Source organism: Canis lupus, chromosome 19 (genome assembly GCF_048164855.1).
Source record: "Canis lupus baileyi chromosome 19, mCanLup2.hap1, whole genome shotgun sequence".
Taxonomy (NCBI): Eukaryota; Metazoa; Chordata; class Mammalia; order Carnivora; family Canidae; genus Canis; species Canis lupus.
Window position 1 is genome coordinate 11706302 of NC_132856.1, and position 1098635 is coordinate 12804936.

The window sequence follows — 1098635 nt, forward strand, 5'->3', positions numbered from 1 at the left end:
TTTAGTTGAATCCCACAACTTCTAGTTGGTTGTATATTTGTCATTCAATTCAAAATCTTGTCTACTGTACATTATGACTTCTCATGTAAGCCATGAACTTAGGAGTGATTAATTCCACAATTGGGGATAGTCTAGTTATCTTTTTATTATTGATTTCTATTCAGTCACATGATGGCTAAGAAACCTTTTGGTATCACTTAAATTTTTTAAAATGTGTTGTGATTTCCTTTTTGGCATAATATATGATTTTGGTAAATATTTCCTGTGTTCTTGAAACATATGATCTACGATTATTCAGTACAGCATTTTTATGTCAATTAGGTCAGTTTTATTAATTATTATTTTCAAATATATATCTTTACATTTTTTCTCTATATTCTATCAATTACTTGGAGAGGCATATTGAAACATTCTTCTCTGATTGCAGATTTGTCCCTTTCTCCTTTAGTTCTATCACTTTTTTTTTTTCATATTTTGAGGTGAGGTTGTCACTGCCAAAAAAATAAAAAGAATAGAGCAGGTGTTTAAGCTTCCTTGTGATTGAATCTGTTCTTATTACACACTATCCTCATTTGCTGTAGTAATTTTTTCTTTTCTTAAAGTTTAGCTGAGAGTAGTGTGAATTCATGAGCCTTCTTTTTGTTAGTAACTTCATCTGCATAACAAAATAACAACACACTTTTACTTGTTCATAGTTGTGAAAACTGGAAGTCCAGGGTGTCAGCAGGGCTGGTGTCAGGTGAGAGATCTCTCCTTTTATTGCAGTTAGCTGCCTTTTCTTTATGCCTTCACACAGCCCTTCCTGGATGCATGTATGCAGAGTGATCTCTCTCTTCCTCTTCTTATGAGGCTAACAGTACTGTCCAATTAGTACCTACTGTATGACTCATTTAACCTTAATTATCTTCTAAAAGCTCTATAGCTAAATATGTTCACATTATAGGTTGGACTTCAGTATTTGAATTTTGTAGGGACACGACTTAATCCATAACAGTTAATTTCATCTAATATATCATGTTCCTACTTCTATTCTCAAACTTTCTGCATCCCTGTGTTTATGTCTATTTAAAGAGCATAGAGTTGAGTTCAATTTTTTAAGTCAGTCATATTCAGTCTGGAAATATTTGTCTTTTTAAAAAAGATTTATTTATGTTGAGAGAGAGAAAGCATGAACAGAAGGGTTAGAGGAAGAGAGAATCTCAAGCAGACTCCGTACTTAGCATGTAGCCATTTGTGGGGCCTAATCTCATGACCATAAATCACAACCTGAGCTGAAACCAAGAGTTGGACAGTTTATTAACTTTGCTGCTCAGGCACCTCAATATTTGTCTTCTAACTAAATTATTTAATTGATTTACATTTAAAGTAAATACTTAGATATTCATGTAAACCTGAAATTTTACCATTTACTTTCATATTTGCCAGTTATTCTATATTTCTTTTTTCTCATTTTGTATTATTCAAATAGGTTTTTATCATTTTACCTATTGCTCTCACTAGTATATTATGTTATTTACTATGTTTTTAGTAGTAACTCTAGAGCATAGACTATATATACTTGTCTCTTTAAAGTGTGTAAATTGATATGTTTACCATTTCCTAGAAAATATAACAACCTTATAATATTTTAAAGTCATTTAACCCTCCTCACCTTTTGTGTCATTGTTAGTCATTTTAATTTTGTATGTGCCTTAAACTCCCCATGTTATAGTAGTTTTATGTGGTCAGTCTTTGTTTAGATTTGTCTATTTATTTTTATTTCTGCTTGCCTTCCCATTAAAACAACTTCCTGAAGTATTTTTTTGTGTGTGTGGGTTTGTCAGTGAGAAATTCCCTCTCTTTAATTGTTTGAAAATATTGTTATTTTTTCCATTTTTGATAGATATTTTTGTAGGGTATGAAATATTACTTTGGATTTTATTTTCTTTCACCATTTTGAATATATTCCATTCTCTTTTGACTTCTATTATTTCTGTTGACTATCAGCTCTTTTTCTTGTTGCTCCTTTAAAAATAATCAGGGTGTTCTTAGGATTAATCTCTTATTGTTTCTTTGCTTTTCAGCATTTTTACTATGAGGTCCTATGGAGTAGTTTTCAGTATCTTTGTTTAATTTAGTGATTGTACTGAAGCTTAAATTTGTGGCTTAATGACCTCCATTTTGGAAAATTCTTTGTCAATATCTCTTCATGTATCACTTCTGCAAAGTTCCCTCTCTTCACTCTTTCTGGGAATTCTAATAATATATATATTATACTTTTTCGCTGAATCTCAACATGGCTTTTACTCTTTTTTCATCTTTTAAAAATCTCCTTATGCTTTAGTCTTAGTGTTTCCTACTGACCAACCTCCCAATTTATAAATTCTCTCTTCAGGTTTATTAACTCTAACTTCAGTTCATCTATTTTTAAATTATATGATATCCATTTGATTCTCATTAAAGAGAATCTATTAAAAGATTCCAGTTGTCTCCTGAAATTAGTCATCGTATCTTCTAATGTTATGGATATTGAATTTTTTTTGTCTGAGAGCTCCAGTATCTGAGTCTTCTGAGCATTTTATTTTATTTTAAACCATTTATTTTTATTTTCTATTTTTTTTACATTTAGCCTTGATTACTGGTAAGTTGAATGATAATTCCTTTAAAAATTTTATTGAATGTCAAATATTGTGCGAGAAGAATTGCAGAGATGATTCGATGATCTGATGATGTTCTCTTCCTTGAGATAAGATCTAATTTTACTTCTAGCAGTCATTTGAGCTAGGGATATACCACTTTAATAGATTTGGGGGTTGAGTTGATTTCAACTTGATTTGGTCATTGTGAATGTTAGTCTGTTTCTACTTAGCCCTTACTTTGTTGGTGTACTCCTTCAGATATCTCACCTGAAATGTTCACTTGGGCCTCTTATTTTTGTTGTCCCCTAAACTCCAATATTTGTTCTCCAGCAAAGATTAGCTGGCATTCAATTCAGCCTCTCAGCTATTGCTTTATTCTCATTGTTGTTATCTTGTATCTTTATATTGGTACCTCCTGCTCCCATTTTTGACTTGTATGCTGCCAAGTTGAATCGGCAAATGCCTGAGGCAAAAGCTGTTTCCAGTGTCAGGTTCATCTCCATAATATCTTCTCTGCAGATCTTGACACCTGTATGTTCACTGCTTTCGTTGCTCTTTAATACCTTCAAGTATATTACTTAAAAAGTATTTTATCTAGAATCTTTATTTATTTTCAGTGGGATAATTGATCTATGCCGATCTAGTCTGCTAGAGATGAAAGATCTGTGTACCATATTCTTGTGGAGAACTTTAAGCCCATTAATTCACATCAGGTCATTAGATCATCATTTTCGAAAAGATTAGGCTGACTAAATTTGAGGCATAAGGAGACACCCAAGGTTAGGTAGAAACCTTCACAGAAAGTCACATTGCATTTAATTTCATCAGGAGTGGTTTTCATTAAAGCAAGTAATTAAAACGCTTTATGGAGTAAAATTTCCCTTTATAATTGAATAGCCTCTTATTTTTATAAATTTTGAGGATTCATATTTTTTTAAGTGAGGCACCACTGTTATTTTTCTGGTTATTCTTCTTAGTACCATTTGAGGTTTTAGAAATCTTTTTGAGTAAGCAGAGAGCCTGGTGTTTAAAAAAAAAAAAGAAAATCCACACAGGCCTGTGAAGATTTTGGAGAACCACATGACTTTCTTTTTTTAAACCAAGTGTTCCAGGAAATATCTATTTTTAAAAGATGATTTGCTGACACTTCGAATCTTGAACCCAAGTTGCTGATTCATGCAGTTTGAAGTTCAGAGAATTGCTTAAAGTTATAGCTTCCCAGGAAATAATCATGTTGATGTCAGAGGAAGTTTGTAGAGCTATGAAGAATTGTAATTACATAGTCTGCTGCTATATGCTGCAGTCTGATAGATAAGGGACAGATTCAACAATGGGGTTGACAGCTGAGCTGTTATCGATCTTTTGTTTTTAAAGCTAGCGATGATGTATCTCATGCTTTAACTTCAGCTCAAATCGACATAAATATGAAATTGCTGACTGAGGTGGGAGTAGGACACAGCACCAACAGGTTAGTAGAAAATGTGACTATCCGATTATGTAAAACTATAAAAAGTGCATCACTGAGAGAATGAATAAATTCTTGAAGGAATTTTGTCATGTTAGGTATTTATAATGAACTTTACAATACTCTGGTATGTAAAGAAAAACACCAGCCAATATATAAATGTAGCTATATTATTAAATCATATATTGCATCCATCAAAAATACAATCTTTTAAATAAATTATTCCTTACACCTAATATTTAATTTATTTATTAGAGAGAGAATGAGTAGGGGGCGGGGCAGAAGGAGAAGAAGAGTACCTGCTGTGCAAGGAGCATGAGGCAAGGCTTGAGTCAGAGCTTGATCCCAGGACCCAGAGATCATGATCTGAGTGGAAGGCAGACATTTAAATGACTGAGCCACTCAGGTACTCCTATAATTATTTATAAATAAATGGTGCTAAATAAATCCTGCCCATCGTAGAATAGTTTAAAAGAGTATGATGGAGGGACACCTGGGTGGCTCAGTTGGTTTAGTGTCTGCCTTTGGCTCAGGTCATGATTCCAGATTGAGCCCTTCATCGGGCTCCCTATTCAGTGGAGAGTCTGCTTCTCCTTTTCCCTCTGCTGCTCTCCCTGATTATTCTCTCTAATAAATAAATAAAATATTTTAAAAAGTAAAAGGGAAGGTTTTAACCCTTGTTTTTCCTCAATCACTTTAATTTTGTTCATGAAACAAACACCAGATTGATTATCTTGGTAGGATTTTGAGGTTCAAGAAATTTATATGTGTATGTATGTAATATACATGATGTACATTATTATATATATATAAATGTAAATAAAGGACATCTATCACCTACTCTATGCAAAATTCATTTTCTACTCCTTGTCCCTTTCTCCCTCCCTAGGTATAACTATTTAAGGTTAGTGATTATTAAACATCTATAATATGTATTTTTTTTCATTTTGTATATTACATAGAGAATGTTTTATATTTTCATGGCATGCAAATATCTGTACACAATAATATAGTATTATTTTGCACGATTTAAAAATTGTATGAATGTTGTGATGCTATATAAAACTTGTCAATTTGTTAATAATGTTAATATTGTATTTTTGAGATTAATTTGATTGTCTTATAAGATTAAATTTATGAATAATAGGAATAATATGTTCATTTTTTAATTTCCCACTATAGACAATTAGATTATTTCCAATTTTTTCACTGTTTCAAACATCATGTACTGAATATACTTACACAGGTCTCATTGTACACTTTTTTTTTTTTTAATTTTTATTTATTTATGATAGTCACACAGAGAGAGAGAGAGAGAGAGAGGCAGAGACACAGGCAGAGGGAGAAGCAGGCTCCATGCACCGGGAGCCCGACGTGGGATTCGATCCAGGGTCTCCCGGATCGCGCCCTGGGCCAAAGGCAGGCGCCAAACTGCTGCGCCACCCAGGGATCCCTCATTGTACACTTTTGTAAAAGTGTCTCTAAGCTGTTCATCTAGAAGTGGAATTCAATTAGAAATTGCCAACTTGCTCTCTGAAGTGGTTGTATAAATTTATACTTACACCACTCTGATTTCTCATTTCCCCACATACTCATTAACACATGGCATTACCTAAGGTTAAAAACAAAAACAACTTTCAAATCTCCTCTCATTATGACCATCAAGCAAAACATAAGGACTGGAAAACACAGTCACATACTTTAAATGTTAAGTATTAAGAAAATACGATTCCTTCTTCAAGCACATTGCCCTGGAATAGGGCAGCTTTCATTCTCCCTGAGGTTATGTTATTGTTCTATGTAGCCTTAATAAATATTTCACCTGGAAATTTATCTAGCCATTGCTTCCCCAAACTTGTAGTTCAGAATAATAATCAAAGAAATTTCCCTTGAAAAGCAAATTCCATCTGGGAAAAGATACAGGCTATTTCCTCCTGAAATTTAACAAAGCTTCTGATAAATTCCACAGTGAGAAAGCCTGTCTAATTTTATTTAACACAATTTTCCCCAATTTTTAAAAAATCTAGCCTCTATTACTAGGAAGACACTAGAGAATGCTAATCTAACCCTCTTCAAGCCAAGTATTAGCATAGAATTGCATATTAGATACCTGGGTTCAAATCCAGACTTTTATCATTTATTCTGTAATTGTAGGCAAGATATTGACTGTTCATGAACATCAACTTTCTCATCCATAAAAGGAATCAAAGTCTTCTTTACAGGGTATGAGAACTAATAAAGTAGTTTATACAAAGCACCTGCCACAGCCTGGCCATAATAGGCATTTGGTATATGCAGAATTATTCCTGTGTTTTCAACTTCTTGAGATAACTTCATACACTTTATTCTCCATAGTGCAAAGTGTTGCTTTATTCTCTAAAAGTACCCCTGTCATGCATATATGGGCCATCTGCTGTACATAGGTAAGAATTTAGAAAATCAGAATGATTCATGATTAAGTAAACCTCAATCATAAAAGCCTTAATCTTCTCAGCCTGTCCTAACAGGACAGGCTTCAAGCCTTCTTTTTTTTTTTTTTTTTCTTTAGATTCAATGAGCCAAATATAGTACATCATTAGTTTCAGATATAGTTTTCAATAATTTATCAGTTGCATATAGCAACCAATGCTCATCTCATCATGTGCCTTCCTTAATGCCCAGACTCCAAGCCTTCTTGATTTCAATTTAGGTTCTGAAGTTTTCCTTTTACTTCATTATAAGTTTCTTGGTCTACAGCAATGAGGAATGTATAAGATATTTCATAGTTAGCTATTCCATATTTTTTTTCAAAGCCTCACAGAACCATTTGGCTAAAAGATTCCTGCTCTGATCTTTTCCATTCTCATAATGTTAAAGAAGTTAAAATTCAAGAAAGTTAAGTGTGAACACTTATATAAGGAAAGGATAATGTGGCCTAACAGTGCCACCTGTCTTGTGGCTTACTGTATGGGCCTTTGACAGACATAGTGCTGTGTTCAGATATTTCCCCTTTACCTTAAACAGATTATAAAGTCTATTAGTCTCAATTTCTTTATCTGTAAAATTGCTAAAATGCTATCATCTACTTCCATTTGTGCTTAGAGGAATGGGTAAAGAAATGCAGCCCCAGGCATGTGAGTATTCTTAACAAATAACCATTCCTTCATGGAGATGCTTACCTTGGAATCACCTCCTCTGCTCCAGAGGTCTATTGAAATACTATTATTTTCAAATGTTTGTTGAGTCCAAGTTCAGTATCTACAATGCTAGTTGAAAGAACATTGTTGCATTTAAGTGAGAAATGTTTTATGGTAATTATCATAAAATGTATCCTCATCTCAATACTGCTTATTCTTAGACTGGCTGAAGTATGAACACATCTTTAGAGGATAAGATTGACCATCATAGTACTCATTTCTCTTGTAAAACAGTTAAAATTTATTGTGCAGCTGCTATGTCCCAGTCACTTGTGATAGAAACTTTGTTCAATTATAATTATCACTCCCAATGGTTTTGTAGAAATTGAAATAAGAAAGGAAAGATTTTATTATCATAAGGCATGGTGATAGTGTGAAGGAGTGCTTAGTAATTCCAGCAGCACCACATCCTAACATTTATTAACTGCTTTCTACATAACACATACTGTGATCAGTGCCTTATAAGCTTTATTATGTTTAGTGCATACTAAAACCTGGGTACTTACTATTATCCATATTTCACAAATGAGAAAACCAAGGGCTATCCAGTTTATACAGTTGTTCATGGTCCTGTTGTCAGTAAATATTGAAGCCAGGATTTGAATATCGATCCCTCTGACACCATTGTCCATTGTTAGTTAGCTGCCTCCTGAGTACCCTTGGAAGATGGCATCTGTAGCCTTGTTGTTTTTTTCCAGTCTTACATTGAGCACTCAATCTCATGAACTTGGAAACTAGTTTCATTTATTCCTGGAGGAACTCCATCTCTCAGGGTATAGCCTTAATTTAAAAAAGATCAAAGAATAATAGGTAAATTAACTTATAAGAAGATACCAGTTGTCTTTCCCTATAGATACACACCTGTGAGACCAAAGTATTTGGAAGGTTGCTTCACCTCTTTCCCAAAGTGAAGGTTGAGACTCAGTTGGGGGAGTGAGGTACATGATTTTAGAGGCTAGGAATTGAATGAAGGCAGTGTGATATATTCTCTGTTTAAATGAGGCAGACTGTTCTCAGGTGAGCAGTTTGGAGTCCTGTTCCCAGGACACAAAAGGCTCTGTGAACCATCTTTGCTCTCCATTCCAAAGCTGACCATCTTCTTTTCATGGACATTTCCTTTCATTAGTTACAACAGAACCACATCTTCAGCTGGGTTAGGTTCTTAAGTTTAAAAGGAAGTACTTTTGCCAAATAATATCAGATATACATTAAGTTGCATGTAAAATATAGTACGTACATTTATAAATGATATTAGAAGTTAATGTCTCTCTGTTAACCCAACAGCCTATTTTCCCAGAATTAGGACTGATTGTGTTTCTTCATACAAGTACCAGGTGTAGTTATTGGTTTACCTCTGGGGCCAGGTAATGTAAAAATGAGCAGGAACTGACACTAACTATAGGATTGGGCAATTTGGGGTCTATTATCTAGTTTTCACTCAATGGAATGTGTTCATTCAGTGAATTGACAGGTGGAGAATCACTGCATAATGACTATTGAAGTTACTCCTCTTCTCTTTTATTCCCTGGAAACTGAGAAATGAATTCTGATTAGCAAAGTATGCAAATAATCGACTTTCATCCATTTTGCATCCGTTTTCAGTTTATCACTTAAAATTACCACCTTTATTTCCAAATTTTTGAGGAGTGTTGAACACTGCCACCTAAGAGCTTCTAATGCTCATCTTTATTATCTCTATGTTCTAAAAAAGAAAAACTAAAACTGAGATAGTTGTATGACTTGTCCCCATCATTGGTAGGAAGTGATCATCCAAAGCCTATTCTCTTTCTGCTGTAATCACACTTTTTAAATTGGTTTTTATGAAATGCTAAAAATGTCATAGCTTTGTGCTTAAGATTCTCTCTCCCTCTCTCTCTGCCCCTCCACCCCCACCACCTGCTCACTCTCATTCTCTCTTTAAAAAAAAAATTAAAAATATGGCTTGGCTGACTTGTGCTTGAGGTCTAGAGGATATGTAGATAATATAGACAGATATAAATTTTAATTTCTGGGTTGTTATCATATTCTCTCTCTCTTTTTTTAAGTAAGTATATTTTTGCCTGAATGACCAGCTCCTATCTGAAAACTCCCATGTTATATCAGTCTGTGTTTGTGTTGTATTTGAATGGTATTAGTGTGAAGAAATGATAATTTAAATTTTCATGGTGATATTTAAAGAACAACACAGGTGGACTTCATCAAAAAACTGTCTTTTTTCCCAGTGAAAGGCAAATGAAATCACAGGAGTTTATGAAAATAGATTTCCTATGAATATTTGAATGAAAAAAGTGGTAGACAAATCAGAGCTCTTGGCAAGCCCTATTGTAAAGGATGTTATACTCTTTTAAGCCTATATCTCAGCACTAAGTACCACATTCACTGATTTCAAGTTGTTTTCAGGAAAACAACAGAATAATGTTTTTGTAGTAGTTTCATAGTTTTATTTCAATTTTTATTAATTTAATTTCAGAGTTGGGTAAGTTCTGTTCTATAAACATAAGAAGTTTACATAGCCTTCTCTTTATTCATATTTATGGCACTTTGTATAAAATAATTTTCCAACTCAGAGTTGGGGAATTCTATGATTTTTAAAAGCAAGGTATGAGCATTCATCAAATGTAGGAAATATTGCATATATTTGTTTCAGCAAACCTACATATATAAATGCATTTAAATAACACTTACCATGAATTTTGCCAGTATTAACTAAATCTCATCAATTCTAAGATGTTCTTTTTTTCCCTCCACATTTCTCCCCACATTTAATCTCTCCAAAATCAGTGTGTAATTCATTGCCATTTTTCTTCCTATTGATATATAAAATATCAGTGCCTCTGGTATATTACAGTCAAAGAAAGGTGGTAATTCATTTAATCCTCGTATTAGCCCTCAGAGAAGTATTATTGTCCCCACTTTTGAGGTTGAAACTCAGGCAGAGATGACAATGAACTTGTGCAAAGACAAATAGCTAATAAGTGGTAAGGTCAGTATTCCTGCTAAGATAGTTTAATTAGAGAATTCCTGCTCTAAACAGTATGACTGTTATGGCTACAACTAACATAGTGTTGATAATGTACAAATTAAAATTTGCCAATGGTTATTATCAAATTGCTACAGCTTAGAAAATTACATACTAAATTGGCTTGATTTCTGATTAATATCCCCTGCTCTTTTTACCAACTACTACCACTATGTCTTCTTAAGTCTGTGGAAGATTGACAAGTGCATAGCGTGCATTGAATTTCAGAAAATACACGTGGGAATTGAGTTCTTCTGAATCCATAATGTGATGGAAAATGTTCTATCTTCACCAATGATTAATTTATAATAACTAGGTCAATTGTCAGTCCATCACTTAGATTTTTTAGTCTGAGAAACCAATGGAGTGAATATTACATATAAAAGAAATTCAGAAAAGTCTTTGGAAGAGTTGGAACACATATCTTGAAGACTCACCAGAGAATTTCCAAGGGTGATAGATGTTAAAACTTAGCATCTGTTAATGAGAACAAAGGGAAAGTTTACAGTTTATTGTGGGATCTTTATTTCTTTTTGTTAGGACTTTTTAACTTTTTTTTTTAAGGTTTTATTTATTTATGAGAGATAGAAAGAGGCAGAGACAAAGGCAGGGGGAGAAGCAGGCTCCCTGTAGGGGGTACTCAATCCCTGGACCCTGAGATTATGACCTGAGTCAAAGGCAGGTGCTCAACCACTGAGCCACCCAGGTGCCCCATTGGCTTTAAACAATTGACCAAGACAGGATGGCAGAGTGAGAATATGGCAGGATTGAATGTTTTTGTGTCAATAAATATGATAGAAATGGCCACCCGTATGAAAGCTCTTGAATATAAGAGGGTACATTAACTGGTATGATTTGTTGAGATAATGCTTTAGTCTATGGCCATTTGTGTAGTCTCTAAGGAAAAGGAAATTCTCCTTTTTGGTCTATGTGGTCTGTGGTTTACATTTTCTTTGATAGTTGCAAACAAAGGTGAGAACACCAGTCCCTGTTATTCTTAAAAGAATGTTTGTGATGTTTATTTTTCAATTTCTGTGCTACTTTGTATTTTGTAAATTTATTCATACTGCATGTAGTTCTTTGAGGATGTTATATGTTAGCTGCAGACAAGGTATATCATTTAACTTTAACTGTGTAACAAACCACCCTAAAACTTAATAGCTTTAAAACAATACCTATTTATTTAGTTCATGGCTCTGCAGATTGGCAATTTGGTTTTCATTTAACTGGGTGGTTATTCTGGTTTCAGTTGGTCTCCTGTGATCATCTATTGGGTTGGCCTGGGGCTAGTTTATCGCAGATAGCCTCAACACTGCCAGCTCATCTCTTTTGTTCGTAGTCTTTTTTTATTCTAGAAGGTTGCTTGAAATTTTCACATGGCAGCTGGGCAGGTTTCTAAAAGACCTACTGAAAGCTCGCAAGTTTCTTTAGGCTTAGCCTTAGAACTTGCTAGTGTCATTTCTACCCCATTGTTTTGCCTAAGACCAATCACAAAACCAGCCCACAATCAAGGGAAAGGTAAATAGACTCCATCTTTTGATTGGAAGAACTGCAAATATATATTGGAAAATACAAAGATACAGGAATGGTTTGAGATGAATGGCCATTTTCACAGTATACCACATTTAGCCTTCCAGCTGTCTTGTAAGCTAATATTCTTTTTTTTCCTGTTCATTTTTAGTACCATCAACAGGTTTCTTCTATCACAGCATATACTATCAGATTTTGCTCTTTCTTTTCTTTTTTCAGGGTGGGGAGTGAGAGAGAGGTTGAAGAAAACAAAGACTGTCATTTACGAGATGAACAACCCTTTTTGTAATACCTTGTATACCCAATGGTGATCCTGCCATAATTTCAACCTTCTTCTAACCCTTCAGAGCAGTAGCAGATTATGTAAAAGCACTGACTCATATACAGAACTCTAAAGAAGATTATAGAAGATAATTTCTTGACATGGCAGAAGGATTAGGACCTATAAAGTATGAAGGGCAATGGAAAGAACCTAGTATCTGGTAGTTCAGGGAAGAGATGTCTCAGACAAAGCTCAGTTGCCCCCAGATATAAATCAGGTAAGGAGTAAATTGGTTTTATTTGGCCCCAAAATGCTGAGCTAGTACCAAGAGGTAGAAATTACAAGAGTCATATTATGAAAAAAAGTCATTTATATTGAAAAAAAATTCTTTTAGACTGTGAGGGCTTTCCAAAACTGAAAAGAGTGATTTTAGCTAGTAGCTAAAAGCCTGATAAATCTAGAGTCAGATTGCCTGGGCTCAATTCCTGTTTCTTATGCTTCCTATCTGTGATCTTGGACAAGTTAATTAACCTCCTTCATCTATGAAATGGGACTAATAAAACTTTGTTTTCTTTTTTTTTTAACTTTTTTTTTAATTTTTATTTATTTATGATAGTCACAGAGAGAGAGAGAGAGAGAGGGGCAGAGACACAGGCAGAGGGAGAAGCAGGCTCCATGCACCGGGAGCCTGATGTGGGATTCGATCCCGGGTCTCCAGGATCGCGCCCTGCGCCAAAGGCAGGCGCTAAACCGCTGTGCCACCCAGGGATCCCAAAACTTCGTTTTCATTTTTAAAATTTTCTACTTAATTTCTTAAAATTTTCTTTTAAATCCCACTATAGTTTACATATAGTGTTATATTAGTTTCAGACATGCAGTATAGTGACTCAACAAATCCATACATTACCAGGTGCTTGCTCATCACAAGTACACTCCTTAATCTCATCACCTGTTTAACCCATCCCTCACACACCTCCCCTCTGGTAGCCATCAGTTTGTTCTCTCTAATTAGGAGTCTATTTCTTGGTTTGTCTTTCTCTCTCTCCTTCTTTTTTCTCCCTCTTCATTTTTTTATTTGTTTCTTAAATCTAACATACAAGTGAGATCATATGGTATTTGTCTTTCTCTAACTGACTTTTTTTACTTAGCATTATATAGAGAGAGCTCCATCCATATCCTTGCAAATGGCAAGAATTCATTCTTTTTTATGGCTGAATAATATTCTACTGTGTGTATACCATATCTTCTTTATTTATCTATCATTAGACACTTGAGCTGCTTCCATAATTTGGCTACTGTAAATAATGCTGCAATAAATGGAGATGCATGTATTCCTTCTAATTAGTGTTTTTGGTTTGGGGGTAAATATCCAGTACTGCAATGTCTGGATCCACAGGGTAGTTCTATTTTTAACTTTTTGAGGAAACTCCATGCTATTATCCATAGTGACTGCATGACTTTGCATTCCCACTAAAGTACAGAAGAGTTCCTTTTTCTCCATATCCTCCAACACGTGTTTCTTGTGTTGTTGATTTTAGCCATTCTGACAGGTGTGAGGTGTTATCTCATTGTAGTTTAGATTTGCATTCCCCTGATGATGAGTAATGTTGAGCATATTTTCATGTGTCTCTTGGCCATCTGGATGTCTTCATTGAGGATATGTCTGTTCATAACTTCTGCCCATTTTTTGGAATATTTTTTAATTGGAGTTCGTTTTGCCAACATATAGCATAACACCCAGTGCTCATCCCATCAGGTGCTCCCCTCAGTGCCCACCTCCCTTTCCACTACCCCTTGTTCATTTCCCAGAGTTAGGAGTCTCTCATGTTCTGTCTCCCTCACTGATATTTCCCACTCATTTTCTCTCCTTTCTCCTATGATCCCTTTCACTACTTTTTATATTCCCCAAATGAATGAGACCATATAATGTTTGTCCTTCTCCGATTGACTTACTTCATTCAGCATAATACCCTCCAGTTCCATCCATGTCGAAGCAAATGTGGGTAGTCGTCGTTTCTAATGGCTGAGTAATATTCCAATGTATACATAGAACACAGCTTCTTTATCCATTCATCTTTTGATGGACACCGAGGTTCCTTCCACAGTTTGGCTACTGTGAACATTGCTGCTATAAACATCGGGGTGCAGGTGTCCTGCCATTTCACTGCATCTGCATTTTCGGGATAAATCCCCAGCAGTGCAATTGCTGGGTTGTAGGGCAGATCTATTTTTAACTCTTTGAGGAATCTCTACACAGTTTTCCAGAGTGGCTGCACCAGTTCACATTCCCACCAATAGTGCAAGAGGGTTCCCCTTTCTCCACAACCTCTCCAACATTTATTATTTCCTGTCTTGTTAATTTTCACCATTCTCACTGGTGTGAGATGGTATCTCATTGTGGTTTTGATTTGTATTTCCCTGATGGCAAGTGATGTGGGGCATTTTCTCATGTGCTTGTTGACCATGACCATGTCTTCTTTGGTGAAATTTCTGTTCATGTCTTTTGCCAATTTCATGATTGGATTGTTTGTTTCTTTGCTGTTGAGTTTAATAAGGTTTTTATAGATCTTGAATATTAGCCCTTTATCTGATATGTCATTTACAAGTATTTTCTCCCATTCTGTAGGTTGTCTTTTAGTTTCGTTGATTATTTCTTTTGCTGTGCAGAAGCTTTTTATCTTGATGAGGTCCCAATAGTTCATTTTGCTTTTGTTTCCCTTGCCTTCCTAGATGCATCTTGCAAGAAGTTGCTGTGGCCAAGTTCACAAAGGGTATTGCCTGTGTTCTCCTCTAGGATTTTGTTTTGTTTTGTTTTGTTTTTTTCCTCTAGTATTTTGATGGATTCTTGTCTCACATTTAGATCTTTCATCCATTTTGAGTTTATCTTTGTGTATGGTGTAAGAGAATGGTCTAGTTTCATTCTTCTGCATGTGGCTTTCCAATTTTCCCAGCACCATTTACTGAAGAGACTGTCCTTTTTTCAGTGGCTACTCTTTCCTGCTTTGTCGAATATTAGTTGGCCATAGAGTCGAGGGTCCATTTCTGGGTTCTCTGTTCTGTTCCATTGATCTATGTGTTTTTGTGCCAGTACCACGCTGTCTTGATGATCACAGCTTTGTAGTACAACCTGAAATCTGGCATTGTGATGCCCCCAGCTATGGTTTTATTTTTCAATATTCCCCTGGCTTTTGGGGTCTTTTCTGATTCCACACAAATCTTAAGATTATTTGTTCCAACTCTCTGAAGAAAGTCCATGGTATTTTGATAGGGATTGCATTAAATGTGTACATTGCCCTGGGTAGCATTGACATTTTCACAATATTAATTCTTCGAATACATGAGCATGGAATATTTTTCCATCTCTTTGTGTCTTCCTCCATTTCTTTCAGACATGTTCTATAGTTTTTAGGGTATAGAACCTTTACCTCTTTGGTTAGGTTTATTCCTAGATATCTTATGTTTTTGGGTGCAATTGTAAATGGGATTGACTCCTAGTTTCTCTTTCTTCAGTCTCATTGTTAGTGTATATAAATGCCACTGATTTCTGGGCATTGATTTCGTATCCTGCCACACTGCTGAATTGCTGTATGAGTTCTAGCAATTTTGAGGTGGAGGCTTTTGGGTTTTCTATGTACAGTATCATGTCATATGCAAAGAGGGAGAGTTTGACTTCTTCTTTGCCAATATGAATGCCTTTTATTTCTTTGTGTTGCCTGATTGCTGAGGCTAGGACTTCTAGTACTATATTGAATAGCAGTGGTGAGAGTGGACATCCCTGTCGTGTTCCTGATCTTAGGGGGAAGGCTCCCAGTGCTTCCCCATTGAGAATGATATTTGCTGTGGGCTTTTCGTAGATGGCTTTTAAGATGTCGAGGAAAGTTCCCTCTATCCCTACACTCTGAAGAGTTTTGATCAGGAACGGATGCTGTATTTTGTCAAATGCTTTCTCTGCATCTATTGAGAGGATCATATGGTTCTTGTTTTTTCTCTTGTTGATATGAGCTATCACATTCATTGCTTTACGGGTGTTGAACCAGCCTTGCAACTTGGGGATAAATCCCACTTGGTCATGGTGATAATCTTAATGTACTGTTGGATCCTATTGGCTAGTATCTTGTTGAGAATTTTTACATCTGTGTTCATCAGGGTTATTGGTCTATAATTCTCCTTTTTGGTGGGGTCTTTGTCTGGTTTTGGAATTAAGGTGATGCTGGCCTCATAAAACAAGTTTGGAAGTATTCTGTCCCTTTCTCTTTCAGAACAGTTTTAGTAGAATAGGTATTGTTTCTTCTTTAAATGTTTGATAGAATTCCCCTGGGAAGCCATCTGGCCCTGGACTTTTGTGTCTTGGGAGGGTTTTGATGACTGCTTCAATTTCCTCCCTGGTTATTGGCTTGTTTGGGTTTTCTATTTCTTCCTGTTCCAGTTTTGGTAGTTTGTGGTTTTCCAGAAATGCATCCATTTCTTTTAGATTGCCTAATTTATTGGTGTATAGCTGCTCATAATATGGTTTTAAAATAGTTTGTATTTCCTTGGTATTGGTGGTGATCTCTCCTTTTTCATTCGTGATTTTATTAATTTGAGTCTTTTCTCTTTTGTTTTTAATAAGGCTGGCTAATGGTTTATCTATCTTATTAATTCTTTCAAAGAACCAACTCCTGGTTTTGTTGATCTGTTCTACAGTTCTTCTGGTCTCTATTTCATTCAGTTCTGCTTGAATCTTTATTAACTTTTTTCTGCTTGGTGTAGGTTTTATCTGCTGTTCTTTCTCCAGTTCCTTTAGGTATGAGGTTAGCTTGTGCATTTGAGTTTTTTCCACTTTTTTGAGGGATGCTTGTATTGCAATGTATTTCCCTCTTAGGACTGCTTTTGCTGTATCCCAAAGATTTTTAATGGTTGTATCTTCATTCTCATTAGTTCCCATGAACCTTTTTAATTCTTCTCTAATTTCCTGGTTGACCCTTTTATCTTTTAGCAGGATGCTCTTTACCCTACACGTGTTTGAGTTTCTTCCAAATTTCTTCTTGTGATTGAGTTCAAGTTTCAAAGTATCATGGTCTGAAAATATTCAGGAGACAATCCTAATCTTTTGGTATTGGTTGAGACCTGATTTGTGACCCTGTATGTGATCTATTCTGGAGAAAGTTCCATGTACACTTGAGAAGAATGTGCATTCAGTTGTGTTTGGATGCAAAGTTCTGTCTATATCTGTGAAATCCATCTGGGGTCCAGTGTATAATTTACAGCTCTTGTTTCTTTGGGGATGTTATGCTTAGAAATCTGTCATTTGCAGAAAGTGCCATGTTGAAATCTCCTACTATTAGTGTATTATTATCTAAGTATGTCTTTACTTTGGTTATTAATGGATTGATATACTTGGCAGCTTCCACTTTAGGGGCATAAATATTCATGATTGTTAGGTCCTCTTGTTGGATAGACCCCCTAAGTATGATATAGTGTCTCTCCTCACTATATCACTTCACTTTAGTCTTTGGGATAAACTTCAATTTATCTGATATGAGGATTGCTAACCCAGCTTTCTTTTGAGGACCATTTGAATGGTAAATGGTTCTCCAACCTTTCATTTTCAGGCTGGAGGTGTTGTTAGGTCTAAAATGAGTCTCTTGTAAATAGCAAATAGATGGGTCTTGCTTTTTTTATCCAGTCTGATACCCTGCATCTTTTGATGGGATCATTAAGCCCATTCACATTCATAGTTACTATTGAAAGATATGAATTTAGTGTCATCATAATACCTATTCCATCCTATTTTTGTGGATTATTTCTTTGGGCTTCCTCTTTCATTACAGGGTCCCCCTTAATATTTCTTGCAGAGCTGGTTTGGTGGTCACATATTCTTTCAGTCTCTGCCTATCTTGGAAGCTCTTTATCTTTCCTTCTATTCTGAATGAGAGCCTTGTAGGATAAAGTATTCTTGGCTGCATGTTTTATATATATATATAATGTTTGTTTCATATATATATATAAATTCTCATTGTAGTGACTGACAAGATAAGTGTTCAAAATGGTTAATAATTAATAATAAAAATATCTATATGCTTGGAGCTGACTGAAGGCCTCAATGAACAACATGGTGAAATATCAGGCAGTAAAAAATACGAATACTCACATGCTTCCTGGGTAGATGACACCTGTCTGTGCTATTGGAGATTTTTCTCCCACCCTGTTAGAATTGCCCCTGGCAATTCAGTAAAAAAAAATCTGTTTTCCCTTCTGTCTATAAAAACACATTACAATTTTGCTCTGAGCCTAATTACAATGGGTGATAACCTAATTTTCTATTATGGAAATAATCGATAATTCTCGTGTACAGAGATACTACTTACAACTATGACTTTATCTGAAAAATCATTATTTTAATAATCATCACAGCTCATTTTCTTCCTTTTGCCAACATCATTCTTCACAAGACCATTGCTTTAGGTGACTTGGAAAAATCAATTCAAGGGAGAAAATGCAGTGTCCATTGGAGGCCAGACTAATGGTAGATGGTGCCCAAAGCAAAGACTTCTGATTATCAATCCACTGGAGTGGGTCTTGGGATTGAAAACAAATCATTCAGCCAATGGCTGTCTTATCAGTTTGTTTGTAAATTGTGTCTTTTTGAGTTACAGGGCATTTTGGAGTTTTAGCTGTGCTTCTAATGTGCTTAGGAGACTTGGATGAAAGATGCTGATAGCAGTTCTGGGAGACTAGGTCATTTGAGTGATCACCTGCTGACTTCTGTTAATGTAGGCTAGCAATCAGGAGAATTCAGTTGGAAGAAAAAAATCCATTTTCTGTGTCCAGCTACCCTGCTTAGCGGAAACACCTGTGCAAATTCCTACTTGGTACCAATAATAAACTACCATAACAATCCTTTGAATAACAAACTGGGTAGAGCTGCTCTCCAATACATTTGCACTGATTGTTGTGGTAGCCACTAGCCACAGATGGCTACTAAGCACTTAAAATGTGGCTATTTCAAATTGAGATGTACTATAAAGTCTCAAATGCAGACTGGATTTTGTAGACTTAGTATAAAGGAAGACTGAAAATACCTCAAAATATTTTTGTGTTGATTTTGAAATAATGTTTTGGATGTATTAGGTTAAATATTTATATTTCAAAAGATTTTTTTTTTTTACTTTTTAATGTGGCTTCCAGAAAATTTAAAATTACATATTTGGCTTGCATTTGTGACTCACATTTTCTTTCTTTCAGGTAGTGCTGGGCTAGAATTGCATCACTTAAAATGAGGTCTTCAGACCACTGACATCAGCATCCTCTGTGAACTTATTAGAAATGCAGAATCTCAGGCCTTGCCCCAGATCTCTTGAATCAGAATCTCCATTTGACAGGATTCTCAGTTAATTCATATCCACATTAAAGTTTGAGAATCATTGGGCTGTGTGCGGTGAAGGTAGAGTGAACTGATTAAGAGGAAAGTACCCTTGTCTTATCTGTAATGCCATTCTGATTTTGTTTCTTTGGTGTGTCCACATTATCATTGTCCACATAGACCTTCCAAGATACCCTGTTCATGATTTTATAATGGAGATTAAGGGGAAAAATGTACTCAAGTAGCAGAAAATTCACTTTATGGTCAACTTTTTAAGAGTAACTCTTTTGGAAAACAAAACTTTTCTGTAGCTGATGTTGACTTGCCTTGCTTCTGCATTTTCCTGCTTGATGATTATCAAAGAAGGGCAGGGATAGGTTTCCAGCCTCATCATTTTCCCCCTTTCATCTTTGAGTCTCAACTCTAACATGGGTTAGGCTTTCCCAGACCATACTCTCACTCTCTCCAGCCGGTCTCTCCCCATCACATTAACCTGAGATTTATGGCATGTCTCTCTTGCTGAAATCCTTATAGCTGCTTTATATGCTTGTTGTCTACCTTCTTTGTCCACTAGAATACAAATTCCAGGAGGACAAGGAGATTTCCTTGTTCACTTCTGCAATGATTCCTGACACCAACTACATTCAAGCTAGGCCACACTTCCCAAGATAAGAGTATAGTCCCACTCCCCTCAGATACAGCTACAAGTTTGAGGTCCTCAGGGCACTTCACTTCTTACCAGCTGGCTAAAAATTTGGGGGTTCCCAATACACTGTCAGGTTTGATAATTTTCTAAATGAGTCACAGAACTTGGGAAAGCACTATACTTACAGTTTTATTATAGTGAAATGTTGCAAATTGGAACCAGCTAAAAGAAGAGACACATAGGGTAAAGTCTGAGAGGGTCCCAAATGTGAAGCTTCCATGTCCTTAGGGACAAGTCACCCTCCTGGTACATCAATGTGTGAGATAATATTCAGAGTATAATGCCAACTAGGAAACCTTTCCTGAGCCTCAGGTTTGGAGTTTACACTGGGGTTTCATTATGCAGACAGGACAAACTCAATTGACCATGAGGTTAAACTCCTTACCTTCTCCCCAGAGGTTGGCTTATACCCCCATGGCTGAAAACCTCCATCCTCTAAGCATCCTTATCTTGAGTTTCTTTGTTAGCTTAAACTATGAGGCCCTCACCACAAGTCACTTTGTTAACAGAGCTGAGCGTGGTTTAAAGGGCCCACCATGATTAATAAAACATCCCTACCATTTGGGAAACTCCAAAGTTTTAGAAGCGCCCTCCCAGGAACTGAGGACAAAGGCCAGTGAAGTTCTTTATGGCACAGGAACCTCTGTAACCTTAATGCCTATGATGGTGCTTGGCAGATGGTGAGTACTCCTTCAGTATTTGGGTACATGAGCTCTCCATGTCTAACATGGAACCTGGAACTGAGGGCTAATAAAACTTTGTCACTAGAATAATTATGCTTTTAATTCATCGGTTAGATATATTGTCTCAGAGTTTGGCCAGAGATTCAACCTTCTTAGCAGGTAGTGCTCTAATGCCTCATGGAGGTGCAGCACCATGAAACAGATTTAATTATGATAATGGAGGTGAAGTATGTAAACCTTTTACTACTTTTAATGCCAGTGCCATGTTAATGGAGGGAAATGAGCTCCATAAAATGACTGCAAAATAGTATTTGAGCTTTTTTTCTTGTAATTAATTATTGACAGTTTAAGCTCATTACACATTTTGGGGGGAAAACACCAATTATTAATACTTCAAGAAAACCTTTATAGATTAACTTGTTCTTTTGATGATTCTTTTCATGTCCTCAAAAACAAAAGAAAACAGAACAAACAAAAAACATTGCTCTGTCAAGAAATGATTATTATTTACTTTTTTGATTCCCAAATTATTGGTTGGAATAGCTAAAATACTGCCTCTGTCGGAAGCAGTGAAGAGAGAGAGAGAGAGAAAGAGAGAAAAAAAGAAAACAGGAGTTTTCAGTTTAAATAAGATTAAACCAGGCATGAGATTGAATCGGTGGCCTAATGTAGGTTCAGAACCCTCAATGATTTCTGTGAAAATGAAGGAAGTTGGCAGAAAACGAGAGAGGATTTAGAATGGAGGATACGGTACACTGCGCAGGAAGACTTAGGCTTGTGGTGTGGGGACCAGCCTCCCACTGCCTGTGAGTCTAAGTCAAGCCTCTTATGAAGTTCAGGGGAAATAAATGAATTGTGCTTTCATGTTTATAACCTTGTTCTAGTGCCTGTTCGTTAAGTGATTTGAGGTAAACAACTGCACCTCCTGACACCCGTTTCTGTTAAATGGGAGAATGATTCCTATCTGGAAACAGAATCTTCCTGGCAGGATTGTTGTGATGGCTAAATAGGGCTGAGCATGGAACTCGGTTCTGCTAGGAGTTCTGCTAGAAGGCCCAGTGTTTTTCGGGTGGTCTTTACGTAAGTGAGACAACTCCCAGCAGCCCACTTAGCTAGCCTCTGTTGCTGGGGTGTTTCTCATACATGTTGTTTTCTCCGCATCAGTATTTGCATATGAGAGATCCTTCACTTTTCTTTGCACACCGGGCAGTGGTTCAGGGTGAGGTGGAAGCAGGCACAGGACCGATGGCTCCCGCAGACTGTCTGATGCGAAATGGCACGGCCTTTACCTGTCCTCTTCTTTTCAGAAATGACCTTCCTTCTTTCCTCTTCATTTTTGTACAGAACCAGCTACATACAAGGACTTTGGAGTCAGGCAGAGCTTGATTTTTCTTAACCCCTCTGTGTAGGAGTGTTCTTGTCCATGTGAGGATGATGTTCCTGCCTTCCCTTGGGTGGGAGTTGAAATGAGAACCCAAGGGAGTGTTGAACCCGGCCCTTAGTTGGCTCTGAGAAAACCTCTTTCTTCTCAGCTCTCTTATCAGAGGATCACAGGTTCTGGCCACCAGAGACTTTCCATATCTTGGCTCTTGACGTTCTCATCTAGACAGTCAGGTGGACTGATGGCAGAAGAAGCCACATATCCCATGATGCTTTGTACTGGGCCTGTGATTCCTTTTGAAATATTTCAGAGACATCCTGATATCCCCTGTGTGTAAGTTAGCATAAGTAACATATTAGGTATAGCTAGAATTTTGATTACAGGTTTTAAGATTTTATTTATTTATTTGAGAGAGAGCAAGAGCATGTGCATGTGAGTGGGCAGAGGGAGAGGGACAGCTGACTCCCTGCTGAGCAGGGAGCCCTAAGCAGGGCTTGATCCAGGACCCTGAACTCGTGACCTAAGCAGAAGTCAGATGCTTAACTGACTGAGCCACCCAGGCATCCTTTGATTAAAGATTTAGACTCTATGATGGTCAGCTAGTATCATTACTGGAAAAAGCTCTACTCTAAGGATGCCTACTACAAGGTCGTCAGCTACACTTAGCTCTGAGTAGCACATTTTTTTGCCAATTTGCCTAATAAATAAGTTTACTGGTGAAAGTAGTTGCTTGTTAATCAGCAAAATGTTGATAGAAAGGAGTTCTCCTCTATGAAATTAACAGAATTCAAATTGTGTGGCTTGGCTAAAATATCATATGTATGATATCTATTATCTATCTCATATTGTGATATTTCAGCCAAGGCACACTACATATATATGTTATGTGTGTGTGTGTGTGTGTGTGTGTGTGTGTGTGTGTTTGTCTATGTGTATACATACAGTCTTTCCTCTTGCAAAGCCAGAGCATAAGAATCTCAGTGAGGCTTGTGGTTTGTTTGGGTCCTCATTCAAAGACGTAAACTATAAAAATTTATCTTTAAGGCATTTGAGGTAATCTGAATATAAACTGGACATAGATGATAGTAAAATATTAATTGTTAGGAGCAACAATGGTATTGTGGTTAAATTTCCTTTAACCCCTTACCTAGTAGAGATACCCATGTAAGTGCTTACAGATCAAATGACATATCTTGAATCTGGGACTTGCATTTAAAAATTCCAGCCACATCTACCAAAGACAAAAAAAAAAAAAAAAAAAAAAAAAGAAAAAAGAAAAAAAGAAAAAGGCAAGACAAATCACCTAGGAGGATAGATGATACAAAATTGGTAAAATACCAATAGTTGTTGGCAATGGGCATATAGGGATTATTTTCCTGCATTTATATGTGTGTTAAAATCTGCATTAAAAATAGTCTAGTGGGGGAAAAATACTCTAGTGGGGTCTCCAATCTGAATCCTTAGGGAAGGTGTGAAGATGATCCTGGGTACAGACCCAGGACATTTCTGGTTGCTAATGCTGACTTGAGGCTCACTCATACATAATACCTCTGGGATATTGTCATATCTACTTTTAGTGAACCTTTTATGACAACCTAGTGGTTAGAACCTCTAAAAGAATAGGGAACTGGGGCTGTAGCAATGTACAGAACAGCTGTATGAACTAGTTTTTCCCATTTGCTAATAAATTTTTGTTTAAAAATGTGTGAATAAGGCAAAATTTGATCTGAGACTCGTTTTTGTTGGAAATTGATAATGAGGTTATAGGTAGGTAGCTGACAACCACCCTATATCTTCCAGTGGTAGTGCCAGCCACCAAAAAAAGACCTCAGAATTGTGTACAGATGGGCTTATGCCAATTCTCAACAGTGTTGCTGAGAATAGAAGGACTGACTAAGAGCTGACCCTGAAGAATTAGCCCCTGTGGCACAGGTAGATGGAGCTAAGGGAAAAGGAAGGGAGTGAGTGGCAGGGGTCCCACAGGGAATTCAAGAGAGAACACTACATCGTGAAAGACATGGATGGCAGGTACAACATGTGGCTGGCAAAGGGAAGTCTAGCATGTATGCAAAGTGGAGCTCCACAAAAAGGGAGTAAGTTTGAAACCACTGGACACCAGCGGTGGGTAGATAGCTCAGGTTCAGTGGGAGAAAAATAACAGGTAAGACTACAACAAGACCCAGAACTCCATTAGGAGAATGCAGTTCATTTGGGGAGGAATTCTAGCCAGAGGAAGATAAGCACCCCTCCACTCCTACTCAGTAATGACATTTAATCTTTGAAAGAATTTGTAGGGCATATGTGGGAAGCAAAGAGCTGGAACTCATTATTAAAGTTAAGGTTCCAGGTGAGATTTGTGTTTTTGAAAATAGCAGAAGCTCAGTTATCCTGTGCAGTCAGGTCAGAATGAATAAATTATCATGAACTATGAACTAGGTCTCCTAAATCTCTCTCTGGCCAACAGGAATTCAGGGGACCTAGGGGTAAAGCTATTAGGTGGATTCTAGTCAGAACTTGCTTCTAGTTGCTTCTCTTCTACAGACTTCTCAGCATGCTGAGATCATTTATCGGGGTATTACTTTGTGTTTTCTTTCTCTGCAGACCACACTCTTTGCAGACCTTTTGTTTAATTCTTTTTTGCTTGAAGAGAGGTTATGCTGGTGAACAATGGCATATGTTTACTTTCCTTTTCCCTTTTTCCTTTGGGCTTTTATTCCCCCTAAGGCCAAGTCATTATAAAGATGATGCATTAGCAAAGGGAGATGTTGCCAAGCTAAAAGGAGAGATGCCTCCAGAGAAAAGAGAGAGCAGGGGTCTTCAGAGCTTGTGAACAGTGGAAACTTATGACTTGCTTCCTGATGTTGCTCTTGGGGAGGTGAACAAGTCTCACCAGGAAAGGAAATTCGGAATAAGCAGAAAAGAATCCTAGATGACTACAATGGAAAACTATGCATATCACCTTACAGGTGAAAGTTTGCAACTCAATGAATTATAACTAACAGTACATTTGATCTTAGCCAAAAGGCCGAGAAGCGATTATAACAACAGTAATGCAAAATAATCCTTGTCTATATATGTGCAACGGATATGCACTTTTTGTACCAAGGATTTAAATCAGGGATCTGCAATTTTTTTTTATAAAGGCCAAAAGAGCAAGTATTATCAAGTTTGTGGCATCACCTTTTTGCTGCTTCACTCTACTATTATAGCATGAGAGCAGCTATGAATAATACATAAATGAATGATTATGTCTGTGTTCTAATAAAAATTTATTTTAAAAAAAAGACAAAATTCGGTTTTGGCCCGAAGGTAATAGTTTGCCAATTCCTGATTTAGAAATATCATTCTGGCAATAGTGTGTAGATGGATTGAAAAGATGGATGGGAGATTAGAGACAGGTAGCCCAGTAAGTGGAATACGTTTCAATGGAAGCTGATAAATGCTTAGACTATGGCAGAAGGTTGGGAATTCAAAAGCAGGAGCAGAAATGATAGGACTTGACGGGATAGATAAAATATGTAGAGCTGACATCAATATTGGATGGGTTTTGGGTCGTCAAGTAATAAAATAAAGCATGACTTTTCATGGACACATTTTGGGAGGATTAGTTTTTTAGTCTGTTTGGTTTTTTTTTTCTGGATATGACAGCTTTTGTTACTGATGTCCTTCAGGATTTATGAAAGCCCAGACAATGTTATGTTCCTATTAATGATGCAAAACTGGAAAAATTCTATATGAGAACCCAGACTTCAGGGGGAAAAAAAATCTCATTTCAATTAAGTGTTCTTTTTACTGATATATGAACAGATTTGTTTTCTGTATTGCAGTTTTTAGAGTTAAAAAATTGTATGCTGCTTACAAGTGAGTTTCTCTTCTGCTCAGGGGCCTCTGGTTGTGATAAGGTGTATTCAAGAACAATCAGTAAGTATTACATATCGATAGTAGGTATTTATGATTAAAAAGTGAGCTAAACAGGGGGCAGCGAGGTGGCTCAGTCAGTTAATCCTTGGTCTCAGCTCAGGTCTTGTTCTCAGGGTCCTGAGTTTGAGCCCAGCATGGAAACTACTTAAAAAAAAAAAAGAACTCAATGGACATATCTCAAACTTAAAAAATGGACTGTTTTTTGGAGGGAGTATAAAACAAATGCTCCTAAATTACATAATAGAAGAGTTAAATTATATCTCAAAGTAATGTTACAGCAATTGAGTTGTGTGAAATAGTTAGAAATTAGTCCTATGGTCAAAAATTCAGGAAACATTGGTTACCTTCTTTCAGTATTCAGAATAAGGACTTACTTATCCATGATCCAAAATGACTTATGAAACCTATAAGAGTGAAAAATCCCATCATAATACTTGATTTCTAATTTACCTTCAATATTCCCCAGTTGTCCATGTAACATTTTTTGCTGTTTGTTTTAAAATCAGAATCTGATCCAATTTCACACATTGTGTTTGATTGTTACCTCTTTCAGTCCAGTGTTCTCAAAATGTCATCCCTTGGACCTCCAGCACTCAGGTCATCTGGGAACTTGTTAGAAATGCCAGTTCTCCAAGCCTACCCTAGATCTACTAAATCCAAAATTCTGGAGATGAGATCAAGCATCTATGGTGGAGATCCTAAAGCACACTAAGGTTTGAAAACCACTGCTTTAGTGTACAGTCTTGACTCTCAGTCTTGGCTGTGTAATAGGATCACCTAGGAATCTTTGAAGAAGACGCAAAGTCATTTAGAACTTCTGGGTGTGAAACTCAGGCATCAGTATTTCTGAAGCTCCTCAGGTGTATCTGCGGTGCAGCCAAGACCTCTGCTTTAGTTTCTGTTCACTGTGAACTGTATTTTATTTAAGGGCATTGGGTTGTCTTGGTAGATTTTTTTTATTTATTTGAGAGAGTGATTGAGCATGACCAGAGGGAGAGTGGAGGGAGAAGCAGACTCCCAGCTGAGCAGGGAGCCCAATGTGGGGCTCCAACTGAAGACTAAGATCATGACCTGAGCGGAAGGTAGTGCTTAACCATCTGAGCCACCCAGGCACCCCTTGCTAGGTATTTTGTAGAAGGGCCTACAGTGTGTATTTGATTGGGTGCCCACTTTCTGCAGCTTTATTGGTATTCCCATTTCAAAGAAATGAAAGGGATAAATTATATGTCTTTTCTAAAGCCTTTTGAAAATAGCTTTGAGCTTGCATATTCCTTGCAAGTAAAATAGATAATATCACAACCATTTCTGTTTTATTTTTTTTAGACCAAGTACATCTCTCAGCCACCTATTTTTCCTGTCTTTCTCAGCTAGATTGTTACCACTCTAGTTTTCAGTGCTATTTTTCATTTCTAAGTTGATTTTTTTTTTTTTTCCTGTGGAACGTCTCTTCAGAATTTTGCCCTTCTCTTTCTGGGTTTATCAGCTATCTGCTGATAGCATGGATTCACCCATTTCTCTTACCTCATTCTTCTACTTCAAGCTGTGTTTTATTTATTTTTTATTTATTTATTTATTTATTTATTTATTTATTTATTTATTTTTCAAGCTGTGTTTTATTAGATGATTTCTTTTCAGTATCTCATCTGGCCATCTTGTGTATTGAGTGGCGGCTTTGTTATCTTAGATTTTTTTTTCTCCAGCAAGTCAGTACAGATTTGCTTAGATGCTAGCTCTGAAACCTGTTCCTGTATCATCTGCCCTGACATTTACACTGAGGGGTTTTTGTTGTTGTTGTTTAGATTTGTAGGACAAAATCTTTTGACAGTTAATATGTTTCTGCATTCTCATAGAAATCTCCACCTCAGGACACCTGAGTGGCTCAGCAGTTGAGTGTCTGCCTTCGGCTCAGGGCATGATCCCAGGGATGGGATAGAGTCCTGCGGGGGGGCTCCTTGCGGGGAGCCTGCTTCTCCCTCTGTCTGTGCCTCTGCCTCTCTCTTTGTGTCTCTCATGAATAAATGAATAAAATTTAAAAAAAATCTCCACCTCTTCGCAGACTAACCACATTTTTTTTTAACCCAGGATGCAGCAACTCTACGGTATTATACATGCATACTAACTGTATGTGAAAGTAAATCAAGGTATGCACTCTACCAGTTTCCATCCACTATTAAATATAATGCAAAGGGAAGTAAGTGTGTTTATGAAGCATTGATGACTCATGTGCATACATAATTAGTATGCCAAAATAGTTTTAAAGTCTTTCTTAGTAATAATAAATAATATTAAAGAATAATTTTCAAATACAAAAAAGTACACATGAGCACATTAGATTTTTCTTAGCCTATTAGTAGAGGATGAATCAGACATTTTTTATAACAGGTTCCCAGGAAAAGTCTACGAGGTACAAATTTATGTGAAGTAGGAAAAGATTGAAATGAGGGTGCAAATGGACACCATGGGAAAAGAGTGAAGTCAACTGGACCTCTACCAAACAATATATTTGCCCAGCCATAGGTCTCGTTTTGCAATGCTACAGGTTATATCTAACTTGCAGAGCTGTAGTGGAGTTCAAGGGCAATGAAAGGCTAAAAGCAGATAACTCAGAGGAGTATGCTCAAAACATTGCAGTGCTTTTTATTAGAAAGTCCAGTAATCTTTTTTTTTTTTAATTTTTATTTATTTATGATAGTCACAGAGAGAGAGAGGCAGAGACATAGGCAGAGGGAGAAGCAGGCTCCATGCACCGAGAGCCTGACGTGGGATTCGATCCCGGGTCTCCAGGATCGTGCCCTGGGCCAAAGGCAGGCGCCAAACCACTGTGCCACCCAGGGATCCCAAGTCCAGTAATCTTTTTGCTAATTCCAAATGTCCTTAGAGAAATAATATTTGTAAAAATCTTGATGGCTTACAAAATGCTTACAAATATCACCTCAAACTTGTCAGACAGATTAGTGATACCTTTTTATAGTTTACCTCAGGGAGATAAGCTGTGAAAGCACATTGTGTAGTATAGGTAGATGCTCACAAACCTATAACTGGTCTTAGAGAAGCAGTGTTGGTGGTGGTTGACTAAGACCAAGGACTCAGGTATCATGTGGATTGTGCCTCAATGTTCTCATCTACACAGTGAGGACAAATAATGCCAATCTCATGGAGGTGTTATGAGGAGTACAAGAGCTAATTTGTAGCAGGTGCTAAGAACAGGGACTGGCCCAGTAAATGCTGCCTTTGTTGTTACTATTGCTTGGCGTTCAGCTGTTGCATACAAGGTCCAAAAGTGGTGTCTAGATCCTTTGCCTCCAAACCCATGTGTATCCTTTGCCAAAGTTGATGCATTGTGAAGTGTGACATATATTTTCAAATTTTCAGATTTGACAGTTTGTTTGTTTGTTTTCCATTTTGGGGATCAAGCTGGTTTGCAGGGAGTAGGTATCCTGTTTTAATCTGGGAAAGTTGAGTGGTGCTTGAGTAGATATTCCCCTCTGACTCTCCTTTCATCTTGCATGTTGAATGAGTACTTGGTCTTCCATATTCAGCCAACTCTGAGCTATGCTAATGCCCAATCATTAGCACTTGATGTCTATTTAAATGGAATCTGAAAATAAATATTTCTGAGCTCTCAGGCTGAGGTTTCAGTGCCATTAGGAAGAGTGGCAAGAGCACAACAGAATGCCAGTGTCAGGTCTTGGTGTTGAGCAATACAGCAATTGCTTACAGCAATTCTATGAAGTGAGGGTCATGTCTAACTTTAGTGTATGACTCTCTAAGCTTTCCTGCTTTCTGCTCAGAGTAACACAGTAGATTCCATATAAATTATAAGTGTGGCTAATAAGGAAGAAAGAATAAGACAAAAATCCAGGAACCGACTCTACCTCAGGCTTAGCTTAGAGCTTTGGTGAAAGAGCAGGTTTGGGTGCTTATCCTTTTAAATGTTGAATTGGAGTTCCAGAAATCCTCCCAGCCCAGGAACTGCCAAGGGTTGGTGTGGCAGTAAAGCTGTGAGAGGAACTCACAGGGCTTCAGCAGAGTTGGTCAGAGGACTGGGAAGCATATAGAGCCACTTCCAGTTTACATAGATTGGAGTGGGGAGTTACCTGAGTCCCCATTTCACCCAGACCCAAGGATAGAGATCAACAGAGGTCACCCTGGTGGTAGAGGGAAAGCCCACTAGTATCTTGGCTTTTAGAGCTCTGTTGCTTGTTTCATGGGAGTTTTGGGACAGGGAAACAAATATAAGAATTTCTTTTTCTAAAAGTGTGTGTTAGTCTGTAAAGACATTAGCAGCAAACATCTTGCATTATCACAGCTGGGGTTCAAATCTGGTGTGTGTGATTCCAAGCCTGTGTGTATCTCCCTTCCACATTCTGTCCACTTGATCAGTTTCCTAGGGCTGCCATAGCAAAATACCACATGTAGGCTGGCTGAAAAACAAGCAAACAAACAAACAGAAAAATGTTCTTCCATTGGTGGAAGCTAGAAGCAGGACCATGCTCTCTCTGAGGGCTCTTGGGGAGAATCAGACTTCTGGTAACCCCATATGTTCCTTGGTTTGTGACAGCACACCTCAATCTCTGCCCCTTTCTTTATATTATTGTCTTTTTTCTGTCTGTGTCTTCACATGGCTTTCTTCCATGTGTACCTGTGTGTGTCTGAATCCAGATGTCCCTCTCCTTATAAGGACTATAATCATATCAGAGGACCCATTCTAATGACTTCATGTTAATCTGATCACATCAACAAAGACCTTATTGCCAAATAAGGTCACATTCACAGTTACCTGGGGTTAGAACTTCAACATACCATTTTGGGGAATAGAATTTAACCTGTAACAGCACCTATTCTTTTCTCTGGTTCTTTTTTATTGTCCAGGCCTCAGGTTTTCACATTTGGTAATTATTTGTTCTTTTCTCTATGTATTCATCCTTCTAAACAAACAAAGAAACGAAAAATTACTAGTGATGGCTTCCAGTGTGTAAAAGCACTGAGACTGTAACGGTGTATGTAGTAAGCACTGGTACATAAATCTGAAAGAGACACAAAAACAAACAGATGGATAAAAGAATCTCAAACCATGCTTAGTTTTAGGAAGGAGGGAGATAAAGGTTGAGGCAGGGCAGGAGGAGAAGAGGATGATTCTGCAGGCTAGTCCAGGATGGTTTCCTGGAGGGGGTTACAGCTGAAATGAGCCTGAAAGAACAGAAGTGATGTCCATGCAAAGTCGGACAACAGTGGTCCTGGCTAAAGGAAGAGCATGCACTAAGGGCCTGAGGTGGGGACCAGCTTGGCACATTTAAGGATCAGAGAGTGAGCAGTGTGGCCTGGGACTTGGGGATAAGGCAAAAGCCCGAGTTGGAGATTCAGGCGGAGGACAGATCTTGCCGAGCCATGGAGGGAAATTTGAATTTTAACTTACAATAACAGCTGACTGACATCATATCATAAGACCAACAATATGCCAATAATAATAATAATAATCAGAATTTCTTAGGTATTGGCTCTGTGCCAGGTGTGCGACTGGATATTTCTCATACATCATGTCATCCCACCCTCACCACAGACCTGCAAAGGAGATATTTTGAGAGGTCATAGAGTATTTGTCTGCTCTTTATGGAGCATGAAACCTATTTTAGTCAAAATCCTAGGACCTCCAGGGATGTGTTGATGATCCTTGCCCTCAAGTTACATAAAGTCTAGTGAAAGCATCTGTTAACAAATGACCATACTGGTTTCTTGGTGGCAGAACTGTAGCCTCCCAACCACTCTGGGCTTCAGTGTACTCCATGTGTCTAATGGGGAAGTCATCATTTCCTCCTTACAGGGTGATGGTAAGTGGCAGCTGCCCACAGTGTACACCAGGTGAAAGAGAGCAAGTCTCTCAGGAAAGAGGAGACGAAAAGTCTGTGAAAAGCAGAGTGAGCTCATCCTTGGAAGAAGAGTGGGCGTTCCTCAGGTAGACAAAGAAGAGAATGACCAAAATCCGATTTCTGTTAAGCCTAATATATTATAATCCTTATTATTAAAATTAAATATGAAGAACCAGTGTGTCTGTAGTGTTGACGGAAAGAGGTTATCTGCTGTAATTTGACAACTAAACTTTGTATAATGTTTGGTAAGAAGTGTGTTAGGACACCACTTGCTAGTCACAATTCTGCATATAATTTTAATAAAAATGAGATGGTTGTAGTAAATAGAGGCTGATTCAAGGCTTTCTGTTTCCAGTGTTGTTGTAGTGTTGTCTTTTTTCTTTCTTTCTTTCTTTCTTTCTTTCTTTCTTTCTTTCTTTCTTTCTTTCTTTTTTCTTTCTTTCTTTCTTTCTTTCTTCTTTCTTTCTTTATCTCTTTCTCTCTTTCTCTCTCTCTTTCTCTCTTTCTTTCTTTCTTTCTTTCTTTCTTTCTTTCTTTCTTTCTTTCTCTTTCTTTCTTTCCTTCCTTCCTTCCTTCCTTCCTTCCTTCCTTCCTTCCTTCCTTCCTTCCTTCCTTCCTTCCTTCTTTCTTTCTTCCTTTCTAAAGGTATATGTCAACTTGCCCTCTAGTGACAGTATTTTGTATTTCACTCAAATTCAGAAAACAAGCTACTGACTGGCTCCTACACAAAACAATTTGCTGTTTATAAGGCAAATTTTGTGTATAACTACTAAAGGCATAGGCAAAAATGACCTCTGTGAAGTGTCTTTATTGTGGGCTAGTGAGGTACCTTCCAGATGACAAGAGAGATCATCAAGAGCACAGGAATCTAGGCAAGTTGCTTACACTCAGGATATGGTATCCTCACCCCTGAAATGAGTTTACCAGGATGGTATGTATTTGCTTCTCTGTTACTCCTACCAGAATGTAAGCTCCATGAGGGTAGGAGTTTTGTTGGCTTCACTACCAATCCCCAGGGCACAGAGCAGTGCCGGGCGTGTAGGAGGCACTTTACTACACATGGTGGGAGAAGGGATGGACAGTAAAGTGTGCAGATTGAAATCCATCAGTTACAGAAATCGCTAGTTGTCTGGTCAGGCTTAACTACCTGATGGTGCCTCTCCTCCTTTGGCTTACTTACTTTTTGTTTTATCTTGATAGCTTTATTCCTCTGGGCTGTTTTCTTGTGATGCTTTCTTTGGCCATTCTGAGCCAAAATTTAGAAGAGGAGTAGAGGAGAGGCAAGGCATTCCTCCTTTCTGTTTGATGACATATATGTTTAACCCTTTTCTGTGGATCATTAATTTATTTGTTCACTCATTATCATGTGCTTTGGTGCTAAGCCATAGGAACATGGTACATGATGAATCCTAGAAATCTAACTGGATCTGTCTCCTAGCTTTTCACCATTCAGTGTAGTTTAATTCAGCAACATCCCAGGCTTTCAGAAAGGATGTTAACTGTTTTGTTTTTTTTTTTTCCAGTTATCGTATTCATGCTTGTTTTCTTCCTTTCAACAAGGGTTTACTGCTCACTTTTGCTTTGAAAGACAGGACCTAAGAGGCCACAGAGATGAAAGAAACGTGATCACACTTTTCCCTGCTGACAGCTGAACATGCTTGCTACTTACAGTTGAAAAAGCATCATCATCTTCAAGTGCCTTTTAGGAGCGTTCATGCTATGGAATAAAGGTGAGCCAGGAGAGGTAGGAGGCAATTCTTAATGTGCTTTTTAAAGTCTTAAGAGTTGAAATCCTTCTTTAAACAGTCACCCCCTTGGAGAGGAGATAACATGTCTTTAAAGTTCCTACCCAGCCTCTTAAACCTTTCAGAGTTCTATCAAGTCAGAGATGATAGTGAAAAGATACCCTTTGAGAGGTAGGGGTGAAGAATGGATATGGATTTATCCTTTTGCTCCATGACATTCTCCCACACAGAAACAAGTAATGCTTCCCAGTGGGTGGAGGATGTAGTCCAAACTTCTTAACCTTGTATTTAAAGGTTTCTGGAGCCCAGCACCAATTTGTCTTTTTGAGTCCATCTTCTAGTATCTTCTTTATGGTATTTCAATCCAAATGTCCTTCCTATTGACCCCCAGCTATGCTTTGTGCTTTCAAAATTTAATTACTTTTTTTTTTTTTTTTTTTTTTTAGTTAGGGAAAGTTAAAGTTTTGATTGATGGAGAAGAAATCTGAAAAGTACAAAACCAAAGATAGCATTCATAGTTCTCCTCTTTGTAATTAATCCTTCTTGGTAGCTGTCATATTGCTTCCAGTTACTAAAGATGTCTATGTATAATTACTGTTTTTATATATATTTTTTTAAATTACACAAGTAATTAATCAGTTAATCAATCCTGTTTCTCTCTCAACTTCTCCAGAAGTAACTTTTGGTTTCATTGCATAATGTTGATTTAATAATACATTGAATTTTTCTACATTTGTTTTAGTTACATAAATAGTATCATATGGTGTGTATTATTTCATAATTTTCTTTTCTCCCTTAGTCATAATTATTGGATATCTAGCTATGTTATTCCAAGTAGTTCAGATTCATTGCTATAATTTTCACATTTTTGCAAAGCTACAGAGAAAATGAATATAGTATTTCATGCACATGTGCAAGTATTTCTCTTGTGTGTCCAGAAGTGATATTGCAGGGTCATCATATCTACATGCTCTGAGTGTTCATGGAAGTTGCAACATCTCCCTATCCTTTTACTAGCTTACATGCCTCAATAGAGTGAGCAGAGAGACATTTCTCAGATGTTTTTTTCTCTTCTCCCTTACATTTTACAAATGTAGGATTTCCTTTATTCTTCTCCTCTCTTGTGGACTCTGTTTATCAAGATTCAATTGACATATACTGGATAGTCTTTTCATTTGATATTTACTCTAGATTTTAGCTATTTTTGCTTTATTCATTCATGTTTCTGCAAGAGTGCATAAATGAGCTTAGAGGGCCTGTAGCCTGCATACTTCTTTGATTCTGTAATATTAGTCTTTGGTCCACAGAGTGCCATGTAGAGCAAAGTCTAGTCTTGCTTGAATCTTAGGTACTAAAGTCAGTTGAAAGGTGAACATCCAGGATAGTCAAAATCACCCGTGATTTTTTTAAATTGCCCATAATTTGCTATCCAATGTAAGCTCACTCAGGCAATTTTTTTCCTGCCACATTATACCTAATCAATACTTCTTTGTTTGATTAACAGGTACAAGTGATGGACCCTTTGTACAATAAATATACACTGTAATTTATAAACATATTTTACCTAGCATGTGACATACACCTGTTTCTCTAGGGAGAGGCATACAGGAAATGTAACTGACAGTGTAGATATAGCAGATAACCTCTCATCTCATCCTCCTAGTGAGACATTTATTCTGTTGACCTGATCAGAAGGAATCACCTGTCTCCCTTCATCTTTCTTACACCCCAACACACACACTTGTACTTGGAATGCTTTGTCATATGATCTCATCAAATATGTTAAATAATGCTTGGATGGAGAAGGTATTCACACAGTGATGGAAGAAAATTAGCTCCTACCTCCTTAGTCTTGTGCCACAGAGAGAACAAGATGAGATCGAATCCAGCAAATAAGACAATAGGGTAGCTTTTCTGTAATCAGTCTCTTAACACTCATGGGATTTGACAGAAATAATTAGGTCCCAAATACTTTTCTAAAAGTCATTTATACTCTGCTGTTGTGGGAACCATTTTATTTCAAATTTCCCGGATACAACCATGGTGGAGAGTTAGTAATAGAGGAAAAATTGCCTTGAATATGTACAGGCATATTCCTCTGTGCCTCAGGCACACATAGACCTAATTTATTCTTGTGGTCTGTGAGATTGCTCATTGATTGTTTTAAAATACAGGTTTTGTGTTTATTTAGATATAGCAAAGTCCAAAGATCAGGAGATGACTCCTTTGAAGAGATAGTTTTTCAAAGATCTCAAGAGGAGGGAGCACACCATGCCCTGAGGGTCCATACAGGAAAGGACTGGGAGGGATAGATCAGGAAGCAGAGGGAGCAGGAGAAACTGTGTGTTAGAGCCTTTATTAGGGTTTTTGTGGGAAGGAAGAAATGAGGCACAATAAGCAAGATTTAAACTGGCTAGTTTGAGTCATTTCAGTGGGCTCTGGAGTGTAGAGCCTCTCCCTAGTTGTTCGACTCCTGCCCTGAGGTAATTATGGCAGGTGGCTAATGGCCTGGATCTGATAGCCTGATAAAGGAGGTGTGTAGGGTGGGTGCAGGCTCTGGATTGGTTGGTTTGCATATGAAAAACGAGCTTACCACTTTCTTTGCTTTCTTAGGAAATTGCTACCTTGAGAGGGTCAGCAAGGCCCCAGATATCAAAGCAGAATACAGAAAATAAAAGAACATGGTTAATACAATGATGTTCTTCATGGTGCTATTTCCCTAGGTATGACTTGGTCTCAGGTGAACAAAATGTGTTCATGACCTTTTATGAGGGATTTAATAAGCAGTCAACAATAGAGCAGAGCAAAATGCCACAAATGTGGATGCCAGGAATAGAAATGTGGGAAAAGCTACTGGGGATAGTCAAGCATCCTGATTCCTACGGATGTCCTTCAAGTTTACTCTCTTCCAAAATATCCTTTAGACTAAACTATTAAAATGTTATCATCACTTACTCCCCGTTAAAAAAAAAAAAAGTGGCAGAATCTGTAATTTTATGTTAAATTGTTACCTCTCTCTATTAAGATCTTGCAATTTGAAGGCAAAACCAACCGGTCTTTGCTCTCAAATTGGCTTTCTCTTTTGGGATCCAGAGATTGTCAAATGGCATTACCATCTGCCCAGAAAGCCAATGCTATAATTTGGGAAATACCATTGACTTTTCCTCTCTCTCCATTCTTCATGTGATTCCTCACAACTGCTGACTATTATTATCCCTAAGTCTTTCTCTTATCCCTATGCCTGTGTCTATTTCTTCTCCATTGGCTGACTTTAGGATCACTCCTTTTCTTTTTTTTTTTTTTTCCCCTTTTCTTATCTAGATCCCTTCTCTTCTTAGGAAAAAGAAAAGAAAGCCCAAATCACCAAAAAATAGGAATAAAATTAGGACATTACTTTCAATCCTACAGATATTAATAGAATGATGAGAAAAATCCTCTGAAAAATTGTGATAACAAATTAGGCAATTAAGACAAAATAGAGAATTTCCTAGAAAGACACAACTTACCAAAAATCTCTCAAGAAAAAATAGAAAATCTGAATTGACTCATCAAATAAAGACACTGAAGTCAGGGGTGGGGAATGGGGAGGATGGGAATCCTTTTCACAAAATAAGTCTTGGCCCAGATGGCTTTCCTGTTGAAATCTATCATTTTTTTTTTCCTTTCTTATGGAAGAATCCTAATCCTGCACAAACTTTTTCAGGAAAAAGAGGAGGGAGCACTTCTTAACTCACTGAGGAGGCAAAACTAAAGCATCATAAGAAAAGAGAACTACAGACCAATATTACTCATAAACATAGATGAAAATTCTTAACAAAATTAGCAAATCAAAGCCCATAATAGATAAAAAGGTTTACTATGGCTAAATGAGTTTACGTAAAGAATATGAAGTTGATTGAACACTTGAAAGTTAATGTATTGAAAGTGTACTGATGAAGAACAAAAACACATGATGATCTCAATACACAAAGAGAGAGCACTTGAAAAAAAATCCAAAACCTATTCATGGTGAGAGGGGAAAAAAAACTCAACAAACTTTTAAGCAAGTTCTTCAAAGTGATAAAGGATGTCTATGAAAAGACCCTAGCTAACACATTTTTTAATGATAAAAAATGAAATTCTTCCCCTTAAGTTCAGAAACAAATAAGGCTGTCCACCCTGACCTTTCTGCTAAACAGTGTACTGGAGGATCTAGTCCGTGCCAAAGGCAAGAAAAATTAATTAAAGCCATACAGTGTGGAAGAAACTTCCTAAGGAATCTACCAATGACTATAATAAGCAAGCCTAGTAAGATAACAGGATTCCAGATGTGTGCACAAAAGTACTGTATCTCCATATACCAGTAAAAAAATCCAATCTGAAAATGAAATCAATAATTCAATTCACTATTATATTAAAATGAACAAAATAAATAGGAATGAGATTAACTAAATATAAGATATGTAGACTAAAAACTTCAAAAAATTGCAGAAAGAAATTAAGGAAGATCTAAATAAAAAGAGACATACAGTGTTTATGGATTGAAATACTCAGTAGTGTTAACATGGCAATTCTCAAATTTATCTATGGATTCAATGCAGTCAATATCAAAATCCCATCAGACTATTTCTGATTAGGATATGTCTTAGAGTTGATTAGTATTGGTTAAATTTAACAGATACCCTGTTGGGGCCTTTGGATATGTAGATTAAAATCCTGTATTTCTGGGCAAATTTATTATATTATTGTTTTAAATATTCATTTTGTCCCATTGTTTGTATTTTTGTTCTTCTTCAGGATCAATTTCACTATTTAACTTTTCAGCTCATTCTATCTTTATATTTTTTTCAGCACAAACATCAGTCACACTTCTCCCTAAATATCTCTTCTAAATGGAGTTAGACTGAATATGGACCAAATTCTGATGTCTCTTTACTTTGTTTGCATGTTCTTTATCACTTGTAAATCATCATCCTAAGGAAGGGACCCAGGGCAACTAGGGATGATATTTAAACCTTTCTTGAATGTATTACTCTGCTAGGGGTGCCATGACAAAGTGCCATGGAATGGATGGCTTAAACCACAGAGACTTACTTTCTCACAGTTCTGGAGGCTGAAAGTCCAACATCAAAGTGTTGGTAGAGTTCGTGTCTCCTGAGGCTTCTATCCTTGGCTTGCAGATGCTGCCTTTTCATTGTGTTCTTATATAGCTTTCTTGCATCCCTGATCTTTCTTCTTCTTATAGGGATCCTAGTCTTCTTGAATCAGGATCCCTATTTTATGACCTCAGTCAGCCTTAAATACTCCCTAAAGGCCCTATTTCTAAATACAATCACATCAGGGATTAGGCTTCAATATATGAATTTGGGGGCATATGAACAATTCAGTCCATAGTACTGAAGATGCACCTTTTCTGGTAAAACCTCTATTCTGTTTGTCTCCCTTACTTCTGTGATCAAAAGAACCCTTGAGCGCTTCTCCTTGCCTTGTTATTCCTCAAAAGGGTTTATCAGCTTTACCTTATATAGTCAACAATCATCTTCTTCTTACTATGTTCCAGGTAATATTTTGAACATCATAAATTTCCAGTATATTAAATCATTTCTATTACTATGGTTCTGATTGCTAGCATTTCCTTTAGATTCTTTCAAAATGTTTTCATCTCTCTATTCTCATTCTCCATCTGTTCTCACATATTGTCTACTTTTTCTATTAGAGCCCTTGTCATACTCATCAATATTTAAAATTCTCTGATAATTCTAACATCTGTATTACATCTGAGACTGATCCTGATGTTTGTTTCATTTTTTCTTATCTGTTGGTATGCCTTATAATTTTTTGAAATCCAGACACATTTTATTGAGCACCAGAAATTGAAGGCAATAGATTTCTAATGTGATATGTTATGTTAATCTGACTAGTTGTAGGGCTGTGCTTCGTACTTCTTCATAGTTATTAGTGCTGGAGGATTGAAGTTCCCCTAGTGTCCATGTTTTGGTCTTGATCTTCCCTAAATCCAGCCACTTAGACTGTGCATCTTGCAGCTCTTTCATCCATAATACACTAATTTAAGTTAGAGCTCTATTGTCATAGTATTGAGGTGTGGGGAAGGGCAGCATTATTTAATCTTCCAATTAAGTCTAGTCTTTTAGTGAGCCCTGTCCCTGGGCTGTGACTTTCTCAAGTGTTCATTCAGTGGAATAGCTATTTTATCCCCACCCTACCCTTACTCCCTTCTCTGATAGAGTTCTACACCATTCCCTTCAATCTGTGATCCATATTTACTAAGTATATTTGCCCCTGTAGGTAAGCAGCATAGCTAGAGGGTACTTGAATGGGAGAAATGTCTTTTTCTAAGCTAAGTTCCCTAAAATCATTTCTCCTCAAGAGTAAGTCTTTTTTATGGACCTCACAATGATTATTCTTCCCCCGCTTTGTTGTAGAGCCAGGAAAGAAGCTTTCTTGGATCTTCAGTTGAGAAGCTATAGGTTCCAGGAAATAGAGCCCAGAAAGTGTGCCTTCCATAAGGAATTTGAAAAGTCACAAATAAATGTCTAGGCCCAGAGGGATTCACTGACAAATTCTATCACACATTTGAAAAAGGAATACTAGCAAGAAAATACAGAAACTCTTTTAAGGAAAAGAAAAAAAAAGAGCGAGAAGGAAGGAAACACTTCCCAACTGTTATTACGATGCCGGTATATTGTGAAAAGCTTGGCCTCCAGAAATTCCTCAACATTTCTACTTGGGTGGATAGTTCTTAACTGTGACCCTGGATATGCATCTGGTTCTCCAGATTTCAGGGTAGCAGTTTGCCCTGTAACCTCCATTCTCTGATGGGTCCAAAAAAAGCCATTTATAGTTAATGTACCTAGCTTTCTCTTATTGTAAGGCTGGGAGTGATGACTTACAAGCTCTAATCATGCCACAGCTAACACTTGGAAGCCCACATGTGTTAAATTAGATGAGTTAATCCTCCAGCCCAAAGAGTCAGTGATATTATTATCTCCATCTTACAACTGAGGAAACTAAAACCCTATGTAAATAGACTGTGTCTTTGCCCATGATAACACAGCTGGTCAGTGATAGAGCCAAGTTTTAAATTAATTCAACTTATTTTTTTTACTATGTAATCTTAATATATTCTCTTCTTTCTATACAAGTGATTCACTGTATAAATTTCTCCTTTGATTTTTGATGCCTATTCTGTGCTCACTATTTTCTAAATGAGCCTTAAATGGACTAATGTTTGTAAATCACTTAATACAGTGCCTAGCACACTTTAAATGCTTAATAAATAATGTAGTAATATATGTTGCTTTTACTATTTCATTTGTTCCTCATGATACTTTATGAGGTAGAGTTCTACACCTACCATTTGATACAGGAAGTATGTACCACCCCAGACATTCTAATATAATTGGGCTGGGCTGTAGCCTAGGATTTGCAGTTTTTAACAGCTTCCCAGGTTATTCAAATGTGAACCTGAGATGAAGAAGCATAGCTGGAGAGAAGGCATGCTGATCAGCTCTATCCCACTGAAACCATGGAGGAAGGACCCTGTGGCCAGATGTATTTCTTTTTTCTTTCTTAAAAAAAGGAAGTTGGAAGGTTGAGGTACACTGTGACATTTCCTAATTCAATGTTGTCTCAAACTTTTTTTGAAACAATACATAGATTCCTGGGAATTCATGTTAGATTGATACTTTGCAACCGGTGTGTTTGGAATCAAGTTAGAAATATTAGTGTTATCTGATTGGTTGCTGTTTAGATTAGATCTGTGGTTTTCAAAGTATGGTAGATGGGCCATCAGTGTCAATATTACCCATTAGAAATGCAATTTCTCACTCAGGCCCAGACTTACTAAATCAGACCCTCTGGGGATAGGTCCAGTATTTATGTTTCAACAGCCATCTAGGTGATGCCGATGCATGGTCAAGTTTGAGAACCCTTGGATTAGATGTCTTTGTCCTTTCCTTCTCCCATTCCATGGAGAGAGTCCATATTAGTAGAGAGAACCTATGGAATACAAATAGAACAAAACAGAAATCATAACATCAAGGTTCACCTCAGCTATCAGTCTATAGAAATACAGAGTTGCATGAGAGACAGACCCTTCTTTTAAACCTAGTTTTGAACCCGATTCAGGGAAAGTTGTGCTGATGTGGTAGCACTTTAATTTGTTTGGGTCTCACATCCACTATTTAAATCTTGACAGACCAGTTAAATCAGCCTATGCAGAATCTGTATGAAGACTCTTATCTTTTCTGCTATGTGCACTAAAGAAGGATGGGAGGAAGGAGTGTGACTCTGGTTAGAATAGGAAAGACTATTTATGCTGTAAAGGATGTGAGCCATGGAAAGGTGTTTTTACAAGATGAGTAATATTTTATTACTCACCTTGGAAAAGTGATATGGAACTGTCTACTCCATAGTCCTTAGTTTTAGTATATTCATTTCCCTGGTTAAGTGCACACACACATACTCATATACATATGGTGTGCATAAATGTGTGTATGTGGGAAAAGGCTGTGGAATATACCATAGGAATTATGGGCAGTTGATGTAAACTCCCCAAGCCGAAAAGTTTCAGGGTATGGAATGAAAAGTGCTAATGAAATCCATATAGCAAACTAAAATGTAAATGGGGGAAGACTTTGGGGAGATTGCCACTGGCTGTCCACAGCGTGGGAACTGTAGTGGATTACACATGCTTTAGATTCAGACAACCTGGGATCCCTGTGTGGCGCAGCGGTTTAGCGCCTGCCTTTGGCCCAGGGCGCGATCCTGGAGACCCAGGATCAAATCCCACGTCAGGCTCCCGGTGTATGGAGCCTGCTTCTCCCTCTGCCTGTGTCTCTGCCTCTCTCTCTCTCTCACTGTTTGCCTATCATAAATAAATAAAAAAAAAAAAATTAAAAAAAAAAAAAAAAAGATTCAGACAACCTGGGGTTGTCTTCTTCCCTAAAAAGTATTTGGGGCTGGTCAGCCTAAGTACTAGGGATCCTGCTTGAAAATCGCTTATTTAGGAAAAACAGAGGCTAGATAAAGAATTACAAGTGTACAAAGTGTTTTTTAAAAGTGAGGTTGCTATGAGATTGCATAGTGGGCAATCACTGGAAGTGATCTGAACCCGAGAAAATGAAATATTAGAGGATGGGTGAGAATTAGTTGGGTCAGTGGCTCTCCGTTATTGGAGAATATCAGACTCTCCTAGAGTAGTGGTAAGCAATACCAAAGTCTGATTCTCTCCTGTATCCCCACCCTCATTGCCTAACCTCTGGAAACCACTAATCTAAAGAACAACGGAATCATTGTGGTGTTACAACTGATCAGTATCTTAACTATGACGGTGGGTAAACAAACCTACAAAGGGATAAAATAGTATAGAATGGAATACACACATTCAAAGACCAGCAAAACTGGAGAAATCTAAATAAGGTGGCTGTTAGTATCCTGGGGAATGACATATTATATCAGTTATTACCATAGATTATACGTGTTTCCACTGGATGAAATTGGGCTAAGTATACAAAAGATTTCTGTATTATTTTTTATAATAGCCTATGAATTTACAATGATCTCAATTTAAAAATTCTCCCCAAAATGCACAGATCTTGGCTTTTCCTATTCTAGTGATGTTGGGTCTCTGTGTGCTTTGCTGGCTTTTCAGGGCCTTCTGCCTCTCAACAAAGTATGAGAGCCAAGGAGCTAGGTGGTTACTGACGAGTGTGGGGCAGACGAAAGCAACCCAGGCAGGAACAACAGAAAAATAATATCTGTGAGGGCTCAAGGACAAGAACTTGGAAGATTTAAGATACAGGAGAAGCCATTATTACTGGAGATTAGGTTGGAGGAATAGGTTGTAGTAAATTTAGGAGTCTGATAAACACTTAGGTGGCAATATCAGCCTTTAAAGGGCTTAAAAAAAAAAAAAAAACTCCCATAAACAGGTCCTCACCCTGGAGATTCTCAATCAGTTGGGTGGGGTGGAGCCAAAGCATCTTTTTTTTTTTTCTTTTTTTTTTTAAAGAACTGTATCTCTGAGCAGTTTTTGGTTTACAAAATCGAGAAGGAGGTCCTATGATTTCCCCTATATCCCTGTCCCCATACATGCATAGCCTTCCCCATTAACAACAGTCCCATTAATATCATAACCAGAAGAGCTGGTTGTTTTGTTTTGTTTTTTGTTTCTTTTCTTTTCTTTTCTCTCCAGAAATGAACCTACATTAACACATCATAATTATCCAAAGTCCATAGCTTAGTTTTTACTCTTAGTGTTATATATTCTATGGGTTTGGACAAATGCGTGACAAATTCATCATGATAATGTATGGGATATTTTCACTGCCCTAAAATCCTTTGTAGTCTACTTGTTCATCAATCCCTCACTCCCAGTCCTATAAATGACTGATATTTGTGCTTTCTCCATAGTTTTGCCTTTTCCAGAAGGTCATATAGTTGAAATTATGTAGTATGTAGTCTTTTCAGATTGGCTTATTTCTCCTAGTAATATGCATTTAAGATTCTTTCATGTCTTTTCATGGCTTGGTAGTGCATTCCTTTTTAGCCCTGAATAATATTCTATATACCACAGTTTATTTAACCATTCACGTAATGAAGAACACTTTAGATACTTCCAAGTTTAGCAATTATGAATGAAACCACTGTAAACATCCATGTACGGGTGTTTGTGTAGACAGAAAGTTTCAACTCCTTTAGATAAATATCAAGGAATGTGACTGATAGATTGTATAGTATAAGAATGTTTAGTGTTTTTTTTTTCTTAGATTTTATTGATTTATTCATGAGAGACACAGAGAGAAAGAGACAGAGGCAGAGACACAGGCAGAGGGAGAAGCAGCCTTCATGCAGGGAGCCTGATGTGGGACTTGATCCTGGGACTCCAGGATCACGCCCTGGGCTGAAGGCGGCGCTAAACCACTGAGCCAATGTACCAAACTATCTTCCAAAATTGCTGTAACTTTTGGCATCCCCACCAGCAGTGAATGGGAGTTCCCCTTCTTCCACATCTTTTCCATCATTTGGTGTCAGTGCTGTGGAGTTTGGTCATTACTAGGTGTGTAGTGCTGTTTCATTGTTTTAGTTTTCATTACCCTAATAAAATATGATGTGGGCATTTTTTCATATACTTGCTTACCATTTGTATATCTTCTTTCATGAGCTGTCTTTGGCCCATTTTTGAATCCAGCTGTTTGTTTTCTTATTGATGAATTTTAGGAGGTCTTTTTTGAGTATTTTGGATACTTCATCAAATGTTTATTTGACAAACTGTCCTTTATTAGATGTTTCTTTTCCAAATATTTTCTTCCAGTCTTTGGCTTATCTTCTAATTCTCTTGATAATGTCCTTTGCAGAGCAGAAGTTCTTAATTTTAGTGACGTCTATCTTACCAATTATTTCTTTCATGAATCTTGACTTAAATTTTGTATCTAAACAGGCATCTCCAAACCATAGGTCACTTAAATTTTCTCCTCGTATACCTTCTAGAAATGTTACAGATTTGCATTGTTACATTTAAATTTAAGTGTATGACCCACTTTGAGTTAATTTTTGTGAAGGGTGTAAGTTTGTTTAGATATTTTTGCATGTGGATGTCTAGTTGTTCCAACGCCATTTGTTAGACCATCTTTGCTCTACTGCATTGCTTTTTCTCATTTGTCAAAAAATTTTTCTCATTTGACTATATTAAAGGGCTCTCCATTCCTGTTGTATTAAGTTCCTTTTCTGTATTTTTAGCAATACCACACTTCCTTGATTACTGTAGATTAACAGGAAGTCTTAAAGTAGTCTCAGTTCTTCAGCTCTGTTCCTTATTATTATGTTAGCTATTCTGGGTATTTTGCCTCTTCATATAAGCTTTAGAATCACTTTGTTGATACCCATAAAATAACTTACTGGGATTTTTATTGGGATTGCATTGAATCTATAAATTAAGTTGGAAAGAAATGACATTTTGACAATTTTGAGTCTTCTATCCATGAACAACGAGGGTGGATTTATTTAGTTGTTCTTTGATTCCATTTATTTAGTCCTTCTTTGATTTCATTAATCAGATTTTTTAGCATTCTTTCTATAGATCTTGTACAAATTTTGTTAGATTTATACTTAAATATTAACTTGGGGGTACTAATGTAAATCATGTGTTATTTCAAATTCTACGTGTTTATTTTTAGTATACAGCAAAGCAATTTTGTATATTAACCTTATATCCTACAACCTTGCTATAATTGCTTATTAGTTCCAGGAGTTTTTTGTTAATTATCTTGGATTTTTTACCCAGATGATAATGTTACCTGCAGACAACTTTATGATTGATAGTTTTATGCCTTCCTTCCCAATGTGTATACATTTTGTTTCCTTAGTGAATTAACAAGGACTTGCAGTATGATGTTGCAAAGGAGTGGTGAGAGGGGATATCCTTACTTTGTACCTGATCTTAGTGGGAAAATTTTCAGTTTCTCACCATTAAGTAACTGTGGAGGGTTTTTTTGTTTTTTGTTTTTTGTTTTGTTTTGTTTTTGTAGATAGTATTTTTCCAGTTGAGAAAGTTCCTCTGTATTACTAGTTTACTGAGAGTTTTTATCATTAATCATGGGTTTTGTCAAATGCTCTTTCTACATCGATTGATATGATCACATAAATTTAGTCTGTTGAGGTCTGGATTAAATTGATTAATTTTTAAATGTTGGACTATTCTTGCATACCTGGAATAAATCCCACTTGGTTATTTTGTATATTTCCTTTTATCCAGTTTTGGATTCAATTTACTAGTACTGTGTTGAGAATATTTGCATCTATGTTTATGAGAGATACTATTTTGTAGTTTTCTTTTATGTCTTTTCTCGGTTTTGATACTCAGTGAGTACTACTAGAACTCATGGAATGTTAGGGAATATTCCCTCTGCTGCTGTTTTCTGAAAGTGATTGTAGAGAGTTTTTTTTTAATTTCTTCCTTGAAAGTTTGCAGAATTCTGAAGGGAATCCATTGTACCTGGTGCTTTCTCCTTTGAAGTTTATTAACTATTGACTCAATTTCTTCAAGAAATATAGGCCTGCTCAGATAATCTATTTCTATGTGTAAGTTTTGGTAGATTGTGTCTTTTAAGGAATTGGACCACTTCATCTAGGTGATCAAATTTATGGGTAGAATTGTTTATAATACTATTTTATTATCCTTTTAATTTTCAGATGTGTATTGACTCCCCCCGTTTCATTTCTGATGTTAGTAATTTGTCCTCTTTCTCTTTTTTTTTTTTCTTAGCCTGGCTTATCAATTTTATAGATCTTTAAAAAAAAACAGCTTTGGTTTTGCTGATTTTTCTTTATTGATATCCTGTTTTTAATTTCATTGATTTCTGCTCTTCTTTTTATTATTTCTATTATGCTTCCTTTGAACTTAATTTGCTCATCTTTTTCAATTTCCCAAGATAGAAACTTGGATTATTGATATTATTATTTTCTGATACATGCATTAAATGCTATAATTGTCCCTCTAAACACTGCTTTTTGCTGCATCCAACAAATTTTGATGATTATGTTTCATTTTCTTTTAGTTCAAAATATTTTAAATTTTTTTCTGAAATTTCTTTCTTCTTTGACCCACATAAATTAGAAATGTGTTGTTAAATCTCCAAATTTGGGGATTTTCCAGTTATCTTCTTGTTATTCATTTCTAATTTAATTGTGTTGTGTCCAGACAGTAGACATTGTATGATTTCTATTTTTTTTTCAACTCATTCAGATGGGCCTATAATGTGGTGTGTCTTGGTCAATGTTCCATGTGAACTTGAGGAAAATGTGTATTCTCCTGTTGTTGAGTGAAGTAGTCTATAGATATCAATCATACTCAGTTGATTAATGGTTGTTAAGTTCAACTATGTGCTCATTGATTTTTCTGCCTGGTGGATCTATCCATTTCTGAGAGAAGGTGTTGAAGTCTCTAACTAGGATAATGGATTTGACTATTTCTCCTTGTAGTTCTATCAGTTTTTGTCTCACATAGTCTAATCCCCTATTACTAGGTGCTTGTGAATTAACAATTATTATGGTTTTGTGGGGGAATTGACTGCTTTGTCATTATGTAATACCCTTCTTTGTACCTGATAACTGTCCTTACTTTTCTTACATTGAAGTCTGCTCTGTCTGTAATTAATATAACTAACTGCCTTCTTTGGTTGTTACCAAGGTTTTCTCCTATCATTTACTTTTAATTTATATATGTCTTTATCCTTAAGGTGGTTTCTTGTAGATAGCAAATTTGAGTTGTGTATTTTGACCTATTCGGACAGTCTCTCTTTTAATTGGTGCATTTAGACCATTGGCATTCAGTTTCTTGATACATTTAGAATAATATCTACCACTTCATTACTATTTTCTTTCCATGTGCTTTGTTGCTCTTTTTGTCTTTGACTATTTTTTTGCCTTTTGTGATTTTAATTGAGCATTTTATATAATTTCATTTTCTCTCCTTTCTTAGCATATCAGTTATTCTTCATTTTTAAACTTTTCTTTTAGTGGTTGCCCTAGAGTTTGCATTGTTCTTTTACAACTAATCCAAATCTGCTTTCAAATAACTCTGTACCGCTTCAAAAGTAATATACTTTCTAGTACCTAAAATAATACTAATTCCTCCTTCCTAGCCCTTGTTTCATTGCTGCAATTCATTTTATTTAGATATAAACATAAATAAGCATATGTATACACATACTTAAGACACAAACATACACTTATATAATTAAATACATTGTTGGTATTATTTTGAACAAATTTACCTATTAGCTTAATTAAGAATACAAAAAATAAAAAAAAATTTACTTTAACTTGTCTTTCTTACTCTTCCTTTTTTTCGTGTACATATGAATTTTTGACCTATATTATTTTTTTCTTGTTCAAAGAATTTTAATATTTCTTGCAAGACCATCTATGGGCAACAGATCCTCTCAGTTTTTGTCTGAGAAAGTCTTTATTAATTCTCCACTTTTGAAGGATAATTTCACAAGGTACACAATTCTAGATTAGGGTTTTGTTTTGTTTTGTTTTTGTTTTTGCTTGTAACACTTTAAATGTTTCACTCTACCCTTTTCTTGCCTGCATTGTTTCTGAAGACCAGGCAGATATAATTTGTCTTTGTTCTATAGGTAAGTCTTTTTTCCTCTCTGGCTCCTTTCAGAATTTTTTTCTTTATCTTTGATTTTCTGTAGTTTGAAGATAATATGACTAAATGTAGTTCCTATTTCTATTTTTGGTTGTCCATTTATTCTGTTGAATGTTCTCTGAGATTCTAGGATCTGTAGTTGGTGCCTGACATGATTTGGGGAAATTTTCAGTCATTATTTTTTCAAATATTTCCATTTCTCTCTTTCTTCTTGTGATCCCATGATGTGTATTTTACACATTTTACAATTATCCCATAGATTGTGGATATGCTATTCTGTATTTTTTTCAGGTTTTGTTCTCTTTGGTTATCAAGGATTTTATTGGTCTTCTAACTCAGGTTCTGTGCTCAGCTGTGTCCAGTCTATTAATAAGCCCATCAGAGACATAAAGGCATTTTTCATTTCTGTTACAGTATTTTGGGTTCTGTTTGTTTTCATTTTTTACCTCTAGTATTTTTTCTTGATTCTTTTTTAGGATTTCCATCTCTCTGCTTACATTGTCCATCTGTTCTTCCATGCTATTTTATCCTTTAGAACCCTTAACATACTCATCATAATTGTTTTAAATTCCTGGTCTGATAATTCCAACATTCCTGCTGTGTTTGTTTCTGATGCTTGCTCAGTCCCTTCAAATTGTGTTTTGCCTTCTGGTATGCCTTATAATATTTTCTTGGTAGCCAGACATGCTTTAGCAGGTAAAAGAAACTGCTGTAAATAGGCCTTAGCATTGTGATGGTGATGTGTGTGAGGAAAAGAAATGTTCTATATTATTTTTAAAAAATATTTTATTTATTTATTTTAGAAAGAGACAGGGAGGGAGCACGAGCAGGAGAGGGAGAGAGAGAATCCCAGACTACCTACTGAGTGTGGAGATGCAATGCAGGGCTTTATCTCACTACCCTAAGATCATGACCTGAGCTGAAATCAAGAGTCAGACACTCAACCAGTTGAGTCACTCAGGTGCCCCAGAAATAAGAAGACTTAGGTCTCAGACATTTTGTAAGCCTATGCCTCTGAACTGTGAGCTTGCAAGAATTTCTCAGTTTTTTCTGTCCTCTTAGGTGGAACAGGATGGCTAGAGTGGGTTGGATTTGGTTATTTCCCTTCTCCCAGGTAAATTATACTCTTATAATACCACAGCAAGTTCCTCGTAGGGCAAACCTTAAGAAAGCAGAGTGCCCTGGTGTGTTTTAAAATGGTTCCTTTTCTTCTCTTGCCTGAAGTCTGGGAAGGTTTTTTCTCTCCCATATTTACTGCAGGAACCTGATCAAGATCTCAAAAGTAAATTTTAAAATATTGTATGGGCTCAAATGACTGGGTCTCCCTGAGGTTATCAATGATCGAAATTATCTACACTGAGCATCCAGCAATCCATAAATTACAGTTCAGATTTTCTTACCCTGGCATCATATTTGTTTTAAAACCCCAGGTCATGCTATATTGATCCAGGGTTGAGAGCCAATGTAGAAAGGCAATGGAAAGTCACCGAAAGTTTTAACCAGGGATGTAACTTGATCAGATTTTTGTTTTAAAAATCCCTCTGGCTCTAGTGAGAAAATGAATGAAAATGGAGAACAAAGAAAGATATAGGAAGGTATTGGACTCATCCAGGAGAGTGGTTATAATGGTGTCTTTCAAAAGGGAGATGGGGGGATGAATATGTGAAGTTTTCAGTTATATAACTGGCACCACCTAATAAATGATAGGAATTAGAATGCAGGAGAGGAGTTTCTGAGTCCCCAGTACGAGAGATAGGAGGAGAAATGTGTGGTTAAAATGACTCTAAAGTTGATAGTGGAGCTTGATTCATCAATGAGAAAAATAGAAATATCTACCTGTGACCAGCCAGCTCCAGAATCAGAAGCTTCTGAACAGCCAGAAGCCAACACAAGTGTTTTAGGAGACTTGAACTGTGCCTAGGGATAATCCTGATCCTGTAACTTCCCCTAAAATCAAGAAGGGGGTGCAACATAGTGAAAGTGCCCAATTAGCCAAGCTTGTTAAGGATTAAGGTGCCCAATGGAATGGAGGGAGGATAATTAGGAAAGGGAAGAGAACTGTGGGGAGGCTGATTGCAATAGCAAAGGTATAGGGTAATTGCAAGCCAGATTTAGAGTGATAGCAGTGGGACTATAGGGAAGGGGAGCAGGGGACATCCCAAGTTAGGTTATGAGGGACAAATCAACAAGGCCAGATGGCTGATTGAAAGTAGAGTGCCATGGAGAATAAGGAGGCTAACAGAAAGAGGACATAGAATAAAGGTAGAAACAGGCTGAAAGCATGGTAGGATAGGGAGTAGGTTTGGGTAGAAAGATGCAGTTGGAATTGGGGCATGTTTAGATGGAGGTGGTGGTGGGTGAGATAGTGACAGGAGAGAGGAGGCACGGAGTGGTGGCCAAAAGATGTCCTCAGTGCAGCAGTCAAGGCAAGTGAGGATGTGCCTAGGTAAACTGCACATGTTGCTCTTCATCTTTAATGTTGGTCTAGGATACCAGATTTAAGTAGGAAAGACTCACCAAGATAAACAAAGATGAACCTTTATTATCAGGCTTCTGAACATTTCCAGGATGGCACATGTTCAAGTGAGTAAAAACAGAGGTTGTTATTTATAATGGAGGTCTTCAGTGAAGAAATGTTAAGGCAAATGCCAGAGAACTCTGGATGCTGATGAAAGGCAGGATTGCTGGTTTATGGCGCTGCTTCTCACCTGCTGTTAATCATTGTAGCAAAACACAAAGTTTGGTTCTCTTCTTCAGGAATTGACAAACTACAGCCAGTGGGCCAAATCCAATACACCCTCCATTTTGGTAAATTAAGTATCACTACAACACAGCTCCACATATTCGTTTTTATATTATTCTTTTGTGCTATAATAGCAAAGCTGATTAGATGCAATAGAGACCATATGGGCCACAAAATTTACAATATTTACCATCTGGCCCTTAGCAGAAAATATTTACTGACCCTTCCTCATTTCATCATTGTCTACACCAGTATGTGACTCAGAAATCTTCAACAGTCCTTCCAAACTACCACCAACACCCCAGTATCCATCTGTTCATTTTTCCTCAACACATTCTTTGTTATGAATGATCTTAGTGTGCCATGCAGGTTTAATCTTCCAACCTGTTTTTGAGGAGCAAGAAGCTGTTCCTCAGCTTTTTCCCATCCAATCCCTATTTGAATGAAATTGACCCCAGGCCTTTGCCACTTTTACTACTTTCAAAGCCATTAGAGTTCAGTGTTTGAGGAAGGTAGAGGAACTTAACTTTCTTCTCTTGCATATGAATGTGGACATGTTTAAACCAGGAGCTGTTGAGGGTATTATGCTGAGTGAAGTAAGTCAGTCGGAGAAGGACAAACATTATATGTTCTCATTCATTTGGGGAATATAAATAATAGTGAAAGGGAATATAAGGGAAGGGAGAAGAAATGTGTGGGAAATATCAGAAAGGGAGACAGAACGTAAAGACTGCTAACTCTGAGAAACGAACTAGGGGTGGTGGAAGGGGAGGAGGGCGGGGGGTGGGAGTGAATGGGTGACGGGCACTGGGGGTTATTCTGTATGTTAGTAAATTGAACACCAATAAAAAATAAATAAAAAAAAAAACTGAAAAATGAGGGAAACCTTGAAATAATTTTAGGGAATTGGAGCCAGATTCCTAACCCATCAAAATCCTAGGGTTGACTTGAATCCTGCCCACCCTCAGGGCTCTGTGGTTATATAAACAGATAACTTCCTTTGTCATTTTAAGTCACTTTGAACTAGGAACTAGGTTCAGGCAATATAATAGGTCTTCAGTGACTTGTCCTGACATAGTTACTTGTCAGTTTCCTTAAGTGAGGAGATTTTGGGGAATCATATCCCTCAGTCACCAATTAGCAAAGGAATTTATGGTAGCTTCTCCGCTTGCAGCCATCCTCATTGTGATTTTCCTAGGCTCAGCTCTCATACTGTCCACTTTAGCCTCCATCCCATTCTACTGCTGAGAGTTACTGCTGGCCTCCTTCCCCTATATCATGGATCCCAGGGTTCTGGTCTATGTTTGGATGTTTCCCTGTATATTGGTCTTGTTGAGCAGCTTATCAACAACCTTCATTGTTCAGGAACTTGGTCCTTTTGTGCAATTAAAATATCTGTATTAATTTATCCTATGGCTATAAAGAATAGCAATTAGGCCTGACATAGTTTGGAAAAAGGAATTTTTTATGAAAGGATACATAGTAGCTTATAAGATGAAGGGAAATGCTGAATTGTCAGAAATTGGAAAGGACAGGATCCTTGCAGCTCTTGGGCTAATAGGCAGGAATGAGTGGGTATGCTCTTGAGAGTCCAGCTATTGATGAGGCCACTCCAATCCTCTTGTGCCCTATACCTTCATCCAAAACTCATGTTCCCAAGAGAAGAAACTCTGGCCCAGTGTGGGTCACCTTTTGGCTGCAGGAGAACAGGGACTTTAATGGACAGACTCTTCAAGGCCATAGGCAATGGGGAATGAATAGCTATTTAAAGGAAAAGCATGGTATGACCCAAAGGAAGGAAGAGGATGACCCACTGTTGTAAAACTCTGAGTGGACTCATAGGGGCCATTTATAACTTAAATCAGTTTACAAACCTCAGCATATATCAGAGGCCTTATTACAACACAGATTGCCAGGCTCCTTATCTAGTTTCTGAATGCAGTAGCCCTGGGGTGAAGACCTGTGATTTGGCTTTTCTAGCAAATTCTTAAGGTGAATGTTAATGTCTGGGACTCAGAGTTTGAGACTCACTGTCCTATATAAATGGTGTTCTTTTTGTAGGTTGTAGTAAATTTTTTTCCCTAGTAATAATGCATCAATACTTTTCTGAAAAACTTGAAATTGTTACTTTTCTTGTTATAACTCAAGAGCTCTTAACGTTTTCTTTAACTTGTGAGTAATAGTGGCCATGACATTGGGCATCTTTTAAATTGTCTTTAAATATACCTTCTTGAGAGTACCTGTGTCTGAACCTAATTGTCATGTCTGTGTCGAAACCCACGATGAAAATCAAATCCAATGGTGTGTTTATAGTTCATCTATTTTGACAGCTTCAATCAAATTCTGAATAACAACAGGATTGAGAGGCAGGACTTCTTCTCTTTTCAGGAGAAAAGATATTCCTCCATCTCAGCTTTGACAAGTATGCCTTCTATCAACTAGATTCTTTGCTATTCCTCAGTGGAAGGCAGAACACAGGTAATGAAGTTGAAAGTGCTGCAGGTGTTAGTACATTTCTAATTGATTGATTTATAAAAGATATCTATAGCCAGGGAAGAAATGCTGGATGTATTCTGGTGATGGCATCTTTTGAAGGTAATGTTCCTAGGGGAGAAATAGCTTGACTAAAAATTATAGAAAGTTAGTGCCAAGACAGAACACGAGAGACTCTTAACTCCAGGAAACGAACAAGGGGTGGTAGAAAGGGAGGTGGGTGGGGGGTGGGGGTGACTGGGTGATGGGCACTGAGGGGGGCACTTGATGGGATGAGCACTGGGTGTTATTCTATATGTTGGAAAATTGAACACCAGTAAAAAATTTAAAAAAATATTGTAAATACATGACAAGATCAAAAAAAAAAAAAAAAAAAAAGAAAGTTAGTACCACAAGTAGAATAAGTTTCCATATCTCTTCATTCACTTCTGACAATGATGGTGGTAACAATACTAGCAATATTATCTTTATCACCATTGTCACCATCTTCATTAGCCACATTGCTGGTTACCAGTTATTGAGCTCATAGTTTGTCCACAATAGTGTTAAATGTTTAACTATATTTCTCTAACTCAAGGGTTGGCAAATGATGACCTGTGTCCCATGTTGGTAAACGAAGTTTCACTGGAACATTGGCATGCTCTTATGTTTCTTTGGCTGTTTGGAGATTACAACAGTAGAGCTCAATAGTTGTGATAGAAACTGACTTCCACAGCCTAGAATATTTACTATTGAGGCCTTTACAGAAGAAGTTTTCTGATTTCTTCTCTGGTTCCTGTTCTTCTGTTCCTGGCATCAGCCTGTAGAGTTAGCATTATGATGACATTTTATTGTTGAAGAAATAGGGGTTCAGAGAGAAGCATGCCCCCAAGTCATACAAACCATTGAGATGGAATCCAAATTAAGGTCTGTTAGCCTCCTAAATTTTTGTTATTCACACTTTGTATTATCTCTGATTAATTGAGCTAAGTCTATGGCTCATACCTAATTAATGTAGTGGACTTTAACATGGTGACATTTTTTTCCTCCCTTGAACAAAATAAAGTGACATTTTAAAGTGGAGAACTGGTCCCCTAAAGGATAATCACATCACAATGGCATATTTACTTTTAAAAGTAAATTATGTTTTATGGCAATTGCTAAGTTAATGAAATGATTATACTACCAGCTAAGTGGATTTTATTAGCTCATGCTTTTTGCAGGACACCTGAGACTTGACTGGTAGGCAGTGAGAGAATCGTCTGCCCAGTGGGAATCTGGGCATTGAGTTTGGACTCCCCTGAAGCATACCTGTATGTGTTTGTTTGCTTGAGGTGCTTGTTACCCCAAATATTTCACTCAAGTAGGTATTTTGAGTTGCCTTTAAAATTTCCAATTTGATCCATTAACTCAATGGATCTCAATCTTTACTGTATATTACAAACATATCGGAGGCCTGAAAAATGAAATATCTAAGTCCAGCACTACTCTTAATTAATAGCTCATTTAATTTTTTAAAAAAAATATTATTCTGGGGTGGAGGCAGCATTGATAGACTCTGTAAAGAATGCTTTGCCAGGGACTTGATGTTTGAAGGCATACACCCTTGAATTATGGTATTCTTGGAAGCAGGCAAAATTAAAAATTTTTCACTTGGATAAGCAACAAGTAAATTGCATATAATTTTGCATTTTCAATGCCCATGCTGTGTATCCATTTCTTTTTTTTTTTTTTTCCTTATCAGCTGGTCCACATTCCCTCTATTATCTTAAGGAGAAAGTTTCAGATAGTATAGGTTAAGGTGATATAAATTATACCCATTTAGGCATCAGTTATCTGGAGAGGGAGAAAAGTGTGGATAATCGAAAGCTTGAGAAAAATTAAATGTTGTTTCTTAATTTATTAGATACAAATCTGCTGCTTCAAATTTACTAGGCATCCTTGCTAAATTGCAGATTTCTGGGTCCTACCCCAGATCTACTGAGTCAGAACTTGTAGGGATAAGTCCCAGAGAATCTGTGAAGGTGGTTCTTATGCAACTTAATTTGTGAGAAAGGAATATATTGAGTCATATGTTTCTGTTGATGTGTGAATGTTCCTACGTTGAAAGACCGGAAGTAGGGGAAAAAGGTACACAGACATGTTCAGCTGACAGAATGTTCCACTGATGTTTATCATATGTACCTGCACATACATGTTCATTTACACATGCATGTACCTACAAGTATATTTCATGTGACCGAATACAAGTTCATGCATACATTTGTACTTGACATCCCTCTGCCTAGAATAAGCTCTTTGTATATTTGATTCTTCTTATCATTTAAGTGTCAGCTCAAAAGTTCCTCTTTCAGGAGGACTTATCTTGACTATCATGGTAGATTTATGACAAACATTTCCCTAGTCTTCACTCCTCTTTGTATCCATGTCTTTTGCACTATGATTTTGCAGCTTTTTTCATCAAGAAGTAGAGTCTACTTCCCCTCCATTTGAATCTGGGCTGACCATATAAGCATAATTTGACCAAGAGTATGCAACCAAAATTCCATTGTACTAGTTATGGGACTTAAGAGCCCTTGCATACTTTTCTTGTTCTTTTGACTCCTTCCCCCACCATATAAACAAGAGCAGTCCAGACTCCTAGTTGACCTGAGACATGTGGTCCAGTCATTTCATCATCCTAACTGACAGCTAATGTGTAGACTTAAGAGTTGAAGCCATTTGATAATAACCAGGCACAAGGTGATCTGTCACCTGACTGCAAATTCATAAGTGAACCCAACCTGGATTAGTCATACTGGGTTCAGCTCAGCAGAACTGCTTACCTTACCCCTCAATTTATGGGAAATAATATTTGCTATTTAAGCTACTATATTAAGAGAAATACTTGCTATTTTAAATTAGTGTATGTTGTGCTTTGTTACACAGCAATAGCTAACTGATAAAACTATTTTTTTTCAAAAGGCCTTGCCTCATTACCTCACCATTTTGTATATAGTCTTCTGTTTCCTTCTCATTATCTGAAATTAACTGGGTTTTGCTTAACTCTATAAGAATGTAAATACATTGAGATTAGAGTTTCCTTTTGTTTTGTCTGCTGATGAATCTCCAGTGTTTAGGGCAGTGCCTGGCTGATAGACACTCAACAAATATTTATTGAATCAACAAATACATTTCATCCCTTAGAGACGTAGTTTCCTAGTCCTATTTTCCTAAGACTTATTATTAGAGAATGGTAAAATTTGCTCTCAGGAAGTCTGTAATGGGAGCTAGTAGGATGTGGCTAGTGTTTATGATGAGTTGCTGGAAGATGCTGGCTTGGGAGATTAAATAAGCTGCCTTGGGTGCACAGAACCTGTCATGATAACTGCAGTGTACCCACATGCCTGATGTCCCACCTGGGTCATGTCACATTTTGTTTAAGTCTCAAGTTCTGTCCACTGCGTTGGCTGCTCTTTAATCTTGGGAAGTTGGGGAGATACTTTAAAGACATTAAGTATTTTAAACAGGGCTTCATATTTTCCAAAGAATTTATTGTCTGTGAAACTCTGTCCATAGGTAATGTTATTTGCGTTTTATGCATTGAGAAGGAAATCCCATAGTATGGTTTGTTCTAGGGAAGAACATTAAATGCTATGTTCTGGTTGTGTTCTTTTCTACCGGCTGAATGTTCCCAACAGTGTGTCTCTTCTTTGGGCTACCTGTTATATTTTCTTCTCAATCTTTCTTCTTCCAGAAGTGATATACTATAGTGGTTGAGCATCTTCACTTTGGAAGCTGATTTCCAGAGTTGGCATAGGAGTTCAATGCTAACCATCTGTGTGGCCTAAGGCAAATCACTTTGCATTTCTGTGCATCATTGAGGTAGAATAACTCCTGTCTTGCATGTTAGTCACATAATTTTGAGCAAAATAGAAAATCCATTTTAGAATCTAAGGTTGGTCATCAAATTCTTATAGTAGGGTCATTAATAATTATTAATTTTAGTAATAATAATACTTGGGCTTAATGACCACTTACCTTGTAGCAGACTAGGTGCTAAAACACTTTTTATTGCTAAACACTATTGCTTGTTACAACCCCGTGCAGTAGGTAGCTTATTATCCTTTTACGGGTGAGGACAATAAAGTATCAGAGAAGTTTAGAACCTTTCCCAAGTTTGCATAGACAGTAAGCCAGGATTCAAACCTATGCAGGCTGATCAATACAACACCCACTTCTAGCTCTGACTGACTATAAGAGATACAAAATGTAGTAAGTTAGAAGTTACTTAACATAAGAGATCACTTTTACTGATAATACCATTTCTGTAGAACACTGGAAACATACCTTTACATCGCACTCAGGAATTTGTGAACCATTTCCACATGAGCATTCTCATTCACTGCAGTCCTCACAATAATCTTGAGAGGTAAATCGCCTCCATTTTCCAATGTACTGGGAATCAGAGGTTGGAGAAATTCAGTCATTTATTTTAAATTCCAGAGCTAAGAAATGACAGCATTTTGACATAATCCAAAGGTCCAAGGCCAAGTTCCACACTCTGTTGACAATGCTATGCTGACATGATATCACTGACTTACTGATTTGTGTTTTTCTAACTTCAGTCTGTGAGGTTCTAGACATATGCTGGAATACAATATTATAATTTAGGATAAGAGGCATTCTTTAAATGCATATAAGCTTAAAAATCACTATAAATGGAAAGATTAAGTTACAAAGAAGGACAGAATATTTTTGGGCACTTTGGAGAAGTCATTGCCTCTATCCATCAAACATTTTATAGGAATCAGTTTGTTAAATCTATTAAGTCAACAAAATCTTTAGATTCTGAGTCTACTTCTTGGTCACAGTCTAATTTTCACATGGTATAGAGCTATGTTTTCTGAAAGATTACTTAAAATAAGTATGAGGTAGAAAATAATTATTAAACTTTTGTAAAATGTGGCATTAGAGTTTCTTTTTACTTAAAACTTTTTAGAGCCTTCCATATGTTAATATGTGCTATGAAGCTCTGAAGAGATAAAGCATACAGCCTTATAAAGTTTATTTGGCCATGGAGCTCCCTAGAATAGGGATTGGCACACGATAGTCCAGAAGCCAAAGCCAGTTGTGACTTGTTTTTGTTTACCCTGTAAGCTAAAAATGTTTCTTACATTTTTAATGAGTTTTAAAAAACAAAGAAAATGAATATGCCACAGACTGTATGGCTTACAAAGCCTAAAAAACAAAACAAAACAAAACAAAAAAACAGCAATGCCCCATCATTGCCACCATCATGGTCACTTATCTCCAAGATGGCCATCATCAGTTCCTTCCCCTCTTATACATGCAGGCAAATTACCCATCATATGTGGTGTCTGTTCTCCCACTCCTTGAATCTAGACTGGCCCGAGAGTCCTTTGATCAATAGAATATGACACCAGTGATATGATGGCAGTTTTAGACCTAACCATTAAGAAACTGCAGTTCCTTAGTCTCTTGTAATCCTGAGGCACCATGTAAAAAATTCAACTACCCTGCTAGAGAGATGACATTGATAGCTCATAAGACTCCTTGAAGAGAGAGAGAGTGAGTGGCTTTACTGAGGCCAGTCTTCCAGCCATCCCATCAAGGTAAAAGGTGTTAGTGAAACCAGCTTAACTCAACAGACAAGGTCAGAATTCAGTGGATTATCAACAAGTGACACTTGTTGATGCCCTGTGGAGCAGAATAATTGGCCAGTTGAGCACTGTCTGAATAGATCCATATGATCATGAGATAAGAAACATTTTTGATATTTTAAGATACTAAGTCTCTGGAGGTAATTTATTATATAGCAATAGATGTTTGGAATAATCTCATGCTCCTCTTCATCATTGCCAACATCATTTTGTAGACAGTCTCCAGGACTGACATCTCAAGATGCTCGCTTTGAGAAAATCTGACTTTGGGAATGTAATCACATTTTCACAATTTGGTATTTTTTATTAAATTACACACCATACTGCAAATGGTGTATTTTAGTAAGGTTTAACCTAGTGATACAATTATTTTTATCAAATATTATATGCAGAGGACTTTGTCAGATTTGATACACACCTGCTGAGACAAGATAGCAGCCCAAACCTCTAAGCAACTTAATCTCCTATCTCCAACTATATCTTACAGCCTCTACTACTGTCTAAGAGTGGAGATTTCAAACAACTAAACCTCTGCTATCTTAGTTGTAGCAAAATCTCTTTAGGGAGTTGTAAGATCACATCAAGAGGGGAAAAAAAAGAAAGTATCTTTACATATGCACCAGAGCCCAGGACATAACAGATGCTCAGTGATAGTATCTTGTGGATGTTCATTTCAAATTCAGGAGGGCATCATTCCTTCACTCCTGAATGGTTGACATTTTCTCCCTGTTGTTGACAATTCTGCTGCTCAAGTACTGTGTCAGCAGCCAGATACCCTGATGGCTTGCTTTAACTTTTCACACTCATTATTGCAAGTCTTTAATACACCCACTGTCTGCAGAACACCTCATTTCTTTAGCTGTGCCCATATGCCCTTCCACAATCTAGCCCTAGCTTATTTCCCCATCTGCTGCTTGAAATTTAATGTCACTGATTTTTTTTATTTTTTCCAGAACACATCATGTCTTCTTATATATTGTGACTTTGCACATGCTATTCCCTCTTCCTTGAATGCACATCCTTGCTTTTCCATATATCATATGTCTTCTCACCACACTATCTCCAACTCCTAATTGATATCCTTTGATATGTTTTTCAGATTCCCCAGAGGGATATTGTCCTGACATGTATACCTCTGTTAAAGTTCTTACCACATTGGTTACCGTTTATTTTCCAGAGATGAGCTTTGTTTTGCTAAGCCCCAGTTTTTTGTTTGTTTTCATCTATGAAATGGAAATACCCTGCCTCCCTACAGGCTTATTGTAAAGACAAAACAAGTTGGAGTATATGTAGGCATCTGGCATGTGCTAACAAAAAAAATCTCACTGTAAATCTTTGTCTTCACTCTCCTTGTATGGATGATTGTTTTCCCCTTCTCGAACTTCTCCAGCACACCTTGAGTGGTCTTATGTAGGCAGTGTGCCTCTGATACCATCCTATTCACAGTTCCTGGCAAAGACCAGGTGCTTGGTAGGTAAGTGTCATATGTGTAGTTCTTTCTAGTCTTCTCATTTACTTTGACTAGTTATAGTTTTTTGGTGAGGGCAACTAGTCACCTGTGAAAAAATACTTAAATGAAAAAAAAAAGCTGCAAAAGGCTTCCTTTAGTTTTGTGACATTATAATGTGCAGGAAACACCATGTCATTTGTCCATCTCCATTGGTGGTGACTATATATAAGTCCATTTATGCTCTAAGTTACTTTTTCTTGGTGGACAGCCAAGGACAAACTAGATCCAGTCCCAGTTTTTCCCCAAATTGTCTCAGTGTCTTTCTTATAACAAAGGGAACATAGAAGACTTCATATACTCACATTGCTTGCAGATGTCAAATTTAAGAATCTTCATTTTGATTTATTATTGCTTGATGTGTTTCTCCCACTTACTTGCTGTATATTAAACCAATAGATTGAGATATGGTTTCATTTAGAGGTTATTGTCTTCCCTGCTAATTAATTTTGAGACGCTAAGTCTTTTTTCAAATGTAGTTTACTGTGAACTCAGCTGAGATTTTATTTATAATATTTTGGTTTTCATTGTCATGTGATGACTTAGAGTGGACACCAGTGAAAATAGCTTTGTACAACCTGGTTTGGTGGGCAGAAGGCTAATAGTGTATATGTGGCTTCTGGTCCTTCCACATCCTTCAGAGAGGAGTGGTTGGGCTAGAGTGCATCTGGATGCAAAAGCAGAAGGATCCCATTCCTTGCGGCTCTTCCCTTTAATGGACTAAAAGTGATAGGATCAGAGACAACCAAATTGCTTGGACTTTAGGCAGCAGGGACTTACGCACCAGATATTTAAGCAAGTCCCATGGGATACCAGCTGCTCAGCCCCTGGAAACCTAGGCCAAAATATCCTACAGCAGGGAGGCCCATTAAAGTAATATGGCTGCTTGATGGTTCACAATACTGTGGAAAGTTGAGTTTTGCTATGGTCCCTCCAGGTAAGATGGGAGAGCAAATGACCCAGATAGCTTGTTACCAAGCAACCTAGAGAAGGAACCTGGAGATAGTTTATTGTATCCTGCTTGTCTCCACATATATTTTTGTTGTTTTGTATCTACAAATCCAAAGTAAGATGATCAGTGAAATATCTCTCATCCTCTTAACTTACCTTACAATAATCTGTCCAAATTATCCATATCCAGTTGAAAAAATAAGCAATTTAATATTTTATACCTAAAAGAGTACCATGAAAAGGTACCAGAAAAAGGATAGATTTAAAAGAATAATCTCAATAATAATAATAATAATAATAATAATAATAATAATATATATATTATATATTATAATATAACATATATTATAATATATTATAATAATTATATTATAATATATTAATATATGTTATATTATAATATATTATATATAATATTATATATATTATAATATAATAATATATATATAATAATAATCTCAATCTTTGAAGCTCTCTTTCCCATTTTCTATTTTTTATTTAACTGTCTATAACTGTTTTTTGCCTTCAGTTTCTATCATTGTTACACAATAATTTATCTATATGGATTGCTGAATGTTGGTATTATAAAGCAGGAACTTATTTCTAATAGTGGCAAAGCACATATTCACATCTGTAAATCAGCTAAGAAGATGCCAGAAAAAAAGTGCTAGCTCTAAACACAGCATCTATAGCAGAAGATATTGGTGCTCTGCCAAAATTCTCTGGGCCCTGCCATTGCAGCAACTCTGGCTGACTTTAGCCATCTGCATCTGTTTCTCTGTGTAAGGAGTTTTTTCTAGTGATAGAGTCCATTCTGTTTTTGTACGTGGCAGACAGAAGTACCAGAAAGGAAAGGCTTTACAAGATAAATCCCCACAAATGAGTAAGAGAGACACTGTTGCCTCTCTGCTGGGATAATTATGGGACTCAATTCTATATTGGTGTTAAGAGTTTCCTAGTGAAATAATGTTCTAATTACTTCCAGAGGTAACTTTCTTGATGACATGCCTCTGTTGTCCACCTGCTTTTCTATTTCTCTTTTCCATCCACTAGCGAATTTTCTCCCAAGTAAATAACTAGTCTTTTTATTATTTTCTCAGGATCTTCTGCTGAGGGAGACTAAACCAAGACATGCTCAGTGAAAAATTTCATCTAAAGATCCAGTGTCTTAGTAGAGATCCCAGAATCCAAAGAAATTAAATGGAGAGGTCCCATGAAAAGATGGCATGACTAGGATACCAACCTTTAGAGGAAATCCAAGAATTTGCACTGGTGGAACTAATATATCCCCCAATATAGCTAATTATGAAGCTAGAAACTTTGTGGAATCACCGCTTTGGAGTAGCTTTGCAGATAGTTTCCTTCTCAGGATCAGACTCTCCACCTCTATAATCTCTTGGATCTTTCTGGTACCCTGTAGTTGGCAAGTGGGATACTACCTTTCCAATACTAAGAAGGCTCAAACTTAGAGTTTGTACAGCATTTCCTTTCCCTCTTAATCTCTTTTGTTTGTAAGATACACATGGTGATAGGAGGAAGTACAACAAACATCTTTTAAAGAGACCACATGTGGGATCCCTGGGTGGCGCAGTGGTTTGGCGCCTGCCTTTGGCCCAAGGCGCGATCCTGGAGACCCGGGATTGAATCCTACGTCGGGCTTCCAGTGCATGGAGCCTGCTTTTCTCCCTCTGCCTGTGTGTCTGCCTCTCTCTCTCTGTGTGACTATCATAAAATAAATAAATAAATAAATAAATAAATAAATAAATAAATAAATAAATAAATAAATAAATAGACCACATGTCTACTATTGGACAAAATTAAAGAATTTTAACTTCCATTTTGGTATTTGAACCTAATAATAGGGATATGGAATTACAGAAACTCAGTTTCAGGAGGAACCTTGGGGATCTTCTAGCCCAAAGATCCATCTCATAGCTTCAACCATCTCTCAGATGTGCTCTTATATAATATGCAAAAAAGTAAATATTTTCTGAGTATCTATTTGAATTAATCAAGTGTCCTTCCAACAAACTTGAACATAACTAATAAATGAGCCATTGTTCCCTTCCAGGGCACTCTTCTCTCCATTTCCCTTTATCCCAGTCAGCAATCCTTCCTATGGTTTCCCATAGCTTCAGTTCATCCATCCTAATTCTACTACATTCTACAGGCCCCACAAAAAGAGACTCACACCAGACCCACCTTTCAGCCACATTTCCTTTAATCTTCTGCTTTTGAGAAAAGACATTAACTTTATTTTTCAGCTGTTTTTTCAGGTAATCTGCTTATGAATCCTGCCTGGTTATCTGCTTATGAGTCATTTTCATTGTATCTCTCTCTATAGACCCCTCTATATTTAATTTCCCTTAAAGTGAGACTCCATGTATTAAGTGGAATATACTAAACCAATACAGTGGTCTGTAAAATGATACTGAAGTGTGAAATTCTGCTGAAATCTGCATTGGACTGCACCTCTCTTGGTTGTTAGGGCACCAAGTATTCAACTATCTTTTCTAGCAAGCCTCTAATTAGATCTAGCCATTTGGAAATTATGAGTCTTATGGGGATGAATCAGTTATTAGAAATAATCAAATGATGTTTAGAGTTAAGACTAATTAGTAAGGTGGTTAGTAGGGATTTTTGTTATAAAGATGAGGCTTTATTTAAGTGATTGTTTTTATTTGGGGATTCTAAAAGGTGTCTTTATACAAAAGCACAGACCTTGTTCTAACATCTGCCTGGCCCCTCAGAGATGATTAGAAGCTAAAAATGGCAATTTTAGCACATGCCATAAAACTAAAAGTTTTATTACTTTTCATTAAAAGGATGTGTAGGGCATCTGGCTGGCTCAGTCCATAGATCACACAACTCTTGACCTCAGGGTTGTGAGTTTGAGCCCCATGTTGGGTGTAGAGATTACTTAAGATCTTTTTTTTTTAAAAAAAATTATGTGTGCATAAACAAAAGCAGAGTCACGATTCTTACTGAGATCCCCAAATATCCTGCCATTCCTGTAGAGTCTTCTGGGGTCAGGCATCTGAGTACACTCAAATAAGTAAACCTCAGGGTTAATGATTGAGGTGACAAATGTATTTTATGCCCACAGTCCTTCCCTCTGAATCCCCTAGTTTCTATGGGTCAGGCTTTCTATTATCTATACTACTGGAAGGCTATTAGCCAAAATGACTTGTGACTTCTCATTCATTCATCATCAACTGTCCTATGTGATGTTTGCTCTTCTTTTACTGGCATGCAAGGAAGGTTTATGGTTTGATCTTGGTGGGATTCCAGGCAGAAGAGAACATGTAGAAGTGGATCTGGGGAATGAGGAAGCAGAAGACCCCAAGAATAATGCTGGGGTTCTAGCTTGTGATTGATGGGATCATTCACAGGGAGAAAGAGCAATGAAAGACCAAATCAGACATGATATTGATGAGTTTGGTTTTGGACATTTTGCATTTGAGGTGTCTTTGAGAAATCCAAGAAGAAAAGTGACATGTGTATTTTAGATATGTTAGTTCTGAACTTTTGAGGAAAGATCTTGATTAGAGACAGAAATTTATAAATTATTTGCAAATAGGTGACAATGGATAATTTGGAGATTTAGTATATAAAAGTGAGGAGATCAAAGACCTTTAGGTCAGGTTTTGATGAAATCTCATATTTATTAGCTGGGTAGTGGAAAATGAATGTATAGGAAGAAATCAGAATGATCAACAAGAAGGGTAGGAAGAAATCCAAGAGGTTACTGTATTATAGAAACTAAGGGAAAAAGAGTACTTAGAAAATAAAGGACTGGTCAGTACTGATGATAGACAAACTGATGATAGTCAGAGCCCTTATATTTTTATGGAAGCCTTTGATAAACTGAATGAGATTATCCTGGGAGGTGAATGAAAAATCCCAAATTTTTATGTTTGTAAAACATATGAAAACTACTACAGTTCCAAAATCGGTTCTAAAGTCTCAAAGAGAAATTTCCTGGATATTCAGACCTTGGCAATCTCATTTAGATCAAAATGCAAACTATTGTGATAATTATTTTTGCAGTAAGAGGATTTTTGTTATTTGTAAATTCTGATGAATTTAGGAATTTATTAATTTTCGACCTACCCTTCTCAAATCACACTTGCCATTCCTCTGCCCAAAAGCTTCCTAAGACTCCCTTCTGCTTTCAGTATGGCTACCTTTTATTTTATTTTATTCTTTAAAGATTTTATTCGTTCATTAGAGATGCAGAGAAAGAGGCAGAGACACAGGCAGAGGCAGAAGCAGGCTCCATGTAGGGAGCCCGACATGGGACTTGATCCCGGGTCTCCAGGATCACGCCTTGGGCTGAAGGCAGCGCTAAATCTCTGGGCCACTCGGGCTGCCCTGGCTACCTTTTATAAAACTGTTACCAAGTTGTTGCTTATGTTCTTGCATTAATCCTAGTTGTTGTCCAAATACCCTTTGTGGGTGGAGTCATACTGTGCTCTCTCATGACCCCGTGCAGTTTATTCACCTAGGTCTTTTGCTAGGAATACATGTTAGTTTTGTATTGCTGCTATAACAAATTATCAGAAATTTGAGGACTTAAAACAACACAAATTTGTTGTTTCATGGTTCTGTAGGTCAGAAGCCTAGATACAACATGCCACATCTGGTCCTCTGCTTTGGATCTTATAGGCTGAAATCAAAGTTTTAGAAAGGATGTTTCCATTCTTCAAACTCTGAGAGTGAATCACTTCCAGGCTCATTCACATTGTTGGGGAAATTCATTTTTTTGCGGATGTAGGACCAAGATCTCCATTTTGATCAGTCTTTCCTCCTAGAGGCCCCCACATTTCTTCTCATGCTTCACTCTGGCTCCCTTCCAGCATTGGCAGCATTGAGTCTTATTAAAGCTTCACATCGGTTCAACTTCCTCTTATCTTTCCTCTTTTGGAGCTTAGCCAGAGAAAAATTCTCGGGTTTTAAGGGCTATTGTGGTTGGACTGAGCCCATCTAGGCAACACAAGGTAATCTCTTCATGTTTAAGGTTTGCAGCCTTAATTAAAAAGTCCTTTTTCCAAGTAAAGTAACACAATTGTAGTCTATGAGGATTAGGACATGCACATCTGGGGAGTAGGTGTTTTTCTGCCTAAACAATGTGCCCATCCTCCTCTTTCTCCTCTGGTGTGCTCTTGGTTAACCTTCAAACTCCAGCTAAATGTCACTTCCCTCTGCACATTGAACTGATGTTCCCATCTCCAGGAAGAATCAATTATACCCTTTCAGTCTTTCCTCAAGCCTTTGACCGTAACTTTTAGTTTTAACCTTGTATTACTGTCAGTGCATTTGCCTCTACCACAAGGCTAGAGAGGTTTTGAAGATAGAAATGATGACTTATTCAGCTATGTCCCCCCATTGATAAGTTTAAGCCTAGAATATGCAGTGAATGCTCAGTTCCTTTGACAGAGCATATAGGGTCCAACCATATTCTAGAATATCCCATTTCATTGTGCTCTCACCTTTTCATTTTCCCACCTTTCTCTGTCTTTTCCTTCTCCTTCCTTCCCACAACTGCAAATGACCTTGGAGTAAGAAAATGACTTTGTCCATGCTCAAAAAGAAATGAATCAGTGTTACATTTTCATCTCAGATTTTATTCAGTCCAATATTTAATACCATCCCACAGCCCCTATAATTCAAATGATAGAGAATCTAGATCTGCAAACATCTGTTGAGTAAGCTGTGCCTATCTTCTCATTTGAAATATTTGATTTTTCCAAAAACCTCATGTAATAGGTCCCTTTCTGAAGGGCCCTAAATGGAGAGAGAGACATTTTTAATTGAAGCCCTAGATTTCTAGGTCCAGGGCTCTTCTATCCGTGTTGCTTCAACTTGTATTATTTTCATCTTATTTTCTCTGCCTCCACAGAAACCCCACTGAAGTGCCTCCTGTCATCTTTGTCACTATGTCATGCAACTGTGAAGTTCAAAGATAGCTTCCTCTCTCTCTAACCCTGCTGTGCCTCCTGGATCCTGGATCCACTGACCCAGGGGCTGCCACCTCCATCCCAGCAGAGACTTTCAGATATGTCTGGTTCTTCATGGTCTCCACACCTCAATGTGTCAGATCATGTTCTGTGAGACATATGAGAATTCTTGGATGTTAGAGCAGACTTAGCCAGAAGTGAGAGGTGGGTATATAGTCTAGGCACGAGCCTCCTAGCTCTCCTTAGAGAAGCCCTGTATATGACATGAAGCATTGTGAATACAGAAAAGAAATGACCAGGAGAGAGGGGAATAAAGAAAAAGAACAAAAGTAGACTAGGGAGCAAATTTTGCCTTAAGATATCAGGCAGCAAGCTCCTCCTGTTTGAGTCTAGAGAGAGAACTTTGCCTTGGGTCTGTCATAAAAGATTTATTTGCATTTAAATTCTAAATCTCCTCTATAATAGGCAACTTTGAGAACATTTTTTTCTATTTTTTAAATATAAGAAGTCAGATTTTTAAAAGATGTTTTTCTTTTAGTTTATTTCAACTGTCCTTGAATTTACGTGCAAATTTAGTCATCATCTACACAGCTTGTTCTATTTTTCATGGCATAGTAGGATGTGCAGGGCACTCTGTGTACCCCGTTTGGAGATGGAGATGTGCCAATGCAGTGTTGCTTACTCAAAGCCTATTGGTATTTCCGTGTCAAAGAATATGCAAAGAATTTGCAGTATTTAAAATTTGCCTCAGAAATTTCATTAACTGGAATTTATGGCATAAAGGGAGAGATTAAATTGTTCTATTCTTTAAAAACCTATGGTTTTGCTTTGCAAGGAGTGCACCTAAAAGGATGCAATATTCATGAGAGTAAGACCTCCTCTTAGGTAAGCACAAGATCCCATTGACTAAACTGGAATTAAGGAGAGAACAAAGAGCAGAAGTCTATAAATTTTTTATGTTTACTGATGCAATTTCAAAATTGTTTTCTTTTTCACAGCATATGTTCATTTTTATGTGCCTTCTTCTGCTATGGAAGAATGGGCATATGCTGAAGGGACAGGCGGGAGACTGATTCTTACATGTGGTTTGTCATTAACTAGTTGTGCATGCTCTGGGCTCAGGCACACACAACTTAATAGTGACAGAGCCAGAACCAGATTCTGTCTCAGACTCATTTTTCTTACATAGAAAATTCTGTAATGTAGGCATTGAACTAGACAGGGGTTTTGATTTCTTAATGTAGCTTTTGTTTCTCTGTCTTTAATCTCTTCTTTTTTTTTTTTAACTCATCCTTACTTCATGAGAATCTGTGCAATAATAGTCATGAAATTCAGTCATCTATCTTTTTTTTTAATTTTATGTGTACCTGGCTAGCTCAGTTGGTAGAGCACATGACTCTTGATCTCACGATCGTGGGTTTGAGCCCCACATTGGGTGTAGAGATTACTTAAAAAAAAAAAAAAAAGATTTCTGGGCAGTCCAGGTGGCTCAATGGTTTAGTGCCGCCTTCAGCCCAGAGTGCGATCCTGGAGACCCAGGATCAAGTCCCACATCGGGCTCTCTGCATGGAGCCTGCTCTGCTGTGTCTGTCTCTCTCTCTCTCTCTCTCTCTCTCTCTGTCTCTCATGAATAAATTAATAGAATCTTAAAATAAATAAAGATTTCTTAGATCATATCTAGCATTGCTGTACTCTTGGCTTGGAGATAAAGACTGCTTTTGCAGGTAAAGCGGAAGTGGCCACATGTGGTTGGGTTTGCAGACTATTGTTGCCCTGAGAGCCTCCTTTTGTACTGCCTAGACAGGGACTGCATACACATGAATGAAAAGAAGCCAGCCCTCTGGTCTTCCCAAGTAACAGGGATAGTCTTGTGAATTTGGAAACCTCCAAGGAGCTAGGCTATGCTGAAAGGATGAAACATCATTTCATGTAAGAAATGGCAGTTTTAATATGAACTTGGGCAGTGAGGGACAGTGTAAGAGATAGTGCTGGCTGGAGCTGGGAGGATGTAGTAGTGATGTTCACATTCCTGATTTCCCCAACTACCTTCAAGAGATCCCCCCGCCCGCCACACCCCAGACATCACCCTGTGTGCTGTATTCTGTCTCTCCTCTTCCCTCATGTTCAAGGGCTTACTTCTCACTATCCAGCTCCTCAGCACACACCACAGACTCTTGAGCAAACATAATCTCTTTCCTAAGGGCTCTTTTGGAATCTAACATCCTCTTTGGAGGCAGGCAGACCTCATTTTGAACTGCAGCTCTGCCATTTGGCATATTTTTTAACCCATTTCTTGGTTTCTTCATTCACAAAGAGGAAGAAAGGCTGATTATTAGGATGATCCTAGCACAAAATGCTGTTTTTAAAATGCCTACCTAATGCAAGGATTTAGGGTAAGCAGAGCACAGAGGTAACCATTTAATTACTTAAATCTGTGTGGCAGTGGACAGCATTACCTGCATGTTACAGATGAGGAAATGTGAGGTGTACTAAACTTGAGACAATTTTTACAAAGTTATTCAAATGATGGAAAAGCTAAGATTGAAACCCAGCTCTGCTGGGTTTTACCACCTGACCTCTTATTGTTTTAATTTCTGATGGCTGCTATAGGAAAGAACCACACACTGGGTAGCTTAGAAAAAATTTATCCTCTCTCCCTTCTGAGGGCTAGACATCCAAAATCAAGATGTCAGCAGGGCCATGCTCCTCCTTAAACCTGTAGGGCTAATCCTGCCTTGCTTTTCCAGCCTCTGGTGTGTGCTGGCAATCCTTGGTGTTCCTTGCATTACAGATGTATTACTCCATATACGTGTCTTCTAATGTTGTTACAGTCTGTCTGCTGTTTCTGCATCTCTGTCCAAAGAGCCCTTCTATTATAAGGACACCAGGCCTATTGGATTAAGGGCCCATCCTACTCCTATACCCTGCTCTATGTGGGATCTCATCTTAATTAATTACATTTGCAATTACCCTATTTCCAAATAAGATCTCATTCTAAGGTACTGAAGGTTAGGACGTCAGCCTGTAATCATTACAGTGTTGAAATGAATGCTTGCAGGGTTGTCATGAGAAAGAAATGGAGTAATAAATATGCTACACCTGGCATATAGTAGACCCCAGGAATTTCTCATTTTCCCAATAAGATGATTTTAGGAGATAATTCATAAATCCAAAACATATATTCAAAATATATAAATTAGAAGCAAGGTGGCCTGCCATTGTGGAAACGGATTTTGGGCACAGAGCCTTTTGTGTCCCATTAAAATGTAAATTATACTAGGAAGGCCATTGCCTATTTGGTCTTCTCTTCAATTTAATTAATTTAAGGCACTGTATGTATTGGACTGCAAGCCCATTTCTCTTCTTTAGTAATTTTCTTGGCAAAATTAAAAAGATGAAAAGCAAAGTTGGGGATGAGTTTCTTTTACCACATTATGAAATGTTTACATGGGCATTCCGGAAGGGGGAGGTATGTACAATTAGGGACTCATGTGATATAGCTTAAGGGTACTACCATTGTCAAGGAAACAGTCCAATAATCAAAAAATGATGCCCAAATAGTTTAAACTTTTCACCTGAGTATTTTCTAAATTACCATGATGGAGGGAAATAGTCCATTGTATTAATTCTTAGAATTTTCTTTCATTTTCCATTCATTTCCTTCATGACCTAGCTCCCTGTTCCTTATCTTTCAAATTCCACAATTTCATTCTCTCCAGGAGTTTGCCTAATGCCTCCTGTCCTCTTCTCCCAGCCTTTCAGTTTGCTACTTGCTTTTGATTCTTCAGATTCTGCATATCAAACTCATAAAGGTTCATTCTGACAATGGCAGGAACATAAGTATCAGTTCTGCATTGCAAGAAACAAATTGGGCAAAATCCAAAAGCTTTTTGGGTTAGTAAAGGACATGTTGGGAATTGTTAGACTTATGTTGTCTCCTTACATATGATAGTGAATTATTTTGGGGTGGAGATAATATTAAGCTTGATTAATATATCAATCCTGCTAATTTTCCAGAGGCTGAAAATAGAGGCATGTATGGAGCATTAATCTGGTGGTTGTTTGAGCATTTTCTCCTTACAAGGCATGGTGCTAATCACTGGGGAAGCTCGGATACTTGATACACTGATGTAACAACTGTCAAGTCCAGGGATTGAATGCACAGTAGGTATTCCAGAACCTTCTGAGTGTCCCAGCGCTCAGAGCCAGCTCAGAGCAAAATGAGAATAGGAAGCAAATATTGAGGTCAGGTGCACTGTAGTGTGTAGCATTTACTTTTTAACCTGAAGGGACCTGCTTTAGGCTTGGGTCACAGGGTCTTGAGTAATATTATCGACTTCATGAATCATAAATTAATGAATGCCATCAATTTTGAAGGAAATACAAAAATATTAGATATTAGAATTAGGTTGTAAATAATTTCAGCTAGCTGGAATAATGGGCCTAATCTAGGAAGGTTAAATATAAAAGGATGAGTATAATTTCATGAGATAGACCCCCAAAATACTCTAAATACCAAACCCAGATAAGGATGAGGGCATCATTTAGAAGCAGCCCATTGGACAATGACAGGGGGTTCCAATTTGCTGTTGGTCTACCAATGTTGATTCATCAGTGTGATGGCAGCAGAAATGTAAATATTATCTGAGACATCCTTGGTGTTTCCAGAACTGATGAGTGGTTTCTAGAGTATTTTGTTCAGTTTTCTTTCTTATTCCTTATGAGAAACAATTGAAAAACTGGAGCATGTTTACTGGGGAACATGCTGAATGGCAGAGAAAAAATTGGTCTTCTGAGAAAGGGCAGCTTGGCTTGGAAACGAGAAGACTGTCTGATGAATGGCCATAGGTCAGAGAACACAGTTTGTTTTTGTATGGATCTGTACAGAAGAACTAGGATCCATAGCAGATAATGTAATAAGGCAGGTTTTAGTTTAGAAAACAGGATTTGTTTTTTTTTGTTGGTTATTTGTGTGTGTGTTTTTAGATTTTATTTATTTATTTGATATAGAGAGGAAGAGAGAGCACAAGCAGGGGCAATGGCAGAGGGAGAGGGATAAGCAGACTCCTCACTGAGCAGAGAGCCCAATGTGGGGCTCAATCATGACCTGAGCTGGAGGCAGATACTTAACTGAGTGAGTCACCCAGGTGCCCCATAGAATACACCATTTAAATGTGACCCATATATGAACTAAGATTTTCCTGCCAATTCAGGTTATTAGAAACTTGTTCCCCTGCCTGTCAAAACATAATGTTCTCCCCAAATTTGTGTGATCCCTTTTGGATGGTCCCAGACTGTATACTTACAAGGCTTTTATGTTCATAAAGACTTGACTAAAGGTTTAGAAAGATGAAAATATTTAAACCACAGCATTTAAAAAATTTTTAAAGTTCAGTGTTAGATATCCCTATTTTTAACCATTCCTAAGTCATTTCTACACACAGGATTCAGTTCTCCACCCGATTGCTTAATGTTCTTTTCTTCCCTATTCCCCTTTTCTCTTACCTCTCTCCCATGTAAAGCTATCTAGCTGTGTTTCTTCTTTTCCCTTTTTTTTTTTTTAAGTTTTTATTTATTTGACACAGAGAAAGAATACAAGCAGGGGGAGCAGCAGGCAGAGGGAGAGGGAAAAGCAGGCTCCCTGCTGAGCAGAGAGCCCAACATGGGGCTTGATCTAATGACCTCAGGATCATAACCTGAGCTGAAGGCAGACACTTAACTGACTGAGCCACCCAGGCACCCCTGAAATATGAATTTGTGATATGAATGACTCTTTTGGGGAATTCCACAGCCTCCAATAGCAGGAGCTAGTGGGAGCCAAGACAAGAAAAAACACAGCTAGGGGCACCCAAGAACCCAAAGATGAGCTGTCTGGATGGATTTTTTTTAAATGGTGGTCTTAGAATGTTTATTTATTTATTTATTTTTTTAAAGATTTTATTTATTCATGATAGTTACACAGAGAGAGACAGAGAGGCAGAGACACAGGCAGAGGGAGAAGCAGGCTCCATGCACCTGGAGCCCGACGTGGGATTCGATCCCAGGTCTCCAGGATCGTGCCCCGGGCCAAAGGCAGGCGCCAAACCGCTGCGCCACCCAGGGATCCCTTAGAATGTTTAAAATGGCAGTGTTCTTTGGTGGAAAGAGGCCGAGACCTGGGGAAGGGAAGAGGATTTTAAAGCTGTAGGTTTGGTATTGAAATCCCTGTGTTTTGGTAGAAAAAAAACTTACTCTGGGGGCACAAACTCATTGGCTGGGGTTGAAGTTATGGTTCTAGACTGTGCCCCAGGAATGGCTCCCTCACTGTGAGTTACTATAGGTATGGGACCCTTCACTTCCATGACCTAGGCTCTGGAAGGAGCTCCAGCAATTTTATATTGAAAATGTGTATTCTTTTTCTTAAAGGGCCCTTTTTATAATAAAAGTAGGCATCAGCCAAGCAAAGCACGGATTGGTCCCTGTCCCAGGACAATAAGGACCAGTAATCTTGCTCCTACCTATGGAGCCACTACTGGAGTTGGGAGCTTAAGATCTTTCTTCCACAGTCACAAAGATCACAAAGCAAGAATGAACTAGCCAGAATTGTGAAGTGGCCTCTACCATCGTGAAGAGTAGAGGCTCTTGGCACCCAGGAATAAGAACAGCCACTGAAAGGTCATTTATAGAAAACTTTGTGATTCTATAACCTTACTTTCCAGGAGAAAAGGCAAATAGAGCAGAAAGATAGCTTCATTTTCTTTTCATTTTGCCTCTATGAAATATTCCCCTTTATGGCAAGAAGCAGTACTCGTGGTATTAGTATAGGTACATCAGCTTTCTTTGTGTTAGTTTTATAAGGCGTATCATGTGTATTCATTTCCTAAGCAACTATAACAAGTCATCACAAATTGGATGGCTTGAACCAATAGAGTTCATTGGCTCACAGTTCTTGAGTCCAGCAATCTGAAATCACCAGGCTGAAATCAAGGTATCTATAGGGCTGCTCTCCTTTCAGAGACTCTTGGGGGAGAATCCTTTCTTTCCCTCTTCCAGCTCCTGATGGTCACCAGCATTCCTTGGCTCTTGGCTGCATCACCCCCATATCTCCTGGATCACATGGATTTCTCCTACTGTGTATCAAATGTCCCTTAGCATTCCTTTTGAGATTTTGTTTTTATTTTTATTATTTTTAAAAGATATTTATTTATCTATTTATTTATTTATTTACTTTATGGGAGACAAAGCACAAAAGAGAGGCAGAGACATAGACTGAGGGAGAAGTAGGCTCCCTGCAAGGAGTCTGGTGTGGGACTCGATCCCAGATCCTGGGATCACTCCCTGGGCCAAAGGCAGATGCTCAACTGCTGAGCCACCCAGGCATCCCTAAGGTTTTATTTATTTGAGATAGAGAGAGAGAGAGAGAAAATCTTAAGCAGACTCCATGCTGAGTGTAGAGCCCAATGCAGGGTTTGATCTCATGACCTTGAGATCATGATCTTAGCTGACATTAAGAGTCAGACACTTAACTGACTGAGCCACCCAACCCCCCCCCCCCCCCCGCCTTTCCATTAGCCTTCCTTTTATAAGGAGGCTTATAGTGGCACTTTCTGGCTACCCACTTATTCTTTATCTCAAAATCTTTAATTTACATTTGTAAAGACTCTTTTTTTTTTTTTTCCAAATAAGGTAACATTTATAGATTCCAGAGATCAGGACTTGTTCTCTTTGAGGCCACCATTCAGTCCACTACACTATTCTTTTACTTGTAATCTTTCTGTGTATTTAAGGTATGTCTCTTTTAAATAATTCAGTTTAAAATATCTGACACTCTCCATCTTTTAATTTGCATGCTTGTTTACATTTAACAAAAATGCTGATTTATTTAGGTTTCAAACAACCATCCTCCTAGTTGTCTTCTATTTGTCCTACTCTTTTTTTCCCTCTTCTTTCTTACCTTCTGGATGGACAAAATATTTCTTATTATCTGTTGGATTTCCTTGCTAATCTCATGCATGTGCTTTTAAATAGCACAAAAAAATTGCACCCAGAATTTTAGTTGCAAAGGCATTTGGGAAATGTATCTTTCAGCTCTTCCACTCTTCTGTTCAGAAGAAGCATGCAAGGTCTTTGAGAGAGAAAGGCCAGTGTCTAGCACACATAGTGAGTTAACACAGCTGTGATACTTTCCCCACTTTTCTTTATCTTCATTATACAGCATGAATCACTCTATGTGTTCATAGGCTTTCCAGAACAAACATGGAGCTTGGAGGGAATGGGTAGATGAATATAAACATGGCAACTGAATCTGGCCATAAACATAAACATCCTGATACCTTTATATTTTCATAACATTTTAGTAGTTTGCTGAGTGGGCTAAACTGAAGAAATGATTTCATGGCTTCTGTCTTGATTTTGAAGGGCTGTCATAAATCTAATAAGGTGATTAATAAATGGGAATAGAGAATGAGAATCAGTAAAAGAAATCTGAAAAAAAAATTCAATCAGTTGGTGCTATCGGCAAAGGCTGATGGAAGGTGTAGAGAAAATACTTTTTTTTTTATTGCGTCTCTGATTAGTTCTGCCTGCATTGTGGGGAGAAACATATCCCTGCAATTTGGAATTACACGTACTTTTAGTTTGGGTATAAAGCAAATGAGAATGTAATAAAGCAAGGAGGGGCAGAATTAGATACAGGTTTGGGTCTATTCCAAGTCAGTTTGGCACAGAAATTACAGCCTGAAATGGAATGTCTCATTATGATTCCTCATGTGCTAGCATACAGAGGCTGAATAGATAATTTGCCTTAAAATACAATCCAGAATGGGAGTGAAAGTGGGGACAGTTGCTGCTACCCAGAGAGCAAACAGGCTTCTGCAACAACCTAATGATCTATGTAAAATGGATTGAAGTGGCCCTTGCCAGCCTTGATGTTTGCTATGGTGAGTTTTAGTTAAGCAACCTTCATGATGGTGCACATTTACGTAGCCTTCCAGAGACAGTTGTTTGGAATAGTAAGCCAGGTGATTTCCCCCAGAATCAGGACACGGGTCTCTCTTTACCCTTACTTTGAACATTTGGGACAGATTTTCCAGAATTTAATGTTATTGGAAGGTCTCCTGGATTGGTCTTGTTGGTAGTAGTGATTTTATGTCCTCAACAGTTGTCACTATTTAGAAAGAAGGTGCTAGAAGTAGAAAGAGTTTATATGACATCTCCTGAAACACTAGTTTGAGAGATTCTGCTTTCTCAGCCAGGATACCTTCCCAGTATATTACTCCTATTCTCTACTCTCTGTTGAAGAGGCTACTTTTCAGAGGGGGCCAAATGACAAGCTTCTGGCCAAAAAACTCTAAGGATTCTTGGAGAAGGGTTTCTATTCCACAATAAAAAGACAAAGCTTCAGGAGAAGATCTGTAGCTTTTTTATTTTTACTGCTTAAAGTGTGGATGTAATGCCTGGAGATATGGCAGCCATTTTGTTAATGTGAGGATGAATATCATACATCAAGGTTGGGAGGCAATGTAGGAGAAGACAACTCAAGTTCTTCATATCATCCTTGATCAGCTACAATAGGCCACAACTGTCTGCCTACGGACTTTGTTTCTTAAGAAAAATAAATCCTGGGCAGCCCGGGTGGCTCAGCAGTTTAGCGCTGCCTTCAGCCCAGGGCCTGATCCTGGAAACCCAGGATCGAATCCCATGTCAGGCTCCCTGCATGGAGTCTGCTTCTCCCTCTGCTTGTGTCTCTGCCTCTCTCTCTCTCTCTCTCATGAATAAATTAATAATAAACAAAATCTTTAAAAATATTTTAAAAAATTTTTAAAAAAGAAAAATAAATCCCTAATGGTAGTTTTCTGTTTGTTGAATTTTTAATTCCCCCGCCCAGATTCTTCTTTTCTCATGTGGATACCCTTCAGTGACATAGCGCCTCATCCACTTCTCCCTAACACATCCTGCCTCCACTTGAACCCACTGATGAATACACTAATTAAAATTTTAATTTAATTTAATTTTAATTTGAAAATTTAAAAATTCAAAGCATTTTTGTGTGTCAGACCTATTTTATTTGTTATATGTAATCACTTAAAATACTGGGGGAAATTACAATGCATTTAAAATTAAGGAGTTTCCATGTGATCCCTAATATGACTGAAAAATTAGAAATTAGATTTTTAAAAATTTCAGTATATCATTTTCATGCATACACATGTGGAAGAATTATATAGTGAGCTCCTATACATTACATAAATTCAGCAGTTTTCATTTTGTTGTATTTACTTCATCACATAACTCTGTTTGTTAACCCTGGGATCTGAGATCATTTATTTGTGATTTCTAATAATTAGGTAAAATTCTGTGTTTATAACTATTAAGGAATCTTTGAGAAAGAATTGTGTGCAGCTCTGCCAATTTTCCTCCAGAGATACAGACTTGGAGATGTCTAGATGTGAGACTGCTAAGCTTAGGGAAGAACATTACTTCCCTATATTCTCAATTTACCTTTGGTTCAAGGGCCTTCTACACACAGGTTTTGTTTGTTTGTTTGTTTGTTTTGTTTTGTTTTGTTTTTGTTTTTGTTTTTGTTTTTTGCAGTTTTTGAAGTATAGCCTGTCCTGGGCAGGATCAGGAATAAGACATGGCTGGAAATACAGATTCTTTGGTTCTGTTTCAGTGCTTCCACCATCACATGGGAAAATTTTTAACCATAATATGGGTAAATGTGTACAATCTTACCAGGGCCAGTGGATCTGTTGTAGATCAAGTTTACCTCGACTGTCAGGTCTTTGTGGATATTGATTACCTTCATTAGTATAATTGATCTGATAAAATGTAAAGCAACAGATGAACAAATTAATATTTAAACTGCCTTCATTGTTGAAGAACTGAGGATAGATGTGACACTTCTCTCCTGTCATGACAATTGAGGGGAATTCTTGCTGACCTGTCTTTGTTTTTTACTTTCAAGTTTCTCCCCAAGAAGAATGAGGAAATGATCTGTGTGTAATTGTAGGATTCAATAATATTTATATTCCAATTCTTATAATGTCGGAAGCTTTAGTCTGGAATCTTTTGTTCAAAATAAGTGCACATATACCCCAGTGGGTCATACAAGTCATTCTTAATGTGGAATCAGAGTCTTCAGTTGGAAAATGGGAACATGGGAAGTATTAAGGAATCTTTGAGAAAGATTCATGCACAACTCTGCCAAGTTCCCTTTGGAGAGATAGATATGGATTCATCCAGATAGGAAATCCTTATACTTTGTTTTGACCTATTCTAAATTTCTTCCATTTAAGAGAGAATGAGCAGAAAGCCAATGATATCAGAATGAGATGATTCAGTAAGTCAGGTTAGTGGGACCAACAATTTCAATTTTCCTGAGATTGGAGGGTTTTCCAGGAAGCTGGATTTTATGTGCTAAAACCAGCAAAATCCCAGGAAAAACCAGAATGGCCAGTCACTGTCAAATGAGAAAACTGTATAAAAATGGGTGGTTTCTAAAATCTTCTCTATAATGGGTTCTTACTCTGAGCAAGAGGTTCCCAGAAGCCAAGATAGCTGACCTTAACTTTTTTTTTTTTTAAACAACATATGCAACTTTATTAGATTTTTCTATTTTACTGGCTGTTTGGACTCAACAAAGGCCTTAGGAAACCTGTAACTTTAACATCTTCAGGTGTCATAGTACAGAACACAAAATGTGATTAGATGGCACAAGAGCAGTCAGCCTGTGCAACTGTTAACATCACAGCTGTGGTCATTGCATGTTTTTATAATTCAATCATAAACATAAAAATATTCAGTATCATGTGCAGGTTCTCTGTTCCTGCTGTGCAAGACATCATCCAAAAACAAATCAGTTTATCAGATGAGGCCTATGAAAGGCCTAAGTCTATGAAAAACTGCTCTCTTTTGGGCCCCTATTTCTACACCTCCATACACATTCCCTCTTCAACGTGTCCCATTGTCCTTTCCTCTAGTGTCTGGATAGGACTTTGTGGCTACTTTCCAAGTGAGAGTGGTGTTTAGGGTTTTGCTGGGTTCAGGGGAAGAGGGTGGATGGATGGATGAATGGACAAACTGACAAAAAGAGGAGGGAAAGAAAACATTTCAAAACCTTCTTATTTAATAGAAAGCTCTCCATGATACCTCAGAATATAAACAGAGCTTGGTGTAAAGAATCTCACTGTGATGACTAAGGCTTCTATAAGGAGTTAGGCAGTATCTTGATCTATCCCTACCCCCTAACAGATTTTCCTAAAACACATGGGACAGAGAGGAAGTACATACATCCCTTTCCAAATGAGGGCAATGTTACTCTTCCCAAAAAATAATGTTACACCACTGGCTCCTGAAGGCAGCAGCTGCCTGCCAGCCACTTTGGAATGGGCAGTTACAGCTGTGCACTTTGGAACCTGTCGGGTCTTGAGTTTGATGTCTGAGGAGTTTCAGTCCACCTCCATCCCATGAGGGTCATTGGAGTTTGGTGGCTGCAGTCAGCATTCTATCCTTTGATCACAGCAATTGGTCTCAGTTATTGGCCCTCTTGCTGATTCCAGCATCATAGCAGGTGTTCACCACATCCGTCACATTCTTATAGGACTCAGGAGCCTCTTCCATAACCAGTTTGGGTGAGGCAACTTGGATTGTGATTTCCATATCTGCCAGTTTGTCCAAGATATCCTGGAAATCTAAATTACAATGAGATTTTGCTCAGGACAATACATGGCCTAATCCATGGCAAGTTGTCCCAAAGGTCTCTATCATGCCCTGCTCCGTGCCAGTAAGAATGCAACTGCAGGTGCCCATGGTGCCATCAATGAGTTGGTAATCCACAGCAATGAGGGGATGGTGAGGAGAGAAAGCTCAAGTGGATCCCTTCCTGTGTACCAACACTGTCCGTTCCTTTCCGTCCACAACATGCTGTTCTACTTTGGCAATATTGTGAGAAACGTTGTAGATCACACGTAGGTCCAAGTCATCAGGGGTTGTTTTGAAGACCTTGGCAAAGGCCTGATGGATTAGGAAGGTCATGGAAGAGTGGTTGACCCAGGCATAGTTCCCAGCAGCTGCCATCCCCTGCAGGTAGTCCTGACCCTCTGGGGAAGCAATCCAAGCACAAGCCAGTTAACTGATGGTTGTTGACTATAATCTTGTCTCTTTTCATGGCTTTTTCCATAGCTACCAGTGTGGCTACTTGGTGGCCCAAGCCTCTGCTTCCAATGTGGATCATCACATATACTTGTCCCTTATGGTCGATGCCCATTTTCTTAGCAGCATACTCATTGAAAATCTCATCCACAACTTGGATTTCTGCATAGTGGTTGCCTGCTCCCAGGGTCCCTAACTGAGGAAGGCCTCTTTTCTTAGCCTTCGCAGAGACCTTATTGGGGTTGGCCTGCAACATCCTGCCGTACTCCTCATAGTGCTCCTTGTTCTCAGCCCAGGCATAGCCTTCCCTCAGGGACCAACCCACACCCATCTCCAAGGCCTCATCCAAGTATTTGGCACTCATGGGGATGACACCTTTTGAACTCACTCCGACAGGAATATAGTCAAACATAGCTTGGGCAAGCTGCTCCTTCACAGGCTAGACATCGCTTTCATCCAAATAGGTTCTTAGCAAGCGGACACCACAGTTGATGTCAAATCTGACACCACCCGGGGATACCACTGCATCGGGGTCTTTCATATCAAAGGCTGCCATATTCCCAATAGCAAACCCATAATCTGAATGGACATCAGGAAGCCCAAAAGATCTATGAACAATCCCAGGCAGGGCTGCCACATTGCCAATTTGTTTCCTGGCTGGTAGGAAGCCACCGACACCACCACCTTGACAGGCATTTCTTAATTCCTCAAACATTAATTTTTCCAAAGCGTCATTCACATAGAAAATGCCTTCCACCTGCATGTTGGGTATGAAGCCCTTCTTGATTCTTCAGCAGTTTTTATTGATCTTTTCCAAGAACTGTAGTTCATCATTATACCTGTGACTCATGGCAGCGACAACAGTGATGAAAGCTCCCCTGACCTTAACTTTTTGTCATTACCAGATAGAAGCACAAGATTCATGTTTCTAAGTGGGGACTTAGCAGAACATTAGGCTAATGAAACCAAGTTCTGAATCTTAGGAAGGAGCAAAGTGGTATCTCTTCCATGAAGAAAAGCTGTAGCTTTGACTCTTCATGGATTCTTGATCCACGAGGATGGAAATAAGACTGGTGCAATTGACTTAATTAGCTCTATAACTCCTTAGTTTTGTCCTCCTGAAATGGGAATAGAGCCACCTAACAAAATTGCTGATCTGAGAAAATGATTATACAATGGAGTTTTGCTAACTCTGGTGTTATTAGAGGAGTGTGGCTCATCACATAGGCTAAGCAGCACACTAATCAGGTCATTTTTAGACATATAGTAGGAAGATTAGGATCTTAGTTGAGATTATAGTGTGCATATTTTGTATGTAGCCATAAAGGTACTTGTCATCCTTGATACATGAAGCACCATCATCATTCGTCCATGCACACCATTCTTTATGTTTAATAATATAATGAGCACTTGCTAACCTATATGTCACCTAAGAATTCACCATTACCAATAATTCACTTCTGTGGCCTTCTTCCTTATCTTGTTCCCCTGTTTTCCCCTAGAGGTAATCATGATCCTGAATTTTGTAAATTGTCTTCTAGAACTTAATTTTTTCACTCAATATTATGTTATTAATATCTATCAAAGTAATTTTGTGGATTTTATTGCTGCTTAATATTCCATTGTACAACTATGCTGTGGTTTGTTTGTCCTTTTTTCTGCCAGCGGACACTGCAGTATTTCCAGGTTTTTGTAACTGCAAACAGAACTCCTATAAACATCCTCTACATGTCTCCTGGGGCACCTGCAGAAAAATGCTTTTTGAGTCATTATGGGGTAGTAGAGCTTCCGGGTGATAAGGAACATAGATATTCAGCTTTATCAAATGGAAATTGTTTGTCCATGTGGTTGTACAATTAACATTCAAATCAGCATTATATGAGATCTCTTTTACTCTCACATTTTTTCTGGCATTGCTAGTTGAATAGTGTGGGGTATAAAATGCTCTCTCACTGTGAGCTCAATTTGCTTTTTTCTGATTATTAATGAAATTGAACATCTCTTTCTATGTTTATTAGTCATGTGATTTCCTCTCCTGTGCAATGTCTGTTCTTTCCAATAGTGAGTTGTTTTTCTTTATCTTACTTACAGGATATACGTGTCATTTTATTTATATTTATGTGTATTTCACATAATATGCATGTGTGTACATTTATTCCTATTTCTAACATGAATCCTTTGTTGGGGTATGCATTGTAAATATCTTCTTGCAGATTATAGTTTTACCTCCATTTTCTTTCAAGAATCTTTTGGTTAACAGTAGTCTTAATTTTAATATAATAAAAAAACATCAATTGTTTCTTTATGGTTAGGCCTCTGTTCTTTTTTTTCTTTTTTAAGATTTTATTTATTTATTCATGAGAGACAGAGAGAGAGGCAGAGACATAGGCAGAGGGAGAAGCAGGCTACTCTCCGGGAGCCTGATGTGGGACTCCATCCCAAGACCCCAGGATCATGACCTGAGACAAAGGCAGACACTCAACCACTGAGCTACCCAGGTGTCCTTAAGCCTCTGTTCTTAAGAAACTGTTCCTTACATTCAAGGTTAGAAAGATATTTCCCTATATTTTCACATAAAGTCCTTTTTTACTTCTGACATTTATATCCTTAATCCATCTGGAATTGATTATGTTGTGTATAATATGAACAAATGTTTCAGTTTTATTCCATAGACAATGCTTTTTTCATCTCTTTGGAAAAGACCCATGTCTTTCATTTCTAGGCTCTCATTCGGCACATTTGGAAGTATGGTCTCTCAGTTTGGTAGTGTGTGCTGGGGACAAGTGGGAGGCTGGTGCTGTGGTAGGTGGGATGGTTCATCATTCCTAATTCCTAGTATCCCTGCAAGTCCTAATCCCTGGCATCTGTGTTTCTGTCAAAACTATACTGTCAGGGAGAGACACCTGAGTGGCTCAGCAGTTGAGCATCTGCATTCCGCTCAGTGCGTGATCCCCGGTTCCGGGATCCAGTCTCGGATCGGGCTCTCTGCAAGTTGCCTGCTTCTCCCTCTGCCTATGTCTCTGACTCTCTCTGTGCTTCTCATGAATAAATAAATAAATAAATAAATAAATAAATAAATAAATAAATAAACTGAAAAAAATAAAAACTATACTGTGGAGGGAGGGAGTTAAAAATAAATCAGTATCAGGTACCTGGGTGGCTCAGTGGTTGAGCCACACAGACAGAGGCAGAAATATAGGCAGAGGGAGGAGCAGACTCCCCATGAGGATTCCAGGACCCTGGGATCACGACCTGAGCCAAAGGCAGACACTCAACCTCTGAACCATGCAGGTGCCCTTAAGAGTATTTTTCTACAACATTCTTCTGAATCACTTTTAAAACTGCTTAATAGTCTCTCTTATTGTAATTATTATCAATTGTTCATACATTTATCCCATAAAAATATTATTTCATTCTGGTTAGGGATTTATTTTGTTATGGTGATTATAATTGTTATGTTGGGGTGAAAAGAAAGCATACTTTAGGCATTGAAATTTAGTGTTTAATAGTACTGGTTCCAGAGTCAGTGAAACTTGGGTTCAAATCTCAGTTTTGTCATTTACCAATTGCATGATTTTAGGGAAATTATTCTACTACTCTCTCTTTCCTTTTACTACACATTAACATGAAGATATCAACCCCTCCCACATAGAGCTGTTTTTAAGATTAAATGAGGTGAATATGAATTGCTTAACATGGTGTGAGCCTAAGTGCTAGAACTTTGTGCTAGCTCTATGCAAACAATGTCTGAGTAGTAGCAAGGGCAGCCCTGCCACCTTGGCTCAAGAACCAGTGTGATTTGCCTGACCTAATCTCTCTGGTAGTAAATGGCGACTGGGAGGATGACAGTCACCAAGATAGTCTTTGTCATTGTCCAGCTCAATAACCAGGTGCAGAGCTGGCTGGAAAGCCATGTTCAAAGGAGAAGGTAAAAAAAAAAAAAAAAAAAAAATGCCAGTTACTCTAACAATTACTCTAACAATGGATGTTGCTACTAGATGGCTAGCTGACTCAAAGTTAGAATAATTTCTCCCTCGGATTTCCTTTTATTGTAGCAAATAGGTCCCTGCAGTTGTGAGGCAAAAACAATTTCTTAGCTATGGAACCAGGCGTGTACACAGCTGGGGATTTGCCTGCTTGGATGTCCATATCCTCTTGGAGCCCACAGGAACATAAAACATAAAGTAACGGCAAGCAAAATAAAGAGTCAGCATGTCCAAATTTTCTAAGTAGAAGAGGGGGGGCAGTGGAGGAAAAGAAATAATGCAGTGACAGTGAAAGAAGTGTAGATTCGGGTTGGAGTGTTCTACAGTATATCTGGTTGCACATCCTGAAGAGGTCATCTCTGGATAGAAGTGCAGCATCCGCAAAATGCTTGGCACCTTATCTAGAATGCAAACTTCTTGAGGACAGAAGATTTGGCTTCTTACACTATGTCCCTAGGAATTTAGAGCAGTGCCCAGTATATAACAGGTGCTCAAATTATTTTTTGATTAAATGTTCTAGCACTGCCTATTATAACTCACAAGAGACAATGAAGAGAAAAGAATTGCTTTTCTGAACCAAATTCAGATCAGCAAGGAAGGAAGGCCTGGTGAAGAGGACAGGGGAAAGTGTTAATATCATCTGAGTTCCTGAGCCAGGGGATGGTAGCCTGCCCATAGCCAAATGAGCAGATGAGTCTTGGGAGAAATAGATTTCAAAATGTCAGAATATGGTAATGAGCCCAAGATCAGAAATAGGATGGGCAGACCCAAGAGCAGGAGAAGACACTTAGAATTCTGAATCTCTGGTCATGATCTCAGGAAAGGAGAAAAAAATGATTTAAAGAGACAAATGTGGGTGTACAGAAAACTTTCCATTGAGTTGGTTTGCAACAAATTTATGCAAAAGGTGGAAGGTGAGCAAATGAGCAAATGCAAACTACCACAAAACAGTAACTTATAAGAGTAGTGTTTGAAGCCTAAAGTCCAGAATGAGTGGTGTGCAAAATTAATTAGAGCCAATAAAAGTATCTTTTGCTTTGTTTTAACCTTCTGTCTGTGCAAAACCAGAACATGGGAATAGTAGTATCATCACTTAGATTTGACCAGTGGTTCTCAAAGTATGTTCTTTGGACCACCAGCACCAGCATCACCTGGAAAAGTGTTGCAAATATAAATTACCAGCTCCCACCCTGGACTACAGAGTTAAAACTTGGGCAGGGGTGAGGGAATGGCTCAGCATTGTGTGTTTCAGTAAAGCCACCAGGGAATTCTGATGCTCACTAAATCTCAAGACACACTAGACTAGAACATTAATCCTCCACTCTACACATGGGAAGCTTGTGGAGAAAAAATAATGACCAAGCTTTACCCTAGACCAATTAAAATGGCCTCTCTGTGGTGGGCTCTGGCCATGGATATATTTTAAAGCCTCTTGGTGAAGTGAATGTACAATCAGAGTTGAGAACCAAACTCCAGTTCAGATACCAGATAACCATCATATCCCCAAGGAGTTTATTAGAAATGCAGAGCCCTAGGCCCTCCTGCTGAATGAGAATCTACAGTTTTAAAAAGATCCCCAGGTGGTTGATAGGCACATTAATGTTGGGGAAGCATTATATTAGACAAAGGAAAGAAATCAGAATTTGTATCTTGCCTCCACTTTATTGATTTACTAATTTCTTTTAAAGAGGTAAAAAAAAAAAAGACAAAAAAAAAAAGGATAAACACATTGACACATGAGACATGATGCTTAGTAAAGGTTTGGGGTCAGAGAAAGGCAGACGCCAGGAAGACCTTGTGAGAGAGAAACAGGTATTCTGTAAGCCTTGAGTGCTTGAATTGCCCATATACCACTTTCAACCATACTTGGGTGGGGACACCTGGGTGGCTCAGTGATTGAGCGTCTGCCTTTGGCTCAGGGCGTGGTCCAGGAGTTTTGAGATGGAGTCCCACATCAGGTTCCCTGCATGGAGCTTGCTTCTCCCTCTGCCTGTGTCTCTGCCTCTCTCTCTGTGTCTCTCATGAATAAAAAACAAACAAAAACAAAAAAAACAATACTTGGGTTATTCATTACCCAGCAAAATAGCCCAACAAAATAAATACATTAGGACAAAATCCGGTTGGCAACCACTGCGTAATCCCAGGGTGTGGTGATGAGTTTGGGAGTGTAAAGATATCAGAATTATTCCATAGGTTCCAAGGTGTGCCCTGTCCTCCCCTCTCACCTGGAGGACTTCTGCGGAATGGGAGTGTGCCCAGAGTCTGGAGATGGTGCAACATGGCCAGAACTTCAAATGAGGAAGACCTTAGGAATAAGTTAAGAACTTGATTTGATTCTGTGGTAGGATTGCAGGGAAGATGATCAAGCCAGTGTCTTATTTCTTAATACTGAGGAAAAAAGACAGCCTTAGAAGCCATTCATGGTTCATGAAGTAATAGGATTATTGGTCTGTCTTAGGTTTTGTGATAGTCAGAGAAACAGTGTGAACGTAGGTGTGTTGATGTGTTGATTTTCCTAAGACATGACAAATGTCCTTTGCTTTGGTTCATTTCTTATTATTTTTTATTAGGCACAAGAAAATAACACAGGGTGATTGTTCCTGCTGTTTTGGCGGCTTTCTCATTAGAGCAATAGCCATACCTATAGCTACCTAATGCTGATTAATGCACCAAAGTCAGCCTCGTCATGGGTCTCTGGTAGAAGCCTCCAAGGCCCTGCTCTAGGCTTTATCATTTTCCAGAATATTAGCACTACCTTCACTGAGAGTTAGTAAAGCAGATTTATCACTACCATGACAGTTGGAAGGATAGAGAACAGATACAAATATCAGCATCTAAACAGACATTCAATTGAGGGCATGATAAAGCAAATTTTACAAAAGGATAATTTATAGAAGAAAAATGTCAAATGGGAAATAATATAGCAGCAGCAACTAGAGGAGGAGGGATTGAGGGATTTTAGTCCATTGGAGCCTAATTGTTTTTATTTGTGTGAAGTGGTGGCCAAAAGTGCTGCTGGATACCTTAGGCATTAATCATTCTGACAGCAAAGAAGTGGTACTTCTTCCCTACTTGGACCCCAGCCACTCCACCCGGAGCAGTGTTGTAGGTTATTGTGTTTAGACTTGGTTAGCACATTTTGATCACAAAGTTAATATTTGGAGCAAGTTCATATAGAGTGGCCTGATGGATGAAAAGACCTGAATCCATGTCCTATTGATGTTGTAAGATGAAGACATGAAGGGTCCCAGGAGCATGGGGATAATACATATAAAGTATACAATATATATTAAATGTATATATGCATATATAGTCTATATATGTATATATAATCTACATAATGTATAGATAATATATGTAAATGGTTCCTTATATAGGGCTACAGAAGCTTTAATTTTTATCCTTGTCATTATCTTGATCACTGTTATCTCAATCCTACCCTGAGGATCCAGGAGCAGAGCAAAAGTCCTTGGCAGTATCTCTTTCCAATCCTAAATGAAATTGCTTTTGTTATTTCTCTTGCACTCTTGTTTGTACATTGGAATCATCGGGAAAGGCTCTTACATGATTTCTTTGTGAAACAAATTGTTTCTCCTACATGGCCGGAAGTCAGCCTGGCTTGTCCGTGTGCTATTTTACAGATTGTGTTTGCGTGTCCGGAATGAGAAAGCACTGTGCACTTCATTTTGTTTTTAAGACAAGATTAACATCCATGGTGGTGCTGATGGTAGCTGACACATGTGGCGAGTTAACCAAGTGCCAAGCAGTGTTCTGAGCCCCTTACGTGGATTTTTTTCTTCTAATCCTCCTAACTCTATGTGATATGTAGTAGTATTAGTTTGTTTTCCAGTGGAGGAAATGGAGTATTCAGAATGTTTCTGTAACTTCCCCCAGGATAGCTAGCAGGAGGGGAGCCAGGTCTCACATTCAGTTGTCTGGCTCTACCACTTGAAAATGTGAGAGCACTCACATGTGCTGTGATTAGCTCTTTATCTTATTGGTCTGTTGTTTGAAGGATGGTTAAGGGATAAGAAAGGTGGGAGATATTTTAATTTTCCTCAGTGTGATACTGAAAAGAGATTTCTAGTCTTTGTATACACATTTTCTGGGCAAGACGTTGGTGGATTCTAGAGATAGTAGAAAATTAGTCACAAGTAGATCTACAATGGGCCATTTAAATTCACTTAAATGGATTTTGGGGTCTTTCCCTGAGTGCTAAACACCAGTGTCACCCTCTGTAAACAGACATTCTTTTGTGTTCCTGACACCCAACTTAGTGTGAGTTTATCCATGAGGGTATTTCCTATATTTGAGTGTTTGGGGAATCCCAAGTCTTAATGTTGCTGTCAACATAGCCACCATATTTGTTTGAAAGTATAGATAAATGTGCTATTTTGGTAATCTTTACTTAGGTCCTTAGGTTAAGTTTCACAGAGACATTTGTCTTTGTACTCACTTGCGCCCAGATTGTTCACTGAAACTAGTATTTCTTTATTTTCTCTTCCCTCTAACACTTTGACTATTTTTGATGAGTAACTTACTGAGTCCATGTCTGAGGGTTGTCAGGCCTCTGATTTTAAGGAAACTAACTGCATGGATTTTGGGATACTCTTTTGTTTGTGAGAGCATTTAGTACCTCTGGGTTTATCATTTACATTTCAGATAGAGCTTTACTTGTGAGCTAAGACTTGTTTCTTTTAACAAGCTGAGTTGTTTTCATTGTTCCCTAACTTAAGATTTTATAAAATAAGCTGTAACTAAAAGGGGATAAACAACTAAAAATATTTATTTCAGGAAATAAAAAAGTTAACCAAAGTATTTTATTGGTACATTCTTGGACAATATCACAGAATTGAAAGAATGGAAAGGGGGAAATTTTCAGCAAGGGTGTTTTTCCACTAAATTGGCACATAAGCAGCAAGATTAACGAAAGTACTTATTACAAACAGTAAAAAACATACATGCTTTTTTTTTAAAGTCCTTATCACACTGGTCAGTCATAGGGGGGCATGAACAAAACCTCAAGACATGAAAAATCCATATTCTTTTCTTCAAATAGCTTAATCATTATTAAAATTATTGCAAAATATCCATATACCTTAATTAAAATAACAAAAGAGAACACAAATACAAATATTGAACATAAATTATTAACATGTACTGTAAAATACATTACTGGCATGCATTCCAAAGATCAAGACCTCTATTCAGTTCAGCCAATACTTTCCTTTCATGGGACCTATCCTTATACCAAAGATAGGCAGGGCATACTTTCTCAGCACAGTTTTTGGTCTTTAATTATCTTTTTTGTCTTAAAAAAAATAACATGATTTGCAGTGGTACAATAATCATAATTATACAGTCATTACATTTGTGGTTTTAATTTCCTTTTTTTTTTTTTTTTTTTTAGTCTGCCAAGATCTTTTTAACATTTGAACTGTTTCAAATTTTTTTCCACATATTCTGCTGTCTGAGAGAATAGGGCTCTATGGAAACAAGGCATTCGAAAACAAACAGTGAACCGAGGTACAACATCAGATGGCAAAGTGCAAAAGTCCTCACAAACTGTACAGAAAATTTCAAAACCTTGCAGTCTGGAAGTACATACGTAGAAAGACAAGTCAGCCCCAAAACGTTCACTGTGGCTCTCGATGGTTCATCCTAAAGAGCCTGGGTGGGACTTGAGTCTCAACACTCCCTGTGGTAGGGAAGGTCCGAAATTGCAGCCAAGTTGGCAGTGCTGATGCCAGTGACTTATTAAGCCAAGATAAAGTAAGAATATTTCATAAAGCAGCTGTGTAGGACACTTGGATCCTCTAACGTTGGTCTCCTGGCCGGGGATGCTCCTCCAGTGATGGGCAGCGGGCAGGACCAAAAGAGTCCTATGCCAGGTTGGGTGACAAAATAACTGAGGGTCTTCCTCCTCCTTGGTTCCATGGAATGAAACAGGTTAGATAACCAGGTTATTATAACTGACATACTTCTTTTTTGCAGCAGGGCCTGAAAAAAAAAGCAAAAGAGTCCATTGTAGCAGTGACCTTATTTGTAAAGGTAGAAACGGAATCAGATCTGGGATGATTTGGGGGCAAATCATGAAGTCAAGAGGGAACAGTGCACCACTGAGGAACACACAAATCACTTTGGATTCCTAGGATCCTTTCTAAGGTTTTGTCTACTAATATCTGCAGTGCCCAGCAATTCTCATACCATCTGTACTCTCTATTCTGAGATGTCTCCAACCTCCCTCTTTATGGTTTGCAATGGTTAGCAAATTAATTAGTGGATGCCATGCTTTTTAATTAGCCGACCCTAAGCTTAAAGGGCCTATCCATGCTGCAGTATATTTTGTTGTGTGATCTCTGAGACCTTCTCATAATAAATGGGCTGTTGCTTGGGACGGGTCTGTCCTGGTTCATTGTGATTAATTTCAGATTGACTACAGAGTAGGTCAACCAGAGCACCTTCTTCAGTTAGGATTCACACCATCAAATTACTAGTGATTGACTTGCACGGCATTGTGATCAGTAAGTTGTAAATGGTAATTTGTGGAACTATTTGCATCAAAGTTTGAGGCTCACTTAAATCTTACATACATACCCTGTATTTGTTTTCTTTAAAGATAGAGTAAATTACTTTTCTATTTGGTACAGTGATTCTAGAGCCCAGCTCTACTTATTCATTCATTCATTCATTCATTCATTCATTCATTTAGCAAATATGTGTCAGTTGCCTATCATATGCCACACATGGGGCTAGGCACTGATGAGCAGCCGATGAGCAGATCAGACCCTTTCTTGTCCTCATGATGGAAACAAAGACACCAAGATCCCAAAGTATGACTGATTTATATTATACTCTAGTTCTCAATACCAAGTAATACAATTGCTGTGATGTGACATGTTCTTTATTCATTAAACCTTAGTAGTTTTGCATCAGCTTCTGTTGGACACAAAGTAACTGTCACATAGCATTTACTGACGGCTTATTTTACTCACGTTTTTTTTATGCTAAGTAGTATTGTTCAATTAACATACACAAATAACAAGAATTCTTCCAGACTTCTTGAGTAGGGATTCATATGGGAATTTAGAGGAATGGAAAAGCTACAATAATACTGAGAGAGAGTTTGTATTTGAACTTTGAGTATGTAATGCAGCCAGTATATTACACACACACACACACACACACATTCATGTATAGTATATAAAAAAGCAGATTTCATTTTCTGGATTAAAAATTCAGACACTCCTTCTGGAAATTCTGATTTGAAGACTCAGACTCATTTCTTTATTAAATCACATTGCATTTATTAACTGAAATTAGAGGAGAAAATATAGTTATATGACATTAAGGGTCCTCTGGAAAATCTGGTCATGAGCTGGGTCATGCTGCATCCTCCTTGATAAATACATGGTGTCAATAATGCCCCAGACTTCTAAGAAGGTTCCCATTGTTAACATAGCCTCCACTGATATGTTTGGTTTGAGTATAAAGAGAAAAATATTCTAGGAATGTTTTCTTTACTCTGAAGCCTATTTATAGTGTCATAGCTAGAAAACTCCAGGAGATAGTTGCAAGAAATAATCATAGCCTGCCTTGTCAAATGCCAATGTATTAATTATTCTCAGGACAAAAAAGCGGGGCAGAATCAAAGAAACAACCCAGAGGTTTATAATGACAAAAATATCTGAGTTTACCTCTATTGTGTGATTATTATGTAACTGTTTTCCATATAAGCATAGCTGTCTAGTGGAAAATAAAAAGCAAAACATATTCGAAATTCCTCAAACAGGTTACTTGAAAACACCAATTTCTCTGGAAGAGCCTTCACCCAAAGAATAAGTAAGTTAGAAAATATTGTCCATATATCGTAAAGCTGAGTGTTGGTTTGTATTAAACAATCATTAACATGAGGTTATGTTGTAAAATATTCAAAATGATAATAGTAATAGAAATTAACTAATGGGGACGCCCTAGTGGTTCAGTGGTTGAGTGTCTGCCTTTGGCTCAGGGTGTGATCCTGGGGCCCCAGGATGGAGTCCCACTTCGGGCTCCCTGCATGGAGCTTACTTCTCTCTCTCTGCCTGTGTCTCTGCCTCTCTCTCTCTTTCTGTGTTTCTCATGAATAAATAAATAAAATATTTAAAAAAAAAGAAATTAACTAATGCTTGGCATGGATTATCTTCTTGTGTTTGTAAGCTTTGAGATGAATGCTGTTCATAACCTCCACCTTACATAGGAGGGGTCTGAGTATCAGAGGGACCAACATTCCAAAATGAGGCTAACATTTGAATCTACACAGTTCATTCTCCATACCACAGTAGGAAGACCATGCTGCTTTGGATTCACCTGACCCAGGCTCTGATCCAACTCGATCACTTACTTGAAGTGTGGCCTAGACCAGTCCAATGACATTGAACTTCTCTAAGCCTTTGTGAAATTGGTAGAATAATTGTCACTCTGTGGCCTGTTGATGGCATAAATGTATGAACTATTCCAGTTTTCTCATCTGATAACGTAATGCATAAAGGTATTTTTAAATTAAAAGTTCTATACAAATGATTAGCCTCAATCCATGCTTTCTTGACAGAATATCTGGGGAACATTGCAGCAAAATGGTAATGGAGTTATGCCGGTCCTAGAATGGTGATTTATATGCTTTTCAGAGCAATGCCCAATGTATTAAAATGTTTATTTTTAAAATATTCTAGCCTTATGAGTAAATAAGATAAGTACCAGTGGTGTCTGATAATTCCATTTATTTGAATAGCAATGTAGTTTATGGCCTAGAAAAGAAAATTGCTTAGCTCAAAATAGTTGTGCAGTGAAATACTTTTTAAGGAAATAAACTTATTGTATTTTAAAATAGAATTTTTTCTCTTTAAAGCTACAAGTTTTAAGTAACATTTGAGGTATATGCCATGGTCCCTATAGAATTTTTAAAAGTTACCTACCTACATCAGTAGTTTTCAAAGCAAAGTATCTTGCAGAGTTGATGTTTATAATGAGGCAGTATAATGGATCCTGGTTTTTGGAATGAATTACTTTGCTATTTAAAAATGTTAAGACATTCCATCTTACTCTTGGTGTTTTGTCAAAATCAAACTAGATTTGGCATTAACTTCAATGAACTACTTGTTTTTCTTTAATTTCTCATGAGCCTTTTTGTCTCATGAAAGTTTCATTTCTCAAGTGTGTTCCATGGAACACATATAACCTAGACTATAGAAGTGAAGAAAGAAAGAAAAAAATGATAAAGAAGAAAGAGTCTCATGGATAGTATAAGGAACACTGAATTATGGGAAACATAAATAAATATAAAATTTTGAATGAATAACATTAATAGGGCTCTTTTCTCTATTCCATATTTGTTTTTTAAATAGTAAGGAATCGTGTAGCTCATTGACAATATTCCATATATTTCTGTGAGCTCTTGTTTTTAATAAGAATGTGTATGTAGATATATATACATATCAGTGTATGTATGAAGTGATTCAGATATCCAGAGAAAGTATAGACAATATCTCAGCCTTGAAAATAGAGCATTAATATATTTACCTCTTTGCTTTAGGTGCCCCTCCATCCACTCATAAGAAATAAAACACGGTCAAAGCCTTCCCTACCTCCCCAACCCCACTGCCAGTGCTTTTCTTCTTCCCAACCAAAACTATTAGTCTGATGTGGGTGGAGATGCATTTTTCCCAAAGAGGTTCATGCTGCTACAGCATGTGTAGCTGCCCATAAATATAAAGAGTTTTGCTTTGTGTTTTTTAAATTGTACAAATATATCATTCTGTTTGTATCCATTTGCAACCTGTTTTTCATATAACATTGTGGTTTTAATATTTATGTCGATTTGGTAATCATAGTTACTATATAGTTTCCTGTATGGATATAGCAAGCATTTCTAATTCTTTTTAATTCATGGACTCTACTTACTTTATAATTATTACCAATAGCAAACAATGCTGGAATAAATAGGATCTGAAAAACAATACCATTTATAAAGTTAAATGAGAAAAAGTCTATAAACTAGGATAATTTATTTGCAGTGTATGTAACTGATAGATTGTTATACAAATTTTTTAACATATACAAATTAATAAATAAGATCTATTTTTTTAAATGAACTAAAGATATCAAAAAGTAATTTGTAGATAAAAAAGCACATGAAAACTGCTCAACCTTCTCACTTAGAAAAATACAAATTAAAATAATAATATGGCATTTCATGCCCAGTCATTACAAAAAGAGGTTATTTGCACTGATACCACAAACTAGTAAGGGTGTGAAGAAGTGAGGATTCTTAGACTAGTCTGGTAAGAATGGAAATTGGTGTAATTGCATGAGACAATCATCTGGAAGTACCTAGAAAAACAGAGGATATACACAGCATTAACTCAGGAATTTTATTTCTACATATATATCTGATTCATGTTTTCACATGTGCACCTGGATATGTGTGGGGCTTCTTAAAGCCATTAATATAATGTTGTGTTTTGTGATTCTTTAAGAGAGAATTCTCAAGGGCTTAGCATATAAAACAAATGAGAAAAGTGGGTCAAGTGTAAGATATTAAGGAACGATATGAACACTTGCTCCATGTGAGAGCATAATTATCCGTAGGGTGTTAGCTTAATTTAGTCATATATTTCATTTTTTATTTTATTTTATTTATTTATTTATTTATTTATTTATTTATTTATTTTTAAAGATTATTTATTTATTCATGATAGACATAGAGAGAGAGAGAGAGAGAGAGACAGAGAGACAGAGGCAGAGACACAGGAGGAGGGAGAAGCAGACTCCATGCCGGGAGCCCGGCGTGGGACTGGATCCCAGGTCCCAGGATCGCACCCTGGGCCAAAGGCAGGCGCCAAACTGCTGAGCCACCCAGGGATCCCCCATATATTTCATTTCTTAAAGAGGAGCTGTACTTCTGTGTTGTTAGGTAAAATTTCACTTTTTATTCATTTGAAATCTCTTTCAAAATTCATTTTTAATTTATTGAGCACATATTATGTCTTGGGCTCTATTCCAGGCATTATAAATGCCTGTTTTTTAGTACCAAGTTCAAAATCATATTAAAACCTTGAGGAAGTCAAAGGAAAGTAACTAGGGGATAGATTGAGTCTCTGGGCAGCCACTTTGTGACTCTGTGATGCTATCTATACTCTTTTCGAAATTTATTTGATTGCCTAGCCCTCTCCCCATACCTTTTAGTGGTTCTTTGCACTATACAAGAACATACTTTTGGAAATACTTTCGGTTATTTCTTAAATGTTGGTCCTGCCTATTACTTCTATCCCTTGTAAAGCTTACAAACTCTGGAATACTGGTTTATTGCCTGATGAACGTGGCACAAATTGACTTTTCTATGAACCTATTCTAAATGACATCTGTGCCTTCCCTGCCATTTGCTTCCCTGTCAACCACAATTCACAGTTATTTAGTTAAAAAATACTTTAAATGGGAGTGATTCTTCATATTATAGTTCACTGTTACTAAAAGAAAATACTTTTAGTAATTAGTTCTGTGGTCATCGGCCTGATTTCCTGCCTGTTGGTTTCATCAGTAAATGGCCTTAGCCCCATCACTTAATAGCAAATGAGTATATGTTACCTTCAATTGTTAATTTCCACTCAGAATTTCAAAGAAGCTAGCAAACTTACTATACTTTATTGAAAAATCATTTTCTAATGATTTTCCCTAAATCTTTTTTTTAATTGATTGTCATCTATAAGTAGCACATTACTCATCCAAAAAGATGGAAAACCTCAGAATGGAGAATATGATTGCCAAAAAAAGAAAAGAAAAATGAGGCATTGTCAGTTGTGCAAGTTGAACTCTGATCTAAGAAAATATGAGACTTTTATACATCTTTTCTGTCCCACCCCCAGTTCTGTTGCAACAATTTACCAGAAGTATGTTGAAGTATTTGTCTTTATGTTAGTTAGCAGGACTTCTTGACACAAAGGGCTTGGTGGGGGTCAAAGTACAATCAGCTAAATATGTCAGGGTTCCACATCACCAGTAATTCTAATCTAGTCACCAAAGATCCAAAAATATGAATTTCTGTCCATATAGCCAACCATCCATCTAACAAAATATTATTAGCACCTGTTAAATAACAGTCACTTTAATGTGTGGTAATCTTGCAAACAGGGCTTGGAAGTTTGCAAGATGTTTGTTCTCATTCATTGTAAATTTGGATTATTTGACAATTTGATTATTTAGAGAGGGCTTCCATGTGCCATCAGAAGGGCTAGGAATTTCCTTTTTTTTTTTTTTCCTATGTAACATGATTGGCATAAGGCAGGAGATCATAGGTCAGACTCACACTGGGAGGAATCCCCACAGCAAATTGGCACCTTCACCAATGTGAAGGAATGAGGGAAGCCTTTCAATGGATGATGGGGCATTGAAGCTGCTGGAACCAGTCTACCCTATTTACAGGCAATAGTACCCCAGTTCAAGAAAACAGAGAAGCAGCATCCTAGAAATCCTTAGAAAAAATGTGCAAAGTATTTGCCCCATTTTCATCAGGGACAAAGATGATTCAGGTATAGTCCCTTTTGTTAAGGAATTGTTTCATGGTTGGGGAAATGATTCCAGTGCCTGTGATAAGTGCTTGAAGGTATTTGACAAAAGCTAATTAGATGGGGGTGTTTTGCACTAAGCCCAAGAATGTTTCTTGGGCTTAGATGGGGGTGTTTTGCACTAAGCCCAAGAATGTTTAGATAGGGGTGTTTTGCACTAAGCCCAAGAATGTCTTAGATGGGGGTGTTTTGCACTAAGCCCAAGAATGTTTCTCAGTGAAATGGGCACTTCATCTGGATGATGAATGTGAGAATATAGGAAGGATGCAGGTAATCTAAAAGTGTACCATGTTCCTATTGAGATACATGGAGAGGGGAATCAGAAAGTTCTAGAACTGAAGGCTGACAGAGTAGAAGGGTCCAGATAATTAAATAAATATGCATGCTCCCATACTAAATTCAACATACTTGAAATAGTAATGAACAACACATAGTCCTTAGGGTTATTTAGCTTCCTAATGGAGTCTCTTGTCAAAGGCCTTGAATGCCAAGGTAAGGCAATGGTAGTTGAGAAGCCATGGAGAGGCCATCAGTGATTTTGAAGCAGAATATTCAACTTGTAGTTCCCACCCTACAATGTTAATTAGCTTTTTCCTAGACTTCTTACCTCCTACTCCTTGTTCTCTTTATAGTTTTCAAAGTCACTTGATTCAGGGAGCCTTTCCTGACCTCCTCCAGACTAGTTAGGTGTCCCTGCTCTATTCTCTTGTGGCTTCTCTACTTTTCCTTTGGCATACTTAGCACAGCCAGGGTGGATCACATATTGCTCATTGCTCCTGAGTGTTTCAGATATTAGGGGTGCAGGTGTAAGAATGGAAGAGACCCTTATTTTTCCTAGCGCTTAGTGTGTAATACAAAGTCAGTTCTCAATACTTACTGAATGAATCACAGTAGAGGGGCTTCTGCTCTCTGAAGTCATTGTCAGATCCTGGAGTGTTGTAGGAGAGGAGGAAAGCCCCCTCCCCACCCGGAATATAGGGGAACTTCATTGGCTTTGCCAACCTTTTTTTTCCCCCTCAGTGTCCACTTGGTACTATTGTACACAAAGCTAACAATTGCTGTAACTCTTTAGATTTCATTTGTAATTTTTAAATCACAACATTCTTTTTTCCCCTTTTAGCATCCACAGAGGCCCAAAACAGCCTGGCTAAAATTGAGAAATCAATTTTCAATTCTGCCATGAAAATAGTCAATGAACATTCTAGTATTTCTTTAAAAAAATCTAATTTGTTTTTAAGATGTAAAGCATCAAGCAGAGGTTTACATGGTTCTTAGAAGATATATTGGAAGCAAATAGACTAAGTCTCTGTGAGGAAACATCTTTAATCTTGGCCAACTTAAAATCTGGGTGCTTTGATTGAGGCTGTATATGTTTTGCCCTAGAAACAAAAAGGATGCACTAAATTACTGCATCAAAGATTTCTATGTTTTCTTGTTATGCACTTTGCCTGGTTATTGAAAAGCTTTTGTGTATTTTGCAATTTCATCCTATTACAGATGCGAGCATTCTGGAGCATATTATAGATGCAGTGCAATGGTGCATCCAAGAATGAAGCTGTGCATGAAAGCCTGTCTTAAGGATAATGTTACAAATAAGGCAGTAGTGACAAAATAGTAGCAGAGTAGTACTTAGTATTCCTGGATGAAGAGCTCTAGCTAAAATCTGGGCCTTGCTATTTTGAGGTAGGAAATTCACCGTCCATTCATTCATTTCTATTTTCTTTATTCCACTATCACTAAGAGCTTACAGTGTGCTAATAGTAGTTTAGTTAAAAATCAGTGGTACAGAGGTAGGGAAAAATAGTCTCTTTGAACAACTCCTGGCTTGGTGCAATTCAACACATATTTATTGACCACCTACTATGTGTCAATCACTGTTATAGGCAGGAAAATTTAGCCATATTACAGAGTATTATAGCCCCTGATTGTATGGTGCTTACATCCTGTTGGGGAGAAAGGTCACTTTTTTAAAAGGTAAAATCAGCCAATTCTCCTTATTCGTTGTTATATTCTATAGAGTTGCCATAAACACTGAGTTAGTAAATACTGAACCATTGTTCCTAGGGAGAATACAGGGTTAGGTTCCTAAAGACTCTGAGCACATTTTATCAACCAATCAAGGCATAACCTTGATTTATGTTTGTTTCTGTTTGAAGATGCCTTATTTAACATATATTGTTGATTGGTTATAATTGAACTCATGGCCAACAGATTATAACGCATGCCTGAACAAAGTTTAAAATACATGCATTCTGAACTCAAGAACACTAGGCATCACTTCAGCACTAAGTTTGGGGACTGTTTTAAAAAGCAAAATCACTGACAAAAACGCAAAAATGAAAAACTTAGATATTAAACAGATTGCAAATTCACCCTTCAAACTCAAACTCAAACAAGGCAGAGCATCACCTTGTTCAGCCTTAGCTGAGATTGTGTGTATCGAATGACTCAAATATTTCCCTATTCTGCATATATATCTATCTGCAAATGACTACAAAAGTACAAGTAACAGTTTTGGAGTTACACATCAATTTCAGCAAGTAAAGGAGTTTGTAAATAGGGAAACCATGAGTAATGAGATTCAACTCTAAGCTGATGTCGGACAATCCAAAACACTATGAAAAAAAGTTAACTAAGGGGCTAGACAGGGATTAGGCTGAGGTTGCTGTCCTAGGAAAGGTGACAGTTAAGGTTCAGAGAGGAGGCCATTTGAGCAGAGGTTTGTAGATGAGAGAAAAACTATGAAAATTCTTGGATCATAGAGTGAACAGCAGGTGTAAAGCCCTGAGGTTGGCATCTGAAAAGCCAGGATGGATGGAATAAAGAGAGTGAGCAGAAATTGTGGTATGCATGAATTCCAGAGTGGCTAAATGTGCCATAATAAACTCAGGGAAGGTTTCAAAGTGGAAGGAGTATGGAACTATATCTTGAGCAGTAATTGTGGACATTTCTTTGCCAGGGGACCCAGGAGTCAAGGGTACAGGTATTGAGGAAGATTCCACGTGAAGGACATGATATTGGCAAAGGCATATTTTGTGGAAAACCTGAGGGTTTGGACAAGAGAAGGGCAAAAAGTGGAGTGTTTAAGGAGGACAGGGTTCATGAAGAGAATTTCATCTTTGAGTAATCTCAGATTGGCAAGGACATTTTATGTTATGTATAGGGTTCTGGTTATGAAGAAGAACTGAAAAAATCATCAATATTTGAAAGGAGAGAATGTTCCAACAGCAACTTGAAAGATGAACTGGAAATGGAGGAGAGGTGGGTAGTAAGTGCAGGCAGAGAGATCAGCATGAAGTGATTAGGATTGTGACTGTGGTAACTGGAATTCCAAAACAGTACTGCAGTGGGGTTCTGGATGAGGAAGCATTTCATAGTACCAGCAATGCCCATGCTAACATTTTGTTCTCTTAGGCATGAGAGCATGGGAAAGAGCCTTTGGGGCCATTGTCATAGGGAAGTGTCTTGAAACCAGAGCTGTGTTGTTTGTTTGATTGACTGATTGATATTTAATTTGGGGGGGTTGGTGGTGTATGTGACATGGCAGTTAAGTGTTACTAAGTGCAGTTAGGTGCTTTTTAATGTAACTCTAGGTCTTAGAGAATCCAAGAGGCTCAAGGAGAGGAAACCAGAGAAGACTTTGCCAAGACAAAGAAAAGGGATGAAGGAAACCTTAGCTTTCCTTTCCTTCTTGGAATCCAACTCATCTTAACCTGGCAAGAAAAAGACAGAGCCTGAGAACTGAAGCTCTGTCCAGGAATAAAGATGCAGTTTCCCATAGGCTGTATATTTTGGGATACTGGCTTTGTAAGATGGAAGGATTGGAATCCACTACAGGTAACAGAAGTTAGCCCAAACTTCAGTTTGAAGCAAATGTGAAGCAGATGTCTGCCAAGTGTAAAACACTGGTTGCTGGGGACCTCAAAGAGGTCTCAGTCTAATAGAACCAGATTCCCTTGTGGCTAAATTGGGTATTGATTGTAAAGCTTGATTGAGTATATAATAGGTTTTATACATCAGCTTCCACTATGTATGATACTGACCAGCTCACACTCAGATCTGAACCTATTATGTCAGTTTCAACATCAGAACTTTGTGATGATGGAAAGTTCCTTTTTTATTATTATAAAGTTTGCATATTAATTTGCTCCTTTATTTAACAATAGTAACTTTTTTATGACCAAAGACACTAATAATAAACAATAGTGAATTTCAAGGTACTTTATCTTTCTTTTTTTGTTTTTGTTTTTAAATATTTTAAAATAGACAGAGACATAGGCAGAGGGAGAAGCAGGGACTTCTCCATGCAGGGAGCACAATGTGGGACTCGATCCCAGGACCCCGAGATCACAACCTGAGCCAAAGGCAGATGCTCAACCACTGAGCGACCCAGGTGTTCCTTTTTTTTTTTTTTTTTCAAGATAACAAACTTTTTAAAAAGTAAAATAGTAAATCCTATGAATTAGTATTAGGTAAATGATATGTATTCAGACAAAAAAATGTATTAATAATATTGAAAGAAAATAAAAAGGACCGAGTTATACGCATAAAGATGTTCATGAAGAGGTATAATATTATTTGAAGGTTTGAAGAATCTAAATCTCTAAAACTAGACAGAGGTTAAATCAATTCTAAAGCATTCTTTAATGCAGGACATTTAAATCTATCAAAGGTAATGGTTATTAAGATGATGGAGCAATTTGGGAAATGCTTATGCCATAGCATTAATAATCTTTAGTACAAAGAATAGGTTACAGAATTGTGAGTGCTCTATAATTAAAACTGTGTACTGGAAAGTTGGAAAGAAATGTATCAAATTATTAAAAGCTAAAAGAAGGCTGGTAAACTTTTCAAGTATGTCAATATTGTAATGGACAAAAATAAGGTGTAGGACTGTCAGATTAGAGGAGTCTAGAGAGACAAAAACACTAAATGCAATGCTCGATCCTTGACTGGACCGTGAATTAAAAACAAACAAAATCCAAAAATAGTAGCTGTATTGGGGAAAGTGGGAACATTTGAATTTTGCCTTTATAGTAAGTGGTAACATTGCATCAATATTAAAGTTATTGGACATGAAATGGTATTAAGATTATGTAGGACAGAGTCCTCACATTATTAGTTGAGGGAACAGACAAGAGAATTTGTATTCAGGTAAAAGATGCATGGAATAGACCCCTAATCACACCATGCATGAGTAGTGATAATGGCTTCTATTAGAGACACTGGAGAAGTACACTGGAAATTGGTTATGGCTTAGGACAAATATTAGCAAACTTGGCCTTAAAACTCTGGGCCTTATGGCCAAGCAACACAGCCTGTTCTCAACCACAGCAGGCGCCTCATAGTTCCATACTTTCCACATTCAGTGTTCTGTCTAGAAGTGTTTCTCTTCTCTTCTTTCGTCTCACACATCACCAATGTGTTACTTTGAATGGGTGGATTGATAATGGCCCTTCAGCGTATAGATTAGGCTCAAGGACTTTAAGATGGTTTAACAATCCTGAGAGATACCTACGTAATTCCTAATTTTAAATTGATGGTTTACAGTCTTCACTTAAACATATTTTCTTTGCCACACTAATGCCTAATGGACCTGTCCACACTACCTGTTCCTTTTTGTACTGAAGGTCAGACCACTTGTTATGTAACCTGAGGGGTTCAGACAGGAGACTGGAATTCCCATCCCTAGATTTCAGCAAGGTCTTGTGGAAATGAGTACTTAGCTGGATTCAAGGGATTGGGTTTGGAGAGACTGGATGGAGGAAGCAGAAGAATGCCTTCTATCCGGAAAGACTGAGAGACTCTGAAGATAGGAGACCAGAGACTGGGTGCCAAATGATATTAGAGAATTACTGTGACCTTGGTTAGATAGGATAATGATATGATGGTAAGGTTGGAGAATGTCTACATTTTATGATGAGCTAAAATATATCAGAGTATATAATCATGGTATCTATAGTTAACTTTAAAGTGGTTCAAGGCAAAAATACATAGGTACAGATGAAGCAAGTAGGGGAAAATATTAGTCGTTCAGCCTCAGCGGTGGATTATGCTACTCTTCCTTCTACTTTTCTGAATGTTTGAGAAGTTTATGATTAAAAAGCATGAGACTCATCATCTCCAAAACAAAATTTATGCTTCACAACTTTGCTGAGAGCGATTCCTGCCTTTGTATCATACCATTTGCCATCAGGAAGCAGCGCCCTCAAGACAGTTTTATATCTCAGAGAAGAGAAGAAAACAAATCGCAATTGTTTCTGTGGCCGGGTGTAGAACCCCAATGAACTCCTTCAAGAGTGATTATCAAAACAGTCACCAGAATAAAAAGTAGAGCAGTGGAGAGGATGGACTGGCAGACACAGAAGGATAGCCACCACTCAGTTGTATGACCGTGAGTGAGTTACTTTATCTTCTGTGCCTCTGTCTCCTACCTGAAAAATGGACATAACAGTAGTATGGTGTTATGGGGATTAAAGGTGTTAATACATGAAACACACTTAGAATGGGATTTGGTATGATTTTAATCCATGTATTTTAGCTATGATCAGGCTTTTAACTGGATATACTTGGAGAATGTCACACACACACACACACACACACACACACACACACCACTGACTCATTGTGTGTGTATTGCCTTTCCTGTGGAAGAAAGGGATCCTTCCACAGCAATCAGGCTGCCTGTAAAATAAAAACAAATTAGTTGTTTGGTTTTTGGATACTCTTAGGGTGCCAACAAATTTCCTTGAAGAGGCTTAAGGCGTTATCAGAGCACCTAGTGCATTTCATCCATTCATTGGAAAAGGAAATCTGTCAAGTTACTGTCAGCATGTTTCCACTTCCATCCAGCTATACTGCCATCATTAGCCACTGCTTCATCTCTGTAAAAGTGTAACACTGAACTCTTGTACTTTGAGAGATTGTGTTATCACTGGAGCCAAGGGGGGAGGCAGGAGTTTGGCAGGTTCTATTATGGCAAAAATGACAGTTTTCTTACTGTATGGACAGACTTGTACACATAATCAATAGCTGTTTCTACTCCTACATATAGTCCCTGTCATTTTTGTGCAATATAGAACTGCTACTCATCGATTCCAGGAATCTTTACTGTAGTACCATTATATTATTGGCAAAATCAACTAGTAGAGCCTGTAAATGTGCATTTACTTATGTAGTGCTTTTATCTATTTTGATTTAGTAATTGGATATCTACTGATGAGAGCCATATGAATGTCAGTTAGATGAGCTGATGAGTTATTCTCTATTTATTCACTCCTCAACTTTGCAGTCAAGAATCGAGCTTTGTCTACACTGATAAAGCAAATTGAAGACTGGGGCAACTGCCAAATCAATTCTATCCAAAAGACTGAGGCTGCATGTCTATGATACATGAATATATAGGCACACTGGGTCCATATGATCCAGGTGGGTTAGCAAATAGACTTAGCTGTGACCACTCAAAATTCTATGTTTCCCAGAGAGCATTCATGTACTCCATACTCAAAACCACCTGTTGCATCCCAAAGGGTAGTCATACAACTTGATCACAAACTGTGTAGGGTGAATCCTTAATCTCAGTTAACATTGCTGAGATGATGAAACACTAAATTTTTAAAAATTCTCGATAGTTCTTCTTTACCTGAAGTTAAGAAACATATGGATCCTGGATGAGGCATCAAAAAGTACAAACGCTTGTACTCTGACAGTAGTAGTATTTGTTGGACACTTAAAAGTGTTCTGGAACCCTGCTGAGCATTTGGTATTTACAAACCCTTTTAATACATCCAGCAAGCCCTGTGAGACTGATACCAGTATCATTCCTACTTTACCAAAGGACATTTGAGGATTAGATGGATTAACAAACACATCCAATGTCATATCAGATATCCCCACCTTTTCCTAACTATGGGTTTTGATAAAGCATGAAAGGAGTAAGAGAGGTGAGATTAATGTCAGAGGCCACAGATATTTCTTATTCAACAGACATTTTCCAAGTATCTACCATGTACCAGGCAGGGCTGGATAGCCAGCTTCAGTAAGTCCAGACATCTCTGTTGCTCACTCCATTTTATGTTTAGCATCTGTCCTGCCTTGGTTGCTTCCCCAGAATCCCATTCCCCAATCCTCATGAATGTCCAGCTTATTGTAGGAGGCATTGAATCCCATGAAGTGCTTAAAAGTCTGAGTGACTGAATTGGCACCATGGATGCTTAGGTTTCAGGAGACTGAGAAGCACTCTTATAGACAGTGATATGCCCTAACAGCAAAACTTGGCAGGCAATAAATATTCCTTTGTTCAGAATCACCTTCCTTCTTCCCAGGGAACCAGTGCAGAATAAATACTTTGAGAAAGAAATGCAGTGTTTGTAGTGACTTGAAGAGTAGATCCAAAATGGACAATGCGATCCCAGTCCATCTTAAATTCAGAGAAAAGGCTGCTGCTAGAAGGAAAAAAAAGTTGACAAATGTCCAGATTTTGCCTCCCCAAAAGAAGAGAAAGGTGGTATCATCTAAGTGAGTGATGTGGGGGACATGTGAATTTGTGGTTAAGGAGAGGTCTCTCATGTCATACTTGAGGGATTTAAATCTGAGGTTTGCTCTATAAACTAGGATATTGTGAGATACCTCTAAGCCTCAGCTTCCTTGCCTTTAAATTGTTGGTGAAATCAGGATGATAATAGGGATGTGGGGAGGATCCCACGTAATGATGTATGTGATGCACACCCAGTACAGGACACCTAGGAAGATACTGTTATCATCACCATCCCCCCTGACCCCCACCCTTCCCCCACCACAATCACCTCCATCTCTTTCACTGCCTGACCATCATAATTATCATCACTGAAAACTAGTCATCTATACAAGTCAGTGGAATTCAGAAGAACGGTCATATCTAAACCTAGCTGGTGACTCATTTCGCAGGATGAATATGTCTCATAGGATGTGATTTATTTATATTTTTATTTTTTTAAGATTTTAATTTTTTTATTCATGAGAGACACGCACAGAGAGGCAGAGGCACAGACAGAGGGAGAAGCAGGCTCCATGCAGGGAGCCTGACATGGGACTCGATCCTGGGTCTCCAGGATCATGCCCTGGGCTAAAGGTGGCACTAAACCACTGAGCCACCCGGGCTGCCCGGATGTGATTTAAACAAAAAGTGGACGTGAGACTTGAAACTACCAGTTTTACTATTATATACTGGAGAGTGTTCAACTCTCAATTCTTTCTTCAGTGCAATCTGTTAGGCCCTTGGTGAGGAGCTTTCCCAGTCTATGTATAGTGTGTAAGGAGATTATATTTTTTGCGAAGAAAACGTGGGTGCATAATTAAAAGGTAGATTTTTGTATCACTTCAGAAAATAAGAGTGGTCTCTAGATAATAGAGTTTGGCTAAAGAAATACTTTAATTTTAATTTAGCCAATAGAGTTTGGCTAAAGAAATAATTTTACTTAAAAAATATTTAAATATCTTAAATAAATTTAATTTAAGGAAATTCTTAATATCAGAGCTGTCTTGAAAATCTGGGTTATTGTGTTGCTATGGAGAATAGCACTCTTTGGTTCTGATGAATGTTTCCAAACAATTATTATTCTCTAAGGTAGTTACAGTCCCCAGGGATATGTTACCTCAGGCTGCCATAACGCTCACACCATTCCATCCATCACAACTACCTGTCTCATTGAGAGAGGATAGAACAGTCAGTAAATACTTACCAAGTCCCTAACATGAACCATCTTCCATTCCAGATTCTAGGGTTGTGATGGGCATACAAACATATAAGGTATCACCCTTAACCCTCAAAGAACTTCCGACTTGGCAGAAAACCTACATTACTCATACGCACACCAAGGTTGCCAACTTTAACAGAGCTGTCACCAAAGACTACTACTCTAAAGTCAGTCATTTCCCATCGGTCAGTTTTACATGACCTTGTCCCCAGGGAATTGTTTTCTGGAACAGATGTTCATGCCACTCTCCTAAGTAGGTAGTCTGGACTATTGACCAATGGCAGGTATCCTCCCTAGGTCTTCTGTGTGGGCAGATATCTGGCTTTTTTCATTTCCATTTCCAGTCATACTCTTGGTGTGCTATTGATGAACTGCTTCACTTTCCAACTGGTATCTAAGTTCATCATTTTCTGTGTTAGCTACCTTCCATTAACGCCATCTTCTCAGGTCTGAGTTCTTCTGGAGGTTAGGGATAATTGTTCTCTATTCTTTTTGGTGTCCCCTTGTTCTAAGGCCTTCTCTTTGGTTACCTTCCACCCTCTTATGATGTTCAATGGATCTTTTGTCTATTGTAAGAAAAAATGTACAGAGGAGAGAGGTAGAGGGTGAGCATGTCTCAAAAGCTGTTAGAAAATGCAAAGTAAGGGAATAATTTGAAATGCTGATTAAAGAGAAGAGGTTACACCTAACTCCCAAGACCATTGAGCTAAGAGAGCCAGGTCGCTTGATCTGGAAACCCATGTGTGACCCACTATGAACCTCTTCTTTAAATGGGAAACTTTGGGGATCCCTGGGTGGCACAGCGGTTTAGCGCCTGTCTTTGGCCCAGGGCGCGATCCTGGAGACCCGGGTTCGAATCCCACGTCGGGCTCCTGGTGCATGGAGCCTGCTTCTCCCTCTGCCTGTGTCTCTGCCTCTCTCTCTCTCTCTCTGTGTGTGACTATCATAAATAAATAAAAATTAAAAAAAAAAAGAAAAATAAATAAATGGAAAACTTTGCTCTTGCTCATCTACTTCATCTTAGAAAATGGAATTACTACAAATCAGGAGAGTGGAGAAAGTGAATGAGGAGGGTGTGACAACATGTAGGTCCATTCTGCCGGCATGCTCTAGCATACTCGGGGGCCATGCAGAAGACTAATAAAATGTAGTAGTGGATTGTGAAAAGCGAGAGCAGTTACACCCATAGTAAGCATCTTGGGTAGAATTTGCTGTCGTGAGTATTCTTCTCTTTCCTTCTTGTTTCTGAAAAAGCTCATACCTGGAAATAGAATCTCATTTCTGTCTAGCACTTAAGCCCTTCCCCTCCTGCTGCTGATGGGCCATTATACCTGATGAGCTGCAGATTGCTAACAGGCATCCAGAAACAAAGATGTATCCGTTTTTGATAGGACAGAAATGATTTATCTTGGGCTCTTGTGCTTGAATCTACATTTGCATTTAACTTGCTATCATTTCTTCCTTTGGACAATATATCCATTGATATATCCATTGCTCTTTAAAGACCAAAGCAGGTGATAGATTGAAACATACATTGTAAGAAAGTCCTATGGCTGAATGCCTAACTCTTCTTGGTCTCTGAGGGAGAAAAAAAAAAGCACCAGTAGTTTCCAGACCTTCTATAGCTACTTATATAATTTTCTAGTCAACATGTGTTCACCTTTTCAAGACTACAGTCATGCTAGTGGGCTATGCTTTGCCTCTGTCTACTGGCAAAGACATTAGTTTGATTTTGATATTTTTTAAGATCAAAGTTTTAGAGTATTTTCTATCCATTTTTTGATGATCTCAAAATAAACACTCAATTTGACCCATCTATAATTCATCCATTTTTATACGAGGGAGAAGAAATCAGGTCACCCATCACCATTTTGAAGAGTAATGGAAAAGAACAACCTGTATTTAGAAAAGTAAGACAATCCCAGGAAGATGTCCAGCATTCTAGACCTTCACATTTGCAAGTCTTTCTATAGTTAATGCCAACAATCAGAAATATGAACTCACGGCCATCTCAGAACTCCTACCTGAGAAAGAAAAGATGAAATAATCTCAACATACTTCACCAAATAAACAGTGGAGTGCTATATTTTGAAAATAAGAATTTCAACTGTAAAAAAAAAAAAAAAAAGAATTTCAACTGTAAGGATGAAACAAAGAGAGGTTATCAGGTAACCCCAAGTCAACCAGAAAATTCAATAAACCTCAAGCATCCTATTTCCCTTGCTCACTACCTAATCAGTGTTACTGGAATCTGTTTGAATGGACCCACTTACTTTTCAACTGGCTGTTTTGATATCCTGTAAATACAGCCCAAATATCAATTTCTGTAATAAAGCCAACCACAAAAATAAAATCAATCAGCAGCATCATTTAAGCCACAGGATTAGGATGTTCAAATGAACCGTATTATGTATTCAAGTTGGACTGGGGCCATTAATGTCATTCCATTTCTGTGTCTTCCATGGCACTCTGTGAGCAAACTCAGGCAATCACTGCTCTGTCCACACCATATATTTCCTTTTTCATAAAAGCCTACAGATGTTTTCCTCTTCTTAATATATGCCCTAGGCTTTGAGATGTTGACATGTAAAGTGGTAAACATTGGTATCATTTTTGCTGGAAATGGAATTGGATAATGGTCAATTTACAGACTCTAATCTGTATTCTGAAAACTATTATTTTCTCTGTAGGCAAAAGAAATGATCATGAGGGCAATAAATGCATCCCAGCCCTTGGGTAGTTACGCAATGAGCATGGGGGAATTGCTGGCCAAAGGAGTAGTCATTTCAGAATGTATCCCAAGAAGGAGGCAGCTTGTGTGCCAGGAGTGGGATGCAAATGTATATTTATCAGTCCATCTCATGTGTCTCTGAACTCTGAAAACACCCCTCACAGTGTATTGAAAAGCTCTATATTGGCCAAATCTCCAGACCTTTGAACTAGATAGACCTGGGTTTTCTCAGATGCTCCTGCTTCCAGGGCATGTTATGGGTCCCCTGGAAGGGGACTGCCTGGTGGTACCAGAGAGGATATTATCAGGGATCAGAGAAGAGAAAGGCTACTCTGGATGGGATCTAGGGAAGGGCTGCTGAGTTCACGTAATCTTTTTACAGGAGGAGGTGGAAACAAGCAAAGGAAGACAGGAGACACACTCACACACAATGTAGATGAAGAAGGAATAAGAGAGGAGATAAGGATAGGAATAAGGAATAAGGAAGGAGATGAAGAAGGAATGAGAGAGAAACAAATGTCTTTTAAAAATGAACAAGGCTGAATTTGTGACCTTTAAGTTCTCTTACTTCTCTGTGTATATGCAGAATATGGATGAGTAGAGTATGAGTGAGTCTCCGGAGCCAGACTGTGGGAATCTGAATCCCTGTTCTGACACTTACTGTGTGACCTTGGGCAGGCTGATGATACTCTCTGTACATCAATTTCCTTAACTCTTTATTAAGAATGATGATACAACCTACTCATTGTGTGGTTCCAAAGATTGTGTCAGTAAAGTACTTACTAAACATTGAATATGTACTTGCTATCATGTCCCCAGGTCTGCTGAGCATTTCTTGGTTCCCTCCTGTCTCTTCTATTGCTTTATCTTTGTCAGAGAAACAGTTGCAGACATGGTATAGAAATACACTATTTTAATTATAAGAGATTAGCCACCCATTTAATCGGAATTGTGTGATAAAATCCTCTATAAATTTCTTTTGGAGTCATAAGGGATTCCAGAATCCAGGTCTGCATATTAAGGGACTGGACCGTTTAGGTCTGGGATGTTGTTCTTGTATTCCTGACTTTGGCATGTGCGGTGTTTCATTTTGTAAATTATGCCACAATGTGGTATTGGCTTTTCTGCCTAGGCAGCTGAAGAGGGCCCCTTAAGCATCTTCCCTATAGAAGCAGGTGCTCTGCGGGCTGTGTGTTGCTAGAGCTACTCAGATTCAACAGGAAACATTTATTGAGCATCTAGCTTTTGGTTTTGATACTCTGTGAATATATCCTAAGGCTCCTCTCCACCCCATCTTAATGTCTGCCACCTCCCAATAAAGATTTGTATTATTTTTCTACATCCCCCGGAATCACAAACCCAAGAGGTGGAGCTTCCAGAGGTTGTCAGAAAGATCATCATGCTCTAGGAATGTGGCATTTCCTATTTTTCTCTTCCCAAGAGCCCATAGCCCTCTTCTTCTGCCTTTGGCTTTTCTTACTCTTCCTTCATGTCATCCAGAAAAGGTAGACCAAGAGCTGCTGCCCAGGAAGGACAAGAGAGCTAGTTCTATCTTAGGTCTAAGAAGAAATACCTCGTATCATTGTGTGTTCCTCACCTCTAGCTTTGACAAAAGAAACATCTCATGTGCTTTTACATCAGTCCTAACATATGGGTTGGTGATAAAGATCCAGCTAAGAGTAAATAATTCTGTTTTCCTGCTGTTTTGGTAATCTATACAAACACATTTCCCTTAGGGACCTTGCAGGGAGTCCAGATGATCATCATGATGCCTTCATCTCTCTCACTAGCCATTACCTCATTTTAATTCTCAGACAAAATATTCTCCTTGCTCTAAAAGATGTTATGGTCTGGCAGTGATCTTTCATCATTCTTATTTAATCACGGTCAACTAGGTAATTATTCCTATAGAGGAAATAGTATTTCCTTGTTACAGTCCCTAAAGTTGCATAGCACACAATACCATCTCTGAGTACAAGTAGAACTGACATTGAATAGGTGGTATATCAGGTTCTGAGACCCTTAAGATGCCTCCTTGGAAATGAATATTGATCATATTTAATGGGCTGTAATCACTCTGCAGATATAGCTGCTTACCTACTTTAGTAAATTATATAATGGCTCTCCTTGAGACTCTTACACCTAAGGAACTATTTACTGCCATACAGAGCAATTAGGTCACAAGTAACACTTACAGCTGAAGCACTTTATTTGTATCCAGAATTCCTTAGATACTCCCCCCCAAAATTCCTTAGATATTCCCCAAAAAGGATATGCAGCATTTTGCTAATCCCCTTACATGGAAATTTGTTGCAATGCACTGTTCCTTTTAGTTTGCAAGGGACTTTTTTTAAAGAAACAATCTTCTTATAAACACGTTTTGATTTGCTAATTGTTTTTTTTCCAAAAGATTGCATAGCTCAGGAAGAAAAATAGAAGATCACAACTGCAGGATGGACAACAAAATAAATGAATAAAAAGCACATCCAGTGCTTGAAGGCACAGTCAGTAATGCATGGATAGTATGAATTATGATCAAAGATAAATGCCTCAGCTAGATGTCAGGGTTTAAATACAGAACGTACATGTTCAACTGATACAGTCCTTAGGTAGTTCAAAATACTGCATTTGGGGAGGGGCAATATTTGACATCCATTTAGTTACCATAGATCATTTGTGATTAGAGCAAGACCTCCTCCCCTTCACCCCCTCCCCCACCAGTGGAATGGAGCAAAGGACCAGCATGTTGGAAATCAGACTGCCTTTCAGACTGCCTTTAATTCTTAGTTTATCTGTATTTGTAGACATGTTTATTTAAAGTTCTACAACATAGTGTCAACCTGTTCAATGGAAAAAGTGTCCAGTCTCAGTGGAGTGGATGGGAAGCACTTTGACCCTTGAGCAACCAGTTCAAACTTGACTTAGATATTGGCAGCTGAGGTTGCAAAATTCCCTGCTGGCCCTTCAGTGAGAATCCTTTTAAAACCCACAGAGGCAGAAGGTAAGAGAAATGGGCTATTTCTCTCTGAAATCGAAAGCCATATTCATTGTCCTCTGGAAGCCTTGAATGCCATGTTTTTGGCAGGGAGAAGCCTAGGTTCAGCTGCTGTTTGGCTGAGAAGAGAAGCCACCAGCTGGGTGGCTGTTGATTTGCCACTGGCCTGGGAACAAGACTGATTTAGCATTTTACACCTGCAAATCTTCATAGGTGGGAACAAAGCCATACTTCAGTTCAGATGCTCTTCAACATCACTGCCACCAATGAGTGAGGTTAGCTGTGGCTTGTGACGGTGTCTCTTTGGATTTAGGAATAGATGGACTTAGGTATAGTCTCTCAAGATCCAACCAGTTCTTTAGTAGAGGAGTTTCGCAGAGGGAAGTATGTGTTGGTGGTCCTTGGCTGGTACAACCAGGCTGCTGAGTAGATATGTGCACACGTGAATCAGCATGAGATAGACTAGGAGAGCAGATTGTTGCCAAAGAGCCGTTTTCAAACTATAATGTGCCTATGAATCACCTGGAGATCCTGTTATAATGTAGAGTCTGAGTCCGTTAATGTGCGATGGAGCCTAAATTGATGCATTTCTGATAAGCCCAAGGTGATGCTGCTGTTGCTGGCTCACACACCAAACACTGAGTTGAGCAAGGCATTGGGAGCAGTTCTAGAAATTTACATCCCTGTCATGTTCTGTTTATCACTCCTGGACTTCTTGGCACACACGGTTAAAAGGAATACTGGCACTTTCTACAAGACTATTCAAGTTATAAAAGTTGAGATAACCGAAATAGACCTGAGTTGGATTTGTTTTTCAGTTTGAGATACTGAAATGGTTGTCTCAGTTTTCTGTTCTATACTGCATATATTTAAAGATGGCCTATGCAAACATCTTCTCACCAAGTCTGGTTGTTTAATAAGGCATTCAAAATAATTCTAAGCTTTCTGGATGGTACAGATCAGTTGTGTGTTTTGTTTTGTATTCTGGCTTCATTCACTAAATAAGGTTGGCAACACATACTCATGGAAATGAGATTCAGAAACAAAGATCTGCATGCTTAGCTGAGATTGGTTTTCCTGACTTCAAATTCTTTTTTTTTTTTTTTTCTGACTTCAAATTCTATATCACAGTACTGACAACAGGGTCCCCCTCTGCTTAATTCCAGAAAAAAAAATAGAGACATTGGGAATGGTTTTTAGAAATGCCCTTCCATTTGTCCAGATAGGCTTCTTTACCAAGTTCTCAGCTTGCTTTGCAGAAATTAGGCATTGGGTCAGGCTGGTAGAAGGCTAACTCACATCACTGCCAGGGAAACAGCATCCATGGCTGGTGCTACCCCCACAGCCCAGGGACAAACTCCATGTTGACAGCTTTCTTTAACAGTTTTAATGATCAATATCCCTTAACATGCATTATTCTAAGAACTTTACTTGGTACTAATGCCTACACTATTCTCTGATCCAGGTATTATTTTCCTATTATACATATGAGAAAATAACAATGAAGATAATTTATTCAAAGTCACAGTAGTAATCAGAAGTAGAACTGGAACTCACACTTTTTAAAATTGTAATGTTATTATTATTACTATTGGTATTATTTAGAAATCACACTTTTAAATGCTCCAGAGCTTTTAACTCTTAATCTTGTAACCAGTTGGGGTTTCATAAGGGACATGTTATAGTTAAATTGTGTCCCTCACCAAAAGATATATTGAAGCCTTTAATCCCAGTACCTGTAAATGTGACCTTATGGAAATAGGGTCTTGGTGAGGGAGGAACAAAGAAATGATGAGGGAGAAAGGGGGAGAGGGAGACTGTGTTGTCCTAACAAAATAGACCTTCATGCAGAGTTCAGCCCAAGGGGTCACCTACTTGGGGCACCAGCATAATGTATCCAATAAATAAATAAATGGTGTCAAGTCTAAATACTGCATAAGTACTCTTTCAGATAATACACACACACATATATGTACACACACAGAGAATCTATAAGAAAAATAACTTCCATTGTTTTCATTTTATAAATGTAAAAGTTAAGGTCTAAGGAGATTAACTTACCAAAAGTCACCCTGGTCATAAAAGGTGGAGCCCAGAGTCCCATCTGTCTGGTCCCATCTCCTGTCTACAGCATGATGGTCAAGAAGGCCTGCACTATTTGGGGAGACTGAGGCTCTCCTGGAGAGCCCACAAGTTGGAGGCCGAGGAGCTATGGGTACAGTGCAGTCTCCTGGGGCTTGATCATATGTCAGCATACAGAAATGCTCATTTTAGGAAAGTGGCTGTCAAAGGCTTGCAATATTCTCATGCACCTGTTCAATGTTTAGTTATGTAACTTAAGTAGGTGCAGAAAGAGCAGGAAGTACATAGACAGTTTTTGTTCTCACTGTTTTAATAAAATATTTAAAAGTCTGAGAATGGCTTGTCAGTTTATGCTTTTCACAGTCATAGCTATTTAGATGGAGTTGATTTTTGGAAAGCAATGTGATTTCATAGTCACCTGTGAGGGTGATAATGGCCTCAGATATGTGACACACAGATGAGGTGTCAAGAGAATCCAGGAAGGGAAGTGTTGTCCCTTTAGCAAATGAGCAGAATGCTTCCTGAATGCCTTCTGTGTCTTTGAGGCATCTTCTTTTTGATAAATCTTATTCTGAATGCAGAGTCAGAGGTACTTCAGGTCATATCACATGGCTGATGATACCCTTAGAGACTGCCACATGCTCTGTTGCTACCTGCAACTCTGACTTTATTCCCTCCACTCTCCCGCTCAGTTATTACACTACCCTTCTTGCCATTCTGGTACCTGCCAAATCTGTACCTACCTCAGGGCCTTTACAGTTGCTATACTCGCTGTGCCATTTCTGACTTTCTGTCTTGAATACCTTCCCAGAGATCTTTGCATGGCCTATGACTTCTCATCATACATTCCTATCTCAGTATCACCTCTAGTAGGGATATTTTATCTAAAATAGCAATCCTCTATCTTATTAAAGTGCCATGATGATTTTCTTTAAACATAACCGTTTTGTTTTTGTTTTTGATTTTGCCTTTCTTTTCCACTGAAATGTAAACTCTGCATGGGTAAGGAATTATCATGGGTACCGTTGTGCTTGAAACTTAGGAATCATTCACCAGGATGGGTTTGTGAGTGAATGAAACTGGGCAACCACATAAAAGTGTGAGAGAGTCCAGTACAGGGCTATGGGGTACACAGGAGGGTCATTCCAGTCTTAGAGAAATTCTCAGGAAAGGTGAGGATCAGTAGAGTACTGGAGCCAAGATAAGGTTGATATAGAGATAAGGGAAGAGGGGGAAAAGTTTTTCGTAGAGAGCAGGGCATCTGAGGAACTAAATGTTGATCAGCATGAATGTGGGGTAGATTATGACACTGGGGTTTGGGAGAGATGAGACTAGGGCAAGATCTTTCAGGAGCTTTGTTTCCCCATGCTGATGAGTCTGGACAAACAGATCCTACACAGTGTGACAGAAGCCTGAAATATGTAAAGACAAGAGCTGAGGATCTCCTGTGTGTTGCTTATCTAGGCAGGACCAATGTCCCACCATTCCCCTACCTTGTCTTTACTTATGTAGATGCCTTCTGGCCTGGAAAATTCAGTTAAGCCTTGGGTTTATCTTGTGGGGCTACAGCCCTGGTTACCTTCCTAATTTACTCCTTGTGGCACCTTCTGGCAAGGTCCCAGGAATGTGAGTGACAAGGCAAAAAAAAAAGGCACCCTGAAATTACCTATAATGAAAATGACTGGTAATCTCCAGCGATTACTGTGTGTATGAGTGACAGGGTTGCACTTTCTGCAAAACCTTTTGCTGCAGGAAAAATGGGTCCTGTGGGGTTTTCAAGTCGGAGAGTTGCTTTTTTTTTTTTTTTTCCCAAAATGAAAATAGCTTCAGAACTTTAGCGTCACATTACCCAGATAATGAGGCTGATTATAGATATTTAATATACTATATGAGGAGATACACCAAACCTCTTTTATTTATTTTTTTTCCAAACCTCTTTTAAAAATGTAAATCCAATTTAGAATGAATGCAAAAGTATAAATCCTTATACTATGGTGGAATGGGTCAGAAATTAGATTCCAGAGATCCCATCCCAGGGCCTGTCTGAGTTCTTAGAACATCTATAGGTCACGGGGAAAAAGGGAGCTTAGGACAGGTGGATATGGAGAAACAGCCAATGTGCCTCCTAATGCTGGAATATGGGGAATGCGAGTAGGACCCAGGACAGTCCAATGGCCCATCTGCATCAACACATTTACTGCCCTTTGTGGATGCTGGCTCCCTGTTCTGGAGAAAAGGGGTTCCAGAAATCATGGGCAGACATCCTTAACTTAAGTTTTTCCAGATGCAGGGAATTGGAGAAACACTGAGCTGTTTGTTGAAACTAGTTTTTAAAACTTGTTTGGAACCCTAACTTAAATGAATTCTGCTTGGGAAGTCCAAGTAGATACCAGGTGATGGAGAGGTTGCTTTGCTTGGGTCCACACAGTCACTCCCACACCTTTAATCTCTGGGCCACCTCCTGGTGTCCCTGTGCCATTTTTAGAGCTTGGTTTGTAAACCGGATACACATACATACACATATGATTTCAAGTTAGATACAATTTTTATACATGTATAATACTTATATTTTACATTTATATATCAACTATATGTGTTTTTATGAGAAAATAAGTCCAACCTAACTCACACCTGACCCCAAACTAATTCACACCTGGCCTCAGGTAATTTTTTGGATCCATAACAGGTTGCTGAGTGAGATGGGAGATATATCTAACCACAGGCTGTCAGGCATCATACTATTGAAAATGAATGGTTTCTAGCCTCCATTACTGACATCATAACTTCCATCCCAATCGTCCTTCTTCCTGATAAATGCCTTTCTTCCTATGACTGAAAGTTTGGGCTAGGTCTCCATACTCTAAAAGTACCCGTTCCTATATCTATAAACAAAAATGTACTGTACTTAGCTCCTTCCTTCCATCTTATTCAATAGACTGAGCACTCGTGCACTCTACCCTGTTTATACCTCATCGGCCTTTGAGACTTGAATTGCTGTCACTTCCCCCAGGAAGCTTTCCCTGATTTCTCCAGGCACAATTAGATTTCTTCTCTCTGCTCCTATAGCACTCTGTATTTTCCACACAATCAGCCATTCTTCCACCTTTTTCATTTTTTGCCATATTTGCTTAGTAGCTGTGGTATTTGTTCATTGCTTTCTGTACATAAATATTATATCAATTCACTTAAAAAAAAACTAGGCCTCATTCTAGATAACAGTATACATGAAAACATTGAAAAGCAAAGAAACCAAAAATCACTGAAATAAAAACTAGATATATGTTTTTAGATATATGTGTTTAGAAGTAAACATAAAAGAAAGGGATTTGGTGAGGGAAATGACAGAAGAGACTTGTTAATGTCCTGTAAAATCCTCTAATTATGTGAAATTAGCCCAGACAAGTGCTCCATGAGATTCCCAATTTTATATATCCCCCAAACTTCCATTTCCTGAATTAGGAAGTCAATAACAAGCTTGCTTTACAGAGCATGGAAAATCAGGAAAATTAAAACTTTTATAGTGATGATGTTCTATTGCAGTGCTATAAAGACCAGATTCTGCCAAGAATAAAGTTAAATGGCAAGAGGGCCAAACCAGGAACAGACAGCACAGGAGCCTACTGTCAGAAGCCACTTAAAATGGCTCTATCTTGGAGAGAGAGCCCATGGGAATAGAAAAGATAAAGGGACTCAGAATTTCTGCAACAGAGATAGCAAATGTCAAATTAGTTCCTGGGAATGCTTTGGAGGCATCTGGCCTAAGTGATTTTAGAAATTTCTACTGACCATAATGGCTCTACCATCTGCTGATGTCTTGTAAGTAATATTTTCATCTTCCTTTAAAATAGATGGCTTCAGGGGCACCTGGGTGGCTCAGTTGGTTAAGCAGCTGCCTTCACCTCAGGTCATGGTCTCAGAGTCATAGGATTGAGCCTCACATCAGGTTGCTCAGTGGGCAGCCTGTTTCTCCTTCTCCCTCTGCCACTCCCTCTGCTTGTGCTCTCTTCCTCTCTCTCTCAAATAAATAAGATCTTTAAAAAATAAAAAAATAAAATAGATGTCTTCAATTAAATGGCAATTAATTATAATTATTATTAATTATATGGTATGTCAGCGATGATGCCAACTTGACGTAGAGCTAACTTAACATAGTGCTCTTGATAATCATACTCATATTTATACATTAGGTCAAGTATCACCTCCATGGAAACTGCTCAATTTTATTGAATGGCAAAGTATATACAGTATGCTGGACAGGAAACTGTCCTCCCTCTTCAATTTCTTGCGGATTTTCCTCAGGTATATGAGGCGAAGATCTTAGGATCTGGCCCATTAACTGACTCAGCCAGAAATGATTCAACCAAGAAACTCAGGACTTGGAGAAAGACTAAAATGTTGAAATGGGAACCAACTTCCTTTTTAGGCAATGTCAAAACATGCATTTTTCCCCCAGTAGACCATAGGGGAGTAGGATTGTGAGTGCAGTAAGGAGGAACAGATAGAGAAGTCCGTAAAATAAGCTTTCTAACTAACAAATATAAAACTAGTTTTGGGCAAGATAGAATCTACCCTTAGTTCATTTAATCTGCTGCTTCTGAGAAAAATTGCCTGTTTCTACAAGCCCATATTCTACTTCAACGCAATATTGACTTTAACTCCATTTCTACTGCTCGTGACATAAATTATCAATTTTAAAAAAATATTTGTTTGTTTGTTTGTTTATTTATTTATTTATTTATTTATTTATTTATTTATTTATGAGAGACAGAGAGGCGGAGACATAGGCAGAGGAAGAAGCAGGACCCCTTGGGGAGCCCTGGGCCAAAGGCAGGTGCTAAACCACTTAGCCACCCAGGTGTCCCAATCAACAATTTTTGATGTCATTGGCATATTATGCTGTAATAAGTTTAACCTTGTCCAAAAAGAAGTGTGACCTTTTGCTCTTGCCCCTGGGATGTAATATTTGTTTGTCTTGATGCTTCCAGCTAAAGTAACATAGTGATTTAGGGTGGGGGCTTTGGTATGTTTGGTTGACCTAGAGACTGAGTTCATTCACATGCACAGTCAATCACTCGATCTTGCGGATATAATGGAGCCCCAGTAAATCTCTGAACACTAAGGCTTGAGTGAGCTTCCTTAGTTGACTATACTCTGTGTGTATTCTCACATATCAGTGCCAGAAAAGTAATGCATCTTGGCTCCTTGGGGGAAAGGATAGTGAAATCTCCATGTCTGGGTCTTTCTCCTAGACTCTGTTTTATGCACCTCTTCTCTTGGCTTTTATTTGTACCCTTTCCCTTTGATAAACTGTACTTTCAGTATAAATGCTTTCAGTGAGTCTTTCTAGCAAATTGTTGAATCCAAGGGTAGTTTGGGGAACCTTTCTAAGCTTGTAGATGGTGTCAGAACTGGGACAATCTTGAGGACTGCTCCCTCTGAACTTTGTAGCTGACCTAAACTAAACACATATAAACTACTTTTGACTTCTGGCATAGAGTCATGAATATAATATATATGGACACAGAGATCTCTTCATAAAGATCTCAAAGTTAATTGGCTTTTTGCATTGGAGAAATTGCCCTTTACTTCACACTACAGATAAATGATCTGGAATAAAACAACAGAATTTAAATAAAACAGCTCTGTTAAGATGAACCAAACTACTTCGTATTGCCATGTCTGGGGACACAGAAGTCAGTGGGTACTTAGACAAGCACTGCAGTCCAAGTCACTAGAATTTTCTTCAGAGTGGAAAACCAACTCATCACCAGATCTTGTTGCTCTTACTTCTAACACAGTTTATTACTTCCACTTTTCTCTGCCTCTGCTACCCGCTATGTAGCCAAAGCCAATGTTATCACCTCAACTAATGAAATATCTCCAAAATGAATTCTAGATGTATAGAGGAGCCATTCCTCTATACAGTTAGTGATTTCTTTTAAAAACTGTAAATCAGATCGTTTTGCTCCTTATTTTTCACCTCCTTTGCTTAAAGCTCTTCAATGGCTTCCTGCTGCTTTTAGAACAAGGGCAAAATGTCTCATTTGTTCTACAAGTATCTGTGGGACTTGACACTGATTTATTTCCCAGGCTCTCTTGAACAGCACTTCCCCCTGATTCTCTTCCCTCTGGTCACTCTGGCCTTTGCTCAACCTTTCTTGTTTTCCATGCATATAACAGGGCCTTTGTACATGTCCTTGCCTAGGTGGTTTGCCTACCACTTTCTGTCTGTTAATGTCCACACACACAAGTAAATCTTTCTTAAGAAAGTAATTCTAGGTCTCCATAGATAAATTTCATGTTTCCTGTACTTCTTGTTCACAGAGTGTTTTTACAGTTGCAGTTTCATTTCTGTTAGCTATTATTTTATAATCTCTATCTCTAGTAGACTGAGTTCCTTGAATTTGGGGAGATCCATGGTATTGTACTTTTCCCAAGAGCCCCAGATCATTTTGGGGTAGGTGGGTTTCAGACTGAACTTTGCTCAGATAACAATTATCTGACAGGATGCTGGCAGTTGTCCTTTTGGGACTGAATGTTGGTTGGAATGAGTGACTGTAGAAAAAATATAGGCACTCAAGATCCTCATTTGCCTGTAGGAGGTGCTTGCAGATGTTTTTCCCTAGTGAATTTTTCCTCTCTTTTAAGAAAATGCCTTTGATGTCCAAATATGCATGGGTATGATAGTTGGCCAACTTGTTGCCATCTTGGTGTCCAGTAATGTAGAGTGTTATAAGATGCTGATCCCTTTAGACCTTGGGGCAGCTATTTAAAGCTTGGGACAACCATGTCCAGCCATCAGGAACACTGTTGGGGGGTTTAGGACTCCCTTGAAATCTTCTTAAACAGAGAAGAAACTGGTGACTTGTCTATTTCTGTAGGTGAAGGGCACAATGAATGAGATCCAGCTCTTGGCATTCTTCCGTGGTGAATTTGGAAGTCTGGATATAAGGTTCATTATAGTGTGTTCCACTGCCATGATGGACAAAGAGCCCCACGAGTTTTAAGCAGACTTCACTCATGTGCTTAGAAAACCAGGGAGTTGAGGATAGCAGGACAAGATGGCTGGGTAGGCCTCCTGGCAGGTCCACATCCAACTGGTGACTCCATTTATTTGCACTCACATAAAGTGGATACTTTTATCCATTAGTGATTGAGGTACCCTGTTGGTGGCAACCTGTCTATCTGCATGATAAATGCTCTAACAGCACATGTGCATCAGCAAATTAAAGCATTATCATTATGCAAACCCTTGAGAGAAAAAGCTTGCTTTGGATTCAAAATCCATTCACATTATCAGAAGACATTTTAATACTACTTTTTTCAATAAAGGAGAAGCTACTGGACTCTAAATATAAATTCAAATTCTACACAGTTTTGAATTATTGTAAAAAAGCTTTCAAACTTTTTATCACCTACTTATACAAAGTTTTTCACTTACGTTTTCTATCAAGAATTTGAAGAGATCATCATCAAATAGTCTTGACCAGGGATGTTTGTACTCATTTCATGCATATAAGTGAATATGAAATATCTGTTCATGGAATTAAGTCCAAATTATTATGAAAAAAAGGAAAATACTAGGTTTTGAAGTTAGATATTCAGTCTCTTCTCTGAAACTTTTAATTATTTGGTAATATCCTTATAAATAACATGCACATTTTTTTCCATCAAGTCTTACATAGATTTCCCCCCAAATCCTCTCCAGTTTATCGAGTATGACTTACCAACTTACCAGTATTATCATTTTTTACATTTGCCAAGACATGAAAAAACACTGTTCTAATGGATAGATGGAATGCATAAACAGTCTATTAATAGCCTTGCTATTTAGTGTGCTGATCAATAGGACCCAGCAGGGATGATGAAGGGGCTAGATATTGGCTGTGAAGAACAAGGAATATTTATTTTAGAGATAAGAGAATGTAAAGCAACAGTTCAGTTTTCTTAACAACAGATTATTGATTATCATTTCTGAAAATGAATTCTCTATAGGGCCTCAAGACAAAGAACTTGGCATAAATTTTATAAGAAACTGCGTGACCTTGGCCAACTGTGAAACTTCTATAAGCCTCAGTTTGTGCAGGGGTCAAATGCAGATTATAGCACCCATCCCACGGGTCACTGACACACATAAATAAATGAATGAATCATCTTTTAAAATACTTAGAATCTTTACCTAGTAAGCATCTGAAGATGGAAAGGATTGGGCCATGCTGTAGTGAATTCATATTACTAGAGGTATTAGAGCATATTATACACATTCTTTAAATGGCATAGTGACAATTAGATCTTTAATTAAATGACATCAAGTTTCCTTCCATTGCTGAGACTCACAGACTGGAAATACCAGAACCAACTCCAGAATTAACACTATAGCCCAGGTTGTAGGCTATCCAACAGAGAAGTCCCAAAGTGAGTTCTTGCAATGGTCCCTCATAAGGATCTCTTGAGTAAGAACATTGACAAGGAGCCTCATTCTTCTCAGGAAAGAACTTCCAGTAGCGTGCATGAGTCTACCTAGAGGGCTTGTTAAAACATATGGTGATAGACCCCTATCCAGAGTTTCTGATTCAACATGTCAGAGGACAGGGGTGAGGATCTGTATTTTTAATAAATTCTCATGTGATGCTATTCCTGCTGGTCCTGGGATCAGAGTTGAGAATCTCTGTAGTAGAGCAAGGGTTCTCAGCCCTGGCTGCCATTAGACTCACCTGGGGAGATATTTGGAGCACAGCTGCCTAGACCCAAGCCGATGTAATTTGATAGAGTGCTGGATGGTGGGGCCTAGGCACAGGCACTCCAGCTAACTCCAAAGGGCAGTCAGCACCAAGAAGCATAGAGTCAGACTGTATTTCAGTGGGTAATCACAAGGCCCCTTTCTCTAGACCTCCATGTTGGGTTAGTATTTGCACTGTTTTTGTTATTACTATCTTTCTCTTTTGAATTTTTTTTTGAAATGTCATAGTGACATTTGAAAAACAAATGTTTTGTACTCTGAGGCTGTTCTCAACCATAAGTCACACCCCTTCCTCCTAATTATTCAACAGCCAACTCAACTGTTAGCAATTAGATGAAAATCTACAGTCTGTAATTAAGATCAATATATATGACAGTGCAAACTGGATTTGAATATTTTACTATTTATCTTTTTATTACTTGAGGTGCTTTCAACCATTGTACTTGCAAGAATAACCTAAAATGACTCACAAGTGAGATGATAACTCACCATATTTTTATGTTTTCTGCTCAGAGAGATGGAAACACCTTCAAATAGCAATAGTCAGTTGAATCAGGTCAGGTTTTCACACTCACTGATGATTTAGTGACTGTGTGAGGTTAGCTTAAAATGTTTGCATCTAGTTGACTCACATATTTTACAGGAGTTAGGTTTTAAAGTCAGCATGCCAAGTAAAAGATTGGCTTAGCCAAAATTTTCCTGCCTAGTTCCTTGAATCCATGTTACCCAGAGTGTGGACCAACGTCTATCAGCATGGGTATCACCCAGGAGCTTGTTAGAAACACAGAGTCTAAGCAACCTTTAGAGTCCACACCAGCATTTTAACAAGATCCTTGGATGATCACATGAACATTAAAATTTGAGGAGCACTGCCTTAAATTATTCATTAATCACTAAGGCCTGGGACTGCAGAAGCTGAAAAGTCCAGAATTACTTATTTGGATTCTCTTTGCATTTTTGCTGAGGCTTCACTTTTCCCTGGGAGGAGCGCCTGCCTCTAGACTGCACAAGAAAAGCAAGGAGAGCAATTATTCTTTTCTTCTCCTCCTCCTCTCCTCCTACCCCCCTTTTTTTTTCTATAGAATCTATGCAATTGAATTAATGCTACTTGAAAATACATGTATTGCAACTTTCATTGTATTTTATACATTAAATCAAAAAGTGAAGTGCCCATTTAGCATGCACCAGGAACCATGCTAGCTACTGAAGCTACTATGGCAAGGAGGGAAGAATCAGCTCTCATCTTAACAGACCTTAGTGTCTGAAACTGTCCAGTTAGAGATACAATTAGCAGGTCTTATTACATGAATAATACATGACTGTGTTCTCTTCAATTCAGTGTTTGGTTTCCAAATAGTTTTAATGAAGACTCTCTCCTGTTAGGAGTCCCTGTTAACTGACCATCCACTCTTTAGGCTGAGAGGGCATTTTCTCAGTGAGGCACCTACCACCAGTTTAATTAGACTCCTTCTACAACTCATACAAAAGCCAGAAGGGATGGCTTGATGTAAAGGCAACTGCACATATGAGCTTCCAGACCCAGGCCTCTCGTGGTCAAGGAGAATCAATGGCATTGTGAAAAAAATCCTCTAAGAGAGGCTGGGCAGCACACTAGCAACGGTCCCATCTATCACTCTGTCAGTGCCTCTCATTATTGCAGTCCTGAAAATGTCTTGGGCTGCTGTCAGCACCCACTCTGCACCCTCTATCAGTGGTCCCCAAGCACTCTAAACCATTTCATGCTCCTGCTCTCTAGAGGAAAGAGGGGGAAATGCTTCATTTTCCCTGCTCTCTTGGGATTTTATCAATTGCACTTTCTGGCTGCTTGCCTTCTGTTGTTAACATCTTTCTTGGAGAAGAATGCTTTTTTGACTTCTGAAGGGAAGGAAGGAGTCACCTGTGAGATGAGGGCTGATCACCTAATCCTGTGATCTGAATTTCTTCCCATGATCTTAAAGCTACTTACATTCATGCCAGATGTTGGCCGTCCTTAAAATGCCACAAGGCATTGCTCAGTGTTCTATTTTCCCAACAATGGCTGGCAGATGTTTTGGATTTGATGTCTTTACATGCCTTTCATCAGTACAGAAACTGTACTTCTTGTTGGCTGTTCTTCCCACGTAAGGGCTGCTGTGTAATGATTTATCATGTTTAATGAGAATTTGTAACTTGCCTCCGAATAAAAGGAACAAAGCACATGTTACAGGATATTTATGTCTAACTTTATTTACTATTTATGAAGAATCTAAAAGCTTAGCAATCTCCTTCAAATACAAATGGTAAAGCTTGAAGAAACTACAGCTGCTTAAAATTTCAAATCATTAGTTGAATGCCTATCTAGACTTGAACATTCTATTTGAGTACCACTTTTAAAACAAAGCTGTTAAAGACAATACTATTACGTCTTTTCCCCACTATAATGCAAGCTGAGGGCCTGGTGTTATTCCCAAGGGAACTGCTGATACAGAGAGGCTGGGGTTCCAGTTTCCAGCCTCCTACCTCTCCCAGCTAGCATCAACACCACAGTGAGATGGGTTGTGGGGGCAGCTTCCTGCCTTGAGTTGAGGGAGATTCACAAAGTGGCTGGGATGTGCTCTTGCAGAAGCCAGGTCATTCCCCCATGCGAACAGAAGAATCTCCAGGAGGTTCCAAAGAGGGTCTGATCTTGCCAAAGTCCTAAATGATTGATTGCCTTAAATTCTGGATGCAGAGGAATATTAATTACTGAACCTCTGTCATAGATAGATCAAACCATAGCCTGGGACCTTAGCTTGTGTCATCTTACCCAACCTCAAAAGAGCCTCATTAATGATGGCACTCAAATCCTCCTATTGCCAGACACGACAGCTGGGGTGGGAAGATGCTTTTGTCAAAGTAACACTATGTCTAATTCCAAAGTCTTGACTCTGACCAGAAGGCTGGCTTTTTCTGTCATAGATGCATTGTTTGCTTCCTCTGGGATTGGATAACTTCTCACAGGCAATCAAGTTATTCTTCTTAAGAGAAATCCATCTTTGACACTATGAAGTTTGTTAGAAACTTGAAGTTGTACTAGATTCAAGATGGCCATGTTAGTCTTATAAAGAAAGCTCAGGAAATATTCCTTTCTAATCCTTCCCAGTGACATAATGCACTGAGAGTCAAAACAGGGAATAGAAAAGTAAGCTGATGTTTGAAGAATAGATGAAATTGTACAATTAGGCCAATGTTTATTCACTGCCTGAGGCACAATTCTGAATTTGATCATTTGAAAACCATCTTTTGTTTGATAATATGTTTATTGTAGATACTTAGAAAATGTGTAATCTTTCTTCCTGCTAATAAAAGAGCTGCTCTGAACACATAACCCGTTGGTTTGAAAATTTGTGCATATAGAGACTTGCAAGGAGAATACTTCCTTTTTTTTCCATTGTTGCCAAGTGTCCAGTAAATCTTGTTGTGGAAAAGGCCTCTCTGAAGTTGACATAACTATGTTCACACTTAACACAATGACATGGAATCTGACATTGGAGCTTCTTAAGAAAGCTGAATGGTCAGTTTTTTCCCCCAAATCCAGGAGTTTTCTTACCTAAAATAAAACTGAGTTTTGAGTTTTCAGATTAGGGATTGGCTGCATTCCATTTCACCAGGTCAAATGATTGCCTCAATTTTTGGATTGTTCTTATAGATTATCCTTTGGTATCTTTAACTTCAAGATTATTTAACATACAGATCATAAAATCAGAGACTACATTCTGTTCCTAAACTGAGAACTCAGTGTATATTGTAGCTCACAGAACCTACTGCTGTAATGCTTCTGCAAGTTATTTCTTCTGCTGCGCCTCAATTTATAAACCCCAAATGGCATCTTCCTTTCTAAAGGTACATTCCCACAGCCTTCAGAATAGAATTTGACAATATTCACAGTTCTAATATATTTTATTGCCTTTCTTCATTTTCACACATCATATGATTGTCCAGTGGTTTCCACCTGGGAAAATTGTGGCCTCAGAGAACACTTGGTAATGTCTAGAGATATTTCTGGTAGATGTGCTCAACTGTAGGATGGAGGTGCTACTGGGTAGAGGTCAGGGATGCTGCTAAACATTCTACAGTGCATAGGACAGTCCCCTGCAACAAAGATTTATTCACTAGTGCCATTGTTGAGAAACCTTGTGGTCTAGCTGTGCTGGAAAATGAATCTTCCTCAGTATACCTATCACTGAAAGGTATTACAGTGGTCAGAACAGGACGTCTGAGCCCAGATGACTGAGCATATATGCAAGTTCCTCTGGTTGTCAGCTGTGTGCTTTTGGGAAAGTTACTTAAAATCTCTGTGCCTCATTTTCCTCATCTGAAATATGGACATATTGTATAATATACATAAGATGATTATGCTTAAATAATAATTAAATATTAAGTACTTGGAATAGTGGCTTGTGCATGAGAGGTAATCAATACTGGCTACCCAGCACTGTCAATAATGTTGCCACCACTTCATGTACTTGAATTTTACTTAGGATGGTCCCTCTTCCATGTTGGTTCGTTGTTTAAGATACATTTAGAATGTCCCCTTGCCATCCATGAGAGCAAATGGCTACTTTCAGTCCTAATCTTATAATTCTAGTAATGCATCAATGAATCATGCCTGACAAAGAGTTGTTTTTCCTTCTTCTCTGAGTTGTGACCTCCTGGATGAGCTGTAGCTTGTTCTATCTCAGCGTTATATGTCCAGGCCCTAAAATAGTAAATACTATTTAGAAATACTCCATAAATCATGTTGGCTGGTTTGAGGTCAGGCTTTGTTGACAAGAAGACTAGTAGACAAAAGAAACAGTAAACTTATCTTTCTTTGCAGACTTGGTTTAACCTCTTTAGTAAGATTTGCAAGCTTTCAAATAAGTCTGGATTTAAATATGGCATATTCCTCTTTATAACCCACTTAATAGAAGCTAAATGAAATGTAACACAGAATCCTCTTCCCTCCCATCAGACACAACACACTCATCTCCAGCCATGCCAGCCTCCTGGCCTTGGGGAGATATGCAGCATAAGTCATTATCTGTTATTAATAATTCATTACTTCCACTGTAGCTGTCTATCTTTATTTCCCATTATGGCTTGAGCTGTTTACTTTTCCCTAAATAAGGTGACCAGTGGCTACTCATTGCTGATGATCATCTACAGGTAAAAGGGAAAAGAGGTTTTTGTTGTTGTTTGTCTTGTCCAGACCGTGCTGTAAATCTGAATCTTCCATAATGAGGGGTTTTTGCTCCTCCTTGACTCCCAGCTTAAAAATAAACTTGTTAAAGATATTTTCGCTCTTTAAAGAGACACACAGGTGTGTGTAAAATGGGGTCAGAGTGGCTTTTAAAGCTACCTTGCCACTAATAGCAAAGATGATGTTCTTAACGACCATGAGCTGTAGGTTGTACATCTATAGATGAAGATGATGCCACCTACCTCAGTGTGATGGCCTGAGTATGAAATGAGATGCTGTATATGCAAGCACCCGACAAAACAAAACTATAAAATATTATATAAGGGGTAGTTGATTGTGACAGTTAATTGATGATGATGCAGTTTTTAAAAAATTCTGTGGATTTTCTTTTTAACTTTTTCTGCACTTCTGGAACATTGACTCATTGATACTGTTCTGCAGCAAATATTTAGCAGTCAATATAATCAATTGTGATATTTTTCCATTAGACAATATATAGATTGTCTGGAAAATTCAAAAACAGAAAGAGGCAGTTTTTATTTTTCCTCTCCCTTATGCAGCCATTTGACATCGTGAGTTTTGGAATGAGCATCCTAGAAGCTAGGAGAAGTCTCTCTTCAGCTGTAGTATACATACTAAACCAGTTGGTAGAGCTGCTCTGGGATTTAGTGTATTACATGGGCTCTTGTTCTTAGATTTATATGCTAGTTTTGCAGTAAAAGTTCTGTAGAATATAAATTGATAGCAGACTCCCTTATATAATGCATCACATCCCTATTCCTCATTCATATAACATTTCTGCTTGTTGAAAATGATAGACATCTTTTGTTTTTTGCTTGTATTTTTTTTCCTTACTCTCAAACACTTAAAAAGCACCTGTCAGACACTGTTTCCAAGGACTACCCAATGCATAGGACAAATCAATTATCAGTGCATGGGACAAATCAATCGTAGGCCATATCAATTTGACTCTGTTGGGGAAGACCAATCATTTTTCAGCCAACACCAGAATTGCAAAGTTGAGTAATCACAAGTGTCTGGAAATGTGCTGTTTGGGATTGGGTGAAGGCTTGTGCTCACATCCTTGAATATTTAAGTAGGTTTTTCTGCTGTTGAGCAACACTGGTGTGGCAAATGAATATGTACGTTGCTTCCATTTGGGTGGTGATTAAGAAAATCATCCTCTCCACTAACGACAGGGTTCTACTGTAAGACATGTGATTACTACAGAGTTGCCACTTTGCTTGATTTTCAAGAATTATGTGTAACTAGAGAATCAATAAATATAGAACATTGTAAATAGTATAAGAAAAGAATGGGGAACTTTCCCAAATGAGAAAAAAAAACTTTTATGGAAATTTTGTTGTTGTTGTTATTCACAGTATTTATTGTATATTCCACAGTGTAAACCACTCTTTACTAGATGCTACAAAAGAAATGGATTCCAATGCTTTCAGAGAGTCTTTAGACTATTTTCACAGTCAATGGAGAGTACTAAGAACAAATGATATCACTTCTTCAAAGGATGTTCCAAACCTCCTTTTTACTTTCTCTGGGCTATGGCTCAGAGCACTATCCAGCAGAACTTTTAGTGATGATGGCAGTGTTTTGTATCTTTGCTGTCCAATATGGTATGCCCACTGAGCACTTGGAAAGTGGCTAGTACAACTGAAGAACAAAATAATATTATTTAATTCTAATTGGTGTAAATAGTTCTGTGTGGTTAGTGGTTACCATATGAACTGAGCAGCTACAGCTTAGTTGGTGATATTCATAAGAAGAATAACAAGTAATTATGGGGCATTATCTTATATACAAAGTATTGTGTTAAGCATATTATGTACATTAATCCTAATCACAACCTGATGAGGTAGTTACTAATATTATACCCTTTTTGTAGATGAGAAATCAATGCACAGAGAGTAAGCAAGTCACCCACATTGCAATCTAGTGCAGAGCAAAGCTGGATTTAGCATCCAGGAATAAGTGTTTGGGCACCCTCAGCCTTAACCTGTACACCAGGTTGCCTCACTCTAAGATCACATTGAATTCATTAACAGCAGTGGTAATTGAAACAATGGTTATCCTGACCTTTTTTGTTACCAGGTTGGGCAGAAGAAACATCAATGAAAATTTAAAAAAATATTTCATCTCTTTATAGACTTCTGGACTAATTAATTTTAGAGGTGACCTACTGAGTAGCTTAGAATCATTGCATAAAGATGTGTCAACTCACTGTGCCTACAGAAGGCCATGACCTGTGGCCCTGTGCAGGAACCAGAAACACTAACCCAGCTTCTTCTCTGGGGTTGTCATGGAGATTCAGCCTAAAACAAAGATGGCGCTATGTTTTCTGACTCCAGTAATAGAGCTCGGCAATTAGCTTCATCTTTATTTAGTTTGCAACACCAGTCTGGAAGACTCTCTTGAGAGGAGACCCTGAAATAGCTCTCACATTGCTAGCAGACAGCTAGAGATGAGTTCCTGGGGATATGGTCGATGCTATGTGTATGATAAACCTGAATATTTTTTTTAAATCAGTCATTTTAATATCCTGGAAAACATCCCGCTGTATAAATGATCACCATCACATCAAAATCATATTGTCTGTGTCGATTATCAGAAGGTTTTAAAGGGAAAAAATAAAAAGAAAGATCTTAAACCTGGATGTGTATCAGAACCCTGAGGAACTCCGTGATATTTTGATGAGCATCAGGGTAGAAAACAAAAGATGTAAATTAGACGAAGTATAAACTGAAATGCATTTCAAAAGATTTCTCCTTGGCAGATTTTCTGCCACAAATAGAATTTTAAAACTGATCTTGGTGTTTCCTTAAATATCTGAGTACAAACAGTAATATTTTAATGTAACATTGCCATAGTGGTGACCGTGTTGAATGTATTTATGGAAAGAAAATATGTGCTGTGTTATGAAATTAAATGGAAGCAAAGTGTGTTTAAATGTGGTTTCCCAGGTCTCTCTCTTGATAGTGCAGTGAACTTTTGGCTTTAAGACACCATTGCACCAGAAATGATCAATACTAAACAAGTGAAAGACAAGATGGGAGATGTATTGATATTTCAATCTGAAAATCCTTCAAGCCTTTCCAGACAAAAATCAGATACAGATGGATTACTTGACACTCAAACTTTATTATGTGTGGTACAGAAATAGAATGGGTACAAAAGATCACATGGAAAAGGATCAGATTGGAATCTCCAAATTCTTTCCTAGAGGAAACACAAATAGAAAAATTCAGTTAATATTAGGTGACCTAATAACAACACTGATGGCTAACATTTGAATAACTACTGTCCCAAACTCTTCTGTTTTTTTGGTTTGTTTGCTTGTTTTGTTTTGTTTTGTTTTTTAGTAGGGGCTTGAATTCACAACCCTGAGATGAAGAACTAAGCTGAGATCAAGAGTTGGACGCTTCACTGACTGAGGCACCTGGATGCCCCCAAACTCTTTTCTAAGTGCTTTACTTTTATGTAGTTTTCACAACTATGAAAACTATGAGGTTATATTTTATAAATGAAGAAACTGAGGCACAGAGAGATGACCTTTTCTAAAGTAAAGGGTCAGCATTTTGCCCACCTGGCACAAACAGCAGGATCTCACAGGCTGATCCTATTTTACTTTCTTTTACTTCGTAAAGGAGTCAAGTAGGAGTCCCCACCAACGCTACTATACCTCCCACTTTTCCTAGGATGGACTGAGAGCCCAATACTCATGGAGAGGCTGGCTTTGAAAGAGTCATATCAAAGTAGATCACAGTAGAGATCTCTTTCCCCATTTGCTAGTATCAATGTCTTTCCTAAATAAGACCCCCAGAAAAGGTTCTAATGGGCTAAAGTCTAAAGACTCTTTAGTGTAATTTTTCCTGATTTTGGAATATTAAGAGGACATTGCTGGTATGTGGAGGACCACCTAGGGCTAATCTTGTTCTAGAAATTGGACCGGGTCTCTTCATCACATTCCTTGGTGGGCTGGGTAGCAAAGCTTCCTTAGGATACTCAGAAGAATGCAAAATGATACTTGCCTTGGACAATTGCCTGACTGTATGCCAGTGCAGATGGCCAGTTGTGGTTGCACTTTTCACCTGAATAGAAACAACAGCTAAAGTCTCAGTCTGGACTTTGGCAAACCACCGCAAATTAAAATGCAAATGAAATTTGCAAACATGACCAAAATGAGGAAAAGGGAAATTAAGTTCCTAAAACAAAAATCTAGAATTTTTCATGCTAACCCTGAGAGGCCAGCTTAATCAAATTTTTAGCTAACACAGATGATAATGACTCTGGTGGCCAGTTTCTTTATAGAGCTTCACTCTGGCAAAAGCAGAGAGAGAAAGAAGGAAGAGGTGATGAAACTGGTAGGAATTAGCTTTCCACATTTTTGTTACAGGGAAGTGCCATTTTTTAAGGTGAGCAAATCCTTTTCTGAGCTTAATTTCATTTGCTGAGGTTCTCATGCCACCAAATATAGAGGCAGAGTCTGCTTGCAGCCATCGATATCTGATGACTTGGGATTTCAACTCTGAACAGGTTGCCCAGAGCTCAGGATGACCAGTAGGCCTTGAGTGTGCTATTCAGTGGATTTCAATGAGTTCTCAAGAGTTAAACATTTTCAACTCTGGAAGACCATGTTCAACTCTGGAAGAATTACATTCTTTAATTTTTCAGACCACCAAAAGAATCCAAAAATAGGTGAAAGAACACCAAATAGTCTTGTCATTTGCAGTACCATCCAGGAAGGAAAAAACCAAAGAGGGCCCATCTCATTTCAAAACGTCCCTGAACTCAGATTATGCTTTCTGCCTTGAAGCCTTTGAGGACCTCTACAATCAACCAATGGGAGCAATAAATGTGATGAAATAGATTATGTAGACTGAAATGTTGTGTCCCATCCTATTTAATTTCAGAAAAGTCGATTAAATAGGACTCTGGCCAGAAGCCTGTGTTCAGACATGCATTGTGCCACTGGGCAGTTCTGTGGGTCACTGGGAAGTTGCTGCACTGCTCTGAGCCTCAGTTTCTCCATATGATATGTGGGGACAGTGAGTCCTATCTCAATGGATGGTTGAGCACTTTGTAAGTCTTTAGCAATAGCGATAATATGGTCCAATTATTATCCTCATCATAAATATTATTATTATTATTAATTATATTGCTATAAAGCACCAAGTGAGGCCCTTTCAAGACTGAGATAAATGAGCTCAGCCCTTCAAGGAAGTTCTGTATTTGATATAAGCTTGATAAATACCAAACTTCAAAGCATCAACAAAGATCTCTGAGGGGTTTTGTTAATTGATTTTGTGGTCGTATCCTGGCCTTGAAAGGAAGCAAAATGTGTTTTCACAAGCAAAGATTAAGGGACTCTGTTCCACTCATTCATTATTCTGTCACTCAAGACATACTCTAGAACGATTATTTGTACTTAAAATGCTCTTCAGCTTGCCAGCCAGCGTGGAGCTACCTGTCGAAGTTAATCATATGGAGTGGTTCATGTATCAGGCAGTATGAGCCTATCTGTCCCACAGCATCCTTGCTGAGTGACTGATAGCCTTCTCTATCAATTTCACCAAGCTGAACGACTATTACTGACCATCAAAAGACCAAAGTGACCCATCTTGGAAACAGAGTTTGTTGTACCTAGAGAAAAGGTAGCCTGACTTCACTGGCAATCTAGATGTCATTCCTTCAAACTTTGATGGTTTATGGAAATAAAAAAATGTAACCATGAAAAGGAGGAGAAAGCAAAGCCAATTAAAATAAGACAGAAAGATGAGCAGGGGCTAACAATGCTACCTCATATATGCACAGCCTTTGCAAAGGAAGGCTTTTATTTACATGATTCCATACCATTTTTGTGGTATCCCATGGAGAAAAGCATGCTCCCCTCTATACAAGGGAGACTGAAGATCACATAGGATATGACTTATCCAGGCTCCTAGCGGTCTGTGAGGTGATAAAGTTTATGCTACCTCAAATATCAGAGCTAGCATTAGGACCTTAGAGCAGTTTTCCTTATTCTTGGCCAGAGAAAAGAAAGAGCACACACAAGGTCATTAACTAATACTTGGACCAACACTTACGGAAAGCGAGGCTGCTGATTCATATCGTGTTCTTCTAAGTGTTTGGGTCAGCTCAGCAAGAACAGGCTGTGGACACATTTCCTCAATCCTCTTAGTGCGAGCTCACGTCCTTGGAGGTTATTCTGAAAGAAGGCAGAGATATAAAGGGAATTCAAAACTAATCTTAAACTTGAAAAGAAAAAAAATAATGAGAATATTCATGTGGATCATAAAGAGAAATAATGATTACCTTTGATTCCTAGAGAAAGTTAATTTAAAATGCATCCAAGTTCCATTGTACAGCCAAAAAGGAAAAGAAAAAAAAAAACAAAAAACCGAAAAACTCTGCGAAGCTGAGACATGTCTTTAGGAGGCAGAAATAAGAGTCACCATCACTTGTGTCCTGAGAGGATGCTCATTCATAGTAATTGGGAAGAAGAAAGATTGTAGAGATTAACTGACTTTGGTTTAGGATACACACTGTTTTCCTTTTAAATGCAAATGATACATGGGGCCTAAAAGACAAAATCTGTTCTAAATATCAGTTTCTTAAAAAAAAAAAAAAAAAAAAAAGAGTACTTAACAATCAGTAAACTACCAAATAGATTATGTTTTTGTTTTTATCAAATTAGAAGCTCTAACCATTTAGATCAAGTGGATCCATTTCCAGTGGTAATTTTGAAGTTCACATGCCCTTTGAAAGAAAAATAGAGCAGATATCTAAGGGCCACAGAAGGGAAGAAATAGGCATAAAACTTTGTTGGTTTTTACACAGGGTAGCTCACCAAGAGAGACTTGGTTAATTGCCTATGTCCAGATGTAGCATTGACCATCAGTTTTAAGAGTCTTATGTAATAACCACAACATAGTTTGAAGCTTGTGATACCATGGTCAAAAAATTGCCTTTTCAAAGCTGTCTGTAGTTTTCAGAGGTTTTATCTGGAAGAATGCAACTCTACTTGCTCAGTCTGTAGATGCAGTATTTTGTTATTATTAATAAATACTTATTATTTAATGTGTACATAGTATGTTCTGTTCTAGGTTCTTGGGGGCTCTGGTACGTGAGGTATTATATATACTCCAATCATTCCATGCAGGTTTTCTGAGAACCTAGTATTTGCCACACCCTGTGCTAAAGGCACAAAAATAAAGGTGACTCAGTCCCTCTACACACAGGCTGCTTTCCTGCATGTCATCCTCTGCAACTATGCCTCAAAACACAATACTTCAGCCTCATAGAACTCCTTTCTAATCTCAGCATATCCCATATTCTTTTGTACTTCTGGTTCTTTGTGCATACTTGTTTTCTTCCTTGAGTGTCTTTCCTTTATGGTTGCCCGGAGTCCTTCATCTTTTAAGACCAGCCCAAACAAAAACTGCTGGGTGATGCTGTCCACCTGTAGCTTGCTAGCACTTGGTAAAGACCTCTCCTAAGACCTATTCCTGTCACCTTGAATTATAATGGCTTCCCTTTGAGTCTTCCATAGGGTTGGGGCTCTCTATGGGTATTGCTCACTTCTGTCCCCATTTCCTAGTCATTTCAGGGCTGGCCCAGAAGAGTGGTGCTTGACAAACATGTCTTTGATGGATACAATTTAAGAATACCCTTAGAGTTCATAAATCCTGGCCCGATGCAGTGGTGTCATGATAAAATGTAAAACTTGACATAATGATGATGGCTTTGGGGCATGATGTATATGTTTCTTTTATGCTAAAAAAGATTATAAATTCCAGACATGTGAACTTTCATCTCTTTCTGTAAGTGGAACTGAAGTTGTCGAACCGAGGTAGCAAATACTGTTTTCTGAAGATGCTGAGATATCAAACCCTGATGAGAGAAATAATGGTGTTTCACAGAGCTCTTAGGTGGAAAGAAATAGGCCAACAAGATTTACAGCTGCATTTATTTCTAAGGTGATTCTATGCCAAAGGTCACATAACATATATTCTGTGCTATGCTATACTTACAGAGTTTTTCAAGATGGATTTTAAATTGACAGAGTCTCCAGTTAGACATATCACATTGAATGTTAAAGAGGAGAGAGAGTCTCAACATGATACGAAAACTTGGCTTACACAGTTATGCAAAGCTTTAAAATATAAGATAACCCCATTATAGTAATTATAAAAGACAAGAGATTATTGATTTTTTTTACAATACCATTTAATAAATTAGTGAAATGTCAATAATAGTATAACCAATGTGCTTGTAAGAAGAACATACCTTGTAAAAACAAGACTCAGGACTATGACTTGCAAGGCTGAATTAAACTGTTCAAGTTTTAAAAAATGAGAACACCATCCTGTGGTGTGAAAATTTACCTCGTAACAAAACAGCCTATTTCCTGCCCAAGAATGATGGTAATGATGCCAGATTGATTGTGTTTTTGTTGCTTAATTGCATTTTAAAACAAATGTCATTAGATTGATAACCCTCTGCAGAGTTGTAAAATCTACAAACATTCAGACAAGAGATGGCAGGCAGTGCTGATTCAGCTCATGTCTGGCCTTTGGTGTCTGTCAGAGAATGCTGTTCAACAGAGGCAGGGGATGGAATGCATTTTTAAAGCAAGTTAGGTTCTGGTCTGTCTGAATTTGAATCTGCTTCCTTCAACCCCTTACAAGTGGGTACTTGATATCCTTTGTACATTCCACCTTTGTTGGGGTGTGGTGGATGAAACTGAAGTCGTACTAGCCCAGAAGCACAAAAGTTTAGTCAAATCTACAAATTTTCTGTTACTATTTTGTCTGCCTAAAAACAATATACAAAGGGATTTGAACACCCAACTTTACGTACCATCCTTCACTGTTCTACCAAGCTTTCTTGTCTTATTGTAACCTGAACAAGGTAAATCACTACCCTCTTAGAATAAATGTAACTTAGGTCAACTTCCCAATTATTTTTTAAGCAGCAGTTTAAGATCATTATAATTAATTTGTAAAGCCACCTTCACATTGGAAGAAAAGGAGAGCATGAAACAATCAAAATCTTTGAAACAAGAAAATCCTAGCCAAAAATTTATTTTGAAACAGCACATCCTGAAAGTATTTTTTAACTGAAAAATTGACTTAGAACATTTTCATCTTGCATTCTTTAACCCAAAAGGAATCAACTTAGAATGAAACTAAAGAGAATTTTTAATGCATTGAGATTAAATCTATCATCTTTACCCAGGGAAAATTCCTTCTCTTTTATTCTCAGAGAGTCTCATGTAAAAGGACGATTCAAGTGATGAGCTGCAGTGTTTTGACAAGGCCTTGGAGTATAAAAACTTAAAAAAATCTCACTGGAATACCATTATATATTCACTGGGAGAAAAGAATGCCCTATTTAAAAAACTAGGACAGATCATGTTGATACGGAAAAGGGAAATAAATGTGTGAACAATATATCCCAAATTAAAGACATTGTTGTAGGCCCATCTAAAATCAACAAAAAATATAATTACTCTGAAAGTACTCTTGTCCTGTCTTACAGTGCTAAGTGGATTAGGCACCTAGCAATGATCTGATACAAGTTCCACTTTAGCAACATAGAAAACAGGAAGACTAGCCCACACTACGAAGCAATATTTCTCCCTCCCATGACAGGACCTGTCTGCTCTCTCTTGGAATCTTTCTACAGATAGGCTTCTCTATTTTGAAAGAATAGTAGCAAGTTTAAGGGAAATCTAAAGGCAACCTTTTATTCACCGGCACCACATGATTTTTTTTTAAGATTTTATTTATTTATTCATGAGAGACACACACACACACACACAGAGAGAGAGGCAGAGGGAGAAGCAGGCTCCATGCAGGGAGCCGGACATGGGACTAGATCCTGGGTCTCCAGGATCATGCCCTGGGCTGAAGGCGGTGCTAAACTGTTGAGCCACCAGGGCTGCCCTCCACCACATGATTTTAATAACTCTACACCATGTTTCCCACTGTCTGTTTTCCCACAGTTGGGAATACTTTGACTTTCAGCTGGATAAGGATGCTTGTCGATAGAGGGGTTCTTTTCCACTACGTTATACTATTGTGTAGGCTAAAGGAGGGAGGTAGTGAAATAATAATGAATAACAATAATAATACATTCATACATAGCATATATCTTTTACTGAGAGCCCCAAATACTAAACATCAGTAAAGAATCAATCATTATTCTTATGTCTGCTCATTCCCATATCTAGTTCACATATCACATCATTCACCATTTCACCTAAGCTATTAGTTTGAATACCTTTGGTGTTTATTGGCAATTCCTGGGTTTGACTAATGTTAAACTCATTATAGATTCTTGAGGTCTTTTATTGATGCTTTCTTTGCTCAGTGACATGACTGAAGTTGGTTCGGTGTTTCTCTAAGGCAGAACTATGAGCCACAGATCATCTTCAGCACACTATCAAGCTCATCTAGCAAAGCCTTTTCTCTTCCTTTGCTGTAAAGAAGGAACCAAGACTATTTTGGGTTTGAGATGGTAAGGCCATTCATTGTTTTTTGAATGAATACATTTCTGGGAATGAATTTACTAAAAATAAACCAGAACAAACATTTTTGCTAGGCTTGTAAAATATCTCCCTTTCTTCCCTGTAAGTTTCCACATTACATTCTAAAACCAGAGCATGACAATACACATTTAAAAATAATCTCTCGCCATCGGTAATTTTAAAGTAGGCCATATACAGAGTGACCAGACCATTGTTGTTTACTTGCTTAGGAAAGGCACTGTACACACACCCACACACATGTTCTCCAGAACAAAGAGACCAAGCATATGACCCACAGCCGCTGTCTGCACTATGCTTAGCAAACAGATCATTTTGAAAACATGTTTCATCATATAAACAGATTTACAGGTAATCATGCACAGTTTTCATGGAAACACTTCTTTTCTCAGTAGAGACAAGAACATACAAACAAGTAAAAATTAGATTGTTTCTTACCTTTTAGAAAGCAGGCAAAAGCTATACTGTTGGTGGGATAGTGTACCAAGTAACAGACTTTTGTACACTCTTTCTTACTGGTGGTATACAGTCTACAGGAAAAGTAAATATATAGGTATGTATAAAATAAATGTGCACACAATATTCCTTTTATTCTTTTTTTTCCCTTTTGGAGAAGAGGCTGCGATAGAGACCATAGACATTATGCCCACTCTTTCAGTGGATTCAATAGCCTTTGGTAGACCAGTTCACAATTCAGGTACCTCTGAACATGGGAGTGCTGGTGCCTCTTGATTTAAGGCAGTCGGGTTTTAGTTGCTTGAGCTGTTGCAGTTGAGGGAACCAGCTCCCAGATAAGTTATCTATCTGGTCAGAGCTTTCTTTTCTTCCTTTTATCATCCCTTTTTTTTTCTCAGCCTAGTCCAGCCATGCTGACCAGCCTGTATGGTTAGTCCAGCAGGATGAAACAAATAACATAATGTTGAGAATGTTAGAGATCCAAACAAATGAAGAAGCAAAACAAAACAAAAACCATAACAAATTAACACAGCACAGGAGCATGTTCCAGAATTGTCTAGGTATCATTACTTAAGTAGGGTTTGGTGCCCACATCCATTTTCGAGCAGTTTTCTTTTCTTAATCAAACGCCTCATTATATTGACAGCTTATTTTATGTAATAATCACCTTCTTTGAGAACAGCACAAGATTTCAGGTATGTGTTTTCCTTATAGTAGGTGCGAAAATGGTAGTAAAAAATTAAAAAAAAAAAAACCCAGCATCAGAATACAAACTTATATTTAAAATATCTTATTTTAGATTTTCTATTTTAGGTACAAATTTTTATTTTTCTAAAATATGCTTCATCAGACAATGTACTCATTGGTCTAGTATATGTCTAGCCTCTATGGTAGTCAGTTAATCAGTCACACATTCCCACATCCAAGAAGGGGGAGTAGCTGTCCACCTGACTGATAACGTTTGCTACTGACCTTCTGGAATCTAAACTATCTTTAATCCATGCAGGTACTTTCCCTGCACTACCTGGGGACATTGGCTTAGAAAATGGATGGTAGTTTAGGACAAAGGTAGCGTAGGGCTGTTTATCACTGTGTACTGCAATCCTTTACAAAGAGAGCATCTGACCAGAAGATAATTTGCAGAGCATCTTCTGGTTCTAACCAGTCCAGGTAAGGAAGGCAGCAGTTCTTATTCACCCATCCTAATAAAGCCATGCTACCTCAGTTAATATTATTCATCCACTGGAAAAGAGTCCTAGCGGCCATCGATAAGCCATGTCCCAAGTACAACCAGGTCCTCTTGTTAATTTGGCATCTACACATTTGCCATGAACAAACATCTGCCAAGTCAGCTAAGTACAGGGAAACATGCTGAATTCAGACTGCAGATGTGAGAACCAGAGCTTGAGGTGCCCTTCTTCTCAGAAAGAAATGTTGAGAAGGCATCATCTTGGCTAGACCTAAAGCTATCCGAAGTATAGCTCTTCTGATCCTCTAGCAACAGAAATCTTGTTTGTATAAATAATAATTGAACAAGTAGCTGAGCTATATCCCCTCTACCCCCTACTGCTTTTCAATCCCATGCAGAAGCCAACTAGTGCTTGCCCAACTCTGAATATCTAATGCCGGTAGTGTATAGATACATTAAAATTTTAAGAAGATTTACTTTTTGTGCATTCCACACAGAAGTTCTTCTTTTAAACAAGAAAATTTTAACTGAAGGAGCAACCTAAGAGGAAAACTGAGCTTCTTGGGGAAAACTCAGGCAGTTCTGGGGCAGTTTTAATTTCTGCTTATAGTAAGCCAAGAAGCAAATTCATATTTATGTAGACATGTAGTTGCAGTGTGCAGTTGGATGAGTAGAAGCGTGCATGCACCAGATGGCAAGCTGCAATGATGGAGCAGAGCTGTTAAGAATGAAAACACTCAAGATTGAAATACATTGAGACTAAGTGTTTAGAGCAACAATGAATAAGGGGACATTTCTGTTTCATTATTTATTTTATAGCTCATACTATAAACCCGACTTCCTCTCTGATACCCTCCCTCTGAAAATAGTGTACAGAATTTCCCCTTTAGAAAGATGTGTTCCTTTTTCAAGTACATGGTCTGCACTTTTGTTTCTTTTTAACTAGACAGCTTAATTTCAACAAATAATTCCTTTGTCTCTGCTACCAAAGCTCAGAAATATGAGAATATTTGAGCTATGTTTGGTATTAAATAGAATATAGTAATATTCTCTCACATCACATAATCTTACTGTTTATTTTCATGAGTTAAATTTTTCATTACTGTTCTTTCCCTACAGACATACATTTTTGGATTGCTCAGGACTGGCTTTCTGAATATAATTACTAACTATGATACCACTATTTCCAGATTAATGGCTCCTTTTGGATCATTTAAAATAACTAATTGGTTGCATTTTTGTCTCATCTCAAATATTTCATCCCTTTAAGTTGACTTTATCCCAGGTAAACATCACTACTAAAACTTTGGGAGACATTTCCAATATGTGTCCTAGATAAAATCCTTGCCTATTAAGACATATCAATTTCTAGAGATGAGCTCTCTAGTATAGTAGCCACAAACACGGATATTTAAATATAAATTATTTAAAATAAAGAGCATTTTATCCCCAGTTAAGTAGCCATATTTCAAGTGCTGATTGGCTACATGTGACAAGAACATTTCTACCACTATAGAAGGTTCTATTGGACAGATTTTGCGTGGATAAAGTCTTTTGATTTTTTGGAGGGGACCTTTGGGAGCTGGATCATCAGAAACACCAATGTTTGGAGGTACATGAATCTCCTCCTATGGTTAGGCAAATATCTATTCAAATTACTTATGGTGTTTTAAGGAGTGTCTACACAAAATCAAAAGAACCAAAACAATTTTTAAATTATTTTGGACTGCTTATAAGATAGGGACTCTGTTTGATTTCATTTTTCCCCTGAAATGTTTATTTTTGCTCTGTGTAGACACCAAAACATCATTGACAAAAACCAACAAAATTTTTTCATGAAAGGCACCAAATGAATTCCAAATGGAGTAATTGTCATGATTCACACAGACAATAAGTTATTTAAATTTGGGAGTAAGTAAGATGAGGCCTCTACCTGGGCAGCCTTCTTTGAGCTCAAGTTTCTCCTATCTTATAGACAACACAGCAGCAATAATACATTTCCCAACACATTTAATTAAAGAGTCTACCACACATATCATTATATTCTTCATACGCAACCTGAATCAGCAGTGGAGGAAGCCAAAAGTGTAATTTCTGCTTTGGAATTATGACATGACACATTCTAAGAAACAGAGTAGCAAAGAGAAGCAGGTACGGATTTGGGAGTCAGACCTGGGTTTCATTCAGTCCAACCTTTGCTGCTAAGTAGATGTGTGACTTTGGTAATGACACTCAATCTCACTGAACCTGGGTTTCTATTCTCCTTCTACAGAGGTACCGTGAGTGGTAAGAGATCTTTCACACAAAGCATTTTGGATAATGCCTATTTCAGAGTAGCTTATGCAAGTATTATTAGTAGATTTGGTGTTACTATTAGTACTAGTGTCAGTATTAGCATTTTACAACCATTATTATATCCAAAACAGCCTCAACAAGGATAGGACCTAATCATTAAAAGCTAATAATAGTAGAAATGTTGTTTGAAAACTATTTTTAAGTAGCAAAGTATTGAATTTTCCAAATTCAAAACTTCTAATTTGGTCATTCTTTGCAATACATACTGACTTTTGACTGTATTTTCTGCTTATTGATTCTTGGGCATATCTAGCTAAACTGTGTGTGTGTGTGTGTGTGTGTGTGTGTGTTCAGATATAAATGTAAAACACTTAAAGGAATGTCTCTAGGATAAAGGTTCTATAAAATACAAGTCTGGTAAGGGGCCCTAGGATAAAACATTAGAGAAGTATAAATGTGCAGGTATATTTATCAACAAAAGTATGCATAAAAATAGATGCTTATGCATAAAATAATCATGGAAATATTTCTTTTTGGGCATCAGTTCCATCTACCTCCATACAGCTTCTAAATGTACCATCACATCTACATAATCAATCACCTTAAAATGTAATTTTCTACCTTTTAAAGAATAAAAGGGAAATAACAGTTGATGTATTATTTTCTAGATGCATAATGTTATGACACACTTATGACATAAATATTAGTATCTCTATTTTAAACATGAAGATGCTGAGCTTTAGGATAGCTCAATGATTCTCAAAGCCACACAGCTGGGAAGTGGAGTGGTTGGGATTTGAACCCAGGTCTGTCTTAACCCAAAGCCTCTTCTGACATCACATCAAATATCATGGGATTCACCATCCATTTTCCTTCCTCTCAATTGACCATTTTCTTTGAAAACACAGGAAGAGACCCTACACATTCATTCTTCTTCTCCTTTGTCTTGTATAGTCTTTGTCCTTCCTCTTGCCTTGTCCCAGAATTTCTTCTATTAAAAGTTCAAACTGAAGCCCACAATATTGTCAACTTTGTACCCCTGTCTACATATTCTCAAAGAGTTTCACAATAGTCACTCAGCCAACTGTTTAGAAATGGAGATGAGTCAAGATCATGGATCTTTGCACAGTGTTTGTTGGGAACAAACTCTGTTACCTCTTGCTCTTCAAAGATCTCTCTCTTACTTGCAGAGCATAAAAGATTACCTCAGAGTATTTAGAGTAGGGATTGCTTTCTGCTTGGCGAGAAGCTTTTGCTGTGACAAAATCAGTTCATAACAACTGAAAAATGTCTTACAGGATTTTTTTTTTTTTTTTCAGGATTTGATGGACAACCTGAATCCTCCTCTACTTTTTAAAACAGAAAGTATTATGAACACTTGAATCTGCCATTCTATTTGGAACTGGTCAACTTGTTCCTTGTTCCTTCTCTGTGTTTAACCTCTAGTTAAACTGTCTTGATTTCTTACAAAGTGATATCTGTATCTTTTTGGAGTCATTTTCAGGGGTGACTAGAGGCTACTCTGGGGTTGCAGATATGCAACATATTGTGATATAGCATATTATATGTAACATTTCACCCTTAATCCCCTCCCTAATATTTTGTCTTTCATGCGATGAAATTCTGCTGTAGAGGTTTTTCCCATGTGGGGATGTTACAATCTATATACTTGGGGTTTTTCTTGTTTCTAGAAAGCTTGCTTAGGATAGAATCATAATTTTTCTCCACATTCATGTTCCAGTAAAAAGAAGTTTTACTTTCTAAGTTATTAAATATTCTAGTTTTATTCCCACTGCTACAGTTCAATCAGATGTTAAAGTTTCCCTACTGGGAAGTTGTTCCCCTGACATGAAGAGAGCGAGAAAGGTTGTTCACAACCTGACAGGTATGTTTATGCCAAGTGGACAGTTTGGTACCAATGAACAAGAAGGAAGGGAAGAGGGAGATTTCATACTTTAGAAGCAGAGCCTCTGAAAGTTTTTTTTTTTTTTTTCCCTAAAAGGCAGCAAAAATGAAATGGGGGCAAGAATAAGACAAACTCTTAAGAGCAAAAGTTAGCATTCACCCAGGAACCCACTCCATAAAGACAAGAATGGACGCCATATTTCTTCAAAGAAAGGCAAGCTCATACCACAGTTCCTAGAGTTACCTGATGTAGGAGGGCAATTTGAAAGGAAAGGAAAGTTACTTACTGTTTGGGTCTACGTTTTCACAGAGTTCTGTCTTTGCCTCACCGTTGGGTCTGTCACTGGGTTTGTGTGACAGCCGCGATGACATGGTGGCTGCTGTGACTACCGCCTTGAAGCTTCGCTTCCGCTTCTGGACATTGAGTTCAGGGTGGAAAATGATGATGTACACTTTCGGCATGTATAGCATCCCCAGAGCCACTGATGCACTTAGGTTCATGGAGATTGTAAGTGTGGTAGTTTGTATGTAGAGCTAGGAGACACAACACACAAGACACTATTACAAATAAAATGACTGCAAAGGAAGTCTGAATACTTAACGTGACATCAAGAATGACTTTGGCTAGGAGAGAAATCATAGCCCTTTCTAGAGCCTTCTCATTAAAGGAAATCAGAATGACTGGGCAGATTTATCTGAGAGTGTTTACATGTATTAATTGATTGAATGCCTTTGGGTGAATCTGTGTGCATGCTTGCCCTGGGGAAGTCTCCTACATAGAAGTTCATAGTAGTAAGCAGACTTGAAGTATTTTCAATCAGAATGGCTGATGAATATAAAGACATGAAAATCACAGAAGTGTGTAATCTTAAGTAAGGCTGCTTATTTTTTATCCTCCATATATACATAAAAGAATTAGCTACCACGTGATTTCTTGCTACACACTCTGGGACCTTTGAAAATTATGTTAGTATATATCCCTTCTTGTATTTTTTTAACTGTTTACCTTCACCATACCTACAAAATAGTGAGTTAGGTTGCCCTGAAAAGTAAGCCCTTCTTGCTCAGTTCTGATTTACAAAACACTGATAGCAAGGGCCCAAGATCTGGTGATGCTGGCTTGTCCAGTCTCTTTAGGTTGACAAATTGCCAATAGGGTGGACAACTCTCCTGACACTGTGTTATTTGTGGTTTGGATGGTGTCTCCATAACTGTCCTTGTCTCTTTTTGCTCCCTTAAAAAATCAGTAAACAACAATTCACTTACTGTGCAGTGTGTTAAATCACTACCTTGGTTATAAACTTCAAAAGATGTTGGTTGAAGGGTATGAGGAGTTGTAAGATCAGTAAGGAGAAAGCTATAGACAACTTGCCTGGTCCAGTTGTGTTTATGAAGTGCCTTCTTTTGTGATCTGGAGCCCCACCTCTATATATTTAGGTAGGGCCTTTTACATGATTTCTAAAGGCTAGATTAAATGTGAGGTGATGGATGTGTTAATTAACTTGATGTGGTAGTCATTTCTCAACTATACAAACATTAAAACATCACATTGTATGCTTTAAAAAGGATCATGTTGTATGAACCTAAACATATATAGTTTTTGTTAATCGTACCCTAGTAATGCAATAAATAAATGGATACATTCATTCATTAATAGAACTTCTATTACATTAAAAAATGAATAGATACCATGGCCTTTTGTGTCAGTGGAAAGCTGATGATACATTTATTCAATCATGGTATTCCATAACTATGCCTTCTCACTGATCAGAGGATAAAATCCCCATCCTTGATGGAGTCTACAAGGCCCCATGTGGTCTGTCCCCTGGCAATTTGTTCAGACTAATTTGCCACCACTTTTCCCTCCTACTCTTCTCCCCAGGCCACCATCCATATGGGCACTCCTTTACGTCTTAAAGATGTATTCATTCAACCATAGACCCTTTCGTACATGTGATATTTCTTTATTCTTGTTTTCTTCTGTATGGAATGATTTTTCTCTGCTTCTTAGAACATCCATCCTAGGCTGCCCTCACCAATAGCCCCCAGTCTAGTCCAGCTTCTTTACTTATACACTCAAAGAACTGTTTTCTCTATATCATTGGTCTCCACTTGTAATTTTATATGCTTTGCCCTAACCATTTGACTACCCATCTCTCTCTGACCATGAAAGCAGGAATAAGTGTCTGTGGTGCATGGTTGTGCCTACAGTACTGACAAACAGTAGGACTTAAATAAACATGATAGATGAGCTCATTTGTTTGTATAATGGGTGCCTTTTTCCTACCTGTGACTCAGTGGTTATACAGTCTTTCTCTAAACATACGAGAATTTCTATCAGACCTCTTAGCTGCCTGGATATTTCTGTATTATTTTTCAAACTGAGGCTCTGGTAAAGAAATTAAAAAAGACTTTGCCATCTTGTGTGGAAGGAATACAGTTTTCCAACAAACATTAATTTGAATGTGCATGTCTTTGAATGGTTTTAAGGAGCTGCCAGCGGCTAACTGTATAATACATAATGAATGTAAAATAGAAAGACAAAACAATATTGAATTAATGATCCTTTCAGTTGTGAATCAGACCATATTTTAAAAGCTCATCTTTTCCTATTGGAATACTTTTAGACTTTGAGCTCCATTCCACTATGCTAACCTATGGTATTTAAGAAAGGCTTATCATGGTCACACGGCTTTATGGAGCTAGGCAATGTTCCTTCCTTCCTTCATGATCCCTGCTGTCATCCTACTAATGAGGACTTTGCAAACCATGGTTTAGCAGTCCAAAAAAGAAAATAATATAATTTGACTTATGTGACCTTCAGTTTTGTTTCTCTGCTCATGAGCAAATTTTACAGTTGAAGAAATCATCCATAGTTTGTTTATTATTTAAACATAACTGTAAATTATGTATGTACATATGCTTATGTATGTGTGTGTATACACTTTTTCTTAACAAGACTACTTAGCAACTTAAGACCTCAAAAGCTATGATGTTCATTTTATGGAGTGTTTGATTCCATTATTCTCAAACTAGAGCCCATAGAGACTTGATATTTTGTTTTGAAAGTTTTGCAGTCTCTAGTGACACTTCAGAAATATGTGAAAACCAACATGAATGCCACTGACCAAATTCCTACTCCCACATTTCCTCTTTATACTCCATAGTGTTTAAGAATGAGTGTTCTGAAGCTAGTCTGAGTTCAATTTCCATTTGCTAGTTCTGTGACCTAGGGCAAATAATCTGGGTATCTATGCCTCAGCTTTTGCATCTATAAATGGGAATGATAATAACAGTAGCTACTTATAATGTTGCTTTGACAATTGAATGAGTAAGGGTTGGTAAAGTACTTAGGATCAGACCCAGCAATACAATAAAAGTATTTTGGAATAAGTATATAGGTATGAAGATATGAAGGCTTTAGTCTATAGGGATCACACAGGTATTGGTCCACAAGGATTTGATGCCACCAAGCCCTAGGAGAGGATTTAAGTCACTGTCTCTCTGGCTTTTGGTGGGAGGCTCACCTTTTGACTGTGTTTATTCCACCATCAACTTATAGTACATTCTTTTAACAAATTATAATGTATTTATTTTAGTCTTAAAGCTGTTTCTGTTTTACCTGATGCTTATTGTAAAATACATTACCCTGTTTATTTAACCGTGGGTATTTGAAAATATTTTATCTTCTTTATAATTTCTTTAGCAATGTCAAAGCATTGGTTATCCTTGTTGGTCCCTTTCCATCAAGAGATAGAGGCCCTTGATACATAGTTTTACTGAGATCAAGCCTCTCCCAAGGGCTGGCATTCAACTAACCCTCATTCTATTCTGGCTCTCTGAGGACCATCCCTAGTGGAGTTAAGTCTCCCCACCTTGGCCAATCCTCAATGACTCAGGCCTGTGCGAAGGACGCAGATTACCTTGGAATTTCCATGTGTTTTGATAAATTAAGCCTTAACTTCATATCATCCTAAGTGAATTTCCAAAATCTAGTTTCTGTTCCTTGACTGAATGTGGCTTTTCTAACACCCATCATATACAATTCAGCTTATACAGCCAAAAAGCATTCAGGCAAGGAATTCACAGACAAGCCAACAAAGAGCTTTGCATATATTATAGAACAGTGGTTATTTTAAATTCTAATCCATAGAATTTAAGGCTATAGCTCTTTTCTCTGCCCCTCGGTTTCCTCACCTATAAAATGAAGACAATAATGATTCCTACCTCATATAGTTGTTTTTATGATCTAATATATGGAAAATGCTTAGCATAATGCCTAGGAAATATGTACCCATGAAATGTTAACTATTATTGTAACTATTTATACTCTGCTTAATATTTATTTAGATTAGGTTGTTGGGGGAGTACATCTCAAGATGAGACTTCCTCTGTAACCATTTTCATATATTTTAAACATTTTCATGTCTTATTGATTAATTATGTTGTAGTGTCTAAAACACCAGGCCTATTCACCTCTGGTCTGACTGAAATGTACCAGCAAGCAATTGTTGAGTATACAAGTATATGCTTAATTTAATGCCAGACAAAGCCTACCTGAATCTTCCTCATCTTGGTCTAAGTTTATTATCGGGTAAAATGCTAACCCTATTGTGAGATGCCATTATTGTTCTGTAAGATGGTGTAGCAACTACGATTACTTGAGCTCTCCTTGTCTAATTTTTTACTGCTAAGGTAGTTAGAAATTGGAAAAGTGGTTAGATAGTGCTCTTGAGAAACTTTGAAATTTGTCAACTCTTCTGCATAAATTTCAGAATCAGTGTAATTAAACACTATTTTGAAAGATTTCAAGGCAAGCTGTTAATAGTTGTAATAGTGACAGGCTTCAGGCTTTGAACATCATAGTATTTGAGATACTGTCCAAAGAATTATGAGAAAAAGAAGTAAAGAAAAAAAGTTATACGGCATAGAGGCAGATACAAAAATGGATCAAGAAAAGCTTAATTTCAGATTTTTGAGTTCATCAGAATACTCTCAACATCACCACTGATGTCTTTAGAAGTACACAAGTGACCTAATAATGTATTTATACTAATGAATTACCATCTTTATCTGTAAAAATACTGTATTAGAAGAGTCCTGGGGAGACACCTGGGTGGCTCAGTCAGTTAAGTGGCTGCCTTTGGTTTGGGTCATAATCCCGGGGTCGTGGGATAGAGCCATGCACAGGACTCCCTGTTCAGTGGGAACCTTCTTCTCCCTCTCCCTCTGCTTGCTGTTCCCTCTGCTCATTCATTCTTTCATAAATAAACAAACAAACAAACAAACAAACAAACAAAATCTAAAAAAAAAAAAAAAAAAGAAGAAGAAGAAGAAGAATCCTGGGACTATCTAATAGTGTCAGACCCACTCATGACCACATGCTGTGAATTCACTGTTGTATTTTCCAGATAGGCTATGTGAAAGACTTACTTTTCCACTGTTAGTGCATTCATCCACATATTGGTTCTCCATTTTTATGGAGATACTACCAAATGCCTGCATTGGCCCAAACACTAAGTACACCATTGTGAAGATGAGAGGCAGTTTCCCTCCCTCAGGGAGCCAGATTCTAGTGGCAATCAAGGACTAACTAATTCTTCATGCATCAACTGCTCACCATGTCCTTTTTCACACAATGTATATTGGCCCATGTTTTCCCCTCCTCTTGTCATTTCCTTTGCTGATCTGTTTTACCTCTGACACCTTGTTTATATTTGATGCTTAATCCAGAGATCCCTTCTACGTAAAGCATTCCCTATGTCCCCTGTCAGGGAAGTTTTCCTATTGGCCCTTCTCATAGGTACAGCTCCAAAGAGCATTTCACTTGGTCTGCTTGGAAGAGTACACCAGTTACTTGTGCTTTAATACTTGCTTTGAAAATGCAAATGCATCCCTAGCAGAATGATATGTTAGGGAACAATTTAAGTCCAACCCAAAGTTCATGTTTGCACATGTGTGATTTCTTCCCCAAGATGAGCACAGTAAACTACATCTGGCTGTTCCAAGCCATGTGGGAACACACAAAATGCATGCATCCCACCCCCAAACATCTGCCTTTGTTCTCCTTGTACAATTTCACAATAAATCACAAGGAGCAATACTTCTGGCACCTGTTTCCACAAGCAAACTTTACCTCCTTTTTCTTAAGGTAAAATGCCATATTTATTATAACATTTATGCACTGCTTAGCCATTTAACTTGTGGAAAACCATGCCACCATTTTTATTAGATTTTTAAAAAATATCACTGGTGATGTTTTTGAGTGTTGTGTCCATAACTCAATTTTTCCATAAGTTTTGTGTTTTTATTGCACAATTTTGTATAGCATGGTGATTTTTGAGAACACTTATGTCACATTATAGCAGAATCAACTGTATAATAAGCACAGTATCTGCTACAAATTGTACACTTACTAAATTCTGGTTGAATAAAAAGTTCTGCACTTTAAGCAAGTATTAGGTACCATAAATACCCTTGGAATTCAACATTATCTTAAGAAAAGCTATTATTTGTAGTCTGTATTATCACTATTATTTTTGTGATTATTTGTGTGCCCCTATTTCCTTATTTCTAGAGTAGAGATAATAATAGTACCTCTCTTAGCAGGTTTTTGGGACCAAATGGGTTGACCATTGTGAAAGACACAGAAGGGTGTATAGCACGTAGCAACTACTCGATCAAGTGTATTAGTACCACTGATTTATTAATTGGCTATAACATAAAATAATGTTCTATGCCATTTTCCTTCATATTATCATAGTACATTTCAACATGATGATCTTTCTTATGAAATCTGAATCATAGCCCTTTTGAAGAAGAGGCATTTCATTAAATTTGCTTCTCTTTTGTTTGAAAGGATTATAAAACTCCCATTTTATATGTCATTGACTCTTTTATGAGAAATAATAAATTTTGTGCATCCCCAAGTGACAGTTGAGAATTGGGACAAGAAGGCCTTTATGGAATCTTCAGGTGGGGAGGGAACGTTTCATAATCCTCATGACATCCCAAAGTCTGGGTAATAAAAATGAAAAGTATGTCTGATGAGTCCCAGAAAAGAGGAAGGGTACATTATTACCTGACAGATGCTTGCAACATTCATATGACTGAATTGAAATGAAAGTTCCTGGCAGGTAAGACCAATATTTTCTATCTTTACCACCTGTACCCCTTGCTTTCTAATTAGAGTAACCATGTTTTTGATGGAAAAAAATAATGGCATATATTTGGGAATGGGACAGAATGTTTGCAATTAGGACTTCCTCAGACATCTGGAGGGTTGAGACATTGAAGACTCTTGGCTTAGTTATCAAGTAATGCATGATGACAAAAGGATTCATTATAATTATGAGGGAAAAATTATTGTTTTTTGGGGTGGAGAGAGCTGAATCTTCTAGAAAAATGTTGTTTTAGAATTGATTTCAAATCTTGGTCTCTGATGGTTGGTTGGTGATGTTGGGCAAGCTACTTCACCTCTGGCAAGTGACAGATTCAAAATTCAGACCCTAGCAGTTTGTTACCAGAGTCTCTGATATATAAACCCACTTCACTCTACCACTACTATGGAGATCATCTCACCATTTGAAGTTTAAAGGGTATTGTGTGTGAAAAGTAGTCACAGTGCCTAGCATATGGTGGGTGCTCAGGAAATATAAGTGTATTTTTTAAAGTAGATGGCTCCCTCATCTGTAGATAATTTTCATGCTCTTCTATTTAGACCTCGTATCTGTAATTAGCTAATAGAGAGGGAGGGAGAGAGGGAAGGAAGGATAGAGGGAAGTAGGATATATATAAAGAGATATACACACCAAATACTATAGGCCACACTTTGTAGATAGATGTCTGGCATAGAATTATAAATAATGAAGGCAACCAGGTGATTATTAGACAAGACCTAGTTTTATTGTATTTTTTGTCATTTAGTATTTATAGGCAGACTTGGTATCATATCTATACACAATTACATTCTTTATTTGGATAGACATAAGACATGCACTTCAGGTGAATGTGAATCAGTTTCTAGAGTATAAGATAAGATATCATGCTTGAAATCACCTACATCTCAGTTCTTTGCTCTTTTGAGGAGAAGCCTGGTGCTGTGTCTATTCCAGTGAGATGCTGTTAACAAAACTGACCACATGCTTGGGAAGTTCATTGCTTTGCTCCCTATAAAATCCTCAAGAGGTCCAGGCCACCTCAATAGCCAGTTCTTCCAGGCAGTCACTTATGATTTTGCTGGGCATATGAATTTCTTTCCTCCACCGGCCATCTGACTCCTCAATTTTGATTTCAAGATATTTTCCCCCTATAACTACAAGGCAGAAGATTTGCTCTTTTATATAAAGCCAATACTAACGTTGTTCACCCTGTTGTGTTATCTAGAAGGATATTTACCATTCCTGCTGGGATGAGAGCCCTACAATTGTTAGGTCACTACCTTGCAGTGATTTAACATACAAAGGCAAAGTGTTTTCTCCACAGTCAGCCTGGAGAGACACACTTCTGCCAAATTCCATTGGCTCCCTTGAACCTTTGGCCACATTCATCAAGAGTAAACCTAACAGCCTTTTTGTAGGAGGCAACCTCAAATTCTTTCTTACAATGTGAACATGTTTGCACCTTGCTGGGGAATACATTAGGTAAAATATGATGATGTTCTATATTACTTTGCAAATAAACCAAGTAGACTTTTAAAAAGTTGTTTGTATTTAAACTATTCTGTTGCTTTATTTAAAAAAAAAGATTTATTCCATTTTGTGAGGGGATGAGGGGCAGAGGAAGACGGAGAGGAGAATCTAAAGTAGACTCCCTGCTGAGCACAAATCCAGATGAGGGACTTGATCTCATGACCCTGAGATTATGACTTAAGGTGAAATCAAGAGTTAGATGCTCAACTGACTGAGTCACCCAGGTGCCCCTAAAGTATTCTGTTTCTAATGTTGTCATTTGGAATACTCCCATTTCTGTGAGCGCATGGCTGTCTCATCTTGTCAACTTTCAAAGTCATCTTTATAGTTCTAATGAACATGAGATAGAAATCAAATGAAAAAAAATGATGTCAAATTAATAGCTAAAAGAAAGATATAATCTTTGCATTACTTTGGCATAGTCAATGTGTTTTAAGTTGGATTTGTGAAGTGTTTGTTGAAACTGGACCCAAGAATGTCATTGACAAGAAGACAAAGTCAGGCTCTTAACTAAAATAAAATGCATTCTTATCTCAGTTTTCAAAGCCATTGACAATGGCTTTCTGTTGAACTTTGACAAGTTTTGATTATCTTAATCATACAGCTTTCTCTTTTCTCTTTCTAGTGCTGGCTGTTATTTTTGTTGCTCTTCCTCTGTTCCTTTTGGACTGGGCTGTGGAACTTTTCTTTCTGCTTTTGAAACTCATTTCCCCTTCCATTCACTCATAGTTTAACATGTACCATCTTTAGCTCCCTGCTTTTGCACAGTACCAGTGTGGTGATGGGCATGTGGGTGAATGCAGGCCTCCAAACCAGTGCCATGTTGTGTAGCATGTTGTGGCACCCATTAGAGAATGTGCCAAGTGTTGCCCTTGGCTGATGGACAAAACACTTCAATAGCTGGAACCTAGGCCAGCTGAATGGCCCATCCAAGGGTATCTTATGCTCTGAATTCCTCATCAGGGCCCTTAGCTTTGTCATGGTTTATGCCCCAAAGGAGCCAAATAACTGCAATGAAACTTTACTCAAAATTGTCAACAAATATTTGCTCACCCTATGGCCCTAACTGGAACAGTGAAGGCTCAGAAATTGGGCAGGGAAATAATAACCATTCTGTCAAGAGAAATATAGTGAAAGGGAGTGAGCCTGGCTAAGGGGTATGAACTGGGTGGTTCATGATTTTAATCCTGACTTCACAAGACCCCTTTTGCTTTGCTTCTACTTGCAAAGTCTTGTGTCATAGATCTCAAAACTGCTATTTTCTACTCACTCTTAGAGCTTATAGTCTGGCCTCTATCATCACCTGCTCCAAGTTTGTCCTCTTAACCTTCCTAGGCTCCTTGTCAGACATGAGAGGTTTTTTTCCCAGGTGTCATTTCTTTTTACAGCTCAATGCTGAGGACAGTACTTTCAGTGGCTTCAGCTATCCTGCTACATTTGCTTAATTTCCCATCATACTTGGAATAAAGATAAAATCCTTAGCATGGTCTAAGGAAATCTGCAAGTACCCCTTCTGCCTTCTTTCATCTTCTCTACATCCTTCAAATGTGCAATGCTCTGTCCATCCTCAAAGCTTTTGAACATGCTATTCCATTTGCCTCAGATGCTATTCCCACTCATCTTTACCTGACTGCCTCCTACCTGCCTTTCAGGTCTCAGTCTTACTCCTCTGACTCTCAGATGTAAATGGTGACCTTCTTCTCTTGCTTGCTCATAGCACGTATCATGCCCCTTCATTACATTAATCACAATTTGTGATTATTCATTCAAGTATTTATTTCATAGGTATCCTTTCACTAGACTATCCTCCCTCCACCCACCCCAACCATCCCCCCTCCCCCCGCCAATGAAGGCATGAACCATACCCTTCAATAGGTCTATAGGTCCTGGAACATAGCAAGTGTCCAGTTCATAACAGCTGAACAAATGAATAAATACAGGGCAGGAGATAGATACTGTGCAGCCAAGAGCAGTAAAATGTGTGACTAGTGCACTGGAATTACAGTCAGGAATTCTGTCTGGATTTGGATGCAGGCTCTGCTGCTTACTAATACCAGGGAGATCTTGACCACCTCCCTTAGCCTTTCTAAGCTTAAATATTGCTATTTACAATATGAGGTGAGTAATGGCATCTACCCCAGCTATAACAAGGAAGAAATGACTTGTAAGTGGTCATACTTCTTCAACGCTAAAGCTCCAGTCGGAGTGTTGTGCTGGTAAAATTTATGTCTGTGTAGCACAGGATAATGTAACCATGTCCAGAGGCTCTTTGTCTCTGAACAATCATAATTGCTTTTCATTTTTTCAAATACTTTTTCCTCTAGCAATTTCAGTGGTTTCACTTCTTTCTCTGGCACTCCTCTGGCCTAGACATGGCATTTCAGAGCTAATAAATAGAGGAGGTAAAACATAGAGATAAATTGTCTCATATAATAGGGAGAGAACCAGAATATTTTGTGGAAATCAAGGAGGAAAAAGAATAGTCAGAAGTGAGCAAATCAAAGGCAGGAACCATGGTTCATTTATCTTTGCACCATCATGCCTGGCATAAGGAACAGGTTCAATATATGTTTGATGAATGAGATGGTCTTCATTCATTTGACAAACTGAAGCCAAATTCAAAGGAATTTATTCATCTTTATTTCACAGCTCATCATCTCTCTGCCTCCTAGCCGCTTTCATATTCCTAAGATGCCTGCTCTAGTCTGCCACAGGGCCTTTGCATATGCTTTCTCCTTTCCCTGGAATGTTTCCCCACCCCCACTTACCTAGTTTTATTTATTTTTTAAAGATTCATGCAAGTATCACTTCTTAAGCCAAGTTTTTTCTAATCAGAACTAGGTAATAGCATCATGTTATAAACTCTCAAAGCAACCATAAGATTCATATTTGTGTGTGTGTGTGTGTGTGTGTGTGTGTGATAAATATCTGTCTCCTCCACCAAGAAGCATGTCTGTTTATATTTTATCCTTGCCTGGCACTGTGGTGTGTGTGTGGGGGGGAATGGGTGGGCAATACAAATGACTTAATTGGTAATGATATTGTTAGGAAAGTATGTCTTAGTGATAAGGAAGTAAACATTGTATTTGCAGTCTTTGGCTCCATCTCTTGTCCTTCTTCCCTAGAGCAGAGAGTCAAGAGGGTACCTGGCAGGAAGGAGCAAATGTGACATTCTCATGAACTTACACTGTCTATAAAATGTACTTTCCAAATTGGCCCAAGGGAGGAAAGGACTATGTTGTCCTGGAGGTTGCCACCTACATTTCTTAAACCCTTTTTCATGTGTTCACCAATAAATAAGTGAGTAAGTAAAATAATTGCCAATAATGACTCCATTGGAGCCAGAAGTAGCAATGAAAATCAGCAACACCGTCCCTTTTGAAAGATTTTTTCTTTTAAAAAGCTTGCACTAACACCAGGTTATTTTTTTTTTAAAGATTTTGTTAATTTATTCATGAGAGACACAGAGAGAGAGGCAGAGACAGGCAGAGACAGGCAGAGGGAGAAGCAGGCTCCATGCTGGGAGCCTAACCTGGGACTCAATCCTGGGTCTCCAGGATCATGTGCTGGGCTAAAGGCAGCACTAAACCGCTGAGCCACAGGGGCTGCCCTAACACCAGGTTAACATCTAATTGTCTCTTTCTAATGAAAAAAGAAAAAAGAAATGGTTGCTATGACAACGCAGTGAAGCATGCATTTTGTTTTTGTTTTTATTTGGCAAAACCTGATGACTTTGACTTAACTCAGACCATATGTGCATTTTAGTTTTGCAATTTTGATCTTTCCTGGGATTTTTCAGAAGTATCACTAAAGATCACTTAATGAATCCACCTTCTTTAGAAAGTGTAATAGCAATGAACAGACAAAAAAAGGACAGTTGAGAGATAATATTAGTAAGGAGAAATGAAAGGACATGGGATGGGTTGGGTGGGAGGAAATAAGAGGAATGAGGAACCAAGGGATCATTTTTTACATTTTACCTCATTTTAAGAAAACCCCAGGAGAGTACCACTCTGAATAACATCAAAAATGCATAAATCCTAGAGTGAGTTTGAAGTCTCCTAAAAAAAAAAAAAAAAAAAAAAAAAAAAGGTAGACTGGCTAAAAAATTTTTCTAAGAGATTGAAGTGATATTAGCTTATTTAGATCCCAGAACCCCTTTGGGAGTGCTAGGACACAGGCATTTATTTTTACTAGCTTCATCATTCTCAATGCCAATGAGCTCTGATTTTAATCTAGCTGACCACACAAAAGCCAGTCCTTCACCCTCATTTATTTTTGTGGTTAAGATTTCCTCTCCAAGCCTCTAGCCTGCATTTATTCCTACTCGGAATTCCTAAATCACTCCTTAAAAATTTTTTTCTTCTTTAGAAACCACAAAAGAGTTCCATAAAACGGTTAAGCAACAAGCATCTGAGTGGATTCCTGTCTCTCCACACTCTCCAAAATATCTAGGTTCATGTATAATAATTTAAGAAAAAAATTCTTAAAGGTCTACTGTTTCATCTAAGTCTTGAAACTGTGTCACAGTTTGATTATAATTCTAAGAAAGATGGATGAATGAAATCTTAAAACATACTTTTAAAGGAAATTCTCTCTTCAGTCTTAGCTATGGAATCACCATATGCTATGGGAAGGAAGTAAGACATGAAAGGTCTCCTCCATAGCTTATTCATTGATATCTACAGAGATTTCAGGCCCACATGTCAGAGTACCCTGCAGCAGAGGGTTCTGAGAAGGTTATTCTCATTTATATGCCACTAGATGTTTATTATCTTTAATGTAGGGATCATCACCTTTGCCATCCTCATGGGGCTGCTGACACAATTAAACAGACATCTCATGTAACACTGAAAGCAGAGCTTTCTCTGCCAAACCTGTTTCTGCCCTAATTTTCCTCATCTCAGGAAGTGTTACTTCCATCTACCTGGTTGCATAAATTAGGTTATTCTCAAATACTTGCAGTTCCCTCACTTTGTACCCTTTATATTAAGGCCATTAGCTAGTTGGCTAATATTATCTATAAAATATTTCTAGAATCTTTTCCTTTCTCTTCCCCCTGCACTCCCTACCCCATCTTAAATGTTTAATCAATTAACACATCTAAGTACAGAGAACAGTGGTTGCCATTTGTAAGTTCTCAAATTTAGCAACGATGATGATGGTAATGAGGATATGATGATGCACTTTCACATTGTTCCTGGGGTGCTATAGTACCATCCCAACTGGTTTTACTACACTCATTTTTTGGCTCCCTTTGACCAAGTCTGTACAGAGTAACCAGAATGTCTTTATAAAGACTGAAAATCAGATCACACAGTCCCCAGTAAAACATCTTTCAAAGACTTTCCATTGCTTTTTGGTACCTGGCCTGGCTACATTTCCAACTTGTTAACTAGTCTCTCTTGAATATGATTAATCTACACTGGCATTCTTGAATGCTCTGAGCTCATTTCCAGCAAAGGGACTGAGCACACACCATTCTCCCTGCCCAGAATTTTTTTTTCCCTGAGTTCTTCACCCAGATAACTCTTAACTCATCTTTTAGGTTCAACTTCCATGCATTTATCTCTGACAGACTTTCTGTGATTACCTGCTGCTCTACGAACTTGAGTTTTCTCCTTCAATGATGTTCTCTCACTGCAGTCTATTCTTTTTATTCATTGTACATATTATAATCAGTAATGGTCAACATAATTATGGATTCATTTATCCCAACTCTTGATCTCCTACTAGAATTTAAGCTTTATAGTGGCAGGAATACACCTGTCACGAAAAAAGGACTTCACAAGTATATATATTTTTTAATTAGTGAAGAAGGATAGCAGTTAAAAAATGTAATTCTAAAGTAAGGTGCAAATATAAACATCCTAATGAGTAAAACCTAGTGGTGCTACAAATATATTTTGGGTAGATGTTTGTTCTTAGAGTGAATATAGTCAGAAGACATTAAGTCAAAATCCCAAGTTTCCAGAAAGGTCTTATATTTATGTTCAGGGTATCACAGTGATGAGGAGCAAAGCTAAGATGTAAATTGAGGTCTTTTGGCCTCACCAAAGTTCACTCTACTATATTCACATTCAACTAAAAAGCTTATTTAATAAAAGAATGAATCATAGAACTGTTTAGTTTTTTATTCCCCAAGGCTTTAATTGCCAATGCATAGAAAAACAAACAGCTCTAAGTATTTCTAAAGAAACTGACAAATTTCCCATTCTTTACCATAGATTCCATATTTGTATAAGTGTGTTTTATACTTAAGTCCATATTCCCTACTAACAATAATGTGTGAATATCATCTGCATGTGATTGAAACTATGTCCAATTTCCATGCCAAATCCGGCTTCTTGTCAAGAGGATGCAGCATTACTGTCTTCCCCTCAATTGTGCAGATGCTTACACTCAGGGAGATGGCCCAAATTATAAAAGGTGTGCTTGAGCAGGCAGGAAAAAAAGAAATGAAAAATAAGTAATATGCAAATGTCATGTAAATATTATCTGAAGCATGAACAGGTTGCAATGTCTAATGGTTCTGCTGACATGTGTTTATTATGTGATGACTGGCTGATTTGAGAAGGGCTAGAGTAGACCAAGGAAACTGCAGGGAGGAGAGGAAGGGAATTATCAGGAAGGTAAACTGGAATTCTTTTTCTTTTTCTTTTTTTTTAAGGTTTTATTTATTTATTTCAGACAGAGAGACAGCATGAATGGGGCCAGGGGGAAGGGGCAGAGGGAGAAGCAGACTCCCCTCTGAGCAGAGAGCCAGACATGGGGCTAAATCCCAGGACCCTGGGATCATAACCTGAGGGAAGGCAGATACTTATCTGACTGAGCCACCCAGGACCCCGTATTCTTTGATTTTCAAGCAATATCTTTGTTTTTTCCTTTAGTGATGGGACAGGACTCCTTCTCCCTCCCTTCACTTTCTAACTATTTCGCATATACATAAGATGGAATAAATAAAGGGCAGTTAGCAATTTCCCTCCAGGAAGAGATTCTGTGAATAAAAACACATAAAGAGCTAATGCTTAAAGGGCCCTGCAGTGGGATAGGTCTGATCCCTTTATGAACATATGGGATGGATCTGAAACATGGAGTACCCATACTAGAGGATAGGAACCAGGAAGCGGCACCTCGGTAAAAATGAGCCAAGGAATTAGGAAGGGCACTAAAGGGGATTTATTCCCCGATGACTACAAGAAAGAGGCAGTGTCGGGGGTGACCTCCAAAGGAAAGACCTCCCCATGTCAAGAAGCTGACTAGGAGAAAGGAGACTTTCCTTGGGCTGGGAAAGGAAATACGGCTGTAACCTTAAGGTATGGACTATATGTACATCTCTCTGGACTCTGGGATATTTGACTGGCTGAATATATGGTGTTTAAAAATGAACTATCCCACCTATTCCTTCTACTATGATGAAGCTGTAAGTGTGAGTCTTACATATGTTGGAGATGTTTTGGGATAAGCGTCTTGCCCTTGTGGTCAGAAAACTGTTACTCTTTGTGTTAAGACTTAGAGCAACTAGGTTATTAATGGTGTAGGGATGAAGTCATTGGACTTCAGGTGTCAGCAGACCTGGATTCTGCTCTGCCACCTAATAGTTACAGGATTTGGAAAAAGCCATTTGTAAATATATTTGTGACAGTGTATTGTCATCGTCACCTTTAGCCTCAGAAAAGTGTTCTCTTAAGCTAACTACATTTAAAACAAAACAATACGAAACCCATAGTCTCCATATCATGCCATGACTTGGGAAAGCTAAGCCATCCTTTGACTAAAATTAGAATTTTGAGATCATTTCTACACTCACAATTTATAAAAGTGATAAATGACAATATGCCAGTTACTTTAGAAGCATTATAAACAGTCATGCATGACTTGTACAGAAACTATGAAGAACTTTTCAAAGAACCACACAAAGCAGGGTATTGTGGATGCCATGTCACACCACCCAACAGAAGTCCCCTTCAGGAGTGAGGGACTTATTTCCCAAGATGCTGGGGGTGGAAGAGGCTCCTGTTGCCTAAGGTTCTGTCCTGCATCACTGGGAGATGCCGGGGTATAAAAGCTCATCCATCTTGGCCCAGGAAGGGACGGTTCTGAAGGGGCAGCTTCAGAGCTTCTCAAGACGCATCAGCTGAGACCTTGATTCTGCATCATGGCCCAAGTTTTCCCTTTATCCTAAACCCATTTCTCTTCCTTCTACCTATTGTTGTTGATACTAGGGGCACTCCAAAATAAGCCTGCACTTGGGCTCCCAAGGAAGCCAACCTGAGGACTGGCATATCAGTTGGAATTCTGGGCATCTCAGTTACAATCACAATTAAGAATTTCCTCAAAACAATTTATTCTACAGCCCGTTTTGCAGTGTTTACCTACAATATTTATAGCATGCACGAAGCAAAACCAGCAGATCTCAGACAAAATGTAGCTCCTCCCCAGAACTTGTTCCTCCACTTCTGTTGTGTATCTATGAATGGAAACGTTGCCCTCTCTTACTTTTCACATGCAGATACATGTAAGTACATAGACTACATATGTTCCCCCCCACCCAAATTTTATTTTAAAAACTTCGAAATTTTCAGAAACTTTGACAGAGGACAAAGGATATCTGTACAGTTCTCATTGAGGTCTACCACTTGTTAATACTCCACTGCATTGTTTTCTCTTTTCTGCCAGACACTTATTTCCATATGTATCACCTAAGGAAATGGGTTTTTGCTACATAACCACGATAGTGTTATCACATCTAATATATTTAGCAAATACACTGTATCATGTAATACATGATAACAAAGCCAGTTTCCCCCATTCTTCATGAAAAAGTCTCCTAAGATTTTTCCCTAGTCCAAAATTCAGTCAAGCTTCATGCACTGCTTTTGAGTATGTTTCTCTAGATTCTTATAAATTAGAGCAGCCTTTTTGTCTTTGTTTTTAAAATTGTTTTGTTGATATAAACAATAAACTGACATATTTAAAGAGTAAAATTTGATGTTTTGACACATGTACACCAGTGAAATCATTACTACAATCAAGGTAGTAAACATATGCATCAGCTCCAAAAGTGTCCTCCTCCCCCTAATCTTTCCCCTTCACGCCTCCATACGCCTCCATACCCACCCTTCCATCTCCAAGCAACCACTGATTTGCTTTTTGTCATTGTAAATTAATTTGCATTTTATAGTTTTATATAAATAGGATCATATAGTGTGTACTGTCTTCTGTCAGGCTTTTTAAATTCAGCATACTTATTGTGAAATTCAACCAAATTGTTGAATGTTTCAATAGTTCACTTGTTTATATTGCTAAGCAGTATTCCACTGTATGGTTGCATCACTTTTTTTTTTTTTTTTTTTACATCACTTTTATTTAATCATTCATCTGTGAATGGACAACTGGGTATTTCCAGTTTTGGCTATTATAATAAGGCTGTTAGGAACATCATACCAAAGATTTTGTGTGAATATATTTTTCCACTTTATTTGGGGTATACAACCAAGAGAGGAATGTCTGGACCATAGAGTAAGTATATGATTAACTTTTTTAAAAATTGCCAAACTACTTTCTGAAAAGATAGTACCATTTTATGTTCTTGCCAGCAGTGTATGAGAATTGCAGTTCCTCAAAATCCTCTCCAACACCTGGTATGGTCAGTCTTTTTTAATTATAGCCATTCTAATAGGGGTTTAGTAAAATCTCATTGTCAATTTAATTTGCAATTTCCTAGTAGCTAGTAATATTCAGCAGATTTCATAGGGTCATTTGCTTTTTGTGCGTCTCCTTTGGTGACATGCTTTGTTCAAATCTTTTGGCTATTTGTTTGTTATTGGGTTTTTTCCTACTGCTAAAATCTGAGAGTTTTGGATTCTAGATATAGGACCTTTACCAGATATGTGCTTTGCAAAGATTTTTCTCCTAGTCCATAGCTTGTCTTTTTCATTATCTTATACTATATTTTGAAAAGTAGAAGTTTTTATTTTGGGTAAAGTATAATTTTTTTATTTGTTCTTTTATAGATTGTGCTTTTGATGCGATATCTAAGAAATCTTAGCCTAATCCAAGGCCACAGAGACTCTCTCCTCTCTATTCTAGAAGTTTTAGAGTTTGGGGTTTTATATTTAGATCTATAATACACTTTGCATTAATTTTAAAATATGGTACTAGGTATAGATCTAAGTTCATTTTGGGGGGATATGAATATCCTTCTAGCACAATTTGTTTAAAAGGCTATCTTTCTCTACTGCATTACCCTTGTACCTGTGTCAACAATTAGTTGTCTATACATGTGTGTTTTCTTTTTAATGGACTCTATTCAGTATCATTGATCTATTTGCCTTTCTTTACACTAATATCATATTATAGCTTTATCATAACTCTTAATATCAGATGGTGCCACCCCTCCAATTTTGTTCTTTTTCAGAGTTATTTTAGCAGTTACAGGTTCTTTGTATTTCCATATGAATTTTAGAATCAATTTGTCAATTTCTATAAGAAGCTTTTTAGAATTTTGATTGACATTGGGTTGAATTTATAGAATAATTTGTGGAGAACTGACATCTTAACAATATTGAGTCTTCCATCACATCAACACTATATATCACTCCATGTTTTAGGTGTACTTTAATTTCTCTCAGCAATATTGTGTAGTTTTCAATAGACATGTCTGTCAAATTTTGTTATTTTTGAAGACATTGACTTTTTAGAAGATCCCAGGCCCACGCCAACATCTTATAAAATGCCCCACATTCTGATTTGTGTATTTTCTCATGATTCAATTGAAGTCATAATGTTAGGGTGTTCTACTACTGTGATGCTGTTTGATCATGTGGTTAAGGTAGCGACCACCAGATCTCACCATTATAAAGGTACAATTTACCTTTGTTTTTGGAAAATCATTTAGGAGAAGTACATGGGAATAAAATCATTTAAAAAAGTTAAAATATAAGTTTTATTTAATACTTCTACTCTGACTTGATAGTTTTGTTTTGTTTTTTAAAGATTTTATTTATTTATGTTTTTATGTGAGAGAAGGAGAAGGAGAAGCAGACTCCCCACTGAGCAGGGAAGTCTGACTCAGGATTTGATCCCAGTACCCTGAGATCATGACCTAAGCCAAAGGCAGACATTTAACCAACTGAGCCACCCGGTCACTCCTGACATGTGATAGTTTTTATCTAATATTCCTTTTCAGTGAGCCAAATTCCAATTTTCTCTCTAGGAAAGCTATTAGAAAGGAGATGCTAATACTTTTCTTATCCTCATTCTAAAATAATTTACTACTAAAAATAATGGGCTACTAGGAAAGGTTTGCCTAACCCCAATGACTGATGGGTGAGGTTAGTCTGTATGAAATCAGAGATGAGCCCTTAAGACAAGAGGATATGGCAAAAGAAAATCTTTCTCAAAGTGTTGACAATACAAGTTCAGGTCCTATCTCAGTGAGATCTTGTCACTATGGAAGCCAGCCGGGTTTTGATCAATTCTGTAGGTTCATAAGCTCTAAACCAATTATATAGACTCTCAATCAACATTAAACAAAAACAGGTGTCTTGCCATAATGGTGTGCATTACATGTAAACAGATGGGGATTCCAGTAGGCGATCGCTTTCTTTCAGGCAGGGTATATTTTATATTCTGTGAGGAGAATTCCTGTGTACTGATATTCTACTTTACATCAGGCTTGGTGCTATGGGACATTACATGTGTGATTGCTTTAAAATAGTCACAAGCGAACCATTATTGGAGTCACAGATAGGGATATTACCTTTAAATGGACATTGGACTCTGCTTAAATCCAATGCATCTCTCTTTCTTCCTCAAAAGACATCATTTCCCCTAGCTGGAAAATATATTTCTCTAAAATACACAGTATACTGTACTATGTGATGTTTCCTCATTCCTTTGCATCCATGAAAACCTGAGTAAACAGGTGTACTGAGATTTATGGGCAAGCAGCAATATTTATTTTTGCTCATGGGGAAAATTGCCAAGATTCAGCAAGTTACAGTTAATGTTCACCTCATTTGGCTTGGATCAGAGTAGGTCTTGAAGGGAGATGGCTAGACAGAAATATGAGCAACTCAGACAAAAGAGCATTCAGTTACTGGGCTGGAAAATAGTAATTACTTTTACTATTTTAAAATTTCTGCAAACCAGGGTTTTTATATCTATGCCTAAAATGCAAAGACACATCTGACATGGAATACCCCCAACATTGTATTTATTTAAAATATGAATGTTAGGTCTTTTAAAACCTTCATCCAGTATTATATTTTCATAAATTAAAAAAAAATGTAGCAAAAGGAAAAAAGCTGAAATGCCTATAAACAAGCAAACAACAACAACAACAACAAAACGGATGGGAGATTGTTAGAATTGAAAGACTCCTTTTAAATAACTTTGCTGATTTCATTTAGTTGGGATTTGCTATTCTGTGAACTATATTATAAACAATGATAGGGATAATTCTAAGACATGTCATTACTGTTAACAGGATACTCTCTCACCCCAAAAAATATTCTTTTTAAACTGTTTATACAGCATTTATCACAAAGGGCATCAGTAACTTGCTCTACACCAGGCAGCTCTCTAAAAATTGACGATGGGTCAGTTGCACTGGATTTCAGACATTTTTTTGCTGAGACCTCTTATTGTGGAGAGCTTTTATTGAATGTCATAGACTGAGAATGAGTTGGCATGACAAGCAACTTCTGTCTAGACAAAAGGCTACAAAATAATGACAATAGAACTAGTCTGCATTTCCCCAAACCAAACAGTTCAAGTTTCACGCAAATGGCTTTCCTCCGCTACTTTTTGGTATAGTCTCTATTGAAATGATACATAGAGAGTGTTTCTTGGGGGTTTTGCTACTGTGCTCTCTAAATTCATTAGAAATTTATTGAACTAGGTTTATAAAATTCACCATGACACCTGGCAAGATTTAACACCTCCAAGATCAGTTTATATCTTAGGGTGTGATTATATGGATAGGTACACACATATTCATTCTTCCTTCAGGCATTCATAAGGGATGCTTTTGGATGCACATGAACCTGGGTATTTTAGAGAAATGTAAATAATGTTTTTCATCCTTAACAACTCTGGCTCCATCATTATTTTTTGGTTAAAGTCCTCAATGACCTAGCAGAGATATGTACCTGGGAGCAAAATGTTTTCCCCAGGCCTCACTTAGTTGTTTAGTTGGAGAGCTCTCTGGATAAACATTCATTTATGTTTGCTGTAACTTCTAGCCTGCTCTGTATATTGTGACCAGTGCTCCTGCTCTCCCTGGGCAAGTGTGTCCCTCAAGATTTCCTAACTTTCCCTGGCAGAGTAAGGTGTTCCTTCTACTATAATTAGTATAATTAATAGCTTATGTATCTGTCTCCCCCATCCCAGACACTACCACACTGGACTTTGGAGTTTTCTGAAGTATATATCATTTACTCTGCTAGCCATTAATAAGAGGGAATGGATTTTCAAAGTGATGGACACTCACTAAATGTATAATTGGGGAAGGAGAGGGAATGAAATTCTTATGACCTCTTTCTTTGTCTTGATATTTCACAAACTCTGCCTTGATGGAAATGAACATCAAATGACACCTGTTCTCCTCTTCAGAGGCATGTTCTAGCTGCTTTAGTATTTTCTTATTCCATGGACTGGGTACACAACAACACAAGCCTATCACAAATAAGCCCTGCCTAGATGTTTATATCTGATAAAAGATTTATCATTTCTGTTAGTTTCTACCCCAAACGTTCTGACACCAAAAGGTATGGTTCAAGTAATTACTATCCTTTGAATAACCTATTTATCCCCTAATTCTTGTTATTTTTTTCCAACTTTAACATTTTTCTTATATGGGGGACTTCAGAATAGCACTGTTCCTACTAGGGAATTGTGAACTCTATAACCACATATTCAGGTCATTGTTTCTATTGACATATGCAGGAAGTGTAGAAAACAGGCTTTACTTTCCAGAGCACAAATGTGCCATTCCTTTGGCACTCATTACCTGGGTAGCTTCATTAGTTCTTATAAAAACACTGAAGATTTTCACCTGCTGATTTCAAAAGGTCTTAGTACTTCACCCAAAGTAAACACTTATTACGTGTTCAGTAGCCTAAATGTTCAAGTGGCATTAGGTAATGTGAATTCACTCACCAGCTCAATTGGTAGAGAATGCCCATTTTAGGTGACCTAATACTTCAGTTGATAGGGATGTCCTGATATTTTAAGGCAAAGTCTGAAAGCCCCAATTATTTCATTTGTTTTTCTAGGATCTCTTCTTGACCATTTGGGTTTTTCTTTCTTTTTTTTTTTTCTTTTTGGATGCTTTATTTTTCAAATGACATTTCTGAGGTAGGGTATAATTTACACTTTTAAGTGTAGGCATCAAAGAGCCTGACTCAAGTATGAATGATTACTGATGCTCAGAGAGATGGAGTTTAACCTGGCTGTCACAGGGTATCCTGCTGCTTCTCTATCGCCACACACTGTTTATATAATTTTTTATGTTCTAGGAAATGCACAATCAGGCATGCATTTTATTCTATCCAGAAAAGTAAAAACATGTACCCATCACTGGTGAACCACCAAATGATCTCTTTAAGTTGCTGTCATATGCCAAGCTAGGAGCATGGTGCTAGGAGCTTTTATGTTATTCCCATATTATAGACTACAAGCCAAGTACTTTATGTAACATAAATATGGTCACATAGCACGTAAGTGGTGGAACCCAGATCTGTCTTACATATGGTTCCTTTATAAAGAAACCCTGAAAACAGATGCATTTATTTTTGGATTTTTCCACATGTCCAAAATTTTTGAAGAGGGCAAGGATGAGCAGATTTCTATTCAGGGTGAGAAGTTGTTCCCACTCTTAGAATCCATATGCTGCAATGGGAAAGCAGAAGTTCATTCCTAGTCTCTTTCTTGTTCTGAAATCTCCAGTATCTAATAGCCATGAAAACTAGCAAACCTAAACTGAGGTGATAATAAGGGGGAAGTCTCATCCCTAAATCCTATTCAGTGGCTATTGCCCTTTTTCAATGAGACTCCAAGACACAAAGGTACATTTTAAAACCACCAAAAAGTCAAGAAGGAATTGTGAATTGAATATGTGTGTGTGTATATATATATACACACAAAACACACACATATACACACATACGCATACATATAATGTCTGTCTGGAGCTTGTGAAAGTGACCTTCTTTGGAATAAACATCTTTGCAGAGGTTAACATTAAGGAACTTGAGTTGAGAATACCTTGGATCAGGGTGCCTCACATCTAACGAGAAGCGAAGAGTAGAGAAGGTGCTGTGACCGAGATAGCCGAGAATGGAGTGATATGTTTACTAGCCACAGAAGCCAAGGATTGCTGGCAGCCAATAGAACTTTGGGGAGAGTCTTAAAATAGCCCTTCCCAGAGCCTCTACAAAAAGCCAACCCTGCCAATGCCTGCATTCAGAATTTATGGCTTCCAGAACCGTGAGAGAATACATTCCTGTTGTTTGAAGCCACCAAGTTTCTGATAATTTGGCAGCCCTTGGAAAGTAATACAGCCAGTCTGGGGGCTAGTGGAAACCAGTTTTATCTTCCTCCTTCTTATCCCTCTTCCCTTTTCCTTCTTTGTCAGGTATCATCACAAAATATCATAGCTTTAGTGGCTCAAACAACAGAAATTTCCTTTTCATAGTCTGGGAACTCTAAGATCAAGGTGGCATAGTGTGGCCTCCCTCTCACTGTGTATTTACATGAACTGTTCTTTGCATGCAGGGAGAAACAGCAAGCTCTCTGTGCATCTTCTTATAGGACACTAATCCCATCAGTATAGCCCTACCTTGGTAACCTCATTTAGCCCTTATCACCTCCCAAAGGCCCCGTCTTCAAATACCAGCACATTGAGGGTTACAGCTTCAACATGTGAATTTGGGAGGAGAGTCCAAACATTTAGTCCACAGCCCATCATTCTCTCTTCCTCTTCTAGGTCAGCCTTATTGAGGTAGAATGATAAACCATAGAAATCAGCGATTTTAAATGCTTGCAGTCCCGTAGTTGCCACTACAATCATAGTACAGAGTATTTCCATCATCCTACAAAGTTCCTCGATGCCCCTTTGCAGTCAAGCCTTTCTCCCTACATTGTGGCCAACACTGATTTGCTTATTTTAATCACTACAGTTTTGCCTTTTCTACAATAACATATAAATGGAATCATGCAGTATGTTTTTAGCGTCTTACTCCTTATTTAACATGATGCTTTTGAGATTCATCCATGTTCTTGTATGTAGTCAATAGTTTCTTCCTTCGATTGTAGATTAGCATTCCAATGTATGGATATACTACCATCTGTTTATCCATTGAACAGTTGGGTTGTTTACAGTTTGTGGTATTATACATAAAGCTGCTATGGATAACTATGTACAACTTTGTGAGGACATATGTTTTAATTTCTCATGAATAAATACCTAGGGGTGGAATAGCTGTCATGTAGTATTTAATTTTTATAAGAAACCACCAAACTCTTTAATTAAGTGCATACCCATTAGTAATGCATGAATGTATTAGTTGTTCCATGTTCCTGCCAACATTGGGATTATCATTGTTTTTAACTTTGGCCATTCTGGTGGGTGTGTAATAGTATCTCATTATGATCTTAATTTCCATTTCTGGGACTGATTTTATATTTCTAATCCTGCACAGCTTCTTCCTTCAGTTACCCCAAAGACCAGAGCTGCATGCTTAATTTCATTCTTGGATTAAGAGTTGATAACTTGGGACCTTTGGACCAACACAGCGTAAGAAAATGGACATACCAATCATCCATCCAAGGTCCTTGTGCTTATTAGTGCTTGTCCACATAGACATCTTGTGAGCAGTTTTTTTTTTTTCATATTTGTTCAAGTCAACCTTAATGTATGCTTTTGATTCTCATGAATAGGGGATACCAGGTAATATGCCTTAGTGTTCTTAGTGTCCTGAACATGAAAATTGTGGTTCACAATGGTGGTTCTTAAATCTGCATGCATACAAGTCACTAACTACAAGTTACAAGTCAACTAAACTAAAAAAGATCTACTCCTAGCCTCTCTTTAGTTTAGCAGGTCTGGAACAAGACTTGGAATTTTGTACTTTTAAATGTCTAATTTCTAGACTGGTAGATCTTTAACTGAATTTTGAAAGAAGCTTGCTTAGATGCTCCCAGGTTTCTTCTAACTTTGAAATCTTATGCAGAACAGGAGATAAATCTGATCTGTTACTCAGGCCTTTCCTTAAGGTTATGAAAAATACTTTGTAAACAGTAAGTGCTTGATAAATCAAGGCAGATAAAAATCAGTGATGGGAAATCAGTTTTAGTAATTAAATTATTGCTTCCCGTAGTTTGGAGCAGCCATTCCCAAGTGTCCAGAAAAGAAAGGTTATCATTTCTTTTCAGTGAGCTCTCTGATTTCCACCTGCTATCTTTAACCCTACTCTACCACTTTCTTTTTGTTGGGCTGTGGCCAAGTGCTTTATTTCTCTGAGTTTGTTTCCTCATTGTAAATGGCTGTGGGGAGAACCCTCAAGGATTGTTGGTTGTGAAATAATTTAAATAATACAGATGGAAGACTGAATATAGCATTTGGCATTTAGAAAATGGCCAATACATAATAGATATTGTTGTTTTGGTTACTATTATTCAGACAAAATGATGGTGTCTCTCTCTTCTGAGCTGTAAAAGCTGGCTTCTGCACTTCCCCTCATGCCCTCCTGCAAGGATTAGAAACAGACAAAAGAGATGACCCAATTTAGTCTGTTGAGGGCCAAGGCTTTGAGAATACAGAAGGGGAGGAAACTAACACAGCTAGGGTTGAACTGTGATGCCATAGACTTGGGGCTCTGAGACTTACTCCTTGGAGGCTTTGGAAACAAATTTTCAGCTAACATGAGGGTGATTTATTTGAGAAGCTGAAGGAATAGACCTGCTTTTCTCAGCTTTAGGGATTTTACATTAAACTTCCTGCTCCTCTGTGTCAAACTTAGGCAAAGCAAAGCTACTATATTTTTTGGGACAATAATCTAACATCAGTCTACCTGCTATTTTGTTTAAATGGGTCAATGCACAGATCTGGAACTCAGGACAATTGAGGCAGCTGGTAAGAGGTTCCCTATGCATGTTCATTGACATCCTACTACACTGTAAGAAGAGAGAGAGAGACAAAGGTGGGTAAATGAGGCAAATTTCTAGTCTTCTATACATAATAGCGATGACCATAAATAGAACGTATATGTGGGCAACCCTGTGGGATTGTTTTCTTTTTTTTTAAATTTTATTTATTTATTTTTTTTGGGGGGGGATTGTTTTCTGACACAGAGTTAGTAGTCAAGTAATTGACAGTTCTTCATAGGAACAACAAATAACTCATGGCTACCATGTTTGAGCATTTACTATAAGCCCAGCACTGTGCTCTGTGTAATGTGATTTATACATTAGCTCATTCACACTCATTTCAGGTAATCCCTATTTCCTCAGATGAGGCCCATAGAGGTGATCTCACACTGTTGTCTATGGAAGAGTGTGATTGAAACCGAGGTCTCCACCTCTTCACTGACCTGAGAGCAAGCCTAAGTAATAAAATGTGGGTATTCTTTATTAAACAGTGCCACTCCAGTAACTAATCCAGGAAAGGCAGCTTCTGGTTGTATTAAATACCATATTAAGAAGAAAAAAAAAAGTTTCTGGGGTCTTTGAGTCATAAGCGAAAGAGTAAAATAGAAATCTTGATTTGAGTTGGTGATGCTTTAATTGTAGTGATCACACAAAGGCTAAAGATGTCACCCAACACATGTGGGAGTGATAGATGAAGCTCATTCCACCTCCCTTTATTTTGTTAAGTGGGCAGATTCGTGTAAAGGACGTACTGAAGTGCAGGTTCTGGGGCATTCTCACAGTAGCAGTTACCTTGCAACTTATTTATGTGTCCCTTATACTTCCCCAAAGGCTTTTTTCACAGACATTTTTAAGGGACTTGCCATAAAACTAGGTGAGGTCAGAGAAAAAAATCAGAGAACAGCAAACTTAGAGGAAGGGAAGAGATGGTTTGAAGAGGGATCTAAGAGATAACAGCTCCTACTCATCAGCTTTCAGAGCATGATTCTGAGTTTCCTGGCAGGGAATGAAGGCAGACAGAAGCAATGTCACATCAGGATGATTTAAGGAAGGTGGTTGGGGAGCCCTCTCAGAGCTAAGAGTACCTGGAAGCCACACTTCTCTTATAGTCCTGACCCTATCTTTTAGATGCAGCTTTTGTCTACTGATATATATATTCAGAGTAAGTCAGCTCTCATGCACTGATTTGGTACTCTGACCTAGACCTCCACTGCCCCAGGTAAATGCGCTGCCCTCCATGATTTTGTATTCTTTTGCTCAAACGGTCAACATATCCTATTAAGATCTGATCCAGTTCCAAAGGGATGAGGCAGGAGGCAGATGCCATGCACAAACTATTTACCGTTGTAGGCAGGGGCCCATGGGTTGGACCGTATGCCATGTAGGTTTGCTTGGGCAAAGAAATGAAATTCCTCTCCCTACCTCTGCTCTTAGTTCTGCTGGCTGGAGCTTTGCTTCCGCCATGAACTTAACATAAGCTTCTTCCTATCTCTGAGTTGCTGCTGCTTCTGTAAAATAAAGAGTTGGACTCTGTTATCTCTAAACGCCACCGCCCAGCATATCTGTATTTGAAACCACACAGAATGAGCACATCTTTGGACCAAATGTCCTTGGTTGAAATTCCCTCCCCCTCCCCATGGAACCAAACACTGATTTTCTGCATGCACAGAGCTAGGACTGGGGATTCATTCCCCAGAAGGTCTAATGAGATGTATGTAAATAGCTCTCCCTGCCACCAGCCTCCTCAATTACAGAACCGGAGCTTTGCCAATTCACCCGACTTCTAGAAATTCACCTCTCCGGTCCAGCAAAACAGGCATTAAGAAGCCTATAAATAATCATCTTATTCCCACATCTCTGCAATAGCAGAGAGGCTGGTGCTGCAAACAAATAAATTGGCAGTTCATAGACAATGCAAATGAACATTTAGGGGGTTAAGGCTTGTGTGATGTATTTGGAAGCAAGCAGCAGTTTGGGTTGTTTTTGTTTTTGTTTTTGTTTTGAGGAACAAAAGGCAACCCCCTTCCCTCTGCCCATCCTGCTTCAGTGTGTGGCTTTAACTCCTTCCCCAGCATAAGGTCCATGGCTAGCATCTCCATTTCATATGCTGAAGCTAAATTTTAGGAAGAAGAAAGAAACCCTTTGGGTCCCTGAACTAGGGGACCCTGTCATTTATCAGGAGCAGACGTGAGCGCCCTGTGCTATGAAGTTGCATGTGTTGAATGATAAAGAAGGTGTTTTTGGTTCCCTTCAGTTTTCTTTCAAACACCAGGATCTAAAGCCAGATTTGGCGGCTGGGGTGTGATCAGGAGACTGTTTTCATGAATTTTCATTAGCACCCTTGCTATAATGTTTTAAGGACCCTCTGACTCTGTCTTTTTGATGAGGAGAAATTACTATGAACTTGGAGTTTTCTCATTCCCTTCTAAGAAAATGACCTCTGCTTCCTCCCAGTAAGACAGAAATGAATGCCATACTTCACACTCAGTGCTACAGTAATTAATAATTTTACACATCTGAAACCAAGTTAGGGCCAGAGCCTTCATAGGTGACAAGCAGGATGCCTTCTGCAAGGTGAAAGGGATACTTTCTTTACCAGCAGAAAGAATTATTCAGAAATTTCCATAGGGACCGATGTGAAGAACTGTCATCTTTTTCGTATAATAACTAATGGTAGGCTCTCTGCTCAGTGCTTTATATGCAATGTCTCACTTAGTCCCTGAACACCATAGGTGCTGGGCAGATGGGTACCATCAATACCACCAGATGTCCAGTAAGAAAGGAAGGCTCAGAGAACTCCTATCCTTATTCAAAGTCACATAGCCAGGGAATGGCAGAGCCAGAATCCATACCTGGGAGAGTCTTCACTCCATAGCTCATGTATTTATAGCACACAAGGCCTTGAGAAACACTAATGTTACTTAATGTCACAGACTTCAAAATATCATTAAATCATTTTTCAAATTGCCCTCTTTTTCTTATGTAGAATAAACGGTTCCTTCCCTTTACTGAATAAACTGGATTGGCAGACGTAAGCATTCAAATAAAAATAATGCAGGAAAGAACATAAAAACAAATAATTCACCCTCTAATTAAGTTCTCAAATTTTCCATTTGAAGCCTAGATAATGATGTGGTGTAATTATTATAAAAATAACAATCTATTATTACCGCTATGAAATTACCAATTATTACAGAATTCATATTGGCTTGGGAACATCTCTCCATGTTAAAGTAGTGCCCCCCATTCCCCACTTTTTTGACTGTAGTAGAAATAAATTTGTGCGGAAAATTATATAGGCCATATTATATAATGAGGAAGAGTTTTGGGAAGGAGGATGGTAAACAGTTGGATTCACTCAGCAATCATTTTTCACCTAAATGTCAACGCTGCTCATCTTCCCAAAAGAAAGGCACATATATCTGTTAAAAATGGGCTGGTGTAAAAATCGTCTCATGCAAGCAAGCAAGACAGGTGGGGGTTGAGGGTGCGAGGGGTGGTGATGATACTGCACTGCCCATTCACCCACTTTGTTCATGTATCTCTGCTACCTTGAACCACTTAGCAAAACAGAAGAAACACCTGCCTCTCAACCAGGAAGCAGGGAATTTGTCTTTTGTGAAAAACTGTATCTAAAAGATTGGTTTTACCCCCCTGGGCCAAATGAAACTTTCACCAGCAGTCCCTTTCCTTGCCAAGTGAGCTTGGCCTGATCAACTGAATACACAGTGCCCCATGGCTGGGCTGAGGAGAATAAGTGCCACTTCTGGTTTGTTCCATTAACCAAAGAGCAGGCCTCTCTGACTTTGAATTGTAGGGGACTCTGGCATGAGGCTAAGCAAAAACCCCATGAACACCACACTCTGATTCTCACCAACTCCCAGAAGACCTATTTTTTCTAATGTTGCTAAACTTGTCACCTTGCAGGAAAGCACACTTTTTATGAAGCTTAGTTTAACCAAATCTGAAGAACTTTTGTTACCTTTGCAGCATGAAACTTTTGTGCTTTGGCTGTTAAGGGAAATCAGCTTCTTCTTGATTCTCATTGTGTTCCAGATCTCTACATATTTATTTTCTCTATTAAGCATTTTCCCTCTTTTCTACCCCCTTCTCCACAAAACCCGCCAACTATTTTCCTATTACAAACATCAAAAATAAACTAGACACAGTTAATAATTTAAAATCATAGCCACATTTAAAAAGGAAGTTAAAGGATTCTCTCATTTCTTTCTTTCTTTCTCAAAACCTCCTTTGTGAGTCCAAAAACACACTCAAAGGATAGAGAAAGATGATTTATTGCTTTGGAGATCCTGCCATACAATTAAGCTTTGTCCCAGTTTATTTCTAGGTTGGTTAGTGAGCTACTGGGGCATCATTACGAAATGACAGTTATGCCTAGTGAGCTTCAGGAGCCAAATAACTCCCCTTGCGCTGAAATTCTCTTTTTGTAGAGCTAAATAAACAAAAAGCAACAAATATAATAATAATTTCAAGTAGACTTGAGTACTTTGAATTTGTCCTCTTTCCTGCTATCTCACAAATCCATTTCTTCCTTGATCTACCCCATTTCCTTCAATAGCAAGGTCATTTGCTTAAGCCAGTGATGGTCTTTCTACCCTCCCTTCCTCCCCTTCTCACCTTCAACCTGTAGCATGTCATGTCTGTTGATTCCAAACCTATGTCTGTCTATTAACTCTATCTTGATAGCCACCATCATTTCTCACCTAGAAGGTTCCTAAGTGGTCGTCATTTGCACTCTTGCTCCCACTATATAATGCAAAGAGGACATTTTTTTTTTACTTTAAATTAATTTATGTAACTCTCATGCTTAAAAACTTCAATTGGCTTTCTCTTATAACTGCAATAAATTCCAGACTCTGCAACATAGTCTACACTGCTTCTGCACAATCTGGCCCTAGCCTCCTTGCAGTTTCTCTAAAAATTCCATCTCTCCTCTGGTAGAATGAGTTGGTCAAGGAGGTTCAGATGGGTGTGTTATGAAAAAATTGTTTTCGAGACACGGGGAAGAGAAAGATAAGAGAAGATTATGCACTTGTTTTTCCTAAGAGCAAGAAAAGAGGTGGTTCAAAGGTGATCAAGTAGGAGGCTAGAGTCAGGCAGAGACATTCTGACTTGGAAGCAAGAGTGGGGGAATATAAAGAGGTTTTCTAGGCTGATTCTTAGAAGACAGGTGTCCATATCCACCTCATCATACCTACTTGGGGGTTTTCTTCTACTCCATTTATGTAATCACACCTCTCTCCATTTAGCAAACTTTTCATGGGGCACTAACTATGGTTAGACAGAAAGAGAAGCCAAGGAAACATTAGGACCAAAGAAGAATGCAAATGGACAGCACTCTGGCTGGACCTACCTTATCTTAAAGCATATGCTGGTGATGTGGCACCAAGACTTAGGCCCTTTCCCTGTCTCAGCCCTTGAAAATGAAATCAAAAATACAGACTTCCCATGACTCCCTGATTAAAGAGCTGTAGACTGAAACTTCTTTAGCCTAGGAAAGGGTCTTTTTTGACTACTAAAAAGGGGGGGGGTTCAATCTCAAACCATTTACTTTCATCAGAGATTCTAAGCCCACCCTCCCCCTTATATGGACACATAGAAACATATCCAACCCCCTCACACACACACACACACACACACACACACACACACACAATTATGAAGCAGAGAGAGATGTGCAGCTGGTTTTGTTGGGCATGTGGAACCAGGCAAAGGTTGTTCATGAAAACAAATTACAAGCATGTCTTTGGCCCGATGTATACTATGTGACACTAACAAGACCCTTCAAAAAGTTGAATATTGCATCTGACAGGACAAAGTGCCCTCTGATAGCTTAAAAAGAGACTGTGGCCCACCCAACCACATACATTGGAAGAAGGGAAAAAGCAACCACTGTGACAGCTCTGAAACATGGACCCTACATTGACACAACGATTTTTCTTTTTCATTAGATTGGGAACCTGCTCATTAGATTTAAGTTCAAAACCAAGAGAGAAAGAGAAAGAGATATAATGTTCTGATAGATTTTTAAATGTGTTTATGAGATCTTAGCCAAAAGACCTTCTGATTTAAATCAACCAACCAGATGCTCCCAAGATGATAATAAAATAAAGCAGCTTATTTATGCAGGGACTGGGTGTGATAAATTGTTTCAACGTACTCCTAAATAGCAGGAGGTTTTGGACACTGAAAGGAAAATTGGGGTCAGACTGGGGAAGATTACCACCTGCAGAGGCTAAATGCAAAGTCTGATAGCTCTGTCATAAATGGGGCCACAGGGCTCATTTTCAATTCTCCTTCCCAACAGCACCCAGAGCCATGGCTGCTTTTTCCAGCATTACACTTAATAGGAGCCAAGTTAAGATTGCATATTTTAAGACTTGAAGCCTTGTAGAGACTGGCTGGTCAGTTGGTTTTCATGGGTCTAGAAGAAAGAAAATGTAGACTTCCTAATTATTATTTTATAATTTTAGGGGTTGGAAGCAAGGAATTCACTTTCTGTAGACTTTTTTGATCCATCTATCTCAGTTCAGAAGTAGTCACTAGTTCTTGAGGCAAGATATGAGTTATTCTTCTCACCTAATGCTATTTACAGGACTCATTTGGGTGAAACTTGGCAGGGAGAGGCAGCCTTGGGGAGGATGCAACTTTAGGGACATGGAACCTTGCTCTTTTTCATCCTTCTCTTCCTGGCTGAATCTATAGTTGAACAGGGCTTCTGCAGAAAGGTACATCTGGTGCAAATGAGGCTGAAGATAGTACTAGAGGAATGGAAATCCAGGCAGGATGTGGATCAGTAAGAAAGTGAGCAAGGACCAAGAAGAGACTTCTACCCTCTAGACCTGACCCAGAAGGGAGAGTGAAGCCCATGTGAATTCCTCTGGGATAAAGAAATCATTGTCCTTGTAAACCAACAAAACTGTGTAGACTGCATATAGAATGGAGAACTGATGGGAGCAATTTTCCAGATCATATAGATCTAAAACTACTTGGAAAAATCCAGATAATTGAGACCAATTAAGTTTCTGTGGTAAATTATCAGGATAAAGGGTTCATGCTGTCATTTTCCCCAGCTGGCATTCCCAGGAATACTGTTTCAAAGACTCTTAAATGAGATACCATGTTGCAGTATTTAGCGTGGTGAGGAATAAAGGCTTAAGAATAAAGAACTGTTCCTCAGTTTCCATAACTTTTAATATTCTGGGAACTTGTATAGAAGGCAATTGAATTATTTAGGTAACTTGACAAAATGAACAAAAAAAACTCATGTTACTTTCTGATATAATGTATATCAAATGGTGGCCAGGAGATAACTGAGGGATTAGTTCTGTGCTATAAAAACTAACCATTTCTGCAAATTACATTATCGGAAGATCTGTAGTCACAGAAACATGTTCAAGTACATCTACAGTTTCATATGTCTTCTTTCTTGTGTTCTATTAGTATTTGAGCCCTCATAATAAAGGTCATAATTGGCATATTTAAAATCGGCCACATTTCTCTTCAAGGCCACAATATAGAAAGACCAGACCATACAGTGGCCCTGCCCCTTAGATGACCATCCAGTCACTTCTCATATAGGAAGGATGGATGTACTGCATCTGCTATCAATGGGTAAATGGACTTTAAAAAGAAATAGCCTACTGTCTCTCCTCATCGACATGAAAAACACTTAGGCACTGGGGTACAATGCTTATGATGATGATAATGATATTAATAACCTCTATTATGCTTTATGATTTATAAAGTGCTTTTTACTTATATTATCTCTGACCCCTGCCACACAATCCTGCATGGTGTTATTAGCTTCATTTGACAGTTTTGTTTTGTTTTTTTTTAAAAAGACAAAGCTTTAAGACAGAGTCCATAACCTGGCAGCCACTGGACAGCTCCTGACCTATGTGGCAGTATGCACAGCATGTTTAAAATTCATGAAAGAATCACATTTAAAAGTCACAGATTTTCATATAAAACACTAGATTTCCAATTTCTGTTTTAAAATCTCAAGATCTGGCCACTTTTTAAATAGAATTTGGTAGGGATGACCATCCTGTCCCCACAGTGCCCTGTCGCCTATGACTGCCTTGTTTTTTCAGTACGCTCCGTAGCCCGTCCCTGTAGATACTATAGTTGGCAACCAGTTCTCCAGAAGGCTAAGAAATGTGTTTAAGATCAAATGGTAGAAGTGAAAACTGAAATCAGAGTTCTCATACTAAGTCTATCTTGGCTTCCGTTTCTATGGAGTTCCTCTCAAACATAATGACCTGATTTAGATTTTGGAATCCCAGGTATGGGGCCCAAGAATCTGAATTTTGAATAAGCATCTGGGATGTGATGTGACTGAATGCAAGAAGCAACTTAGGAAGCAACTTCAGATTCCTTAGGAATCTGAAGACCTGGAGATCTCCTTGGTCCTCTGACTAATCTGCCTGTCATTGAATCATTAAATCTTTGGATACCCACAGAGCGCTGTGTTCTCTGGCTCTGGATGATGTCATTCTTTTAGGACCTTAGCTTCACTAATTACTTATAAAATGGGTTGATAATATTTGCCTTCTCTCTGCCATTTGGGTATTGATATTTTCCATACTTACCCATTCATCAACTATTTACTGAATGCCTTCCTTCTTATATGAACTGTGTTTGGTTGTGGGGATCCAACATCACAGTTTAGAAGTGGTTATTTAGTTGAGCTTTCTAATTGTTAAACCCAAGTGAGGCTGAGCTCTGTATGTGTATTATACAGAAGGTAATTCAGTATTTAACTCATGTTGGTAGGCATAATCTTTATCCAAGTCCACACTGAACTCACATGGTTAATACATTTCTATGACCCCAATCCTTTTGTAGTGGCCCTCAAATATTCAGATTCACTGAACTAAAAGTCTTCTTTTTCAAAAGCAACTCCAGGATTTCATTATCTAGACAATGCATTAAAAAAGGTAGGCAATTGCTCAAATGCCAAGTTTTAACTGTAAATATTTCACTTGTTTGCATGAGATTGAGAACAGCTGTAATATTTGCTCTTGTGTAGGAGAATATATAGATGTGTATACCTAAGTTATATTTTACACACCCTTGGCCATTTTTTTGAGATCGTTAGAGAAGCTAAAGATGAATATAAGCTCTAGCCCTCTCTAAAATTCTGAAAGTTGACTAAGTACTCGCTACTGAAAATGTGGTTCCAGAATCCACTGTATTAGTACCTACTGGGATTTTGCTCCAAATGCAATTTCTTAGGCCTAAATTTACATTTAATAAGATCCCTGGATTACTTCTATGTACATTAAAGTCTGGTAAGTGCTGAGTTAGATTCCTTGTTAGCTTTTCCAATTAACCTCATTGTGGTAATCATTTCATTTATACATATATCATCATATGCTTTATATATTATTTATGCATAACATATTTGATATATATATTAAAACATATACATATATCAAATCATCACATTATACACCTTAATATTACACAATGTTATAGGTCAGTTATATCTCAGAGTTATATCTTCCAAAGCTGGAAGAATGAAACAAAAACTACAGTTCTCAAGATGTAGATATTTTGGTATGTGCATTTATATAATGCCTTTTTAGATACAGAAAGCTAGGCAATAAGAAGTAGAAAGTCTTATGGGGTAACTACACACTGCCCTTTCTAGAAAATGTTCATGTTTTTAAGGACTTTTTTTTTTATCATTGTGATATCAAGTTAACATTTTTGAGAGAGTGTGGGCACAAGGAAAATTAAAGGACAATGCGGAAAAATACTTCCTTATAATTTTGTATTCCTTATGCATTGAGGACATTAATACTGTATGTTTTATACATGTTGCTGATATTTATAATGTTTATCAAACACTTTGTTTTATGTAGTCAAATAAGTGGACATTATTTCATTATTTATTATTATGTTGAGAAACATGGATTTCAACCATGGTTGCATAGTGGAATCACCTGGGAAGCTTTGAAAACTACTGTAATATGTATTCTCCCCTTTACCCCTGATGTCTCGATTTGATGGGCATCAAGATTTTCAAAAGCTCCCCTGGTGCTTCTATTGTGCAGTCAGGGTTGAGAACTATTGCCTACAAGTCCTTCCATATAGCAAGAATAGATAACATTCACCCGTGAGTACTTTTTATTCTTATTTCTCTCTTCAGATAGTTATATAGTATGATTTTGGGGCCAACCCAGGACATAGTCTCACTCTTTCAATACTCTCAGTTCTCTTTTCTGTATCTAATTCCTCTTAATTTTTTTTCCTTTCCATTCCAACATATAATTGGCCTCAAAGTCAAACTGGAGAGGACTTATTACTGCAGTAGTAAAGGGTGAGCAAGTAACATCAAAGAAATAATATGTCCAAGAAAGTTCTGGTCCCGAAGAGTTTTAGGAAGAAGCAGAAAGGAATTTGGTTTATTGCTTCATTTGTGAATAGTCACTAATGGAAACTTAGTTCTTCACTGACTAAACTGGTTAATGATTGAGAAAATCTCAAGCACAGTCTTGTCAATAATCACCAGAAAGGCCCAGCAGTGATTCCTTCTCTGTCATTCCAGAGGCTCTAAAATTATACTCTTGAACAGTTGATCTACAAATAGGATTCCTCTACTGAGTCTAAGGTGGTTTTTGAATGGACAAAGGCATTGCCTCTGTCAGAGGCAGACACATCTTATGATAGTCATTTTCATGGCTTAGCTGAAAAGTCAAAGGTCTTAACATTGCATTGGATAGTCCTCACTTCAGCTTGGAGACAAAATAATATGCCTTTTCTGCATAAAAGCCAGCTGACATCACTGCAGAAGGCTTTACAGCCTCCACATAATTTTCCCCTTGTTCCATATTTTTTTTTCTCTGCCCCATTAAATTGGCACTCAGTCCTAAGACTTTAGAAGCTTGGAGTACCAGGCTCTTGTCATTGCTATAAATAATATCTCTGTCTCTCTTTAGACTCACTTTGTACATAAATTAAAAGGGCAAACAGAATACATATTCCCTCAAAATACTTGCTTGACTGGCATTCGGACTTTGAATTCTTCAACTTCATCACATGTTATTATTTGAGAACAAGTGGAATTTTTGACATTTTCAACTTCATCACATTCCATTATTTGAGAACAAGCAAAATTTTTGACATTTTCATTTGAAATTTGTGGTCATAGAGTCCACAGAATCCAGGGCATGGTAACCTGTCCCAGGCATATGGTCATGTCAAAATGCAGAATTTTACTTCCCAAGACATTACATATTTGATCAGTTCTCACAAAATATAATAAGGCGCCATAAGTATTGCTCTACCTTCTGCTTTCCATCATGCCCAGTAAAACCATCACCTCTATAAAATACCTGTCCCGGTGGCCTATAGTTTCACACAGGACATGCTATCCTGCTTACATCTGACCTTTTTCACTGAAGTCATCTAATGACTCAAGGAAAGAATTGATCATTTGCTTCACTTAATTCAACAAATATGTATCCTGTATCAAATATACTTCAAACCTCTTGTAGAATATTGTGGGAGACAAGAGATAAATTGGTTGTGCTCTATGCCTATAAGAGATGACCTGTTAGGGGTGGGACAAAAAAAATTTGATAAAGGCAAGGATTTTTTATAAGATGTGGCAACAAAGTGCTCCAGGAGTTCAGAAGTGTATACAGACAAGACTGAGTCTTAAGGAAAGTTTTGAGTAAAACAATCTAGACACAAAAGAGTAGATATTATATAAATTCATCTATATGATGTTCAAGAACAGGCAGACATACTTTATGATAACTGAGTCAGAATCATGGTTCTTTAGAAATTGGTACTAACTGGAAAGAGATAGAGTACTTTCTGGGTAATGCAAATCTTTTTTTTTTTTTTAGATTATTTATTTATTCATGGAGACAGAGAGAGGTAGAGACATAGGCAGAGAGAGAAGCGGGCTCCCTGGACTCGATCCCAGGACCCCGGGATCATGCGCTGTGCCAAAGGCAAATGCTTGCCCACTGAGCCACCCAGGTGTTCCTAGAAATCTTTATCTTGATGTGAATGATGGTTATAAAAGGGTCCATATTTGTCAGAATTCATCCCAAATACACATAAGACCTGTGAATTTCACTTTGTTATTGAACAGTTATATGTGTGTGTATGTGTATAAAATTAAAAAATAGTGCTGTACCAGAATATCAGAAGAATAAGATATCCAAACACTGTATCCATTTTTTACTCAAAGAAAATGGGGTTATTTCTCTGGGAGGCCTCCCTGCATGGGTTGTGTGGGACATGGGTTGTGTGGGACAGTTTCCGAAGAACTGGTGGTCCTGAGGCAATCTTTTAATCTGAGCTTTAGCTTCTTCTTCTGAAAATGATAATGATGTCTGCCTTAGGGAGTTATTTTGAGTATCAACCCAATTAATTGGTGTCAAAATGCATTATAAACTGCAAATCATTGAAGAAAATTGAGTAGCCGTCATTCCATTTCATAATGGTGAAGTCCCTATATTTTGTGGAGCCTCTACTCTCTCCATCATTGTATGCATCCCTAGGATACTTTGAAGGCAGATTAGTCTTTGTAAAAATGAATTTGTGATTTTATAACTTGACCTTTTACCCTGCCAAAAGGGTATGGGTCTGTTAGAGTGAGGAAGTGTGGAACTCAAAACCAAATATACTTTCAGGGCAATTTTCTTTTTCTTGTTTTCTTATCCTGTGTCTCAATTCTCTCAGATATGCCAGAGAGAAGTTATCCAGTTTGCTCAAGGGGACATTCAGTCCCTGGACACTGCAGTGCCGATGGTGGGCAAACACAGATTTTGGAGTCTTCAGAGACCTATGTCAGAATTGTCAGAGCAGGTTCTGTGACAGTGGCTGGTGATAGAAGAGTGCTGCAAAGGCTCCCATGGGAGAGGATGCGCAGCACCACAGCCTGTCAGTATGTGCCTCTAAGTCTCACTGCTGACTTTGCATGAGCTGTTGCTGTCACTGTTGCATCAGGTTTACATGCTGTAGTGACAGAGCAACACCACTGTTTAGGTTGACCAACCCTGTCACCACAGAGAGTGGTCTGTTATGAGGGCTGCCTCAGTTAGGTGCCTTTGTGTCAAATGACTTCAAGCTCTATTTCAAATCCTAGTGTGCCCCCTTTGTACCCAATAGGTGGCATGCTTCTGCCTTAGTGCTAGCAGAGAGAATTTCTGCAAAGCGGCTTGTGTCTGGCTGATTCTTTAATTGGGGATGGCACCTGGAATGTCAGAATTGCCATTCTCAGGGACATGTACACAGTAACAGTAAAAGAAAACCATGTGGGTTTTTTTGCTTTGTTTGTTTGTTTGTTTTTTACTTAAATGGTTGGATGAATGTGATCGAGTCTTTTGCAAAGGAACATATCCTGATAAACAAACCTGATACATCTCTTCTAGAAGTTGAGATCCTCTTGTTTGGAGAGGGCATGCCTGCAACTATTCCTCTTTCTATGCTCTGCATCCTCCCTGGCTCCATACATGTATTTCTGCTAAAGATTCTTTTGAAGCCATTTGAAAACAAAACAAAACATGGACCTAAAGTCCTACACTTTGGGATATCTCAATCTGGAAAATGACAATTTCCAATCAAGGGAAAAAATCATTTTGGAGTATGGTCTTTGAGGAAATTATTATCTCTCTTTGAGAAACCATTCCATTTAGTAGATAGAATGCTTAATGTGTTCATGATTTGGCAGAAACTCTAACAGGCTTTGCAACTTGGGGTAGGGGTTTGGCACTTTGCCCTAGTACCATGGTGAGCCTCAGGCACTTGGATGTTTGTACACAATCCCATCAGTTTGTACATGAGTGAAGTGATTAACTGGCACTCATATCACCATGAATCTGGGCTTCTCTCTGCATCTACACAAACCTACTATGTGTGGAAATATTCTTTATGTACATGAGATCCCTGGCATTTAAGATACATAGGTCCAGATGCAATCACATATACCCTTTTAGCAATGAATTTTTATAAGAATCAGTATAGTCTATGTCTCCGGTTGCTGTCCTGATATAGATAAGCAGATCTCTGCTTATTAACTTCACTGAGACCTGACCCTTGGATGTCCTACCGTTACTTCATGGAAGTGTTCTCATAACTTTGATAATGAATATGCATTAACTTACGAAACATTTGCAATGTCTTTACTATGCCCAGGCCCCATCAGACATTCAGAAAAATAAAGATGACTAGAACTGAGTCTGTCTTCATTTGGTTGAAGTCCAGTGTTAGAGAAAGGCAAGAACACTCACTCCCACATCCTGTTAATATGATTGACACAAAGTGTAGGACCTGGGAAGTGGAAAAGAAAAAGACATTATAAAGGAAGTGAGGCTCAAGTTAAATCTTGAAGGATGAATAGGAGTTACCCAAGTAGACAAGATAAAAAAGGGTATTTCTGGCAACACAGGAGGATAAACCATGTATAATTAAAATTTGCCCTAAACAGATTTTGAAGAAATTCCCTTTCTAAAATTTGGGGGTTGTGATAACATAGCATATATTTAGAGTGATGAATAAGTCAGATGTACTTTTTGTGGCAGGGTAAATTAGCTTGTACAGGTTTGCAGCAAATTTGGCTTTGGACCATGATAGTGTTACACAGAGGACTCTGGTCCTTGGATCAGTTAACTCCCAACAAGGTTTGAAGTAATTATCTACTGAAGATGCTACATGCACACGCAGCAGGGCAGTCTATAGCTTTCAGTTGAAAAATAATGAATTTCATCTTAAACACTAGTGACGATATCATCTAGAAAAGTTAATTAAAGATGCCATTTCATTAAAGAATTAGGCTGGTGTGACAGCCCCATGCCTCAAAGTTCTTGATGAAACAGACATGGTGTTTAACATCCCTCAAGTTCTGCTTGACTTCAGCCAAAGTCTTCTTTTTCCTCTGGTCACTGGAGATTTAAGCCATGTACATCTGCTGTGTCCACTTTTCAGAATTTTTGAGTCCCATCTACTCACTGACAGTTGTTTTAGGAGTTACAAATTTCTGGCTTCTTCCTTTCACTTTTATTCCAGGAAACTATAGTTGTGCTATGCTACATAGTAGCTAGGAGTCAGATGTGCTACTTAAATTTAATTAAAAATAATTGAGTAATAAATGAAAAAATAAATAAAATTCATTAAATAATGAAATACTTTTCATTCCTCAGTTATACCAATCACATTTCAAGTATTTAATAGCCACCTGAGATTCTGACTATTATACTCAGCAATGCTCATATAGTACATTTCCATCATCACAGAAAATTCTATTGGGCAGTGTTGATCAATGAATACCCACGATTAATCCCACTTAGCCATATTGTAAGAGTATTCGGTAATACTCTTCAAGAAATCTTTTGTACTTCTTACAAACTATTATTTTTTGTGAATAGGATATCCAAAATCTGGATCATTTATTATTAACCTTGAAAGATCTACAATTGTTTTATATTTTTTAAGCACAAAATCCAAACCAACCATTCCCACCTTTAATCAAAATTTGACAATGTGTTTAATAGCATATTCTTTCAGTCTGCAATGGGAAAAAGATATGTAGATATTTTTGTTGCTGTTTGCTTAGGAAATAGTTTCCTAATTGACCCAGGATAGAGTAAGACAATATGTAACAAATTACTTGATTATAACCAGTTGGTAGTGGTGAACAGATCAGAAGTTTGGTAAACTGGTAATCTTAGTATAGAATAAAATTAGTTATACAGTTCTGAGCTGAAACCTATGCTTCTTTCAGATTACTATTAAGTTATCAGCCAAGTCATCTAAATGTCCCTCTATACATAGAAGGAAGGGAAACAGGAAGTGGCCATTTGGTATGATACCATGTGCTAAGCACAATGTTGGAGTTTCCACATATCCGTGGAATGAGATTTACCATGCTTTTTGAATACTAAATTAATAGCAGCAGCTTTGTGAACAAAAAGAAAGCATAATGCATAGGACAAATTGGGATATTTTCTCTTAGGCTGCTGGTAATGTCTATTGTCATACACACCTCCCAAGATCAAGGAGTAGGACATCGCTAATTAAGAAATTGCCCTATTTATTGGAATGTAATTAAGTTGATAAGAATGAACTATAAAAAAAGGCGCAAAAAAATAATTAAAAGGAAAAGGTCAGCTTGAAAGGGTCTTGTTGATAAATTGTAGGGTATATACAAAAAAATAAAATAATGGGTATGCCTTGCAGGGAAAGAACATCAATGACCATTTGGGAATTTTTGGTTGCACCATCTAGTAGGCTATTATGCATACCACAAAGAAATGAAACTAGCGTGGTTTGTAGAAGCTGCCAGGAATAGTGGAGAATCACAAAAGGCTTCAGTATTGAGGACTACAGTAATTCCTATTTTATTCCTCTTTCCTCCTAACCGCCTCATCCTTATTCATATGCACCCGGCTCTGCATGCCAGTTTTCCTAATTTATGGCAATATATTTTATTGATTAAGACATAGACTCTGGAATGAAGGTGGCTCCAACACTTGCTAGCCATGTATTTTTGGCTAAGTTACTAATCCTAAGTCCTCTGTTTCCTCGTCTACAAAATGAGGCTATTAATACCTACTATATCAAGTTGATAAAAGTAATAAATGAATATCAGAATAATCATGAATAGTTCCCACCACATAAGAAATGCATGTGTGCCATCATTAGCAAAATGTGCTGTCTTCAGGAAAGCTTGAGGGCTCTTATCCCCAAATCCACATTTTAGTCACATGATCATTATAAGAAGGCATGTGTCCTCTATTCTTGCATTGGCTGGGACTATTCTAGATTTTTGTATCCCAGCACCTAGTATGTTCCTTCTTCATAGTAGGTTCAATCCAGATTTATGGATGAATGATTGCTTGATTCCACCATCTCTGGGTGATAAATCAGAATTCGAGTATGCTTTTCTTCTCTCTCTCTCTCTTTTAAAGATATGTTTATTTATTTTAGAGAGAGAGAGAGCATGCAGGCAGGAGGGCAGAGGGAAAGGGAGAGAAAGTCTTAAGCAGACTCCACACTGAGCCTGAATCCCAACTCAGGGCTCAATTTTATGACCCTGAGCCCATGACCTGAGCTGAAACCAAGAGTCAGGCACTTTAATTGACTACACCACCCATGTGCCCCCACTTTGCTTCTCTTTCTATCAAAGCATAATCATCTTATTTTCTATTTATGGTTCTTAGGGTTATTCTGTAAAACTCAATTGGCTATTCAACACTATACATGACATTAAGGAATAAAATTGTTCCACTGCAGACTTTTCTTGCTCTATCATTATTTAAAAACAGATTCACTAAGATCTTTTTTAAAACATAAGTTTAACACAAGTTAAATGCAAACTTTTCTAACTAAGTTCAGGCTGGGCAATAGATTATAGACTGACAGTGGTCAGGAAGAGCAGATGAATTTGAGATACGCATAGTATATAAAACACAATATTTAACATGGAAGAAGTTGTTAAAAACAAGACAAACTCCAAAATGGAGTGACTTATGCTGATCTCCATGTCACCAAACTGAGATTCAGTTGCAGTTTCAGCTCTCCCAGTTAATCAGTATGATAGAACCCTGACATCCCCTAAAGGAAAGTGACTATACTATAACTAATCCACTTTTTGCTAGTATAACTTCTTTATCCCCACTCCCTTCTGCTTATGTACAGCTCCTTGGAGCACCTTTCCATCTGCAATATGGTATGCTTCTCAACCCATGAATCACTGAATAAAGCCAAAAAGACCTTTAAAATTTACTCAGTTGAATTTTATTTTTAATGAAGTAAATGTTATTGCTTTTGATAACAGTAATTAAAATAATTATGTTCATATAGAATAAGGTTTTAGTTAACTATCTAATCTTCATTAATAGGTATTTAATACATTCTATTTTGATCCCCATCTTACAGATTGGAAAATAGTCTTCAATACATTTCACACACATCTTATCACTTAGCCATTTTGATTTTATACCGTCATCATTTCTTTGTAAATAAAATAGAATCTAAGATCAGGTATGGCTGTAAATTAATTTTGCCATATTGATGAAGTTCTTGCCAGATCGTCCATAGGACTCTGTCCCTTAACTTTCTATCCCTTATAAGCACAAGTCGAACATTCAGAGGGCCTTCACACAATAGTATGATTAATAATGCTGACTTACCCTCTACTCTACTTTATCCCTACCAAATACATTTTCTATACCATAAGGGGAAATCTGTTTCTCCTAAAATGTAAGTCAAGTAATGTATCTTCCAGGCCTGAAATTCTCCAAAGTCTTTCCACCACACTTATAATAAAATCCATATTCCTCTCACAGCCCCCAAGGTCCTCTATGATGCGACTTTTGCCCTCTCTAGTCCCTCCACTGACACTGGCCTGCTTCAGTTCCATGAATAGATCAACATCCACTTCAAGCAGGGCCTAGGGATTGCTCTTTACTCTGTCTGGAAGACTCCTGAATTCACTATGATCTTTCTTTAGGTCTGATCTTAAATACCACCCCCTTAAAGATACTGTCTCTAACCCTTTAACCTAAATTAAATCCCATTCTATGAATTTCTCTTAACTAGTGCCATATTTGTCTCCTTTGTGATACTTATAACTTAAACATATATATTTTTTTATTTCTTAGTTTCCTTATATGTTAGCCTACATCAACCAAGGGCGATTTTGTCTCTCCTCTTATCCAGGAGATATTTGGCCAAGTCTGGAGACCAAGTATTGTTCCAATCAAGTAAGCAGGTTACTCCTGCCATCTAGGGTGTAGAGGCCAGGGATCTTGCTAAACATCCTATAATGTATATGATAGTTTTACTCTTCCCCACCTCCCAGAAGAACTATCCAGCATGAAATGTCAGTAATACTAAAGTTGAAAAACCCAGGTCTAGTTCCCCCATTATACTGAAATCTTCATGAAAGCTATCCCTACTCTGGCTTGTTCATCACTGTGGTCGCACAACCTAGCATATCATCCTACTTGATGGATTAGAAGGGAAGAAAAGTGAGTCAAATTCCTAATACCCAGAGGCTCTACAATGCAGAGATCTCAGATTCCACCAGGAATCCCATTCCATTGTGATGATTCCATTGAAATAAGTATCCTCAGCTGTATTCTTCAACACTCATCATTGCAGGTTACTTCTACCTGAGGCACAAGTATCCCTCTGTTGGAATCTTTGTCATGTATAAAGCCAGAGATTTGTAAAAGAGACAGACTTCCCCAAAGGGGATCACAGGGCACAAAGAGAAAGCACAATGGGTCCTAGCCAGCTGATTATCCACTGGTGGTCTGGTGCAGCAGAGCATCATCCACCTTCTACACTACATGGGTCATAGGAGGGGCCAATTGTATTCCTGTTGTCTGGTCCCCAGAGTTAAAAAAAATGGATGGCCTCTGACCCAGAGGTCTAACTGTACAGCAAGCAGTCGGCCATGAAACAGACTACAGATCCACAGGAGACTAAAATGAGAGCTTCACAGTAACTTCCCCTTTTATAGCATCTACGTGTTGCAGTGATGATCATATTTGGCATTTCTGGAAAAGTCACAAATAAGAATTCCTCCTTCACCTATTGGACTAGACACTTGGTGGTTCCATAGATAATAAGACAAAAATTTAAAAGCATATAACATACATCAAATGGCCCTGAACGCCAAATAATGTCAAATATGCAGCTCAGTCCCTGAGGGTCAAGAGTTTCATCCCAAATTCATATGTCTATGAAATTGAGAAATATGACATAAGCATAACTGTTCTTGGCAAAGTGTTATGGTTTTCTCCTATAAAGGAATTGTTTGACTTCACTGCTAATGTCAAATGTTGTCACTGGAAACAGAGGTCATCAGCTTAGCAGAGCACAGAGGTAGGGTGAGGATATGAATGAACTGTAAGGGACCAGCCAAACCTGGTCTTCTTAGTTCCAAGTTATTTCTAAAAGCGAGATTAAAAAAATAAAGTGATATAATACATTTTTGGATAGTAACCATCCATCCCTGTCCCCTCATTATCTTTCCTCCATCTGGTCAGGAGGAAGTACATCTGGCGATGCTGTCAGTGTGGCGAGTGAGCTCAATAGTGGTGCAGGTCACCAGTGAAATCTGATTTGGCAATCAACAGTCTTTTGTAAATTTGCACAACATTGGCCATGTGCTAAAAATGTTGAGGTAGCTCAGTGATTCTATTGTCATAGTTGTTTTTGTCTGATCAAACATCTCAGGGAAGATTATGTAGTCTGTTAGAGCAGGTGAAAATTCTTATCCCCCTACCCTGTAATCTGTGTTCCTAAGGGAACTTTCTTTCATGGATCTTCCCTTACCCTCAAATCATTTAATCTTTATATTGGAAATCATCCTTGTTATTAAAGATTTGAGGACAAAAAAGTACAAAGTATCAAGCATACATACAACTGATTGCACCTCAGGCTAAATTTTAGCTGTCAGATTGTACTAACAATGTAACTTACTTTAAATACCACCTCATTTCTAGCTCTGAAGAGAATCTAATGATTAATTCAAATTAAACTACTCCACAGCCAAAGTGGTATGTGTTATAAAACACGATGCAAACTGGCTGAAAATTTTTAATTTTCCCTACTTATTAGCTATCTGTTCTGGGAATAAATTGAAGGTGTTAATTTCCTGGGTTTCAAATCTATTTTAAAATGTGCTGGGCTGAGAGAAAAAAAAATGGAATGTAGAATAATCTTATCTTTGCGACAGAATTAAACTTGGTTATCTTTTCAGAATTGTGCTGGCTTTTGAGGTACTATTTTAGAGTTCAGATGACAAGCTCTGGTTGGTTGGTCCATATGATGCTTAGCAAAAGGAAGTACTTAAAGCTCTGTGGCAACTTATTAAAGATTGAATTCTGTACCCCCAAATTCACATGCTGCCGCCTTAACCCCCACTGTGATTGTATTTGCAAATAGGGCCTTCGAGGAGGTAATTAAGGCTAAGTGAAGTCATCCGGATGGGCTCTAATCAGATGGAAATGTTTGTTTAAAAAGAAGAGAGAGAGAGAGAGAGAGAGAGAGAGAGAGACTGAGCAATTCTTTCTTTCTATGCATATTCAGCCTTAAGACCACATGAGGACACCATGAGAGGGCATATGCAAACTAAGGAGAGAGAGAGACTACACCAAAATCCATCCTGCTAGCTTCTATACAATTCTACCTAATTCTCTGCTTTGGTCATCCAGTACTTTGTGTTACTGTAAAGTCTCACAAGGAGAGCCATTTCTTGTGTAATTACATCTAACTGGTGAACCCAGTATTTTTTTTTTTTTGAACCCAGTATTAAGTAATGAAAAGAGCTATCCCAGAGTCCATGTATTTTGAACTGTGATAGGTCACTTGCTTCCCTAACAGAGCCTTTACAAATAATATCCACTGGCCCACTAGGATCATCTTGCTTTTCCTAGATTATTGTAAGCTTTGGGAATATATATTGTGCACCTTCATCTATTATTGTAAGCTTACAATTTATTGTAATTTATAAATTACAATTTATTGCTTACAATTTTTTGCTTACAAATTACAATTTATTGTAAGCTTACAATAATAGATGAAGGTGCACAATATACATTCCTATGCCTGGCACACAGTAGGCCTTCAGGAGAAGGGTGGTGAGTGAATGAGCTGATATCTATAACATAACTGAAGTATACACCACCTATTGTAAGAGGAAGGAAATATGGCCCTAATATCTTATGATTTCTAGAAAAAAATTGCCACAATTTTAGTAAAAATCTTGGGAGCTATGCTTTGGAATTCTAAAGTAAAATGGTAGATATATTTTGCTTGTGAGGAAGGTGTGAATCTGGAGTGATCAATATGCAGAATGTTACGGGCTGAATGGTGTGCCCCAAAATTCATATATTCAAGTCTCAACCCTCACTGCCTTAGAATGTGTGACTGTATTTGGAGATAAGGTCTCTGAAGAGTTCATTAAGTTGAAATGAGGTCATTAGTGTGAGCCTTCATCCCGATGACTGGTATCTTTATAAGAGATGGAAATTTGGGCATGATATGTGTCTGCACAGAGGGAAGACCATGTAAAGACAAAAGGAGAAGACGACTGTCTGTAGGCCAAGGAGGGAGGCTGTCTGTAGGCCAAAGAGGGAAATCAAGTCAGCCCCTTGATACCTTAGTCTTGGACTTCTAGCCTCCATACTTGTGAAACAATAAATTTCTGTTGTTTAAACCCCCCAGTCTGTGGTATTGACTTTGTGGCAACTGAACAAAGTCCTAGAGTAGAAAATACATACCTTGAAATACAAGGATTTTCCAGCAAGTTACAGTGACAAGCTTTGAACTCTAACTAGTTGAGATTTTGTAGTTCTAATGCTATGCAAATACCTGTCATGCTGACCTTTCTACGTCTATAAAGGAAAATTTTTTATTGTCTTTATGAATATGAGATGCTACTCTTCCAATGGAGAATAATTATTTCTGAGATATTGAACCTTAATAAGCTAACAAGAACATCTGAAACAGGGACATGATCTCTGTTCTACATCCACAGAAAGCTGGAGTGCTAATTTGTACTCCAGGTACAGTTTTTGAGACTAATTTGCCACCTAAGGCCATGTGCTTGATTTCAACGATTTGTTGATCAATAAGAGGAAAAATAAAAATGACTAGGTTTCTTCTTGGTTTTGTATTTATAAACTTGGAATGATAAAAATAATGTTGAGTGTGCTTTACAGCTTCTCTAATCTCTTTTTGTATTTTATTTAATTTGAACTGCAGTATCCTGGCTTGGAAGGATGAATTTCTAATTTGTAGACAAGCAAGCCGAGGCTCACTGACTTACACCAAGCTGAACATAGCCTCATAACAGTTGAGGCAGGACTGCAGTCCAAGGATCCTGCCCCCCTACCCAGCTACTGACACTTTTGAGGCAGCCAAAGGGAACATAGTTGTTATTTCAGAATTTCTAAAAAGTAAAAATGAAAGGAGGTATTTGTGTAGGCTTCTAGACCTGAGCTGTTGTAACTAAGACCATGATAATGGCAGATTCTGACATGAGAAATACTTTGGTACTTCTGAATTGTGTCTCCCTCACCACAAATTCATATATTGACGTCCTAACCCCCACTACTTCAGAAAGTAATGTTATTTGTAAATAAAGTCATTGTAAATCTAATAATTAGCTAAAATGAAGTCTTAACTGGATGGAGCAGGGTGGGCCTCAATCCAATGTTACTAGTGTCCTTATAAGGAGGGGAAATTTGGATACAGAGGAAATGCCATGTGAAGAAGATGAAGGCAAAGGTTGGAATAATGGTACAAAAAGGAATGCCTAAGATTATCAGCAAACCACCAGAAGCTTTGGAAAGGTATGGAAAATACCTTTATTTCCTCACAGGCTTCAAAAGGAACCAACCCTGATGACACCTGGATTTCAGACTTCTAGCCTCTAGAAATGTGAGATGATAAATTTCTGTTGTTAAAAATTTTCTGTTCTTTGTTATAGCTGCCCCGGCAAACTAATACAGTTCTGTTACCAACACTTCTAATGTGATGTTTTTTGAGCCAGGAGAGGATCTGCCAGTGTCTGGCCCAGGAACTCCAGTGGCCTTCTGGACATATTATCCTTAAGGATCCAATTTATCCATTTATACCATAAAGCTGTTATTTCCTACCAAGTAGAATGGTTAGCTTCTACTAACCACCAATTTGTCAGCTATGCTGTCAAAGAAAGACCCTGGGAGGAATAGACCAGGGCTCAGACTAGAGGAGCCTTATTCTTTTTTTTTTTTTTTTTAAGATTTATTTATTTATTCATGAGAGACAGAGAGAGAGAGACACAGACACAGACACAGACACAGACAGAGGGAGAAGCAGGCTCCAGGCAGGGAGCCCGATGTGGGACTCGGTCCCAGGACTCCAAGATCACGCCATGGGCCAAAGGTAGGTGCTAAACCGCTGAGCCCAGGAATCCCCCATAGAGGAGCCTTATTCAAAGTTGGCTGCCTGGGACACCAGCTCTTGATATGGACCCCCTTTACCTCTTGTGCTCTAACCTCTGGACCTTCCATTGCCTTAAAACGCTCCTTTTCTCCTTTAAAAAATAGCTCCATGATGCTTAATAACATACTTTCCATGTTGTTGAAACCTGCATGTCTTCTCCCTTCTTAGGCCATTCCTTGCTCTCTTTTAACTCTGTGTCTTCGGTAATCTTTTTGTCTACTTTCTCCCTTTGTGAATATTGTCAATAAAATGCCTCTGTCCAGACCTGACCTCTCTTTGACAGTCCTAATATCTGAAATATCTATAGCACATTTCCATTTGGATGTCCAGTCATTATTTCAATCTGAACCTATAAAGGCAGCCTGTATACAACACGAGCAGATGGGGGGAGGGTATCTTCCTGTTCTTATTTTTTTACCACATGAGTTTTATAACACTTAACCATTTCCAAGCCTAAATTTTCCCATCCACAAAAGAAGCAAATGATGTATAAGTGCTTGTTTAGGTATAAAATTCAGAGATTTAAAAAAAAAAAAAATCTAGCTCCTGTACTACTTGCCATGCTTCTTGTTAGAGTTCCATTACATTTTCTTCTTCTCCAGACTATAGACTTTGGATTCTTTTCATTCCTGCTTTCTCCAACAAATCTTGTTTGTTTTTTCTTTGCTAGGTCTTTTGCAGGCATCTGATTCAACATTCTAAATGTACCATGTCAGAGCTGGTCCTTATCACAGTCTGACAGCTGCAAGAGGCCTCTAAAGAGTTTCTCTGTTCTGGAAACCTGTTCCCATTGCCCACTGTATTCAATGTTGTCTATAAACCAGCCTTCCTAAAGCTTTGCTTTCCTTTTCTGCTCAAATCCTCCCAAGGTGTAGTTCAAACTTAGGAAAGACAAAGTGGAGCCACCATGAGATTGTCACTAATCTCATCTATAGGGAAATTTCTAAGGCAAATTAATGTTTACTGAGGCTCTAAAACTCTTTAGAACCTGAGTTAGGTATTTTGTGTACATTTTCTCATTAAATTTTTATAAGGATTCAGAAACAATAGATTATATCACAGTTAGTAGAGATAATTGTTAATAGCTAAATTCATAGAACCCACTGTGAAAATTAGTCAAGGGAAACCTCACTAACACAGAGTTGGAATGCTTACCACCCAGTGTCAATTGTAGGAAGAACCATCAATTACAGACCCAACAGAACAAAAGAGGGAAAAATCATTACATAATTATAGGTCCCAGCAGGAAGAAGATGTACATTGCATCTCCTGCAAGAAATTGACTACCCCCACAACTCAGCCAGTGAGAAACCATCATCACCATGAACTCTTGTGTTCTCCAGTAGACTTTCATTCAAAACAACCTCTTCCAACTTGATCCTTCTCCATAAAATAATGTTCCTCTCCTTTGTTTGCTGGATTCATCAATGGTTTTGCCAGACCTTGCATATGGCTCAATTACAACTCTGTTATTTTTGAATGAACCCACTCTCACTGGTAAAATAATTGACAGTTTTAGTATCAACGTTCACAATCTGTTCTAGAACTTTCCATACATTAAGATTCTATAGTTTTGAGAAACATTATTGATGAACTCAGTGTAGAGGTTTCATTAAGAAGTGTCATTAGAGGGGCACTTGGGAACCTCAGTCAGGCATCTGACTTCAGCTTGGGTCATGAACTCAGGGTCCTGGGATAGAGCAAGCTCTGCATCAGGCTCCGTGCACAATGGAGAGTCTACTTCTTCCTCTGTCCCTCTCCCTGCCCATTCTCATTCTCTCTCTCTCTCTCAAATAAATAAAAATCTTTTTAAAAATGTCATTAGAAATGTGTGTGTTACCAGATGCTACAGTGCTAATATCCAAATGTAACTGTATAGTTATTACAAAGCCAAATGTAAGTAATCTGTAGTTTCGCAGTTCCTGAGTGTATTAAATTCGTACAATTATGATTTCCTATGTAGAGTCATAATCCTCAATTCCTTAAGCCCACATGGTATCTCTCCCACTAAGATAGCTTCTTCTGGGAGAGGTCTTCTTCATCCCATATATGAGACACCAATAACTTTACTCTGATCCCTCACTTTGCTTTATTTCTCTTCTTACCAATCATCAATAGTTTACTTTCTATATCTTAGTTTGGGTGTAACCTCTAAGACTAGTTACTTTGTTTAGATCATTATTATACCTGTCACCAAAACAACCTCGTCAAGTAGAGAGTAGTAGTGATAGAGCAGGTGGTTAGCTAGATATATGAGCTGGAGGCAAGGGTGGTAGCCAACAGTGGTTTTGTGGTTTTTCATCTCCTGGGGCTATCAGACCCAGAACAACAGGTGCCAAGCATACACTCTCCAGCCTGTGTCCTGCAATAACCTATAAGTTCATTATATCAGATTTACACTGTACTTTCAACCCCCAGTGCACACCCCCATGTGGGAAGATGGCCAAGACAGGTCTGAAAGAACCTCCTAAGTCCCAAAACTCGGCTTCCCAACTGTTGGGAGGAGTCCCTTCAATGACTGGAAACAACCTCCGTTCGAGTCGGCCCTAGCTATAACCCATAACCTATGCAAACATAAAAAGAAAAACACCCCTAACCCCAATGCAGTTGCCACCTCTGGGCCTGCCCACTCTCCTACCTTGAGAGTGTACCATTCTTGATGAAATGCTTTGTGTTTGAATACTCATGTAAATATGTGGGGAATCCAAGACAGGCCTCCCTTCAAACAACTCGGACTCTCCAGCTACTAACATCACCTCTATATTATAAAGGACTGAAGCCCAAAGGGTGGTAGTGACTTGTGCCAAGATTCTAACCGCAATCTGATAAACTGGGCCCATGGATGCTCCTTCCACTGTCCCCTAAGACAGTCTGACAAAGTCAAATTCTAGCCAAACCAGTCTTGATTGAAATTGATCAACTTTCTATGTGGGAGCCTGATTCACTTTTGTCTGCCAAACGCTGGCAGACAGAAGTGAAACGACACCATTCCTAACTGTCCAAAATTATCTTCTGAACCTACACCCACCCCACTTTTTCCTGGATCCTTCTTTAGCTTCTTTGACCCATGGGCAGGTGTGTTTGTATTTTTAGCTCGGATGATGCAGCATCAGGTCAGAGACAGCACACACTGACACAGGTTTCAGTTGGCCTTTAAAGGCTCTAGCTTGTCCTTGTTCTCTCCCATTTTACATCCTTCTTCCCTCTTCAAGTTCCTGCTTTGTGGGCTCCCAGTTCTAGCATCAAACACCAGGATGATAGTCTTATAGACTCTGTGCTGCAGGCTCCCATAATGCCTGTAGTAGTTGTAATACTGCCTGTCATACTGAACCCTGGCCAAGTCTTCTTCAGATATCAGCTCCATCCTTGCTTGAAACAGGAGCATTTTCACCCTAGTCTGTGCCCCATAGCACAATATCCTTTCCCAAAGCACTAATCATTGTTGCAATTTCCCACTTATTTGTGAGATTACTTAAATAATGGTTGCCTCCTGGTGCATCTGGGTAGCTCAGTCAAGTGTCCGACTCTTGATTTCAGCTCAGGTCTTGATCTCAGGGTACTGTGATCAAGCTCCCCATCAATCTCCATGCTCAGTGGGGGAGTCTGCTTGAGGATTCTCTCCCTCTGTTCTTCCCCCAGTCTCTATTTCTAAAATAAATAAATCTTAAAAAAAAAAAAGGAATGGCTGTCTCCCTCACCAGACCACAGTTTTAAAAACTATTTCATTCATTGGCATATCTTTTTCACTATGTATATCCATTCAACTGATATCTTTGCAATGTACAGGCAGTGAACACGTTTGTTTAAAGTCAAGGTGGTCTGATGCATTTTGAAAGAAAGGGCAACATGGCATAGGTAGGATGATATGGGAAGGGAAGTTTCATGGCAAGATTTTACTCACTTTTTTATCCCACATGCCTACCACAGAGTGGGTGCTTAATAATTATGTTTGCTGAATGACTTAACAAACTGACACACTAAAAATCCATCCCTGAGCTATTTATGAAGCTCTGTTCTACAGTCTTTAGGACAAGAATGGCCCTGGCTTAGTGATTTGGGGCAAATCATTTTACCTCTCCAAACTTTAATTCTAACTGAAAAATGGAGATCATATCACCTTCTTTCCAGGACAGAGAATAGTAAGAGCGATACAGACAAATATTTACGATGTCTGATGAGGAGAGAGCTGTTGTTCTAGCATTTCCCCAGATTCATAAGCAGAATTTAACAACCCCATCCTACTTTATCTCAGTCCAATCTATCATGTTCTTGCTTCTCTTTGCGAAGAGCCTGCCAGGCTTTCAGTGATATCAAAACATAGCCGGGATGCCACAGTTACTCTTATGTCAGCTTTTTCCATTACAGACTCTTATTTTCAGGAGCTCAGTGTGTTAGTGGAGACTCTGTGGTTTCATCATTTTCTGTAATTGCTGTGAGCTACTGCCTTCCTCCATGTGACATCTCACATATTTTCCTGATATGAACAGCAACAAAAAACACGTTTCATTGATCAATGCTGTTGTATTTCATTTGAGAACATATTTTAAAAATAAATTATGAGTCTTGTAATGGGATAAGGCTAAGAAAGACATATTTAAAATACACAAGCACTTCCGTTCCCTCTCACCCTAAGCTGATAAAACTCATGCAATACACATTTTACAGGTGCATTCCAGTGGATGCTAATTTCATCCATAATTCTTTTGGCAGAGTCCAAGTTTCTGTTTAATTAACTAAATGACTTGAACCATCCAATTCTTGTTGTTACTAATGTATCACAATTAGAACAAATAGTAGCCATGGAAACCAATGGCTTTGTCATAATTCCTAAAACAAGGATAGCTTTACTTTTGAGCCCATCAAATTCACAGCTCTCTGCAGTATACATTTGTGATTATTGCTAAATGGGGATGTGGTCACTCCAGAATGCAATGTGGAGCTCCTCGTTCCAAACTAATGTCATTATAAGAAGTCTGTCATTTCACTTAATGTTTGCCAAGTTCCAATCATTCCCAGATCCCTCATATTTATGTTCAATTAGGGAGTTATTGCAGTCCATAAAAATAGATATGAATTCACTGTGGGGGTGGGGAAACATGTCTCTTTTTCTACAATATAAGAAGGGGGAGATAAAAATTGTGTGTTGGGCTAAAACTGTGACAGTCTTGAAATTAATGTTCACCTCCTCTTTTAATATGGGCTTTCTCCCCACCCCCTTGTGTCAGAATATTACTTTCTGTAATTTTGCTACTAGGATCTGATCCGCTCCTGGGAAAAAAACAAAAGTACACCATTGAAATTCTGGACAAGGCTGCCAGAACCTAACAGGCAAGGACATGGACTCTGCTATTCCCGAATAGGAGTTGCTAAATGGTAAGTTGCAATTTGGGTCATTTTAAAGCAATTTCTGTACTCTGTAACTGGCTATAAAAATGAAGAGAAGGGTAACATGCTACATTCCTCCACCAGCATATCAAAGTCGTTTTTGAAATAAAACCACATATATATATATATTTATGTGTAGCATATATATGTAATATGAGCACTGGGCCTAAATGCCACTGTACTGCCTGGTATGCTGTAAATATAAACCAAGAGTATTTGCCATTCTATTCATTTCCTGCAGTTTTGTTTCTGAAAACAAACTGTAGTTTTAAGTCGTAATAGTTCATTGAGACAGTCACTTAATACCTCATGTGTCTGAAATCCTGAACATCACCTTCTTTCCCCCAAAGGTGTTGTATTTAGCTGGGCAAACAGAGTTGCCAGATGAAGAAACAGAAGCCATCTACTTAGATTTAAATTCCAGATAAACAACAGAGGCATTTTTAATATGAGTGTTCCCAAATAATACATATTTTATACCAAAAATGATTCAATTTAACTAATATTCATATTTAACTGGGTGTCATGTATTTTTATTTGCTAAACCTGGCAACTCTAGAAGCAACAGGCTTGTAATTTTTTTTTTTTTCAGTCCTAAACTCTCTTAATGATGTCAAAAGTCTCTCTCCTTTTGCATTTCTTCCTTCTAGTGATAAATACTCAGCTCCCTGCAGAGGCCAGGCAAGTAAGGGGAGTGGGGAATGAGATTAGAAGAAAGCCTCTACAGTAGGAGGTCTTTGTGGTTTATATTCAGTTGGCTGCCATTTCTAGAAGAGGGTAAAGGCAGAATTAAAAATAAATGGCATTGGATGGCTGAGACATTTTGCCAGTGGCTGTCTCACTCATCATGGACCACCAGAAGCCAGAAGTGATGAATGCTGAGCAAGGTGAACTTTTAGAACAGAAGACATAAAATGTCATGAGACTGTTTACAAAACACAGCATTAGCCTAGGACTCCAGGCCACCTGTTCTGAGGGAGAACTTTCTGATTAGAAGTTGTACTCTTTAAATCTAGCTTGAGTAATCCCTCCACATACCCAATCCTGCCATATGTAGACACATGTTCCATGGTTAGTTATGCTTCCTTAAAAAGAGCTTCCTGGATAATTTCCATGTTTTACTGTACTTCTCAGAGGACATATGGACAACACAGCAGATGACAATGATCCTTGAGGACCCTTTCTCAGCAACTTTTTTTTTAAAGATTTTATTTATTTATCCATGAAGGAGAGAGAGAGAGAGAGAGAGAGGGAGAGAGAGAGAGTAGGCTCCATGTACGGATCCCGACGTGGGATTCGATCCTGGGCCTCCAAGACCACACCATGGGCCGAAGGCAGATGCTAAACCGCTGAGCCACCCAGGGATCCCCCTCTCAGCAACTTTTGAAAGCATCTCTGAAACTTTTATTTGATTCCAAAACTGAACTAACTCAAGTCATACTGTTTAGTAAATAGATCCTTCATGTTTTGCTTTTGGGCTTCACTCAACCTACTGAGATGAGGCAGATCTTTCTATGCAAAGGCCAATATTTTCCTGAGATCCATGCATTTTTCTCACATAGGTGCCCACACAATGACTTAGAGCCATTATATTCTCCAGTGTAGACTTTTATTGACACCTGACATTTGAGTAATATCCCAATTCCTCAATTTCATCATTTAGGGCCAATTTAGTCTTCACATTACCTTGATAACCTAAATTATTAGCAGAAGCTGTGCCACCACTAGTGAGGAGAAACTTGTCTTCAAATTACATTTAATTATCTTCATTAAGGATGATAGCATTCAGTGACACATATTTGCAAAGTGGGCAGACTAAAATAAGCCTGGCGCATCTCATTTCCTGAACATCCCAGGGTTTTTTCCACCTCTCTCATCTGTGTCTAGTTATTGTCTTCTCTAGCATTATGGTCAAAGGCAAAATTGCCCACATACTCTCAAGACAAAGATATGGCTGTCTTCTAAAAATGATTCCTTTTTTTTTTGATCCCTGGACCTCAGCTGATAAAGACTTTGATAAAGCAATACTCACTACAGATTTGCATTTTCCTGAGGGAGTGGAAGTGGACAATTTCTGCTTGCAGATGGATACCTATGGCCAAGAGAACTGGATCTTCAAATGGCTTTTCTGCATTATTATTAGGAAGCCATTGCTGACATGTCCAGCCCACTGTAATTAGTACCCTTCAAGGTGTGTTTTCTTAAACGAGTAAGTGGGTTGATCAGTTGCCTGACAGCTTCTGTGAAAGAGATATGTCTTTGTGCTGGTTTGTCATGCAGGGGATTCTGATTTACATACAGTCAAAATAGGCTTTTTAAAGCCATGTTCATCCGAACACAATTCAATAGAGTCTGCTCTTACTCTATGTGTGATATTTAACTGGGTTCTTTAAAGTCATAGTTGGCGGGACACCTGGCTAGCTCAGCGGTTAAGCACCTGCCCCTGGTTAAGGTGTGATCCCGCGGTCTCAGGATCAAGTCCCACATCAGGCTCCCTGCCTGGAGCCTGCTTCTCCCTCTGCCTATATCTCTACCTTTATCTCTCTATGTCTTTCATGAATAAATAAATAAAATATTTAAAAAATAAAAGAAAATTAAGTCACAGTTGGCAAGAGAAAATTAACTATTTAGGCTTACATGAACTAAAGGAAGAGGAAACAAAAAACACCACATTATTTTCAGATCACTTTAAAAGTGGTCACATTTCCCAAATGTTCCTTCTGACATTTAAGAACAGTGTTGATTGCCAAAGGTGTTTTTGGTGAGGTAGACCCAGTAGTACCCTTTTAACAAACACTTAAATGGCACTTAATGTATACCACACAAGTTCCAAAGGCAAATGTGCATTCTACGTATTAATTCATTGAATAGCCATACCAACCCTACCATGTAAGCACTATTATTTCTCCAATTTACAAATGAGGAAACTGAGGCCAGAAAGGTTAGTGAATTACCCAAGATCACCTCCAGCTCCTTGATATGGGTTTTGATTCCTGACTCAAAATGAAGGAATGAAAGTAAAAACTGTATCAGGCAATAGTTATTATGCATTTGCTGTGTGCCTGCCACTGAGCTAGGCATTATCTATTCTTCTCTTTAACAATTCTGTGCTATAGGCATTCCTACCCTGCCACCCTCACTTCGCATGTAAGAATACTAAGGTACAAGATGGGTTAAATGATTTGCCCAGGAGTTATATCCAGGGACAACAACACAGGACAGGCATTTGGAACCCTCTCTCCCCCTGCATCCAACATGTTGTCCTAAGGTATTTATCACTGGATTGAAGTAGTTTGATTTACTGAAAAACAAATCCTTATTCTCTAATCAAGGGTGAACATCTGGAATTGCTTGCCATGGAGACTCCCCAAAATCTCTTCTAAACGTTTTCCTATCTCTGGTGATATAGTGTCTTGTTGTTTTTCCTCTGTCATTTCTTCACATGACTTTATCAGCCCTGTCTAAGTCATAGACATTGTTTTTCTGATTTACTTTTTTCTTTCTCCTTGACTTATTTTGTTTTCCTTACTTGCAGGAATCCTTTATATTTTCTTGTTCCTTTTGTTTGCTAATAAAGTTTTCATCCATTCTATCATTCTTTTGCTTTATTGTTTCTGGGTTACCAATCTTAGAAAGCTCTTCCAATTCTAATATTTTTTGAATTTATATTTATAGATGTTTTTCTTTTTAATTTTAGCTATTTTCTTTATCTACGGTTTCCTTTTTGTGCAAGATGTGAAATATAGGTTGAAATATTTTTTCCTTCCGTGAAGAATATCCAGCTCATTTCACATTATGCATTGAGCAGAACATCTTAAGTTCATGATTTGCAATGACACTTGTATTATAAAGCAAATTCCCATATACAGGAGTTTGTTTCTGTACTCTTTATTATGTTCTACTGAGTTATTTATCCACCCTTATAACAATACCACAATACTTTAATTATGTTAGCCTTGATAGATATCTTGCCATGTGATAGGGTAAGCCACCAATACTACTTTTCTAAACTTGTCTTTATTATTTATTTTTCTCCTGTATTACCTTTAGAATTGGTTTAAACAATCCTACCAGAATTACATACATTAATTTGGGACTGATAATCTTCTTCCTCTCCAAAGCCTATCTCTCGATTCATTAAGGCATCCTTTAAGTTTTTCTTTCTGAAGTCATTAATTACAGCAATTAAAACAGAAGTAAACCTATTGCCTATGGCAGGGCTTCTAAATTAATTGGTGCTTTTCTTCAGTAACTTCAGGGTTTTCCATTGTTAGAATCCACAGATTTTGGGTTCCTTGCTTAAGAAGCTTATTATAAATACATAGGAGAAACCAACTCTCCACATGTGGTAAGGAAAGCATGTCATACAGAAAATAAACACATAGCTTAGAAGATAATGAGCACTGGAGTATGATAGCAGGAAAACTCAGTATATATGGAGTCATGAAGGGTATCTACATAGAGGATGGGGACATTAGCTGGTTCCTGATACACCTATTGAAAGTTTTGCTGAGTAGCGATATTATCGTAGTGTGCTTAAATCAGATGCAACATACATTTTATTTTGGTGGTGAAGGGGTGCATCTAGCGTTGAAAGAGCCCAATGCTTCTCATTTTAGAAGCTTCAAATATTGTGCAAAATGTTGCCAAAGTCTGTTAGCATAAGACATTGCATTTTATCATAATAAATATTTTGTGTTTGACTTTTAAGTAAAGTAGTATCTGAATAAAATATCATTAAAAATTGGATTTCAAGACACTTCTGTTAATGGCATAGTAGGTATTTCAGATCAACTTCCCAATAAGAACACCTGGAAAAACTGAGGAAAATTGAAAATCTCTCTCTCTCTCTCTCTCTCTCTAATCTATTTCAAGGTCTTAAAAGAAGACCTTGAAGAATTGTAGGAAGAAGATCCTAAGAAAGAAGATAAAAAGTAATCCTTGTACTTTGTAAGGATTTTTTGTTTTGTTTTGTTTTGCCTTCTTTTTTATTTTGTATTTCTCCAAAGCCACCTGCTTATTCTAGAAAACTTCATATTCATCCAAGCTTTGGTTTGAGACCTCAAAGGGTCATAAGCTAGGAATAAGGACTATCTAGAAATATACCAGTCCTCACAGAGATTGGCTTAGACTCGCTTAGAAGCAAAAGTCAATCTTTTCTATTACATCAAATTATCTGTTCAGTTTCTCCTATATAATAGTCAGCAGGTATTCATTATTAGGTATTCAAGGTAACAAGATTGAAAATGATGGTTAAAAAAAAGTAATTCAGAATTTAATGCATAGATTTAATGGCAGATTAGGGCAGAGCTCAAAAGATTAGAAGATGTGTCAGAAGAAAATAACCAAAAAGAGAAAATTAAAAATAAAATAAGAGATTCACTGAGACATTTTAGTTATTTAAACTTGAGTCTCAGTATAAACTGAAAGTGAGAATGGGGAAAAATTCACTGAGATATCCTTGTATTATTCAGGTACTTTATTTAAATTAATTCATCAACTAGTTGATTTAATACATGTTTCCACAAGTTGAATAGCAGTATTACCAGAACTTCTAATATAATAATAAGTTTCCCCCAGCTTTCCCTCTTCCAGGACTTAATTATGCATACTAGGAATATCAGTAAAAATACCAAACATGAGGCCCTGATGTCAGAAGTTGAGACCTACTATCACTGTCTTTTGAATTAGCTTAGATCATGCTATTGCATGATAGCTCATTTAGAAGTGGTTATAGAAAGCAAACCAGGGCCCAGATCACCTTTTTCCCAAACACATGCCCTATGTGTTTGGGGGAATGCTGAAAGATGTTATCTCTTGTTAAATTGTAAATATTCTTCAACTTCCAGGGAAAAACAGCAACTCTGTTTGTACATTCAGAAGATGTGGACATTTCCTTCTCCACGTCTCTGCCCTGAGAGGTGGTTGCCTCATGTTTATATTCTGAGTGTCAGGGATGAATAATGCCACATATTTAGAGTTTTCCTCAAATGCCCATCACCATCTGGGCTGAAATTTAGCCGCTTTTACAAATGTTTTGTCAGCTATAATTGAATCTTGTTGAAATATGCTGGACATATGTATGTTATGGTTGGAATGCTGAATGCATAGACTGAGCCTTATCCAGCAGTTATAGGGCAACAGTGGAAACAAATCTTTTATTGGTCAACACAACACTTCACTATCTCTACCTTTACTATCTAAGCGAGATCTCATTAATCTGGTAGTTACAGATTCCAAATCCCCATTTGTTCAGATTAAGTGAAACCGGAAGAATTTAACTCAGCAGATGAAGAGTATTTCCCAGGCGAACTGAGAGGGTAAATACACTGGGAGATTGTTTTTAAGGTCTTTACATCACATAAATATGTTAAAGACTTAGAAACACTAATTATATATTCACGTTGCTGATAATTATATGTTCATATTATCTGTTCATTAAAGCAGCTCATTAATTTACTCTGAAAGAGTAATTGGTTCAAGTTACTGTGCATATTTGAAAGAAATGAAATCTGTCTCCTTAAAGATAAGCAATGGATCTTCTACTGCATCTAATTGGGCCTCTCCACAAACTAATTCAAATTCATGCAGTTTTACAGAAGTTGTCTTTAAGAATTCTTTCTTGCTACCCAATAAATTAATCTCTCCTCTAAACCCAAGCCTGTCCAGGTATCAGCAAATACGAATGGCTATTTCCCCAATCTTTAGTAGTCATCCATCCAAAATCTCTTCTATCTTCCCTCTTAATTTTGCCTTTTGATGCCACATGGAGACATCTGAGCCTTTACTCCAGGACAGCCCCACTGTATATTTTAAGATGGCTGTTATGTCCAATGTAGCTGTCTTATTTTCTCCAAGTTAAATATATCCCATTTCCTCCCTGAATTAGAGCTTAGTTTTTCTATGATCCTTTTGAACTTGGCCACTCACTTAAATCCAGACCCACCCTGATTCCAACAGTTGCCAGCAGTTTCAATCCACATTTCTCTTCTCAAAAGCAGGGATTCTTCTTTGCTGCATATCTTAGCCCAGGGCCTGACATATGAAATGCATATTGTTCAGTGGTTTTAAACACTTTACAAATATTATCTCAATTTAATTCTGAAAATAAACTCAAGAAAGTAGCTACTGTTGTTTTTATGCCTATTTTAGAGATGAAGAAACTGAGAAGAGGTTAAAGAAACCTAACTAAGGGTATATAACCCAAAGGTGTGGAGTTAGCAAGGGCCTGTGAATTCTGGCTCTGGAGTCCAGGCTCTGTAATGCTAGTCTTTAACCATTTTTACCATGCTGTATTATTAATGCCATCAATATAGAACTACAATTCAAGATTTTCAGAAGGATCTATGATGAGATCTAGAAAAGCCACACAGAAAAAGGAGTGCATCCAAAATAGGGCAAGGCACTTTAAGATGACAAAATTAGGACTAAAATTCCAGACTATTACTTTTCAGTCCAAAGTTCTTTCCACAATATTCCTCATGAGCACTGTGAATTTCTATTAAAAAATTGTCCATAGTGGGTTTTGTTGTTGTTGTTGTTGTTGTTTTTACTAATTTATGATATGCACCATCAAACTTTGAATTAACTTCAATGTTCCACATCTCCAGACTTCTCTTTGCAAGAGTAGCCTCACAGAGCGATAGTCTTCTACCTTTAATGAGTATATGCATATCCCCTGCGTATCTTGTTAGAATGCAGATTCTGATTCAGTAGGTCTGAGATTCTATATTTCTGCAGTGCTCCCACATGATGCCAGTGTTTTCAGTACATGGCTGTGAATTCACAAGCAAGAACGCAACTGTTCTAGTCCTTTGAGATTCGATTTCCATTTCCAGTCATTGGAAGGCTTGGCCTTGATAATCACAAAGACCCCTTCCAACTGCATTAAGTATATAGCAACTTTTATTTCTCTCTGGCCTCTTTCCTAATTTCTCTATCCTCTTGGCTGACTTGCCAGCTTATTAGCTGTGATTACAATATGTAGGTTAGGTTGAAAAACTGTTCTCAACAGACCTGTTTCTCCAAATCCTGGCTTTGGAACCTTGGAACACCTCCCTAAGGCTCAGTTTCCTCATCTGCAAAATGCCTACAACCCCTTTACCTACAGAGTGGTTACAAGGAGTGCTGGAGTGGGGGAAGAGGTTAGTTGTTGTTTACACTGCCCTGGTGTGGCAATCAACAGACCTTTCTTTCTATTCCTCTGCTTCACCACCACCACTCTCAAGTATGTTACACATTCAATCACATCACTTGCCTTCTCAAAAACCTCTTCTTATAGGTTATTAGCATTTTCCATTATCCAAACATTATCATTATCTGGGGGGATATAGAGCCCTCTCTCATTACTATACCTAAAAAAAAAGGTGCTTCTCTTTCATCTGTAAGTCAATAATAGGGGGTCAGAAGATGCAAAGGCACCTTTAAATAGAGTGCCCCTTTCCCAGAAAATTAAAGTTCAAGAAGTCTTACAAGACCAAAGTAAGAATGAGAAAGAGGTTTGGTCTGTCAGGCAAAGCACTTAGGCAAAGTACCTTCTAATTGCCCGATGCTGATATATCTGGTTCTTCTGGCAAGAGCATCCTGAGGAGAGAGTTACTAAATTAATTTGCCTAAAGCCCTTAACCACTTATCCATCTGACTCCCACCATTATTTAGCTAACCATAGGAGAGAGGGACATATCAGCTATGCTGAACTAGATATGCTGGCTCCAATGGCAGTTCTGTTTGACATTGCGAACTAATAGTCTGCTATTTCATTTGCTGTACATCAGTCTCCTGAGCTTGGGTGATTCAAGTGGACCTATTATATAGGTGGTAATTGAGTCCGATGGCCAGAGTCCACATAACCAAACACAATTTCATCCACTGATGAATCCTATGCAACTGACTAACCATAACAATGTATCTACAGGGACCTGGGAGGCAATGACCATGGAAGGAGAGCCATTCATGGAGGGCTTCTCTGAGGAGGTGGCTTTTGTGCTCAGGCCAGAGGTCTGAGAGGTGAAGAAAGAGGATTCTGTACTGTTCAGGAAGTCATACAGAAGTAAAGTACAATAGGGTTGAGCATCATGTGTTCTAAGAATAGGAAGAAGAAGCTTGGCAAGAAAGACAATACAATAGATGAGCTTGGTCAGAATAGAGGCAAGGACTATACCATGTGGTTCTTTTACATTTTAAGGTTCCTATACAGAGTAGTGGATGCAAACTGTTGAAAGTTTGAATTGGGTAAAAACATAATCCTTCACATTAAAAAAGAACAGAAGTTTAAAAAAAAAAAAAAAAAAACAATCCGGAGACAGTCATAATGGCAAGGAAGGATGGAGATGCTAGCAATGGAGACCAGAAGGAAAGAGGGATTACAAACATACTTTGGAGGAGGCCATTTCCTCTTCCTATTGGGATTTTTTTCATCCTCATGTTTCCTTCCTAAATTCCATGTTTCCTCCTCACCACCAGTAACTCATTCATCAATGTATCATAGCTCATTGTTCTCATTCCCACCATTCTCTATCAAATGTCAGGGATCCTGATATATACAATAAGGCAATAGTATTTTAATAATAATTACTGATCACTATTGGTCAAGTACTGTTCCCAGGACATGATGTGTTTCATTTAATCCTCAAAACGATCTAAGATAAGTAGTATTAGCATCTCTACTTCATAAATGAGAAATATGAGGCTCAGCAAACTTTAGTGTGTGCAAGGCTCGGTGTGTTCACATACATTTGTAGAATTAAATTGATTATGACTTATGAGGGAATGTATAAGTCAATTCTACATATTCTCTAAGACTGCTTTGTGTATAGATATTTGAGGCTTGATAATACACTCCATGGGCTCAACTGTATCTAGTGAACAAAAAACTACTACTATATATTAAATATCTTCTTATTGATGTTTGTTTCTTAGTGGACCAAAGATGATCCATGTAAAGTCTGAGCTAATCATATTCCTTTGCTTATAATCTTCCACTCCAATGCATAGTGTGATAACTACAGGGGAACCCAAAATACAAAAACAAAAATATCTTTAGCCTCTAAGGAAAATGTGGCCTTCGGGATTATCTGGAAGCTGTGAAAGATTACAATCTCAACTGCTATAGGGACCATAGAATAGGCCAGATGTAATGACCTGAGTCATGAAAATAAGAAACAAAATCCCAAGATGGTTCTTTTGGACATATCTTCTACCTAATTAATTTTGCCACCTTTGCAATAGCTGACTTGTATTTTTCTGGTGTACTTCTTTTTGTTAGGCCAATTACCCACTGAACTCTGAAAATTTCCCCCCAAATATATTGCAGGTCATTTAATCCTAAATAGTAGTTTCATGGCCATAGTCCAGTGTTTTAATAGAAATGAGAACATAAATGAAAATGTCTTATGACATTGCAGAAATTAAAAAAATCCTATCTGGTTGTTTCATCTGCAGGGTAATTGCTTCATTTGACTGGACTGAAACCACTGTCAGCAGGCTATTGGAAATTCTTGTAATGGACTGTCATGTCAATTGGTGTGTGTGTTGGAGGCGGGGGGTGGTGGTTCAAATTACTTTGAAAAGCATCTCTATTACGGCTAATTCTTTATTCAGTAGACAATTCATGAACGGCTTTACACATTTTTAAAGAAATGATCCCTGAAGATAACTACCACCACTAGGGACTAAAATCCTATAAGAATTGAGACTTAAAATCCAAGAAACTTTTAGCGTAACACAGTTAGCTAAGAAATCTTGCAAGTGCCTTATATTTGGCAAGGTAGATGTTTACTCATACCACCCCTCTTTCCAAAAAATTAAAACATAAACATCAAGCATAGGACAGCAATAGTTGAGTCTGTTTTAAGTAAAACCAAGTCAACTAAGAAAGAGTTAAAGGACTAGGAATCTATTTGACATGAATACCCAGGTATAAGTGGGACAGCTACATTTAGAACCAATTTCTTCCTGGTATCACTTGTTTTAGTTTTCTTGGTTAAGGTTCTTCAAGTGGGTTTTTCAGGTTGGCTGGTTTCACTTTAAATTCACTGCTTCTAGCTTCAAGTGGCTTTCTGATGTCACCTAAATATCAGATCGTATTGCTAGTCCTATCTATTCCAACTCTCTAGATGACTGTGTCATACACTGTCCCCTCTCCTTACATTCTCAAGATCTCTACTCCCAATACTCATTCAATGCCCTTGCTTTCTGTTTAATAGACAAGAAGCCAACAGAAAGAAGTTTCCACCAACTCCCAGGCCACATTCACCCACCTGCCCACATCTTTGTCATGCACTCTGCCTCCTCCTGGTGATACAGATGAAACATCAGTCCCCTTCAGTCCCCTTTTCCACTGGCTCTCTAGAGCTCATCTACTCTCCTCTACTCAAGCAAATGATTCCAGCAATCTCTAGCCCCCCACCACGCGTCATCAGTTTCTCCCTGTCTCCCTGTTTACTAGATCTTCATCTATATACATGTGTGGTATTGTTTCACCCAACATTCAATTTTGTTTACCGATCTAACTAAAACGTTGTTTCCTAGCCTCTCCATAGTTTCGGATATCTAGATCATTTCTAATTAAAACAGAATAGTGTACTTTTGACATATGCATTTGTTTCTTACTTAGAAGCTCTATCTTTGGACCATGTAAATATACGTATTCATTTTTGCCACTTTGAGAACTTGTATGAGGGGTGGATGGGGTGGTAGAGAATTAAGTTTGCTAATAATTTCTGTGAGCTTGTTGAAATGCTGGCAGTCCTCAATTACCTACACCCCAGTTTTCTCCATGAAATACTGGCTACTTATTTCCATTAAAAATTATAAGTGTTTGAGATTATACTCAGGACCAGTAGTTTCAGGGAAATAAAACCATGTGTATGCTTCTGTGTTTTTTCAAGGAAAAGAATATTTTATACCAAAGCAGTGGGCAATTAGGTTTCTTTTGTTCCTCTTGTATTTGCCTCCTTTCTGCTCTTTACACACCTTACATTCCTACATTCTTAGAACCTATTAAGGACTCCAAGGAGAGTTTATTTGTAAGTTGTAATGATCAGTATTTACCATAGTGGAAAGGTAAAGGGAACTAGTTTTACAATGCTTATGTAATGATTCATATGAAGATGACAAAAATGAACACATTGTACGTTAAAACATTTTAGTAAGAGTATAAAGTTAATTCTGACCTTGTAGACCCCTGAGATCTGTTCTAAAATAGTCAATTTGTTCCAGAACATCAAAGAGCATGACAGACACAACTCTGAGAATGAAATTTACTTGTCTTGGTTAGAATACCTGAATCTGAGAAACTGTAAAATGTGAGCAAGTATCAGCCAAGCTTCAATATTGATGGACTTATTATATTAATTTACTAATTAATTACCTCAGCTGCAATATGAAGAATTAAATTTTCCTGTGTAATCTGTTTAGGTAACAAAGGTATTGCTTTACCAGATAAACTTCGGTTTAATGTTATTATGCCCTTAAGAAGAATCACTTATTAAAAGGCCAAAGTTCTTTACAATTGTATTACTTCTTATGCTTATTCTTATGTCCTACTGTCACATCTTGAGTCTAAATCACCTTTGATTTTTTTTTTTTTTTGCCTTTCTCAACGGAAATTCTTAATTAAATTCTTAATTAATAAGAAATAATAAAACATTCAGGGGCAGCCTGGGTGGCACTGCCTTCAGCCCAGGGTGTGATCTTGGAGACCCCGGATCGAGTCCCACATTGGGCTCCCTGCATGGAGCCTGCTTCTCCCTCTGCCTGTGTCTCTGACTCTCTCTCTCTCCTCTCTGTGTCTATCATGAATAAATAAATAAAATCTTAAAAAAAAAAGAAAACATTCAGGATATCTTTTATCTCTAAAACTCTCATTAAGATTTCACAGAGAGGACCCCTGGAATCATAGATTTGTTCTTAGACCTTACAGAAAGAGAGAAACTAGAAGTGATTAATTTCATTTGCTATGTTTCTATTTATGGGGTTGCATGGGAAAAGTCAAAATAGAAGAGGTGCTGAGCCTTCTCTAGATTAAATTTTTATATGGTAGATGTTATAAATATTAAGAAATTATATGCTATATGGAAAATTCCTAGAAATTTGTCAGTGTCCTCACTGTGCATGGTGTGTTTCTGTTTCTCAGACTCCTGGTTATGCTTGCTCTGATGATAGCAGACAATAATAGTATAGTGCAGCCATATGGTGAGCACACCAGCCCAATATGGCCCACTACCTGTTTCTATAAATAAAGCTTTATTGGAACACAGACAAGCCCATTAGTTTATGTATTGTCTATGGTTGTTTTACACTGCAATAGCAGAGTTGAGTAGTTGTGGCAGAGACCTTACTTCCTATCAACCAAAAAGATGTACCAATTGGCCTTTTACAAAATAAGTTTGCTGAAGCCTGGTAGAGCATTAGCCATAATTTTAAATTATTAAAATGTAAAATGTACTTGGCCAAAACCACTCCTTTTACTTAAATCTACAATTTTCTAGGACAACGGATTTCAACTAGGGGTACACATCAGCCTTACCTATGCAGTTTTATAAAGATACAGATATCTAGAGCCTATACAATGACTTAAGACATTTTTGCCATATTCTTGGTATGCTATTGGTATACTATATATGCTATGCCTCTAGATTATTATATGTTATTCACTAAGATTTCACTTGTATGTAAAGCTGTTGGTCATGAAGTTCTATAAATTTTATATAACATCCCCTACCTTTGAAAGAAGTGTTAATCATTATTCTTAGAGACATTTTGTCTAAAACATTTTTTGGATTGTCTTTGTTATCTGGTTTTGCATGCCACAGAAACAACCAAATTTCCTTGTCATTGAATTATACTTGATGTGAACTCTCATCAGACATTTCACATTTGAAAATGGCCAGTAATAAATTAAACGCAGCCACCATAATTCTCTCTGTTTTACTCTGTCTCTTCCCTCAAGGCTTTGCAATCAGATACAGACCCTCTCAGAGCGCTAACATAAAGGATTGTAGCCAATTTAGATGGCATGGTTTGGACAACTTTTAGACCATACCAGGATTTCCCACACTCTTTTTAGTCAAAAAAAGACAGCTTCATGAAACTGCTCCCAAGAGTCCAAATGGAACAAGAATTAATTATGTAGGGCTCAATGAACTAATGAGGGAAATTTTATTTATTTGTTAGCAATACTGTTGATGTGGCTTAATATCCTAGTATGAATAGATAAGGAGACTCTTCTCCTTCTAACCTATCTGTAACTCATAACTATTTGGTAGGTTCTGCTTTTTAAAACTGAAATAAAATATTTACAAATGCTATCCTCTTCATTTTTTTACTGACTCTCCTGCCCCCCTTCACCCCCCCCACTCAGAAACTCTTTTGAATCTCCTTACTTAATATGGCTGTGTAGTTATTTGCATAGATTCAATAAGAGTCCATCCCCCCTCCCTTTTTTTTTAAACCAGAATAGGAAATATTGGTTATGTAACAGAAGACTTGCCTGGTGTATCATATTTGAGGATGATATTCATCTAATCAGGTATAGCAAACCACATTTGAGAATGACTTTTATAGAAAACTCTTCTGGCACCTGGATTTATGGGGTCTCAGGTAACAGGTGGTAAGGAATGCCATACCCTGGGAAGCCAAGAATATTGAAGTAATTTGAAAAATCTGAGAAGAGAAAAACTTAACCAAATATCTAGATACTGCAGGGGAAATCTGGAAGAGTTTCTTGGGCTTGACTTCCTAGCCTCTGAATGCCAAATGATAGCCTTCAAAAGTCTGATATGAGATTTCTTATGAAAATTTCCAGCAAAGCAAAGTTAGGCTGTCCTAGATAACAAATTAACACTTGCTGCACCTATATAAATAACTAGGCCAAGCCTCATGAGACCAGTCTTATTTTACAATCAAGAATGATCTTATTTTTGAGATTACTTATGGTCAGAAGGAGGTAGGATTATAAGAAAATTGGGAATAAGTGCATAATTAATAAGTGTCTCTATTGGAAAACTAGGCATTTTTTTTAGAGCAAGCCCTTCTAGAATATTTGATTTGAACTTTCATTGACTTTGAGCTCTTTTGTACTCTATAATTTGTAGTTAATTCATAGTAATGCTAAATAATTCTTGTCTATAGATATCAACTTTGTTCAGTATGTCTAGGAGTCAAACTAATTTCTCTGTCCCAACCTAGTAGCAAAAGCCAATTTTGTGTTTACTTAAACATTCATTTCAGCTTTTCTTTATTCCATATAAATTTGTCCTTGTTTAATTTCTCCTATGAATTAGCTGTAATATCTACTTGATGTCCTCATTAATAACTGCTATGAGTTATTCAAAAAATCTTAAACATGTATTTATTAACATTTTTTCAAAATTACTTGCAAAGCAGGATTTTTAAAAATAGTATCAAAATACCTTGCATCCCCCCTCCCCCCATAGCTGAAACCTATGATAAATATAATAATGAAGATAAAACAGACAAAAATCCTATCATCCTAGACCTGACACTCTGAAAGAATGGATACAAAATGAATACCAAAAGGGGATAGCAACAAATAAAATGAGTCCATAAATTAGTACATTTGAAAGTGACAGTGTTATGAAAAAAATACAAGACACCATTGGTATGAGCTGTTATTCTGGATATTTAACTCAGTGGTACAGTTTTTCTCCAGTAGTTAACAAAACCTAGAACGATAAATCTTGGGATTCTAGTGCAATTTTTGGCATATTGGGGTCTTGACTTTTGTGACATATACAATCAAAAAGCAGAAATTTTTGGGCTGGGGGCACTTAGAAAAAAAATAACAGCTTTGAATAAGTGACACGCTGTATTAACCAGTCACCACCTTCTTTCCCCTAGTTTACAAAAGGCAGCCTCAAGCATGTGAATTAGAGTGCTGATTTGACAGAGAGATTGATTTTTGTTTCCATTAAATAAGATTTGCACTTGACCATGTATGTCAGGTCTTTGGGAAAGAAATATAAGCTCTGTTGTACCAACTGAAAATAGACAAGTTTGACTGAAAGGCACGTAACTACGCATTAGTGCAATATTCAATAGCAGCTTGAACTAGACAGACTTTATGAGGTACAGTCTACACCACAGATTTGTAGGAAATCAGATGGTGACAATTTTATGTCTGATTCCCTAATACAATGAGTTATGAGATTGCCCCCATTTTTGACAGTAGATGCTTTGCTTACCAGTCATAACCAACAACACTGAAAAACTGAACTTACTAACTCATACTCAATATACCAGCCTCTGGAAATAGTACAAGTGTCTAGAATACTTACTCATAGGTGGTAGTGATTGTAGACTACCTCGATTTTCTACAAGAACATCAAAGACCAAACTTGCAAGTCTTCAAAGAATTCCACATTGACTACCAGCCTACCTTAGAGAATATAACTTATAAAAAAGTAATTTCTTCTGAAATAACTTTCTTTATTATGAAACAGTAGCAGGCAAATTAACCGCAATTGCATCTTCATAAAGATTTCCATTCCAAGAGCTAACATTTCAGGAAATCAATGGAGAGCTAATTATGCATGAGTAGTCCCTGATGCTGAAAGCGGAGACACAAGGGACAGTACTGGAGAGACATGAATTGTTACCTCTCTGAGATAGTATCTCTCCTTCTGGTGGTAGGCATATGAATCTGTACATAATTATAGGGAGAAGACGACTTTCCGTTCTTTCTTTTTTAATCTCTTCTGTAGATGGTAATCAGAGAGACGGATACTGAATGAATATGAGTATAAAATATGACAACAGAAAAGAACTGTGTTAAATTTTGATGTTCATTTTGTATCCTTTCTTTCACAGTGTGTAAAGCCTAATTCACAATATGCCACCTGATTTGTGGGGAAGGGGGTTTGATTATTAACAAGACTGAGATGCTTCTATATCTCCATATTCTTGTATGAAATTCTACTCTGAAGGCATCAGAAAAAAAGTGGGCTGCTTATAAACATCATGGCTTCATAGACTTGCTCTCATACCTTTTTTTACTGAGGATAAGTGTTTAACAAACATAGAATGAACATTTTTTCATGTGATGAGAGATGTGACCTTTGATGAGCCTCCCTGAAGAGAAGTGTGTCGTTGACTCTGCTGGTCCCACACCTTGCATTTCTTCCCTCTTATTTGTAGTGTGGCTTCTTGTTTGTTTATTTTTCAATCAGTCCCTTTCATCTGCTGACAAGGATGCTGGTCAGTCTTACCCCATCAATACATGATATTATGCTGGCATCTATTCTTGGTCTAGGGAATGGTATTCATTCTAATTTGGCCCACTGAAACTGAAGGGAAGAATACATCTCCAGTGGTTGAGGGTAAGGGTCTCTTCCTTTTTATTACACAGAGCCCCAGCATACGGCCCCAGTTGCTACTAGCAGCGTCCTGTAAGCTTCACTGCAGCCAGAAGAATAGAAGTGTAGAAAGAGCCTCGGTTTTCCAGGTTTCGGGGACACTGACCACATTGTACACTACAACTGACCACCTTCCAGGTTTCGGGGACACTGACCACATTGTACACTACAACTGACCACCTTTGGACTTCAAAAGCACACATCTCCTTGGTATTCAAACCGCCTTGAGTCAGGTTTGTGTTTTTTGCAGCCCAAATCATTTTTAAAAGATTGAACTTTTTATGCATCTTTTTCCTAAGAATTAAACTTGAGCAGTCTATATCAAGTAGCTAGATCCCTGAAGGGTTATCTTCTCCAGCCTTCTATTTTTTCACTTATTCACTCAGCATACATTTAACATCTGCAGTCTGCCAAAAACTTGAATATACCAATCCAGTGATAGCCCCTGCTCTTAATTTATCAACTAATGTAGATTATCTTAAGCTCTTAGAGGCCTAAGACCTCTTGATAGTCCAGTGAAACCTTGGACCCCTTCTCAGCATTTTGCCTTTAGGTGCACAGGACCAAAAAAAAAAAAAAATCACACTACAAAGGAAGCCACATATGTATACATACAGTTATCAAAATGCTTTTAAAAATTGTGACATACTCGCACACACATGCTTCTCTATTGATGCTTTAAATAACAAGGTCAAGGCAGCAGGGTTTAACAGTCAGCTTAATTTAAAAGTAATGATGAGCATAAAGGATATTTTAAGATAGATACAACTATAATGTTATTTGATTATGTGTGTGATTTTTAATGTGTGCAAAGACCCTCTGGCAGGACAAAGTATGCTAACTATGGGGGATTCAGGACAGTGTGACTGGGTCACATTGAGAGAGTTAGCAAAAAAATGATATAAATAAGGTTGCTTAGTTGAATATGGGTTGCTTTTCTGTCTCTCCTTTTCTCTCTCCTTTCCTGTCGCTTGTACACACACACGTGCGTGCACTCACATACCCAAGTATGGTAAGGAAATAGCACATGAATTGCCTGAAATAGCACACAAAATGGCAATGGAGTAACTATAGAAAGGACCTGCAGATGTAGCTTTTGAAATGAATGGGCCCATTCATCAATTCAGTGAAACGTGAATTTTCCCAGAGATACTATAATCTGTAGTCAATTATAATGAAAAGAACACCTTCATTGAGAGGATATGGGCAAATTATAAGACATTTCTACAGTTAAGAATCACAGACTTGAGGTGACTTTAAAATCCATTTTGTGGATAGGGAAATTGATGCCCAGAGTGGACAAAGTGACACACACTCGAGGTTACATGGGTGGACGGTGGCAGAGCTGGATGCAAGCTCTGGTCCTTTCACTCAAATTCATGTTACTCTGTTGCCTTGGAACACCCCAGTTCAACACAACAGGCATAACGAGGTCATTTGTGTTGCTTACCAAGAGCTTTTATTGACAACTAAGGCCTCTAAGGAGAAATTCAAACAGAATTATCAAAATCTAAACTTGTCCTCCTGCCAGCCCCATCTCCCCACCTCAACCCCTGGGATTGAGAATGAGAGTTTTATTTGATGTGTCTCTCATCTAGTCAACATTTCTCTGTGATAAAGAAAATCCATTTCCCATTAAATTAAAATTGCTTTTTCATCCTAACAAACACTATACCCCTGGTACACACCAGAATAAAAATAAATTGATTTTTAAGTATCCACTGGAAAAAAAAATAACAATAAGAAGCATAAAAACCATGGTGCCATTGTATGCCTTTTGAACAATTTAGCTATGAAAATGGATTCCTTTACTGGAGACAGCCATTCTATCTCTATGATGGCAACATTTCAGGGCAGTTCAGGAGATTTGGTAAAAACTTCAGTCTTTAAGATATATTTGCATGAATGATGCTAAATGACCTGTTGGCTTGACATGTTGCCAAGGTGATAAGACAGTTAATGGAATATAGCACTCTTATCACTCAGTAAAAGAGAATGACTTTAAAATGTGTCTCAACAACTTTTATGTCCTCACTAGAAACCCTCCAACCATGTATTTCAGGGCCTTAAAACCCAGAACCCATAGTGTGTTCCAGAAACAATAGCAGATACCTAGGGCTACGTGAGTTGAGGTTGTCACTAATCCCTTGAACATTGGGAGACCAAGATCATTTGTTGGTTATTCTCATCTCAACTTCTGACAACCCCTCCTCCATAAAGAACCTGTAAAATGCTTTCAGAGTTACACAAAGACTGCTTCTCAATGCAGTGCTTTGCTAGCCATTGAGGTTGTATTTCTTTTGATACTTAAGTAAGCATACATGTCTGTGTGTCCACCTCTGGATATAAGAGCACAGACTCCCTGTACTAAAGCTTGGCACACCAGATGTCAGTGCAAAAATTGAAGCTAATGTTTTGAGGACCAGGATGTCTCATCACTCAGAATACAGGAACTAAAGTTTCAAAAGATGTCCATAATATATCATTAAGTGATGCTCTGAACCTCTCTGGGTATGTACAATAACCAGTAGGAAGTAAATGTATTTTAGTTTCATGGTTTAAAAAAAAGAAGAAAGCACAAAAGAATAAAAATTCTCAGTGTTTAATTTTGTATGGCAAACATTAATTTTATAATAAAAACGTCAAGAAGGACATCTCAGAGTAAAGAAAAAGCCCATATGAAAAGATATTGTGGCATTGTAGCATATCTCAGTGCATTGTGAAAAACATAATTTGCATGTGTCCCATTAGATGAAATCAATGCTGCCACTGATGATGGGCACCTAGGCAGGCCCTTCAAATATGAACCTCTATTCTCAGATCTGTAGAATAAAAGAGCTGAATCAGATCTATCTACAGTTCCTCCAGGTCAAATATCTTGTGAGTGGGGTGGTCTCTTCTAAGAGGCTTATACATAAAATTTAAGGAAAAAAAATTAAGTCCCTGCCCCCTTGCCCTTTGCTCTGATTAACTCTAGATATCTTTATTATATCCAATCTTAGAATCCTTCTGAAAAGACAAATTCATGTTTCAAGTCGTCACTTCTCCATATTTAATCCACCAAAGTCAATTATTGATTATTTCACTACTGACGCAAATGATTATTTTTTCATCATGGAGAAACTCTTCTGCTCTGTCAAAAATTATCTGTGTCTAGCCCACTTTGAAGTGTGACTCATTAAATGCAGAATTGCCAATAGGATTTTCAGAAGCTTGAGTAAAGGTCACAACTTTTAAGATTAATTTTACAATTGTTTCAAGGATTAAAAAGCCCTATTTGATTTAATATCATATGAAGGACAACTTCAATACCCTTGTGATCAAAGCTCATGAACATGAGACCCCATACGTAACTGATAAGAATGATTTAAAGAAAGTTTATTTCCTCTACTGTAGGGGTTGGGAACATTGTGTCTTTGTAAGGGAGAATGCTAGATAAATGGGTGGAGCTTGTAAGTGGAGTGTGCCTGTGTTACCAAAGGACACATTATTGTGACATCACATCCCTCAGATATTCTCTCGCCCCTCTCATGCTATTGCAATCTCAGAAATTGTAGGTTACAGATAGCAGCCCTGGAAGATGGAGAAGGGCTGCCCAACCTTTCTTCACACCTTACCTCGTCAACAGCCACTAGAATATGGCGATTCATCATTTACTGCATCATATCCCAGCCTACACTAACTAATACAAGCCAACACTGACATTTAGCCAAGCGTTTTGTGGTCACTGATCCTCCCTCAATCCCCCAGCTTTGTGTTCTTTATCTGTGATACGTTAAATACCGAGAACTAAAGAACAGCCTTGTGAGATTCAGAGAAGGTTCCGATTTGCAGGCAAATTTCATGGCTGAACAAGGTTCAAACTTCAAACACATGCATCCCACAGTTAAGGGGAATTTGTCCTCTAGACTTGCTGAAAGTGAACTCCCCCTCACTCTGTCTGTTCAGGGGAGTAGGAAGTAGAAACAGAAGGGAGAGCCTTGCTGTCTCAGAGTGTTTTCTATCCCCAGACTGCCTCATTGTTCACCTGTGATGTGTCCTGATTGACTGGAGATTATGCTGCTTCCTGTGCTAGCTTTCCTCCTTTCCTAGTATCTGCAAGCACTATTGGATCTGTTCGATGACAGTTGCAGTTCTAACTTCTCACACTATCCGTGGCCCGAAGCAGATAACACATTTTTAAAATTCTCATCCTCCACCATGACACAAAGGGATCCTAGATCAGAAGCCCTACAAAATATCCCACCTAATGGTTGGAGGCATCCTACCTCCACATACACAACAGTCCCAGGAATTGATGTGCTAATAGCAACAGTATCCAATTCCAGTCAAGGAAGATAGCCTAGCAGTCAGCTGGATTGCAGGGCTCAGCAAACTATGGCCTGTGGGCCATATCTGCATATTTTTGTATTGCTCACAAGCTAAGAATGGTCTTTACGTTTTTGAAAGATTGTATAAAACAAGTAAGCAAATGAATACATTCCACTCTACTAAGGGTTTTTTTTTTTTTTCCACTCTACTAAGGGTTAAGTTTTCTCTCTGCAAGATCATTTGTCTTTACCATCCAAACATTTGAAAATACTGTCCCTTAAGCTTCTAACCACTACCTACCACTTGGGTCTTTGCAGCTACTTTTGGGTTGTTTATAGAACCATTATAGTCAACCCCTTGAAAGCCATTACTATACTCACTGACACAACTTTCTCCCCTCCCATCCTGTCTCACATCTACTCTAACCAAGCTTTCACATCTGCCACTCCAGCCAACCCTGCTCCAAGGCTTTCTGTGATGATCTCATTGCCCAAAGCCCATGTTCACCTCTCAGTGTGCATCTTTCTCAACTTTTCAGTAGCATTCAGTGATTCCCTCCTCCTCCCAACCCTTTCTTTTCTGGGTATCTGGGAAATGGTTCTCCTCCTCTCTACCTGCAGGTTCTCCTGCGGCTTTTTGCCACTTCTCCCTCCTTCCCTAGTTCTAAATATGGGATCATCCTCAGTATCATTCCTCTGCCTTCCCTGCCTACCATCATGCCTAAAGGACCTCACTGAGTCTTCAGGCTTAATGTATCATTTGTAACCTGCTAACTCCCAGCATCTCTCCTGAATTCCAGAATTGGAAATACAACTCCTAACTGACATATTCACCATCTTTCACAGCCATCTTAAAGTTAACATGTCCAAAATCAAACCATCCCTGCACCAAATCTGCCTCTTCCATAGTCTCTTCCTTTATAGGAAATGACATTGCCACCCACCTAGCTGTTCACAACACAACCATGGGACTCATTTGGATTTCTCTCTTGTTTATACCCCCTATAAAGGCAGTCAACAAATTCTGTCCAGGCCATCTTCTCGTCTTCAGTCAAGCCACATTCAACACCTCAACCTGTATTTGTCCAGCCCAGGAGATCATCAACTCATGTCTGGATTGCAGTCATTGTCGCTGACTCACCTCTCTGCTTCTACTTTTACACCTAGAGTCTGTTCTACTCGTAACAGGCAGGTAGTCTTTGTAAAGCATGGATCAGATCGTGTCATTCTCTTGCTCAAAACATTCCAATAACTCCCCATAAAATGTAGAGTAAAATTGGAATTCCTCACTATGGCCCATGGCTAAATTATCAGGTTCCTGCCCCTCTATGATCCCCTCCTACCTGCTGCACAGTAGACACATGAGCCTCCTGGCTCTTTCTCTTGCCAATCATTCCTCTGCCTCAGCGCCTGCCCTTGCATTTGGTTATCCCTTTGTCTGGAGCCCTCCTCCCCACTGTCCACCCCTACTCCCAAATGTATTCACAGTTTCTTGCTCTCTTCTTGTTCTCTGCACAAATGACACTGCCCACAGAAGCCTTCCCTGATCACCTGCTCTCTCTCCAACCCATCATGTTACAACATTTAAGCGATTGATACTACTTGTTCATTTGCTAGTGAAATATCGGCCTCTGCACCAGCATGAAAGTGCCATAAAAAGAGAAAATTTGACTCTTTAATTTTTTTATTTCCTAAAGTGGATGCTCAACAAGTATTTGACCAAAAAAAGGCAGAGGGGGAGGAATAGGAAGAAAGGAGAGGAAGTATCTGGGCACCTCAGTGTGAATGAGTTTAACAGATTATGTTTGCTATCTGGATTTTTCTCATCGCTAAGTCAGTGCAACTGTCACCTCCTTACTGAAGCCTTCTATGACTACCAACCTGAAGGAGAACTGCTTTCCCCAGCCACTCTTAATTCTCATTCGCCTGTTTTAGTTTCTTCAGAGCACATAGGACTATCTGAAATTATCTGTCAACTGTATTTTTCTCACTAAAATGAAAGCTCTAACCTTGTCAATTTTGTTCCCCCTTCAAGGCCTAGATAATGCCAGGCATAGTGTTGATAGTCCTAAATATATATTGAATGAATCAATCAATCAATAAGCCAAATGACTAAATAAATCATTCCTTTGCAGAAGACACCACAGAACATAAAATAAGAAAATGTGGACAGCAACAGAAACACAGAGAGAGAAAGATAAAGGGAGAGAAAGAAAGGTCAGGGTATAGAAAATGACTCTACCCTTCCTTCTACAATGATGTTGTGTTGACACTTTTAGCCCCGTGAGAGGTCAGGCAACTCACCATCTGCTGGTTTCTCCTAGATTGTGTATCTCATCTTGCTCATGGTGTGAGGGCCCTGAGCTTTGAGAAGAGCCTGCAGATGTTTCAGCAGAGGCCCAGATGGTGCTCAGGGATGTGTCTAGAATCTCAGATCAGCCCTGGCTGCAACTCAACTCTGTTACCTGCTTTGATCTGAAATGTTTCTGATGGGTTTTCAGAATGAATACTGCTGGAGGCCTGTCTAAGAGACAGGCTTAGAGGTTTTGCCTTTTGAAAATGCACCCTGCTGTCAGTATAGCCACTTTTGTCTTTACAGAAAAGGTGCTAATAAGCAAATGGACTCATTAGAAAGCCAAGACAAGGATAATCACTATAACATAGGCTCTCAGTAAACCGAAAATATTACCTCTTGGTCATTTTTATTTCCAATGGCTAGCACAGTGGCAAGCTACAAGGTACAGCTGTGCAGGCTACACACTGTACAACTGCATGGAGTGACATTTCCATCATAGTCTGTACAAATAGCAGAGCCCTGGCACTGTGCATGACCCAATATTGTGATCCTGATATGTGGCATGTGGAACATCAAGGTTCTCTGTAAAATATGAATGAATGGGGGAGGAGGACATACATGGGAGGCTCATTTGCTGTCAGAAACTATCTCAGATGGCCACTGGGCAGGTGTGTGGGGCCTAAAAACTCACCTCTTTTCAGAAGAAAAAGATTAGGAGTTAAGGTTCTTAATCCTGGGTCATTACCTATAGAATTTGCCTACTTCAGGGAAGTTACAGAACCTTGCCTACTGAACTGATCTGATAAAGCGGGTTCCCCAAAGGGAGGAAATGGAGACACTTATGCTATAAACCACTTTCATTTCAACTTTTTATTCCATGAATTATGTCAAGAACATAGTTGCAAAAGTTCTATCAAATGTACATGTGCTTCTCAAACTGCTATCTGCCTCTCTGACCCTGCTTCTATCCCTCTACAGTTTTTTTCATTACAAGCAGCCCAAGTGGTCTTTCTAAAACATCATTCAGACTCTCAAGTCTCCTGTTGTTTTCCATTTTGCTCTGAATGGATTCTACAGCCCTGCCTGAACATCCTCGTCTCCCTCCCTGACCCCACTTCCTACTTCCATTCTCTACACTCCAGCTTCTATTTCTCCAGCCATCATACTCTGAGCAACTTTGCCCATGCTGTTCCTTGGCAACTTGGCCTCTGCTAATCTCATTTCATGCAGATTTCTGCTTGAACAGTGCCTCTTCCAAGAAGTCCTCACTGACTATTCCTATCTTAAACAAGAGCCCCTGCAAGGTCTATTCTGGGCATGCTTTTATTTCCTCCATTTCTTCCTGTTGTTATGTATTTATCTGAATACTGTCTCACTTTTCCATCAGAGTAGAATTTCCCTGAGGTCACAGAATTGTCTTATTCTTACTGTTCCATCCCTGACATCTAGAAAAGTATCTGACATATGTTAGACATTCAATAAATATTTGTGGATGGATGAATGAACATCCAAACAATGAATGTTTGAAATTGGAAACTGTCAGAAACAGCAAACTGGACAAAGACAGAAAGTCAGGAGAAAAGAAGTCTATAAATATGGAACCATTCTTTCATGAGCTGCCACTTAAGTTGTACTTTATAAATTCCAAAGGAGGAATCTTGTGGGGCAGTTGCCATAAACGAGGATCTCATCAAAATTGTATTTTGAATGCAAAATTGTTGTTGTTGAATCAGATCTGGAAGATATACCCATTTTAAAAGTTCTTCTGTGGTCTTCCTAGATCCTATATTTGCATTGTTGCATAATTACATATGGCAACCCTAATGGCTGGTCCCAGGAATGAAGTTACTAGCCTGCTGAGGTCTATTCAAATTTACATGCTCCTAGGCACCAATCAGGACAGGGTTGGTACAAGACTTTGGTTTCCTTGTATTTTCTAGCACTAACTACCTTCTCTTGAGCAATGAGGAAATGGCATGTACACAGGTATATAAGGGGATATGTGAAGATGAAGTTTTTCTGATTCTTTTACAACATATAGTAGTCCTAAAGAAATTTTGGAAAACATATTGAAACTAGTAGATAGATGATAATGCTAATTACACAAATAAAAATGTATACTCTTTATTGAACATTTAACATGTACCAGGCACTGTTCTGAGTACTTTATATGAAATAAACGTGTGTTATGCTGAACCTTTCAAAACTGATGTCAGATCATTTTGCCTCCATACATAACTCTCTAGAGCCTTCCTACTTCATGCAATCTGATTCTACATGAACTGGTGACTTGTTTTCTATTCTTGTATCCCCATCAACTACTATGTCTCTCCTTATTTATATTGTCCTCCTTATTATTTCTCAGCTCTTCCTGAGATATTTCTGCCTTAGGATCTTTCACTTGCTGTTCCCTTTACTTAGAATGCTCTTCTAGAGCACCTCATGGTTTGCTTCTTTAAATTTCTGCCCAAAGGTTATCTTCTCATTGGAGACTTCTCTGAACACCAATTCAAAATTGCAAACACCATCTCCCCCATCCTGGCACTTCCATTTCCCTTTGCTTTCTTCATCTTATTTGCCATAGTCTAACATTCTTTTTCTTTTTCATCTATTTAAAGTCTTTCCTCCCTCCACTGCATTACTGGAGTATAGACTGGGAAATACATCTCCTTCATTTCCTGCTGCCTCCTCAGCATATACAATAGTGCCTGACACATGTGCACATATGTGATTATTTAACTCATTCAATCCTCATGGTAACCTTTTGAGATAAATATTAGTCATTCTCATTTTACAACAAAGGAAACTAGGAGCGAAAAGATCAAGTAATTTGTCCAGGGTATCAGAAATGACTATATCTGCTGTCAGTGTCCACACCCTGAATATGGTGGTTATGTGAGACAGGCCTTGATCAATAAATTTCTTTGTCCTTTCCCATCTCTGGGACCAGAGTCACTTACCCTCTATAAGCCTCTGTTTTCTCATTTGTAAATGGGTGGATGTTGACATCTATTTAGGGTTTGGTATAGAGTTTTAATGGGAAAATATATACAAAGTGTTCAGTCTAGATATTGATGCATAGAGAATGCTCAACCTTTGGTATTCCAGACTTAATAATTTGCATCATAATTTTTAACACTCCCCAGAAGTACATTGTATGGAAGATCTACAATGCATTTAACAACTTCCCGATAGCCAGACGTTTAGATTCTGATGAACATTCTGTTACCTCCATCTTTGAAAATGTTTCCAATTTCTTCCTTATCCTAAACTCCTTAGAAATGGAACTACTAGGTCAAAAGTCATTTATATTATAAAAGCTCTTGGTGCATAGCATTAAACAGGCCCTCCTTATGACTTGATCAGTTTAGTGATGTTATAGAGGTCTTAAATATTGCTAAAATTGCAATCATAACATATAGTATATCAAATTAACATGTGGTGTATCTTAACTGTACACAATGTTCCTTGTATGTTCAAGTTTATATGTAAAACATATATTATATTATATTATATTATATTATATTATATTATATTATAAACTTGTATATCATATTATAAACTTGTATGTTCAAGTTTATAATGAACATACATTATATGTTCATGTTTACATATTTCAATTAGAAAAAAGAAAAACAGATTTAATCATCCATTAATGATAGTTAATAATAATGTCCACTTTCCTTCACCACTATGTATATTATTGGATTTTTTTTCATCTCTAGTATCCTGAAGACTAAAAAAATGGTTTGAGGTTGGATATATTTATATATGAATTGGTAATTAATTTCCATAAATGGCTTCCACAATCAGTTCCTGCAGTTTAGAAAGCCTCTCTGAGAGTGCTTATCATCTCTGAAAATTTGCCTTGTCTGTGCAGTTTTCATGAACATACTGCTCTAGCAAGACCAATCTCCCTCATTTTTTGCAATAGAGCTACTTTCTGATGGTTTTTATTGAAGGCAGGGGTTGCATCTTACTCCAAAATAGATTAATTCATTTATCCCACACATTGAAATTTACTGGGTATTTACAAATGCCAGTCACTATTTGGGGCCTCAGGAATCCAGAGTAGAACGAGAAAAAACAAGTTCTTACACATAAGGTACTTATGTTTATGAAGAGATGCAGGCAAAAAGTATGTAAACAAAACAATTACTGACACTAGTTATTGATGGAAGGCAGGAAGAAATAGGATGTAACTGAGTTGGAAAGAACTTGAGCTCAGAGAGAAGCTGAAATGGAACCCCTCCAAGATAAGTCTAGAAGTTGAAATCTGAATGATGAGAAAGAAAAGTTTTCAGTGATAGCATCCTTGACACATGGCACATCCTGTATAAAGGTCCTGGGAAGAAAATGGTCACAGTATATTCAGGGGCAGGAGTTAATATCAGCAAGATGAAGAGAAATCAGCAAGCATGAGAAACATAGGAAATGAGTCAGAAAGATGAGAAGGCACCCCATCATCTAAGGCAGGAACAACACACTTTTTGGTAAAAGTCCCGACTGTAAGTATTTCCTGCCTTGTGGGCCATACAACCTCTGCCACAACTGCTCAGCTCTGTCCTTGTAGCATGAAAGCAGCCATTGGCAGCACGTAAATGAATGAACATGGCTATGTTCCAATAAAACTTTATTTATGAAAACAAGCAGCTGGTTGGATTTGGCCCACCAGCCGTAGTTTGTGACCCTTGTTCTAGATCTCATAGACTCTAAGGAAGAGTTTAAATGCTATAATTTAGATGGTGACAGAGAGGCAATACTAATATTCATACTAATACTACTACTACTGATGTCAATGGAAAGCCACCGGAGAATTCCTTTTAAAAAAAAAAAAGAGAGAGAGAGAGAGAGGGATATGATTCCCAGTTGTTGGGGTCTCAGGGCCTGACATATTACAGGCACTTAAAAATCAACTCCTAAGTAACAAGGGTCACTCTAAAAGATTAAGAAACTATATAAAAACGTTCTTTCTGAGAATATCTAGCTCAGGGGTAGTAGGCATTGCAAGAAAAAAGATAGTGTTGTTATGGGGGACAAAAATCTTTCACATTTGCTGTGTAGGTACATCTACTAACCTGGTATTTTTAGACCTGTGCAATGGGAAGCATTGGATCAAAAAATTGACAGTTGATTATAAGCCAAGCAATCAGTTGGAACATAAAGCTGAATGGGAGTACACAGACATGTTAGAGAGACAATTTTCAATTGTAGGCACCTGAGGACCCATTACAGAAACCAGTACTTTTGTATCAGGCCAACTGATTGCCAGCATCACTGTTAAAGAATCATTCCCTCACATTTTCCTTTCCTAACAGCTGTAGTGGGAAACTGGATTTCTATGACAAAATGAAACAATAGCCCCTTCCATTTCCCAAAGCTCTTTATTAGTATCTAAAATTTAACGAGCTCACTTACCAATCATCCACACAGCTCTAACCCTAGAATCAGATGGTGAGTTTCCTCTGCCATAAGCATTCCTACAGTATCGGGTTCATTTCCTGTCAGCTGTTTTCCTCTGCTTGTTGTTTGTTAGCTTTTGTGCCATATATTCAACAGTGGAAAATCTGAAGATTCTGAGCCTGTTCCCCACTACAATCTAACTGGGTAATGTCCCAATTTTGAAATTAACACACAAGTGCCAAATTCAGATAAAACACTTATTCCTACTCCTGTGTACCCAGCAAGGATTCTGGGAAAAAGAAATGAAGAATTAGATTGAATTTCACTATGCAAATTGGTATTATCTATGTGGTTCCTTGCCTCTTGATTAAATTTCTTTAAAAAAAAAATGCACAGGATACTTTTATAACTCAAGATCTGGAACATTAAACAAAGAGATAATTAATTATCTTAATTTCTGGGTTAAAACTAAGCACTAAGCACTCCATTCAGCTGGCATTTGGTCCAGCATCAGACAGTGGCCCTTGCTCAACAACAATGCAATTTGGCTGTGGTGGCCCAACCTAGTCACTTTGACAGGACACTGGGAAGGTTACCAGAGAAACACAATGGACTTGATCGAATTGGAAGATTTAGCCAGTTTAAATATCTAGTCTTTGATGTGAAGACTCAATCACTACAAGCTGATCTGGGGCTTTGGGGAGGTTGGCCAGAATATTCCAGGTGTGAACAACTGACTTATTATATATAAATCAAGCCTCATTGGAAACAAATTAGCTTCCTGAAAGTGATAAATCAGAAAAGTGTTATCACATTAAAATCTTTTTTTTTTATTCACGTTAAAATCTAATGTGAAGCTGGAGAGCCTGCAGTATAAGAAAGAAAATAGGACTTCCTGTTTCAGTTGGCCATCAACAGATTTTTATTGGTAACCCAATCAGCTGGAACTGTGCCTGATTGAGGTTCCTCCTTCAAGTGCATGGATATTTGAGAATCTCAAGGAATTGTTAATTTAGTGGTACTGACTTGTCCTTTACATTCCTTGCCGTGGTGTACTCTCAGTTTTGCCCTGTAATTTCTTTGTTGTCTGCTGTATATCCTTCTCTTCCTTACCATCCCATGTGCATGAATCACACAACAGTGTGACTTTTGTTCAATCAGAGTTGAGAAATTCCACATGATCCCTCTTTAAAGTCTGTAATTAGATCTTTTTCTTTTATTTTTTTTCGAGGTTGCTCACTTCTTTTTTTTTTCAATTTTATTTATTTATTCATGATAGATAGAGAGAGGCAGAAACATAAGGAGAGGGAGAAGCAGGCTCCCTTTGGGAAGCCTGATGCAGGACTGATCCCAGGACCCTGGGACCACCACCTGAGCCAAAGGCAGATGCTCATCCATTGAGCCAGGTACCCCAGGTTGCTCACTTCTTGATGCACTGACTTCCTAACAACTTTATGGTCAAACTCAGTCATACCTAGAGAGCTAAATGTGGTACTAAATTAGGGTAGAAAGCTACCAAAGGCACAGGTGAACAAACTTGGCTATCTGAGATTGCACAATTCCACAGCAGATGGCATACACCATGATTCTAAGATCCAAGAGCCAGTCAGCTGAGGACAGCTTTATTCAGTGGGAAATGCTTACAATTCAAAAGCCAGAAACCCATTATTATCCTTGGAAGAAACCGGAGGGGCAGCAACACACCAAGGATACACAAAACCAGGGAAATTGTGTACAGACAATATTTGTAGTATATACCCTTCAAAGCCATTCTTACCAATACCCATAATAAAAATCAACAGCTACTGTGTTGTAGTCTCTCCTGTAGGTTTCTCCCTACCCGGAGACAGAGGGTGTAGACTGGAGGCAGTGTTCCCAGGTCTCCTCCTCACCAACCATCCTATGGAACAGGGAAGGGAGCAGGATCCCAATTCTCAGATCCCAGCTAACACTTCCTGGTATGGGAGATTTGTTTGGCTCCTTTACTGAAAGGGAAGTAAAGGGGAGGGGGGACAGCTGGATACCAGGTCTGATTCAATGTTTTTCTCCAAGAGACTGGTCTCTGTCTTCTTCATCCTTTGGGTTATATAACATCATGGATCTAAAAGTCTAAATACAGGAAAATCCACTTAAATCATCACTGGTAACCACTGTCTGTCACTCCAGGATAAAATTTCACATATTAATTATAAAAGGTTCTGCACTCAATTCTGATATGTGGATTTCCACCCCCACACCCATTACCAAGCAAGGCTTTGAGACCTGCTGGGTATCCTACAATTCAACTCAATTCTGACATTTTCTACTTGGAGACTGCAACTGACTCCACAGGTTAAGGGCTCAGTCCCATAAGACTGCACCGTTCCACCCCTACTTTAGATGCTATCTCAAGCCCAGGTTGTCACCTGTGCTTCTGACCTATAGGCTATAGATTAGAGGTTCTAACAACATCTTCCTTAGGTTTGATTAATTTGCTAGAGTGTTAATAGAACTGAGAAACATTTTACTTACTACATTACTGAGTTTTTTGGTTTGTTTTCTTTCTGTTTTTTTTTTTTTTGTAAATTTTTATTTATTTATGATAGTCACACAGAGAGAGAGAGAGAGAGGCAGAGACACAGGCAGAGGGAGAAGCAGGCTCCATGCACCGGAAGCCCGATGTGGGATTCGATCCTGGGTCTCCAGGATCGCGCCCTGGCCAAGGCAGGCGCCAAACCACTATGCCACCCAGGTATCCCGTTTTTTTTTTTTTTTTAAGACTTATTTATCTATTTGAGAGGCAGAGCATGCACATGCTCACAAGTGTGGGGAGGGGGAGAGGTGAGAATCTTTAGGCTGACTCCTTGCTGAGTGGGGAGCCTGATTGACACAGGGCTCGATCCCATAACCCCTGAGATCTTGACTTGAGCTGAAACCACAAGTCAGATACTTAACCAACTGAGCCACCCATGGGATCCTTGTTTTTGTTTTGTTTTTAAGGATATAACTTAGAACAGCCTGATGGAAGAGATGCATAGTGCGTAGGTATGAGGAAAGGGCACAGAGATTCCCTCCCCTCAGATCATGCCATTCTCTCCAAATCTCAAAGTATTCATCAACCTAGAGGCTCTCCAAATCCTGTCCCCTTAAGTTTTTATGGAGGCTTCATTATAGGAATTATTTTTTTATTTTATTTAAATTCAATTAATTAACATATAATGTATTATTGGTTTCAGAGGTAGAGGTCAGTGATCCATCAGTCTTATATAATACCCAGTGCTCATTACATCACATGCCCTCCTAAATGCTTTTCATCCTGTCATCCCATCCCCCCACTCCCTTCCAGTGACCCTCAATTTGTTTCCTAAGATTCAGAGTCTCTTAGGGTTTGTCTCCCTCTCTGATTTCATTTTGTTTTATTTTTTAGGCATTATTGATTAAATTGCTGGTCAGTGACAATCCATTCAACCTCCAGCTCCTTCCCAGAGGTCAGGGAGTGAGATTGAAAGTTCCAACTCTCTAATTACACGGTTGGATCTCCTGGTGACCATGCCCCATCCTTCAGTAGGGTCCCAGAGTCACCTCATTAACATAACAAAAGATACCTTTCTGGCTTTCATCTCTTCAGAAATTTCAGGGGTTCTAGGAGCTCACTACCAGAAATGGGACAAAGCCCAAACATATCTTACTATAAATCACAATATCACAACTATCACGCAAACCATTACACATAAGCAAAGAGGAATCTTTTGAAAACATAAATCTAACAATGTCCCACACATCCCTGCCCTAAAATTCATTGCAGAACATTTCCCCCTGCTTGCCAAAAAATAAAATCAAGCATACAGGGTCCTCCAAGATTTCACCTCTACCTGCCTCTTCAGAGATAGTTTCTGTCATCCCCCTAATCTATACTAACTCTTCTGCTTTCAGTGTCCTCAGATATAGGACTATTTTACTTTCTGTAGACTCTGTTGCTTGACCTAGAAAGCAATTTTTGCTAAGGGGAACTGAGGGTGGAAGGATGCAGTTCACTTTACTGAGCATTTACCATGTGCTATAGAGTATTTGAAACCCTCTTATACTGTTAACTCATTTACGTAATTCTAGTTTCATTACTGATACAATTTATAGTTTCAGTACTGGGCACGTAGGCCTGCAGGTGTAAGAACACTTATGATTAAGTTTCAAGAAAATAGAAGAAGAGCAGAGAAGGAAGAGTTTCTGGCAGAGAGATTTTAATGGCTTTCTCAATATATAACTGACGTATGATAAACTGCACATATTTGAAGTATGAAATCTGATCAGCTCTGACATATGCATGCACCTGTGAAGCCACCACTACAATCAAGAGAGTGAACACATACATCACCCTCCAAATTTCCTTGTGCTTCTTTGTAATTCTTAGCCTCCCATCCATCTCCAGTGAACAAATGATTTGCTTTCTCTCCCTAGAGAGTAATTTCAATCTTAAAAATATTTTGGTCAAAGTGGAATTATACAGTACATACCCTGCCTGTATTCTTTCAGTGAGCCGTATCATCTGGGATTTAATCATGCCGTTGGATATATCAATAATCCAATGCTTTTTACTGCAGAGTAGTATTCCATTCTATGGCTACACTACACCTTGTTTATCTACTCAGCTATTGATGGGCATTTGGGTTGTTTTCAGTTTCGGACTATTAAAAATGAATCTACCAAAAAAATTATGTGCAGTTGTATGTGGACATATTCTTTCATTTTGTGTGGGTAAAGAGATAGGAGGAATGGCTAGAGCAGAACATAAGGTAGATGCTTAACATTTCAAGAACCTGCCAAACCATTTTTCCAAGTGGCTGATTAACTTTTACATTCCCACTAGCATTATGTGAGAGTTCCAGTTGTTCCACACCCTTACCAGCACCTGAAATCGTTTTATAAAAACTATACTAAGCAATTTATTTTTTATATTTACATTTTTTTTATTGGAGTTCGATTTGCCAACATATAGTAAAACACCCAGTGCTCATCCCATCAAGTGCCCCCGTCAGTGCCTGTCACCCAGTCACCCAACCCCCCGCACACCTCCCCTTCCACTACCCCTTGTTTGTTTCACAGAGTTAGGAGTCTCATGTTTTGTCACCCTCTCTGATTTTTCCCATTCATTTCCTCTCCTTTCCCCTATAATCCCTTTCACTGTTTTTTACATTCCTCGTATGAGTGAAACCATATAATGATTGTCCTTCTCTGATTGACTTACTTCACTCAGCATAATACCCTCCAGTTCCATCCACATCGAAGCAAATGGTAGGTATTCGTCTCTTCTGATGGCTGAGTAATATTCCATTGTATACATAGACCACAGCTTCTGGAGAGAATGTGGAGAAAGGGGAACTGTCTTGCACTATTGGTGGGACGGTGAACTGGTACAGCCCCTCTGCAAAACTGTGCGGAGGTTCCTCAAAGAGTTAAAAATAGAGCTACCCTATGACCCAGCAATTGCACTGCTGGGGATTTACCCCAAAGATACAGATGCAGTGAAACGCCGGGATACCTGCACCCCGATGTTTCTAGCAGCAATATCCACAATAGCCAAACTGTGGAAGGAGCCTTGGTGTCCATCGAAAGATGAATGGATAAAGAAGCTGTGTACTAAACAATGTAAAGATCTAATTTTCTCTTACGCAAACCCAGAAGTTGGAAAGATTATACCCATTGTGCAGATGGAAGAACGTAGGACCAAAAAGGTTAAATGACACATATCCATCATGCACACTGATGAGATTCAGAGCAGCACAGCACGATGGGGTATGGAGGAATGGTGTTCTAGGACCACAAGGCATCTGGCAAAATACTAAGTAGACCTGTTTTATGGTCTGTACTGTGGGTATCTCAGGACCCCAAACCTGGATTTGGCAGCCCTCTGGCTGCTTATTGGCCAACTGTATCCTGTTATAATTTCCTGTGCTTTGAGAAGAGTTGTTTCTGAAAATGATAAGTGGCCTGTGCTGCTCTCAGAAATGCCAAAGAACAGAGATTTGTCTGAATATCCTGGTACTAGTTATGAAGGTGAAGCCTGGGTCCTTGTGACTGTGTCCTTCAGAGGCTGAGATCTCAAAGTGAAAGGCACTTCATGGGAAAGGTGGGACTCTTGGGGATACCCCATGAGGGACTGATACAAGACTTGCTGAGTTTTTCCCTTTGGCAGCAATTTCTTTTTGTTGAAAAACCTCTCTGTTCAAATCTTTAATGGTGGGGACTCTTGTCTTAATATAGTAAGCTATTTCCTTATTAGTGCTCACTCAGTTCAGTTTTACACAGGCTCTTGGATTTTACCTGCTGAACTAGCTATTCTGGCCAAAGGAAGGGACTAAGATGGTGAAGACTCCAATTATTCTAGGTGACTGCACCTGAAATTAGCTGATACATCATGAGGGGAGTACAGGACCGGCACTATACCAAGCCACAGACTAACACCAGATGTGCAAACAGCTGGTTTCAGAGCGCTGTTTGGAGAGAAGCTCAGTTATCATCAAGGTCACAGCAGGAAGCAGAAAGGAGATGGTTTCATATGCTTCTGATATAAATTTGAACAGACAAAACTAAACAACAGAAGCAAGACCTCAAACACCAGTATGCTTGCCCGTCATAGCGTCGGGGCACAAATGGCCTCAGCCTAAGCTATGCCCTGGGACACTTCTCTCAATTGTGTTTAAAAGCAAGGTGGAGGTTCTACTAAGCATCCCAGCAAAGAAAGTAAGGATTTTTGTCTGAAAAGACATTTGCATTTGTGTATGAATATGTGTGTATTTATGTATCTAGAAACAGAGTCATCAGCCTATTGGCAATGACTATACAGTTATACAGAGGACGGGAGGGAGTCCTTCCTCTTGCCTCACTTAGTGGGCATGTTAAATAGTGGGCAATGCTACTTGCAAAATTCAAAAAAGAAAAAAGTATCTATAAGCATATCTCTATTTCAGTAACAAAGCAGCAGAACACAAAAGGGAAGATAAGGCATATTACATTCACATATTCTTTTAATGTTCAAAGCAGCTTTCAAACCTCCTTTATCTTTTCTGGTTCCTCAGGCCTTCTTTAAACCAGGGCTATCTTTTCTTCATCTATTACAAGAGCTACTTAATGAAGTTTTCTTAACTCTGGCTGCTTCACCTTTGCTTATCCTCAAGCACTGTTCCTGGAATTCACATTCCAAAATATCCTGTGTTGATATTCCTCCCACCTATATAAACTTTTGCTGGCTCTCTACAGCTTACAGGAATAAAGTCCAAACACAGTCCCCCATAATTTGGATTTGCTGCTCTTCACTACATTGTTATATCTGTCACAGGGCCCAGGCCCCCAAAATCAGACAGGGGGGATTGCATCAGAGGGAAGACCTTGCATAATTCAACATATGCCCAAGGGAGAATATCATCCCGGGAAAGGAAAACAGGTATTTCTGGCTTACAAGCTATCGTATTTAAAATTAATGTGGCTCATCACTTTGAAAAAATGGGATTCTTGCCAAAAGTTTAATTTGGGGATGACATGATGGGGCTCATGTTGTTTTAAAGTTTCCCCATAAAATGCAGTTTTATTACATTTTATTCTTACACCTCCATATTTGCAAGAGTCAAAGTCGCATTAATTGCAATCTGTCTCTTCACTCTCCATACCATGTGTTGAGAATGCCACCCTCTACTTTTGGGCATGGGGTGTAATTTCTCACTGGTTGTCATAGTGCTTCCTCTGCCTGGTAACTTCAGTCCGCTTATCACTTTTCCATGAAGTGGAAGTGGAGTTCCTGTCTCTGGGTGCCTGTCCTACTTTCCTTGTGTGACAACTTAACATGCCTCACACTATTCAAAGTTGGTTTGAAAGCCTGCACTGACCACTAGCTTATGAATTCCTGACGGACAAAAATGATGCCTTCTTCACCTCTCCTTCACCCCAGTCCTTCAGAGAATACTAGGGACATAATAGGTTTTCACAATTGTTAAAACGCTGAAAGACCATGAGAAAATGTTAATCAAATCAAGTAGTGCAGAGGCATAAACTAATATATTATTCCCAAAGAAAGCCAGGACTGCTCTTTTCTGTATGGCATTTGAAAATTTAAAAGAAGAGATGTGTAATCAGAAACAAAACACAGACTAATTCAAGCACACTCCCATTTCCATGACTATTCTTTATATTTAAGCAGATTAATTTCAGTGAAAGCCACCCAGTGGCTCTTGCACAAGGACAACAAATAGGGGAATGGGAAGAGAGATCAAAGGTCATCTGTCAGTGCCCAGAATTAATCAGAAAGGACATCCGTATTTCAAATTCCTTCCAGTTCTGACTCATTGGTAGTGGCTGCCTAAAGACTGTGTTGGTAAGGATTTTAAGACCACACCTGGGTTCAGGGGAAGCTCACTATAATTGATTACCAAGATCTGCCTAGGGCATGGATTAGGAAATGTTTACCCACCTGCCAAATATTTCTGATCCCTAATATCAGGCCTAGATTAGTTTGCTTTGTGTTCAGATATTGGAGAGCTATCTGCTACATGTGGAAGATCAAAATGTTGACTTATAGTCCAAACCCTTCTAGAAATACTCCCGGGAAACCTTCCTTTCTGTCTGTCCTCTTGTTACCTCTGGCTGCAGGGTCAATGCTTTGGTCCTGCCATGAGGTCTCTGTTCATAACTTTGGAGTTGAAACTTCATTCAGACCTTCTGAATCTAGACTTTGTCTTTGATTGTGAATAATGTGTTTCTGATTGCCTGGTTTCTCAATCTGTGGAACTCCTATTTGCTTGAGATGAGAATTATTTTACTCCTAAAGGCTCTAAAATTATAGATCAGGAAATATTTGTACAACATGTTCTGTGGATTAGGAAAAAAAATGCTCAGGTAGTTTTAAGAAGTATGCTTGGTTTGCACTGACATATTTCCAGCATGCTCATTACAATGTCTAAAGTTCTATGCCCATTCTAGTGTCCTATTGAACCAGCTGGGAGGGACAGATATGCAATATTTTAAAAAAGAAGTTCCAATTGGGATTATCATGTACATAATTTTGAGAAGAGTTAAGGACCATGGTTCAGAGATTGCTAGTAGTAGCTCTACTTCTGTCATATAGTGGAGTAATTCTTCAATGAAAACCAAATAATCCTATTATTTAAGTATTGTAATTCATGCTGTTCTCTTTGGATATGTGCAGAGGAATGGCCTATGGGTAGCATTATAGAAGACATATGCCTTTCTCTAAGCCACTACTCTTTTTCCAGCATTTTTTCCAAAGAAAATGCTTCAATTCTTTTCTTTCTCTTCTTGTCACCAACCTCCTACCAAAATACACACATATACACAGAGAGGAAGACCTATGAGACCCTCTGACCCTACTTTATATATCAAAGTCTACTTTGCCTTTGCAGAGAGCCAAGTGGTGTAAAGCTTGTCTCCTCATCAATGCATAAAAACAACAACAACAAAATTATATACTGGCTTACCTAGAAAGTTCTCCTGACAACAACTGGCTAAAAAGATCTGGATAAGCAAAGGATCTACAGTGTTTCTCAGATTTTGGCAGAGTAGATTATAACCTCCCTACCTGATGCATGCTCTTTTCCTGGTTGCATGCAAAAAAGATAGATAAGCCACAGGCCAAGCCTTTGTTTTTGTGGAAAACAATCTAGTCCTCTAATAGCTATTGCCAATATATAGCAATGAGACATTAACACACTTCACTAGACAAGCTAACTCCTACTGTGATACTACTCTACTATTTGCAGTGTTTCCTTGAATCATTTCAGCCATCTAAATAGAATTCCTAAAACCAGGGATTGTTCTCTTACAGCTCAAGTTTACTTCTTCCATCCTTGACCATGGTGCATGATTCTCATTCCAATAATCACAGGATTAGCAATGATAAAACAAGATAACCGTAATTTCCTGCATCTTTCTTCACAAAAGCAAAAATATATGAGGGCTGATGTTTCACAAGAAAATAAACATTTCTCACCCTTTATTCTGTGCTAACGAACTCAAGTGATAAGAAATTTCATGAAGATATCCCTAACATAATCAGAATGAATTCAATTTCCTAAGACAGTAAATAGTTATTACTGAACTCACTGCCAGATCTTTTTTTTTTTTTTTCCTGTTACAATGGAATTCTTCCACTTAAAATACTTAAATTGTTTGATCTAAACAAAAGTGGAAGGCTGTGATTCTGAATATTGCTAGCTTGGCAGTGATGCCTTTTTCTGTGATTTCTGTTGCATTTGGCAATCTGCCTCCTTCCACAATTTAAATTCCATGGCTTCATGTACAAAAGCTATTTTTAATTTATCACTCATGCTTCTCTAACCATATGCCTATCTTTAAGGTATGTGAATTTCCATATAAAATTCACTATTCCCGTTTGGCAATTTAGTACCTTTAATTGTGCCAATCAAGCATGTAAAACATCACAACTCATTGAGAGTATACAAAGAAAAAATACATGTCTTCTAAACTCTATGATACAAACCACACTGCTTGAAAACAGCTTAATTTTTCCTGTAGTTCAGTTCTATCAGCTCAAAGTCTTCTAGAACAACTGGAATCAGTGAATTCAATTCTTGAAACCCTGTACCATTTTCAGGGTTTTTTTTTTTAAGATTTTATTTATTTATTCATGATAGACATGCAGAGAGAGGCAGAGACATAGGCAGAGGGAGAAGCAGGCTCCCTGCAGTGAGCCCGATGCAGGACTCAATCCTGGGATCACAACCTGAATCAAAGGCAGGTGCTCAACCACTAAGCTATCCAGGTGCCCCTCATTTTCAGGTTTTTCAGTGAATCAATTATACTATTGACCTTACTGAAAAGATTCATAATCATGACTAGAAATGGCTGGAAATGACAAATGAAATGGAAGACACTTATATTATCAAACACCATTACAAGGCCCATCTATAAAACAATTGCAGGCTGTTCTATAAAACTACATTCCCCAAGAATAAATTTACAAGAAAAGGATTTAATGTTTTTAACCAGTTACAAGGGGAATTGTGTTTTAATAAAAAAATAATTATTATCTTCATAGGCTTTGATGATACACATCATTTCCCATAAAAAGTTCAATGGTTATCAACTTACCAGCATACATTTGGGAAATTCTTTTTCTTTTTCTCTCTATTGCATTTCACTACCCTAACTCATATTTTACTATTCCCCTGGCCCAGGGATAGATAGAAGCAATAAAATGCAATTCAAGTTGGTTTCACAGACAGTAAACATGCATTATGAATTTGAAACATACTGTTGGAAACATACTATGCTTGTTGAGCATGTATTTTAGAACTTCCTCTAAGACATTTTATTACTAAAACCATATCTGGAACCACTCACTGTCCTTGGTTTCAGAATTCTCCATGGTCTTATGAGATACTCATTTAAGAAAATAAAAAAGAAAGAAACAAAAAAACCCCCAAACCCACACAGTCTAAACTAATAGCTTCTGAATCAAACAATTTAGGTGAAAGGCATCTTCTCAAAACACCAGTCAAATGTCATTAATTATTTATATGATTATATGAGAATAAAAGTAACAATGAAAAATTCAGATTTGACTAATTCTTAGAGGCACAGACTTATGAATTTGTAGAGATTCCTACCTCAATCTTTGTTTTCCTCATTTACGGCACTAAGCCCTTGAATGTTTTAGAGACTTGTTCAAAGTAACATGGAATCAGGTTAGACTCCCTGTGTTCTAACTTCTAATCAAGCCATAACACCATTCTCTCCCATACAGCATGCCAGTTAGGGCTCTAGGTCTCAGTTCTGGCTTTAGCTGTACCACCCTGTCCAAGCTGACTTCACCGGATGAAGGACAACACAGCTTATTAAGATCAATATATTAGAACTGCCTAATTTGCATATACACAAACCATATCCAAGTGAATATAAAAGTCAGATGTATATAAATTTCATGTTTTATCAGTGTTTTAGTGTCACCTAAGTGGCACACAAAGCAACACATTAGGGCTGCCTAATTTACAGATTTGTAAAAATGCATAACTATGAGGGGAGCATCTATACTAACCATATCTAGGACAACATGTTAAGGCCCACTAATCTTGAATTTCCATAGCTTGATGACACTTGCTCTACTGCATACTGTCCCTCCCACTGCTAGAAAGTTGAATCTCTGGTATCACTCTGAATCACTTGATGTGATTAAGGTACATCTAGCTTTAGAAAGCCTAGGGTGGAATGATAACCAAAACCCTCCTATATTTATCCATTAAAAAAATAAATAAATAAATAAATAAATAAATAAATAAATAAATAAATAAAATATGCAAACGGGAAACTCTAATATGTTGTGTCACTCACATGTAGATCCAATCCATAGTGATAGCCAAGACTGTCACTAAGAAAGGTAAGAGACCATCCTCATCCTAATGAAGGACTATGGCCTTTTCTTCCTATCCCAAGGAAACATATGTGTAAGAAGGGAGGGTGGGTAATGAATGTACAGGAAAGTTTAATTTGGATAGACTACACAATTTTTTACTGGATAATATCTTTCTCTATATTTTTTAAAGATTTATTTATTTATTCATGAGAGAGAGATATATAGAGAGAGACAGAGACATAGGAAGAGGGAGAAGCAGGCTCCTCGCAGGAGCCTGATGCGAGACTCAATCCCAGAATCACGACCTGAGCTGAAGGCAGCCGCCTAACCGCTGGGCCACCCAGGCATCCCAATCTCTTGTTATATTGAATAATTCTATCATAAATTAACTTGAAAAAGCTGCCTCTGGTTGGTTTCCAGTGAAAGGAACATAGAACAGTTCCCTGCAGGTTTTAGATTTCTGTAGCATTGTTGTCTAATAATTCAGAAAATAAACCTTCTCTCTATATACAATCAATTTGGTTTCAGTATTTACAAAAACAAACATATTTTTGAAATGCATGTTGTGGTGTGCATTTTCACTTACCTTTTCCGCTGACTGAGCAGTGCCAAAAAAAATGGGAATGAAGGCAAGCCACACTATACATGTCGTGTACATAGTGAATCCAATGGGTTTGGCTTCGTTAAAATTTTCTGGGACACCCCGAGTCTTGATGGCATACACAGTACATGTGACCATGAGAAGAATGCTATATCCCAAGGAACAAATGATTTGGAGATCTGTAATGTCACATTTGAGAACTCCCCTGGCCTGCTCAGGGTTCATTGTCTTATGTTCATCATAGTCTATGATGATGTTGGGTGGATCAACACCAAACCAAATGAATACACCTAGAAGCTGAACTGATATCAAACTGGAAGTGATTGCCAGCTGTGACGTCGGGCTTATGAGTCTGGGAGCTGTCACTGATTTCTTGCCTTGCTCAAATATGCGATAAATCCGATTGGTTTTTGTCAAGAGGGCTGCATAACTGATGCACATACCCAAGCCCAAGAAAACTCTCCGGAAAGAACACACTGCCACATCTGGTTTGGCTATCATCAGGAAAGTGATAATGTAGCAAAGAAAGATGCCAGTCAACAGAACGTAGCTCAGTTCCCGCCCAGATGCCCGGACAATGGGCGTGTCATTGTAGCGGATGAAAGTGGCCATGACAAATATGGTGGCAATGATCCCCAACATTGCTAGGAAGACAGGGATGACGGCCCAGGGGGAATGCCACTCTAGTTTGATGATGGGGATATCCTGGCAGCCAGTTCGGTTTTCATTGGGCCTCTGGTCGTAGGGGCAATGTTGACATGTCATCTCATCAAACTGGTACTGGTAGCCGTCGCAAGGTTCACAGGTCCAGCAGCATGGAGTTCCCTTCTGTGTCTTCTTTCTTTGCCCGGGCTTACAAGGCAGCGTACACACTGAGGGGGGAATCTCCCGGACTCCTTTACCCCACTGCATGTCCTCTATCTGCAGCATGAGAAATGAGAAGGTATAACTGGCAGGTTAGTTCAGAGAAAAAGGAAAGAATAGAATAACAGTGATAGCGGCATTTAAGACTTGACAATTAAGGAACTATCCACCTCTTCCATCCCCCAGTCAGTATGAACTGTAACTAAGATTTGACCCCAACCATTCCATCCTAGCATCCTTACCTCTCACCACTATGGAATGTGCCAAACCTGCCTGGTTCTAAGGATTCCCGTGGCAACTATTAAAAATACAAATTCCCATTCCTACCTTAGACCTGCCAAATAAGAATATGACGAAAAATAAAAAGTAGGGGCAGCCCGGGTGGCTCAGTGGTTTAGTGCCGCCTTCAGCCCAGGGCATGATCCTGGAAACCTGGGATCAAGAGTCATGTCAGGCTCCCTGCATGGAGCCTGCTTCTCCCTCTGCCTGTGTCTCTACCTCTCTCTCTCTCTCTGTGTGTGTCTCTCATGAATAAATAAATAAATAAATAAATAAATAAATAAATAAATAATTTTTTAAATAACTTAAAAATTAATAATTAAAATAAAAATTAGTAAAAAGACCTTTGGATCTTTAACAAATGCCCAGAGGAGTCTTATGATTAGATAAATAGAAATAAAAATCTTAAGTAATGTGAAAAGTTTCATGCATCTCCCTTATTAGCTTCGAAAAAAATTGTTTTAAAATTATTGTGGATAATATTACAATGGTGACCATCTTCTCTAAAATTCTGTAGGCATCACTCCCATGGTCAAAGAGAATTTTTGAAGCAAATTCAGTCTATTATTTATCATTTAGAAATGACAAGGTTCATTATTGAAGGCTATAATGGTAGTCAACTCTAAGTGATTAGGAAGCATTTGATAAAAAAAGAAAATAATATGGCCTGGAACATTTCAATATTGGCCATGTACCTATTTGGAGATGAAATTTAAAAATAAAATACTATATCCTAGAGGAGGATGAATGTGGATTTGCTTAATGAAAATACTGGTTTGGCAATTCATAGTCAACCGTGTTCTGAGAAATAATATCACTAGAAACAAAGAAAAGGTACTATTGGGCTGAAATTGCACTGTAGCAGAGATCTCTCATTTGCCAGCACAGCATCTACTCTTCCTCCTTCCTGACATCAGCTCCTCAGATCTATTTCCTATGTGTTTGCTGTAAGATGAGAAAGTTCCTGGGGAGCGGTGGAGGAGAGGTTTGTTTACATGACCCAGTCACGGCCAATTATTGTGTATTGCACCATTACTCAAGCTTGAGCACTCATCAGGATCACTAGGAAGATTCCTTATCACCCCGTATGCTGGGCCTGACAGTAGGATCTCTTGATTGTTTGGGTTGGGACGGGATCTGAGAGTATGTAGTTCTAACAAAATTGTAGGTGATGTTGCTGGTGGTTCTCTAGGGACCATACTTTATCATAAACAGATACATTCCAAACTCCTAGGCACAAAATATAGGTCAGGGATGGAATAATTATGGAATGGAAAGAAATTTAAGTTTACTTTTACTAAGATTACATAAAATAAACATCTTTTTTTTTTTTTTTTTTTTGCCTGGCAGTTTGTAGGATGTAAGGATGTCAGTGCTCATGGCTATAAGAAGGAAGGGATTTGTAAGAGAGAGAAGTCAACACAGAGGAAAAGGTTACTGAAAAAGAGAAGGAGAAGAGAATGATTACTGAGGAAACTGCATGAGCTACTTGATACAGGCATGCCTGAAGCATGATTCCCTAGACCTCTCCCTTATGCAAGACAGGAAATTCTGCTATGCTGACACACTTTCAGTGGCATTTCTATTACTTGCAATCAACAGTCTTGAAAAACATATTTACTAAATAAATAATTGCAGTATCTACAAGTTGTAAAAGGTGTACTTAAGTCAGCAAATTAACTTACATAATAAATTCCAATGAACACATTTAAGTGACATTCCCAATACCTCTTTAATACAGTTGGACCAAAAACTGGTTAGAAAAATACTGGAAAATCTGAGGCTTTTAAAAACATGTATAATTTTAAGAGATAAAGGGAAAGGAAAATTAATTTATTGCTCTTGGAAGTTTAGCACTATATTAAAACGTGATGCAATGTGTAGCAGGGTGTGATACTTCCATCAAAACTTCAGTGAAAACTATATTCAAAACCTAAATCAAATGTAGGTAAAACTGTTGGGGGAAATGGCTCAGGGATTAAGCTTCATAAAATATAACCTTCTAATTGTTGAATTTAAACTCTAAGCAGAGACCCAAGAATCTTTAGATGACTCGTGTAAACTCATTTGCCTGAACACAAAGCCCAAGTCAGCACTAATAAATCTTACTAAATATAAAACACAATCATCTCTTTCTCAACATCATCATTTTTGAGGCAGTAAGTCACTGGCAGCCATCCCAAAGTCATAAAATTAAGGAAATAATTTGTAATAAGAGAGAAAAAGATATGCATTAGCTTTACAAATGTCAAATTGCAAGAAGTTGGAACCTAAAAAAATGCTATTATTAATACAAATGTTTCCAAATGTCAAATTAAAAGGTCCTACTCATGGTTAATAAGAAAGATTAACCAAAAAAAAAAAAAACCCTATAAATAAATTTCATTAGCTAAACTTGAAACTGCCTGATTCCAACACTAGTAGATAGTAATATACCATGTGATTAAACTTGATCTATGGGAATAGTTGTGGGCTCATACAAATATAAAAAGAAATTATCATTATCTAACATTTTATAGCCTATGTTAAGTGTTGTCAGCTCACTATTTTTCTATCCTAGGAATAAAATAAAATACCCAGCAATGCTGAATAGCTTTCCCCTCCCCTCCTTAACTTATCCAAATATATATAAGAGCTGTAACCACAAACATTACATTGACTGATTACTTAATTTGTTTTCAATTTTCATTTAAAGTACATCTCAACTCAGTTTAATTGTATATATTACAGCAACAAAGTTGCATCTTGCAACAAATGAACAAATGTCTAATTTACTTGTTTTTCAACAAAAATCATTATTGAAAATACACTGTTGAATAAAGATACCAACTAAACTTTAAAAGTTCTAAAAAAATAAATAAATAAACTTTAAAAGTTCTAGTGAGAATTTTTTTTAAATGATACATTTGATTTATCTTATACCCATCCACACAAACTCAGTGACTTGTTTCATAAGAAATAGTCAGCTACAAACACCCATGGGTACTTATTGAAGGGAGAATAATCATTTAGGGTTATGAAAACTCAAGTATAATGTCAATTTTCTTTGCTAGAGGCTAGTAGGAATGTAAATTTCAATTTTCTTTTGAATGCTGCAACAAAACCATGTTTCAGTTAGGTGGAAAGCCAAAGTTAAGATGCAGAAAGATTAGAAAAAAGGGCTAGGATGTTTACTATAATCTTCTTTAGAAGATACAGTTCTAAATTCTCTGATAAGGATGAATTTCCTACCCGGACACCAATGTTTATGGGTACTAGATACTGGATCTGCTCAGTAGCAGGCTCATGGGGAAGAGATGTTGAAATCCTAGCTGTTAGCAAGAGAACTGTATCGATGGTACTGCCAATTAACACCGTGTGTGGCACATAGATTATGTTGATAGGTAGATCAATGGTTTAGGAAAGAGATAATATATAGTTCTAGCCAATGAAAGCAAAGGTAAGTCTGATGTAGAGTACTAGCAAAATATTCTCCATTCTTAAAAGAGACACAAAAAAGAGATATACTATATTTAGCCTTTGAACTTTGATGTGTGCAAATGTAATATATGGAGCTGCAGCAGCCAATCTTTAACCATGAAGAGACAAGAAATTGGAAAAAGCCAATATACTGAGGATAGAAAAAAGATAAAAAAGAATTTGTGTCGTTGATGATGTTGAAATAACTTCTAGGCCCAAGATGGAGCCTTTCCTTCCCAAGGTGCCATGTAGCAAACCATACTTGGATAGGTGTCCCTGTAAACAGGCTCCACTTGGCCAGACACAGACTGTATTCAGTCAGCCAGTCCCCCAAATGCCAACTCAACTCTAAGCCTTCTCACCTCAAACAAGATTGATTATATGGCCCCTGCCAATCAGGTATTTTCTGTTTATCTTTTCCTTGTTGTTTAATTCTTCATCCTATAAAAAGCTCTCTGCCTTCCACCCCATTCTGTGGTTCTCTGAGAGAAGACTGTCTAGTTCATGAAGTGCTATAAGTCAGTTTGTAGCATCGAAATTGTCATCATTAACCATTCTTTAACCGTGGCATAATGATGTCAGCAAATTAACCATCACATGTACCACTGTATTCCTGAAATTCGAACATGAAATGATGAACTTTCCTTAGTGGGTGACCAATATTTCCTGGACGGTCTACTACTTGCAATGAAACATTCTAACAAATACACTTTTTCTTAATTCCGCATCTGGTATGTGAAGATCTTCTGAGACTATTAGACAATTAGCCAATAATTCAAATTCCAACAGGGAAAGTAGGTAGCTCCAGAAAGAAAAGGGACTTTTGAAACACGGGTGATCGGAAGCACTTATTTTGTCTCCTGGGAATGCTCCTAAAAGAGAGAAGTAAAGCCCTAGACTCCAAACATCAACTGTGACTCCGTTGCTTCTGGCTCAGAGAGAAACAATGGAAAAGCACCTGTCAGCTAAAGTTCTCTAGCACATGTGATTGGCAAAGAAAAATTGGGGTCTGGCTCTAGTAGAGAGTTAGCTACTCCACAGGGAATGTGCAGGCCTTATAATCACTGGAATTTTAAAATAAAACCAGACTAGTTGCTGTCTTACTGCCAAATGCAGAACTCAAACAGAGATAAATTTTTTATAAACATGGTTTGGTGCATCATTTTTATCTAGAAGAGATCTGTTCTTTTCCCCACACAGACATTTTCTATCTAAAAGAAAATTTTGTCACTCCAGGGATATTTTCTTTAGTGAAAATCCATTTGCATGCTTCCAAAGCTTACTCTGCAGATCAAGCTGGCTGGTGCTTTTGTTGCATAATTCTCTACAGTATTGTTATTATTTTTTAACTTATTAAAACCCTAATAGAATGAGCTAATTTTAAAAAGAGCTTTCTTATTAAAACACCATTTGTTCATTAAAATACATTTGTCTTAATTTATGGAAAAGGGGTTTTAGAAAAAATGCACAGAAATGTTGAGTTTTTGATACTACAGAAGAGCCAGGTTTCAGTTGTAGGAGGGAGGTGGAGTGGGCAAGGTGGAGGGGTTACCAAGAGCTTCACAAGGAATTCTGTAGCAGCACTCAGTGCTGCAAAAACACTTATTCAGGGGTGCCTGGATGACACAGTCAGTTAAGCGTCTGCCTTCAGCTCAGGTCGTGATCCCAGAGTCCTGAGATCCAGCTCTGGATCAGGCTCCCTGCTCAGCGGGAAGCCTGCTTTTCCCTCTCCTTCTCCCATTCTATGTACTTACGCTCTCTCTCTCTCTCTCTCTGTGTGTCATATAAATAAAATCTCTAAAAAAAATCCACTTACTAATTCAGATTCTATCTATTCAAACTTTGTAAGAATCACTTTTTAAATGTACCCTAGGAAGAAAGTGGCTCCCCAATATTGTTAGGAATGGCTTTTTTTACTATGGCCAACCCTGGGCATCCATGGAAGGACCCAGAGCTTCATCTCACCGTAAAGTCCAGGATGTAGATACATTTATGCTGTTTTTAGACTTTACTTTGACTTAGGCCAGTGGTTGCCAGACTTGCCTGTAGATATGAATCACTTGGGAATCCTCTAAATTTTTCAAATAGGCATCAGTGTGTTTTAGAGCTCCTCAGGTGAAATGTAGACAGATTGGGGGACTATTGAACTATACTTTCTGAAGGGCTGAGGTTTGGAAAAAAATCTTTGTGTTGTTCACAGAAGCTATTGACCACAGAGAATTGCTTACCTGGACTACTATTCTCAACCTGATGACGTAGTATCTCTGATGAGTCTGAATGAGTGACAGAAATGTTCAGTGATACTCTATTATGATTTCATGGGAAAGTATGAAGTTGTAGTGAAATTACATGTATTACATATTTGCACAGCCAGTAAAGTCTCTAGACTATGTCTTATAATGCTATTGCCCAAACAACTTAAAATACCTATGACAGCAGAACATATAAAGTAAACAAATGACGTGGGTGAGAGTAAGACATTTCTGCTCCCAAAACAACCAAGTTTAAAGGAACACGGTACAACTATGCATACTTATAAATATGTGTTAAATTATACATCAAGAACAGATTTCATAATAGTTCTGCCTAAATGATCTGCATTCACTGTTTCAATGCCTGCATTTCCCTCAAATACAAACAGTGGGGTGGGTGCTTGTTTTTAAATGTATATAATTAAAACCTCCAAGATTAACTGAACAGTTTGCTCCTAAGGTCAATCTAGGTTTCTTATTCTTTATGAAACTCTACTACAAGTAAGTACTCTTGAAACTCTACTCTAAGTAAAAGGGATGACTATACTTGGTCTCAGCACTTCCTTCCCCCACACCCCCCCCACCAGCCTTATGTGGAACCCTCTGATTTTTTTAAAGTTGACGCCTTTCAAAAGATATCCTGTGTTTTCTGAGGACCAAACAATGCACATCTGCTGACATTAGCTAGCTGTCACTTTCTGAAACAATATCATCACAAGAGGAGCCATCTCCTTAAAATGTATATGTTAACTACAAATGACCACTTATCTAATAGCCCTCTGGAACACAATTCACTAGAAGATGCTTACCAATCAAAGGTTATAAATTTCATCTTGTTCTAATTACTAAATGTATTTGTGGGTTTTTTTAAAAAGATTTTATTTATTTATTCATGAGAGACATGGAGAGAGAGAGAGAGAGAGGCAGAGACACAGGCAGAGGGAAAAGCAGGCTCCATGCTGGGAGCCTGATGTGGGACTCGATCCCGGGACTCCAAGATCACGCCCTGGGCCAAAGGCAGATGGTCAACTGCTGAGCCACCCAGGCATCCCTAATTACTAAATACATTTGGAATATTTTTTAACACCCATATTTAACAATAATTAATAATGTAAACATATTCATATGGATGTCTCAAAAAATACCACCAATTACACTTGTTTAAAACTGAAGTCATGATCTGCTCAGGGATTGACAAACTACTGCCCATGGGCTGAATCCTGCCCACTGACTGTTTTGCAAATAGAGGCTGGATCAGAACATCTTGGCACTTGTTCATTTACTTTTTGTCTATGGCCCATTTTATGTTTAAATGGCAAAAGTTGAGTAGCTGTGGATGCATGTACCACAAAGCCTAAACTATATACTATCTGGTCAAAGATAGAAAATATTGATTGACTCAGATCCAAAGAAAACAAAAGGACAAAGCCCTCCTGCATGGCAACCTTATCTGCCCATAAACCACAAGTTTTGTCATCTGCCACACCTTCTGTGTCCTTGGACTTTCCTTCCTTTGGCCCCTCTACCAACAACTCACGTAGGTTTTACCTCTTGAAATGAGGTTGAAATTAATTATTTCATATGGCAAACTACATATTAAATACAGGCATACCTTGATTTATTGTTCTTTATTTTATGACCCTTTGCAGGTATTGCATTTTTACAAATTGAAAGTCTGTGGCAACCATACACCGAGCAAGGCTGTGGGTACCATTTTCCCAAGAGCATTTTTCACTTCATGTCTCTCTATCATATTTTGGTAATTTTCACAATACTTTATATTTTTCCACATTATTTTATCTGTTATTATCTGTGATCCATGATCTTTGATCCTACTATTGTAATTGTTCGGGGAGTACCATCAACCAGTGCCATACAAAATGGCAAATGGCTTTATTTAATTGATAATTTACTTATAAATTATCATTGATAAATAAATCTTGTGTGTGTTCTGACTGCCACATCAGCCGTTTCCCCAAGTTTCTCCCTCTCCTCAGGCCTCCCTATTTCCTGAGATACAACAACACTGAAATTAGGTAATTACTCTATGATGGCCTCTAAGTGTTCGAGTGAAAGGAAGATCAATGTGGCAAACTTCATTGTAGTCTTATTTTAAGAAATTGCCAGCCACCCAGCCTTCAGCAACCACTACCCTGATGAGTCAGCAGCCACTGTAAGGCAAGACCCTCCCCATCAGCAGAAAAAAAAAAATACAACTCAATGAACATGTTAATATTTAACATTTTTTAAATTGTATTTAAATTCAATTTAGTGTTTATAATACACTATATAATACAACTGTTTTTTGTAAGTGCATATTATACACTGTATAGCACACTGTATAATACAACATAGTGTATTACTAGTTTCAGGGGTAGAATTCAGTGATTCAGCAATTATATATAACACCCAGTGCTCATTATATCAAGTGCCCTCCCTAATGCCCATGACCCAATTACCCCATCCCCCCACCCATCTCCCCTCCAGCAATTCTCCATTTGTTCCCTATAGTTAAGAGTCTCTTATGGCTTGTCTCCCTCTGTTTTTATCTTATTCTATTTTTTCCTTCCTTTTCCCTATGTTCATCTGTTTCTTAAATTCCACATATAAGTGAAATCATATGGTGTTTGTCTCTGTCTTATTCTGCTTATCATAATACCCTCTAGTTCCATCCATGTTGTTGCAAATGACAAGATTTCATTCTTTTAGATGGCTAAGTAATATTCCATTGTGTATATATACTGTCTTCTTTATCCATTCATCTGTAGATAGACATCTGAGCCCTTTCCATACTTTGGCTACTGTGGAAATTGCTGATGCTTAATACTTTCTAGCAATAAAGTACTTTTTAATTAAGGTATGTACCATTTTTAAAGACATAGTGCTATACTGCATGCTTAACAGACTATGGCACAGTGTAAACATAGCTTTTATATGCACTGGGAAACCAAAAAGTTCACCTGACAATCTTAATTGTGATATTTGATTTATTGTGGTGGTCTGGAACTGAACCTGCACTATCTCTGAGGTACACTTGCTAACTTATTGGGTGCTACACCCTGTTTTAGTTGTTGGGAACAAAACAGAAAAAAAAAAAGTGCCTCAGAAAAATGAATCCTCTTTTCTCATCTTTGGATCACAGCTCTTCTGTGAAATCTTCCTGTGGAATTTCCCCACCTCTCTTTCCTCCTGGCCACTTCCCAACCCCACTAGCTATACTAAAGCCAGAAGGATCCTTTAGCATGCAGACTTGATCATGGCACCTTTATGCTTAAGCACCTCAGTGTCAGTGACATCTTGCCACAAGACATCCTAGATGATCCTGCATAATCCAGCAGGGACACACATCAATTGGCTTTAGCTAGGTTCCTACTCACTATCCTCAGTGAGTATGGGGCTGCAATATGCTGCTCTATGATTCTTCAGTTCACTGAATTCTTGCTCAGGAGTTCCCTACCCAACCAGAATGGATCCTCCTTTAATAAACTCTAAAGATCTCCCTTTAAAGAACTTAACCCAATTTGTCATTATGCAAATACATTACTTCATTAAGGTCTCAATTTCCAGTTTCTATGTTAGCTCCTTGAGATCAGAGCTTCTGTCCACTTTATTCATTTGTTGGAAACTCAAACTCTGGGAGGAGGCTCCATAGCATTGTTAGATTGAATGGGTGAACGACAGTGTGAAGGACAGAAAAGATTGACCAATCCTCTAGAAGTGATTTTCCTTAGCCAAAATTTGAGTTTAATTGTAACTAGAAATGAGAGATCCCTAATTGGGGTGTGCCTGGGTGGCTTAGTCAATTAAGTGTCTGCCTTTTGCTCAGGTCATGATCTCAGGGTTCAGGATGGAGCCCTGAGTTAGGCTCCCTGCTCAGCAGGGAGTCTACTTCTCCCTTTCTCTCTGCCCCTCCCCTCCTCCACTTCCTACTTCCACTCTCTCTCTCTCTCAAATAAAGAAATAAAACTTTTAAAAAAAAAAAAAAAAAAAGAAAGGATCCCTAACTACTTATGAGTCTCATTTGTTTTCTGGTCATTTACTATATATCTATAGAGTGAAAATTTACAGTGGAAAAGTCCTTGGCATTTTCTTCAGGGAAGAAAGGGAGTTAAATATGCAGCACTGAACTCCTGGGTAGAGGGGAAATGAACACAACAAACACATCACAGAAAGGAAGAAAAATAAGTCATGTATGATCAGCAGCCAAGGACAGAACTTGAATTGAATAGATCCTGTATCACCAGTTAGACCCCAAGACATGGCCTTGACTGCATCTGTTTGTAATCACAAACCTTTATCTTAACATTTTCCCTAAGCTCTTCTTTTAGGCTTTCACTGTAACTCAGACCAGTGAAACTCAAAACCACCAGGTGATGGCAACTGCCCTGACGAGATCTACCTTGGATCCAGACCACCTAGACTTTCTGACCTAAACCTGACCCATGCCTGCACAGATGGACCACCTAGTGACCTCCTGAATGACCTATAATTCCCTTTACCTCATTATAATACTAAAATCTCTGCCCAGTGAAGAGCCTCAGCCTCAATCACATAACATACTGTATATGCATAGGCATGTTTCCTTGAGGCACCTGTGTGACCTTATGTCCACCTCTACATAGGATGACAGGGCTTCCTGATCTAAATATTCATCCTAACACTAAACAAAAGGAACTTATTCATTGTCTCTCAGGAAGCTATCACTTTGGAAGCTATTCCCTGTGACCTCCTTATTTGCTGCAAATGAAAGGTTTTTTTGTGGGACAACTTAACCTAGTGCAGTTTCTGACTCACCACCAAGGAGAAAACTCCTGTTTCATTTGCACTTGACTCTATAAACAGAAAGAGTTAGGGGTCCCTGGGAAAGTGAAGACAAGGCATAGGTTTCTTGACGTAAGAAAAGCCATTTTAGGGGTCGCCTGGGTGACTCAGTCAGTTAAGTATCCATCTCTTGATTTGGTCTCTTGAGCCAGCTCAAGATCATGAGATCGAGGCCCTCATCAGGCTCTGCACTGAGTGGGGAGCTGGCTTAAGATTCTCTTTCTCCCTCTGCTCCCATATATGCTCACTCTCTCCTTTTCAAAAAAAAAAAAAAAAAAATCATTTTAGACTCCCAGCCATCCTGTAATCTATCCCTGATCAGTACTATTTGCCCAAAGCACATTTCTTGCAGAACTTCCTGGGATACATTGAAATTGTGGAATGATAGAGCCCAGTAGATAATGATTTTAAGGGAACAACAGAATGTTAGAACAGCCACTATCAGGCTAGGAGATAACCTAATCATATCAGGGACAATAAATCAGTGGTAAAAGTCCCAGTTTGGTTCAAAAGTAAAGATTGACCTGATGTACATTCTTGAATTATCTTTGTAAGATTCATTTTTTTTTATCTTTGTAAGATTTAAACCCTTTTGAGCACTCAAATACCAAACCAACTAAAGCCAGAGAATTGATGATGTGACCTGGATCCTGTGACCTTGACTTGGACTTTGTCACCTTAAGATGACTTTTACCCCAATTCTATGCTGAACTGCCTATCGTGCAAGCACCCTTAGTTTAAAACCTCCCCAATTCTATTGTTCAGGAAGACACTACTTTGGGAAAGATCCCCAGTGTGCTCCTTTTTCTTGCAGGTAAAAACCCTACCTTTTCCTATTCTTTGCTTCGACATCTCCCAAGAGTCAAACCCAGTTTCAGGTAATAAATTTTCTCTGAATACCACTTTCTGCATTAGTAAGCTTACCTACAGCTCAAAATAGAAAGGGCATGATCTGGGAAGTCAGACTTTCCTGGGTTCAAAGACAGACCTCATCACCTCCAGACATTGTACCCAAAGGCAAAGGCAAATAGGCAATCCGAGCGTCTGCCAAGCTTATCTGTTCTGAAGACTAAATGAGATAACATGTCTAAGGAATTAGCATGGTGCCTGACACATCATAGCTGCCTGAATAATTGTCATTAGAATATTTTATGCCTTCAATGAGCCACTTAATCCACGTAAACAACCCGAGGATGGCCATTCCCAATTCTCCCTACACTCTTGAGCACTGATTCTTCCAATGGAGTATCACCAGTGATTAATGCCACTGGACCATTTCAGACTCAGCATCAAAACCTGAACACATCATTCTCCTTCCCTTTTTCGATGTCACCCACACCCTCTGGCTTGTCTTGGTATACCAGAGTAGTTAATGTGAGTGTTGGACTCAGAGGGACATGTGCTCAAATACTAAGAGGAATCTTGGCCAAGTCATTTATATTCTCCAAACTTTATTTTTCTTAATCTTTGAAATTTAGACAGTAAGAGTACCTCCTTGACTTACTGAGAAAATTAATACATGTGACACACATTGTTTTACACATGGTAAAACTAAATGAGTTATATCCATTCAAATCATTATGATTAACAATAGTCTTCATTTTTGATACCCCTCTCCACCTTGCATCCCTCAAAAAATAACAGTTGCAAAGCTTGTTTCAGTCTTCTGTGAACCCCTTTTTGTCTTTGTCCTCAATGACAAGGATCCACTAAAATTACCATTACTGTGTTCTCCTAACTGCTCTCTCTGATTTTAGGCCATCCCTTTCATTTCTTATTCTTTTACACTGGTATTTCTCTTTATAGCAGTTACAATCTGCAGTGAAACAACTAGGTATTTACTTCTCTGTCTCCTTCCGCTCAAAGAGAGTACATCTGAGTTGTTTCCTTATGCTTGCCTTGTACCTAGAAGGGTGGCCCAAAGAGACTATTTGTCATGTCAGGGCCAGAGTGCCTTCTTGGAAGGTGAGTGTGGGACTAGGCACAGTGGATCCAAATCCACTGCCCATTGAAGGCAGTGCAAACACCCCATTTTGGCCATCAAGTCCCTCCCAAGCAGACCCCTGACCTTACCCTCTCCAGCCTCATCAGCATTCACCACCCCAACATCCTAAATTCCTCTTCTTTTTTTTTAATTTTTTTTTCTTGCTTATGCTTCCCTTGAATACCCTCTGATTCCCTATTTGCATTATCCAGTTCACACCTGTCCTTTAGCTGTCATGCTTTCTCCTAATTCTTCAACAACTGGCTTAAATACCCCAAATATTCCCTGATGCCTCTGCGCTATAAATACCCTCTCCCTTTGTTGACATCTCATACCTTAGCATTTTGACCTGTACTGTTCTTCTACCTCTTACACTTTGAAAACCAGAGCCACCACATCTTTTTTTTAAACCCTCCAGAGCCCAAAGGGTGGATCAGAACCAGAGTAAATTCTGTCCCAAGAAAGAATTCCCAGGATTAGGATGTAAAGAGATGAGTCGTTGGGGGAAGGAAGGAAATGGCTTCTTGTTATGCCCTTGAACGCTCTGTGTTCTTCCTTTCTGTTTGAGCCTCCCAGCTCTGACTTGCTTAATATGACAAAGTATACAAGCAAGAACAATAGAAGTCCTCATATCACTGCTACTAAATCTTCTTTTCTAACCAGACAGCTTGCAAATTGCTTTTCACCCACTCACCTGGAGTGAGTCATGCTCTCTGCCAGGTAAGTGAGGAAGGATGCTGATCACTCAGTTTACCATCTGACACAAAAGGGGCTTTTGATTTTCCTTTTTTTTTTCTTTCCTTTTCTCTCCTTTCTATTTTTGTTAGCCTCTGAATCTCTTGCTTCCCTTTTCTAAAGGAGAGGAAAGAAACTTTTTATACAGATTTTTAAGGATAGTTATCCCACATTTCACTCTGATGAATACTAGCCTTGTAATATATTCTTTTGAACATAGGAACACCAGTCCCCCACCCCCACTGCCTCTCATTAAACACTGACATGTCAGGAGGAGTCATAGTACAGTTTATTAAGGACCCTGAGAAGTTTTGCTATTAAAGAGAGACTATGTTTTGATTTAAGCCAATGGCTTCTAATTCGTTTGAGTACAGAACAAACATTCTTTACTCCTCTGTAACACTGATTATCTCAACATCCTGCAGAATCTGTATCTGTCCAATAACACACAGTGTCCATAACACTATGGAAGACAGTGATACTGTTTTCCTGGCTAATACTTTGGGATTCTAGCATCACTTTTCACATCTTTTCCCCTTCTTGGTCATGGCAAGTCAGAGAACATGAACTGGATTATCAACTGTAAGGATGTTAGCTAGATCATCTTTGGCTTCTGTGAAGCTTCATTTCCTCACCAGTAAAATGGAGTTAGGTACTGGAGAATCAAGTAAGACTGTACACAGGAGAGTGTTTTAAAAGACTTAATATTGAATTAAGGTAAGTAATTTTATTTCTTCTAATTTTTTTTCATTAGAAAGAGAATAAGCTATTATTTCATGCAGTCTTTAGTTTTCTCTTTTTCAATGCCTTCACACCTTTGACCACATAGCCCTGCTAACTGGCATGTCCTCTTCCCTATGCAGCTTAGCAAGACTGAGACAAATACGAATTCCTGGCGAACACCAGGCAAGCCAAACTAAAAAGTTAGCCTCCCTATTACAAGGAAATGAGTTACAGCTCCCTACAAACTGAGCTTCAGTTAGTATTGCTTTTAAAGCATATACTTTCCAATGATAAATTGGAAATTTATCTCTTTAACAGACACCCCCACAATAATCCAAGGCAACAACTCAAATAATTGGAATTACAGGCCCAGTTGGTAGCTCAGAAGATATGGAAGTGACATAACTGGGTAAAAAAGCCTTTTGGTATCCTTTGTACTACATCTAAGTAAGTAGCCACCTATTGCTACTGAATTCTGTCCCATAAGGAGTTTTGCAGAAGGCTGTTGAGATGTTAGACTATTTGAGAAATGGAGTCTATGATGTCACAAAAGTCAAGTCCACAAAGCTGAGAGACAAGTGGCCTCTAAACCAAATAGGATATGTTGTTCTCTCCTAAATTCCTACGTTGAAGCCCAATCCTAATGGGATGATATTAGGAAGTGGGCTCTGGGAGGTAATTATGTCCTTAAGCTGAGCCATCATGGATGGGATTAGCATCCTTATAAAAGAGATCCCAGAGTGCTCTCTCATCCCTTCAGCCCTATGAGGACACAGTGAGAAGACAGAGATCCCTGAACCAGAAAGCAGGCTGTCACCAGGCACGAATCTGCTGATGCTTTGAGTTTGGACTTACCAGCCTCCAGAACTGTGAGAAATCAATTTCTGTTGTTTACAAGCTACCCAGTGAATGATATTTGGTTATAATAGCCTGCACAGACGAAGACAGCATATTTGTTTATTTTTACATTGAGAAGTTAGGTTATCTTCAGAAAGTGCAACAAATGAAGTGTTTATATGATTCAGCTTATCTTTCCAGGACTGCTAGACCACAAAATAAAGGGATATGAAAAGTACTTTTTCATCATGAGAAGCAAATACAAGACCAAAGAAACTATGATGTCTGGGAAGGATCTTTCATAGAAACATTTTGATGTAGACATGAGTGGTCTTTAAATCCTCTTCCAGACATCATCCCATATTCCTCCTGTCTCAGAACTCCAAGGCCATTCACTGAGATGTTCCTGTGCTCATGCACTGCATTAAGCAATGACTATACAGATATGAGAAACATCTATTTCCTTTTTCTCAGTTGGATTTTGGTGTCATGCTGGAAAATTGGACCTAAGTGTCACTAAAATCCAATGTAACTCAAGATACAACTGTAGCCCAAGTGGTTCTTTAGGTGCCTTTTCTAGAATATTGAAGCAGAGTCTTTGGATGAATATGTGCTCTTTAGTGGGACAAGATGGGGAGAAAGCATTCAGGAAGAGTAAACAGCTTGAGGAAATGCAAGAAAACATGAAAACATTTGATTGAGGGATGGGGATGAGGATGAAGGGCTATAAGTAGTTTAAGTTGAGCTGAAATCTAGAGTGCAAGGAAAGAAGAGAGAAGATAATGTTAGAGATAGACACAGGCAGGCATCAGATCATGGAAAATCAGTTTGCTCCTAAGTGATTCAACAACTATTTACTGGCTACCCAGTATGCACAGAGTGATGTTCGATAGGATATGGCTGATGATCAAGTCGGGTAAGATTCCTTACCTCAAGGAGCTTAAGTTAGGAAGACACACAAAGCAATAATACAACAATTAAAATATATACTATAAGTGTTAAGCAGGAAATAAATAATATGCCAATGCAAGAGTAACATGGGGGCAGCTCCTCTCAACAGACGAAACAGAAAAGGTGGATTTTTAAGCTATGACCTGAAAGGTGAGGACACAGCATGGGAAATAACAGGGCAACTGCAAAGATCCTGAGGCTGACAAGACTGGCATGTTACGGCGGTGGCCCTCAAACTTGAATGTGCCAACAAGTCCCCTGGGAATCTTATTACAAGGCAAATTTTGATTCAGTCTTCATGCAGTGGGCCTGAGATTTTGCATTTTTAACAACCACCTGGGTGACAGTGCTGGTCTGGGGAAACAAAATGTTAAGAAACTGAAGTCAAGACTGTGCCCAAAGCTTCGTGGTGAGATTAACACTGTCCATAACAGTGGAGAGGAAGAAAGAGGTCTGCTCAGGTCTATCACAGGTCCCATTGGGAAGGCTATGGTTACCAGCAGGACTACAATTTTTTCTCTCCTGTAAGAGAGTGGTGGGGGAGGGTGAATGTGAGGGCATCTTCCACGAAAAAAATAAAAAAGAAAAGAAAAATTACTGAGTCAAATTTCCTTTTTCTAACAACATAATCCCTTGCAAACAAACCAATGTAGTTTATCTATCTAGTTCCATTATCTATGGAATGTTTGTAGCAGGATGTACCTAACCTGTGTGACATTACTTATATTAAACAAACCTGCTGGCATCTATCAACTTATATGGTATGATTTCCTAGAAAACATCTTGTAAGCTCCATACCCATCTAGGTTCAAAATAATGATATCTCATGTCCAAAATGGCTTTCTCTATGTAGCCACATAAATTATTTACAGACTTAATTTATTGCCCTGAGTCAAAAGTATGACCTGAAGGTAAGAAAGGACCCAGGGAGTGGCATTGGGACTTCCAGATCTCTCCCTACTTTACCTGTGTCTCATAATTATTAGTGACTCTGGGATTCTGAGTAAAAAGCCTGTTAGTGGGTTTTACGGACTGAATAATGTTCTCCTTCAAGTTCATAAGTTAAAGCCCTAACCTCACTGTCAAATGACTCTTCTATTTTGAGATGGGCCCTAAAAGAGATTATTAAGATTGGATAAAGTCATAAATACAGGTTCCTAATCTGACGGTATCATTGGCCTTGTAAGAAGTGAAGAGTCACCAGGAGTGTATGCAGATACACAGAAAAGGCCATGTGAGGACACAGCAAGGAAGTGGGGTCTACAAGCCAGAAAGAGAGGACTCACCAGACACCAAGCCTGCTGGCACCTTAATCTTGGACTTTTAGCCTCCAGAACTGTGAGGTAAGACATTTCTGAGCTCAAAGCTACCCAGAGTGTGGTGTTTTCTTGCGGCAGCCTGAGCCTACTAATACAATGGGTAAAATCACTGATGTGTGCAAATCCAGTTTGACAATCTAATCCTTTCTGTTCACTCATCATTGTAGAAAAGTTGCAAAATAACCCTGTAGATAGAATGATGGCTCAAAGCAGTCATACTCTGCTCAGGATATGTTGGGAGCTTTTGAAACGTACCATGTCAAGGCCCTAGCCAGAAGGGTTCTGATTGAATTGTTCAGGGCCTATACATCAGTAGGTTTTAAAAGCTCCCCATATGATTCTTCTATGCAGCCAAAGGTTTGAAAGAGTGGCTTAAATTATATTTTTAAAGATGTTTCTGGAGATCCTGGACATAGGGATTGTATGTAAGATATCTATAAATAAATGTGGGTCACAAACCTTGGATTTTGTCCTCCTCAGACCTGATAGGTGAAAAAAAAAAAAATACAGCACAATTTCCCTTCCTTTCAAACCTCTAACTGCTCCCCTCTGTCAGAGCACCTGATTTTCTGTGGGATGAGAAGCCAAGCAGTTCTGTAAGGGCCACACATCCTATCAATGCCTGGAACATCAGGCCCCTCAGTAATTGCCCATTTTAATGAAAAAAGTAACTGTTAATATATATACATTATTGAAATGCACTCTCCAATCTTTCTTGCCAACCTGCACATTTCTATAATAAGCCATTTGTCCAGAGCTCAATTATTTTGTGATGTTTGATTAAACAAAATCAGTACCAAAATAATTCTATTAGGGTTAATTGACATCTTCTCCGAGGAAAATTAACTACTTTGTTGGTCATGCTTTTAACAACAAGCTTCCCAGATTTCAATGGCCATATCTGAACACAGTTCTTAAGGACTGCTCAGAAGATTGAAAAAACCTTACAGATTGCTTTTACAAAACAGTTACCATGTCGACAGATCAAACACTTATTCAGCCTTATAGATAGCACTGTAATATTCATAAAACTTGGCAGCTAGGATTTAACTATTAAAGCCTTGTAATTAGTTTCTTAATCCAGAACCTGAAAATGATAATAGTTTAGTGCCCAGACTAAGTCAGTAACATTTAGGCAATGTAATCCCCTGAAATAGATAAACTTTAAATTCTCTTAAGAAATATCCGAGATGAAGATGAAGTTAGCTTGGACCTGAGCATAATAATAATAAATTCATTGCTGCTGCTGTTGTTGTTGTTGATTACTATTCTCTTCCATCCCATTAGGAGTGGTGCTAGAATTGTGGAATTCTCCTATGTCCCAGGAGTACTCTATCAGTCCTGGAGGCCTTCACATCTTTTCTTTTGCTTTTTTAAATACCAGGTCAATATTTTTACTTACAAAACCTCCTCAGACCTAAAACTTAGCCAGAAAAAAAATTTATTTAGCTATGTATGACCTATCATAAAGGCTTTTCTACTCTTCAATAATATAATTATTGGTGTTGAACATCCACTGAATGCTAGGCATTAAGTATACACTGTCTCCAATCCTCATTATAAACCATTCAAGCTAAGAATTAGTGCCTAGACTTGGTGAATGAGGAACCTGGGGCTCAGGTGTTAAGGTTCCCAGTCTACAATGTTTCTATTTACACCCTGGTAGCTATCAGGACACAAAAATGTATTTAGTTACAAATCTTTTAAAAATTCAAGAGGTACAGAATCACATACAAATATTTATTTATTTATTTGTTTGTTTGTTTATTTATTTATTTATTTATTTGTGAGAGACACAGAGAGAGAGAGAGGCAGAGACACAGGCAGAGGGAGAAGCAGGCTCCATGCAGGGAGCCTGATGTGGGACTCAATCCTGGGTCTCCAGGATCAGGCCCTGGGCCGAAGGCAGATGCTCAACCACTGAGCCACCCGGGAATCCCCCATAATCACATTCTATTAAAGGATGGTTTCCTTTCTATTCTTGCAGCCAACTTCCCAGAGGCAATCACGCTTACCAGTTTCTTGCACATGTTTCAGGGAATCTGTAAAAATATCTTCACTAATTGCAGTGCCTATGTTAATTGTCATGTGTTTCCCACACTCCCTCAGGAGAAAAAAAAGAAAGAAAGAAAGAAAAGCTCCAAGGGGTTCAAAACACTAATCATTAATTATTGATCCTGCTTATTTCTAAGCATTGCTCCTTCCTCACTGGACTCTATGGCTGAGGTTATGCTCAGTTATAAAGACAGCTGCCTTATTTGTAAATGGATAGCTTAAGGGAACAGAAAGGAACTTTGTATATTCATGCCCCACTCAAAATTATTTTTAGTAATAGTAATAAATTATTTGAAGATGGTTAATGAGCTTAAGTCCTTTACTGTTATCAAGTGTTTAATGTGATCTTTGGTTACTGTTTTCATGAGCAAACTTGGGTCTATAAAGATGTCCAAGAGTTCTAATAGCTCTAACATGTCTTTCCACACCCTCTTTCTTCTTTCTCTCCATTTACGAATCTCTCCATTGTATAGAGGCCAGCCACATCTACCCTTCTGTGCATCCTTGACCCTGGCCGAAGTACATCTCTTTCTCTGACCCAGCTCAGGGCCTGTCTTTGCCAGAAGGCAGAGAAATCTCAGAACTTCTCCTCTATGGACACAGGATGTCTTGCTTAACCCTTCATTGTGGAATTACCATTATCTCTCTGAGATTTTCATTTATATCTTCCTATAAATTCTCCTAGGCCTGGAATCCAACATAAAGTAGGTACAGAGGAAATATTTTGTGGTGGAAAGCTTGCAGTATATTTTGGTATCATATAAATCTGAGACCCAACACATATTTTCCTTATCTTTAATTTTGTATTCTTAGGCAAGTCACCAGGTCTTTCAGAATCTTTATCTGATTCAATCAGTGAAGAAAGTGTCTCCCATAGAAATTTCTAGAAAGAGGAATGAAGATAAAGTTGCGAAAAATATAAAAGGTGATGAATACATGGTAATTTATATCCTTTTTTCCTCCTCCTCCAATACATGTTATTTTTCTTTTGAGTTGAAAAATATTGCCATTCTAATTTATATTATAAATTAATTATAGAATACATCCTCAACCTTCAAAACTAATTTAGGATCTGTCTGGATCCACCTGTGTCTCCCTGAATGGTTTGGCTATCCATGCAGTTGAGGAAACAAGAATCCTTGGGGAGCCACCCTCCGTATTATCCTTCCGTTATCTAATCTATCTCCAAATCCTGTTGATTTTAACTTCTAAATGCCCATTCTAGCCACTTACATTTCTCACTCTCCATCTTTATCCCTAGCGAGTAAGCTCTCTTCATTTCTCATGAAACCCTAGATTCTTAGAAGGAACCCTGTGTTGGTTGGTACACATATGCTCAACTCTACCCACCAGATACAGAGAGATGTTTCAAAAGGCAAGTCTAATATAGTCACAGCAATCCCACTCTTCTCTGCTTAAAACTCATAAAAGTGTGTGCTTTCAATGCTCTTAAGCAAAAGACCCTAATTCTAACTGTGGCCTTCAAGACATGCTTTGTTGGCCTCATCCCACATGATCCCCTTAGCTTTCTTCAAAGGCTTATGCATATCTGAGTTCTTCAAGCACATTTGGCTCCCTCTGATAGATTCCTCTCGCCTAGGCTAGCTTCTGCTCCACCCTCCAGCCCTTAGCTCCCAGATCACTTCTTCAAGGAACCCATTCTTCATCTTCCTTTTTGGGGAAATTTCCTTTTAATGGACTTAGAGCAATATGCATTGCCACAAATGTAGTTTAATATGGTATATGAGTGAGCATTTGATCATCATCTGTCCCCCCTACCAAGTAGCACATTCAGTGAGAGTAAGGGCAGTGTATTGGTTCACCACTGTGTCCTTATCAGTCAGCACAAGGCCTGGCATAACACAGACAAGCAATACATATCCATCAAATCAGTATATAAACTATCACTATATATAACCGCAGGTAGGAATAACTCAGTGCTTACTATGTGCCAGGCACTTTGACTGGATCATAATAGATTTTTATAAAAGTATTATACCTCTTGAACCCTACTTTAAAGAGGTGAAGATAACTCAAACATACAGCTTAATCTATGTTAATTATCTCAAATGTTGATTCCCCTTTAAACATTTCATACTGATAGAGTGAGGGGCTGTTAGTTCTTTCACTGTGTTGAGCAAGGATTCTGCTCCTTCACTACAGTTGTCTGCCTTGGACATGAGTACCAATAAGTGCAAATACTTGCCAATTCTAGATTCTTCCTGCCAAACAGAAGACCTGGGATTCAGGCAGTCATATTAATGTTTTATTTTTCCATTAAAACTATACAGATTGTCAGGACTAAGAGAAACCTTGGAGAAAAGCTAATTGTACCTATCATTTTATAAGAGAGAAAAGCCACAACAGCTATTTGCAAAATTTGAGTAAAAATGAAAACTATGCATCTCTCCTGTTAGACTTCTGGTTAGGAGGCAGGCACGAGGAACCTGATATAAAGGGATGGTAGGACATGAAGTGCTACTCCAGTGCTGATTAGCCAAGGACCAGGTGAAATTTCACACTGACATGGGAGTGGACATATGGCAACAAAGGTAGGGTAGTGTTTTCTGCCTCTCTGACTTAAAATTCTAGTTCCTTCAGGTCTTGTCTGTCTTGTCTTACCATCACTAATGACAATCCCAATAATTTCACTGTAATGATATGCCTGGAATAAACTAATCAGACCCTGTACTAAATGTTATTTATAGAGTACATCAGCTATTTCATTTCGCTGTTCACAAGACAGTGCTGTGTTATGTCATCCATGTTTTAGATTTGAGAAGAGTGAGGTGTGGAAAGCCTGGATCACTTGCCAAGCTGGCAAGTGGCAGAGGCAGGAGGAGACCTGGGCAGGCTGACTCCAGAGCCAGAGTTTCTAACCAAAGTCATTTATTGGGTGACACTGTACCTGACCACCCTGTTTCTCTACTTCTCCCTTGAGGCAGAAAACAATGGAAGATTCTTACAGATACCCAGCTACTCCATGCTTAGTCTACCTTGCATTTATGCTGTAAGCAGAGCAGTGTAAGAACTCCAAAACTGCCTGTGTGTTGTCTGCCTGAGGAATAAGGGAGAAGGTGCTAGAAATGGCCACAAAGATGAATGGACAGTCTGGGCACTTGAAAGACTGAATGGAGCCTAGGTCTTTCCATCACTGCACCAGCCCCAGTCCCCACTGTCCAGCCACACTGACCTGTGACTAAGAGAGGAAAGAAACTATTATTATGCTAAGCATTTGAAGTTTGGGAGTGGCTGACTTACCCTAACTAATTCAACAGTGTTGGTGTCCTCCACTGATCACAGTTACAATTTTATTTGTATGTTATTCATTTACTTCTGTCTTCTTTGCTGGATGGTAAACTCCCTGAGAGCAGCAACCAAGTCTGTTTCATTCACCAACATAGCTAGTAGCAAATGCCCAGCCTGCAGCCATCACATCAATATCACCATAACAAATATGGTAATATTTGTTAAAGGAGTCCTGGAAGGGTGGGGAGTGAAAGCAGCTAAGTGATCAGGGGCACATGGTCACAAACTGCTCCCACTGCCAGTGATATGGGAACTGTGCTAGTATCTTTAAGCATATTCTTAAATGAAAGCTTTAGATTCAAAGATTGTATATATTCTTCCCCAAGAGAGGTATTAGTATAAAATTAGAATGTAGCACCTAGAAACCTGCACTGAGGCATGAGCCCCTCCCCCCCTCCCTGCTTAGCTGACTTATAGATTGAGAGGGGAAAACAAAGAGGAGGGTCTGTGGTTCCTCCATGCTATCACAGCCTCCCCAGGATGATACACTAAATGAATGGAAAAAAAAATTGCATGAGAGCCCACCATGGACCAGGCACTAATATGATTTGCCTAATCCTACATCAATCCTCTAGAGCAAGTAATGAAATAAACTATAACCATAATAATAATAATTCTAGTTTCTACCACTTTCAAACTATCATGGACTAGGCATAGCAATGTCATATATGCCTTAGACTTAAGTACATTTCATTATTTTTATGTTTTTAAGATTTTATTTATTTATTTGTTTGTTTGTTTGTTTGTTTGTTTATTTATTTTGAGAGACCTAGAGAGAGAGAACTCTGCAAGCAGGCAGAGGAAGAGAAATTCAAGCAGACTCTCTGAGCCTGGAGCCTGACATGGGGCTCAATCTCATCACCCTGAGATCACTACCTGAGCCAAAACCAAGAGTTGGATGCTTAACCGACTGAGCCACCCAGGTGCCCCATTATTACATTTAATAATTGCTACAAATCTATGAAGTATATGGAAGTAATGTCAAAGTTCTGATATTTACCCTACTTTCGGACCAGCAAGTTAGCTTGTCATGGTCTCGTGGATGCTGGCCTGGGTCAGAGATATGTAAGTTCTGGGTCAGTGACAAAGGACCAATTACTGTTCACAGCAATACCTATACCCAGAGTCACATTCTTTGTACTAGTTTCTAGAGTCCCAATTTCCACAGAGTGATGTGAAAAGGGGCCAGATAGATTCCATAAACACTGTAATTTGCATTACAAGTGAAGGACCTTGAGTTTAAGAAATTCTAGCAACTCACAGGGCCTGCACATACATGTTCTAAGCTCTGACACAGACAGACATTATTTTTATTTTCCTGGATAGAAAACAAATCTGTCCTCTCCTCTATAAGGAGTAATTTATATCTTCCACAGTGTGCAGTATATAAATATCTTTGGAAAAAAAAAAACAGTATAGAAAAGCTGAATTCATTTGTTCACAAAACCTGCAGAAATGTGACAGATCCATGGAGATTTGCTTGCCATTTTACGAATAGAGTAACAGGTCTAGAGTCTTAGAGTAATTTCCTCAATTAACTAACATAACTGGGAAGAAGATACGCAAGGATTCCAACTCTCCTCTAACTCTAAAAGCCACATTCCTAGCTACTATGCAACATTACCACCAGATTTTCTTAAGCAGGAGACCAGGGTTTAGAGAATTAAGGATTAAATCCCTTAATGCTGAAGGAGGTGAGGAATCTGGGATTTGAGTGGACAATATCCAGTAGTCTTCCCACTACCCCATAGCTACTGACCAAACAGACACCAGCACACATGAGTTTGCTAGGGACTCAGGGCAATCCAGGCAAAACGAACAAAGCAAGGAAAGATGTGAAGAGAAAGGGAAGCACAGCTTACTCAGGTAGGTGGGGTGGCCTCATCATGGTTAAGGGAGAGAGAGAGAGAGAGAGGAGGTAGAGAGAGGGAGGGTAAAGGAGAGGGAGGAATAAAAAGAGAGAGGTGAGGAAGAGAGAAGAGAAAAAGAGACAGAGGAAGGGGGAGGGGGAGAGAAAGAAAAAGGAGTTAAGAAGGTATGATTGGACTTGAGTGTGAAGGTTGGCTTCTACTTTACAGTGTGTAGGTTCTGGGCAGCCATGTAATTCAAATGAAGGTTGTGGGTACTGTGTTTGATAGGCAGATATTTTGGGGACAGACCTACCTCTCCTTTTCAAATGAGCTCACCTGCTGCACCATATCACATTATGTTTGTCCCAGCTACCTGAAAGCTTAGTGTGACATGGCAACAACAAATACATCTCACCAGTCATGGGAGATGTATTCATCCTGGGAGTGTAGGTGAATAAATTAAACACAAATTAAAATCCCATGGAGACACCATTGCTCAGCTGTCAGTCTGGCAAAATCCAACACTCTGACCACTCCTTCAGTGTGCTAGGCTGCCAGGAAGCAGCCACTCCCTATGTTGCTCCTATTACAGAGTTACTCGTTATGGCATTATGTGATAGCAAAAAGAATTGGCTACAATCAAGGGGTCAAGGAAGTGACTGATTAAATAAATTAGAGTCCATTCATATAATGGAACACTCTTCATCTATTATCTAAAAAAAAAAAAAAAATGAAGGAGATCTTTATGCACTCATATGGGAAGATAACCGAAATCTATCATTAATGGTTTAAAAAAAAAAAAGAAAGAAAAAGCAAGTGAGTATATTATGTCACATTTTGTGCAATGAAGGGGAGAATGGTGGTAAAAAAATAAATAAAAATAATTTCTATTTACTGGGATGTGCACATAAGAAAGAAACAAAGGGAATGTATAAAAGAGCAGTAGGGGTACAGAAGGTGTGGGGTGTTAGAAAGATGGTGTTATGTTCACTTCATGAGTTTCTATACCTTCTGGTTGTTTGGACCACTTCACTATACTTTGAAAACTCAATTAAAATGCAAACACTACAAATTTATGATCAAGGATTAGCTCTTCTGCAAGATCAGGATTGGGAAAGTTGGTCTTCTTGGATTTCACCAGGCAGTTTCATAAGCTGTTGGCATCATTGTCACTTGTGAAAACAGGATTGATTTCACCATCAGAAAGCAGAGCATGGATTCTACTGCTAGCTCCTGGATGTCTTTTCTCAATATCTTGCCTGGTTTGTATAAAATACTGAAAGCTCTTTCTCCCCACCCAGTTTCCTAAGACCTTTTGGGAAAAAGTTCCAGATTCTACCCATTATTGTCCTTCATTATAATAATCGAGGTGCTTCAGCTGCACCCATTCCTTCTCCCCTAATACTCACCCTACCCCAGAAGTATGCAGGGAAAGGTTCACAATTAGGTAGATGAGGGGGGGAAAAGCCTTAATTTTTATCAGTTGATGATTTCCATGCTATGAATACTCACAGTGGCTGATAACAAGTCAGCAATATGATGTCATGGAGCAGCACCACACATAATTATAGAGCATTTCCACTACAGAGATTCAATAGATGTTACATGACCTCAAGCATGGGGATAACAGTAAAATGCAGTAAAATAATTAGGAAGTATAAGTTTCAAGTATTTATTACTTTTGTTTTCAGTTAATTGAGTTGTCAGTTTATGACACTTAATTTTAATGTTTGTTTAAAAACTACCTCACACATTTCTTAAAAATTTAAGTCAGCTCTTATGAGCCAACACAATGGTGAGAACCAGGTCTGGCATGCCACTGCCATACCCCAAAGCTCTCTTCAAGGATATGTACTCTTTCCACACTGTGCTTATGAAGCAAACTCTGGGGAAATTGAATAAGACAACCCATGCTGGTCGATGGGCTACTGACAATCACTGTAAAATATTGAGCCCTACAAAGTTCCAGATACTATGGGAAATGCTTTCAATCATGATTCTATTTCATCTTCACCTTAACTTTACAAAGTTTCAAATATCATTTCCCATTAAGAAATGGAGAAAGAGGATTTTAGAAAGGAGGCATGCCTAGCACTGCAACCAAGCCAGACCCATGCCTGTTCTTGAATACATACTCCACTCCTTGGAAACAGCCTCAAGAGAGGATTTAAACTGAGTTGGACAAATGAACCTAGTGGTCAAGGTTACGAGAACTGAATAGATATTTAGACTGAGTAATAAGTGGCTCTGCCTCCCACCCTCCAAGCAAACACATTGTTCCTATTTTTGAAGATTTTTTTTTCATTAGGTTTTCCATTTAAATGTAGTCTGGATTTCTCCCACAGTAGTTATTTTTCTCACCTCATGCTCTGGAAATTCTTTGAATCCAAACTTGATATACCTTTAATTCTGCTTTTCTTCCTTGTCCTTGCCACCCATCCCTTCATCTTTCTTCTATGCATCTCCAACACTCTGCCTTCCTTGGGCTTCCTTTTGGGATCTACAGTCTAATCATTCTCTTTTCCAACTAGCTCCTAAGGAAATGATGTTGTTAGCCAAATGACTCACCTGACTTCAAGTCAACTGTATCTTTTTTCTTTCTTTTTTAAAAGATTTTATTTATTTGAGGGAGACAGAAAGTTCAAGTAAGTGGAGAGGGGGAAGGGAGAGGGAGAAACAGACTCCCCACTAAGCAGGGAGCCCAACTAGGGACCAATCCCAGGACCGTGGGAACATGTCCTGAGCTGAAGGCAGACACTTAGCCAACTGAGTCACCCAGGCGCCCCTCAACTGCATTTTCAAAAGCCAAAGGAATGACACTTCTTATAGTATGTATGTGGCTAAGGAGCAGTTTAGATCCTATATTTGTTTATTTGTTTTTGTCTTCTTGTTCAGTCCCCCCCCACCCCCCTTTGGGTACTAGTAGCTGTGGATAGGGTAGGAGGATCTTTCTTAGGCTGGTGTTTACCAAACTTGCTACACATTGGAACCATCGGGAGATCTTAAAAAAAATACTGACATAAGTGTCCCATCTTGGAATGTCTTAACTGGTAAGGGGTGGGGCCTGGGCATTGGGATTTTTTGAAGTGGCTTTTTGATTCTTATGTGCAGCACAATTTGGCAAACACTAGCTATTCAAAATTCACCCTATGGGTGGCTGTGCTGAGAAAGGCCACTCTCCCAAAGGGCTTTCTCTTCAATCTGGTATAGGACAAGTCCATTAATTAACAATTCAATTAACTAAATTTTCAATGAGCCCTCTCTTTCTACCTTAGGCCTGGTGAATTCACGATATTTCAAATTCATGAGATGCAATCTGATTTCGTTTCCCAGCATCTCCTTGCTTTCAAACAAAATAAAACAAAACAACCTCTCCCCCAAAAGAGATGCTTACTAAACAGAGTGTAACTCAGCTGGCAGTAGAGAATGTTTTTCAATGGCTTATTAAGTTACTCTAACAGACGCATTTACATGCAAATAATTAATGGACAAATTATAAATTATTTGTTTTTGTTCATTAAAGCAGAATCATGATTTATTAAAGCAGGAACCAAAACAAATGCTCTTATTGTACAAATGATCCATAGTCATTATAGAAAATTTAGAATATAAAAACTCAGCATGTATGTAAGAGAAAAATATCTCTAGGCTTTTCAGTATCCATCCAGTGGAAAATATGACTAATTCAAGGTCAGTGTTAATTCATGAATTCACAAGCTCTTGGGAAGAATTTACATCTTCTGCTGCGTATGCCTTTGGCCAAGCCAAGGTCACCCAAAGGCTTTGTTTTTCATTTGCTTTTGCATAGGACACAGCAGCCTTGAAGCTATATTACCTCCATTTCCCACAGCAAGCTCTTTTGTTTATGGACTGCTGAGAGGTATAAATACAAAGACCTGAATTATTCAACATGAGACAGCAACATTCAGGTAAATTCACCTGAGATATCTTTCTGATACTGGTCTATTGCTTTCCTTACTAAGTTTCCCTAACCAGCTTCAACCCAGGGCCATTTTCAGGTCTCTTTTAACAAAAGATCTAACCAGGATCTGAGGAATGGATTCACTATACAGCAAATCTACCAAAATGTTGAGTGTAGAATGCAGGAGGTTAGGCCTAAAAGAATTCACTGTACAGTTCTTTCCATTTTTCTGTGTGTTTGAAAATTTTCATGATGAAATGTTAGGGTCAGGGGGAGTCTACATCTTACTTTCCTATACTTGGACCCCCATTGCTCATGAGTTGAAAGTGATGGACACTTCTAACTCTATCTCAGTAAATTTGAGCCAAGTAAATAATGTTAAACATTAAGAACTAATTCATAATTATTAATAATCAATGAACCAGACACTGTGCTAAGCCATTTGTATACTCTATTTCATTCAATCCTACTATCAAACCCTTGAGGTAGATGCTAGTATTATTTTGGTTTGCAAAAAAGGAACTCAAAGCTCAGGGAAGAAAAGTTACTTGCCTAAGCAAGTAACCTTTAGAAGGCTCAGACCTACCTCATTCTTTGGTTTTATTATTCTGTCTTTTGGTTGAATTATAATGCACATCCATAGAAATACACAAATCATAAGTGTCAAGCTGTGAATTATCACCACTTGAACATATCCATGTAATTAGCACCCAGATTAGGAAACAGAAGCTCCCAGAGCCCTCAAAACTCCCTCTTTCTCCCTCCCCATCAGTGCCCCTAGGCCTCAAATTACCCCCTCTCCTAACTTCTAATGCCCTAGATTCAATTTGCTTGTCCTTTTTCTTGGTGTGTCCAAATTCTCAGGGCAAAGTTCTCTTTTTGCAAGTTATAGCATTCTCATCCCAAAGATTTCTGGTTTAAAAGTGAGCTGAACATGCTCTAAAGTGCAAGGTTTTCTTTTTCCTCTGCCTCCAGAGGGTTTCCAGGTTGCAGAAACAAATCACTTCAGTGAGACAGAAATGGTGGTTATGAGCAAAGGTATCATGTTTCACTCCTTCACTAGTGGAGAGATCTCTACAGTCTTGGAATTATTTCAACCCAAGATGAGTTGAAAGCTATATTTTAATTCCTCTTTTCATATGTTTGTTCCTTAAAAAGTTAACACGTGGTTAGTGACACAGAGCAATAGTAAATTGACATGTGTCCTCAATGTGTCAACAATTAGGTTAGAGATGAAAACAAAGATCTGAAGTAATTTCATACAGTGCTGTTGGAAGGTTTGGACTGATTTTCATAAGTGGGAACAGATATGTTTCCTACTTGTTGTGTAGCAGGCATAAGACTAAGCAATTTCTTTACATTGTTCTCAGTTAATCCTCAACCATTCACCACCACCCCCATCCAATAAATATTGTGCATTTCTTATGTGCTATGTACTAAGGATACTGTTGTAAATAAGACACATACTTTTTGCTAGCCTATAACTTATTATAGTCTGGGGCACACATTCTCAACAGAGGGCCACAATGCCCCCAACAGGCCAAGAATTTCTTGTGGGACGGGGGCAAAAAATATTAAGTGTGACAACGTTTTATGGCCCTCTAAGGGATCACAGTACACTAACTGATAGAATATCTGTGATATTAAAATACAATGGGGAGAGGAGAGTACAATTAGAAGGGGAAAAAATGTCAAAAATAATCCTGAAGGGACAGTAAGGAAACACATATAAGATGTGCTTGTCTAGAGGGAAGAACTACAGCATAATAGATCATGAGTAGTAGAAGTATAGAAATACAGGGATCTTTGAGAACAGGTAGTTATGAGTTCTTGTAGGTGATGACTTGGAAGTAACCTCAGGGTACTACCTGAAGGGATTCTTAGAACAACTGCAATCTTGAATTTACAAATGAGATATGGGGTTTAGGTAGGTTGACAGCTATCTGAGATATCCCACCTTGTAACTGAGAGGCAGAGGTGATTTCAGATCCAGGGCCCTTTCCACCTGATTCCAAGCCAAGTACACATATGCTTTCTGGTCCTATAAATGACAGAACTGAGATTCTATATTAGGTCTGTCTATTCTGGACATCAAGCTGTGAACTTGCTGCCTTCTAACTAATCAACTAAGAGCTTCATGTCTAGATTTCTTCTTAATGCAACTGTGGAATCCATACAACTGGCTTTTAATAGTGAAAACCTCTGATTTAAAGAAAATGTAATGTCTTTGCCCAAAGAGCAGCAAGCTTCAGCTTTCACTGGGTCAGCATAAGCCCAGGGATGAATCTGTGCCTCTCATTTAAAGCTAACTCAAGTGCCATTCCCAGGTCTGTATTTTGTCTCCTGTCCCTTGCAGCAAGTGCTCACTGTGGCTGCAGAGTTGGTGTTGATTTATGGCTTCCTAAAAATATATTCATAGGATTTTCTTTTTCTATTTTATTCTAGCCAATTCTCTCTTCACAGTTTCTTACTATAATCTTCCTCCATAAAGTCACAAGTATGGAGATTCCAAATTTCCAAATTCCTGCACTGCCATCTTACTTCAAGGATTTGAACCATTAAGCGTAATGGGCAGTTTCCCAGGCCTGTAGCCTAGTGGCAAAATTGCTGCCAAATCAATTAGCTTAATGCAAAAAAAGCATACACAAAGTGGCCTCACGATAGTACTGTCCTCTGTGTTTTCTTGGAGCTGGCCCACTGGCTGAGTGAGACAAGATTGGTTCCTTGGGAACTTCCTGGCTGGTCCCAACTTATATCACTGCTTTTTGATAAACTCCCCAATTCTCCTTCCATTGTTGCCTTTACTAACACCTATGCCTGTGTATTTTGTCTCCTTCTCATTGATTGAGACAAGTGGGTAGAGTAGTCACCCCTGTTTTCCAGACTACATAACAGAGACTTAGAGACATCAAGTTCAAAGGTCATATGATAAGTGGTAAAACTGAAAGGTCTGTCTCCTATTAACCTCTCTGCTCTGAACCTTTTATGTAAGACTGACTTCTCGACAGAGATGTGTGTTTCCGTAATTGCTTCTGGTTTATTCATTCACTCATTTGTTCATTCAATTATTCATTTGAACAAAAACTTAGGATACTTTCTGTGTATCAAGCAGTGTGCCACAATTCAGAACCAGTCAAGACGCCTGCCCTCACAGAGTATTATTTAGGGAGAGTGGGACAAGGAGCAAAGACCAAGAAAGTCAGTAGTTACATATTTACAGATTGTTTTTATTTGTAACTTAATTATAACTATCTACAAATTGCTATGAAGGAAACTATCAAAGAAAAAAGAGAACAATAGAGAGATAAGGTCTTGTTTAAGAGAGGTTGGGAGAGGCAATACATCTTAGAGGAGCTATTATTTAAAACTAAGACCTAAAAACAGAGATGGAGAAAGCTGTAGAAAAATCAGGGGAGTAGATTCTAGGCAGAGCAATTTGTAAGAGTATATTCTAGGCAGAGAGCAGTATATGCAAAGAGTCTGTGGTAGAAACTAAGTAGGATGCATAGAAGCATAGTGGGAGACAGGCAATGGATAATAGACAGCTGGCAGGTCTTGAAAGACCTTTATTATGGGTTGAATTATATCACCCCTAAAGATATGTAGAAGTCCTAACCACCAGTATTTTCCAATGTGATCTTATTTAGAAATAAGGTTTTTGCAAATGCAATCAATTTAGAAGAAGGTCATACTCAATTAGGGTGAGTCCTGTTCCAATACAATCCTGTAAGAAAAAGAAAATAGAGGCACACATGGGAAGAATGCCAAGTGATGACAGAGGCAAGAGATTAGAATGATGCAGTTGTAAGGCAGGAAAAAAAAAAAAGGCACAGCGAAGGGTTTCCAGTTACCACTGGAAGCTAAAAAGAAGCAAAGAAAGATTCTACCCAGAGACTCAGAAGGAGCATGGCCTTGCTGATGGCTTGATTTAGGACTTCAAACCTCCAGAACTATTTTGTTCGAATTTCTGTTTTTGTTTCAAGCTCCCAGGTAGGTGATACTTTGTTACAGCAAGACTGGGGAACTAATACAACCTTGTAGATGCCAGTAAGGACTCCAGACTTCATTCCAAGTGACCAAAAGCAGGACAAACAGGCAGCTGGGTAACGCTGGAGACTTGCAGTAGCCAAGAGAAAAATTGGTGGCTGTGTGGGCTAAGATTGTCATGATGAAAATGAAGACGAAGGGCTAGCTATGTTTTGATATTGAAGCTAGTATTTTTATGCAGGACTGTAGAAAAGACACAGAAAGTGTCTTAAGTCACTCAGGGGTAAGTTCTTAAAACAAATGCATTATTTATTCTGTAAAGTATGAATCATTGACTTGCTGTGAAGATTTACACAGTGCCCAGCCCATAATAGACATCTAATCAGAGCTGGCCACTATTGCTACTGTTAATATTACTATATCAGAAACAAGGCTGGTACAAAACCTGGCCCCAAAAGTGTGTACCATATTAAATTTAGTGTCAGAAAATGTGTGTCCAAATTTCCATTCTTCTACTTACTTTAAAAAAAAAATATTTGAATAGGAAATGTCTGATATTTCACTGTTTTTGACTAAGAAAAATGTCAATTTCTGATGGTATACCCAAATATCATATTCATACACAAAAGAAGATTTACAATACATAATAATGTAATAAGTATTGACCTCTAGCATATTGTCATTCAAGAACCGGAATATTGATAGACTCTTGTCTTTCTCTGAACCCATATCACTATGATGACTATCATTTGGTTTAATTCTAAATATATTTTTTTCTCTTATAAATATATCAACCATTAAAATGAGAACCACAAGCTCAAAATGGAGGCATGTATGTGAAGGCCTTATGTTAGCAAACCAAGACTTAATACCTAACATAACTGAAGTCCCTACTTTCCCCTCCCACCAGGAACATTACCTTTAATCAAACAACATGGAATTTTCTGGGCAACAGTAGTGAATTTATTGATAGAGTCCCTCTGTTCCTGTAGAAGGGCCACCTTCCCTAAAAGATTACATAATTTGCTAATAATTTCCCTTTCCCATTCTTTCTTTGCCTCTAAAAACCTTTCCCAGATTGTAGCTCAGCAGAACTCCTTTCTATTTTCTAGATGGGATGCTGGCTGGCTGATTCATGAATCATTAAATAAAGCCAATTAGATCTTCAGATTTATTCAGTTGAAATTCTTATTTAACACAGTGAATGTATGTGTTTTTAAGTCTTATAAACATATTGAACAATCTGTATTTTTCCTCAACTTGCTTTTTCTTCCCACCTGCATATGTTCTTAAGATCTATCCATGTCCTCGCCTAGTTATAGTTGCTTCATTCAGTGCTGTGTAATATTCTAAGCTGAATATGCTGCAAATGTTTTAAATAATCCATTCTTCCACCAATGGGCATCACTTGCTGGATAAATTAAATCACTTTTCGGTAATCTTGCTTCCTAATTTTCTTTTCTCATACATTTTTTGTAATGGAGATATAATCTGCATGTCATAAAATCTGCCATTTTAAAGTTGAACATTCAGTGGCTTTAAATATATTTTAATGTATTAAATATATTCACCAACTTGTTCCACAGACTAGTTCTAGAAGATTTTCATCTTCCTAAAGCAAGCCTCATACCCATTAGCAGTCACTCCTCATGCAGCTTTTACTCCATTTCTGGTCATTACTCTTCTACTTTCTGTCTCTATGGATTTGCTATTTCTGGACATTTCACATGAATGGAATCATGCAGAGTGTGTGTGTGTATGTGTGTGTGTGTGTGTGTGTGTGTGCATGTAGCATCTTTCACTCAGCATAATGTTCTCAAGTTCCGTCACTATTGTAATATGAATCAGGATTTCATCTTTTTGTGAAATAATATCCTGCTGGGTGGATATACCACATTGTGTTTACTCACACATCAGCTGACAATTGGGTTGTGTCACTATTATGAACAATGCTACTATGAACAGTCACGTACAAGTTTCCGTGTGGCCATACATTTTTAATTCTCCTCAGCACACACATAGAAGCCAAGGTGCTAGGTCATCACATAACCCTATTTTTAACCTTTTGAGAAATGCTAAACTGTTTTCCACAGCAGCCACTCCAGTTCATATCCCCATGAGCAATGAAGAGGGTTCCATTTTTTCCATAGAGATGCTAATATCTATTATCATTTGCCTTTTGATTACAGATAATTACTCATTTTAAAAATAGGGATATAATACAAAAACCCATTTGCAAAGCTATTAAGAGAAACAAATATGATATTAGGTATGCGAATGCTATTTAAATTGCTAGGTGTCCCTATAACCTGATGGAATCAAGGAAAATAAAGAGCTACAGATAGTACTTCTTTAGTGTGCCACAGAGACACACAAGATATTTTATTTTAATGATTAAGTCAGACAAGCCATCTTTGAAATTCAACTCAGTGCCAATTCCATTTGCAATTCTAATGAACTCTTAAGCAGAAAAAAAACCCTAGAGTTGGAAACATTGAATGTCTCTTGCATTCCAGTGGTTTGCCTTGACCAGGCTGTCAGTGACAGATGAGAGACTGGCTTTAAAGAAAGCAAGAAAAACTTCATCAAGACATTTAGAAGAACTTCCTGATTTGAAGGCAAAAAGCAAATTTTCTTTTTTAGGGCGTGACACGTGCTGATTGTAGTAGGGACTTTTTTTGGTCACAACTTGCATAAAACTTTGCCAGAGACCAGAGAAATAAATGTTAGGGTAAAAGGCTTGGGGAAGAGTGGTGTGGTCTACCCAGCTACCGTGCACCCCCAGTTTCCTGTTGATCTGGACACAATAAATCACCTCAACAGACATGTTCTATGGCCTTTGAGTATTTAGAATCCCAGTTCTCATCTATAAGAATCAACCATCTGAAAGTTAATTTTAGAGGTCCATGAAGAGGAACCAGATTTTGCATCATTTGGCAAATGGACAGTTAGTTTGGGGGTGGAGGCTGCTGTGAGTTCCTCTCTGAAATACAAAGGCACAGTGGAGCAAAAATTCACTTTTTCTTTTATTAGCTGCAGTCAAGCCTAAAATCACATCCTATTTGCCAAGTCCCTCTTCTGATAACCTGCTTAGTAACCCAGGTTTACCTAGCATCTATTTACTTGATTTTGTTAGAAAAAGAACAAAAAAAAAAAAGAAGAAAAACAAGATCTATGATAAATAATGTTCCTAAGAACAGCTGATATTCCTTCTGAATCCTCAAAACACGATTAAGCTGTATTTAATCGTACATTCCTTTCATCACATTAAATTCTTTTTTTGGTTGCTTTGGAGCATTGCAATGCTTTATAAGCCCTGAATCTGACATCTAGCTGGTACTCAGTAATATTTACTGAATTGAATATAATTTTGCCAATACTACAAAAACTGCTAATATGCTTACACTTTCATCAACCAACAGAGCTTATTAAATTAAACCTTGGCATTTTTCAGCCTGTACATTTACTAATATACTTTCTCCAGCCAGGGAGGGGGCAGGGCGCTCTGGCTCAGGGGCAGTAACAGCCAAGGAGGGCCACGGAGAAGCCCAGGTATCAAAATGCATTAATGACATGGGCAGAAACTCCTGTTAAAGTCATGGAACCAGTAGGATCAAGAAGATAAGCTTAAATGCAGTTAAATTTTAGACACTGCCTCCAAGCATATTCCTTCCAAATACTATTTTCATCTTGCCAAGACTAGTTTTGGGGAAAAAAAAAACCCATTAGCTAAAGCTCTATTTTCTGCCCTGTTGATACAAATTGCATAGCATACCAGCCTTGATCAGTAGTTCTCACACTTGGGGGGCCTCTAAGAATCTGTCAAAAGCAACAGACTTTCTCCTCTAACAATGGACATCTGCACACTTGGTTGAAGCATTTACAGGAAAATGATCCCTCCCTGGGCCACTTTCCCCTCCTGCCTGAGTTCTAGAGGAAAGGAAGCTTAAGCATTCTTTGAGGAATAACCTTTTGAGGAATAAGCATTCTTTGAGGAATTCTTTGAGGAATAACCTCTGATAGCACAGGGCCTGCATGATCAGATCTCCAATGCATTTCCTGCAACTGACCTCAAGTCTGAAGCTATTGGGGGGGTGGGCTACTTGACATGAAAAGCAAGTGCCTGGGGCCTCTTGCATTGAGACTAGGGTTTAAACTGAACCAACCCATTTGCCTTTCCGTGTATTTATTTACTATTTTTTATTTTATTTTATTATTTTATTCATTTCATTTATTTCATTATTTTGAGTTACTCTCCCAAGTCTCATGAATCTACTGGAATTGACCCTGTTGTTCACCTCAAGCCAGAGACTCCAACACTCAATTCTGAAAACAGCTTCTTATAAAAATCAAAGATTCATCAGTCCTTCAGGGTTCACCTGGGCTGACTGTCAAGAACTCTGGTTTTATTATCCTTTTTAAAATTTTTCATTTTTTGTTGCTGCATGTTTTGGGTTCTTTATTTCATTTTTAGAGTAATTTGTCTATTTCCATTTTATAGAAATAACATTATGCAATAGATCAAAATATTAAAAAAAAAAAAAAAACCCTTGCCCTTCAACATAGGTAATCAGTTCATAAGACAGTTTAGGAGCAATCTTCCATACCATCTACCTCCAATTTCTCACCTCCTATTCTTTCTTAAACTCATTTGCAGTTTGCTTTTTACCTCCTCTATTAATCTCCAGGGCTGCAAAACACTGTCTCAAAACACAATGCAACCTAAAACAACAGAATGTTGTTCACTCACAGTTCTTGAGACCAAAAATGTAATATTAAGATATTGGTAGGGCCAGGCTCTCTCTGTAGGCTCTGGAGGAGAATCCTTCCTTGACTTCCTTGACAGCTTCTTGCCATCCCAGGCATTACTTGGCTTGGAGCAGCCTAACTCCCATCTCTGCCTTTGTCTTCACGTGATCATCTTCACATCAAGACATCTTTGTCTTCACATGAGTGCCTTTTTCTGCATCCTCTCATCTTGTTAGATTTAAGCTCCAGTCTGATTTCACCTCAATCCTTCACTTAATATATTTGCCAAGACTTTATTTCCAAATGAGGTTTCATTCTCATGTTCCAGCAGACATGAATTTGGGGGGACACTATCCAATTCACTCCACTCTCCCAACTCCCTACCCTGCGCTATCTGCATTTCCACACCAGCCTTCACATTGCTAAATCTGTCAATTCTCATTCCTCATCTTACTTAACTTATGACCACATGGCCATGGCTTCCCAACATAGTTCTATTTTAAAACTGCTTCCCAACCTGGGGCTTATGTTTATTTTTCCAAGTGTCTTAGTTTTGATAACAAATCATATATTCCCACTAACTTTAAGCAGGATCTTCCACAGCTTGTCACTCTCTTCTTCATGCATTTTAGTACACTGGTTTCCAGGTCAACATGAGAGTTTGGTTTTTCTCCTGCCCATTAGTTTTATTCTTCTCAGTTTCTTTGTTGACTTCTCTCTCTTCTTCTTAGCTTCTTGAAATTGGCTTACCTCAGTGTTCAGTTCTTGGTCTTCTTCTCTATATTTGTTCATCCCCCCAGTCCCCCACCCTTGTCCCTCAGTAACATCATGATCCCAATGATTCAAATATCCTTCAAACATACTACTCCAAAATGTGTATGTTCTGATTAACTTTTCCTGAACTTCAGATTTATAAATACAATTAAATATTCAATATCCCTTTGTGGTGACTAACAGGGAATTCAATTATGTTAAAAAAAAAACGAATATCTGGCTTTTCTAAAAATTCTACTGAACTTACGGTATCTTCCATTTCAGTAGCAAAGTGAAGCATAGATTCTCTGCAAAAAAAGGATGATCAGGATACACCTTACTGAGACTATATTTGAACAAAGACTTGAAGAATGTGAGGGAGTTACAGGTGGAAAGTGTTCCAAGCAAGACAACAATTAGTACTAAGAGCTGAGTGAAAAGCATATCTTGTGTGTGCTTGGAACAGCAGAGAGGTCAATATAACTGGAAATGAATGGACAAAAAGAAGAAAGTAACAAAGGTGGGACAGATTAGGTAAAAACCCTGGTTTTATTTATTTTTAAAGATTTTATTTATTTATTTGACAGAAAGAGACTACATGCATGCACATGAAGGAGCGGGGAGAGGGAGGAGCAGAAGGAGAGGGAGAAGCAAATGGCCCACTAAGCAAGAGCCTGACACTGGCTCCATCCCAAGACCCTGAGATCATGCCCAGAGCCAAAGTCAGATACTTACTCTACTGAGCCACCCAGGCGCCCCAGAACCCTGGTTTTAAACAAGAAGATAGATGTCTTCAAAGATCAGTCCATCAGGGAATAGGAAGAAAGGAGAAAAAATGGGAAAGTGGAGAAGAGAAGTGGGCAGAAAGAGGAGAGAAAACTGAAGCTCAGAGGCATGAATGATCCTGCTCATTTGCACAGCTGGCATGGCTGTGACCTGTCCTGACACATCCTCTATAGAGGTCACCTGCAGCTTCCATGGACAGTTGCAGTACATGCTATAAACTTCCTTCCTCAGTCACCTGTGCCCCTCTTCCTGATGACTTTTTCAGGCCACAGGAGCTTGCCTGGCCCACGCAAGAAACAGCTCAGAAGTGTTAGGTAGTTGATGCCACGTATGGGTTACTACTGTTACACAGCAAATTACCCTGAACTTAGGTACTCTATTATCTCACACAATTTCTGAGAGTCAGGAACCTGGGAAAAGCTTATTGATATGGTCTCAGATTCTTTCATGAGACTGCATCAAGGTGTTGGCCAGGGTTACAGTCATCTGGAGGTTTGACTTGGGCTGGAGGATCCACTTCCAAGATTACTGACTCACATGGCTCTGGGCAGGAAGCCAACAGGAACCACATGAGCCTCTGCACCTGGCTTCCTGAGTGACATCTGGCTTTCCCCAAGTGAGTGACGCAAGAGAGAAAACAAAGCAAAAGACATAATGTCTTTAATAATCTACCATCAGAATTAGCAAGCCATCATTCAGCCATATTCTACTGGTCACACAGACTGATCCTGACACACCATGAGAAGAGACCACACAAGGACACAAATGCTAGAATGCAGGGATAATAACTAGGAGGTTTTCTAGTTGACTACCACATTCCCCAGATCAACCATCATCTATGGGAAGTAGGAGTCATTAGATTAAATACCCAAGTTTTTGTTCCTTAGTGAGACAATTCTAAGTTGTTTCCTGTAAAGTCCTTCATATGATCCCTGGTAGAATGAAGGCCAAGTTGCCAACAGTGATAATCAGTATCAGCTTTCTTCTGTTCCCTATCACCTTACCATGCTTCCCAGGATCATCTACCAAAAAGCCACCTGCCCTCAAACCCTCAGCTCAGAAGCACAAACTAAAACAATAACAAAGAAGCCAACTTGGGGTGAAAGCCCCAACATTAAATTTCCCCAGTCCATGCTCATAGCTGTCATACCTTCTTGGTACTAGGTTCTGGGCTGCAAAGAAGGATTAAAACCATGTGCCTACCATTTCTGCACGTTGTCTCCCATGAAGGCCCAGCAGAGAAGCACCAGTTTCTCACTGTGAGCATCTTGATTTGCTGGGCTGCTGCTAAGCCACATAGCGCTTGGTGCCAATTTTTAAAAGATATTACTCTCCCTGTGCAGATGCTGACGCCTAGACTTTTCACATGGCAAGTGATGATATCCCTGTGGGATGATGCCTTTCTTGGGATGGTACAAGCATCTGCCAAGATGCACAGCTGGGTGAGTGAAACCTGACTGGATTTAAACTCCCTTTGACCCTCTGCAGTTTGGATAATCTTACACAATATCTTTATTGAGAAAAATTTCCGAATGGATGTCTTCTGTTCTATTTGATGCTTAGAGGGATATTTATTGTTGGGCTCCTTGGACATGGAGAGTAGAGAGTTCAAATCTTTAATGTGTGATAAAGAATCTTACTATGCAATCAAAGAAATAGAATGCATGGAGGTTAAGCAATTTTCCCAAGAGCACACAGGGAGAAATAGCAGAGGCGTCATTTGAACTGTTCTAGGTGAGTCCAGGTGAGTCCCAAAAGAGATAGTTATATAAGTGCTTTTTGTTCTCATGTTTCTGAGCTTCCTATGTGCTGCCTGTGGCTTCCAAGGCATTCCCACATCCAACAGTGGTCACATGAGCTGGCCCCTAGAACTACTTGGGTCTGATTCATTAGTAAAGCACTATATATATTTAATAATAGATTTAATAATAGATATCCATCCTCCTCGAGCTCCTGCATGCCTGTCCCAGGAATCCTCTAAATCAGTTATGTTTGCTCCATTTACTAGACATAAATAATCTGGGGGACGAATATTATGCAATTCTGGCCAAAGATGCTCAGGGATCTGTGGGGGAACATCTGGGAAATGTTTCTCACTCTTAGAAAGACAAAAGTGGAAGAGTGGAAACAGGGAAAGAATGATCTACATCTGCATCTTTATGCAGATGTTGAGATGCTGAATGAACCAGCCCCCAAACCACCCTGTCTGCAGTCTTCACAATATGTAAGGAAATACATTTCCTATGGTTTCTGTCAATCTGAATCTTGGATTTCTGTTCCTATTAGCCAAAGGTAGCTCAGGGGTTTCACCACATAAGCTATGTCTGGATTCCCACATGTTATGCTGTGTGTGCCCTTGTCATACTTCCATTAACTAGGTCATACATTCTGTAAGGATGAGGATTCTGTCTTGAAGTACAGATTCCCTAGAGACTGACTATGGTGTCTTATTCACTGTAGCTCCTTAATAAATAGGACAAATGAGACAGTTGAAATTCTACCTCATACATCAAAGGAACTTTTGAAGGTGAAAGAAAGTACAAGGGGCCATTGATTAGCTGTGTGTGGCCTGTCATGTTATTTCTGAGCCTCCATTTCCACATCTGTGAAATGGGAGATGATAATAAACAGTGGTAAAACACCTAAAATGTGGAATTAGCCAGATATGGGTTCAAATCCTACCTCTGTAATATTGGAACAGGGCAAGTTTCTTCATATCTGTGTGCTTTTGTTCCTTGATCTGTAGAATCAGTGACATATCTCAAAGTGTGGCAATAAGGCTTAAACAATATAGTATATTTAACGTATTTAGCACTCTATATGCCCCACATTTAACATTTAGTTAGCAAATCACTTGTTGGGATCATTGTGTGAATGTGATAAAATGTACTACTCACAGCACTTGATGCATAGTAGGAATGCAGGAAATCACTAGGGAAGAAATTATAGGTTTAAGTCTTCCTTGTGAGACTGAGATGGCCCAGCTCTTATTACCCTTTGGAATTGGGAGAAGTTGGCAGGTGACTTAGGCCATGGAAGTATCTCTTCCCTGGGGGAATTAAATATTGATTTCATTTTCACTTCATTAAGTCTCCTATTGATTCCAAACAGGCAGAGTAGAAGATGGCAGTCAATCACTAAACAGACACTCGATAAATATCAGGAAACTTTGTTCTCCCTTCAGGATTGGGACTCCCTCTAGATTTTGAGAGCTTTTGTGAGGCTGTATGGTTTACGTGGTAGAGGTAAATCAACCATTCTCATTGCTCTCAAGAACCTAATTCCTACTGATCCTAATTGTAAAACTCAGTCTATTTATTCCCTAGATTAAGGTTTTGAGAATGACCATAATTATTCTTGTCATGCCAGAATTTGACATCCTAAGGATAGCACTGAGCAGAAGTATCAGGATCCAGAGTCTGATTAGAAACATACAAAGGAGGGTGGGAGCACACATGAAGGCAGGAAGATCAATCCTGAGCATCAGGCAGAGGTGTTTGAAGTCCAGAGCATCACTCTGACAGTGGGCTAACCAAGGTATGAGAACTCGAGGAAAGTCTGCAGAAAGTCATGGAGCAAGAAAATTGGGCAATATGTATATACTGAGAGTCTCTATAATGTTAATGACCTTGACAGTGATTCTGCTCTAGAATGGAATCCACTCAGAGTAACTCTGCTCTGTCCTAAAGAAATAATCCCTAGATTTATTGGGTTGAGCTGTGGACATGTGACTCATACCAAGAGAGAGGTCATGCTCTAAACCTCTGCTATACTGTTTATCAAAACCATGCAGTAACAGATTACTGTGCAAAGTTAGATGAAACAAAATGGTGAAATGGGAAACCATGCATACACAATGGCAATAGCCATCTAGGATGTATACAGCAAGCAGACCAAAGAAAAAAATGCCAAAATGCACACTGAGGTAGAGTCAGGCATTATTTTAAAAGTTTCTTTTTGTTTACTTTTTTAAATTTCCCAGAATAAGCATGGATTACAATTAAAATGGCAAAAATGTGCTGAGAAAGCTTTTACTTGATTTTCAGCAATAAGATTCCAAGGTAAAGCCTCTTTATAAATTCCACTATTGGGATCAGAAGAGGTCTTGGAATTTTTTTTTTTTTTTAAGATTTTATCTATTTATTCATGAGAGACACAGAGAGAGAAAGACACATAGGTAGAGGGAGAAGCAGGCTCCCTGCAGGGAGCCTGATGTGAGACTCAATCCTGGGACCTGGGATCACGACCTGAGCCAAAGGCAGATGCTCAATTACTGAGCCACCCAGGCATCCCAAGGTCTTGGATCTTATTCTACCTCCAGATTGGCTCGAGAGCGTGAGGTAAAGAAGTACTCAACAACATTGCAGATTTTCTTTATCATCTTTGTTGTCATTGTCTTGCTTTCTCTCCTGTATCCCCTAAATTTCAAATAGTGCTGTAAGTACACTCCTAAAACTCTTGGAGATCTGGATGAGGGGGAATGGTCAGAAGCTTTGATAGAAGAGAGCAAGTCTTAATTATAGGACCTACTTCTACTGCTCATTCAGCCCCATCTACTACTATTCCTGCCATGAATACTCTGGATGACCATATCTGGCTCATGTTCACATTTGTACTTCAGTGTCACTCCAACTCAGCCCCAACAGCTCCAGCAATATCCTCTCTGCTATTGCTGATTAAGTGACTGCTCTGGCTATTCATGCAGGGCACATGGAGGGCCGTAAGGCAAGTCTAGTTTCTACCTCATTTCTCTGCTGCCACTTTTGTCCTGCATCCCTTTTCTTATAACTCAGGTCTTTGTCTTTCAGCTGTAATTCATATTACTGACTCTCCTTCCAGTGGTTTTTCTGCCTTACCAAATCCTAGAAGTTGAATGAATGTGTGTAGATAGACGGCTAGCTATTTGAGTGGATAGATAGATTCTTTCATTCAGAAGCTCTCTTAAACATTTACTTAACAAGATTAATTTAATACTATCCTGAGTAACAAACTATGCTACATAATCGGATGTGTTAATTCACTGCACTAGTTATTTTTGTGACTACTAAGAAATAGGCACTGTACTAGACATTGAAATGCCCAGGATTTTTTTTTCAATCTTAGTACATAGCAATTTTCCAACTCTCCCTAAAAATTCAGTTTCCCAAACTCCATTCCTAAAGATTCTGATTCAATCCACTTTGGCTGGGATTATGAAGCTGCATTTTGAATAACACCAAAAGACTTAATAACCCACAGCTCATGATTACTTCTGAGAAACAGTGAGCAGTGCTTCAAAGCATCGCCTGAATTCACTTAAGATCCAAACTAAACTCCATATAGCCTACTGGCATTTCATTGACCTCCATGAGAGCAGGATGGAAGAAGAGAGACACCTAGAGTTTACTGCCCTGGAAAAGCATTGGCAGTAGAACCCAGAACACTGTGCTAAGATAATCACCCCTAGCTATCCTTTATTGTTCTGAAAGCCAGAAAAATTCCTAGAAACCTCTGTCTCCCCATCGTTGCATTTCCATGACTAAGTCCTTTATTCCCCAGTATCTCCCCAATCCAATCACCTGCTAATGTGACAATGTGATTATGACAGCCAGAAAGGCCAGAATTACATAACATACCTTTCTAATCCTTGGGGGATCCTAAAAAAATTCCTCCCTTTCCCCCAATACTTTTTTCCAATGGTTCCTAAAAAAATTGGGGGATCCTAAAAAAATTCCTCCCTTTTCCCCAATACTTTTTTCCAATGGTTCCATGGTCAGGAAAGGAGTCCCCCTGCAGTTTTTCCAGATTTGCTTATTTCCCTCAAATTTCAATGACAAATGCTGTCAAATGGCACATTTATTATTTAAGTGCTATTAGCTTCTGGTTTTTCATGCACACAAGAGAATACAGCAGGAGTGCACCCTGCTATCAGCTCAAAAATGCTTTGCTCACCACATTGTTCTTATAAAGTCCAGTACAGCAGAATGGAGTACACAAGACCAGAATAACACTTCAGGTTCTCTTAGGCTCTACCTGTTACAGGTAACTAAGGAAATTGCTCAGGTGGTTTCAAGGTTTAATTAGGATATAGGGGAGGAGAGAGAATGGGACAATTTCATATTGGAAAAAAACACCTTCTATATGTCAACTATTCCTTTCCCTTCTCTGACCTACCTCTTTGTTTAAAGGCACTCCAGGAAATAATTGATGACAAATAGCTCTCTCATGAGAAAATATGGGAAGAAAATGTGATAAGCGGAAAAAAAAAAAAACAACATGTGAACATAGAAACATTTTTCCTATTTTAAAAAATATATTTTATTTGTAATAACTATCATTAATAACTCTATATGTAATCTTTACCTGGAGAATACACAAGTGTAGGCATTATGAGCTTTAACATTTACTAAAAGGTATACTCTATACTAATGCAAAAGGATGAGAGTCCCTTCCCACTCAGAATCTCTCCTTTAAAGCTATACAGGATTCTCACTGCATTTGAATTAAGATTCCAGAGCATTCAGCAGAGAAGAATTTGGGTATTAGTCAGCTCCATCTGCCATAACAAAGTGTCAATGACTGTGGTTTAAACAACAGAAATGTATTTTCTCACACTTAGGGAACCTGAGAAATCTAAGATCAAGGTTCTGGCCCATTGACTTCTGGTGAGAGTCTTTTTCCTGGCTTACAGACATCTGCCTTTGTGCTGTGTCCTCACATGGCAGGAAGAGAGGCCTGGTCTCTCTTTCTCTTCTTACAAGGGCACTAATCCCATCTTGAGAACCACAACTTCACGACCTCATCTAACCCTAATTACCACCCAAAGGCTCCATCTTCAAATACTCGGCATCTGGGACTTTGAGATATGAATTTTAGAGGGATACAGTTCAGTCTATAGCAATGAACTTCAGAGGCCATCCTCTCATTTATTGGCTTGTAAACTTGACACATTACAAGAACTCTCTGAGTCATTTTCTATAAATCCAAAGAATGGAAATTGAGAACTAAAAACATTTTACAAGTACTGAATGTGACCATAGCCCAGAAATGTTTGAAAAGGAAATTTCTGACTGCCAAGTACATGCATGTGTATATAGTTGTTGGTGGGGACTCAGTAAAATGATCCAAAGGAGATGGAGAGGAGGATAGGTTTTATAGCACTGAGGGCCAGCAGCTTTGGGTCTCCAGATAGAGACAGAGGAGCAGATAAGATGCTATACATGGGAATACAAGGCCAAGGACACTTCAGGATCCTGGGAGGATGGGTTAAGTGGGGAAAGTAGCACAAGAAATTGTAACTGCTGTTTTTTGGCCTGTTTCTGTTTCCAAACCTTAGATTTTTTTTTTTTTAAGTTGATTTTATTCGTACATAAGGAAGGAAGGGTACAACATTACAGGAGATTTAAATTTTCTGGGTTTCAAAAGCTAAGGACAAGTCATGTAAAAATGAATTTGATCAGAAAGAGCCAGTCTATCCCACCCTCTTCTATTTATCACTAGGCTCGATGAAGATTCCAGAAGCTTTGATTCCAAGTCAAACCTGAATAGGTTTATGGACCTCCAAGATGATCTAGAGGGGAAAGGCAGTAATAACCCCGTATAAACGGCTTCCCTGAATAAAGTCCAAGGGTGAGACAGTGGGTTCCACACTCCAGTGTGAAGAAGGAATCAGAGAACATAAATGTCCATGTCACCTATGGAAGCCGGTGGGATTCTGGAGGGTTTCATCCAGCTCCACTGATTCATTGAGAATTAGGGAGCCTTAAATTACTTTTATTCAGGAAAGTGATGAATAGCATTATCCCCATTGAGTTCCTAGGTATTTCAAATGGCTCGAGGGCAGCTCAGTGCTTCTTTTATCTCTAAGGGGAAATAGCAGTATCTTTTTTTTCAAAGATTTTATTTATTTATTCATGATAGACATAGAGAGATAGAGAGAGAGGCAGAGACACAGGCAGAGGGAGAAGCAGGCTCCATGCTGGGAGCCCGATGTGGGACTTGATCCTGGGTCTCCAGGATCACGCCTTGGGCTGAAGGCAGGCACTGAACCACTGAGCCACCCAGGGATCCCCCAAAATAGCAGTATCTAAAGGAGGGTAGGCCTAAGTATATCTCATGGTAAGGTTCCTCAGGCATGAACCCACAGATGGGAAGAGTATCCTCTGTACAGGGATGATGATCAAGGACTGAGGCCACACCCAACCACCACCACTGCTCTGAGGTCATTGTCCATATGTCACTGGAAATCTAGGAAAATATGGGAAGCAGAGAGACTTTTGCCTGCTTGACATCAGGTTCTAACACCCAGTGAAATGGGACCCAAACTAGGAGTATATAAGTTTATTAATTCAAAAATAATTTTTTGCACACCTGAATTTTTGGCCGGATACTTCCTTCCACCCACCACAGCTGGATAATCATCCTATTATCAATGTAACCCTCCCACCTCCTCCTGTCTTCTTCAGGAAAAATGAAACCAGGGTCAGAACCCACCTACTACTCAGAATGTGGAGGGGCACAGGGGTGAGAGAAAAATAGAATCTGGAATATGTTAGGAAGGGAAATCCCCAAGTTTTAAACATACTGGAGAGATGAGAAGCAAAGATGTGGAAACTCAAGTTGCCTTTACAATCAAGTGCAATATTATGTGCTGACAGGAACATTTCTGATGTCCCACTCTGGAAAGTAGGCCATTGGGATGATTTCCCCCAGGGAATGAAATCTATTTAAAATGGGAATCTGAACGCTACAATTATAGCTCAATTGTCTATGTAACAGCAAAAGCCTCAGACAAGGGCAAGCTATGAATTGGGCCTAGGAAACATGTTTTTCACACCCTCATCCACCCTGGGAAATAATCCATAGAACGTGAATTTGCATTGGGGTCAGTCTCAGTTGATTCTGGGCTTTAGATGCATTTTATCTGAATGGACAAATGTTAAGAGTCCCATGGTGGTGTTTTATTACATCCAGAGAGTCATTTGAATATGGGACATAAAGAAGACAGAATTTAGAACTAAGTGATGTGAGGAAGATCAGAAATTAAGTGGATTAATAAAGTAAAATGGGACTCTTCTGTGCCTAAACCAGACACATGCATGGCTAACCACAAAAGTGGCTCTTAAACCTATTAGTTCAACAGGTATTTGCCTGCCTCCTTCTTGTGTTCTTACCTTTTCTTCAGGGTTCTAGCAACCATGAATAATCAGATTACCAAGCTCTTATGGGAAGATGATATGTTCCAAAGATGATCCATGTCATGTACTCCTCTTATGAGACATAAGGCCTGTGTTTCCTCTTCTTGGATCTGGGTGGGGATTAGGATTGCGACAGCCAACAGAGTTTGGTGGAAATGATGCTATGCTTTTTCCTCAAGCTTAGCCTTAGGCCCAAAATAATTTCCACTTGTCTCTCAGTTTTACTCTTAGGATGCTTGCCCCTTAGCAGCCAGCAGCCATACTTTGAGGAAGCACAACCTAGCCCACAGGTAGGGATATAGATATGCTCACATGGAGTAGAACTTTGGTCTCTAGCCAGAAGACTACCAGCTAAGTCAATGAATGAGGCTTCAGATGATTCCAGGGTTCAGTCATTGAGCTGCTCCAGCTGATAACAAAAGTAAAGCAGAGTTGAGCTTTCTGCCCCTAACCTTGCCTAAGTTACAGATTCATGGGCATAATAAATGTAGCTTGTTTTGAGCCATTAAGTTGCAGAGTAGGTTGTATACTGCTTATAGGTAATTGTTACTGATGAATATGTCTCAAGTGCAACTATAGATTGGAATTTGCCCCCCCACACACACACCCCTACCAATTCATATGTTTAAGTCCTAATACTGAGTGTGAAAGCATTTAGAGGTGGGCCTTTTGTAGATAATTAGGACTAGAGGAGATTATGAGGGCAAAGCCTCATAATGGGATCAGTGTCCTTATAAGAAGAGGAAATGACACCAGCGTGCTCTCTCTCTGCCATGTGAGGATACTGCATGAAGGTAGCCATGTGCAAGCCAGGAAGAAGACTCTCACCAGGAGAAAGTGGGCCAGCACCTTTATCTTGTACTTCTCACTTTCCTAAACTATGAGAAATAAATTCCTGTTGTGTAAAGCATATGTTCTGTGAAATTTTGTTATGGCAGCACATGCCAACAAATACAAATGCCAATATTACTCAAGCACAAAATAATCGAATGATTCCTGGGCCATCAAGAAATGATCCTAATTTTGCTTCACTGGTAATTGGAGTTATCTATGGCCTCTCTGATCCCTATCCCAGGTAACCCAGAGTAAATGAATGCTGTTATTTGAGTTGGATATTAAAGTAATATTATACATTTTATGTAACAACAAAGGCTCTAGACTCAGCCCAGGTTACAAATAAGTATATCAATTTTCAAAAGGAAGGGAAATATAATGGCGAAATAACAGTTTCATTATTAAACACTTTTACACTCTGAGAAGTAGCTTGGTTTCATGAAGAGTAGCATATCTATAGCAAGAAAAAAACTGGGTTGAAGTATTCAGATTGTCACTTTTTAGCTGAGGGAGGCACTTAATTTCTCCAGACCTTAGTTTCCTTAAGTGAAAAACTGGGCTGAGAATAATGTCTCCTTAGCAAAGTTCTGCGAAGATTCAATTAAGTGGGTTAATAGAGGGAAAGTGCTCAAAATTATTACATGAATGAGAGTCATGAATGGCAGTTTTTTTAATGATTTTTTAAAAAAAGGACTAATGTTAAAAATAGTCATCTAAATCTTAACATTAATCAGAGGTCCATTTTTCACTAGGGAAAATTAAAAACTATTTCATTAACTTACATTCAGAGGTATTACATGAAACTTATTTTCCATATACTGAAAATCATCTTACTAATTTATACTTGGACAGCTATAATTTTGAATTCTCCTGGCTTCTCAGGGTTTTATTGGCTGATGTGGGTCTTTTAGCCAAAACATAAGCTATAGGAAACCAGAGCTGGCAGCTGCAATATTATAATTTTGACGTTTGAAAAGTCCAACTGGTTCTGAGGTTGGACTTTTCTGAGGTATTTTTCTTAGCATTTTAATGTCAATGAGTTAATGGCTTCATGACAGGAGCAAGGTAAAGTCAGGAAGAGGAATCTTAGATGTGCAGTCTTTTCCTAGGGAGACAGGAAAGAACACTGTGGCTGGCACCTTTATGTTCCTGCTTAAAGCCTACCATGCCTGAATTACATAAGGTTACAGGGAGCACCCCGGCCATTCCAGGAAGAATGAGAAAGCTTTTTCATGATGCTTTCTGATGCACTTTACACAGGTGCTATCAAATGGAACTATCCACTTATATATCATATTCATATAATATATGGATCCATATTAACTTAGAGTTATCTCCACCCAGGGTTTGATCTTGTATAACTTCCACTGGCATAGTAAGGATTCCCTCACTCCTTGGAAATGCTGCAAAGGCTCTCCCAGGGGAAGACTGTGAGACCTCTTTCTGAAGAAAGGACCACACCAAGCTGTTCTTTTCTTAGCTGCAAAGGTCCTGAATCATCTTAAATTTGCATTTGGGCACCTGTTCAGACCCCACCTCTGTCACATGTCAGCTAGGTAAGCTTGGGACAGCTACTTAACTTAAAATCTGAAGATAAAAGAAATTCTGAATTATTGAACCACTGTTAAGATGAATTAGGATAATTCATGCAAAATGCTAATCCTGACCCATAAAAGCCCTAAAAATAGGCAGCACTAGTATCAATAAATAACTACTGTTGTAACAAAACAAAGCATTAATTTATACAATTTGTTCTCCATTCTATATATGTTTATTAATGTTTACTAACTACATGTAAAGCAAGTGCAAAGCAACTTCTGTGAAATTAAAACAAACATAAAACGACAACGAAACTCTTGTAGGCTCTGCCTCAGTTTTACCAAAAGTAAAGGAAACAGGAGAGTTGGAGTCTCAGTGTGATTTATGCAGCCCTGACATGTCCACTGTCTCTTGTCTTATGCCTTGTGACCATGTTGCCAAGAGAATCACAGAGTGAGAAAGTTGCCATAGCTGTGCCTGGGAAAGAAATTTTGGGCAGAATCAGTATAATCCAGTGAGGCTGGTCACATAGAGGTGGTGGGTAGGGAATGGGGTCTGCAAAGAGGTGCCTTGCAGTAACCTAAAATTAAGGTCCTCTTATAAAACAGGAAATTCACTAAGGCATCTCAATGCAAATACCAAAGCTCTAAGTTAAATATGACCAGGTTAAATCTGAATGGAAAAATGTTAAAATGTCGTGTCACTACAAAGGAGGCTTAGTCATCAATAGAAACAAAGAAAAGAGATTGCTGAGACAAATGTTGGCAATACCCATCAAAGAACTCACAAGTGCCTCTCTAGTACACACCCCTCACATCCCTACTGTTGGGTTCATACATGGGGATCAGGTGGCTTGATGTCATCCAATGCTCCAGTTCTGCAGTGCATGCCTTTTGTTCTCATTGCATACTCACTAGATAACTTCAGAAATCTGGCGTCCCCTACTATTGTTTTAAGGATCAACTGTACTAGTCACACCAATTTGAATGAAGGTGGCATTGATGATTTTATTTCTCTCTACAAATGAATGAACTAACCATCTAATTTTTATATCTGTCTCATGAAAGAGTCACTGCCTCCCAGTTTATGCAACAGGGAACATCTGGCCCTAGTTCAGTAAGATCTAGAAGATAAGTAAGCCTGAGAGCATATGGTCTTTCAAGCCTGAGAATCTAATCCTTTCATGTAGCTAAATTATCCATTGCATGTGACTTCTTCAGGTGGTGTGCCAGCTTCCCTTGCTAGTGCCTAATAGCACTATGAGACTTCTTCATAATTCTGAGGAATTATCAAAACAGATAACCATTATGACTAGGTAATATTTTGTGTCCATTTTGATGCTAGTTTGATAAAGTATTAGCAAGTATTGATTTCTTAGTCTTATTTTATCCTTTAATGTCTTAAAATCACAGATAAAGAGCTAAGACAGAACTTCTTAGTGATTTCTGCCTCCCAGGAAACATCTGGAGGCATTTTTTTTTAATTTTTTTTAAATTTATTTATGATAGGCACGTACTGAGAGAGAGAGAGAGAGAGGCAGAGACACAGGCAGAGGGAGAGGCAGGCTCCATGCACCGGGAGCCCGACGTGGGATTCGATCCCGGGTCTCCAGGATCGCGCCCTGGGCCAAAGGCAGGCGCCAAACCGCTGTGCCACCCAGGGATCCCCTGGAGGCATTTTTATTGTTACAACCAGGGGAAAGGGCACTACTGGCATCTACTGGGTAGAGGTTAGGGATACTGCTAAACCTCCTACAATACAGAGAACAAATCTCGGTCTCCCCATCCCCACCCCCCCCCCAAGAATGAGCTGACTCAATAGTCCTTAAGTTGAGAAACCCTTAGTTAGGAGAAAATGTGTTTCCTTTTTTCTTCTCCATCTAATACTGCACTTGTGTTTCAAAGGAACAGGAACTAACATCTCTTGAATGTTTTGCTTTCACATCTACTCTTAATTTTCACAACACCCTTTGAACTATTGATCAGTATCCCTATTTTACACATATGGAGAATAAGGATCAGAAACGTTGAATAACTTCCCTAAGCTCCACAAAAACAGACCCAGGTCTGTCTGATACAGTAGATATCCTCAAACAAAGCAAAGTTTCACTGAAAAGGACTCTGGAGAATAATATTAAGTGCTTATGTCTTATGGTAAGTATTCCACTGAGTGAGTGGCACATTGGGCAAAAGGTCTCACTGGCTCCTTTAATCATGGTCTGTACTTACATCAAAGTCAGGCTCACTCTGGATTTAGGTTGTACCACACAGTGATTTATATTAATTAATAAATTCTGCAAATAAGACGGCCCTATAGGACTTTCAGGGGAGTCCTGAGAGCAGCATTCAAGAACTTCAGAACACACTCTGAAAAATCAATTATCCTTACTGTAATGTACAGAAATAGTAATGGGGCACTGACTGGCCATAGGCAAACCAACCAAGAAAACTCTGATGAGGAAAGAAGTGAAACATCACACATTGGCATATCAGAGACAATAGCTGGGCTTCACCACTTAGTAAATTCAGGACTGATCATTTTTCTTTGACCAAAATTCTCAAAATTTAGCTTTCACCAGAGTTACCTGCAAAGTTTATTAAAGAGGCAGATTCCAGAAAATACCATTCAGTAAGAATCTGCAATATATACAAGTTCTGATGCAAGAGATCCTTCTAATTACTGCTTTAAGCCAACCTATATTGAAAGTAATCTAGAGTGAGCCTCTATCTTCAACTCATTTTTGTCCCTCCCTAGGATTTTGCATTAGTATTATATATTTTTGTATGTGATATGCTAAAATTATTTCTTCATAGAAAAGAGACAAAAATATAATAAAAACAGTAGCAAACTAAATTCAACAATACATTAAAGTGAGATTCAACTCAAGAATGCAAGGATGCTTTAACATCCATAAACCAATCAACATGATATACCACTAATGAACCAAAGGATAGAAAATCATATAATCATCTACATGAATGCAACAGCCCCCCATCATTTGACAAAATTCAACATCCTTTAATGATAAAAAACTCTCAACAAAATGGATACAGAGGGATCATACCTCAACAAAATAAGGCTATATATGACAAACCCACACCTAACACCTTACTCAATGATGAAGAACTGAAAGATTTTCCTTTAAGATCAGAAATAATACAAAGATATTCACTCTAAACACTTCTATTTAACATAATATAGGAAGTCCTAGCCACAGCAATTAGATAAGAAAAAGAAATAAAAGGCATCCAAATTGAAAAGGAAGAAGTAAAACTGTCACTATTTGCAGATGACATCATAGTATACAGAAAACCCTGAAGACTCCTCAAAAAATGAAATAGAACTAATAAATACAGTAAATTTGCAGGATACAAATTAACATACAGAGGTCTGTTGCACTGCAGCTACACATTAATAGCAAACTATCAGAAAGAGAAATTAAGAAAACATTTCCACTTCCATTGTATTAAAAAGAATAAAATACCTATGAATAAATTTAACCAAAGAGGTGAAAGACCTGTACTCCAAAAGTTGTAAAACACTGATAAAAGAAATTGAAGATGACACAAGCAGATGAAAAGATATTTCATGCTCATAGGTTAGAAGAATTGATATTGTAAAATGTCCACACTACCCAAAGCAATCTATAGATTCAGTGCAATCCTAGCAAAAAAACAGTATCATTTTTCACAAAATGAGAACAAATAGTGCTAAAATTTTTGTGGAACCACAAAAGACCCCAAACAGCAAAACCAATCAAAACCAAACTTGAGAAAGAAGAACAAACCTGGAGGTATCACATTCCCAGATTTCAAGACATACTGCAAAGCTGTAATAATCAAAATCAAAAGAGTATGGTACTGGCACAAAGACAGACACAACAGAACAGAGTCCAGAAATAAATTCACACTTATATGGTCAATTAATCTACTACACAGGACTCAAGAACATAAAATGGAAACAGTCTATTCAATAAATGATAACTGGACAACTACATGCAACAGAATGAACTGGACACTTTCTTATACCTCATACAAAAATAAACTCAGGATTACAAACTTAAATGTAATACCTAAAATCATAAAATTCCTAGAAGAAAACATAGACAGTAAGTTCTGTGATGCCAATCTAAGCAACATTTTCTTTTCAATCTATCTCCTCAAGCAAGGGCAACAAAAGCAAAAGTCAACAGATGGAAGTACATCAAACTAAAAAACCTTATGCACAGCAAATGAAAGAAACCATCAACAAAATAAAGAGACACTGAATGGAAGAAGATGCTTGCAAATGATATATCCAATAAGGTGTTGATATCCAAAATATATAAAGAACTCACAAAATGCAAGGACAAAAAAACTGATTAAAAAATGGGCAGAGGATCTAAATAAACATTTTTTTCTTAAAGAATATATAAAGATGGCCAATAGACCCATGAAAAGATGCTCAATATCACTAATCATCAGGGAAATGCAAATCAAAATCACAATGAGATATTACCTCACACTTGTCAGAATGGCTAAAATAAATTAAAAAAAAATAAGAGGTGTTGGTGAGGATGTGAAAAAAAGGAACCTTCATAAACTGTTGGTGGGAATGTAAATTGATGCAACCACTGTGGAAAAACAATATGGAGATTCTTCAAAAAAAAAAAAACTACCATATGATCCTTTAATTCTAATATTGGGTATATACCCTAAGAAAATGGAAACACTAATTTGAAAAGATTTATGTACCACTATGTTCATTGCAGCATTATTCACAATAGCTAAGCTAAGATATGGAAGCAAGCTAAGGGCTTATCAATAGATGAGTCTAAAAATAAGATGTGGTATGTGTGTGTTTTGAGGAGGAAAAGCTAAGATAGACATTCTTGAAGAAGGTGGAAAAGAGGCAAGAAGGGGACACACACACACACACACACACACACGGGGGATATTCTATAGCAAGACAAAAAGAATGAAACGTTGCCATTTTTGGCAAATGGATATGCCTACAGGTTATTATGTTAAGTGAGATTAAGTCAGAGAAAGACAAATGCTGTATGGTTACACTTACAGGTGGAATCTTTAACACAAAACAAACAAATAGAACAAAAACCAGCTTCTAGATACAGAGAAGAAACTAGTGGTTGCCAGAAAGGAGGTAGGGGAAGGTGGCTGGGGGATAAGCAAAACAAGTGAAGGGGATTAAAAGGTACAAAGTTCCAGTTATAAAATAAACAACTCACTAGGATGTAATGTATAGTAGAGGGAATATAGTCAATGATAATGAAATAACTTTCAGTGGTGATACAGGTTAACTAGATATATTTTTACATTTCATAATATATAAATATAATGAATCACTCTCTTATATACCTGAAAGTAATTTATATGTCAATTATAATCCAATATAAAATAGTATTAGCAACTGCTTTGAGTTCAAAGTATACATGAAAGCTTTTGCTAGAAGCTTCATTTAGAATAACTTATTAATACTCACCCCAGACAGTCTCACTAACCCCATGCTATTGCTGAGGAAACTAAGTCAGTCACTCAAGGCACACAATAAGGAGTGAAGAGCTGGGCTTAGCTCATTACTAAAATGAAGTATTGTTTTTGAGAAATTTCTAGACTAGTTGAGAGATAAATATGCATACAACTATAGATAGGAAGGATGAAGACCTGAAGTAAAAGCTTTCTTTTACTATAGACCCGCTATGCTCTGGAAATTCAGAGAATCAAAAGAATATCCAGTAAAGGAAGGGATCAGGACAGAGGTACTCTTTGAGGTATGCCTTGAGGACTGAGTGTGGTCTTCACAGGCTCACTAAAAGAAGGCAATGTTAATTTGCAAAGGTAGGTGCAAGATAGCTGGGCATCCATTTCATTATTCTTTTTTTTTTAAGACTTTATTTTATTTGGCAGAGGTATATAAGAGAGTGATTCATTATATTTATATAATGGTTTTGCTTTTGATCCATGTGGTAACAACTCTTCTGAGTATGCACTCATCCTGGGGAAACACCAGGAGGGAGAAGAGAATGTGGAAACAGATGACGCCCCTGGCTTCATTGTCCTAATGAAAAACACCACTTTGCAGACTTTATAGGTAATCTGTTTTCTGTACAACAACCCTCAAGTTGAATTCTCTAACGCCTTCCCTGAAATGCTCCTAGGAATTAAAAGCAATTCCCTACTCCCTAGACTCATTTATTTTCTCCAGGTACTGCCTGGCAGCCATCTGTAACTGTAAACAATAGTTCCATTTGGGACAATTAAAATTGATTTTCTATTATGCTAAAAACACTTAATTAGTATTCCTGCCTTTGTCACATTGATGAGTTTTTTAAACACAGCGACTCCTTCTAGTGTCTGGGAGGGGAAGGACATCCTCTGAGTCCAGACTTAACAGTCACATGGCTCCCTTCTTGTCTCCCAACCTTTTCTGGAATGTCTAACTTAGCTTCTCTTCAGAGTAGTAGCTGCTGAAGCCTCTTCCAAGTGTGCTCTAAGCTGGGTAAAAATATTTCCCTCAGTCTCAATTGCTAGCTTTGAAAGAGCTTTATACTTCCTTTCATATCCTTGATTTGACGGAATGATACCTAAAAACACTCTTGCATCAATCCCTCGAATTTTCAAAAGATCCTCCTCTGTTCAAAAACATCCAAATGAAAACAACAACAAATAAATCAATAAACAAGAAAATCCAAGACAAAAAGATACCCCCTCATACAGATGTATATTCACTTCCTCCCATAAAAAGATACTGGAAGTGTTTCTCTTCTTCAGGAATTCAGAAACAAAGAAAACAAAGGATGAGTTATGGTACATTCACATCAAATGCCACATGTTTTACATCATTATGTACAAGACACACATGTGCTTGCTCACACATATACATGCAGACTCATTCTCTCCAACTATTGCATATGAGCTTTAGAGAAGTTGTATCTTTTTGGGAGGAATGGGGGGAGAAACTGACCCTCACACTGAAAGGTAATTTACCAACCTCTTAACTTTTTATTACACTTAACTTTTTTAGTAAAATTGAATTTCACATTTTTCAGGTTTGGGCACTGCCTACATCTTCTAACTTTGCTTAACATGAGCTTCTCACAAGAACAAGAGTAAAATGGTTTTTGTGCTGAAAACTGCTGTTCATAGGCCTTTCTGTGGTCACTGATTGGTGCTCTTAATTTCATGGCAATAACTCGTGAGGGTGGAAGCTGGACACACACTGAAGACATGATGCTGATAAGCCTCATTCTCCCCAGGGCCACCTTCTTTCACCTCTGCAGACAGGCACTGATTCCTTTGAAGCCTTATTTAGACATCTCCAGTTTAGCTTCATTAAAAGGTGATTTACAGCAGTTCTAAAACTTGATTGGAAAAATAAAAGTAATTTTTTTTTTAAGTACCCCTGCTTCCTTTGGTGCTCTGCTACTTTGGCATGAGATGGTGCATCAGTAGGTACGATCATCTTAGGCAAAATGCAGCTGAAGGGATGAAAGTTGACACTTATGATGAATGAGAACACACTAGGTAATGAGGAGGCCACTCAATCTTAATGACAAGAGGTCACAGTGTCATGTGTGTGCCTACCACTGCTCAGCAGCCTCTGAATGTGACCAGGTAGCAAACAGCTTGTTTATCTTTGGAAGGATATGGGAACAGGTTCAGCTATGATTTTATCTTGGCATCGCTTTCAAGTACTGTAGTGAACATCTGCTCTTTTTGCTAAGTTTCTATATGATGGAGACATTAATCAAGGTTTCCTCCATTCCCATCCCTACAGTCAACGAGTGGGCATGTAACCTAAGCAAGGCCCTTTAGGCTCACTTTTTCTAGAATTTGAAAATAGAGCTCAATGAAATCATGATGAGGGGGAACAGATTTAGTCTGATGGTGGCACCCTAAATGCCAGTCTCTTTCTTTCTGCTATCTGGATCCCCAATAGTTCCCTGGTTTCTGAATTTTCTAAGCTCTGGTTGCCCAGCTTGGATATCATGAGCTAAGTTAGGAACTGGCAAACTTTTTCCTGTAAAGGGCCAGGTAGTGAATTTTTTAAGCTTTGCTGGCTAATGTGTCAGTCACAAGTCCTCCATTGTGCTGTTGTGATGCAAATACAGCCATAGGAAATACATAAACAAATGGGCATGGCTGTGTTCAATAAAACTTTATTTAGGAACACTGAAACTTGAATTTCATAGTTTTCCCATGTCATGAAATACTATTCTTTTGATTTTTTCAACTATTTTTAAATGTAAAAATTCTTAGTGCATGAGCTGCACAAAAACATGTAGCAGAACCAAACTGACCTGTCCCCTAACTATCCCTGACAACCCATCTCCTCCCTATAACTTCCTTTATTTTACCTAATCTAACCTGAGTCTGTTTCTGTTGTCTGCAAGGGAAGAAGACTGACCACAATGGCACTGAATTCATTTGTATCCAAGAGACACTGGCTACAAGGTTCCCCAGCCAACACTATTCAGTTACTTATTTGCTCATTCACGAATTCAATCTGCGTTGAGCACCTTTTATGCTGCAGGGAATGTAACAGGCACTGAGAATACAGCTATAATTTAGGCCAACACCATTTTGCCTTCCTGAGGGAGCTTTCCTGTGTAAATGGTATGGACAACCCTGATGAGAAATAAAGGTGGGGATTTAAAAGAATCACATTGGCTGCACAGGATAGTCCCTGGCGAGCCTGGATGTTCAAAAGGCATATTCAGGGGATAGGAAGGTGGGGAGGGCTGCGGGGAGGAGGAATTACAAAATCCAAGATGGTAAGAGAGAGAGGGTCAGGATGACTGAACTCTGAAATGATTCTTGGAGGGGAAAACAAGTTAAGGTCATCAAAAGAATTTATAGCTCTCATTTAGAGAGACGGAAGAAGAATAAGCAATCAAAGAAAGTCTCAGAAAATCAATGTAAGCAAGATATATTTAACACATTTTTTTTTATTGTGGATTTATTGTGGCTAAAAAAGGAAACAATAAATAGTAGAGATGATACCGGCATTCTTTCATAATTTGTCCAGTATGGATGGAATCATACAAAAAAGTAATCTAGTCTAGCTCTCTTCTTCCAAAATGGTTTGTAATCCATGAGCCCAACTGGGGTTTTGGCTTTTCAAATCCTCCATGATTCCATACGCTTTCCTTTCACCTGATCTTGTTCTTATCCCCTGATAAGCAAGTTCAGGAGGTCTCTCTTAATATTAAGGAAAATCTCTGCAGTTGAACATGTATGCCTGGCCCTACTTGTCATATACTCAGAAGTGAACTGTGGTTGCCTTCTCAGTTAAGGTTTTCTGAAGTGCTACTAAGATTTTGTTAGGTTGGTCTTAAGACCATCATTTCCTGGGCTTAATTAATTTGGGTAAATATTCTTCCCTCCAAAGGGAGAAGAGATTATAGTCCAAGCCCATTATGAAATGGTTTATCAGAGCACAGGTTCAATCTGCCTAATATGGAAGAGAGAAGTCCAATGTAGTGCCTCTTTCAGACTTGGCATGCCAATGCAGATATACTGTCAAGTGGAGGTGGAACGGGGCATGTAGCAAGAGCTCAATAAATGCATTGCAAATTCACAGAAATATTCTGAGCTGACTTTAATATGACGTTACTGCTGCCTTCCCAAGATTTTGTAAATTCTGAATTTGTTTCATTTTCCTAATTCTCTCAAGGGAAATGCCACTTTTCCAAAAACAACTTTTCAATCCATGAAAATGAAAACTGGCCAAACATAGATGCCTAAGAATACCCTTAGAAATACATTCCAGCCTCACCATCATATTGCTCATTATCAAGAGTAAACAGCTGTAAGGAATTCATTTATAAGTATTTAGAGTAGTATATAACAAATTAACCCCTTTTTATAATTCTCTGTGTATGTGTAAATATATATATATATGCATGTAAAATTATATACTAATATTCTTTAGTGTAGAAATATTTGTTGAACATAAGTTCTTTGTGTTCACATTTAAAAATAAGGCATCACTTGAATATTTAAAGAAATATAACTTCATGGCACAGATCACTGCCTTCTCCCCAATATCTCAATTGTTATTGATTATTTCCAGGTTTAAGCCTCACTTTCTTTATATTTTTCCCACAGGGCTAATTGTAAATGTGATCTCCACTTCTAATGCTATTTTATCACTGAAAGGCTAGCCCACATATTCTGGTTTTGAAGGTCTCACTACAGCTAGAGGCCTCCCCACCTCTAACCACCAGATTGGCCAGGATTAATTGCTTAACAAGTATCTGAGAGGGAAAAAAAATGCAAGCCACAGCTTTCAGCCCCTAGTCTCTCAAAATAGTGCCTTAGTTTTGAATACTGTATGTAAGAAAATAATACATATGGTCTGTTTCTGTTCTCAGATACTAAAATCTATTCGTGGATGAGGATATGGGAAGAGGAGTGATTTTCCCAAAGGAAAAATCAAAGAGCTGTCACTAGAAGAATGGAAATAAGTATTGAGCAAGCAAATGTTAACCAGAAATTGTGTATCTTTCCTGACCAACTTGAGGCATAAGTATATTAGAAATTACTACCTTGTTTGAAAGAAAACTGAACCCTACCTTGTACACTATGAGTTCTTTAAGAAAACAAAATACACAGAAGACTGAAAATAAGTATTTTTAAAAAAAAAAAAAAAGAACCAAAACAACTGCAATAACATAGTGCTTTGTCAATCGTAATTAACTATATGGTAATAGTCAATGCAGGTTTGCTTCATCTGTCCCGAGTATCTAAAGTTAGTGGAACTACACCAGTTCTCCAATTGCATTATGCCTTATAAGGGAACTTGGCCTCAGCCTTTATCTGTTGATAGTTTCATTGGCTTCAATTAGTTTACACGCCTTATCAGAACCATGGCTGTCCTTCAGGTGACCAATCTTTGGAGAATGGTGCATGTTTTCCCAGAAGCTGCTTCCCCCATAATACAAACACATGGTATTGTATCTGCTTTCTCTGTCAGAATTTTGTTTGATTCGTATCTGCTCATATTTCTTTGTGGAAATAAAGGTCCCCTAAGTGTTCAAGGACCATATGCAGTTTGTGTTAACTGACCCCACAGCTGTGTCTTGACCAGATGCTCCCGTCATGAGCTCTCTGCTGCAGTTCTCATCTCCAAGGTCTCTAGACTAGACTGTTTCCTGCCTGTTCCCCAGCCTGGTTCTCCAACCTTACAAAAGAAAACTTCATGTAACTCCCCTTTGGTTAAATTAACCAGAGTCAATCCCTGCTGCTACCAGTAAAATATCCTTATCTGACAAATCATTTATTCAACTGATGTTTTTAAAATGCCCATGAACTGTCAGGCTCTTGTGCTTCAATGATGGGTAAAACAAGTCTCTGCTCATAGAAGCTCACACCATAGAAGGGGGTTTCGAAGAATAGCAATGAAAAACGTACAATGTATGAGAGGGATGGTGTGTCCCTTTAGATACGCTGATAGAGAGATGACTTTCTGAGCCTAATTTTAGAGCTCAGATCTAAAGTGGAGAGAAGAAGGCAGATGTTTGAAGATCTAGGGAAAGAACATTCCTCACATAGAGAAGGATAAGTACAATGATGGAGGAAAGAACTTGGCAGTTTTTGTTTTGTTTTGTTTTGTTTTGTTTTGTTTTGTTTTAAAGAAAGGCAGACTGCCGCATGCAGTGCCTCACTTGGATGTGTCTGGAGTCTTGGAAGCTTGACTACCTTGTGTTCTACAAATGGACCTTCCTTGAGAGCTTGTTTGGAGGTTCTAGCAGGAGAGCACAGCTACTCACATTCCCTTGACTGAAGAATAGTCCTCCTCTTTTGGTGATGGTTGTCCTCTTTGCCTGAGCCTGCAGCTTTGGGAGGGACACACTTAGAGCAGTGAGGGAGAAAGAGGACACCTGCCTAGCCAGTCAGATCACTCAAATCAACCTTGGCAATCAATGGGGTGACATGTCACTGCTGGGTCACCTTCATATACAAGAACTTGGCAGTTTTAAGCAGAGTGGCTGAACCTCTGTTGGGTATTTTCATCACAAGCATCTTTCCCATAGACATCTTTGCCGCAAGCATTTTCACCACAAATACTTTTGTTGCATGACTAACAGGCCGTATGGTAATTTTGCCATAAAAGAGAAAAAAAAAAATCACTGGTTGAGTTTGGTTTCATTTCTCCACTTTTTAATGTTATATTTATCCTAGCTCCCATAATGATCTTCACTGTGGTGCACAGGTTTGAACCCACATTTCCGATAGAATGTTGCAATGTCCATCAGTGGACATGTGACAGTATGCCAAGGAAAAAACCACAGTGAGTAAGGCTTTCATGATACAGTATAAAGCCCAGTGACAAGTACACATCAGTATCTGGACACTGGTAACTCTCTTAACAAAGGAAGACATTTTAGTGGAAAAACAAAAAGTACAATGCTGAATAAGGAGACAAATCAATTACCAAAAAAAAAAAAAAAAAAAAAAAGTATACTACTATGAACAAACAACTGTGAAGATGAGCACTTAGGTATAATCCATAAAATAAAATCAGTTATTTGTGCAGAAGTGCCATGAAACTATACTATACATTATAAATGTATTCAAGCATTTTGTATTTTGCCATAAACTATTCACCTTTTATGTTTCACTATGCCCTTTTTAATCAATGCTCTTTTTTTGTGTTATTTTATATTTTACAGCAAAATTGCCTTATAGCCGGTTAGTTATGAGGTAAAAATGTTTGTGGCAAAGGTGCTTACTTAAAACTACCAAGAACAGGGTGAACCATCTGATTCAGGTAAAAGGGCCCTGGTCTCTCCTTAAATGCCCTCCCAAGCCCCTGTGGCTATAAAATGCTTATGAAGCAACCCTACTCTGAAAATGATATCTCTTTTCACTAAAATTATTTTACCATAAAATTCTATTTATTCGCAACTTGTTTCATACATTTGAGGCTTGTTTCTCAATAAAATTATAAGCCCTTCCAGAATTGGGGACATGTCAGGCACTTTCTTTTTATCCCCATGCATTATGGAATGATAGGTATCCCATAAAAGTGCAGCAATTGACATTCCAAGTGCTCATCAAGAGCAGATTATTGTTAGTCTGTTACCATGTGTGGCAATCATGCTGTAAAGATCTTGCAGCATTCTCTCTATGGGCTGCCTTATTTCAGCATTCATTAATTAAAGCAATTAGGATGGAGATTCTTCATATATCCAGTCTAGCCTGAAAAAGCTGACAGTTCAATTGGATTCATCAGCTAAGTCCCTAAAGTTACAAGCTCTTATAATTAGCAATTGACTTAGAGGATTTAGCAAACAATGACAAACATGCGGACATTTCCAATCCCTGCTAACACACAAAAATAATCATCTTTAATACACTGTATTAACACCATATACAGAGAGTATATGCGGTATACTACCAAGTGGAGGATCCACTCTGTAGTGGATGATTAAAAGATGTTTCCAGCATAATTGGTTAAAAAAAAAAAAAAAAAGGAATAATTACCAGAGATGTGCCAAATGGTGAGTGATTTGTCTAGAATGTTTCTGGAAGTGGAAAGAACTGAAATGTATTACATTTGATGTTGATGTGCAGAGATGTTTCAGGAAAATTGGAGGAAATAATTATTTTTTTGTTCTTGGTGGGGAGGCCTTTGTCATCTAACAAGTTGCTGTACTTTCCATTTGTTCCCATGGCAATGAGAAGCTACATAGTGGGGAGATGATAGAGGCAAATAAGGAAGATGAACTTTATCTCATCTCTGTCTTTCAGTAGGAAGTCTTCATTTGCTAATGAATTTTAGAATTCTTAAGGCTGTTTGATTTTGTCCAAAATAATGATATGGGAGGGACGTCTGAGTGCCACAGTCAGTTAAGCATAGGACTCTTGATTTAGAGTCAAGTCACAATGTCAGGGTCATGAGACTGAGCCCCACCTAGGCTCCAGGCTCAGTGCGTAGTCTGCTTGAGATTCTCTCTCTCTCTCTCTCCTTCTATCCCTCTTCTCACCTTCCCCACTCTCTAAATAAATAAATAAAAATATTTAGAAAGAATAAAAAAAAAATAACGATATGGGAGATTTACTTGTCCCTAAAGAGCAACTGGTAGCCCTGAATGGTTTTATCCTGCCCTGCTTTCTTTTTTTTTTTTTTTTTTTTTATTGGTGTTCAATTTACTAACATACAGAATAACACCCAGTGCCCGTCACCCATTCACTCCCACCCCCCGCCCTCCTCCCCTTCTACCACCCCTAGTTCGTTTCCCAGAGTTAGCAGTCTTTACGTTCTGTCTCCCTTTCTGATATTTCCCACACATTTCTTCTCCCTTCCCTTGTTTTCCCTTTCACTATTATTTATATTCCCCAAATGAATGAGAACATATAATGTTTGTCCTTCTCCGACTGACTTACTTCACTCAGCATAATACCCTCCAGTTCCATCCACGTTGAAGCAAATGGTGGGTATTTGTCATTTCTAATAGCTGAGTAATATTCCATTGTATACATAAACCACATCTTCTTTATCCATTCATCTTTCGTTGGACACCGAGGCTCCTTCCACAGTTTGGCTATCGTGGCCATTGCTGCTAGAAACATCGGGGTGCAGGTGTCCCGGCGTTTCATTGCATTTGTATCTTTGGGGTAAATCCCCAACAGTGCAATTGCTGGGTCGTAGGGCAGGTCTATTTTTAACTGTTTGAGGAACCTCCACACAGTTTTCCAGAGTGGCTGCACCAGTTCACATTCCCACCAACAGTGTAGGAGGGTTCCCTTTTCTCCGCATCCTCTCCAACATTTGTTGTTTCCTGCCTTGTTAATTTTCCCCATTCTCACTGGTGTGAGGTGGTATCTCATTGTAGTTTTGATTTGTATTTCCCTGATCCTGCCCTGCTTTCTAGACACTCCCTCTGATGCTAATTAGATACAGCATTGTTTTAAGCATAGTAATATCCTCCATAGAACAAATTACATATATTAGTTATTACTTTTGTATGGGCACAGAAGTGGGGCAGAAATTTAAACTGAGTATCACAAATCATAATTTACTGTAACACTGAATGGACTGTATCTAGTTATGTGAACTCTCAGAGTTTCATCTGTAAAATGGGATTTATCACATATCAAGAACTGCATTGGAATCAAAATGAATATTGTTGAATATTCACTTACTACTACAGTAAATATAATGACCTTACATTCTGTCTGTGGTTTATTACAACCAATATCCTCACCTACTTGGATAGCAGTAACTATTTATTGACTAGAAGAGAATAATTTTTCTGGATAAATACCAGCATATCATACATTTTCTCGGAGCTTCTTAGGACATACAACATTCCATGGGACAGGTAACCATGAGCCTATTCAATATAGCCAATTGGGAGCATTCAGCCATATATATACATATACACAAAACTCATATTTACTAATATTTATTCAGATTATTTACTCTTGAATCATGCACTTCAGTTTACTAGTTGGTTTTGTTTTGTTTTATATCTGGAAGGAACAAAAATTGATCTAATCCAACTTATTTTAATATTAAGGAATTGAGGCCCAGGCAGAGGAAGAGACTTACTTAGTTTCTCATATCTACCCAATTAGTGTTGTAAGTCAACTAGAGGAAGGTGTTCAATTCTGTGATGTTTTAAAGAGTTAAGTTAATGTCTTCAAATGAGAATATATGCAAATTAGAATGATCCAGATGGTGAGTGAACAAGGCCAATTCCTTATAAGACAACAGTGACTGTTATTTTATGATTTATTAATTGTTTATTGGGGGTAGTCATTGAACTAAGGGCTTTAATACATGTTCATTCTTGACTCTATACAACAATGTAAGGCAAACTCTACACTTACAATTGTATAGATAAAGATAGTGAGGCTTAGTGAGGTGACTGACATAGCTTAGCCAAGCTCTTAGGTAGCAGGCAGCAGAGCCAGAATTTATGTCCAATTTTATTTGACTCCAAAACCAAGTGCTCTTTTTTTTTTTTAAAGATTTATTTATTTGAGAGATAACAAGCAGGGGAAGGAATACAGGGAAAGAAAGAGGGGGAGAAGCAGACTCCCCACTGAGCCCAGAGCCTGATGCAGGCTGCACCCCAGGATTCTGAGATCATGACCTGAGTGGAAATCAAAAGTTGGATGGATGTTCAAACCACTGAGTCACCCAAGAGCCCCCAAAACCAAGTGGTCTTTACCGCTATGCCATGCTTCATTGTCCATCAAATCAGACAACAAGTTCCAGAGGACAAAAGTCTCAAAGGAAGTTGCATGTGGATCCCAATCTACCCTTAGGTTCTATGATTATATGCAACAGAAACGATGTTTTCTGATACCCAGTCCCAAGCTCTTTCCTTTATTCACTTCCATTTCATTGCAGTGTTTGGCACATATAGTCTTAAGCAATACTAGTTAGAGGAACAATTGCAAAAAATGGTGAATCAATCAAATATCAAATATTTCTCTACAAAGAAAATGCTTGTGAACAAAGTAGTAAAATATGCAGCAAAGAAAGTCTGCATTCTGAATAGAAGGTGGCTTAGTGTAGTAGATTAGAAGTCAGGTGCTGCATCTGAATTCCAGTTTAGTCACCTACAAGCTGGGTGACTTTAAGTACTTTACCTAACCTCTCTCAACTTTAGTTGTTCATCTATAATACAGGAAGATAAAACAAACAGCAACCTCACATGGCTATTGCGCACTAAGTGATATGATCAAAGCATAGAGTCTGACACAGTAGTCAATTAATGACACCCTTGATCATTGCTGTTACCAACTATGCGTGTGACAGTGGTTTCCAGCATGATTTTGCCAAGACCTGTTCTTAAAAAGCAGAAGTTGTCAGTGTTCCCCGAGAATTTCAGAAGCATCTGCTTTTCTGATCTTAATAAGGATTTTCAAAATCCACTTTGGTGCCTTGTTCAAAGGGGTAAGTTTGATGAATTATTCTAATCATTTTCATCAAAGTTAAAAGCCTTTCTAAGACTCAAAAATAGAGATAATATTATATATTTCCTAGGCTTGTTTTAGAATGAAAAGTTAATGCATGAAATATGCTTAGACCATGCCTGATACCACAGATCAGATACTTAATAATTTTAAAACAATCAACACTATTACGATTCTGACATACCAATTCAAAGGTGTGGGTTTTTTCTTCCCCCAAACCACCGAGCAATTCTCCAACACCAGCCAGTGCCTACCGTTCAATTTGATTGTGACACTATCTAGTAGAAGATAGCATGGGATCAGCACAGATCAAGGACTTAGTTCTATAAAACTGCTCCCCTAACCTGAAGAGGCCAGGTCCAGGTAGCTCCCTGTGCTTCAGACCAAACTGCGATGGATCAGAGGTTCCCATGACCTTCTCCTTAGATTCAATTAATTTGTTAGTTTCACAGGACTCAGTGAGACATTTTGCTTACTATTTTACTTGTTCATTATAATGGATAGAACTCAAGAAATAGCCCAATGGAAGAGATACACAGTGCAAGGTTTGTGAATATGGGATAGAGCTGCCATGCTCTCTGAGTGGAACACTCTCTTAACACCTCCACATATGCACCAATCCAGAAGCTCTCCAAACCATGTCTTTTTGAGTTTTTATGGAGGCTTATTTACATAAACATGATTGATTAGTTCATTGGTCAAACTCAGTCTCTGCTTCTCTCCTCTCTCAGGAGGATGGAGGTCATACTAAAAATTCCAACCCTCTAATCTTAGGATTGGATTGGCTGCACTGGCAACCTCCCCCCCCATCCTAAAACCACCTCATTAATATACCAAGAGATACCTTTATGGCTCTAATCACTTAGGAAATTTCAAGGGTTTTAGAAGTTCTGTGTCAGAAGCAGGATAAAGACCAAATATAAATTTGTTATTATAAATCACAGGGATCCCTGGGTGGTGCAGCGGTTTAGCGCCTGCCTTTGGCCCAGGGCGTGATCCTGGAGACCCGGGATCAAATCCCACATCGGGCTCCCGGTGCATGGAGCCTGCTTCTCCCTCTGCCTATGTCTCTCTCTCTCTCTCTCTCTCTATCATAAATAAATAAAAATTAAAAAAAAATCACAATATCACAATTATGTAGTTAATAAATGTTAGTTGTTACCTTTGTTATGTTTTGTTTCATTAATGCTGTGAAACAAAAGCCTAAATTCAGTGGCTTGCAAGGCCAAGTATTTCTCATTCTCACAAATTTGCAGGTTGACTGATTTGGCTGAAGTAGGTTGGGCAGAGCTGGGCAACTCTGCTTCATCAAATGGGATAGCTGGATGTGGATGCAGGCTGAGGTTGAGTCTGAAACTGATCAATGTTTTTTCTCACCTCCTTGTAATAGTGGATCCCCAGGGCACGTTGTATTCATTTGAATGTCAGGGGTATAGGCATAAGCCAAATCATGCCTCTGCTGCAATCATGCTTGTTAATACCTCCCTGACCAAAGCAAGTCACATGACCTAGCCCAAGTTAGTGAGGAAGGGAAGTGTATCTGCCCCAAAAATTGAAGGACAGAAAAGAAAATTTGATAAATAATAATCAAATCCATCACAGTTAGATTCCAAATATTTATGAGTTAGACCAATTTAATCAGGATCATTGATTATCAAATAAACTTCCCTCCTGGCCTCTGACCTCTGGACACTCACACCTAAGGATGTAGGTGACTGGATAAGATCAGGTTAATTTTATCCCATGATCCTTTCCTGCAGACTCAGTTGAAGAAAACTGGCCCTCTGGCAGCAAGGCAGCATTTGGAATTCCAAATAAGAAAAGCTAGAGCTCAAGGCACTGCATAGTGAAGCATACACCAACTCTGAACTCTTATTACTATCAGAGGGGATGACACCTTCAATCTATCTCAAAAGAAAAATGATTTCCTTCCAAATCAGATGACAGCTGATATATGAATGCTATGCATTTGATGCAATAGACTACTTCGTATACAGTGGACCGAAAAGAGGCTTAAAACCAGAGACAAGAGCTCATATGAGCTTCATAGTGAATTTAAAGAGACACCTTACCCTAGTTTGTCAAAATAGGCTTGTAAAAATAGCTCATAAGGAATAATGTGGGAATTAGAATTGAAAGGTGTATGGTGTAGCGAAGTGAGAAAGCATGGTATCCAGACCCACCTCTACAATTCATCTGTGCTGTGATGGTTGAAACCAGGTTTTCTTAGCCTGAGCAGTTTTATCTCGAGAGTGGTCAAGAGCTGAACTTTAATTCCTAACCTTACTATCTGTGCAATCTTGGTCAGTCTGTCTCTAAAGTGGTTTCCTCATTTGGAAATAAGTTTCTACTTTTATGGGCATTTGTAAATGCTGGAGAGTAATCACTTACCCAATATTAGCTTTTACAGATATAAGTAGCATTTTCATCATTATATACATAATGAGAGTATATATGAATTTATTCTACCAAGGACCTTCAAAACAAGATCACTATGTTACAGAATGCTAGAGTTTCTAAGAGGAGTGCAAATTCATTGACTATCAAGATGCATTTTCTATGCCATCCCTCTTTGAAATTGAGCCTGTCTTTATGACTTGGAGAAACAACATTACAGAAACTCTAGGTGACCCCTGAGGCTAGGTGAGGACAAGGCCTGCTGCTTCTGCTCCGGGGACCTTCTATCTGGGAGCCTTGAGGTGCCATGTAACAAGTCCAGTCATCTTGAGGCTGCCATGTGGCAAGACCATACCCCAAGACCCCATGGAGAATGAGAAATGCCTGAGGTGCTTCAGCTTGTCCACCCAGACCCAGCCAGAGAAGCCTTCAAGATCTCCCAGCCCCAGCCACCACCAAGTAACTGCAATTGCATGGTGGAATCTGAGTGACAACTGCCTCACTGGGCCTTGTCAATCTCAGAGTCAGGGGCAAAATCATAGACTATTACTTTTTTCGGTCACTACTTTCCCACGAGTTTTCATGTGTCAGTAGATACCCAGATTATAGTAATCCTGCAGTGCCCCAGTGGAAGGAGAGAACCAATAATGTGAAGAGACTCAGGGAAGGGTGCGCCCAAAATGTGCCACTTTGGTATATTGGTTATTTTCAATAAAACATTCCTTAAGAGACAACCCGTGCAAGAAGGATTCTCAGAACTTCCTCCCTCCTCCCTGAAATCAGGAAATACATATCCAATGGGAAGGGTACCCTCCCTGTACGAGGAGGTAAAGAGACATCCTTATCACCAGAGATGGGACATTTAGAGCTGAAAACACCATATAAACAGCTCTTGTTACTTTTTATAATTTCTTGACCTAGCCCAAATTCTGTTTAGAATTCCTTACTAAATGAAGTTCCCAAAGTGAAGTTTGCTTTGTCCTCTTAGATTTACCGTGGCTTTGTCTAAGAAGTATAAAAAACTGCCTGCCATGGTCATTTCTTCAGGTATCAATTTCATTATTGGGCCTCCATGCACACATAATAAAACTGTCTTTTTTTTTCTATTCAGCTGTCTCATGTCAATTTAATTCTTAGTCTAGCTGAAAAAAACCTTGGGATGAGAAAAATTTCAGCCTCATCTCCATATGCCAGAGAAAGTGGGGCTCTGGCTCACCCTTTCTTTTCTTTCTTTTTTTTTTTTTTTTTTTTTTGAGTTTTCCATGGCTCACCCTTTCTATGTCAATCAGAATAACTCTCCTTCACATACTAGATATTTAAATATATGTTTTGTTTCTATTTTAATTTTAAAGGAAAAAGAGACTTTTACTGGTAAAAGAAAAGAGTTTGAAAACCATGGGACTAGTTACTATCTCAAATGTCTTCTAGATCCACAGTTTCAAATAAGTTCATATTAAATAATAACAATGTCTGCATATGTACTATTAGTGACATATACTGTGCAAGTGCTTTATATGCACTCAGTCATTAAATGCTCATCATGCTCACCGGCCCAAGGTCAAACAGCTGTGAAACAGCACAGGCAGAATGTGAACCCAGGCATTCTAATCTCAGGTCCTATACTTCTAATTAGATCACAAGTACTAAGTTGAGCTATATTGTTTAACAAGGAACAGTCCTCATGCTTCTTAAGGAAAGTTGTGAATGAGGGCCCCATCTACTTGTAAGTTGTGTGTCTGCTACATGGCACAATCAGCTTCTAAAATATTGCCAATCCAAATCATTGACCCCAACTACTCATTCTTTTGGGTAAAGGCTTTGCCACTTGGGAGAAATAATTAATTAAGTTATCTACATACATTAATTTCTCCAGTGGACAAGCAGTGATCTATGAGGACTCAGAAATAAGAGAAGAGAGGTGAAGTTTATTGGTGGAAATGCCATGAAAAATTTTTTTTTTTTCCAAGCAAGGTATAGAACCCAAAAGGGCTGTTTCATGTGTATGGGCAGAGACAATGAGTGGTAGAGGAATTCAGATGAAGAACAGCCTGAGGAAATCTGACATTAACAGAATTAGAAGAGGTCCTCAAATGAAGATCTATATTTCTTAATTGAATCTCTCCAAAGGATCATCCTTACCAGAAGAATAGTCATTAACAATATGATTTATAGTTAACACTATTTATTAAGTCCCCAACATATAATAACTTAAAAATATTATATGTAGTTATTACAATCATCTTATCATTAGTATTTGCATTGTGCTTATAAGGAAATGAAGATCAGATGGGTTTAACACTTGCCTGGGCCATAGAAATAACTAATAAATGGAAAAGACAGAATTTAAATCTGAGATTCAATGACTAACCTTGATCTATGCTATTTCCTTAGAGACATAAGCGGTATCGTGGGGGTGAAATTATCTCCCTTTAATTATACACAGAAGGCATATCTATATCTATATCTATATCTATGTATATATATAAGAGATTGAAAAGTCAGGTGTTTGATATAGCTATATCTCTACATATAGATATCACACACACAAAGACATGGACACACACACACCTGACTCATATATATATAATACATATACATATATGTATAAATATAGATATATCAAACACCTGACTTATATGTATCTATATATATGTGGATAAATAGCTATATCAAACACCTGACTCTCTATCTCTTCTTTAAAAGGATACAAGAAAAAAATTACATGAAATGGATTATGTGGACATGCTCTGTAAACTGGAAATCACTATCATGTAATCTTCAAGAAAACATGACTCTGAGACAAAAAAGATAAATCCAGACAAACACTGAAATCTATACGTTGTTTGAGCAGTGGCTATATGGAAAGAAATCTAGGATCAAAACCAATTGGTAAGAAAGAAGGATTCATGAGGCATAAACAGATCTCAACAGGTGGGATTATGCTTCATGAGAGACCTATATGTGGTTGGCAACACTCTGTGAGACACTCTGTCATATTTACCATTTATAGCTTCATGTCATGGTATGGCCATGATTTGCTGTGTCTTGGACACCTCTGAAGCACTGCAGGGTTTATCTATTGAGGTGACATACATTCCACACATGACTGAAATCAGCTCACACCACACTATCAAACTTACGGAAAAGTTCCAGGAACAGTACAGAAAACTTCATACATTCTCACAATTTTAACGTTTTGTTACATCTTTATCTCATCCTCTCTCTCCTTTATGTGTACACATGCATAGAGGTATGTTTGTGTATGTGAATCTCTTTATATGTCAGTGTCTATTTCCTAAGCATGAGGACATTATCCTACATAACTACAGGTAAGTTACCAAATCTGGAAATTCAACATCAATGTCTTTCATGTCTGTCATTTTTGAAGAATAAGGGCCAGTTTTTTTTTTTTTTTCTTTTTTAAATGAAAATGTCCCACATTTTCAGTGTTTCTGATGTGTCCTCATGATAAAACTCTGGCTAGGCATTTCTAACCAGAATACAGATAAATGATATATCTTTTCTCACTGTATTGTATCCAAAGAGTCATGGTGTCCATCTGCATTTATTAATGATATTAATGATCACTCAGTCAAGATACTGGGTTTCTCCTCTGGATAGATGTTGTTGTCTTTCTTGCCATGAATAAGTGATCTGTGGGGGAAACACTTTGGTAGTACTCCCTTTTGAGTCCATGATTAAGGGTCAGACCCCCAGCTGCCTATAAATTTCTGCCCCCAAATTTCCACATCCCTCTACTGATAAGAAGGGTGCAAATGATTGTCAGAACAAACATTTGGGCATTGCTTGATATAAGAAAGGGTAGCAATAAAAACATATTTTATACTTCCTCTCCAAATGAGCTGACATAGGCCCATTTTTCCTTGCTCTTTCAACTATCAACTCTGGAAGTAGCTTAAGTGATAATTAAGAGAGAGCTTTTAAAGTGTTCAGAAAAAGGTGATCTGCAATCCCCTGTGCAATTGAAGTCAATCCAGACCCATTGTTGCCCTATAATGATCTAGTAATAAATTTCCAAGTAGCTTTATTCCTCTCAAGAAAACAGGAGTGTCTCTGACATCACTGACAAGGGAGATCTATTAGGACTCCCATCAGAAACTAGCAATGAGGTGAAATCCTTTCTTTCCTTACTAAGCCTGAGATTCTCCTTTTGCTAGAGAGATATAGTTTGCACTCCACTAAGGTGGTCAGAACAGATCAAACCAACAAGGATTTGTAACCAGGAAGCAAGTTTGCCCTTATAGGCCTGAGACTATTTCCTCCCATCCAGACACACAGAACTGGGGAATGGAGGGACCCAGCTATACCAAGCATCCTGATCCAAGGAACCTCTTTGGTCCTGCAGACTCATTACTTTCCTCCTTCTTCCCCTACACAGAAAAATCAAGAGGAGTGGGGAGCAGTAGAAGGAGCTCACCATAGCTCTCTTCCACCAAGACACCCACAACCTGGCCTCTGGAAACCTGTTCTACTCATTCAGGAAGCACTATCAGGGAGCAATGGGAGTTGAAATAACACCTGATAAACCAAGCAGATCAAAAGAACACTTCAAAGACAACAAAAATTAAGCAATCATTGAAACCACAGTTCACAGAAGTAGGCCAAGACTCACTTGCTAAAGTTTAATACAATGACTTCCTGCCAAAATTAAAGATTCAAGTAGGTCCCATAGTCTACTAATACAATAAATAATATATGCAGGATAGAAGTCAAAATTACCCGTCATGCCAAGAAACAAGACAATCATAACCAAATGATGCTAACACTGAGTCAATCAGATGTTGGAATTATCTGACAAAGATTTTAAAGCTGTCATTATAAAAAATATTCAGTGATTACTAATAGATTCTCCTGAAACAAATGAAAAAAATTAAAGCTTCATCAAGGAAAATAATTAGCTATTAAAAAATAAAAAAGGAAATGATAGAACTTAAGTTTATAATAATAAAAAATACTCATTGGGTTAGCTCAGGAAAAGAATGGAGATGATAGAGAATACAATCAGTAACTTTGAGGATGTATTTCTACAGTTCACCCTATATGAACAAAAGACAATAGACTGGAAAACAATGAAGAGAGCCTCAGTCACCTGTAGGATAATAATAAAGGATACAATGTTTGTATTTCAGAGTCCCAGTGGAGGAGAGAAGGAGAATGAGATTAAAGAACATTAAAATAAATCATGGCTGAAAGCTTCCCAGTTTGGATGAAAGACACAAACCGGGCAGCCCCGGTGGTACAGCGGTTTAGCGCCGCCTGCAGCCCAGGGCGTGATCCTGGAGACCTAGGATCGAGTCCCACTTTGGGCTCCCTGCATGGAGCCTGCTTCTCCCTCTGCCTGTGTCTCTGCCTCTCTCTCTCTCTCTCTATGAATAAATAAATAAATAAATCTTAAAAAAAAAAAAAAGACACAAACCTACAGATCTAGAAAATGAACTGATCTCAAACAGGATAACCCAAGAGAAACACATGCCAAGACACACTGTAATTAAATTTCTGAAAACTAAAGATGAAGGAAAAAAAAATTCCTAAAAGGAGCATTATCTGTAGGAGAATATCAGTTTGAATGACAGGAACTTTCTTATGGAAATGATGAAGGCCAGAAGGACATACTTTACCAGTGTGAAAAGGAAAGAACTGTCAACTGTGAATTCTTTATCCAGTGAAATTATACTTATAAGGGCGAAATAGAAATTTCTAAGATGAAGAAAAAAAAAGGTTCTTTGCTAGAAGAGCTACCCTGAAAAGAAGTTCTTCATACAGAAATGATGGAAGAAGGAAACTTAGAACATCAGTAATTGATTAATAACAGATGGAGTAGGGCAGCCCAGGTGGCTCAGTGGTTTAGCACCACCTTCAGCCCAGGGTGTGATCCTGGAGACCTGGGATCGAGTCCCACGTCAGCTCCCTGCATGGATATTGCTTCTCCCTCTGCCTGTGTCTCTGCCTCTCTCTCTCTCTCTCTCTCTTTCTCTGTGTCTCTTATGAATAAATAAAATCTTTTTTTTAAAAAAGAAGAGATGGAGTAGAAATATTAGTATATGCAATAATTCATAAGCTTCATAAACATCATTGATGATTAAAACAAACAAAAATTTGAACACTGTCTGTTACCCAAGATAATGATTTTTAAAACTGGGGAAAGGTAAAGGGACCTAAATGAAAGTGAGGATTCAATAATTCACTCAAAGTGGTAAATTCTTGTTTCCAGTAAATTGTTACAAGTCATGTACATATATTTTAACCCCCTGAACAATGACTACGAAAAATATACAAAGAGATACACTCATGAATACTAACTAATTTGAGTTGGAATCATCAGAAATGTTTAAATAATCCAAAGAAAGACAAGAAAAGAAAAACAGAACTAGAGAAAACATTAATAAAATGTCAGATTGAAGAATTAAAATATCAGTAATTACCCTAAATGTAAGTGGTCTAAATGTGCTAATGAAAAGACAGGGACTGGGGGATGACTGGGTGGCTCAGTCAGTTAAGTGTCTGCCTTCAACTCAGGTCATGATCCCAGGGTCTTGGGATGGAGCCCTGCATCAGGCTCCCTGCTCAGCAGAGAGTCTATTTCTCCTTCTCCCTCTGACTATACCCCCCACTCATACTCACTCTCTCCTGCTCTTTAATTAATTAATTAATAAGAAAAGACAGAGATTCACAGAATAGATTTTAAAAATGACCAAAATATATGCTGCTTACAAGAAATTCATTTCAAATTTAGCTACATAGATAGGTTGAAATAAAAAAGATAGAAAAAGATGTACCATGCAAATATTAATTATTTTTAAAAAGCAGGAATGGCTATTTATTATCTCATAAAGTAGACTTCAGAGTAGAGACAATTACTAGAGATGAAGCAAAATGTTACAATAATGATAAAAGGATCAATTTACCAGGAAGATATAATGATCTGACATATATAATCACCAAAAAACAGATCCTCAAGATAAATGAAGCAAAACCTGATACAGTTGAAACCCATTGTGGACAGATCCACAGTTATAGCTGGGGGCTTCACCACTCCCTTCTCAGCAACTGGATAAACAACTAGACAGAAAATCAGCAAGGGTACTGAGATATGAACAATCAACCAGGATCTAATTGACATAAATAGAACACTCAAACCAACAAGAGAAAAACATACACTTTTTTTTTCAAGTGCACCCAAACATTTGCCAATTTAGATCATTTAGTGGGCTATATAAAGCAAACTGGAACAAATTTAAAAGAATTGAAATCACTCAAAGTGTTTTAGAATACCAAAGGAATCAACTTAGAAATCAGTAACAAAGAGACAACAGGAAAATCTCTACATATATAAAATTTAAACAATTCATTTCTAAATAATTCATGGGCTAATGAGGAAATCTCAAAAGAAATCATAGTTATAAAAGTGAATGGACATAAGAATTTCATATCAACACTTGTGGGACTCAGCTAAAACACTTTCAAGAGGGAAATTGCTTACTAAATGCTTACTTTAGGAATGAGGAAAGTTCTCAAATTGATAACTTAAATTTTTACCTCAAAAATTGGAAAAAGAACAAAATAAACCTAAAGCAAGTAGAACAAAGGAAATAATAAAAGGAGAAACCATTGAAATTGAAAACAGGGAGTGGATAGGAGGAAAAAAAAATCAATGCAAAAAAGAATCAATTAAAAAATCAATAAAATTTATAAACTTCTAGTAAGACTGATGAAAATTAAGAGAGAAGTCATAAGCCACCAACATGGAATAAAATAAGATTTATTACTAGGATTCCTGCCATCATTAAAATGGTGAGTATTTTATATTCCTAACAACTTTATATTCCTAGATTCAGGTATGTAAAAGAAATAAACCAATTCCCTGAAAACTAAAAACTTCCTAGCCTCAATTAAAGATGAAATAGACAGGTGCCTATCTCTCTATTTTTTTTTTTATGTTTTAAAAGTCTCATTAAAAATGTTTTTTAAAATGTTTTTAAAAATCTAGAGGTCCCTAGGTGGATCAATCAGTTAAGTGTTTGACCCTTGGTTTCAGCTCAGGTCATGATCTCATGGTAGTGAGAAAATACTGAGGGTCTGGTGACTCTCAGTTCAGCAAGAAATGTGCCTGAAGATTCTCTCACCCTACTCCTTTCCCCACCAGCACAGCATGTGCTCTCTTTCTAAAATAAATAAATCTTTAACAATAAAAAGATGAAATAGACCATATAAATAGTCCTATAATAATCAAGTAAATCAAATCTATAATTTAAAATCTCCTGAAAGGGGATCCCTGGGTGGCTCAGCAGTTTGGTGCCTGCCTTTGGCCCAGGGCACAATCCTGGAGTCCCGGGATCGAGTCCCACGTCAGGCTCCCGGCATGGAGCCTGCTTCTCCCTCCTCCCGTGTCTCTGCCTCTCTCTCTCTCTCTATCATAAATTAAAAAATAATAAAATTTTTTTTAAAAAAGTAAAATCTCTTGAAAAAGTAATCTCTAGGTCCAGAGGAATTTACTGAGCAATTCTATCAAACACATAAATGAGAACTAGCACCAATTTTATCCAATGTCTTCTAAAAAACAGAAGAGAAGGAAATACTTCTCAACTCATCTTATGAAGCCAATATTGCTATGATACCAAAACCTAGAAAAAACAGCACATAAAAAAAAAAAACCAAAATACAAAACAGACCAGTATCTTTCATTCACTCAAATGCAAGTCCTCAACAAATTATTAGAAATAAAATTTAACAATGTATAGAAAGAATTATACATCATAACTAAGCGGGATTTATTCTACGTATGTAAGGCTGGTCCAACATTAGAAAATAAATCAGAGTAATCCACCATATCAACAAGCTGAAGAATAAAGATGATATGATCTTATGTCTGTGTTCCCCACTGCCTTTGTCCTAGTGCCAGAGTCCTGGCCAGATTGACCAGGGCTACTCAAGAGGTTCTCTGGAAAAGGGGCATATCCTTTTAACACTAGAGTCTTTATGAAAGTTTCTTTGTAATTTAGGTGCTTATTGAACATCTACCAGGTATGAGCTTTTTATCTAGTGTTTCCATATTTTATATTGTTTAATCCTTATTGTCTTCACTTTTCAAATGAGAAAGCAGATTCAAAGAGATAAAAAAGATTTGCCTAGGGTCCTTCAGCTATTTTATAGAGGAACTTATGTCTAAATCCAACACTTATGTTCATTATACCTTCCACTGGTGACTAGAAGAAGGCTATCACAAAATCTGGTCATTTTAAAAATTGGAAGCAAAGTAGGTAGCGCCTAGAAACAGGTCCAACTTCCTCACCTTATCAATGAGAAGTGGAGGGATAGTCTCAGGGTTTCCTTCCTGGGATCCCAAGGCAACATCATATGCACACAGTAAACAAATATTTCATACAAATTACAAACTAGAGGAACTCTAACTTTTCTACAGACTGCACATACTATCTCAATAATTTTCTTTAATATTTTATTTCACACATAACTATAAAAACAAAAGAAGCCAAAATATGTAAAATAATTCACTTGGAGTACAACACACGAATCTCTAAAAACTGCCTTTTTAAAAAGTCATTTTTGCATATTTCTCTCCAGTCCCTGTTTATATGTCAATGTCATATTTATAAAATTTTTTCCCAGTCATTTCATACTTTTAATTAGGCACCTCATATCAGGTAAGAAATTTGCTGGACTTTGGGGATGTAATGAAAAGCAAGTCTTTCCATCCTCATGACGTTTAGTGATGAACCCATTTTTATTATTTTATCAAAGTGATGTTCTTACATGTCCATATAATTTTATTCTGAGCTATCAAAGCATATTCTATTTAGGTGAAATATAATTTGCTTATTTTAAATGTAGAATATTTTAACTGTTTCTCAATGTTTACTATTTTAGGTAATAATACAGTTTTTTGTTTGTTTTCCTTTTGCTTTACATTATTTCTTTTCCTTAGACTTCATAAAGTGGGACTGTAGGGCTACAAGAATATGCATATCTTTATGGTGTTCAAATGTATTTCCAAGTTTATTTCTAAAACAGCTGTCTATACTTTACTCAACTATCAGGAAGATACATTGAGTTTTATCATATAGGTAGCAAACTTAAGTATTGAGTTAAAAAAAAAGTTTATTTATTTGAGAGAAAGAACAAGTAAGCATGGTGGGGAGGGGCAGAGGGAGAGGGAGAGAAAGTGTTAAGCTCTGAGCATGGAGCCTGATATGGGGTTCGATCTCACAACGCTTGAGATCAGGACCTGAGCCAAAAACCAAGAGTTGGACACTTAACCAACTGAGCCACCCAGGTGCCCCTAGGTACTGAGATTCTTAAAAACATTTTTAATGAGACTTTTAAGATACTCATTTCAACAATTACATACCATTTTTTGAAGTATTTCTTTTATTGGAGTGGGGTTGGGAGAGAGTTATTTTTTTTCACCCAACATCCCCTACATAAATTGCTACAAGTGATATTTCAAGTTATAGTTTCAGGGTAAGATGAATCCAAACATTTCCTCAATAAGTCAGTTTCTAGTTAGAGAATATCACATAGAGAAAATTTGAATTGCATGCTACATCTGGGTGAACCCAAAATGTAGCTTTGCATATTTATGCCAAGGGGAAGGTTTAGAGACGGAAAATTTTTTTTTAGATTTATTTATTTATTTGAGTGAGAGAGTGAGAGAGAGAGAGAGAGAGAGAAAGAGAGAGAGAGACAAAGAGCTGGCAGGACTAGGGGAGGGGCAGAGGGAGATCACGACTCCCTGCTGAGCAGGGCACTTGAAGAAGCCCTGAGGCAGGATTTCCTGATCCTGAGCTCTTGACCTGAGCCAAAATCAAGAATGGGCCACTCAACCAAATGAGACACCCAGGTGCCCTGAGGAAAAGTCTTTTGAGTTGAGTTCATTCAGCACTTACTCTACTTCCATATGTTTCAAGTTTAAGTGTAAAGTAACTATGTGATTCCAAGATTAAAAAAAAATATTCGGAAAGAAAATGGTTCAGAAAAAGAGAAAAATAATGAATAGATTTTCATTGTATTTTATTTTTATATTGATTTTCAGATGGCTGTTTATACAAATTTGTTTTTATTGTTCATTTAGTATCTTTCTGTTATCATTTAAGAACCTGTGATTTGGATTGATTTCAGCATATTTTTCGTACTATAGGGAACATAGTATTATGTGTGCATTTATGTATATAATTTATATTATAGAGAATAATATGTGTTATACATTTTACTTCTAATGATAATTACATACATATATACATACACACAAACACACACACAATCGGAGGATTCTGGTGCTATAGTGCATTATACCTAAAGAAGCTGGCTAAATCACAGGAACAATGCATAGTAGTTATTGATGGGAGGTCACTAAAAGGACATTGCTGCAGGCTGCTCCCTGGGCTAGAACTCAACAATCAGAGGCTCTGCACCCCTCCCCTGTTTTTGGAATGTGCATTGTGCTTGCCTTCCTTGTTCCCAGAAACTGCTGCAAGGACAGCACCTTGAGACAGTGTTGTGATGTTGAGAACATCTGGACAGTATACATGATGGAACCCAGTGAAGGCTTCTATACAAGCTTTTAATATTTCGTGGGCAGGTGAAGAGATCAACTCTTCTTGTGGCTGCCTAAGACAGGGGTCATATGTCAGCTCTCTTCCTCACTAAACCTGCCACCTATGTATCTGGAATACCCTACCTCTTTCTTCAGTCTTTCCCTACAATCCATGTATGAAGGCCAATTTCAGATTATACCTGGGGAAGTTCTTGAGGGGGCTATGAACCAATAGCAGTCTACACCATCACCCAAAAAATCAACCTTGATAAATGGATATCATGTTTGCCATGGCTTTATAATATAGTATGGGGAGAGCTTGTGTTTTGAAAGCAACATATCTGGGTTCAAATCCTGACTCTGCTTTCTATTAGGTTGTAAGTATTAATTTAAGATTTAATTTTCTGAGCTACATTTGCAAAAGAAACAGCACATGCATTTAAAAATGGCTGTTGTGGTTACTAAATTATATTATGTAAAGTAAATTCCACTGTATAAAGATGTTCAACCGATGGTGGTCATGGTAAAGGAGGAAGAGAAGGAAGAGGAGGAAGGGCACAGCATTTATGAGTTTAAAACCAAAATCTTTCAAAAAAATAAAAAAAGGAAAAAGAATTCAAATATTTTTCTTTTGGTGTGTTTGTGTGTGTGTGTGTGTGTATGTGTTATCATATGAAATGTGTGTGTTGTTTTTTTTTTTAAGATTTTATTTATTCATGAGAGACACAGAGACAGAGAGAGGCAGACATAGGCACTGGGAGAAACAGGCTCCATGCAAGGAGCCCAATGTGGGACTCCAGGATCACACTCTGGGCCAAAGGTGGACACTCAACCCCTGAGCCACCCAGGGATCCCCTCATAGGGTTGTTATTTAATGAGTTTAAGCAGACAAAGTACTTGAAGCAACACTTACACAAAGTAAACAACTGGTAAGTGTTAGCAAATATAACTAGTTGCTATAGTTACAATTGGTATCAGTAATCTGGTCACTCTGTCCCCATCCATGTTAAGAGTGTAATTTGATATGTACTTTAACTTTTTGTCTACTATGCCATGCCTTCTGCTAGAAGAGCATAGGAAAACCATTCTGCATCACTAGTTTCTAGAACATGGAACAAAAGCAAACAGTGGAGAGAAGTTTAAAATAAGACAACTTCTAATTTTGTCAAGGACGTAAGAACAACAACAAAATCTTCCTACATTTTATCATTATTACCACCATCACCATCCCTTAAAACCACAAACATTTAAATACTTAACAAATAAAACAGAAAAAAAAAATCCCAGAAAAAAATTAATCACACAAATGTAAATTTATGGAAAATCTTAGGATATTTTACTTGTACCTCCTTAGAGCAAAGTGAAACATATTCCTAAATCAGAGTCAGTACAAGAGGCAGCATTTGAGGTCTGCATTTTTCCTAATCCCTGGACTCATACTTCAAAGCTATACCCTTAACTTCTGTGAGATTTGGTGCTTATTTCTGGAGGATATAATCACATATAACATATCTGTTTCTATAGGTATACACTTAACTTATGCATTCACTTAAGTCTTTACCTGTTAAAGGTGCCTGAAGTTACTGTTTCTACTATTATCTACTCATGGATTGCTGGAAAAAGACAAACACTTAAGTTCTTCCAGTTTTCACTTTCATTTGTACATGTGGGCACAGTTTGTAAACACAGATTAATAATCTGTACCCTTACCTTCCTATACAGTGGCACCAGCAATTTTCTTGGTGATGTGACAAGAGACAAAGTAGGAAATGACTACTTAAATAAATAATTTTTTGTAATCTTTGAAAAAGCAAAAATTAAGACAGCAAAGAGGCTTTCTGGGAAAATAAGAACTGTTGTCACACTTGTTAAAGAATCAGCAATTCCTAAACTTTCTTAATACTTTCTGATACTTTGGGAGGATTTAATGTTTATCCTACAGTTCAAATTTAAAATCTTTTGTGTTTACATGTCTTGAAAATTTTTTTTTCAACCATTCAAACAGGAAAAGTTAAGTACAAACTAAAGACATGTGGCACTATTATGAACAGATTTATATTCCAGAAACTTGAGAAATAATCATCTTAGAACTCAGGTGATATACTGAACACTTTCCTAACTAGGTGATTCTACGTGATGTGTCCGACCAGTCTCAGTAGGTGTGCTGAGAAGCTCATTAAGGAACATTTCACTGTGAGTTCTAATTCCCTGGAGAATGAACACATTTGGAAAAAAAAGAAGAGGAAGAGGAAGAGGAAGAAGAAGATTGTGAAGAAGAAGATTTCAAAAAATAAACATTTATTTTCTTGTTTATTCTGTGGATTAGAAATCTAGATACAACTTAATTGGTCCTGTTGCTCACAGTCTCTCATACTGCTATAACCAAGGTGCCAACTGGGACAGAGTCTAATTTCAAAGCTCAAAAGAGGGACTATCCCCTTCTAAGCTATTAACACCTCACCACCTTTGCTTATTTTATCTGTTACAGGTTGAATCTCTAGCTTTGGATGACACACGCACACAGAAGAAGGTCACAAGAGTATGAAAGCAAGAGCTGAGGAGCACTTGGGGCCATTTTAGAGATTGTATCACAAGAAATTAAAAGGTTCTATTTAATCATATATTTCCCAACATTAAAAATCAGAAAAGTGGGGGTGTTTGGGTGGCTCAGTCAGTTGCTTAGTCAGCTTCCGACTCTTGGTTTCAGCTCAGGTCCTGATTTCATGGGTCATGGGATCCAGCCTTGCGTTGGGCTCTGTGCTCAATAGGAAGTTGGCTTGAGATTCTCTTCATCTGCCCCTCCCCCACTCTCTCTCTCAAGGTAAATGAATAAATCTTTCAAAATAAGACAAATCAGAAAAGTAGAATTATAAGGGAATCATACAAACATACTAATACTAATAGTTTTTGTTTGTTTTGTTCCAATTGCATTCCAGTTCTGAGACCAGTACCTGGCACACAGCTGAATGAAGTCAGATGCAGAGGATGCACAAGTCATCCCCCCTGCCTGGGCCTCCATTTATACATCTTCACAATCAGAGGTTTGGAGTGTGTAATCTCCACTCTATGATCCTTCCAGCTCTGGACACTGAAGGAGACATTATTTTCACACATCACGGGGACTGCCACTTACAGTATATTGATATCATCCAGTGTAAAGCAATCCTCACAATATGGACAGACGGATTTAACGGAACCTTGAATTGATGAAAATAACAATGTTCACTGGTGCCAGTGAACATTAAGAAAATGGCAGAGCTCTCACTTCTCTTGTCCTACAGTGCAATTCAAGAATGTAAAATGTTCTGATCCAATTAGGTCTGACAAAGTCCACACATACAATGAACTACATCAGAAAGACAACTAGAAATAAAGATTGCTCCACTCTTGTTAAGAACATACCTTACCATGTCTTTATTTTATATTTACATTTTGTTCCCTTATGAGGTGCTTTCTCAGTTGTGACAACTATTTAAAACAATTCAGGAAATAAACTGATTTTAGAGCCAGATCTTTGAATCTTAGTGTCAGCATTTGCTAAACCACATTTAAAAAAATAATAAATTATACTTAATTATATTACTTTCACTAAAATATTAATTGTGTTTTTAATAATAACATTTAGTGAGAGCAATTTTTAACTTTTATTACTTTTAATACAATAAATTATTTTTAAAGTTTCTTTCCTCTGTAGCAGATTTTTTCTCTTTAGCAGATTTTAATGTCTCTTTTATGTTTTATAATACTCCTAAATAGTACAGTAGTCCATATTTGGTCCATCGTAATGCATATATTTTTATATATTTTTATATATCTATAACTATATGTACATATAGATATAAGCACATATTTGTATCTATTTATGTACAGAAAGAGAGATTGGGAATGCTGAAATTTATTTTTACTCTTTGGAATTTCCATTTGAAGGACTTTATAAATGGGACCGCTCAACTGGAATAGTAAAACCAATCAGCCTAATTAGCTTCCCACTGCTCCTGTCCCCTACAAATTTCAGTCCCCAAACTGCAGATATAACTCAGATCATATCATTTCCCTAAGTAAAATCCTCAAATGACTTCTAGTACTCTGAAGAAAACCCAAGCTCTTCTCAAGATCCAAGATCCACTGGCCCATGCCTACCACTGACCTCCGTCCCTGTCACCCTAACTCTTGTTTACCTTCTACAATCCCAATGACTTCTTAAGTTTCCAAGATACACTAGTGTCCTCTCTTCCTGAGGGATCTATTCCTTGGCTCCTCTCTGTTCTATCTATCAAATCCATTCTGTCTCCAGATTAGTATCCCTGGTTGCTTGTCAGTCCCATGTCAACTTGACTGCTACTTCCTCAAAGGGGCTTTGCCTTCCAGTTTAAAGTATCCCTGTGTGTCACATCACCTTATTTTATTCTTACATAGCACCTCTTGCTAGCTCTTTATTTACTAGTTTATTGCCATCTCCTGCACTTGCACATCATGCTCCGTATAAGCATAAACCTACTCCCTCTTGCCCAAGGCTGAATCCTCAGTATTTAGAAAAGCATTTGGTACACAATAGCCACTCATTGCCTATGTACTGGATGAATCAATGAATAAGCTAGGAAGACAGTTGTGTTACTCATGTTCTTGCTCATTTCCTTTTTGAAAAAGGGCAATTCAAGAATTACACACTTCTTAAGTTTGTTAGGAACATTATAGATGAAAAAAGTAAATTTTCAGTAGTAAGGATGACACAGGAGGCATAAAATAAATGTTTGTTCTTCTCCTTCTCTCTCTTCAAAACCATATAATTCTCTTAATGTCACTTATTTAAAAAAATCATCACATGACACAACAGAGCACATGAATCCTCAGAATCAGAGGAACCACATCTTCAACCTTTTCCTAGAATACTTCTGAAAGCTCTTTGCTTAACCTCTCATTAGTAAAGACTGCTCATTCTCCCACATTCTCTCCTTAAACTTCTACAAAAACCTGTATGATCTACTTTCTTCCAAAAAAGAATCCAGCTACCCTAACTTGGTAGGGAGAGTCTTTTACAACTGGACCTAAAAGTTGGCTTGTGTATGGCATCACCTTTGTATCATTCCAGCCTCTCATTTCATGACTGAAGGACACGTTCCATCCTAGCTACGTCTCCCTTCAGGACCTTATGGACTGACTTATCATTGACCTTCCCCAGTTCTCTCAGGCAGAGTCAAATTGCTGGCACATTAATAGAAACTAGGTACCTATATATCCATTTCTCTTCCTATCTGCAGTTAAATGAGGTGGCTACTTTTCTTCAGGACTTGTGAGTTTACTTGAAATCAATCAAGTGACAGATTTTTTTTGTCTAGAGCACTGTCTATGGGATTGAGACACGTTTAATCAAAATCATCGGGTTTATAGGACGCAACTTGCCTGCCACGGTGTGAGATACTAATTTCTAATTAGCAAAATGCTTTGACCTCTGAAGTGCATTCACACCTTCAATGCTTTCTGTAGCTCACGGCAGGGCTTCTGCATGGTTGCAGCCAGATGCTCAGATCAACAACATTGAGAATACTTCCTCCATATTCTCTAAGAACCTTGGGGAGGCATTGTGCAGATTCAATATCCACATGAATAAGTCCTTTTGCCTCCCTGAGACAAGTTCTTTCTACCAAGTCATTATAACATATATTGAGGGTATGCCACACATAGTGATAACAATTATCATTTTTCCTTGAAACAACTCAGCTAGCTGGCAATTATTATCCCCCCGTTCTCTACTGTGGAAATTGAAGCCATGTAAGTTGCTCAAAGCCTTATAGCCATTATTTCACATACCTGAGATTCAACTCCGTATTTTTCTTACTAGCTGCCTACATTTGCATTGAATTAAAGAATGAGTTTCAACTGGCCTTGAAAAATATGAAGACCAATGCATCCTGTAGTCTGACACCTTCACTCAGACCCACCCACTTACACACTTTTGCACTGCTACTATCTAAATAACCATTCTGGACTGTAACATAATCTCATCTTTTTTTTTTTTTAATATCTCCTTTTTGAAATGTACTTTGTAATTACATGGGTAAGCAATTAATTGATCATTTTATTAAATTTTATGCAGCTTAATCTTGGATCCCTCGTTAAATATGGCTAATGGGCCAGTCTTTCTGATATGTGTTCTATTCCCCAAGTATACCAGAATTACCTCTAACATTAAACAATGTTGTTTTAGTGGAATCAGAATTTCAGAGGTGGTGGCGGCCTATAGTAATCTCCATTTCAACATTCATGCCAGTAATGGGAATGTATGGCAAAGTTTGAAACTCACAGCTCTAAACTGTACATTTCACATTCCCTATTCCTTACTAGCTGTAAGCCTGCAATACTCACAATGAATTACTGTTCCCAAAGTGCAAGCAAAGAAAAAAAAAATAACACTTATGGAGCATCATTTTGCTAGTTTGCTTTCTAGTTAACCTTGCAACACACTGGTGAAGTGGATATTATGGGGCCTACTTCATACTTTGAAGTTCAATCTTAGAATGTGTAAGTCATTGTTAACACAGCTCCAAACCCAAAGCCCAGTTTGGTCTGAATTGCTTTGAGGTATGTTTATATATTACCCACTTTCCCTGCCATAAGTGAAGAGGTTGGTCCCTCCCCCTTGTGACTTTTTTCTTATTATGTTGCTCTAAATCTGCATTTTTACCAGCTGGTATCTGGAGAACATATTACAGAGGGGGAAGAAGAAGCTGTCTCTGCTAACTTAAGGGACCTGGCAGAGTTTTGCACGCTTAGTTTTCATTTCTGCCTCTTAGGCAGGGCATTCTGGGCATCTGTACTACCTGGCTAGATTCAGTGATGGATGAGACTGTCTCCCCTACTTCCTCTCCAACTCCCAACAGCTCTGAGAACAAAGCTCTGCACATGAGAAACCTTCTGTAAATGCTCTTGACTAATGATGGCATCTGTGTCTGACAAGCACAGCATCCATTGTGTGCAGCAAATGAATGGGCCTGGTCTAAATTAAGCAAAGTGTCAAGTCCTTTTATCCCAAAGGTCTGTTTCTGGGGTCATATAAATTGCCTGAGTGACAAAGTAAAGTAAGGGTTAGAATTAGTTAACATTTCTGTGACTCTAAAGATGTTTTCAGCTATTTTTTTGTTTCTTTTACTCAGAGAGAGGAGTAACACATAGTGGTTAGCAGTGGGAACCATGAAGCCAGATCGCCTGGGTTTGTTTATCACTACCACTTAGTACCTATGGAACCCTGACAAATGGTGGGAACCTTGGGTTTTCATCTGCAGAGTGGGAATGAAAATATCCTCATTAGTTAACTATGAGAGTTAAATGAGTTTGCATGTATATAGTGACTGGCATATAGTCACTATAGGTGATCAAAAATGTTACCTAATTATTATTATTAATGAAATCTTTATTGTGACAGCCCTGTGGGGTAGACAAGGAGCTAGTTCCTCTGTATACTTTATCACAAAAACTCTGTGAAGGAGGTATCTGTAGTAGGTGTTGTCTGTGCTCTACTCATACCAACTTGGCCCACTTCAGAGGCTCCCTTGTGGATTGTTTCAGTACATGCTGATTATTTCCCAACATGCTAACATAACATTCTTTGCTGCCCTGTCGGAGAGTGACTTCTGGTCATTTTTAGGTTGAAGCACTGGGGAGATAACGCCCAAGGGACAGCCCTCAACCTATGAGCCATGCAGTTGTAGATAAACCCCCCAGCTTCCTTGCCATGATTCTGAGGCTATTCTGGACACTCACTTGGAGTCTCTAGTGGGACTTAGCTCCAGATGCTCTCAGTGATAACCTGCCTGTCAACACACTCTGTACTGGCCCCTTCTTGCCTCATTCCCCTGCTCCCTTACATGTTTGCTGGGATCATCTCCCAAATGCCTGCATCCAAATCCTTGTGTCATAAGCTGCCTTTGGAGGAATGTAGTAGACTAGGACAATACAAATGTCCTCACTTTACACACGGATACATTGAAGCCAGAGAAGTTCATTGCACTCCAGAGACCATCCTCTTTTCTCTTCTATGATGTAATTGTCTTCCAGTCCTTAGCATAGGACTTCAAGTTGCCTAAAGTCATGGTTAACAGTGCTCTGGGGACACTGATTTGGAATCAGTTGGAAATTAGGGAAGGTTCTGCAGAGAAAGTGACATTTGAACTACCTACAAAGCTAAGTTGGCAATTGCATGCCTGGGGGAGGTGGTCAAAGATGTCTTAACAGGCAGTTAAGACAGTATTCCTACACAGGAATAATCTTGTCAGTTGTTAAAATACTAAAAGGCTTTCATACAGCTTGGTGAATAGGACTGTTCCCTCCCTCTGGTATTCTCTACATTCCCAGGCCTTTCCCTGAGAGACCCTGGGATGACTGCCCATGATCCAGAAACTTATGGAATAACACAGTAGGGGGTTTCCAGGACTCTAGTCTAGCAAGGGCTGGTGACTGTACTGACTAGTTGGTCTCAGATCTTATTGGTTATTAAATATTTGTAATAAACCCACTTGGCAGAAGGAAGAACACTAGCAAAGATATTTACTTTTCAAATCCAATGTTCCTTCTCCCCTCTTCCTTTCCAAGTGCCCCATTCATCTCACAGCTTAAAAATAAATGTCTACTTGATACGTTGGACAACATAAAATTTTAATGCCATGAGAAATTACCCAGTCAGTACCTTCCCCAAGCACATAAGCTGATGAAACAGAGCCCAGAGCTTAACTGTGAAGACTTCCACTTATGATGTCAGAAACATATGGTCTTTGAACAGGCCAGTAATTCCCCAGACTTCCCTCCAGTTGGCTTGGGAAGACTAAACTTGCATGTTAATGGTTACCAAAGAATGCTGTCAGTGTGAGGTTCGGTGAGCTGAGGAAAGGAAAATAACTACAAGAGAACAAGAACAACAGACAAAGGACTGCCAAGGCCATGTTTCAAGTTGGAAAGCTGACTTCTCATGAATGAAGTCATCTCTTCTGACACTCTGAACTCCATCTTCCAAGGGGAAGGAACAAGGGGTCATGATTAAAGACAAAGATTTTACAACTTAACAAATGGACATGAGATGCCCTTTTGTACCATGCTCTAGATTAGAAATTGATATGCACTAAGGTTCTGAATATATTTGTATGTAATTTTACTTTTTAATTGGAGGATACAGAGTTTGCAGGAGAGGGAGAAAATTAGCAATCCCATGAGAGATGGCTGGAAGAAGGGATTCAAAAACATTCAAATTAGATTTCAAAAGGCTTATTTTAAAAGGGAATATATGATGATTTTTCTTTGTCGTGATCACAGCAAAGAGGAAGAAAACAAAAGTAATAAAGATCCACATCTCAGAATGAAACAACCAAAATGAGGGGCAAGCTAATAATAGCCCCAATTCCATGTCCTTGAAGGGTTCTTTCTTAAAGGAGTTACCTAACACAGCTCAATCTGTTATCTCTGGCCACGTACCCATGGATGCCTTTTTGAAAATAACCATCTTGGACAGTAATTGGTCTCCATCTATTCATTCTGAAAGCCAGCTGGTATTTGGGAGTTAAAAAAGGTAAGATGTTTGAAGTATCCACCAGAGTTAGGAAGGGTGGTAGAGGAGTGGCTAATGCTTCCTTAGTCTCTGTCTACAGAAGACTTCTCTTGGGGTGAGGCTGAACTCCGAGGGTCTGGGTGATACACTGTGCTCGGCAGCTGGGCATCCTGCTCTGTTGAGTGCATTCTATGAACTCTGGCCAGAGGTGTTTTTGCCAGCTTCAATAATGACCCTTCCATCTATACCGCGACTGCAGAGCTCTCTGACAAAAAGGAAGTTGGTAGCAGAGAAGAGATTCGAATTTTCCATATTTTACTGCTAATAGTTTCATTCGTTTTTTTTTTTTAAATGATCAAACTCTTTTTTTAAGATTTTATTTATTTATTCATGAGAGACACAGAGAGAGAGTCAGAGACACAGGCAGAGGGAGAAGCAGGCTTCATGCAGGGAGCCCGATGCAGGACTCTATCTCAGGTCTCCAGGATCACACCCTGGGCTGAAGGCGGCGCTAAACCGCTGAGCCACTGGGTTGCTCAATAGTTTCATTCTTAAGTAGCAGTTTGGTTCCTAACACTGTGCAGGGCCCAGGAAGGTCCGGTGCCACTGAGGACTTCGTGGATTTGGTTAGAGAAAGGAAGCTGCCATGGGCAGAGGGATAGTCCCACCTGGGGGAAGTGGGGGGGAAGAAAGAGAAAATGCTTGATGCAGGGTCTTCCCAAAGAAGTTGGAATATGTTCAGGGGCCAGTGTTTCAGTTCCATGGTGGACTATGGCATTTCAAGTGACTTTGTAAGACACAGAAATGTCAGAGAGAATGTGGCAGATTCAGGACATGTCAGGGAAGTCTAGGTGACAGGAGGACAGGCCGGAGCTCGAACCCAGGTTACCAAGGAGAAGGTACAAGCTGAGAGGAGTGCCTAACCTAATTCCAGGTGAAGGAGAGGATAGGGTAAAGGTCTGGGACAGAGGAATGACAAGGTCAAATGGGGTTTTAAGAAAAGCTGCAGGGTCACCTGGGTGGCTCAGTGGTTGAGAGTCTGCCTTTGGCTCAGATTGTAATCCCAGGGCCCTGGGATCAAGTCCTGCATCAAGCTTTCCACAGGGAGCTTGCTTCTCCCTCTGCCTATGTCTCTGCCTCTCTCTCTGTGTCTCTCATCAATAAATAAATAAACAATCTTAAAAAGAAAAGAAAAGCTGCAATGACAACAGTAGTCCTAGCAAATATTGAACGTACCAGCAACCATCATAAGCACTTTTCATGTAGGCAATCCTCCCAACAATCCTCAGCAGTGGATCCCCCTTATCAGTCCCATCTTATAGATAGAGTGAGTAAGTCAAGTGAGATGATGCAAGTAGTGCTAGGAAGGGGGGAAGCTCAGGTTTAAACCTACAGTCCTCCATGGCCCATGCTTGCTAACACTATGCCATATTGCCTCTTCATAAATGATCCTTGCTAGCATTCCCATTCATGTTGGCCTACTTCTCTCCATTTTTCAGCAGCGAAAATTAAGGCAGGTAACACAAATCTGTTTCAGGAAAGGTCACCCAGAGGCATCAGTTATATATTCCATTTAAAAATAATCCTATCAGTCACTTTAGCTCCAGGTGTTTTTTTAAGAAAATTAAAGGTAGAGCAGAGACCAGTAAAAGTAGGCTGATTTCAGCAGGAGTCCCTAAATCTTGACTACTCCTTTATAAAAAACACTCACAATACTGGATATGCCTAATAAGATGCTTGACAGTGACATTTGCAAGGCATCCAGGAAATCTTCAACAGTTTTCCAGCAATGCTGCAAGTTAATGGGTATAAAGCAAATCAGTTAGTCTTCCTCTGGAGCTTCTTTTCATTATAGGCAGTCACCTCAAGTGGCGATGACACTCATTTGTGCAACAATAACAGTGATGAGAAAGAAGAGCTATTGGTTCCACCCCTTCTTGCCAGACTCCTGACAGTCTAATCTGCCACTCTTGATTGAATCCTGTAAACTGGCATTTATAGCCAAAGTGATCTATACCTTTAATGGCAAAAATTAACTATTGGGAAATACGCGCACAAATCATGTAACCGACTATTTACCAACTTCACTGCTAGCCTCTTATTGAAGCATAAATGATTTCAGGGCAATTTCAAAGAGCCACTTACCTTTCCAACGCATATCCATCAATGTGTTAAAGTCGGCTTTCAGAGCGTGATTTCAAATGGCAGGCATCATGTTCCCTGCTAAGATAAAGGCCCTCATGTCCTATTCAGTCATTGTGAAGGCTCTGTTACAGTATCACCACACAATAAATCAAGAATGCATTTGTTATTTATGAGAAGTTTAGAGTTCTTTGTATTTTCCTCCCGCATCTTTTCTGTCCTCCTTGTTCTGAGCTTGTTACTTCTTTCTCACTGTCATATTGGGGAGGATTATTAAGTAGGGCAATTGAAAACACCACCCACATCTGAATAGTTGAGTGTTTGTTGAAGAGGTTGGAAAGAATGAACACCTATTGGCTAGAGAACTGTGTCTGAGTGGCAGGCAAGATAACTTTGAAGAAAGAGGACAAAGGGTGCAGCTGGAAGACCACCACTTCCAGGCTTTCCACACCTCATTTTCCAAGAAAAACAGAGATTTCTCACGAGCTCCACAATGAATCGAACGAAAGAGGGTAAGCTCTGCGGTCAAAAACCCACCGAAGTCACTTTATTCTTAACAATGGGAAATAATCTGTGCAGCCATGGAAAGACTAACTAGAAGCTGTTCCCAGGCATGGGAAACACATTTGTAAACATGCACAAAATTACTGAGGGCTTGGGAGGGTCTTTGCTCATTCACATTTTGTGTGGGGAGGGTTTGTGACTCCCAACTGTAGAATTTTTGCAGAAGCTATTTGTAGACATGCTGCCACATAAAGTGCTAGAAAGAAATATGGCTTTAGCAACACATCCCTATGGATGGCAGTGCTTACCTGAGCACACTGGGGGTGGGGGCTTCCAGGGCAGTAACCAGGAAAGTGAACTCTTTCAGACTATAGCCCTTCTGTAGGACACAGACACTAATTTAAACAGAGGATGACTTTAATAGCATCAGTTATGGAGGTGGTTTCCTTAAGCAAGTGGAGTAGGTTGGGATGACATAGCTTAGTGTCTGTGCTATTCTGGTTCTGAAGACTGGGAGAGAATGGGAAAGGCAGACTTTCTAGCATGGCCTATGACATTTGAGCAAGAATTATCCCTACCTGTGGGCAGAAGTGATGCCATCAAACAGCCCCTTGCTAGGTGTCACCGAACTCCACTGAGGATAACTGCACACAGCTGGCTTATTGCAGATGAAAACATCTTAACTTAGTCCACCTCTTTAGAACATCTTGCATGCAAGGATCAAGGACACTCCAACTGTCTACACTAATAATGGTTCTGTAATTCCAAAAAATCTTGATCAGGAAGATAAAATTGCAGATATTTTTGTAGTCTATTTCAGGAACTTCCTAAAAATCCATCTATTTGAACATAAGATTGATCATCCTATTACCAGGAAAATAAATTGCCATAGGGAAAGTTGTCCTATTTGGGGATCACATATCACTCTATGGGCTCAAATCCTCCCTTTAAACGACTGTTTACTCAAAGAGACACACTCCTCAACCCTCCTCGCTGTGTCCACCAACACGAAGCTATAATATCACACACTTTGCTCAATTCTGAAAGAAGTACCTTGATTCAGACACCCAAATTATAGAAAGATCTGCCCTTGCCCTTTCTCTCTTGAGAGGCTACAAAGACTCTAGAAATGTGGTGGCCTCCTTATTGCAGTAAATGGTAAATGTGACCTTGTTGTATCAACAGGCTATGTTGGTAACTCTGTGAGGGAGTTGGCAATTAGTACCCCACATACCAGGCTACTACTGTATATCTACTGCCTCATGGTCTTTCATGGGCCAAAGAAAATCAGAGATATATACCTAGGAGTGGAATTGCTAGTTCATATGGCAACTTTACGTTTAGCATCATAAAGAACTGCCCATCTATTATTTCTCTGCATTTCTGCTCTACCACTTAAAGAGAACTAATGCGATCAAAACAAAATGCCCAGGAATTTAGGAGCTAAAATAAGAATAAAAGGTTAAAAGGATTAATCTTCTAGGTTAACACTGAGAATTAAAAGATGAATTAATTGGGGGTAGGATGGCCAGGAAACATCAGTATTGTCAAATTATTACCTCCCGACAAATGTAAAAAGAAAGTGGGTTGATGTAAGATGAAGCCTCCTCTCTCATTACCCTTTTGGGAGTTCCACTTAATTTCAGCAGGTTGGGCCATGTCATCTGCTTAAGAAAAAGTTAGAGGTCACAGAATTCCCTCTTGGAGCTGAGCTAAGTCTCTTGTTGTGCTGCCATTACTCACCCTTCCTGTTAATCTTTGATTTTGCCTCCTCACTTGAGGATGATTCGGTCTTCTACCCATTAATTCAGGGTTCTTAATTCAGGGTTCTTTCCCAGACTTTTCCAGAATTATGATGAGAAAAATTATCAATCAAACAGATAAGCTCAATTAGAAACCAAAGGTGCTGAAGTATACAGAACTGCATAAAACTCCTATCCATAAAACTCCTATACACAACTACATTAACTCCCTATTTATGAATAATGGGAATTTAATATGGATGTTATAGACTTCATAGAAAGAGTTATGCAGTTAAAGAACTGTGGTTAGGCAAATTATCTGCCCCATAACCCAAAGGTTTCTACAACCTAATTTCTTAAGCCTGTGAATATGTTACCTTACCTGACAAAAGGGGCTCTTATAGATGAAATAGGATTCCAGACCTTCAAAATAGATTATTCTGGATTATCTGGATGGGCCCCACATTGGCCCTTCAAAGTGGAAGAGGAAGGCACAAGGATCAGTGAGAGACATAGAACTCTGATAGAGAAGGCAGGAAAGACTGGAAGCTCCTGAGGGAGGGAGGCTCGAGCAGCCCTAGTGGGCTTTGAGGAAGGAGAGGGCCATACACCAATGCATCAAGACACCCTCTAGAAGGTGGGATCAACCCCCAGCTGCTGGTGAAGAAAGAGACCTCAGTCCCATAACACAAAGAACTGATTACTGCCAACAATATGAATGAGCAAGAAACATGTTATCACCTAGAGCTTCCAGAAGGAAACACAGCCCTGGTGACATGTTGATTTTAGCCCAGTGAGACCTGTGTTGACCTCTGACCTCTAAGAGGATTCTTTTGTGTTGTTTTCAGCCACTAAATTTCTGGTTATTATTAATGGCACTGATAAAAAAAAAAACTAATAAAAGAAGCACAACCACAAATGTCACAGGCTTTCTTATATCAGGGAAATTATTGCAATTTATTCTCAAAGTGTTCTTGTGAAGTAGCTGTTTTGCTTGACTTCACTTTATTTTAAATACATAAGGGAACTGAGATTCAGAGATGTTAAATGATTTGCTTAAGCAATAAGTGGCAAAGGCAGGACTCTAGCTCAGGCCCTCTGACACTGCCTCCCTTTATAAGACTATCTCCCATTTGTTGGAAAACATTTCAAATCTAATTCCTATATTTTAATTTTAACATAATCAGGTCATTCTAGAATTTTTGGCTTCATAGGGTAGAAAGCTGGGCAGACCATATATAAACTCAGCTCTTTCCTTTTTGTACTTTTGGATTGATAGCAATTTCTGAGAGCCCCCCACCCCGCACCCCACCCCCGTTATAACAGTTGAACCATCTCCACTTCTCCTGATTACTTCTTCTTGCCTATGTATGATGCCTGAGTTCAAAATGCACATACTAATGAAATTCCACAATTTCCCTATAGAACAGAGTTGTATATCCAGAAACATGAAGTCATTTGCATGAATGCCTACAATGCCAAATGAAAAAAAATAGGGGTTTAGAGTTCTCTATTTACATGTTTGTGGAGCCATATTGATATTTATAAATACTATTAATCTTCCAGACGTTCATAGACTGAACACAGTTATACACCATCGACTACTAGAAAAATGCTGACAAAACAACGATGATCTGTTTCTTTAATTTTCAATATGTTTCAGAATATATACAAATACACATTTCCAAACAGAAGCTCTGTCTTTCCTGAGGCACCTTCTCTTGAAAGCTGCATTTCCTAACCCTTTATATAAGGTGTTTTTACATACTTACAGGTGTTTTGGGTCATTGATACTATTGACATATCATTGTTGATTTTTAAACAAACCAATTTCCAGAGAAAAAAGGCAAGCATATGCTCAAACCCAATTAGTGGAAATAACTCAGAATCTACTCTAAATCTAGATTAGGTGAATGAAGCACAATGCCAATGGCAGTAAGGTAGTGGTGGGCTCTGTGGGAACCTAGGAGACTATATTCCTTGTCTGAAGTGGGCAGCTGCTGCTTTGGTCCAGACACCTGTTACAGCATGGGATAAGGGCATGTATTGCCAGACTTTCGGATTTTTAAAAGAACAGCCCCAAATATAGTTCTTATGACATTTCTTGATTTCTAAAATATTGCCAAGTGATAAATTTTTTAAACATATATGCTATCTGTACTCAGTTTGGGGTTTCTTGTCTTAAGCTAGCTGACAACTATAGTTTATTGTAAGATTCAGAGATGCTCACAAATGCAAAGAACCCTCATCACCCTGGTCTCAGGTTAAAGGTCACCTTTTCGGGGAAGCCTTCTGTGTCTTGGTCACAGATCTAGTAACTGCAAAGAGTATGATTATAAACTAGATCCTCTGATCCCAAATCCTTTGCTGTTATGACTCCTTCACTAAGGTAGCATTAAAGGGTAGAGAAGCAGGTGGCAGATGGGACCAGCATCAACGGCTTGATTTTTAAGTTACTTTCAGCAATACAAAAGTAGTTGGTGACTCTCTCACCTCATACCTCAGGATAGTAATGTCACCCCATGTTCTCAATAGCCACTGGTAGGTTTCAAAACTAAAGATCAACTGAAAGAAATCTAAAACCATCTTCTATCTCCCTTTCTCCAAAGAGAGGAAAATAGTCTATCTTCGCAATTTGAACAAGCCGACATACCACTTATAAAATGGAACCTGGAACCTGTCTGGTAAATCAAGTTCTTGGATGGATCCCTAAATCATATGGGATTGCTGACTAGGGTAGAACTTTGGATAAATCCTCTTACCCATTCATCCAACAGACACTGGAAATTCTACATTTAAATTGATAATCCTCATTCTTAGGTACTTTATAGTGTAATTCAATGGTCTGTTCATCTCCTCATCTAGTTAATATAGAACAAGCCATTTTTATATGTCAACCATTATGTTGGCTGCTGGGGTATAAAAAATAATGTAGCTATGCACTAGAAACTGACATTTTGAGCAGTTACAGATGATGTCATAAACTAAGGATATTAAATTATTGTTGCTGCTGTGGCTAACATTTGCTGAATATTTACTAAGTGCCAGGTACTGTTTTAAGTATGTTACATATATCACACATTTAATTCTTATGAAATTCATGCTACTATAACCCTGCTTTATAGCTAGTAAGTAGTGGAACAGACACTCAGATCCATTTAATCAGGTCTGCTTTGAAACCTATAGTCCTAACAGGAAAACTAAAAATTGTAAGATGAGTGCTATTAATTATGATGAGCAATAAGGTGATTCTATAAAAGAAGACTGTAAACTGAAGCTGAAGAAGTTCTAAGTTTTGACAACTTATATATATATTTTTTACCTTGTTAACATTGCTTTGATTATGGTTATCCATTACCTCACAGCTCATGCAATACTCTAAATTATCAGTGTGATTAGATTTTTAAAACATTTTTACTGTTGCAATTATGAAACAATAGTGTGATTAGTACTTTTATAGGCAGGTGTAAGTAAGTATTGATTGTAGCATATATAATTTGATTAAACAATAATTTCTGTAATCAACCGTACTTTTCATGTCTTCAGATGCCTCTGAGAGCCAAAATTCTAAGCGCTATGGAAGATTCAATATTTAACAAAAGCTCAACATTTAAAATTACATTTTGATCACCTCAATTTAATGAAATGTGAAAAAATTCTGCTTATTGAGGGTAGGCCCTTTTTCTTTTCTGATCTGGGCATATTTATAAAAAAAAGTATTAAAAAATTTTTTATGGCTACATTGAATGAGATTGGAAGTAAAAAGTATCATACTTAAATTCCCTTAATGTCTTGATAATGAAACAAGTCAGAGAACATTATAAATGATTTCCTAGGGCTCAAATGTTGTGAGCTAGACCTAGTTTTTCTGTCCAAGTTTTGACTCTTTCCCTAGAGCTCCTGCACTGTGGCCTCCAAATGGCTCCCTGTGGCTTTGGAGGGTCACACCCACATAGACAAGAGCTTCTTGGTATTCCAGATTAGTCAGCAGATGTCTAGTGGTTCATTCTATTGGACAGGCTTAGTTTGGCACCCGTCCCATTATGATGGCCCTGGCAATTGGCTTAAACAGAATCAGATCCCACCCCTGGTGTTGGGAACTCTCCAGGACAAACCACATGGCTAAAAGGAAACTTGGGTGCTCCTCCCATAAGGAGGAAGTTGCTGGTTGCTATACGTAATGTCCATCATTAAAAAGAGTCATACTCATTTGACATGGTTTTATTTGTCAACGAAGACCCCAAATGCCTACCATGTGGCAGGTACTTTGCTAGGAGATATGTAAAACAATGACTAAATTTTGGATTCTACCTTCCAGGAGCTTTTAGTCTCTAGGTGGAAAATAAGTTCAACAACGAACAAATCACTAAAAAAGCTCACAAGTCTCACATACCTCACAAGATCACCAAACTGGACTACTTTACAGAATGGCAGATGACTGTGGATCCAGAAAGGTTTAAGTATATCCATTCAGAGCCTTTTATGCAAAAGGAGTGCAATTGCCTGTAGGAAGATGCCTACTAAGAATGCTTGTTGTTTTTAGACTCTAACATTTTGGGATTTGAAATCATTTCAGTTACTTGAAAATTTAATATTTTGGGCACATGTAATTCCCTACTTATTGCAAATAAATGAAAAATGACAAAAGTTACCTTTATTTCTAATACACATAACAAATGTAGAGTTTACCTCATATCATATATTTAGAATTTGTAAAAGCACCTATTTTCATTTTTGCCTTGTTCCTGACATATTCCCCTATGCCAATTTTTTTTAAGGATTTTATTTATTTATTCATGGGAGACACAGTGAGAGAGAGGCAGAGACACAGGCAGAGGGAGAAGCAGGCTCCATGCAGGGAGCCTGATGCAGGACTCGATCCCAGGACCCTGGGATCGAGACCTGAGTGGAAGGCAGACACTCAACCACGGAGCCACCTAGGTGTCCCCCAAAATGCCAATTTTTAAATGGTGATGCATTATGCATTTTAAAGCATTTTGTTTTCTTCTTCATCCTGGGAACATGATTTATCTTTCAAAGTCCAATTCAAATATAAATCAAACGTAAATATAAAAATTAAATTATATAATATTTAAGCCCTTTAAATGCAATATATTCATTACGGACCCTTTATCCTACTCAGGGAACACCAGCTGCAGGGCCTGCCCCTCCTTTATCTTAGCATATCCATTAGCTCTCATCCTTTCTGACACACTGCAGATGTCTATTTGTTGCATTATCCCTTTTCCTGCTTTTCCACCGGGCATAATGTTTCACAGAATCTCTAGTGTGGTAGAGTACAAACCTGAGAAAATAAGTGGATTATTTCAGTGGAGGTCACATGGGGGGAGTAAATGGCTTTGCTCTTTATGAATTCCTTCCAATGAGTTCTTGTTCATGTAGAAATATCCTAATAGCAAACTGTGCCGTCATCTCTTAGCCCACAGAGGAGACAGACCCTGGGGCTACAGTCTGGCAGGCTGGAGGGTGCACGATGGCATTCTCTAACAGACGCACAGTCTTAGGCACCTGAACTCTGGAGGATTGGATACAGAACAGCAGAGCAGTCTGGTCGATAGGCTGGTTTCTTAAAACTCTGATTTCTTGGCTCAGAAATTCATTTGCAATTACTGACCACAGAGAAAGCGCTTGTGAAAATTTCATTTGCTAGAGATGATCTAACTGGGGATTGAAAGAGTACCCCTGAGTCTTTGTAAATGAGGAGAAGTACACTTGTCACTTGAAATGCTTTGTTTTGTTCTGTTGACTGGAAGAAAGCAAACCTACAAAACTATGTTTACCTGAATTACACTCTTAATAGAATTTTTAACTGAGTCAGAACGATTATAATGAAAGGAACTTTATGGACAGGGTGATGTTGGGTAAGACACCAAGCATTGCCTAGGCTGCCTGGGCCAAGGCTCCGGCTGTCCAGCTGTCCCGGATAGGGTGTAGGAGTGCCCTCTGGGTACTTATCTCCTCTTCTGTCTTTCCTTTGTGATGTAACTTCAACTTACTGATATCCTAAGGATCCTATAAAAGGCATCAAGAGGGTATTCAATTGCCTGTCAAGGCCAGTTATCTTAGCAGCCATCCTAAATTAAATTAACCCAGCCTCTCATTCTGAAAACCCCAGGTTCCTGGCTTAGTCATCTATACCTTCAAATGCATGTAGGATCAAGCATACACTACTGGATCCATGTGAGAATTCAGGTGTCTCGTCTGCTCTTCAGAACACAGCACTTTCTGCATGAAAAAGTAGAATAAAAAAACGTTCCCCCCTAATGCTATATCTAGCTTCCATGAACAAAAACAAAAGCCAAAGTGTATGTTTGCTCTAACTTTCCAGGCTAATGAAATAGTATTTTAAGTTGGGTAACATTTGAATGAGTAGTTGGAATGGAACTGTACCATTTCCTATGAGGCTTTCAAGACCTTAGGTTCTTGACTATTCTCTTTTCTCTTTCTTTAATGGATTTAAATGTTATTTATAGGTTAACAACTGGTTGGGTTTTTTTTTTTTTTTAATTAACTGTAAAGGAGAACTCTTTTCTGAGCTTCAGACTTATCCAGCTCATTTTAGCTCTCATACACTTAAGAACACTAATTTAGGCTTCTCAATTTTATCCCCTTCTCCCGCCCACTCTGGGCAGCCTTCCTAATCTTATGTGGCTACCATCTACACAGCCACTTCAGCTGTAAGCATGGGGTTCACTTTTGATTCTTATTTTTCCTTCAATCCCAACACCGAATGCATCACGACATTACATTCTTCTTCTTCTAAGATACGTATATATAAATATATACACACATACATTATATGTGCAACCCTCACATGTTTCTACTCATTTCATAGCACTGCCATTACCATACTCTAAGCCAGTGGATCCCAAAGTGCCATCAGCATCACACACGGACTCTTAGAAAAGCAAGTATGTGAGCCTCCTCCCACTCGGAGACCTTCTGAGTAGAGGATGCTTTTCAGAAGATCGAAACTCCATCAAGGCAAAAGGGCCCCCAACAAGTCCCTGGTGGAATAGAGACAGGCCTATCAGGGGACCCACCTCAAGATATCCATAGGCCCTACCTGATCAATGGGTTACTTAACAACCAGGCATGGTTCCATATGTCCCCATACCCCCTCACCTTTCCCCTTTAAAAACAACTCCCACCTACCCACTTTTTTTGCTGGTTGCAGACAGGCTCTCCTTTGCTGGCCTAACCACCACTCCCTTGTGGTGTATGCAATAAACTTCTATCTCCTTTGTTTTGCCTCTGGGGAATCCTTTCCCCCAGCAGGCAGCACCGGCTTCCCCTCCATCACTACCCCCATTCGATCAAGAAAGACATCACATGAACCAGAAATCCTGACTGTGGGGCCCAGAAATTGTGTATTCACAAAGGCTCCAGATGATCCTGCTATTTGCTGCAGTTTAAGAATGCCTTCACTAGTCCCCATATTTTACTGGCCAGCTGAAATCAATTCACACTTGATTTTCTTCTGCCAGTCTTGCCCCTCCCGATTCATCACCTTCCTAGCAGACAAAATAATTTTTTATTCCTAAATTTGATTGAGTCATTCCTTTGTTTAATACTTCTCAATGGCTTTTAAATGCACTCAGAATGAAATTGAAAAATGTTTGAGCATAGCCTGCAAGGGACTTCACACTCTGTGTCTTATCAATGACTGACCTCTCCTACCACACCTCCTCCTCTCCCTTAGTCATGCCTTTGCCATTGCAGCCTCCTGACCTGCTTGGTGGATCACTCCACAAGGCTGGCCTCTCATCCGGGAGGTTTCTCTCCAACCCCCATTATACTCCTTGCTCCATGCCTCTTCTCACACTTTCAAATTTCTGTATACACATCTGTTTACTTGTGTATTGTGCACTTCCAATCCTAGATCATCAATTTTTGAGAACAGGGACCCCATTTGTTTTCTTCCCCCCTCTGTGTACCCACTGCCACTTAAAATGCTTATCACATCAGAGATGCATTAAAAACAAAGAGATGAGGGATGCCTGGGTGTCTCAGAGGCTAAAGTTAAGCCTCTGCCTTCAGCTCAGGGTGTGATCCTGGGATCCTGGGACAAGTCCTGCATGGGGCTCTCTGCATGGAGCCTGCTTCTCCCTCTATGTCTCTGCCTCTCTCTGTGTGTCTCTAATGAATAAATAAAACCTTAAATACATACATACATACATACAAAGAGACAAAAACCTGCTAAATGACTAATCAAATGCAATTATTATGAAGGAAACAATGCAAACCAAGTAAAGAAAAATAAAATTGGTGTTGATGTTGGTTCTTAAAAACTGTGGGCTTAAGAATTCCCCAGGTAATATCTGAAGTTGGTGAAGCCTGGTTGGGATTCTTTTGCACGTGGACAAATCACACATGCCAGGATTTTAACACTGGTGCAGGGGGTTAGGCTAGCAAAGACTAGCACACCTATATAATCTTGTGTGTCTTACAATTAGCCTTGAGCAGTTCACATGTATACGACAGACCTTGATTCTCTTTAGTTCTGGTTGATCCATCTTTGTACCCCACAGGCAACACCCATTCAAAACATACTCTGTGTATGTAAGCTGGGCTCTGCTATTTTGATTCTGCTTTTGATTACTACCCCCTTGATTACTACCCCCTTGAGTTTACCTGTTGAATTTTGTTTGCTTGTTTTGCTTTCATTTCCTCTTTTTGCTCACAAGTTTGGTATGCTTTAAGCTCAGGATAATTTTAGCTTTTTCTTTGCCTCTAGTACTCAGCATTCATCCCAGCCATGGCTGGTACTTGCTGTCTGGCTCCATCCATTCTTGGATGCCAGATCACAATCATTTGGACCTAATCATTATGTGAGCTCACTTGGATGGGAGATCTCAGGAGAGGGAGAACTGGACAGGTATAAATGTTGCTAGGCCAGAGCAATGCGCAAATGAGGTAGCCGGCCTGCCGTGGCCTCAACAACCCTCTCTTCATCCCCCACTTATGAACAATGCTCTCTGAGAAACCATGGCCCAAACTCCCTACCACTATGACATTAATTCTGTATTACACTCTCAAGAAGCCCTGCTCTCAATAATTTCCAAAGTGCCTTCTCAAGATATACACTGATAAAAGCTAACAGCCTAATTCTCAGCTTTGTAAGAGGTATTAGAAGGAATTTCCTGGGATAGGGCCTGGGATGGTTCATTTTATGTGCATTGGGTGGGTACCCAACCATCTGGTTAAGCAGTATTCTAGGTGTGTCTGTGAGGGTGTTTCTGAATGAGATGAATATTTAAGCTGGTACAGTGAATAAAACAGATTGCCCTCCTCTGTGTAAGTAGGCAACAACCTCAACAACCATGAAAGCTGAAATACAACAAAAAGGCTGAGTCAGAAAGAATCTTCTCTGCCTATCTTCCCATTGGGACATCAGTCTTCCCAACTTCATACTCAGACTGGAACTTACACAACTGGCTCTCCTGGGTCTCTGGCTTGCCAATTATACATCTTGGGATTTCTCCTCCTTTGTAACTAAAGAAGCCATTTCCTTATAGTCTATCTATCTATCATCTATCCTATTGGTCCCATTTCTCTGAAGAACCCAGAGTAACTCAGGAACCTTCTGGACAAAAGAAAATCATGTGTCTGTATAGACTATAATATTTATGAAGCAGGGATGTTCTACTCATTTATAAGCCTTGCCCAGTATAATCAGCCATGATGCCGCTGCAGGAAGGGACTTGATGCAGAACCTCTGGAAGTGTAACCCTATCATGTACACCTCAGCACAGAGGTCCTGCAACACCCTTCCTTCTCTGACTTCTGCTGCACTAGGGTCCAGGACCCCAACCACCAGGCTGGGGAGGTGGTTGGGGTCCTGGATCCCTTCCAGGAGAGAAAAATCATGGGATGCATAGTGTGCTGAGCCCCAGCTATGTCTGGCTCAGCAAGAGTGGAGATGCCATAGCTCATGTTCTTTACTCTCTGTGAAGATTGATGTATTTATTTAAATTAATAATGATTTCAAGTAGGGCACAAATATTACGAGAAGCACACCGTTAAATGTTGAACCTGAAATATTAAGAAACTAAAACATTTTTTTAAATGGCCAGAAGGCTATTAGCTAACATGGAAGCAGACACATTCTAAACAGAACATAAACAACTTCAGCAGAATATAAATGATAATCAGACAAAGCCATTCAATGACTAAATATGGTGGAATGAGACAAAAGCAAGGTCAATCCACAACTGGGTCTGAAATTAGACAGAAACAAAGATACTCGGCAACCACAAAAATAGCATCTCCCTTCTTCAGTTCTCTAAAGTGTCCATTGTTTCTGTTTTAAGTGACTCATCCCCTATGCAAAAATCATCAAGACATACTACTATCAACTTGTGTCTATTTCCTAAGAGGACCCAAAACCAAAAGTAGCTCTCATTTCCCTAAACCTCCTTAAAATCACCCACCTCAGCCCCCAACATAAAATAAAGGACAACCTTTAAAATGAGGGTCTTAGATGAAACCCATTATTTTGGCAAAATTGGACACTTTTAAGTCAACTTAAAAGGACGAATACATTTATTGAGAGTGAGAGAGGGAGAGAGAGAAAGAGAGAGAGAGTGAGTGTAAAACTTGTGTCTGACTACAGAAGAGCTCCTGATGATCTCTGGCTGGTGCACTTTTATCTAACTTTGCACAAGGAAGTGGCTGCTTACTCAAGGTCACATTTGACAGGAAGAGGGGTTGGTTACAGACATTAAAGAGAAAGATATTTTAAAGTACTAGCAGGTAACTTGTTTATTACACAATTCAAGCCTCAGGTCAAATGAGACAATTCATCTAAATGCTGAGTATAATGCCCAGCACAAATTCAAAGTATGTTTTTATCATCACAATCATCATCACTATCATTCTTTTATTATTATGGATTATCAAGCCCTACACATGATTGTAACAGGATGAATATGCAATTGTATATCCACACAAACCTAAAAACAAGAACATTTGGCTAATTGAGCATATTAGAAGCCTGTTCACTCATCACGTCAGCAAAGGAAGAGGAACAAGTAATACTCACATTGAGCTGAAGTTCGTCTGTCCACTGTCCGATCAGACGGTAACCGGGATTGGTGGTGTTTGTGGTCTGGTACTGAAAGATGTCATAACGCCCAGGTGCATCCCCATTTTTGTTAAACATTACTGGGGTGCCTGCACTCCCTGAGGAAGACAAAAAAAAAATGCCAGCTTTTATAATAGAGATTCCTTCTACCTCTTATGCCGTGGGTGATGGTCTGGAGACCTGCTGATGAGCAAGGTACCTAGTAGATACCCCATTATTTAATAGGTTCCCCCTAAATGGGCAATGTGTAACTATGGCCAGTGGATGCTTCCTAGGGAAGGTTGAAAGGTGAGCTGCTCCCTGCTTTGAACAGTTCTATTTCTCAATATTTTGTAGTATTTCATGCTAATCTTTTCTCCTTGTGAAGAACATTAAATGTGTTAAATGAGGCCATCCTAAGTTGTGTTATTATTTTAGTTTCCACCTAATTATCAATTGTGGTTAGTAAAGAACCATTTCAAAGATAATACATTTTAAAAAGGAAATCTAAGAGAATTAAAAAACAACCAAAGGAAAAGGTTTACTTAAATATGTACTTGGCTACTGATTGCATTTAAACATATTTGTTGCTGATTATTTCTCATTTATATGTTAACTAGTCCAAAATGCATAGCAACATACCTGGAAAGGATTTAGTAGATGTTACTTTTTTTTCTTAATCTGCTATGTGGGTCTTCTTTAAAATGAGGGTCTTAGATGAAACCCATTATTTTGGCAGATTTGGACATTGAAGTCAACTTAAAGGACTAATACATTTATTGAGAGAGAGAGAGAGAGAGAGTGTATCCTTTGAAAGATGTGTGTGAGAAGCTCCTTACTATTAGCCAAATGGAAGAACGGACAGATCGTACACAGCGACTGAAAGATGTGGGTTTGGGTTACTTTCAGCAACAGTGACAAAGGATTCATCAAAAGTTGGCAAGCTGAGTGCTGTTTCTCTCCTGATCCCTTGGAAATAGGATAAATACCTGGCCTCAGGGTATGTGACTGGTATCTGCTCTCTAAGTTAATACTGGATTGATATTTTCCAGAGAAAACAATGATCTATTTCCCATCTTTCACAAGGAAGTTAAGGATCATTTATAAGCTGAAACAGAATCACTAAGAACAGAAGTTCATTTTGCTGTTTTTTGTTGGAGAGGGTAGGGTAAAGTCAGGTAATGAGCATGAAGCCCTGTTGAGAATCCTCATTATAAATTTAAGATCCTAATGATGGCAAAATTGTGCATTTGGTTAGCAAAGTCATTAGCTTCTGTAGAAGCTGGGCCAACATGCTATTTACATTAATAACATGGATAGAAAAAAAAAGGCATGTTAACTGAAAGAGAGAAAACATGCTAAAAACAGTATTTACAAAAAGGGCACCTATACTTAAGGAAGCAGGTGTGATGCTGAATGGCCACACACTCAACACAAGAACAAAGTTGGAAATGGGTCCCGACAGAGTGACAATATATTAGGTCATCCGAGACATACAAAATTACAAACTAGAGGTATAGTTACCTCTAGTGGAAAAGGGAGTCCAACATATAGGCAGGATACAGGAACAGCTAAAGAACTCCATACTATCCTACAATAATCGAGCACAAGATTTTATGACTCTTTGGTATTGAAAATGAAAAAAAAAAAATGGAGCTCATGGTAGGTTCAATAACAGCTCCCCAAATATTTCCATGTCCTAATCCTCAAAACCTGTGAATGTTACCTTACAGAATGAAAGATTTTTGTAGATGTGACTAGGGATCATGAGATGGGGGAAGAGTTATCTTGGGTTATCTGGGTGAGCCCAGTACAATCACAATGGTCCCTATAGGAAAGAGGGAACAGGAATCAAAGGATGAGACATTAGAGTGATGTGAGGAAGGGTTCATGACCCCAGGAGGACAAGTGACCCTCATGAGCTAGAAAGAACAAGGAAACAGATTCTTTCCCAGAACCTACAGAAGGAACTAGCCCTGTCTCCACCTTAATAAAGCCCAGTGAGACCTGTGGTTCTCAAACCAGAGAATTTTAAAATCATAAATTTATGTCGTTTAAACCACTAAATTTATGGCATTTTTAAAGGTAGCAATATGAATCTAATAAAGAGCTGGAGGACACAGAACATCAAACTTCCTAATTTTACAGGTGACAAAGTATACTGAGGTTCAAAAGGGGAAGTTCCTTGCCTGAGTGACTCAGCTAACTAGAGTAGTGCTTAGTAACTGGCTTTGGAATCCCCAAGAAGGGGTTTAAATTCCAGGAACTGCCTTTTATGTGTGACCTTTATCACATTATTCATTCTCCTTCAGCTTTTTTTTTTTTTTTAAGATTTTAATTATTTATTCATGAGACACACACACAGAGAGGCAGAGATATAGACAGAGGGAGAAACAGACCTTCTGTGGGGAGCCTGATGTAGGACTCAATCCCAGGACCCTGGGATCATGACCTGACCCAAAGGCAAATGCTCAACCACTGCGCCACCTAGGTGTCCCTCTCCTTCAGCTTCTGACTGTCCCTAAGGACACCTTTCTAATAAGGTTAGGGAGGATTAAATGTAATAGTAATACAGTATATAAACCGCAGAGTTCCATGGGTTTTATGTAACAAATGCTCAATAGATAGTAATGATTTTTTTTAATGTTTTTGTTTTTAAAACAAGCTCTGACCAGTTTTATTAAAGAGAAATTTTGTGTCATTTTCTTTTCACCAGTCTGTCCTGGCATGCTTCTAATGATACGAGAATCACCTGCATTAATGATAACCAGTGTGTATAGTCTGGAGTATTTCCCACATGCTGTGCCCATCTCAATGTTATTACTGCTGTAGTGATGATAGACACCAGTTTTGGCCAACAGGGCATAGTACTTCCTTTCAGATTTCCTCAGAGACTGGCAGTTGTTGGTGAGGATGGTTAGTTTTGTTTTGCCATTTCTGATCATTTTCAGAGTCTGCTTGTACTCCAGCATGCACTTTCCACTTTTCATAACAAATTGGAGCCTAGGTTGATCGACTCCAGTGATCTTTTCATCTTCTTCGTAGCCACCATCTTTCTGCCTTAGATTAGAGGCGGCCCCAACCAAGAGTAGATGCCAAGATGGCAGAGAGTGAGAAAGGAAAGACTTTCCTTTTTATCATTGTTTTATTTGCTGATATCTCAAGACCAGAACATCTGCCTTCAGATATTCAGACTGTCTTTTAATTCACCAAAGTTGTCTCTCCTAACTGGTATCTTGAATTTCTCCATCAGTGTAATTTTCTTTTTTTTTCATTTTCTAAAGAATAGCCTAGAGCCCATTCTGAGGATAAGCACTGATCAATGAAGAACATTGCTGTGGTCCCACTAATTCGAGTGAGTGGGTGCATCTTTGTGTGGCCAAGGGCACCATTTCAATTTGTTCCTCCTACGTCTTACCTGAACCCTATCCCCAGAGCCCAGAAAGGTACCCAATTTTATCACAACAGAAAGCTCTTAAGCCCTCTCTGTATGCTAATCAACACAAGCTTTTCCAGTATAGAGAGGGAGAAAGAAAAAAAAAGTCAACCACATACAACATCAATAACAAAAACAGCTTTTTAATACTGGCTTTCTGTTTTCAATGAGCCTTCTCTGTATAAGGAGAAGAAACGAAATCTGGATTCCACAGGTTATTAGCAAGAAAATGAGAATCCTATCATTTTGCAGGAAGATATTAACATTCATATGCTCACCTTTCTTTTCTTTCACATTGGATACTAGGATTCATGTTATGCTTTGCTGTAATTCTACAGCTTCTATTCATTAAATAACATGACTTAAGCTTTTCTTAGTCTTTGAGAGGAGAGAGCAAGAATATTGGAGGCCTGAGGCTCCAAAGGATCTCTAGCTTACCAGCTAAATATTCATCAAAATGGGACACACTGCCTAATCTTTCTCTCTTCTTACAATCTTTGTTAGGAGAAATGATTCTTGCCATGCCCTTTCCATTCTCATTAAAGTTCATGCTTAAAAAAAAAAATTAAGGCAGAAGAGCTGAATACTTTATCTAAGTGATGGCTTGTAATAGCATATTGTGTGGCTTTGACCTTTTTGATAAATTCTATAATGCAACTGGCTTATTATTTCCATGGTTTTTTGCATGTTTTTTTTTTTTTTTTTTTTTTTTTTTTTTTGCCATAGCTCCTATTTAACAGCATCCCTCAACTTCTTGAAAGAGAATAAAGGGGATTATGTTCAACAAAGACTTGAAGACTATATTTAAAAAAAAAAATCAAAGAAGTCCAGAGAAGAGAAAAAAAGTTATCAAAAGAGAAGTTAGTGCAGCAGGGGTGGCTCAGCAGTTTAGCGCTGCCTTCAGCCCAGGGCCTGATCCTAGAGACCTGAGATCGAGTTCCACATCGGGCTCCCTGCATGGAGCCAGTTTCTCCCTCTGCCTGTGTCTCTGCCTCTCTCTCTCTCTGTATCTCTCATAAATAAATAAATAAATAAATAAATAAATAAATAAATAAATAAATCTTTCTCCCTCTGCCTGTGTCTCTGCCTCTCTCTCTCTCTGTATCTCTCATAAATAAATAAATAAATAAATAAATAAATAAATAAATAAATAAATAAATCTTAAAAAAAAAAAAAGAGAGAGAGAGAGAAGTGATCCCCTGCAGAAATTTCCACAGGTCTCGGGGCCAGAACACTAGTGTATCATCGTGAAGGAAATAAAGCCACCTACCAAGCTGGGGTACTGAGAGGAAGCCAGATGCCAGAAGGCATTTGTCTTCAATATACTCTACTGAATTAGAGTATCTGAATGAAATTCCTTTTTTCCAGGGCAGAGAAGGATTTGGGATCTAGACTGCCCAGATGACAAAAGAGTCCTTTGCATCAAGGTATTTAGAAGTATTTTTCTCTCATTTTACCACTCCATAAACAGAGTCCAGAAACACAGCATTGATTTGTGTTTAATCATCTATTGCTGCTCAACAAACCACCCTCAAAATTAGTGCTCAAAATAATGACGACCTGTATTTTGAAATTTGAGCTGGGCTCGGCAGGGACATCACCTCTCTGGTCCATTCACGTCAGTGGGGGCAGCCTGAAGCTCACATGCCTGATAATTGATGCTGGCTGTCAGCTGGGATCTCAGCTGGGGCTATGGCTGGAATACCCTCACATGGCCTGTTTCAGTTCTTGGCTTCCTCCCAACATGGTAGCTGTTTCCATAATACTAATGTCCCCAGAGTACCAGGCAGAGGCCCTATTACTTTCATGCCTTATAAGTCACGTAATGTCACTTTGGCATTAATCACAGGCTTACATACAATTAAGGGGGAGGGAACCTAGATCTCACCTCTCAACACAGGAAAGCTAACTTCATTTTTCAAGAATAACACATGAGATGTGTCTTCCTTACAAAACATACCCCACTCCAATTTGTTCTCTGAAAACTAACCAATCTTGATACAGATACACTTAACTACTTCACTATGTAGCAATTCTCTAAGATTAGATATGTGAAATTACAAATTTGTTAAATATACATCAGCAAGTAGTGACATCTAGTTGGATGGGCCAACACAGAGATAACTAAACCAAATTTAGGCTCAGGTCATTGCACTCATTGGGATGTAGGAAAAAATGGCTGTAAGTGATGAAGACAAAATTAGCCACCTTTTCTCTTGGTGCATAAAAGGAGGTTAAGTACCTGATGAACCTATAACAATACTTTTAGGGCATTTTCTTATTTCCTAAATGATGCTTCGGTAAATGTGAATTTCAGAGTTATTAAATTGTACTCTACTGGTCTGGAACAAAACTCCCAGAGGTTCAAAAAACTTTGAACTAAAATAATATAAGAGGACAATTAAACTTATTGAGACAAAGAAAAATAAAAATCCTCCCTAAAACATGCAAAAAAAGTCTCCATTCTAAGATGTCAGCAGGAATGATGCACTAAACCCTTCTTCTCAGATACTTAAACAGTAGTCTAGGGAGCAAGTTATGGAGTTAGGTACCCCAGGTACCAAGTATGTAGCATCATCACTACCTATATGCCTTAAAACATCATGGTTCTTGATTTCCCTATGAATCACTTCCTTATCTATAAAAAAAAAATTAGGGCAGCCCCGGTGGCGCAGCGGTTTAGCGCCACCTGCAGCCCGGGGCATGATCCTGGAGACCCTGGATCGAGTCCCACGTCAAGCTCCCTGCATGGAGCCTGCTGCTCCCTCTGCCTGTGTCTCTGCCTCTCTCTCTCTCTGTCTCTATGAATAAATAAATAAAAATCTTTAAAAAAATTAGGGAAAATAAGAGAACCTAAACAATTTGGAGTTTTGAATATTAAGGAAGCCAACGCAAGTGAAATACTTAGCAGAGGTTCTGACACATAGTAATCATTTGATAAAAAAAAATCATTTGATAAAAATGAACCCTGCATCCAGTCATAAGCTCAGCAACTCTGGCTCATCAGTGGGAAAGATCATCTTGGCCAAATGAGTCCACAGACATTATCTGGAAGAAGAGTCAGGGCAAAGTCACCAAAGACATTTTCAAAATCATTTTTTTTTTTTGTTACTAGGGTAAGAATGGCTATGCATATCCACAGACCAGAATGCAAAGCCCAAACTGACCATAACACATATGATAAACAGTACTGCTTGATAAATCATAAAATTTATATGCATTTAGTTCTGGGGAATTTAATTATGGATTCTAGGAGATTCTGTAGAATCAGAAGAAAGTATTAAAAAAGATTATTTGTAGTTAAACTGTTTTTCTGGTTTTATATGTAGTCATTTTTGTCTCCATATTAACTAAGAAACTATTAGTTTCAAAATTGGCTATGATTTCCCCCCATCTAGCTATGAGGTAACTCCTAAATGACTGATGCAGTAATGTGGGTTTAAATGGATTATTATTTACAAGAAGAGAAGATGATTTTTCAAATCAAAATGTAATGATCTAATTCAGGAAATTAACATTGATTAAATACTATTTGAAATATATGCAATTTAAAAAATTCTCACAATCGACAAAACTGAAAGGTAACCTATGGAATGGGAGAAGATAGTTGCAAATATCACATTTGATAAAGGATTAGAACCCAAAATATATAAAGAACCACTAAAACTCAAGACCCCAAAAATATTCCAATTAAAAAATGAGCAGAAGACATGAACTCTAGACATTCCTCCAAATAAGACATACAGGTGACTAAAAGACACAGGAAAAGATGCTCAACATCACTCATCATCAGAGAAATGCAAATCAAAACTTCTCACACCCATCAGAATGGCCTTAAAAACAACAACAAAACAAAGCAAAAACCAAAAACCTCAAGAAATAACATGTATTGGTGAGGGTGTGGAAAAAAGGGAACACTCTTGCACTGTTGATAGGAATGCAAATTGGTGCAGGCACTGTGGAAAACACTATGAAGGTCCAGCAAAAAAAATTAAAAATAGAAATAGTCTATGATCCAGCAATATTGGGTATTTATTCCAAAATACAAAAATACTAATTTAAAGAGATAATGCACCCCGATGCTTATAGCAGCATTATTTACAATAGCCAAATTATGGAAACAGCCCAAGTGCTCATTGATAAATGAATGGTTAAAAAAGATGTGGTATGTATATACAATGGAATACTTTTCAGCCATAAAAAAGAATGAAATCTTGCTATTTTCAATTTTCTCTGACACGATTTCACTCATGTGGAATGTAAGAAACAAAATAAATGAGCAGAGGAAGAAAAAAGAGACACAAACCAAGTGATGGCTACCAGAAACAAGGGGACAAGGGGAATGGGTTAAATAAGTGATGGGAATTAAAAAGTATACCTATCATGATTAAAATAATAAAATAAAATGATATTAAAAATTCTTCATTGTCTCATTAGTGTCCTTTGGTATAGGATCTATCAGTGTTCCCACATTACATTAATAGTAATATTCCTTAATTTCCTCCAGTCTGGAATAATTCCTCCTTCTGACTTTGTCATGACTTGGACAGTTTTAAAGAGTACCAGCCATTTATTCTGGAAAACATCCTTCAATTTGGATTTGTCTGATGCTCCCTGGTGAATAGACTGAGGCTATGTATTTTTGGCAATAAGACCTTAGAAATGATGCTGTAACCTCCGTAGGGTATGAAAGGTAAGTGATGTCACTAAATTTCATTATTGGTGATATTAACTTTGTGGGATTTTTTTTTTTTTTTGTGATGTTAACTTTGATTACTTGGTTAAGGTGCTGTCTTCCAAGTTTCTCCACTTTTGAGTTATTCTTTTCCCCTTTGTAATTAATGTTTCTTGATGGAAGATACTTTGAGAGCATGCAGATATCTTGTTTCTTATCGTAATTTATCTTAATAATTTTAGTATCCATTGATGATTCCTGCTTGGAACAATTAATACGGAGGTCCATAATTTTTTTTTGGAGGTCCATATTAATGGTAACATTGTATCGCTGCCTGTCATGACATTATATTTCTTATTCTGCATTTATGTATTCAATTCAATCACTTATTTATATCAGTATAGACTCACTGATGTTTGCTTCATTCTGTAAGTTTAATCCATTATTGCCCTCAAATTGGCAAGTGTGGTCTCCCTCAAGTTGGTTCCAGTGCTCTTTCAACATGATCCCATCAGTTTTTGAGCACTTTCTTACTTTCTGGCACACCATGATGCTTCAAACTCATCTTGTACTTTTGCTGCCCTGGTCCTTAAATCAAGTTACTCTAAAGAGGTTTTTTTGTTTTTTTTTTTTACTGGAAAATGTATATATATAAATAAGATGTGGATACTAGGTGTCATCTTTTCTATCAGGGTGTCAATGCTCCTAGCCCTTTCAGCGGAGAGTACTAGGCAACATAGGTATGTACACATATATAACATACACATATCTATTCCTGTATCTACCTATCTGCATGCATATTAAAAGCTATGAGTTCTGATGCACCTGGGTGGCTCAGTCAGTTGAATATCCAACTTGATTTTAGTTCAGGTCATGATCTCAGGGTCCTGGGATAGAGCCCTGTATCAGGCTCTGAGCTCAGTGGAAAATCTGCTTGAGAATTCTCTCCCTCTGCCAGTCCCCCATTGCCCATTTCCCCTTATTCAAGCACTTTCTCTTTCTCTAAATAAATATATATTTTTAAAAAAGCAGCTATGAGTTCATGCAGGTACCTCCTACCCAAACATAACACAAGATTTCTTCTAGTTTTCTCTTATTCTTACCAGTAACTTCTTTCTCTGGCAGTAAAAACCTGGCTCTAATTATCCATAATATACTTCATTATTCTCTGAGTCCTCTCACATATATTAGTTTCCTAATTGTGAACCCACAAGTTTACTAGCTATTGTACAATAATTGCGTATAGTTATTTTTATCTTTAGTCTTATATGGCATTTAGTCAAAAACCATCTTTCAAACCTACCTGAGCTCATTTTTTGTTCCTCAAACCCCTCAGGGTGGTTACATTGCTTATTTGTAACACAGTGAAGTTTATTTATTACTGTCTATATTGAATTTTGTGTTATACCTATGTGATGGTGAATTTTCCGTGTTGTCTTGACTGGGGATGCCCAGATAGCCTGTAAAATACTACTTCTGGGTGTGTCTGTGAGGCTGTATCTGAAAAAGACTAGTATTCAAATTGGTAAACTGAATAAAGCAGGTGGCCCTCAAGGTGAGGGGGGCAATCATTCAGTCTCTTGAGGGCATGACTAGAGTGAAAATGCAGGGGAAGGGCCAATTCATTGTCTCTACTTGACAGAGGGGTGCCTTCTCTGGCCCTCAGATACTAGTGCTCTCAGTTGTCTGGCTTTTGGACTCAGATCAGGACTTGTAGCAGAAGCCTTCCAATTCTTAGGTCTTTACACTCAGACTGAGTTACAATACCAACTTCCCTAGTTCTCCAGGTTGTAGACTGAAGACAGAGGGACTTCTCTCTCTCCATAAAGGTGTGAGCCAATTCCTATAAATTAATATCTTCTGTATATCCATATATATCCGATTGGTTCTGTCTCTCTGGAAAACTGACTAATTCAACCCACATTCAAGTTTATTTTAAATATTTCTTTAGCTTTTGATACGTGAAATGTTCAAAAGTTTGTAAGAGTCAACACTGTATGAAAGGTATTATCAGAGAAGTAGTATTTCTCCTTCATGCCTTTTACTCTATTTGCCCATTTTCCCCACCCATCTTTAACTACATTTTTAGGTAAACAATTAATTTCTAATAGAAATTTGCATAATCTAGGATGTGGTTGTTGTAGCAACTTATATTCATTACTTCAATTGACTTAGACACCTGGAGAAACTGTCCCTTCTCTTTCCTCTTTCCCCTCTCACTCCTAATATATACTGAGGAAGAATCTGGCTTTCTGCAAGTATCTCTCTATTTTGGGAAAAGGAAGACAAACCATAACTTTCCAATATTCATTTACTCATTCATTCATTTACTCATCATTCATATGTTGATTCCACCATTTGAAATCATAAAAACGACCAGGTCTTTGCAATCAATAATTTAACTACTTAAGACACCCAGAATATCAACACTTAGAATTCGAAAAATCATGTATATTTGGATACTCACCATTGAAATTAACATTGCGGATATACTTCAACAACTTCTTGCCCCCAGCTTGTTCCATCTCTGGACAGACGCCTCGGTAGTCAGCACAAAGATCTTTGTTCATGTGATGGAGGGCATGAGCCATCGCATAGACTGCGTCAATCACAAACTGAACTTTACCTTCCTGTTCATAGTTGGAATCTTTTCCAATTCTCTCCTGTCCTGCACATTAAAACAAGAAACACACACACACAAAGACTGGTGTTGAGTAAACATCTAAATTTGCATTAACTTTCAACTATGCTTAAAGCAAACAATGTTCTGGGGGAATACAAGAGTGCAAACTACATATCTACATTTGGCTACCATATTAAGTTGTTTTAATAGTGTTTCGTGTTTGACTTGGTAGGACTAACCTGTCTCATGTATTAGACAAACTTCAGAATGACACTCCAAAAGATCACAATGATGGCTTGTGTAAAGCCAATAAACATACTGTTCAAATATAGTGGTTCCATGGAATAAAGGGGTTGCTGGGATTAGAGGCTGGACTGTAATATTCAAATTTTCAGAGCTTACTCACTCTAAAGAGGTGATAGACCAAAAGGAAAATGATAGAAAACAAACTGAATTCTACACCTGATTTCAATACACTTCTATATACCTACTCCATCTTTTGTCTGGCTCAATGGCTGGTATTATTGGCAACTTAGGTTTTCAGGCTAGAAATTTTGTCATCTTTTCCTTCCTTCCTTTCTTATTCTCCACCCTCACATTTATCTAATGAGGAGCCAAGTTCTATCAATTCTAGCTCTGTAAACACTGAACAGTTGCAGCCACACTATCAATGCCCCATTTATGCCCTTCTCATCTTCCATCGGGATGCGATGCTAGATGCCCCACTTCATCTATTCTTTCTTCCATATTCATATTTCCAAGTAACAGAGCTTATCACCTCACCCTCATGCTCAGAATTCTTCCATGGTTCTCCTTTGCCTATAAAATAAAAATCAAATTCTTTCCCTTGACAAATGAGAGTATGTATCACTTTGCCCACATCTGCCTAATAATAAAAACTGACATTAAGTGCCCTTCATTGTGTTAGAAACTTTGCATATATTATTTTTATTTCATTCTTACTTTGTGAGTTGAATATTATTTATCCTCACTATACACATAGGAAAGGTCAGCCTTAATAGAGATTAAATTACTTCCCAAGACCATTTACAAATAGACTGATGATGGTAGCTCAGGTTTGTCCAAGTCCAAAGCTCACATTCTTACTACATTGGCCCTACACAAAGCATTCCCTATATTTTGTTGTTGTTCCAGACAGATATGGTGTGTGTGTGTGTGTGTGTGTGTGTGTTTTCCTGAATACACCATTAACTCTAATGTTAAGTTATATTTACTCATGCTCTTGACTTTGCCAGAAACATCCTGCCTCCTTGCTGTCACTCATCACAAGCTCATTCTTTCTTCATGGTTAAAGCAATGGTTGCCTTCACTCCAGTCCCTCAGTCCCATTTAAGGATTTTCATGAAAAAATTCAAGTATTATAAAATAGTAGCACTATATTTTAATGCTCTACCAGTTTACCAGAATTTTTTCTTTTATTTCTTCCCCTTTATATCCCCAACAGCAAACACAGCATTTAGTATTTAGTAGATTCTAAACAATATTCGTATTAAGTTATGCATTCATTAAGTACATAACACCAAGAACTCTCTTTAGACCTCTTGATCCTTTAGGAGGAATAATTATCCACAAATTGCATTTCACTTTCATAGCTGTATTTCTCAAATTGTTTTCTATGGTACATTTCTACAGTGAAAAAAAAAAAAAAGAGGAATTATACAACCCCAAACCTTTCCCCTGCAAAATACAAGGTTCCTTATAGACACTGCTTAAATATTTTTAGATTTCTTTACTGAGAGACTTTTCCAAAGCATTTAATGTTATGAAAAAAAATTATAATCTATAAGAAAAAATTTCACAATTTTCCAAATTTGCTTCAATTTGTATTTTTCCTTTTCGGAGAACACATTAGTATCTCACAGGGTAGATACTTCTGTTTTATATACGCTTACTGTCTATTATTGGATCTAGGTCTTTTCAGTGTGTGTACAGGATTTCTCTTCTTTGAGTAAGACAAAATTCATTAAAAATTCATATTGCTACTTCCAATTGAAATTCAGGACTATAATTTTTTTATTAAAGTTGGCACACTTTCACTCCTATCTCCTTTCTTTTATGAGGAAATACCTGGTTCTTACTGATACTATTGTAATGATTCATTTGCCTTATGTTCCATAATACTGATAACATTCTTAGAATATCTTGCCTAACAGTCTAAGAAGTATATGAATAGACTTTTGAAAATTGTTTTTCAATTTTTTGCCTATTTTGGTGGTAGAATCAGAGAAGAGGGATTTTGTTAAATGATATATGTATTTTTTTCTAAATATTAACACATTCTCTGCTAGAGTGAGACTGCACTAATTTGCTCTCCTACCAACAAAGGGTAAGAGTGTTCATTCCCTAAGGACCTCAACCAAAGTGTATTATGAAAGTTGATTTTGTCAATCAGCTAGATATACGAGAAATACCTCTATAGTGTATTTTCATTTGCATTTTTCTTACTATAGGGGAGGTTGAATATCTGTGCATATGATTAAGAGCCATTGTATTTTTTTTTCCGTAAACTGTTTATTATCCAGCCAACTTTTATAATAAGTTGGTCATTTCCTTTTTTTTAAGATTATTTATTTATTTATTCATGAGAGACACAGAGAGAGAGAGAGAGAGGCAGAGGGAAAAGCAGGTGCCCTGCGGGGAGCCCAATGTGGGACCTGAGCCAAAGACAGACCCTCAACCATTGAGCCATCCAGGCATTCTTCTTGTCTATTTTTAAAAGTTTTTTATTAATTAGAGATTTGAACTCCTTGAGATTAAGTTTCAAATCTTATTCCCAGTTGGTCATTTTTCATTTACTTTCTTTACATACTTATTTTCCAAATGAAATTTTGTAGATGTAAATTTTTTTTCTAAACATATTATTGTATGCTTTTTTTAAACATTTAGATTATGAATTCCCGCTCTCAGAGTAAAGAAGATTCCACCCATGTCTTCTTCTAGTACTTATATAACTTTGCTCTTAAAAGTTAGATATTTGAGGGGTGCCTTGTTGGATCAATTGGTTAAGCATTTGACTCTTGATTTTGGCTCAAGCCATAATCTCAGGGTTGTGAAATTGAGCCCCATGTTGGGCTCTCTGCTGAGTGTGAAGCCTGCTTAAGATTTTCTCTCTCCCTTTGCCCTTTCTCCCCGACTTCTGCTTAAATGCATGCTCTTTCTCTCTCTCCCTTAAAAAAAAAAAGAGAGATTTGACCTATTTTGAATGTATTCTGGTGTATGGGGTGAGGAATAAGTCAAAATTTTATCTTTTTCAGTATAGCCATTCACTTGTTATATCATTCAACATACAACAGCTTATCTTCTGTCATAGATTTGAGATGGTGCCTTCATTCTACACTAAATTTCCATATGTAATTAGTTCTATCTCTAGATTTTAAAAATCTATTTCATTGCTTGGTTTGTTTATTCATGCACCAATTATAAAGGATAATATTTGAATAACTGGTAGAGTTAGATATTTCTACACATAATTACCCCAAATTTCCCAGTAGTTTTTATTTACTGAAATGAGCTTATTAATCACTTACATAACTTGAGAAAAAAAAACCTTTGATGGTATATGTATTGTGTTTATGCTGTATTTATAAATAAACTAGAACAGAAATCTTTTGAAGGTGAGTCTCTTTCTTTTTCCTCTTGGTCAAGTCTACTTTGCTTCCTTGAGTGTTTAACTATTTCTCAAAAGTTTTGAGTGTTTCTTGAAAAGTTAACCTAGATATTTCACTTATTTTTGCTATTCTAAATACAGTTTTCTGTGCTGTGTATTTCTCATTGGTTTTTGGTTGTATATGTAAAAGCTATTCTTTGATTTGTTGTGGTTTTATTACTTTTCAACTTTTTATCATGAAAAATTTTAAACATAGTGCAAAGTTGAAAGAACTTTACAGTGAACCCACCAACTAGGTTCTTACATTAATATTTTACAATACTTATTTTACAATGCAATTCATTTTCTCATATTAACTTTATAACCTGCTACTTCACAAATTTGTTATTTTTTATAGTACTTAAAAAAGGCAGTCATGAAAGCCTTATGACCACTATAAAATGTGTACTATGGAACTGTTTCAGACTAATAATTCAGGAGATCATTTCAATATTGCATTCATAGAGACATTTGTCCCAGAAAGAATATCTTGAAAAATAATAGCAGTATTTTAAATAATATTATTTGTGGAACACTGTAGGCTTTATGTCTTTCTTGGAGAGACACCAGGCGCATTAGCTTATTCAAGGCTCTAAGAAGATTTAAGAGATAAATTTTTCTTTCAGGCTACCAGGACTTGAAAAATATAACCATAAATCAAGAGTATCAGAAATGTAAAGTTCATTAAAAAATTTATTTTCTCTAATGTCACAGACACAAGTATTTGCCAACTATCTCCTCTCCTTCTTTAAGTGAAATCTGTTCTCTTCAGATATTGACACCAGTAACATGTGTGTGTGGGAGGAGGGGGAATGGAGGGAAGGAGAGAGACAGGGATAAAGAGAAGGAGAGGGAGAAAAAAAGGGAGAGAAAAAGAGAGCCATGTATTCTAGACATTCTCTGAGCCTTTTTGAATTGGTTCTGATTTACCTAAGCCAAGCAGAATTTCCTCTGCAAGGACTGATTTAGAACAGGCATGGTGCATAATTCTAGCCAGTGAGATATAAGAGGAATTTGATCGGGAAGTCTTGAGAAAGTTTATTTGCTCTTAGAAAGAGATGTACTCAATTTCATCAAAAGCAAGCCCGAATACATACCCTGTATTTACTCTGGTCATTTTGTGGTCCTAAGGAAATTACACAGCAAACAAATAACAGCATAAAAATGTGGTAGATATATGAAAATATAAATCAGTTTTGAGTTAGTCAAGCCTGAAGTCACCCTATGTTTTCTCCATGTGACATATTAAGTAGTTTGTCTACTTAACTGAAGCTTAATACTCAATATTTTTCATGTTCATATGAATGCTACATTTATTATTCATATAGCACTTTATAATATCCTAGCATTAATCATCCTCCCCCAAAACCACCATGAAATGCAGCTTTTTAAAGATTTATTTATTTTAGAGAGAGAGAAAGCAAGCTTGAGTGCACATTTTCCAGTGAGGAGGGTGGGGGAGATCTTTAAGCAGACTCCCTGCCAAACACAGAGCCCAACTTGAGTCTTGATCCCACAACCTATGAAATCAAGACCTGAGCCGAAACCAAGAGTCAAACATCAACTAAGCCACCTAGGTGTCCTGAAAATAAGAACATTTTCAGTTAATTGTTAGTTAACAGCTCATCCCTCTGATCTTTCTGATGAGCTGAGATGTTGTCATACTCTTTTCTCGGATGGAGTTTATCCTTCTCAACATGTTCCCAGAAAAGGGCCTCTGGTTTAGCTAAATGAGGAAAACTCTGAAGTACTATCTTTTATTTCTCCAGCATGCAAAGAAGCTTATCTTTTAAAGTCTTGTGATTTTTCTGGAAATGGACAATTTCCTAGCAGTGGAATCTTCCAAAATGGAATCAGAATGAAATAGAAAATCTGAGCAGATTAATTACCAGTAATGAAATTAAATTGCTAGTTTTAAAACTATCAAAAAATAAAGTCCAGTGAATTCTACCAAAGATTTAAAGAATAGTCAATATTAAAGTTAATTACTTTTCTCAAACTCTTCCAAAAAAACTGAAGAGGAAGAAAAGATTCCAAATACATCCCAGGAGGCCAGCATTATTCTGATAACAAAACAAGACAAGGAGACAACAGCAACAAAATAATAAATGAAACTAGGGCAGCCCAGGTGGCTCGGTGGTTTAGCCTCACCTTTGGCCCAGGGCCTGATCCTGGAGACCCAGAATCGAGTCTCACGTCGGGTTCCCTGCATGGAGCCTGCTTCTCCCTCTATCTGTGTCCCTGCCCCTCTCTCTCTCTGGGTCTCTCGTGAATAAATAAATAAAATATTTTTAAAAAATAAAATAAACTACAGGCCAATGTCTTTGATGAACATAGGTAAAAATATCCTTGACAAAATATTAGCAAACTATATTCAACAATATTAAAAGGATTTTTCACCATACTCAAGTAGTATTAATTTTGGAGATGTAAAAATGTTTTCAATATTCACAAACCAATCAATGTGACACACCTCACCAAAAAAATGAAGGATAAAAATCACATGATCATCTCATTATATACAGAAAAAGCATTTGACAAAATTCAATATCTGTTTATATTAAAAACTCTCCACAAAGTGGGCTTAGATGGAACATACCTCAGTGTAATAAAGGCCATATGTGAAAAACCCACCAAAAACAACAACAACAAAAAAAACACAGCTAAGATCATACTCAATGGTGAAAAACTGACAGATTTTCCTCTACTATCAGAAACAAAGCAAAGATATCACCTTTCATCATTTTATTCAATATGGTACTAGAAGTCCTAGCCATAGTAATTAGAGAAGAAAACGAAATAAAAAGTATACATATAGGTAAAGAGATGCTAACCTGTTGTTATTTGCAGATGACATGATATTCTATAGAGAAAATCCTAAAGACTCCATCCAAAAACTACTAGAGGTAACAAATGAATTAAGTAAAAGTGCAGGATACTGAATTAACACTGAGAAATTGGTAGCACTTCTATTCACTAATAATGAAGTAGCAAAAAGAGAGCTTGATAATGCCATTTACAATTGCACCAAAAAGAATGAAACACTTGGTAATAAACTTAGCCAAAAAGGTAAAAGACCTATACTCTGAAACCACTGATGAAAGAAATTCAAGATGACATAAACCATTGGAAAGATATTCCATGCTGATGAATTGGATGGATATTGTTACAATGCCCTTAGCAATCTACAGATTTAATGCAATCCCTATCAAAATACCAACAGAACTTTTCAAAAAACTAGAAGTAGTAATACTAAATTTGTATGCAACCCCAAAAGACCTCTAATAGCCAAAGCAATCTTGAGAAAGAACAACAAAGCTGGAGGTATCAAAATCCTAGATTTCAAGATATACTACAAAGCTGTATCAATCAGAACAGTATGGTACTAGCACAAAAAGAGGCACACAAGATCAATACAACACAACAGAAAGCCCAGAAATAAATGCTTGCTTATACAGTCAATAACCTGTGACAAGAGACAAGAATATACAATGAGGAAAAGACAATCTCTTCAATACACTGTGCTGGGAATGCCGGACAGCTACATGCAAAAGAATGAAATTGAAGCACTTTCTTACACCATATACAAAAGGAATTTGAAATGCATTAGACACCTAAATGTGAGACCTAAAATCATAAATATTCTAGAAGAAAACACAGGCAGTAATTTTTCTGACATCAGCCATAACAACATTTTCCTAGATAGGTCTCCTAAGGCAAGGGAAAGAAGAGCAAAAATAAACTACTGGGACTATATGAAAGTGACAAGCATTTGCAAAGCAAAGGAAATCATCAACAAAGAGATGCAACCTATTGAATGAGAGAAGATATTTGTAAGTGATATATGGGACTTATCAGTGATATATCCAAATATGTATATCAGGCTAATATGCAAAATATGTAAGGGATGTATACAACAACACCAACAAAACAATTTGATTTAAAAAATATGGGTAGAGAACCCGTATAGACATTTTTCTAAAAATGACTCACAGATGGCTGACACATGAAAAGATCTTTAACATCTCTAATTAGCAGGAAGTGCAAATCAAAACCACAATGAGATAGCAACTTACACCTGTCAGAATGGCTAAAATCAAAAAGACAAGAAATAAGTGTTGGTGAGGATGTGCACTATTGGTAGGAATGGTAACGGGTAGAGCCACTGTGAAAAACAGTATGGAAATTCCTCAAAAAATTAACAATAGAAATACCATATGATCCAATAATTCCACTACTGGGTATATACTGCTCCCCCAATACTGAAAACAGTAATTTGAAAAGATATATGCACCCCTATGTTTACTGTGGCATTATTTATAATAGCCAAATTATATAAGTAATTGAAGTCTCCTTCAACAGATAAATGGATAGGGATGCATAGTGTGTACATACACATACACATACACACACACACACACACAGAGGAATATTATAGAGCCATAGGATGAATGAGGAGACAAAAAAGGATGAGATTGTGCTGTTTGTGACAACATGGAAGAGCCTAGAGAACATTATGGCAAATGAAATAAATCAGACTGAGAAAAAATGGCATATGATTTCACTCATATGTACATTCTAAAATAAGAAATGAACAAAAAGCAGAATCAAACTTATAAACATAGAAAACAAACTAGTGGTTGCTAGAGAAGAGGTGAGGAGGGGGTTGGACAAAATGGGTGAAGGGGAGTGGGAGTTACAGGCTTCCAGTTATGGACTGAATCAGTCATGGGAATAAAAGATAGAACATAGGGGAATACAGTCAATGATATCCTAATAGTGATGTATAGTGACACAGTAGCTATGATGAACACACATAACATACAAACTTGTGGAATCACTATGTTGTGCAACTGAGACTAATGTAACATTGTGTGTCAACTATATTAAAAATGCTTAAATGAAAATAATAAAGTCTACTGATATTGGTATTTTCCCCTAAGAGTCCAGTATTTATCTTCAAAATGCACATCTTTTAACCTTCCATTGAATGAATCCTCAGCTGCTCTACACAAAAATAATCCATAAACTCTTCCACTATTAAAATTTCTAGTGCTCATTCTGCTGGTGAAGTCATTTCTTTGAAAGACCTGCTTAAATTACCCATTTAAGCATACTTCTCTCTCAGAATGTATGTCTTAGTTAATATGCATAAACAAATTAGGAGAAGGAAAAAGCAACTGAAAATGCAAGAAATTATATATTTGAAATTATGTAATATAAACAATCCAATTTCAATGGGGAAACCAAAAGAAATACACAAGATTGGGGGGGGGGTGGAGAGAAGATAGGATACAGAAAATGTTTATAAATGTAGTCTGAAAATTTACGAGAAAATTTCAGCAGCTTTGAACAACTGGTCTAATGTTTACCATATGTTTCTAAAAGAGCGAAAAATTGTCATCTTTATTTTGATTTCAAATATTGATTGAAGTTATTTGCTTTGAAAAGACCTCTCAAAGTAATACATGCTTGTGCTGACCATGCTTTTAAACCATGCATTACACAAATTTATTTTATTGAATACAGAGCCTCAAACTTAAGTATTTCTTGAGGCTGAAGTCCTGAGTAATATGCTACATAATTAACTATAATACTAATGCTTGGATTTATTACAAATGACAAATACCCTAATCAACAGGAAAAGAGCTTATCACAGGAACTCAAAATAGAGTCAGGGCAGATTTTGTTTATAACAAAGCTGCTGGATTCTGGGTAAAGAGGATGCAGAGGCACCAGGGTGGGTCTCCTGGAATGATAGAAAATGTTACAGCATTCTGAAAAATGCTACAGTCCCCAGCAAGCCTTATTAAAACAAGTCTGCCATCGCTTCCATAATTTAAAATTAAATAAAGAACTTGACTTACTGGATATTTTCCCCCTTATGGTTATACATTTCTCCTTATATGACGAATGCTAATGGCAAAATAAGATTCTGGTTTGAGATTTACTTTGTTGCCATCTTTTTGAGTGATCACGTTTACAGAAGCTCAGAAGTGAAAACCCGTAGCCTACAAGACAGATTAGTAGAAGGAAAGTCAGAAGGTTTAATTTGAATCAAAACGCCTTCATCGTGGTTCTGCTTCCATTTGTAGGTGAGGCTGAATGACAACAGAATGGGAGAAGCAACTCCTGATAGGAATGGGGGTTCATAGTCCTACAGGCATCACGTACACTTCCTATACATCGGGCTCTAGTCTGAGCATTTCCATTGTTTAGTTTTTAACTCCCACACACTTTCTGTGGTAGGTACTATTATCTTTCCCATTTACCATCCACTTCCTGCCCCTCTGTGACTTTACTAAATATTATGGATGATTAGTTACCTGGTTCCTTCCATACATGCACATGTCAAGTAAGGAATCAGAATTTTTCTTTATTTCTTTTCATTTTTAACTTTAGAATCACAAATAATCTCAAAGTTTCTGCTACCCGTGACTTTACATCCTCTTATTCCCACTGAATATTTCGCTATAGAAGTTTCCTGCAAGGAAGAAATGGCTGATTTTGACAACATCATCCTATCCTTCCCTGATACCTCCTTGAGTGGAAAAAGTTAGCATTCAGAGAAATGGCCAACATGCTGGCAAAGGAACAAAGAAAACGAAGAAGAAATGGCACACAACTTAGCAACTGATTCCTTAGATGACCAAAATTTGATTACAAATGAACCATTAACATCTTAATGTCCTGCAGTGGATACACACAGAGTACTTTCTTATAGATTCATAAAGAGCTCCAGCAAGGGAAATACACAATGTCTAGCCACAAATGCTCATTTCTAATCATTTTCCGAGTAGGATGCTTCCTGGAGGGCTATTTAATTGACAATTAAAACTGAGTTTTCTTCTGCAATTTCATTTCCAGTTTCCAGGTAAGTGCAAATAAGGATACATGCAGTGAATAAATGTGCGCAGGGGACAGGGCAGTGCCGGGTGGGGGAGAGTTTTCATATGATGCACTGGGGCACAGGATTAAAAGGGAGGGGTGTTTCAGTCCCTTCACCCAAATGTGTAAGTGGTGTTCCAAGAGATTCAATCAAGGACTTTCCTCACTGCCAAGAGCAGCCTGTTGTACATAATGTGAGCCTATTCAGCAAAGTTAAGAACACTGCTTCTGAAACTCACACTGGGCAACTTGCTATACCAAACAAGAATAAGATGTAGTTTCTTAAAGATGAGCATGGATCCAGTTTCAGTTCCTCACGCAGGTTTCCTCTCCTCTGATTTCTTAAGCTGAATTTCTGTTTATACACTTTTCACTGTTTCTTCATGCACACTGTAAAAACACTGGTGATGTTTCCTTTCCAGAATGGACTTAAAGATCAACAAAATATATGCTCCTATCTTCTTAACCCCTTCTTTAGGCAGGGCTGCTGCAGTAATGGGGTTCAGCCCCTCTGAAATTTTGTTTATGTCATTCCAAGAACTGTACTCTAGTTGAACCTTTAGAATATTAATTAACCGATTTATTAAAAATACATTTAGGTACCAGATGCAATCTGCAACAATCCTCGAAAGCTGCTGAAAAGATGAGTTGAAAGCCTGATGAGAATTTTATAATGAATAAATCTGGTGACAATGGTACACTGCTTAATCTTTTCCTTTCTTCTCCTTCCCAACCTTCCTCCTCCTTATTCTTTTTGGCTTTAGACATTCACAATCTATTGTTTTAATTTAGAAAATGGCATTGTATATGTATGTGTGAGAAGAGATCGAACATGTAAAACTAAAAACTTCACAAAAAACAAATTTTAGGGTAAAAAATGTCAACTTATCTCCTCTGTCCCCTTTCCAAAATTTCTATTTTTCCACTCTCACTTCTCATCTTAACATCATATACATTAATAATAATTAAAAAAACATATTACATGTCCTCTGAATGATGCAATAATAAATGTACTGCTTGGTAAACATTTAGTCAAATATATGAAAAGGCTTCTGCATAGAGAAAGAAAGAAAAAGAGTAAGAGGGAAAGAGAAGAGCAGAGAAGGACAGAGAGAAAGAGGGAAAGATCTTAATCTGATCTACTGACTAATTTAAGGAAAATACAGAAAATAGAGCAACAGGTGACATTGACATTGCAGAGTGGCAAAGATCAAGATCCAAATGTGAGAACTTTTACAGAAATAGTAATTAAGTAGTTTTATTCAACAAGTAAATGGCAAGAAGTAAAATAACGGAGAGGAACATTTTATTAAAAAAGATTTTATTTGTTTATTTTAGAGATAGAGAGAGTGCGAGTGGAGGTAGGAGAAGAGGGAGAGAGAGACAGAGAATCCCAAGCAGATTCCAACATTCAGCACAGAGCTCAATGAGGGGCTGCATCCCAGGACTCTGAAATCATGACCTGTGCTGAAATCAAGAGTTGGATGCTTAACTGACTGAGCTACCCAGGTGCCCATGGAGAGGAACATTTTTAGATTTAAGAAAAAAAGATACATTAAAGTGGAGTATATGGACTTTGTTTAGAGACCCAGGTGGCTGAATCAATAGCATAAAGACATTCATGAGAGAAGGAGGAGGCTATTTGATAAGGAACTAGTGTTTTTTTTACTTGTTGTGTACAAGCATTTATTACATATTTTTAAGACCTTTTTTTTTCAGAGATGTGCACTTGAGTATTTAAAATAAATTAAATGCCTGAGTTTACTTTAAATTGGCCAGTGAAAAGGCATGTGAGAGTATATGAAAATAAAATACACTGGTACACATGGACTACTATTGAGGTGCAGAGATGGATGCTACAGGGATTCATTATACTATTGTCTCTGCTTTTGCATTTGTCTGAATGATCACCTGCTAATGAAAATAAATATGAAAGGAGAAGAGAAAGAGTATGAAGGAAGAAGAAGAACAGCAGTGGTGGCAGGGGCAGGTGAGGGGGTGGAGGAGGGATAGGAAAAAGAGGAAAAAGAATGAAAAGAATATTGGGATGAAGAAAAATGGGGCTAGGCAGGAAAGCAGATTAGTTGCATTTAAGTGGCACCTACTGCATGCCACACAGCCTACCAGAGACAAGGGATATAGATATAAATACAGAAATAACCCTTTCCTGCTGGTACTTTTCACAGCCCCACTCAAATGCTCCTGCTGAAAGGCAGAGTCTCCATCTCTCATATCAGGTCTTTTTTTGTAAAGATTTTATTTATTTATTCATGAGGAGAGAGAGAGAGAGAGAGAGAGAGAGAGAGGCAGAGCAGAGGCAGAGGGAGAAGCAGGCTCCATGCAGGGAGCCTGATGTGGGACTTGATCCCAGAACTCCAGGATCATGCCCTGGGCTGAAGGCAGGCGCTTAGCTGCTTGACTCCATGCAGGAGTCCCTCTCATCTCAGGTCTTACAGAATGATTCTGCTTCCCAGGTGTTTGTTCAGGAGCACACCACAGATACTCAAGCATCTGAGCAAGGTTACCCGATTACCCCTGTCTAAAGTTTCTTCCTGGAAGAACAATGGCCATGTTCCGGGGATGAGATGGAGTGGTTCAACCTCAATGGCACCTTGACCCTCCACTTTGTGGACACAGAGATAAGTCCTAAGGGAATTCGTCCCACTGTAGGGTTTAAGAAAACTTCTCAAAGTCATCAGTCCAGTGAAAGCTTATATAAAAAGAAAAAGCTATTGTTTAACTAGATTTGTACTCCACATCCAGTATTAAGTGACTCTAAACAAAATGAACAAGTATACCTACATATAGTCTCAACTCCTCAGAAGCAAGGCTAGGGACCTAAACATTGCTATATGCCTAGAACCAAAACAGGGCCTGGATAGAATGGATAGCCACTACATGTGTGTTGAATAAAGGATGAAACAATGAATGAATATGTTGGAAATGGAAATAAAATAATGAGCAAGTACCTTCTGTAAAAGAGTAGAAAAGGAAGGTAATGATCCTTCACTCTGGGCAGCTGATGGTGGAGATGGAAAGTTTAATTTGTTGCAAGAGGATTAAAGATGAAAAGGGTAAGAAAGTAGCATTGCTAGTAGATCCCTGATATTTGGGATCTTTTCTAAAACTGGGTTTTTATGTGGTCAAAGATATTATTGCTTTCACTTATTGCTTTCACTGGTTTCAATTATTTAAGTAAAGTTAATTAAAAAAATACTGCTAGCTTTTTTTTCTTGAAGATTAATTTTACACTAAGCAAAAAATATATATGTTTACATATACTTCTTCACACAAACTTTTAACCTGTTAGCTATTATAAGTCATAAATAAGACCGGTTTCTTCATGCTGAGCCTTAACAATATTTCTAAGTGATGAGAAATAGTCATAGGATTCCGAACTTAGATGTTCTGAAGACACTGCACTGCTTAGCAATGCCACATTGCATCTGTGTTAAGAAAAATCAAACAACTAACCTGACAAAGAAAACATCTACTGCTAACCAGAAGGCTAGTACTGACAGTTTGCCAGTCCAGACACACTGGGTAATTTGCCTGAGGAGCAACTAGCCACATCCATTGCTACCTGTAGAAGGAAAGTCAGTCAGTGGTAATGGAGTGGACCTCTTCACAGAGTAGTACAACGAAGTTCTTGATGCAAAATATCCAAGTCCATACTTAGTTTGAAACACACATGTTGCCAGTTTAACTTACTTGCAGCAAAGACAAAACACTGACATTTTGAAACCAGTATGTGATGGCATTTCCATCTTTCCTCCAACCAGCCCAACAACTGCACAAGAGTTAGGTAGGCTGGCATCAGACAAACCTGGGTTGAAGTTCTTCCTCTCTATGTATTATAGTTGTGACTAAAGTGAAGTTATACAACCTCTTCAAGCTTGTTTCATAGTCTATAAAAAGGTAGTCATTATGAAAGAAAAACTGGTTACATTCTCCATGTGACTTGATAATGTGAGAAATCTTATATCATTTCCAAGACCTCCAAGCTTGCAGCCAGAAATAAGCTACCAAAATAGAGATCACGATTTACCTTAACCCTAATTGGGATTGATGGTTCCAAAGTTCACCTGAGTCTTCATAGGGTCAAATGATCCCCCTCCTCCAGAATATTTTCAGAATTAAATTTTTCATGTGTTCATCTAAGGTTTACTGGGCACTGCCCATGGGACAAGCCTCTCTGATGGCTTTACTTGCCCTTGATCCTTTATTCACCCTCATATGATGTTCTGTCCCTTCTTCAATGACCAGTTCCTTCCATCTTCACATCTTTGACTGTGCTCTCTGGATTTTTTAATCCATATTGATCACTCTTCTTTGTAATCTTATGCAAGTTTTCAAATACTTCCTTAACTAAAATCTGCCTGTTTCCTGAGAACACTGCTGCCCCTGTGGCTCTATTAAGTGGAGATCAGCTTTTTCCTCTTACATAACCCATGTATCCTGTTGTCTTTCTTGCTCCCCAATACCACTTGCATCCTCTAACATTTCTCCTTTTGTAAAAACAAACAAACAAATAACCTCCTGCTCCTTTGAGTTTTACCCCCTATATGTCTTGATTTATTTGTCAAGAACTGGGAAGGGTCTGAGATTTTACAATACCTGCAAGCCTACAAGTTACACAGATGTTGGCAGGACACTCGTGGGTCAGAGACAAAGGTCTTTATTATTCATTGCATGAGTAGTAATTGGAGCATCAGCATTTGCTGGCTCTGGTTCTCCAACCTCAGATTCACACACACAGGATGACAGAAAGAGAGCAAGTGACACAGTGGGCTGTGTTACAGGAAAGGAACCTGGTCTTTTATACCAGGCCATAAAACATGCCCAACTTTTGTCAGAATTGAGTTGCTACCTCCACCTTCCAAGATGGTTTGTTAAATAAACATCCTTTCAAAAAGTAGTCTGGAATAAAGGTACTTAGTATCTCTGCTTGTACAATGTGCAGAAACAGGAGAAACCCAGAGAGAATCTCTTCCTGACCATATTTGCTCTTCTCATCATACTATCAGTCTCTGGGTTTGAGACTCACATTTCCTTTCTCCTCACCCTCACTCTTTCCTGGGAAGTAATATTCATTCAAGTGACATTAATTATCATCTAGTGACAAATCCATGCTGTGTACCTCCAGCACAGACTTTTGAGCTCTACACATATGCACTGAATTGCCTTCCTAGCCTTTCCAGTTGGATGCCTTATTGCTGTACTGAACTCAACATGTTCAAAAATGAAATAAACTCTTGCCTTTCCCACCTTCCAGATGTTTCCCACCTAAATACATGAGAATTCCTACACTGGAATATATTGTTTTTCTCCCAAGATTCAATCAGCACCATTCTCTATACTCTGAAAAGCTCACTTTGACAGACAGAATCAAAGAGCTCTCTTGCCTCTTGAGATCCAGTTGATTTTGCAAATGGGGATCACAAGCAGGAGAATGGAGGACAGGAGGATGGTGTGGTCCTATAGAGAGTAGAACTGAATACATTTCCCAACTTATTTTGTAAGACCAACATTACTCTGGTACCTCTACCATAAAAAGACACTACAAGAGAAGCAAACTACAAACCAAAATCCATGATGACAAGAAATATAAAACTCTTCAACAAAATATCAGCAAATTTAGTGCATCAGTACATTAAAAAATACATCATGATTAAGCATGTTTATCCTAGGATTGCAAGCTTGATTTAATAATTTAAAAGTCAATATAGGGATCCCTGGGTGGTGCAGTGGTTTGGCGCCTGCCTTTGGCCCAGGGCACGATCCTGGAGACCCGGGATCGAATCCCACATCAGGCTCCCGGTGCATGGAGCCTGCTTCTCCCTCTGCCTGTGTCTCTGCCTCTATCTCTCTCTCTGTGACTATCATAAATAAATAAAATTAAAAAAAAATTAAAAAAAAAGTCAATATAATTCATGATAACTTTATAAAATAGCATTACATTGTCTCAATAGATGCAAAAATAGCATTTGAAGAATTTATTAGTGATAATGAATCTCAGAAAACTAGAATGAAGGGGACTTATTCAACCTTTTCAAGTAGGTCTACAAACTGGCAAAAAGCCCTAGAGCTATGATCATATTCACTCATGTAAGACTGCTTTACCATAAGACTGGGAACAAGGTAAGGTACTTTCATTATTACTTCTACTCAAAATTGTATTGGAAGTTCTAATCAGTGCACTACAATAAGACTAACAAAATTCCCTGAGATCAGAAAGTATCATGTTACAGATGACATAATCATCTACATAGGAAATCCTAAAAAAAATCTACAAGGGAGCCACTACACCTAGTAAGGAAGCAGCAAATTTGCAGTATTCAAGGTCTGTATACAGAAGTCAACTTTATTTCAGAATGGTAGCACTAAAAATTGGAAAAAAGTACAAAGTTATTATTTTTCAGTAGCATAAAAATATGAAGTCTCAAGGTTAAACAAACATATATACAAAATACAGAAAGAAAACAGTTAAATAGAGAAGCATAGGATGTTGGTGGATGAAAAGACTCAATATTATTAAAATGTCCAGTCAAATTGATGTACAGAATCAGTGTAATTGCAATGAATCTCTGTTGCTGGTCTCATTTGAAGGTATACCCAAAACAACAGATGTGACAGGATGAGAGCAGTTTCATCACGATATAACAAAATTCTATTTTTAATACTATTTGTTGGATGAGGGGCAAGATGGCAGAAGAGTAGAAGTCCTCAACTCATTTGGTCCCACCAACTTACCTAGATAACTTTCAAAAACATCCTGAACACCTATGAATTTGACCTGAGAATTAAAAAGAGAACAGCTGGAACACTACAGAGAGAAAGTTTTTACTTCTAACAAGGTAGGAAGGCAGAAAAAAAATAAGTAAATAAAAAAGAATAAAGTGCGGGAGGGGAACAGAGACTAGCAGAGCTAAAGAAGAGTGGCAAGAACCTCCAGTACAGGAAAGCCCAGCCCTGGAGAAGCAGGAAGTTTAAAAATCCATGCCGGATTTTTCCCAGATGGAAAAGTGCTTAGCAGGGAAATTGGGCAAAATCCCAGGAGGGACAGTGAAGACTCGAGATTCCCGGAGTCACTATTAGAGGAGGGGAGCCTGGGGGGAAAACTCACTACAAACCACAGGCTGATCTCAGTAAAGGGCTGGAGGGCCTCAGTACTCAGGGGCATTTGGGAGAAGCCAGTCAGTTAGGCGGGCCGGCTTTAGATGGAGGTGTCTATGCCCCTTTCCCTGAGGGAGAGCAGCACCCCCAGGAGTGCAGTTCCAGCAGCACAGGGCCCTGAATCCCAGGGAACTCAAGCAACAACAAAGCCCACAATCCTGCATTCCCCCTGGGACAGGTGGAACCTGGGAGGGCACAGGACAGTGAGTACTCTCCTACCGCTGGGCACCCCGCAAGCTGTGCAGATCAGCGCACCCACACCAGCCCCCAGGAGGCATCTAGGCCAGTGCAGACTGGGAGACTACATTAGTTACTCGTGGGGAGGTGACTGCAGAGCTGGAGATCTGGCCGCTGCATTGTTGTTTTTCCTCCCTGTTTCACCTTGTGCCTGGGAGAGGTGGGGCTGCCAGGGAACAGAGGCCTCACAGGATAAATAGTTCCCACTGAGCCCCGCACCAGGCAAGGGGTGGGACAATTCCACCCAGGCACAGATGCCTGAGAATCAGCACAGCAGACTCCTCCCCCAGAAGACCAGCTGGAAGAACAGGGGAAGAGCAAGTTCTTAACCAAGCAGCACTGCAAAGCTCCAGGACCAAGGGAAAATTGAGGGAATATAGTATATAGAAATATAGGCTCCCCCTGTTTAATTTTTTTCCTTTTTTTCCATTACCACTCTTTTTTATACCATACTAAAAATTTCCAATATTTTTTCTCTTTTCCCACTGTAACTACAATATTATATCAGCTCTTAATTTTTAAGATTTTTCCTTTTGACTTTCATATTTCTACAATTACATGTTTTAGATATATTTTTCACTTCTGGATTCCATTCAACATATTCAATTTAATTTGGAGAGATATATAAGATATGGGTTTTTATTTTGTGTTTTTTGTTTTCCCTGCCTCATTTTGTTCCATAGTAGTGGAAGCATACTTTCTAAAACCAGCATGCACCCAGAACCAAGTGGAATACCATGCTTGTTCATTCTGTGTGATTATATTCTTTCTTCATTTTCATTCTGCCCTCTTCTTTTATCTTGTATATGTTTTGGTGGTCAATATTGGGGCTTTCTATAAGCATTGCTGGTTTATATAAATTTGGGACTGAGCATCTTCTAACATACAGAACTTAATATACTTAGAACCAAGAGGATCACCCTCTAAAACCCCTCAGGGGGATCCCTGGGTGGCGCAGTGGTTTGGCGCCTGCCTTCGACCCAGGGCGCGATCCTGGAGACCCGGGATCGAATCCCACGTCGGGCTCCCGGTGCATGGAGCTTGCTTCTCCCTCTGCCTATGTCTCTGCCTCTCTCTCTCTCTCTCTCTCTCTCTGTGTGACTATCATAAATAAATAAAAATTAAAAAAAAAAGAAAATGATCTTTTAAAAATAAAAAATAAAAAAAGTAAAACCCCTCAGGTAGACTACATTCTTCCTCCACTACAACTTCATCACCACCATCACTCCCAGTCTCCCCTTTTTTCTTCTCCTTTTTTTTCTTTTTTCTTTCCCTTCTTCTTTGGGATTCTTGGTCTTTTATTTTTTACTACTTTATTTTAAAATTTGTTTTTCACTTTAGTGGTCCATTTGTTTTATTTTGTTCTGATCTTTGTTTTCAATTTCTGGTCTCTGACCTCATCAGAATTATCTAGGGTGAAATTTACTTAGGTTGTGGTTGATATTCTTGACTCAGCCCACTCATACAGCCACTCTGCACTGAGCAAAATGACTAGAAAAAAGAACTCACCACAAAAGAAAGAGTCAGAAAGAGTACTCTCTGCCACAGAGTTACAGATTTTGGATTACAATTCAATGTCAGAAGGCCGATTCAGAAGCACAATTATAAAGCTACTGGTGGTTCTGGAAAAAAGCACAAGGACACTAGGGACTTTGTTACTGCAGAATTTAGATCTAATCACGCCAAAATTAAAAATAAATTAAATGAGATGATGCAATCCAAACTGGATGTCCTAACTGCTAGGGTTAATGAGGTAGGAGAAAGAGTGATTGACATAGAAGACAAGTTGATGATAAGAAAGGAATCTGAGGAAAAAAGAGAAAAACAATTAAGAGACCCTGAGGAAAGGTTAAGGAGGATAAATGATAGCCTGAGAAGGAAAAATCTATGTATAATTGGTGTCCTAGAAGACGCCAAGAGGAAGAGAGGGCCACAAAGTATACTTGAACAAATCATGGCTGAGAACATCCCTAATTTGGGGAGGGAAACAGGCATTAAGATCCAGAAGATAGAGAGAACCCCCTCAAAAAATCAATAAAAACCATTCAACATCTCAACATTTAGTAGTGAAACTTGCAATTCCAAAGATAAAGAGAAAATCCTTAAAGCAGTGAGAGACAAGAGATTCTTAACTTATATAGGGAGAAATATCAGATTAACAGCAGACCTCTCCACAGAGCCTGGCAGGCCAGAAAGGGCTGGCAGGATATATTCAGTGTCCTGAACTTTCTTCAGAATAGACCACATACTGGGTCACAAATCAGGTCTCAACCAATACCCAAAGATTGGGATTGTCCCCTGCATATTTTCAGACCACAATGCTTTGAAACTAGAACTCAAGCACAAGAAGAAATTTGGAAGAAACTCAGTGTCCTAAATGAGAAGAACATGCAATCAAGAATACTATATCCAGCAAGGCTCTCATTCAGAATAGAAGGAGAGATAAAGAGCTTCCAGGATAGGCAGAAACTGAAAGAATATGTGAGCACCAAATTAGCTCTGCAAGAAATATTAAGGGGGACCCTGTAAATGAAAGAGGAAGCCCAAAGAAATAATCCACAAAAACAGGGACTGAATAGGTATTATGATGACACTAAATTCATATCTTTCAATAGTAACTCTGAATGTGAATGGGACAAATGATCCCATCAAAAGACACAGGGTATCATACTAGATAAAAAAGCAAGATCCATCTTGCTGTCTACAATATGCTGTCTACAAGAAGCACAGTTTATTTTTTTTATATTTTTTAAAGATTTTTATTTATTTATTAATGAGAGCCACAGAAAGAGAGAGGCAGAGGCACTGGCTAAGAGAGAAGCAGGTCCCTGCAAGGATCCTGATGTGGGACTCAGTCCTGGATCCCAGGATCATGTCCCGGGCCAAAGGCAGACACTCAACCACTGAGCCACCCAGGTGTCTCTACAAGAGAACTAATGACACTTCCAGCCTAAAAATGGAAGGGGAGAGAACCATTTATCATTCAAATGCTCCTCAAAAGAAAGCTGGGGTAGCAATCCTCATATCAGATAAATTAAAGTTTATACCAAGGACTGTAGTAAGAGACAAAGAGGGACACAAATATCATACTTAAAGGGTCTATCCCCAAGAAGACCTAACAATCATGAATATTTATGCCCCTAGTGTGGTATCTGCCAACTATATCAATCAATTAATAGTCAAAGTAAAGAGACACTTAGATAATAATACACTAAAAGTAGGAGATTTTAACATGGCACTTTTTGCAAATAACAGATCTTCTAAGCAGAACATCACCAAAGAAACAAGGGCCTTACATGAGACACTGGATCAGATGGATTTCATAGATATATGCAGAACTTTCCATCTGAACACACCTGAATACACATTCTTCTCAAGTGCACATGGAACTTTCTCCAGAATAGACCACATACCGGGTCACAAATCAGGTCTCAACCAATACCCAAAGATTGGGATTGTCCCCTGCATATTTTCAGACCACAATGTTTTGAAACTAGAACTCAATCACAAGAAGAGATTTGGAAGAAACTCAAACACATAGAGGTTAAACAGCATCCTACTAAAATGAATGGGTCAACCAGGAAATTAGAGAAGAATTAAAAAGATTCATGGAAACTAATGAAAATGAAGATAGAATCTTTCAAAATCTTTGGGATAAAGCAAAAGTGGTCCTAAGACAGAAATATATAGCAATACAAGCCTCCCTCAAAAAATTGAAAAAACTCAAATACGGAAGCTGACCTTGTAGCTAAAGGAATTGGAGACAGAACAGCAAGTAAAGCCTACACCAGGCAGAGGAAGGGAGATAATAAAGATTAGAACAGAACTCAATGAAATAGAGACCAGAAGAAACGTAGAACAGATGAACAAAACCAGGAGTTGGTTCTTTGAAAGAATTAATAAGACAGATAAACCACTAGCTAGCCTTATTAAAAAGAAAAAGACTCAAATTAATAAAATCAGAATGAAAGAGGAGAGATCACCACCAACACCAATGAAATACAAATGATCTTAAAAACATATTATGAGCAGCTATACGCCAACAAATTAGGCAATCTAGAAGAAATGGATGCATTTCTGGAAAACCACAAATTACCAAAACTGGAACAGGAAGAAATAGAAAACCTGAACAGGCCAACAACCAGGGAGGAAATTAAAGCGGTCATCAAAAATGTCCCAAGACACAAACGTCCAGGGCCAGATGGCTTCTCAGGGGAATTCTATCAAACGTTTAAAGAAGATATAATACCTGTTCTACTAAAGCTGTTCCACGGGATAAAAAGGGATGGAATACTTCCAAACTCGTTTTATGAGGCCACCTTGATTCCCAAACCAGACAAAGACCCCACCAAAAAGGAGAATTATAGACCAATATCCCTGATAAACTCAGATATAAAAATTCTAACAAGATACTAGCCAATAGGATCCAACAGTACACTAGGAAGATTATTCACCATGACCAAGTGGGATTTATCCCTGGGATGCAAAGTTGGTTCAACACTCATAAAATAATCAATGTAATAGATCATATCAACAAGAGAAAAAACAGGAACCATATGATTCTCTCAACAGATGCAGAGAAATTATTTGACAAAATACAGCATCCATTTCTGATCAAAACTCTTCAGAGTGTAGGGATAGAGGGAACATTCCTCAGCATCTTTAAAGCCATCTACGAAAAGCCCACAGCAAATATCATTCTCAATGGGGAAACACTGAGAGCCTTTCCCCTAAGATCAGGAACACGACAGGGATGCCTACTCTCACCACTGATATTCAATATAGTACTAGAAATCCTAGCCTCAGCAATCAGGCAACTAAAAGAAATAAAAGGCATTCAAATTGGCAAAGAAGAAGTCAAACTCCCCCTCTTTGCAGATGACATGATACTGTACATAGAAAACCCAAAAAACTCCACCACAAGATTGCTAGAACTCATACAGCAATGCAGCAGTGTGGCAGGATACAAAATCAATGCCCAGAAATCAGTGGCATTTCTATACACTAACAATGAGACTGAAGAAAGAAAAATTAAGGAGTCAATCCCATTTACAATTGCACCCTAAACCATAATGTACCTAGGAATAAACCTAACCAAAGAGGTAAAGGATCTATACCCTAAAAACTATAGAACATGTCTGAAAGAAATTGAGGAAGACACAAAGAGATGGAAAAATATTCCATGCTCATGGATTGGAAGAATTAATACTGTGAAAATGTCAATGCTGCTCAGGACAATGTACACGTTCAATGCAATCCCTATCAAAATACCATGGGCTTTCTTAAGAGAGTTGGAACAAATAATCTTAAGATTTGTGTGGAATCAGAAAAGACCCTGAATAGCCAGGGGAATATTGAAAAAGAAAACCAGAGCCGGGGGCATCACAATGCCAGATTTCAGGTCGTACTACAAAGCTGTGGTCATCAAGACAGTGTGGTACTGGCACAAAAACAGACACATAGATCAATGGAACAGAATAGAGAACCCAGAAATGGACCCTCAACTCTATGGCCAACTAATATTCAACAAAACAGGAAAGAATATCCACTGGCAAAAGGGCGGTCTCTTCAATAAATGCTGCTGGGAAAATTGGACAGCCACATGCAGAAGAAGGAAACTAGACCATTCTCTTACATCATAAACAAAGATAAACTCAAAATGGGTAAAAGATCTAAATGTGAGACAAGAATCCATCAAAATCCTAGAGGAGAACACAGGCAACACCCTTTTTGAACTTGGCCACAGCAAATTCTTGCAAGATACATCTATGAAGGCAAGGGAAACAAAACCAAAAATGAACTATTAGGATTTAATCAAGATAAAAAGCTTCTGCACAGCAAAAGAAACAGTCAACAAAACTAAAGGACAACCTACAGAATGGGAGAAGGTATTTGCAAATGACATATCAGATAAAAGGACTAGTATCCAAGATCTATAAAGAACTTAATTAGACTCAACACTCAAGAAACAATCCAATCAGGAAATGGGCAAAAGACATGAACAGAAATTTCGCCAAAGAAGACATAGACATGGCCAACAAGCACATGAGAAAGTGCTTTGCATCACTGGCCATCAGGGAAATACAAATCAAAATCACAATTATATACCACCTCATACCAGTGAGAATGGTGAAAACTAACAAGACAGGAAATAATAAATGTTGGAGAGGATGTGGAGAAAGGGGAACCCTCTTGCACTGTTGGTGGGAATATGAACTGGTACAGCCCCTCTGGAAAACTGTGTAGAGGTTCCTCAAAGAGTTAAAAATAGAGCTACGCTTTTACCCAGCAATTGCATTACTGGGGATTTAACCCAAAGATACAGATGCAGTGAAACGCCGGGACACCTGCACCCCGATGTTTATAGCAGCAATGTCCACAATAGCCAAACTGCGGAAGGAGCCATGATGTCCTTCAACAGATGAATGGATAAAGAAGCTGTGGTCTATATATACAATGGAATATTACTCAGCCATCAGAAGAGACAAATACCCACCATTTGCTTTGACGTGGATGGAAGTGGAGGGTATTATGCTGAGTGAGGTAAGTTAATTGGAGAAGGACAATCATCATATGGTTTCAGTCATAACGGGGAATATAAGAAATAGTGAAAGAGATTATAAGGGAAAGGAGGGGAACTGAGTGGGAAAAACCAGAGCGGGAGACAAACCATGAGAGACTCCTAACTCTGGGAAAGAAACAAAGGGTTGCAGAAGGGAAGGCAGGTGGGGGGATGGGGCAAATGGGTGATAGGCACTGAGGAGGGCACCTGATGGAATGAGCACTGGGTGTTCTACTATATGTTGGCAAATTGAACTTCAATTTAAAAAATTATAAAAAAATAATAATACTATCTGTTGTAAACCTTAGGAAGATACTTGAAAACACACTTGGATCATCCTTGGACTTAAATGTCATTCACTTTCATACTATCACTCACATTACTTTCGCTAAAAAACTCCTGACAGCAACATAATATGACAACAGGACGGGATTCACTTATCTTACCACATACCCTTACACTAGAAGTTGTGGTCTAATAAAGTGTCATACTACCTTATTAAAGATCCAGTTACCACACTAGCTGGTGGGCAACACATTGTTAGGTAGGGATGGTAACCCAGAAGAGGAGATAGGTTCTTGCAAAAAGTAGTCTATGTGTAGTGTTTCTCCATCACAGTGCTAATGATCTTGAAAAGATACCAGTGCTTCTGTTCTCAAGATAAACAGAAACATAACAGACCCACAGAGGACTGTCCCTCAATAGGGCAATCATGAATAAAGCTACTATGAGCATTTCTTCATAAATGTTTTGTGGATATGTGTTTTTCTTCCTCTTGGGTAAATAGTTCATAGGCTCATGAATGTTTAACTTTTAAAGAAGTTACCCGGCTCCAAAGCAGTTATACCATTTTACATCTCTTTTAAAGATTCATTTATTTATTTGAGAGGGAGGGGAGAAAGGGAAGGAAGGAGGGAGAGAGAAAAAAAGAGAGGGCAAGAGGGAGGGAGGGAGGGGGGGAGAAAAAATGAAAGAGAGAACACAAGAGAGTACACACAAGTGGGAGGGGCAGAGGGAAAGGGAAAGAAAATCTCAGGCAGACTCCACTGATGGCAGAGCCCAGTTTCAAAACCTTGAGATCAAACCTGAGCCAAAACCAAGAGTTGGAGGCTCAATTGACTGTGCCACCCAGGTAATCCTATATTTTTATATTCTAACAGCATGTATAAAGTGCAGGCTTCTCCCTATCTTCTTCAACACTTGATTTTATCTATCTCTTCATGTTATCCATGTGTACTCTCACTGTGGTTACCATTTGCATTTTATGGGTGAATTATGATTAGGGGCTTCTTTTTCACATGCCTAATGGCCATTTGTATCAGATCTCATAGCCTCTTTTGCCAAGCATCTTAGCAGCTCAGCATCCCACACTGTGCAAATTCTCTAATAGGCTAGTTCAACAGTCCAAGAGACCACAGGTTTAATATCTGGATTATGGTTGAATTATATTTATCTTAAAACTATCCTCTTGGCTGCAGTGACCAAATGATACTTCACAAGATAACTAACTCTGAGTTGTAATTTGTAGCTAATCCTTTGTCATTTAGTACATTTTTCAAGGTCAGAACATAAAGTCTCTTTACTGGCTTTCTAGTAAGCTACCGGTAGCAGCTATCAGATGTCTAAATCATATTCCCCTATAAGCTTAAATAAGCTTTTAATTAGGAAAAGTTAGGCATTGTTTATTGTTGCTGTTTTTTCTCAATGTGGCATTAACCCATTCATGCCAGGAGGTGCCATTTCCATGAGTCATTGTTTACTTGAGTAAAGCAAAATGCTTTGGTTCAAATCACAGCTTTGCCAGATGCTAGCCAAGTGACTGGACTAGCCTCTTAATAAATCTCTAGGAACTTAGCTTTTATCCTTCTCTTCTGTATACTGTAAATATATATCATCAGCTCTGCCAACTGTGCTGAGTTGCAGGGATTATCATATGACACAGGGGATATTAAAACAACTTAAAGACTCTAAAGTGCTCTCATATAAAAAGATAAATCAGGACCCAAACATATGGAAAAATATTCAATCTTGCAAGTTTTCCAAGAAGTACAAAAACAGAGGTAAGTAACTTTTTAGTAGTCATTCCAGTGGCTGAATAAGTTAGCATAAATCCTTTCAAAAAACACTTTGGCAGGATCCCTGGGTGGCGCAGCGGTTTGGGGCCTGCCTTTGGCCCAGGGCGCGATCCTGGAGACCCGGGATCGAATCCCACGTCGGGCTCCCGGTGCATGGAGCCTGCTTCTCCCTCTGCTTGTGTCTCTGCCTCTCTCTCTCTCTCTCTCTCTCTCTCTGTGACTATCATAAATAACTAAAAAAAAAAAGAAAGAAAGAAAGAAAGAAAGAAAGAAAGAAAGAAAGAAAGAAAGAAAGAAAAAGAAAACACTTTGGCAATATATTTCAAGTGTCCAAAAATATTTATACTTTGAGTCTGTTATGATAAAAAAGTAATGTGTATTTTACTATTTTACTGTTTACCAAATGCTTTCTATTTGTTGCCCACTGTACCAAGCACTTCACAACTTTATTCATGTTAACTTACTTAGTGCTTCTGCTTAAAACATAAAACAAAACCAAACTCTATCAGGTTTTATTATCATCTACATTCTGCAAAGTAGCAAATGGGCACAGAAATGCAACATCATTTAGGCTACGCTTCATGCAATTATGGAGCAGGGATGGAAAGTGATTTTAGGTGATTTGGCTTCAAAGTCCTTGTTCTTTACTATTCCATGAGACAACTTCTAGAAATTCATCTTTTTTTTTTTTTTTAATTTTATTTATTTATGGTAGTCACAGAGAGAGAGAGAGAGGCAGAGACACAGGCAGAGGGAGAAGCAGGCTCCATGCACCAGGAGCCCGACGTGGGATTCGATCCCGGGTCTCCAGGATCGCGCCCTGGGCCAAAGGCAGGCGCTAAACCGCTGCGCCACCCAGGGATCCCTAGAAATTCATCTTAAGAAAGTAGTCCAAAAGAAGGAAAAGCAAAGGTCTAAATATATTTTCTTTTTTGTTTTAATATATTTTCTAATGTATTTGTATATACCCGCAAATGTTGGGAGCAATGTACGTAAAGATTCAGCAAGTGATGGCATATCAAGTCATTTCATAGAACTATCACAGAACACTTAAAATAATCAAGAAAGCCATAAGTACAGTATTTATGATCTAGAAATTTTAAAAACAAGATGAATTTTAATCTTGATTTCTTGTCACCATATTAGGATTATTGGATTGCCAGAATTTTTGGCCTGCCCACGCTAGCATTGTAACTTTTCTCAAGAACTATAAAGTAGCACAAAATGGTCTCCTTTCTACGACAAGACCAGAGTCACAAATCCCAGTGACATCATTAGGAATTCTGTGTTTCCATGAGCTCTAGTCAACAGGAAAGAACCAATGAGATGTAATATACTATTTTAAGGAAAGAACACACATTCTGGTGTTAAAATCAGAAGAAAATTAGATACAAATGAACATTCCAAGAGGCTGTCCCAGGAGAAGGGAAATAGTCTTCATGGAACACTTGCCTGGAGTTTATTATGTTACAATCTTCTCCATTAGAGAAGCGAAACTCCTTTCAAGGACAATTGCTTTTCCTTTGTGCATGTCCTTTCTCTAGCCCTGGATAGAAAAGGAACTCCATTATTAGAAGATAGACACATACTCCTTTGGTGGGCCAACTCAATAGTAGACAAGCCCAAAGTACAGAGCTCCTGTTGGACACCCAAGTTTAAAGCACTTGTTCAAAAGACCCAGAAGCATGTGGTCACACACAGCACTCCATTTCTCTTTAGTCATAGTAGTGGCTACTGCTAGATCCTGAATGTCTTGGCATTATAGCATTTTTACTAGGAAGTGTCTCTATTCAGAAGGACAGCTTGGAACAGAATACAAAACAAAACAAAAACAAAAACAAATAGTGACATAAGCCTGTGGTGGTGGCCAGACCTGGCTTTGGATTCTGCCTCTGCCACCTTCGAACTGAATGACCGTGAGAACGTGGCATAATGAAGCTCTCTGAAGGCTTAGCTGCCATCCTGTGCCTTGTGAGCTTGGGCAAGTCACTGTGGCTTCTTGTGCTTCCATCCTTTCCTTCCCAAAACAGTGAAATAACTATCTCAGAGGGTTGTCCTGGGGATAAAAAGAGTTAATATTGGTTTCATTTGCCTCAACCAAAAACTGAGGACAAAAATACAATGCTCATTTTGAGGATTACCATTGTCTATGAAAAGTGCTTGAGCTACTAGCTCACATGTGGCATGTACACAATAAATAGTATTTCTGCTTATTATTTTTAAAAATATGCTCAAAATTAAGATCTTAAGTGTAAAACTTGCTAAAAGCTAAAGAGTTTGTACATTTTGCTATGTATTCACTGATGTGTTTGGCAGGATGAGAGATTCTCATATAAAGATCTAAGAAGAATTGTCTATTTTATTCTTTTTATTACTATGGTTTTAGAGTAGAATCTAATTTCTTCCTCCTAGCATATAAAAATGCAGCAATTCTTCAGTTATGAGAATAGCAATAATCAATAGATGGAAGGACATGATCAAAGCTGAGAGGCTGATGTGTTCCTATTTCTCTGCTCCTGCGATTCTTTTTTTTAAGGAAGTAATGGTTTATATATTACAGTCTATTGGATTTTGGAGTTTTCACATTTTTACTTAAAATGGAACACTTGTCAACTCAAATAAATGCAGATCTTGCTATTTCCTTTTTGTGTCTTGTAAAAAACAACATAATAGGTTTATAAAACATTTAAAACGTGCAGGCCAATAAATCCTACAAAGCCCTTGATTCAATCCATTTGCCCAAGCTGACTCCACAAATCAGAGATTGTGCTTCAGTTCTTTAAGTGCAAAAAGCTGGGCACTTTTAGGGCCACACAGGCACATGCCACCTGACCCTACCCCCTCCCTATTTGATCAACTGCATGGACATGTTTTATACAAAGCAGATTTTTGTTTTAAGGATGGGAAGCAAAGTTAATTCTTTGACAACTCCTACTCCATCCCTGGAACTAGAGCTGGCAGTGTAAAGGAAGTCATTACCCGAGAAGTGAGGGCCTGATTTCACTGAGCTTGCTGCTGAGTACAAGACAGAGACATTCACCACATACTCCACCTAAGGTGGACACCATCAAACGTATACAATACAGTTCAAACGAAAGAAATGGGGGAGAAGATGAAGAACCTGACAGGCATTGTGGTAGGAGAATCAGTGGAAGCTTCTCACAGAAGTGACACTCTGAGATATGAAGCATGAATGAGGGTTAACTAGTCAAACTAGTCCATTGTACAGAAGAAAGAGAATTCCAGGCAGATGCAACAGTACATACAAAGGCCCTGTGGTACAGAAAATCCAGGTGCCTTTACAGAACTATAAGAAGTTCGGAGCTGCAGAAATAGGAGATGGCACCCGGCTAGAGGGTGCCCTGAAGACCAGGCTTAGAGCTTTAGTCTTCTTTCAATGAAAAAATATGGACATTGAAATGTCATAGATATTGATGTAACATGATTACTACATGCTAAAAATAGCACCAATTTAGTTTGTGAGCACTTCTTAAAATTCAGTTAACACTTTCTCTGCAACCTCAAAACTTATCCAAGGAAAGAAAGAATCTCTTAAAATATAGTCTGTGGTGGAAGCATGATTTATGTAGTCATGTTAACAGCCAGGCTGTCAGACATTACAAGTCCAATAACTATGTGTCCTAATGATTTGTGTACACTTGTATCCCCAGGAGAACTGCTCCAGATTGGCTCTTGGCATATTTTTCTTTTTCTCTCTCTTTTTTTTTAAATTTGGTTCTAAAATGTAGCCATTTGTTACAAACTTGCCTGAAACTTGCTCATGACAGTTGCATTTTTCTCAAATGAAAAAGCAATATCATATTGTAATTCAACATTTTCCTTCCATAGCAAATTGCCTGCTTCTGTCAGAGTATGGGACAACTTTGGTAGTTCAATTTGTAACTGCTTCTCCAATCCTGGTACGCATCCTCTTCAAGATATTATTTTATACTTACTCCATTTCCCACCTTCAGTCTCTACCATCTGCTCTGATAAGGCTGCAGGTCCCTTTGTCCCACCCTAGAATGACAGGGAATCCCACAGGGGTGAGATATATTTAGAGAGAATTTTATGGTTGTGGCTGCAATTCCCTGTTGTATAATTATGGGACAAGAAGTTTGAATCCTGTGTCTTTTTTCCACTCCCTTATGTCTGTCTCCGCCTCCAACTCCCAGACCTGGAGCAGCAGCTCCCCAAACCCAGTTCTGGGACTGAAGGTCAACCCTTTCCCTGCTACCCCTTCCCGACCACCAAGCCCCTTGGCCAGCGTGGCTTGTCCATCCACTGGCCGCCTCTGGGCATTCATGAGTGTCGTATGAAGTACTGTGCCCCTTCCCTTCCTTGCACTGCCCACCCCCGAGCTTCCTGCAGGTCTTCACAGTTTGCATATCGCTCAGGCCACTTCCAAACTCAACCTAGGTTTTATAATGTATATTATATTTTTTTGTGTATTTTTTAAATCCAGCTGTGATGGGTTATATCGTAAATGTGGCGCAGGGCTGGGGTAGGGGCCCTCCAGGCCCGGCTCCTGCTCAAAAAAAAAAAAAAAAAAGAAAAAAATTAAAGTTATTTGTTTGTGGGTTAAAAAAAAAAAAAAAAAAAAAAATCTGCTATCACTCATCTACGACCGCAACGGCACTAACTCTAACTTATCTTCTGCTCTCAGGGAATATGCCCGTCGCGGCCCTAACGCAGTCAAGTAACTTGTAGCTGGACTTATTCATTATCATTTATCAACTCACGCATAAAATCAAGGTGCTATTCAGTCAATGGTTTCAGGACATATAGTTCTAGGACACACGTGTGTACACGTACGTACACGTGTGTACGCGCGCAAGACATTAAGTTAACTTATACAAACCCCCCTTACCCCCCATAAACTCATGTCATCTATTATACACTTATTTATGTCCCGCCAAACCCCAAAAACAGGACTAAGTGCATACAATACTCACAAGCTTTATTTAAATTGTACACAAATGTATTGCTACTCTAGTTAACTTAACACAACGGTCTTACACGCATTTAATCTCGTAGTCTATCTATAGATAGCATCCCCTTTTTTCCTCCTCTCATATTTACTATGTATTTTATTTATTACGCACACTACAATTTCAGTATAGGTTAATGTAGCTTAATTAATAAAGCAAGGCACTGAAAATGCCAAGATGAGTCGCACGACTCCATAAACACAAAGGTTTGGTCCTAGCCTTCCTATTAGTTTTTAGTAGACTTACACATGCAAGTCTCCACGCCCCAGTGAGAATGCCCTTAAAATCATCAGCGATCTAAAGGAGCAGGTATCAAGCACACTCTTAAGTAGCTCATAACACCTTGCTAAGCCACACCCCCACGGGATACAGCAGTGATAAAAATTAAGCCATAAACGAAAGTTTGACTAAGCCATACTAAAAAGGGTTGGTAAATTTCGTGCCAGCCACCGCGGTCATACGATTAACCCAAACTAATAGGCCTACGGCGTAAAGCGTGTTTAAGATACCTTTGCACTAAAGTTAAAACTTAACTAAGCCGTAAAAAGCTGCAGTTACCATAAAATAAACCACGAAAGTGACTTTATAATAATCTGACTACACGATAGCTAAGACCCAAACTGGGATTAGATACCCCACTATGCTTAGCCCTAAACATGGATAATTTTACAACAAAATAATTCGCCAGAGGACTACTAGCAATAGCTTAAAACTCAAAGGACTTGGCGGTGCTTTATATCCCTCTAGAGGAGCCTGTTCTATAATCGATAAACCCCGATAAACCTCACCACCCTTTGCTAATTCAGTCTATATACCGCCATCTTCAGCAAACCCTCAAAAGGTAGAACAGTAAGCACAATCATTTTACATAAAAAAGTTAGGTCAAGGTGTAACTTATGAGGTGGGAAGAAATGGGCTACATTTTCTATCCCAAGAACATTTCACGAATGTTTTTATGAAATTAAAAACTGAAGGAGGATTTAGTAGTAAATTAAGAATAGAGAGCTTAATTGAATAGGGCCATGAAGCACGCACACACCGCCCGTCACCCTCCTCAAGTAATAAAACACAACCACAACCATATTAACTTAACTAAAACACAAGAGGAGACAAGTCGTAACAAGGTAAGCATACCGGAAGGTGTGCTTGGATTAATCAAAGTGTAGCTTAACTAAAGCGTCTGGCCTACACCCAGAAGATTTCATTACTTATGACCACTTTGAACAAAAGCTAGCCCAACTAACCCCAAACTTAAGTATTATAGACATATAAAATAAAACATTTAGTTAAACAATAAGAGTATAGGAGATAGAAATTTTAATTGGAGCGATAGAGATAGTACCGTAAGGGAATGATGAAAGACATCTTAACAGTATTAAACAGCAAAGATTACCCCTTTTACCTTTTGCATAATGAACTAGCCAGAAACAACTTAACAAAGAGAACTTAAGCTAAGCTCCCCGAAACCAGACGAGCTACCCATAAACAATCTAAAAGGATCAACTCATCTATGTAGCAAAATAGTGAGAAGATTTGTGGGTAGAGGTGAAAAGCCTAACGAGCCTGGTGATAGCTGGTTACCCACAAACAGAATTTTAGTTCAACTTTAAATTTACCTAAAAAAAATAAAATTTTAATGTAAATTTAAAATATAGTCTAAGAAGGTACAGCTTCTTAGAATAAGGATACAACCTTTATTAGAGAGTATATACTAATACCACCATAGTTGGCTTAAAAGCAGCCACCAATTGAGAAAGCGTTCCAGCTCAACAAACAATACAACTTAATCCCAACCACATTACATCAACTCCTAATTATACCTCCTGGGTCATTCTATTTAAATATAGAAGCAACAATGCTAGTATGAGTAACAAGAACTATTTTCTCCCCGCATAAGCTTATATCAGGAACGGATAATCCACTGATAGTTAACAATCCGATAATATTAACCCAAAAATGAAATACTTATCTACCCCATTGTTAACCCAACACAGGTATGCATTTAAGGAAAGATTAAAAGGAGTAAAAGGAACTCGGCAAACACAAACCCCGCCTGTTTACCAAAAACATCACCTCCAGCATTTCTAGTATTGGAGGCACTGCCTGCCCGGTGACACTTGTTTAACGGCCGCGGTATCCTGACCGTGCAAAGGTAGCATAATCATTTGTTCTCTAAATAGGGACTTGTATGAATGGCCACACGAGGGTTTAACTGTCTCTTACTCCCAATCAGTGAAATTGACCTTCCCGTGAAGAGGCGGGAATACCACAATAAGACGAGAAGACCCTATGGAGCTTTAATTAACTAACCCAAACTTATGGATACTACATACCTATAAGGCATAACATAACACCATTATTGTGGGTTAGCAATTTAGGTTGGGGTGACCTCGGAATATAAAAAAACTCCCGAGTGATTAAAATTAGACCCACAAGTCAAAATACAACATCACTTATTGATCCAATAATTTTGATCAACGGAACAAGTTACCCTAGGGATAACAGCGCAATCCTATTCAAGAGTCCATATCGACAATAGGGTTTACGACCTCGATGTTGGATCAGGACATCCTAATGGTGCAGCAGCTATTAAGGGTTCGTTTGTTCAACGATTAAAGTCCTACGTGATCTGAGTTCAGACCGGAGTAATCCAGGTCGGTTTCTATCTATTATATAACTTCCCCCAGTACGAAAGGACAAGGGATGTAAGGCCTACCTCACAAAGGCGCCTCAAAACTAATAGATGAAGTCAACTCAATCTAACCAGTTTATCTCCCCATAAGCCCGAGAAAAAGGGCTTTGTTAGGGTGGCAGAGCCCGGTAACTGCGTAAAACTTAAACCTTTATTGTCAGAGGTTCAATTCCTCTCCCTAACAAAATGTTCTTTATCAACATTGTCTCTCTTATTATCCCAATCCTTCTTGCCGTAGCCTTCCTCACCCTCGTTGAACGAAAAGTCTTAGGCTACATGCAACTTCGAAAAGGGCCTAATATCGTAGGCCCCTACGGCCTCCTTCAACCAATCGCAGACGCAGTAAAACTCTTCACAAAAGAACCTCTACGACCACTTACATCCTCTATATCAATATTCATTCTAGCCCCCATTCTAGCTCTATCACTGGCCCTAACTATGTGAATTCCCCTCCCAATACCCTACCCACTCATTAATATAAACTTGGGAGTCCTATTCATACTAGCAATATCAAGCCTCGCCGTATACTCCATCCTCTGATCAGGATGAGCCTCAAACTCCAAATACGCCCTAATTGGAGCCCTTCGAGCAGTAGCTCAAACAATCTCATATGAAGTAACACTAGCAATTATTCTCCTATCAGTCCTTCTAATAAACGGGTCATTTACACTATCCACGCTAATTATTACCCAAGAACACATATGATTAATCTTTCCAGCCTGACCCCTAGCCATGATATGATTCATTTCCACTCTAGCAGAGACTAATCGAGCCCCCTTCGACCTAACTGAAGGAGAATCCGAACTAGTTTCTGGATTTAACGTAGAATATGCAGCAGGTCCTTTTGCCCTATTTTTTCTGGCAGAGTACGCAAATATTATTATAATAAACATCCTTACAACGATTCTATTCTTCGGCGCATTCCACAACCCATTCATACCAGAACTCTACTCCATCAACTTCACTATAAAAACCCTCTTATTAACTATCTGCTTCCTATGAATTCGAGCATCATACCCTCGATTCCGCTATGATCAATTAATACACTTATTATGAAAAAATTTTCTACCCCTAACTTTAGCCCTATGCATATGACATGTTGCCTTACCCATTATTACCGCAAGTATCCCACCCCAAACATAAGAAATATGTCTGACAAAAGAGTTACTTTGATAGAGTAAATAATAGAGGTTTAAATCCTCTTATTTCTAGAATAATAGGCTTCGAACCTAATCTTAAGAATTCAAAGTTCTTCGTGCTACCAAACTTACACTATATTCTACAGTAAGGTCAGCTAAATTAAGCTATCGGGCCCATACCCCGAAAATGTTGGTTTATACCCTTCCCGTACTAATAAAACCCCCTATTCTCATTATCATTATAGCAACTATCATGACAGGGACCATAATCGTCATACTAAGCTCGCACTGATTACTGATCTGAATTGGATTCGAAATAAACATGCTAGCCATCATCCCTATTCTCATAAAAAAGTATAACCCACGAGCCATAGAGGCCTCTACAAAATATTTTCTTACACAAGCTACTGCCTCAATATTACTAATAATAGGAGTCACTATCAACCTCCTTTACTCCGGCCAATGAGTAATCTCAAAAATCTCAAACCCCATTGCATCCACCATGGTAACTACTGCCCTAACAATAAAACTAGGCCTATCTCCATTCCATTTCTGAGTCCCCGAAGTAACACAAGGAATTACACTTATATCAGGAATAATCCTACTAACATGACAAAAAATCGCACCTATGTCCATCCTCTATCAAATCTCTCCATCAATTAACACCAACCTTCTTATACTAATAGCCCTTGCATCCGTTCTAGTAGGAGGCTGAGGCGGACTAAATCAAACTCAACTACGAAAAATCATAGCATACTCCTCCATTGCCCACATAGGCTGGATAGCCGCTATCATTACTTACAACCCTACAATAATAATTCTAAACTTAACTTTATATATTCTAATAACACTATCTACCTTCATACTATTTATATTAAACTCATCCACCACAACCTTATCTTTATCCCACATATGAAATAAATTTCCCCTAGTCACCTCCATAATCTTAATCTTAATACTATCCCTAGGAGGACTACCCCCACTATCTGGCTTCATCCCTAAATGAATAATTATTCAAGAATTAACAAAAAATAACATAATTATTATCCCAACACTAATGGCCATCACCGCTCTACTTAACCTATATTTCTACCTGCGACTCACATATAGCACCGCACTTACCATATTCCCATCCACAAATAACATAAAAATAAAATGACAATTCGAATACACAAAAAAGGCAACCTTACTACCCCCCTTAATTATTACCTCAACTATACTACTCCCACTAACACCTATATTATCAGTCTTGGACTAGGAGTTTAGGTTAGACCAGACCAAGAGCCTTCAAAGCTCTAAGCAAGTGCTATACACTTAACCCCTGACCAATTCACCTCTAAGGGCTGCAAGAATCTATCTTACATCAATTGAATGCAAATCAAACACTTTAATTAAGCTAAGCCCTCCCTAGATTGGTGAGCTTCTACCACTAGCTTGTTCATCAATATAACAAAGTTTGAACATAAACTGGAAAATATTGCCCTATTTTGAGTTCAAGAGAGGAGAAAAGAAATGAGGTCAACTTGCTTCTCCACTGCATTGTCCTGTTTATAAGGGAGGACAAACAGATCAATCCAGGATCGTTTTCAAATAAGTTTTACTAAGAGTCCTTATGTGGCTGGGTATCTCAATGCAAGGAAATTGCTCTATAAACAAAACCATGAAGTTACCCCAAATGAGCAAGTGCCCATTCACAATTATGTTTTCCAGGAGGCCTGGAAGGAAAGGTCTTAGGACAAAGGACAAAGGTCACTGGGAGAAATCAGCTGCCTCCATTGCTTAGTTGCTCCAAGTGAGACACAATGTCTTCACCTGTGAAATGGGCATAATAATCCTTCAAGGACAGCCAGTGCCGTTGCGGTGATCTTTGCCAACCCCACTTTCCTGCAATAACTCTTTACTGTGAGCTTCTGGTTTGGCTACCTATTTGTTTCTTTCACATATTAGTCACAATCTATAATCATTTTATTCATTTGCTTTTGGCTTTCTGTCTGCCTCCTGTACCAGAATAGATGCCCCTGAAAGCAAAGCCTGTGTCCTCACCTCCAGCAGAGGCCTGGCCCCATGCAGCTACTCCATACACGTTTGCTAAGTGAAGGAGTGATTGAATTCATGAGAAAATCAATGTATGCTGCTGGAATTATTAGATTTTTCTTACTAGCAATCATGCTCACTCGGACATCACAGGATTTCTCCAACCTTCAGTTTTGTTTTGTTTTACCATGTGTAAAAAGGGGATGATACATACATACATTGTCTATTTTACAAGATCAATACGGGGATCATATTGGATGATAAAAAGCACATAAAGGTGTTTTAATTTGTGTATAATGATATATAAGGCAAAGGACATGTAAAGGAAGAACAAAGTCTGGGCATAAAAATAAAGAAAGGACAGGCAGTTATAACTCATGGAGGATTTTCAATCTTTCTTTTTTTTTTTTTAGGCCAAAGATAGCGTCCGTCATCACCACCAACCAGCACAACAATGGCAGCTCAACCCACTGAGCATGCAAATTGAGATGGCACCATTCTGCTTAACCTTATACATCATCCTGTGTAGTAGGGACTATTTTTACCCTGATTTTACACGTGAGGAAAGGAGAGGCTCAGGATGTTTGAGTCACCAGCCCATGGTGACACAATGAGTCATCTTGTAGGACTTCAGCAGGCAGCCTGACTAGCATGTTTCTACCTAATAGTCATTATCCTTCCAGTTAGCATACAGCTACCTGTGCCCAGGAAGGGGAAAAATAAATACTATTTGAGGTTGAAGAAATGGGAAGCCTCCCCATGTGTTCATCCACATATCTGATCTACTGTTACTGGAAATAGTGAGACAAAGTTAGAAGTTGCTCTTCCAAGTTTTTATCTGGGTTTATATATATGGTAGGGATTTATCCGGGGAACACATTTTTATTCTTGAAAAAAAAGAATATGATGCTGCACATGCTATAAAAATGCTTTTAGTATCCATGTTTCTCTTTGGAAGAAGGAAAAGAGGAAAAAAAGAAAAAAGAAGAAAACCTGTATTATTAGAAACTCTTCCTAAAGATAGCTATATTCCATTCTAAGTTGCTTGATGATACTTGATAAGTCATTCAACAGCCCTTTCTCATATCTACTAAAATAACCCTAAGCATCCAATTTATAATACTTTTATTGCTCAGAAGAGGCACTTTGTTTACAAGGACTGATGCTGAGAAGACACGTACACATCAATTCCCCTAGTTCAGGAACTCCTTCTCATTAACGGCTTAGCCTGACAGACTTTCTGAATCTGGAAAGGCCATAACTACCATTTTTTAAAGCCATTGCCTATTAGAGCTAATGAGAAAGAAATGACACACAGCTCAAATAATTGTGGTTTCTAACATTTATGGGACCCATTTTTCCTGCATACCCCTGGGCTTTCAATTTGGTGTTCCACTGCCTGGCTTCATTCTGCACAGAACTAAGCACAATTCCCAGAGAGGCTTTGGTGTGCTGTCTGGCAAGAGGACTTTGAGGGAACATGGCTTGAAGCAAAATGGTATGTGGTAGAGCCCCTTTTGTATGCTTTGAAGGGCATGTGGCAAAAAAGAAGAATTCATTTACCACAGGGTCCTATAAACATCTACTTCAGAAGGCTGAGGATAGCCAGCCCCCACATCTTGCATGTCTGATAACGATTTAGGAAAATGAGCTTTAGGAGTTTAGTGCTACATTTACACTGTTTAGTGGAGACAAGGACATGGCCTGCCATCCATACCTCTTCTACTTGGGTTGTGCTAATCTACTGTTGTATGATAATATTCTTCTATGTTAATGCTATTTTTAATGTGCTTTTAATTTTTTCCTTTTTTCCTTCTTTCCTTCTTCCTTCTTTTTTTCCTTCCTGCTTTTCTTGTGACTATCTCTCAGCCGTGGAAGCGATAGCTCTTATTCACTATTTTTACTCACTTCATAATATAACACAGGAGAACAGGAAAAAAAAAAAAAAAGACTGACTTTTGGGTTTTAGAAGCCAATATCATGTGGTACTAGGCTCCGCTTTAAAAGTTGAAGTCCTGAAGGATTCAGTATATACAGTGTACACGATATACAAGAGGACTGGAGGGATTAGACTGGATCTAAGGTAGCCTCCTCCCTCAACCTCTAACAAAGACACTCAGAAATAGAAGAGGAGAAGGAAGAGACTAAAGGGAAGCACAGAGTTGAACGCTGGGCCGTGCACCTGGAAAGGGTCCCAAGCTTGTAATCTCTTCCATCCTGGTCACAGGAGGGTTACAGAAGTAACTAAAACCAGAACTGAACCTAGGGTGCTGAGGCCAGGATCAAGAATCAGCTGTAGTCAGCTGACATCTCCTCTATTATGGGCCAGCATGGGCAAGGTACATTCCTAGACGTGGGTTCACGCACAGTAAGAAGTCATGGAGAGATGCCAAAGGCACAGAGTAAAAGGACCTTGCAAGCAACTCCTATGTTTTGACTTTGAAAAGCCCTCTGTAACTAGGGTTTAACCTTAGTGATTGGGTGGAATGAGGGCCTCTAAAAATATGGATTAAATTTGATAAACCATTAGAATAGAGTCTTGAAAACTAAGTGAAACTATAGAAAACAATCAGAAGTTACAGTATTTCTACACTATCAGTTTTGTGGCCTGAGAGTTGTACCTACTTTAACAGAATAACCATAGGGGGCACCTGGGTGGCTCAGTCAGCTAAGCATCTACCTTCAGCTCAGGTCATGATCCTAGGGTCCTGGGATGGAGCCCCACTTCCTGCTAAGCAGAGAGCCTGCTTCTCCCTCTTCCTCTATTTGTTGTTCCCCCTGCTTTGTTCTCTCTCTCTCTCTCTCTCTCTCTCTCTTTCAAATAAATAAAACCTTAGGAAAAAAAAAGGTAACCATAGGAAAGGCTACACTAATCATTGCTCAGAATCAAGCACTGCCACCATCTTGCTCATCTTCTCTCAAATTTACCTGGTGAAATAATTGACATAGTTAGTGAGATACTGCTCATCAAAAAGAAATCACATTTTTGTTCTTAAATTCCTTTAAAAAGATAACTATTGATTTTAATATAAGAAAATAAAGTTTCACATCTAAGCACATTAAAGGCAAAGCCGTAGAACTAACATGGCATTTAGTGTTACACTAAAGCCTTCCCCTCCACCCACTACCCCCCACCTTTTTTTTACTATTACTTTATGGGAACCAAATGTCTAGAAATGTAATCATCTTTTACGGACACGTATTTTTATCCAATACTCCTGTTCCAGAAAGAATTAAAAGAAGTTTTCCAAGAATAGTGAGGACTTCAGATGTAACATGCAGATAATTCTAATTTGGGGAATTCTATATTAATTATTGTTTCAACTAGCTAAATTCTTTTAGTAAATTCACTCAAATAGATGCTATAAAATGCCATACAAAGTTATATACCTACAGTATAAGTCTTGACATTTTGGTTTTTTGTTTTGTAATTCAAAACAGAAGCTTCCTGATATAAGGTCTGCAGAGGCACCCACTTCGACAGCCACTATCTGCAATAAACACATTGCCAGCCACACAACTATATAAAGAGCCTGGCCACCTATACTGAGGCTCCTTTGTTTTAGAGATCTCGGTTGATTAGGGAAGGGACCATTTAGGCCACTTGTCTTTATTCATGCTTAAATGATCACTCTTATGTTTTAAACTCAACAATAAAGAGTGAACCTATAAAACCTTAGGCCCCCACCCTCAGCCTTAATAAAAGCAGAACTTTGGGCCCATGTATGCATGTTCTTTCTCTTGCTCTCTTCCTGAAACCTTGCTGTGTAGCTTCAGATATGTTGCATAATCTCCAGTCTTTTAAGTCATAAACACGTATCTATTCAAAGTTTCCTGATGGTTGTTGATGAAGGGTGTAATGAAATTATAGTAAGAACCCCAAAGTCCAGTCCAATCATAACATTGGTTATTGGCAGTCTGATAGCAGCACAAAAACAGTTGGTATAATTGGCAGGATTGCATGATTGCTCTTGTAGTTGATGGAGGGAAATGCCCTGTACCTGCAACTTGCTTACTAACCACCTAACTCAGGTGGTTACTGCCATCTGGGAAAGGAGCACCATTTGCTTGGGGTCTGTTTTGCTGCTGTGTGCTCTTGCATATTGCCTATGTCATGTGTTACCTGCAATATCCAACCCAAGAGGTTACAGCTGTCATAGAAATCCAATGATCTCCGCAGAGCACTGTGATCAAGGCCATATGGTCTAACGAGACTGTTATACTACTAATTAGAAGGACTTAATCAACTATTAATGTGTGTAGAGGTCATCGAAGTCTGAAGGCCAAGGAGAGCTAAGGAGGGTGGATTGGATTGCAAGGGTTTTGTCACCACCCAGAGAGAGGCGCTGGGCTAAAGGCATGAGGAAAAGATTCCCCTAGATGGAGGACAGGAGACCTCGACCTGCAACCACTGACTTTGTGGTTCATGCCCAAACTATGTATCCTAACCCAGAAGTGTGAAATGGCCATCCAGGATGCAATGGCACCACAGAAGGGAAAACCTAACAAAGGCCTCATGGTCTCTGTGTCACTGCTTTACTAACTACTATTTATTGCTCTTTGTCCTCTGACCAGATGACAGAGTCTAAATCCACCCAGGGCATGACAATCCAAAAAACCTAATAGTCAAATATAAACATCCTGAACATCTGGTGCCAGTGGCTTCTAAGAACCACCAGGAGATACACCAGTTCTTTGATAAATGCAAAACCCAAGGGACACTTCCTGGGTGTCACTCAATGCCATGCATACAAACATGCTGGGACCCTGGTTTATGCTCCAGAGGCCCTGGGGGCTTTTCCCAAAGACCCTGTGCATATTACAGTAGTGAAGAAAATCTCAGTCCCAGAGAAGTCTCTCAGGACACCCTGGGAAAGAAAGCAGTTACCTACAGAAAGCTCTCACATTGACATTATCTAAAATGATCCAGTAATAACATGTAAGATTAAGATAGGAGAAAAGTCAAGAAGTAGAGAATAAGAAATAAAAAAAACCCACATACACAAACTGTATCTGAAGCAAAATTCAAATTTCTCTTAAAGATTTGGCAACAAGAAGAGAGGGGAACTAATTTGGTGTTCAGTTTTTCTTATTTGTTTGGAATAGGCTCTGAATGGTATGGCTGCCAAAATGTATCAACTGACTAGTATCTCCTAAGACCCTAAAATCTGTAACTTTTTTTCTTTGTTTTTTAGAATAATCTTTTTTTCAGATTTTATTATTTATGTATTTATGTATGTATGTATGTATGTATTTATTTAGAGAGTGCATAAGTGAGGGAGGAGGAGAGAGAGAGAATCTCTTTTTTTTTAAGATTTTTTAATTTTACTTATTCATGAGAGAGAGAGAGAGAGGCAGAGACACAGGCAGAGGGAGAAGCAGGCTCCATGCAGGGAGCCTGATGTGGGACTCCATCCCAGGTCCCCAGGATCACACCCTGGGCTGAATTTGGCGCTAAACCGCTGAGACACCCGGGCTGCCTGAGAGAGAGAATCTCAAGCAGACTCCCTGCTTAGCATGGAGTTCCATGCAAGGCTTGACCTCACATCCCTGAGATCATGACCTGAGCCAAAATCAAATCAAATCCTTAACGAACTGAGCAACTCAGGCACCCCTGTAACTTTCTTAAAGATTCATCAGGACTAACTGCTCATTTCCACCAAGATACAGCACATTCTGAATCCCCTTGGCTTTCCCCTGATCAAGGCAGAACTAAGAAACACACCTCATGAATCATTCCTGCTACCAAAGGAAAATCTGAGCAGGTTAGGGACGCCTCTAGAGAGGAAGAAGGGAAATGGAACACAAAGGTGTCTGGGGCCACTGATAGTCATAGCAGGGCCCTCCCTCTCCTCACTGGGATATTTACTGTCTGGCCTCTTGTCAATCCTTCCAAAAGAGGGATCACTGGTATGACTTACAGTGAATGAAAAACATTAATAAAGTGGCTATGTCCTGCTGTGCAGAACTGTTGTGGTCCAAGAGATTTATCATTTTCATGACTAGAGTGATCCAAAAGAACCCCTTATTGTTTCCCACCCTGAAGAGGTCCCACCTGACCCTCAATCCAGAGAGTTACTCTCTATAGTGTACTCCTCCTAATTACAAGGCTACTACCTTTCTTACTTTTTTTAAAAAATATTTTTTATTTATTATTCATGATAGACAGAGAGAAAGAGAGCGAGACAGAGAGGCAGAGACACAGGAGGAGGGAGAAGCAGGCTCCATGCCGGGAGTCCGACACGGGACTCGATCCCGGGACTCCAGGATCGAGCCCTTGGCCAAAGGCAGGCGCCAAATGGCTGAGCCATCCGGGGATCACCCAGCTACTACCTTTCAATTGGGACTTCCAAAACTATTCAAAAGTCACTCAAACTCCTAGGAGAAAACTTACACTTCCTTTCTCTGGTTCTTGAAGATAAAAATCTTACCTTGTCTTTGGAATGTTAACACCCCAGGAGGGAACTAAAGCTTGTTGGGGTTTGAAAAAGAAACAGAAACAAAGAGGCCTTTTAAAAGTACAAACTGAGAACATAAAGACTCCTAACTCTGGGAAACGAACTAGGGGTGGTGGAAGGGGAGGGGGGGGTGAATGGGTGACAGGCACTGAGGGGGGCACTTGACCGGATGAGCACTGGGTGTTATTCTGTATGTTGGCAAATTGAACACCAATAAAAAATAAATTTATTATTAAAAAAATAAAAATACAAACTGATAATAAATCAGAGAAAGACAAATGCCATATGATTTCACTCCAATGTGGAATTTAAGAAACAAAACAGATGAACATATGAGAAGAAGGAAAGAAAAGAGAGAAGGAAACAGCCCTAAGAGACTCAGTCAGAGAGAACCAACTGAGGGTTGATGGAGGGATGTGGGTGGGCAATGGCCTAGAGGAGTTATGGTATTAAGGAGGGCACTTGCCCAGATGAGCACTGGGTGTTGAATGTAAGTGATGAATCACTGAATTTTCCTGAAACCAATATTGTACTCTCTCTGCTAAATAACTTGAATTTAAATAAAAGTTTTAAAAATGCAAATTGATAAAATGGCTCTTGATCACAGTTTCCTCAAGATTACTTGTCAAGGATAAATTAAAAACTTAAAAGTCTTCTCCACAAACATTAACAAAAGCTTTTAAGCAGATAACTTTAACTCCTTCAGTCTGCCAGAGACACAATTTCTTAGAAACTGGTGAGTTTTGGGTGATGCCTACTTCATGGCTACAATTTTGGAATGAAAGCAAGAGACCGGTGTCTGTCTGCTTCTATAGATCCATGTATGTATGTTACACATATGGTATTTTCCTACCTCTGGGAAGTATTTCCCAAATTTGTAAAAGAGCTCTATTTAATGGCTTAAAAATAAGTGCTTATGGATTAAATCTTTCTAAACCCCAGTTATGTAAGAGAAACTAACCCAAATGTTTTTCAAGTTCATGTTGTAAGTCTTTAGAACTTATGAGTGTACTCATATATTCGTCAATCCAGAGAATGTTGGTTTAATAGGCAGTTCTCAACACAATTAGTTTTCATTAGAAATAAAGGATTTTTGAGTGTTAAAAATTCCAATACATCATTAAAGCTACTGGAAATAAGGGATACTGTTGTACGCAAGGAAAGTAGGATATATTTTTGGCTGAGAACAGGTGTAGAAAAAAAAGGAAAAAAAGAAAAGATATGAAGGTACATTTTTGTTATGAAGAAAGAAAAGTAAATTTGTCCTAAAAGAAAACATTATTTTACAATGGGAAATAGGGAAACAAAGGACAAAATGGAATAGAAAGTTAGGAAGAAAAAAAATCACCTTGTGTGGTCAAATTGGCTAAAAACTATATTGTTATTATGAAGGTCTTTGGGACGCCTGGTTGGCTCAGCCCTTGAGCGTCTGCCTTTGGCTCAGGGCATGATCCCAGGATCCTGGGATCCAGTCCCACATCAGGCTCCCTGTAAGGAACCTGTTTCTCCCTCTGCCTATACCTCTGTCTCTCTTTCTCTGTATCTCTCATGAATAAATAAATAAAATCTTAAAAAAATAAAATTAAGCTTTAATACCAAATATATTCATGTAAAATTTTCTTCTGCTAAAAGGACAAGTTTTCTTAGACTACTGATCTGCTCTTGATAAGATATTGTGCGAGGAAGGTTTTTCTTTACCTTCAAAGTACCTGCCTGTAAAACAATATTTTTATCTTGTCAAAATACTTTGCTGTGTGTGTGTGTGTGTTTTTGGTTTTTTTTTTTTTTTTTTTTACTTTCCTGTGTTTCTTAACAGGTCTTTGATTATTTAAGAAGGCTGGCCCTTTTTATCAGAAGAACTATGTTGTTTTAAAACACACACACACACACACACACACACACACACACAACAATGTAACTTTCTGTATTTGCCTGCAAAGCCTTCTATTGTCACTTTGGTTAAATGGATAACTAAGTGTTGTCTCAGAGTGAGCTATGATCCTGTTTGACCAAGTGTCCAAACCTTTTGATGTTTTTGACAAACGTCACTCAAATCAAATTCTAACTTAAATCATTTTGACCTTCAACTGAATTTGGGGTTTTCCAGAGAATCCCTGGAATGTGTCACAATGTCTTCTCCTTATCAGAATTGAAAGAGAGAGAAAGACAGAGATGAATGTTACGCTAATTAGGCTTATTTGATATGTTAAATTATATGGGAAGTTGTCAAATAAGGGATGATAAACCTTAAGTTGTATTATATGAGCAAATGTTATTGATATTAATGTAAGTATCCCAGAAATCATACAAAATTCCTAAAAATCTGACATATCCTGGTATATTTTTATCACTTATAATTCTAGTTATCACCTTTAAATTTGTGTCCCAGAAATAGCCTTATTTCCTTGTTAATGAACTCTCCTCATTAACCATGGCCATTTTTAAGACTTCATCATTTACCATCATTGTTACAGTGTGATGCTTTGGCAAAAGCTTTCGTTTCCTCTTAAGAGAAGTTCATGGAAAGAATTCGACATGTACCCTAGAGTGTAAATTTCTTATTACTTGTGGACCATACCAGTAGAATTGGCGAAGAATTATACAAAATTCTAAGGAAACAACTACATTCATAACTGTTAACAAAAGAGCAACAAGAATTATATGGGACTGAATGAACTAAGGATGATTATAACTTTCATGAAAATATTTTTGTATGAAATATTGCTGGTTCTTTAATCTTTTGTTTTCCAGATATAAAAAGATAGCTCAACAATTAACCTTACTTAATTAGGAGGAAAGAGACCTTTCCTCCTAAGCTATTTATAACTTACAGTGATTTAGAACACATCTTTGTGAGTGAAGATGAAACACTGATGTCCTTCTCTCCCCTGATCCCTCCAGAATTTGGGAACTCTCAGTGAGTATTCTTATTTTCATGGTAATATAGTTATTTGCATTAGTTCAATAAGAATCTGCTCTCCTTGTAATAGGACACATTGGAAACACTGGTTGTATTACCAAGGCTTTGATCAGAAAATCTTATTTGAGAGAGACCTGCAGAGATTCAGGTATGACCAGATAGCTCTAAGGAACTAAAGTTGACATGAAGAAGCCAATAAGGCCCCTTGGAAAAATAGGCTGGTACCTTGCTTTCATTTCAGCCTTACCAGGTGAGAAAGGCAGGCCACTTCCTGACAGACCCAGGAACCTCAGGATATTTGGGGACCTCAAAAAGATAGTAATCCACTCACATCTATAGGTATTCTGTAAAGAGGCTGTTAAAAGTTCTGTCTGAAATTCACTATAATAGATTCCAATAAGGCTAGCTTTTAAAAGCCTTACATCGGGATCCCTGGGTGGCGCAGCGGTTTGGTGCCTGCCTTTGGCCCAGGGCGCGATCCTGGAGACCTGGGATCGAATCCCACATTGGGCTCCTGGGGCATGGAGCCTGCTTCTCTCTATGTCTCTGCCTCTCTCTCTCTGTGTGTGACTATCATAAATAAATAAAAATTAAAAAAAATAAAACTTAAAAAGAAATAAAAAAGTATCTTTATAAAAAAATAAAAAAAAATAAAAGCCTTACATGGTCAATCATTATTTTTACATGCACTTACATCATCAAGCCAAGTTTACTGAATGAAACTGGACTTAATTTGCAAACAAATTAGTCTTATTATGCTTATCTTTGATAGATACTGGGATAATTGTGGGTGGAAAGATAGGTCAGTAGGAACTATAATATACACCTGTGGATATTAGATTCTGGTTCTTTTAATTATCACTGAGGTTTTGCTTTTTACCTGTATACTGGACCATAATACCAAACTCTTGTCATTGTCTTGTCCAATATCTAATCACAATTTTTCAAACTAAGGTTTCCAATTTTTGCCGAACCTTCTGACTTGGAATCGTTGAGAACTAAAACTGAAGTGGAACAATCTGATAACCAACTTCAGAGCAATCACAATAGCTCATATATGAACAGTCTTCACACATGGTATCACATGAGCCACTTAGAAAAATCAGTGGAGACATACAAACCACAAATTGGCAAAATCTATCAGACTGCCACTGTGTGCCCTTACTCCATCTAAAGTTGCTTTGAGCCTGACATCTATGAAATTTTCTCAACTAAGTGCATTCAGAACTCAAAAACTAGAGTTCTGGTATACCCAATTCTTAACTGTCACTGTTTTCTTTTGTTTTCATAGAAATGCTGCTTATTAAATCATATATGCCTGATGTGGGTAACCCAACTGCATTGTTCCCTCCTTTAATTGAATTGACCTATTCTTAGGACTAAGAAACTCATGTGTTGATTTATAGAAACATCTACTAACTCAGGACAGATTCAAACCTACTTATACCAGGTGGCCCAAGGTGATAAAACATTTCCCAGTATTACTCAAATCCTTCAAATTACCAGGGTGAGCCCCTGAGATCATGGACCTATTTTCATGGCTGACCTTTCCTGTTTGAGGACAATGGTTACATATTGGATTTCAGACTCTTGCTCTGTAATTATTAAAGGCTTTGCTACAATAATCCTACTTGGGTGTGTACCCCTCTGGGTTACAATGTACTCTATCCCTGACTTTCAGCTTATCAGCTACTCAGGAAGTTAATTTCCTTTTCATTGACTTTGATCCCTTGGCATCATAGGGTAGATTGTAGTATAAGCCCTAATAGTTTTTTGTTTTTGTTTTTGTAATGCAAGTACCTACCTTAAGCTTTGATTGCAGAGGCATCCTTTATGGAGAGGGCTATCTTTTAACATATTGCCAGCCATAGGAACACATAAAGAGTTCTGCGGACCTTTCCCCAGTGAGAGCCTTTTATTTTAGATCTTGATAGATGTCAATAATGGACAATTTGGGCCGCTTCCCTTTTCTCTTTCTGCACTTTAAATTCCCACTACTGTGTTTTCAATCTCACCAAGAATAAGCAGGTGAAACCAGAGCCCCACCTTGGCTCTCAATTAAAATAGAACCACAAGGCCATGAGCATGTTCTCTTTTTTACCCACCACCCCGCTAGTTGGCCCCAGGTGTGTAATCTCAAGGTCTTGTAAGTAATAAACCTTTTTCAAGGTTTCCTGATGATTGTTGCAGAAGGTCTTCCAAAAAATAAAAAAACACAAGGACTTGTCCATTCATAACACTGGTTGAAACCAGGGCAAAAACAGTAATACCCTAGCCTTTCTGTCATGATTCTGAGACATTTAATACTTACTTACTATTATTTTTTAATGAATTAAAAAATATTGTTTTAATTGATATGGTTCCACTTCCCATATAGACAGAAACCAGCCATTTAGAAAGGAGGTAGGGGCAGACATAAGGGTGATGGTAGCAAGAGAAACAACAACCAATATCTTGATTTCCAGAGGTAAGTCAGAATAAAATTTTTAACAAAGAACATATTAACACAGAATTCCATAGTGGTTGCTACATGCAGACTAAATCACAATGAATCAGCCTTGAATTTGTATGTAAAAAAGCACAAAGGTATAAAAATGGTATTTTACATTGCTTCTCATCAAAAGGACTTCAAAAAGTCAGAGTACCAAAGGGTTAGACATTATCTGTAACATTTTGATGTGGATTCCTCAATTATGCTGAGTAAATTAGGTGCTGCAACAGAACATCTATATAACAATTAAATGTCAATTCAGAATAAAGTAAAATGGCAGGAAAAATTAATTAGTATAGTCATAAATGCTTTTTGCACATATATTCTCAAAGCACTTGACTTAAGTGTTCTTCCTTTGTTTTGATAGACTTGTTAAATTATATAGGCTCCAATGCACCTGGGCCTGGGTCCTATGTGAAATGGAAGAAAACTTGAGAAATACATGGTTTATTCATTTTTTTTAATTTTTTATTTGTAATTTTATTTTTATTTTATTTTTTTATTATTATTATTATTATTTGGTTTATTCATTAACAGCATTTCTTAAAAGACTTTTTCGGCTCCACCCTAAAGTGACCTTTACTTAAACTATTAGCTTTGAGAAGTGAGGTGAAAAGAAAAAGACAGTTTAAGGATTCCCCCAAAATGTGAACATTTACCAGAGTATGCTCTTAAGCCTCTGATTTCTTTCCACAGTACACACTGATTGATTAAGGCTCAAATAAAAATCAAATTTGCTTATTGTGTGACTTGCAAGCACTAGCAACAGAAAACAATGTTTTGTTTTGTTTTTATTTTTAAAAATGTCATCAATTTATTCATCCTCTGTCATCTCAAAAGGAAAACAAATCTTTGAAAGTCAAATTGTCCCTTCATGGGATGATAGATTTCTAAATACTGAGTTCCTTCTGTTCAGTGAAGAGGTAACTCTGATGAACCAGTATCCACAAAATGGCATTTGGCGGAAGAGTAATGTTAGTTAGACAAATGTTCTATGTAAGTCGTAAGATATGACAGAGTGGTAATTTTTATGAGCTGCAAGAGGCAAGCACATTCAGATTTTCAGAACATCCTTCGAAGTTTAAAAGATCGGTTTGAGAGCAAAGACCTTAGGGATGCTACCAACCACATAAAGATACAGCATGTCAGAGATAAATTGTACAAAAGTTGGCACATGAGGTGTCAGTCAAGTCCAAGGCTCATGGGTGCTTGGATACATACTCTACATCTTGGCACTGAAATTCTTTAAGCCTTGAGTTTCATATTCCATCATAGCATGAAGTTGCATGCTGTCTATAATTTTTGATGCCTCATTATCACTGTGCAATGTATACTCCAATGAAAAGCTCCTGTCTATACTTTATGCCTACTCAATTTCATAGCTTTATTTTTCCTGTTAGAATTTGATATATACCCTGATTTTCTAAGCACAAACATGTGACAATAGGATCTTCATGAAACCCTCACGGGCAACTGCATTCAGCTCCAAACAGCAGGTGATTGCTGCATTACTGAGTATTTATTATTTTAAAGATTTTATTTATTTGTTTGAGAGAGAGCACACCAAAGGGAGAAGGCAGGCACTTAACCAACCGAGCCACCCAGGCATCCCACCATTACTGAGCTTTAATACACCAGTGTCATTTTAGATCCTCTGTAAGTTATCTAATACAATCCCAACAAAAACTTAAAGTGGAAAGACTTATTACTCCCATTTCAAAGATGAGAAAAGGCTTTGAAATGTTAAATAAAGTCTGGTCTCTCACAGGAGCATTCAGGGATAGCTCTAAAACACAAACCCAGGCCTCTTTCATGCCAAAAACTGGTTTCTTAAACATTTTGGTAGAGTGATTTTCTGGACTCCAAGATGGCCTCAAATGCCTTTTTCAGGGATATCACCACCTGTGTACTTTTCCTTCTTTCCTTAACCTTGGTACTGCCCTAAAAATGTGTCATTCCCAAAAAGATCATATTTGCAACTGGTCCTTGTGTCAACAATATACTAGTAAACATTAGGAATAAACTAAACATATTTAGCCAGTGGGATGGGAGCAGGGAAGCACAAAAAAGAAAATCACTTCTGATCTTTCTGCCCCCAAACAACAAATAGTCTGAAAGTATATACTTTTAGAAGTATCAAGAGGGACTTACTTTATTTTGTAACGTATCTAGAATTTACTTTATTCCGGAAGTATCTAGAAGAACTTACTTTATTGTGTATGTAAGTACCACTATGTCCCTGACAAAATGTAGGTCTAATATGAAACAGTATAGTATCTGTCAGAGTTTGTGTTTTCTATGAAAACTTAAACAGGGGATCCCTGGGTGGCTCAGCAGTTTAGCACCACCTTCGGCCCAGGGCCTGATGCTGGAGTCCCAGGATCGAGTTCTACATCGGGCTCTCTGCATGGAGCCTGCTTCTCCCTCTTCCTGTGTCTCTGTCTCTCTCTCTGTGTCTCTCATGAATAAATAAATAAAATCTTAAAAAAAAAAAAAAGAAAAAACTTAAACCACCAAAGAACTTAACTACATGTCCTCTTGGGGGATGGCAGTCAAGATAACCCATGAACAGGATGAGTCAAAGGCAAGTCTTAGGCTGTATTAGTGAAAATTGGTGAAACACCAGGGAAGGTAGGATAAAGAATGACTAGCTCTAAAGGTTAAAAGAACTAGGAATTGGGTATCAAGCAAAGTTGGACGTTCTTAAAATGCTAAAGACTATGGCAGCTTTCCTTGTTTGAAGGAGATAAACACATGCGTTTAAATGTTATGGGTAATTTATATGAATAAGAATTGCCTGGTTGTTCAGGTAAGTTTCTATAAGAATTCAGGCAGATCAAGCTCCAAGCTAAATTATGAAGTATACATAGTTTAATAATATATCATGTTTTTCATCAGTTATTCTTCCTTCTATGACCTTTTACCACCTTAGCTTCTCAGAACTCACTGCTGTTCCCTAACTGCAGAAATTTGCTCTCTCTAAATAGTATGGAACCCACACCTCATCTTCAAAGCTTGTCTGGCCAGGTGATTGACTCATCAGCCGTCTACTTGGAGCTAATATATAATAAATACCTCATTATGGCTAAAAAGGTTATGTAAAAAAAATATGGAAAAACAAGTTGGCATTTTATTTTATGCCCAAATCCTAGGAGTTTTAAGACTTTTCTTATTTTTTAGCAAAGCCCAGTCAGAGAGAGATTTGTAAGGTGGGAGGCTCTCTGCAGTCTTCAGAATATCCACTATCTATGCTGTCTAGAGCCAGACTTGCTGTTTGTAATGCCAGACTTAGCCTGATTCCTCATCTGGAAATTTCTTTCCAATGTGACTGTTATTTTTATGTTTCAATACCTGGTTACTTGGGATGCCTGGTTGGCTCAGCGGTTAAGCTTCTGTCTTTGGCTCAGGGTGTGATCTCGCAGTCCCAGGATTGAGTCCCACATCAGGCTCCCTGCGTGGAGCCTGCTTCTCCCTCTGCCTATGTCTTTGCCTCTCTGTGTCTCATGAATAAATAAATAAAATCTTAAAAAAAAAAACCCGGTTACCAAAGCATCTTTCCTGTTTATCATCTATATCCTTAAGCCCATCAACACTTTCCTCTTCCCATCCATTCTTTTCCATTATTAAAACTTAATTTCTCACCATGGTTTCAAGAACTCTTATCAATACAATTCATTCTGTAACTTCTCTATCTCTTCCTTCACTCTAATCTAACAAATCTCAGCATGCTTTTTCTCTGATTATTCCACTTCCAAGTTGAAGCACATAGTTGACTCTTGAACAACGTGGTGGGGGAGGGGTCAGGGTTGTCAATCCCCTCATAGTCAAAAATTCACCTGTAACTTTTGACTCCCCATAATTTTACTGTCTACTGTTGAAAGGGGGTCTTACCAATAACACAGTCAATTAACATATTTTATATGTTATAGGTATTATTCACTGTATTCTAATAAAATAAGCTAAAGAAAAATCTTAAGAAAATCATGAGATAATACATTTATAGTGCTAAATTTATCAAAAACAATTGGTCTAAGTGGACCAACTCCAATCCATGTTGTTCAGTGGTCAACTGTTCTTAAGGGTCACAGTCTTTAAAATAGCATTTTGTGAATACTTCCACATCAGAATATACATTTAATTGGATTTGGGAAATGGCAATACAAGAAACAAATATATGACCATTCATGTACTCAAACCCAGTAACAGGAATAAGAGACACAATCATAGTAATATTATTTATCTCCACTCAGTATGGCACATCTTAACAACTGTGAAAGTGTTAAGGAAGGAAAGAGGGCAGAGGCAATGTTTAAATGATTTTGGGTCACAGATAATTTAGTAAATATGATTACAGATTTTTCACATGGAAGGAGTGGGATACGAAAAAAAAACTCTTTGTATATTTTTGAAAGATAATGATTTGGATAATGAACTTGAGTTTTTATGAACCCCAATTCATGATGATCAGCATGAAAATGCAAATACAGGTAAAACCATGGTGTTAAAACGTTAAAAGGGTGGGGCTTTGTCTTAGGACAATCCTAATGGCCACAAGACAACCCATTCCAGCTTCTAGACTCTACAAAACACAAAATGTCAGAAGGAACCAAAAAACTGTTGTCATCAATCATATAGATACTTCTAGTATACCTGATGTTCCTTGTCATATAGACAAATTATCCAGATGTCAAACTAATTTTTTTCAGTTTCCTCTTGAGAGCTTTGTTTCACCCAGGCCTAGTCAACATTGAAATAATTTTTTTTCATCCCTCCTTTCAATATTATAAACGTCACATCCTTGAAAACACTGCTGCTATATACCATGTCATAGAGAATAGAGTTCTTTGGTATTGTAATGTACTGAGTTATTAACCTAATCATGTAACATCGATTTTGTATCATTACTTTTAGTCATAGCTCTGTTCCTAGCTTATTTCTCATTCACAAAAACACCTTGAGAAAAAGCCTTAAACTTAAGCATCTTTATACCATTTGTGATGTTTTTAGGACCATGGTTTGCATGTATTCCTCAGTAATAAGTGTTTGTCGATTGGGTCAATCTAGTGTATCTGGATGACTAATATTTAAAGATCCACACTGCAAAGATAAACTATGTATCAGTATATTTGACATGAGTCCCTCTTCTGGATCATTCAGAATAATATTTTAGGGTTCTGTGGTATTTCAAGGTCATCACTACAAATGATAAAGACTACTGTAGTATGAAGTTGGGTACTGCTATATAATCTAGGGCTAGGTGATATGATAGTAGAACACATCACATGTTTCTAGAACTACCACCATCACCACCACCACCCCCAGCCCTGGTTCCAGTATGCTTAGGGTAAAGACCAAATTCCACATATGTACCCATACAGCTTATTCCCTGTCCACATCTCTGCACTAGTAGCCTCAGCTCACACATTCATCCTAGCCACTGTACTTCAGTCAGGTAGTTCTGTTTTTTATATCCTCAGAGGTACCATAATTGCTCCTGCTATAAGCCCTTTGCCATGTTATTCCTCCATGAGAAATTCTCCTGTCTGTCCTTCTCTCCCTTACAAACTAGCCAATGCCTACTTGCACCTCATGGAGGTCTTTTGAGATAGTTCTGCCTCCAATATAAGTGAAATTTCTTGGTTATATATGCATATATCCCTCAGGACACTTATAACAGTTTATAATTATGTATTCATCGAGAGATCACAAAAATAATGTCAGTTTTCCCCCACTGAGCAGCATGAAAGCTGGGTTTTGACCTGGCTTGCTTACCATCAGATCATGGACCTAGAATTGTTCTGAAAAGGAAGGAGTTGCTCAATAAATACTTGTAAATGCACCAGTGAATGTTTAATTTTGTCTTCTGACTACTTCATATATGCACATATATATGTATTGGCTTACACATGTCTTTTAATTTGTAATAATTATGCAAGTTTACCTATGTGGCTGCCTACATATTTTTTTTAAGTAAACTCTAACTCCACTCATGACCCTGATATCAAGAGTCACATGATCTAATGACTGAGCCAGCCAAGTGCCCCTTAAGTATTTTTAAGCATATTTTAAATAGCAGATGACTCATTAACTTGCATGTTATGGAAATCCACTGGAATTCTCATTACTCTAAACCCAAGTATTTTGTTTCTTTAATCAAATAGACGGTATGGTCCATGATAACAGTCAAATCTGGTGCTGATAGGGGATTTGCCAGATTTTTGTCTATGTGAAAATGAATTCATACTCGTAGCTAAAACATGAACTAATATTTATCACTGAGAGCATTCAAAGCAACATGACCCTTTTGAATTCCAAGAATCAATGAAAATGTCAATTACTGATATATGGACAGGCAGAAAAGAATACAATTTTGTCCGTTCCTCTCTTGTCCTATAAGACTTATGCTCCTGTTCCATTTTCTGAACAATCTAGTAAAATTCAATTTACTTTTTCAATTTGTCTCCAGCCAAGCTTCCTTCTGTCAGCTATGCAGACATTTCAATGCTGGCCACGTAGAGTAACAGGAGAAGGACAACTAGAACGAAATTACCTGTGCATTTGCGATCTGTGTCTTCCTTCTTTGACCCACTAATCGTCAACTTGCAGTTGAAGTTTTCCTCCCAGTATTCGGCAAACCATACATTTCTTCTGTTGTTTTCAAGTGTGCGGGATGTAAAATAGGCATCAAACCCTAAACAGAGTTAAATGAAAAGGTCATTGCTTGTGGGGCATTGCTGGAATGTTTAGAAATAAAAATACCAGTGACTGGGTTTTCTTTATTTTAGTAGACTAGATGCTCTTTTGTGGCATCAAAAAAAAAAAAAAAAAAAAAAAGAAAGAAAGAAGAAGAAAAAAATATTCTAGCACTATCCTATGGCTAAATCCCTATTTCAATAGGTCAGGCAAAGATGTGACCTACAAATGACATAGTCACAATGACCTTAGAGATGACATGATGATCACAACATGTCTTGCATCTCTAGTGATGCTAGACCAGGGACAAAGTGTCTTCCTCCTCCTCCTCAAGATAATAATTGATCATTTTGGTGCTTACTATGGATAAGATTCTGTGCTTCACACGGATTCTTTTATTCATCTCAACAACCTATACAGCAACCTCTATCATTCCTACTGTGCCATTGAGGAAATAGAGGCTCAATGAAATAGAAGCATGCTCAAAGTCAACCCTTAGGCCGATTCTGTATTTCTATGTGAGCTACTGACCTGTGAATATCATTTTAACACCTCCTTTTCATTTAGAACATCCTATTTTGTAATTGATATTCTAATCAAAATGGAAGTTTCTGAAACAGCCACAAGTAAATCAGAGTCTAACATAAAGCTCACTGCTGCTCACTGAGTGCATGGATGAGAAACTCAAGAGGCCAAGTCTCCAGGAAATTCCTTGCTATGTATTCAGGAGTGCAGCCTTCAAGGTTCCAATGGAGTCACAAGGTCTTAGGAGAATCAGACAGGAGTCGGTAACATGAGGCTGGGCCTGAGGCCTAGCTTCACTCATCTCCCTAAGTCAGGGGAACATGAGCAAGTGCACATTTCCCTCATCTTCCTTTCATCTTTCTGCAGAAATGAAGTCAGCGCTACCTCCTTCCCCTTCCCTCACAGCACCTTGAGGTTGTGAAAAGATGCTGGAAACTTACAGAGTTCAGGGTTAACCACAATAGGAGATGGACTTGGTTTCACATTATTTAAATTACCCAGTTTTCCCTTCATTTTAAGGCCATAAAAAATAGCTGCAGACTCTAAACTTCATGAGAAGGGCATATCAGGTTAGCTCTATTCATCACTAAGTGGCCAATACTAAATTCATGGCCCGACATATATTAAACCTACTATAAATGGAAAATATGAAATAAGTAAATGAGATAGAGTAAAAAGAAAAAGAAACATAAAGCACAAGGCATTACATAATGTTTTAGGGAAAATAGAAGTATTTGGCATCTTTTAGGTCATTTTCCAGGCTTTTGTCAGTACATGTGGGCCAATTGTCCTTGTATATGACTACCTTAATGGATTTGAAAGTAATCTGGCTCGAGTATGCATAACATAATATTCCTAAGCAAAGGAAACTTCTGGGGGGGGAAATATGGATGAGTCCCCCTGTTTCCATGAACACTAAATGCATGCATTCAGTCATGTACATACGTACACCCAAACATGGTGACTGGTGATGAGCTTTCTCTCTTCACCATTTTGCCTCATGTTCTCCCCTCCCATCTGGCCCCCCCAAAACACAAATTAATCAACAGTGGTAGATTGTGACAATGGTCCCTGATTAGACCATGCTTACAGGGCTTTATACCCAAATCCCGCTTTATGAACCGTGCCCTTCTCCATGGGGTATTGACAGCAGTGATACATGCAGAGGCTGAGAAGCGCTGGGCTCACTGTGGCTTGTTTTTGTGGAATTCTCTTTCTTGGAATCCAGCTGCCACACTCTAAGATGACTGACAGGAGGATGGCAGATCATGTGGAAAAAGCCCAGTCAGTTTCTGCAAAATTTCTTTGGACACTGCAGCCTTCCAGCAGACTGCAGGTGAACCACTTAGCTGAGACCAGCTTGAGTCACTCAGCGGTGGTTGTTTATGAAGCCAGTAACATTTGAGGTAATTTTTAAAGTGGCTAGACAACTGAAACACTCCTTTATCACAGCACCTTGAGCCTCTCTCTGCCCAACACCCCAAACAACATACCCTTCAGGAAGAAGTGCCCTCAACAGAACAGTCGAAGTTTCAGAAGTAAACTCTTCTGCCACATGCCACAGGTCTGAATTCCAAACCTCCTCAGAATAGGAACTACCAAAATGGATCAAATTGTAGCAAGGATATATACATGCCCCAGCTCAGAAGAAAATATCTTTAAAGAAAACCTCATTATTGAAAAATGTCTATCACTTCAAAACACCTCTCTCCATCCTGTGTCTGCTGGAAATGCAAAAGCCTGGTGAGGAAGTAAGGATTAGTTTGAGCTAACATGTAGGTAGGTGACCATGGAACATTTAAAAGAAAGGAAAGCAGCAGTCAGAATTTTCTTCCATTCTAAATGAGAACAAACAGATTTTGAGAAAGCAAGCAGGCACTGGGAAGGCTGTATGCACTACAGCAAAATGCAGAAAAGGAGCAGGATCTCTGAACCACCACCCCTGTCCTTTTCACTCATATATATAGCTGGTGCTTAGTGGCCTCCTCATCCTCCTCCCTGTGGGCCTGGTGGCTACCTTCATCTATAAGCCGGAATGGCTCTTGCTTCCCAAGTGCTTATATATATATATATATATATATATATATATATATATATATATAAATTTCCTGAGTATCTCCTAAGAGGCAGATTCTGAGGTCTGGGGTAGGGGCAAATATGCCACGTTTTTTAACAAACCCCAGGTGATGATCATGCTGCTTCTACTTTAAGAAGCAGGGCTCCAGGGTGAATCTTGCATTTTAACACATGATACTCTACTGTCCATACTTGAGAAGCAGGATTCTAGAACAAATTCTAAATTTCAGTAGGTGGGACTTGAGCAATTCCAGCCCGATTTGTAAGATCTCAGTATTATCACCCTCTCAGCCTCAAATTTATACCTTGGTTCAGACGAGAGGACCTTTGCTTTGCTTCTATAGTTGAGACATTTACTTGGCACCTGGCTCAGTATGGCAGGAGCTTTGCCTTCCCATCCTATTGCCTGTAGATGGCCCGGGAAGATAGAACATGCTGCAGAACTTGCCGGTGAATTTTCCTGATGTGCTTGCTTGTCTGTGTACTCCTAAGCATTGCTGCTCTGGGTCCCTTTGCAGCCTCCAAAGCTGTTTCTCATCTGTATGCCCTGTGATCATTCTGGGCTCTCCAGCCTGGTATTTTAATCTAGTTGCTGTGTTTTATTAATGTTGCTGAAAAGGTAACCTGAAATAGCCCTGTGTCTTCACTTCCTCCACTGAAGGTCCACGGACCCTGAGGGGAAAACTCAAAACTCTTAGTCAAGTAGTAATGCAGCATATATTTGCTTTTGAGTGGTTTCCTGGACACCTCAACAGTTTGTTGAGAGCTGTACTTCCTTCCTGTCAGTAAGGAAGCCACATAGTGTACTGGTGAACACAGACATCAGACACTGTCTGGGTCTGACTCCAACATTCGCATTTTCTACCTGTATAACTTTGAGCAGATTACTCAGCTATTTTGTGTCTCAGTTTCCTCATCTGTAAAAGAGGATTAATATTAATATCTACCTTAGTGTTGTTAGAAGGATTAAATGAGCCATTATTTGTAAAGTACTCAGCATTGTATCTGATGAAGTAAAATACTGTTAGTTGTAAAATAACCACATTCATCCATTAAATATTTCTTGAGCACTTACCCTGTGACAGGCACTATTCTCTATACTCACTAATCTTGGGTTAAAACAGATGGCCCCTCAGCAGATTGATAGGTACCCTGGTGAAGAAGATAGATTTTGGCAAGTATCATTTAAATAAATATAAATTTTTTTTTTAATTTTTATTTATTTATGATAGTCACAGAGAGAGAAAGAGAGAGAGGCAGAGACATAGGCAGAGGGAGAAGCAGGCTCCATGCACCGGGAGCCCAATGTGGGATTCGATCCCGGGTCTCCAGGATCGCGCCCTGGGCCAAAGGCAGGCGCCAAACCGCTGCGTCACCCAGGGATCCCTAAATAAATATAAAATTATACCTGTAATGGTTTCTATGGAGGAGGGATACCTAATGTTTAGGGAGCACACAAAGAGAAATAACTGTCTTAGAGTGCCAGAGAGGGCTTCCTGGAGGGAGTAAATACAGATGAGAAAAGGAAAAAACAGGTTTTAACTGGAAGTGGGGGAAGTAAAGACACCGGGCATTTATTCAGATGGAGTAGCATGTGCTTTGTCTTAAGAATATTGAAGTCAAAAAAAAAAAAAAAAAAAAAAGAATATTGAAGTCACTGAGCATCTCCTATGTATACATAATCTAGACTTTCTCCTAGAATTCTAATAAATCAATGGCATAAATGGTAATGTTAATGAATGAATAAATGTATAAATAAGATATTCTTGTGAGCAGATGTCAAAATCTTTGTCAGATTTCCATTTGGTCATACAAAAAAATTGCACTAATAGTTACAATTACAAAGATAACAGATCCATTTTCTCAATGAGTGTCACATAAATCCTAAGAAGTAGGTACTAATCATATCAACACTTTTGAGTTAAAAACTAAGGCTGAGAAAGAAATTTGGACCCAAATCAGCCTGCTTTGAGACCCTGGTTTTCAGGCCCATACATCGAGCAGTGATTCACACACTTTGGTGGGAATCACAGTCATTAGAGAGCTGATGAAGAAAACAGATCATGGAGGCAGATTAGCCCTATTGTTTTCCCCTTAAGTTTCCCAGGAGATTCTCATATTCCAAAGATCGAGAACCATGACTATAGTGCATTGCTGTGGTCCACTTATTACCCCACCTCTTCTCTGTAACAAATGTCCTATCACCAAACTACTACATCAAACATCAATTCCACTAGGCAACTGGACAGTTCAATAGGTGGAAGAGTAAAACAAATTTTTTTTAAAGATTCTATTTATTTATTCATGAGAGACACAGAGAGAGAGGCAGAGACATAAGCAGAGGGAGAAGCAGGTTCCCAGCAGGGAGCCTCATATGGGACTCAATCCCAGGATCCTGGGATCATGACCTGAGCCAAAGGCAGACGCTCAACCACTGAGCCACTCAGGTGCCCCATACCTCTGCTTTATTAATAGATAAGGAGTTTCTGCTATGGGGTGGTCCAAAGCTTTCCATCTAGCTGCAGGCACTAACCTGACACTCTTTATCTGTCATTAAAGTTGCTCTAGCCTAGTGATTTTACCTTTTTTTTTTTTTTTTTTTTTTTTAAGTAGGCTCCACACCCAGTGTGGATCCCAACATGGGGTCTGAACTCACAACCCTGAAATCAAGACCTGAGTCTAGATCAAGAGTTAGATGCACAATCGACTGAGCCACCCAGGAGCCCTAACTGGTTGTTGTTGTTGTTTTAAGGAATAAAGTATTTAATACAAGATGTGCAATTAATCACCAAGGTACAACAGGATCAAGGGTAGAAGCAGAATGTAGAATAATTCTCATCTAATAATATATGTATACAGGCTTGTATAGGTGTATTTCAGCGAATTGAGACTTTATTCCTATTCTTACAGGAGTTCAGAAAAAAAGTGATCTGGACACACATGCCTTTATATTGGTTAAATTATCAGAGTTTTAAAATTTAACCCAAAGGCACCAAGACCAAGGTTTCAGCTGACAGAAAACAGAATAAGAATTATGTTAAAAGAGAAAGGTCATTCTTGTATGTAGAGCTGATGAAATTCTTAGTATTAAATTATTCCTTTTGTTGAACAGATTATTTTAATTTCAGAAATTAATCTACAGGTGGTTCTATGGCAAATGTCTCACTGGGTACATGTTGAACAAAATTCACATAACCTTGGAAGTAAACTTAAAACAACATGGAAATAATAAGCAGGGTTTTAGCTGGCATTACAACCACATTTATATGGTTCTTCCTTCTTTAACTGGGGTGCTGCCCTCAAATGCCCCCTGAAGTATGTGGCGGAGACAAGAGTGTGCAAATCAATAGACACATAATTCTTCCAGGGCAGGATGTTTGGGAGGTGACCTTTCCAGCTGAGGAGGAAGAAGCTCTCACAAGTGTGTGGCATGAGAGGAAAGCTATCAGAGTGTCAAGAGGGGGTTAGAGGACACAGCTGCCTGTTCAGCCAGGGTGAAGGGATGCTGACAGATACTAATGTGGCTTCATGCAGCATAAGAGAGTGAGCAGTAAGTAGCCCTGATTGCTGCTTTAACCACACAAGTCATGCATTGCGGGTTAGAAGATCACTGTCAGCCTAAATGGCAGGGAGCACCAAAGGCCTCCTTCTACCAGCCCTAATGGAGAGGCTCTTAGCTCCTCCTGAGCCACCTACATTCTACATTCCACTAAGGAAGGATGGGTTAATAATTTAGAAGCACAGAGGCCCTGCCTGGCACATCATAGAGATGTGATGCTAACAGAATAAATATATGAATCAATGAATAAAAAGACAGATAATGAGAGAGAATGACAGTGAGAAGGAGAGGAGGGGGAGAGAAGAGAAGAGAAGAGGAGAGGAGAGGAGAGGAGAGGAGAGGAGAAGAGAAGAGAAGAGAAGAGAAGAGAAGAGAAGAGAAGAGAAGAGAAGAGAAGAGAAGAGAAGAGAAGAGAAGAGAAGAGAAGAGAAGAGAAGAGACGGGACTAGGTATAAGCAGAGGAGAGGCAAGAACAGAATAGAATAAGAACCAGGGGAACTCACATTGTCTGCTACCAAGAGGGTAAATCTGAAAAACAAATTTTGAGCACAAAATTTTATTTGCTTATTTGTTTTACCCACTTTTTCTATGTCTATGATGTAACTCACAGTGGGTTAAATTATGGTCCTCAAAAAGATATGTCCATATCCCAACCCCCTGAACTTGGCCTTATTTGAAAAATATTTTGATAATACATAACAAGAAATTATATAGCAAATGGAATTAAATTAAATTCTGAACGAGATCACCCTGTATTGTCTGTATGGGCCCTAAATCCAATGACAAGTATCCTTATAAGAGACAAAGGGAGCAGGAGCCGTGGGGGAGGTCATGAGTAGATGCAGGCACAGACTAGAGTAACAGAGCCACAAGCCAAGGAACACCTGGAACCACCTGAAGAAGGAAGAGGCAGGAAGCATCCTTCCCAAGAGCCTTCAGAAGCAGCTTCCTACTGACATCTTCACTTTAGACACCTGGACTCCAGAATTGTAAGATTATCAAGTTCTATTGTTTTTAAGCCACTAAATTTGTGGTCAGTTTTATGGAACCTTTGGTAAACTAACGCACTCATGATAAGTAAAAAGTATTATTGGTTGATACCTTTCTACGGCTTCTCTCTGACCTGAATGACAATATTTGGTTGTCAGATGTTGCAAACTCATGTCTTGTAGAACACATTTAACCTATGGACTTGTCCTTTCTATTTCTCCTAAGAGTATTTCATTTTATTTTTTTTCCCAAGAGTATTTTAAAACTAATTTAAAAATCAGAAGATTTCACTTGTAAGTTCAAATTTTTGGCTTCACTTGTAAAGTCAGAAGATCCTTTAACACAGATCCCATTCTCACATGACAGCAATAGGATACTGAAGAATGGCTATTCCCTTCAGGTAGCCTGCATTCTCCAGCTCAGTATTTCCCCACCACCTCTGATGGCTTCAACTGGGCCTCTTTTGCATTTGTAAGATGCATGTCATGGTTGACACTGAAGTTTCTACCCCCAGGAAATGCATTTCCCCTTACTTCAATACACCTTTGCTGCAACATGTATAATCTCTTGAGTATCTCAGGCCCTTAAGAATGTATACATGAAAAAGCTACTAAGAACAGAGGGAAGTTAGGAAAGAAGCAGGATTTAAAATTAACACAGAGTGTGCCTGAGTGGCTCAGTCAGTTAAGCATCCAACTCTTGATTTTGGCTCAGGTCATGTTCTCAGGACTGTGAATTGGAGCCCCACCTCAAGCTTTGTGTGGGGCATGGAGACTGCTTAAGATTCTCTCCCTCTCCCTCTGTCCCACACTCTATAAAAATATTAGCGCAGAGAAATATATCGTCATATACACAAACAATAATCACTTAAAAGATGTAGCAGAAGAGAAGACCAGAATTAAAAGAATAACAACAACAAAGACTACCTATTAAAGATCAGCTATACCCTTCTATGTAATCAAGCTGACTTTTGTCCTTCAGTTTTTTTTTAATTATTTTTTTAAAGTTCTCCTTATGTCAATTCTCTTGAAGCTAAGTTTTATATTCTACATTGTTTTTTTTTTTTTTTTTTTTTTTTTAAAGATTTTATTTATTTATTCATGATAGTCACACAGAGAGAGACAGAGAGGCAGAGACACAGGCAGAGGGAGAAGCAGGCTCCATGCACCGGGAGGCCGACGTGGGATTCGATCCTGGGTCTCCAGGATCGTGCCCCGGGCCAAAGGCAGGCGCCAAACCGCTGCGCCACCCAGGGATCCCTCTACATTGTTTTAATAAAAATGTTAACATCTTTCCACCCTAAAGCTAGACAAGTTACCTTCAAAGTTCATATGGAAAAAGTATCAGAATGCGGAAACTTCTGAAAAAGAAGAACAATGAAGCATGAGTGTTTGGTGGTGCTGAGGACTGAAGGTGAAGATGAGGAGGGCAAACTCTATCAGGTAAGATATTATAACAACAGATTATAAATTCTCTATGATTAATGCAAGAGTCCTGATACAAGAATAAAGTGATCAGTGGGCAGTTGGAATACAATAGCAAGTCCAGTAAGACTTAACTGCACGTGTAAATTTAACATAATAGAGAATAAAGATAGTGTTTCAAATCACTAGAGTCATGTTAACCTTTTAATAATCCTATTAATACACACCAACTCATCGGATAATTGGATGATGATCAAATTGCATCCCAATTCAGAAACTAACATTGCATTAACCCACAAAAAAATATGGGAAGCACTGCGTGGATTTAACAATAGTAAGTGAATTTGGGGTTTCCCATCTCTGTAAGAGAATGGATTTTATACAATTGCAGGAACTGGAGATTCTCCACCCTTGGTGTGATACCACCTGCTGAAGGACATCCATTGTAGGATCCAGGGCATGTGGCATACTCCCCATACCCTGAGCATGTGGCCCTGACTGCACTTGCCCAGTGCTGTCAGAGATCATGTCCTTGTCTGCCTCTCTCTCTCTGAAGACTCTGAGCTCCTAGTGGGCAAAGACTGCCCAAGTGCCTGTAAACATTTATTGAAGTAAATTGAAACTGGAGACATATAAATCAGTTTGGCAAGAAAATCATTACTGATACAGTGGGATAAGTTAGGCTCTTGGATGCACCCCCAAATTTGCTGGCTGTATCTATTGATGAGAGTGCTGGAAATCTGCCACTCTTTTTGAGAAAAAAATAAGAATTACTGCAATGGAAATTATCCCACAAAGAACAAAAATCCCATGGGAAGTGTTTATGGATGAGGTAGAAGGAATAATGTTTGCAATAGTATTCCACAAAATGCCTCCAAAGGGCTGTTGTATATTATATAATGCCAGAATGCCTGCCATTTTTCACTCTCTTAAACTGTCTGGGACGCAGAAGGGCATTTTATGTAATCTGGGTACACTTAACATAGGAAAAAATATGGGTATAAACAATACATATTAAATTGATAGTTTTAGCATTAGAATGGTTAAAAAGCAGACTCCTAAACTGGAATTCTAAGGTTCAATTCTAGTCACTTGCTAGCTAGATGACCTTGAACAAATGACCTAACCAGGCTAAATTTCTCAGTTTATAAAATGAGGATGATGATAATACCTACTCCATAAGATTGTTAAGAAGCTTCCATGTGAGAATATATGCAGTGTTGAGAATATGCATGGCACATAATAAGAGTATAGATGTTAACTGAATTAAAAGAAAGTGAACACAGACACACATGTAAAGTGAGAAAAAAAACAAGAAAGAGAATACAAGAAAAGGAAATTTGGAAAACTTTGAAATTGAACACCAGAAACTCTTGATAAAATAGTCATCTATGAAAAAAATAAAATAAAATAGTCATCTATGAAGGTCCTGGTGTTGGAGTCAGAGAGACATGAGTTTGAATCCTGACTTTGCCAACCACCACCTATTTTATTTAACTTCTCTTTTGCTAAGTGGATTACTTACTGTTTATGTTTTGTTGTTGAACTGGATATTCATTCATTTGCTTCTCTATTCATTCATTTGCTTCTCTATTCATTTATACACATGCATGCATTCATTTTCTCATTTATTCCAGAAGAAATTTAAAGATATGTCTATGTTTTATCTATTAAATGAGTGTTTGTGCCTACCTTAGAGATGGATGGAAAGATTTAAAATATGAAGGCTACCCCAGCTAATATCTTAAAGTTGCTCAATACCTGGAGGTTCCTTTCTCTCATTAATATAAGCAATTATAGTAGCAGCTCCAGACAGTATAAAATAATCAACTGCCTTCTCACTGAGAAAGCTCCTCCTTGATTTCTTATGCCATGTGCATTATCTGTGAACTTAACAGCTGGAATAGATGCTACTTTGTGGCAGCTCAGGATGCATAAGGTCAGTAGAGAAGAAAGATAGAAGGCCATCCCTCAAGTGAGGGTTTAGGAGGTGAGATTTAAAGCCAACTTCCTGGAGGCCACAAGGTGGGGTAGAAGGTTATTGCTCCTCTTTCTTCTACCCCACCTTCATAACGATGTTCAGCTTAAACCTTTGTGTTAGCTGGTTAAATGTTCTATACAGAGCATTGGTCAAGAGCCTGACTCACCAATCACTCAGGTAGGTTACAGCATTAACTTGGCCTTGGATTTTTATTTTCAGTCCTATCATTTCTTGCCTTCCTCCCCTCCTGCCTCTCTCATCTTTCCCTTCATCCTTCCATACTATGTTATTTTCAAGATATCTCTTATTTCCGTGTTTTTCTTTCCTCTCCGGTAACACTGAACCTAAGAATTGTGGTGGTAAATTTGTGCAATCTTGACTGCAACACATATCAGCACTTTGTGTCAAAAGTCATTTAAAAAGTACACATTCTTTGATGTAGTGATTTTACTTCATGATACCTACCTAATAAAATAAGTATATGTATTTTTTAGAAAAGATGAAGTACTAGATGGTATTAAGAAATCATTAATTTTATCAGATGTGATAATGGCATGATATGTAAATAGGTTTTTGCCAGTTAGAAATACATTCTGAAAAAGGTGAGAAATCCTTATGTCTGGGATTTCATCTGAAATGTCCATTCACCATAAAAGTTTAGAAGGAATAGTTAAAACATGGAAAAACATATGGTATTTTTGTTCACATTTTCATAAAAGGAAATATGGTATATGTTAGGGATTGTCTTTGTAGAAAACAAGAATAGTAGGGTGTGCTGCAAACATTGTTTATTGATTGGTCAGTGTCTGTGGCTTAATATTGGTGTTTGTATTACAAAGACTTTTTTTCTTTTTTTCTGTAAGACTCAAAAGAGTTTAGAATTCTCTATGACTTTATACTAGGCCACCAAGAGGCTTCCTCATGGGAGAGAAAAGCAAGGATGAAAGGGAGCATATCCTATATTCCATAGAACACACATCCTGGTACTACCTTTCTGCTGCCATCAGGGTTGAAAACCTACCTTATGATCAGTAGATTCCAGGGAAGTTCCTTTATTTTTAAAATAATCATGCCTTTGAGAATCCATCAGAGAAGAGGAACTCTTCTCTCCTGAACTCCAAGACCCATCTTAGCTTCTATTACTTTCTCAATATCCAGGAAGGAACATGATAGTAAGTTTCCAGACAGGCTGTTGGCCCAATTACCTTGCTGGAGAAGGTCATGTTAAATCCAAAACAATCACTGAGGATTTGCCAGGAAATTCCCCAGCTGAGATCTGCCTTTCATAAGAGACAACCTTTAGATAAGAAGAGGAACACTTGCCAAGACCTGATGCATCTCCCTAAGGACTATGCTCTAATGGCTCACAAATACTCATGTGTACAGTTCCTCTTTCCAGGAATCCCAGGCTCTATTCTACATGAGGTATTTGCAGAATATCTATCTCTGCAACAGTCGTTCATATCCCTGGCTATATACCAGAATCATGTATGAAACATTAATAAATACACACACACACACACACACAGATGCAGACACATACCCCTATGCCTGGACTCCAGGCCAGAATAGCTAAATCAGAGTTTCTGTTGGTGGGCCTAGGCATTAGCATTTTAACTTCTCAGGTTATATTCTGCTGTGTAGTCTAGAATATTGCTCTAGAATATTATGTGATTTTATCACTCACATGTACATTTTACACATCATCCTAGAAGAGTTGTCCAAGAACACCAGAAACACAGAAGACCAGGCCTCTTAACTTGAAGATATCTATTCTTGATATATATATCACGATTATTCTGATAATATCATTTGCTCAAATGTCTTTCGAAACATCAAATAAAGATTGAGTGTGTTGTCATAATTGATTGCATCTCAGTGCCATTCTTTTAAAATTGTTATATATTATACGAAAGCTTCTCAAAATTTTAATTAATAAACTCTGCCATATAGAGAGTGTACATATATTCATTCAAGCTTGATATCATCCTAATTAATGCAGGGTCAGATTTATGCTTCCATAGTAAATATTGTGAGCACTTGTAATATATGATTTTTATGTAGAAATGTTTAAGAATTTTTAAGATCATATTATGATTACATTCATGTGTGCCTATAATTTTCCAACCATAACATTACAAAGTAAAGAATTTAACTCATAATAGTAGGTATTGAACTTTACCTACTGGAACTTAACCGTGTTTCCAGCCACCAACAGAGTGAAAACCAGACAAGCTTGTCAGAGAATTATTCTGCATTGGGGAAACTTCATGTTTTATTTTTAATAACAGTACAAAACCACGTTGCCTGGTTACCATCTTCATTTTGTACCCTGATCTAAAAATGTCTCAGCAGCCAGAAGTTTTCAGTGAGCTCAATACCTAAACTTATATAATCAAACATCTATAACAACCCAGAAGGAATTTTACCAAAATGATATTTCATTTTCTTCCTAATCACAGATTCAGCGACTGCCTAAAGATTGGATAAAAAATAAAATAAAATAAAATTTTGAAGGAAGGACTTTTCTTATTCAGATCTGAGAGGAAGAAGAAAAGAAAAAGGGACAAACAAAAAAACCTTAAAAAATAATACCAGTATCCCAAATGTTTGGCCATGTACTATTTCAATTTCAAGGAAATATAAATCAAGAAAAAAAAATTTAGAGACTCTGAAAATCTTAAATAGACGTTTAAAATAGCACCTAACAATGGCATAACAAATATCTCTTCTTAGGGTATTTTTAGATTTGACTAGAACTAACAACCTGGATTTTTGATCCCTATTCCAGCAATTCCTAAAGCATGCTATTTTGATGTATATTATTTCTCTGTGTATTATTTGACATATTAATAAAGACATCATACATTTACATTTACATTTCAGAAATGTAAAACCAAACTGAAATAAATGCCCCCAATGTCTTCATACAAAGACCAAGTTCAAGAAGCAAATTCAGATTATTTAATTATTTTACCACCCACGTTACCAAGCTATTTTTGGAATTGAGAATATTGCATTAGGTGCTGTAATAGGAATGATAATTTGCTCTGAACTCTTCTATCTTTCACTTTGGGCAACTATATCCTATCCTCTAGGAATCCACTTACACATTTATATGGTTGTACCAAGTATGACTGATTAAGTTAGGGGTAAGCACCTAACTCCATCTGTGTCAACCAAATTCCTGTTCTTGGGAACCTGAAATTGGAACTAATGAAATTCCTGAATCAACTGAAACTGCTCACTTTAAGAGTAGAGACATGAACCTAGGAGTTGTTGGCTGCTGTCATGTAGACTGGGAGGTAGAAAAGGTCAGTTTGCATTGAGAGCAAAGAATGAGTTAATCAGGCCAAGAGAGAAGAGACATAGAGGGGGAAAAAAAAGAAATGTCTTGCATTTCCTACAGGAATCAAGTTCCAGTCTTTTTCTAAGATTTGGTTATATTCCTTGCCTTTGGACTTTATAAGACATTTCTTTAATTCTCTAATAAGTTATCCCCCTCCTTTGTGCCTAGGCAAATCCCAATGGGTGTCTGCTATTAATTGGTAACTATAAGGGTTGTAACTAATATTGATGTGGGGTCATGTCAGATATGGATCTTGTTCTCAAGGAAATTGCTCAAAAGTAGAATATACAAAGATATTTTTTAAAGGGGAGAGTTTTAGATGTTATAGAGATGACAAATAAATCTTTTCTAAAGAAGAAGCAAACTTTCTTGGCTCTGAAGGTGGATCAGACAAAAAAGTTTTTCAGAGCAATGATAATCAATGCATTTGAAAAGGTCTAGAATGATGACCAACAATATTTTTTGTAGGTAATTGATGTTACAGGAGTACACATTCAATTTTATTTCATTTGGTTCAGACACAGAAATCCTTTTTTTTCCCTGCCAATGTGGAATACCTCATAGGGGGACTTCATGCTCTGTGTATTTTACCATAAACATTGGGATGGACTTGCTATTCAAACCATATAGAAGCATAATAAATATGGTTTTGTCCTGGACGTGCTATTTCCAACAACAAAAGATAGTCAGCATTGTTTGTACCAGAGCCTTACTGATAACATTCTCTTTTACAGCAGGCAATACAGAGTACCAGAGGAGAATCTTGTGGTAGTAACTAGCAGAGCCTGTGCTTGCTACCTAGGTCACTGGATTATCCAAAGAAATAGAGTCCCATTTCATTCACCAGGGACTGCTTCTTTGTCACACAAATTTCAAGTGTCTTGGATGAAATTAAAAAAAAAAAAAAAAAAAAACAACAGAACAATTAATCACAGCAAAATTAATTAAAGTAACTAAAGCAAAAGGCCTCATGGTAGTGAGATTATGAAAACATAATACACAATCACTATCTCCAAAGCACTGTCAGTTTTTAAGGGTAGATGAGAAAATATAAATAACAACAGTAAAATTGACTAATGTTTATTGAAAAAATTTAAATTATTATACTGGGGTAAGGGTGTTAAATGTATTAATACAATTTTCACAAACATCCTGTGAGTTAGCCATCATTATTATTTCCATTCGGTGACTGAATGAACTGAAACTTAGCAGTATATATAACTTGCCCAAAGGCTCATTCCTAATTGGTGGAACCTGAACAAAGTTTGCCTGATTCCAAAGGGTAAGCTTTTAACCACAATGCGAAAAGAAATAAGAGAACAAAGCCATATAAAAATTTCAAAGGTACTCTAAATGTTACAGGAATTCAGGGGATGAAAGGAAATGGCAGTCTGTAGTTACATGCATTTATTCCATGGCAGAACTATGATCTGAATTTAGCCTTGAGAATGCAGAGTTCATACAGACAGGAAGAACTAAACAGAGTAGAAGATGATAGCAAGAATAAAGGAGTGACATGATCGTATCATGTGTTTCTGGGTGTTGACTAGATGGGATGCTTTATGCACAGAAGAATCTTATGGAAAGGTATGATGGAACTGCAGAATGTCTCAAGTATAAGAAGTTTCCATATTATTTCATGGGCATTGTGAAGTCTTTGAGAGTCGGTTAAGAATGCCTAGTAACAGAAGTACTTGAGTAAGAATACACTAGAAAGACTGGAAGGAAGGTTCACATTTGCTGACTGACATGGTGAGAGAAGCATTCATCTGTGTGGTCTAATGTGGTTCTTATAACATTCTGAAATATAGAAACTGCCATGTCCATGCTTGCTTGTCAGGGAAAATGCCCCTCTCAAGGTCACCAAGTGAAAAAATAGACATAGTATTTTAGTCTTGTCTGTTTAAATCCCATACTCTTAACAATTCAATATGAAAAACTCTAAGCAAAGAGACATTTCAAAGCTATAAGAGTAATAATAATTAACATTATTAAGCAATTACTATTTCTATTTGCTGATTTACAGCAAATAAGCAGTTTATACCTTCCAATACCCCTGAGATAGGTACTGTACTATTCCCATTTTTCAGATGAGAAAAGTAAAGCAGACATAGCATGGAACATTTGTCCATGGAGATGGAAAAGTCATTCTGTCATTCCTGAGGGAGATGAGATTGTATCCAGATTTTTCTGGCTCTGCAGCCTGTGTTCATGGTTCTTCCTAGAGCCTCTCAATTACAACAGTAGGTGACTAAGAAATAATATGCATGCTAACTAGAGTAGAAAGTTTTATAAGGACAGGTTGAAAACAAGGACCTTGATGGAGAAAAAAGGAGATTTGGTCATCTAGAGTTTGGGGGAAAAAATTGAAGGAATAATTTTGTGGTTTTGTTTGTTTTTCTTTTTAAATAGAAAGATGGTGTGATCTCCCAATCACTTAACTTTAGGTGATGGTTGAACCATGAAGGAGAATGCTCTCAAGTATAAAACTATATATTCAAAAGTCAAAGAAATGCATGTGATACTTGGAACTAAGAAAAAGGATAAATCAAAAGAAGGAGGAGAAAGAGGAGAAGCAGGAAGAGAAACAAAGAAAGCATATAAAGGAGAAAGGCATATAAAGAGACGAGTCATGAGAAATGCCCACATTTAAGGATATCAAAGAGAAACAAAGAAGCCATCAATGGAAATGGTAGGGGGATTGTCAGAGAAATAGAAAGAGGCCACAGGATATTTGTAAAATCCCATAGTTCTTTAAGTCCTAAATTTGGCTTTATTGGCATATGGTCTCAGAGCTCCTCATTTGAATGAATCTCATTTACACAGGACTTCAACTGTGGAAGGGCCTCATGCTTTGGTTTAAAGCTCTCATGTCACCATTCTGAAATTCTTAAGTTTTGAACAACGGCCTTCAAATTTTTATTTTGCACTGGGCCTCAAGAAAATATATAGCCAGTTCTAGGGAGATCTCAAGGGTCATCCTTTCAATTCTTCATTCAATGATAACATTTCCTTTCAAATTTTGGCAACCATATATCAAATTTCTCTATAAATTATCCAGTCACAAAGAACTCAGGGATAGCCTGTTGCCTTCTCAGATAAGAAGGAAACAAAGATTCAGTATAATTGTGCTGCCATTTTATATTTAACTTTCGTGATTTACTAGATTTCAAATGTTTCATCCCAAAAAGCCTACTGCCAATTGCCAAGAATGTGGTTAGCACATGGTAGGCACTCAGTAACTACTAATGAATTACAGTGGTTCGGAATCATATATCCCAGGTAGTAGTTCACTTTCAGAAAAGATATTAAAATGTACTTATGGGCCAAGCCACCCGATTTAAGATTTCTGAATATGTAATTTAAAATTTAAATTAATTCCCAGATGGTAATTTCAGAAAACTTTAGAAAGCAATGTTCATATTCACACAGAATCTTCTCTCTTTCAACCTTCCCAAAATTTAGACGAGTTTCTTCATCACTTGGGTCAACTGTAACTTGGAATATGTCCAATTTTGCAGATGTTGTAGGTCACTTTAAAGCAGGGTTTCTCAACATTGGCCCTATTAACACAATAAGCCAGGTAATTCTTTGTTGTGGGACTATCCTGTGCATTGTTGAATATTTAGCAGCATCTGATTTTTACCCACTTGCCACTATAATCGTCTCCACTCCATATTGTGACAAACCAATGTCTCTAGACATTGTTAAATGTTTACGGAGGGGGATAATCACACTCCTGTGAAAATCACTGACTTAAAGTATAGTAACTTTACATGACGGCTCTAACTGGGTGCATGTTATTTGTTCCAGCAAATTACAGGGTTTTCTTTTAATGACATTGAAAAATGAATGTAAAATTAGTGTGTAGTATATGGCACAGTTGTTTATTTATTTATTTATTTATTTATTTATTTATTTATTTATTTATTTATTGAGAGGGAGAGAGAGAGCACACATGTGCATAAGCAGGGGTAGGGTTGGGTGGGGTAGAGGGGTTGGAGGGGCACAGGAAAAGAGAGAAAGAATTTAAGCTGGCTTCATACTCAGCAGAGTCCATTGCAGGGCTCTGTTCCACAACTCTGAGATCATGACCAGAGCCAAAACCAAGAATTAGATGCTCAGCCAACTGAGCCACCCAGGTGCCCCTATTTATGTTGTTTATTAATATTATGATGCTTAAAAAGAGAGTAATGAAAATTTCATTATGGTAAACTTCCCTAGAGAATGGACCTTAGTTTCTTCTTTATATATATGTATTTTTTGTGGTTTAATTACCTCTTCACTTTGCACACTCTTTAAATTGCTAACAATTAGAATGAGTGCTTTTTTATAATCAGAGAAGAATAGTGTTTTCCTTTTGAAATCAAATAAGGAACATGTGGGTAGTAAGGAAATGGAGCCTGTAGGTATAGACACATATAAGGAAAATTCATAAGACAGACATTCCCTACTTTGTTTCCCAAGAACCCATATCCTAGAGTTTATAGGAAATGGGAATAATAATAATAGAGTCCATAAAGTTCTACTTTATTACTCAAAGCTATTTTATAAACACACAGGAAAAACAGGCTGATACAATAAGTCAGGGATAGTACTTTAGAATGAAGAATTAGCCACACCTAAACACAGTTGCTCCTAAGGAAAAGAAAAATGGTGCCATTGGCATCAGATGCCATGCACAAGGGGGGCTTGAGAATTTCTTGAGAAATAGGCCCCTGATTGAATTCCTTTTATACATTCACATACCCATGCATCTAAAATATATTTCTTTAATAACTCCTAACTTTTATCTTGATGATATAAATAGATATAGATATACATGTAGATAGATATACATGTAGATAGATAGAGCCTGAAACACTACTCTTGCATTTCCCAAAACATGACATAGGCATTCATACCAAAATAATAACAATTAATTTTAAAAAATACAGATAATCAGAAAATCTCCAATATGCTCATTCATAATGCAAAAGATGAGAATTAAAAAAATAATGTCAGGTTAAATGGTGAGGATTTAAATATATCTTTATATATATATCAAATGGAATATTATTCAGCCAGAAAAAGAATGAAATCTTGCCATTTGCAATGACATGGATGGAGCTAGAGGGTATAATGCTAAGTGAAGTAAGTTGGTCAGAGGAAGACAGTACCATACGATTTCATATGTGGAATTCAAGAAACACAGGTGTGCACATGTGTGCGTGTGAAAAATTTTCACTGAGAAAGGGAAACGAGAGAGAGAGAGAGAGAGAGAGAGAGAAAGCAAGAAACAGACTCTTAACTATAGAAAACAAACTGATGGTTACCAGAGTGGAGGGGCTAAGGGATGGATTAAATGGGTGACAGAGATTAAGGAGGGCACTTATCCTGATGAGCACCGGGTGTTGTATGAAAGTGTCGAATCACTATATTGTACATCTAAAGCTAATACAACACTGTATGTTATTAGAATTAAAATAAAAACTTACAAAGCCCCCCAAAAAGTGTTATTGGACCACAAATAAATGTATTAAATCCAATGTGTGGTTATAAGGATTTTATAAAAAGCTATTACTGGGAAATTTTTCATTTTATCCCCCAATTCCTCTAGAGCTTACTTGTGTCTCACTAATGACTTAAATAATTTTGGCCAAGATGGATCCAGAGATGAGAATCATAGATAAAAAGGAACTGTAATATTTGGAGTTTAATTTTTATTTTCATTGGGTGGAAAATGTAGAGAAGGGATGATATCTGAAATTAAAGTCTATACAAGACTGGAAAGAGAAGAAATGGTAAGCAAGAGAATTAATTTTAATTTATTATGAGAACTAATATGTACCCTATTTGGTGAATGTGATGTAACTCACATGGATGGCAGAAAAATAAATCAGGCTGTTTAAGATCTATTTTGACTATTTTTGTTCAAAGGAGAATATACATAAGGTGAAAGAAGAAGAAAAATCATAAAATGGGAACAAAAAATTCAACCAAATTAGGATAGATAGAGAAAGAGAGCATCTTGTCATTCTTAATGAGTTCAGTTCAGGTCCAACCAACTCTACTATGAAGATTCTTGCAAGACTAAAGGAAAACAGTCAGAAATTGATGAAAATTATAAAAATGAAAGTGTTATCAGGTCTCATGTTTTCCCCATCTTAAGAAGGGGAGGACAAAGGGAAATGATTTATGATAAACATTGAAGCCACTCTCTGGAAGATTTCCATGTACTTATATAACAAGAGTTAGCAAATACAAGAAATGAATTCAATGATCATTGAGAGATTGCTAATGTGTCTTGACAAAAACAAGGTGACATCAAGTCTCTCTTTCAGTGACCAGGCTACATGAACAGACAAAAAAAATCTAGAAAACTTTACATGTACTTATTGGGCAGGTTTATTTAATTATCATCTTTTACAAATCCTATGAACAAACAAAGAAAAAATGCTGTTTCATCATTTGGAGAAATGTGAGTCCAGTAGATTTATAGTTGACTGAAATAAGATTGTTGAACAATGACTTCAGACAGAAAGAAGGCGAGAAAGACAAAGAAGTACAGTTTTCGAATCAGATATATTGGGGTTCACATTTAGGTTCTATTTCCTTATAGCTGTACACCCTTGGACATGCTATTCAAATTTTCTAATCATGGTTCATTTAGCTCTAAGATGGGAGGATATCAATAATGACTTAGAAAGGATTTAAAATAATAATGCTGTGTAACATTATATAAAATGATATATGTAAAAGATATGCAGAGTGTCTAAGCTGAAAAAATGTTACTGTCTGATTATTGTTATAACCACCAATATTACTACCACCACCGCTATTACGATAATCTAATGGGAGGTATCTAAGTAGTGTGCTAACAGGGACTCTTCTTACTGCTGAACTTTTTATGGTTTTAATCAACACTTTGCTCAATGGAGACTTAGTCATTATAAATACCACATTCCTACTCAGCTTGAAATGTAGAAAAAAGTTAATAGTGTGACAGGAGACACACAATAGTCTGTAATAGATGAAATGGAATTTAGTGAAGCAAATGTGCATACATACAAAATCATTTTAATTGTGAGCTATAATTCACATAAATAAAATTACATGAAACTTAGTTGCATGGTAAAATGAATAGTTATTATAAATTTATTTTTTATTGGTGTTCAATTTGCCAACATATAGAATAACACCCAGTGCTCAGCCTGTCAAGTGCCCCCCTCAGTGCCCGGCACCCATTCACTCCCATCCCCCGCCCACCTCCCCTTCCACCACCCCTAATTCGTTTCCCAGAGTTAGGAGTCTTTCATGTTCTGTCTCCCTTTCTGATATTTCCCACTCATAAAATGAATAATTATAAGGCAAGTAACCATGCAACCAACAACCAAGTTAAGAAACAGAAAGCTGTTAGCACCCAGAAGCTCTCCCCTTTACTATCACATTCCCTGCCTCTCATGAGTTGATCATTATCTTGGTTTTTATTAGAATCAGTTCTATATTTTTTTCTTTTTAGTGTTAGCACATTATACACCCAACTAAAGAGTACAGAATACTATTTTGAACTTAACATAAATGAAATCATGTTGCATATGCTTTGTGCTTTACATCTTTTGTTCAACATTTTGGTTCAATATGAACAGTCATTCCTATTGATGCATTCATTTTCATTGTTGTATAGTTTCCAGGATATGAATACATCACAGTATCTTATCCTTTCTATCATTGATGGAGAATTAAGTTGCCTCCAATGTTTGGCTTTTGGCAAAAGCATGCTATGAATATTTTTGTTCATGTCTTGAGTACATTTGTGTGCACATAGAAAAGTATTCATGAAAATTATATTAAAGTTACTATTTATTTTTCTATTTTCCATTACTAAACATGTACAATTTAATTAATGTAAGTTAAGTCTCTTCTTTTGACACTTTTGCACATAAAAATATATGTAGAAACAACATTTGAGAAAAGTTATAATAATAGTTGAACATAGTTTCTATGAATTAAGGTTCAGAGATATATCTTGACCACAAAAAAGTGCTTTTTATATCAATATGTTTAACATATTCCTTTCAGAAAAACATAAACTTATTAAAATAAATAAAAGCCACATTCAATATGGTCAAATATAACTTGATTTGATTTCTTAGAAATACATTTTCCTTTATCTTGATGAGAAAGGATTTTTAAGATACCATATGCATTTTTTAAAGGGAGGTTTTAATTTCTTTCTTTATCCCTAAGGTGGTGAGCTCTGAATATTGTTTAGAAGTTTTACAGATGAAATATTCTCTATTTAAAGGCAGTTTACAAAGGAAGGAAATATATTATTATTTTTTAAATTATCAGTCACATATATTGTATATAATCTATTGGTAAGACATTTGATCTTCATGGTACATTCCTCAAGTTTCTGACACTTACTAGAGAAAACAGAGAAGGGAAGGAATGGACAATCAAAAATTTGAAACACGCAAAGATCATACCTTCCTAAATATCCCTGATACTCTACAGGGTGGTTAGAGTTTAGCTATTTTGTGATTATATACACTCATACTGTCCAGGTTGGCAGCCACCAGCCAGATGCAGCTATTGAGCAATTAAAATGTGGCTAGGGCAACTTAGATATTCTCTAAATTGAAAATACATCTAGGATTTTGAAGACTTGGTACAAAAAAATTATGTAAAAGGTTTCATTCATAATTTTTATATTCATTATATGTGGAGATGATACTATTTTGAATATATTGGGTTAAATAAAATATATTATATTAATTTCACCTATTTCTTTTTACTTTCCTTAATATTAGAAAATTTAAAATAAATATATGTTTGCATTATATATTTATTGGACAGCACTGGTATTGATCCTTAACAAAATAAAATATTCCAAAAGTTCATAGATTTGTTCAGATTCATGAATTTATTTCATGATACTCCTCAAACAGATATGCATGTAATTTTTTTTGGTCTATAATGTCATAAAAAGTTCACTTTTACATGTAGAGTAGCCACTAGGTGGCTAGTTTATTCCTAGTGAGAATTATTAATATAATTAGTTGTAAAAATTAAACGTCACGAGAGACACTAGGGAAATTATAGTTCTACTTAAAAAGGTAAACATTAATGCTAATTAAAATAAATCTTGAAGTAGACTTCCTCTATTCCCACTGTGCCAGGGGTACACTTATGTATATTTCATTGGGTTAATATTTGGATGACTTAAAAGCAGATGTGTTTCTGTTTGTGTATCTTTATCTTCCAATGTAGTAGACAAAGCCAAAAGATTAGTTTAAGAAGTCTTTGGGGGAGTCTATGATATTTCACAGTGACCTGTTTCTTGACAGTGGGTCTTAAAACTATCTACCAAAATCTGTTCATCTTCAGAGCATCTTATTTAACAGGTAAATACTACACTGTAATAATTCAATAGTTAAGTATGTATGCAAGCAGTGACTAAATGTGTATATCCTTTTTTGCATGGTTACATACATGAGAGTTATTTCCTAATACCATGAGAATGGTCTAAAAGTTCATTTTCCAGGATGCCTGGGTCACTCAGTCATTGAGTGTCTGACTTTGGCTCAGGACATCATCCTGGGGCCCCAGGATTGAATCCCACATTGGGCTTCCTGCATGGAGCCTGCTTCTTCCTCTGCCTGTGCCTCTGCTTCTCTTTCTCTGTGTCTCTCATGAATGAATAAATAAAAAAATCTTAAAAAATAAAATAAAAGTTCATTTTCCTCCTTATCGTTTTGGATCACAAAGTTTATAGTTTCCACTTCTCCATAAACCATTTTTACACCCATTTCTATTTGCACTATGTCCCTTGAACTACTGCAGTTCCACAAACCAAACAAGGATCCAGATGGATAAAACACACCCAGCAGTTTTTAATATATCTAAATGAAACACCTTAAACCATTTTCCATGGAAACCCATAGGGGAAAAAAAAAGAGGATATGATATCTCCTTGAGGATCAATGCTTTGGTAACCAATGGCTTCCATCTGAAATTTGGACAGGAAGTTCTTGACATTGAATCTGGTTTGTGCTGATATTGAAGACCACTCATGAATAGCATAAGATCAATGCAAACAGTATTGATTTGCCTTGATTAAAAACCAAAGGCAAATTCCTTTCTTTAAAGTCATAGTCTGTGAGTGGTAAAGACAGGGTATCTCTGTGTTATGATGGAATGAATATATGTGAAGTGAAGATTAAATGATCTGCTCCAAAGATGAGTGAATTGAAATGGTGCATTGTAGTATGGTTACTTGGACTTGTGAAATCCAGCCATCTTTAAGGTCTGCTTCCTTAATGTAACTGAGCAAGTGGTCTGTTAGTCTGCCAACATTCATCAAATGTCATTTTACTCACCTCTAAACTATAAACAAACATTCAGACTAACTTATTTTTAGATATCAATCTCTGCTCTTGCTTTTTGTTTTTCTTTTTATTCAACAAACTCGAGTGTCTTTTATAAGCTAATTATCGTTCAAAACTCAGACTTTAGTGAACAGAACAGGTGAAAATTTCTGCTCTGTAGAGCTCACATTCCTAAAGGATGCCAGTAGATTCTGTTGCTTGCGGTAGTAAAATTCTGATGGTTAAAGGAGGATTCCCAGTAAAGTTTTAGAATAAGGCAAAGATAAGTACCACCACTGCCCTCTCCTGTACTATAATGGGGAACTTCCCTAACATAACAAAAGAAGAAAAAGAAACAGACATATGGATTAGAAAGTAGGAGACAACATCCTCCTGCTTTACACCCATTTTGTTTCATCTGTCTGGTGAAGGGTTTGATGGTTAGTAATCTTAACTTATTTTGAGACACAGACTTAATTTTTTTTAATATAGCTTGTGGTTTATCATCCTGGAAATGAATGTACCAATGGAAAATGTGTTTGAGTGTTTGACCAGCCTCTGATGTGCACTTATTCTCAACTGTGTAATCTCAAATGCCCCACCAACTCTAAAATTATTGTTTATCTCATTATTATTGTTCTAAGACAATATTAAGAGAATACAACAAAAATCACAACAGCAATGAATATTTGAATTAATGAGATCCTACTCTTTCTAGGCAGTGTGCTAAGCACGTAATCTGCAATATAACATTTAATCCTTACAGTGTATCTGTGCTGTAGTCACTATTACTATTTCTATCTTATGGATGAAGAATAGCACACTTCAATGTGGTCAGGCTCTTCGGACATAGCTTCTCAAAAAACTAACTGATTTATCACTGGTTTTTCCTTTTTCTAGAGAACTTATCTCAATTTATATTTATATACCCCTCTGTATGATTATTTAATGCTTACTTCCCCCATGGGACCATAAACTCCAAGAATAGAAACCTTTATTAGTTTTGTTCACCACTGTAACATTATCTAGGACTTAGTTTTCACTCAACAAATATTGGCAGAATAAATTAATGAATAGGTCAAAAAATGAATGAATGAATGAAGAATGAACCTGTCCAAATTTGCATAGATTTTGAGTAGGAAAGCCTGAAGTCCTGTCCAGATCTGCACAACCCCAGAGTGCTATACGTTGTAAATGAAGTGTTAAAACATATTAAAAAAATGAAAAACATATTTTAAGAGTAATGAATTTGAGCATCAAAAAGAAATATACTAAATAATAGAATGAAGCAAGGAAAGTAGATACAGCTGGACCACAGATATGTATGTGGGGAAAGTAAAATTGGCTCTGAGCTTTCCTCTAGCCCAGAGCTAAGAAACAAAAAATGATGAATTACTTCTACTTCCAAATTTGAGTTTTTCCATCACCTTATACCTCCTGCATTATAATTTGCCATTTTTGTACACCTTGTCTTATGACCTCAAAACACACAGCCTTGCTTTCATATTCTTCACCTTAATACAAAATTTTCACAGAGCCCATGGATATTACAATGGAAAAACACCAGTTTCCCCAGGGTTGTATCCTGGAAAGAATAATGTAAACAGGGGGAACAGAAATGGATCTGGCTGAACAGGTCCAGTGGGCATGGTGAAATCCTGACTTCTGATGCTGAATCTTCCTAAGCTGGAACTGTGCAGAGATATGCTAAACTCTGCTACCTCCAGGTAAGTTAGTATGTTCAAAGTTGAGCAAGCTTTGAAAGATTGAATTTCACGACCACTCTAGGTTAGAAGGGGCCTAGGGTCCTCAACACCTCCTTCTAACTCTGATGCAACATCTTCAGAGCCAAATAGTTAATGATCCACTGATTTATAAAGCACATGTTTATACTGTCAACATGTGCTTACATCTCAAGACAGAAAAAAAGGAACAGAGAGGTTGAGAGAGAATGTATGTGTACAGAACCAATCTGATGATGCTCTAATTCATTCCCAATCAGGACTTTCATCCATCCAATATTTCAACTCTCGTGGACACAAAATATCTTCTGAACATGTGTTCTGAACAGAATATAATATGCAGGGTACAGATTCATTCTTTTCCTCTTGTTCTAAACTAAACTCCTAGCCTCGATAGCATAGATCTTCCACAGTGGAATATTAAAACTTCTTAAGGCTGTGTCCAAACTAGGTCATTCAGACCACTGACTGCATTCACATGGGACACATAAGACATCTCTGAGCAATTCTTTGTTTCTCTTGAAGTGTTACCAGCATTCATTTGTTATAAGTGAATATGGACTCCCACATCTCAAGTCACGCCAGCCTTCCCTGCTTGTCTCTCAAGTTGCTTTGATTAGTTTTGAAATACTATTTAGAGCTAAAGTAGACACAAGTTAGGTATAAGCTGCTGTTGTACAGGGTCATCTCTCAGTGAAAAAGAAAGCAGGGTGAGAAGAAGGTTGACAGAGTTGGAGACCTGGGGAGAGGACCAAAGAGAAGGCTACAGTGCTGGAGGTTGTACTTAGGAAACAGGTAACGGGGGAAAAATCAGCTTTAGTCTCTCTGGAAATTGTGCCCTCGGTGCAATAAAGATTCAGAGAGCAAGAAGGAGCCAGCTGGGAGATGCCGAACAAGAATGTAGGGCGACCTCATATTCCTAGGTACGGAAGGAACATATGTAAAATAGATTCCCAAAAAGGGTTTGCTTTAAATTTTAAATCTCCACCAAGGATACATTTCCTCCTGAAAATTAACATACTTGCATTTTTTTACAGATTTATAAAACATTTGGTCAATTTCACACCAAAAAGAGGAGTAAAAATATCTGAGAGAAACAGAATAACCCACTCTTTTGTAATTTTTAAGAAATTAAAAAAGAAAAAAAAGATGCTAATAAAAGTTTAGGAAAACAAAGGAGGTGGTGGTACTGTTAGCTGCACAGGGCTCAGGATATTGAGTTTGACAGTGTGAAGGCAAGTCATGGAACATCTCTAATCTGTAGAGGTTGCAATGACAATGCATATCAAATGCCCAGATGTCCGAGGCATAATATGTGTTTAATAAGTATAATTTATCCAAAAGCTGTGTTATAAAGATATCTTTTAGCCAATCAGGAAATTTGATATTTGATTTGATAATGGACTATATATTATTTCTGTTAGATGTGAGAATAGCATTGCATTTATGTAATAGAATATTCCTGATTTTTAGAGAAGCATATTGAAACAGTTAAGGGAGAAAATGTGTGATGGCTCAGATTTTCTTTGACATGCTTAAGTAAGGCATAAAAACACAGAGAGATGAATCATATATGGCAAAATCCTGTAATTGTTAAAAGTAGGTAATTTTTTTTTTACATTTATTTTTAAATTTATGATAGTCACACAAAGAGAGAGAGAGAGAGAGGCAGAGACACAGGCAGAGGGAGAAGCAGGCTCCATGCACAGGGAGCCCGACATGGGATTTGATCCCCGGTCTCCAGGATCCCGCCCTGGGCCAAAGGCAGGCGCCAAACTGCTACGCCACCCAGGGATCCCAAAAGTAGGTAATTTAAATGTGGGAATTCATTGCATTATTTTATCTACTTTGACTTGGTGTAACTTTTCATAGCAAAAATAAGTTTAATCATTATTAGTTAATATATTATATTGTGTTATATTGCGGTATTTTATTACATTAATATTTAGTTAATATTAGCTAATATGATATTATCAAATATATAACTAGCTTTTAAGTGCCTCTAAAATCTTAACTGTCCCTCTTGTCACAAATAGGATTCTAATGTAGCATGTATTCTAACATGACATTTTCTACAAAGAGAAGCACAGGGGATGAAAGATTCATCCTAGCAGTTGATCCATCTAAAGGGAGAAGACCCCTTATTCCAGTATCTGATATAAAACTCAAAACTTTTTTCTTTTGAGGGGTAGACAATCCAGCCTGGTCTGGCTTAAGCCCATAGAAAATTTTTACTTCATGTAAATTTACATGTCCACGTGTTCCAATTACCTTTTGGCTTGATGGAGTCAGGACACAAAATATCATACAGGATCAATTTCTCTCTATTTCTCCTCTCTGCCTTTTATTCTGGATTCTTGGATTCAGACATCTATGGTAGCAAGATGGTGGTAATGACTCCAACCTCCATAACTTCTCAAGTTTCAGGACAAGAAGATACTAGGGAGAGTCTCTTTATCTAGAAATTCATGAGTGTATTGGCTCTACCTAGGTTGTGCTGATATTCCATACCCAGGTACCAGGAGGCTGTGTAGAATGCTTAGGCTTGACATCAGGTGCTTTTTACCTAGAATTGAAATTAAAACAACATGGATTCGGATGGGATGGGAGGCTTCTAGAAGGAGATAAAAGTAGATGACTAGATTCTGAGAAATGAAAGCAACAATGATTCCATAAAACTGAGAACCACCATTTTGTTCTACACACACACACACACACACACACACACACACACACAGAGAGAAAACCAGAGATTTTTTTTTTTGCAAAGAAATTTTAGCACTAAGCAACAACTTCCGATGTCTTTGAGACTCTATATGCAAGATTTTCATGTTCTATTAACACAACTAGTATCCAGTATTTTTGTCTCTTCTTATATAATTTCTTGTTATGTAAGTATTTCTATTTGGTCTCATAGAGAAGCTGCTTGAAGAACTGCACTGTGTCTTTCATCAAAAGACCTAGTTCACATCTTTAGGGGATGCAAGCATTGTCTTCAAACACATAAGTATGGCAGCGATTTCTATGTCCCTTTAATGCTGCATCAACCTTGACATATTATGGTATTAATATTTCTTTTTATTACTTCAGGTAGTGCTTTGCACATATCAGTTTCTCCCTCCTTTCCCTCTCCCTTCCACTTCTCTCTCCTCCTTCCCTCCCATTTCTACCACCACCATTCCCATCACTGTCATCCCTGAGTGCTCACTAGGTGTCAGGCACTCTCTTAAATACTTTATAAAAACATGATTTCATATTAATCTTAACCACATTTTACAAATGAGGATATTCAGAATCAGAGAAAAAAAATGGTTGCCCAAATTTGTAGAGTTTGTATGTTGACAAGGCTCAGATTTAAACTCACTTCTCCCAGATGCCACAGGATGTGCTCAATACCCTATGGTCATACTGCCAATCCACACATACTAAGTGACTTGAACTTCTGGTGGAAAGATAATAGGAGTGTGGCTAGAAGAATCTTAATATTTTCCCCCTCCTAACCACACAGATAGAGCTGTATTGTTTTTAGGTCAGTGAAGCTTGTGTAACAAGTTTGCCAGAAGAAAGAAAGTAGGTGTTACATTGGACTTCTTTACATTTGTCATTATCTGATTTGCTCTTGCTTTCTTCTAAAATGTATTTGTGTCTACTGTGTGTAAAGAGTAGTTCTCAACTGTGAGTGATTTTGACCCATAGGGAACATTTGGCAATAGTTAGAGACATCTTTGCTTGTCACAAATGGGGAAGACATCACACTAGCATCTAGTGGGTAGAGGCCAAAGATGCTGTTAAATATCCCACATTGTACAGGACTTCCCTGCCCCCACATCACTTACCCTTCCTCAAATGCAATAATTCTGAGGTTAAGAAACTTTGCTTTAGAACAGAAGTTAGAAAAAAGTTTTTCCGTAAAGGGCAATATAGTAAATATTCTAGGCCTTGCAAGCCATATGGTCTCTGATGCAACTAGCAACTCTGCTGTTGTAGTGGAAAAGCAAACATAGAAAATCCTTAAGCAAATAGGCAAGGCTGTGTTCCAATAAAACTTTATTAACATATGCAGATATACAAGGCAGTGAGGTTTTTCCTGAGGGACATATATTTGCCAAACCTTGGACTGGAGTGTCCCTGGAACTGCCTACCTCAGCCCAAAGGTAGCTGAAGGCTCTATGATGATATTCTGAGGAAGACTCTATTTTAATGTAAGTAATCATCCTGTCTCAGGGTATCAAGGAATTCTAGCTTGTTTGAAATCCCCCATTATGTTCTCATTAAAGAACTTAAAGACATTTTGCAAAAGAAGGGGGAAAATATGCACATGGCATTTATTAGGAAAACTACCCGGTCTGAAGATTATAGCATTTAGAAGAGACCAACAGCAGAGTGCTGGTAGCAATGGGCCATGAACTAACAAGTGAGAATCAGAAGGGAGAGGAAGCATCCTATTTGAAATAGAGTTGTCTGGCTCACATGGTGAGAAACATCCAGACAGCTAGAACCATGGGGTGTGAGCAGTTCGCCTGTCATAAAGCTGGTCAGCATGATACAGACACCAAGTCAGCAGGAAAGTTTAATTAAAACAGTATCGCCTTATATCTTTGGAGTGCTTTGCCATTTTGAAAATGCTTTCACCTGCGTTAGTTCATGGGATCCCTGGGACAGTCTCATCTCCTTAGTAAGCCTTTCTGAAGTATAAATAACAGGTATTTGGGTTACAGAGGCAAGTGAGATTTGAGCTTTTTCTTTCAAGATCTTAGTGTAATAAAGGGAAACAAAGACAGGGGGAGACACAGAACACCATCATGTCTTTAAAGGAAAGAGATCTTCATCTGGAAGAGGATGGTGACCCAGCCTGGCTTTGAGGTAAAGCTAAGGGTAGATGTGGTCAGGGAGATTTTTTCAGGTTGTCTTGCTTGAATTGAGTGCTAAAATAAAGAGAAGTCAAGCTAGATATTGGGATGAGGAGGAAGGTAAAAAGGGAAGGAGTGTATGAAGAGTTAGTCAATCCAGGGATGGGCTGAAATGAGATGGAGGGGAAGAGGACACTGCAGGCACAGAAAGCAAAGCCACAGAGGTAAAAAACAGCAGGGCAGAGAGCATGTCACAGGGGCATGGGAGAGAGTTTGGGGGAAGTCAGAGGATTTCCCCTATGGGGAATTATATCTGGAATATAATATAATATAATATAATATAATATAATATAATATAATATATAATATAAATAAATCATATTTATTAATATATTGTATATTTATTATTAATAAATTGAAATTAATAATAATTTATTATTTGGATAAGAAAACAAGTAAAGAATAAATAGGTGAGAGCCGGTTCATGGTTTGTCTTTGGTTGTCAAGGAGGGGTATGGACTTGATCCTTTAGGTGATGGAGATTTTCAAAACTCAAGTCGTGATACAAAGTCCATATTTGAGGAGAGTGGAGGGAATGAGACACGGTAGGAGGCTGCTGTGTCATCCACACAAGAGATTAGGTTATGACTGAGTAAGGAGGAAAGGAAATGGACTCAAGAAACATGAGGGGGTAAGAGTTTCAGAACTTCAAAGTCTCCTCAAATAGGCAGAGCAAGAATTATTTCCTTTGACAAATCAGAAATCTTAAGTTATTGGTTCACTGTTTCAGATATGGATGATCAGGTTTCATCCAAGCCCTCTATATCACGCTCTCTGTCTTATAATTTTTAATTAATATTTAAAAAGTGACTACATGTGCTACACCTCAAGAAAGCCTGTTTCATGGGACTCCTGGGTGGCTCAGTGGATAAACGTCTACCTTCACCCTACCTTCAGCTCAGGGTGTGATCCCCAGGTCCCAGGATCAAGTCCTGCAACAGGCTTCTGGTGGGGACTCTGTCTATGTCTCTGCCTCTCTCTGTGTGTCTCTCAGAATAAATAAATAAAATCTTAAAAAAAAAGAACATCTGTTTCACTCATGCTATATCTTATTAATGCCTAATGCAAGAGAGAGTTTTTGCTTTGAATTTTTTCTAGTGGGGAAACTGAGGTTCAGGGACAGAAGTAACATTTCAGCATGCTTAAGGGCCCAGAGAGATTAACGAAAGAGGCTGGATTTCCACTACACTGTGTTATGTCTCCTAAAGAAGGTGGCACTGAGGTGACCAATCTTCAGAACTGTACTTCCTTGACATAGGTCACTAGTCACTTGGGGTATTTCAATTTAAATTACTTAATATAGGGCAGCCCCAGTGGCCCAGTGGTTTAGCGCTACCTTCAGCCCAGGGCGTGATCCTGGAGACCCAGGATGGAGTCCCACGTTGGGCTCCCTACATGGAGCCTGCTTCTCCCTCTGCCTGTGTCTCTGCCTCTCTCTCTCTCTGCCTCTCATGAATAAATAAAATCTTTAAAATAAATAAATAACTAAATTACTTAATATAAATAAAATTAAAAATGCAGTTCCTCAGTCACACAAATTTCAAGTGTTCTATAACCACACGTGACTAGTGGCTACCATATTACACAGCACAGGGAGTGCCTTTCATCATGGTGGGAAGCTCTATTAAATAGTGGGGCTACTTCAGAATACAAAATCCCAAAGGTGTACGCCACCTCTCAAAACTGTCCAAGTAGAAAACTCAGAGCAGGCATTTGATGTCACAATCCAGGGACAAGGGGAATGGCTTCCATTTTATTTATTTTCTCTTCATCCCTCAGTAGCAGAGACCCATTGTGGACACAAGAGTTCCACCATAAACAAGAAGAAAGCATGACGTGAGTAATAAAGAAGAGCTTTGGTTTTTGATGCTCTAAGTTTTTCTTGTAAAGGACTGGCTTCTTGCTGCTTTGTTTCTTAATTCAATTTAATGGAAACTCCAGATTAACTAAAGGAGGCTGATAAGTAAGGTCTACCTAATAGACTCGATATGGGGGATTAGAGCTCAGTTTAAGCAGCCTCATAATATGATTTATTTCTATTTCCATGTGTATAGAAAATAAAATAGGCCAAACTAGCATCATTTGGGATAATACCACAAATAAACTTGAGTTAACCAAACTGGGCAGCTCCGGAAAAAAATGGATGACCCAACTTCTTGGGTACCGAGTATAAAAGCAGTTTGTGGTTCTGAAAGACAGACTTGGCAAACAGGATTTAGAAAGCAGGATATCAGTGGTAACAAAGATAAGGTACCACAAATAATTAAGGTATTAAGCAGACAGTGGTAGCTTTCCTTGGAACTATGAGTCCTTATGTGAGTGTCCTTGAGAGAGAATAAAGCAGTTTGAGTGCCTTTAGATTTCTTAAATGGCTGGATCATAATTCCAAAATCCAGGAAGATTTCAAATATACTGCTCAAATTATGCTTTCCAAATGGCAATTTGAATTGTGTTGCCTTAGTGGTACATTATATAAGGCTTTTCTTTAAAAATAAATAAATAAAATAAAAAGAGAACATATCTCATACAAGTCCTTCATTGCCAAGGACACATTTTCTTGTAATTTTTTTAAAGCCTTTCTGCTGTTTTCTTTCTCCTCTATCCCCCGCCCTCCTTAACACACTCCTCTCATACACACAAAACATAAAATTTGACGCAGGCAAAAATTGCTGTGTAAGATATAATGTAGCTTAAAATAAATGATGGAATCTTCACTGTCCTTGATGAAGATTTTAAGTATTAGCAGTTACCTGTTTTGTACCAAAGTGCAGGATTCAAAAATACCTGCTACCTCTTGGGAGCTTTTATTCTGAGTCATCCTGCTACATGTGGGAAGGATGATTAGTCGCTGAAATATTAAAGAGTCTAAGCTGTGACCAAAGTGAATGGCATACAGTTAGGGGTTACGTGGTATTCTCTATGCTTATAGGCCCAGGGCTAACTGGGAGCAAATCCTATGCATGCAGAACGCCCTCTACAATTCTGATTCCTAAGGACCAGTTAGCCTTAAAGATAAGACTCACTTTAGACTCTTCCCCTGAATTTCTCAATGTTTGTTGAACATTATTAGGTTGTATGCAACCTGAGAACACAAGATGAATATTCTAGCATCCAAGAGTGTTTGATGCATATGAGGAGCTTGAGCAAACCCGTGTATATATCTCCATGTGATTGCCTTGCCAACACTTGAAACCCACCAATTCCTAACCTGTACACTATCTCCTGCCCCACTGCTCTTTACCTAGCCATCCCTTACTTCAGTTAGTGCCAGCAGCTTCCTAGCACAGTGCCCATGCTCCTGCCCACCTTTCCATCCTACTTCTATAGCTTCTGTAGTATTAGGTGAAGCCCTTACCTACAGCTACAGAATATCTGACTGGATATCTCTTCTTTCAGACTCTTACACCTCCCTATATCTGCCTTCCTAGGAGATTCCACTGCTTCTCATTCCTGAGCATCTTCTACTTCTTTAGAATTATCTCCAACTATATCTTCAGTGTCTTCTGTTCTAGAACTCCAGTCTACACTCACCAAGCTCACTAACTCCCTGATTCATACTTTTGCTCATTGTTTGCTATTCCTATAACCTAAACCTCTTCCCTTTTCAAAATTCAATTCTTCCTTCTAAGCATTATACCAAAGAGGTTGGGCCTGTGGGCTGTTTGCTTGAGTCAGACAAACTTGCCTGGGTACAAATCCTAGATCTACTTATTACTAGTGTATGTGTGTGTGTGTGTGGGGGGGTGGTGGTGGTGCAGAAGATACAAGAGGAGACAGAGACAGAAAGAGATAGGGACATAGAAAGACAGAGACATGTCTATCTCCCCTCTATAGTACTCATTTACCAATTCAATAATATCTACCTCCTTGTGCACAGTTAATAAATAAATAATCTGGTACATGTAGAAAGCATTTAGTATACCTCCTAATTCAGCAGGAGCAATGAAGAATTACTAACTACTGGTATTAAAAACATCTAGCTTAACCAAACTCCATTTTGGTGGCTTCTCTCATCTTCAGGTCAAGTGTTATAAAACATTTACTGCAATTATTACCTATTTTAGTTGTGAATTAATTATGCTTAAGTCTCCTAAGTTCTTAGCTACTTAAGAACATAAATACAATTTTTTTTTTTACATCTCCTAGATCAGTGCTTTCTAAGTGTGGTCTCTGCAAACTGCTTGCTACTGAGATTCACAGCAAAATGGCTCCAGAACTTGAGTCAGCTTCTAGGAATTTTTTTTTAGCAATATGCCACAGCAACAACATTTTAATTCTATTTTAAAGAAGTTTTGCTCTGTAATCTGTTAATTTTTTTTAATAAAAAGTTCTTTGCTAAAGATTTTGAGTTACACTGTCCTAGACTGTGTAGTTCATGAAATGACCTATACTAGATGCTCACTGGAGATTTAACATGCTCTGAATGAAGAAAAAAATATTCAAAATGATGTTTTACTTGGGACTTCTGCTCTTGTTCAAGTTAGCAGCATATATGGATCTCCCATGAATCAGGTTCTGAAATAAAATTCAATAGTTGAGATTTAAAATAGACTAACTTATTGAGGTCTGATTTCAAACTTAAAAAAATTAATTTTAAAACCTCTTCTACCATGGGTAAAGTACACTATTGCACCAATGCCTAAAGAATGGAAGGGGAGATGTGAGCTCTGATTCTAATTTTTCTAACACTAAACACATCAGCTGAAATGTCAACCGTAAGGCTGATGCTCATGATTTCTTCCACAAGGAAAGGTAGGTAGATAGGCACAGCATAAGGGGAGGTGGGGCATTTCTGGTCATATTTGCAGACATTCTACAATCTGCCTTTCAGTTTTTGGATCTTTCTGAAGACATTCTTAGCCCTTTCCCTTCCTCTAACCTGAATTCAGATCAACCAACCTTCAAGGTATGTGGACATAAGGAATGGATCTAGAGAGCTGTTATATCTACATTTGATACTGATAGACTATGGGAAACTTATTAAAGCACTTTTAATTGACTAATTTGAAGAAAAAACTCCTTCATTATGAACTACTAAGTCTTGGCTGCAGATACCAGGAAATCTTTTCATTCTTTTAGAGAGATAACTTGAAATTTTTATTTTTCACCCAGAAAAGTAGGAGCTCTTGACAGAAATCATTTCATTCATTATGCAGCAACCCCATAGCCTATGTCCAGCAGAGTGACTATGATCAAAGTTTGTCTTGCTGTTGTTTTTCTCAGAGAAATTTCCTGTACAGGATGCTCATATTTTTTCAGGTATTTCCTTTATCTTTAGGATCCTCAATTAGTTCAGAATAAAGATAAGGAAAATACAAGAAAAAATATTAAAATCAGAGCACAATGATGTTATTAAAACAAATAAATGAATAGAAAACCAAAAACTTTTACCATGTATTTCCAAGAATTTTGTCTTGATTTGGGGGTTGTTCACCTATTTAACAAATATTAACTGAGCATATATTATATCTCAGGGATTATGATCCGCATCAATGTCAAAATTGTGGATAAAATGCATTTCCTATCTTCAAGAGCTCTAGATAGCAGTGGGAAAAACAGAGCAAAATGAAATGACAATTACTATTCAGGGAAAATAGTAATGTAAGAGGGAATTATGAACATTCACATGGGAATGACTGGTAATCATATCCTGACATCTATCCCCCCACCTTTAGTAATAAAATAATCATATTTTAGCTATCAGTATGGGAACTCAGCTTCCCTGTAATTGGTTGTGGCCATGTTTCAAAATTCTGGCCAATAATATTTACTAAGAGAAGTAAAGACTGCCATTCTGGGAAGGAATCCATGTGTGTTCCCCTTTCCTGGACCTCTTTTAACTCCCTTCTCCTGACTCAACATAACCACTGTCCAGACATGGAAGATACATGTTGATGACATTGAGTCATCCCACCAGACCTGACCACTTACCTCCATTCAGCTCCATAACAGAAATGAATGCTTATACTGTTTAAGCTACTTCATTCTAGAGTCTCTTTGTTACAGCAGCTTACATATACCTTAACTAATACAGTTTAGCTTGGGCACCTGACTGGGTTCTGGGTACATTCAGTGTAAAAGATAACAGAGTATGCAGAAGCTTGTGGCTAAAGAGAAAATTGGAGTATAAATGTGCCATCTTGGGTTGGGAAGCTAAGCAAGAAATTTGAACTTTTTATTGAGATTAATGTATAATATGTTTAATACTGTTATTTAGAAAGATCCCTCTGGTTGTACTGTGCAATATGGAGAGGGAACACTAGGAAAGATAAGTCAAAATAAGTGAGAAGTAAACATGGCTGGAACTTAGTCAAAATTTTAAAAGCAATGGGAACACGTTGGTGGATTCAGAGTAAGCATGGAAAACACTGATTACTATTATTCATTTTCTTATTCAACACATTTTTTTTACCAGACTATTTTGTGCCAAGCACTATGTTTATGTAACAAATATAATGAAAATAAAGAAGAAACATAGTCTCTGACACCATAAAGCTATACCAAAAAGCAGTTCTGTCCTTTGTATTGTCCATATGATCCCCACTACAGGCAAACTGTGATGTTTATTATCATCATCATAATCATCATACACTTACTGATGGGAAAGAGGAAGCTCAGAGGATTTTTAGATAATGTGATCCAAATATAGCTTTTTTCTATTGCTACAGCCCATAGTTTCTCAACTAGATCATGCAACTCCCTGTGGAATACCAGAAAATAAAGTAGGAAATATATCCTTTCTATTTTCAAAGTAAATTCTGATGCAATCCAAAGGTCTGAGTTACATTTTGAATGGAAAAGTATGCAAAGTAAATTATCCATTACTACCAATAAAACCATTTGAGTCTCATTTTTACCTGTTGTTAATGCACAAATTCTAAGATGATGGTCTTGTATTTTATGTGCATCTCTTACATTTGTTTTATTTTTTCCAAATAGACATTATTTCTTGGATTCTCTTAAGCCCTGTTAGAATTCTTATTTTATTTATTGCTTATTTCTTTTTTTTAAGGATTTATGTTCCTTTTCCCTTAATGGTCAGGTTTGGGAAGTAATTACTGCAAAGGGAGCAATGTAGAATGTGAAGCTTTGGAGAAATGTTTGGATGAACTGTCTACAGGGCCTCATCTAGATGGATGACAGAAAGATCACAAGAAGATTTTATTACCTAGACTCTTTACAACTGTGAGTACTAATTTTTTTTCCCTTTTAGTCTCTGTGGTATTCCACACAATATTTTTAAGATACGCTTGGACTGCAGGGCTTTTGTTTTTTGCTTGTTTGTTTATTTGGTTGCTTTTTGTTCAGATGTGATTATTGTTCAGGGCCTTCTTCCTAAAGGGAGGAGGGAAAGATAGAGTAGGATAAATAATATTCATATTCTACTAAAATCCTAAAAGCACCCTTTCTAGTATATTGTCAGTAATCCCTAACATATTTTAACAATGGGATTTGTATATAAAGTCAATTGATCATTGTTGCATTTAGATTTTAGACCATTACGATGCTTACAAAGCAAAGCAAAACAAAACAAAACAACAGCAACAACAATAACAAAAAGCTCCAAAAAAAAATCGATTTTCAAGATGAACTATGGGCAATAAACATTAGATATATAGCAATGATGCTATATACATGCAGACAAAAGAGTTAAAAACAAAAATAGAGCAATAAAAAGGGGAAAAAGCAATATAATATATTTCTGATCCTTCTCCCACAAAATTTTAGAATTTTTATTGAAAAAGCATATAGAAAAAAAGTGTCAGCACTCGTGGAGTAAGGATAGAGCCATATGATATAAAAATAGATGGACCAACTCCAGGAATTGCAGAGATGACCTGGTTGCCACTTAGGATATAATTTGATTATGTTCCTATAAGTATCCTTAGGGAGATTCATGACAAAAGTAAGAAAATATACTTCCAACTTAATATTAACATTAATTAAAAAAAAACATTAATAAGTATGTCATAATCAACCAGTGTAACTCATCCAACCAATTCCTATTAAAATTTATTTTGGTTAATAGAAATCTCAATTGCCCATGGGTTTTGCTAACACATCTCTCTATTTTAGAAGACTCAAAAAATGATAAGAGTTGGGTGATGCTATGTATTATATAGAGAATTCTAGTTACTGTGATTCAGAATTCATGCAGCCATCTCTCAAATAGCTCACTCAGTCTTCTTTTTATACAGTGAGAGATGATGTTGTAAATGGCATCTTTGAGACACTGTAAGAATCTTTACACTAAAGAAAGATTAGGGTTATTAAGTGGTATGCACTTAGAGAAAAATATGGAGAGCAATTTTAGATAATTTCCGATCAGAGTTAACATAAAAAATGAGTAAGAAAGTATCATTTCCCAAATTCATCAATTAAACATTACTTAATTAAGCATGTTCTTTACTCAAAAAAAGTGTAAAAACATTGAAAAGAACTATATTTCTATTTCTAGCAACATGGTGGACTGAGAATATGCAAAATTTCTGATGGTTTATTTTTTTAAAAAAAGACACTTAGAAAATGTGGATGGCATAAAACTTAACATTTTTAGACATATAGATAATTTGAGAGTGTAAAGAGAGGGTCAAAATTACCAATGAAAATTAAAGAAAGACCTATAATGCCACAGAGGCCAGTAGGGAGAGTTAGAAAATGTACTATTATCCAGACATTGGCCAGAACTGTTGAAGTCCTTTTGGGAATGGAAGATACAACTTTAGGTCCATGGGAGTCAATGGGACCACTGTATAGACTAGAACTCAGGATAGACAGTTCCCTCTATTACAGTAACACAAAATGAAATGGCCCTTCCAGTCCAGAAAAGAAAAACATCTCCAGCTTGTAGCCCATACTGTTTTGTGGTCACAATTCACTCTACTAGTGTAGTGTAAGAGTCTTACACTGAAAACTTACTTAATTAAAAAAAAAAAATGGTCCTAGACTTCTGTAGTCACATTTCCACAAAGCAAGTCATCTCAACCCTATACACAAAGAGCAGTCCCTACAAAAGGGAAATTTGAAAACAAAAATTATCAACATCTAAGTGAGATTGAGAGATAATGGGGAGATCAAACAGAGAAAACTAACCTGCAGTGAATTGGGTAATAAATCCATGTAAAGGAGGGAGTAATATACTGGACCTAGATGATTAAGGAGATTAATTAAAGTATTGGTACAACAATAAAATCTGTGGGGATGAAGAAAGAGATATTAAGGGGAAAATAAGATAATCTGAAATGACAAATATAGAAAATCAAATATACTTAACAAAGCAGCTCATAACAAAGAGTTAAATATTAGATTAGATACAGAGATAATTTTTTATCAAAGACATAGAGACAAAGAGATAAAGAGAAAATTGAGAAAATTTCACAGACTTCAGCATAAAGAGATGAATAGAGGAGAAAAGGAAAATAGCATAGAGAGGAGAACTTTTGAAGGACTTCCAGAAGAAGAAATTAGAGAGAAGTCAACATTCAAAGAGAACATGGCTGGTATTTTTCTTGGATTTACCAATCACTTTCAGTTTAAAAAGCATACTAATTCATACATATAAATTACCTTGTTGTTTATCATGGAGAAATAACAGACCAGGAAAAAAAGGAGGGGGTGGGGAGTGCAGCTGCTTTAAAAATAAACAGAAAGAGGGGATCCCTGGGTGGTTCAGCAGTTTAGTGCCGCCTTTGGCCCGGGGTGTAATCCTAGAGACCTGGGATAGAGCCCCACTTTGGGCTCCCTGCATGGAGCCTGCTTCTCCCTCTGCCTGTGTCTCTGCCTCTCTCTTCTCTATGTCTATCATGAATAAATAAAATATTTTTAAAAAAATAATCAGAAAGAATAGTAAATCACATTAAAATATAAAGATACTAGCAATAGACGATCCAGAATTGTGAAATAGTATCTTCAAAGGTGCTGAGAGGCAAAAACTGTCAACTGTTAATTCATATTTCTATACCTAACTAAACTGTCCATCAAGAATATAGGCAAAGTAAGGGCAATTTTAGACAAAGATTACTACTCATGCATCTTTATCAAAATAAACACTAAAAGCTATTCTTCAGAGAAAAACAAGCAGGTAGGATGCAAAAAGAAATGATGAGTAAGGAAATATGTTATCATGTGAGTTAATCTAAATAAAATTTCAGCTATAAACAACATTAGCCATGGTAAGTCAAAGGATTAAGTAATCTATAAGCCCTGAAATTTAATAGAAGTGGATATACCCATGGAATATGGAACTAGATGAGCAGAATTAAGCTCTTCAAAAAAACCTAGTATTGATTGAGTGGAGAAAAGACACAGTTTTTTTTTTTTTGTCAAAGTGAATGCTATAATTTTAGAAAAATAAAATGCATAGTTTCCTAACATAAGGAAGAAAAGTGAATGAAAAAGTTAAATATACTAGGAGGAAAAAGGGATCAAATGGCAAATAAAGATTCTAGAATGTAGAAAACACAAAAGAAAGTAGAAATAAATCAAGTAATCATAATAAAGAGAACACAAGTAAAGTTACTACTATTCTCAAATGCATTGTTAGAAATCTAGATAGCTGCTGCATATAAGAAATTTATCTTAAACTTTTTTAAAAAGGATTTTTAAAATTTATTTGAGAGAGAGAGAGAGAAAGAGAGAGAGAGAACATGAGCAGGGGAGAGGGAGAATCAGGCTCCCTGCTCAGAAAGGGCTCAAGACCTGGACCCTGGGGTCATGACCTGAGCCAAATGCAGATGCTTAAATGACTGAGCCACCCAGGCAGCCCTATTTTAATAACTAAAAAAACCCTGAGAAATGTATCAACTAAAATTGAGAGACCCTCATATATGAAACAAAACAACATTTAAGACAAAATCCTTAACAATAGTAAAGAAGTTATTAAAGGAAAAGTTAACCAATAAGAATAAGGAAATCAGTATCAATTTCAAATGACCAAATAGTCTTGTCAATTGCAAAGAATAGGGATGAAATCATGCACAGGAAGCAGCCAAAGAATTGGGGTCAAGAGAAACTAGCCTGTAATCACATATGGTTAGTAAATAAAGCAAGGATGACCTTGAGTGACTTTGGATCTAGGCTTGGAGTTTTTAGCTGGTTGGTGTTCAGAATTCAGGATAACAAAAATGCATAGGGTAGAGGTGGCTTGATGAATTCTAAAAGTTATTTTCAAAAAATTTTTAATGGAAAAAGTATACACTTATTATTTATAAGTCTGAAGTGGCTATTTAGAATACCAAATTTCTGCTTGGGTCAGAGGATAGATAACAAATAAAACAAGTGGATAATAAAATACTTAAATAAATAGCCAGTAACACTAGTTATATCACGGTACTTGGGCATTCTAACTAATTACTGAAATCATCAAAGGAGATTTTTTTTAGAATAGAATTTTGGCATTAAAAGCCCTGACAAAGACCACATGTCAGACATAATCCAAGAACTCCTCAAAAAGCATGCTTAGGACAGAATTGTCTTTCTACATAACTGTAGAGAATGTCTGATGTTTCAAAATATAGGAACTTCTGAGAAATGAAAATTTAAAAAGAAAAGTAAAGAAAATCTTTGGAGACTAGTGATATTAGTTCAATCCAGCATGCTGTGCATGAATTCTATCTATTACATTTTGATGATTATTTACCCTTAATCAGCCTACATACTTCTAGCCGTGCTAATCATCATGACATCCACATGACATTTTGGCCCACCAGGAAACTTCACAGATTGGTAAAACAGCATGCACTCATTTATGCAGACAAATAGTTTAGCAAACCCTATTTGTTTGGCTACAATATTTGTCACAGATGGACTGGAATTCCTGTAGTTGAACTAAGCAAAGGAAGTGAATAATAGAGATGTGGTGATAAGTAATGTTAGGAAAATATTTAGTATATATGACCAAAAAATACAGCTCTGTAAAACTTTGGAAACATTTACATAACTAGAATTTTTATGGTAATCCCAAATGCTTCTTATCTGATGTATTAAAGTGTAATTTAAAAAGTTCATACTTTGTCATGTTTTATTTCCCCAAAGAGTGTACTTGCATATTTTTATAACTTTTAATTAATTTTAATTGCCTTTTGTTATGAATAATCTAAATGCATACAGATTTTTAAATGTAAACTCTAAGCTTTATTTTTTGAATATTGCTGATGTCACCTTCTTCTCAGATAAAAATGGCTTGTGAATAAACACATGCAAGCTGATCCAAAGATATATTCATTCATTCATTTATTCTCTTTTTACAAGTGAGCACGTGTGTGTGCACACACACACAAATATAAAGTCATCTTCATGCTTGCCAACATTACATAATTGAAATTTCAGGATAAAAACAAGTTTTCCCCAACATCAAAGAAGAATAACAATCATTGTGAAATAGTTCTCTATCAACAGCCAGATTTTTGCTGGCAATTTATGTCTGCTAAAAAAACTCAGTAACTGATAAAGACCTTACTTGTCTAGCTGACTAACTCACTTATCAGAGATTAGAAGAAACCTTGAGGAGAATCCCTGTTTGAGATTTAATTCTAAAAAAAAAGGAAAAATGATACATATTGGGTAAATAACAAGAATTACAGAGTAAGTGCCTCACTTAGCATGAAGTTTATATTCAGTTCAGTAGAATTCCACAAATATTTTCTTTACAGCTATCATATGCCACGTGCCAAGCTCATTTATAAAGATACAAGTCAACTAAAAGAAATTGGGTTACAAAAAGAAAGTCAGAGAATAGAAAATATAATTCTTAGATGGAGACATTCAAAAGGATATGCTTGTTATTTTTTAGTGTCTAATAAAAAGGAAACTTTGACTATAAAACTGCAACACACACACATCCTGTAAAATGATAAAGGCAAAGTCACTTTGAAATAAAATAGATCTAAAGAAATTCTCTAAGTTCAAGTTTATAAAGTACTTATACAGTAGAGTGAAGAACAGGCTCATAAATAAAAATAAATGATAGGGCAGCCCTGGTAGCTCAGTAGTTTAGCACCACCTTCAGCCCAGGATATGGTCCTGGATCCTGGGATCGAGTCCCATATCAGGCTCCCTGCATGGAATGGAGCCTGCTTCTCCCTCTGCCTATGTCTTTGCCTCTCTCTCTGTGTGTCTTTCATGAATAAATAAATAAAATCTTAAAAGAAAAAGAAATGATAAAAAAGGCAATCACCTATAAAAATAATCTGTATTCAATAAAGAAGCTTATCACAAAAGGCATTAGGTGGAACTTTAATTCCACAAGAAGTTAAAAATTATTATTTGCAAGAAGAGTGCAAATAATGGAGAAATAAATTTTGGAAGCACTAGGTTCAAGTTAAATTGTTTTCTCTTTATTGCAGAACTTATCAGAGCCTTTATAGTATTAAAATATACCTTTAATCTTCCAGAAAAAAAACAAAAATAAAATACATTTTCCAATATGTTTGTCCACAGGATCCTTTCAGTCCAGAGCTTTTCAAGAATAGTGTTCTATGAAAGATACTTCACAAATTCTGGTCCATACAATTATTGTATTCCTTCAACTTTTTTTTAAGACTTTATTTATTCATTCCAGGGGATGGAGGGAGCAAAGGAGCAGAGTGAGAGGGACAAGAGATTGTACTCTGAGCACAGAGCCCAGTGTGGCTCCACTTGGGGCTCTATCTCAGGACCCCAAGATCATGATCTAAGCTGAAACCAAGAGGTGGACACCTAATCAACTAAGCCACCCAGGTACCTCACATTCCTTTAACTTTTAAGAATGTTGTTAGTTGAAAGACTGGGAGGTGACCTCCTGGGACTTGATTAATGTATTCCTGTTTGTGGACTTAATTAACTAGATTTCTGATAATAAGCTGATGTCTGTCCTTTCTTGCCTGACCATCACTTGGACTCCAGAGTAATAATCCCCACATATGAAATATCTCTTCTTTTTACTCTTGATGTGTGTGTAGGGGGGATCTTTATAGATCTGTCTCCTTCCCCTAGGTCTCCAAATAGCATCCCTAAATTATGAATCTGATTTTCAACTTCCAAACCTCTCAAGAGAGTTGTTTGTAATGTGAAATCTCAGAAGAGGTTGGGGGAGGATTAGGGCAAAAGAGGAAAAGAAAGGGAGGGGGGAAGGATGTACCACAACATTACATAGATCTATATTGAGGTCATAAGTTCACGTGTCTACTGGGGCCATATAGGTAGCTGACATGAGTTAAGTAGTCTGAGTACTGGCTTATTGGGTTGAAAGCAGTATTTTTCATAGTCATGAATAACTAATTTTCTTATTGACTGCAATCCTCTTGGTTAGCCTTTTGATGTCCCCCCCTTTTTTTAAAAAAAGAGATGAGTACAAAGAAAGACTCCCTCATTATGGGTAGAACAAAGGTGTAAAAGCTAGGATATGTGTAACCAGTCGGGTTGAACATCAGAAAGACCACAAGGATAAGGACACTGATGCATGAGGTAGATGAGACGATGTATATCCTGACAAAAGATGGTATTCTCTGCTGCAGAAAGCTATTCAGCTGTGACTATCACCTGCTGAGAAAAGAGGCAGTGTAGCACAACATCCTGATTTTATTTTAAAAGATGCCAAATATAGAGATGTTATGGGAAATCTCTGGTTTTGAAATATTGTCTCAATCTTTGTATAGCACCCTGCGAAAGAAAACATGTCTGCAGGGACCGCAACCTGGAGAATTCAGGTGAAGAAGGTGAGAGGAGAAATGAAAATCTTATGGCAAGGCTGATCCTGATAAAGTTGTTGTAATTCAGTTCTGAAGAGCTTTTGGCAAAAGAAAAGTGGCAAAAATGGAGGGAGAGTAATGCCACAGGGCTTCATGAACTTAAGGGCACATGTACAAAAGTAAAATTCCTTGTTTATTTTTGCCTATTTGGACAGTTCAGCAGCACTGAACCACAGTATCACGTTGGTTGCAAGAATATAAAGGTCCTATTCTTTAAAAAAAAAAAAAAGATTTTATTTATTTATTCATGAGAGACACAGAAAGAGAGAGAGAGAGGCAGAGACACAGGCAGAGGGAGAAGCAGGCTCCATGCAGGGAGCCCGACATGGGACTCGATCCCAGGTCTCCAGGATCACATGCTGGGCTGAAGGCAGTGCTAACCCACTAAGCCACCTGGGCTGCCCTAAAGGTGCTATTCTTAGGAAGATGGAGAGGTGGCTGGTTTAGCTTATAAGGCAGCCAACGGGATGTTGGAGAAAAGGGACCTGAAGGTGGTGAGAGGATAGCATGAAATCCCGGTTATGTTTTTTAGTTTTCTGGGACACAAGGTGAATGTTTTCCATCTGATACCCAACGGCAATCAGAGAGAAATCACTTTCCTCCGATGGAAAGGAGACTCCTTGCATTAAGATCTCTTTCGTGAGAAGAAGGGATTAAGTATCATGGGCTGAAGAAGGGATTAAGTGTCATGGGCTATACAGCGAGATCAACCTGGATTTTAATCCTGGCTTCATCCTTTACTAACTGGGAACTCTGTGAAGATCACTTAAATCTCAAGAGTTTCTGCATCCTCATGACATACAGGCGCCAAACTGCCGAGCCACCCAGGGATCCCCCAAACTTTATCATTTGATCATCTATTGTCTTTTACTTCTATGTCTTATACCAAAGGGAATTTGCTTATAATTGAATTCACATAAAATCGTCCATGTAACTGAGCATGCTCTGGCTTACTGTCTTTGGAATGTCAGGACAGCATCAGAAAAGACTAACCTGTAACGATCTCAATCAATGCTAGTTTAGGGCATAACCAAGTTCCACTAAAAGAAAAAAAAGGCAAATAAATGTAGCACATAGCTATGAATTACCTTAGGTGGTATGAGCTAAATGGGATTAGCAACCCTACAAATAAGCTTTTCTAAGTCATTTTAGAAAGCAGTACAATACATGACTATATTGTAGAAGTACACCCCGAATGCTTAAAGAGTGAAGTAAACTTTAAATGATCCAAAACATTGTTCTTATGTTTTGTGATTAAACACTTACAAGACTAGAACCAACAACTTCCTCTATGGCTTCATGCCTACATGGAACAAGGACTGTATTTCCAAAAACGTAAGGGAGAGTCAAGATGATATGCTCTGAAAAACTATAAGATGACTCAAAAAGTAGCTCTAGAGATGATAAAGGAATTGGACTGAAACATGCTTATGAAACATTTGAGCATAATTATTTTGTGAAAAAAAAGAATAATTCTAAACTAATATGTCATTCTCATGTGAATTAAAAATGTGCATATAAAATTAGTAGACTAAGAGATATTTGATTATTTGAAGTGCATAAAGTATATGGATATTTGATTATTTATAAATAGTGCATAAATAGATACTTGATTATTTCATCTATGTCCTTAGCAGTTACACATACAATTGGTCAAAAATAAACTTTTTGAATCTTGTTATAAGGAAAATGGAAAGTTGCTTTAAATTAGGGAATAAATAATATATCTGGTTCCATATTGATTTGGTCGTTCCCTATTCTATTGAATGTTCCCAGGTACTGAGCCCAGTCATGGTAATGATCTTGGCTTCTTAAGTTGCACAGGGCTGAGGCAGACAGAGAAGTTTCAGTTCACCTACTTTGATTCCAAGAGTTTAAAACAAACAAACAAAAAAACACAACTCCAGTTCAGGGAAAACCTCAGGACTTGAGTGCCAATGAATATCAGTGCAGAATACATGTGGAGAAGACAAACTCAAAAGTAGAAATGCTCATACTGTGCTTGAAGAACAGCTAGGCATTACGTTCTAAGTTCTGCATGACAAGTCCGTCAGCTGGGCCACTCTATGCTAATAGGAAATAATCTGACATGTTATAGCAACCTGCAACTGCAAGTTTGCAATGGCCAGTCTCTTAATGAATAGAGAAAGAAACGTATGTCAGGCTGTAGCCAAGCAAAATGATGAAGAAAATCAAAGTACAATAAAGAGGGGAAAGGAATAAAAATGTTCATTGTGAGGAACTAAATTGACAGAGCCATTGAAACAGACTTTAAGAACCTGTCAGGCTACATTCTAAAGCATGCTATATGGAAACCAGGGACAGAAGATAATTTCTTAAAAGAACCATGCTCACATTTGTCTATGCAATACATTACTGAGAAGAGGGCTGAAGAGACCACAGGTCATAGCCGCCCCTGCAAGGAGGCATAGCTGCTTAATTAGCACTTACCAATAAGACATGGATGGCAGTGATGTGCACTCTTCTATGATACTGCTTTAAGGAGCAGGTTTATCTAGTCCACAGTCTCTGAATTTCCACAGAATGGATGCATATGACTGTGAGGCTGTGGAATAGTGATTCTCAGGCCTGGTGTGCATTGGAATCACCTGGTGGTCTTGTGTAACTATATTTCTCATCCCTTTCCCTTTGGTTGCTGATTTAGTGCCTCTGGGAATGGCGCTAGAGTGCCTTATAAATTGCATCTCCAATTAACTCTCAGGTGATGGTGATGTTCCTGGCAGGAGGACCAGTCTGTGAGGGAGGGAGGAGCCATGTGATGAGAGGTATCTGAGGCTTTGAATCGCTATGTGAACAAGAGCCACTTGCTGATCATCAATATATTATTCTATTATATTTGCAACTTTATATATTTGGCAGTCTATTTGCTTGGGAGTAAATGAATAAAGAATGTTATAGGAACTAGTATGGGGGGAATAGGAGTGAATTAAAGTTGAGTGTGGAGATCCTTGTGTGGTCAGGGCATATCAATAAGGAAAATGACTTAGTTGGAGTAAAGAATTTACATTAACAAAAAATGGGGATCTAACTCTCAAGATATAAAATAGAGTCCCTGGTAATATGTCCTAGAATACTAGACTGAGTAGAAAATTTAAGTAAAAAGGAGAGAACAAAAGGAAGTTCTTAAGCAAATAGATTAACCAGGCTGTCAACGTCACAGCTTACAAAAGAATGATTGCCTGAAGTTTAGATTAAAGGGCTGAGGATGTGGAGCTCAGGGAGCAATGTAGAAGCCTATTACCATCCCTCAAAATCATACAAATTTACTAGCAGGGTGACCTTATAATGACATCACTTGATCAATCAAAGCCTCTGTGAAACAGAATGATGGCATTCAGGGTTATTATAAGGAGTACATGCACGTGTGCGTGGAAAGTACAATGCTTTGCTGTAAACCCACAATAACTATGAACTATAAGGCCAGAATTAAGATGAAATAAATGAAAGGAAATAATAAACCCAAAGGACAATATCAAAGAAGCACTTTGAGGACTTTGTAACGAATTATCATGTGTTGAAGAAGGGATGGATAGGACTCAGATTATTATTTCCAACCTAGGACACCCTTAAAGAGTGGGATAAAGAAAAACACTGAAGAGAGGCAGATACAAGACAATGAAGTGTTGTATCTTTTTGTTTTAGATTTTACTCCTTTATATCTGATTCATGTTCGGTCAAAAGCAGATTTGTGGAAGCCCTTGAAAAAAATAGACTGTTGGGATGTTTGAATACTGCAGATATCCAAACAATTATATGGACAAAATATGGCATGGTTGGCCTACTTACTTGAAAGAGCTCATTGAATGACAGTCTGGATGGTTCTGTGATTGAAAGATTTACTTCAAATTGCATTTGCAGCACTGGAGAGAAGATTTTTCCAAGTTAAATGACTCATTTCCAAAAATATCTTGTTGGTATACCTGCAAATATTGCAGGTGACCCAAGAAGAGTTCAGAAGGGGGAAGTATCCACTTGGGGAGTCATCTATTGATGTCCAGTAAGCTTCAAATAATCCATTTACGCAAGGAAAGGGAAGGTGTGTCAAAGGTGTCGGCATGTTGTCTTAGACTCAAAGGCATTGTAAGGATCAGCCTTGAAATATTTTTAAGCATGTTGTGATAGCACTCCAGCAATAACACTACATTTAAATTTCAGAGCCATTCTTCTCTCTAAACATAGTTGAAGGCTTTTTTTGGAACTGCGATGACATTTTATCGATTTTGCTAAGTAACCTGGATTGATTGAAAACTTAGGGAAGCTTAAAATACTAAAAGTTCCTCAAGGGCGTTTTTCCCTGGTGGTTGTCCTGTTTATTTTCATTATAGTATTTTCCCTTCCTAACCCATCTGTCTGACCATTTTATGTGTCTGGTTTCTTTCAGAAAGTTTAGGCATAGCATGAGATCTCACTAGTTCTGACCTAAGTCAAAAATTCCAAAGCAGATGATAGGGGCTGTCATACAGGTTTAAGACTTCATGTTTTAGACCTATGGCCTTTCTTGGTGCCAGAGAGCTCACCTAGAATTCCTATATTACTAGAAAGTATCAGATTAGATATGATGGATATGACTTACATGATGAAATCACAAATAATTGGGAAAGATATTTTATAAAGAGTAATAATAGTATGTGCCCTTAGTTCACAGGGATGCATGTACCAGTGGGGGCTTTTAATATTCACTTGATAATAGAATGAGAGTAAGGAGAGTAAGGGAAATATGAATCTTATAATTACTCACTTCCAGAGGAAAAATAAATGAACAACATTTCTCTCTTTTTCTCCCACACTGTCACACTTGCATCTAGACATTCCTGGGAGTAACTGTTCTCTTAGCATCCCCCCCACAGAATATGGTTTTTCTCACAAGGAAATGATTCACTGGAGTAATCAAACAAGCAATCCCAATGAAATTCATGGAATTTTTATTAGTATTTCAATTGTTGCCTAGTTCTAAAGAAGTCGTGTCATCTCTTCTCCAGACTGAAAACATGGAGACCTTCAGCTGGCTCCTGAAATTCACCAAATGCAGCATTCAGAAAATTGAAGTGGGCTATTAGAATTGCTACAGTTAATTCTGGAAAATATCAGAGTTGATATGGTATGTACCATTTGCAGACAAATATGTTGTTAAAACCTGAAATCTGTGGTTTCACATTATTGAAATCACACAGGCACACAGAGCATAGATGATAAAAACCACATTATAAGCAGGTCCTCACCCACCTATGGTAACTGTCATCCAATTCAAATGAAACATGAGAGTCTTTGTCACATGTATGCTAGGTGCATAAATGGCAAGTTTGGTGGCTATTAATTTGTAGCTATCACAATGTGTGATCAATATATTTGAGGTAAAGGGGTATGGTTTGATTCATAGTGTATAATTATTTCTCTATAATGGTATTGCTGATCATAACATCTGTATACTCTGCTTAAAAGCTGCAACTGTACCTTGTGTTAATACATCAGCATTCTTAGGGTTGATAAACATCTTCTAAATTGAACTTGATTTAGTTTTTGCAACTCTCTGTGCATAAATACATCTTATTTCAGCCTCCTGCAAGTCTCAATTTCTCCCAATAGCTATAAAAATGAAAAATGGGAAGCATCTGAAATCCGGGTTGATCTTCACCCATTATAGTGACTAACCATATACTATAATAGTTGACATTTATTCAAGTGCTTATTATATTCTAGACGCTGCATCTAAAATAGGCTGCAAAAAGTCCTGCTGGTCATCAGAAAGAGCAATCATGAAGACCTGAACATAGTCACAAGTGCAAATCATTATTTGATAGGCAACCGCATGTGATATGAGTTCAGATCAAGTTCAGACTTGAATATTTATAATGGAAAATTCAAATGCCACTTCAATAGTAGATCAGTATATCTCTATAACAATCACATATTCTAGATTTTTCATCACTCCCCATTTTATGCATTTTATTTTCATTAAACACAATTTGATAAATATACAACTAAAGTTATATACGTATATATAACTTCATATAGATATATAGATAACCTGATAAGTCAGAGGACAGAAGGCTTTGCTAATATGAGTGTTCTGATTTTAGACCCAGACAGTCAACCCTTTAGCTGTAGCCTCCAGCTGCTGTATGTAGCTGAGAGGCTATGAAGGAATTTCATGGCAATGCATGGCTGTAGACGTATGAAGGACTGCTAAAAAAGAGCAATATCATTCAGATGACAGATTTCAATCATCATTATAGGAAATGACAGTCATAAAACCAGGCCATGGCCTGGTGACAACACAATAATTTCCGAGCTCTTGGAGTTTCAGGAAAGAGGTGTCCTGTTCTACCTTTACCAAGAGGCAGTACTTAGGACGTTTCAGTGATTTAGTCTTTCTTTTCTATAACAAGTGTTTGCTTTTGTTCTGAGGATCAATCTGTGCAAAAATCGGCCCGTTTGTTCATCAATTTGATAATCAAAAAACTCAATCCATGGGTGACATAGTCTATGAATAAGTATTCCAACTGAAAATGGCCTCCAAAAAGAGCTGTGAACTGCTCTAACCTCTTACATCTAGTGCCTCCTGATGCTTACAGCAATCCCATGTCAGATAGATCTGGATGTTGAATGCCAATAAACTGAGCATTTGAATACCTGAAATGTACAGAGCTCTAAACAAGTAAATACAATGAATAAATAATACTGGCTAACACATTTTGATGAACCCACTAAGTTCCAGTACCCTTTAAAGCACTTAACATGTTTAAACTCAATCTTTGCCAAAAACCCCATGGGGGTATTGCTATTACTACATTTTACATATGAGGGATTATAGGCACCTTGAACTTTAATAATCTGTCCAAAGCTACAGACCTTGTAAGTGGTAGGGCTGGCATTTAAGCCGGCAAACTGGCTCAAGAGCCCATGATCCCAATCATGGGATGCTACTAATTAAACAGCAGTGCTTCTTAAAGTGTAGCACTTGGCCCAGCAGCATCAGCATCACCTGATAACTTGTTAGAAACAGAAATTCTTTGGTCCCAGTGCAAACATAAGGAGTTGAGTGCTCTGGGGTTGAGTCCCAGAATCTGCTATAATAACATTCAGCAGGTAATTTGCAGTCAGGTGAAAGGTTGAAAATGACTAGTATAGAGGGTGATCAGACTTGAGCACAGCACATTATGCTCTCAATAAACCCTTGAGGTAGAAAATAAAATTACATTTCTTATGCCAATAACAAAAATGATGGTATCCTAGACTTGGACATGGGAGGATGGATGAGTAGTACGCAGACTGCATCCTTTCCACTCTGTAGCATCAGTAAGGAATGTGTAGACACTTTTGATATTTGTTGGCAACTTTAGAGGTCTGAACTGAGGGTCCATCTATGAAAAGCAACTGAAGGCAGAGTGAATAAACCTAGAGTTTGTCTTATAAATCACCATGCAAGGGAGTCAGGGAAAATACCATCTCTGGCTCCCCAAGTCATCACTATGTCACTTTTTTTTTTTCATCGCTATGTCACTTAAAGCAAACAATTGATTTCAGTGTTCCACAGGGAGGTAGGGCACAGATCCTGCCCTACTTTATTTAGAGGACTGTGAATTAAAGAGAAAAAGGGTACAATAAATAAAGGAACACTGTTTCTCTTATGTCTCATATTCTCACATATTTATTATTTAGGGAAGCTTGGTGCCTGGTATCATCTACCTCTCCTAAATGATCCTCATATCCACATGATTTTCACTCTCACCTTCATATTCGTGAGTATAGCCTTGTCTCCTCAAGGACAGAAGCAATAAATTAATAGTTCAGAGTACTGGCTCTGAATTCAGACAGCCTGAGTTTAAATCCTAGCTCTTCTTTTTAACTTGTTATAAAACTTGAACAAGGTTTTAAACTTCTAAGCTTTAGTTAGTTCTAAGTTTAATTAGTTCTTTTTTTATATGTATATTTTTATTGGAGTTCGATTTGCCAACATATAGTATAACACCCAGTGCCCATCCCATCAAGTACCCCCTCAGGGCCCGTCACCCAGTCACACCAACCCCCCGCCCACCTCCCCTTCCACTATCCCTTGTTCATTTCCCAGAGTTAGGAGTCTCTCATGGTTTGTCACCCTCTCTGATGTTTCCCACTCATTTTCTCTCCTTTCCCCTATAATCCCTTAAGTTATTTCTAATTTTAGTTAGTTCCAAGCTTCAGTTTGAGGAAATATGAAGTCCTATCCATAAGGTTTTATCCAAAGTTAAACACATGCAAAATACATAGTAAACACTCAATAAATATTAGCCCTCTAAAATTAGACAATGAGTTCATTGCTGGGACAATAAGTTCATTGCTGGGACAGACAAATCAAATATCCTGCCATGTGCTCTTAGAATGAAAAGACAAAATCTTCTGCCCAAGGTAGTTTTGCTAATCTAATCAATGTGCAGAGTCTATTATTTACTAAAGTTTATTTCTATCTGCTAGATTGTAAGCTCCTATAAAAGAGAGACAATATTTTTTTCAGTTTGTGCAATGGTCTAACTCATAGTAAATGCTGAATAAATGTTAACTAAACAAGGAAAACATGCTTTGAATTTTACCTTTATATGCAGTAATATCTCTATAGCCCCTGTACAAAACCACAAACTCCTTTAAATTATATTCTCCTATTGATGCATGAAGTTAAATCAATTGAATTTTTACCCTAACGTGATCTCTAGAAATGCTCTCAAATCTGAGGAAACGTTCTTTGCCTTTGGCTTTCACAGAGATATTGGATATCTTTTGGTAAGTGATTCTTCTCTAGCCGAAAGTTTTGCCAAAATTAACAATGCTGAAGAATAAAGAGAATCATCCATCAGTGTTGAGTTTATTTCTAGCATTTGGTTGTGTTTGATTATGTTTTGTTTTTTTGTTTTTTCTTGTTGCAGAAAGCTGTGGGAGCTTCAGACTGCCTTTGCTGATACAGTATTGGCCCTCGGCCCTGTGCGAAGCTTAATGCAACCACACAGCTCTCATCCTTGAGCTGTCTGAGTTCACTGTAAACACAACTGAGATTTATGAAAAAAATCTTTCATGAAAAACCTTTATTTCACTTAAGCCTCTTGGTCAGAAATTGGCAGTTACTAATTCTATTGCTCATTATGGATGTTTATTTTTTATTTTATTATTTTATTTTTTTACTTCTCCAGAATAAAATAGCATACATGATTGATCTAATACTGAGATAATACCATGGTTGAAGGCAAGAGCTCTCACTTCTGGGATGCCTTCCTTCTCACCAGGAAGAAATATGAGAATGAAATATGAGAAGTTGACAGAAAATGTTGTACTTTCATGGAAGTCTGACCCTGGACACTGTAAAGCATGCAAAAAAAAAAAAAAAAAAAAAGATGTGATACCATTCTTGCTCAGAAGAAGATTATTGTAGAGAAGGAAGATCAAAAACTATCCCAGCGACTGTAATGTGAGACCACTTATTCAACATATAATGTGTCTATTTTTTTAAGATTTTATTTATTTATTCATGAGAGACACAGAGAGAAGGCAGAGACATAAGCAAAGGGAGAAGCAGGCTCTATGCAGGGAGCCCGATGTGGGACTCAATCCCGGGACTGTGGAATCACTCCCTGAAGGCAGACACTCAACTGCTGAGCCACCCAGGCATCCCAACATGTTAAATGTTTGAGTGTTAGAAGACAAATATTACAAATTATCCCTAAATATTTAAAATTATTTTTAGGAAAGTTATTTCTCAGTTTCACAAAGATCTGGACTTCTAGATAATGATCTTTAGAGCCAAAACATTTATTGTTCCCTGGCTAATATTTTTCCTCTCCTGCTTTCCAAATGGGTATAGTCAGCAGACACTGAGTGTCCAGGTTAGGGTATAGCAGTCACTGACTATACCCATTTGGCCTTGGGACAGTCACTTCAGCATTTCATATTTGGTAGAAAGTGTTCTTTGACATAGTAGAATAAACTCAACTAGCCAGTTATTTAGGGAAAATAGTCCCATAGCTTGTCCTTCCAAACACCTAGGGAGTACTCGGCAAAGCTCTTTAATTCATTCCTCCCATCCTTAATGAGGTAAGACTCACTTTGCTTCTTGACACAAAGTAGCCTGTTTCTCCTTTAAGTCAATTCCCTTAAAACAAGAAAACTGCACAGCAAGCACACTCATCTTCTAGGTGCTGTCTGGATAACTATTGTTTCAGCTGACTCTAAAAGGCAAAGATGCTGGAGTTCAAAGGCTCTAGGAGGCCATTGTGAAATTCTGACAGTGACATAGGGAAACTAACAATCTCCTAACTCAACAGGGGGTGTTATAGATTCTATCAGAGACCAGCAAATCTAAAGTATTGTATTCACATAAAATGCCAGGTCAGCTAAAGGTTATACCTTGTGGCCAATTACTGTGATTACAGAAAAAACGTATTCCTCATATGAATTGAACCTACTTGATAAAAGGAAAAGTTAGGAAGCTAGAAATGGAGTGTAGGAGTTGGCACCCACTAACTGCTTTAATCTTTATTCTTTTGATTGCTGTCCAATCTGTTATAGTATATGCCAACCCAAGTGGCCTTGGAACAGTCACTTTGGCAGTTTACAAAAGATGAATGGATTTTTCCAGAGCTTTTCATCAGAGAGATTCCAAATATTTAACTGTATCCCTGCCTAGCACATCTTTGAGATATGACTCTTATAATCCAATTTATATTATCAAATTATTGCTAAATACAATTTTCTGTGGCTTGAAGATTTTTGATTTTTAACATATCATTTTGAGGGATGCCTGGGTGGCTCAGTGGATTAAGCATCCGACTCTTGGTTTCAGCTCAGGTCAAGGTCTCAGGGTCATGGGATTGAGCCCCACATCAGGCTCTGTGCTCAGCAAGGAGTTTGCTTCTCTCTTTTTCCCTCTGCCCCTCCTCTGCTCATGCTCTTGCACTCTCTCACAAAAATGAATAAATAAAATCTTAAAAAATAAATAATATGTTATTTTATAAATTCTGATGTTCTTCTGAACTAAGTAGATGTGAAAAGATAATATTATGGACATTTGATATCAGGAGATTTTCTGACCTAGACAGAAGTCTCTTTTTATGAAGTTATGACAGGTACAATAGAATGCCAAGCTACACTATAGGCCATAACTTATTTCTACAATTATAAAATCAAAGAGATAATTTGCTGGCTTCAATACTGAGCTTATTCAGGGACAATGATCAACTGTTATTTCTACAATCATGATATCAAATGAAGAGAGTTTACTAGTTTTAATGCCCATGGTCCAGTGATTTGAAGCAATATAGACATTTTCACACAGCATTCATGATACTGAAATTCAAAAGGCAAATATTCTCCATGTAATCATGAAATGCTATTCAGATTCCCTAAATACCAGCTATAGGTTCTTAATGCATTTAAAGATTCATGTGAGGGAAATGTGTGCTTAATTGAAGGAAGAGATCTTTGAAGACTTGGTTATTATTGATTGTGTTGTAGATTCATATATGATCCAGAGGGGAATTGGACAAAGACATAAATACCTGATTTTAAAGTTTACTTAAAAAGAAAGACTTAGAAAGACTATTTGATACAGTGAAGGTAGTTTATTGCCTGTCTCAATATGGATTTTCTTTGAGCATAGCTTACCTCCTTTGGTCCCAAGAGACTGTATGGAACAGGAGGCTTCAGTTCTAGTCTGACTCTATTTTTTAAAAAAAGATTTTATTTATTTATGTATTTATTTATTTATTTACTTACTTACTTACTTACTTACTTACTTACTTATATGGCTAGGAAGGGGGCAGGGGGAGACAAAGATAATCTCTTGCAAACTTTGTGCTGAGCACGGAGCCTGATATGGGGTTCGATCCCATGATCCCAAGATCATGACCTAAATTGAAATCAAGAGTTGGATGCTTTAACCAACTGAGCCATCCAGGTACCCCTTATTCTCACTATTGACTCTAAGTATACTTAGTTTTATTTATTTTCCTTTAAATTAGAGGAACTATATATACTCTCTCCATCTCCTCTCCCCACACAGAGTTGTTGGGCAGACCACATTTGATAACAAATAGGAAAGAGTTATGTAAGTTCCAAACATTATACAAACTCAGCACAGCAGTAATTAATGAAATGTTGGGTTGATTTTCACTTTTATCATGTAATGGTGTCATTGAATTTATGCTACCAGGATTTAGACAAAAGGGAAATTCCTGTTGGCTACACGTTCAAAATATAATCTGATGACTTTTCACCATTACCTCTGCTACCAACCTAGTCTGAGTCACCATCATCTCTTACCTCCTTTAAGTTTTAACATCCTTTTCCAGGCATACCCAATGGGATTGCTTTGGGTCAGTCCACTTGTCAGTGTGGTATTACATAGAAAGCTTCACAAAATATTCTTGAAATTTAATACCTTGATTCTTACCTAATTCTTTTTTAAAAAGATTTTTATTTATTCATTTGAGAGAGAGAGTGTGTGTGTATGTGTGTGCAAGCCCATGCCAAGGAAAAGAGGGAGAGGAAGAGGGAAAGAAAGAGGAAGAGAATCCAAAGCAGACTCTACACTGACTGGGGAGCCTGATACAGGGCTCAGTCCCATGACCCTGAGACAATGACCTGAGCTGAAATCAGGAGCTAGATGCTGAACCCAAAGAGTCACCCGAGTGCTCAAGATTCTTACCTAATTTTTGAATGGCAGAATTGGTGGAGACCTTAGAGAGCTACTTCTGACTTTTTTACATTTGGGGAAACTGAGGCTCATTAAGACAAGAGACTTCTTTTTATGTCATACAATAATTATGAGGCACAAGACAGGACCACAACAGGAGGACCTTATTCTATGCAGGGAAAAGCCCCTAGAAGACTGGGGAGTGATGAGGACCATACATCTATGACTCAAGCTGCAGGGCTTCTGGGACTTTCAGCTATAGAGTCCATGCCACAGTCTCACAGAGCCTGGTTAAGTATTTACAGGAAGAGAAATGTATGATACTTTGAGTGTGATGTTTTTCCTAACCCATTAGCTTAAGTAGACACACTCCCTGCTTCTGCTACATTTTCAGAATCTTCCCCAATTTGTCCTATTCCTTCTCCTAGTCTTTTGATACTATGATCCACCTCTTCAAGAAAATCCTCCATTTTTCCAACTCTGCCTGTCAAAATTCTGCCAAGTCCATCATTAAATTCTTGGTTGCCTCAACAGACGTGCTTACTCCACTATGTATTTTTGTAGTTGGGCCGTCATAACTGTTTTGTATGCATTTATTTTAAAATGTTTATTGAACACCTAATGTGTTTAGACCTAATTTTTCAAATTTCAGCTCAGAGGGAAGATAGTGCTAACTAAGAGAGACATAGTTCCTAATCTTGTGGAGTTTGTGTTCTACAAGGGGAGACAGGTAATAAGCAAGTGAATAGAGAGGTGATTTTCTGACAGTAGTAAGTGTTATACAGAAAGTAAGCAAGACAGAGAGTAAGTTTTTACAGGGGCTCAACAAAGAGAGACATCTCTGAAGAGGTGACAATTCAGGTCAGAGCTGAATGACTGGGAGAAATCAGACCTATAGAAATGGAAGAAACAAGATACCAAGTAGATGAACCACCCTGTCTCCAGGTCCTGAAGTGGGAACGAACATAGAGCACTGGAGGAAAGGAAGTGAAGCCAGCATGACAGGTACAAAGTGGCAGAGAGCAGAAGTCTAGAAAATGAGGATGGAGGTCAGCTTGTAATCCTCCTAAGCCAGCACAGAAAGTTGGGTTTTCCTTCAACTGGGACAGAAGTTGGTGGAGGGTTTCAAGTGAGGCTCCTCCATATATCAGTAGAGAATCACTGAAACCATCAAGCATTTCTTAGACATTTCTGTGCCTTTAGCAGGACTAAGACAATATCTTACAAATAGCAAGAATTCAGCATATATTTGACAGGCTATGAAGTGCAACTGAGATGTTTCGAGTTCATTTAGGGAGGATTCCATTTATCTGAAGTTGATACTCCATGTCACAGACTCTCAACTGACTAACATTAACATTATCCTCTGTGTTGCAAAATTACATCTTCTTTTTCCCGGTGGTATTCTTAGAGTTTAGTAATTAGTACTACCCAGTGTTTACAAAACACTAGTCATTCATGCACCTTCAGATTTTTTGCTAAATCCATGTACCATCTGTACCACTGAATAATTAATATATTTCTCTAAAACAAAATACTTTGAATAAATTAAATAAGCCTATTTTAAAGAGAAGTATACATCTATTTGTAGATACATACATGAATACACACAGATAAACATGTTAAAGAGAAAATAACACACACATATATGCACACATAACACTACTGAGTTTCCATGAAATCATGGATGTGATAGACTAAATATGATTTTAAATTACATTAAAATGCATGATTATTAAACAAAATTTAAATGTTCATTTATATATACCCCAAATCATTTCATTGATGGTGTACATATCATTTTTTTAGAAACTATAGTCTAATGAAGCCACTTGGCTTTATTCTGAATATCCTGAGTTTCAACTCCTCAAAATGGGGCAAGGAGAAGAGTAGCTAATTGGCAGTTGGCTACAAGTACCCAGTCAGAGGATAAATCAAGCTGCAACTTCCCAATTACTGGCAACACAGTCTAGTCCATCATGGGTCAAGTAGCTTCTCCAAGGTCCAATGTGAGTGAATGGCAAGGTAAAGTAACTTCTGGTGAAGCATGGTTGAAGGGACCTGCTTGCTGAATGATGGATAGAGCAGTTTTCAGTATAGCTGTCTCTCTTAGAATGGGCCTCTTGGGAACCTGTCTTTCTCCTCGTGGAAATCATAGCAAAGTAACAAAGTTTAGGAGAGAATTTGTCATCAGAATGTTCCTCTGGTGACTTGTGGCCCTGGTTTGAATACTTTGATGATGTCTTTTGCAGCAGAAGGCAAGTTATGATTAATACTAATGTCACAGAGCTAACGTTCTTTTTTTTTTAAGATTTTTTATTTATTTATCGAAGATACAGAGAGGCAGAAACATAGGCAGAGGGAGAAGCAGGCTCCGCACAGGGAGCCCGACGTGGGACTCCATCCCAAGACTCCAGGATCACGCCCTGGGCTGAAGGCGGCACTAAACCGCTGAACCACCGGGGCTGCCCCAGAGCTAACGTTCTTAATACAGGCCAGGTTATAAAAATCAGAGGGCCTGGGATCTGGTTTTATTTTAGGTTCTTTATCAAAGTTAACTCTTACAGAACTTTAATTTACGTTCAGAAGGAAGAACATCTGCAAAAAGACCAAGAGGGTCTGTACCACAGGAGGTAGATATCCTGAAACTTTAAAACAGACCTCACACATACCCATCCCCACATAAACTTCCCCATGTTTCTCCCATATGAAAAACTCAATTCTAGGCACCATAGGTTTATAAGTAATAAATCTAATCTGTGAGGAGTTTACCATGTAGTTTTCTGTATCTAGCACAATTCATGTCAAGAAAGGAATGCATTTAGCATAAAGTAATAGCATTAATGTCTTGAAGGACCATAAACAGGGTGCAATTTTGTTTCCTAACAAGTACTCTGAAAGCTGAAGTCTAGAGTCAGTGTCAAAGCTCAACAATGTCATCCAAGACCCAGGTCTATTTTAAATGACCACTGTGCTCTCTTTACGAAGCTGGCTTATTTGACTCAAAGATGAAAGATGGTGGCTCCAAGAACCACATCTGCATGTAGGGCACAGAGAGTGGTCAAGGTGCAAAGGGCTGTGCTCTTGCTTGTATTTTAAGGACCAAAACCCAGCTACCTGGCCACCCTTATACAGCAGAGAAGCTAAACTGTTAAGTAAAAGGTAGCCTACCAGTAAGGAATTAGAAATGATTCAGGGGCATACAAATCAAGTTTCTGTTACACCAAATCTTTCTTCAGAGAATTCTGAACTAGGCCATGTGATCAGGGTGTGCCCAGTATCAGTAATTTTTTTTTTTATTAAGTAGCACAGGATACAACAATTTTGACAGGGAGTTAGTAAATTTTTCCCAATCTGTCATCCTCAGTAAATCAACAATCTATAAGGCTATTCAGAAGCAAATCTTTGTGAACCGTAGAGTGTAGATGAGCCACAAAGACTGTGTCTTAGTAGATAGCTCGATGATGTGATAGCAAAGGAGGGTTTTCAGCACTGGAGAGCCCTGGGTTCTAATCCTGTCTTGGCATTTGTTAGCTAATAGCCCTGACCCTAATCACACCCTCTCAAAGCCTTGCTTTCCCCGTCTACAAAATATCACCTTTCCATAGGTTTCTTGTAGGAGTTATAATATTTTCGTATATTATTTGGAATAGTGTCTGGCTCCAAACAGATCAATAAATAGTTGCCTCTGGAATTCTGCTTTTAACATCAGGTTGAGTTACACATCAGGGTTACCTGAGAGATTTCTTTCTTTTTTTTTTTAAAAGATTTTATTTATTTATTCATGAAAGACATAGAGAGAGAGAGAGGCAGAAACACAGGCTGAGGGAGAAACAGGCTCCATGCAGGAAGCCTGATGTGAGACTCGATCCCGGGTCTCCAGGATCACACCCTGGGCCAAAGGCAGGCGCTAAACCACTGCACCACCCAGGGATCCCCGACCTGAGAGAGTTCTTAAAAAGTTATTATGATGACATTTTAGACTTGGTCAATCCAAATTTCAGGTGATAGCAATCAGGAATCTTTATTTTTTAATAGGCTTCATTGGAGGTTCAAGCACAAAGTTTGGTGTGAAAAATCAAAGAGGTCCAACTGCTTTTCTATTGTAAGAATGTTTTCTACAGGAGAATATCAAGATGACTTTTTGAGGCTAAATAGAAAAAAATACTTTTGCACTTAGATAATATTAAGGTCAAAAATTTAAATTTAAATATATAAGTAAATATAAAGATGTATATGTCATCTTGAGATTTATAATCATTTTTCCCTCGTATGCCCCAACTGAATTCTGTATTACTGAATGATATTCAATCTGAGGAAAAATAACCTAGAATACCACTTCCTTCCTTCCCTCCTTCCTTCTCTCCTTCCTTTCTTCCTTCCCCTCTCTCTCCCTCTCTCTCTCTCATTCTCTCTCCTTCTTGTAATAGGCAGAGGGGAGTTATCAGTATTTTTGAATGGTAAATAATAATGAGGAGAAGAATCCCTAAGAACTGGCACGGAAGGAATAAATTTATTTACTCCAAGCCCATTTTTAAAATACTCACAATAAGATAATTCCTCCCAATAAGTTTATCCTTATTAGATAAAAGGTAATTTGAACAATTAACAATGAGTTCACAAGTATTCTCAGGATTAGTTTTATATTCTGATATATTGGCTGGTATAGCAAAGTACTTTAATTAACTGATCAATTTTTCTGACAATTTCTTCAATACCTAATATATTCCTAGCACCATGTTAGGAATAAACTCGAGAGACACACTATGTGTTCTCAGGGAGCTTAAACTCTAGGGACACAGACAGACATTCTACAAATGTTTGTGCAAACAGATATTTAAATGTAATAATTGTATTGGGGAAAAAAACGTAAGTCCCTTTGATAAATCATAACAAGGAGGGATGGGCAAAAAATGGTAGGAGAAACCCCGAAGGCTACAGGAACAATATAGACCAATGCTAAAATGTAAATGAGTAAATATGAAGGTGTACCATCTTGGAACCAGAGAGACACTTACAAACTCCAGGGAAGGCCAATGTATCTGGAGCTCAATAACTAAAAGGGCCATATTTGGGGCAGAGGGGAGGCAGGTCAAACATTGTAAGGCTCCTTTGGCCTCAGGAGAGGAGTCAAATTCTGACAACTCTCTTCTCAGTTACTTTCATGTCCCAAATCAAATGTCATAAAAATTGTAGAAAGGAAGGAAAAAAAAATATGTCTCCTTTTCAGAAAGCAAAAGACTGGTAAAGATTTCACAACAGTAAATGTGTAAAGTTTATCTCAAATACTAATTGTTATGTATGCATAGAAGGATATGCGCTCAAACACCAGCGAGAGACAAAGAAGACAAAGACAAAAGAAGGATATTGAGAGTGCTGTGCAAACCTCCAGAGAGATGAAGAATGATGAAAAACTCGATGGATGCACAGGTGTGTGGGTGAGTAGCTGCAGAAATAAAATGATGCAGTTATAACAGTGATAACGGTGGTAGCTGCACCAATAAAAATAACATTCGAGTATTTACTATGTGCGAGGCACTTTTCCTGCACACTTTACATGTATAAGCTGGGTGCATATTAAGCTGATAAGCTACAACAAGCAGGTTACTACTACAGACAGGTAAAAAACAACAACAAACTACTAACCTATTACTTCCCAGGTCCCCTCTATCCCCCAAATAGAGCTGATCACAGTAATGTTTCTATAAAGCTGCCTAGAGGAAACCATTTCTCTGCGTAAATGAGGACTGGGCCCCTCTTGGCTGCACAATGACACTGCCATCTTTGGAGGCCACTGTGAAGCAGCAGGACCAAGCTGCATGATTGTCTTGTAAGGTAAGGCAACTACAAGAGAGGAGAGGTTCATAAGGTCTCAGCCTCCCAAGGGTAGTTTCATGCTAACCAGGAAAGACTGAGTCCAACATGTAAAGATAAAAATAAATGTTATTCTTTCTCCACAAGGGTGGTTTGCATGTGACGATTATGTTGCTCTGCAACTGGGTTCATAATGCATATTTCATCTAGAAAAGTTCCTCAATCTTTCAAAGCACATATACATACACAGATACACACACTTCTTCCTCTATCTCCACCCCACACTACCTTTTTCCATCTGTCTCTATGCCTCTTTCTTTTCTTTCTCTGTCTCTCTCTCTCTGTTTCTTACTCCATGCATCGCTCTCCTTCTTTCTTTTCTCATCCTCCTCTCCCCCTCTATCTCTCCATATTCCCTTTGGTAGCTGTCTCCACAGCCCCACACCTCCAGGTCCTCACCCTGCTCTCTCAACTCCCCAGTCATTCTGCCTCCCTGACATCAGTTCCAATCTCTCCCTCTAAATGTCCTCTACTTCTCCCCAGTGTGTCTTCCTTTCTCCTTGACACAGAGTGCTTAATTCAACTTCATTATCTAGTGGTATGACCACTAACTGACAAAAATATTGCCTGAAAATGCTCTTTAATGTTGAGCTCTCTACAGGAGAAATGCTAGAGTCACTAAGATGCATCGTCATCTACAGTTCTAAAGAAGATCATAGTAACTCACCTGCAGTTGCATCTAATGAGTTCTCAAGACCGAATTAGCTCAACAGTGACAGAAAGCAAACTGCTATCCAGTAATTATGTGAACTTTTAAGTAGGTCTTCTTGTATGAAACCAAATGATTAGGTTGTTGTTTTCCCCTCAAAAAAAAAAGTAATTTTTTTCCTACTCTTGTTCAACAGATGTTGGCACTCTTAATTACTATGGTTGTCACTTAAATCTAATTTCAAAGCTCTTTTCTCTTTGCTAAGAATGAGGTGGTACTCATGCTTTTGGGAGGATAGAAGGGCTCATTTACTTTCTTTAGAGAAGTTGGATTTCATTTTACTATGATGTTCCTTTAAGCAATGGCTCATTAGGATGAAACACATGCTGAAGCATGTTTTTTGTGCTGTTTCTTACCTAAAAATGGGTTTAGGAAAATACTCCTTCATTGCTGAGAGAGAGAGAGAGAGAGAGAGAGAGAGAGAAACATTATGAATTAATTAAGTGGGAAGAAAGCCCAGAATCCACCAAAGTTTTCACTGCTGCATCATTTAGAAGAATAAAAGTAAGTATATTATTTTTTAACACTACAAATATTTTAATGACTCGATATTTAGAGATTCTTATAGAAATTCTGTTCTGAAGTCACATCTGATTATAATGGTGGGTTCAACACTATTTAGATTCATGTAGCATCAGGTGTCCTGGATGATTTGGCACCCCCCAGTTTCCCTTTAGCAGGCTGGTGTATCTATCCATCAATTGGCTGATCATGGTTCAGAGCTGACTCTTTCCCCATAGCAGTGCTTCTCAAAATGTGACCCTGGACCAGGGTATCTGCATCACTTGGGAACTTGAATTGCAAAAACTTCAACACTACCTCAGACCTGCCTGGCAGATCAGAAACTCAGGTTGAGACCTAGACATCTGTATTTTAATAAGCCTTCCAGGTAATTCTGATAAACACTTGAAGTTTGAGAAACACTGCTCCAGAAAATTCCCTTTAGGTCAAAACAAGGCCTGGGCAGCCCGGTGGCTCAGCAGTTTAGCACTGCCTTCGGCCCAGGGCGTGATCCCGGGGTCCTAGGATGAAGTCCTATGTCAGGTTCTCTGCATGGAGCCTGCTTCTCCCTCTGCCTGTGTCTCTGCCTCTGTCTCTCTCTCTCTCTCTCTCTCATGAATAAATAAGTAAAATCTTAAAAAAAAAAAAAAAAAAAACAAGGCCTATCAAAAGAAGTAACCACCTCTTTCCTCCCATCAAGGAACCTGACATGATGGTATCTCGGTAGGTATATTTAAGCACCTTCAATACCAAGATTCCCCTGAATGCTCTGGCCCACTCCTTTTTAGAGGATAGTGCAGGATTCTTGTTTGAAGATTCTGAAAAAGCATAAACTGAGGCAGGTGGCTTATAAGACAATGCTTGGCCTCATGTTCTACCTCCCCTCCCTTCCTGTTCATTGAAAAAATAACCAGAAGCAACCTCAGCATAGCCTGGCCAGAGAAGTGCTGGCCTGCTAAGTGATGGGAGAAATTATATGTTGGAAAAGCTGCAGGACTGTTAGGAACTAGAAGAGTGTATTTGGAAATAGGACCTCAGGGTGTTAGGTCAAAGGAGAAGCGGCCAGAATATGAAGGTACATAAGAAGACTTATTTATAGAGGACACCTATTTGGCATCTTGACAAGGATCCTATGGGTTCCATCCTTACAGTATTGGAATGGCTCTTAGAAGTAGATATACCAAAGTGCCACAGCAAAAAGTGATATGTGGTCATGGCTATTGATCTAACAAAAGTTAGATACCCCAATCTTTCTAACAGAAGTTGCTACCAATACCTAAAAAGCAAGACGGTCAGAAGCAGTTTGCTTTTAAATGAGAGAAACAAATAGTATACATTAACACTGCCGCAGGATTAGAAGCTTCTTACCCTACCACAGTTTATTTCAATATTATAGACATTCTGTAGAAAATAAAATGTGCCCACAATACTAATATCATGTTCATCAGACATGTTGGGCAATAACTAGCAAGTTCTGCAGATGTCTTAGTAAGACAGATGTGCACCAGATGGTAGGGAATGCATATTATGAAGATTTAGGATTATGTTATGTCAGTAAAATTTTGGAGGGGCTTACTAGTTTGAGACATGTTGAGACTAACCCCTCAAAGTAAGAAAAAAGTCTGTGCCTTAATTCATCTTACTCCTAAAAATGATTCATGATATATGACTGAGTATTTGTGGCCTCCCCCTCCCAATTTCATATGTTAAATCCAAATGCCCATTGTGATTATATTTGGAGATGGGACTTTGGGATGTGATCAGGTCATGAGGGCAAAGCCCTTATGGATTGGATTAGTGTCTTTATGATAGAGACCCCAGGGAGCTTCTTCTTCCCTTCCTTCACACGAGAACACAGTAAAAAAACGGCTGACTATGAACCAGAAAGTAGGTTCTTGCCAGACACTGAATCCCTCCAATGCCTTGATCTCGGATTTCCCAGCATTTAGAGCTACAAAAAATAAATTTATGTCATTTATAATTCCTAATATAATGTATTTTGTTACAGCATCCCAGATGGACTAAGACACATGATAAGCTGGACAGCTTATTTCCTTCTTCTTTGGCTAACCAGGGACTGATTCTATGAAGTTATTTATATCCAATCCTAGGGGCAGCCTGCAGCTAATGAATAACTAACCTGGGAATACAAATGTCCCTTCCTCTTGCCTTATAGTGGGACTGATTCTCTGGATAAATTCATACTTTGGAGATCTCTTTGGAATCAGGCTGAAGCTATGCTCCAGTGGCTGTCATGTCCTTACTTAGTTTCTTCCTCCGCCCTGCCTTGCTTTCTTCATTCCCTTTCTCCCATGAGCATTCCCACAATAAAACATATGCATCAGGATCCCTGACTCAGACTCTGATTCTAAGGAACTTAACCTAAGACACTGATGCCATTAAAATGGGCACATTTTTTTTGGTGGGGGGGGGGCTTTAAAAAAATGGGCACATTTCTAACATCCAAAGGACACTTTCAATATTTTCCCAAGCTTCATTTGAAAATAATAATAAATTTTATACACCAACTGGTCAATCTATCCTTCAATAAATAGAATATAAAATAGTAGCTAAGAAAAAAGTGTTAGGAATTGAATAGCTGCTGTTGTAAAATCCCAGTTTCTGCAGATGTTATCTCGTGTAACTCTCAGCAAGTTATCTAATCCAAACATCCATTTCTTCATCTATAAGATGTGGATAAAAATAGTTCTTACTTTCAAGATTGTATTCATAATTCCTGCATATTATAAGTGTTTAACAGAAGTTCATTACTAATGTCATTCCTGTCAACACCAACACATCATGATCATTGTTATGGTAAATATCTCCATATAATTATATATATTCCCACTATCTATGGAGAAAAAGAAAACAAAACTTCCATGTGCCTCTTTTTTGTTTTCTAATTATATGGCTAATTTCAAGGAAATCCTGTTTTTATTTCACTCTTGATTATGCTTTTAATATTCTTGGGTTCTTTCATGGACTCAAATACTAATTTACTAGAGGCCACTCACACTGACATTGACATATGGAGGCCAGATATAATCTAAGCACAGCATAAGTCACTGACATCTGCATGAATGATGCTGAGAGTTGAAATAATCAATTCAAGGCAAGAACATTTTTTTGGAATCCCATGGTACCCAAAAGTATTGGGTATGTGCCAACATGCTGTGCTTCACTTGGCTTATGTATAAGAAATAAAACCTTTTTAAAAACATCAGACAGAAATTTTTAATGCTCAATTTATTCCTAAAAAGTAAATTCCCTGAGGTTAGAATAAATTAGTGTTCCAAATGTCAGTGTCAGAGTGATTGGCTTTTGGCAAACTGGTATTTGATTTAAAAAAAAAAACAAAACAAAAACAAAAACTGACACAAACCCAAGAGTGTTAAACTATGTAAAATGTGAATAAGAAAAAAAAAGAATTTTGCTCCACCATGAGTTGTTGTGTAAAAACAGATAATAAAATATAGCAGAGATATCATAAAAAGCTAACATAATATCTGTTTCCTAATAAACAAAATTATGTGATTAATCATTCTACTTTTTTAGGACTAGTCAGAGGTTGGTTTCTATATTCATCAAATTCACTGAAGAATTGAACTCTCTACCTACATATTGGTATGAATATACACAGGGCGTGAAGCACTTGAGTCTAAAAGTAGAACTGCAAATAGAAATCTCATTTAAATTTAAAACATGTTAGTATCAATATTAATTTCAGAACCTCATGAACTCTGTAATATTTGTATGACAACTGAGGCCTAGATCATAAATAACCCTAATACTTCCCACATTATAAGCCATATATTTCTGCATTCTCTGACTTTCCCTTCCATCAATATATATTGTTTTTCTTTGGGACTTTATGACTGCATCAAAAGCTCATCAAGGGGGTTCAATGACAGTGAAACAGATGATGGAAAAAAGCACTAAGATACTTTGTTAAAATGGGACATTAGCTAAAAAATGTGCAGGAATATGAATTTACCCAGAAAATTTTTCTTCAAAAAGTAATAAGAGATAACAGGGATATTTGTATTTCAATACAGTCTTTCAGCTAGAAATTGGAAGGATCAGAAATTACACTGGCAGAGCACCATAAGACAAATGTTTATGATGGATCAGTAGATAAATACATTGCAGTGTTTTATACAATAGAATATTACATAACAATAAAAATAACAATGTTATATGTAACAATAGGGTTCCATCCCTAAAACACTATATTGAATGAAGAAATCAGACACCCACAAACATACACACAGTATGATTCCATTCTTACATGTAAGATTCTATGAAATGCACAGAGGCAAAACTGATCTGTGAGATAAAAAAAAAATCTATTTATAGGAAGTGAAAGAGAAGACAACATTAATCCTTTTGAAGACGGGAGAATTAGTGACAGGAAATGGAACCAAGGGAATTCATCTGGGGTGATGAGAATATTCTATGCCTTGATTCACCTTGGTGTATACATGGGTAAAAAGTCACTGAATGGTACATTTAAGATTTACATATTCAAGCCAATGCAAACTATACTCCAATAAAAATATTTTGAAATAATTTTTTTAAAAGCAATAGAATACAAAAGTAAATCAGGTTTGGAACAGGAAATGCATCTAAAAGAATAGTGAGAAAACAAGAATGCTGTATTACAGGTTTTTTCATTAGTCATACTAAGTTAAACAAGCTTGTTGATTTTTGTGTAAAGTTCACTAGTAGTGGGGATCCTTGGATGGCTCAGTGATTTTGTGCCTGCCTTCAGCCCAGGGCATGGTCCTGGAGACCCGGATCAAGTCCCACATTGGGCTCCCTGCTTGGAGCCTGCTTCTCTTTCTGCCTATGTCTCTGCCTCTCTCTTTCTGTGTCTTTCATGAATAAATAAATAAAATCTTTAAAAAAAAAAAAAGTTCACTAGTAGCTTCAGGCAGGCTGAAACTAAATACCCAATAGCTAGTGAGATATGGACCAAAATTTGCTCCACCATGGGCATTCTGGTTCTTCAGGGATCAATTTTGGTGTCTGTAAGAAATTTAAGAAAGATCAGTCTGAGCTCTATGTTGACATCAGATTCTGGAACCAAAATCTCAAAGGTTCAGATTGGTCTATTTTGTTGCAGGTCTTCAAGAAAGCATGCCCAGGGTGCTGTTTATGATTTAGTCCCTGCCAGTCTCTTTACCATCAATCCAAACCCCTCATGGTCTTCAGTTTATTCAAACACATTGAAATACTATTTGCTACTTTTGGCTCCTTGTAAATTCTGTTGTCACTAAATGGAACCCCTGCACCCCTCATTTACTAGGTCAACTACTATTTGTTCTTTAATGATTGCCTTTTGACACCTACTTTTGTCAGCTTATGCCCACTACCAGGTGGTGTTCACACACACTCCAGGCTTATCTCACAATCACAATTCATCCTCTCCCATGATGATAGTCAGATATCTTTTGGCTGATTCCTCAAATACACTGAGTATATTCTAGGGACAGCATCCTAGCTCTTATCCCTGAAGCCTATCAGAATTTCTGGGCTGTTGAAGATAAGTTTAATGAGGGGACTTCAAAATACCTCACAGGGTGTCCCTACCCACCCATGTCTCTTGCTGAAACTTCCTAAAATTCAACAAGACAAAGTGGTATTTTTTCTGAGTTGTGAATTCTAAGAGAAAGTAGTCAGCAATTTTAGCAATATTAAAAAGGTTTAAGCATTAGAGGTTAGGGAGGTAATTTTCCAAGTCAAATTACAAATAGGACAGTAGACTCAGTGCTTAGGAAACTGCAAAGCATCCCCTTTAACACCTGACTGAGAAAAAAAAAAAGTTTCTATTTAAAGTTAGAAGAAGGTCATTTTAACTTGAAAATTCCAATTAACCTAATAGCACACACCTAATGTCATACATACTGAGCCTGAAAAAGCCCTTATCTGATTCTTCTCCAAATGAGGAGAGATTAACAAATATCTAATTCTTGTTAAGAACATTAAAGAAACCCCTTAAACTTCTCAATTTTTGTAAATGATTTTTCTTCCTGCCATCCATTTGGCTAACTTAATGACCCTTTAAATTCTTACTACTGCTTTGCTTTCATAGTCAGCTCTGAGTTTAATAGTTTCAAGTGTTTCCACTCACACGCAATCCAAATGCACGACACTTTTTAACTCCAGTCGGTGCAGCTCTTCAGAGCCGTTAGTGGAATCCTGTGATGACCCACTGCCAGAAAAGAAGGGAAGCCTTAGTCTCAGTCTTGATTTAACTGTCTTCTAGGCAGTGCACCAAGTCAATTCTCTCCTACATGGTGAAAACAGACAAACTGTTTCCCTTTCCTTCTGTTAAGGAACTAAATAGGTATTGTTCTGGAAGGAGAAGAAAAGTCAGTTTTGGACACCTCAATTTCGAAGAAAGGGATTTTCAAAGAATTACAATATTTGTGATTTTTCCTCTCCTGACTCAATATATACATTTCTTCCTTCCTTTCAACTTCTGATATTAGACTTCATTTATCTCAGATTCCCTTTCTTGCTATTTTTCTTCAGTGTCTCCTCTAATAATTTCATTGTTTTCTATCTTCTAACATGAGTAAAATCAAGATGGGTATTTTTAAACAAATGTTTTCAACCTATTTTACAATTTACAACTGTTCAAAAACTTTGCTATACTTGTGATTTCATCTCTTTATTGTCTCCTATGGGTGCTTATTCATAGCAGGAGTCCCAATTCTTTCTGTCTACATTATACACACTCACATACACACACTCACACACACACACACATTTACTTTTTATTTTTTTGCAGTGGATAATCAGAGAACAGTAGGGCTTTAGCAGTTCTCAATAATCACTTAATCCTATCCTCTGATTTTCTATATGAGAACACTAAAGTGGTGAAAAAAAATTTTTGCTGTGCTTACTCAGCACCCAGCTAGTTGGTGGCACAACACAGGAACTGATGTTGATTAGTTCTGTACTCAAACCCATTGTGTATGCATTTAGCAATACAGGCGGTAGTGATTATAACATGTATATGCACATGCACACACACACACACACAATATTCTATTTGCCAAAATATAACTATAAGATACCTACAAGTAAATGCATCATGTTGTTAAGATAATAAATACCTACCTTGTTAAGTTCCTTAAAGGTTTTTGTTCTATCTGCATGTTATGACATGGTCTCAGATACAAAATTAGCTTGATATCCTGGTGGCAGGATTATTGCTTATCTTAAACATGGATGCCCTTTTGCCATTTATAATGGCATATCCTTTGAAGATACTCCAAATGTCTAGGTGACCATACTCTCCTTCATTTAGGTTTGTGGCAATAAATTTGGGGAGAAGTTGCTGGGGATTCTACAGGATAGTATTAACTATTGACACACTCCTACAATACTGTCCTGAACCTGTTTCATCCAGGTTTTTGTAAACACCACTCACATGTAACAATTTTTCAGAAATCACCAATGAATTCCACTTTGCCAAACTGAATGGTCAAAAATGACTAAAGAGTCCTATTTTGATGAAGCTAATGACATTCCTCTATTCTAAAATATTTTCTTGACCTCTGGTTTCCAAATAAACCATATCCATGTTATTTTTATCCTTCCTCGTTGGTCAATCTAATTTCTTCTCTTTCCAGCCTCTTAATGCTAGGATATTCTAGCAATCACTATTTGGTACCTTATTATTCTCTAAAATACTTCCTTAAGTGTCATCTATATTTTAATGAGTCCAAGAAATTAGGAAGTTTCCAGAAGTCTCACTTAAAATTCAGACTCTTATAATGAATTTTTCATTTCATATCTCTACCTGGATGTCTAAGTACCTCTAATTCAGCACATCCAAAATTGATATTGTTGTTTGTTTCCCTAAAACCTGCTCTATTCATAGTTCTTCCCATCTCAGCTGATGACAATTCCATCTCTCTTGCTGCTCAAATAAAGAACAAATCATTCTTGACTTTTTTTTTCTGCCCAAAATCCTATTGGCTTTCACTCTCAAATTATATTTTAAATCAGAACACTTCTTACCTTCACTGTTACCCACTGGCTCACCCTACTATTATCTCTCACTTAATCTACTATAAGAGCATCATAATCAGATTTTTAAACTTTATCCTTGTTTCTCTACATTCTATATTCAACTGAAGAGCACTATCCTTTAATGTGCAGGAAGTATCATTCTATTCCTGGGCTCAAGACCTTCAAAGCTCTTCCACTTATAATAAATAGCAAAATCTTTACATTAGCTTGCAGGATCCTATATGATCTGACCTTCCCATTATCTCTTTACTTCATCTCCTTCTTTCTCACCCTGTTCCAGGCTCATCAGATTCCTTATTCCTCACATACACCAGGCATGCTCCTCCCCCAGGACAAGTGCACTGTTTTCTGTAGGCAGCTATAAACTCTTGTCCCTCGAAAAAAATATCAAAAACAAGCAAAAAATATCAAAACCAACTTTGTCAGAAATTTGAAGATGCTAAAAGGTTTATAGCTACCAAGTTAATGCTAAATTAAGAAAAAAGTAACTTGAAAATGTAAGAAAAGCTTTGTGACTTTTTTATTTGCTTTCATCCCACCCACTCCCTGTCTCAATGGCAGTCTTGAAAACCTGAAGACCTCTCCCTCTGCCTGTGTGCCTCTCTTTCTCTCTCTGCATCTCTATGAATAAATAAATACAATCTTAAAAAAAAAAAGAAGAAGAAGAAAAGAAAACCTGAAGACCACAGCCTGCATTCCTAGAGTGATACTCTCAAACTTGGTTCTGGGGAGAAAGCAGTGCAGATCTTATTAGAAAAGTATTGTGTTTCTTTATTTTAACTTTTCTGGAAGGATTAAAACAACATACTCATCTCTGTTTTTCCTAACTTGGAAATTATGCAAGGTGGAAAAGAGGTAAATGTTGTTTATAAACAATATAAGGTGAATGGAAAACCCACACCCATCTGGAGCAAAAGAGTATGATTGAAAAATGTAATAGGCAGCCTAAATCCTGGGAGAAAAATCTGAAAATATAGTCTCTTTGGGAAATTAGGACATTCACAAATGTCTACACTGGGGAATTTAGAAAACCACATAAAAACTCAGGGCAGGATGGGTGTTCAGGAAAGACCTGAGACCTTAATCTCTCATCCTTGGCTAATTTCTAAGATCAATGTGGGCAGGAAGTAAAGGCTAAGGCAGAACTGTACATGGCCTGGTCAAGCCATGAAGGAGTGCACCAGGATAGAGTCAATACATAAAGACTGGGTAATACATCCTATTTGGGCTCTCTTGAGGTCCTAATCAGCATCTCAAATGTGAATGTATTTGAAAATAGGGCCATTACAGATATAATTAGTCAAGATGAGGTATTTAGGGTGAGCCATAATCCAATATGACACATATCCTTACACAAAGAAAAAAATGGGATAGAGAGAGAGATGGAGAACATTATGTGAAAAATGAAGGCAAGCCAAGAAATGCCAAACATTCTCAGCAAATTATCAGAAACTACACAAGGGGGCATGAAACAGATTTTATTTCATACCTCTGAAAAGAAACAACCTGCCAACACCTGGATCTTGGACTTCCAGCCTCCAGAACTGTGGGATAATAAACTGCTGTTGCTTAAGCCACCTGTTTGGTAGCACTTTGCTATCAGAGCCCTAACAAACTAATTTACCATGAAAGGTATTTTTTTTTATTTAAGTTCGATTTGCCAGTATATAGTATGACACCCAGTGCTCATCCCATCAAGTGCCCTCCTCAGTGCCTGTCACCGAGTTACCCCATCCCCCACCCATGTCCCCTTCCACTAATCTTTGTTCGTTTCCCAGAGTTAGGAGTCTCTAATGTTTTGTCACCCTCTCTAATTTTTCCCATTCATTTTCCCTCCTTTCCCTTATAATCTCTTTTACTATTTCTTATATTCCCTGTATGAATGAAACCATATGATGATTGTCCTTCTCCAATTGACATGAAAGGTATTTTTTGAGTGTTTGTTTATTTTAGGTCCTGGCATTCAAGGAACTCTCTGTCAAAACACTAGCTAAATATAGGCCAACAGAGCAGGCACTTCATTGACCACACATGACAAGGAATACAGTCTATTCATATTTGGAAAAGTCACTAAGCAAACAAACAGCTGCAGCCTTCAACAATCAGGAACACCAAACCATAGGAAAGATGCAGAATCTCATTGCCAGAGTTACCACTTTATAGTACTCAAATTTTCAGTTTTCAACAATGACAACAAAATCACAAAGCATACAAAAAAAAAAAAAAAAAAAAGTAAAATACAGGCCAGTCAAAGGTAAAAAAAAAAAAAGGACTGAAATTATCTGTTAGGAAGCCTAGATATTAAACTTACTAGAAAAATATTTTACATGAAATATCTTAAATATACTCAAAGAGCTAGAGGAAACCATGGACAGAGAACTACGAAAAACCAGGAGAATGATGAATGAACAAAATGAGAACATCAATTAAAAAAAAAAAAAAGAGCTTAGACCGTTCACCACCTGTATTTACTTATTTGTTTGTTTGTTTATTTATTGTGTCTGTTATTTATTATCTGTTTCCCTCTGCTAGTGCATAATCCATGAGGGCAAGGGTCATTTTTTTCTGGTTACCAGCACCTAACTAATCTGTACCTGGAGGATAATAGAGAGCCAAGATTTATTAACTGACAATTAATGGTCTTTTCCACATACAACTATAGTTTTGTGATAAAGAAACATTAGTGATTATGTGATGACAGAGATAACAATTTTGGAGTGGATATGAAAAAAAAAAAAAGGTGTATTTATAAAGTGAAAGTTCCTACATATGATAACTTAGGGAGGAAACCTGGTAGTTATATAGTTGGATAAATTGTCTGTAGCCCTGAGAATACATAATAGTAAGTTCTCAGCCAGGCAAAGATTATGTAACAGTCATGATTTATTTTAAGGAAATACTCTCTAACATGTAGTAGGTGCTAATTTAATGAAACCCCCAAATATCATCAGTGTCATATTTGGTTGACCTGAAAAAGTATTTATTAGTATGGTTTCACATTCTGCTTTTCCAATCAAAATTAAAATTAGGCTATCAATATTTATATATTTATAATTTCAACATGGAAGGGTGTTTGCAATACTAATTCTACCTTCTTCCCCCCATTCTACAATTTTGCTGTCAATCAATGACCAGAAGGTGTACTGATTTCACAATTATAAGATCATTCCCTAGCTTACATTTTTCCTTCAAGGACAATTCTTACATGGATATTTTCATGTAATTTATAATTCTTACAAAAAGGTTTATTAACTGATTTCACTTCATAATAAAATTTAACATAATAGTATTACGTGTGGTAATATACATAGAGTTATATATAGTTAATGTAACACTTTCTTGAAACTATATAAGCTTTCACTCTGCAGTAATATGATTTGCCTTATAGACTATGTATATATAATCTATATATATATATTTAAAAGACATTATATCTACAAAAAACCTATAGCTAACAACATATTTAATGTTGTGAAATTCAAGACTTTCCCACAAAGACCAGGTAGAAAGTGAAGGGTTGCCTCATGCTACTCCTTGCTAATGCAATTAGGCAAGAAAAGGAAATAAAAGTTATATAGATTTGGAAGAAAGACATAAAACTTTCTTTATTCACAGATGATATAATCATCTATGTAGAAAAATAAAAAGAATTGACAACAACCACCACAACAAAAAATTCTTGGAACTAATGAGCAATTACAAGAAATTTGCAGGATAAATAGTTATATATAGAAATCAATTTCTTCCCTACATAACAGCAATGAACAAGTGAAATTTGAAATTAAAAACAGTAACATTTATATTAGCTCCCCCCAAAAAGAAATAACTAGGTATAAATCTATTAAATAAGTTCTATATGAAGAAAACTATAAAACTCTGAAAAATGAAATAAAAAATCTACAAAAATGGAGAGATATTCCATATTTATAGTTAGGAAGATTTAATATCAGCAAGATACCAATTCTTCACAACTATACAGATATGTAATCCCAATGGAACTCAATCTCAATAAAAATCTGAGCAAGTTATTTTATGGATACTGACAAACCAATTCTAAAATTGACACAGGGAGGCAAAAGACACAGAGAAGCTGACACAATATTGAAGGAGAAGAACAAAGCTGGAGGACTGACTTTACCCAACTTCAAGACTCCCTACTAACCTATAGTAATTGAGATAATCTGGTATCTATAAAATAATACACAAAAAGATCAGTGGAACAGAATAGGGAGCCCAGAAATAGTCCCTCATAAATATAATCAACTAATCTTTGCAAAAGAGCAAAGGCAACACAAGGAAGCAAAGATAGTTTCTTCAATAAATGGTACTAGAACAATTGGACATCTATGTGCAAAAAAAAAAAATCACATCTAGGTACAAATTTATACCCTTCACAAAAATTAACTCAAAAATGGATAATAGGCTTAAATGTAAAACACAAAATTATAAAACTCTTAGAAGATAACATAGGGAGAAAATCGAGATGCCCTTGGGTATGTTGGTGGCTTTTAAGATAAAACATGAAGGTAATAATACATGAAAGAGAAAACTGATAAGTGGACTTCATTAAGCTTCAATAAAATGAAAAACTTCATCTCTACAAAAGACAATATCAAGAGAATTAGAAGATAAGCCACAGATGAGGAGAAAATATTTGCAAAAGATACATCTGATACAAGGCTCTTACCAAGAGTTTACAAGGAACAGTTAAAACTCAACAATTAACAAAAAAACCCTGATTTTAATTTTTTTAAAAAATTTTTATTTATTTATGATAGTCACAGAGAGAGAGAGAGGCAGAGACACAGGCAGAGGGAGAAGCAGGCTCCATGCACCAGGAGCCTGATGTGGGACTCGACCCCGGGTCTCCAGGATCGCGCCCTGGGCCAAAGGCAGGCGCCAAACCGCTGCGCCACCCAGGGATCCCAAACCCTGATTTTAAAAATGGGTCAAAAACCTAAGTAGACACCTCACCAAATAATATACACAGATGGTAAATAGGTGCATGAAAAGATGCTCCATATCATATGTCATCAGGGAAATGAAAATTAAAACAACAATGGGACACCACAGTTAGAATAGCCAACTCTTGGACAGACAACACCAAATGCTGGGAGGGATGTAGAACAATAGACCACTCATTCATGGGTGGAGGGCATGTAAAATGGTATAGGCACTTTGAGAGATAGCTCAACAGTTTTTTATAAAACAATCTAGTCTTACCATATATTCCAACAATTGTGCTTTTGGTATTTACCCAAAGTGGCTGGAAACATGTCCACACAGAATCCTGCACATGGATATTTATAGCAGCTTTGTTCATAATTGCCAAAACTTAGAAGCAATCAAGAAGTTCTTCAGTAGTTAAATGGATACATAAACTGATACATCCAGAGAACGAAATATTAGTCAGATAATGAGAAATGAGCTATCAAGATATGAAAGGCATGGAGGAACCTTAAATACATATTACTAAGTTAAAGAAGCCAATCTAAAAAGGGTACTTAGTACTATGATTCCAGTGATAAGACATTCTAGAAAAGGCAAAACTATGGAGACAATAAAAGATCTGTGGTTGCTTGTGTGTGTGTTAGGAGGGTTAATAGACAGAGCCCAGAGTATATTAAGGGCAGTGAAAATATTCTGTTTGATATTATAATGATAAATTATTTCATTATACATTTTTCCAGACCCAAAGAATATATGACACCAAAGGTGAAGCCTAAGGTAAATGATGGACTTTGGGTAACTATTCTGAGTCAATGTAGGTTCATCACTAGGAAAAAATGTACCACTTTGGTAAGTGATATTGATAATGGGGAAGGCTACACATGTGTGGCGACAGGGGAAACTGGGAAATCCCTCATCTCTTTCTCGATTTTGGTATAAACCTAAAACTGCTCTAACAACATAAAGTCTTTGCAAAAAGCATTAATTTGTAAAATCCATTCATTCAACAAATATTTTATGAGAGTTGATTATTTTACAGGACTTTTTCAAGTGCTGGGTATACAGAGTGAGTAAGACAGATGCATGATTAAGGGTACCTTAGGCTGCATGTAACAGAATATCTACCTCAACAGTGGTTTCTCCATATGTCTTCTGTGCTTTCCTTTGTTGTCATATGCTCCCCTCATTAAGATGATTGCCATCATTCTAAGTATCCTGTCCTCACAAGATAACATGACAAACAGAAGAAGAGAAGAAGGCAGGGGTTTTTCTCCTTGTGAGAGGGTGATCACATACTTTGCTTTGCCTAGGACAATCACATTTTATGCCTTCTTTTCCTTCTAATTTGTCCTGGATTGGATAATAAGTTGGATAGTTGCTGTATAACATGCTTTTTTCTTTTTTTTTTTTTCAACACAGAAAAATATTTCTGAGTGGTTCCTTCAGAAAATGTTTTCATGGGTCCCAATGGTAGTGTTAGGTCACCTGTTCATCCCCTAACTGCAGGGGAAGTTGGGTCAGTGGGTATTTGGCATTTTAAAATTTCATAGCCTGAGGAGGCTTCCACTGGCCAAAAAAGATGGGTGAAAAAATGACTGCTGGGCAAACAGTCAAGAGCATCAGTCATCCATGACAGATTTGCATTCCCAGAGGTAACTGGGATTTCCCCAAGCCTCACAGCCTGTAGGAATAAATGGAGTCACATTATCTATGCCCTCACAAGTCCCACCAACATTTTCCTATGGGGTTCATGCACAATATCTGTTCAAGAGTGTCACATACATTCTCATGAACAAATATGCCAAGTATCTTACTATTTCCTCTGGGTATCTATTGGGTTCAGTGGAACTTCCAGGGCTCTGCCAAGCACCATGTTTTCCACTGACACCAGGACCCCTGCTTTGCACTGCTGCCAAGGCAATGCTTGTGATGTCAAAGTTATACAGAGGTCTAGGGCAAAGTAGCAGAAAATGCTATTCTCTTCACATGTTGCACTGTTGTTAGGACATACTAACATATTGTTATGAGTGTCCTAATAGCTGACATAGTTTTTAGTCAAATGGAACTTGAGATAGACACAAATTAGTTTCAGTAATATTCAGCTTTCTTTTAGTTCCATGCAGAATTTCCCTTGAGGAGAAAACTTGCTTTGGCCAATGAAACTAAGGGAGAAATAATGTGCATCCCTTCCAAATAAAAACATTTAAGAATAGCTTGTGAGTGTGTCACTCTCTTTCTGTTTAGCGGTGCTGCACAAATTATGTTGATATGGATGTGCCATAAGATAGAAACAGTCTAGAAGGCTAAACAAATACACTGAGGACAACTGCCCTGGAATGTCTCTTAGAGTCACAGCAGATTTCACATAGGTGAGCAGTAATTGTTTGTTGTGCTAGTCATTGAGAGTTTATTTGTACCACAGCATGGCTTCGTCCATCCAAATGAGAGCTATTTTTTTGTATAGCCTGCTTATCCCCTGTGGAAATTGCGTATGAACTCACCGAGTTCTGGCCTAGGAAGAGGAAATATGTCTCTTTCTTCTGACAATTAAGATTTCTTACTGGGTCAGACTCATTTTGTCATTCTTCCTTTAGAAAGGATTCTCTCTCAAGGGTCTCCTGAATTCTGAAACAGTTATATTTCTGGAAAGTGATCTGATAGTTCATCTGTATTTCCCAGGAATATCGGAAGCCACACTTAGATTCCAGTTAGCATTCTCCTGATACATACATAGAATAACTGATAATGTGCTAAGATGCTTCACAAGCAGAAGAACCACTACATATCTGAGAGTATGAGAGTAGGAATAAGGCTGAGGTGACAAAGGAAGGAAAACACCATGGGGTTGATAAGACAAATGGTCTCATAGAAAAGAATGTACAGATTTCACAGGAGGGAAATAAAGAAGGGGAGAAAAGGCAGACAGGGACATCCAGATGAGGTAAATAGCACTTGGAAAGGATGTAACTCAGAGCAGACACAAGATTTAATGAAAGGCCTAGCAGAAGGCTGTCCTAATATGCAATCATATTTGTTAAGTCATTTGAGTTGTAAGTTACAGAAACCCATTTTGAAGGATCTTATACAAATAACAGGAATCTGTAGTTGATAAAGATGGAAGTCCTGATCCAGACTTGGAACCAGCGGTGTAATATGACCTCTGTGCCCTATCTCAGAGTCAAGGGTTTCAATCAGTGTCACTTGAGTCACATGTGCTGACAGTAGGGTTTGGGAGTCCCCGTGAGAATGAGGGGAGCGAAATGAGAAGAGAAAATGGATGTGGGGTAGGCAGAAATAATAAACAACCACTTCCACAATACTCCTTTAGAAGAAACCTTTGGGGTGATATAATTTCATCTACAAGTGAAAAACTTTAGTTCTAGAGAGGGAAAGGTCAAATTAAAGTACACTAGAAACTTTGGAATTAAATATAATTTGGACACCAGATTGGCCAATTAATCAAAAATCTTGATCTTGACAATGAATCACTGAAAATACATAAATATATTAAATGTCTTAACTCAAAATCCATCCAACCATATGCACACACATGCACATACACACACTCACTTGTCAATCTTCTGATGTATGATCAAGATATTTGTTGTCAATATGCATCACACGGTTGGCATCCCAGACATAATCTTGAAAAAGTATCAACTATAATAAATTTCAGTATCATGGTCTTTTTTTTTTTTTTTTTTTTATTCATGAGAGACACAGAGAGAGAGAGGCAAAGACAAAGACACAGGCAGAGGGAGAAGCAGGCTCCATGCAAGGGGCCTGACATGGGACTCCATCCCGAGTCTCCAGGATCACGCCCTGGGCTGAAGGTGGCGATAAACCGCTGAGCCACCCAGGCTGCCCAGTATCATGGTCTTTAAAATGAAATAAAATCTTAAAGTAATTACACTGTAATTAAATGTAGTATGTTTCTAGTATTTATTATTTCCCTCCAAAATCCCCACCAAATTTATCCCACAACTAACAGTGACAAGCTTAAGAAATCTTTCCAAAGAATTCAAATTATCTTCTTTGAAACAGCATCTCTCTCTCTCTTTCACTCTCTCTGCACTTCATTGGTTTATACAATTTTAATTACATGAAACAATTATGGTAACACATATCACTGCAGTAAATACATTTATAATCAAAAGTAGTTAGTTCTTCTAGCCAAAAATTCAACCCAGTGGGACATACTAGAGATCTATTAACTATGAGTGTACAGGGTGTTGGGGGCATCAGATAGCATATTGTGCAAACAAGTGGATATTTTCTTGTTGATTTACATATTTGATAGGTAGGAAATGATGGGTGGCTAGTTAAATAGAGTCTGTTAGGAAAGCATCTATCCTATGAGACAAGAGACAGCATGACTCAATACCTGGCCTTTATACACATAAAGTGAATTGTTTTCAGCTCTCCTTAGTTACTTCAGTTACAGATTCCTCTGTTTACATTTCTAACCACTTGCTCAAGGTCAATAATCTCTAGTTTAAGCAATACAAGATGAAAAATAAGATAGTATTTCTCTTCACATATCTATTCTCACGCCTGTGACCTGCTCACCCTCTGTCAGTCTGTTCTATTAGTAGAAACAGGAGGGTCCAAAAGGAAGTTCCCACTGGAATGTCTAAGACGAACAGAGATAGCCTTATCTGTGCTTCCTCCTTTCTGCGGAGTCAGAGCTGAGGCTTCCCTTGTGTATTTAGAATATTGAACCAAGTCACCTGATTGAGCCATGGTGCCAGTCCTGCCCAGAAAGTTTCTCCAGAGACTCTCCCAGAAAAGAAAGGGAAGATGACAAAGAAGGCAAAAGGTGCTTCAAAAGCAAGCAAAAGGAAAAGTGTGTAAAACCACACTGAAATTCCTGGAGCGATCCTGAATGAGAACCGTGGGAGTTCTTGAATGTGGCCTTTCTACTAACTGTCTTAGAATAAAAACTCAAAGAGAAACCATTTTGGATTAATTCTTCCCCATCCCAAGAGAACTCCACATTCATACCAAAATGCAGTTGTTTGCATATTCAGGTATTATAGATAATTTCAGAAGTAAGGGATAAAAATACAAATTTAGCTTTTAAAAAATTTACTATTAAATAGTAATAGAGTTAGGTCCTCCAGTAAACGCTAAGGGAATAGAAGCAAAGATGGCTAATCTCAGGGAACCCAGGGGCAGTAGGCACTGCCCTTAAGGTTCAGATTCTAGTTCTAAATGCCACAGGCGAGCTTGGTGTGTTTGGGGCTTGCTGTACAGGAGACATGTAGCACATTTTGGACTTGGGGAGCAATGAGCTTGGTTCTGCAGGGTAGACTAACTCTGTCTGGGAAAAGCAGGCAGTCCTTTGAAAAGATTAATGATTTGATCTATATTGAAGAAAAAATTAGTTTCCAGATCAGTAAGAAATAGGGAAATGGGAAACCCTGGTGGATTTTAAGCAATGAAAGAATCTGATATGAATGTGAGCCAGGAATCTAGCATAGGCTAGAAAGGCTTGAGCCACAGGTCTGTACCCACATCCGCCCAATCTTTGTTTTGGCCTATACTGTGTCCTTTCTTTGACTCTCCATAATTTACAAGCTGGTCTTTACGGGAAAAAATATGAAAATTATTCTAATATGATATTTTCTTGTTTATATTTTTCTTCATCACCTGTCACCTCTAAATTAAGTAGGCAATTCCATGAAAGCAGGGACCTAGTCTAGTCTGCCACTTGCTATCTCTCACTAAACAGGTTGGTGCCCTATACCCTGCTAGAGTTTATAAACATTTGTAAAAGCTTCAATGACGAAATTGTCATGACACTGAACAGACAATACTTGCACTGCTCTTATTACACAGGTCATAGCTTTTTCTAAAAAGTAGGTGCATTGCTCAGAAATTGCACTGTGGTTTAAGGAAATGCTTCCTTCCTTGTCGTTTTCCTCCCATTCTCCTTACAAAACCTTGTGATATGTGTGAAACATTCCAGGTACTCAAGGAAGGCTAAAGTAGGACACATCTAAATAGGAGTCAGAAATATTTTAGTTCAGCTCTTCATAGCTTTGATCTCTGGTTTTAGGAAAAATAAAGAATTCATTTCAATCTTGACTTAATAAGGCATGAAATAACCAACTTTTTAATGCCAGGTCCAGAGCACTTTTTGCCTCTCCTACATAAACACAGATTTAATTCAAGAACCAAGCTGCTCTACAGACCCATTAGAAAACATCACCAATATTCAAAGCCATTATAGGTAGCTTTGAAAATCCACCCTTCATTACACTAGCTCCCTAATGTTAATGATTATAGCAGAGATGAAAAGATGCTGGTCCACGATCCCTGTTGACTATAATTAGAGGATGCCTTGGACAGCCTATTCCTAGAGAAGCAGAGCACTTTGTAGGGCAAAGAGTTGAAGGCAACGTGGGCATTATTTGCTCCAAGGACTTGTTGGGGGCTAGAGAGGATGACAGAGAATCCTAGTTAATGGGACAACAGAAGAGAGGAAAATGCCAGGGATCCCTTGGCTCATCAGACAATTCAGAGAAACTGAAAATTACAGAAGTATTTTGGCTCAGGAGCTGGAGGAGAGCTGCCAAGTTGTGGAGACATTCTCCAGATATCCTGTGAATGTCGGGCAGCCATCGGGGCCATGGCTGACCTTTCTCGGGCACAATTCCTATCATCACCAAATTGAAAGGGGGAAGAACAACACACTTGGCTAGCAAACATGGAGGCCCTTTATTCTACAAATGGAGAATAGATACAGATAAAAGATAAAAGAAGATGAGCACTACTTTCACAGAGGCCATGTGCTTGCTAGCAATCTGGCCTAAAGCAATTTATTGTTAATTATTCATGCAGATAGAGAAAAGACCAGCCAAAAATTTAGATCTTTGCTGAACATGTTCAAAATATAAATCTAAAGAAATGAAACAGGTTGATTATTGCTTGGCTTTTTCCTGTTTATATTTGTACATACAGCATTATAAAACACAAAGATACAGGGATATAGCAGTATTATAAATAATTGGAGGATATTCTACGGCAGTAGAAATCAATATGGAACATTCATCAGCAAGAAAAAAAAATTAGACAGCAGAGGAAAACTTATTTGCCAATGCAGGATATGCTCAATTATTAGTTTCATTTGTGATATTTCATAGCTTGGTTCAGAAAACTTAGTGCAAGTGAATGCATTTCTTTTTTCCCTTCTTCAGGAGTGTGTCACTGTAAATGCATAGCCACAATCTTGATGTTTCATCTACTGCATGAACAAATCTAGGCTGTTCTTTGTAGCAAAGCACATAGACAGTATGGTTAGACAGAAGCCACACACACCAGCCACCAAAATATCCTCATTTCTATCTGGTTAGGGATGGAGAGTTTTTTTTTTTTTTTTAAGATTTTATTTATTTATACATGAGTATACATGAGAGACACACACAGAGAGAGAGAGAGAGAAGCAGAGACACAGGCAGAGGGGGAAGCAGGCTCCATGCAGGGAGCCTGTTTTGTGTCTGATTTAAGAACTTTGTACATTCAAAAAAAAAAAAAAAGAACTTTATGTATCCTTAAATACATAAATGTATAGCAGGAATTTTTTTTTCAAGAATTTATAAAAACTTCAAGATACTTAGTATATTTTCTTAAATATCACCAAACTGGAGCTAGTACCCATGGAGTATGGGCATCTATGTCTATGTGGCATCTACAGCTAAGGAAAAAGGACCCCAGTCTTTTCTTGCTTTCTTTGGCTCTCACCCAAATCTAACATTTCACCTCTCCATAAAGTCACCTGAGTGAACTTTCTAACCCACTTTGATCACATTCCACTTTTCAGCTGCTGCTCAAACTTTCAGAATAAAGAACATGTTCCTTAGTGTAATTTCAAGACCCTTCAGAATCCAACCCAGACCCATTTTGCTGCCGTATTTTGTGCCAGGACCTCAGGTAGTCTGTGACTCCTCTATCCATCCTAGCGTCCAACCACTTAACAATCTGTTTGAGGACCGGACACGTGTAGGCCAAGTTCTAGGTGCTAAGGATACATGCAGGGGGTTCATAACAGATATGTTTTCAGACAGACACAAGTAAAGAGGTGCTACAATGGTAGAGGTCATGTAGGACACTGCAGAAGCAATATAAAGGGCTTCTAATGCAAACTGGGCTGGGGTTGAATGGTCACATATAGCTTCCAGGGAAAATTAGTATCTAAGCAGAGACCTAAAGAGCAGACAGGAGTCAGTCGGGCCAGTGGTGTAGTGACTGGAACTCCAGGAGAGAAAAGAGTTCTCCCAACATGCTATAAATGGGAACATTTTCAAAGAACTGTAAGAATTTCAGAATCATAAAGCAGGGCTATTATGCAGAATGAATTATTTACTGTTACCCCAATGTGCCCTTCACTCTTCTATTCCCATCCTCTGAGTTGAGAGTATAAGATGGTCTTCTCATCGGCTGCCTGATGAACTTTAAGTTATTACTTTACCTCCTCTCTGTTGTATACTCCAAACACACCCTCACCATCCAAAAGAAACATCCACAGTGTTTCCTTTGTGCCCTGGGGTATCTATTCCATATTGCACTTAAACAGTTTCTGATGTTACATAGTCATTGGCTATTTTTGACACCTCTCAGCTCTGCATGCTTTGTAGATAAGGATTTTGTCCTTATCTTATTTTTTTTCTACTCTTAGAGCAAGATACACAGTGGATATTCAAAATTTTAAGTAAAAAGTAGTGGAAATAGTTAAAACCTTGTCTTTTATTTCTGCAACCCATCTGCAAATGCATTGGTCTGTGTTGTAAGATAAGCGATCTTCTCAGGACACATACTGGGGAATGAAATGAATTCAAAGACTCCCAAGGAACACATGGGTGACTCATGGGATCTTTATCTCCCTCAGATAACATAGAAAGGCAACTGTGACAGAACCACAACCTGGCATGTTTAAAAAGGTCTCCATAGACCATGCAGCCTTCTGGGGAGAATAACTAATTATACTGGAGTGGAGACAGAATGGAAAGAAATGCAAATATTTGATCCCCTTTTGAGTGAGAGGAAAGAGGCTTTTTTAATGTGCAAAGCAAGCATGTTTTAGGGAATCTGGAGACCTGGCCCATCAGAAAAGAAAGACAAAGTAGGATACCAGCGGAGGAGTTCCTTTTCTTTACAGTATCTTCTTTTAGAAATAACTTTTCTTTTCAAAATAAAAGAGAACGTAAATTGTAATCAGCAACTTTTGTTAGATCAGAAGCATGCCAATAAACGCCCTCTCCTCCTTCTTCCTCTTAAAGTATCTTCGTAGCAGCAAGGAAGGCAAAGGAAAAGAAAGGGGGCAGTAATTTAGGAAGGCAAGAGACAGAGAACAAGAACAAAAGAGGCTAGCAAAGGCAAAGCGATGTTGGTGCCTGGGAGAAGTGGTGTGCTGTGCCATCGTGGGGGCTGGAAGAAACCCCACAAGGTAACGAGGGAAAGGATCTCTGTAGTTATCCTGCTGTAGAAGTAATGGATAAATTGCAAAGGGAAAATACTCTCTCAGAAAACACAGTTCACTTAAGCACACTTGGATCGTGTTACTATTTCACTTATTAATGATAATGCACTTCTTGCAGGGAGCTCTGGTACCATAATGAAAAAAAAATATGCTAATTATTATGAAAATACATGATCTCTTCAAAAGAGGAATATCAACTAAGAGAAGAGGGCAGGTATATGGCCTAATTTGCATTTCACGGCTACATGTTTGAAATGATACTGCAGAAATTATGTAAAAACACTGAGCCCTCACTGGGACACATGATTTAGTCATCCCACATGGCACAAACCACTCCCTTAGCCTATTTTGCAATGGATAAAACCCATACCTTCCACAGTTGCTCGCTTGGGCTGAATGGTAATGGCTCCTTCTGCAATGTCTTCATGCTGGTGCAGTGGGTTGATTTTGGATCCCCAGCTGTCTGAGCCGACCCAAAGAAAATGGCCCACTTGGTCAGCTCTTTTGGCTGCTGCAAGGATCTGCCTGTGAAAAAGAACATGAAAAGTTATATTAGTGATAAGGAGCAGCTGCTGAACATATATATTAGGAATGAAGCAGAAGGAAAGCAAGCTACCAGTTCTCAAAAAGTAAGTTATCAATGCCAAAAAAAAAGTATGTCAAATGATTTATATCCTGCATATATAAAGAGATTTTATAAATCACTAAGAAAAATTATCAAAGCAGCTTGAGGAAAATAGGCAAGAAACATTAAAAGTCAAAAGAGAAAAGGAGAAATATAAAAAACCAGTAAACTAGAGATGCATATTCATACAGACTAAAAGGATTGAAAATGTCAATTAGGGGAAGATATCACATTTGCTTCTCATGTTGGCCAAAAGATTTGTTTTGTGAGTTTGGGTGTATGGCTGGAAAAATGAGTGCTCACATTCACTGCTGGTGGTATGTATAATTCCTGGGAAGCAATATGTCAATCTAAATTAAGTGTCTTAAGTTATTTATTAAAATGAACAAGTATGTTATACTTGAAAATTTTACAGCCCATGCTTATATATAAAAATAGCATATAAATAACGAGGGTAACAAGGCAAATAAAACAAAAGGAAAACTAATTATTCATAGTAAAGTTATTAAGTATATTTTTGAAAGAAGAAATAGATAAGAGGTAACTGCATTTGTAGAAGAGAGAAAGCTACAACTATAACTCCTTTGGTGGGTTATACCGTAGGAAAAGTGATTTGTTTGTTTCTCAAGACTTGGAGGTACCAAGTATCACATAGGTACTTGGATAAATAAAGGAGAAGTGGTTGAAAGGTTGTATATAAAATCGCAAAAACTCAGGTTTCTTTCTTTTTCTTTCAGGCAGAAAATGGAATGGTAATTTTCTAATAAAATTTTAAGGACTACGTTCTGCATATCATAAACATCCAAAAAGCAGAGAGTTATGAGTGAGCGATGGTGAGTTAAAAATGAGGGAGAGGAAGATAAGCTAAATTTACCAATAAGTATTGAAATGGTAATGCCCTCTAGGAAACTTACACTTCTGCTTACAGAATGCTAGAAACTAAGGGAGTGTCACCCTAGGCAGAAAATAGCTTTCCTGGAAAAATCTGGACCACCTTAGGAAAATAATTCTATATACCTACATAGAGAGACCCTCTAATGGAATGGCAACTTGGATATCTGGCAAGTCCACCAAGAGCCTGAAGTCTGAAGGGATAGGACACCACTGCTTGCATCAAAGTTTTTCAGTCATACTTTAATTTTTTAACATGTGCATTTATTATTTTAATAAAAATAAACAATCAATTACTTATACTCTTGGCCTAGAGATACTATTTCTAATCATCTGTGCAAAGGAAATGATCAAATACACTGCCAAAAACATACATTCATGACTTCAGATAACCTATATGCAGAACAATAGGGAACTGTCTGAACAAATGACCGTGCATGTAGAGGATGGATTAGGGGATCCCTGGGTGGCGCAGCGGTTTAGCGCCTGCCTTTGGCCCAGGGCGCGATCCTGGAGACCCGGGATCGAATCCCACGTCGGGCTCCCGGTGCATGGAGCCCGCTTCTCCCTCTGCCTGTGCCTCTGCCTCTCTCTCTCTCTCTCTCTCTCTCTCTCTCTCTCTCTCTCTGTGACTATCATAAATAAATAAAAATTAAAAAAAAAAAGATTTAGAGGATGGATTAGAAAGCAATTCAGAATATACTTAGATTTCCACAAGTACTTGTTAAAAGAAAAATCAATTAAAAGAACTGCAAAAGACTGTTCAACTCATATATGAGGAAAGTCGGCTAAACATTGCTTGGGCATGTGTATATACACACAGTTAGAAGTATAGGGCCATCTGAAAGCACAGCAAGATAAGGATAATACACCATGTATTGTTAATCTAATCATTCATTGAGAAGATACTACTGAGGTTGAAGAGGTTGCAAAGGTGGGCAGAAGCCAAGTAAAACAAGAGGAAAAAGACAAAACTACATAAATGCAAAAAGTAGATTTTCACTTTAATATAAATGTAAAAGTGTGGGCTTATTAACTGTGATAAACAAGATTAAACCATTTAAAAAAAACTTATGGCATCCAAAATGACATGTGAATTACAAAAAGCAGGAGATAAAAACCAGGAGATTCTTTTGAGGAAAACCTATGTACGTTTCGAAAAAAAGTGCTGGCAAACATTAAACCAGAATTTTAGGCTACGTCTGAGTTTTGGAATTGCAAATTTTATAAGAAATCATTTAACCTTTTTTTTTTCTAGACAAGTCTCTCAAACCTTTATTTTTTCTAGATAATCAAGGGACAAAGAAAACTTAAGGACTTCCTTCAATAAAGAGTAACAACCACAAAAAACTTTTCCACCTTTTCCAGTGGACTTATATTAGTCATGTATTATTTTTATAATCAGAATAAAGTGTTCCAGAAAAAGGATCCACTCTTGTCTAAAATCCAAATTATTGGTACCCATGACTTACTTTTCATTTATTTTAGCTTTAAAATCTAGGTATTACTGTTTTCTCATTGCCATTCTCTGACAAAGTATTTGAAGTTAATGTTCTAAGAAATCTCAAAATTTCCCATTTACAGTGTAAATCTTCTGAAAAAAGAAATAACATCATATTGTGAGTTAAGAGTACTCTTCAGATATCAGTGTATTTAAGATCATGTTTTGGAAGAAACTTCTATATGCACCTAAATTTTATTATTATGTTAAAGAACTACTCCTGCTATCACTGCTATGAATCACAGTATACAATAATATTCAGCACACAAACAAACCCCAAAGCAAAAAGAATGAGCCTAGTTATTGAGCAAACTGTATGCATTTTTACATCTCAAATTAAAACCTCACATTACCTACAAGCAGGAGTACTATAATGAATTAGTCACCATGGCAATTTGCAGTAATGTTGTATGTGACATGTACAGTGTATTTAGAAATAAACCCAAAGCCACATTTTATCAATGTATTATGTATTTGGAAAATATGTATAAAAACATTTATGGGACAATTAGGAAAGATATCAACAAAGATGAATAAGAGATAAGCCAAAAAAAAAAAAAACCCCACCAAGAGTAATAGTATTAAAACACAATTTTTAAAATAACTACAACACAAAGTGTAGAAGAAACATGCCTTAAGAGCAATACTCAAGTATTTTTAAGGAAATAAATAATACATTAAAGGGGTGACCAGAAAGTTTCATCAAGAAGGGCACGTTTGAGATAAACTTTGAAAAACAGATAATTTCAGCAAATAGAGAAGGAGAGAAAAAGACACTATGAATAAAGGCCATTAGGAGGAGCAACCAGGAGTGCTGGAGGACCAGAGCCATGCATTTTGCATATAGAAGGGGTAAGCGGAGGTGAGGTCTACATGTTAAATTAGGAACACACTTAAAAGCATTCTGAAGTCCAGACAGAGAAGCTTATTTTTTTTATAGATTTTTATTTATTTATTCATGAGAGATACAGAGAGAGAGAGAGAGAGGCAGAGACACAGGCAGAGGGAGAAGCAGGCTCCATGCAAGGAGCCCCACATGGGACTCAATCCAGGGTCTCCAGGATCACACCCTGGGCTGAAGGCGGCGCTAAACCGCTAAGCTACCAGGGCTTCCCCAGACAGAGAAGCTTATATTTGAATTATTAAATAGTGTGAATTGGCATAGTGATTTTAATCATTCATTTATTCGGCACTGTTCCTTGAGCATTTCCTCTATACAAAATACCGCAATAGGGATGGAGGATACAGAAGGAAGTCAAATGAGGCATCACCTCTGCCCCGGTGATGCTGATAGATTAGTGGAGAATGTGGACTAATCAAATCATCAAGCAATGTATAATAACATCATTGACCTCAACTATGAAGAAGAAATTGCCAATGCTGCAATGTTTAGAGATATCTTCCCTCAGAAGACCACACTAAAGATGGCATGGGAATGAAAAAGCAAGGAAGGAAAAGCATTTCAGGCGCATGGGAACACACAAAGACCAGGGAGTGAGGAAACAAAGGATAAAGGAGCAGAGAATGAAATAAGACTAGAAAGGAAGGACGAGGGTAGATAACCACAAAAAGAGCTCAAGAAGGATTTTCATTTTATTGATGGGAGGACCAAGGCCTGGGAGTTGGGAAGCAGAAAGGGGGCAACAGTGGGGCAACTTCCCAAGGTGACACAATAGTCATTAGGGAAACACTTCAGGTATCTCAATGTCAGGTTTCATATGCTTTCTGTTTAATAGTCCTGCCACCGTGATCAGAGTTGACTATTGGGAAAATGATGGATGGACTCAGAGGCAGCATTCAGAGTGCAGGAGGAGGGGAGAGAAAACTGGGAGGCTCATGATGATGACAGCACAGTATTCCAAGCAGGGTGTAATAATGGCCCAGGCCCTTAAACTTTTCTTAATAAAGGAGACTCACCTTCAAATTAAGTGATATATTTTATCTAAAACAAGGACTAAAAAACCCCATACAGCTCTTTCACATCAATGGAGATGTTAACAAGCACAATCTATTTGGAAAACAATAATCATATTGGGACATATCTCGTCCTGGAAACTTCTTTTCCAGGAATTGATGTTAAAAACACTTGAAAGGTAAATTTATAAAATAATATAATTGCATACGATTATATATTTGTGCTATATTAATATGTATCCACCTGTTGCATAATATGTTTATATTAATATTTATATTTCTATATATTTGCGTGCACAGATTTGTGGAAAAGGAAGTTTATTGCAGTGTTATTTATAACTGCAAAAGTGTGTAATCAGATGTCAATCAATAAGGGAGCGTTTAGATAAATGACAGCACAGATATAAAATTCTGCACAGTTATTAAAAAGACTGAAGAGATAGGTACTGACATTCATAGACATCCATGATAAAATGGTAAGCAAAGGCTAGCAGGGAATGGAACAAGCTGTACACACAGTATGCCACCATTGTACAAAAGTATGCAGACTGTCTCTAGAAGAGTATTTAAGAAACTGGTCATTAGCCATTGCATCTGAAGAGGAGAACTTGTTAGCTAAGGGCAGGATGAATGGAACTTTTTTTTTTTTTATAAACCTAGATACTTTAAATAGTTTTTTTAAGCAGGTATAATTACTATATATTCTAAATAAATAATTATTCTGGAGCAAAGTGGTAGTGGTCAGAGAAGAAATCAGGACACATTTGTGTCTTAGAAACTCATTTTGGGCATATTATGTTCTAGAAACAAAGGTTAACTCTATATAGTTTGGCCAAGAATGCAAGGAATGAGGAAAAATAAGAAGTTAAGATTCCTACTGGATTTTTTACTCCAAGGAGGATCAAGGTAAGACAGGAGAAGAAGAAAGGGATTAGAGGCATATTGGTAGACAAGCTTGGTTTGGAATATACTGAGACTAAAGCGGTAGCAATACAGCCAGAATTGTATGAATTTTTTTTTCTTTTACATTAGGAGGAACCATTCTTTGGATAAAAGTCTGTTACACTTGGATATATTTTTAATAAAAGAACCTTTAAAAGGTCTAGTGGTTTTCTCTTTTTACAAGTAATTGAATACATTTATTTTGCTAATAGAAGGGGAAGACATGACAGCAACACAGCGCTGCTTCCATGGTTCGCTATAACTAGTCATGTAGGGGAGAAAGCATGTACAGACTTTGCCACTATGTAATTATAGATTTGCTTCTGTGCTTTCTTTTCCCCTCTCTGCAGGTATCCTGATCTTTCTGATCTCCTAGAGTTGCAGCATGCATATTAATGAATTTTACCAGTTATCCTTACTTTATATCCTCATCGTTGGCAAAAATCACGACGGCCCTGGAGTTCGGGGTGTCCAGGAGCTGTTTGATAATTCTATCAAAGTCAATGGTTCTGTCTTTGCGCTCTTGGGGGATTCTCACAGACTGCGCAATGCAGAGCCCACCTGTTTAAGAAAGAAAGAAGAGTGTCAATAAAGTTCCCTCAGAGATACCAAAGGAACCAGGGTGAGTAGCTAGAGAGGGTGGAATTTTGAATTCTGAGTGCACAGCACTTCCTTGGTGATATCCCTGAATGAGAAAGGCTTAAGACATTATGCTAAGTCCTAAACTGTTGTTCATACTTGGTGCATCTTCCATGACATTGCACAACCTGATTTTCTTAGCACTGCACTTGTAAATGGCTAATGATGCCCAGAACACCAATGATACTGATCCTGGGGAGGTAGACAGGTTGACAAATTGGGTGGGATAAGGTCTTTAAAATGAATGCAATCAATAATAATATAATAATAATAAGAAAACTGCAATCAATAATCTACAGTAAAACATATTAAAACACATAAAGCTCAGGTTAATTTCTGTGGCTTTTCTGGTGTTTGCATTCCCAGGATTCTTTTCAACTTCATATCCATCCCAACTTTTAAAGGTCAGAACCAATGGAATAAATCTGAAAACAAAACAACAGCAAGAACACCAACTACTATAAATCACAGCAATAACCTCATACTCGTGCCCAACTCTCAAATATGTTTTATGTATGTTATTCCATCTTAAAAACTTTAAAAGATAGTTAGTAATACACATTTTTTTTTTGCTAGAAGGGATGGGGATTAAATAGAAAAAATAGATTTGTGACTCCAGACTTGTCAGAGCTGTGATGATATTAATTCTCATTATGCATTTCAAGACAGGAAAATATGCAGCAGTTTACTAAGCAACTGATACACTCCTCACTATCTTACCTCTTGCTTCATAGTAGCCTCTGGATCTGGTATTTTATATAACACACTTTAAGAAAGGCTGGTGTAGGTGAAAGGGGTAGAGAGAACATTTATAGGAAAGGCAACAAAGGCCATCCAATGGGCAGAAGACATAGAGGCCAAGAAAAAAGGATAAGCTTGTTCTGGTAATGTGCTTGGGAAACAGCTATTATCAAGCTTATACCTTGAGCCTGACAATTGGGTGAAGGGTACAAGGCTTCCACAAACAGAAAAAATATCAACTTTATTCCAAAGTTGAGCTCCATTACACTTTTATCCCAACCAGTGTAATCTCTCTATAAGTGGCTCTTAATTTTCAGTGTACATAAAATCACTGATGATCCTTTTTCAAAATGTAGAGTTTCAATCACATTATCACCAACTTGACCTAATTGACATTTATAGAACAATCCACAGGACAATAGAACAGCACACATTCTCTTCAAGTGTAAATGGAACATTCATTAAGCCAGTTCATATTCTTGGCCATTAAAAAAATAACAAATTTAAGTGCATAGAAACTGTACAAAGTACATTATCATGCCTAACAGAATCAAACTAGAAATCAATAACACTTAGAAATTTAAAAACATATTTCTAAATAACCCATGGGTCAAAGAGGAAGTGTCAAGGGAAATTCTAAAATACTTTAAACTAAATGAAAATGAAAGTGGAACACATCAAAATGTATAGATTATGACTAACATGATATTTATTATTATTTTTAAAGATTTTATTTATTTATCCACGAGAGGCCAAGACATATGCAGAGGAAGATGCAGACTTCCTATGGGGAGCCTGATGCAGGACCCCAGGATCAAGACCTGAGCCAAAGGCAGATGCTCAACCACTGAGCCACCCAGGCATCCTCTAAAGTGGTATTTGGCAGGAAATATGTAATCATCACTTATGTTAGAAAAGAGGGAATAGCCAAAATGGCAACCTAAGCCACTATTTAAGAAAGAAGGTAGAAAAGAGCTAACTAACCATCCTTGCAAAAAAGCAGAGAGACATAATAAAAGAGCAAAATCAATGAACCTGAAATCAGAAAATATGAGAAAAAATCAATAATATCAAAAGTTGCTTCTTTGAAAAGATTAATAAAATTGATAAATCTCTAGGCAAAGCTGACCAAAAAGAAAGAAATCACAAATGGTCATATCAGAATTAAGAGGGGCTAATCATATTGATAGACCCCACAGATAGCAAAAGGTAGTAAGGAAATATTATAAAAAATTTTATGCCAATAAACTCAGCAACTTAAATTAAATGAGTGAATCCCTTGAAAGACACAAACTATCCAAACTGAGGGCAGAGTAGATAATCTGAATAGTTTTATATATCAAAGATATCAAATTCGTACACACACACACACACACACACATACACACTTCCAAAAAAAGAAAGATCGAGGTTTCACTGATAAATTCTACCAAACAGTTAAGGAAGAAATAAAATATGATCTATATATAATCTTTTACTGAAAATAGAAAAGGAGAGAAAGTAATTCATTTCATAAGGTTAATATTAACCTAATGCCCAAATCAGATGAAGATATTATTTTTAAAAAGACCAGTATCATTTATGAACATCCTTGCAAAACTCCTAAAAAATACTAACAAAATAAATCTAGCAATATATATGAAATAGTAATACATTATAATCAAGTGGATTTCATGTAAGGAAAGCAAAGCTTATTTATTATTTGAAAATCAATCATTATAATTTATATATGATCAAATTAAACAACAAAGTCATGTGATCATCTTTATACATGTGGAAAAAGGCACTAAACAAAATTCAATAAACATTCATGATAAACACTATAAACTAGGATTAGATAAGACCTTTCTAAGCCTAATAACAGGCATCTACAAAAAGCCTACAATAAGCATCACACTTAATAGTAAGAAATGACAAGGCAATTTTGTCCTCTCTTAAAACTCCAATTCAACATTGTACTGGATGTCCTTGTCAGAGGAATAAAGAGCAAAAAAAGAAAAGAAAAGAAACAAAAGGCCAACAGTTGGCAAAAGAAAAAAAAAAGTCTCTATTTGCAGATGATGTGATTGTCTATATAGAATATTCTAGAACTAAAAGGAGAGTTAAGAAAAATTGTGGGATATAAACTCAAAACACAAAGGTCAATCATATATCTACAAGTCACAATGAACTGGAATTTTAAATTAAAATAATGCCAGCAATAAATTCACCAAAAATGTGGTCCTTATTTATAAATCTCACAAAATATGTATAGGAGCTATATTCTAAAAATTATAAAACATGGCTGAAAGAATTTTTTAATCATGTAAATACCCCCCAAATAAATAAACTCTCCCCAATTTCATATATAGATTCTGTGCAATCTCAATCAAAATCTCAGAAAGCCTTTTGAAATCTGTATCACTAGCTAATTCTAATACTTGTACCAAAAGTCAAAAGAACTAGACTAGTCAAAATAATTGAGTAAGAGAAACAACATTGGTGAACTTGAACTACCTAAATTCAAGACTTACTACTATTCAAGACTTACTCCAAACTGCAGTAGTCAAGACAGTGTGGGATTGGAAAAAGAATAGACACTTAGTTCAATGGAACAGAAAAGAGGTCCAGAAATAGGCCAATACAAATATAGCCAACTGATGGTTGGCAAAGGTGCAAAGGCAATAAGCAGAGACAGGCTAGAGTTTTCAACAAACGATGCTGAAACAAATGGATATTTATACATAGAAATAGTGAATCTTGACATATACCTCATACTGCATGTAAAAATTAACTTCAAATGGATCAATAGACCTAAGTCTAAAATAAGAAACTAAAAAACATTTAGATGGAGACAAAGGGAAATCTTACTGGCTTTAGGTTTTGCAAAGAGTTTTTGGATATAAGATCAAAAGCCCAAAACAAGAACGCCTGGGTGGCTCAGTGGTCTGCCTTGGGCTCAGGGCGTGATACCAGGGTTCAGCAACGGAGTTCTACCTCAGGGGTCCCTGCATGGAGCCTGCTTCTCCCTCTGTCTATGTCTCTGCCTGTCTCTCTATGTCTCGCATGAATAAATAAAATCTGTTAAAAAAAAAAGCCCAAAACATAAAGAAAAAATTAATAAATCAAATTTTATGCAAATTAAAACTTTCGTTCTATGAAAGATAGCATTAAGAAAATAAAAGTACAAGCCAAGGACTGGGGATAACCAAATGTCTAATAGAAGACTTGTACCTACAATATATAAAGATTTGAAACTCAGCAATAAAAAAAGAAAAGAAATGGGCAAAACATCTGAATAGACAGAGAAAAACAGATGTCAAATAAGCACAGGAAAAAATGCTCAACATCAGTCATTAGGGAAATGTTAATTAAAACCACAAAGTTATATCACTACAATAGCTATTAAAACAGCTTTTCAAAAACCAGTAATATCAAAATCTAGAGAAGATGTGGAGCATTAGGAATCTCTGCTCATTGCTGGGAGGAATACAGAACAATACAACCACTTTGGAAACCAGTCTGGCGCTCAAAGTTAAATATAGAGAAAACATAACAAGCAGCCAGTCAGTTCCAATCCTAGGTATTTATCCAGATGAACTGAAAGCTTGTGCTCACACAAATGTGCACACAAATGTTTAGAGCAACTTTATTCATAATCACTAAAACTGGAAACAACTAAGACATCTGTCAACAGGTGAATAGATAAACAAATTGTACATGCATATAGCTGAATCCTACTCAGCAACAAAAAGGAACTGCTGATTTGTGGATGAGCATGAATAAATTTTAAAAGCATTTTGCTAAGTCAAAGAAGCCCAACCAAAAAGACTATATATTGTATAATTCTGTTCATACAACATTCTAGAGAAAGCAGGACTTCAGGGGTGGAAAATAGATCCATGGATGCTAGGGATTCAGAGGAGGGGTTGAATACAAAAGGACTCCACAGGGAAATTTGGAAGTGATGGAAATGTTCTGTATGGTACTCTGGTAGTAGAAACATGACTCCACACGCTTGTCAAAACCTTAAGAACAACATGCCACCCTGGACTTACTGTAAGCAAAACTTAAAAAAATCAACCAGATTGTCAGGGGATCCTAGAATATAATGCAGACTGTGATAAATGAATCTAACTGTATTATTAATGTATGAGTAAATTTTACTGATGGAGATGAGTAGAAAATAAGTTGACCTAAGTAATTTTTAAAATTGTGTTTTGCCTGGCAACTCTAAAGTTAGAGACTAAAAGAACTGAACATAAAACGGTACTCTGATTTGTATATTTTTCAAAGTAATGTAAGATAGCAATTCTCGAACTGCTTTCCATACTTGAGTTGAACAAAACAGCAAATAAATTGTAGATAATGGGAACCAAGATTCTCACCTTCAAATAATTTATGAGTAAGCAGAAAAATAAGGCTAGAATGAATCATGTGGTGCCAGAAAGGGTCAGAAATATCAGTATAAAGTCACATTTTAGAAGGATGCTTGTATGCATGGGTTACTACACACTATCCGCTGAGGGAGCCTAAAAACAATGACACCCCAGAGCAACCAGGACTCATACTACCCAGGTGTTAGTTTCAAAATACCATCTTTCAACAAAAAAGAATCAGTTCTCTTTGAAGAAATGGCTGATTCTATGCCTGGGGCCAGGCATATACAAGACAAGCCTGCAGTGTCAGGAAGTCAGAAGTACACGAAGGGGCATGTCAACAGGATACAGAAGCCACCTAAATGTGTGTCCAGTGAATAAAGCTAGAACCATATGAACAACAAAATAAGTAATGATGGTATTAAATGATTATCCAAAGAATACTATACATACTTATGAACCCATACTGAAACAAAAGACTAAATTAATAAATGAGAGAAGTAATTAATTTTCTGTACAGAACTCCAAATAATAAATGTAGAAGGAAAGAGAAAAATGAAATATCACCATTAGAACATGATAGTAATAATTGCTGCTCATAAGAGCCACCGATCCATGCTAACATTAGTGTGGGAAACAGTGACATTTATATAGCTTCAGGAGACACTGAACATTTATATGGCTTAAAAGTTATTTCTCCCAAAATATTTATTAATTACTTTGGTGGTTTGAACATATGCCTACAACTTCTTTGATACTCTTCCTTCAAAGAGGTTGAGATTAAGTTATCTACCTTTAAGTTAAATCCATGCTTGGTGATTTGCTTCTAAAGAATATATAAAAGGAAAAAGAGTAACTTAGGTGTAGAGACACCTGGCAGACACTGCTGTAACTGGGTCACTAAGTTAATATCACTACTATTAAGTCACGTTGGTTTCATGTCCTGCCTGATATGATGTGATGATAAGGGCACTCCGTTTGTGTTTTATTCTTCCCCCAAATCTCTAACCATCATCTAATCATGATAAAATATCATAAAAATCCAAACTGAAGGACACTGCAAAACACCTGACCTGTGTTCTTCAAAAACTCTGAAGATCATGAAATAAAAGACTGAGAACTGAAAAGTAGATTGGAGCCTGGGACAGAAAGACATTTGTGTAAAAGCTAGCAGCATCTGAATAAAATCTGTACTTGAGGTAGTAGTATTTTTCCATTGAGACATGTATACATTGAGACATTGTACACTGGCTATTTTAGATATTAACATTTGGGCTAACTTGGGTATAGGGGAATTCTATCTTTGCAACTCCTTTATACATCTAGATTTTAAAAAAATGTCTATGTGTGTGTGTGTGTGTGTGTGTGTGTGTATAGTTATCTAGTTATCTAACTGTCTATCATCTACTTATGCACTCTACCTAACTCCCCACATCCCTGCCCAGGTCTTACCTCCCATGAACACTTATTTAGTAAGTAGTGGAGCAGGCCCAGGAATTTGAGTTTTTAGCAAGATCTCGAGGTCAGTGATTCTTAGGCATTAGTTTACCTAGAGGACTTGTTAAAACACCCATTTCTGGCCCCACTTCAAGAGATTCTCGTTCAGTGGGTTTGGTAAGGTTTGTGAATTTGCATTTCAAACAACTTCCCAAGTGATTCTGGTACTGCTGGTCTGGGCACCACACTCCAAGACCACTGTTCTAGGTGATATGGCTGCAGGTGGCTAGAGAAGCAGATTTTGAGAAGCATTTGCTTGGGCACTCCAAATTGGTTGTAGCCAGCTCATTCAGAAGTAGCATACTTGTACACACATTCCAGTTAAACTTTTTAAAAGACTCTTAGGAGGGTGAGATAGGGAGAAGGAAGGAAGAGATGGATCACTATGCTTTGTTATAAGGTTTACAATGATACAAAGAGACAACAACAGGAGAAATATCCCTGGGAATAGGGACTACAGCCTCCATGCCATAACTCCTCCAACTCTAGGAAAACAACATGGAGTATGGAGGAATGAAACCATCTGCAAACTGTCCTGGGACTGCTGGGGAGAAGAAATGGCTACTTTACCACCTTCTCGGCAGGAGACGTGGAATAATTCTGGATGGAAACCCAGCTTCCCATCAGGATTCAATTACAGCTGAGTGATTAAGCAAATTAGAGCAAACTCCATTTGGCGATGTGATTAGTGGAGGGGCGGTCTGCACTCACAGATTTAGGGCCCACCCAGTGCACACTGGAGGAATCCATGCATGGAGTTTTATGATTGCAGAAATGAGTTTCTCGCCCCCTCTCACAGAGAACAGTCCACAGGTGTGCAAAATCAAACAACTCAACAGAAGAGAGAAACTGGCTATTAACATGTTAATGGGAATGAACATCTTCATAAAGCTAAAATCTTAAAAAAAGAAAGAGAGAGAGAGAGAGAGAAGATTGGAAAACAAAGGATAAGAGATAAACAAACTGCTTTGATCTTCTGCTCTTGGAAGTCTTAAGTGGTGTCTCCCGGAAGGACGGTCATTTCATTTGCTTCAGGTTCCTAAGAGAAAGTGGTAGGTTGAAAAATTTACATATGTTGTACATAGATGACTTTGCCTCAAGCATTCAACCCAAAGTGTATCACAGTAGAAATGTGTCTGTGTGAGAAAATAATGCAAGTCTTATTTCTATTCCAGCAAGGTATGGAATGGTCCACACAGATGCACAAACACGCCCACACAGTTGAGGTGTCCTGATAGCAGTTAGCTTATTTTTCAACAATGGTGGTGACACCGCACACTACAGTCTCCTCTGACCTGTAACCATCTTTTCATCCTAAACCGCTGCCCTATTGAACACTAACTTTCTCTCTATGGTTTGTGTTTCAGCTTAGACCCTCACAATGGATTCAGCCTGCCTGCTGTTACATCTCTGATGCAATTTGGTCACCCCTGTGTACAAGCAACCTATATCAAGAAAAATAACTTGTTCAATGTCAAGAGCTTAAGCATATCACTTTTGAGGGCATTTCATTTGCACATGGAAACTAACTGGAGTTTTATGGTGCAGGTTGGCATTGCAACTGCCAAATTAATTTTCACTTCTGTGGGGTGTAATATATAGAAAAAACTGAACAGTATCATCATAAATGTTCCAAATGAAGAGGCATGTCACAGACAGGGTAACGCCATTCATGACATGTCAGCTGTATCTAAGAAAGCCCATTCTCAGTGGCTTGAGGGGGGAGATACAAGCTATGGAGGTAATGGAAAGAATTTCAGAGTCCCAGAAATCAATCTGCTTCTCAATTTGAAGCTGAAAACTGGTCAGTTCTCTGTCTGCCCATGGTAGCTAGTAATCTGTAACAGCAAGAAGAATGTCAGGAGTTAGATCACAAATTGTTTCCATTAAAAATACTTTTCTCTCTCAAATGAGAGTGGATACTTTTCCATCTAATAAGCAAAAGCAATAGGAAACCGTTTAGCATTTGCAGCTCAATCCTGTCGGGGTTATACATGATACAGTTCTATTGATGATTTGCTCTATTATTTAGAACTGCCAATTCAATTTAGAAAATATTTATTGAGACTCTTATGTGAAAGGCTCTCTAGGTTTTTTAAAAGGAATAATATATGAAAGCAAAAGGAGCCTGAGAAATAACCTCATCTAATTCCCCAATATGAGGGGGGAAACTAAAGTCCAGAGGGTTTAACAGTGATAATATTAATCATAGTAGAAGAGTTGGCAATCACTGGATTCTATATGTCAGATACCATTCCAAGTGCTTTACATCACTGATGGAGTCCATGGTCATACAACCCTAGAGGTACATATGCTAACATCCCCATTTAGACTGGAGGAAATGGAGGTATTCTGAAGTTCAGTAACTTACCCCAGATCATATATTTAATGGCAGAGAAGTACTAAGATTTTTATATTCCTAACCTTCATGCTAATTGATAATGCAACATTCTTTTTCAAATAGAGAGAAGAGGAGGACAAATGTTATTATCTTGTTAGAGGAATCACCAAAGGCTTTATGGGAGAACTTTAATCTCACATGGATTGTTTCACATCTGGGGGTGGTGGGCATCAGTGGAAGAATATGTAATGAAGGGAAGAGGGAGATCAACTGGTAAGGTTATTTTGGATAAGACTGTTGGACTCTCCATTACCCCGTCTTTCTTTACTGACAGATACCTGGTGTTAAGGGAGGTCAGCTGGCCATTCCCAAGCAACACTCATCATTGATCACCATCAAAAGGACCAATTCTGTTTTGAAATCTCCAGCCTCTTTTCTAAATAGGAATGACCTTGTTACTCATGAAACAGTCATAAATTTTCTGGGGATAGTTCTGAAAAACTATAATTGGGGGGGCTATGGGGATAGAGGAGGTGAGAGAGAGAGGGACCCTGTGCTTCTTCCAGCATTTTGGATGTCAGGTCTAGAGCATTTATTGTACTTCTGGCATCATTGGGACACACAAAAAAAAATGATGAAAACTAAAAATACACTAAAAATGGTAAAACAGAAAGCTAGAACCAGAGTCCCCGAAGTCATGTGAGTGTAAGTAATCACTTACTTAAGGACTCCCTGATATGTGAGAAAACAAACCACTTTTTATTGGAATTACCAGCAATCAGTTTTATGTTATTTGCAATTGAATACATTCTTACTTTATCCTTGCCTTCCAAAAATTCTCATCCCAATATAGAAAGGGGAGAAAATTCCTGAGAGTGAAAGAATTTCAAGGAAACATATAAAGGAGAAGAGAGACCAAGGATCACCACTGCAGCAGAGAAGCTGGGGAAAAGGGACTGCTAAGCACCTGCATGGATTTGCAGACCAAATATTTGAGTAGGAGAGGGAGACAAAGTGAAAGAGTGAAAAGTCACGTGGAAATTGGGGGAGGGCTTAGCAAGGATTTTGGTGATGGAAGCGTATCTTGTGGAAGCCTGAGAGTTAGGACTTCAGGGTTCTTGTTTTTCTTACTCATCTATTCTCTATTTAATCTTTTTTTCTGTATTTAATATTTTAGATATCCCTGTCCTTTTTCAGGATTGAGAAGGGAGAGGGAGGAAAGGACAAAGGCAGGAAGCGAGGACAGATGAACACCTCAAGAAAATGCTCAGCTACCAGAGTATAAATAGCATTTTGGGGAGCATGGAGAGATGAACTTGCCTGAAGCAAAATACCATAAAATGCAGTAAACTGGTGGGGCTGGAGTTATATGCCGAAGACTTTATAACAGAAAGTAGAGGCTGGGCAAGAAATGTTCCGCTTATGTCTGCCAGTGAGGAGAGAGCAGGACTCATGCACTATCTACACACACTAATTCGAGTGTGTTCCATCACATCTTTCAGCCAAGCAATGTCGGACAGCAAGTCGTACTTAGTTAAATATGCACAGGAATTTCAATGTCTACATTTTGTCTGAGAAGAATTTGCATCTTATATTGGGATAAGGGAGATGGAAGCAATCTTGATCGGAACCATGTATATTCTAGCTGACTTGATCTCAGAACAACCCTCCCTTTGTAAAGATGGTGAAAATAGTGTAGAAACAGGAAATGACCGACCAACTTAGCACCAAACCTGATGCTCTGCAATTAAGTCTTTTGATTCCTGATTTGATACTCTTCTGGCTGGTGATGCCACTCTGTGAGTTGCTTTCTTTGCCTTTTTCACAGCCATGTATTCATTCACTCAATTAAAAAAATATTTACTAAGCATCTGCCGTGTCTCAAGTACTCTTTCAGTTGCTGGTGATACAGAATAAAAACAAAAGACTAATATCCTACTCACTCCATGGGGATACATGCTAATAAGACAACTTTTCATTCTAATTCTCTTTCAGAACTGTGCTGGCCTCTGAGAATGCTCTGAGTTTAGCTTACAACCAAAATCCCAATTCGGAACATCAAGTTTTTCTCAACAGCTGGTGTCTTGGCAGGTCGTGAGTGGGTTAATCAAGAAAGTGCTCTGATTCAGGAAGCTTTTAGAAGGCAAGCTGTTCCTTTCCCTGAACAAGAACTAAGAAATTGGCTGATTTTTTACAGTGACTGCTTTTCCCTGTGGCTTGAGCAGCCTCGGCAGTCAGAATCAATTGTCACTTGTCTCCAAGCAGCAACTCTGTAAGGATGTCCCACTATGCATCCCCAGACAATAAAAAAAGGAGGTCAACTCATGAGTCTAAAACATGACTGATATTTCTAAACTACTGTTTGCATTTATTCAGTTCTCACTTGGATGTGTGTGTTCGAAATGGAGCAGGCCGATTTTACGATTCATTTTAAATCTTGAAAATAAGGAGGTAATAGGATATCGTGTCTGTGTGGGAACCCATCCAGAGAATTCAAATTTAGTGGAAATTTAGAGCAGGTATAGACACACACATACACACACATACAGACTATTTCATTATGTTCTCAGGGCAGTGGTTCTAAAGATATACTCTTAGCTTTGTGAATTTTTCAGTCATTTGTGTGTGCATTTCTTGCAGTACTACACTATAGTAATGTAAAAAGAATCATTTCCATACTATTGTGTTCCATGAATAAATTAATAAGTGATTTCTGTTATTCTTCACTGGTTATTTCACTAACTGGTTATGGTCTTACCCTGGAATGATCCTTTGGTCCAAAGCTTTTTTAATTCATCCATTCTTATTTGAATACCACCAAGTACTACAAGACATAGGGAGAAGTAGGAGTACCGGTCCCTTGTATAGATGAGGGGACAGGAACTTGGAAATGAAGCTGATTTGCATACTATATAGCTAAATACAGTACTGGGGGTAAAAATGAGAATTCCTGACCCTTAATCCAGAACTATTTCCCTACCTGTTCTCGGGAATTCTGATGAGATTTCTTCCACCTCTGGTCCTTCACTCTCTCCTCTGTTACATTTCTCTCAATGAATCAATCAAATAGAAGAAATGGAATGCTTATAGCTCCTGTGACCTTTTAGCCTATCAAACTCTCCTGAATATTAAACATTTTTGTTAACTCTTTTTATAATAGTGTCTCTTCATTTAATGAATTAGTGGCAGATATTTTAACTCAACATCTTCAAACAAACCAATATATCTCTTTTTGTATATCCTTAGAGGATAAAAAAATGATTGAGCCTTCATCCTGTCAATAGGCTCAAAGAATAATTTGTACTCCAATCTCTAGGCTTGTTCTTCATGGTCGATGAAATGTTTAAATACACATAATTCAACTTTGTAAAGAAATATAAAGAAAGCATTACTTTGATATGAGTAACACTATCAATTTGGATAACAGTTTGCCACACTGGATGACAAAATTACAATTATATGATATGATTATCTGTCATTGAAATAGTGACCTCTGCATGCTGAAAGACAAATTAAACTTTAAGAATTGTGCTATTTTTCTCATCTTTTTCTGCAGCTCTCTTCCCTCTGCCCCTTAGTGTCTCTGCTAAGATAGATCAGTACTGCAGCAAACTGTTATTCTTTTAAGGCTTGGAAGAGTACACATATCAACAAAATACATTTCTAAAGAATCTGAGCATCTATCGCTGTTAAATAATTCTTGCTATTTATTAATATTTATGTCCAAAGCAAAGAAGTGGAAACACAATCTGACATTTAATGATTTTAGAAATGTGCCACCCTCACTATTTTTCACAAACCTCAGAAAAAAATTATTTCCCCTCCTTACTAAGAAGTGTAGTAGTTAAAGCTTTATGCCAGCTGACACTTCTTTAATCACAAGAAGTAAATGAAGATGCTGGTTAATAGCACAGTCTTCATCTATGTGACCAAAGCAGGTAGCTGGATATATAAATGCTTCCCAAGGCCCAGGAGATCAAGTGAGTCATTGACAGTAAGGAGCAATGAGTTCATTGAGTTTTCCAAGGGACTTGGATAGAACAACACATTTGTAGATTCTCTCATCTTTCAATTGGTCTGCCTTTGGAGAAGTCTTATTCCCTTGTGTTATGTTTTCTTTAGAGAATTCCCACAAGAGGTTATACCACAAAATAATCCATCAAGTTTGAAAATTCAGTACTTTCTGAATTCTTAGGTCACTTAGGAGTTTGAGGAATTTATCCTCCAGAAATGTTTGTGTATCATTTGCAAATAAGACTTTACTGACAGGATTTTTCTGGAAATCGACCTTACTCAACTCCTTCTACAGCATCAACCATGCTGGCTCTAGAAGGGGTATAAGCCCTCTATCTAGAAATCAGACAACAGATTTCTCTACAATCATCTTCCACGTGATTCATCCAAAAGGTGCTATTCCGAGAAGGTGCTATTACTCTTAAACCAAAATGACATTTTTTTTTCTTACTGTATTTGCAAATATATTTGTCTTTTGTGACATAGTCATATTTATTGTAATTTGATATTAGCAACGAAAAATTTTTCATTCTCAGACACAGAGTATATTCAAAAGAGAAATAAATTTAAAAATCACACCTTTAATGACCTCAATATAAATTTGCTCAACCATTTGCAAGTATGAAAGAAAAGAAGGCATGTACGCACATCCTCAAATCCTAAAAGGAGACAGGAATAATTAAATAAAACATGACCATTTTTTAAGGCTTTATGTTTTGGGTCACACACAAAAAAATGTATCATTTTCACCTTTGTTAATGTATATTCTTAAAGGGTTATTGAGAGTGAATAAAATAAATAAAAATTAACAAGCAGGTTATGTTCTATGCACAAAAATAGAACCAATGCTTTTGAAGAAGCTGGGCCTGTAAATTAATTGTTTCTGGTAAAGTTAGTTTCAGGCTGGTATCAGAGCAATGCCCATGGGAAAGGTGGTATAGAATGAATATTTATAGACATCACATGATTGAGAAGTCTGCAGTGACATGACCCTTAGCATTATCAACTGGTCTGACAAATGCCAAATTAGATCTTGAAATGTTATTACGCAAAATATAGTCTAATAAACTGAATATCAAATATTTAGAGTAAAATATTAAGAAAACACATGTAATCTTGCAACAGTGAATATGGGTCTTAATTTAGGTTGAATCAAGCAATCAAGCAATCACCTTTGTGATTTTATGAGCTCTGAGCATTAAGCTAGCTCTGGCAAATTATCTTCCCTAGAGGGGAAGGTACATATTTTGTCTCATTCAAATACCTTATTTAATTAGAGGTTAGGATCAGATCTAGGTTGCTACCTTTTTGACAGTGTTGTGACTTAAAGGAGCCAAAGGAAATCACATCAGAGGATATGGTATATTCACGCATGGTGTGGATTCAACCAATGTTACCCCCAAAAAACATCATAATGGACTTAGGTTCCAAAAGCTGTATCCCACTAAAATCACTCTTGGGCTTCAGGAATTACTCCAGGAGGTAAAAGGAAAGAAGAAAAATCTATAAGGCAAGATGCTAACTAGAAAGGTAGTCATATATAAAGAATCAATAGCTCTTTCCTCTCAGTCCAAAGTTAGTACTGTCTTACCAAGAAGAGATTGATATCACACTACAATTTAAAAAGGTAAAGCACTATCTAGAAACTAGAGGCATCTAGAATTTCAGCAGGCCCTGGAATTACACTCAATCCAGTCTGGCCTTCTGGGAATAGGAGTTTATATAGATGTTGCCAGTATATGCACATTGTGCCATATGACATTTTATCCTCAGTTCTACTACCTGAACGTTTTTGGACCACCACCCCAACCCTTATAAGTTATGGTGTTGTGCTCTTGAAAGGAAAGCACACTGAAAATCATGGCAGGTTTATGTATATTAGACTCTATTTGGTACTCATGTATAATCTTTATTCAGTAAGATGACACAAAAACACTATAGGTTGAATCAGAGATAAACCAAGATGAGATAGTGGGAATAGGCAATAAGGCATGCAATATCTGTAGTGGGAATTTTAGAAAGAAATAACTAAAAGTCATCTGGTTTTTATTATAGCCATATGACAGCAATTCTAAAAAATGGCAGGTAAAAAAAAAAAAGTACTCTTCTCCCCCAAATCTTTGGTTGATCTACGTCAGGTCTTGGCAAACTCTTTCTGTAAAGGGGCAGATTGTAAACGTTTCAGACTTTGCAAGCCACATGGTCTCTGTCACAACTACTCAACTCTGTTGTAGCAGGAAAGCAACCAACTTCCCTGGACAATACATATTTTTAAATGGTCATTTAAAAAAATATAGGGATGCCTGGGTGGCTCAGTGGTTGAGCGTCTGCCTTTGGCCCAGGGCATGATCCAGGAGTCCTGGGATTGAGTCCCACTTCGGGCTCCCTGCATGGAGCCTGCTTCTCCCTCTGCCTGTGTCTCTGCCTCTCTCTCTCTCTCTCTCTCATGAATTAAAAAAAAAAAAAAGTTAAAAAAATATATATCTATAAAAACAGGCAGCTGAACAAATCTGGCCTGAAGGTCAAAGTTTCCTGAATCCTGGTCCAAATTCTAAACAAAGGCTATAGTTACTATTGACTTTTAGTTTTATACACATGTAGATACGTGTGTATGTGTATGTTCTAAATTACCACCATTTGTATGACTTATCCTTTAACGAGCATTGTACTCAACATGTAAGTGAACTCAGAGACCCAAATTATGCAGTTGGCCTCTGACCGTGCAGATTCAGTACACACTCTCATTTCAAGAGTAAGTTCATAATGCCTAGAAGTCATTCATGCTCACATCAGGCATAGTGCATCCTTCCATCTCCTACAGTATTGCATATGCCTGCATTTAAACAGTGCATTTGCAGTAATCAAGAATAGCACAATGATTGCAAAGATGAAGAAACAATACCGAATACTTTGATTCTGTTGCATTAAAGCCGTGGATTAATGTGAATAATCGGCATTTATGTTACAAAATATAATAGGCATATAAGATGAAATTACTGACAAAGGAGAAATTTTTCCCAATATGGAGACATTTGAAAAATCATTTCCAAAGAAATAAAGGCATAGATGCTATGACAATTCCCGAAATTTATAATGAACTAGGAATTTCCTGAATTTTGGTCAAACTTATGCCTATCTTCAAGAATTTTCCAAGTTGTGTATTGCTATTGCTTCTTATAAAAAAATAATTTTTTTGAAATAAATTTTTTCAAAAGATTTTATTTATTTGACAGATAAAGAGAGAGCACAAGCAGGAAGAGTGGCCTGCAGTGGGAGAAATAGAAGCAGACTCCTCCCAAAGCAGGGAACCTGATGCAGGACTCAATCCCAGGACCTTGGGATCATGACCTTAGCTAAAGTCAGCCGCTTAACCAACTAAGCCATCCAGGTGCCCTTGAAATAAAATTAATAAAAAATGTTCTTTGATCATCTCTGAACAAATATAAATTGACAAATCTGGCTAAGTTTTCCACTGAACATGCAATATGCAAAGATCAATTTCTACAAAGTAGTTGACAAATTTACAGAAGTCAAATCCTACAAACAAAAACTGTGGTATTACTTGTCATTGCAACAGGACAACTAATTGGAGGTATAATTTTTTCCTTTTTAAAAAAGATCATCTATTTAAAATGTATCTCTTCCTATTTTCCTATCCTGAAATTTTTTATATATTTATGTATAATCTTATTACCATCATGAACATACATATGAAATGCAATAAAATTTCTACCATTTGCATTTTTCTCCTTATTGGTATTGTTATTTTTCATTTCATGATTATTATTAGAAAATAACTTTGCCATGCAGAGAAAGAAGTTCCTAAAAAAATTACTTACTTTGAGACTCAAATAGGAGTCCCCTGGTAAACAGTAGTTTTGTTTCATAAATGGAAGAGAAGGTGAGAAAGTGATTTGCCCAAGACCAGCCAGGAGGTAAACTAAGCCTTATTTCAAAACTAGGCTTAATTACATAACAAAATTATCCCATTACCTCATTATAAACAACATATAACAATGACCATGGCTTAGAGTAAACCCGACTTAGAAGATGAAAAGCTACCCTAGAATTCTAAATCAGTGCTCGACTGAGAGCTGATTACATCTAGATTGTAATAAAGAGGCAGAAGGGGTCAAACCTTTTAAATTCACCTGCTCCAACCTCTTCCAAACTAGATCTCCCTATTCTAAGAGATGATTTATTCCATCTATTAATTATGTGAGGTAGGGCTGATATTTTGGTAATATATCTTATATTTGTTATTATATCTGTTAATATATCTGTTAACATATCCATATTGACAGTTAGCATTGGTTCTCTGAACTAGTGTGAAGATCTGAGAGAAAATGTACACACATAGACACACATACACCATATACATACATCACACACACATTTACTTCACACATGCACAAAGATGACACACAGCACACACCACAAATACACCACACACACACACACACACACACACACACACACACACCATATACCACACACATCATACACCACACACTCCTCACTCCTGAACCTAACCACTCTGGTACTTTGGTAATCAGCGTTTTGTAACTATGTGTATCTGTGATTGCAAGTATTGTGATTTCAACTTAGCTAATTAAACCTGGGGAAATCAGTGTGTTTCTCTCAATTTCCTTCAAAGCTCATTTTTCTATCACAATCTAATTGAGTTATTAGGCTGCAATAGAGACAAATTAAGATTCCCGATTATGTTTTTCTCTCTCAGGGAAGATATTGACACTGTAGTTCCAGTTATATTTGAACTGTCACTTTAGAAAGGTATAGATAACACTTTTAATTACAAGACCTAATCTTCTGAATTGGTTTGATTAATATGCTGCTGGAATCAGCTTTCATATAAATGGATTTTGTTAGAATTTTAAAATAAAATACCAGGTCAGGAACCCCATTTATTTTTTTAAAGAAACCTGCTGAAGTATTTTATGTGTGTCGATAATTCTTCTTTGTGAAGATTTTACAAATCCATGTGTAGAACTTGAAACAATATTTCAGTGATTTGGCTCAAGTTAGGCTACAAATGTGTAGATTATTAACTGATAAAATATGATAAAAATATTTCTGCCATATAATGTACGAAAGCCTTTAAACCGAAATATTATTTATTCAACCAAATGGCCTCTAAACTCTTTTCTCTGGTTTGCACTTAAAAGTAAATCTTAGAATTTCCCTCAATGTTTTTTTTTAGAGTCTAAAGTACTCTTTCATACCCATTAAACCAACATCCCCATGAAGAACAGGACTTATCCTTCTTATACTAAATAAATAGTATTTATTTATTTGCATAGGACATTAGTGTTTATATTTATTTTCTATTGATAATAATGATGATGATAGTAATAACTAAAAAATAAAACTCTGGTCAAAATTTTTATTGAGTGCTTAGTGTGTGCTAGGCTTTGTGTCAAGTATCTTAAGTGCAGTGTCTAATTTAAATTCACAATTTTGGGATCCCTGGGTGGCACAGCGGTTTGGCGCCTGCCTTTGGCCCAGGGCGCGATCCTGGAGACCTGGGATTGAATCCCACGTCGGGCTCCCGGTGCATGGAGCCTGCTTCTCCTTCTGCCTGTGTCTTTGCCTCTCTCACTCTCTCTCTCTCTGTGACTATCATAAATAAATAAAAATTTTAAAAAAATTAAAAAAAAGAACAATGATTATTTAAAAAAATAAAAATAAATAAATTCATAATTTTATGAGGTTCACTCTAGCCTAACATATGTGAAAGCTAAAGCACAAAGAGGTCAAATACTTTTTTCTGGGTCACGTGGTTATAGCATCAGCAGTCTAACCCCCACAGTCTGACTCTAGGATCCATATTATTAACATTTCCCAAAACTCAGAACTTGGAATTAGAGAGATTAAAATCGAGGCCACATAAAGAATAAGTGGTTGGTCCAAAATATGAATGTAAATTTCCCACTAAACCAATCAGAATTGAAATAGAAGAGTAATCTGCCTATATTAAAGTAATTTGAGATTAGGTCCAATAAGGAAAACCTAACCCCAAATCTCCAAGCTCGGGGCTCTGTAATGTGTAGGACAAGCCTTGGAAAGAATAGAGAGGATATACCTTCCTCTAATCCATATTTCCCAAAGTTCCCTCTTCTAGGAGATGTCAATAAAATAGCAATGTGGCCTAATACATTGGGGATTATTACACAGTATATCTCATTCTCAGGGCTTCCTAATGTGACTTTAGTATATTAAAGATCTTGAGAAGTCCTACAGGAAAGACATTTTCTAAATTATATTTAATCAATGTTGCCCAAATTTACTAGGCCAAAGATCCTATTTGTGAAAGCAGAATAATGACACCCCAGAGATGTCCAATTTTTAATCTCTATGACCTATGATTAAGTTATGTTTTATGGCAAGGGAAATTAAGCTGTAGATAGAATTAAGGTGGCTAACCAACTGATCTTGAGATGTGGACATTGTCTTGGGTTATCTAGAGGGACTATATTATTCACATGGTTATTATAAATGAAAAAAGCAAGCAGAGTCTTCAGTCAGACAGAGATGTGAAGATGCTAGATTACTGGATTTGAAGATGTAAAGTGGCCATGAGCCAAGAAATGGGGTTAGTCTCTAGAATCTGGAAGATGCAGGAGTAGATTCTTCCTGAATGCTCAAAAGGAATATAGTTTTGTTGACACCTTGATTTTACTTTATTTTATTTTAAGACTTTATTTATTTATTCATGAGAGACACACAGAGAGAGAGAGAGAGAGAGAGAGAGAGAGAGAGAGGCAGAGACACAGGCAGAGGGAGAAGCAGGCTCCATGCAGGGAGCCCGACGTGGGACTCTCCCGGGTCTCCAGGATCACGCCCTGGGCTGAAGGCAGCGCTAAACTGCTGAGCCACCCAGGCTGCCCGACACCTTGATTTTAGATAACTGAGACCCATTTTGAACTTCAGACTTCCAGGAGTATAAAAATACATCTTGTATTGTATTGTTAAGCCAATAATTTTAAGGTAATTTATTATAACACCAATTTATGAAACTAATACGCAATTTTTTCTTCTAACATCTATTGTCATTTTGGAAATACTGATCTAGTCTACAATCCTGGCTTGAAGAGAGACACATCTTGAAAGCTTAGGGGTCATGAAATCATGATGGTTTTAATATAGTACTTCTCAAATTTTAATATGAATAGCCATTGTGTAGGTACATTTATAAAATGCAGATTCTGATTCAGTACATCTTGGGGGGGGGCCCAAATTCTGTTTTTCCAACAACGTCCAAGGTGATCCTGCTGCTGATACTAGTCAGATGTTCACATTTAGAGTAGTAACGTTTAAAGAATACCTGAAAAAAAAAGTCTCTAGGCTTCTTAGGAAAACTTTGGTTAAAGGAATCCCATGAAATATCGCATAAATGATCATGGAAATAGAGGTGCCCGGATGGCTCAGTGGCTTAAGTGTCTGAATTCAGCTCAGGTCATGATCTCAAAGTCCTGGGATTAAACCCTGCATCAGGCTCTGTGCTCAGTGAGGAGTCTCCTTCTCCCTGTGCCTCTCTACTTCCTCCCACTCTTGCTCTCTCTCTCTCTCTCTCTCTCTCTGTGTGTGTCTCTTTTTCCTGCTCTCTCTTTCTCTCAAATAAATAAAATCTTTAAAAATGATCATGGAAATAGGTTTGTAAGTATATCCCCATCCATCAGTATTTATGACAAAGAAAAATTTCTAAGGAAAGGGGGATAGAGGAGAAAAGTCACACACAATTCATTGAGGTCTCCCTTCTCTGACAGTTTAGAAACAACCTGCCTCCCTAATAAGACAGAAGAAGTAAAAGGCACAATAGGAGGTTTTATAAAACATTCCTGATGTGACAGCAAAGTCATATAAAGTACCTGGTTTAGTATTATAAAAAGAACTAGATTTATAGAATAAAATGATAAATTAAAAAAAATCTGGAGAGTTCTGACTTGTTCTCTTTTAAAAACTATATTCTAAAACAAATTTTATTTCCAATGTTTCATACTTGTTCTAGAAGCATCTGAGTGCATGGAACCAGGAAGCATCATCAATTATCTTACCTGTTACCTGCTTGGGGGGAGGAAAAAAGACCTTAAGTAAATTTGAGGGTGCCAAAGAGAACCATTCTCCACTAGCTCTGCCAGCACAAAAAGAACAGATGCTTTTTCTTTTTTCAGAGTAAATTTAGTGTTAATGAAAGGTGCCAAGTTAAAGTCCCTAGAAACAAATGCATTCTCCGTACCTGCAAGTCTGGCAATGATGATAAAAGCATTTTCATATACCTGCTCAGTCCTGCAGAAGAGCTCATTTCTAGACCATTTCTACTTAACTGGTCTTTATACAGGAGATAGAAATTACAGACTAACCTATTAGCAAGTGGCCAGTTGAAGATTAATCCAAAATACATCATTTTGTACCTCAAGAAACCTTTCTTTAAATATCATCACATGATGTACAGTACTGCAGAATTTATAAAGCATTTTGTAATTGTAAACACATATTATAAGCAGTTTTCTGAGCTCTTAGTATGTGCTGGGTACTACCAGGCTTTTATCAGTGCTTTATATGTTTTATTGTATTTACCTCTCACAACAGCCTATAAATAGGTACTGCTATTTCAATTTGCAAATGCATGAGCTGCAGCACACATCTTCCAATACATCACATATGTTGCCTATGGTCACAAAGCTAATCAGTAGAGAGGTCAGGATTTGAATCTAGGAGACTGGCTCCAGAGCACACTCATTTAATAATTATAGGACGTAACTATCACAATTCCAAGAAATAGAAAATTGCACTTACCAAGTGATGAAACCAACACCTAGGGAGCATGATATGCCAAAGATCACACAGAAAGTATGCAAAGTCATATTTGAAGGCAGCACTGCTTTCAGAGATGAAGTACTTTCCAACTTGTCCTGATATACTGGCTCAAAGTGCTACCTTTCAGTAAGTTTTGGTAGTGTAGATTCAATTTTGCCCATAAGAACAATGGATAGGTAAATCTTTTCATGATTAATGAGGATATAAAATGTTAAATATTTCTGGCTTTCAAATTAAACAATAATTTATCTTTTATTTTAACAAAGCAAGAACACCCATTTCTGATGGAAATATGTGACAGGCCTTAGAAAAAAAAACTCAGGCTGGTAAGTTTCCTTTGTGGTCACTAGCCTCCCTTCCTGACATCCAGCCTACAGTGAAATTTTATAAGGAAGGGCATGGGACACTGTTCTCAGAAGCAAAAGAAATAGTCCAAATATGACCATGTACTTGGCAAAACTGTCTCCCAGTAGGAAAAATCATAATCACAACTTGACTTTCACTTTAGAATAGCAGTTATTTTGATTTCAAGGACTACAAACCAACTCAAGTCTTCTTTGTCTCTAACACAGACAGACACAGACATACAAACACAGACACGCACTAGTATGGGCTCCCAGGGAAGCGCGTACACCATGAAAACTGTTCAGCCGGGTCTTATGGTAGTAGAGCTGAAAGGCATGAAGGTCTCAACTATTCCTCATCTACTCTTTCTTTTTACAGTTTCTTGATTTCTTATCTTCTTACTTCCATTCATCTGTTGTACCCTACTTCCCACAGAGAACTTCTGCTTCCACATGGTTTCTACCCCTTCACAACATTAGCCTGCACACATCTACTGGTGGCTGGAGTGCTTAGAGCCAACACCAAAACTAATTGGCTCCATCTCTTAGTACTGCACCATATGGTTTGGTCAAATGTCCAAATCGGTTTTGTGCAGAGAGGGAAAGGAGGATTTTTTGCAACATACTATATATATTATATACATACATATATAAATACGTAGTTTGCATATGTGTACAGTTTTTCAAGTTTCCTCCAGTTGGGACAATGGTTGAAGTTGAAAGAAATATTGGCAGTGTGGTCAAGCCAAAATTTGCCTACTCCCATCATGTTAAAACCAATTCGGGTATGGCCTCACCTTTGTCATTTAGAATAAATGGAGTTTTGCTTATAATAAAAGGCTTTTAGATAAAATGATTTAACAAATCACTCTAATATTTGATGAAACTCAACAAATCCATTATATCAACTCAGTTGTGAGTAAATCTGTAATGTTTTCTTATCTATGTTGAAAAACTAAAATATTATCACGCAATATTTAATGTTTGCATCAAAGTAGATATTAGAATTATAAGTTGTCAGGTTTGAAAAGGAACTATAGAAATTATCTATATTGGGTGTGATATTATTTTCACAGTGAGGTTTCAAAAATATTGAAATTTCTAATCTTAGGCCTATGAAAAAGCTAAATGATAATTGTGTTTGATATTTCTTATTTGCTTTGAAAAGATTTAGTCTGTACCTAACACATTCAGCAAGGACCTAAGAAGTTTCTGTATTCTGATTATATCTCAGTCCTTCTATCTTAATCCTCTTGCAGATTCAATCCTATACTTTGTCATACTTTCTAAGCTTGCTTATGTACTTATTTTACCAACTACATAGTGAGTAGTTGATACCAGGAATCACATCTTATCATTATTATCCTTAATACCAAGTAAATACCTATATAACATAGGTGCTCAATAAACATTTGTCAAATCAATACATAAATACATCAAAAATGTATACATTAAGTTATCAGTGAATAAGTTAAGAAGAAAGAAGAGTAGAAGAAAGGGAACCAGATATTCTTTTCTCTTAGAAAGCTTAACAAGTGAATTAAAACAATGACATCACTTCTTTAAAATATGGACATACTATGCAGTTGTTAATTAAATACATGTTTTCACTTACCTGAGTATTCATTTGCTTAAATAAGACAAATCACAGAGTTTCAGCTTTATCAAATTTTTATTTTTACCTTAGATTTAGTTAAGCCCTAATAAAATTAAAGTCAAAGACAAAATAAAACTGAGAGCCCAATACTAATCCTTAATAAATTAAGATTTTTGTAACCAGAAATTGCTTTTAATGTACCTTCTATGAAACATGGTCTTACAGTTTTGAGTGTATCTTAAATATGGTTTTCACACATTTCATCACTGCTAGGAATACTTTATCATATTAACTAGATTAAACTCTATGATATAGAAATGCTACTGTAAACTTAATTTAAAAATCAAAATGATAAAGCAATTGAAAGGCAAATATTGAAAAGATAAGATATCAAAGCTAGAAGTATTTGTTCTTAGCAATAAAATATGACTTAGAATTTTTAACATCTGGAAAAATCATCAATTATTACTTAGTTTCATAGTGGCCTAAGGAAGAAATAGATTCAAATATAATACATATAGGTACCACAACCATCTTTCTTAGCTAATAACTATGGAAAATGTAATATATCCCAATAGTACACCTTCTTGTCCATTTTCTTTTGCCTTCATCTTATTTTCTATAATTCTCTTCCTTTTTAACATGCTATAGGCAAAAAAAAAAAAAAAACCCCACAAAACTATGAGTATAGACAACACAACGAAAATATTGCAAATGTATAGGAACAAGTATTTTTTCTTAATGTAGGTCAGCACACCTAGATTAGTACCATATGTACCTGTACCCTAGACCACTAGTGATTGGTTCAGAATGGTAATGGTGATCAAGTGTAGCCAATATGAGACACTCATATTTTATAAAATAATGTGAAAATAAAGTATTGGTAATCTTATGCCCATAGATTGTTGTTTTCTTAGAAAACTCAAAAACTGGTCTATGAAATCCAACATTATAGAAATCACCTATCTAGTTCAGTGTGGAGGGACAATGTCTTTAGGAGAGAGAAAATAGAAGGTTAAAACTGGCCCTAGGATTGTGATAGTTACATTTATGCATCAACTTGACTGGGCCAGATTAAACATTCTTCCTGAGGGTGTCTCTGGTTAGATTAACATTTGAATCAATAGACTAAGGAAAACAGATACCCCTCCCCAAAGCATCCCATGTGGATAGGGTTCATCCAATCCACTGAGGGCTTGAATAAAACAAAAAGGCAGAGAAACAGAGAATTCATTCTCTCTGCTTGACAACAGGGCTGGGACATTGTTTCTCTCATACCATTACACTCGGACTAGAATTTACATTATCAGTTCCTTATGTTTTCAGGTTCTCAGGCCTTTGGCCTTAGGCTAGAACTATGCCACAAGCTTTTCTAAACCTCCAGCTTTCAGAGGGTAGATCTTGGGCCTTCTTATGCCCTCCATAATTTCATGAGCCAATTGCTTTTGAATTCACTCTATTTCAGTGGAAACCCTGACTAACACAAGGGTAAAATGGATAACAAACCATCAGTGACAAGTTTGGTCATGTGATAGATTAAGTGCCCTTTCCTTGACTGGACTAATTACCAATTATAGCATTGCTTTTCATTATTTCAAGTTGAAAATAACCAACTCTTAAAACAAACTTAACAAAGTTGGGAAGTAAATGAACTTTCACAATATATCAATCGTCACTGAACATATAATGACAACAATAATAACTAATATATTACTGTACTAACAAAGCATTTTCCTATATCATGATATTGCGCACATGGTTCTCACTGTACAATAAGCAAACAAGCAAGCAAACAAACAAGCAAACAAACAAAAAACAAATGGCAAAGGAAATTTAGGTGTTACTGATGCCAAGGGCTAGGGGTGTATAATTCATTGGGCCAAAAAGATGAATTAGTAATCACCTGGCATCATGCATGGCTTGGAATAGTCTGAAATATTACCCATGAAGACCTCAGAATTCTAAGGGTATATTCTAGTCCTCTGTATTAGTCATTGAACCTGCAATAATTTTTATCTAAGATAGTTATGGAGCATGTAATAATACTAAGTACCGGGCTAGATCAAGAATGGGAAAAACTCTAAGGAATAAATCCAGTTTGTTCCTTTATTCTCTCTTGCCTAGAAGAGAATGCCATGCAATGCCTCTCTAAGCAACCACTGTGTATCTTAGCAGGTTATTATAAGAATATTAAACAAATTATACTTTTGCTATCAACTGCGTTAGGGATAGAAGTCATGATTTTGGAAGAAAAGCACTAAAATTTAGAGATTTTTCATTTTCTCTTAGATTGAGGCAATGTTTTCACAATAAAGAAATAATTTCACACATATATTTCATTATAGAAGTAGCAGTTATAATGAGAAACATTTCACACACAGTGTGGTGGTGTGTAAACTTCTGCTATCACCTACAACATATTCCCGCATACAGTCCTATTTCATAGGGACACATGCTCAGTAGAGATTATGTTAGGTCAAACTATTCATAGAGGAAAGATCACTGGATTGGGCATCAGAAGCCTGCATGATTCTATCCTCTGTTACTCATGAGGAAAATGAGAGTGCATGTCCTTTGGCCTGCATTATATGGAAGTTGAGACTCCAAATGAGATCGTTTACATTATAAAATGATGCTATACAAACGTCTAACAATATGAGTGGAGGAGGAGAAAGGGTCATTGAAGGAAAGAAGGAAATACATGAGGATGAGCCATCAAAAATATGAAAATGGAGAAATAATATGAAGACTGGACGTGAGAATAAGTGATAGTATCCTAACTACATGGAAATGGATTTCTCCCATGAAATGTGTATATGATTTAAAGTTCCCTCATAGGTCTTTCTCCTCCACAAATCTGTCACAATATTTATGATTTCTGTTTCCTTCATCCTTTTAGATGGGACTTGGAAAGACCCTGTTAAAACAGAATTGTTGATCTCTGAGGAAGGGTACATGAAGCAGTTACCAGCTGCCAAGAGTACAACACAAATGTGTTGACAAGATTCGACAGGCACTCAGCTAAGAAGGCCCTGAGAAAACAGGAAGCAGCTATCTCAACTGGCAGGTGTTTTTTTAAAAAATAAAACAAAACAAAAAATAAATAAATAAATAAAACAAAACAAAACAAAACAAAAGATGGGACAGACTGAGATGCACTTAGGCTGATGGAGAGAAGAGTGGTTATTGAACTTTAATGTGCAGAGGAATCAGCTAGGGACCTTGTTAAAATGTGTTTCTGATTCAGTGAGTCAAAGGGAGGGGCCTGAGATTCTGAATTTCTTAAGCTCTGAGTGATGCTGACGCTGCTGGTTCCCAAATCATGTTTTGAAGATAAAGAATATGCAACTTGGAGAAGGATCCATTCTTAAGCCAAGCTGAGGTGTCACAGAGAAGACCCCCAAGTGCCTGGTCTTAATACATTAGAAATTGGGGGGAAAAATTCAAAAGGGGGAGTACTGAGAAAAAAATTACATTTTAAGCTGAATGCTTAACAAGAAAAAGTTTACCCACCATTCAATACTTAATTGCACACACAGATTTGCCCTCTGTGAAGTGCAGCCTACCTAGAGCCTAGTGGAGAGCTAATCAGTATTTAAAACCACCAGAGAAGAAAGGATAGCAAGCTAAGATTTAAAGCAGTGGTTCTCAAAGTGTGGGCCACTTTGATGGTGAGCAACACCCGCATCACATGAGAACCTGTCAGAAATGTAAATTCCCTGGCCTTTCCCCATGTCTACTAGACCCAAAAGGTCTAGGGGTGGGACCCACCACTGGGTGCATTGACAAGTCCTCCATGCAATCTGAATGCATACTAAAGTTTGAGAAACAGTAATCTAAAGGAAGTGTTGAAGTTACCACGCAGAAGATTGAGGGTAATGAGGTTAATAAGGAGAGAGGTGAGGAGGTGTTCTTAGTTTGAGAAACAGCAAGAGGTGGTGGGTCATGAAATGGCAGCCCAGAGAATGAATTTGTTCACAGTCTTATCTTCCTTACCTAGCAGATAAAAACAAGTTTAATTTGAATGAGTAAGAGGAGCAGGATCTTCCTCCATTTACACCATTAGCCTGGCCTCCAAAGGCCTTAAGTTTTGCAACCTTGGCTAAATCATCACAGGAAAAGTAGTTGAGACGTCATACCCAGCTCTTTAGTGCAGTAGTTCTTAGCATGGCTACCTATTAGAATTACCCAAGGAGCTCTAACAATATAGGATGCAGGTGGTAAACCCAGAACAATTAAATTGGATGTCTGGGGATAGGTCCAGGCATCAGATTTTTAAAGTTCCCCAGGCTGTTCTAACATACAGCAAGAGTTGATTGAGCACTACTCTGTTTGAGGGGAAAAAAAAAAAAAAAAGGTCAGCAAAATCTTGGTTCTGGTAGATTTTCTCCGATGATACTTAAGGCAGGAAAGATCATAGGAGGGACACCTGGGTGGCTCAGGTCACATTCCCAGGATCTGGGATCAAGTCCTCCATCCGGCTCCTGTGAAGAGCCTGTTTCTCCCTCTGCCTATGTCTCTGCCTCTCTCTCTGAGTCTCTCATAAATAAAGAAATAAATCTTAAAGAAAAAAAAAGGAAAGAGGATAAGAATGACCCTTTTGGTTTACTAGTTCAAACCCCTGTATTCACACTAGAAAGGTTTTCTGTTAAACTATAGATTCATTTTCATGAGCAGAATGAATTATGGATCTCACCACATATGGTAATGTGAATTCTGTGCTTCCATGAAAAACTATGCCTTATTTAAAGAACACTCTTCCTTCTAGGATATCTGATTTTGTGAGGATCCTGTCCTTTCATTACCTCTGAGCTATATAACAACTCCATAAGTTGTAGATAACTGATAGCAATGGGAAAGAATTCTTGGCTGAAGACATGCAAATGTATTCTGATGGAGGTTCAACTGCCTACCCTTCCCCTGAGCCAATTTTGCATCCATTTACAGTACATTTCAATATTCTTGACCTACAAATGTGTCTGTTCTTTGGATTTTCCTCTGAACTGGTGATAATATCTCCTTGGTTCCTCCATTAACAATTAGTTAAATAAAAATTTTAATGAGTTCATTTTATATCTGTATGAGAGTCATAATTTTACCTCTCTTGAAGAATTATATTTTGACACAACCTTGACTCTGAATTAGTGCTGAAGACACTTGAGAAATGTGGAAGTATGATAGGGTTTCTCTATTAGGGCTAATGAAGAGCAGCAAGGGGTATTTATAATAGTCACTAACTGGGCATTTACTCCATTCTTTCCCTGGGTCTGCAAAATTAAACTATCACAAAAGTACAGTTCTAACACCCTGCCTCCCAACTTCTCATTAGAATACCAAATGATACAATTTTTCTCAACCTATTCCAGTAAATTAAATCAATAGCATTTCAAGAAAGTCTTATGGTAGCAACATGCTTTCATTAAGAACATAGAATACTCTTCCTCTTATTGAACATCTTTTCACTAATAGAGCAGGGAAAAGTAAAACAAAACAAAAAACAAAAAGAAAAATCAACCCCCAAACCTCAGCGTTCCTTTCTCCTTGCCAACCAGAAAGAATGAGTTTGGGCCTAATCAATAGTTGCCAAAATATATAACACCTTCAACTTGGGGCTTTTGAGTTTCTATAATCAGTATCAATCAGTGCATTTCAATTTTCCCCAAAGAAGGAAAATTGTTTAGTAAGAAAATTATTTTTTTCTTACTAAACAAATAAGTAATTAATAAAAAATGAAGACCGTCAACCACAGTTCCAAATGTGCAAAAATACTTACAGAGAGTTTCTCCAAAACAACAGACAACAGTGCCAGAGATTCATATCAGCAAATATCCCCCCTCTTTATAGAAAACTACCAAATGCTGTTACAAAATCAAATAAATGGCCAATGAAAACCTTAACAGGGCCTCCAAGCAACTGCAAAGTCAAGGGCCAGTTGAGTGGACATAAAATAAGTTAAAGTCACATCTAAATACAGAATAAAACTTATTTTAGAATACATGGTTAGCTATCTCTGTTGAAAAATAAATACGTTCTCCAAGTTTAAAAAGTGAATGTGATTTGATGATTGTAGGTTCAAGTACATTCAGCAACTTGAAATATGATACAACACACAGTTTCTATATAGATTGTCATAAAATAAATACATTTTTTTCTGGGTTATATTGGATTTATACCAAAAATCCCAAGCTAGATGTTTTTGCTAGGTTGAAAAATAAAATCGAAATAATTCCGTTTGGTTAAAAAGAAAAACAAACAAACAAGTAGGCACAATGTTTTCTCTATGTGAAGTTTATTTATTTATTTATTTATTTATTTATTTATTTATTTATATTTATTTATTTTTCTACGTGAGGTTTTTAAGGGTGAGTAAGCATCAGAGTTTAAGCACTGCTAACACACAGATATTTGTTGTTTGCATATAATTTCTGTGTACAACCCTGGCCACACAGAAACAATCCTTTCTGATGTCACTTGGGCTACCTTACAAGAAGCAATCTCCAGCAATCTCTACCTACAATGAGAAGCTCCAGATTGCATGACATGATTTTACTTTCCAAGACCATTTCTTATCATTTCATTCAGTAATTTAGGTGATTGTCAAGCATATGTATTAAAGCTAAATGCTTTCTTTTGAAAAGTAACACTCTGATATACTGAATCTTTCCATTTCTAGCCAGAAACACTGAGTACCTGCTTTAACCTATATTTTGATTTCTTTTTTCCTTTCTAATACAATAGACTAGGATTTTTTTTTCTTCTGGTATATTATTATATTTACGATACCTTCATTTGGTTCCTTTCATCATGGTAAAATGCTGAAATGAGATCTCTTTCTCTTTTTAAAGCCATTTCTTTCAACACTGTTGGGAGACCAAGGAACTCTGGGGTTCATCTAGCTCCCCTGGAGTTAGGATGAAGACACTGCTAGATGCTCAGCGAGACCACTTGCTGAACAGTCCTAAAGAAGCATCAGATGGCCATATACCCTTCTGTACAGCCCTACCTGGCCTTCCAGAGCACTTAGGAGGATTAAGGAGATAACACCATCATAAGACTTGTACCTTCTCATCAGGTCATCTTTAGAAAATGAAAAAAGAAAATTCAGGCAGCTAAGAAAGGAGAGATAGCCTGGTATGCTTCGTACTGAGGCAGACAGAAAACAAAGCACAGTTCTAACAGGACTTCAGGAAACAAGAAGAGAAGCTCCCCTCACCCTCCTTAAGCTCTGCCCACCCTCCCCATTTCCAGAAAACATTTTGTACGGTACCCAAATTGGTGAAATCTGCACTTGAAGTGTTATCTCTCTCCAGTGCCTTTGTGTTCTTGTGGATATAACTTTAAATTACATATCGCCCCTTTGTCTTTGGATCAAACACCTCTAGAGAGGAGAATTGTGACCTTCATCTATAACTCTCTCTCAAGGTCACAAAACTGCTTTGCTCCATTACACACACACACACACACACACACACACACAGTTACTTAATCTTTTTTTGCTACTAATGCTAATGGTAAAATGTGAAGAATATTTATCTCATCATCTCATAGGATTGCTATGAGTTATAATCTGTAAAGCTCATAGAAAAAGAATATGGCACATGGTAAGCTCTATACCTATTTTTTAAATACCTAAATTACATAGATATTTTCTCCAAATGTCTGCCCTTAATTTAAAGTTTAATGGATCAAAATTCTAAGCTGAAAAAATTTCTACCCAAAATATGCTCAGAGATAGTTAGAATGTTAGATACTAGTAGAGAGGGAGCTGGGCTGTATCATTTCTGATATTCTCCTAGCATAGGCTAAATTTGAATGCAGCCCCAGTCCCTGGGAAGGAATTCATAAATATCCCGCTGCTCACTCAACCAGAAAAGGTATCCATTAAAAGTGTACCTGTGATTTGAAAGTTAAATATAAATATTTGTGTTTCCACTAACCACTAACCATAGATCCTCATGGAGCAAGGTGCATAGAAATCCAATGAAAATAAACTTATTAAAAGTTAACTAAAAATCAATTAATTATTCATTGATTCTCAATTCAATGGCAACTTTAATGCAAGCCGCTTTAAATACCATTGCTTATTTGGTCCATCTTCATTTCAAAGGTGAGGAAACTGACTCCAGAAGAGTGAGCTTATTATGTTTTTGACACATCCCTGAGGTTAAAAGTGCTTTTTGCTTATTCACACACTTAGTCTTCACAGCAATCCTTAGTTTACAGAACAGTGTACTCTTTAACTCCAAGAAGTCACTTAACTAATAACTGGTAGAGTCTGCATTTTAGTCCTGGAGACTCCAATGATTATGGTATTTATAACCAGAGCATGCACTTAACCACTGCCCTAGGAATGCAAAGAAACAGATTCAGCCTTTGCTCACAGCAACTCAGTTAATCTCTTGGAGTCTCAGCCCTTCATCAGCAAAATGAGATTAACGCACCAAGGACCTCAAGGGGCCTTTGTGGGACTAATGTTCTGTAACTGCTGGAAATCAAAATCTCTGACCAGAACCTTTCCTGAGTAACAGTGAAGCAGTGAGCAGTGCTGTTGAGTACCTCCACCACCAACTTCCCTACAGATTCCTGGCCCACATGTTTCCATGATATCCACTTTATTTATAATCATTTAATGAGGCATAGGGCTCTTCTACGTGGCTTGAGTGTTTTCAAGACCTCTACTTTACATATTAAGCAACATTCTTTAAAATTTTCAAAATTTATCAAGCAGCCAATATGGGCTTTACAATTCTAATTAATCAGTGTTGGCTTGCTTGCCAAATGGTGTATAGCAGAAAAGAGATAGGAAAGAGATTTCACATGAGTGTATGAAAAGCTGTGACCACAAACGGATCATTTACACTGTCAGCTTTGACTGCTCCATCTGGCTCCAAGCTAGCAATAGACCAAAGCCAATGCATTCATTTGGAACGTCCTGCGGGGTGCACACATTTTGCACACATACCTTAAGTGACTCTGATAAAGTAGTTTTATCAAACTTTTGGACTTTTCCGTACTCACTTTAGATTGCCACATCTAGATATCCTTTCCTTTCTTTTTTTGCTACTGTTTTGGTACTGTTTCTTCAGTACCCGTGTGTATGCTCAAGTCTACCACCTTCCCCCAACTACCCTTTTGTCATTTTCTTTTCCTTCTGATTCTTCACAAGCTACTGGGATGGCAACAGTATACTGAGAATTTATAGCACAGATGTCCTTGAAATAAATCAGAAGGATATGATGGATTGTGGCAAACATTCGTAGGCCTATAGTTTGAACCAAGAGAATAAAGTTGTGGCTCCTGGTCCAAACACAGACTGAAGGAATCTTTTGTTTACATGTTGTTTTAAAAGATTTAAGCTAGTAGCCACCATTTAAAAACTTGGAATTTTCTTATTAGGATCTGCATTTCTGGCTTTCCTTGGAGAATCAGAGGATTTAGCCACAATGGACCCATGTGTCCAGGGCTAAATAACAGCTTCCTTTTTCACAAGGATGTGTACTCTTCTGTCACCTTTGATCACACTACCTCTTTCTGCTTTCATATCTTGTCTGCTTTTTTGATAATGTTACATACTTAGAACCTAAGCCTTCAGGGTTTTGAATCTTGACATAAAGCCTACTTTCTCAACCCAATCACCCATTCCTCAGTCCCCTGTGATCTAGATTTAAGTGTGCTCTCTCCAACCTCCAATGACCCTTGAAGACATGGGTACAAGTGGAATGAGGAGAAAAAAATCTAGCCAAGAAACAGGGTGATAAGAAGGCAGAGGGAGAATAAGTTTTAAGCTTAGAGAAGGATACTGCACACTATAACATAGTGGTTAAACAATAAAATTTGAATCAGGGTATTGTCATCTATTGGATGTAATTTGTGAACTATTGTACTTCTCTGGGTCTGAGTACTCTCAATAGGAAAAACAAAAACAAAAAAACATGTTGCAAATATTACCTTACTTTTAGGATTGGAGTGTAAAGATCAAATGAAATGCTTAGTACAGTGCTCAACACATGGATGGTTTAGTCACTGGAAACTCCTAAGTATGCATGAGAAGGTAACTGGAAAATAGTCCCCATAATTCCTTATGGCAAGTCAGCAAATTAGGAAAAGAAGGGGAAACAGATCATGAACATGTTACAGACATTAACCATTCACTGTGGGAATCTCTTATGAGGCCAATGAATGAAACTTAAGTAAAAGTTTCCAAGACTGTGATAGGATTTATGGAAGAGGTGGACATGTGAGGTGCTGAAAGCCTAAACACTACTAACAGGAATGGTTTTGCAAAAGCAATCATTATCTTAGTTAAGCATGGGTGAGAAATAAATTTGCTTGCCATTGCTAGGACCAAGATCATCTGGACAGAATAAATAAACACATATAATAGATATGAGCAAGCTATACTCCTGGCTCAATCTTTATGATATGTTTGTGGGAGAAAGAGAAATGAGTTGAAGCTAAATCAGAGCTCTCTAGACACCTCCATCCCTGAGGCACTGAGCTTCCTTAGTTAATTGGCATGGGGTAAGCAGATTTTAAGGGCCATTCAGAGAGGTTCCCTTTGCTACTTAAAATGCTAAGTTGTTCTTTATCAAAAAGACTCTTTTGATCTTAAGTGATCAAGATAACCCCAGAGAATGCCTTTGTTGGTCGCAAAGGGGGATATAATGGCCAACATGGAAACAATGATTTTTAAAAAGTAGGGGGGGAGGTATGGCTTTCTTGAGTCAATCACTTACTGGTAGAGTTGCCGTCCACAGTACACTTTACAAGGTCTCTCACAAAACATGAGCCTACTTCAAAGCCTCCCTTGTTTAGGACTTCCAAAAAAGGCAGAATCAGAGTGGGCAACCATTCAGTATGGAAAAGAAAATTCCACGTCCACCCCACCTTCATATCTTTGCTTAAGCACATCCCTCGGCTGAAATGACGTTGTCTTCCCAGCTTGGCAAATTCTATTCCCTTTGGAGACCTAGCTACCTAGTCGAGGCTTCTCATATACCTGTGAGAAATGTCATCACTCTATCTTAAGTCTTCTCAGCAATTTTTAAGAATTTCTACTAAAACATTTATTGAACTATCTTTATCCTCTGCTAGACAAAAAACTCCTCAAGGGTAAGTGCCATAATTATATCATTTTTTTTTCATTTCCAGTGCCTAGAATATTCCTTGGGATATAGTAGGTGCTCAGTTAATGGAACCTGAGCACCTTCCTTTAGGGATTTGCCATTACTTACATTGTGTGTGGCAGAGGGAGTCTATAGTTTCACAGATAAATTAGCCAGCATACTACTTCAAAGGGATCACCTAATTATAAAAACTGTGAGTGTAACAACAGAAATGCATGGAGACACACCAATAACCATCCAGCATTTTCTCTGACACTAAAATGGTGAGCAGGAAAGCTGTTCTGCTTATTGAAATATGTTCTTTCAAACAAACTACACACAAAAGTCATTCTTATTCATCCGTTCATTTATTCATTCAATAAATACTTATTTACTGAACATCTAACAGCATCAGCAGGAGTCTAGGGACTGGACAAAACATGACAATCCTCTATTTCAAAGTGATTTCCTTCTGGCAGGGGAAACAATAAACTAATGAATAAAACAAATAATTTCCCAATAATAGAACTATAGCCTATAGGTCAAGTGTTATTTGATGTTTGAGCTGTTCCCTGAAGAATAACAAGCAGACAAGCAAGCAAAATTCTGGAGGAGTGTTGTTCTAGATGAAGGAAATGGCCGAGCAGGGGGTCTCAATGTGAATTAAGCATGGTACATTGGTGAAATAGAGAAAAGGCCAGCATTGTGAATGAGGGGCAGAGTGTACAAGGCAGGAACATCTGTATCAGGCCTGCGACCTGTTGAGAGATGTGCATTTTATCCAAGTACTAATGGAGTAATTTGAGGTGGGGAGTAGCAGAGTTTGGTTTCTAGGTTTAAAAGATGACTTGTGCAGCTCTGTGGGGAAACAGATGGCAGGGGAGCAAGAGTGGAAACACAGGACCCCTTGGGAGGCTATTGTGGTAATCCACTTGGGGATGACATTTCATTGCTGGTTGGTGTGCTGTGTGGAACCCAGATAGAATCTCTGTTAATTATAAGAAAATCACACAGTTGTCACCAACAGTGTCTTGAAGGGAGAAGGCAAAATATTATGGTTTAGACTTTCACCCAACAACCTCTGCACCATCTCTTTTATTAAAAAAAAAAAAAAAGATGGTTTAAACATCTTGAATCAGTAGAATGATTGTTTTTAGGCCACTTTGGGTTTTATTCTTATATAAAAAAATTGAAGCAAATATATGGTATTGCTAAAGCACGTAAATAAAATGGAAACATTTCTGAGTGTGCTTTTATAATGCATCAGCTTTAATTCAGAGTCAGATTAGATTGACAAGTAAGTATGTTGATTCCTTATTTTATGCATGAAGAACCCAGCAACTAAGAAGGAAGTGGGTAGACCATTTACTCTGGGACCTGGAAAAACAGTGGCCCCTCTGAGTCTCAAATGAATATCATAAGCTGGAGACCAATGGAGACAGGAGTTAAAGCCAAATGCAGTCTCAGAGTTTAAGTGCTGATTACCTACATAGCAGAACTGTTCCAGTTTAAAAAGGGTATTGGGCGTGATTCCAGAGCAGCTCCTTCATTCTGTAGATGAGAAACAGAGGTTTGAAGATGGTAGTTCCCTTGAAAGAATAAACTGGGCCTTTGCCTCTTAGAGGATTAGTTCCAGTGAACATGGATCCTCTAATGAAGACCAAATTGTTACTTCCTTACCATGAAGACTTGCAAAGAAAGGCAGAGAAAGATTGTTTATTTGAGATATTTAAGGGAATATCTGCTCTTTTCTCAAGATTTATCCAGCAAAGGATTTGATGAAATTGTCTCTTTTGTGTTTATTATCTGTGGAATGCATAGAGCTCTGAGAATCAAGCAGCCAAAGCAATGATTATAAAAATAGTATATGTAGTAGTTCAAAGAGTTATCACATGTTGAACCATGCTAAGTGTCTTATACGCATTGACTCATTTAGTACTCACAATCACCCCATGAACAAAGCACTTGTATTATCTCAGTTTTACAGAAAAATAAACTGAAGTTCAGAGATATTAAGCATCTTGTCCAAAGTCACAGACTAAATAGTCAGGGTCTGAATCTGAGCAATCTGACTACAAGCAAGGATCAGTGAACTATATAGCCTTTTGGTCAAATCAAGCCCATTACTTAACTATATAAAGGTTTTTGTTTTGCTTTTTTATTTTTCTAAAATTTATTTGAGAAAAAGAGCGAGTATGAGTGCAGGGAGGGGTAAAGGGAGAGGAAGAGAGAATCCCCAACAGAAAATCCACTGAGCACAGAGCCCAAGGTGGGGCTCCATCTCACGATTCTGAGATCAACCACCTGAGCTAAAATCAAGAGTCCCATGCTTAACCAACTGAGCCACCCAGAGGCCCAAATACAGATAAAATTGTATCGGAATACAACACTCATTTTCCCTTCTATTGCCATCGCTATTTCCATGCAATAGTGGCATAGTTAAGTAACTACAGCAGGGATCATACAGTTAGCAAAGCCAAAAATATCTACTATCTGGCTCTCAAAAAGTATACTGACCTAGATCCTGTACTCTTAACATTCTTCAAGAATGTTTACTGAGTGCTTACAATGTCAGGGGCACTGCTCTGGGTAATTTTTTTTTTTTTAAGATTTTATTTATTCATGATAGTCACAGAGAGAGAGAGAGAGGCAGAGACACAGGCAGAGGGAGAAGCAGGCTCCATGCACCGGGAGCCCGAAGTGGGATTCGATCCCGGGTCTCCAGGATCGCGCCCTGAGCCAAAGGCAGGCGCCAAACCGCTGCGCCACCCAGGGATCCCTGCTCTGGGTATTTTGAAGGTCCAGTAAAGAGAACAGATGAAGATCTTTGCCCTTCTGCAGCTCTACCCTAACATAGGCTGGGGCTCAATGAAAAATGAAAATGGGGGACCTTAATTAAAATAATAATTAATAATAATAATAATAACAACAACAATAATACTTCTTTCTGGATGGCAATAGCAGAGCATTACACCAAGTAAAGAGCCTTTTCTAGGTATGGGGTCTTGTGGGAGTGTACAGGTCACGTGCCCATGAAGCTAGCCCTGTTCCTTATATAGCCTTGCTGGCGTGGGCTATGATATAGTTGTGCCCAAGAGAGCCTGACAAAATAATCTTGATGCATAAGGAAGGAACACTGTACTACTTCTTGCACCTAGTTGACCTCTGGGGATGGTGGGGAGGGCTGCGTAGTTATCTAAATGGGTCACATCCCACAGGGGTTAACAGTACACAAAGCTGTGTTCCTTATACTTAGCACAAACTTACTGTTCATCCTCCTTTCAAGCAATACTTATGCATCAAGCATTTGTTAGATTGCATAAATGCCAAACAATTTCAGGTTTCACTTTCTGATTTAATCACACATCATACAATAGGATTATGAAACAACTCACTTTTTAGTTTCCATAAATACCTATTTCGTGATGAACTTGAAGTGAGCATTTATAAAGCAGTCTTTGAGAAGGCTGTAAGCCAGTGTCCAAGAAATCTTTGTGGGGTTCCTTAAAGAGGTAGTCATCAATGTAGTCTGTAATGGTGGGTGAATCCATGAATATATGTTCAGGAGGTCATTCAGGATAGGGATAGTATAAAGTCCCCACCTTCAGATTCTGAATGCCTACACCTGAATCCTTACTCCATCACATCTACACACTGTAACCTGGGACACGTTCCCTAACTTCTCTGTGACTCAGTTTCCTGAGTAAGAATAGAAATGGAATGCTGTGCAGATGAAATTAGTCAAAATGTATAAAATACTAAGAAGAACATCTGGCAATGTTGAATACTATGTAAGTTTGAATATTATTATTATTATTATTATTATTATTATTATTATTATTATTTCCTTTGTGGAGCTATAAGCAAGAAATCACACATTAAAATATCTACCTAGGCAAGCAAGTGTTAACAAGGGATTAATGTAAATGAATGAAGTTGGTATTTTAAAACAGTGTTGGGCAACATTTGAAATGAGGAATGCATGCCTATCAGAAGAGCCATCTACCACTCAGGTTGAGCCGGTTGCTGCCAGCACCATTCCAGTGCAGTTGACTCTCTTTTTTTTTCCCCAAGGAAGAAAAACAAACAGAAATTTGAATATTTACAAGAAATCTCACAAATTTTCAGTGTTGACAATGAATGAGTAGCTTGAACAACACCTAAGATCATCCTCCAGCCAAATGTTTTGCACACTTAGCTCTGCAGCATTCATCAGATTCTCACAGAAGTGTGAGCCTCCCCCGAAGGATAAGAATTCCCATTCTAGAGAATCAACAGACCATCCCCATATCTTAGCCCAGAGCAGACCATTCTGTTTAGGAAGATCTTCTGAGAAGTTGTATAGCTGTGTGTCCAAACAGACTCAATGGCAAGGGAAAGAAGAAGTGAACAGGAAAATAAAACTTACCTTCTTTGAGGCAGCCATTTCTCCTGCCAACACCAGAACCATCTCCAAGTATCCTCACCACACAGGGGGCTTGGAGTTCATGCACCTGCCTTTTAGAGTGAATTCTAGTCTCCCTGTCTGGTTTCCTATCTAGGATCTCTCTTCCCTCTTTCACTATCAAAAGTCAACCCAGGGAAGAGTTATAATTTAATGTGAATGGAAGTCAGATATCTTCCATTTCCCATGGATCTTAGCATAGGAGGCTACACGTAGAATGGATTCTCCATGTTCCCAACAATTTAAGCATATTATTTCTGGTAGCTAAAAAAAAAAACAAAACAAAACAAGAGGGGGCCTTTGTCCTCTGGCTAATGGAGTTTACTCATCCATTCTGGGCCTCTCACTCAAGCAGCAGAAATGGAATAGTAATAACTTTGATAATTTGCATTTGACTGCAGGTTATCTGTATAACTTTTAATGCATAGAAGTCATAGTTGCTAGGGAATATTTTGCATACAAATCTTAGTTGCCCGGGAATATTTTGAGGGAATCACTATATTTGTAATTTATTTTACAGTGATTGGGTACACAGATTGAGTTCACTGGAAAGATTGAATGTTTTGGAACTGAACTGCATGGTGACCAACGTGCTTTGGATATTTTTGTACTGCTACCACCTGAACCAAACAGTCACCTATAATGGTACCTGTCTTATAACAAGTATTAAAAGACAAGGATCGTAATAGCCCAATGCAAAACTTTAATATTATCCTCTATTGTTTGCTGTATTATAGTGATTCAGAGCAATGGTTCAAATTATTTACGTAAATGGGACTTGAACAGCATTTAGTATTTTTTCATATATTTTCATTATACTCCTATGCTATCTCTGTGAAAAAGATAGCCTCTCAGTAATGCTGATACTGTAAGGTCAGGCATTTTAGAGAATAACTTAATTCTCTTGACTTCTAGCCAAGTATACTTTTCTCAGGAAATGAACCACTCCCTTTTTCTTGCTTTCAAAGCATTAACATTCTTCCTGGTTGTTCATACTTTTAGCAGCCCTTGTTGAACTACATCAACTATGGCTACATTTCTTTCAGTATATCATTAGTGAAGACTTAATAACATAACATTCACCTTATGTCTCCCAATTGCCTACACAATAATATTCAAACTCCTTACCAAGCTTTAGAAGGCATTTCACAATCTAACCCGAGTCAACCTCTCCGCCATTATAATATTCCACCTTTACTCTGTATTTCCGTGTTAGCCAAATTAATCTTCTCTCCATCTTTCTTTTTCTTAAGTTTCCTTAATTGGTTTCTCTCACTCGTAATCAAGTACATTATCTAATGCATTCATAAATGAACTAGACTTACTCCCAACTTTCTGAGTGCCTACCATGCAAGTTTTAAAGATATTTTCCAGGCTGCCAATTATTTTTAAGTTTTTAAATATTAGTGAATGTTTAGTTTTTACAAAGATCCTTACTTATCAGCACGAGTTACTTCTATTATAATATAGAAATATTTCTATTTCTATATTATAAAATAAGTTCATTCTTGCATCTACTTCTAAGTACTATTTTTAAACAAAGATAGGGTTTGTTATATATTTTTTAAAGATTTTATTTATTTATTCATGAGACACACACACACACACACACACACACACACACACACAGATAGAGGCAGAGACACAGGCAGAGGGAGAAGAAGGCTCCATGCAGGGAGCCCGACATGGGACTTGATCCAGGGTCTCCAGGATTAGGACGTGGGCCGAAGGCGGTGCTAAACCGCTGAGCCACCCGGGCTGCCCCACTTCTAAGTACTTCTTGCCAAAATAGAAGAGAAAAAGATGATATCCTATGGTTCCCCATAATGTTCACTACCAATTACAAGGAATGATACAATCCTTTGGAAAAAACTGCATAAAGGAAAAGGAATCTTCAGGTGTTTTTCCCTCTTTGTAGCTGATTCTTTAGGGATACCTAGTTTCAGATATTTTTTTTCCATTGATATCTACTCTCTTCTTTTACTGCAAAATATTTAGTGAGGCATTTGGCCTAAAAGAATACTGTGACTAATATCTTACCAAAAGCTATGAGCACAAGAGTGCCAACAACCTCTGCCCATGGCTTAAAGGGAAAGAGCATTTCCTCGTCTTCCCATTTCTTCCTTCCTTCTCTCTGTGCAGACATAGTGGTATGACATTTTGATTCTTGCAGGTATGGGAAATGCCCGGGCATGGTAGAGAAGACAGAATTAATTTGGGCACCTGATGACTTGCAGATAGAGTCACATTAGTCAAACAGACATATGCTTCTCTCTTGTGTTGATTGTGTTATTTTTGCTGTCTCTCACATACAGCCATAACTGTATTATAACAAATACAGAAACACAAAATCCTTGCATATTCCCACAGATTTTTCACATGGCAAATTCAGGAAGCAACCTCATTCTAATGTGGTGATTTGTCTATGCCAATAAGTTTCATTTTGGTGATTAAAAAGTGATTTGTTTAGTCATGTTCTTTTTTACCTCTAAATATAATTTCATTTCCCTTGTCAGAGTCAGTTTCTACATTATTGACCCATATTTAATTTTTAAAATTGTATAACACAATGGTTTTGAAAATAAGCATTCAAAATGCTTCCTACCCACATTTTCTAATTGTCTCTCAGTATATGGCTGGTAGCACACAAAATTATTCTGTCCAAAATAATACTAAGAATTCTTTTCCTTTCCCTGCTCATTTACCTTCACTCTAAGAAATGATGGGGAACTGTAAAAGCTAAACAAAGCCCAAGGGAAAAAATGCAAAGAGATCTACAGATGGCACACTCACATTCACATGTATGCTCTAGGGCCCTTTTGCTTTTACTTTCATAAGCTAGGTAACTGCCTGGAATAAGAGCATGTCAGGAAAGATAATTCCATGAATAGGTGTAATTAATCTTTTGGGGAGGTCACAAAGTAGCTTTGAGAATCTCCAGAAAGTTATCCCAAGCAACATACATATAAATATACATGAATATTTAACACATAATTCAGTAAAGTCACTTCAAAGACTTCTAGAAGACTATATATGAATTCCAGAGTAAAATCCTAGACATAAGACTGATATCCATCTACCCATACCCATATCTGTATTTGTATCTATGTCTATCTGTCTATCCCTTACATCCCGGATTTTTAATAGATTTAGTGTTTAATAAACTGCTGTGATCTCTACTTAGAAATAATGATAAAGTGGATAACGAAAACAATAAGAGGAGCTTGTATTGATGATCTCCCATGCCTCAAGTACTAAGCACTTTTTCTATCATTTAATCTTCAAAGTAAGTCTCTTACATAGGTGATTTACTCTAGATGGCATATCTGGAACATTGAATGTTTGTATCACTGGTCAAAGGCCTCCCATAGAAAGTGGCAGAGCTATTATCTGACGCTAAAACTGTTTATATGTTTTCTTGGAGGAGCAAGATGGCGGAAGAGCAGGGTCTCCAAATCACCTGTCTCCACCAAACTACCTAGAAAACCTTCAAATTATCCTGAAAATCTATGAATTCGGCCTGAGATTTAAAGAGAGACCAGCTGGAATGCTACAGTGAGAAGAGTTCGCGCTTCTATCAAGGTAGGAAGACGGGGAAAAAGAAATAAAGGAACAAAGGCCTCCAAGGGGGAGGGGCCCCGCGAGGAGCCGGGCTGAGGCCGGGGCGAGTGTCCCCAGGACAGGAGGGCCCCGTCCCGGAGGAGCAGGAGCTGCACCGACCTTCCCGGGGGAAAGGGGCTCGCAGGGAGTTGGAGCAGGACCCAGGAGGGCGGGGATGCCCTCGGGCTCCCCGGGGACAGTAACAGACACCTGCGCCCCGGGAGAGTGCGCCGAGCTCCCTAAGGGCTGCAGCGGGCACCGCGGGACCCGGAGCAGCTCGGGGGGGCTCGGGGGCGGCTCCGCGGAGGGGGCTGCGCGGCCCCGGGAGCAGCTCGGAGGGGCTCGGGCAGAGGAAGAGGCTCCGTGCGGAGGGGGCTGCGCGGTTCCAGGAGCAGCTCGGAGGGGCTCGGGCGGCGGCTCCGCGGAGGGGGCTGCGCGGCCCGGGAGCGCGAATCCACCAGCGCAGGCTCCGGAGCACAGGGCGCCGGGACACAGCCCAGGATCCCGCCTCCCCCGGGACAGGCAGAGGCCGGGAGGGCCCAGGACAGCGAGGACGCTCCTGCCCCAGCTGAGCAGATCAGCGGCCCCGCCCCGGAGCCTCCAGGCCCTGCAGACGGAGTTCCTGCTGGAGCTGAATCCAGGTTTCCAGAGCTGCCCCGCCACTGGGGCTGTTCCTCCTGCGGCCTCACGGGGTAAACAACCCCCACCGAGCCCTGCACCAGGCAGGGGCACAGCAGCTCCCCCAACTGCTAACACCTGAAAATCAGCACAACAGGCCCCTCCCCCAGAACACCAGCTAGACGGACAACTTCCAGGAGAAGCCAAGGGACTTAAAGTACACAGAATCAGAAGATACTCCCCGGTGGTTCTTTTTTTGTTTGTTTGTTTTTGTTTTTGTTTTTGTTTTGTTTTGCTTTTTGATTTGTTTCCTTCCCCCACCCCCTTTTTTTTCTCCTTTCTTTTTCTTTCTCTTTTTCTTCCTTTTTTTTTTTTTACTTTTTCGGTTTTTTTTCTTTTTCTTCCCTTTTTTTTTTCTCTTTCTCTTTTCTTTCCTTCTTTCTCTCCTCTCTTTTTCTCTTTTTCCCAATACAACTTGCTTTTGGCCACTCTGCACTGAGCAAAATGACTAGAAGGAAAACCTCACCTCAAAAGAAAGAATCAGAAACAGTCCTCTCTCCCACAGAGTTACAAAATCTGGATTACAATTCAATGTCAGAAAGCCAATTCAGAAGCACTATTATACAGCTACTGGTGGCTCTAGAAAAAAGTATAAAGGACTCAAGAGACTTCATGACTGCAGAATTTAGAGCTAATCAGGCAGAAATTAAAAATCAATTGAATGAGATGCAATCCAAACTAGAAGTCCTAACGATGAGGGTTAACGAGGTGGAAGAACGAGTGAGTGACCTAGAAGACAAGTTGATAGCAAAGAGGGAAACTGAGGAAAAAAGAGACAAACAATTAAAAGACCATGAAGATAGATTAAGGGAAATAAACGACAGCCTGAGGAAGAAAAACCTACGTTTAATTGGGGTTCCCGAGGGCGCCGAAAGGGACAGAGGGCCAGAATATGTATTTGAACAAATTCTAGCTGAAAACTTTCCTAATCTGGGAAGGGAAACAGGCATTCAGATCCAGGAAATAGAGAGATCCCCCCCTAAAATCAATAAAAACCGTTCAACACCTCGACATTTAATTGTGAAGCTTGCAAATTCCAAAGATAAGGAGAAGATCCTTAAAGCAGCAAGAGACAAGAAATCCCTGACTTTTATGGGGAGGAGTATTAGGGTAACAGCAGACCTCTCCACAGAGACCTGGCAGGCCAGAAAGGGCTGGCAGGATATATTCAGGGTCCTAAATGAGAAGAACATGCAACCAAGAATACTTTATCCAGCAAGGCTCTCATTCAAAATGGAAGGAGAGATAAAGAGCTTCCAAGACAGGCAGCAACTAAAAGAATATGTGACCTCCAAACCAGCTCTGCAAGAAATTTTAAGGGGGCCTCTTAAAATTCCCCTTTAAGAAGAAGTTCAGTGGAACAGTCCACAAAAACAAAGACTGAATAGATATCATGATGACACTAAACTCATATCTCTCAATAGTAACTCTGAATGTGAACGGGCTTAATGACCCCATCAAAAGGCGCAGGGTTTCAGACTGGATAAAAAAGCAGGACCCATCTATTTGCTGTCTACAAGAGACTCATTTTAGACAGAAGGACACCTACAGCCTGAAAATAAAAGGTTGGAGAACCATTTACCATTCGAATGGTCCTCAAAAGAAAGCAGGGGTAGCCATCCTTATATCAGATAAACTAAAATTTACCCCAAAGACTGTAGTCAGAGATGAAGAGGGACACTATATCATACTTAAAGGATCTATTCAACAAGAGGACTTAACAATCCTCAATATATATGCTCCGAATGTGGGAGCTGCCAAATATATAAATCAATTATTAACCAAAGTGAAGAAATACTTAGATAATAATACACTTATACTTGGTGACTTCAATCTAGCTCTTTCTATACTCGATAGGTCTTCTAAGCAAAACATCTCCAAAGAAACGAGAGCTTTAAATGATACACTGGACCAGATGGATTTCACAGATATCTACAGAACTTTACATCCAAACTCAACTGAATACACATTCTTCTCAAGCGCACATGGAACTTTCTCCAGAATAGACCACATATTGGGTCACAAATCGGGTCTGAACCGATACCAAAAGATTGGGATTGTCCCCTGCATATTCTCGGACCATAATGCCTTGAAATTAGAACTAAATCACAACAAGAAGTTTGGAAGGACCTCAAACACATGGAGGTTAAGGACCATCCTGCTAAAAGATAAAAGGGTCAACCAGGAAATTAAGGAAGAATTAAAAAGATTCATGGAAACTAATGAGAATGAAGATACAACCGTTCAAAATCTTTGGGATGCAGCAAAAGCAGTCCTAAGGGGGAAATACATCGCAATACAAGCATCCATTCAAAAACTGGAAAGAACTCAAATACAAAAGCTAACCTTACACATAAAGGAGCTAGAGAAAAAACAGCAAATAGATCCTACACCCAAGAGAAGAAGGGAGCTAATAAAGATTCGAGCAGAACTCAACGAAATCGAGACCAGAAGAACTGTGGAACAGATCAACAGAACCAGGAGTTGGTTCTTTGAAAGAATTAATAAGATAGATAAACCATTAGCCAGCCTTATTAAAAAGAAGAGAGAGAAGACTCAAATTAATAAAATCATGAATGAGAAAGGAGAGATCACTACCAACACCAAGGAAATACAAACGATTTTAAAAACCTATTATGAACAGCTATACGCCAATAAATTAGGCAATCTAGAAGAAATGGACGCATTCCTGGAAAGCCACAAACTACCAAAACTGGAACAGGAAGAAATAGAAAACCTGAACAGGCCAATAACCAGGGAGGAAATTGAAGCAGTCATCAAAAACCTCCCAAGACACAAGAGTCCAGGGCCAGATGGCTTCCCAGGAGAATTTTATCAAACGTTTAAAGAAGAAATCATACCTATTCTCCTAAAGCTGTTTGGAAAGATAGAAAGAGATGGAGTACTTCCAAATTCGTTCTATGAAGCCAGCATCACCTTAATTCCAAAGCCAGACAAAGACCCCGCCAAAAAGGAGAATTACAGACCAATATCCCTGATGAACATGGATGCAAAAATTCTCAACAAGATACTGGCCAATAGGATCCAACAGTACATTAAGAAAATTATTCACCATGACCAAGTAGGATTTATCCCTGGGACACAAGGCTGGTTCAACACCCGTAAAACAATCAATGTGATTCATCATATCAGCAAGAGAAAAACGAAGAACCATATGATCCTCTCATTGGATGCAGAGAAAGCATTTGACAAAATACAGCATCCATTCCTGATCAAAACTCTTCAGAGTGTAGGGATAGAGGGAACATTCCTTGACATCTTAAAAGCCATCTATGAAAAGCCCACAGCAAATATCATTCTCAATGGGGAAGCACTGGGAGCCTTTCCCCTAAGATCAGGAACAAGACAGGGATGTCCACTCTCACCACTGCTATTCAACATAGTACTGGAAGTCCTAGCCTCAGCAATCAGACAACAAAAAGACATTAAAGGCATTCAAATTGGCAAAGAAGAAGTCAAACTCTCCCTCTTCGCCGATGACATGATACTCTACATAGAAAACCCAAAAGTCTCCACCCCAAGATTGCTAGAACTCATACAGCAATTCGGTAGCGTGGCAGGATACAAAATCAATGCCCAGAAGTCAGTGGCATTTCTATACACTAACAATGAGACTGAAGAAAGAGAAATTAAGGAGTCAATCCCATTTACAATTGCACCCAAAAGCATAAGATACCTAGGAATAAACCTCACCAAAGATGTAAAGGATCTATACCCTCAAAACTATAGAACACTTCTGAAAGAAATTGAGGAAGACACAAAGAGATGGAAAAATATTCCATGCTCATGGATTGGCAGAATCAATATTGTGAAAATGTCAATGTTACCCAGGGCAATATACACGTTTAATGCAATCCCTATCAAAATACCATGGACTTTCTTCAGAGAGTTAGAACAAATTATTTTAAGATTTGTGTGGAATCAGAAAAGACCCCGAATAGCCAGGGGAATTTTAAAAAAGAAAACCATATCTGGGGGCATCACAATGCCAGATTTCAGGTTGTACTACAAAGCTGTGGTCATCAAGACAGTGTGGTACTGGCACAAAAACAGACACATAGATCAGTGGAACAGAATAGAGAATCCAGAAGTGGACCCTGAACTTTATGGGCAACTAATATTCGATAAAGGAGGAAAGACTATCCATTGGAAGAAAGACAGTCTCTTCAATAAATGGTGCTGGGAAAATTGGACATCCACATGCAGAAGAATGAAACTAGACCACTCTCTTTCACCATACACAAAGATAAACTCAAAATGGATGAAAGATCTAAATGTGAGACAAGATTCCATCAAAATCCTAGAGAAGAACACAGGCAACACCCTTTTTGAACTCGGCCATAGTAACTTCTTGCAAGATACATCCACGAAGGCAAAAGAAACAAAAGCAAAAATGAACTATTGGGACTTCATCAAGATAAGAAGCTTTTGCACAGCAAAGGATACAGTCAACAAAACTCAAAGACAACCTACAGAATGGGAGAAGATATTTGCAAATGACATATCAGATAAAGGGCTAGTTTCCAAGATCTATAAAGAACTTATTAAACTCAACACCAAAGAAACAAACAATCCAATCATGAAATGGGCAAAAGACATGAACAGAAATCTCACAGAAGAAGACATAGACATGGCCAACATGCACATGAGAAAATGCTCTGCATCACTTGCCATCAGGGAAATACAAATCAAAACCACAATGAGATACCACCTCACACCAGTGAGAATGGGAAAAATTAACAAGGCAGGAAACAACAAATGTTGGAGAGGATGTGGAGAAAAGGGAACCCTCTTACACTGTTGGTGGGAATGTGAACTGGTGCAGCCACTCTGGAAAACTGTGTGGAGGTTCCTCAAACAGTTAAAAATATACCTGCCCTACGACCCAGCAATTGCACTGTTGGGGATTTACCCCAAAGATACAAATGCAATGAAACGCCGGGACACCTGCACCCCGATGTTTCTAGCAGCAATGGCCACGATAGCCAAACTGTGGAAGGAGCCTCGGTGTCCAACGAAAGATGAATGGATAAAGAAGATGTGGTTTATGTATACAATGGAATATTACTCAGCTATTAGAAATGACAAATACCCACCATTTGCTTCAACGTGGATGGAACTGGAGGGTATTATGCTGAGTGAAGTAAGTCAATTGGAGAAGGACAAACATTATATGTTCTCATTCATTTGGGGAATATAAATAATAGTGAAAGGGAAAATAAGGGAAGGGAGAAGAAATGTGTGGGAAATATCAGAAAGGGAGACAGAACATAAAGACTGCTAACTCTGGGAAACGAACTAGGGGTGGTAGAAGGGGAGGAGGGCAGGGGGTGGGAGTGAATGGGTGACGGGCACTGGGTGTTATTCTGTATGTTAGTAAATTGAACACCAATAAAAAAAAAAAATAAAAAAATAAAATAAAAAAAAAAAAATAAAATAAAACTGTTTATATGAAGCCAGAACTCAAAACCACCTTATCATGCTGGATATGACCAACCAATACAGATTAATTTCATTCCCAATCAACTTTTTAAAGTTAAAGAATAATTTACATGTCACAAAATGCACAGATTTTAGAGTTTCAACAAGCTTTGACAAATATGTAACCACCAACATAATCATAAAGGAGCCTTTCTATTACCTCTCAAATTCCTTTTTCAGTTAACCCACTTCCTCCAAATATAAGCGCTGTTCTGATTTTCAGCACCACATATCAGCTTTGACTTTTCAAGAATGTCATAGAAATGAAATTATTCACTATGTTCTTTTTTTGTGTCTGCCCTTCTTTACTGGACAAGTTTTTAAGATCCATCTATACTGCTGTGTGTATTAGCCATTCATTCCTTTCTACTGCTGAATAGTATTCCTTCATATGAATACAGCACAATTTGGTTTTTTTTTTTGTTTTTTTTTTTTAATTTTTATTTATTTATGATAGTCACACAGAGAGAGAGAGAGAGAGAGAGAGAGAGAGGCAGAGACATAGGCAGAAGGAGAAGCAGGCTCCATGCACCGGGAGCCCGACGTGGGATTCGATCCCGGGTCTCCAGGATCGCGCCCTGGGCCAAAGGCAGGCGCCAAACCGCTGCGCCACCCAGGGATCCCAATACAGCACAATTTGTAATATCCATTTTGCTCTTCAGGAACAGCTGAGTAACTTCTAGTCTGGGCCATAATGAATAAAGCTGCAGTGAGTATCTATGCACAAGTCCTTAAGTACACTTATGCTTTCTTTCTTTCTTTTTTTTTTTTCTTAATAAAAACTAGGAGTGAGATTGCTAGGTTACAGTCCAGGTATGAATTTAAATGTATTAGAAACTACCAAATGTATTTCTAAAATGACTGCCATTTTGTGTTCCCAAGAGCTAGCTTGTGGACTACATTGATACTGTCAGTATTATTTTTGTTTTTGTTTTTGTTTTTGTTTTTGTTTTTAGTTTTAGTTGTAGTCATTCTAGTGGCTGCGTGGTAGTATCTCATTGCAGTTTTATTTAGCATTCCCTCAATGATAATGGCATTGAGTACTTTTTCAAATGCTTATTTCCTTTTTATGAAGTTTTTACTATGTCTTTGACCTTTTCTCACTGGATTCTTTGTCTTTTTAATATTGATTTGCAGGTGTGTAGACATTCTTTATATATTAAAAAAACAAATATACAAGGTATATGTATTATATTTTTTTCCTTCTAGTTTGTAGTTTACCTTTCGGTTGAGCAGAACTTTTAGTTTTGACAAAGTTTAACTTACCCATTTTTTCCCTTTCTAATTAGTGCTTTTTATGCCATATGAAATCTTTTCTTACACTAAGATGATGCATATACACAGCTGACCTTTGAACAACACCCGGATTAGGAGTTCTGACTCCCTACAAAGTTGAAAATCTGCATATGCCTTCTGCTCCTGGCCTACTGTTGACTAGAAGCCTTACCAATAATATAAACAGTCAATTAATACTTATTTTGTATATTATATATTATGTACTGCATTATCATAATAAAGTAAGCTATAGAAAAGAAAATATTATTTAAAAATCATGGGGAAGAGGAAAGACATTTACAGTACTATGTAGTAGTACTTATTGGAAAAAAATTTCACATATAAGTGAACTCACACAGTTCAAGCCCATGTTGTTCAAGGCTTAATTATATACTCTTACACATTTTTGTTTTTCCTGAAAGCTTGATAGCCTTAACTTTTACAATTATCTTTATGATTCTGATTAATTTTTATGTATGTTGAGAGATAGGGCTGATTTTTTTTAATATAAATGTATAGTTGTTCAAACAACCTAGGTTAAGAAAAATCTTTCCTAACCCTATTGAATTATTTTGTCACCTTTGTAGAAAATCAGTTGACATGTATGGGTCTATTTCTGGACTCTATTATATTGCATTGGTCTATTTTTCTATTTTTATGCCAATGCGATATTGTTTTGATTACTATAGTTTTATAATAGGTCTTGAAATCTGTCATTGTTAAACCTCCAACCATGTTTTCATTTTTCAAGACTGTTTTGGCTATTGGCTGTTCCATATCACTTGCATTTTCATATAAATTTTAGAATTAGCTTTTATAATCTCTACATAAGAAAATCCTTCTGGGAGTTTGACTGGAATTGAATTGAATCTACAGATCAAATGGGGGAAATGACACAGTGATATTTACCAGGGAGCTGTCTTGGATCTATTCATGCCTTATTCAGACTCCCAAGGCCCAGAGACCACAGCTGGTACCAGTTTATTCACAAGAATTCAGATCAAGTAAGAACTCAGGTATTAATGATGAATGTAGTCCTTATTTCTGTACAAATGACCATCCAGGAATGACTGTCTTTTATCTACCAAGTAATGGCAGCTGAGGGAAAAGGAACAGGATCCCCACTGTGGACGTGAAGCCTACCTTTCTTAGCCCTATGCACAGGAGCCAATATCTCTTGTAACAACATCATAGATCTAGTTTCCAGGACTCCTGCAAGAGATATGTCAATATATAGGATTCAATTCACTAAGGGAAATCAAAAGTTAAGTCTTTCCATCAGGAATTTATATTGCTTTCCAGGTAGATGCTATTCTGGGATCGCATTTCCCATATAGTTAATGTTGCATCTTTTTCACATTTCTAGGAGAGCAGAGCTAGAAAATTCTATAGAAATCTAATAATTTTTTTATATCTAATGAAGTTTCTCTGCAGCCCAATGCCATACTCCATTTTGATACCAAGTTCAAGTTCTCATGTAGAAAGAGAAGGGCTTTTGTTAAAGATGCACTTAGGATGAACTAGTAATATCAAGTCTTTCTAACCATAAACAAGTTATAAGTCTCTAGTTTTATACGTTTCAAATTTCTTATAGCAATGTCTTGAAATTTTCAGTGTAAAAGTCACATACATAGTTTTTCAATTTATTACTAAGTTTTTTTTATTATTTTGATGCCATCTCAAAAAGCACTTGCAATTTAAGAAATGTACAAATAAGTAATTGATTTACTACCACTATAATTTTTCTTTTCTCTGTGTTATAAGCCCCTATACACATTGCTATTATTTTGGCTTAAATACTCAATTGTAATTGAAAGAATTTAAGAGTAGGAAAAAATAATGATTTCTATTTCCACATATTTACATTTCTAGTGTTCTTCATTTCTTTCCAAAGAGCCAAATTTCCATTACGTATCATTGTCCTTATACATACAGAATTCCTTTCATTGGTTCCTCCTGTATAGGATTGTTGAGATTAATTCTCCCAACTTTCATATTTGAGAATGGTTTTATTTTATCTTCATTTTTAAAGTATATTGTATTAGGGTTCCCTAGAGAAACAGAACAAGACCAACAGGAGACATACATCTTTCTCTTTCTTTTTCTCTTCCACTCTCCCTCTCTTCCTCCCTTCTTCTCTATGTCTAAATGAGCATTGAGGAATGTTTGTGTGTATGTGTGTAAAGAGAGAGAAGATTGATTGAGAGAGAATTACCTTATATGCTTATGGAGGCTGAGAAGTCTCATGACCTGCCAGGCCCAGGAAAACGCTTGGTGTAACTCCACTCTAAACCTGAAGGCCTAACAACCAGGGGAGCCAATGGTATAAGTCCTAGTTCAAGGCCAAAGGCCAGAGAACCAGGAGCATCAATGTTTTAAGGGTAGGAGAATACGATTATCTCAGCTCAAGAAGAGAACAAATTTTCCCTTCTCCATCTTTTTGTTGAATTTAGGTTCTCAATGGACTGTACAGTTCCAACCCCCATTGTTGAGGGCAGTATTCTACTCAGTCTGCTGATTCAAAAGCTAAATCTCTTCTATCTACACCCTCACTGATGTGCCCCGAAATCATGCTTTACCAGCTATCTGGGCATCCTTTAGCCCAGTCAAGTTGACACATAAAATTATTCATCACAGATATTTTCCCTGGATAGAGAACTCTAGATTTATGGCTTTTCTTATCTCTTTTCTTTCTTTTTTTCCCTAATTCAGCATTTTAAGGAGTTTTTCATTGTTTCTTAAAAGAAGTAAGACATTGTTTATTCTTCTTTTTATTTTTCTAATGTTTCTCTTCTCCTTGCCCACGTTGAATAAATTTCATTTTCTTTGGTTTTCAGCAATGTGACTATGGTGTGCCAATATATGGTTTTCTTTTTATTATCCTGCCTGAGGTTCAATATGATGCCATGATTTAGAAGTTATAGTTTTTTATCATTTTAAGGTATTTTTGCCATTATTTATTCTAATAAATTTTTTGTCCCTTTTTATATCTCATCCTCTTATTGGGAATATAAATATATATGTACATATACATATGTGTGTTTGCATGTATGTGTATATATATGTGTGTGTGTATGCCATTGGATGTTATGCCACAGGTAATTGAGGTTTTGTTTTTTCAGTCAATCTGAGTTTCAGTTAGATGATTGCTATTTACCTTTCTTTAAGCTGATTGATCAAAGAATCCATTATTTTCAATAAGCTGTTACTCTCATGTAATAAATACATGACTTTACTGTATTTTTCAGTTCTGGATCACCATTTGGTCATTTTTAAAGTATTTTTACAATTCTCTTGAATATAATGTAATAAAAATCATCGTGATATAGAAACCAGAAAATGTAGATTTCAGAATACAAAGTACATCTATTATTTTATTAGCCATCCATTCTCCCTTTTTGGGTAACTACTTGTACTTTAAGGGGTGTGGATTTTATGTACACTCACACTGACTCAATAGTAAAGTGCATGATCTTTGCTTTAATGTAATCAGTGATTTACAGTCTCCTGAGCAAACTCATTGGTTTAGGTATAGGTTCATGTTTCATTCATAACTGATGAGATATCAGAAGGATTTCTACAGGAATCCTGGGGAAGAACTTCTCATTCTTGTAGGATTTTATCCCAGGACTCTGAAAAGAGTCCAGAACCGCTGAAACCATTTTGACATCATAAGATGATCAACCTCCTGAAGATGGGGTCAACATACAATGAGACCGGAGACAACTTGAGCTAAAGAATTGAAGATGTTTCAGGTGAAGTCTGATCTAGTACATCAAGCTTCAATTTTGCCTATATTGCATGAGAAACCATGGCATTTTACCTTAAAGGGATAGAGACTGGATAACTCTAATACCAGCTGAATTTAGGTCAGAGCTTTGAAAATGGTGAATTATGCATTGTGCTATAAATGAGTACAAAATATGCAAAATCTTAATTTTTCAGTCTTTAGGAAGGCAGAAAGGTCTGTAGCCACTGGAGCCATTGGGATGGTCAACATATCCACTAATAACCTCAAAAGGTTATCCCAGCTTGTCATGGGCATATCATTATCTTCCATCTGTGCAATGCTATGAAAATGTCTGGAAAGCATTGCCTTAAGCAAACTATTTAATATTTCTAAACTTCATTTTTTACCATATGGAAAATAAGAAAGCTGTAAAAGGCTACTTAAGGGATTTTTAATCTATACCATTTTATGAATCCACATTGTCAATTTTGGCTGCAAAATTCCAGGTGCCAAGTCCAAAACCATATTGTACAATCATGATGGAAATGGGTTATGCCAAAACTGAAATAAACAAAAGGAAAGGCATAACTAACAAATGGAGAGATACTTAATGCACAAACCTGGGATATATAGGGTCATTAGAGATGAGTGTGCATAAAAGTAAAATAGAGTAGTAAAACAGATCAGATCATTTCATCTTTAACGTACATGGTTTATGGCAGCACCCAGTTTTAAGTGAATCCTACATCTAAAACTGCAAACATGTCAGGATGCCTGGGTGGTCCAGTGGGTAAGCAACTTCCTTTGGCTCAGGGTGTGATCCCGGGTCCAGGGATTGAGTCCCACATCAGGTTCCCTGAGTGGAACCTGCTTCTCTCTCTGCCTATGTCTCTGCCTCTCTCTCTCTCCTTCTCTCTCTCTCCCATGAATAAATAAATAATTTTTTAAAAAATAAACAAATAAAACTGCAAACATGTCAAAATAGAAACAGATAGTTGAGTCTAAAGGCCCTATTAACATTAAAGTTTCCATCATTTGACTACTACTCAATATTCAATAATTGCATTCACATGTGCAACAAAATTGCCTGAATTTGCAAACAAAAAAGCAATGGCATTCTAACAGTCTATAGCAGAAAACAAGACATAGGTTGAACATGCATACATCAAGTTTCGCAAAGAAAGATGCACACATTATGCTGGAAGAGATCTCACTCATCCTCTAGGACAACTGCATCATTTTAAAAATGAGAAAAACTATGCCCAATCTGATCTTTTCTGATAAACCAAGTAGGTTCTCCTGCCACGTTGCATTCAACCATGGTCATCTAATTTGAGGTGTGCACCCTGTAAGAGATCCCATATTATGAACCCATAGGGTTCCTTTCCTGCTAAGTAAACAGCATGTTCTATCCCTCTGGACCATTTAGCTCTTGCCAGTCAGAGAATCATTATTTAAGTTGACATTTTTGTTTAAGCTTCTCCTGATGCTAAGATATATCCTGCAGAGAATCAGATAAAACTATCTAGCACAGAAAGGATTATAAGTTAATGGCTCAGTTGGTGGTACTTGCTCTTGTGCTTTCTCAGAGATAAAGATGCTGCCTCCATTCCACGTCATTGAAGCTGTATAAAAGTTCCATGGGTGGAAACCAAGAATTTCAGCAGGGGATACAGGAAAAACAGGTGTAGTTATTGTCACTATGGGCTAGCATTGCTGAGAAACTTACTCCTGGGGCATGATGACGAAGCTGGGACCTTCGAAAGCTGGCACATCTCTGGAAGGTTCTAACAACCAATGCATGCATCTGTGCATAAATAGAAATCTGGAGGGGTGCCCTGGAAAGCTGGTTAGAGGAACCGTGTGACTTACTCAGTTGGAAAACCTGAAGTTCCATCAGCTTCCTAAGTCCCCTATTTTCCATGCTGATACAAGATTGGAATGGTTTTGGAAATTCAGAATCAGTGTTCATGCCTTCACTTGCTAGCTCACCCAAGCCTGCAGCCTGGCATTTAGCCAAGCATTTAGCTCAGAGTGGATAACCAATATATCTTTTTTTTTTTTTTTTTTTGGATAACCAATATATCTTGATTGAATATGTTTAACAGAAAAGTAAATAATCTTTCCTTTTAAGTTTTCCTTTCCCTTTCTTTTTAAAAAAAGATTTATTTATTTATAGAGAGAAAGAAAGAGGGAGAGAAGACATGTGTGCATGTGCACAGCAGGAGGGTGGGGGGGCAGGGAAGTTGGGAGATGGGCAGAAGGAGAGAATCTCAAGCAGGCACCCCACTCACGGAAAGTGACTAGATCTCAGGACTCTGAGATCCTGACCTGAGCTGCAAGCAAAGGCCAGACACTTAACTGACAGCTACCCAGGTGCCCTATCCTTTTCTTCTCTTGATCTCAGGTTTATGGGGTTTTATTCAGTTATTTTACAATTGTGTTTAAGTTCCTAATTTAGACTTTAAAAAGTAAGTTCCTCTATAGATAAATAATGCCAACTATGAATATGAAGTGAACTGGTATGTGTAAAGCACTCAACACAGTGCATGGCACATATATAAACATTAACTGTTGTTATCTTTGTTGTTGTTATTGTTGTTAATACTACCACTAGTAGTAATAATATTGTAACCACTTAGATGCTTGTAATCCATATAGACACCTTTATTCACAAGCCTCATAGAAACCAAAAGCCAAAATTTTTGAGCAAATGAACTCATGTGCCATTCTGTTCATTGATTAAGAACAAAATTTGAGATCAAGCAAAGAACATCAACATTGAAGTAAGTTTTGGCTAAATTATATTTTACTTAATTAATGTAATAACTATATACTGGCTGCTCATTTATGTGCCAGGCGCTGTGTGAAGAATATTGTGTGAGAGAGTGAGCGAAGGACTAAGCTATTGGAAGCAGGACCAAAATTTTCCTGAAAAGCAATGTAAAAACCAGACTTTTTATTCCCATATCAATGTGACAAATGGGAGACTTAGGTAGCTGATGGATCTTCCAGGGCTGAGGGCTGAGTGAGATACGTGGCTCTTCTTATCAACCAGATCTTCAAATTATGCTAACATCTAACCATATATTAGTAGTTATATAATTCCCTCATTCATATTTCAAATGACTTTCAGTGTCTTCTTGCTAACATAAATAAATAAACTATTTTATACGTCACAAATTCTAAGTTAGTGGGCTGAATTTACAACAGACATGTTTATTTGGAGCATTTTAAAATGGTGAGCTTTCAGGTTTAAAATATATACCATATGCCTAGATGCTTTAAACAAGTGCAGGCTGTTGCAGTGTAGGGCCTTCATTTCTACAGGACCATGATCAGCTAAAGAGGAATAGTAGCTGCTTTCTTTGAAAAAAAAAGGTTTGTCTTCCTCAGGGTGTCAGGGTCCCACTATTCACTCCAGGATAAGTGAGCAATCACTTACCTCACTCCACTGCTTTATATGACTTGCTCAGTCCTTTCAGGCACTCTATATCCATTGATTTCTAATATACTTCTAGACAGTCTCAATGTCCTGCAAAGTTAATGAGCTCAGGGGCCCCTCACTTGCACAAATCCTTACTTAATTTTACACATTTAAAAAAAAAAATTTTACACATTTAGGTACCTTCTAAGTTTCAGTAAGCTTCAGTCCCATACCACCTGGATCTGCCTCTGCAATCTCTAAAAGATTGTCAAACTAAAATGAAAATACAACCATGAGAAAAAAACAAAACCCAAGCCAAAACCTACACATGCTAAAAAATTGCTGCCACTCCTAACTCATGGATTTTTGATGGGAAATAACTGAGGAAAGTGGATATCTGTTATTGTTGGGCATTATCTCTGCTCAGGTATGGAAAATTAATTGATAAAATGATAGAGTGCCGTTACTCTTAGAATGCTTGTTAAAATCTGAAGGATTGCTTGCAGCCAAAAGTAATTGAAACTGTGATCAAAAGTTACAGCCAGACCACTTGGTACAGTGTGTGATGCTCCGATTTTAGAAGAAGGGCAGAACTAACTTGTGAATTAAAGCCTTGTGAGAAAACCCTGATGCTGGAAGAAGGAACACAAAGCCTTAACCCCTACATCTCTTGCTCCCAGAACTCTGCTTTCAGGAAACCAGTTAAACAAGCAGATTTTTTGAGAGTCTTTAGGAAATTTTCCAGGCCAAAAATATCTCACACTATCCATCATGGCCAGCCCCTAAAATACATTCTTAAGAGATGGTAGTGGCGATTTAGGGACAGTCACAAGGGTCTCTGCAGGAACTGCAAGGGGCAGAAAGGGAAGAAAGCCTGCCTGAATTGAATTGCAAGGGGAAATCTCAGGAAGACACCTCAGGTTGAGCTCTTCAGTATTTAGAAATCCAGCCAAAGCACTAAGAAGCCAGAAGAAAGGAAAAACTAATACACAACAGTCAGCAACATATTGAACTCTAGATCAGCCGTTCAACAAACCATGACCCACAGACCACTTACCGCTTTTACTACCTGGGCTAGGCCCATATGTGAGAAGTACAAAAACATAATAATTATCTACAAGATATTCTGTAGGCTTCCCAGAGCACCTAATAGTGACTACTTGGAGTTGAGGCTTTCTTAAGGCAAACATCATCATCAAAAAAGGGATGGGGGCAAGAGAAAGGCCAAAAGAAAAAGAACAGTCTTGTGCTCAAATGCTGGCACTGCCACTTAATGGCCAACCGACTTGGTGCAAGGCACCTCTTCTGAACAACTCCATCTGTGAATGGAAATAAGATACTTCTGGAGACAAGAAATTTGCTGAAGACCAAATGAGTTTACTTTTGTTCTCACAGAGTGGCACATCAAGAAGCATCTAATAATAATTTTATTCCCTTTTTTTTTTCATTAGCAGCATCAGTGTACTGGGTCACTGAAGAAAGAGTAATAAAAGGAAGAAGGCCTGCTATATCAGGTAGCTATTGTTGTATGACAAACTGCCCCAAGGCACAGTGGTTGGAAAGAGTATGAATTTATTGTTGCTCAGAATGTATGAGTTGTTCTGCCTGTCTGGGCCAGAATTGGCTGACCTTTAATAGCTGAATCTTATGACTCTGGTCAGCTGGGTCGGAGGCCAGGGGTTCTAGGAAAGATATCACTTGAGTGTCTAGGGGTTAGCTGGCTGGCTCTTGGCTATGGCAAGGATAGAAACTGGGTCCTAGATCTCTTATCACTCATTAGGCTAGCCTGGGCTTATGCCATGGTATGTGGGCAGAGTTTAAAAACAGAAAACAAAAGGAGGCAGGCCAATTTCTGGCACATTCTAATGGTCAAAGCAAGTCATAAGTATAGTCCCTATTCAAGCAGTAGGAGAAAACTGTTTCTTGTTAAGAGTTGCTGTCAAAGATGTTGGCCAGAAAGAGGAACCCTCTTACACTGTTAGTGGGAATGCAAGCTGGTGCAGCCACCCTGGAAAACAGTATGGAGGTTTCTCAAGAAGTTAAAAATAGAGCTATCCTACGACCCAGCAATTGCCCTACTAGGTATTTGCCCCAAAATATACAAATGCAGTGATTCAAAGGGGCACCTGCACCCTAATGTTTATAGCAGCAACGTCCACAAGAGCCAAACTATGGAAAGAGCCCAGATGTCCATCAACAGATGAATGGATAAAGAAGATGTGGTATACGTATACAGTGGATATTACACAAACATCAAAAAAATCAAATCTTGCCATTTGCAATGACATGGATGGAACTAGAGGATTTTATCCTAAGCAAAATAAGTCAATGAGAGAAAGACAATTATATGATTTCACTCTTACGTGGAATTTAAGAAACAAAACAGAGGAGCACAGTGAAGGGAGGGAAAGATAAAACAAGATGAAAGCAGAGAGGGAGGCAAACGATAAGAGACTCTTAGTCATAGGAAACAACTAAGGGTTGCTAGAGTGGACGTGGGTGGAGGGATCGGGTAATTGGATGACAGGCATTAAGGAAGGCACGTGATGTAATGAGCACTGGGTGTTATATGCAACTGCTGAATCACTGAACTCTACCTATGAAACTAATAATACCTATATGTTAATTAGTTGGATTTAAATTTTTAAAAAGGTTGCTATCTAATAGTACTGCATAGAGCATGGATATAGGAAGGCATTAAAAAACTAAGATCACAACCAATCTACCACATCTTGTTCCAAAAAACAGAGAGAGAGAGAGAGAGAGAGAGAGAGAGAAAACAATGTTTGCCCGTGTTTGTGGTAAAGATAAAATGAGACAAAGTATTTAAAAGACCTAGAACAATGTCCCATCCTAGGCATCTGATACAGCTTTTGCTGTGTCAATCTACTTTATGCACCATAATTCAATCATTTTATCCACAGCTTGTGTTTTTCTTTCAAAGAAAAAGTAAACTCCAAATAGACTTAATTGTGGATGAAAAACAAATTACATGTACATTATATTCTTTTTTTTTTACATTATATTCTTTACATCTAGTTTAGAAATGAAAAATATTATCTGTGTAGGCAGCTCAAAAATAGGATGTGTTTCCGTTGTGCATTGAATGAATTTGCATCTTTTCTGGGATGTGTTAAATAAAGAAGTGAGATATAAATGCCAAGTAAGGGTTGTGCTATCACTTGCTATGGAGGATCTGCTCAGTGGCCTAGGCCAAATGCATGGAGGTGTTGCTGTTACTCTGCATGAACATAGTCCTTGAAGGTTGGAGACAAAGGCTGGTCAATATTAGAGCATAATGGAGAACCTAGGAGTATTTCTCAGTACTGTAGAATTTTACACAAATGGTGGTCAAGTTATAAGGATAAACAGATCTCTTCAGAAAAGGTTAAGAAGCAAAGGACTGTACTTACCCATGCACAAAAATCGCTGTACCAAATACAATGAATAACTTGACTTACATACTGAGAGCTGAAAAATGCTATTTACAGGAGCAGAAAATTGCAGAGGCACAATGCATGAAGGACTATATACAAATACCAGGACACAGAAAATGCAAATAGAAAGGATAGGAAGCACTGACCATTTCTGTTGTTTATTATCTAATGAATTAGGATAACAAGCAAGGTAATGCATGTTTAAGTCAAAAAGCGTTAAAACTAGTTTTCTAACTTTAAGCCTGGAAACTTTATTCTAAGGTGGGAAGTGCTTAGATAATAATTAGATACCAAATGAGTCTACAGAAGGGTAATATAAATAAATATTATAAAGATTTCAGACTCACAAAAGCCAACAAAAAGATAGATGAATGTCATATTACAGAGTCCTATCCTAATATAGTTCAAAAGGAAAAAAAAAAACTTTAATGAGTATAATGAAGGAATCTTTAATCTGGCACCTATCAAGAATACTAAATAGTAAAAGCAAAACAGCATGTCTACTGGAGAGTATATTTTACAAAAAAAGTCACAAATCTTTCCCTTAGTTAACAAATTCTCTCTCAATAAGAGTATTTTGCAATGAAATAGTGATTTGTAAACTAATGACCTTTATTCTAAAACACAAAAAAACTTGCTAGAAAAATATGTGGAAAACTGCAAGTTTTAAAAAATATTTTCTGAGAGTTTTATCACACAGTGTTATCTTTAGAATCACTCCTTAAAACAGGATGGAGTTCCTCATGAAGTTAAAAATAGAACTAACCAATGATCCTGCAATTGCACTACTAGCTATTTATCCAAAGGATACAAAAATGCTGATTCAAAGGGATACTTGCATCCCAATGTTTACAGCAGCATTATCAACAATAGCCAAATTATGGAAAAAGCCCAAATGTTCATCGACTTATAAATGGATACAGAAGATGTGGCGTACATATACAATGGAATATTACTTGGCCATTAAAAATGAAATCTTTAAAAAAATGAAATCTTGCCATTTGCAGTGATGTGGATGGAGCTAGAGAGTATTCTGCTAAGCAAAATAAGTCAGAGGAGGACAGATGCCATATGGTTTCATTCATACGTGGAATTTAAGAAATAAAACAAACGGGCATAGGGAAAAAAAAGAAAGAGAGGCAAACCAGGAAACAGACTGTTAACTACAGAGAACAAACTGATGACTGCTGGAGGGGAAGTGGGTGAAATAGATGATAGGGATTAAGGAGTGCAAATGGTGATGATGAGCACCGGGTGATGTATGTAAGTGATGAATCATTAAATTCTACATTTGAAGCAAATATTGCATTGTATGTTAACTAGCTAGAGTTTAAATAAAAACTTGGGGAAAAAATCACTCCTTAGATAAGATACTTGATCTATTTGTCATCAATGGATATTTTTTAAATGACGATTTTATCTAGTGTGTTTTTATGGAGCAGGCCCATCGCTAACTATTTTATAAACATTGTCGTATCATAACCATACAACTATCTTATGATGTAGGGACTATTACTATTGGTTTGGAAACCGAGGCCCACAGAGGTAAGCAACTTGTCAAAAGTGGTATGGTTACTAAGTGGTAGATATGGGAATCCAAACCATGCAGTTGGAATCCATATTAACTACTATCTTCCTTTCCCCAGATGAAGTAATAATTAACACTGAAGAGGTGGGGGTACACATTTTCTAAAAAAAACCTCAGAATCCAAGTCAAAATGTCAAATCTGGTTTCCATTTCTGAAAGTTACCTTATATTTTAGGATTTTATCAAAGCATTGTTTCTGCATAAATGCTGGGCATAATTTCGTGTTTTTCAATCCCATTCAATTTGCTTAAGAATCCCTTTTCTTTGACTACCATACAGGTTATATTTTAAACATCTAAAACTGTGTTAAAGATAGTAGAGTAGGGAACAACTAAAATTAGGATAAATGGGTAGAAGTTGCAGGAAGAAAATTGAATGTTCCAAAGTACTTGAAAATGCTCTGAGCTGCTTCAGGATATTAACACTCACAGCAGGGAGTACTCAAAACGAGGTAGTCACGCAGAAGGAATGCTGCAGGTGAAGGGTATTAACAACAGTTATGGAAGGGAGGATTAGATGGTCTCTCTTCCAACCTAGAGAATCCAGTAATTGGGTTTACTCACTGCAATTTGGAGTCATTTTGTTTAAAAAAAAAAAAAAAAAGTTCTGACCTGTTCAAAAGTCGTGGTCTATACGAAAACTAAATAAACTAAATAGAGCAGTTCCAGTCATCTGACACTTTTTTTCCCCCAGCAGCGTGTCCCATGTGGAGTAGATATTCCATAAATGCTTATTGCTATATTGCTTAGGGTTGGTACAATTATAAAGACTATATGGTTTTTCACAATAGCTCTTATAGACATGTATTCTCACGGCTCAGATTAAATAAACTGCAAGACTTTCAGAAACATCAGTTACAATAGCTGGTGCAATCTGATATCATAATCAGAACTTTATGTTATTCTCTGCATCCTTTTTCCTGTATTTCCTAACAATTATGGCAGTGGTTATTTCCCACTATATTAGAGGATTAGTCACTGATGTTTAATCAGTGAAAGGATCATAATTAATCAAAGTACCCATTTAGAAGAACTTGCCAGTGGTCAGGAAGACTTTTTAGCTTCTGACAGATCTTATCTTGGAAAGCTGCAGTAAGCAGATTAAATAAATTGGGCTTTTTCAATTCAAAATGTAATTCTGTAACTTCAATTACTTACAAAGTTTTTCAGAATTCTAAACCAGGACATATATATTCCATTCTCTATTTCAAGAACATATAATCAGTCTTTGAAGCAAAAGAAAAAAAAATCCTTTGAAAATAAAAAAGTCCAAATCAAAACTTGTTAACAGCTTTAAGTTCATTCAACACAAAGAACTATTTTAATATCACTCTCTCTATGGTTGTACAAATAAAACAGAGTCTGTTTTCAGATGGGCTCTCAATGTACCAAGCATTCCCAACAGGGCACTTATAAGTATCCATAAATATCCATCCTTCACTACCACCTGAAGATCCACAGAAGAAAGCCATCTAGAAGGGGTCATGAGAAGGCTATGTCAGGAGACCTTCAAGTACATCTTTCTTTAGCAACTTGTAACTGAGTCTATCAGACCTGAGTTGGAATCTTAGCTCTGCTTCCTAGCAAGTGCATTATCTGCATCTGCCAAATATTTCGAAGAAAAGCAGCTACTGCAGTGAGGTTGTTGAGTAGATCACTTAAATTCAAGTTTGCAAAGCATTCAGCACAGTGCTTGGACATGGAAAATATGGCCCAAAATCTTAAATAGTCTCTCACTATATACTGTAAATGCCCTTCATCTATCCCTTAGGAATTATAAGAAGTTCAAAAAGATGTGGATTGAGTTATATCCTGCCTTACGAACCAATCCCAAGAAAACTTTTCCCTGTTTTACATTTCTCCACCTATCAGATGATATTTCAGTCCATTTCCCCCCACTTCCATGCAGCTTTTTGTTACCTGGACTGGTCTAGAAGGGAGTCTATGATGGACATAAGGGAAAACGAAGGTTCAGAGTCTATCCCCCTGTTTTTTTTTTTAATCATATCTCTGACCCAACTCAGTCTGTAATGATAGATACATGTCATTATACATTTGTCCAAACCCATAGACTGTATAACACTAAGGTTGAACCTTAACATCAACTATGGATTCTGGGTGGTGATTATTAATAATGGTACCATTCTAGTGGGGGGGTTTAATCACTGGGGAGGCTAGGCATGTGTGGAATGGGGGGAGTATATGGGAAATCTCTGGATTTTCCTTTCAATCTCTGTACATTCCTTAAACTGTTCTAACAAAGTCTTAAACAAATAAAGCATTATAAGAATTTTAAAAAGCTCAGTCTGACTTTAAAAAGTTGACCTACATTTTGGAAAAGAACTGATCTATGTTTTGAGTCAATCCAACTGTGAATTGGACTTTTTTTTTTTTTTTTTTACAAGATTTGAGTAAGAAAAGATGTTGGAGAAGAGTCTTCCCATGTACAGAATAAAGCTGTCTCATGACTCCATACTGTGAACATGTGCTACTTCCCCTGTTATATCCCTTCCATTCATTTGTCAAAACTGCTACTCATGCATCAAAAGGTATCTCAGACATTGCCATAAACATGGAATACTTTCTTGACTCTTCAAAATTAATCACTTATTTCTCTCTCCTATTTGTTATCCTTGACACACTTATGTTCACTGTTCTGTACATAAGTATTTGTTCACATCCTGCTCTCTTAGCAGCTCCCATGGCTGGGACTCCTTGTGCATCATCAGCACCTCCTTCAGTCCCCAGTATGAACTAAGTCTTGATACATGTTGAACTGAAGCCCCACTAGAGGTCAGTAGTTAAGGGGACAGATTTAGAGCTGGACTACCTGCTTGAACCCAGATCTACCTCTTCCTAATCGGGGGTCCTTGGGCAATTATTCAAATATCAAATGCTTTAGTTTCCTCGTCTCTAAATAATCATATATATTTCATAGAGCTGTTGTGAAGATTAAGAAAAATCAGTGCATGGAAATTCCTCACATCAGTATGTACTACAGAGTTAAGTATTCTGTAGATGCTAGGTATTGTGATGATTTTCACTGTTATTGTGTTGTTATAGTGATTTGTCCATAGACTTGTCACATCATCCTCCCAGCAAACATGATTTTATTGGTTAGCCTTGGAACTTTATCAATATAAACAGTATTTCTGAGAAAAAAAAATTGTATGCTCCCAATTAAAAAATATTTCAGATAAAAATATTATAGAATGCCATCTGTTCATTTGTTAGAGATGGCCAATTGGATGAAATCCTAAAGTAACATATTTAAGTGTTTGACATTGTGGTATTAGACACCTTTTGATTGAGCACCAAGCGTATTCAGGTCATCTTTGTAAGGCACATGTTCATAAAATGGATTATACGTAACAATAAGAAATCGACTAGTGTCTAGGGATCACCAACTCATATCCTGCTTCAGTTAGTGCCTAATTCAGTGTTCGGGGCTCACTCACAGAGCCTTTCAAGGGAAAGTGACATCTGGACCAGACAGAGCTGATGCACAGAGCCCTCCTCTTCTCCTCTAGCTGTCTTTCTATCTTCTCCATAACACACACACATATATACAAACTCATATACACACTTTTTGTAATAGCTCCAGGTCTGAGAGTTTAAGCCTATTGAGTGGGTAGTCTTTCAATGCTTCTGTGAATAAGTCAATGGATGGGTAGGTGTGAATGCTGTTTCTGGTGGTCCAATTGAGGCAGTAATGACCTATATCACTATTCCACCACTACAAAATTCATAAATATATAACAGGGTCTTATGCAACAGCTGATTCCCAGAAGTGCTCTGACATGAACAACTCTGGTTTGCTCCATTATTTCTTCCCTGCAGCACACTTAATACTGTTTGCAAAAAAATCCTTAACACATAGATTTTAAGCTTATGTCATTCTCCATTCACAAATGCTGTTCAGAAAAAAAAATCTGTTCTTACACAAATAAAATCTCTTCGAAAGCTTTCTTCAAATTACTGGCCTACATCCAACTTGTAATCTATGTCCAAGTTTCTCCTTACCTTTCACACTGTCTCACTGAATTCAGATGAATCTTGGACATTTCCAAGAGAAGAATCAAAGTTACACCAAATGACACTAAAAAATGAACCTTTACTCAGAACTGAACGCTAAGAAACAGTTGCTGGTACATGCTTAATCAGATGACTAGAATTCAAGTCACTTACACATAATAGCAACAGTTGACCCATAACAGATGGTATGAAAGTCTAATACCATGTGATCCAATTTACTCTTAAGATACACAATCCGGGCAGCTCGGGTGGCTGAGAGGTTTAGCGTGGCCTTCAGCCCAGGGCATGGTCCTGGGGGCCTGGGATCGAGTCCTGCATCAGGCTCCCTGCATGGAGCCGGCTTCTCCCTCTGCCTATGTCTCTGTCTCTGTCTCTCTCTCTGTGTGTCTTTCATGAATAAATAAATAAAATCTTTAAAAAAAAGATACATATTCCTTCAAAATGATAAGCATCTGCATGGTGCCTTTTCTATTTTAGCTTTTAATTCCTCCAAATGCTGGGTATAAAATTTTATTAGTTTCTATTGTAAAACATTTGTAAACATATATTTATTCCACTATTAATTAATCAATTAAAGTAGATAATTTTTTTTTCCTACACAAGAGTTCAAGCAGAAGATGGGGAATTGCAAATCCACAAAGTCTATAAATGTAAAGGAGCATTAAACATCTGGCAACAAGAGGCACCTGAGTGGTACAGTCTATTAAGCATCCAACTCTTGGTTTCAGCTCAGGTCATGATCTCAAGGTGGAGAGATAGAGCCCCCATGTTGGGCTCCATGCTCAGTGAAGAGTTTGCTTGAGACTCTCTTTGTCTTTCTCTCTCTCTCCCTCTGCCCCTCCTCCCTCTCTAAAATAAATGTGTAAATCTAAAAAAAAAATCTGACAACAACAAAGAAAATGTGTCTAGGGTGAGCTGAATTAGGAAAAGGAAGAAGCTCATTTGTTTTCTTTCACATTGTTGGGTTTTTTGGTTTTGCTGTTTTTTGTGTTTTCTTTTTTTTTTTTTTTTTTTGCACTCTCCAGAGAATATTTCACATTAAAATCCATCTACTTTTCAATTTTTTTCATACAATATTCAAACTGTCTCAAAAATTTTCAAACACCTACAGTCTACTAAACAGGATAATGGATAAATGAGTAATATCTTCATGTGCAGTGAGAAGCCGTGTAACAAAATATGCACACAATAGTTGGTTTCAATCCTAGTTCCAGCACTTGTCGGTATTAGACACTGGACAAGTTTCTTAGTTCTCTGTACCTCAGTTCCTTCAGCTATAAGAAGGAAATAATTTAAAAAGCCTACCTTATGAGGTTGCTGTGAGTAGGAGATGAGTTAATACAAAGAAGTGCTTAAATTGGTACCTGTTCTATAATCAATGCTCAAAAAGTTATCTAATGATAAAAATGTTTCTGTGAGAGTAACCATTTTGTCCTTCTCTCTTTTTTTTTCTGTTCTATTGTCATGAGTGTTGATACTGAAAGGTAAATATAAGATCCATGAGTTCTCCTCCACACCGTCTTTCAGCTACAGCCAGAAAGATTAAGTCACTTTTAAATGGTTCTCTAATCAATCACAGTGGACATCAGTGAAAAATACTCAAGTCTACTTTTTCTTACTCAATGATTCTTTCCATTGCATGACACCATGAGGTCTTTAAAGAAAAAGCCTGGTTTTTTTCCCTTTTGTGTGAAAATACTCATTACTATGTCAACATTTGTCATATTATTTTAAAAAACTATTAACACATTAGCTAATCAATAGGTAGTTGATCATATCTTCATGACATTACTATTAAAGTTACTATCCTTTCCCATTCTAGACATCTAAAATACAGGTATCAACACTATCCACACTGAGAAAGCCATGGAATGGAAATGGTAAGTAATGTACCTAATATCACACACATGGGAGTAGAGCCATGGTTAAAACCTAGTACATTTGATTCCAAGTTCCATAAACCTCTATCAGAAGGGACTTTACCATGAGAATGAAGAATATAGCTGTAGAGCCCTCTGTTATTCTCATGTGCCAAACATCTATTTCCATGTCTGTCAGTAACAGCTTCTCAGATTTTTATTTGGGAAGCTGTCCTTCTCCCACTGGACACGTTACTAGTAGGGCTGCTGTACAATATACTTCCATAATCCCCCTAATCCAACTAAAAGGATGAAGACATGAACCAAGCTAAGAGAATAATTCATTCTTGCTCTAGAATTTGATTCATCTTTTGAAAAAATTTGGAGCAAATTCTCAAAGTTTCCTTAAGCAACAGCCTGAAATTGAATTCCTAAAGATGCTGTGTCCTGAAATTCCTGAATCCTCTTTCCCCACCTATTTTCTTGGGTTTTATTTCTGATACTCTATCCTTCTAATAGATGTGTTCTGTTACTGTTTCCCAGGATCAAGATCTAATTCTCGCTACCAAAATGTTTTAACTTATACAAATATAGGCATTCACCTTAAACTAGTCGTATTGACATCTCCTTTTTAATTTTTTGATATAATAGCTAGCACTGACCCTTCCCACCTTACGATAGCAATAATCCCCCTCGGCAATTCATAGCACATGTGCCTCAGTTTAGGTTGGCCTTACCTACAGGTGCTGAGATTGGGCAACCCTATCACTAAATTCACCTCATCACAATTCCAGGCTCAGTGACAGATTCATGACACAAATTCATAACATCAGAACTAACCACAGGTATTTCTGTGAAACAAATTATGAAAGAATACCTTCCAGGTTGCTTTCAGAGAATCAGTGACTCAGTGAAGATTTTCATACTAAAGTAGGCAGCAGATAGTGAAGGAAACCTAATTCTCAAAGTTTTTGAGCCCAAAGGCCCAACTATCCCTAAAGCTAGGAACCGTCCCGGACTTCTAAATCACCTAAGCCACTATGTTGCTTATCTCTCTGTTTGTAGGAATCGTATTTCTTTCAGTTGCAATTAAAGGTGTCATCCAAAACGACAACCAGCAAAAATTCCTCTCACAATTTTATTCTGATGCTAACCAACACATGGTAGTAATACTGCCCCTTCATGCTTTTTAGAACTAACTATAATTTTATAAAACCTTCTACTTGTTGATTTCTTATTATGGGTGGGTTTTTTTTTCATTTGATAAATATTTAATGTTTGTCATTTCATTTTAACAGTAAGAGCCACACAAGGAAGGTAAGTGGTATTATTCCCATTTGGCAGATGGGGAAATCAAAGGAGAGAATGGTTTAGTACTTTATCCAAAGTCGTGCTGGAAGGTAGGCAAAGGACACTATTCTAGGTCTGAGAAGTCAATGTGCTACATTCTTTGGGACAATATAGTACATTTATTGAAAAAGAGATGTCAGGGCAGCCCTGGTGGCTCAGCGCCACCTTCAGCCCGGGGCGTGATCCTGGGATCCTGGGATGGAGTCCCACGTCAGGCTCCCTGCATGGAGCCTGCTTCTCCCTCTGCCTGTGTCTCTGCCTCTCTCTCTCTCTCTTTCTCTCTCTCTCTCTCTCTCTCTCTCTGTGTGTGTGTGTGCCTCTCATGAATAAATAAATAAAATCTTAAAAAAAAAGAAAAAGATGTCAAACACAGTAGTATAAGTATTGCAGAGGCAATAGTTATTCTATTATCTGCTAGAACTCTAAAAACCATATTGTACAGAGTTGCCCAATTATTCTCAAATAAATGATTGCCCTTATTTTCTAAATGTCTAAACTGTAAACATTCGTTCAATGTGAATTGAATCCTTGTGATTTCTCATGGATTCATAAAAATGGTAAAATTACAAATGGCAAGAGGCAATCCAAAAAGAGATTATATCTAATATAAAAAATGATTAATATATGACCGAGTAAGACTTCTACAGTTAAATAGACAGAATACTGAAGAAATACCTTAATTAATATTAAAACAATTTAAATAAAAATTATATCACATATTTCAGTTGAAATCTATTTTCTTCTAATCTCTAGGTGACTCCTTAACCTCTATCAAGTCTTAGCTAAATCAGAATGCCCTTGAGAGTGCTTTCTGAATATGCTTAATGGTAAGTGAAGTTTATTTATGGAAGCAAATTAAAGTAATGCCACTTTTAAGCTTTGTATGATTTGATCCTGAAACAAATGTTTGTGATGAAATAATAAAACCCCTTAAAATAGAGTTTTATTATCATGCAAATTCCCTAGGAGCTGACTATAGAGTATCACACAACATGAGGAAATTCACAGTTACAAAGTAGATAAACGAGAGAATCAATTGAACACAATGAAGAACAGGGCAGAAAGCTTGTTTTGTACAATTTCAAATAGGAAATTCACTTTTCAGATTACTTTCTTCAGTAGACACACCTTGAATGATCCATACCCTTGTATATTCCTTCCCCCTGAGTGCAGGTGAATCCTGTGACTTGCTTCTAAATGATAGAGTATGACAAAGCTAATGGAATATTGCTCCTGTTATGTTATGTAGGACCCCTATCTTAGCCAACTGGAGTGAGAAATGTTTTTGCTGACCCTGAAAAAGCAACAGCCATACAGTGAGCAACATGGCAGGGAACCATAGGAGGCCTCCAGGACCTAGGGTGGCCTTTAGCCCCACAGTAAGAAGCTGGGACACTCAGTTATAGGCCATAAGCAAATGAATTCTAGTAAGAAATTGAATGAGCTTGAAAGTCGATTTTCTCCAGTCAAGCTTCAGATGACACTGCAGCTCAGGCTGGTACAGTAATTGCTGACTTGTAGCATAGCCCTGACTTCTGACCTATAATAACTATGACATAATAAATGAGTACTATTTTAGGTTGCTAAGTTTGTGGTAATTCGTGAAACAGTAATAGAAAAATCAATATACTTTCTGCTTTGAAATTCATGTTTTTCTCTATTTTTGATGAACCTCAGGACCTGTCATATACTAAGTACATAGTAAATATGTGTTGACTATAGATGTGAAAATCATTTTTTTAAAGCCAGAACTGGGACTACTGTCTTACCAATAAAAGACACTGGTACTATGTATTTCCAAAAAGCCATGAAGATCTGAGGATATGATATAAACCTAAATTTCTCACAACTTATTTTTAATTTTCATACAGATAAATCATCATCATAAGTGAATTATCAGATGAGGTTGATATTCCAGGTCCATCCACAAACCAGTGTTTGGGTTTCAGAAATTCAGAATCTCTCCTAAAAATAGTTTATAGGATATCACTACAATAAAATGAACTGAGAAAATTAGAATCCTCAAAGACCAGAATACAAGGAAACCGATCAATGCTTAAAGTCAAATACATGAAAAATTCCTGAGCACTGATGTGAAGACTTTACCAATTAATTGACAAAATTAATAACATATATATAGTCACATATATATGTCACATATATATGTCACATGTATATATATGTCACATAGTCACACACACACATATATATACATAGTTCAGTCAATATACAAATTACAAGAACAATTATACAAATTACAAGAACAATTATCTAGATAGGAAAACAGCATGGGAAAAGGGGGAAAACATTCTGTTTCCTCTCCAACATTAGTTTAGTAATGTGAATAAAATTATGAGAAAAAAATGTGTGATTCCAAAATTCACTTTCCAGATATGCTGTCATTTATGTTGATGGCAAAGATAAATACTCTTACATATTCAAGCGCTAAGAAAACAAACTGGATAAAATTACTAAGAGACTGGCATTGAACAAAAAAAATAATTTAAAGATAAAATTAATTCTAATTAACATTTGTGAAATGTAATGCAAATCTCAAGATCACACCAATAAATCTATGATAGAATGGTGTGTAAAGAAAAACTGAGATTGAGCTAATTTCACTGCCTGCTGTATTAGTTTGCTGTTGCCACCATGACAAGCTATCACAAATGTAGTGACTTAAAAAATATGCATTTATTATCTCACAGCTCTGCAAGTTAGAAGCCTGGTGGGCTTAGTGCTTCTCTGCTTGAGTCTCACAGGCTCACATCAATGTGTCAGCATGACTGTATTCCTTTCTGGGGACTCTGGGAGTGATTCCACTTCAAACTCAATCAGGCTCTTGGCAGGATTCAGTTCTATGGAGTTGTAAGACCAAGGTCCTGTTTCCTTGCTGTGTCAGATAGGAGTCTTTCTCAGCTTCTGGAGCCTTTTGCATTACTTACCTTATGGACCCCTTCCTCCATTTTCAAAACCAGTTATCATGGGATGTGTCCCCCACACTTGAAATCTGTGACATTCCCTCTTGCCTCACCTCCTCTCCTTCTTCCTTCTTGTCTCTCTAATTCTTCTACCTTATTCCTCCACTTCTAAGGGCTCCTATGATTACAAGGGACCTACTAAGATAATCTAGGATAATATATTTTAATATCTTATGACATCTGCAAAATCTCTTTATAGCATTACATAGATTATTGTTTGACTAAGTAACCAGGAGACATGAATCTTCAGCAGGGGGCCTAGGGAGGATAACTTGAAAATCTGCCTACCATACATACTTAGCAAAGGAAGCATTCAGAAACACTGTCATATTGTTGGTGATGACTCATAAATACAACTTCAAATATGATTATTTTAAAACTGAAATGTAATTATTAGGAAATGTAAAAATAGGATGTATCTCCTCCAACTCACTCAAGAGAAAAGAGAAAAGAAAACTTATGTAGTAAAATATATAAAGCAAAGGAAAGTAGAAGGAAGGAAACAAGTAAAATAAAATATTAAAAAGAAATAAAATTAATAATTACATTAGTAAAGATAAAAGGTGAAAATAAATGCAAAAAAAAAAAAAAAACAACCCAGAAAGTAGTAGATGAAAATGTGGAAGATTATTTATACAACCTGAGAGGGAGAAACCCTTATGTTTATAAGATGTGGAATCCATGGAAGAAGAGATTGGCTATGCCAACTAAATAAAGAACAGATATTTTCACATACCACCAAGCAACAAATCAAAAGACAATTAAATAAAAAGGTAGAAAACTATTGGTTGCATGGTTTCTAAAATCAAAGAAAGAGAACAACCCAATGGAAAAATAAGCAGAAATTATGATTGAAAGTTGACAAAAAAACACACACAAATATTTTTGAACATCTGAACAGCTGTTCAACTTTATCACAAGAAAAATTAAAATTAATACACTGACAGATGATGACTACATTTATCATAGTGAGCAGTAATGTACAGAACTGTTGAATCACTGGGTTGTATACCTGAAACGAATATAATATTGTGTGTTAACTATACATCAATAATACATTTTAAAAAGAAAAAACCACTGAGATTCTACCTTTATTCAGAGTAGCAACATACAGAATTTCTGGTAAATATTTTGCAAAGGAAACATCTCTTAAAATGTTAGTAGAAGTTTAGATGGATATAACCTCAATAATTATATTGAGTAATATTTGTACCAAATATAATTGGGTAATATATCCCTTTTTAAAGAAACTTTATTTTAGAGTTTTAGACTGACAAGAATTGCGAAGACAACTGCTGAGACCTCACACCTAATTTTCCCTGTTATTAGCATCTAGCCTTAGTATGGTACATTTGTCACAATTAATGAACCAATGTTGATATATTATTAAAATCCATACATTATTAAGGTTTTTTTTCCCCTAATGTCTTTTATCTGTTCCAGAATGCATCGAGGTAACAACTTTACATTTAGTCATCAAGCCTCCTTAGGCTCCTCCTGGCTATTGCATTTTTAAATTTTCCTTGTTTTTTATGACTTCGGAAGGTTTGAAGAGGATAGCCAGATATTTTATAGAGCATCCTTCAATTAAGATTTGTCTGATATTTTTCTCATGATTAGGTTCAGTCTGTATTTTTGAAAGGAAGGCCACAAAAGTAAATTGCCAGTCTCCCCAAATCATATCAAGGGTACGTACTATCAACATAACTTACTACTATTGATGTTTGCCTTGATCACCTGGTTGAGGTAGTGTTTGCCAGGTTTCTCCACTGGAAAGTTACCTTCCTCCTTCCATAGTATACCCTTTAAAAGGAAATCACTCTACATAGCCTGTATTTAAGGAATGGCAAATGATTCTCTATCCTCTTGAAGAGGGAATATCTACAGAAATTATTTGCAACTCTCTCCTATGGGAGAGAGTCTAGTCTCTCCTATTTATTTATTTAGTCATTTATTTATATCAGTATGGACTCATGGATATTTATTTTATACTTTAGGGTATAATCTGATAACACATTATTTTGTTGATCAAAAAAATTGTTTAGCTTTGGCTATTGAGAACTCTTTCAGTTGGTATTTGTGTACCTTTGAGTTATTTTCATCATCATGGCTTTCTTTTTTCTTTGAGTACTTCTTTATTTTCTAGAGCTATAAGATGTTCCAGGCTCATTTTGCATATTTCTTCTCCCAATCATAAAAGCAACCATTTCTCTAAGAAGCCCTGGTTCCATTTACTAGGAACAGGAACAGAAGACCTAGGTGCCAAGTGTACTTGTTGTATATTTGTATACACTAATCCATGTAAATACAAATATCTATCAATATTTCTATATCTAACCACGCATACCTATAGCAAACTAAACATGAATTCATACTGATGCCTCCATCTCTAATCCATAACCACACAAATCAATATAACCCCTTCCTATTATTTACTGTAACCTATCCCATCAGTTAAGACAATGTCTTTTAAAGACACATATCCAACGCTTTCAATTATACAGACCAACTCATACATCTGCAATGTGACATGTATAAATACACTCACTCTAGCACAGTTTGTAAGTCAAGATATGAAAATAACTAAACCATAAATAGGTAATCAATTAAATAAACTTATTCCACCTGTAGATTTTATATAAGTGCTATACTGTCTGATTGGAAAAGTTCCCCAAGTGATAGGTTTCAATAAATTAATGAACAAATGGATGAGCAAATAAAAGATGAATAACAGAAATTGAAGAAAAAATCATTAGACATTATCTGAAAAACCTATATATAGGAGACCTTTTTAACTAAAGAAGGAAATTCAAGAGCCAGGAAAAAAAAATACAGTTTCTCCTCAATCTGTATGTAATAATTGACCTCAAGAGGATTAAACACTTTTCAGTGGGAAAAGAAAACCTATTGTGACCATATATGTTTGTTTAATGATCAAAATACAACCTAATTCATAGCACTAATGCCAAAAATACCATGTAATCAATAGCATAAACATCATTAATTTACTTTAATGGCAAAAATTGCAAGTACAATGTCAATAGACAAAGGTACTTTGAAAAACAATTTTATAGTTAGTAATGTACATGACAAATCAATAACTGTAATATTCAAAAAGAGCTTAAGATTGACATAAAAAGACAAACAACACAAAAGAAATGTAGATATAGAGTATAAATAGACGATTAGCAGAAGAAATTCAAATGGTCGAACATATCTGAAAATATTCTCTACCTTCCCAAGTAATCAGGAAAATGCATTAAAAATTACATGTCCCTGGGTGCCAATGAATGGATAGAAACTGAAATATTGATATTTTTTCTCTTAAACTTGTACATATTGTTTGATCCTCCCCCACAACAAATATGCGTTATTTACATAATCAGACAAGCAAAGGTATTTTTATTAAAAAAAAAACAGAAATAGGAATACCATGTAGGAATAGGCAATTCAAAGAAAAAATGCAAATTGAAAATAAACAATGAGACATTTTTAATTTTACTAGAAATCAAAGTATTATTAATTAAGGCAGTATCTTGCATCACCTAAGGAATTTTCAGTGATAAAAATATTGATAATCCTGTACTATTTAGATCTGAAGTCAATAAGAGCTTTCTGCAGGAATTTGAAAATATCTATCAAATATTTAAACATACACATACTTTTTTTATTTCTTTAAAGAATTTATTTATTTGTTTGAGAGAGACGGGGATAGCATGAGTGAGGAAGGGGGAGGTGGCAGAGGGAGAAGCTAACTCCCTGCTGGGTAGGGAGTCCCACATGGGTTTGGTCCCCAGGACCCTAAGATCAGGACCGGAGCCAAAGGCAGATGCTTAAATGTCTGACCCACCCAGGCACCCCACATACATACTTTTTAATCAACAACTGAACTGCTAGTAATTCATGCTAAGGAAATAATCTGAGATTTCTGGAGGTTTAGCTGTAAAACTGCTACAGTGTTAGTCACACCCCCATTGTTACATGCTCATAGCTGTTGTTCATATCCCTATGTATATATGAACAATGATTATTTCTGTGTTTAGGAATTTTTAAATAGTTAAAATACTACATATAATCTTTGCTACAAAATATTTGTATCTTATAGATAATTTCTTGTAGAAATTTTAAAGGTTTCAAAATGTGCACATACTACTTTTTCAATTAGTGTATATGGGTGTGTAGATGAGAAAAACTCAAAAAACATGAACAAAGGACCATGGGTTATTGTTTTCCTCTAATTTTTCTTTATTATTATTGAAATGTCTTTTAAATGAAATAAAAAGTAAGACAGCCTTGGTAATTTGTAATATTTTTTCTTCAGATTTTAGGACTGGATAATCATTACCATTTAAAAAGTCTATAGTAAGAATCTGAACAGGAGTGGAAAAATCAATTGTAGGTAATAAAGCTGAAGAGGACAGCTAGGAAGCCACAGGGAAACAATAACAGCTCCACAGTCTTCCAGTTGAGTGGGAATTAGGTCAGTCAACACACACTTAAGTCAACCATTGGAGCAAAATTATAATTTACTTGAATCCCATCATCGGGGTCACTGGTGGCCCATTTGTAATTCACTTGTACTTCATCACATCCTTCCTCAATCTGGCCATCATAATCCCTCATTCCTCTCTCAAATTAGCTCCCTTCTGTTAAGAAAGTTATCTTGTCATTTTGTTTATTTTTCCCCTTCTTTCAATTTCAGCAACAGTTAAGCAGATAAATGACCTCAGAGACACACCAGCTTGCCTAAAAAAAAGGAACCGCTTCCTCAAGATGCAAAAACCAATGATGTGATTACATAAATTACTAGAAATCTTTCCATTTGGCTGGTTACAGAGATGCCTGAATCACATATTAAAGACAGAGGTTTGCACTTACACGACTACCTGAAAATTGGTTGATACAGCAGAGTTTAATATTGGCATATTCAACACCCCCTATAAAGCTGTCAAGTTGGGTCACTTGTGTCTCAAAAATAAGCCAGCAGAGAGGACAATACATACACACACAAAATGAAACAAACAAAATCCTAAACATTCTTCAGATGTGCCCTTTCAATCTGAGTAATAAAAATATTTGCTAATAAATTTCTGCAGTAATAGAGAACAGAGTATTTCAGGTAATTTTTTTAGATTGATTGACTTGAGGGGGAGAGGGAGGCAAAGGGAGAAGGAGAGAAAGTCTTAAGCAGACTCCATGCTGAGAGACGCAGGGCTGGATCTCAGGACTCTGAAATCATAATCTGAGCTGAAATCAAGAGTTGGATTTTCAGGTATTTTTAGGGACTTCAAGGGCAGTGATATTAGTAATGTGCACATATAAGGATGTGGGCACAAAAGATTTGTTATTTTCCAATTGCAAATAAGCATCTAAAGCAATTTCAAATCCTTCTGTATTTTGTAGAACTGAGACAATCTCATCATTTCACAGGGTTGGCAAAGATAGTATTAAAATACCCTGTCATCAATTTTAGCATGTATTTTTATTATTCTAAGGGAACAGAAATTACAAAATACATTACAAATGCTACACCCAAAGCCTATCACAGACATTATATGTACCCAAATGCACACACACATAATTGTTTCCTATCAATTCATAATCAAGTATTGTTGTTGCTTATGATTACATTAACATAGGATAATAAAGCAAAGACATGTTTTCTATAGAAAATTCACACTTTTGCTTTCCTCAGCTTCCAAATTATAAAAGTATAGGCATATAGCCAGGTATGATCTTTTGAAGTGAAAGGACTAGCAGAGAGAGGTAACTTCCAAGGCATTTCTAAAACCTTTTGGAAATAAAAGCAGAACCAGACCTGGGAAAACATTCACCTTATTATTTTAAAAAGATTAGAAAATTAAAAAGCCTTTATGTAGAGCTAGGGCTAATTGTCTTTTTAATTGGTGAATATTTGACAATTCATATTCCTGTCCTTTGACATGGCATATCTTTGCCAAGAGGGTTTTCAAAGAGAGACAATTGGGATGCCTGGGTGGCTCAGCGATTGAGCATCTGCCTTCGGCTCAGGGCCTGATCCCAGGATCTGGGATCGAGTTCCACATCAGGCTCCCTGCGAGGAGCCTGCTTCTCCCTCTGCCTGTGTCTCCACCTCTCTCTGTGTTTCTCATGAATAAATAAATCTTTAAAGAAACAAAAAAACAAAGTGAAACAATTGGACGGGATTGCCATGGAGACACCAAGCATTCTCTTGGTGGGAAAGCTGAGTTTTGTCTAATTTTCTAAAAGCTGTGTTAAGGGTAGTGACTCTGAAAAAGGCATAATGTCTAGTTCTTTAAAACTTCATTCACAGAGACATTTGTCTAGCTTTTCAGGTTTATAAGACACATTTGCTTCTCAATCTCCAGGCCTAAAATATCACCTGGGACAGACAGGGGCACAAGAAATATCTGCTGAATTAGGAATTTGAAAAACAATGTTTTTTTAATCCAATTATCAGGCAGTTACTAAAATTTATTTTCTTACTTTTCTGTAGGTGCATATTTATGACCTCCATATTTATTGTACTGAACCATAAATGACCTTAAAAATCTTGGTTTAAACAGTATCTGATGCACTTCCACCCTTTTGGCACCCAGAGCAGTACCATGGCGGTCGGCAAGAACAAGCGCCTTACCAAAGGCAGCAAAAAAAGAGCCAAGAAGAAAGTGGTTGATCCATTTTCTAAGGAAGATTGGTATGATGTGAAAGCACCAGCTATGCTCAATATAAGAAATATCGGAAAAACACTAGTCACAAGAACTCAAGGAACCAAAAATGCATCTGATGGTCTCGAGGGTCACATTTTTGAAGTTAGCCTTGCTGATCTGTAGAATGATGAAGTTTTATTTAGAAAATATAAGCTAATTACTGAGGATGTGCAGGGCAAAAACTGCCTAATTTCCATGGCATGGATCTTACTCATGACAAAATGTGCTCCATGGTCAAAAAATGGCAGACCATGATTGAAGCTCATGTTGATGTAAAGACGACTGATGATTATTTGCTTCATCTATTTTGTGTTGGTTTTACTAAAAAATGCAATAATCAGATCCAGAAGACCTCTTATGTTCATCACCAACAGGTCCGTCAAATCCAGAAAAAGATGATGGAAATCATGACCCGAGAGGCGGAGACAGATGACTTGAAAGAAGTGGTCAATAAATTGATTCCAGACAGCATTGGGAAAGATATAGAAAAAGCTTGTCAGTCTATTTGTCCACTCCATGATGTCTTCATTAGAAAAGTAAAAATGCTGAAGCAGCCCAAGTTTGAATTGGGAAAACTCATGGAACTTCATGGTGAAGGTAGTAGTTTTGGAAAAGCTACCGGGGATGAGACGGGTGCTAAAGTTGAACAAGCTGATGGATATGAACCACCAGTCTAAGAATCTGTTTAAAATTCAGACATTTAAAAATAAAATAAATAAAATAAAATAATAAAATAAAATAAAATAAAATTCAGACATTTAATGGTGACAAATAAAAAATATCTTATTTGTGATGTTTAATTTCTTATCATTCTTTTTAAATAGCTAGGCTTGGTGAAGCAGATGTTCTGAACTGACGGTGTGAACTTTTCGGAACTGTTGTATGGATCTTATCCATTGCTCTTGGCTACTAAATAGCTGCAAAACAGTAGTGATCTATTTCCAGCTGTAGTGATCTGGATGGAAGTGTTATAAATGGTTAATAAAAGGAAATTTAAAAAAATAAACAGTATCTGATGCTTTTAATTGTAAGGTTTTGTCTCCAAGAATCATCACTGGGTACATCCTCCTCTTCTGACAATTAGCTCAGATGAACTTTATGGACATCTGAAATTAACTTTGAATGAGGTTTTTCAGGTGAATGTAACTTCTCCAAATAGCACTTTTTATATAAAATAAGGAATTGAAACATCACCCAGGAATGAGAAACCTAGTAAGGAATCAAATATAAAGCTCTTTGTCTATCTTTACTTGGGAGATATTTTTATGAGATCATCTTCATCCTATGTGATGGTTGCTGTTGTGAGCTGCTCAGATCCCCATCGGGAACAAGGCCTTCATTCCATCAGGTGCTGGGAGTGTTGGAAGGTGATGGCTTTCCTAGAATTGCCCTTGTCCAAAGTCATAGACCCTCCCCGGGGGGGTAGCCCATATTCAAAAACGTATTTATGTGCCTCCAGGCAGGACAACTGTAACTGGTCATCCCAGCCTAGAGTCCACTGTGGGATCATTTGAGGCCTTTATTGTGACTGCATGGAAATTCAATGCATCAATGCAATTCAATGCATTCAATTCAATTCCTCCTCATCCCTCTACTCCCTCACAGGTGTTCCCAAGAGTCCTCCCCAGTAAACCTGCTCACACATCTTTCACGACCTATATTCCAGATAACTCATCTTCAGATACCTTATTATTACAGTATGTACAGTATTTGCATAACTATGATCAACTCCCTTAACATCCCTGGGCTTCATTTTTGTTCTATCTGCAACACTAAGATACTGAACCCAGTGAGTTTCAAGGGCCATCCTTCCTACCTGAAAAGTTATATGCTTCTACTATCCAATGATACTACTATGAGATAAATAAGTGGTAAATTGTATAGATGTTGGGGGGAAAAGAAATGCATAATTATTATCAATGTTTTAGAGCAGAATTCAGATAATACTATTCAAAACAAATTTTCATATCAAAATGACACAACAATACTTTATTTTTTCTCCTCTGGGAAAGAACAGTCTAAGAATTTTGTTCCTGACTTGTTGAGCTGGTATCTAAAAGAGTCTTTGATGTCTTGAGCAGGGATTGATAGAACTAGCTAGTAAGTATCTTACTTGCAGTTCAATGGCGACACAGGGAAGTAAACATGCAAATGGAGCAGAATCTGGATGGTGAAACTCTGAGGCTTCCAAATAGTTTTGTACCAAGTTTTGTGATATAATAAAAATCATTGTTACTATAATGCTTCAGCAGCCTCCTCAACCTTCACCTACGTCCTCCCAACCATCATTCCCTGGACATATGCTGCATGCCAGACATTATATTTAGTTCTACTTCACATGAACTATTCCTTGGCACATATATTATCTTCTCCTTTCTTGCTGGTGATAAAAATGGAGTCAGAGGTCAGAGAGGTGAAGCCACCAGCACAGGATTCCATGACTAGTCACTGCCTGAGCTAGGTTTTAAGTTGATTCTGTCACCAGAGCTTTTGTTCTTTCTCTCTGGGTTGCTGTGTCCTAGAGGGAGAAGTCTCCAAGGCAAGGAAACACACCAAGAAACAAGTATGTATCAAAGACTTGTACAAAGACTGACTTAATGTGTGTCATGAAGGATCATAAACTGATTCACTTTACTTAAAAATAGGTAATCAAACATGGTATGGTTGGTGTAGCCCAAAAAGGCTCTTTCAGAAAGTTTAGATTGGTTATACAAGGAAGACTCTGTAAGATCTCCATCAGAGAGAAGGTATGTGCCTTTGCAGGGACACACAGGCATGCTTGAGGAATGGAAACTCAATACACAGTATCTTGTAAGTGGCTGCACCTAAAAGATATGTGATCAAAATCTGTTGAATTGTTAAAGGTATTGTTTACCAGCCAATCTCTTGTTTTGAGGACAGGACCAGGCACCAAATATTCACTCAAATATTATTAGCTGGAACATGAAGGAATGAATGAAGAAATAAAAAAATAAATAAACCTTAAGAATGTTCTTTTCTGACTCTCACCACATATGTGGCTTTAGCCACATATGTCCTCTCCTATCTTTTAGGAGGAAATTATCTTTCTCAGAAATAACCTCCCCCATCCCTTTCCTGCCCATTCATGAGATCAGGTTCTCCAGAGAGAATCTAAACATTTCCTTCCCAATGTTGATCATTGTTTGTAATTATATATTTGTGTGATTACTTCATTAATCTTTAATCATTAATGCTCCATATATGCTAGACTGATTCTCTTTCCCTCCTTTATTGTATCTCTGGAAATTAGCACAATGCTTGACACATAGATGACACTTAATACATATTTGTATAGGTGGATGGATGGATGAATGAGTGGATAGGTAGATATTTAGTAAATGAACAGAAAAGGAGATAGAGACAGAAACTTAAAGGAAAGAGAAAGAGATAGGGGAATCACAGAAAACATGTAGATATTTGTTTTCCTACCATTTAATGGAAATGAAAAAGTAGGGGAAGATCTAAATCTCAGTGCAAAAAGACCCCCAAAAACAAAAAAAAAAAAATCCAAGGGAATGACAGAAGCTGTAGAGAAGTTGGGGAAACTATGCTTCATTAAGGAATTCCATGGTTTGACATATGAACAAGGTATTTTGACTAGAAATTGTATAGAATGTTGACTTCTGGTGAAGTCAAGACTGAGAAAGTAGTTTAGGAGGGGCTGTGCAGTCCTGTTAACAGTTGATCCTATTTAAGGAAGGTGTTGAGCCTGAGGGAATAACATAACATTTGTTAATTGGGAAAGAAGTGTCAGCCAAAAAAAAAAAAAAAAAAAAAGACAAGAAGAAGCAGCCAGCCAAAAAGTGGTCACAGAGCCAGCAGTAGGACTAAAAAATTCTAAGTCAGAGAAGTCAAGAGTGGGACCTGGTAAAGTTTTAATAAAAGCAACCACCATTGGTCAGGTCAAATGTAGCAAAGGGTTCAGGGAAGAGAGCTGGCTCCCTTACAATCCTCATTAATAATTTGTGCTATTAAATCCAACATAAATTCTGAAGTACAGATGAATTTCTGCTTATACTTGTCTTTGACAGGTATTCCTAGTTGACATGCACAATGAAGGTGTTTCCCATTGGGGATGCCATTTTTTTTCTGGATGTACAGAAGGAATACTGGGAATTTATTGGCTCCTTTTATAGGTTTACATAAAATTAAATCCCCAAAATAGATCTCATCTGCTGATACTTAATAGACGATGGGTTTACCTTATTCTACCCAGCAAGAACTAGAGCAAGGCTTTGCCACTTAGATTTTCAAGGCTACAGAGCTCTCACTCAGGACCCTGAGATAACCATGACCCCAATCCAGTTTCTCTCAATGTCTGTTTCTCTTCCTACCTGAATCAGATTCCCAGAGGTACTTAGCCTTACCTGTAAGGCATCTGATTTGGAAGTCCAAAAAGGAGCTTCTACAAATGTAACGAGCAGCTGAGGAATTCTGGATGCATACCATAGTTTGCAAAACTACACTGGAGTTTATGCAGAATTCATCTTTGTGCATTTGTCTTTTAGAATATGTGATAAAATTATACATATATTTTAAACAAAGGTACAATGCTTTAATCTAAGGTGAAGTAGAAATGTCTACTTTTTTTCTTACTTATGATAAATACCATCATGTCAAAGAGTCTGACAACCTCAGTAATAAACACAATAATAAAAACCTTGTGGCTTATTTTTTTTTTTATCTGTGCAGTTGCTTTTTCACTTAGGATTAAAACTGGTAGATATTACGTCACATGATTTAGTACCACCAGGAAGCAGAAACTTCTCCACTTAATAATAAAGTGGTTTCCATTTCTAATATTGTGCAACCTCCTTATTTATTATTTATACAGTTATTCATCATACCAATCCCTCCTCCGGAAGTAACATCATTTTAAATTTTATAAGGCACAAACAGGACACTGTAATTCCTCAAAAACCTGCTACACAACATGTGCATAATTATCCTTACTGCTGTGTAATTTTGTGTTTTCACACTGTATACCTAGAGTGTGTGAGCAGAAGGCAGAGTGGTCATTGAAGTCTTTCATGATGAACACTGTCCTCAGTTTCTTTTTTTTATATATATATAGATTTTATTTATTCATGAGAGACACAGAGAGAGAGGGAGGCAGAGACACAGGCAGATGGAGAAGCAGGCTCCCAGTGTGGGAGCCCAATGTGGGACTTGATTCCAGGACTGCAGGATCACGCCCTGGGCCGAAGGCAGATGCTCAACCGCTGAGCCACCCAGGCATCCCCCATCTTTAGTTTCCACTTGGACACTGAGATATTCAGATATTTCCTTTATACAACCTTTCTTGAATATTACCTTTATTTTGGATACAGCCAAGATCTTAAATTAGAAGGAAACTTCCATTAAAATCCCATCTGTGGTGCTTCTAGCATTTCTGTTCTTGACTTGATTCTTAAAAACATTCCTTCCGTAACACCTGGTCCTATACTTCCACATCCCTGCACTCCTTAGAGCTTATCAGTTAAAAAAATAATAAGTCTCTACTTTCAGGATAACAAATCCTCCAAAGATACCCAAGCCTCATTCATATGCTGAATGGCATGCTAAGGTTTTATAAGGAAGTGGTGGGAGCGCTTCTTCACTTCTTCCGTGCATTTCTAATGGCTGTGAAGCCACTGCAGCTAATAGATGAGAACTGAATAAATCCTCCATTTGTTTAAGCTGATAATACTTCTGCTAGCTCTGTACAGCAAAAGCTGTGTGTGAAGTTCCTTAGCAAGGATTCCTTGACTCAGCACCCAAGCCACTTCCAATTACCTTGAAGAATGTGGCAATAGTTGAATGCAAAGAGGTATTTTATGTGATCAGACTGTGAACAGCTGATGAAGATTAGGCTCCTAAGTAGACCGAAAGGAAACACTTAATTATCATGCTTAAAGTATCCTCTCTGCAAGGATGATAATGAGTTAGTACGAGTTGTGCGTCCATCTGGCTTAAAAGTTTTACTGCCTGGGTCTTTTCACTTCCCTTCTTCACTCCTCTGCCCTTTGTTCCTGAGAGGTAACATAGGAATCTCACCTGCTGAGTTCAAATCATTACTCTTCTACCCTCCTGTAAAAAATAAACAGAAAAATTATCCTTCCAGGCATATACTGGCTGGCTACACCTTCCTCTACTTTTACCATCTCCCCTCCTGCCCCATAGTACAGGGCTGTCAGCTAAGCCCCACGTCAGCTCTACACTCACTCAACACCTTGCTTCTGGGTGACTCTTTTCTTTCATCTTACCCTCTGGCTCCAGGATGATTTCTACAGGCCTTTGAACTCCATAGTCAACAAACAGTTCCTCAGGTCCCTTTGTTTTCCCTGTATATTCCACATTAGCTCTACCTGCCACAGGGCAGTCTTTACCTGGCTCTTGACTCTTTTCTGAATTGCGCCATCTTTTAAAGCTTTAAATCAAATGCCTGGCCCTCTGGCAATGACCTCCTGTTCTTCTAACTCTCACACTCCCTCACTCAGAGCACTCTGTTTCTGGATGTTTCACCTCCCTATTTTCTCTCCCTCCACAGGGCCCCTCCTCTCATGTCCTTATTCCTTTATCTTGCCAACTTAGATCCTTCACTCGATTCATTTATTCATTCAACTAATTCTTGATTTCCTGGTGTTTGCATTACTCATCCCTGAGAATATAGCAGTAAATTGCAAAGACAAGATACCTGACCTTGTCAAAGTTACATCCAACCATGCTCTTGCTGAACCCTGACTCACTTCATCTCTTATCTATCACATCCTCCTGGAAAATTCTGTCCAGGATCGCGTTAAATATTTATCATCTTTGCTTTTACACCCAGATTCCTAGAGGCTGCTAACAAAGACAAATTGCAGAGCTGTAGGAAGTGATGCCACAAATTTGGTCAAGCAAAATGAAATGAAAACATGTTTTATAAATCAGATGTATTAATAATCATCCTCATTCTGAATCCCCTATAGAGCCCAATACAGTCCTGTAATAATAAAACGATGACCACTAGTGTTTATTGTAGTGGGTGCTATGTAAAAAACAAACCTGGTTGACTAAACTCCTTCCTGTCTCATGCCCTTTTGCACCTCCATCACCTGGCACCATGCCCAACACACAGAAGCTGCTAAGGTAGATCTGGCAAATAAATGAGTATCCCACAGATGAAAAAACTGAGGTTGAAAGCAGCTCAGTAACTTGCCCAAGGTCATACACTAGCAGGTACAAGCCAGCAATGCCAATATGAGAGCTGCAGCTCTGGACAGACACCCAGCAGTCCCAGACTATCACCTTGAATGCATACTGTTTGTGTCAACTCATAATTTAGGAAGGCTAAACCCAGCAAGGGCTAGGGCCATGTCTACTTTGCTCTCTTCCAGTATCACTGACATTTGAAAAAAGATTAAAAAAAAAAAAGAATGAGTGAATGAATGAATGTATCTTCAGAAAGAGAGATCAAATGGGGAGGGGGTGAAATGTTTATTTTCTCTGATTGTGAGGAGTAACTGTGGCTGAATATGCTGTTGTCAAAAGTACCACTGCCTTTCCAAAATGCCTTCTGGATTTCTCTCTCCACAGTTGGGTTTAAGGCAGCAGAACTAAATATAGAAGACCCAAGATCTCTAACTGACCTATTTAATGACGTTTCTCTTTGGTGCTTCATACATTTATTTAAAAAAGAAAAACAGAAATTTATTTTTTAGTAAATAAATCGTTTTCATGGTTATAATTGCAGAGGCATCTGAAAGATAAAATGTGCCATTTTCATCACATTTTTGAACAGATATAGCAGCCAGCATGATTTGCAAAAGATAGCAACATGTTCTGAAATGCATGCTAGGAGTATCTTAAAAATGTTAAGTATCTACTGTAATTCTACTGTTTCCTATTACAGATTTTAACATCTTACCAATTTAGTGTCCAAAGCCGAAGACAAGGAGAGGAGATCCTCAGCTTGAAAGAGAAACCTTCATTTAAAGAGACACTGCTATAAAGAATTCACTTCTACAGCTTGAGTGTTAGGTTATTTTATCAGTTTATACAGATTTCTGTCATGGCTGAGACTCTGTATGCAGAGGGGAGAGGGTGATGGGCAGGATATGAAAAGTGAGCCTGCAGATGGGAAGGAAAGAACCATGAGAGAAGATGGCATTAAATGATATCTTCATATTCCAGAGCAGTAGCTGGCTAAGTGGACTACATTAGAATCACCAGATGTATAAGCCCTGTCCTAGACCAATTATTCAGTCAGAATCTCCAGGAGTGGGACACAGGCATCAGCACAGTTTCAAACTCCCAAGGTAATTCCAAAGTCCAACCAAGCTTGAGAAACACTGTTCCAGTGTCTCTAGTGCAGACACAGCCGTTCAGAAGCAGAGGTCACAACCACCCATCTGAACAAGGTCAACTGTATTCCTCCATCCTCTATGGGCTCCCCAGCAAGCCTTTTGTTCCTTTGTATTTTCTTCTATTGCTCTTTCAGGATACATTTAATTTCCCATGCTAGCTTTCTTTCTCCACGGTACCTTCTCTCCATCCAAACAGTCCATGTGGAAATTATTTTTAACCAAAACCCCTACTTCATTTTACGTGTATACATCTTGTCCATAGTTTTAACCCAAAACCTTCCTTGGCACTCCCTCACTTGAGCATTCTCAGCACCTGGGGATCAGATTCTATCACAAAGCCAGCTGTTTGGAAGCCATTGCATGCACTAGAACACTTCAAATAATAAAAGAAGGCTGAAATGGCTTCAAATTTCCTTTACATCACCTTGTTCTTTAAACCAATTATAGTCACACTATCACAAGCTGGGCCCCAAGAGCTACCAACACCTCTGAATATTCTCAGATGCTATCTCTCCTTTTGCTTTTCTTGCCAAGGTTTAGCAGATATATAGATAGACTCTCTTGTCTTGCACCTCAGAAACAACAGGGTTATTTTTGCTTTGTCCAAGATGATTCAATATAGCCATTATTAGTGCTGTTATACATCCTAGAGAATAAAGGAGGTTGGCTTTGTGAGGTCATGGCCCTTGCTTTATTAACTTTGAATTTTATTAAATATATAAGACTTGATTTCTTTTCCAGTAAAAATTTTTAACTGTGGGCAAAGAAAAAGCACATTTGCTATAATTTAGTTGTGCAATAAATTGGCTGGCTTAATTTAATGATCAATTATTAATGAATTAGTAACAGATAAATAAATTCCATAGATTATCCCTAAGCTTCCTTTTAGCTAAAAATGATAGCTTCTTCCACCACTGAACATTTAAGAGGAGCTGCTAACAAGTTGCAAAATTAGCAGATTTAAGTTTCATTACCTTTTGATTTCCCTATCTGCCTTCTAATGAGAGATCTAATGAGCAAAGAACTGGCCAGGAGGAGGCAGTGAAAAAGAGAGAAAGTAAAAGCAAAAGGACTAAGAAATATAGACCTAAGTGCATTTCCTTCCCTACTCACTATTTAAGAATCTCCTCTCTTTATTATAAGACTTCATCATACGTCTGAGTTAGAACTAGAGTGCTAATACAATGTCACAAACAAAGACAATCATGTCCAGTACACTGAGTACCTTGGGGAAATTCAATAATGATCTAAAGACACAACACAACTCTATTCATTCCAATTTTATTTAGCCAGGGTGTTTGAATAAATATCAAAGTTAAGGCTGTTCAAATGAATCTTTCTTCCATGTGGTAGAAATGAGCAGATGATCAACATACATTTATATTTTTAAAAATCATCTTTTTGTCCAGTTTATCAGCAGCATGTAAAAATTACTACTGCCAACTCCATAGTCATATCTTGCTTTTGTCTTCGCTACCTGCACATGATGGGTCACCGTAGTCACATAACCTTAACCTGCCACTATTCTGAATGGTTTTGTTGTATTTCCAAATATTGAATCTATCTTCAAATAAAGACTTACTATCTCTGAGAATATTAAAGTCAATGAGTCTTGATATTGGAAAGTAATTCCAAAAGGAAACATGATGTAAGACTATTAAATAAAAATAGCTTGAAAATCTTGCTTTGTGTATGATTCTGGGTGGATTACCTGCCTCTGAACTAAGGACAGCCTTGAAAGGCAGACTTTCCATTTCCTGGTACACGAGGAATATGTGTTACTCAGTTGATGGAGCTATGGAGTTGAAGAGAATAACTTGAGATGCCTGGGTGCTTCAGCGGTTGAGCGGTTGAGCTTGCCTTCCGGCTCAGGCCTTGATCCCGGGGTCCTGGGATGGAGTCCCACACTGGGCTCCCCACAGGGAGACTGCTTCTCCCTCTGCCTCTCTGTGTCTCTCATGAATCAATAAATAAATCTTCAAAAAAACAATGAAGGGAACAATTTTATGGTCATACCTAAAGATCTTTCCAAATTATTAATTCAAAGTTATAAGAAAAGGGTAACACTAAATATAACGTACATCCATAATGCAAGAGTCCCCAGATCTTCAGCTTTTTTGAAATTGTTATTGTTATTTTAAAAATGTGTTACTAAAAACCAAAACCAATTCACCCAATTCAGAAGAACATTGATGTTAATTTATAAAGGCATAACATGATGTTTGGAGAAAGCTGTCTTACACTGTTAAATAAATAAATAAATAAATAAATAAATAAATAAATAAATAAAGATAAATGACATATCTAGGAGTCTAAAACCCTAGTCCTCATAAGAATATGATTCAATTTAAATGTAAAAACATAGTCACTCTGCCACACTGCTAGCCTTTTTCCTTATTTATTTTTAGAGGTAGTACTTAAATAAATCACCCAGAAAGCAAGATGATTATTAATTATTTACTTATTTGGAGCCAAACATTTTTAGTTTTCACTAAATTACTTATTTACAAATGAAAAACAGCTCAGAAATTCCCAACATATTGACCTAGAACATAAATTGCACATCTTTTTCCTCTTACAAAGCTATTTTTAATATGAGCAATTATTAATGTGTTCATTTCCAAATGGAGGGTAAAAACACTGCTCTACAATTAATGTAGTGTTTGGTCCAGTATTTTTCCATTTCTGTTCAAAAGCAGCAGACTGCCCAGCACTCACAACAGAGAAGTGAGGATATGACATTTGGTGCAGTCAAGAACACTTCTAACACTAGGACAAGACCCTCTTTCTATCTCTATAGTGGTTCTTTGCACACCCTACCCATTTCCCAGTGTTTTCATGTGTGTGTTCACCCTTCACTATGAGGTAGCCCATGTGCTTCAGGGGGAGCTGATATAACCTCCAGACCTGATTAGATTAAGTGGACCCTTTTTCTCTTCGTCACTGATGAACTCAATAATGCAGGGCTAAGTCAATCACTTTCATGAAATGTTCTTGACTAAAGGGATTCATTAAACAGTTGGCAGGTAACCCATTACTGGCCAGTAAAACATAATTAATTATTGATCAGGGCACTGAAAAAGAGATACCTTTGCTTTTAATAGAGAACCACTGGAAGAGATCATCTCTCCTTTTCTGAACTTCAAATAGTGACATGAGGCTTAAAAATACCACAGCCATGCCCTCCTCCTCTCTAAGGATGAAACTGCCACAGCACAGAGTAGTGACTGATTCAGGGAACAGGGCAGGAGACCTGAGCAAACAAGCTCTGACTCCTGTCCCACATCTGAACTATTTCCTTTAAGTGAATAATACAGATTACATATTTTGTTAATTTGAATTTTCTTCCTTCCTATTATATATGACCCAAAACCCTTTTTTTTTTTTTTTGGCCTGTCCAAGAATTTTTTTGCTAAGATTAATTGATTGATTGATTGATTCATTCATTCATTCATGAGACACACAGAGAAAGGCAGAAACATAGGCAGAGGGAGGAGCAGGCTCCCTGGGGGAGGCCCGACGTGGGACTCAATCCCAGGACTCCGGCATCAAGACCTGAGTCAAAGGTAGATGCTAACCACTGAGTCACCCAGGTGGCCACAAGAATGTTTTTTACAGGACTCTTCCTCATACACAAAGAGTGAAAAACAACCCAAATGTTCACAAATTGTAGAATGGGTAAACTATAAAATTCAAATGATGGAATGCTGTATGGCAATGAAACAGAACAAAGTATTGCAACATGAAACAATGGGTATAAATCTCACAGACCTTGATTTAAAAAGGCCAAATACAATGGAGTCCATTTCCTATCATTACATTTATATTAAGTTCAAAAACAGACAAACTCATCCATGTTTGTAGAAGTCTGCAGAATAGTGGTTCCCTATAACCAAAAACGCTTTGACAGATTCTTCAGTCATAATCATAATACTTCCTCAAGTATTATATCCTAGCTTCCTCCACACATTAACAGGCCTGTCAACTTACAACTACCTATTTCTGTTCTTCTAACAGCTTAAATTCATTTTTTCCAGCAAGTCTTTCCTGCTTTACCTGAAATCAATCTAATTTCAAATATCTAAATTTAATGGGGGTGGGAGGGCAACACGGGGTATAGTTATGAACATAAATGAGTATTTTCTGTACATCTCAGGACAAAATATGCTTTTTTAAAAGATTTTATTTATTTATTTGAGACACAGAGAAAGAGAGAGGCAGAGACATAGGCAGAGGGAGAAGCAGGCTCCCTGCAATGAACCTGATGTGGGACTTGCCCTGAGCCAAAGGCAGATGCTCAACCACTAAGCCACCCAGGTGTCCCAGGACAAGATATGTTTGTATACTACATCATGCCTAATACACTCAGAAGTTTCACAATTTAAAAAATAGTCTGGACTCAAAAACAACAACAAAACACACCTTATGATAGAAGCCTCCAGTAAGAATCAGTTTCTAAAATACCAGTGGCCTTCTAAACTACTGTAGCTCAATGTCTAGATTATGAAAATAGAGATAAATGCAGATGCTCACATTACCAGAAAGGTTAAAAAAAAAAAAAAGCAGTCTCTTAAACAGGAGATTTCAAACTCAGAAGGTCTGGGATGTATTTAAGATAGGCCAGTATATCTTTGACAGAGTTGAGAATCAGGAATGGTATTTTTAAAAGTAGTAAAAGAAAGTTTGTGAGACTCTTAACTCCAGGAAACAAACAAAGGGTTGCAGAAGGGGAGGTGTGTTGGGGGATGGGGTAACTGGGTGATGGGCACTGAGGAGGGCATTTGATGGGATGAACACTGGATGTTATACTCTATGTTGGAAAATTGAATTTAAATAAAAAGATAAATAAAAAAGAAAGAAAGAAACTTTGTGTGCTTGCTGTTGTTTTAAAAACATTTTGTATACTTTTCAATGCCCCTAGCTTGGGGAGTCTCTGTTACTCATGGTGAGAGAACTGCCTCCAGACCTGGCCTTCTTGCTCCCACTCGGGGTGAAGGTGATAGGCCAGGAAGGCTGGAGCCTTGCTGGCTTTCCAAGGCCCTCCTGGCAGATCAGGATCAGGCCGGTGTGTGTTGGGGGGAGAGGATGGAGGGGTGGGCTTGGGGCAGGTGCTGAGGCATGTAGGGATTCCTTCATGCCCCCGCAGTTTGAGTTCAGTTGGGGGAATTTCATACTGTGGATCTCAGGTTGGAATGGGGCTAGTGCCCCAAGGCGGCCTTTAGATCTCTCAGCTGAAAGGCGAGCTGGGAGCAGAGACAGAGAGCAATTCTGAGGGGTCTTCCCTGTAGGCCTGCGCTGTCACCAGGGGCTGTGAAGCCATCAAGGAGAAGCTGGAGTAAATCCCAGGGGAGTCCCAGAACATCAAAGTTCTGCAGAAAGACCTGGAACAAACTGTCTGAACAATCTGGAACAAGCTCCTGAAGCAGAAGAGGGTCACCCTGGAATATACTCAGGTCACAGTGGGGCATCCGCTGAGGGTTCTCTTTGGGAAGGTGTTCAGTCCAATGACCATCTGCCCTTTTGAGGCTTTGCAGCTCGGTTTCAAGAACATGTATAAGCTGGGGCCCCTGCTGCAGAAGGGGGTGGAGGAAGCTGACAACAATGAAAATCTACAGATGTGCAAAGCAAAGACCCTTCCCTGGGCAGGCCTGGAAGAGAAAGCGAACAAGCATGGAGAACTAGTGAAAGGCAACCTAGAGAACGTGTCCCTGCAAGGCCCGAAACCCACCCTGCAGCAGATCAGCCACACGGCCCAGCAGCTTGGGTGTCAGAAGGATGTAGCCCAAGGGTGGGTCTGTAGTCGCTGCCAGCAGAGCAAGGAGAGGATTTTGAGGCCACTGGGTCTCCTCTTTCAGGGGCACCAGAAAACTTTCTTCTGGCCCCAGGGCCCCACTTTGGTACTCCCAGCAATGGAGGCCCTCACCTCACTAGGCCCTACTCCTCAGTCCCATTCCCAGATGGTGAACCCTTTCCCTCTGTGTCTGTCGCCACTCTGGGCTCTCCCACGCTTCCCAAATGCAGGGCGGGGCGGGGGGGGGGGCTGCTGCAGAGGAAAGCGGGGAGGTAAGGAAAGAGAACCTGAGGTTTGTACCAGGACTTTGGGATAAAGTTCTTCTTCTCTAAGAAAGGATTTTGGAGCACAAAGGCTGTAGGGGCAAAGAGTTTGGGGGAATTGGTTGGAGGGAAGGTGAAGTTCAAGGATGTTCTTGTTTTTAATCCTACATTACTCATCACTTTGTTCGTAAATAAAGAAGCCTGGGACACAGCAGGTGGGGGGAAAAATATATATTTGACTCAGGAGTGGGAAACTGAGTAATGGCAACAGCAAAAGGCTACTTGAAACTTTACCCGAATGCAGGTATTTAATGAAAGAAGATAACATAATGGGGAACACACTTATCTCCCACATGTATCCCAGAAGAGTGAACAAGACAACTCTTAGAAATACATTTGATTTGAGACAAGATGACTACAGACTTTCTTCATTAACCAAGCCAACAGGTTAAAAGACACTACTAGGGATTATATAGCTCCAAAACCATCAGATCCTAGTAGAAAGTTAAGAAGCATACATTAAAGTTCCAATAGGGTTTTTAAAAATACCTGGTAATGTAATTAATAGTAGACAATTGTACAAACTTAAGCTATTGACACATCCTGTTGAGGCAATATGTTAAATTTTGTCCCAAAATTCCTTTACATGTTATACAGAGAGGTCATTCCATTTTAACTATTGCTTTACATAAGAATTGTTCTTTTTAAAAAATTATATTTAAACACAGATGCCCATATCCTGCCTCTTATTCACCTATCAGTTATCCTATGAGACAATGTAAAAACTTTGGCTTTGATATTAATAAGTTATATGATCTTGGGCAAGTATTTTAATCTTGGTATGCCTTAATTTCCCAATTTATGCATTAGAGAGAATAGTAGCCGCTTATGAAGAGATTATCTAGCGTATATACTAGATAGCTTTTGCAAAGTATTTACATAATGCCTGGTACATGGCAAAAATCCAAAAAAGTTAAACTGTGGCCATTGCTATTAACATCTTCTCTCTAAATTGGCAGCAGCATATAACTTGTAGCTGCTGCAGAGAAGGTAAGTGCAGGACTCAAGAAGAACTGAGTAATTGACACAGGAAGAAAATACCCTTTCTAATACAATACTTCTGCTTCTAGTATCCAACCCATGACTGTCTGAAAAATTTTCTCTACTCTTTCAATGCTACCTGAAATTTCAAAATAAATTAAAAATGAGAATCAGAAACAAATCAATTATTATATTAAATCTGTTTTTCTATGATTTGCCCATGCCCCTCCCACAAACACTAGATATTCTAACACATTCCCCTAGGACAGAGTTTCATAAACCATGGTCCTATACCACCAATATTAGAGTCACCCCAGGCGAGGTGATTTATTAAAATGCAAATTATTTGGTTCCCAGCTCAGACTGAGGGAAGAAATGTAGTGGTGAGTGGGGAGAGGTTCTGAGAACCTTCAATTTCTGCAGTCGCCGGAGGTAAATTTTTATGTACACTTAGATGTGCAAAATAATAATCTAGGGCATTGGTTCTCAAAGTGTGATTCAGACTAGTAGCATTAGCGTCACCTAGGAATTTGTTGGATATACAGAATCTCAGGCTCCACCCCAGACCTGCGGAATCAAACCTGAGCATGTGCCTTCTAAGTGATTCTGATGCATGCAAAAGTTTGAGAACTACTGCTTTAGAGTCTTGCTATATAAAGTGCAGTCCAAGAAGCAATGCTTAGGCATCACCTGGGAGCTTGTTAGAAATCAGAAATTGCAATACCATCAGATTTGTTTTTTCCCAAGATGGCTTTATCTATGTGGGGCTTCACCCTTGTCCAAGTAAATCTGATTTTAAATTTTAAAAAAGATGGCCAGATTATTTCTATGCACATTAAAATCTGAGAAATGTTGGGCTAAGCCAGTGTTTTTCAAACTTCTGTGAAAGTGAAAACATAACTTCCTAAGCTCCTTCCCTGGAGATTCTGACTTTGAGGGTCTGGAATGATTTTAAGGTTTTATATGTAATAACATGAATCCTAGGTAATTAATATTATCAACAAAGTTTAGGAACTATGGCTTTGGAGATAAATTGCTAGGGACTACCTAAGTTATGAGTCACTCCTCTATATTAGATTTCTCAATTTTGGCATTATAAACATTACAGGCCAGATAATTCTTTGTGGTAAGGGCTGTTCTGTGCAGTGTAGGTTGTTTGACAATGTCCTTGGCCTCTCCCCACTAGATGTCAGTAGCAGTCTCTCCACTCATGATAAAAAAAAGAAAATCTCCAAACATTGGTAAATGTCCCCTGGGGGGGGGGGGTCCCCCCATTCTCCATTAAGAGCCACCAGTCTAGAAGGCAACTGTTATCTATTATTTTATAATATACTACTCTGAAGCTTAGGAGCTTGAAACAATAACCATATGGTTTTTCTCAAAAGCCAAGAATTCAGGGCAGGGTTGGCTGAATGGTTCTTCTGCTTCATGTGCCATCATCCCCTGATACTCACTTGGTTGCCTTCTATTAGCAGCTGAACTGGATGATCCACAAATACCTAATATCTGTCATTTAGAGCTTTCTTTGTCCATATGATGGCTCAGCATTTGGCAGCCCAACCCAAGGCTCTTTTAAACATGGTGGACAGATTCCCAAGAGAGAAAGCAAATGCTTCTAGGTCTCCTAATGGCTAGGCAAATAATTGTCACAGTGTCATTTTTCCATATTTTATGGATCAAAGTGAATCTCAAAGGCAGCCCAGATCCTAGGGGAGGCACAGGGACCCTATGAACTTACAGGATCCTTGGTTAATTTGTTTTGTTTCTTAAATTCCACATATGAGTGAAATCATAAAGTATTTGCCTTTCTCTGACTGACTTCTTTCACTTAGCATCATACTCTCTAGACCCATCCATGTTGTTGCAAATGGCAAGATTTCATTCTTTTTGATGCCTGGATAATAATTCAGTATGTGTGTGTGTGTGTGTGTGTGTGTGTGTCTTCTTTATTCATCTATTGATTGACATTTGGTCTGCTTTCATAATTTGGCTATTGTAAATAACACTGCAGTAAACATAGGGGTGCATGTACCCCTTTGAACTAGTGTTTTTGCATTTTTTATGAACACCCAATAGTCTGATTATTGGATCATAGGGTACCTCTATTTTTTAATTTTTTGAGGAACCTCCATAATGTCTTCCACAGTGGCTGCACTAGTTTGCATTCCCATCAACAGTGCATGATTTCTCCATATCCTTACCAACATTTATTTCTTGAGTTTTTGACTGTAGCCATTCTGACAGGTATGAGGTGATACCTCATTGTGGTTTTGATTTGCATTTCCCTGATGATGAGTGATGCTGAGCATCTTTTCATACTATGTCTGTACATTCCATTAGACTTTTATTTTTCTCCTAAAAGATACATTGTAGAAAGGATTTCTTTTGCCTTTCCAATTCCATTGCCTTCGTTCCAACCTCATTCCTATTTTGGGAAGTAGACTTTTTGAATTATTACATACTGTAAAGTATACATAACTAAATTGTAGAGCTAGATGAGTTTTTATATTCTGCACCACGATATAGGTTATCAGCACCCCCAGAGCTTCCCAGTCATTACCTCCTTCCAAAAGTAACCACTGAATTCAATCACTGTGAATTAGTTTTGCCTACTTTTCAGTTTCATACAAATGGAGTTGTAGAATATCATCCTTTTGTGTTTGGCTTATTTTGCTCAATATCGTAGCTGGAAGATTCATTTGTGTTATTGTATGGAAAGCCTGACCCTTCTTACCTCCTCTGGAGTGGTATATTTACCCTCCATCTCTTTTCTTCTCTTTCACCCTATATTCCTCAGCTGCATTAATATTTTTTAAAAGGTGATTCTACAGCTCTTCTGATAAAAACTCACATCAAACTCTGGATCTCTACTACTTTTGAAATAAAATCTAAATGCTTAGCATTCTCAATCTCCTGTCAATCTATTTTTCAAATCTTATATTGCTTACTAACCAGAATACCCAACTGGATTCCACCGAATCTTTGATGTCCATCATGTTTTCTTTCTTTTCTTTTAAGATTTTATTTATTTACTCATGAGAGACACAGAGAGCATGAGAGGCAGAGACACAGGCAGAGGGAGAAGCAGGCTCCATTCAGGGAGCCCAACGTGGGACTCGATCCCAGGACTCCACAATCATGCCCTGGGCTGAAGGCAGGTGCTAAACCCCTGAGCCACCCAGGGATCCCTGTCCATCATGTTTTCACTCAGCCTTTTACTAGGGTCCAGATGGAGAAATGGACCTTCTTTCAGGGTTCTGTCATTTTTGTTTTTTCCTTACTCACTTGAGTTGGCAGGGCTTTCAATTTTGAGTTTTAAGCACTGGAGTAACTATACACTCCAGTAACTGGTCAGTTGAGATCTAATAACATAAGAAAATTGAGATTATTTCTGGCCTGGAAAAACCTTGAGGTAGAAAGTATTTCTTCTTTGAGATATCACCTCAGTTAGAAGCAGAAATTCTCAAACTATAAAATTTGACTTATATTTCAAAAAATAACATGATCAGGACCATACATAAAATAGAAGAGGTTCAGAGAAATAAATCAACAGAGATTTATATAAATAGAACCACATTATCTTGAAGAATTTATCATCCTCTAAACGACAAATATGTTAAGAGAAAGGGTACTGGTTGATTCTAATAAACATAGCTTTGGAGGGGCCATCTACTAAAGAATTAAAGGCATCAGAGAAGGCTAAGAGTCTAGGAAAAAGTAATTATCACTGACCTGACAGAATTGTAATTTTTTTGAACACGAAGTGATAGTAGAGATGAAAGATGTTCTTAATTATTTGAAAGAACATTATTTGTGCTTCCATTTAGTCTAGAATTGTGTCATCTGTGTGTGTCAATATGGCATAAAAAACATCAGCGCACAATAGCTCCCATCATCAGAGGTGGGAGCCCTGACTTAGGTTAAAGTTTGGTCTAATGTAGGTAGTCCCAGTTGTTGGTATATAAACTAGAAGCAGAAGAGTCATTGGAGCACTTTTTACGAGGCAAAGTCTGCTCGTCCTACTTCCTAACCTATTGAATCACATAGGCCATAGTGCCTAAGAACATGTATTTTTAAGTAAGTGCCTATCAAGCTTTAAGAACTCCTTTAACTCAAGAAATATTTGCCTTTGATAGCAAAAGGTACAAGAAGAGTGTTTCAAATTGTTCTTGATTCAAAGGATTCTTTGGATTTCTAAGCTTAATATGGAAAACTTTTTTTTTTTTTTGATTACCTGAAGTTCCATCTATTGATTTATTTATTCTATATTCATTGGGTAGCTACTACCATGTATACTGACATGGAGTTAACACAACCAGTCAGGTCCCTCAATTCACTGAGTATCTAAATTGAATGGGAAAAAAGACATGAAACTAACAGATACAGAAAACAAATTTATAATTACTAATATGTCAAGCCATATAACTGTGATGAGTATAATAAGAGAAACTATGGCTTGATGCATAGATGCTAATAAGGAAGCCTGATTGAGACTGGAGGTCAGAAACATCCCCACTAACAAAAAGGGCATTTAAGCTGAAGCTAAAGGATGTGATTTTTCAGGCCATGAACAAGTAGAAGGGTATTCCAGGCAGAGGGAATAGCACCTATGAAGACCTAGAAGTGGAAGGAAGGAATTTGTGTTTGTGAGGAACTGAAAGAAGGCCTGTGTATTTGAAGCAGACATATGGTCCACGATGAAGTTGATAATTAGACAAGGGCTAGATCATACTCAGTGTGTTGACTGATTTTATGTGTCAACTTGTCTGAACCATAGTTCTCAGATATGTGGTCAAACATTATCCTGGGGGATCCCTGGGTAGCTCAGTGGTTTAGTGCCTGCCTTTGGCCCAGGGCGTGATCCTGGAGTCCCAGGATCGAGTCCCACATTGGGCTCCTTGCTTGGAGCCTGCTTCTCCCTCTGCCTGTATCTCTGCCCCTCTCTCTGTGTTTCTCATGAATAAAAATCTTAAAAAAAAAAAAAAAAAAAACAAACATTATCCTGGATGTTTCTATGTTGGTGATTTGAATGAGATTAACATTTAAGTAGGTGGACTTTATATAATGCAGATTACCCTTCATAATGTGGGTGAGCCTCATCCAACGATTTGAAGGCCTAAACAGAGCAAAAGAATGACCTCATCAAACAAGAGGGAATTCTTTGAGAAGACAGCTTTATGACTTAAACTGCAATACTATCCCTTCCCTGAGTTTCCAGTCTGCTGGCTCACCCTTCAAATCTGTGGCTTGCCAGACTTTCATATATACACATATCTCCTCTTGTGTCTGTTTCTCTGGAGAACCCTGACTAATACAACAAATGTTGGAAAACTTATAATGCATATTTTATTTTGGCAAACATTAGAATGGGAAGCCACTGCTGAGAAGCAGCTTTAGCAAATATTGGTCATCACATATTTAATTTTTGTAGATACATTTTTGTCCTAGTAGCTCAATATATAGACTTCTTAAAAGGGCTAACCAGATTCATAGTCTCCCCTTAGCCTCATTATCTCTTTAATATTTTCTCCCATGCATTTTATATCTTTCCTTTATCCCCCCCATTATTTCATAAAGTCCAATCTCAAAAGTTCTGCAACTCTCTGTTTTATTTTATTTTCCCAGATTTTACTGGGGAAATCAGTGAAATAAAGCAGCTTTGAAACCAATTTAACTCCATTGCTCCCAGCATATCAACTATATATAGTTCCAAAATCCCAATATTCTTTCTCTAGAATTTGCATGCAGAGTGTATACCAATGAATGGCAAAAAAAATTCAGCCCAGATCTCCAAGTTAAAACAAGTGAGAATTTATTTTCCTTTCTAGAAGTAAATCTGTTAAGAACTTCTTTTGAATTGGGGTACAGAGTAAGGAGGTCTTCTTATAATTTATTTTCGTAGCTTCCATCCAAGGGAAGTCATCAAACTAAATCAAGTTACTGACTCACTAAAGCATGGAGGGGTAGCAGAATTCTTCTTGAAGAGTTCACACTATTCAGATAGCAATTATAGCTCTCAATTTTCTCACTAAGCAATGCCTGCATGACTTTAAAAAAAAAAAGATCATAAATGATATTTGGGCTTTCATCATCAAATATATATTTTATAACCTACTATGCACTATGTCAGGTATTAGGAATTGGATGACTGGTAGCACACACTCTCCATTCAACAAAAACGTGATGAATGCCAACCCCTGTTCAAGCCTCTGCGGATGCAGCAGTAAACAAGGAAACATGAAGCATGAATCTTCCCTCTTCTATTGAATCCTTTTTTTTTTTATTCTGGAGGGGTGAAATAGACTATAAAATGATAATTAAGCAAGATAATTTCAGAATCCAATAAGTGCTATGACTATAATCATAAAAAGAACAAACACTTAACATATATTTTGTGCCAGAAACTGCACTAAGCATTTTACTCACATGAACTAATTTTACCCTCACAACAACTCTACGAGACAAGTACTGTTATTATCTGTTTAACAGATTAGGACCTGTAGTCATCAGGAGGTTAATGAATTTGGCTGAAACTAACTCTGGGTCTCTGATTTCCATGATAGGCAGGTGGCTATGATAAGAAGGCACTGGGGTCCACTTAGAAGAAATAGTCAGAAAAGGCTTCCCTGAGGATTGATGTAGCTCTGAGAATAATTAAGGATTCAAAACATTCCAGAACCCCAAAACCCAAGGACTCAAAACATTCTAGGACTCAAATGACTTAAACCATAAGTAGAAATATGACATCTAAAATAAGACAACAGTAGCATCTAACATTTTGGGGATATTCCTTAGTTGTCAAATTGTATTAAGTGTACTACCAGTTCCATCCCAGTTAGTCCTCCTGATGTTCCTATATGGTAGAACTATGCATCCCCATTTCAATGAGGAAAACAGGAATTCAGAGATAATAGACAGCTTGCCTTGAGTCTGCAAGAGACCAGGAGTGAAACATTTAGTGATTGTACAAAGCCTAGGAACAATTTTGGTGATCGTAAAGGAAAGTAAATTGGAAACCACAAACTGAAAGAGGAAAGAAGAGTGACTTCAGTGAATAGACAATATATTTTATGTACAGAGTTTATTTTTCTATTCATTTATGGAGATGAACTATGTGGCTTACGAGAGAGGATGTCTCAAGCAGAGAAAACACCTCTTTTTGAAAAGAAATGGAGGATAACAGAACTGATATTTATTGATTATCAGTTACATATTAGCCCCTGTATTCAGTGCTTTCTGGAGCCTGTGAATTACAACTTTTAAACTTGAAGTAATCAAGATCGCTTAATACCAGCAGCTCAAGGTATTAGGTTTGGATGTACACTACCTCACTAGTGCGTGATGCCATGAAGTCAGAAGTCTGGTCTCTAATTGTATATTTATGTGCCAAAATTTCTGTACTTTGTTGTAGCTGGATCTCATATTTTAAACAAATCTCTTATTACCTGTTAATTTAATGAAGTACTACAACATCTTAAGTTATGTGAGTGTATGTGAGTAAATGAAAGAGAGAGCAATAAAGAATAAGAGAGAGAGAAAACAAGAATGAAAGCAAGAATCAGAGAGAGAGAGAGAGAGAGATAAAGAGATAAATAGAAATGGGCATGTCGCAAAACATCTTAGCTGTCATAGATACTTCAAAGAAGTGGTGCCCACATACTGCCATTCATTACCTTAACATAATTCAAACTTTGTTTGTTATTAATTTGCACAACAGAAGTCAGGTCCCTGGAAGTAGAGGAAGTAAAAGGTTCACTGAATCCTTGGCCTTCCCAAAGTGGCCCAGTGGTCAATAAGATTTCATGTTCCATCATGGAACTTGTAAGCTAAACACAATTTCATATTCTGATCATTCCCAAGTGATGAAAAAAGGAGTAGTGAAAGCAAATAAACAACTTAGAGTCTGTCTCTGCTTATAAACCAATCCACACAATCAGAAATCAGTGACCTTCAATTGTCACTTCAACTGTGGTGTTTCTCTAGTTCACAGATATTAATTCAGTTATTCATCCTAGCAGTCACACATTTATCCTCTCAATAAACATTAATAAGCACCTATTAATTACAGGCCTAGGATCTTAACCAGAGGTACAGTTATAGGAATCATGAGCCTATATGTGATGACTAAAGTCATAGGCATGGAAGAGATTTCCCAGAGGGGGAAAAATCAGTGAAAAAAAAAAATGAGGGCCAGGGACAGACCCCTCCACCTGGATAAAGCAGACAGTGGAGCCTAAATAATTATGAGTTAGGAAGGAACCTAGATGAAATGGTCAGAAAATTAGGAGAAGAGAAAACGATGGTTGACAAAATCAAATCAGATAAAGACGAGATTAGCCCAGAGGCATAGGTATCTAGGAGGTTACTGGCAGATTTTCACTGTGACATCTTAGTGCAAGGTTGGAGGTAAAAGCCTTATTACTCTGAATTGACAAGTGAAAGATAGGCATTGAGTGGAAACTGTAATTGGAGATTATCTACTTGAGACTGGCTGTGAAGAAAAACAGAAAGGGTGAGCAATAAAAGGATATTCTAAGTCTAAGGAGAATTTCTAGTATAAAATGGAGGTGACAAGTCCATTCACAGGCTGTGTGGAAGGAACCAGGGCAGAAAGAAAAATTGGAAATGCAGGAGAGAACAAAGGTTCAAGAGGCACTCAGATCAAGAGCGCAAAGAGGAGATATGTAACCTTTGAAGATAAGACACACCTCTTCCTCAGGCACTAAAAAAGAGATGAAATTAGATGTAATTCTATATTTTCAAAGTATAAGAGGAAGTTGAAGGAGAGCACATCTAAAAATGTTGCTTTTCTAGGTGACAAAAGCAAGGTTGAACTAACTACTGGGAGAGTGAGATAGAGAATTTGAGGAGGCCAGTGTTGGATGAAATACTTATTCTGGAGAAGGGAAGGGAAGGATATTTAGAAATACTGAGTGGACACAAAAGAGTCATCTGAGTTTGACATTCACTACATAGCATTGAGCTACAGTGGCATTTCTTAAAGTCTGTCCCATAGACCACCTGAATTAGATTTTCCTGAGGTCTCTGATAATAATGCCAATTTGTGATTCCATTCCAGACCCTTCTACATCTTCTCAATTGATTCTAGTGCTTGCTGAAGTATAACCACCGATCTGGACAGTTTCTTAAACTTTTTCAGTCCCCAAAATCACTTAAGCTCTTGAACAGATTCTTAGACTTTGACCATATCTATTGAATCAATATTCTCTGCAGAAAGTTCTGGGGGTCTGAATTGTTAATGAGAAGGCTGGATGTTTTTGAGAATCAGTCAAGTTTAAGAACGCTGATCTGAAAGTTCACATGTGATGGAAGTTGGTAAGGAGTATTAATAATGGTGTATGGGAGTGCCTGCCTGGGTGGCTCAGTCGGTTAAGCATCTGCCTCCAGCTCAAGTCATGATCCTGGATTCCTGAGACTGAGCCCCATGTCAGGCTCCCTGCTCAGTGGGGAGTCTGTTTCTCTCTCTCCCTCTGCCTCTCTCCCCACACTCATGCTCTCTCTCTTAAATAAATAAATAAAAATCTTTTAAAAAATTAAAAAATAATGGTGCATGACTTCACAAAAGATGATTTGTGATTTTTAAAAGTAAATTTAACATATTTGTGTCCAGTTGTAAGAATTTTAGCACATTTATACATTTGTGTAATCATCACCACAATCAAAACATTGAATCAAGCAAAAAACTTGCTTATGTATTATAGTCAAATTCTCCCCTAGTCACTGGCAAAAAAAATGACCTATTTTCCATCAGTCTTGTCCTTTCAACACTGTCATATATTACCATAAAGTGTGTAACCTTTTGAGACTGACTTGGTTTCATTCAGCATAATGCCCTGAGATTCATCCAAATTGTTCCTTTTATCAATATTTTGTTCCTTTTTATAGCTGAATAGTATTCCAATATACAGGTGTACTACAATTTATTTATACATGTACCCATTAAAAGACATTCAGGTTGTTTTGTTTTTATAATTATGAAAAATTCTGTAGTGAAGATTGTGTACAAATTTTTGCATTGACATAAGCCTTCATTTTTTTTTTAGTGTAAAGATCCAGGAATAAGATTTCTACAAAATGAAATCTTAATTCATTAACAAATAGTTATCAAGCAGTCATTATATTAAATTAAAGTTTTAACAGTCTAGGTGTAGAAGAATTATCACAATGTTGAATAAGATGCAGAATGAGTTTCAACATGAAGTAGAAGAAATAGACATACACATTGTTATTCAAAGGGATGAACTATGGGGTAAGGGGCAAGGACTCATGGGGGGAAGCAATGACTGTGGGTTGAACAGCAACATATGCAACCTCAAGATTGTTATGAAGATGGAAGGACCACTCTCTCCTCTCATTGCCGTAGCTAATATTATAGAACCCTGTGGGCTTGAAAGCTATAACAAATCTAAAGCAAGTAAAAAAAAAAAAACAACAATAACAACAACAAAAAACAACAAAAAAACTTTCATTGATTTTTTTTCCCCACCACTATATCAAAAGATTAGCATGTAGTATGCAATCACTGAATGCTTGGTAAAGAAAGATGAATCGTGCATACATACGTATGCTGGGGGCCAGAGGGCATGACTATTTCAGAAGAGGTGGGTAAGAGTACAAGTTGTTAGTACTGTAGGAAATGAGACTAGATGCATTTAAATAATTGTTTATATTGTGAAATCACTGTTTGTGGATGATGGGAAATAGATTCCCATATACTGGTACAGCTTTTGTAGGATGTCTGCATTACCTCCAGCTGAGGTAGTCCAGTGGCTATACTTGTCTTCCGAGTCTAGCAGAATACTCCACTCAATGGCATGTGTTAACTGAGGGTTCAGCTGTATCTAGATGCTCTACACAGGAGACCCTGCAGTGAAAAACACTCAAGAGTAAACTACTTGAAGGAGAGGCAGACACAGCATACTAACAAGCTTGTAAAATGATGGTCTCTAGAACCTTGGCCTATGCCAGAAATCAGAACTGGCAAAAAGAAAGCATCACATTAGTATGAATTGAACTCTTTATGAAAAAGTTTATAGAAGAAAGGAAAGTTGTCCAGGAAGTAAGCAGGAAAGGATCAAGGGATATCCAATCTTGCTTCCAAAATAAGCAAAGAAGAGACTTGTAGTCTTCCTTGGTTTTAAAAATAGGCCCAGGAAGGCCATTTGTATAAAACCAGTAATCATATGTTTTGAAATCCACTTCTGAATCTTTATTTTTGACTAATACAACATCCATTTAAGGAACATTACCAGAAGAGACACTGTATGTGGAAGGTAACTAATTGACAGCCTTAAATTGGTCAAGGAATATCCTGGCTTACTTATATGAAATGAAGGTCAAATGCCTGTTTTCCTCTGATCAACATATTTCTAAAACTGCATATTAAACAAAACAATCAAGAAAGCACCGAGAGAGGATATTTACAAAAAGCATCAAGGACATGGTACTTGACTATAGGATAATCATAGTAATGACCATGGCTCCTGGTGTAGGACATGAGTCAGGAACGATACTTACATGAGGACTCTATCATTGTTCAATAACCTCTCATAAAAGAACAATTTGCTTATCATGAAAGTTGTTTGTGGACAATGTGTGCACCTGTGTGTGTGTGCATGTCCACAAGTACATGTGTATGTCTGTGTATAAAGCATGCAGTACAACAGTCTCAGCAAAAGAGACAATGTTTAGTCATTCTAATATGCCGCTGGAGGAATCAGTATTTTTTCCTCATTCTGCAATGTTTTTCTATGATACTTTATGTTTGATTTGCAACCATTAAATTCCTGAGTCCCTGAGGAGCATATAGGTGCAGGAATTATTTTTATCGCTGCTTTCATTCGTTGATGGACACATATTTTAATTTACCCTGCAAACCAGCTCTTTGCATCTTCCCTGTATGCTTTGTCTCATTACAGAAGACAAAAGTTTGAGGTTATTGTGTTTTATGCCTCTCTTCCATCTATCCAGAGTCAGCTGTTGCTAAGCTCTATAAACATTTCTTAGTGTTGTTATTCTCTAGAAATATCCTAAGTGATAGCAACAGCAATAGCAGACATCTTTTATTGAGCATTTAGAATATGTCAGACAAGGACCTAAAGACTTCATAGCACTAATGCTCTCTACAAAGCTAATCCTCATTTGACAGATGAGAAAATAAAAGTACATTGGAAAGGATAACACCTTGTTTAAAATCATACCTGGAACAAAAGAGAGCCAGTAGTTGTCAGAGAAAGTTGAAAAATCTAGAAAGTAGCAAGTAGCAAAGATCAGTCTTTCATCTCCAACCTCCCTTGATTCACAGCCTCCTCATACGCATGCGTGTGTATTGGAGATATGGATGTTGATAAGTGAGTATATACACATGCATACATATGCATCATGTATATCTATATATGTAAGCTCTGTGTATCACTATATGGTTTCTGGTTTCACTGTTATGGAAAAACAAACACCTGGCAGCTGAGTTCATTATCACTCTGGCAGAAATGGTTAACATGGAGCTAGTGGCCATACCACAGATCTACACCCGGAAAGGGGCCACTCAGCCAGGCAGTCCAAATTCCAAAAAAATTCAATTTTAGATGAGACCACATAAAGAGCTATTGTCAATAGAAAGTAAATGGAAGGGATGGGAATCACTTAAAAACCAAGGTTTTTAAGAAGGAGGTATGTCTGTCATTCTATTTCTTTTTTCACTATTTGGATGCAGTAATGATGGGATCATATGGAATGTAAGGGATTTGGGATGATAAGAGCCTGAGTTTCAAAATCACCACACAGGAGAAAGCTATATACCACCATCATCACCAACAACAAAAACAATAAACTGGTTTTTTTGTTCAAGTGAGAAATAAACTGTATTTAGCTGCTCAAATGGAGAGATCTACTTGGTTTTTTTATAAATTTATTTTTTATTTGTGTTCAATTTGCCAACATATAGAATAACACCCAGTGCTCATCCCATCAAGTGCCCACCTCAGTGCCCGTCACCCAGTCACCCCCACCCCCTGCCCACCTCCCCTTCCACCACCCCTAGTTCATTTCCCAGAGTTAGGAGTCTCTCATGTTCTGTCTCCCTTTCTGAGATTTCGCACTCATTTTTTCTCCTTTCCCCTTTATTACCTTTTACTATTTTTTATATTCCCCAAATGAATGAGACCATATAATGTTTGTCCTTCTCCGATTGACATATTTCACTCAACATTATACCCTTCAGTTCCATCCACGTCGAAGCAAATGGTGGATATTTGTCGTTTCTAATGGCTGAGTAATATTCCGTTGTATACATAGACCACATCTTCTTTATCCATTCATCTTTCGATGGACACCGAGGCTCCTTCCAGTTTGGCTATTGTGGACATTGCTGCTAGGAACATCGGGGTGCAGGTGTCCCGGCGTTTCACTGCATCTGTATCTTTGGGATAAATCCCCAGCAGTGCAATTGCTGGGTCGTAGGGCAGGTCTATTTTTAACTCTTTGAGGAACCTCCACACAGTTTTCCAGAGTGGCTGCACCAGTTCACATTCCCACCAACAGTGCAGGAGTGCTCCCCTTTCTCCAATCCTCTCCAACATTTGTGTTTTCCTGCCTTGTGTGAGGTGGTATCTCATTGTGGTTTTGATTTGTATTTCCCTGATGGCAAGTGATGCAGAGCATTTTCTCATGTGCATGTTGGCCATGTCTATGTCTTCCTCTGTGAGATTTCTCTTCATGTCTTTTGCCCATTACATGATTAGATTGTTCGTTTCTTTGCTGTTGAGTTTAATAAGTTATTTATAGATCTTGGATACTAGCCCTTTATCTGATGCGTCATTTGCAAATATCTTCTCCCATTCTGTAGGTTGTCTTTTAGTTTTGTTGACCTTATCCTTTGCTGTGCAAAAGCTTCTTATCTTGATGAAGTCCCAATAGTTCATTTTTGCTTTGGTTCTCTTGCCTTCATGGATGTATCTTGCAAGAAGTTACTGAGGCCAAGTTCAAAAAGGGTGTTGTCTGTGTTCTCCTCTAGGATTTTGATGGAATCTTGTCTCACATTTAGATCTTTCATCCATTTTGAGTTTATCTTTGTGTATGGTGCAAGAGAGTGGTCTAGTTTCATTCTTCTGCACGTGGATGTCCAATTTTCCCAGCACCACTTATTGAAGAGACTGTCTTTCTTCCAGTGGATAGTCTTTCCTCCTTTGTCAAATATTAGTTGACCATAAAGTTGAGGATCCACTTCTGGATTCTCTATTCTGTTCCATTGATCTATGTGTCTGCTTTTGTGCCAGTACCACACTGTCTTGATGACCACAGCTTTGTAGTACAACCTGAAATCTGGCATTGTGATGCCCCCAGATATGGTTTTCTTTTTTAATATTCCCCTGGCTATTCGGGGTCTTTTCTGATTCCACACAAATCTTAAAATAATTTGTTCCAACTCTCTGAAGAAAGTCCATGGTATTTTGATAGGGATTTCATTGAACATGTAAATTGCCCTGGGTAACATTGACATTTTCACAATATTAATTCTGCCAATCCATGAGCATGGAATATTTTTCCATCTCTTTGTGTCTTCCTCAATTTCTTTCAGGCATGTTCTGTAGTTTTTAGGGTAGAGATCCTTTACCTCTTTGGTTAGGTTTATTCCTAGGTATCTTATGCTTTTGGGTGCAATTGTAAATGGGATTGACTCCTTAATTTCTCTTTCTTCAGTCTCATTGTTAGTGTATAGAAATGCCACTGATTTCTGGGCATTGATTTTTATCCTGCCACATTGCCAAATTGCTCTATGAGTTCTAGCAATCTTGAGCTGGAGGCTTTTGGGTTTTCTATGTAGAGTATCATATCATCGGCAAAGAGGGAGAGTTTGACTTCTTCTTTGCCAATTTGAATGCCTTTAATGTCTTTTTGTTGTCTGATTGCTGAGGCTAGGACTTCTAGTACTATGTTGAATAGCAGTGGTGAGAGTGGACATCCCTGTCTTGTTCCTGATCTTAGGGGAAAGGCTCCCAGTGCTTCCCCATTGAGAATGATATTTGCTGTGGGCTTTTCGTAGATGGCTTTTAAGATGTTGAGGAATGTTCCCTCTATCCCTACACTCTGAAGAGTTTTGATCAGGAATGGATGCTGTATTTTGTCAAATGCTTTCTCTGCATCTATTGAGAGGATCATATGGTTCTTGTTTTTTCTCTTGCTGATATGATGAATCATATTGATTGTTTTACGAGTGTTGAACCAGCCTTGTGTCCCGGGGATAAATCCTACTTGGTCATGGTGAATAATATTCTTATGTATTGTTGGATCCTATTGGCCAGTATCTTGTTGAGAATTTTTGCATCCATGTTCATCAGGGATATTGGTCTATATTTCTCCTTTTTGGTGGGGTCTTTGTCTGGCTTTGGAATTAAGGTGATGCTGGCCTCATAGAATGAGTTTGGAAGTACTCCATCTCTTTCTATCTTTCCAAACAGCTTTAGTAGAATAGGTATGGTTTCTTCTTTAAACGTTTGATAGAATTCCCCTGGACTTTTGTGTCTTAGGAGGTTTTCGATGACTGCTTCAATTTCCTCCCTGGTTATTGGTCTGTTCAGGTTTTCTATTTCTTCCAGTTCCAGTTTTAGTAGTTTGTGGTTTTCCAGAAATGCATCCGTTTCTTCTAGATTGCCTAATTTATTGGCGTATAGCTGTTCATAATATGTTTTTAAAATCGTTTGTATTTCCTTGGTATTGGTGGTGATCTCTCCTTTCTCATTCATGATTTTATTAATTTGAGTCTTCTCTCTCTTCTTTTTAATAAGGCTGGCTAATGGTTTATCTATCTTATTAATTCTTTCAAAGAACTAAGTCCTGGTTTTGTTGATCTGTTCCACAGTTCTTCTGGTCTCGATTTCGTTGAGTTCTGTTCAAATCTGTATTAACTCTCTTCTTCTGCTGGGTGTAGGATCTGTTTGCTGTTTTTCCTCTCGCTCCTTTAGGTGTAAGGTTGGCTTTTGTATTTGAGTTCTTTCCAGTTTTTGGATGGCTGCTCGTATTGCGATGTATTTCCCCCTCAGGACTGCTTTTGCTGTATCCCAAAGATTTTGAATGGTTGTATCTTCATTCTCATTAGTTTCCATGAATCTTTTTAATTCTTCCTTAATTTCCTGGTTGACCCTTTCATCTTTTAGCAGGATGGTCCTTAACCTCCACATGTTTGAAATCCTTCCAAACTTCTTCTTGTGATTTAGTTCTAATTTCAAGGCATTGTGGTCTGAGAACACGCAGGGGATGATCCCAATCTTTTGGTATCAGTTAAGACCTGATTTGTGACCCAGTATGTGGTCTAATCTGGAGAAAGTTCCATGTGCACTTGAGAAGAATGTGTATTCAGTTGAATTTGGATGTAAAGTTCTGTAGATATCTGTGAAATCATCTGGTCCAGTGTATTATTTAAAGCTCTTGTTTCTTTGGAGATGTTTTGCTTAGAAGACCTATCGATTGTAGAAAGCGCTACATTGAAGTCACCAATTATAAGTGTATTATTATCTAAGTATGTCTTAACTTTGGTTATTAATTGATTGATATATTTGGCAGCTCCCATATTCGGGGCATATATATTGATGATTGCTAAGTCCTCTTCTTGGATAGATCCTTTAACTATGATATAGTGTCCCTCTTCATCTCTCACTACAGTCTTCAGGATAAACTTTAGTTTATCTGATATAAGGATGGCTACCCCTGCTTTATTTTGAGGATCATTTGAATGGTAAATGGTTCTCTAACCTTTTATTTTCAGGCTGTAGGTGTCCTTCTGTCTAAAATGAGTCTCTTGTAGACAGCAAATAGATGGGTCCTGCTTTTTTATCCAGTCTGAAATCCTGAGCCTTTTGATGGGGTCATTAAGCCCATTCAGGTTCAGAGTTACTATGGAAAGATATGAGTTTAGTGTCAACATGATACCTATTCAGTCCCTGTTTTTGTGGATTGTTCCATTGGACTTCCTCTTAAAGAGGAATTTTAAGAGTCCCCCTTAAAATTACTTGCAGAGCTGGTTTGGTGGTCACATATTCTTTCAGTTCCTGCCTATCTTGGAAGCTCCTTATCTCTCCTTCTATTCTGAATGAAAGCCTTGCTGGATAAAGTATTCTTGGCTGCATTTTCTTTGGAGAGATCTACTTGTAACCACTGTCTTTCCTTCCCTACACATTCAAGAAAATCCTTTATTCCAATAACTTTACTCATTATTTCCTATCACTTTCACCTGCAGGACCACAAAAAGTCACTGTGGCATATTTTACTTTATTTTTTAATGACTCCTAAAAAATTTTTTTTTTAAGATTTTATTTATTTATTCACAAGAGACACACAGAGAGAGGCAGAGACACAGGCAGAGGGAGAAGCAGGCTCCATGCAGGGAGCCCAAAGTGGGACTCAATCCCGGAACTCCAGGATCACACTCTGAGCCGAAGGCAGATGCTCAACCACTGAGCCACCCAGGTTTCCCTAAAAATGTTTTTTAAAAAAGTCTTGGTGTGCCTGGATGGCTCAGTCAGTTATATATCTTACTTGACTTCAGCTCAGGTCATGGTCTCAGGGTTGTAAGATCGAGCCCTCATGCTGGGCATGAAGCCTGCTTGGGATACTCTCTCTCTCTCTCCCTCAACTGTTCCCTCAGCTCTCTGAAAATAAATAAAATTAAAAAAAAATTTAGGTCCTTACTTGAGGGCTATATAGAAACAGGCTGTGAGATGGATGTGGCATGTGGGCCATAGTTTACCAATCCCTGACTTAGGAACATTTTGTCAGACTAAAATTTTAATTACAAACTATATTATATCACATACCCACTAGCAAAGTTCTTTGGATCTATGCTTCCTATTTTATCAGCTATGAAGTTTTCCCCCTTGATTCTAGACACTTTCTCAGGCTGGTTATGCTGACTTCCCATCTTCCAAACTACTCTCCAAAACAAATCCATCTCCTCATTCCCCACTTACACACAGCCCTGTCACATGTGTAGACCTCCCTTGTATAGTACTTATCCATGCTCTTGCCCAAAAATCAATGCCAAGTATAAGACCAGTCAACAATGTCCACTCCACATCTTCCCTCCTCCATAAATCTTCACTAGTAAAGTCCAGTCCTTCTGGTTTTCTTTTTCTTCTGAGCTCCTGAAAGAGGAATCCTGTGCTATACTATCTGGCACTTAATCATATTCTTGAGAATTAACTATGCGCCAGTATCATCCTAAGCACTAAGACTGTAATAATATATATGTCATAGCCCTTGCCCTTGAGAAATTTATGGAGGACTAAACAGACCAGCAAACGATGACAATACAAGGTTGTAAGTGCTACCAATTGGAATCAGAGAGCATTATGAAAAGTACATAGTGAATAGTTTGCCTTATGCCTTTTTTATTTTGTTTCAAAGGCACATCCTGTTACTAGCTCAAGAAAAGATTGTGTATGTGTGCACGTGTGTGAATGTATGTGTATGTGTGTGTGCGTGTGTTCTTCCCTTTTGCTGAGTGGTGAGCATATTTTTTTTTCAAATATTTTATTTATTTTTTCATGAGAGACACAGAGAGAGAGAGAGAGGCAGAGACACAGGCAGAGGGAGAAGCAGGCTCCCCGCAGGGAGTCCTACGCGGGACTCTATCCTGGGTCTCCAGGATCACACCCTGGGCTGAAGGCAGGCGCCAAACCGCTGCGCCACCAGGGATGCCCTGGTGAGCATATTTCAGAAGAGCATTCAGTTGATGGAGATACAAGAATTCAGATCAAATCAATTATTAATTTTGGCATACTTATATGAAGGGCAGAAAAGCATCTCATATTCTCAGGTATACTAGAAGAAAATAAAACATCATTTGTAATTATGCTAGTTTTAGGAAAGTTTTGAAATTACTAACCATAGAAGACTAATATCAGGATCATTAAAATAAAAATAAAAATGGAAAAGTAATGTAGTACAAGAGAGACTGCAATTATTCCAGAAAGACAGGCTAAAGGTCATTGTGGAACTGCAGAGTATGCAGTTTTATATGCATCTCTATTACAGCAGCCAGACATGCCCATGGCAATGTTGGCATTTTGTTAGGAACCTTAAAGATCTTGACTTGTATCTTTGTTGAGACAGAAGGCCATTTCTAGAGAGCATCTCATATTGAACAGTATGCCTTTTAAATGGGCTCACTCTTACTGGTTAGCTGCAAAACAGCCACAGAAAACTAATTAAAATGCCCAAATCGAGTTACATAGTAGGAGACCATCTGAAAATTGAGGAAAACTGGCCAAATGATTATTTTCTTTTGGGGATAAATTGTCTTCACGTTTTCTCTGAAGTTTTTAATTAGTTAGGAGGCTCAGATGAACTCCTGGACATAATAAATAATACAGGGGAAGCCCAAAAAATCATTTTTCAAATCCCTATGGATAGTGTCATTGTGACATATAACCAAACTCTCCAAACTCTCTGTGAAGGTGTCAGGGTTTCTTTTGAAAGACTGCCAGTTGACTCTTCATGCAATCTCTTAAATTTATCTTCTTAAGATTTCCTTAATTTCTCCACCCTGAATTGTTTTGTTTTTGAGTTTTTACAACTGTATATGTATATGTGTGCATACATTTGGTGTAACATTTGGGTTAGTCTGCTTTGCTAATAGCATCAACAGCAACCACAATGAATACAATTGTACAAATAGAAATTAATATTTAGTGAGTACTTACTTAATGCCAAGCCTATGACAAGAGCTTTCCACAAATCACATTTTCAGTTCCCCATTACAATATAAGTTTCCACGTGTTAAAAGTATTTTTCTCCCTGATGCACAAATGGGAAGTGTAATAGATAGAACTTAATTATGTTTTTTCTTAACTTGGAGTCTTTAACATTAATGACCATAACATTGATAACTATCCTTGAAAGCTCACTGGGTTAATGGAAAGAACTTTCAGAAATACGGATGCTCAGGTATAACCAATAACTGCAGAACCAGCATCTCTTAAAATAAGGCAAGGGCAAGAATATGTGTGTGTGTGTGTGTGAAGTTATTGAAACATTTTAAAAGCTCTATTTGACTAATTAGAATTTATCAAGAATCAGATGATTTGTATCACTTATACTTTCCCCATTGAACTAAGCCTAGCATTTTTATTTTTATTTTTATTTGGTATTAAGATTTTACCTTTAAAAAAAAAGATTTTACCTTTTAAAAGGCATTTTAGGCTTATAACCAAATTGAGGGGTAGAGGGAGAGATTTCCCATATACATCCAGATCCTCACACATGCACAACCATTATCAATATTCACTAATACAGTGGTACATTTGTTACAACTGATGGACTCACTTTGACACATCATAATCACCCAAAGGCCATAGGCTTACAAGAGAGTTCACTGCTGATGTTGTATATTCTATGGGTTTGGACAAATATATAACAACGTATATCCATCCTTATGGTAACATACAAAGTATTTTCACTGTCCTAAAAATTCTCTCTATTCCACTTATTCATCCCTCCCATCCATATATATATAATGTTAAAGATTTATTTATTTTTTTAGAGGGAGAGAGAGAGTATTCAAAAGTAAGGGGAGAGGCAGAGAGAGAGAGGGAGAGAACCTACAGCAGACTCTCCAGGGAGCAAAAAGCCCAACGTGGGGCTCAAACTCAGAACTCTGATATCGTGATCTGAGCCAAAATCAAGAATCCAACACTCAATTGACTGAGCCACCTAAGCGCCCCAACAAAATATATTTTTCAAAAGATTTATAATTCACTTTGACATCCAAGCTATTCAAAACTTAACCCTGCTGTGCAGAATACTGCTATCCTCATCATGATGTGATGAGTTGCACTGTATTTTGTTTGAAAATTCAAGATCATTGTCTTTGTTTAAAATATTTTTACCATTTCCCCCTTCATCCCATACCTAATACCTGGCACATATGAGGGTCACAAAAATCCTAATAAAATCATATATGTTTGCATAAAATAATTTTATTTTCCTATGGGCTTCAGGAATGGAAGATGTTATCAATGAAAGGATTCCTATTGATTTCAGTGAAAATTCCTTTACCCTGGACAGGATTTTTTTTTAAGGTTCATTTATTTATTTTAGAAAGAGAGAGAAAGAACACAAGAAAGCACATGTGTACACAGGAGGAAGGGAAGAAGAGAGAGAGAATCCTTAAGCAGACTCCCTGCCGAGCTCAGAACCTGACATGGGGCTTGATCCCAGGACTCTGAGATCATGACCTGAGCCAAAATCAAGAATCCAACACAACCAGCTGAGCCATACAAGCACCCTGACACAGCTTTTTACTATTGGTGAGATTAGGGAAAGTTTTTCTTCAGAAGAAATGCTTGTTCCAATTAATTGAACCTTTCTACATGAGAATTTTGGGGAAAGAAATAAAACATGCAAAAACCCTTTGATGGAGTTGATGCCGACTCTCTGAACTTGACCTTTATAGCAAGAACTAAGAACAGAACAGAAACTGCTAGATTTACCATGTTGTAACTTTATTTTTTTCTCCCCTGAGGTCTTTCTTCCTTTATTGGGGAACAAAAGGTAAAAAAAAAAAAAAATACAATACACAAAACAAAAGCAATCCCTTCCAAAAGATTTTTACTGAAGCAATAATGTTTAAAAGGTATAAGAAAAGATGCAAAGGGAGGAAAATCTGCAAACTACACAAAATAGCTGATTACAGCTCAGTTTTATACAATACTTGGATAATGGCACATTAAAGGGTGAAAAGCTTGAGGCTATCTAAAGGTTAAAATATATTAGGATTCTCTTTTATTTAAGTAGAGGTTTTTTTTGCATTATCAGGAAATTCTGAGAGAAGGTTTTTATTACTTGTATAATTCAATGAATGTGAATGTTGAAGGTATATAAGAACAAGAACAATGGAAGAAAAAAAAAGATGTCAAAAGTACAAAAGTAGAAAACAGGTATAAGTGGAACAAGACTATTTTTGGCCTGTGCTATTCTGCTGCCATGAGCTTGGAAAAGAAAATAACAGATTGACATTGTATCAAGGCCATTGCTAATTATATATATATATATATATATAATATATATATATTATATATGTATATTATATATATATAATTAAGCTATATATATATAATATATATATAGCTAAATTCTTACATCTCTTAAGTTTTGTGTAATTTAATATTATTTAAAAGTTGGAGGAAAAGGTACTTCCCTTATAAGAAATGGCAGAGCATAGTCTATAAAGTGCAGGCTTTTACTTTTATAAAGCTACTTTCAGGGGTTTTTAAGAAACATGAGAATATAGGAAATTACTAATTGTACAGGCATTCAGGGTCAATAAACAGAGTCTAGATTTCCAAACCTTGGCTAAGGCTCAAAAGTGATGGGTTCTAATATAGGAGAAGACTGGGGAAAATGGATCTACACTGAAAAGAGACAAATCCAATTGAAGAGTCTCTAAATTAAACCTGGAGAAAAGGCTTGGGGACAAATACAGCATGATAAATGCAGAATGCCACATACCCAATCATTATGGAGGCCATGAAGTATGGCAACAGGAAAAGGGTACTAATTTAAGATCTTTATGGTAATTTATACTGGAAGATTGGGAAGAAATGTGAAATAACATTGGAGATGTTCTGTAATTGTATATCCATGCTCAAAACATCGGTAATAAGTGGAGAACGACACAAGAGAGGAAAATAATCTCAGCAATCATCAATACTTTGCCACATGGGACTTACTTTTTTAAAAAAATTATCATGGGATGTTTTGCTCAGTTCAAATAAAAATGACTTGTTAGAAATGAAGGTCAACTAGTGGATGCATTAAGGATAAAATGGACTGGCTTAAAATTTAAAAATCTACAGGGTAGTAAATATGATATCAAAGTTCAATAAAAATAATAGGAGCCAAAAGGTGTTAGATACAGAGTCCAAGTCAAATGGAATATGCTGTTACTCTGTAACTGGAACAGAAACCAGACTTAAGAGTAATGGAAGATGTAAGTTTGCCAACCATCTTCTAATGTGCTTCCTTGCTAGAAAGAACTATCTAGTAAATCCTAATCCTCTCTTAGGAAAAGAGTGTGAACTTCAGGGTCAGAACTTTGGGCTCTGGTTTTGAACTCCAGTTCTTCAAATTAGAAGCTATGATGTGACTGAGTTACACCTGCCAGAGGTGACTGGGTCATGTGTCTGAACTGCATTTCAACTGCTGGGGTACGTTAAAAGAGATCACCCTGAATGCCAACCTGGCTTATACTCATATGTAGCCAGTCAGTGCAGGTCCACAGACTACTGTTTGAGATTCACTATGCTATTATAAGCAGTAAAAGAGAGATGCCTGGGTGGCTCAGTGGTTGAGTGTCTGCCTTTGGCTCAGGGCGTGATCCCAGAGTCCCAAGATCAAGTCCCACATTGGGCTCCCTGCATGGAGCCTGCTTCTCCTCCCTCTGCCTATGTTTCTACCTCTCTCTCTCCCTGTGTCTCTCATGAATAAATAAATAAAATCTTTTTAAAAATGAGCAATAAAAGATATTAAGATGTACAAGCTTCCTGCACATAAGAGCACAATGTACACTGATTCCATCATTTTCTTTGCAGATAGTGACATGGAATCTGTTTACTGATAATTGCAGGCAAGACTCTAGTACAAATAAACAAAATGATTTGTAAATATTTTGAAAATAAAGTGGTTACAACCAGATTCTAGTCTTCTTTAATATCAGCAAGTAGTTCCAAACTAATTTCTCTGATAATGTGTTTTAAGATCAATTGATTATCTCCCAAAAAATGGTGTTTTGAAAATAGAAATATGGAAAAATGAAATATCTACATGCTTTTGAATGAAATTGGATCTTTATTTTGTAATATGTATAAAACTAACTCCCAAAGTAACAAAGACCTGAACCCAAGACCTAAAACTATAAAACACTGAGAAGAAAATCTGGGGAAAACTATGTAACACTGGGTTTGGCCAGGAATTCTGAGATAGGATACCAAAGAGCAGACAAAAGTAAAAGAGACAAATCTGTGCATCAAAGATCACAGTCAACAGTGTGTAAAGGCAACCTACAGAATAGGAGTATATATTTGAGAATCATACAACTGCTAAGAGGTTAATATTCAGAATATATAAAGAACTCCCACAATTCAACAAAAACAAAATAACTCAATTTTTTAAATGGGCAAAGGGCTTGAGTAGATACTTCTCCAAAGATGATATACAAATGGACAAGAAGCATATGGAAAGATGCTCAACATCACTAATCATTAAGGAAGTGTAATTCAAAACCACAGTAAGAAATCTATTTATACCCATTAGGCTAGCTAAAAAACAAAAGAAAGAAGGAAGGAAGGAAGGAACGAAGGAAGGAATGAAGGAAGGAACGAAGGAAGGAACGAAGGAAGGAAAAAGAACGAAATGAAAAAAAAAGAAAAGAAAAAGTAACAAGGATTAGCAAGGATGTGCAGAATTGGAATGCTTGGACACTGTTGGTGAGGATGTAAAATGGTGAAGGCACTATAGTGATCAGTATGGTGGCTCCTCAAAAAAATTAAAAATGTAACTATCATATGATCCTGCAATTCTACTTCTAGGTATATTTCCAAAAGAACTGAGAGCAGGATCTCGAAGAGACATTTGTTCATGATGTCATAGCAGCACTATTCACAATAGCCAAGAGGCAGAGGCAACTCAAGCACCCATCAAGGAATAAATGGACAAACAAAATGTGGTTTATACATACAATGGAATATTAGTCTTGAAAAAGAAGAGAATTCTGACATAGTGCACAACATGGTTGAACCTCAAGGACACTGTGCTAAGTGAAATAAGCTGGTTGCAAAAAGACAAATACTACATGATTCCACTCATATGAAATACCTGTAGTAAGCAAATTCATAGAAATAGAAAGTAGGATGTTGGATCCCAAGTGAGAGAAGAAGGGGAAATGAGGAGTTGGTGTTTAGTGAATAACCAGTTTCAATTTTGCAAGATGAAAAAGTTATGAAGATTGTACAACACTGTAGTTATACTTAACAGTACTGAACTGTACACTTAGAAATAATTAAGATGGTAAGGTTTTCCTGCCACAATAAAAATTTGAAACATTGATTTTTTTTTTTTTTTTTTTTAGTGTTTGTAGACTACCATTTTAAAAACCACTTTCTGTTAAGTGTCAAGAGATTTTTAACATGTACAGGGCAAAAAAAAAAAAAACAAAAACAAAACAAAACAAAAAAAAAAAACAAAACAAAACAAAGGAGAAAAGGAATTCCAAAGTCGATTAAGTTTGGAAATTGCCTTGTTATCCAAGTTAAAGGGTTTCTACTCAGGACTTCACAGAGCTACTAATATGCTAACATGTAGTGAATCTCTGAATAGAGAATAAGGTATGAAAAATTACCCAAACTTTCATTTTGTGTGAGTGAAAATAAAAAGCAGAGGTAAATGATGTTTTTCACATTGTTACTTGGTTATTTCTGCACAAAGTGAACTTAATCTCTAGCTAGGTGTATTCTCCCTTAAATATGACACAGGTAGGGTCCTGTAAAAAGTTTAACATGAACCCTACATTTCTTATTCAGCACTAGATATATTACAACCCCCAAGCAACTCTATTATATCTGAAAAATAAAGACTAGATCCCGGTTTTCTATTTGGATTGTCACAGCTTGTCTATGTTTGGGGTTTGTAATAGCAATTAATTTAATTAAATATTACAGATATTTCTACTTTCTTATGCCCTGTGGTAAATGTTTTCACGAATGTTGGTATGGATTGAGGAGTGGAGACATGAATATGGCATTCCTTCCACTGACTTTAGATATGAAGTTCTTTGTATAGAGAAGTTTAAACTGCATGCACTATTAATTCTAGAGTTTTTTGAGGAATGGTGCATGTCAGCTATACTTCAATTAAAAAAAAGAAGGATGCTATGCTGTTGAGGAATATTATGTTTTTTGAGGAATGGTGTATGTCAACTATACTTCAATTTTTAAAAAAAGAAGTATGCTGTGTTGTTGTTCTTGCTGTTGTTTAAAATATAATATCCCTGAAACAAAGCACAACACATTTATTTGGTATTCAGCTGAAGATTTGGATATCTGTTTCAAAGTTAAGGAAAAAAACCCACTGTGTCAGACCAGTTGAAAGATATGTCCATCTGTACCTTTTGTATGGGATTCTCAAGGATAAATTCAGCAATATGCAATTCCTGCATTATGGGCTAACTCTTGAACCTAACCATTAAACTCATTTTATATGCATGTACAAACCTAAAGGCTTAGAAGAGAAGAATCAGAGTGGGGGCTGCAGTGTGCACAGGGGCTCACTGAGCTCTTCTCATTATACAGCTTCCATGTAGATGGAGATCTACATGAATGTGATGTACCTAACAGAAGAACAAGATCATTGGGCCATTTAAAAATCAAAGGGCAGAAAAGAAGGTAAAATCTAATTACATAGTATAAAACAAATAATACGTAGTAAGTCAGGAAGAGAATGGCACAACTAAGGCAGTGAAGAAGAGTAAAAAGAAGATTTCTAAATCAATTTTTATCTTGGTCTTAATGCCCAATACATCAGAGGTGTTGCCTTTAGAGTAATTTCAATTAACTACTAAATGTCCTTAGACATTCTGTCTAGACTTTCTGATGCCATGATATGACTCTGGCTTCAATAAAAATACAGAAAAAACATTCTCTAAGAAATCTTGCTTTTATATTAGCTGAAAGATATGCTCAACCAAAATGTTAAATTCATTAAAGAGTCATCTGTTAATAATGAAGGCAATTAATCAGCAACCTGAGCAAAAGCAAGAAAGAAATTAAGTAAAAAAGCAAGCTACTTGAACATTTAACATGGGACTATATATTTTGAACAAGATTAAAAAGAGTTATTCTGGGAGGCAAAGGACATTACTATTGGGATGAAAAATTTCTGTTTTAAAAGTACTCTCATTTGTGATAGGATTTAATCAAACTTGAGGACTAAGTAATAGTGAATTATAGGTAACAATGAAAAAATGTCACTCTTGAGTCCTAAGAGCATACGCGAAGACAAAGGGTTTAGTAAGCAGTAGTATTAAAAACATAGTATATGTCCACAGTCTCAAGGTTTAAAAACAAAAATCATATTTTTTCCTTCCTTCCATTCGTCTTTCCTTCCATTTATGTCAATAAAAACAAGATACCAACTGGATACCTAGATGAATCAGACACTACCTTTCCATCATTACATGTGGGGGCAGGGACACCTGGGTGGCTCAGTGGCGGAGCATCTGCCTTTGGTTCAGGGCGTGATCCCAGAGTCCCGGGATCGAGTCCCACGTCAGGCTCCCTGCATGGAGCCTGCTTCTGCCTCTGCCTGTGTCCCTGTCTCTCTCTCTCTCTCTCTCTCTCTGTGCCTCTCATGAATAAATCAATAAAAATCTTTTTTAAAAATGTGGGGGCAAAAGACATACCAAGATGACTTAAACCTAATTACTATATATCCCAACAGCTCATATTCAGGTAGTAGAAATAACACCAGTACATAACATAAGTAAAGTGTTACCTGTCATTATAGAAAAACAGAAAAAATAGGAAGAGGGAAGAGATTTTTACTCTCATGTTGATATTTCAATGTCAAAAAAGCTCTAGAGGCTATACATTTGGGGGCATATTTTAACAATGAGAAAGCCAAGGCCTCAGAAGTTTAAATGGCTTGTTCAATGTTCTGCTGAAAACCAAAAACAATACTGGAATCATAACTCTGGGACTTTATCTTAAGAATACATACTCTTGAAGAATTGGTTGAATTGTGACTTGTAGAGTTTAGAAGTTAAGAGAGAAGAGAACAGATTAAGCAAAGAGAGCAATTCAGGAAAATTTGGGGTCTGGGTAGAAAAGAGTGACAAACTTACTCTTGCTTGAACTTAGATCTCACTGAATGGCACTAGCTGAAAAGTTAAGGATAAGAGTAATGCTTAATCACAAATATAGCTTCTGTTCTTCTGTAGGTAATAGTTACAGAACTTTGAGTGACATGAATGAAGATGATTCATTAAATCAGAGGAAGACTAGTAAAATGAAAGACTGGTTAGGTTAATTGGCTATTTTATAATAGTTGAGGTAAGAAGACAGAGTTTGAGGCCAGAAGAATAGGGTGTGACCGAAATATAATGAAATATTTGACCAATATAATAATTGGTCAAAGCTGCAACCAATAAAATAGCTCAAAGAAACAAGGAAGAGACACAAGTGGAGAAAAATTACAAGGTTTCCAGTTTGAGCTCCTGGTAGGGTAATTTTTAATTCTTTACCTTATTTCTCTAGGAGTCATTAAAAACTACATATTTAGTATCTTTAGAAAAAAGAGACATATTATTTAATTTTTGGACAGTTTAATAGGTCAATTGCATTTATTTTCTTTGAAAAAATAACGATGAAAGGATAAGCTTGCACAATTATAACATGAAATGTCAGGTTTTATGGATTTATTTGATTTTTTAATCTAATTTACAAATGCAGATCCATCTCTAAGTTTTTCATGGCACATGATAACTATCATCTTAGTTAAGTTTTTCATGGCACATGAAACTATCATCCTAGTTAAGTCAAAGTCAAAATTATAAATTATGCTAAAAATGTTTTACCTAGTAAGGCAAGTATAACTTCTTTCAAATGTATATATATGGATGCAAGGATGGATGGACGGATGGATAGATACAGACAGGCAGACAATGAAGATACTACTTCTACTTTTGATGGTTTTGTGCTGATTTCTCTGGCAGCATATTTGTATTCCTTTTGATGATGTTTATTGGTAAAATGCATGATTTCAAGTTGATTCAAGTTGTTCTTCATCATTAAATTGTTTTTATATTTGTTCAGTACAATGTGTTAAGTACTCGATTAATTTTTCTACACAAGTAAAGCCCAATGTTTGTTTCATTGAGACACTACAACAAAGTCAACCTTAAAAAAATAACTCAGGATTTAAAATTGCTGAAGATTATAAAATCGTGGCAATCTTTGAATACTCTGCTAACTTGCAAGATGAAGGACTACGATATTTGCATAGAATAGGACTGCTAGGAGCAGCTGTTGGCTGCATTACACAGTTGTCTCTAGCTGAATATGGGAAAGTTATCATTTTCATTCATGTTCTCAAGAGTTTAAATACATGTTTCAAAAGCAAAACTGAAAACATCAATTTAGAACCAAGTTTAACACACACTTTTCTTGGTTTCTCTTATTCCTTTCCTTTTTCTCTGCCCTCAGTGCAGTTTCCTTCCTAATCTTTCTCTTTAATCCAAAGGAATGGGTCACTTATGTTTTTGACACTATGCTGGGACATTTTACATGTCACTATTCCTCTTTAAAAATCTGTATGTTAGCTGTTATTGCCATCGTTGCTTTACTGAAAAAGAAGTTGTGGCTTAGTCTGTGCAACAGAATTGGTGGGATGCCTGCCAAAATTTCAAATTGCTCTTTCCATAGTGTAAAGTAGTCCTGGGAGGCTCTACCCAGTCAGCAAGTATAGTTCACCATACCCCTTACATTGAGGTGTGATCATCTGATAGTTTTCACCCAGAAAGATGGAGCTAGAACTTTAAAGAAGCAAGTAGACCTCATATCCTATTTGCCATCTGAACATAGCAAACGCTGAGGCTTACAGGGAACTACAGAACCACTGTATATAGGAATAAAGACCAAGGACTACTTACTGACCAAGTATTCCCATATGTAACAATAGCTAGACATAAACTTATTGTATTGAGCTACTGAAACTTCAGAATTTGTTTGATGTAGAAAGCATTGCCCTAACTAATACAGGGCTTAAATATAATTTCCAAGGTCAAACAGTAAGTAAGGATACCAGCTGGGATTAAAACCCAACATGTCTGACTCTCAAGCACTGGATTTTAAGTACATTCATATCAAATAATTCTTCCTAAGTCACTGTTTATTCATCCTCATCCCTAATATTTTGAGTCCTTTTCATTATTTGAAGAATAAATGTCTGACTCTTGGCTACTCAATTTTATCTGAGACTAATTTTTCAAAATCATTTTCTGATAATCCCCTTTTCTTCTTCTGTATTTGAATAAATCTACATTATTCACCACCTTTTTACACTATGCTTTTCCATTACTAAGGTTTTCACAAGATTTCTGCTACCTGTAAGTAATTTTCCCCTACTTCCAGACCTAGTGTAATCTATATTCTTGTCATCCTTTAAAATGGAGATTAAATGCCATCTTCTCAATGCTGCTTTCTCTGCCTGCCTCAACAAAAATATTTCTCCCCTCTGGTCATTCAACAGAAATTCAACCACACAAGATTTTGTACTGGGCATAAGGGTTACACCAGGAAACAACAGAAAAAAAAACAAAAACAAAAGCAAAACAATATATCCTACTTTCATGAATTCACATTTTAGAGGAGAAAGACAATCAAAGACAAAATAAATAAATGGTTGAATAGCAACTGGGAGGAAGACTAACAAAGAGATATAGGTTTTCAAGTCAAGTTATTAAAAGGAGATCTGTTTACCTCCGAGGGGAGAAGCCAGACTACCATAGGTGGTGAAATTTGAACTAAAATGCATGGGTGATAGTGTTGAAGTAATCTAAGGAGAGTATGTAGGCAGAGGAGACAAGATGTGTTTAGAGCATCATGGCATGTTTAAGGAATAGAAAGGGCCAGTATGACTAGGACAAAAAAATAAGCAAAAAAAGAGAGGGGCACAAGACACCTTGTTGCGCCATATAGGAGCCAGATGATTTAAAACCTTGAGAACATGTTGAGAATTCTGGTCCTCACCCAGTAAGAAATGGTACACCACTGGGCAAGTTTAGGAAGGAAGTGTATATGCAATGCATAGTATAAGATCATTATGGCCACCATATGGAGAATGAATTGAAGTAAGAGAGGAGGTGGGAAAAGTAGCTGTCATCCATTGTCATGGCCCAGTGTAATGTGAGACATTACATTGATCTGGACCAGGGTAGTAGCAGTGGAAATGGAAAGAAGTGGCTGAATCCAAGAAGACCATGAGTAATAAAGGCAAGAGAATTTGATCCTTAATGTAGTTGGCTATATTCTTCAAGTGCTTAGTCTTTCTTTTGGGAAGCATAAGACAGGAGCTAGGAAGCCAAACTAACTAATAGTGTTCAAATAGTGGCTCTGTCACTTCCGAGCTCTGGAAAGTGACTTTACCTCAGTAGCTTCATCTAGAAAACAGTTATGAGGATAACATTATATATGTGTGTGTGTGTGTATTTATTGCTGGGGTTTTATTATTGTTATTAGAGATGATTTATCCTCCTCTAGTAAACAACTATTTTTTAAAGGTGGGACTGACACACAGCATAGTACCCGCACCTATTAGAGAATCAATACATGTCTGTTAAAGATCCATAGTTTAATACATATATCATTTTTGTTTAAATTCAGTATAATAGTGCCACTGGGTGTAATCCTTCAAAAGAAGTATCAGTTTTCAAGTAGAACTCCAAATGTTTACTATCATGCTACCAGATGCTCAGAACTTGTTGTTCTTTCCCAAAATAAAACATCAGAAATTATGTTTATAGCCACTGACACAGGCCCAAAGATGTAAAAGATGTAATCTGAATATTAATATGCAACATTATATTATATACTGTGTGTAGAAGAGTATGTATTGACTTTCACGGGAGTCCTGGGGATTGTGAGCTGTGAAAGATGTGAGCATTGTTTTTGAAGCTTTTAGCAAGAAGAAACAGACCAGCTCAACTATTGAAAATGGGTACAGATTACTGAAATTGCTATTGTCTGAATTAAGACCACAATGTTATACAAACATGCCTGGAAAATCATCTAGTTCATTTATTTATCTTCAAAAGTACTACAGCTAATACTTAAGTGATAGGGGGGATAAGAATAGCTATTTTATTTAAGAATTTTGAGTGTCCACCACATCACTCTTGTAATTCTTTCTAATTCTACCCCTAGATTTAGCTCTCAATTTTGTTACTTAAAAAAAAAAAAAAAAGTAGAGCTCTATCATTTCAAGCCCAGTGAGCATCTCATATGTTTCTCTGGCAAATCCTCTGGATGTGCAGCAATTTATGTCATACCAATATTGCATTATTTTGAAAATCCTATGCTAAAAGAATGCATGTGGAAATGGAACACACTGACAATTTCAAATGTCAGCATGGAAGTCCTTATCCCACAGAAGTGCTGAAAGACACACTTATTTCTAGTAAGAATGTATTCTAAAGCTACTTCTGCAGCCAGGGAATAAGTGCATTGGGAGCCCTCTATGCTGTTTTCACTTCATTGCTGATGTATTATTTTCCTAGGGGAAGTTGTTGAGAGAATGTTTTAAACTGTGAAGTTTTCCTGATGGCCCATAACCCTCGCCTGAAAACATGTAATGCACTTGGTATTTACTTGGTGCTGGTGTTTAGGAAGGAGGTGGTGTTCTCATTTTCTAAATCCGAATTCTCAACAAGTCATGCCTTGTATTTCATGGCCCACATGAGAAAGACCAAACAACTTAGATGGGTATTTAGGGCTCTTAGTTTTTATGTATTCAACACATACATGCTGGCAACTCTAAGATCCTGAACTTGCCTCCTTAGGAAATATGATCTAAGGGGATAGACAATCGCATTATTGCATAAATAATAGTACCATGATAACTATGATCTATTCTAAAATTAGAAATCCATGGTGCTATGAAACCTATTGTTATGGGTTGAATCGAGTTCCCCAAATAAATTCATGGTGAAGTCCTAACCCCTAGTTCCTCAAAATGTGACATTATTTGGAGATAGGATCTTTATAGGGGGCATCAAGTTAACAAGAGGCAATTAGGGTGAACCCTAATCTAATCTAACTGGTGTCCTTATAGAAAGGAGAATTTGGGACACAGAGACAGACACACATATAGGGACAATGATACACACAGACGGGGAAAAGCCTCATGTCTGCAAACGATGGACAGGGGCCCAGAACAGATCCTTTTCTCACAGCCTCAGAAGGAACCCTGCCAGCATCTCAATTTCAGACTTCACGCCCCCAGAACTGTGAGATAATACATTTTTGTTGTTTAAGCCACTCAGTCTTTGGTCTTTTGTCATGGGAGTGAAGGAGATTGTGGAGGGTCACAAGAGAGGGAGACAGTTGAGCTGAAAGCTAGATGTGAACCAAGCAAAAATAAATTATTGAAGCAGTCCAGGTGAAGGGGACAGCATGACACAAGACATACTTCAGCACATATGAGACTGAAAGACCACTGACACACATGGAGATGAATAACCAGGAGGAAGTGAAAGACTAGATGAGGCTGCAAATGGATGTTGAAGCCTGATCGCAAAGGGCCATGTATGTGTCATTACAGATATTCTTTCTTTTTCTCACATCTTCTCCCAGATAAAAAGACAGTCCACCTTTATCCTTTTCTTTTCTTCTGAGTGGAAGCAGCCAAATATCTGTAAAATTTCCCTGCGGTGTATGTGCCTGTTTTCTCCATGCTCAGTCCCTTGTGAATAATCTTGCTGTGTATGAAGATATGACAAGGCTTGTTAGTGTCACTCCCTGGCTTCCTTCACATCTAAAGCATTCCTATGTGACAGGCAACCACCAATCAGATTTGAGCTCATGACAATATGCAACAAAAATCAAACAAGTTGAGGAAGAAGGCTCCACAAAGAATCCAAGAGTAGGGAAAACATATACGACACTCTGGAGATGATAGTAGTTTTCAGAAGTAGCACCGATGCTGGCAAAATCACAACTACAGGAAAGTGCAGTTCCTGGAAGTTCTGAAACTTGTTCAGGTCTTACAGTCCACTTAGTCTTTAAGCCATTTGCTTGGTGTTGTTCGAGTTATCGCTTCTGGAAAATTGGCCTCCGAGGTGATTCCACTTAAACTGCTTAATATCTATTTTTAATATAATGTTTTTACTTAAATAGCTAAAATCTGTTTTTTATAGCTAAGGATACTAATAACTGACTTGCTGTTCTACTAACCCCCAGGGATGGAGAGAGCAGTCATCAATCATGCCTTCACAGGTTCCTATGTCATTGATTCCTAAAGCTTGGTCCTTAGACCAGCAACACCTGGGAATGGGAAACACAAGTTCTCCACCTCTGTCCCAGATCCACTGAAGGCATGGGGCCAAGCAATATGTTTTAACATGTTCTTTAAGTGATTCTGATGCAGCCTAAAGTTTGAAAAACATTTCCCCATATATACCTCTATTTGTAATATTTGAAAAGTTACTAAAAATGTCTTACAGTAGTAAGATGGGAAACTTGTCTACTACATGCTGATTATCAGGACAAGATAAAATTCTACCAAAGAGAGGCTAGTCATTCCCCCCTAGGGAATGTTACTCTATAACATCACTTCTGAATGCACCCTCCGGGTATAACCATGCATTTTCTCACACTGGAGAAAGTCAAATAAATGTTTAGTGCTGTATCAGATATTTGGATCATGCTCAGAGGAATATATTTAAATGGTTCAAATAATTAACAACGATGAAACAATTATATAACAATCACCAAAATAATAATGGAAACAACTACACATTTATAAAGTACCAGGCACTGAGCTAAGTGTTTTTCTATAAAAGGGAATGTTTGTATATTCTGAGAAACTAAAAAGGCAGAGTATAGGAGGCATTCCTAGGCAGATTACTTTGCTCTCACAATGATCCCCCCTCTCTCAGAGCTGCCATGTTGTGATCCCAATCTAAGAATGAATATTAGTTATAATTTGGGCCAGATTATCCCAGGCATTTGGATTATTATTATTATTATTATTACTTTAAATAAGATATGGAGACTTTTGGAGTCACTGTAGTTGATATGGCAATTTCTACAAAGAAGATTCGTGAGGAACCACCATGAAAGGGTATGATCTGTTCCGATCTTTTCAGATGCTGCTTATTCTAGTCTGCCTTGAATGCCATGACATAGGCAAATATCCTTTCAGTAAATTCATCATTTTCCTTAAGCTAGTAAGAATAAATCTCTATTATTTGCAACCAAAAGACTTTTAGCTAACCCCAAAACAGCCCTCTGCAAAAGCACATGTAGGGATGTGTGAAAAACTATTGATCCTCAATCTAAATAGGGGTAAGGAGAGTGAACTTATCGTTACAATATAATGATTAGAAATAGTGTGTCACAGGCTGCATAAGCAACTAACGTCTCAAAACTGAATGCTTACTGTGTATGGCTAATGTGAATTATACTTATTAGGTTTGGTGTTTCTATTTGGGGCAATAATTTAAACAAAGAAAAACTGCTATAGTATTTTTGCTTTGAGTGCTAATGAGGAAATATTTGATTGATTGAAAACAAAATCACCTTCTTAAGGTTCCATTACTAATAAAATAGTGAATATTAAAATGCAAAGAGCCATAATATCTGCATTATTAAAATCCTATTCTATCTTTTATCACTTCATTTGCAGTATCCCATTCAGCTAGGCAAAGCTTACCTTATTTCATAATAACTGAAATATAATAAAACACAAAGGTTTCCATGATTTGCAAGACATTTCATTTAAACACAAATAGTCAAATTTTATTCATTTCCTAAATCCTAGGCAACATGGGTGTTTATTATGGATAAAGCAGTAAGCAAAAATCCTGGGGCAATGCTTACAATGGTGACTTTTGCACTGGCTAGCGACTGATTCAAGCAGAATCAATTTCTCTGATGGATGTCAATGCCATAGAGTGACATCTGTTTGTTAATAAGCAGCTGCCCTGGAATTGGCTTAGAAAATGCTGGGATTCAATGTACATGGTCTAGTGGTTAGAACAGCAGGCTGAGAGTGCACATTTCTGGGCGACAATCCCAGCTCTGTTACTGTCACTTCAGGCTGCCTTGGAATGAAATTCAATCTATATGGCACTAAAACAATCTCCTAATTTGGGTGGAGGCGGTGGTTGGGGAGGGGTAGGGGAGGGTTCATACCAATTTGTCGTCTGAGAGAAAACATCCTCTAGTAACTATCAGATAATTCATTCATCAGCCAATGTGGGGGACAGTTCTAATATGAAATACACCAATGGCTATTATCCAAAATGCTCATTTAGGCTATTGGCCAGGTGGATACATAATTCCTCTGTCATGAAAAAACATTACAATATTACAGACATAAGAATAGAAAGAATAATTCACCTATGCCACTACTAGAAATTAAAAAAAAATATTTCCCTATTTAAACCCAGTGAAAGGGCACCTGGGTGGCTCAGTTGGTTAAGCATCCAACTCTTGATTTTGGCTTAGGTCATGATCTCAGGGTTATTATGGGATCAAGCCCCATGTCAGTTTCCACACCTAGTTTGCAGAATCTGTTTGAGATTCTCTCTCATCCTCACTCCTTCTCCTTCTGCCCCTCACCCTGCTCAAGTGTTATGCACCCTCTAAACAAACAAACAAACAAATAAATAAAATCTTTAAACTCAGTGAAAACTCCTTTCTTCAAAAGAACAAAGTTCAGAATTTAAATACCAGCTCCAGTATTTCGCCTTCCATGTAGAGAGACTACTAAGTACAAAATAATGCAAGAGCTCTCTGTCTCAGTTTCTCTAATTCTAAAATTGGTACTGATAACCCTTAGCCAACTCAACAAACTTTCCAGATAACATACTATAAATAACAGTAAGATTAAGAAAAGTTAACATTCACATTGATGAAAATCAACTTTTCCTCTTTGACATTAGATTGAGAATATATTTCCAAGTATTTGGAAATTTAAAACTACTTTAAAAGCAAAACTAAATTTGCAATTACTAAAAAATTCATTGAGAATAAAAAATTAACTGGCAATGCCAAATATATGATACAAATGTTGGTATTAGCATGTAATTTTGGAAAGCCAGATGGCTCAATTGAAGTTTTAAATATTTAAATAGAACTTTGAAGAGTTTACCATTAATACATATTTTTAAGTAAATGTTTTTAAGTAAAGTTTCCTGAAGGGACTTGTGGTAACCAGTATTTTTCCCCTAATATCATGATCACAAGTATTTAAGTCCTTGTATTTTGACAAGCTGTAAGATACTGAATTTACTAAGTATACTGTATTAAAATTATTCAGTAAATACTGGCAATTCTAATGTTATTTTGTTTTAGCAAAAGATTTTCTTCTTTTCTGATGTCTATTGAGTCCATTATTACAGAAAATAATATGGAATTTTGAACCAAAATGTAAACCACTTATGGTCCAACTAAAAACAAACATTAAAATACATTTATATACTCAAACAGTAGAGTGAATGGACCATAGAAAACAAAACATTTGATTCTAAATTACTAAATAGAAAAAACCTTTTCTATTTTCTTCTTTATCATACATAGTACCACCAGGGAGCCAGACATTGGCCTTTTATGACCAAATCTAGCTCATGATGGCTTATGAGGATGTATAGTATCCTCACTGATGGAATCACTGAAGGTATCTAATAAAGAAATGTAGTTGCTGGGATGTGCCATGAGGTGGCTCATCAGATAGCAGAGTTAGGGTGGTAAGGAAATTAGGAAGAATAGAAACACAGAAATGTGGAAAATGGGGCACCGGGTGGCTCGGTGGTTGAGTGTCTGCCTTTGGCTCAGGTCATAATCCTGGAGTCCTGGGATGGAGTCTCACACCAGGCTCCTTGTGGGGAGTCTGCTTTTCCCTCTGCCTATGTCTCTCATAAATAAATAAAATCTTTAAAAAAAATGAAATGTGGAAAAGGCTACCTTAGTATCTCATGGGAGAGATGACAAAAGCCTACAGTAGATATTAGTTATGTTTGCTCCTGCATACATTCCCTATCTCTAACAGCGTAACATCCTGATACATCCATGGGAAAATGTATGGTGTTGGTGGGGCAATAAATATAGACATCTCTCTTCTTGCTATGGGAACAATATGACTTTGTTCTTTATTTTCTTTTTTCTTTTTTAGCTTGTTCTCATATCACACTGTTATCATCTTGTGATGGTCAAGGAACCCAGTGGGCCCAACTGGATCCTCTCTTCCAGATTTTGTCTTGGGGTCAAGTGTTAAAAGGACTGAAGATATCTTTGAATTTATTCATTGCAATAGCAAGGCCAGTAATATGTGGGTGACTCTTACTAATATGTTTGGTTCTTTTTTTTTTTTTTTTTAAGACTTTATCTATTTGAGAGAGAGAGCATACAAGCAGGGGGAAGTGCAGAGGGAGAGGGAGAAGCAGACTCTCCACTGAGCAGAGAGCCTAACCAAGGCTGGATCCCAGGACCCCAGATTCATGACCCAAGCCCAAGGCAGACGCTTAACCCATTGAGCCACCCAGGTGCCCCCTGCATTAGGTTCTTACAAGCTACTTCCCTCCTGTTGACTCTAACACCTTTCTTTACAGCTAAATTAGTGATAGTTTGGTTTTGCTGCTTGCAACCTTAAGAATTCTGTCTGATTTCTATGGCAACATCAGTGGAACAGGATATGGTCTAGCAACTAATGGGACTTGAAAGGGAGAGGTGAAAATGTGACTCTGTTAATGATGATGCTGGAGACAGAATTAGGGATGTCATGTGACACATGGCTTGGGGCACAGGTGATAACTAATTATAGAAATGCAGCTTTGAGAAAAAGTCTCGACATTCTTTGTTGCTTACTTCTACAAGTGTCCAGAGGTCTAAAGAGACTAATTGGAGTCTAGGTTGAGATTTTATTTTCTGATAAACAGCAAAGTAAGATGATCTGAGGGGTGGCCATTTTAATGTTTACCACAGGGCTATAAGGAAGTCATCTGACAGGGAAGCTGTTAAAATGATTTCTGAGTTAAAAGGGAGGTTGTACTAGCACCCCAGAATTTAGTCTCTTTTTCAAAAATTCTATAAACAAAAGGGAATAAAGGAACTTATTTAAAGTATGAAGTACAATATAGGCATGATCTCCACTAAGTCATTCCATATAATGACATTCTTTCTTTGAAGGTAATCTGACATTCCTACCTCAAGCTCTTTGAACACTGCTCTTCCTTTTGTCTAGAATAATCCCTCAAAAATCTTCAAATGATTCAATACCTCATTTCATTCATCTTACTGTTCAAGTATCAAATCCTCAGAGAGGCTTTCCCAACCATCTATGTAAAATAACATGAAACACACCCTTTCACTCTCTCCCATTACTCTGCTTTATTTGCTTATTGTTGTCTTCACTCACTGACATAAACTCCATTTCAGGGCAAGAACTATTTACCATTGATTACTCAAACACTCTAACAGTGATGAGCACAGAATATACGCTCATTAAACATTTGGTGAATGAATAAATAAAATGAAAATCTCTCTCTACTTTTTGAGTTCTGCAATTGTTACTTCAGGAGATAGGAAGAGCTGCTAGTTATAATTTCTGAGCACAATTCTTATACATTTCCATATAACTCTGGATCAGAAAGCAAGGGTTCTTCAATAGTGATTCCAACAACTTGGCTACAAATTTGGGAGACCTAAAAGATCTAGTAAGAGGTCTAGGCACCTCTGCTGACAACCTGAGCCTATCCTAGAACAGTGTACCTGCTATACCACTTACCTGGCCAGGACCTACACAATGAACTTTCCAAGAGACAGGCCTAGGTAGTCTCATATTTGCATCCTTAGCCCACTATAGTCTAGAGCAGCAAACATACGGAAAAGGAAGAAGATGAGAAAAAAAGAGGAAGAACAGAAGTGAAAGGAGTGGAGGAAGTAGAAAGGTTGAAAGAAGAAAAATGGGAGCAAAAGAAAAAAAAAAGAAAAATGGGAGCAACAGGAAGTGAAGTGAGTGTGAAAAACAGACTCCCCAAAATGCTGTCCTTGACCCTTCCCAACTCTGACAGCCATTTCTCTTATCTCTATTATGATTCTCCCCTATTAAGTTCCCCACTCACTTTGTTCTCTGTCCCCATTCTTTCTTCAATTTCCTCTGTTCAGGTTTTGGCTTCACCTTCCCACTAAATATCTCTTTCAAAGCCATTAATGACCTCCATGTAACAAAATCCAGTGGTCAATTCTTAGGTCTCATCTCACTGGATTTTCCATTCATCATCCCTGATGATGAAACACTTTACACTTTTTTCACTTGGTGTCTGGGACACAATACTTCCTGGTTTTCTTTCTACCTTTTCAGGCACTTCTTAATTAATCTTGCTGGAACCATTTCCAATTCTGAGCTTCTAAATATTCTGTTGGGTCAGCCCTCCCATGCCTTCTCTGCTAAACTGATTACATCCTATCTCAAAGCATTACCTACCATCTATATGTTCATGAATCTTCAGAATTAGATCTCTGTTGTGGACCTCTCAACTGCTAGGTCAACCCTTCCACTTGAGTATACTGTATGCATTTCAAACATCGCAAGGACAAAATAGGGATCTTGATTTCCACTCTACTCCTCAAATTTCTCCTCAGTATTGGCTCCACCTCATATATATAACTAAGCGTTTGTCACCCTTCACTCCCCTTCACCCTGTTTCAATCTATTTAAGTCCCCACTATAATGTAAGCATCCGAAATAAAAGGAATTTAACGAAATTCATTTTTGTATAAAATAACTCAGAATTCCAAAGTAGTAATACCAATATACATGATATATTTTAGTATGTGCAATAACTGCATTGTGATATGAAAGTATTTGTGACTTTTATCATTTACAAAGTTACCAGAACTGTTCTTATTACTATGGTTCATGTTCTACATGTATAATCCAGTGAAATTCTGAATTTCAGTTAGACATTTATGAAAACAAAGATGCATAAGAAAAATGAAAAGACTTTGTTTACTAAAAGAGAGAGAGAGAGACAAGCTAGGAAACATACTCTTGACTATATAGAAAAAACTGATGATTATCAGAGGATAGGTAGTTGGTAAGATGGATGATATAAATAACAGGATTAAGGAGCGCACTTATTGTGATGAGTATAGAGTAATGTATGGAACTGTGGAATCACTATACTGTACACCTGAAACTAATACAACACTATATGTTAACTAACTGAAATTGAAATAAAAACTTAAAAAGCAAAAAAAAAATAATTTAATTTTTAAAAAATACTTTGTTTTTCACTGATACATTCTCAACACTATCTGATTGTTTACTATCTCCTTATCTCTTTAGAATATACAGGAAAGGTCTAGATCTATTTTGTTCATCCCTGGCATCCAGAATTGTGCTGAAAAACCAGTAGACCCTCAATAGATATTTGTAGAGTAAATGAAAACAATAGAAGTAATAAGAAAGGAAGGATTATTATTAGAAATTGTAGTAGTACCTATCATTAAGGTAAAAATCATTACAACAGTTAATGTTTATAAAGTATTTAGTCTGTGATGGGCACCATGCTAAGTAGTCTTATGCATTGGATTAGTTCATTTATTTTGCACGAAATTCTTTTAAAGAAGGATCTAGTATTATTTCTGTTTTATATATAAGGACATGGAAACTTTGGGAGGATAAGCGACCACACATTTCTATAATGAGCAGAACTAAATATTAAATCTAGGTACTACTAACTTCCAAACATGCTCTTAATCATCATTAAATCTAAATCATCATTCAAATGTTCAGTGGATGTTTGGGGAAAGGATGAAAAATGGAAAGAAGAAAAAAGAGAGAGAAGGAAGGAAGCCTGAGTGTCCAGTATTGAGGATTTGCCCACTTCCTGGTGGTAATCTCTGTCTTCCTCGTCTTCCTCCAAAAAAACTAGAAGGAAGCTGGATCTTTCAGACTGACCCCATTTAAATGGGAGGGAAATATGAAAAAGGAAGTCAGTATAATCTTTTATTTTCTTCTGTAATAAATGTACTCAGACCTTGATTGCTACAAAAAACTATAGCAAGTTTATTTTGAACCAGGTAGTAGTCCTGCACTATAGGAAATATATTTCTTCTGAAATTTAGTGGTTTATTATTTGTTTATTTTACATATAGCTCTTCTTAATTTAGAAAAGAAAAAAAAAACTCATTCTTTTTTTTTTTTCATCTCCCAACTCAACAAAACCAACTTGCCTTTAATTTTCTGGTTCCCTGTATTTATCAGTTGTCTCTATTTTAATTTTAATCTTTCTCATGCACACACACACACACCTAAGAAAAACCACTTCATGTGTCAAATGCATAAAATAAACCCTTTAATCTATGTGCAGAATGAATTGAAGATTTAAGAATGTGATTAGGTCTTAGTTAAACTCAATGGCACTGACAAAAAGAAAAGCACTAATAGTGTACTAATAGTGTTAACATTGTGTAAGTTTCCTAATCCATCATAAACCTGCAACTAAACCAACCTTAGGAAATTGGGGGATACAGGTTTCTTTACCAGATTTGCCATAGCAGCTTGTTGCCAGTACTACACAAGGTGGGATGAAAGGCTCTCTGGAGAGGTGAGATTTACAGAAAGATTTGAATGAAAAGGGCAAGCAGATTTATGGATTTTAGATGCCAGCATTTCACTACATAAACAAATGTTTATTTAGCATTTCATATTTCCATAGGAGCATGTTATAAGTTCTGGCCAGCATCTGAACTGGGGGAGGTGTCCAAGAATTTTCAATACCTCCTCACCATTTTTAATATCTGTAGCTGCCCTTATGGAGTTCATAATCTTTCATGTCATAACAATGACAAAACAAAATAAATATCACCACAGAGAGATGTAGAAGTGCAAGGAACAGTAGACAGGGGTAGAGATGAGGAGAAAAGAACATACTCTAACTTTCCTGAGGGAGATAAATACTGATCAACTGAGCTTGGGAGGTGATAACAGGCAGAGGAAACTAGTTAAATGAAAGCCTGGAGAGATGCAATTTTTGGTATTTGGAGTCTAGTTTGCCAAAGGGAAAAAAAAAAAAAAACAGAAAGTGGAAACTAACCAAGGGGTCAAACAGAAACTGAGAGAAAGGAAAATAGATTGAAAGCAGAATGAAGGGTCCTTAATCCTCTTTCTCTCTATTAGTCTATGTATTGGACTTTGCTTCATAACAGAGTAATAACCTACATTTTATTTGCATCTCAGTTCTATACATGGTTATAATTATTCATATCTTGGAAAAGTGGATATAGGTGTTAAATACTCTTCTTTCACACAGAATTTTCCCAAACAATTAACTGCAGGCTCTCTAAAGCTAGCTTTACTGGAAATGTTTCAGTCATGGTGTTTGAAAAGCATTTTTCTTGGGCTCTATGGCAAACACAGCCAGAAGCTTCTCATCCCTATCCCAGCATGCAATGGGCCCCCATCATTTTCCTTCTCAACAAGTTTTGTTTCTCCTGGGCTTCAACACAGAATGTTCAGTCACCTTATTCTACTCATGCCCCTGCAGGGAAGAACTCAGGAACATGGCCTGTCTACTGTCACTTCTACATTTCAAAGGAGGTTTGTTTACTCCCATTATCAAAAACTCACAGTCACAGAGGTTGGCTGGAATTCTGGGATGTACAAAAATGAAATCACATTTCTTTTTCTAAACTGCTCAATACAAATGAGCAAAAGCCATTCTTATCATGTAAAAATGCTCCTCTTGACCTTCTGTCATTAGAATGAGTGCTCAGAATGTGTGAAATTTTCTAGTGATGGTGATAAATCTCCCCCCTACTCTCATTCTTTTTATATCAAGTCATGGGGTAAGGTAAAACTAATTGGATCACCTGACAATTTAAATCTGGTTCTTAATGAATCCTGTCACAGGTGTAAAGCTTGGAAAATTGTATTCCCTATCTTTTTAGAGAGCCAGTGGTTTGGGGAATGTTCTGCAGGTATTTAAAGTCATAATGGTTTCTTTTGAGAATCTCTTTAAAGGAAAAAAGAAGACTACTTTTATTTTAGAAATTCAACAGAACTGCTTCAACTAGAACATTTTACATTGCTATGAATTCTTCTTTTTCTTTCAAATGTCCAAGGAAAGACATTACAGGGACTGAGAAGAAAATCTATTATATCACATCTGGAGGTACACATTTGTCACCAGCACCTGTTTGGATATTAGGATCTGATGTTTATCTTAGATGTCTACAGTAATTCCAAAACCTAGCTGGTATAATTGTTAATCAATTGTCAAAGGATGGGCATATGGCAGAGTATTGCGATGCTTCCTACTAGATTCTGAGTTTGGAGCACAAACCTGAAGGTCTAAATGGTATTGGAACTGATGCATGCTGTTGGTGGTCTCCTGAAGACAGTTCTTTATCTCCTGCTACCTGACTTTTTAGAGTAGCCGTTTTTCCTGCCTGTTCCAAGCTTAGTTCTTTGGTTTTTCATCTATTTCCTTGAGATAGCTCATAAACTTTCCAAACAATCTTTTTTTTTTTTCCTTAACCACCCATAGTTAATTTATGTTGCTTGCATGCTTTTTTCCTTCTTTTTCAGTAATTATCAAAAACTTTTGACCAAATGATTTACATATCTAATAAGATTAAACAAATAAAAACACCAACAAAAGAACTTTTAAAGTAACTAGAAAGTCTACTGTCATGTCTCATGGTACCAGTTCTGCTCTTCTGGAGGATAAGACAAGGTCAGGATATAAAAATGTATATACTCATTTTTCTGTGAACTAAACCAGTCATATTGTACATAGAATGCTGACTCTAAGGCTGAAGTTGTTTTTTATACACACTCAATTGTAAACAAGTTTTTATGCTTTCACATAATAGATATGAGGATGACTTCCCCCTTTAAAAGGAATGGATACAAGCAAGGTAACAAATAATCATTATCAGCCAAAAGCCAGTCAAACTAGGAATCAGACACCTCTGCAGAAGTGTTGCTGTGTTATCGATGCAGTTTGCCACCAAAGCCATTACTCTAATATAGATGCAGTAATCTAAGGCTGAGTGAATTTGTTCAGAGAAAATAAGCCACTGTTAAACTTAAATTCACACTATAAGAAAGTGGAAACTTTCCTTTTCTCAGTAACATTAAGGGAGTACCCTGGGAAACTGCAACCCAAAGAAAACTTGTAAAGGAGTTTATATTCAGAGACCCTCATCTCCTTATTATTTTCTGTCCCATAACTTCATTTTGAGCATCCTGTGAACTTGACATTACTCCAACAATCTTCACCACTAATGCTTGGCCTCCAACCAGCATCTTCTGTCAGCTTTTTTGTCTTCTCAACAAGAAAGTTTATTTAGAAATTTTTAAATGTTTGCCATTTAGTATTATCATTTGGTTGAGTGCCTTAGACTGATTTAGAACAAAACATATAGAATAATAGTAAAATATATTAAATCTGATCCAGTCCAGTTCTTTAAAAAGGCAATTACTTAGTTAACACATATATTTTCATTACAAAATATGCTTGTTCTATCTTTTTCCTTTCTAATTTAGATTTTGTATGCCCAAGTATAACTCATATTCTGTCTTTTAAAAATACACTGGATGGAGTGACAACAGCAACATGGTTGAATAAGAAAGACATCCTTTGTTTTATCTCCCTTCAGTAAATAACTGGAATCCATTCACAGACAAAAGTGCCTTTGTAGGATCTACAGGATTGAATACCATACACCAATATATTGCCATATATTAGGCAACAGGCATACAGACCTTGAATGTGGTGCCTGCAGTGGCCTGTGAACTTGATCCTCTTGACCATGGTTCACAAGTCGTTGGAGAATACTCTCTTAGGCAATCACCCACAGACAAGTGAGCTATTGTGGTAGTTCAGGTTTCCAGTGGAGAAGTCCCAGCATATAATAGGAACCAAAAAAAAGTATGGGTTTGGATGTATTGAGAGGGTTAAGAAGAAGAGCTTTAATTTACTTGCATCACTTCTCCTCCAAGTAGGCACAATTCAGTGTCAGATAAGATCTTCTCAGCACATGATTTCTCCCAAGGGTTAAATGAGAGCATGGGAGTAAATATTTGTCTTCACTATGTTGGACATTACTAAAGAGTCTCAGTCCAATCTCACCCCATCCAGAGTATGGAGTCATGATTCATGGGGCGGGGCGGCAGGGGGAGACTATGAGAGAGGCAGATAGGACCCTCAGAAGATATTAAAGAGATGTAGATCCTACTAACCGCATCATGGACTCCATCAAAAAACACAACTGTGTACTGCTGGAGACACCTTGCCCACATATCCCCTCATATGGCCCACACGTATCCCCAGTGCTATGTACACTTCACCCATATACTCTCCTAACCTGTGATTGGTTCTCTATGCATGCTCTGAAAGATGGCAAGCGTCAGCTTTGGCAGACATTTAGTGAAAATGCACAGAAAGCCATCATGAATCTGTGGGCTAGGAAAAGACCACAAACTTGAGCTTTAGCTCCACCCCCGGGGGAAAGCAAAAGGCAAGCTATGACCACCGGACATGGTGCATTGAAAGATCAAGAAATGACATACAAGCTTAAGAATCCTGCCACAAGAGGAAACAAGAAACATAAAGCAGACACATCCATAGAAAGACTAAGAAAGCCTCAGACTCCCTATCAGGAGTAATGGAAATAGGGATGCCTGGGTGGCTCAAGAGTTGAGCATCTGCCGACGGCTCAGGGCATGATTCTGGTATCCCAGGATGGAGTTCCGCATAGGGCTCCCCACGAGGAGCCTGCCTCTCCCTCTGCCTATGTCTCTGCCTCTCTCTGTGTCTCTCTCAGTAATGACTAGAAACGTGACTGCTACGGCAAATTCAAAGATAGCAACACAATATTTCAAAGCACATGGAAAATCAAGGAAACAAGACACTAAAGAATCACAATAATCTTTCCATAATAATCCTAAAGATATGGAGATCTACAACTTACCCAACAAAGAAGTCAAAATGGGTGTTTTGAGGAAACTCAATGAGCTACAAGAAAACACAAAGATAATTCAATGAAATCAGAAAACAACACACAAACAAAATGACAGGTTTAACAAAGAGACAGAAATCATAAGAAAGAGCCAAATAGAAATTCTGGAGCAAAAGAATACAACCAAAGAATCAAGAAATGAAATGGAGAGTATTAATATCAGAATGGATCAAGCAGAAGAAAGAATCTATAAATTAAAAGACAGGAACTTTGAAATTATCCAGTCTGACATGAAAAATGCTTCATCTCACTTGGTATCAGGGAAATAAAAATCAAAACCACAATGAGATACACTGGTCACACTGGTCAGAATGGCTAAAATTAACAAGACAGGAACTAACAAATGTTGGCAAGGATACAGAGAAAGGAGAACCCTCTTACACTATTGATGGGAATGCAAGCTGGTATAGACACTCTGGAAAACAGTGTGAAGGTTCCCCAAGCAGTTAAAAATAAACCTACCCTATGACCCAGCAATGGCACTACTAGGTATTCATCCAAAAGATACAAACATAGTGATCTGAAGGGGCAGCTGCACCTCAGTGTTTATAGCAACAATGTCCAAAAGAGCCAAACTGTGGAAAGAGCCCAAATGTCCATCGACAGATGAATGGAGCCCAAATGTCCATTGACATTTGTCTATATATATATATATATATATATATATATATATATATATATATGTAAGCCCCTTCTTCTTTATATAATATATATATATATATATATATATATATATATATATATATAGTGGTATATTACTCAACTATCAGAAAGGATAAATACTTACCATTTACATCAATATGCATGGAACTAGAGGGTATTATCCTGAGCAAAATAAGTCAATAAAAGAAAGACAATTATCATATAGTTTCACTCATATGTGGAAAATAAGAAATAGCACAGAGGATCATTGGGGAAGGGAGGGAAAACTGACTGAGAAGTCATCAGAGAGGGAGAAGAAACCATGAGAGACTCTTAACTATATGAAACAAACTGAGGATTCCTGGAGGGGAGATGGGTGTTAGGATGGGGTAATTAGGTGATAGGCGTAAAGGAGGGCACGTGATGTGATAGGTACTGGATATTATACATAACTGATAAATTGTTGAACACTACACCTGAACTAATGGCTAATTGAAGTCTGAAACTAATGGCTAATCAAAATTAAATAAAAAGAAGAAGAAAGTATCTAGTCTGAAGGAAATGAAAAAGAATGAAGAAAGGGAAGAAAGCCTATGTGATCTATCAGATACCATCAAAAGTAGCAATTTCTGCATTATGGGAGAATCAAAGGGGGAAAAGATGGAGAAGAGGCCAGAAAACTTGTTTAAAAAAATTAATGCCTGAGAACTTCCCAAATCTAGGAAGAGATTTAGGTATCCAAGTTTGTAAAGCTCATAGGTCACCAAACTCAACTTAAAGCGATTTTCTCTAAGACCCATTATGAAAATCAAAGGAACGCTCATAAAACAATCAGCAAATTTCTCAGTAGAAATTTTAAAGGCCAGGAGATGGTGAGATAATACACTCAAAGTGATGAGAGAAAATAATTAAAAAGTCAAGCAAGAAAGTTCTATCCAGCAAAGTTGCCCTTCAGAAATAAAGAAGAGATAAAGACTGCCAGAAAACCAAAAGCTGAGAGAGTTCATCATCATTAGGCTTTCTTTACAAGAAATTCTGAAAGTTTTTCAACTGAAAATGAACAACAGCTGATTAGTAACAGAATGTATGAAAATATACAACACACTGGTAAAAGTAAGGATGCATCAAAGTCAGAATATTCTAACAGTGTAATGTGGTGTGTTAGCCACTTGACTCTAGTGTAAAGGCTTTAAGAAAAATATTTTAAAAACTACATTTACAATAGTAGGCTAATGAATATACAATACAAAAAGAGGTAAATTGTGACATCAAAAACATAAAAGAGTGAGGGGGAATAAAAGAGTAGAGTTTGTGTGTGCAAAGTTAAGCTGTTATCAGCTTTAAACAGGCTGTTATATCTGTAAGATGTTTTATGTAAGCCTCATTGTAGTCACAAAGCATAGTAGATACACAAAAGATAACCAAAAGCGAATCAAAGTATATCACTATGGAAAACCATCGATTCACAAAGGGAGGCATCATGAGAGGGAGAAAGGAACAAGGGAAACTATAAAACAGCCAGAAAACAATGGCATTAGTCCTTACCTAAAACAAATTACTTACAATAGATGGCCAACACGTATGTGAAAAGATACTAATATCGGAGGAAAGCAAATCAAAACTGCAGTGAGATATCACCTCATATCTATTGTAATGGCATGATCAAAAAGACAAAAGACACATGGTGAGAATGTGGTGCAAAGGGAATCCTGTTCACTGCTGGTTGGAATGTAAATTGGTACAGCCACCAAAGGAAATAGTATGGAGGATCCTCAAAAACTTAAAACTACAACTACCATATGATCCAGCAAATAGACTTCTGGATATATATCCAAATGAAATAAAATCAGGATTGCAAAGAGATGTCTACACTCCCATGCTCCTTGTAGCATTATTCACAATAGTCAAGATAAGGAAACAACCTAAGTGTCAATGGATGAATGGATAAAGAAAATTATATATATATATATATATATATATATATATATTTGTATATATAATACATATAATTTACATATATATATAAATTATAACATACACATACACATATATCTATATATACAAACACTGAACTATTATTCAGTCATTAAAATGAAGGAAATGCTGCCATGGATGGACCTTGGAGACATCATACTAAGTGAAATAAGTCAGACAAAGAAAGACAAATACTGTATGATATTACTTATATGTGGAATCTATAAATCATAGCAACAGAGAGTAGAATTGTAGTTGCCAGAGGTTATAGGAAGTATAGGTAACCAGGAGATGTCAGTCAAATGGCACAAACTTACAGTTAGAAGATGAGTAAGTGCAAGAAATCTAAGGTACTACATAGTGATTATAATTAACAACACCGTCTTACATACTTAAACGTTGCTAAGAGAGTAAATTTTAAATGTTCTAATCACAAAATGAAACAGTAATCATGTGAGGTAATAGGTGGTAACTAACCCTATTGTGGTAATTACTTTGCAATATATAAGTATATCAAATCATCACATTGTATGCCTTAAACTTTCCCGGTGTTGTAGGTGTCAATTCTATCTTAATAAAACTGAGAAAAATATAGTGGGAGCCCCATAAATAAATGAGGCAAACTCTCGAGAAGAATTCAATCTGAGTCTAATGCAAGCAACCCGTTTCTACTTCCTATCTTAACTACTCACTGGTTACTGTTGAACAAAATACCCATAAGAACAGACTGATAACAAAATTTACATTAATTACTCAAAAGTGTGGAGAGTGGAATGTGTACTAAGTGCATTACCATATACCACGATTTTAGAAAATAACTCATCATCCTGATATAAAACTAAGTATTAACAACATTAGTGCCAAAAAACTTTGACCAGAAGAATATGTAATTTCTCTACTCTCCAGTATTGAGTTTGAAAACAACAAACTTCTATATAATTAGTCATCACTCGTCGAAATTTCTGTAGTCATAATCCTACAACTTTGCATTTCCAAGGAAACATATCTTTTTTTGATAAAAAATATACCAGGTTTATATTTGTAATATTGACTGTTTAATTTTTTTTTAATTTAAATCAAAAGGATCACTAACAACAGCCTAAGAAAAATAAACCTTTTTCATAAGTGGATACTTTTAGTAAGCACCTTTTTACTTAGGCGCATCTAATATATACTTCAAAGTTTTCTCTTAAGACCTGGATCATTATCATGATGACTTTACTTTTAATATATTCCCTTGTATGTAAATATCTATGTTGTAACTCTATACTAGTTTCTCAAAGGGTCACCCAAACAGTATGACTTGTTAAAAGTGATGACAACCCATTGATACCTATCCAAAAAGGAGTTAGCTCGGCAGTTAATGTCAACTCTAAAATATTAATGTAATAGAATAATGCAACTTAATGATTATTGGCAGTATGTTTAAAGTGCTTGTTATTTAAGATACCCCGCCAAAAGAGTAACACAAAATGTGAAGCATTAGGAATAGGCAAATTTGGAGCTACCCAAGGTCAAAGTATTTCAAAGTCTTAATGGAGTATGTGTTCAGGTTGGCTACTGATCCTTCAGTTCGCCTGAGAGTGCTAATGCAACTGATGTAAGGCTTTGTAGAATTTCCTATAATCTCTTGAAAGATTTAACAGCAGGGATCCATTTGCCAAATAAAAGGAAAACAGATCCTTCTGTGCAGGTCTCAAAGAGGCTACATTTACACACATCAAGTTGTTCCAAATACAAAATTATTTAGGAAGGAGCTGGAGTCCAGTAAATAGATATTTCGCAAGCTGCCAATTATTAATTTAAGGTTTCTTATACTAGAGTATCTATCTTTTAGGACGATCCATTTGACTAATTCTATGCCCACCCCTCCGCACTATTGTGATGAATATTGCACTTTTCTGTGTGGATTCTGTTCAAGCTTCCCCTCCCCCTTTACTTGCCTATTCCAGTGGAATGAAACTCCGGGAAGCCTCTGGCAAAGGCAACCAAAAAGAGGACACATTTGGGATTGTGACCACTTCCAATTTTTGGCTGGAGCACTGAAATTACATTGAGAAATGTCTCTTCCTCGCTGTGCATGGCCTTAGTGGGACTCACACACTAGGTTCCTACTTTGCCACAACCAAAACGTACACACGCCTAAGAAACACTTGAACTCGATATGTTTCCTTCTAGTTCTATAAGCTGTTGTTCTATTTTTTTTCTACTGTAATTTCTCTCTCTTGCTGACATCCATCAAAACCTATTCAAACTGAGTCTCTTCCAATAAACACTTTTGTAAAGACTGAGAAAAGAAAGCCTCAGCTAAAAGCTGAAGGCAGTGTTACAAAATCAGAGAATTAATCAAACCATCTGCCTCTGAAATTTAGTGGGTATATTATAAAAGCATGGTTTACATTTTCCAGTGTAAACTATGCCATAAAAGCAATGTTCTTCTCCCCTACCCAACTGACCAAGAAATTCTATTGCTCAATGGAATCCTCGAAATTTGAGTCTCTCTTTCTATATTTAAAGTTGAGCTATGTTCCTTTTCACTACATCTTTAACCTCAGGGCCACAATCCCATGTCCTTCCTCTCTTAAGCATGTGCAACATATGGTAATGATACCAAGTAGGTGAGAAAAGGAGGAGTTCACCTTATCTTCAGGTCCTTTCATATTCCTTCACGATGCTCAACTGCAATGAAGGAAGGTAGAAGGGGTGAAGAGGAATTGCTGAGATGTCTTTTCTAGTGCCTATTCCTTCATGCAGCAAAACCACTCTGTCATCTTCTATTTCCAGTCTCACATCCACAATGACAGTCTATTATTGCCTGGAAAAAGCCCATCCTTTGCAATCAGGGTGATATGCATCTGAGAATCATCAGAACCAGGAAAGACTAGTTTTTCTCAGTAAGTATGTGATGACTTTACAATGCAAAGGAGCAGTAGGCTGACTCCCAGTCACTTACTATAGGACTTAAGGCCAGAATTAGAAGTTCTTGGCTCGAAAGCCAGAGCATTTTCTGCAGTAGTTTCCATGTTGTGTGGAAGAACATTTTACATCATAGTAATTCAACGTGCATAATTTTTTTCAAAGTGATGCTATTTCCTATACCATTTACAAATTAAAATATCATTAAATAATTTTCTTTTGGGTTTTTACTATGACCCTCTCTTCCTAAAATGTCATTCACTACCCCAGATAGGTCAACCTTGTCTGTGAACTCCTTTGAGGCTTAGCTAGGCATCTGTTTTCTTCCTGAGTTCTCCCTTACAGCATGCCCCCAATGAGGCTGTTTTCATGTGTTTTATGTGTTTCTACCTTTAGAAAGCAAAGATTAGGGATGCCTGGGTGGCTCAGTCGATTAAGTATCTGCGTTTGGCTCAGGTCATGATCTCAGGGTCCTGGGATCGAGCCCCATGTCAGGCACCCTGCTCAGCATGGAGCCTGCCTCTCCCTTTACCTCATGCTCTCCTGGTTGCTATCTTTGAGAGAGAGCTCTCTCAAATAAATAAAATCTTAAAAAAAAATTTTTTTAAAGCAAAGATAATTATTATTTTTGTCTTGTGGTTGTTACTACTATAATCATTATTTATGACTATTATTCTGGAACTGCATCTGACACAAAGAAAGTACTCAGACATGTACTATATGAATGTAAGGCATATCAGCAGATATTTTATGCCATCTTTTTCCTTCTATAAAGTCAGCTTACTATAAGAGATTAATGATAAGTTTAGAAAGCCAAATTGGAAAAACCTCTAGCAGTTTTATTGTGCCAACTACAGCCATGAAATCATCACCTCTTCCATTATTAAAAGACTATTTTTAAATTAAATGTGCATTTGTTGAGCTTAATCTATGTTGGACATTATCCTGGATATAGAGTGTTGAAAGACAAATACAACATAATGCCTCATCCCAATAGGCTTACATTAATGGGAGAGGATAATTAGACAGATTACAATAACATGCTATCAATTCTACAACAGAGTTATATAAAAAGTGTTATGGAACTTACAGAAGAGACACTCTCGATTATATTAATGAAAGTAGAAGCCAAACAACTAAAGTAAAGCCTGTCTAGATCAAGTAGAAAATAAATTATAAATTTAAATTACTACTTTAAAGTGTTTTGTTTTGTAGTGTGTGTCGTTTTGGGGGATTTTGTTTTTGTTTTTTATTTATTTATTTTTTAGAGAGAGAGAGAGAGAGAGATTGAGTCCATGTGTGTGCATGCAAGCAGGCAGACAGAGCAGAGGCAGGGAGAGAATCTTAAGCAGGCTTCACTCCTGGTGGGGAGCCTGATGCAGGTCTCTATCTCACGACCTGAGCTGAAATCAAGAGTCAGACCCTCAACCAACTGAGCCACCCAGGCACCCCCTTTAAATTATTATTTAAATTATGCTGGACAATCCACAGAATCACTGGGGAAGCCTGGGAACCAAAGTCAGAAAATGAACCAAAACAAAGGATGACTAAGCTATCGGTATCAAAGCCAAAACATGTGCCACAGAACCAAGTTAACTGGGGCACTGTTGCTGCTACTCTTGGAATGGAAGTTGGAGATTGTACTACCGCTGCCAGCTCATGCTGATTGCCATCTCCAGCCCTAGAACATGGATATCACTGCAGCTACTGTCAACAATATGGGTTCTCTGTTGTTCCTGCTTCTCTGTACCCCCAGCTCTTGGATCATCTATGATGGGTATGTCTGATTAGCCAAGACTGGGTTACATGGTTGTACCTTAGCTTCAAGGAAGGCTGGGAACATGAACATCTGGCCATTTTAGCTCTATAGTGATATGCAGGCTTGTTTTCTCCTCAAGACTTGTGTCATTGGTCATTCTCCATGAATTTATTCAGGGATGTAGACTTAAAATGGAGTGCTGTTAAAATAAACAAATGTATACACAGCAACCCAAAATAGGATCACAAAGGACGATTAAGTCAAGGATGGCTTTTCCCAAGGTGTCGTATTTTGAAAAAAATAAACTAGAGTTAGCTGGTGGTCCAGGCAGAAGCATAGTGTTGACAAAGGAACAGAGTATCCTGATACTTACAGAAGGTTGAATTGGTAGGGTAAAAAGAGTGTATGGGGGCCTGAGGTGAGAATAAAAGAGGATAGGGATAGTATGGGAATGAGACTCATGACTGAAGCAAACACTAGATCAGAAAGGACTTATATGCCATGCTAGATATTGTTTACTTATTCCTCTGGGGAAAGAGAGACCAGAGATAAATAATGAAATAGCCTTCTTTCTATTTTAGAAAGATTATCATCATAACTGAATGAATACTACATCAGAGGGGCTAATCTGGAGGTATGAACAGATATAGCTATGAATGGAGCTCACTGCCCAGAAGTAAATGGCAATGATGGTGTGGGTAAGGGGTCACCCTCAAGATGTGCTAGTAAATGGAGTCAGGGTAAAAATATAAAATGCTGTGCTAACCACTGAGAATCTAAAAAATAAAATACAAAATATAATTCCTCTTCTTGGGAATTTACAGTTTAGTTTTAAGAACAACTGAAGATAAATGATATCATGGGAGTTCTTGTGATTTTACATTTTGAAAGTTAGCCTTTGAATGTTTAATACCTGTATTTAAACTAGGACCACTGAACACTTCATTTGGGAAACACTGCAGTTAGGCTCGAAAATGCCTCTGAGTTTTCTATATTCACCATGACACAGGCAGAGACAAAAAAATAAAAGGAAAAGAATCTGCAATTCAACCTAGATGGAATTAAAGACATGTTACATCACACTGCTTTAAGTTTTATGAGGGGATCATAAGAGAGAAGAAGACAGTAGAGTCAGAATGAGGGCATCTGTATTAAACCACAGCAAACAGGTGTAGGATATAATTTTTTGTGACCCACAAGTCACAAAATTACATATTACAAAATTATATATCATAAATGTTTCATCTACAGGCTTTTTCTAAAAGGCAAAGGAAGACATGCAACTCCTCTCTCTCTTCTCATCTTCTTTTAAATACTTATTGAATGCCTTCTATATGTCAAATACTGTGGTAGATGATGGGGTCCTAAGGCAAAGTCCTTGACCTCATAGAGGTTACAGTACGGTGGGGAAGACTGATAATTCCCACACAAATGAAAGTAAACATTGCATCTCTGAAACAGGGAGAAGCGCAGAATCCAATAAGGAAAACAGAATCCCATAATAAGCAAATCTAACTAGTTCTTGAGATCTAAAAGAGACTGAGATTTGCAAAAAAAGTTATTAATAGTTGATTAAGTCTCACCTAATTACTCTAGGAAAGAATATTCTAGATTAAGACAAAGTATTAAATAAAATTAAGTTCTATAGTTTATCTAATAATGATAATTGCTTTATAAGACCAATTAAAATATCTGTACTAAGTAACTGGCACAAAATACCAAAAAGATAATTCAACTGTTATTTCAGATTTTGAAAAGTGGACATCTGTCATGATACCATACGCAGTAGCAAATCATTACTATTTGTGCTATATTGTGAAACATTGGTCATGTGATTCTCCTGAAAATTGTCTGGCAAACTCAAAAGTCATATGCCCTTACTCCCATAATCCTTGAACGAAATTTGATTCAAAAGTCTGAAATATATTAAGGTTGTATATACTATCATAAGCATTTAGTTTTTACCTTCACTTTAGAAAGAGGAGACTATATGTCTAATTTAGGCTAGTTAGGTTACTATGTTGACTTGAATATTAAAGCACATTGGGAGTGAATAATCTCTTATTCCTTGTGATATTAAGCAATAAATTGCTTTTGTTGATACTGCATGTGCATTCATTCAAATAAACGGCAATTTATGCAAATATAACTGTTTTACAAAAATCTCATCATTTGAGAAAATCATGTTACAGTCCTCTTTGAAGGACTCTTCAACAAGGAGCAGCATCCATGCATATTTAAATCTCCCATGACTACTGAGGTTTTCTTTGAGAGCTTAGAGAAAGTGTGCCTATGTTTCCATGTTCCAAACAAATTATATGGTCTCCTGATGAAGCATGGTTTCTTTCCTCAGACATCATTGTCTTGATTTCTTCTACCACAGCATGATAAAGGAGAGCTCACTCATGTTCTTGACTATGTGCATGGTGGATACACCTCATGCTCTAGTTCTTAAGCAGCCTCTGCTTCAGGACTTAAGTCTAAAGGTCTAAAGTAAATTTTAGAAGTAATCTTAAAGGGCACAACTTTAAAGAAAAAAAAAAGATGTATTTATTATTTATTCTGGGGGAGGGGTGAGACTGTGGGGGGTGCAGAGGAAAAGGGAGAGAGAGAATCTCAAGCAGACTCCCTGCTGAGCACAGAGCCAAGGATGCCCAGCTCCATCCCATGACCCTGAGATCATGATCTGAGCCAAAGTTCAGGGCTTAACTGACTGAGTTACCCTGGCACTGAAAGGCTTAAAGATACTAATAAAGATAAGATAAGATAAGATAAGATAAGATAAGATAAGATAAGATAAGATAAGATAAAGAAAAAGATAAAGAAAAAAGGGATCCCTGGGTGGTGCAGCTGTTTGGCGCCTGCCTTTGGCCCAGGGCACGATCCTGGAGACCCGGGATCGAATCCCACGTCGGGCTCCCGGTGCATGGAGCCTGCTTCTCCCTCTGCCTGTGTCTCTGCCTCTCTCTCTCTCTGTGTGTGACTATCATAAATAAATAAAAATTTAAAAAAAAAAGATAAAGAAAAAAGATAAAGATAATAAGATAAGAATCATAATCTTCAAAGTCAAACTGTTCAGAAAGCATGGAAGTAACTCCTTCAAGCCTGCTAACAGTACATAGAAACATCAATGACCTTATGCTCTCTCACTCTCATTCTCTCTCTCTCTCTCTCTCTCTCTCTCAGTACATACATAGGAAAATATGAATAGCTAACCTCTTTTTCTTCTTATGCTTCTAATATAATGAAGGCATATTAGCAAAAATAGCAACTCAGCTATTATATACCTATAATACATAATTTATATAACTACATATAATATATAAAACCTTGTAGTTATATCTAAAGGCAAGTGTCATCCATCACTTGCATTATTTTCAAATTTTTAAAACTCAAACAATAACTCTACTAATGAGTAAGGGATAGGCAAGGCTAGGTAGGGAGAGACAGGTAAGGGGCTACCCAACCAGGCTCACAGAAATCCCAGATGTGGAAAAATGTTACAGACAAGATATTAACCAGAGAGAAGGGAACATAACAAATCCACCTTGTTTGTTCTAAATACAGGTGAGATATTTTCATAATATTTACAAGTCTACCATGTTTGTCATAAATATTATAGAAAAGATATTTACCAAGTTCCCTGGTCAGTTTTCTATAAAAGACCATAAAAGGGCTCAGTGGCAATGCATTTGGGACCCTTCTCACTCTAGAGACCTTTTTCTTTTTCTTTTTTGTTCTCACCTTCTCTTAATAAACTTTCACTTCACTTTACCCTATTGTCCAAGAGATTCATTCTTCAATTCTGTGAGACAAAAACTCTGCAACCTTGCAACACTCCTCTATGGGGAACTCAACTGGTGTGATACACTAATAATAACTTGGTATTGTTGAGTGTTAGGCGATTCCCAACATATGATATTACTTACATTACTAACCTGACAAAGCAGGTATTAATCTCATTCTCTACATGAGGAACCTGAGACCTGAAAAGTTAAATCATGTATCCAAAGTTTTACAACATGAAAAGAATAGTGCCTGTTCCTCAAATCCACCTCCTCCTGGCACCCTAGTGCTTATCTCTGTGCCCCTCCATCCCTTCTACAAATGCATGTGGACTTGTATCTTTCTTTGAGGACCAGAGTCTACAGTCATCAGGCAAGAGAAAAAAGCAGACATTTAAAATTACCCTTAAAATTTCCTTAAGCATGTATACTGCCAAGAAATTCCAATAAAGCAATTTTTTCTTCTCTTTTTTCATGTTTCTTAACTAGAACATATTGCTGTTTTTTTGAATGAATATCAGAAAATAGTGGGGTTATTTTAGAGATTGTGGCATATGAATATGTATCTCTGTCTACTGAAGTCAGGCTTGGGGTAGCAAGATGCTCATATTATGAGGCCAGAGAAGTGAAAACAGTTGAAGAAGCAATGCAATCATGTTTCCCACGTCCAAGTTTTCTCTAAGTAATGTACACACTGGTGAATAAAGGTCCTGCATGTCATTTAAATTGCAATATTCTCTCCTCTTTTTTTTTTCTTTGGGGGTGGAGCAGGGTATTTGTTAAGCATATGAGTAAATTCACTTATATTAATTGCACAAATGCTGTGGTTTCAATGAAATTTATTATAAGTACATGATGAATATCATAATACTTACAGGAAAAGAACTAATCTGCAAGCCATTGCCTGAACCCTCAATGTTTTCCTGCAATTCTGCAACTGTCTTTTTAGTTACTCTTGTCCTCAAATTCAAAAGCTCTCAGACTAAAGAACCTCATCTGAAATGGCTGCCAATGATAAAATCTTTATTTCTGCGCTGGGCCATTTCAACATATGTTTAGCTAAAATTATGAGCTAGGAGTTTAATACCATATTGCAAGGGCGTTTCCTTTCTGCAGTGTCATTATACAGCAGACTCTGATATTATATCTTAAGTTTTCACCAAGTAGCACCAGGAATAAATAACCATATGAAACTCACCGCTGACCTGTCTATAAAATATAGTGTTAGAAAAGTTTCAAAGCAAACATTTGTCTTTTCCCTGTCCTTTACTGAATAATCAACATGATTTTGACCTTATGGACACTGTAAATTTTGTAATGAATTGGGTAGTGATCTTTGCTTTGTCCAGTATTAAATTTGAGACCCACTTGCAGCAGTTACATAGAATAAGATGGTATCTGAACTGTATCTCTGAATTTTATCTTCTATTTTACCCATATTTTCTCTTTATCTTATCTATTGGCTGTTATGCTCATATTTTAGTTATTGCTCTAAATTGGCTTCTAGTATTTGGGTCAAAGCAGGAGTCAAAGAAACAAAGAAATAAATAAAAATGTAGTTATCAAAACTTATAAGGTATTTCATTGAAGATTCACAAAGTCCATTATTAATGACTCTTATATTTTAGTACGCCTGACACAAGCCCAGAGTTAAGGTTTCTTTCCGAATCAGAAAATTTCTAACTGAATTATACTAAGTATATTTCCCTTAGAAACACAGATTCTGGGACTATAGTAGTGAATGAGATCGACACAATCTCCTCTCAGAGTCTAGGGGACAAGACAGAAAACATCAACAACAAAAATTATACCAGTATGTGACAAGTGCCATGGGAGGAGATACTAAATACAAGGCCAAGCGAATAGACCGAAGAAAGTTTGAAGTACATTTATACATTTAAAAATGGCATTTAGGATGAGACCTGTCAACGATCAAGAGTTATCTAGTCAAAGGGATGAAGAGTAAGAATATTTCAGTCAGATGGAAAAGTATAAAAATGACCCAGCTCTCAAGTGAATTATTCAAATTTAAACTAATGATAAGGGACTGAGTTAAAATCATGGGATATATATAAGCCCTGGCTCCCTTCTTTTAGTAGCCATTTGCAGATATACCATCTATACCCTGATGCATTACATGTCTAGGTGTATCTCTAGAATGACAGTCAAATATTCAAAACCATGTCTTCAGGATTTATGACATGTTTCCTCATGAAAAGGACCTCTGTTTCTATTACCTTGCTTGTGTATTTACCTTTATGGTCAGCTAACTATTCCAGTCAATAACCATTCAGATTAGATGAAATTCTTACAAACCAAACTGAGAACCTAACTTTAGCATTAAGAACTTTACAGGAATATCCAAGCATGCATTTTTTAAATGTATGTTTACTGTACCGATATTTCCATATGGGGAAGCCTAAATATTTATTGCCAGAATTCCTAAGTGTGAAGATTTTAATCTCATTTCTCAAAGTCTGTCCAATGGAAACCAGCTGGCCAAACATTTGAACTCATTAATTCCATTTCGAGCTAAAGAAACTTACAAAATAATCTATTACAAGTGCTACTTAATTGAACTATCTTTGTCAAAATAAAGTTCCAAAGACTATTTGTCTAAATACAGTCTACTGTCTAGATAATTTATTTACCTTGGTTTTAGATAAGTCAGTCAGAGTGTCACTGTCATTCCTTTTCAAAGCAAAGAGCCACCGTGATTAGGGTCTCATAATTTTTTTTTAATTTTTATTTATTTATGATAGTCACACACACAGAGAGAGAGAGAGAGAGAGGCAGAGACACAGGCAGAGGGAAAAGCAGGCTCCATGCACCGGGAGCCCGACGTGGGAATTCGATCCGGGGTCTCCAGGATCGCGCCCCGGGCCAAAGGCAGGCGCTAAACCGATGCGCCACCCAGGGATCCCTAGGGTCTCATAATTTTAAACAATTTGCTCACTTTGGAGCAGGGCAGAGAAGAAGGGCATGTGTGGAGAGGCACATTTATCAATAGTGTCTCAGGTTCCTGTGTGCAGGCTGCAATCCACACTATTACTCACTACACAGAAGTAAGATACCAAATTTAGTACATATTCTCTTATTTCCCTTTCTGCTACTAATACTTTAGAGGACTGCTGTTTCACACTTTTGAAAATATTCTCTTCAAAACTGGCAAGGTGTTGTAAATGAAGGCTTTACAGATTTACTTTACAGGCAGTAGGGAATATGAGAGTAGGGATATAGTGATTATCTACAGTGTTGGTTTAATGAAGATTGGAAAGAACACTACAAGCCACAGACAAGCGAAGAAAGTCATCTTGACCATTGCAATCTCTTCCTACCTGCCTCTTTGGAAATCTGTGTGAAGGATTCCACACCTTTCTCTCCGTAACTCCCTTCAGATGCGAGGGTAGACACATAATTCCAGCCTAGGGCCTTTACAATATCCACCATAGCCTGAGCTTGGAAGGAGTCAGGTGGGACCACACGGGAGAAGAAGTCATAGCGCCGGTCATCACTTAACTCAGGTGCCGTTGATGCATAACTGATCTGGGGGATCTGGAAAGAAAAGAAAACACCACATGAGAGAGCACACCACCAGGATGTAAGAGATTCACTTATACTGATGATAATTCACTCACAATACAGGGCTCGAGCTCCAAAGAGGATGCACGTTTTAGTAAACAACCCACTGCAACTCTAAACTACCTAAATGCAACCAACTACTTTCAGATAGCACCGAAAGATGTGCTTTTGTGCCTTGGCCTCTCATTTCCTCTTCAGAGGTAATGAAGATGGTAGGGAATCACATGAGTCATGGTGGTTAGGAGAAAATTTGTAACCATTCTGATAAACAGAATCATGTTTTACTTCTTTTTTTAAAAAAAGAATGAATGAATGAATGAATGAATGAATTTATTTATTTATTTATTTATTTATTTATTTAAGAGAGCAAGGGAGCACAAATAGGAGGGAAGGGCAGAAGGAAAGGGAAAAGCAGGCTCCCTGCTGAGTGGGCAGCCCAGGACCCTGGGATCATGACCATGAGCCATAGGCAGACACTTAACGAACTGAGCCAACCAGTTACCCCCATGCTTTATTTCTCAAAAGCAATTAGAAACCACAACAAAAACAATTACCTAGCTGGAGTTTGTATAGAGATTGGTTGACATGGCTCATGAATATTGGTGGATATCATTAGTCATCTAACATTGTTTGAGTACTGACCATCTGTGAGGAAGTGTCTAAACAAGCTGCATCCATCATTTCATATATTCTTCACAAGAATATTATGAAATAACACTTTAGAACCAGGCCAGGGGGTTTCTTGCCATAAAGCCTTCACTTCAGCAGTCCCTGCACTTTGGAGAGTCTTTCTCAAAATTTCCTAAGCTCCTCTTTGGGTGGTGAGAGATGCAGGGCTGTCCTCTACCCTTCATGGGATTCAGCAGATGTCCCAAGGAGCTCTAGAACTTATGCCTGTGAGGATCATCCTAGGGCCCAATAGCAGGGCCTTGATTCCAGGAGAGTAGCCTAACATGTAGATTGCTCCCTTTACCTAGTATAGTACTTGTTTCTTAAGACTATATGAGATTAGGCTTACCTAAAGAGGCCAGGCATGCTGATTTTAGCTCAATCAAATTATGTACACATAAAGATGCTTCAGAAAAAATGTTTGCTTGGGATTCCAAATACCCAAGAGGAAGCCCCAAAGTAGCCACTAGTTAGGATACTGCCTTAGGTCCTAACCTCAAGACCTCTACACAGTTACTATTACCATAGTTCTCCTAACACTAGCATGCAACAGACTATGATTGGTACCATTAATCAGCTGTAAGAATGAGCAATTTCACAAAACTCTGCTTGCGCACTCTCCCAGGCTTTACACTTGCTTTATCATACAGATTTCTCAAGTGTCTAAAAGCCAGTTTTGATCTTTGCTCAAGCCAAGCCTGTCAACTCTGCTCCAAAGATGCCGAAGTTCCACTCACGTTGATTCTTTGAGCCCTGAAAAATCCTACTCAATGTTTACCTATTCCTTTCCTTCCAGTGCAGTTTGCCCAAAATAAACCTATTTACTGTTGTTTGAAGCTGGTTACCACCTCTGTAAAGCTCATTTCTCTATCAACCTTTCTTGTCAACATTACTCTCAAGTCAGACGGCCCTGAGAGTAGATTGATTACCTACCATGAAGCCCATCCTTGATGCACTTTCTTCCATGACCCTGGGGGCACCGTCACTGATTCAATGCCCAAAACCAGTGTGAGAAAGCCTCAGTCTCCCTATCAGGAGAAACTCTTTGTGATAGGGGTCATGAGGTGTAGTGGAGATAAAATGGGATTTAGTATTGACAAGATCTGGAATCAAAGCCTGATGCTTCTCTTCATGAATGTTTACTTTGGTAAAGTTATTTTGCCTCAATGAAATATCATTAATAAAAGTTTGTTTTGAGGGATAAGAATAATGATTACACTTTGCTTAGCATAATGCTGGGACAGACTGCTTGATTCACACATGGAGGTAATGATAATCAAAACAGAGAACAGTGTGTGTTTCCTTACAAAGTTTACCCATTCCTCATATTTGAATTCCCAAGACACATTATTGCAAACATTCCCTTTACTGTCCTAAGGGAAGAACATATTTTTATATATTTCTGTCATCATTGCTTTAGGCATAATGCCTATTATTTATCCAACTTTTTCTTGCTGTCAGTTATGTTCTAAAAGTTTCATATGCGGGGATCTCTGGGTGGCGCAGCGGTTTGGCGCCTGCCTTTGGCCCAGGGCACGATCCTGGAGACCCGGGATCGAATCCCATATCAGGCTCCTGGTGCATGGAGCCTGCTTCTCCCTCTGCCTGTGTCTCTGCCTCTCTCTCTCTCTCTCTCTCTCTGTGACTATCATAAATAAATAAAAAATTTTAAAAAAATAAATAAATAAATAAATAAAAGTTTCATATGCAGGAATTTATCTAACCATCAGTAAATATTCTTTATTATATTAAACTATTACTATCTCATTTTACATAAGAGGAAATTGAGACTTGAAAGTAGGATATGACCGTGCCTCAAATCCAAAATTGTAAGACAGAGAGCAGTACTCACACCTGAAACTGCCCAGTGCAAACTTCTGAACTCTTAACTATGACACTTTGCTGAATTGCTGGTAAAACATTTTAATAAGAATAAAACAAGGAAGGAAAGTAGATTACTGGAGTCCCACAGCATTGACTACAGAGCCACTAAAAGTTTTTTTAGTGATCATTCCTAGACTGTTATTCAAACATTGTATGTAAATGCCTTGTTGAAGCTTATACAAATATCTTAACAGAATGAGCTCCCTATGTTTCATTTATAGTTCCAAGGTTATAAATTTTAGGTAAGGAAAACATCAACTGAATAAAGACTTCAGGCAGAAAAAAAAAGGAAGGGATTAAGGGAGGAATGAAGAGAGAGAGAGGTGAGGAGTGGGGAGAGAGAGACTTTTTCATATAAGAAATAAAAAGGAAAGAAGCCAAGCATGTCAATACATTTCCATCAATTTCAACTTGTGGAAGTGTAAAAGCTGCATGCTGTTGCACAGATGCCTTTGCTGCCTAAATCCCTTTCTACCTTTGAAACTGTGCTAATGAAGATACTTCCAGCCCTCTACTTGAATTTGCATTTATGTAGCTGAGATAAAATATCAGAATTGTGAAGCCCTCCCAAAGCAAGTGGATTTTCTATACTGTGCTCCAAATTCAGTGATGCAAATCTTGGTAAAATAGATTTCTTCCCTCACTACCATGCATCCTTTAAAAGTGGTCATTATCTGTGGTCTGTCTTTTCATTATAAATAAGACATATCTCCTGGTTTAAGACTCATGTGTATCTTTAGGATCATGCACATATCTTATATACAGTGTACTTATTTCTACATTATGCATATGTTAGAATAAGGAAGGAAAGAACAAATGGATTTCATTTCTGTGATAAAAATATAGCTGCATAAGGACATGCCTCCTTGCAGTAAGAGAAGAAAGACTGCAGGAATTTATGTAACCTATGAAATATGATGCTACTTATTTAAGTATCACGTTGCATATTTAGTTACTTGTTTTTAAAACAGTGTTTAAGCACACCACGTAATTATTTTGAAGTGTGTGTTGTACCTGGTGCCTACAAATGGCAAAATTATTATTAGTCATCTTCAGTGATTAGTCTCCACATTCTCCTTGATAGACTAGCAATAATTTCTCTTCCTGCTACTGAAATCCTCTCTTCTTGCCAGTCTTCGATGGAAATGCAGAATTGATCCTTTGATGAAGAAAATTTAGTGTAGTAATACTTTGGCTGTAGAATAGTAGATATTTTGTCTCTCTTTGAGAATTCCCTTCTCTGATTAAATAATAATAATAATAAGCATTTTTTAAAGATTTTATTTATTGGGGCACCTGGGTGGCTCAGTTGGTTAAGCATCTGCCTTGGGCTCAGGTTATGGTCCCAGCCAGGGTCCTGGGATCAAGCCCCTCTTCAGGCTCCCTGCTCAGTGGGGAGTCTGCTTCTCCCTCTCCCTCTGTCTTTCCCCTGGCTTCTGTGTCTATGCTATCTCTCATTCACTCTCTCCAAAATAAATAAATACAATCTTTTTTTAAAAAACTCTATTTATTTATTTGGATAAATAATAAGGAGGGGGTGGGTGAGGAGCAGAGGAAAAAGGGACAAGCAGGTTCCCCACTGAGCAGGGAGCCAGGACTTTGGGCTAGGTCCCAGGACCCCAAGATCACGACCTAAGCCAAAAGCAGAGGTTTAATCAACTGAGCCATCCAGGCACCCTGAGCATTTTTAATCTTTATCACAGGACTTAATTTTCATCTTCTTTTATTACTCTCTACTATTCATAAAAATTTGCCTATCACATAAACATGGTTTTTGTTAATGATGAGTCTCAAATAGGATTAAAGACATTTATAATCCATTGTAATTGTTTAGAATGAGTCTGTACTTTTCCTTAGAAATGTGTATTTCTTTGTGAAAAACAGAGAAACAAAAAGAAGAAAATAACTTTAATGCCTTCATCCCTGTTAACATTTTTTTCTCTTTATCGTTTTTGTGTGTGCATGTGGGTATGCACATATATATTAAAAACTATGCAATTGTGAATCTCAATTTCTTCTCCTCCCACCCTTCCCTGTCCTTTCATTTCACTTTCTCTCTCTCTCATATTGTATAATATGCCTAGCTAAACCTAACCTAAACCTAATGTTCATTGTTAAATGTTTAAACATTTTCCAACTTTTTGCCACTAGAAAAAAAAAAAAAAAAGAAGAAGAAGAAGAATATTCAAAGCTAATTCTGTGTAGATGTCCCTGAGTATTTTCTTAGAATTTTGTTCAAGCCTCTATCCCCACCAATGTGACAGGAATATTTGAGGTTTACATTTAAATATTTCCCTACATGGAAATTAGTTGGGATTATTATGAAAGTAGACCAACAATCTACAGTGACTTCTCTCAAATGGTTAACTACTTGCCCCAGCACCATATGTTAAATAATTAATCATTCTTTACTGATGGGAAAGACCATCTCTTGTCACATATTAAATTTTTAAATATCCTTGGATCTTTGGGGTGTATTCTCTACTATCTCACTTTCTATCTTCCAAGTCTAGGGAGAGTTACTATTTTATTTCTTATAAGTGTAGAGTATTTAGGGCTGTATTAGTTGGAATGTATCCTCTCTTCATAGTTTTTCTTTTAAAAACGGCCATAGGCAATCACACATATTTAATTTTCTAGCTGAAATTTTAGCATAATTTTTTGAAGTTTCTAATAAAGTTCCATTAAGGTTTTGATGAGAATTATATTTATAAATTAATTTGGGAAGAATTGATACATTTACAATATTTTATTTTCTCCTATGGGAAAATAATTATCTTCATCCATTCTATTGTTCATTCTTTTCTCTTAGTAAAATTTTATGATTGCTTCCATGTAGGCCTTGCACACTGTTAACTTTATTTCTAGATAATTGGTATTAACTTTATTTCTAGATAATTGTTATTTTTATTGCATTATGAATGATATAACATTTTTATTTTGTTTTCTATTTATTGCTGGTATATGAGAATCTATTAATTTTGTATATTTACTTTGTGACTTACACCCCTGTTAAAATTCTTATTAGTTTTAATAGCTTTCAGTTTATTTCCTTGGGATTTTCAGGTAAGGAAGTCATATTATAAAAATTAATTTAGTTTTATTTTCTAATTACATCAGCTAGAATATCCAGGAAAACAAAAATGATAGTGGCGAAAATAGCTTTCCTTTTTCACATTTCTCAACAGTGAGCATTTAAAGTCAACTAGTACTTATTCTTATTTCTTATCTTGAAAAATGTATAGTCAAATGAAGAATTCAGACTATCAGTTAAAATCTTATTTTGCAACAAAAGAAAGAAAGAAAGAAAGAAAGAAAGAAAGAAAGAAAGAAAGAAGTCTTTAGCTAGAACTAATAGTATTCTGTCTTCAAAGAGTTGAAAAAGACCCTCCACCAAGATTTTCAAAGAAAATCTCAGTTTCTCCAATTATTTCACCCAAGGTATGAATCAGGTGACAATAATCACAAGATAGCAACTAGTTTCAAGTAATCAAGTTTTTGAGCAGTTCACACCTGAAAATTGTCATTGGAAAGCTATGTAGAAGCTAACTTTCTTGACCTTTTTTAAATATTACAAAGCAAACAGAATAAAAACAGCAATAAACCCATCATTCTGTTTATCCCTTCTCTCCTTTCTCGAGGAGAACTTAACCCCATGGAGAGCAAGGACCTTGTTCCTCATTTTATCCCCACTGGATAGCACTGTGAATGAGTAAGCCAGCAAATGAATGAAATAGAATAATCTCAAGAAAACAGAAACCCTTATCTTCTTGGTTGGTATGGTCCGAGGGACCCATAGGAATTGGAAATCATACCTCCCTTGGGGACCCGTGATTGGCAGTTTTAGGCATGGAAGCAAATGCTTTCTTTTGCACTTTTTTTTTTTTTTTCTCCCTTGGCACACTATTCTCTAAGATTTCCTTCCTCATCACTGGAATGTAGGACAAGCTGACATTGGTTGGGGTTTCAGAGGTAAAGGGACCTCAGGAATCATTTAGAACTGTTCATTCTGTTTTTTTTTTTTTCTCTTAGGCCCAAGATTTGATAACTCTGGGCACCTCTGGCAGTGCCCAGAGTTCAATCTAACTCTGCAAAATACACTTAAATTTATCATTTTAAATAGGGTCATTCTGCCCTGCTGTCTCCTTAGCTTCTCTCCTTTCCACAACCAGGCTTGGATGTCAGATGCAAGAAGCAATTAGTGTTTGGCATCCCAGGCCCTTGGTTCTAGTTAAATGCCTTTGCTTTATGTTAACATTGCCATTATCAAATTAAAATAGAGGGAAAAAGAAGGAATATATTAAACAAGTCTACAGAAAATAATTCTATGTCATGTTTAATAGAAAATCAAATGAGTGTGTGATGCACTTTCACTTTTCAAGTGTTGACAAGATTGAACTCCACATTTAATTTCATTCCATAATTACTACAAAGTCAAATACTTCTAGGCAAGGGATCTCTTGGGCTTAGAATCAACACTCCTTTAAGCATCACTTTAGTGTCTGTATCTGCCAAAATAACTGAAGACCCAAGTCCAGATTCGGACTAGATTACATTAATATAAATAATTTTTAAATCCAAATTGTTACCACTACTCCAACACAAACTTGATTCTCTTCAAAATAGATTCCTATTCTTATTCCTATTCAATATTTACAAAAATAGAAGAACCATTTCACTTATTTAGAAAAAAATGGAAGCCCTGAACTTGGTTTAATGCATTTTGAATTCCTTCGTCTTTATATTAGAAGGAAAGTGCCTCTGACTGGGAACTTCTTATTTTTGTAAAAGTGAATGAAGTGTATGGTTCCATGTTCCTGGGAATCTGCACAGATAGGAAAGGAAATTCAAAATGTATTAATTCCAGAGGGCATTTTCCACAAAACTTGTAAAATGCAGTTTTTGAAAGTATCATGTGCAATTAAGATAATGCTTCAGTGTACCTGTTGAGATATTAATGAACTCCCAGTGGGGCATTATTAAGTTCACAGTTAGCAGTAATTTCACTCTTAGTTCTTATTAAGCTTTATTGATATGGATCCCCAAAAAAGGGAAAAGGAATGAATAACCCTTTCAGGTTCATTCTTTGAAGCATCATTCTCTTCAATTTATACTTATTTCTTCCCTTGATAATATCTCAGCTTGAATTAGGATGGCTGGACTTCAATACTGATTTTTAATAGTATTTATTTATTTCAAAGTACTGAATAATGATTAAAAACTTTCAATTTGTCTAAAATCTGGAGTTTCATTCAACTTTAAATTACTCATGACAGAGATTATCATCAAGTATTGCAGCTCTTTTTTCCTTCATCTTTCATTTCTTTAATTGCATAAAACCAAACACCTTCAACATTCTGTGAGTGGTAATAACCATCTTGAGAACTGTGGAGTTCAATGTGTGGATTGCAAGTCAAATTTGTATAATATATGTTCCAAAAAATGTATCTGTTATTGATTTTATTACTATTGCTTTATTAAATCTCTTTATATACTGGGCTTTTAGATGTGTGATACTTTACATATATAAGCTCATGAATTTTTGCAACAACCTTTAATACGTAAAATATTACCATCATAAACATTGTTTTGCCTTCTTATCTCTAACTTTCTAAAGTTGATGTAAAAATGACTGTATTTCAGAATCCAGATGTTGACACATGTGACCAAACAGAATATAGGATTCTTATAGCCACAAAGTTGACTGAAGGGGAACAACATGATCCAGTCTAGACCAATGTGAATAAGTGAGATGCAATATCAAGGCAAAGTGGGGCGACCTAATATTTTACACCTCTCATAGTTGGCAGATGTTAGGAGTGGTTATGAGATGCCCTTGAAACTTTTCTATGTCATTTAGAACATGCTTTTCCACTGCATTTTAAATTCAAGTGTTTGAATAATCTTCAAACTCTATCTTGACACAAGTTCCTCCAACATTCAAGATTTTTGTAAGGCAGTTCATGCTCTTTTTCCTTCAGATAATGCCTTGAAGTTTTAAGTAACTCTGGACCAAGCTGGTCTACATTTTCATAGGACTCAGTGTTTGGTTCTATGATGGGCTTTCATTTTAAAATCATCTAAATCTAGAAAATGTTTATTGATTTAGTAATTCCTGAGTCTTTTCCACTCTGATCTTCAAGTCATCCAACCACCTTCCCAGCCATGTTCTGAGTGGGAACCCTATTTTATATACACATGAAAGCATCAAAGTAGGGGAGGAATAGGATTTAGATCGGAGCCTCTCCTTATTTTTCTACCTATTTTCTATATTCACTGCCTTCACTGCACTACCATGGATGTACGCAAATGCAACAAGGCGGTGATGTTTTCTTAGGGGTCCTGAGACCATCATAATTTTGTCAAGTCACATTCTTGACATCCTGATTCAAAAATGGGTGTATAAAGTGCCGGGGCAGGAGGGAAACAAAACAAGTCTATCCACATTTCTTATGAACCATAAAAATTCAAGAGTGGGGCACCTGGTGGCTCAGTCGACTAAGCAACCAGCATTTCATTTTAGCTCAGGTCGTGATCTCAGGGTCCTGAGATGGAGCCCCATATCAGACTCCAAGCTCAGTGGGGAGTCTGCCTGAGATTCTCTCAGTCCATCTCCCTCTGCCCTTTCCCCCGTCTAAAATAAATAAATAAATATTATTAAAAAATCAAGAGTAAACTGGGAGTTTTAGACAGTTAATAGCAACCAAAATAGCAATAATACATGTAATTCCCATCAAGCTAGATAAGCTCTCCATGGTTATTCTTGTATCCATAAAATAGGGTTAATCAAATGAGCCCAAATTACATCACAAGGTAAAGGTGAAATTATTTACAAAACAAAAATTTTACATGTCATACTTGGCACACAATGCTGTTTTGTCTGCTGGTATTTGCTTAAAGAAGCATCTTACTTACAAGTGTGTCTGGAGATGTATGTGTAGGTAATATACAGATAGGCTCTCTGAGGATGCCTGCAGATCAGAGAAACATCTCCACCCATATCTCCATAGCATTCAATGACAAAGTACAGTGGAGACCTGCCTGCTATCCCTGACCTGGCACCATAGAAATCATCAGCATACTTTACTAGAGAAATAGAAGAAAATGGGGGCAGGAGGAGTGATTTTTATAACCTTTCAGGGTTCTTCCTGATTTTACATGTCTATGAGTTACCTCTGGCCAATATTCCTGTAAACAACCATATATTAAGAAAAAACAAGGATGCATGGGAGGCTCAGTGATTAAGCATCTGCCTCAGGGCATGACCCCGGGGTCCCAAGATCTGGTCCCACATTGGGCTCCCCACAGCAAGCCTGCTTCTCCCCCTCTGCCTATGTCTCTGCCTCTCTATGTGTCTCTATGAATTTAAAAAAAAAAAAAAAAAAAAAAAAGGTGGGGCTCCCTGGGTGGCTCAGCGGTTTAGTGCCACCTTTAGCCCAGGGCGTGATCCTGGAGTCCCAGAATCAAGTCCCACATTGGGCTCCTTGCATGGAGCCTGCTTCTCTGCCTATGTTTCTGCCTCTCTCTCTCTCTCTCTGTCTCTCATGAATAAATAAATAAAATCTTAAAAAAAAAAAAAGATAACCAAAGTTAAGTGTTACTTTAACATTTTCCATGTTTATTAGATATGATCCTAGATCTCTTTCAGGCCATGAGAGCCAGTCTCATGCCTAGAGTTTGGTTTACCAAACACCAGAGGCCGACTTTTGAGGTATTTCGCTAGCAATATAAATGTCAAATCTCTGTAAGACAGGGTTCCTTGACCTTGCTGCTATTGACTTCTGGGATCAGATAATCCTCGGGTGTGGTAGGGGGAGGGAATGTCCTATGCAGTATAAAATGGTTAGTAGCATCTCTGACCTCTGTCACTAAGTGCCAGTAGCACAACCTGCATTTGTCACAGTCAAAAATGACTGCAGACAACAGAAAATATCCCAGTCTGTGTATGTGTGTGCTGGTGAGTACGGGGGAGGGGGCACAAGGGGTGCAAAATTGCTTCAGTTGAACCAGGTGAGGTTTGTCTGTGGAAAAGGACAACTGCAGGTATAGCACTATGGTCACACAATAAAAACGAAGAGATACTTTTAATGTCTTGTAAACTCAGCTTTACATATTTTCCCTTCTACTTGCCAAGCTTTCCCAATTATCAAAGCTCTGTGCATTTCCCTGTCACCGTCAATTATCTGGTCTCTTAATAGAATGCACAGAGACAAGCTACTGAAATGCTCAGTCCTTCACATGGACACAGCCAGGAACTTCTTAAAGTGAACAAGAGGGGCACCTGGAGGCTCAGTCAGTTAAGCGTCTGCCTTGAGTTCAAGTCATGATCCCATAGTCCTGAGATTAAGTCCCACACTGGTCTCACTCCTCTGTGGAAAACCCTCTTCTCCCTCTCCCTGTGCCTGCCACTCTCCTTGCTTGTGTGTGCAGGCTCTCTCTCAGTCTCTTTCTCTCTGTCTCTCTCTCTCTGTCAAACAAATAAATAAAATCTTTTTTAAAAAATGTGAAGAAGAAAATAAGACAAAATCCAAACTTATTTTCTCTCTGAGAACCATTGCTATCTTTATAATTATTTTATAGTTCAACAAAATAGAGTATTGAAAATAGAGTATCATGGTTAATTAAATATTATAGCACACTATGTGCCACGGTCTATATGAATTTCAGTTTTCAAAAAGTTAGGGCACAATGAAGTGCACTAAACAGAAATGCTACTGAACAAGATACCATCTTTGCTTAATGATTCAGAAGCCACTTTCAGGCTCTGGCAGTGCTGTAGGTATATTAATTCTCATTGTATAAGACTACAGATGTAGATGTTCCAGAAGGTGAAGTTAAATCTGTGCTGATACTTTGATTCCCTGAAAGAGGCTTACTTGACAAAAATTCCTTATTTACTTTTTTTCTCTTCTACAAAGGAGGAAAAGCTATGCTGTTTTGCTGTTTATTTTAGCTTTCATATTTTGAATAAACAAGAATTTATTAACACAAATAGGGTGATTCATAAGATTCCTGTGAGATAAATAAATATCATTTAATTCAGGTAATATGATACTATACTGGTACTATATGACCAGATCTTTTTTTTTTTTTTAATTTGTAAATTTAGGAACTGTAGATAAAAGGATTAATGAGATAGACCAGCTTTAGAGGTATGATGATTTAATATGTAAATATACTTGAAACCACTTTGGTGGGGGAAACTGGTCTAAATGAAATACTGAAAGGTCACTGAGGAGAACACATCTATTTAAATTGGAAATTTGACTAGGGGTGGTAGAAGGGGAGGAGGGCGGGGGGTGGGAGTGAATGGGTGACGGGCACTGGGGGTTATTCTGTATGTTAGTAAATTGAACACCAATAAAAAATAAATTAAAAATAAATAAATAAATAAATAAATAAATAAATAAATAAATAAATTGGAAATTTGGAGAAGATATGACCAAGACCTGTTGTTTAAACTAATTGGAGGACAAGAGGCAGATACCCCCCAGCAATGGAGCAAAAGAAGGGTTTCCTGGGAAAAAGAGTGGTGAAAACAATGCATAGAGTAAGACATGTTTTTGTTTTTGTTTTTGTTTTTTTATAAGAAAGCAAAGGAATTTGTATGGCTTGAGGGCAGAATTCATAATTCCACTTGCTTTACAGCTGAAGAAAAGATAGGGCATAAGGATGAGATAAAATGAATACCTATCTAAATTTATCTTGTTTCTTCTACAATAACTCTTACACACTAATAAAATATACAGAATCTTTCTAACAACTATTATTGCACTCTTGGAAGAATAGGGTGATACAAAAGGAGAAATCCAGTGTTACCAAGTCTCAGGTACCTGCAATGTAGTAACTGAGATGTTCCTTTAATCAACAATGAGTCAGATAGAGAAAGTGTCATTGATTCTTCAACAAGGTCTCTGTGACAAGAGTTTTTCATGGTTTCACCTAACACCTATTCCCTGTTGTTCAGAGAAATGAGGAATTTGGTCACTTTGTTAATAGGTATCTCTCCTAGCTATAGATCTCAAGGGTTGGTAGAAGCAGCCAAGGTAAGCATTTGTCTATTTTTTTCTTTCTAGTCCTTCCTCCTGGTTCCTGGATCGACATGGAAGAATAGAAAAGGGAAAACAAATGGTAAAGATTCTGAAAGGGTAAAGTTCAGCCAGAGGTCCAAAATGTTGGTGAAGTTCATCCAGGGTTAATAGGTCTCAATATGATTTTTAAATATTTGAATTTATATTGAATAGGACTGTAAGCTATAAATAAGTGGAGCTTGTACTGGTTTCTGCACTAATATCTTTCTTTGACCCAGACATCTCCCTCTGGAAAGAAAATTACCGCATCCATCTTTATGTTATCTTCAGTTTTGGGGACCTGGAACCAGGAGCCTATTTCTTGGTTAAGCATGTGTGATAAAATACCTTCTGCAAAATTTCCAAAATATTTTACAGGCTGAAATAGCCTGGTAAGTTCTCTTCACTGCACATTGTTGGAAATATTGATTTGTTCCAGAATTTACCATTTTTAATATTCCTTCCCTGGAACTTCTGCTATCACATCACCTGCCACCATATCATCATCCAATTACCATGATTACATATATTCTTACATGTAATTATATTTTAGGTTGACTGCTTCCTGTGGAGATTGAGAAAGAAAGAGAATATCACCAATGGCAGCACCACAGGTGGATTTTAACAAAGTTGCTTCAGGAAAGATTTGACATCCCTCCATAATGCATGGATTCCTATTAGAGGCAAGTCTTGGCTGGATGTGGGCATCATATCCTCTTCCCGATCTTGTTCTTCAGATGCCAGGTTCCAAATGGCCAAGGATATGATGCTAGAACTAATGGAATCAGATCTCTACTTTAAAAAAAAAATGCTATTCCAGCAATGTAATTTATGAAAAGTCACCCTGTCACAGGGTTATGAGAAATTATTAGAATCACATCTTTTGACTAGTTCCTACAAGTGATGTTTCAAAAATCCATACTGTTTTAAGTGTTCAGTCCCTCTGTTTGGCTTTTATGCAATGCCAGTTATGAATTGGTTTGTTCCAAAAATGGAAAATTCAAAATAATAGTTACTCAAAAACATGTTTATTTCTCTCTCATATAAAATAAGTTGCTAGGTAAACAGCCCAGAGCTGGAATCACGGTCCCATTGTCACGAGGTCTACCATACTAGCATGTCAATTCTATCTTCAACATCACCTATGATTTCAAATGCTATCAAAGCTCTAGCAAGGATAGACTCAGTTGAGACAACAATATGGGAGATCTGGAAAAAGACAAAGGGGCACATTTTCCAGGGGGATGAAGTCCTTCTAAGGCACCTTCCCAGTCTTGCACATAACATCTCCAGTTATATGTTTTTGTCCAAAATAGTCTCATGGTCACATCTAGTTGCAAGAAAATATTCTTTTAATGTAGTCTTTCAGCCATGTACATTGTCATCTCAAATAATACTGAGGTTTATTACTAAGGAAGAAGAAGGAATATAGACAGAGTCTATATTCTTGAATCTTGAAGGATGGATGAGTCAGCCATCTGCATTTCTAGGCCAGAAATAGATAAGTAGATACAGTTGACAATTTAGGTCTGATTAAATTGATCTTCAAAACAATTGTGGACAAGACAAAGTCGTAGTCAAAATTAATTAACCATATATGGACCAGAGGTTATAAAAAATGTTGGGAGTACATTTCTACTAACATTATCCTACAATGACCTCCAAATAGTATTACTATTTCCATGAAAACATTCCAGACACTAAACTGATGTGTTTTAATGGCATGGCCTTTATAATTTCCCAATTTTCCTACTAGAAACATCCCTGAAAGTTCATCGAAAATTTCCAATCTTCTCCTACCCAAGACTCTTTTTAAATGTTTTTAATATAAGCAAGTGTAACATTCATTCAAAGAAAAATTTCATTTTGTTTTCTTTTCAGCTTAAAGGCAACTTTGTGCTTATTTATGGGCTCTTTTTTGCCATAATGATCCTCCATGGATTGCAAAGATAGCTCCTTTAACCTATTGTGCTTTGAGTAATTAATAAGTTATAATTCTTGATTTCTGTGCTACCAAGGGCAGGAAAACAGCTATAGCTGTAAACCATCTTCCCAAATGAAGAAACCATGAGATTCAGTGTCATCATTTTCAGCCCGTGCATCTTGGAGCAATGAGTTACAGATATTAGGTGTCAGGTTTTCAGCAGTCAGACTCTCACACATGTTCATATTCATACATAGAAAGCAAAATAAAATTAATAAAAAAGATAATTTCCCAGCTGAAAGTAAAGCTTCAAACTTCAAGCAAAGCTATGAAGATGCATTTCATTTCTTATAGTGAATAAATATACTTTTTTAAAAAGTCGCAATCAAATTTTAAATGAAACTCAAGTAAGTCATTTTTGAAAGTTGAAGAACTACTATGCCAAGTAGAAAATTTCTTCTACTTTCTATCCGATAGTGATCATTTTGTTTTATGTCTGCCAGATTTGTTGAAAGCAAAGAATCCCATACCTGTATTTAATTTTGACTTCTTCTAGTCGTCCCCTAGCCATCTTTCACCTTTATCTCTCTAAAATTACATTGTGTGTGCTCCTACTTAAAAGAATCCTCTTTACCCAGGCTGGCATTATTATACCTCAAAGAAAAAGTTCTGTTTTCATTCTGATCTAATCTAGCTCCACAGCAAAATCAATAAGCATATTAAGGAGCTCTGGCTTCTCCACATCTGGTAGAAAACTTTACAGATTTGAAAATTGGTCATTTGGATTAGGCAAATGATATAGGAAGTACCAAAAATGTGAGAAAATTGCAAGATAGTTTCTCTTAGGTTTTAGAATAAATTACTTGTATATTTCCCATTTATGTATGTGCCCACGTATGTGTAGTATAAATAATGTTTACTATCATTACTCTGTAGATATTACTAATTACAAATACTACATATCACCTATGATTTAAGAATACATCGTTCTAGTTAGTATTAAGAAAATTAAAACTAAAATCCTACATCTATCCAAGGGGATATTCTAACCAGAGGCTTTTCCAAAGACCACTAACACCGGAGTAGAATGCAGCAGTGACTCTAATTTGTCTGAGGAGATGCCACACTGTTATTAGAGCTAGATGCTCTGATCTATTTTCTTTGTAGTGATGGTTTCTTGATCGGTTGTGTTCACCTAACACTTCATCAAAGCCATCCTGTGGAAGATGTCAGGGATGCAAAGAGATATAATCTCTCTTCAGGCATTTAGTGGGGAGACAACTGTGACCTTATAAATATACAGTAAAGGAGGCTGCTCTCTAGAAATGCAAATAAAAGAGTATCTTTCCCAAATATCACCTTCCACCTACTCAGTAAAATGACAGTGTTGGGTAATTTCCCAAGTGACATCACTTTTTTTCCCAGTGAAGTGATAACTCCTTCTAAGATTAGTATGAAGCCAATTTAGCATAGCTTGTGGCTGCTGACCACTGTCCACCTTCACATAGCTTCTTTGAAGTAGCACGTTTAGATAATTGAGGTTTACTTAATTATTAAAAGAGAATGGTGTGCATCTTGCTCCCAGTATCTGAGAAACAGTGTCCCGGTGCATTATTTAAAAGATTTTTATTTATCTTAGGGAGAGAGAGAGAGTGGGAGGAAGGGAAAGAACGAGAGAGAAAAAATGAGTGGGGGCAGGGACAGAAAGAAAGAATCTCAGGCAGACTCTCTGCTGAGCGTGGAACCCAAGGAGGGGCTTGATCTCAATACCAAGGAGATCATGAATTGAGTTGAAGCCAAGAGTCTGGTACCTAACCCAATGAGCCACGCAGGTGCCCAGTGCTGCTTTTTTTTTTTTTTTGACAAAGTACAAGTAGCCTGGCTATGAGAAAAAATGAAAGAAAGTTGCAGAGGTGAGAGACAGAAAGAGATATGCTGATGGTGGGAAATGAAGAGATTGACAGATAATAAACAAGACAGAAGAAAAGAGAGGTAGAGGAGGGGGAGAGACAGAGGAGGCAGTAGCTCAAAATTTGTTTTAAACAGACAGCACTTTTTATTGGAATGTTGAACTTTTTGTGAATTAAGGACTCTTCGAAGTTCCCCATGATGCAAACAGTAATTACCTCAGTTTCCCTCCAAACTCCACATAATCCTGGAAAAAGTGGAAGGTTATGTGTGAAACAAAACACTGACAAGCCAGATGGCCAGGCATGTCTAACTAAGCCTGATCATTTTTCAACCACCAAACCACACACCCATCAAAGTTGACTAACTACCAGGGTTTCATATGTGACTAGTGGTTTCCCACAGCAATTTAAAGTAAGCTATGCTGTCTAGAGCATGGTAATTAAAACATCAGGGCAATTTTAATTCATTGCTCTCCATCTGAGTGTCACACTTTTGACCTCCACTGGCTACTTAAAAATGGGAGTTTGAGTGCAGAGTCACAGTAATAGATGGCGCTTTCAGAAAGGTAATTTCAAATCTTAACAAAGTACCAGAGCACCAGCCTATTCTGGGATAGAAATCATCGAACCCATCATTAGTCAAGTTCACTTAAGGCTAGAGGCAATTTGAAGCACCTGCGTAACCTTCCCAGATAGCACATCTTCACCACCGGCCAGCACCTTTGAGCTATTTCCAGCGTGACTTTCTTTCCTCGGCTCCTAGGCTGTCCTGATCCTGTCTGCTTGGCGGCAGTAAAAGAGATTCTGTTTTTCCCTTCTCCTATTTCCTGACACTGCACAGAACAAATTATAATTAGGAAACCACCTGAGGGGAAGGTGACAATTCAGTTGTCAATTTTCATGGATAAATCCCATTTCTAACAACACAAAGAAGGCAAGCCTCTCACCCTCAAAATAGATACTTAGGGGATGCTGCTGTTAGATGGTTCACTGCCCTGAGAAGGAAGCAATCACAAAGATGACAGCAACTACAACAACAACAGAGATGTGAACAAAAAAAAGTACCCTCTCACTATAAATATTTTCACTGCCAACAAGTTTCATAATGTGGTATGGAGTGACGCGAAACAGCCGTGTTGCAAAGCACCCCTTAGAAGGCTAACTAAAAGCTCTCCTATCAGCATGTTGAATGCAGCCCAACAGAGCACTCGGAGATAAATGAGTGCAAGTGTTCGAAAGGCAGAAAATAAGCAAATGTGTAGCTTGCGGTGGGAATATTTATTCAACCCAGCCTCATGTGAGATTTTAGCTCAGAATGGATTAAGGAGATGTTATAACCTTATCTTTAATCATGTGGATGCAAGCTCTAAAAATCTGTTAGCCAAATGGATTTTTTTTAATCTCAGATTAATTTTTCCTACAACAGGCTATCTTCATTTTACACATGCTCCACGAAAATCAACCCAGAAAGTGAAACACATATGCCAAGGGTAGGATGAGACCAAAAATGAAGGAAATATTAGAAGTAAAAGAAGGACATTAACCTTAGGCTTGCATGATAAGTCTCAGATACAAAAGCCATTGTTAGTCTATGGGACTGAAACATGGGTATATCTTATTATTATCTTAAAATATTATCTTTCTCTTGGACCCATTTTGCTTTCTCTTCACAAGTCTTTCATTCTGAAGGGAAAGAGCCCTGAAGAAAAGTGGGGCTACTAACAAATGACTGCACCACTTTCCTGTTATTAAGGGAAAGTATAGTTGGTGTGATTGAGTAATTGGAGAAGCTTAATATTGCTAGTGTCTTCTGTGGCAAAGTAATCAATAGCTTATCAATTACTAGATAATTTTAAACAAAATTTTTCTGGGTTTACCAGGTTCCAAATCTGGTACCCATCACTTCCCATCCCAGTCTGGGGTTATCCATTTAAGTCTAGATTACTATAGCTCTCCTCTATAGAGCAAAAGGCTATGCACTACCTACCACATTTCTTCAAATCTAAGGCTTCTATACCTTACATTTTAATTTTCCTGAAGTTGAAATGTTTTGTCAATCATGAAGTTGTCAGAATCAGAGAATACTGTTACTGGTTAGTCTATAACTCCTGATTTAATAGTATCTTTTTCTTCAATTAAACCCTTAAAACGCCATAAAAACAATAGTATCCATGGCAGCTCCGTCGCAAGTGATTATGTACTACAATGGGATGAGCTGTAGCAGAATTGGGGTATGGGGAAAGGGAAAAAGTGACAAAACTTACTGGATTGGAACAGGCAATAGGTCAAGATAAGGGCAGGGCACTAGGGAGAAGACTGGGCCCAGGATACAATCCATTCTGAATGGACCATGAATATACTCAGAGTAGAACTGAGTGAAATGGAGACCCCCAAACTTGAGGCCAGTGGGGCAAGGATAACACATTGATCTGCAAGAATTGGTGACTAGATCAAAGGACCAGCAAATAAGATTTAAGTGGCCAAGATAGATAGATTTTATCAAGGGAGCAAAGGAGGCTTCAGTACAAAGGCATTTCTATTGTTTTAGAGGCACAGGGAGATCCAGGAAGCACTGATCCCCAAAGTTGATGATGAATTACTGAAAAGTCCCATAGCAGTGGGCAGTGGATGAATCAGAAAGATAATCTCTACTGTTGTGTATTCTACAATGAAGCATCTTACTTCCTTAAGAAGAGTGTATGACAGTCATTCAGTTATGGTAATTGGCACACCACTCTTCAAATATGCCAACTCCCCTAAGTCATTGGTCGTCCTCATCTAAGCAGCTAGAAGAAAGAACAGAAAAATCTGTATAAGCATTCCTGGCAAACATTACTATAATGATAAGCAGAAGAAAAAAAATTAACTATTATTATTTTCAGTTTCAGGTGTACAATGATTGAATAACTCTATACATTACTCAGTACTCATTTTAACGGAGATGGAAGAGGAAAGAAATGAAAAGAACACAAGATGGGCAAATCATTTGTGCGAATCGTGCATTCACCACTGACATATTCAAAGATGAGATGTTTCTGATTATAGTGATTCTGATTTACCAATTCACTTTGAGCCAGGGTGCATAATTTCCATATGTGTCCCAACAGGGAAAATGGAACCTTTTCAAAAATTCCCAGGGATGCTTTTTTTTTTTATAGCTACTAAGTTGTTTCTACTGCTGATATTCAAGGTTAAATAGATACCCCTCCTCACGATAAAATCCTTGCTAAGAGCTTATTAGTTGCTTTCAGTATTTGATTTACTTAGACTTAAAAGCTAACTATTATTTTTGAACAGTAATGTGTACCTAATGACAGGTATCTACCCCGGCAGATGTTTGCTAAATAACATGTGCTAGATGCATAAAATGTTCTCTTACTATTTTCAATGATTTAAAATGTTAGCACCAAAATATCTTTTGCTCACGAGCACTTTCAATGTAGAATAAAAGTTAAATAATTATTGTATAGGCAAGTCAGCAATGGTTTTCAAAGCATTTTACTACCATTTTCTATAAAAGTCATATTGGTAAAATATTTAGTTTTACAAAATCAGTTTACATAATTCAAAGAGCTAATTACATTAAAATAAAGATAATATTTTGATTAATTCTTAATATGTGTCTTAACAGTCATTTTATCTTTCAGGAAAAAAAGATTTCTTTTTTTTAATCTGTGTTTTGACAACTTATAAGTTTACTATATACAGTATTCAGCACACTTTAAGTCATTAGTTAGCCTTCAAAATTTATGTAATTTGTGTTTATGCCTTTTTACTTTTTTAGTCAGGATAAAGAACTTTAAGTTTTGGGCAAAAGGCAGTAAATATAACATCATATTGCAGAAATACGTGCCAATGATAGTGACTATCATTAGTCACTTCCTTTTAGTGAAATCTGCCATAGTGTACAATGAATTTTGGGGCTGAGCCCAAATAAGTATTATGGCAGTAGCAGAAAGACCTGATGATAATACTCTCTACTTATGGCTTAACTCAGTAAATACTTTTTGAGATCTGTATGTGGCAGGAACCCTGCTAGGGCTTGGAGCATGTGATGGCTAAGGGGCTTAATATGTAGCTTTGGAGAGACAAAAAAGTCACAATAAAAAAGCATGATAAGTGTTGTGATTCAGTAAAGGGCAGGATGTCAATGGAGGCAGAGTGAAGAGTACATAAGCTGTGACACAGCTTGACAACAATGTAAGATTTTCTTCTATTTAAGTTTTATAATTCCAACTGTTTCAACAAATAAAAAATATATTCTAGAAAGTTATATAGGTAGTCTTACTGTGGCCTATGGGTAAAACTAGCTCTAGAAATGCAGGGTGTTATAAGTGTTTTTTCTTTTTCTTTCTTTCTTTCTTTCTTTCTTTCTTTTTTTCTTCTTTTCTTTCTTTTTTTTTTTTTTTTTGAGAAGGTAGATCGTGAAGGGCAAGGAGTGGGGGCAGAGGGAGGAGGAGAAAGAAAGAATGGAAAGAATATTAAACAGGTCCCACAGTCAGCAGGGAGCCTAATGTGGAGCTCAATCCCACAACCCTGAGATCATGACTGGAGCCAAAATCAAGAGTCAGGTGTGTAACCAACTAACCAACCCAATGCCCCTACCAGAATTTCAATGTCATGGATCAAATAAATAGTTTCATTCCAAAAAGTTTATGGATTTGAGATTTTGGTTGGTTTTAGCAATGGGAAATAGCCTTTAGTCCACATATGTTGTTGAAATTTTTCATATATTTAATGTAACTTTTTTTTTTTTGCAATACATCTAAATACATACAGTGGAATCCTGATATAAACTTGTAAATTTGCCCATGGAGTTGATTGTTGCATAGATCTTATGTTTCCACAATACTACAAATGCGTAATAGAAAATGTTTATTTTTTTTAAGATTTTATTTATTCATGAGAAACACACACACAGAGAGAGAGAGAGAGAGAGAGAATGGCAGAGACACAGGCAGAGGGAGAAGCAGGCTCCATGCAGGGAGCCGGATGTGGGACTCGATCCCAGGACTCCAGGATTATGTCCTGGGCCGAAGGCAGGCACTTAACCTCTGAGCCACCCAGGGATCCCCTAGAAAATGTTTAGTATCAAAGGGTATTAGTCACTTCTATAGCAAGATATGTATATTGTGCAATCATCTGGGAAACATTAAAATTAATATTGACTATCATTATGATGAAGAATGAGTATCAAAATCTTTCCAGCTTTTTACTCCCTAAACATGCTCTGCCAATTAAGATAGAGTTGGACAACTATATTCCAATACAAGATGTGGGAGCTTAAGATCTTAGAAATGCAGAACTCAAGTCTGTATGAAAATCTCAATTTTTCAACATTTCACTCAGAGGTTTTTGTTTTTGTTACAGTTTCTCTGGCACATGAATATTTCAGTCACTGCGTGTATCAGCTTTCTGCAGCTCTCATGGTTTGCTTCTCCCTTTCTTCCTATTTTCCTCCAGTGCTAAGTAACTCAGAGGTCTTCAGTGTTCTTAAACATTATCACAGATTTTTTGTGCTTATTTATTTCATATCTTATGTGCCTGGGATTTATTTACAAAACTGGGGGTGGGAAGGATAATAAAAGTCATCATTCGCTACCTTAATTAAAGACTGTCCTCTCTAGATAAACTCACAAGGAAAAAAAAGATGCTAAATGAAAAGAAGACAAATGTCATATAAACACATTTTACAATGGAAGGAAATGAGCAATGTAAATCAGGTGCACCCATAATTTTGAAATGTGAGCTGAAGTCACCTTCTCGGATACTGACCTGATTGTGTTCTACTTGGAATAAATCTAATCTGAATTAATCTACAAAATAATGAAACTGTGTTTGTGTATAGTTACCTAATTCCTGATTCTGAAATAGAGGAAAAGCTCAAACAAACAATTAGGCTAATCCTTTAATATACAGGATTTGGCATAAGATGTGTGACTACAAGGAAGTATCCAATCCTGGATTATAGACGTTAGATGTCTGATGAGGGCTCGATGAGGGCATATTTCAACTGACCCAAAATATTCGCTTTGTAGCTCAACTATCTAATAATGGGGAAAACTGCAAAGTATATATTTGAGAACTAATACTTTTTTGTTTTGGTAGAGCACTTTGTGAGGTTTTAAAGTTGCCACCAGTGTCATCATGTATGTGAAATACCAGTGACTGCAGTCATCCAGGCAAGAAGAGCTACTATTACCCAGTAAGTACACAATTTCAAGTCAAACATGTTTAGGAAAATCATCATGTGATGTCTTTCAAGAGGCCAGTTTTGAAAGGTTTTAGGGAGATAAAAAGAAATTATGGAGAAAATTCATCCCTAAAAATGAGAATACATCATATGGAAAAATGATTTGGGGATTTGTAAGAACATGTGAGAGGATGTTATGCAAACTTATACACAGCTCTGGACTGCCAGAATAATCTATTCGGTCAAGTGCACACACACATGCACACACACAGTTTCTAGTTACAGAGAAACACTAAGGAAAAAGTGGAAAATTTAACATTTTTTAATGAGAATTTAGTAGGAAAGTTGCTTCTAGGTTTTAAGGCTGAGAAATTGCAATGTTAATTGTTATTTGGGGAGAAAAGAGGAGAGATTAAATATTATCATAAATTTGATACTTCCAAGATATGAGTATAAATTCCTAGGTAGGATGCAATGTACATGTGCACAGATTTGGGGAGTCAGGCATGTGGATAATATTCTTGTGATTTAAATCAAACAAACAAACAAACAACCCACCTCATTTACTTTTTAATTGTGTTTTAAAATCAAAAAAGACAAAAACTACCTCTAGGAAGTTCCAAAGGAACTGGCTCATTACCTTCAGGTAGGGTAGCACAGAAACCACTTGGGAAGATGGGATTTTTAAATATCACCATTAGAAGAGAAGAATCAGCTTTTCTTCATTCTGTTTTCATTTATTTTTTAAATAGGAATTGTAAGGATTCAACTGGTCCGATATCAAAATTATATAGAATGTCACTCAATGCTATATCAAAAGCAAACTATTGTTCTCTGTAGTTTATATTTTATGGGAGATTAAAATTTATTCCTTATCTCAAAAAGTTTTTTTATAGATAATTATGCATAAGGAAAATATTTTTCCCTTTGACAGAAACATTTCCTCTTGTTTGCAATCCATGGTGATAGTTAAGTTTCTTTCCCATACTGGATGGTTATTATGAAGTCCAGGATTTTCTGGGATCTGACTGAGGGAGATTCAGAACCATCCTACAGCTCTGTAGATGACAAGAAACTGAAGTTTTAGCTTTAGGAAAGAAAGAAGTTATTCCTGGGTAATTTCTATGAGTCTGGTACTTTGAGAAACTCATTTTCTTTCTAGCACAAACATGTAAGTAATGACAAGGCTTTAGTTTAACATTTCATCACTGAGGTCCGGAGTAACCCAGGATATGTCCAACTTCACAACAGCTGTAAGGGTGAAACTAGGATTTCTTATATGAACTATTGTCTTTCCTCTTTTTTTATGATTTTATTTATTTGACAGAGAGAGAGAGCACAAGCAGGAGAAGTAGCAGAGGTAGAGGGAGAAGCAGATTCCCCACTGAGCAGGAAGGATGATGCACGGCTTGATTCCAGGACCCTGAGGTCATGACCTGATCCAAAGGCAGATGCTCAACCAACTGAGCCACCCAGGTGCCCTTGTCTTTCCTCTTTTGGCTCTGAAATGGTGAAATAACTGCCTAAGGGAACATGAGGACAACTGGTAGTGGCACTGGACTCAGTATCAAGTCCTTGGATGCCTGGAAAGCCTGTAGCATTAGAGTCTGGCTTAGGCCACCCTGATGAAGGAATCAGATACCACCTTCCACCTAGAGCAAGTGCTACAAGAAAAGGATGTTTTCTTATGTGGTCCATGGATGCAGAGATGCAAGTGGGTTATCACTTGGTTCTGAGGAACAGAAGGTCAAAGTCTTGGTTCAGAATTTTACTGAGACCAGTGATTCTCAGGCCAAGAATTGTGATGTTATTTGCTCTTTCCAGATATTGTTAGAAAAGACAGGGAAGGGGAAAAGATCGGGCACTTTGACTTGAACTTGTTCTTTCCACATCTGAGCTATGTGATGGTGAAGATCTCAGGAGAAGCGTCCACCACAGCGTCATCTTGAAACACGTGATTCTTTTCCTTGCGAGGCTATCATTGTGGTGTTCTTCCCCATTCCCTACTGGATTTCAAGGTTTTTCAGGACAGGGGCTTATCTCTCCCTGTATTCCCAGAGCTGATCAGGCTGCCTGGCATGTGAAAATAAAAGTGTCCGTCCCCCATTACTATCCTACCTACTCCTAATCCCTTCTTACAGATTTCCCTTTACGTGCAAAGAATCAAATTGCTTGAGCCAAAGCTTTATTCCCCAATATGGGTTGAAGCCTTGAACTTATAAAGTGGTCAAATGTTGCTGGGTAAGGCAAATTATCCATTTCCACAATCACAAGCAATTGAAATTTTAAACACTTAGGAAGAACCCATTTATGGTCCAATTCCTTTTTCAAAAGGTACCCAAGGTAGGAGTCTTATGCTGTGTTGATGATGTTATTTTACAGCAAAATAAACCTTGACATTTTTTAAGGGAGGAAATAAAATAGAGCTTATCTGAAAAGAGAAGATTTGGATTTTGCTCCCAATGACCAAAGTCTGCAAAGTACAATAACCTGTGGTAGAATTATTTTTTTCTTGGCACCATTCCAAGTCATCACTTTTCTATTTGCTCCGGAAGGTATTGCTTTCTTATATTAGGAAAGGAACCATATCGCTTCTTAACAAATGCAATGGTGGTCCACTTTTTTAAAAAGGGTATATAAACAGAAATAGAAAGGGATCATGGTAAAGCACCTAACGCTCCAGAGGAAGAGCACCTAGATTCAAATTTGTGGCTTCCCGCATCTCCCTGTGCCTCAGTTCCTTCATCTGCATAAGGGCACGATGGCAGGTTGTTATATGTAGTCAAAGAGCAGATACAAGCTACGTTTCTAGAATAGTGCCTGGCTCATAAAATGGCCTTACATCAATTTCAGCGGCATTGCCCTTGTTGTTGTGACTCAGGATTTTTAGCTTATGGGAAAACCAGCAGCCCCTCAAGAGTAACAATTGAGTGGGCAATTGTTTTAGTGTTCATCAGGAGAACAGTGACCAACTCTACAAGAAACAGGACATCTGACCACCATCAGCACACTATGTTGGCACAGTCTTATCAAACACAACAAACACACCCCCTCAGAAGATGACAATAACAAATCCATGTGAATACACCCCATGACTTACAACATCTTTAAATCCTTACTTGTAAAGTCTGCATTTTACTGCCAGGAGCCTCGTGTAATCGTCTTCTGGGATAATCTAAGTATCAGGAATGGCCATGACATTTAAAAGGCAATGCATAAAAAAAGTAATTTTCTGGTCCCTGTTTTCAACTTAAGCAAACCAAAACCAGGCTATTAATTTGCCATAGCTAGGTGGTTCTGGAGATTGAAAAATTTATTCAACCCTCTGACACACCTATAGCCATTGATTCAAGTTCTCTTATCAACCCTTCCACTTTTTCAGATTATTAGGAATTTTTCTGGAGTAGGATGAATATATTGCATTCTCTTCTGGGCTCTCTCCATGAGTAGTTGGGGCAGACACCATTTAATGAGATGATCTGAATAACTCTGTTATAGCTACCTTCCTGAACAACTTCCCATACAGTCTCCAGGTAGACTAAAATTTGTAATAGATCAGCCCTTTCCTAGGGTTGGAAAACAGGCATGAGGTTATCATCTACTGGCCTTTTATTGGCTCTACCATGAGAAAAAAAATCTCAGAAATATTTTTTAGCATTCATCTACAAAAGTTCATTGCTGGCTTGAGGGGTAAGTTTCTCTCAGAACCACAGGAGAAAAGAGAGTTGGGAAAGAAGCTAACATGGCCTGAGAATCTAGGATTTCTTAGGCACTTGTTTGGTTGCTTGGTGTATGTTGTCTTGAAAGTTCCTTACAAAAGTTCAGCAAATCTATTATTGCTAGTTTTACAGATAAGGAAGTTGTAGCACAGAACGGTTAAGCAGCTTGTACAAGGAAGCATAGTAAGAAGCTAAAGCAGACTATAAACCAAGACTTCCCTATTCTAAAGTCCAAGCTTTTAAAAATATAACATAGTGGTTAAGATCACATGCTTTCGGGGCAACTGGGTATTCAGTTAAGTGTCTGCCTTCAGCTCAGGTCATGATTCCAAGGTCCTGGGATCAAGCCCCATGTCAGGATCCCTGCTCAGTTGGTGCCTATTTCACCCTCTCCCTCTGCTGCTTCCCCTGCTTGTGCTTGCTATCAGATGAATAAATAAAATCTTAACAACAACATGTGCTTTGAAGTCTGAAAGAGTTGAAGTCAGGTCACCCCTGGGCCATGTCCTGGCTATGTGATCCTGGATAAAAGGCACAGCCTCTCTGACTTTGAATCCACATCTGTAAATTAGGACAATAGACTAAATCACAGAATAACAAAGATGATGCATACACATCACCTTCCTTCAGTGCTTGGCATGCAGCAAATACTCATCAAATGGTGGTTTTCATGATCTCATCCAACTTTCTTCTCATGAACCTCCACATACAGCATGCTGCCACCAGGTGAGGACAAAGCATGGATTGGGGCCGTAATGATCTCCAATCAAGCCTGAGATCAGCAAAAAAGAAATCACTCTGATGCAATCTTTAGAAACATAAAACTTGATCCAAACCTGATTCTTTCTCTCCAGACCCTTGGTCTTATCCTCACAAGTGATTTAATTAGTGGTTCACTAATTACTTATATTAATGTATAAACCAGAGTTTAAGAACTCTAGCCACACACTGGAGAATAGGTTTTAGTACAATACTGATAGTATTATTACTGTTGCTGTTGTTGTTTTTGTTACTAACAGAGTAGGCTTTGAAGTAAGCTATGTGAAGGAACTGGGCATCGTCAGAATGGACTGCACTTCTGTGGTGACCTTGTTCTTCACTAAACTATTAAAAGTTTAGCTGCCAGACACTGAGTACCACTCCTAGTGAGCATGTGCTAATGTTCACATCTGAGCTAGAGTAACCAGGGCATTATGAAAGGCCTCAAACTTTGGAATGCTTTCCCAAAGTCTTAAGCTTTCTCTCCATTAGGTGGGAGGCTTGGCTTAATATGACATAACTGATTAGAAAAGATTCTGGCAACATATAGTATAACACCCAGTGCTCATCCCATCAAGTGCCCTCTTCAGTTATTTGCTATATGTTGGCAAATTGAACTTAAATTTTAAAAATAATGTAAAATAAATAAATAAATAAATAAATAAATAAATAAATAAATATTTTTTAAAAAGATTCTGACATCTACCGTCTAAGACGCAACAAGCATAGCAGTTAAATTCAGACATATTAGTTAAATTCAGGCACATGGAATAAGACAGATGAGGGTTAAAAATCCAACTTGGGCACTAGGGTTCTATCAAATCTTTGGAAAGTGACTTAGTCTATAAAATGAAGATCAGAAAACAATTTATAGAGATATTAACATTACAAAATAATACACATAAATCACTTCTCAGAATACTAGATGACTAATAAGTACTCAAATGTCAACTGCTATTAATATTCTCTTTAGCCTTCATCTGTTGAAGACTGCACAGAATTCCAGAGATGTCTCATGAGTTGAGGGTGGGGAGACATACTGTGTTTCATCACATCTAACACCATTCATTGTACTTAATATACCACTAGGAACAATCATAACTATAAAACAACAAAATAAAACAGTGCAACTATGATACAATGTATTCCTATTATGTAGAATTGCTTTGCATTTATATAAAGAACTCATTTACACATATCAAAACAAACATTTTAATCACATAATTTTTTGTCTGTGCTTGATAATGTAATCAAAACCAAACCAAAGAAGTGGTTAAGGTATTCCTAAAACTTCATCCCATTCAGGATCTAACTTTTCTCAATCACTCTTCCATCCAGGATCCATTGATATCTCTTCCCCATTATTTTCTGCAGAATGTTCTTCCAAGCGCATCTTGCCCTTGTCGAGGCTAGCACTCCCCTACCTGATCAGACTTGGTCTGGTCTCTTCTTCCTCTGTCGAGTTGCAGGCCACTGGAAGCAAAGGAGCTTCAATTCAAAGTCAACAGGAAGTTTTATTCCCATTGTATGAACGACGGTCCTGCTGAATCAGTCACCCCAATCACTTGTGACTTTAGCAATTCTTCTTCTAGTATGAGGGATAGGTTAATTTCTCCTGCCTCTGGTGGTCCTGCTTAGTGTATGGCACCAACACATGTAGCAGTGGCAATGCACATAACTCCACTGACGTGATGACACCCATAGCTCAGACCGGTACAAGGGCAACTGGGTGGGAGTTGCCACATACAAAGTTGATGGTGGCTATAATTCAGGACCAACTGTAGTGTTTAGCTCAGTGTCCAAGATATAATAATGTGGAAAAAACACATTTTAAAAATGATAAAATATGGGATTTTGGTTGGCAAACTATTAGAGAGAAATATACCTCCTTCCATAAAAATGGCTATCCAGGTCCCTACTGTTATCAATTCCTAGACTAACAGCATAACCCTTCCTTTTTTGAGTGCTGATCTTGCCATATATGGTATTCACAGCTCTGATGAATCCCCTGCCTTTTGAACCCTTGCCAACTTAAATTTCAACTTCATCAATTTTTACCCCTTACCCTGCAGCCTGAGAAATACAACTTTTATGGAAAGTCAATCTCAGGCTTAAATTTAAAGGGCCCTGAATTGGGGCTTTCTAGGGAACTAGTGATATATTCTTTTTGATCTGAGGTGCTGTTTATATAGGTGTGTTCATTTTGGATAAGAACTGAGGCTGTGTATAATCTTAAGTTTATAGCACAGTGGTTGTTTGCAAAGTGAAAACAACTAGGTAGCTATGACATGTGCACTTTTCTGCATGCATAGTATAATTCACTTAAAAGATAAAAAAATAAAACAAATATAAACAAAAAGACCTTGAAATATTCTGAAGAAAAATACAGGTGAAAATATAAGGCAAAAATTCAATAATAAGTTTATTTTATTACCCTATTACAAGCAATACATCTAGAGATGCTGCAGGTCTTATTTCAGACCACCACAATAAGGCAAATATTGCAATAAAGCAAGTCAAATTAATTTTTCAGTTTCCCAGTACACATAAAAGTTATGTTCACACTATAGTGTATTAGGTATACAACAGCATTATATTTTAAAAAATCAATGTTCATACTTTAATTTTTAAAAGTATTGCTAAAAAAGGCTCACTATTATCTGAATTCTCATCTGAGTCGTAATATTTTTGCTGGAAGAGAGTCCCATTTTGATGTTGATGGCTGCTGACTCATCAGGGTGGTGGTTGCTAAAGGCTGGGGTGGTGGTGGCAATTTCTTAAAATAAGGCAACAATGAAGTCTGATGTATGATGGACTCTTCCTTTCACAAATGATTTCTATGTAGCCTGCAATGCTGTTTGATAGCATTTTACCCACAGCAGAGCTTCTTTCAAAACTGGAATTAATCCCCTCAAATCCTGCTGCTTCTTCATCAACTAAGTTTATGTCATATTGTAGATACTTTGTTGTTATTTCAACAATCTTCACATCATCTCCACCAGGACTAGATTCCATCTCAAGAAATCACTTTCTTTGCTCATCCATAAGAAGCAATTCCTCATCTGTTCAAGTTTGATCATGAGATTGCAGAAATTCAGTCACGTCTCAGTCTCCACTTCTGATTTGAGTTCTCTTGCTATTTCCACCACAACTGTAGTTACTTCCTCCCCTGAAGTTTTGAACTCCTCAAAGTCATCCATGAGGGTGGGAATAAATTTTTTCCAAATTCGTATTCATGTTGCTACTTTTAATTCTTTCCAAGAATCATGACTGTTCTTAATGGCATCTAGAATGGTGAATCCTTTCCAGAAGGTTTTCAATTGACTTTGCCCAGATCCATCAAAGGAATCACTATCTATGGCAGCTATAGCCCTATAAAATCATTTTTTTAAGTTTGTTTGCTTTATTTTAAATAACCTTTACACATACCGTGGGACTTGAACTCACAACTCTAAGATCAAGAGTTGCATACTCTTCTGACTGAGCCAGCCAGGCACCCCACAAAATGCATTTTTAAATAATAAGACTTGAAAGTCAAAAGTACCCCTTGATCCATGGGCTGGAGAATGAATATTCTGTTAGCAGGCATGGAAACAGGATTAATCTTATTATACATCTCCATCAGAGCTCTTGGGTGACCATGTGCATTGCCAGTGAGCAATAATATTTTGAAAGGGATTTTTTTTTCTTTGTCCCAAGCTGCAGCCCTCAACAGTGGGTTTAATATATTAAGTACACTATATTAAGTCACCAGCTACATTTGCCCCTAAGAGAGTCAGCCTGTCCTTTGAAGCCAAATATGAACTTCTCTCTAGCTATGAAAGTCCTAGATGGCATCTTCCAATAGAAGGCTGTTTCATCTACACTTAAAATCTGTTGTGTAGTTTAACCACCCACCTTCATTAATGATCTCAGCTGGATCTTCTGGATGACTTGCTGTAGCTTCTGTATCAGCACTTGCTGCTTCACCTTGCTTTTTTATGTAATGGAGACAGTTTCTTTCCTTATGCTTCATGACCCACCTCTGCTAGCTTCAGACCTCTCTTCTGCAGCTTGCTCACCTCTTTCAGCCTTCACAGAACTGAAGAGAGTTCGGGCCCTGCTCTCCATTAAGCTTTGCCATAAGGGAATGTTCTGGCTGGTGTTATCTTCTCTCTAGACCACTAAAACTTTCTTCATATCAGCAATAAGACTGCTTTACTTTCTTATCATTTAAGAGTTCACTGGGGTAGCACTTTTTGTTTTCTTGAAAACCTTTTCTTTGGCTGATTGGTGCAAGAGGCCTAACTCCCAGTTTGTCTTGTCTTCAGACATGCCTTCTTCATTAAGTTTAATCATTTTTAGCTTTTGTTTTAAAATGAGAGACATAGGACTCCTTCACTTTAACAATTAAATACCACCAGAGAGTTATTAACTGGGCTAATTTAAATATTTCTGTGTCCCAGGGTCTGGGGAGGCTAATGAGAGGGAGAGAGACAAGGAGAGATATGACTAATGAGTACACACACACACACACAACATTTATTGATCAAGTTTACTATCATATAGGTATAGTTTGTGGTGCCACAAAAAAATTACAATAGTAACATCAAAGTTCACCGATCACAGATCATAACACATAATAATAATGAGAGAAAGTTTGAAATTTGGCTAGAATTGCCAAAATATGACACAGAGACACAAGGTGAGTAAATACTGTTGTAAAAATGGTGCCTATAGGCTTGTTTAATGCAGCATTGCCATAAAACTTTTAATTTGTAAAACAAAAACAAAAACACACAATAACTACAAAATACAGAAAGTGAAGTGCAATAAAACAAGTTATGCCTGTACTAATCATAAATATAGTCGCAACTACATTGATTCTTTAAGTGGAACTTCTACTTCTCCAAATCTGTCGATTACAGGCAGGACCATTTTTTAGCCACCCGTATTACAAATGGGTTCCTGTTCCTTTCTTCCATTCTCCCCCCACTTCCAGATCTTTGATCAATGGCTAAGTCATACAGATTTCACTTTGTACAGGCGTCTTGACTCAGTGTCCTTATATCTATCTTTTCCTAGTATCAGGCCCTCATAACTCCCTGCCTGGGCCTCTGCAATATAATAACATTTAGAGCAACTCTGGCTTCTGGTCTTGCCTATTGTCAGTCTACTTTGTCACCATGTATCATGGGGTACATGTCAGGCCATGTGTCTTCCTGAGTAAAAGCTTAGTTCAGTGCCCCATCCACAAGACAGGATCAGCACCTGAATATGAAGTATAAGGCCTTCTAAAAGGGGGCTTTGACCAATCCCTACAGCCTATGTGAACATCACTCCCTGCCTTGCACTCAAACTCCTGACACATGTGGTTCCCCTATATCAGAACATTTCTTGACTCCTTGCTACTTCCTATGCTGCTACAGTTCCTTCCTTCATTGCAGCTCTTCTGCCTGCCTCTTCTCCATTCCAGATCTCTTCTCCAGGCTTCCTACTGCTACTTCCATTTGTATCTCAGACTTAATTTCTGGAAGAATCTTTCCAGAATTCCCTCCATCCCTGCGACATTGAATTTCCCTACATTTTCAGTGTAGTCACTTCACCTGCAGATCTTGTTATACCTTGTTACTGCTTAGCTACATGTTCTCCCCTCCAGACTATTCCAGGGATATTTCTACACATCTTATTCATTCTGGCACTCTTAACCTAACATCTGGCACTTAGTAGGCAATCCACTAATATTTTATGAGCTGAAATAAATGCCAAAGGAGTCATTGAAATGGGAGGGCACAATTAGCAAGAATCAAATTGTAGCAACTAACCTGAGGCTAAATAAGCTAATATAATTAACTTCACTTTGTGTATTTGTGAGATTTTTGGCATGCTTCTTATTCATTTCTAATAATTAGCATTACATTTTACATTATAGTTTCTATAAGGAATAATACATAATCAATACTCATGTAACATGAAGTGGGTAAACATCTGTTATTAAAGTCTTTGAAAAGTTTTCACCCCAATCAAAACCTATTGATTTAGATTTAGGTAGTGTGTTAAATTACTTGGTCAGGGGATCCCTGGGTGGCGCAGCGGTTTGGCGCCTGCCTTTGGCCCGGGGCGTGATCCTGGAGACCCGGGATCGAATCCCACATCGGGCTCCCGGTGCATGGAGCCTGCTTCTCCCTCTGCCTGTGTCTCTGCCTCTCTGTCTCTCTCTGTGTGACTATCATGAATAAATAAATAAAATCTATAAAAAAAAAATTACTTGGTCAGTAAATAATTTTACACAGTCAATGGATTCCAGTTTCATAGCTTCAATGTTTAAAATAAATGAGACTTAGTCTCCAGGGTGGAAGAACCTCACATTCCATGTAATTTTTTAAAAAATATTGTTATTTACAGTCAGAGAAGGATTGAAGTACATTTGTAGCTAGAACAGTTTGGCTTTGATTTTTGTTCATCTAATTTAAGGGAAGCTAAACAGGTTTAATTTAAAAGTGGGAGATAAAAACATAAAAAAAGAAAAATCAATTCTAGATGAGAAGATTACATTTATAATAGAATCACAGACATGCTCTTCACAATGGTGGGTAGAATGGGGAAATTGTAATAATTGCTTGCAGTGGTATTGCTTTTCTCTAAATTGAAATTACCTGCATACTATTTCAAAAATAATCAAAGAAAGATACATATGAAAGTTTCCTTTTACTGGCAAATGAATTGTTTCATTTGTATATTAAGTCTTTATTTTTAGCATGTAAAGTTGAATAAAGCAGAAGAAATGGAAAAGAGCCCAACCTCCTCCATAATGAACTGGAACGGCAGAGGAAAATGCTAGAGAACCCCAGGCCAAGCAATAGCAATATCTGGGCCACTGTTAGACAATTCCTGGACAATAAGCCTATTGGCAAAGATTACTCTTCCTATAGATGATCACATGTCTCAGAAAAAAAAAATAGCTACACATAAAAACTTGTGAGATTTAGTTTAAACCTATATTGTGGACCACAGTTGGGTAAAATGGAGGGAGAGGCACAAAATATTCATCAGATTTGGCACAAAATTTAGTAAAATCAATTGCAACATTTGTGTAGCTCCCTTTCCATTCCATATCAGCCTCTCTTGTGTTCAATGCTTGCTGAACACACTTGCTGAGGGTTTTGTCAACTCAGACCTTTATCACTTATCCAATCTCTGAATTTCATAAATTAAAAAAATGAATAACAAAATTACTCTGTGGTAAAAGAATACATTATGAAATCCCCAATTACATGCTACTTCTGAGACAAATTTGCTTATGAGTTCTATTATTACATTGAATCTTATCACTCTGTAGAAACTTGGAACCTTATCTGCATTGAAACCAAGTCCCTGACAGGACTGCTACCTCCTTGTGAGAAAAGCAACCCTGGATATCCCTTCTGCAGAAGTGGGCTTTTCTGTACAGCATGTGATTTGATCATTTTGGCCATAATGAAGTGGGCCAGTAAGTTACTCCCTTGCCCAAAATAGCTATCAAAATGCAAAAGCCTCTAATCTGGCCCTGTAAAAGAAATAAAAAAGAACTAGTCCATAAGGGATGGACACTGACTACATCAATATTTTCTCCTGAATTATCTTGAACTTAAAATACAGAGAAAAAAACAACAACAGTACAATCATAGAGATTGTAGGGATGTCAAGAAGACAGGAAACAAAGAAAAACACAATAATGGCTAAGCAAAATCACAGTAGAATCATGCCTGCTTCTAATGAAATACAAAATCATTGGGTCTTCAGAGTCACATAAGTGGGTCTATACTCAATAACAAATCAATGATTTGTCAGTTCTCCACAGAACCTGGCCATATATTTGCCCATAGTCTTTGATAACTTCCATCACCTAAGGCCACGTGACCATATTGCTTCTTCTTACAATCAGACAGAGCTAACCAGGCCCCTTACATGGCTGCTGACAGTCTGACAGTCAATTTTATTTCTAAAATACAGATTGTAGAAGACTGTATGTTTGCTGAACACTGTATCAAGGAGCACTTACTAAATAAAGTTAAACAAGCCCCAATCATAGCACAAACATCATTTCCACTAAAATGGCACACTATCCAAGCAAACATCCCTATTGCTTGGTACAGTGAATAGCAATTAGAAAATTACTATTTCTTAAAGGCTTGCATGTATTCGTCCCTTTTCTACCTGCACATAAATTGTTCTCTCTGCTCACCTTGCTTTCATTAACAAGCATTTTATGAATATGCAGCACCTGTCCTATTTCGTCTGTATCTTTTATTCTAATTTTCTGATATTGAATTTTTGGCAATATCCTGACACTTACATGGCATAGTAAAAGGCCAAGTAACTCCTCATTTCTCAAACCTAATTTTTATCTCTTCAGCTCCCATCTTGACTGACCTTTAGGTAGCATGGTAAAAATGACTATCCTTTCTTTGAAACTCTCCAAAGAATAGTTATCTTCTTGCAAACCTTTCTTGCCAATCTATTTGCAAGTAAGTGTATCATGAACTAAAATTACACTGACAACTGATTTTACTGGCATATCTTCTTAAAATTTAAAACTTTAAACTCACTGGCTTTGCTGGAACTTTGAGTCCAGCACCTATTTCATAATATGTATGTGTGATTAGTACTAGTCCACATGATGTTTTTCCAGGGCCCCTGCTTTGGCAAATATCCTGCCTTGTACATACCTTCCTTACATCATCTATGGCCAAGTACATGACAACTGTTATGTATATTATCCTTGAGAAGCTCCCCTTTAAAGAATGTTCATCCATATTATAGGTTTATGGGATATGACCACCTGAGAAAATTGGTACAGACTTTACTATAGAATATATTACATGAATATTCATTCAGCAAACATTTACCAAGCTCCTGCTAGGTACTGGGCACCTATCTAACTGGTGAGAGAACTAGAATGTAGACTCCAGGAATTAGTAGGAACCATGTTTGTGAGTTATATTCTCCACTATTTGTTCAATGCCCAATAATAGTTTGTTAAATGAAAGAAAGCAAATGTATGATCTGAGCCTTTCATGTTCTACCAGTCTCAACTCAGGCCAACCTCAAGCCTCATGTCCCATGGGTCTTAGTTGAGTTTGAAAGGGTTATTTCTTTCAAGCTCAGTACATTGACAATGGTTTGTTTTGGTCATCATTATATCCCTAGCTTACCACCTGAGATTAGACTTGACATTCAATCATTTGTTCAGTGAATGGAGTAACTTTCTCTTCCATTGGTTGGAATAGGGTCTTGGGGTTGCAATAGTGGATAAGACTTCCTCCCCTCTCAGACATACGGAATCTGCCTGTAGCCATTCAGTAAATGGGTAAAAAACAAAACAAAACAAAACAAAACAAAACAAAAAACAGTATGGGTTTGCTTTAGTTCAGTTCACCATTCCAACTTCAGCACACAAATAGTTTGTCAAGTGTCTGAAAGCAACAGTGACAAATGCAGGTGGAATTAGGTCACTAGCAGAAATCAAATGTCCAAATGCCAGAACAAAAATGGATGTAGTGCCAAATTAATCCAATTGTAGCCTCTGCTTCAGCTGGATCATCCCGCATTTGTTCCAACTCAGCTGTTGCCATTATTCATTTGTTGATTGCTGCCCCATTCTTGGAAATACATAGGCATCCCATTCATTTGGAGCTTTGTTTTATTGAAAATTATCATCTACATTTGAATTTTTTTTTTTTGGTAGTTGCCTAACATAGCAATGTCTAAGAAGTTTGAAAACTCAGACATTTGATGAAAAAAGAATTAGACCACCAATGGGGTCAATAAGGAAGCAGAATGGTGCCAAAAAAGGACAAAAGAAGAAAAAAATCTTAATTACTTTATTAAAGCTGTTACTGACCTTCTCCAACTTCTCTTCTAATTTAATTTTCTCAGAAAATTGAATTTTGAAAAAAAAATACCTAATACTTTTATTTAGATATACATTGTGATTTTTAATTTAAAAGCATTAGTTGGAAGTGAACGTTAGTTGGATTAATGAATGGACAAAGAAGCAAATGAACTGAATTAAGTAGGAATTAGTTGAGTGGGAAACATAAAGGCTATAAACATTTTCCAAATAGAGTTTTTGAGAAGTTAATGATATTCCAGGCAGGATTGTACTATATAATTTGAATTGTGAGAAAAGCACCAATAAATACCACTATAAATTCCAAATGGGTGCCTTTGAAAGCAAATTTAACATATACCAATATTATTATTGAGTAGAAAAACATTTATAATAATGTCCTTTAAATAGTATTAGTGCATATTTAACAGTAACCAAAACCTTCTATTTAAAAAATCCCAAATACTATAAATAGAAAATAATTTAAGTTTAATTTGTCCTAACTTTATAATTCCACTTTTTTTGCAAAATACTTGATGGAATTCAAAGGTAACAAAGAAAATGAAGGTAAAATAGATGTAGTAGATGATAGAATCAGTGAATGAGAATTATCAACATTTCTGGTCCAAGTCCCTGCTCCACTGTGTGGAGTATACTTGGACCCAAGCTCAAGCTTGTGAATAAACCCTCATGTACTTGCATTGGTGTCGACTCCTCGGTGGTTTCTCAGATTTGCAATCTTGGGCACAACATTTGGGGGCTCGTCCAGGATCCAAGAGACCCCCAGGACCCCATCCGGAGGGTTCCACGCATGGAAAGTGCATTCGACTTTTTCTACCTTTTGCCCGCATATTCTCTGAGAGCTCTAAACTGTACTTTTACCTGTAGGAATTCCAATCTGTATTGGGTCAACATTGGCTTAGGTGGATGCACTGGCGGGCCATCTACGGGGGGTCTTAAGGAGACGTCCCTTGCCCCCACCAGGAGGACGGGGTCCTCATCTGGAAGGAGGGCCAACTGCCAGCCCTTCGGTTTACTTTTGTTTTGTCTCCGCTGCCGCATCGGAATGTTTGTCTGTGTTACTGTGTCCTTGTCAATCGTCATATTTGTCTGTATCTTGGTGTGGACTGGGGACATAATGGGGCAGACACAAACCACCCCTTCTGGATAACACCCTTGAAAGCCCCATATCAGAATGAGAACAGAGCTTAAGAAATTCCTCCACCCCTTTTGGAGGTCCCCTAGATCAGTCCATAAAAACCCAGTTGCAACACACCTCGGGGTCCAAGTCCCTGCTCCACTGTGTCAGCTATACTTGGACCTAAGCTTGAGCTTGTTAGTAAACCCTCCTGTGCTTGAAAAAAAAAAATCAATATTTCTAAGACTTTTTTAAAATTTTTAAATAATTAAGAGACGGAATAGTTTCTCCAAAAGAAATCTTAGAAAGATTTAAGAGGAGCTTATTAGTTCCTACAACTCTAAACGTTAGGTCAATTTAGTCAATTAAATCAGACAAGGCAAACCCCTGAGAACTATGGAGGGCGTACTAAAATATTAACTTGGGGCATGTTGCAACAATTGTACTGCAAAATGTGGGAAAGAAGTAAGAGCCAGTGGGTAAACCCAAAGTAGGCAAAGCTGCTACCAGGATTTTCAACTTTGTAGCTAGATCTCTGGAAAGATGGCAACAGATGAAAGATACCAGTGTTCTTCATTCATTTTGGATAACCAGAGCCCTGAGACAAATTTGCCCACAAATTCTAAGCCAACAGCTAATTTTCTAGCCATCCTAAACTAGGAAAAGTCTTCACTTTCTGTATATGTTAAGCTTCTTATTGTCATTATGACATTATGATTAATATTAAGCCTGAATTAAATAATATGTTCTGAAATCTGGATATTTCAGTAATATGGGCCTGAGTAAAATTAAGTACATAAGTATTTATTTATAGAGAATCATTTGTGTCTACTACTTAAGGAGAATAATGTCTTTATGTTCAGATAATACACTACGAAACCATACATTATTAGATGGAAATACAGAATTAAATAAAAACTAGAAATCAAAGAATGGCAAAATATTGTTTCTTTACTCTTTCCTTTTAGAAAAGGTTTGATCTTTTGATCTCATTTGTGTGCATTGAATGGACAAGAAGTAAATCAAGTAGCTTTGTGAAGTCACCAAAATTTGATATTAATTTTGGCAGTACAGGTAGGTCAATGGAACCTGCTAGAGTAACACTTTTATAAACAGAAAAAAGAAATTGATAAGCAAACATTATGGAAGTGATTAGTAGTCAACTCTAGCTACCATAACAAAATACCATACACTGGATGGCTTAAACAACAGAAATTTCTTTTCTCTCAGTTCTGGAGTCTAGAAGTCTGAAATCAGGGTGCCAGCATGTTTGGGTTCCGATGAAAACTATCTTTCTGGGTTGTAGCCAAGCACTGTCTCACTGTATCCTCACATGGCAGAGAAAAAGAGTGAGAGAGTGAGCTAGCTCTCTGCTGTATTTCTTATAAGGGCATTTATTCCATCATAAAGAACCCACTCTCATGACCCCATCTAAACCTAATTATTTCCCAAAGGGCCCCATATTCAATACCATCCTATTGGATTTAGGACCTCAACATATGAATTCAGTGCATTGCATGGACATAGAATCTGTGAAGTTAAACAAAGGTTAAGAACTCAATGTTAGAAATCAAAAAACCTGGAACAACAAATCACAATGATACAATAACCAAGTATATTAAAAACACCGGCCATAAACAATTTTAATTTGGTGGGTTCTGGATTCTTAGACCTAATTATCATGATAGTCACCTCTCAGGAAATCGGGATCCCTGGGTGGCTCAGCAGTTTAGCGCCTGCCTTTGGCCCAGGGCGCAATCCTGGAGTCCCAGGATCGAGTCCCGCATTGGGCTCCCAGCATGGAGCCTGCTTCTCCCTCCTCTGTGTCTCTGCCTCTCTCTCTCTCTCTCTATCATAAATAAATAAATAAATCTTTAAAAAAAAAAAAAGGAAAGGAAAAAAAAAGACCAAAGTCTAAGGCTTATACAGACATGGTGTGAAAACACCAGGCAATTAAATGTTAGTACATACTTGATTGAAGAGGCACGGAATTATCCCTGTTCCCTACAGGAGTGCCTTGATACAGAACTGTTTATCATAGACTCAAGAAGGATAGGCTATTGGTACTCCAAGCCCCTGAATGCCCATAGGAAATAATGGGCTTGCCTCTGTTTGAAACTTTGCCTCTCTACTCTGTTTTGTGTGTGTGTGTGTGTGTGTGTGTGTGTGTGTGTGTTTAATTTCTTAAGCTTGGTCTTGATCTCCTTTTGATTTATTAACATCTTTTTTTTTTCTCCCTGGCTGAGGTCTTTTCATTCTCAACAAATACTTTGATTTTCTTTTAAAGGACAAGTGAATATTGGATTATTTTACTTGTTAAAGCACAAAGCTGAATGAAGCTTGAGCTGGCAGGCATCAACTATAGGACTGTGCTCTGAGTTTAACTATATCCCCCACAAGAGAACTTTAAAAATGTTAAGAAGAAAAAGATACAGGCTAACAGGCTAATTGTATTGCACATGTTAGTAATTAGATTAGTCAGCAACTAATCTCTAGAAGAACTAAGTTATAATGACCCTCATAAGGCTGGTTCAGTTGCAATTATATGAGCAAAATTCATTTCCTTCGTTTAAAACTACATGCATACAATGTTTGAAGTATCCACGATAATGGGAGGGACTTGAAGAAAAAAATGCCTTAAAAAAATCTCAAAAAGCTAGAATTAGAATGAGGTTAGTTAGGGATGTGTCACACGTTGAAAAGTTCAGTCTCTAAGTAAATAGGTCATCTCAGGAAAGGCCTGCGTAATAACATTAATTAAAATAGAATTACATAATTTAATCCTTACCAGTTGTTAAGGATTTGTCAGATGACAAAGCTGAAGCTTTGCTTTTTCAAAAATACTATCCCAGTAAGGGCAGAGTAGCTTATGTTGGACTACGTTCTCCATAGTCAAAATTATAAGGGGTGGCTCAGTCAGTTAAGTGTCCTACTCTTGATTTCTGCTCAGGTCACATCTCAGGGGCCTGAGACTTAGGCCCCATGATGGGCTTGGTGCTGGCATGGAGCTGGCTTAAGATTCTCTCTCCCTCCCCCACTGCCCCTCCTTCCCCCACATGCATATACTTGTTCTCTCCCTCTTTAAAAAAAAATTCTGGACAAAATATTAAGCAAAAAAACTATCTGGCCATACTGGAGTGACCAAAACCAGACAGAAACTAGAGAGCATTAAACCACTGAAAGAAGAAAACTCTACTGGTAAAGACCATTTGACATGGCTTACTACGTGAGGACACTCCCCAGTCTGCACTGAATAACAGCTAGAGGGTCAGAAAATAGAAGTCAAGGGTCATAGAATGGCTGAAAAATGAATGGAGAGGAGGATTCTTGCAAAGGAGGGACTGAATAACCATTTAGGAAGCCCCTATGTCCATATAAGTTTATAAACATATGGAAAGGAGAAAGAAACGAGATCATAAAAGTGAAGATAAGAAAAAATAAAGAGAAACTAGACAAACATAAGAACCCATTGTTGAAGCACAAAAGCCAGTAGTAACGAAACCAGAATGGTCCAGGTGTGTTGGGAACATTGGCCACAATCATCCTATTTTGGAAACCCAAATCCTTACTGAACCCTGGGCTAAGCATAATGTGGAGTAATCCTGAAAGATCACAACAGAAAGCAATAGCTGGTCATTTAAAACAGCTGAAGAGAGATTTCAGTTTCAACCCATTATAGGGCAGGCAAAATTTAGAGTTTGAATCCTACCAAATACAAAAAGCTTGATAAAAGCTTCAGAATTATACCTCAGGCACAAGGTTAAGGGCTCATCAGCAGACTGAAAGACAAAAATGAAATAATGGATGAAGTAAAGCCTCTTTAAATTCAAATTAATTGCCCAGGATTTTTAACTGCATATTAAAAAAAAGAAAAACCCACAACATTCTTAAAAGAAGGATAATAAAATCCTAAATTCCTACAAGATACTCTTCTTTATTTCTGTTTACAATTATAAAAAAATATGCAAAAAAATGAAATGTGATCTAAAGTCAAAAGAAAAAAAATCAATAGAAATAGGCCCCCAAATTACTCAGTTGTGAAATTACCAAGTAAAGTTTTAGAGAAGTTATTATAAATCTACTTGAAACTGAAGGGAAAAGATGGTCAAATGAAGGAAAAAAGAATAGTCAGGCAAAAAAAAAGAAAGCTATATGAAATAGCTAGAACTATTCTAGAATTAACATACACACCCACACAGACACACACAGTATGTGAAATAAATTTTTACTTACTGGAGTGGCTTAACAGAACACTGCATCCAGGTTAAAAACAAAAAAAATCATTGAACTGGAAAACAGATAAATAGACTTTCTACAATGTAAATATGGGAGAGATCAAAACATTGAAAAAACAAAATGATTAAACCCTTATCAGCCATGAGATAATCCAAAACAGCCAAGCACATGTATAATTAGTCTCAAAAATAAAGGAGGGAGAGAATTGTCTAGAAAAATATATTTGAAGAAATACTTTCTAAATATTCCCCAATTCAAGGAAGATGCTCTCACTTGCAGATCCAGGAAGCTCAACAAATTCCAAGGAGGAAGAATATAAAGTGAACTAGATATCTATGCACATCATAGTCAAAAGTGTGAAAATCAATGATAAAAAGGAAATCCTGAAAAGCAGCTAGAGAAAAATATCACACTATACACAAATGAACACTGATTTGGAAAAAAAACAAATAAACAAACCTTACTTCTCTTCAGAAACAATGGCAGCCAGAGTACAATGGATCAGCATTTTTAAAGTGCAGAAAAGATCAACTTTTAACTAAAATTATACATCCAGTGAAAAAAATATATTTATAAGAAGTAAAAAAAAAAAATACATAAAACCAGCAACAATGACCAAAATAAAACTTTACCAGACAAATAAAAATCAAAACAGTTGGTTAGTAGCAGAACTGCATTCAGTAAATGCTAAAATAAAAATTTCTCAGGCTGAAAGCAACAAGGATTGAATAGAAACAGAAATTGTAAATAAGTGGATAAAGATTTTTTTTTTAGTTGCTGCAAATGAGAACTGAATGTTTAATGCAAAAATGTTCATAACGTATTATGGGATATATAATATATGTAGTTATTAAGTAGTTGACAAAAACATCACAAAGGATGGGAGCAGGTTAAATAAATTTATAAGTTTGCAAGTCTCTCACATTTTATGTGAAGTGGTACAATACTATCTCTAAATGGACTGTGATAAATTAAGGATACATATGCCTATTTCTAGAAAAAAAATCATTGAAACACATACAAAAAGTTATAGGCAAAAGCCATGAAAACAGTTTAGCTAAATCCAACAATCTAAAAATATATTTCATTAACCCAAGAAAAGGTACTGAAAAGAGGAAAATGAAATTAAATAAAAAATAAAACATTGCACAGATTCATAAAAGAACAGTAAAATCAAACTTATCAGTGATTATACTACATGTAACTATCCTTAACACTCAAATGAACGGAGTACAAAATAAAGACACAATTGTTTGTTGTCTACAAGGCCTGCAATTTAAAGACACAATAAGAAAAGGAAAAAGATAAATCAGGCAAACCTTAAGCATATAAAAGCTGGTAGGCTATATTAATATCTGACAAGTTCTCAAACAGAGAAATGCAAATTAAAACCAAAATGAGATACAAATATACACCATTCAGAAAAGCTAAAATTGTAAAGACTGGCAACATCAAAAGTTGAGAAGTTATGGAGCAATTGGAACTCTTATGCATTGCTTGTTGGAATGAAAAATGGAATAATGACTTCAGGTAATAGTTTGGGAGGGTATATTATACATATACACTTTATATATATATATATATATACACATTTATATATACAATGTTATATATATAAAGATATATATATGTGTGTGTGTGTGTGTGTATATATATATATATATATGTAAAGTTAAACATAAAGCTGCCCTATGACCTAGCAATTCTACTCCTAAGTATTTACCCCCAAATAAATTAACAACTATCTACAAAAAGACATACCAAGAACATTCATGGGATGCCTGGGTGGCTCAGTCAGTTAAGTGTCCACCTCTTGATTTTGGCTCAGGTCATAATCTGGTAGGCTGTGAGACTGAGCCCTGCGTCGGGCTCCTCACTCAGTCAGGAATGGGGGATGTCTCCTTGAAAGATTCTCTCCCATTGCTCTCCCCCCAACTCATGTTCACTTTCTCTCTCTCTCTCTCAAAATAAATAAATAAAACTTTAAAAAAGGAACATTTGTAATGGCTTTTTTCACCATAACCAAAATATGGAAACAACTTAAAAGTCCATCAACTACATAATGAACTAACAAATTGAGATCTACTTAGAAGATGGAATACAACTCAGCACTGAAAACAAATTACCAATAAGCAAAAATATAAATGAATCTCAAAAACATATGTTTAAAAAATAGGTTAAACCAAATAAGACAGAAAAGAGTACATAATGCATTATTACCTTTATGTAAATTTCAAGAACAAATAAAATAAATCTATTCTGCTAAAAATGAAAACATGATTTGTCTTTGGGGTGGAAATTGGTCAGAAAAGGACACAAAGCTTTTTGCAGTAGAAAGATGAGTTATTTATCTTGGGGGAGGGAGTAGTGGTTCTCTATCTTGATAGAAGAAATGGTTCTGTGGGTATACATATTTATCAAAACTCATATAACTGTATTTTTAAGATTTGAGAATTTCACTGCATACAATTTTTTTTCAATGAGAAAACTCACATTTCCAAATAATAACAGAACTGGAATTGTAAAGCTCATCTAAATACAAGTCTCATGGTTTTTTTCACTATTCCACACTGCACTCATTAACATTAAACTATGTCGGGGATTTTAGACTATGATTTCGGTTGGTATTTTTGGCTTATGAAAACTATCCTATTTTTGTTTTTTTAATAGCAACATCTTCCTTTTGTACAATTTTCTTTCTGTGGGAGAAAAAAAAAACCAAACAAACAATTGATCCTCTTGGGAGGTTGCATCAAACTCTAAAACTGCAGGGGTGCCAATTAACACAGTTTCAGGAAGTATCTGAACTTAAATCCCAGAGAGATATTTCTATATTACTGAGTACAGAGTCCATGAAACACCGTATCATTTCCCAAAGCTGATATTTCAACAGTCGTCTAAAGGAAACCATAGGTACACAAAACCTAAAAGTTCATGAACCCAATATTTCATAAAAGTTTAGGTTTTTAACTCTGTAAAAGTTTAGGTTTTTAGCTCTGTCCCATTTTTCTATTGCATTTTTATATCTACATTGAAGATTTAAGTGAGTCAGTGCCTATGGCTTTCTGTGGACAAAGACTTTTTTCTTTTACAATTAAATCTGTGAACTTTTCTAGGCCCAATGTCTTTCTCCATTCTTTGTTCATGCATGCATGCATTCGTCCATTCATTCTATCAATCATAACAATTACTAAACTATTTCTATAAAAGAATATTAGGTCTGAGACAAGTTCAAGGGCAAATAATATACAGGTCCAGGCCTTAAGAAACTCAAAGTATCATAGAAATGAAGGATAATTAAACAGATAATGTTAAAACTGCATAATGAATGCTGGAATAAAGAAAGGCCCATGAGCATCAGGGACATTTTTCACAGCTATTTAAATACATCTGTGCATGTGTACTATGTCTCAATGAGAGAAAGAAGGCATTGTTCATCTAACATGTATGTACAGCAAGTGTCATTTCTTCCTTATATGGAAAAATTCATCATAAACATAGCCCATACCTAAGGAGCCCAGATGGTGACATCTTACAGTACTAACAAATGAAGTCCAATGAAGGTATTATCCATCTTAAACGTCTTTGTGTTTTTTTTTCTTTTTTTAATGGCACCTAAAAATATTTCCTAAAGCTTTCTCCACTGGAGCTATAATTGTAGTCTTACTAACAATAAAACCAAAAATTAAGGACATGTATTTTTCCCTTGAAGCTCTTCTTTAGCTAATGTAATCCTTGCTATCTAGTTGACTGCATAAATATGTGGGAAATATAATGTATGAAATTAATTCACAGATGAGAAAAAAGTCATATCTGATTCTAAATTTTAGAGTTTTAGACATTTTTTAATGATCTCATCTTCATTTGTTAGATAGCCCAAAATGACCCTAGAAACCACTAGTTGATCCAAGGAATTATTTTACATAATATAAACGGTGAATTAGATTTTCAAGGTAGTCTAACGCATCCTTCTGGATTTACAAATGTAGCTTTTACTGTTGTTATTTTAACATGAAAAAGACCCAACAAATATACTAGATCTTTGTGAAATTGTTAACTCATTTATCAATCCATTCAAAGTGGCCATGGATTCCATTTTCTGGCATACCATTTCAACATTCATGACACACAAAGTTGAATCACTAGAAGACAGAAACAGCTGTTACTGGGGAAATAAGGGAACTCTATAAAGGATTTAAAAATTATTCTGGGTAATCGGTTTCAATTTTGGAAATTAACAGCTGCTTTGAAAACACAAAATCTATACACTTCAGGCTTTATTTTGCTTTTGTCCCTTTGCTGCTTTAATGTTTGTCATCAGGATATAACAGCTGAGAATATACAATATATTGGATTTTCATCAGTTACCCATCTCTTTAAAGAGAATCAAAGGCTCCCTATTGATTTCTATAAGTCATAGGCTTGGCAAATTCAGTGCTAGGTAATAATTACAAGAGAAAAACCTTCCATACAATGAGGGTGGTTGCAAATGTTAAATAAATCAGAGGAGTAAAGGATTTGGGAGTGTGTGACCAGACCATGGAATCTGCCAACTGGGAAGTACTAAAGACCTCTCACGGAACTCGAGTATGGAGTGTCAAGAGTATAGAGACCAAGCTCCAGCAACATGATGAACAAAAGGAAGCAAAGGAGAGGATTCTACTTATCTATAACTCGTAAAGTGAGTGGAAGATTCCTTATTCCATTAATCATTTTAATAATCCTAAATCTTTTATATTTCATGCCACTCTACCGATAATTCTTAGTAGATGAGTTCAGTCCTATATCCAGGTTTCATTGAGTAGAGGGAACTTGGTCACTACTCCATAGGAGAAAGAAATATTTTAAGGACTATTTATAGTTCTCGATATAATACTTCTTTATATCTGGTATTTGTCCCTGGTTCCTAGCAAGAGTATTAAAACTTCTTGGCATTTCCTGAAAGATAGCAGTGTCTCTGTTATGCTAATGAGATGACTCACGGTAGGCCCCTGGACAGCTTCAGAATAAAGGTTGGTCAACAGAAAGACTAACAATGTGATTAAGACATTGAAACTCTGGACCATCCCAACCTCCTGCGAAAACTATGGGGGCTAAAGACTGAGCTCAATCTTGTGGTCAGTGATTTACTCAATTATACCTAAGCAATGAAACCCCAATAAAATTTTTGGACATAAAGGTTCAGGGGAACTCCTGGTTAATGAACATGTTGATGTGCCTGGAGGATGATATACTCTGACTTCATGGAAAATAGCATGAAAGTTTTGTGCTCCTTTCCTGATTCTTTTTTCTTTCTTTTTTTTTTTTAATTTTATTTATTTATTCATGAGAGACACAGAGAGAGAGACAGAAGCAGAGACACAGGCAGAGGGAGAAGCAGGCTCCATCAGGGAACCCAATGTGGGACTCAATCCCGGGACTCCAGGATCATGCCCTGGGTTGAAGGTAGGCGCCAAACTGCTGAGCCACCCAGGGATCCTCTCTTTTCCTGATTCTACCCTATGTGTACCCTCTATAATAAAACTGTACTCTTGGGCAGCCCGGGTGGTTCAGTGGTTTAGCGCACCCTGCAGCCCAGGGTATGATCCTGGAGACCCAGGATCGAGTCCCATGTCGGGCTCCCTGCATGGAGCCTGCTTCTCCCTCTGCCTGTGTCTCTGCCTCTCTCTCTCTCTGTCTCTCATGAATAAATAAAAAAAAATATTTAAAAAAATAGTTAACATAAAACTGTACTCTTAAATATAGCACTGCGTTGAGTTATATGAGTCATCTTCACAAATTATTGAACCTAACAGAGTTAGGTTATCCACAAATTTATAGCCAATACATGGGAAATATGGGTGGCACGGAGGCCGTCCAAGTGCTGCTGGCATGTGAAGTAAGAGCAGTCTTGTGGAACACCAGGCCCTTAGCTTATGGGGTTTGTCCAGGTGGTTGGCATCATAATTGCATTGCTGTACACCCAGTTGATGTTGGCCAGTGGGGTAGTACAGAATAGAACCTTAAGGAGCCAGCTGGCTTGAAGTACCGTTAGGATAGGGAAGACCAGAATATTTTTTCAGGCATGACAGAAGTTTATAGGGAAGCTACTTGAAAGAGATCCCCCAAAATAACTAATTCACACAATAAGGTTTATATATTGTTTTCAAGATTCTTAGTTTCAAGCAACAGAAACAAGTAAGTGTATGCACAAATATCTTATATATGTGAAAAGTATATATAGTATATATATTACTATATTTTACTATATATAACATGTATATGTGTGTATAAAATATGCATATATATTCATACATCCCTATGTAAATGCACATAACTCTATACACATACACACAATATTCATATACATATGCACACGTACTCATACAAGCACACACATCTATTCTCAAAGGGCATAGGATATTAAGTAGTTCCAGGAATGCCAGGAAAGTCAGAGAGCAAGACTTAGAAAATGGACAGTCAAAATCATGTCAAAATTATTTTACAGATCTATTTCATGGGAAAGCTACCAACACCTGCAAATAATATCTTACACCAGTGTGATGACCATCATAAGACACAGCTGTCTATCACTATGACCACATTGTCTTTGAAAACTGGTTGTTCCTGCTAAAAGTGAGTTCTCGGTAGTGTATTTTTGATTTATGAGCTTGAAATTCAAAGCCTAAGATTGGATGAGTCTGATTGGCTGAGACTTGAATTCTTATTTTGAAACTGCAAGGGTCTTCAACCAAACTGCAGGGAAGCTCTTTTAGCTTCTTTATTGTAAGTTAGGCTTTGCCTTCCAGCAAGATTCATGTGGTTTAGAATTTCCTATACATAATGAGTATTTCTTTGCTAAGCAATCAAAAATTTGCAAATCTGTATTTCAGTTATCAAGCAATTTTTTAAGTTAAATAAAACGGTCAGAGTAGATAGCTTCTGAATCCTAAGTCCTCTTGAAATCCAACCCTTGTAAATCCCTCATTCTTCAGCTTATTTCACAAACAACCAATATTTTATTATGGATGTTTTTAAACATGTAGCAAAGTAGAAGAAATTTCACAGTGAATACTCATATAGCTACTATCTAGATTCTACTATTGGCATTTTATTATACTGCTTATTACAGACCTATCCCTCAGTCTAAAGTGTTTTTTTTTTTTAAGATTCATTTATTTATTTAGAATGAGAAAGCATAAGCATGAGGGGCAGAGGGAGAAGGAGAGAGGATCTCAAGCAGACTCCATGCCAAACGCAGGGCTCAATCCCCAATGCAGGGCTTGATTCCAAAACCCCGAGAGCTCAACTGACTATGCCACTCCGGTGTCCCTCAGTCTAAAGTATTTCTAATGCATTTCAACGTAACCCATAAATATCTGTGCATTTTTCTCTAAATATTTCAAAGTGCATATAATTAACTAATGTTCAATAATTTCAAAATTTATGTAGGGTCATATACACCAGAAGACAGAAATCTTAAGTGACAGTTAGGTTTTGACAAATGAGCACACCTGCATGATCCAAAAAATACATAATCTTACAATCACACCAACGTCCTAATTCTCTCTTCAAAGTCCCAGAAGTAACAACTATTCTGATTTTCATCCAGCATACATTAGTTTTACCTACTCTAGAATTTTGTATAAAAAGAATTACATGCTATTTATTATTTTTAGGTAAGTCTTCTTTCACAAGACTTCTTTAGTAAGTCTGCGATTTTTCCTTGAGAAATTGAGCATCTTAAAGGATCAAAGAGAAGTGAAGAAATTCAACTCTTAGCAAAAAAGAAATATGGATAAATGAGTAAAGAAGTAATAACTTCCTCTGAAACCAAATTGCTGACCCCATTTTTATGATATTTTGCATTTTATCTCACCTCAGTATTCCATACTGAAGATAATATAGAACACATTCCAAATGAAATATGAAAAATGTCCATATCACATAAATTAGAAACATGGACTTATTCTTCAGGCAACCAGCGAAAAAAGAATGTTGCTTTACATCTCCCAAAGTCCCAAGTTCTCCAGAATGCACTCAATGTGAATTAGTTCTAGAAAGAAAGAAAGAAAGAAAGAAAGAAAGAAAGAAAGAAAGATAGATTCAAAGCAATGACATACACTAAGCTTGAAATTTTCTTTTTTTTAAGATTTTCTTTATTTATTCATAAGAGACAGAGAGAGAGAGAGAGAGAGAGAGAGAGGCAGAGACATTGGCAGAGGGAGAAGCGGGCTCCATGCAAGGAGCCCGATGTGGGACTCGATCCTGGGATTCCAGGATCACGCCTTGGGCCGAAGGCAGGGCTAAATCCAAGCCCAAGCTTGAAAATGTCTTAAAGAGGCATCAATTTGGTGATTAATTTTTCTCATTAAGGAATTCCTTAAAAATAGAAAGTACAAAGTATCAAATTAATGAGTTTATAGACGAGGTCAAGCCATTTAGTAATCTTAGCAAAAGAACAGAATCTGAGTACTCATTGCTTGTATTTATCCAACTGTCAAATAATTAAACTTATTTAATTTTGAGAGATTTAGGAACAGTTAATTAATTTCTTAAAGTAGTTTGGAGGTGAAAACTCCCCTTTATTTTTAGCAAGTCTCTTCCTTATATTTACTAGGTTGGGCATAACTATAAATCAATACTAAAGACCAAGAGATTCTACTATTGCAACCCAAGAACATATTACAGGAGATGGACAAGAAATTAAACAACAGGGATGGGCCCAGACTCCCAGAAAAAAAATGAATAAAATAAAATGGCCAAAGAATTCAATGACAAAATGTAAAGATGGTGACATAAGCTAATTAGTCCATACTCTTTTATATATATAGATACAAAAGAATTCCCTCTTTTCCTCTAACACACACACACACACACACACACACACACACCTATTCTCCACTCAGTAATACTTACCTTCTCTGTAACTGTCTGTCTGTGTGACTTTGGACAACCAATTAACCAAATGTAATAGTTGCTTCACTGGAAAATTAAAAATATTTTAACTGCCTTAAGTCTCCAAGCAAAGGACAGTGATTACCAATGTTCTCTGTGTCACTCCTAAATCATAGTTTAAAACTTCAGTAAATTTCTTTGAAGTTTAATATTGATGGTAGGAGAAGGTCCACCTTTCTGGCCAGCCTTACATATTCTAGGGGGCTTTTATCAACACAACAGCCTCCTTTATCACAAACGTTACCAGTTCTTCTCACCCAGTTGTACTAATCATCAGAACCTACAAAGCTTCTTCAGGACCCCAAGTAATTAATGACATAACAGATCCCCACATTCAAGGAATATTATTGCAACTGAAAACAACACAAAGAAGCAACAGGACCTAATATTTGATTGTTCATAAGGTGTCAGTAAGCTTCAATCATCTAATGTAAATTATCTTTTTTTTAAAGACTAATTTATTTATTTATTCATGAGAAACACAGAGAGAGAGAGAGAGAGGCAGAGACACAGGCAGAGGGAGAAGCAGGCTCCATGCAAGGAGCCCGATGTGGGACTCGATCCCGGGTCTCCAGTATCACATCCTGGGCTGCAGGCGGCGCTAAATCGCTGCGCCACCGGTGCTGCCCCTAATGTAAATTATCTTATGTAAACCTTCAATATGCCATTTTACAGAAAAACAGAGGTGCAAAATAATTATCAATTATCCGAAAGCATGAAACTAGGAAGTAGTGGATTCCAGATTAAACCAAGAAATTATAACTAAAATCTCTGCTGTTAACATTGTAGATAGATCAACAAATGTACCTAAGTTAAGATCAAATAAGTCATTAAAAAAAAAAAAAAAAGATCAAATAAGTCATTAAATCTGTTAAGAATCTCTCTCCTGAAGGTGTCTAATTAACAGCGGGAAAAAAATTAATTCAGGGACTCCTAACTAGATTCCGGTTTGCTATATCACTGTATCATTGCTTCCTTTGCTTTATGGCTTAAAAGAACTTTTATTTTATTCAATACATTCTTCCACCTTACAAATAAGGAAATTGAAGTTCCAGGTAGCAAAGTGACACCACGTGACTGCTTTGAATTAGGTAACTGCAATACTGATCAAGAAAGAGCTTTCCTACATTGTGCAAAGGCAAAAACTTCACAAGTATAAGACAGCATAAAGTAGCCACTGTATCACTTCAGCCTCTAAAATTATTCTGAATTTTAAACTCAGTCTGCATCATCCTGTCAAAAATATTCATTACTGACTTTAAATAGTTGGCTTTAATTAAGTTATTTATGTAGGTTTTATACCAAATGTGTTTGTCAAAAAGGCAGAACATATCAAAAACAAATTGTGAGATTTTGCTATTCATTACTGCATCTCCCCTCCTGCACATAAATGACTTAATGAGATAATGGGACTCTAGATGAGAGCGCAAATCCAAAAGGGAACAGACCCTGCCAAAAAGGTCATTTTTTGATGCCTGTGGCAAAGGAAAATGTTCAAAATGGACGAGTGTAAACATAAACGCACCAGGAGGTACTGCACAGTGTGCTCTGCAGCCATTTATAAGGTATTTTAGGTGTTGTGTCTGATGAAAATAATAAACATCTTATATCCAAAGGTGGAAATGATGCTGTGTATTTCTGCTCCCTGCTGTAGTATTTCTTTATATGGCTGGGGAAACCTAGAAGATGTTTCAGCCCCAAGAGAGTGCTGTGAATCCTCAACATTTAACAAATGCACGGGCTGTTCCATCGTAGGTCGTTTTGACAGGTCACTGCTGGACCCACACACAAATCCTTCTGATACCCATTAACCTGTAAAATCTCTGTACCCTCTGCAGAGCTGGAGAATTTGCATCAATTAATTTGTACATCACGCACATTCCAAAGGATGTTCTCAAATAGGAAACATACAAGGTCAGTATCTTGGGACAAATAAATAATTACAGGTATGTTTAATATGCTAATCATTTAGAGTCAAATTCTTACTGTTCAGCTCAGTATGTCTTTACTATTCTAATTTTTAAACTCCATGTAATTTTCTTAAGTCGTTGTTTGAAAAAGCTCTGTAATGGGATCTCATGATAGTTTAAGATTCTTTAAGAAGCAAATGCATCTTCTTAAGAACTTCAAAGACTCATTGCTGACCTTGAGTTAGCTACTCACTCAGGTGAAGCAAGAAATCACTTTCTCAGTCTTAGAGGTTTCTTGATCTCTCTCTCTCTCTCTCTCTCACTCTCTCTCTCCCCTTTTAACTTATTACCTATCACTGGTTCCTAGCCTGAGTTCCTTAAAAATAATAACTAGCAGACACAAGAGTTCTCTGCATACAAGGTAATTAAATCTAATTGTTTATATTTGGTTTGGAATACTATTGACTATCTGTGGCCACACTAATCAGAAGTTTTAATTGCCTGTTGATATTATAAGAATAAATAGGTATTATCAATGAATTAGGCAGTTATCAGAGTAGAGTGACAATTGATCAAATCTTCAATTTGGAAAGAAGAAAGTAGAGCATCACTGTTGTGAACATTCTTGCATTTTGAATGAACATCATATTCTGGAAACCATTCCTTATTTCATATATCCACTCTCTGCCCCATTCCTAATGCCACTTCACTCAAGCCAATATTACACTCATACAACCTCTTCACTGGTCTGCATTTCCAGACTGATCTGTTTTCAGTCCACAGTTGCATTTTCCAGAATAATCTTCCTCAGTGGCTGCCCATTGTTCACACATAACCATCTGAACACACACACACACACACACACACCATCGCAAATCCTCATTACAACATTATCATTCTCAAATTCTACTTATCCATAAAAAAAATCCCCAAACTCTACATACCTTGCAATCCATCTCTTTTTATTTCAGTATTATATTTAGCTATGTTTTCCATCATTACTCTGGTCATGCCCACATCTCAGCATCCCTTGAAATGTAGTTATTTTCTAATAACTACTTCTTTATTTGTGTCTTCCTCTTTCCCTAACAACTGAAACAAAGGTCTTCAAAGATGTAGCTTAGGTTCTAAACTCTTGAACAAAGTTTATAAGTGAATACATATTGACAACCTCCTTCCTGAATGTCTATATGATTCAGGGCTTTTATTATTTATTGCCTTCGGTTTTAATTTTCCTATACATAAACCAACCCCTCCTCCTAAAAAAAAATAGTACTTAAGGAACAGACATAATATACACAATACTTCTGATTCTCTCACAGCCCACAGTCAGCATTCTGGTGGGCTATATACTATTAAATGAGGAGAAATATATGTTTGGAGAATTATGATGGAAAAATAAACAAACAGCCATAAAAATAACTGGATATACAAAACACTCCTATGTGGAATCCACTGCTGCTGCAAGAAAGCTGCATATTATCATAACCTTATATACCTTTCTCATTGATTTTCTGACTTGATGTTTTATTTATAATATTCCCTTATCCTATTGTCTCTCTTATAGATTTTATGCTACCCCTGGTACTGCTGAATTCTGTGAGACCCTGGGTAAATACTTTGAGATAAAGTAACTGCACCAAGTGAAATTGGAATTTCTCAAAAGATACACTTTTTTGCCAAAACCATGAGAGAATTGGGAGGTTAAACTGGAAGTAATGAAAAGTTCACATATGATTTTTGTCATTAACATTTGATTTTAGTTGGGGAAAGCTGGCTCCTTCTTTCTGAGAGAGGCCAATAACAAACTGGCAATAGTATAGGATCCTGCTTTTAAAAGAACGGCTGTCCATGGACACTGAAATACATCTCCTCAGGATATCACCTTCACCAAATAATAAGTTCAGAGTTTTGAGAAGTCTGAAAAAAGTTCTTTTGAAAAAATCTTGTTCCATATTCTACAAGCTGCTCTAAAAGTAGTTTCCAATCCTTCAATTTTGGACTCAAAAGGATAGGGTCATGAAAGGGGTTGTCACTGGAACCGTCTGCTTTATAGCATTCTTGCTTAGCACATTGGTCCTCCTATAGAATGAGAAATCAGTAAACTTCTGGGATCCACCAAGGCTTTGGGTGACTTTTAAGGGAAAAATGAACCAAATGATCATTCAACAACCCACATTTAGTTTTTCAATGTGGAAGTTATAATCAAGAATTTTCTGAAGCCATTTAGATGATCACTGACCTCCATCTTCATTGGTATATCATAGCCATTAAAAAACAAATGAACAAAAACACTTATTCTAGCTAAACACCTATTTATAATCAATGTGTTATTTTTGCCATTTTTTGATTCCATGTAAATCTTAAATTAATGACTTTATTTTACAGATGCTTTGAAGACTCTCTCAACTTCATCTTCAAGATATATTTGAGTCAACATCTCTCTTGGCTATCAGTTCTACACATGTCCCAGATTTTGGCAACCATCAAGAAAGGGAGAGCTGATTTTTTCTTCCAATATGAGTCCCCTCTCTGGGGCAACCCAGGTCTATGCCCGAAGAGTGGGGAAAGGATGCTGAACCCTTGGAAACTGAACTGAGTAATGAATGACAATAATAGCTACTTTTCATGGATCAAGAAGAACAGGTTTATTGTTAGAGTCTCCACATTAATCTTCCCAGTATGACTGTTAACTAGGGGTTGTCACTATTATTTTAATAGATAGAAAAAGTGAGGATCAGAGATGTTAAACCTACTCCTGTCTGAACTCAAAACTTACGGTTTATGCCATTGTTTTGTCCACTATGCCCTATTATCTCTCGTGTAAGTATTAGCCAGTGTTGGCCAACTAGTAGAATGTTTTCATATCAATACTAATAAAGTTATCTCACATTTATTTTTTTAACATTTTATTTACTTGAGATAGAGCAAGAGAGCAAACACACAAGCAGGGGGAGGTGCAGAGAGAAAAGGAAAGCAGAGTCCCCACTGAGCAGGGAGCCCAACACAGGCTGGATCCCAGGACGCTGGGGTCATGACCTCAGCCAAAGGCAGCCGCTTAACTGACTGAGCCACCCAGGCACCCCTCATTTCACATTTATATATTATTTAATTCTCACAACCTTTGAAATAGGTGGGCAAGCTATCATTTGTTTGTTAGAGAAATTAATTTTATAAACTCTATGTTATATTGTCCTTGTACCATAGCTACAAAACACTATCTCTGGGGAGCTTTTCAGCTCTGAGATCATTCATTCACTTACTTAATCTCTTTCATATGTATATTCAAGATTTTAGAACAGAAACCTGACTCATAATAGCATTTAAAATTTTGATTATTTGAATCAACACAATCAGAAAATACAGATATTGAAAAGTCTATTTCTTGCTCATCCCTCAGCTGTCCCTCTCAAGTCCATATACCCTTTAAGTTTTCTTTTTCTCAGCTATAAATAAGCTTCTTTTTGTCCATCAATTAGAAAAAGGTCATAATAACTATAAATAATTGTTTAGTTGGGGTAGAGAAAAATGAGTCTACTCCAAACTAGAAGATATACAATCACTAAGCAGAGAATTTGGCACACATCAGATACAACCATCAACTGTACCCAAAAACTTAATGAAATTAAGATAATCATTAACTTGTAGAAAGGGAAGGATGTGTTCTACAACGTTTAAGCTCCCAGGAAGTTTAATGCATCTAGCATACTTAGAATAACTCTCTTAATAAACTAATTTTTTAAATTTTTATTTATTTATGGTAGTCACACAGAGAGAGAGAGAGAGGCAGAGACATAGGCAGAGGGAGAAGCAGGCTCCATGCACCGGGAGCCCGAGGTGGGACTTGATCCCAGGTCTCCAGGATTGCGCCCTGGGCCAAAGGCAGGCGCCAAACCGCTGTGCCACCCAGGGAACCCTAAACTAAATATTTTGATAATTAAATAGATCTCTTATTTTTTAAGTTTGTATTTAAACTCTAGGTAGGTAATATACAGTGTTATATTCGTTTCAGGTGTACAGTTTGGTTATTTAACACATACAACACCTGGTGCTCATCCCAAGTGTCATCCTTAATCCCCATCACCTGGTTAACCCATCCACCTCCCCTCGATGACCCACTTTACTAGGTATGTCTCCTGAGGCAAGGGACACAGAAACAAAAAATAAACTATTGGGACTTCACCAGAATAAATAGATTTCTTAATCATAAGAAGAAACAGCATGGCTATCAATCAGATGTTTGAGGGCATTTTAAAAATGGTCCCTAAACTTCAAAGTGAGAGCTTTTTACTTTCTTATATTTACTTTCTTTTTGGCCTCCTGAAATGTCTTCCTTTATTTAGCACTCATTGCCTCATCCAGGAAATGTGTCTGTTTCATGTTCTTATTTACTTTTGGAAAGAAGCACCAGAATGGCAGTTACAGAGACTGAAATCCTCATTAGCCTCAGAAATAGTAGCATGGGCTCTGTCTTCTGACCACAGCCAGCAGCCAGAGAGTCACCTCTAGGTGAAGCAAAATTTCCACTCCTGAGTTCTTGAGCCTGGATCTTTCCTCTTCCCACTCTTTTATCTTTTTCTTACACAAACGCAACAAGAAAGGACAAAAATGAGACTACTTCTTTATGTCCTTCATTCACTGACACTTGTGAAGGCCTAGTGGCCAGGTTCCTTGGCCACTTCTCCTTTTAAAAAATGAACAAATTGCTGAACAAGAGAATAATACCTAGTTGCCAACCCCTAGGCCTTCATATCAACAGATATCTGCATAGAAGTCACCAAGGTATTAGGCAACTATCACGAAGTATGTGAAATATTTCTTTGGAAATATTTTCTTTCCTTCATATCCCTCACTTCTGCTTTCTAAAAACCCCATGCTCTCATGTATTCCTCTACTTTAACCAAACTTCTGAATGCTCAAAGGTAACCTAATTTGACTGAGCTATAGTCAAAAAGAGAATACATGTATACAAGAGAATATAAGAGAACTTGTGTCCCTAAAGGGCTTTTTAAATTTTAAGACATGTATTTAGAAACACATTAGATTTACATACACACACACAGTCCCTCACACCCATATTTTTTATTTATCCTGATAAAGTGTCACTTGAAGGATCATTCTAGGCAAATTCAAAATCCAAGTAGCTGAAAAATATAAATGTAGTAAATAAGATGCTTAGGGGAAAGATTTCCCCAACATTGAAAACAGTAAAGAAGTAGTCTTACCAACTACTTATCAGGAGTGTTGAAGGTATTGGGAGAGGATTGGCGGAGATAATCTTGTAGGGTTTCTTACATTCCTAGGATTCTGGAATTGTGTATTAATTTGGATTTTTCTAACAACTAAGGCAAATGAGAATGAGGATTTTCATTCCTATTTAGCATTTTAAGAAAGAGTTCAATAGTAATATTGAAAGGTTCAAAGTCTATAGTGGTCAAGCTAATATTCAGTTCTAATCCCTTATGTTTCTCCAAAAATATCATGTATCCCCTTACTGCTTTGCCCAGCAAAAACTAACATATTCACTGCTCGACCGAATGTTAGAAAGAAAACACATTGCTTTTAAGGATAACCTCTTCTATGTTTGTCCTCCCAAGGGACACATGTATTTTTAAAAAGGAACACAGCAGTGTAAACTATACATACTGATAGATAAAATGTGGAAAGCAGTAAGGAAGCACCATCTGTGACAAAAAAGAAATCACCCAAAATTCAAACTGATCATCTCTTTTCCTTAAGAGTTCAAATTTAATAAAATAAAAAAAAATATGTTTAGCCACCTCAACTATATATATCATAAACACACACACAATATATGCTACATACATATATACTTGTTTGTACTTATTTATGTAAGGCTGCATATTTAAAACATATATAAAAGTATATAATACATATTTTTATTATAGATCTATGTGTAGATTTATTTATATATATATATACTTAATACTTTGAGATTCATGAAATGATCTTATTTTAAATATATATTTGTGCCTTAACATTAGCCTCTTTATCTTCACCAGAGCAATGTGTGTAATACATTTTTCTGAAGTAAATTTTCTTTTTTTCATGTTTTGAAATACAATTTTTATTCAATTTGAGTATAATACTATTCCTTTTTTTTTTTTTCACTATAATACTATTCCTAAAAAATTGTATCCCAAACTAAAACATGGAATTCCATGATATTAGAATATATCATTTTTTGTATCCACCCCAGAAGCACATAACCATGATTTCTATAAGATAACTACTTACTACTTTGTAAAGTGAATTTAAAGACATTCTTTGAATGACACCAAATACTTCTAATTCTGAAGCAATATTTTCATGTGTACATGTCAAATCTATCTTAATTTTTCTAATTTTTTTTTGTTCGTGTTATACAACCTCCTCAAGCATCCAAAATAAGCATTGATTTGGGTAATTTCAGGCTATGGTGTATTCTTTAAGCAGTGCTTTGTTCCTTCAAATAAATAAAGAGAGCTTTACATTATGGGGATTTTTAAGAAATCTAAAATAGGATACTTATCTTTTTTGGCTGACTTACTATTAGTACTGTTATTATTTTAAAACTTCTGACATGTGGACACTATGATGTTTATAAAACAGCAAAAAAAATTTCCATGGTCCCTTGTGTGTGCTAGACCACATCCGAAACAGTGGAAGTTAATATCTTGACATGTCCCTTCTAAAATAAAACACTCCTGCCATAGCCCTTGTTCACATTTCCAACCGAACTTAAAACTGAGCCTTTGCGTGTCCACAGAAGTAGAGAGCATGGAAGAGGTATGGAAGGCATATCCATCACCTGAAGCATTTTCCACAAACATCACTTCTGAGTCTCACCGCACACTGAATGACAAGACAGAGTCATCTAACAGAGCCAGATCAGCAGCAATCATTTCTGCACCACATGAACCAGAATGCCAGCTACATGTCCAAGCAGCTAATGTCAAGTTGGAGAAGCTCTGAGCTAAGCTGGACCTGAATGGTAATGTAATGGGACACTGTGAAACACAACTGCAGAACACATGAAGATAACCAGGATCTGTGAACACCCATGAACACACACCCCTGCCAATTTTTAGACATACTAGATTCAATGGATCTCTCTTCAAATAAGTAATTTTTGCAGGTTTTCCACCCAGGAGGCAACTTTATCCTGACCAACTCAAAGTTAAGTCATTACAGCTCAAAGTTTGTCAGAACAGCTTTTATTGTAGGCTTTATTTTATTTAATTATGCATAACACACATTGTTTTTATGCCTGATTCATAAATTTGCATCAGTAAAATATGCTGACATTTCTATTGGATTTGAATAGCCTTTAATGACTTTAAACAACTGAATAAGAGCCATATTTCAGTGGACTGGGTAAGTTCCACATCTAGATGAGAAGGTAGATATTTTGTCCAGCTATCTGTCTTCTTAGTAAGAGGCTTAAAGGGGCCTTGGAAGTCATTCCAGGATTTTTAACTTAATAGTTTCCACCTATTATGCCAACCATTCAACTCTTACTTGGGTACTCAGAAAAAAATACTAGATGAACTGAACAAATCTGTGTTCAATCTTTAAGACGCTTTGAATAATTAGCTTGAAAGTTTACTCTATTTTCCAACACTTTCTTCTAAGTTTGCCACACTGAAATTCTAAAGCATCAAAATATATCAAAACCATAATTAAGCACAGAACCTTGCAACCACTGTTGTTTACAATTAGGTAGAGAATACTGCTATTACTTCAGATTCTTAATTCTGTAACAGGTCTAAATATAACTAATTATCCCATTATAATTCAGGTATATTGTTAGTTGAAAAATAGCAAACATTTGATTCTTTAAGTAGAAAAAAATGCGTTAAACTTCCAAGGGGAGATTGGATAACATGATACATAATTCAGACATCCAAATTTTACAAAATAATAAATTATGTATCAGCAGTCAATACAACTTTGAGCCTATGCTGTTCAAAATTAAATTGATTGGTGCAAGTTAGGCCTATCAGATCCTGAAAATATCTGATGTAAAACAGATTTTACAGACAATCAGGATCTTTAGTTGTATCCCCACAAAAATGCAACTCTATGAACTTCTAAAGCAACTCAGCCCTTGAGCAAGCTGTTCAATCAGATACAGAGTACTACCTGAGGATATGAAATGCTCATGACACTTTTGTCTTTCGAAGTAAAAACTGAACAATTTTAATTTCTGGGTTTGTTAAAAAAAAATACGTAGTCATTTAAGAGATTCCATTAGTGGATCCCCAGCATATGACAGGTTAAAGGAATTAGTCTCAGGAAAAATTTAAGAATTCACTTTTCTTTTGGAGCTAATTTTAAAAACGCTGCCCTACATAGTTCTTTAATCTCTATAGGACCTCAACTAGTTTTACTTCTTGAACAACAACAAAAAAATTCAGAATAGCAATTAATTTTTCCTTATAACTGAAATAGACTTATTAAAGAGAAATAAGATTCCAAACATTAATACCCAACTGCCTATTCATAACTTCACTTGGATAGCTGATGGACACATTGAAAAGAATATATCCAAATGAAAGCGATCCCCATTCCAAAGGTCCTCTCAGGATTTCTCTCAGCATATGGTAACTTGATTTCACCTGTTTCTTAGTCCAAAAACCTCACAATTATCCATTTCTCACACATACCTCACATATAAGCATCAGTCAATCCAGTTAGCTCTAGCTTCAACACATGTCAGGAATAGGACCACTTATTACTTCCGAAGCTATTAATACCCAAGATGGGTAGTTCTCAAATGTTGATGAGCATCAGTATTTGCTGAGAAGCTTGTTACAACACAGGTTTCTGGAATCCACCTACTTCTAAGGTCTCTAATTTAGAAAGTCTGGGATGGGACCTAGGTAATGTTCATGTTGCTCCAGGAAATACCCTTGAGAGAATCTAGTGTCTCTGTAATGACCTGAAAGGACTTATAACATTGATATTCCCTTTAACCTCTAGAAAATCACTAACTCTTCTCCAGTTGTACTGGGGATGCACCAAGAACATCCAAATGCATTCCTTACCTCAATGCTGTTTAGGTTGCTGTGGGTGATGCCTGCATGCACTACTCACCCTCCACATTGTGGCATGATATATTCCTTCAACATGTTCAAATGCACCTTAACTGAGCTGCTTTTTATTTCCTCTTAGCACTCACAGAGAATATAGTTAAAGTTTAGTAAATGTATTTACTTATTTTGTATCTATCTCCCACTGTGAAAATATAAGTAATCACAAGAGCCTATTTTGTTCATCACTGGATTCTCAGCTTCTGGAATAGTACCTTACACACAGTGACTGCTTACACAATATTGGATCAATAAGTGAAAAAAAAATGAATATAAGCCTAGAAAAGGAGTGATAGATTAACACAAGATTATATACCAAGCTTTTGTATCAGGTGCTATATAGCATCATTTATAGCCTTATAAAGAGTCTGTACTATAGCTGTTTTTTATATACAGGAAGATGACAAGAGGAGTTTTTTATACACAGTAGTGAGGTGACAAGAAGGGGTTCAGAGAAGATACATAACTAGATATTAAATGTATGAGTGAATGTCTAGGAATCCAATTCAAGTTTTTGTGACTCTAGCTTAGCCTATGCTTTTGTAATTGAACTAGCTTAATTAATTTGCTAAATATTTTGAGTGAAATTACATGCTAGTCTTTTATCTAGGTATAGGGTTTGTCAGGATAGTTTAAGATGAAGGAAGACAGAAGGAAGGAAGGAAGGAAGGAAGGAAGGAAGGAAGGAAGGAAGGAAGGAAGGAAGGAAGGAAGGGGAGGGCAGTGGCTGCAAAGAAGTCTCCATTTTATAGTCTGGAAAAGGGGAAACATAATATAATCACCATATATTTTAATGTCTAGTTATAAGAGGAGATGAAGCTAAAATGGAATTTAGAGTCTTAGGAAAGTCCAGTTTATAACAAAGAGCATTCTGTTATATTCAAGAATTTAGACTGGACTTGTTATATTTCAGTTGCCTAGGAAACAGCTGAGAAAAGAGGCCAAGTAAGTAGTACTGCCCATCAGTGTGAAGCTCAGGATGAAAATCTAAGTGAGGTCCACATTTTGGACTGTTGAAGGATAGCTGGTCAGTAACTTCATGACTATGAATGCTATTACCCAGGCAAAGCATACACAGTGAGGAGGCAGGAGACCAAACATGACCAAGGGAGACTCTGATATTTCAGGGTCCATGGGAATAGTGTTCCGTGAAGAAGGGAACACTTTTAACAGTGTCAAAAATACTGGGTGACTTGATATGATTAGACTTCAAAAAAATGTCTTTTGACCTCAAAGCACCAAATCATTGGTGATCCCACTTTTTGGAGTTTTGTGGAGAAGAAGGCAGTCTGGAGAAGTTTGCAGAGTGAATGGGAGGGGAAGAACAGAGACACCACAAAACAGGTGATAGAGGGAGAGCTGAGGGATGTGCTGGACAGGTCTTCTGAAACTTCACTGGAATAAGCAGAAAGAATTAAAATGGCTCTTCTAAGGAAACCCATGCCTCTTTGTTTCACACAAATGCCACTCATTCAATGAATCCTAGTATCAGACTTTCCAACTGTAAGAACAAATGAATAAACACCTTTGAACACTTGTTCCCTATCAGGAATTATGTGAAGCTTCTCGCTTGTTCATGACTACCTGGGATTTTCACAACCCCCCACTGACATGGACACTTTTATCAAAACCATTACTTAACTTAATTGTGGTGACTCTTGAAAAAATTGCTTTCCAGAGCATCTATTTAACATGTATCTCCAAACTCCTGCTCCATCAACTCCACAATCACAGGCTGGTTTTATCCTAATCCACATCTCTACACCAGTTACATTCTTCTCCTGTCCCCTCACGGCCTTTTCCTTGGTACTCACACTCAATCACTGACTAAATGCCCACCAGGTGAATGTTTAATCACCTGACTCTGATGGGAAAATTCTCCCCTGTCACTCTGTATTAATTTTTTAAAGAAAAAAATGTGAACTGTTTCAGACTCCCATTTAGACAAGTTCCCATTTTTGCTTCTAACAGTCATCGCTGCCTGCTTAAAAGGTTAAAATCGGATATTTCAATTTTAATGTTATGTTGGATTTATATAATGCTGTTCTTTCAGAGGGCATAGTGACCTTTATCATCTGTCCTCAACCATATCTGTGGAAGGCATTATTCTCATTTAAAGGCTGACAAAGCCGCTGAGCAGGTGTAAGGACTGTTTGACTGTGTTCCCTCACACGCTGACTTAGCAGTGAACTAACCATGTAAAGGTCTTTATAGAATGTATGCTTTTCAGGAAAAAAAGGCATTCAAGCTATGATCTGGATCATTACTGTAACATAAACCACAAAGTTAAATTCATATGTAAAGCCTAAGTCACTTTATTACTACTCCCATACATCATATAACAAAATTAAAACAATGCAGTGTTCATGTTTACTTAAATTCTGATTAACAATACTTTGGCTTAAGTCTTTAAAGCAAAGTTTCTCAAACATAATAATATATCTCTACTACCTTTTTCACTTCAAAGATGACAGTTACCTCATTCTGATGACATCTATTAATCTTAATTACCACAGCCAAGTAATGGGGAAAAAATACATCAGGATTCCAAGAGGACCAAGAAAATGCCAACAGGAGGTAAGCGCCTATCTTCCTCCCACTAATTGATTTCCCCAAAATAACTTACTAATTCATTACTGAGAATACAGTCATAACTTAATGATTAAACAGTGGCACTAGGTTGGGGAGGGATGAAAAAAAAAAAAAAAAAAAAACAGTGGCACTAATAATGCTATAGCCTCTACCACCCCATGACTAAATCCCACTTATCATTCAAGGGCAATTTCATGTAATACCTTTCTAAACCCCACTAGATTCCGAGCTCTCTGAGAAATCGTAGCAGAGCTATAAGTGAGTATAAAATTGAGGGAGTGATTATATTAGTTCTAGCATTATGGTAAGTACTTCAAGAGTATCATCTCAATTAATCATACAACCCAAACAACCCTATGTAGCAGGTGTTATACCATCAGCATCCTCTACCACAGTGCTTCTCCAACTGTAAGATGCAAAAATAAAGTACTCTGAGGAGCTTGTTAAAAAGCAGATTCCGAGTCTACACTCCTTGCGCAAGACCTGTGATTCTGCATTTTTGCCTCGCTCCCAGGTGACACCTACTGGGATCTCACAGAAGAAGCCAAGACTCAGAGAGTTGGTGGAACCAGCACATCACTACACACCTGGCACTGATACCAGAATTCTTCACTTGGTGTGATTCCAAAGCCTGTGCTCTTCATCTGGGTTCAGCAAGTGACAGGCTGCAGGCAGCACTGGGACACAGCCAGGCTAAGTGGTTTTACTGCCACTTGTGGCTGAATTCCTTCAAACTACTGATGACAGGGGATCCCTGGGTGGCTTAGCGGTTTAGTGTCTGCCTTTGGCTCAGGGCGTGAACCTGGAGTCCTGGGATCCAGTCCCACATCGGGCTCCTGCATGGAGCCTGCTCCTCCCTCTGCCTGTGTCTCTGCCTCTCTCTCTCTCTCTCTGTGTCTCTCATGAATAAATAAATAAAATCTTAAAAAAAAAACAAAAAAACTACCGATGGCAAAGTTGAGCTGGTTGTGACCAAGACAATCAGCTCTGCAAGCCTCAAGTATTTGCTTTCTGACCTTTTTTAAGAGAAAGTATGAAGTATGCTGAGCTCTGCTTTTACTCATTTTACTATGTTGTCATATACATGAAAAAAAATTATCAGAACTGGGTGCATAGAGAGAACTGTGAAATAAATGCTCAGAATCCACTTAGTTTGCAGTAATAGCGCTAATCTATCATTACATTTATTATTATTATTATTATTATTATTATCATTACATTTATAACTCTTATAATACATTATTTTCTACTTTGGGATGTATGTACATAATACCTGTATGATCTCGCCTTTGAACAGTGGTCTTTATACTAGTACACTTGCCTGAGGAATATTCCAGATGACCCACTGGGGTGCAAGAAGAAAACAGTAGAACTTCTATTCATATTTATTTTGTCTTACTGCTTTTGTGTATGTTTTAGAATTCTTCCTAATGCATATTATAATGACATTCCCAGTAGATACTGAAAGACTCAGTGACCTATTTGTACTCTCTTCATGTCCAAGAGAGTGCCCCGTACACAGCAGGCACACAGTAGTAGGTCTTTACAAAGTACTCATTTATTTAGTTTTTTTTTGTTTTTGTTTTTTGTTTTTTGTTTTTACTTTAAAATCTTGGATGTGATTACTTTTATATAGTTTCAAAATCTGGGACAGAGGGCAATAGCCAGAAAATAAAAACTCATTTTTGAAGCATGGGAAAAAATCTTCAATCTTCCAGGCATGTGGCACAAAAGACTGCTCACACAGGCTGGCATTTGAACCCAAAGATTCTATGAAAGACTCTACAGTATTCTATGAAAGATATGTGGAAATTCAAGTCTTAAGAAGAAGGAAGTTTGGTAGAGGGGCAAGAGATTAAGAGGACACCATCCCTGTGGACTTGAGAGAGGGGAGAGGCAGGTCTCGGAGGCACAGAAATTACAGAGAAGGGCCCTTTAAGGTGAACCTGACAAAACAGCATCTCAGGCTGAAATCCCTGAAGGCAGAGGCTCACTAATGCTGCCTCCTTGCTGCTCCAAATCTTCCTATTTGCCTCTGGTGGGAAGAGTCTGGACAATGGGGCACCAGGGACTTCCCTTGAACAGTTGAGTGCCCGAGTGCCCGAGTCATCATTCTAAAGGATCCATTCTCGCTGCAAACTGCAGAGGATTGATCGGAGTCCAACCAGATTCTAAATTCTTCACAAATTCTTTTGTTTGCATAAATCCCTCACATAGACCTTTTTCTTCTCATCTGCCCCTCTCCCCTAGGATGGAATCACAGAAAGAGACCAGCTCAAGGAGGCTCTGCTGGAAAAGGAGGCTCTGCTTCAAGACTCCTCCTCTGACCAAAATGTTCATTTGAGCGAGATGCAATGAAAAAGCTGTTAAGCAACTCTTGGTTTTTATTCTCACGGTAACATGCTTAGCTGGCTGTGACTGAACATCTACCATGTGCTAAACACACTGCAAGATGCTAGCTACTATGTTCCTGCTTTTAAATTTGGCAGCAGTCTTACTAGGCAGGTACTGAACCCACTGAAAGAATAATAGAAATGAATAGAATCTAGGATGGCCCTTATTCCACATTGGAGGTTCTCAAACTACATACAACAAAATACCAGTTTGTCTTGTTCTTATTTTAAAATTCCCAATCTGAAAAAATAAAATAAAATAAAATAAAATAAAATAAAATAAAATAAAATAAAATTCCCAATCTGTTGTTGATTGTTACTTATAGAATCCACTAAAAATAAAGTCCTAGAAATATGAAATTAAAAAGTATAAGATGCAAGCTTGATTTATTATTATTAGATTCAATACATATAAAATTACTGTCAAAGAGTTTTGAAATAGTGATTCTTCAATTTTGTATATTGCCATATCACAGTAACAACTACAACTGGCAGAAATCCTCTGACCACACCTGTGCCCTCTACATCACACAGATATGAGAACAGTGTTTTACACACAACACCACAAAGAATGTTTCCACCCTTAGCTCCTATGGGTAACCTCTCTGTATCCTGTGATTTAGGCAAAATAGATTTGATTGTGGGCTGATGTTCATAGGATTTATTGGATCTGAAGGTGAGCTCTCCCACTCACCAATAGAGTGACCTTAGTCAAGTGCTTGAACTGTTCAGTCTCACCTTCCTTCGGCTACAAAATTGGAACAATGATAGAACCAACTCCATAGTGCTACTTTGGGGACTGAGTCAATGCATGCAAAGTGCTTAGGATATATTAAGTTCAGTGGAAACACTCAGACATGTGTTGTTGCTACTCTTAATAATAAACATAACCTTTGTCTCCATCCTTCCTTTCTTGCCACTTGTACAGCCTGCGTGGGTGCTGTTTAACATGTCAACACTATCTGGTGATCTCTTTCAGTCCCCACACTTTGTGTCCTTAAGCCTATCTGTGAGGTTTTTTTCTAAAAATCTCACAATGAGAAAATATCTATGGAATGTTTCATCTCAATGACATTTCCTTTCCATCTCCCTCAGGGCACTTTGGTGTCTAAGGAAGCACATACACATTATTTATTGCTCCAGTCCTTTGTCGAAAAGGGCAAGGAAACCATGATGTCTTCACCTTCCTCAGAAGAACCTAATATACCCTGAACTTAGAGCTCAATACATACTTACTGAACTCAAGTCCCAATAACCAGTCAAACCTGGAAGTTGTAACATAAACTATCTACAATGACTATCATGTAAGCTTGACAAAACTCATCCATAGCAACAATTATTTTTACATTAGATGAACACAGCCTGTTTCTTGGTCTCCGATGAACTATTAGCTTATGCAACAGTCACCAGGGACTCAAAGAGGTCTCGAAAATTGACCTGACAGTCAGCTATTAGTGGAAGATTACAATTGTTTTTACCTTCAAATAAAAAAGAAGATGGTCTACTTGTCAGTAATACTAAGATACAAGCGTTGTCTGGAAACAAGGGGATTAATCAGACTTTTTTTATGAATTCCTTTCAACTCCAAAAATTTCATGGAGTACCTGAACCATTATTTTCAAACTGCATTGCCATTAGCTAATCAGCATCCATTTTGACAAGGCATGAAGTGTGGCGCAAAGAGGTATTATTTTGTGTTTGAGACAAAGTATTCTGAGTGCTTTTTCCATATCTTAAACCTATTTAACTATTTTATCACCATATCAGTCTGAAAGGGTTTACTACATTGGTCATGTCTTTTGTAAGTTTGAAATTAGAATAAAAACTAGTAGCACTTGACCATTTCTTATATGGAAATAAACATATAATATAAAAAAAAATCTGTAGTCCTTGGTATCATATAAAAATATACCTCTCCTTTAAGTTAACTACCATAAAGATTACTTAACAGAGGGACCACCAATCTCCACTTTTGAACCCTCAAATCCTTCTTATAGGTCCTGCACAAAAGCAATATGACAGCATTTACATTGAGGAGTGTTCAATATCACCAACTAAATTTAGTCAGACTTTAGTCAAGATAGTATGATTCAGGAAAATAGCAATCCTTCATACAAAGAAACATATTTTAAAATCCTAAAAGCATCAATATTCTTTCACAGAATTTCTAGACACACAGGGGAAATTTTACAACTTCAGTTAACTTGAGGTAACAACTTTAGATATGTTATAATTCGGCAGATAAATAAATATAGAGACAATACCTTAAAAATATTTCAGGATTCATGAGCTCACAGAAACCCATCTATGACAGATGTCCTTTCCAACTCTGTTGTGAGAGTTTGAAACAGCAATTGCCTGGGGGGAAGGGATTATACACCTATGCCACAGTCTCCTACAAGGGATGTTACAGGTTATTCCTACACAGAAATCTCTCCTCAATAGAAACTGTCACCTGGAGTTATCCAGGACTACTAGGGGGACAAATACTGAGACATAATGTGAATTCATCCATGAAAGGGGAAGACAGACTTCTTCCTTTCTTTGCAGTTGTCATGGTAACAGTGGGACCAAATTTAACATTTTACTCAAGCATTCTTTTTGGTTAGACAGTTATCTGAGATTAAGAAATATTTAGTAAATATTAAATGTTATGACAAATCAGTGGTAATGTTATTGTGGTTTTAACATGACCAAATGGAGTTCATCCCCACATGATTTTGACACTAACTTGACAAATCAGCTGATCGTAGAGGAATTTTCTTTAGTCACTAATTGGTACAAAAAATGATAAAATAATTGTCAAGAAAGTAAATACCGGGTGACTTTGAATTTGTAAGTATTTTATAAACTTATTGCAAAGCACCTAGCCTCACTAAAAGGGCCTTTCTATTTTTGTTCTGCGGTTCGTTTTATGACACGTCTTTCCTCAGTGTGGGGAACAGTAGTTTTTCATTTATTTCTTAGACATCGATCAGTCTAATGCAAAGACAATAAGTCACTAGAGTATGCCAATAACTGAGGAGAAAACAAAGAAGCTGAGTAAAAAATGTCTAGAAAGTAGAGGAAATTATGTCCTCGTCTCTGGAATGTTTAAAGTATGCTCTTCCTTAATTACAGGGACAGAACCTGAAAGTTTCATGCAGATGAAACTAGTTGGGTATCTTAGTCTTAAATGGTTCTTTGAAAGAGGTGAAAAATTATTCTAACAGCGACTTTAAAAAATGCCACCTATTTCATTTCTATCAACTCTTTCTAGACTCTTTTTATGACTGAGATAGTCTAAAGTGGAAAGCACCATAAAAACGAATATCCATGCACAGACAAACTGGTGTAGGCAGAGTCAAACAGAACAAAGCCAACCATCCCTTGCTAAGCTTCACTCAAGTGGGGCCTGTGAGTTTTGTGCCCCTCACAATGGGAGGCTGAGTTTTTCAAATGAACACAGTCACTACTTTCTTGTATGGAAAATAAACAGTGTATCTCACCAGAGGGTCTCAAATGGGAAAATGCCCAGCACTCTCGAAATGGAAGTCTTGGACAACAATTTTTAAAAAGCAAAGTAAAGAATAAAAGGTCATTTCAATGAGGTTGAACCAGATGACCATTCAGGAACTGGTTCTTTCAGTAGGACTCTTTGAATATATATATATATATAAATCATAGGCTTTTATTTACTGGATATACATAATTTTCATTAGCCCTGCTTGTATTTCTTAGTTTTTCCACTTAATCGATCATTTAAACTTGCATTCTCACAATACTAAAAAGAACTTATGAGCAATTGACTATATCTAGTCAAAAGCTCTCAAGGTACAAATTACTGTGATAAACAGAATGGACAGGGAGAGAAACCAGCCTGATGTGCATTATATTCTCACAGTGACTGTTTGGTTGCTTTGTTTTCTTTCTTTTTTGTTTTGTTATATGACTGGCTATTTTCACCAAACCAAAGGAGCAATCCCACTTGAAAAACAGTTTAAGTCCTTATACTGCAAGAGGATTTACAAATGACTGCATTTTTCTGTGCTGTTAACTATTAAACATAGTAGCAGAACACTATTTCTGTGTTGAGCATTAATTTGGAATAAATGTGAATCTTCATTCCATAAGGAAAAAAGTGTTCAGCATTTAGAGTGTGGATTTGGATCCTACGTGGTCAACAGCAAGGTAACTTTCATTTTCCTCAGCTACCTGGGGGATTGCAAACATAATATAGCTCAGAAACTGTTGTTCTAACAATTAGCCATTTTATAAAACATTTATTGACTAGTCAGTCTCAAGTGATGGGTTACACTTTGAGAATATAAATATATTTTGAAGTATGAGGAATTACTCTCGCCTTCCTTCTTCCATATATTTCCCTAAAAATAACTGAGTTCATCATTCCAAAGGAAAATATTATGGTTGAGAAACATTGTTTCACTCTCAGTATTTCTTCTTCCTTCTTTCCTGCAGAAAAGTTCATTTTTTAAATTGTTGTAAAGTACAAAGTAGTTGGGATCTACTGGGCTATCTTATCTTTAGGAAAAAATGAGGGTCTCTAAACCAGACACAGGGCCCTCTATGCTGCTGTCATATTTTGCCAGCTTCTTGCACCTAAATGAAGTGCTTTGTTTGAAAACCCCTCCCTGTATATGAATTATTGGTCCAGCTGTTAATCATATTATCTAGACACTCATACTCACAAAACTGTATAACCAGAACACCAAATTTCCTTGGCTACACGTGTGGATGTATGGTCCATGCAGGGCCAATGAGAATTTTCATTAAAAATTACATCTAGCCACAGGAAGAAACCCTATCTATTTACTAGAGGGGCTAAATTGGGCATGTTAGATGCTCCCCATTCTCCTTTGAATACTAAATGCCCACCTTGCTCTGTACCCTTGGAAGCTAACCGCTATGGACTGCAACAACGGGCTTCTCTTACATTTAGATAGGTTTGGCTCATGGGAGGTATGTAACGACAAGGGAGAGAGGGAGAGAGGGAGGGAGGGAGGGAGAGAGGGAGAGAGGGAGAGAGAGAGAGAGAGGAGAGAAAGCTTGATATATTTACTATTCTAGTTCATTCTCTCTGGGCTGCAGTTTGGCATTAGCTATAGTTTTTCTACTGAAGGCCAGAGCTCCCACTGGGTGGCCCTCCCTTACAACTACAGCCGTCATTGTTTCTGATAACTAACTCATCCTTCCATTTATTTCTTCAGCCTAGGAGTGCAAACATTCTCCTGCATGTCAGCCCAGCATTCCACCATCCCTTGTAGCCTCTCTCTAGACCTCCCTGAAACTTGCAAATAGCTTTCATATTAAATTCACTTTGATCATCCCTTTGACTATGGTATTTTTTCTTGCTAAGACTGATATATATATATATGTATATGTATATATATACACACACACACACACCACGAGTGAGCCTTAGTCTGCATAAGCCCCCTTGATCTGCCTTATAGAGAAAGCCTGCATTCAAATTAAAGTCCATTGAGAGAAGTCCAGCTAAGAGATAAAGAAAAAGAGATGAATATCTAAAAACCTGTTTCATTTTTGTTTTGTTTTGTTCTATTGTAAGTCATAGCTAAAGGTGTACTTGAAGCCAGCAAAACCCCTGAGCATTCCAGTTACATGAATTAATACATCTCTGTTTCCTTGGAGGTAGTTTTGACTTGGTCTTTGACATTTGCAACTGAAAAGACAAGTGTACTTTCTGCAGGTGAGGATATGCAGTGCTGAGAACTTCACATTCTGCAACATCAGTAAAAATAATACAATTTACAGAGAAAAGCAGGTTTGAGAGAGCTTTCAAAAATTCCACAACTACAAGTCTGTATCTCACTCACTAGCTCAAACTATCCTAATAAAAATACTTTGTTATTTTTAAAAGACATCCTACATTTCCAGTAAAATCAGCCATAGTAAAGAATGTTGCACAACACAGAAAATAGAGTACATGGTCAAAAACAGTCCTTGCAGAAGATGGTGAAGTACATGGGTGTCTTGGACAGCAGAATATTGCTCCACAGTTTACCGCAATCAGCTGTATTAACATACTTGGTGTTTAACTACTATTACTTGGTAACAAAAACCCTTAATGGGCTGGGGGAAAAAGTATAGAAATCAGTGTGACTTCCATATTATGCTGATATCATTATCCTATTTACAAATAACAAATTGGGTGTGTGGGGGGTGCGGATCCCTGGGTTACTCAGCGGTTTGGTACCTGCCTTTGGCCTGGGGCTTGATCCTGAAGTCCCAGGATCAGGTCCCGCATCGGGCTCCCTGCATGGAGCCTGCTTCTCCCTCTGCCTCTCTCTCTCTCTTCTCTCTTTCTCTCTCTCGGTCCTCATGAATAAATAAATAAATAATCTTAAAAAAAAACAAAAACAAAAACAAATAACAAATGGGTTGATTCACACTACAGAAGCATGCATGCATCATCCCAGAATAGACAATAGGCCTATACAACTATATTTTTTTCCTTTGCTCAGTTGTTCTACTGGTGATTTAGAAAGATGCACATGTTGCATTTGTTTCATTGGTAATTATCTCTAAGTTTTCTAAAAACACATCTAAATCCATTTTCCCTGATGGCAAGTGATGCAGAGCATTTTCTCATATGCATGTTGGCCATGTCTATGTCTTCCTCTGTGAGATTTCTGTTCATGTCTTTTGCCCATTTCATGATTGGATTGTTTGTTTCTTTGGTGTTGAGTTTAATAAGTTCTTTATAGATCTTGGAAACTAGCCCTTTATCTGATATGTCATTTGCAAATATCTTCTCCCATTCTATAGGTTGTCTTTGAGTTTTGTTGACTGTATCCTTTGCTGTGCAAAAGCTTCTTATCTTGATGAAGTCCCAATAGTTCATTTTTGCTTTTGTTTCTTTTGCCTTCGTGGATGTATCTTGCAAAAAGTTACTATGGCCGAGTTCAAAAAGGGTGTTGCCTGTGTTCTTCTCTGGATTTTGATGGAATCTTGTCTCACATTTAGATCTTTCATCCATTTTGAGTTTATCTTTGTGTATGGTGAAAGAGAGTGGTCTAGTTTCATTCTTCTGCATGTGGATGTCCAATTTTCCCAGCACCATTTATTGAAGAGACTGTCTTTCTTCAGGGAAATACAAATCAAAACCACAATGAGATACCACCTCACACCAGTGAGAATGGGGCAAATTAACAAGGCAGGAAACAACAAATGTTGGAGAGGATGCGGAGAAAAGGGAACCCTCTTACACTGTTGGTGGGAATGTGAACTGGTGCAGCCACTCTGGAAAACTGTGTGGAGGTTCCTCAAACAGTTAAAAATATACCTGCCCTACGACCCAGCAATTGCACTGTTGGGGATTTACCCCAAAGATACAAATGCAATGAAACGCCGGGACACCTGCACCCCGATGTTTATAGCAGCAATGGCCACGATAGCCAAACTGTGGAAGGAGCCTCGGTGTCCAACGAAAGATGAATGGATAAAGAAGATGTGGTTTATGTATACAATGGAATATTACTCAGCTATTAGAAATGACAAATACCCACCATTTGCTTCAACATGGATGGAACTGGAGGGTATTATGCTGAGTGAAGTAAGTCAGTCTGTGAAGGACAAACATTATATGGTCTCATTCATTTGGGGAATATAAATAATAGTGAAAGGGAATATAAGGGAAGGGGGAAGAAATGTGTGGGAAATATCAGAAAGGGAGACAGAACGTAAAGACTGCTAACTCTGGGAAATGAACTAGGGGTGGTGGAAAGGGAGAAGGGCGGGGGGTGGGAGTGAATGGGTGACGGGCACTGGGGGTTATTCTGTATGTTAGTAAATTGAACACCAATAAAAAATAAATTAAAACAAACAAACAAACAAAAAAACAAAAAAAATAATAAAAACAATCTCTTGGTTCAGAAAAAAAAAAAAAAATCCATTTTCCATTTCCGTGCAATTTCCAAGTCTCAGATGACTTGTTATAAAGACTTCTTTCAGTATCTACATTCAATATCTTTATACACTATAAATTAAAACATATCTAAAATGTTCTATATTTTCAATACCCACATCATAGGGTGGCAGTCTGAATAAGCTGGATGTGGGTTAATCACTCAGTATTTATATGATCAGCATTATATTGCAGTTTGACAGAGCAGGTATTTTTTCAGGCAATAAAACACTGAAAGTTGAGATATTGTGGCAAAAACTGGCTGGTTATTCACCAAACTTATTTCCTCTCCTTCTACACACACAACTAAGCTATGCTCCCCAAGTTTATTTGCAATCAGGTGTGGCCTTATCATTAAATTCTGGCCAATGGACTTTAGGCATGACTAATATATTATCTTTCCAAACCTAACCATGGAGCTCCCTTCTGGTCTCCCGCTTCTCTCTTCCTCTTGTCTCTTGACTGTTTACCAATCACCAGAGCATTCTTTGGAGTCATGCACTAAAAATGGCAGTCCTTCTACCAGTTTAGGCCCCTGAATGACTGGGTATATCAGAGGCTTCCACCCTACACATCCACCACTCTACATGAAAAAGAAACAAATTCATTGTGTTAAGTCACAGGGACTTCCAGATTCATCTGTAACAGCAGCTTGTGTTTTAGCTAACATGTGGACCTTCTGTTGGACATCATCTAGGTTCTTATTCAAAAAACCAGAGAGATGGAGGAAGAAAGAGTTTTTTTTTTAATTTTTGGGTTACTTTGCATGTAATCCAGCACTAAAGTGCATACGGAACAATCTGGGGGCTGTTCTAGCAGCAAGTTTCACCTATACACCAAGCAGTTTCTCTTTTCAGTTGGTATGTTTTAAGATGCTTTTGGTGGCAAGGATTATACACCAATCAAAACTGTTTCACAAAGGGATGATTTTAAGGTATAGAGTCTTATTGAATTCATGGAGAATGAAGTTTGTGCAAAGAAGTTAAGATATGTCAGAAACTGAGGAACCTACTGCCTCTGAAGTGTAGCTAGTATTGAGTTTCTGCTTTTCAACCAGGCACTCTACCTGCTTACTCATTAGGTTCATGGCTCAACATGGCCACCAACCCAGCATTTACCAACATCACTCAACAGTCTCTGAGTTCAAATTCTTGACAGAAGGCAAACTAATGAATATGGATGGATCTGATAAACTAAAATAAACATTCATTCAATGAATCTTACAAACTATATCTTACTTATGTCTTAATTGTCCTTAGATTAGTAATGTGTTACTGTCTAGATTGATTAGTCATGACCAAAGAGGGCTGGGCTACAAGATCCATAGTCATGCATCAGGGAGATACTGTTTCTTAAACAGTATCTTTCTGTTTAAGAAAGATAACAGCAAACATGTTCAGAACAAAATGGCAGCCAGATGAAGTAACTATCTGTGTTATTTTGTGAGGGGAGGCAGGAATCAAATGTTTCCAAGTTCTCTTTTCTCATGACTTTCTGGTGTTTATCATGCCTCTCCAAAATACCAGTAGGAAACAGATGATCTCTCAGACAATTGTTACTTCTTTCAATTATGACTTTTAGGATAGTTCTAGTCATATTGCCAATCATGAACTATCTTTCTTCTAGAACTATTTCTGTTTAGAACTATCTAGGAAGAGGCACAGATAAAATAAATACTTGTTGAAATTCAATCTCTTAGACACCACGTTTGACAGAAATTACCCAGATTTTTTAGTTTGTTGATGACAAACATCTACTGTTGATACAATTTTTACAAATCTGTAATTTAATTGAATTTAGATGTGAAAAGAAATGATTAGACAACTATGCTAAAAGTCAACTGTTTACTTGGAATTTTCCATTGCTCATTATCATTACCAAATGATGGGCTGACCCGTTATCTAGGGCACATTTGTTCAAAATGTCAAACATCCTGGATTGACTGGCATAAAGTACTGAATTATAGAAACTATTTTATATTGCTTCATATTGATTCTAAAATTTAGCTTAGCGATGCCTGGGTGGCTCAGTGGTTGAGCATATGCCTTGGGCTCAGGGCATGATCCCAGGATCCACAATTAAGTCCCACATTGGGCATCCTACAAGGAACCTACTTCTCCCTCTGCCTATGTCTCTGCCTCTCAGTGTCTCTCATGAATAAATAAATATTTTTAAATAAATAAATAAATAAATAAATAAATAAATAATTTAGCTTAATGTTGTACATATAATAGGTACTCTGTTTCTTTTTTAAAAAGATTATTTATTATGAGAGAGAGAAAGAGAGAGCAAGTGCAAGTGGGTGGGGCAGAGGGAGAAGGAGAATCTCAAGCAGACTCTGCATTGAGCAGCCTGGCCTGGTGCTTATCTCATGACCCAAAGATCATGACTTGAATCAAAACCAAGAGTCAGATACTTAACTGACTCTACCACCCAGGCCCACCATAGGTAGTCTATTTCTTAATTTGTTTTGATTCTCCTCTTAGAATGAAATTGCCTCTTTTTTCTTGACTCTTCATTCCTTCCTTTATTTGTGGATGGGTGCTCAAATATTTAATTCACAGCCATACTCCCTGCCTAAAATGCTACAGCATCTCTTTCATGTCCACTGAACATAAACTCTTCAGTACAATGTTTTCCCCCATCCATTAACCAGCCCATCTCCTTATTCCCATGCCTTTCTCCCTTATTTGCTAAGATCCTCATACTCTGAACAACTCAAGATACCTGATTCTCACTATGTTAATTTCTCTAAGGGTTTCTGTTAGTGGCTAACCAAGATCAGCTTCAAGTGTGAATTCCAGCTTACTCTCTGTGGAAACTTAGACAAGTTAGCTAACATCTTTTTTTTATTCATCAGTAAATGAGGATAATGTTAGTAACATACATACCTCACCCATTTTCTATGAAGATTAAATGAATTAATATGTTATAAACTTTGAATAGTATATAATATATAATAAAGCCTCAAAAAATGCAGGCTACTATTATTGTTACTATTACTAATAGCATATTGCCATATTTTACAACCAAAATCGTTCAGCAAGTACCTAAGAGCAATTCAAGCAATATAAAAGTGACGCATTCACATTATGTGGAATTTTCATGCACAGCCGTATGTGATTTATCTTACCCCAAATCCTAGCACGAGGGATGCGCTTTTCAGGAGTCTTCCCTGCATATAAATCTTAATATTTTTATGAAAGCGTGTCACGAAATGCCTGTACTAACACGACAGTGAATTCTAAATAAAGCTTAAAGGGCATTATATTACATTCACAGAAATAGCTTGGGAAAAGGCTTACAGATTCAATGGCAATGTGTTCTATAAATCAGTCACCCAGTATGACAGTAGGCATGTGAAAGGGGATGATACATCTCATGTGAGATGGGAAAATTGCTTGAGAGATAAACAATGATATGCCTTATAAATATAAACATATGCTTCAAAGACACAGCCTTTATCTTTCTTCATAACATTTTTTTTCTTTCCTACTTTTCACAATAAAAATAAGGCTATTTCTTCTTTTATAGACACAGGGAAACATCTAGGCAGTAAAAGGAATAAGCATATTATTTTTATTTGACATGATTAATCCAGAAAGCCATTTGAGTCACTGTAATGTTGGTGGCTGTATCTAATAAACACCAAAACTGGAGTGGCTTAACATAACAAAGGTTCATTTATCATCCCTGTAACAGTTTATTAAGGATGTTCCTGATTCGTAGGCAGCTTTCTTCCCCAAAATGATTCCTTCTACTCTGTGCACTGATGACTCCTACAGCCACAGATTCTTCTGTGCCTCAGTCAATAAAGAGAGAAAGGGAAGGAAGAAAAGGCACATCTTGCCCTGACCATGATATATCCTTTCTGCTCTTGTCAGTTCACAAAAACTAGTCATACTGTCCCACTCGAAGGCAGGGTTGCTATGATGGTGGTTGTGGTGGTAGCTGTAAAGTCAGTACCCTCCTGGATAGTCATTTCCAGCAGCTTCATACCAAACCACAGCAAAGAGAGCCTAAATCTTGGTAAACACTGGTCTCTCTGCCACAATCACATCAGATAGATAAACTGAAGGAGATACTTGAAATTATGAACCTAAGGGCCTTGACAATCATCTTAAGGCCTCACTCTAAAAGACAGAAATAAAGGTCAATGGGAAGGAACCCCTAAAAAGCTTCATCCAACTTCTTAAAAGTTCCCTTTCCTCCTCCTCCTTTCTCAAACAATTACAGGATACAGGGAGGGAACGGAGTCTGAATTTCTCTAAACATATATACTTTCTCTCCCCTTCTAAGAATGAAAAATATACTATTTTTGGAAGGTTTAAGTTTCCTTTCAAGAATCTAACAATCTTCTGGGGAAAATTTAGGACTAGAATTGATCAACAGAGCTAATAGAGACAAATCCTTTAGTCTTTGGAGATGTTCTTTTTCTTCTCTTATAAAAAGATAAAGATTGAGTCGGAACTTTTCCAAAGACCTTTCCAAGTCATAATAATCTGTGAATTAAACAATGGCAGGGAATGAAGAAGAAACAGTGTAAAGAGAGGAATTCTATACTGGCTCTTTAGGTCTAGTTCATTGGTATGAAAATTTTGCTTTGGAACATTAAAAAAATAAAAGTCTCTCAGTCCTATATAGATTCACTTTGTTTTACTTAAAATAGATATTACTGAAACAGTAATAATTAAAGATAAAAATCTAACCAAATAAATGACATTATTACCAACAATCAAAATTTCAGTGCAACTGGCACCTGGAATCATAAGCACATGAAAAAACAGAAAAAAGTCAGTGAAACAAAATTGAGCCAATTCTTTCCAAATCTACATATTTAATAGTAATTTGTGTGACATTCCAAATTAACCAATTAACATGGAAGAGAAAGCTTTAATGTAATGTTTGCACTGAACACTTTTCAATTATAAAAAGCATAAAAACCTAAATATGCAAACAGAAAATAATTTCATTCACACTGTTTAGAATTCGTTTATGGGCTTCCATAGAGCTAGTTACCTAGCACTACAGGTAGCCTAAAGAAAGAAAATTTGATATAATCAACTCATAAAGGCCAAAAATCTCAACTTCTGATTTTCAATAAAAGGGCATCTGAATTTACAAAATGTAGAATGCTTCACTTGTTTATTCTCATAGAAGTTAAAGTCAGAGTGATTCACACACAGTTCAAATGAGGCTATCACAATATCCCCAGGAAATTTAATTAGGTCACAGAGGGAGGACTGACCAGATACTAATGGAATGTCTAGGAACTAAAAGTCACATATTACATAAAACATATCCTATCTAGAAACTTGATGAATCCATGGCCTTACTATGTGTCATTCATTTACCTATGCAGGTCAATTGTCTAACAAGATATTAACCAATGAAGTATGCAGTAGAGGTGGAAGTGACCCTAACTCATGATATAGTGAACCATTAAACTGCAAACTACACGCTGCCCATCCTAAAATCTTGTTGAGCCTCAATTTCTCCATCTGGAAAATTCAAATTGGAAAAGATTTTAGAGACCAGTTCATCTGACTCAAACATTCTAGCATTCTAAAGCAGATATGCTTGCTGTAGGTTATACTATTTTTTCTTTATAAAATGCAATGACTTATCACAACTCAATTATGAAAAAGAAAATGTTCAATTAGAAAGGAAGTTCTTGGATATTTTTATCTGCAAGGTGGATCTGAATTAATTGTTTTTAGGGAAAAGGTTATTAAATATAATTTAAAAATAGTAAATGACCCATATTCCTAACACCTAGTGATAACCACTGCATGATTTTTGTACTATACCAATTTAGAATAGGCTACTTGAAATAAGGGATCATCTACAAACAAAAGATATGTATAAATACAAGGGTAAACAGATTTCAGAGGTAATACTCACATCTATTGTTAATTAAATGAATTTCTCCAACATTCCTTTAAGTGCCTGAGAAACCCTTATTTGCATAGAAACAACCCATATGTTAATTGAAAATCATTCCAATCTACCAATTCAAACAAGTTTCCTAGGGATCTATCTCTGACAACACTTGCTTTGTCAGCCTAGCTTTTCCCACCAAATGGTCTTGAAATGAACTTAATTGAATTTCTTTTAATATTTTCATTAATTCACATCACATTTATACAGGCTGTCCCTACAAATTCCAAATTAATAAGTTTAATTGTACTGCAGAATGACTTAGAAAATTTAATCACATAAGAAAACGAAAATGCCATTTTTAAAACCTATAACTAATAAGGACATCTATGAGGTCTACAGTAAAATCAAGCACTAAATTATAATATTAATGTAATATAACAATTCAAATTCACATTAATGATGTGATGAAATATAATACTAATTTTGGGAGGAAAATCTTTAAGATTTTTGTCTCTTTGTTGTCCCACTCTGAAAATAGATACAAAATTTTAAGTATATTTGGATTGTATATCTAATAAATATAGGTAATATTATACACACACAGTTTCCTTTGAGGACCTCATTATGATTATGTTGGGGTAATAAACAGACCTCAAAGAAAGAAGCTGTTATTTTCCATAGAGCTTCAAAAACTGATAAACTCCAGAGCTGCTTCTCACTTGAATAGCTGGACACACTTATTCTGAGGTGAGTATCAGTGGGGATTTACTTAACAAAGTCTAATGATTCTCCAGATCAATAGTGAATGGACCATGTTTAAGTTTTTTATTTAAATGCATAAGAGATAAGATCATTAGCATGAATTCAACAAAATGGTTCACTACCTATAAAGTAAATAATTTGAATAATGATGCACCTAGTTTGTTTGGCAACCTAAGACTGGCTACTGTTTTTGTGTTTTGTTTTGTTTTGATATTTATTTATTTATTTATTTATTTATTTATTTATTTATTTAAATTAATGAGAGAAAGAGAGTCAGACATTGGCAGAGGGATAAGCAGGCTCCCTGCAGATAGCTTGATAAGGGACTGGATCCCAGGGCCTTAGTATCACACCCTGAGCCAAAGGTAGATGCCTAACCACTGAACCACCCAGGCATCCCTAGTTACTGGTTTTAAAAACAGTTCTGAGAAATAGCTAATAACAAGTAATAACCCTCACCAGCTGACAGAATGAAAGAAAGACAATCCTAATGTATTGTTTGATATATTAACTAGAACCCAAGATAAGGGCATTCATTCTTTCCTCTATCTTCTTGAATATGTGGAGAATATTTGTAATAGATATGTCCTTGTCTGTATAACAAGCCCCTCCCTGTCTTCTAGATCCATAATTTCTCAATTTGTTTCTGTTAAGGTTTTTCCTCCTAGTTTTGGGTAAGCTTTCCTTATTTTTTTTCTCCAATTTTGATTGGATGCTAGACATTGTACATTTTACTTTTGTTGGTTGCTAGATTTGTTTTATCCTTTTCATTATGGTAGGATTTTGTTCTGATCTGATTTTGTTCTGATGCACAGTTAAGTTACTTGAAAAGGAGTTTTATTCTCTTAAGCTTTGCTTTTAAGCTTTATTTGGTCAGATCCTGTGTAGCCTTCAGACTAGGTCTAATTTGACCCCACTACTAAAGTAATACTTGTCTGAGGATGCTACTTGATGCCCTGTGCAGATGGGAACACAAATAACCTCAGTCCTATTGTAACCTTGGAATACTGTCCCATCTATTCTTTCCAGTGGTACTTTCCACAATCTTGCTAGCTGCCACACATTCATGCACACATCATTATTTGGCCAGACTCAAGGGGACTCCTTTGTCTTTGTCAACAACTTGCCTCTCTGTACATCTCCCTCCTCTTTGTGCCAACTCCTCTCATCTGTTCTTAAATTTCTAGCCATTTTGGGATCCCTGAAGACCAAAGTCTGACTCTTCAACTCAGAAAACCCACCAGGCTCTGTTTACATTACTCTTCCATATGCTATATCCTAGCATTGTTGTCTAGACAACTAGCTGGGATGACTATAGGGTTTATCTAATTTGTTTTCCATCTCTCAGGGATCACTGTCCTCTTTCTGCCTCTATTTAATGTCTGAAAAAATATATATATATATGTACACATTCATATTAAACATGTGTACACATATGTATTATATGTGTACATATTCATATATATTCATAAGAATTGTATACATATTCTACTTTTCCTTTTTTTTTTTTTAAAGATTTTATTTATTTATTCATGAGAGACACACAGAAAGAGAGGCAGAGACACAGGCAGAGGGAGAATCAGGCTCCAAGCAGGAAGTCTAATGTGGGACTTGATCTTAGGACTCCAGGATCATGCCCTGAGCCAAAGGCAGGGGCCCAACCTCTGCGCTACCCAGGGATCCCCTTTTCCTTTGTTTAAAGTGAGTATATAAACTATAAATCTGGCCTTTCTTATCCCAGCATGACCTCAAAGTCAAAGTTTATTTATTGATTTTGTATATTTTTTTGTCTTTTTCTGTTTTTTTCGTTTCTTTGTTTTTTTGCTTGGACCAAATACAAATCTATAGGTTTTGAGTGATGTTTTACCTCCTTCAGGAGGAGACCCAGTTCATTAAAAAAAAAAAAAAAAATTGATAAAAATGATTAAATTTGTTTAGATTTGATAAAAGCTATAAAATGGAAATTTCAAAAACTCCAAAGCAGAACATACAAAAAAGAAAAGAAAGGCATGTCATCAGCAAAATGTGGAAAACTACTGATCAATAAATTTTAGAGCAGCAATAGAAAAAAATGTATATTATGTACAGAAAAAAATAAGAATGACAAAAGACTTCTCTTTACAAACAGTGTAATCAGATGGTCAGTGAGTGAAATCTTTAAAGCACATAAGCATGTGTTGAGGGGAGAGAGCAGAGATTTTACACCCAGAAAAAATATTACAAAACTAACAGTGAAACAAAGACTTTTTCAAACATACTAAACTTGATATTTAATTTTCCATATCTAAACTTCAAAAATGGTTAAGGTCAAGAACCCAGCCAGAAGAAAAATGAGACAAAATGGAACTCTGTATATACATTAAATAATAAAAAGCACCAGAAAATGTGCTTTTTAAGTTATATATATAAATTTATATATATGTGTATATATCTCAAATATATGTGTGTATTCACATATATATATGTGAAAATATATATATATTTTTCCATCAAAAAGGATCATTTTAAAAAGAAAAAAAAAAAGGATCACTTTATTAATCTATACATAACACATATAAAAGCAAGCACAATCAGGATGTTTTCCTCAGCCATCCTTTCCACATTTTGTGTAGTTTTAGTGAACTATAAACCACTGATTTCTTCATGCCAGCAGTGAAAATGCCTTTGGTGTTCTGTTTCATACTAGAAGGTCTCACAATTGCTGAAAGCCCTAGTCTCACCACTTCTCCACAGTCGGGATCATGAGCAACTTGTAATAAAGTTTCTTCCACATCTCTGTTTTTTCCAGGAGGGTGCATAATATGATTTATTTGTCACTGTAAGGTTTTGGGCAATGTCATTAGCTGAGTGAATTGTCCTTCTGGGCTTTTCATAGTTTAAGCTTCTTTAAAAATTGTAATCGTATGGTTAATGTAAAATGACAACTCTTGATATATTTGAAAAGATCAAAGTTATACAAAACATGTACTGTGAATATATAAGAAATTGGAACAAAAATCAAAGAGATAAATGAAAAAATATAAATATTTGGAAATTAAACAATACATTATAAAAAGATACTAAGGCCAACCAAGGTATCGTAAGGAGAATTTAAAATTCCTTCAATCAAATGAAAGTAAAACTATAGTATTTATGATTTGCAGGATACATGCAAATAAATGAATGCCCAGAGGGAAATTTTATGGCATTAAACACTTAATTTAGAAAAGACAAAAAGTATCAAATATGGCATTTATGTCTTAATCAGAAGAAACTAAAAAAAGAAAAAACTAAAAAAACAAATTAGCCCTTCCCTCTCAAAAAAATAGGAAGACAATAATAAAATATGAAATCAATAAATTTAAATAGAGAAAATTAATGAAATTAAATATTTGTTCACTGAAAAGATAAAATGGATAAACCCTTAGCCAAGCTGAACAGGAGGGATAAAAAAGACAAAAATTACCAATATTAGGAATCAAACAGATGACAGTCAGTACAGATTCTACAGACTTTAAAAGAGCAGTGAGATATACACAAAATCCACTGAACTTTAAGAGTTTTATCCTTTATGAATTAAATTTCATTAAAATAAGTCTAAGAAGGAAACAGTAAAAACTTTATGACAATAGCTCAGAAAACTTAGATTAAATGGACACATTCCTTAAAGACTCCAAACTACCAAAACTCACTCAAGAAGTAAACCATCTGAATATCTCTACTCCAAAAAAAAAAAAAAAGAAAAGAAAAGAAAATAAACCTACCCTCAGCCAGTTTCCAGTTCCACATGTAAGGAACCTGGAAGTCACCATTCTGGCCTCACAAAGCAGAACATCTGAACAGTCAGCAATTCTTCTCGGATCCTTAAGAGAAGGAAGAACACAGACAGCCTCCAGCCCCCCAAGATTAGACAGACAGACAACACAGATAGTCATGACTTACCAGAGCAGAGGCTCCTAAAACGTAACTGCCGGGGGAACTAGTACCAGGGTAGGAAAACCTAGGCAGTAGCGAAAGAAGTGCTGGAATATCAAGGCAAACAACTCAGAAACAGAAGCTCTAGGGAACCCAGGGATGAGGAAGAGAAAGCCCACAATATGGTGAGATTTACCTCTGGAGCTTCATTACGTTAAATATCAGTAAATAGCATCACAATAAATATCAAAAGAAAAAAAAATCCCCTAGTAATCCCAGCAGGAGAGGAGGAAAGGAGCCACTCTGAAATCTAACAGGGCACTGGTTCGTTCCTTAACAAGGCCTGGACTCCAGAGAAAACTGATTAACCAGAGAGAGACTGACCGGTTGGGGTGTGATTAGAACCCAACTCACCTGGGAGAAGGGAAAAAAACCCAGCCCATTCTAACTATCCCATTCCACCTAAAGCAGAGAGAAGAAAAAAGGAAAAACAAAAGCAAACAAGCAAACAAACAAACAAAACCATGAGAATTCTTAAACTCACAGTCCAGAGGTGGAGGCTCACTAAAATAATGAGATCTAATCTAGTCACTAGAAAGAACTGTATCCTGCCATTTGCTACAATATGAATGGAATTTGAGGGCATTATGCTAAGTGAAATCAGCTGGATGGAGAAAGACAAACACTGGGTAGTTTAATTCATTCATTTTATGTGGAATCTGAAAGACAAAACACAACACCTCAAGCTCAAAGGAACAGAAAGTAGAAAAGGGGTTAATACGGCCTGGGGGGTGGGGGATATAGGGAGAGGTTAATAAAGGGATATAAACTTTCAGTTACAAAATGAATATGGTCAGAGGAAATTATGTAAAACATGGTGACAATAGTTAATAACATTGTATTTTGTTGTTGAAATTTACTGGGAGAGGGGCATCTGGTTGGCTCAGCTGGTTAAGTGTCTGCCTTCAGCTCAGGATCCTAGGATTGAACCCTGAGTTGGGCTCCTTGCTCCTCAGGGAGTCAGCTTTCTCTCTCTCTCTCTCTCTCTCTCTCTCTCTCTCCCCCTCTCCCTCCCTCCCTCCCTCTCGTTCTCTCTTTCTCAAGTAAATAAATGAAATCTTAAAATATATGTATATTAAAAAAAATTTGCTGGGAGAATGAAACTTAAATGTTCCCCCACACATCCCCACCCCCAAAGGTAAATATAAGAGATAATATATGTGTTAAATAGAAGGGGGAAATCTATTCACCATGTATACATATATCAAATCACCCGGATGTACACTTTAAATATTTTATGATTCTATTTGTCAATCAGACCTCAGTAAAGTTGAAATCATAAAAATAAAAATAAAATAAACCTGATTTTAAAATGAACCAAAGACCTTACTTAGCACATATCCCACCAGAGAAGATATATAGATGGCAAACTAGCAGATGAAAAGATGTTGCACATCATATGTCCTCAGGGAAGTACAAATTAATACAAAATGAGTATCATTACACACCTATTAGTAGGGATCCAAAATCTGCAACACTGATGGCACTTAAGCTGCTAAGATGAAGAGTAACAGGAACTTTTATTCATTACTGCTGGACATGCAAAATGGTAGGAATACTTTGGAAGATGGTTTGGTGGTTTCTTAGAAAAGTGAACTCTGCCAAGTGACTTAAGGCTGGTGAGCAATGAGTAATATATAGAATTGTGGAATCATTATATTGTATTCCTGAAACTGATGTAACACTTGTATGTTAACTATATATACTTCAAGAAAAAAAAGAGAAAAAAAGAAAAAACACACTTTTTACCATAGAATCCAGCAATTACATTTCTTGGTATTTACACAAAAAAGTTGAAAATTTACTTCCACATAAAATCCTGCACAAGGGTGTTTATAGCAGTTTTATTCATAATTGCCCAAATTTGGAAGCAGCCAAGATGCCCCTCAATAGGTGAATGGATAAATAAATTGTGGTACATTCAGACAATAGAATATTATTCAACTCTAAAACAAAATGAGCTCTCAGGCCATGATAAGATATGGAGAAACTTTAAATGCATATTACTAAATGAAAGAAGCAAATCTTAAAAGGCTACATGCTGTGTAATTCCCACTATATGACATTCTGGAAAAGATAAAACTATGGAGAGAGTAAAAAGACATATGAATGGAAAATAAGCACATGAGAAGATTCTTAATATCATGAAACCTCAGGAAAATGCAAATTAAAATCACAATGAAATACCATCACACACCAAATAGAATGACTAAAATTAGAAAGAGAAAAAGCAAATGTCATTGAGGATATAGAATAGTTGATACTCTTAAATAACACTTGGAAAAGTAGTTAGCAGTTTCTTATAAAATTAAACATACACTTAATATGAAACCCAGCAAAACACAACTAGGTATTTACCCAAGAGAAATCAAGACATATGCCCACAGAAAGACGTGTTCAAAAGTGTTTATAACAGCTTTATTCTTAATAGCCCCAAACTAGAAAGAACCCAAATACCCATCAACTAGGGAATGCACAAATGGTGGTATACCTAAGCTATTCAGTGATAGGAAGAAACAATCTTCTGATATTTGCAATAACAAGAATGAATGTCCAAAGCTTTAAACTGAAGGAAAGAAACCAGACACGAAATATTACCTACAATTTGCTGGAAGGCAATAGAAAGCACACTAGTGGTTACTAGGGTCTGTGGATGGGGAAGAAGCCTGAATTCAAAGGGAGTACAACAACATAAAGAAATTTGGGGGATGGTAGAAAAGTTCAATATTTTGATTGTGGTGGTGGTGATTTCAGTTTTCAAAACTTACAGAATCGTACATGCATGTTGGTGACTTTGTATCTAAATTATATTTCAGTTAAACTAATAAAAATAGAAAAAATTTACAAGTCAATTTTTCTTAAATACTTAGATTTGGATAATTCTCAAAGAGTCCAATAAACAGGTACAGGAAAACTTTTTTTGATATTATTGTTACCATAAAACTGAGCAGGATGGATAAACAGTTTAGACCAGTGTGGTATCTCTTAGGTAATGAAGTTCCCAGATTAAAAATCAAGATAATGAAACTCAAAGACAATCATTAATTCATAAATACATTTTTTGGCCCAAATATCATGCTATTTCTTTGTAATCTGGAAGCTCTAAAAGTAGACCCCTGGAGCAAAGTATGAGAAAAAAGAGAATTTCTAAAGCAATGAGATGACTTGGCTAACATGATTTATTAATTTATAGGTTAAAACTGACTGTACTTATATAAAGAGAGGGAAGGCTGGTATCATCTTGCCTTTTGGCACAAAGAATTAAAAATTAATTTACATAAATATCTTTTACAGCTAAGCAAGTTAATTAGATCAGATTTATTTAGTTCCTAAACTATTAAATAAAGTTGTCCATTGATGTAGAGATTATAGTTGATCTGACAGGTCAGCCTCTCTTCCTGTTTTCATTATCTACCCTGAATCCTTCTAAAAATATTGCTCTGGTTGAAATCAATAGAAGCTATTGCAGAATACAAGAAATGCACTTGCACCTTAAAAGGCATTTTAAATTGCTGACTTCATTTAAATCTCTAAGACACTGAAACCAATCTTTTAAATACTAGGCACAGGGACGGCAAAAAGGAGAGAGCTTCTTATTTACCTAATAATACCTTTGGACACTTTTTAGTTAAGTGGGATTGGATGAACTTTTTCAAACTCTTCAAAGGAAATGTTAAAAGGAAAAACTTATTTCAGTTAAAACAAAAAAACTTGCCCAAGACTCAATGCTTATATGTTCTGCAGCTAGAATCTCTTCAGAGTGGAGAAAGGATACCCAAGAGATAGAAAGATAGAAGTGAAGGTTCTCACACACAGCCACTTGGGTTCAGTTTCACAATTTTTTGCCCTTACGATTCATTAGGAACTCCACAATCTCATCTTGCTGAGCAGAAATTTATATTCTTGCAGTCACTGTACATGAACTATCTCAAGTTCATGTTTTCAATTAACTAATCCATCTCATAGGGTTGGAGGGAAGATTACATGAGAAAAGAGTTTGAGAATTCTTTTTTTTTTTTTTTTTAAGTTGAAAGAAGCTTTTATTAGCTTTCCTGTACAAGACAAAGCTTCTGATTCTGGACCTTACAGTGTAAACTCATGTTTCCTCATTTGCAAATACATGTCAGATTTTTACCTTAAGTTAAAGCACCGATCTCCAAACTCCAAAAAAATGTGTGTATATCTATGCGCGCACGCGCGTGCGTGTGTGTTGTGTGTGTGTGTACATATACGTGAGAATTTTTTTGATTGGGGAAAATAAAGTTCTAATACTTTTTACCACACTTTCCTGAAAAGTTTTCACATGTGAACACATTTAATCAAATATAAAAGAAACAGAATTCTAATTCAGATCGGCTAAATTTTCTTCCAACTGGCATCTAATTCATGGTCAATCAAACACTATATGGAAAGGAGGAGAATTTGTAATTTGAATCCTACGTCACAATAAGAGAATATGGGTGTTTCTCAATATACACAATTCCAAATCCTAGTAGATGACCATATTACATAAGCAATATTCAAAACAAAAACATTTTTCTACACACCTGGATAGTCAACTGGAATGAATGTTTGGGATTTATCCCCTGCATTGGCATAGTTCAGGATTTAATTTAGTGTTTAGGTTCTCAGCTCTATCTCTGAAAAGAAACATGGATTTACTTTCTGAAGTTTCACTTCATTACATTTTATTAAATTATCTGCTTGGGCATTGATCCCTATTGAAATATTTACATTAAAAGAGGATTCTGAGGTGATCATATGGATAAAACATGGGTTTAGTGGTGAAACTATCATGGATTTAAATTTTGTTCTGATGCTAGGAAGCTATGGTGACTTTAAGAGTCACTCGAACTTTGTAAAGCTTGATTTCTGCATGTATAGAATAAGATTGTCTTATATTTGTGAAGCTGATGTTGAACAGTTTGGTGTACGTAAGGCTTTTGATTCAGAGCAGACTTTCATATTAATATTCCTCCTCCTTCAGGCACCTGAGTGGCTCAGTGGTTGAGTATCTGCCTTTGACTCAGGGCATGGTCGCAGGGTCCTGGGATCGAGTCCTGCATTGAGCTCCCTATGGGGAGCCTGCATCTCCCTCTGCCTATGTTTCTGTGTCTTTCATGAGTAAATAAATAAAATCTTAAAAAAAAAATTCCTCCTCCTTCATTAACAAAGAAATTTTCTATCTCACGCAAGGTTATAACAGTGTTTTCCATGGAAAATTCCATAGTTAGGAAAGTGTGGAGCATGAAGAGACATCCCATCACACAAGTCACTTAATATGGACCTCTGCACAGCCTTGTATTTTTCCTTCTTACCCCTGCTCCAATTCATTACCAGCCTAGCAACAGGAGTGATATTTTCAATTCTCAAAGACAGCCACATAATCTCCCTGGTGAACACTTCACTTATGTTCCTATGGTGAAGCCAAACTCTTCGGTGTGGTGTGATCTTTACTTCCCACGTCCATTTCCTCTTATACTGAATTAGGTTGGTGTTCTTCATTTTGTAAACAAGCTGTCATCCTTCCTCTTCCATAACACACACAACCTTTGTACAGGCAGCTCGCTTGCTTGGAGCATCATCCCTCTGTCCTCCACCCACCTGAATTAAGACTTACCTATCAGCTTTTAGCTCAAATAAACTCTGAAAATAAGAAGGGACCCTGAATCCCCAGTTTATAACCGGTTTCCTTTGTATAGTTTTTCATAGAACCATAGAAGTATTATCTTTTTCTCCATAACATTTTTATCAAAGAGCAACTCTACATTACTTTTGTGGGATTATTTTATTAATAGCTGCCTCTCTCACTATATAATACTATATACCTCAGGAGAACAAGACAAGTGGGTGGTTTGGTTCACCAGTTATTTCAAGGGCCTAAAAGAGGGGAGCATAGTGAACTGTCAATAAACACTGGTTTAATGAACAAGGATGAAAAGAACAAATGGGCATGGATGAATAAGAAGCTTTAAGATTTTAAAGTTTATTTAATACCTGAGTAATAACACTATGACAATTCACTCTTTAAATTCCAGAGATGCATATTCCTTTATCTAGCTGAAGAACAGAATCATTAAGGGAAAGAAAGATATTGTATAAAACATGGAGAGAGTAAGGATTGTCTTCCTAAACCTATGAGCCTCATTTAATTCTAATTAAGTTAATTCTCCCCAATGTTTTTTTTTTTTTTTTCCTTTCTTTTTCTTTAAACATGATAACCTGTACTTCCTTTGGTCAGCAAAACAAAAATACATACATCAATTTAGCATAAAATTCAATTAACTATTATTTAAAATGAAACTTCAGACACTGATTTTAATGACAAAGTATTGATTGTACGTGTACACCTCAGTGCAGACAAAATCACAACAAACAAGAATGAAAAATCTATTCAGTTCTCTCACATCAGATGCTGACCAAACTCTGAGTTATGTGCTCTGGCATATAAAAAGACAATAACTCAGTTATGCTTGGATCAGGAAGAGAAAACTTTGAATGTAATCTGTTACTTTGCTTATCTCGTATGCTTGACAATGTAAGTCAGAGATAATTAAAAATATAGGAAATCAAACTTTCATGGAGGACTTTAATAATCCAAGAATTTAATGCATAAATTTGGCTGTGTTCCATTTCACTGCAATGTTGAACTCCGAATAAAGATCATTAATTATGTTCATGTTGGAGGAAGTTATTTAACATCAAAATCTTCACATTGCCAATACTTCTCATCAAGAAAGTGCAGCTGAAAAGAAAGATAATTAAGCACCCTGGTCTGAATGACATTAATAGAACTGGGAATTTGAGGTTTCATAGAAATTTTCAAAATATAGAGATTTTTGAGAACAAAATCATCTTTGAATCAATAAAAATAATCTTTGAAGGATCACTCAAGCTTTATGATAATTCTGACCCAAAATTTCTCCTAGGATCTTCATTAAACAAGTCTATATTATAGTAAAGTCTTTCTGTTATTACTAAGGATTGAATTGTCTTTAGGTAATATCCAGGAGACCTGAACATACATTCCACTATGCAGGAGCTTCTCAAACTGTGAGTGATTCGTGTCAAATACTAACCAAAAGGGACCACTTATCTATTAATATTTATAATGTAAGCCTTCTTTATCAATTTCTAGAAATTGTATTGGCTGGAATTACAGCAGCCTGGTGGTTTATCTTGACCCTGCTTCTTACTTGCTCTGCAAGTAAGAGCAAGCCACTTCACCTTCCACCTTTCTTGGTCTTGGTTTTCTTTTCTTTTCTTTTTTTTTTTTTTTTAATTTTTATTTATTTATGATAGTCACAGAGAGAGAGAGAGAGGCAGAGACATAGGCAGAGGGAGAAGCAGGCTCCATGCACCGGGAGCCTGATGTGGGATTTGATCCCGGGTCTCCAGGATCGCGCCCTGGGCCAAAGGCAGGCGCCAAACCGCTGCGCCACCCAGGGATCCCATTGGTCTTGGTTTTCTACTGGCAGGAGAAGTAGGTGTTAAACTGGATGATTTTAATGAACCCTCAGACTCAACTTTAAAGTCAGACATGATTTCCCAGTGCCAAGGTATCTGTAGCCATTCACATGGGATTTTGGTAAAAACCATTATCTAGTGCTTATGCATTTACTATGTATATCAGGTATTGACAAAATTTATCTGTAAAGGGCTAGATAGTAAATAAATATGGTCACTTTTTTAGGCCATACAATCTCTGTGTTGCAACTACTCAATTCTGCCAATGTACAGCAAAAGTAGCCATAGGGAATACATAAAAGAATTGTTTTCCAAAAAACGTTATTTACAAAAATGGGTAGTGGGCCAGATTTGTTCCATAGACTAAATTTTGCCAGCCCCTGGTATATATCACAGCAATTGCAACTATGGAATTAAGATTAAAAAAAACCTTCTTAATTCTTTCCCTAGACCTGCCCAAATGGTTTGGACTGATTTAATGAATAATTCCATTCTTCTTATCCTTCTGCCTTCCTCTTTCTTTATAAGAACTACTTAATTATCCCCACAGTTGCTACTTCCCAGAACTTTGAACACAGTTCATGGCAAAAATGCGGTACCTTCTGGCAATGACTTTACACCAGATTCTCCTTTCCAAAAACTAAAGTTTTATCAATCAAAATAACAGTTTTTAAAGGACCCTTGTGAAGGTATCCTTTGTCCCTCTCGTTATTGTCTGACTGCTTCTAGTTTCTGTTATTTATCTGACTCTATCTCTCCAAATTAACCCCTCAGGGAAAACACCTAGTTACCCACATACACTGTCTATGTCCCTTGGACAGGAGTGCCTTGTGTAAACAACCTGAAAATGACAAAATTGTGAACCAGAAAATGCAACAATGTGATTGTTGCTGGATTCTGAAAAAGATAGTAAGCAAGGACAAATTCTAAAAAAGGTAGTCTCCTTCCTACCATATCAGCTGCCAATGGCAAACAAATTGCGACCAACTTTGTGTGGTTTACCATGTTGAAGACATGTTGATATTTGTACAGAAGGCATAGACACTGTGTTAGTTAAGTTCTTCGGAATGAGCCTAGCTCCAGCTCACCAGATCCCCAATACTGCCAACAGCTCACCCTCACTCATTTAAACTCACCTTACTGTCTGATCAAGAAATGTTTACTAACAGTGCCAAAGGCAGTACTCCCAAATTCTAGTATCTCAAGAACAAAATAACCCTGCAATGCTATCACTCATAAGGGGCAACAGAAAGGAAAAGAAGAAAGAGGGAATTTACTCATTTTTTTAGGGAGTTTTTCATCAAACACTTGGATTAATTTGTTTCAGTTATAAGGATTTTATCCTAAGAAACACATATGAGGCTCATTAGAAGAGAGAATGCTTTCCCAGCTATCTTCCCATCAAGAAGCAAGTTTATGAAAAATTATGAACAAAATGATCAAAAACCATGAGCAAAGCATGGTCACCCTGCTAGCAGCAATATGCACACATGCAGTTTGTGTGTGTTTGTGTTGATGTTATAGCATTTCCACAGCATGAGGTGAAATTCAGCATTCCTGGCTCACAGTAGCCTTAGAATCTGAATAGGAGGGTAACACACTGGTTTGTCCAGCTACCAAACTGGAAGAGAACAGTGCCAGACAGTTGAGGGGAGGCCCAAGAGGTCTGTGCCTACCCGCATCAGAAGTACTAGTGACTTCTGATGGTAGTGTCAGGATGAAGTGGAGAGATGAACAAAAGATGGAGTCATACAATTATGACCAAAGAATATAAACATGTTAGAAACTCTTAGCAGTGGGCTAGAAGGTGTGCAAGAAGGCCCTCTCCAGTAGCTGAAAACTGATTCCTTTTTCTCCCTCATAGCGTTAAAGTGAGAAGTCACAGCCTCTCTTTCATGCAATGTGGGACCTTGAAATTTGATGCTTCTTCCATTCTCTTTGCCTATTGTCCTGACAAAGCAGAAGATTCAGAAATAGGTCCTAAGTTGGATGGGATGGAAGGAACTTTGTGTGGAAGCCTGACTGCCAAACATCTGATTAGACTGTATGTTCTTTGATGCTACACTATGAAGATTTTGTACAGTTTATTACAGACACTGCTAACAGACCTAACACAACAACTTGTGCTATTCAAACTCCTAACACTTCACAGTTATGAACAAGGGAGGCTACACACCAAAAGCATACCACCTTTCCTCACACTAACACGTTGTTTCAGTAGTCTCATTCACATCTGAGAATAGCTTTTAGAAAACTTCATCTATTTGTATGCAATTGAGTTTCTATATTAAAAACAAGAAAGAAAAAGAAAAATAGGCCTTTGTGATGATGCTTCAATGATAAATATCAACAGAATGGAAATGAAATGCTTCCACTGATTCCACCACAAAAAGTTTGACAAGAAGTAATAAAAATAATAGTAATAATAATAATAATAATTTTTTAAATGACCTGCAAATTGGGCTGAGTAAAATAAATGTCAATGAAAGTTCAGTGAAAAGATGGAAAGAATCAGGATCTTCATGAGTGTGGGTGATCTTTACCAGATAAGATCCATCTTACTGCCAGGAGACAATTAAATGTCAAGAGGTATCTTGAGTTTTTACCAAAAACCTAAATGACATCAGAAATATTTTGTATTTTTAATACATCAAAATACGGATTTAAGGAAAAGGCTAGTTGTAGTTTTTTTTCCTGGCAGTGAGATGAGAGGCAATCTTTGTTTTTTGTTTATTCATTTTTATATTTGTCTTTGGAGTATTTATTTACATGGACTATTTTTTCCCCCAAGAATTTGGATGTCTGGTAATGAAAGACAGTGAACTTTTAAAGACGGAAAAAACATGAGGTTAAGTCCAACAATTGCCCCAGCTTACTGGATGGAAAGAGTTTCCAAGCTGTGATACAGGGGAGAAATGTAGACAGAGCCCAGGAGACTTCATCAAGTGAAGAGACAAAGCTAAGAGTTTAGGGGGACAAAGACTCAGGGTTCCCAGGTCAGAGTATCATAGAGAAAAGAGAAAACCCAGAGAGAGAACTCTGAAGATCTTCAGAGCACTTCCCAACTGCAGTACATAGCTAAGAACTACTCATCTCATTAATATGAGGTCATTTTCTGAAGCCAAAAGAAGAACCACTTGAAAGTATTTTAGAGAATAATAGCAGGTCTCGCAAAGCTAAAACTAGTTTCATTCCCACTATCCAAATTGGAAAATCTCACAACTCATGGGCATCAGATAGAGTACTAAGAAGTGTGTTTTCCCCAGCAGTGAAGCAAAAATTAGCTCTTTACTTAACACCAATCTGGTCCCATATGTCAAAGCTTAAAAGAAAAATGCGAAAAGATCAAACTGGCTTCAAGTAACTGAAATGCATCCTAGAACAAAGCATAAGAATACTTGTAAAAATATAAAAATGTCCAGTATTCAGCAAATAAATTCACAATTTTTGACAACCAATAAAAAATTACCAGGTAAAGGTCATAGATGACAAACCATAGTTAACATCAAGCTCAATGGTGTAAAGCTGAAAGCTAAGATCAAGACAAGACAAAGATGCCCATTCTTGCCACTTTTATTCAACATCATACTGGAATTCCTAGCCAGAATTAGGGGGAAAAAAAGGCATGCAAATTGAGAAGGAGGAAGTAAAACTGTCTCTTTTTGCAGATGACATTATATTATAAACAAAAAACCTTAAAGACTCTATCTCTAATTTGATAAAACTAATAAATGAATTCAATAAAGCTGCAAGGTATAAAATCAATATATAAAAATTAGTTGTGTTTGTATACATTAATAAACTATCAGAAAAGAAATTCAGATAACAACTTGATTTATAACTGCATCCATGAATGAATGAATGAATGAATGAATAAAATATCTAGCAAGATATTTAACCAAAGAGGAAAAAGGCCTATACACTGAAAACTATAAGACATTTATGAAAGAAATTGAGCAAGATATAAATAAAATGGAAAGATATTCTGTGCTCAAGGATTGGAAGAATTAGTATTGTTAGCATGTCCACAATACCCAAAGCAATCTATGGATGTAATTCCTACCAAAAGTCCAAAGGTATTTTTCAGATAAATAGAACAACGTCCTAAAATTTGTGTGGAATAAAAAATTAAAAAAAAAAAAAGACCCTGAATAGCCAAAACAACCTTGAGAAAGAAGAATAAAGTAGGAGGCATGATACTTCCTGATTTCAAACTCTCTTCTAAAGCCATAGTAATCAAAACAGTATGATATCAGCATAAAATCAGACAAAAAGATATATAGAATATAGTACAGAGGCCAGAGAAACCATATATATATATTTACATATGTGGTATATTCATATATATAAATATATATATATATTTAATTACTTTACCAAAAGGAGCCAAGAATACACAATAGGAAAGGAAAGAACATATTCTTCAATAAGTAACATTGGGAAAACATGCAAAAGAATCAAACTGTATCACTATCATATATCATACATAAGAATCGACTCAAAATGGATTAAAGACTTGAGCTTAAGACTGAAATCACAAAAGTCCTAGGAGAAAACAAAGGGGGTAAGTTTCTTGACATCAAACTTGGCAATGATTTTTCAAATCTGATACCAACAGTGAAAACAAAAATAAATGGGACAAAAATTATCAGACATGCAAAAAGAAGGAAAATATGACCTAGTGAGGAGAAATATCAGTCCAATAAAATCAACACAAGGATGGCAGAAATGATAAAATTAATAGACACGTACATTAAAACAAGTATTATAAATGTATTCTACATGTTCAAGTAGCCAGAAGAACACATTACATGTTAAGTGGAGACTTGGAAGATCAAAGAAAATTCAAATAGATATTCTAGAGATGAAACTTTAATATCTAATTTGAAAAATATTCTGGATAGGATTAAAAGCAGATTAGAGATTGGTAGAGAAAATTTTATGAATTTGAAGATTTTTAAAAGGTTTGACATGTGCCTGAAAGCATAGTTCACATCCTGCCCAGTGAGGGCCACACTGCTGATCCCAGGGCAATCTTCTAAGTAGCAAGGGACCAGGGTCTTACTTGAGACCTCAAACAACAGAACTAAGAAATTAGGTTAAGATTTTAGGGAAGGAGAATAGAAGGTCAAGTTATGAAACATTTCCCACCACAGAGCAGTGAGGTTTGTTAGAAGTGTTGAAAGTCATCAGCATTCATCCATGTTGTAGAGAGGCTGGAATCAGGACATTTCTGAGCTTCCTTCCAATGCTAAAATAAGATGATTCACAAGCTTGAACTTCAAGTAAGTACATTTCATAAACTGGCCATCTTGGAATATGGCCATAGACAGGATATACTGGCTTCATGAAAATAACACAAGGGCAGTGGGGCTGAGGAATTACCTTAGTGGGGGCAGCATTGTCCACCTCTCCAACAGATATTTATTAAGCTCTTGCTCTGTGCCTCATACAGAGGATACAGTGGATAAGCAAGACTGGCATTCCTGAACTTGGCAAAACCATTGTTTTAAAAATGACATGGATAGGACCAGAGAAGCCAGATACGCTTTCCTACTCGTAAACATTCCAAAACATTGAGTAAAATAGGCAACAATCAGTTTACACATTCACAAGAGACACTTGTCAGGAAAGACAGAGTAGCAACAGCCAATCAAATCCACTGTCAGTGGAACAGATTCTAGTTTATCGAGGAATTCTCAAAGAATTTTTTCTCAGTTATTCTGCCGGAGTATTACAAGAATGACACTTTGCCTGAACTGAATTTCAACTTTGTATTGATTGACGTTTCCTGGGTGGAAATTATGGCTTTCTCCTATCATGGCACCTTCAGTATTATACATGTAACAAGCATTTGCTATATTGTCATCTTTGCAAGCAAATGATGCCAGTATAGATTGATTAGCATATGCATTGCTCTAATCCCTTGAAAGGGAATAAACTGTCACAAATGTTCAGGATAAAGGAGGTTACTTTTTACTTCAGTGCACTTCATTAGAGAAATAAAGACATAAATGTAATTTCTTAATCCATATAATACCTGTCACAAAACATAAAAAACACTTTCTCATTTAAGACTAAGCCAATTTTCTCCACGTCATCTGCCTTCCTACATAGTTAGGATCATAAGTATTATGCTACAGGGTGACAGTAATTTGAAAAATTTGGAAGGTTTGTGTTTTTTCTAAATTTTTCTTGACAACTTACTCTTTCTTCAAAGGAACCACACAAATTCCACAATCTCAGGTTTATAAAAAAAACCAGCAAGATTAGCCGGGTCTATGAGGTCATTTTCAGACATTTAACTAAGAGACTTCTCTTTTGGAACATGGGGGAGAACAGCACAAAGCAGTGGTCCTCAAACTGGAACGTGCATCAGAATTCCTGGGAGTACTGTGGAGGCAAAGATCAGAGGGCTCTGCCAATCCTCGGTTTCTAACTCTCAGTACCTCCGGGATAGAGCCTGAGATTTTGCATTACTAATTCCCAAGACATCCTGTTGCTGCCTCCTGGCAGCATTTCAAGAATCACTGGCAGAAAGGTTAAGAACATGGGGGTTGGTATCAAAAAAGGGGGTTGAGTCTTTATTAGTTACCTTATGATCTGTCTACAGCACCCTTGAACAACTTATTAAAATCCTCTTAGTCTGGGCTTTTTTATCAATAAAATAAAAATAATAATTGAATCAGTGTCCTTTTACAGATAAGAGAATTATATAGAATAATGCCTATAACAAACCTATGATTGTATGGCAGGCTCCAGGCATAAGCAAGTTAGTCAACTCACCATCATTATTTGCAGTGAATCATAGAGGTAGGCAGCTTTTTGGGGAGAGTACTTTCAGTCTCATAATAGGTGAGTATTTCCTATCTCTTCACTCTATAAAGCTTTTCCCTTCTGACCCTCAAAGTGAAGGATTTTCTTGGGCATCAGCTAAGTGAGCTTTGTTTCTGCTTTCTCTTACCTGTTGATAAAATCTGCTTAAGTTTAGTGCCAAAAGCTACGTAAAGGAGAATTGAGCAAGTCTGTCAATAGTTTACAGAGTAGCAAGGATTTGGGGGTAGAGATTCTTTTTTTTTTCTTTAAAGATTTTATTTATTTATTCATGAGAGACATAGAGAGAGGCAGAGACATACACAGAGGGAGGAGAAGCAGGCTCCATGCAGGGAGTCTGATATGGGATTTGATCCTGGGACCCTCGGATCACACACTGAGCTGAAGGCAGACACTTGACCGCTGAGCCACCCAGATGTCCCAGAGGTAGACATTCTTAAGACCAGTCTGTAAGACTATGTGCTAATGAATACGTTAGAGCCTCCCTTCTTGGGTGGTTGTTGAGTGTAAGTTGGCCAAGCAAAGATCTTAACTAAATATGATCCAAAAGAGTTTAAGATTAAAAAAAATAGTAATATGTGCCCCAAGTTATGGGGGCACTAGGCAGGGACAACCTCGTTCCTATTCAAGGATGGTGCTATGATGAAGTCACTTTGGATAAACCCATCTTCAGTCAACAGAGGAGTTTATATATATGAAAAGAAAACTTTTCTTAGTTTAAATATCTTTTTTATTGACTGAAATTATACTATTTATTATAATTCGTCAGCAGAAGAAAAAAGTGGCAAGGTGAAAATAAAATAGTGGCTATCTGTTTAATATGGAAAGCAATTAGACTTTGGTTAAATTAATATGGCAGAGCTTGAATACTTTATGTTTAGAATACATTTCCATGCTTATGAGGTCTCAGTTTCTTATATAATAAATAGAGTCTTGGAAATCTGCTTAGAGTCTAATTTCCCCTTTGTGGTTTCTATGACTACTCTCCCTTTTATTTTATGAACTTATTGTAGTTAAATGTACAGCTGTTGCTTCAGTAACAGGTTCTATTTCTTGAAGAAATTAAAAAATTTGTACCAACTGTATTTTCCCTGTTCCTAAAGGCATTTAGCACAATATTAAATATATCACATTCTTGTTGGTTCCTTCATTCAGTCAGACATGGTATATTTAAAGTTCTTTTCAGTTCCTCAAGAAGTGTGGGAAAATATTGCATGTCTCTGCAGAAAGGCACCTCAGCTCCAACTAAGGTGAGAAAAGTAATAGCAGTGCTTATGTAGCACTTTCTGTGTGCCAGGCACTATTCTAAACCTTTCTGTACACGAACGTACTTAATCCTTAAAACAAGTCTACTTAATCCCTAAAACAAGCCTAGGACGTAGTTTCATTATTCTTATTTTTAAGATGAGGAAACGTGAGACAAGAGCAGGTTAAATAATTTGTCCAAAGATGCACTGCTATTAAGTGGCAAACCCAGTTTCTAAAACCCACACAGTATGGTATCCAGATTCCTTCATAACTTAGTATTGTATAGAGTGTATTTCTTCCCACTTGATAAGGATAATTTTGTTCTAAATGAAGGTAATGGAAAGCCCACTAGCATCCCGTCCATTGAGTCAACGAGCAAACTGCACGTAAAACACTGCTGTCTTTCCTCCTGCTTTGGGAAAAACCTCATACAGCTGTTTCAATATTTCTAGGTATTTACCGAAGGCCAAAGGTTTTCTTTGGTACTTAGTGCAACATCGTTAGAAGCATCAATAAACATTTCAACACCTAAGACACGCTTCTACTGATTACCCACCCCACCATGCCATCTGCATTACAGGTAAGAGAGGTTATAATGGTTACACTGTTTCATGGATAGAGACCCCTGAGAATCAAGACACGCCGCCCATCCACGGATCACTCATTTTGCCACACCCTCTTCATTTCACAAATTTGGAGAAATATTTTGGCCAGACCATCTGTGGATGGAGCAATTTGAAACACAGGACAGTTCATGATTTGTCTGAATCTTACTCAAAACTTGTGACTGAGTTTTTTTTAACTGCTATCGAGCATACTCAAAAGCAATAAAGATGGTCTTAGATCTTTAGAAGAATAGTGATTTAAACTGCCAAAAAAAAAAAAAATTGTGGGGCAATAACAAAGAAATTGGAGTTTAATGTAATTTCTGTATTAAATAGGGAACCCTTTCTAGTCATTCAGTGAAATTAAAGTATATAAGATTTTAAAGAAAAAAAGTCAACCAAATAAAATGTCTATTTTATAGTTCAATTAGCTCTTCATTGAACACTAATTGGATTATACTCCACATTCTCCCGTCTCCCAGATGATATTTTTAATCAATTAGATGTACAAGTTAGAGATTCCATAATCATCTCTGAGCTTGGTTATCTGGATATTATTCTGAAGATTATAACCTCCAGGGCTCTTCCCATGTTCAAAACCATCATTCAGGCAGTGGTCAAGCAACACAAGGTATTCTCACCCCACAAAGCAAGTAAAGTAAATTCGCTCCCATAAATAAAATTAGCTATGGAAATTGCACTGTAATGTCATAATGCTGTAGTATGCATCTTACTCTTCCCTCTTCTTCTCAACCTTACTCCAAACCAATGGCCACAACTCAGTTCTCGGCCTCTTCTTTATCTGCCCTTTTCAGGAATATTTATTATACAATCATAGTATACTAACCTCTGTTAGTAAAAAAAAGCATGGGTTACACAATTGAAGTTTGATAGACCTGGATTCGTGTCCCAGTTCTGTCCTCTGGATCCCTGACCTTAGACAATTTAATTCACCTCTCTGTCTCCTTATCTGTAAAATGGGAGTAATAAAAATACTATATTTGTTGTCAAGGATAAACAAAATGATGCACACTTAAGGGAGCAGAACATCCCACCCCAATATATGAATGTAGAAATTCAGAACATACCACCCCCACATATGCCACTTTGGTATACTGATTATTTTAAGCTCTAGGCACTACAAAAACAACATATGTGGGAAAAGGCATTCTCTGAACTCCTCTTAACTACCTAAAAAGACAAATCCTCCAAAAGAAAATCAATCGCCATAAATTCTCCCTCCAGAAATTTTATCAACCAGAGAGGGTCAACTCATCACAGTAGAGGAGACTAGTAATGCATACAACACACACCCAGACAACCTTTGTCACAAACTATCAAATTTTCCACCTATTCTTTTAAGGGCTCATTCAAGCTTTCCTAAAAATCATTTCCTCTCCCCTGAGGGGCCTACACCACGGCCTACCTTTTCCCTATTATAGTATTTAATCCTGAATTCTAAAGCTGCCTCTCTGAGAGTCACTTACTTTTCCTGGATGGACCATGTACACATGAAGGATGCATGCTAACAACATCTCTGTGTTTTTTCATTAATACATCTTTTATTACAGAAATTTCAGCTAAAAGCTCAGAAGGAGAGAGGAAAAATTCTTTTTCTTCCCCCACAAAGTCATAACTATAGCAACAGAGCCTGGTACATTGTACATACTCAATAAAGTGTTAGCAAACATAGAATACTGATGCAAGCTTAAGCCACATGTGTTTTACCTAGGCAAAAACAACCCACGAATATTTTCAAGGCAAGAGAGCTGAGAAGGTGGTTCTGAGACTAGTCTCTGGAATGTCCCCACATCCTTGATGTTTCCTCACTTTCACGTTTCTATAGGTTCATGGGAGGCCAGATCATTTTTATGATGTGGAATCTCTTTTTTCTCTTTTTACTGATTTTATTTATTATTTGACAGAGAGAGAGAGAGAGTGTGTGTGTGTGTGTGTATGTGTGTGAGAGAGAGAGAGAGAGAGAGAGAGAGAAAGAGAGAGAGAGAAAGAGAGCATGAGTAGGGGGAGGGGTAAAAAGACAAGCCGGTTCCCTGGCTGAGCAGGAAGCCCTACCATCATGACCTGAGCCAAAGGCAGACACTTAACCAACTGAGCCATCCAGGGGCCCCTGATATCTTCTTTTAAATGATTTCTAAGAGGATATGTGATATTCAGGTTGTTTCTTACAAGTGGCACCATCTTTATGCAACTCTGTATGGGCTTTGAAACAGCATTCTCTATTGTGTCTTTTCCTCTGTGGCATTCATGCTTTCCCCACCCTTAATGTGACTACATTTTATTCCAGTGGGATTCTTTCTAAGTTACTGGCTAAAGTATCTGAAACATCTTCGTCCCTAATAAGAAGCAAGAAACCCTAACAAGGCCCTTTGGCTTCCATTTTTTTCTGCAGCCATTTCAGTAGTCCAAGACTCTGGAGTCTCAGGCACTACATGTCTCCCAGGTCAAAGAAGAATCTTCTTTCAACAGGTAACCTTCCACCTCCTGAGGGTACACCCACAGTCCCTCAGAGGGTACATCTGCTCAGTCCCAAAAAGGTTGACCAGTGCTAACACTTATACTTCTACTTGCTCTTCTAGTCCTGGCCAACCCCATATCCACAGACCTCCTCAGAACCTAGCAAAGACCAACCACCTATGAAGCCATGTGCTCTGTACAAGGTGACTCATTTAGACCTGTAATCTCTAGCTTCTTTTATTTTATCTGCTGTTATCCTTTATGAATGTCTAAGAGATCTCCCTCTATACTGCCATACTGTCCCCTAGCCACCATCCCAACACCTTCCTTCATGAGCTAGGGAAATCAACAGACTTCAACTGTCAGGCTGAAATGGACTCAGACAAGCACCCTCTAATTGTTTGAGGTCCCAGCTACTGTACAGATCATTTGACTTTTTATTGCTCTTCATCACAAATATCTGTCCCTGGCTGCTGGTTTATATTTGCCAATGCTTAGAACAGAGCAAAATTTGTGATGGACTGAGAGTTCTCAAATTACATGACTAATAAAGTCTAGAAGGAAGTCACAAGATTTGAGTTCTATTATTATTTTTATGCTTTATTCTAGAGTAGCTACAAATCAAGTAGCAATGCTGTGATGCTTCTAGTGGTGAGAGTTATTTGTCCAGTCAATGGTTTGGTGCTGGTTCTTTTATTGATAATTCAAATCTAAGCCAAATATTTCAGTATTTAACTGTTCTTCCTGAACTTGGTTCATTATCAGAATCACCTGGAATGGCTGTTGATAAGTACAAATTCCTAAGCCCCCCGACCCAAAAAAAAAAAAAAAAAAACAAAAAAAAAAAAACAACAAATTCCTAAGCCCCACCAGAGACCTATTAAACTTCTCTGGTGATTGGACCAGAAAGATTTTTTTTTTTTTCCCAAATTTTCCCAAAAGTGATTTGGGTAATGAGCCCAAATTTGGAACAAACTAGCAATGATGGAATGACACTAAGAAACTTGGTCTAATCCAGAGGAAAATCCTCCCCTGAGCCTACCCTTGGCTAGCTCTTGTATCATGCTGTATGTCTCTTCAGCTTAAGGGGGAACAAAGTATTAATCAAATTGAAGGCGACTGCTAGATAACAGATTCAAACCTCATGTCCTATAATGATGCTGAGGCAGGGGTGCAGATAATCACACCTGAATATTTTAATCATTATTCTATCATACAAGTAAACTAAAGCAATTCCCAGAAGAATACACTCTAAAAAATATAATAAATTCACTAATGAATACTATTTAGTCTCAGTGTCCCCCTTACCTTCTCCTTCTTCCTCAGGTCTCTTAGTATTCTTTCTTTATGCCTAAGAAACCATGAGCACAGGAGGGGGACCAGCCATTCCAATTTTCCCAGGATGTCCTGAGTTTAACATTGATAGTCCCATGGAACCTCAGAATGGGACCCTTTTGGAAATATAGTCTTTGCAGATATGATTAGTTAAGTTCCTAGCGGATTAGAATGGACCCTATCTCCAGTGGCTGGTGTCTTTAGGAGAAACACAGACATACAGAAACACAGTGAGGAGAAGACCATGTGATGACACAGAGACTGGAGTGAGGTGTCTACAAGGCAATGAATGCCAAAGGTTGCCAGCAACTGCTAGATGCTGGGAGAAAGCCATTGAACAGATCATCCCTCAGACCCTCCAGAAGGAACAACCTCTGCTAACACCTTAATATCAGGCTTCTAGCCTCTGGAATTGTGAGGATAAATTTCCACCCAATTAGTGGTGATCTGTTATGGTAGCCCTTGAGAAGGAATCCACTGAAGAAATGAGTATATTAAAGGGTACTCCCCTGGAACGAGAACAGAGTCTAGGTTCTAGTCTCAGGATTGTCTCTGATTCACTTTGTTACTTTGAACACATCACTGGACTCTAATTTTGTCTTTTGCAAAATGAAAGAATGGATGAAAATTAGATGATTTTCAAAGTGCTCCCCCCAACCCCCCCAAAAATCTGTGATCTGAGTATAGTGAATTTTTTTATCATTTTTGTTGTATCATCATTATATCATTTGTACATGGGTTTACAAGTCACTTCCTACTCATAACTCATTCAACAGTATCTCTGAGCAAACGATTTGAAACCCCAAAGATCTACCAGCCCCTGTTCTAAAAAATGCCCTGGGAAATGGATTTGAAAAATTATGGGGAAACACTATGAAGCATGAGAATAATAATAATAATATATGCATAATATTGAATGACAGTATTTGTAACTATTATCCCCTGAAACTCTTATAGAACCTTATGAAATTGAAATAAAGTATGATAGAAATGCCTACCTGTACTGTTCACATCTAACCGAATAACTCACAGGATAAATTCCAGTGCATACAAGCACAGTTTGGGCTAAGAGCCACATTTTCCCACAGCTCCTGAATCAGTCCTACATTTGGGGATGAAGTATAGATTCTACATTCCTCTCCAGCAGAAGGCCTACATACATTTCTAAGAGCAAAATCATCACTTAAAGTATAAGAACATATTGTTTCACAAGCTGGCTTACCAAATTAACTCCCAGAGTGGCTGACAGCTATGTGAGATGTCTTTTACATATTTTAGGAGATCAGATGCTTCAAATGTAATATTCATCTGCAATTCCTTCTCTTAGACATAGAGACATTGATTATCATTTCCTTCAAATGCTAGAGACTGGGAGAGTTAATGGAGAGGGCACCGGTTAGCAGATCATGGTAGTATACTTAGCTGTTTCCTTAGCCAGGGCACCACCAGTTCATGTTTCAGTTTGATTAGTCGCTTTATTTTCACTATGGCGAGTTACTAGAAGCCTATGTGTGCTAGGTCTTGTTCTATATTCTAGGGATAAATTACTGAATGCAATGGAAACAGAGCATTTGGTCCAATAGAGAGATGGAAATGAAGCAAAGTCAGATATTAAAGTGTTAATATTAACAAATCAACACAGTAATTAACACAAGATATCAGCAATGTCTATACAGAAAAAGTATCCAGGGTAACATTATAAAAGAGGGTACAAATTTCAGTGGAATTCAAAGACAGTCACTCTGAAGACATGAAAGTAACATCCAAACAAGGGAAAAGTATCCTAGGAGTATTAGGTGGGAAGGAATTTAGCATTTCAAAGAGTGCTATGAGAGTTAATTTGGTAAATTTATGTAGAATTTTCTAAAGAAAGCTAGCATACCGGAGTATACAAGGAGGACAGGGGCATGGGATGAAGTGGTTGCATTTTTTATCCTGAGTTTATTTTGCAGATAATAAAATTTTAAAATCTCTAAAATAAGGACAGTGGTATTTACTACATATTTTTTTTCTACCTAAGGAAGAAGTGATAGTGTTCATGAATATGCCTTATACAAGTGTCATACAAGATAAGGTCCGTCTTACTACATATTTTTCAATAAGTACACCATAGAATCTATTCTTTCATCTGTTTCAAAAATTGTCCAAAGAGGCCAGTTAAGGAGGAAGTTTAACATTACACTTCAAAAGACCTCAAGCTTTTGGTGAACTTGATTCTGAATCATTTGCTTCTAAATAATAGATGCTAGACAATTTTATGACAGACATATTAATTATTCATTTGGATAATTTAAATTGATTTCAAATTATACTATATCATTTTCTATTACATTTCAATAAGCCTGCAAGGAATCCATTAAATTCTAAATCATTATCATTAATTTTCATTAAGATGCATGGACAACAAATGCATTCCATCTCTTAAAGTCAATGGTTTCCAGGATCCATCTGATTAAATTATTGTGAATATGAGCCAGGTCTTGGCTTCTGCCCTTCATAAATAACAATAGCTTTTGGATCAGAGGGTCAGCCTATGCATGTAGATATTATGATAATTTAACACCTTTTATTTGGGTATAATTAAAATACAGCAAACTTCAGCAAATGTCACATATTTAAAGTGTTAAATTTTGTGAGTTTTAACATAAGTATATATTTATTAGAATGTCACTACAATCAAGTTAATGAACATATCCTCCTCCAAAACTTTTAGTGGCTCTTTGAAACGCCTCCACCTCACCTTGTCTTGCTGTCACCCTTGCTTTCCCCCACCCACACACAGATCTGCAGGCCATCACCACTCTTCTTTCTGTCACTATAGATTAGATTGCATTTTCTAATGTTTTCTATAAATGGCATCATAGAGTGTACACCTGTCTTCCTTCACTCCACATAATTATTTTGATATTCATCAAACTTGATGTGTGCCTTATTAGTTCATTTTTTTATTACTGATCATTATTTTGTTGTGTAGATGTACCACAATTTGTTTATTCACTTACCTGCTAATGGATGTTTAGAATGTCCTCGATATTTGGTTATTATGAGAAAACTGCTATGAACATTCACATACAAGTCTTTGTATAGATGCTTGTTTTGCTTTTTTCTTAGGTAAGAACCTAGGAGTAGAATGGCCAGATCACATTATAAGGAAATTTCTGACTTTTTTTTTATTCTGGCAATATATAAATAAGATCAAATTTACTTCTAATTTCAGTGGCATTGAGCACATTCATATTGTTTTACAACTATCACCATCAGCCATTACCAACATTTTCATCTTCTCAACTAAAATTCTGTACCCATTAGAACTATTTCCCCATTCCCAAGCCCTGGGCAACCACCATTCTACTTTCTTTCTCTATGAATTTGACTATTCTAGGTACCTCATACAACTAGAATAATAAAATATTTGTCCTTTTGTGTCACATTTATTTCACTTAACATAATGTTTCAAGTTTTATCCATGCTGTAACTGCAAATGTCAGAATTTCACATGCCACATTTTGTTCATCTGTCAGTAGATATTTGGGATGTTACCCATATCATGAAAAACTATTCTGAATACTGCTGCTATTGACATTGGTATACAAATACCTGTTCAAGTCCTGGCTGTCAGCTCTTCAGCGTATATGCCCAGAAGTGGAATTGATGGATTATATGGTAATTCTATGTTCCAATTTTTGAAGAAAAACCATATTGTTTTCCACAGAGGCTGTACCATTTTTACATTCCTGCAAGCAATATACAAGAGTTCCAATTTCTTCTGACTGTCCAATTTTCTAAGAAACTGCCAAACTGTTTTGCAAATGATTACATTATTTTACATTCTCACTGGCACTTCCAGTTTCTCTGTATCAATGCAAATACATGGTATGGTTAGATTTTTTTTTTCATTTTAATGATTCTAATAATTGTGTAGTGGTATTTTTATGGTGGTTTTAATTTGCAGTTCTCTAAATGGCTAATTCTGTTGAGCACCTTTCCATGCATTTATTTGTGCAATAAACTGACACAAACATAGGTGTCACACCTTACTTGTTTCCCATCCCTCAGGAATCTTTGTCCTTAGTTGCTTGATTTTCACTGTCTTAAAAAGACATATAGGGGGCACCTGGGTGGCTCAGTCAGTTAAGCATTGGACTCTTGGTTTTGGCTCAGGTCATGATCTCATGGGTCATGGGATTGAGCTCCAAGTTGGGCTCCATGCTCAGCAGGGAATCTGCTTGAGATTCTTTCCCTCTACCCCTCCCCCACTTATGTTCTCTATTTCTCTAAAATAAAAAATCTTTAAAAAAAAACATTCAGATGGCCAACAGAAACATGAAAAGATACTCAAGATCACTAATCATCATGGAAATGGAAATCAAAACCACAGAGATATCACCCTACCCATCAAGATGGCTAAAATAAAAAACGTGAAAAATACTATTTCCAAGAATGTAGAGAAAAAGGAAACTCTGTGCACTGCTGGTGGCAATGCAAGCTGGTGTAGCCACTGTGGAAAGCAGTATTGAGGTTCCTCAAAAAATTAAAAATAGAAATATCATACAATCCAGTAATTCTACTACTCAGTATTTAACCAAAGAAAACAAAAACACTAATCTGAAAAGATATATGTACCCCTAGGTTTACTGCAGCATTATTTGCAATAGCCAAATTATGGAAGCACCACAATTGATATCTATCTGTAGAGGAATGGATAGAGAAGCTGTGATATACTATATATATTACTCAGCCATAAAGAGAATGAGACATTCCCACGTGGATAGACCCAGATAGTATAATGGTAAGTGAAATAAGTCAGTCATCAAAAGACAAATACCATATTTGGAGGGAGGGACAGAAGCAGAGGAAGAGAAAATCCTCAAGCAGACTCTCCACAGAACACAGAGCCCAACTCAGGATTCCATCCCAGGATCCTGAGATCATGACCTGAGCCAAAATCAAGAGTTGGATGCTTAATAGACTAAATAGGCACTCTAAAACTCTCTTAAATGGAACAAACTAGTGGTTGCCAGAAGGGTGGTGCATCATCAGGGGATCAGTGAAATACCTGAAGGGGATTAAGAACACACTTGTAATGAGCACTGTGTAATGTATAGAATTGTTGAATCATTATATACTACACCTGAAACTAATATAACACTGTATGTAAACATAATTCAATAAAAAAGAAAAAAAGACATTATTTCCTAAGTGTTTTGGTTTGTTTTTGTTTAAAAATTGTTTTTTCAAATAAGAGGATAAATATGGTACCTGTTACTTCAATCTTGACCATAAGTGGAAGTCTAGATAGACTATTTTTCAGGCACAGTTGTTATTATCTGAAAACTTTAAAACTAACATAATTAGCACATTTTTGCACCCTGGCCCTTTAAATCTGTTCTTGAATCAATCTATTAACATATTGTCAAATGTCTACTAAACAACTGTAAAGAGCTAACTACGTTGTACTTTTCAAGAAATTAGCAGACAGATGTCCACTTATAAGATGCTTACAAAACTCATTTGGCAATAAAAGCACAAGTATCTATCTTATGACATAAACCAGGAGTCAGGTAGGCACAAATATTCAGTAAGCGTCCACCTATAATTGCTAAACACTGTGGTAAGCATTGGGAAAACTGTAATGAAAAAGGTAGACACGATTTCTGATGTCCTGGAGCTTATATTCTAGCGTTAGGAAGTAGAGAAAATAAGAATTGAAATACAGAAATAGGATTATGTTAGATAAGTAATCAAAGAAAATAAGATAGGATAAGAGGGTAAATATGATTTGGGAGGAAGACTGAGGGTGACTTCATATGGGTGATCAAACAATTCCTAGGACCTAAATAATGAGAAGAAGCCAGCCATTTAAAGATTTGGAAGAAAACCCTCAACATTACTTATCATTACAGAAATGCCAATCAAAGCCACCATGAGATATTACCTCACACCTTTTAGAATGGCTATCACCAATAGGATAAGAGCGAATAATATGCATTGGTGAGGATGTGGAGAAAAAGGAACTCTTGTGTACTGTTGGTGGGAATATGAACTGGCACCGAAACTGTAGAAAGCAGTATGTAGGTTCCCAAAAAATCAACAATAAAAAACTACCATATAACCTAGCAATTCTACTTCTGGGTATATACCCAAAGGAAACAAAACTACTTTCCCAAGGAGTTATCTGGACCCCTATATTTACTGTAGATTTATTTACAATAGCTAAGACATGGAAATAACCTGTGCCCATCAACAGATGAATGGATAAAGAAGCATACACATGCACACACACAATGGAATAGTATTCAGCCATAAAATACAAGGAAATCCTGCCATTTGCTACAATATAGATGGACCTTGAGGGTATAATGTTAAGTGAAATAAGCCAAAGACAAATACTGCATGACCTCATTTATATGTGAAATCTAAAAAACAAACAAATAAAAACTCACAGAAAAAGGAGATTAAATAAATGATTACTAGAGGAAGAACGTGGGACTGTGGGGTTGGTCGATGAAGATGGTCAAAAGGTACAAACTTCCAGTTACAAGATAAGTAAGTACTAGGGATATAATGTACAACAACATGATGACTATAGTTAACATGGCTGGATGGTATATTTGAAATATGAAAGAGACTAAGTCCTATAAGTTCTCATCACAAGGAAAAAAAACATGGTTTTTGTTTGTGTCTATATGAGATGACAGATGTTAACTAAATTTATTGTGGTGATCATTACATTACACATGTAAGTCAAGTCATGACACTGCACACCTTAAATGTATGCAGTGCTGTGTGTCAATTATATTTCAATAAAAGTAGGAAAAAAGATTTGGAAGAAAAACAAATGTATACAGACTGACCAACTTGACATATTCATTCGAGGAAGAGAAAAAAGGGCAATGTGGTTGATGAATAATGAGTAACTGGGATAGGGGTCTTAGGTGAGGGACAGTATCATAGGAATATGCAATTTATCTAAATTCAGTGGAAAATAATTGGGGGAGGTAGGTTAATGGAAAGAGAACAATCACTTACATACTTTTTGTTTTGTTTTATCTTCCTTTTTAAAAGATCATTCCAGCTCCCACATAGAGAGTGAGCAGTCTGAGGCAAAACAAATATGAGGGGGAAAAAAAGGGTAAAGGTCAATGCGTGTGCTATGTCATGGTCCTGGGAGAAATAATAATGAAATGACAAAAATGAGTAAAGTTGGCCAGATAAAATCAAAAGGGAATAGTGTCTAGCAAACTGAAATAAATATCTGTATGCACGGAGAATGGCTACCACTCAATTCTATTTGATTGTTGCCACTTTAAATACAGACCCAGTATTGCCAGCCATTGTAATTTTTCAAGAGTCCAGACATCCAAAAGTTTAAGATATTCTCATTACTGTATGGAATGCCCCAAAATGTCTGCGAGATAAATGGTTACAGAGGACCAAGTTTCCGGTCCTTGTTATCAACTGATAATACAAAAGTTTAAAGGCAGGATGTCAATACCTAGGAAGAGAAAGACTGAATATTAAGTTTTGTGATTTCTTCACATAAAGGGCTCACCACAAGATAGATGATGGAGGTCAGGAATGGCTTCATGGGAAAGGTGGAGGCATTTTCGAGAGAACCTGTGGTATGAACTAAGGCAATGAGTTTTGAAGAGCATAATAGATGTCCAGGGGAAGGTGAGTCAACTGACCAGCACCAGAGTTTGGAAACGGTGCCAAAGTAAATCCAGCTGTAAAGGTAGATTGGGGTCAAATACATTAATTTGGGCAGCTTTGGAATTCAATCCCAAAATGTCACAATAAATCCCACATTTTCTAAAGAACTACAGTTAGGGAGTAATGACTCAACAATTGTGCTTTAGCAACTAGTATATTGGGTGTTAAAACTAGTTAAATAAAGGGCAAGAGAGAACTGACTAGAGAAAAATTGAGTTGGTATCATCAGCGATTATTCTTACATGGGTATAATTTCTGGGCACGCATTATCATAAATGAGCATTCCCCCCACCTTCTCCTGAGTGCCAGGAGGATATTTCTCTTTTATATAGGTGTCATGGTGATAAATATTCCAAAGTGCTTCAGTAAAGGTAAATTTAACCTCATTTTCAAAAACAGCAGAGAAAACTCCCAATGTGAAAGAAGCCCTTGAACTTTCAATGTCATGAGTCTCCTATAAGCAGAAATAAAAAATAGGGTCCTAAAACAGACATTCTATTCAGGATTCAGTCATCCTCCTCTGAATGCAATGACTAAAGCAATTCATATGATGGTATTTCTGCTAAACAGCATAGATCAGTCCAGCACTGAGTTGTCATTCCTGGTCCTACTGGCCACAGAATTCCTGACAACTTGGAGGTGGTCCTGATAAATAACAACCTTGGCCGCTGTCTACAGTGCAATCCAGCTCGTCCTGGTGAGGTTGCATGAGTCATGTTCCCAAACTCACCGGGTTATGGCAGGGCCCATCATGTTCTCTGATATGACTGATAGGACGCTGCCAGGATCCACTCCCTCCACCTTCGCACCCTTTTGCTTAATGTATAAAGCAAGTGATCAGCGCGGAGAAGCTACAATTTAGTCATTGTCAGGGGGTGGGGGGATGATAAATAGTCACAGGTAGTCACCTAGCTACATTTTCTTAGCCATGTAAGGCTTTTCAAGGTATGTGTCATGAGATATAATGGATATAAATACATTGGTACAATAATTCTGGTGCTGGAGACTCCTACGACTTATAACCAAATGATAGATCTCATACAGAATAGGTTCTGCCTTTCAAATGCAGATGTTACAAATGTCATTCCTTCCATCATGGTCATTTGCTAATCCCCTTTAACTACATTTTTGGGCAATGAGGCTTCCAAAAGAGCACAGGAGGTCAGTGTTAGAACAAGAGGCAGGCAGAGCAAAATATACATGTAGGAAGGCCAAAAACCGAAAAACCAGCAAAGACACAAGAAAGAGAAAAATAGGGCAGGGGAATGTTCCAGGAATTCTGTTCTTGAAATAAAGTCATGTGTGCAGGGGCATGACTCGGGGAGTTGGCATCCCAGGCTTTACAGAGATGATTGAGAGGAGAGTTCTGGAGATACTGAAATGTCATATCATAAGACGTTTCTTAAGATCTAAACCCCTAGCTCTATATAAACAGAGAAATGCTGACATCCACTCTGCTATATATTAAATCCTAAAATGAACTAACTACCCTTTAACTTCTTCACATAGCAGGACCAAAGTCTGTATTTTAGCATCTCCTAGTGGTAGGACCCTCTCCCAAAGGTGTCCATAACCTAACCTCTGGAACCTAGATATGTCTATTATAAGGCAAGGGGAAAAGATTGTAAATGGAATTAAGATTATTAATCAGCTGAACTTGAGGAAGGGAGATGATTATCCTGGATGATCCTAGTGGGTACAATGTAATCACAATGGTCATCATAAGTGGAAATGCAAGACAGAAGAGAGTGTCAGAGTAATGGAACATGAGAAAGACTGGATTGGTCATTGCTGGCTTTGATGATGGAAGGGGAGAGCCATGGACCAGCCTCTAGAGGTTGGAAAAGGTAAGAAAACAGACTTTTTCCTAGAGCCTCCTGGGGAAAAAACAACAACAACAAAAAAAAAAAAAACAGCCCTGCCAATACCTTGATTTAGCCCACTAAGATTCATTTCAACTTCTGATGTTCAGACCATAAGATAATAAATATATTCTGTTCTAAAGCAGATAAGTTTGTGGTAATTGCTTTTAGCTGTCATGGAAAACTAACAATTCCTACTTCTACTCAGGAGCATCTGCACTAGAATGCCACCTTCATGTGGTGAGATTCCTGGGGCAGAAGCAGTTGTAGCTTTTCAATAACTCCCCACGCAAAGTCCCAGTGATATGATGTCAAACCAACAGCTCTTTGTAGGGTCAATCTTGTTCTGCCACTACACACTCTCTAGGCCGGTACCCACACTGGACAGTTATTTTGTGAACATGTCACCTATTGTCACAGTTGGGGTCTCTGTTCATGCTGTGGTCTCTACCTGGAATGCTCGCCCCACCCACTTATCGCAAAGGCTATCTCTCTGTATCCAGTGATCTTCTATTTGTCCATTAAGCCCCAGTCCCAACACCACTTCCTCTTTGAGGCTTTCTATGTTCACCATCTTCTCTCTTAAGAAATATTAATTTTTCTCTCCTCTGTGGTGTGATGCTGATGCCAGGATATACATGGCCAGATTGCCTTACCTTGGAACCATAGAGGTTGCATTTGGTTTAGTGGGATGGAGTTGGCTTCTTTGCCACAGAGGAGGATATAGTCCCCTTCCCTCTTGGGTCTAATGTTTAAACCTTCTTGGCCTAAATGAGAGGAAACTAGTTTTTCCATTACTAAAGTTTTAGACTTGGAATTAAATATGTCTGTTGCAAATAAGATAAAAGGAAAATCTAAGGAGAAATCATCCCTTAACAGAAACCAAAGAAGGTGATATGATTTCTCCATAATTAAAGAATTAAAAGGATACTGAAAGAAGTTATTTGGGCAGCCCAGGTGGCTCAGCAGTCTAGCACCACCTTCAGCCCAGGGCATGATCCTGGAGATCCAGAATCCAGTCCCATGTTGGGCTCCCTGCATGGAGCCTGCCTTTCCCTCTGCTCATGTCTCTGCCTATCTTTCTCTCTGTGTCTCTCATGAATAAATAAATAAAATCATTTTTTTTTTATGATAGTCACAGAGAGAGAGAGGGAGAGAGGCAGAGACATAGGCAAAGGGAGAAGCAGGCTCCATGCACCGGGAGCCTGACGTGGGATTCGATCCTGGGTCTCCAGGATCACGCCCCGGGCCAAAGGCAGGCGCCAAACCGCTGCACCACCCAGGGATCCCTAAATAAATAAAATCTTAAAAAAAAGAAAAGAAAAGATTATTAAAGCAATTTGTGTAGCAAGGAAGTGGGCCTACAGCCATGGGATAAAAGCATAATTTGGGTTCCCTTTGCTAAATTAACACAGCTTGCCAGCAGATAACAGGTTGGGACTCCATCATCAACAGTACGTATGAAGACTTTACTCAGCATCTCATCTGCCCTCAGGAGGGATGCCACCAAATTTTGTTTGGTCCCCTTCTGATACTGTCATGTAAACAATCTGTTATGGTTGAATTGTGTCCCCCAAAAAGATGTGTTGAACTCCTAATCCCCACAACCCATGAATATGGCCTGATGTGCAAATAGGATCTTTGTAGATGTAATCAGGTTAAGATGGCGTCATTAAAGTGGGTCTTAATCCAACATGACTGGTCCTCTAAGAGGAAAATCTGGACAAAGACATATAGGGAGAATGCCATGTGATGATAGAGGATTGAAACAAAGCAGATGCAAGCCAAGGGACAGCAGGAATAGCTGTTTGTCACAAGAAGCTGGGAGAGAGGCATGAAATAGGTTCTCCCTCAGAAGGAACCAACTACCCACACATTGATTTTGGACTTCCAGCCACCAGAACAGTGAGAGAACAAGTTTCTGTTGTTTTGAGCCACCCATGGTTGCATACTTTGTCCAGTAGTCCTAAGAAACTAACACACAATCCTTCAGAAGGAAGCTTATAAGCCAAAAAAAGAAAAGGAAGCCCCAGGACACCTAGTAGGGTAAGGATGGGAAAACCCGCCATTTCTGCTGCCATGGTTGCATTATGACATTCTTGGGCTCAAGGCACTTTTGCTTTCATGGTCTGCCTGCATTAAAAAAAAAAAATTAATTAATTAAATTAAAATCTCTTTATTATATTATATAAAATTATATTTTACAACTGCATTGATATGTACATTAATGTATTAATATATATTCAAACATTTTCTATAACTGAAAAGTTTAGTTTTTTTCTTCTGATTTTAAAATAAATTAAAACATTTTATTGGGTCCCTAGAAGTATGTGGACTCTGCTACACCTGAAAAGACAGAAACTCACTGAGATGGGACAGTGCAAGGAGAAATATATCTCCACACAGACATCTTGTGTATGTATGTATGTATATACATATATAATTTTATAGTTTTCTCTTAGGTCATATTACATTTGGCTAATTATGTAGTTAGCATTGTATATCATTTATTCCTTTATGAAAAACCCTCAGTATTGTAATGTATCTGGCAACGCCGAGGTCATACCAAATGCCAAGTGGTGCTAATTGCTACAGAAATGATCTACGGTGAATTGTAGCCATTCCACAAATATTTGTCCACCATGTTAACAAGCAAAAAAAAGAAAGAAAGAAAAAGAAAAAGAAAACTTCAGAAATTCAAACATACTTTGTCTTAAAACAAGGGTTCACCTCTTTAGTTCATTCATCAGATATGTTCTTCCTCCCAAGGAACCTGTGCAGCTATGGGGGAGGGGCACTTGAGGATGGTGTCCCATAGTGCTTCTGGATGTTCAGGTTCTTGATCCGCTAGCAATTATCACATAAGTGACCTTTCCTAGGTAAGGGAGGCACTTCTATCACTCAGAGGTCTAGGATAACTTAAAGTTCATTCACTTAGTGTTCTTTTTGATGCACTAAGTGGACAATTATGAGCAGGTTACACCTATTCCCACCCCATGGGGGAAAAGTCAGGTTAAATTAATGGCTTCTCCTCAATTAAGATGAAGTTGCTCTAGTGCATTTTATAGGAATTTATTCTTGAGTCAGTTGGATAATGCATGCATTTATATATATTGCCCTAATGCCCCTGTGAACATATAGGGGAAATAGAGATTGCATCAGCTTAAGGCTGATAGAGTTATTTGGGAAGAAAGGGAAAATGCATTTAGTTGATAGCTTTAAAATAATGATTTGGTCATTATTTTCATATTCATATTATCAATGAATCTTTAAAAAATTGTGTCTAGGAAACACACAATCTTGCAGTTTATTAAAATTATTTGCTCTAAATACCTCACATGCAGCATTTTAAAAACAGATCTGGTCTCCTTCCTTCCTAAAAGGCCCTATCATAGCTGAGTATGTCCACTTCTGGACTCTCAGAACATGTTTCCCATTATGTGACTTGACATTCATCAAGCTGAAATGATAATCTATGTTCTGTCAACCACACTGAACATTTTTAGAGAGATAGTATCTTATTTTATTATAAATTTCCTAGCATCTAAACAGTCTTGCACATACATAGTAGATGCTCAAAAAAGATTAGATAAATAAACCAGTGCATAAATGAAGCATGAATAAACTAAAATTTCATATTTATATGCAAGATCATTGGGATGATTTTTATAGTTTTCCATTCAACCTATAAAAGAGAGATTTATATAAACCAGATTTTATAGTCACACCCCTCTGAACTGTGGTTTTCAAGCTTAATGGGTATGCTTGTTGTATAGGTAGCTTCTTTAAAATTCAGGGTCTTGATCCTACTTTCAGATATTGAAATTGTAGTAGGTATGAGGTGTGCCACTACTTGAACAATGAAGCCCAATCTCTGATAAACAATTTGAGAAACACTGTTTTCAACAGTGAGATCTCCTGTGATACATTTGACTGAAGGTCATAATTCACTTTTTAGGAATATTCCTATTTTATACAGAGAAATACTCACATGTCTTAAACAGACCATTGAATTGAGTATATCCTAGTGCAATGCATTATTCTTAAAACTAGTGTGCTGATGAATTGCTGAACACCTTGTTAAAACACAGACTCTTAGTGATTCTGAGGTGGGCCTGGGACTCTGCATTCTAAAAACCTCCAGTTATGGCCCTTCGGATGATGACTTCTCTATCTCCCTTATGTTTCCAGAGGCAGTTAGGCAATGTATATGAATGCATGTGGAGGCTGCTGGTCCACAAAACACACCTTGAGTAGCAAAGATGTACAGCATTTCTGTAAAATGTGATATATGATGCACTCATAAGATAGACCTCACTAAAAGTGTTCCTTGTGTCACCAGCTAGATCCCAAGACCTGGCCTTTACTACTCACCTGCTAGTACTCACTAACCTTTCTCTTACATGTTTTTCCCTCAGCTTTTCTTTCTGGCTTTCCTCTTAACTCAGGTAAATGAAGCCTGAAACCACACCTCAGGTGATGGCAACTGCCCTCACAAGACCACCTGTTGGCTCAAACCACCCAGACTCTTTGAGCTAAACCTGACTCACACCCCTGCAGATGGACTGTGGATTGCCCTCGAGAATGGTACAATCACCTTTACCTCTTTATAATACTAAAATCTCTGCCCAAGGAAGGGCCTCAGCCATTTACATAACATACTATGTATGTATAGGCATATTTCCTAAAGGCACATGTGTGACCTAATGCCTGCCTCTACCTATACCAACAAAGGCTTCCTGATCTAAATATTCATCCTAAACCTAAACAAAAGGAATCCATTCACCCTCTCTCAGGTGGCTTTGGAAGCCATTCCCCATTATCTCCTTATTTACTACAATTACGTTTCTTTCTGGGACAAATCAACCCTGTGCAATTTCTGACTCACCACGAAGCAAAGCGAACTCACTTTGGTTTGGCTACAAACAAACATTCCCAATGATATATGCTACAGCATGCTCTTGAAAATAACACAGTAGGGGTGCCTGGGTGGCTCAGTCTGGTAAACATCTGCTATTCAGCTCAGGTCCTGATCTCAGGGTCCTGGGATGGAGCCCCACCTTGGACTTCCTGTTCAGTGGGGAGTCTGCTTCTCCCTCTACCCTTTACCCCACTCATGCTCTCCCCTCCCTCTTTCTCTCTCTCTCAAATAAATAAATAAATAAATAAATAAATAAATAAATAAAATCTTTTAAAAAAATAAAATATCACAATACATGGGAATATAATATATTAGAAGTTGTGGCAAGTCATACAACACTGCCACAATTTTAAATTCACAAAAATTTATTTTTAAGCAATACTATTAACTTCCTGGGGGAACTGGTATTATCAGTGTATAAGGACATCTCTTGTGCCACTCAGAGCCTCTCAGCCCCACCGCCACTCCAGCCCCTGATAGAGTGAGTATTCTTGGCTCTACCTACCTCTGGAGTGCCCTGACAGCAAGAACTTGATGGAACCTAATGTGGGAAAAAAAGGCAAAATAAATACACAAAATAAATTTCCTTACTACTTAAAGCCCATTGACAAATCTGTGAAATAGGCATCATCACATTCTTATAGGAACTCAACTGTCTTTGCGTTAATACTTTCCTAAGGGCAAAAGACAATCTTAGTCCGACTTTCTGGATCCTGTGAGTCTACTTTAATATATAAATATTGCTTTGGAAACTTCCTTTATCTTTACCCCCTCAGGATATATGTTGGCAATCATCCCCCAAGCATGTGACCCACTGACATACATCTAAGGGTCTCAGGACTGAGTTTTTACTAAACAGTAATAAATGACCTTTTCTTTTTTTTTTTTTTTAGAAGATTTTTTTTTAATTGGTGTTCAATTTACTAACATACAGAATAACACCCAGTGCCCATCACCCATTCACTCCCACCCCCCGCCCTCCTCCCCTTCTACCACCCCTAGTTCGTTTCCCAGAGTTAGCAGTCTTTACATTCTGTCTCCCTTTCTGATATTTCCCACACATTTCTTCTCCCTTCCCTTATATTCCCTTTCACTATTATTTATATTCCCCAACACTAAATGACCTTTTCTAACAACAGCTAGCCCCCTCAAGGTCCTGGAAACCTTGCTTCCAAATACCTTGGAGGCTTGTGCCATCCCTAACCCCCTTGTAACTTAAAAGTATATAATGGGCCACTCCTCATGACCCCAGTGCAGCTCTTTCTACCCTGGGATCCTGTCTCTGTGCTTTAATAAAACCACATTTTTGCACCAAAGATGTCTCAAGAATTCTTTCTTGGCCTTCAGACCCCAACATTTCCTACCTTAGAACCTGCGTGGCCCACAGGCATTGACAACACAGAAACGAGAGGCATTTAGTGCTGTGGGGCCACCCTTCTCCAAAGAGCAATGGATCAAACTTTCTTCTTTCATCCCAGATGAACAATTCTCAAATATATTTAATAAGACTCCTCAGAAAGTGTTAAACACCAGACACCTGTAGGGGTGGCCAACATCGAAACACATCTTTGCTGTCTTCTTTGTATGTCTACTCTTTCCCTATTCCAACTCTCTGGTATTATTTCCCAAATAAACTAACATGAAATGGTTATTACTCTGAATTTAGTTGTACTATAACTATAAAATATATGCTTGATTTCATAGCCTTTGTATAAAAAAATATATTCTTAATTATGTTGATTACATATGAAAATAAAATTTTGAATATATTCAGTTGTGATACTGTGATTGATACAAGAAACATGTATCTGGTCTTCATCCCCATTCCGGACCTAGAGCTCCTAAAAACCTTGGTATCCTTTAAGTAATAAGAATGATAAAAGTGAAAGGTGTGTCTTTTGTTATTCATAACAAGCCTCTGCTAACTACAATGGAGTTTATGTTAATAACATGACCCTGGAGAGCTTCCTAAGGGAGCTGGTTGCCAGGGGAACCAACCACCTAATTAGAGAGTTGGACATTTCAGCCTTCCTCCCCTTTTCCCCATTCTCCTGGGCAGAGGGATGGGCTGCAGATGGGGTTCAATCACCAATGGCTCGTGATTTTTATCAATGATGCCTATGTAATGAAGCCTCCATAAAAATCCCTGAGCTACAGGGTTTAGAGAGTTGCTAGGTTAGCAAGCGAACACTTGGAGGTTGGGAAGGTAGCAGGCCTGAAGAGGACATGGAAGTCCCACACTCTTTCCCCATACCTTGCCCTATCCATCCTTTCCATCTAGCTGTTCCTGAGTTATATCATTGTTTAATCAACTGGTAATCTAATAAGTAAATTTTTTTCCAGAGTTTGGTGAGCTACTCTGACAAACTGTCAAACCTGAGGAGGGGGTTTGGTAGCCTCTGATATATAGCTAGAGATCAGAAGCATAGACAACAATGTGGATTCTGAATGGCATTTCAGTGTGTGTACATGGGCAAAGCAGTCTTGTGGGACAGGGTCTTTAACCTGTGGGGTCTACGCTTTAAATTCCCGGTACTTAATGTGTTAGAAAATTACTTAACGTGTGAAAAACCCACACACATCTGATATCCAATGTACTGAGAAGGGAGTAAAAATATGGAAAAAGTGGAGGTGTTCTTTTTTCCTTTCAGCTGTTAAATATATTATTGAAATTAAAATCTTGCCTGCATTATGTGTTTACTTATAAAAAGTTCTGCTCAAAATATAAAATCAGGTATGTGGCTCACATTTGTGTTGGACAGCACCATCATCACCTTGGTGGACTTACTCACATCCTTCCAGAAAATTCCCCTTCTCTTTTATTAAACTTATATGTGATTGGAACCTAAGGACCTAACCAGTAACTCTAGTAGGACAATAGATAAAATGTTATTATGTAACTTTTCATTCTACCTCCACTTATGCTCATTCAACTAGCACTAACTGAACAATCTAGAAGTACAAAGACAGATTAGAGCTCACAGGAATTCTCTAGGTCAATAGTTCTCAAATCAGATTTCAAATTAGATCTATGTGGGCAGCTTTTTAAAAACTTCTAATAACGGAGCCTCATGGAAGACTGAGTAAGTCAGGATCACTAGGGAAGAGGCCCAGGCATCAATATTGTTTCAGGAACTTCCTGTGTGGTTATAATGTGTAGCAGGTGGAGAATCACTAGAAAAGCCTGTCTAGACAGCACATCTCATCTACTTCAGATTAGGGGGAAAATGACTATTACTGACAGACTGTGAGAGTATCATTACCTTCCAGATAGTTACTTTTGAGCACTAAAGGAGATGAAATTTTCCTCAATTCCTGTATGATGGATTCCATTCAATATTGATTAGCAAAATACACTTGGTGCTTATAGGAGTTGATACTCCGTGGATTCAATAAATTTCATTCTCTCTTGGGTATGGAGAAAATTTTCCCAAGTCCCTGTATTATTAATCATTATAATTATTAAAAGTACAGTATCAAATTGCTCCCTCTTTATAAACTCGGAATGGTTCTTTTTTTTTTTTTAAGATTTATTTATTTTAGAGAGTGGGAGAGTGCATGTGCAGAGGGAAGGGGCAGAGGGAGAAAGAGATAGAGAATCTCAGGCAGACTCCCCACTGAGCATGGAGCCCAACTCACAACCCTGAGATCAGACCTGACCCAAAACCAAAAATCAGATACTTCACCAACTATGCCACTCGGGTGCCCCTGAATGGTTCTTAATTTCATTGAAAACTGTCAGGAAAGGAGTGATGTGGTAATACCAAAAACCTCAATATAGTATCAAGTCAAAAGTTTCATTTTCTTTTATGTAGATATCTTCCACGTAGTTATTAAATGTATAGAATTTAAAGTTATTTTTATGGTTTTAAGTTTCCTTAGAGATATCACTAGCATAGTCCTTTTAAAAAATGAGTCTCAAATTTTAACGTGCATCTGAATCAGTCGGGGCTCTTGTTAGAAATGCAGATACTGCTTCAATAGGTCTGGAATATGGCCTGAGATTTTGCTTTTCCAATAAGCTTCTAAATGATGCTGATGCTACAGAGCCACAAACAATAAATTAAGAGGCAGGTTTAAAGTCCAGGGTATAAGCTGAAATCTAAACTGCAGTCTGAATTGTCTCTACCAGTGGGTGATATAGGTCAAGTTACTCAATCTCCCCAGGCTGCATTTCCTCATCTCTAAAACAGAACTGTAATGGTTACCATGATGACTGAAAGTGGTAGTACTTCATGTATAGCACTTGGAATTTCAGTGCTATAGGATGTACCTCATAATGTTACTTCATTTCACTGTTGTTATAATCATAATGAAGTTCAATTCCCAACTTTTTTCAGTTACCAAAAGGTGACCCAAAAGAAAATAATAATAATAATAATTTGCTCAAAGTTACCTGTTTAGCTTGTAATAGAGCTATCCAGGATTTCAACTCAGATTTCCAAACCCTTACTTTAATGCTTATTCCTCTGCAGTGGCCTCCCAATGCTTCTAGATCACTTTGGACACCTCTCTGTTATAGCTTTCCTATACATCATGGTACTCTTTAATTAGGCAGAGACATAGGCAGAGGGAGAAGGAGGCTCCCTGCAGGGAGCCTGATGTAGGACTTGATCTCAAGATCCCTGGATCATGACCTAAGCTGAAGACAGACATTCAACCATTGAGCCACCCAGATGCCCCTCCTTTGGCACTTTCTTCGAAAGGTATACCCTAATCATTGAGTGAGGGCCGGAATTTGTGACTTGTTTCTGGGACTCATTCTGGGACAAGTCAGCTGCCATGTTGGGAGGACACCCAAGCAGCTATAATGGAAAGGCCCACATGTCAAGGAACAGAGGGCTCCTTCCAACCAACAGCTGCAGGGAAATGATGATATCTGCCAACTACTCCATGAGGAAGCCATGTTGGAAACATATCCTCTGGCTCCCATCCAACCTCCAGATGAATGCAGCCCCAAACAACAGCTGAACTGCAACCTCTGATACATTCTAAGCCAGAAGCCAGCTAAGTTTCTCCTGAATCCCTTACCCGTAGAAACCATGAGATAATAACTTTTTTCATTTTAAGATGCCAAGTTTTTGTGTTAATTTGTTGTGCAACAACAATTAAAGAGATGATAGGTACATTATTTACTTGTCTATGTTCTATAATAGATTGAAAGCACAGTGCCTGGAACAGCATGTATTAATCCATTTATTCACTGAATCACTCATTCACTATCATAACCATCCATTTACCCACAAATATTTATCAAGTATCACTTCTGGATGTTGGGGATACAATGGTTGAACACGGTACAGATCCTTTCCTTCAGGAGTTTATAATTAAGGCAAGAAGAGAGATTAATATTCACTAGATATAGGATAAATAACTTGAGGTAGAATATAGTAAATAAAACCTTAGTTAATGTTAAATGTTTTAAAGATATGCTAATCTTGCAAATTTAATCACACTGAGTCAAACTACATACTCCCCAAGTTCAAGACAAGCAAGAAATTCTAGAGCAGCGTCATAAACTGGTGATGATAGTATCTAGTCTTTGTTTATTTTAATCCCTTAGTAGATTAATAGATGTAAGCATTGATTACCAAGAGATGCAACATTACTAAAAGACAGGCATCCAGAAATCATAACTTCCAAAGGAAAGTACTCAAAAGCAACCTGGCATCCAGAAATCATAACATCCAAAGGAAAGTACTCAAAAGCACACAAAGAGTATGTGTACATACTCTTAAAACAAACTACCAGAATTTGTTTAAACCTTTAAATATACTTATAAATATACCGAGAATTCAAGGAAAGGACACACATGTTAACACCACAAAGAACAAAATCCAAGTTGTGGAAAACTACACAGGAGAAGCAAGTAAGTTTCTTCTACAAATTCTTTACAACAAAAATAAATTAAATACCTAAATAAATAACTGACATATTAATAGATGAACAAATAAAATATTTAAAAGGCTCAGGGATCAATTATAATGCATTACTTTTACTTAGCTCTCAATGGAAAACTTTTAGATGAGATGAAGAAACAAAAATAGATAAGCACTTAAAACATTCAAGAAATTATGAAAATATCAGAACTTAAACACTGACTATATATTCACTGATCGTTAGGGATTATGATGTTTTGATTATATATTTTTTTAAGTCCAGGACATTTAGAGAAACCCACTGAAATTATTTTGGATGAAATAATATGCTTCAAACAATCAAAGCAGAGGGGACGAGAGGGACAAGAATGACCATGAATTGATCAATTTGGAAGCTCAGTATTTGGAATTTTGTTAAAAACTATTTTCTGGGCGGCCCAGGTGGCTCAGTGGTTTAGTGCCGCCTTCAGCCCAGGACCTGATCCTGGAGACCGGGATCAAGTCCCACATTGGGCTCCCTGCATGGAGCCTGCTTCTCCCTCTGCCTGTGTCTCTGCCTCTCTCTCTCTGTGTGTCTCTTGTGAATAAATAAATAAAATCTTAAAAAAAAAAAAAAACCACAACTATTTTCTGCCTTTATTTGTATCTGATAGATAATAATTTTTTTTTTTTTAATTAGGGGATTTCAGATAAAATCCCAGGTTTTCAAATAATCTTAAAATATCCAGGTATCAGGCAACAAGGAATTGTTACTGAGCACTGAGAGGGGCACCTCTTCCCTAGAGAAGCCATGCTTACCTTACCCTGACCATGACCCACTCTACTTCCTATCATCTTTATTTGACCAGCTTCATCCATGTACACTGTTCTCCTGTGCACTCAGCGCTTTTGACCTCTGGGGAAACTAGGCTTCTCTGCAGCACCAGGTTGGAAAGCAAGTGTGCTTCGGTACTCTAGTGGCAGGCAAAGAAAATGCAGCTCAAGCAACAGAACTCAGAGGCAGGGTTAATCTGATTCAGCAGTTTAACCTCCTTCTAAGGTTAATTCAAAAGCTTTATCTTAGAGGAAAGCTCTCTTCTAGGAATCTTCATTTGCAAGACAAAGGACAGAATAAAAATGAGCCTTGTACACCAAAATGGCTGATATGCTATTTCCTAAGGCTTTTGTAGAAGCTCACATGTAAAATGATACCTTTCCTACTGTTTCTATTACAAATTCACTTAACATTTTAAAATCTCTTTTTAATCCTTCAAGAATGAAGAAAAGAGAGTCCCATTATCACACACACGGCTCTCAGTAGAGGTAACTGCCTTTTTTTCTGTTTCTAGGTTTGCTTTCACTTGTTAGTCAATTATAGGAATAAGTTCTTGGTGTTATTAAATGGATTCCATTTTAGATTAAGCAGATTTTGCCCTGCTAAAACCACTGGCATTGAGTGATAGCTATGTAAATGAAAAATAGGAGATAATTACTCTGGCTTTGTTCTCTACATTAAACTAGGGGTGGGAGGTGAGAGGTGGAACATACAAAAACTAAAAATGGCCCTAAAAAGCACCACATGGTGGTCACATGCCACCAAAGAAATATAAAACACTCATTTTAAAATTAAGGCATTTAATGAAACAACTTATAAATGCGTTTAAAGAGAAAACTTGGCACTAAGAACATCAGAGGCTTATCAATAAACTAACGGTAATAAAGGTTATTTTCTTCTATTTATTTATTTTTTAATTTTTTTAAGATTTATTTATTTATTCATGAGAGACACAGCAAGAGAGAGAGAGAGAGAGAGAGAGAGAGAGAGGCAGAGACACAGGCAGAGGGAGAAGCAGGCTCCATGCAGGGAGCCTGATGCAGGACTCTATCCAGGATCCCAGGATCATATCCTGGGCTGAAGGCAGGCGCTCAACGCCTGAGCCACCCAGGTGTCCCTATTTTCTTCCATTTATTAATAGCTCTTTTATGTATAGGGTTTCAATTATGTCTATGTTAATAGTATTCTTAATTATTATTCTCCTTGATAACGTTAATATATGTGCCAGGTACCATTCTAGCCGTGTCTGTAGATCATCTCCTTTAATTCACATAACAATCCTACAAATTAATTATAGTGATTACCCACTCTTGCTTAGCATATTTCCCACATAAGAGAATGAAGTCTATGGAGGCTAAAGCCTTACAAACTGTAGAGTTAATCCAGAGGGAAACAGGATACTAAGCTAAGAAATCTGACTTGACTTTCTAAGCACGCTGACAGTCCTGGTCTTACCCATTGCACATTTTCCTTAAACTAGGTATCAAGAATATAATTTGAAGGATCTGGGAGACGCTTCTTCCCCCACTTTGCTTCTATAATCATTTTCTTGAATGTTCAATGTCACAGAAAGTGCTTTTGCATTTTCTGGAAGTTCTATGGTCTCCAATATCCACAGTCTTTCCCAATAAATTCCCTACATAGGGGACTGACCCTTTAAAGATGGTTGCTGCTCTTCGACTCAAGCTGGGATTGTAGGTATAGCTGGAAAGCAAATTGTTTTAAATGCTGAGTCTAGAGAAAGGGTCCCTTTGAGGAAAATCAAAGTTGCTGGATGTAATTTAGAATGCCTTCTGTGCGCTGGCATTTTGGAATCCAATCTGAGAATCTGTAAACTATCTGCCAACTACATGTTGCATTAAATTTCAGAGATTTCCTCAGACTCCCAAAGCCCATCTAGGAGATGGCCATGGATCATTGGTTAAGAACTCCTTCTCTTATGACTACTCAACACAGAGTGTTAAAAAAGATGACAATCATTTCTAACCACAAAAAGCAGACAGTGTGCACAGGTCAGGCAAACAGAACTGGACATGGAACCTTCTCTGTCACTTATCACCTATATGACCTTGGATAATTCTACAAACTCCAATTTCTTCATTTCTAAAGTGAGTTTGTTTATAGTTCCTGTGTCATGGTTGTGGAGAATTAATTATGTAATGTGGTTTGATGTTTAACACACAGTAAATGCTCAGTACATGTTATCAAAATGGTGATTATATACAGTGATATAGGTACCATTATCACTATGACATAATAAAACTTAAAAAACAGAAATAAGGATGAGGAGGGGTTTAGGCACCAGTTGTTTATTTCTGAGCACAGAATAATAGGAAACTGGTTTAACTGAATAAAGCAGAATCTATTTGCCTTGAGATAAACAAGGCCTTCATGACACAAGAATTAAAAAAAAATAAAGTTATTTCTTTAAAAAAGTTGCTAGATCCTAATAATAAAGACAATTTTGCAGATCTTTCACATTCATCATTTCATCCAATTCTCACACAAATTTTCTGAGATAGTAATTATTATCACCTGCATTTTTCAGATAAGAAAAGCTGAGTTTCAGATAAGTGAAGTGTTTTACTTAAATTCATGCTATTAATATTCAGTGCAAACACAATTTGAATATAATTCCTTGGTTCTAAGCTCACTGCAAGCAAGAAAGAAGGAAAGAAGGAGGGTGGAGAGGGAAGGAGGGAGAAGAGGAGGAAGGGAAGACTGGGCCATCGAAGAGATTTTAGGTAAGCCTACTCAAGCATTGAAGTATACCTCTAGCCCTAAAACGATGTAAAAACAACTAAGTACTTCATTTAAAATTTTAGATATTAACTTGTATTTGAGAGAAACAAAATCCTCCATATAGTAATTGTTAATAGGGTAGTAAGTGTTCCCAGGGCTCCCAAGATGATGTGAGTCATCACCAGAATCCCCATTAGTTATGAGTGTTTGCTTGGGACCAAATCAACCACGTAATTTCCTTAACGACCAGGCCTTAAATAAAGGATGAGCTTGAATCTTCAACAATATAGACAACAGACAAGGGGAAAGACAACTCCCACAGATGCACCAGATATTTCACAGATGTTTCAGAGTCAATTAGCTTTATACCTCATATCAAAGATCCATCTCATCTCAAGGAGAGAATCCATCCATTGAAAGTGACCTCAATAAAAAGGCCAAGGAATAACTATAGATGAGCACTTTATATTTACTTTTTAAAAATTGCCTTCTAATTATTATTTATAGACATCATCCAGATGAACATTGTGCCATCTTGCAAGCAAGTCTGTACCATCTTTCATTTCCTTGTGACATGTTGGACTTTTCCCTTGGAAAAAATTATGACTTACCTTCATTTCAATGTGGGACAGAAAGAGAAGAGTGTTCTGGACAACACTTGTATTTCTAGTTCTGCAGGAACAGTTGAGCAAAGGACCAAATGTCCTTGACGTCAATAGTCAGTTAATGGGTAAAAGCCTATATCCCAATATTAAAATCTGTCAAACCTATGTGCAATTTCAGTTTGGATTTAATTTGAAGCCATTGACAACTACCATACATAAAAACATTTAGTATTTTCTGTTTCAAAAAAGAAATAACCTATGAATGAATCTGAACTTTTTGTGGAGCATCAGATAACTTAAAATAATTTATAATTATATCAAAGGGAAATACAAGCCAAATTTTTCAGGGCAGAGAAAACTCAGACAGAAGTTGATAATTCAAAACTTCTCATTTTAGGCCATGAGGCCACATCTAGGCATAGGTGTTACTCGGAATTGGGAAAGTAATGAGAGCATGAGATAATCTGTGCTTAGAGATCTTGAACTATTCCAGTATTGAGACATACTTGTTCATAGACTCACTTGAATCTTTGTTAGTTGACAATATGACAGATATTATCTCTATTTTGGGGGATATAGTATCTGCTACAGGAAAGTTAAGATTGCAGAGAAGATCTCCAAGACCATTAATATCAAGAGCTAATATTTGTATTGGTGTTTCTATTGCTTTATATAAACTGTGCCATTTAATCTTTGTAACCGCTACCTAGGTTAGATGCAGCCTTCATTTCCATTTGATTGATGGGGAAACAGAAATATAAAGTGCCAAAGTAAGTTGATGAGGGACACACAGCAGCTGTTAAATGGCAGAACAAGAAGTTGAGAGAAGGTCACCTGTGCTTTATCTTCATAAGCCTCACTGTCACTAATTATTTGAGAAATTTACTTTAAGCTGGAGACACAAGTAGAAGTACCTCTGACCAGTATATTCAGTCTATCTAGAAATAATAGTCGAATTAGCTCAGTCAAGTTGCCTGTCAAAGTTTGTTACTCTTAACAAACAGACCTTATACTAGAGATATTAGAGTTATTCAAGCTGTTTGAAGTTATTCAAATTCTTAACAGTATTATTTGTCAAGTCTTTGAAAGAGAGTCACCTCTTTTTTTATCTTTAATTTCCTTCAGATCCTAACACACAGGAGGTGCTCAGCAGTGATTATTTAACTTAATTCATTAAAAAAATTTCCAGTTTGTAAATTAAAATCGGTATCTCTTATGCTCTTTCAGATCTATATATACAAGCACACATACATATACATACATTCACACACACAGTTATATGTAATATTATAATTTCATAAAATATTTTTCTAATTATGAAAATTAAAGATTTTTTTCTAGCTTCTCCTCCCAATATGATTTAGTATGGCTCATATTATTATTGTAAAATCAAGCACTGGAAAATAGTCATGAGGGAAGGAGAAAATATGTAATAGCCACCAAAACTACTATTCTGACTATGGCAAAACAATACCTTTTCCTTTGAGCTTCCTTGCATCCAGAGTAAAAAGATAAAGATAATTGGATAAGCAATCTCTATGATCTGATGGAAAGAAGCACATGAACTTATCAAGAATTGATATTAACAGGAATTTATCCATGTCCATTCACCCTGAATGACATTATGGATTTCTCAGACTACAGTTCTTGACAAATAGAGATATTCTTCACACACTTCCTGGTGATCTAATTGGTATGACTGAAGCTGAGAGTATCTACTGAATTTCAGTAAGGATTAATGATCCAATTAGTTTCCTGTTATCCTATTTAGAAAAAAGCTATGGCACGTAACAAACCAGTAGTTCCTAAATTCCTAGGGAACTCTTTAAAAATAAAAATTCAAAGCCCTACTCTTTTGAAATTCAGGTTAGCAGATGAAATGTATTTGGGAGTGGAGAGACCAAAAGTGCTGCCAAGGATCTATTTCTCCTTCTGCTTATAGCATCTCAGTTTTCCTTTGAGAAGTTGGGCCTCTCCTATATCTCAGCAATGTGGTTTGAATGCAGTTGGCTCTACACCCTTCATTACATAAGTAGGCATGTGACACAATTCTGGCCAGTTAGAGCAGTCCTCTCCGCTGACCATACTGCTTGGCTTAGCAAGAGGGAAAGGGGACTCAATACTAAGTCCTTTGTGAGAGCTGTTAGGAAAGAGGCAACTTTTATACGCTAGGCATAACATGAAGATAGGAAGTAAGCCTGCTGCTACCCATACATAGAGCCAGCAAAGAGAAACTCAGAGTGCCAAGGAATATTCTGATGCCATTTTTGGTGTTCCTGGATTTGGGTGCTGAAATAATCCTGGATGTTTACATTTAAATTAAATTACCGATGCTTGCTATTGCAAGGGTAATAACCAACAATGCCTAATCATCATTATTTTTAAATCATACAAACAAACCTTCCCAGGTGAGTCTCATGATCAACCAAGTTAGATAAACAGTGCATGGAGTGTTTTCAAGATGCACATCTTAGTATATCTGCACATACTCAAATCGGTGTACATTATTAACAAATATAAATTCATTCATAAAATGCAGTATTACTGAAAAGCTTGAGATGCTTTCTCAACTTTAAAGATGCCAAGATTAGATTACAGAATTCTGTAATCCTATATGTAATCTAAAATGATTTATCAGACTCTTAAAATATATTACCCCTGTGCTATGAATGAGTTTTGTTTTGGCAAGAGATAGGGATCCCGTGTACTTGGGGGTGGAATTAGAGCCAACCAATGTCCAATTGGACAGAGCCACTGGGATGGTCACTTTCCACCTGTGAGGATAGTCTAAGCATCTGTAGAAGGTAGCCCTGAGTAAGAGCATAAAGCCCATCATGGTTCTAACTGGCAGTGAAAATGAACAATATAACACCCTCCACGATATGCTTGGTCAGGGACATGAAGTACAACCTGGGCATCGATCTCATCAGCTGGCTGGCTACTGAAAATGAGCCTTTCCATGTGGACAAAATACACTATCAAGCTTTTTACAAATCCTGCTGCATAAACAAAGGTCAATCTATAGAGGGGACTGTGCAGGGGATGGCAAGCAGGACTCCTGATGTACACAACTCCAGGCAGCAGCCTGAAATCTAAGCCCTCTTGGATTTTGTCTGTCTGTTGTCACCATGTTTTTTTCGAGGTATTTGTCTTTTTTTTTTTCTTTTTTAACAGGCATCCAAGCTTGTTGTCGGATTCCTAATCCAATAACACAGTGCATTTCATAAATTAGGGTTTCATCATTACTTTGAAACACTTGACATGGAAAAATTTTGATTAGATTTGAAATCCATTCACATTATCACAATAAATTAAAAAGAAAGACCTGTTACAATCTCAAAATATAATTTTATATAAATTTCAAATGGGTATAAAATGGTTTTAATTCTTTTAGTATCTACTTATATGAATGAAGTTTCCTGTTAAAGATGCCAATCAAAAATTTGAAGAGATCATTATAGAAAAAAGGCTCGATCAGAAATTGCATGTAACCATTTCAAGCATAAAATTGTTCTCAAACAATTTTGTCCTCAAAGAAAATTCGATTCTCATTAATAACTTAGATTTTATTTAAACGTTTTACCCAATTCAATATTTCCTATTTGTTCCATTACTTTTATAAATCTAACCAAAATTATATAATATATTAAAAAATAAATATTTTCACCAAACCTCATTTGTATACCTTCAAATTCTTCCAGTTTATCTCAGTTCACTATAAACATGTAACTCCTGTTTTTAATTTAACTCTTGTAGTCAGTTTCTAAGATGTGTTCCAATTATTCTCACATTCTTTTATTCACTCACCTACTTAATCACCTCCTTCATGGCATAGAGGTAACATATATTACCATGAGATATTGCATAAATGATGGAGTGTGACTTCTTTTTTTTTTTTTTTAATAAATTTTTATTTATTTATGATAGTCACAGAGAGAGAAAGAGAGGCAGAGACACAGGCAGAGAGAAGCAGGCTCCATGCACCGGGAGCCCGACGTGGGAATCGATCCTGGATCTCCAGGATCACGCCCTAGGCCAAAGGCAGGCGCCAAACCGCTGCGCCACCCAGGGATCCCTGGAGTGTGACTTCTAAGATTAAAACACAAAAGTCTATGTGGCTTCTGCCTTAAGCTGCTTGGGATCACTTACTCTGGGGGAAGCCAGCTGCCACCATGTGAAGACACTCAAGCTTCCCTATGTGGTGGCCCATATGCAACGAACTGGGTCCTCTCTCCTACAACCGAAGCTAAATTGCCAACTGCTTGAATGCACCATCTAGGAAGCAGATCCTCCAATTCTAGTTGAACCTTCAGCTCTAGTTGACACCTTCATTAAAATCCCATGTCAGACCCTGAGGCAGTTAAGCAGCTCCAATTATTTCTGACTCACAGACACTACATGAAGTAATAATAAAAACAGGGCCACCTTGGGTGGGTCAGTGGTTGAACATCAGCCTTTGGCTCAGGTTGTGATCCCAGGGTCCTAGGACGGAGTCCTGCATTGGGCTTCCCACAGGGAGCCTGCTTCTCCCTCTGCCTCTCTGTGTGTCTCTCATGAATAAACTATTTTTTTAATCTAAAAATAAATAAATAAATAACAAAACCAATAAATGGTTATTGTTGCTTTAAGCTGTTACATTTAAATTATTACACGGAATAGATACATGTACCATTGAGTTATATCACTAGGATAGCACTACACTGCATTAATTACTACTATAGTAGCAATCACCCAGCACTTAGCTAAAATTGCAAAACAAAACAAAATTGGAGCATGTGCTTGACATAGATCTAGACTCATTTACTAGCTCAATGACTCATCTCCACATATCAGTCTTAGAGTGAACAAAACTCATGGTTCCGCCAGCAATATCTATGAGTTTTGTACAGTATAATCCTTTGAGGAGCATCTAAAAATTTTAAATCATTATACTGCAACTATCATATAAGTTTATTGCAGTGCACTATCCTCTTACTCCTAAGCTAGGAACCATTCCTTTCTGGCACATCTCTGTATGCTCAGTGGCTAGCACAGTGCTCAGAATACAGTAGATATTCAATAATATCCTTTCATTTTTGTATTCAAAATATACTTAGGCATCTTACATGTGTGTATGAGTGATCCTTTGTCAGTAGACTGTATGTTTGAATATCGTGTAATCTCTTGAATGGTGCCTAATAGGAAAGCTATACTTAAGGAAACCCTTTCTGCTAGGCACATTAGTGCTAATGTCACAATCAGTACAACCCTATCATTATCCCATTTTTCAGATGAGGAAAAATAAAGTGTACTAAAGACTATCTAATTTCCCCAAAACACTCATAAGGAAAGTTGTGGAATGAGATTAGGAATAAGGCAGATGTGTCCGACTCAGGGCCCCTGCTCTTAATCATTGCATTCTCAAGGTATTAGCCTCTCTTCATCATTCTTAATGAGTCAATCTTCAAATCAAATTATGTGTCATTTTATACTTCTGATTTTTTTTTTAAAGTTGAAACAGTAGATATATAAGGAAGTCTCTCTATTTGTCTGGAATATTTCCATTGAAATGAGATGTTGATGCTATAATTTAAGATTATTTCCACCATTAATACAAAGTATATAGTTAAAGATTAAAGTGAATTAAATGTCTTAGGTTGGTAATTGGTATGGAGCACTTAGTGCATACTGTAGACACAGATCATGCAATGTCAATCAATGTACAGATGGGACTTCCACCTGCGAATGGTATATAATTCATGTTTATTGCAGAGAAAAGTTTGATGCAGGGCTACAAATGTGAAAAATAAAATTTTAAAATAAGTTTGTTTTTCATTCAGAAGAGTCAGTCCAAAGACAAATTAATAAAGCTTACGTTGAGCACATTTTGTTCAAAAATAAATTAATTTCAAAGCCCTTAATTCAGTTTTAAAAAGTGAAACCACTCTAGTAACTCAATTTATCGGTAACTTACTTTTTTTCAACTCAATTTAAAAGTTAACCTTATTATATTTTAAACTCTAAAACAAGCTGTTCTTTGTATGTGGGGAAGAGCCTTTTTTCCAGTTTACAAATAGATATGTTTTTCATTTGGTCTTAACAGATCTACAAATAAGTTCATAATTCACTAGTTCACCTATAAATTACATATACATAAAGTTAATATGCATGTTCTCCTAAAATAGAGCATATTCACATGCAAAAAAATAATAGCTTTATAAAGTTTGCATGAATATAAATTGTCCAATAGTCTGGTTTAAAAGATATTATTGTTCTTTACTTCATTTTGGGTTACGTTGGAAAGCTAGATCACCAGTTATCACCATCATCTGACTTCAGGACTTTCTGAAGAATTACTGCACAGAGTATCCCCCAATTGGTACTAGCACTGAGGCATGTTACACAATTTCTAATCACAATTGCCCCATTTCAGCCCCAGAGACATAATGAAGTATGCCTTCAAGGACTCTTGTAGTCAGAGTGCATATCCCTGCACAATTGTTATGCTCTATTATGTGACCTGTTCTGGCCAATGGCATATGAGCAGGGGTACATAAAGCCATGCTGGAGCAAAAGATTGGCTCTCTCTTGCTTTTCTCACTTCATGAGAATGACTGTTCTAAATAGTGGCCAACCCTTGAGCTTGAGACCCAGAAAGAGAAGAAACAGGGAATTGCATCAGCAGTCTGTCCACGGCTGCTGATACATTTGACATATGCTTGTGGTTGTAATCCACGGAGATTTGAGGACTGTTCATTAAAGCTGTTGACTGAAATGCTCATCTTTCAATATTATCTTAGTTGAATGAGACAGTCTATCCTTAAAAGGCAACAGATATGACCACCGATGAACTGCCTACTGACCCATTTAATTCAGACAGTGCAAGGTGAGATATGGATATCAAGGTTTGTAGAAATTAAAATGTTGCAAATCACAGAGCAAACAAGTGGAGAGAAGGAAATTAAACTTCATTCTAAAGGGCTCTACTTGAGTCCACGCTTTTCCTTTTATACCTGGAAACCTCAGAATACACTTTGTAAAATGTCCGGCCCTGTATCATTATCATTGCAGCTGCATTCATGTTAATGAAAATACGGTTACAGAATACTTGAACTTAAGAGAGGTAAGTCTTGAAAAATATTATGTAAGCCACTCTACTATGTACATATAGCACATAATTAATCTAATACTGCTTATTATTGAAAGTACATATTAGGTTGTGAAGTTTAATTTGAAAATAAAATTAATACACCTTTTATTTCAAATACAGTAATCATATTCACTTAAGCTATTAAGTTTTTAAGCCAAAGTTTCAATTAAAAGCAGATAAAGTAAGTTATCCCTGTAGAAAGGCAACCCCAGTCATGACACTTGACCAAGAAAATATGAATGTCCAATTAGCTAATAAAACCAACTTTAAAAAGAGAAACCATAAAAAGAGAAAGAAACAAGAGAACCCAAGAGCTATAGAGTAAAGAATTAAATATACCCATATTTGATTTTTTACCCTTATATACAGTAAGCGGATAATAATAACTAAAAGCAGGATTCTAAAGTTATTAACATATCTATTTTTGTTTTTAATCACTACTTCTTACTATGTTGCCGCTACATGGTAATTTTTCATTCTGAAGGGTTTCATCTGTGTTTGTGGGTCAGGGAATTGGGTGGATAGTTTTTCCTTCCAGACTGCCTCTCTGCTCTCCTCTTCCCCAGATTTATTTGCCACGAGTTTGTGGTGAATAAGATCCTCTCAGCTCCCATATGGAATCCTTGGCTCAGGTTTCTGTTTACACAGAACAGGAAATCAGCCACATGAATGACGGGAGATAAGACATAAAGGCTCAAGGGAAGGAAGATATCCTCTGCCTTTGTGACAGAAAATGTGAGGGATGTAATAAATTTGTCTGAGGTGGCCCCTCACTTCTAACGGGAGGAGAAAATTTGGTCTGTTTTCTCACCAAAGAGACATCCAATAGTTATGAAGTTTACCAAGAGAAGCAATTATTATTTAGAAAATAAGGGAGATCAGGAGCCAAATCACGAAGACAGCATTGCCTGAGCCATTCCTGTTTCATAGAAAGCTGAAGTTTACTGACATAACAATCACACTTTACAAATCACCCTTAAAACCAGATTGTGCATTTATTATGTAGCATTTCAAACCGATTTCCCTCACTCTAGTTTTTTAAACAATTAGTTTTGAAATCTTTTTATTGAAGTAAAACATATATCGAGAAAAGGCCACATGTTGCAGATGTACAGCAGGACACATTTTTGCAAAGTGCTCCTCACAAAGAGTATGTCTATGCAACCAGTACTGAACTTGAGAAATAGAAAATTATGAGTATCTCAAAAGTCTAATTTTGTCTCTTTTTAAACCTGGATAATGATAATTTAAATGCAATTTCCATTTGTATTAGGGTTAAGTGCTATGGAGGAAGCAGAAAACCTCTTCCCACAGACCCTTTCTGAGATATCCTATTTCTCAGGCCGCCATTATAGACTCTCAAAGTGGCTTTTTTTTTCTTTTTCCTTTTTTCTTTCTTTCTTTTTTTTTTTTATCCCTGTGTTCAAATTGGAGATGTTTGGCCCATTTTTTTTTTCCTTAAATAGCTGTCAATTAGATTTCAGGTCCTTATTTCTTTAATTCCTGATATGACTGACTCAGATTAAAGATCTGAACCCCAAGTGATTTTACATGGTCTCATTTTAACAAAGGTTCTCCCAGAGAAGCATGAGATGCCATTGATGCTTCAGTTCTCACAGTCTCTTTGTAAAGTGTAGTAAGAGCTACATAAGACAGTATAGGCTGGGTGATGCTGCCATAACAACCTCAACAACTCAGTGGCTTAAAGGAGATGCCAATAAATTATGGCCCATGGGCTGAATATAGCTGCTGCCTGCTTCTATAAATAACATTTTATTGGAACACAGCCATGCTCACTTATTCATTTATTATCTATGACTGCTTTGGCACTACAATGGCAAAGGTGAGTAATTGTGACAGAGACCATATCACCTGCAAAGCCAAAAATATTTATTATCCTTTCCTTTTCAGAAAAAGTTTGGTGACCTCTGCTTATAGCAATAAATTTTACTTCCACCCATACCTCATGAAGAATGTAGGTTGGCTGAGAGAGACTATGCTCATCGGGGTCACCCAGGATTCCAGAAGAATGAATCTCTATCCCTTTAGGATACAACACAGATTTAGCAAAGGAGGAAAAGAGCATGGAGAGATCTGTATAATGACTCAGAAACATTGCTTCTGCTTACTTTTTATGAGCTAAACAAGTCACATGACCCCAACAAGTGTCAAGGAGACAGGGAGTGTAACCAGTGTGCTCTGGGTGGGAAGGACCAGAAATAGCAACACTATATCCTCAAATAAAATCTCCTTCCAAACATAAAAGTATAAAATTCAACTTACTCCAGGCATTCAGATAATACAATTCTACCATGGAAGACTTCAGAAAACCACTAAAAAATACTTTTAAGCATCTACCGTAGGACCATATGGGAATATGACTAGTAAAAAAAATAGCAAAACTATTTTATGTTACTATCACTGGCTAAAATCTACAAATGTAAGAAATCATACTAGCAAATAGTAAATTGTCCTTAAAAAAGAAAAAAATTATATTTTAGATTAAAGAATTAGCAAGTTCAGGATAAAAGAACCACTAGTGTTATTTAAATTTTTTCTTTTAAAGATTTTCAACAGGAAAAAAAGGGGGTTTTATCTTTCTGCTTTAAGTATTGGGACATTATAGCAATTTAATTACTCATTGGGTCACTCTTAGAAAAGAATAGCTCATCCATCCTGTGGACTCTTAGCATATTGTTACTAAATTTTGTTTAAGGACAAGTACTGTTAAAAAAACAAAAAAAAGGACAAGTACTGTTTCATTTATATAAAACCAGGTAAAAAATATGAGAAAATTGTTTCCCCTTTCCTTGCAAAGATGCTCAGGTCTTCACTCTAGAGAAACAAAAAATCACATTCCTGCCCAACCACCTCCCTGCATATGGTCTCCACTCATTCTGTTCCTTGACCATCAGAGTCCGCAAGAGTAATTTACATAATTAAGCAATCCAACAATCTCTTCTTTGCCCTGATTTGAAATATTTTTAAATATTTTACCTTAAAAATGCCTCTTTCCACGGACTCTAATGTTTCAGTATTTTCTGCCTTTCTTTCCCTATTTCTATAAATCTTGTATTAACCTCTTTATAGAATCACATCTACTAAGATCTTATTCACCAAATTTCCACTAACAAACCTATTTTCTGTTCTTGGCAACTCTATTCACTTTTAGGCAACTACCATCTTCATGCAGTTGACTCCCAAATCTACAACTTGAGCCCATAATCCATTCCCAAATCTTCACACCCCCTCCAGTACAAGTAACTAAAAACAACTTTCTCCTTCAGTTCTACATCTTGCCCGCTTCCTTCATTGTGCTCCACTATAACAGAGATTATTCAAAGCCTTTATTCTTATATTTCTTTTCATAATTACTCCATTGCTAAGCCCTGTAGAACCAGAATTTCCTGTTTTCTCCCCAGGGCCAACATCCTTTCAGGCCAGCATTGTTGCTTACTTTGAACACTACAATGTGCTCCTGAGTAGTTTCTCTGCATAGTTTCTATCACATCCAACGTATCCTTTCTGATAGGTTAATTGTTTCAGCATGCTATTCTTTTTAAATCAAAACCATTCAACTACCCACCACAGAACAAACCATCCCACTAGGCATCTACCACTTCCCTTTATAGCTCTCTCAAGACCACATGTCTAATACATGCCCTCTATTAGCCAATCTGAATTATCATCTTTGATTTTCCATTTCCTTGCCTCTTCTCAATCTGTTCACACTCCTGGGAATGCCCTCCCCTGATATTAATCATATCATTTATGCTCCAAATCTTGTACCATTATGTGACCTGCTCCTTTTTGATACCTCCAACAAGGGATCTATATTTGCTTCCTCATCCTCAGTTCTGTCTTTTATCCTCCCTCCTGATCTGTGTCCCAGAAAGCTGACCCCATTGACTGCATTACTCAGCCTCCCACCAGTTGACTTTGAGTTTGGCTTGACCAATAGGAAGCAATAGCAAGAGATAAGAGGTTCAGAAAGAGAAAGTTGGAGGTATTTCTTCCTCACTCTCTTCTTATTCAAGGCTATATTTTCTGGTAGTGGTCACTTTTCTCAATGACTATAGCTCCTGTGGGGCAGCTCTCACCCATGCCTCTACTCCTTACCAGGCTCAGTAAACTCTTTCCTCTCCTGGCCTCTCTGGGGCTGAAGGGAACAGTTTCCCATGATTGTCAGCCTCTGTAACTTCAACATCCCTTGTTAGTTCCTTGGAACTTAGCCACATCTGTGTACATAGTATTTCATTAAAGGTTTCTGAACCACTCAAATTAGATTCTGTCCTTGTTGGTAGTCTTATGAATATGAAAAGGTGACATTACCACTTATGAGCCCCCAAACACAATTTGTTTCTGTTTTTTTGTGACCCATGTCCAATTCTGCATTGTTATTTGTATGTGCATATCATCTCTTCCACTTGACTGCAAGTAGTTTCAGGTTACATATTTATCTTTGCAGACTCCAGATAATCAATACCCAGTCTGTCACGTGTAGAGACTCAATAAATACTTGTTGAATTGAGTCTATGGAATAGTAGTAAATTATGTCAAAGTGCACACAGCATAATAGAGCAGAAGAAGAATACTAAGAGCAATTTTCCTCAGTGAATGCCCATTTTCAAAACTATTTTATCCCTCACTCTGTGGTTGTGCCTCTATCCTCCCATACTTCTGTCTTCTCACTTGTGTTTCTTCCTGTGGCTCTACCTCCACCTTTCTGCTTTATTACCTCTGAATCCTCTTCTAGTTTCTCAGGACATGGCACAATTATGAAAACCAAAAATTTTTTTTTTGAAAACCAAATGTTAATTAACATTTCTACGTTCCCCACTAATAACTTTATTAACAAGGATAATAGTTGTAACTTTTAAATGCCTTGAATGCCTGGTGTTTCACTAAGAAAGAAAAATAAAGAAAAAAAAAAGGTTTCTTTTCTATTTATATGTAATTCCTAATCACAGATTCCTAATCCAGGATTAATGGACCTTCAGAAGTAAAGAGATTTTCTGAACCTCCAAAAGAGTCCATGAAGTTTTCCCACTAGGTTTTATTTGCTTGCTTCTAAAGTTTTTATTTTCTTCTCATGGAACTTCTAAATGTTAAGGAAGCTATGGATTAAAATATATGACCAGAGGACCAGTATCTTTCAGAAATTTTGGCAAAATAATGATCAGATTCAAAATACTACCACTAGTCTTCACTTTTCAAGTAGTTCAAGATAAAAGGGGAAGTTGGAGCAGGCTGCCTATATCTAACATCCAGAAGGTCCACAGAAAGGCCTGGATTGACATGAACAATAAGCAACTCTACTAGACATGGCCTTTTAGAAATGGAGAAATGGATAAAGGTAACTCAAAGAGGATATGGAGAGTCAGTTGGCATAATGTGCTCTTGAAAGTCACAGGATCTGAACAACTTAAGGAAGAGAAGAGAAGGTCTGAAAATAAGTGGAAGCAATTGTCTACATTTCTGAATGCTTAGCCAATGCTCCAGGAGAAGACTAATTAGCATATGTGGGTCTTCCTCTTTTATTTTGGAAACTCTATTTCTGTCCATGCATCCAAAGATAACATTAGCTCTTTTCATGGCTATGTTACACTGATAAATTCATGTTCAGCGAGTGGTCAATTCCTTCTAACCTGCAACACCCTCAGGTCATCTAAGCTATCAACTTTTTGAACCCAAAAGCTGGAACTTTCCTTCACCTACAACCATTTTTTACTTCTTAGGTTTGGTCAATTTCTCTTAAAACACTTTTTGGTTCTAGATTCAGATGTCTCATGTATTTGCCATCATGGTTGTTCATCCTTGTATGCACCAGAATGAGAATTTGGAAAAAAAGAAGATGGGTTGTAAGAGTTGAAAGGAAATCTGAGATAAGAGTAGGTTTTCCACTCAAAAATGGTAGCTATGAACATCACAATTAAAAATATGGGATAAGAAACAGAATATCAGATTTCTCTCCTAACCAGCTATGTTACTACAGGCAATTCAACTAACCCTAATGGATCTGAATTTTCTTGTTTCTAAGTTGAGAGCAGCCTTTTAAACATTCCAGATATCATGGATTTGTTAATCTATGTTCACCTCTACAATGCTAATAGTATTAGCTAATGTATTAAAGTATTTGACATCAATGAAAGCATTAGAGCATATTATGTCTTTTGGACCAAAAATAACCTTTCAAGTTTCTATTTGAACATAGAAGCACCTTCAAGTGATATCTCTTGATGTGTAATTCACAGACCACTATATCTAGAAGCTTTGCATAATAAGAGTCTCTTGCCAATTTGATTTGAGAACTGGTACATTCTATTCACTCCTGTTCAGTTAGAGAACCTGAAGGCTTATTTGCATCCTGAAGGATTTTCAAAATCCCATCCTAAAGAAAATTGATTTTGTTAACTTATCATTAAAAAAAAATAGGGGAGCAGGAGTTTATCCTGACAATACCATTAATATCTCAAGAATCAACTTGAGCTTTTAGAAAACATTGTCTTAGGAAGATTTACTTACAGGACCTAAGGAAAATCCTACCTTTGGTGTGTATGGAATAAAGAAATTGCCAACTTTCATGATGGTTTGTAATTAAAAAATAGAAAATAGAAATGATTTGGAACTTTTGGTCCAATGAAAAATTTGGCACAGTGGAAGTACCTGTTTGGAAGATTTGCAAATAAACATTAAATTTTAAGATCTCAATCTCTAGTGCTACCTTGTGAAATTGGGAAATATGATATAAAATACTATGAAGTTCTGGCATGGGAGAAAAAAAAAGCAAAAGTAAGCATATTTCACAGTGTACACCTGAGCTAGGGTTTTGAGTGTTGATTCTAAGCCTTTAGAGTTAATCATTACAAGAATAACAGTAAGACTTTCCATTATGAGACTTAGTCAGTAGGAAAATAAATATAGTGTTTTTAGAAAGATTATTCCCTCAGTGATTGACCAGCATTCTTGGAGAATATTGGTTCCATCTGGTGCCTGCTGGAATTTCTGATGGCCACCCAAGAGGTCCAGGTGTTAATTCCTGAAAGAGTATTCCATGATGACCAGCAAAAGCTGGAGCTGACACAGTTTCCCTAAATGCTGGACTGACTCCCAGGATAATTCATGCAGGGAGAGAGCTTCACTCTGTGGGCCTGAGTTTATTCTTTAATGATATGTTGTTCTTTTGGGATAAGCACAAGTCAAGGAGATGAGTCTGCTTCCATCACTACCAACCTGGTCCAGACCACTGTCAGATCTTTCTCTGTTTCCAGAAATCTTCCAGTATTGGGACCCAATACTTGATTCTTCATAGAGACACCACTGTGATTTTTTTAATATGGGAGTTTGATCATTCCACTTTCCCGTCAAAATCCCTCTATTGGCTTCCCATTGCACTCAGAAAACAGTGGTCTAGAGGCAACTAGCACAATCTGGCTTTGAAAAGCTCTTGAATTTCATCTCAAGAGTTCTGCTCCCTTTCATTCTGCCCCTTGAAGACATCAACCTCACTTCTGACTCAGAACCTTTGCACTTTCCCCTTCCAGGCAAGACAGTTTCCTCTTATCATTCAAGCCACAACATAAATGGCTCTTTCTTAAAGAAGTATTCCCTGACTACCTTATTTAAAATAGTGCCAGTCACTTTGCCATAAATTTATCACATTTTCTTTCTTTTTTTTTTTTTTTTTTACACTAATAAGTTTACTCCTTGTTTATTTTTTATCTCCTCTCCAATACTAGAATGTTAGTACCCTAAATGCAGGGAAATTGATTGCTTTTTTTTTTTTTTTTTCCATTTTGCTCTTGGAACTCCTATCTGTTCCTGCTACAAAGTAAGTGTTCAAGAAACACTTGACATGAACTAGAAAAGAAAAAGTTTATGAGAGAAGTGCAGTAGACAGAACTATTGTTGAATGGGTTAAGAAATAACTGAATAACAGAGACTGAGATCAAATTTTGGAAAAATATATCATTCATTTATTCATTGATTCACTTATATAGCATATACTAAATTCTGCTGAACGCTAAGATGGAAATATGCAAAGAATGGCAGTGGGACTCAGAAGAAAAGCCACTACTCTCATATATGGGTGAAGTCAGGGCAGGTTTCCTGGAAAAGTGGCATTCTCATGAACAAGCAGAAGTTAGCCAAGTGAAAAATGGCAAGTCTATTACAAGCAGAGGGCATAGAGGGGAAGAGGCAAAGATAGCTTAGAAAATCATCATGATTCATTCCAAGATCATGAAATAACAAGTTAGGATATAAGGCAGAAGCCAAGTATGAACCTCAAGAGGGTGATCATAATAAGTTAGAAAAATTAGGAATAAGTTTCAGGAACTAAATTACTGCTTGTAGTGAAATTACTGGGAGTTTGGAAAGCTCCCGAACAGATGAATTTGAGTCTTGATAACATTATCAGGCTATCTTCTTACACATTATTTTAGAAAAAAATATTAAGGTACTATATATGCCTTTATCATTTACTGCCTCTGTAATCAAGCTGATTTTGAGTATTCATAATACACCCTTGCTACTTAGAGACCACATTGCTTCTGTCATTATCTGCATCCCTTTCTTACCAGCTCAGCACTAGCAGTGCAATAGTGGAAAGATAAACAGAATTCAGTTGGAAAATAGAGATTCGCATCCAAGGTCTACCTAATATTAACCATGTGACATTGGCCAAGTCATTTAAGTTCTTCAAGCCTCAATTTCTTCATCTGTATCATGGGATTCATAAGTTATACCTTCAACTGTGTTGTGGGGGTTAAACAACGTGATGCTTGTGAAAATGGTTTGGAAACAACACATTGCAAATGTGATAAATGACAGAAACACAGTGAGGCCGTGCCCTCACTAGCTGCTGCACCCTTTTTAATCTGTCTGAAGCTGAAGAAAGAAGAGAGGCACTGAAATGGATTGCCTCTTCACTTGAAGCATATATACAAACTTTTGTTTTGGTACATGAATGCTTATCATAATGAAATGCATTAAGCCTGCAACCTACTTTCTAGGTCCCAAGAGGAAATGGTATTATTATACTCTAGGAACACTTTCTCAACAGTCTATGACCTTACTTTTCTTGCAGTTCACTTTCTGGCAAATTCAGACCTTATAGCAGTCACTGGGATATGTCAGTGTATCAGAAGGGTGGTCTGACAATTTCCCTCCATAAATGTTTAAGGTAGAATTCAGTGTGACTGCAATATCCACAGAAACAGTTGATCCACCAAAAGACACATATAGATACTAGTCATGTTATGACAAATTCTTCTACAATGTTCACAGAAGAAAAAATAAACTGCTGTTGCATAGATATGGAGCTCTCTAGTGTGATTACTAGATTACTATGAAATACCTGGCAAACAAGCATTAATGAAAAAAAGAGATTACTGAATCCGGTAAACGTTGATGGAATGAAATCTGGTATTTCTTATTAAGGACTGTTGTCATGTATCAGCCTGCAAAAGAGTTGGGGGATCCATTTTAGCAGGATTATCAACGCAAGATGCTTTAACTTCACTGATGAAGTATTGTTCCTTTTAAACTCTTCTGTGCTCTGCCTTGTGTTATGAAATAGGTACTAATTGATGAGAGAATAAGGATGATAATAATTATAATACAGTTATAGTCATTTCATTCGTGATGTCACAGTTCTCTTTCTTAACCATAAGGCCCCACTGTCTCTAAGAAGATGTTCCAGGGAACTCATATATATTTTAGTAGGGATTAACCAAGGGTACTGTCTGCATTTAAAGAATGTTTAAAATGTGGCAGAGTAGTAGGAGAAATCGTTTTCAGCAGGTAAACTCTGATTTGTCCTTCAGGTTATTCCATGGAAATGACTCATCAGTGTCCTATATCTAACATAAGCCTTTGTTTTATGATGACAGAAGAAAACAATGCATGCGAGGCTTATTTTGGTTATTTTACAGGTTAAATAAGATGGTCTTTTCAGTGAAATCTATCAATTTTTTTTGGCTTTCAGAAAACTGGAAGAGAAGAAAAGAGCAGAGAAGGAAGAAGGAAAAGGTCATTGGAAGGTAAGATTGCAGGAAAAAGTTTAATGCACATAAGTATATAAATAGGAATTTTTGTAAAAGTTGGGTTCTTCAACAATGTTTATTTTGCAGATGAATTGCATTATATAATGTCAAGCCAGAAAACAGAAATATCCCAGAATAATTTATAAGTTTGTCATGCTGTGGTCAAACATGAAATTTTGTCTTTTTATTTTTATTCTTTTCTTTTCAAGGTGAGGGAGGGACAGAGGGAGAGAGAGAGAATATCTTAAGCAGGCTCCACACACAGCATGCAGCCCAACATGGAGTTTGATCTCACAATCCTGAAATCATGACCTGAGCTAAAATTAAGATTCTGACACTTAACCTACTGAGCTATCTAGGAGCCCCTGAAATGTTATGTCTTTTTAATAAACCTTGAGTTCATTTTATGTATGAGAATTATGATAAACAATAAAAAGACCCTCAGAAAACATCCAATTCACACATCATTGATGTATCCCTTCATTGCTCTTGAAAAAAAATCAATTTCTTGAAACCTTTAAGTAGAGTAAACATTTCTTCTATCCAATCTCTAAAAATTCTTAACCACAGAAACCTGAGAAATTTTCTTTTTTTTTTTTTAAAGATTTTATTTATTTATTCAGAGAGAGAGAGAGAGAGAGAGAGGCAGAGACACAGGCAGAGGGAGAAGCAGGCTCCATGCAGGGAGCCTGACATAGGACTCTATCTGGGTCTCCAGGATCACACCCGCGGCTGACGGCGGCGCTAAACCACTAAGCCACCGGGGCTGCCCCCAGAAATTTTCTTTTTCTTTTTTTTTTTTTTTATTCTTTTTTTTTATTGGTGTTCAGTTTACTAACGTACAGAATAATACCCAGTGCCCGTCACCCATTCACTCCCACCCCCCGCCCTCCTCCCCTTCTACCACCCCTAGTTCGTTTCCCAGAGTTAGCAGTCTTTACGTTCTGTCTCCCTTTCTGATATTTCCCACACATTTCTTCTCCCTTCCCTTATTTTCCCTTTCACTATTATTTATATTCCCCAAATGAATGAGAACATATAATGTTTGTCCTTCTCCGACTGACTTACTTCACTCAGCATAATACCCTCCAGTTCCATCCACGTTGAAGCAAATGGTGGGTATTTGTCATTTCTAATAGCTGAGTAATATTCCATTGTATACATAAACCACATCTTCTTTATCCATTCATCTTTCGTTGGACACCGAGGCTCCTTCCACAGTTTGGCTATAGTGGCCATTGCTGCTAGAAACATCGGGGTGTAGGTGTCCCGGCGTTTCATTGCATTTGTATCTTTGGGGTAAATCCCCAACAGTGCAATTGCTGGGTCGTAGGGCAGGTCTATTTTTAACTCCTTTAGGAACCTCCACACCGTTTTCCAGAGTGGCTGCACCAGTTCACATTCCCACCAACAGTGTAAGAGGGTTCCCTTTTCTCCGCATCCTCTCCAACATTTGTTGTTTCTTGCCTTGTTAATTTTCCCCATTCTCACTGGTGTGAGGTGGTATCTCATTGTAGTTTTGATTTGTATTTCCCTGATGGCAAGTGATGCAGAGCATTTTCTCATATGCATGTTGGCCATGTCTATGTCTTCCTCTGTGAGATTTCTGTTCATGTCTTTTGCCCATTTCATGATTGGATTGTTTGTTTCTTTGGTGTTGAGTTTAATAAGTTCTTTATAGATCTTGGAAACTAGCCCTTTATCTGATATGTCATTTGCAAATATCTTCTCCCATTCTGTAGGTTGTCTTTGAGTTTTGTTGACTGTATCCTTTGCTGTGCAAAAGCTTCTTATCTTGATGAAGTCCCAATAGTTCATTTTTGCTTTTGTTTCTTTTGCCTTTGTGGATGTATCTTGCAAGAAGTTACTATGGCCGAGTTCAAAAAGGGTGTTGCCTGTGTTCTTCTCTAGGATTTTGATGGAATCTTGTCTCACATTTAGATCTTTCATCCATTTTGAGTTTATCTTTGTGTGTGGTGAAAGAGAGTGGTCTAGTTTCATTCTTCTGCATGTGGATGTCCAATTTTCCCAGCACCATTTATTGAAGAGACTGTCTTTCTTCCAATGGATAGTCTTTCCTCCTTTATCGAATATTAGTTGCCCATAAAGTTCAGGGTCCACTTCTGGATTCTCTATTCTGTTCCACTGATCTATGTGTCTGTTTTTGTGCCAGTACCACACTGTCTTGATGACCACAGCTTTGTAGTACAACCTGAAATCTGGCATTGTGATGCCCCCAGATATGGTTTTCTTTTTTAAAATTCCCCTGGCTATTCGGGGTCTTTTCTGATTCCACACAAATCTTAAAATAATTTGTTCTAACTCTCTGAAGAAAGTCCATGGTATTTTGATAGGGATTGCATTAAACGTGTATATTGCCCTGGGTAACATTGACATTTTCACAATATTAATTCTGCCAATCCATGAGCATGGAATATTTTTCCATCTCTTTGTGTCTTCCTCAATTTCTTTCAGAAGTGTTCTATAGTTTTGAGGGTATAGATCCTTTACATCTTTGGTGAGGTTTATTCCTAGGTATCTTATGCTTTTGGGTGCAATTGTGAATGGGATTGACTCCTTAATTTCTCTTTCTTCAGTCTCATTGTTAGTGTATAGAAATGCCACTGACTTCTGGGCATTGATTTTGTATCCTGCCACGCTACCGAATTGCTGTATGAGTTCTAGCAATCTTGGGGTGGAGACTTTTGGGTTTTCTATGTAGAGTATCATGTCATCGGCGAAGAGAGAGAGTTTGACTTCTTCTTTGCCAATTTGAATGCCTTTAATGTCTTTTTGTTGTCTGATTGCTGAGGCTAGGACTTCCAGTACTATGTTGAATAGCAGTGGTGAGAGTGGACATCCCTGTCTTGTTCCTGATCTTAGGGGAAAGGCTCCCAGTGCTTCCCCATTGAGAATGATATTTGCTGTGGGCTTTTCATAGATGGCTTTTAAGATGTCGAGGAATGTTCCCTCTATCCCTACACTCTGAAGAGTTTTAATCAGGAATGGATGCTGTATTTTGTCAAATGCTTTCTCTGCATCCAATGAGAGGATCATATGGTTCTTGGTTTTTCTCTTGCTGATATGATGAATCACATTGATTGTTTTACGGGTGTTGAACCAGCCTTGTGTCCCAGGGATAAATCCTACTTGGTCATGGTGAATAATTTTCTTAATGTACTGTTGGATCCTATTGGCCAGTATCTTGTTGAGAATTTTTGCATCCATGTTCATCAGGGATATTGGTCTGTAATTCTCCTTTTTGGCGGGGTCTTTGTCTGGCTTTGGAATTAAGGTGATGCTGGCTTCATAGAACGAATTTGGAAGTACTCCATCTCTTTCTATCTTTCCAAACAGCTTTAGGAGAATAGGTATGATTTCTTCTTTAAACGTTTGATAAAATTCTCCTGGGAAGCCATCTGGCCCTGGACTCTTGTGTCTTGGGAGGTTTTTGATGACTGCTTCAATTTCCTCCCTGGTTATTGGCCTGTTCAGGTTTTCTATTTCTTCCTGTTCCAGTTTTGGTAGTTTGTGGCTTTCCAGGAATGCGTCCATTTCTTCTAGATTGCCTAATTTATTGGCGTATAGCTGTTCATAATATGTTTTTAAAATCGTTTGTATTTCCTTGGTGTTGGTAGTGATCTCTCCTTTCTCATTCATGATTTTATTAATTTGAGTCTTCTCTCTCTTCTTTTTAATAAGGCTGGCTAATGGTTTATCTATCTTATTAATTCTTTCAAAGAACCAACTCCTGGTTCTGTTGATCTGTTCCACAGTTCTTCTGGTCTCGATTTCGTTGAGTTCTGCTCGAATCTTTATTAACTCCCTTCTTCTCTTGGGTGTAGGATCTATTTGCTGTTTTTTCTCTAGCTCCTTTATGTGTAAGGTTAGCTTTTGTATTTGAGTTCTTTCCAGTTTTTGAATGGATGCTTGTATTGCGATGTATTTCCCCCTTAGGACTGCTTTTGCTGCATCCCAAAGATTTTGAACGGTTGTATCTTCATTCTCATTAGTTTCCATGAATCTTTTTAATTCTTCCTTAATTTCCTGGTTGACCCTTTCATCTTTTAGCAGGATGGTCCTTAACCTCCATGTGTTTGAGGTCCTTCCAAACTTCTTGTTGTGATTTAGTTCTAATTTCAAGGCATTATGGTCCGAGAATATGCAGGGGACAATCCCAATCTTTTGGTATCGGTTCAGACCCGATTTGTGACCCAATATGTGGTCTATTCTGGAGAAAGTTCCATGTGCGCTTGAGAAGAATGTGTATTCAGTTGAGTTTGGATGTAAAGTTCTGTAGATATCTGTGAAATCCATCTGGTCCAGTGTATCATTTAAAGCTCTCGTTTCTTTGGAGATGTTTTGCTTAGAAGACCTATCGAATATAGAAAGAGCTAGATTGAAGTCACCAAGTATAAGTGTATTATTATCTAAGTATTTCTTCACTTTGGTTAATAATTGATTTATATATTTGGCAGCTCCCACATTCGGAGCATATATATTGAGGATTGTTAAGTCCTCTTGTTGAATAGATCCTTTAAGTATGATATAGTGTCCCTCTTCATCTCTCACTACAGTCTTTGGGGTAAATTTTAGTTTATCTGATATAAGGATGGCTACCCCTGCTTTCTTTTGAGGACCATTCGAATGGTAAATGGTTCTCCAACCTTTTATTTTCAGGCTGTAGGTGTCCTTCTGTCTAAAATGAGTCTCTTGTAGACAGCAAATAGATGGGTCCTGCTTTTTTATCCAGTCTGAAACCCTGCGCCTTTTGATGGGGTCATTAAGCCCGTTCACATTCAGAGTTACTATTGAGAGATATGAGTTTAGTGTCATCATGATATCTATTCAGTCTTTGTTTTTGTGGACTGTTCCACTGAACTTCTTCTTAAAGGGGAATTTTAAGAGGCCCCCTTAAAATTTCTTGCAGAGCTGGTTTGGAGGTCACATATTCTTTTAGTTGCTGCCTGTCTTGGAAGCTCTTTATCTCTCCTTCCATTTTGAATGAGAGCCTTGCTGGATAAAGTATTCTTGGTTGCATGTTCTTCTCATTTAGGACCCTGAATATATCCTGCCAGCCCTTTCTGGCCTGCCAGGTCTCTGTGGAGAGGTCTGCTGTTACCCTAATACTCCTCCCCATAAAAGTCAGGGATTTCTTGTCTCTTGCTGCTTTAAGGATCTTCTCCTTATCTTTGGAATTTGCAAGCTTCACAATTAAATGTCGAGGTGTTGAACGGTTTTTATTGATTTTAGGGGGGGATCTCTCTATTTCCTGGATCTGAATGCCTGTTTCCCTTCCCAGATTAGGAAAGTTTTCAGCTAGAATTTGTTCAAATACATATTCTGGCCCTCTGGCCCTTTCGGCGCCCTCGGGAACCCCAATTAAACGTAGGTTTTTCTTCCTCAGGCTGTCGTTTATTTCCCTTAATCTATCTTCATGGTCTTTTAATTGTTTGTCTCTTTTTTCCTCAGTTTCCCTCTTTGCTATCAACTTGTCTTCTATGTCACTCACTCGTTCTTCCACCTCGTTAACCCTCGTCGTTAGGACTTCTAGTTTGGATTGCATCTCATTCAATTGATTTTTAATTTCTGCCTGATTAGCTCTAAATTCTGCAGTCATGAAGTCTCTTGAGTCCTTTATACTTTTTTCTAGAGCCACCAGTAGCTGTATAATAGTGCTTCTGAATTGGCTTTCTGACATTGAATTGTAATCCAGATTTTGTAACTCTGTGGGAGAGAGGACTGTTTCTGATTCTTTCTTTTGAGGTGAGGTTTTCCTTCTAGTCATTTTGCTCAGTGCAGAGTGGCCAAAAGCAAGTTGTATTGGGAAAAAGAGAAAAAGAGAGGAGAGAGAGAAGGAAAGAAAAGAGAAAGAGAAAAAAAAAGGGAAGAAAAAGAAAAAAAAAAACGAAAAAGAAAAAAAAAAAAAAGAAGAAAAAGAGAAAGAAAAAGAAAGGAGAAAAAAAAGGGGGTGGGGGAAGGAAACAAATCAAAAAGCAAAACAAAACAAAAACAAAAACAAAAACAAAAACAAAAACAAACAAACAAAAAAAGAACCACAGGGGAGTATCTTCTGATTCTGTGTTCTTTAAGTCCCTTGGCTTCTCCTGGAAGTTGTCCGTCTAGCTGGTGTTCTGGGGGAGGGGCCTGTTGTGCTGATTTTCAGGTGTTAGCAGTTGGGGGAGCTGCTGTGCCCCTGCCTGGTGCAGGGCTCGGTGGGGGTTGTTTACCCCGTGAGGCCGCAGGAGGAACAGCCCCAGTGGCGGGGCAGCTCTGGACACCTGGATTCAGCTCCGGCAGGAACTCCGTCTGCAGGGCCTGGAGGCTCCGGGGCGGGGCCGCTGATCTGCTCAGCTGGGGCAGGAGCGTCCTTGGAGTCCTGGTCCCTCCCGGCCTCTGCCTGTCCCGGGGGAGGCGGGATCCTGGGCTGTGTCCCGGCGCCCTGTGCTCCGGAGCCTGCGCTGGTGGATTCGCGCTCCCGGGCCGCGCAGCCCCCTCCGCGGAGCCGCCGCCCAAGCCCCTCCGAGCTGCTCCTGGAACCGCGCAGCCCCCTCCGCACGGAGCCTCTTCCTCCGCCCGAGCCCCTCCGAGCTGCTCCCGGGGCCGCGCAGCCCCCTCCGCGGAGCCGCCGCCCGAGCCCCTCCGAGCTGCTCCGGGTCCCGCCGGGTCCCGCCGTGCGCGCTGCAGCCCTTAGGGAGCTCCGTGCACTCTCCGGGGCGCAGGTGTCTGTTACTGTCCCGGGATCCCGAGGGCACCCCCGCCCTCCTGGGTCCTGCTCCACCTCCCCGCGATCCCCTTTCCGCCCGGGAAGGTCGGTGCAGCTCCTGCTCCGGGACGGGGCTCTCCTGTCCTGGGGACACTCGCCCCGGCCTCAGCCCGGCTCCTCCTGGGCCCCTCCCCCTTGGAGGCCTTTTGTTTCTTTACTTCTTTTTCCCCGTGTTCCTACCTTGATAGAAGCGCGAACTCTTCTCACTGTAGCATTCCAGCTGGTCTCTCTTTAAATCTCAGGCCGAATTCATAGATTTTCAGGATAATTTGAAGGTTTTCTAGGTAGTTTGGTGGAGACAGGTGATTTGGAGACCCTACTCTTCCGCCATCTTGCTCCTCCCCCCCAGAAATTTTCTTTAGTTGATTTATAACAGTTCCTTCTCTCCTCTAGGCTGGAAATAGCAGACCTAATTTTTTCTTGAAAATGAACAAAACTGTTTATCTATTGTCTTGAGAATAAACTATTTACCATTCATTATTATTGATTTATTGATTCTCCTCTGCAGTAATTAAATTGGCAATTTTCCCCCTAAATATTCTTGGATAATCAGAGATATGTGTGACTTTTTAGTGATTTGTGATAGTGCCTAAATTCTCCATTTGTTTTTGCAATCTTTCATTTTTGCATATTGAGCGCAAAGATAAAAAATCAATAAAAGTAGAATTTCTAGAAGAAAAGTGGAGATTTGTTACAGATAATTTGTGAATATCTTCAACCATTACATTTTTCCTCCACAAAAGCCTTAGATGAATGATTCCATTCTTGGCTATTTACTCTAGAAAAACAAAAATGTACATTCATACAAAATCCTGTACATGGGGGTACCTGTTGGTTCAGTGGTTGAGTGTCTGCCTTTGGCTCAGTTCATGACCTCAGGGTCTCTGGATGGAGTACTACACTGAGCCTGCTTCTCCCTCCGCTTGTGTCTCTGCCTCTATCTGTGTCTCTCATTCATAAATAAATAAAATCTTTAAAAAAAATCCTGACATGAGTGTTTCTAATAGTTTTATTTGTAATATTCCCTAACTGGAAGCAACACAAATGCCCTTTATTGGGTCAATGAATAAATGAACTGTGGTAAATCCTTACAATGGAATACTACTCAGCAGTAATAAAGAATGAGCTATAAATAAACATAATGATTTGTATGAATCTCAAAGGCACGTTAGGTGAAAAATGCTGAGTTTCATACTATATTATTCCAGATGTATAGTATTCAACGAGCAAGACTGCACTGATGGCAAATAGATCAGTGGTTGCCTGGTTAGCAGCTGGGTGAGAATTTAACTATAAAGGGATAAATAGCATGGGGACTTTTGGGGGAGCAGGGGAGGGATAGATAATGGAACTGTTCTGTATCCTGATTATGGTAATATTTCTACAGATCTATACATGTGTTAAAATTTGGAGAACTTTATACCAAAGGTGGCTTTATTGTGTGAGAATTTAAACAGTAAAATTAGAGAAAGAAGTCATAAGTATCTTGTAGTTTGTTTTTATATTATACATTCTATTTTTCCCCACTGACTTCCTTGTAGCATCCTCTGACAAACCAAAATGTGGAAACCAAGGCAGTCCTTCCCTGCAAGCTAGAAAACCCAGAATCAGGGGCTATCAATTTAAGGATGATCAGTGGCTAGAAATTCATCTGTGAGGGAAATGAACCCCCCACCTCCCCGCCAAGGGAATGGACACTAAGTAATTATTCTGCAATACAATTTTTACATTCAAGAAGGATAGGCCTTAGCCAACATTAGCCTCTGAATAGAGACAATTATTTATAAAAAGAACCAAGGACACTCCTGAAGCCTCATTTAACTAACTTTGAACAAGGATGGAGAGCTTCCATTGCCTTCTTCCAAGTGCCTTGTTCACCTTCAACTACTGGAGAAAAACACCCACAGCAAAGAAAACCCAGAAGTTGTGGTGTATTATATAATATGCCTAAATTTAGATAGAACATGTAACTATATTAGAGTTCTCAAAGCCAAGATATTTTTCCTTTAAAAGAACACATCTGAATTATAAATGAATCAAACATTTATAATTTAAATATCAAAAATATGCAATCCAGAAATCAGTTAGTTCTCAACACCCTTTGGAGTTTTGATGGAACTTTGAATTCCATTCCAGGCCCTACAAAAATTTCTGTAAATTCTTGCCGGGATTTCCTGTTTTCACCTCTGTGCCCATTCTCTCTAACTTACTTCTTCCCAAGACAGGCTAAAGATAAAAAGTTAGCTCCTTTGAGTCTATGTATCAGGGAAAAGGAATTCCCTCCTAACCTAGCATTTTGCAACTTCACTAATTTCATCAGTTTACATCAGCTGGATCATGGACAGGGGTCATTTCCCCCCAGTCTGTAGCCTTTCCTAGCCTTCTATCTTTACACTTTTCCCCTCTTGTATTCCTACTCCTTCTTTAGGATAGTAAGCAAATTCTTTTTTCTTTCTCCAGCAGGGAAGCTCACCCAATGCCCTCCTGAGTAAGTTTCTCTAACCTGTCTAATAGAAATTTAGATATGGTTGGCCAAGAGAATTTTAGACATGTCATTACATGTATATTGGGTGTATGCTTGTTTAATTAACCCTGAAAGTGGTCACATATACATGTGATAGATAGGTGGATATAGATATGTAGACATGTATCACTCATTTAATACATATCTTCGTAATCAAACAATGGAAGTTCTCAGATATGAAGAATTTCTTTGGGGATCCCTGGGTGGCTCTGTGGTTTAGGGCCTGCCTTTGGCCCAGGGTGTGATCCTGGAGACCCCGGATCGAGTTCCCCAATTGGGCTCCCTGCATGGAGCCTGCTTCTCCCTCTACTGTCTCTGCCTCTCTCTCTCTCTCTCTCTCTCTCTCTCTCTCTGTGTGTGTGTCTCATAAATAAATAAATAAATAAAATCTTTAAAGAAAAATTGAAGAATTTCTTTCTTTTATGAGCTAGTTAGTTGGATCCCCTGGAGATAGAGTATATATCCAAGCTCCCAGAGTATGAAATAGGAAGAATTGCAATTCAGTTTTTTTCTTCGTTATAAGGATTTCTTGCAAAGATAAAAAGGTGATCAGTGCCATAAACAGGTAGAGATACAAGACTGACACTTGTCTTAGTCTAGGACACAACTAGAAAGGATCCCAAAGATTATTCAGTCTAGGAGTTTCTAACCCTAACTAAAGAGAATGATTTGTGATGGGCTTCAAATAGTTCATGAATACAACCTTCTCCTCAAAATTGGATATGAAGTTTTGTGTATGTGCATTTTTCTGGAGAAAAGATGAATAGTTTTAATTCAGATTAGGTATGGGTCTGTGATGCATATAAATTAATTCAACATTAATATTATAACATGATTATTCAGGAAAGGATTTTATTTGCTTTTCCTTCCCAAGGTTTCTTCTTCATTAGAACTTAAATAAACAAACAAGGGAACAAACATGAAATGAAGTTAAGGTTAGCAAAATATATTCCTTTTTAACATTTGGTCCTACAGAGCATTAATTACAAAATGCCAGAAGCTGGATGGTAAATAAAAGATGTTGAGATTCAGGGTTGTTCAATAATAATGATTAATTATATGTATCATTCCCATGTCTTTACCAAGCAGAACTTGCTACTTCTCACAGAGCCACATGCACATCAATATATATATATATATATAGAGGGAAGGAAGAGTATCCCCATAACAACAATTCTCCGGACACCAACTGGATGTCCTTCTGTTTAACTTAGTTCTGACACCATCTACCCAGAGATAACCAGCTTCCACAGGTTGGGGGCTCAGTCCTACAAGATTGTCCCACTTCAGCACCAGTTACAAGTCCAGATTATTTACCTGTACTTCTGACCAACTGGCTATAAATCAGAGATTTCCCTAGTTAAGTTCAATTAATTTGCTAGAGAGGCTCAAAGAACTCACATAAACATTTCACTTACTAGATAACTGGTTCATTTTAAAAGGCTAAAACCAGGAAAAGGCAGATGGAACTGGTACATAGAGCAAGGCATGGGAAAAAGTACTGGAGTTCCATTCCCTCTCCAAGTGCACGATTCTCCTAAACCCCTGTGTACTCACCAACCCAAAAGCTCTCTGAACACTGTCCATTGGGGTTTTATGGAGGTTTCATTAAAGAAGCATGGTTAATTAAATCAATGGCCATTGATTGGTGACTGATTCGGCTTCCAGCCCCTGTCTGCTCCTGGAGGGAAGGGTGGGTACCCAAAGCTTCAACTCTTTAATCAGGTGGTTGATTCACCTAGCAACCAGTCAGCATCCTTAGCTTATCTAAAGGCTTTTCCAAAGTCCCTCATTAACATATCAAAAGACACCTTCGTGGTCTTTATCACAGGAAATTCTGAGGGTTTTCAAAAATTTGTGCCAGGAACTGGGTCAAAGACCAAAAATATATGTATTATAAGTCACAATATCCCACCTAGTATAAAACTGTCTAGTTTATTTTTCATGCATGTATATATTTTTAACAAAAGTGAGATGATGCTGTAATTAATACTTTTCAATCTGCCCTTTCAATAAATATTGTAATTCTTAAAAATTGATTGATAATTCTGTAATCTAGACAGGCAATTATTTAGTTACTCTATCAGATGTTAAGTTGTTTAGACTTTTCAGCTATTAGTGAATAGCTGAACATCCTTGTAGATAAATCTGCATGGATCAACATGTTTACCATTAGTCCTCTGTAGGAGAGCAGTATCTGCCACCTGAAAATGTGTCTCTTTGCCGTGTGGATTATTTTAGGCTGATTATACTTAAGAAACAGGTTCAGGAAGAAAATCTGACCTTCCCCAACTACCTAAAAGAATTTATCTAGATAGAGGACTTGATCCTGAAAGAGAGCTATATTACCATAGATAACTACAATATATTGCTAACTAGGTGTGGTCAACAGGGAAGAATTTAAAGTCTTTTTATTAAAATTCCTCTCTGTTTCTCATTGTTGCTGGAAAACCCAGCACACATTTGTTTACTAAACATTGATTCTCTCCATTACTCCTGTGAATTGTCTCCCTTCTCTTTAAAGCCCCATATCCCTACTCCCTTCTCCTCAGTCCAGAATGACATATATACCTAATTTTGCCTGACTGCCTTTGGAACCTCATGTTTACAGAGATTCCCCATATGTACATGACTAAATTTTATTTTCTCCTGTTAATCTTTCTTATGTCAAATTAATTCTTAAGAGCACCCAAAAGAATTTTGAAGGGTGGAAAAAAAAAAAAAAACTTTTCCTCCCCAACACCAGGAAATATGGCTGTTGGATCAGAAAGTTTGCAAAGAACATGATATTGATATGTTTGCCTAAGACTCATGTGAATATCAGAGACACCAAGTGTTTTCCTCTACTCATTGGCAGGAAAACCTTGGCTCTCAGTGTAGTCCAGACAGTTCTTCTCCCCTTGAACATCTTATTGAACATAATGTAACTTAAGATCATGACTACTCACATGCCCTGCTGTAGAAACATCTCCCCTGCTAAAGTTTAGATTCATTCCCTTATTATCATTCATAGGAAACATTAGAAAATTCCCTATTAAAATGTTTTGGGATGCTTGGTTGGCTCAGTCATTAAAGTGTATGACTCTTGATCTCAGGGCCATGACTTTAAGCCTCATTGGGCATGGAACCTACTTAATTAATTAATTAATTAATTAGTTACTTAGTTTAAAAATTTTAAGTCAAACGATGGCTCTTTTTGGTTGCCTATCCTGGGAAACATTTTAGTGTATATACTTGCTATTCAATTAGTCATTTTCAAGAACGCAATGGCTATATTGAAATAATCTGTTTTATCTCCTTAACACTTGGCAGAGAGGCAACTCTGAAACATGTATAAACCCTCCCAGCAGCTCTTCCTATAAAGAACTTGAGCAGGGTGAGAAGATATGTGTGAACTCTTCTTTTTAGGTCTTCCTTTATTTTAAGCCACTATCAAGGATGAATGTTTATTCTGGAAGTGTTTGGATGTCTGCCTTCCAACTTGGGAGAACAATACTTAACAAATGCTTAACAGACACATGAACTTTGAGTTACTAAATTTCCACTTGTTAACAAAGTCCTATTATTCTTAATAAAGAAAAAAACTGTTCTTTTTTTTTTTTTTAAGAAAACTGTTCCCAGAGGTCTTTTCATTTTCTGTCATGCTACAGTGCTCTCCTCTAATGAAAATAATGTAGATAAGTTATCCTTACTCCCACTCACCCTCATCAAGGGAAGCAATAGATACAACATCCACATTTTGCACTTTTATCACACCCAGCACTCATCTGACTAAAGTCTCTGCTTGTAGAAAATTATTCTGGAAAACAATAGAGTTCAGTGCCCAACAGCAAGTTAATCACTGGATCTAATAAGAGAGAAAACGATAATTCTCACTGTCTTTCCTAAACTTTTTTTTTTCTTTCTTTTTTTTTTTTTTTTTTTTTATGATAGGCACACAGTGAGAGAGAGAGAGAGAGAGAGGCAGAGACACAGGCAGAGGGAGAAGCAGGCTCCATGCACCGGGAGCCCGACGTGGGATTCGATCCCGGATATCCAGGACCGCGCCCTGGGCCAAAGGCAGGCGCCAAACCGCTGCGCCACCCAGGGATCCCTTCACTGTCTTTCCTGAAACAAATGTTTCTGACTGATATAGCTATTTTAAAAAAATCAAAACTCGGTAATTTAAGACAATAGAAAATTATTATCTCATCGATCTTAAGACAAAAAATCCAGAATCAAGATGTTGGCATAACTGTAATCTGTCCAAGTCTCTATGGGAGAATATTTCCTTGAGTATATTTGGGGTGGCTCCAGAAGTTCTTTGGCTTCTGGACATATCACTGCATCTCTTCTCCATTTTCACTTGGATTCTCCTCTTCTCTGTATGTCTCTTTTGCTGTCTGTGTTGAATCTCCGTATTTTTCTTAGAAGATGCTTCTTTTTCATTATTGGATCCAGGCCCACCTAGGTAATCTAGGGTTATTTTATTTTAAGATCTTTAATTATGTCTGTAAAGTTTTTCTTTGTTTGTTTTCCATCAAGCTTGCATTCATGGGTTCTGAGGGTTAGGACATGAATATATTGTGGGAGGAGCTACCATTCAACCCACTATTCTTGCTCACCTACAGCTTTTCAAATAAATCTAATAAGTTTATTAACATAGGGTGAAAGCAAAACTTTATTTTCCCAATTCTTTTTTTCAAGAAAAGTATTTTATCTTCCTGGAATCACTCAGCGATTTACCAAATACTATCTGGTAGAATACAGATAGGACGATATTAAAGGGCACTTTTCCAAGAATTTATAAGTCCTTAATTCACCAAAGTTGTATTTGAGCCCAGCATTTGGCAACACTCATATATTTCAGTGCACTTAATATCTCCTTCAGTCTACACCTTGGCCCCTGCTAGTAAAATCTACCAAAGTACTCATCTATGACATAAGGAATGAATATTGGATTGGATCTTAAACATATTTATGGCTCATTTGTTGGTTTGCTTGCTTGTTTTTACTTCTGTTTGTGGATTTGTTTGATTCCCTCTATTTAATGGTGGGTTGGTATTGTTAGATCTAGTTTCTAACCTTCAGCAACCCCTGACATTGAAGAGAAGAACAAATTAGGGGGTTCTAATTTTCATTATAGAATAATCTTAAAGACCTATATAATTCATCCCATATAAACTATACGTATACACAAACACACACCAATTCAGCATCTGCCATTATAGGTATGGGAGATGTATCTCAACACAACACAAAAAATAATGTACATTGCAACCTGAAAGTCCTCTTGTTTTGGTAATTAACTTCTAGTCTCCTTTGCTTGCTTATGATGCTAGCTATCCCTATAGCCTACTGCTTGGCCAGCAGTTGGTTTTACCACTCCTTCCTGGCTGGCCACCAAGGGGAGGAGGAAATGTATTGCATTGCTTGGATAGATCAATGAATAAATGTCCAGGAATCATGCCATGTAGCAGCTGCCTAATTAGTGACTATAAATTTGCTCACAATCAGTTCATATCATAGCCTCAGCCTCTGCACGGAGCTAGATTATCTCTTGGCTGTATTCTAGGGGTGAGGTTATCTGCCTTTGAAAGGGACAAAGAAGAAGAAGTATGAGGTAGAGGACTGATCCCAAAGAGTCTTATGTGATCCCACAAAAGGAATTTATTTGTGCTATTATCAATGATACTGCAACTAATCTCAACTGTGTATAGGTTGGTGGGGACAGGAGATTTTATTTCAGAACTCCTGTAGGAAGAAAAGTGAATCCATGGGATATGAAGATGAAAATGCTGGTTAAAGGCACCTGGGTGGCTCAGTGGATGAGTGTCTACCTTTGGCTCAGTGCATGATCCTGGGGTCCTGGGATCAGTTCCCACATCCGGCTCCCTGCAGGGAACCTGTTTCTCCCTCTGCCTGTGTCTCTGCCTCTCAATCTGTGTCTCTTATGAATAAACAAATAAAATCTTAAAAAAAAAGAAAAAAGAAAAAAAAGTAAAAGCTTTAAATGGTATAAGTGCTAAAACTATAAAACTCTTAGAAGAGGGCAGCCTGGGTGGCTCAGCGGTTTAGCGCCACCTTCAGCCCAGGGCCTGATACTGGAGACCAGGGATCCAGTCCCATGTTGGGCTCCCTGCATGGAGCCTGCTTCTCCCTCTGCCTGAGTCTCTGCCTCTCTCTCTCTCTCTCTCTCTCTCTTTCTGTGTCTCTCCTGAATAAATAAATACAATCTTTAAAAAAAGAAAATACTGGGATCCCTGGGTGGCGCATCGGTTTGGCACCTGCCTTTGGCCCAGGGCGTGATCCTGGAGACCCGGGATCGAATCCCATATCAGGCTCCCGGTGCATGGAGCCTGCTTCTCCCTCTGCCTGTGTCTCTGCCTCTCTCTCTCTCTGTGACTATCATAAGTAAATAAATAAAAATTAAAAAAAAAAATTAAAAAAAATTAAAAAAAAGAAAATACTGGTAAATTAATAAACTTAGGACCACAGATTTTTAGCAATTAGAACAGAAATGGAGAATTGATGGTGAACATGAGGGACTTCTTATGTTCTGTCCAACAGAGGGAACAAATCAATGACTGCTGATTTCAGAACTGGCAGCCTCCTCTGACTCTAGAAAAATTAAATAAAATAATAATCTATAGTTAAAATGACCATATAAATTGTTATCCAAACCAGACTTTTAAGAGTGAAAGGAGACTTATTACTAACAATTACACTTGAACAATAGGTGCAAAGTGAGAGTGTTCCTAGAAAAGTGAGATGTACGGCTTCCTCATTTATATGACGTGTGGCCTCCTCAGTTGTTTTGGTTTTATTTTTGTTCTCTGGCATCGGAGTCAACAGGGTACCTGATTTCCTATTTATCTATGAGAAGTTTATGCACTCATTAAAATATCTTAAGTGGATTATCATCTCCCTGAAGGAATTCACTTAAAACTCCTCTTTTTCTATATAACTTCTAGCAAAATGCTAGGCATATTTTCGGTGCCTAATAAACATCTATAATTCTTGAAATGTAGTCAAGAAAATGCCTCAGTTGGTATTGTCCTTAAACTCCAGCAGGGGTGACAAACTCATATGCCTATAGCCTGAAGAGTTGTGGCCTAAGTGAGTAACTTGATTCAAGTGGAGAGAGAAAAAACAGACTGCAGAACTCAAGGAGAGACTAAGTAAGTAAGGACAGGCACATGAATTTTTCTATTTTTTGTTTGTTTTCTAATTTGGATGTAGAAATTTAAACTGTAGAATTATCCCATTTAAAAATCTCAATAACTATTTTTTTTTTTAAATAAAATCAGCCTAGGGTCCAGTTTTACTTTCTGACCACGTATTTTTAATATGCTTGCTGTGACTGAGATGATTTTATCCCTCATGATCTCTTTAAGAGTTCACAGAATTTCATAATTTCAGATTGGGAGGCACTTACAGGAGTGTCTTTTAAAACTGTTCTTTTCAAACTGTGGATCATGATCCATTAGTGGCTTATTAAACCTTTATCACAGTCAGATTAGCCAGGTTTAAAAACAAATATACAAACCAATGAAAATTAAAGTATATCACAAATAACACATTAGGACAAAATAGATTAACACAGAATAGAAAATATCAGACAGTACCATATACATGTGAATTAAACAATCCTTTTTTAAACTTTGGTTTTGTAAGTACACATGTCTACATCAGCATGTGTCTTTAGTGAGTCCGATATAAAATGTCGTAAAGAGAGAGTTCTGTTCAAATAAACATGAAAGCCCTGATTTTTTTGGTCTGAGGCCTACGTGGTATAGTCAGAGGCCAAAAGAGGTGAAGCGATTTCCCAAATCTCACGCCGCTAGAAAAGGAGAGAATTGTAACTCAAGTTGAAATTCATATGCATCTCCTTTAAAATCACCTAACAGAATCTTTTTTCAGAAAGGAACTATAATCAGAGCTGTTGCCTTGAGATCACTCAGACAAGGACCTGAGATCATCTGGTAGATTTTATTCTGACCATTATTCTCTCTTCTCAAACCTCAAGTACTTATTCCACCACTCCATTCTCTACTCATTAATTTTTACTCAGAAGGCAGAAGAAATCTGGAGATTCTCCACATATTGTTCCATTGCAGCAACTCATCAACAGGCATTTATACCCTCAACTATGTGTTCCAGCAAATGAATTGCCTTCGCTCCTAATGGCAACCATTCTTTGTGCATTAAATCCTGCCCCCTTGCTTATTTGATAATTCCTCTACTAAAACTGTCTCCATTTTCTTGGGCATCATGGTTATCTGTCTCTACAGATCAAATACACTAATATGTAAGCATGCACTTATATCCCCTAATATGTCCCCAAAGCACAATCTTTTCTACCTCTCCCTCTGCCATGACCTCTTTCCCGCCTCCCCTTTCCAGAAGAAATCCTTGAATAACTCTGTTACACAATTCCCAATTCTTTTCCTCCCCTCTTCTGAAAAGAAAACAAACCAAACACCAGAAACCATGTTCAATCAGGTTTCCACCTCTATCTTCTACTCTTCCAAAAGATACTTCATCGTGGTTATAACATAACTTCACTGTGATACATCTGATAGGCCGGTCTCAGTCTCCATCTTTCCTGACATAGCTGTGGCTCTTAACAGAGTTGGCTATCATCTTTCATGTGGATTATCGTAGGGCCATATAACTGTTCTTCCCATTCAGCACTTCTCATACACTCCATTCTTAACACAACAGCCCAACATACATGCCAACTCTGCTCAAAAGTAGCTTACTGTCTCCTCAATCAATACCAAAGTCTTTATGACATTGATAAGTCTCCACAGTGTCTACCTCACTGACTTTGTTCCCTTTTTACATTCCCTTTGTTCACTCACTCCAACAACATGTGATGCCTTGTTGTCCTAGAAACTTCTAAGCACGTTTCCACCTCAGGGACTCTGCACCTGCTATTCTACCGAAAGGTTCCTTTCCCAAATACTCCTGACTCACTTTCACTTCCTTTCTATCTGGCTCAGATATCACCATATCATTGAGGTCTGCCTTTACCATCATATGTAGTATGTTATCCTTACCCTCATTTCTCCTCCTGTAACTTGCTTTATTTCCTTCTAAGCAGTTATTACCACCTGAGATATTATATATTTATTATTTTTTATTGTCCACTTTTATTACTGCTGGCATGTAAGCTCTTTGTGAACAGGAGTTTTGTCTGACTTTTTCACTACTATAATCTCAATGCTAAAAAGGAGCATGCTGCATAGTAAGTCCACAATTAGGAGCTATTCAACTAATGAATGAATAAATTATTTATTCTATTTGTGGTAATAATAATAACTATATACAAATTTAAAGCATTTATATAACCCACAATAGCCTCTGCATGTGCATTATCTCATTTTTGCCTTCCTATCTCTCCTTATAGTTGATATACATTATGTTCCCATTTTACAGAAGATCAAAGTAGGCTCAACATGCCAAAGCCAGTACACAGTGACATCCAAACTGACATCCATATTATCTGGCTCTCCTTCACGTTCCGGTTTCCCATGAAATAGCTCCTAATTATATTTCATATTTCTTTGTTGCAGACACACAAGCTTGCCACTGAGATTGCCCCTCAAGGAATGGCTTGCTGCCTAATCAGAAGGAGTATGAATGGCTAACAGCCTTGCTGTGGCTTCATTGGAATCCCCCTCAGCTTCTGATCTGAGGTCAAACAGTTTTGGGAGCCAATCACTGAACAAAGTGGTAATGCAAAGTCCTAACCATTTCTGCTGGACATATTTGCTTTTAGGCAATCACTTATGCTTTAGAGCTACCCACTCCTGGCAAAGACTTTCTCAGATCTAAGCCACAGTATAAGGGGTCTCTCTGCCCATTCCTGCTTCCTCTCTTTTCTTCTTATAGGTTCCTCTGTAATAAACATTTATTTTTTAAAAAAGATTTTATTTATTTATTCATGAGAAACACACACGCACACACACAGAGAAACACAGGTAGAGGGAGAAGCAGGCTCCATGCAGGGAGCCTGATATGGGACTCGACCCTGGGACTCCAGGATCAGGCCCTAGGCCGAAGGCAGCACTAAACCACTGAGCCACCCAGGGATCCCCTGTAATAAACCCTTTAAACTACTGTCTTTATCTCAGCATCCACTTGCCAGAAAATCCAAACCAGCACACATGGACAGATGATACCTAAGGCACCCCAGGGAAGGCACTGGACCAAAAGCAAGGAAAGGTGAGAGACTTCACCAGATATACTTTATCATATATTTCTCCCAACAGTGAAACAAGGATATATATATATTTTTTTCTTCTTCATCTTCATCTTCCACTTTCTATCCAAAAACTCAGGAACACAGAAAATCAGAACACTCTCAATATGAAAAACCTGAGGACTGCAGAAGTTTAAGAAAGGATCTGTGGGGGTTCCCTGGGTGGGGAGTGTTCCCTCTCTGTCTCATGAATAAATAAATAAATAAAATCTTTAAAAAAGAAAAGAAAAAAAAGAAAGAAGAAAGAAAGAAAGAAGAAAGAAAGAAAGAAAGAAAGAAAGAAAGAAAGAAAGAAAGAAAGAGAAAGAAGAAAGATGAAAGAAAGAAAGAAAGAAAGAAAGAAAGAAAGAAAGAAAGAAAGAAAGAAAGAAAGAAAGAGACCTGTGTGCTCAAAATCTAATTCAGAGAAAATCTCAGGAGCCTTTTTTAATTTTTTTTTTGTTTTTTTTTTTTTATTTTTTTAGGAGCCTTTTTTATAATTGAATGCCTTCCTGCCCTAGGAAGCCAACACATTTCAAAAGGGAAAGGCCCTGAGTGTTCTGATATCCATGAGGTGAGGAAACACTATCTAATACAACTTACATATCTCTCAGAAGTTTGTGCTGATACTACAAATTTCCCCTTTACAAATAAGCCACAGATAATGGCAGACAGACACTCACACACTTCAACTATAAAATGGAGACAGTAATAATAATAAGGCCTACTTGTTAGGTTGTGTGAGATTAAATGATATAATACGTTGTAGAGATTCGTATAATGTTCAATGAACATCACTTATTATTATTATTATTATTATTATTATTATTATTTCTACTCTTAAAAATGCAATAAAAACTGTCCTTTAAATATCATATTTATTTCTAAGTTGTATTTTTAGTTTAGTAAAATATCTGTGATGAACCTTGTAGAAAATTATTATTGCTTTTATTTTATTCAATGGGATTTTTTCTCTCATTGCTTTAAGCTGTTTCTTAGCCCATATTATCTTTGTCTCAATGAAGAAAATGAATGAATTGAAATGTGTGGCAAGAAAAAAAAAAAACAGAATTTGGGGCTAAATATATTACCTGCAAATATGTATATGAAAGCTGGTATTCATCTGGCTAAAGTGTATGAAGCCAAACATTTTGCAATGCATGATCCTGAACTAGATTTTTTTCCCATAAAACATACCTCTGAAGCAATCAGTGAAATTTGAATGGGAACAGTAGTAATGTACCACTGTCAATCTCTTGATTTTGATGGTTGTATTGAGGTTTTGTAAAAGAAATGTCCTTGTTTGTAGGAAATGCAGACTAAACTATTCAGGGATGATGGGCATGAGGTGGGCAAACTCATTCTCAAACTTATTTGAAAAGAATAGGAAGAAAAGTTCTTCCTGTAAACTTCTATAAGCTTGCAATTGTTTCAAAATGATAAAAAAAAAAAGGCTAAAATACCATCAAATTTTTTTACTTTTCTTTTGACAATACATATGGTTTTAAGCAAATGTTTTTTACATATGCATCCAAATTAGGACCAATTAACATGGTGTCTTATTGTTATTTTCGATGTCTGTTTTAAACACAAGCAATTAGCTTTGAAGACAAAATATTCAGTTTGAAGGCAGTCATTTAGCTGGGAGGCCTAGCTAACTCTAGTTTGCTAAGTTAACATCCCCTAATTAAACTGCAGTTATTTAGACATTTGTTACAACCTGTAGATTTTTTTTTTTTTTTTTTTTTTTTTTACAACCTGTAGATTAAAAGGAAAAGTCTTGGAGCTGGTTTCAGAAAAGGACACTGACTTTCTGAGCTGAAAGAGGTCCTGAGTCATTGTTGGCTAAGAACCAGGTGGAACAGAGGAAATTTCTCTTTGAAAGATATATATAGAATTATATTTTTGCCAGAAGAAGTACCTTCCAGCCTAGTTCTCTTCTCCGTTTTGGGAAGAGGTAAGAGGAGTATCAGTTGTGTTCCTTCTAACCTCAGGCAGGAGGAAATTCCTTAGACTCTGTAGGAAAGGATATTTGCATTTCTGCTTTACACATTCTAAAGTTGGCATTGAGGAAACAAGAGCTGACAATTCCAATCCTGTCTAGTACTCACTTTTCCTGCTAACATTCTTGTAGCCTAGAAAGATACAACGTGTCAAATATATTTGGGGATGAAGACCTACCATGCCCTCAACCAACCACCACTATCCTATATCTCTGAAGAGCTCAGTATGGGTTAGAAGTATCAATTTTCCAAAAGAACAAGTGCTCAGGGTGAAACCATGGTGATGTTACACAGATTTCCCATGAACTCCTAAGAACTGATATATTTGCTTTTCTCCAAGCCATTCATTTATTCATTCATGATCTACTGTGTTAGGTCAGAAAAAGAGGTCTCACAGTCTACGATATTCCCATTGCTCCCCTAAATATGAAGTGAGCCGCAGTGGACAGAACACTGGTATAGAGCTAGAAGTCTAGGGCTCAAGTATATATTCATGAAGTCACTAACCATTCATTAACTGTGTGACCTCAGGAAGTTTAATAAACCTCTCTGAGTAGTTACTGCTTTTATCTATATAAGGGAGATAATGGTGACTACTTCCTATTGTTATTTTGAAAATGAAAACAGATTATGTACATACAAATATTTCTATGAACTGCCAAGGGGCTATAGTTATATATAATGACCTTCTTTAGTCAGGCAGGGATATATAATTCTTCTGACATTATTATAACTACCTACCCCACCCTATGGGGCCAACTTTTAAAGCTATAAGTTTAATAAATTAAAGAAAAATATCAACCACAGCAATAAAAGGGGTGTTCTTAAAACTTTTAATTATTGGCTCACTAGAAACCAGAGATACACAAATTAAAAACTCTGATGTATAGTATTTGCTGATTTCAGTGATGTAAATACTTCCACCATGGCCAATTTCAAGCTACCCACATGATATCATTGATGTTAGAGTTGAGCAGAGGTCAAGTTAGTTGCCAACATTTAATATTTGGTAGATTTCACATACAATTTGAATTTCTGGTGTGCTCTAGAAAATCAGATGATCTGGGCCCTTGTTAATCTTGTTAGATTAACAGCAGTTGTTTCCTGGTGAATGTGGAGTATGTGTAGCTTCTTATTATGGGGTACTTTTTACTACATCTCAAAAGAAGAGGAGAACTCTCTTCAGTCAGCTTCTACTTCTTGACTTTGTAATCAAAACCACCCCTAAGCCAAAGGAACCCCAAAGTATTGGCTATTTCTTTCAACAGGGAAAAGAAAAATAAGGGAGGACAAAGTAAATAATAATAAAACAAAATATCACAATAAATGACTCTGAGATACAGAGACAGGTACAGAAGGATGATAATTAAAGAAGGACAAGGAGCAGATGATGACCATCTGAACGCTAAGGGATGTCTAAGGCTACCAGAAGCCAGGAGAGAAGCATGAAGCTGATTCGTCCTTCGACCCTTCAGAGGGAGTTTGGCCCTGCTTGCCAGCATCTCAGTTTCAGATTTCTGGCCTCCAGAATGTGAGACAATACATTTCTGTTATTCTAACCCGAACAGTTAGTAGTGCTTTGTGATAGCAGCCCCAACTGACTAAGTTTCACAGAGGATTAAAGAAATGGCCTTAACTCAAATACCTATTAAATTCTCAAATTGACTGCAATGAATTTGTTTTGTTTTGTTTTGTTTTTTTAGCGAATACCAATGCCCAGATCTTCTTACTCTCCCTCCTTCCCTACTCAAACACTGATTTAATTGGCCTGATGTGACACTAACAGAGGATTCTGTTGTGCAGCCAGGTTTGAGAAGCACTGCATGAAGAGACAGAATGAAGATTCCAGGCCAGGCCCACATGGCCCCTCAGCCAAGCTTCAAGATAATGCATGGACATCCCACATTTCACATAGGACACAAGAGTTTCTCTTTTATATTTGTTCTACATCAGTACCTGACAGTATCCATTCCAACTGATTATGAAGATAAAATACTCCTCCCAAAATGTTACTACCCTCTCCATGAAGACTGAACAAGATGATAATTTATAATGTACGGTAACATAAAGTCATTTCAACTTCTGTAAATGATGTGAAAAGACTTTCGTGTGCAAAAGGTCACTTAATTACAGGAACTCACAGAGAGCTTGGTAAGGTCTTATTCTAGTTTCACCACCTAAAGTAATGCCAATTGTGGTTAATAATATTGTTTGAGAGTCAAATTCCCCAGTTGCTGTGCTTTCACATACATGTGCCCAATAGCACTTAATCAACTTTAATCCTCATTGTAATTCTGTAAACTAGTATTATTATTCCTCCTTATGAAGCACCTGAAGATAAAAGGGGTTAAGCCTCGTGGCAAAAGATCACATAAATTATAAATGGCAAAGCCAAATTTTACACCCTCACACCTCTGCTCCAAAATTGTTTCTCTCAGTAGAGCATCTGGGCTCCATCTATTTCACCTATTAGCAATTACAGGAACTCTCTTGTTTTACGGACCAGCCACTGCCACAGTTTCCATATCCAACTTTAAGAACATCTCCCTTCACTCTGACCCATTTTTTTCATTATGGGAAAGCTTGGAACTTTCTAATAGATGCACTTATTCATCACATTTACTGAGCTTAAACAGAAGGTTCAGTTTTTAAAAGTGTCTTTGCAGGGTGAGGATAGGAAGACAGGGCTATGGTTGTACAAACTCTTGCCCAACTCAAAGCTAATGAGCAGTCTTTAGAACATTCACTAGTCGGCAAAATCTGATTCTGCTTTCTAAGAATATGTATTCATTGCAAGAAACGTAAACTTCAAAAATAGTACACTTTTCTTTTTTTTTTTTTTTTTTTTTTTTTTTACACTTTTCATTTATAGCTGGAGACCCCAGGAAATCCCCAGCTTAGAAGGGCTCTGTGTTACTCATTCAAGCTTGCATCTTTACATTTTCCCCTTCTATTTAAGGTTATTTTATTTTAATCGGTAGAAGAAAACAATCAATTATGAAAGAGGATTATTTTGTCACAACTCTTTCACCTCCTGCCTACTCTAATTATGTGGTCTGGTAGAGAAGGAGATTAAAATGATGCCACCCAAATACATAAATTCCAGAAATACAAAAAAATTCCCTGAATCTAACCAGTACTGGTGGAATCAGAGTAAATTATTATTACTATCACAGGAACCTGGTTTGAGGGAGAACCTAAAGGGCATTTTTAATACAACCACCAATGATATTTAAGTTCCCTTTAAAACATCCCTATAAAATAATTCTCCTGCCAGGTTTGAAAATCTTTCTGATAACTCTGCAAATCATAGGGTGTGGTAACATGGATAATCAAAACATCATTTCTGTTCAGTATGGACAGTATTTCTCAACTTGAGGGTGACCTATCTGTGGATATTCTGAAGAGCTGCTGAACTTCCTTCTCCTGCCTGTTTATTATCAGCAGAACCTTTGACTGATGCAAGCAGAACAGTGCTCACTTATCCCCCAGAATGCACTGAAAAGTGATTGTTCCTACGTAGGCAGAATTTGGGCTGAGGAGGAGTAAGAGCAGCCTAGGATTTTAAATTTCAAAGCAATCTCCTCAGAATACGTACGTGAGCTATCAAGTACAGAGAGGAAGTGAGAGTAGAAGGTACAGCTAACAAAACTATCTCGGTAAGAAGATGCTGTCTACAACCCGGTTATCATGACAAGGAGACCTGGGTTGTTCTTAAGCAGCTTATTCTAGTCCTCTGTGTGCATCAGCCACATTGGCTCTGACCACTTCCTGTCAAGTGGCAAGTGGCATGCTCCCTCCTAACCAAGGTCTTTGGACAGGAGGTTCCCACAGTTATGGATGTCCTTCCTCTCCACCAGTCAATGCTACTCATATCCCTCTGATCCCAGCCAAAATGACACTTGTCAATGGAGCTTTCTTTAAAAACACACTAGCATATTTCAGAGCCCTAAGTAGAAGATCTCTTACACTTCCCTCATAGCTCTTACTGTTTGTGCTTGTACTGTGCCTAGTAATGTGATTTATGTTGGTCTCCTCCATTAAATAATGGCATGCACAAAAGTAGGAACAGGGTCTATTTGCTCAACATTTCCTCAGTTCCTACCACAGGACCCAGCATATGGCAGATGCTCAATAAACTTACCAGCTGGATGAATGAACTCATTCATTCATTTAAAAACATAAAATCTCTCCTTCTAAGTATTTCCTGTGCCCTCTTGTCATCATGTATGAAATCTCTCTCTTCATTTGTGAAGCATTTCTTTCTGATAATATGTGGCATTTAACTTATTTAAATATTATAACCTTAAATGATTACTATATGAAAATTTATAAATCCAGAGAAGAAAAATAACAAATAAAAGTAATTTTACCACTTTAAATAACAATTATTAATGTTTGTGCATTCTTTTAAGATGAACACATGCACATTTACATAGACAAAACAAAATCATATTATGTAATGTTACAGTATTTTTATGATTTTAATAATAATATTCACAAACAGGGATGCCTGGGTGGCTCAGTGGTTGAGTGTGTCTTCAGCTCAGGGCATGATCCCGGAATTCAGAATGGAGTCCCACATTGGGCTCCCCATGAGGAGCTCCCTCCATGCAGGGAGCCCGATGTGAGACTCAATCCTGGGACTCCAGGATCACACCCTGAGCTGAAGGCAGACGCTTAACTGCCGAGCCACCTAGGTGTCCCAGGATTTTGATTTAAAGAAAATGTCAACATCATGTGTTTTCATATGGTTCTTGAAAAACAGGTAAAGAAATGAACAATAAACTTTCTCTGCTTCACAATTCTCATATGACAGGGCTCTGAATTAGAAAAGATAAAATTAGAAATCACATTAATGTTTTTACGTTTATTAACTGAGAAGAGCTTTACAACAACCTTATAAAGTAGGCATGGTAGACTTTGTAATCTTCATTTTAAGATAAATTAAGGGAGGTTGAGAAAATGTGGTATATACACATATAACAGAATATTGTTCACCCTTTAAAAAAAAAGAAGTTCTGCTATATGCAACAACATGGTTGAAACTGGAAGACATTAGGCCTAACGAAATTAGTGAGGAATGAAAAGACAAATACTGCATGATTTTACTTATATTTGGAATCTAACATAATCAAACCCATAAAAAAGGAGAGAGAGAGAGAGAGAGAGAGAGAGAGAATAGAACAATGGTTACCAGAGGCTGAGAAATGGGAGAAATGGAGAGATGTTAGTTAAAGGGCACAAACTTTTACTTATAAGATGAATACATTCTGGAGACTTAATGTGTGGCATGGTGACACAAGCTAATAATAATGCACCATTTTACTTGAAACGTTCTGAGAGTACATCTTCAGTATTCTCACTATTAAAAAAAAAAAAGGTAATTATGTGAGGTAATGGATATGTTAATCAGCTTGGTTGTAGTAATCATTCCGCAATCTATATATATATATATATTACAACATCATATTGTACTTCTAAATACATAAAATTTGTTCTTGTCAATTATACCTCAAAAAAGCTGGGGCAAAATTAAATGACTTTCAGCTGAAATAACATTAAAAATCCAGCTTGTGGGGTGCCAGAGTGGATCAGTTGGTTGGGTGTCCGACTTTTGATTTCATCTCAGGTCTTGCTTGATCTTGGGGTTGTGAGTTTGGGCCTCATGCTGGGCTTCATGCTGGGCATGAAACCTACTAAAAATATATAAATAAAATAAAATCTAGCTTGTGAGTGACAGTGAAATCTCACATCTTTGACTACAAATATAGAGTTCTTGTCATAAATTTGTCTTAAAATTTCTTTAAAGTTGTCTGCAAACTGAAAGGGCTCGAAACTGAAACACTTGAAATTTTTAAAGAATCATGTTTGGCATCTAGAAAGTTAAAAAGGAAATGATATTAGCACAATTGAGAAAGCAAAAGAAAGGGGTGAAATTCTTGCAGAATTTAGAGTCCAATCCTTCTCTGACTCAAAATTGATGTCTGATGACCATTTTCAGCTGTTTTACTGCTTTCACCTGCACCTAAAATCATGGTTCTTTCACACTAGCCCAGCCTCCAAACTTCTGGAGGTTTATCTGTCTGCCCTACCACCGTCCTCCCCCAGTCCAGGTTTCCTTACCTCTTTTTTGGTTGTCATGACACAATTCAATTCAGTGAGACAAATGGCATACTGACTCCTATATGCTAAACATGGAGTTTGGGCTGGGGCCCAAATGGGTGCAAAAACTGGCTAGCAAAGGTCAAGGGTGGAGGGGGCCATGTTGCTTCTCCAGTACTCACATTTCCCTCAGTGATAAATTGCTCAGATGGCAGCAATTAGTGGAGAAAATTAAGCCCAAATAAACTACATTTGGAAGACAGCATCCACAGCATCCAGGGAATAATCCAACATAGGGTAAAAGAAAAGAAAAAGCAAACATCAAAATTGACACCAAGGTACTGAACACAGTAGACAAGGAAAATGATGATGATATTGCTGTCTGATACCAAGAAGTCTGAAGGGACTGCTGATATAAAAGAACTCTAATGAGTTTGGTTTGCAGATGATATAACAGCAGAAAGAAAAAAAAAAAAACACATGAAAATGGTCATCAGAGATCTGGGTTTAGGAGAGAGAAGTGATAGAAATAAATCTTTAAGGATTATTAACATAGAGAATACCTGGAAAGGTGGGGAATTTGGTGGGAAGAACAGAGGGTTGAAGACTGAATCTCTTTTTTTTTTTTAATTTTATTTACGATAGTCACACACAGAGAGAGAGAGAGAGAGAGAGAGGCAGAGACACAGGCAGAAGGAGAAGCAGGCTCCATGCACCGGGAGCCCAACGTGGGATTCGATCCCGGGTCTCCAGGATCCTGCCCTGAGCCAAAGGCAGGCGCTAAACCGCTGCGCCACCCAGAGATCCCCTGAAGACTGAATCTTAAGGTATGTTTAGGTTATGGAGGGATGTAAAAGAAGGTAAAGAAGGGATCAGAAATGTTGGAGTAGTAGAGCAAGTCACCATGGAAAGCAAGAGAGTCTGAAAAGGAAGGGGGTGCTTAATGGTGTCAAAAGCTATCAAGAGACTTTTAAATTTGGTGATTAAGATGTTGTGGCTGACCTTGAAAAGTGCAGGTACACTTCAGTATTATGTAAGAACATGGGGGTGGGTCTGGGAAATCAGTGGTGACAACACGGGGGCAGCAAATGTAGATTAAGGAAGGAAACCAAGTGGTGAAATGAAGGCAATTGCCTAAAGGCAATGAAGTCAAAAATAAAGGCAATGAAGTGTCAAAAACAAATGTTTATTGAGAAAACTCCAATAGAACTTAAGCTTGGCAAAATCTAATACGCACGATAGAAATGAAAAAAAAAAAAGCCTGTATTCTCTAATTAATACTAAGAATATCCTTAATATTAGTGTTTATTTCACTGAAGTCTGGATGCCATCACATAAACCACATCATTCTTTTTACATAAGGAAAAAAAGCTTCTAATTAAAATACAACTCACATCAATTTTAAGTTCTACCCTGATTTCAGAAATGCTAAAATGTGTGTATAGATAAATAACGTTAGTGTTAGGTTCACCACCTTTATTCTCTAGTCTATGTTGCTGTAAATCACTAGCAGGGGTATATTTTTTATTCAGTAGTCTACCCATACATTCTCATGCATGATATAGCCCCAGAAGCATCTGGATTCCGGCAGGTTTATTACATGGATATTGTTTCAATTATAGAGTAGGTATTTGGAGTTGCAGGGCTCAAGAAAGTGGGAATATCAGTCAATAAAAGTTCTTAGGAACCTTCAACTTCTGAGTTTTCTCCATGGCCTTATTTTGGCAAATAATTTACTTCTCTCCTGGAAAAATTGCAAAGCTTTATGTTTATGCTGAAGCAGCAGCTATACCCACTGTACAGAACACTGGCCACCTGAAAAACATCCCCGAAGAAAATAAGGGCTCCCATAGACTATGAAGGCTCTTTTTAATCTTATTTAGAAAAACTGCAATTACATACTACAGAGGAATAAACTGAACATGGGTCCTTTGGCGGTTTTCCAGAGATGAAGCTAGTTTCCCCCCTGCATTTAACCTTGAAGAATACTCCCTCACAATCACTGCATGATTGATAATAGCTAGAGACAAGTAAGCAGCTTAAATTTAAAAAGTAAAATGATTACGATGTTTGCCGGGGTTTTGTTTGTTTTTGTTTTGCTTTGTTTTTTTTTGTTTAAAGATTATTTATTTATTTTTTCATGAGAGAAGCAGGCCCCATGCTGGGAGCCCGATGTGGGACTCGATCCCGGGACTCCAGGATCACGCCCTGGGCCGAAGGCAGGAGCCAAACCGCTGAGCTACCCAGGGATCCCTGCTTTGTTTTGTTTTGTTTTGTTTTGTTTTGTTTTGTTGGAAGAAATCCTCTCTGTTCTCCTATGGGGTTGTTAGTCTTCTTGATGAAACCTGAACTATTCCCCTTTACCACCTTGGTAATGTAATTCTTACTGCAGTGTGGCACAGTGGTTAAAAGCAAGCATTCCAGTCGGTTGTGGGTTTGAATCCGTGTCCTAATACTACCACTCATTTGAATAACCCTAGTCAAATTATTTGTGTTAACTGATCCTTGTCATATTTAACCTCTTCTTGTTTGCATTAAATGCATCACTCCTACTGAAGGAGGTGTAATATATTCATGTTCCTCAGTTTTTATCTTTGCGGTTTTAAGCTATTTTTCCTTTCCATTGAGAACTAGTATGAGACCAGTTAGAACACCTATGTGTTTTTCTCGAGCCATATCCTGCTGCTTAGGTGCAGGGGTCTAATAGGTGGAGAGTTAGAATGGAATTATCAGAAGTGGAACAGATGGAAAAGAGGCAAGAGATGAAGCATGAGCATGGAAGTGACTATGACAAGGACTGTAGCTGGGGAAGGAGGAATTGGCTTGCATAGGGCTACTGAAGATCTGAAAGGGTTACGCAAATTGTAAGAGTGAGATTATTTTTGTGATTTGGAAAGACAGAAGGCAGCTGTGAGAATGTGAGATGCTAACAACTGAGATTTGGGAAATGTCACTCTTATAGATAAGTTCTAGGATACATCCAAAGGAATGAGCAACTAGTGTCAGGTGGAAAAGATCAACAAATGCACAGAGGTCAAGAACTGGGATTTGGGGCAGATTATTCATGTGACTTTTGAAGTCTCCAAAAATAAGGGAAAGAATAGTGACAGAGCAACAGAAGGCTGAAAGCAAAAATATTCAGGAAATGAAAAGATATAAATGAGATTTAATAGAAGATTATGACAACCAGAATAGCACAGACTGTTGGCATGTACTTCAAACAATTTGAGTTTTTTTTGAGACTGTGCCAGATTAAGAGATATAAAGGGTTGTGGGTATAACCCACCATGGGGCTTCCAAGGTGCTCAAAATGAAGTCATGCTTGGAGAAAGGAAAGTCTATACCAGAAGCACAGACAATTCTTCAGGTTCTTCTTGAATGCGAGGAGTGCAAGATATTAGAAGGAGGGAGGGTTGGGAATCGGCCATTATGAAGAAGTTGGGGACAGCAGAGGAATGTACTAAGGACACACTGACCTTGAGTCATAGTCTGAAGCTGGAGCTCACCTTAAAAAAGAGAGCTGGTCTGGTGAGTATATATTTGCCTAACGCAACACGAGAATTAATTACTTCAAGCAAAATGCATTCAGGAATGTAGGAGTCTATCAGTCACAAGTATGAAAAAAATTAATTTCCTATTACAGACACTGCATTTTAAACTCACCATAAGGAAGATGAACGTTGAAGGGGCCTGTATGATCAAAGGCTGATGATCCATAATACATATAGTCATAAAGATAAATGGATTTTAAATGGATCTGGTGATAGATTCTATTTACACTTCTGGTACCTCTTATTAAAAAAGACTATAAACTCATTTGAGGGATATATGCTCTTTGCAATTAAAGATGATAACCGATGCTCTTAATGAGCCCATATGGGGTAATACATTGTCTAGTATTAGCATCATGTTCTTGCAACTTTTCAGGAAGCACTATTCCCTGTTCACTAGAGTCTTTTCATAGTTTCATCGATAATTGTGAAGTATAAAATAATCATTGGAAAGCATTTACAAAAAACTTCATTTATTTGGCATAACTGGGAAATAAATGTTTCCGCCATAAGTACTATTTTAGATGACCTAAACACTCTCCTCAATAATGTGAAATTTAAGGAAAAAATTCTGTTTTTGATGGAGTTTTTAAAAAATTTGTTGTTTCTTTAAATGGGGTAAAAGAACATCATTTAATCCTTTCTTGATTACTTAGACTAAGCAAGCTGAAGTCATAGTTAAAAGCTATGTCACTAAGGTCAGGATATTTAACTTCTCTCAACTTTCTTTCCCTCTTTTATAAAATAAATCAATATCTATTTTATAGGGTCATTATGATAATTTAATGAGATAATGAATAGAGGGCTTAGCTTCAATTCTGGCATATAAAACACAATCAAGGTTTCCTATCATTATCAGTAGCTTCATCAGATCAGTATTTTAATTGGTAACAACAAAATTTGCTTCTACTTTAATCAGAGGATGTCATCAAATCATAGGACTCTGGACAAAATGGCCCAAGACTACTGTGGTTTTGAATTATAATCTCATGTCAGTCTTCACTCTTTGCTGAAGACTGTGCCCATATCTGAATATGTCCCCATATCTGAATTAATTCTCTTTGCCATCAGATTTTCTGCTTCTGATATAAGAAACTTGATGCCTGAATTTACTATAACTATATAAGGTATAAAATAGATTTTGAATGAGAGCTAGAGAACCTCTCTTAAAAGCAAAATCATGGATTTTAATGCATAAAATTGGTGACATCCATATTGGTTATTGGGAAACAGTTCTTGGATTTAATTTATCTCAACTTTTCTTCTCAAATATTTGTCAGGCATCTGTTACATAAAGGTCTATATCAATGTCACAGCCATTTATTGAATTATCAGATGTATTAGAGGACTTGGAGTGCCTAGGTGGCTCAGTCAGTTAAGCATCTGACTCTTGATTTCAGCTGAAGTCATGATATCATGGTTGTGAGATCACACCCTATGTCGGGTCAGGCTCAGCGCTGGGCATGGAGTCTAAGATTCTCTCTCTCCCTCTCTTTCTCCCTCTGCCCCTGCCCCAACCCTGCTTGCGCATGCTGGCTCTCTCTCTCTTTAAAAAAAAAAAAAAAAAAAAAGAATGTGTTAGTACTCTATATATTCCAGAGGTGGTGCTGTACTAAGTATTAGGGATGCAATCATAATGAGTTATGCCCTACCTTTAATTAGGGAGGTGGACCAGAATCTTGGACATTATAATAGCTTAAGATTGGCATAGAGTGTCAGGCTAAAAAAGTTATTTTGCCTAGATGTGAGCTTTTCAGTTGAAATAATATTTAAGTTGGTTAAGTAAGAATTAAACAAATAAATGGACAGAAAGGCAGAGACATTGAGAGTACAAAGGTTCAGAGGTAAGGAAGAATTTGAAAAATTTGATGTGACCTGAAAAAAGCTCATTATAGGTACAACAAAATGGAACAGGAAGATAATACTGAGTCATAATGTTAGAGTGTACATTAAACAGGAACATGGATATGAAGACTGCGTAAATCATGGTAAAAGTTTGGGGGCTTTTCCGCAGGAATTATGGCAAGCTAGTGAAAGGTTTAATCAGTGGGGTGATATACTCAGATTTATATTGAGTACACAATTTTTGAAGACCATTTTGTCTTAGCTGCAGATATGGATGAAGCATACAAGTCAAGGGATGGGGAACCAGTGAGGATGTTGTCCCAGTGGTCCAGGAGGCAGATCACACTGACCTACAAGAGCACTAGCACTACAGATGGTAAAGATTTTCATGAAGAAAACTGTATGACTTGAAGACCAATAGAATAAAGGGGGTAAAAGAGGAACAGGTGTCAAGTCAAGGCTGGTTTTCTGTGTTGCCTTACTCTACAGTTGGTGGTATTATTTATTAAACCAAGGGATACTGACAGGAGATCATATGAAAAATAAGATCAAGAACGGAGTTTCAAAATTTGCCAAATTTGAGGTATCTTTGAAATATACAGTCACTCAGTTGGACAGGGACCAACAGATGTCCCATTTCTCCACCTTCAAAAATCCACTTCTGTGTGTCCTCCAACTTTTTGTACTGTTTTCTTGCATCAGGCAAAAGTTCTGATATTATACCCAGCAATTACACTCCTAAATATTTACGCAAGGGAAATGAAAGTACAATGTCCACACAAAGACTTGTAAACAGGCATTCATAGCAGCTTTAGTTATAACAGATGAGACTGGAAAGAACACAAATGCCCATCAGCAGGTGACAAATAAACAAATTGTGCTATATTCTTATAATGGAATACTATTCAGCAATAAAGGAGTAAATAGAGATACATGTCACAGCATGGATGGATCTCAATATCATTACACTGAATAAAACAAACCAGACAATAAACAAAGCCAGCCAAAGAAAAACAAAGAAAAAAAGAGCATGATGCCAGTTTTATAAAATTCTAGAAAATGTAAACGAATATATAGTGAGTAATACATAGACAAGAGAAGAGATGGCAAAGGAGCACAAGAAAACATGGAAGGGTGGTAACATATTTTGTATTTGTTTAAAGATTTTATTTATTTGAGAGAGAGAGAGCAGGAGCAGGGCGAGAGGCAGAGGGAGAGGCAGAAGCAGACTCCCTGCTGAGCGGGGAGCCTAACACTGGGCTTGATCCCAGGACCATAAGATCATGACCTGAGCTGAAGGCAGATCTTCAACCAACTGAACCACCCAGCCACTCCCTTATTTGGTATCTTGATTGTGATGATAATTTCTGTGTGTGTACATATGTCAAATCTCATACTATTTAGTATGCTTTAAATAAGAATAATGTATTGGATATAAATTATACCTTGATTGAGTTTTTTAAAAAGTCCATCTGTTATCCTTGATCACTTACTTCCAAATTGGGTGAGTACTTGTTCCCCAGTCTATGTCCCACCATTAACAACTTTCACTTTACTTAATATCTTTCTTCCTCAATAAATTGTCAGTTGCATGTGGGTAGATTATATGCCCCTCTTATTTGATCTGTTTCCTACATACCTGACATGTTAAATAAATAGATAGTCTCATTATTTATTGAATCATTGATAGTCTCGCTTGTGCTGGGACCTACCTGGGAATGAGTCTCCTTTCCTGTTAAATCAGATGCTCTAAGGACAGGGCAACAGGAGATGGATCAGTGGTGAATGTGAGGAAAAGTGTCCACTTACGGTGATATGGTATGCAAGTGAGAGATGGAGAGTGAACAATGGTGAATATGACATAGGGCAGAAACAATGCTTTAACTTGAGATATACACAGAAACCAGGGGCAGGGGGACCCAAAAACCTACCCAGAGGTAAACAGAATAAAAAAAAAAATCCCATGGAGGGGTGCCTGGGTGGCTCAGTTGGTTAAGCACCAACTCTTGATTCTAACTCAGGTCATGATCTCAGGTTTGTGGGATCCAGCCCCATGTAGGGCTCCTTCCTTGCTTAGTGGGGAGTCTGCTTGTGATTCTCTCCCTCTCTCTCTCCCTCTCTGTTTCCCTTCCCCCACTCACAACACATGTGCTTTCTCTCTCTCTCAAATAAATAAATAAATCTTAAAAAAAAATCCCTTGGAAAATGTGCTATTTATAGGACACCAAGGAATAATACTTACATTTTACAACTGGTGTTGGAAATGCAAGTACAAAGGGAGCCTTCTGTCCAGATGTTAGATGCAACCCTCAGGGATCACCTGTTTTGAAATGAAGTAATATCATGCAGCACTTTTGGGGTTCCAATGCCATACAGCTACCTTCAGAGCTCACTGCCCTGAGCAAGTTGGCAGGTTAGACACGTTAATCGAGAATGGAAAGCTCTGAGGCCTGGGAGATATTTCTGCAGCCAAGAGATTAATTTTAACTAAATGGAAACAGCACATGAAATGAAAGCAAGAGTGGGACTTTATGAAAAATTTTAGGAATGCACATGGTGGCAGTCCTAAGATGAAATACCAGGGTCCTAAGGTAATCTTAAAAAGATGCTTGTAGGGTCACTTAAGGCATCTGAAATGACCTACCATGGAAAATAAAATTCTAGTGGGCAAATCCTTGTACTATATCTATGCCTACAAATGGAAGGTTAAGTAGTCATCCAGCTATTTTTAGATATTCAATTTGATGCAAACTTGACGTTATTCCCAACAGCATCTTTGCAAAGCCATCACTGGATGTCATTTTAATTGAATTTATATTTATTTAGCCTGTGTGTTCAGTACCACTGGCTTGCAAATTGTAATTTAAGACATAATCGATGCCTGCCTTCAAGGATTAGCCCCTCCCTTCAAATGACATCCCCTGCCCCAATTTGCTCCATGAACAAGACATAGTAAAATATTTGAATAATATGAAAGAAATTCCACAATTTTACTCAACTGAAAGATATGAACACTGTTTCTAGGGCTTCAGAGACAAGAGAGGTCTACATGAGCAGTACTAAACAGGTAACTTTTCATAGAAGGGAGGGGCTTTGAGGTTACTCTTGAAGGGTTCTTAGCTGGGGGAAGTGATATCAGATCGAGGAAGGGCATCCACACAGAAGAGGATAAAGAGCATAAGAGAGATACCAGAGAAAGCTCTCAGATTTTCCTCTTTGTTAAAAAATGTTCTGGTGCTTGAGTTTGTCCAAGTCTCAAAGAAAAGTATCCAAGAGAGCAGGGCTTCTCCTCAATGACTTAATTATCTTTGTAAAATTTAAATTAATTAATTAATTAATTAATTAATTAATTTTAAGATTTTATTTATTTATTCATGACAGACACAGAGAGAGAAGCAGACACAGGCAGAGGGAGAAGCAGGCACCCCAAGGGTAGCCCGATGCAGGACTTGATCCCAGGACCCTGGGATCATGATCTGAGCCAAAGGCAGACACTCAACACCAAGCCACTGAGGTGTCCCAATGACTTAATTATCTAACCTGCATGACCTCAGAACAGAGGGAGGGTGAACAGGCAATGTTCCCACCTCCTCCCACCAATGCCCATTGAAGGCATTACTCATAGATTGAAACCCTTTTTTGACTATGGACCTCAGAGTTGAACTGTCTAGGAATACGGTATTCAATGGCACAAGCTACAGTTATCTGTTTCTGAATTTATTTTTTATGTTTTCTATAACATTTGTAGTAAGAGAGCCTCTAGCAGGAGATGAAATTTCTACGTGATATTAGCCTTCACTAATTAACCTGGGGTGGTAGGGCTTATAAAATCATAGATATTAACATTCCCCTACTCTGTAATGAAAGCAACCCACGCCATGCCAGGTGTTTAAGAAATGCTGCTACACAAGGGCAGTCCAGGTGGCTCAGCAGTTTAGCACCTGCCTTCGGCCCAGGGTGTGATCCTAGAGACTTGGGATCGAGTCCCATGTTGAGCTCCCTGCATGGAGCCTGCTCCTCCCTCTGCCTGTGTCTCTGCCTCTCTCTCTCTCTCTCTCTCTGTGTGTCTCTCATGAATAAATAAAATCTGAAAGAAAGAAAGAAAGAAAGAAAGAAAGAAAGAAAGAAAGAAAGAAAGAAAGAAAGAAAGAAATATTGCCACACAAATCCAGTGATGGTTTTCATCCATAATGCCAGTAGCCAAATCCTTCAGGAAAAGGGTGCCATTCTATTTTTAAATAATAATGTTAATAAATATTAATAGCACTATTCCTTACAGTTGCTTGAGGTTTGTTTGTTTTTTTTAAACTAACTATAACAGGCCAAGTAGAAGGAATAATTTATGTGAGAGGAAGATCAATGTGCTTAAGGCCACATATAATGTAAACAAAAGAATTTTCACAGATATTTAGCACTGCGCAGGTTCTAAACAGGGTTCTATGTACTTTCCTATGCCTTATAATCACTCTATCAACCCTGTGAGGGCAATATTATTAGCCGTATTTTATAGATCAGGAGACCAGGGTTCGAAAAGAGTAAGCAACAAAGCATGCATGTAAATTTAAATTATCCGACCCTAAACCCAATATTCCTATGCTTACTGGATTAGACTATCCCTTCTTTATTATCATAGTAATTATAATAACATTTATTAGGCACTAACTATATGCCCTTTTGTTGTCTAAGTGATATATATATATATATATATATATATATATATATATATATATATTTATCTTACTCCCACTGTAATGTCCCTATGAAGGTAGCACCACTGGCTAACATTCACAAATTCAGAACATAGGATGTTCGAGGTCATACAGTTGATAGACAATGGAACTAGGGTTTAAAAACTGACTTTAGAACCAAAGTTCTTTGTTAGTATACTTTGCTGCCTTTTACAGGGTGGTGAAATTCTAAAAGCCGATTTAAGGTATTCAGCCCTTTTTCAGGTAATATCTATCTGATAAGGTGATGGGGAAAATCCATTCTCTTGAGAAATCAGACAGCAAGCACACACTGGAACATTATTATTAGTTGCAGAAAATAATATAAGTTTAAATTTTTCTATATATTACCACCATCCACAGCAAAGGCACTTAAAATTTTGCTTAACATTTTATCCTTAATTCATAATTATAAGAGTCTCAATTATGGATTGCTTTCTGTATGTGTCTTAGACCATGCTTAGCACTTTATATAAAATATCTCATTTAATCCCAATTAATGACTTAAGCCTATTCAACCTATGATATATTTATGTGAATCGAAGAAGCAGTCTACAAAGCCCAAAAACCTCCAACAGGTACTAACCTAACTGTTTATGGGGAACAAAACAATTGTGGCCCATGCCTTGGAAACTAATTGCCTTTTCCTTTATATACACACCACTGTTTTGAGATTATTCAGTAGTCAATAAATGTAATGCATGATTTTTTTTTATCCAAATGTGGGAAATGTAGTATGGAAAGATACCCAGTGTACTGTCCTTGTGCAAAAGAAGATTCCCTTGACAGCATGGGTAGATAAAACAATAAAGAAATAGGCTATTGCCCATCATCAGAGTTTGGGAGATGAAAAAAATAATAAAACACACATTTTAAAAGGAGGCAAGAGGCCACAAGGTTTCTTAAGTTTATCAAGAGATGATTCCTTTGCATAAAGTTGTTGCTAAATGTTGGCCTGCCAGGATTCCATGTCCCAGCATCTCCTGCATCCAGATCTTGCCAACAAAATGAGGACTGAGGTAATGAATGTCACTTCTGGGTTGGGATGATTAAAAACAGAGCCTTCAATATTCTCTTCTCCTTTGTCTTCAAGCTATATTTCAAAGTCTTTGAGGCCCTAGGAAATGACAGAGTCAGGACACAGAATAAGTGTGGGTCCCTAATTCATTTCATGGAGAAAAGCCCTCAGCAAATCTGAGACACCATATTGGATTATTATGTGAACAAGAAATAAACCTTCTTTTATGTCAAGTTACTAACAAATAGAGATATGTTGTTGTACTAACTCATATTACCCTAATATAATATAGAAATGTGAATCTTTTTTATTTCATTAAGAACAGATGTTGTATTGTGCAGTCAATTATCCATTGTCATTGGAATTTTGCATCATGACTACATTGGAGAAATCCACAGGGAACTGTGAAACTTCATTTTCTCCATGAGGATGTTGGTAGTAGAGTAACACAGGAAGGAAAGTCATTTGGTACCATTAATTCAATTTGGTATGCTTACAAACTCCCAATTTCCAGTTAAGATGTAATACAAGAATGACATTTACTCTTCCATCTGAAAGGCTCAAAAAAAAAAAAAAAGGTAGAACATATGAAGCAAATTTTTAGGAAACTAGGTATCTATTAGGCAATGAAGATCCCTAAGAGACAGAACGAATGGGGCAAACCCCATGATTGCCCCAGATTACTGCATTAAGAGAATTTTCAGACCACAAGGCAGGGAGGGGAAATAAAGCAGAGCCTGGCTGACTCCTTGAGTTGAGGACACGGAAATGAGAGCCTGGAGAAATCAAGGCCACTAGAGTTGACATAACAGATTGCCAGAAAGTAGAGAGCTGCATATAACTCTAAAGGGTCTTCCTTAAGTGATTAGTACATGCATGTGAAAAAACCATCAGAAAGCAGGAAAAGAATATTTCAAAGGGATTAAAGGTAATAGCACCAGGGCATGGAAGAGTACCAATTCTCCTACTACCCAGCTTAGATAATCTCATAATCCATGAGATATTGGACAGGTGACCTGAAAGAGTCTAGCCTTGGTGTGTGAAATAATTAGACACTAAATGTGAATCCAGTCCTTCCTAATGATGCCTAAAAGCAAGACCAGAAAGAATGAAACTGTCTCATGGAACACAACTTCATCCCAGGACAAAGCTCTAGAATATTTGAAACCTAAGATTCAGAACAGATTAGAATAATTGAAAGGATGTAGCAAGATAATAGGCTTAAACCTAACGGTATCAATACTGCTTATAAAAGAAAGTTGAGGGGTTATGTTAAGACCAGTCAAAGTGATTTTTACAGCACAGAATATTACTGGAAACAAAAAAAAATCATTTCATAATGATAAAGGGGTAATTCATCAAAAGGACATAATAGTCCTAAATATCTATGCAAACAGACAGAACTACAAAATGCATGAAGCAAAATAGTCAAAAGAAGAAGTAGACGGAAAAATCAGTAAGGATGTATTAGACTTTTACAACATTGTCAACTAACTTGCTAATTAACATTTATTCATAGACTTCTTCATCCAACAATAGTGGAAGACACACACATTCACACTGAAGTGCATTTGGAACATTCATCAACATAAGCCATAGTCTGGGCCAAAAATAAGCCTCAAGAAAGTTAAAAGGATTCAAATTCCACAAATTAGAAATCAATAAGAGAAAGGTCTCTGAAAAAAATCTCCAAATATTTATAAACTTAAAGACTTCTAAATAACCCATAGGTCAAAGAATAAATCAAAAGGGAAATTAAAAACTGTTCTGAACTAAATATCAATGAAAACACAACCCACTAGTATTTGTGGAAGGCCACTAAAGCAGTACTTAAGAAATTTATAGTAGCAAATACTTCTATCAGGAAAAAAATATCTCAAATCAATGACCTCAAGTACTACATTAAGAGGCTAGAAAAGAGAAAATTATACCTAACATCAGCTTTAGAAAGAAATAATAAAAACCAGACTGAAATCAATAACACAGAAAAAATAATACATAAAACCCATGAGACCAAAAGTTGTTTAAAATAAATGAAATTGATAAATTTCTAGTCACATGAATCAGGAAAAAAAAAGAGACAAGAAATAAATTACCAAGATCAGAAAGGAGAGAGGTAGCATAATGACAGATTCTATACATATTAACTATGCGATAAAATAATACTAGGAATAGTGTTTTTGCCAGCAAACTGAAACCTTAGGAGAAAGACATAAGTTCCCGAAGCTCACTTAAGAAACGGTATCTATTAAAGAAATCAAATGGAGAAAAAAAAATCTCACAATAAAAACTACAGGGGAGATGACTTTATTGGCAAATTCGACCAAGTATTTATCCAGAATCAATACCAATTCTAAATAAATTCCAAGAAATTGAAGAAGAGGTAATACTTCCTAACCTATTCTGTGAAACCAGCATTACTCTGATATTAAAATGAGGGGGGGAAAGGGCACTATAAGAAAATAAAACTACACATCAGTATCTCTCATGAATACAGATGAAAAATTCTAAGCCAAGTTTCATAAAATAAAATCTAACAATATATAAAAAGCATTATATATCATCCCCAAATAGGTTTATTCAGAAAATACAAGCTGGTATAGCATTTGGAAATTAATCAATGGAATTTAATATATTAAAATACTAAAAAAGAAAAGCCATATATAGCTGACCCTTGAACAACATGGGTATGAACTGTATGGGTCCACTTATACATGGATTTTTTTTTTTTAAGATTTTTATGTATTCATTCATGAGAATACATGAATGTCTCTCATTAATTCATGAGAGACACAGAGAGAGAGAGGCAGAGGGAGAAGCAGGCTCCCCATGGGGAGCCTGAGTCAGGACTCAATCCCAGGACCCTAGGATCATGACCTGAGCCAAAGGCAGAAACTCAATCACTGAGCAATCCAGGTGCCCCTATATGTGGATTTTAAAAAAATAAATAAATACAGCATAGTACTCTAAATGTATTTTCTCTTCCCTATGATTTTCTTAATTACATTTTCTTTTCCGTAGCTTACTTGACTGTAAGAATACCATATATAATGCAAATAACGTATAAAATGTGTGTTAACTATTTATGTAATCAGTAAGGGTTCTGGCCCACAGAAGGCCCAAAGTGATCAGGAAATTCAGTGCAATCCCAAGCAAAATACAGCAGGTGATCTTGTCAAAATTAACAAACTGATTCCAAATTTCAAGTGGACATGAATAGTACTCAGGATAGGCAAAATAATCTTAAAGAACAAAGTTAAATGGTTGTTATAATGCAACTTCAATACTTATTATAAAGCTACAGTAACTGAGAAGTGTGGTATTGACATAAAGATAACCAAATGAACCACTTTACAGAGTCTGTAATTCTCTGTAAAACTCACAACAGGTTTTTGACATATGCAATTTAACAGAAACAGGAAAGTCTTTTCAAATTTGTGCTGGAAAAAATGTATTTCCATATGCAAAATGGTGAACTTTGATCCATACCTAACATCACATAAAAATTCACTCACAATAGGCTGCAGAAGTAACTGCAAGTCATAAAACTACAAAGCATTTAGATCAAAACATTGGAGAAAATCTTGGGACTTTGGGTCAGGCAAAGATTTCTTAGACACTATCCAAAAACATGATCCATTGGAAAAAAAAAATCCTAATTTGGACTTAAAATAAAACACTCCTGCTTTTTTTTTTTTTTAAAGATTATTTATTTATTCATAGACAGAGAGAGAGAGAGAGAGAGAGAGGCAGAGACACAGGCAGAAGGAGAAGCAGGTACCATACAGAGAGCCTGATGTGGGACTCGATCCAGGGTCTCCAGGATCACACCCTGGGCTGCAGGCGGTGCTAAACTGCTGTGCCACCGGGGCTGCCCCACTTCTGCTTTTTTTAAAGTCTTGCTAAGAAAAGGAAAAGATAAACCTCAGCCTAAAAAAAAAATTGCAAAGCATATATTTGATAAAGAATTTATCTTTAGGATATATGAAGTATTCTCAAAAACTCAAGAAAACAATTGAACAAAGACCTGAAGAGATACATTATGAAACAAAGATGTATGGATAACAAAAAGTAATCTACTCAAAATCATTAGTCACAAGGGAAATACAAATCAGAACAATGAGATATCACTACACCCATGTTAGAATGGCAGAAATTAGACTGACTATACAAAATTATGGGGGGAATGTAAAAGAATTATAACTTACATTGCTGGTGGAAATGTAACATGGTACAACCACTTTGGAAAGCAGTTTGTCCATTTCATTAAAAATTAAACATACTTTTACCATATGGTCCACCATTTCACTCCTATATATCTACCTTAGAGAAGTGAAAATATACACTCCTACAAAAATTTGTACATAAATATTCATAGCAGCTTTATTTTTAAAAGCTGAATTAACAGGAAATAACAAAAATTCCCATTGATAAGTGAATGGATAAACAAATTATGGTATATCCAAACAATGGAATACTACTTAGCAGTTAAAAAACATAAATTATTGGTACATGCAATAACATGAATAAATCTCAATTATCCTGAGTGAAAGAAGCCAGATAAATACTGACTATATAAGTCCATTCTTATAACATTTTAGACAATACAAACAAATCTATACTAGCAAAAAAAAATGCATGAACAACATTTTATGAGTGTTGGATAATGTGGTGACAGGTTTCACAAATGTATACTTGCATCAAAATTTACCATATTGTGCATTCTAATCATGTTTATTTTATGCCAATTATACTTCAGAAAGCTGTTAAACATCAGGCCTTTAAATGCATTATTTCTTTTAATCTTCACATTTTCTTACTGGCAAGAATTGTGGTAGTATTGCCACTCTACAAAAACAAGATCCATCCTTCTGGGAAACATAGGAAGTGATTGTAAGAAATAGCTGAAAATATATTCAATAAAAATACAGTTTCTTGCATGAGAAACATAGGAATATAGTTACTTGTATGCAAAGCATCGCATGCAATGCTGGTAAGATAAAAGTAAGACAAGGGTAGTACCCATAAAAACACAACCTTTATTCGGTGGATTTCCATCTGGGACAGGTAAATAGTCAAATATATAATGAGACTGAATGAAACCTTTCTCTTCCAATATTCTGTTCATAAGACTATAGTAGTACTGCCCAATTGGATAACAATTATTTGTTAACCACTATGACTCCCTTCAAGGCTAGGAGAGCCTTCAAGGTGATGAGAATGCGTTTTTGTTTTTGTTTTTGTTTTTTTACCTTTCTCGTCCAGCACCTAGATCAATACCAGGTAAAGTCTAAACAAATACTTGGTGAATATATGAATGAATATATTAATGGATGAATACAAGTATGAACAAATGAAATAAAAGGATGGAATATACAGAGGTAAGAAGCCGTTATTTCTATGTCAAAACCACTTAAAAGACTCCAATGAGAGACCCCTGGGTAGCTCAGTGGTTGAGCGTCTGCCTTCAGCCTGAGGGTGTAATCCCAAGATCGGGGATCGAGTCCCACATTGGCCTCCTTGCTGAGAGCCTGCTTCTCCCTCTGCCTGTGTCTCTCATGAATAAATAAATAAAATATTTAAAAAAACAAAAGACTCCATTGACTTTAGAAAGCCTTTTTGAAGTTATATTGAAATGTGGGTGTAAATTGGTTCAAAATCATTAATAATAGAGTTAAGTCAAATGCTTTGAGTTTAAATCCCAACAGAAAGAGCTTGTTTATTTTGCTCGTTCCTCACTTTCTTTCCATAAACCTTCCCAGCTGAGGCAAAACATCAACCTAACTCAAATTGCCACTTTTTGTTGAAAGTAGGTTACCTGCCTGGTGATTGTCTTAAGTGGTAGACAAAGAATAAATGGGTGTCCTCAGTATGAAAAGTCTGTTTTCAGCTCCTTTTCAGCTATAGGTTTAGTCTAGATAAAGAAAAGATAAAATAGAGAAATCTGCCATTTGGAGTATTACTTTGAAAGTTTTTCAAAGCTATTTAAAGTTACATACTTAAGCAGAGGGCCCAACCATTCTGCTCAGGTATATAGTTGTGAATCTAATGCTTGTAAGTGGGACATGAGGCAATGATCCCTTTAACCTTTGGGGCTGCCAGGTAAAGCCTGAGTTACTCAAAATCCTGGAACTCTTCACATTCAGCCATGAGTAGCCTCTCTGGGGTCTCTTAAGAAGGTGTCCCTAGAGAGGCAGAGTCTGAAAGAGGGTCAGAGTGATCACAGATGGCAGGCACAATGAGAATTATCCACACTTATGGTTCCACCACAGTTTTTGTTCAACATTCAACCAACTAGGCAACAATTTCTGCAACAGTGGCACAGTATGCCAATGTTCATAGTGAAAAAACAAATGTAGGATTGCTGGAAGAACTCATGTGTCAGGGCATGGGTACATCATGTCAAGGGTGGAAGTTCAGGGAGAACTTGTCAGCATGGTTTTAGGTAGTTGCTCTATTTCTCTGCCTTTTCATAAAAATGATATGACTGCCTCCCAGATGCAAAGGCTTTAGCACAGCAGGGCCTCTCACCATAATTATTGTGACATAGAAGCAATAACAAGTTGTATTGAATTCAATCTTATACACACTATAAGATGATATTTCAATAATTTTTGCACTTGAAACAAAAAAACTAGATTCTTTTTTTAAGATTTTATGTATTTATTTGAGAGAGATCTGAGCAGCGGCAAGGAGCAGAGAGTGAGGTAGAGTGACAAGCGGACTCTGCACTGAGTGTGGAGCCCAATCCCAGGACCCTGAGATCATGATCTGAGCTAAAAACCAAGAGTCTAATGCTTAACCAACCGAGCCACCCAGGTGCTCTGAGAAAAACTAGATTCTTCCAAAAAAAAAAAAAAAATGAACTCTTAAAAATTTTCTTTGAATAGTTGTAAAAATGATTAAAATTTTCTTGTTGAATGTGATTATCAAAAATTGGAAGATAATATTAAAACATCTTAATTAGAATTACAGTCATCACTTAAAGTGTAAAATCTGATGGAAAATCCTACATTTGTGGAAGTAAGCACAAATTTCTTAGTAAAAAACATTTGAAGGTTTTATGTAAATTAAGTATTTAATATCTACCCAAATACTTTGCATTTTATTGTAGCTGTTTATTTTTTAAAATTTTTATTTATATTATAGTTATTTTATTTTTATTGCCATTGTTTAATTTAAAGAAGGATATATAATTTTTTCCAAGCTCCATTTTGATTCCCTCCAGTTTATCCTAGTGTGGCCATATAACTATCATTTTATGTGTGCCATGAAGTGAAACAGTAGGCATTAATACCCTGGTGTATGAGCAATGTATTAATATTCACAACTAGACACTGTGTTCTAGATTTGAAGAGGGCAGAAATCAGACAACACTTTTAGCCTGTTGATTAGGTAAACACTCAATTTTAGACTATATATTCCCTAGATGACACAAACAAAAAATAAATACTAGGATAATGATGGTATTTGAGATCTGTAATTTCATCTGGCAATGTAGCCCTTAGGGCAGCAATCACCAGTGTTTGATGCATTAATTGCTTACCATGGAGCTTTTTGACACAGGATAGAAACTAATTTCATATAGCTCAGTATCATAAAACTTACATTTTTCATGACACATGCAGAATTTAAGATTTATAAATATGGAATAGATAATGTTTTCCATTTAAATGTGGTATCAATCTATCACTTTGAGCTGAAAATAACAATGCAAATAACTCTGGTTTTAAAAAATTCCAGAGTTAATTATTGCTGCTATTTGTTCCTTTGCCCACTTTTTTTTTTTTTTTAACTTACTCTATGAAGCCAAGCCAAAGTATTCTGTATTTGAAGGATCAGATTTCTTGATTGATGGTGATGCAGATGAATCATACAATGAGGAGGTAGGACAACTAAACATTTCTGATTAAAATTCTTTTTTCAGATTTTTTTGGTTATACATGGATCTAGTCACTTTTTTAATTTGACCTGGAGTTTCCTCATCTCTAGAATGATGGTTTATGTTAAATATTTATTGAGCTTCCTTGAGCACCCTGTGATTTTTGTGATCTTGTATGACTTGTGGAAAAATAAATGCAAGTATAGAATCTTAGAAGTATTTGTTCTCATTATAAATTCAAACATGGACTGGGGGAGTTTAGTTTATACACTGAGTTCTTTTGATTTTATGCCATGCTACCTACTAATAAATGAACACCAAGTGTCCTGATAGTAATTGTATAATATTATGGGATGTGAATATATTTTGTGATTGAGAGCTTGGATTGACCTCTCCCTGTTTGTGAGACACAATTTTCTGATTTGTTACCTGCACTGTCTCCTATGATCGCCAGTCCCTTCCTTTTTCTGCCAGACTTTTTTTTCAAAACACTGAGAAAAACCTTCATGGTACAGAATTTCCCAGAAGTAACTCACATTTGAAAAGCAGAATTCCAATTAAGAAACTCATGAATGGACCACACTCAGCACTCCCTGCTGACATGTTCTTCTCCCCATCTTGCTCCTTTCTTCAGTGCCTTGTGATTGAAGGGATTTTTGGCCATGGTGTCAACACCTGTCTTTCCTTGGCTGTCATTATTTTTAAGTCCTTGACAAACCTACTACAGTGATCTAGCTCTTTACACATTATAGGTGCTTAAGATATATTTGTCAAGCCATCACATCTCTTTCAATTTCTCTAGACTATAGGTCCTTAACTACAGACTCTAGGACAAGTGGGAGACAAAGGAATGGAGTTGCAGCTGGCCTGGCATAAGCTACACAGACTTTTACTCACACAGCTTTGTGTATTAATTCTGGATAAGCACATGATAGAATGTCATACTTGAATTTTATTTGTCAGGTGTGGTGATGGTGGGAAAGAAGTTGGTAATAGCTATGCTAGACCATATTGCACTATAAAACATCTGATAAATCCAAGCAATTCAGTTTAAAATGGTCAATTAAGGGGGAAAATGCAGTCATTTAACTTGATAATTCTACATGAACATTAAGTCCAACAGAGACTCCATTGAAATGAAAGCTGAAAGGGATTGAATAAAAGTGGAAAAAGATTCTCTTTAAAGTCTACTATTTGATTTCTCTTAGCTCTAAACACACGGGAAGCAGTAAAGCATACTGCTTGCGTCATACTCACCTGATCTTGGAGTCAGACAGTCTAATTTGTGCACTGGCTGAACGGATGGATAACTGTGTGATCAGAGGCAAATTTCTAACTGTTCACTTCCTCAGTATCTTCATCTGTAAAATGGGAATATTATTGGTACTTACTTATAAGAGCTTCGTGAGGATGACCTAAACTAACTCATGGATGGGAGGTATATCGTCTACACAGTAGGTGCTCTATACAGTGCTTGTGTTGTTTTGTTGACCATGACAACAATGATGCCATGTGTCTATCTATTTTAATGTTTACATTGTGATTATACAATAATACATGTTACACTTCCATGTTCTGAGATTAGCACAAGCTCACTTGCAAACCATTGAATGGCTCACCACGTACCAGTATTTCTGTCTGCTCATTCAGAAAACATCTGTGTCAAATTGAAAGCAAGCACTGAATTAAGTATCTGAAACATGTCTGGTTCTAGAAGGCATTGCTTCCATATACTTCCTGGTGGGAGGAAACTTAAAACGGTTGCCAGTCATGATCATTCCCTTAATTACAATTAACCTGAAAGATCCTCAAAAGCTTAGATATGTTTAGCTCAGTGTTCAAAATTATTTATACCTGGGACGTAGTCATGTCAAAAGAAACCAAAAATGGAGCCAGAGATTTGGGGTTTCCAGCTGAGGCTATAGGGTTTCTTTTCTGTAAACACTGAAAATCAGTCAAGTTCATTTCGTTTAAGGTTATGCAGGTTAACACTTTGCTTTTTCAAACCACTCCAAGAATCACCAAGATACTCTGAATCATTTACTTCATCATTTGATGAGGTGCATTCCCCAATTGTATAACACAGGAAAATATTTAATCAGAGAAGCAGCTAGAAGTGATTTGTGATAATTGATATTTAATGGCTCAATCTCATATCTAGTATGAGTTCTTGTGCTACATGAGAGATTTTTCAGATTCTTGCTACAAATGCTTAGCAGAAGACAATAAAAACCATGACTTCCACACTTTTTTCTCATGTTTTATTATAGCACTAAATAATATGTTCAGTATTCTCCTGGAAATATATAAAGCATTTTATGTGATATAGTTATCATTTGCTTCTGACTAAAATGTCCAAATAACCAAGAGTTAATTGTAATAAAATCATTATGGATATGTGCAAACGATGTGTCGAAAGGTGTCTACTGGAGGACCGTTTACAATTTTGAAAACGAAAACAGTGTGGGTATGTATATCTGTGTGTATATTAAATAAATAGATGAAAGAAAAAAATTACAAATATTTCCTACTATATATAGACTACTTTATGCAACCATTATGTAGAAGCTCAAAGAATGTTGTGAACACAGAGGTTCACAATTCTTTTAAAAATTAAAATAATACGCATACCAGTATTAGATTGGGCAACTTATTCTGGGTTCATTATAATATATATAATAAATTATAGTAAGCCAGTCATTATTCTGGGTTCAACCAGGAGAGAAAAGCCACATAGTAATTTGAGCAGGGAAAGTTTAATAATAATAATAACAATAATACGGTATTAATTGTGACAGAATTATCATAATAAGGGCATGGCTAATGATGAGTAAAGAGAACTCTCAAATAAATACAGATAGCAGATTGAAGGAATAGCCACTGACCCTCCCACTGAGAAGGAAGCTCTCCTCCCTCCTCACAGGACTAAGGTCCAGGCTAGGTTAGATTCAGCACTGATGTGGGAAATAAAGGCAGGAAATGTACATAAAATTAAATGGCCATCTAACCTGCAGCCCATTGATAAATACTTGAGGCAAGTAGAATATAATGTTATTCCAGGAAGCTCCCAATGGTCTTAATGTAAAGTCTTGCTGGAGGTTTTGACAATAGCAAGGCCTCCGATAGTCACTGAGTCTTCTTTAGCATATGAAAATCCTTTTGGAACTTCTCTTTATCTTTGCTTCCTCCATCCCCGCAAAGTATGTAATCAGTTGTCCCTCCCAATCTAGGCCAGCAGGAGCAGCAGGAGCAGCAGGGAGGAGCAGCAGCTCTTTAGGCCCTGGTCTGGCCCAAGCTTTAATAAAACCACCATTCTACACTGAAGATGTCTCAACAATTCTTTCTTGGCCATCTGCTCTGGACCCCACCAACTTTACCTACATATATTCGAAAACTACATCAGCATGTCCATGGATTACTGGATAATAGTGAAGTTGCTATGAGGCCTCATGGAGGAACCTTCTGGAAATATGCCCTCTGTAACTTGCTGGAAATCCACTTTCTATAGTTCCAGGGAAAGCTATTCATCGTGAGATTTCTCACCAGAAGCACAGGGCTACAAAACTTGTCCTTAGGAGGTGCTGGGGGAAGCTGCTGGCTGCCAGATACTGCTGAAGTCAGCTACTGGAGACGTCGCGTGCACTGTGGTTGCTGAACACGCAGGAGGCCGTTGGTGTTGTAGGAGCTGGGTGCTGGAGAAATCTGGAATGCTAGAGGAAACTGCTTGCATTGCAGAGCTGGGTACTGGGAAAATGACGTGACTCGTAGATGCGGGAGGCTGGAGAAGCCACCAGGAGACTTCCAAGGAAACACACATCAGCATCACAAAGCAAAACCTTTTTCTGCAATGTCTCTTCAGTGCCATCTATTAGTAAAGGCTAAAATCGCGTCAGTTGGCAAAGGAAAAACTATTTAAAGGGCCTATCATCTATTTTCACAGAGCAGATAAAAAAGAGTGGATTTAGAACTGAGAGGTAATAAATTTTAAAAACTGGCACAAACAGTATATATTAAATTGCTAACAATGGATCTCTTTTGAGTGTGAGATGATAGGTTAATTTCACATTTTTCTTGGAGCATTGCCAAATTCCTGCAATGTAAATGTAAATAAATAGATTTCCTTTGCAAAAAAAATAGTAAAATTACCAACTTAGCTACTCAGTGAACTTACTCGGCATTTAATAATGTTGACTTTTTACTTAATTACTCACAGCATAAAGCATAAGTACAAAGTACAGTGTGGAAGCTGCATATTTAGGGGCAGATTACTCAGTCTTACTCATTTTATGGAATCAAGAAAAAAGTATCACTGAATTGTCTATCAACTTGTCTCCCATTCTCCTACCTAAAATACTCCATCTAACAGGAGGAATAATATGGATCAAGTTCTAGTACTCCAAATAATCTATGCTTAACGTATGTTCTAGGTATATTGGTTATTGTGTTGTGGGTGATGGAAAGCTGGGTACAAGGTGAAATACTTTTGGGAAATGATCAGTAAGCTATAGGGGATAAGCTTACATATTACTGAGCTTCTCAAGGTATGTAAAATGCTGATGTGCCTTGAGAACCTGAAAAGTGGTGGTTAGCCTATTAACCCTTTTCTTTTTTTTTTTTTTTTAATTTATTTATTTATGATAGTCACAGAGAGAGAGAGAGAGGCAGAGACACAGACAGAGGGAGAAGCAGGCTCCATGCACCGGGAGCCCGATGTGGGATTTGATCCCGGGTCTCCAGGATCGTGCCCTGGGCCAAAGGCAGGCGCTAAACCGCTGCGCCACCCAGGGATCCCCTATTAACCCTTTTCAATGTAACTCTACTTAGAGGCAAGAATGTCAGGGGTTTAAGGGATGATCCAGCTCAGCCAATGACAAGAAGCCCTGGGGTATGTGACAGTAAGGCTGAGAGTTTCCTCTAGCAGTCTGATTGTCCTTTTGAAAGGAGAGATAAACTTGTAAGTGATGGCAGTTTTACTTTCTAGCTTGTGCATGAACAAGAAAAAGAAATTCACCCCAGAGATGAAGCAGATATGTAGACAGATTAGTGAGGAGAGAGGGGACTTCCTGGTCTCCAAGTAGGCTTCTATTCCGGGGTTCTGTAAGTTCCTGAGATGTGCATGCATCTTTGCCCTGGGGTTTGAAACACCGCCTGTATCCTCATATTTGAGCTTCTCTTTTGATCAAAAGTAAAGCCAAAAGAGGCCTAACTCATACAAAGAACATGCCTTCTCTCTATTTATTGACTCTCTTTAATTACTTCTCACTCACTCTCCCATTTTCTCTATCTGGTTTCTAGACTTATTCCTGGATCAGAACAGTGTGTGGTATTGCTGATATCTTCTTTCTTCAAGAAGTACGCCATCCCCAGAGTTATCTTCCTTCCAGCTTTCCTTCTATTTTTCCAATTATTCTAAAGTTCTTTCTTGGGGAGCCCAATTCAGTAGCCCAATTATTAACTGTTGGAGGTCATTAAAATGCATCTCTAGGCCTTTTCTTTCTGTCCTTGAGTAGTCTTACTCATGGCCAGAACTTTAATGTCCATCTATATGTCAAAGACTCAACTTTTGTCTTCATAGCAATCTCATCTATATCTATCTATCTATCTATCTATCTATCTATCTATCTATCTATCTATCTATCATCTATCTCCCCATTTACTTACTCAGTATCTTAAAGCTTTGGAATGTCTGAAGCACACATCAAACTCAACATGTCTATGATAAAACCAATTATATCAACTCTTCCACCCTAAAAAGTTTTGTCAACTTTCAATAGTCCTTTTTCTCGGAGCACGATATAAACATTGTGTAAGGCTAAAATCTAGGAGTCCTCCTTGAAAACTCTTCACTAAATCAAACTTCACCAAGTCTGATTGCTCTAATATACCCTAAATATTTCTCGAATCTTGTATATCTCACTTTTGACTAGCCACGATCCCCATCTAGACTAGATCATCTTTCACCTGCATTGCAATAACCTATAATCTCTTCATCTACACATTCCTCCCCATCTCTCTTCTCCACAATACCATCAGTCAAATTTCTTCCAAAGATATAACCAGACAAAAACAAGCAAACAAACAAACAACACAAAGATAAAATTAGTCATATACCCTCTACAGAGACCTATGAATACTCACAGACACTTCCTTGAAACCCTTCAACATTCTTCATATCAACCTTAGGGTAAGTATCACAGTCTCTAACATGAACTAAACTTGGATTGTAATACTTCATTCTCTAGGTAATTTTCTTTTTCAATATCGTTTAATTCCAGGAGGGCAGGAGACAGTTGCCATTGTTGCTTACTGTTATATCTTTCCTCAGCATGATCCTGACACAGAAATGGCATTAAAAAAAAAAATGTTGAATGGTAAATAAGAAGAAATGAGTGAACAAATGTCACTGTGTGTCTCTTTGTAAACAGACTTTCTTATGGTTCATTCATTCATTTATTCACTCAACAGATATTTATTGAGTGCCTAATATGTTCTATGTTCCATGCTGTAAGTTTTTTAATACCTAGCATCCGAGTGAATGAATAATAGATTGCAACCAGGCTAGGACATAATCGGTGGGCAACCCTATCCTGGTTTTTGTAGAATGTACCATGGTGTCTACTGGCAGACAGGAGGAAGGGTTCTCCCTATAGTCAGAGTGAGTTTGCCAGCCACTCACTGGCACTGGCTAACCTCTGAAAACTCTTTACTTTACCCATTTAGCCCCAACCTTGTGCTTATTTAACTCTGCACCTTGATCTTATTGGCTTTTTCTATATATACTTCCTCAGCTAAAAAAGGTTTGTAAGTCTATGTTTCCTGTCATTTATATTGGCTGATAAATAAAATAGTTACTATTTTGGCTTAATCTTTTCTGAATAATATTACCTTTTTGGCAGTTTTGTACCTGACTTTGAGATGACTAACAATGTTTTTGTTTATTGACTTTTTTTTTTCTGAAATGACACGTTTGCTAAAGTGTAGCCTGTTTGATTACAAAATAGGTATTAGGCACAGAATTAATCATTATTATTTTAAGAAGAAGACTAACACTTCTGGTTTGATCTTGTAAGCCAAGACTTACAGTTACTTTGTTTCCCCCTGCTCCTATTTTAGTTGGATCTGAAGCAAGTTGCAAGATGCATTTTACATCAGTTGCCTCCTATACTCCAAATAAAATAGGGGCTGAATACAGCACTGACTTTGCATAAATTCTTCCACTTTAATTTAAAATTCATTGGATAGCTTTCATCTTAAAGTAAGCAGCATCCATTTGATTTAAACACTATTTCTGCTTCTATCTGTACATGACATATGGATTCATACAGAGCTGCATATAGTGTTAGGATCCAATTAGAGCCTGGATGTGCTCCTGATTTACCAACCCAACAATGAAACTCTTCTCTGCACCTGATTGACTGGAGGTGAATGAGCATGTTTTGGGGAAATTTTAGAGGCCCATGCAAAGCACTACAGCTCTCTTAAGTGCTGTAATATAATTATAAAAAGCATTTTTTTTAAGTGACTCTTGCCTTTCTGCTTTACTTCCTCTATTTTGTTAAGCTCCATATCATGTTAAATGTGATTTAAAGAAATGTTTTTGCTTCATGTTTTTCCTAATTTATCCCTCCCTTCTTTCACCTCTGCTCATAGGTAAAAATAAGTAAAGAAATAAACAAATCATCAAGTCAGAAAATTCTAGCTTATTTCGAAAAAGGCTTCAACCAGCAAAGGGATGTGTTACCTCTTGCTACAATCAATACACCTAACAATTTATCACTGAAGCTGTAAGAAAGTTAGTGGCATACCTAAAGCCATCTTTTATATTAAATATCCTGTGCTGCACTAGTCATTATTTTTCCTTTATTACCCCCAAGTCATATATTTAAATTTAAAAAGCTAAATGCAATTTCATTCCCCTAAATTATTCCACTATAACCCCATGCCCCCTAATTGTAGAAGATGCTCGAGACTTGTGGTCACATAATCCTCACTGACCCTTTGCAAAAGGACCATCATATTAATTCATGGATATGCCAGGAAAAGCAGAATAAAGAGTTAATATCAAGGATATCATTGAGGGGGCAGCCTGGGTGGCTCAGCGGTTTAGCACCCCCTTCAGCCCAGGCGTGATCCTGGGGTCCTGGGATCGAGTCCCATGTCAGGCTCCCTGCATGGAACCTGCTTCTCCCTCTGCCTGTGTCTCTGCCTCTCTCTCTGTCTCTGTGTCTCTCATGAATAAATAAATAAAATCTTAAGAAAAGAAAAAAAGAATAGCCTTGAGGAAAAAGCATAACTGTTTGTCCTCTGAAGGTAAAATATCCATTATCTTTATTTTTAAATGCTTTCAGAGCCATACAATAGGTATTTGCTGATATAGCTAGCATTTATTTAAAAAAAAAAAAAAAAAAAAAACACCTCGAATGGTGGAATGTATCATTCAAACAGCACAAATCGAAGTGTTCAATTTTTCTTAACAGATTTATTGAGGTCCATTTTTACTCCTTACTCTTCAAAATCCATCTCAACATCACCTCTGGAATGTTTCTCCAACATGTGTCCCTGACCCTGGGGCAGTGATATTCCCTGACATCTATATTTCTTTTATCACATCACACCATAATTATTTACTTAATTGGCTTTCTCCTTTACTATGATATGAGTTCTGTGAAGCTAGGATTCCAGTTTTATGAAGTTTGAATCTCCAAAATTTAGTGCATTCATTGTTTCAACAAATACATATTAAATGTCTGTCTACTATCCCAGTTGTGTGCTAGGTACAAGGTGTCTGGTCAAAAAGAGATTTGGAGGGCGTGCCTGAGTACTCAGTCAGTTGAGTGTATGACTCTTGGTTTCATCTCAGGTCATGATCTCATGAGTTGTGGGATTGAGCCCCCATCAGGCTCTGGGCTTGACAGGGAGTCTGTTTTAGATTCTCTCCCTCTGTGCCTCCACCTACTCTCTCTCTCACTCTCTGTGTCTCCAAAATAAATCTTTAAAAAAAAAAGAGAGATTTAGTTCTTGAGCTCATAGGGTTTAGAGTTCAGTGAGGGAAACAATAAACAGACAAATATTCCAATAAATAATTACAAATTCATATAAGTTGTATGGTAGAAAGGAAAAAAATAATAAATATTAATAAATGGAGCCTGAAAATCACCAACCTTTCAGCCCTGTGTGTCATATATCCTATGTCTATTATTTCTTCTTTTCTCCAAGGCAGACACTGCTAATTAATCATGGTATTCTTTTTTTTTTTTTAAGATTTTATTTATTTATTCATGAGAGACACACAGAAAGAGAGAGAGAGAGGCAGAGGGAGAAGCAGGCTCCACGCAGGGAGCTTGACTTGGGACTCGATCCCAGGTCTTCAGGATCACACCCTGGGCTGAAGGTGGCGCTAAACCGCTGAGCCACCTGGGTTGCCTCCATTCATGGTATTCTTAACCCACTAGGACTACGCTCTTGAAATTTTTCTTAAATCAGTGCTTTGGCAGCCACTACAGATCATTCAAAATGGATACTTAGAATGATATTGTTTTGCCCTGATTTAAGTCACTAATATCATTTTTTACCTAAAGAATAAAGGATTTGATAGCCTTTTGAGGAAGATAAGAGCTAGCAAACCGAGCTAATATATATAAAGCAGTGAGCAAAGTCAATGGATGTGAAGTCTGGCTCATTATAGATGCTGAATTGTTAGGAGTGATTATAATAACAGTGGTAGTAAAGGCAATGAAATTGGCAAAATATGGGGCATCCCAGTAACTGATAGGAGTTAGCATCTGAGGCTGCTCCTGAGGATGAGAGAGATGACCAGCTGGGAACGAACCACTAAGTGCCCTTTAATGACTTCATAGTTTTCACTTGGGACAACTGAGCTAATGTATTCTCAAAAATACAGAGAAAGAAATATCCTTATACTAAAACAAAGGGGACCATCTGAAAGGATATGCAGTTGGAAATTAGCAACTTGATCTAATCCTAGTACAGTTAGAAATGACCATCCCCTCAGCTTTGCTGACTCCACCCCTTCATCTGCATACCAGGACCAGAACCCAGGAAGTCAGAGTCAGTATGACCAAAATGTTTATTTTTTCTCTACCTACACTGAGCAAACCATGCATGTTAGGTATAAAATGATAGCATTTATAATTTAGTAAGAGCTAAACTCAGAAGTACTCTAATGCATTATTAAGGATGAAAAATCAAACATTTAGAAACCAAAGAAATACAAAGGTTTAGTTCTTATGATGACATGAATTGGAAATATGTTGCCTACACTCCATGCTGAGAATCTCCTTGGATATAAATTCATGTACCGAGACCTAGCCACAGGATCCAGTCACACAATCAGCTAACCCTTGCTTACTTATAAGTTCTTGTAAGGTTTTTTTTTACATATTATTTTGCTTTTGGACTGCCTTAGTTGGGTAGAGTACTTTTCTTGGGTTAGAGTAATAGTCGCTGCTTTTAGGGTCTATTGCAAGTCAGTACTGTGCATTTTACATATATTATTTCTAATATGTACAATAACTCAGCAAACACTGACTCTATTTCCATTCTACAGGTAAGTGCAGTTCAGAGAATTTAAGGAACTCGTTTATCTACACAACTAAATGAATGGTAATATTGGAGTTTTAATGTAGTTCTGTCCCACTGCAGAGTTCCAACGACTTTCATTACCCTTTGTTTGTCTGCACATTAGCTTTATTTTATTCTACAGCCACACATGGGTTAGAGAAAATTATATTTCACATTTATAGGGGCCTGTCTTATAGAAGGGGTAAGAGTGGGTTAGCTGTGAGGGAGAGAGTTGTCCCCATCTGATGCTAGAAAGATCTAGGACTCATATACTCTCCATCAACCCTGAAATCACTGACAGCACCTAAACAAATGTGTGTGATCAGCAACTTTTACCTTCTTTATGGCTGCTTATGGTGCTAATAATTTTTTTTCAATCTTCTTATAGATGTTCCTTTTAACAAGTCTCTCTTTGTAAACAGGGACAGGTGTAAAGCCTGTTTTTTGTTCCACCCACCTTCTTGGTGCCAAATACTCCATCTGTATTCTTCTTTAGCTTTATTTCACAATTATGGACAATATGCACTGTGAGTCCTAAACATGAATAGATAGATATGAATCCAACCAATCTCTCTTCCAAGAAAGAAAGAAAAAAAGAAAGATAAAAAAGAAAGAAGAAAGAAAGAAGAAAGAAGAAGAAAGAAAGAAAGAAAGAAAGAAGAAAGAAACAAAGAAGAAACAAAGAAAAAGAAAGAAAGAAAGAAAGAAAGAAAGAAAGAAAGAAAGAAAGAAAGAAAGAAAGAAAGAAAGAAAGAAAGAAAGAAAGAAAGAAAGAAAACGAATACCCGCTGAGTGATAATGCAGCTAGGAGTCTGCTGTATCATCTTTACAAGCAGGGTACTGTGGTATAATTATTCAACATTAGCTCATATACCCTTTCACTAATTTCCTGATTCTCTTTTTATTTTGTGCAGCTCATAAAAGACTGATTCATTTTTGCAGAGATCAGGCCCTGTGCTCTCAGTGCTGTCTCCAGCAGATATTTCAAAGCAAGTACAGAGAGGAGCAGCTGGCAAGATGGGGGAGGCGGTCAGGAAGGCACGGAGACCTAAACAGATTAGGAATAGGGACAAGAAAGAGAATGGAAGCTCTGTGTATTACTCAAGATGAATATGAGCCCTCTTGCCAACCAGATGTAGCATCTTCAGAAAATTGAAACGACCTCTTTCCCACACCTCCCTACTGGACTACTTTGACTCTGATTTTTATTGACGAGTCAGCATGTGCTATAATAACAATATCACACAGAACAGAACAGAACAGATTGACAGTGGTATAGATACCACCATCTCTTTCTAATGTTTTCTTAGCTTTCCAAGCAGGCTGTGGGTATCCTGTGCAGCTCTCTCATTTGCTAGCAGGGACAAGTGGTACAACACATTACCGACACACCTGAGTAGGGCTTCTAACCCACAAAGCAGATAGAAAAAACACTTCAAAATACTATAACTGGCATTTTAGGTGCCAGTTCAAATATGGGGGAACCCAATAATTGTGAATGACAAACAAGTGCTCACAAATCCACTACTTATTAGCACAGTATGCTCCATTTAAAAGGAAACTTTCTAATGATAAATATAGCAGGCTACAATTACAACCTTTCAATGACTGCTATCCATGAAAAAGCCATTTAGTGATAAATTGGAGGCCAAGAGGAGATGATCACCTGCTTAACTATGCTTCTATTGATTCTATAAAGTTGTTTGCCTGGCAATATCTGGGCTATGATGAAAAAGTTGTGAAAACTCTTTTTTCCCCTTATCTAAATATTATTCATTACAAGCATTCATTTTGAAAGGTACGTGGCACTTTGGCATAAAAGTATCTGCTTGACAACTATTAATTATACTTACTAATAAATAGTATTTATCATTTACATAATTATTTTCATATATAAATACTTTCACAGATGTTGCTTCCTCAGATGCATGAGCTATACATGAAATATCAATACAACTTCACTGTGCAAGTAATGCTGTGATATTCCTGTGGATCCAGCCCCAAATACTAAGCTCTCACCAGAAACAGTGTGGGGATTACTCGTATCCATGTTAACAAATCATTGGAATTGCATTTTCAGTACCTGAGCAGAGGGACACTACTGAGCAACTATCTTTGAAAAAAAGTTGAACTGATTTTTGGCCAAAATGCTTAGTTAATACCTAGACTGTGCAAATGAGGCTAGACGTGGTACAGGTGTGAGGCCACAAGATCAGTGAGGAGTGTGTTAAATTAAAATTACCTATCATCTATCTATCTATTATCTATCAATAGGATAAAACAAAGAAGTGCAACAAATAAATATAGTTGATGTAACTGTGAATGCAAAAGCCTGATTTAGATTCTCTTAAAACTTGTATGAGGGCAAGTTGGATTTTTGACCTAATGACTACATTTATAGAAATTTATTCAGAGGGTATAAATAGAAGTCACAGAAATCTGTACACAATAGCATTAATTGGAACATTATGTATAAAAAGAATGATGTAAAAATAATTTAAACGTTAGACAATAGAGGATCATTTAAATATGTGATCCCTTATGTTGAAATATTAAACAATTTGCAAATTACTTAAATGAGGAATATTAAATCAGATGGGAAATAGTCATGGTATAGTGTTAGGTAAAAATATAACAGAAATAAAAATTATATAAACAGTGTATCTTAATGTTATGAAATAATATGTGCATAAAATATGACTATGTAAATATATGTGTATATAAATGTATATGCATATATGTGGAAAAAAGTAAAAATGAAAAAGATAACTATTATGTGAAAGTTCTATGTTTATTTTTTCCTTTATATTTTTATATATTTTACAATTTTTCAAAGGTTTTATTTATTCATGAGAGACACACACAGAGAGGCAGAGACTAGGCAGAGGGAGAAGCAGGCTCCCAGTGGGGAGCCTCATGTAGGACTTGATCCCAGGACCATAGATAGGATCACACCCTGAGCCAAAGGCAGACACAACCACTGAGCCACCCAGCCATCCCAAATATTTGGAGAAATATTTTATTTATTTCTTAATCATTTTATCTATTTATTTGAGTGAGAGAGAGAGAGAGAACAAATAGTGGGAAGAGCAGAGGGAGAGAGAGAGAGAGAGAAGCAGACTCCCTATTGAGCAGGAAGCTCAAAGCAAGGCTACATCCCAAGACCCAGAGATCGTGATCTGAGCCAAAGGCAGAGACTTAACTGACTGAACCATTCAGGCACCCCTATTTTACAATTTTTCTACAATAAAATATTAATTTATTATATTATATATTATAAAATTAATGTAATTACTATATATTTTTCAACACTTCCATTTCTTAAATTTTTTTTACATATAGTGATCAAGGTTTTGCTTAACACAGTGCTAAGTGAAAAATGCAGGCTGTTTGGCTCTTAAATATAGAGAACAGGGGCCCCTGGATGCCTCAGTTGGCTAAACATCCAACTCTGATCTCAGGTTAGGTCTTGACCTCAGGATTGTGAGTTCAAGGCCCGTGTTGAGCTTCATGCTGGTTGTAAGCCTACTTAAAATATATATATTTGCATACATATATATAGAGAAAGAGAAAAAACTGGTGGTTATGAGAGAGGAGGCAGGTGGGTGATGGGTGATGGGGATTAAGAGTACACTTATCATAATGAGCACTGAGTGATGTATAGAATTGTTGAATCACTATATTGTACACCTGAAACTAATATAACACTGTTAACTATACTATAATTTTAAAAACGTTTTTAAAGATTTTATTTATTTATTCATGAGAGACACACACACAGAGAGAGAGAGAGAGGCAGAGGGAACCAGGCTCCATGCAGGGAGCCCGACGTGGGACTCGATCCCGGGTCTCCAGGATCACGCCCTGGGCCGAAGGCAGCGCTAAACCGCTGAGCCACCAGGGCTACCCTAAAAATTTTTTTTTAAATGCATTGTTTTTGTGGTTCTGATGATGTTTAAAGGACTAAAACAAGTTCTAAAACCTCTAAGTCTATTTTGGCCAAACAATTACTCATCTATTCTAGGAGTTCATCATAAGATTATCAAGCAACTGGGTAAACACACTGTACAAAGATGTGTTCTGCAACACTATTTATAATGAGAGAAACATGGAACCAACATTAAAGCCTACCAAAATGTGGCATATCCATTGTAAATAGTTTGAAAGCTATTAAAAAGATGATGTGCAGGGAACACAAACTCAATCCTAGAGGGGGTGTCCCAGTTTCTATGAAATAGGCAATGCTGATGGCTATGCCCACTGGAGAACGCCTGCCCAGGGAAAAAGCAAGCATCTGCCACTCAGATTTCATCACATCCACATAAAGCTGTACACCCAATATCAGCAGATTGTTCAATTTTCAAGAGAAGCTGCAAAATGTCCAGGTTTTTCAAATGTTGTGCAGTCTCAGGGAGGAAGTGAAATATTTGTAGACTGAATTTAACCCATCAGCCAAGAATTTGCAAACTTTGATGTAGGACTAAATCTACAGCCATATAATAATATCCGATATGTATGTTAAATTTTAAAGGATGAGTTTAAAGTACCATTTTTATTTTGGTAAAAATGTATGTATGTATGTTTGTATGATGTTCATAGAAATGTAGAGAAAAAGCAAATAGATGAAAGAATCTGAAAGAATTTGTAAGAGTTTTTCTTTGGGCAATGGGTTATCTTAAATGATTCCAGTGTTCTCTTTTTTATACTACTCTATCTCTATCTTCTGTTATATACAATATTGCATATTTTATGCTATTCTGTATTTTAACTTTTGAAATAAACATGTATATTTAATGATATGAGAATTATACTTAATGGAAATATAGTTTTCCAGGGCACCTGGGTGACTCAGTCAGTTAAGTGTCTGCCTGTAGCTCAGGTCATGATCCCAGGGTCCTGGGACAGAGCCCTCAGTCAGGAACCCTGATCAGCAGGGAGTTTGCTTCTCCCTCTCCCTCTGCTTTTCTCCTCTGCTTGTGCTCTCTCCCACTCTCTCTCTCAAATAAATAAATAAAATCTTTAAAATAAAAAAGTAGTTTTCCTCGTGTGTATATGTGTGTGTATACTTTGTCTCATTTGTCAGATGGACCACATCGACCACATCAGGAGCACTAGATCCAGTTCTGAGCACTACCTTTTTTGAAGAAGTTTTTGAAAACAAAAGCAAGTGTAAACATTAGTAAACGAGATGATGGAATGCCCAGACATACTTTCACAGGATTATTTAAAAAAAAGAAATACTAGTGTTTGTCCTAAAGAGAAGTCTTCAATGGTGTGATAATAGACTACAAATATCTGAAGTGTCAATGTGATATTCAAAACTGTAATACTTTTCTCTGTAGGTCCATCAGATCAAGCCAAGACCAAAGGGTGGGATACTTCAGGGGGGTGAATATAAGGAAGTACTTTATCGGAATTACACTGTTCATATATAGGATGATTTAGCTCACCACGTAGAGCATTTAAATCACTAGAAGTGCTCAACCCAAGGCTGGATGACCAGTACCTGGCTGTCTGTATTTCTACCTTGGGTGATATGATAGAAGCAATGATCTCAACTTCTGAAATCAAATCATATTTCCCTTTGATACTAACAATATTACAGTATAGTGTTCTCAGACACTGTATAAAGCAAATAACTGATTTGGGAAGGGTACTGAATTTGAAGTCATATTGACTGACTGACTCATTCATTCATTCATTCATTCAACAGATACTTATTGAGGGACTGCTCTAAGTGCCTGGGATCTCACAGAACAAACTTCCAGCAAAAGTGAATGTCTTTAATGGAACTTAAAATACGAAAACAAATCATGAAATGATTATATATAGTAAAGCACGCAATGTATCCTGAAATAGTAAATTTTGATGATTTTATGTCCAGGGCTTTCCCCAAGAGCAAGTCTTCTCTAAATAGATTGCTTTTGCTTTTCTTTCCACTGTCTGCCCCACTTATATCTCTTTTTCTGACTTCAGCGTAATTGCCCTTTACAATTCTAGATGAAAAGAAGTCTCAGGTATCAATTTGATATAATTGTGGGTCCCTCTTTATATTATGAAATAAGATCCAGGGGCCAATGAGTTCTGATATCATGACCCCCAAAAGGGTAACAAAAGTTTGCTGAAAATTGCAATCATTTGGGGGTTTTCCCTACATTTCTCCCAATGACCCAGGTGTGGAGACTTCCATAGCACAGGCCTGGAATCCCTAAAATTCCCAGAAATATGGTTTTAATGCTAACATACTGCAAGTTCCTTTACTTAGTGCCTGGTAGCCTCCCAAAGTAGTTCCATATATCTGATTGGCCATGAGTAAAAAAAATACACATTGCTACTCATTCTCATAGAGTTGCTCATGTAAGAAGCAGAGCTACCCTGACAGAGCATCTACTTTTGTGATACATTAGCCACAGTATTTTAAGATATATAGTAGTTCTTAATCTTCACTGTGTATTGGAATCACCTTGAGTATTGGGGCTCTCCAGAAAAATAATACCAATGGGATATACATGCATATACAGATACATATGTATATTACCATATAATATTAAATTTTTATTAAATGTTAAATATCAATGCATATTAAATGTAAACTGGAGACCAAGAAAGCCTGAGAACTGGATAGCCCATGGTGTAGGTCACCAGAAAAGGGGAGAGCACTGATGTTCCAGCTCCAGCTGTCAGGTAGAAAGAGTAAATTCTCCCTTTCTCTGCCTTTTTATTCTATTCAGGCCCTCAATAAATTGGATGAGGCCCACCTGCATTGGGAAGGGCAATCTACTCCATTTACCAATTCCAATGCTAAACTTATCTGAAAACATCCTCACAGACCCACCCAGAAATAAATCTGCCCAATTCTCTAGCAATTCATATTTAATTAGTGTAAGTTACAGCCTGGTCTTTACGATTTTTAAAAGCTCCTCAGAAGATTTTAAATCATAGCTAAAGCTAAGAACCACTAATATCATAGATGACCTCTCTTCTGATGAGAAGTCAAAATGCTTCTCACTTTATCTTAGTTGTTGAGGTGCGTTCAGAGTGCACTTCTGTATTCCATGTAGTCAATATTTTCAAACAGACCATTGGAAACATGTGCTTCCAAAGCTGGTGAAAATCAATCCAATTATTTTTCCCCAAAATGTTAGCAGATGGGTAGAATTTCTTTTATGTTTACCACATTGTGTGGTACGCATAATTATCCCCACACAGAAGGTGAACTGAGATTCGGAAAGAGAGGTACATATTACCATGAAGTTAGCAAATTTTAAAAGTTTAGGAAAAGATAAGGGTTTTCTGACTTCAATTTAAGTATTAGGTGTCATTTTATTTTATTCCACAGACACTACTGTCATGAGTGAGCAGGAAAATAGTGAGTAAGTGAGAATGCAGCAGGCTTCTCAATAGGAAGATCGCTAGCATCCTTCACACAAAAGACCTGGTATGTGTTCAGCCATTAGGAAGGTTTAGTCAGCTGTATTTACAGCCCCATAAATGGGGAAAAACATCAGGACAAAAGGAAATTCTATGAATCCAGGGACAAACACATCAAATTAAATAAATAATTCATAGACAGAGCAAAGATCACAGAGTTGGCTCTGATAACAAAGTATCTAAAATAAGTGTTATGTACTTCTCCAATCACCCAGTCTGCCAGTCCAGGTGCAGAGGAAAAAAATAAAACTGCTATAGATCTAGTAAAAGTTAAACAGACAATAAAAATCAACAGTGGAGATGAATTCTAAATTGGTGATTCTTTGAACAACCCTCAAAAGATTTCAGTTGCTATGTTAATGCAATGTCAAGGCCATTTTAGAAGTAAAGGAACATTTGTCTTCTTGCCAGAGTTTAGGCACATAAATCCTCAAACTGTATTAAATCAAGATGCTTCTATATTCACACAATTGAAGATCATCAAGGATTGTTAAAGAACTCTAGTCCCACCCTCATCTGACAGGTCAAAACAAAACAAAACAACAAAAAAAACAAAAACAAAAAAACTAAGGTAGTAAATGAAGGTATGATGGACTTAAAGTCAACATTATTTTTGTCAGTGACCAAGACAAGATTAGAATGCAAGTCTCCTATTTCCTTTTCACTTAATTATTCAGCATTCTTTACCCATTTGAGCACAACTAATGCACTGCTGTTTGAAACCTGACCATTCCAATGACAGTCAAAATACCATATTTCAACAGTGTTTCCATTGTCTTTGAACAGAATATTAAATAACTTGGCAATCATTTTCTGAGTTTCTTTCCAGGTAAATTATGTGCTAAGCTCTACTTCAATATTGATTTGTAATATACTTTCTAGCATATTAGTCTTCCTCTGGTCTCCTGCAGTTCTGAGCTATATGCATGCTAGAGTTTCTAAAATGGGATTTTCTGAAGGATATGGCTATATCTACCACGTCCAACAACCCAACAATAGTCACTCCTTGTAACTGGGGGAAAAAGGTTGCTAAATTTATAAGTGAATCCTCTGTTCTTTTCCTTTATGAAAAACAGAAACCTATATGATTTAGAATCTAAACTCTAAGAGCATATATAGGGCTTAAAGGAATATAATTCTTCTATGGAGTATTACACTGGGAGAATTCTTGTCTATTTAATCAATTGAAGCACATCATTAGTCACTCAGGTCATTAAAAAGATGGAAAAACTCACTTAGAGGAAATGAATGACCACCTTAGCTAATGAAAATATAAGTGCATTTCTATCTTATTTATGATTGTTCATTTCTACCCTGAACAGTTGATCCAATTCTCAGGACATCAGTATAAAAGGCAAATTGATAGGTGAGAAGGATATATGGAATAACAGGTTAAAAAAAAGCATGGACTACGTGACATGGACAAGTTACTCAGCCTTTCCAAACTTCTATATAAAACAGGGAATAAAACATGTGACAAAGAGATATGCTTATCCTCCTGCCATGCTTAGGCCTTCCACAGGTTTGAGAGGAAAGAGGAGATCTGATGCCTTCTCCTTTCTTCCTACTCCTGGAATAGGAATTGTTAATATTATTGGTCAGTAACCAGAAAAACTAACTGGACAATGAGTAAAGTTATCACACTGAAAAGTGACAAATGTGTTAGGATATCAGCCTATGATTTAGAAAGTAAGGTATGTCAGCTTGGAGTTGTCCTGTGATCTAGTATGATTTGGGGAGAAGAAAGAGGGAGAAAGAATGGGCCCAATTTAGAATTCCAAAATGAGGTAACCTGGGTCTAGGTCACTATTAATAAATAAAACTTTGGTCTTTTCTTGCCTTATTCCTTATATACAGAGCCATTGGCAGGAACCTTAAACATCCACTTCAGAGGTCTGGTATTAAATAAGATACAGCACATAAACTGTACAGTGCTGTGCCTGGCACACAAAGAATATTATCTACATAGCCTTGGATTTATATTTAAACTTTTGTTGTTAAATCAGTTTGTGTGGGACTGAGCATCCTCAGTCTCAGGATTAAAAGGATCCATATGTTCTAATAAATGAAAAGCTCTTTGAAATTCTAGATGGCAGGTTGTGCTAACTCAGGTAAGTGGTAGAACCTATTGGCTGGGCATCCCCTCAGGACACTGGAATTGACTGAATGAGGGCTCAGGGTATAGAAACCAGGTTGGCAGTGGATGGTAAACCATCACCCGGGCACATGTCACTTCCTGGTAAGCAGAAGGCTCTCATGCAAATTGCTTTCTAAATCATTAGCTGTCATCTACCCCCATTTCTCCTCCTGCAGCTGCTCTTTCTGATTCTGCCTGCAAACTTTTCACACTGGGCAGGTTCCCAAGCCAAACAAGCTGCCTCTAGGCAGTCTTTGTTCCTGCTGGGGGCTAGAACTGAACCACACAGATAAGCCAAAGTAAGGACACAGCATGGGCTTGATACCCTTGCTGAAGGAACAGACTCCTCAAAGCGAAGGTGATGAATACCTGAGGAAGTGATTTTCACATTGGCTTACCTGAGAATGTCAGTCTCTAGAAGTTATAAGCCATAATTAAGCCATAATTTAAAAATTACCTGCCTCTTTAGGCTTTTCTAAAGCTGCCATCAGCTAAGAAGTACCTTTAGATCAGACTTTATCTATCGGATAGAAACATACTGATAGTATCCTCGGGAAGGTAGGATTCTGAGATCATGTCTGATCACTCAGGCAAAATGAAATAGAAACTTGTGTAGAGACCACTCCTCAGGAATAGGGCTTTCACCTATCAGCAGCACATGAAGAACAACTCAACTGGGTCTGGAAACCTAAAGGGAAAGGTAGGCCCAGCCCCAAATGATGGCAATCATGGGTAGTAGAGTCAATAAAAGTAAGCTGCTGAATAAAGCCAACAACTCATAAGAGGCTATAGTAAACTGGTTTCATAATACCTGTAAAGACATGATCTTCCATATTTGTGAGAAGACTCATCCATGTCTATTTTTCTTGATTTGGGGATTGATAAAAATGTGTCATTGTGATATCATTAATTATAGTTAAACAATCTCAAATTTCTAAATTATGAAAAGTATGAATATATTTAAAGTAAAACAAATAAGAAACTTATGCCTTGCATTTATTAATCATGCTCTACAGCTTTTAGTTGTATGTATTATATATTAATTGGTAGAGTCAAGGAATAGAACATAGCTTTGTCTAACAGACTCTTTACCACTATGTTGCACTCCCCTCTATAAAAAGTATATGGTATGAAAAGGCCTGGAGGGAACTTAAATGCATAATATTAAATGAAAGAAGCCAATCTGAAAAGGCTAAATGTTGTAGGATTCCAACTATATGACATTATGGGAAAGGTAAAACTATGGAGATACTAGAAAAAAATAACAGTTATTGGGAGGTGAAGCTATTCTGTAAGAACTTGGATACATGCCATTATAAATTTGTCTGAATCTACAGAATGCACAACACAAACAATGAACCCTAATGTAAACTGTGGATCCTGGGTGCTAATGTTGTATTAGTGTAGATTTATTGATGGCAACAAATGTAACACTCTGGAGGAGGTTAACTGAGGAGGCTGTGCCTATGTGGGGGCAATGGGTATGTGGGAAATAAATCTGCATACCTTCTACTCAATTTTACTGAACCTAAACTACCCTAAATAAATAAATACGTGTATATATATTTATGTATATGTAAACATTTATATATGTCTATATATAAATATATATAAATAATATAATATATTAATATTAATTAATTAATATAAATATAATATATAATAACATAATTTATAATAATATATATAAATATAATATAAATTCCAAGCAACATGAGGAAATAAGATCATGTATGTTGTAAACCTTTTTTTAAAAAAGGCACAGAAACATTTGCTGATTAAGCACCATTTCATTTGGGTCAACTAAAGCAGCAGAAACTAAGCTTCACCTATGATTTTAGCAACTTATCCAGGTGAAAATCTCAAGGCAAAGAAGCACAAGCCCTCTGTGAACAAGGTAGGATGCAAAGAGAGGAAAGAGGGATGTTTTAGTAAAATTCTAACTTCCTATTGCTGATAAATCAGGAATGAAATAATTTGGAATCTTCTCAAAAGTGCCTTCCTCTATATTATACCCCTAAAACAAAAACCTAAATCAAGTAGGGAGAGGCTCCCCATTATCATATATCTGAACAAAGTTTTAAAATGTTTTCTTCAGAATCTCCTTTGCCTGGGTGCAGAAAGTACAGTAGCTGAGCAGTGCTTCCAGAAGGAAAATGACAAATAATGAAATAATGTTTTTCATACATTTTAAATAAAAAATCTGAAGTATATTTCTTGAAGATTCCCTCTACCGATACCCACATACCTTTAGAACCGAAATTTAAAATATAAGTTATTTTACAGCAGAAGGGTGAGAATTTCCCACCAATCAAAAGGGCTGCTTTATGTGCTGGCTGAATAAAATTACAAGTCCATATCCAGACTCAGCTGGAAAATTAAAGAGTGCCGTGACCACTTGGTGTGGAAAGAGGTCATGGAGATCGATTTACTTCTACACACTGCCATATATAATGGTTTCTCACTTTCTTCCTGTGCCAATTTCCATGCTTACTTAATCCTCATTTAATCCTTACCGAATAAGCTCTGTGAGACATGCTTTATCATTATTCCCATTTTCAAGAGTGGAAGCAGGCTGGAAGCGCGGTGCATCCAGGGTCACCAATATTGTCACTCTAAATGTCTCCAGGCTTATCTCTTTAACCTTCGAACCGGTCCTTTCTGTTGTCTCTGCTGTCGAAGCTCTTCATCACCTGATCCTGATCCACGTCTTGACCTCTCCTGACCTCTGATATCCACTGAAAGATGCTCTCTGGCCTTCTAGAGAAGTTTAGCTATTCGGAGTACTTGACATGGAGCAGGTGCTTTGTGAACTGAATGAATTAATAAACATATAAGACCGCATTCAAATTGCCACTTAATGGAAGGAGAAACGGGCTCTGAATAATCAGGTAACTTCCTTTGTGTAAGTAACAGAGCTGGAATCCAAATTCTAATGTGATCAGCTGTGAGAATAACTGAAGGTATCTTCATCAGGATAGAATATGTCCAGTCTAAATCCCTCACGAGACTCTAAGTAACATAAAGAGGGTTCCAGGTACCTTAATGAACTTCATCTTGCATAAATTTTCATTCACACGAAAATACTGTGTAAGAATGGACTGAAGGCTGAAGCTTCCCCTGCTGGCTTCCTTGATGAACTTTGAGAAATGCTGTGATGAAATCCTCATTTAACTCACTGAATGACCTTGCACCAGCAGCTTCCCTCTACAGCAACTGTTTCTTCTTCTGAAAAATCCTGTTGACAGGACTTGTCCTACCTGCCTCACAGAGACGCATATATAAAGCACTTTGGAAAGTATGAAGCTTTCTTCAAAAGCAAGCAGAGATTATAAATGTCATTGCTATAGGACCCCTTAAGATGAGCTTTTTATGGTAAAAAGAAACCTTAGTTTATCAACAGCACAGCTGAACTATACAAAATTTTAGGCAGGGCATTTTGATACAATAATAATTTCAAATAGATGGTTAAGTAAAGAGTAGTCAAAATTCTTTTCTGCTCTACTTTGATTTAATATGAAAGGTATCCCTTCAGAAGCTATGGAAGGTTAGACACAGAGCCTCAAACTCTAGATTGCAATGTGACATTTTTTTTTTCCCTAAACTTCTGCTGCCAGTCTTGCTATCAGTTCCATTGCAATATAATATATTACTGCATTTCATTTCTAGGCAAGAACATTATTTACTCACAGGAGAAATACTTTCCTGTGGAAAGATTGTCTTTGGGAACTTTCAAGGACATTTGAGAAATGCTTCAGCCCAAGCCACAAAATCATGAGCATTTGTTTGTGCCTCCGTGTTCCCAAGGAACCATTTTTAAAAATCTTTCATTTAAGTTTATTACAAACATCCATCTTCCCTTTCCAAAAAATGGCAATTAACAAAACTTCATTGATTTCCAATTTTCATAGGTGTCGTTTTATAATGCATATATTTTAATAGGTTCACATCATATTTGTCTTTCAACATTTTCCCCATGTCCCTATCTGAATTTTGACATTATATAGAACATTCTGTTTATCACTTGCAATGACTTTGACTGAATCCAATGTCAAAATTCACCATTATTTAATTATGTTTCTTTTCTTTAACCTGCTCCTCAGCAGACTATGGGTGAAAATACCATATGTTAGCTAAAATTTATATAGAGACATAGTCCTAAAGGCTTATGAAATCCTCACCCAAACCTTTAAGTTTGGTGCTATTAACCTTATCATTTCACAGATGAGAAAACTAAGGCCTAAAGTGGTAAGTAACCTTCCTGAGGTCACACAGCTAGTGACTGGCATAGCTGGTATTCTTCTGAATAGTCACTAGGAGTATCTGAAACCCCTCTTTCCTAGTTAAAAGGGGACAACCATGTCTGAATTGGGAAAAGTCCTACGGGTTACTTATAGTGGTTACCTTGAATCAGCCTCATCTTGCATCCCTCCCTGCTTCCCCCCAAAACTGAAGTGTTTTTTTTCCCTTGGACATGTCACAGCTGAGAATGGTATAGACACATAGGAGGTTCTGAATGAATAAATAAATTAATTAATTAATTAAGTTTCATCTCTCTGCATTGCTCTTCTCCAACACTTCTCATCACTGACATCATTTAGTTAATTCATCCCTCTGATATCAGTTCTAATGGCACTGACACAGGGAGAAGTCTTTCTCAAACCTCTTGAAAATATTGGTTTTCCATTTACTCGCTTTCCCAGCATCATAATTATTATTTACTTCACATATATCTGTGTCATTATTTAATGCCTAAACCCTTTCTTCCTATGGGAAACTTCAGTCCAGTCGTGCTTTCCAAAATATAAGATCCATAACTACATGGGCTATGTCTATTTTGCTCAACACTGCAGCTTCACTATTTGACACGTGGTAAGTATCCAGGAAAAGTGTTGAATGAATGAATAATAAATGACTGAATCAATAAATTCAATTGATCATAACATAAATAACAGCAGTGCCATGTTAAAATTTTTACTCTGGGTCTACAACCAGAACTCTTCTCAAACTGGGTTCCTGTTTGCTGTCTATACTACCAATTAGAAGAAAGAAAAACCAATCAATGACTTTGTCATTATGTATATAGAGTGAAACTGATGAGTTGTATTTTGAAAGGATGCTTTAGAATAATTCTGCTGCTGGCTGAACTATATATAGAACAGAGTTTTAGGTTAAAAAAATTCTACTTTTAATATGTTTGGGTAAAGAATGAAATAGAAGTATCAAACCCATTAGTTGTGATATTTATTTCTATTGTACATTTTCCACATCCATTTCCACGAATTTGGATGTCTTTAGGTCGAACTCACCCAAGCATTTACACTACCTTGATGAATAATGAAATATCAATAGATACACAGAAAGAAATTTTCCAAATTTAGCAGAGAACATATTAGCATGAACTTGTAAATTTAACATTCAAGTTCATTGGCATGCATAGAACTAAGTAACTTCTGTTAAAGTAAGAAACTTTATGAGGTGATGAACGTTGAGAAAGTACTTCCTATTTTTAAATCATGAAATTGGAAATATTTTAATGAATCACATTTCTTCATACCTGTCATGCAGTGACAGTAAAATTCAATATTTATACGTGTGATTCTTAAAACATTATACACATATGTACAGAAAAAATATATAGAACATATAAGATATATATAAAATATATATTATATATAAGATCATAACTTTATAAGATATAAGGAATCTCCCTAATATTTCTAAGATACTGTACAGAATAAAACAGAATGAGAAAAATCAACTGTAATATTTTGGCTTCTCTTAATTGTGAAATGATTGTTATCTTCAGATGAATAAAAAAATAAAACTATAAACTGCATTCTAAAGAGTATGTAAAATATTAATGGCTATTTAACATGTGATTCATCACAAAATCATAAAAGTGCAATTCTCCATTGTATGTGTTTAAGAATATTCATGATGATGAATAAGAGCCTCATATGGCTGTGCATATTGGCTTAGATCTTGGAACATGCAGACTTTTTCTTACATTTCTGTCAAACGCATCTGCTGAACTGCTAAAAACGAGTAATGCTGTGGAAAGAAAGAGAGGGCTCACATTTGTTGTGAATAGAAATGGGCAGAATTGGGGGAAGTTCCCTTCATTCTCTAAATTGTCAAAGTCAAATTTACTAAATGCTAAGTGTGAAACAGGGCAGGATACTAATGAATTAAAAATAGGATAATGTGTACTTCAAGACTTCAAGGAGCTGATACCGTCATTGGGACATAAAACCATGTGAAAATAAGCATTCTGATGAAGAAAATGATACTATTGTTTTAGATAGCATACAGTCAAATAAGTGAGTTCAAACACATTTCTATGGGAGCAATATAGCTATTATTAATAAAAATTCACTTTATTTGGATTGAGGAGGAGGACTTCATTGAAACAAACTATGAACCTATTAACAGTTTAATGAGTGATTGACTTACTGATTCTGGAAAGGATTGTTTTCTTAAGGCCAAGTAGCAAATGTAGTAGAGTAAAGGCCAAGTAGGATTTAGGACTCTAAAGAATCTGAAGGGACTTTCTAGGCAGAGGAAACAGGCATACATTGGAATGCAAGAGAAGGAAAAGAGCTTGTATTCCAGATAACTGAAATCAGTCAGGTGAATGGATATTCAGTGTATGAAAAAAGTGCGCAGCAAAACTTGAAGTGGGTTTTGGGGGATTAAAATATGCAATATCTTGAATACCTGGATATCATTTTTGAGCAAAAGAATGTCATGACCAGGAGCCTGGGGGTTGAGAAGTAAACTGCTAGTCAGAGTTAGGTACTCAATCATTCACTCTGGTTATCTATTTTTCTATCACAGAAAGTTGATCAGAAGGTGGGTTGAGGAGAAGACTGTGATTGGTTGAGAACAACTCATTCTTTCCCTTACTACCGATACTACCAAAACTCTTAGATACTGAATGGACCAACACTTTAGCTTGACTAGGAACACCACTTCACAAATCAAGGAATGAAACCAAAAGGCTCATCAAACTTGGAACTAGAAATAGGGAGGATGATGAAGTGGCCTGCAAATAGCCAATAATTCAATATTGACTAGGCAACTATGGCCCCCAGAACTAAAGATTGAAGAAATACAGAAACAGAGAAGTTAAGATTTAGGGAATTCATTTTACTTATTTTCACATAGGAGGAGTTTCTTGTCATTCATGTATTCATTATCTACATCCTACGTTTTAAGTTGTCCATAGATTCCAGCTTTTGTTTCTTTCTTTTTTTTAAAAGATTTTATTTATTTATTCATAAGAGAGAGAGAGAGAGAGAGAGGCAGAGACACAGGAAGAGGGAGAAGCAGGCTCCACGCAAGAAGCCCGATGTGGGACTCCATCCGAGGACCTCAGGACCACGCCCTGGGCCGAAGGCAGATGCTCAACTGCTGAGCCACCCAGGTGTCCCGTTTCCAACTTTTCTAAGTTGGTAACCTACCCATCTTATTTCAATAAGTAACTGACACATACATGAATAAACATAATATCATAGAGAAGAGTAGAGAAATAAAATTCAAATCAACTTCAAAGTGAAATCCTAAATTTTAAGATAGAATATCATAAAGCCTTTGTAAATAATTCCAGAGATTTTCTAGAATAAGCATTCAAAGCCATTGCTAAAAGCGGATCTGGCAAAGATATATGGCTAGCAATTTTAAAAGAGAAAGAGACACCATACAAGAAAAAGAAAGAGAAATTTATTTGAGTATCAAATGATTAAAAGAAGGCTTTTGGAAAACTGATGAACTCCTTAGAGGACTTTTCACCAGAATTATCCTATTCGATTGAGATGCTAACACTGAACATATGGTGAAGGACAGGGTACTGTTCTATAAGCCAGTTTGAAATAATAGCTCAAAATTATATGTATTTTTTTCATTCTAGCAACTGTGCATAATCATAACCTTGCCAAAACTTCATTAAATATAAGAGAAAATTTACTGACTTTATTTATGTAATGAGATCTTTCAACATAAATTTCAAGTCAAAATTATTTTTATATGCATTTTCAGTTAATCTATGGTCACTACTCATAGACAAATATAAGCATTTGTTTGTTTTTTTCATGCATAAAAAAGAAATGTTTTTTACCTGAGTAGAAATTGCCTTAATCCAGAGATCAGACGCAGGTCCAAAAGAAAAAAAAATTAAAAGTCAGAATTTTCTAATAGTAAAAGGCACTTCAAAAGCTAAAACTTCCTAACAGAAGAGCATTCCAACTATAGAATCATCAGATTTGAGGTAGTGAGCATTTTGTTATCAAAATATGCATCCACAGCCAAATGAGTCTGTACATAGATACAGTGTAGATTTCTATATTGGAAATTGGATGAGCTTGCCTGTGGGCCTCCTTCCAAATGCTAAGATTTCAACAGCATAACTGAGACTAGAACAGCATTTTCCAAAGTTGCTAGAAACAAGAGTCCTTTAAAATGTTCCATCGACAAAGAGTTGAGTAGCCAAGTGAAGTTTAAAAACACTTCATATGGCAAACTGGGTAAAGGAGAGTGGGAGATACAGTCTTCAAGTTATGGAATGAATAACTCACAGGAATAAAAGGCACAGCAAAAGAGTATAGTCAATGGTATTCTGAGAGCCATATAGGGAGACAGATGGTAGCTACCCTTGTGGTGAGGCTAGCATAATGCATAAACTTGTCAAATCACCATGCTGTACACCTGAAACTAATGTAACAATGTGTGAACTATACTAAAAAAACAGAAACAAAACAAAGAACAAACACTTCACACCAAACCCTGCTTAATATGGAAATTCACATTATAGCTCATTACATGTCAAAAGGCTTCCAGTCAAAAAACATGTTTAATTTTATTGAATTCAGCATTTCACAAATTTATTTTAGTCCAAAATCCTTTTTCTTATTTTTTGTCTGCTTTATATCAACTAATGTCTCATGGAAGCATAAATGATATTCACAATGCTTAACAATCTTGGGGCGAAGACACTAAACAATCAGATAGCTATCTACGTAGAATGACTATAAACTAGTGTTCTTTGGATCATAGCTGGGGATGGGGGAATTTGGGGTTAAAATTGAGATCTTATTTAATAATCCAGTGTCATCAGTCTACAAAGTTGCTTTAATAATCAGATTTTTTTTTGCTTCCAGCTGTTGTACTTGCATGTAGCTGACATGATGCAAATCATTTCATAAAAGTCTTATATATGATTGTCACATGCTCCCTCACATCATAGCCATTGATCTAAGTCTAAACTAATCTCTCTTTTAAGAAATGCTTTTTTTTTCTTTGCTTTGGAGGTTTAGTTCTAACCTAAACAAACTTAAAGACAATCTTCAAAAATTAAAAAAATGAATTAGAGGTGGAAACAAGAATTAAAAGAGAAGATGTTTCCATTAACTCTGAAAAAAATCTCTTCTTTTTGATTTAAAAATCTTTGAAACATGTATACATATATGTACACTTGCCTGATTTAAAAATCTTTGAAACATATATACATAAATGTACACTTGCCAGTGTCCACAAAAATTTTCTGATGGACACATAAGAAATTATTACAGTGATTAAGAAAGGGGAAAAGAGGGATGCCCGGGTGGCTCAGTGGTTGAGCATCTGCCTTTGGCTCAGGTTGTGATCCTGGGGTTGTGGGATTGAGTCCAGCATCAGGCTCCTTGCAGGGAGCCTGCTTCTCCCTCTGCCTACGTCTCTGCCTCTCCGTGTGTCTCTCATGAATAAATAAATATATCTTAAAAAAAAAAAAAGAAAGGGGAACAGAGCTCTGAAACTGGTTGCATGAGGGCACAAAATCCCATAAGGAATTTTCACTATCATTTTTAAGGATAATTGTTTTATTTATTTATATTTCAGAATATCTAATGAGATAATCCAAAATCATATAACATAAAAAGGCTATAGAAATGTGGTTGTAGGGATCCCTGGGTGGCGCAGCAGTTTAGCGCCTGCCTTTGGCCCGGGGTGTGATCCTGGAGACCCAGGATCGAATCCCACGTCGGGCTCCCGGTGCATGGAGCCTGCTTCTCCCTCTGCCTATGTCTCTGCCTCTTTCTCTCTCTCTCTCTCTGTGACTATCATAAATAAATAAAAATTAAAAAAAAAAAAAGAAATGTGGTTGTATACACTTTGGCAAAAAGAAAACTGAGGGAGAATTTGATAATATGTTCGGTAGGCCGAAAAATATGAAGTAAGAAGGAATTATTAGAATGTGGCCAGGAAAATGCTAGAATTTAAGAGGAATTTTCTAGTAAGAAGAGCAGTAAATCTTTCTTTTTGGTCAAGGATAGTTAGAAGCTCTCACAAGGGGGCTGTAGGGGGCTAGTGTCCACATCAAGTGAATTACTGAGATCCTGATACCAACTACTAGAAATCATCCGGGGCTCAAAAAAAAAAAAAAATTTAAAAAGGTAGATTGCAGTTGCCAATACAGTACTTAATGGATGCAAATATTTGTTGGTTTATGAAATAAATGATAAGACTATAATTTCTACTATCTATTACACAAACTAAATTGGTAGTTTTCAGTGGATGATTTAATTTATTACCATTCAGAACTCAGTTAGATGGGATAGGGTTCCTCAATGATTAAGAAATCAATCTTCCTCAACCTTCATGCATCACCATCTGCAAACATTGCCCTCTGCCACAGATTACTCGTCTTCGACTGTGACTTAAATAGTGAGATGCATTTTATTTTCCTGTTCCTGGACACGCAAAGAATAATTACCTTTTCCAAGCTCCCTTATAGCTGGATAGAAGTCATGTTTTTTCATTCTGGCTAAAATTATGTGGGTCTAGCACTCTGAGGTCTGGTCAAGAAAACTTATACATTACTGTCCTTGTTCCCCTCTGCTATAATTTAGGAGGTCATGTACTTAAGACAACGACATTACAAGATGGAGAAGGTGTGGGTTCTTGATTTACTACTTGAAGGCAATCTGCTAAGAAAGAACTATCTGATCCACACTGGTCTCTGACATGACAAATCAACATTTACTGAGTCAAGACATTTGACTTAAAGGAGCGTTTGTTATAATACCTAGCATTATTCACCTTGACTAATTCATTGCTAAATTGGTACACTGGTTGGTAATAACAAGTGGAACAGAGATGAGTATATTCAGTACAAACCATGTCCATTTCTTATTGCCTACTTATTCTATCTACCAAAAATTATTCTTCATACTACTTCTTGATGACTACGTCAGTCTAGAATTATCCCCTGTACCTCCCTGTCTCTTTCTCCATCCCAACTTCCCCATAGGGAAGCTGGCATTATCCTTCTATAGAGATATAATCACGGAGGATCAGGTCACAAAGAGATCATACCTAGAAGGGCTCTGCTCTGCAAGCTTTATGGTTTGTTTTGATATACTCTGGCTTCATAGGTTGACTTAAAATCGAAAGTGGTATGACTTTTGAAGGAGGAAGCTAAATGGCTGAATGAAATTTCTATAATCAGGTACAAATATATTTTCCCCCAAAGTCTATACTAGGTCACTTCTTGAAATTTATTTTTCAGTTATTCTGCAAATCTATCTTTTTACATAAAAATTAGTTATTATTCACCATGTATGTGTCATTGATAGAAAATAGGATTCTTCTTGTGTCTCACCTCAAATCAAATAGTGTAGGATTGTTTATATTGTACAGGTAGGTTATATTGTACAAGGATCCTAAAGTCATATCTAGACCCAAAAAGAAGAATCTTTTTTAAAAGATTGTATTTATTTATTCATGAGAGATATATATACAGAGAGAGGCAGAGACGTAGGCAGAGACAGAAACAGGCTCCATACTGAGAACCTGATGTGGGACTCGATCCCGGGACTCCAGAATCACAGCCTGGGACCAAGGCAGGCGCTCAACCACTAAGCCACCCAGGTGTCCCGAAAAAGAAGAATCTTATGATAGATTAACAAATATGATAATGAACATAAGAGTGAAAAGTATTAGCATATGTGCTAGGCATACATTTCCATGACCAAAGTAATTTCCTTGTTATTTACAGTAAAATCACAATATTAGTTTAGTTGTTGGTGAGCTGCATGACACTGACAACCCATCCATGCATCTAACTAACGTTTTTGAGAACTTAAGGTAGCTCAGGATAATGCTATCTGCCTTTCTGAGAGGCGGTGAAAAATAATGCCTTAGGTTTTTCCTGATGAAGCTCAAAGAGGAAGACTTAAGTTATGCCTGAATAGTAACTGACACAAGATAATGGGCTGAATCAGTGGTTTCCTTTATTGCACTCTTGAGAAATAGAAAACAGAGAGAAAAATATCTCCAAAGAGTTGGGCAGTTTCATTACCATTGATTTTTGGGAAACCACCAAGCAAGGGGCAGGATTAGCAGCTAGAAATGAAGACCTCATTAGGTGACTACAAGAGCCAGACACTTTCAAAAGTTTTCCTTAATTTCTTAGTTCCATTTTCATGTCATGAAGAGTCAGCTTGATAAGTTGAAGGTCATGTTCTTGAATGTCCGTAACAGAGATGATTTAATGCATCTAGTAAGCTACCTGCTGGGCTGCCACTGAGGTCTTAAGATTTTGAATCATGGGAGGATTTAATGACTTGGGCAACTTTCTTTTCTGCAAATATGTGCAGGATGAATGATGAATAGTATTGAAGTATAATAGATGATACTGATTATGAAATTTAAATTCTCTAAGAAATGGAGGAGAAACAATTAGCAAAGGGCATTCTTGACTTACCTGAGCAGCAATGCATCTCTGATTCCCGAGACACTCATTTTAGCAGTCAGGCCACAAGATGTATCTTTAATTTCTGCAAAATCTAGTGCTAGCTAGAACTAATGGGAACTTGATCTTAATGGATGTCTCATGTTTCTCATGCAGTGGGGCTGTGGAATTTTATGGTATGGAGTCAACAAAAAAGACTACCTTTTTTACAGCATTCTTTGTGTCTGGTCAGTGTTGTCATTGTCTTAGTGTCCTAACAAAAGGACATCTCAGGGACTGTGAGGACAGGTACATTGCATTCTTATAGTCAGAGTGGACCAGCAGACAGAGAATCACATGAGAGAGGAGAAGAGAACAGGGGTGCTATTCCTGGCTCTGGCATCACCTCAAGAATGACCTTGGTGAAATCATTTAACCTCTTTGAACCTCAGTTTTCTCATCTGTGAAATGAGGGAAAGAACATCTGCTCCTTTGCTCTCTCTCAGGATTGATGGAGAATTAAACAGGTCAGTACCATACACTGAAGTACATTGAGCCCATGAGAAAAAGGAAGACATCACCTAAGTGCATCATATTCTTTTTACCATTACGAATGTCTAAAGGTAAAGATAACCTTGTAAAAGAATTCTGAAAGCTGATTGTGTTTTTCAGAAACAAATTAAAGGCTCATCTTGAATCCCTGCATTAGAAAAAGAACGTGGAATTTATTTTCCAAACCTACTTTAAGATAAAAAAGGAAACAAAATTTCCTTCTACTTCCCTAAGATTCTTCTGTTGTATTATACACACACACACATATATGTTTATATGTTTATAAATATGTTTATATATATTTTAGTTATATATATATTTCTTTCTTTAGAAAATATATTTTGGGGTTTTGCTGTTGCATATTTCAGCATATATAAGGTAAAATTCTTTCAAATTCACCAACAGAAAGGAAGAAGGGGAGAGGGAGAAAGAGAGGGAAGGAGGGAGAAACAGAGAACAAGCTTATATGGATAAAAGAAACTGACCTAAAAAGACAAAAACAACTTCATTAACTAAAATACTATGTAATACATGGGGTGTCTGCTGCCTCAGTCAGTTAAGTGTCCATCTCCTGATTTCAACTCAGGTCATGATCTCAGGGTTGTGAGTCTGAGCCTTATGTCAAACTCTTGGCTGGGCATGGAGCCTACTTGGAATTCTCTCTCTCTCCTTCTCCCTCTGCTCTCCTGCACTCCACTCCCTCAAAAATAAAAAAATAATAATCTTTTTTTTAAGATTTTATTTTATTAATTCATGAAAGAGAGAGAGAGAGAGGCAGTCACAGGCAGAGGGAGAAGCAGGCTCCATGCAGGGAGCCTGATGTGGGACTCGATCCTGGGACTCCGGGATCACACCCTGAGCCAAAGGCAGACGCTCAACCGCTGTGCCACCCAGGTGTCCCACAAATAAACTTTAAAATAAAATGCTATGTAATACAAATGAAGTTAAAGATATGTTTTCCCAGAAGAGGGTTCACTGGAATTAGATTGATATGATTTTCTGGATAATGTCCTGTATTTTCCTAATTTAATGAGTCATCTTGTTCTCTATCCACCAGGACTTTATGAAATGAAAATCTTCATTTTTCCATGATTTCTTAAAACCAAAATGGTCTTATTCCCTCTCATTCTTTGTAATAGAAAATAGTGTTTTGGAATTACTTAGAAGTAATTATAGATTATTCAATGATTCTTAATTTCCAAGGTTCCTTGTATGAAAACTATGAAACTGGACCCAATGACCCAAACTTCTTTGAATCTAAATGCAATTCTCTGGACCATCTTGTTAGAGCACTATTTCTACTTTTTGCTAGTAACTTTTGGATTAGAGATCAAACTATTACTTACCTTCTTCAATATACCCTTTGAAATAAGTACATTTGAGAACTGTTTTCATCTTGTAAATATTTTTAAAGTGATATCTTAACTTTATGGTAGTTTTCCTTTGAGGGTGGAAGACTAGGGTGATGATGAGTTTTTCCTTCTTATTTTGTTTTTTTCAAAACATTTATTACTTTTTGTTTTATTAAAAAAAGAAAAAGAACCCAGTACAAGAAGGGTGCACATCTTTAGTGTACTTTTATAGGTACTGATTACAGTAGCTAAAAATATAGAAGAAAATGCTAGTAAGGTACAAATGAGATATACTCTGTGGTTATGTCCCTTGAAAATTCCTAGTGAAATATAGGTTCAAGAATCCATGATGAGAGCAGAGCCTTCTGAATATTCTCAACATGCAGAGAACCACCTGTCCAAGATAATGTGATTTAAAATATAATATTCATTTCTATTCTCTTCAACACTTCAAGCTAGAATGATAACACTGGAGGTATAAGAATATTGTTACAAGGAGAGGCAATACAAAAAAAGAATCAGATTTGCTTTATAAAATGAAAACCAAAACCTGAATGTAATATTATTCCACACTTTTAAAATGTTTTACCAATATTGTGATAAAATGTTTCAAAATGATGGTATAACCCCCTTCCTGCAGCTTCATCCCTGGATCACCCACTTCAACAGGACTCTGGGCTTTTGCATATTATCTTGCTCTAAACAGTGAGAAAATAGTGAAGGAGCCTGACATCTCAGCTGCCACAGACTAGCCTACTAGATTTTGAAGATAAGTACACCATATTCTTCCATTGCTCAAGCCAACCATCAAACATGTGAATGAGGCTTTCTCCGATCAGCTCTCACTCAACTGATTCATCAACTGAATAAAGCTGTGAGTGAGCCCAGATGAAACCAGAAGTAAAAAACCACCCAGATGAATCCTAAATTGCCAAGTGATTGGTATTTTAAGCCACTAAGTCAGTAACATAGCAAAAACTAATTTGTATGAAAATACAACATGATCAATTGGTTTTTATCCTAGAGAATTTAGAATGGTTAAACATCAGAAAATCAATCAATGTAATTCACTGTATTAATTAAATAAAGAAAATCATATGATCATTTAATTAGATATACGGACTAAAAAGTACCCCATAAAGTTCAAAACCTATTAAGTGAAGCAAATTTTATATAAATATATCCAGATAAGAACTATCTTTCCTTGAAGAAGGGTATATATGAAAAATACAGGTCAGGACACATGTATACAGTAATAAAAATGATCATACTTAATATTTTTTTTTTAAAAGTTAGCATTTCCCTTAAGGAGAGAACTGAGATAAAGATTTCTAACATTACCACCTCCACTTAACATGACCTATTACAACTGACCAAAATAACAAGGCGTGTATCGAGAGAAAGAGAAAGAGAAGGTCTAGAAGAATATAGATTAAAATGTCATATTTATAGATCGTTTTGATCATTTATTTGGAAACACAGGAAATTGCAATAAGGTATTAAATCTAAGAAAAGTGCTCAACAAAGTGCTAGGAAAAAATCAATATGCCTAAGTCAATTGTATTCCCAAATAGCATTAATAACCAGATAACATATAAGATACATTTGCCACAGCAACAGCAACTAGAGTGTATACAGCTTCATCTAGTAAATAATGCAGAAAATATTCTTAATGAAATCTTTAGCTCTCTATAAGAGGTCACATAAGTAAAAGAAATATATACAATAGTTACAGTGAGATGACTTACAATAATAATAACAATCTCCTTGTGTTAATCTAAAAATTCAATGAAAATAAAATAAAAATCCAATACTTTCCTCTAGAGACAACACAAAAAAGTGGTTCTAATATTTATCTGGAAGAATAAAGTTCTTCATACAGTTAAGGAAGTTTTGGAAGAGAAGACCAAAATGAAGATCTTGCCCTACCAGATGTTAAAATACACGGGGACGTCATGATGGTGAAAAGAGTGCAATGCCTTTACAAGAAGTGGCAAACCAGAAAACTCAACCAGACCAGCTGTCTAGAAAGAGAGCCATATACAGATAGGAAGTTGGCACACAAAAGAAATGCCATCACAGTCTGCAGAAAAAGCTGAATTATAGCTTTTGGAGAAACAGGCTCATTATATAAAGAGAGAGAACTGGATCATAACCTAATGATATCATACCTACTGTGCTCAGTCTTACATAGCCCTCTTAATCTTCACAAATAGTCCCATGTGGCATAAACTGTTTTCCTCACTTTACAGGTGAGAGAATTGAAACACAAGAGACAAAGTGACTACATAACAAGTGCATGGCAGAGCTGGAAGGTAAACCCATACAGTCTGTCCTAGAGCTCCCTGTATTAACTGCTATATTGTATAATCCCATACCATGTGTAAATCTAAAATAGAAAAGATTTAATATTGAAATGTGAGAAATACAACCTAGATAAAATAAAAGAAATAAGACAATATTTTTGTGAAATCAGAGAAAGGAATAAAATAGATCTTTAAAGAAAGTGTATTGTACAAAGCAAAACTGATGAATTTGACTAAATTAAAATTAGAGGTTTACGTACAATAAAGGACATAAAAGAGTTAAAAATAATTGATGAATAGAAGGCATGTACAATACCTAAAAATCAATAATGGATTCATATTTAAACACAAAGAACTCCTACAAATCTAAATAGACATGGGACAGTCAGCAGAAAAATGGGCAATGGTCATGAATAGGCAATTGACAGAATAAAAATATGAATAGCAGGAATGTATATGAAGAGTCAATCTTATTAATGTCAGAAAACTTCAGAATTACATGTCAGATTTCCAAAAGTTAAAAAGCAAATTAATATATCATAGTGGCAAAAATACAGTGAGAAAGAAATTTCAAGTACTTCGGGTGAGAGGTAAATGATGCAGCTCTTCTGGGGAGCTATCTACCACATAAGATACATATGTGGCTTCTACCTTGGTCTCTGTTTTTCTGAGTGTAATCCCCAGAGAAACTGAGCTGTGCCTCAAGGTGACATGCAAAAATAGGTTATTAATGCCTTATTGTGGACATAAAACATTGAAAACAACCTAAGTATGGATCACAAGGGTAATAGAGAAGCAAAACATGGTACTGACATATGGTTAAGTATTAGAAGCAATAAGCAATAAATTTATATAAAGCAATATAGATGATTTTAAAACTATAACTCTATGGAGAAAATTAAAACATAAAATGTGATTTTCAGTCAATACTACTTTTGTAAAAATTAGGAAACAAAACAATTCAATGTATTTTTTCATATATATACACACATAGACATACATATGTAAGTATGAAAGGTAAGTTGGGAAATTACATACTAAAACACCAAAGTGGTGCTAAGTATGGATGAAGAAAGGAATCAAACCCGGTAGAAGAATGTCAAGACTAAAAAAAAATAATAAAATATTAGAAGGTAGGGGGCCATATGCATTGATGATAGAGTAACATGAGTTGATGTACACAGTCCATTTTGTCTAGGTGCCTTAAAAACAAACAGAAAATATCACAAGACCTAAAGTATTCCAAAATAGCATTATTGCAGTACATAGTAGAAACATATAACCTTTCGATTTAAACAACAACAACAAAAGACTGATGAAATATCACCATTGTTCCTATGGCATTCATGCTAAAGAAGCAAAAGGAACTCAGCTTTTAAGAGAATTTTTTTTTTTTTTTACAATGAAAGGTAAGCAAAGAAACAAAAAAATCCCAACTGCTTACCCCTCCAAAGGGAGAAAAATCAATTTGAAAAGTCAGAGTAGAACTGCTTTGGGATAATATTTAACAATATTTCTTTAAGATAGAATTTTAAGAAGCTGGTTTGAACTGTTTACAGAGTTTCTAATTAGCATGCCAACTAAATACACAGTCCATTTAATCCAGAAGCACACAAAAAAGTTATTACTCTTAAAATTCCAAGCTCTAGAGTAGGTACATGCTGGTGTGTGTGTGTGTGTGTGTGTGTGTGTGTGTGTGTGTGTGTTCAGTAAACTCAGTTTTGCAATTAATAGAATGGATACCATAATAATAACCAAGATTTTACAAAACAATAATGCCCAAGCATTCAGGGCAGTAAAATTTATTTCTAGAGTTTAGCTAATTTAACTTGGATTTTCTAAAACTCAAATATACTAGAGGTATATACTATAAAAACCCTAAAAACTTCTGACCTTGTGGTTTAAATTTTCTCTGTAAATGACTAAATGCTGTAACCAAGACATTGGACCTGCCTAGAAATTTTCCTTTTGTGTTCTCACATACAAATATTCAGCTTGATTTTTGGATAGCTGTCATTTAAAAAATATGCAAAATTTAATGCCTTTTGCTAGAAGACAAAACAATTTTCCTGGACGTGCAGTGATACAAGACAGTGCAGTGTATTAAAAGTAAGTGTTTTGAGGTAGACACTAAGATTAAGAGCTCCGTGGTCTGGTTGAAGTCCATAAGTTATTTCAAACATAGATATAATGTTAACTCACTTTGTAACAAAGCCTTTACTTTCTCATCCAAAAATTATTTTTTCTTCCTACTTTAAACCCAAGGAAAGTCCCATAATTCCATCTCTAAGGGGCAAACATAAAGAGTTCTTAAAAAAAAAAAAAAACTTTTATTTATTAAATAATCTCCACACCCAACCTTGGGATCAAACTCACAACCCCTGAAATCAATAGTCACATGCTCTACCAAGGGAGCCAGCCAGGCACCCCTATAAAGAGTTCTTAAGATGGAAAAGTTCCTATAAAGTATGTAGAAAGCTAGAAATGTATAGACTAGACAAAGATGCTGATGTAGTCTACGGGAAAGTCCAACAAATAGAAAGTTAAGAGATTTCAGTCCTGAGAACAATTTATTTCTAAATGAAAAAGTAAATGGATATAGCAAAGATTAAGAGCCAAAAGAGAATATTTAAAATAACAAAAATATCAGTTGATACAAAGTTGAAAACTCATTAATCTTGCGTATTACTGAAGGCTTCAGAAAAGTTCTCATAAATATGACAAATTACAGTAAAAAAAAACACAAAAATCAGAAGCTCCCCCCCCCCCCAAACTGTCTTATGAACTGTATTCTGCTAAAGCGGTAGGAAGACAAATTCCCTTTAAACAATTGGATTTTATACTTATCCATATTTTTGGCTCTTAGGTGGATTTTGCCATATAATATGTATGATCTTAAAAGAAAATCTGTTGATTATTTATTTGTTTAGGCAACTGCCACGCAACTTCATACTTAATTACATTAATTTAAATAACCTTAAATCACTCCTAAATAAAAATGAAAGCAATTATATAGTGTGCTTCACATTATTAATTTTAGACTTCCAAGAGTTGGAGAAGCTCACCCTGGAGAATAACGAGTTTTACTGAATAAAGAAATCTACTTTCTAGTTTAGGAGAGGACAGATTATCCAGTTTCAGTGGAGGAGGCAATCACAAAGACACAAGTGGAACAATCCTTTTTCCGTGCTAATGCCAGAAATACTATGAATGTTGGACTAGATCGTGTAAAAATAGCCACAGTTCTGGCACTTGTAGGTCTGGGTCGTGGTACGTTAAACATAATACCTTGCTCTGATGGTACTTCTTTGGGCCAAAAAGCTTTCACCTGCATTATTACATTAACCTCACTGCACTGTTATGGGAAATGTGTTTATTTTTTGAAATGACATTGAAATATATCTCTTAAAGAACATTTTAGGTCTCTACAAGTTTCTCTTCTCTTCAGCCAACACATTACCTTTTACAAATCAATAGTCTACTTCTCTCTCTCTTTTTTTTTTAATCATCACATTTCAAAACTGTAGCAGGCAATAAATGTTAATATACTTTTTCCAAAAATGTGAAACTTCTATCCCCTCAACCTTAACATGTCTTCTCAGGGTAAAGGTTATCTTTCCATTCCTTGTGGTACTATCAGGATTATGGATTTTGTTCATTTTTTAAAGTGGCATTTATGGACATTAATTAACGTAAATACAAAAATACCTTATATTACTCATCAGCTGATTGAATTAAATTATAAGCTTTTAAAACCACTGCTTTACTGCTCTCCTACCAGTTCAAATATACAGAAATATTAAGTCTAGACTGATGTGGCTTTTCTGTAATGCTTTCTTTCTAGGCTGCAGTCCACATGTCAGCCTCATATTGTATTCTTAACTTGTTGCTGTTGTTGTTCAATCTATAAAATCTCTCTTGAAGGGTCTGAAACTGCTTATAATTTAAACTTCTACTTTTGGTGACTCACTGTTTCAAACTGCCATCTCTGACCATATCCTCTTCCAGTTGAATTTGTGCATTCTTTTAACTAATAATTGCTTCACCTTTTACCTCTACTTTTGGTATATGTGCTGCTGAAGTGAGCACACCTTTTACTTCTACTTTTGGATTCTTAAATTAGCTGTGACAACAGTATGTTGTACTGCCCAAATTATTTTGTTCTTAGACATTTTTCCTGGAAGTAAATTCAAGCTATTTTTGACAAGCAAATATTTGACTTCTCAAAGAATACTAGACTGAGAATTTTAGCAATGGATTTATGTCCTGAATGCACCACTAGATAACTGTGTCACCCTGCATAAAAGCACCTTAATGTGTCAGGTGCTCTCTTTGCTCAACTCCAAAGAGAGTTGATTAAAAGTCTGAATATCTTGCTGTTTATGCTCTTTAGTTTCAGTTTGGTTACTGATATGCTCAAAAGTACATCAGATTGTCATTATTTTTAGCCCTAGCCTATGTTTAAAATAAATCACCATTTATGAAGCAAATGTTTTCCTTTATTCTTGCACCTGATCATTGTAAATATTTCCATGGACTCATTCTTAGAAGGCCAATGAATAACTTGGCCTCATACTGATTTCCCCTGAGCAGTCTTAGTGACTTGCCTTCCCCAGTAGCTTTCAGAGCTTCTCACCCTTTCTTGGTCGTAGACTTTTCAAAAGAAATCAAACTAATACTAAATTACTATACTCTCCAAAAAGCCCCAATCTGTTTGTGGCTATGTATTAAGTTAATACTTTATCAAAAGTTTGCTAATTGAGTTCTTTAACTACAGGTCTTTGTCAGATATTTTACATTCTCTGTGTTGTAAAGCTCTCAGGTTCATTAAGAATTTTCTTTTCTTTTCTTTTCTTTTTAAGATCTGATTTATTTATTTATTTATTTATTTATTTACTTATTTATTTATTTATTCATGAGAGAGGCAGAGACCTAGGCAGAGGGAGAAGCAGGGAGCCTGATATGGAACTCGATGCCAGGATCCCAGGATCAGGAATCCTGGGATCAGGACCCAAGCAGAGGGCAGATGCTCAACCACTGAGCTACCCAGGTGCTCCAAGAATTAATTTTCTGTTATGTATTCCCTCTGATACTTTCCTCATGATTGAGCCAGCAATGGTCTCTTGTCTATAGAAAGAGAGCTAAGAGAGAAGAAAACTACATGAGACAAGATATGTAAATGAATTGGTACAGTATCAGGCACACAACAAGTGTCCAATAGACGGTAGCTATAATTCTTATCATCATCATTATCATCATCATCATCATCATCATATTAGTTTATATGTACTAAGAACTCACTACTAGTCTCACCTCTTAATTCCATTTCTCATTAGATACAGCAACTCTTGAGAAAGCTATAGGTACTGCACTAAGGTATTACTGAATTTCCTACTCTTATTCCTCTCTATTTTCTTTATCCTGCCATTGATGCCTCCCCCACTCAAGTTTCACTCCCCCAATCTTAGGGAAGGGAGTAAAAGATACAAAGTGAGATTAAAAGAGGAACTTTGGGATCCCTGGGTGGCGCAGCGGTTTGGCGCCTGCCTTTGGCCTGGGGCGCGATCCTGGAGACCCGGGATCGAATCCCCCATCGGGCTCCCTGCATGGAGCCTGCTTCTCCCTCTGCCTGTGTCTCTGCCTCTCTGTCTCTCTCTGTGTGTGACTATCATGAATAAATAAATAAAATCTTTAAAAAAAAAATAAAAGAGGAACTTTCATGTTATTCAAGTATTGACTTCATCTTAACTTCCAGCCATTGCCAACCCATTCCCTGCTCCAGAGTATTTGCTGTTTCTAGCATATCTTGCTTTTCCTTGTCTTTATACCATTGCTTTGTCTCTACTTGCAACGAATCTCTCCCTTTCCCTTGGTTCTTCACCAATTCTTACTCTGCATTCTCCATTAAAGTTCAGATCTTCCTTTACAGTCCAACTCAAATATGAGTTCTGCAATGAAGTATCCTGGATTTTCCAGTTCAGAACCAACCATTTTTTTCTGCAATGCTTCTACAATGGTAGTTATGTTAAAATGGCAAGCGATTTTATAGCTTAGTCACCACCTGTGGCAAATATATACCATTTGCCTTTCTAGATTCTTTTTCTCTCCAACTCTGTGATATGGATGGCTTGCATGACTTGCCTTAATAAGTGTCCTTGCTCTGGCCTCTCTTTGAGTTTACCAGTGAAAAGCACCAAAGAAGATTGTAGGGAAGGAGGAGAGTGAGGTCAAGATGTTAATTCCTCTAGCTTCCATCCTGCCAAGTTCCTGAGCATTGATTACAACCGCCAGCTAATGTACAGCTTCTATGAGGGGTACACAACTTCTATAGGGAGCCCTCTCTCTCTAGCAATGCCTCTCTTTCTCTTCCTCTCCTTGGCCTGAAGTGATAAAGTCATCAAGCCTCTACCAAACCCAAGATGTTGCACTATCTTACTTCTCTATATTCTGCTCAAATAATTATTTTTTTGGTGTACCCCTGATTTCCTGCTGGGACCTTGTCAGAAAAATTTAATATGCTTTACTAAGCTGTTAATTTTTCAAACTGAATGATTACACTTATTAGAAGAGTGTCTACAAGATGAGTCCAAAAATTCTGATTAATGATAAATGATAACAGCTAGAATTCACTGAATAAATACTGTTTTGTTCACTCTTCTGAATGCATTGCATATATTAGTTTAATTTAATTATATCACTATAAGCTAAGTAAGGAATAAAAATAGTAATAAGGTATCAGAAGTAACTAGTTCATGGTCACTCCCCTGGCTTAGTGGAGCTTAGGACTCAGATCTGTCCAAAGCCTAAACCATAAGTTCTGAATCTAAGCCAGGGGTTCCCAAACTTGAGAATGCATCAACATCATTTGAAGGCTTATTAAAACACAGACCTTGGGCCCCACTCCCAGACTGTCTGATTCTGTAGGTCTGGAGGAGACCTAAGAATTTCGTATTTAACAAATTCCCCAGACAAGCTGATGTGCTAGTCTGGGTATCATACTTTGAGAGCCACTAGTCTAAGAAATACTACTTTCCCATACAAAATGACTTAAGAAGCTGTTGGACAGTATGAAGTACAGAAATTTTAAGAGCAGTTTCCAGCTAAATTCCTAGCCAGAAATCAGAAGAACAAAGAAGGATTATTGTCTATATACTATCATTACAATGTGATACAATTCAGCCACCATTTTACATATTAGGATAATTAGCTGGTGATAAATGTATGCAAAGAGAAATGCACCACACTTAAGGATTTGTTCTGAGCAAGCAAAATGTAAGTAAGGAAGTATGATGCAATGATAACTATTGTAATAGAGTATGATAGGTGCTCGTGTGTTTGTGTGTGTGTGTGCGTGTGTGTGTGTGTATGTATATATACCAGGGGAGGAGTACAGTTCAGGGAGAAATAAATTCCTTCATAGGGAGGTAATAAATTCCATCATATTCAGTAATGGGACTAAGTACTTTTAAAAAGAAGAATTATCCTCCAGGAAAACAGGAGGAGATGGGCATTCTAAGGACAGGATATGTCCTTTCAGGAAACTCATAAAGAGAACTAAAGAATAACATTGCAAGATTCTTGTACTCTGTGTTCACAGAATACAAGTGCAGATACTCTGCCTCTCTAAAATGGGAAGCCAAACTTTGCTTATTAGATCCACACATTATTCAGCACACATACTTAGCATTTCCTAAACGCTAGACACTGAGCTCAGCATCATGACTATACCAGTGATATAGATACAGTGCTTGCACTCAAGGAGCTTGAATTTTAGATAATGTATATCAGTTAGATATACTGCATTATGGAAATATACTGGATTCAAAGTTAGTCTCAAGCAATATATATACACAAAAGTGATCCAGGAGTCAAATAGCAAAAGATCTCACCTCAGAAGCAGTGTTCATTTTATAAATGGTAGGTAAAAAATATTTTATATACCAAGATAGGCTTTGCTTAGAAGACATAATACTCTTCTTTATATATTATAAGAGCCAGCTTCTAAGCATGTGACTTTTTCTAGAAGAAATTTTCCATTCTTTCCTGAGAAGCTGAAAGTAGGGGTCAAAGTTGAGAATACTTTCATTACAGACAAAACCTCATAGCAACTGCTCAGCACAGCTCCAATTCACATCCTTCTGAATGGTTTCCAAACTATGTAATTTAACAAAGTGATGATGAAAAAAAATGGCCCATTAATCTTATGCTGTGTGTTATAATTTAACTCTGGGTTTAGCATAGGAAAAATATTATTTGCATTGATTAGAAATATGCTTTATGGCTGCATATATTATCAACTCTGAACATCTGAAAATTATTGGCTGGGCTGACATGATGAACTACACAGGAGTACATCTAGATGGCACCTCAATGTCATCTGTTATTCATATCATATTGGTCTAGAAATAAACAGACCTTTACTCAGTGTGAGATCTTATCCCAAACACCAAAATATACCCTTTTCTATTAAATGTGGTGCTCAAGAAGCCATCAGTTAAATATCATTTAGAAAATTCAATGCAAATAAATTCAGGTGTTAACTATCCAACTATTATTATGCCATTTCCCCACTTTGCTGACCTTAATGATCTGGTCAGTGTGACTATGAAGATTTACTTATTAATTCATTCAGGTGTTCTTAGGTATACTTTGAAGAACAATAGGATCCAACAGAAAGGGTGCAAATTTATATTTTACTAGCTGTGTAATCCTGGCCAAGTGACTACATCTCCAAGCCTTGCTTTCCTAATCTGTAAAATGGAAATTATAGAACCCAAGTTGTAAATCTGAAAACAAAAAAATAAATGTAGTAATGTATTTTGGCACAAAACAGCAGTTAATTTGATAGTCATTAGTATGAGTATGGTTGTTGAGATTACTGAAAACTTGTTGTGTATTAGACTCTGTTCAAGGCACTGGAATTTTAAGACTGTTCTCCAATCTTATTTCAGTTTTACCTCTAAAGTTCTGCCCCATAGAGGGAAAACAAAACAAAACAAAACCATTCTGGCATTTCTAGGGAAGGGGACCTCTGAGGTGATATATTTATTGTAACAGGTATTGAAGGCGTACAAAAAATTGTAGCATATCTTTGCAGTTCTTTGGACTTCTAATTACCTTTCACTAGAGTGAGCCTTGACATCTCCCCTGTAGATATCTGTGGCAAGATCAGCAATGTTGGCAGCTTCTCTGCCTCATGGGCAGAGGGCAGAAACAGAGGAAGAGAAGTTTCTCTTTTCCACTCCTGTGGCTAAGAACCAGCTTGGATCACACTAAAGAATCAAAGCACTATGCAAAACCAACAGCACTGGCCTCTGTTACACTTGCATTTTGCTTGAGATTTGACTTTCCAGAGCATGGAGAAAGCAGATGTTTGGATACTTTCTAAGCCCTAGAATATTACAATCTGGCAATCTCCACAACTACATGTTTGATCATACAATTCCCTCCAGAAGGAATGTTGTTCCATTAAGGTCAAACTGATCAGTGAAAATGCCTGATTTTATCTTATAGTTCAGATCAAATAACTTCCTGAAATTCTGCTCAGCAACTTTTGTGAGCTTCTGAGTTGAAAATGATTTTATCTTCTTCAGAAAACATTATGGACTATATAAAAATGTATCTTACATATCAATACGTGTGTGTGTGTGTGTGTGTGTGTGTGTGTGTCTTTGTTGAGTTAAAACTGCTGTGCCTTCCAACAAAACCTGACTCTTACAATGCCGGTGTTCATCATTATACATTATTGCATCCTCCAAAAATCCAGAGTAATGCTATAGATTCAGTTTAGAGTTGCTTAGCAAAAAGTAATTAAATAATCAAAACTAGAATACTAGTATGTCTTCAAGTGTGTTCAGTGAATCACAAATCCTATGAGAAAGTCCATGAAGGAAAGGGTTCATTTCAAACAAATTTGTGACTGGCTGCCCACTACATCTCCTCAGAAACGTATATTTCACAAGACTCTTAGTAAGCTCTGTAATAAAGAGACTATTTCACTTAGTTTGACCTAGTATTTCTCTTAGAACAATATCGGTTCTGAAGGACAAGGACATTTTCCATCTCTAATGCAATAACTCTACTGCCTAGCAGAGTGCCTGGCACTTAGTAGATACCAAATAAATATTTGAATGAGCTTGAACATACATTCCCTTTTTAAACCATATAAGACAAACATAGTGTATAATATATTAGTGAAAATAATAACAATGATAGATAGATTTATGAAAATGATTTAAAATAATATACAGTATACTATTTGTGGTAAATTTACATAATAGCATATTTAGTGATGGTAACTGAACTACATTTGCTTCAAAAAACTCACTAAAAGGGGTAGCACTAAAAGCTACAACTTGAACCCAAAACAATTAATTTTGTTTCTTTGTCCTCAGCATTTTCAGGATAGAGAGGATAGATGTATACATTTCATTTCTACCATAATATAACACTACTTATGGGATGATACTTTACTAGCTAGAAATAAGATTTGCTTCTGTTATTTTAGTGTATTAGATAACATAAGAATATTCCTAGGTTTTTTCCCTCATGTGACTTTCATAGCATCTCCATCTACAATTTACTTGGGAGATTTAGATCAAATGCCATATCAATTTCTTAAACTGCTTACTATGTGATTCTACTGTAGATTTAATGTCAATACAGCTAGATGGAGGAAAAGGGCAGAGAGATGAAATAGGGGTACTTAGCAGGAGTCTCTACTAATGAAATGTCCCAGAATTTCGTGGGAAGTTGTATTTATAAGTAGAAATATGGAACTTAATGGTAGTTGAAATTTCAAGAAGAATATTCTTTCATTGCTGAAAAGAAATGTGCCTGATTTTGCCATAACCTAAAAGCTTTCCATTTGCTTAAAGTTTGCCCTTAAGACTGCTATTTGTCCTGTAAGTCATTCATTATGTACCAAGGAAAGAATGCACACTTTAAAAGGAATGCTAGAAGAGTGATATTTAGATTAGTCCCTCATCCCACCAATGAAAAGATACATGTAGATTTTTCACTCTCTACCTTATTTTCTACCTTATTTTCTGATTTTGGAATGAAAATATAAGACCTGATGAGTTTCTCAATAGTCTATAATTATTAGTGTTATTAAAACAGAATATAAATAATAAACCATGTGTAAAAATGCAGTGAATGAGATTTGTATATGAAAAAAATGAAAAAAAAAACCAAATTAATGAAAGTTAGTAAAGGCTAAGAGAGATTAACAATATAAAGGATATAAAAAACAACCATATTTCATGTGGTGGGAGATTTACCTGTGTGTCTTTTTTCTCTCTTGCTCTTCTTCAGCCCTGAATAAGTAAAGGAATATATTCATAAGATGGTGAGCATGTTTTGGACATTCAATTGGTGTTTATGGGAATGAACAAAGACAGTTACCTCAATTTGGTCAAATATTATGCAAGAGAGGACTGTGTGTTAGTGAGTTACTCTAAAGGTGAGCAATCGCAGTACGAGAGTGCAGTGCAATATGTAAATACACTTTTAAACAACTTCCTTTATATTCTCTATTGTCTATACAGACATCTTAGTTCAATCATCCTCAACTGCTCTCCACTTAATTCTACAGCTTCTGGGTTAGAATCTCAAAAGCTGGGATCCCTGGGTGGAGCAACAGTTTAGCACCTGTCTTTGGCCCAGGGCGCGATCCTGGAGACCCGGGATCAAATCCCACGTCGGGCTCCCAGTGCATGGAGCCTGCTTCTCCTTCTGCCTATTTCTCTGCCTCTCTCTCTCTCTGTCTCTCTCTGTGACTATCATAAATAAATAAAAATTAAAAAAAAAAGAATCTCAAAAGCTGGTACATGGTTCTTTGCTGTGGCTGCACCTAAATGACGCTGTCTCAGGCCATATAATTGCTGAGGTCACAGGCTAGTGTTCAATTCTGGTTGTTCCACTACTCGATTGTGATCTAGGATATATTTCCTAATTTTTTTGAACTTTGAAAAACCTTGAATAATTTCTCCTACTTCACAGGGATATAGTGGGGGTAAAAAGTCATTAGAATGATGTGCTTGTCACCGAGGAAACATGGATAAGTGTTACTGAGGCCATCATCATCATCATCATAGCAAATCAAGGACACATTGTGCATGGACATTCAACATTCCCTGGGCAATGCATATCTGTCCTTTCAAGGATTCATATTCTATGCTGGGTCCTAACATCATCGAATATCAAAAACATAAGTCCCTATGATGTTTTTTTTTCCCTGTAGCTAGTTTTGGCATCTTCCACCTCTATCCATTTATGTTTTGGTTAAGCATATTCTTGTCACACACAGAAGAAGCTGCTTCCAAAACAAAGGACCAATGTGGTGTCAAGTGGCAAAGATATTGAGTGAAGTCTTTCCATCTTAGACTGTACATGGTTCAGCTCCACGAACCTCTGACTTGGCAGCACTGGGTTCACTTCACCTGTGTGTGACAGGTGAGGGACATGGTATTTAGGCGTGTGATCTGTGCAACAAAGGCAGTGGCAGATAAATTATAGCACAAGCAGAGGATTCAATTCTTCCTTCTTAGGTTGTTTTTCCCACTTTCAGATGTCCAGGGAACTTTCCTACCCTGTGCTCCCAACAGGAATATGTTACCACCAACTGGAAAAGCAGGTCACCGTTGCATATCATGAAAGTTCTTATTTGTAAGCAACAGGAACCAGATATGGCTGATTTGAGAAGAAAAGGAAATTTTTGAAAAGTTATTGGTTAGGTCTCAGTAACTAGAAGCAGATTAAGCAATCAGAAGTCAAGTCTATACTACTGAAATAATCATGCAAAGCAATATTATATTTCCCCACTTGCCTTGCTGACCCAGCAGGAATAGGATACAGGAGGCTGACACAGGCACTGGTGTCCTTGATTCTTCACATCATTTATTTCTAACTCAAAATCTAGGACATGGGTGTAATTGGCCAACTCTAGCTCACTTGACTGTTTTCCAGCTGTAAAGGAGACTGTGGTTAAGAGAGTAAACAATGTATCTGGTATTTTCAGCTTGTATAGTGGGAGGCTCTGTTCCTCACCAAGACTCAGAAAGTGGAAGATTCCCCAAATAAAGAAAGGAATTTCAGATCAAACACTTGGAAGTTAAAAACAACATCCAACAAATTCAGACATGGAATTATACACACAGAGTAGTTAAGAACACATTTTTATAGTGATTCAGACCTGAGTTCGTATCTGGAGCAAGTTATCTTTTCAGAGCTTCAAATTCCTCTGAAGGAAAAATCGTGGATGGCAGTATCTATTATTATTATTATTATAAAATTAACAAGAAGAGTAATAATAAGTGTCAACACAGTGCTAAGGGTCACTTTCATCATTTCAACTAAATATGTGCTGCTTCAGCAAATATTCCACATACCAGAAATTAACTTAGTATAGGTTTTTTATAGAAAAAAAGGCCTAGAGAATTTAAAAATGTATCAAAAGTCACTAAGTTAAGAGATAATGGAATATTGTTCAACCTTTAAAAAATGAGATCCTTTTTTGGTGACAACATAAATCATTCGTGACAACATAAATAAACCTGGAGGACATTGTGCTAAGTGAAATAAGCTAGATAAAGAGAAATACTGCATAGAATAATTTAAATGTGAGAAAAAGAAAGAAAAGAATGGGAAGAAGGAAAGGAAAGGAGAGGAGAGGAGAGGAGAGGAGAGGAGAGGAGAGGAGAGGAGAGGAGAGGAGAGGAGAGGAGAGGAAAGAAAGGAAAGGAAAGGAAAGGAAAGGAAAGGAAAGGAAAGGAAAGGAAAGGAAAGGAAAGGAAAGGAAAGGAAAGGAAAGAAAGAAAGAAAGAAAGAAAGAAAGAAAGAAAGAAAGAAAGAAAGAAAGTCAAATTCATAGAAACAGATGAATAGAAAAGTGGTTGCTGGGGCTGGGGGATTTTGGTGAAATAGGGAGAGGTGGCTAAAAGGGTACACGCTTATCTATAAGATAAATACAGTCTGATAATTTAATGTATTATAACATGGTGGTTGATGTTGATGTTGAAGATATTGTATTATAGTTGATGATATTATATTATATAATTGAAATTTGCTAAGAGAGTAGAACATGAATGTTTCTTACACAGAAAAGGTAAATATATGAGGTGTTGGATGCACTAATTAACTCAGTGAAGAAAATCCTTTCACAATGTATACCTGTACTAACTCATCACAATGTATACTTTAAATATCTTATACTCTTGTTTGTCAATTATACCTCAATAAAACTGAAAAAAGAAGAGGTAATGAGGGTAAGATTTCAACCCAGCATTATCTAGCTCAAAAGCCTGTACTCTTAACCATTACAATATATCCCTCAAGATGTTATGACTGTAAAGGGCTTAACACAAAGGAAACATTAAATGGTTTTATTATAACACTTATTAGGTATCAATTATGTGTTATAATTTACTTCTAACTACAAGGCTATAAGGTGAGAATTTCTGTTGTATGACTTAAAAGCCCTTGTGGGCAGCTGTGAGGTGAACACAGCTGGGCATGAGGTCTCTCATTTCCCACCCTAGAGTCTCCTCAGGTTGATTGTTCTTCACACCATCTCCTTAAGATATGGAAATAATGCCTTTCTCACATTAGCATCGGGCATGGAAATCCATCCATACTTCCAGGTATATATTAAACCTTAGTTTCTCATCACCTTGGAGTTATCGTATATTCTATTAATAAATTAATATTAATACAAAGATTCTAGGAATAGAATTGAGCTATATATGTGGCGTATTGGAGGAATCCAAATAGCTTTCTGAGTTGCCAAGGTCCTCTACTCTCAAAACAAATTTTAGAGTTCCACATATAAAGATTAATGTTTGGAAATAAAATTAAAAATAAAATCAACAATAATTATAATTAAACAAGGACGTATTATGGGCCTGGCTATATACTAGTCATTTCACAAACAGTATTGCTTATTTTTCTCTAGTCCTTCAAATCATATATTATATATCACATTACAAAATTGTGTTCAAGCAGGTTAGTGACTTCCCCAAGACCACATAACTGGGTTACAAGAGAAGAAAGGCATGCTTTAATGTTCAAAATAGTGATGGATCGTATCATTAGGAGAGTACACCTAATCAAATATTCAAAACTATCCTAACTCATTGATAGGATTTCTTTAGAGTAACTTGGATGCCCTAGTGAATATGATAGTTCTAGAGATTATAGTTTCTTTAATTAGCTGATCATACATATCTACTTTACTATTCTTGGTGACAAAAAAGCTAACTACCTAATAAGGCACCTTCTTCAACTTTTAGACATCTCTAGGGGTGAAACACAATAACATCTTACTGCTCCCAATGTCATCTAGTTCCACCTGGGGGAATAAAACAGAACAAGTAGCCACTATTCTTGACAAATGGATACAATTTCAGTTTTTCAAAATGTAAGTGTCCGATTCATTCATTATAACAAATAGATCTGTCAGATAGCTTTGCCTATTTACCAATGGATATTATACTACAAAAACATGTTAGGTCATTTAAAGGACTAAATGTCACCTCATTGATAATGTTATCAATATAACTTATATTGACATTTTTGTCTCACACTGACTTTAAGGACTATGGGGGGAGGGGGGCCCAAGTCTGCAGATCATTGTTTGACCACCTCTGCTTGACAATACTCTCTGCTCATTTCCTGAAAGGGCCATGGATAAGTGCTTCAACTTCTCAACCTGACAGCACACAATAGCTAAGTTGATTGGATCAAGACATCCCAAGCAGGAGTCCCAGAGTTTAAACTCCTAGTTGTTTTTGGAGGGAACAGAGGATGGCCCCACAATCCCAAAACCCCTCACTTCTTGATGCTAGTCCTATTTTAGTCTGTTCTTGATAATCACCATTTCACCCTAAAAATTAATACAGCTTGGGGTGCCTGGGTGGCTTAGTCAGTTAAGCATCTGCCTTGGTCTCAGGTCATGATCTCAGGGTCTGGGATCTAGCCTCACATTGGGCTCCCTGATCAGTAGAGAGTCTGCTTCTCCCTCTCCTTCTGCCATTTCCCTGCTTGTACTCTTTGGCTCTATCTCTCTGTCAAATAAATAAATAAAATCTTTAAAAAAATAAAATAAACAAAAATTAATACTGTTTTATCTGATGGCAAGCACACAACTTCAAATACCATTTTTATAAATAAGGCAAGATTCTTCAGAGGGGTAGATTCTTTCCTACCATAAGTCCTCTACTGCCCAAAAGGAAATAAATTCATTAAAAGATTCAAGAGGGTGACTGATGATTTTCTACATGTCTGTGTTGGTTAAAGGGTTTTTTAATAGTCTTGAGAGTATTACATTTCTATACACATAAAATAAAAATTAGTAAATGAAATCAAACTGCATCATATAATATGTAACAAATAACACATTAATATATCCAAAAGTGTTATAAATCAAATGAAGAAACATGGGTAAAGGTCATAAAGTCACAAGAAGAAAGACAGCCAATTAAAATATGAACATATGTTCAACTTTACTATTATCAAAGAAATATAATTAAAATAATTGCCATATTTTACTTATCAGAATGACAAAAACTTAAAATATCGATAATAGTAGTATTGGTGAGAGTGTGAAAACCACACAAGATGTAAAATTGCTAGCAGAAAAGTAGGGTAGTGTAAGTCAGTATGTATTAAAGTTGACAATCAACCATTCAAGTTCCAGAAATCCATTCGAAGGAAATAAATTTACAACTGCTCAAAGAAATGGGAAGAAGGATGCTTCTTTCATTGTTTAGAGAAGCAAAACAGAGATAATCAAAATGTTAATCAGTAGGGGACTGGTAGATAAATCATGGAGTGCTGTTCAACCATTAAAAATTATGATACAGGTTTGTATTAAGTGATATGGAATCATAATATAGTTCATAATCTCATGTAGTTCATAATATAGTATTAAGTAAAAATACATTAGCATTGTGTTTCTGTGCACCTTCCCTCACAAAAAAGTCTCAAAAGACACCTTTAAAAATGTTATCTAGGGGATCCCTGGGTGGCGCAGCGGTTTGGCGCCTGCCTTTGGCCCAGGGCGCGATCCTGGAGATCCGGGATCAAATCCCACGTCAGGCTCCCGGTGCATGGAGCCTGCTTCTCCCTCTGCCTGTGTCTCTGCCTCTCTCTCTCTCTCTCTATGTGACTATCATAAATAAATAAAATAAATTTAAAAAAAGATTTAAAAAATGTTATCTAGAAGATTTATCAGAAATGGGAATTTGAGGGGTTTTTTAACTTTTTTCTTTGTATCTTTTTCATTTTTGCAGTTTTTGCACTGAGTATTACTTTAACAACTAAAACTATTTTAATTTTCAAAAAGAAGAGTTCTCTAATTTTCCATTCATTTTGCATCATGGCTCAGGGTATATGTGTAAAAGAAAAACTACTCCCCCTCCCTTTCTTTTGGTCAATCTCAATTTACCTTCCACAAATTTATCATTTGAAATTGGTAAAAATTGCAGAGTAAGACTTTTAGGGGTTGGGGATTCTATTATCTTTTAAAGCATTGGAGACTTTGGAATAATTTCTTTCACAGCTTTTTTTTTTAAATAATAAATTTATTTTTTATTGGTGTTCAATTTGCCAACATACAGAATAACACCCAGTGCTCCTAACTCTGGGAAACGAACTAGGGGTGGTGGAAGGGGAGGAGGGCAGGGGGTGGGAGTGAATGGGTGATGGTCACAGCTTTCATCTGATACTGAAGTGGGGGAGAAATAGCAGGATCAAAGAAAATAGAGAATAGTCATCTTGAACTAGGAAAGAGAAGCAATTTGATCTGTACTCTTTTGATACAAGCCCTCAAGTGTCAGCTCGTACTCAAGTGTATGTATATACACACACACACACCTTACTCCACTGCCTTAGGCTGATCACTCACAGTGGCAGAAATAACCAGCTGTAGACTAGAAACTTGTAATTAGCTCCTCCAGATTATAGAAGCATCACTAAAACCAACATGGGGACAATACTGTCCATCCCCCACTTGCAACGGTGTATGGCCATATTACTAGTTCTTTCCCAAAGAATGTGGCCGAAAGTTATATGAAGGGGTTACATCTGAAGGATAATGAATTAATAATTGAGCATGCAACTTCCTCTCCCCTTTCCCTTTTGAGACAAATGTAAATCCATGTGATGAATGTGGTGGTTTCCTCAATCATTGAGCAGAAAAAAGACTTAGGAAGAACAAAAGTCCATACTGAATTTCCAAGTGAGTGGGTAATAAACCTCCGATGAATCACACTACTGAGATTCATGGTTTATCACTTAGAGTTTTTTTTTTTATCACTTAGAGTTTAATAACATTTTTTCTCTTGGACCTCAATTTTCTCATTTGTAAGATAAAGTATTTGAACAAGACCAACTCTCAGTTTCTTTCAGTGCTTTCATTTTTCTTACTTTTTAATTCTCAGAAACATTCCACATATTGTTTACCTTCCCAGTTAACCAGTAAGTCTACTTTTTTCTTTTTCTTTCTTTTCTTTTCTTTTCTTTCTTTCTTTTTTTTTTTTTTTTTTTTTTTTTTTTTTCAGAGAAGCAGGGTCTTCGTGCTATGGAGAAGTCATAACAGATTGTCGCTTTAGTTTGAGATGTGAGTCCAAATATGGGATAAGAAGAAGCATTGAGGACCCAGAGAAATGCTTTTGACAAAGAAGAGTGAGAGATAGCAGGCCAAGGAAAGTTCAGTAATGAAGAATTCAATCAGGAGAAATGGATGCATGATATCTAACAGATTTGTTCAAAAGCACTTTGGAAAGGAAATTTTGTGAAAATATAAAGAAGAAAAAAAAGAGCAGACATGAAGTGCTTTTTGGATCCTAAATGAATTTTCTTTTGAAGAGATCCGTATCACTTATATATGTACTGTAAAACTTCTCCGTCCATTTCTTCCAGAATTTTCTAAAGACTGACAGACATCTGCAAAGAAAGGATGTCATTCCAGGATAATAAACTGCAAGTTACTAAATTAAGACCAAAATGTCCTCAACCTTGAACAATTTTCAAAGAGTTTTAGAAGAAGGGAGGTCTCTAGAGGGTTGCATAATTATATAACTGTACCCTTTCTAAGAGTTATTTACAGATAAGTATAGTTTCCCACCATTCTTTAAAGTAAAATATATGAAATAAAATAGAGTTGCTGGATATTTGTTTGAGATAGTGGGGAGGAACTCTGTGCAGACTGCTTGTTTTCTAATCAGTAATCACGCTCTCCCTATTCCTTACTATCAGAGCCCTGGTTTAGGGGACCTCATTATTCTTAAGGGTAAAGCTGTAACTGCTTGAGACCTAAACGGACATCTGCTGAAGATCTGTAGGAGACAATTTGCTCTCTGATTTAGACACTGCCTTTCAGTCACCCTGATACTCTTCCCCTCCCACAACACACACACAACACACTCTTTTTATCTGCCTTTGTCCCTTTTTTCCCCCTTTTTTTCCCTCTTCTTTCTTCCTGCCTGAATGGTTAGAACACTGTTAGAAATTCAATAGTCTTTCATCCATTTTGAGTTTATCTTTGTGTATGGTGAAAGAGAGTGGTCTAGTTTCATTCTTCTGCATGTGGATGTCCAATTTTCCCAGCACCATTTATTGAAGAGACTGTCTTTCTTCCAATGGATAGTCTTTCCTCCTTTATCGAATATTAGTTGCCCATAAAGTTCAGGGTCCACTTCTGGATTCTCTATTCTGTTCCACTGATCTATGTGTCTGTTTTTGTGCCAGTACCACACTGTCTTGATGACCACAGCTTTGTAGTACAACCTGAAATCTGGCATTGTGATGCCCCCAGATATGGTTTTCTTTTTTAAAATTCCCCTGGCTATTCGGGGTCTTTTCTGATTCCACACAAATCTTAAAATAATTTGTTCTAACTCTCTGAAGAAAGTCCATGGTATTTTGATAGGGATTGCATTAAACGTGTATATTGCCCTGGGTAACATTGACATTTTTACAATATTAATTCTGCCAATCCATGAGCATGGAATATTTTTCCATCTCTTTGTGTCTTCCTCAATTTCTTTCAGAAGTGTTCTATAGTTTTGAGGGTATAGATCCTTTACATCTTTGGTGAGGTTTATTCCTAGGTATCTTATGCTTTTGGGTGCAATTGTAAATGGGATTGACTCCTTAATTTCTCTTTCTTCAGTCTCATTGTTAGTGTATAGAAATGCCACTGACTTCTGGGCATTGATTTTGTATCCTGCCACGCTACCGAATTGCTGTATGAGTTCTAGCAATCTTGGGGTGGAGACTTTTGGGTTTTCTATGTAGAGTATCATGTCATCGGCGAAGAGGGAGAGTTTGACTTCTTCTTTGCCAATTTGAATGCCTTTAATGTCTTTTTGTTGTCTGATTGCTGAGGCTAGGACTTCCAGTACTATGTTGAATAGCAGTGGTGAGAGTGGACATCCCTGTCTTGTTCCTGATCTTAGGGGAAAGGCTCCCAGTGTTTCCCCATTGAGAATGATATTTGCTGTGGGCTTTTCATAGATAGCTTTTAAGATGTCAAGGAATGTTCCCTCTATCCCTACACTCTGAAGAGTTTTGATCAGGAATGGATGCTGTATTTTGTCAAATGCTTTCTCTGCATCCAATGAGAGGATCATATGGTTCTTGGTTTTTCTCTTGCTGATATGATGAATCACATTGATTGTTTTACGGGTGTTGAACCAGCCTTGTGTCCCAGGGATAAATCCTACTTGGTCATGGTGAATAATTTTCTTAATGAACTGTTGGATCCTATTGGCCAGTATCTTGTTGAGAATTTTTGCATCCATGTTCATCAGGGATATTGGTCTGTAATTCTCCTTTTTGGCAGGGTCTTTGTCTGGCTTTGGAATTAAGGTGATGCTGGCCTCATAGAACGAATTTGGAAGTACTCCATCTCTTTCTATCTTTCCAAACAGCTTTAGGAGAAAAGATCTAAATGTGAGACAAGATTCCATCAAAATCCTAGAGGAGAACACAGGCAACACCCTTTTTGAACTCGGCCATAGTAACTTCTTGCAAGATACATCCACGAAGGCAAAAGAAACAAAAGCAAAAATGAACTATTGGGACTTCATCAAGATAAGAAGCTTTTGCACAGCAAAGGATACAGTCAACAAAACTCAAAGACAACCTACAGAATGGGAGAAGATATTTGCAAATGACATATCAGATAAAGGGCTAGTTTCCAAGATCTATAAAGAACTTATTAAACTCAACACCAAAGAAACAAACAATCCAATCATGAAATGGGCAAAAGACATGAACAGAAATCTCACAGAGGAAGACATAGACATGGCCAACATGCATATGAGAAAATGCTCTGCATCACTTGCCATCAGGGAAATACAAATCAAAACTACAATGAGATACCACCTCACACCAGTGAGAATGGGGAAAATTAACAAGGCAGGAAACCACAAATGTTGGAGAGGATGCGGAGAAAAGGGAACCCTCTTACACTGTTGGTGGGAATGTGAACTGGTGCAGCCACTCTGGAAAACTGTGTGGAGGTTCCTCAAACAGTTAAAAATATACCTGCCCTACGACCCAGCAATTGCACTGTTGGGGATTTACCCCAAAGATACAAATGCAATGAAACGCCGGGACACCTGCACCCCGATGTTTATAGCAGCAATGGCCACGATAGCCAAACTGTGGAAGGAGCCTCGGTGTCCAACGAAAGATGAATGGATAAAGAAGATGTGGTTTATGTATACAATGGAATATTACTCAGCTATTAGAAATGACAAATACCCACCATTTGCTTCAACGTGGATGGAACTGGAGGGTATTATGCTGAGTGAAGTAAGTCAGTCGGAGAAGGACAAACATTATATGTTCTCATTCATTTGGGGAATATAAATAATAGTGAAAGGGAAAATAAGGGAAGGGAGAAGAAATGTGTGGGAAATATCAGAAAGGGAGACAGAACGTAAAGACTGCTAACTCTGGGAAACGAACTAGGGGTGGTAGAAGGGGAGGAGGGTGGGGGGTGGGAGTGAATGGGTGACGGGCACTGGGTGTTATTCTGTATGTTAGTAAATTGAACACCAATAAAATATAAAAAAAAAAAAAAAAAAAAAAAAAAAAAAAAAAAAAAAAAAAAAAAGAAATTCAATAGTCACCTTGCAACAATGGGGATCCCTAGAGGGAGCTAAAAGATGGACAGAACCCAGTCCCCTGCTGACATTCTCAGCAGCAGAATTAACACTAGAGGGACAATCTCCAAACGTCTTGTTACATGCCAGAAGTAAGGTTAAGTCACTCTTACTTTCTGTTAGTTCGGCAAAAGTCATTACTAAAAGATACAGAATTTTAAGCCCAAGTTTCTAGAATACTTTCCAGCATCCCATAGTTATACTCTTGTTTTACGCTCCGAATTATCAGATGTGCTTAGGGTAGGGATGTGGGGAGGGCTGGTTCGTCTGGAAGCCCCGACACTCTCCCTTTCCCATAACACACACACCGAATAAGTAACATATTTGTGTCCACCCATCCTTCTATCTACATGTGGAGGCTAAGGAGGCCTCCACTGATGACCTTTACTCCTCTCAGAATGGTTAAGAATGTGGGTTCTAGAATCAGACTTTCTAGATTTGAACTCTTACACTGCTACTTACTGGTTTAAGATTTATGCAAATTAATTACTTCCTCTGGGGACATGAAGTAGCACCTACATACTTTATTGAAAGGATTATATGAGCAAGTAAAATTCTTACAGCACTTTCTGAGTCAATCAATTCTAGCTATTGTTGTAACTTTTGACCAATTAGGGTAGAGTCCCCTTGCCTCCATGGGTCTCTGTGCATGTCTCTTCCTTGGCACACAGGATCCTATACTGCAGAATTTTGAAGATGTTTTCCATGAACAGGTGGTAAAGTAGTTCTAACTGTTGCAATGTCAGCAACACTTAGGGACTGATTAGAAATATAAACTTATTGATCCAAAAAGTCTGGGGGTAGAGCCCAGCAAATCTGATGCTCACTAAAGGTTGAGGGCAGGGATCCCTGGGTGGCGCAGCGGTTTGGTGCCTGCCTTTGGCCCAGGGCCCGATCCTGGAGACCTGGGATCGAATCCCACGTCGGGCTCCTGGTGCATGGAGCCTGCTTCTCCCTCTGCCTGTGTCTCTGCCTCTCTCTCTCTCTCTGTGTGACAATCATAAATAAATAAAAATAAAAAATATATATATATAAAAAAAAGGTTGAGGGCAACTGAAAACATCCATCTCAGACTTTCCTGGATGTGCTTGTCAAAAAGAGTTTGCTGGACCTCACACCTGACCAATTGGAGAAGGGGATCAGGAATTGACATGGTTAGCAGGTCTATCATGATTCTTCAACTTATTAATGTTTGAGAATCACTGTCATTTTTAATGTGAGGCTCACTATGTTTTCCCAGTGGACTGTCAGACTTCCTTGCAAGGAAGGTCTGAAGATTTGTATTTTTATTATTGTTATTATTATTATTATTATTATTATTCTAGAATCTCTAGTGCATAGTGCAGTCTCAAACACAAAATAGTTGCTCATTAAACAGGTTTCTGAAAAGTCTTAGTAGAGCTTCAAGATTAATTCCTTCAGAAGAAGAAATACTACACACTCACAAAAAAACATCATTTAGAAATTTAATTCTTTGACTTTCTTTGTCATTTTCTTAGTATTCATCCTTTTGGATAATACATTCTTTAATTTTAACTTTTTGTGTTTCTGTCAGTATTTTCCACCTTCAATCAGAGAAATAGAAACAGATAAATAGAATTAAATATTTATATTTTTAAATTCACAAAACTAAATAAGTATAAGGGAAATGTAAGCCATAAACCATAAAATTAATTATTTGGGATATGTTTGTAATTCATATGTCTGATGGCATTAAAGATTAAAAATGTACTAAGACATTTGAGACATGCTATATTATTGTTAAATGAATTTAATTTAGTGAAAAGTGGTAGAAATATTTTCTTCAACAAATATATCTGCAGATAGAAAATCAACCACAAATCTATAGGAAAAAAAGCAAGCTACTGAATCAAATTCGATTGGCTCTTTCTCTGCTTTGTGTGTGTATCTGCTAATAATACATTTGTTACTGTTTAGCAGAAGACAAAATTTAAATATAAATATATATTTCCTCAATTTAAAACTGTTCCCCATATATGAGTAATTTTATATGTGTGTGTATATGTGTGTGTGTGTGTGTGTGTATAAATGGATATAAATGAATAATTCTAAATTGAGGAAGTATACCTAGAGTCCTATTCTTTTCCCTATGAATTCTAAAGGCATTACATTTTCTGCTCTTAGTAGTAAAATATCAGTCTACTTCAAGGATAATTTAAAGTTTATTTATTTATTTATTATTTATTTATTTATTTAGAGAGACAGAGAGAGAGAGAGAATACCAAACAGGCTCAATGCTTAGCACAGAGCCCCATGTGAGACTCAATCTCATGGATCGAGATCATGAGATCATGATCTGAGCTGAAATTAAGAGTCAGGTGCTTAACCAATTGAGCCACCCAGGTGACCCAACCTCAAGGGTAATTTAGTTAGTGTATTTGAAAAACCATTGGTTTAACCAATGAAGTACTTACTGGGGGATGATAGGCCCTAGTGCCATTGTGAAGAGCTTATCCATAGGAAAGATAAGAAGGTACTTATTGAGTTTGTAAAAAGTAGTTGTAGTAGGGGATGACAGGTAGCCTCAGGCTAATGATACATGATACCCATATATTTGTATAACTAACAAGCCTTTCTATATCCAAATACAAAGCCCTTATATCATTAATCCCAGGCAAAAATAGTAAGATTCATGTGCCTGCTCTATCATGACATCAAGATGCCTGTGAACTAATATAAGCATGTCTTGGTTTTGTCAGTGGTGCAAACTAGGGTCCTAGCACCAACTACCACCCCAGAGTAGGCAAAGCTGTCCAAGACTCCTCTAACTGTCTTGGGAGAGTCTATGGAAGGAGTGCTCACTCTACTATGATAGGTATATTCTCAAATACCTTTGTACATAGTAGGCATTCAATATATGTTGAATAAGGGACACCAGGTGGCCCAGTGATTGAGTGTCTGCCTTTGACTCAGGTCTTGATCCCAATGTCCGAGGAGTGAGTCCCACATTGGGCTCCCCACAGGGAGCCTGCTTCTCCCTCTACCTATGTTTCTGCCTCTCTCTGTGTCTCTCATGAATAAATAAATAAAATCTTTAAAGATATATATATATGTTGAACGAATTAATAAGTGAATTGGTACCATAAAACAAACCCCATACCTACATGAGGAAAATTCCATTCATGAGTTGGAATTCCTCTCTCCCCTTCTCATCCCCTATTAAGCTTGCAATCAAACAATTATATAAAGTTAGAGCTGAGAAAATTTTAGAAACAATCTAGTCCATGTTCACAAGGTCATATAACTTTAATTTAGTGGTGAAAACCACTGATTTGGGAATTAAACAGACTTGAATCCAAAGTTCTATTTCTACCATATTTTAGTAAGCAAATAACTACCTCTGAGGATCTGTTCCATGTGTGCACTATGGGGAGGGGGGGGGACATAATAATACACATCCTTACTATGTGACTATCAGGGGATTAAATGACACAACCCACTTACAATGGTTAGCTAAGTACCTTGCACCTAGTAAGCTATCAAGACACAAACTCATGGAGGAGAGATGAAAACAAAACAAAACTCAGTGACTGACTCTGATCCCACTGGTCCCAATGGTCATAATGACCTTCCATTCGGCTTACTTTCTTCCCATTAAGACTATAGAAAACATGCTTAAAATTCTTGAGCTCTCCAGAAATATGAAAGGAACTCTCAAGCTCTATGTTAGTTCTCTAGAAAACCAATTTGTGGCTTGGAGATGTTTCTTCCCACCCAGCCCTACCCCTGCCAGGATCACATAATGTCACTGTAAATGGAAAAGTCAACAACACACATGCAACAAGCTAAGTTACAAGCCAGCGAAGACTCATAGGTTTGATAGAGACAATATAGATATATTGTTATATGTTAAAATGAGGTAATATGAAGTACTTAATCTAAAAATGAAATAAAACAAAGCCCTGAAGATCTATAACTTCTACAATAATCCCATAAAAATAACCAGCTAGAAATTATTTAGAGGGTTTTCTTTACAAGAAAGCTTTATATAACTTTTAATGCACAACTGATGAACACAATTCAACAAAACTCAAATAAATATGTGCAGATGTACTATAAGAAGAAAAGCGCAGTTAGATGCTACAGGCCTAAAACCATGTTTCAGGATAAGATCCTAAACTTAACCTCAAATAAATGAACATGTGATAGAGTGGATGAGTCATGTACTGAATGTAAGAATACTAAAAGGCCAAGGTAAGTGCCAAAAGTAACATATGGGGATCCTTAAGGAAATAAAATACTAGTTAATTGATTCAGGAAAGGCAAAAGGGAGTAATTTCCCTTTGACTGGTCTTTGATACAGTCTCTTTCTCTCTGTACTAGTACCAAGGCTAGGGGAGCATGGGAAATACAGGAATATGCGAATTGAGAATCTTTTCTTCCCTAAGTGGCTGGCAGCAGATTTTCTTACCAGGATATAGTAAAATAATATTTAAGAGCTGTTGAGATCAGAGAGACAGAGGTTTAAATATCCTGGCTCAATTTCTTGCTGTGGGCCAAGATGCCTATTTTTTCGACACCTCAGTGTCTTTACCTGTAAATTGAGGATGATGATAATCAGGTCCCCCACCTCAATGTGCAAACATGATATAGTGCATATACAGGGCCAAGTTTGGTGCCTGGCACACAGGAAGTGCTCACTACAGTCAGTTAAGTGGCAATGATGGCATTAATGGTGGTGGTAGTGGTGGTATTGATTCCACCTTCCCTCCCATGGTGGGCTCTGACGAGAAGCAGAGTTGAAGGACCTCTGTGATCATTAGGCTTTATAACAATCCTTAATAAATATGAGCTGATTATTCAAATGATTATATGCAATTTGAGAAAAGGAAAGACATTAGATTTGCTCAACCACTCAACAGTAATAATAGTGATAGTACTATCTTAACCACGGAAATTAGAATGCATTAAGTGATCACTATATGCCAAACAATGTGTTTACACGCCTTACTCGTTTATTACAACAACTCTATGCAGCAGGTCACATATTTATCAGCTGTAAACTCACAGGAGTTACAAAAACACCAAATTCTCATAGTTAGTACATAAGGGAAATGAGTTCAAATTCAGTCTGTTTAACTTATTATTACTGAAGTGTGAAATTAAACATTTTGCCTTTTACATGTTTCCTCTTCTAGGCCTGAAAATTTCTCTCAGTCTCCTGGATGAAGAAAAGAGAAAATTCTTGGCCTCAGCATCCAGCTTTCCTTTTCAAAAACAGGAATTGTTTCAACGAGCAGCAATGAATGCTATCTCCAAGTCCAGCCACCTTGATGACTAAGGGTCAGATACCATTGGAAACAAATGCTCTGTCACAACCCTACACTTGTACGGAAACATGACAGGAATGGTGGGGATCAGGAGATAATGGAATAATGCATAGAAGAGATAGTACCTGGCCTGGTGGTGACGGTGATGATGATGGTGATAAATAGACTTTGCTGTGCTCTAGGCATTGTGTTAAGTGCTTGGCGTGGGTAACTTCATTTAATCTTGGAAACAGTCCTAAGAGGATAGAGTATTAACATCACCCATCAGTAGATGGGTATACTGAGGTGCAGGTAATCAGGTTAACTGACCAAGTATATACAGTTAGCAAGCGGAAAGCAGGAATGTGAACTATATCCAGTGCCTGCAATTTTAACCATTATGCTATACAGCCTCCTGAAGATATAAAAATTCCAATGATCTTTCCCATAACTCACTTCCAAACTGCAAACTTGAGTAAGACAGAGACAAAGAGCCAGCAAACCTGGAATGTGACAGCTGACAGTCATTTCAAAACAATGTATTTTGCTCATGAGATACAGTTCTTGTGAAGATCTTCTCAACCATTCAAAAAACAGGACACAAAGATTTGAGTGTACATCCCAATGTACAAGGAAGGTAAGACTGCATATTTGACATAGGGTTTAATTGTTCCAGAAAATGTGGTCTCAGTAGACATACACACTAGTAGATTTTCCCCCCTACCAAATCTACAAGCAATATGTTGTTTCCATGTTGCTTTTCATAATCCTACGCTTTAGTGTCTGCCATTCATCTTTTAACCTCTTACTCTCTCCATTTCTGTAGAGAAAGATGCTTAGTGTATGTTCTCTGATGTGAAAAGGGTGTGTTATGACAGGGAGCCATGGTGCCTCAATGTTTTGTTTTGTTTTTTTTTTTCATCTTAATTCTATTATGCCAACTCCACTGAACTTAATTATAGTGAATACAGAATTACACAATTACCCTCTGTTCTGTTCTTCAGATGCTATATTTTGATAAAATTTACTACATGCTGCTCTCCCCCTGAACACTAGAAACGGATGTGTGTTTATATAAAATTTGTTATAATTACAATTAAAATATAGCTTACATAATGACAGTGTTAAAATACAATTATAGATGTGTAGAGACAACATGGCCATGCATTTTTTAGTAAAAGGACATGCTTAGATCAGTCAAATGAATAAGGAACAGAATTTTGGTTAAGCTACAAAGGCTGTTAAAGGATTTGCCAAAAGCCTACAGGGACCTCGAAATCAGTAAGATAAAAATTTCCCCTCCATGTTTTCGATTGCAAAGTGAATGGAAGATGTGAAATACCTGGTGACATTGTTCAAAGTAGGTACCCAAAAGGACATTATAAGACAAGCCCATTATTTTTCCCTGAATACCTGGGCCATTGCTGAAACTCTCATGTATAATTGACCCTTGAACAACACAGGTGTGAATATCTGGGTCCACTTATACGTGGAGTTTGTCAGTAAACACAGCATAATACTGTAAATGTCTTTTTTCTTTCTTATGATATTCACTATATTTCATTTTCTTTAGTTTACTTTATTGTAAGAGTATAGTATATAATCCATATGACATATAAAACACGTGTTAACCAAATGTCTACGTTATCAGTCTTCAGGTCAATGGTAGACTATTAGTTAAGTTTTGGGGAACTCAAAAGCTATATGTGGATTTACTATTGTGCAGGGGTCGGTGCCTTTAACCCCACATTGTTCAAGGGACAAATGTGTATCAGTGATGCAAATTCTCAACTGAGTTTTATATTATATATAAAATTGCACTGAACTAGGTACTTCAAAATTACTTTTAATTAAAGAAATACTCTATCACAGCTAACTTACACCTTACAAAATATAGTTACCACTACAGTATCAGGATGTTTGTAGTTATGGTGTCTTGACTTAACATAATTGTCACAAATACTGTTAAAATAATTGTGACATCATTTTGTTCAGTTTTACTGTGAAAACAAACTATAGGATTTACTTTCATTTCAGATAATTGTCTTTAGCTAGTAATTATTACATGTTTTTGGAATACACAACATTAATTGTATTATCTCATTGCACCTTAAAAGAACACTTGCATATAATTATTCTTAATATCTCCATTTTATAAAAATATATCACTACTCTAGACCTTTCTTCATAACTGCAGACTTATATTTCCAACTGTGCACTCAACATCTCTGCTTGGATGTCAAAAAAAATTCTCAAACCCTATACCTCCAAATCTGATATTTAATTCCCCAGATGTGCTCCACTCCAAACCTTTTCCATCTGGAATGATAGTAAGCCCATCTTTTCAGTTGCTCAGGCCCCGCATCTTGAATTCACCTTATCTCCTTTCTTCCTTTCACATCTCCCATTCAATTCACCTGGAAATACTGTCACAAGCTTCCAAATGTATCACTTCTTGAAGCATCTGCTGCACAAGCTATCAACAACCATCTCAGAGACACCTGTAATCACTCTCTGAGATCATTCCTGATTCCTCTCTTTCCCTCATCCTTAATACTACAGAGAAAATTAATTATTTTTAAAAAGATTTCATTTATTTATTCATGAGAGACACATAGAGAGAGCCAGAGACATAGGCAGAGGGAGAAGCAGGCTCCCCGTTGGGGAGCCTGATGCAGAACTCAATCCCAGGACCCTGGGATCAACCACTGAGCCACCCAGATGCCCCGAAAATTAATTCTTTTAAACCAAGAGACAGATCATGCCCAACCTCTGCTAGAATCCTAGCACACTGCCTACACTTAAGGTAAGACAAAACGCATGTGATGGCTTCCAAGGACTTATCTATCAGCCCCAACCTGTCTCTGACCTCAAGCCCTCCCACTGCCCCGACCCTTTCTCTTCCTGACTTACTCAGCCATAGTAGCATCCTTGATATTTCTCTAACCTGCCAGGCATATTTCTGCCTTAGAGTTCTGGCACTGGTTGTTCCTGCTTGCAGGGAGTGATCTCCCCCTAATCCATTCTGACAATTCCCTCACTTCAAGTCTCTGCTCAAATGCTACCTTATGAAATCCACCCCAACTACTGTAGTTAAAAATAGAACCACCTGTACACTCCTCAGCACTCCCAAACCAACACTTTGCCAAACCAACACTCTTCAGCATGCTTCCCATTCTTTTCCTTATCTCGTAGGGCTCCTCAACTTCTAACATACTCTAGGACTCATTAATACCATCCTTCTGTTTCCACACGAGAGTATAAGCTGAGAGAATAGTAAAGATAGGAGGAGGGGAAGAGGCTAGAGGAGGAAGGACAGAGTGGGGAGAGAAAGGGAGAGAGAAAGCTTTGCCTATTTTCATCACTGATATGTCCAACCATGTAGAATAATGCAGAAGAAGGATGTTTAATAAGTATTTCTGAGGAAACAAGTAGTCAAGTTCAAAAAGTTTAAGTTCCTCAATGTTCTACAGCTAGAGAAGGGTCACAGTGGACTTCAAACTTGGGGCTGGCTAACCTCAAAGCCCACTGCTCTGAGCCTGTCTGGTATCTTCATGTCACAAAGTCCATGGCATTCCTGATTCACCTTAATCAGTGCCATAGAAATTCTCATTTCACTGAATACTATCATTAAAGCATTCTCTCTCAATCTGTGTGACAGTTTCCATTTTTTAAAACAAGATTTTGTTTATTTATTTTAGAGAGCTCAAGCACGCTGAACTCAAGTGCCTGGGGGAGGAGCCGAGAGGGAGGGAAAAGGACCAGAGGACTCCAGTCTGAGCAGACTGTCTAACATGGGGCTGGATCCTACCACCCAGGGGTGCCAGGACCCTGAGATCATGACCCCAGCTGAAATCGAGTCCGATGCTCAACCTACTGAGCCACCCAGGTGCTCCTAATATTATCCATTTAAACAAAAACAGAAAGAGTGAAGTTCAGCACAGATTATTATGGTAATTTTACAGTAAATTTAGCAATAGTGACGTTAAGAATAGTGTTACTTAATAATAACATAATGCTAATAAAATAAGATCTTTTAAATGTATCGAACACTCACCACTTGCTAAACTCAGTGCTAAAATATTTCCATGCATATTTTGTGCAATCTTTATAATTACTTTATCAGACAAGTACACTTGTATCATTCCCATTTCAAACATAACAAAATCGATGAGAGGTGTAGTACCTGTTTGATCAAGGTGAGACTGGTAATAAGTGGCAAGTATGAATTTAAATTCAGACCTAACTCGAGAATCTTATTCTTAACCCCTACATGAAAATTCTGATGATTCCTTTGATAAAAGTATGTTTTCTCCAAGAAAACATCCCACATTTTGTCTGCCTGTGCTAATACATTCAGAACACAGTCAAGTTTAAAACATGACAAAAATGTTTAAGTAGTACTTTAACAAATGGAAATATTTTCATCTAAACAATAATGCAGAAAAGCAGGCTGAGCCTTTGAAGTGGCTTCGTTGCTATCTTCCAACTGGAACAAGAGAAAGAATTGGCAGCCGCAGAATGGAGAGAGCACAACACCCAGAGATGGAGAGTTCTGTAAATGACCAATTATAAAACTATTTAGCTGCAGCACTTTTATAGCAAGAGGCAAAATAATCCATTAAACTGAAAATTCTCCTACCCCTCACTCCACGGCCCACACAAACATTAATGTTGCTTTATTAGGATGTATTTCCCGTGCTCTATCAACTTGACTTTCAGCAATTGTATTAATATAGTCCTCTCACTTTGCACATATATTTGAATGATGGATTTCCCCACTTGAGGTTTGTAGAAAATGTGGAGTGAATGAAATAAAGTTCAGGAAGAAGAGCCATCATAATCCATAATGATGGATACTGAATCAAGACAAGAAGAAGCATATTTTCTTATTTATTTGAGAGAAAAGCCTACTATGTATTTATTGCCTACATTTGGGGCTACCTGTTGAATAACAGAAAACAAGCATCTTTTACTTGGAGGTGAGGATTTGTGTGCTCAAGTTTCAACACACCTACAGAATTAATCTCATTGCAGAACCAAAATAAAATATTATTTCTTTCTGGAAATAGATGTGGCTAAGGAATCAGCAACTCTGACGTCCTCAAACCACTACAATTTCAAGGGCAGGCAAATCTGTAATTATTTTAAGTATTTCTGCATTTGTGCAATAACTGAGCATGCATGCATAGTGGTTAACAACACAGGGTACTCTCAGGCAAATCTCTGCATGAATCTAGACTTTACCACTTACCAGCTATGTGACTTGGGGCTATGAGAATCACTTTCTTCAGTTATACGTGGGGATGATAACATGCCCTTTACAGAACTACTTTAAGAAGTAAATAAGATGAAATATTTATAGTGCTTGGCATAATGGCTCATAGCAAAGATCACGTTATTACTGTGGTCACTACTGTTATTGAAAAGAAATGAGGACTTCTGTTCTCACAAAACGAGTTATGTATCCTATATTATTGTAACTTCATATTATTTTATTTTTGACCTTATAATCTAATAACTTGATCCAGCAAACATGTAGCAGTAAGGATAATTGAAAGGAGGTTACTTGTCAAACATGGAAATGCCATCATAGTAAGGGCTGGCGCAATGTTTTTCTCAGATATTTACCCATAGAAAGATTTGGGTTTGCTTTTATTAAGTGCATAAAACACATATATTTACTGTGCTGAATGACAAAAGGTCCATGAATTAATTAGAGTGACTATAGGTTGCATAACTGTCCTCTAAACAGTAATCACATATGCAATTTAGTTGCTGGGAAAATGTGTTTCCGACTGTTCTTTTTTGCCTACTTGAAGTATAAGGAGATAAGTAGTTAGGCTTGATGCTTACTGTAGAGTGACCTGGGAGCTTAATGTACTTTGAACTCCATTATGCCAGCAAAATGCTTCTCTGCCCTGGAGACATCAACAAAAGATTTGCTTTAATGAAGGGAACCAAGTATGGTTCTAAAGCTTCCAAATAGGAGGCCTCTATGCTGCACTCTACGTCAGAAGTGTTCACCTTATCTCTCAACCGCATCAGGTTGTGATAATGAATGCTTAAAGTTAATACAGCAAATGTTGGGAAGAGTGGAGAAGAATGCAGAGTTCTGAATATCCCAGACCTAGGCTAGAAGGATTATATTTAAAGTAAAGGAAGTATCATGTTTAATTTTTTACTTAATGAATACCAATCAGCAAATCTTACATTAACAGAAGAAATCACTTGATCTGCTAGGAGGCTTTTAATTGCACGTGGCTTGAAACAAAACTCAAAATAGTAGAAGAAATTTTTATTAATTACTTTATATTAAGAACAAGTACTGGAAATTCAGGGACACAGCTATATTCAGATATAGCTGGATTTGAGACTTATCATCAGGGCTCTGGCTTTGTCTCCATCACTCAACCTTGCTTGTCTCTGTATGAGTTTATTCTACAGAAAGTCTTAGGTTGGATGGCCACTGGGAGTCCCAGAGTCATATCACCCCAGCTTTGAAATTCCAGAGAGAAGAGTCAATTTTCCCATTTTCCTCTGACAAAAAGTCCTGGGGAAGATTCTGATAGGTCTAATCAAAGTCAAAAGTGTACACCTGAAGTCATCACCTGCTTTGCTTGAGTTCAGTCAGGAATTTCATCCCTGGGGCCAGGGAGGAGGCAAAAGTCATTATCTGGCAGTTTTCCAAGGGAAGGTCTGGTGTTTTTGCAAGATGAAATGGGACAGAACACTGGATAATGAAAGTTAAGGTCTGCTACTATAAACACCACAGTTCTAGCTCCCTGCCTGGTGTCTTATGACCATGTAGTAAGCTAACCCAGGAGGTCATTTTTCTCCATACCAGCCTTGATATACATGACTAAGGAACACACTGGCAAAACAACAAGGGGAAAAAATCTGAATATGGGAAATCAGCTACACTGGTATTAACTAAGATACCTGTGTGAAAACATTCTTTAAAAGTACCTCAAACTCACTCAAAGTTCAAAGTGGCAGCTGGAAATGGATTTTGGACAACAGCGGGTTTTCTCCAAGCAAATTATGACCCAAAAAGGTTAAAGACTTAGAAACTACATTTGTTTTTAAAGAAAAAAAAATCAGGTGAGGTAATTGAGACATGGAAAAATTAAGTGACTTATGCAGGGTAACAGAGCTAACTAATGGCAGGATTGAGATTGGCGTGTACTTTGTGTCATTCAGCTATGGGCTTTTAAGCCCATGACACAACCCATATATGCAGGAAATGGTGCATTTATGATTCAATATCCTCTCAATGCTTATGGAATTGAAGCAAAGGCATCCATTATTATATTTGAAGAGAAAAATCCCTAAAGACATCTTTATATCATGGGCAAGTATCATAAAATATACATGTAGAGGTATCTTCAAATATAGTATGTGCCTGTCTCTATTCCTTCCCTCTCTGCTCTTTTCAAAAATGCCCCTTTAAAAATTGCCCACTCACCATCTGTTAGGTAAATTTCCTGAAACACAGTAAATGTGGAGGCAGAGATTGTTATAGAGCCTATTCCAAATGGCACTGACACCTGTATTTATGAAATTTTGAAAAGAGTAGGTTAGAGTGGTTTTTTTAAAAAAAGGCCCCACTATAGTAATACCACACCATTCTAGGTGCCCAGTTCTATCCAATTACATAAGATAAAAGGAGAGAAGAGAAGGAGCAAAAGAAAGATAGAAAAAAAACTAGGCCCATATATCTAAAATGCCCCCAAAGTTGGAGATTATATTCAAGCTTCAATGAACAGAAGGACAACATTTAGAAATTTACAAATGTATTTCACTGATGGTACAAGGTCCACAGGTGTAGATTTGCAATATGCCCCAACAAGAGTCAAGTTGGCTACTTTTCCCATCTAGTTGCTTTTGAAGAAACAAAGCAACTGAAACAGACACCATTCAATTCCAAGTCCATAGCTTACACCATGTCACTGGCCATGAAATATTGTTCATTCAGAGTCAGGATGTAGCAAGAGTAATTTATACGCTCAGAGTGTTTGCTCTCAAGTCAGTAACAGAGAAGCCCTGAATAAAAACATGACCATTACTTTCCACTCTAATATATCTTACTTATAGCTCATAAAACCGTGGTCAGGGGAGATTTATCCTTTGGACACCACATTATATAAGCTCTCCACTTTAAGCCATCCCCACTCTGTGATTATTTTTTAAATACGTTACTCATAGTCAAAATTAATTTACATTTAATCTTTCTTAGCATTAGGAGAGTATTATTTTGTACAGGCTCAGAAACAAATCTCCAGAAATTCTCCCTGATGCTTCTTTGAGGCTAAAAATGCATTGCAGGGTGGTTGCAGTGACTTAATTCTAGTTGGCAGAGCCCTGGCCACACACTAATTTCATTAGCCTCAAATTCCTAGATTTGAAAGACCCAATGGACATCATTCCTATCCTCTCACATGTCACTTACTAATCAATTCAGTGTGATACAGAAGAAGGGGGGGTGGGTGGAGAGGACTTGCTCAGTTCATAGCTTTGGTCTTCTACGCCAGCAGGCAAATGAAAATTCAAAGTCATAGGCACTATTTACATCTGAGGAGTCATTCTTGCCCAGATCCTAATTCTCAGGAAAGAACTTCATTTCAGTTTGTGCTGGCAACAACAGCATAAGCTACATTTATCACTGTTTCTTTACTCTTTGCTGTCCCACCCCATCAAAGTGTGGAGCACTCCCCCATTTAAGTCACCAAGTATTCCTTCACCCAGCCTAGAAGCTTATCTCACAATAAATTTTTATCTCAAATGATAGCTTTGGCATGGTCCCCGCAGCAACCTACAGGGCCTGGGAAAAGAAAACTCAATTCTCTGGAGAGCTCAGAATTCAATCATTTAGAGAAGCTTCTTTTATATAGGACAATCTTAATTGAGCTGAACCCTGCAATCCCAGAGAAGAGTCACCTACCGTTCTTTCCCGCTTTCTCTCTAAATTGATTGTGCCTTTGAACAATGGGTCTGTGTACCACTATTCTCTCTATTCATTTTGCAGGCTTATAGAGGCTTGGAAACTGGGGATTAGACTGGCATGCCAGGAGCTCCTATCATCACGTGCAAAAAAAAAAAAAAAAAAAGGTTGAGGCTATTGGAATTTCTATCTGTCTATCTATCTATCTATCTATCTATCTATCTATCTATCTGGGCAATGGTTGAGCAGGATGCCCACACCAACAGTTTTACCCAGCTCACAGCACAAGCTACAAGTTGGTGCATTCCTCCTGCCACCAGCCTCTTCTCCATAAATGCAGGTGAGAACTGGGGGCTCTTTTTCCCTCAGCTGTTCAATCCAACATGAATAGCTGCAATTTGCAAATTAGAGGAAAATGACAGTGTTTTCTCTGAATGGTTTTGGTCCCAACCCACACTGCTAACACTGGCATTCGCTTCCTTTCCTTCCCAGCCCAGGGAACGGGGGAACTAAGCATAAGGCAAGCCATTTCCCGTTCTTCTCACAAGAGCCTCAGGTTCACACACCAGAGGAAGAATCAGCTCCCCCTGGAATCTTTTCCAGCAAACTCAGTCCTTCAGCCGAGCTTGCGATCCCTCTCCTCCTGACTTTAGCATTTCACTCTTTTTTCCAACAGGCCCATCTGCAGCACTGCCTGTGTGCTGAGTGAAGGAGAAACCCACACCAAAATAATTTAAAAATGTGAAACACCAAATGTGCCTTCAACCCCCAGGGCTCAGGGCTCACAGGGCTGTGAGTCACCCCAGTGGTTCTCAGGTCATCTCTGCTCCCACTTTCTCCTGCAGCACTGCCCTCTGAAGTTGCCTCGCTTTAAGCACAGACAAGAAGGAAACGCTTCTGGGTTTTGCTTACATTAATCCAGCCTCTTCCCAAAGCATCATCTCGGAATTAAGGGTGCCCCCAAAGCATTTGCGGGTTTGCAAATATCTAGCGAGTCCCAGGATGGCACACTTAAGAAGGGTTAGGGGTGCTCAGAAGATCAGAGGGGCCATACCAGGCTGCAGCCTTGAGCAGACACCTCTCTTGGTGCACACACAAACTTCACACTCCTGGGGGCTGAGGTGGTGACAGCCCGAATCTCGCAAGGAATCCCCTACAGAAACCCAACACCCTTAGGGAAAGCAACCAGAAGGGAGCCAGTTCTTTAGATGTGGGGAGCATCAGGGCACCAGGGTTAGCTAGCCCATCTGAAGAAGGGATTAATCGAGTTTGGGCACGATCAGGAAAGGGGAGAGCTGTGCATTAGGAAAAGACCATCTCAAGCCACAGATGAACAAAAAACTTGAGGGTGCGGGGGGGGGGGGAGACAGGGAGAAAAGAAGCAGAAATTGAAAGAGAGGGAGAGAAAAAGAGAAAAACAAGGAAGAACGAGAAAGACGGGAGAAATAAGGACAAGGGAACCCACGATCACACAGACCCTGTGACTCGATTTCTTAAAATCCCAAATCCGCCCCTTTGTACCCAATGCAGCAGAGGAGCCCCGGGGCTCGGAAGGCAGGAGCAGGCGGAGAGCGAGCACTGCAGTAGAACCCACCGCTCAGCCGCCCCGGATCCGCCTTCCTCCCATTTTCGCCGTTGCCCTCTGGCGCCCGGAGCCGGGGGGCCGCCGGCATTGCTCCGCGCACCCCAGAGCCTCCCTCCGGGCGCCTTCTCGCCAGGCTCCGGGAATCGTCCGCGGAGCGGCGTTTGGGGGCTGGGGGGCTGCGTTCGGGAGGTCGTGGGAAAGGATGGGCGGGGGCTGGAGGCAGCGAAAGCGATTTTGTTTCGCAGTTAGCATGAGCTCATCTCTGGGCTCTGAAGTGGCAGGAGTAGAAAGCTGATCGCCCAGCTCCTGCCGGCGGCCGGACTGCAAATGCAATTTAGACGGTGCAAACAAGTGCCCAGAGCAAATCCCCCGGGGGTCACGGCTGCGGTGGCACCTCCCCGCTTGGGGAGCGTCCCCGTGCCTTTCGCCCCGCGCCCTCGCGGAGACGGGCTACACAGGTCGGGGGATCCAACCCGAGGGAGATGGGCAATTAGCATCCACACACGAAGGCGAAGACCTAGCCCTCGGTTTAAGCTGTGCCTCCCTAAGCTCTTCTCGAAATTTTCCAAGGGAGCTGCGGCTTGCGGGGCGGCTTGGGGCTGGGAAGCTGGGGAGTTGAGAAATGCCCAGTTTCGAGGCGTCTTCTCATCTTTCATATTCCATGAGCCCAGCCGGCTCTCACAGGAGCCTGGCACTTTTACAAGCCTGGTTTTTTGGACCATATTTCACTCTAATGCAAACCCATTTAAATCATCGCCTTGTTTTTCGCAGATTGCTTCTTGTAAATGGGGCCATAAATCCAGGATGCCAAGCCGGATGGAGTGGAGCGCGGACAGGGGAGAGACGGAAGGGAAATGAACCGAGCGGGGAAGGCACCTCCTCGGGTGGGGTGGGAGGGATTCGCCGGATCTCCAGGGTGGAAATGCGCGAAGGCTGACCTGACCCCGCACCCCTGGAGTCCCAGCCAGCTTTTAGGATCAAGTGCTCGGGGAGCTAAGGCGCGCTCTGCCCCGGGGGGAGCGCCTCCCTACCTGAAAGAGCCTCAGGATGTTGGCTACCATGATGGAGACCGAACTCCCCGAAGCCCCAATCACTCCAACTACTTTCTCCGGCTTGACGAAAACCGGAGGCTCGCCGTTGGTGCAGCGCACGTCGGAGGTGTCCTTCTGGATGAGCGCCTGGACGAAAGTGAGCGACTGTTCGAGCGCGTAAGTGTCCCTGGAACAAGTGTCCAGGATCCGCGCGCCCAGCGTCACGTTGGGCAGCAGGTTGGGATCGCTGTTGATCTGGTCCAGGGCGTAGAGCATCGCTTCCAGCCTGTGGATCCCGTTCTCCCTCTTGATGTCGCCGCAGGGCACTCCGCTAGGACCCTTGGCGTGCACCGGGAACAGCCCCCCGAGGGTGACGTCCCCCTCGATCCGGATGGAGTGCGGGGCGTACATCTCCTGGCCGCGCGCCGCCGCCGCCAGCGCGCACAGGAGCACCTCCAGCACGCAGCAGGGGAACTTCATCAAAGTCAGGACGCGGAGCAGCTTCCCCAGCTGGACCATGCTGCTCCCGCGGCGGCGGCGGCGCTGGAGGGGACGGTGGCGGGCTCGCCGGGGTCCGGGCCCCTCGGGGTGAGGTCCTCCCGGGAAGCCCCGAGGCTCCTGCAGGCGCGGAGGGTGGGGGCCCCCGGGGAGGGGCGGCGGGAGAGGACCGGGGGTCCCGCGGCGCCTGCCAGATCGGGGCTCCGTGCGCTCCCGGGTTCGCCGGCCGGCGCGCCGCGCTCGCGCTCCCCGGCTTGCCGCTCGCGCTCTCCAACAGCCCAGCACTGGGGAGAGGGCAAGGATTGCTATCGCTTTAAATGGTCGCTCGGCTCCCTCTCCTCCTCCTCCCACTCCCTCCCCCCTCCCTCGCGAGCTCCCCGACTCTCCCCACCCTTCCCAGCGCCCGCCCTCCCCACTGGTTTGCATCATCACGCAGGGAGGGGTTGCGTGCTGAGGTGGGGGGGATGGGTGGGCGGCTAAGCCGGGAGTGCCTCCGACTGGGAGTTTCGCGGTCCCCGGGGAATCTAGGGATTGCAGGTCGCAGGCCAGGCGTGAGCTGCTTCTCCGCTCCCACGCTGGCAGCCTCCGGCGCGCGCCTGCACCCACGCGCACCCGCCGGGCACGGGCGGCGGCCAGGTCGGGAGGGCGCGATGCCGCCTCCTGCTCTCACCCTCCCGTCGCGAGCCCCGGCTGGCCGAGCCCGAGGGCGCGAGGGAGGCGCGGTGAGGCAGGGATGCCGGGGGACCCGCTGCCTACTCCTCGTAGATCTGTGCCAGGCTTCCGTAAGAAAAACACGCATATACACGGGAACCTGATTCATGACTTAAAGAGCCTTTACCCGGAGACTTGTCCGGGGCGAGGCACTGAACCGGCTCCTAGGAAAACACGCCGAGAAACGCTAGGAACGTAAGCGCACCCTGGGTCCTCACCGGGTCCTGGGGCCAGGGCGGATGGCTCGGGCTGACCGCGGTCTCTAGCAAGTCTGTGGCTGAAAGCTCGGACTCCTCTCTCCCTCCGTTCGTCGCCAGAGATGTAACACCCGAGAACTCTGCAGAGCACACTTTTTGCTCTGGCGCTGACAGGTGCAAGGCTCCCTCCTACCCATTTCCAGCGATGCTTCTGGGCTGGTGACAGGTTTCCGCGGGCAGGAAGCAGCAGGAAAGAGGTGACAGTAGGAGGAAGAAAGAGAGGCAGGTAGAAGTCTCCCCAGTGATCCAGATGCCTTTCTATCTTTTTTTTTTTTTTTTTTTTTTTTTTCTGGCTGGAGATTTGGTAGCTAAATCAGGATGCAGTGCGGTTAGGAAGCTGATTTTCAAAGGTGTCCCCTCCTGCAGGCTGAGACCAAACTTGAGCTATTAAAGCAACAGGTGGCCCTGGTTCTTATATAAAAGAAGGATAATGTCTCTGTCCTTGGTACCAGGGTGGTTTCAGGCTGGTTAACTCTTGCTGAGGTTTTCTGTTGGAGGGCAGCAAAACTATATTATACAGATTTGAGAGTGACGAAAACCAGAAACAAGGCTTTTTGTTGTTGTTGTTGTTGTTGATGTACTAAAGAAAAATGTCCTTGGACAAAAAGCAAGCAAACAAACAAACAAAAAAAACCACACACACACACATACACACACACAAAACAAAGTCAGAAGATAGTGGTTTGTCTCTGCCATCAACTACCTGTTTGCTCTTGTCATTTCTGTTTTCCTATCTGGATTTTAGTTTCCCTCTGTAAAATGATGAGATTGAACTGGGTGCTCTCCATGGCATCTGTTAACTCTCAAATCCTCTTAAAACAAGCCATGTCCCTTTGGCCATGGATCTCTCTTTTAGGCCAATATCCTCTATTTCTTTATGTGTAAGAGACCTTTTTTTTTTTTTTAACTCCAAAGTACATTACAAACATATTCTAGTACACAGGACTTTTTCTTTTTCTTTTCTTTTTTTTTTTTCTTGTCCATCATCTATTCCTCTTCCTTCTAGGGATAGTACAGTCCATCAAATTCTTTTTAGATAAGCTCCTCCTCCATGTTTCATTACCTATGATTTGAGAATGGAACCCACTTCTTATAAGTTAGTGCTGATGACTGGCTACAATGATGAGTTAAAGGATGGGAATAGAGCCCAGCCAGAGCCATCCAGGACCAATCCCTGGACTTTTGTTGTGGTATGCAGGACAGTGACACAAGGTTACCACTATCCAACAGACGATATGTGAATGAGTTAGAACCAAAAAACAAAAAAACAAAAAAACAAAAAAAATAAAACAAAACAAAAAAAAAACACTACCTCTTCCTCAAAATACTTCATGTGTATCTTTTAGAAAATATACTATTCTTATTATCTAAGAACACATTGCACAGTCTGTTTCAAGAGAACAGTGCTATAATTAATGTACTAATACTGCCTCCATGTACAATGTGAGTATCAATCAATCTAGATGGGACTATGCTACAATCTTACACTGTTATGGCCCCCACTCTTTCCTGGCATTCTGGAGCTGTAAGGATATAAGTGTGTAGCTGTGCCAGGAGCTTCCACATAAACAGAGAGACATTTGAATCCTATCATAAAAGACAAAAGAGGGGAAAGGGAAAGGAGAAATTGGGGTGGGGGTAGAGAGAGATAGGGGCCTGACTTAAACATCTGGACTCTTAGATCCAGACATGCCAGCAAGATTGCCTCTGGATTATTTTTTTCAGTTTTATACTATTTTCCTTCTGTTGTTTGAAGCCAAAAGGATCCTTTCTAATTCACCTGCTGTAAAACACCAGCTCAAAAAGGGTGGAAGGCCTGAAATGGGTATCTTAAGTTACCATCAGCTAATTTGGAAAGGGAGAGAGAAGCAAAGCAATAGGAAGGCATACTTGGGAATACAAGTACTACAATCCTAGTTTGGAGGCATTGGTGCCCCAGGCTGTATTTCAGAGATTATATCCTTATATAGTTTTTAATTTAAGAATATTTATTAGGAACTTGGTGACAAAAAAAAATATTTAGAAAGTTGGGTAACAAGTAATGTCGCCTGATTTTTCACCTGCCCAAGTCCTAGTCCGTGTTGTACTTTGCCATGTCCATTTCATATCCTGTGATTGCTCAATAAATATTTCTTGGCTGACTACTAAATGTTGCCTTACTCTATGCTCTCTCTTTGCTCTGCTCATTCTCCCCAAACATCTGGTAGCAATCATTGTCTTCTTTTTATTGCAGTCATCTGTGTTCATGTCTTATTTCCCTTGCCAAGTTGTAAGATCCTTGAGGGCAAGGGCTGGTATTATTTATCTTTTTCTCCTGGGCAATGTTTGGAATGGTGTTTTGTACCTAGGAAGCACTCATGTGTTGAATGAATCAAAACTGGTCTTGCCATTTCCCACTGCCTTTATTTGACAATGACTGAAACATAAAGTGGGCAGAGCAGAAACAGTATCAGATAAGTTGCTGCCCTCTTAGTCACACTGTGCAGTTTCTAGAACTTCAAAGATAATTAGTAGATTTTGAAATAATTGTGTCTTACAAAAACTGCCTAGGACTGAAATACTCTAATCTTAAAACTCTTGATCAACTATAAAGGGAGGCTTCCATCGGTTCTTCCTGAGTTAAGTGTTAATTCTTGGGTCCTTCTCATAGGCTGATTGAGGAAGGGCAGAAGCCAGACACTAGCACCACTTGAACTGAGTGGAAAGAGTGATCTGTTACCAGAGAAACAGGGAAGTGATGCTAAGCTTGCCAAATCTACAGACATCCAAGCCTTACAGTATCTAATTCATCTTTATATCTTTAGCTACAGAGCACAGGATCTGGAACCTAACACGTGACACAGTATGTGCTTTTTTGAGGTTATATGAACCAAAAATCTCTGTGTAAGACTAGTTGATTTAAAACCGGACCAGTCATCATTCTAGCGCCATATTTAATGGGAAGAGAATCTAGTTTTAGGCCCAAAGATCATACATTATAAAGTGTTTTCACAGGCTTGGTTTTTGTAGTCCTTAACCTGTCCTCACCCAAGGATTAATAAAAAAAATGTGTAACTCAAGTTAAGGGTTCAGTCCTAATTTTATCTTTTTAACACTGTGTTTTCTTAATCATCTTAGTTTTATTTGCTTTATTATTTTCCTTTGCTCATTGTATTTCTGCAGAAAATAATGTCTCTCCACTTTCTCCACTTCCAATTAATTCCCTCCCTATTTAAACCGAATTTGTAATTTACAAAGTTGTTCCCCTTACCTGCTGCTATTCCTGCTGCTGCTGCTGCTGCTAAGATATTCTGGCTCAGTTTCCATCCTTCATCTAAATCTCCATCCACAGTTGTGTTTTTGTTTTTGTTGTTTTCTTTGTTTGTTTCTTTAATACAATCTTACATCTGCATTGCACTACTGAGTGGAGGACACTTTTTAATGGAGAGAGAAAGAGAAAGTTTTCTCTTTCATCTGTTATACTTTCCTGTCATATTTATTTGTAGTAGATGTCTTATGCCACCCAGCATCTATTTCCTGATCCCATCCTTTAAGAAATTCTAATTTTGTACACCCCCTACGTTGGTAGGGGGAGAGATTCCTGCTGTTCCTTTGGTAACATCCACAGCCATTTCTTTGGACAAGAACCCCTTTCAGCCTCTATGAATCAAGATGGAACTATCAATCATAATGCCTTACCTACTCAAACTCAGATGTGGCACACATCTAGTGTTGACAGAGGTGAGCTCTCCCTTCCCCTGATGAGGTCAAAGAATTCAAAGATAGGTAAAGAACCAGAGATTTGATGAATAATATTTAAAGAAGTCAATTCTGTTCCTTTTAACTTCTTATCCATGAAGATAGAAAGTGGGGATTCTCAGTTTTTCCTACCATATGAACAAAGAATTCTCTCTCTGAGAATAAACCAGTTCATGCAGGGAAGCAGATTAAAGATATAGGGAAAAAGGTAGAACCATGATGAGATCATTTGGAACCCTAAATCCAGCAATGTCTGGATTAGTCACCCAATTTATCCCATTCTCTGCTTAGGCTAATAATTCAACTTAGTTGGGTATCTCAAAATTGAGGATGCTAATTTAAATCATTACTGCTTAAAGGTAAGCACATAATTAAAAGAAAAACAGCTACTGATTCTTAAATACCCATAAGAATAATCTATAGAAAGTTTTGAACTCTGATATGAAAGTATATTAATTTTAGAGTTAGCTCTTGATGGGAATCCAGACCTTGACCATATGATACCAAACTCCAAATGACAGTGATTTCTAATGACCTATTGAATGAAAAGTAAAATTAAAATTTAAGAAGGCTTGAGTATAACTAATGGGTTTTTAAATTATCTTCAAAAAACAATTTAATGTTCATCTCATGATAAAATGTATAGCAACAGTACAAGTTTTTGCATGTGTGTTGAACATATAGGGTGTGTTATTTTACCTATCTATAGCTAGTAGTAATTTTAAAGTAGTAGAGTTTGCTTATTTGGAAGAATCACATCCTTATATTCCCAACTGCTTATCTATGAGCAATGGTGCATTTGAACCTAACAGTTGAATCTCCTGGATTTCTTGACTCAACCATGACCAATGTGTGAGGTTTATGCTGTTTTATTAAGCAGAATGTTAGGTGTTTGAATGGGCAGTACATGTGCAGTGACTCATTTAAACTCTGTGCAAAACCTATAAAAGAGTCCTCCTTTCTGGTTCCCAAGTACCCCTTTTATTATGGTATTATTGTACTCTTTAACCCAATCTACCAAGGTATACTATGTTCCAGTAAATATTAACTGAGTGTTTTATTTTTTATAACAGCTCTATTTTCACAATCCCAGAACATAGCCATCTAAATGAACTTTTGTGCCCTTGAATATTATCCAGGTGAGCCTAATTTAATCACACAAGTCCTTTAAAGGTAGAGAATTTTATCTGATCGCTTGTAAAAGATTAAATCACAGAGACTGTAAGTGTGGGAGGGCTTCAATATGATGGAGGTTTTCTGCTGCTAAAATGGAGGAAGCCACATAGAGACTTGAGAGTGGCCCTAGCAGCTGTCTGGCCACTGGATGATCGCCAACAAGAAGAGAGAGACATTAGCCCTACAGTTGCAAGGAACTGATTTCTCTTAATAACCTGAATAAGCCTGGAAGTGGATTCTTCCCCCTGGCCTCTAGGTGACTAACCAGCCCCACTGACTGATGCTCTGACTTCAGATTTGTGATAGCCTCAGGAAACAACCTAGCTGAGCTCACCCATATCTACAGAGCTGTGAAATAAATGAGTGCTGTTTTAAGCCACTGAATTTGTGGTAGTTTGTGACACACCAATAGAAATAAATATGAACAGCTAGTGTGAATATGTTCAAGAATTTGAGAGAAACATGAAAGCAATGAGGAGACAGATAGAAAAAATATAAAATGAGCCGAATGGAATGTCTAGAGCTGAGGAATACATTATCTGAACTTCACTGCATGTGGGTAACAGCAGGTGCACACTGTATGAGACAGGAGAGATGGACTTGAAGAAACACAAAGCATCAATCAAGATAGACCATATATTGTTCCACAAACAAGTCACAGTACATGTAGAGTATTGAATTCATTCTAATTAGCCTTAACTTAAAAATAACGGACAAAATATCTTGAAATCCCCTAATATTTGAAAAATAACCATACACTTCCAAATAATAATTAAAACATAAATATCGGGATCCCTGGATGGCGCAGCGGTTTGGCGCCTGCCTTTGGCCCAGGGCGCGATCCTGTAGACCCGGGATCGAATCCCACATCCGGCTCCCGGTGCATGGAGCCTGCTTCTCCCTCTGCCTGTGTCTCTGCCTCTCTCTCTCTCTGTGACTATCATAAAATAAATAAATAAATACCTTAAAAAAAATAAATAAATAAAACATAAATATCCAGGTAAATTAGAAAATATTTTTAAACAACTGATAACAAAAACATCCTGTCAAAATTTATTGAGTGTAGCTAAAGCAGGCCTTTGGGAGAGATTTAAATACTTAAATACTTATATTAGAAAATACATATATATTTTAAATTCAACCATCAGATTTTGCATTAGAAACTGGAAAAATAAAATAAATTAAGGCCACAGTAAGTAGAAAGAAATAAAGAATAAAGAGCATAAATCAATTAAATAGAAAAGGGCAAAAAGAGAAAAATCAATAATACCACAGCTGTTCCTTGTAAAGATCAGAAAAATTACGTGTCTAGGTGGGCAGATAAAAAAAAAAAAAAGAAGAAAGAAATGATTAATATAAAAATAAAAAGATTACTCTAGATCCTAGACTCATGAAAATAATAGGGAAATGTCATGAAAATTTTATATAAAATAATTGATAGTTTAATGGATAAATGCGTTTTAAGAAACAACAAAACTGACTCAAAAAGAAGGAGCAAACCTAAAAAAGCTTGTGTCTTTTAAATTTTCTTAATGATTAAAACCTTCCCATGATTGCCTGGGGCAGGTGGTAGAAATGAAGATTAACTGGAAATGTGTATGAAGGATCTTATAAGGGAAATGAAAATGTTCTAAGACTGATTTATGTTGATGGCTGCACAATTATGTTGATGGTATAGTTACCAGGAATGATTAAATTATATACTTGAAATTAGTGAATTTACAAGTAAAATATATCTCGAAAACTCTGTGTAAGATTAATAAAAAAATATGTAAAAATTATTTCACACAATGAAAATCCAAGATTTGTATGGCTTTCCTAGTGAATTTAACCAATAATTTAAGGAAAAATATCAATCTTACACAGACTTTTTCAGAAAACAGAAAAGAAGAGAGCAGAAATGTTTCACAAAACACGTATTTGATAAATAACTTATACACAAAGAAGATTACATGAACACACAGGATAAGAAATACAAATATTCACCAAAGAAGATATACAGAAAGCAGCAGGCATACAAAAAGATGCTCAACAGCATCAGTTATCAGGGAAAAGCAAAATTAAAACCATAATGAGATCCTACTACCTATTAAAATAGCTAAAATTTAAAAAGACTGGATGTTTGAGTGTTGGCAAAGACATAGAGGTAGGTTCATCTAGGTTCATCCACTGCTAGTCAGGATGTAAAATGGTGTAACTTACTTTAGAAAAGTCTTTCTCAGTTTCTTAGTTCAATATGCAGTCCTACATTTTCACTTCCACCCAAGGAACTGAAATATGTATGTCCACAGAAATTTACATTTGTGATGGTGTTTTCCAAAAAAATTATAAAATGGAAACAACCCAAATGACCATCAAAAGATATACTATGTGGCAGCCTGGGTGGCTCAGCGGTTGGCGCCACCTTCAGCCCAGGGCGTGATCCTGGAGACCCAGAATCCAGTCCCATGTCAGGCGCCCTGAGGGGAGCCTGCTTCTCCCTCTGCCTGTGTCTCTGCCTCTCTCTCTCTCTCTCTGTGTGTCTCTCATGAATAAATAAATAAAATCTTAAAAAAAAAAAGATATAATACGGAATTTCCATACAATGGAATACTATTTGGCTATAAAAAGAAACAAACCGTTGAAACAGATTACACAAACAAATCTTAAAAATATTATACCAAGTAAAAAAAAAGAAAGATTAAAAAAAAAAAAAAAGAGTGCATTCCATATACTTTTATATTGATTTATAGAAGAGTTAAAATCAAAGTATAGTAATAGATCAGCCTGGGTCTGGCAACAGGGACTAGATTCAGAATACAGAGGAATAAGGGATATTTCCAGGGTGAATGAAATGTTGATTGTGGTGGTGTTTCCTATATAAAATTTTACCTAGTCTATATGTTTATAAACTCATCAACATATATGTTAAATACGTGTGCATTTTTGTTTATCTCAATTATACCCCAATAAAGTTTATATAAAAGGTTAAAAAATCCTATGATCTGGACAGATTCAGATCCTATGATCTAGATTCAGCTCTTCTCTTATCTATTTTTAGCATGTATAAACTGAGGAGTCTTTTTACTCTTTGAATTTTAACATTTCTCTCAGCTCTAAGTATATCCCATTATTTTTATAATTATTGGTAAAATATAAACTTGCATAATGTTTCCTCATGAATTTTTATACTTATATTTGTGTTGTTTGTAAAAAATTATTTTCCCATAAATTAAACACTGGTTAATGTTATAACTAACACTTTCAAAAAGGCATTGATAAAAGTGTTTTAGAAAATTATCTTTCCAACACTGACAGTCTCACTTCTACTTGTGGAGTGGAGTGGACCTGTTTACTGTTAGAAATTTTTTAAGTATAAAATATCATCTGATTCTCTTGCCTGACATCCTCGCTTTTCAGGAAGTGGTATCCCATATTTTTATCCAAAATAGTCTTCTCTATGCTAGAGATGTCAAAGTCATATCAGACTTCATATCTTGTCATACACTCAGCAGTTATAAAGGAAGCTGTTGGTTCCTTATGGTTTTTCTTTTTTTTTTTTTAATCTCCTGTTCTTATGAGATGTGTTCATACTCATGTTTCTACTATGGAATAAAGTTTTAAGACCATGGAATGGTAAATCTGCATGTCCTAGTTATCCATTCAGAAAAGATACATGGAGAGATAGCCAGTCTATAAAAAGTAACCTGGTAAAAATCAAATATAGTTAACAACCCAGCTATTTGTTTCCAGAGCAATTCAAAATTGTGTGATATGTCTGCTACAGTTGGAACATTTCTGGCTCAATTATAACTGAAAGGATTCTTGAATTAAGCGAAGTTAAGATAATTTTAGAGTCAATGGAAATGTTCCACACCTCGATTGTGATAGTGGTTACATGGGTTCATATATTTGTCAAAAATAATGGATTCATACACTTAAAATGTGTGCATTTTCTCCATATACCTTGAAAAGCTTAATAATAATTTTAAAAGAGTAACTTTACAGTAGAAAAACATGTCCAACACCACCTCAACCAGGTAATCCAGGTTAACATCAATAGTGGTAAGCCATGTGGATTGTAGATACCCTAGATTTGATGTAATAAAATTGGCATTTAACCCCTGTGGTTTCCTCCCCAAAACTCACAGTCCCGTTCTAATAGTGTCAAAAATATATTTTAAAAAATCCCAATTAAGAGATAGTCTACAAAATACCTGAGGAGTCAAAATTGTCAATGTCATCAAAAACAAGAACAGCCCAGGGTACCTGGATGGCTCAGTTGGTTAAGCATCTTACTTTTGATTTTAGCTCAGGTCATGATCTCAGGTTCCTGAGATAGAGCCCTGCATCAGACTCTGAACTCAGCTCAGAGGAGAGTCTGCTGGAGATTCTCTCTCCTTTGCCCCTCCCCAGCCCACTCCCTCTCTCAAATAAATACATATTTAAAACAACAACAACAAGGAAATCCCGAGAAACTGTCAAAATTAAGAAGACCCTAAGGAGACATTGTAACTCAATATAATGCAGGATCGTGGATGGAATCTTGTAATAACAACAAGAAGAAGAACAACAAAAAACATTAGGTGAAAACTAAGAAAAAATGAATGAAAATGGACTTTACTTAATAAAAATATGTCAATACTGGTCATTAGTTGTGAAAAATTACATAAGATGCTTATAATAGGGGAAACTGGATGTGGGGTCCATTAGAACTCTCCGTACTATCATTGCAACTTCTCTGCAGATCTGAAGCTCTTTTCCTAAAATAAAAGTTTACCAAAATCATTTTTAATAAAAGATGTGTATATAAAAATATATGGGAGTTCATACATATCAATAGGGGAGGCAGTATTAGGGTGATCATATAATTTACTGTCCAAATCTGGACTTTTTTTTTTTTTTTGAGTAGAAGGGGAGGCTATTAATAGTTATATGAAGAGGCATGCACTAAGATATATGGTCACCCTAAGTACAAAGTCATATTAAATATTCAAGTTCTTATTTCATGCTTCCCATGTTTCAATCCATTCTATACCACTTACTGGTTGGGTAAATTTAACCTCACTGAGCTTCATTTGCAATTTGAGAAGGAAAGGAATATTTACCTAATAAAATTTGGAAGAATTGAATGAGATGATCAAATTAAAGAGCTTACTTAGTAAATTCCTACAATAGTAAATTGTAGATACTATTTGTGCATATGTAGACATCAGTGAATTTTTCCAAAACATGCCTACCTAATTACACTGCATCTTCTACATTAATGTGTCCTTTTGTTTTTCACACTAATCCAATGGTGTTCATATAAGTATTATACTTACTGCTTAATAGTTAGGTCAGATGTCACCTAATATCTCCTAGGTCCCACCCAAGATGTGTTAAGACTGAAGCACATGTACAATAGTGATGATAATTAACATGGTAACATTAAAACAAAAATAAATGATATTGACTCTACAGCTTCTTTTTCTTTAGATAACTCTCTCACTTCTTATCTTGGAGGGTCTTTTAGTCTCATGGCCCCAGCAACCAACTGCAGAAACAGAACATGGACAAGGCTGCCACACATTCTCTTAGATACAGCAATTGGTCCAGAAATGGGTCTTAGACTAAAGCAGAGTCACCTAATGTCATTTGAGGAAGAGAGGTAACTTTTACCTTTGGATTTATGACCTCTAATGATGTCATTCCAGAGCTACAAATGGTCCTTTCCACAACATGAAAAGACATTTCTTGAGGGTAAAGCCAATGCAGAAGTAAACAAAACTGAGAGACAGAGAGGAGACAGAGTTCTAGTGTCGTGGTTTGAACTCCTGAGTTCTGTTGTACCTGAATGCATCCCCCACACAAGAGTTTTTTTCCTACTTAAGCTGATTTGAATTGTTTTCTGTCACATACAACCGAAGAAGCCACAAACCATAGAGCTAATTTCCCATACATTCTGTGCTTGCCTATACTGCAGTAGCTATCATACTTTGCATGACTTCTTGAATTGTCTTCTTTTCCTCCCTAGCCGAAATCTCTGATAAAGACTGTAGCCCAGAGACTCAATCTTTATCAAGTTAGAATCCCTCCGTCTTGGTTGTTGACTTGGAAATGTTGGTTGAATAAATAAATTTTACAGTTCTTACACAGGTGAGTTGAATTATTTGTCCTCCATCACTAGAATTTACAGAGAATAGGTGAATAGAAGGACAAAGTTGCTGGTTTGATTCTGGACATTTTCCTCTTCCATTATCGTCTCTATTTCAATCTGTTATGAGGTCATTTTTCTCTGATGCTTTGCTTGTCCTTGAGGAAGAAGCTTGCAAGATAACTCACATACTCACTCTTTATGTGTTCATTATTCCTACATTAAAGTTCAAGGGGCTTTCTACCCTTTGCTGTTATGCCGTTGATCTTTCATCTTTTCAGCTGCTACTCAGCTGTCTCTGTATTTGCAATTCCTTGCCCACATTTGCTAATCGAGAATATTCACTATAATAAATAACCTCTTTCAACTGTTAAGTGATGGAAACCACACAAACTAGATGAAGCAAAAGGAGGTAATTTTGTTAAGCCATATTGTTGGATGTCCAAAGGGAAAAACTAGCTTCAGATATGGCTGGATCCAGGTACTTAAAAATGTCTTGGGGCTGTTCATCTTTCAGGGTTTGTTTGCCTTTGCATCTCTCTGCTTGTTGGCTTTATTCTCTCCTTTTGGGGCCAGGCTTCTTGCATTGGCAGATAAGACAATCACAGATCCAGCCACCCTACAGGATTGTTAAAGGTCAAAATCCAGAAGTAATAGAGAGATCACTATGCCAATGTCCATAAAACAAATACAAAAAATATCATGAAAGTAATAATGTTGAGCAAAACTGAGTCATGTTTTAGATCAGGCAGGAAGTGATCAGCCACTGTGATTGAAAAACTCAATAGAACTATGTAGATAACAGAAAAGCAAAATTAAACTGGAAATAAGAGTTGCTCACTAAATACAAACAGGAAGCAGAAGAAGAGAAACCAACATATAACTCCTTTTTTACTGTAATTCTGGGAAGCCAATTTACAGATCTTGTTTTTAGGTAGTAAAGGAGTAAGTTCTAGACAGAAGTTACATAGAATATCGAAGTCCGTTCCTCAAGACCGACCTTTCTTCATGACTTTTTCCATTTTCCACTCTGAAACACACCCTTGCATCAAAATGGCAAACTTAAGGAAATCCCATCACCATCACCATGCTCTCAAGTTTGACTGCCTTGCCAGGTGGGGCCACACAAATGTTAGTGGTAACTGAGTTCTATTAAATATTTTTGTTGACTCACCATACTCACCAAGCATATAGTCAACTCACATGCAGCCTTCTTCATCTGTTTACATTTAGCCTTGACACTCACATCTACCTCACTTCTTATTGCCCCAATTATTTTCCCTAGAATTTCCAAAATATTGGACAGTACCGTTTAAAATCATGGAACAAATGTCCATACACAATAATTAACATATGGTAACATATTTCAATTAAGTCTCTCAACTTGGATCTAGATAATCTAGATCAGTGGTTCTCACGTATAGGTGATGTTGCCCCCCAGTGGCTGTTTGTCATTGTCTAGAGACAATTTCAATTGTCATAACTGAGAGATCTCTTCTGGTATCTGGTTGGTTGAGGCCAAGGATGGTACGAAACATCCTACAATGCACAGGAAAACAAAAAATAAAAAATGATATAGCCTGAAATTTCAGTAGTGCTGAGGTTGAGAAATCTTGATCTGGATTAATAGCCTATGGATTTTGGACAAAATTTTATTATTTAAATTTTTGTCACTTTCAATATCTATAATATACTCAAACAGATGGAGAAAGAATGTCAATCTTCTTTATAATTCTTTTCCTTTTTTCTTTCTATTCTTTTTTTTCTTTTTCAAGGCATCATGTCCAATACATCATGACATTCCAATTGGGTTCTTAGATCCTTAATAAAAAAATTAAATAAAAATACAATGCACTAAAACTCAAAAAACCATGGTCCTAGTTCCAATTATGTCTTTTATTAGGCTTATGACTTGGGAAAATCATTTAGTCCCTTAGAAACTAATTTTCTACCTTTTCAGTATAAAATATTTAGATTAAATCATTGGTTTCAAACAAATTTTTCATCTTATAAAGAAGATCACAATGTAAAAAGAAACTCAAACAAATGCCATGGGGGAAGAAAATTGAAGAACCAAGAGCCCTGCTAATTTAGGTCACCTCCTTCCTCCACAATGGTACCAGAAGGTGGATTCTTCTAAATTCATTCTACTCACCACAGAATTCAATTAACTTTATTTTCCTTTCCAGCACTAATGTTGAATGACAAAGCAAAATTTATCTGTCCTAGGCCCCATTTTTATAATTTTTTGCTCTCTATCAGGGATTAAAGTTTGACCTAATAAAATAACCACATCTATCCTTTTAGGTACCATCATGTAGAAATATTTTAGAGATAAATACAGAGAGGTCTCTGAGAATTATTCTAATACTTATAATCTCAAGCATAATGCCCATCTAGTGCAGGTGACATTTTAGGTGAGGGTACCATTTTATTTCTGTCAAATAATGTGAAAAGATAGCTTTTTCAAGACTTGCCTCAAAAGGACAGCTCTAAAATGATAGGCCACAGAGCAAACGATGTTCCAGAGACAAAGACAAGTGATGGAAGGTCACTCCCTAGAGCAACCACTTGATATAGAAAAAAAAAAAAAAAATGTCTCATAAACAGAAAAATACTTCTGACTTTTTTTAAAAAAAGGAAAAAAGTACAAAACAATATTTTCACTGTTAACAGGATTTTTCTAACAATGTTTAAACTAAAATTTGCAAATAAGCTTTTAGAGGACCAGAAAATGAGCAAGGATATAAGACAAGCAAAGGCACTTATTAAGAATTTATCCATCTCTTCTAGTTATCCCAATTTGTTGGTGTATAACTGTTCTCAGTAGTGAAGTTCCCTTGTATTTGTGTGGTATCAGTTCTCATGTCTCCTCTTTCATTTATAACTTTGTTTATTTGAATCCTCTCTCTTTTTTTCTTCGTAAGACTAGCTAAAGGTTTGCATATTTTCTTTTCTTTTCAAAATGCCAGCTATTAGTTTCATTGATCTTTTCTACTTTCTTTAGTCTCTTCTTCATTTCTTTCTATTTTTATCTTTATTACTTCTCTTATTCTTTTAACTTTGAGCATAGTTTGTTCTTCTTTTTCTAGTTCCTTAAGGTGTAAAGTTGTTTTTTATTTGAGATCTTTCCTTTTTCTTATTGTGGGTATCTCCCAATATATAAACTTCTTTCTTAGAACTGCATACTATAAGTTATAATATGTTGCATTTTACTATATTCCATGTTTTGGTATTTTGTAATTTCATTTGTCTGAAGATTTTCCTTTGTTTCTCTTTTGTATCTTCTTTGACCCACTGGTTGTTCTGTAGCATGTTGTTTAATCTCCAAATATTTGCAAATTTTCCAGTTTTCTCCTTATAATTGATTTCTAGTTTTATACTATTATCATCAGTAAAGGTGCTTTATATGATTTCAATCTTAAATTTTTCTGAAGAAGACACAGATGGGCAACAGCACATGAAAATGTACTCAACATCACTAATCATCAGAAAATTGCAAATCAAAACTACAAGATATCACCTTGCACATTAGAATGGTTATATTGAAAAGACAAGAGATCACAAGTGTTGGAGAGGATGTGGAGAAAAGGGAAGTCCTGTGCACTGTTGGCAGGAACATAAATTGTGTAGCTGCTATTGAAAATATATGAAAGTTCCTCAAAAAATTAAAAATAGAACTACCATATGATCCAGCAATACTACTTCTCAGTATATATACATAAAAGAAATGAAAACAGGATCTTGAAGAGATGTCAACACTCTCATGTTCAATGTAGCATTATTCATAATAGCCAAGACATGAAAATAGCCTAGTGTCCTTCCACAGATAATGGAGAAAGAAGATGTGCGGTGGATACATATGAATATTAATCAGTCATGAGAGACGGACATCCCAGAGTTTGTGACAACATGCATAGACCTTAAGGACATAATGCTAAATGCAGTAAGCCAGACACAGAAAGACAAATATGGTATTATCTCATTCATATGTGCAACTTAACAAACAAACAACTTACAGAAACGGAGACTACAATGGTGGTTACCAGAGGTAGGGGGTAGGGGAGATTATAACCAGAGTACAAACTTCCAGTTTTAAAATGAAAATGTTCGGGCATCTGGGTGGCTCAGTGGTTGACTGTCTGCCTTTGGCTTAGGTTGTGATCCCGGGGTTCTGGGATCGAGTCCTGCATCAGGCTCTCCATAGGGAGCCTGCTTCTCCCTCTGCCTATATCTCTGCCTTTCTCTATGTCTGTCATGAATGAATGAATAAATAAATAAATAGATAGATAAATAAATAAATAAATAAATAAATAAATAAAATATTAAAGCCAAAACAAAATAAAATGAAAATTGTTTGAGGATCTCATGTACAGCATGCTGATTATAGTTAATAACACTGTTTAGCATACTTGAATATTCTCACCACAAAAAAGAAATGGTAGTTATGTGATGTGAAGGAAGTGTTAGCTCACACTATGGATCATCATTTTGCAAGATATAAATGTATCAAATCAACACTGTATACCTTAAATGCTGCACAACTATATCTCAATAAAACTGAGGAAAAGTTTGTTCTAAGTCCTGCTCTTTCCTTCCCTTCCCTCTCGTTTAGTGTTAAACATTTTGTTTTTTTTCTTTTCATAACCAAACAAAATTTCCCAAGTGACTAATGTAGAATATTAATATCAAAAAGTATTATTTTTTTCTTTTTTATATAAGAAAGTACATAATCAAATACACCCTCTTGTGGATATTATCCACTGCCAAGTAAATTTTCTGAAAAATCTTGCAGCAAAATTAATTTTTAAAATTATTTCCTTAAGATATTTCACAACTAAACTCTGCCCCAACCTTCTCTTTTATATTTTTCAAGTAATAGCTATGAAAACCTATGAAGCAGGGTACTTAGGTGGCTCAGCTGGTTAAGGGTCTGCTTTGGGCTCTGGTCATGATCCCAGGGTCCTGGGATTGAGTCCTGAGTCTGGCTCCCTCCTCAGCAGGCAGTCTGCTTCTCTCTCTCTCCCTCTGCCCTCCCCCCCCCTGGCTTGTGCTCTCACTCTCTCTCGCTCTCAAATAAATAAATAAAATCTTTTTAAAAACTAACAAACCTATAAAGCTAGCAGAACATATTCTAGAAAATGTTGATCTTTGACTTGTATCTTCCTTTCCCTCTCTTCTTTTAAAAATTCTTTTTAATCTGCATTGTAGCCCTTCAGGCCTGCATTGTATACCCTCAGTAGTAGAAGCACTTCTCCAAGAATCTTCGAGAACTCCAAATTTCTGATTTCAATGTTGTCTTTAAGTCTCCATCCTGATTAGCTTTCCTGCAATGTGACAACCCATTGTCATCCCTCACTCCTTGATTTTCTGAGTCCCTTGATTTTCAAAGAATTATTATTATCTCCTGATTCTCCTCCTCCTAAGTGGCCCCCCCTTGATTCTGTATCATCTTATAAATAAATCTTCACTAGGACTCTACCCTTAGCTCAATTATTTCTTTTCTTTTATTTCCCTTTTTTGTGTGATTGTATTTACCACATGCCTTCAGTTATAACAACTGGATGTTAGCAACTCTCAAATCAGTATATCTCTAACCCAGACTCCAGTCCTGAGTCTGAGAATTAAATTTTCGTAGTTCCCAAATAAATAGTCCAGAGTTTACAAACTCTTTGTGGGTAGGAATTTTGTATTTCACTCCCTTTTTTGTTTGTTTTGTTTTGTTTTGTTTTGTTTTGGTTTTAAGGCTCAGGACTTTAAATGGAGTGCTTTCATCACTATACATACTTCATACATCTTGACTGAAACAAAACTTTGAACTAAATAAACCATGTGGCTTAGTAATATATCTAAAAATTTGAAATCAGTTTAACTTGCCACTGGTTAAATTACTTAATTTCTTTGGCTGTCAGTTTCATCTGAAAATTGGAAAAGATGGACTAGATAATTGCTGCCGTTCCTATTAGCATTACTTTGTTGTTCCTGAGATGCCTGCCTGGGTAGTCAGCAGTTGGGTGTCTCTGCCTTTGGCTCAGGGCATGATCCTCAGGTCCAGGGATTGGTCCCTTATGGGGCTTCTGTGGGAAGCCTGCTTCTCTCTCTGCCTGTGTCTCTTTCTCTCTGTGTCTCTCATGAATAAGTAAATAAAATCTTTAAAAAACCACAAAGCTTTTTTGTTTCTAAAATTCTCTATTATGTCTCTTTAAAAATGGAAAACATCTTATTTAAAAAGCCACTTAAACCAAGAGAAATCTTACATAAGCAATTGTAACTTTACTTACATTCATGTAACAAACTTTTCTGAGTTCCAAGTATATGTCAGGCAATGGACTCACAATTTTATTAAGAAAAAAAAAATCCTACGTATAAGCAGAATGAGGATGCTAACGAATGTGATTTATATTTCCTTTTAAAGTCTTATGTTCTCTTGGGGCACCTGGGTGGCTCAGTTGGGTAAGGGTTGGCCTTCCACTCAGGTCATGAGATTAGAGTTGAGCCCTGAATGAGCCCTACACTCAGCAAGGATTCTGCTTGAGATTATTTCTCCCTCCTTCTCCCACCTCCCTCTCATGCTCTTTCTCTTTCTCTAGTAAATACATAAATAAATAAAATCTTTAAAAAAAAATCTGTAATGGTAAAATACTTTCCTAATTTTGAAATGTAATAAAATTGAATCTAGTTGCAAAGACTTAAAAATTGTGCTATGTTAACTATCAAATAATTATTCCATTTTGTGTTTACTACAAATTTCAAAAAGATGAAGGAAAATAAGAAAAAAATAACATTGGCCAAATATTGCTCAGAAGTACTGGCAGGCCAAATAATGGTATCTAATCATTATCAGTTAAAAGAGGTTATGAATAGGGCATATGGCATATAGAAGTTCATAAGTAAAAAGCCATCTGCTAAAGCACTGGATGCTATCCTGCTCAGTTTTTCAGAGCTACATATATGATTCAGAAATCTCAGGAGATTGAAAAAGATTTAAATTTAACCCTCCTCACACTGGTATGAAGAATATTTAAAAGAATTTTAACTAATATAGACTAACAATTAGTGATGAGGGCACACCCTTTCATCTAGTTGCTCTTATGTCTTTAACATTTGCTCTAAATTATACAGTAAAACATTCCAGAAAATACTGGGGAAAAAAGCTGATATAAAAATAAGTTGCATGGGAGCCTATTTCTAATAGGTAAAGCCATACATTATTTGTTTTCTCACTTGGTGGAAAAGATGGATGAACGTTTCTATCCTCTTTTGGATGATTTTTTGCGTTCAGGGTCCAGTCCTCATTCATCTTTATATTCCCAATATGTAACTGAGTATGCGTCCACAAGAAAGTGCTTGAATTCAACTAAGCTATGAGAAAAAAGGAAATAAATATATAATATATGCGTGATTGATATTACTATACAAAAAAAGTGTGTAAATGCAGAAACCCTTTTGACTGGCCTCTACTTAACTAACCTACTGGATTAACTAAGAATCCCAGTTTCCTTTGCAAAACTCAGAATTTATGCTCATCACCCAAGCACTGCTCAAGGCTACTAAATTATGGTCTAATATTCTCTGAATTCTGCTACTACCAGATAAGCTTCATGCTTACTTACAATAATTTGTATTTTTTCCCAAATCTGTTTTTTTCCAGGTGTACTTTTTGTTACTTCTTTCATTATTTATACAACTAATGGAATATGAGCATGGGAAGAGAACAGTTCTTTAGAAAACTATACTTAATGGTTTCAAAATACTTAAAGCAAGTTGTTAAAAAAAAAAAAAAGAAAAGCTCTGAATTATGTACAGAAAAACACAAATGTAAAAGATTGGGAAGGAGACTGTAAAATCTATAAGGTTTTTGTCTCAGATTGTTTTGCAAATATGTTTGAGTTCTCATTTCACTTAAAAAAGACAACCAGGAAATTAAAGACAATGCATTACAGCTATAGTTTATAAAAGATAAGGAACAGATAGTCTTTCAATCAGCAAACTCATGTTAAAAAAGCAAAACAAAAAACAACAAAAATGTAACCCTACTTCAAAGTATTGGAAAATGAATGGCAATTAAAGCAGTGCATTAAAAATGTTAAGCATTTTTAAATGACTCCTTTAAGTTATTTTTGTCATTAATTGACCAATCAGATCAATCATGGTAAATAGAAGACTTCTATCCAAACCAAACATAATGTATGCTACGAGAAGTCTATATATACATTTTAACTTATACACATATATACACACTCAAACATATGTACACACAAATCTAAAAATAGAAAATGAAATTGCCTAAGAAGAAACCATGTTGGTCTTTTTGCAGAGAAAGCAAGATTTGTTCCATTGATTCTAATGAAAATTGAAATGAATGAAAGTGTGTAGTTTTCATCTTTATTTTACTTATTAAAATGATTCATGGGCAGTTTTAGAAAATAGAAACTCTTTAGTATACACCCTCAAAATGTTTTTAGACAGTCATAAGAATTCATGTACCAGAGTTAATTATTCTGATATATGCAAATATCAGTAGCCTAAAAACATATGGCAGCCCTAGAGCTGTGGAGAATTATTTTATGTATGAGATTAATTGTAGCCTTGTTTTCTCATTTTTTAAAACTCATGGCTGATGAATCAGACCAATACATTTAATAAGAATAAGACCATATTATAGGGAGGCATTTTATTGAAAAGTTCTGTTTTTGATGAAATGTATAACATATTGTTAATGAATCAGAGTCTGTCTTCACAAGAACACTAAAGTACATTTTAAAGAACCAAATGTTTAGCAAGACAATAGCTCTATCATTATGGTACAAAACAATTTGACTTTTTCCCAAAAAATAAATTTTTCTTGACTATCTGAAAGCAAAAAATGGCAAATTCTATTCTAGAGTCATAGTAGTGGAACTTCAATGCTCAAGTTTCCAACTTTACTTTCTTTCTTTTTTTTTTTTCTAAAATTGCCCATTGTTTTCTAAAGCAAATCTCCCATACAATGCCATCAGAGAAATGCAGCAGTGAATTTGAAATAAATTCAGAAACAATGTATGCTAGAGAAGTCTATTACCTCTCCTTATTCCTAAACTGATTACTTTCTTTGTATCCATTTCTACAATGAAGGTTTGACCATGAAGCTTATCACCTCAGGTAAAAATAGGACAAGTTCAGCCCAGAATAACACAGTCACTGTGTAATTTCAAGACTTTGCCGTGGACTTGTTTTACCCCCATGGGTAAAACTTATCTTCATACCTTTACTATGTCAACAACAATAACAGAATCTCAAAATTCCTAATTTTGCCCACCCTATCAAACATAAGTGAATATCCAAGATTAATTCCAGAAAAATCCAAAGAGAGTAAAGTTCTTCTAACAAAGTTAATTTTGCTAGAAGGATTTGCTCATTCACTCTTTTATGTTTTTATCAATCTTTCTAGACAATAGTAGATAGAATATTCTCTTGTTGAATTTTATTTTCTTCCCACACACAGTTTATTCCCTGATCTAATGTGAAAATAAAGGTTTACTTTTTCACCAATATTTCTCAGGTAGTCATGATTTCTTGTGAGGTCACTAGAATAGCACAAAAGTATAGCTTTGTTGTATTGACTTGCTTCTCATTAAAGCTGTTAAATCCAATCATAACTTTTTTTCCACCATCACCAACGCCCCCTCCCCGCCCCACCCCCAAAGTTAGGCTTTCTAATTCTACTATGTGCCAATTCATTCTTGAATGAAATGAGAACCATTCTGGTCCTTATTGAATTTACATTCAAATGGAGGAGAAGGGCAAAAAGAAGTATACAATAAATAATAATAATTTCTTACTTTAAAAGATCTTTGATGAAAATGGGATATTGAGGCAGATATACCTGAAGATGAGATGGAGAAACCTAATTTAGATGAGGTGGGCAGGGAGGTCATACTCTAAATAAGCAACATGTCAGGCAGAGCCTTAAAGCCAGAAGTGACTAATTACAAAACAGGAAAAGAGAGAAGAAGAAGGAAGGAAGGAAGGAAGGAAGGAAGGAAGGAAGGAAGGAAGGAAGGAAAGAAAGACACTTCTCTCTGAAGGAAAATGTGAGACTAGGAGTTGGAAAGAGTATGGAGCATAGAAAATCTAACATAAAAACAGTGTATCTATGACACAGTAAGCAAGGTATAAAGTGACACTAGACAAAGTTGGAGTGTTGGTCAGTAGCCAGGACATCATAGCCATGGGAAGGCCTTGTTGTCACTGCAAAAGTATAAGTGCTGTTCATTTTTGAAATATCAAATGCCCAACAGGGCAGAAAGTAATGAGTTCTTTGTGATGATTTAAGAATTCTGTGACGGCAGCTGCATTCTAAACTATTGAAATCCTTACCATCATAAAACACTTCCCTAGCTGTCTGGCTTTGCTCTGTCCGTAACATCAATTCCTAGTAATGCAAAGATGACAATTGTACAAGCACTGTAGAGTATGTATTTTTTCCAGCCATAATAGTTTTATACAATAGGAATAAGAATTTTTTGAGGTCCAAGAGTGTGGGCACATACCGTTGAACAAATTTACTTTGGGACACACACCTGGTCTACCTCCCAGATCTCTTCTTATTATCCTAATTGTGGACCATAATAGCCACAGGCCATGGGTTCTAACAACTGTGTACCCCTGTAGTTATAATGCCTGTTTCCATTACTCTTTTCCTCCTCTGTTACAAACTCTGAGTCCATGGTTCAATCTCCCACACCCTTTGAAGTACACTAACAAACCTATTTTATACACTTAATGATTTTAACTATTAAAATTTTTCCAAATCTCATTTTTCCGAAGCAGAAATTATTAAATTACTTCCAAGAACACTCAGAAGTAATTGTGTTAATTAGAAAGTTTTAAGTGGAATTCATTTCTGAGAAATACATAAAATTCTGGTGGGGGGCAAATCATGATTTCATAACCTTCTGTAAAATTTGGCATTTTCTAAAATAAATGAGAGGTATCAAGCTGTTTCTGAGAAAAATAAAACAATATCTAATAACTGCAAGGCCTATAAAATCTTACAATTAATAAAAGTTCAATCATCCAAAGTTTTTATTATCTTTATTCTAATTATAAATAATTATAAAATAGAATGTGCTTCAAAAGACCTTTGTATTCATTAATTATATTTGCAGTTAATAATCATGAGAGTTTAGTAATATTTCACTAAATTATTTATTTATTTTTTGTTAGGTCAGATTACAACATACTAAAAGGATGAGTGAGGTAGCTCAAACTTTTACTAATGGAGACATTTCATTTTGGGAGACATGCTCTCTTCCCTCCTTTTCCTTCAAGCACATTGCTTAAGTTTTAATCCAACAGAAGATAAACTTTTTCAAGCTCTTAGAATGAGTTCAGCCAAGCTAATTTCATTTCAGATATGCAGCGAGGAATATATTCTTGAAATTACAATTAGTAATACATTAAATAAAAACTGAGCAAATAGTATGCTGAGCCTCAGCAAGCATGCCTGTCCTTTGCATGTGTTGCTTTTGTCTGTTCCACAATCTATATGTATCTCTAAAGAAGGTTCCAAATAAATTGTATCATGGATTCTTGTTATTCCAAAAATTGTAAGGGGTGAGGAATAATTCATGTCAAGAATTAATAGCAAAACAAAATAAAAAACCCAAATCCACCACATTAGAAGCAAAGTTGGCATTGGTAACTCTCTTGGAGTATGGGTCCCAATAGGAAGTCAATGCGTATTCCACACCTAGGCTTGACTATAGCAAGTCCTATTCCTATTGGCTGGAATCAGGAGAAGCAGAGATCTAGGTGTCATGGTATATGACACTGAGAGTAGAGCAACATTTAATGGCTGTGTTGGGCAAAACTCTGATCTCTGATTCCTAGTTCTGTCATGAACCCTGAGATGAGCTAAAAGTTTAAGAAATTCCCTTCCATTTGTTGAAAGGAGTAGTAGCCCAGTTTCTGTGGGTGGTTTTCCACTAGAAACTGGAAAATTTCACTATTCACCAGAAACAGGCTGCCATTCTAATTTTATAAGATGAAATAACGTACACAATATCATTAGAACTTCTGCCTTGGGTGCTGCAAAGATAATGACAATTTGGGTCCAAAAATATAAACCCAAGTGTATTTGAGGTAGAGACCTCATTCATAGTCACTTAGAGATAAACTTCAAAAAGATTTGTTTGCAAGAAAGGTGTCTAGAAGAATATGTTTTTTTCTGAAGTTGTCTTAATTCTAAGCTGGTTTTAAAGCCCTTTAACTTGCTAAATACCCTAAAAAATCTTCCCTCTGAAAAGGAGTTGCTATTAATCATTCAGTAATATAAAGTCATTATGTCTTCTCAGCCAAGGGAATATATGCTTGTATTAAGAACGCATTTAAGAATCTGTCTTCTAATTTCTAATGAAAGAAAGCATAGAGAATGGAAAGGAGGTAGTGGAATATAAAAGGGAAATGGAAAGAAAAAAAGAATAGAGTGAGGAGGGGAAGAGAAAGAGAATTCAGTGAGAGAAAAACAAAATAAAACAAAATTTAAGCATGAAATAAGTGACAAGTGGGATGCTATTAACTTTCATGTCCTAATTCCATTTAGTTTCTCAACCACAGTTAGTATCTCAGATGCATTTTGAGAATGAGGTGGGATTTCCTTACCCTGAATTTCCTTGTGATGGTATTCCTCACCATTAGCATCAATCAGCAAAAGATATTATGCTAAGTGAAATCAGACAGAGAAAGACAAATACCATGTGGAATCTAAAAAATAAAAACACAAAACACAAAAATAGACCCATAGATACAGAGACAAACTAGTGGTTGCCCTAGGTCAGGGTGTGGAAAATGGGTGAAACTGGTAAAGAGGATTAAAAGGCACAAACTTCTTTTATAAAATGAAAGTCATCGAGATAAAAAGCAGAGCACAGGAAATATAGTTAATATTATTGTAATAACATTATATGGTGACAGATTGTTACTACACTTAATGTGGTATTTCATTATGCATAGAATTGTCAAATCATGATGTTGTACACCTGAAACCAATATAATATTGTATTGTCACCTATACTTCAATAAAAAATAAATAAAAAGAAAAAATAAATAAAAGAAAAGTTTTAATAACCTAATATATCTGAAATATCATTTCAATATGTTTTCATGTAAAAAACTATTAATGAGAAAAAAAGGTATAGAATTAGAGGTCCAGGTGATTATATTCATATAGCAAGGACAACAACTCCAATTTTCAGTGCTTTCTAATGGATTTTTGTGAATCAAGAGTCCAGTTCCTGGTATAAACAATAGATTTAGAGGAATATTTATCTAATCTGGCTTAATCATCAGAACAATAGAAGGGACAATCCTTTTTAGTTCAAAAAATCATTAGAATTAGTTGCTAGATTGGATCTCATTCTGATAAATGAACCCATAATCCTCTAGTCCTGTACCAAGCTTAGACAGTAATGGGAGCAGAATAATGTGCAAATGGGATTTATCATTCAATGAGCACAAGCTATTATTTGTTGTAATAATATATAGGTTGTCCTTTATTTCAGTACATAAAAACTGCAGTCCATTAACAGGCAATTATATCCAAAAAAGAAAAAACCCACTACCATTTATTTATACTATTATGTAGTTAGTAATTATGAACATAATTATAAGGGAAACATAGGAATATTTATAATATTCTTCATTTGAGAATTCTGAGCTACTTTCTACATTATTGCCATTGTCCAATGTAAAATAATACAACCTAATAGGATTATAGGTAACTCATCCAAGTCATAATCTTTTAAAAACACATAACTTTGAAAAAATTCAAAATGCTTTCAAAATAATCTTATTTGCCCTCACCTCACATCTGTGAAATCTTTATCTTCTATTTTACAGAAAAGGAAAACATTCTCATCTCTATAGCTCTTAGAGTTTGCAAATTTTACTCCTATTATCTAATTTTATCTTCATAACACCTGCATGTGAGGCTGAACAGGCATTAATATTTACATTTTACATATGATAAGAAGGAGACTAAATTTGTTAGAGTGCTCTTTAAGGCATATAATGAAAAATTGGCAGATTCAACTTTGAGTTGGCTTTGAGTCTCTGTCTCCACGACCAAAGTTTTTTCCCATCAAATCCTAAGACACAGAAGGGTTATATGACTTGCTTAAGGAAACTGGCAAAGCAAGGACAAGAAAAAAATCTCGAGATGTCAAACTAAAGTGTGTATAGCAATCACCTGGTTCTTATGAAAAATGCAAATTCCAAGATTTATCTTGAGGAATTCCAATTTGGTACATGTGGTTGAGGCCTAGAATCGGCTTAATAAGAGTCAATTGTATCTGATAGTGATGGAAAGAGACTGTACTCACACAGACAGCCCTACCCCAAAGTCAAACTTTGTGACTCACAGAGGCAAATTTATTGTAGACCTTAGAAAGATGTCTAGAAAGATGTCATGGGTGCTATGTATATTTCTCTATCTATCTATATCTTACTTTTATATATATATATCTTATCTTACCTTTATATATATATATATATCTTACCTTTTATAAGATATATATTTATATAAATCTTACCTTTATATACATATTACCTTTTATAATACATGTTCTTATATAATATTTAATCAACTATGTAAATATATTTAATATACATACAAATTACATACTTAATATATTTATATTTCATACTATATTTATTTGTTGAAAGCAGTTAATATTTTCTTTTTAGAAACACAAGTTAATATGATCTGAGCACTACATGCTTTACAGACATTTTGCATTATATATAAAGTTTCTAGTATTTAATTCTTACAACAGCCCTATGAAGTCTGTGCTGACATTAATCCTCATTTTATAGATGAGGACATCAACACACAGAAAGTTTAAATGATTTGCCTAGGCTTAGAAAGCTAGATATTGGATGAGTTGAAATTTAAGGTGATCTGCTTAACTATTAGGAATAAAATGGTGTTTACATGTGCCTAATGAAGTGCCAAGAAAATGTAAAAAGTTATAGTAAAGAAGGAAAACTACATGTATCAAAAACATTTCTACCTGAGGGTCACTTAAAATTGAAATGAATTTCCCCTTTCCCATTTGACTTATGTTGAGTTTATCGCGCTACTACATAGGAACAACAACAAACTACTAAACCTACACTGCATTTCAAAGATCAATGAAATAACACCCATTTCTTTCTTTTTTCTTTTTTTAATTTCTCAGGAATTCAGCAAGCTTGGTCTTTGCCTCTCACACAGGGAAAGAAGTGGGAGGAAGAGGGAGTATTTTGTTATTGTAAGGAAAGGTAGGAATACCTGGGTGGCTCAGTGGTTGAGCTACTGCCTTTGGCTCAGGGCATGATCCTGGATTCCTGGGTTTGAGTCCCGCATTGGGCTCCCTGCTTGGAGCTTGCTTCTCCCTCTACCTGTGTCTCTGCCTCTCTCTTTCTGTGTCTCTTATGAATAAATAAAATCTTTTAAAAAAAAAAAGACTTAAAAAAAAGAAATTAAAAGATACGGCTTCCAGTAGGCTTGTGTGTCAGATTTTAAAACTTCAGCTGGTAGATTTTTACCTCTTTGGATCTCATAAATGGGTATTTTCAGCAAGTTTATACTAGTTTTAGGGATTGATTAAAATAACATGTAAAATATCTGTTAACCAAACTTATGTACAATAAATACTTCTTAATGCTGATTTCTACTCTAGGATTCTATTCACTAAAAATGATCTTTTAAGAGTAGAGAAAATTACTTTAAGAATGGCATATTGTCTCCCAAGGAAGATCATTTACCAAAAGCAGATTTTCGTCTGTAAGAAAGAGATTTGTAATCCATTTCTTACAAAATAAAGTCAGTGTTTAATTTTTATTTTCTCTGAAAATTTGTGAAGACTTTCCTATTTTTTTTCGCCAAGAATTCCTTGGGTTGTAGGAACTGTACGCAAATCTACTTCTGTTACCAGATCCTACAACTATATGCAACTCTATTTCTGTTACCAGATAGCACTTCAAACTTGACAATTATCACATGACTTAATTCTCACTATTACCTTGTGAGCTAATTATTACTTTCCCAATTTCCATAGTTTAAAAGCTAAGATTCAGAAAGAAAAGTCACTTTCAGACCTCAAAAAAATTCCAAAACCTTTCAACTATATTATACACTTGGGAGTTCTGATGTCCATACCACAGAAACCTTTCTGGTTAATTAGATTTATTACGAGAATGTTAGGAGTCTTCTAGGACTTCTAGAACGTTGGCAATCCAGGCCAGTGACTGTAACACTAGAAATGACACCTAAAATCAGTCTGCCACCCACTGGCTGAAAATTAAGCTGGCAAAGCTTGTATTTAGACATTTTAGCTGCAAACAGTAGAAAGTAGGTTCTACTTCTTCACCTGGGTGGCCTCTCTAAATCTAGCAAGGAAGGAGAGATGCTGGATGTCCAAAAAGAATGATAAGACTCCCATATACCCTGTTTAAAACTGAAGAGTATGTGGAAAGATGAAACAAATTAATACAAGTTATTTACATTAATAAATTATTTTTCTACATATAAATACTGAGTCGTTTGTATATAATTACTTATATGTATATAATACTTGTGAATACTTGTGCCTGTGTATATATGTATAACTGCATATATATGAAAGATTAATGCCCAGTGATCTCACCATTATTGTATAAACAAGTATAGATTATGACAAAGTAAACCAACATTGGCAATAGAAGAACTTAGGTTTGAGTACTGACATCTCTACTTGCTATGTGATCCTAAACTTTTCTGAGAGTCCTTTTTCACTTATAAGATGGAAATGTAAATGCTTACATCAACAGTAGTACATGTGGTTGTATACAAGTACAACATTACAATGCTTAATACATAAAGTGTTGGACATTTAGCAGCTTAAAATTATAAAGCCAAGCAGGATGATGTGTTTTTGTTCTAGGCTGACAAATACCTAATATATAATATAATGTAATAAAAATCACTGAAATTCCACCATATTCAAAATGTTTTGTGAGACTTGGGAAAGATCACAAAAGGCTTTACTGAAAAAGCAAGTTGATAGTTGTGCTCAACCTGGAAAGGTGATGTAACATTGTTAATAGATCTTCAAATAACCAAAGAGAAGCCATGATTGCATGTTCTAAACCTGGAAAGACCTAACCAAATTTAGAATACTGTCTTCTCTTTGTATACTCTCTAGTTCTCACCAACATGAAATAAGGACACTGGACATTATATTTCTAGCTCCATTCCAACTCTGACCTCCTGTCATTCCTATTTAGTCTGATGCTTTAGCTCACTTACTCTTTGATATCTACCCTTGGATCTGTAAAACTTTACTTTCCAGCCAGAAGTAAGTATCCAGTGGCAAAGTGGCCATTTAGGATTTTTTTAAAAAACTGAAGTATAATTGAGGTACTTGGGTGACTCAGTTGGTTGTGTGTCCAACTCTTGTTTTCAGCTCAGGTTGTGATCTTAGGGTCGTGAGATCAAGTCCCACATCAGGCTCTGTGCTCAACAGGAAGTCTACTTGGGATTCTCTTTCCCCTCCTCTCCTCCTCCCTTGACTTCTCTCTCTCTCTTTCTTCTAAATCAATCAATCAATCAATCAATCAATCAATCTTTTAAAATGATGTATAATTGACACAATGTTACATCAGTTTTAGATGTACAACACAGAAATTTCAACAATTGTGTATGTTATCTATGCTCACTCACCACAGGTGTACCTACCTTTTGTCACCATACAATGCTATTACAATGCCATTGAATAGATTTCTATGCTGTAGCTATTGTTTATTCAATTAATAACTGGCAGCTCATACTTCTCACTCACCTTCACCCATTTTACCTATCCTCCCATCTCCCTTCCCTCTATTCTCTATATTTATGGGTCTCTTTCTGCTTATTTTGTTTGTTCTTTTCTTTTGTTTTTTAGATTCCATATATAAGTGAAATCATATATCTGTCCTTCCATGACTGATTTATTTCACTTAGCATTATACCTTCTAGGTCTACCCATGTTGTCACAAATGGTAAGATATCTTTCTTCATTATGGCTGAGTAATATATATATATATATATATATATATATATATATATATATATAAAATATATAATATAATATTATATTATATATACACACAAACATCTTCTTTAACCACTCATCTACTGATGAATACTTGGGTTACTTCTATATCTTGGCTATTGTAAATAATGCTGCAGTAAATATAGGGGTACATATATCCTTTTTGGATAAATGTTTTTCTTTTCTTTGGGTAAGTACCCAGAAGTGGAATTACTGACTCATATGATAGTTTCATTTTCATTTTTTGAGGAACTTACTGTTATCCACAGTGGTTGTACCTCATTAACAGTGTAGAAGGATTCCTTTCTCTACATCCTCACCAAAGTTTGTTATTCCTTGCCTTTTTGATAATGGCCATTTTGAGAAGTGTGAGGTGATATACTTCATTGTGTTTTGATGTGCATTTCCTAGGCTTTGTTTTCATTTTTCTAAAGTTCCTTCTATGGGGTCCCTGGGTGGCTCAGCAAGTTAAGCATCTGCCTTTGGCTTAGGTCATGATCTCAGGGTCCTGGGATCAAGCCCCACATTAAGCTCCCTGCTCAGCAGTGAGCCTGCTTCTCCCTCTGCCTCCCCTCCCCCGCTCATGCTTTCTCTCTCTCTTTCCTTCTCCCTCTCTTTCATATGAATAAATGAAATCTTTAAAAATAAATAAATACATAAATAAATATATAAATAAATAAAATAAAGTTCCTTCTATCATTTGCACAGGTCCAAGAGCTGGCTGCCTTTTCTTAGCATCATGAACATTCTCTCTTTCTAAATACCACCTACAGTAATGCTCTGTGACCATTACTACACAGTAAATATTTACTGAGAATGACAGGAAGGTTTTAGTAAAACAAAACAAGAATATGAGAGCCATTATTAAATATTGAGTTCGTCTTTTGGAAAATGTCTGGCACCTGTAGTCACTCAATAAATATTTGTTTACTAAATGAATGAATATGTTGATTCAACTGTAGGAAAAAGTTGAACACAGAACAGTGGACTAATTCCCGTATGAGAGACAGGAGAAAAATTCTTTGCTGTAGACAGTCTTGCTTCCTAAAGAGACCTTTTATATTTCTTTTTTTTTTTTTTTTTTTTTTTTACCTTTTATATTTCTGAATAGAATGAGAACCAAAATCCTTACTAAGGAAGCCAAGAGAGATCATTTGTTTCAGATAAGAATAAATAGAGTGTGATATGTGCTTGCATTTGTATGTGCACACAGGTGTGTGTTTGTGTGTGTGTGTTGGGAGAGAGATGGGAGGGTAATGAAAGTGGAAACCAGCTTGACTGAAAAGGCTCAGAGAAAGAGTGGGAGAAAAGGACTGTCTGTGTAGAGGGGAGGTAAAATAAGAAATTGGAAGGAAATTTGGATGCTTTCTTAAAGTTTGGTCACGCGGTGTCTGATAGACTTTTTCATGGGTCTTCATGAAACAGTAAAAATACTAATTTCTCTTTAATAAAATGTAGAGTTGGTTGCTCCTAGGATATGTCAAAATGCTGAGCTTTGCTTCTCTGAAGGTGGTGAGTGAGGAGCTTGTCACATCCTGCTTATAGATGCTAACAGTGCTATTTGCTCCAGGCAATCCCGCAGAAGCCAAGCTCATGTGCCTTTTATATCAGCTCTTTTGATTTTTAGCATTCTTCAATAGGGAAATAAAAAGTACTAAATCACCCTTCCTTGGGGCCCCTCCACCCCACCACACACACAGAAATCTCAGTACACCATAATACTAAACCAACATATTCCTATAGAGGGACCAGCTGGTCAGAGAACACAAGCAGAGTTTTCACAAAAAATCTGCTGGATGTCCAAGAAACTTTAAATAAAATGAGGTGGGGTGGAGGAAACTCATCCAAAAGGAGTGTGTGCTTTGATACCTGCAATTATATTTTAATCTTTTGTATATGCATCAACCTAATACTTCAGCTATTTGACTTAGGGTCTGAATGTTTTGCTGAAGAAATGAGCAATTTATATCATTTGAAAATAAAATTTCCTTTAAAAGGGAATTGTAGTAACTTCTTAAGAATGCTACATTTAAGCATGTGTAAGTCAGCAGCTTAAAGACAGACATTACTAGGATAATATGATAAATTCAAATCAAGTCCACTTGCCATATTTGCTAGACAATGATCAATTTGGTGCAACATTCCAAACTCTTAAAAAACATTTAAAATGGGGTACATGGCAGTTATTTCAGAATGAAGATGAGGACAATAACTTTTAAAAAGCAGATTTACTGGAAAATCTATGAAATCTTCATTCTAATTCACAAGTGGGCAGGTAAATTTCTACACGTAAGCTATAACTTTGAGAAAGAGAATCCTTTGAGTGATATTGTTAGCTCTCTTATCTTTTATGTGAACTTAAATAAAACCAGATTTTTTCAAAAAATAAATTGCAGTTCAGCCCTTCCCCTAATTCAAATTTGCCCTGTAGTCCTCATAATTAGCACAATTAATGACATTACCATTTATTTTATTTATCCATTCAGCATAAAATTTAACTATATGTTACTGATCATTACGTATTTTGCTAAGCACTGAAACTACACAAACCAATGAAATTGAAATATTTCCTCTTCAACTCACTGGATAGCTGGGTAGGTGGATATGCAAAAGAAAAACAGATGATTAAAAAAATGGCAAATATTAATTCAATACCTCCCACGTGCCAGATACCCTTATGGGTACTGGTAATCTAACAGCTAATAAAATACAAATGTTCTACTCTCGTGTACTTCTATCAAAGAAGGTATGAGGTGCTAGAAGAGAAACATATGCAGTGCATAATTTAAAAAATGAAAATGCTTTGCTTTCTATGTAGAATATTATTGAAATCCCAATTGAAATTCAACAACTTCAGTTATTGTTATAGTATCCCAAAGGATATTGCATAATGTAACAGAAGAGATGCCAACTGAGAATCAGAGTGTACCTTTGACATTAACTTAGTTTATAAGTTAAGTAGGTAATTTAACATAGCTAGGTCATATTTTCTTCATCAATTTTAACTGTAAAATGAGAGGACAAATCATATATTCTTTAATATCTCTCTAACACCAAAACTCAGCATTTCTGAAACTACAGTCTTCATCTACTCCAGGGATGTTTGTTGGTATAACTTCAAACAGTAAGGGAGGGAAGGAGAGCAATGCATAATAGTAAAATACATATTTTCAGAGGAACAATGTTAATTAAGGAAAGATGGGTGCTGTGGTAGTCACTATAGCTGTTTACCAAGTATTTCCATGTTTGCTTGTTTTTTGTCTCATTCTGGAAGTATGGTCAGATTGCACCTGAAGTTAGGCCCACAGGGTACCTGCGTAGCTTGAGTGGAGATAGTGAAAAGCAGAGGCTCGTGCTGACCTGAGATGGACATATGACCTGAGAAAGACTACTGTTTTGAGCCTCTGTGTTTGTTAACACAGCATAAACATATCCACCTTGATTGATATCACCCTGCCTAAACTGTATTACCCATAAATCTTGTCTTGTTTTCTCTCTCCTTTGTATGTAAGTTCAAAAGGTTGACTCCTACAAGTCCATGACTATTACAAAAAAGATATTTGATCTTATGATATATACAGCTTGCCAGAGGTTTAGTAAACTTCTCAAACTGAAAATTGAATGTTCTTTTATCTTCCATTCTTAAACTGAATTTGGTCAATTTGGGTAGACTTCATGAGTAGTATCATTTAAACATATACTCTGAAGGTCCAGCATGGCTTGTAAAAACTCAGCAGAAATTTATTGTAGATCCTGGACCAGAACCCCTGTTTTTATCCCTGCTTCTGGCCATGAAGACTGAATCACACCTTTATAATATTCTTTAGCCCAATTAGAGATCCTTCTAGATGTAATGATCCCCAGGTCCTTGAGTGTTAGACTTATCAAGTCATTATATTCTTCTAGAAGTTTCCTCAAGCATGTAAAACTGCCCAGCTTGTATCATGCTGACTCATTTAGAACCTGTCTGTTCATATACCATACACCCCTAACATATGGGACTCCAACACCAAATTGGAGGCTCCCACATATCAAATCCTGGTTTACAAAATCCAACCCACAATATAACACCTGCCAGCAATACTATTATGACTGTAACTCACGTTGTTCAAATGCTGACCACAGCATTATGAAAAGATTTTATTTTGTGATATTTTTATGACTTATTCTGACACAAAGGAGGCAGTGAAAAAAAGAAACATGGTTGATCACCAGTTGCTGGTTACTGGGCTTTTCTGATTTGCTTCCAGTGTTCAGACCTGGGACACAGCACGCTAACCTGTTCAGAAAGAAATAATGATCCCATTCATCACCCCTAAGTAATAATTCATAAAGTCTAAACTATGTTACTGATCATGTGTCTTTTTATGCCAGCTTTATTTCTCCTGGTAAATAACAATCCATTTAATTACAGAAATAAATCTGCTATGCCATCACCATGAACTTGAAAGTGATAAAAAAGTTTAATAAAATAAGCCACAAAAATATAAAACTCAATTAGATGCCATTCTTTGGCCTGAACATCATTTTATTTTAGTTCTTAAAAGATCTTCTCACCCCCCCTAAACATGGCTGAGGAATGGAGATAATTGCTAGTCCTTATTAGTAGTTACATTTTCTGAGTTTTTCTTAAAACTATTTAGTTTCTTGTTAGTCTCAGACTCTTTGTCAGACAGCCTGAACTCTTGCCTATATTGTATATTCTCTTTTCTCCCACCGTTTTTCCTTTTTTTTTTTTTTTTTTTTTTTTTGCTGTGATCTTCCTGTACTAGAAAAGGTAATTTCACACATACTGAATTACTGCAATTTAGGTCAGAGAGACCAGACACCATGAAAATAAGATCTTTATTTAGAAAAAAAAAGTTTCTGATCTATTTCTCTTGTTAAGCTTGTGAGAGTCTCACCTTCTTTGTGTTATGGCTATTGCAAAAAAAAAAAAAAAAAAGACATTTTTAAGGCATCCTTTAAATAAGTACTGAGAGGTACAAATATGTTAGTGTCTTTCTATAATGCTGTTCAGGATAAGTAAGACTACATTATAGGAAACAAAGGGCTCTGATTTGAATCCTTCTCTTTATGTCATTGGCAAATCTTCCATGATTTAGTTCAAACCAGATCTGATCTTCTTTTTATGCTGAAGTTATGGAGGAGTTTAGTGTACTATGACTCTATTGGTTTTGGCAGTTTGTGAAGGTTTAGGGGATTATATTGCAGGGTTAAGTTTTACTTTGTATTGGCTAATAAATATTCTTTTCTTTTTTCTGGGAAGGTATATTCACACACTACACTAGTACTATTTCAATAGCTTCACAAAAATTGCACCATTTTATCAAATACAATAAGAAACTAAGATTTTGAGAGTTCAAGCAACTAAACCAAGATTACATAGCTCTAAAAGTGCTAGTGTCAGCATTAAATTCTCATGGTTGAATGGTGGGAAATTCTAATTCCTTTATTCCTTTTTGTTTATTTGGTTGGTTTTTTGTTTTGTTTTGTTTTGTTTTTTAGCCTACCTCTGCCATCCTCAGCCACCATATGACTAAATAGAGTGATTGAATTCAAGTCAATAGATATTGTTGAGAGGCTTCCATGGATTAAGTGTCAGATGCTATGAACATGAACAGGGGATAAAAAAAGAAATGCACAATCAAATAATGGTGGAGCTAGTCTTACATTAGTCAGAAGTCTCCAACGAGAGGAATATAAATCAACAGAGATAGCCATTCTCCTTTTTTTGACTGACAACCTGGTCCAGCCAAATGTTTACTCTTTGCCCTGGAGGGCCATGCCACTAACAGAAAGATGAAACTATTTCCTAGATTTTATTATTTTATTTTATTTTATTGCTAGATTTTAGTCATAGCTTTCTACCAGATGCCTCAGGACCCTATCAAAAACTTTATAGCATGCCTTGATATATTGAGGCTGTCCAGAGGAACAGAATCTCTATGGGACATGTAGAGAGAAAATGTAAAGATGAACACAGATCCTGAATTGAACTCTGACTCTGCTGCCAGACAGAAGGCAATGCAGGTGACTTAACATATATTTAAGCCTAAGTTGAGGCCTTGAAACTATGCTTGGGACTGATCTTGGTGATGCTCTTTAAAATTAAATGAGAAATGTCTTTCCCAAAATGGTAACTTTAATCTTTCAATAAAACCTAATGGAAGTGCCCACTACATGCAGTATCCTATACTAACCAGGGATCCAAAGGGAAACACAACTTATCCATAGTCTTCCATAAGAAGATCCCAGAGTAGTGAGGAAGACACATGTTAAAGCATATTAATGCACAAATAAAAATCTAATTATAAGTGATGACTAGGACTATAATCAAAGGTGGATGTGGTAAATGAGGAGCTAGTGAGAATCACTAAGATAAACTACTTCAGAGTGGTGGGCCAGTGTCTCATTGTGTAGCCATAGTCCCATCTGAATGTTTTTCTCCCTCATATAAGATCTTCTTCACAAACTATGTGGTGACATTTGATGTCATTTTGAAGATTTAGCCAGTGTATTTGTATACAATATTTTTTATCTGTTGTAAGTGTTTACCATATCTGGAATCTCCATCACTAGATTCATGACTAGCCTGCTTGAGATACCTTAATTTGAGAGTTTGAATGATGCCAAAGAAAATATATATATTTACTTTTAAATTCTAATGTGTTTACATACGACAAAACATAAATTAACTTTCTACTTAGCAAGCAATGTCAATGAAAGCACGATATACAGTATAATGTCTTTACTCAGCCCTTGAATTTAGAAATACTATATTTTAAATCTCTCATAGCAAATCTGAAATTAATCAGGAATATTCTGAGTATTTTTTAAGGCCAGTGATAACATTATGATGTCCAAATCCTATTCATTAAAATGAAGCTAAATCAAGAATATTCTAAGGATTTTTAAAAGCCAGTGATAACATTATAATGTCCAAATCCTACCCATTAATATGAAGCTAAATCAAGAATATTCTAAGGATTTTTAAAGCCAGTGATAACATTATCATGTCCAAATCCTATTCATTAATATGTAAATAAATGTAAATTTCGTCACATATTGAAAGCACATTTTACATCAAACACATTCAGCAACACAGGTATTTATTGAAGTACAGTGAAATAATGGTAAAAAATAACAATGTAATTATTAGTCATTCCTACAATATAGGATTCTGGCAGATTGGTTCAGTCAAAAGATATGGGAATGATACTGCTCTCATATTAATTCATGATAGTCAGAAACCTGATATCCAAATCCCTGTGTGTGTGTGTTATTCTCCTATAACAAAATTTAGAAAAGGATGATAAAATGGTAATTAAAAAATCAGATTCCTTTTCCTTTAATTTCAATCAAAGTTGGTAAAATGTCAACCATTATAGGAGAATTCAAGAAACACTTGATGCAAAACAATCAAGAGTGACATGGTCAGCAGCATTTTTTTTTCCTATTCCAAAATTTGAGGGTTTCCACTTATTAAGAAGATTGGACAAACTATTTGCTTTATTTTCATTAAAAATAGAAATAATTATAGATGATACAGGTGAGGAATCTACAACCTATAACTTATCCTGTAAGGTAAACTAAGTGACAGAGTTCAAGTTGCAATTTCCAGCTCTGAATATGTTTCATAATAAGGACACAGAACTAAAATCTTGATGGACAAATAATATACCAGGTTGTTATGGACAAAGGATAAGACATTTCCACTAAATCTGAAAACAGCCGTTGTATCGGTGGTCTTCCCCATACTCCAAGATTAATCAGAAATTACTGTTTGATGTTTCCTACAGCTTTAGATAGGGCACTAAATCTTTTAAATTCATGATTCGATGTTCAACATTCTCGTTGATTATTTTAATCACATCACACAGAGAAGTACTTCAGTCATCCAATATTTCCCAGGAGGCACAGCCTCAATTGCTATCTCTAATCTTTTTTAGAGCACCCTCTTCTGCCGCCGTTCATTAATTAAACATAGTTCTGCTGATACTTCTCTTGGCTGCTGTTCTCCCAGAAGCTGCCAATAGCTTGTCATCAGATTGTGTCCTTCATCTCAACCACATTGGTTTACCATCAATTATTTCCCTCCTTCAAAATTATATTCCTCTCTTATAATATTCTTTTATGACTTGATAAATCTTTACAATTAAATTCCACCTCGTTTACTCAAATTACTATTCTTCAAAGGCACTACCAATCTTTCTTTGTAATCATTTCCTTATTCCCCAAAGGAGTTTAAGACTCCAATATCAACTGAAGCCATACAAAAGTAAATTCCCAGATTAAAAAAGTAAATTTCAAGCAGGTAGCCAAGTCTAATATCAAAAATCTCTGTCAGAAAAAAGCAGGAACTAGGATAATCACATGGGTTTCTTAATTTATTTTCATTCACTGAATTTATTCATTCAATAAGCAAATATTTATTAAAGTACCAATACTGTGTCAGACCCTATGCTGGCAAAGCAGAAATAGCAATTTTTTTTTGAAGACTGTATATTTTCAATGTGGTTGCGCTCACATGCCCTTCTCATTATGTAATTTTGGTACTTTCCCTATATAGAAATGATGGTCTATATTCTTTCCCCAAAATCTGCATGGGCTTGCCACTGTGCCAGAACTAATGTCATTTGACTCCTGAAGCTAAACCAAAAAAGTTACAGTTTCTGCCTGGATTTTTATTTTTAACTGCCTGGATTTTTTTTTGTGACACTCACTTAGAAGCCATACGCTAGCTACTAGGTAAGCAATCTGTCCTGAGGCAGCCATACTGTGAGGAAGTCCAAATAAGCAGCCAGGAGGAAATGAGGCCTCCAGTTTTGGTTGAGTTCACTACAATAGCTCTCACCAATTCACCAGACAAGTGAGTGAGCCATCTCGTAAATGCATCCCCAGTCTCAAATCAAACCACCCTAGCCGATGCTTCATGGAGCAGAGCAAGTCATCCTGGCTGGCCTCTGACCAAATAGTAGATTTAATAATTATTTTTGTTTTAGTAGCTGAGTTTTGGAGCACTTTGTTACTCAGAGGTAGGTAATAGATACATCTTAGACTTCATTTACAGCCTATAATGGAAGACAGAAAATGTTACCAACTTTCATTTATAATACATTCTATGATATACATAATGTTTCCATATAGTGTACCATATTTGGGTTAGTGGATAAGAACTTAGACTCCTGGAAGTCACACTTCCAACTGAAACAATAAGTTTGTGTGAATTAGAAATAGCTACTCCTTCTTCATGAACTTCACTGTTACTTACTGGGGCATACAAGATACTAATCTAGTATCATCAGGAACATGAGAGGCACCCCTAAATTTATATGTGTAGTGTAGTTACGCCCAGGCAGAAATATGGCATTCAAAAAGCCCCAAAAAGTCAGGAATAAAGTCCAGGAAACCAGAACCAGAACCCCAGAAAATAATTTAATGCCTTTTGACAGAACACTCTTCCTAAGCCTTCATGTAATCATGACTGACAAATCCTACTGCTGGGAAGAGTTCTTTTTAACTTCCAAGTCTGGATTCTAATAATAATAATGATACTACTATGCTACTTCAACAATTATTACTGATACATTTATTGATCAGTTACTAATTATAAAATATTTTACTAAGCATTATATATAATTATATAACATAATATATAATATATAATATAATTATATAACATAATAATTATATATAATATATATTTTTTCTCATGTAATCATCAAGCAATCCTATAGGATTTTCATGGAAAAGGAAACTGAAGCATAATTAAGTGAACTCAATTGCCCAAGTCCATACAACATGTGAATAATAGTGTTATATGTAAATTCAGATAGCCTCAATCCACAGCATACATTCTTAAAGACTGCATATCTTGTCATCTTTTGTGCTGTGGTGAGCAGTGGTGATGGCTACTATTCACCGGTTTACTCATCTTAACTTCCCAGTTTCTTGCAAGTTCCTGAGGGCAAAAATTGAGTCTTAGTCGCCATTTTATGTGTGTAACCACTAATGAAGTGCCTGGCACATGTGTGCTTGGTGCCCAGTAAATAATTATTACCTAAAGACATGAAAGAATGAAGTATATAAGTCACTTTCTCCTCCCTAATCTATAATATCCTCATTGGGAAGATAAGCAGTTTATCTTGATGGTCAGAAATATCTTTTTCAGCTCTGAAATTGTATGATTCTCTGACCTGAACCACCTCTAAGTAAAGCTGGAACCAAGAATTTTCATTCAATTTTACCTATCCCCAGACTAGAAAATAATAAAATTTCATAGGATTGTACTGAGACTGCCTTTTTTTCTTAGCATTGGGGATTTCCTGTACTACTTTAGTGAAACAGATCATACACTCTGGATCCTTGAGAGACATCTAGGTGAAAGAGTCATACCTTTGTTCTTAGAGATTGGTGGGAAAATATAAAAGTCCTCAGTGCCCACAGCACTTGGCAGTTTACAGTAAGGGCAGAAAGAGGTCAGAGTTGGGATGCCATTATCACTCTTTTGGGTCTCTTTGGTCCTAAGGAACAACCCACGTAGGACTCCTCACCATGTGAACCACAAGTAGGAGAAATGGGAAGCCAAAGCTCCTCTTGCAAGGTAGCAAAATGAACTCTACTTTTTATATTCTAGTTCTTGGAATTTGATATATAGATTCTATGGAATGCTTAGTCAGCTTTAGAAGGGAGATGATCTAGCTCGGCTAAACTTGGTCTAATTTTGCATTTTTTTTTAATTGGGGGAAGGATAGGGCTGTATTAAGTTCATTGCCAAGCAGAATTACTCAGCATAGAATTCCCCTGTTGAGCTCTCTTAAATGAGAGACGGGGATCTATGTCCCAGATTCTCTGCTCCATTTAGGTGTCATAGCCATCTCATCAAAGTCATTTTTTTTCTTAGAAATGTTCATATTTCTCCCCCTCTGCAATCTATTGACTACTCTCTTATGTAATTTCCCTGAGTTTCCTGGGTTGTTCCATTCTACTATTTTCTCAGCAATGACTTTAGAAAAGGAATTTGTTATCTATAGGACACAGTTCATATGCCCTCCTTTTCTTACTTCATATTCTTGTCAAGTTGTCTGTAAAATGAGTTATTTCTTTTGCTCATTAACATGGTAAAATTACAGTTGTCACCTTTGGGTGGGAAGAAAATAGCCTAAATGAGAAGAAAACTTTTTTTTTTAATTAAAGGGTTAATATATGGCACTATGACACTATAGATATTTAAACATTTTCCCTGTCCAGAAGCACAAGTATTATATTACATTCTTGCTAAGTCTACTTCCAGTAGCATGTGCTTCTCTTTTCCTTATGGTGTCAAATACACATTTACTTTATCGCTAAAAGTTTGGTAAATTCCTTGAATTTATACCTCTGCTATGAGCTTTATTGCTCTGTGATTTCATAGAGGCCAGTCCTTATGGACCTTTGTAAATATTGACCTTTTGTGTCTGTTATCACAAGACTGTAAGACAAGCAATTTTGTGAAGCCTTCCAAGACTTTTTCTCCCAGGGTTACCCAATTGCCTTACTAACATTAAACTTTGGATATCAGCCAATTTATTCCAAATGAATGTGAGAGACTACCAAACCCTTGCTTACTGAGTTCTTTTTTTCCTTTATTTTATTATTATTATTTTTGTCCCTTTTTGTTCTTTGACAACAGCATCTAATGATACACTCTCTCTTTTCTGTTTCCATGGCTAGTAACCTCGAGGTCATTTTAGACTCAGATTCTTTCTTTGAGATGAACATTAGTCAGACCATTAGGAATTCATACATATACAACTTGGCAGAGAGATATACACAGAAAATTGGAATCATGGTCACACACTGTCCTGTGTCTTTGGTTTCCCTTGTTGCATTTAGTCTGCTTCATTGTGTGGAAGCATTGGGCTCACTGTGTCTTTCTAATGCTTCATTTTTTGGTACATTTCAGGTTGCTTATAGCCTCCTAATAAGATCTGAGCCCACAAATCTCCTCTTGTTTATACCTGTAATGCAGAATTACAGAATTTTTATAAATATGGATGGTCTCTTTACTGCTTGGCCTCCCTCCCTCCTTCCCTCCCTCCCTATTCCTTACTTCCTTCCATTTATTTATTAGACATTTATTGAACACCTATTATGAATCAGGTATTGTCCCAGACACTTGGGCTTGCTCAGCAAAAGAGATGCGATGTCTAGTGCTTATATTTCAGAAAGGCAGGGAAGAGAGGGGGAAAAAGGAAGGAAGGAAAGGAGGGAAGGAAAGGAAAGGACATCACAAGAAAGGAAAGGGTAGGGAAGGAAGGGAAAGGAAAAAGGAAGAGATGGCAGAGAGAGAGGAAGAAGAAAAAGATATCATGAACAGGATAACCATCAACATTGATGAACTCTAACAGCAATTATAAAGGGTAATGTAACAGAGTTACAAGGGACTTCTGAGTTGAGAAGACTTCTAAGTTGAGTTGGAATGATCACAATAAGACAAAAAATCAGTCATGCAAAATTTTACAATAAGAACATTTCAGTCCAATGGATCAACATATGTCATGAGGTGGGGCGAAAAATTTGGCTTGATAAAAGGACAGAAATAATACAATAAAAATGGTAAAAGCCAAATTTAAGAGTTTGGCCCTGCATCTCACCCATGTTACCAGACAATGAGTAATGACATTCTAAAGAAGACAATGATCATCTATTTTCTCTATTCATTTTTCAATATACACAGAACTCATCTTAATTCATTCATCACTGAAATAAAAAATCTGTGAGACTGCCATTAGGGAACTAACTCAGTATATCTGGTTCTATTATTTTACCTCAGCCTTTCCTTCCCACCTCTTTTCATAAGACAGTATCTTCAAATTCTACAGAAGCATGCTTGCCTGATACAACACCACACCAAACAAAGTTTGAGAATTAAGAGATAGAAATATATGTACATGTGTGCCATGAAACAGGTACAAGAGTACTGTGCTATTCATAACAAACAACCAAACGCTATTCTTTCTAAAATGGAGACATTTTAGGATATTTATACAGTAGAATAAATTGTGGCATATTTATACAATAGGATGAAAATGACCCAAGTAATGTTACAAACAAGAACATGAATGAATATCACAAATGTAGAGTTGCATGAAAGGAACCAGACATAAAAGCATACACAGTATTATGATTCAGGTTACCTGAACTTAAAAACAGACTAAATAAACCATCATTTCTAGATGCATGTGACTGTGCTCAAACTATAAAGAAAAGCAAAGTAATAGTCATGACCTTACAAGGAATGGTAGTAAAGAGGTGAGAAGGAAAGGAATTGGAATTGGAATGGGAATTGATGGAGTTTTGGAATGTTGGTAAGTTCTGGAACCCACAGCCAAGAAAGAATTCTTGAGATGTCTTTGTGCAAAAAAGATGATTTTATTAAAACACAGGCCAGGACTCATGGGCAGAAAGAGCTTCTGCACTGGGATTGTGAGGGGTGGCTGATTACATACTTGGGAATTGGAGAAGGTAAGAACAAAGGGAGGTGTCTAAAAGAACTCTCACTTGCTAAAGACGACTCTCAGGATACCTGAAGCCTTGCTATTGTCAAGCTCATGTTGTGCCAGAAAATTGAGTTATGGGTCTTTTAAAGTTAGGCTATTGATGAGAATGCTTTTTCCTTGTAAATCACTAAGACATTGGTAAACTGAAAGAGACTCCTGTCTGGCAGGACTGTGATCTCTATTAACCATTTGTTTTTCCCCTTCCCATAGTTTTAGGGCAGCCAGGAGTGCCTGAGGAATGTTACACATATCCCATCTGGGAGGGTGGTAGGTTATGGGGTGTCAGCTTGTGCTTTGCCCTTAGCTTGCCTTCTGCTCCCTCATCAGGGTGGGCTGTTTAGCGATTCTGGGGAGCAGGCAGTTATCAATTTAAGGCCTGAGTGGCATTACATGGGAGCCCTTTTTATGGTAAATTACTGACCTATGCTTTTAAGGCAGACTCATCTATATGGATACAGTATTTAACAATAAAAAAATTGTTAAAAAGAGAATAACATAGTTCCTGGCACACAGTAAATATCCCATTTATTAAAGCAAATGGTATTATTAGTTTGGAAAAAACGTTTCTCTTCATTTGTGAAAGGAAGGAGTAAGTGAAATATTTTCTAAGTGCCCTTACAACTTGGAGGAAAGAAAAAAAAAACTATTTTAAGAAAGAGTTTAAATTACTAAGTCTATTACTTTACTCTGGATTCAGTTCCCTGAATATAACATTAAATCCAGATGTGTCTTCGTCCACACTCTTCGGAAATAAAGAAAGAAAGAAAGAAAGAAAGAAAGAAAGAAAGAAAGAAAGAAAGAAAGAAAGAAAGAAAGAAAGAAAGAAAGAAAGAAAGAAAGTTGTCAGTGCTAAGTCAGTTAGATCTTATTATCTTATGTGCTCTATAGCTATTTGATTTCTCTTTTCTACTTCTCTACATGCATATAATTAATGGATAATGCAATAATTTGAATAGTCTGCTAGTAACAAATGAATGGGATTAGAGGCCATTCTCGACATGGTTACTGTTGCATCCTTGACATCTGTGGTATATGGCACATAACAGGCAATGAAGAGTGTGGTTCTATTGACTAAGGTCCTACTATCTCAGGGCTCATGGTACTTTTATAAATTAAAGTAATAATAGCTGTTGGAACAGATACACCCAGATTCTCAGCGATTAGTAACAGTCTTACTAGCAAGGTCTAGAGAGGTGGTGTTCACCTGTGGTCACTGATGATAGAGTCTGCCAAGATATTTAATTGTGCCTCAGGTTGAGTAGCTACTGATATCCAGTTGGCAGAGGGGGATAAGAAAGATACACAGAAGTATATGGAGGAAGATTTTTGGGACACAAGCCTGAGAAGGCATACATCACTTCTCACATTTTCTGAGGAAAATCCAGTAACATGGCACCTTATACATGCAAAGGGAACTGGGCAATGTACATCTTGTCTCAAAAGCTCCATCTTGGCAAAAAGATTCTCTGGAAGGTTTGTTCATCATGAACTTGAGGTGGACAACTTGCAGAGCCTACTATTAAACTATTCAATTCATTTTTTTCAACCAGCCTTCTATTCCACTAGCTAGACTCTAAGCAGATGAAGGGAAAAGGACTGGATCAGAGTTTGAATTTGACTTTTCTCCTCTTCAAGCCATCCTTTAGGGTGACAAATGCAGATGATTACTTTGTGTTTTAAGAAACCAGACTAAACAAGCATTTATATTTTTGCTCAATTGTGAGGATGTAAATGTAGGTGCCCACATGCTCACGTGCACGCACATGCATGTGCACATGCGCGCACACACACATGCAGAAGCCTTGCTTAGAGTTTTTGAGAGACTCTCAAAACATTCAACATCCAAAACAGAACAGTTATGCTGAGAGATTAATCTTCATTCTCACACAGTTCTGGGTGAAATTTGAAAGTATAACCTTGATTTCTTGATTCACACCAACAAGAGAATATTTCCAAGAACCTCTGTTCCACATCAAAATCTTAGTGCATTAAAACAAATACTTTCTCTTTCGTAAAAGCTTACTACATTTTCAGGCATTTCCTAAACTGTATGTTCTTTGTTATTAGAAGTCAGTAGACACTTTTGCCATTCAAGACAGGAGATTTTGAAAATTTTACATTCCTATTAGGCTACCTAAAATGATGAATGATCACCAAGAACTGGAAATTTTGGGAATTCTGCTTCTGGGGTGCCAAATTAGAACTTGCAGAACCTCTGACATCACCAACATATAAAACAGCATCACAGCATGGGGTGATTTAAACATGAAGAACAGGTACAGGCAATGTGGTTTAGAACCAAATCACTGAAGTACTGAAGATTAAATAGAATTAATGAATTTTATGCTGCAGTCTCCATAAATGATCCAACAAATATGCAGCAAAATCCTGAACTGCAGCCTTGAAATAAAGAGCTTAATGTAATTCAGTGCATATTGGTTGCCTAGAAACTAACTTGGAAGGGGGTTGGGGAGGGAAGACTACAAAACATGAAGGGTTCATAGGTTTAATAAGGAGATTATTAACTCTGAACTGCTTGGCGATATGATATATATGTTCGACAGTGCTCTCTTCTCCTGAGAGCTCCTCAATGTATCAGAGAGCCGGGTTAGAGGGCATGCAGAAGAAGCTGCTATAGAATGACAGGACAGCAGTTAAGGCTTCAGGCAACCAGTAAATAGCAAACACCATCATCACATTCAAACCTGCAGTCACTGTAACCAGAGATCATCTCAAATGTTGACAAACTGCATCTGTCAGTAAAGCTTGCTTATTTACTTTTCCTAAATTATCTTCCTACATACAGCTCAGGACTTGCTTCCTACAGGAGACATTTCCCCATTTCATTAGAACACTTAGGATGTTAAAAAATAAAAATGGACAGGTAAGGAATGGGAGAGTTAGAAGACAATCGAATAGCTTTTAGATTTGGAAAGTTGAATGGGCTGAGGAATGGGACACACGTCTTCATCCAAAAGCCTTTTGGAAAAGGAGGAATTAGTTTTTAAGTTTTAACTGCAAACATAGCATATTAAGAGGTCACTGACATAGACATGGCCAACATGCATATGAGAAAATGTTCTGCATCACTTGCCATCAGGGAAATACAAATCAAAACTACAATGAGATACCACCTCACACCAGTGAGAATGGGGAAAATTAACAAGGCAGGAAACAACAAATGTTGGAGAGGATGCGGAGAAAAGGGAACCCTCTTACACTGTTGGTGGGAATGTGAACTGGTGCAGCCACTCTGGAAAACTGTATGGAGGTTCCTCAAACAGTTAAAAATATACCTGCCCTACGACCCAGCAATTGCACTGTTGGGGATTTACCCCAAAGATACAAATGCAATGAAACGCCGGGACACCTGCACCCCGATGTTTCTAGCAGCAATGGCCACGATAGCCAAACTGTGGAAGGAGCCTCGGTGTCCAACGAAAGATGAATGGATAAAGAAGATGTGGTTTATGTATACAATGGAATATTACTCAGTCATTAGAAATGACAAATACCCACCATTTGCTTCAACGTGGATGGAACTGGAGGGTATTATGCTGAGTGAAGTAAGTCAGTCAGAGAAGGACAAACATTATATGTTCTCATTCATTTGGGGAATATAAATAATAGTGAAAGGGAATATAAGGGAAGGGAGAAGAAATGTGTGGGAAATATCAGAAAGGGAGACAGAACGTAAAGACTGCTAACTCTGGGAAACGAACTAGGGGTGGTAGAAGGGGAGGAGGGCGGGGGGTGGGAGTGAATGGGTGACGGGCACTGGGGGTTATTCTGTATGTTAGTAAATTGAACACCAATAAAAAATAAATTAAAAAATAAAATAAAATAAAATAAAATAAAATGCAAACTAAAACCACAAAAAAAAAAATAAGAGGTCACTGATATTGTGCATGGCACAATCTTCATTGTTAGTTCAGCTTCTTGTTTATTATTTACATACAGAAACTGAGGAGGTGATGCTCAGGTGGCATTTCATGAGTAGCATTTTAGCATTTCCTCTAAAACCATTGAATAAATAGCCGTCTTAATTTTAGCAAAGTGAATACACAGGAGATACTGTGCTTTAGCAACTTAGCTTAAAAGAGTTGCTTAGGGAGGACATATTTCATCCTAATTATTTTTGACAGGAATTAGGTCAGATTAATTAGTTTAAAATTCAGCTAAACAACAGCGTCTTTGCTAATTACTTCAGGGTGTATACATAATTCATTTACAATAGGGGAAAAAAGGAAAATACTGAGGGAGAACGCTACACAACCCTGACCCCTTTGATGAGTGATTCCTAAAGAGAGGGCCTCCTGTGACCTAAAGGGGACATAGGATGCAGAGTATCTGGAGCACGTGGTTTAGTATGAGGAAAAGTATTTATATAGTCATGTTTTTAAGTATCTATATTTAAAATATTTAAAAATTTAAAGATACCTTTGAAAATAGTTTAGGATATAAATGTCACAGTAAGATAAAGTAGAAAGTGAGTGGTTAAAAACAAGGTTTTTAGAGAAAAGATTTTCTCAGCTGAACTCCTTACAAGCTTTGTGACCTTGGGCAATGTGCATATTTCTCTAAGGTTCAGGCTGTTGTTAAACTAATAATAGCATTTAGCATCCACTTTAGGGCTTGTTGCAAGAATTAAATGAGGTAATATATGTAAACCACAGCAAGTGACACAATATTTAATATTTCTTAGGTATTATCATTTCTATAGCAGTACAGAAAATTAAATAAATGTTTGCCATGCCATCTATACACTTTTAAATTAGTCCCCAAACTACCTTTAAATTAATATAGCTTTGCTTGAAGTGCATAAAAAAAAGAAAGAGCATTTTAAATTTAGGTTCAAATTCCTATGGGAAAAGATGGATTAAAATATTTTAGTAGATTAAATATGAATTTATACTAATTAAAAGTCAAAAGTATGCAAGGGCACTTGGACAAATAGGAGAGTTTAAGTGTGTATCACTTGTCCATAGTCCTACTCAGGTTTAAAGAAAGACATCCAAATCTTTATCAAAGAAGCCCACGTGAAAATATTTATATGGAATCCCCTGATATTTAAATTTGTATCTATAGACTTTTAAAAAATCATATCAGAGAAACAAATTTATTCTTACATTGGCTTCTATTAACTGATAAATTCTAGCCTAAATTATGGGTGGGTATATTTGTGAACCTCTAGTTGAGCATTTAGATACATATAAACTGAAGACTAATTTTGCTGGCATTCTAAATTAGTTTTAGTTGCCATCATTAGGGTCACTTTGATCTTCTCTTCAAATATTGGAATATATTTACAAATTTAAAAATTAGATGGAATAGATGACATTAAAACTGATGACACTGAAAGAAAAATTATTTTCCAAATGTGGACCCACATTGAAAACAACAACTAATGACACCATCTGTATCAATGCCATCTATTTTGCTGCCTAGCATACATGTCAACATGATGGCTGTGACTTTAATTTACACATTTCCCTCACAAGACAACTGAATACTGAAGAAATCCACACCTCCCAAGGTATGTGATGTGCCTCAATGGTGCCGATCACATCTGGCCAGGGAGGTGCTTTCATATTTTCCACATAGGAACTATGTGTCTGAACACTGTGGTAGGCTATCCAAAGTGTTTTATTAATAGTTCTTCTCTCCCAACACCTGATTTCCATATTAGAGGCATGCTCTTTGCTTAAGGGAGAGCTTTCCCTTTCAAGTTATAAAACAGCCCAGTAAAATGAGCAACTTAGTAACTGCCATCGGAGAATAAGTCCTAAACAAATATAGTCTGCAGTAATTTTAAGAGATAAAAAGAATAAGCATTCAATCTACATAGACAAACTGTTAAAAGTTAACTTTGGCTATTTTAGGGCATAATTCAGCTTATTAAGGTGAAAAACAAAGTAGATAGTGTTGAACTGAGGTGAGAAGGAGAATCGAGTTATCTTATGTTGCCAAATAGCTGATTATAATCATCGGATATAGGTGATTTCTGGTCTTTGCCACTTTGTCAGAGCAAAAAAACATGCATGAGATGAGCCTGAGCTACATCTCACAAACTTTTCTGGTCTTCGTACTTCTCAATATTGACCAGTTAAAATGATATGGTCATTCCCACTGGCTGGGCCAGCACATAGCAAGTAGTCAAGATATAGAGTCATGGTGAAAAAAGATATAGCTGAAAATCTTTTCTCCAACACAGACCATCTGGGATCTTTGCCTACCTCATAAAACCGTTTCAGCATTAAATTTTACATAAGGAAGATTTTAGCAAATGTCCTGATATATCAATACTCTAAAATAATGAAGGGCATTATGGTTGTTACTATTATGATTTTTATCTATATCAAGTAAAAACAATCCAGTTCTAAATTTAAGATTTCCATTTGAAATAGGTAATATTAACATAAGATATGAGCAAATGAGAACCATATAAAACAAATAAATTTCGTGAATATAACTGCATAGTAGTATCTGACTACCTTTTTGATCATTTTTATCACTATGAAATACAAACACCTGCATTTTTTGAATGCCAACTCTAGGTTGAGCCGTGTTAGGTGCTTACATATACAACCTCTTTTAATCCATTATAGTGTCCCTATAAGGTAGGTATTATTATAATCTTGATTGTAAAGATGAAGACATTGAGCTTAAATGAAATTCAGTGTCATTCCCAAAATCCCTTGCATGTGATGCTTAAGCTGTGATGGCAGGATGTAGGGACTTCATCCTCCTGCCCCACTAGATCCCAGAATATACCATCTAGTTTTGCTTGGGTGTAGTTAAACCAGCTGTCCACTGTCATGTGTTTGCAGGAAAGGACAGAGGTAGAGTGACAGAGCATGTGATGGAAGGAGTAAAAAAAGTCATTTCTAAGACTTTTAAAGGAACACAGCTCTTTTTCCTTCTAGGCTAAGTAAACGAATCCAGTTACAAATGTAAATGAAATATCAGCTTATAGAAATGTGGAGATCTAAAATGGTGGAGGCACATCAGGAAAGTGTTTGGCAGTGTTTTAGAAAGTTCAACATAAACTTAATATACAATCCAGGAATCTCATTCCTAGATACGTAGCCGAGAGAAATGAAAACATAGGTTTTCAAAAAAGACTTGCATGTGAAAGTTTACAGTAGCACCATTCATGGATGATGGTCAAAATGTAGAGACAATCCAGATGTCCATCAATTTATGTATGGATATATAATAATTGGTATATCCATAAGTGGAATATAATCCAGCAATAAAAAGGAGTGAAATACTAATTGCATGCAACAATATGAGTGAACATCATTAACAACATACTAAGTCAAAGAAACCAGACATAAAAGACTACATATTGTACAATTCATACAGAATGTCTGAAATACGTAAACCTATAGAGACAAGAAGTACATTAGTGTATGCCTTGAGCTGGATGTGGGATTTGGGATTAATTGGGCATGAGGGATATCTTTGGGGCAATGGAATTATTTAACACTAGATTATGGCAATGATTACACAACTTTGTAATTTTACTAATGCCAATGAAATGTATACTTTAAATCAATTCTATAAAATGTAAATTATACTTCAGTGAATCTGTTAAAAAAATTCCAAGAAATTAGGAATGGATCATGTCAGGTGTGAGATAAGACTTTTACTCAAGTTGTTTCTTTCCTAAATCATTCAGCCTCCACCCTGTGCTCTGCTGCATCAACCTCCTTCCCTTTTCTAAGACTAACTTCTTTTAAAAGACTTTGTCTCTGCTTCATGTCTCTGAATCCTCATCTTATATTCAGCCCTCAACCCACTGCAATCTGGCTTCAGCCCACATTCTACTGAAGCTGTTCTTGCCAACTTTGTTACGACCTCCTTTTTGTTACATATAGTGGGTGTATTTCAGCCTTCATCTTTACTTAATCTGTCAACACTTTTGACCCTGTTGACCATTCCTTCTCTTGTACCCACTATCTTTCCATAGAATTTGTGTCATTTGTTTCTCCTGGGTTTCTCTTCAATGCCTCTGGTTACTTCTTCACAGTCTTCTTTCTGGATTCCTGCTATTTTGCCCATCTCTTATGTGCTAATCCTACTAAGACCTTATTTCAGAGTGGGGTCAGAGGATCATCTGATCAAAATCGGGGATGGGACTCTACTTGTCAGAAACATAGATTTGTAAACTACATCCGAAACCTACTCAGTAAGACACTCCGGAGTTGGTACCTTGAATTCTATCAGGTCTCCTGGGTAATTCACCTGAAGTGAATTAAATTTGAGTGAGAATCACCCTTTTAAATATCTTCCCTGAGTAATATCTATTTCTATATGTTCACTTACCACCTACTTGCTAAAAAGTCTAAAATTTATATCTCAAGTTCAGATCTCATTCCTGAGCTTCAAAATCCATAGACCCAAATTTCTGCTGGCCATCTCATTTGGAATACTACAGAAACACAAAACTTTTTATGCCCATAAGCAATCGCATGGCCTTCACTTGTAAGCTTCTCCTGTGTTTTCTATCTTTGGAAATGGAACCAGTAACCACTGTTGTAGATTCCAGAAATCTAAGTTAGGTTCCCTGCCCCCTCACCCTCACCCTCCTCCACTTACAAACAACTCCAAAGCCCTTTCAATTTAATCTTCTAAAAAATCTGATGATACCATCTACTTCTCTGCATCCTTCCTTAGTGGTATTCTAGTTGAGGCCAACAGTGTCTCTTGCCAGGAATTCTAAAGCAGACTCTAAATAAGACCTTCAGTATCCAGTTTCTCTGCGCTCATATGCCCATGGTCTTTGCTTCACACTATAATGTTTCTACAATGTGAATCTGAACCTTTGCTTTCTTTAAAAAAAAAAATATCTAAGAATCCCACTGCTCTTAAAAGGAAAGTCAGATTGCTTAAAATGATGATAATGGACCTCCATGATGCAACATCAGTTATCATTTCAGCCTTACTTATAATGCCCAGTTCTTATTTCATTTGTTCAAGAATTATAACTTCTAGTCACATTAAACTCTGTTGCTTCTTCAAAGAACATTATCAATCCTCTTTTGCCTTCATACCTTCACATATGATGCTCACTGCAACTAAAGTATTCTTTTCCATTGCTTTACTTGGCTGACTCCTACTAATATATCAGGTATCACCTTCTATGTCACTTTCCCTGGAAACTCTCCCTGATGCTCCAAGTTCAAATAAGAGGATCCTGCAATATGTAATTATAATATGCTGCACTGATGCCATTAGAGCACTTTATTAGACTGCATTTAAACTCTTTGGTTACTTAACTTTTCCTCCAGTAGACTGTAGGTTTAACGGAGGCTGGAATCAAGTGGCCAGAACTTTGAAGGTGCCAATATATATCTATTGAATGTGCCAATCCTTAAGGATTCAACAGGTGAATAACTTAAATAAAACTACTATCTAAAAAATAAAGTGTTACAATCTCATATTTGTAGCTCCTATTTAATTGGAATAAAAATCAAGATTGCACATTTACATTCTAGATTTTTGGATTATAGTATGGTTATTATTTTAATGTAATATCTGAATATTTAAGAATGAATAAGTTTGCTGATATTTTAGGTAAAACTATTATAAAGTGTTCACAATTTCAGAGCCACCTCAGCATGAACCATGAAACATTATATAAAAAATCATCTTGACATATGTGGAAACAAGAAATGCCATATAAATATTAAGCTATTTAATAGTATCACAAATTGAATAAAATTCTTGTTTAAATAGACATGAAAAAAGTGTCTTGTTCAAGGTCTTTTATACTTGTTGATTCACCTTCTCTGAATGAATGGAATTTAAGAAGCTGTAATATCCATTTTCTTATTTGAAAACAGATTTTCCTCCTGGAAAGCTTATGCTTTTTATTCTGTAGTTTTCAGGGTGACCTCTCACTGGCAATTTCAAGGTACTTCACTTATTTTTTCATGCAGACTTTTAAAATGGAACTAGACCCCTCTGAACCTTTTTGTATTTGGAATCAAGAGAGCAAGTTCCTTAGGAAGCTACATGATGCCTCTTTAATTAGAAACTTGGATTGGATATGCATAAAATCAAATATTCAAAGCCTATGAGCCTGTTCTCTTCCTTCTTCCCTCAGTGGCCATCTGGTGGCAAGTTCAGCTCTGGACAGCTCCATCAGACTGTCCATCATTACAATGAGCAGTAAATCCCAATCAAGGTGTTGTTACATTGCCACATACTGGCAAATCAGAGCTGCACAATTTCAGAATACACTGGTATATCCATTTGGATATGGAAATTGATGAGATAGCTGCAAAATAAAGTTTTGTCCTACTATAAATGCTGAATAATTTAAAAATTCAAATAATGCAGACTGGAAAATGAGTTCCTTCACTTACTAGTTGTATGATGTAAAAGCACGTAAAATAATGCACATTTTTAATGGACAATGAAATGTGACTTAAGTATGCTACAAATGAAATCTCACAGCTCTGAAACAGATTTCATGGTTTGCGAATTATATAAGAATACAGGACGTAACTTAATATACTAGTATACTTCCTGGTATCACACACTTTTCTGGTTAGCACCAATGATTCTAACACATTTACTGCCTGGAAGAAAGTGTCATGATATCAAACAATGGGGAAGAATTCCACCAAGTAATACTCAACACTTTTATTAAGGAAACAGGAAAAGAAAAGAAAATATGAAATAGTGATAGTTGCTTTTGCACAAAAGCAGAGTTAAAAATTGTTATCCTCAAGGTAGAAAAGTTTCTTGAATTGGGAACTAATACCCTGAACTGAGAGTTTGGGACATTTGTTCACAAACCTATTATCTTTTCTATAGTTTCACATTAAACATCACAAGCAGTTTATTCCTGTATCATCTGGGCCAGTAGGCCAAATTCTGCCCTGATTCTTTTATTCCTATATTCCCTTTGGCTGTTTTTACTGATTTATATGCCATTCCTCATCAAGAGTAGCTTTATTTTGCTCTTCCTAATTTTCAGGAGACATCCTTGTGATCTTTGTGACCTTTTTGTAAGGGATGTTCAGCCTAAAATAAATAAAAAGAAGAAAGAAAAAACAAAAAACTATGTAAAAGTGCCTCTGTGGTGTTCTGTAGAAAACAGAAGAACTCATATCTATGATTGTGGGTAGTTGTATACCAACTAGGGCTTTAGGTTCCTCACTGTGAAATCAGGATAGTGATAATAAATACTATTAGAAGGTTGTTTCTTTTTTTTTTCTCTAACAAAATAACTTTCATAAACATTTCATTTTTAATCCTTCTTACATTCTCTATCCCTGTGAGGCAGATAACACACTCACCAGAATTTTATAATGGTGTTATACAAATACCCTAGGGAGGTGAATATGAATCACTGCACCATCAAAAACTCTCATTTAAGACTGGTTATATTTGGAGAAAAAATTATCTGTTAATATGCAATAAACATTTCTTGAGCACCTACTATATGTTATCAACATTCTGTACACAAGAAGCATAGAGCAATGAACAAAAGAGAACACATTCCTGTACTTAGCAAACTTACATGTGAGTGAAAGTGGAGAAAGACCACACGTCATCTAAATAATAAACTAGGTCATTAGGAGAGGGAAATGGCACCATGAAGGCAATAAAACAGCTTAATGAGACAGAAGAAATGAGGATGTCTTAGAGAAACAACACTAGGATGATCAAGAAAATCTTTTTTTAGGTAATATTTATGTTCTGTTCTAAGTGACTAAAGGAAGGAGGAATGCACAGTTCTAAGAAAGGTGACTTGAAGAATAGAGTGATCAATTATAAAACCCAAAGGTGGGAGTTAGTTTGCTATGTCCAGTGGTCAGAAAGATCTATGATAACCAACAGAAGAGCATGATATAAAAGAAAATTAAACAGGATCTAGATCATCTAGGACCTTATTTTTTTTTATAATTTTTTATTTATTTATGATAGTCACAGAGAGAGAGAGAGAGAGGCAGAGACACAGGCAGAGGGAGAAGCAGGCTCCATGCACCGGGAGCCCGATGTGGGATTTGATCCCGGGTCTCCAGGATCGCGCCCTGGGCCAAAGGCAGGCGCCAAACCGCTGCACCACCCAGGGATCCCCATCTAGGACCTTATAAACCAGGGCAAGATATAGATTTTACTAAAATTGCTATGGTCAATATTGGAAGGTTTTGAACATGAGAAAAACATGATCCAAGTTATTTTCTAAAACTTGTTACTCTGTTGGCTATGTATGTAAAGAATGGACTCTGCGGAAGCAAATGTAATAAAGCAGAGAAACCATGCAGGTGAACTACAGGAGTTCAGGTGAAAGATGATGGTGCAGACCAAGATGGTGGCAGTAGTAGGAAATGTTCAGGTCCCATTTACAAAACAGAAATGATCGATGGACTAGTTGTGAGGAATGAGAGAAAATATATCAGAAAAACTGCCTGGTGTACATATATTTATAGAATCTTGCCATCTTAGAATTGAAAAAGAGCTTAGAAATTATGTAGTCCTACCAATCTATATTGCATCTGAAGAACCTGAAGTTCAGGAGCAGAAAGTGACTTCATTTGCAACATACAAGCAGTATATGTCATAACCAGAATTAGATTTGTTTGTCACACACCAATTTAAAGCATCCCCTTATCCATCTATATATGCATGTGACCATTGGTTCAACGAATCAGTCACTAATTTACACATTCAATCTTTCACTTATTTATTCATTCAATAAACATTCACTGAATAATTACTTTGCTGAGTACTGGAGGGTGAGGGTGACAGATAACCTGTTGCATATGGGACTGTCATTCTCTTTAAGGACCTTGTAGTCTGGTTAGAAAAGATAAAGTAGGCCAGTATCTAGAATCTTGTTGATCTAGTCCATGCTGACCATAAGACTTTCAATATTTCATATTAACGGACTCTTTCAAAAGGTGTATCAGAAGATTCTATCATGCCACCTATGGATACTTTCCCAATCCTCCTTAACCTCAGCTGAGGCTGTTCCCTATGACTTTATGTAGGAAAAGAGGAAATATTTATTTTTTTTAAAGATTTTATTTATTTATTTGAGAGAGAGAGATAGTAATAGAGATAGCAAGAAAGAGAGCACGAGTTGGGGGAGGAGCAGAGGGAGAGGGAGAAGCAGGGTGCCTGTTACACAGGGAACCTGACCTGAAACTCAATCCCAGGTCTCTGGAATGATGACCTGAGCCCAAGGCAGATGCTTACTTAGCCAATTGAGCCACCTAAGGACCCTGAAAAGAAGATATATTTAAGCCTATAATGATTTAAGAAGGAAACTTAAAAGATTGAGATGTATCTTATATTTTATGGCTATGGAAGACACCAATGCTCACCCACAAAGAATCTTTACTACTTTTCTTACAGATAAAAGACCTCATTACAGATGTTGAATATGCATGAACTAAACTAATTTCTATACATGGAGTCATCAGAAGTCAAACTTAGAAGGGAACCTAGAGATCATTACAATTCAACCTTCTCATTTTGTTGGGAGTTTAGAGGAAATTGAAGACCATCTGATGGAAGAGAAAGGTTTAGAATCAGGGTCTTTAAATTCTTACCTACTTATATTTCTCCTCATATGTCTTACTGCTATTCTCTTCATCTCTCCTATCACTACAAAGTTATTTTTTTTTGGTTTGTTTTTCACTAAATGAAACTTTAAGTAATTTGAGTTTAAGACTAGTTGTGTTTTAAGTAACATTTTTGTGAGTTTCTGAATGTAAGTTAACATGATTTTCAAATATCAGATATTATAAAATAGATTATAAAGAATATATGTTCCCACCAAGGGAATCATTATTAAAATAATTTTGGAGTTCATAGTTACAAAATATTTATTTGAAGGATTTCACCACAATTTGCTTAGGTCATTCACTTTGATGGGCACTTATGTGGTTGCCAACTGCTCACTACTTTAAGAACCACAGAAATAAACATGTGTGCAGTTACCTCTTTAAAATGCTCAATTATTTCCTTGAGAGAGATGTTGAATGGTAGTCAAGGGTTATACTCATTCAAATTGGTGATATATACTGCCAGATTGCCATCTAGGAAGATAGTTCCAATTTACACCTGCATCTACATTATCAGTCTTAGAGAGAAGTATTTGTGAACACAGAAGATTGAGAAAATGTTGAAGGAAGGAGAGAGGTAATAAATACCAGCCTTGGGAATTGAGAAAGAGGGGTTACTTATGCACAACTCCTACTCAGCTAGGAACCAAAAGCTAAGCAATCTCATTCTTCTTTCTCTCTCTCTCTCTTTTTGGTCACATAATTAAAAAGTCTTGATTGTGACATACACTAAAGAGAAATATTTTTACCTTATAATATGTATTTATGTATAAGTGTATATATTTACATATATACCTCTTTATCACATATAAATCAACACTGGTTATTAATATTAAAATAATCTTAGATATTCACACAGTTCCAAAACTCAATCTCATTGTTTGGCATGCAGTTTTTAGATTACAATATAGACTAACTCAATTCTCCTATAGATATTAAATATATAACAATAATTTCCCATTCATCCTTGACCATAAATTGTCTAACAACAATTTTTATTCTTGCTCAGTTTTTGTAGTGAACTATTTTAGATATTCTTTATAATTTGTAAAAACTCTTTACATTTTAAATAGACTTTCCTTTGTCATATATATTGTCATCAAGATACAAGCAACATAATTTTTAACAAAATCTCAAAGCAAAATTTAATTATATCCTATCTTCTGGTATTCTCTCTATGTATCACAGATATTCCTGTATGATTTAAAGTGTTTGGGCTTTTTTTTTTTTTTTTTAAAGGATTTTTCTCTTTGAACAGTTTTTTTTTTTAATTTTTTTAAATTTATTTATGGTAGTCACACACAGAGAGAGAGAGAGGCAGAGACATAGGCAGAGGGAGAAGCAGGCTCCATGCACCAGGAGCCTGACATGGGATTCGATCCCGGGTCTCCAGGATCGCGCCCTGGGCCAAAGGCAGGCGCTAAACCGCTGCACCACCCAGGGATCCCAAGTGTTTGGGCTTTATGGCTCTTGACCAAATGCTTAAATTAGGTAGAGAGTACCAGTCATGAGGTCAAAGTTTTGGGTGCTAGACATGATTTTCAAAAACCTCAGAGGAAGCTCCTAATCTTAGGCAAACACCATCCCAAGGACCACCTTGTGTCAAAAAAGATGATTATGAGTCCAAACAAGCAAGCCCAGCTGTAGAAAGATACCTCATTGCATAAAGTCTTCTTCAGCCAAGTGAGCTTGTGTCATCTTCACGTATAAAATATGACACACTATTAATAAAGACCAGTGGGGAAAATATTTTTAGAGCTATATGTTTGCCAAAATTCAGAAACTAAACTAAAATTTCTCAGAGTTTGTCAAAAGCATGTTATTTCCATGGTCACAGAGGCATTTATGAAAAACAAACCTAATTACTTTGAATAATCATCAGACCAAATTGCAAAGTTTTCAACTTAATAGGAGTCTAGATTTATTAAAAACCAGTTCTTTTCCCAAAAGAAATCTGCATGTTGAATTCTATCCATATCTAAGAATTTTTAAAGTGTTAAATTGGTGTGTGTGTATATATATATACATATATACATATATACATATATATATACATATATATATATATTTAAGAAACTGACAGTAATGGTTCTCTCATTTCCTAAAGGTTTATGTATAAATTTCATATACTAGCAAATCTAAATATGTCTGCTATTAAAAGCACAAGTGTGCCCCCTTCTGAATAAATGAAATATTGAGTCCTATATTTGTTCTTAAAATAGCTACCTCCCTTCTTTCTGGACCAAGCTGAATAAATGAATCTGGGCAAATACGAGCAGCAAGTTTTAAGAGCACTCTTTTCTAGAAACATTCAAGATTGGAAGCATTAAAAGAAAAGTTCTGATGATATGTCTTTTTAAATTTCTTTTTCCACAGGAGAAATCTTCTAAAATAAAGCACCCAAGAATAAAGTTTGATCTTACTCTGAACAGAAAACCAAAGCCAGTTTGCTACACAACCCAGAATAAGTTGGGTAGAGAGATGGCAACTCCTTTGGCAACTGAAATAGTGACAAAGATGTCAGCAAGAAGTGAAGTGACATTCCACTGACACAATCCAAATATTTTGAAAGACAGTGGCTATACAAACTAAGTATTTGCATTGACCTCAAGTTCTACTCTCCTCTCTCAGTTTTGCAGCTGAGGAAATGAAGGCTCAGAATCAATATGTGGGTTTTGGAAAATCACTTAATAATTGAGCCATATCTTACTATCCTCAATCCAGTGTTGTACCTACAGTAAAACACAGTGATCCAAATAACTATTCTGGTAGTTTTGTCTATTTGATGGACTTCATCTTTAAATCCATTCATTTCAATCTAGACTCTCTTTTTCTCTCTTCTCCTGTAAATTCAAAACCAAAAATAACTGTGACCAAAATAGGGCATCATGTTTGATTTGATTATCTTGGGCAGTGTGCCACTCACCTGACAATTATAAAATGCTATGGAAATTAAATGTTGATGATGATGAAAATGACAACAATAATAGTTATGATCAGGAAAATAATAATGAAATACAATGTTATGGTAAAGTACTACATTATCAGAAGCTGATAGTTAAATGATAAATTACAGTTAGATTTAATCTTAAACCACTTGAATAAATGACTGAACTTAGAACCTACTTCTCCATTTCATAGTCAGGAAATATGGCCCTTGGTCTTATACCTGCTGTTATAGAGGCAAAAATAGCTAGTCTCTTCGCTAATACAAAGGTGGGCTGAATAGGCCTATGCAAATAGTGACAGATTTTAGTGGAATGAATGGTTAATCAGTTACCTTCTTTTCCACATCCTATCACCTCAATAGATCAAAAACCAAAGACAAGAATTGACTAAATTTATAGAAATATATAAGATTTTTATCTCTTTAGCAAATCTCATCATTTCTTGGCCATTTAAGTTGAATATAGTTTTTCATGGAGTATATAAAAATCTATATTCCCCATTTAAATATATTCTTCTTTTCTTTCTTTTTCTTTTCTTTTTTCTTTCTTTCTTTCTTTCTTTCTTTCTTTTTTTTTTTTGCCAATGCATTTCCTGAAAACACTAACTGCTTATGTTACAAGAACTTTGGATGAAATAAAAACAAGTCTTTGAATGAAATAAAAACAATCTATCAACTTAAATTATTTTCTAACACTGTTTTTCCATGATACTACAAAGATCTTACATAGTACATAGTAGAATCTTTCCAACAATGTATTTATTACTGAATTAAGTCTTCAGAACACTGCATTAAAAATGTACAGAATGTTGAATCATTAAATTGTTGTCTTCAATGAATAAAACTAATAGACAAAAGCACATTTATAAACGTCAGTTGCCATATGGCTCACATTTTTGCTAATGATCAATCCCAGGATTAAATCAATCATTGGACAAATATTATAAAACTATGAAATGTTTACACTAACTCCCTTATTTTCTCTTGAAGTCACATCACTAACTTGTGCCAATACTTATGTACATTTAACCCATGCTCAGTCCTTCCTACTGCAAGATTACATCTCATCAATTGGATTTAGACTGGAAACCTGTTATTTGGCCAATACAGTCATTTTCAAAGAACGCTTATTGAATCAACATATGTAAAAAGCTCTATGACTGAATTAATAGCCATTATATATTCATTGCCAAAAAATATGTTCTCAAGTAAAACATAGGCTATGATCATCAACTCACAGTCATTGCTGATTATTCATAATTGTGCAATGAACCATCATGTAAACAACCTCTATATTTCTTATTTAGGAAACTTTAAAACATTCAGACTAGTAATTACAGTGAATAATAGCTTAATTTAAATCATAAAAGACCTCTGGTGGATTGTTTATTTCTTCTCCACTATGTGATATGTTTCACACAGAAAGGAGTTATACATACTCATGAATCAATATGTATAACCAAGAATTAATGTTGAAAATACATGTATTTTATTCTATTTTGCTTTAAATTGTAGAAATTGAGCCCAATACTCCAACTACCACTTATCCCAACCTCTGTTGCAAATGGACACCGCCTCTTTCCTTGACCTTTGAAATTCACTATGTATATTTCATCTGATAATTATTTAAACATGAACATTTCTTCTAATATTATTATATTTTTGTCAGGAGATTTATATGTGTATGTACTATCTGACGTGATTATTAGTGTGGAATCTGATTCACTTTCTTAGATAACTGCAAATCATCTCTCCTTTGTGAATTTGGTAAGTGCAAATCACTATCAACCCTTGACTGATAGACCAAGGACATAAACCTATATAATCAACATATTCTGACTCTCTCTGACTGCAGAGACTGGTTCAGAGATGACCAATTCAAATTGATCCAATCTCATTAGGGCACTGACAATTAAAACAACAATACCACTCTACGTTTTTTGTTTGTTTGTTTTTGGTTTTTTTTGTTTTGTTTTTTTTTAGGATGGCTAAAATCTCAAACACTGAAACAACAAATACTCACTAGTACATGGATAAACAGGAACTCTCATTCATTGAGGGTGGGAACACAAAAAGGTATGGCCACTTGGGAAAATAGTCTAGCAGCTCCTTACAAAGCTAAACATAGTCTTACAATATGATCTAGCAATTACACTCCTTGGTATTTATCCAAATGAAAACTTATGTCTACACAGAACTGCACACAAATGTTTATAATAACTTTACTCAAAACTGCCAAAACTTGGCAAGATGTCCTTCAATAGGTGAATGGATAAACAAACTGGTATATACAATAGAATACTAATTTAGCAATAAAAAGAAATGGGCAGTCAAGCCACAAAAACACACGGAAGAACCTTAGATATACATAGCTATGTGAAATAAACAAGTCTGAACAGACTAAATAATCTATGATTCCAACTATACGGCATTCTGTAAAAAGTGAAGCTATCACTGGTTGCCAGAGGTCTAACAGGAGGGAAGGAAGGGTAAATAAGTGGAGCACAGGGAATTTTTAGGGCAGTGAAACTAGTCCACGTGATACTGTAATGTCACATATGTGACACTGCATTGGTCAAAACCCATGCAACCCTATAACACAAAAAGCGAATTGTAATATAAACAAACTGTGGACTTTAATAATAATATAACAATACTAACTCATCAATTGTAATAAATCTACCACATTAATGCAAGATGGTTTTTTTTTAAGATTTTATTTATTTATTCATGAGAGACACAGAGAGAGAGAGAGGCAGAGACACAGGCAGAGGGAGAAGCAGGCTCCATGCAGGGAGCCCGATGTGGGACTCGATCCCGGGACCCCAGGATCATGCCCTGAGCTGAAGGCAGGCGCTAAACCGCTGAGCCATCCAGTATCCCCAATGCAAGATGTTAATAGGAAAACTGTTCATGTATGAGAAATAGTATGAGAACTCTGTACTTTCTGTTCAACTTATCTGTTAACCTAAACTGCTCTAAAAAAAAAATAAAGTTTATTCATTAAAAACAACAACTGGTACAATGAATCACAATCCCAAAAACTGTGTTAGAATTACTGGAAAAGAGAAGTACATTAAAGACTATGTGGGGGCTACTGCACGAAGAAAGCCTGCACATAAATAAAGCCAGTATCAGTAAAATGAGGAGAATGATAAGAAAAGAGACAGAGAATGAGATGGAAATTTGTATCTTATCAGCATTCTGGAGGGCAGCTGTGCTTAAACTCAGCCCTAACCCTAGGCCTCTCAATAATGTCGGCCAACAGAACCCCGTTAAGTCACAGTGAGTTGGATTTTCTGCCACTTGTAACCAAAAGACCCCTGGAATATACAGTTCTACAGATAGAGATCAATATTGTACTGCTTGTTATAGATTTTGAGTTAGAATCCAAGATTACTTTTAGAGTGAGGAAGAGAATATCTTCAAATAACATGATGATAGTCCTCCAGAAATTGAGGTGAAGACAATGGAATACATTTTCCCAAGCAGTGTTTTTCACATTGGATAGGACAGAACCTTAGATGGTCCTTGGAATCATCTCAGTGGCTACTGTGGAACAAGCAGTAGGCAATGAGCAGACAAGGTTCCCAATCTCAGCAAGAACAGCTCCTCTTCTTTACTTCATTTACTGGGCATCTTTGTAAGTTCCTCTTTGAGCAAAGAATTGTTCAGTCAAGGTGAAGTCTGGAAGCCATTATATTTGGAACCTGAGTAGTTCCCAAGTTCAGCCCATGTTTAGTTTCAGGGGACACCTCCAAGGAACCACTAGAATAATAAGATAGGAAGTGAAATTAGTAACAAATTATTGTTATAACAGGTACACTGACTGGATAAGAACAACTGCCATCTTTCTAAGAAGAGAAAATCTGCCTCCACAGGAATAGAGAAGCTTGATACCTTGGAAAATCCACTTTGATGTCATTATGATATAGGAGAAAAAGGGAGAAAAGACATCAGTGCAGAAGTGCTGAGAATAAGAACCAAATGACACTGATTTCAATGCATACCTTATAAACCAGGACTCTGATTTTATGAAGGATCTCTTAAGATGGTCTTTCCAAATTACTGTTTCTTTGCAGTATCTTCGATTCCATGGTACTTTGGGGAATAAATGAATAGATGAATGAACAAGCCCCTGGAGTTTTTCAAAGCCAAGCTCTGCTACTATCACACTAACACCCATTATTCATCTACATAGTACCAGCTATTTCAGATGAGTATTTTAGTCTTAATGCCTTACTGGTAACATAGTCTCCTAGCAAGGAATGTTCACAGTTACCTTGGTTCCCTCAGAATCCAGACCGTCATGTCCTAATCTACCTTCAAATTGTCATTTCCTACCCCAAATTTCTTCCAGGCAACTTCTGAAATGTTAAATTTTTAATACTGAAGTTCATTAACATTGAGGTTATTAACAAAACTCTTGCTCTCTAACAAACTTATTCTGTGTCTGAGGAAAGGCTTGCACATAGCTGTAAGAAAGTAATAACAAGGGCAGCCCGGGTGGCTCAGCAGTTTTAGGGCTGCTTTCAGCCCAGGGCATGATCCTGGGGACCTAGGATCGAGTTCCATGTTGGGCTCCCTGCATGGAGCCTGCTTCTCCCTCTGCCTGTGTCTCTGCCTCTCTCTCTCTCTGTGTCTCTCATGGATAAAAAAATTAATAAAATAAAATTAAAAAATAAAATAAAATAAAATAAAACTGCATTTAAAAAAAAAGAAAGTAATAAACACTGTAATATTAATAGTAATCACTTACTGTTGTGTCATACTGTACTCACTTCTCAAAGACTTTGAAATATATAATCCCATTTTAGGAGCTTCTAATTTCTAAATAAAACAATGACTGACTTCTGTAAGGTGTCCTGAGGATTCCACCCCCAAAAAACTGTCTACTTAACAGGTACAATTGGCAATTCTGCCAACTGGGATTCCTGCTGCTAATGTGGTTTCCCATATTGTTGTGTAGGAAGCAATCGTGACATCAGCTTCAGAACCAACCATGGAAATAGCAGATCTCACACACACCTACTCTCCACAAATCATCATGGACAGTTTCCCTCTTTCATATTTGTATGAAAAAGGAGAGCAGATGATTTGTGTTACTTGAGGGGGTGGAGATAAAAATTCTCCAGCTATTTGTTGCACATCACAGTCATGGAAAATGTTTCAAGAAAGATTTGAAGCAGAAATGAATAATTTTGGACTCCAATCTTGCCTCTACTGCTCTCTCAAGAAGTGTACATAACAAGAATGTTTTTCCTTTTATCTCAGAATTCTGGAAAACATTTCAGAGAATGAGGATTAATCCAATTGCTGAAAAACTGTTTTTAGTCATAAGAAACATGGAAAGCAATTTTTACGAGCATCCTAACTTTATGTCAATAATATTGAAGATGGAAAAAATAACAAATTAAGGCTCTACTTTCTTTTTAATTAGCCACCTTTAAAGGACGATGTAGTTTTTATAGAAGCATGTATACTTTGACAAACACACATCCTACAGAGAAAAGTTTCTGATAAATTAAACTATATAAGAATGTTGCTACAAGATTTCTTTCTTAGTTAGCAATTTTATGTGATTTTGAATATGGTGTGCACCATTATTCTTAAAAAAATAATCTTACACTGTAGCTCACTTTTTACCTATAAGATTTTAGCCTTTAAGCTTCTTTGTGCAAGCCTCAAAAGGAGCTTCAAGCAGTCAGTTTGGACTATGTCAAGTGTTGGGTTCTAGTCCTACATATATGAACCTCATGCACAAATACACAATTTCAAACACATTTTCATTTACAGATTTACATTAGTACTTTATCAGGTAGATAGAAACAGTAACCTTGTATTTATAAGAGAATTCCTAGGCAACAGGTCAGGGCAACAAGTCAGGAGCTCATGCTGTAATTGGATGAAATCTGAGACTGTTACCTTTGTAAGAGGGATGTGGTCCAGACAATGTCAAAAAATTAAGACTAACTGTGAGGCAGAGAGATGAGTACTTCTTCTCACCAGTGCAACCAACTCCACCATTTGGAGTGTAAAATCAGTTTCCAGGGTATTTGACTCACCAGTTTTTGAATGATAAGATTCTAACTATTTTTCATTGAGGGGGAATTTTCCTTATCCAAATGTTATAAATAATAAGACTATTTTGATGTCCTTATTAGCTCACTATATTAAATTATTGTATGGCTCAATTTAGGAAAATGTAGATGCACCATAAGACACATTCAGGTGTCCAGCATGTGGAAGATTCTCTCACATGATAAACCTGACCTTCTACTATGGCCATCCTCATTCATGTTCTGTGGCACTAATCCTGAAGATGCAGGAATAGTTTATACTATAAGTATACTATAAGTATATACTATAAGTATAATAAATTATACTTATTGAACTTGCTCCTACTAACTCATATTTAATATATTCTTTTGGTATCAGGTCAATTATGTGAGACCCACAGAGTGGATACCTACTTTTATTTCTGTGCTTCTAAATAGAAGGCATAGAAGAGCATCCCATCTATGAAAGAAGATCTTTATATCTTCATACTTCTGTTTCAAGAAATGGCTTTAGTTCTGTGCATTCAGAATGCACCTAAAAGAGACATGAACAATACTGAACCCAATGACATTTTCCTTTGGAGTATTTATTGAGCTTGTAAAGAAGGGCGGCAGAGATTATATAATGTGGTCCATTAAATTTTACAATGAACACAAAGAGGTAGACTTAATTGTTCTCCAAAACTTTTAATACTGTAAGTTAGCACCCGGTCTACTGGGTCCTTAACTCCATATAGTTGGTGCAGTGGGTCATTCTGCTCAATGCTTATTTACTGAATGGTCATTGTATGGGGTTCAATGAGAGATGCAGCAAAGGACAACCTTGTTTGCAGTTCTTTTGGCTAAGATTTTCCTACCTGGAAGCAGATCACCTGGGTTAGTAAGCTCTGCCACTTACTAAATGAACAAGTTACTTAACCTAACTATATATTTCTTTCCTTATTTGTAAAATGGGAAATTTAGAAGCAACCTCTCAGGATGTGTGATGTGAAGACTCACTAAAGATGAAATGTTTAGCATAGATAATGCTTAATAAATTTTAGCCACTGTGATTAATAGTATCCTTATCAGTCGAGTCTATTTCTAAATAAATAAATAGCCTATAATAGAACTTTCTTCAAAATGTTTTCTGTTCTCTGTGCAAACTGCCAGTCTTCATTTCTTTCATTTCTTCTCCAGAATGAATATATACATATTTTTTCCAAGTGTATTTTCCAGGTGTGTGTTTGTATATTTTTTCCAGTGTATTTTCCAAGAAATATTTCCAACATCCAATAAAACTCATGCAAGAGAATTAAGTACCAATGTAATAGGGAAAATGTACCCAGAAAAAAAATGACCAAAATATTTCCCTCGCTACTTGATATTGATTTTTATCAAGCAGCTCAGTTCTCTAGAAAAATCTTAGCAAATATCTTTATTAATGATTATTAAGTTCTCTCTACAATGGAATACTATATAAATGCTATAACAAGAAATGACAAAGCCATTGTTTATTGTTCTGAAAAGCAGAATTTTAAAATTCTCTAGGGAAACTCTTTCCTGCAGAAAGTGATGGTTTTATGAAACTCTTAAGTATGGATCCAATCAATAAAATACCTATCTCTACAAAAGTATAAATTAAAAGTGAAGCTGCTGCTAACCAACTGATATCCAAAATGCAAATGAAAATAACTGCCAATCTGTATTGTCCATGTGATACAAAAAAGTAATCAACATAATGTGCTTTTACCATTCATTAGCACCACCTGCTCAACCCACAACATATTATTATCCATATTTAGTATATACAACACAACATATATACATGTCAAAATAAAGAAACCTACAGGGGTTGTTTGTTCCTTGTTGCTTTTTTTGTTTGCTTGTTTGTTTTTAATAAAACCCTGCATTCAAGTACTAGAGCTACCAAGGATTACATACAAAAAAAAGTAAAAGAAAATGGTGGTAAAAAAAAAAATCAAATTAATGGATAGTCATCAGTTAAATGACAGCTGCCTTATGATTTATTAACATCAACTCTCTTGAAATTTGAAGAGTGTTCTTATTAATAACCACATCATGTCTCTCATTCAGAATAAAGTTTTAGAGCACAGGGTTCCAGGTTCAGGCTCTAGGTTCCACCTGTAGTTCAATTACTTAAAAGTCTCAGTTTTCTCATCTTTAAAGTCAGCTCAATAATAATATATATCTTATAAAATGCTTAGCATAAATGCCTGGCCCATAACTAAGTATGCAAATATATATGTTACATATAAACTGTTTTTGTTTTTCTAGGCAATGCTCAAATGGTACTTGCTCAGCAAAAGTCAACTTATTTTAAAATTAGCCCAAACCAGTTATTTTTTTTCTGGCTCCCATTCTCCTTAGCCATGCAGAGTGTGAGATTTTTCACACAGTAGACATTTACAATTTAATTAATTAAAGTTATTTTTGCTACTTCTTCTTTATTTAGATACGAAGAGTGAGCTTATTCATTTATTTATTTTTACTTTTCTACCCTTCACTGCCCTGCTTGTCCTAATACTCATATAAATCTCGGGGATCTGACTACTTTTTCATCTGTAGCAGTTTTGATTGGTGTCATGTAGAGTTTCTCAGCCTCAGAACTACTGTTATTTGATGCTGGATAATCCTTTGTTGATTCGGCTGTCCTGTGCATTACAGGATGGTTAGCATCACTCCTGGCCTTCACCAACTAGATGCTAAGCAGCACCCCACCCACTTGTGTGAATGTCTACAGACACTGTTAAATATCTCCCGGAAAAACTGCTCCCAACTGAGAAGACTACTATAACATATTGGTTAACCACAAGCTTTAGAATAGGAAAATCACCTCCATCTCTGGGTTTTGACAACAGCAGGCATACAAAAATAACTTGTGAACATAATGGCTGAAAACTATAAAAAAACACTTTACCTCTTTACCTGGTCTCTAATATGAGAATAATAAAAGAACTTATTTTATTTTAAAGAGTTTTTGAACAATGCTTGAGGAGATTTAAGTGAGATAATATACTTGATCCTCAAACAGCATGTATTTGAACTGTACAGTTCTACCTTTTTGTGGATTTTTAAAATAAATACAGTACAGTTCTATAAATATATTTTCTCTTATGATTTTTTAATAACATTTTCTTTTCTCTAGCTTACTCTATTATAAGAATACAGTATATAGTATGTATAACAAACAGAATATTCATTAACTGTTTACATAATTGATGAGTCTTCTGGACAACAGGTGGCATTAGCAACTTAGTTTTGTGGAAGTCAAAAGTTATATGTAGATTTTCAGCTGCACAGGGATCAGTGTCCCTGATGCCTATATCACTCAAAGTTCAATGGCATATATCAGTGACTGGGTTTAGTTCAGGTATCTAAAACAGAAATCAGAGAAGATTAAACTTGCATGGATTTGATATGGGAAATGGCCATGTGACAGATAAAGGGACAAGACTCAAAAAATGGAGCTATAGGACTGTGATGCCAGCCTGACTCTAGAAGAAATGTTGGGTGGAAGTGCCCTTAACTGCCATACGGTCTCACAAAGTTTCAGCAAGGCTGAGGGGGTGTCCTGGAGTTATAGTTAGTCATTAAAGGAGTCCCACCTGCTTTAGAATCCCTGCTGTGCTCAGTCCTCCACTAGGAGTCATCCATGGGAGGTGCAGCTTCAGTGCTCCCACGCAATGGATTTCAGAGCTCACCAGCTGGGGCTACCAGTTATGTTCCTCATAGTTGGAGGTCTGCCAGATTCATGTTCATGGCTGCCATGTACTATACACAATGTTTCAAAAAGATTAAGGCCTTATTATTATTAAAAATAATTATTACTATCTTCATTATAATTACTAGTCTTTTTCATATGCCAAATACACTATGTAGCAGCCCCCATGTCCCCAGCCCTCTTCTGAAATTCTATGGCACATATTGCTTGCATCACCTCTTGGCATTCATTAGACATCTCTATGAGGACATCTAATAGGAACCCTGAAATTAACATGTCCAAAACAACACTCTCAATTCCCTCTACCTGGCAACATCTTCCTTCCCATTTATTGCCAGCTCAAAAGTGGACATCATCATCCAACCTAGTTGTTCAAACCAAAACTCCTAGAATCATCTTGACTCCTCTCACATCATCTGAGTCAAAAGCAAATCTTGTCACTTGACCTCCCAAATTCAACTATGTATTTCTTCCCCATGCCCTGTCCTTCATTCCATCTGTCATCTTATTTCCAGAATAAAAATTTGCATGGAGAAATAATAAATGATTATACTGCATGGGCCTAAGGCTGAACATTGTTACTGATGTCAGAAATGGGCAATTTTTTTCTTAAAAAGTTGGAGAGTAGGGATCCCTGGGTGGCGCAGCGGTTTGGCGCCTGCCTTTGGCCCAGGGCGCGATCCTGGAGACCCGGGATCGAATCCCACGTCGGGCTCCCAGTGCATGGAGCCTGCTTCTCCTTCTGCCTGTGTCTCTGCCTCTCTCTCTCTCTCTGTGACTATCATAAATAAATAAAAATTAAAAAAAAAAAAAAAAAAAAAAAGTTGGAGAGTAAATATCCTAAACTTTGTAGTCAAGAGGCAAAACCAAGGATTTTATGTTGGTACTTATATAACCACTTAAAAATGCAGAGAGGCACCTGGGTGGCTCAGTCAGTTGGGTGTCTACTTCAGCTCAGGTCATGATCTTAAGGTCCTGGAATTGAGCCCTGAACCAGGCTCCTTGCTCAGCGGGGAGTCTGCTTGTCCCTCTCCCTCTCCCACTGCCCTGCCCCCTGTGCATGTTCTCATTCTCTCTTAAATAAATAAATACATAAACAAACAAACAAACAAATAAATAAATAAATAAAATCTTTAAGAAATGCAGTAACTATTATTAGCTCTCAGACTAAATCACAAAGCAGTCAATGGAATGGATTTGGTCATGGGTTGTAGTTTGCCAGCCACTGGCCTAAACTATCATCTCTCAAGAAAGAGGTCATGTTTCCTCCTTTTCAATTTCCAAAACTATTCTTTATAGGAGAGCCAGATGATTCTTTTATACTATAAATAAGATTATATCACTCTATTTCCCTCAACCTTTCAATTGCTTCTTACAAGTTGTTAAAAATCTTTAGTCTGACCTGTAAGGTTGTATTGATTTGTTTCCCACCTCACCCCAACTCTTTGATTTCATTTTCTATCACATTGCCTCTTGATTTCATTCTGCAGCCACAGTGGTTCTTGAGTTACTTCAAATGCTGTTCACATGTTCTACCTCAGGGCCTTTGCACTGGTAGTTCCCTCTGCTGTCCTCTGAGAGAGACACCTTAGGTCTGTCTCTGCTAAAATCTTTCTTCCTAAGAGAAGATGCTCCTTAATGCCCTATCTGAAATGTCATCGCTCTGTCACTCTCTCTATGCTTAGCCTGTATTGTATTACTTCACACTTACTACTGCCATGCAGGATGTTCATTTGCTGGTAGCCTGTCTCTTCCACTAAAATGTTAGCTACAAAAATACAAGGGTTTGATAGTTTAAAGATATCTCCATGCAAGAATTCCTGACACTGATTAAAAAGGGCTTCAATATTTTTCAATAAAAAATAAATAGAGTGTCATGATTTTTTAATCATTTATTGCAATGTCTAGGTTAATGTGAAGCACCTTAAGGTTTGAGGCTCATCTTTCACTTTTTTCTATTCTGTTACTCTTATGACTTACACATAATTGGTACTAAACATTTATTACCATTAAACCCATCAAGCTTATATCACAGCTATCTCCTTTCTTTCAGTAAAATAGATATTTTTCTTTGTTTGGTCAATAAGAAAACAAGACTTTATTGTTTTTTTTTTTTTTCTGATAATAAAGCTAGTGGATGTTGACCATCAAGAAAAAGTACAGAAAGAAAATAGATACAAATTGAAATCTTCCTAAAATCTCAGTCTTAAGAGATAATCAGTGAATGGATTGATCTAGCCCTTTAGTGCTATTCTATGCACAAAATACATCTTTTACTTCAATAAAAAACAGGATCATATTCCTCATAATGCCTTTCTGTTGTCACTGTTGTTAACACTAGGTCTCTGATATATTTTCATGCCAAGAAATTATAATTTGATATTTTTGCTTTTGAAAAATAAACAAGGAAAATAAAAGTGTCATTCATTAGGATACTTATATATTAAATTATTGTAGAAGTGACAGCATGGGATTTTTCAGTGAGCTAGATAAGATGACATTTGGGAGTCAATAGGTAGGATGGTGAAGTCTAGACATAAAGCTGAAAAAATAATGTCATCTGTAGGTTAACAGACTATCTAAAAGACACAGATTAACAGTATGAATTCTACAGAAGTAGGAATAAGATTGAGCGGTATAATAAAAGAACTAGCAAAATTACAACAGAGCAGTCAAATGGATATGCTTTTTGGCAATAATTGTGAAAGGTCTGAAAATGAGAAAGCGGAAACAGCTAGTGGCTGCTATATAAAGAGAACATAAACGAGATTAAATAGCTCAAGTGATAGCATGATGACTTCTTTAAACAATCTGGAAAAGGTTTTGGGGACATTTAACCAAAGACACATACTTTATGTGCAAAATTAAGGTTTTCAGAAAATTTACTTTCTGGTTAACATGAACATACACATCTCAAGTGCACTGTTATTGCATTGTATAACTTAAATTATTACTGCTGTTACCTTTTCTTAAGATCCTTAATTTTTAGAGATGTCAAACATTTTCACACAACAGAAATGATACATTAATAAAATAATGTAAAAAGATCTTTGCTATTGTTTTAAAAGGGAGTTGTTTACATGGATTCATTTCTGGCTTGTGTGGGGTTATTAGTCTTTAAACTGACCAATCTTGTTGCTTTCTTCTCACACGTTGAGTTTCTAACTTGATTTCATCTCTGTTCAGTTGTGATTCTAGTGATTCTAATGTAATCCTTTGAGCCAAAAGCTATTGCTGCTAAGGCAGCACTTATGATATATGTATAACTCCTATTTGAGATGTAGCTCTTCTCTTTACTTATTCCTCCCTTTGCTGTTGGATCTGTATGGAAACATTTTAAGTCCCTTTAAATGAAAGCATGCTTAGAATGTGTGGAACCATATGTCACCCTTTTCAGCACAGACTATCACAGGTGGCTTTAATGCTTTATCACATGACATCTTATGAGAGCTATTAATTTTCTTAAGTTCATTCTGTTTTCCTTGAAATTGAAATATATTGGGGAATTCCTGGGTAGCTCAGCGGTTTAGGCCTGCCTTCAGCCCAGAGCATGATCCTGGAGTCCCCGGATCGAGTTCCACATCGGGCTCCCTGCATGGAGCCTGCTTCTCCCTCTGCGTGTCTCTCTCTCTCTCTCTCTCTGTGCCTCATGAATGAATAAATAAATAAAATCTTTTTTAAAAAAGAAATTTAAATATACTCTCCATGTGAAATTTAAATAGGTTTGAGGGTAAAGGTAAAATATATTAGCTTAACATGTATATGTCTAAGATAACTTTGCCCTGCATCCCTTAATATTCTCAACTGGTGATCATGGCTTTTGAGGGTTATCTCTTGAACTGCACTAACTTGATCTATATGGAATCTGATTTTGAGTGGCATTCTCACCTTGGCTATATATAATTATAACTTACATTAATAATATACCTAGTATTGATGAGACACTACTTTAAGCACTTTACACATACTACTTACTAAGTCCTTAGAACAAAGGTGATATTTTTATCTGTATTTCAGATGAGGAAGCTGAACCTCAGAGAGGTTAAGTAACTTGCCCAAAGCCATACAGTCAGTAAATGGCAGAACCATGAAATCTGGCTGCAACACCTAGTCTGTTAATAATTATGCTCTATTTCTTCTTATTAAATGATCTATTGATCATTGGTATCTTTTAGCTACTGTAAGACTATTAATGCAACAGTAATAAAAGACTCATAATGTGCAGCCAAGGGAAAACAGAGATTGGCCCTGCTTCAAATGATCTCAAGGCATCAGGGATTAGTTTCTTTGAGGCAAAAACTGTGTTTATTATTGTTATTGGCACATGGACCATGACAGGAACTCAATGAACGATGAATCCATTCAGTCAACAAATATGCACTAAGTGTCTGTTATTTTGAAGCACTGCGTTAAGGTGCTTTCAATATAAGGATAGATAAGCCAAACAACGCCCCTACCTTTAAGGAGTTTACATTCCAGTGAGAGAAGACCAATAAGAGATAGAGAAACAATTTCACAAGCTAGTATCAGATTGTGATGAGCTCTATGAATGAAATCAGCAGGGTGCTATGTCTGAAGGGTTGGGGATAACTTAAAAGAGAGTACTGAGAAATGGCCTCTTGGAAGAAGTAACATTTGACTAACACCTGAAGAGTAAAAATGTAGTCTTGTAACAATTGGACAAAAGGATTCCAGGCTTTAAACAAGGGCATTCCCAAGGAAAAGAAAGCAGGAACAAATGAAAGAAGGAATAAAAGATTTAGCTGAAAAAATGCAGGTGTATTCAATGTGCATGGTATAGTCTTTTTTGAAGGACCCCCTTCTAAGATTCAAGATACTTATTTTCTCAGCTCTGTTTTAAACATTGTATTTCATTTATAAGTTTATTTTTGCCCTTAAAGATCCTATGCCTCTGTTTCTCTTTTTCACCTAGAAGAGTTTCTATATTTCAGTAAAGTTTATGTGACTCAACCTCTCTTTTTAAACTTGGAAAAAAATGTTTGTCTTACTTACCTTCAAGGGGTTATATGGGATTGCAGAAGGTATTAGTTGTGAATATATTTGGAAAATGTAAGCATGGCTATAGAATGCATAGAAATGAAATATATCATGAAGCATAATAACTCTTCTCCCTTTTTACACTCCTCAAGACCATTTCTCATCACTTTTCTCCTAATATCTGGGCAGATATGGTCCAGAAGAACAGATTCTTTGCAAGTTAATGCACCTCCTAAAAAGCTTAGTGATCCTGATAATTGGCAATGATGAGAATAGATGCTTTCCCAACTCTTGTTCAAAAGAAGTCTCTCAGAGACCATTGATTTCATTTCACATTGTCACTTAGAGTCTCATTAGCATGTCCCTTTATCCATCAACTTCCTTGATATGCCATGACAACAGAATAATTTACAGCAATCCTTTGTCTGACTCACAATGAATTCAAATTCACTGGAGGCATTTCATTTAGCACTCTGTCAAAACACTTCTGGAAACAGAACTGTCTTCACCTGACCCCAAATTGTTGCATATCCCATTACCTTACTAATGACATTTTATATCTGTAGATCCTTTTAATCTTTGGCAAAGTACTTTCAGATTCATTGATTTATTTGTTCAATTCAATGTAGGCTTACTATGTGCAAAGCATAGGGTTGGAGCAGAGAGAAACCACATAGAAAGTATGGTCCTCCTTAATGGGAATCTAACCAGCAAAAGCTGAAGCAGAAGTGCTGAGCAATGGTACTGACAATGATTCTCAAAGTGTGGTCCCCAGAAAAGGAGCATACACATCATTTTAAGAAATGTGTTAGAAAGGGAGTATCTTGGGACCCAACACAAGGACCCTACCTGAATCAGAAACAAGAGGAAGAGTAGGAGGATGCCAGTGACTTGGGTTTTAATAAGCCCCTAAGATGACTACAATGCTCATAAAATCTAAGAAATACTGAGTTACAGAAGAATATTTTCCAAAGTAAAAACTGGAACAATATGCTTAGGTATGGGACTCCTCTCAGAAATTGGGTGACAATAGTTAAAAGACTGATAACTTTCAAATAAAGGTGATTTTGCCACCTCGGGGATGTTTGACAATGTCTGGAGACGTTTTTGATTGCCACTACTAGGGAAGGAAGTGCTACCGCCTCCAAAGAGTAGAGGCCAGAGACGCTGTTCAACATCCTATAATGAAGAGCGGTCTTCAAAACCAAAGAGTTTCTAGTCAAAAATATCAAGAATGCCATACTAAGACACCTTGAAATAGTGGTACAGCAAGGGGTTGTGGGATCAGAGAAGAAATGATTAATTTGGAAGGCAGTAATTCAGAAACCCAAGGATAAATCAGGAGGTGGTTCTTAGACTAAACCTCAAAGGAGCCGATTTCTACCTAGTAAGAGAAGGTAGTAGGAGGTGAATGTGCAGAGAATGGAAGAATCGGAGGTTAGAATGGGAATTCTAGGTTGAAAAATACCCCTGAAGTAAAACCAGGTAAGTAGCAAAGGATGTAATTCTAACTCTGTTAGCCAAGCACACCTCCTCACCATACCCCCTTCATATATGTTTCTCAGCCACTTTTCCTCCTCCTTCCACAGGGACAATATATCTTGGATTTTACCATGTTAGCTCTTGTCTTGCTTAACTAAAGATTCAGCTACACATCTATTTCAGCAACCATGAAGTGTCTGCACTATCATGGCCTTATATTTGTTACTATATTTCAAAATACTTATTTTAAAGATTTGGATCTCAAGTAGCTTTGCATTATATCATTTAATTAAAGACTACATATTGAGAAATCAAGCTAGAAAGTGCAAGTGTCTCTCCAAAGATGACAAAAAGATGACAGGGCATGGGGAAACTTTATATTGGGGGATATTGTTTAGATATAATCATTTTATCAACACTACCTGAGTTTTACCTTGTGTCTGGAGCTATAGTGGCTAGTTGGGTATACTCAAGGAATTTGGAGTCTAGTTCAATACAGACTTAGACCAAGATACTGTAGAATGGGGAAGGGTCATCTAATCATCTAACCTGCCTGAAGGTATCCACCTGGTCAGAAATGGTGTCCCATGGAAATTACAGTTGAGCTTGGGAAAGAGGTAGCTACATGATGAAGTGGTGTGTGGCTGTAGAAAGATTCTGTTTAGACCCATCTCATCTTTAGTGTTTTTCTGTCCACTTCTCTAAGATGAACAGAAGGAGAATATGAGCCCAAATTTGCATAGGTTGGAAACATCCCTTCAAGACCACACTAACTACAGTCTCTGGGAAGTAAAAGGCAGAAAGGCCACCCTTGTGTATGAATTCATTTAAACATTTAATATATTTAAAATATGTGTAGAGTCAGTACACACAGATTTTAGTATACGTTCTGAATGCTATTCATTTATGCAAAGGTTTGTAAAATAAAATCAAGTAAATTTATGCCTTAGCATATAAATACTCATGGTAAATATATTTTGTTGATGACTAAGTAATATATATAACTGCTGTTGGTTGTGGTCAATTTGTATTTTTTTATTGTATTTTTTTACATATAGGAATAGCAAAATGCCCACAAGGAGAGGATACAGGGAAACTGGATTCTAGTCTAGGGCCTAGAAGAACTGTGTGGCCTTATTCAAATCCTGCTCTGGGTCCCAGTGTCCTGTTCTATAAAAAGAAGAACCTATGACTTCAGCAATATGTAATTATTTGTGAAGTCAGATGTAACATTTTATGATCCTAGAAACAGAGTTAATTCCTTTTCTTTTCTTCCCTCTTGCTCAGTTTCCATTCTCCCTTTCCTAAATAACATTTTCATCCAAGCATATGAATTTTTGGATAATGCTTTAGGAAAAAACATTGAGTGTCTGGAAATTATGCCCACTTATAACTTCTCTACATTCATTTATAAAATATTTTGATTGTAGGGATCCCTGGGTGGCTCAGCGGTTTAGTGCCTGCCTTCAGCCCAGGGCGTGATCCTGGAGTCCTGGAATCGAGTCCTGCATCAGGCTCCCTGCATGGAGCCTGCTTCTCCCTCTGCCTGTGTCTCTGCCTCTCTCTCTCTTTCTCTCTCTGTCTCTCATGAATAAATAAAATCTTTAAAAAATATTTTGATTGTATATATATATATAATATATATATATATCATTCATTCATTCATTCATTCATACAGCTGTAAGTCCCTGAAGCTTGGTTATTGACAGAACTCTAGGTCTTTCAATTACATTTTTATCTATGTATATGCTACTTGTGTTAGTATACAAAGGGGCTGCCCCATAAGGGGCAGAGGTCTTCTTCCCAGAAATTCTCTCTTTTACCCATTGTTGTCCTCATGCCCAAACTACTGTCTTGCACCCACAGGCTTAGGCCTGCCTCCTGCCCACCTATCAACCTTCTCCTACAGGCCCAGGTGTTTCTCTCGCTGAGACTGGCATCTTATTTTGCTGGTAAATAAAGGCACAGGATGGCTTTACCATGGAAGCCTCCTCCATGGGTCTCTCCAGAGACCCCCCACAGGCTCTCCAGTCCAGAGAGCTATCCCTAACAAAATATTTATCTTGAAATGGAAGTTGTTCTGTTTAAAGACAGAGGTTCACAGAACATGGTATAGTGGAAAAACAAATGGACGTTATGATGCTGTACTATATTCACATAGGCACATACACACACATTCACATGCATGCACATAACAGCTGTCTGCTACACAGGAACAAAAGGCAACGTAGGCATTTTCTACATGTGTAATTGTCACTATAATAGCATTCGTATTTGAAAGACAACATAAAATGTCTTTTGCCTGAGTGGTGACTCAGCTTCTATCTACCTGGATTTATTTTTATATAAGGAGCAAATGGAAATCAAGATCAAATGTTTGAGTAAACCTTATTGCTTTTAAAAAACCATTTGAACAATGGTTTAATCTTATCCTGTATTTAAAATCTTCTAAAATATTTTGTCTCCATCCTGGGCTTGTCTAGGAGACTGAACACAGAAGAAAAAAAATTCCTCAGCAAGGAGAAAAAGAAATAACTAATTCCTGACTTCTAAATATTGAACAATGACAAATTTTAAAACTGTTTTCCACATTTTCTTACATTTTCACCTTTATATTTTCCTGGCAATACTGTCTTTGAAGAGAATGACAGTCAGAAAAGGGATTAAAGAGCACATTTCTTTCTGACTACTGATGTTCATGTCAGCAAGAGACTATATAGAGCTGTATAAATCAGCTGTTGGTTTGAGTTATGGGAAGGAATTGGTCTTGTTTATATATCTTAGATATCAGTAAAATGGCCAAAAGAAGGCCATCAAAGTCAACATTACAGTGATAATATACTTGCCACAGTCTCTTCCGACCTCCATACTATCTGTTCCCCTTTCTTCTCAAACACATAGGAAAACAAACCACAAATAAAGTCTCTGAAGCCACAAAGTTTTCTACTTGTCTCTCCCCGCCCCCACCTCAGCCATTAATCCTTCCCCCAATATTCACAACATAAGTCCTGGGAAGACATCCAAGACCTAACAGAAGAACCAAGAGGCAAGAGTTTTATGTTTTAGATAGAAAACTACAGAATCACTTCAAACATTCAAATAGGACCGCTCAAAAGAGGGCCAGGCTCAGCTAAAGAGAAATCCTCATTTAAAGCTTTTAGCTTTCACAGAACCTTGAATTGGGTGAAGATAAAGAGAAAACAAAAGATAAAAAGAGAAAGCAAGCATATTTCTTTGATACCCTGGCCCTACTCCTCCAGGTTAGTTTATCAGGGTAGAAATTATGACTGGAAACTAAAAGCCATTGAATGTACAGTAATAAATAATGGAAAATTGTCCAGAGCAGTGTGCCTCCAAATTTAGATTTACCGGTACCACTTTCTTATTTGGTTTTCTTTACATATCATCTATATTATTACCATTTTTAAAAACTGGCTCATACTTTTTATTGGATTGATTTAAATGAATATATTTAAAGAAAGATACTTCATATATTCATACACCTCATTACTTTAAGGGCAAAGCCAGCATAATTCTGGTATAAATTAAAGGCAACTCTAAAATCAAAGACAATGAAAGGAAAATTATGTTAAGAGAGTCTATGTGTGTGCAGAGGGCTCAGAGCCTCAGGCCCTGGTCTTTAAAGAGACAGGTACTGGTCAATGCCTAACCACTGAGGGAGGATGACTTGTAGTATTTTATGATTTCTGTGGTGTAAATACTCATACCATGGATAATTTCAAGGTCTTAAGGTGACGTTATTGAACATACTGAGAGAAGAGGCAAAACATCAGCTCTGGTAACTTCAGCTTCAACACAACACAGCCCTGAAGTAATCAGAAGCACCAAAAAGAGAACTGAAACAGCAACATGTTCCTCATTACTTGTTTCCATGTAATTTAATTCCATTGTAGTATTATGTCCAAAACTATATTACCTTATCACTGTGCTATATGTCCCCCACTTTGGAAAACATAAGTCTTAGGTGATCTCCCAGGCTCTACCTCTCATTTTTTTCCCTTTAATTGGCACTTTAGTAGTAAGGTCTTGCTTTGGAAAAGGTAATTGTTTATTTCAAAGCCTGATTTCACAGATAAGGTTGTACAGGATACTTTTTCCACCTTCTCTGATACACTAAATTTAATCTGTCTGTAGAAAGTACATAATTAATATAAACATGAATGTCATAGGATTAAGCATCCATTTCAGCTTTGTGAAATACAAAATAACCATGACCTAAAAGAGAAAATATCCTAACATCTTTAATCTTAACTTTTCTACGGGAAGGAAATGGGGTTTTGTTCTCTGAATTTATCATAAATTTTCAAAATGTTGGCATGAGACAAAAAATATGTACATATTTTATTCTCATTCAAATCCCCCACTTATATTGTGCATCCTCTTTAAGCTTCTTTGTACCCTTCCTGCTATTTTTCCTATTGTTCTCAGATGGAAAGTAAATTTTAGGAGAGTTTTGTTTATTTAGATGAATCCTAATGGCATTTTCAGGCAGCAGAGATACAGGCACCAAATGACACAGCTGAGAATAATGAAGCTCTTACATTAAATCAAAAGGCTCATGATTTCATCTCAACAATGCAGATTCAGCAACTAAGACCTTGGAAGCATCTACACAGAATTCAAATGTGTAAAAGCAAAAATGGAAAATGTCCTGAATCTCTTCAGAATGCCACATCGAATCAAATAAGAAGAAAGTTACTAGACTTTTAAGAATCTGATGTTCTTTTAATGGATAAAGATTCAATGGCACCCAGAAATGAGATGTGAACATTCAGAATATAGTAGGGTGAAACTTTGTCCTGTCACTTCCATTTTATGAATTTATGTAGAGATTAAATTATTATAACCTGCTTCGGTTCCCAACCAGTTCCTCAGGAATAGAGGAGAATTTAAGGGTGATTTAAGGGAGCATTTACATCAACAGAGAAAAGGCATGATTTGTCAGGAGAGACTCTTATACTTCCTTATTCTCCATAATGTTCAACTGAGCTGACATTTTAGCAAATTGAAAGGTTTAACTATTTAAAAGGAGAGGTTCTGGATTTCAAAAAATGGGAAAAGGGGTTGTGAATAATGCCTCACCTCCTAAATTATCATCTCCCTGCTATACAGATGCTTTCTTCTTTGCCAATAACCTGGTTCCAAGATGGAATCCATGAGACCCATGGATCACATCTCCACAATATTCCCCTGCAAAGACTATCTATCCCCACATCAGCATGATTTCCAAGTGCCTAAAGATCATATTCAAGGCCACAGTGCTTCGGTCTCTGCCTATGCCTCCAGCAACATCATTTGCCATTCTTCCCTTGAATTTCATCCTGTAACAGAGCTTTTATTTCTTCTCCTGCCTCAGTACACTTTTATTTCTTCTCCTTCTCCTTCTTGTCTGCAAGGCTCTTTTCTTCCTCCTCCCTTTCTCCTCCAATTAATAATTTAAAAAAGTAGTAGTTTATATCTATACTATTCTTACTATACTCCAGGTACTACTGTTCTAATTATTTCATTTAATTGTCAGTCAGTGCTGACAGAAATGGACTATTATGATCACCATTTTAAAGAGATTAAATAACTTTCCTGTGGTCATGCAGTTAGTATGTTTTAGATTCTAGGATTCAAAACTACTGCTTCACCACTAGGCAATATTCTCTGTATTTTCCCTTGTTGAGGGCAACTGTTTGCTTCAGACTCAGAGTCACCAAATCCAGCAAGATTTCTACTTTTCCATTCTCCACCTTGGGGTATATGTTTTTCCTCTTGGCTCATGTATATCTTTCTGTACTTCATCTGCCACATTGTATTATAATTAATCATTCATATATATCTCTACACTTCTAGATTATCAGTGACCATGGCTCATTTATTTTTATATTCCGGTGCTTGCCATCCAATTAATGTAAGTTGAATGCAAATGTAAATAAATATTTCATATTACAGCAAAATATCAGAGGCTTATTAAGGCACTTCAGAATATGATGTTTACATGTAATTTTCTGTTCCACTATCTTCTATACACATACCCCTCGTATTTTATACTCTCACAACTTAAGTAAATATTTGCAAAGTGAATAAAAAGGCCCATGACGGAATTTTAGTGGAAACTAAAATCTTTGTAGTAAATATTAAGACTGTTCTAAAATAAAGAAATAGAGTATCAAATTAAATCAAGACAGATGAGAGCCTCTGGGTTAGATGTATCTCACATACAAATTAAATATTTGGAGGACCTATTAACTGGCCTATGCAAATGGGCAGCATTCAACAGCTCTGAGTCAAATATTAAATACATAAGCTTGCAGGAAATGGTGATTTGATAACTCTAGTTTGGGGAAAAATAATTTCTAATTTTTTCCTACCTTACTGAGCATAAATGGGCCACCAGATCAATGGTGGAAAAAACTGGTAACTTCTAACTTAGTGTAAATATTTGGAAGCTTGTGTGTAGTCAAACAATCCAGTATGTATAATCGCCTCCAAAAATTAAACAGAACTATTCTAATACACAAAATAGTATAATATTAAAGTTTTAAAGGAAAACTTCACACCAAGTATAAGTCAGTATAAAAATACTTATGAAATACCTCCTACAACACTTTCACTCCCATTATATACATTTTTTTTTTGTATTTTTTTATTGGAGTTCAACTTGCCAACATATAGCATAAAACCCAGTGCTCATCCCGTCAAGTGCCCCCCTCGGTGCCTGTCACCCAGTCACCCCAACCCCCCACCCACCTCCCCTTCCACTACCCCTTGTTTGTTTCCCAGAGTTAGGAGTCTCTCATGTTCTGTCGCCATCACTGATATTTCCCATTCATATTCTTTTCTTTCCCCTTTATTCCCTTTCACTATTTTTTCTATTCTCCAAATGAATGAGACCATATGTTTGTCCTCCAATTGACTGACTTCATTCAGCATAATACCCTCCAGTTCCATCCACGTGGAAGCAAACGGTGGGTATTTGTCATTTCTAATGGCTGAGTAATATTCCATTGTATACATAGACCACAGCTTCTTTATCCATTCATCTGTCAATGGACACCAAGGATCCTCCCACAGTTTGGCTATTGTGGACATTGCTGCTAGAAACATCGGGGTGCGGGTGTCCTGCCTTTTCACTGCATCTGTATCTTTAGGGTAAATCCCCAGCAGTGCAATTGCCGGCCACAGGGTAGCTCTATTTGTAAGTCTTTGAGGAACCTCCACACAGTTTTCCATGGTGGCTGTACCAGTTCACATTCCCACCAACAGTGAAAGAGGGTTCCCCTTTCTCCACAACCTCTCCAACATTTGTTGTTTCCTGTTTTGTTAGTTTTCACCATTCTCACTGGTGAAGTGGTATCTCATTGTGATTTTGATTTGTATTTCCCTGATGTGGTGCATTTTCTCATGTGCTTGTTGGCTGTGTCTATGTCTTTCTCTGTGAAATTTCTCTTCATGTCTTTTGCCCATTTCATGATTGGATTGTTTGTTTCTTTGCTGTTGAGTTTAATAAGTTCTTTATAGATTTTGGATACTAGCCCTTAATCTGCTATGTCATTTGCAAATATCTTCTCCCATTCTAGGTTGTCTTTTAGTTTTGTTGACTGTATCCTTTGCTGTGCAAAAGGTTCTTATCTTGATCAAGTCCCAATAATTCATTTTGCTTTTGTTTCCTTGCCTTCATAGATGTATCTTGCTTTGTCGAATATTAGTTGGCCATAGAGTTGAGGGCCCATTTCTAGGTTCTGTATTCTGTTCCATTGATCTATGTGTCTGTTTTTGTGCCAGTACCACACTGTCTTGATGATCACAGCTTTGTAATACAACCTGAAATCTGGCATTGTGATGCCCCCAGCTCTGGTTTTCTTTTTCAATATTCCCCTGGTTATTTGGGGTCTTTTCTGATTCCACACAAATCTTAAGATGATTTGTTCCAACTCTGAAAAAAGTCCATGATATTTTGATAGGGATTGCATTGAACATGTAAATTGCTCTGGGTAGCATTGACATTTTCACAATATTAATTCTGCCAATCCATGAGCATGGAATATATTTCCATCTCTTTGTGTCTTCCTCAATTTCTTTCAGAAGTGTTTGGTAGTTTTTAGGGTAGAGATCCTTTACCTCTTTGGTTAGGTTTATTTCTAGGTATCTTATGCTTTGGGGTGCAATTGTAAATGGGATTGACTCCTTAATTTCTCTTTCTTCAGTCTCATTGTTAGTGTATAGAAATGCCACTGATTTCTGGGCATTGATTTTGTATCCTGCCACACTGCCAAATTGCTGTATGAGTTCTAGCAATCTTGGGGTGGAGTCTTTTGGGTTTTCTATGTAGAGTATCATGTCATCTGCGAAGAGGGAGAGTTGGACTTCTTTGCCAATTCGAATGTCTTTTATTTCTTTTTGTTGCCTGATTGCTGAGGCTAGGACTTCCAATACTATGTTGAATAGCGGTGGTGAGAGTGGACATCCCTGTCGTGTTCCTGATCTTAGGGGAAAGGCTCCCAGTATTTCCCCATTGAGAATGATATTTGCTGTGGGCTTTTCATATACAGCTTTTAAGATGCTGAGGAATGTTCCTTCTATCCCTACATTCTGAAGAGTTTTGATCAGGAATGGATGCTGTATTTTGTCAAATGCTTTCTCTGCATCTAATGAGAGGATCATATGGTTCTTGTTTTTTCTCTTGTTGATATGATCTATCACATTAATTGCTTTATGAGTGTTGAACCAGCCTTGCATCCCGGGGATAAATCCCACTTGGTCATGGTGAATAATCTTCTTAAAGTATTGTTGGATCCTATTGGCTAGTATCTTGTTGAAAATTTTTACATCTGTGTTCATCAGGGATATTGGTCTATAATTCTCCTTTTTGGTGGGGTCTTTGTCTGGTTTTGGAATTAAGGTGAAGCTGGCTCATAGAATGAGTTTGGAAGTATTTCATCCCTTTCTATCTTTCAGAACAGCTTTTGTAGAACAGGTATTGTTTCTTCTTTAAACATTTGATAGAATTCCCCTGGGAAGCCATCTGGCCCTGGACTTTTGTGTCTTGGGAGGTTTTTGATGACTGCTTCAATTTCCTCCCTGGTTATTGGACTGTTCAGGTTTTCTATTTCTTCCTTTTCCAACTTTTGGTAGTTTGTGGCTTTTCAGAAATGCATCCATTTCTTCTAGATTGCCTAATTTATTGGCGTATAGCTCCTCATAATATGTTTTTAAAATCATTTGTATTTCTTTGGTATTGGTGGTGATCTCTCCATTTTCATTCGTGATTTTATTAATTAGCCTTTCCTCTTTTTATTTATTTATTTATTTATTTATTTATTTATTTATTTATTTATTTTTAAGATTTTATTTATTCATGAGAGACACACAAAGAGAGAGGCAGAGACACAGGCAGAGGGAGAAGCAGGCTCCATGCAGGAAGCCTGATGTGGGACTCGATCCTGGTACTCCAGGATCACGCCCTGGGCCAAAAGCAGGCGCTAAACTGCTGAGCCACCCAGGGATCCCATCTCTTTTGTTTTTAATAAGGCTGGCTGATGGTTTATCTATCTTATTAATTCTTTCAAAGAACCAACTCCTGGTTTTGTTTATCTGTTCTACAGTTCTTCTGGTCTCTATTTCATTGAGTTCTGCTCAAATCTTTATTAACTCTCTTCTGCCTGGTGTAGGTTTTATTTGCTGTTCTTTCTCCAGTTCCTTTTGGTGCAAGGTTAGCTTGTGTTTTTGAGTTTTTTTCCAATTTTTTGAGGGATGCTTGTATTGTGATGTATTCCCTCTCAGGACTGCTTTTGCTGTATCCCAGAGATTTTGAATGGTTGTATCTCCATTCTCATTAGTTTCCATGAATCTTTTTAATTCTTCTCTAACTTCCTGGTTGACCCTTTTGTCTTTTAGCAGGATGCTACTTAATCTCCATGTGTTTGAATTTCTTCTTGTGATTGAGTTTAAGTTTCAAAGCATTATGGCCTGAAAATATGCAGGGGACAATCACAATCTTTTGGTTTCGGTTAAGACCTGATTTGTGACCCACTATGTGGTCTATTCTGGAGAAAGTTCCATGTGCACTTGAGAAGAATGTGTATTCAGTTGTGTTTGGATGTAAAGTTCTGTAAATATCTGTGAAATCTATCTGGTCCAGTGTATCATTTAAAGCTCGTTTCTTTGGAGATGTTGTGCTTAGAATATCTGTCATTTGCAGAAAGTGTCGTGTTGAAGTCTCCCAGTATTAGTGTATTATTATCTAAGTATGTCTTTACTTTGGTTATTAATTGATTGATATACTTGGCAGCTTCCACATTAAGGGCATAAATATTCATGATTGTTAGGTCTTCTTGTCGGACAGATCCTTTAAGTATGATATAGTGTCACTCTTCATCTCTTACTACAGTCTTTGGGATAAACTTTAATTTATCTGATATGAGGATTGCTACCCCTGCTTTCTTTTGAGGACCATTTGATTGATAAATGGTTCTCTAACCTTCCATTTTTAGGCTGTAGGTGTCTTTAGGTCTAAAATGAGTCTCTCATAGACAGCTAATAGATGGATCTTGCTTTTTTATCCAGTCTGAAACCCTGCATCTTTTGATGGGATCATTAAGCCCATTCATGTTCAGAGTTACTATTGAAAGATATGAGTTTAGTGTTATCATGATATCTATTCAGTCCTTGTTTTTGTGGATTATTTCTTTAGGCATCCTCTTTCTTTTACAGAGTCACCCTTAATATTTCTTGCAGAGCTGGTTTGGTGGTCACATATTCTTTCAGTTTCTGCCTATCTTGGAAGCTTTTTATCTCTCCTTCTATTCTGAATGAGAGCCTTGCTGGATAAAGTATTCTTGGCTGCATGTTCTTCTCATTTAGGACCCTGAATATATCCTGCCAGCCCTTTCTGGCCTGCCAGGTCTCCGTAGAGAGGTCTGCTGTTAATCTAATATTTCTCCCCCTATAAGTTAGGCATCTCTTGTCTCTTACTGCTTTAAGAATTTTCTCTTTATCTTTGGAATCTGCAAGTTTCACTATTAAATGTCAAGGTGTTGGGACAGTCCAGGTGGTTCAGCAGTTTAGCGCTGCCTCCACCTCAGGGTGTGATCCTGGAGACCTGGGATTGAGTCCCACATCAGGCTCCCTACATGGAGACTGCTTCTCCCTCTGCCTGTATCTCTGCCTCTCTCTCTGTGTCTCTCATGAATAAATAAGTAAAATCTTTAAAACAAATAAATGTTGAGGTGTTGAATGCTTTTTATTGATTTTAGGGGGTTATCTCTATCTCCTGGATCTGAATGCCTGTTTCCCTCCCCAAATTAGGGAAATTATGATTTGTTTAAATATGCTTTCTGGTCCTCTGTCCCTTTCAGCGTCCTTTGGAACCCCAATTAAATGTAGATTTTTCCTTCTGAGGCTGTCATTTATTTCTCTTAACCTTTCCTCCTGGTCTTTTGTTTTTCTCTTTTTTCCTCAGCTTCCATCCTTGCCATCAATTTGTCTTCTATGTCACTCCCTCTTTCTTCTACCTCATTAGCTCTCATTGTTAGGACCTCCAGTTTGGATTGCACCTCATTTAATTGATTTTTTATTTCAGCCTGATTAGATCTAAATTCTGCAGTCATGAAGTCTCTTGAATCCTTTATGCTTTTTTCCAGAGCCACCAGTAGCTTTAAAATTGTGCTTCTGAATTGGCTTTCTGACATCGAATTGTAATCCAAATTATGTAACTCTGTGGCAGAGGGTACTGTTTCTGATTCTTTTGTGGTGAGTTCTTCTTTCTAGTCATTTTGCTCAGTGCAGAGTGGCTAAAAACAAGTTGTACTTGCTAGAAGCGCAAGCTCTTCTCTCTGTAGCATTCCAGCTGTTCTCTCTTTAAATCTCAGGTAGAATTAGTAGGTTTTCAGGATGATTTGAAAGTTATCTAGGTGAGTTGGTGGGGACAGGTGACCCCTTGGGGACCCTACTCCTCTGCCATCTTGCCCCACCCACCCCGTTTTATTTTTTCTACTTCTTTTGAATGGCTAATAACATGCACACAGTATACATCAAAAGTTACAAATGTGCATCCAGGGAGAGTAAGCCTTTCCGTCTTCTTTATTTTCGTGTATCATTCCCAATATACAAACACTATTATCATTTTTGTATGAATTCTTCTAAATACAATCTAAGCCTACACCAGTGCACAATGGTGATATAATCAAGCTATAGCAGAAGATTGAATTCTGTATCTTATTATTCAACACTTAAAATAGTTCTAAGTACCGCAACCAACGTTTGAGTGACTATTCTTATACATATGCCTTTCTGTAGTACCTATTAAATTTTAGAGTGCTTGAAGAAAAAATACTTAGAATTTGTTAAATCAAAACATAAGTACATTTTAAACTTTGGTACCTATTACTGAATTTATTATCAATCTGACCTCCTGCAGAAGCTTTACAATTGAAACTGTTGTAACAATGAAAAAGAATGTTTCTTTTTCTATGCCCTTTATGGATGAATGGAAAATGGTATCTCAATATAGTTTTATATACATTTCTATAAGTAGAGCTTAGCATGTTTTTAAGTATTTAAAAGCCATATTTCATTTTTCTCTAAATTTTTTTATCTTATGCCTATTTTTCCCCATTGGTTTATTTTCTGATACATACAAAGATCTTTATGTAGTAAAAATGAAAATTAGTTATATTTATGCTATTTGTTGGAAATATCTTTTTCTTAGTTTGTATTCTTTTTTTTTTTAACACTGCTAATAGGGCTTCTTTGTGTTTTTCCAGGCAAAATGTTTATATAGTTGAATGGATCAATTCTTTGGTATGGTTTTTATGACTTAAGCCATTCCAAGAAAAGTCTACCTCACTCCAAAACAGCAGCACTTCCATGGTTTCATCAAGTATTTTTATGGTTTCATTTTTATCTTTTTTATATTTCATCCAACTTTCTCCATGTTGTTTATCAACTGATTTATCCTTTCTTCCTTAATATTCACTCCATTTTTTATATATAAAAGATTCCCTATTTCTTTGGTTCTATATATGGACTCTGTTCTGTTTCAATAATGCATTTGACATTACATCAGTTAGATAATATCTCCAGTGTGATTTGGAGAGTTGATTTTCATCTATTTCTAGTCGTCAGTTTTAGAACTTTTCTGTTACCTCATGACTTTTTTTCCATGTGATCTTTAGAATCTGATTCTCTAATTCCAGAGAGAAAAATAGCTTTTTGGTATTTTTATTGGAATTGCATTAAATGTATATACCAATTTAGGGCAAACTGAAATCTTCCTTGCACGGAGTCTATCTATCTGGAATCAGTATGCTTTTCTCTCTATTCATGTTTCCTTTTAGGTATCAATAACATTTACAGTTTCTTCAGTAAATATGCCTTCAATATATGTATATTTTTTAGTTTAGCCATAGTATTTTATCTTTGTTTCTAACAGAAATGGAATCTCTTCTGCCACTTTAAAGTACAGCTGTTTGGACACAAACAGGTTTTTAATATTAATTTTGTTCTCATTTTACTGCATTATCTCATTTGGTATAAGTTCCCAGCTGATTATCTTACGCTTTTCAGGCATACTGTAGTCCTTGCAAATAATAATACTGTGTCCTCTTCTTTCCAATCTTTTTTTTTTTTTTTAATTTTATTTATTTATGATAGTCACATAGAGAGAGAGAGAGAGGCAGAGACATAGGCAGAGGGAGAAGCAGGCTCCATGCACCGGGAGCCTGACGTGGGATTCGATCCGGGGTCTCCAGGATCGCGCCCTGGGCCAAAGGCAGGCGCCAAACCGCTGCGCCACCCAGGGATCCCTTCTTTCCAATCTTTAATGACATATTTATATTTCTAATAGGCACCATCCTTGTTTTTGATCATAAGTTCATTGGAAAATTACAATATTTTCCAATTAGGACAAATATAGACTTTGGAGGAAGATACATTTGCATATACTAATTCTATACTTTGAATTGCATGTTCAAAGCATTGATTTTCATTCCACCTGTTTACAACGTAAATGTTTTAAGATTATTTTCCCTGAGCACTTTAGTTGAATCTCATATACTCCATTATTTTCTTTATCACTTTTTTTATATATCCTGAAATTTTTACTTTGATTTTTTTTGCTAAACCAACATTCAGGTAACATGCTCACCTGATCTCTTTTTCTGTTCATTCATTTCCATCTATCATATCTTTGCCAGCTATATTTTTTTTCCTTCTCTATTTCCTTTGCTCTCTCTCATTTACTTTAGTAGTCAGTCAGGCATGGTTTACAATTTTGATCTTAATTTTTGGTTTTGTTGCATTGGGATTAGATATAGTTGTCTAATATTTCTATATTTTGTTATTTATTATTTTAGTAAATATTTAATTGGCACAGGAAATTATGTTCATTCTCTTTCAGGGTACATTACATCTACTCCATCTACTTCAATTTGCCCTTTAGCCTTCTGTGGTACCTTTCATATACTGGATCTTCCATGGCCTGAGAGGAGTAAATGACTTCCCTATGACCGATGTGTTTAGCCTCATTTTATTTACTCTACTTTTTGTTTATGAATTGTATTAATTGTAATATTGTTTCCCTGGTGTATTTTTAGTGGTGCCTTAACAAAGTACCACAAATATGGTCATTTAGAACAAAATAAGTATATTGCCTTTCAGTTTGGGAGTTTAGAAGTCCAAAATCAAGGTGTCAACAACGCCACACTTTCTCTGAAGACTCCAGGAGAGGGTTCATCCTTGCCTAGTTACAAATTCTGGTGGTTGCTGGCAAATTTTTGTGTTCCTTGGTTTGTGGCAGCATCACCCAATCTCTGCCCTCCATCTTCGCATATCCATCTCCTCTCTATTCTTTCTTCCAGGGACACCAATCATTGGATTAGAGCACACCCTAATTGATTATGACCTCATCCTAACTTGATTACACCAAAAACACCTTACTTCCAGTGAGTAAAGTCACATTCACAGGTACAGGGGTCAGGACTTAACATGTCTTCCTGGAGGACATGATTGAACCCACAATACCTTTATTCACATTCAATGCATTTTGCCCTTACTTATATCTGTCTATAATAAGAGCATAGGTCTTGTTTTCTTTTATGTGTGAGCTCAGTATGCTGTTACAGTCCTTTTATTTTTAATCTTTCTGCTTTGGATTTATCACATACATACAGTACCACTTTACTTGTGCTTTCTAATACAGTCTGAGATACTTTTCTTTCAATAAGTGTATCCCATTTATATTAAAATATATTATTTATATTCATTCCACTATCATATTTTAAGTTTTCTCTTTTATTGCTTTATTTTTTCTGTATTCTGTATATTTCTTTACTTTGTCATGCATGACTTGGGTAGCTTACTATGCTCTGGAAACTTTCTTTTCTCTTTTGGGTCATTTTAATGTTTTATTTTATGTCTAAAACATTTTTTGTACACTTGATCTTCTATTTTGTAGACACTAGGAACAATAATGGACTGGTATCTCCAATTCCTTTTCTCCAATACCAGTTTAGTAGGTATTGCTATAGTCATTAGTTGTCCTAATGCTTACTCTATACCTTAAACTATACTCAAACACCAACTGTTCTAATTATTAGCTATAAATGATTTCTTTAAGACAGGGAATACTTCAAACCCATCAGAGAAATGGACAGCTTGAGTCTGTTACAAAGTATGTTTTAAATCACAGGTCAGTAATTGTATATGAGAGTATACACTGCTACACACAAATTAAATGATCAGAGCACAATTTTCCAATGTTTACAACAGAATAAGCTTCCCTGTAAAAGCAGCACTGTTATTCATTTTAACTTTAGTCTTTCTCTCTTTCTTCTTCACCTTCAGCAGAATCCACATCAACCTCCTCATAAGCCTTCTCAAGAGAAGCCATATTCTCACAGCCTCAGAAAACTCTCCTTCCTCCATACTCTCACCCACATACTATTAAACAAAGGCACACTTGGTATATATCAGGTCAAACTTGTGTTCCAGGTGAGCCCAGGCATCAGTGAAAGCTGTTCATGGTAGGCTTTCTCAGCAGAGATGACAGGAGCATATGTAGTCAGAGGGAAGTGGATGGGAGGATAGGGCACCAGGTTGTTCTATAATTGTCAGATCAGCATTCAGAACTCCATCAGAAGCAGTTATGGAGAATACAATCTGACTTATCAACCTATTCAGGTTAATGTAGGCTATGTGTTTAATATCGAAGTTTCTACAACAGATGTCATAGATAGCCTTGTTGTCTACCATGGAGACACAATTAGAGTGTTCTAGGGTGGTATGGGTAGTGAGGATGAAGTTGTAGGGGTCAACTACAGCTGTAGAAACCAGAGGGGCTGGGTAAATGGGAGAACTCCAGCTTGGACTTCTTACTATAATAGACAGAGAGATGTTCCCTTAGCAGGGAGGTAAATCTGGAACTAGCTGTCCCTACAAAGCTATGGAAAACCAAGAAACCCTGAAGAACTATGCACTGGTCAGCCAGTTTCTGAATTTGGTCCAAGACAAGGCCAATGACCTTCTTGCCAATGGTGTAGTGCCCCTGAGTGTAGTTACTGGCAGCATCTTCCTTGCCTGTGATAAGCTGCTAAGGGTAGAAGAGCTGGCAGGAAGTGCCAGTGTGAACTTCATCAGTGACTGTGGTTCCAGGTCTATAAACACTGCCCTGCATACATGCTTGCCAGCACCTGTCTCATCGAAGAAGGTGTTCAAAGAGTTATCTTCCCCAACAGTCTTGTCTCCTGACATCTGACCATTGGGCTGGATGCTGTGTTCTAGGAAATAGAGCTCTCAGCAGGCATTGTTAATATGAACACCAGACTGGCCAACATGTATGGAGATTCATTCACTCGTGGTGCTGCTTTTTGGTTGTCAAGCAGATGGCAGAAAGGAAGAGGAGAATTTGTTGCTTCTTACAGTGAGACTCAGGTGGTCGATGGAAGAGAACCTGCTAAATGATATTTTTAAACTTCTGATTATACTACATGAAGTAATCTATATTCTTAGACAACTGTTTGATTCCCCTCCCAACTTTAACCAGTTATATTATTTCTTTGTTGTCATTCTATTCACATTATGTACTGAAATTGTGATTCCAAGAGTTGTTCTTTCCTTAGTTTAAAGTTAATTGCATTTTATGTTCACCTCTGTTTTGTTGTTGTTGTTTGCCATTGTGGATTTATAAGAAGTAACTTCTCATAGTACTTGCATAATCAAAAGTACCTGCTCTTGCCCCTCTGCCTTTTTTTAAGGTAGGCTCCACACCCAGGATAGTACTCAACATGGGGCTTGAACTCATTAGCTTGAGATCAAGACCTAAACTGAGATTAAGAGTCAGACATTTAACTGACTGAGCCACCCAGGTGTCCCTTACTCTTCTCTTTCTACTTCAACAACTTGCCTAGATAAAACATTTTGCTAACATTTTATTTTCTGGATGATTGTGCGTTTATCCCAGCACTGTTTTCTAATGATATATACTGTTGGGAATTTTTAAGCATAGCCTGGTATTTCCCCTCGTAAGTTATCTGACCTCTGGCTGGAATGCTCAAATAATTATATACTTACTTTTAAAACATAATATTACTAGGCTGTGTTTTGATTTTAAACCTACCTTACTGATTTTTCTTTAGTCCTGATATGATTTCACATTTTAATTTCTAGAATGTATTCTTAAATGGTATTTTAGAATGTTTTCAGTTTCCATGTTGGTGGTTGGTGGGAGGTTATTTTATTCAAGGATGCTAAACGTAAATTGATATTCCTTTACTTGTTTTCAGTAACTCTATTAAATCCATTATCAGTTTCTAGTCTATGTGTTTACTTTATTCAATCTGTCTTCTCTTCTATATTTTTATTGTGTTTTAAATAGTCCCCAAGGTTTTGTTTGCTTGATGTTGTTTTGCTTTCAGATAGTGTCTTCATTTATGTGATAATTTTATTGTTCACTTATTTCCTGAGCTCTGTCAACTTAGTTCCCCCTATTTCTGTTGAAGATAATTATAATTTCTTACTAGATATCATATCTATGCATCAATTTTTTTAACTTTAGGATTTTCTTTAAATTATTTAAGTCCATGGCAATAAGTTTGCTTGCAATATTTACCCACCCCATAGCAACATTTTTCTGAAGTATGTTCCCTCTTTGCCTTTGCTTTTCTGGATCCATTTCTCCTTTTCTCCCCACCCCCTACCTCCCCCCCTCCTCGCCCCCCCAACCTCTGTCCTTTACCTTTACATAAATATGCTGGTTCCTTTTGCAATATTATTTACTTTTAATTAGATGAGTCTTTGTAGCAGACTGTGCATTTTGATCTTTTGTTACAAACTACTGCTGCTCAGGCCCCTTGGTCTGCACAAGCTTTGGGAATTTGATATCTTCTTAATTTTTGCTGCATTCTGCTGCAAGAGTGATTTTCTTCAAGAGGTACCTGGGTGGCTCAACTGGTTAAGCATCTGCCTTTTGCTCAGGACATGATCCCAGGGTCCTGAGACTGAGCCCCACTTTATCAGTAGAGTTCCCTGATCAGTGGGGAGTTTGCTTCTGTCTCTCTTGACCCTACCCCTAGCTCTGCTCTCTCTCTCTCAAATAAATTAATGATTTTTTTTTAAAGAGTGGTTTTCTTCAGTGCTTTTTGGCATCTCACCAGATCCTTTCTTCCCATGGCACTTCTTTCTAATCACCTATGATTTTGTGATTTGAAATGTTCAGGTATCTGTTAGTTTGTTCTTTTTTAGTCTCTTTTGTTTTCAGAGTCGTTTCAGATAAAAAAAAAAAAAACAAAAAAAAAAAACAGAGGGGGATCCCTGGGTGGCTTGGCGGTTTAGCGCCTGCCTTTGGCCCAGGGTGCCATCCTGGAGACCCGGGATCGAATCCCACGTCGGGCTCCCAGTGCATGGAGCCTGCTTCTCCCGCTGCCTGTGTCTCTGCCCCTCTCTCTCTCTCTCTCTCCCTCTGACTATCATAAATAAATAAAAAATAAAAAAAAAAACAAAACAGTTATCCTCAGTCTGTCACTGTATACATTATCTTATTGATATCCCTACGTAAAATGCCCAACACATCTACTGAATACCACTCTAAGCCAGGCACTTCTTTAGTGGCTGACAGCAGAGCAGTAGGAAAAAACAAAGCAACAAACCAATGAAACTGACATATATCCCGTATCTCTGCCCTTATGAACTAAGAATGGCTAATTAACATAAATAAATCATTTAATTACATGATGCCCTCTGCTCTCCATGTATTTTACTCTGCTTGTATAAAATAGTTTCAGTAAAGGAAAATTTACAAACACACCCATACAAAGACTAGTCCAGCAAAAATACTGTAATAGACTTCTAATTAATATCCCTGACTCCAATTTAATCTCCCAAAAATCTATCTTTGAAATAACAGTCAGAAATATATTAGCATGCAACTCATTTCTCTGTTTAAAAGTACATTTAAAATAATTTTGAAAATTGTGTTATTTTTTCCAGAGGGAATAATCATAGAGTAGGAGATGAACAGCAAATAATGTATGGGATTAAAAAAAAAAAGAAAAGAAACAAAAGGGTGCCTGGGTGGCTCAGTCGGTTAAGTGTCTGCCTTCAGACTCAGGTCATGATCTCAGGGTCCTGGGATTGAGCCTTGCATCAGCTCCCTGATCAGTGGGGATGGGGATTCTGCTTCTCCCTCTCCCTTTGCCCCTCCCCTCTGCTCATGCTATTTCTCTGTCAAAAAAAATAAAATAAAATCTTAAAAAAAGAAATATATTCAAGTATCCTATATTCAAATAGCTATAATATGAATAATAATTTTTTTCGTATCAGATATTAATGCATTTTGATTTGTCAGCTGTCAAATCTCCAGGATACAAAAACCTAGATTTCCTTAAGATGACTTTACTTGGGTTTATTTGCCTATTATTTTAATTTTCCTGCCAATTAAAGGGCTGGCTGGAACTCAGATTGTGTGTTGGACTACCTGGCTTCATCTAGAAATGTCCTTGTAGCTCTGGGATGCAAGTACATGTCCCTAGCAATTCAACTTTAGTAATGTCCTCTTGCTATTTTTTTTTTTTTTCACTTTCAAAGAACACCGGAGGTGATTTTTGTTTGTTTACTTTTGTTTCTGAGACTAGTACATCAGCACTGACTCTTGAAATTCAATTCCCTTTCTACTAATTTTTCTTTTTAAATGAGGAGGTGATTTTTGACAGAAAATGATGCCATTTGGGAGTATGCCCTGGAGAGTAGATGACAGAATATTTTCACCCAGAATGAACCTGAAAACTTTATATAAAATGATTTCAGGTAATTGAATTATTTTTTTTTCTATTGACTTGCATTATCATCATGCTAGGCTAATAAGAGGATAATAATAATAGTGCTAATGGGCTTATTATTTTTTATTGTGTTTAAAATTTTTTATTTATATATTTCATTTTTGTTTTTTAAAATTATTTATTCATTTTAAAGATTTATTTATTTATTTATTTATTTATTTATTTATTTATTTATTCCTGACACACACACACACACACACACACACAAACACACACACACAGAGGCAGAGACACAGGTAGAGGGAGAAGCAGGCTCCATGCAGGGAGCCCGACGTGGGACTCGATCCCAGGTCTCCAGGATCAGGCCCTGGGCTAAAGGCAGCGCTAAACCACTGAGCCACCCGGGCTGCCTTCATTTTTGTTTTTAAATAATACTTTATTTTTTTGAATGCTTAGTGATTATTGTGTTATATGACATATAAACATTGTTTTATCTATGGCTCGTAATCAAAATAATTAGCCTCATTTTAGAGATAAAAAAAGTCAAGGCTTAGAGGGAACAAATAACTTCTTCAAAGTTATTGTTAGTTACTAATGGCAGACCGAAGTTCAAATCTAGGTCTGTCAAATGTCCACCTCGATACTCCCAGCCTTCACGTTATACAATCTTTGTTCTAGGTCCAGATATTCTCATTCTGGAAACTGGGAAGAAATGTGAATCCTTGGGCCCCATTTCCAGGGTCTGTAACGGAGCAGGCTAGGGATGGAGCCCAGTGATCTGTGACTTCCAGGTAATTTTCTTCTGTATCATTGCTTTAGGATATCTCTTTATTAAAAGCAACACTATAAATTAAAAAGTTTCATATTTTTTCTACTAATGATTTCATTTTTCAGTTTTAAAATAGTCTTTAAAATATAAAACAAGGGACCTGGGTGGCTCAGTGATTAAGTGTCTGTCTTTGGCTCAGGGCATGGTTCTGGGGTCCCGGGATCGAGTCCCACATCGGACTCCCTGCATGGAGCCTGCTTCTCTCTCTGCCTGTCTCTGCCTCTCTCTCTGTGTCTCTCATGAATAGACAAATAAAATCTTTAAAATATATATATATATATAAAACAAGACAGAAAATAAAAAATAAATTCAAAAAAATTATTCCCTTTAACCCCACCACACAAAGATAGCTATTTTTCATTTTTTGATATGTTTCTTTCTTTTTATGTATAAGTATATATTTTTAATTGTCTCTTCTAGGCCACTTATAATAGTGTTCAATATAGGATGTTACATCATGATTTTCATATTTAATGTTGTACTATAAATAGTTGTAATGTTATCATATAGATCCTTATAAAGAAGCTTGCATTAGTCAGGGTATTCTATTTGTACAAAAAACATGAACCCAACTGGAACTGGCTTTTATGAGTATTTACTGGTTAATGTACTAGACTACTGAAAGAACAAAGGGAAACTAGATTCAGAGACAAAACACCATCAGACTTTTCTGTCTCTATTTTGTCATCCCACTGCCCCCTGACTGCTCTCTTCTTTCACTGCTTCTTGCTAACTCTGGATTTTGCCTCTCAGACTTCCTGTTCCCATGATCTCCACGTGGCAAGAACTATAGGCTCCCATATTAAGAACTCATTGTGCAAAACAGAACTAAATTTCCTGTGCTTATTCTGATATGAAAAACACTTCTGGCCTTTGCCTTGGGCCATGTGTCCATTCGTCAGGTCAAATGGCATAACGAGTAATAGTAAAATTTTTTTTTAATGATTCCATTTATTTATTCATGAGAGAGGCAGAGAGAGAGAGAGAGAGGCAGAGACACAGGCAGAGAGAGAACCAGGTTTCATGCAGGGAATCTGAGACGGGACTCGATCGCAGGACTCCAGGATCACACCCTGGACCAAAGGCAGACACTCAACTGCTGAGCATCCCTAATCTGGGTAAAATTTAAATGAAACATCCTATTTGGCAATATATAACTTCTACAAAATGGAGTAGCACTAAAATTAAAAATGAAATAATTGCAGCAATAAGGAAATTTGTTAGCCTTGTCAAAAGTGGTTTCAGTAGCATGGGGAATCCCAAAACATTTCTGGAGGAGACTGAGAAATAAAGAAGGGGAGAAATGAGTAGAGACAGCAGGTACAGACAATATTTTCAAGATTTTTTTTTTATCAATCAAAACAGGGAAATGGGATAATAGTTGGAAGAAGTTGTGGGGTCTAGAATGGGATTTATTTTTAAATATAAGAGTTAGTTTTTTTGTGATTGCATGTTGATGGCAATGAAAAAGGAGTAGAGAATGAGAGTCTGCAGCTTTCTGTGAACAAGAACAGTGGACCGGGGCAATGTATTAATGTTGGCTGTACTTGGAGCATAGAGAAATCCATTCATTATAATGGGAGGGGAGGCAGGTGCAGGGGCAGATTTGGTAAAGGGACGGTGTGGAAGAAGAGGAGGCAGTGACACAGAAGATGAAATAAAATGCTGTTTCTCTATAAAAATGAGTCAGAAAAAGAGAAAATATAAGTGTGTCCTCTGAAAGAACAGATCACCAAAAAAATATGACAAGACAGCTAAGGACTTGGTTGACGTCTATGGATAGAAATTTAAATGGTATCAGTCACCCAAGTTGTTCACTCCTCAGATGTACACGCAGTATAAGTAGAAATCTAGATGCAGGGAGGGTTGGCATCTTGCTAAGAGAATACAATAGAGAAAGAAAGGTTCAAGGGAATTGCAGGTGTGTGCAAACAAATGGGTATTCTGAGGGCCATGAAATCTGTACTGGAAAGGGGAAGGGGAAGAAAAGTATGAGGGACAATTGCTAAAGCCTTTGATGAAACATTGTGCAGGTGAAGCAGGTGTTGTAGACAGATTACATGCCCTTAACCCACCAAACAAACAAAAAGGGAGAAGGAACAGTGGCTTTGAGACGGTCCAGCTGCAATTAGAGGAAAGGAGCCTATCCATCCCACTCCTAGGTCCTGTTCTTTGAAGAATGAAGGCCACTGTAGAGGAATACAGAGAAAGCAGGGAGACCCAGGGACATCAGGTTTCAGTAAGAGTAAATGTGACTAACTAAATAGGCAAGTTTATCAACAATGGACAGTGAGCACCAGTGGGCACAGTGGAAAGACTAGGGGGCTCCAAAGGGGTGGCAGACTGGATCTGAACAATATTAACCACTGGCAACTAACAAAGTTTCTCAAGGAAGTTGCATCAGGAATGGTGCATATTTTCCTAAATATATAAATTTCACTCTATACAACAAATTCAATTAAAAATAAATCATCCAAGGTTTCTGGAAGAATTCTGAGTTCACAAACGATGCCACTTCACTGCTTATTAATGCTACCAAGGAACAGGGGAGGACCTGCCTAGTGGAGTCATCTTTTTAAAAAAAATTTAAAGATTTTATTTATTTATTCATGAGAGACACAGAGAGAGACACAGACAGAGACACAGGCAGAGGGAGAAGCAGGTTCCATGCAGGGAGCCTGATGCAAGATTTGATCCCGGGACTCCAGGACCACACCCTGAGCCAAAGGCAGACGTTCAACTACTGAGCCACTCAGGCGTCATTTAGTGGAGCCATCTTAAATGTACTAATGGTTGAATGCCATCACTACTTATCCTTGAGCCCAAATAATGATTTTTTTAAAATCTCAAGTTTTTCCCCTCTTTCACCAAATGACTCTTATGGTGAGCACTACAGGATTCTACTTAGGCAAAGAGAAATTCAGACCTGAGAGAGAGAAAGAGAGTGAGACAAGAGTGAGACAGAGAGGAAGTGTGTGTGTGTGTGTATGTGTGTGTGTGTGTGGTAAGGGCATCTCACAGGAGATGAAACAAGTATTATTTTGAGTAGACAACAATGGTATAATATAGCAAACTTTTGGTGTTCTCTTAGCCTTTGTTTTCTGCCTTTTTAAAAAAAATTTTAAACCAAGAATTAGGACTATTCTGGATGATAGAATCATCCTATTTTTGGAAAGTGCATAGTATGCTTCTCATGTTAAAAAAAACTTACAAATTCTTTTTCTCATAATTTTATAAAAAGTAAATAAAAATTGCCCTAATTCTACCAACATGTCCTCTGCACTACTATAATTTTGGGGTGAACCTTTTAATCTCTTTATCTCTGTATAAAAATAGTATTTTTACTGGTATCCTATCTGTAGATAATTTTAATAGTTTTTCATATGTTACTGTTCTTTTATTTTTTAACTTCACTTTGTGCAACTTTTCCCATGTCACTACTTGTCATCAAACTCATAATTTTTAAAGACTGTGGAGCTTATTATGGAAAATCCATATTTTATTAGTTTCTTATTATTGGGTATTTTGTGTTTCACCCTTTTGCTACTATAAAAAAAGACCACAGAAATATCCTTAATAAATCCTTAAGTTATGTCTGATTATTCCTTTCAGTTAAATTCCTAGAAATGAGACTTTGAGGTTATAGGAACAAAGGTCCATTCTGAACATGATTATCTCTCTTCCTGATTTATCTATTTTTAAAGTCTGCCATTGTTTTTAAAGCAGGGTACTCTCAGGGTTCCTTCAGCCAGTTAAAATGCAGAAACTTCACTGGAAATTATTTCCACCAGAACTTTAAAAATAGACCTATAAGTTTATCTATTAAATTTATAAGTAGTCTCATTTCAGCAACTCCTAAATGTTGGAACAGCCATGATCTGGTTTAGGGTAGCTCAGAGGTCAATGAGAAGGCTTATCCTATTAAAAAACAAAACAGAAAACAATACAAAACAAACAAAAAAACAACCTGTTAAAAATTAATGCAGATAAAAATAGAATATCTATTGCATATAAGGACCACGACACCAGTTAATACCATTATGACCTTTGGTACCTGCAATTTTTTTTTTTTTTTTTTTTTTTTTTTTTTTTACAACAAAGGTTTTGCTTTTTAGGACACAAATAAGACATTCCAATTTACTGTTCAAGTAACCATTTACCTGGTATCAGATAAGCTGGCCCCAATTTCAAAAGGAAATTAATAATAAACTTCAATTTGAGGCAGGTTAAAGCTACATATATATTATGGAGCTAATTTCAAAAAATGACACAAAATTAAAATGAAATAGCCTCTAGAATTTGAGAACCTGTGGACACAGTAAATCTTAGTTATAGAGGAAAATGAAACGTCTGATGATAAGACTGGGTCTGATAAGATGAAATAAAAACATGAAGCATGATACAGAAGGTCAGAAGGATCAATATAAAATGTGAAACGAACACACAAATTGCATAGTCCCAGTCACCCAAAGTGTTTGGAAATGACAGGGGAATTAACTGGCAAGTAAAGCTGAATATTAAACATGGCTGAGTGTACCATATATCATTCCTAAATCTATCTAGGTATTCCTAAAATGTGGGCCACCTTTTCTCTGGAAATAACTTAGATCTAATCCAAGGTTAAATGAAAAATAAAGTGAGAACATGGACATGATTAAATTGAAACACTGGCATTGTGTATATTTGAGAGGAAAGAGATAAGATGGGGCATCTGGCAGCAGTAAAACAGGGCTAAAAGAACGATAGATACTTATTCTTGTAAAACACAGTCTGACTTACTTACTGGCCTACTCTTACATCTCACCTTGAAATTATAAGGGCAAAACCCAAAGGAATTGAAATTGCCAAAAACCTACTGACATCGAATCACAGAGCAGCATGACATTTATCCCACACAGACCTCTGACTTACTCACATAGCTCTTTAACAAGCACAAAGTCACCTTTTTTTAAAATTTTTTGAAACATATTCTCTTGATAGTAAAAAGTGCCTTGGAAAGAGGAATGAATACCTTTATAGCTTGTCATGGCTGGATTTCAGCTCTTTGTTGCTTGCTAGTTCGTGAGCTGGAACGACTTCCAGACTCCCCTGAACCTCAGTTTCCTCATCTGTAAAATGGAGATGAGTCTTGTGAATGTAACTAAGCTAAAATATAAGCACGTCCGTTAACTTTCCAAAAACTGTTAATTTCTCTTTTTCTCCTGTTACACTGTAACTTCTAGAGGCTGCACAAATATGAATTGATTTTAATTGAACTGTTGTTGCCTTTGAGTTTAAAAAACAGTCTCTGAGATGAAATGCAAAAGGGAGGGGGAGGTGATGAGAAATACGATTACAGGCTTTTTATAGTTTACATGGTGCTTTGAAGGCTCATCTCAAAATCTAATGAACAGTTAGAAAAGGTAATGTTATACTCTCTTCTATATATAAAACCTGAGGCTTGGGGTGACAATGACTTTGAGATCAATGTTTTCCTTCTCATACTGATACTGTCTTACATATTCTGTATGAATAATGAGGGCGATGTTTAAAAATTGTTTTAATTTTTCTTACACTTTTTATCATACCCAGTTTTCATCTTTTTAAAAAAGATTTTATTTATTCATTTATCTATCTATCTATCTATCTATCTATCTGAGAGAGAGACAGAGAGAACATAGGTGGGGAGGAGAAGGAGAAGCAGTCTTTGTGAATAGGAAGCCCCATGTGGGGCTAGATCTCAGGACTCTGAGGTCAGGACCTGAGCCAGAGACAGCCACTTAGATTGAGCCACCCACATGCCAGTCTTTTCATCTTATTGCCAGTCTTTTCTAAGTAGTCTGCCTGACACAATTTACTACAGAAAAAATGCCAAAAGGAAACACTATCACTGACAGTCAAAATTCAGAAGGATAACAGCCTTGAAAAACATGTTACTGTCTTCATAAGAGATTTGCTGAATTATTGTCTCTCTTGTTTTCACTTCACATGACTGACCTTGTTGGACTCACTGCAAAAATCCCTCCATTGTGTAGAGATCAAGAAGGTACTATCCTCACTATATTCAAAGATTTTCTCCAGAGGATGCCATTATATAGAATACAATCTGAATAACATTCAAGGAGATACTTCTATTTCACATTAAAGTCAGGTGGAGTCAGACAGATGGAATCAAGAAGATGGAAGGGAAATACAAGGAAAACAATTTCTCCTGTCCACTTAGATGATGAAAAGGAGAGAAAGTCAGGGCAGAGGAGTTCATAAAGGGGGAGATACAGGTGTCCCAGTTGGGGAAGCACATTCAATAGTTTAAGAAATTATGGGTGATGGGAATTCTGGTTTTTCACCCACCTATTAATCTGGAAGGAGACTGATTTGTAGGCTGCTCTCACAACCATGTGGAGGACAGGCACATAAAAGCAGAGGGCTGCAGAGAAACTATTCTTGGGTGGCCCTTCGATCTGATATGGCTAAGGTATATGTGGAGCACTTGAACATGTGGCTGGGATGCTGAGCAGATGAGTTCACATTAGGGTTTTGCTCCCAAGGCTAGAGACCAAGCGGGATTCACAGTCAGACAATCAGGGCATGGGTAAGCACCAGCAAGAGCTCACATGTTGCTGAGGTAGCCAGAAAGTATCACAGGGCCCTATCTACAACCAGAGAAAAGATGTTGACTATAGACCTAAAAGCCAACAGGACTGATAGCTCCAGGATGGACAAAGAACATCACTCTGGAAGCCAGGGCAAGAGAAGAGTGGCAAGACGAAACAAAAGTAATCCCTCCCTGTACCCAAACATCATCTTTAGGAAAGAACCAGGGATATTGGAAGTAGAACAGTCTTTGAGACAGAGTAGGGGATTATGTTTAAATAATCTAAACAATTTCAAAATGCCTTAGTTTACATATTGAATAAATTTTTATTAATAACTTGCAGATCAAGTTGGAGGAGGCAAATATAGTTACAGACAACATGAAAGTTGCATTTTTCTCTCTATAGCTGAATTAAAAAAGAATTATCTGAGAAATGTTACTACTCATAAGCTGTGCATTGTTTACATTTGCATGTTTCCTAGACCTTACAAAACATCTCCAAATATATTGAGTTTAGAATCAGATTATCAAGATAGAAAACATGGATTTCTCCAAGAGGTCTGGGATACATAGAGCAACAGAAACAGGAAGGAAAAATAAATGGAGGAAGTTAGTTATAATACTTTTGAAGTGAGAGAATAATGCCTGAGATTTTGTCCTACTGCATTTGCGAATGTATCCTAAAGTTGCAACATCAGTACAGTGCTGAAGTGGAAATGAGACATCAGGGCAACAGAGAAGAGTCTGGAATAGACATACATATATATGAATATCCACATACATACACATTCTTAAATGAAAATATTTGATTCTGAATCAGGTGGAAGATGGACCATCCAGTAGCATGAGTTATTATCTATAGTAGAGTGTCATCTTGTGGGGAAAAAAATGTTAGATGACTACCTTGCATCCCCCTCCTCCGCATATATAATTCCAGATGAATTTATGAGGGAAAATAAAATTTAAAATACTGAAATATGGGAAGTCTGGGTGGCTCAGTCAGTTAAGCATCAACTCTGGTTTTGGCTCAGGTCGTGATCTTGGGTCATGAGATTGAGCCCTGCCTTGGGATTCATGCTCAGTGGAGAGTCAGCTTGAGTTTCTCTCTCCCCCTCCTTCTGCCCCTCACTCTCACTCTCTCTAAAATAAATAAGTAAATAAATAAATAAATAAATAAATAAATAAATCTTTTTAAAAAAGATTCTCTTTCTCCCTCTCCTTCTGCCCTTCCCCCAGGGATCATGTGCACCAGCAGGTGCACTTTCTCTCTCTCAAAATAAATATATAAATAAATAAAATAAAATATTGAAAGAAAAAATATATATTATTTGGAGAAAGCACACTTCTTCAAGAATGAAATAAAAGCCAGAAGTGATAAGAGAATCAAATAAAATTAAATAATATTAAAATTCAATTTAATTAAAAAAACAGTATTTTTTAGGAAAAGGGATTAAACTCCTATATGGCAAATAGCACTATAAAATTAAAGATGAGCTGGTTAATTATTTACAAATATAAAAATTGACGTACTCAGTGCTATCTAAAAAAATCTAAATATCTAAACTGTTAGATTGAATATTTGCTAGTGCAACTTGCTGTAGGACAATCTGGCTATAATAATGAACATTTTAAATAAGGATACATAATCTGCCCCATTCACTTATACCAAGACAATATTTTGAGAGAGAAGTAAGGATGTTAGGGAGGGAGGGATTTGTGAGAAACTAGGGCTTTGCACACACAAGAGGCAGATTTTTTTCTAAATTCACCTTTACCAAGATATGAACAACAGCTATGGACAATTTCTTTTTAAAAATTTTAATTATTGGGATCCCTGGGTGGCGCAGCGGTTTAGCTCCTGCCTTTGGCCCAGGGCACAATCCTGGAGACCCGGGATCGAATCCCAGTCGGGCTCCCGGTGCAAGGAGCCTGCTTCTCCCTCTGCCTGTGTCTCTGCCTCTCTCTCTCTCTCTGTGACTATCATAAATAAATAAAAATTAAAAAAATTATTTATTTATTTGAGAGAGCACTGAGTAGGGTGAAGAGCAGAGGGAGATAATACCCAGCAGATTCCATGCCCAGCACAGAGCCCATGCAGGGCTCCATCTCATGACCCTGATCATGACCTGAGCCAAAACCAAGAGTAGGATGTTTAACCAACTGAGCCCGCCAGGCATCCCCAAGTATGGATAATTTAATTCACTTCATTTTATTTCTAACTCAACATCTGATGTGACTACTTTTATTATCCAGAAAAAAATGCTATTAAAATGACAAAAATTCAAGTCAACTACCTATTTTAAAACATCTTTTTTTTTTTATGCCTATTACTTAGGTAACTCTGAATTGATAAATTTACTATTTCAGCAAGCACTTAAGAAGGTATCTGGGCCCCTTAGATTTTATTTTACTTACAAATACTTCTTCATTTGTTCAAAATATTGAATTGCACAAAGGACTTTTCCTGTTCTTGCACAATAGGCCAAAAAACATTTTTTTTTTAAATTACAAGTCAACAAAGCTGAAGAAGCAACAGCTCTAGTTTAGAGAGGTTTCTAAGAATTCCCAGAAAGGCAAACAATTTAACAGCTTCAAATTCAGTCAAAGTTCAAAGTTCTTAATATTTTATGGATTTAAGCTTTTTAGTTATAAGATCAAAACAATGATTTAGCTCCTATTCCTACTGTTCTTCAGGATCTATTTATTTTCTCAATTTTCAATATTCTATTCTATCCTCTGGGAAACTTAGTAGAGAAACAGTGTATTTTTGTTTTAGAAAACTCCAAATATTTCACAGAGATAATCCCAGTTATTTATTCTTTAATTATTCTAATGTTTCCCTAGACACTAGGGAAAACCAAGTGCTTTCAGGCAGCCTGTATACAAAATTTCAATTATAGTGTAAAGGAAATAAAACAATGCATACCCAGAGATGGAAAGTAAGGGCTCAGAGACCCTACTAGTCGTGATGCTACATGAACACGCTACATGAATACTATTTTCCCAATAGTATTCTTATATTCTTATACTTCTCTCCTTGTAGCCCTGGGCAAGTCACTCAAACTCTCTGAACTTCAGTTTCCCTATTTATTCCCTGATAGGGCTTTAGCACATACTCAGCACTGAGAAAATACTTGTTCAATGTATGAGTAAATAAAAGAATATATCAACCCCATTTTGATCTCTGAATCTTAGTGCATGTGGCTCTACACATCTAGAATATATTCACCTTTTTTTCTTATCCATCTGTATTAGTTTCTACGGCTACTTTACAGATTTTCACAGATTTAGTGGTTTAAAGCAACACATTATCTCAGTTTCCATGGGCTAGAAGTCCAAACACAGCTGAGCTGCAATTTCTGCTCAGGGTTTCAAAAGGCAACAACAGTGTCAGCTGGGCTGTACTCCTTTCTGGATCCTCTTCCAAGCTCATGTTGTTGGTGGTGGGATTCAGTTCCTTGCAACTGTGGAGCCGAGGTGGCCATATCCTTGCTGCCCATGTGCTGGGGGCTACTCTCAGTTCCAAGGGGGCAGTGACAGTTCCTCTGACAACATGATAGCCCACTTCTTCAGATCCAGCAAGGGAGGATGCTCACCTCACATCTCACTCCATTTTGCTCAGTGGAGAGATATATTTGTATATGTGTGTTAGAAGCAAGTGAGTCACAGGTCTGCTCACACTCAAGGGATAGGATCACACAGGAGTGACTCATTGGGGGGTGCCTTATGGAGCATTTCCCAAAGTATGCACATCCTATTTTCTTCAAAGTCAAGCTCAGGTCATAACCTTCTCTTTTTGATTGCCAGACACCAGAGTCCAGATAAGGCAGAACTAAGCATTTACCTATAGTGATACTTCTCATCAGTTATCGTATCTTATAAAACATACACACAGACAAACATGCACAGACACACACATGACACATTTACCCTAAATGCTTAATGGGTATTGCTTGAGATTCTCTTAACCTGGTATCTTGGAAGTAACTGCAATCTTTATATGTCCTTTGGTCACTCTATCCATCAGCAAATAATGCTAAATTTTCTGCACAGAGACTTAGAAACCACATTTTTTCCCCATTCATAGGTCTTCACTCTGTTTCAAACCTCAAATAAATCATGTCTGGAAAATTCTCATGGTCGTATTTTATGCTTCTACTCTTCTTAACTCTGCTGAAACCTATCCGTGCTATGCCCTGCTACTATTAACACACAGCAATTTCATGTGATCCTCCTGGCACAATCCAGATGTTTTCTTTGCTTAAAACATTTGAAAACACCTAAATATCTCATATTTCAATGAGTAGATTATAAGATTAAGAATGATTTACATATTATTTTTTTGTTTAAGCAACACAAACAGTATTAAAATAATATTTTAAGAAGTTAAATTGGCAAAATGCCAAGTGCATATTAAATAACCCAAGTCACTTATGATGAAATAAGAAAAGTATCTAAAACTTTGTTTTTAAGATGCAAAAACAAGACTAGCTTGAAACTTTTGGTTGTGTTTTTTAGTTTCATTTTTTCTCAAAATTAATATGTGTAAGAAAACCCCTATTTTTGTAGGTCAGTGTGTGAAGCACAAAAACTACTAACCAACCAAGTGTCACCTACAATCAGCTATTCTCTAGTGGGTAAAGCAAGTCTACTCATAGTCTGCTGTTTTTCTAAGGCTGTCCGACACAGCCTAAGTCGGTCTTTGACACCACAGAAGCTCATCTTAAATACTGATGTTATGAAGTAATTACTATTGTAGTTAGAATAAGGGAAAATCAAATTCTAAAAAGGCAAAAAAATCTTTATAACGATCAGTGATGGCCAAGACCTATACAAATTGACACAATGAACAGAACCTATTATTTTCTTCCATCTGCCTTATGGAGCTATTTATTCATTTATTAACTTAAAAACATGGGGCTGGCTTGGTGCTTTGTTGAATATTAGAAAGTCAAACAGGGAAGTTTGGTATTGTGATGGTTCTCCAAAATCCACTTTGGTGACTAAAGATTATTTAAAGCTAAAAAAGATTGAGGTAAATCTCTTAAAAAACTCAAATGCCTTGCCCAAGGAACTATACAGGAATGAAATAATTGATTCTCATTCTTCTACGGTTTAAGTATTTAAGTATTTAATTATCCTGTGCTGCATTAGCATAAGACTATAGCAGTGTTACTTTTCTATGATTGAAGAACAATAATCTTTCAGAGATGCTGAAAACCTATAGCTAAATTTTACTGGACAGTTGAAAATATCCTTTAATAATCAGTAAATAAACATACACAGGTCAAAACTGTAGCATCTAATGGCACATCCTAATAATTTTTTGCATGTTCATTCTATTATATTTCATTCACTATACCGTAAACAGTACAGTCACTGCACCATTGTAGCTTAAAAGGCTCATTCTTCTAACTCTCTGAAGAAAGTCCATGGTATTTTGATAGGGATTGCATTAAACGTGTATATTGCCCTGGGTAACATTGACATTTTCACAATATTAATTCTGCCAATCCATGAGCATGGAATATTTTTCCATCTCTTTGTGTCTTCCTCAATTTCTTTCAGAAGTGTTCTATAGTTTTGAGGGTATAGATCCTTTACATCTTTGGTTAGGTTTATTCCTAGGTATCTTATGCTTTTGGGTGCAATTGTAAATGGGATTGACTCCTTAATTTCTCTTTCTTCAGTCTCATTGTTAGTGTATAGAAATGCCACTGATTTCTGGGCATTGATTTTGTATCCTGCCATGCTACCGAATTGCTGTATGAGTTCTAGCAATCTTGGGGTGGAGACTTTTGGGTTTTCTATGTAGAGTATCATGTCATCGGTGAAGAGGGAGAGTTTGACTTCTTCTTTGCCAATTTGAATGCCTTTAATGTCTTTTTGTTGTCTGATTGCTGAGGCTAGGACTTCCAGTACTATGTTGAATAGCAGTGGTGAGAGTGGACATCCCTGTCTTGTTCCTGATCTTAGGGGAAAGGCTCCCAGTGCTTCCCCATTGAGAATGATATTTGCTGTGGGCTTTTCATAGATGGCTCATAAGATGTCGAGGAATGTTCCCTCTATCCCTACACTCTGAAGAGTTTTGATCAGGAATGGATGCTGTATTTTGTCAAATGCTTTCTCTGCATCTAATGAGAGGATCATATGGTTCTTGGTTTTTCTCTTGCTGATATGATGAATCACATTGATTGTTTTACGGGTGTTGAACCAGCCTTGTGTCCCAGGGATAAATCCTACTTGGTCATGGTGAATAATTTTCTTAATGTATTGTTGGATCCTATTGGCCAGTATCTTGTTGAGAATTTTTGCATCCATGTTCATCAGGGATATTGGTCTGTAATTCTCCTTTTTGGTGGGGTCTTTGTCGGGTTTTGGAATTAAGGTGATGCTGGCCTCATAGAACGAATTTGGAAGTACTCCATCTCTTTCTATCTTTCCAAACAGCTTTAGGAGAATAGGTATGGTTTCTTCTTTAAACGTTTGATAGAATTCCCCTGGGAAGCCATCTGGCCCTGGACTCTTGTGTCTTGGGAGGTTTTTGATGAGTGCTTCAATTTCCTCCCTGGTTATTGGCCTGTTCAGGTTTTCTATTTCTTCCTGTTCCAGTTTTGGTAGATTGTGGCTTTCCAGAAATGCGTCCATTTCTCCTAGATTGCCTAATTTATTGGCGTATAGCTGTTCATAATGTTTTTAAAATCGTTCATATTTCCTTGGTGTTGGTAGTGATCTCTCCTTTCTCATTCATGATTTTATTAATTTGAGTCTTCTCTCTCTTCTTTTTAATAAGGCTGGCTAATGGTTTATCTATCTTATTAATTCTTTCAAAGAACCAACTCCTGGTTTTGTTGATCTGTTCCACAGTTCTTCTGGTCTCGATTTTGTTGAGTTCTGCTCGAATCTTTATTAACTCTCTTCTTCTGCTGGGTGTAGGATCTATTTGCTGTTTTTTCTCTAGCTCCTTTATGTGTAAGGTTAGCTTTTGTATTTGAGTTCTTTCCAGTTTTTGAATGGATGCTTGTATTGCGATGTATTTCCCCCTTAGGACTGCTTTTGCTGCATCCCAAAGATTTTGAACGGTTGTGTCTTCATTCTCATTAGTTTCCATGAATCTTTTTAATTCTTCCTTAATTTCCTGGTTGACCCTTTCATCTTTTAGCAGGATGGTCCTTAACCTCCACGTGTTTGAGGTCCTTCCAAACTTCTTGTTGTGATTTAGTTCTAATTTCATCAAGGCATTATGGTCTGAGAATATGCAGGGGACGATCCCAATCTTTTGGTATCCGTCAGACCCGATTTGTGACCCAGTATGTGGTCTATTCTGGAGAAAGTTCCATGTGCACTTGAGAAGAATGTGTATTCAGTTGAGTTTGGATGTAAAGTTCTGTAGATATCTGTGAAATCCATCTGGTCCAGTGTATCATAAAGCTCTCGTTTCTTTGGAGATATTGTGCTTAGAAGACTTATCGAGTATAGAAAGAGCTAGATTGAAGTCACCAAGTATAAGTGTATTATTATCTAAGTATTTCTTCACTTTGGTTATTATTTGATTTATTTTAAGATTTGTGTGGAATCAGAAAAGACCCCGAATAGCCAGGGGAATTTTAAAAAAGAAAACCATAGCTGGGGGCATCACAATGCCAGATTTCAGGTTGTACTACAAAGCTGTGGTCATCAAGACAGCGTGGCACTGGCACAAAAACAGACACATAGATCAATGGAACAGAATAGAGAACGCAGAAGTGGACCCTGAACTTTATGGTCAACTAATATTCGATAAAGGAGGAAAGACTATCCATTGGAAGAAAGTCTCTTTAATAAATGGTGCTGGGAAAACTGGACATCCACACGCAGAAGAATGAAACTAGACCACTCTCTTGCACCATACACAAAGATAAACTCAAAATGGATGAAAGATCTAAATGTGAGACAAGATTCCATCAAAATCCTAGAGAAGAACACAGGCAACACCCTTTTTGAACTCGGCCACAGTAACTTCTTGCAAGATACATTCACGAAGGCAAAAGAAACAAAAGCAAAAATGAACTATTGGGACTTCATCAAGATAAGAAGCTTTTGCACAGCAAAGAATACAGTCAACAAAACTAAAGACATCCTACAGAATGGGAGAAGATATTTGCAAATGACATATCAGATAAAGGGCTAGTTTCCAAGATCTATAAAGAACTTCTTAAACTCAACACCAAAGAAACAAACAATCCAATCATGAAATGGGCAAAAGACATAAAGAGAAATCTCACAGAGGAAGACATAGACATGGCCAACATGCACATGAGAAAATGCTCTGCATCACTTGCCATCAGGGAAATACAAATCAAAACCACAATGAGATACCACCTCACACCAGTTAGAATGGGGCAAATTAACAAGGCAGGAAATAACATATGTTGGAGAGGAGGATGAGGAGAAAAGGGAACCCTCTTACACTGTTGGTGGGAATGTGAACTGGTGCAGCCACTCTGGAAAACTGTGTGGAGGTTCCTCAAAGAGTTAAAAATAGACCTGCCCTACGACCCAGCAATTGCACTGTTGGGGATTTTTACCCCAAAGATTCAGATGCAATGAAACGCCGGGACACCTGCACCCTGATGTTTCTAGCAGCAATGTCCACAATAGCCAAACTGTGGAAGGAGCCTCGGTGTCCATCGAAAGATGAATGGATAAAGAAGATGTGGTTTATGTATACAATGGAATATTACTCAGCCATTAGAAATGACAAATACCCACCATTTGCTTCAACGTGGATGGAACTGGAGGGTATTATGCTGAGTGAAGTAAGTCAGTCGGAGAAGGACAAACATTATATGTTCTCATTCATTTGGGGAATAAATAGTGGAAGGGAATAGAAGGGAGGGGAGAAGAAATGTGTGGGAAATATCAGAAAGGGAGACAGAACGTAAAGACTCCTAACTGGGAAAGGAACTAGGGGTGGTGGAAGGGGAGGAGGGCGGGGGGTGGGAGTGAATGGATGACGGGCACTGGGGGTTATTCTGTATGTTGGTAAATTGAACACCAATAAAAAATAAATTTAAAGAAGGCTCATTCTTAGACTGATGTTTTCTTTTAATTACACATAACAGTGTTTTAAAAGAAGTGGCCCAAATCCTCCTTAGATGTTTCCTCTCACTTGATCATTTATACTGTACGTGATTTAATTTATTTTAGGTTCTAATATCCTTGCTGCAACACGAATCAGAAACCATGGTCTTCAGCAGAACTGCTGCAATAAGTAAACTACTGAAATGTCAAACAAAAGTAAGTTATGGCATCTATGGGCATTATCACCAATTGACAGGGGTCATCATGCTTGTTCCAGTCACACAGATTTTAAGGGGAACTGCACATGCCTACCCTCATCATATCTGAGCCATGTTTTATAGCTTGTGACACAGTCCACTCCGTGCCTCAACTATAGAATTGAGGTGCGTAGTTAGCAAAAGATGAGCTTTCTGTAGATCAGTCAGCATCTAGAAGAAATGAGGTGGGTAATCTGATCATCTCCTCAGGGGTTTGAACTAGGACACACAAAGAAATAGGAACAATTAATAGTAACAGAAAGGCATAAAAGGAGACAAGAGAGCAGAAAATGCCCCCCAAAACTTACTCTCTCACTCTCTCTTTCTCTATCACACACACACACACACACACACACACAAGAAAGAAAAACTCTGAGGAAGCTGTGACACATAGGTAGTGTGTAAACAAGACGGAAGAACTCCATGGAAAGAATCCACATATGGTCCAAGAAAAAATGAGAATAGCTGATTCACAGAATTGCCAGTTTCTGAAACTTCATGTATAGGTAACACGGTAACTTTATTCACAGTAACTTTATTCTTCCTCTGAAGTTTCTTGAATATCTCTGTTTATATCCATATAAAAACAGCAACAATAACAAATAATTCGATACTTTATGTCTTGGTGTAACATTCTATTAAATAATCAGTACAATAAGAGCAATGACCAACCAAAATGAATAATGCTAAATGTAAATATCTACTACTCATATATTGAGCAGCCTAGCTAAAATATTCACCCTGGTAACTCCATGTAATATGTTTCTCTAAAGAGAGTTGGCAATATTATACAAATCGCCCTGTGCTCACCTTTGCCTTTGCCATCAATGCAAAAATGATCATAAGGTTCAAAAGTAGCAGCAGGATTCTTTGACTTCTAAGTTATATAATTCTTTTTGAAGATTAGATTATAAAAACAGTACTAGCTGGAATTTACTGAATACTTAATATGTACCAAACACTTCATTTAGTCTTTACAACAATTATTATTGTACCTGTGATAGATATGAAAAAACTGAAAATTTGAACAACCTACTCAAGGTCACACAACTAATATATTTTGAAGTCCAGTTTTAATGACATCTGGGATCCTAACTCTTGAACTACCATTTTTAACTGTGACACTATACTGCCCTCATTATCAGATAATACTTATAATGTGGCTTCTAAAAAGTTTGACACAAAAAAAGTAGTGTGATAATTATATACGACTGCAGTAGCCACACAGCAGTATCAGGGAAAGCTTTCTTTGTATAATTTGGCTATTTTTCTGAGATTAAGAGTGATTATTAACTACTAAGTGACCAGTGAACCTAGTTTGGTGGTGTTATTTATAGGCTGGCACTTATGGTTTGTGGGATACAATGTTAATACATGACAAGATGGCTCAGCTTCCCCTAAGCAGTCTCAGAAACTCAGAGTCACTGGGTAGCCTAAATCACATAGAACATTTGAATCATGAGTCTAGAGAGAGCAATAAGAAGTGCAGAGCACAGTGAAGAGACTGAGGAAAACCAGTGATCAACAAAAACACTGGACTTCTTTGTCTTTACAATAAAACCTGCATTTTTATCTCATAGGTTGTTTCTATAGCTTTATGAATTAATGCAGAGTGTTTTTAAAGAGCTAAGACAAAGAAGGCCAGGAAATAAGCATCCATGATAAACCAGATAATTTCATCAGTACTTCTCTAATAATAGGACTTTACTTAGATAAATATATAATGATGCTCCTGTGTGTCATATTATTCTTAAAGCTCATTAAGGGAAAGGTCAGAACCTTATTTTCTTTCCAATTTAACATCCTGTGGTCACTAAGCCAATTCAGTTCAACAAGTATCAGATAAGTCCCTACCATCTATGCAGCAGTATGTTAAGTGCCCAGGAAAATGCAAAAGTAGATACACCATGCCTGCCTCAAAAAGCTTACATTAGACCACAGCTACTACTACTACAGCTACTCTTAGTAAAGCACCATCAAAAGAGTCCATGCATTTATTCATTGATTAACAGTTAGTATCCCCTTTGTACCAAATACAATGCTACAGTTTTTTTGGAGTTTTTTGTGTGTGTGTATGTTTTATTTGAGGGAGAGATAGTGAGATAGAATATGAAAGGGGGGAGGTTAGTAAGTATCTCCTTTGTACCAAATACAATGCTACAGTTTTTGGGGGGGGTTTGTGTGTGTTTTTTTTATTTGAGAAAGAGAGAGTGAGTGAGCATGAAAGGGGGGCGAAGAGTCATAGGGAGGAGCAGAATCCCTCTGCAGGGCTAGCTTGATCCTGGGACTCTGGGATCCTGACCCAAGCCTAAAGTAGATGCTTAATGGACTGAGCCAGCCAAGTGTCCTGCAATGATACAGTTTAGAGCAAAACTAGAGTTTAAAGAAGTAAGAACTGACAGGACAGTGAAATATATGAAGTGCCAATGAAATACCGGAAAGTCTAAAGTGAGTTTCCTGGTTTCCTAGGCTGACAAAGCTAAGAGCTTATCCAAATTAAGGGAATTCCAGCAGGGGCCTTTTAGAAATAAGGGGTTCTCTCTTTCTCAGCAAGTATCATGGTCCACTATGGGAAATGGTTCAGCCAATTATCCTCGGAGCTGTGACCTTCCTATTGAGTTAATATATTTAGACTGAATAGGTTTGATGAGAGTGAAAAAATCATATGCCATAGTCTTTCACAGTTAGAGACTAAAATATCAGTGAAGCTTGGGGTATGTCAGAGGTGATGAGAAGATAGTTGTCTGCCAATGATGAGATTAATTTGGTTTATAGTCCCATTTGGTTGGATCATGTTTGCTTACAGAATAATATTCTAATTTCTTCATGCTAGCATAGAAATAGTCCCATTAATCTTGTCTATTCTAGCTAATTTGACTTTATTTCTCCTTATACTGCTCTAATCACACAGATCTCCATATTACCTCACTGAATATTCAGCAGTGACAGACCAAACTTTTGTATTTATTTTTCCCTTCTCCTGGAATTGCATTCTGGTCTTTATTCCTTAATTAGCATTCCTCTCCATCCTTCCTTCAAGCTCAAATCTCACATTTTTAAACGGGATTTTCCAGGCACCTGGGTGGCTCAGTGGTGAAGTGTCTGCCTTTGGCTCAGGTTGTGATTCTGAGGTCCTGGGATCAAGTCTCACATCAGGTTCCCTGAGGGAAGCCTGCTTCTCCCTCTGCCTATGTCTCTGCTCTGTGTGTCTCTCATGAATAAATAAATTAAAAATCTTTAAAAAAAAAAAGATTTCACAAGCCACTCTAGGTTATATCAATCCCATGTTATCTTGGGGCACTGTTTTGTCTCTATAAATGTTCCATACATAAAGTTGTATATAGTAGCTGCTATGGAATGAATGTTTGAATCCTCAAAATTCACATGCTGAGATCCTAACCCTCCTCCCCTAGTTGGGAGGTGGGGTCTTTGGGAGATGATTAGGTAATGAGAGTGGAATCTTCATGGATGGGATTTGCCCTAAAAAGAAGGTAAGAGAGCTTGCTTCCCTTCTCTCTGCTCTTCATCATGAGGACACAAGGAAGAGACAGCCATCTGCAAACCAGGAGGCAAGCCTTCACCAGATATCATATCTGCTGGCACTCTGATCTCTGACATCTTAGAGTCTGAAACAGTAAGAAATAAATGTTTGCTGTCTATGGTATTCTGTTGTATCAGTCTGAACTGCTGATGACAGCAGCATACGTTTTCCTGTGTTTGTCTTCATGCTGCCAGTAACTGACTTACAAAATACCAGAGGACAGTAAATAAGTCTCATACTTATTTTCCTTTCTTAGGCTCTTTGTGCCTAAGACTGTGCTAATGTCCACCAAAAAAATGAGCAAAATTTGATCACCAGTGCTAATGTAGAAATTCTTTATGATTTGTAAGAACATAATTAAATTTCTCCATCAACTTTCTCATCTTTAGGTTGAAAATAAAAAGTTTGATGACATTTTTACCTAGTTCTTTCTTTCCAAGATTAATCTAAATGTGGCTTTCTTACCAATTAGTAGGCAATAGATCCTCAGGCTCTTAAATTTATTGTAGGGAAAAAATGTCTTAGCAATGGAATATGCCATCAGAATACCAATAATAATGGTGCTTAAGGAAAAATGCAAAAATTTTCAAGGTAGACAATTTTTATAAAATTAAAGCTGTATCTGTTTTTACATTGGCCCTGAAGATAGATATTTTCTACTAGTATAACTTTTGAAAGAACTCATTAAATAGGCAAAGCACCAGATGAGAAGAAATGAATGAATGTTACGTAGTAAGTTCTGCTGCTTACTATTTATAGGACCTATCCAAGACCCTTTTTAGCAACTACAAAAATGACAAAACTGCACTACATAATCTATCTTTTCTCTTCTGAAATTTAACGATTAAATAGTTCTGTTAAATCTCATCTATCTAAATTTATCTGGAAAAAAATTCAACTGAAAATTATACTATAGTTTGTATTATATTCCTTTGAATTTTTTTTATTGTGGTTAGAACCCTTAATATATAACTTTATCCTCTTGACAAATTTTTAAGTGCACAATGCGGTACTGTTAACTGTAGGCATAATATTGTACAGCAGATCTCTAGAACTTACTCATCTTGCATAAATAAAACTATACAGCCATTGAATAGTAACTCCCCATTTCCCCTTCTCCTCAATCTCTGACAACCACAATCCCATTCTGTTTCTATCAGCTTGACTATTTTAGATACCTAGTATAAGTGGAATCATGCTATCCTTTCTTTCTGTAACTGGCTTTATTTCATTCAGCATGTCCTCCTAGTTCATCCATGTCATTGCATATGGCAATATTTCCTTCTTTTTTAAAGGCTAAATAATATTCCACAATATGTATAGGTCACATTTTCTTTATCCATTCCTCTGCCACTAGACACTTAGGTTGTTTCCATATGTTGGCTATTATGAATAATACTGCAATGAACTGGTAGGGCAGATATCTCTTTAAGATCCTGGTATCAGATCTTTTGGATATAATCCAAGAAGTGGGATTGCTAGATCATATGATAATTCTATTTTTAATTTTTTGAGGACTCCCCATACAGTCTTCTATAATGGTTGCACTATTTTACATTCCCAACACTATGAGAGCATCCCAATTTCTCCACATCATTGTTAAAACTTGCTATCTTTTGTTTTCTAAGAATTTTTAATTAGCAAAATCCTTAATTAATTTTAACAATTTTGGAAAAAATTTTCTATTTCACTTCTTCTTTTGGGCTGTCTTCCCTTTTTAATACATAGTGTTTAATAAATGAAAGTAGTTTAATTGACTTGATTTTTTCAAAATATTTCTTCCAGTAATAACCTCTTTTTCTTCTACACGTTAGAATCTAGAGTTATGGCTCTAAAGCCCATACCAAATTTATAATAAGTCCCATGTTATGCAAAAAGAAATGGACTTCTGGAATAGTACCTTTGTTGGTCAATATTAATTTAGTCTTATAGTGAGCTTGAATGCATCTTGTCTTATAACATGAAATCCAAACTCTGTACAACCCATTTCAGTAAATGGAGTTATAGTGGTTGGCTATTTATGTGTATCAAATCATCTTCATATTTAGTGGTTTACTGGACATTTGTTAAGTATATGAAAAGGCAACATTTATTAAGCATATGATTTTGTAAGTTGGTAATTTGGAATAGGTGCTTCATCTAGTTTTCATTAGATTTACACCGATGGGCAGGTTATCAGCTTACAGGTCAGCTAAAAACTAGCTGGTCTATGATGATTTCAGCAGGCGCAGCTGCCCTTGTTCCATATGGCCTTTCACTCTCCAGTGTACTTGTGTACCTGAGCATGCAGGGATCCAAGAAATTTAGAGGAAACATGGAAGGTCTTTTGATACTTTGGTTTAAAACAGCTCCATGGATCACTTCAGCCATATTCTGTTGGCCAAAGTAAGTTCCAAACCACAAAGCTAGCCTAGCTTCAAGAGATAGAGAGATAGACTCCACTTCTTGATGGGGTAAACATGGAAGAAAACAACTGTGGTGAGTTTTTTCAATCAATTTCCACATGACACCTTATTTTATTTCATGCCTATGATTCTATCTTGACACTTTATTCTGAGAGACTAGTTTCTCCTGCAAAGTTGCCATTGCTCAATCCAAATACAAAAGTCTACCCTCCAAATCCGGCCTCTGTGATTTGCTTGTTATGGTCATGCTGGACCTTTTTGATGTGAGATTTTCCTCTGATTATTTCTCACTTTTGCATTTTCTACCAACTGGGCACCACCTACCTATTTGGTCTCTAAGCCTGAATGAACAAGATCAAATAATAGTAGCTTCATTATCCTCTAAGTTTTAGTCATGTATTGCATTCCCCTTTCTGCCATTGGATGAGCTTCCATCTTGGCATGAGCACAACCATACATACATAAATGATTCTAAAATGACCTTAACATGAAGAATGCAGCGAAGAGGTAGGCAGCTAAGTTAGATGGAAAATAAAACTAATGGCTTGATAGTGACAACAGAGTAAAATCCAGTAGAATATGCAGTAAGTCCCTAAGATGGAAAGAAATCATGACATAGGTGTGCTGACGACACCACTGACAACCATGATTTCTAAAATAAAATGTAAGGGGAGAGGAACCTTGTAGTATGATCCCTTTAGTAAACCCCAAGTCAAGGCTGAGATAAGATGATGCAGAGTAACCTGGAAGAAAGAATCAAATTAGCTTTTTTAAGTGCCAAGCCAATGATAATGCTTAATGCAGTCTTTCTTAGGACAAAGTTCAAAAGAATAGGTGTTACCAAAACCTGGTTATTTCATTTGTGGATTGTATAGCAGCTGTCAATTCCAATATAGAAAGGTAGAAGACTGGGAGCTGGGAAAGCAGCCACTTTAAATTTATGGACGGCTCAGGAATCTGAACAATTCAGATCTAATTATATTTTCATTGTGAACTCACTTTATCAGAAACTTGTGACCTGAAATATGCCTGCTTAATGGATTTATCATGGTGAACCAGAGAGTCGTTTTCAGCTGGACTGGCAAATCATTGATGTGAACTTCAGGGATACAAGTGAATTTTATGTCTTTTATTATCCAAAGAAGAAAACAGATTTATGACCAATAACTTAAAGAAGAAATTTGCTAGAGAGGAGCTGAAGCTTTTTCTTTTTGAACAGTGATGAGTGGGTAACTTGGTAACGACTCAGAGTCAGAAACAGAGAAGTAAAACTACTAACTGAAGACCCAGTCAGGAATCAAGATGGTCATGATAATGTAGTTTGGCCGTAGTCAAGACAGATGGACGTCAAGAAGGAAAAGGGCAAAAGTAGAACCTGGAAGAAGAGGCCTAGGAAAAAATGTGCTTCATAGATTTCTAATACAAACAAGCACTTCTCAGTCCCAAACTCTCTGTGGTCCCTAAGAGTCAGGGCAGACAAGGCACCTACCCTGAAATCTTTAGCACTAATAGTAAAGACATTCACAATTCGTAGAATTACGGATCTTATCAATGATCCATATTAGCCACCTAAATGTCAACTGTTAAAGGTACAAACATTTAAATCAAGAATAAATGATACTCAATATATAGATGATACAACGTGTAAAAATATTTAGGGCTTATTAACAATAATATGAAACAAACTTTACTTAATAACTCTTCTTAATCATTCAGTTTTTGTATAAAATTATCATATACCTTTTTGTTTAATAACCATAAAATATTTAAGAAAGCCTCAATATCTGAAGAAAAATGAGACTTCCTCCATTGTTTGTTCTTATAAACAACATGCCTGTAACACTAAAACAACAGTATGACTCAATCTCTTCCCATTTAATGCATATATGAGAATTTCTAGCTCAGGACCTTGTTCTTCTAGAATATTTAGTATTCCAGAGAAAATGTTATTAACACAATTACTCAAGTCAAATCCATTTCCAACTCAGTGACAATAAACTATGATTACTGGGGAAAAAAGGGTCATGGAAAAATTCTATTAGGTTAAAAAAATCTTTAAATAATTTAAAATTTTAGGGTTGCAGTTCATGTGTGTATATGTGCTGACTATAATCACTTCCTAGAATCTTAATTTATTTCATAGTTTGGTTAAACACTGCTTGATGCTGATAACCTTCAAGAAAAATGATTTTCTGGTTCTTTATCGGATAATGGGTTGTAGTATGTGATTAAAATATGCATAATCAGGGAGGAGATGATTGGAAAGGAAAAAGTTCTGAACATGCTTTCATTTGAAATACTTGTCATCATCATCCTCTATAAATTAATATATATCTTTCCCACTCTTACTTTTTTTTCTTTTTTTTTTCTTTTTTTGTAATTTACTAATACATCTACTGTGAAGGGAATATCTTGGTTTGTTTCTTTGCTGGTTAAATATTGAGTTCATGATTGATAAGAATTCTTTATTTTTAAATCTATTATGCCCAGGTTAAAGTTTTGCAGACATAACAACTGAAGCATGATATTCTTAATCTTTATAAATTTATTCTTTTATCATAATGATATAAGAGTATATGTGTTTATAATTAAGAACTAAAAGTGAATACACATGGATGCCTAGGTGGCTCAGTCTGTTAAGTGACCAACTCCTGATTTCAGCTTAGGTCATGATCTCAGGGTCATGAAATCAAGGTAATGAGATCATGCCCTGTGTTGGGCTCCATGCTGAGCAAGGAACTTGCTTAAGATGCTCTCTTTCCTCTCTCCCTCAGTGGGTTCCTCCCTCACCTCCTCCTTCCACACAACCCCCCACTTTGTGCACCCCAGTAACTCTCTCTTAAAAAATAAAATAAATACATAAATAAATGGGAATGCACAAAACTGGAAATAACCCATGTCTTTGAATGCTGAAATTAGTGAGGTCTTCCCCTTCTTTTGTCAGACCATTTTAAAAGTTGTTGGAATATTGATTTTATATGAAAAACAAACTCTATTTGTCATATTACTCAAAAGTCTAAAAATGTTCATTCCTAAACATTTATGTGTATGTAATGTTATACAAATGTATAATAGTTGCCTTAAAACAATAATTAAGTAATTATTATATATTAAAAGAAAATGATAGCTATTCTATATTACTAAAATAAAACATGTAGGCTATGTGTATGAGAAAGCATATAGAATTAAGTTGAATATGTACAATTTAACCATGTTTAACAATGTATCAGATTTCTATATTTCTATATTAGAAACATATTTCTATATTAGAAATATATATCTATATATTTATAGATGTCTATCAGATTTCTACTTCCATATAACAGATCCTCAAATTCTGAAATTGACTCAGAGCCAAATCTTGCTCCAAACTCCTATGCTAAAGCCAAAGGTTTAACTATTACTTTACAGTCTATTAACTCTTTGGTAGCTTATTATACTCTATAAACTTTCTTATCTAGTTTTCCAGTCCACAGAAGATTAAAAGTAGAGGATAGAAGGATTTGGGGAAAGGATATGAGGTGTGGGGAGGGAAGTGGTGAAAATAAAAGAAAAGCAATAGTTGACAGTTTGAAAGACAGGTAAAAATAGAAATGGGCTGTGTACTAAATTATCACCATAAAAAATAGCAAACAATAATATCTAATATTTACTACATGTTTCTTTTATCCTTTATACTATATACAAGTCAGTAAGGATTGCATGGATTATTTTATTCTGATTCTCAAACTTGTAAAATGTGTATAATTATTACCCCTTTTTTATATGAGGACTTTAATGCTCAGAGAAGGTAAACAATGTACCAAAAGTCAGAGAGTTAGCAAGTTACAGAACTAGAATTCAAATTCAGACATCCAGACAGCTGTGTTCAACATATTAATGGAATAACTGTGATTAATTAATATCTTTTGTACCAGAAAGTATGCAGAGTCTTTACAAAATTATTTGTGTTAAAAAGAGGTAAAAGAGGTAATGCATAAGGACATAAGGTTGAGTTAGCCAGAAAACCTACATATGTGGGTACATGTTTTCTAATCAATAAAATGCTATTTCTCTCCACTAGATCACTAATTTTTACTTCTAAGTTGAAACACAATTCATGTCAAATAAAATTGAATGAGATTTTCAACAAAACGTACTTACACAACCCAGTATTTTTCTTTCCACTTTAAATTCTTTAAAAAATTTCCAGAAACACGGTTACACTTCTCTCAAGGGTTTTTAATAAGGTCTAAGTAGATGTTCTGATATTAGCTTGTAAAATGCTGAGTCAGACACTAAGCGTAATTTAGTCTTGAGAACTTTTAAAAGAGTTATACAGTTAAGTCACCTCAGGGCCATACTCTATCTGCTAGTTCTATCTTATTACAGGCTTTTAAAAGAAAATAACAGTGGCATTTTCTTTTTGTGGCCATATTCAGAAACTGGTAATAATAAAAGCATACCTGTGTTTGTGCAGTTGAGTTTTTCAAGCATTAAAGCTTTTTGAAGTATACCCGCCAGACAGGCCAAAGCTCTGTGTGCAATGGTATGTTTGTTGAAAGTTAAGACAAGGTGACACTTAAAAGTAGTTGAATCATCTTGTTGGAGTTGATTAGCTTCAAACTTTATTGTGCTGAATACGTTATATTTCTAGGATGCCATTTGCCTGGAGTTTCCTGCAATACAGTCTGACAATTTTGCAGCCAATTGGCTTAAGTCTAGTCTAAATATCTTAAAAAAAAAGTGGTGCTGAAAAGACTTCCCTATGAAGAACATAACCTGAGCTCAGCACTTGCTAACAATTCCCAGGCACTGCTAGGAAGATAGTAAGCCATGTTTTACTGGGAATCAGCAAAGTCAGATATGCAGGAGTCACATAAAGGTAGGTCTCACTTCAAATGGGTTCAAGATCCAACTGAAACAGGTATCTACAGCCAAAGAAACAAAATGGAACCTGCCCTTTAAAAGGAAGACCAAAAACATCATCTGATACCTGAGAAGGAAGGGAGATTGTCATAAATAACATAATTTGTTATCAGTGCTTGAATATTTTTGAGCTTATGAACTGAACTCACCTGGTTATCAGAAAGCTATAGATACCAGACCTTACAAAGTTTGGATTTGCTGCCATCACTGTCACGTTGAGATCAAGGTTAGACATAATTACATACATATTGTAGACATAACTGGGTACTAGAACCATGTAACCTTGACACTTTTGGATTTTAGATAACTTACCTGCAAGTGCCTGGACTAGTTTGGTGATTAATTTTTCCTTAGCATCAAAAATCTTTTTAAAAACGGAATACTATGTGTAGACACCAGAAAAAAATAAAGTTGGTTATACTAGAGCTGATCTGATTGATACAGAGGAGCGGTTGGAACTTATCCTACATAAACACCATGGAAGCCTCCCAAGAAATATGTGGCCCAGAGGAAAACCACTAGACTAGATAATCTCAAAGGTTTATGATCCTATCCCTTTAACTGATGTCTGTTATACTGACCTGCTGTGACTTCGGAACCAAACTTATGCACAGAAAAAAACAAGTTTTCCACATGTAACTCAAAGGAAAACAGGTAGTCATTTCAGTTGCCACTTTGGAGGCACCATAATCTGGTACTAACTCATCCTTCTGAACCATGACCTCAGTTAATAAATTTTAAATCTTGTTTTTTTTATAATTTAGAGACCACATTTTGTTGTTGTTGTTGTTAAGTGACATAGGACATACTGCTAAATTTAGAAATATCATTGGAGTTTTCTCAGAGTGCTCAGGCTTGGATGCTCAAACTCTGACTCAAAAAAAAAAGAGATGTTTTTACTGATCACTGTGAAAGAATCTTTAGGGAAGAGGGCAGACCTCTGAACTGAAAAGGCAAATTTTAGGATCTATTGGAAAGGAAATTTGTGCCACAGTACTGATTTGATACATTTTTTTTTAAATTGATGGATTTTAATCCTCATTTGATGCTTAGTAGAATCTACCCCGGGCTCTTTTAAAACATACATAAACTCAAGCTCCACCCCAACAAATTAAATCTGAGTCTATAGAGATGTCCTAAGACATAGGTGTTTTGTTTTCTTTACATAACTTTTAACTTTAAAATAGTTGTACATTTACAAAAGATAATTTTAAAACAAAAGTTTCAAAGATAATTTAGAATCTCCCTATATCCCACACCCACTTTCTCTTCTTATTATCTATAATAATGGATATATTTCCACTATTCTCTATTATCATATTACATTAACACTAACATGATACATTTGTTATAATTAGTATACCAAAAGTGATTTATGGCTATTAATTGAAGCCCATACCTGAATCAGATTTTTCTGATTTTTACCGTATGTCCTTTTTCCTGTTCCAGGATCCCATCCAGGAAACCACATTACATTTTGTCATCATGTCTCCTTAGGCTTCTCTCAGCTATGACAGTTTCTCAAATTTTCCTTGTTTTTGAGGATTTTGACAGTTTTGAGGAATACTGATCAGGTACTTTGTAGAATGCCCCACATTTGAGATTTGCCTAATTTTTTTTTTTCTGAGAATGAACTGAAGTTACAGGCTTTTGAGAGAAAAACCACAGAAGTAAAGTGCCATTCTCATCATGAGTATATGTCATCAACATGACATTACTGTTGACACTGACCTTGATTCATTTGAGTGAAATAACTGTTTATCAGATTTCATGCTATAAAAGTACAACTTCTTCCACTTTTGTTGCCACACTCTTCAGAAGAAAGTCATTATGTACAGCCCACACAGAGAAAGTAGTTATGTTCTACCTTCTGAAAGGTGGAATATACATAAGTTATTTTGAATTCTTCTGCTCAGGAAGTTTGTCCCTTTTTATTTATGTATGTATGTATTTATTCATTTAGTCATGTAGCTATTTAATTCTGTCAGTACTGACTCAAGGACATTTACTTTATACTCCAATATTATGTTACTTTACTGTTCTAATTGTTGCAAGATAAGCTATTGAGAGCTCTTTCATTTGGCTCCTCTGTCCCCTTTACACATCCCTGTCATTTTGTTTTTTATAATAGTCAACTATTTCTCTAAGAAGCTCCGGTTCCTTTTAGTGGAGCACATGGTATTAGAAATCAACAACCGGGAGTACACTGTGTGCACTGCTTCTGAGGTGGTGTTGCTTCTAGGACATCTCAGAGGACAGAGCTAGAAATTACATGTGTGCATTACTAACCCACAAATATGCATATATCTATACTAAACTAAACATGAGTTCATGCAGATGTCTTCAGCATTAACTCCTTACCCCATGGATCATTCCAGCCTTCTCCCCCTCCTTATCTAAAACCCTCCCTACAGTAATGAAAAAATTGGCTCTAATCATTCCCCATCTATTTACTTAATGGTTCAGACTATATACGTATAGCAATTTCAGTATTATTAACCTGCGCCTCTGTAGAAACTAACTTTACCAACTAGAATGCAGTGTTTCTGTACAGTTTGTATTGTCTTTAGTCCTTAGTCTCTCAATTCCAAAGTTACTTTAGTGTAGCACCTTTCCCACCACCTTATTCAGTAAGGTTATATGTTCATTATACAGTTAGAGTCTTTGTTTACAGTCATCATCCTATCTTGTGACTCTGATATCTTAATCAGTATTTTAAGTTTGCATACAGTAGAGTTCAGAGTTTGAGCTGTAAAATTTTGTGAGTTTTGAGAAATGCACAGTGTCAAGTATCCACCCTAAAATGTCATAATTCTATTTATATTAAATTGTCCATAAACATAAGACTAAAAAAACCACTTTGAACTGTAATGGGAGCAGCCCTCTCTTTATAAAAACTACACAGTTCTTATAAAAATTCTGCTACACAATAGGAAGTAATTACATAATTATAATAAAGAGACATAAAATACATAAAATAAATACCTCATACACTTCTGCTCCAATTGGTGTAGGTCAGTGTCACTTACAACATGATGCCCATTGTCTACACTCAGAATCCTATTCCAAACAACTTCATAAAGTTTTAGAATCACTTTTTAGTTAGTTTTAAATGTTCATATTCAAAATTCAGTAATTATCTACCATTTCTCAGGCATTTGTATATGTGTCATCTCATTAATTCTTTGATTAACTGTAAGAAATTATTCTCATATAAGGAAAGGGGGGAGGACTCAGAAAAACTGTTAGTCTAAACTAGGGTTCTTGACCTTGACACTACATATATTTTTGGCCAAATAATTCTTTGCTGTGTGGGGCCTGACCTGTGTTTTGTAAGATGTTTAGCAGCACCCATAGCCTCCACATGCTATAATACAGTAGCATATCTTTCTTCTAAGCTGCAAAAATAAAAATATCTACATACATTGCCAAATATCCTCTATGGGACAAAAGTACCCTGTTGAGAACTACTGATGGAAACCCACACAGCATATAAAGTGCTAAAAGTTAGTGTTTTCAGTTTTCTATCTAGACATAGATGCTTCTCAAATATAATGCCTTTATGGTTTAAGACTTATCATGTATCATCAATTGCTAAGCCCTTCCTAAAAAGCCACCATCTTTATCACATGATACGTTATCTCTTATTGGTGAAACCAGCTAGTGCAAATGACTTGGCATGGGTCATGGAAACAGACAGGAGCCACCAGCTCTTGCCTTGCAAATATGCAGCATTGGCATAAACTAAAATCTCCAAATGAATCCCCATCACCAGTAAAACAGATGGTGGGCCTGTAATTTCATCTCTGGATATACAGCACAACATTATAATTGGAGCTCCACAGTGTAATAAGGTCCCAGAGTATGTGGCATTTTCCAAACTGGCATCAAGTTTCTTCATCGTTATTAAATCCTTCTAACACAATGATGATAATTAGATTTTTATCTTTCTGGCATTTTTTTAAAAAATCTTCTAAATGTTAGCCAAATTTTTGTTCCATAGATTCTTCTCTCAATAGTGGGAATTCTCTTGGTTCTGTAATTACATTACAAGTCAGTTTCCCTAATTTCCTTATCACCTGCATCATCTTATTCTTTCTTTATAAAGTTCCCATTTCTTCTGTGGAGACAAAATTCCCATATTCATTTTGTTTTTCTGCTCATAGGTTCTTGCTCCACCAAAAAATTACCTTTTTCTTACTATGACAAAACTGAATGCCCAATTACTAACTTCTCTCATGACGTAATAACCCATCTTAATATCTGTATCTATAGGTAGACAGATGATAGAGAACTTATTCTTAAAATAATTTTAAAAAAGAATTCTCAGCTGACATTTCCTTCCATGTAGTTTCCCTAGATATAAATTTTTTAAAGATTTTATTTATTTATTTGAGAGAAAGAGAGCAGTGACAGAGAGAGTGCAATTAGGGTGGGGAACAGAGGGCAAAGCATACTCCCAGTTGAGCAGGGAGACTGATGTGGTGCTTGATCCTGATACTCCAGGTTCACACCTGAGCCGAAGGCAGATGCTTAACTGACTGAGCTACCCAGAAGTATCCCCTTTGATAAAAGTTTTAATTGAGTAGAAATATCTTGTAGAGTCTCTTTTGAAATAGAATTTTGGAAGACACCAAAGTTAAGACAAAACTTTTAGGTTGACTTGTGATGTATTTGCCCCAAGGCTGCACTGTGCCAAGTCCAAGATATGAAAAGTAAACACCCTTCAGTTCTCTGGCTCTTAGCAGTTTCCAGGAGGGCCCATAGTGTCTGCAGCCCTAGAGACAAATTGCCTAAGTAAGCATGAAAGATTACCACTTGGCATAACAGGAAGGTTTGTTGTTGTTTTTTTTTTTTTTTTTCAAATTCTTTGCAGAATTATTTTCAGAGGTATCATAGATTCTTTTCTTTTTTTTTTTAAGTTTTTATATAAACTCCAGTTAACAAACAATGTAATATTAGTTTCAGGTGTACAATATAGTGATTCAGTACTTCCATACAACACCAGGTGATCATCACAAGGGTACTCCCTAATCCCCATCATATATTTGACCCATCCCCTCACCCACCTCCCTTCTGGTAACCATCAGTTTGTTCTCTATAGTTAAGAGTCTGTTTCTTGGTTTGCCCCTCTCTCTCTCTTTTTTTCCCCGTGTTCAAAAACCCTTAAAATTGGAAAAGATATGGATAGTTAACTAACACCCAGATAGAAGAAGGTGATCTTTTATCAAATATTACTTGAAAGGTTTAGAAAGTCTTCTATACCTTGCTTCTCCCTACTTCAAATCTTCTTAAAGACTTCCCCTATTTCCACGAATCTTTAAGATTGATTCCTTGCTTCAAATAAGCATCAAAATCCAGAAGCTCACGGTCAGAGTGAAAATACAACTTTCTGAAACAATTTTAAAACAATCATTAGGTATGTTTTAGGGTAGGTTTAGATTTCCTAAAACTTTGTTTTAAAGATCAGCTACATTCGAAAACAGAGCATCCCTAAACTGCTGAAAACACACTTTTACCCTTCTCCATTTTGGACCTGATGTGTTAGAATTACCAGGTGGGCTTCTCCATCCCACAGATCTATGTATTTAGCAAATCCTCTGAGGTCTTGAAATTCATAGCCAGATATAAGATTTGTTGCTTTATTTTTTTATATTTATTTTAGAGAGAGTGTGTGTACACATGCACACATGCACATGAATGTGGGGGAGGGGCTAGGGGTGAGGGAGAAAGAATATTAAACAGACTCGTCACTGAACTTGGAGCCCGATGCTGGGCTCAATCTCACAACCCTGAGATCATGACCTGAGCCAACACTAAGAGTTGACTGCTTAACAGACTAAGCCACTCAGGTGCCCTAGATTCATTGCTTTAGATGATAACACAACTGGAAACAGAACTCTGGAACAGGGAGAGCTCCAGAACTACAGGGCTAGAAGAGAGGTTCTCACCATATGCTGATCTTAGCATTTGCCTAGCACTGTGCCTAGAACATTATTAGGTATCCAACAAATATCTGTCAAATAATAAAACAATTGCATTAGCACAATATGATCAACAGCAACAGCCACATCTATTATTTATTTAGGGTAAGAAATAAGTTACAAGCTTTACATACTTATTTTGTGTCATTCCTATAATGATTTTTTTTCAGGAAAAAATTACATTGTATCAATAAACTAAAGCTTAAGGAGGTTGTATTGACTAACTAAGGGCATGCCTGAACCAATAATGTGAATCTCCAAAACATGTGCTTCTACTATTATACTCCACTGCCTCTGTCTCTCCTGGTCTTCCTTTCATAAGTATTTATTGAGTGCATATTATGTTCTAGGTATAGGAGATGCAGCAATAAAAAGGAATTTATTGTCCCTATCTTGTGGAACTTAAATTCTTATATGGAGAGAGAGAAAATACCCATGAAATGTAATAAATGTATAAGTTATATAGTATGTTAGAAAGTAATAAGCACTATGGAATAAAATTGGAGCAGGGGAGGGGGTTGAGGAGAATGAGGGCAGGTAATGTAATACCACTGTAAATGAACTGGTCATCATACACATCTTGAAATAATGACATCTTAAAAAGACTTGAAGGGGGAGCGAGGTCATGAAGGTATCTTCTTAAAAAACAAGGTTACCTAGACACATATTAACACTTTCTGTGTTCTGTGTTTATGTTCTTTCTGTACCATATCATTATAATGTTATGTAAATATAAGAAAGGGCAGAATTTATCTGCATTTTGTTCACATATATCTCCAATTGCCCAGATGACTGCCTGACATATAACAGACCATCAATAAATATTATTGAATAAATGAGTCCCATACAAAAGAGCTGACAGCTTCAGACATTAGTTGAACAAGGTATCTCCTGAAAGGGTAACCTAACATCTGAAAATGCATGTCAGTCTATTATTCATCTGTAAAAACAAATAAACAAACAAGCTTCTTTGTACTACTTCAAGGAGTACATGAGAAGTAATGTACCCAACACAGGAGGAAATGCGGCTGGAGCTCTATATCTTCATGTGCTATCCAACTAACCAATGAATGGTTTGTTTCATCATTATATACATTGATCATTGTCCTTATTTTGCTGAGGGAAAAACCTTGATCACTCAGAAGTCTAAACACCAGAGATTAAGATTCAAAGCATGTGTTCTGGATGAGTGACAGCCTGGAGAGTATGTTCATCCCCAGTACCTAGCTTAATGACTGAAACTCAAAATTAATGTTGAAAAGATGACCAAATGGACTAAATCTGTATTTCCCCACAATTGGGAGTTAACCCTGACATCTCACTGGCTTAATAAAATTAATGTTTATTTCTGGTCACAGAAATTTAGTTTGTCTAATAAATGTTTTTCTTTCCCCATTTTGTGGCTCAGAGACCTCTCTTCCTCATCTATAAAATAACAGGGTTGATAATATATATATCTTTTGACTTCCTTCCTAACATCCATTTTTTTCCCAGTTCTTTTAGCATTGTGAATCTCCATTTGTAGAGAAGTCCTATCGTTTGGGGAGTATTGGCTCTACACTCCAAGTGAAAGGGTGGGCTCTGACTAAAGTAAATCAGTGCATTCCAACTCCTTATGAAGGAAATCATGAAAAAACTTGAGAATGAAGTACATACTGTAAACAAAGAGTGGAGAAATGGAAAGTGATACAGTTCTTGATGAGATTTTTGAGCCACTATATCAAGCCTTCCCTGATGCTTACCTTATATTCAGATCATTAATTTCCAGAGACCATAAATCCCCTTTTTACTTACGTGAGTTTGAGTCATGTATTCTGTCGTTTGAAGCAGAAAGAGTCCTGAGACAAATGATCTAACTGATATAACCTCTAAAGTCCCTTTCAACTCTAAAGTTTCAAGCCTCTGTTTGTCTTCTGATTGAGGATTATTCAGAATTAAAAGCAAAATAAATTCAAAAGGGCTGCCAAAGACAGAGCAAGAGTACTCCAGAGAGATATGGTCGAGGTGAGGAACCTTGGCAGAAAGCCTCTCTGAAGGCACATTCATCTGAGGGAAACTGATTTATGTTAAGCTTGTGTCTGCAGTATTTTATAACCATAATGGCCAGTAAATAAAAAGAAATTGTTTCTGTCAGCTTACTACCTCTCTTATCATGAATGGAAGAAGCAGAAGTGCCCAATCTTCTAAAAATTACATAAAGGCCAACCAGGACTCCAAATGCACCTTCTCCAAGCAGGGAAAGGATTTTGTATTTTCAAAGTAGGATGTAGCATCATGTTAACATTACATAACAGATTCAGTAATGATCATTACTTTTAATAAGCTTAAAAATACACTTCATTTGTACTTCAAAGTAATGTTTACATTTTAGATATAAAAATACTAAAATGTATTCCTTGCTTGACTGAGTTGTACCATGTAGCAAGAGGACAAGAAATACTTATTTTTCTGAGTGCCTGGATACTAATGACACCATAGTACAAACTTCCTAAAACACTGTTAAAGACAAAACGATGTATTAACTGGAAGTATCTCTTTTCCTAATTTTAGATGCAGATTTTTATTTTTATTTATTTATACTGACACAATTTATCTCCAAGTCTCTTCATTAGTTCATTGCTATGCATTCCATTTATATTTTTTAATTAAGTAAAACTGAATTCTGGTTACTAAATTAGTTATTTAGTTCATAAAGAAATATTTTAGAACCCTGAAGGATGAACACACTGGAATAGTGAAAAGTGTTATCACTGAATGCAGTCCTTAAAAATAGTAAATTCTGAAGCCTATTTCCAAATATTGATTCTACTACTTATGAGCTGTATGACCAAAGACAAGTCATTTCATCCCTCTGTATCACATTTCCTTTTTTTAAAAATATAAAACAAGAGGCACAACAATAGTGTTACAAAGATCTGTTGTGAGAATACACTGCATTAACTTATAAAAATACTTAGAGCACTACCTGGTACAGCTATTGTTTATTTGGCTTCTGATATTACATTTCCATTTGTGGTAGGTTTTTATAAAGTTACTTCACTTAAGTAAATATTATTGTGAGAAAAATGTTAAAAGGACACTCATACAGTGATATGTAGAAATGAAAAAAATGTCAAGTGCTATCTTGTTCAAAAAGAAAATAATAGAATGAAGGGTAAGAAGAATCTGATGAGCAAATATTAAGGAATCATATGGAGGTGAAGATATGTATTTTATGATTCAGGGTGTAAAACACATTCCAAGCATGAAAAACAAAAAGTAATTCAAATCTAGACTCTATATTACAGAGAAACTTCAGAATACCTCACAGATCATAAAAACAATCAGAGAAAATAAGAGTTGAATTTCAAAGGCAAGAAAACTAAACCCATATTAGATTGCTTTGTACAACTATCCCAGATACTGTGTATCTGCAACACTTACTTGGTAGTATAGTAACAATGAAAATGAAGAGAATGATTCAGAAAACAGTTCAGATGAAATATCAGCATTTGGTGGCTCATTACCTAAAGAGAGTGAAAACAGAAATAATAAGTCACCAAAAATGACCACCGAGTTTTGAGCAAACATACTCAGGAAGCTCTTGTTTAAGGCAAGAGCAGAAACAGCATGAGGTTGGAAAGATTGTGAGTTATTATTTTTTTAAGATTTTATTTATTTATTTGAGAGAGAGAGAGGCACCTGCAAGAGAGGAGGGGCCTAAGGAGAGGAAGAAATGCCTCACTCCGAATGCAGAGCCCAACGTGGTGGTCAGTCCCACAACTGCAAAATCATGACATGAGCTGAAACCAACATTTAGATATTTAACCTGCTGAGCTACCCAGGCATCCCCGGAAGATCATGAGTTCTTAAATGAACTCAGGAATGTGAGAATATCTGCAAAACTTCAAGTAAATTTGTCTTATAAGACGTTGGAGCCCTGAGGCTAAGTTGAGAAGTAAAACTTTAGAAAAGATTTAGTAATTATCAAAATAGAGCTGGTAAATAAAATAGTGGGATGAAGTCACCAAGAACATTCAGCAGAGATGGGGACCAAGAAGGAAACTTTGGGATAAGCCTAAAAACAAAATATTAGACACAAAGAGAAAAGCTTCAACTAAAGAATTACAAGGAGCAAACTCAATGTCATATAAACTTGAAGAATGAAGAGTTCAGAAAGGCGCATGGTTATACATCAGACTATAAGAAAACAGAATTCAACTTAAATTAGTTTAGTCATGAGGAATTTTATAGAAATTGCACATAGATCAGTTCTGTAATTGATTATACTTAAAAAAACTTAAAAATGGGAGTGATTCAAGTTCTGTGAAATTTCTACTCTGCCAACTTCAGCACGTAAGTGCCTTTCAGATGCCCCAGTTCCAGATGTAACATGTCTACATCACAATGCCCAGGGGAAAGAGAGGCATGTTTCATTTATATCTCTTATTATCCACAGAAAATCTTCCCCACACAACCCTCTCCTGGCAACTGCCCATGGTTCAACTGCTCACCTCATACTGTTTCACCTCATACTGGCCATGCTCGTAGTCCATGCTTATTCCCAAACCAATCAGAGGTAAAGAGAACAGATTTCACCTCTGATTCACTTTAAACTTGAGAAAGATTATCCATTTTCTTGGTCACACGGTCTGGCAGAAATGAACCAAACTAGTATTCTTTCAAAAATAAGGTGGGAGCAAAGCAAGGTTTTAGGTAAGAACCAAGAGTGTCTGCTAAGATGGTCAGAAGGATTAAATGATACACAACAGGCAAAAAAGAAAGTAACAAGAGACCACAGAACATATTCTTTATACAGATATTATTTGGATTTCTCTTAAATGCCGGGTGCTCCTGAATGTGTGGAAACACAAAGATAAGTAAGGCACAATCCATGCCATTTCAGTGTCCACGGTTTTAGATACAGAAGTGTGCATAAAATGATGAAACTGAAGACCAAGTAGCAAAAGTCCAACCTGCTTATTTTATCAAGAATATTATGGCACGGAAATGAATTTGTTCAAATAGTACAGAACTTTATCTGAGAACATTATTTTAACCAGCAAGCCAGCCTTTTACATTTTTGATTTGGAAGACAGTACAATCAGGTGGAAATTTCCCTTTGGTTATATTACTCACCACGTATAGTATTTGTAGACAGTGGAATTTAATTTGAAGATCTGTATCTGTAATTTTTTTAGAAGATTTTATTTATTTATTCATGAGAGACACAGAGAGAGAGAGGCAGAGACACAGGCAGAGGGAGAAGCAGACTACATGTGGGGAGCCTGATATGGGACTCGATCCCTGGACTCCAGGATCACTGCCGAAGGCAGGTGCTAAACCGCTGAGCCACCCTGGGATTCCCTGTATCTGTAATTTATATGAAGTTTATTTTTGTTCAGTAATCAGTTTGTCCTAATGATATTGAGTCTAATCTTATGGTAATGCAGGGTAAATAATATACTTAGTGGAAATAGGTTTATAGGAGAGAAAAAGGAAAGAATTTGAAGAATAATACACTATGCAGTTTTCCAGCACTTATACATCTATGTCTTTATTGACTAGTATATACCACCATGACACTAAAATTGAAAAAAGAATTAAAATTCACAGCTTAGGATAGTCTGTGTTGTTAATGTTTTATTTAGCCTCATAAAATACTCATTGTTTGGCCATTAGACTAACAAATACTTTATGGACAGAAGTTAATTTTTAATCTCCTCCTATTAATTTAAAAAGTTATTCAATTACTGCAAACCATCCAATACAAAGAATAAGTTTTCTCCTTAAATTTAACATTCTTTTTGTTGTTTCTAAAGCTTTCCAATGTATTAGCATAGCTCCTCAAATTTGTTAACAATTATAAGCATGCCAAAAATAAAATATTAGGCCAGGGAAAGATAATGTAGAGTTCTTTCAGAAAAGATCAAGAAAAGTAATACTGACCTCAACTTCCATAAGTATTTTTTAAAAATTTTTCTTCTGTTGTTGGATGAATACACAGAAAATTAGTTGAAGTTTCTCTCAGTGGATATTTCACCCAGATACCTCTCTATGAGTCTGATAAAATTATATATCACTTTTGACATAGAACTCTGAACAACCTATCAAGGGGGAAAGAGAGGTAAAAGTAAGAGGTATATAAACAGAAACAGATCAGTTAATGTTAATGAGAATAAAGTCCCGAGTATGGCCATGAATCAGTAACTTTAAATGAGTTCAGTGTTGGCAGCTGTCCTCCTCTCTCCACCACCAAAATTCGTTAATATACAGTAATTGAGCTAAAGTATACATAAGAGGTAGAAATTAGTCATTAAAAATTCACAAGCTTTGTGGTGTAACTTCGTTAATTCAGAAAATAAATATTTATTACAAGACTCACTTACATTTTAATTTTCCTGAATTCCACACAATGATTCCCAGAAGTGAGATTGAAGAGCAACACTATGCAAAAACTTCAGGGTCTTCCGTTATTGTCTTTGTAGAAAGAATAGGTTATATGACCTTATGTGTAAAGAGAATAAAGTCAGTAGATTTGTGTATTTCTTTAGTGTTGAGAGCATACTATGTGGAAGACACTATGCAAATAAAATAAGCAATAGAAATAGGTACTAACTTAGAGAAAAATAAGTATCCAAATAACTATCATAATTATCAAACTGCTTAAGAGAGGCCAGTGGTAAGTTATATTAATGGCACCAAAATGTCACTTGTTTCTGAATCCATGCCTTGCCATTGCCTCATCATAGCCTTGGAGCCAAGTAACTTTGGGTTCTTTACTTTGCACTTGGCCTGTGATCTGCTTAAGTGTATGGGCAGACATGAGAGCATGACAATTCTGAGAATAGGCTTCAGGAGGTCTTTTATGTTTCTACTTGTCCTCTTGTGCCTCATTTAGAACCATACTTGGATGGCCACTCAGTAATTATCACATGGATTACACGTAATAGTTAATCCAATAGTCCCAGAAGGAGGAAGACAAGAACAACATGTGCTAACCTATACATTTGCAGTAAGAAAAATGCTGTCTCAGGACGCCTGAGTGGCTCAGTGGTTGAGCATCTGCCTTTGGCTCAGGGAGTGATCCCGGGGTCTGGGATTGAGTCCAGCATTGGGCTCCTTGCAGGGAGCCTGCTTCTCCCTCTGCCTATGTCTCTGCCTCTCTTTGTGTGTCTCTCATGGATAAATAAATAAAATCTTTAAAAAAAATAAAATGCTGTCTCCACCAGCTGAAATCCAATAGGCCCATAAATACATAAGCAATAATAAATAATTATTGTTTTAATTCACTATTAGAGAAATTTGTTATGCAATATTATCTTTATAAAATCTAACCAATATAGCACACACACATAAATTACACAGACATTTAGAAAACAGTTACAACCACCTTGGGAGGGGACTGCAGGTGGCTTTGCTTTTAATGATAGATAAACAGAATCTGTCCATTTGAAAATGTTGAAGATGGTGCTTCATGTTTAAAGAAGAGTATGTGGGCAGCCCTGGTGGTGCAGCGATTTAGCGCTGCCTGTAGCCCAGGGCGTGATCCTGGAGACCCAGGATCAAGTCCCATGTCAGGCTCTCTGCATGGAGCCTGCTTCTCCCTCTGCCTGTGTCTCTGCCTCTGTGTGTGTGTGTGTGTGTGTGTGTGTGTGTCTATGAATAAATAAATAATCTTTTTTAAAAAATAAAGAGGAGTATGTAAGAAAACACATGGGAAATAGGGTATCTATGCTTTTGAAAACACAAAGCAATCTGGGAATAACACATTTCAGCATAATTCTCTGGCCTCCAGATGTTGTGTTGGCATCCTTATTCAAGCTTATAAAATGAGGCTGGAAGAAGAAGACAATTGAGAAAGATCTGGGATAAATTTTCCCTCTTTTCTCTTGCCCTAATAGCCTAGAATGGTGGTTTGTCCATTCATTCATTTCAATGGGACTTGAATTGTGTCCTGGCTGGCTGGAAAAGGAGAAATGGATGGTTCTAAGATTAAGTTGTAGAGTTGTGATAATGAAAGAAAGTCTCTCACATATTATATACTAATGAGGTATTAGGACACTAATATAATTAACATCATACAAACATGGTATTAAGATGGTGACAAAAATCAATTTATAAAATATTTTGTAGAGGCTATAAGATTGGCTATCATTCACCAGTTCATTGGTCTATATGGAGAAATATTTTTTTTTCTTTTTTTTTTTTTGCCATTCCACTATTATTTATTCACCCAAAATGAATGAAAGCACATGTCCAGACAAAGACTATTCAACAATAAAAATGAATGGACCACAGTTGATACAAGCAACAACCTCGATGACTCTAAAAATTATTATGCAGAACGCAAGAAGCCAGACAATTAAGACAATATACTTCATAATTTCATCTAGATGAAACACTAAAATATATAAACAGTAGGGACAGAAAGCAGATACACAGTTATTTCCAAGCAGGGTGAAGGACTGCAGAAACTATTGCGGATGATGACCATGTTCACTCTCTTAATTTTGATGATGGTTTCACAGACTTATACATAGATCAAAATTATCAAGTTGTACACTAGTTATATGCAGTTTGCTCGTCAATTATCCTTTAATAAAGCTGTTAAAGATTTTTGTAAGTAATTATTGTTACTAAAACTTAATATAAGACATGTAACAGAGCACTGAGTCCTCTTTTACAGCTTGATAACACATGTCACTAAGAGTTCACAGAATTATCTAAACAATTTATGTATAGTTTCATCATTAAGATAAATATGATGAGAACAGTAACACTAAATTAGGGGAAACCAAAACTATTTTTATAAATAACTTTCAATTAATGTGCATTTGATCTGTTTTCATTTTCATTAGCTTAATTTTATTGACAAAATGACTACACAAAGTTCACTAGCTTTAAGTTGCAGTATTTATTTATTCATTCATTCATTCATTCATTCGAGACACAGAGAGAGGCAGAGACATAGGCAGAGGGAGAAGCAGGCTCCATGTGGGGATCCCGATTCGGGACTCGATCCCAGGACTCCAGGACCATACCCTGGGCCGAAGGCAGATGCTCAACTGCTGAGCCTCCCAGGCATCCCAAGTTGCAGTATATTTTATAACATAATTAGCACAATACTTTATTTGTGTGATATAACACCTTTAATAAGAATGCTGTTCAAACAAGGCCTCAGATCTTCCTGTATACAGACTGTGCACTGAAAGTAAATTAATTAGGCAATTTAGAAAATGTTCTCTACACATTCAGGCAGCTATCAGATTTGGGAGTTTGAAGCAGCATTCTCTTTATTTGTGACAAGGTGTAAATAAAATTCGTAGATAATTTCAAATGTCATTTTGGCCAGTATTGTCAATTTTATCTTTCTTTCTTTATGGTTCCTGCAAGTGAGTGGTGAATAGTTGATACAGTTGTGTAAATATTTCACACTCCTATAAATTCAACCATCAAATAAGGAGGAAAGGTAAGTTTTAGCTTCTGTTCTCCAGATTCAGGATTCAGACTGCCCTATGCCTAAGATCTGACTTGGCCAATGGTCCTTGGCCAGAAAAGACAGTATGTTAATTACAATCCTCAGCCACTGGAGGTATTTTACAGAGATCTTTTATTACTAAATTCACTTAACAATTGCTCAGTTTGCTAATTAACAGTTTGTAAATATCTCCTTTAGATAGTGTTATAAATACTAAGAAATTGCCTGTCTCCCCTTAGACACTCTTCTTTCAACCACAAAATTTCATGATGGCATCCAGTAACATAAGGCCACAGATGCACTATACCAAGCATGGAACTGGTCAGAGGCTGGAGACTTGACCGGGCTCTCGCGAAACACTGAAAACAGATGAGGGAAGAGATCCAACCAATGGCTGTTTTTCAATCCTTGCATATTTCTTGCCATTGGCATATAGAACCATATTTGAATGCTAACTGAAATTATTATTAACATTAAAGCCTATTTCAAAATCTTCATCTCTGTATTTGCAGTCAGAGCATCAGTGTTTGCTGCACTGGTAGGCATTATTATTTTCAAAGGAGACCTTGCTGAGTGGTATCAGTGCTACAGTAACAACAACAAAGAAGAAAGAAGGATCTTGGGTGAATAACCTTATTTTACTTTTTAAAAAAATTTTCCAGAAAGAAATAGAGTATGAATTTAGAATGGTGCAAGTTCTCAGACTTAAATCTGTGGGGCCCTAGGTAGGACAAATGGAACAGGTATTTCAGAGACAAATCTTGTTATACAGCAAAAAAAGAGGAAAGAATGCATATTTTTATCTAATATTTAACTTCAGCATGCATTTTACAAACAAGATAGCCAATGGTTACTTCCCATACTCTACACCCAGTATAGACACTACTACCACATACAAAGATAAGTTATCTACTTATCCTTTTGAAAAATCTGTGGTTTCTTAAGTTTATTAAAAAAGTAGAGAATGTGAAGGAATATAGTTTAAAGAGACTTATTCTGGGAAGATCTGTGAATGTATAGCACTCTCCTTATTTACTCCTAAACCCTTATCATCAACCTTGCCTAAAATATTTCATTTCATTTTGTTATTATGAATAAATACCCACAAAAAAATAGATTAATCTGAGTTAATAAACTGTTTCTTGAAAAATGCTTCTAGCAGTTTTATCAGGAATTTATTCACATATTCATACTTACCATAAATGCTTATTTAGACTTTTGACATCAAGCAGGTGAAAAAAATCCAGGAAGAGGGCACCCATGATTTAAGCCATTAGTTTTGTTTTGTTTTGTAACTTAACATTTGAAGTGACATCCTATTATTTTGCTATTCCATTCAATAAAATGTAATAACTCTCACATATGCTCTAAGGCAGCAGATTATTTAAAAAAACATGAATACCAGGAGATAGGATCACTGAGAGCCATTTCAGAGCCTTCTAGTAGAGGTGGACACATTTTGGGGGATGAGGAGCTAGAGAGGGAAGAGTTGAGGAGTCTGGGTGAAGAATTTAGAAAAATACATAGAACTGGATACCACCGTCACATTCCCAGAAATATTTGTTTAGAATTTCCCTTTGAAGGAGATACTCTTATCATTTCCAATTTACAATGAAAAAACCTAGAATTTGTCTAAGAGTTCAGAAGCTTTGAGTGATGCTGGCCTATGAACAGAGGCATTTGAAACCAATGACCCTTATGTTATTGCCATACTAGTATACTAGAAGGAAGAAACAAGGAAGTATTGTAGAAAGGTAACTATTCAACTGCCAATATACAGATTAAAAAAATGCTTAGGTATTATAAATCTTATTAAACAAGAGATTTCTTTTCTGCCTCTTCATTATCTTTTTTTCTTGGTTTCATGCTTCAAGAAAACTCAAATTGGCATTGCTCATATGACAGATGAGATTCATAATATTTTAATTGAAAACTGCACTCAGGTAATTGTAGATTTACATGAAATTATAACAAATAATACAGAGGACTAACATGGGCACATATGGACTTAACCAGTATATGATTTTCCTACTGCTGTTGTAAAAAATGATCACATACTTATGGCTTAAAGCAGAACAGATTTACTACCTGATAATTCTGGAGGTCAGAAGTCTAAAACTGGTTTCACTGGGCTAAAAATCCAAAGTGATGGTATGATTGCATTCCTTCTGGAGACTGGGGGAGAAACTGCTTCCTTAAATTTTCTAGCTTCTAGAGGCTGTCCACATTTCTTAGACAGTAATTACATCACTACTCTCTGCTTACATCCTCATATCCCCTTCTCTGACTCTTCTGTCTCCCTCCTTCCCTAATAGGGATTATTGTAATTACATTGGGCTTACTTAAATAATTTACAAAATCTCCCTGTCCTACATCCTTAATCACATAAACAAAGTCCCTTTTGTCATTCAACCTCTTGACATATTCAGGTTTCAGGGATTAGGACACAGATAGGGCAGGAGGCATTTGTCTGCCTACTACTCCTGATGTTCCCTAATGATACATTTTGCAAAACTACAGTATACTATCACATTAATATAATTCACCAATCTTATTCAGATCTCCAGTGTTACTTATAGTCATGTATGTTTAATTCTATACAATGTTATCACTAATTTAGGTCTGTCCACAATCAAAGTCAAGACAATGAAGAGTTTCATCACCACAAGGATCCTTAATATTGTTCATGTATAACACCAGCCTCTCTCTTGACTCTCCTTTAATATAACTCACTTTTTAATTCATTTTAAAAAATTGTCATTTCAAAAATCTTAAATATAAATAAAATCATAGTATATGATCTTGTAACCTTTAGGAATTAGCCTTTTTCATTCAGTGTAATTCCCTAGAGAATCATCTAAGTTGTTACTTAAGTCAGTATATCTGTTTTTTGCTCATTGCTAAGTAGTATTGCATGGAATATATGTACCACATTTTTTTTAAACCACTCATGTGTTGAAGGACATCTGAGCTGTTTTCAATTTGGGGCTATTACAAATTAAACTGTGTATAAGCTTTGGTGTGAACATGAATTTTTATTTCTCTGTGATAAACACCAAGAGTACAATTATTGGATTATATGGTTATATGTTTGGTTTTATAACAAATTGATAAACTGTTTTCCAAAATGGCTGTACCATTTTGCCTTCCCACTAGCAATATAATGATTCCTCTGCATTATTGCCAACACTTATTGTCATTTTTCTTTAAATTTAGTCTTTTTTTTTTAGGTTGGTAATATTTCATTGTAGTTTCAGTTTGCATGGCTAGTGGTGTTGGCCATCTTTTCATATTCTTATTTTCTACCTTCATGTACTCTTCAGTGAAATGACTGGATATTTTCTTTTTTAATTGAATTGTTTTGTTGTGGTGGTTCTGTTGTTTCTTAATGTTGAGTTGCAAGTGTTCTTTATATATTCTAGATACTAGTCCTCTGCCAAATGTGTTTTACAAATATGTCCTTCCTGTCTGTAGCTTTTCATCCTCTTCACATGAACCTTCATAGAGCAAAAGCTTTTCATTTTTATGGGATAAAATGTGTAAATTTTTCCTTTGATTGACTGTAATTCTGTTACCAAGTCTATGAAGTCTTTCCCTGGACTCAAATCTTGAATATTTTCTCCTATATTTTTTTTCCAAAGAGATCTGTATTTTATGTTTTGTATTTAAGTATGCAATCCATTTTTTGTTAACTTTTGTATAAGATGTAATACTTAGGTTGAGGTTTATTATTTTCTCTATGGATGTCCAATTACACTAACATCATTTGTTTAAAAGGTTATCTATCCTACAGAGGATTTGCTTTTGCACTTGTGTCAAAAATCAGCTGGGCAAATTTGTACGGAACTATTTCTGGAATCTCTATTCTGTTCTATTGATCTATACATCAATCCCTCTGCCAATAGCACATTGCTTTGCCTACTGTAACAACATAATAGCCCTATATATCAGGTACCATTTTCTTCTTTGTTAAGATTATTTAAGCTATTCTGGGATCTATACCTTCCCATATATATGTTAGAACAAGCTTCTCCATACCTATAAAAACAAAACCAAACAACAACAAAATCTTCTTGGGATTGTATTAAGCCTGTATCTAAACTTAGGGATAACTGTCATCTTTACTATGTTGAATCTTCCAATCCTTAGTGTTTCTCCACTTATTTGTTTAGGTCTTCTTTAATTTCTTTTAGAAATATTTCATAATAACCGGCATACAGAACCTGAACCTGTTTTAGGGTATACCTATTTCCTTATCTTTGAGTGATTGTAAATAGTATTACTTTTTAAAAATTTCAGTTTCTGCATGTTCATTGTTAGTATACAAAAATGATTAGTTTTTGAGTTGACACTGTATCCTGAAACCTTGCTGAAGTCACTATTATTTATAGAGGGGCTCCTTTGTTTGTAGGTTATTTGGGATTTTCACAAAACAATAATGTCATCTGTAAATAGAGGTATTATTATATACTCCTTTCTATCTGTATACCTTACTATAATGGCTAGAAGTTCCAGTAGTATATTGAATAAGAATGGTGATAGAGTGGGACACCCGGATGGCTCAGCGGTTGAGCGTCTACCTTTGGCTCAGGTTGTGATCCCGGGTCCTGAGATCAAGTCCTACATTGGGCTCCCAGCAAGGAGCCTACTTCTCCCTCTGTCTGTGTCTCTCCCTCTCTCTCTCTCATGGCTAAATAAATAAAATCTTTAAAAACAAGAATGATGATAGAGAAAAATGTTTGCCTTGTTCTCAATCTTAAGGGAGAAACATTCAGTCTTTCACAATTAAATATAATGTGAGCTGTAGGTATTTTAAGGTAAAGCTCTTTATAAAGTTGAGGTAATTCTCCTCTACCACTTACATGCTGGACTCCTTAACATGAATAGAGTGTTGAATTTTGTCAAATGTTTTTTCTGTGTAACATCTGATTCATCTCAATGATGATGTCTGTCATTTGTCTTTTCTCATTCAAGTTTCCATTTTCTTGGTTCCTAGCATGATGGGTGATCTTCGGTTATATCTTAGACATGTTGTCTACTGGGTTAGGAGACTCTGGCTCCTGTTTAAATCTTTCATTTGAGTAGGCAGTCACCCTGTCTAGCTGTAACACACTAATCCTAGTCTATTTTGTGGACTGGAGTTCCTAAATAGTTTAATTTTCACAGCCATTGTGGTGTTATCTTGGTTTTATTGTTATTTTCATCGGATGCCCTGAGGATCCCACTGGCTCTTACTGGTGCTGCCTGAGGAGAATTTAGGAGGTTTACTCAGGTGGGACCACTAGGTATCCCTTGATAGAGGAGAGGATTACCAGCTCAGCAAAGGATATGTTCCCTGGCCAGATGCCCATTTGTGGTTGGATCGCTCTATTGGTGCTCCCCACCTCCAGCTACTCTGAGTGGAAAAGAAGAGTCTCAGGCCTACAGGAAAAAAGAGGCCTTGTGGGTCAGGACACCTTCTATAGCTATGTCTTTCCTCTCAGTCTGTCTGTACTGGTGTCTGCCTGGGCAGGTCGGCATTCCTAGGCCTACAGAGGACATCCTAGTTGGAAGGTTGCTATAGCAGGACCTCCTGCCTGCAGGAATCTGGGGAGTGCTTTGCTTCCTGGATTAGGTGGTGAGATGTGCCCCTCACTTTTCCTGATGTCACTGGAAGAGATGGTATCTCAGGCCCATTTTGACAAGAATGCTCCTCAATTTAGTCTGCTTGTTATGTTTCTCTTGCAAATGAGCAACTGCAGCTTTAGCATCTCTTTGTGAAGGAGAGAGTCTCTGGTGTGGTGAGAAGGAGTGTTTCTCTGGTTGCTTATTCTTAGTGGACCTCCAAATTGATCCCCTTTCCAATCCTGCAGGTTCTGTGTTTCCCATGGGGCTCTGGTTCAGTTTGGATAGGGGAGAGGGCTACCTGAGCTACTTTCTGTTGTTAGTTTGGGGGTCAGGAAATGCTGAATCTAAGCTCCCTTCTTTTGTTGAATAGGGGAGTCATAATAATACTCTGTAGCTGTGTTTATCTTTCAGGCCTAGGGTCCCTAATTTTAGTTCGCCTTCTTACCATCTTTCAGAGGTCTCTGTTGGTTGCTTCTTGTGCTATGTCAGGATTTATAATTGTATTTAGTTGTCCCTAAAATTTCTAAATTACGAGAGAAGCAGGAAGAAATGGTTCTATACCATCTCGTCCTGATCTTAGTAAGTCCATAATACATTTTGAAAACGCTTTTTCCAGTCTGAAAACTGTTCTCAGTCTTTAAAATTGAATGTCTGTAAACATGATATGTAAGCTGGATAGGAAAAACCATACAGCATCAGCTTTTCCCACTCATTTCCATCATATTTTAGAGTTGTCAAGAGAAAGGGCCGTTTATATAATTAAGTTCACAATGAAGAATCTTAAAGTTCTTTACAAAAAGCAGTTAACTTTGTTATTATGTAACTCAGCATTTTATTCTCCCAGATGAGTGAGGCAATAAATTCAGACAAAAGAAGAAAACATGAATTTGTGTAATAAGTTAATATGACATACAACATACAATATAATTAATTACTATATTACTAGCAATTTTAATTGAGTCTAAAAGATGGTCAGAGCTAAGCAACCTAACAAATCTCATTTGAGAGCATTACTAGAAAGGACTATATAGAAAAATAAAAACAATTTATGAAAAAAAATGTGTGCATCTGTGTATATGTGTTTGTGTATATATAGGGATACAATTCCTCATAGCAAATGTAAAGGATGACATGCATTTGTTGTTTTTAACTGATGGATGTAATGGCATTCTTGCTTATGATGAAACAAGGAAGTTCTCTAATTGTCATGTCATCTGCAGCAATGCAAACAAAGGGTGGTTTTGTTTAAAAGAGGATATATAGCTCCAGGGAGCCTGAGGCTTCAGAGGTGGCATTCATGACCCTAGAAACTTGCACCACATTAACAAACAAATATTCAAGTCAAAACCTGCATATTTCATAGAATGCATCAGACTCTGTACCAGGTTGAATAAATGGGTCCCAAAGGATGTCTACATGCTCACCCCCCAAATCTGTATGTTATCTTACATGGCAAAAGGGACTTTGCACACATGGTTATGTTAAAGATTCTGATATAGAGAGATTAGCCTAGCTTCTCTGGGTGGGGCCAATGTAATCACAAGCGGGATACTGGAGGGTCAGAGTCACAAAAGATATGACAGAAGCAGGACAGGTGTAGTATGAGGGAGGGATCACAAGCCAAGGAAGGCAGGTAGCCTCTATATGCTGGAAAGGCAAATAGATTTTCCCTAGCATCCTTAGAAGGAACACAACCTTGCCAACACCTTGATTTTAGAATATCTGACCTCCAGAAATGTTAAGATAATAGATTTATCTTCTTTCAAGCCACTACATTTGTGGCAATTTGTTGGAGCATCAATAATAATAATAATAAAAAAACCAATAGAGCCTCCAAATAAGAGTTCCTCAAATCATGTTCACTTGTATAGCTTCATCAAAATATCCTTTTCATTCCCTTTCTTATAACCCTATCACTCTTTGACCTAACTGACAAATAATGAGAAAATAGATTTTCTAGAGTTAGTTTTGGAAACCATATTCCTACTAAGAATTGTACTTCAAAAATCTTCTGAAGATACAAAGGAGATTTTTACATCAACTGGACTTGTGTGTGCATGCATGTGTATGAGTGAGCACAAACACTTCTCTACTGATTACATGTATACACACATTCTTCTTATACAATGTCTAATATTAACACAAGCTCTATGGGGGCAGGAGTTGTTTTTTGTTTTTCCTGTTCACTCTTAGGTTCCCAGCACTCAGAACAATGAATATTTGTTGAACAATGAAAGATTAAATTGAATAAAAACATAGATTATACTCTGTCCATTCTGAGTTAGCAGCACTAAGTGTCTTTGAGCTCAAACTCTCCAGCTACATCTAATTCTTTAGTTTTTTTATATCAAATTATCTCAAGCTGACTTTGTATGTGACTCGTAACTCAGAATTAACAATGCTTATAGTTTTTGGAGGTCTTTAAAGGTTTTAATTTACCTATATGCTTACTGCTGACAACTTTCACTTGATTATGGTAATCAAAACAAATAGATTTATATTATTGAAAACATGATGAGTAATTTCTTTCTATAACTGTATCAAAACAGTGGCTCAGATGAAAGTCAGACAGGGTGGAGTACATCCCAATGTTTTTTAGGGGGGAGGGATTAAAAATTCAATATGGGATACACTGTGAAAAATTGATATAGATCAAATCCCATTACATCTAAACCTTTAGGGCATCTGGAATGTTTGCTGTGATGAAAGTTCATCATGAAAACACAGCTGGATATCACATTCCCATATGGAGAGGAGCTAAGCTAATATTATCCTCTCTGGTGAATTTAGAAACATAAAAGATTACATTTTAATGGTATAAAGAAGGGAAGAGTTTTATATATCTATATCTATATATCTATATATAGATATATATATACATCCTTCCTCTCCTTTCCTTTTTCCAAGCTCCTGGATCATTGCAGACAGTCTCACTGCACTTCGCTTTGGGTGATGGATAAATCCAAATCTTTATTCCTAGACTAGTTATTAAGAGGAACAGGAAGTGAGGTCATTATACCTTAATGAAATATAATATGTATTGTCAAATTTACAGAGAGAGAGAAAGTAACATAAGTAAAATAATAAAAGTACATTTATGTCATATAAAATAACTTTATTTAGTTCTCATCTTAATTGTATTTTTAAAAGAAAAATTAAACTACTGATAATATAAACTTATTCATCTATCCTTTTAAAATACCAACTAATCAAAAATCCCTTGGTTTTATATATATATATAGTATATAATATGTATATTGTATATTTATATATATGTATATATTGTATATATATAATATATATAATAGGTATGTGTGTATATATATAAATATATATGTATTTATATATATATCTAAAATATAAAGCATTCTGAAATATCTTCCCAATTTAGGTGACAGATTTTATTTTTTTTTTAATTTTTATTTATTTATGATAGTCACACAGAGAGGGAGAGAGAGAGAGAGGCAGAGACATAGGCAGAGGGAGAAGCAGGCTCCATGCACCGGGAGCCCGACGTGGGATTCGATCCCGGGTCTCCAGGATCGCGCCCTGGGCCAAAGGCAGGCGCTAAACCGCTGCGCCACCCAGGGATCCCTAGGTGACAGATTTTAAATGAATATTTTATAAAATATTTTGCTTTAACTTAATATTACAATAAGTTTGCCAGGTTGATTTTATTTTCAAGTATTATCATTATCATGTCCTCTTTCTGCCCTTCCTTTAGTGGCTTCCTGGGATATACAATCAAAAAACAATGAAACCTGCCTTTCAATACTTCATATATTTCCTTGTTTGGTTTCTTCTTCTCCTCCTTCTCTTTTCCCCCTCCTCCCGCCTCTGCGTGTGTGTGTGTGTGTGTGTGTGTGTCTCCACTTAGAGATTAAGTCCTTGCTATGTAGTAAGTGCAATTCTAAGTGTTGGAATCACTACAAGGAACAGAACAGTCAGGGCCTCCACTCTCAGGAGGTCCCTATAATGAGGAAGAATATTTAATAGAACAAGCAATACTAGGCTTTAACTAGGGAAGCCCAACTATAGGATTTAAGAGCATGAATTCTGGCGCTCAATTTCAATATTGGCTTTAGAACCAATAAGTGTCTGAATTTTGATGAGTTAATCTCCTTGAGGCTATGTATCTTTCATCTACAGACAAGGGATAGTAATAATAATAATGGTGGTAAAAAATAATAATAATAATAATGGTGGTAATAATAATAATATGAACTGCTTTATACTTTCATCAAGAAAACTATTTGAGATAATACTTTTAACTACATAACTGGATATTATAAAATCTCAATAAATGTTAGCTGCTATAATTTTATTATTATTAACAACTACATTTATATTAACAACTATTATTATAACAACTGCTATTATTAGGGGCAGGACTAAATATTATATGTATGCTTAAGGAGTTCAGTTGTATTTGAGAACTACCAACCATCTTCCTATGACATAAATATAATAGTTTTAAAAGACTGAAAATATTCCCCTGGAATCAAACTGACATAGAATTAGTAACCAGGATACCTGAAAGTGGCCAAAAAATGATATTCCTCCCAGTGTCCTTTCAAATTAAGGGGGTGAGTGTGATATTATAAGTCAATATGTAACTTAATGTACTTCTGCAATCTACTGAAACAAGGGAGAAAGCAATGCCCAGGCTTGCAGCTTACTGCTCCTTCAGAACCAGGTGGCATTCACACAGCACATGCTTCCCAGATCCTGATTGGCTGACTGTCTTATCTGTTTCTTTTCAACCTGACAGGGGTCGATAAAACATTGCAGAGAACAAAGAGGATGTGCAGAATAAAAATGGTGATAAAAAAATTGAGAGTCCTGAATCATACTTTGGTCTAATGAATAAAGAACAGACCATTCATTCTAGGATATGCATTTATTTTAAGCTCTAATTATTAATACTGAGACACATGCAAGAGGGAACATATGAAGCAAAGGTTGCAACTTCATTGTGAGATCATCAATGACCCAGAGAATAAGAATAGTAGAAAATAAAGATGGCTTGTGAAATGAGTCACTGCTAGATCTTATGTTGGGTATTTTCACACAATTTTTTCTCCAGATCTTTTCATGCTCATTACTGAAATTATAGTGAAAGATAAATGAAGGGTGCCCATACAAATAGTTGCAGGAACACCATGGTTATTACTTAAAAGAAAATTATTTGCATTTCATTGCAGGGATATAACAATTCCATTAACACAAACAAAAAAAAATAATGTAGGTCATAGAGGGGAGGACTCAGTTTGTGGGGCAGTGCCATGTAATAGGAACCATCCTGGACCAGGAATTAGGGATCCTGGTGGGAGTTTTAATACATCTTTAACTGGCAGTACAATCCCAGACCACTTAAGAAATAAAATCTTTGCACTGGGGAGTGCCCTCATCTGCCCAGTGCAGGAAGCCTTTAAAGCCTATCTCATATTTCTCAAACAGTGTTGTACCAATTAAAGAGAGAAGCAGATGTGGTTCTCCTTGTAAGCTATCACTACAAGCAGCTGCGAAGACATTAATAATTCATTTAATTTCTATAGTCTTTTGGTTTGGATTAATGCTTTTATCAAACTATAGTTTTGTTTTTTAATCTACAGGTCTCAACTCATAAATGCTGTAATTTTGTGTTGACGGTCCCACTTTTTCTGTACCCATCCTCATCTTCTGTTCTTTTCTCTGGATGCATTTGCTGGAAGCATACTGAACTCTAAACCATTTTTACTCCTAGTGTGCACAATATAGGCTAGGAATGGGCCCTAGTGGTATCAACCAGAAGTTGGTTAGGAATGCAGACTCCTGGGCTTCCCCTGAACCCTGATCAATCAATCGCACTCTGCATTTTTACAAGATTTCTGATTGACCCCTTTCAACCTTAAGTATGAGCAGCACTGATCCAATGCCACTGAACTATCCTTTGAATGATATTTTGTTCCAAACTCCAATTGCTAAGATAGGAATAAAGATCCACAATGAGGAACAGAAGCTATTAAAGCTAAAAAGGGCCTCTCTGGTGGTCTAATCCAAACACCTCATCTTAAAGTGAGGGGAACAGTAATATGCTTAAGGTCAGATTCTTCTTGAGCTAGGAGCAGAACTCAATTTGCCCAAGTCATGGGCACTTTCATGTTAGCAAAGATATACTTTGCTACTGAATGTTTCTATTTTCTCTCTCCAGCCAGAGAAAAGTTAATCACAGTTTCCCTGGGTCACCCCTGGTCTTTGGACTCTCAGGCTCCTGAGTGCATGTACTTATTTATAGTAGAAAACAACAGTAAAACGTTCATTGGAGACCAAGGCCATCTGGGTAGCTCGAGGGGTGGCTTGGCTAATTCACCACCCTTTGCCTCTGGCTCCTCAATTACTGAGTAGGAGATGATTCATCTCTATGGAGACCTTTGACAGTCTCAGCTGAAAAGCCTCCGAGAAGTGCAGAGTATTACTGTGCCCTGCAAGTGAAATCCACACCACTGCCTGAACTCTCTCTGTATTTGGAACTGAAACTAAAATTAGCAGCTGCCATTGGTCTATGCCATACATTACCCCACAGTTTATTCACAGGATTATAGCCAAAGCTGCTTTGAGGGTTACTGTAAAAGTAACAGTATATATTAGAGAGTGCAATAGATTTGAGGATAGAGGTTCAGGGGTTGAGCCCCAGGTCCTCTACTTAACAGCTGTATGCTTTCTGGCTACTATTCTAATTCTCTGGGCTTCCATTTTTTCATTTAAAATAGCCATGCTACTACTTATGTCACCAGATTTTTTTTCCTTGTCCTTGCTATTGATGTTTTGTCTCCTCCATGTGCCCATAGCCTCAGTTAGTGAGCACCTTCCCATACCCCACAGCATTCATACATCTCCCTCTCTCTTCTAAGACCACTAGTTTTCCCTTCTGGTGTCTAGGAGGCCCCAGGGAAAATTATTCTACTCCCAGCATCTCCAGAATAGTCTGTGAGCAACCTAAACCAAGGAGTGTGCACAGGTGTGCGTGCGTATGTGTGTGTGTGTAGCCCTCTGTTCATCATGAGTAGGTTCAGTAGTTGGCATGTGAACTAATGAGCTAGCCCAAGAGAGTGAGAGTCTTGGGGCTATCCAGGGAATGCTGCAATCAAGAGGTCTCTTCCTTTTCACTGTGCTGAGACAACACAATGTACAGACCTGCTATGTACACTTGCTTCCATAAACAGAAGCCAACTTGAAGACAGAGCTGACCCAGTGAGGTGGCAAAGCTGAAAGAGTGGTTAAGCTGAAGCCCTAATAACAAAATAAACTTCTGGATAAAGTTACACGTAAATGCAATATTATCTCTGTAGTTTTCAGTTATCTAAGCCAATTCTATTTCTTAAACTAGTTTGAGTCTGATTTTCTATTTCAGGAAGCCTAATCATAGTAATAGAAACATTCCAGTCTCCATAAAACTTCTAAGTATTCATGTTGTCATATGGTTTTCTTATACTACTCATAATTTGCCCCACTCCAAAACACTATGCATGTGGTGTCTGAACAGGGATCTTTGAACACTGGGGTAAATAAATATATCTATGTTTTGTAAACTACCACAAAAATCTAAAATTTTTTACAAAGCAGCAAGTGGTAGGAAACTATTTGGTCTGTGATTCTTCCTTTATTTGAGGTCAAGAAACTAATAAAATCTGTAGACCTTATTCCCCAAAATAATGAATATACACATGCATGCAATTTTCACATAATTTCAAAGAGATAATAAACAAACTGCACAAGACATTTATGATCTCTCCAGGGTTGATCTCCTAGGATTGTTTCTTAATTTGTGGTCCATGGGCCCATGAGTTACCAAGGAAGTTAAGAACTACATACTATGTTAAGCACCAGTGAGCTCTGGGCATTCCTCTACTAATATATCCTATTAGGATACTCCCACATCTAACCTACATTAGAATCCAGCCAAAGATTCATTACAATTACTGCCATAATTAGAGATATTCTCTTGAAGTTCCATGCTTTCCTTCAAACTTCATTTAAATTTTTCTTTAAATTATTTCATAATACTAAGGATAACAGAAAAGGAAGTGACCCTGGTACCAGACTACTTTTCTCTCACTGGGAGTAATCTATGGATTTGGCTCCACAAAATCATTTGGATTGATATAAAGTTCAATATTTTAATATAAAATATAATCACGGAGAGCAAGGTGGGGAAGTTTCTGACAGGCATCTGAAGCACAGATTGAAATAGAAAAGACTAAGATAATTGAACTCAAGATCTTACTTATGGTGTAATTTTATATCCATTTAGAAGCAACTCCAGAGATTTCATTAGCCCTGTCTTTGAATCAAGCTAGAAACAGGAGAGGGTGGCAGGAAGATAAAAGAAAAGGAATGTGGAAGTAGGTTCAGTCTGGTGAGGAGTATTTCCATCCTTTTTCCATCTCAAATATTACAAAGCTTGACTCAGCAAAATCCTTGACACAGAAGAACAACATTATACATACAATTCAACCTTGTAGAAAGAACTGCCTTTAGAGAGGGAAATTTTGATTTGAATTCCCATTTTGTTACCTTCTTGCCATGTGACATGGAGAATGCACCTAACTGATTTACAACCACTATCCTTGCTCTCACTCTACAGTCTGTTCTCAATTCCTCCTCCTTGCCCACACTTCTCCAGCCATGCCCAAATGTGCTAGCACATTCTTCCCTAATGGACTCTGCTTAATCTCCAGACAAACATAGGGCTTGCTCCTCTACTTTCTTCAAGTGTTTTCTTAGATCTCTCATTTTTATTAAGATCTCTCCAACTTCCATATTTAATACTACAATCTGGGAATTCCGGGTGGCTCAGTGATTTAGCACTGCCTTGGCCCAGAACGTGTACCTAGAGACCCGGGATTGGGTCCCATATCAGGCTCCCTGCATGGAGCCTACTGCTCTCTCTGCCTGTGTCTCTGTGCCTCTCTCTCTCTCTGTGTGTGTCCCAAATAAATAAATAAATAAATAAATAAATAAATAAATAAATCTTTAAAAAAAATACAGCAATCTGGTCCTACTCCCCTGTGTCATACTATTCTAACTTTTTCCTTTCTTTCTTTCTCTTTTTTTTTATCCTTAGTATATATTACATTCACATATTATATGATATTAATATAATACAGATACTGTAACTCTCCCCACTGTATTATGAACTCTGCAGAAATAGGAGAGCTTAATCTGTTTGGTTCTCTGACATATTCTCATCATTTAGAAGAGTGCCTGCAGCACATAAGAGAAACTAAATAATAGCAAAAAATTATTTGATTTGTAAAATCAAAAAATTAATGTTTTTAATCTGAAAATAAGACAAAAAATATGTCCTCACCAAGTTGTCTACATACTAAAAACAACATTTTTATTTGCCTAAAAATATTTACCAATATAGTTGATTATTAAGCGTTTTTTTCCCTATTATCTCCAAGCACCTAAATGGCGATTTAACAGGTGGATATTAATTATATTTTAGAAGTTAGATTCTTCATTCTCTGCCATCTTTGGTGTTTGTGCAATCAAAATCCCATATGATCAGGTAAAGGGCAAGTCTGAGTTCTTGGGAACAGTCAGCACATAATTACTCCAAGGGATCATCATCATCATGGTAGAGTATGAATATAAAATGCGGGTGCTAAATGGGGAGATTGACTTTAAAAAAAGGAAAGCTAAAATGAGATGTAATACAAATGCTTCTTGACCAGCATTTAAGCTAAGTCCCCAGTACTTATTACCTCTGAGGTACAAAGACAACAACAGATGAACAACTCAGATTGAGGAACTGGTTGTTAGAATCCAATCTGGGGAGCTCTCTGAGCATGCTTTCATCTAAGGACATTCCATTTCTGGAAACAGAAAGATTCTTGGGACTTCCAGGAGAAGTACTAAACATGTCTCCCTTTTCCTCTATTTTCTTATTTCTCTGCAAATATGGGTCAGAATTAGAAGAAAAACACATAACACCTGATAACTCTGACACAAATTGGCCATATTCTTGGAAATTTCCTGAGCCAAGGACAAAGCATATGCTATTTATAAAATGCATACCTTCCCATTTAGATTTTTCTTTTTCCTTTGGGATTGAGGGATATATTCTGACGAGGTTTAGGATGGGAGAAAGAGGGGTGGATATAACTCACTTCTCGAAAGAGAAGGATACAATGCACAGGACTGTTCCAGGCAGATGGAACAAGAAAGAGGGAAGCATGTGGGTGGTAGGTCAAAGCCTGAAGAAGGAAATGAAACATGTGGCTAGAGGTATTCCCTGACTAAAACTGGTATTTTTTCAAGTTTGACAGTTTTTCATTTGTTTGTTTTTTTCATTATGCTGATTGTTGCCAAGCAAAGGTTTTGTTTTTAAGTGTAACTTACCAGTCTCTTGTTTTTCATTTTCAGCCATAATAAGACAGCTTTTCCCTCCTCAAGATTACAGCAGAATTTACCCATTTTTTTCTAATACTAGTATTATTTTATATTACACATTTAACCCTAAACTAACAATTATTTTCTTTCAAAATAATGGAAATTTACTATGCACTAAGAATTGTATGCAAACAACCCACGAAGTCCTTACTACATACTGAGCTGCAGATTGTATACACATTATCTATAGATGTATAAAAAGGGAAATTGAGGGTCAGAGAAGGTAAGCAACACAACGTCAAACAGTTATTAAGTAGCAACCTATCTCTGATTCTGGAGTTCTAAATGCATTAAGATGTTGGTTTCCTGGGCAGCCCTGGTGGCTTAGCGGTTTAGCGCCACCTTCAGCCCAGGGAGTGATCCTGGAGACCAAGGATGGAGTCCTGCATCAGGCTCCCTGCATGGAACCTCCTTCTCCCTCTCTCTCTGTCTCTCTCTGTCTGTCTCTGTGTGTGTATGTGTGTGTGTGTCTCTAATAAATATATAAAAAATCTTAAAAAAAGATGTTAGTTTCCTGAAAAGGACACAGTCAGAAGAATAAATTTATGAGATTGAGGTGGTGGTGAATGGGAATAAGTGATAGGTTGTGCCATTTTATGAAGAAAAGAGACACTGTCAGATCAATTAAATCTTAAAGAGTATTATATTGTTTGTTTTTTGATATTTCCTTCCAGCAATGCAATAATTTATAAAAATATTTTTTCAGTGAATCTAATAATTTGCCTAACAATGAATATTTGTCATTTTCCACTATATCATTCACTAATATAATTTCCCTCAGTACTTACTGATAAGTACTACCTAAATTTACTTTCAAGAGAAAAGGGAGCTCAAGAATAACAAAACCTTGAAACTGATTAAAGAGTGTCTGAAGGCATATCTCAAAATCCTGGCTTATCCACTGTGCTCAGGGTTTCAGTTGTGATAAATCATACATTATGCAAGAGCAAAGGAATTAAGAGAAAGTTCAGCAAAAATCATTTGAACTTCCATTAAGAGAGTGTTACAGCTGTCTCTCTCCTCCATCACACCATTAAGCATCTCATTATCATTAGCTCTTTGTCAGTTTTAACAATTTTCTTTTCATCTAAACACCACTTCATTCTCTGACCCAACAAATGCAATTTTGACCTCATTAACCTGGTTGGTATTAACCTTGGAATAATAACAAGTTGAAACTATCCTCCACAAGCATTGTGAACTTAACTCATATTTCAGGCAGGTAGTTTAGTTTCCTTTCCTTGGTCAAAAGCTATACCTTTCAACGGGTCAGCTAGTATGCCTTGGGAACCCAGAGTCTGAGTAAAAATACATCAGTACATAAATGGATATGCAGTCCCATTCATTAATAGAAAACACCCTAGAAGTAAATGTTCTTTTGTGTAGTGGAAAGAGCTCTGATTTTGAAAATAGGGGACCCAAACTCTAGCCCCAGCTCAGATTTAATATACAGTTGGAGCTGAGCAAACCATTTAGTCATTCTAGATTTTCATTTCTTGGTAGTAAAATAAAGCTATTAGATTGGAGGGCTTTAAGTTTTATCCAGTCAAAAGACTCTAGTAGATATCTGGTGCCTTGCCCACATCCTCTTTTGAGGCTGGTGTACTCATCCTCCAGATAACCTGCAAATAATTCCATAACCTTCTTTGGAAAATCACCCTTTGCCAAAGAGGGGAGACACTCCTTGGGAGGTTACACAAGTCCCATATCCTGGTCCTCACCTATTCAGACAGTTTGTGATGGCTGCACCAACAACTGAGCCTCTTGCCTTATGGTGAGATAACTCAGGTACAAATTATGTTCCAAAATACCTCCTTACTCCCAGGGCATCAGACTAAGTCCAGACTTTATGTGAGTCCACATAATTTCTTGGATTTACTTCTTACCTATCCTGCTTCCTTCACTCCTCACTTCCTGAAAAGAACTTCTTCAATGGTTATAATGCACCCAAATATCTGCCTCGGCTCTGCATCTAAGAACTCAGATGCTATATCTTGCTGATGACTTATCAGAATGAGCATTCTAGAAGACTTAATAATTTTTTTCTCATGATTTTAGAGGTAAGACATTTTAGCAGTGCACTTCTAGACAGAGACTAATATTCATGGAAGGTCAAGAAAAGATCTCCCAAATATGATATTTTAGTGTCTGGAAAACAATTCTAGGAGAAAGGGCATGTCAGATAGCAATAACAGCATCTGAAAAGGATGAGAAGCATAGCAGCAGTGTACTGTTCTAGGAGCAGAGAGATAAGATGACAGATGAACTTGGAAAGGACAGTGATGTGGTAGGAGGAGAGGCAGGGGCACCATGAAAATGACATCCCAGATAATATTTTTTAACTCTTTACTTGGTGTCAAGCCCTGTATTCAGTATTTCCTATCTATACCAATAATGTTTCATGTATTCAACCATGATAACAGGAATATATGTTAGGAAATACTATTGTTTTTATTTTACAAATAAGGAAACCGAGGCTCAAAAAAATTAAGAGTTCCCAGGGATAGGAAATGGCAGACCCTAGATAAAAATATTGTTATTTCAAAGACTCTATTACAAAACTCTGAAAGGTGACTGTCTCCCATAACCATTTACCACCTTTATGCTATGTTAATGAATTTGGCAGACAATGAGGAAGAACTGAAGGATATAAAGGAGTAAAATTATATGATTTTATTAAGGCTTGAAATATTCATCCTCATACTGTTTTTTATTAAAAAACTTCCATCAAACAAAACAGAAAACAAAATGAAAGTAAAAAGACTAGGAAGCTATTACTGATTTTAGTCTCAGAGATGATACAGTGAGTTTTAGTCTGTTTCAGTTGCTGTAACAAAATACCACAACAATGTGGTTTCAACAACAGGTATTTGTTTTTCATAGTTTTGAAAGCTGGAAGTCTAAGATCAGTATACCAGTTGATTCAGTTAATGGTGAGTATCCTCTGTCTTGCAGATAACCTTCTTTCTTGGAGTTTCACAAGCAGGAAAGAGAGAGAACTCTATGGTCTCTTCTTATAAAGTACTAATCTCATCATGAAGAGCCCAACTTCATGACCTGATCTATCCCTAATTATCTCCGAAAGGTCCCATTTCCAAATACCATTACAATCAGCAGGGGAAGTGGGATAGTGGGGGGGGGGTGGAAAGTGGGGACTGTTTCAACATACGAATGGGGGTAGGGCACAAACATTCAGTCCATAACACAGTCTTAAC

The 1098635-nt window shown here is 37.2% G+C and overlaps 1 protein-coding gene, 3 long non-coding RNA genes and 4 pseudogenes across 16 annotated transcripts; 5 read left to right on the top strand and 3 right to left on the bottom strand.

Moving 5' to 3' along the window:
* Positions 1-80549: 80549 nt before the first annotated feature.
* LOC140611269 (RNA-splicing ligase RtcB homolog pseudogene) lies at positions 80550-82149 on the bottom strand (annotated as a pseudogene).
* A 7904-nt stretch (positions 82150-90053) lies between these two features.
* Positions 90054-939894, bottom strand: GRM7 (glutamate metabotropic receptor 7). Of its 7 annotated transcripts, XR_012012515.1 has the most exons (13): positions 939141-939888; positions 668695-668911; positions 512354-512495; positions 506432-506586; positions 418045-418185; positions 362009-362209; positions 351410-351549; positions 244323-245258; positions 146063-146309; positions 140369-140460; positions 135694-139863; positions 135465-135586; positions 90054-91285 (listed from the first exon to the last, which is right to left on the bottom strand). XR_012012515.1 is itself a non-coding variant. In XM_072788070.1 (11 exons), the coding sequence occupies exons 1-10, from the start codon at positions 939657-939659 to the stop codon at positions 140390-140392; spliced, it is 2769 nt and encodes a 922-aa protein (XP_072644171.1). In that variant the 5' UTR covers positions 939660-939886; the 3' UTR covers positions 90054-91285; positions 140369-140389. The 7 variants fall into 7 exon arrangements, 5 of the variants coding, with proteins under 5 accessions (XP_072644171.1, XP_072644175.1, XP_072644172.1 ...); XM_072788070.1 differs by lacking the exons at positions 135465-135586; positions 135694-139863 and having other exon boundaries at positions 939141-939886; XM_072788074.1 differs by lacking the exons at positions 135465-135586; positions 135694-139863; positions 939141-939888 and adding an exon at positions 695928-696048.
* Positions 165270-228169, top strand: LOC140611270 (uncharacterized). Of its 7 annotated transcripts, none has more exons than XR_012012546.1 (8): positions 165270-165330; positions 171175-171342; positions 172578-172674; positions 196008-196066; positions 201867-201985; positions 219366-219605; positions 224693-224870; positions 226007-228169. It is a non-coding gene; the product is annotated as an uncharacterized lncRNA (long non-coding RNA). The 7 variants fall into 7 exon arrangements; XR_012012550.1 differs by having other exon boundaries at positions 171175-171303; XR_012012551.1 differs by lacking the exon at positions 196008-196066 and adding an exon at positions 203999-204188 and having other exon boundaries at positions 171175-171303.
* Positions 277557-306516, top strand: LOC140611228 (uncharacterized). The gene is made up of 3 exons (XR_012012519.1): positions 277557-277687; positions 285316-285414; positions 305897-306516. It is a non-coding gene; the product is annotated as an uncharacterized lncRNA (long non-coding RNA).
* On the bottom strand, positions 353247-354482 carry LOC140611190 (large ribosomal subunit protein eL30 pseudogene; annotated as a pseudogene).
* On the top strand, positions 591829-592773 carry LOC140611271 (small ribosomal subunit protein eS1-like; annotated as a pseudogene).
* Positions 605921-606438, top strand: LOC140611191 (POU domain, class 5, transcription factor 1 pseudogene; annotated as a pseudogene).
* Positions 939895-983102: 43208 nt separating the features above from the next.
* Positions 983103-999627, top strand: LOC140609903 (uncharacterized). The gene is made up of 2 exons (XR_012011613.1): positions 983103-983239; positions 999243-999627. It is a non-coding gene; the product is annotated as an uncharacterized lncRNA (long non-coding RNA).
* The last annotated feature ends 99008 nt before the right edge of the window (positions 999628-1098635 follow it).

What these genes read in the sequence shown, in the direction of transcription:
- GRM7 (XM_072788070.1), bottom strand. Translation starts at nt 939,659, where the DNA reads ATGGTCCAGCTGGGGAAGCTGCTCCGCGTCCTGACTTTGATGAAGTTC. An exon ending in CAAGCGAGCAACTGTGGAAG is followed by an intron (nt 418,186 to 506,431) that starts GTATGGGTTTTA and finishes AACTCTGTTTAG; the next exon opens with GGTTTGATGCCTATTTTACA. An exon ending in CTGCTCAGTCAGCGGAAAAG is followed by an intron (nt 146,310 to 244,322) that starts GTAAGTGAAAAT and finishes TGTGTCTCCTAG; the next exon opens with CTCTACATACAAACTACCAC.